This window comes from Bombus huntii, chromosome 3 (assembly GCF_024542735.1).
Source record: "Bombus huntii isolate Logan2020A chromosome 3, iyBomHunt1.1, whole genome shotgun sequence".
NCBI classification, from domain to species: Eukaryota; Metazoa; Arthropoda; class Insecta; order Hymenoptera; family Apidae; genus Bombus; species Bombus huntii.
In genome coordinates this window covers 11,753,015-12,620,773 of record NC_066240.1, presented here as the reverse complement: position 1 = coordinate 12,620,773, position 867,759 = coordinate 11,753,015, and the positions used below count along the sequence as shown (strand labels likewise).

At 37.0% G+C, this 867,759-nt stretch overlaps 62 protein-coding genes, 7 long non-coding RNA genes and 1 pseudogene across 189 annotated transcripts; 33 read left to right on the top strand and 37 right to left on the bottom strand.

Moving 5' to 3' along the window:
- Nucleotides 1–6: 6 nt before the first annotated feature.
- On the top strand, nucleotides 7–2,729 carry LOC126863636 (UDP-N-acetylhexosamine pyrophosphorylase). The gene is made up of 3 exons (XM_050614013.1): nucleotides 7–1,200; nucleotides 1,290–1,686; nucleotides 1,760–2,729. Exons 1-3 carry the CDS (start codon nucleotides 725–727, stop codon nucleotides 2,294–2,296), a joined length of 1,410 nt encoding a protein of 469 aa, XP_050469970.1. The 5' UTR covers nucleotides 7–724; the 3' UTR covers nucleotides 2,297–2,729.
- A 147-nt stretch (nucleotides 2,730–2,876) lies between these two features.
- Nucleotides 2,877–5,807, top strand: LOC126863622 (separin). Its single transcript, XM_050613957.1, has 9 exons — nucleotides 2,877–3,400; nucleotides 3,555–3,771; nucleotides 3,842–4,134; nucleotides 4,219–4,355; nucleotides 4,428–4,644; nucleotides 4,720–5,030; nucleotides 5,093–5,260; nucleotides 5,329–5,474; nucleotides 5,569–5,807. Exons 1-9 carry the CDS (start codon nucleotides 3,191–3,193, stop codon nucleotides 5,712–5,714), a joined length of 1,845 nt encoding a protein of 614 aa, XP_050469914.1. The 5' UTR covers nucleotides 2,877–3,190; the 3' UTR covers nucleotides 5,715–5,807.
- On the bottom strand, nucleotides 5,747–8,347 carry LOC126863645 (mannose-1-phosphate guanyltransferase beta). 2 transcript variants are annotated; one of them, XM_050614031.1, is made up of 5 exons: nucleotides 7,550–8,347; nucleotides 7,040–7,256; nucleotides 6,583–6,976; nucleotides 6,112–6,505; nucleotides 5,747–6,033 (listed from the first exon to the last, which is right to left on the bottom strand). In XM_050614031.1, exons 2-5 carry the CDS (start codon nucleotides 7,190–7,192, stop codon nucleotides 5,865–5,867), a joined length of 1,110 nt encoding a protein of 369 aa, XP_050469988.1. In that variant the 5' UTR covers nucleotides 7,193–7,256; nucleotides 7,550–8,347; the 3' UTR covers nucleotides 5,747–5,864. The 2 variants fall into 2 exon arrangements, with proteins under 2 accessions (XP_050469988.1, XP_050469989.1); XM_050614032.1 differs by having other exon boundaries at nucleotides 7,561–8,347.
- Nucleotides 8,348–8,877: 530 nt separating this feature from the next.
- LOC126863591 (trithorax group protein osa) lies at nucleotides 8,878–25,712 on the top strand. Of its 6 annotated transcripts, XM_050613862.1 has the most exons (22): nucleotides 8,879–9,655; nucleotides 9,752–9,990; nucleotides 10,170–10,292; nucleotides 10,369–10,575; nucleotides 10,861–10,920; nucleotides 14,278–14,410; nucleotides 14,504–14,599; nucleotides 14,700–15,025; nucleotides 15,103–15,496; nucleotides 15,584–15,709; nucleotides 15,783–15,964; nucleotides 16,160–16,201; nucleotides 16,860–17,057; nucleotides 17,792–18,011; nucleotides 18,098–18,274; nucleotides 18,435–18,545; nucleotides 18,730–18,889; nucleotides 18,962–19,220; nucleotides 19,359–19,524; nucleotides 19,610–19,911; nucleotides 20,079–20,318; nucleotides 20,406–25,712. In XM_050613862.1, the coding sequence occupies exons 1-22, from the start codon at nucleotides 9,151–9,153 to the stop codon at nucleotides 22,362–22,364; spliced, it is 6,225 nt and encodes a 2,074-aa protein (XP_050469819.1). In that variant the 5' UTR covers nucleotides 8,879–9,150; the 3' UTR covers nucleotides 22,365–25,712. The 6 variants fall into 6 exon arrangements, with proteins under 6 accessions (XP_050469818.1, XP_050469817.1, XP_050469819.1 ...); XM_050613861.1 differs by having other exon boundaries at nucleotides 8,878–9,990; nucleotides 16,860–17,048; XM_050613860.1 differs by having other exon boundaries at nucleotides 8,878–9,990.
- On the bottom strand, nucleotides 24,427–40,293 carry LOC126863588 (intermembrane lipid transfer protein VPS13A-like). 3 transcript variants are annotated; one of them, XM_050613854.1, is made up of 51 exons: nucleotides 40,005–40,291; nucleotides 39,830–39,937; nucleotides 39,609–39,735; nucleotides 39,403–39,550; nucleotides 39,128–39,339; nucleotides 38,876–39,050; nucleotides 38,347–38,819; nucleotides 38,046–38,267; nucleotides 37,867–37,979; nucleotides 37,555–37,763; nucleotides 37,002–37,168; nucleotides 36,810–36,927; nucleotides 36,438–36,734; nucleotides 36,189–36,321; nucleotides 35,866–36,096; nucleotides 35,654–35,793; nucleotides 35,489–35,586; nucleotides 35,225–35,424; nucleotides 34,970–35,149; nucleotides 34,539–34,898; nucleotides 34,070–34,453; nucleotides 33,826–33,992; nucleotides 33,490–33,751; nucleotides 33,317–33,383; nucleotides 32,851–33,188; nucleotides 32,630–32,771; nucleotides 32,271–32,563; nucleotides 32,038–32,206; nucleotides 31,773–31,964; nucleotides 31,457–31,698; nucleotides 31,122–31,383; nucleotides 30,904–31,058; nucleotides 30,639–30,841; nucleotides 30,240–30,576; nucleotides 29,919–30,131; nucleotides 29,372–29,848; nucleotides 29,015–29,284; nucleotides 28,596–28,949; nucleotides 28,338–28,517; nucleotides 28,138–28,272; nucleotides 27,918–28,069; nucleotides 27,689–27,857; nucleotides 27,425–27,618; nucleotides 27,151–27,337; nucleotides 26,948–27,076; nucleotides 26,755–26,872; nucleotides 26,567–26,690; nucleotides 26,442–26,508; nucleotides 26,210–26,355; nucleotides 26,010–26,136; nucleotides 24,427–25,924 (listed from the first exon to the last, which is right to left on the bottom strand). In XM_050613854.1, exons 1-51 carry the CDS (start codon nucleotides 40,143–40,145, stop codon nucleotides 25,784–25,786), a joined length of 10,248 nt encoding a protein of 3,415 aa, XP_050469811.1. In that variant the 5' UTR covers nucleotides 40,146–40,291; the 3' UTR covers nucleotides 24,427–25,783. The 3 variants fall into 3 exon arrangements, 2 of the variants coding, with proteins under 2 accessions (XP_050469811.1, XP_050469812.1); XM_050613855.1 differs by having other exon boundaries at nucleotides 39,128–39,312; XR_007688931.1 differs by lacking the exons at nucleotides 24,427–25,924; nucleotides 26,010–26,136; nucleotides 26,210–26,355; nucleotides 26,442–26,508 and having other exon boundaries at nucleotides 26,755–26,891; nucleotides 40,005–40,293.
- Nucleotides 40,294–40,660: 367 nt separating this feature from the next.
- Nucleotides 40,661–49,504, bottom strand: LOC126863593 (zinc finger protein 91-like). Of its 8 annotated transcripts, none has more exons than XM_050613868.1 (12): nucleotides 49,016–49,504; nucleotides 48,475–48,682; nucleotides 47,332–48,371; nucleotides 46,796–47,026; nucleotides 46,515–46,715; nucleotides 46,024–46,431; nucleotides 45,460–45,930; nucleotides 44,605–44,892; nucleotides 43,637–44,074; nucleotides 43,417–43,553; nucleotides 43,222–43,340; nucleotides 40,661–43,118 (listed from the first exon to the last, which is right to left on the bottom strand). In XM_050613868.1, the coding sequence occupies exons 3-12, from the start codon at nucleotides 47,650–47,652 to the stop codon at nucleotides 41,125–41,127; spliced, it is 4,608 nt and encodes a 1,535-aa protein (XP_050469825.1). In that variant the 5' UTR covers nucleotides 47,653–48,371; nucleotides 48,475–48,682; nucleotides 49,016–49,504; the 3' UTR covers nucleotides 40,661–41,124. The 8 variants fall into 8 exon arrangements, with proteins under 8 accessions (XP_050469825.1, XP_050469828.1, XP_050469830.1 ...); XM_050613871.1 differs by having other exon boundaries at nucleotides 49,295–49,504; XM_050613873.1 differs by having other exon boundaries at nucleotides 45,799–45,930; nucleotides 49,016–49,502.
- Nucleotides 49,505–51,698: 2,194 nt separating this feature from the next.
- LOC126863637 (isocitrate dehydrogenase [NADP] cytoplasmic) lies at nucleotides 51,699–54,502 on the bottom strand. Of its 2 annotated transcripts, none has more exons than XM_050614014.1 (3): nucleotides 54,307–54,502; nucleotides 53,321–53,702; nucleotides 51,699–53,058 (listed from the first exon to the last, which is right to left on the bottom strand). In XM_050614014.1, the coding sequence occupies exons 2-3, from the start codon at nucleotides 53,510–53,512 to the stop codon at nucleotides 51,850–51,852; spliced, it is 1,401 nt and encodes a 466-aa protein (XP_050469971.1). In that variant the 5' UTR covers nucleotides 53,513–53,702; nucleotides 54,307–54,502; the 3' UTR covers nucleotides 51,699–51,849. The 2 variants fall into 2 exon arrangements, with proteins under 2 accessions (XP_050469971.1, XP_050469972.1); XM_050614015.1 differs by lacking the exon at nucleotides 54,307–54,502 and having other exon boundaries at nucleotides 53,321–53,486; nucleotides 53,583–53,733.
- A 199-nt stretch (nucleotides 54,503–54,701) lies between these two features.
- Nucleotides 54,702–61,664, top strand: LOC126863615 (cullin-3). Of its 3 annotated transcripts, none has more exons than XM_050613944.1 (14): nucleotides 54,702–55,744; nucleotides 56,856–57,239; nucleotides 57,316–57,519; nucleotides 57,597–57,776; nucleotides 57,861–58,235; nucleotides 58,437–58,607; nucleotides 58,691–58,798; nucleotides 58,867–59,044; nucleotides 59,127–59,386; nucleotides 59,481–59,650; nucleotides 59,723–59,861; nucleotides 59,952–60,079; nucleotides 60,177–60,235; nucleotides 61,446–61,664. In XM_050613944.1, exons 1-13 carry the CDS (start codon nucleotides 55,685–55,687, stop codon nucleotides 60,199–60,201), a joined length of 2,382 nt encoding a protein of 793 aa, XP_050469901.1. In that variant the 5' UTR covers nucleotides 54,702–55,684; the 3' UTR covers nucleotides 60,202–60,235; nucleotides 61,446–61,664. The 3 variants fall into 3 exon arrangements, with proteins under 3 accessions (XP_050469901.1, XP_050469902.1, XP_050469900.1); XM_050613945.1 differs by lacking the exon at nucleotides 61,446–61,664 and adding an exon at nucleotides 60,360–61,224; XM_050613943.1 differs by having other exon boundaries at nucleotides 54,703–55,744; nucleotides 61,460–61,664.
- Nucleotides 61,641–64,174, bottom strand: LOC126863671 (ubiquitin-conjugating enzyme E2 L3). Of its 2 annotated transcripts, none has more exons than XM_050614086.1 (4): nucleotides 63,909–64,174; nucleotides 63,483–63,578; nucleotides 63,032–63,218; nucleotides 61,641–62,962 (listed from the first exon to the last, which is right to left on the bottom strand). In XM_050614086.1, exons 1-4 carry the CDS (start codon nucleotides 63,933–63,935, stop codon nucleotides 62,793–62,795), a joined length of 480 nt encoding a protein of 159 aa, XP_050470043.1. In that variant the 5' UTR covers nucleotides 63,936–64,174; the 3' UTR covers nucleotides 61,641–62,792. The 2 variants fall into 2 exon arrangements, with proteins under 2 accessions (XP_050470043.1, XP_050470045.1); XM_050614088.1 differs by having other exon boundaries at nucleotides 63,814–63,916.
- Nucleotides 64,104–67,467, top strand: LOC126863616 (conserved oligomeric Golgi complex subunit 2). Its single transcript, XM_050613947.1, has 11 exons — nucleotides 64,104–64,252; nucleotides 64,608–64,729; nucleotides 64,805–65,032; nucleotides 65,112–65,378; nucleotides 65,452–65,753; nucleotides 65,823–65,940; nucleotides 65,997–66,386; nucleotides 66,462–66,642; nucleotides 66,719–66,998; nucleotides 67,072–67,252; nucleotides 67,328–67,467. The coding sequence occupies exons 2-11, from the start codon at nucleotides 64,658–64,660 to the stop codon at nucleotides 67,409–67,411; spliced, it is 2,103 nt and encodes a 700-aa protein (XP_050469904.1). The 5' UTR covers nucleotides 64,104–64,252; nucleotides 64,608–64,657; the 3' UTR covers nucleotides 67,412–67,467.
- A 138-nt stretch (nucleotides 67,468–67,605) lies between these two features.
- On the bottom strand, nucleotides 67,606–69,713 carry LOC126863646 (putative transmembrane protein 183BP). 4 transcript variants are annotated; one of them, XM_050614033.1, is made up of 8 exons: nucleotides 69,414–69,562; nucleotides 69,231–69,311; nucleotides 68,997–69,098; nucleotides 68,834–68,902; nucleotides 68,611–68,749; nucleotides 68,323–68,524; nucleotides 68,069–68,233; nucleotides 67,606–67,979 (listed from the first exon to the last, which is right to left on the bottom strand). In XM_050614033.1, exons 1-8 carry the CDS (start codon nucleotides 69,481–69,483, stop codon nucleotides 67,707–67,709), a joined length of 1,101 nt encoding a protein of 366 aa, XP_050469990.1. In that variant the 5' UTR covers nucleotides 69,484–69,562; the 3' UTR covers nucleotides 67,606–67,706. The 4 variants fall into 4 exon arrangements, with proteins under 4 accessions (XP_050469990.1, XP_050469991.1, XP_050469992.1 ...); XM_050614034.1 differs by having other exon boundaries at nucleotides 68,323–68,515; XM_050614035.1 differs by lacking the exons at nucleotides 69,231–69,311; nucleotides 69,414–69,562 and adding an exon at nucleotides 69,569–69,713.
- On the top strand, nucleotides 69,378–71,853 carry LOC126863635 (tRNA pseudouridine synthase Pus10). 5 transcript variants are annotated; one of them, XM_050614007.1, is made up of 7 exons: nucleotides 69,378–69,523; nucleotides 69,896–70,043; nucleotides 70,102–70,206; nucleotides 70,277–70,584; nucleotides 70,654–70,862; nucleotides 70,924–71,049; nucleotides 71,131–71,853. In XM_050614007.1, the coding sequence occupies exons 1-7, from the start codon at nucleotides 69,492–69,494 to the stop codon at nucleotides 71,751–71,753; spliced, it is 1,551 nt and encodes a 516-aa protein (XP_050469964.1). In that variant the 5' UTR covers nucleotides 69,378–69,491; the 3' UTR covers nucleotides 71,754–71,853. The 5 variants fall into 5 exon arrangements, with proteins under 5 accessions (XP_050469964.1, XP_050469968.1, XP_050469967.1 ...); XM_050614010.1 differs by lacking the exon at nucleotides 69,378–69,523 and adding an exon at nucleotides 69,618–69,759; XM_050614008.1 differs by lacking the exon at nucleotides 69,378–69,523 and adding an exon at nucleotides 69,673–69,821.
- Nucleotides 71,840–73,666, bottom strand: LOC126863654 (aurora kinase B). Of its 2 annotated transcripts, XM_050614050.1 has the most exons (7): nucleotides 73,374–73,666; nucleotides 73,147–73,281; nucleotides 72,867–73,058; nucleotides 72,659–72,793; nucleotides 72,419–72,577; nucleotides 72,110–72,341; nucleotides 71,840–72,042 (listed from the first exon to the last, which is right to left on the bottom strand). In XM_050614050.1, the coding sequence occupies exons 2-7, from the start codon at nucleotides 73,257–73,259 to the stop codon at nucleotides 71,956–71,958; spliced, it is 918 nt and encodes a 305-aa protein (XP_050470007.1). In that variant the 5' UTR covers nucleotides 73,260–73,281; nucleotides 73,374–73,666; the 3' UTR covers nucleotides 71,840–71,955. The 2 variants fall into 2 exon arrangements, with proteins under 2 accessions (XP_050470007.1, XP_050470006.1); XM_050614049.1 differs by having other exon boundaries at nucleotides 73,147–73,666.
- Nucleotides 73,667–73,818: 152 nt separating this feature from the next.
- LOC126863668 (calcineurin subunit B type 2) lies at nucleotides 73,819–76,203 on the top strand. Its single transcript, XM_050614082.1, has 5 exons — nucleotides 73,819–73,967; nucleotides 74,162–74,201; nucleotides 74,590–74,801; nucleotides 74,879–75,088; nucleotides 75,158–76,203. The coding sequence occupies exons 1-5, from the start codon at nucleotides 73,965–73,967 to the stop codon at nucleotides 75,203–75,205; spliced, it is 513 nt and encodes a 170-aa protein (XP_050470039.1). The 5' UTR covers nucleotides 73,819–73,964; the 3' UTR covers nucleotides 75,206–76,203.
- A 119-nt stretch (nucleotides 76,204–76,322) lies between these two features.
- Nucleotides 76,323–80,571, top strand: LOC126863621 (serine/threonine-protein phosphatase 4 regulatory subunit 2). The gene has a single exon (XM_050613956.1). The coding sequence runs from the start codon at nucleotides 77,020–77,022 to the stop codon at nucleotides 78,958–78,960; it is 1,941 nt and encodes a 646-aa protein (XP_050469913.1). The 5' UTR covers nucleotides 76,323–77,019; the 3' UTR covers nucleotides 78,961–80,571.
- LOC126863618 (ATP-binding cassette sub-family B member 10, mitochondrial) lies at nucleotides 80,544–82,948 on the bottom strand. The gene is made up of 3 exons (XM_050613951.1): nucleotides 82,204–82,948; nucleotides 81,025–82,133; nucleotides 80,544–80,958 (listed from the first exon to the last, which is right to left on the bottom strand). The coding sequence occupies exons 1-3, from the start codon at nucleotides 82,796–82,798 to the stop codon at nucleotides 80,698–80,700; spliced, it is 1,965 nt and encodes a 654-aa protein (XP_050469908.1). The 5' UTR covers nucleotides 82,799–82,948; the 3' UTR covers nucleotides 80,544–80,697.
- Nucleotides 82,949–83,373: 425 nt separating this feature from the next.
- On the top strand, nucleotides 83,374–92,281 carry LOC126863589 (serine/threonine-protein kinase mTOR). The gene is made up of 7 exons (XM_050613857.1): nucleotides 83,374–84,035; nucleotides 84,108–90,393; nucleotides 90,481–90,623; nucleotides 90,702–90,842; nucleotides 90,909–91,533; nucleotides 91,663–91,843; nucleotides 91,969–92,281. The coding sequence occupies exons 2-7, from the start codon at nucleotides 84,171–84,173 to the stop codon at nucleotides 91,982–91,984; spliced, it is 7,329 nt and encodes a 2,442-aa protein (XP_050469814.1). The 5' UTR covers nucleotides 83,374–84,035; nucleotides 84,108–84,170; the 3' UTR covers nucleotides 91,985–92,281.
- Nucleotides 92,282–92,340: 59 nt separating this feature from the next.
- Nucleotides 92,341–93,634, bottom strand: LOC126863672 (cytidine deaminase-like). Of its 2 annotated transcripts, XM_050614090.1 has the most exons (3): nucleotides 93,341–93,634; nucleotides 92,899–92,940; nucleotides 92,341–92,820 (listed from the first exon to the last, which is right to left on the bottom strand). In XM_050614090.1, exons 1-3 carry the CDS (start codon nucleotides 93,375–93,377, stop codon nucleotides 92,531–92,533), a joined length of 369 nt encoding a protein of 122 aa, XP_050470047.1. In that variant the 5' UTR covers nucleotides 93,378–93,634; the 3' UTR covers nucleotides 92,341–92,530. The 2 variants fall into 2 exon arrangements, with proteins under 2 accessions (XP_050470047.1, XP_050470046.1); XM_050614089.1 differs by having other exon boundaries at nucleotides 92,341–92,940.
- Nucleotides 93,635–94,168: 534 nt separating this feature from the next.
- Nucleotides 94,169–99,912, top strand: LOC126863604 (ubiquitin conjugation factor E4 B). Its single transcript, XM_050613914.1, has 8 exons — nucleotides 94,169–94,758; nucleotides 95,478–95,771; nucleotides 95,858–96,262; nucleotides 96,337–97,703; nucleotides 97,787–97,934; nucleotides 98,000–98,686; nucleotides 98,761–99,082; nucleotides 99,155–99,912. Exons 1-8 carry the CDS (start codon nucleotides 94,735–94,737, stop codon nucleotides 99,217–99,219), a joined length of 3,312 nt encoding a protein of 1,103 aa, XP_050469871.1. The 5' UTR covers nucleotides 94,169–94,734; the 3' UTR covers nucleotides 99,220–99,912.
- Nucleotides 99,913–100,293: 381 nt separating this feature from the next.
- LOC126863648 (uncharacterized) lies at nucleotides 100,294–102,927 on the bottom strand. Its single transcript, XM_050614040.1, has 4 exons — nucleotides 102,196–102,927; nucleotides 101,924–102,050; nucleotides 101,691–101,838; nucleotides 100,294–101,617 (listed from the first exon to the last, which is right to left on the bottom strand). The coding sequence occupies exons 1-4, from the start codon at nucleotides 102,301–102,303 to the stop codon at nucleotides 100,909–100,911; spliced, it is 1,092 nt and encodes a 363-aa protein (XP_050469997.1). The 5' UTR covers nucleotides 102,304–102,927; the 3' UTR covers nucleotides 100,294–100,908.
- A 142-nt stretch (nucleotides 102,928–103,069) lies between these two features.
- On the bottom strand, nucleotides 103,070–105,412 carry LOC126863651 (ubiA prenyltransferase domain-containing protein 1 homolog). Its single transcript, XM_050614047.1, has 2 exons — nucleotides 104,989–105,412; nucleotides 103,070–104,747 (listed from the first exon to the last, which is right to left on the bottom strand). Exon 2 carries the CDS (start codon nucleotides 104,732–104,734, stop codon nucleotides 103,736–103,738), a length of 999 nt encoding a protein of 332 aa, XP_050470004.1. The 5' UTR covers nucleotides 104,735–104,747; nucleotides 104,989–105,412; the 3' UTR covers nucleotides 103,070–103,735.
- Nucleotides 105,413–105,736: 324 nt separating this feature from the next.
- Nucleotides 105,737–111,070, top strand: LOC126863658 (myeloid leukemia factor). Of its 8 annotated transcripts, none has more exons than XR_007688937.1 (7): nucleotides 105,738–106,073; nucleotides 106,496–106,700; nucleotides 106,785–107,067; nucleotides 107,145–107,280; nucleotides 108,164–108,259; nucleotides 108,396–108,576; nucleotides 108,748–109,564. XR_007688937.1 is itself a non-coding variant. In XM_050614064.1 (7 exons), the coding sequence occupies exons 1-6, from the start codon at nucleotides 106,021–106,023 to the stop codon at nucleotides 109,951–109,953; spliced, it is 792 nt and encodes a 263-aa protein (XP_050470021.1). In that variant the 5' UTR covers nucleotides 105,738–106,020; the 3' UTR covers nucleotides 109,954–109,994; nucleotides 110,260–110,408. The 8 variants fall into 8 exon arrangements, 7 of the variants coding, with proteins under 7 accessions (XP_050470017.1, XP_050470018.1, XP_050470021.1 ...); XM_050614064.1 differs by lacking the exons at nucleotides 108,396–108,576; nucleotides 108,748–109,564 and adding exons at nucleotides 109,935–109,994; nucleotides 110,260–110,408; XM_050614060.1 differs by lacking the exons at nucleotides 108,396–108,576; nucleotides 108,748–109,564 and adding an exon at nucleotides 110,260–111,070 and having other exon boundaries at nucleotides 105,737–106,073.
- On the bottom strand, nucleotides 111,068–113,459 carry LOC126863585 (uncharacterized). Its single transcript, XM_050613852.1, has 5 exons — nucleotides 113,382–113,459; nucleotides 113,060–113,277; nucleotides 112,791–112,980; nucleotides 111,856–112,410; nucleotides 111,068–111,783 (listed from the first exon to the last, which is right to left on the bottom strand). The coding sequence occupies exons 1-5, from the start codon at nucleotides 113,457–113,459 to the stop codon at nucleotides 111,607–111,609; spliced, it is 1,218 nt and encodes a 405-aa protein (XP_050469809.1). The 3' UTR covers nucleotides 111,068–111,606.
- A 180-nt stretch (nucleotides 113,460–113,639) lies between these two features.
- LOC126863688 (uncharacterized) lies at nucleotides 113,640–114,519 on the top strand. The gene is made up of 2 exons (XR_007688953.1): nucleotides 113,640–114,016; nucleotides 114,084–114,519. It is a non-coding gene; the product is annotated as an uncharacterized LOC126863688 (long non-coding RNA).
- A 2,085-nt stretch (nucleotides 114,520–116,604) lies between these two features.
- On the top strand, nucleotides 116,605–121,639 carry LOC126863614 (integral membrane protein GPR155). 5 transcript variants are annotated; one of them, XM_050613939.1, is made up of 12 exons: nucleotides 116,606–116,804; nucleotides 117,647–117,819; nucleotides 117,894–118,017; nucleotides 118,102–118,391; nucleotides 118,464–119,275; nucleotides 119,350–119,417; nucleotides 119,492–119,638; nucleotides 119,732–119,871; nucleotides 119,989–120,157; nucleotides 120,225–120,390; nucleotides 120,454–120,640; nucleotides 120,730–121,639. In XM_050613939.1, the coding sequence occupies exons 3-12, from the start codon at nucleotides 117,917–117,919 to the stop codon at nucleotides 121,041–121,043; spliced, it is 2,394 nt and encodes a 797-aa protein (XP_050469896.1). In that variant the 5' UTR covers nucleotides 116,606–116,804; nucleotides 117,647–117,819; nucleotides 117,894–117,916; the 3' UTR covers nucleotides 121,044–121,639. The 5 variants fall into 5 exon arrangements, with proteins under 5 accessions (XP_050469897.1, XP_050469896.1, XP_050469895.1 ...); XM_050613938.1 differs by lacking the exon at nucleotides 116,606–116,804 and adding an exon at nucleotides 117,229–117,456; XM_050613940.1 differs by lacking the exon at nucleotides 117,647–117,819 and having other exon boundaries at nucleotides 116,605–116,804.
- On the bottom strand, nucleotides 121,040–123,219 carry LOC126863660 (elongator complex protein 5). 2 transcript variants are annotated; one of them, XM_050614072.1, is made up of 4 exons: nucleotides 123,074–123,219; nucleotides 122,702–122,776; nucleotides 121,646–122,483; nucleotides 121,040–121,333 (listed from the first exon to the last, which is right to left on the bottom strand). In XM_050614072.1, exons 1-3 carry the CDS (start codon nucleotides 123,087–123,089, stop codon nucleotides 121,681–121,683), a joined length of 894 nt encoding a protein of 297 aa, XP_050470029.1. In that variant the 5' UTR covers nucleotides 123,090–123,219; the 3' UTR covers nucleotides 121,040–121,333; nucleotides 121,646–121,680. The 2 variants fall into 2 exon arrangements, with proteins under 2 accessions (XP_050470029.1, XP_050470028.1); XM_050614071.1 differs by lacking the exon at nucleotides 121,040–121,333 and having other exon boundaries at nucleotides 121,535–122,483.
- A 420-nt stretch (nucleotides 123,220–123,639) lies between these two features.
- On the top strand, nucleotides 123,640–130,702 carry LOC126863623 (nuclear receptor-binding protein). Its single transcript, XM_050613958.1, has 11 exons — nucleotides 123,640–123,782; nucleotides 124,727–124,813; nucleotides 125,306–125,530; nucleotides 125,606–125,736; nucleotides 125,842–125,936; nucleotides 128,024–128,107; nucleotides 128,192–128,479; nucleotides 128,668–128,827; nucleotides 128,926–129,112; nucleotides 129,199–129,318; nucleotides 129,386–130,702. The coding sequence occupies exons 1-11, from the start codon at nucleotides 123,654–123,656 to the stop codon at nucleotides 129,689–129,691; spliced, it is 1,812 nt and encodes a 603-aa protein (XP_050469915.1). The 5' UTR covers nucleotides 123,640–123,653; the 3' UTR covers nucleotides 129,692–130,702.
- A 1,288-nt stretch (nucleotides 130,703–131,990) lies between these two features.
- On the bottom strand, nucleotides 131,991–149,687 carry LOC126863595 (uncharacterized). 2 transcript variants are annotated; one of them, XM_050613880.1, is made up of 21 exons: nucleotides 149,311–149,687; nucleotides 148,390–148,955; nucleotides 145,749–145,859; nucleotides 145,286–145,377; nucleotides 144,799–144,891; nucleotides 144,605–144,708; nucleotides 136,950–137,014; nucleotides 136,575–136,734; nucleotides 136,363–136,505; nucleotides 135,918–136,122; nucleotides 135,667–135,828; nucleotides 135,052–135,582; nucleotides 134,817–134,992; nucleotides 134,597–134,746; nucleotides 134,242–134,524; nucleotides 133,954–134,163; nucleotides 133,740–133,890; nucleotides 133,440–133,662; nucleotides 133,223–133,352; nucleotides 133,035–133,155; nucleotides 131,991–132,960 (listed from the first exon to the last, which is right to left on the bottom strand). In XM_050613880.1, exons 2-21 carry the CDS (start codon nucleotides 148,953–148,955, stop codon nucleotides 132,245–132,247), a joined length of 4,392 nt encoding a protein of 1,463 aa, XP_050469837.1. In that variant the 5' UTR covers nucleotides 149,311–149,687; the 3' UTR covers nucleotides 131,991–132,244. The 2 variants fall into 2 exon arrangements, with proteins under 2 accessions (XP_050469837.1, XP_050469838.1); XM_050613881.1 differs by lacking the exon at nucleotides 148,390–148,955 and having other exon boundaries at nucleotides 149,311–149,327.
- LOC126863677 (uncharacterized) lies at nucleotides 137,558–140,162 on the bottom strand. Its single transcript, XM_050614098.1, has 2 exons — nucleotides 138,355–140,162; nucleotides 137,558–138,016 (listed from the first exon to the last, which is right to left on the bottom strand). Exons 1-2 carry the CDS (start codon nucleotides 138,417–138,419, stop codon nucleotides 137,686–137,688), a joined length of 396 nt encoding a protein of 131 aa, XP_050470055.1. The 5' UTR covers nucleotides 138,420–140,162; the 3' UTR covers nucleotides 137,558–137,685.
- On the top strand, nucleotides 140,312–144,598 carry LOC126863663 (electron transfer flavoprotein beta subunit lysine methyltransferase-like). Its single transcript, XM_050614076.1, has 3 exons — nucleotides 140,312–140,451; nucleotides 140,995–141,453; nucleotides 143,656–144,598. The coding sequence occupies exons 1-3, from the start codon at nucleotides 140,403–140,405 to the stop codon at nucleotides 143,991–143,993; spliced, it is 846 nt and encodes a 281-aa protein (XP_050470033.1). The 5' UTR covers nucleotides 140,312–140,402; the 3' UTR covers nucleotides 143,994–144,598.
- Nucleotides 149,688–150,311: 624 nt separating the features above from the next.
- On the bottom strand, nucleotides 150,312–153,449 carry LOC126863628 (protein-L-isoaspartate O-methyltransferase domain-containing protein 1-like). Of its 7 annotated transcripts, none has more exons than XM_050613975.1 (6): nucleotides 153,241–153,332; nucleotides 152,907–153,157; nucleotides 151,931–152,260; nucleotides 151,731–151,865; nucleotides 151,404–151,655; nucleotides 150,312–151,319 (listed from the first exon to the last, which is right to left on the bottom strand). In XM_050613975.1, exons 3-6 carry the CDS (start codon nucleotides 152,235–152,237, stop codon nucleotides 150,403–150,405), a joined length of 1,611 nt encoding a protein of 536 aa, XP_050469932.1. In that variant the 5' UTR covers nucleotides 152,238–152,260; nucleotides 152,907–153,157; nucleotides 153,241–153,332; the 3' UTR covers nucleotides 150,312–150,402. The 7 variants fall into 7 exon arrangements, with proteins under 7 accessions (XP_050469932.1, XP_050469931.1, XP_050469933.1 ...); XM_050613974.1 differs by having other exon boundaries at nucleotides 153,231–153,327; XM_050613976.1 differs by lacking the exon at nucleotides 152,907–153,157 and having other exon boundaries at nucleotides 153,308–153,449.
- Nucleotides 153,450–155,085: 1,636 nt separating this feature from the next.
- Nucleotides 155,086–163,977, top strand: LOC126863598 (lethal(3)malignant brain tumor-like protein 3). 4 transcript variants are annotated; one of them, XM_050613893.1, is made up of 17 exons: nucleotides 155,086–155,215; nucleotides 157,968–158,175; nucleotides 158,876–159,170; nucleotides 159,265–159,504; nucleotides 159,577–160,211; nucleotides 160,292–160,451; nucleotides 160,542–160,713; nucleotides 160,795–160,975; nucleotides 161,058–161,244; nucleotides 161,321–161,538; nucleotides 161,617–161,845; nucleotides 161,937–162,126; nucleotides 162,204–162,325; nucleotides 162,404–162,767; nucleotides 162,845–162,919; nucleotides 163,000–163,309; nucleotides 163,397–163,977. In XM_050613893.1, the coding sequence occupies exons 1-17, from the start codon at nucleotides 155,190–155,192 to the stop codon at nucleotides 163,520–163,522; spliced, it is 3,738 nt and encodes a 1,245-aa protein (XP_050469850.1). In that variant the 5' UTR covers nucleotides 155,086–155,189; the 3' UTR covers nucleotides 163,523–163,977. The 4 variants fall into 4 exon arrangements, with proteins under 4 accessions (XP_050469850.1, XP_050469849.1, XP_050469852.1 ...); XM_050613892.1 differs by having other exon boundaries at nucleotides 155,087–155,215; nucleotides 161,046–161,244; XM_050613895.1 differs by lacking the exon at nucleotides 155,086–155,215 and adding an exon at nucleotides 155,247–155,402 and having other exon boundaries at nucleotides 161,046–161,244.
- A 560-nt stretch (nucleotides 163,978–164,537) lies between these two features.
- Nucleotides 164,538–297,374, top strand: LOC126863638 (fringe glycosyltransferase). 3 transcript variants are annotated; one of them, XM_050614017.1, is made up of 10 exons: nucleotides 164,538–164,699; nucleotides 164,994–165,521; nucleotides 166,460–166,699; nucleotides 176,575–176,623; nucleotides 182,509–182,611; nucleotides 223,334–223,493; nucleotides 267,558–267,643; nucleotides 286,938–287,103; nucleotides 289,807–289,892; nucleotides 294,074–295,555. In XM_050614017.1, exons 2-10 carry the CDS (start codon nucleotides 165,228–165,230, stop codon nucleotides 294,129–294,131), a joined length of 1,242 nt encoding a protein of 413 aa, XP_050469974.1. In that variant the 5' UTR covers nucleotides 164,538–164,699; nucleotides 164,994–165,227; the 3' UTR covers nucleotides 294,132–295,555. The 3 variants fall into 3 exon arrangements, with proteins under 3 accessions (XP_050469974.1, XP_050469973.1, XP_050469975.1); XM_050614018.1 differs by having other exon boundaries at nucleotides 164,539–164,699; nucleotides 165,255–165,521; XM_050614016.1 differs by having other exon boundaries at nucleotides 164,538–165,521; nucleotides 294,074–297,374.
- LOC126863680 (uncharacterized) lies at nucleotides 199,267–204,692 on the bottom strand. Its single transcript, XR_007688940.1, has 3 exons — nucleotides 201,608–204,692; nucleotides 201,132–201,362; nucleotides 199,267–201,058 (listed from the first exon to the last, which is right to left on the bottom strand). It is a non-coding gene; the product is annotated as an uncharacterized LOC126863680 (long non-coding RNA).
- Nucleotides 297,375–324,934: 27,560 nt separating the features above from the next.
- LOC126863679 (uncharacterized) lies at nucleotides 324,935–514,112 on the bottom strand. Its single transcript, XR_007688939.1, has 4 exons — nucleotides 513,964–514,112; nucleotides 481,298–481,458; nucleotides 333,562–333,744; nucleotides 324,935–328,534 (listed from the first exon to the last, which is right to left on the bottom strand). It is a non-coding gene; the product is annotated as an uncharacterized LOC126863679 (long non-coding RNA).
- Nucleotides 325,127–532,489, top strand: LOC126863605 (uncharacterized). 5 transcript variants are annotated; one of them, XM_050613916.1, is made up of 17 exons: nucleotides 325,127–325,271; nucleotides 333,785–334,137; nucleotides 340,092–340,293; nucleotides 398,281–398,451; nucleotides 472,033–472,197; nucleotides 498,205–498,341; nucleotides 500,424–500,712; nucleotides 501,539–501,810; nucleotides 504,743–504,895; nucleotides 506,504–506,698; nucleotides 507,374–507,762; nucleotides 510,421–510,657; nucleotides 514,017–514,196; nucleotides 517,377–517,524; nucleotides 519,293–519,562; nucleotides 520,068–520,402; nucleotides 522,538–532,489. In XM_050613916.1, exons 4-17 carry the CDS (start codon nucleotides 398,445–398,447, stop codon nucleotides 522,875–522,877), a joined length of 3,117 nt encoding a protein of 1,038 aa, XP_050469873.1. In that variant the 5' UTR covers nucleotides 325,127–325,271; nucleotides 333,785–334,137; nucleotides 340,092–340,293; nucleotides 398,281–398,444; the 3' UTR covers nucleotides 522,878–532,489. The 5 variants fall into 5 exon arrangements, with proteins under 5 accessions (XP_050469873.1, XP_050469872.1, XP_050469874.1 ...); XM_050613915.1 differs by having other exon boundaries at nucleotides 325,135–325,275; XM_050613917.1 differs by having other exon boundaries at nucleotides 325,135–325,275; nucleotides 333,785–334,154.
- On the bottom strand, nucleotides 483,386–488,605 carry LOC126863624 (uncharacterized; annotated as a pseudogene).
- Nucleotides 532,341–533,840, top strand: LOC126863652 (bifunctional methylenetetrahydrofolate dehydrogenase/cyclohydrolase, mitochondrial). Its single transcript, XM_050614048.1, has 4 exons — nucleotides 532,341–532,489; nucleotides 532,596–532,780; nucleotides 532,871–533,239; nucleotides 533,358–533,840. Exons 1-4 carry the CDS (start codon nucleotides 532,416–532,418, stop codon nucleotides 533,717–533,719), a joined length of 990 nt encoding a protein of 329 aa, XP_050470005.1. The 5' UTR covers nucleotides 532,341–532,415; the 3' UTR covers nucleotides 533,720–533,840.
- Nucleotides 533,841–533,976: 136 nt separating this feature from the next.
- Nucleotides 533,977–535,996, top strand: LOC126863647 (glyoxylate reductase/hydroxypyruvate reductase). Its single transcript, XM_050614037.1, has 4 exons — nucleotides 533,977–534,439; nucleotides 534,694–535,014; nucleotides 535,094–535,551; nucleotides 535,618–535,996. Exons 1-4 carry the CDS (start codon nucleotides 534,252–534,254, stop codon nucleotides 535,743–535,745), a joined length of 1,095 nt encoding a protein of 364 aa, XP_050469994.1. The 5' UTR covers nucleotides 533,977–534,251; the 3' UTR covers nucleotides 535,746–535,996.
- On the bottom strand, nucleotides 535,814–538,075 carry LOC126863657 (mitochondrial thiamine pyrophosphate carrier-like). Of its 5 annotated transcripts, none has more exons than XM_050614058.1 (5): nucleotides 537,959–538,075; nucleotides 537,337–537,504; nucleotides 537,098–537,250; nucleotides 536,532–536,734; nucleotides 535,814–536,464 (listed from the first exon to the last, which is right to left on the bottom strand). In XM_050614058.1, exons 2-5 carry the CDS (start codon nucleotides 537,454–537,456, stop codon nucleotides 535,999–536,001), a joined length of 942 nt encoding a protein of 313 aa, XP_050470015.1. In that variant the 5' UTR covers nucleotides 537,457–537,504; nucleotides 537,959–538,075; the 3' UTR covers nucleotides 535,814–535,998. The 5 variants fall into 5 exon arrangements, with proteins under 5 accessions (XP_050470015.1, XP_050470014.1, XP_050470012.1 ...); XM_050614057.1 differs by lacking the exon at nucleotides 537,959–538,075 and adding an exon at nucleotides 537,637–537,776; XM_050614055.1 differs by lacking the exon at nucleotides 537,959–538,075 and adding an exon at nucleotides 537,627–537,774.
- LOC126863673 (uncharacterized) lies at nucleotides 537,779–538,935 on the bottom strand. 3 transcript variants are annotated; one of them, XM_050614091.1, is made up of 3 exons: nucleotides 538,636–538,935; nucleotides 538,174–538,562; nucleotides 537,779–538,075 (listed from the first exon to the last, which is right to left on the bottom strand). In XM_050614091.1, exons 2-3 carry the CDS (start codon nucleotides 538,390–538,392, stop codon nucleotides 537,860–537,862), a joined length of 435 nt encoding a protein of 144 aa, XP_050470048.1. In that variant the 5' UTR covers nucleotides 538,393–538,562; nucleotides 538,636–538,935; the 3' UTR covers nucleotides 537,779–537,859. The 3 variants fall into 3 exon arrangements, with proteins under 3 accessions (XP_050470048.1, XP_050470049.1, XP_050470050.1); XM_050614092.1 differs by having other exon boundaries at nucleotides 538,174–538,496; XM_050614093.1 differs by having other exon boundaries at nucleotides 538,174–538,445.
- On the top strand, nucleotides 538,688–539,437 carry LOC126863684 (uncharacterized). The gene is made up of 2 exons (XR_007688944.1): nucleotides 538,688–538,729; nucleotides 538,942–539,437. It is a non-coding gene; the product is annotated as an uncharacterized LOC126863684 (long non-coding RNA).
- Nucleotides 539,116–546,000, bottom strand: LOC126863631 (ATP-dependent RNA helicase p62-like). 4 transcript variants are annotated; one of them, XM_050613999.1, is made up of 8 exons: nucleotides 545,847–545,997; nucleotides 545,601–545,694; nucleotides 545,248–545,392; nucleotides 543,968–544,957; nucleotides 543,576–543,754; nucleotides 542,493–542,552; nucleotides 540,230–540,466; nucleotides 539,116–540,144 (listed from the first exon to the last, which is right to left on the bottom strand). In XM_050613999.1, exons 3-8 carry the CDS (start codon nucleotides 545,274–545,276, stop codon nucleotides 540,053–540,055), a joined length of 1,587 nt encoding a protein of 528 aa, XP_050469956.1. In that variant the 5' UTR covers nucleotides 545,277–545,392; nucleotides 545,601–545,694; nucleotides 545,847–545,997; the 3' UTR covers nucleotides 539,116–540,052. The 4 variants fall into 4 exon arrangements, 3 of the variants coding, with proteins under 3 accessions (XP_050469956.1, XP_050469955.1, XP_050469957.1); XM_050613998.1 differs by having other exon boundaries at nucleotides 545,248–545,289; XR_007688935.1 differs by lacking the exon at nucleotides 539,116–540,144 and adding an exon at nucleotides 541,233–541,649 and having other exon boundaries at nucleotides 540,250–540,466; nucleotides 545,248–545,289; nucleotides 545,847–546,000.
- An 800-nt stretch (nucleotides 546,001–546,800) lies between these two features.
- Nucleotides 546,801–551,627, top strand: LOC126863611 (integrin beta-PS). Its single transcript, XM_050613932.1, has 10 exons — nucleotides 546,801–547,007; nucleotides 547,959–548,124; nucleotides 548,235–548,541; nucleotides 548,627–548,855; nucleotides 548,959–549,043; nucleotides 549,114–549,761; nucleotides 549,842–550,153; nucleotides 550,239–550,439; nucleotides 550,520–551,023; nucleotides 551,101–551,627. The coding sequence occupies exons 1-10, from the start codon at nucleotides 547,000–547,002 to the stop codon at nucleotides 551,164–551,166; spliced, it is 2,526 nt and encodes an 841-aa protein (XP_050469889.1). The 5' UTR covers nucleotides 546,801–546,999; the 3' UTR covers nucleotides 551,167–551,627.
- A 3,599-nt stretch (nucleotides 551,628–555,226) lies between these two features.
- Nucleotides 555,227–560,287, top strand: LOC126863650 (uncharacterized). Of its 2 annotated transcripts, XM_050614046.1 has the most exons (7): nucleotides 555,227–555,371; nucleotides 555,816–556,125; nucleotides 557,076–557,201; nucleotides 557,296–557,392; nucleotides 557,555–557,705; nucleotides 557,828–557,956; nucleotides 558,078–560,287. In XM_050614046.1, exons 2-7 carry the CDS (start codon nucleotides 555,893–555,895, stop codon nucleotides 558,353–558,355), a joined length of 1,014 nt encoding a protein of 337 aa, XP_050470003.1. In that variant the 5' UTR covers nucleotides 555,227–555,371; nucleotides 555,816–555,892; the 3' UTR covers nucleotides 558,356–560,287. The 2 variants fall into 2 exon arrangements, with proteins under 2 accessions (XP_050470003.1, XP_050470002.1); XM_050614045.1 differs by lacking the exon at nucleotides 555,227–555,371 and having other exon boundaries at nucleotides 555,444–556,125.
- Nucleotides 560,273–562,080, bottom strand: LOC126863655 (tRNA methyltransferase 10 homolog A). Of its 2 annotated transcripts, XM_050614051.1 has the most exons (6): nucleotides 561,931–562,080; nucleotides 561,566–561,825; nucleotides 561,105–561,414; nucleotides 560,792–560,938; nucleotides 560,617–560,722; nucleotides 560,273–560,542 (listed from the first exon to the last, which is right to left on the bottom strand). In XM_050614051.1, the coding sequence occupies exons 2-6, from the start codon at nucleotides 561,745–561,747 to the stop codon at nucleotides 560,319–560,321; spliced, it is 969 nt and encodes a 322-aa protein (XP_050470008.1). In that variant the 5' UTR covers nucleotides 561,748–561,825; nucleotides 561,931–562,080; the 3' UTR covers nucleotides 560,273–560,318. The 2 variants fall into 2 exon arrangements, with proteins under 2 accessions (XP_050470008.1, XP_050470010.1); XM_050614053.1 differs by having other exon boundaries at nucleotides 560,273–560,523; nucleotides 561,566–561,950.
- Nucleotides 562,081–562,183: 103 nt separating this feature from the next.
- LOC126863642 (uncharacterized) lies at nucleotides 562,184–564,845 on the top strand. The gene is made up of 5 exons (XM_050614021.1): nucleotides 562,184–562,595; nucleotides 563,422–563,725; nucleotides 563,823–564,083; nucleotides 564,246–564,398; nucleotides 564,518–564,845. Exons 1-5 carry the CDS (start codon nucleotides 562,303–562,305, stop codon nucleotides 564,674–564,676), a joined length of 1,170 nt encoding a protein of 389 aa, XP_050469978.1. The 5' UTR covers nucleotides 562,184–562,302; the 3' UTR covers nucleotides 564,677–564,845.
- On the bottom strand, nucleotides 564,791–567,997 carry LOC126863664 (NECAP-like protein CG9132). Of its 2 annotated transcripts, none has more exons than XM_050614078.1 (3): nucleotides 567,829–567,997; nucleotides 566,804–567,200; nucleotides 564,791–566,712 (listed from the first exon to the last, which is right to left on the bottom strand). In XM_050614078.1, the coding sequence occupies exons 2-3, from the start codon at nucleotides 567,155–567,157 to the stop codon at nucleotides 566,461–566,463; spliced, it is 606 nt and encodes a 201-aa protein (XP_050470035.1). In that variant the 5' UTR covers nucleotides 567,158–567,200; nucleotides 567,829–567,997; the 3' UTR covers nucleotides 564,791–566,460. The 2 variants fall into 2 exon arrangements, with proteins under 2 accessions (XP_050470035.1, XP_050470034.1); XM_050614077.1 differs by having other exon boundaries at nucleotides 567,708–567,994.
- A 719-nt stretch (nucleotides 567,998–568,716) lies between these two features.
- LOC126863601 (cohesin subunit SA-1) lies at nucleotides 568,717–577,325 on the top strand. 4 transcript variants are annotated; one of them, XM_050613903.1, is made up of 19 exons: nucleotides 568,719–568,903; nucleotides 569,001–569,164; nucleotides 569,223–569,401; nucleotides 569,539–569,712; nucleotides 569,781–569,985; nucleotides 570,108–570,437; nucleotides 570,520–571,125; nucleotides 571,198–571,540; nucleotides 571,611–571,844; nucleotides 571,922–572,114; nucleotides 572,186–572,372; nucleotides 572,454–572,758; nucleotides 572,849–573,060; nucleotides 573,209–573,375; nucleotides 573,493–573,544; nucleotides 575,353–575,388; nucleotides 575,598–575,771; nucleotides 575,852–575,936; nucleotides 576,544–577,325. In XM_050613903.1, exons 1-19 carry the CDS (start codon nucleotides 568,881–568,883, stop codon nucleotides 576,559–576,561), a joined length of 3,687 nt encoding a protein of 1,228 aa, XP_050469860.1. In that variant the 5' UTR covers nucleotides 568,719–568,880; the 3' UTR covers nucleotides 576,562–577,325. The 4 variants fall into 4 exon arrangements, 3 of the variants coding, with proteins under 3 accessions (XP_050469862.1, XP_050469860.1, XP_050469861.1); XR_007688932.1 differs by lacking the exons at nucleotides 575,852–575,936; nucleotides 576,544–577,325 and adding an exon at nucleotides 574,363–574,787 and having other exon boundaries at nucleotides 568,718–568,903; nucleotides 575,598–575,714; XM_050613904.1 differs by lacking the exons at nucleotides 568,719–568,903; nucleotides 569,001–569,164 and having other exon boundaries at nucleotides 569,255–569,401; nucleotides 569,625–569,712.
- Nucleotides 577,065–583,901, bottom strand: LOC126863592 (interaptin-like). The gene is made up of 11 exons (XM_050613867.1): nucleotides 583,730–583,901; nucleotides 583,325–583,413; nucleotides 583,122–583,183; nucleotides 578,898–583,036; nucleotides 578,530–578,828; nucleotides 578,234–578,409; nucleotides 578,001–578,155; nucleotides 577,729–577,818; nucleotides 577,553–577,615; nucleotides 577,340–577,456; nucleotides 577,065–577,213 (listed from the first exon to the last, which is right to left on the bottom strand). The coding sequence occupies exons 1-11, from the start codon at nucleotides 583,760–583,762 to the stop codon at nucleotides 577,139–577,141; spliced, it is 5,298 nt and encodes a 1,765-aa protein (XP_050469824.1). The 5' UTR covers nucleotides 583,763–583,901; the 3' UTR covers nucleotides 577,065–577,138.
- An 87-nt stretch (nucleotides 583,902–583,988) lies between these two features.
- Nucleotides 583,989–586,429, top strand: LOC126863674 (thioredoxin, mitochondrial). 3 transcript variants are annotated; one of them, XM_050614095.1, is made up of 4 exons: nucleotides 583,989–584,195; nucleotides 584,632–584,836; nucleotides 584,883–585,050; nucleotides 585,152–586,429. In XM_050614095.1, the coding sequence occupies exon 4, from the start codon at nucleotides 585,284–585,286 to the stop codon at nucleotides 585,707–585,709; it is 426 nt and encodes a 141-aa protein (XP_050470052.1). In that variant the 5' UTR covers nucleotides 583,989–584,195; nucleotides 584,632–584,836; nucleotides 584,883–585,050; nucleotides 585,152–585,283; the 3' UTR covers nucleotides 585,710–586,429. The 3 variants fall into 3 exon arrangements, with proteins under 3 accessions (XP_050470052.1, XP_050470051.1, XP_050470053.1); XM_050614094.1 differs by having other exon boundaries at nucleotides 583,989–584,361; XM_050614096.1 differs by lacking the exon at nucleotides 584,632–584,836 and having other exon boundaries at nucleotides 584,901–585,050.
- A 189-nt stretch (nucleotides 586,430–586,618) lies between these two features.
- On the bottom strand, nucleotides 586,619–596,735 carry LOC126863590 (pecanex-like protein 1). 2 transcript variants are annotated; one of them, XM_050613858.1, is made up of 15 exons: nucleotides 596,410–596,735; nucleotides 595,875–596,121; nucleotides 595,441–595,719; nucleotides 594,987–595,339; nucleotides 594,767–594,910; nucleotides 594,441–594,685; nucleotides 594,108–594,367; nucleotides 590,700–594,010; nucleotides 590,156–590,617; nucleotides 589,943–590,087; nucleotides 589,605–589,863; nucleotides 589,179–589,532; nucleotides 588,972–589,096; nucleotides 588,625–588,902; nucleotides 586,619–588,543 (listed from the first exon to the last, which is right to left on the bottom strand). In XM_050613858.1, exons 1-15 carry the CDS (start codon nucleotides 596,560–596,562, stop codon nucleotides 588,262–588,264), a joined length of 6,897 nt encoding a protein of 2,298 aa, XP_050469815.1. In that variant the 5' UTR covers nucleotides 596,563–596,735; the 3' UTR covers nucleotides 586,619–588,261. The 2 variants fall into 2 exon arrangements, with proteins under 2 accessions (XP_050469815.1, XP_050469816.1); XM_050613859.1 differs by having other exon boundaries at nucleotides 588,972–589,084; nucleotides 596,410–596,734.
- A 345-nt stretch (nucleotides 596,736–597,080) lies between these two features.
- On the top strand, nucleotides 597,081–610,836 carry LOC126863603 (mitogen-activated protein kinase kinase kinase 10-like). 5 transcript variants are annotated; one of them, XM_050613911.1, is made up of 16 exons: nucleotides 597,081–597,670; nucleotides 597,792–598,043; nucleotides 598,145–598,379; nucleotides 598,460–598,677; nucleotides 598,762–599,102; nucleotides 599,239–599,419; nucleotides 599,519–599,667; nucleotides 599,752–599,924; nucleotides 600,065–600,085; nucleotides 600,254–600,500; nucleotides 600,600–600,719; nucleotides 601,261–601,458; nucleotides 602,895–602,924; nucleotides 605,227–605,638; nucleotides 605,752–606,087; nucleotides 606,150–610,836. In XM_050613911.1, exons 2-16 carry the CDS (start codon nucleotides 597,853–597,855, stop codon nucleotides 606,874–606,876), a joined length of 3,579 nt encoding a protein of 1,192 aa, XP_050469868.1. In that variant the 5' UTR covers nucleotides 597,081–597,670; nucleotides 597,792–597,852; the 3' UTR covers nucleotides 606,877–610,836. The 5 variants fall into 5 exon arrangements, with proteins under 5 accessions (XP_050469868.1, XP_050469867.1, XP_050469865.1 ...); XM_050613910.1 differs by having other exon boundaries at nucleotides 597,778–598,043; XM_050613908.1 differs by having other exon boundaries at nucleotides 597,747–598,043.
- A 213-nt stretch (nucleotides 610,837–611,049) lies between these two features.
- Nucleotides 611,050–612,971, top strand: LOC126863678 (galactose mutarotase-like). The gene is made up of 9 exons (XM_050614099.1): nucleotides 611,050–611,131; nucleotides 611,239–611,418; nucleotides 611,496–611,644; nucleotides 611,720–611,947; nucleotides 612,001–612,165; nucleotides 612,223–612,323; nucleotides 612,392–612,497; nucleotides 612,579–612,785; nucleotides 612,879–612,971. The coding sequence occupies exons 1-9, from the start codon at nucleotides 611,050–611,052 to the stop codon at nucleotides 612,969–612,971; spliced, it is 1,311 nt and encodes a 436-aa protein (XP_050470056.1).
- Nucleotides 612,972–612,995: 24 nt separating this feature from the next.
- LOC126863609 (ATP-dependent DNA helicase DDX11) lies at nucleotides 612,996–616,604 on the bottom strand. Of its 3 annotated transcripts, XM_050613929.1 has the most exons (8): nucleotides 616,457–616,604; nucleotides 615,568–616,193; nucleotides 615,013–615,489; nucleotides 614,356–614,897; nucleotides 614,018–614,241; nucleotides 613,734–613,913; nucleotides 613,442–613,657; nucleotides 612,996–613,345 (listed from the first exon to the last, which is right to left on the bottom strand). In XM_050613929.1, exons 2-8 carry the CDS (start codon nucleotides 616,188–616,190, stop codon nucleotides 613,088–613,090), a joined length of 2,520 nt encoding a protein of 839 aa, XP_050469886.1. In that variant the 5' UTR covers nucleotides 616,191–616,193; nucleotides 616,457–616,604; the 3' UTR covers nucleotides 612,996–613,087. The 3 variants fall into 3 exon arrangements, with proteins under 3 accessions (XP_050469886.1, XP_050469885.1, XP_050469887.1); XM_050613928.1 differs by lacking the exon at nucleotides 616,457–616,604 and having other exon boundaries at nucleotides 615,568–616,264; XM_050613930.1 differs by lacking the exons at nucleotides 612,996–613,345; nucleotides 616,457–616,604 and having other exon boundaries at nucleotides 613,528–613,580; nucleotides 615,568–616,264.
- On the top strand, nucleotides 616,504–617,854 carry LOC126863662 (probable palmitoyltransferase ZDHHC24). 2 transcript variants are annotated; one of them, XM_050614073.1, is made up of 2 exons: nucleotides 616,504–616,640; nucleotides 616,706–617,854. In XM_050614073.1, exon 2 carries the CDS (start codon nucleotides 616,829–616,831, stop codon nucleotides 617,684–617,686), a length of 858 nt encoding a protein of 285 aa, XP_050470030.1. In that variant the 5' UTR covers nucleotides 616,504–616,640; nucleotides 616,706–616,828; the 3' UTR covers nucleotides 617,687–617,854. The 2 variants fall into 2 exon arrangements, with proteins under 2 accessions (XP_050470030.1, XP_050470031.1); XM_050614074.1 differs by having other exon boundaries at nucleotides 616,691–617,854.
- A 171-nt stretch (nucleotides 617,855–618,025) lies between these two features.
- Nucleotides 618,026–621,274, bottom strand: LOC126863620 (sulfhydryl oxidase 1-like). Its single transcript, XM_050613954.1, has 3 exons — nucleotides 620,683–621,274; nucleotides 620,103–620,355; nucleotides 618,026–620,018 (listed from the first exon to the last, which is right to left on the bottom strand). Exons 1-3 carry the CDS (start codon nucleotides 620,960–620,962, stop codon nucleotides 618,608–618,610), a joined length of 1,944 nt encoding a protein of 647 aa, XP_050469911.1. The 5' UTR covers nucleotides 620,963–621,274; the 3' UTR covers nucleotides 618,026–618,607.
- A 264-nt stretch (nucleotides 621,275–621,538) lies between these two features.
- Nucleotides 621,539–625,465, bottom strand: LOC126863659 (transformer-2 protein homolog beta). 3 transcript variants are annotated; one of them, XM_050614069.1, is made up of 5 exons: nucleotides 625,283–625,464; nucleotides 624,299–624,805; nucleotides 623,773–623,987; nucleotides 623,602–623,696; nucleotides 621,539–622,124 (listed from the first exon to the last, which is right to left on the bottom strand). In XM_050614069.1, exons 1-5 carry the CDS (start codon nucleotides 625,295–625,297, stop codon nucleotides 622,099–622,101), a joined length of 858 nt encoding a protein of 285 aa, XP_050470026.1. In that variant the 5' UTR covers nucleotides 625,298–625,464; the 3' UTR covers nucleotides 621,539–622,098. The 3 variants fall into 3 exon arrangements, with proteins under 3 accessions (XP_050470026.1, XP_050470027.1, XP_050470025.1); XM_050614070.1 differs by lacking the exon at nucleotides 621,539–622,124 and adding an exon at nucleotides 622,215–622,747 and having other exon boundaries at nucleotides 625,283–625,458; XM_050614068.1 differs by lacking the exon at nucleotides 621,539–622,124 and having other exon boundaries at nucleotides 622,215–623,696; nucleotides 625,283–625,465.
- Nucleotides 625,466–626,018: 553 nt separating this feature from the next.
- On the top strand, nucleotides 626,019–630,601 carry LOC126863643 (interferon-inducible double-stranded RNA-dependent protein kinase activator A homolog). 6 transcript variants are annotated; one of them, XM_050614024.1, is made up of 7 exons: nucleotides 626,019–626,256; nucleotides 627,033–627,357; nucleotides 627,676–627,811; nucleotides 627,897–628,191; nucleotides 628,649–628,798; nucleotides 628,924–629,035; nucleotides 630,453–630,601. In XM_050614024.1, the coding sequence occupies exons 2-7, from the start codon at nucleotides 627,042–627,044 to the stop codon at nucleotides 630,587–630,589; spliced, it is 1,146 nt and encodes a 381-aa protein (XP_050469981.1). In that variant the 5' UTR covers nucleotides 626,019–626,256; nucleotides 627,033–627,041; the 3' UTR covers nucleotides 630,590–630,601. The 6 variants fall into 6 exon arrangements, with proteins under 6 accessions (XP_050469981.1, XP_050469980.1, XP_050469983.1 ...); XM_050614023.1 differs by lacking the exon at nucleotides 626,019–626,256 and adding an exon at nucleotides 626,270–626,573 and having other exon boundaries at nucleotides 627,691–627,811; XM_050614026.1 differs by lacking the exons at nucleotides 626,019–626,256; nucleotides 630,453–630,601 and adding exons at nucleotides 626,270–626,573; nucleotides 629,122–629,277.
- Nucleotides 629,079–630,370, bottom strand: LOC126863665 (5-formyltetrahydrofolate cyclo-ligase). The gene is made up of 4 exons (XM_050614079.1): nucleotides 629,966–630,370; nucleotides 629,605–629,860; nucleotides 629,429–629,476; nucleotides 629,079–629,349 (listed from the first exon to the last, which is right to left on the bottom strand). The coding sequence occupies exons 1-4, from the start codon at nucleotides 630,074–630,076 to the stop codon at nucleotides 629,177–629,179; spliced, it is 588 nt and encodes a 195-aa protein (XP_050470036.1). The 5' UTR covers nucleotides 630,077–630,370; the 3' UTR covers nucleotides 629,079–629,176.
- Nucleotides 630,602–639,039: 8,438 nt separating the features above from the next.
- LOC126863629 (calcitonin receptor-like) lies at nucleotides 639,040–805,266 on the top strand. 17 transcript variants are annotated; one of them, XM_050613986.1, is made up of 15 exons: nucleotides 639,041–639,187; nucleotides 640,534–640,626; nucleotides 641,070–641,573; nucleotides 669,303–669,374; nucleotides 692,073–692,190; nucleotides 750,656–750,766; nucleotides 789,430–789,536; nucleotides 795,541–795,632; nucleotides 797,413–797,662; nucleotides 798,387–798,613; nucleotides 800,145–800,315; nucleotides 800,589–800,712; nucleotides 801,193–801,234; nucleotides 801,330–801,413; nucleotides 802,997–805,266. In XM_050613986.1, exons 4-15 carry the CDS (start codon nucleotides 669,348–669,350, stop codon nucleotides 803,192–803,194), a joined length of 1,551 nt encoding a protein of 516 aa, XP_050469943.1. In that variant the 5' UTR covers nucleotides 639,041–639,187; nucleotides 640,534–640,626; nucleotides 641,070–641,573; nucleotides 669,303–669,347; the 3' UTR covers nucleotides 803,195–805,266. The 17 variants fall into 17 exon arrangements, with proteins under 17 accessions (XP_050469942.1, XP_050469943.1, XP_050469941.1 ...); XM_050613984.1 differs by having other exon boundaries at nucleotides 639,041–639,240; XM_050613985.1 differs by lacking the exon at nucleotides 640,534–640,626 and having other exon boundaries at nucleotides 639,040–639,187.
- On the bottom strand, nucleotides 692,812–705,595 carry LOC126863634 (UDP-glucosyltransferase 2-like). Of its 3 annotated transcripts, none has more exons than XM_050614004.1 (6): nucleotides 701,258–701,816; nucleotides 699,674–700,200; nucleotides 697,514–697,930; nucleotides 695,794–696,025; nucleotides 694,964–695,192; nucleotides 692,812–693,378 (listed from the first exon to the last, which is right to left on the bottom strand). In XM_050614004.1, exons 2-6 carry the CDS (start codon nucleotides 700,067–700,069, stop codon nucleotides 693,087–693,089), a joined length of 1,566 nt encoding a protein of 521 aa, XP_050469961.1. In that variant the 5' UTR covers nucleotides 700,070–700,200; nucleotides 701,258–701,816; the 3' UTR covers nucleotides 692,812–693,086. The 3 variants fall into 3 exon arrangements, with proteins under 3 accessions (XP_050469961.1, XP_050469963.1, XP_050469962.1); XM_050614006.1 differs by having other exon boundaries at nucleotides 699,674–700,196; XM_050614005.1 differs by lacking the exons at nucleotides 699,674–700,200; nucleotides 701,258–701,816 and adding an exon at nucleotides 704,769–705,595.
- LOC126863633 (UDP-glucosyltransferase 2-like) lies at nucleotides 708,410–717,904 on the bottom strand. Its single transcript, XM_050614003.1, has 5 exons — nucleotides 716,526–717,904; nucleotides 712,724–713,143; nucleotides 711,042–711,273; nucleotides 709,876–710,101; nucleotides 708,410–709,522 (listed from the first exon to the last, which is right to left on the bottom strand). Exons 1-5 carry the CDS (start codon nucleotides 716,925–716,927, stop codon nucleotides 709,237–709,239), a joined length of 1,566 nt encoding a protein of 521 aa, XP_050469960.1. The 5' UTR covers nucleotides 716,928–717,904; the 3' UTR covers nucleotides 708,410–709,236.
- On the top strand, nucleotides 726,218–728,826 carry LOC126863690 (uncharacterized). Its single transcript, XR_007688955.1, has 2 exons — nucleotides 726,218–726,420; nucleotides 726,510–728,826. It is a non-coding gene; the product is annotated as an uncharacterized LOC126863690 (long non-coding RNA).
- LOC126863632 (UDP-glucosyltransferase 2-like) lies at nucleotides 727,140–736,376 on the bottom strand. The gene is made up of 6 exons (XM_050614001.1): nucleotides 736,205–736,376; nucleotides 734,913–735,347; nucleotides 734,047–734,469; nucleotides 732,590–732,821; nucleotides 731,441–731,666; nucleotides 727,140–730,580 (listed from the first exon to the last, which is right to left on the bottom strand). Exons 2-6 carry the CDS (start codon nucleotides 735,321–735,323, stop codon nucleotides 730,304–730,306), a joined length of 1,569 nt encoding a protein of 522 aa, XP_050469958.1. The 5' UTR covers nucleotides 735,324–735,347; nucleotides 736,205–736,376; the 3' UTR covers nucleotides 727,140–730,303.
- LOC126863600 (juvenile hormone esterase-like) lies at nucleotides 753,182–797,513 on the bottom strand. 5 transcript variants are annotated; one of them, XM_050613902.1, is made up of 8 exons: nucleotides 774,384–774,583; nucleotides 770,989–771,277; nucleotides 769,259–769,444; nucleotides 768,070–768,272; nucleotides 766,184–766,340; nucleotides 764,070–764,396; nucleotides 762,420–762,564; nucleotides 757,427–757,546 (listed from the first exon to the last, which is right to left on the bottom strand). In XM_050613902.1, the coding sequence occupies exons 1-8, from the start codon at nucleotides 774,522–774,524 to the stop codon at nucleotides 757,540–757,542; spliced, it is 1,455 nt and encodes a 484-aa protein (XP_050469859.1). In that variant the 5' UTR covers nucleotides 774,525–774,583; the 3' UTR covers nucleotides 757,427–757,539. The 5 variants fall into 5 exon arrangements, with proteins under 5 accessions (XP_050469854.1, XP_050469853.1, XP_050469859.1 ...); XM_050613901.1 differs by lacking the exons at nucleotides 757,427–757,546; nucleotides 774,384–774,583 and adding exons at nucleotides 761,000–761,325; nucleotides 797,366–797,513; XM_050613898.1 differs by lacking the exon at nucleotides 757,427–757,546 and adding an exon at nucleotides 761,000–761,325.
- Nucleotides 786,304–789,521, bottom strand: LOC126863687 (uncharacterized). The gene is made up of 2 exons (XR_007688952.1): nucleotides 789,464–789,521; nucleotides 786,304–789,006 (listed from the first exon to the last, which is right to left on the bottom strand). It is a non-coding gene; the product is annotated as an uncharacterized LOC126863687 (long non-coding RNA).
- On the bottom strand, nucleotides 805,007–807,269 carry LOC126863649 (transmembrane protein 19). 4 transcript variants are annotated; one of them, XM_050614043.1, is made up of 7 exons: nucleotides 806,950–807,269; nucleotides 806,749–806,859; nucleotides 806,275–806,464; nucleotides 806,144–806,205; nucleotides 805,966–806,070; nucleotides 805,562–805,777; nucleotides 805,007–805,480 (listed from the first exon to the last, which is right to left on the bottom strand). In XM_050614043.1, the coding sequence occupies exons 1-7, from the start codon at nucleotides 807,098–807,100 to the stop codon at nucleotides 805,323–805,325; spliced, it is 993 nt and encodes a 330-aa protein (XP_050470000.1). In that variant the 5' UTR covers nucleotides 807,101–807,269; the 3' UTR covers nucleotides 805,007–805,322. The 4 variants fall into 4 exon arrangements, with proteins under 4 accessions (XP_050470000.1, XP_050470001.1, XP_050469998.1 ...); XM_050614044.1 differs by having other exon boundaries at nucleotides 806,177–806,205; XM_050614041.1 differs by having other exon boundaries at nucleotides 806,144–806,464.
- A 399-nt stretch (nucleotides 807,270–807,668) lies between these two features.
- LOC126863691 (uncharacterized) lies at nucleotides 807,669–809,148 on the top strand. The gene is made up of 2 exons (XR_007688956.1): nucleotides 807,669–808,459; nucleotides 808,578–809,148. It is a non-coding gene; the product is annotated as an uncharacterized LOC126863691 (long non-coding RNA).
- Nucleotides 809,149–810,684: 1,536 nt separating this feature from the next.
- Nucleotides 810,685–821,969, bottom strand: LOC126863625 (KH domain-containing protein akap-1). Of its 8 annotated transcripts, none has more exons than XM_050613961.1 (8): nucleotides 821,766–821,969; nucleotides 815,507–815,677; nucleotides 815,014–815,080; nucleotides 812,908–813,756; nucleotides 812,319–812,831; nucleotides 812,012–812,227; nucleotides 811,813–811,943; nucleotides 810,685–811,671 (listed from the first exon to the last, which is right to left on the bottom strand). In XM_050613961.1, the coding sequence occupies exons 4-8, from the start codon at nucleotides 813,710–813,712 to the stop codon at nucleotides 811,576–811,578; spliced, it is 1,761 nt and encodes a 586-aa protein (XP_050469918.1). In that variant the 5' UTR covers nucleotides 813,713–813,756; nucleotides 815,014–815,080; nucleotides 815,507–815,677; nucleotides 821,766–821,969; the 3' UTR covers nucleotides 810,685–811,575. The 8 variants fall into 8 exon arrangements, with proteins under 8 accessions (XP_050469918.1, XP_050469920.1, XP_050469917.1 ...); XM_050613963.1 differs by lacking the exon at nucleotides 821,766–821,969 and adding an exon at nucleotides 818,787–819,018; XM_050613960.1 differs by lacking the exon at nucleotides 815,014–815,080.
- Between the last annotated feature and the right edge of the window lie 45,790 nt (nucleotides 821,970–867,759).

The following is an 867,759-nucleotide window of genomic DNA, read 5'->3' as shown; positions in this document are numbered from 1 at the left end:
ATGGTAGTAATAAAACATACTTAACATGGACAGTAGGAAAGAACTATAATATCCACTATCTCTATTTGGAAAGAACGGTACAGAAATAATAAATTAATTTTACTAAAATAAACGTTTGTTTTATTAATATACTTCGTATGAAGATTCTTTAAAGAACTTTCAGTTATATTCACAAAAAGGTTAATCACGTGTGACCTACAACAGTTTAGTTAACATAAGACTCGGTAGTCGATACTCGGTACCGGTGAACCAGCGTGCCATACGAAAAGGTTACAGTCTCTGAGCGTTCGGTCGATTCTTGACCGGTGAAAGAAATATAAAAAAAAGAATATGATCTTTCACGGTCGGCATTCGTCCGTGGAAACAAAATATGCTGGAAAAGGAAAGGGGAATAGTTGGAGAAGCTGGAAGGGCGAGAGGGGCCGATAAGAGAAATCGAGCTGAACGTGCTACGTGGAATCGTGAAAGTAAAGGCGTATCCCGCTTTACCTATGAGTTGGGATAGGTTACAGGTCGCGGTCAAATACCTGTTGCTCGACTCGTTGTCTATTTATTTTCATCTATTTACTTAAGGTCAGGTTCGGACAGAGAGATACAGTGCAAGCAGCTATCTTTCAATTTATCTACTGTTATCTACTGATAAGAGTATTTCAAATAACGCGATTGATATCAACTGCTCTTGTTGCATACGCGGCTGTCAAACGAAGAAGTGGACCTCGTGAACATGGAGTCTCTTAAGAAAAAGCTGATAGAATACAATCAGGAACATCTGTTAAAATTTTGGGACCAATTGTCAGATAAAGAGAGAGAGAATCTTTATCAAGATATATCTGAATTAGACCTGGCAGATGTGACATCATATTTTGTCAATGCAGTACATGCATCGAGTAGTATGCAGAATATGTTGGATGACAAGGTGACTCCGATTCCTAAAGAAAGTATTGCGTCATTGAAAATCACAGATAAAGAGCAATTAAGAATATATGAAAAATTGGGACTGCAAGAGATAGCAGATGGAAAAGTAGCTGTATTGTTAATGGCTGGTGGCCAGGGTACTAGGCTAGGTGTATCTTATCCTAAGGGTATGTACAATGTGGGTCTACCTTCTGGAAAATCTCTCTTCCAACTGCAGGCAGAAAGAATACTTCGTTTACAAAATATGGCAAAAAAAGAATGTGGGAAAGATGGAGAAATTAAATGGTACATATGTTTTCTTCATATGAATCAAATAATTTATAATATGTGAAAGTTTGTACTTTAAATAAACTAATAGTTGCCTTTATTTCTAGGTACATATTAACTAGTGAAGCTACTCATGAAACAACTGTATCTTTTCTACAAAAACATAACTATTTTGATCTGAAAGAAAAGAATGTTAAAGCCTTTAAACAAGGTATGCTTCCATGTTTTACACTGGATGGAAAAATCATTTTGGATAAAAAATATAAAATTTCAAAGGCACCAGATGGAAATGGAGGATTGTATCGAGCTCTAAAGGTGCAAGGAATATTAGATGATATGAAACAGCATGGAATTCGCAGTGTTCATGTTCATTCGGTTGATAATATCTTAATAAAAGTGGCAGATCCTATTTTTATAGGATACTGCTTATCTTCATGCACTGATTGTGGAGTTAAAGTTATAGAAAAATCTTCTCCGAATGAGTCAGTAGGAGTTGTGTGTAAAGTACGTTTATAAGATATTTCAATCATTTATGACATCAATTTTATTTAATTACTTTTTATCATCTTTATTGTAGGTCGATGGTATCTACAAAGTCGTAGAGTATAGTGAAATTTCAAAAGAGACTGCTGAATTGCGTTCGGATGACGGACAATTAATATATAATGCAGCAAATATATGTAATCACTATTTCACCGTAGATTTTCTACATGATGTTGCTATAAATCACGAAAAGGAAATGGAACTTCATGCTGCTAAAAAAAAAATTCCGTATATCGACGCAAATGGAAATCGAATTGAACCCAAATCTCCGAACGGTTTTAAAATCGAAAAATTCGTATTTGATGTATTCGAATTCGCGAAACAATTATCAGTTTGGGAGGGAATTCGCGAAGAAGATTTTAGTCCTCTTAAAAATGCGGATTCTGTTGGCCAAGATTGTCCAAGTACCGCGCGAAACGATGTACTTAAAATACATAAAAAGTGGCTGTTAAATGCTGGAGCTACATCTGTAGCAAATGATGTAGAAATATCTCCTCTATTATCTTATGCGGGAGAAAATTTAAATCACATGATGGGGCTATCATTAGAAGGACCGTGTGTATTGGAATAACAAAATTCAATATGTACTGCTTTTGTACCTTTTTACAATACTGTTCTTGTTAAGAGTCTTTAAACTATCATAAGAATGTATTCTGTGATTTAATGATAAAATTTAGCTATAAAAATTGTCGACATTCTTATATAAATTTTATAACAGTAAAATACGAAAGTATTACGTACACACGCATAAGCTTCTATAATAGAAAGAAAACGAAATATATCTTGCGCGCGAGTATGTTCACGTATGTAGATATTAAAAAAATTTACAGACTTAATTATTATATTAATTTATCTGAATCATGTAATTATAAAATATGTATCATAAAATTATAAAAATTAATGTAATGTGATGAAAGTGTAACAAAATTCATGTATTTTGGCATTATGCATTTACATCAATTTTGTACGATTGGTATAAATATAATAAAAGAATAGGAGCATAATAGTAATATAAGTTTTATATATTTATATATAATCTATGTAAAAATATAATTTATAAATAAAATTTATATATATTACACAAATTATGGCTTTTCAAATGTCATTTAATATCTGAATCTTGCTGATATGTCTTGCTTATGTATATTTATGTTTATTTCGGATCCTTTGGAACATGAAATATTTTATTTAAACAGAAATACATATATTTTCTTAAATATATAGGATGGGAGTCCAAAATGTAAAATTATTTTGAAAAAGAGTACATAAAAATTATAAATAATTGATACTCTATTATTATTCTTCCCTAACCTAATATGTATACGTATATATATGCATACATATAAGTTGGTATTCTCGTCGTTAGTCACATTTGAATTTGAATCGTTTGAAATAACAGTTAAAACGTACAACTAATGCCACAAAGCGCTAAAAGGTAAAGAAATTATCATGTTTAAAGTGGTTTATGTGTATTAACATGGACGAAATTTTTCAAATTTTACACGAATGTCATTTAAATGATGACAAGTGTGAAAAAACATCGGATATTAAAGAAACTAATTTCATAGAAGATGTAAAAAGGAATATCGAAAAATTATTCACAGAGGTACAATGTAACATAGGAAGTGTCGAATATGCAAATCTCAACAAAATGTTGGCACTTTGTTATTTAAAGGTATTATATTGATTTTATTTATAATTATGAATAGAATGAATATAATTATTCAATAAAATAAAAATTAAGTAATTATTGATTAACAATTTAACAAAGTCACATAAACAATATAGAATTAAGTATTTTTTGATAAATTTATAAATACTGTTTGTAGATTGGTAATGAGTTTGAAGCTATATTTCATTTAATTGAGTCACATGCAGTGATACTTCGTCAACAAATATTGCATAGAAGTGTGAAAACAGAAATGCGTGAATCAATCTTAAATACACAACAATCTTCTGGACTTAAAGCTTCTTATGTTGGATTTAATATAAATGACACAAATAGAGTTGATAATTTAAAGGCAAAACTTTTTGATCTGCCCAAAGGTAAGAAAATAAAATATTTAAATATTATTGAACGTATTAAAGCTGTTATAAATCTTTCTTTTTTATATAGAATGGTATATGATTCAAGTCACTGGACAGTATAGGTCTCCAGGAGATATATTTAAACATAATAGAACTAAACCACATGCAATGCATGAAATGCATATTACCATATTGCCAACAGGGACCAAAGAAACAGAACCCTTCTGTATAACATTACCAAAACCAAAGTTAGATTCTTCGTACGATATCTGTTATGAAATTCAGAAATTACTTTCTAATAATAGGTCAGAATTAGAAGCTACTTATGCGAATAATGAATTATATTGGAAAATGAGAGAAAGGCAAAATATAAGTATGAAGGTATTTATATAATAAGCATAATTTTGGTAAATTTAATAACTTTTCTCTATATATATGTGTATATCTGTGCCTACTTATATGTAGACTGCTATCCAAGCATTAGAGTATACATGGTTACGAGAGTGGAGAATCTTATTTATAGCAGATCCAATAAATAAACCTGACATAGTAGCAGCTACTGTACAAATGATTGACAAACTAATATCTGATAATAAAAATTCGTAAGTAAAGAATAAATTAATAATTAAACAATTTTTTGACATACATGTATTTAATTGTATTATGCATTATAGAAAAAAGATAACAGAAAGATCTAAGTGGTTGTTAAGAAAAGTAGCATTATCAGCATGCTTTCTCACAAGAGAAGAAATAGCACGTGCGGTAAAATATGTACTTCCTGATTATAATAAGTTGGCAGATAACATAATACTGTCCATATTTGGGAAACTACCTTGTATAGAAGAATTAAAAAATGCAATTAGGAAAACATTAATTTTAGTCATTGATGAAGTAAGTTTGAAGCATGCCCATTGTAAAATGTAAAATAAAGTTCGTGATTTGGTAATGTTATATAACATTTTACAGCATATGGATTATATACCTTTTGAATCTATGGAAATTTTAAAATGTCATCCTGTTACTCGTTTTCCATCACTGCACATTGCATATGCTTTATTTAAAGAGCATGAAAGTACAATGGAGAATGGCTGTAAAATAATTTATACAAAAAATGATATGGGTACATGTATAGTCAATCCTTCTGGTAACTTGACTAAAATGGAAAAACGCATGAGGTTGTTCATTGAATATTGGTTACCAGATTGGAAAAGTTGGTATAATGTTGAGCCACAAGAAGGAATTTTTGAAGATGCACTAGTTAACCGTGATATATTAATGTAATGTTTATTTTAAATATTATCTTATCTTTTTAACTTTCATAATTTATTATTTTTTATAGGTATAATGGTCATGGCAATGGAATACAATACTTGCCAGGAGAACGCATAGAAAGACTCAGAGTAAGATCAATTGTTTTATTATTTGGTTGTAGTAGTGTAAAATTACTTACAGTAGGAGGACGTTACCCACCATATGGAATCCCAAATCAGTATTTAATAGCTAGCAGGTAAAAATAAATTTTTTTATAACTTTAGTTATTTATGTATTACTTGGTATTTTATATTATATTGTTAGCCCTTGTGTGCTCGGTATGTTGTGGGAAGTTACGGACGCTGATACTGATAAAATGACAACGAATTTCATTAGTAATTGGATTCCATCTCCATTAAATAGACCATGGGCTGATGTTGATATTAATATGTGGTGTGCGGGTACACTAAGTTAGTATAAAAAATTATAAAGTATCTTGTTAATCTTTTTATTTTTTAAGTTTATGATTTTATAATTTATTTTTTCTTAATTTTTGATAATTAGAATTTCTAAAAAATCGTAAAAGCTCCCAAAATGTGTCTACAGAATCTGAAATGTTAAGAGCAATAGCAAAATCTAAAGACATCTGTTCTCAATATATGACCGCGGCCGCAATAGTAGTACGAGGACTACCGGTAAAGCTCATTTAAATTGTAAATATAAAAAACGATACAAACAAATATATACTAAACATCAATTTATATGTAATTAAAAAAGCTAGTAAAAATTTTATTTATAAAATGTTTCGTAGTTTGGTCGTTCATTATACTCAGTGTGTATTTTTAAAGTACTGTTCTTGGTCACATGATTATTTGTGGTTCCGGTACAGAACTGGAAATGTTCTTGTGAGGTAAAACTTGACCCCCATTGATATATAATTCATCCTTAACAATTACATCTTCACCAAGTACTGTAGTACCTTCCATTCGCACCCAACGTCCGACAACGCTTCTCCAGCCAACAATGCACCTATGATGACATCACTTTGCATTATAAGCACGCACAAATACACTATCTATATACATTATAAATTGCTTTAACATTTACCCATCCAACCATGCGTGCTCTTTTATTACAGCTGCTTTAAGAATAGTGCTTCTTTTAATGCAACAGCCATCAGATAAAATAACACCAGGGCCAATTGTAACATTTGGTCCTATCCTACAATCTTTCCCAATCTTTGCTGTTTCATCTATTAACACATTTCCTACTACTCCTGGACCAGAATATAATTTTTCTGGAGATTTTTGTCTTAGAGATGTCAGGTACATGCTCATTCCTTTGAGAAAATCTTTTGGTTGTCCAACATCCATCCAAAATCCTGTTAGTTCCATTGCATATAATTCTCCGTCCCGAGCCATATGTGGAAAAATTTCTTTTTCTATACTTGTAGGTTTCAATTCTATTCTTTTTAAGACACTTGGATTAAAAATGTACATGCCTATAAAATTACAGTAATTAATACCACCAAACATTCAGAAACTAATATATCTGAATTCAGTGTTAAAAGTATAATACCTGCATTAATTTTATTAGAAATAAATTCCTGCGGCTTTTCTACAAAGCTTTCTATTTTTCCATCATCTTCATAGACTACTACACCATATTTTGATGGTTCTTCTACTTTAGTTACGATTATGGTACCCTCTCTACCATGATTTTTATGAAACTCCAAAAGTTGCATAAATGGAAAATCACAAATGATATCAGAATTTAAAACAAAGAATGGCTCATCTCCTGCACATAACAGATCATGTACCAGTGCGAGAGGGCCTGCAGTGCCAAGTGGTTCTGGTTCATGTGAAAAGATCAAATGTACTCCTAACTTTTTAACTTCTTCGCTCAAATCTCTTTCCATCTCTTCTGCACGATAAGAGACTGCTAGTATTACCTCTGTCACATTTGTTGCTACCTAAATGTAATTTTGCAATCAATTTATAAAAAGTTAAAGTATCACAGAGATATCGCTACATACCAGAGCTTCTATTTGATGTAGAAGCATTGGTTTATTAGCAAATTCAACCAATGGTTTTGGTCGACTTAATGTAAGAGGTCTCAATCTGGTTCCATAGCCACCAACAAGTATTACAGCTCTCATTGTTCCTAGCTTCTTTCTTTTACGTTGCATCACTCATCAATAATCCTAATTAAAATGTGTTCATAGTAAAACACATTTGGAAGCAGATTTTATTCTGAAAAGATATTAGAAATGAAGATTAAAAATGTATATATTCTTTAATTGTATACAGATTCAGAATTATGTATGAAGATAAATATTTAAATGAAATATATCCAATTTGATTAAAAAAAACTGTATTTGTAATATATCTTTATTCACTAATTGACTAATAATATAATAAAATGTATAAAAGTGTAATTGAAAATAAAATGTACTAAAAATTTAATTATGCGTTTGCAAAGTATTTGTTATACACAAATACATTTTTTTTCGTAGAGGTGAAAAGAATATTAATGAAAGGTATACCTCATGCCTACATATCGATACGAGCACAGGCAGAAAACAATCATTACTGATGAATATTGCCACGTAGGATTGAAATACCACGTACACGTATGTACATAGCGACACATGTATGCGATAAGAATACACACATAATTTTTAATACTAATATAATCAAATGCTATTAATCGATTTACATTTTACATTTACGATATTACTCTTATCGGAATTTCTATCATTCATATTGGCTTAACTTTTTTTTTAATTAACATTACACTACGTAATGCTTATCATCCGTAATAAACTACAATAGCGCCATTACTATTACTTATTTGTCACTTGCACACGTAATATTTGTACAAATATACTTTACTTGTCGAGTTCATTTTTTGAATATTTTTTATTGAAACTGTTTCACATAAACTTTTTTAATAATTTTAACAATCTTCATTTTTTTAAAAGTACGGAAGAGTTAAAATCGTTATAATTGTTGTAAAAGTGAAGAACACTTAATTACTTTTAATTTGTGGAAATATAATTAAATAATTTTAATTGATATTTTTATCCTTGAAATCAATTTTTAATACAGATTAGTAACAAAAAGTAATATGGTACCAAATACGTTTCTTGTCGCGGATAATTATTGTTGAATTATTTGAGTGTTAAAACTTGAACGAATTACATTTAAAGAAGACGAAAATCTTGGTTTCGAAAAATTGGAAATCGAAAAATTTGGTTTTTAATACACAAAATTAAGAATGAATAAACCAGCGAAAGACAACCGCATCTAAATTCCTTACGTATAGTATATTATTCTATGCGCTTGCGTCAAAGTAAATATCTTTTATATAGAAACAGAATAAAAACAGGTAATTGTATTATGACTATTTATGACTGATTTTTATCTTTCTTGTTATAAATTTCAGTAAGAGAATTGATAAAAAAATAAGTGTGCAATATTACGCAAAGACATTACTCGTTTATTCTCTGTTTACTACATCCTAATATTTTTTGCTATTGCGACTTTTTTTTAAATGTAGGTATAAGCACGCAGTAAGATAGTAATCTTATTTAGCAATTTGAACAATTAATATCTGTTGAAATATTTGGATATGAATAGAAGTTATTTATTAAATATAAATGAACATTTGATACATAAGTATAAGAATTAAATACGAGCGCAATTTCATTCGATATTTTGGTGTATGTAAGTGGAGGTGAATTTTCAATAGAAGTATAGAGGCGTAAATTGATTAGAAAGAAATCGTCGAACGAAGCGACCACCAGGTCTCGAGAAGAGTCGCCGATTGTAAATGAGAGTTGAAACGGGCGCGAATGATTGACGGTATAGCCGCAAGATGGCGTAATACATGCGACGCTGCTTTTGACGTTCGTGTATGAGTTTTTTTTTGGTTCCTTCTACTTTGAAAACGGCAGGAAGCAAAAATTGTTAGTTCGGTGTTTAGTCTTCGCTAGTCTGACTGAGGATGTGGTGGAAAGAGTTGAGTACGATAGGAGATATTCAACGGAATAGGATTTCGATTTCGAGTACATAGTACGCGAGACACACGAGGTCCCGCGATTGGCCAGTTTATGAGACGACGATGGCTCCGTGAGGAGAGAACATGGCTGCGACGCAAGCCGAGAGCCAACAAAACGATGTGAAGCTGAACGAGTCCGTGAAATGTGCACAGAAACGTCCGCAAGTAGGTGGGAATAGTGCAAGTGTTAATACGAAGCAGCAGCTGGATCCAGAGCCGGGTGATAAAGTGTCCCGGGGCGCGGCCCAGCTGCTTAAATATGTGAATCGCGGCGGGGACACGGGTTTCGAGATGAGTCAATACCGCGAGGACATTGGTGGACACACTGCCGGTGAAGTCAAATCACCAAGGGAGGCTGGACAAGCTCCTCAAGAATCTATCGGCAAACAAGAGCCTCTCGATACGCCCGGGCATCCAAACCATCCCGGACATCCGTTCACGTCGAACGTAATACGCGATTATCCGGAGGAGTATACCAACAAATCAAACGAATTTCCCTCCAAATCATTGACCGATTATCCAGCGAAGCAGGTACCAGAGTACATGGGAAAGCATGGAGACTTTCCAGGGAAACAGTTGGATTATCATGGTAAACACTTAATACATGAAAGTGAAAGAGTTCATCGGGTCGAAATGGAAGAGCATTATGCAGCTTCCAAGATTGAATCACGATTGGCATATGTAGGGGCTACGCCAACCAGTTTTCCGGGTCAACCAAGGTTTTTATCAGGGCAAAGTATATCGCAAGCCACCGGTCCAACACCAACGTTAAATCAGTTACTCCAAGCATCTACGCCTGTTCACCGTTTTCATGGAAATTATCCTGGAATGGGGCCAGAGCCTTATCAACAACCATGGCCCATCCAACGACCCCCAGTTGTCCCTCCAGTTTATCCACAACCTGGCCAACGTCCTCCACAGACGGTAAGTATAACAACCTACATCTATCTATAACTGTATACAAAGTACATTTTATGTTTTCGTTACTTTTGTAGCTATAAATTGTCATTTGTAATAATTTATGTACACCTTATTCTTTATAAAATGTATTATTAATTCTTGTTTTAATAATTGACTAATTAAATATATTATAAAATACATAGGGGTCACCAAGATTACATGCAGGACCTGGAGGACCAAGTTCCCCAACTCCTATGCCATATCAACAATATACACAACGTTATTCTTCTCCTACAAGACCTCATGCACCATACAGCCACCATCAGGTATTTATAATAATGATTACAAAGTTTATTCAATAAAATAGTTACTCTTATTAATTAACTTTTTATATTTTTTTAGCTAAACTCATATACTACGCAAACTAGCCATCCTTCCAGTTTATACACAGAACAGAGAGGTTGGAATCAAGGTGGACCACCAAATCCACCACCACCTTCAGCCAATCAGACCAATCCTTCCAGCCAATCACCACAGCGTGCTCTTTCTCAATCCCCAGCACCACCACCTTCTGCATCTCCACAACCACAGTCAACTAGCCAATCTCAAGTAAGTTATACAAATAACAAAACCCTTTTTGTATTTTTGATGTAATAATATGATGTAATAATATAAGAATTTCTATTGGCTGTACATGTAAACAAGAATATCAAAGTTTGTCCTTTGTCTTAATGTATTAGCAAAAAAGTATCTTATTTGCATCTAAATTCTTTTAAAAAATTGCAAAGTATCAAGGTAAACAGTTGAAAGTAAGAAAATGAACTTTTTTATCAGTATATTTTTAGTTGTATGTATGGATATGTGATTTATAATAAATTCTATTTCTGTTTACAGAGTTTCCATAACTTACAGCAACGATCAACAACACCAAATACTCAAGGAATAGATTCAGGGGTGAGTACAATTAAATTTCGCAACAATAATATATATATATATATATATATATATATATATATACTCAAAAAAGTACCTTGATAATGTGTTTCAAAATTATCCAAGGTTATCAATAACCATAACGTATCATATAAGATTCTCTTTTAAAAATATTCAAATAACCCAGAAGAAAAGCAGAAAGGTGTGAAATTCTCAATAAAACGTTTTCATGTTTCGCGATTGAAGCGTCGGACGGTGATTTATTTTGATCTTAATTAGAAAGCACATGCGCGCATGGATGCACGTGTGTGCACGTGTTATTGTTATTTTATGTTTGTGTTACGATTGGTTCTCGACTTGGGCCACGTTTAAAAACGAACGGTTTAACAATAAAAGCATCAGTGGCTCTTACGTGGTCGGTCACGATAACTGGCATTGCAAAGCGAATTCTAATTTCACGTTGCATAAAGTGCCATTTGATCTTGGATACAGTGGACGGGAGTACTTCAATACTTCTCTCGTGAAAAGAGCAAGCATGAGTGAGCGAAAGGGAGACCTCTCGAGTATGGGTTGCCTATCTGTAGGAGGGGCAGGGTGTGGAAAGTGGGGATGGAGAATAAGCGACTTGTAGAGTTCGATTAGGGCGCGAGTTGCGCGGCCGCTGGAGCCCCAGATATTAGTGACTTCCCCTTCCCGCCTTCTCCCTCTTCCTCTTTCCTTCCTTCTCTCTCTCTCTCTCTCTCTCGCTCGCTTGCTCTTTCCCACTGTGTTCGTCTCGCTATCCCTTTTCAAACATATACTCTCGCATGTATGTGCAAACACGTATATCCCTCTTTGTCCTATATCGGGTCTCTCACTTCTTTCAATATAGATGAGCGGTCTAGTGGGAGAAGCATGAGTGTTACACAGGTTACCTGAGTATAGAGAAGCAAGCGAGAGCGAGTGTGTGATTCGCTCGAATCGCTGGCGGGGGAGGGGGGGGGCTGTGTATCTGAGGTAGTTCTCCCCACCACTTCTGACGTTTTATATCGTTCAGCTATATTCGGTTCGTTAGATCATGCAACTGTCACTCTGCGACATGCTATCGAACTTCTCGTATTCCCATGACGCGACTGAAAACCGGCGAATATATTTTAAACGTCCAATATAGTTTCTTTTAAACGGTATTAAATAGAACTCTCTGTTTACATATAACTTTATTTCTCTATTTGATAAGTGTAAAATCTCGTTTATTTACTGAAAAATCGATGTTGGAACAAATTTTGTTATTTACTAATTTTATTAGATTAAATTCAGTAGATCGATCATGTTTTCTATGCTGTTTTAAAAATCGGTTGAATTTTGGTTGAGGATTATCATCGTTTAACTTATTCCCTCGCGATGTTATGGCATCGACGGATAAAAATATTATTACATAATATCGTTAATATTATCATTCATTATTTCTTTTTATTTTATAAGATTAAACGTATAGTTTGTATTAATTAAAATCGTAATCATATTGAATATGCGTATTAAATGTATAAAAATAATGTAGACAGAACTAAATTCTCGAAAGCCAAGTTTCAACAATGGTTGTTTAAATTGCAATAATTAAGTCATTTAAAGGATACAATTATTAACGCGTATTGAGTTGATATAACCTAAAACATATAAAAATATTTTAATGAGAACAAAGATTTTTTAATATTATTATAATTGATTGGATTTGCATAGAATTTATTTAGTTGGAAAAGCGTTTGTTTCTCGTGTAGTTTGACTTTATACGTTTTCTTTCTCGCGTACTCTCTCGGGGTTTTTGGAGCACACGGGTACTCTTCGCCGAGGAGTTACGGAAATAACCGATGGTTGCCGAACGCTTGCCGCGCCACGAAAGAACGCCCTCCAACGAGCAGCTAGACGCGAAATCTGTAAACCGAAGTCACGGAACACTCGATAAAAAGAATCACGTTTTTAGTTACTCCCGGCCACGTACACGTACGTAGACGATCAACTGTCCGATTCTAACCTGTTAAATACGCGGCCTTCACGATCGTACTGTTTGCCAATTTAGAATTCGATATCGAAGGGTTGTACCCTAACGATACGAAACACTCTGAAAGAGAGACTTATTGACACAACATGCGATGGTCGAACGAAGTACACGGTGAACCAACAGCAGTTCCTTAGTCGACAGACGAGAAATTATGCCCGTTCTCGCGTGGTTTTATATCAAACCACCGACTATCTTCATTTACACATGATTGAACGTAGTGTGTCGTTGTTACACGAGATTCCCGTAAAACATGTGAAAATCGTACGGGGAACATACGAGGTCTATGGTGGGTTTTGTCGTAGTGCGCGGGGTAACGCCTCTCCTTCGATTCTCGCGTCATGCCGAAAGTCCTTGTGTCCGACACAGTATATACTATACGTTCCGTGATACATCCGAGGAAGTCTCTAATCGTCTTCTGTACGGATGAACTGTCCACTGCTTGGTAGGTGTAACGATGTACTTTTCTCTTTCTCTTTCTCTTTCTCTCTATGTGTCTCCATCTGTCTCACTCGCGTAATTCTTTCTCTTATACTTATATTCGGTCTGTCTTTCTCTTTTTCTCCTCATCTCTCACTCCGACCTCTCTTCAATTCCCTTCCCTTCTCTTCTCTCTCTTCTAATGCACCCGCGCGCTCTTTCAATGTATCATAGTGACGATCTGTGCGAGGTGTTACGCACACACATACATAGGCGCGCGCGCTCTTCCACATACATGCCAACTGTATACGACGTATGTTATGTACGTATATATAAAATATCGTTGAAACATGCGCGTGTGTATGACGTGTTATGTTGCATCGTACGATTAGTGGCGAGTGGCCGCGTGTGTAGAGTGCATTTCCTAATTTTCTTATGGTTAAAATGTGACAACAAAGAAAGTATACAACGTATATAAAAGGAACGTAAATGTTGCGTTCTAAGAAGTGGATTTTTTATTTTACCTTTATTTGTGTGTGTATATCTATGTGTGTTGTGTGTATATATATTTATTTACTTCTTTATTTATAATCTTGCTAACACAGCTTTCGTGCTGAAGCTAATGAAATATAAAATGAAGTAAATTGTTTAAAAAGTTGCAATTATATTCAGGAATAACTTCTATTTACATAATTCTGTTTATGGTTTTCTCTGTATTATAATTATTTTAATCATTTTATATAGATGATATTAACTACTATATTCATCTGATATTTCTAAAGTTTTGTAATTAAGTTCAAAGATTAAATAGAGTTTTAAGCATTAGATGTATTATTATCTTGTTTTAATTATATTTGATACTTTTGTGGAAGCATTGTTTGAATGTAAGAATTTTCTAAGATGTTTCTTTATGTTTTATATTTTAGGAATTATCTGGACAAAATAGTAACGATAGTTCGAATGGACCTGCTTGTCCTGGAACACCAAATTCACAGGGGATGAGACCAACCCCTTCTCCTACAGGATCTACAGGTTCTCGCTCGATGTCCCCTGCTGTTGGTTTGTATATTTCCGGTTCATATTTTACTGAAGTATTACTTTAATTAATTCCTTAGTTTTTTGAATAAAATTTTGTACTTTTGCTTTTTGTAGGTCAACAAAACGTTCAGATGCCTCCACGCCCGTCAAGTAGCCAGTCAGATGGTAGTGGACCAGCACGAATGAGTCACTCTCCTATGACAACTCAAGGTAAATGAAAGATGTAAAACTTTTGTATATACTTTGTCTTTTATACGCGTGTGTGCGTGTGTGTATGTATAAAATATAACATATAAACTTATGCTTTTAGGAGCATACCAGCAGCCATTGGGTCCTTCGCCACACATGCATAGCTATAAAATGAATAACACTGGTCCTGGTGTTGTTCAACCAGGACCTGGTTCTACAAGCCTTGGTGGAATAAACCCAATGGGTGGTGGTATGGGATATGCAGCTGGTGGAACGGCTGCAGGTCAGCCTGGGGGTTATCATGGGCAAGGTCCCTATCCACCTCCCCGTCCACATGTACAATTTCCACAGGGATATCCATCACCAGCTAATTCACAACCACCACCCAACAATCAGTATCAAGCTTCTAATAGGCCCAATAATTTGGTGCAATATCCTCCATATACAGTAAGTCAAGTGTATTTTTTAAGAAAGTAAGAATTTTATATTATTTACACAAAATCAACACACTACCCCTTTTGCAGCATAAAATGGGATTTAATAGTGTACCACCAGGGATGCCACCTAGTCCAGGACCACCTCAGGTTTATGGAGGTAGTGGTACAACAGGTATGGTACCACCAGGTGCCCCTGGAGTAGCCGTGATTGGTAATATGGGTCCACCAGCAAGTTCAATGGGTCCTCCACCTCCATCCCCTAATCACGTTAGTAGTCAGCCACCACCAACCAGCTCAGCTGTACCACATTTGCATACTCCTGCGGCTACACCACCTCTCAATCACGAAGGAAGTCCAATGCCTCCACCAAGTACTACACCCAATTCACATCCCGCTTCAACACCAACACCAACTAGCCATAGTTCTGCAGATCTTACTACTGAAACTTCTAATGATAGTGGCATAACTACCACTGCTTCAGGTATATCCATTTTTCATTTACCGTGTATTTCGTGTTGGGTAATTCACTTAACAGATGGAAGATTAAAACTACTGGTTGATCATATAGGTACATCAGTTATAAATGTTACTTCCACTTCAAGTGGCACTGTCACATCTGTAATAACAACTGGTCCTGATGGTACATCCTTAGATGAAGGTTCTCAACAGTCGACGTTGTCAAACGCATCAGCTGGTTAGTACAAAATGTTAAAAATTCTTAACATTCATCTTATTTGTGAAAAATGCATAATTTTATTTTAATATAGCTTCTGGAGAAGATCCAACATTTCCACCAAAGGTACGGAAGGATATGATGGGAGGATATCATAGCCATCCAACTACACCACAGAGTACAGTTCCATCACCTGGTGCTGCGAGTATTAACTCGATACATGAAGAATATCCTGATATGAACAGTCCTGGTTGGCCACGTACTCCTGCTAGTCCTGTATGTATTTCGTTTCGTTATATGATTCTTAAGAATCTGACATAATGGTTACTACTTTCGTATGTATATCTGTATCTTTATATTGCATGTTTTAATGTTTTTACATGAAAATTTTAAGAATGATATATGATCAGGGATAATGTGTTTTTATGCTATGGTTTTCTTTGACTTTTCAATATTTTATATATTTTACAGGTATTTAACAGTCATGTGCCTCAAGACCCGTACAGACCTAAGGTTACTGTTTATTCACTATAAGTATTTATCATACTGTTGCACAACATACTATACACACTGAATGTTTTGTACTTTGTTTGATCTAGACATCTTGATATTTGCTTAGCAAATGTAATTATTTGAACTTTCTCTATTTTAATGTTGTATTTTTATAAAAATATTCATGTACTATTGTTTTATTTTCATTATCAAGCAGTGTGTATTTACCAAAAGTTGTTATACAACAGTTATATTTCGTACAGACGCGTATTTACATCATAATCTTCAATACTAACTAAGCAAAAATATAAATTTTTGGATAACAAGAAATGACATGTCCTAAGAAAGTTGTAGCCTCTGCTTATTCCCTACATCTTTTAATATTTTGGAAACATTACATTATTTTGCTTTATGTAATTGCATGCTATCTCTTTTTTTATTTTACTATCATTTCAAATAGTGTTTTTATAAAACAGTACTTTTTGCATGAAAGACTTATCACTTGTGTCATCACTTATTTTACTCAAAAATATATAATTGTTAATTATTATAAGCAATTAAATGACATTGTAAATTAACAAGTACCTTTAGAAAGAATAGTACATCGAAGTGTTCAAGAAAAATCATGATAATCATTCAGTTCAGAGGAAGTTAACAGGTTTCATAATGATAATTCCAGAAACCAGACAGTTTAGCAAAGCTGTATGAAATGGATGATACAATGGAACGAAGAACATGGTTGGATAAATTAGTTAACTTCATGGAAGAACGAAGAACACCTATTACTAGCTGTCCTACCATCTCCAAGAACCCCCTCGACCTATTTCGGCTATACCTCTACGTGAAAGAGAGGGGGGGCTTCATGGAGGTATGCAAGGTGCAGTGTAGTTCCATCTAGCCCTCGGTGTCTTTATAGTAGTTTTTTTCATAATTCTATGTGTTTTATATTTTTGTTCGTTTCAATATTGTGTATACACGTTTTGATATATGCCAAAAGAAAAGAACATCAATGACTCAGCCAAAGCTTTCCGAGTTTTTATTTCTGTTGTTGGCATTTTCAATTACACCGACAGTGTCTGTTTATATATTTGACATATACAATTGTAAAATATGCTTTGTTTCTGTGTGCGCTGAAGTGTGCATGATTTATATTATATTTTTTGCTACATAGTATTTTTTCTTTTCTTGTATACTGTTTATAAAATTATGAAGAAAAAAGAAGCTTAACTCGTCTTTTCTTAAAGTAGTCGTTCGACGCGTATGGAAAACGCCCTGATCTACAAACCTTGGTGCTATATGGAATTATTCTAATATTCAGCGAAGAATAAACTTTTAATATCAATGTAATAACGGTAATTCGTTTCGATTGTACTCTTGTCTATTCGTTTCATTTTTCATACTTGCATGATCAGGAATCGAGGTATTTGTATATACAGAAAGAAAGATCGCGTTACTTGATTTCTTTTTAGATTAGCCGCCGTAATATTTTTTCCATGTATTTTTTTGTTTTTACTTTGCGTTATCAAGATGCAGATTTTTGTCTGTTTGGATTCTCTGCTAAAACAAAAAATCGGGCAAACTGATGAAAAAATTGACTTTAATTTTCTATAGGTGACCAAAAATAAAACGTGGAAAGATATAGCTGGATTATTGGGCATTGGTGCAAGTAGTAGTGCAGCATACACACTAAGGAAACACTATACCAAGCATTTGTTAGCGTATGAATGTCATTTCGACCGTGGAGGTGTTGATCCTCAGCCTATCATAAATCAAGTTGAAGCTGGTTCAAAAAAGAAACCATCAAAGGGAACTGCCTCCGTACCCTCACCAGGTAACTGTTGATAATATTAAAAACTGATAATATTAAAGACTGTTTTTTTATTTTTCATTAATTTAACATTAACTTCGTATCTTTAGGATCTTCCAATTCACAAGATTCCTTCCCTGCTGCTGGATCAAGTAATGCTTCCATGGATGGTTATGGAAGTTATCAGAGTGGTTATACCGGTGGTACACCCGGAGGACCCTCGTCAGAGTATACACCTCCTCCTCCGAGACCACCTAGTCAGAGTAGTGCACCTTCTCCACATCAAGGTAAGAAATTCTTTTCTATTTTTCAATTTTGCTATGTTGAAACATTTTATATTGAATATATAAAATCTTGATAATGAACGATTTGGAAAAGTGTTCGATATAATAAACACTTTACCAAGCATGTGAAAGGAATTGCGGTTGAGAGAATATGTTCTGGTAGGTGGTTTGAACCAGGGCGGGCAGAATAGCACGAATCCGTTCGACGACGGCGTGGGACGCCTTTTTCGCAAGTCGAACGCAACGCCCCACCCTGGTCCGCTACGAGCCTCAGGTACTTCTCTCACCCTTGTCTCCTTTCACAACATACAACTAAACTTATTTATTTTATGTTTACTTTCAATATTCTCACACGACATTTTGCCTTACTATCTTCTCTTTGTTGTTATTTGTAATAACGTTATTCGAATCTTTTTCTTGATATACTTTTGAAACAATCTGATTTTACATTCAAACAGGCATACAACAAGGCAGTTACCAGAATACAGGTTCCTACCAAAACTACCCCCAAGATCAGTACAACCGGTCGCAAGCAAACACGCTGTCACAACAGGGAGAATTTAATCAACCTTACTCACCGCGATCACATTATTCACCTTATGTACCAGATGTTGATAGGTTAGAGATTAAACTCATTTTGAACCATTTATTTAACAAAAGAATGGAGTATAACTTTCAGGACTCTTACAGAGGATACCCTGGAGGAAATATGCCGCCGAACAATGCTAGCGGACAAGATATATACAATAGATATAGTAGTAGTCAACAGCCAGCAAATTATTCGGCGGGTACACCACCTAATGCAAGAAGTAATAGCTATCCATCTGCGCCTCAAGCACATCCACCTACTGTACCGCAACAAACGGCAACGAGCCAACCTTCTTCACCTTCACAGCCTTCTGCTGCTTCATCTTATTCTTGCCCTCAAGATTATTATCGACCAGAACAGGTGATATTATATGTTCTATTTCCTATTCTTGTTCTTACATTTTTATTTTTAATTTTCATTTTACTATAGTATATTATAATAAATATCTTTTATTATTATTATTATAAATCGAATTAAATGTTATGGTCAATATTAAAGGGTGGATATGGAGCTCCTGGAGGAACACAGATATACTCAGGTGGTGCGAGTGCAAATAAGAATATGCCACCGCCACCGCCAGGTCCAAATCCACCTAGACGTCACCCAGATTTTGCCAAAGACCAACAGTATCCGCAATATAATCAGCAACGACCAGCCTACCCAGGTAAATGTATTTTAATATCGATACGATGGCTAAGCGCATTAAAATACACGAATAAACACGTTACACGAGATATCCTTATTTACAGGATGGCCAAATACAACTAATCAGTACAATAGTAATAGTGGAAATAATAGAGTTCAGTATCCATCTCAACCACCACAACCCCAGGTACAGCAACAACAACCACAACCGCAACAACAAACACCACAGTCTGCTTCTTCTACACCTTCGTCAGTACTTCCTAATAGTCAACAGTGGGGTAGTCAGCAACCAAATAGAACCACACCTCAGCCGACATTGAATGCTATAGCTCACGCTCCTCCACCGTGGGATCATCGTTACACGAATCAACCGTCCCCTCTTTATCCTACACCTGGAAATCATCAGGTAATTTATTTTGTAGCTAGTATGTTTATTTCAATTAAATTTCGAACCTTTTTAGTCATCTAGTCTTATTTTTTTAATCATTTTTTATTTTCTGCTGTTGTTGCATTAATCAGTATTTTTTATTTTTGTTGTATGTCCTTTGTTCATAAATCGATATTGGTTCACAGAATCAGCTTGGTATAAATCCCATGATTAGCCAGCAACCAACATCGAAAAGAGAAATGACATTCCCTCCCGATAGTGTAGAAGCGATGACACCACTTCTGTATAAACGGCGGAAACTTACACGTGCCGATGTAGCACCGATAGAAGCTTGGCGTATTATGATGGCCCTGAGGTCAGGCTTATTAGCCGAAAGCTGTTGGGCTCTTGACGTATTAAATATCTTACTATTCGATGACTCTTCTGTAAGTTTCATTTGATATATTTTAATATTTTCATACACAATAATGGATAAACGTAAATACTAAATGATAACGAAATGAATTCTACAGGTAAGTTATTTCGGGCTGGCACACTTACCTGGGCTGTTGGATGTTTTGTTGGAACATTTCTCACGTTCTTTGTCCGATATGTTCGAATCACCAGTAAACGAAGATGATCGAAATTGGAATCAATCAGCAGATGGTCCGGAGGTCGATCTCGGTGCCGTAACACGTCCCATTGATCCTGAAGATCGAACGAAATTACTTTCATCAGCAAATTACACGTTTTTGTCGAGACGTGGTCGTCCAGTAAAAATCGTTCCAAGGGACGACGATTTGTTTGTTCTAGACACAAGGAGGTCTTGGGATCATCAAGACTGTGAATCAGAAACTGAACCCTGGCAAGTTGATAATAATACCACTAAGTACATAGTGACGTGTTTTCAATCTGAAATAGGATCAGTACCATTTGCCCGCCTCCTTCGAGACGAGAAACCGCCTTTGCTGCAGAAGGAAGTAGAGTGTACAGACATGAAAGACGAAACCAAAGCAGATTCTGGTACACTCGAAGCATCAGAGTTCTCTCAAAAGACAGCTGAACCCGGGGAGAAACCAAAAGAAACGAATGAGAAGAAACAGCTAGACAAGAAGAAGAAGACAAAAACTTTGAGTGATGTTTTGTCGAGGATTAAGAAAGAACCGGTTGAGATGAATGATCTTACGAGAGAACTATTTGAGAAAAAGAACGACGGGTTCAAGAAAGAATGTGACACCGAGACAAAGGTGAATAACAATATGGGCGAACACTTTGCAGATATACCGAAACCCGAAGAGGAGGCTGTACCTACACAAAACGGTTTGAACGACATGACAAGTAACGCCGAGGTGGAGAAAATTGAGATCAAAGTGGAGAACGAGGAACAAGAATCAGTAATGAAAGATGATAATAAGGAGGGACCAAGATTAAATATAAAAGATCCAGCTGGCACGTTAAAAAGAAGACGAATAAGTGACTACGAGGACGAGAGTTACTCGAGGGACGAAGCAAGTTTGTACCTTGTTACAGAGACGCAAGACAACCTGGCTCGACGTTGCGTCTGTTTGTCCACAATTCTAAGGAATCTCACATTTATCCCGGGCAACGAGGCTGAGTTCGCCAAGAATGTAACGTTTCTGAGTCTTCTTGGTAAGTTATTGTTACTGCATCACGAACATCCGGTAAGGACGCAGAAGACACGAAACTACGATCGCGAGGAGGACGCAGATTTCGCAGACTCTTGCAGCAGCTTACAAGGAGAGAGCGAATGGTGGTGGGATTTTTTGCATCACATCAGAGAAAACGTGCTGGTTATGGCAGCAAACATAGCCGGTCACATGGATCTAAGTCAACACCCGGAAGAAATATCTCGACCGGTGTTGGATGGTCTTCTGCATTGGGCGGTGTGCCCTGCTGCTCATGGACAAGATCCTTTCCCCACTGTTGGCCCGAATTCTTCTTTATCACCGCAACGACTAGCACTGGAGGCTTTGTGCAAGCTTTGCGTGACGGAATGCAACGTGGATCTAGTAGTTGCTACACCCCCGTACTCAAGACTTCAGAGACTTTGCTCGGTATTGACCAGGTTACTCTGCCGAAGTGAAGAGCAAGTGTTGCGCGAGTTCGGCGTGAACTTGCTTCACTTTCTATCTGCAGCAGACAGTGGTGTGGCTCGTACGATCGCTTTGCAGACACCCTGCGTGGCCCTATTGGTGGCGTTTATCGAACAGGCAGAATCAAGTGCATTGGGGGTTGCAAATCAACATGGATTGGCTGCACTACGTGATAATCCTGAGTCAATGGGCACCAGTTTGGACATGCTGCGACGTGCTGCTGGTACGCTGCTGAACCTCGCCAGGCATCCTGATAACAGAACTCTGTTATTACAGCACGAATCACGATTACTCGCCTTGGTGATGAGTCAAATTTTAGATCAGCAAGTGGCCGCAATCGTTGCTCGTGTATTGTTCCAGTGTTCCAGGGGCACGTAACTTTCTTTTACTAATGGATGGTATATTTTTCTTCATTTTTGTTCTTGGTTGATCCGCGGGTGTTTGTTTGTTTAGCCCCTTTTGTGCAAAAAGTGATGATGATGATCAGTTTTTGTTTCCAAACAAAAGACACGAAGAAAGAGACAGCTTGTAGAAAAAAAAGCTGCTGTTGCTGCTATTCATTTTAGGGAATATGAGAGCGAGATAGAGAGCGAAAATTTGTTAGAAAGGTAGTTAAATGGAGTGCGAGTGAAATGAAGAATTATATAGAGAGAACAGCGACGAAAAGAAAGGAAACGCGGGATATAGAGTGTGTAGAGAAGGAACAAAGTGTCGATATAATATATAACGCCATGTGGTTGTAGTTTTATATCGAATAACAAAAAAACCAGAGGAGTAAGAAAGTTAATTATCGGTGTTAGTGAGTTAAGGTATACTGCGACGATATTTGCGTCAACGCACGTCGAGTATACCTTTCCTACTTGATGAATTGGGATAATATCGATAGTGTAAGATATTTCATAGTTAATGAAGAAGAAAGAAAATTTCGCGAGAAGAAGGACTAAACTGTGAACAGAAAAAATCCGAGAAACGGAAATAATGAGAGAACTCGTGGAGATATTAAATGGGGTGTAGTGATAGAGGGACGACAGGGAGGGAGTAAAAAAGAAAAAAAATGAAACAAAGATGTTAGAAAGATGAGAGAAATGAAACAAACGTTTAGCAGCATAATAATATATATATAAAAAGAAAAAATGAGACGATTGAAACTAACAAAAAAAGAAATCTGTTTTGACGAACCTAAAATGGTGCGATGTGGAGCGATAATATCGGGTGACGATTATATATATAAATATTAACGATAACATAATGCAAATTTTTATATTTGCATGTTTTGTGCTGTAATTAGCGAGTAATTAAGATATTTTGTAGATAACACACACTTCCATTGAATCTTATTTCGAATTGCGCCGCGCCGTGTGATGATGATTACACAAAGGAAAAAATGAAATAATAAAAAATGATGCAACTCGGCGCGAACGCCCACGGTGGTCTCCCTTGCAGACAAAAAAGAAAATATGAGAGAAAAGCAGGCCACCGAGAGTCTCGACTTTAGAAGCACAGGCAAAACTAGAACTGAAGAAAGACATTGCTAGAAAAGAGAGAAAGTGAAGGACTGAGAGGACGAGAGCATGAGTAAAGAAAGACCGATTAACGAATGAATGTAAATGAGAGTTAGTTCGTGAAAGAATGAGGGAAAGCACGAATGATAGAAGAGAGACAAAACACAAAAAAAATAAAAATAAAAAAAGAAGTTGAGAGAAGTGTTGAAAAATAGCGTGCGATCATTTTGCTGTTAGGAAAAAGAGAGAGAGAGAGGACTATTGTTTGAATGAGACATGGATGACGACCTATGTATGCGTGTGTATATGAGTCGATAAAAAGGATGAAAAAAGAAACAAAGGGAAAGAACAAATAAGAAATTAAAAAAGTATAGATGGAGACGAGACAACTTAAATCGATTCGTCTTTTGAATACGTGTGCATGTAAAGTACGACAGCAAGAAAAAAGTTGAAAAAGGAATAGATTGCACGCGCGCGATTTCATACATCTCTTCGCGTGCTTGTGATCCCCGTATGCATCAAGGAAAAGTTTGTATGTTGTATAATGATGGTAAGAGCGCAAATGAATGTTTTGGTTGTATGCACGAAGGATGGGGGTGCTGGTAGAAAAAGGGGTGGGGAATAGTGTCTGTCAAAACAAAAAAATTGCTGTATACACATTGTATATGTACATATATACAAATATATATAATTATATATATTTATATGTATAACTATATATATAATAATTATATGTATATATATAAGCTTACACATAAAAAGAACGGATAAAGATCGAGAGCAAAATATTAAACGATAGACAAGTGGCAGCTTAACATATTTACGTACCTTACAGAGAATGCTATCCCACTCTGATGGAAATTATCGAGATAGTATTTCACACATTATTTTTTCCTTTTTTTTTTGAGTGCTTTGTTTTATTTTTTATTTCTAATTCATTCTATTTTGTTTTTTTTTGCACTTTTTTACTTTGCAAAGTAGAGGAAAATTCTTTGAAGAAACAATATTTATGCGGTTTTTCTGTTTCTTTTTTCTTTTTTGGGATAAACGTACGTATAATTAAATGCCGTTGTGATCAAATTTCAACACGTACTAAGTGATAAAGGAAGGAATCGAAGAGAAACAATATTGTAGTAATAATAACATTTTGGGAAAAAAGAAAAAGATACGAAGTGTAAGACTGAAAGTGAGTGAAAGGGAGCGAATGATAGAGGGAGGGAGGGAGACGGAGAGAGAAAGTTTTCAATAATGTACCGAAACGAAATATATCCGGAAAAGGGTAAGAAACATAGAATTTTCGGATCTATGCTCTCGATCGTGCCATTCAAGTGATTCCGATGGGACGTATTTATAATCATGAAACTTTTATGCTTTTCAAAGCGCATGTTATTGTAAACAGAGAGAAAAACTAACAAGTACTATTCCCCCCATTGTCAGCTTTTTGCACATATTTCGACGGTTCTTGCATATACATTTATCTAATGTAACGGAAAGAAAAAAACGAGAAAAAACCATTCTCATTTTTAATGTCCGCCGAAATGAACGACAACTTACATTCGATTTCATCGTCGCACACCTTCTATGTCGGTACTTCCTTTTCTCATTTCGTAGAAACGGATTTCATACATAAAAATGAACGGTGTTTCGGTTCTCATAAGGGTAGCATGTGTAAAATAAAAGAAAACAAAAACGAGAAAAATGAAAACGATTTAGATTTGACTTTGTTTGAGGAATAAACAGGTGAGGAGAAAGGAGGAAAAAAGGAGAATAGAAGAAGAATAACGATGATGAGGTAAACACATTAAAACAGAACACTTTCCCTAATCCCAGCTTCTCCCTGACCCCAAAGTATCCTACTCTATAGATATCTAAATACGTGTAGTTCTTAAATTATTTACTTTAGTTCGAGTGGAGATGCCTGTAAGTGTAATTTACTAAGACTTTTTGTAAATAAATTATGAAATAAACTAGACGTACTTTATCCAAATGACTATAATATGTAGATATGTCTGACTCTCTGATATACGAAACCGTGATCTATGGGAACTAACGATGAGAGTATGAAAATATGTATGTATATGATTATCTTAAATTTCGCGATATTACATAGAGAATTTCTAAACTATATGAAAGTTGAGTATGAGAAAAAACCATTGTACTTGTAGGAAAATAATGTTGCTTTTAGATATAGGTTTTCAATATAAACACGAGGAAGTATTGCGTTTGTTAGAGAATTTATTGTGCCTGACTATCTTAAATATATAATTATCTTTTTTTTTATAGCTTGGATTCCAATTATACAACTTGCTTTGAACATATACTGTTCTCCATGTTCAAGATCATCGCTATATTTATTTTCTGGCACAGCCACTCCAGAATGTCTGTTGCTTCGCTCTCCAGGTACCAATCTATCATGGGTGACAAAGTACCTTCATTCTGCAGGTAAGATAAATTCATTACATTTATATCCTTAAATAGGAATAAGCGATCAACTTATACATTGTGTATAGTAAACAAGTACCTTGTTTACATGCAAGATAAGTTTATTGTTAACTACTGTTGGAGGTGATAGTAATTGATGAGTCTCTAAAGTCCATTTTACATTTAGGGATCCCCAGGTACAACCTTTTTCAATAAAATATAATCGCCTATAAACAAAATACAAATTGAAAAGAAAAGTTAACGATTTATGAGTAAAAAAATTAACTTTCATATACATACTGCAATGAAACAAGAGCTATATGTTTTCCATCGTTTGATAAGATAGTATGTGCCCAATATGTGTCTGTTTCAATACCTGGATTCTTATTAATTACACTCAGAAGATGCATTCCTTTTGCCTTATGCATCGAAAATATTTCAACTCCCTAATAAAAGGTGAAAGAAAAAGGGTTGAATTTATTTTAATCGAATTTCTATTCATAAATAATATTTTAATAAATTTATACGTTACCTTGTAAGGATTGATATAGCGCGGTAAACGTATACGAGATATGAACTTATGACCTATTTCTTGTGCCCTGAAATGCATAGTTCAAATGTAAATTCAACTTATGTATAACACTTTATCAACACTACCTTTTTATAATATCCGCTATTACTTTTGAATAAGCTTTTAAAGAGGAACTTTCAGTATTAAAAAATATCGACGTTTTCTTCCCCAAAGTTTTGAAGAAATATTTCAATTCTTCTTGATGAATACCTGCAAATGTAATTATGCAGTTAAAGTTCTTATAAATTAATAAGATAAAATGCTTTTTACTCACTGCTAATAAAGGCAGTTACTAAGCTGCAGGTTTCTAGTTCAATTTCTGTAGCAAACGAAGTACGAATTGAAAGATTCAAGGGAGGAACATCTTTATTTTGAATACACGGTTCCTTCATCTAAAATAAAAAGTGGTATCTATTGTTTACCTTAATATCAAGCAATTAATATTTCTTCAGTTGTATTTAACATACCTTAACTATACGAGGTTCAATGTTAAAATTAAAGACTGATATTTGCGTGGTGTCAGGGGTAGCATAACCCAATTGACACGCCACTTCGTAACTTAATTTTTCTGCTATTTCGTCTCCACATAAAATCAACTGAAAGATTCGACGTGTATAATACTTAGCATAAAAAAATTGCTTCCTTCAGAACATTTTCAATTCATACTTACTGTATTAGATTCATAAAAATTGTCTCCTGGTGATCTAAAGTTGTAGCCACATTGATTTCCTAAGACTGTAGTGGAACGAATCAAAACATGAAATTGTTGCATAGTTTGAGCCACGTAAGATCGTGATAGATCAAACAGAATTTCTTTAGTGTTAATTGCGATAAAGTTTCTTTCATAATATGGAAGCCTAAAATCCAAAGAAAGATATATATACAAAATTAACAGAATATGAGTATGTTATATATTGCTTTTTAATATTTAAATATTTTCGTACCGAAATTCAGCGTGTTTTTCAGACCCTCCCTTCTCAGAATATTCAAAAATAAATCGAACAATATTCTTATAATCTGCTATATCACTAATGTTATAAATGTTAGGTCTTTCTGTATCAGCCAACAATATTAAGCGTATTAAGATTGGAGAAATATACATATGTTCTATCACATTATTCCTTTTAACAGTTGTCTTCTGCAATTTATGTGTTATTATAAATTGTAGTTATGTTAATATATTAATGATGAGAAGTATATATATTTACATTGTTAGCTTTATTGGAAGGCAAGATATGAATGGTGGAAACATCCTTTCTTAGTTTTGCTGCAATAGAATACTTAGTTTCTGGTTTTTTTGGAATTAAATCGATCAGAGAAAGAAGAAAGCCCTCTTGTAAATTCAGATCAAATTCTCTAACTATGACACAAATATTCCTACAAAATACATTTGATTATATGCATAAAATTGATACAGTATTAGCAAGAATTACGTACTTGTAAACGTTGTAATTTAGTTTCCTTTGTTTCAAACATGTAAATTCTATACAGTGCTTCAATTTATGATTGCCTGCATATTTAATGATACTCTTTTGCAAATTTGAGTACAAAATCACTGGGAACGTAGTATTACGAATTTGATTATCCACCTGAAATAGCCAATTCAATAATATAACTAAATAATATTAATTGAAGATGATATTATGATAGTACATACCTGTATCCTATGAACATAGCCTTGTAAATAAGTGAGTGACATAGACTTCCTGCAATGCAACCAAATTCCTGGAGAATAGGTCCTTCTTAATTTTCCGAAGAACGGTTTGGTCATGTGCATTTTTACAAGATCAACCTGAAAGTTCATTATTTATACTTGAAATGTTACATTTAAATTGATAATTTGTAGAATGTACTTACATCAATGAAATTTTCTAGCTGTGCTTTTTTACAAGAATTTACATACTTGCTCTCTATCCAAGCACTCAGTTCTAAAGATAAACTCTTCCATCTCTTGTCAAAATAAAGTTCCCAATGAGCTGCAGAATCTGTTATGTTAGCATACACTAATTCTTTTAGATTCTCATTAGATTTTGTTATCTATAATCATGTTAAATTGATTATCTAATAAGAAATATCTTTTCTGCCATTTTAATTCATTAATATGTATATACTCACAATACTGATTCCAATACCAGCAAAAGAAAGAAATACCTCCTTTTTACTAGGTTCAGGATCGACTATACTCTTCGCTTTTAAGAAAACTGTTTCCTGTTGAGTAAATAACAAGATTCTTTGATTTCCTTCCATGTAACTGACCCAATAAACTACCGTTTTATTTTCCTGTGCATTTTTCAACATTGGTGACTTTATATCATTGTCGCAATCATTGCTTTCGTTATTAAAACTTCCAGATTTGCTTTCCAACCAAGTTAATTTATTGTTTTGAGATTTAATTGAAGAAGTAGAGGATACTCTGCTGTTAGAGTTGTCAATGATTACAAGTGGTACAATTTCTTGTCCATATCCATCCTAAAAATGAAAGAATCATCACATATTGTATTACATTTTGTAACAAGATATAAATTATATTTTACCCTTTCAAATCTTGCGTTGTATCCAGTTCTTTTATTATTGTACACATTCCAAATGAGTTCTCTGGACTTGGTGGGATCGTCCCATGTATATAATAAACTTTGGAATGGATTTATCAGAACTACTTGACCCAAATTACACTGACTAATTTTTAAAAATAAATCATCGCAAAAGTTGTCTATCCTTAAAGGTATATCACCCGCCATGTATTTTTGGAATGTAACATGATATGGAGAATTAATACCACCTTTGATTTCTACACTAACTGCTGACTATACATAAACGAGTATATCACTTATAGTAATTGAAATCTTTCTATATATATAATTTCGTATATAATTATGTATTCAAATACTCACTCCATTATCCATTCTTAATACAGTTTTCCCCACATGTGTAATACCAAAGTGTTGTGATACCAATTGACTGTTTCTCCACTTTATTCTCATCTTCATTGATTCCGTAACCGGCCAAAATGGTAAACTTTGTCCAGAAAGAAGATCATTCCACAAATCTGCTTGATCATTTTCCTCCATAAATCTAATGGTTCTTTTCATCTTGTTAGTAATATAGAAACATGGAAGAAACGTGATAATCTTCGTGAAGTTAGGGGAAAGACGAGAACTTTCAATCTCTGTTAGAATTCTGTACTTTCTTCCTCTTTCTATATCTTTGCACACAATCAAAGACATGGAAGTAATTCCTTCCAATCCAAAAGGCAAAGACCATTCAGATTGATGAGCTCTCAATCTGACTGTAGTCTTTCTATTATTCTTCTGAGAGAACACCATCAGTTCTTCTTCTGGTATCTCGTTAATTATATGGGAGTAGCATTCCTGAGAGTATTAAATTATTACATATAAAGTACGTATATATTATAGTTGCGCTTTGAAACAAATTAATTACCTGAATGTATAAAGGTAGTCCGGATTTATTTATCATCCAATATTGAGATTGAATAACAATATGCCAACTTGTAATTTTACACAATTCTATACATAATAAAAATGGTTTTGCCGATTCTAGCTCGCTATCAGCGTTCATAACAACAAATTTCTTCCCCAAGTTCGTGTTCAGTTTTGTTGTTCCAGTCCAATATGCACCCAAATAATTTTGAATCTTTGATGGCAGAAAAAATTACAAACAACTTAGATCAATTGAACGCTTTGTTATATTAATATACGATATATATTATTATATAATACGATATTTATATAATATACATACCTTAAAAGTAAATTGGACATCAATATTACAACTCAACGAGTGCATGTTTATTCTTTCCCCTGGTTCAATTTTTACTTCGTAATTAATAGCAGGTATATAAACATCTATAACGAATGGTAGTTGATTGTTGAAAATAAAAGGAGGATAAATGTTTATCAAATAATTCGGTACGTGACAACTTGATTTCGCGATTACTGGAATTTCATTACAAGAAACTTTGACGTAAAATACAGAATTACTTTCATCGTCCTTCATTTTGCAACATATATCCTTAATCACATTTATTGTTGCACTTAGCTCTTTCCAGTAAATTCCTTCCTCGCTTACCTGATATTTTCTGAAACAAGATTTATCTTGTAATGTCAAGTAACGCCCTTGCTGCATTTATTTTCTACTTACTCTAAATAAGCAGGCAGTATATATATAGGAAAATGATAGGCTATGTATAAAGGAATGCTATAAGTGGAATCAGGTTCGATGATTGTCATCCTGATATTGTCATCAAAAGGATTTGTAGGTTTACCGATACATGTGAGTCCCAATTTATCCAACAATGACTTCTTGTAATAAAGACCCAATGCGTACGAAGTCTCATTGCGAAACTAAAATGAAAATACTCCTAAAATAAAATCATAATGAAACAAGAAAAAATTATATACTTTACCAATAAAGGTGATCGTACAGTAATTGTACGATATAAGTAATTATTAATAGTAGCTTCTATGATCAGGTGATAGCGCACATCGTGTCTGATAGGTCGGAGTGGAATTAAATTACACCCCTGCCTTTTAGGACAGTATACCAGTACATCCTCAAATCCTATGATTGTGATAAAAAAAGATAAAGATACTTCATTGATAATATATTTGCATTTAAGAATACCTTTAAAAATGATTCGTAAAACTTCTCCAGTAATTGTTTTGTATATACTGATTGAAGAATCTTTCTCAAATATTTCCTGCATTGGCATTGAATGATTCTGTAAATTTGTGTCAGGATCAGCAAAATCCATTTCATTGTCAACTAATTGCGGACTTGTAAGTCCAGAATGAGGCTCCGCTTCTGGACTGCTAGGAATACTTGCAGATGGACTAATATCATGGTAATCTTGACTGACAATAATTCGAGTTGCGTTTTCGTTATTCTATGATGAAAGAAGTAGTCGTAAAAATCATCTTCTTTAAAAATAATGTATTAATTGAGATAAATGTACTGACTTCGTCTGGAACAAGAAGCTCTATTCGGCTCTCATGACCAATATCGTTTTGAAGATTTAATTTTTTCATACTAGTAGGTACAATCGGTATTCCACTAGTGGCTTGTTTAAATGCGTTCATGATAATATCTACCACGATAATTAAATTTGGCGTAATTACTACATTGAGCTTTTCTTCCGTTGATACGATAATGTATACCGCTGTATCGTTTGATTTTATTGATTCGCGGCCGAGCGGTCCAACTGGTGATTAAAAACCTATTATAATAACAAATTTATGATGATTAATTGTAATAATTGTTATAATGAATCCTTACAAGAATCCGCATTGCACTCCGGTGTCAATTCTAATCCTTCATCTTCGTTTGTGCTGGTGTCATCACTATCACTGTCCTCATCCCCACTACTGTTACTATTGAACAAATAATTAGAAGTTCTAGTTAACTTTTTCTGTCCTTCTTCATCATCTGTATCAGAGTCTTCTTCATATGTCGAATACATTTCTGTCTCTATAATGAAAACATATTTAATAATGTATTTATTAATCTTAATTATGTGAATAAAGAATTTAGTTTTAAGTACCACTTGATTTTGCTACATTTAAATGGTCTGGAGTTATAAAAACCATATCTGTAACATCCTGATCAATATTTCTAAAACTCTTTTTCTTGACTTTTGAAGCATCCTGTTTTATATGTTGGTATGAATCGGTTGAATTTGAATTTATCATGAATGCTTCACCATGACGCATCTATACACATAGTAAAGAATATAAAACATAAAAATTTATTACACTCATGTGTTACAAAAGTTACCTTTATTGTAAATTCCCATGGTTTGTAATTCATATCATCTTCTGAGCACAAATCAATCAGAGGTTCCCAATTTTTGTAATCCATATTATAACAGAATGCATGAATTTTTACATTCGATTCTAGATTAAAATCATTGAACCAATCATTAATAGAAATTGTAATTGTACTCTCCATTTTTATAACAGAAAATCGTTCCATTGCATATTCTATCTCTAATAGTAAACATAGTATTAATGGTTTCACATTAAAAGTTACCACTCGATCGTTACATTCATAGATTAGATGTGAATCATCTGTAAAATACAATCTATAAGAACTATTTTAATCCTACAGAAATTTGTTTGTACAATAAAACTTACCATCATGCAATTTTTTATATGGTACGTTCGAAATTTTCTTTGGTGTCCACAAATTAGTGTGCATGTTAAAATCTTGATTTGCGAATCTGTCTTCTAGTTTCACATTGATACTATCTATAAAGCTTGTAGCTTCATTCAATATCTAAATGTGTATATACAATTTTATAGTTATTAAACTTTATGAGAATAAAAAATATTATAATCTATATTATAATACTTGCATTGATAAATGTATGTATAATTTCTGCAGAGACGTGAACATCAATTTTATTCACTGCGACAATATAATTGACATTGAATTCAGGTGCTTCTTCTTTTCTACAAATTTCAATATCACAGGGACATAATAACCAGAAGGGAATATGATGCGAGTAATTCCCTTGTTTCTTTGATTTGGCACGTACGTCAGTTAATGTATAAACGATCGATGATGAGCAGCTATGTCTACTACTCTCGATCGACATTTCTGCTTGTAATAAAATCATATGTGCATTGTTTGCTTTCAAATCTCCGAAAAGCAAAATCTCAGGCTTATGTATCCTTACAGATACTGTAGCATCTAAATTATATAAAATATTAATGTTTAAATAATTGTAAATAAACTATTTGCTCTTTCACTCTATAATTATTATATAAATTGAAAAATACTAATAAAAACATTCAACTTTAATAAATATGTGTAAATACCTGGTTCTTCTGTAAAATATTGAGCGTATTTTAATTTATTTTTTTCTGTAGTAGTAACATCTCTGTTCTTGATTTGATACAAATATGTATTGCAAGTATTATTAAATTAGTTATCTACTTATATATAAAGTAACTTATATATAATAGCTTAAAGAAAATGTTCAATTACTTACTGTTGTAGAACTATTATTTTCGTATCCATGATTAATAATTCCTTCATCAACTTGATCACCCGGGAAAGAATCCATAATATACCGAGTCAGATGCATCACGAATGGTACCGATAAGTTTATTCTTACTTCCTGAATAAGTGCATCGTAACATTTTTCTCCAGCTGGCGTACGAGTATACGTAACATCAACAATAGGAGACATTGAAATGGATATACAAGATTCAGGTTGCATTCCTATTTGTCTTGCTGGCGATTGAATTATCCTTCAATCCAAAGTGAAGATGTTATTTAACTACGCTAAAAATATACCAAATAGAAAGAGTATAAATATACGAACTTTCTGATAGTCTGAGAATCTTTTCGAGTATCTTGCAAAAGACAACTTTGAAGAGATAATTTCATCTTTAAACTTCTATCACTGTAAAACGCATATGTATTAATTATCTCTCCGAACATTAGTCTACATAAGCCGTGATTCAAATCACGAACGGGTGAACTTAATACCTGAAATAAATTTAAAATAGATATAGATCATGTGTGGTAGAATAGACAAATTAAAATAAAATTAAGTGATAAATTACCTCCTCTGAATCTAAAAACAAATTTAACTGCAACCCTTCTAAGCTTAATTTGGTATTAATTTCACATACAGAATTTTCATTATGTGTGAGAAAATCTTCCAATTTCTTTACCATTGCTTCTTCATTACTAAATTTTTTTAATTGGCTCATCATTGCAGATTGCGTTTCGTTATAATATGTATCTTTGAATAAAATAATTTTGGATATGTTGTCTTTCCACACTAGTATACTAGACTTTAAATCTCTTTGGCTCAAATTAATATATGCAAAATCCATAGAACCTTGTATATTAAATAACCCATATGTTTGAAATTCCATTGCACTGCGATATTCTGTTTTTCTTTTAATATCAAAACGAATATGTACCGGTTCGACAATTGGTTCCTATGAATTCATCATTTGATTAAATCACTTTATTTAAATATTATTTAGTTCTTAAAAAACTACTTTTTCAAACATTAAATCTTACTTGGATTTCTAGATCACGACTGAGTGTCATAATTGCCCTGGACACAGTCATATTATTTAATTTTACTAGAATATTATCAATTATTACTTGGTTTGAGTCACTGCTGGGTATTTTAATACTTAGAGTAGAATGATCACTCTTCTTGAAGAAATTTTCAACTGATAGTGCACCTGTATTTAATACCAACAGACTTGGAACTTCTTTACGCTGTGGCAACAAAAATATGGGACCTTGAATATCAATAAATATATGCAATTTCGTTGCACTTTTTTTGAATTCTCCAATCCCATTCATGAGTTTCTTAACTAAGTATTTCTTAAATTGCAAGAAATACGTAGAAGTAAATGGCGCTAAAAAATACTGTAAGAATGAACAAAACTTTATCATTACTGTTATGATATAATAATGGTATATAAATATGAAATGTATACCTTCAAATCATACAGAATTTTGCAAATAAGTACACAATTCATTCTTCCAATGGAAAGCTTAAATGTTCCATCCGACATTACATCATCTTGCTTTGTATCGATGTCCGAACATGTGTATAATCTTGGCATATGTCTCACGTATTTTAAATCAAAAACCTTATCCTCCTCTGTAGTTAAAATCTTATAAAGAAATATTTAAAATTAAGAATACGCGAAATTATATTTAATAATATGTCTCATAAATTTGATGTTTACTTTAGAATAAAGTGTATCCTCGCTCAAATCTTCAATCGATAGATGTCTAAGATGTACACGCAATACCATTCTTTCATTAGCATTGTAAATGCAATCGTTTTCCAGTCCCAAGACTTGTATTTCTATTAAATCTAAATCCTTATCGCAAAATCTTACCACTAAAGCGCTTAGTCGAGCAGAATAATTCAATTTGATAGCACCTAAAAAAAGATAAAATGTTAAGATTATAGACGATGAATTTATAATAATTTTATTATTCTTTACCAGGTGGGATAGGTGGATCGTCTTCTTTCGTTTTCCAATGTGCAATTTTGTAGCATATACTCTCCGCGAAGTCGAGAAGATTATTGTTTTCAAAAATGCTAAAAAACATCTATTATTCAGATTTTTTCTTATTAAATATTTAATAATAAAGATATTAATACTTACTTAGCCAAATTATACCAGTATTCTCGTATTTTCAATACTGCAGGTCTGTGGAGATTTATATTGATGTTCAATATATTTACGACAAGAGATCGTTCAATACTTTTGAAGTGGGATTTGAAATCAGGACAGTTCGATTTGACCTACAAAATATATTAGTAGGAAAATATGAAGTAAACAAAAAAGACTTAATTTCATCGCACAAATTACAGTACCTTACGATACGATATAATAAAAACTTCGTGTGGCTCTTCAGTAGATATTAATTCTAAATATGATCCAGTTACTCCAGCATTTGTTTTATCTACTAAAAGAATAGATCCTACACCAAATTGTACAGCAGGTCCATACTCCATTATCGCGGTTTCGCAATACAACCCATGCAATCTTAAATTCAAGTAAGGTTCTTCTCTTCCATAATGAATAATTCCCAAATGAACTGACAGCTAAACATTTGAAAATATCATTGAATATATTACAAAATTGATATTTTAAAAGATACATAAAGTCTAGTGAGAAAGATCAATATATATAGAACCTCTCCAATAGCAAATCTCAACAAGAAATTTATGTGATTATATGGAGATACGTTGTCATCGAATCCAGACAGACTTATTGTCTTTGATAGTAATTCCAAGTCTTCTTCACTGACTTCAGAAGACACAACACTTCTGTGATATGAAAAAAAGAAATTTTATATATAGTTTGTTTGTAATAAAATAATTGCATTTTATCAAAATATTGAAGAATACATTTTGTACATTAATATTTAATCTTACTTCGTTACCTATCGAGTTTTTGAACATGATTCGTCAAAAGTTCCTTAGACACATGCGTGATTTTATTTTGTATCATTTCAATCGATGACAGACATACGCTACGTTGCACATTTTTAAGGTCTTTCATCGATATGAAAATTTTGTTCAAGTTTTCTTTACAAGCATATTGTTTCATATTGCCCCTGTACTTCTCTACATTCTGTTGATATGCCAATAGTAATAAATTCAAGAAATGAGCAATCAGTCGTATTTTATTTTCTGATAAATTAAATTTTATACTCGAAATGGACACATTGATTTTAATTCTAAAAAATAATAATATAAATAATATATAAATACAATAAATCTGATCTAATATGCCCAAAAAGATTAGGAGGTACCTTGGTAACTGATGGTATTCTGGTTTTATACTACATGAAATAGTTGTAGTTGCTTGTATCTTTGGTAAAAAATGATACTCAGAATCCTTCTTTTTTCTAGCTGACCTCCAATCATCTCCTATAATAAAATAAAGAGTATTTGAGATAAATGTATTAAGATTTGGAAAAATGAATTTTAAAAAAAGCTAGTACCTGAATGACAAAATAGTATTTGTGCTCCAGAAAATTCAATATGTATTCTGTCGTAAAGTAATTCTTCCAATTCCATAAGTGTCGCATCTTCAAGTTGCAAGTTTATAGACTGTAGTTCATTAGACAAACTCATATTACCAAAATCCATGACAAGGATATGTCCGCCTCTAAAATTCCTTTGTGTTACTTCCAGATCCAAACAAGCTTAACCGTTTGAGTCCCAAGCAGCGCGATCATGCTGTTTAGATTTTGTGTCGAAAAGTCCCAGTACATTTGAACGTTATTGACGACTGACGGTATTTTGTATTTTATTGTTATCCTCTCAATAATTTTTATTGAACAAAACTTGTAAATTAATAGTACGCATATATAATGATATAGATGTATCTCATAAAGTAACAAATATGACGAGCACTATTACACCGCTTGGTTCTCTTCGCAATCGATTAAAACAAGCGCTATCGCGCTGTTAAGGATTTCTCGACCTTGTTTTTTCAATGACCACTGGGACTCAAACGGTTAAGAATTTATTAATGTTTCACATTATACGCACTTCTGTATCGATCCTTGTTCAGGAAATATGATGTATGGTCCTTTAATGTCTACTTTGAAATTAATCCGAAGCGTTTGAGAAACAATATTATCTACCAAAACCAGATAATTTCTTTTTATATATTCGTACAATTTATACGTCCACAAAATTGTCGTTTGCATATCCGAATTATTAAGTTTGAAAAATTGAATAATTTCTATCATGGCATGCTAAAATTTAATAAGGTATCATTTTTTTATGATGCTGATGAATTAATATTGGATGGATGAATTAACATTCCTAAATACATTTATCTTATAAAAATATTATTACATGATAATAAGTCACTTCTATAGCTTCCAGCTTTATAGAAATGTCGAAAGTTGGATCCACGTTTTCCCCATTCTTTTCAAAATCTACTGCCAAAAAGTTAGTTGATACATTCCCTGTAAAAATGAGTAATGATAAAATTAGTGGTAAATTCTAATTCCTAATAAAGTAAATTCTGATACCTGTCAAAATATTGTCGACCGTGATTAATGGCACTAGGTCACCTTCTGCAGAAACGCCTTCGATTACAAAACTCTCAGCTCGGGCAGACACTTTGAAAGCAGACATCAGAGGACGTATTTCAACACTGGTTAAGAGCTGAGTTATAGTTACAACAAGAATTTCTCTATTATAGCTTAAAAGACTCAAACAGCAGTTTGCTAAAGTAAAATTGAATTTATAATCTGAAACAGAGTATAAAAAGTTGTCTTTATCATATATGCATTTATTTTGATTGTGAATTTGAGACAAATTCTATTGTACCTATTGGTTGGGGTAGTTTTTCCAGTTTTATCTTCCTTCCTGAATCATTAGTAATATGATGCAATGATGGTTTAATTTGTTGTCCTTGTGTATCATTATTTTGTACTTCTTTAATCAATGTTGTGTTTTCTAGTACATTTTGTAATGAAATACTGGTATTCATACTTTGATGTTTCTCTTCAATCGTTTTATTTTTCAATTCCTGCTTAGCATGCTCTCTAGCTATTACCATGTTTAAAATAGTCAGACAATCTTCATATTTTTGTAAATCCAGTTTTAGTTCTGTATCATTTGGTCGCAACAAGTTCTGCAAGCATGCTTCTTTATACTTTCTGTAGTTTTTCCTGTGTTCACTAACCCTTGACCATGTATAGGGTCTTATATTGTAATCTAAAATGGAATTGTAAGCATACTTCCACCAAGCTGTTGGATTTTCCTTTACATTATCGTTTGGACGATATTTTATATATGGTCTGAAATAACATAACAATGAATAAAGTCAACAAAAAAATGCAATCAATATACGTACTTATTGATTATCGCACGTGACAACGAATTATAAAGATGACAAAAAGTAATATATTGCGCTTTGGAAACTTGCATTGCCACATCATGAAGGACAATATCAACCAACATGCGAGATGTTTGTGTCTCATTACCTTTATGTATAATTACTTTTATCTTTGCAGTGAATGGTTTTAGTACTACAACATAACATTGTTAGTTTCCTTACTTATATTTAAACACAAAGTTACGTTTACAAATAAAATTGTAAACTTACAAAATTGGAACTCTTTGTTCTTCATACCAAAGGTTTGTAAAGCTCTGTGCATTGTACTTTTCCATGCTAGAAGACTGAACATATTCCAATCGCATTGTGTGCTTGTAAGAGCAGATTCTGTGTCATAATCCATATATATGCTTAAGGATTCTGCCCTTATTAATTGGTAAATTGTACTCAAATTACTAGCACAAACACCAGGTTTCCATTTACTACAATTTGACATGAATACATATAGATACTGAGGAAATAATAACAGGAAATTAAATATTTACCTATTTGTAGTCATAACTGATATACTTTGAATACAGACACCACAAGCACATAGAGATCCATTTAGCTTTTCTTCATATCTAATATGTACATTATTTATACTAATTTGGAAATTTTTTGTCACAGATGCCAGCAAATTATCAAATAATTCTAAAATTAATTGTAGAAGAAATTAGTGCACACACTTTATCATACATATATGAATTACCTGTTTTGAACGCTTCATCTTCCTTTAAATCTTCTAATATTTTCTTTTTTTCTGCCCTTATCAACTTCTTTTGTACTTCTGCATCATATGGACCATAAGCAGCAGGCACAGCCACTATATAAATATCCTTTAAGCAGAGTTAACATATTGTATCTGAATGCTTTTTGATATTAACTAAAACATACCACAAATAAAGAAGAATTTGTTACTAATTTGTTTACCTCGATACAAAGAATAATTGGCTGAGAAAATAATCCAGACCATGGTATCTTTAAAACAATCCTTCCTATTAGACCAATTTCCACTTTAATAGGCAGACCAAATTGATACTACAAACCAAAAGATATTAATTACCTTCATATATTTTATTATTTTATAAGAGAAAAATTTGCTTACCAGAGCTTCAGGTTTTAATTTAAGATCGGTAAGGCAAGTATCGCCAGAAAAGATACCAACGTTGAACTGTTCGGTATCTAAATCCTCGATATACTTCCCCAAAAGCCGATTCAAGAACGCCGCTATGGCACCTTCGAACATTGTTCCGCATTTAACTAAGTCTATTATGTTGTTTACTTATTTGCATTTGGTGCTACACGGTTTTATATCATGGATTCATCTCATAACCTTAAGAAATTCGCAAAATAAATTCCGTCATGCGCGAAACTTGAGGATTTTATTGATCCCGTTTCCTTACGACTCGGGATCCAAGGCTAGCACCGGATGAAACCTTCATGCGCAGCTCCACCTACTCGGAAGATTTGCATGCACAAATCGAGAACCTATCCTTTATCAAATTTTGTAATACCGTTTCGAAAATATTCTTTTTTTCTAGTAAAAATCTTAAAATGAACAGAAAAGAATGATTGAAAAAAAAATATTTTAGTAAATGCAGTGATTAAAAACACGAAGTTTTTTAAAAATCGTGTTGCCGTATATTCCATGAAACAATTCCTATGTATTCGAACATTATCGAGATTATAATTGGAAAAAAAATTAACAAGAGAAACCCTGCCAAAACTTAGGAGATATTAGAAAACACGTGAACGTAAATCTATACATGTATATAGCATTCGTTTATTGTTGTATTGTACAAGATTCATGGATTTGGATATTATATACAATAAAATAAAACTATATATGAGAAAATGTTTAATATATGAACAAAGTATGGCATTGTTTCCTATTTGTTAAGCATGACGCTGAAAAATACTCATTTTAATGATTATAATCATGATCGCGTTCATTTATAAGAAATACAGTAGCAATTACAGATATTATTATTGATCGAAATTTCTTTCTGTACATGTAGCAATACTACAAGCCTAACCATGTTCATTTCTTCATGCAGATTTCTATAACCTACTATTTGGAACGTAACAGTTTTTTCTCCATTATTCCTTTATAGTTTGTTGAATCAATGAATCTAGAAAATATTCATAAACATTTAAAATGCACCATATTTGTTATATACAGAGAAATGTACAATATGCAATTATTTTGACAACTTTAATTTTTTCTAAACAGTTAAATGTTTCGTTTCTCCTGTATTTGGATCGACTATGACTTTTTCTTTGTAACTGCTCACAGTAGGAGGACTCCCAAAGGAATTGGTATCGGTAAAAGGAAAAAATCTTCCATCCGCGTATTCTTTAAAAAGTAATTCGGCAGCCTTTTGTTTCTCTTCCTTTCCGTTTGAAGATATCTTTTTCATTGTCAATGTTAATAGTTCTATAATAAGATAGGATTCTGGTTTATAAAGTCTTGTAAAATGCAATCTAATATGTTCGCCGACATTCTCATCTTTTCGCGGTATATAATCGCAATGAGGACAAGACGGTGTCATTCTTTCAATGCCATGTCGACGCTTATGAGCATCCATCATGTCTTTGTCACACGTAGAAAACGGACAGCTTTGACAACGTAACGTCTCCACTTCGTCGTTAGAAGATAGAAGTATCCCTTTCTTTTGTAGCAACATTAAGGACTGCTTATCTTGATTCGAGGCCTGTGCTCCACCAAAATTTAACACTGATATACCATTTGTAGTCATGATTGAAGCTGAATTATTGGGTGATTTAAGCGTCTTTCCTGAACGTGAAATGGAGCCTATATTATCGGAAATATTATCACTATCAATGGTAATTGTATCGTCTTCAAATTGTCTACGTGAAGCTTGCGCCTCTGCATTTGCCTGATGTTTCTTCAGATGTTGAATATAATTAGCGTAATATTTTACGGAATAGTCGCACGTGTCGCAGCGATATCTTTGTTTCGCACCGTGCAGAGTTAGATGAACTCTGTATTGTTCTCGTTTCTCAAAGGCAGAAGGACATTTATGGCATTTATATCGCTTTTCTTTTAATCGGCCGTTTCTTAAATAACCAGGATATACAAAGTTAGGATTCCCACGCATAAAAAGTCCAAACTGTGGGTCGGGAGGAGGCGACAGATTTGAAGTTACATCGCTCGCTTCGTTTTGACGTCTATGAACTACCTGATGTTTCACTAAATTCTGAGCCGTTTTCGACGAATAGTCACACTCAGTGCATTTAAATCTATTGTTTGATCCATGCAAGGTCATATGATATTCTAGAGCATCCAATTTGAAATAACGAGCCGGACATTTTGCACAAGTGAATACTTGATTACCAGTTCGTTGATTTGTGTTGTTTATGCTACTATTAAACCCGTTGTTGGAACTTTCTGTTACTTCGACTACAATCCATGCGACAGTAGGTGTAGAATTATTTGAATCTTGATTATTTGCTTCAACACAAGCTGTGGTAGGGGGCGGGTATCGCTGTGACTGGCCGTACAAAGATAACAAATATTTGGTACGCTCTTGATACTCCGTAGAATGTGCCTTCTGATGGGCTAAAAGATGGGCCGGTTGTCGAGCAGCATAAGAACACCATTGGCAAGAATAAGCTAGTTCTGTAGAATGATATCTTAAATGTATTCTTAATTCCTTTTCGCAAAGGAATCGCGCTGGACATTTGCTACAACAATGCACAAGTCTTAAGTCTCGTAGATCAGGTTCCGAACCTAATACCGGAGAATGAGTAAAGCCGAGAAGCGCAGCCAAATCGCTTAATTGCTGCGAATCTGGCCTTGAATCATCTACCAAGCAATGAACAGTGCCTAAAGATCCGGAATGCATATCTGTATGTGCAACCATGACTTCTCGCCGTGTGCAAGTGAAACTACAATCTGCACAAGCGACCACAGGACCATTACTAGGAGTATCTAGGTGCATGGTTTCATGATCCTGGACTTCTGCTCGTCGCGAAGATACAAAAGGGCAGTGACGACATTTTAACATTTTCGCTAGTGTACCATCTGGTCGGGACACCCATACTAATGGAGCTTCAGGCAGTGCTCGTGTATCAAGAAGCAATGGTGGTGGGGCTCCGGAATTCTTCGAAACATTAGTGAAGCAAGTCACGTTGCTCTGCGTTGTGATATGAATCACTTGCTCTACAGACTTCTCTTGTTTCGTGCGATTAATACCTGAAATGATGATGTTTAAGTATCCAATTAACGCTTGAATAAAAATCTTAGTATTGAACTATTTTTAATCATATTAATGCTAAAAAGAATTTGTTTAACTTACTATTATCAGTGTTTGAAGTTCGATGTGCTTTAGACTTGGTAGGGAAATTGTACTCCATATTCTGTTGGTGCTCAACGGCGAGCTCTTCTCCATGAAGTCTGACATGATCCAAAAGCTCTCTGTAAAGATAAAACAAATAAATATTTTCCAAGAATATTATAAATTTAATGATAATAGCATTATATAAATACATACACTTTTGTACTGACATAATATGGACATAAATAACATTTAAAAATAGCATCCAAATTTGGACGATGATGAACTCTATGCATCGATAACGTTGCTGCATCAGATGCGGAAAATGGACAATCTCCACAACCAAATACATTCTGTAAACAAATATATATTACGAATATATTATGTGTCTAATAACAAAAAACTAAATGAACAAAACAACTACTAATATTCATACTTTTTCTTCTCCATGGCGTTGGTCAGCTGGCTCACTGTGAGATTTAACGTGCATAGAAACAATTTCTCTACTACAATGTCGAAAATTGCAACGTTTGCATTTCCACATTGTACGTTTATTTTCCTCTGCGATCGTCGCTGATGATGATCCACTTGATAGTGAATGAGAGGAAATCAAATTGCTTTTAAGTAAAGACTGTCCCCGATTCCTCGCAGCAGCTTTAAGAATCGGTGGTGGTTTCAATCCGATGTTAATGGTGTTAAGATTATGGTTTCCTTCATTCGGAGACACGATCGAAATAGGAGAAGACGGGAGATCCGATGTTTGCCGATATTCGTTGCTATTCATTATGAATAACTTAGTTGGCGGTTCATCAGAATTCGTTTCTTCCACGCTACGTTCCTCCATGTTTTGATCATCCCACGACTGTTGCTCGACCTAAGAAAAAGATGAGAAGTTTACGTACAATATAGAATTGTTTGTCATAAGCGATACACTGCTGCACAACGAGAAACAACTTATTATTCAGCAGAAAAACAACTATTCGGCACACTGAAAATTTCTTTTATATTATTAAAACATGAAGTTCCATATAAAATGAAAAGTCACTTTTAGAGGTATGGAACATTTTCAATGTTATCATGTCGGTTTTGATTACTAAGAATATGCTTGTAATTGCAATCAGATTAACATCATAACACCAATCAAGTGTCCAAGCGCTTCGATACAGCTAATACATTTTCATTATCAGTGTTTCATTATCTTCTCTGGTTCTTTAAAAAAATATGTAATTCAGCTCTTCTCATTATTCATAAGGATCATCACACATGCTTGTCATGGATAAACAAATTTACCATAGAGTGATTTTGAAACCATAAAAAAATCAGTGCGCCTATGAAAATCGACAAGCACCTTTTTCTTTACTAATAAAGGAATTGTTTAAATGTAAGTGAAATTTATGCTTTCACCTGTGCAAGATATTTGTTATATTTGGAATAATTCCGTCGACCTGTTTCATCCCTCATAAGTACCCTGGCAGTCATATGAACTGGATCTTTAGCTGCTTTAAGTTTAATATGTTTTGTGATGTCCCACCGCCAGTTAGAGCGATACGCGCATAGGGAACACTCGAATGGCTTCCGATTTAAATGACCGACAATATGAACATGAAAACGACTTGCGGTGGATGCCCAAAATGGACAATCCGGGCATTTGTATACCCATCGGCCACCTGGATGCGTCGAAGAACCTTCAACCTGACAAAAGATTTGACTACCTTTATCAAAATTAAGTGTTAACACATTCGGGAACACAACTGTCTATGGTCTCGACTGCCGTAAGTAACATTTAAAGCACATTCTTAATAACAAAAAAATATATGAAATATAAATAAAAAAAAGAAAAAAAATTGTCATTAACATAATTACAAAAATACTTAAAATAGCATTGCATACTTCGAAGAACAAAAATTGATAGTTTTTAAGCTAACTTTAAATATATTATTCTAATGGCCGTACGGGATGCTTGCAATCAACATAGTTCAAAACATAATTTACACAAACTAAAGAAAAAAATAGTCAGATCTGTTGACTCTCGTATTGCAATTTTTTCACGATTATCATCATCATCATCATCATCATCATCATCATCATCATCATTATCATTATTATCATTATTATTATTATTATTATTATTATTATTATTATTATTATTATTATTATTATTATTATTATTATTATTTGTTTGTTTGTTTGTGTGCGTATGTCCATATTGTTCATGTGCACGCATTAAGTAAATATTATTATTTCTATAAAACACCATACCGATGATCCAGAGGAATTCAGTCCGTTGAGATTAACGTCCCAATCCGTTTGCGCTGGGAATGCATATTCACCGCGATACGAGGTCACACGGAGTTCTGAACAATTTGATAATTTTTCTAAGCTATTGTGTATTGACGTATCGTTGCTTGTCGAGTGACAACACTGCATATGCACTTGTAGATCAGTCGAACTTTTGCAACGTCTCCTGCACTTCGGGCAACGCGTTGTGCCCACGGATACACTTAGAGCAGTGTGGTGTATTTGTTTGTGACAAGCCAGCTCTTCCATGCTACTAGCTTTAAAAGTACACCAGCATTTCAAATCGTTCGTAGTACTTACAGCTACCTCCGGTACTCCATTATTAATTGACGCTGTCGTTGTAAGCTTTTCCTTAAGCTTATCAAAGAACGACGCATTTTTTTTTTCAAATAAATCGGCCGCGTTATTCGCATCCTTCTTTAAGTTGCTGACCTGTGAAAAATTTAATTGAATTATTAAAACATCATAAAAATAATCAATTAGATATAGACAACATTTAATAAAAAGAAAGGAAAAATAACTAACTTCTTTATTTCCATACAATTTTGCCAGTTCCGTGTCTCTTGCAATTTGTGCGAGTTCCGGTCTTACTCTAACACGTGGAACTTTTAACAACGTCGTTGAAGGTCCACTGGAGTTAATACTATTTAGCTTAGTAGGACTTAGAGGAATTAACATTGGCAGTGGTTTTCTGGATTTATTTGGTGTAATTGGAGCGTGACATTCTGCCAGGTGTCGTTGCATTTCAGAATCCCATGCAGTAATAAATTGGCATCCTTTTTCTTCACACTTCAATGCTATACATTCTGCATTAGCTATTGCACTTCTCTTATCTTCCATAGATTGATCAGAAATGTATGAATCTCCAGGACTGATTGAGACTGTTGTACCTGTAGATATATGTAGTGATTCCCGAAAATCACTTGCACCCACCTGAAATTGGTTTATTTTTAATATATTTTCAGTTATCTATTATTTATATTAATTATTACTTAAGAAATAAGTTATTATATTACCTGATTGTAACGTTTAGGACTATTTCTTGGTTTTCGTTCGAAAGGTGTGCTAGATTTACGATTTGTTTGACCCACAGGAGGTTCATGATGATTAGTTTCATGCACTGTTAAACTTTGTCTAATATCAGCTGTAAAATTACAAGCACGACATTGAAAAGCCCCTCCTCCTCCATGATTTCTAGTGTGCCTATCTAAATTCCACTACAAGAAAACATTATCTGTTGATACTTCATCTAACAAAAAAATTCTAATTTGTTAAATTTAGTAAAGCTTCTATTAACCTTATATGGCGTACGGAAATCACAAGCATCACATTTGATCATTGGCATCGAATGATATTTCACATGCTTTGTATAACGAGCACGTACATGTGTTACATAAGAGCACTTAGCACATCGGAAAAACCTTCTCTTTAAATGATGTACTCTCTGATGAGTTTCAAGATCTCTTGAATTTAATGCAACATATGAACACATAGAACATCGATTTCCAGTGTCACGTATGAATTTCCCCTAAAAGTTATCATTTTATTAAAAGTATCCTAAATATATAAATATATAAATATTATTTTTTGAAATATAAGAAAAATCGTATTTGGTACTCCAATTAATAGTATTTTATACATATTATATCACTACATAGATATATTTTACTTTTAGAACTACATAATTTATTTCTCCCTCAAAATAATATTGATTCCATTTTTTATTTAAAAAATATATAAAAAGTCACTAATTAAATTTTCGTTCAATGAAGTAATACTTAAACATTTCTTACAACATAAGTAATTGATGTAATTCAATTAAAAATAATATACCTTTTGTTTGTGCTCCTTTTTCAGATGATCGAGATACGCCTTAAGACTTGATAGAGGTTTTGGTGGTTTGCATGTTTTACATTCGTAATTTTGTGAAGACCCCGAACAATCGAGCTCCTCGTGTTCGTGCTTTGAATTGTTTTTTATTGGGACATCGTCTTTGACACTGTACGAAATGTGTTCGGTGTCGCTTTGCAACTCGTGCTCCCTCATCACGACTCCCTGACGATTCTCTTTAAGGTTACCTTCCTTATGTGACTCCGTTTTAAATTGCTGGGGTCGTGGACGAAGTGCACGCAGACGGGGTGGCCTTCCTGACATCTTGGACAAGATTTATTCTGTCCCACGTCTGTTCTATAGTCTCCCTATCGCGCATTGAGATACCCTTTTATTTCTATTCGATTTTCTGAACCACGGTATCAGGATAAAAGGAATACAACATTCACTTTTCCATCGTTCTACACGTCTGTCTTCTTCCCGATGACATCAATGACAAGCCACTTTATATCGTGTGTACATCTCTCACGAGTGATTTTTTAAAAATGGCTTTGCTCACAATTATAAATTACGAATTCGATATACGGTCCTCATCTCGGGCATAATTTTCGTCGAATAAAAAGTACCTCGAAATCTCGGTGAACAATTTATGGAATTCTAATAGGGAACTGTGCGCTGGTACACGTTACGGAAGTACGAGTACAGCATTACTCGGTGGTCGCGCGATCTAGAGGCTATGGGCGCCATTTTTTCTTTCCTAGTAAAACTGCTGACGAGGAGCGCGTTCGAACATTCCCACGAAGAAATCCTACCTCTTTGAGATCACTTCCCGTACTAAATTCCAAGGATAAAACGATACTATTCGATCAAACTTCACCCGATTTTTTATACATCAGTTTCTACAGAATTATCAAAATAACAATAGAATCTTGTAACCTCATTAATAGTTCATATAACAACATCGCGGTTATATTTTATTGTATTCCAGTTTATATATTTTTTAAAATCGTTAACATTTAATTCAAGCGAAAAGTTAAGTTTTTCTAAAAGACAAAAAGTTTACCGATTATCAGATTCAATATACATATTACTATATTATATAGATTTTTGTTTAACACAGTTGCTTGGAATTAATAGTATACTTACAAATTATAAAGTCTTCACATTACGATTATTACGAATATATCTTAAATATATGTTACAATAAAAGTAAATTGATTCCTTTTTTCATTTACAACAATTACTATTCGTTTCAAAATCTTGCGTATAATTATTTCCAATAACTCGTTTTTCCTACTCTTGACATCCGGTTTATGTGATACAATGGTCAATCGCGCAACGAGTCAACGTACAGCTAGAACGTAACATATTCTTATGCGTACAGTTTCTTCCTTTTATCATAATTTATATGAAGATCCTTTTTATAATTTTTTCCTCATAATAAAGTATATAAGCAATAAACAATAAAAAAGGTATCGCTAATGCAATAATACACGAATATAAGAGAAAGGAGATCAGTTTTCCGAAACGCGTGTCCGATTTCCGTTTCTCCAAGCAATTTCCGGTTTACAGACGAACGGCGATTTTAGTAGATACCGTTCGGAGCGTGTGCATATCATAAACGAAAGAAAACCAAGGAAAACAAGAAGGAAATTAAATACTCGATCTTGTTGACTGAAAAACAAACCTCGAGCAGTTAATTCGCTTGAAGCAGGTTATCTTCTGATTGAGCGACGGTCGTAAATAGATATGCCAATAAATCCACGATCACGTATCAATCGATATACGCAGCCAACCACGAGCACCGGGTTTTAACATCACGATTGCTTTTACGATTTAATTTAACGCTTTAAAAAAATCGGATACGCTCGTTGGAACCTTTGTTTTCTCCCTCCTTTTCCTTCCTTTCTCCTCTCGACACGGTTAGCTCGATTTATCTCGGGTACCGCGATTTATCTTCGAATACCTCGTCATCGGCGCTAACCAGTAGCCGACGAAACAGAGGATGAATCGTAGAAAGACTACGAGAGAAAACCAGCCCCTCCCTCCTCTTTCACCAACTCGGACAGAACGATGGCGAGGCGAAGTGGCGCAGGTCAGGCGCCATCTGCAATTCCGATTCTGATTCTGGTATCCACACACTCCTCCCACTTCCTCCGGCTGGTTTCTCCTGCAGCCCTCGATACAACTGCAGGAGAAGAGAATGGAGCCGATGATGACGATGGTTTAACTCGTTAAGTAGTGGAAGCAAGTTATCTCATCACTTAAAAATGCCTCCGTATTGAGAATAATGCGAATTCATTGGACTTTACTTTGAAAAACAATATTACCTCCGCTACTTCATACTATAATTAGACTGCGGAGTTTTATGCATTTTTAAGACATTTAAAGATGAAGATAATTAGAAAATATATATGAAATATTAAAAAAATATTATGTACTTGTTATATTATTTAGTAGGTGAAATAAATTTTTGTCTATATCTCGCTTTTTTAGTCATGTTCATAAATATATGAATTTCCATAAATATTCGCAGGCTAGTTATAATACTTTGTAGGAAAATTGTATTCATGACATGTACTTATCTTATGCGAGATGATTGTATAGTTATCATTCTTAAGTTTTTTATCTTTAACTTTTTTTGTGTATAGGTAAAAAATGAGTACTATAGCAATGAAAGTATAGAAGTACATATAATGAATAAGAGATTAAGATACGAATGCTTTCAAGTACCGTCATTTTCTTGAAGATGTTTCTTATTGCAATGATAATCAAAGCATATAATTATAATTTATTTTTCTAACACTTCATGTAGGATAGCAATTACTTAAACTTTGTCGATGTCGCATTGTTATCTCTGCTTGTATTGTTTTACGAATTCCGTTATATCATTAAAAGCTTGTAGTATTAGCCGATAAATAGGAAACCTCATCGTTGGAAAATTATCTACGAATTTCAATAATTTTTATGCAGTTTTAATAATTTATTTAGTATCTTTATTTTATTATAAAACACAATTTTCGATATTTTATTTTATTCACACAATATTCAACATTTTTTCTTGTTCAAATATATATTGAGTTTCCGGAAAAAAAACTTCTAAATTTTCTTTCTCTTTCTAAGGTTAAAAAAAGAGTATATATGTATCTACTTTTTGATAAAAAATGTGTTATGTACTGTTATGCATTATACGCATTGCAGACTTATACCTTTTAAACGAAAACTTTATAACCCCTTCTTTTTTGTTTCTTTAAGTACCTTTTCTTTTTTTATGAGATAGAAAAAATTAATGTTCATCGAATTTTGTATGAAAAAGTTTTTATAAAATAGGATAATTATAGTAAAACAAAATAACAAAAATTTTATCATTTAATATAAAAGAAAGTTAATTTAAAGTAATCAAATAGTAGATGTATATACATAGCGCCATTCTAGATTTCTTTTTTTTTAATTATTTTTTTGTCGTGTAAGTATATATGTGAAGGTTGAAATTATATTGACTTTGTACTTTTTATACTGTTCTATTGTACAGTAATTTGTAAATGAAGATACAAAAGTATTACAAAAATTATATTATCAAAAGTTACATAATTTGCAAAATTTAAATGATTTGCTATCTTCACTTTTATCGATTATGCAATATTAAAGAATTGTATTTAGTAAGTATATAATATTGAAATTATTCATTGTAAATATTCTTAATGCGTAAAAATCAGTAAGATTGTCTTTGATCATTTATATATGTAGCATATATATATTTATATCATTAAGTTATTTGTTTTTCATTTATTAAATATAGTTAATTTCATTATTTATATCTTTAAAGGATATAAATTTATTAAGGTCTCTGTTGCATAAGGTAAGACGTTTCGATATAATCAGTTGATAATTAGTAAAATTAAAAATAATAATGATAATACCTTAATAACACTACATACATACGCGCATGTAAGAGTGAGAGGGTGGAAGAGAGAAGAAGAATATACACATCTTATCTTGGAGGTTAAAAGAAGAGTGTACTAAATTTTTTGTCTTATTTAATTGATATTTGCTATAAAACGTTATTGCCTTTGTTATTTATATCTAATAGTTTAATGTTGTCTTATTTACGAGCGACGATATATTTGAATAAAAATTATATAATTAAAAATGCTTATGTGATATTAACTATGACGTGAAGTACGTATTCAAGTAACGATGATTTAGGTATTTTGATAAAGGGTTTGGTATCATAAGAGAGAGTGTGAAGAAAAACGATTTGATTTCGTTTAAAATTAAAATTTGTTTAAAAATATTCAAATGTAGATTTAAACATACATATATAGTAAAAAAACTAAAATTGATGAATATATTTTTATAAAAAATCACAATTGCAATATATTAATCTTACTTTTATTCATATCATTATGTTCCATCTTTGTAATCTAACATATAAATAGATGCAACTCTTTTCCCCATAACCAGTAATAATATTTTTCCCATGTATAGTTAATACTTTGATGTTTGATTTGGATATTGCAGTCATTTTAATTGCTTCTGCAAATTTTCTGCTAACTTATTCATAAATTCAAATGTTTCTAAGTAATCAGATCTAGTAACGTTACTCATGCCTTTAATGCAAATTGCAAGGTCCTTTGTCATAAAACCTGATTCAATGGTATTAATACAGACAGATTCTAATGTTTCTGCAAATTTTTTAAGATCTTGATTATTATCCAGCTTTGCACGTTGGAGTAAACCTTTTGTCCATGCAAATATGGAAGCAATTGGATTTGTTGAAGTTTCCTTTCCCTGTTGGTACTGACGATAGTGTCTTGTAACTGTACCATGAGCAGCTTCTGCTTCTACTGTGCGTCCATCTGGACAAATTAAAACTGAAGTCATCAGACCCAGAGATCCATAACCTTGTGCTACAGAATCAGATTGAACATCTCCATCATAATTTTTACAAGCCCATATAAAACCACCTTCACTCTTCATTGTATATGCTACCATATCATCTATCAGGCGATGTTCATACCAAAGTTTCTTGGCTTCAAATTTATCTTTGTATTCTTTATTATATGTTTCTTGAAAAATATTTTTAAATCTGCCATCGTATTGTTTAAGAATGGTATTCTTTGTGGAAAGGTACAAGGGGTAGTTCCTTGACAGAGCATATTGGAAAGAACTGTGAGCAAAAGCTAAAATACTTTCATCTGTATTATATTGAGCTTGTGCAATTCCAGATCCCTTAAAGCTATGAACTGTATGTGAAATTTTTTTCCCATTATCTCCAGTCCATGTGATTTCAAGTTTACCTGGGCCAGGTACCACAAAATCAACAGCTTTATACTGATCTCCATGAGCATGTCTACCAATGATAATTGGTTGAGTCCAACCTTGTACTAGTTTTGGTATGTTTTTACACAAAATCGGTTCACGGAAGACTGTGCCACCTAAGATATTTCTGATAGTACCATTTGGGCTTTTCCACATTTCTTTCAAGTTAAATTCTTTTACTCTGTTTTCATCCGGAGTAATAGTAGCACATTTGATTCCTACATTATACTTCTTAATAGCTTCTGCGCATTCTACAGTCACCTTATCATTAGTAGCATCCCGATTTTCAATACCTAAGTCATAGGTATGTAGTTCAATATCTAAGAAGGGTAAAATGAGTTTTTCTTTAATAGAATCCCAAATGACTCTTGTCATTTCATCACCCAAGATATCAACGACAGGTCCAGCCTAAAAAAGATAGGATGCTTGTGATAATGCAAAATTAATTATGCAAAAAAAATTATTATATATATTTATTTTGCGCATAAAAAAGATTTCTTTCTTGGAATAGATAAAATAATGTAAAATAACTACTGGAATACCGAAAATGTTATCAGAATTAATTAAAATTCATATAGGAAAGGTAGGTATTATACGAAAAAAAATATTTGTATATAGGTATATATAGACGTTAACAGATGTCAGTTACATAGCTTTACTGATTGCTTACCTTTATTTTCGTCATTATTCCAGAGGAAACGCTAAATGTCTTAGCGAACAGAAGTGCTGGATTATCAAACGGTTGAGAAATTTTTGGCGATAATATTCGTGAGAAAGCAATGAAGTTACTACCCGATCCGACATAAGCTACGCTTCTTATAAATTGCACGTTTGCTCTAATAAAACGGTGGGGCAAAAACATGGCAGCCTTATCCAAATAATCTTAATCACTTTCGTATTTTTACTATTCGCATGAACCTTATACAACTTACAACAAATCTTCCTGATAGATTCCGATAACAATGAAAATCAAAACGTATCCATATTTTTTATTTCTTCCAAATATATTCCTTAGATATCTTGTATTCGTGTAGGTTATGCTGTATGTTAAACTGTCACAATATTTAAACGTGACAATTTCTATTTGTTACATATTAAAATATCAAATAACTGAATAAATGTAATGAATTTAAGATTGATTGAATCAGTACTAATGAAATTTTACATTAATAGCATATGATCTCTTATCATATTAATGATACTCCTTATCTATGTTTCTTTATTATCTTTGGAGTTTGTACTGTAGTAGGTAAATAATGTTTACGTTCGAAAATTTAAATGCAACAATTATGCTCCTTTTTCAAGCATGTTCATACATAAATTATATATTTTCGAAAGAAAATATTATTAATCTTTAAAGCTTAAAATAAGCAATCATCTTAGAAGAAATTTTGTTTTGTTAAACGTTTAAGGTTCATTAACAATCAAAATAAACATTTTTAAAATTAATATGATTTCTATTGTATGAATGTACATAAATTATTCTGTGACTATTTTTAAATAGGTCTAAGACAAAAATCCATTAAACATCAATGATTAGCAACTTTACTTTCAGATTTGCATTTTATAAATATATACAACGATTGATACAAGGTCAATGCAAATAATACTCGCAAATACATCATATTAAGTACGTGTTAGTATAAAAGCACTTACTATTATATTCTGTGCTGACTGAAATTATTTTTGAACAATAAATTAAACAGTCTATCTTCGATAAAATAATGAGAAATTATAAATGATTATTGTGTTTTAAAAAATACCATATATTAGCTCTTTCTGCAACAGTTTTTTTTTAGAAGACTTCTTATGTTATCAGCATAATTCTAGATTCTTAAACTACGATAACAAGTAGTTGTCTACAAGTGGAGGGGCAGGCGTTCGCATAAAATAGTTGATGTAAAGCGTCTTAAAATATTGAATCGTTATTGGTTTGTCAAATTATTCCAATAACTTAATATTGTCAAATAAAATTGTATTTAAATCTAGGTTTATATATACATATAAATTCAATATATAAGTATTAAAAATAACGCGATTGGTTCTACTCAAGAAACAAATTCAAGAGTATTATCAATCTGAAGTGAGCCACTTGTAATCGCGGGTAGCTTCCAAACTTATTAAACAAATTAAATTGTAAATATTCTTTGTCCTACATGTAATTATTAAATTTGGGAAATTCGAAGATAAAACGACATGTATAACGTTTATGTACGACATAAAACGATAAAACACGATAGCCTTTTTTCTACGGCGTTGGCAGGATAATGAAATTCGTAATGGGCGAATCTATAGTAACAACAGTGTTCGTGATTCATGTGCATGGAGCATATCGTTGTGACTGATATATTGTGTACCCTATATCGGACCATAGGATGAAAACTCAAGTTTTCACAATCTAAATTCACTATGCCTCGAGAGACGCTGAGAACGTACCAACAATCACGTTAACGTGGTAAAAAAAAAAACCAGCGAAAATTCGTGTGTATTATTGAGATCTGACAGATTCATCGTCTTCGTGACAGGAGTGCGTGAATTCTTTTTCCTTTTCTTTCTTTTCCTTCCGTTTCACCTTTGTTCAACCTCCTTATCTACATTTTCCTCTCTCTCGTCTTCGCCTTCTTTCCTTTTTTCTACTCTTTAACCCTTAAGTATTTTATCCCCTATTTTCACCTGCCGGGTGAAAAAAAGAGAGCATTCTTTACTCTTCTCCATCCCCCTCTCTCTTTTCTGTCTTTCTCTGAATCTCTCGTTTTTCTCAACCCCCTCTTCCACGACACATCGCGTATATTTTTCTTTTCTTTTACTTAAATGTCCACGATAACAACACAATTTTCGGCTCTCCTACACAACGTGAACGTGGATGAGTGATCGTATTTTCGTACGATAGCCGATCGTCGGCTATTCCTACCTTGTACAAGAAGTGAATGCTCTCTACGTTTAACTGGTGTCAATGTACACACGGTGTAACGTTATCGTAGCATCAGGAAGAGAGCATTTCTAAAAAGAATCCTCGTCCAGCTAGAAATTCGACATGATGAAGAGCAGTGCTATGCTTAAGAAAGAAAGCAAAATGCGCATACGTGCTTTCCCGGTGAGTAGTAACTTCGTTTGTTTTTATTTTTTTAGTTTTCGTTCTTTTTCCCTTTAATATTTATTCGCTCTCGCATTTTATTTCTTTCCTTTTTCTTTCCCTTTATATTTTTATTTTTCAGTTCTATATATAAACTAATAAGCGCACGTTGTTCTAGTTTATGTATATACATATATATTTTGGTAACCTGTTCTTTTAAATTACATGTCAACTTATAAAAAGTTGCAATAATTCATATTTAGAAATGTCATTGCGTTTTTATCAATTGATTCTCTTTGCAATATTATCATTTTGTATTTCAATGTGTAATAATACATTTCTTCTCTTAAGAATTGTGCATTGTAATATTGTACATTTTATTATAGAGATGAATGTATTGGCAGTTGCTATAGTGGCAAATGAAAAAAGCAATGAAATGTAAATATTTCAATGTTATCATGTTTATTAATGAATTTCAGTTTAATCTGTCATTAAAGTTTGGAACTGTGATTATTATCCACTAAATTTGTGATTGTAAAGCTATATCACTTAAATTATGTGTTAATCAATATGATACTAAAAATTACTTAAACAATACTTTGATACTTATGTTATCATGTCAAATATTTATATGTCCCTTTGTGGTTATAGTTTATATTGTATGTACTTGATTAGAAAATGTTATTTGTTTGTCACTTTTTCATTTCTATCTAATGAAACAATAAAGCATAAAACTTGTATTTATACAAGCAATAATACAATATTTATGACTTAAACATAATTATTTATTTAATATTACATTTTTTTATACGATAAAGATATTGTAAAAATGATTCATGAAAGAATCATTTTGACTTTATATTAAAATATACAGAATACTAAAGAAAAAATGCAAACAATTAACATAAAGTATCTCAATAATATATATAATACATATATTTTTAGTTGTGATCATTAATGTTAAAAATTATGTTATATAATTTGATGTACCCTATTGAATTTTTTTAGTAAAACCAATATATCTGTTCTATTTGTCTAGTTTTTAATTTTTCATTAAGTTCTAATTCTCAGACATTATTTATCTTGACTTGCAATTATCAAATTAATATTGCATCTATTGCTTTGTTTTTAGACAACTATGGATGAAAAGTATGTAGAAAGTATTTGGGCTCTACTGAAAAATGCTATTCAAGAAATTCAGAAGAAAAATAATTCAGGGCTTAGTTTTGAAGAACTTTATCGAAATGCTTATACTATGGTTCTTCACAAATATGGGGAACGTTTGTATACAGGTTTAAAGGAAGTTGTAACACATCATTTAGAGAATAAAGTTAGAGAAGATGTATTAAGATCTCTTCACAATAATTTTCTTCAAACATTAAATCAAGCTTGGAATGATCACCAGACATCTATGGTGATGATCAGAGATATTTTAATGTATATGGACAGAGTATATGTGCAACAACATGATGTGGACAATGTGTACAATTTGGGACTTATCATATTTAGAGATCAGGTAACTGTTTGCTACTTAGTTCAACAGCTTTTGAAGTAATTGGAGATTTATTGATAATAAATTATATCATTTTTAGGTGGTCAGATATGGATGTGTTAGAGATCATTTACGAGAAACTTTACTAGGTATGGTAGCAAGAGAAAGAAGGGGAGAAGTTGTAGATCGTATTGCAATAAAAAATGCCTGTCAAATGTTAATGTTACTTGGCATTAACAGTCGTCAAGTTTATGAAGAAGATTTTGAAAGGCCTTTTTTACAACAAAGTGCTGAATTTTATAGAGTACGACAATTTCTTTATATTTTTTAACATCATTTAATTTAATATTATGTAACATCATTCTTCTGTTTTTTATTTAGATGGAATCTCAAAAATTTTTGGCAGAAAATAGCGCATCAGTATATATTAAAAAGGTTGAAGCTAGAATTTGTGAAGAATCAGAAAGAGCAAAACATTATTTAGATGAATCTACTGAACCGCGAATAGTCGAAGTTGTAGAAGAAGAACTAATTAAAATTCATATGAAAACTATTGTTGAGGTATAAATATCGTTCTATTGATACAATATATTGTGTTATCATATAAAGTGACAAATTAGAACAATTTACTTTTTTTATTTATAGATGGAAAATAGTGGTGTAGTACACATGCTCAAAAATCAGAAAACCGAAGATCTCGGTTGCATGTACAAATTATTTTCAAGAGTTTTGGATGGTTTGCGTACAGTGTGCGATTGTGTCTCTCAATTTCTTAAAGAACAAGGGCGTGCCATGGTTCAAGAAGAACACGAATCGACAACGAATGCCGTTCTTTTCATTCAGAATTTGCTGGATTTAAAAGACCGTTTTGATCATTTTCTTCATTATTCGTTTAACAATGATAAGAACTATAAACAAATGATAGCGTCTGACTTTGAATATTTTCTTAATTTAAATACAAAGAGTCCAGAATATCTTTCACTTTTCATTGATGACAAGCTGAAAAAAGGTGTTAAAGGGGTTAGTTATGTTAACTGTATTTCTATAAATAGGTACTCATGGTAGGTAATACCGTGAAATTTTAATAAATATTTTTTTTCATCATTCTACAAAGGATCGTTTTGTACAAATGAAATACAAACTTTATATCTTGCACCTTAACTTCTGATCATTAATAATGTAAGTGTAAATAACATTAATGTTTGTTATAATACATTTTAGATGACAGAACAGGAAATTGAAGGTATCTTGGATAAAACTATGGTTTTATTTAGATTTCTTCAGGAAAAAGACGTATTTGAGCGATATTATAAACAGCATTTAGCTAAACGCCTTCTCTTAAATAAATCTGTGTCTGACGACAGCGAAAAAAACATGATATCCAAACTTAAGGTAACATTCCTGCTTCTGTTCAATTTATTATTACTGGTATTCACAATATAATATCAATACGTTTTTAATAAATAATATTTTAGACTGAATGTGGGTGTCAATTCACATCAAAATTGGAAGGAATGTTTAAAGATATAACAGTCAGTAACACTATTATGGATGAATTTAAAGATCACGTCCTTACATCTAATGTAAGTTACATACAAAATACTTATAATAATTTTATAAATAATTAATTTTTGCAATTTTCATATTACAGACAAATTTACATGGAGTGGATATAAGTGTAAGAGTTTTAACAACAGGCTTTTGGCCGACACAATCCGCCACTCCAAAGTGTAGCATGCCAGCTGCCCCAAGAGATGCTTTTGATGCTTTCCGACGTTTTTATCTTGCTAAACACAGTGGTCGACAGTTGACGTTGCAACCACAATTAGGTCAGTTAACTAGCATCATTCTATCTTTTCTCTTACTGTCTCTTATTTGACCCACTGAAGTAGATTAATATAATCCCTTTAGGTTCTGCGGACTTGAATGCTGTATTTCACGGACCACGAAGGGAAGAAAGTAGTTGCGGTGGTTTAGATACACCATCATCTTCAAGTTCTATTGGTAATGGAAGTGGTAGTTTGTATGGTAGTGGAATATCCACTAATGGTAGTATTTTAAGCCAACGTAGTAGCAGTTGTGGAAACACGAGGAAACACATAATCCAAGTATCAACTTATCAAATGTGTGTCTTAATGCTCTTCAACAAAAGAGAAAAATTGACATATGAGGTCAGTGTGAATAGTAGCGTTTATTTTTTATTTCTTCTACATCGGACTCCTAATGTTTCACAATTATCTATACAATACATGAAACGTTGCGTAGGAAATTCAAGGTGAAACCGATATTCCAGAGAGAGACTTGGTTAGAGCATTACAATCTCTCGCGATGGGTAAAGCTACGCAAAGAGTGTTATTAAAACATCCTCGTACAAAGGAAATAGAACCATCGCACTATTTTTGTGTCAATGACAGTTTTACCAGTAAATTACACAGGTATCCTTACATTAAAATTACATTAAAATATATCATAATCGGTAGTTGTTAACTTATTTAATAATATTTCAGAGTGAAGATTCAAACAGTAGCTGCCAAAGGCGAATCAGAACCTGAAAGAAGAGAAACTCGTAACAAAGTAGATGAAGATAGAAAGCACGAGATAGAAGCAGCTATCGTTCGTATTATGAAAGACAGGAAGCGTATGCCTGTATGTAGTATCACTATTAATTACATTGTAATTTATAATTACTCCAATGTTTTACGCTCTTTTATTCCATATTTTATCTTCTTTTTTTAGCATAATATACTTGTAACAGAAGTAACAGAACAATTAAGAGGTCGATTTTTGCCGTCGCCTGTAATAATTAAAAAACGTATTGAAGGTTTAATCGAACGTGAATATTTGGCACGCACGCCAGAAGATAGGTTTGTATAAAACTTATCTAGTATCTTATATTTTATTATTAATTCTCTATTATAACTACTATTATTTTTAACATTGTTTTAATCAATTCAATTACAGAAAGGTGTATACATACGTTGCTTAATGTTCGAATTTAAATGTTGGATCTGTACAAACATGTAAGTAAACTATAATAATGTCTATTTCAAATATTTTTTCATTGTCTCATTATATTTTATTGACTTGTACGTTATATCATCAGTTTTTCATTGACTCGTTCATCAAAATTATTACCGTTTCTAGTGTACTTATACGAACATAATTAAGATGATCACGAACGAGGCATTCCACATCACAACTGTATACAACTCGGACAGATTACTGATTCAACATTCCATTAAGTTATAATAACTATTCACATAAATCAATTCGTATTTTATGTTTTAGGCTTTGACAAACTTTGATATCATCTCTTTATTTTGAATATAGTTATTATATATATAGTACTACGTGTTAATTTTAATTCTGTTAACTTAAAACTTAAAATTTAAAGTATAATTTCATCAAGAAAAAGATCAGTAATTTTATAAGATATATTGAAATAAATTGATGTTGATTGCCTCGAAATTTAAGGAGAGTAGTTACACGTATTTGATAATTGGCTAGTTTGGTGGAAAAGGTTGACATAAAGATAATTGAATGAATTACAATATATACTTCCAAGTATAAAATCAAGTTTTATAAATAAATTCTGTAAAATTCTTGATATCCTCTTCCCTGAGCTCATTTCATTATATTTCAGTTGTAAGTGATTGATTTAGCTAAATATATAAAAATACTTTCTGTAATAGAAAATTGTAATTTAAATTTAATAGGATTTACTTGAATATACATTATATACACAAATTTGTTAGTAATAAATGAATAGTGAGTTACAATCATTAAAATTGATTCACCCATTCTATGTATCGTGATTCAGTAATTTTTTATGCTTGTAAACCTATGAATATATCTATTATCAAAAACAACTTACAATATAGCATAAATTTTATTAAACCATTAATGTTAAAGAATGATTTCATTTACATTCGTGATTATCTATTATATGTGTACATAAACAATGTGAATGTGTATCTAAGAATATAATTGCCTCATTTTCAGTGTTTAATTACTTTATTTTAATCATTTTTCATATCCTTCTAAAATTTAATTACGTCCCTCGTTTATTTCCAACAAATTCTAATTTTTTATTAAATCAGTTAAAATCTAGAATAAATTACAATAAAAAAGTAAAACATTTGGGAGGTCTCTACAAGATCCACCTCTTCCACCTAGCTCAACAATTATTTTATTACAATTAAATTAATCCAATTCTTCGTTAAATCGCAGAATATTTATTATAGTATGCCAAAAGTGGAATCTACGAATTTGTAACAGATGCGGAGTTTACTAATGGAATTAAAAAAAGAGTGAGCGCACGAGCTTATATAAAAGACGAAGAAGTTAATAAAGGAATGAAAAAAAAGATTATGATTAAAAACTGTATTACCATGAGCTCGTGTGTGGGCAAATGAAAAACATGTGAAATGCATCATATTTTTATTTTCATTTATATCTTTATTTATTAATATAGAGTTTTAATATTTAAACAAAAGGTTTTACCTTTTCTTACGCAAACTGAATAAAAAATAAAACCCTGTAAAAGCATTCCTTAGTTTTAACACATTTTAAATACAAGAATATCATATTAATTCTGTCCAATCCCTTTTTATTCCATTTTCTAACATTTCTTGTCAAATTAACACGTCACGATAATGTGATCCGTTGATACCGCACATATTATGTGTAGTGGATCACGTCACGAATGCGTTAAATACAATATTATCTCCTTATTATATACGCATGTAATCAGTGAGTTTAAAATTGTTTAAATGCTAATATTGATATTTCAGAATTTACAGTTGAATTATTATACAGTGTCATATGCCACATAAAATAACGAAATAATGAAGATATTAATTTAATTTTTCGCTGTTTAATAGGGTAATATTACTATAAAAAATAGATATACACGGAAAGTAATTCAATTGTAAATGGAAGTGAAAGATCAAGTTACGAATTAATCTTTTGTATTAGAAGATAAAGTTATATTCTCAAGATAACATTAAGAAAAGTACTCTCAATCAAACTTAAAATCGAAACACGATTACAGTACCAATACGATCAATTTAACAATTACAAATATTTTATGTACATTTGTAATAATTATTTAATGTTTGTGGATTTGATTGATCTGAATCAAAATTTATCCATAATTTGAAGAGTTAACATGTTTGTAATTTCTTAACATTGAAGGTAAATACATTACTCTATGTCGTATTTGTCACAATGAACTATAATTGCTTTGCTTTCAACAGAAAAAAGAGCAGGTGATGTTTTTTATGCTTCCTAAAATCATATGGATCGCATATCCATATAACAACTTCAAAATACAAATTGTATACAATATCATACAGTTAGTTTATTATATTTTTACTTTGCTCTGAAAAATTTGTTTATCCACTTTATAAACATTACAATTTGCACATATTAATATCATTGTCAGTAGTTAACCAATACTGTACACATGTATCTTATTCAACTTGCTTTTCATGTAACAGAGAAGTCTATCATGGTTTGAATTAAATTAGCTGACGAGTGGCAGGCATCATGGTGAGTAAAATTGGTCACTCGTGGTTATTCGTTAGAAGATGACGATTCCCGCCTTTTTTCTGCATGCTTTTTTGTGAACTCTTCTGCATTTTTTAAAAACTTTTTTCTATCCTTTAAAAATTCTTCTGCAAGATCTGCCCTTAAAGGATGCTCTGGTTCAGGATCATTTACTAATGCTATCAGAGCTTGTACAACTGTAAATCAATTATGTATTACTTATTCTTCTATATTGTAACAAGAAAACAATGCAAAGAAAATTTAACCTTGGTCTGTCTTTGTAGCTGGTTTCCAGTTTTCAGCACTTATAATTGGTAAGCACACTTGCCCTTTCTCATCCACATTTGGATGATATATTTTTGTTTTAAAGTTTATCTTTGGAGGCTTAAAAGGATACTCTGCGGGAAAGTTTATTTCAATGCGAAATGCTCCTTTATTATATGGTGGATTATCCTAAAACATTTTAAGAAGAATGACAAGCATGTCTAAAAGAAAAAATAACAAAAAAGATATATGTCAGATATAATTAGAACTTGTATCATTATGTTACCGATTAAATTTTGAAAACGACATATACAATCATTCCAATGTTTCCAAAATCAAATTGTAGTACAGCATTGCGTATATCTAACTATAGTTGTCTTTACAAATAGGATTAGGTTAGGTTAGATTAGATTAGATTATATTTCTAAAATAGAATGGTACATCAAAACATACCGGTAGTATGAGACCTTGCCAAGTGAGAATATTCGATTCATCTACTTGAATATTTGTAAAATTTTTCATTGCCGAAGCTCTTAAATCACCAAGTTCCTAAAAGTGATACAATGATTATCACCGAAATTATTACTAAAAACTATAATAATCAAAAAGACATTCTTTGAACGAATAATGAAAATTCTAATTCATATTATTAGAGAAAATTTTAAGCACTTTGAGGATAAATATTAACAAATAATATTGGAAGTATCCAATATTCTATATCATCATGGGAAACCTCGACATCATTTAGAACATGCTATGAAAATTAATCCTGTTAAACATGTACATGACGAGTGTGTTGAAATGTTGATATTGTATTTTGCAATGTTTTTCACATATTCAATGTACTATCGTTCCTCGTTGACAGAAACTTTGATTTACCTTTTGCAATCTTCTCGTAGCTGCCATTTTGAAAATAAATTTCACTAAAAGTAGTAAAACTTGTCAAGTTCCTTAGTGATGGCTTCACAGCTATTCTGTCTTCGAAAATACCCTAGTATTTTTTATGAAAGTCTTTGGTAAACGAACATCGAACAAAACACTATATATTCCCTTTCGTTGGATTTTGTTTTACGGCACTAATTTCTCATCAATACAAATGTAGATTATTTACTGTTAGTCACGAATATGAATTGCTCTCCGTCCTATTCGTTTAACTGTATTGTATTGTACGCGTGCGTGCGTTTGGGGTTTATACATATGTACATATACATGCGTCAATTTAGGTAAAAAACCATTATATTTTAATGCCATTAAAGAAAGCATACTTGATAAAGTTTTTCAATATGTTAGATACTCTAAGAACAATTTTTAAATTCATCTTATAATTATCGATAATATATTCATGTACTATGTATAGGTGCTATGTTTTGAATTAATTCACATATAAAGGTTGTTGCAAAGAATTTTTGACTTCACATTCTTATACTGTCTGAAACATTTTTTTAATGACATATCAACTAGTGTTAATTGTCAAATTTTATTAAGTAAATTAACTATGGATGGGCTCTGTGATAACATATTGTATATTTTAATGAAAAGTTATGAATGTATATATTAATTTGTATGATTAAATAATAGGAAAAATTAATTCCTTATAAAAAAAGGTTAATGGTAAGAAATCTATTACTATGTCGAAGGAAAATATTAACTTACCAAAAGCTCCAAATGATCTATGTTTTTCTGAAGTTGATTTTATTCAAGTAAGTCAATATTAAAATGTGTTTTAACATAGAAATGCACTCTATTATGATACCTTTTATATTTACAATTTCTAGGAAAATTTCAATGTCGATACCTTTCTCCAAGAACACAGAAAGAGCACAAAATTAGAAACAATGCGTGATGATCTTGGAATATACTTGAAATTGTTAAGGTCTGCTATGATTGATTTAATCAATCGAGATTATACAGATTTTGTAAATTTATCAAGTAATATGATTGGTTTGGATAAGGCTATAAGTGATTTACAAACACCTTTAGGACAATTAAGGGAAGAAGTAATGGTAAATTCAACGAGAAAATATATTTAATTATTAAAATACTAAATTTTAAATGTTATTAGTAACATATTTTTTATGATAGCAAGTACAACAGATCCTGGATGATGAAGTTACGGCAATTACTCATAATATGAACGAAAATAAGAAAACACGAGAATACAAGCGAAGTGTATTCAGCTTACAGCATATTTATAAATCTTTGAATAAACTTTCAACTATATTGTCTTTAAACACATTCCTTGAATGTCCTGCTAAAATAGATATTTTAGAACAAGCTGCTGCAGAATTTAATCAATTAGGATTTCATATGTCTAGGTGCAAACTGAACATTATCAATGAAAACCAAAAAGTATGCATATCTTTAAAAAATTGAACATAGACTTACTATTCTTATTAATGACAGAAATGTTATATTGTAATAGGAAGCTGAAGAACTTGAACAGTCTTATATGACATACCTCAATGAATTTTTCTTGGCAAGTATACAAGAAAAAAATTCTTTTTTATTAATTCGTTGCTTAGGAATTTATGTTACACTTGATAAAATAAGTGATGCAGAAGATCTAGTGAGGAAAGAGATTGTTGGTCCATTGATTCATAACGTAATTAATACGGAAAACTTGAAAACTGATTTACTAGGTCTACAAAATATATACAATAGGTTACTGAACATTTTAAATGTAGAACTTAAACAATTATTAGACATTACATTATATCCAAATAGGTATGCATTTTATTAAAGTCAAATTACATATGTCATTGTATAGAAATATTTCTAAATCTTTTTTTACAGACTTTCTGTGAAAGGTTTTAATTTTTTGGTGAACAGTTTTTGGATTGATGTAGAAGAAAAGATTGAGCAATATATAAAATACATCTTTGCTCCTGGAGATCCAATATTATTTCATTCAGTAAGTAAGTAAAGTTATACTATAGTAATGTAGTATATAACATTTTATAATTTCAGAGATATGTAGCAACCCTGGAGTTTTTAGAAAAATTGGAAGCTGAGTGTATTACTCCCGAATCTTTAATTACATTACAAAAGAATTTGCAATATAAAAACTTTTTGAAGAAGTGGAATTTACCAGTATATTTTCAAATTAAATTTCAAGAAATAGCTAGTGGAATTGAGACAGTTTTAACTGAATCAATATCACCAGCATCTGTAAAAGGAACATTGGAGTCCCTTACACAAGATGATTTTTCTCTTTATGCAACTTGTATTATATGGGAAAATCTACAAACGATTTGGGATAATAATGTATATCTACATCAACTGTTTCATAGATTTTGGAAATTCAGTCTTCAGATATGTGCCAGATATCGAATATGGATTCAAACAGTGCTTAAAGAAGTATATTTAATTTAAAAAAATAATATAATATATGATACTTGAATAATTAAAAATCCTAATTTTTTTTATGTAAAGGTATGGCCGATAGAAAATGAAATAAGCAACTTAAACAAAGTAGAACATTCCACAAAACTTAACTTCCTAATTTGTTTGTATAAGGATGTAGAAAAATTTGTAAATATACTTCCATTTCTTTTTGAAATAGCTCGATCGAAATTTAAACAAGAAAATCCAAGGATATTGACGCTATTAAAAGGTTACAACAAGAAAAATGTTAATATTATATTCTTATTCAAATCTTCTATATCATTACCTATATGTTTTTTTCGTAGATTCTCTCGATGAAACGATAAAGAATTTAAAAACAATTTGGCCACAAATTACAAAAGAAATAGTGGATGAATTATTGAAACAATGTGTAACACATCTGAAACAAGTCAGTGATATTCCGAGATTATTTAGACGAACAAAAAGGGATGTACCAACAAAACCATGCTCTTATGTAAAAAATACTCTTGTGTTCCTCCTCAATTTTCATGCAGATTACAAAAAGATAATACCAGATAATGTTAATTATTGGTTGGAATTGGCCCTTTCTGAGTTAACTGAACAGTAAGGAAAAAAGAAATAGTTATTATTGAAAATTATAACATTTGTAAAATTTTGTTATATTGAATTGTTGCAGTTATCTAGCTTCTGTAACAGACGTATTAACTTCAGTGCAAAAAACTGAAGAGAGTTTAAGAAGATTGAAAAAAATACGCGACAAATCCACAGGGTCTCTTACTTCCGAAGTTCAAGGAATCAGCGATGATGAAAAAATACGAATTCAGTTACAAGTTGATGTACAAGCTTATGCTAATATGGTAAAATCTATTGTCAAATAATTCATTTTTCACCATGTAAAAATTGTTTCATTATACATATAAATTATATTTCAGATTACAGAGATGCAGATTTCAATTTCAAATGTGCTTTATATGAAAGAATTGTTACACGCTGTTGAAACCGCAATCAAAAAATAATATTACTTTTTTCTCTATTTCTTTAATTTTTAAATAAACTAATTTAAACTCTCTTATTTTATGTCATTTATTTATTAGTTGTAATAACACAGTATTAATATATGTAGTTTTGTCTGTATATCATTTAACATTTTTCTTATCCTTTCTTTTCCATTTTTTGACTCATGAAATTTTGGAGAACAAGTGTCCAAATCTTTAAATTTAACAGACATTTAATGTATTATTTACATAGAAGTATTTATATTACAGTCGTACTTATCATCTAGCTGCTCGATTATGAAATATGGAATTCTTCTTATAATAAGCTCTGATCCCAAGAATCACTTTGTGGTAATTCAATAGTAGTTATTGAATCTTGGTGGGGATAAGTTGGATGCCACCAATCTAGAATTTGATAGCTAACAACATCATTTAAAATAACTTGATTTGTTAATGTATTAGGGACATCTGACGTTCCAAATCCGAGTTGTAATCGATGATCCTTAAAACCGGGCATCAAAGTCATCGATACTGATTGCAAAATCAAGCCAATTACTGGTGGCAACATACTATATTTTAAACAAGTCACCTATAAATTGTATAATATTGCATAAATTACTATTTACCATAACAATGCATTATGCATTAGAGATAATTGTCTCATAGTAAAATGAATACCCTGAGTATCTTGCAGCCCTCTTCCAAATTCACAGCTACATCCTCTAGCATTTCAAGAAAATCTGTCTTTTTACCATTGATCTTCGTTTTCAGTTTTAATGAATTATTGTTAGCTTTTGGCAACTCTTTTAATTTGAAATAGAAATACCATCGCTTTTTCCCTTCCTAAAAAGAATATCAATAAGTAATTTATGATTAATTAATTTTACTAAATGATTCAATAGTAATATTACGTATGATTCTATGTTGCATACCTTATGCCACATAAGACAGCACTGTCTTTTAACAAGTGAATGTGGCTGATCTTGTCTTAAATAGGACACATTATCAACTTCTTTCTTCAAGGAAAAATAAGTGTAATGTAATGTTCTGATGACACAAGCACGGAGTCCGTGTGTACGAACCATACATTGTGGTTGTAGACGCTCTGGTAAACCAGGAACAAACCTATAGTAACTATATTATGCTTTACTTAATACTCCTATGTATTATCATTCTATTCAATTCTAGATTATTATGTTCTTATATAAAGAAAAACTTACGTCTTATACAAATGAAACCAAAATTTTCCTGTTGTTACCACATGATAAGAACTTCTACATATTTGAGCAAATTTTCCCACAGCCTCTGGACTAATGTATTCAGATATAATAAACCATATATCCAATGGATAATCTACACCTAAATAATGTAAAAATATAATTTGTCCTTTATTTCAGGAATTCTTCTTGAATTTTGCTGTTTCATAGTTTCTGTTTATTTTACCTTCTTCTTCTTCTGTAGTGCTCTCAAAGGAATTTGTCTTTCTGTTTCTTCTTTGATTTGTTAATGCACCTATAAAGTAAGATCAATTTAAGTTTAATTGAGAGCTAAAAATGGAACATGGAAAAATGGAACTTCATAACTGATTATTTCTAAAAGTATCTACCTTTAGTATTTTTCTTCGACTTATTTAAATCACCCAGATTACCTTGATAACTTTCATTCATTTTGCTCCAGAAAGTTTTTTTCTCTATTGTTGCTTCCTTCACTATACAGATAGAATTGGATGAAAAGATTTGTTATAGACTATTCATTCAAGGATACAAATAAATAAGTGGAATTTCTTATATTAGACAGAAATGGCATAACAAAGTTGATTGAAATGTATTAACAAGGTAACCTTCAGAGGAGACATTTATCACTGCCTTTTTAAATCTTGTGTGTGTCCGTGATGAATTTGCAAAGTCGTCAATGGTTATATCTGTCACGAAAAAATAAAGCATTATTTCGTCATTATACACATACTTTTAATAATGTGTCAATCGAGGAATTTTTTAAAATAATTAGTAAAACAATAATTAACCTCCAATCAAATTGTCGTTGCCATTTTCCGCATTTACTTTTTTGTTAGATTTTTTCCTTAAAGTAGGCATGATGTTAAATGCTACGTTATTATATCTACAAATTAATCAGGTACCAGTTGCAACAGAATAAAACCTAAAACTTATAACTATTTACACTAGTAATGGATGACATTGTAACCGTCCATCATATTTTTTAGCGAAGTCAATAAGAAAGATGTGTTCAATCCGTATGAAGCATCGTGTTGTTTTTGCATTTAATAATTTTACGTTATAGATACTTCAGTTTTTTCACTTCAATAGACTAATTGCCAATAATTGAAGATAAGATTGAAGACAGATTTAAATGTAATCTGTATATAAACTTTTATTTAAATATTTAGAAATGTGTGGGATTATATTCTCAGCAGGTTAACGTAAACACGATGATTAAAAACTTTTATTTTAATTGATATTCTTTTAACGTTGAAATACTATGTTACAGAATTTTTTTTAAAATGAACGCTACGGAAAGTGAAAAACGTATCTTTAATTTTTTGCAACTGCAAAATTGTTGCTTAAGATGTTGTTTTCGTTTTGTTGGGTGGCGTACGCTAGATTGTTACGAAGATCCTATTAAATATGCAAAAGATGTATGTTTTAATTACTGTAATTTTTTAATTTTTGATTCAATATTAAATTCTTTTATAGGCTGGGTATATTAAAGCAGAAGATATCTCTTTTAACGATGATGTACCGTGCATAACCTGCTTAGGAATTCTACAAAATAAGACACAAGAACAAGTTATTGGAAAAGTATGTTGAAGCATCTGTTTTAAAATGTATATAGACATTTGATATAAATTTCAAATAATTTTACAAACAGATTCAAGTTGAAGTAAATAAACAAAATTATGATAGTGGAACATTTATATGTGCATTAACAATACCAGTATGCATCAGTGTCAGAGAACGTTTTTTGCATATACAATGTGCCACCCAACTTAATCTTTCAGAAGATGCATTGCTAGATTTTAAAATCAAACTGCAAAGTGTTAAAGATGTTTGGAAATGGATAATGATTCCGAAATTAGAATTGGCTATTAAAAAACAAGTGGATTCAATGACACCTTCTCCATTTCTGATTGAAATTATTCTAACATACAAATTTAATGAGAAAGAATGTGAAACATTGTAAGTTTAGAATTATTTTATTTATAGAAATATGTTACTTCAATTACAATAAAATATTTTTTGTCTTAGATTATTGTGCAAAGGAACAAATAACACAGGGAATAAACGGGAAAGAAAATATAACGAGAATAGATTTAGCAGGAAAAGTATAGAGACTCTAATGACCAAAATAATAGACAAAGAATTTTTTCAATACTTTAAAGCTGTGTCATTTGATACATCAGATAACATTAATGTAGAAAATATCATATGTTCACATTCAAGTATTTTTATAGGAGGTAATATTCCTTATTAAAAGTATAATTATAATATAAATTATTAAATGAATTATAACTTCAGGGCGGTATAATAAATTATCAAGAGAACTCAGTCAAACTCCATGGTTCATAAATGGAGAAAAAAAGATGCAAACATCTGTTCAGGACATATTGTGTAATCCTATTGCTGAAGTAACAAAAGCTCAATGTAAGTTGGATATTCTAAAACTTTTAATATTGTAATTAACAATATTTCAGTCAAAATTTAATACCCGCTTTTCATATATAGCTATTAAATTTTTATCATCTGGAAGAGAAGATGTGGACGTTAGAAACATATATTCTGGAAGGCCATTCGCCGTTGAATTAATTAATCCTCGAATGACCAAAATAACAGAAGAATTACTATCAAATTTAGTCAATAAAATTAATCAGTCCTCAAAGCAAGTACAAATTACGTCAAACTTAAAAGTTTTATCCAAATATGACTTGAAAAGGTTAAAAGAAGGCGAAAATGTTAAAACAAAATTTTACCGAGCACTTTGCGTTTGTCGTAATTCGTCTAAGAACGTATTATCTCTTGAAAAATTAAATGATTTGAAACGTGTGAAAATAATACAAAAGACACCAGTGAGAGTATTGCATAGACGACCTTTAAGTCCCAGAGAACGATTAATATATGAAATGAGAGCTCGCTGGGTTGAGCCTCAGGAATTAAAAAAGTTGGATATTACTACTGAGGATGCTAGTATGTTTTTTGTATTAGATATCAAAACACAAGCTGGAACATATGTAAAAGAATTTGTGCATGGAGATTTTGGTCGAACTAAACCAAGTTTATGCGACATTCTTAATGTCGAAATCGATATAGTCGCATTAGATGTAACAGGGATTAATTTAAATTGGCCATAAAAATTATGTTAGTATTGAAATAATTTTATACACCAATGTAAAAAATATAAATGTTATCTTAATAATAATTGTTTTATAATAAAAAATATATTTCAAATAATTTTTATTATTTCTTTAAAACTAATGTAATTCTTTATATTTCATTAATAATTGTCTTGTAATAAAAAATATATTTCAAATAATTTTTGTTATTCCTTTAAAACTAATGTGAGTCTTTATATTTCATTATCCAAAAATGTCTTTTTACAGCAGCCATAGAGATTCTTTCCGAGCTTTTCCGTTTAATTAACTGTAATTAATATAAAAATGATGATTTGTTTAAATAAAGAATTACAGCAAGCATATGCAAGAATTACCCTTGATATCAAATCTTTGGCTCCTGATGTAATTTGTTCTGGCCACTGTATGTTTATTGTCTTTATTTTCACGTAAGTTTCTTGCTGTGAATCACTAAGAAAAGGTGGTTTACCCACAAGAAATTCATAACAGAGAATACCTAAACACCAATGATCGACATATATATCATATGTTTGTCCTGTTACCATTTCTGGAGGTAAGTAATCTAATGTTCCACATAATGTATTCCTCCTGCAGTTATTGTTATTGATAGTAAACGTTGCTTTACTACTGTAGTAATTATTAATTATAATTATAAATATACTTACTTAGATGATGGCGCATGGACAGACCATCCAAAGTCTGCCAATTTTACATTACCTTCATGTGTAAGTAATAAATTTTCTGGTTTTATATCTCTATGAATTACATTATTTCTATGACAGTATTCTAAAGCATCTGCTACTTGATAAGTATACTTAGCAGATCTGAAGAATAATAATAACAATTAAAAGTAAATATATAAATTAATTAATCATAAATTATAAATTAATTTAAAAAATACATACAAGTGTTCATTAAATCTTTCATTTGGTTGTCTCTTTAATTCCTTATATAATTCTCCTCGAGCAGCAAACTCTAATACAAGATAGATGCGCTTATGATCATGAAAATACGTTAACATTTGCAGAATATTAGGATGCCTAAAAAATATTCTTACAGCATATTTTTATTTATGAACAAAAAATTAAAAGATGCACAAGATAATAAGTTTACCTTAAGTGTGTTTGAATTTCAATTTCACGCATCACTTGTTTTTCTACACGTCCTTTCATTAATTCCACTTTGTATAAAGTTTTCAATGCTACCATATAATGTGTACTTTTCTCTCTAGCCAAGTAAACACGGCCAAATTTACCTCTGCCTAAAGGTGCACCGATTTCAAAATCATCTAAATTCCATTGATACCTATGAAACAATATTTTATATTCATAATAAAATTAAAGTTGATTAACATCTTTCACACTGATTGAAGCAAAATTTCTCTTCGCCATACCTTGATCCTCTAGTTTCAACATGGTCTTCCATTTTACATAAAGTATCTAAAACAATTTCCTTATATTCAGATGGAACATTGGATGGACATTGAAATGCTTCCATGTGAGCCATAATGTTACAAATTATAGACTTTCTAAAAAATGTTGAGATATTTTTGAGGAAAAAGGTTTTATTATACATCTATTATGTTGTATAAATTTATATATTGAAGTAATTTCATATTACCTTTGGGACACAATAGTTATTTATGTAATATATAATATTTGAATTGAATTCTTTAGTAAAATAATACTTCTTAGTAAAATAACCGATATATATTTATAAGAAATTTTTTAACATCTTCTGCACTTTTCAACTGACATTTTTGATTTAAAAAGAACTGATAGATTAAAGTGACATCTACAGTGCGAAAACCGCAAAAAATTTGATTGCAACACGTAATATTCCCCAAATTAATTTCAGTAGAGAAATTTATAATGAAGAAATTACTTTTAAAATATATTATAAATAAGTAATTCAACTTGAAATAAAAAAATTATAATTTTCAAAGAATATCTATAGCCTATCCAACGAGACGAGGCAGTAAACATAAACAAAATTTTGTTGCTATGGCTGCAAAGTGCCTCATCTCGTTGGACAGACTATAGAATTTGTATGCTCATGCTTGTGTAGGCTATATACGTATTTCGTTAAAGTTTCTCTTCTATACTTATCTCATGCTTTCTACTGGTCATCTATCATAAAGTAGTTTTTGCTGATCGATTTTGACATTTTGTGGTAAATTTTTGACAGAAATCGACCGGCTCGAGTATCATAATGGTAATTAAGCATGTTAAATGTTTGAGGTTATTTATATTCGTGTAAATAGTTAAGCAGTATATTATACTACGCGTAATTGATTTTATAATTGTTTTCGTTAAGGAAAATATTATGTGATTATTATCTTTAAAATCCTATAAATAAACTTCTTTTTAACATACTGTGTGTATTTACTTTACATATTTTCTTTTTAGGGTAATGAAAACTCGCTGCCTATGGAACTATGTTCTAATTGTAAGTCAGTATGAAACATTATTTTTGATATCTTGAAATAACCCATCGTTGTTCCAAGTATATTCGTTGAAAATAAACGCTTTATATACTTTTCTAATAGTTAATATTATATTATGAAATTATTTCGAATAATATTTGATAAAAATTTTATATGAGATCATGTTAAAAATAATTTCTTTTTATTTAAATCATTTTTCATTTACATATTGCTTCTGATTTATTTTTATCTCCAACTGCTTCAACTAAACATAGCACTTCTGAAGTATTAACCACCATATTTGTTGATGTACACATACATACATATGCACACATCTAACGCTATTAATAAAAAAATATTAGTTTTATGGTCCTTTCATTACCTTTTAACATAAAAATATCTTTTTTTTAGTTGATGCTGATGAAATTAGAAGATTAGGAAAACGATTTCGGAAGTTAGATTTAGATAACAGTGGTGCTTTAAGTATTGATGAGTTTATGTCATTGCCAGAATTACAACAGAATCCTTTAGTGCAACGTGTTATAGATATATTTGATGCAGATGGCAATGGAGAAGTAGATTTTAAGGAATTTATTTATGGTGTTTCTCAATTCAGTGTTAAGGTACATATAAATTTTATTACAAGATAACAATAAATATAAATAGAGCATTCAAAAATACTTTCATTCTTTTTTAACAGGGAGATAAAGAAAGCAAATTAAGATTTGCATTTAGAATTTATGATATGGACAACGATGGTTTTATAAGCAATGGGGAATTATTCCAAGTATTGAAAATGATGGTAGGCAATAACTTAAAGGATACTCAACTTCAACAAATTGTTGATAAAACAATATTATTTGCTGACAAAGATGAAGATGACAAAATTAGTTTTGAAGAATTTTGTTCTGTAAGTAAAAACTTTTAGATGATTCTAGACAGGCTAATTATATAAAAAATTTGTTATATGTGATTTCAGGTTGTTGGTAATACAGATATTCATAAGAAGATGGTGGTTGATGTTTAAATTATTGAAAGTTTATGGAAAGAAAAATATTAGAGAACAAGTTAATGGTAATATCAATTTGACTTAATGAATTCATTATTAACACTAGATTGATTGAATAGTTATAAGTAACAAAATTGTGTAGGGTGAAATTATGTTATTAAGTCTTTAATCTATACAAAGTCTTTAATATATATATATATATACATAAGTTTGTCATCTGTGAAAATGCTTTCCATAGTGCACTGTACATTACAATTTAATTGACCACCGACCTTCTAAGATTGTGCACATTTACTAAACATGTGTATTGTATAGATTTTAATATTATAAAATGTCTTATACGCAACATATTTTTAGTTGAAATATTACGTTTTTTTAGTTGAAAATATTATTCAAATAGCTCTGTTATCATTTTATAATTTATAATATGATTTAATTAGTGTACAAAAAGCTATAAAGTTGTTCCAGAATATTATTTTATATATTGAAATCTAATTCAGATATATGTTTTCATTCTTATCTTACAATATACTTCAATAATGTGAAATATGTCTAGTAAAAAATTGCATTTTCCATAAATTTAATTTTCCTAATTTTTCTATTAAATAATCAGAGTTAAATGAATAGGAACATTTCATTTCTTTCATAATATAAGACTCATTGAATTAGGTTCTGTAAGTAGTTAATTTGTAAAAAAGATTCTGTTTATTTTTAAAAGAAGTTTGTATTGTATATATTATGTTCAATGATTAATTAATCCATCAATTGTGTATTTGAAAGAAGTATTATATATTATTTAATCAATTATTACTAACATTTGAGAAGTCCCATGTGTTGATAAAATCGATTTTACAGGGAACTTCAGTTTTGAACTGGATTAACATAATAGCGGGATTCTCGAAACTTTCAAATACGCAAATTTTTAAAAATAACCTTATTTGTTTATTATATGACTATTAAGAGAATAATGTATTACAAAACAGAAATTAAATAATATATATTGTTTTATTCTATGATTATAATATTTTGTACATTTACATATTATAAAATCTTCATGTTCAAAATCTTAAGGTAATGTTGAAATAAATCCATGATATATATATATAATATTTAGCAATTTGAAACCTATATATATATTTTCCAATATTTTTATTTTATAAATGAATATAAAATTTATTTGATCGTGTATTATTACTAAATATAATAATTTAGAAAAATAATTGTAAATCCTTAGGTTATTAACATACTATTAACTGTATGTATTACTAATACCACTACTTGAAATTGAATACTATGAAATTTAAATGTCTTATTTATCTTTTATATTACTTGTATTATTTATAATTATTATCATTTTGTTTTTATCCAATTGTCAGATATTATTTTTAAACATATATATATATATATGAAGTATTTATAGCAATAAAAGAGGTATAGATATATATGTATATTTTATCCTTTATTGATGTAAATTTTATGTGAAATATACTTTATATGACAATATTGTATCATTCCAAACATATGAAGAAATCGAAATAGATTCCGTAAATCCGATTTAAATGTATAAAAATCGTAAATTGTTTTATTAGTTGAAAAAATAATATGATAAATGAAAACTAACCAAACGCTGTCAACGTTGACATGTTTTTAAGGTATTGGTAGCACTGCTTCGTCCCTTGCCCTTCATTGTTGCTATTTAGTACCCGGTGTGTTTGCGTTTTTCATTGCTTCTTGCGTAAAGTTTTACCATAGATTTTTACCAATCCGACGAGAGTCGACAGAAATAATTTAGCGACCAAAAGAAAGCGGAGAGGCTAGCGCAGGAGGTGAAGATGGATAATTTAGAGGAGGTATTGCAAGCACTTGACGAATTTCAGAAAGTGCGTCCAAGTGAGATACCTCGAGAACTCGAGGATTATTTGTGTTGGGTTGCGAAAACCGGTGATCCTGTTTATCAGTGGTCACTGATCAAAACATTGTTCAGGGAGAAACTGACACGCGTGATGACTGAATTTTACGAAAGTTGTCCGACACTTGACCTAGCACCGTGTCCGAATGTCGAACATTTCAATTATGACACGATGAAAAGCAATCTCCTCGAACGTTTGGAATCATTTGCAAACGCCCCATTTACTATTCAACGAATTTGTGAGCTATTAACAGTACCTCGCAAGGAGTACAACAGGGTTGACAAGTTCATGAGAGCTATTGAGAAGAATATTTTGGTTGTTTCCACTAGAGAACCTGGACCACTATCTAGAAGGAACGAGAATGGTGATGGTATGGTTAATGGATCTGTAGATGAGGATGCATCTGTAACACAGCCTCCTCAAGATGTAGAGATGGAATATTGGGAAAAAGATTGTCCTTCCACAGTTACAATTAGTGTGCATACTGTTGAAAATGAAACACCTTTGTTACATACTGTTGTACCAACCAATGACATAATAAAACACGTATTTGGTTTTCAAAAACCTTCACATGAGAAAGTAGAATCAACATCTTCTAAGTCCGACATTGTGGTATCTAATTCCATACCAACTACTTCAGAATTTTCTGGTGTGTCCAATTTGAATTCTCAAGCACAAACACAGGATTCACAGATTGGACCTACGATGCAAAACATGTCAACCATTGTTCCTGAAACTTCTGGAATTATTAGTGATGTTTCAGAAGCAATTATGAACGAGGACACCAGTTCTCAGCCTAGCTTAGAGTTAGAAAATGAAGGAGGAGATCCTGCAGACTCCTCAAGGAAATTGCAAACTACTTTTCAGACTAAAGATTTCAGTTCAAATGAGAATAAATCATCGAAGTTTTATGTAGATAATTCTAAAGTGAATGAGAAGACAGAGATGGAGACAATGTCAATACATGTACAAGAAGATTCAAGTAAAAGTAATGATATATTGGTTAAGTCAGATGTTGAAATCAAAACAGTATTGGACAACAAAGAATCAGTTAATCCAGTTGTTGAAAATCTTTTAAATACTAATGAAAATTTGGAAAGCACAATAAAGTTAGGTACGGAAGTAGGAAACATTCAATCAATTATCAATACATCTGGTTCAAACAAGGAATCATTAACATTAAAAAATAACAATATGGGAAGTACATCTACAACAAATAATTCAGAACAATCTACAAATAATTTAATTTTATCTACTGATAATGTAAATACAGAAGAAACTATAAATACATCAGAAGATATGTCTGTAGATGTAGAGAATCTAAAGGAACAAAGTAAAGAAGTAGAATTAATAAAAGATTCAAAACCTTTAGTGGAGGAACCATGTTCTAAAGCTAACGCAATAAAAAATTTTAATTGTAACCAGGAAAAAGATAATTTAACTATCACAGAAACTGTAGAAGATGAGAACAAGATGAGAGTGATGAAGTCCATAGTACCTGATCCAATTCCTATTGTCGAAGAACCAAGAGACTCAGAATGTATTAATGTAAAGGAAGATATCTCACCAATTGTTGAAATAACAGAAGAATCAGAAAATCAAAATCCTACGATAACATGTCAATCAGAACACAAAGAAAAAATGTCTATTGAAGATAGTAATGTAGCGCAATTACAAGGTAATAATATAACTTCTATCAGAAATAAAATAGAGGATAGTGACACAGTAATAGAAAATGTCATGAGTAAAAAAGGACAGGAAGCAGTGGAACTAATGGAAGTAGATGAAGAAGAAACATTATCCGTATTTCAACAGGATGATGAACCCATGGAGCAAGAGGCAGTACAATCATCTAGAAGTTAATAACGTGTAAGAAGAAGGTTCTATTCACTTATTTTTAATATTTGATTTTTATTATAACAGAAAACATGAAGAAGAACAAATACTGAAAAAACGATTGTTTACATTACAAAATTTTTTATTGTAGTTCAAACATGATTTATATATGACTTCTCTTAAGTGATTTGATACATAAGTCGTATAAAGAGATATTGTAAGATTTACAAGAAATTCTCTAATCATATGTTCTTTACCATTTCATTAACTTTATAATTACCATTAAATCAGGTAAATTTTGGAATTGTACAGAGATGTGTTCATATGAATTTCTAAGCTCCTGTAGAAAGCAAAACACTACCTATTTCCAGAACATTATAATATTAATGACCAGTTTTGACCATGGTTTGGATTTTATTTCAAATTAATTTATAAACAAGCTTAACAGTAAATTTATGCAGATAAAGTTTCTACTTAGAATGTGGCTGTGTTTGTAACTGAAGCACATAAAATTTTTACATGGCTTGTAACAAATATAACATGTGATATAAACAAAGAAACATTTTAAACATACATTTTGGTGCTTTGCAATATATTTTACTGGCAAATAGGGAGCATAAATCCAATCATTGTGGACTAAATCAATTACTGATCTTACATAAAAAGATGTCTCAAAATTTTATTAATTGAGAAATAATTCTCAACATAAAAGATGCACTGGGTCTTTGAAATTAATACTTATTAGACATATTTCTATAAAGATGACTGATCAATTGTATTAAGCATAGATGAGATCAAACCATAGATTCCATTTAACGATTCAAGTTGAAATTGATAAAAAAAGATGCCTTTATTATATACATCTCCTATATAGAAAAGGGTAAAACATAGTAAGAATAAAATGTTTGTCTTTTCTAGTTGGAGAAATGAATGATACTGCTCTCTTTATGTCTTGCTGTGTTTTCCTAGAAATGTAACAGTTGAATAATTGTCAGATAATACAAATATGGCAATATTCTCTTTTCTGTTAAAATGGAGATTATATTACCGGCTTGTGTAATTTAATAATCAGCCTAGTTTAATTATAACAACAATTTGCTTCTGGTCATATGTTTTTATTGAATATTTTTATGCAGACACAAGTCTAGAGATGGTTTATCTTAAAAATAATTATAATAACAATATATTAATTTAAATACAACATAGATCAATGATATAATACATTGATATAACTTAAAATAGCAGTGTATATTATTTTATAGAAAATATATTAAAAATTATTACCAAATAGTAATTATTTACAATACCTGCCTTATTCCTTAGATTAAAAATATATATATATATATAATTTTGTGATTAAATCACAGCTTGATGTAGTAATTGTTTGTGTTTTATAAATTATTTAAGCACACCATATAAACATGTATTAGGTCTCATTTCTAAAATGTTTAATTTGTCTTTGGTGAGATTTTTTTTCACTCTTTGTGAAAATGATTTATATATACACAAAATATGGTTTTAAAATTTCATAAGAAATAGAACATGATATAGATAAAAGTTACGAATATTTAAAAACCATAATTACAGAATAAAACATTGTATTTCAGAAATTAAATTAATAAATTTATTAATCATTTATTACAGATGCTATTTTCAATAACCTTTGTACATTATTTTTATAGATTATTAAGTATTTCTTAGTATTTCTGGTTTACTGAACACATTAATCATTAATTATTGGTGATTTTTATTAAACTCCAGAAATTAAGCAAAGGTTTGATGTTGAACTAACTTATGAAAATAACTGTCCTTTAAGCTCACAAGTTCTTTATAAGTTCCCGTTTCCGTTACTTGCCCTTCTTTCAAAACAATGACTTTATCTGCATTTTTTATTGTACTTAATCTGTGAGCTATGGTTAGAACTGTCCGTCCTTGAACAGCTTTTTCTAAAGCTTTCTGTACATAATGTTCACTCTCTGCATCTAATGCACTTGTAGCTTCATCCAAGATTAAGATTTTAGGCTCCTAAGTACAAATAATTCTGAATTACTAGTTTTTATTGGACAATTTTTATCTCAGTAATGCTCTTACCTTTATTAAAGCCCTAGCGATAGCAACTCTTTGCCTTTGTCCACCACTAAGAGTAATACCCCGTTCTCCAACTAATGTATCTAAACCATCTGGCATATTTTTTGTAAATTCTAAAACGTGTGCATATTTTGCAACTTCTTCTACATCATGTTTTACTGAATCTATTGCTCCATATAATATGTTCTCTCTTATTGTACCACTAAAGAGAATAGGTTCCTGAGAAACTATACTGATCTGTGATCTCACCCATGCTGGGTTAAGAGATTGAAGATCATGTTTGTCCAAAAGTATAGATCCTAAATTGGGATCATAAAGTCTCAATAAGAGTGAAGCTATTGTAGACTTTCCAGAACCTGATGCTCCAACGATAGCAATTACCATACATGGTGGGATTTTTAAACTGAAGTTTTTCAAAACCCATGTATTTCTTCTTGTAGGATAAGCAAAATTGACATTTTGGAATTCAATATCACCGGATAACTGCTTTTCCAGAATTTTACCACCTTGAATTGGTATTGTTGGCTCTCTTTCAATCAATTCAGCTAAACGCATATTTGCGCCTAATGCTTTATTTAATTCACTATAAAATGAAGATAAGCCATTTAAAGATATTGCAACATACACTGCATACATTAAGAATGCGCTTAAGCTTCCAACTGTAAGAGAGGAATCGGAAATCATAGCCCCACCATAATATAAAACAGACAAGATAATCACATTTCCAGAAAAACCAGTTAATCCAAAAAATATCCCTCTGCATAAACTTTCCTTATAACAAATTTTAAGCACATTGTCTAGCTGAGAATTATAATAATTGGATTCATTTATTTCTTTTGAAAAAGCTTTTACTGTTCTTATATTGCTAATTCTCTCTTCAGCAATTGTATTTAGTTCTGCTAAATTATTTTGCATGTCTTTAGAAATCTTCTTTAAATAGCGACCACATACTATGGCTAAACCTGCAACTGGTGGCACGATAGTTAGACCAATTATGGCCAATTTAGGCGAAGCATAAAGCATCATTGATATCCCACAAATACTCATAAAAGTAGAACGTAATCCATCTGATATGTTACTTGTTAATGCTTGGCTAACAAGTTGTGTATCTCCTGAAATTAATTAACAATATGAAAGATTGATACATATATAAAAGAATTTTTAAAAAGTTAAGAGTTATACCAGACAATCGACCAACAAATTCTCCTGTATTACATTTATCAAAAACTGCTATTTCTTGTCGAAGAATGGCAGCATACAATTGTTTTCTTAAAGACTGCGTAATCCTATGTCCAGTAGTAGACATTAAATATATTCTGCAGAAATTGCATAGAGCTCCAATAACAAATACTCCAAACAAAATAATGCACAATTGATTAAGGTTTTTCTTCGTATCTTCTTTGTCACTTGCATAAATAATATCAATTAATTTTCCTAAAGAAAATGGTACTACCATTGTTATAGTAGATGAAATTAATAAAAAGGTAATAGCACCGAATAACCTCCATTTCTCAGGTACTGCTAGGACAATTAAATTTTTTAATTCTGACGTTTCTCTTTTTTTTGTGGTAAATCGTACTGTAGAGTTTAAACTTTTGGTTTTTATAGCATTCGTTGTATGACATCTTAAAATTGAAAATATAGGGCTCTTTCTACTAAATCTGATTGATGGCGTTAAACACGTATAAAATAACTGTTTATGTGTGACCATTGATTTGCGAAATTTTATTCTTTGTGAAGAAATGCTTCTTGTAAATAACCTCCAAACGAGTACCATGTTTTTTAGTACGTTTATCAACTAAGCAATTCACAAAATGAAAAGTCATTAAAACTTGTGTTTCATCGTTAATGATGTAAGATTGATGAATGTTATGACACTTTCAAAGTGAACAATAGGTAAATTGAATATATTATAATCTATTAATATCAAAAGCTATATTTGAAATATTTTTCAATACATGTTTATAAAACTTTAGTTTGATGTTAATAATTATTGATTGACAATTTGTTTTAATTTCATAATCAATTTAAAATCAGCTGTACATTGAAAAACTACTCCTGTAATCACGTGACTTGATAGACAATGAATGAACCGTGTGTAAATTTGATGTGAAAGAACATTTTGTGTGGTTGATTTTAGTGTATTTATTTATTTCTCATCGTATGGTATGAACTATACTCATGCATATGTTCTAATATACATATTATGTATATGTATGTTCATATATCTGTAGTCAATATAGAAGATATAAATAAATATAAAATTTATATGCTGATATATATTATGTATTTAATAAAAATAGAACTTTAAAGTTTTATTTTATAAAGTTAAAAAATTACAACATTAATTTAAAGTCAGGAATCTTAAAACAAAATGAACTAACTTTTGGAATATATGATTAATAAATACTTTATAGCATGATTTACATTAACTGTATGACAGATATAAGAAAAAGTTAAAATTGACATGAATTTAATATTGTTGATTTAATATTTGAAATATTTATTTTTGTTAAAAAATATATTGAATAATTTATGAATTAGTTTGTACTTTTTTTATATTTCTATGTAGTTTTAAGATTATAAACTATGTTTAAATTAGAAATAATAGATAACGTAAATGCATCCTATATCAAGAGGAGTGGGGGAAATGTCCTAAAGCGCACAATTTAGTTGAGCATCCCATATTAACCAATGTAGAGGTTATAAACTTAAGATAATTCTTTCTAAAGGCGCACTATCTCATTGTTTTTCTATATTTACCACAAATTCACTGAATTAATGGCATTGAACTAATTTAGTTATTTGTGTGTACACGACACACAGATTTTCATTCGTAATTTATTTCACTTGTAATTGGTGTGCATCAAAACATGAAGAATATATATGACAGACGTACTGTAATAATGTGATTGAAAACACATTGAAAACTTTAATCATCAAGAAATTTAAAGGAGTCATAACAATCATGAAAATGGTTCATCATAACGCAAAATTCGTGTGATGTCAAATAGGTATATAAGAGATAACACTACTTTACATTTCCTCTTAACCCCTTTCAATGTTTAAAAATGTCATCTTTTTAGATATCATTACGAGAATATTTATAAAAGTACTATCGTAGAAGTGGCATCTGTAAATTTTTAACAATGTCGAGTACACTTGTACAACAATTTGTTCAGAGACTTAAATCCAGGAATGAAGAAATACGTAACAAAGCAGCTAGAGACCTGTGTCTCTATGTTAAAACAGAACTACGCGAAGCATCACAGGAAGAAATTACAGCTTTTATGGATGAATTTAATCACCACATATTTGAGATGGTATCTGGGTCAGATGTAAATGAAAAAAAGGGTGGGATCTTAGCCATAGTTTGCCTTATTGGAGCTGATGTAGGGAATATTAACACAAGAACTATAAGATTTGCAAATTATTTAAGGAATTTATTACCTTCTAATGATGTGGGTGTTATGGAGTTAGCTGCGAAAACAGTTGGTAAACTAGCATTAGTTTCTGGTACTTATACAGCAGAATATGTAGAATTTGAAGTAAAGCGTGCCTTTGAATGGCTTGGTGGTGATAGACATGAAGGTAAAAGACATGCTGCTGTCCTTGTCTTAAGAGAACTTGCTGTTTCTATGCCTACATATTTTTTTCAACAAGTGACACCATTTTTCGAACTCATATTTAATGCAATACGTGATCCAAAACCTGTAATAAGAGAAGGCGCTGTTGAAGCATTGAGGGCTGCTTTGGTTGTCACTGCACAGAGAGAAACAGCAAAACAAATGCACAAATCACAATGGTACAAGCAATGTTATGATGAAATTGTGTCAGGATTTGAAGAAGTGTATACCAGAGAAAGAGGAGTAAATAGAGATGATAGAATACATGGTTCACTGCTGGTATTGAATGAATTGCTAAGATGTAGTAACATTCAGTGGGAGAGAAATTATGAAACGTTAATGGAACGACTAAATTGTTCTACCCAACAAAATGAAAACGATATATTATCGTTGATGCCGCGATTAAAAACAACGATAGTGTCTAAGTGGTCTAGTTCTTCTCAAAATTCTACCAATTCTCAACAAACATTATATCCAGCACATGAATCTGCAGTATGTCGTTGTTTAATGCAAGAAAGATTAGATGATATTTATAATGATGTAATGAACCAGAGAATGTCTAGAAATCCACATATCCAACATGCTCTTATGATGTTGTTACCTAGGCTTGCAGCATTTAATAAAGAAAAATTTACGAAAGATCACTTAAGAGAATCATTAACGTATCTTTTAATGACTTTACGTAGTAGAGAGAAAGATCGATATGCCGCATTTACTACAATTGGACTTATAGCAGTTGCGGTAGAAGATTCGATAAATCCCTATCTTTCAAAAATTATGGAAGTGATCAAGAATTTGTTACCTTCTAAGGAAACGTCTACTAAAAAACGTGGAGCATCTTTGGAACCTGCAGTATTCGTTTGTATTACTTTACTCGGACATGCGGTAAAACAAGTAATAGCTGCAGATGTGAGAGATCTGTTAGAATCTATGTTACAGACTGGATTAAGTCCCATTCTTACAACATCTCTCAGGGAACTAGCTCACAGTGTACCATCATTGAAACCTGATATATCTCAAGGACTTTTACGAATGTTATCTCAAGTTTTGATGCAGAAACCCTTAAGACATCCTGGTGCACCATGGACTGCAACTAGTCCTATCTCTGGACCTCCCACTGAAGTGGATATTCCATCTACAGTTTTAGCATTGAAGACTCTTGGAACCTTTAATTTTGATGGCAATCCACTTTTACAGTTTGTAAGGCGATGTGCCGACCATTTTCTTACGTCTGAACAAGCAGAAGTTCGATTAGAGGCTGTAAGAACATGTTCACGATTGTTGCGATTAGCGTTAAATCAACCTGGACCAACAGTAACTAATACTGTCTCTACTGTTCTTGGAAAATTGTTAGTTGTGGGCATAACAGACACAGATCCTGATGTAAGACTTTGGGTTTTAGCTTCCCTAGATGACTCATTTGATATTCATTTGGCACAAGCAGAAAATCTTTCTGCATTATTTATTGCGATGAATGATGAAATGTTCGAAATAAGAGAATTAGCAATCCGCACAATCGGACGATTAAGCACGATGAATCCAGCATACGTTATGCCCTCTCTTCGTAAAACACTTATTCAATTTTTAACAGAATTAGAACACTCAGGTATGGGTCGTAACAAGGAGCAAGCTGCACGAATGTTGGATCATCTGGTCGTCAGTGCGCCAAGACTTATTCGACCATACATGGAACCCATCCTGAAAGTCCTTGTCCCAAAGTTAAAGGAACCTGAATCTAATCCTGGTGTGATTCTAGCTATACTACGTGCTATTGGTGATCTAGCGGAAGTTAATGGTGCTGAAATGCAACAATGGATGCCTGAGCTCCTCTGTATATTGCTAGAGATGCTAGTCGATGCAAGTTCTCCAGAAAAAAGGGGAGTTGCTTTATGGGTCCTTGGTCAACTAGTTGGAAGCACAGGACATGTTGTTAAACCATATATGCAATATCCTTCATTACTAGATGTATTGATAAATTTCTTAAAAACAGAGCAACAATTAATTATTAGAAGAGAAACTATAAGAGTTCTTGGATTATTAGGTGCTTTGGATCCATATAAACATAAGATGAATCTTGGTCAGATTGACTCTCAATTGGATACACTCACTTCTATGGCTGATACTAAAAGTGAAACTGAAAACACACAAGATTTAACTACTAGCGAAATGTTAGTGAATATGTCCTCGTCAACTTTAGAAGAATATTATCCAGCTATCGCAATTGCAACGCTTATGAGAATTATCCGTGATCCGACGTTATCGCAGCATCATACTATGGTGGTTCAAGCTGTAACCTTTATATTTAAAAGTTTAGGTATTAAATGTGTTCCATATATCTCTCAAGTGATGCCGAGCTTCCTTAATGTGGTTCGTACAGCAGATGTTAACTTTCGAGAGTTCCTGTTTCAACAACTGGCTGTCCTTATTGCCATTGTGAAGCAGCATATTAGAAATTATTTAGACGATATATTTAATTTGATTAAAGAATTTTGGACTGTGAATAGTCCATTACAGAGCACGCTGATACTTTTAGTTGAACATATTGCTGTAGCATTAGGTGCAGAATTTAAAATATACTTACCTCAATTGATGCCACAAATATTAAGAGTTTTAACGCATGACACAAGTAAGGATAGATGGGTCACAGTGAAGCTTCTTCAAGCACTCCAAAAATTTGGAAATAATCTAGACAATTATCTTCATCTAGTTTTACCACCAATTGTAAAATTATTCCATGCCACTGATTGCCCAATAACTGTGAACAAAGTGGCGCTTGAAACTGTTGATCATTTAGCAGATACATTGGATTTCACAGATTTTGCATCTAGAATCGTGCATCCTTTGGTACGGACTTTGGATCAGTGTCCAGAGCTACGAAATACGGCGATGGACACATTATGCGCGTTAGTGATACAATTAGGGAAAAAATATCAGATCTTTATCTTATTAGTACAGAAAGTTATGACGAAACATAAAATTGTTAATTCGCGTTACGATGTTCTAATTGATAAAATTTTGACAGAGACTACCGTTGCTGACGGCGAAGATTATCTCTTAATGAGACATCGACATGCAAGAAACAAAAATCGTGACTTATCTTTGACACCGTCTGACACGACTACGATTAAAAGATTACATGTATCCGCTTCGAATCTTCAAAAAGCCTGGACTGCAACGAGAAGAGTTTCAAAGGACGATTGGCTGGAATGGCTAAGAAGTTTGTCGATAGGTTTGCTCAAAGAATCACCGTCACCTGCATTAAGATCATGTTGGGCTCTTGCACAAACCTATTCTCAATTACCGAGAGACTTATTTAATGCTGCTTTCGTTTCCTGTTGGACTGAATTAGACGACACGTACAAAGCGGAACTTATACAAACTTTACAACAAGCATTAATGGTTCCTGATCTTCCAGAGATAACACAGACGATCTTAAACCTAGCAGAATTCATGGAACATTGTGATAAGGGGCCATTACCTTTGGATAATAAAATTTTGGGTGAAAGAGCAATGCACTGTAGAGCTTATGCAAAGGCATTACATTATAAAGAAGACGAGTTTCACAAAAGCAGAAATAGCAATGTTTTTGAATCTTTAATTTCTATCAATAACAAACTTCAACAAAAAGAAGCTGCAGAAGGTTTACTGGAATATGTTATGAATCAAAATAATCAACAAGACTTAAAAGTGCAAATTCGTTGGTATGAAAAATTGCATAATTGGGATAAAGCTTTGCAATTGTACAGAGAAAGATTAGAAAGCAACTCTACGGATGTAGAGTCAACTCTAGGTGAAATGCGTTGTTTAGAAGCTCTTGGGGAATGGGGACAATTGCACGATGTCGCTACGAAACAGTGGTCACATCAAAGCGACGAAACCAAGCAGAGAATGGCTAGAATGGCAGCGGCTGCAGCATGGGGTTTAAATCAGTGGGAAAGTATGGAAAAATATGTCTCCTTGATACCAAAGGATACTCAAGATGGCGCCTTTTATAGAGCTGTTTTAGCAATTCATGATGAACAATATGATATTGCTCATCAGCTAATTGATAGTGCTAGAGATTTATTAGACACAGAATTGACTGCCATGGCTGGTGAAAGTTATCAGAGAGCTTATAATGCCATGGTGGAGGTCCAGAAGTTAGCAGAACTAGAGGAAGTAATACAATTTAAATTGGTCCCAGAAAGAAGATCCACTATTAAATCCATGTGGTGGGAAAGGCTTCAAGGTGGGCAGAGGATAGTTGAAGACTGGCAAAAGATTATACAGGTTCACACACTGGTAGTTTCACCCCAGGATGATATGTATACATGGTTAAAATACGCTAGTCTCTGCAGGAAAAGTGGCAGTTTAATGTTATGTCACAAAACATTAGTTATGTTGCTTGGAACAGATCCTTCTTTAACTCCTGATCAGCCATTACCAACCACTCATCCTCAAGTGACATTCGCTTATTGCAAGCACATGTGGGTGGCAAATAAACGCGAAGAAGCGTACAATCAGTTGCAAAGATTTGTGCAGATGTCTTTACAACCGACGACTGTGTCGGTGGTAAATCAAGAAGATGAGAAACAACAAGAAGTAAGAAAACGATTACTTGCTAGATGTTATTTGAAGCTTGGAGAATGGTTGGAAGCTTTGCAGGGCATAAATGAACATTCTATTCCGGCGGTGCTATCTTATTATGCTGCAGCTACAGAACACGATCCTACTTGGTACAAAGCATGGCATGCTTTTGCATATACTAACTTTGAAACGGTTTTATTTTATAAACATCAACAAGGCGATTCGAATAATGAGAACATTCCAGGAAACGGAACTCGCGGTAATCTTTCTAGTTCACAATACATATCTCAATTTACTGTACCAGCAGTTGAAGGGTTTTTCAGATCTATTAATCTTTCCCATGGTAATTCTTTGCAAGATACACTTCGTTTGTTGACCTTATGGTTTGATTATGGTCAGTGGCCAGAAGTGTATGAAGCTATCGTCGAAGGTATCCGTTTAATCGAAATTAATACTTGGCTACAAGTAATTCCGCAACTTATAGCAAGGATAGATACACCCAGAGCTTTAGTTGGTAGATGTATACATCATCTCTTGATAGATATTGGAAAAACACATCCTCAAGCCTTGGTCTATCCTTTGACTGTAGCGTCGAAAAGCGCCAGTCATGCCAGAAAGACTGCCGCCAATAAAATTCTTAAAAGTATGTGCGAACATAGCCCGACTCTGGTGCAACAAGCAATGATGGCTAGTGATGAATTAATCAGAGTCGCGATTCTCTGGCATGAATTGTGGCATGAAGGGCTGGAAGAAGCCAGCAGATTATATTTCGGTGAAAGAAACGTTCGGGGAATGTTTGATACGTTAGAGCCCTTACATGCAATGTTAGAGAGAGGCCCACAGACTTTAAAAGAAACATCTTTCAATCAAGCTTACGGCAGAGATTTAATGGAGGCACAAGAATGGTGTCGCAGATATAAAGCTTCGCGCAATGTCCGTGATTTGAATCAAGCTTGGGATTTGTATTATCACGTTTTTAGGAGGATATCTCGACAGTTACCGCAGCTAACTAGTTTAGAACTTCAGTATGTCAGTCCAAAATTACTTCTTTGTAGGGATTTAGAATTGGCCGTGCCAGGCAGCTATAGTCCTGGACAACCAATAGTTAGGATAGCAAGTATACATAGTTCCATGCAAGTGATAACAAGCAAACAGCGACCGCGAAAATTATGTATAAAAGGTCAGCTATCTTTGAATTTCATTAGTTAATTTAATATGTAATTAATCATTGAACACATTAAACATTTTAAATATTTAACGTTTGTAGGTAGCAATGGTAAAGATTACATGTTCCTTTTGAAAGGACATGAAGATCTCAGACAGGATGAACGAGTAATGCAATTATTTGGTCTAGTCAATACCCTCCTGTTGCATGATCCAGATACCTTTAGAAGAAATCTTACTATCCAAGTAAGTATATCAAAATATTGAAAAGCCTATAATATTATTTCACAATGTAGAATTTTATTAACTAGATTTTATATTCAGAGGTATGCTGTAATTCCACTATCCACAAATAGTGGTTTGATTGGTTGGGTACCACATTGTGATACATTACATACATTAATTAGAGATTACAGAGAAAAAAAGAAAATACTACTAAACATAGAACATAAGATAATGTTAAGAGTAAGTACATAATACTATATATATGTTATCCTGTTTTAGTTAATTTAATTACAAGTTGATTTACAGATGGCACCGGGTTATGACCATCTTATGCTCATGCAAAAGGTTGAAGTGTTCGAACATGCCCTTGAGCATACACATGGTGATGATTTGTCACGACTTCTTTGGTTAAAATCACCGTCAAGTGAAGTATGGTTTGATCGTAGAACAAATTACACTCGTTCTCTCGCTGTAATGTCTATAGTAGGATATATTCTTGGCCTTGGTGATCGACATCCATCTAATTTGATGTTGGATCGTTTAAGTGGGAAAATATTGCACATTGACTTCGGAGATTGCTTCGAAGTAGCCATGACTCGTGAGAAGTTTCCCGAGAAAATTCCGTTCCGGCTAACAAGAATGTTAATCAATGCAATGGAAGTAACGGGAATCGAGGGCACGTACAGAAGAACTTGTGAATCAGTAATGTCAGTCTTACATCGTAACAAAGATAGTTTGATGGCAGTGCTAGAAGCGTTTGTTTATGATCCTTTGTTAAACTGGCGGTTGATGGACAATGCCGCATTAAAAGGTAAAAGATCTGATGCCCAAGGAATGAGTGCCAGTAGTAATCAAGAGCACAGCGATGTATTAGATTCTCTTACCGCCACATTACCAAAGAAAGGAGTACCATGTAGCGTTGAAAATGGAGGTAAATTATTTATCTTGATAAAATTCAAGTTTTTGTAGTCTATGAAACAGAAAGAATAATGATAATTAAAAATTTGCATGTAAATAATAAAATACGTGAAAAAATAAATTGGACTTATTATTACTGTAGGTGATACTAATCAACCAGAAGCATTGAACAAAAAAGCTCTTACCATCATAACAAGAGTAAGGGATAAATTAACTGGACGTGATTTCTCTCACGAAGAAACACTGAGTGTCCAACGCCAAGTTGATCTTTTAATTCAGCAAGCTACTAATAACGAGAATTTGTGTCAATGTTACATTGGATGGTATTTTTTTATTACTTTATTTACAATATATTACATATAAATATTAAATATAATTTTATAATTATTTATTAATTCTATAATATAATGTATTGTTATATGTTAATGAAATCATATTTAATTTACAGGTGCCCTTTCTGGTAAATATGAATTTTCGTAGATGAGGACCTTAATGTGTATGATGTGCAGTCTCGTTCCTGTTTTTGCATTTTTTATTATTAAGAAATAATTATATGTAGTATCATACCATTAGATCATATTGTACATATATAAGCTATATTATTATATTGATTGTATATAATACTCATGTTATTCCTGCTTATAAAGTACAATGTACATTAGAAAAAACACGCTTTAGAAACCATATGATAATCAATTTTTATGTAAACATGAAAAGATCTACTCAGGAATAAGATTATAGTAACAATATTTTTTTCTTAAGGATTGTCTTTGTATTTATTGAAATTTGTATAGGAACTGATATCTGAATTGTTTAATCATACTGTTCATATACTAACTTTATTATTGATAAGTTTATACAATGTACACAACAATGTTTGCACATTTTTATTATAGGACAGAACAATATCCTAGTATATCAATTGATATAAAAATGAACTATGATTTTAAAGAAATACTAAATGATGTTTTAGACATTGGTGCGTGGTTTAGCCTTCTTTTATTAAGAATTTATTGTAATGTTTCTGCGTTTCCCAACCCAAAGGCACAAGGTAATAGGTTACTTAGCGAAGTTTTTAACACATCCTTCATTAGAGGTTCTGCTAAATAAATTGGTATATCACCAAACTCTGCGATAGCTTGTCTACAAAAGCCACATGGTGTGGTAAAATTATTGTTCACTTTATTAGCTACAACTGCTAGGACTTTAAACTTTCTTTTCCCTTCTGACACTGCTTTAACAATAGCTGTTCTTTCAGCACATGTTCCTACAGGATAAGATGCATTTTCTACATTGCACCCTGTGAAAATGATCCCATCGGTACAAAGCACTCCAGCTCCGACTTTAAACTTACTATAGGGTGAATAAGAGTACTCACGAGCAGCTATACTCTTCTTTATTAGAGATTGAATATCTGGTTCTATAAAACATAAATATTTATAAAAAAGTTAGCGCTATTAATCTTCGTTTAGTAAATTTATAAACTGAAATGAAAGTTTTAAAATGAAATGAATATTTTAGTGAAATAATTTATGGCTATTGTACAAAAATAAAATCCACAAAAATATTCTACAATATATCAAAATAAAGACAAATTAACACAATTACTAATTATAAAATATTACGTAAATTGTTAGTGAAAAATATTTTCTAATGATATACGTAATTTATATGTAAATATGGTAACATATTGTTTTACAACACAACTTGATTCACAGCAAATAATGACAAATAAATTTATCTACGATATCAAGTCAAGAAAATGGCAATAATAGTTGGTGAACTCAGTTGCACAAACATATCGTAGCATTAATATTTACCTATATCCGTGAAATCAATAATTTCTTCTGTATTCATTTTGGTACGATTTATTAAATATTATGTATATGTATTTTTAGGAAGTTTAATTGCGATTTAACTTGTATTTACGTATGCTTACGTATGCTCTTTTGCCTAGATTTGATATTAGATAAGATCATTTGTCCTATATAACACATTACCTTATCTAATCTTAAGAGAATCCTATTTTAATCCTATCTTAAAAGTAGAAAAAGATATTATGTACAACACAAATGTACAACAATGATATGAATTAGCAAATTTGCTAGAAATTCACAGCCATACATATAAATGATATTGACAACCAATAGGAATGCGCGATTTAAGAGGTAATAAAAATCCTTTCACATTACTTTTTTATGGTTTCATATAATCATTAACCATAGTAATTATTTATTAATGTACATATGTTTTGGTAAAATTGCCCAAAGTATTCTATAACATTTATAATTCAATTTCTTACGTACACTTTTAGCCTAAGCTTAAATTAAATACTAAATTGAGAATTCAATTTTTAAAAGAATACGTTTTCCATAATAACTTTATTGTAGTCTATTTTATTAGAATATAAAATTATATTTGTCATTAAAAAAAATTCTTTATCTTCAAAAAGATTATTATCGTCATATTATCATTTGTGCTTTTCCGTATTTGTAAAAATAAGGAAGATATCGAAGATGATAAAGATTATTGTCTCATACTATATATGTGAATATTTATATGAGAATATAACAAATAAAATCTTTTTATTCCTGTTGACTTTGCCAACAGGGAGGTAGGTTACCAAGTTCGGTGGTTGAACTGAATATGGTTTCTACACTTACCGCTGTAAATCATAGAGGGCATAACGAAACTTGTGATTTTTTTGCACGATCGATATTCTAGAACATGTGACACAAAGTTCCATAAAGTGTTAGGTCTGTCCTGTATACATATCTGGTTTGTGTTATAACATCACAAGTTGTTTAGTCAGTCTGTAGTGTAGTTGCTGATCATTTTACTACTACAACGATGAATTTCTCTCGATTCTTGGTAATGGTCTACTGCGCAACCGGCAAAACTGCGTTGACGAAACTGTAGTTACCATTATCAATGCGAGAGAGCGTTCTATCGTATATTAGTTGCTCAGCTGTTTTGAAGAATCGACGCAGCTTAACAGTGATTATCCGTAACGCAGTGTAGAATTGCTGCTTTCACGTCCAAACGCAAACAGATGTGGAGTGGCTGTCCAAATTTTTGACGTATCTCGTTTACGATTCTCTGAACAAGCGAATACAATTTTTCTATAGAATTTTTATAACACCAGCGACCGTGGGGATCACAGTTGATCGTGTCAGAGGTTAGAGAGATCAAAAGAAAAAATAAAGAAATCGCCATGAGCGAGTTAAGCCAAGAGGAAGTGAGTACCAATGCACCGTTTCCAATCGTTATTCAATAGCGTCCGTAAGTCCGTTTTGTTGTTACCATTCCTTTCGCTTTATACTTGCCCTTTTCTCACTATTTTCGTTACATGAAAGGGAATATGACAGGGCCGTTTACCAGGGAATAGGAAAGAATAACAGGATAAAGAATGGTCTCATCGACGAGACAATAATTGCAAAATAGTCGTTATTCTACTTATGGTATTGTGTTAAGATAATTATATAACATAATAAATAAAAACTGATTTTTCCATTGTAATAATACAATTTTTTAGAGTGATTCTCTTGTCATCAACTACAACGTTTATTTACTTTCTTTTGTAATGTAAACAAAAATCGTGTATTTCATTGTTTTAAGATATGTATGAGATATTATTTTTAATATAAACAGATTTATTTAAAAATGAACTATATATTTTATACATTTATAAGAGTATTCTTTTTATTTTTTATTGTTATTGTTTATGGTCTTTGTTCTTGATATAAATATAGCAAGTCTTTGTCTAGATCTTATGTAGTTCTGATTATTATGTCATCTCTTTTTGTGTCCTATTAAATAGTATTTTCAATGTGGAAAGTTATTATAAAACAAAATTTTTATTGGAATTATGTCATCTATGGATTGTTAAGAAGTTATCTTGTAGAAAAATGAAAATAATATTAGATATTAAATAATTAACATATATTTAAATTGTAGGTAAGAAGAAGACGTATGGCTCGTTTAGCGGGCTTAGACAGCTTCAGTTCAACAGTCAATTCAAATCACAATAATGATCCAGTTTCTCCAAATACACCGGGTCCATCTAAAACATTTACAGAACAAATAATATCACCACTGAAACAACAACAATTTCAAAATCCTGGAGTACCAATGGAGATAGAAGAAAGTAATAACAAGCAATGTAGCAGTTCTGGTGTTGATATAGATTCAGGGATTGAAAATATGGAAGTTGAAGAGCCTGATAGAAAAGAATTAAAACCAAGATCACGCGTAAGCACATATATATATATATATATATATCTTTTTTTGTTAATGTATATAAAATATTACTATTATTATATTCATTTACTCTTTAGACTACAAGTTCCAGTACAGAGGTAACTACAGAACAAATACATGCAGTTATATCACGTGTACTACGCATATCGTGGAAAGAACCAGCAGAGGGTTGTATATTTTTACCACAAACAGCAACATATGCGTTATCAACAAAACTCGTTGATGCCACAGAGATTATAAATCAAGCATTAATGGAGGTTTTATGCATGTTTATGAGGGATGAGGATCCTTTAAAAGAAATTAATATAGACACCTCCTCGGATAGGGAAGATAGTCCAAATAGTCAAACAAGTCCATTACAAAGTCCGGTCACAACATTTTGCCGTTGTGATATTTGTTGTAAGTCGTCGCAACCTAAAAGTCTCATTTATTTACTAGACTGCTATTCAAGAGTTGCGATTGAAGAACGAAATCACCCAAAGGTACAGTTGACATTAATTTTCAGCCATAATACATGCCTTGCCAAATGATGTAATACTAACTTTTCTATGAACAGAAATCGAGTACACCACCACTGTCTGATGTACTAGCTGTTCTAAGGGCACAGTGTGTTCAGTATTCCAGTCTTGTACTACAAGGCCTAGTTGGTATTTCTCAGTCTTCAACCACATACCCGTTATCCATGACACCTCTTCTGTACCCAGTACTTTCGCAAAGTTTACCTCGTGGTTATTTACACGAGCTTGTTGCGAGAACGCACACAAATGCAGCAGTATGTAATAAAATTTTTACACCACTCTTACAAGGCTTGTATCTTTCGATGCAGCAAGCCAGTTTAATTAGGAATACGCATCGAAGACCGATTGAAGCATTAGAAGAGTTAATAGAAATTTGTTGTGGACCGAGTAGTAATGTACGACCAATCTGTCGTTTAATCGTTCATCAAATTCAATTTTTACCTGACATTATGACGTCGGCCGCTGGTAAAGAAATTACAACAACGTCTCTCCTTGGACCGTTTTTGTCGGTTTCTGTGTTCGCAGAGGATCAACTGGACATGGCTGAAACATTCCTCAGTGGTAATCTGTTCGTCAATAAATCGATAACTTTAACGTTACAACAAGAATTAGAAAGTATCAGAACATCACTCCATAAGATATTTCATGCGATACTCGCGAGTAGTAACTGCCGTGAAGCTATGTTAACATACTTAGCAACATTATTACGTTACAATGAAAAACGTGCTCAAATACAAACGGAAGAATTCTCTCTTGCCGGAGACGGATTTATGCTGAATCTCTTGTCGGTGTTACAAAAGCTTTCTGTAAAAATTAAACTGGACACGGTAGATCCATTGTATCCGTTTCATCCAGCAAGTTTTATTGAAATAAAGAACGATACAAGGCTGAAACTTACGTGCCAAGAAGTTACCGATTGGTTAAAACATTTAGAAAGGACACACAAGTGGGTCGAGCCAAAGTTTCCAACACAATGTTGGTTCCTTACTCTACATTGTCACCACATAGCGTTGTTACCGGCTTTACAGAAATACCAGAGAAAGCTGAGGACTTTACGTGATGTGCAAAAAATGCTCGATGATCTACAAGCTACCGAACCGCAATGGAAAGACAGCCCTTTCGCTAGCCGTAATAAAGAATTGATAGAACGTTGTAAGGAACAATTGAAACATCTTGGCAAATCTAAAGTATACACAGATGCTGGATTAATTGATCCTGTTTTATTGAGAAGGTGCTTGCACTTTTACATATCTGTAGCAGAGATTCTGCTAAGTTTATTGACACAAACTTCACCAGGAAATCCTATTCCCGAACTGCCTTTGCCTCAAGAGGTTCCACAAAAGTTCACAGCATTACCAGAATGGTATGTCGAAGATATTGCAGAATTTATACTATTTACTCTTCAGTAAGTACTGTTTTGTATTGTCTAATATCAAGATGTCACAATAATTCGTATACTATATTATTATTATCTCCTATCTTTCATAGATTTTGCCCTGGTGTGATAATAAACAACATGGATAATTCACTCATTACATGGTTACTTGTAGTAGTATGTACTCCACATTGTATACGAAATCCGTATTTAATAGCGAAAATTATTGAAGTAATATTTGTAATAAATCCCAACGTTCAGGTAAATAAAAAAAAGATTGTAATTATATATTTTCTTGAACAATATCTAATAAATTTTCATTTTAGGGACGAACTGAATCACTCCACGATCAAGTAATGGCACATCCTATATCAAAAACGTTATTAGCATCATATTTGATGAAATTTTACACTGATGTCGAAACGACCGGCTCTAGTTCAGAATTTTATGATAAATTTTCGATTCGTTATCACATTAGTTTAATACTGAAATCTATGTGGGATAGTCCAGTCCATCGCAAGTCGATCATTGATGAAAGCAATAATGGGAATCAATTTGTGAAATTTATTAACATGTTAATGAACGACACCACATTTTTACTTGATGAAAGTTTGGAATCGTTAAAGCGTATTCATGAAATTCAAGAACTAATGTCAGATCTTAAAGCATGGTCAGCGTTATCCCGTGAACAACAACATTCGCGGATGAAACAATTGGCTGCAGATGAGAGACAAGCCAGATCTTATCTCACTTTGGCCAAGGAAACTGTTGCTATGTTCCAATATTTAACAGATGATATTACAGAACCATTTTTGCGGCCAGAGTTAGTTGGAAGATTATGTGCCATGTTAAATTTTAATCTACAACAATTATGTGGTCCTAAATGTAAAAACTTAAAAGTAAGGATACCACAAAAATATGGGTGGGAACCAAGAGCTTTACTAAGTCAATTGGTCGACATATATCTACATCTTGATTGCGAAATTTTTGCCGCTGCTTTGGCTGCCGATGAAGTAAGTTTATGATGGTATTAATACATGAAGTGAATAATGGAAAAATGTTGTTCTAATGAATGCTATTATTGCAGCGTTCATTCTGCATGGAGCTATTTATTGATGCCGCAAACAAGTTAGAAAGATCAGTAATCAAATCTATCATAGAGATAGAAAGATTTGTAGCGCTTGCGGAACGTGCTGCAGATATAGCAAGGGATAATCGTGCGCGTGATGCAGATTATGGTGACGCACCGGAAGAATTTCGAGACCCACTTATGGACACACTCATGGAAGAACCTGTTAAACTTCCGTCTGGTATAGTTATGGATAAAGCAGTTATTATTAGACATCTTCTCAATAGTGCTACAGATCCTTTTAGTCGACAACCTCTCAGCGAAGATATGCTTACACCAAGTGAGTAAATGAAATCACTTTTTTTTCTAATGGAAAAAGAATATTTAGTGATTAATTATTCCGTATTCCTAGTGCCCGATTTGGAGAAAAGAATATCAATGTGGAAACAACAAAAGAAAAAATCGACAAAAATATAAATTGTGATCCTAATACAATAATCATTTTATGGAAGCATCACGATATTGTGTAGTTAATATTACTACATGATATATTGTACCAGCCCATAGATGTATCACTCTGTGGTAAATGAATACAGTGCAATGATCTCGCTAATGTGCAAATATTGCACTCAATAAATTTACAGTTTTAATACATTAAAACGTTAAACAGACTGCAGCTAGGTAACCGCCTGCACATTACTCTTAAAGAAAGAACAGATACTTTTAAAAAACTTGTAAATAATTGCTGGCTGATAACATCAGTATCCAGAGAAATTAAAATCTTATTTACAAACTTAGCACTTGTTCCTTTGTACGTTTTAAATATACGAGACTGCGAATGAAAAATTACAACATATGATCGATTATAAGAATAGTAAGTTAAGCAGAGTAGAAACAGGAAAGGTTAATTATTTAAACCCTTTCATTTGAAATTTGGTAATTTATGAACGGATATAAAAAAAAACATTATTTGATGCAAAATTTATGTAAATGATTTATACAAAATATTTAAAAAGTTGTTATAAAAGCTTCTTTTTAAACGTTAACACGTATTGCATGATGGAGAAAGATAATTTGCAGCGATTATGATTCTTTTTAAAGATGTACATGGTAAATGTATCATGCGTATTCCTTCAATAAATTTCATGAGTAAAGATCTGTATCTGTGTATATAGTAATACGTTATTCGAAACAATTCCATCCAATAAAATATTTTTTGTTTCTACAATGTAAAGTATTCAAAAGGATTTTTAAAAAAATTTTATTTGTAATTATGCTTTCTTCATTAAAAATCTGGATATCTCGTTATTTCAAGACAAAATATGTATTTTTGCTTTACAACTCTAGAAATGAAATGCATTTACTGAAAATAGCCATAGATTTGTAACATTTTGAAAACTTAAGAAAAGCAATGCAGATTTTCAAAAAATATGTTTATAGTTCACTATTTCCACATCAATTAAAAGTTCTTTTTGCAAATCGCATTTATATAATTATATTTTCATACTTCATTATCAATTGCTGATATTACATAAATTTATCATTAAATAATGTTAAAGACAATTTAAAAAAATTTTATTAATTGTAAATACAAACATAAAAAGTATCTTGTATTGTTAAAGACAATGTTAAATAACATAAAAGTATAATCTATACTAAATTAATTGCTACCGATAATTAGAAAATATATTATTTGTTATATTCCCATTTTATGTACTATGATTAATGTTTAATTGCATTCTAATTACATTTAAAATTCATAAATTTTACATTATGGAAAAGATGAGAAACTTAAATAATGAATATGAATCAACTGCCACTGCAATTGTAATGTTATTTTGCAAGTAATTTAAATATTTTACTTTCTTCTTTTATATACTTTTAAAATATTCTTTTTTATAGGAGAATTAATTATACTTGATAATTAAGAAATCATTTACACTATATTTGTAAATATCTTAAATGTAAATTTTTAAAATAAACGAGAAAGTTCATGAAATTAAACAAATATTTAAGCATAAGATATGTAAATGACAAATTACATATTGTAAATTATATATAAAAATATAATATTTAGATAATACTGAATTATTTTATTTAAATTAAAAAAAATATGAATACATATATATATCTTTGTTGACCATTATTTATAAAGCAGAATTACACTTATGAAACATTGTTCATTGATCTTCCCCTGCCTAGTCCAATTTTTTTCAACTTATCAGTGTTCAATGTAATCTTTCCTCTGCCAATTCCCATTGAACTAACTACTGATTCTAAGTCCTCTATACAAGAGTCTTCATTTGCTCCCCTTCCTAGTCCAATTTTTCTCAACTGATCAGTGTTCAATGTAATCTTCCCTCTGCCAATTCCCACTGAACTAACTACTGATTCTAAGTCCTCTATACAAGAGTCTTCATTTGCTCCTCTTCCTAGTCCAATTTTTTTCAACTGATTAGTGTTCAGTGTAATCTTTCCTCTGCCAATTCCCATTGAACTAACTACTAATTCTGAGTCCTCTATACAAGAGTCTCCATTTGCTCCTCTTCTTAGTCCAATTTTTTTCAACTGATCAGTGTTCAATGTAATCTTTCCTCTGCCAATTCCCATTGAACTAATTACTGATTCTGAATCCTCTATACAAGAGTCTTCATTTGCTCCCCTTCCTAGCCCAATTTTTTTCAACTGATCAGTGTTCAATGTAATCTTTCCTCTGCCAATTCCCATTGAACTAACTACTGATTCTAGGTCCTCAATACAATAGTCTTCACTCCCTTCTTTTAACATAGCTTCAGAGAAACCACGTGGTGCTCTTATAAATATATCATCTAAGCTTCTTTTTTTCAATTTATATCGAGGAGAGTCACAATGAGCCCTTATAAACATATAAAAAGGTCATAAATAAGTAACAAATCAATATTGAATAAAAACAAAAACTTCATTATTACTTTGAATCAATGTTATTGCCCACAGAATATTCTTCTTCAGTTATGGTATTGGAATTGTCATTAATATCTATGTCCCAATTTTCTTTACAATCTATTGTACTTGAAAGATCTGGAGGTACAAAATTTGTTGCACCATGTTTTCTTATTTCTATGAAACAATATATTTTGATATTTTATTTGAAAAGGTATAAAATATGTTAGAAATAAAATATAAAAGTAGAAAAAAAAAAGACCTGAATATATTTCTGATTCCAATATATTACGTGTGGGACAGGTAGTGATATGTTCCTCAAATTCTTTTTTAGACAATCGGTGGGATGCATTATATGGACACATGAGCTTATAATGTTCAGGATATTGCTATTTTAAAGATTTAATGTATTTACATAACTATATTATAAGAATTTTTCATATATTTACATAACTATATTTTGAGAATATTTCACGAAGATTGTTTATTGTTTGGAATTATTAAAAGATCAATGTGTTTATAATACACACTTACTTTTTCGCATTTGATAATGTGCTTTGGAAGACGAGATTTTGCGACAGAGTGACTTTTGTCATACGGACATACCACAATCGGATCAAGGAGCGTTTGATATTTGTGCATTTTGAGTTTTTTTTAATAAAAAGTAGCTTATTAAGTGTACAATTTTATACTAAATGTTGAAATCAATTTTTGTATGTTTTAATGTTATAACGTTTTAACGATCTCTCTCTATGTTTGTTCTATCGATAATCGAAATTATACTTTTCAATATATCGATTAAGATCGATAATCATGTTTATATCAACTTATATTTTGAAGAGAAAAAAACATGAAAAACACGCGACATAGTTAAAGTTATAAATTACTTATGTTTTAATAATAAAAATTCCATAACATTTTGTTGTATTTATGGATATATCGAACTTATTAAAACGTACGGGAAATGATTTTTTTTAAACAGGAAACAAAGGAAAAATAATTGATACACAATGATTTATTAAATTATTGCCATAAAAACTTAGCTTTTTTCTTTACTACTCGTATTTTATATGATATATATATTGTTCTCGTTGAGATTGCGTTGTTTACATAAATATATGATAGAAACAAGAGATATTACCATGGATCTACTTTCATAAATAGTTGTGATTAATTTATACATATGATAAAATTAATTCTAATGTATTATAGTGGTTTAATCGTTTATAAGTTGTATCTTATATTTTACATTTAGAGGTACAATATATTGTTTTATTTTTGACGAACGAGTGAAATTAATTTTAATTTTATTACTTTGGTTTTTCGTAGTATGTAAACATTTCCATCTATTTGCATCCTGCACTTTAAAATAGGAAGGAACAATAAAGTAATTATAAACACTGTCACGTCGATAATTTACAATAATGATTGTATTACAAATCTATACATCAATACGAAACAACGAAATAATATTGTATTAATACGTTATCAAAATATCGTAAGAATTTATTGTCTTATTTCGTAAATTTATCAATTTATAAAATGTAAAAACTGCAATGTACGTGTAGATTTCTATTCTCGAGATTCTTATATCCTTGAGGTTACAAAAGATATGCATATCGGTTTTTTATAAATAACATTACTTAGTTTCTAAATAAAGAAGATAAATTATTTAAGATGAACTATTATAAACATGTTTAAATAATTATATATATTCATAAATTCATCTTTTACACTTATTTTAAGTGCAAAAATATGTTAATTACACACAATGGAAAAATTACAAATAGAAATTCAAATTATTAACTGTATAATTTCTTTGTACATATTCAAGACCTTTGCGTTGTTAGAAAATTATCTCCAAATTTTTATTGTATTACAAATATTATTAATACGATATACTAAGAAATGCATTTCATAATGCATCACTTGACCATGTAATTAAGAATTAATAACAATGTAAAGTGGTGAAAGCAACATTTGTAACTTATATAAGATTACACTAACAGCTGCTCATACAATTATTTGCACATTTAAGTTCTTTTCTGGATAATGATACCAAATCATATGTATGTTACAGATAGGGAAGGGGATTCACAAGTAAGCAAGCAATGACATATAAAATGCCCAGAAACATATTTAATTTAGCTGTTTGCTTGGGTACACTCTGAATCATATGAGGGTTTCTGAATTGTTTTTCTATCTTGAAGGCAGTTGGTAAAGTAGTTACTGGTAATAAAAACCATATAGAATACCTTAATGCAAGCACTACCAGAGTTACATATGGAGTGAATAATAAAAAAGCATACAAAACATGAGATATGGTATGACCTATTAAAATAGCTAATGTCACTATGCCTGCCTTTTTATCACTTTCTAAGTCTCGGGTATTGTTACTGTGTAGAATAGCCTCTGTATTTAATGCAAGAGGTATAGCATAGTATATTGTACCTAGTTCGATATAACCAGTTTGAGCCATGAATGCAAACAAAACTGAAATTGGACCAAATATAACTAAGATAAGGACATCACCTAATGCAATGTATTTAAATCCTATTCCTCCTGTATAAAGAAATGAAGAGGATAAACCTCCAAAATACACAAGTGCAAGATGTTCCATTCTTGCAGGAGATATAGTTGTTAATAGAACAAAACCCAAACACCCTGCTGTATATAATATTGCACCTAGTGAAACTAATTCATCCTTTGATAAAAGTTGATCTACCAATATTCTGTCATCACTTTTCCGGCTATCAACTCCTTTTATGTAATCGAAATAAGTGTTTACTACATTACCAGCCCCATGTACGCAAAAAACTGTATATACTGTTAGAATCAAAGATATCCAGCTAAAACTTGCTGTACTTGTTAATCGATATGCTAATGCAGATCCAAGAAGTGTTGGCATTAATGAAGCACTTAATGACCATGGTCGAACGGCTAAGAAATATGAAGACAACTTCATAAGTGGGGAATTCAATGTTGAAGATGTTATGGGTGAACAATTTGCATTCTTTGACATTGACTTTCCTCCAACTTCTTCAGTAGAGATCCAAATTCCATTGGACATCATACTTTATATTACGCTACAAATAAAATATGCAAATGAAACTGCTATTTATAATAGTAAAAAATATAATATAATATTTATATTTTTTCCTTAATAATAAAACAGTCTTATGTAATACAAAAACGAACTTTTATATATATATAGTATATAATATATAGTATAATATATATATATATATATAGATTCTTTAATTGAAAAAAATTGTTTATCAATTTCTATAATAAAAGATCTATAAAATATATATATAATTTACTTACATATTATTCATTCAAGGAAAGTAAATTAGGTTAGAATGATCTCCATAATGCTTTAACAATTGTTACGTTTTTTAAGTACATTTTTTTTATCATGAAAAATGCCTAATTACGCGAAAGTAATAATTTTCACACAAATGTTGACATTTAAAATTCGCGTATGAGGAAAAATTTCATTCCTCTACTTGTGTACTGTTAAATGTAACGATGACGTGTTTTCATCAATTTACATGTGGCGCTCTCTGAAATATTCCTTTCACCTTAAAGTCAACAACATAGTTGGAAAATTTCTTTTTACCAAAAAATATTTGAATACATTCAGCTCATACTTTATTCTTTAAATATTATAACAACTATGGAATTTACAAATTATACGCGTCTAATTACTTTCTTCCAAACTTGTTAACTTTTATAAGCAAACAATTCCCTACTCCTGTTATATATTAAATCTTATATATGTATAGTGAAAATCGACCTTATATCGTTATATATTATATAAACTCATAGAATAAGAACAATCAGTTTTCTTTAATACATTTTAATCAAAGAATAATCTTTCAGTTTTTTATCATTACACAAGAAAACATTTGAAGCAGTAAATTTATAATCAATTTAAAAAAATAATTCAGAAATTCGAAATTAAATTGACTTCGAAATTTTAGAAATGAGATATCCAATAGCAGTACAGTACAGTGTATTGGCTAAAATTAGCTAAACAATACGGTTCATGCAAACGAGTCATAACACCAAACTATGTAAGTATGGGTGTATAAATGTACAGTTAGATCCATTTGCTGTATATTATACTGTATACTATTCGTTATACGGTTAATTTTTGGCCGTGGAGTGGTGTCTAATAGTACTAGACATTTCACTTCACATTTCTGTTTCCAGAAGTTTCTATAAAATCTTTTAGGCGAAATCTCTCACGAAAATTTTCTTCGTTTCATCCATTTCAAGTGTTTGTGTTATTCTATTTTCAATTATTGATCGTAATTTTTTTTACAAATAGTATCCATTTAACTGTTTTTCAAAATGGCCTTTTTCGGATCATTGATGGGTGATCTCAACGATGATCCTGTTTTTGGGTGAGTTAGAATAACTTTTATTAGTCTAGTTTTGTGTAAAAATAAAAAATATTCGCATTGAATACTTTTTTCTATCTATTTTATTATAATTACTATTAAAAGAATATTTTATTAATTTCTTTATACAAATTTGCGGAAAAGTATTGTTGGATTCGATCCAACAATAAAATTCTATGCATTTCATGTTAGTAACAAAATTCACTTTTCTTAATCTGATTAAGATATAACTAGGCAGAAGCATTTATTTTAATCTTCAGTTGGAGATTTCATTTTTTCTGTTATTTAATGTATTACATAATTATTGTTTTTTATGTAATTAGCAGCATTAGCTACATTATATTAATTAATTTTAATATGCTTAGAGATAGCTGTAAACAGATAAAGTACATTATATAGTTTTTGTTGCTGTATGTTTTCTATAGGTCTCATATGCAATCTATGAGGAACATAAATGACGTGATGGCATCTTTGCTTCATGATCCATTTGGTATGCTAAGTAATCCTGGCCACCACCTTACTGCAAATGGCACCCATAGGAGCGTGGGTCATCAGAATAATCTTCAGATATTACCATTTGGATTTCCACCAATGCCATCATTTAATATAGGCAATGTGTTTTCAGACTTTGTATGTTAATTTCTTTTATTTTTTTTTTCATTTATAGACTAAAAAGTATCTGCAAGAGAAAGTAATATAAAAAATATGTTTTAGGATAATATGGCGCAGAGTGGAAATTGTCATTCATTTACCTCGAAATCTGTAATGACATTTGCTGGTAATGGTCAACCGCAGGTGTATCAAGCAACTATGTCCACAAGAACTGCTCCTGGTGGTGTGAAAGAAACAAAAACAACAGTCTGTGATTCTCGTACTGGAACAAAAAAGATGGCTATTGAACATCATATTGGAGATAGAGCACATATCTTAGAGAGAGAACATAATCTACACAGTGGTGAACAAGAAGAACGTCAAGAATTTATTAATCTTGATGAAGGTTTTTACACAAATTTTGTATTTATGTTTTTATTTTTTTCATGCATAGAGTAAAAATATATAAATTTTGTTTTACAGAAGAAGCAGAGAGTTTTAATAATGAATGGGAGTCACGTGTCCGTCGTTACCATGGTGGTAATTCTCATTATAGTAGCCATGGTCATCAAAATCGATCTGATCATAGGCAGTTGGCTTTACCTGATGCATCAGGAAGGTTAGTTAACTTAAATTTATTTCAGCATGTGTGTAATATATCTTGCAAACAATATTTCCTTTATATGCAATGACTTGCACAAAGAAATGAAAAAAGTACAAATATCTACTTGAATTCTCTTTAATATCTTTTTACAATTAATTTTTGATACACTTTTTTTTTATAAAATATTAGTATTTTTATAAAATAATGTAGTATCAAGATGTAAATATAATTGTATGCATGTTCAATATGAGTATAGAAATGTGCATATGTGTGCATGCATAGCAATATTACATGTATAATATTGTTATTGACAAACTCAAATTTATGCAGTGTGCATAAGAAATCCAAAAGACGAACCAGTAAAAAGAAGTGAAGGGAGAAACAGGATTACATCATACTTTGTCACTTCTGTCTCACTTTGTGCATTCCCTGCCAAAATTCTGTATTGAACATACAAATAAAAACATTTAAGCTTTAATTTTTATCTCTTCTATCTAGTTTCAATTTAGCATGAGCAAGAAGATATGTGTAGTATATTACATTGTAGACTTTTTGTGATATATATATCTTTAGTTCTTTATATTATTTGTTTTTATATTATTATACTACTGTTACGTGGACATACAATGGATAACACTATTTATTGATTTATACATACCGTTACAGCGATAAATTAGCTGCAATATATTTTATAGTTTTTATTCTCATTAAAAGTATTTTATAGTAATGTAAAATCATTGAGTTTAATAAAAGATAATGTATCAATAAAATATATAAAATGTTGCACTTGATTTTTTTTGTCAAATGAAAATTAAAATGTTAAGTTTTAAGCATTTTCTTATTTTGTTACTTCATCTTATTTGTGCATTATTGATTTGCTTATTATATGCTTTCATAGTCAATATTCTAATTCCACAAGATGGGCACCTTCTTCTAGATGTAGTCTAAGACCACCACCTTCATTTAGAACATACAACCCCATTTCCAATTTAAGGTAAGTTCAGTTTCTTTTTTAAAGTTTATGTTTATTATACATATGTATATTAAAGCGAAACATTTTATTCTTCATTTGAAAAATTTATGCTTTCAACATATGGATATAGTATTATGTATATAGTATCTGTGTACAGGTGTATCAAAGGTCTATAATTCCATATACAGGGTGGTTGGTAACTGGTGGTACAAGCGGAAAGGGGGTGATTCTACGCGATAAAAGAAGTCGAAAATATATATTGGAGAAGAATCAGAAATAGGGTTGTGGGCGTTTGATAAATCTTCATTGGGCTTAGCTATCGTCAGGGTACAACCAAGGTACGGGTTATTAACACGAGTATGGATACTACAGACTTGACAATCAATCGCAGCGATTAGGAACTCGCGACACTAGTGATAGTGGTCTTAGGTTCGATAACGAATCCTCGGTCAATGGGATGATAGATATCCTTGCTCACAAAATCTAACTCAAACGTGTAATACTCGCAGATCGTACGACGCTACTCTCTTCGTCGATGAGATCACAAGAAAGAATGAATTTTCGTCCCAATGATGCCACAGAGGAAAACTATGATGGGGTGTGTCCAAAGACACAAGATCATCGGATTCGTCGAGTATAACCCTCGTTCCGAAAGTAAGGGAAATTGACGTCGCTGTCAATTGGTCAATTTGAGATAAAGACTGCCTGTCCGTTTGAAGAACCTTAATTACCAAAAAAACCCAGGTTTCATAGCGGGTCCTCAGGCTAACTGAACTTGTACTGTGTAAGTGCCTCAATATCTGGTATTCATTGTCCGAAGGAACCGTTGGAATGTTTTACTGTCAGGTACCTCTATGGGTATTTCTTTTAACGAGGGTCATACTATCACTCCACACCTTTGTTAGACGAAGCGCCTGTCCCGTTGACCGCGGCTACGTTCGGCGACTAATGATCGCCTTAAGCCCAAGTTTATTATCACAAATCGCAAACAAATGCAGTTGGACAGAATGACGGCAAATTGTTTAATTACAACTGTAAACTTTAATTACAATTTTACGGATTTTCCCGAAGTTCCAGAGGGAAAGCTCCGGTGTCCTTTCATCTCTGACATATAGAATAAAAATTTTTCGTTTGAGGTTTTGTTTTCGAGAAAATCGAATCACCCCCTTTCCGCTTGTACCACCAGTTACCAACCACCCTGTATATTCAAATACACAAGTAATTAAGTAATGTATGTATTAATATTATTATGGTACATAAACAATTGGTTTTATGCTCATACCTTAAAGCTAGTGTCCATTTATTTAGAATAAATGTCTATGTATTTGTATAACAAAATCAATAATAAAATATATCGAAAAAAATGAAATTTTTTATCTATAAAATAATTATTGTGTAGTTTATAGCATGTGGTAGTTACAAGCAGCAGCAAAGATGTACCATACATCATATATGTTTCTAATTTATCATATATATTGCATGATTACTGTATAAATAATATGTATCTTTTCAACTTTAATTGTATTTCAAGGCAGAGGTATACACTTTCACTTTAAAAGTATCTTTTATTTCTATATCAGGTTATGAAATATAAATTATCCATTATTACATTTGTTTATAGTCCATTGCTTATTTTGTTATCTGTAATACAACAAACAACATTGGTATAAAATATACCATATATTGTGTATTGCAGGTACAGCCGCAAATATTAATAAAGTAAAAGCATAGTACACAGTGGTGACACTTATGCAACGTAAGTACGTTGCGTTTCACTTAACATTTATGTTTTGATATTTCAATTAAAAATTTTATTGTAATTGTTTGGATATGTTTTTCCAATGCCATGCTACTTAATTCTTGGGGAAGTAAAAATTTATCAATCATTCCCTTTTTTACAAAAATACTTAAAAAAGGATATTTACACATGGACTAATTACATGGATATATTCTCACATTCTCATGTTTAATTTTTATTATACCTAAAGACATACTATGGTTTAACATTCTCATCTTTACAGTTCGAGTTCTTCCACAAATATTCAAGATACTAATTTTACGTCAGCAACGACTACGAATGTAGTAGGAAACCGAAAACGCAAACATATACCGGATGATGAAGTTTGGAAAAAGTGTCATGTTGTATCAGATAGTAATATGTAGATCAATCATTCAAACTATTACCGATGGTACTGCAGAACTTCGGTAAAATTCGTATCATTTAATAATATTATATTAGATCTAAAAGTGTTTTACAAATAATTTCTTATATCATGTTCTTATAGATTTAAGTGAATCGTAATTTCTTAAAGATTTTTCTGCAAATAAAAATAAAAAAGCTATTTTTTAGATCATATAATAAGTACTTTACCGAAGTTATGCTGCAGTTATTTTCCATTTTACATATAGACTTACTGATTCTTAGAATCTTTATGAATGAATATCATATGTGTAGAAATTCTATGAAATAATATATATCAATGTATGAAAAGTATGAGAGTAAGAATGTTAGAAAATATGTAGGTTTATTTCGAATAATATAAAAAAAGTATTAATCATTTCTCATAAAATTTGGTTTATGAACAGAAATATGTTTTGTTTGGAAATGTTAGAATGTTACTAAGGTGTTACTTTTTAGGTTTTAATATATTTGATCTTTGTGAGATTTTTTGTCTAAAAAAAATCATGTTAAAATAACATTTAAGTTTTAGTTATATTTTTGATATTAAGAATATTCGAATTTAAAAATATGTTAGTACATTCTCAATTTCAAGTAAAAATGAACATATTTTGGGGTAGTATATTTATCAATAAATGTACAATTGAATGTAATGATTCTTGTCTCTGTTTATTCAAATAAAAATTATAGATTTAGCATAACTTAATCCACCTTTATACTAACAAAGAGATTGAATATAAGTCATCCCTAATACCACCATTTTTTATGATTTTTGTTTTTTAAAACATAAGCAGGAAACTAATTTTACTCAGTATTGTTTCAATGAAAGCATTCAAGTTCCTAAAACTTCAAAACGACCTACGATTAAATATTTATATAAGCAATAATAAAGAATGGTGTAAATATATGCTATTATTGAATTTTGAAAACAATCTTCAAAAATTATTAATACATACATTAATATTTTCATCGAACTGTTAACAACAATGCATTAAATACATAAGTTTTACTAAAGTTCATTAAAAAATATTATACCCTATTTTATAATCAGAATAAAATTAATATCTGTAGTAGATAGGAGAGCTATTAAGATAAACATCAACAGAATAAAAAGAACGTAAGAGGAAAGCCGGCAAAAAAAATGATACATTATATATTGTCTGCACCACACAGGGCAGATTGACTTCTGTTAATTGTCCTCTGCTAAAGTGTTGATTCTTGAATTAATAGCCAGGAGTTGAGCCACGAAGGCTGAGTCACTCATAACTGTTGCAAGAGTACATAATAGATCCTCTAGGGTAACTTGCGAGAGACCTAATTGCCGAGCACATTCAGCAATGACTTCTTTTTCTTCGGCACCAGGCATCTGAATAAGGTGATTTAAAATTAATTATTTACAATCGTCTAACATTAATCTGTATATGAATGTAAAACGTACCTTCGGTGAACTGCAGAATTTGTTGAATGCCATTTTAATTCGTTTTTTGCCATTGTTAGTTTGATAAAAAATTGAAAAGGTTTGTGCATTGTTTATATCTAGCACAACAGGAAAATATATACCAGCTGTAACATGACCTTTAGTATCTCTTGCAAGAAGGCTCCTGAAGTTATAAACTAAATTTCTGCGTTCAGTAACATCAATGGCAGTTAAATAAGGCCTTGCCACGTATATAAGAGCAACTTGTGTTCTCTCTAGGGTACCAGATCGAGTTTTTCTCTCATGCCATTCAATGTAATCAGGATCATTAGTGCATAGAAAGTAATTGTACTCTTTTTTGCAATCTGGTTCATCAGATTGAATAAACCAGCCCGTATGTGGGTATAACTTATCCTCCATCACAGTAATTACTCGAGCTACATGATATCCAGGATCAAGGAGCATAACTCCTTTTCGTCCACCAATTTCGATTTTTAGACATACTAATACATGTTCCTTTTCTCCGCTATCTGCAGCGGGTGGTCCACCAACATAATTAGCAATATTATCGATCGTCTGTAAAAAAAAAAAGAACTCATAAAATCTAGAATTATACAGGGTGGTGGTAACTGGTGGTACAAGCGGAAAGGGGGTGATTCTACGCGAAAAAATAAGTCGAAAATATAGAATAAAATTTTTTTTTTCTTAAACAATTTTTCCATTAAGACAATGATCTACAGTGAGATCCGTTATAACGTACCGCACGCGTACCGAGCGAAAATTCAAAGTCGATTTTCTCGAAAAGAAAGCCTCAAACGAAAAATTTTTATTCTATATTTTCGACTTCTTTTTTCGCGTAGAATCACCCCCTTTCCACTTATACCACCAGTCACCAACCACCCTGTATATTAAATGAAAATAAAATAATTCAACTGTTTATGAATCATAAATAATACCTCTTCACAGGATACTAAGTAGAGGCCACCTGCTATACCAGGAAATCGTTTATTCAAACATCTTAAACGGTATAGCAATTCAAATCCCAAACCCACACAGGTATGATGTTCACGTGTTATAAGTGGTTGATATTTGTGATAAAATCTCTCCAGTACGGTTTCACCACTTGCAATATAATCCTTATAAAATCTGTTAATTGTAAAATGAAGTTTTTCAATAATAGTCTATAAGCAAGAATTTATGAAAAAAGGTATGTTATGACAATTACTTAAGGAAATTGCCAATGGTGTCATAGCGATGCTCACGCAATAAGTGTTGCGTTTCTAATTCAACGCTGCCTGCTAGTTCCTCATATTGTTCGACCGTTAGTACGGTCAAGGCTGGTGCCTCGTAATGGGCCCATACCGGCAGGGGCAGCGGCACACCTCTGATCCAGGGCCCGCGTGCCTGCCCCTGTGGCTGGCACCATATCTCTGCCGTCTCGAGTCAACTCGGCCATTCACTTCCCCAACGGCCGACTGTTGGCACAAAGCCATGCTCATCCCTGCAGCTGCTTATTGGCTCTACAGGGCTCTCTCCGTGTTTTATACTCTTCTCTCGCTCTGTAAATATAGCTTCTTAAAATTATTCATATAGTAACAGTAAGCATTTGTTTTTTCAATTGTCATGTTATTCAAAACTTCATACAAGTAATTTGTCGTTTCGAACGAAAGATAATTAAAAATTAAAATGTATAAAAAGTATGGTATTTGCGTTGCACGTCCATAAATGTAAAACTACCCTTTTCAATCAATACAAGTTATGATTTACTTGATGTAATTACTATTTCTATTGATAAATATATTTACCATATGTCCATTGCTATTTAAGCACACGAATTAGTACAATGCCGTATGACAAAATTTGCGAAATAAATGCAGAGAAGCGGATCGGAGTTGTCGTTGGCTTGGTATCTAACATGGCGACAGTATATACGCATGGTGAATCAATACACGACCAAATAGATAAGTAGCATGCCACGTGTCTACTACGACTTTCGTCACAATGTTACCGTTCGCGCTAGTACACTAATTTTCACTTACTAACTTCGAAAAAAAAAATTATCAATGGGTGACAAAGCACTGAATATTTATTAAAGAAAATATGTGAATATATTCGACTTTTAGTATGTAATATGCTTCAAGTTGATTCAAAACAGATTAATCAGTAGAATCAAAATAATTACGTAAGAGAGAAAAAATATACATTTATTCGATACTTTTTTCTTGTAATTTCAAAAAGAAAAATTTCAGGTATATTCTAAAAATAACGATGTGGCAGTCATAAATTCCATTGACGCCAAAACATTGATGTTTACATTTTTTCGCATCCTGTAATTTGTGGCTTACGTGATATATTATTTATACCAAAAATGTACCTTGTTTGTAATTTATTACGTCATTAAATACACTGACTTAGGTTACAACATGTAATGTTGGTAAGTGAAAGGCATTTCCCTCCTGAACTAGGGCACACAAGATGTTTCAAGTATGCATACATGAATTATTTTCTACCAGTTAATCGTTTTATTTTATAAAATATACAGTAATTACATCTTTCGATTTAGTACCCTCAATAAGCAAAAAGAAAAGAAAGGGAAGTCAAAATAGACCACAAAACTTACCCATACAATGAGCGCACCAAACAAACAAAAACTTTCTCTCCTCGGAAGCTTGACACAATTCACACGTCCGAAGTCGAAGCAGAACTGGGTGGTGGAATGCGTGCTGAAGATTATATACGTTCAGGTCTCTCCTCTTCCCCTTACCTCTCTTGCAAGTCTTTGATAATTCACCACGTGATCGCTATCCATGTAAAGTTTAGAAGACGTAGTTGTGTGTTTTCTTTCTTATTATAAACAAATCAGAAAATTGATTTTTCTTCTCTAGCAATTAAACGATGCCATCTTACGTTACTTCCGATTCTCGTGTTACATCCGATCGCATTTTATACATCCGATCGCATTTTATACATCCGATAAACGTGTTTCCATATTGTTATTGTAATTATTCAAAGTTTGCGCGGATCCTCAAATTGTACATTCCATGAATTTAACAAATTTTCAAAATGGTGAATATTAACGCATAAAACAAAAGAGGATGAGGTTAGTCACAGGGAAATTCATCTCTGATATGATTGGCCAGACAATATTATGCTTCTGAAAATTATACCCTTTTCCAGTTATTCAGCTATCGAAGCCTTACGCCAGCTCCGCTTGACTTGAACATTATGATAAATAACTATTGTATTTTACGGAACGCTAACATAATTAGTAGGATTTCCAAGAAAAAAAAGGACCAAATGGACACAAAGTCAAGGATTGGTCTCACCTTTTGCCTCGCGCGCGCGCATGTGTGTATACACACACATATATATATATAACATATTTTTTTCAAATGACCTTGAACCGGTATTTGCAAGTACCGAGCTTTCTTTTTGTGTGGAATTCTTATCGCGATGGAACTGATATAATGTAGAAAAAGCAAACGCTGTTTCGGTGAATCAGCTGACGTCACATGAAGGCAGTATGCGAATACACACGTATATAGATTTGTATTTGATCGCATACACGCGACCACACGAAATCTGTACACATACACGTAGACAAATTAATACATAGTCACATTAGATACGCTATCTATCGACCACGTGATTATAATGTGATCCGATGTCTGTTTCGATGAAGCGAAATTACTACGCAGTTATATTATTTATTCGAGAAAATTGGAAATAAACCAACTGCTTTAGTGGCACAATCTGTTCGACACCGACTTCGTTTTTTCATTTCCAATTCCAGGCTTATAGAAAAGCTGTTGCGTACATCGTACGCAAAAGTTATACAACTGTATCACATTTTTATTAACATAATATATTATAAATATTACAATATTCTTATATTGAATGTTATTGTTTTCTCAATCATGATTTGGAAAATGTTCATGTTCGAATAGTTTCGTGTTATCAATAAGTCAAGTACTTCCATGAATTTCCGTGACTAAGCAAAGTAGCTATGCATATACATACTTGCGTAAATCTTTATATATATATATATATGACATATATAAGTGACATGGCTACGTCTGGTGACCTGCCATGTCACTTCGAGCCCAAACCCATCGTCATAAAGTCAGATTGGAACATTAAGACTATTTCTTATTTTTATTACTTAAGGGCGGCTATAGTAAAAGTCTGGACTAGTGTATTGTGGTTTTTTCCCAACATTCCGGACGGGAAATCCCGCTGTCTTTCCATCTCCGACATATATATGAAAAAATATCAGATTTCTGTTAATCTTTTAATCGGTAGACAATGAATAAATACATCGATTTGAGAAATATTTATCAAACGTTTCTGTTTCTGTTTATAGTAGAACAGCTTTATTGCGCAATATTATAAGAATGTATGATTCATGGAGGTCAGTGACGTAAAGATATACATATTTCACTGGCAATTTAAACACTGCATTGCTGTATAAAAGCAAGTTCAACATACTGATACAAATATCAATAAAAGAATAAACTAATCTTCTAGGATTAACATCAATTAAAATAAATTTTTTTGCTTGTTTTATTTATTTGTTATTTAATAGAGATTTGTAAAAATGCAATTATTTGTTGCATTTTTTAAGATAATGTCTATTATGTATTATTTAAGTTCGAAATCTATCACAATTATATATAAAAATAGATATGTATATATATTTTTTTCCGATAATTTAACGATAACCTATTAGTCGTAATTCTGTACAGACAGTACTGCACCATTTAATTGATGCAACCAACTAGAAATATTTCGACATAGAACTGACACGAGGCTATTTTCTTATCACATTTATTTTGCGTCTCATTATTGGGGAATTTGCGCAAATTATGTATATTTTCTAAACGTTTAGAATTTTCTAGATACATAATATTTAATTACGAGTATTATATGGAATATGAGAATTACATTTTCTACCGATTACACGTAACATGGTATGTATCTGTTTTCTAAATTTATATCAGGCGCACATGATTTTGCTATCAATTAATGAATTGTCGTTCTTGAATATTGATATAAGATATCAGGACTTTTGTTTTATCAAAATTTATCAAACTTAAATTCATTAATGCGTATACAGTGATAAATAATAAAACTAAATGACGATTACGATTTATATAACGATGATATTTATGATTGTACAATTTTATAATATCTATGTTAATTTTGAATACATTTCAAAGCGATTTTACTTAATAGCATAACGTTATAGATACAAATAAAATTCCCGTATTTTAGAACTATAATTTGAAATTTGAAATCAAACATTTTCGTGCAACGAGTCCGATGTTTTGTTCGAAGCACGTGATATAGGTGAACCAATCACATGATTTAGCTAGAGATATCGATGCTGTATTCGGGTTCATAAGATTAAAAATTGCCTATACACGTAATGCATATAGAGTACTATAAATGTTTTGTCGATATGAACTTGCATAATATATTTTTATTGTATTAAACAACGCTGATATCTTTCATTATATCTCTGAAGAGTTTTTTACTTGTTTTTCATAGATACTTTTGACTTTATATTATAAACGAAGGATATAATAAATATTGAACGTGATTGGATGTTAATATTTTTGCGTGAGCGAAAATTTATATATTTTTCAGATTGTATTGTTATATTGTAGACTATGATGTACTGTCGTTTTTAGTACTCTAAAACAATAAATCTTTTAGTTCTTTTATTTCTTTGTAATGTTTAGTAACTTGATATTTATGAACATATGGGTATCATTATTTTAGAAGTACATTTAAAATCTTTTTATTTCAGTCAGTGAAAGAAATAATATAGTGTGAATAGAGATGAAGTTGATATGGGGTTAATGCTGCATAATATTTTTTTGTGTACATGCCCTTCTTGCAACAATAACAATGTTATATTAGAAAGATGACAATATCTGTATTAAAAACAATTATAATATAAATATATATATATGCTGAAAAGTAATTTATCTTTTTTCATTTCTTTTTAACATTTTTCACATGTACATCTAAATTAAATTATTCTATATTTCCAGGAATTTAAAAAGCAGCATTAGTCATGTCTCTACTGGAAGAAACTCAAATTTCAACAATGAGAGTTGAACCAATAGATAATTTATATCTTGCTCTGATACAGTGTTTTGCTATTATATTATGCGGGTGAATTTTTTGTAACTATGTAATCTTTAAATTTTTATCATATGAATTTTAAGATGTATATAAATAAAGTGCTTGTTTTTTTAGATATATTGCAGGAAGATTTGACGTTATCACTAAAATAGAAGGAAATGGGCTAAATACTTTTGTAGGAACGTTTGCTCTACCTTCTTTAATTTTTATGTCACTGGCAAAGCTTGATTTTAGTCTAGTAAACTGGAAATTCCTTCTTGCTGTATTGATAGCTAAAAGTTGTGTATTTCTTGTTGTTCTTGGTATATCTCTTGTTATTAAAAGACCATCAAATCCAGGTTGTGCTGCACTTTTTGCAATATTTACCACGCAGAGTAATGATTTTGCTATTGGATATCCTATGAGTAAGTAAATTAAAAATCATTCTTAATATAGTTTAAAGTAATCTATATACTAAAAATAACATATTTTTATAGTTCAAGCACTATATGAAGAAACACATCCTGAATATGCTGCTTATTTATACTTAATGGCACCTATATCATTGGCTATTTTAAATCCAATTGGTTTTGTATTATTAGAAATTGGTAAACGTTCTGGTGAAAATCATAGAAATTATAGAGACATGGTTTGTTCTATTGTAAAAGGAATTGCACTAAATCCAGTACTTGTTATGACTGTTCTTGGTATTCTTGGTAATCTTGTCTTTGGTCATTTAGTACCTGCTATATTAGCAACTGTGCTTGATGTATTTGGTAATGCTTTTTCTGCAAGTGCTCTTTTGTTGTTGGGATTAATGATGGTTGGAAAAGTACACAAATTGAAGGGCACAGCTCTTGTAATACCAGGTATATTGATATCAGTAAAATTGCTGGTACTTCCTTTGGTCATAAGAGAATCTATTATTCTCTTAAATGCTGGCGAGAATGCTACAGATACTCAAGATCTAAGTACTTATGGATTCCTGTATGGAACTATTCCTACAGCACCAGCCTTATTTATTTTCACTCTTCGATATAATATCGAAATTGATTTAATTGCATCAGCAATGGTTGCTTGTACTTTCTTATCTGCTCCACTAATGTTTGTATCAGCAAAGTTAATCGATGCTGTTTCTACTGGAGTTAGTCCAAAAAATTATGCATACCAACTGAATATATTTTCTTTTGATGTAAGCATTGCTTCAATAACAGTTTGCACATGGTTAATTATTTGTCTAATTGGATTAAGAAGAAAAAAATATAAATGCGTCACTCATAAATGTACACTTTGTATAGTAATTGCACAGGTTTGTATTAAATTGTATTAATTTAGAATTTATGCCAGTTATAGTTGAAATTTATACAAAAATTATGATTTTAGCTAGTTACAGCTATAGGTGTTATAATATGGACCAAACTCGAACCTGATAATACTGGTTCAATTTTATGGTAATTTATTCCACTATTTACTTTGATTTTTTTTAATTTAATTCTTGTATTATTTTGACCATGATCTATTATAGGTATGTCCAGTTTATTTTAATTACTGTGGGAGTATATGCAAGTCGTATGTGGACTGTAGCAATAGCTGCAACTTTATTATACTTAAGTTCCCGTTCTCTGGATTTTGTTTGCAATATTCAAAGATGGTTTTACCCTATTGGATGGGGGTATGATGAATACTTCTTTTTTTATATATAATATCGAAAAGAAAGAAAATGACTAATAATATACTCATATATCATATCGATAATATATTTCAGAATTCCACTTTTAATAGCAATTATAATGTGTAGCACTATGTCTCCAAGGGAGTCTGAACTTGAGTTCAGAAATCCAAATTTTCAACTTGGTACAGTTCAAGCTGCAATTTCTACTTCTATATTAACATTCTGTTTTATTGGTAGGTATGTAATATACAATGCATGAAATAAAACACAATATTCTTTATTATTTAAAACAATAATATTCTTTATCATTTAAAACAATAATATTCTTTATTATCGCATCTTTTTTACAGTAACAATGGGCTGTTTAGTCTTACAGCAGAGCTACCAGCGTCGTAACATTTCAGCATCTTATTCTAATTTAACGAATAATACCGAAAATTCCAATAATGACACTAATAATGACGAAAGACGCGTAGTAGATGTTGAAGATCTGATTTCTTCAAATTCTCATCCTCCAATGTAAGTAAATTGTATAAAAAATAAAGCTAGTAAAATCTTGTTTTAATTAATATTTTGATATTGTTAGCATCGGCTGTGAATATACACATGGTTGTCCAAATGGTACATGTAGCAGCAACAATAACGAAATTGATGATTGCGAATTATATATAAACATTGAGAATGAAAGAAACGATCCTCAGTTTTTACGACATCTTGTATTTGTTATTTTACTTCTATGTTCCATGTTCATTGTAAGTATATGACAGAATACTTGAAAATTATTACAAGATTATAATTTACTATAATTATTTTAGGGTTTATCCATATCAATCGGAACATTATTAATGGAACAGTTGACTGGAATTTATGCAGAATTAGCATTTTTGGATGTTGCCTTAAATTTTGGCCAGTCATTAATCGTATTTGCTATTTTTGGATTAGATACTGGTCTTGGTAAATTAGGATGTTGGCTGCAGAAAATGTGTCGTAAATGGCGTACTGGTATTGCTATATTCTTATATTCATTTTATTATATTTTTATATTTAACAAGTTCCATAATTCAAATGCACGCTATATTTTGCATTTATAGAGAAAGAACTGCAGCTTCCCCCTGAAGATACATTAAGTCCCGAAGTGAGAGCTATTAGGGATCAGTTTAATCGTTGCCATTTGGCTGAATGTCGTGCTCGTATAGCTATATGTCGTAGACGCTTATTAAAGATGTATAAAGGTGTCTTTACTGGAACTGATTTAGTTAATTGGTTGCTTGAAGCAAATGTTGCACAAACTAGAGAAGAAGCTGTTCAATACGGTCGTAGCTTATTAGAAAGTAGGGTTTTGCAGCATATCGACGGCACTTATCATTTTTGTGATCAAAATTTACTTTATACTTTTAATGGTTAATTGTAATATCTGGATCAAGTCTCATAAAAAGACTATTTTTGCAGTTCTGATTAAATATATTATTGAATATTAATTTTTTTTAATTGGAATATCTTTGTAAATTGTATTTATTTAATGTATTATTTAAAATATTTCGATATTTACTTGAACTTATATGTAAAACTTTTTTATTTTATCAAATTATGAAATTATTGTCTGGAATTTATTGTACAGAACTTTGTATCTGGCTATGTTTTCTTTGTTATCTAGTTACGAATCTCATATATATGTTTCATTGTTTAATCAAAATGCTGCAAAACAAAGTAATACAATAACAATATGGTAATTAATTGAATTAAATGCCAAAGATGAATAGTAATATTTAATATCCTATTTTTAAATATTAGTATTGTATGCAGTATTGACTTTTTAATGTGAAACAATACTTTAGAATATCTGTATTTTTTTACAGGATTGTTATGAGGTTTATTGTTAATAATTTAAAAAAACGCTATGTTAATAAACAATTTTATTATATCAACAAAATATTATATATTATGCAATATAAACTGTAACAAAGTGTAAAATGAATGTAAAATAAATATCTTTGCTTGGAACATTACCATTATCTTTTCTAATGTAATATTTTATACATGAGTTAGAAACATAAATCATCATCTGGATCTTCCTCATCAAAATCATCTATATCCTCTGGATGATAGTGAATTCTAGATGTATTTGTTGTATTTGTATTAGCCGTGTATGGTAACACTACTTCTTTTCTCTGTTTCATTTCATTTTCATTTATTTCTATTCTGAATGAAGACTCAATTTTTAACTTAGGGTTTTCATATACTGGATGTGACTTTTTACTTTGTTCAAGCTTCTTTGACTCAATTTCATAAGATGTACTATTTTGGCTTACTATTTCCTGTTGTTTTAAAATTCCTCCACCCACTTTGCGATGCATAAACTCTACTATATAATTAGTATTGTTATTTGCTATCATACCAGAAAATTTTTGTATCTTTACATATGTACTTCCTAATGTTTCAATGTAAGATACTTTATCTTGTACAAAATCTCGTCTATAAATACAAATCACTTGTGGCACATCTTTGCTTAACTTCTGTAAAAACCACATAGCCCTTGATAGGCCAACAAATAAGATTAATGATGTCAAGCAATCAATGACTACTGTAGATTTTGTGTCTATAGTTTTTAAGATATGTTTTAGATTATAAAAATCCTTATCACTTATAGCACTTATATCAAGTCCATTATTAACATTAACTGTATAATAATCAAAGATATTTACATTATTTGATGCAAAATATTCACATTGGTATGAAGATTTTGGATTGGAGAATAACAACAAATTGAAAATACAATTAGAATCTTTTTCTTTCAATACTTGTATCCATCCTGTTACCAATTTTCTAGCATACATCGCATTCACTCCTGAAATATATACATATGTATATATACATGTACAATATCTGTTTAACTACAGTTATATGAACTCCATGTAAACAAATCAAATAGAACAGTTCATACGATAGGAGTTTACGTATATTATGTATATTAATCTAATACTAATTGTAATTTCATTCAATAAATGGAATTCTACTGCACATCTAAAATAAACTATAGTTTTATGAAGTATTTTGCTTACGTACCTTCATCAAGGACGATTAATTTTGTGCCCTCTAATAAAGGTAATGTTTTTATAGATGTCATTGTGTTAATTGCACCTATTAGGTTATAAATAGAATCATTTAGCAAATAAACAATAATCACGCAGTAGACACGCGTGCGTCACATTATAAAGTACGGCAAATAATTCCAATCCAAAATACTATTCAAAGTCTAATTTTGCGACTGAAATTCACTGTTTGTTTAATTCAAGACATTCATCATATTTAAGTAAATCTCAAATCACGCTTTTATAACCTCGAAGCAATTTAATGTTTTGTTTCCTACTTCTTATTCATATCGTGTAGGAATTGTATGTGCAGGAACTGTGTGTTAACATAGAAGAACACATGTACCTTGAAATTTGAACATGTAATCCGGTAAATATTATCTGGAAATTATCTTGAACGAGATCAGAAAATTGGTTGTCGAGGCGACGATTGACAGATGTCGCTGTTACTGGCACCGAAAAGGGTGCGGTACACGCTAATCGCCATACTGGGCGAACGTGACCGAAGACAGAGCGAAAATGAATACTAGAGTGTGTGTCAGATCGAAGCTATTTTGCTCATAACAGAGGTTTTATTTTGACAGTGTGATTCACGAATGGCCCTCGCGATGTACCGATACACTGGCTAAGTCCTAAGGGAAACCGAAAAGCGTCGATCCGTGCGCGTGGCTGCGTAAGATCAGAAATATCGTAGCTTTCCTTGCAACTCGGGTTGTCGCGCTGCATGTGTCATTGTGAGTGCTAAAGGTGTATTACAGCACCGAGAGGCTCTGTTCTCTCCTGTAACATTTAGGTGCGTATCATCGACAGTGCACATAAGCGGCGGAACAGATGCGATATTGAGGTAAATCCTTGGAATTACCACCGATGAATTTGGCCGCGTTGTGCTCTGTTCGGTGCTGCTCCTTCAACTAATCGCGTGTGTGATGCCCGGGAGTCGCTCCAGCACGGACCCAGAGCACAAGTCACCGCGGGAAAGTGGTGAAGATTCGGAAGATGAGAGTGAAATCCTGGAGGAGAGCCCCTGCGGGCGGTGGCTCAAACGTCGGGAAGAGGTACGATTCATCTTTTTATAATATACTCACATCTATGTGTTTACATCTTGTTTACATTTTGTTTATTTACTTGGTTGGGATTTTGTTCTGATTAATATGGTTTCAAACATATTTGGTCTATATATGTTCTTGTTGGAACCATAATTGTATTATCTCTATATGAGAAATGTGACGAAGGAAGTCTCTTGTGATACATTTTGTCTCGGCATTGATTCCAATTTGGTTAGACTATTGGGACGTTTGTATACAAATAAATCAGAGTAAACAGTGAGATATGGATGTAGTTTATGCAATTCTTTTCTATGTAATATAGCGATATATTTTGAGACTTCATATATTAATATGGTAGGTAACAAAAAGATATTATTAAATATTCCTTCAAAGGGAACTAAAAATCTAACAGCTATAAGCTATTTTTCTTATAATCTAGCTTAGTACTTGTTTCATTCGAGGCTGGAAAAAGTAAGCTAAAGCCAAATTGTGTTTAATATATATATATATATATATATATATATATTATACATGCATATTATATATATATATTATACATGCATTATACATGTATACATATATCATAAAATTAGCTCATTATGTCATAAAATTACTAAATATATTGCTTGAAATGTATTATACAAAAATATCTTCAAGCTTGGCAAACTAGTTTCTTCAAAATTTATGTAAACATTAAATGTTTTCGAATTTGTAAGTGTAAACTGATTTTCAACAATTTCTTGTCACTAAGCTTTCAGCATCTGTGGTACTTTCTATTTTCATTCTAGAAACAAATCAGCATAGTTGGATCATTAACCAGGTGTATTTGCAAATCCGCTTTATTGTTCTATTTAAAGACTGAATATTCTTTTGTAAAACATAAATAACATTGAATAAAAAGCAATGGAGATGTTTTATCTGTTTGATGTTCAATAACCATTATTTTATGTTAGGTATATGTAGGTTCCAAGTCCACGTTAGCCGAAGGCTCTACCTTTGGAGCAGCCAGAGGCAGTGAAAACGAAGTTACTGAAATGGAGGTATGTCTATTTAGAGAAAAATAGGCTATCTCTTTTGGTTTATGTACCTTTTTTATTAAAACTGTTCAATCAAAATGATGTAACATAAATAGAGGATTTATCACTCAATATATTTTATTTGAATATAGCCCATTGTCGTAAATATTGAATGAGCTATCTCCCCTCCTTAAATTCTTTGCAAGGTCACATTGATGTAATGACATCAGGCATGAAATTGTTTGAGTTATGCTTAAGTAACTTAAAATGAATGATTGCAGTAATATATTCTGTCATTTCATAACCATAGACTATTCAAATGTAATTTGTTAATAGCCTGTTTTTGTTTTTCTTTGTATAATTTTTGTATGTTGTAAATAGATATTAATGTATATTTGTAAATGAAACTTGTAAATATACTAACTTTATGTATTTGTGTAATTAGTTTATGTTTCATAAGTAATCATACATGAATGAAATGAAGTATTTTTGTAAATAATATTATTTTCTATTTAGGTGGAACAACGTGATGTACCAGGAATCGACTGTGCCTATTTGGCAATGGATACTGAGGAAGGAGTTGAAGTTGTTTGGAATGAGGTGCAATTTTCTGAAAGAAAGAACTTCAAAGCACAAGAAGAAAAGATACAACTTGTATTTGAAAATCTTACACAGTTGGAACATCCTAATATTGTTAAATTTCATAGGTATTGGACAGATACCCATAATGATAAACCTCGGGTATGTTATGAAAGAAAGGAGTTGAAGTTTAAATTGGCTTGAATATTAATTATGATGTTATTTATTATTTATTAGGTTATATTTATAACGGAGTATATGTCCTCTGGGTCTTTAAAACAGTTCCTAAAAAGAACAAAACGCAATGTGAAAAAATTACCCTTGCAAGCATGGAAGCGTTGGTGTACTCAAATACTTTCTGCATTGAGGTAACACATGATTCTTTATATATATTATTTCTTAAATAATAATGCTTATTTATTTATATATGTATATATTTCTGTTATATGCATTAATGTCTTTGAATTTTTCAGTTATTTGCATTCCTGTTCACCTCCCATTATTCATGGAAATCTTACTTGTGACACTATATTTATTCAACATAATGGGCTCGTAAAAATTGGTTCAGGTAAGTAATTAATTAACAAAACAGAAAGAAAATTCTATTCTATGAGACACATTTTGTATCCAAAAAGTACAGTCTTAATGTTTCTGTACTTTGTACAGTGAAACACGCTGCTAGCAAGTACAAGATATTATATAGTTGCTCATAGGTATTCAAGAGAGCACTTATCCCTAAATGAAACTATTTAACATATATTGGAATAAGAGTTTGCAAGGCACTTCCCCTTTTTTATTCACAGGACTATATGAGAGGCTTATAGTTTTGTTTCTCATATTTTTCATGGATGAAAACTATAAATCACAATATAGGTTTATTATAAAAATATATATATATATATATAAAATCGACCAACCACTGATGTTGAAATAACAACTGTGAGCTAACTGATATTTATTTCATTCTTACATGGGGTACAAACACATAAAGTACGTATATTGCCATTACTGTGATTGCCTCCTCGGTACTCGTACTCGATAAGTCAATCGACAGTAATAAATAAGTTTTATACAGTTACTCAATTAATTTCTATTCAACGTAATTTATAATATCGCGTGTTATTTAATAATTAAACTAAACGACGTGTAAACAATATACACTGATATTCAAATGTTTTATCATAAGGCATAATTATGTGTGAAAAAATGTGTGATATAGTTATATATTGTGAAGAAAGTTTTACTCCATGCTATAAATTTAACATTATCCTAATTGGATTTTATAGTAAGATTAACGATATAAAAAAGATTATTCTTTAAATAAGCTTTAATGATAAATATATGTCAAAAAAAGTGGGATATTATCTCTGCCGAATGTTCTTAATAACTTTCTATTTTAATTAGATTTATTCATTCAGAACCATTCCACATTATTGTTGTTACTGCGTTTATATTGTGATGTGATTTATCCTTTTCCTTTTCTCACTCGCTTATTTCCTTTTTTATCCTATCTATTAGTAAAATAAATCTGTTAGAAAGATTGTGTATAAAGTACTGTTTACATATTAGGAGTAACTTGAGTCCTCGTTTTTAATTGTAGCAAATAGGCTAATCTAGATAATGAAAAAAACACAGCAAAGTCTTCGAAGAGAGAGGAAGTACAATCGTACTTTCGCCCATCCAGAGGATAAAATCAACTGATAACGACGATTCTTCGGTTCTGGTGTAAATTGTGAAAAGATGGTGAATTTGAAGAAAATGCATTTGGCAGATAATCATCGACTATTGCCAGCTAAGTAATTTAGGCATATTGAGGTAAACATTCCTATTTATGTATATATATATGTATGTATGTGTATACATATATATACATATATCTACATTTTGATTATTGGTAGAGTGGTTCATATAAAATATTCAAAATTTATTTGATTTTAATATCCTTCATATCATTACATTGCACTTCTTCATCTCTTGGGTTATAATAACAAAGAAGGGCAAGGGGCCTAAGATGTCTCTTAGTCCTTCTATGATCATTATCTAGCGCACGCATTTTTCATTGTGCTCTAATTTTTGTTGTATCCTTATTCACGAACAAAACAAATTCTACGAATTCCGTTTTGGTCCTTGAAAATGTAAAGTAGAATTTCATCATGCTCAACGAAAGTGCCTCTTTTTGGAATATAAATTATCCAAGAACAAACTGTGTAAATTACTTTCTTGCTGATTGCTTGCATTTCATTTATCTTGCTTTTATGCGCTATGTTTGACCCTCCTCAGAGGCACTTTCGTGCATACGTATGTATATGCGAGAATTATTAACTGTATGAGGGCTCAAGTTACTTGTAGGATAATTTTTCAGTTACAACACAATTTTTCTAGCGGTTCATTAATCCACTTGTTATCATGGAGGTGGCGGGTATTCGAAAAGGTAAAAAAATAGTTACATTGCTGTGACTGTATTTGTTTTTTTTCCTTTTCTTTGTTTTTGTCTATATTTGGGCAAATAAATACAAAGAATTCCTGCTACCTCGCAAAGAAAGTTTTTTAACTCATTGCTTGTTAAATACTTTCATACAAATATACATATTTTGTGAGTGCCTATCTGAAATATATTTTCTTAGAAATAACCATATGTTCTTCTTATCATTACAGTGGCTCCCGATGCGATTCATCATCATGTTAAAACATGTAGAGCAAACATGAAGAATATGCACTTTGTAGCGCCTGAATATGGAAGTAAGTGTATCAGATTATTGATAATCTCTTTATATATTATGTTATTATACATGTTGTTGCAATATACCTTGCTGTGTTTTTTAGACTCTGTAACCCCTGCCATTGATATTTATTCATTCGGAATGTGTGCTCTGGAAATGGCTGCATTGGAAATTCAGGGTAACGGTGATACCGGTACGATCGTGACCGAGGATAACGTTCGAAAAACTATAGAATCGTTAGATGATGCCCAGCAGAAAGATTTCATTCGAAAATGTCTTCAAGTAGACCCACTCAGTAGACCAAGTGCAAGAGAGCTCCTTTTTCATCCTGTCTTATTTGAAGTGCATTCATTAAAATTACTTGCTGCTCATGCTTTGGTTAATTCAGCCAGTAAGTTTACTAATATCGCCATTATCTAATCTCTATATTCTCTTGTTCTTCAGAATTTATCATGTGTTCTAATTATAGGTATTATATTTTTTATAATAAAAAGTTATATAATGTAGCGGTTAGTCCAGTAAAAATAGAACGTTAAGTGGAATTTTTTAGAAATCAATTAATTTTCACAACTTTTTCAGCTAATATTTCAGAAACGATAACAGACGAAGTTTTGCAAAGGCTCTACGGTCCTGATACGGTAGTCGCAGAAATTAAATATCAAGGTCGACCACCGCAGCAGATTCGGTTAAGTGATATTCCTGTTACAGAGAAGTTAGAAAAGTTCGTCGAAGATGTAAAGTAAGTATATTAAATAGTTTTACGACAAATGTATCGAAATGATTGCGTTTTTAACCTTATATCTATTCTTCAATCACATAAATTATTTGGGTCGACAGATATGGTATATATCCCTTGACAGCATTTATGGCGAAATTACCACCACCCGTTCGACCTCGGGCGATATCGCCCGAGGTTACAGAATCGGTGAAATCTGTTACACCCGAACCGGTGGACGTGGAGTCTCGAAGAGTAGTTAATATGATGTGTAACGTTAAGCCTAGAGAAGAAAGTTGTGAATTACTTGTGAGTGATATAGCACAATGTGATGAGTTACCTAACGTCAACTGTCAAGTCTAGTTTGTGTTTTTTTACGCTGGTGTATTTTATAGATGACAATATTATTACGAATGGATGACAAAATGAATAGGCAATTGACATGTCCTGTGAGTCAATTAGATACTTCAATGCTTCTTGCACAGGAGCTTGTACATTTTGGATTTATTAATGAGGTATTTATTTTATTAAATATTTTAAAAAAGGAGCACAACACAATTTCAAAATTACTATTTGTTATAGAATGATCGTGATAAAATAGCAAATTTAATCGAAGAGGCATTAAGGAGTTGCTTTAATAAGCAAATGATGACACCAGGGATGGTGTCATTAACAAATCTTCCCACCCAAACTACTTTATTGCTGCCCGGCTCAGAATTTCAATGCTTGCAACACTTTGATAATTCTATGTACAACGCGACAACATCTCATAGTGATAGTGTAATAACTAACCCGCTGCCAAAAACCTCAGGTTTCCCTGTATCGAGTAACAGGAACAGAAGTCACGATGAAATGGAACCACCGTTGAATGCCGAGAGCGGTAGTTAACTATCCAGGATATCTGGTAACTCAGTTCACTGTGCCACTTTGCACGCTCTATGTATAGACTGGCTATGTATTTTTATATTTAAGTAAACAGGAAGAAAGAATGGAATTAAATGATTAAAAGAAAACAGAAAAAAATAAAAAAAGGAAAAAAAAGAAAAAGGGTGCCGTGGCTAAAGCTTTAGGCTAAAAAATGTTAATGCGGTAGATTCGAACATATTTTATTTACAAACTGTTTCGTATGTTCGATATATAAAAAATATAATTTAATCGAATGATCGATATATTCTCTCCTTTTTTTTTTCATTAAGTCATAAGATAGTTTCGAAAGAGGTAGGATATTTCCATATTGGATAAATTTTAATTAAACAAATGTCAAGGACGCGCTATACTACTTCAGTTGACTGTACAGCTCTAAAAGAAAAAAATGCGAATATGTAGCAAGTACAGAATTGTAACTAGTTATCACGAATAATCGTAATAACCTGTTACTAGGCTGAAATAATAAAGGGCATTTTACTAGCGAATGTTTAAATTCGTCGACAAACGGAACGAATTATTTGAAATAATAAATGAAGCAAAAAAAAAAAAAAGAACTTTCTATCGTAAAGTGACCAAGATGTATCATAGAAACTTATTTTGTATATACAAGTTAACACAGATTAACTGAAAAACAAGATGAGGAGAAAATGGTATAATTATTACATACGGAAGCATAACTCGATCGTACAGCAATGCGAAAATAATAAAAATAAAAACGATTATGAGCACCGCACTTGTTTCGCTTCGATATTCGATGTGTATTGTGGTTTGTCCCGACTCATACGAATCTTTTTTCTTTCGCTCATTAGAATGAATTAAAAAACAAAAATTGATATCTTGATTTGTTTGAAAAGACAAAAATAAGAAAAAGATAGTAGCGCGTATAACGTTCATAGAGTAGAACGTAATACATCGGTCGACTAAATACAATCTTTTTGTAATTTATCTTTGTTCTTTTCTCTTTCTTTCTTTCTTTAATAAAAATCGGACACAGCCACGGCCCTTCTATACTTCGGTATTATTGATGTGATTAAACCAAGGTTATTAAATCTCGATAAAATTAGCTGAAATCCTTGTAAATAATTTATATTTTTAAGAAAATCTGTTGACACAGAAAACTAGTCATATAGGTATATTCGAGTGCTAACAAACTAACACCGACCTTATTATGTCTTTTTGCATTTATAACACATGCTTGGCCAAGAAATACTGCTCCGATTTCATATCTTGATAAATGAAGGAAAAGAAATGAAATTTTCAGTGACGCATTTCACTAAGCAAACGACTAACCATTACTAGCGGTAAAGAGGCAAAACGAAGAAACAATAAATAAAGTAACAACAACTATTACCAACAACATAAACTTTGATCTTAAGTATGTAAGTAGATTATTGAGGTAAAAATTGAATGTATAGCTTTATAATTCAAATTATAAAAAAAGGAGAAAAAAATAAAGTGCGACGACTGAATCGTGGATATTATCGAAAAGGGCTGTACGATGACAGTGATAAATAAATACTATAACTCGGAATTTCACTGCCTAAAATTTGTTTTTGTTCATCAAAACTTGTCGCTCCTGTCTTCCCGATTAATTTCAATCTTCTTACTTTCCTATACACGTTTATATTTAAATTTATATTGACAAAAAGAAAAAAAACGGAAGTACAGAGGGAAAACATGGAGTTTGAAATAGTCTGTTCTATAAAAATTTATTCATGTAGCAGAAAGAGAAACACGAGATGTGAATATATCTTTAATGTAAAACGCTATTTAATGGATGGAATGTAATGAAAAGATGTCTCTACAAAAAGTTTTTTTTTATAAACGATGTTCTTTTCTAGAGACTACAGCTAACAAGATGAAACAGAGTATAAATGTTCATAAAACAGAGAGAGATAGGGGGAGGGACAGATTGTATCTTCCAATCTTGTTTAGTTTAACATACTCTAAGCGTAATGTAATACTCTGATAATGCTAGGTCTTTGTTACATGTTTAAAACATTAAGTTAAACATCATTATACATGAGGATAATAATAACTTTTTTTAAAAAGTACCGTTGTTTATTTTTATTCACTTAAATTTGCATGTTTGATAAAATTGCATGTTACAGCTCAAATTTTTCCAATTCTATACTTATGTGAATTTCGTAATCAAACAATGAATTGAAAGAAGATGCATTTAGTTACAATGGTGCTGTTCAGTCATAAAATCTGTCTCTTTCTCTATGTTGTCTTAGATATCCAATAAATATTTCTCATATATAATAAATTATTATATATTCAACAATTTTATACTATAATAATAAAAATGAAATCATTACCAAATTTACTCTGAACAGTACCGAACTACAACGTGTTCTTGAGCCAATTTTCTTAAAATAATTCCTATTTACCTCATCTAAGCACATTATTAAACACCATAAATGATATAGCTATCCATTAAACATTATGGTGAGGGTATGCTTCCTAACAATCTTGAGCGGTGAACCGATTTCTTTCAGATTATAGTCAGATTTATGTTCCATCCGCGGAATGGGTACGATTCAGCAGATAGTCAAGATCATGTGCAATACGATCTAGCATACCACTCGTTGTAGCCTCGCAGTTTGTGATCACGATTTCAGGTGCCTTTTCTTCCCCATCAGGTTGTTTACGTTCCGTAGTATTAGCAATGTCAGGAATGACATTCACATGGTCTCTGCTCTTTAGTTCCGTTGCTGACAATAATTCGACGTCGTTCTTCACGGCCAAGGTTACATCTGGCATTCCGCTTAAGCGCGATTCGACGTCAGCGCTACACAGAACTTTGGCTGAGCTCTCTGGCGAGGGATTGTGTGCGATGAAGATTTGTCCTTGAGACTCCCTATATTTACCAAATTCCCGGAAACTGCAGCACTCGCTGGCGCCATATGACGCCTCGTTCATGCAGTGCAATGATCGTGGGGAAAACACGGTATCGAACACGACAGCTTCTTGATACTTTCGTGGACTAGTGCTATAATTTTCCAGGTTTATATCGTCCGAGTGATCGATGCGGATCTCTGGCAGGAATCTGCTGGTGACAGGGACGGAAGGTTTCGAATATGAAGATGAGGACTCGTTTATGAACTCGCGCATGTCTATACTACCCGCTGCAATCCCGCGAGCTTCTAAATACGATTCACCGATACTTAAGGATGACGACGGTGGAGCAGTATCGTTCTCCACCTCGGCGCCGCTCTTTGAACACACTGGTTAGAAGATAAATTCAATTGATTTATTTTTATGCTTATTATTATCCGTTGATATAATTTTCATAAATTACCTTTGATTGGCTCGGATGTTATATCCTCTTCTGCATCATGTTTCCACTTTAGTTTTCTTAAGATTACATCGACGATAGTTAATTCGCCAATCACGATGTAGATTATCATTATAACAAAGCCCTACATTTATGCGTGTCATCGTTAGATATTAGATTTTTAATTGTTTCAAATTACTAGTCAGACTTACCAAAACAGAGGAAAGAGAAGCGAATATGTAATGAAAGATGATAGAGGTAGAATTTATATAAAAGATGGAGGAGGCTTCCATTGCAATGACACCGCAAATAACTATGGCAGCTCGATGAAGCATTCGTAGTCTGAAGAAAAAAAAGGTTTCAATTTTTCATCATATAATTATCTTTTGATTCGTATGATTTTTAATCGCATGATTTAACCGATTATACCTGGCCTCTATTGCTTCCTTTTTCATAACATTCTCCTCGACAAGAGCATGAGCCTTGTGCAAGATTCCCAAATACAATAGCACAAATATAAGAAACATCATCGTTGCGCAAGTAACAAAAATATTATAAACGCCGCTGCCAAAAATTAACCACCATGACTCATGTCTCCAACCAGTGCTTTTGTGTGTAAGTTCAGTACTTAACACAGCCAAGATAGGGACACCTACATTAAACAAAAATGAAAAAAATGATAAAAATCTATATTAAATTTTAATTGATTTTTAATATAATTTTCCGAACCAGTAATCACTGCTATGACAGTAGGTTGAAAATGTTGACTGGATCGAACTTGAGTTAGACCAGCATAAATGATGAGAGCTTCTGATATAGGCGCTGACATACCAATCAAGAGGAAAGCTTCTAAAGTTATCGCTACGATCGCGTAGGAACTCTAAAATAAAATAATTATTATCACAAAAAGTTTCTGAAGTCAACGTATACATACTTGAATTACCTCTGGTAAGTGATTATACACGGCATAAATGAAAACAGCCATTGCTCCAACCAAAGCACCGCAACACTGAAGCTTTAAAAAGTTCAACCAATTACGATTTTTCCACCAAAAGGTTCCGAGGATCAAAGAAGATATAAGACACTGTGCCAAACAGCTACCACATCCAAATATCACGATAAGTGTGGTTTGTTCTTTTTTTGCAAGTACTACCTGCATTGAATTATTTTTTTTTTTTTTTGAGTTATTTCGCAATTCGAAATAAAATATTTATAACTTATCTGAACTTACCCTTACAGCACGTGCCGTTAAAAAAACTGCGAAAGTTCCGCTACTAGGGCAGAGACAATGCGTTGTGGCATCACCTGGTGAAATATTTGCGATACAGCTATTGAGATCCCAAGAACCTATAACATCCATAAGGCCGCAAGACACATTCCATGAACTCGACTGATTTTCTATGTGTTTTAGCTGTAGGTCTACCCAAATCTTATTATGTTTATCCAAATTGAAGGCAGGTATTGCCACTGTGACGACTCGAGAATTAATACGAAACTCCAGATCTGTGCCATCGCTGCGAATAAAAAGCATGTAAATTAAACAGTTGAAACGTTAAAACGTTAAATGTAGGATTGCTATTGCTTACTCCAGTTCCTTGACATACGTGGCTGGAAGAAAATGAGACATATTCTTATAAACAATTACTATTCCATGTAGAGTGTTATTAGACTTTACACCACGTTGTCGTTTTTTCCATAATCGTACTGTCGTTTTGTCATCGTACCAATTTGGGTACCTATTAAATGATAAGCGAAATAAGTGATATAATTACATAAAAAGAATGTTATTTAACAAATATTAATTACATGGATTCATCTATAGGGATTTGAAGAGAATGGGTAATACTATCTCCATTATGTTGTTGTAATTCTTGAATGTCTACCACTAATGAAGAAAGAGATAAGTGCTTGTAAGGATGAGTAGCCACCTTAGACCAATGCATCAGGCTTCGTTGAGTTATTTGAAGAAGCAATAGAACTTTCTGTAAATTATAAGCATTATGTATTTCTCTTATTCGTCAATTTGATTAAATTTCTATACCTGTTGGCTTAAGATTGAATTTTTGTCATCTAGTATTCGACTAATTATCTGTATCAAAGCCTCTATAGAGACATGTAAATCGTATGGATTAACAATATGCTGATAACGCTCTATTTCCGCCAAGATACTCAGGATACGATCACCTTCGCCAGGATAAAGAGGCAAGCTACGCGATTGTAGAATTTTCCAGAAGATAAAGATCGTTCCAGAACCAGACGTGTTTTGATATCCTAGTGTTAAGCTTTTAAACTTGTTATAACGTGAAACTAATGGTTCGAACAAACAAAGAGAAAAATCTGGAGTTTGCCATTCAGGAGTGGTGGCATCTTTCATCGAGCACAGTCTGGAGACTTTTTTGCCTACAAAATGTTGAGGACATTCTAACAATGCTTCAGATCCAGGAGCAGTATCTGGCCAGATTAATCCCCAGGATTTCCCCCTCAAGCAAATTGGTATTAATGTTCGATTCACAACTTCCACGCGAACGGACATGGACTTGTCTGCCACGTTACATGTATATATCGCAGATTTCTGAAAATACAACACGATAAACATGCAAGAAACTTAAAGCTTTGATAACCAATTTTAAGGATGTATTCTTTATTTAGCGAATACCTGCGCGTTTGTAATTTTTAATATACTTCCAGTAGGAAATAAATCTTCCCAGACCTCGCTACCAAGTTCTAGCTTCAACAGAGCTTTGTTTTTCGTCCAGCCAAATCCTATTCCAATATTGGGCACGTTGGGTGTCATACACGTTAATTGTATATTGGTTCCCTGCAGAAAAGACCGGTTTAGAGAAATATCAATCAATTTAATCAAACATCATTTCAATTTAAGTTCATAGGAAGTTTCAAGATTACTACCTTGTCTATAGTAGCACTCATTGGCATCACTTTTACATCTGGTTCATCTTTCACATCTACGTAAATACTCTTACATTGCTGCACGCCCCAATCGACTATTTGACAAGTGTATTGACCCGCATCGAGTAAAGTCGCTTTTTCGATGGTTAATATGGATGTGTGTAAATCAGAACCATCGTTGGGAAGATGTCTATACCAGATTTCCCTAAACATTGAAAGCTACTCTGTCTATCAGCTTGTCTAGACGCTAGCTATAGTCTGATAAAAAATTAAATGATCGTTCAAGGTCACTGTAGAGTATATTCCCATCGCTTTATCTAGTTACCTTATGATCTAGCTTCTGATTACCTATCGATTACATGCTTTTTGTTTACAGCAAGAAGTGACTTTAAAAGGTTTATGTCATGGATGATACAAACTTTGATAATAACTCTTATTTTTTCACCTGGTGGCTTTATTCATGTTCACCAGCATATTGTCCTTGTACCATGTGAAGTTTATGTTATAACTGCCTTGAGCAGCGCAAGACAGAACGAATTGATCTCCCGGGTGAATTTCGTGTTCATTTCCCTGATTCAGCCTGAGACTCTAAAAAAGACGTTGATCGAGATAATTGAAATCTATGACGAGTACTCTAACAAGATCAATGATACGTACCTGCAATTTAAGCGCAGGCTTTTGTTGAAAGGTAAAGTGAGTCGATTCGAGGGATATCTCGCTGAGCCGTCGACGTTGGACCAATTTGTTGAGGGACTCTCGAATTTTATCTCCATCCTCAGAGTTTCCAAAAAAATGGAAAGTGATTTCCGATGTGGGTCTACATAATGAACGCGCAAACCATGAGAAGCTATTTTGACTGTTTTTATCTTTTTACATAATTTTTTATTACATCTAAATATTTTTGCATTACTATCTAAGAATAATTTATAGTAAAATATATCCTTCATATTTTTGTATAATATGTCTTTCTTTTCATTTACGGTCTCGATAAAAATGTAACTGAACTCTTTATTGCTTAATGTACCTACTCACGTCACGCTCAGGATTTGTAAATCCTCCATGGACGAGATATTAGAATTCCTTAAATACTTTGCAAGCTGCGAAGAAATTGCAACGTATTAAAAAACGTCGGTCGATCATTTCGACCAAGGGGATATCGAACAAGATATTACAGGAATAAATAAAAACAAATGCTTTTTTTCATAACATCTTTATGTATTATCGCAAAATAATCATTGAGTAAAGTAACAACATATTCTTCCAAAATCCAACGATTACAAAATAATTATATTCTTCGTCTTCTTGCTATGTTCAATAATTGTATAGCAATAAGGCTGTTCCTATATACACATGTACGAACATGTACATACATATACATATTGTATATCCGCACAATCCGCGCGATACTTAGTTTCGTATCGCTTATCTTTTCGAGCGAATATCGCGATTAGAACCGTTCATTGTGATCGAGATGTACGCAGAAATACAATAATTTCCATCTTATCTCTAGAACGCTAATCTTGTCTGCTATCAATGCCGCTCTATTCGGCTTCAAGCGTTGGTTTTTGCAAATCATGACACACGAACGCAAAAAGTTGTTTAATAAGCTCCATCTGTGTTTCAAAGTGCCAGTGCTGAAGTTGCTATCTCTGTGTGTCATCTTCCTAACATCCAACGACTCTTCTTGAAGGTTCAGAGCTTCATACGATTGTGTGACTGCATCCAGTCGAAAAAGAATTCGTTCTTGATAGATTAACACGTTTTAAATTCACTCCGGAGTATCTAAGAAATATGGATCGTCGTTGGAGATGAGAACGCAGGATAAATCGCCGCTTCCAGGGCATAGATGATCCCGTATTCTCTCTCTGGATACTCTCAACACCTTGATCCCCGTCTCGCGGCAATATGCTTCCAATAGTATTATCTGTAGATGACTGGCGGAATCCATGTTAGCGTCGAACGGCACGAGGCAGATAGTACCCTGGCTGTTCTCGCATTCCTTGGATGCCAAGGCTCTTAACGTCGGTAGCATACCGCAAGTTATTGTACTTCTAGGACATCTTGGCATTTCTTTCTGTTCGATCCATGATAAACTGCCACTGAAAATCAATTGAGGTTAGTGCACCGAGATTCATATTATTTTGTCAACTTTTTAATCAACGAAAATTCGACGATACCGAGGGAAGCTTGCAACAACGGATCAAACGTTAATTTCTGAAATACGTTACTTTAATGTCTACTTCTGAATATGACCTTTCATCATTAAGAAATGTAACAATTGGGCATAACGTGCAAGAATCGTAATCAATAGTTTCGCAAACGTTTCTCGATAAAGTTGCAACACATTCCATCGTAACGTGGTCGAATTAATCGCGAGATCGACTAACATCACGCGTCATCTAAAAACGCAACGAGTGTGAAAGATGAAAATTTATACCTGTCAGTCATCGTAGATGATGCGTAGGATTGTTTCGTACAGCGTAAGTTTTGGCAACGCGTCATATCTCTTAGTATCTGTTTCTGATTGCTTTTCAGTTTGCCGTTTCCTGGCGCGACTCGTTTGCACACTTCACTGAACGTTGGAATTTTCTCGTTTTTGATAGCCAGTTTATAAGAGGTAGCGTACACTTTCGTTGATGATCCACTGATTCACTGATCGATTCTGGGAACCTGTACGTCGGCACGCACGAGTCGTCTTCCCCATACAATCTTATGCAACAGTGAAAGACTTTCACGATCGCTTCCGTGAAAATTATATGTACCGACACTATAACTCGACCGAGGTTTCAACACGAATAACCTCGACAGCCGATACGCGCCGCTTTTATAACGATCTTACCCCCACCGCCACCTGTGCTATATATCAACGGGTATTCCAGATAAGCCGTGTCGAGTCTGTGTACACAGAACGGAGCTTTTTATCCAAGAATTGGCTGCGACAGCTTTTACCAGGAAATGAAATAACTCGAAGGGCAAAGCTAACGAAAGCTCAATGATAATTTTATTTATAAGTTAAAACCTTCTCGCTGTGAGAATACGCACGTGGAACATTCTCATATCAATTGGCATTAATTGGCAATAATTTATTTACAATTGGAAATTTTCATTACAAGGAAAAATTTTCGTTGTCAATTTTTCTAAAATTATATAAATAATATTCCTGACAAATTTCGCAACGTGCTTATAGATTTGAACTAGCAGAATGCATCGTGTTGCCATATACATAAAATTAAATCGCAAACACTGTAACGTAATAATGCTTGTAATTGGTGAAAGAGGAAATTGTGTACGATCCATACGAAAATAGCTACGAAAGTAGTTATGATAAATAATGATTTTAGTTGCAAATGCAAAGTTTAAGCGTTATATTAAAATAATGTCCGGGTCAGGGACTTCGTTTACGATCTCTGTTCACGAGAAATATCGTTTGCCTGTATCGCATACGATCGAGACAAGGATGGAACAGCAAGAAATTTTAACTCTGGAATGGAAATCTTAACTGGTGAATGAGATAGCGTTTTTTCCGTATGCATAGTGGCGTAACCTCGTCAAGTACGTATGTATTAACTTTCCAGTGACGACTCTTCATATTCGAAGCGACATAAAAGCAAACATTTTTGTTATCGTACACGGCCACTGGATATGATAGATACCATGAAAAATTTGTTTAACAAGTTTCGCATCCATTTTCCTCGACAGGACGTCTCAGGTCAATAGCACGTGCTTCTATCATCGTGCATGATGCAAACGGGTTGAATCTTGTATCTCTGGTTTCATCAGCCTTGCAATTCGACAGATTTGCTGATAATCCAGGTGGAAATCTACCTGAACATCACGGATTGCCGAGGGGAATTTCAAAAAGTCGATACCTCGCATCTGTTTTGGTTTGTCCCCTATTCTATCTGTCTCTCACTCCCGTACATTGCTCCTTTCGCTTTCTTTGTCCCATTCATATACCTATTATATCGTTCTCATTTATCTCCAATCGCCTTTCATACCGTTGTATTCCGTAAAAAAAAACACGAGCGCGCTAAAATTAGATCTAACCTACGTAACAATTCTAACTTCAACAAACTGAAAAATTGATGCGTTATGTAATCAACTGGTTATAACCGTTTCATAATGATCAGTGACAGATGAATTTGCTATTTTCGAAATTGGAAAGGTTTTACCTATCTTGAATTTGGCAAACTTTTAAACCTTTTTATTAATTGTGCGATTTCTCTTTTTTATTCTTGCAGAATATGTATTGAAGAAACGATCGGTCAGCTACCTCGGGAACGCGCATGCGCAATCGATTCGCCGGGAATTCCGAACCTCTTGGGCAAGAAATCGCAGACTGTAGCTTCGAAAAGAGGTCGATTCTTGGTATATACGCAGCTCGGATATATCTACTAAGAATTAACCGATCGCGGACTGCTCGTATAAACATTGAGAACGTTCGCTGCGTGGATCATGCATAAGACCGATTAGGATTTTGTTAAAATGTCACGTGTTATGCAGGCATGGAAAAAGAAGACAAACGCTCGATTTGGTACGTTCCAAGATAGTACGTGCTTTGGTTCCGTTTACTTTTGAAATAATGAATGAAACGGTGACCTCGCGGGCTCATCATTCACCGAACTTCCCAAGCTTCCAATTTCTTCTTATTTTATATATTTCAATTCAGAGTTGAATATTAAATTCGGATCGAAGGAACTGGAAATTGTTACGACAGAGGAATTTAGGAATTTCGCTGATCGAAGTCTTTTGTTTTCAAAATGTGGTGTAATCAACAGCACAATTTTCGCAACTAAAGCTTCAACCTGGTGTCGAGTTTTTTAATCGACGCGATCTTATCGCTTCCGAAGAAAAGAAAAAGAAAAAAAGAGAAAGAAAGAATGAGTATTTCTCGTTACGAGCGATAAGATCGTAATTTTCGTTATCGTTCTGGAAATGTAATGTTTTATCGTTTCCTAAGATTCTCTGAAGCATTTTTATATTAAGAGAGTAAATAAAAGAAGTACGAGATATTACTAAAACCTCGTCGACTAACGTTGTCCAATGAAAAAAAAAAATATATCGTTTGTCTGTTTAGACTGCTGGACGATCGAGAAAATAGCATTTTTTTACAAATCTTTTAAAAGAACGATTTCCAACAATTCGACGGGCATCGACATCGAGAAATTCTGTGATGGAATCGTTGAATGTGATTCAGAAGTAGCGCGTGCCATTTTTGAGCATACTGAGATCGTTAGGAACCATATGACGCCAGAGATCCAACTATTTCTTTTAACTCCCAACTGTAATTTATACCACGCGCAATACGAAAGAATTTCAGAGTCGAAAGGGATAAAGAGAAGCGTTTTCTTGGAACCTTTTTGGTCGATTTATTGGCCAGGTGGACAGGCTCTCGCTAGATTTGTACTGGACGAAGGAAGAACGCTTTTTGAATGCTCGAAGGAAATTTTGGATCTTGGAGCTGGATGTGGTGCCACCGCTATTGCTGCGAAGCTCGTTGGCGCCGACAGGGTTGTTGCCAACGATATCGATAGAGGTTCGTATAATTTCACATACGATAGTCGCGCATACGATTCAATGCGTATGAACAATGTATATCATTAATATTCTGTATTTTCCATCAAACGTCAATGAATTTGCTAGAGAGGAAGTTGCGAATTGGAAAATAACGATTAAGAAGCGATAACGTAAATTTCTTAGTCGCCTGGAAGTGCATCGTTACTTAAAATCGTGTTGTTATGTATGTCTGTATGTATGTATGTATGTTATGTATGTCTCGTGAGAAGGAATGCGCGGCTCGTTTTACGTTTCATACATTTCCTCGTTCGCGATCAGCAGCATTAAAATACAATCGTAGTTAGACGGTACTGTTCACAGACATTCCGCTTACCGGGGAATTATTATCATTATCAGTGGGAAACGTTGAAGCAGTTTGAAATATTTACACGAGCAAAGGAAATGTACTATCTACATGGGGAAGAACCGAGTGCATTGCGCTCGACAGAACGAGTCGAGCGAGTCGATGGAAATACCCTGTAGAAACAGAAAAAACGAAAAGACGCTGGTAGAATCGACGTCACTCGTGCACCTGCTCAGGTAGCCAGAAAGCAACGTAGCAACGTCTGGATTCGGATGCCAGATTTCTAAACGGTCGATGCAAAGTTGTACGCACTCGTGCTACTAATATAGCCGCTATAAATAATTTGTGCCAGGAATACAGAGTCTTTCTCACTCGGGAATAACTTGGAGAAGGAAACGGTTGAATGCTGCGGTGGATGCAAAGACGTAATAAGCAAAAGTACAAGTTGTAGAATACCGTATAAAAAATATGCAAAGTATAGATAGCAGTGGTATCAAGAGGATGTAGAACTCCCTGGATAAATGTAAATATCAAGGTCGGCCCAAGGCCACGCACATGTACAATTTTAATCTTCATATGGGAAATATTTGAGTTTAAAATAGGGTCAATGATTTTTTTATTTCCAAGAAAGAACTAGGTAACCTTAACGGTGTATCGAATAAATTAAAGAAACTTCGAAGAATCGATGTCACGATAATAATATTCCCACCTGTGATCACGTTTTCCCTTAATTGCATCAGCGTGTTTCTCACGTGTCGTGCTTGGAGAACACGAATCGATACTAAAGTAACTACCGGTATTTACGTTACGTTAGGCGATACTGGGAATTCAGTTTATTTCGTATGAATGAAATTTCCATCGGTAACTTTAGTATTCGATCGTTCAAAGTATTCGAACTTGAACAAGGTTTTATTGAATATTAGATGACTATATTTCTCTTTTCGTAGCGGTATCGGAAATCGGGAACCGTGTTCTGAATGGTTACGAGGAAAATCGAACATGTGGGTCACACCATACGGTATTCCCCATATCACGGAGGTACGAGCGCGAAGGGTCTGGTTCTGCTCGTACGTCAGTGAAAGGTCTTCCATTTCTGGGTTCTACGTCCGTTGCATTTTAATCGCCCCCTCGTGCGCCAATCGAATGTTGCTGACTCACCAATATCACGTTGTAATATGTAGCTATTAACGCGATATTTCCATTAACATCTCATGCGCCTGGAAAGTTATGCCAACAAGCTGCGTGATATCGTACTTCTACAGACGGGAGGAGAAGAATTGTGAGAATGAAGAGAATGAAGAGAATGGAATGGCCTATAGAACATTCGAAACTTTCGACGTACTTGCATCGAGTCGTGAACTTGTAATCCAATAGTTTAGGCGAATCTATAGTCGCGATATCCTCGGCTACACTCGACCTTAGAGGTCGCACTTGACAACGGTAGATTAATGTTACATTAACCGATCAATCTTCTTTAACTACTCTACACACGTCTTGATATCGGCTCGCTGATTTCTTTTATCTTATCCGAGATTTGCAGACACGTAATGCTTTCGTATCTATTAGCGTACTTATAGTAATTGTTTGATCGACATGTTTCGTTCGAGCGATTTCATCGAAATGGATTATCGTTGTTAAATTGGCGACTGCTCCGTTTAGAAGCACCGATGGAACAGTCGTTGATTAAAGCGTTGCTACCTTTACGTAATATCGCTTGTTCGAAGATTAGCAAATGCCTGGAATTTTACGTAATCTCGATATGTTCTCGTTAAACGAGTATAAAAGATACTGCTCGCAAGATTCCCCATTATAAACATGTTATTATTTCCCATTTATGTAAACATTTTACCATCTCGATATTTGTTTGCGTGATTTCAGTTGCCTGCACAGCTATTTCCATGAACGCTATTCTGAACCGCGTGAATGTCAAAGTATCTCATCAAAACCTGTTATATGAATTGCCCGAAAGGACAATTGACGTTATTTTCATTGGAGATATGCTGTACGACGCAGAAATTGCTGCTACTTTAATTCCGTGGCTCGAAAAAGCGCGCGATAATGGGACGAGGATTTATCTGGGAGATCCAGGAAGACACGGTCTGACGGAGGATTTGAAGAAACGTCTGAAAGTTCTGAGACATTACCGGTTGCCAGAGAATGTACAGAAAGAGAATTACGGTTACGACAGTTGCAACGTTTGGGAGTTCTGCGGATAACGAGTAAACGATTATATAATACGTCGAAACTCGGCGTACCTATCTTTGATTCGCTATTACTGTTGCAGTCACGTTTATATATATATAATCATGTTGCTACAGTTACACGTGAAACGTACATATATTCATTTGTCGTGCGGTGACAATAACGCCATGGGTCTGATTTATGCAAGGTGCTAAGAAGATTATGAAACGACGTGATAAACGTGATCATAGCGAGCATTGCCTGCTGCGTGACTTGCACATGTGCTTCATCTTATGTATACAGTAATATTTACGTTCGTTTTACGTACAGAGTAATGTTCATTCATCGCTATTTGTTGTACGATTATTTATCTGATACGGTATAATACAACGTTTCGTTTACTTTGCCTGCTTCTTAAAGCAGAGGTAGAAGGAAAGTCGATCCTTATTTCCTGGAAAGGGAGAAGCGGAGGCGAAAGAGAAGAAACAGGGTTACGGCGCTGATTATTGAGAAAGCCGATCGGACGAAACTTACGAAGAAGAGAAAGATTTTTTCTGACGCACGAATGGATATCTCTGATTCGAGTAAACTCGATAAATTCCATAGTAACTCTATACTACTTTCCCAGACTCTATTCTTCACTCACCTGTTTGCCGACGTAGGACTCCACACTGCCGTGTTGCGTAATCAGCCCAGACCTCAGGGATGTCACGTTCGACAATTTGATTCTGCACTCGTATCTCGATCGATCTGCAAGCGTTTCCACGGATTATTTCATTTCTCAAGAGCGATCAGTCTCAGGAGAATGCGCACAGGTGGCGAAGAATGAAACGAACTTACTGTTGTAGATTTTCGTGCCATTTCTACAAACGCACGGTTGCTGCTCCTCTTTGTCGTAAGGGCATTGTATTATGCAATTCTCGAGCCCGCATTCTGCGAACAAGCATTGGCCTCGTGTGTACTTGTGCTCACATATGACTCACGCGGCGCGGTCTCTGCGCGAAACATGAGTCATGGGAATGTTATCCGCGGGTGTGTACAGCGAATACGGTAGATCTCTTAAGCTTTATATCAATTAATTAACTGGTGGACTCATCAACCTACATCATGCATATATCAAATGCGTATTAAATGCAAATGAAGCTTTTTTTTTATCAAATTCTAAGCATTTCATTTCCATAGCGACAAATTTTTGTAATCGTACGAAGGTATTGTTACTACTTGAATTTAATTAATTAGTATGTAAACGATATAATAAATACAATGGTTCGCAAACGATTTTCGTAGTCATTGTACATGATACAGCTAATATCAGGGCAAATCCTACCACCATCCACGGTATCCAAAAGGTGAATCTCACAGTTACGGCCGACGTAGCCATTGGCGCATTCGCAGGTCATTGCTTCTGCTCCAATTTGCCTGGAACAGTTCGTAACGACTTCGTCATTTGTCCCTTGACACTTATTCACAGAAGAGGAAGAAGTTTCCTTTATAACAAATCGGGAGAGTTCGCTTTTCCAATTTAGAAGGGTCAACGACGCCGGGTAGCTTATTGATTTATCTACGCGATTGATCTTCTTCTACTTGGTTTGATACTTCAAGAGAAAAGCGCAATTTCACGTCACCAGTGAAATGGCTATGCCTCGTTAAGATTGCTTTGATCAATGTCGCGTAAACATTTTCGCTATTAGCTAAAATTTCTTTAATCCACGCTTCCTTTAAGTTTCGTATTTTAGATTGTACTATCCGATTTCTTTGCAGAGATAAATTTGCATAAATAATCTTCGTACTTGCAAGTGCCTTCGTTTTGGCAAGTAGGATTCTTCCTGTCGTCGAAGCAGAGGGGTCCTTGGTTACAATTCTTCCCGCTGAAACCCTCGAAACAATCGCACCAGAAGCTCCTGCGAGCAAACAACGGCGGACCGTGTTATTTGCGCACACGTAACAGATCGAGGACACAGGCATCCAGGAATAGAGGGTAAATTAATGGGGACACGAGTTTCATTAATGATTCATGAGCTGATATGATATCGTCCGGAATCACCTTACTGCTCTGTTTGTCTTTCGCGTTGGAACTTTCCGAAATTATTTCGTCCGATAAACGAAAATCCAGGTCCTCTTCCATTATTTGATATGCTTGTTTCTATTTTTAAATTTACTAAAAAAAGAAATCTGTTCCAAAATATGGAAACGGAAAGATAAGATATTCGTGATCATTTGTTTACTTTTCTTTTCTAACACGAGAAGTTCTACGAAATGAACTTTTCAAAAATTGTCCATAGACTGATCGCTTGCGAAGCTCTAAACATGTGTTTCCAGTACAAAAGCATTCGTTCGAACTTATATGTCGGGTTTACGTTAGAATTAGGGTTAGGGGCGTGAAACGAATCTTCGTTTGGGTTACACGTTGTCGTTATGCAATAGAGAAGACATTGACTAGTGCAAATACGATTATTATAGAACCGGACAAGTAACCGTGGTAGTTAGGTACTCGAGAAACTAATGACAATGATCCTAGGTTCAATAACGAATCCGCGGTCGACGGGATGATAGATGAACGTACTCACAAAATCTAAGTCGGATGCGTAATATTCACCGGTCGTAAGGGGTTACTCTTTTTCATCGATGAGATCGCGAGCGAGAATGATTTTCCCGTCCCGATGATGCCACAGAGGAAAACTATATTGGGGTGTGTCTAAGGACACGAGATCATCGGATTCATCGAGAAAAGCCTTCGTTCAGAAAGTAAGGGAAATTGGCGTTGCTGCTAATTGGTCAATCTCCATACCGGTGGTTAGAAAGAGATGCTAGCCACCCTCGAGGGAAAGTTGCTAGTGGGAAACGCCGCTCGTTGAAAAATAGGTCTCCCCTATTTTCCCGTAGTTGGGACAAAGACTGTTCGACATCTAGCAATCATCTTACTCGAAGAATAGGGTCTGCGTGTGGCGAGCTACGGGACAGAGACCGTTGGAATGTTTACTGTCGAGTGTTACAACTATTTCCTTTTCAAGGAGAGCTATAGAATTATTCCATGTCTTTGTTAGACAAGGCGTTCATCCCGTGACCTCGAGCCCAAGCTCATTATCACAACTCTCGAACAATTACAATTGTTTAATTACAGCTATAGTAGACTCTAGGTAATCTGCGGGATTAACCAAAATTCCAAAGACTCCGGTGTTCATTCATCTCCGATATATATGAGAACAAACAGGACGATCCTAGTAGATGATAAAACAACTCAATTGGGTTCCAGAGGGGGGCCTGTTTGCGGCGAGATAATACGCGTTTTAATAGCTGTCGAGAAGGCCATTGGGATAGATACAATGGGTCTACTCGCTCTTCCAAAGTAAACTGCCCAGTGTTTGTATCTGAAGATGTTCATTTGTCATAAGTATACTATTTGCTCTTATATAATATCTTATAGGAGACATAAATAGCAAATACCGAGGAATTAAAAATACATTGTGTATTTTCGACCAATCGCGGGGAGACGCAATCGCGAGGAGAGACGTCAACAGGAGTCGTAAATTCCCGTTACGATTACAACAATCGACACCACGAGTTGATCGATCCCCTGATTTCCGTTGAGATAATAGGGGTGATTGAGTTTGTATAAGACTGTGATTCACAGAATTCTAAGGTTTTATCTCCAACACTTAAGTTACACTGTTGAGTAAATATAATTCCTAGATGACAACTTGTCGCCCGAAGGTAAGATAGATATGCACGCTAGAGCAAGGCTTTTTTACTTCGTATGTTAGTGGACGTAGCACTAGAGGATACTTAATAGAGGAAGTGATTGTTCGTACTTAAACTTAGACGTTAGAAGTGTACTTAGTTGATTGATTTATTTCTTTAGTGTGCCGAGTGTATGGTCAGGAAGTGAGTATGCAGTATGCATTGCTTCTGATCGAATAAACGGAGGTTGGTGGATTAGGAAGGATCTTACCTGCCCGCGATAGAAAGGTTTTGCCTGAAACTTTCCTTTGTCAAGCCGTGGTAGACAATAGTCCTTAGAAAGTGATTAAGAAAAAGATATTTGTTCGGTCTGAAGGACCTTAGCGAGCAAATTACTGGCATTTATGACGGGTATTTAAGGCTATTGAAGGTACGTCGTAAGGATGAACGGACATCCGGTGTTCGGCTGACTCACGGTATATGGCCTGGTCTAGGTAGACGGTCGCCCGACGTAACACATTGTATAAGGATTAGTGGACAGTTTTACCGTAAAAATTCATAAAAAATATTAAGAAACTTATCATAATAAAATATCATTTAAAAAAAGTACTACAATACTACACATTATTTACAGATTATATAGTGAAACGAATTATGCGTCATGCGATATATAATAAAGTAGTAATTTTTAGATCTTCCCAATACATCAAGGAGATAAGAGCAAAAAGAGAAAAGAGAAGTTGAAAAACTCACGTATAGTCTCCAGACACGAGGCAATTCCCGGAGTAGGAGCAATGCTGGACGGAGCAGCAATCCGAATTTGGCACGTCTTCGGTCATCTGATACGTGACATTGAACCCGTACACGTCCAGCAAATTGTTTAAAACTCGTACGTGATTGCCCTCGAGTCGATCGAGCTCGAACTCGATGACGAGAAACGGCCTGAACGTTCTAAACAATTTGTATTCGAACACGTTGCCCTCGGTGATCTCTTTTATCAGACTGGCGCCAAAATTCATACTCTCCGATTCGTAGTACGCGTACTCGGTGAAACTGAGTCCCTTATACACGTACACTTGCGTCAAATAGACGACGATGGAGCTGTTAGTCGCTGGAATATCGGAAACATCGATCACCCAGCGACACTTAATGGGCACCGGAAAAGACCGGGGAAAATTTGGGGTCTGGATCACTCCTCTCGGTGCCGTCAACCGGTTACCGCACGACACCTCGGTCGTCGTCGAACCTCCGTCGATTAAGGTCAAGTGAAATAGAAAGGAGAAGCTGATCACCATGGACTTCATCTTCGAGGAATACATCTAAGGAGAAAGTATTTTGAATTTAATCAATGAATTTCTGTTTATAACGAATCTGACAAAATTTCGACAGCGTTCTTTCATTGAAGGTTTATTGTATTTTTGACACTGGCATTAAAACGAATAACTTTCATCTCCATTCCATATCCTGTCTATAAAGAAGCATTCAAGAAAACAATAAAGCTTCGTATGTTTGAGAGGTTCCAAAACTGAGAAAAATTGACGTTCATGGAGCTGTGAAGCTTGTTGTTAAATTGCTCGTTGAATGCATATAACAGAAGCAATAGGTATCTTTGATGTATGGAAACAATGGAAACAAGAGAGCCGTTTATCAAATGAACAACATCCCTCTACTTACATCGAGGATACAAAGAAACCAGTTCTCCTCACCAATATTCAAAATGCACTCGTTCCTTATTCGATCGTACCATTACACAATCACATTTCGTTTTCGTACAACACTCAAAAATTGTCCTCACTCTCGGCTCGTATCGTTCGCTGCTAGTATCCATAAATTTAAAGGGACACACAGACATGATATCATACGTATCAATAATTCACCGCACAAAACGATCTACAAAGACAAAAAAAATTTGTACGAATTGAAATTATCCTAGTTGAACGATACGAAGAGTAATATAGGAGGGGTAAGTGGTCGAAGAACGCCGAAACATTCTGATCGATCTTATCTGTTTCCTCCAGGGCGATTACCAATAGGATCAGGAGTCTGCTGACGGTCGAGAATGTTATCACGAACGTACGAACCCGCGATCTGCCGGGCAGCTGGGCGTTAGCCCCTTCCGCACAAGTGATCTCTCCACGCGCACCCTCAGTGCATCCCTCGTTCAACGGACGTAGGAAAGTTTGTATTCGTATTTGTTGTTGGATTGCATGACTGTAGATTGTAGAAAGAACAACAGGAACATAGGCAAAGGGACTGTTCATGTTCGGGAATCGGATTGTTCTTTCAGAAGGTTCAAGAATTCTGTGCATGTATGTGTGTGCATTAAGATTTCTGGGGAAAAAGAAGTAGTAGGATTATATTTATGTAAATATCGATGGATATGTGCATGTGAAATATTTTTAAAAATATTGGTGATTACTTACGATGATATTCATTTTTATTTTGTTGCGTGATTATTTGTATAATGAGATGACTACTGACTCACAATGAGGTAAATAAGAGATAAGATAAGAATAGATAATTGTAATGCTGATTTAAATAAAAGATAGTATGGATTTCTGTATCATGCACTCTTGGGTTCAAGGACTTGTTAAGTCTCGGTTTGAGAGAAAGAGACAAAGAAAGATGTAGAAAGTAACATCAGTGATTATTCCATGTAAACTATTGGCGTGAAATTAAGTCATCTGTATGTGTATATATATATATATACATATATTTATTTATTTAAATTAGATTAATATGATTCGTGTATGTAATGTACTTATATTACAGATTACGATTATAATTTAGGTACAACTTTGATGAGAAAGGTAATGGTAACTCATGTATTTTCTCTTTCATATACGTAGAAAAGGCATTACTGTTCACGTAACGGGCTTCTATTGTTTCTTGGTCACAGGGGCTATTGGAAGGTTCGATGTCCATCGGTTCCGCCATGTCCGGAGGATCGACAGGTTCTGAGTCTGACTGACCGGTATTCGATCTAGGGCTATTATCTTCGTTGCTCAAGTTTACGTCTTCTACGATACTGCTGTCCGTTTTCTCCCGTTTAGCCATTTTTTTACGCTGAACAAGAGTCTCGTCCTGTTCTGTTTCGCTATCACTTTCACTTATATTCAACAACGTTTCAGTATGTTTCAGTAAATTCAAATAGGTTTCGCTGACATTGGTGAAATTCTGTACCTCTGCTTTATTCTCAGGTTTTGCATCTGTCGAATTGGAAGTAGTCTGTACATTGCTTGATTCTTCTGTCCGCGAAACGGACTTATCACTATCCGAAGAATTTTCAGGATTCTGATTGTTCCAGTCAACGTTACCATTACTGTTTACTACTTGCCTATTCTGTCTTTCGTTCATGTTACACAGTAAGATAGCTCGTACTTGAGCAGTTGCGTACAGATCTCTAGGATCAGTGTTTACACTGAGCAACATGCATATCCTTCTCGTAAGTGCATCATCTTCATCTGACGCTGATTCATCCGACACCGATTCATCAGATTCTCTCATCACAGGAACTAGAAATCTTGTTAAGGGGGTTTGCTGTGGAGGACCAAATCTTCGCCGTTCTAATAGAATTACTTTTTTCGTTTCCAGATCTTTGTGTTCCTTCCATACATTTCTCCGCAAACAGTACCTGATCTTACCTCTGCATAGTTCTTGTAAAGATAATGGAGCACATTCAGCTGCAATACACACAAATAATAATGTAAAATGATTTACAAATACTACTCTTTTTATCTTGTTTTAAAATAAATAAATATACATACGTAAGTGGAATAACGGTTGCTCTGAAGTAGTAGGCAAGACTAACTTTGCGAACGATACGGGAAGCATTTTAAACTGTATCCAAGTATTTTCATCTATTCTGAGTACACGTAGCAAATGATTTTTAAACGGCATTACGAGGATACCTCCGACACATACAAATTGTTTAATAAATCCTTCGTAATTTTCGGGACATGCTGCACCACAATATACTCTGTCATACTGCCTACCAGGTGCAACATTCAGACAATTCCCTGTTAAATGTATAGTTACATGACTCTTTTCTGTTCTCACAGGAGTCATATATAAGTAAATTCTTTATGCATCACCTTGTATAAAAACTGGTTCACAGAAATCAAATTCATCCAGTGCTAATGACTTCTGCTTAAATTCTTCTAGTCGCTCGTACGCATAATTTAAACAATCTTCGTGCAACTCAATACCATGATTTGTTCCATGTTGGTCTAAGAAAGGTACAAAGATATCACGAATATTTTATATTGATCTAGTAAAGGAGCAGTGTTCTTACCCAATATGAGTCCTGCCATTGTACTGAGATAACCAGTTCCTGATCCAAGATTTAAAAAGCTCAATCCTGGTTCCAATGAAAGGCTTTCCATCACCTCGCTATATACACATGGTGCAGATAAATGAATGTTACCATGTTTCCAGGCAAGATCATTGTAAGCTCTTTCTCTGTGAGATGGTAAAACATAGTCTGCTCTATCAATAGCTCTAAATACTTTTTCCACTTTTCTTGTTCTTATATATCCAGATTTCATTAAGTTATCAACTAATTCATCGTTATTTTGTCCACTGCTTACAGCTGCCCCCATTGTTACAAGTTTACAAAAGATCTCTGCAACAAACATTCAATATGTTAATTAAATATTTATTGTATTTTTAAATATTTTTGCACTTATATCAACATATTAAAGTAACATACTTTAAATATAATTATATTTTTGTTGCCACTTATATAATAGTTATTATTTTGTTACTATATTGACAACTTTTATTGGAGAACTTTTAAAGGCAAAGTGGATTTATATCGATATAGCAATCGCAACACTGTATTGTTGTTTGACTTTAAAAATAACTTACCAGGTCAAAGTATAGTATATTATTTACAATTATTAAAGTTCATATAAATATGGATAATGTGATAAATAATAATCTACCAAAATATATATTCATCTAATAAGAATGAAATTCCAATACCAAATATATTATTTTATTATGAATACGATAGCGAATGTGTGTGTCTACTTTTACGTGTCAAAATATAACATGATAGGATTACGTCAAAGTGCGTTGCATATATATACATACAAAACCGAATAAAGTATATATTTAAGTCTTACAAAGCGGAAAGTCGTATTCAATAATAATAACATAAATTAAATAATAAATTACGTATTCGTATAAAATAAATATCGATACTACAAATTTGAGAGAAATGCACATAAAATTTTCGCAGTGTTCTCGTCAAAACGTTCCCTTACCAGATGAAAACACTATGCTCAATGACAGTGAATAATGGAGTCGATGCTAAGTCGGAAAAAAAAATCTTTCGGTGCCTCGAGTTAGCTTATTATAATGCACACAGTATCACGCATCGTAACATATTTTGCGACAAAAGACTGGATTTACTGCTTATGTCTTCTGTTTTGGTAAGTACAACAATCCATCAAGTCCATCAGCTGATAGAACAAAACACGAACTGTCTCTACGCCATTGTACGTTTCCAACTATTCTATAACATAATATAATATATATAAGTTACATGTCCACGGACAAGTTTCACGGAATAAAATTCGATCAATTACGAGCATCAACCTGCCCCTTATTATCTTTCCGAATTTTTTCTCGATCGCACAAAATACTTTTTCGATCCGTTTTTTACTTTTTCCTTCAAAACGCGTATGCGTGTTAATCGGCCTTTTCGAAGCGTATGACAGTGCCGTCGCCACGGGTGGAGCCCCTTACCACGGGCGAGGGTAAAGTTCGTAATGTCATAAGGTGTAGTTTACAAATCAGTCGCTAGCCATGGAGCGCTACGATCTAGAGGTTAATGAAAGCAATACACTGGGTGTCTCGCAGTTTACTATGCAATCTTTACCAGTGTGTTCTATAGGTAGAAATAGGACTAAAATATCATGTTTCAAAAAGTTCATAAATGTTTTATCAAAAAGTTATAACAAAAATATGAAACTTAAAACGTACATACTTGCGCATACATTTCGAAGTATCATTCGCCTTTATTAATGCAAAGTTAATATCGATGTGCTATTGAATTTGCTATAAACTGAATTTCATAACGATTTTGTCTTACTTCTTTATAGCGTACGTTTATCCTCGTACAGTAGAATCTGGTAGAATCATGCTTAAGAATAGTAAACATATACGTTATACATATATCAACACGTTAGAGGAAGATTATTGACTTACATAATTTTGTTATAATTTTTTAATAAAGCATTTATAGATTTTTTGCTATATGGCATTTTAGTCTTATTTTTACCTATTGAATATACCAATAAAGTTTATACACTAAAGTAAAATACAGAACATAGTAAGGGATACAAATCATACTCCTGACATGAAGCGCCTTGCTCTTTAGTGGACAAACTAACGTTCGCTAAATTCACTAAGAGCTTTGTTCCCGTTACGGGAGTTAGATCTGTGTATACTATCATGCCCCTTACACGGCTTCCATTTCCCCTCCTGCCTTCATCCCTATAAGACAAAGAGGGTTTAGAGAGAGATCTCCGATGAGATTTCCCTCTTCTTCTAGCTCTCTCTTCAAACAGAAAACAATACGCGGGAAGTGTTTGTATTGGGCGCAAGTCTATAGCACGGTATTAGCTAGCATTTCTGTACCATGGTAACGAAACTCGAGTGAGAAAAGACTCTCCAAGCTCCGAAACTCAGCTTGGACTCTACTGGCGTGTAACATCGAGCGCAAGCGTTTACGTACTCTTTGACATATGTTTCTCAAATACGTAAATATGTATGTACATTTATATGCGTAAATGGATCTATACTTACATATACATATAGATTCGCGCATATTTATAATCAAGCGATTCCTAAGCTTCGGTAAACCGAACGCTTTTCAATCGTTATACGATTCTTCGAATATGTGATAATGAATTTACTGTAGTGAATTAAATCTACGATGAATATATGCATACCGTATGGAAATTTTATAGTTGCCACGTTAAAAATAAGGAGACTGTCGTTATGGACGCGCAGCAGGAAATAAGCGTCCCAATGTAGTCGACAATTCCATTAAATTTGTTATATACTACCTACTTCTATTTTTTATTTCGATCGATACCGAAGAGCGTAACGTTTAATTCTTGTTTTACGGGGCCAAAAACATAAATTACTTTTACTTCGATTTGGTTGATGCGAAGAACTTGAAATATTATTTTGCAAAATTGAAAGTGAAAACAATTTTTTAACTTTTAATATAATTTTTGTATGAAAATAAGCGAAAGAATAATTACGATCATTCGTTGCTTTATATATTCGTGGATTAATTGTACGCGAGTTGTATTTTGTTCATAGAAAAAAGATTATATTTGTAAATTAAATTTACTTTGACGTTTGAGAGGTGATAGCCAAAAAATTTTTATTACATGCTATTAAATACATATTTCTGAAACAGAAACATTTTTATCTTATTCTATTTTATGCGAACAAATGTGAATGAGCCTTTACAGCAGAAGCAACATGGGTCGATGCGCATGCGCAGTTAGAGTGATATCGTCTCTTCGCATATGATGGCGACTGACAACTTTAAAACGTGAGTTTATTATCATATAATTTCTTATGTTTACAATGTGCTGTTCGCGTGTAAAATATGACAGTGATAACATTAAATATTCAGTTGTTTGTTAGTCAACTAATTTTTTTCTCACGATCGACGTTCGATAGATTATATCCTTAAAATTACCGCTCATAATTCGTTAGACCAACATTCACTTATCCTAGTAAGTATACCTATAAAGCTTCCCGTAACTTCTTGCATTGGTGTACTTGCAAAAAGTTGTAAAGTATTTATGAATGAATGTAACGTGTACAAACTTCTTAATACAAATTACCACGATTATCATAATAATCTTTACTTATATTCTTTTTCAACTTAGCTCCACTCATATAGAAATGTACTTAAAATATTATGACTTGGAGCTTTGATAGTGATTATACCTACATATTCATAAGATCAATTTATACCGATAAAGTAAAAATAATGAATTAGTTTTGTTTTCTTCGTATCTTTGAAAACTTTTTTAATAACCTCGATGCCTCGTAGACTAAATATCTCGTACTTTATTAAAATATACATATTCTACTGTTATTGCTCATAAAATAACAAAGGTATTCGTAATCTTAACGTTGTATAATTAAAAAAAAATCTATTTTCATTCAGGATTATCTACTTTATACTATTTTTTACAAATTTAAAATATATTTATAAATCGTATTTATGTCGTATTGTTATCGTTATTAGTAATTTATATCAAGTTTATATGTTATTAAAAACTTTAATAAATGTGATGCTAACAATATTTTTTTACAAATTTTTACCTCTTTCAGACGTAAATTTATAAAATTCCAGTACTGTAATCATAATCTGATAGTTGTAAATTCATTATACAGAGCAATAATATATATCGAGTATTAAAAATGTTAGCTTTTATATTTTAGAGGTTAATGCAGAAGTATATCGAAATCGAAACTTGAGTATTTGCTTAATGTGCGAAATGAATATATCAATTATCATTTTCTATGAACTAATATAAATGATATTTTCGCGTATGGTACAGTAGAAAATATTGATCGTCAAATTTAATAATTTTATCAAGAGCTCGTCGGAAATTACTGTTTCAAAGGCAGAATCCTTTTCACCAATTACACGTACTGCTACGTTTAACCAATCCAACCACGATAACAATACGACGTCACGCGACAACCCTCTGCCATTGGTCAAAATCAACAACTATGAAAATAAAATAATAAAATTTAACATGTACAACTACACTTAAAGCATGTCTGAGTCGGATACATTTCGTATCATTTTGATTAAATTACCGATACCTTGGTGAATTTCAATTTTTAAAATCCAATGCGGTAATCTGTTAAATAGTGACAAGTATGTGACTCGCCGTTTTAAAAAAAAATTCAGCTTGGTTCAACTCGCATTGATCAGCGGAACGCAAATTGGTTTTACTTTTTTTTTTGGGTTGATATTTGCGCGGGAGATTCGTGAAAGGATGCAGGCGAGAGAAGTTTGCCCGCGAAAAGGCAGTAGATTAAATAAAAAAAAACTTTGTTACGTGGTATATAGTTATCGATCGACAGTGCATGATCCTTGAATGATTTCAAAATTACTCATACTTGGGAAAAATCTGTATATCCGATGCGGTTAATAGTGTATCGAGAATGTTACGATTGGTCGAAATTGTGAACTTGCTCTTCAGTGTAACTCCGATTAACCAATAGGAAGCGGCCTGTTGCGCCGTCGCTACTACAGTTAGAACCTATGAGGATATAAGCTGTAGCGTACGTAGAACGAAGGCTCGAACGCTTAAAAAATATGTGAAACTAATCATTTAAAATTCACTGGGATTTCAACTTGGTTCGTTCTTCGTTTATGTCGTGTTAATTGTTTGCGTTACCCTGAGAATCCCTGGGAATCCCGCAAGAGATGATCAGTTTTATATAGTTTGATCCATCCCCTTATTTCAGTGAAAAGTGTGCGTGCGTGCGCGTTGTGTTCTTCAAGTGATTCGTGATGCGCGTTGAACGATTTGCAAAAGTGCTTCAATAAAAATATCTGCGGTGTAACTGTTGAAACTTTTAACTTCCGAGGATTTATGGTGTTCCATAGAATGTATGGAATAAATTGTTGGCTAACTGATGCATTTGAAAGCGTGAAAATTAATAACGTAACTACACTGAACGATATTTGTTCGGCGCGCGTTTCAAATCGTGTTGGTGATTCTCTTAACGCCCAGTTATGGCTATCCGGGATACCATTGCATTAGTTATTAAACTTTGTATATTCAAAAATTGCAGTTATTTGCAAATTATGTAACTAGCAACAATTCTACTTGGTGATAGGAGATATTATATTATATACTGTTAGGTTTGTAGAATTACAAAATATTTTCACTTGTCTATTTTTTTTCATTCCATTCATCGTACGACATTCTTTAGATATTAATTCATTTTTTAATAAAAAGATGTTTTGTTATCATTTTGCCTATTCAATCGTTTTTTTTTTTTAGAACAACTTTCAAAAATCAATTTTTTAAGTATAGATAAGATTTAAATGATTAGATCATTTAAGTTGCTTTTATCTTTTAATCTTTTAGTTATGTTTTTATACATTTGTGTTATAATATAATATAAATAAGTAAACAGAATTTTCTGAGAATATGATGTTGATTGATGTTCTTGAATGTTCTTATGATGATTTGAATCGTTAAATGTACAAAGTGAGTTTCTTTATACAATTTATAAAAATATATTGTATTATGTTTTTTCAACAGAATGGAAGAAGAAATAGTAGTAGATGATGTAGATGAGAATAGTAGTACGGAGATTCCTCAGTCAGATGATCCAACAACACCCGTTATGCCTTTATTATACATTCAACAAAGTAAATTACGTTCGGCTCCACCAACAACCACAAATCAGACTTTGGTTTCACCTAATGCTACTCAATTGGCTGCTATTATCAATCCAGTCAATAATCAGGTAATTTGTTAATATCCTTATCTTGAATGAGATAGCTTGAGTTTTCAGGACAGAATATTATTTTCTCTTCATATTAAATATAATATAACACCAAAAAAATTTTATAATAAAATTTGAATATATTTTTAATATTCATAATTTTATAATCTTACATAAGTAGAATAATATATTATACTGTATAGTACAATAAAGTGTATAGTTATAGTATATAGGTCAGAGTAACCTATAATTATATAAAATGATCCAGTATAGTTGTGGTACTTTAAGAATGTACTGTTAACTATAGTTTTATTATTTCATATGTAAGTGAATATGGAATATACACATGTAGAGTGTAAAATCCTATTAGATTCCATGTATAGGTGATAGCAGTGAATAGTGTACACCTTTATAATAAATATAGATCTGTTCAATATACTTGCTATAGTGGATAACAAGTAGGAAAATATAAATGACATTAAACATTACTTTTATAACCATTGAGATATTGTATCATAGTATATGAAAAATATTTCAAATATTTCTTAAAGACACAAATTTGTAAATATGTACGGAGTGGCACAAAATTAGACAATTTTTAATGATCAAATGACACACGATTAAATTGTATTAAGACATCAAGTTTATTTAATCAATTTTTTGGTGATTTGTAAATTATTTTAATGTCATCAATGAACTATTTATTTTATTTTAATTACAGATTGTTACTGGACAGAACAAAGTGTTTATACAAGGGCCAAGTCAGGTTACTACTTCTCAGAATAAACAACATATTGTAATCCATCGACCAATTAATACTGTCAGTACCACAACTAATTCGCAAGGGCAGAAACATATATTGCTTAGAAAGTCCAATGCATCTACTGCTCAGATAGTGCCCTTAAGTACCACTCAAGGAAATCAAACCAATGCACAAGCAGGCAAGCATACCTTTGCATATCTTGGAACTCTCATTAAACCAAATAAATCGCGGGAATCTGTTGTTATTCCAGCAGGTGACTATTTTATTTTCATAATAAAATTATGAGTAATAAAAAGGATACTTTTTATTGATGTAATCTTAATTTGCTTTTTCATATAATTTATTAGGAGCTCTAACTACAACTCAGATAGCTAAACCAAAATTAGTGATAGCACCAGTTATATCACAGTTAGCTCAAACTTCGACTAGTACTACTACAGGATCTCAAAGTCAACCTCCGAAACACATGGCTAATTTATTATTACCAGTCAGCATACCCCAACAAAGTGGACCTACTAAATCCAATATGTTTAATTTAAAAATTAACAATGGCCAAATTAATGCAGAAAGTAAAGGAACTATTACAGGTAAATACTTGAAAGCGTACTTCATTGTATTGTTAAATTTGAATTAACTATTCCCTTCTTTTTATATTATAGTATTACGGGAGTCAAAAACTACAAATTCGGCTACACATCCACCTCCTTTGCATCCTATTGCAAAAATGAGTTTACTAAACGCAAATAAAGGAAATAACAATTCTACAGACAGTATAAAAATTACAGAAAATCCAGATTCCGCAGTTATTACCCCTATTCCGAAAAAAGACGACGCTGGTATGCCTGAGAAGCGAAAAAAGACGATAAGCAATATATTAAGAGGATCGAGTGAAAAACGAATGAAAAAACAAAATCTTCCAAAGTCTACTCAAGAGAGTATAGTTGATGTAAGCTATGCACTAAGTAGTCCGGAATCAGAACAAGATAAGGATAAGAAAGTGCAAAATGATGATGACATTACATTGATTAAAGTAGTTCCTAGTGAAGATAAAACTGTGAAACTTACTACTAATACTAATGTCGATGACGATATAAAAATCGAAATTATTAAAACACGCACAAGCTGTGGCATTGAATCATTAACAGACAATAAAAGTGATAGTAAGATTAATATAAGTAATCATGAAGACTTGAAAGATCATTTAAATGCAACACATAACGATTCTAATTTCGATGCGGCGAAAGTTTTAGATTGGAAGGATGGTGTTGGTACTCTTCCAGGAAGTACATTAAAGGTATGACCATATAACATTAGAAAATTAATTTTTGATGTCATGGTTAATAAAATAGCGAATAAATTTATTATATTTCATAGTTTTGTATGAATGAATTTGGTATTATGGAAGTAGTAGATGAAGACGAAAACAACAAACAAGGTAAAGATTGCATTGGTGACAAAGAGAATGTTTGTTCGACACAGAATTCTTCCAAGTCTACCCCTGTAACTGTTAATAATATAAACAACGAAAAGAAACGTAAGTATTAACAATGTGAATATGCATATTTTCTTTCAAGGAGTGGAGGAAGATTTCATTCGAATGTGACCGAGTTTATTTTTATAATAGCCGATGATAGAAAATCGAGGACTGTTTCGGCGGATACAATGTACCATTGTGAAGGCTGTGGATGTTACGGATTAGCTGCAGAATTTGAAAGTCCGATATCGTGTGGTCCATCATGTACGGAAATAATAGAAGCCAAGAAACAGCCTCCGACGCGAAAAGAAAAAGACTTGAAGTATGTTGTTCGATATAAAGTTTTCTAATATTTAATTAAATATATACTTTTTTTATAAGTTTATTTTTATTTTATTGACAGAGATCTACGCGCGAAACGGAAACGTAAAAGATTACTTCAAGAACAGCAACAGTCTAAAGAAATAGAAGAGAAATCTGAAGACAAAGGACAAGAGAAGGTGAAATCTGAGACAGACGAGGATACAAAGGATACTATTACAGGAATAGATGAAGAGAGTCAAGGAGATAACACTGAGTCGAAGGTACTTGTGACTAAATTTTCCTTTTACAATCATTGAAACATACTGCTTATAAATGTGTCTCTGTATTCAGTATCCTTGGCAGACAGGCAAACTCGGATTTTCATGGTCTAAGTATCTTGAACATTGTAAAGCAAAAGCAGCACCCGTTAAATTATTCAAAGACCCCTTCCCGTATGCAAAAAATCATTTCAAAGTTGGAATGAAATTAGAAGGAATAGATCCTGAACACCCATCACGATATTGTGTTCTTACGGTTGTTGAAGTAGTAGGTAAGTTATTTCACTTTCTTCTTCTTATATTCAGTCTATAACAACATACTCAGTTTATTTATTTGGATAATTCCAGGTTATCGAATACGTTTGCATTTCGATGGATATGCAGAAAATTACGATTTTTGGGTAAACGCAGACAGTATGGATATCTTCCCGGTTGGCTGGTCAGAAAAGAATGGACATCGATTAGACCCACCGAAAGGTTACGTAGCTAGTAATTTTAATTGGAACGCATATCTAAAAATTTGCAAAGCTACTGCAACGCCAAAAAATATTTTTTCAAATAAAAGTGTAAGTGCCAATCAATTTTTAATCAAACGATTTATTTTTTAACTTCATGAACTTCACCAATATATCTTACTATTTTAGTCAGTATGTCCAACTGGTTTCCGCGTAGGAATGAAATTAGAAGCGGTAGATAGGAAGCATTCTTCTTTGGTTTGTGTAGCAAGCATAGCAGGCCTAATGGATTCCCGTATATTAGTTCATTTTGATTCTTGGGATGAAGTGTATGATTATTGGGCGGATGCAAGTTCTCCATACATTCATCCAGTGGGATGGTGTCATCATAATGGTCATAGTCTAACGCCACCAAATAGTAAGCGAAATAATATGTATTCGATTTTTATATTTTTGTATCTTCTTCCGGAAAAAACTATGCATGTAAAAATTCGAATCTATTGTTTCAGATTATAAAGACCCTAAATCTTTCACATGGGATGCGTATCTTAGGGAAAGCCGTTCCATGGTCGCGCCAGCGAGAGCTTTTAAACAACGACCACCTTGCGGATTTAAGCGTGGAATGAAATTAGAAGCGGTTGATAAACGCGTGCCTCAACTTATAAGGGTAGCAACAGTTGAAGACGTAAAAGATCATATGTATGTAAATTACAAATATTTATTTTTATCTTAAAATTAAGTGGAGCGCAGTACAATTATATAGTTTTGTTTTACAGGCTAAAAATACGATTCGATGGATGGCCAGAAAATCATGCTTATTGGGTCGACGACGATTCCCCTGACATACATCCCATGGGTTGGTGTATGAAAACGGGTCATCCTTTGGAACCACCATTAAGTAAAAATTTTTTAAATATTTTTATACCTCTCGTGTTTTTATATTCTTACTCTAAATATATATTACTGTCTCCTATAGCTCCAGATAACTTAAATGACAGGCCTGAGTGTGGAACGTATGGCTGTAAAGGAATAGGGCATGTAAAAGGGCCTAAATATGCAACGCATAACTCTGCATCTGGATGTCCGTATTCACCTCAGAATCTTCATAAAGTTAGGCAATTAGCCGATAGACTTAATCTGAAGCACGAGACTTGCGACTTTGAAGATGATGTACAGGATAGACCAAAATTAGAAAAAGCAGACAAAATAAAAATGGAAAAGTCTGAGAAATTGGAGAAGCCATTGTTTTCGGAGGAAAGATTAATGAAGACTGAGAAAGACATTAAACAAGAAGATGGAGATTTCTCTGACAAGAATGACAAATCAGAAAATTCGGAAAAGTAAGCTATACAAATATTCTGCATTATATTATACATTGTTGTAATTGCTATGTATATGAGTAATTCATAATTTACAGGTCTAGTAAATCGAAACATCATCACAGTGACGGACAAACGGATGATGACGAACTTTTAAGAAAGAGAAAGAAAAGGTTCACTCATGACTATATTTCTTGCATTTATAAACGTACATGTATCTATAACTAACTTGTATATTTTTATACTTTTATAGACGACAGGTTTCTGAAGAACCTTTATATTCCCTTTCGAATTCATATGGTGACTCGTCGCTAACTACTATACCCTATGCTGCAAATATGCCTGATAAACAATTACGTACAGAATTGTATCAATCCGTTTACAATCCTGGATATAATCCGTTACCGGATTCGCCGCATATATGGGCGAAACATAGCAATGCTTTAAACAGGGTAGTAGCGAAACAGAACACGAATCCTCGAAGGTGGTCGAACGAAGAAGTTATCAAATTTATACAGAGCCTTCCCAATTGTAAAGAAGTAGCAAATATCTTTAGGCAGCACGTAAGTATTTAAAAAAAAAAAAAAAGAATGGAATGTAATACAATTTATTATATTCAAACTGTTTAATCTCGTATTTAATGTTTATAGAATATTGATGGTGAAGCATTTTTAATGCTGACTCAGGAGGATTTGATATCGCTATTGGGATTGCGTCTCGGACCTGCGATTAAGTTGTACAATAGTATAGTTCTTTTACGTCGAAGAGCAACGTGAATGATGTGCGATGAACGTACATACAGTTGGATTTTAAAGAGTGCAAAGTGGCAGCTATTATGACGATTGCGTCAGATGTATTTATTTAAAATAAAGGAGAAGAAGCTTGGAATCATTGGGATAGAAATGTATCTTCTGTCGCAATTAGGAATATTGATTTACAAATGCAGAGAAAATTTGTAACAAATCCTAATTTGATGATACAAAAGACATTTGTTAAAGTGAAAGATGATCGTATGTTTGAAGTTGAAATAGACGATTTTTATCGATTTGTGATCAGGAGATGTAACTATAGCTCGAATGGACGCTCATGATGAAGTACTTACGATTGTCTGTTTTAATTTTTTTCTTATACTGTAAAGTGCATTGAATCATGTACAAATGTAAATATTGACGATCTTAATAATTAAATATTGTAATACAAAAATATAAGCAGTCTTTTATGAAGGAATCTACACCTGACCTGTGATACTCATATTAATAACTTTACACCTGTAAACACACATCCTCTGAAATTTTTAGAATGAATTTATCCAAAATAACAGTAACATATTTATATAACGTATATAATATTTCAAATATTTTGCAATTGATACCTTATCTTCATTACATATAAAAGATATATGAAAGAAACAATGAACGAAAGTCAATTCAGATAAATAAAACAACTGTATAAAAAATGTATTTTATAAACAAAAGATCCAGATTCAAGAATGCAGAGTGTATAAACAAGTTAAGTTATAAACCAGAAGTTAACACACAATGTTTATTTATTAAAAAATGAAAGCAAAGTAAGGTAATAATTTTTACAATTGCTTATTTCATTTATTGTTTATTGATTTCTAATCGATATAGAAATTTATTAAGTTATTAATCGGATCAACGTACAACGAAGAGGCGGTGCTCTATTTAAAACGCGCCCCCCTTCTCATTCGTTTTAGACATTGTGCCACTCTCCAGGTCGCTCTCCCACCACGCCGGCCAAGTGGCTGCTATGGCGATGTTTACAGCGTAGTCACGACGACTGGCCATGTGTTCAGTCGGTGGCTTGTCGCGCGCCGTGCAGTATTACGTTTTGGTGCGTGTTCGCCTCGTGACTCTTCGTATATCTCCGCTTCACAAAAGCGTTCCCGTGTGACAACCATTTGATTGTCAAACACTCGCTGCTCTTCTACAGGTTGTCCTGAAATTTATAGTACAACGATACAAAAAAAACAAACAATCGATTATAATCAATTTACAAAAGTATTATATAGTTTTTCATGATAGATTCGCAAGACGAATTGTTTGAAACACGAGATTATCGTTCAATTGAAATCTATAATTCTTCAAACAGAGATATCGATTTCGAAGTTTTAATCGATTTTCATAAATCGTTGACCGAATCAACAACAAATTAACGCGAAACGGAACGATGACATTGGTGGTGTCATCGATAATTAAATATAACGGAATAACCGAAATTTTGCAGGTTATCCTTTCAGTTAATTTACAAAGTGACAAGAAGGAACTTTCGATGGGACATTCGTGATCGTGTATTACAGTGAATCGAGTTACAGTTTACGTTATTCATTGTCATGCGCAGACGCGATCGTTTCGTACGACAAGTAGGCTAGATTTGATTATCAAAAGCGAACGATTTATTCGATATTTTGAAAGAGTAACACGGGAGTGACGCGCGGGAACGTGATTACTTTTGTATGTTATGACTGGCGTATTTTTCACGCGGCAGAAGGAGGGGAACGATGCAAGGTGGTTGCCGTTGATCGTTGGAGTTCGAGAAAAACGTGAAAATCACGAGGAAGAGGGGCGGTCGGTGAAATTCGGTGGCGGTGGGCCACAGGCTCGATTGTCGGTGATTGGCGCGGGATACGCCGGCACCGGAAGTGCTAAAATGCCCCGTAGCCTGCCGACTAGACGAGGTCTCCAGGCGTTGGCACTTGTTCTCGCCACTGCTTATGCTACCATTCTTCTTTATCAGGCTGTTGCACCCCGTCAGGTAAACGTTTTAATTTGTCTTACATATGTTAGCGATTATTCTTAATCTTAATAACAAGACGTGGCGTCTACTACCAAAGTTCAATTTTTAACCCCTTTATTTCAGATCACTGATCGATTAGTGAATACAAATTGCATATAATATTTCAGTACTCCGCTTTAGAGTGTTAAACCAACAAATTATCAAGGTTAATAGCAATACCCACGGTGGATAGGAAAAGTATTTGCACATTAGTAATTACATTAGTAATTTATTAATTCAACGAGTGAGAATCCTCTGGTACAACAACATTAAACAAAATAAGCGCATAATTAATAGATGAGTAGCATTAACGGAGAATGGAACAAGGAAAAGGGAACGAAGAATAAAAACAATAGAATAAGGTAGATAGATAAATATATAAATAGAAGTAAATAAAGTACGGTTCAACGTATAAAATTAATTAGTTTCAAATATATCAAATTTCGTATCATTCGGTAGTAGATACTTTTATAAAACGATAAAGATTTGATATACTATAAAAATGAAACGTTGAACCTGATAAAGAAAAGCGTTTCTTTGGATAATAAGATTATGTGCAAATACTTTATGCAACTGCTATATCAATAGAAAAGATCATAAGGTAAGGGGTTAATCGACTTTAGTAATAAAGAGAGATGTCACTTCCAAATGACGTGTTAATTGTTCTATTCTCGAAGCGCTATTCTCGGTAGCCAGTTATGTTAATCGAACGGTAAATCGAGTTCGAACTTGTTTCGTCGCGAACGTCGCGAGAGTAAACATTGCGTGAGCTCGCGTGCACGTGCTCGCTTCTTTTCCAAGAATTCTCGATCAGATTATCGTTCTATGCGTGCAATGTTTACAAAATAATACCGATCCATTATGAGCGTATCGCGGTTGGTTTTATATTTATGTGTGTGTATGGCATTGTTGCATAGTGGGTCGACGAGATGACGGTGGAAGTGAACAGTAGGAGCGTACTGGTGGAAGTGCCAGCTTCGAGGAGGATGCTGATCAACGAGGAATCTTCGGTGACACCTGCGATCGCGACTGCGACCATGGCACCGTTCACCACGAATCTCGACGACGTGTTCATCAGCGTGAAAACTACCAAGCATTACCATCACTCCCGTCTGCCAGCTATCATCAGCACGTGGTTTCAATTCGCTAAGGATCAGGTACGTGACAAATCCTTTCAAGCCTCTATGCTTCTACATGTCTACAGAATATTTTCCTAAGTCGTGGTTTGCGCTCTTGAGATATTTGTATTCTGCTTATTGTTGTATATCAGATCTGTATAGTTCATCTCTACGGTAATTTTGTAAGATTGCGATACTGGATTAGGTATAATACTAGATATAAGTAATGTTACGTATTATATAATATGTTCTTATAAGATTCTATTGCGCTATACTTACTACATGCATACAGCCACTCGACGTACGTATATCTATGTAGAAAATCGATAAAGATGTACATACATACATATATACATGTACAATGTATAAATGTTTAGAACTAAGTTAAAAGCGTAGAAATTACTTTTTGTTAATATAGAAGAACGTAACGTTCTTAGAGATTTATAAATGCGAACAGCGAAGAAAGTCAATTTTATATTGTGATTTTATATTGTGTTCAGAAAGACGAGTGCTGCTGATGAACGAATAGTTATAAACGTGTATGCGATTGTATGCATATTGTACAGACGTAACATTAGACTCTTGTAAATTTTTACCAAGATATTACCGATATCATTGGCCTTTCATTTCTACTTAATTAAATTCTACTCGTTGAGCGTCTTCTACCGGCCCGTCCAGGAAATTTTCCCAAACTCTTCAATGGCCAGTCCGCCACTGATTATAAGTAATACTGCAGTCTTAAAAAATCACCTGTTAGTATTAATTTATCCTATTAGTAGATCGTTTAGTTTGTCTTGCGTTTTGTTCTATCCAATTCGTTTTCTTATCGTCTAATTGGCAACGAATGATCGAGCAATTAATTTTAAAATGTACACTTTGTTCGACCGTTGTAATTGAATCGTTACCATGTAATAGCTCATTTTTATCTCTATGTATTAACGAACAATACTTGAAGTAGTTTTCAGCGAAGAGTATTAATCGATTCTCGAAAAGAAAGTATTAATTCGTTAGACTGGATGACTGTTTAGAATAGAGGCCACTCTGTGTGCGATTTGTTACTGTTCGGTCGAGCATATACACGGCGGTTTTCAGCTTGATGAGCACTCGTCGTGGGAACGGGATTCTCTGTATTTCCGTTTTACCCTTTCCTTCTTTCTGCGTCTCTTGTTCTCCACCAACTTCCACTTACCGTGTACAGCGTTTTATTTGTGTGTTCAGCTCATGTTCTTGAAACAAACGAATTTTATGTATTCGTCTCTTCCAAATCCGTCTGTCCATCCGTTTTATTCGTTTCGTCCATCTCTTTCCGGTCTTCGTTGACTCTAAAACCTCCTTAAATATCCACCGGATAGCTAATTTAATAGCACAGCTGTGGTAGGTTTCGTTTATGAATTTTAGTAACCTTCGTACTACGTTCGTTCATTGCTCTTATTAAATATAAATCCATTTTGCAGAATTCTAGAGTCTCTCTGTATCTCTTGCCTCATGAACCTTTGCCCGCCACTCTATGTACGTGCATATCGAAGCAAATAATTTCAAATTTAGCACGGCACAGTGTAGCGTAGTTTACCGGTGGATTGCCGGCTTAAAAGTGTAGGTAGGTGGTAAGAAGGTCTAGGAACTCTCAACTTTCGCGATATTATCTTGCCACGACTAATTGCATGCATTGTACTTCCCCCCTGTTGCTCGGCCTTCCGCTCCCATCGCTACCGGCGACACTTCCTGGAACTAGCAGCCCAGAAAAGTCGCCGGAGGGTCGACTAATAATCGAGATTCTCAGGAATCGCGCATTCGAACGAATTATCCAGGGACCTAAAAGCTCGTTTCGGAGCACTCGTGTTCTCGAGGCGACGTAACATTTGCCCGTTACATTGTCGTCGGTGTTCTTTGAAGCGCTTAGCTCGTTTTGTTCAATGGATTCAGAGTAAAAGAAATTTGATTGAATTACGTCTTGGGGCAATATATCGTTATAACCTCGTCAAGGGTGGTCGATGAAAGCGATTAATTATCGTAGTAACTATCGACTTGCCGAAGGACGTTGGGTGTTTCAGTACGGTATTTGGTTACGCTATAATACAATAGGATAGGTCAGGATATGAGATAACGAGACCGTACATTTTTATGTATTCACAAAAAATTTGAAGGTTCAGAAATCCATAGAACATACGTGCAAATATATACAGGTGAGTCAATAAAAATTACCATTATTATTATTATACCAATAATTATCATCGAAAAATGTTTACAGTCATTGTATTTAAGCAGCTTGGTCAGACGAGTACATGTTGATTTTTTAATGTTTTGTATTATATTTTTATAACATTAGTCGATCCAACTGGACATTCCAATGAAAAACGATCGGTTTAGCAGCTATTTTGATTTTGAATTGTCAAATTTAATGTATGAAAGAGAAGCAAAGACGCGAGGCGGTATTCCTATGTTTTACGTTGCTTTGTCTTTCGTACATTCGCAAATTGAGGTATTAAAATATCTGCTAAACCAAAGATTTTTTTCACTGTAAATATATCGATTCTTTTTTGTAGAGAATATCCAGCTGAATCGACTGACGTTATTAAGAGTTTACGATGGTCGTTAAAACTCTCAGTCACCTTGATATCTCAAAAAATATAAACTATTGGAAGATTTAAGTGTACTCATATCACAGCAGACTGCTTAAACGCGATAAATTTCGCTTCATAAAGTCAATGGACAATGAGTTATTTCAAACGGTAGTTTTTACTCACTCACTATGCACCGGATATACATGGAAGCACTATGCTTGTTGTAATATTTACCGGATGAAAGAAGTCTCTGCCTACATTCTATTCTTTTTAGTTGTCCTCGTAGAGATGCGAATTTGAATGAACATTCGCAGTTTAGAAATAAGAATATAAGCGATATTCTAGACCTTCGGATATTTAAAAATATCTTAGCAAAAGCACTCGATGGTGTCAAAGATCTCAGTGTGAAATCGAGTTAATATGTGCAAGTACCTACGGCGATCTTCCAGAAACAAAAGCAGATTTCTCGTTTTACGTTCTATCCTTATTTCCAACGACGTTGCATGGTCTATGAGCAGGCAAGAAGGAATATTGGAAAATATCCTGATGCTCCTTTCATTTCACTTTTTTACGAATCCTCGGGAGAGAAATGATTTACGAAGAAAAGAGAGTTAGGTAGAAAAACGGACCACTGCCAGGTCTGATTGTATTGTTGACCTGTTGGTAGGCTCGTCTTAAATGTAAATGAAATTCTCTTCGGGTTGTTAACGTTGCTGCTGTAACGTCAATTCTTATTAGAGGCAGAATTTGTGCAGGTCTTCAGTCCGTACCCTCAATTACCCCAGGGACCGACCATAAACCTAAACTTTTTAAGTTTATTATTTCTGTTATCTGTTTGTTAATTTATTATTAATTACGGGAAAAGCAGGTAGTTACTTAATGGGAAAAACCCAATATTCGACTAACGAAAAAGCTGGTTTTTCCCACAAACAATATTACTTACTAGTCACGTTGGTAGGGGACTTTCTCCTCCTATCTTCGTTTATTAACACGACCTATAACCAATTGACATCGTGCATCGTTACCCTCACTTTTCCTAACGGAAGCTGCGAACAGCTAATCCGCGTTGTTAATTAAAACCATCGAACAGTGAACATCTCTCCGATCTGTGTAAACCTGTGCTGTGAAATAAAGACGATAGTTGTGTTACGACTCAGCTATTTTATTTTTATCAACCAACCCCCAAGTTTACGCGACACTGCTGTCTTTACAGCTGTTAGTTTTTACGTCTATGCGACTAAATACAGTAATTGAAGAAAATATTTGAATGTTTTTATAGAAATCTTTCTACGAATATATCTTGTGTATTGTATGAAATGTTTCGAAATTTCATTAACAACGTTGTTACGAGACATTGCAGTCGCGACTATATTGTCAAAGTTGAGACCCGAGAATCTGGAAATTCATGGACATAGAAATTAGAAAATATTTATTCCAAGCACACTCTCCACGAACATCAAAGTATTTGAACAGTCGATTATCCACTAGGTATATCAGCAAGCCAGAATATAGCACTACGATTTTCGTTATTAATTATATATGAAAGGACACCGGAGCCTTCCCTCTGGAACTTCGGGAAAATCCGTAAAATTGTAATTAAAGTTTACAGTTGTAATTAAACAACTTGCCGTCATTCTGCCCAACTGCATTTGTTTGCGATTTGTGACAATAAACTTGGGCTCAAGGCGACCATCAGTCGCCGAACGTAGTCGCGGTCAACGGGACGGGCGCTTCGTCTAACAAAGGTGTGGAGTGATAGTATGACTCTCGTTAAAAGAAATACCCATAGAGGTACCTGACAGTAAAACATGCCAACGGTTCCTTCGGACTATGAATACCAGATATTGAGGCACTTACACAGTACAAGTTCAGTTAGCCTGAGGACCCGCTATGAAACCTGGGTTTTTTTTGGTAATTAAGATTCTTCAAACGGACAGGCAGTCTTTGTCCCAAATTGACCAATTGACAGCGACGTCAATTTCCCTTACTTTCGGAACGAGGGCTGTACTCGACGAATCCGATGATCTCGTGTCTTTGGACACACCCCATCATAGTTTTCCTCTGTGGCATCATTGGGACGAAAATTCATTCTTTCTTGCGATCTCATCGACGAAGAGAGTAGCGCCGTACGATCTGCGAGTATTACACGTTTGAGTTAGAGCAAGTATATCTGTCATCCCGTTGACCGCGGATTCGTTATCGAACCTAAGACCAACGTCACTAGCGTCGCAAGTGCCCAACCACCGCTGTCGATCGTCGAATCGGTAGTGTTCATACTCGTAGTATCAGGCCGTATCTTCGTTATAACACAACGATGGCCAACTCCAAGGGAGGTCTATCAAACGCCCACAACCCTGTTCCTGACTCTTCTCCGACATATACATATCGAAGACCATTATTTATATCCTGTACTAATTTTCAACTGTACTAATAATCAAGTGTATGTTTGTAATAAACGTAACTTCTATGTACATTTCCAGATTGGTTCCAAATATTACCAATATAATCGTCGTGACTCGTCGCAGTGCTAATGAAATTCCAAAGAGCTTCGTACAACGCACAATTATTTATATACCGTAATTTCCTACGTTAAATGTTCAGCTATTTTCGCGAGTCACCGTACATCGCAAAGTCTCAAGACCGCGAATGTATTTGCATAGATATTACATACATTTGCATAGATGGTAAAAACGTTACTATTAACGGTCGAGGAAGAACCGTAAAAGAACCACGGACAACGTTCGGATGACAGTGTTCGAATTTGCCATCGTATCGGTGCTACAGGGATACTTTCGATTTCGACAAATTGCTCGTGTTGCACTTTGTATTCGACTGGAATTCACGTGTTGCAATTCGAGAGTCATCGTGCTCGATTGGCTCGCTGTTAAGTAACATGCTGTAGGTGTTCATCGGAGGATTTCATTCGGAGAAGGAGGATTTCTGCCGGGGATACCGATCGATCGGCCGTCGAAGCGTTTGTCATTAGTTTCAGTGACTCGCCCTATATCGCAACCCTTCAATTTACAACAGCCGTTTCGCCTCTGAAACGTCAGCGGATAATTGATCAATTACGTCGTTTATTTATCTGGAAACGCTCACCGACCGCATCGCTGTAATTTTACGCCAGTAAACTACAGAGTATCTCTCGAGTTAATTTCTCCTTTTCATTTTATTTCTTCTTCCCGTCTCCCTTCTTTTTTTATATCGATGATCACCGAGGACTTCTCCTTGCAATTAATCGGACCTCGATTGCGACTTTTCAGAGCGTTCGGACGTCGAGTATCGAAAACACTGTAGTTTACTTGTCCGTCGATATTTTCAGACTATCGAAATAATATTTTCGTGTTTGGTGTTTGCGCGTGTACCGTGCGTTTCTAGCTGTTCGATATTCATTCCTCTCGGAGTTTGGAACGCACGTACAGCTCAGGTATATTCCACTGGTTACTACGTTCGAGTACGTACTTAAATGCTCAAGTAGGTAAGCATTTACACACTCTCCTGTCCGAGTATTCAGATTTTCGAGCTCCTACTTTCACGCACTTGTAACGTCAATTCGTATTAGAGGCAGGATGTGCGCAGGTCTTCGGTCCGTACCCTCAATTACCCCAGGGACCCACCATAAACCTAAACTTTTTAAGTTTATTATTTCTCTTATCTGTTTATTAATAGACAAAACCATCGAACAGTGAACATCTCTCCGATCTGTGTAAACCTGCGCTGTGAAATAAAGACGATAGTTGTGTTACGACTCAGCTATTTTTATTTCATCGACCAACCCCTAAGTTTACGTGACACACTCGTGTACTCGTATATTTATACGTTTAGTTCCTCGACTACCTAATTCCTATGTTTATAGATTAGATATTACATTGTTATTAGGTATATTAGGTTCGGACTTTCTCAAACGATCCACTGTTCTCGATCCACATACTTCGTTATATTCCTTCCCAGACGATTTACAGCTTGGATTTCTCCATCTTCCAGTTTATTACAAAAACAGAACGCGAGTACTCTCCTAGTTGGAGTCGAGAACAGCCTATTTAATTCCTAACGTCGCGTCGCCCATAGAGTTGGAAACGGAGACTGCAACCAAAACGTTTAAATTATTCTCGAGCAAGAGAGAAAGAGAGAGAGAGAGAGAGAGAGAGAGAGAGAATTGGGTCCCAGTGCAATGGAGATATCGGCTTAACGACGATGCCCGTTTTAGCCGCGACGTACGTGCGTGGATTAACGTAATTACGTCGATGTAACGCGACGCCGGTGCCACTGACGTCATCGCGTCTCTCGTCCCTCTTTTTCCCTGGCGTGCGATGTCTCTTGTTTGCCGGATATTCGTGTTCCTTCTGCGAACGCTGACTCGGGAGCTTATTCGTCTCACCTTTTTCTTTTTTTTTTTTTTCCTCTTCCTCCGCGTTTGTTCCGTCTCTCCCTTCGCCACGGTTTAATTGTCGGTTATACAGGACATCCGTCTTGTCGCGACAATTCTTATCGTCGGTCGTAAGATAACGTTCCATGGATAGCCATCCGACAACCGCTGTTTGCTAAGCCGCTATTCAAGTTTTGGGAAATCGGGAGAAACAGCGATTCGTCACGCTCGAAATACGTTCGCCGTTCGAAGCACGAATACGCGAGAAGCTAGAAAATAGGATACGGCCGAGTAACGAATAAATCTGAAACGATTTCTTATAGAAGACATTTTTTTATACAATTTTGTATAACGAGTGGAAAACGTGGAATTAAAATTCTTCGATGGAACGCTTTGAAAATTCATCACGCGCCTATGTTAGGTCGATTTCTAAAGCTAAACGCGTTCAAACTTCGTCTTCTTCGAAACGAAGCCTTAAACGGACAAATTTTGTTTCGCAATTTCTATTTCTTTTCACGCGTGTAATTACTTCCTGACGATCGTTCGCCCATACTTAGGTGGGAATTACTCAAGTTGCAGCGTACTCGACGAATTTTGAAACTCGCTTTTCTCGAAAATTAAGTGTTGAGAAATTTTATTCCATACTTTCTTCTTATTTCTTTCAGCTGCAATTATATCATACCCGTTTGTGTCACCGTGTTGGATAAATGGAATCATGCAAATATCTGCTTTATTTATTGTCATTCTCAACGCGAGAATTGATTGTAATTTTAATAAATATTAAACAAAAAAAATTTATTGTCATCTAGAGAAACTTTCCAGCGACAAAGCTACGCTCGTCGGGGACACAGGCAACGGTGGAAAGAACTTTTTCTCAAGTTCGTTCTCTTTTACGAGTATTCCAGAATTCTTGTTACATTTTTAGATGGAACTCTATATTTCTATATATCCACAAATTTATGCGTTTTCTTAATTCTTCGTGCAAGAGATATTTGCGTTCGAAGACGCTTAAAGTAGCGTAACTTTGTTCTGAGAAGCTTTTCGTACAACAATAAACAAGGTAGATACCTAGGCGACTGCACTTAATCACGCCACCCTGTATATCATGAAAATTTTCAGCGAAAATTCACAAACATCGAAATATAGTCAGACTTCTCGCCATCCACGACTCTACGAATCTTTTCTTCAAAAACTGTTCACTTTCTTCAAAAAATTCCACCAAAAGTCCAAATCGGACAAATTGTAAATGTAAACAACTAAATAAAAAAAAAAAACCTTCTTCAATAACGAATTCTCTCAAACAGCTCGAACAATCTGCCAGAGTATTTCATTTCCTGTCTATGTCTCTCGAGTTAGTTCTGCGAAGACCACGATGAAATATATTTACAGTTAGACTATAATTCGGCGAATAAAACGAACAAAGATGAACTTGCAGCTAAGATTCGAAATTTCTTTCGTGCGTTGACCGAAGTCTGTCTCTATAGTCTGACCGAAAAAACGTCGCGAGAAATCTGCTCGAATTGGTTTATCGCGTTTCTTCCGGACGCTTAGAGACCGCTTTGATACGAGTTCGCCACTTTCTACTCGTTTCCGACGTCTATTACATCGGAACGAGCGTTTCTCCCACGTTCTTTCTCTTTTGCCGCGCACAAGTGGCAGGGATCCGTGTTTCCTCGGGTTCGAAAGCGCATCCCGCCACGTGAAAATCCTCGAGACAATGCTCGTGACGTCTGGTACGGCAGCGTTACCCCTCGTTCCGTCGACGCTCACTTCCTGAAGGGAACTCGCCAACTAAAAATAGGCGACTGCTTTAACACGTGCACTGCACCAATCTTCAACGTCGTCGCTCTACTCTCATGCAGATGACACCGACCAACCACCCGGAGCTCCCAATTCCTAAGGTGTTCTCTCTCGATCTGCTGGTCGCTCGCAGCGTCAACTGTCTCGTCGAATTTTTTGGCAAATTATCGACGATACGATCGATACGAAAGCGTACATCGATCAACGTGATTAGTGGATGGACTAATGGTCTGAAAATCTAACGATAGAATGAAAATCTCGTTTTGCTGCGATTTCTCTTTGGATTTCTACTCTTACGGAGAAGATCGGTAGATTTTTGGATTTTCGAAAAGTTGGATAACTTAGAGACAAACCATAAGTAGACTATAATTTTGCTAGACGTTCTGAAAGTTTGGCAGTTTGGAACAGCACGGACATTGGCTTTGAACAACTTCAAAATTCTCTCTAATATCTTTACGATATAGAGTGGTTGAGAAAAGTAAGGAAGACGCGTCATTGTATCTGTTGTATCATCTACGTACTAATTAATTAGGTTCGAGCATATTAAATTCCGTATCGTTCGGTAGTACTTTGGCGCGGGGCAACAAAAACTCGATACACTATGAATTTTCAATGTATAATCTGAGAAAAAATTCTTTAATGGAAAACGTGTGTCAATTCATTGTATAGTCGCTGTATTAATCTCTGTAATTCTACGAAATTTACTCCAGCGTGTTCGAATAGCTTCGATTCAACGATATCTTATTCTCCATAATTACAGATGTATGAACGGTCTGTAATTTACCACGTACGAATGTGTATAATTTATTGGCGATTAAGTACAGATAAAAATCTGTTGACAACTATCTTAATCTGTTGCTTGTCCCTACAAAAATAATAAAAATAAAGAAAAAAAGGGAGAGAAAATAAGGAAAAAGAAGAACTTTATTTTCGCAGCGGCGATCGAGGGTGAAACTCGCGAGAGCGATTTATCGAGCTCGGTGGACGTAGATGGAGCGATGCAAGCTCGAAGCAACGGAAGAAATCGAAATTTATGATCGGTACGTGGCGCGTGTTAGCCGCGGTAAACAATGGCGTCTGCGTACGTGACCGACACGTCGATCGTTAGAGTCAAAACCGGCGTAGAAGTAGCTCTTACCCGGTCGTCGAGTACTCTCGGTTTAACCTTTCTTTATTTCTCATTTCAGACTTGGTTCTTCACCGACCGGGACGATCCCTACTTTCAAAATCAGACCAGTGAGTATACTTTGTACTCGTTTACCTTCTACTCTTCCCATTGACATTTTACTCGGCGATCTTGTTTCGTCTTGCTTTTCCTCGAATTTGATTACTGCGTTTTCGAACGTGGAGAACTCGAGGAAACGTCCGCGAGCCAGTAAAATCCACGAGCGAGAAACACCGCTCGATCTTCGATCTCCGTGTGACGATACGTAGAAATTTTCTTTTGTTTTATTTATTTATTTACATTTTACAATTTGTCCAGTAGGACATTCGGTAAAATATTATAGCTTAGTGGTATAATGATATAACATGTGGATGGCTACCCCCAGTGGGATACCATCTTCGAATGATACGTAGAAATGGCACACGTTTCTGACTTTTCGACTTTCGGTCGTGTTTAGCGAACGTTCCGGTTTGCTTCCTCGGGACAGACGCGAGAAAACCTGGACAAAGGGCAATTAAGGGGGGGCTAAGGTTAATTCGTACAAAAATAAGGCATGTTTTTGTGAATTATTTGTGACGACACGGTTAAAATCTCTTTATTAAAACCAATAGTACATTAAAGTATGACATTCGAAGAATATTGTATAAAATTTTCACGGAGAAATATTAAAAAATACGGCAATGGCAGCGATTATTCGGACGTGTCTCGGAAAAAAGGTAGAATTGCGGTGCACTTGATAATTTGGTGCTGGATCATCTGAAATCGAATTAACCTTAGCCCCCCCCCCCCCCTTAATACCAACGGCACGATGGAAAAGCCTAGTCGTCGTGGAAGTTGAAAATCTAAAATAGGTGGGAATATTTCCTAAAAGTATGTTTAGTCCTTTGCGCTCGACGTAGCTGGCCATGTTCTTCCTTTTCTTCTTTGTTTCTTTATACGATGCGAAAGCGAAATTCGAAAGAAACGCGCGTCTGTAAGAAATTTGCAGCTCGTGTAATTTTGTGTTACGTAATTGACAGTAATCCGTGATCAGTGTCTTCTCGAAGGGAACAGTCGAGTGTAAAGAGTTTCATACAGTGTCGTACTTGCTGCTTTAGTGCGCGTGAATTAACCAGTCAGCTGTTTTTGACGGGTATACTCGTCACGAGGAAATGCCACTATTTTGCGTTACCACGAGCCCTGTCAGTAATAAAATCCAAAAATAAAACGGTTATTTCGTTGTAACTTAATTCTATATCGTAAGAGTCACGCGTACTCCGTGCCCGACGAGTATACTCGTCATCGTTTACTTTTTGCCAAACGTTTTTTACACGCATTTCAAAGAGGTCGTAACAGCTAACTGGTTGAACAGTTTAGCTGGGGAACAGCGTCGATAGAAACTTCGGAGCAATTAGAAAATTTGGAACCAACGACGAGATACCCTGTACATTTTGGAACATCGTGAAACAGTAACGCGTGGGATAACTACATGCCGATTAAAATACAGACACAAACTTCCTGATTCTACGTAATAACAAAGATTAAAACACCTACGAAGCTACCGCCGTATCTCGTCACGCGATTCCTCTCGGGACTTTCATTAATTAAGCAAGTAATTAAGCCCGAAAAAGTCGCTTCTCGTAGCGACTAAATTCGAGGCTCGACTTTGTCGATCTCCTCCTAGCCAGTCATCCCTATCATCGTTCTGTCCAACCAAACTATAATTTTATTCGTACCACCCTGGTATCCTAATATATCAAGGATCGTACAGTCGGACAGTTTTATTTCATTATATCATATGTATAAAAAAAAAAAGAAAAAAAAAAGAGGGGAAAGGGACGTAGCGGAGGAGAAAGGATAAACGAGGGAGCGGATAAATAGAAAAGAACGAAGAAGAAAGAAAAAGAAAGAAGAACCGAATAGGAGCGTTTATTTCTGTTGTAATACGAGGCACGGATAATTACGGCCGGGCTTAATGGTTGGCCTCGTTTACGCGATAATTGCCGGCGCGGAACGAACGAGCGTGTAGGAGCTGGCTCGCTCGCGGACCCGTGCTCGTCAATCATTTCAAAAGTTCGCTCGTCGTGCCCGGTTAATGGTCGCCAACCGAAACACACCGCCTCGCAACGACTGTCCACTCAACGTGGGTTCGATGTTTTAATGGCTGTGGATCGTGGACGACACGCGTGTATCGTTATCTGGCAAGCCGCGGGATTAATCCGACGAACCGGCGTAATTGGACTGGCATGAGATGCTCCCGGATTGATTTAAGGGGGAAGGGATCGCGTTGATCGACCACCTGCTGGATTCGATCGAATCCAATGGAAATGGAATTTAGTTGCCATTCTCCTCCGAGTCGCTTTATCAAAGGATTTCGTATTGGTATTTCGAAGAATCGAGCGAGGATCGCGACACACTTTCGAGTCGATCTTCGGAATCTTCTCGCGGAGATTCGTTACGCAGGCGTTTTGTAGTTTCGAAGAACTTGGCGAAGATGTTGGGACAAATTTTGGAATCGATGTACTCGAATCTCCTTCTCGAGGAAATACGTTGAAGAGTAGCGTTGGAATTTCTTAGAATTTCACGAAGATCTTTGCACGATGAACAATTTTGGAGTCGATGTACTCGAGTCTTCTCCGTCGAGGAGATATTTCAAAGAGCAGTTTTGGAATTTCGTAGAATTTCGAAGATCCGAAGATCCAAGCATCGTCCAAAGACGATGACAAATTGTGGAGTCGATGTACTCGAATTTCCTTCTCGAGGAAATACGTTGAAGAGTAGCGTTGGAATTTCTTAGAATTTCACGAAGATCTTTGCACGATGAACAATTTTGGAGTCGATGTACTCGAGTCTTCTCCGTCGAGGAGATATTTCAAAGAGCAGTTTTGGAATTTCGTAGAATTTCGGAGATCCGAAGATCCAAGCATCGTCCAAAGACGATGACAAATTGTGGAGTCGATGTACTCGAATTTCCTTCTCGAGGAAATACGTTGAAGAGTAGCGTTGGAATTTCCTAGAATTTCACGAAGATTTTTGCACGATGAACAATTTTGGAGTCGATGTACTCGAGTCTTCTCCGTCGAGGAGATATTTCAAAGAGCAGTTTTGGAATTTCGTAGAATTTCGGAGATCCGAAGATCCAAGCATCGTTCAAAGACGATGACAAATTGTGGAGTCGATGTACTCGAATTTCCTTCTCGAGGAAATACGTTGAAGAGTAGCGTTGGAATTTCCTAGAATTTCACGAAGATTTTTGCACGATGAACAATTTTGGAGTCGATGTACTCGAGTCTTCTCCGTCGAGGGAATTTTTGAAGAAATTATTTTGGAATTTTGAAGAATTCTATCTATCCTGGAACGTATTGGAGTCGACGCACGAATCTTCTTCGTCTTCGTCGAAGGGATTCATCGAGATCCAAAGAATCTGGATATTTTCTTGCTGCGATTTGAAACGGACGTTTCAAGGGTAAAGAGTGGCGTACGATGACAACTTCTTCGATCGATGTCGCAGTCTCGTCGTTAGATAATCACGCGTTGATCAAAGAAGGAGAAGCGGCGCCGCGTGTCGATCAGGCCGAACCAGATTCCACCTTGCAGCAGATTCTGCGACCGGTTTCCGAGGGGACAGATCGATCGATCGCCTTCATTCGACCCGACATCTCGGCCACGCGCGAAAGTCTTAACTTCTAACGAAAACTAATTCCAACTTCTAAACAGAATTCTTCCATCGAACACGAGTACAAAAGCAGGATATTTCTCTCGTCGAATTTACAATCGTAAATCTCTCGCAAGAAGCGAGAAAAACTTATGGGAATACAGTTTCCGCAAACTTCGTTTTCGCGAACGAAATTTTAATAGCGGCTGATTAACCGAACTTTAGCTCAGCTATAAGTAACGTCTGACATTAAGATGTAAACAGTAGGGGCACGGGTTACGTGACACGCTGTGGTAGCTCGCGGTCGATACGAGTTTGCGACATTATCACGGTGCTTAGAAGCAACTGTTTCTCGCGATCATCTTGTACGAACGTGAGTTCGCATCGACCGAGCAAAAAGCCATATACAGCGAGAAGCAATAGGTAAACTTTTGTTACACGAACCACTGACTTTACGTTGTTGTTTTGCTACGATTTAAAGGTCTTTGAAAGCGCCAGTTCGTCAATGTAGTAGTATTTTCCCGATATGTTCCTCCGCATAGTTTGCGAGTGTTCAATTCGTAGGGCCGCTAAATTAACAACGAGCTTCGTCCAAGCTGTTGTAGAGTAAATACTAGGCTACACGCGTAACGCATGTAACGTATTTTGTATTTTCGCGAATATGAAAAATTTTCACTGGAAATACGAAATAAGGAGGGGGAAAAGGAACGTGATTTTTTGCTCCACTGATCCAATTCCGTCGGTTCGTGAATATGGCGGTAATCTCGGCGGACGAAGGAACAAGGGTGGATTACGCGAGGCAGGTAGAAAGGGGCCCGTGGTGGAGGTGCAAACCGGTGCAGAGCGCGTGGTGAGGTCAAATGTCGGACGGTGCCCGAGGGCTCGCGTGCTCATCCCCTCCTCCTTAAGTCCTTCCGTGCCCGGTATTATCCTCCCTGTTGTTGGCTGCGTCCACCCACGCGGCCAACTGATGCGTCAGTTTCGCCGCAGGGGAACACGTGAAGCTACGTTGCTCCGAATTCTTCTCAGTTTCCAAGACATTTCCAAGAGGAAATATTTTTGCATACTTTTTACTTCTTTTTATTTCCTACGAGGAAATTTTCGAAATTGTCATAAGTTCATGGAGCATTACTATTACAGATTGCGTACGTACGTAAAAGTTCATATTTTTACGAATACTATTGGCGTATGATCTGTTAGATTGGCCTAAAAGTGTCTTTCGTTTCGCAAGGAAATAATAGATGCACGATGTCGCTTTTTCTTTTGTATTATTCTATTGAATTACGTACGACCGATTTTGTTCTATTGGAGGAATCTTTGGATATTTGAAACGAATATGCAAAATTACGTACATGTCCCAATATGCATAATACAATGCAAAATACAGCCCGTTTATATCTTTTTATATTTTCTACTCGTATTTTATTCATCGATACTTGTATCGCACGAATGTTTGTATGCTCGTATGCACCTGGCGTCACCTTGTGTAAGTAATAAGTGTAAGTATAATGCAAATGAAAGAAAAAGGCAAACTCGTTTAAGTAAATAAAAGAAACAAACAAGCGAGATACTAACGTTTCGTAACTGGAAATTTCCCGCGCGCGCGTAATTATTACATTCCCGCGTCTAATTAGCACAACGAAGTTTTACAAGTTGCAAATCGAAAGTTATATCGGTATCGATAAATTCGCGATAGCAACAACGTCGCGTTTCGCGCGTAAATTGCACAAGCTACGAGTCAAGCTAATTATCCTATTTGTGACAAATCTACAAAAAAGGAAAAATGAAAGTAGACACGAAAAGAAGCCTACAACTGGTAACTCGTCGATTTGCTAACAGTACGAGCGGCCGTTAATAGATAGCAAATTATTATGCAAGCGTTCGATCATCGAATCAGCGTCGTTGTTACCGAGTATTAATCATCCGAGGTCCAGGATGAAACCGGCCGTAAAACCTGCGACCTTTTTCTCTTATCTTATCCCTGCAAGTTATTCTTCGCCGACCTCTGCGCGATTATTAAGCGGCCGTGTAATTACGGCGAGCGGTTCGAACGGTTAATTGTCGCGTATTGTTGGCGGAGCGTAATTGAAATACTCGCGTATCGTGGGAGCGTCCGTGGCTGGAAGGTGGAACGACGTGTATCACGATGATCGAGGTGTGCCCTCGAAAGCACGTCCGATAAAGGAGAAGAGAAACGAGCGACGAGGATCGAGCCGAATTAATTAAGCCTCTGTACCGACGAGGATGATTATTAACCTCTTAATTAATTACATCGCCCACTACTATCCCTCGCTGAACCTTGGTGTCCCTGTTTGATTGCAGACGGCCATATGATCAACACCAAGTGCTCGTCCTCGCACAACAGGCGGGCCCTCTGCTGCAAAATGTCCGTCGAGTTCGACAGGTTCCTCGACAGCGGCCGCAAGTGAGTACTATTTCCGATTGTTACATTTTTTCCATTTTTTTATCGCGTTTCTATCGCGTTTTTTGGTAGGCTAAAAAACAGTGGGATATTTTGAGGGAGAGCGAGGTCGGAATGATATTTCGACGTTCGTTGGACGTAGAAGTGTTAACGTTAGAATGTCACACTGGTCTTTTATGACCCCGACGTTTTAGGACGTAGAATTTTAGAAAGCGATTTTAATTATGATATATCGGAAAATAATTGGAAAATAATTGCGGATGGCGTCGCAACGTCGTGTCTGTAGAAAAACGTACAAATGCCAATAAATGTTAGTTAATTGTTTTGTCTTTTTACTTTCCTCTGCTATCTGTCTAAACGAACGGAACGTTAAATTCTCTCTGCGACTAAGAGGTAGCACGTACAGGCTTCTCTATAGATACACGCGATAGTTGAAAGAAGGCAGCGTGTCGTTCCTGGGTTAATCATTCTATCGTTAACGTTTAGCCAAATGTTAGTTATAATTCAGCCGAGAACTTTGCTCGCGTTCGTTGAAAGTTTATCGAATTCACGACTTTCCTAATTCCATTGACCGGTCCTGTTCTCGTGGAACAGTCCGAATATCTCGAAAGAAGGTTTGTAGAAACACGAAAGGGCGAGCGGGCCCGACAACAGGTTGTTCTTATGGGCAGTCCGAGGCTTGTGCGCGTGGTACGAGTGCTTAGAAGTTCTCCGCTGGGACAAGTTCATCCGATACGTCCGAGTTAGCCGGACCACGCGCAGCTAAATTATCGTTTCCTCCTCTTTTTCGAATCGAAGGGACCTCGATACCGGTGTTCCACCGACGGTGCGTCCATAATATTCTCGATATCGAATTGGTCGTTGATCCAATAAGCTTCAAAATGCAAGTACGTCGCGTTAAATTTGTGTTGCGAGAGGTGGTTCGACATTCGGCCCTCGAATTGTATCGTCGAATCGTAAATTTCTTTCTTTTTTTTTTTTTTTTATTTATTTGTTGAAATTACAATCAATTCTCGCGTTGAGAATTTTCAGTAATTTTTCTGGCGTGGCACAGTGACATGGCTGTTTATTTACAATAAGTTAATACTTGTTATAGATAGGTATAATTTATAAGTATTATAAGTAAGTGCATATGCTTAATCGTAAATGACTACGATAATCTTAGAGTATTCGTATTATACAGGGTGGTTGGTAACTGGTGGTACAAGCGGAAAGGGGGTGATTCTACGCGAAAAAAGAAGTCGAAAATATAGAATAAACATTTTTTTTTTAATTTTTCCATCGAGACAACGATCTACAGTGAGATCCGTTATAACGAGACGCGATAAAGTGCACGCGTACCGAGCGCAAATTCAAAGTCGATTTTCTCGAGAACAAAGCCTCGAACGAAAAATTGTTATTCTATAATTTTTACAATTGTAAGAAGTTGAAGCGCTCCGGTTACCAATGACCCAATCAAAGTATTAATACGCAGGCCATTCGTATTCGACTTAATTTGCCTTTTGTACCTTACGCATTCCCATAAATCATCGATAGTTTCTATCGCATGGTAAAACATAGAGTCGCGAAATAAGAAATGATATGCCTAGTATAAAGTTAAACGATACGATCCGAGTTGTCGCGTGTCGTTCTTCGTGAACGATTGCGCGATTACTTGTGCGTCTTAGTTTATCAGCTTGGTTTTTCCTTCTAGGTGAATCAGAGCGATGAGAAAATGACGACGGAGGCTCGAGATATTAGGTTGTTTCTTGTTGTATATTGTTTCGTAGAATTACGTACCATTTCGTTCCGTTTAGATAAACACCGCGACATTTCACAGACTCGGTTTCACGTTTGTACGAAGGTGCACCGTTGTAAAAAACACGTTTGCGGAAGAAAGACGCTTTCCGGACAACCTAATAGACGTACCGTGTTTTGTCCTAAGTTACGTCGAACGCTTATTCGTTTGAAACGCAACGTTCGCGATAGCAAAGTTTCGTTAAATCGACGATTTCTTTATTTTATCTCGTGACTATAAAACGATATAAATATCCAGCAGACTCGTAAATGAGAACACGGTATACCTATGGACTTATAAGCCACAAATATGAGGCTAATATTAGTCTCTCCTTAGCCATTAGATGCTTCCACATATTAAGAGAAGAGCTTATAGAGTTTTAGAGCACGCTGAGATTCGTATCTGCGTTGATTGTTTGCTTTTCGGGCGGTTTCTAGACGAACGTTTGAAGTTCTCGCTAATGCCCCGACAGACAGTTATTTCCTAGCTGGATGGAATTTATTTTCTCTGCTTTTTCCGACAGGCTCTTAATATGCCTCTGTATGCCGTGGATAAACGCGTGTTTCTCAGATATTAGAAGTTATGGAATTTTGAAAAGACGGGGAACGGTACTCTAGAGATGTTGGAGATTTCAAAGATGGCTCGGGTTTCTTTCCGCTAATTGCAACGTTTCTGTCTTCTTTTTTTTTCGTTTTTACAAACAACCTGGTCCAGGAGAAACGTCGTAGATTTTGGAAAATTTATGTTTGCCTTGGGACGAAGGCGAGTATGAAAAAATGAAAAAAATAAAGATTCATCTGGAAATCTTGCGACATTTTTCCTCTTCGACCAAATAGACCTTCGTGGTTATTTAAGATTCTCAGCAAGAGAAGACCCTCGGTTTTCTTCGTTCTGGTTTCCAGGTGCCGTGGAAAGGGTGTCAAATTTTTCGAAAGCGGAACGACACGACGAACCGGCCAGCATGAAAAGCGCTTGTTTGCAAATGAGATGTTATTGCTGCCGCTTGACCGTCGAATATTCTTGTTTGGATAGGGTGGCACGATCGTCGCGTCAAAATATTATCCCTGACTGAAAAAACATGCCTAATGGGGCCGTCGTCGTAGCGGACCAATTGCCGCGTTTCTGCCGTCTTTTCCAGCTCCTTCCTTTTTCTCTATTTATTTCATAACCGCATAAAAGCTTCCTTTCGAACCTCCATTGTCCGCGTAGAATATTTCATGTTTTTTCAAAAAAACAAAAAGACAGTAGAAACATTAGAAAAACGTTTAGATAGAAAAAAATGAGTAGAATATTGACGAAAGCAAGCTACATGTTTTGAACGTTTGAAAAATCAATTATTACAGGTGAAACTATTATTATTCGTTAAAGATACATCGAGAAAGGCTACTGACGAAGGTACTTCCGGTTTCGGGAAGGGAATCTCTTGGTAGCCACTTTTTCCCATAACAATCCCTCGTCGGCTACTTGGAGTGTTTACGTGAAACGCGTAAACCAGCGCACCAACGATGTAACCGCGATAAGTACGAAGATCAAAGAGCAACTGCGAGATCCTTGCCCCCAGAGGGATAGAGAGTCAGAGAACGAAGAACAAGCTGTAATTGCAGCTGTTAATCCGACTACGGAGAGACCATTACCGTATATCTGTTCTTTCCGCGTGTCTTAACGTAAAAATCTACTTTCGAGCGAAGTACCTGGCTAATTCCTTGTCCTTTGATCGCGATCGTTCTTTACTTCGATTTAAATACGTCGATAATTTCGGTAGAATTCTGATAACGTTCTGACGAACGATCGTTACGACGTGGAATTAAATTGGACAAAAATTCAACTGATAATCAAGATTCGATCTAGAAATATTATCGCTCTTTCCACGTGTCCCTTCGACAAGTAAAATCCATTTTCCAGCTAAATACCTGCGTCACGATCGTCCTTTGGCTTGCTTGAAATACCTCGATAGTGTTAGTCAAATTTTGACAACGTTCTGACGAACAATCGTTACGACGTGGAATTAAATTGGACAAAAATTCAACTGATAATCAAGATTCGATCTAGAAATATTATCGCTCTTTCCACGTGTCCCTTCGACAAGTAAAATCCATTTTCCAGCGAAATACCTGCGTCACGATCGTCCTTTGGCTTGCTTGAAATACCTCGATAGTGTTAATCAAATTTTGACAACGGTCTGACGAACAATCATTACGACGTGGAACTAATAAAATTAATAAAAATTCAATCGACGATGAATGTAGAAATATAGTCGCTGTTTCTACGTGTCCTTTCGACCAATAAAATCCATTTTTCGATCGCGTTCGTCCCCCAGCTCGATTTAAATACGTCGACGATACCAATAAGATGTCGATAACGGTGCAACGAAGAATCATCGCGACGGAGTTTGAAATTTAGGAAAAATTCAGTCGACGACAAACCCCGAGATATCATCCACTCGAACCGAGGAAACGTTTAGTTTATCTAATATTCTTAAGAGGAGAAAAAAGGTAGGCAAGACCTAACAAAAATATTTGATCGCGAGTTCCCACAGAAGCCGAAAACACTCTTGTCGTGGACGTGGAGTGTCTACAAAGGCAGCCATCAGCCTCTTTACCAGTCTCTCTCCGACTTATTTACTAAAATCTCATCAAACCCTCTGGAACTCTTGTATTCTCTGGCGTGGACGTTTAATTGGTCTCTTTCGGCGTCCCTTTGACCAGCATTTTCCCCTAACTGGCCAGCAGCCAGCACACGTGCTCTGGATGGGCACGGTGCTATTCGTGCCGAGCGAATCCTTTTGTCCTCTTTGAGAAAAGTCCACAATACGGTACGCCAGAGCCGAAGGACGAACAGGACCAAAGCCGTGCTTCGTCGTTGTCGTTGTCGTCGTCGACGTCGTGAGCAGCGAACGCTGCAAAGGGATTAAGCGAGAGGGAAGAAGAGGTGTGCACCAGCTGGCCCGAGATGGAGACGATTCAATCTCCCTTTTTCTATCTTTCTCTCGCTTCTTCCTTCGGCTTTCGAAGGGCGTTCGAGGAAGAAAGGCCGGACGAGTGTCTCGAATGTCACATGCGGGCTCGTTCCTCCTTGTCCCGTTCCTTCGCAGCCTGCACGCCTGTTTCTGGGATCCTCTTCCTCTTGTCCGCAACCCTCCTCCCTCTTCTCCTTCGTCGTCGTATTCTTCTTCTTCTTCTTCTTCTTCTTCTCTTCCTTCGACTCTTTCCCCCCCTCGAAGCTTCTTTCTCGTTGCCACTCGACGTGTGTTTTAATCCTCCTTTTTATTTTCCTTCCTATTTTCGTTTTTACTTTCGTGCTCGTGTACTTCAACCCTCTGTATATAGGAGCGTGAGCGTCCGCGAGGGAGGAGCGTGCTTGATTTATCGGGGCACGGAAAGTTTCATACGCTTTTCGACGGGTCGTTGGAAACCTCGTCCTTCTTGGATTACACTGGATATTCGTCGTCGGCCAGGGAAATGATTTGTCGGTGCCGTTGCTTTGGTTTCTGGCTTCTTGCTTTTCCACGTGTACTTCCCTTGGATATTTTTATCCCTGCACTTTTCCATACTACGTTGCCAACAATTTTTTATCCTCCTTCGAGGATTAGCTTCGCATTTCGATCGTTATTAACGCGTTAAAATTTACACAATCTTTGCCAAATGTGCAACGTATGTACCTCTCGCTGTAATCCTTTGCGAGCTTAAATTTCTACGAAATAATCATTCGAATATCCAATAACTCCAACGTGAACACATTTTTCTAAACAATCTACGATGCAACAAGATTCAGCAAACGACACGGTCCAATTTAACTGCTTGTTTCTTATTAGCGTTTGCATCCAAAATTTTCAAACCTTCGGCTCGTTACCCACGCGAGGTACGGAATACGCGAGAAACAATAAGATTTCTATACGTGGAATACCAACAGCGAGTATCTAAGAACTGCCTATGCTTCAATTTTCTGGAATGTTTAAAATAAGACGAATTACGAACGATGTTTGGATAACATTGTCAGAGAGAAAACGCAGGGAAATACGACGGAAGATTTTGCGAAAATTAGACGTTACGGTGCGATATTCCTCGGTTTATCGCGGCTCTCAGGGCAAAATACATGCGATACGCGCGTGATAGCCAACGTGTTAAGCTCTCGAGGAACGATAACTTACAAGCACCGACGAAATACCCATCCTCCGCGGGAAGATGTCTTCATTTTTTTCACGAGGAGGCCAGATTCCGTGGCTGAGAGGCCGCTACTTATCGTCCTGGTTAAATTACCGGCATCGATTTCGCACGTTCGCGTTCGTCCAATTATGCGAGCGTTTTACGCGTCGCCACTTAGATCCGCGCTATCGATAAAAGTACGACGGTGCCGCGCGAATTTATGGAATTCCTTGTGATGCGTGCAGCTGCTTTCCAGGGCATTCGCTAGCGTACCGCGTGTTTTTACGATTCGCCGCTGTTCGACGATTCGACGAGTCGATATTTCGCGCGATTTACGCCGCGGAACGGACGCGCCCGTCCACCGATCCCATTTGCCACGCTCGAAACGAATATGTTAACGAACCCGTTTTCACGTTGTCGAGCCGAAGAATTTTTACGCGCAGCTTCTTTAATTCAGCTTAGCTTCCGTTTCGCCGCGTTGCTCTCTGCAAGACCTTCGAGTGCCTCGAGTGGGACTTACGAGTGTCTGGCAGTCGGACTACCGCGTAATTTGGCTCCTTTCGAGTTCCATGGAATTTTCAAACGCGCGCAGTAATAGCTGTGTCTGTTCCAGTGCTTACGAGTGGACCGCGGATGTTTATGTAGTCACGCCTTTACGAACGTAACTAAAGCGACAGATTTCAACGAAAGATTCGTCCGATTCGTTGGATATAACGAGTACGGTATACGCGTTGGATAGCTGGTTCTACAGTTTCGTATATCGCGTGCGTACGGTGCATTTATGTTGTCTTAGATTTCTTGCGAATCCATTAACATCTACGTTCTATTTGCGTAAATTCATATTTTCTTTTTTTTTTTTTTTTATTTATTTAGTCGTTTACATTCACAATTTGTCCGATTTGGACATTTGGTAGAATTTTTTGGCTGAAATTCATAGTTTCGCGAACGCAACTAAAGCGCTAGATCACGAGCACGGGTTCGTTTATTAAACAGACGGAGAACCGTCTCTCGGATATGCGTAGTTTCGCGTATTACGCGTATTTTGTGCATTTCTTCGGCTTAAACTTCCTCTAAATGCGTCGACATCTGATATTTTTATCCGATCTTGAGCACGAATTTCTTTCGTATATTAAATAGATCGAGAACCATCTTTCGGATTTTCACCTTACACTTTGGAGCGTTGCGTGTAATTTGCGCATTTTTCCACTCTCAAATTTCATCCTGGTCTACTCGTACAGTGGTTTACAAAGATACCCGATCGCTTATCACACGAAATCGTTACAGGTGTATCGCGTGTGCTGTATGAAATTTCTTAAAATCGTACGAGTATCGTGAGCGTGCTGGTAAAATGTGCAACCGATCTGAAAATGTATACGCAAATTACGAGGCTCACACGGCACGGACAGCGCTTTTAAACGTGTAATTACCACCAAAGATGAATACTCGTTCGATACTCTGGCTTGCTAACTTAACGAATAATTCGTCGTTCGGCTACTTTAACTCGTGACGAACATCTTTGAATTTCTATACAAATTTTCCGATCGGTTTCAGCTTTTCCCCATAGTTCGCTGAACGAACAACGTTAACGAAATTCCAACGTGTCCCGTGTAACACGCGTAATGTATGCGTGAAATGTTCCTACGAGTGTTGAAATATTTTTCCGAGGCTTTTTCGTCCACATTTCGAATCTCGTCAGTTCGACCATCAAAGTGGCCAGGGAATTGTAAATTGTAATTCGTGGGACGACGCGTGGTGTGGTAGGCTTCTTGCGAAGTTTGTTCGCGGTTGGGCTCGCGCATAAAGGCTTTTTTACGCGTGGCGGTCGTGGCCGCGTGATCGGAATTCGACGAGGCTGCGCGCGACCAAAGGATACGCGACCAGAAACGGAATCGATTAAACCGCGTCCGTGTCCCAAATCGATTTATCCCCTAGCATCGATCCGCCCCGGGACATCGTGCCTCGACCTCGTTTCATCGACCGCTTTCATCGAGAATCGCTTTGGTTTTGCCTCCTCGAGCCTGCTTTGGAGTCGCTTAAGTCATTGCCGATTGCCGATCGCTGGCGCCGTGTATCAACTTCCTTATAGAAATCTCCGCAATTTGTCACGTGGTCGATACACGCGAATGTTTCGCGCGAAACACATTTTCAGCAAAAAGCGCTGCATTGAATTTTCTTTCTGTGCTTCGTTCTTCTGTGTCTTTCTTATGGGATTACAATGTTCCGCTTGCACGCAATGATTCGTTCTTCCGTTCCGATTAATAAAAATACTTTATCCCCTCGAGATCGGAGAAAGCCGAAGTTTTTATCATTTTCTTCGTACCATCTTCGTTTTTCTTCGTCCAGTTTGTTACTCGACATACTACGCGATACTTTATTTAAAAAAGGAAACGCGGCGTGCTTCGAACATTAGGTAGAAAAGTTTCTTTCGTTTTGTAAGGAAATAATGGACGCACGGTGTTTTCCGTTTGATATTACTGTAGTATCGTGGACGAGGGGCCTGGGGGGTGTCGTGGTGGGGCTAAGACAAAAGATATCAGGCGAAGACAAAAGACAAGGGGTTGCTAAGGATATAAACAAATTAACAGCAGTATGAGTCGAGAAGCCAGAGAGTGTGGATCGCGTTGTCGAGAGAGAGTTGTTAGCGTTGTCGAGAGAGAGTTGAATCTGCGTTGACGAGAATCGTTAATTAATTATCTAGCTGTCTTAATTATAATACGTTGTTGCGATTAGTTCGTGTTAAATAATCATTGTTTTCTGTTTAATTAACATCCGTTTAATCCATTTATTATTAATAAAGTAATTATAATAGTTTAGGATATTACGTTATTTTATCGATTTTTGCGTATGAGCCATTTTGCTCTATCAAAATAAAGATCACAAGGTTCGACAGATTAGTTTTCATGTTTGTGCAAAGATGCGTCGTTGTAAAAGACGTGTCTGTAAAAGAAAGACACTTTTAACATAATATTCCCATAGATCTCCGGAAATGAAGATGCTATGTAACGTTTTAACCGAGAAGAGCGCTCTTATCGTAGGATGCTTTAATCGATTACACCACCGTGTGTGGCATCATTTCGTCCGCACGAGTCGTAGCTATCGTAGATAAAGTTGTTAAATATCTATGCGACATTTTTGCACAATTAAAGACACGGGACTGGAATATAGATGCGTGTTAATCGTAATGAAAATTGTAACGACTACTGTAACTCTATTTCAGATATTCTACGCAATTTTATACAGGGTGGTTGGTAACTGGTGGTACAAGCGGAAAGGGGGTGATTCTACGCGAAAAAAGAAGTCGAAAATGTAGAATACAAATTTTTCGTTCGAGGCTTTGTTTTCGAGAAAATCGACTTTGAATTTTGGCTTGGTACGCGTGCTGCACTTATATCGGACTCACTGTAGATCGTTGTCTCGATTCACGTTACGTCGATAAACACTTCCAATGTGACCGAAGTGTTTTCCTACCTATTAACTTACCATCCGACTTTTATCGCCGTCCACTATCGGTACCTATTAGTCTATCATCATGTCTACATATATATATTTTTTTATGTATTTAAATATCGTACAGACACGTGAAAATCGGCATATAATCGATCGCGTACGTAATTTCGGCTTATCGTTTGCCACATAAGGTTGGCACGAACTGGGCTTAAGGGCCTTTCCTTTCAACCGATCCAGGTTCGGACAAATTTCGAGCAAGCGTACTCGCGCGAAACGTATCGCGAGCGGGCCGTGGTCCGGCTGCCGTTCGTCCATTGTTGCTGGCTCTCCATAGAATTTTAGATCGGTAACGACGATACCGGTGATTTATAGGTGGAAGCGTATCTCGGTATTCCGCTCGTGGCCGGTGAAAGGATCAGCGAGCCGGTTGACGAGGAGCGTGCGGCATTTCAGCTTGTCTTATCGCGTTTCAGCCGGCACTAACCGCGGTTTGTACATCGATACGTGTATCGCTTCGTTCAAATAACGCGGCTGCGTTCTTTCGAAACCTTCGCGACCGCCTGTGTGCGCCACGACCAAATTCTTCGTGCGCGATTCTTTGAAAAGAAACCATTCGATAAGGAATATCCGTGGTATCGTTCTTTCAATATTTATCCGAGGTTCTTATCTTGAAAGAAAAAAAGAAAAAAAAAGATGTGGACTTCGGGAATCTTTGTTTATCGAGCTGTCTAAAAGATATAGAAATTTCGCGACTTGTACTCGCGGTACTTTACCTTTCGGCATCTCCTTACCTTTTGTAATATTTGAAATTTAAATAGCTTCGTTGTATTTGGTATTCAAGACTTCAAGAAAGTCTTTTTTCTTTTTTTTTTCCTTCTGTAGAATTGAAAATTCAGACGTTATTTCTAGACGGACTATATCTCAACGTTATATTCAGACATTCAATTCGCGTACGTTTTATTTGCATTCTTTTACACCCTTCTGCGTTTTATTCCATATTTCGGACGAGATATCGAATTTGATGCAACGACTGACTGTCGGAACGCTTTGCTGATCTCTGTGAAGTCTATGCTAGTCGTAGGTATCCCGTAACCTCTCGCATCTCGTTACGGTCCTAAGAAATTTCAAAGTGTTTTATACGACAGAATACATTCACGTACAATCTACATACACACGGTATGTCGATAAAAACTTTCTATAAGCGCACGAATGCTTTCGCTGTCCGGTCTGTTGGTCCCATTGCAAACCGCGCTCGCTCTTATCTACAAAAAGACACGAGGAAACGAGAACCGATTTTTTCCAACCTTCGTCGCCTCTTTTTATCACGACACGTCGTACGCGAACCGTCGTATCGTCTTGACGAAACAGAGACCAAAAAAAAAAAAAAAAAAATGAACGAAATTGTGCAAGCGTCGATCACGCAGACAGACGTTGCGGTGTTAAAATTCCAAAAAATATCAAGAAGTGTAGTTTCGCCCTGTAACGCCGCGAACTGCTCGTATAATGAAATTCCCGTACGCGAAGAACGTGTAAACGAGCAAGGACGCGACGTACATGGACAGTTGCCGTAATGCAACCGTTTCATAACCGACGAGGCATCGAACGCCTGTTCTTCTGGTGTTCGGGTCGCTCGGGGAGGCCGAGGATCCCGGGGATATCCTGCGTGTCCGCAATTACGGGCGGAACCCGCAAAAAAACTTGCTCCGCTCCTGGACACGAGGTTCCTCGGAACGGTGAATGCTCGCGTGACTTAGTATTATACATATAGGCAAGGGGCTGCCAGTAATGCCGCATAATAAGCGTTTAGGGACGCGGCCCGGACCTCCCCTTTTCTTCCTTCATCGAGATCCGCCGTTCTCCTGTCCACGCTGCTCGCTCACCGACGCTCCGTTAACGATTCTCTTTTGACTAGACGTCGATCGTCGTCGCGAGACGTTGCGCCATTCTGTCGGAAGGAGAATCTTTTGGACAATCGGTGCGTTTCTGTAATCGTTAATCATCTTTTTTCGTACGTCGTTCGGCCGCAACGACGTTCCTGGAAAGCAATAGTTGGGAGTAAATTGAACACACAGGCGTCGTATAAAAATGGGGCGTGTTGGCATCGTTCGTAGATCGATAGTTAGGCAGTCGTTATCGCGGTGGAGAATGAAAATTCTCGGCGATGGTGGCGCAAGGTTTAACGAACGAGGTTTAGGAAAGTGGAAGATGGGAAATGCGCTTGAATTTTCATTTATATACGCCGGCAGCCTTCTCGTCCGCGTTTTATGTCGCGGTGAAAAGCAAGCGAAACAACGGATTGAGTTTTCTCAATTCCTCGATTGGTTTTCGTCGAATAAAACGTAAAGTTTTATTCGTTTCGTCCGGAATAAAAATTTGCGTCGTTCTGTATGAAATAAAACTCGACGTCATTCCGTGTGAGATAAACCTTGTGGTCGTAGAGGAAGAACGAGATGCGACTGTCTTGTCGATAGAAATAAACGAAAGAGCAAACGACGAGGAAAGAAAGAGAGGAAGGAAGAACGTTCGGCACGCTGTTGCTCCAACTTTCCCTTAATCCTCGTGGAGAAACTGGCATAATGGGCCGGAAAACGTGGAACGTTGAGCACATGACTACGAGGTTGGAACGCGTACTACGTGTCGCCTGGTGGCAGGTGTATCGACGAACGACGTCCCCTTCGTCGTCTACGTCTACGTGATACGAATTCGGTGATCTCACGACGTTCCCGGAATCTGTCCCCGAGGAGAATATTATTTCTCGACTGGAATAAAGCACACGAGCACGATGGGTGGGGAATTGTTCACGTAGGATCACCGCTGGCCGCTCGCCAGTGTCGCCTTTTGTTCCCGGTTGCACGCGACCAGCCTCTCGACTCGATACGCGTCGCAGAAATGCTAATGTCCGATAGGAATGCGCCTCTGGTGCACCTCCGCCGACGTTTCGTCGACAGACAGACGTTACGTTTCTTTCTTTCGCTTTGGAATTTCAAATTTTCCAGCTGCGTTCGTATTTAGGAAATTTGGCATTCGATTCCTACAAATCTTGTCTTCTTTACTTTCATGTAGAACTTGACGAGCGGATCTACGCGCAAAGGTGGGGAACGCGGCATCCGATTTTTGGCTAATTTTCACTTTTCTTCGCGGAGATTGATTTTGTCGTTCTTTTTAGAACGCGGAGCTCGCCAAGTGGGTTTGTACGCGCGTAGGAAATTTAGATCGTAATTTTGGAAAATTTCGTCCTCTTCTCCTGGGATACAAATCCTCTTTGCTTCTCTTTTGATGGAATATAGAAGCTCGGCCAGGTAGATTCTCTACGTGGGAAATTTGAATCTCAACTTTCGGAAATTTCGCCTTCTTTCTCTGCGATATTTTTTTTCCATGGAATTTGCAACTCGGATTTATATCTACGTATATTCAGAAAATATGATTTCTTTTGGTTAATTTCGCTTCCTTTTCCTGCCATATGGATCTTCTTTTGTAGAATTTGACGACAGACTCGAATCCCACACGAACCTATACATAGAAAATTGTAATAGAAAGTGTAGGTTTCAGTTTTTAGTTTTCAAACGCGGATCTGCCAAATTTCTGGTTAAATCGAGCAACGTTTTCGAACTTGAATACTACGGCTTACGCTACAGTGGCATTGTTTTAGAAGGCAGGCCGACGATCGATCGTTTAATCGATTTGACCCGACCTGATCGTAGCCAATTGATTCGGATGACGCTGGTCCGTCGGACCGTGAGCCTCGCGGCCAGTCGAATCGATCGTTGCGTAACCGTGTCAAAATTAATGCTGATACACATCGACAGTGTCGCAGCTCTATCGCGTCCTATATATCTTTGACGATCTTTCGTAAATGCTAATTATCTACTTTTTAACGTACATTAATGGCCATTTCTTTTTTTTCACACGACGAGTATACGCGTCAACCGCGCCGAAACGACGCGTATACACGTCGAACGCTGTTAACCGGCTAAGAGTCTGGAAAGAAAGCAACGTTCGCCATGAAAATTCCGAATCAAAGTTCAACGCAAAATCCAAATAAACGCGCGGGTATCTCGAAGAAAATCTTTTGCTTCCGTTGTCGGTACTCAACGAGTTCCGTGAAGACGCGTTCAGACCAAACGAGCAAGAACACGAAGACGGAGCTCATTGACGACGAACGCTCTTAGAGATTAGACGGAGCATCAATATGTAATTATTCGCGATTCAGTGTTCGCTGGCACTGGTAACGACGTCTGATTATATTTACAAATGCACTCTCACGGAGCATTCGAATGCGTTCGCTGTCCTATTCGACGAACAGTCGCCAAACGGCGAAAGAACGACCGTTGGCGCTTTAATTTTGCCAAAGCGCGGGAAGAAGCAGCGTACGCTCGTTTGGCCTAAACGCAGCATCGCTCGCACTTGTCGAGAAACGGCGCGAGTGCTTGTCGCCATTTGCAAACTCGTGGCCGGTGCACTCCTGCCGTATGCACCGAAACTGGTTTGCACCTGATACCGGCTCCGCGATCGAATGACGCGTTTCAATGCGTCCTCCCTTCGTTCCTTTTCCCTTCTTCCTCTTCTCTTCCTCCTCTTCTTTAGCCCCGTTTCTTTGCTTCTTTTTCCATACCCTTCGAACTGCTCCTTTTTCTACCTTCGCAGAGATCACGCGAGCGCTGCCCGCTCTTCTCGACCCTTTGATTTATTTTCTGTTAAACCGCCTCGACGAATTCGTTCGAAGGTGTCCGTTGCGCGTGAAAACGCCGTTCAACGAGACGATGGCGCAACCAATTCGTTGGATAGTTGGAAAAGTGGAGCTGAACACGCCACTGATCGATCGTGGTAATCGCGGCGCTTGTCGTCACGTTGCAACAGTCGGCCGTTTCAACGAGGATTCGCGAGGAAAATCAACGAACGCGTGTGCATAATTTTCTGAAACTCGATATCGGCAGATCCGAGGCGAGTCGAGCTCCGTTTACCAAATCTTTGTCGGTGTTTCGCCCACTCTGTGGCTCGGTTCAAATATCTCGCAAGCTCGTTTCTTCGTCTAGCTACGCCCGGTGACGTTTAAACAAATACTGCCTATGCCGATGAAACGTCTTTCCATCTTCTCGTACGTGTCATGCAGAAATCGTTTATCCTACCTTCCGTTTCTTCGAACATTGCGCTGACATTTTCCAAAGAACAGAGTTTTTGAAAAAATGTCCTCGCGACAAACGTTTAATCGAGTCGAAATTACAAATGAATTTCAAGGAATAAAGGTTTGTAGCTGAAAAGAATTATAATGAAAATTACAAGCTGAATCCCTTTTCCCTCCAAATTTCTTTCTGCAAGGGAAGAAAAGAATCTTTAAATTGGAAATTAAAATTATACACACGTTTGCTCAAATTCTTCGTATTTAGGACGTAGCGAACGCTATTTGATAGGAATCGACAAACTTTCGCGGTAACGAACACAATTGATTTATCGTATTGCTTAAAATTAAACGTGTAACTAATGTAATTTGTTAATTACACACAGTTACACACCGACGATATCGTCGCTTAATAAGATCAACGTCGATCGTGCAACGATTATTTCGATTTTGTCCAAATGCGCGTTGCACTACTCGTTGGATCGTTCTGCCTCGGGACGAGTTATCGAGGACTTCTAGGCTTTGCACGAGCTTCGTCGTTCCTTCTTACGTCGACTGAATGTCAGATAATAACAGCTGGATCCCATTCGTCCGATTTCTTTGCTTATCTCTCTGTGAGCCGAGCGAAGAATAATCGCGTGCAATTATATTAGGTAACATATGTATAGTTGTCCTGTTTTATCCATTCGCAAGGAAAGATAAAAACAAGGCAAATTTATGTTACGAACCAGCAGTTTCTTGAAGCGTTATCGTGCACCACATTTTTCAACGTTTACATAATTTTCATCGGCTGTTAAATTTATGGCTTCGTATCTACTTTTACGACCCTTCTTCCAAGCTTGAGCTTACGTAGAAAGATTACACGAATTTTATTATTATTATTATTATTATTTCCGACGACTGATAAGAAATGTCTAACATAGCGCGACAAGTGCGATATTTTGTACTTTGCACAGCCATTTCTTCCCTAATTCTCGTCTTTTCGTAACAAACGGTGCTATGGTTTCGCTGTTTCCAATTTTCTTGATGCTACACACAGCTACTCTTTTCTCAGTGCTTTTTTCCCCGCACTGTATACCGTCGTTCTCGTTGTCGAAAATTTGCTAATCCTACGTTGATTTGTCTCGTTTTTCTACGATTTGTCAAAACTTGCCATCGCCGTGCGTTAAGAGGGCAAAACGTCGCGCTGAACGCGCTCAGCGCGTGTTAAAAGGCGAAAAAGAAAGAAAGAAAAAGAGAGAAAACTAACACTTACACACGGAGAAACCACCTGACTCGTATCCAAGTACAACTTAGCCGCGTAAGTACCTAGCAGCGGTCGTAAACCGCGTTTCTAAGATCGCGTTTCTTCGACGTTCGCCGCTGGAAAGATTGGTTTCCCGGTTCCGTGTCGCAACTCGCGTCGCGTTTGCGAAACCGCTTTTCGCTCCATAAACAAATCGCGCCGCTATCAACGTCGAATGGTTGCCGGTTTACGTGCGGCGTGCGGTTAATAGCCGCGAAGTCGTTCGGCTGGCTGCTAGAGCAGATCGAAACGACGTCAGCCAACTTTCCGTACACTCGTTTGGTGGCGAATCGCTCGCGGGACTCCAACCGTGAAATCGTTAAACGTCGTTATTTTTCTTGATCGAGGAACGTGCTGAACCTTGAGTCGGACGTGTTAAATTATTATCATTATTATCATAATCATCGAACAGAGTTCGAGGGAATTGCGTCACAATGTTGTATTTTTCCTATGACTTTTAGAGAGAGGCAGAGAAAGAGAGAGAGAGAGAGAGAGAGAGAGAGAGAGAGAGAGTTGAAGTTTCTAGATTTCTGACTTTGAAATGAACTTCTAAATAACGTAGCTTGTTGTATAGTAAACGAAGGTATGGTTCGCTTTATCTGTCAACGCTCTAGAGCTGTCGAGTCAGTCAGAGCGATCGCTATAAGACGTTTCGTTTTTCCTGTTGTATATCAATGGATACTTGTAATTGTAACAGAAACTGTAATTTATGGGAAATTTAAAAGCGCGAAGATTTATAGGATGCATAGAATATATCAAGAAATAAAAAAGCATATCGAGTACAAAATTTATTATTCATTCGATCGTATATGGAGCGAGCCCGAAAAGTTTCTTTCGTTTCATAAGCTGATAATAGATGAACAACAATTTTTGTTTTATATTATTTTATTGAATTACGTATGATCCATTTCGTTCTATTTTTATTATCACGTTCGTACATAATTCAATAAACTAATATAACACAAAAATCATTTTGCGTGTATTATTTCCGGATACAGGCGTTTAGAGGAAGATTGGAGCAAAATATAATAAACGAAAGAGCTCGAGCCGAATTTTCACTGTAAATTTAATAAGACAAATATGGTGGACTGTTCGCTTGGAAAAAGCAGCATCGATGAAAAGATGTACGCGGCTAGAGAAAGGACGAGGAGAGCCAGAGGGCAAATACGATTTAGAGAATCTAAATGGAAATACTTGGACAAGTATAGTATTGAAATAGCAACGGTTTTCTTATAGGCTCAAGTGGTGCATTAAAATTAATCAATGCAAGAGTAGGCGAACTGTTTGTACGAACATTAATTATTTCACGTAGCGAACACAAATCAACGACTAATCTACGATCTTCAAGAGGCTTTAGATTAAGTAACGACATTATTGGTGAATAATCGTGGCACGTTTTGCTCGTTGAGAAAGATATTGAGACGCTTAAATCATAATATTCAATGGGTAACACAAATCTCTATTTAAGTTCCACTTCTTTGATAAAAGAAAGTATGAAAAGAAGTATGAAATTTCATAAATATCCATATACTTGTTTATTTTCATATTTCTTTAATCGATTCTAACGAAAAATGTTTTAAAATAACAGCTGGATGATCTCGAGCATTATTTGTTTAAACGTATCCAAATATTTCTTTTTTTTTACATATATCGTATATTAAAATACATTATATTTACATATATTAAAAAACATACATATTTTACATATATTAAGAAAGAAAACTCATTATCTTCAAGTCAGATATTTCGAACTATCGTAGAAATTGGTCCCGAATATTTCGTGCTCCGGTGTTACATTTAAAGAGCTACGTATCAAACATTACTGTTTTTAATATCAACAAATCACTGCAATTTATATCCAATGTCAACAACGATCGCCACCCTTTCTTATCTTCCTATCGAATTTTCTATTTCTCCGTAAAAGCCCTATCGTGATCCTACGCAGCGATATTCGTCAACGTTTGAAACGAAAGAAGACGCGAGGGCAGCGTCCTGGCGGCGGGCCAGTGATAAAAAGTTCCTCGAATCCTCGATAAGGTGGAGTGGCGTTGTCCGATCGCTGTTCCCTGCCGGATATACTCGAGCGCTTTTTACCCCGCTGTCGGATCTCCAAAGACAGACGAAGAGCCAGCGTATACGCGTCCTCGCATGAATGATTCCATTGAATATCGGTGGAAGGGACGGGCGACATGGTGCTCGATGAATTCGCGAGATTCAATCGACGGATTTCGTTTCTCGGAACCGCGTACACTTAGGTCTCGCAGACGTACGTACGTACGTCGAGCTGTTTATCTTTTGGTCGTCGCGAGTCTCGGGACCTTGACATCTTCAAGATTCTTTCATGACTTGGGAAGATTCGGGTCTCCAGTTAAAATCTGTTACAGTAAACATCCATTTACCTAAACGAAGATCGTAGACGAGGCAGTGTTATGGTAGATGGAAGTTCGTTCGTTGCAAGATTTTGGTTAATGTTCGATTTTGACGTCAACTCTTGCTGGTGAAACTCGCTCATTCGAACGCGGCTTCCCATTTTACGGACGAAAAGTAACAGGCAGTTGGAGCTGCTATTGTACGAACTTGGAATAGACAGACCGCTCGTCTCTCGACGGGTTCAGGTACACGGAGTTCTACCGTAATTATGTATGCGCTGCTTGTTCATCGATGGATTTGCATGAACGGAGTTCTATAACATAGTTAGTATCGGCAGAATAACTGAAATTCAGGTAGATCCGTAATTAAATAAGAGCGATGCTTACGAATTTCACTAATTTCGATTTCTTATTGTTGAAGTGGTCACCGCTTCTAGGAAAACTCTACATCTGTTTTTTTTAGTTTTCTCAAGCACCGAAGCGTATAGACGATAGACTGGGACCAAGGCAGACCATAGACAGTAGACAGGCGACGATTGCTCCGGGGTTTTCAGTTATAGGGTAACACTGCTGGCTGCTGAACCAGCTCAAGTTATATTCCTACTTGTACTTACACTTCTGTATTAAAATATACAGGGTGGTTGGTAACTGGTGGTACAAGCGGAAAGGGGGTGATTCTACGCGAAAAAAGAAGTCGAAAATATAGAATAAAAATTTGTCTTTTTTTAATTTTTCCATCTACGGACAACGATCTACAGTGAGATCCGTTATAACGTACCAAACGAAAAATTTTTATTCTATATCTTCGACTTGTTTTTTCGCGTAGAATCACCCCCTTTCCGCTTGTACCGCCAGTTACCAACCACCCTGTATTTTCTACTTTACAATTTATCCACGCGTTCCTCTGTTCGTACATCTAATAACCTCAACACTTATCAACGCTGGTATCGATCGATCGATGGATTTCTCGATCCAGAGGAATCCTTCTTTCCTTACGTACGCTACCTGGTGGCTGACCGTGTACCATCGACGTTTTCAAAGCACGAGTCTGGTTTTTGCGTGACGCATATCCGATCCTATGCTCGTCTAACTGTCTCTTATCGACGATGGTTAATTAACATCTTCGACAGCAAAGAAGATCGCTATAAAACACAGGAGCCGTAGCCTCATAGAGCAGGCTACTACTAGTTTCGAAGCACGTATCGATGGAAGATCGGTCGAGACGCGAATATCGAACTCGCGTTTCTGTCTGTCGCGCGTCGTCTCCTCGAGGACAACGTCTTGGACAAGCCGGGCACACTTGGAAGGCAATTTCTGTTATCAATGTAATATTCTGCAGCGAGAGGCCCCGGAAATGGCTCGTTGACTCTCGCCGCGCCGCTCATTGCTACATCCGGCACGATGCTTGCCGGTACACAATATAACTTGATACACTCGAAAGTGGAACAAAAGAGTTCCACGGAACGTTTCGTCTGTGCTCACGTGTGTACGTGGCCTCGCGCGACTCCGATAATTGCGTTCCCTTCCTTCGCGATCCCTTCGCTTGCTTCTGCCGCAATTTTCACCGGCGGTCGTCTCGTTTCAACTCTGTACGGAGTTGCTTATCGGTGGACATGCGCGCGAATTCATATTTTCATGGAAACAAATAAAGGAGTAGAATGTACGCGAGGAAAAATTTGTTCTACCTGGGGAATAAATAGATGACGGAGTTTGCGTATCTCGTGTACATTTACACAGGTGGAATAAACAGGCAGATTCTTTGTAGAAAAATAAGAGAAAAATGTATCGTAGAATAACAATTTTTCATTCTCGGGTTAGTTTGCGGGAAGATCGAGTTTGAAAATTTATCGGGTATACCGAAACAGCGAACCGTGGTACTATCAATGCCAGGCAACGATATTATATTTTAAACGATTTCGTATTAGATCGTGGCAAAAGTAGTAACGTTTTTTGGTTTATGCAATTTTATCGAGTTATGGATGATGTTCCAATAGAAAAAAAAAAAAAACGATCGTAATTCGATAAAATAATATAAAACAAAGCACGTTGCGCATCCATTATTTCCTTATAAAACGAGAGAAACTTTTGCCACGATTTAATATATTTTAAAAGCGCGTCTTTTAAGCTTACTTTTTATTTATATACCGAGTTTATTTATTTCAAAGGAAACTAATATACGCGATACTGTACGAAGCAGCTCCTGTTTTACGTAATTTTTAGTAAACCAATAACACGACGTCGACTCGAGATTAAATGACTTTTTCAAACGCGCTACAAATTCATTAGTCCATTAATATCCATAGCGACAAGCTTTTGAATACGAAGCCTGGATTTTTCTTTCGCCAATAATAAATGCCCCCAATAATAAATGCCAATAATAAATACGATTTAAATATCAGAGCAAACTCTTCGTATGGTAATGGTTTATCGTCGTTTGCCTGGCCAGCATGTCAAATTGCTTCAGTTCCATAACGCTTTAGTCGAGCGATCAATGTTTCTCATCGATTAACGCGAAACGAAAAATAAACTACGTAAAATGATCGAGCTGTACAGCTTTCCGTTGGAATATCGACGAGGCGATTTGTATTCGATTTACCGGTCGTTCGTCTGTTCGCCGCGTCTCGCGCCTAAGCACCGCGATATATCTCGACGTTTAGAAGCTGCAGAGGCGGCGGAGTTTGCTGTCTTTGCCAACTAAGTTGCCAAAGATGATTCTGGGCCGACCAGTCTGCTCAAAGCTCTTCTATCGTTTTCGACAGCGGCTTACGAGCCGCGCCGACCAACTCGGGTTACGAGTCGTGAAACTTGTCCGAGCACCTGCTCTTTCAAGTTGCAGCGGCAATTTCCGAATCTTAAACGGTTGACGAAAGTTTTTGCGTCTGTCGCGTAGGTTACAGCGAAAGCTGAGCGCCTCAAAGGCAGTGGATATCCTGTCATTTGCAGGTTTCACCGCGTTCGCGGTATTCATTCGAATTAAATTATAATCTTCGTTTGTAAATCCTACCGCAATCTGCGAGAAAAAATTACTGCTTTCCAGTGTAACCGTCGTTCGGTATCGTCCGGTTCCGAGTGATATTAAAAGTACGATATAATTTCAATTAACGTAATTATAGTTTGCTTGACCAGTTGGCTGTTGCGATCTCTTCGAAAATGCGCGGCCAAAAGTAAGCGAATATTCTCGTCAAACACGGAGTACGTGTGACTATAGAATACTATACTATAGAATCAAGCTGCAAAGAAACGACTGTTTTGTCGTTTAATATTATTGCTGCGACTAACTGCGATTACTAAGTTGCGATTTAAAAGCAAATTGCAAGCACCTTTTAAGCACGACGAGTATACTCGTTGTAACGCAAAATATCGCCATTTCTTCGTGACGCGAATACTCGTGGAAGACAGCCAGCTGATTAATTTTCTGTATTTGAAATAATGCGCCCCATAAGCGACTTTCAGGAAGATACATAGTACAAATGGAAATGGAATAACTCGTGAGAACTAGAGAACTTTAATCTAATTCAAACTGAGCGATCTGGAGCCCGGTGAATATTGCGTTATTATATAAACCGGCGATATGAATGTCGATGCTATGAGAGTTTCGTTTCAACTGTCGATCATACAGCGACGTTTCGCTGACGTGCGAACGCGAAAGACGTCGTCTTCCAGAAGTCAAGTGGCTCGATACACGACGGAGCATCTGCGACGAACGCGGCGCCCAATGTTTCTTCCGTCTGTTTGTCGGATCTTTTGGCCGAAAGCCAGCTATGCTTTGGATCCTTCAAAGCCTTCAAAGGAAGGGCTCTTCGAGTGGCAAGACAGATACGTACGACGAGAAGACGTCTAAACTTTGGAAAGTAGCCTTCGTCGAAGAACGTTCAGCGGAAGTACTTTCCTTATTGTCCTGTTTCTTCTTCTTCTTCTTCTTCTTCTTCTTCTTCTCGAGAGAGGTCCTTTAAACAGCAGCGACTTCTAAACCGATTCCACGACCGAGAGGAGGATGAGAGGGGCGATAAAAAGGGTACACGAGGGAGCAGAAGACTACTATATACGGTTCCTTTCGGGCGAAAAGAAAGCAGAACGGTCCTATGGACGTCGTGGAACTTCTGGACATCCGATACACACAATAAGGCCAGACTTACGCAACCACCGCAAGATTTTCTTTCTCCTCGACCTCGGCCATATTCTGTTACGCGGATACGATTGCTTCCCGATCGACGCGCGACTTTATTCCGTCGTTTTATTCCACCGAATGCCCTTCGAACGAACCGGCCACGCCTTTCGTGCGACCACGTCAAACCTTTCGCTTTTCCCGTGGAAAAACTTTCGTCGTTTTCACGTCACGCGTGATTTATCCTTTATTTCATTCTCTTTCTCCCTTTTCGGGTTGGTATTCCTTTTTCCTATCGAGCTGTGCAGCCTGTGGTCGACCGGAGAAAGCGGTTAGATTTGTTTTCTGTCGATTTAAGGTTACGCGTTGTTATACGACATGGTTTTCCTACGTTATAATTATTCAGAACGATATCCGTTTAGAGGACGATAGTCGCTTGCCGTGGTTAAACTTCCTTCTTTGTTGGCTTCGTTTGTCGCTTGGTCGCTAGAAACAAGCGTTTTATTACGAAATAGTTGAAGGAAGGAATTGTTCGATAGAAATTCGAGGATACGAAATGGAAAGATCGAACATAGAGTTGGTTGACGATATATTGAAATTGTTCTTCCATAAAAGACGATAAATGTGACTCGTCGTAGTTTCCAACCGCGATCTTCGCATACAAGAAACGTTTGTCGAATTAGGACAGGAACTTTTCGAAAGACGCTAGAGGCAAAGAACAAAATTTTGTTATTTCGTAATTAACCCATAATTAACCCTGTCAAAGACTACTTCGACCGGGTTGATTTTCTCGCAAAGTAGTAGTTGGAAAACCTTTTTCTCCTCCATCTAAAAAAAGTTTTGCAAAAGTTTGACGATGACCTGAATTTACAACGTTCGAAAATCTCACACGACTTTTTGAAGTCTTTTAAAACATTCCTTTACCTACCGAAAGACCCACGTTTGCAGTTTGAGGCTACCGTAAAATCGTTCGCAGTCTAAGGGCTAAGATATTGAAATTAAAAATCATCTGAACATTATTTCTAAATCGTTCGAATCGTCGGAAATTTTTCAGTGCACGAAATTCGCCATTCTACAAAAACTTCGTAACGTGACGTAAGATGGTCATCGACGATGATCGTAGCGGACAACGCGTTAACCGAGGTTTCCATCCCGTTCCTGGCCTTTCGTTCGAAGAACGCTCGTACGATCCTTGGAAATTTTTCTCCACCGATCCGACAGGATTTAAATCGACCAATTCTCGACGAGCAACGAGTCTCGGTTATAACGTTTCAGGATAGTTGCCGCGCCGGGCCCCAGTTTAATAATCAATAATTTCCCCCGTGAGGCCCCGGGGCTGCACGTGTACGGACCGTGCCGCGATCGTGCCAGTAGAACGAGTTAATTTTGTCCATTGCCAACGCTCCGACTCGTTCGCACTTTGGACAATAGTTCGACCGAGTGGCCAGAGTGACTCCCTTCGAAAACTTGGGCCGGTCTTTATCGTGCTCGTTTTATTTGACAAACAACGCCCGAGGTGTGCACACTTCCTCCCGAGAACAGTGGGCCGGCGGCTCGTGGGCCGATATTTCCAATTCTACGATAGTGTGCGTACCAACTTTTTTTCATATTAACCCTTTCACCGTGGATTAAAGCGACAGCGCGTTGCGATCTTACCGTGGCGCAGGATTAAAAAGACGAGAGTCGTGGTAGGTTGGATTTTTGGATATGGTCGTTTACCTATTGGTATTGGATTTTTAAGCGGACGATAGGTGCGTCGTTTGTTTCCGAAGTGGCGTAAGTTTCCATTGTTTCCAGATAGCGCGAAGCGTTTGTGTCGATCGAGAAATCGCAACGAGTTGTACCTGGTTTGCTCGCGTCTCTGTACGTTTAAGCAAACGTAAACTCATTACAGTAGTAGACTGCCGTGTATCGAGGTTAATGCTAACTTTATCGGACCAGGTGAAACTTTCAAAATTTTCATTAAAATCGTACGTTCGTTGTTATTCCTTTTGCTCGTCTAACTTTACGTAAATTCGCCTATTCTCAATTTCTGTTAATAGATAAGAATAATTACGTGACTAGCAACGAATTGCCGTAATTCTTACGCGTGGTAAAGGTAAATGGTAAAAATAATAAATAATCGTCCAAATAGATCGATCCTACGATGGATATAAAGTATTTGACATTTCACAATCACCGTAGATTTAAAGAAAAATTCCAGATGAGATCTAAGAAATCTAAGAAAACATCTAAGAGAAGGAAACGTGTTTTCAGAGCCACACGACCAAACGTATCTCATGCGGTGCATTAAACTCCGCGTACGGTAGTTTTTCCGCCCAAGCCAGAAACGAGCAAAAGACGTTGAGTAGGATGCGAAAGTTTAAAGATGATCGAAACAATACAGAAAGGGGGTAGGAAGTTGCGACCGACTTGGCGAGAGGAAATCGACGACGAGCGAGGTCTTGTTCGTTACAATTCGGTCGATAAAGCGATGTTTCCGGTCTCGACTGGCCTCACCTGTATCGGGTGACTAATCGACCGCCGTCTGCAAGATGTTACCCGCCTTCGGCGTCTCTCTTTCCCTTCTTCTTTGCTTCCTCTTCGATGATACTAATTGTCCTCGAGAATTCCTCCCAGTTCCATCCAGTTTCTCCACATCTCGAAAGCCGATCTTCGGAATAATCTACCTAACTTCGTCTAACATTATCCTGGTTCAGCGTAATTATTATGGAACATCGTCTGCAGAATTATAGTTGCTCGATGAACGAAACTTCGATACGAGTATTCTAATTCAAGTTTATCGCTGCTATTTGGAATTTTATTTACCGCAGAAGCTGTCGTACGTTTAACCAAAGTAGGTAACGTCGATATATTCAGCGAGTCTCGCTGCTTCTTATTCCAGTCGCTTAGTTGCCAGCTCAGTTAATAGAACAGTCGATAAAGATAACGAAAATCGATGAAACCAACGTGGATCGAGTGCTCTGGCACTGAGGTTGGACCAGTTAGCGAACACTTTGAAAAGCGCGTACGTGAAAGGTGTGGGGAAGAGTAAGCGACGACGAGTATACTCGTCGAGCAAGAAGTATGTCTGCTTGTTATAACATAGAGTTAAGTTGCAACGAAACGTTTTATTTTTGAATTTTATTACTGACGGGGCTCGTCCGAACGCAAAGTATCGTCGTTTCCTCGCGACGAGTATACTCGTCAAAAACAGTTAACTGGTTGAGCGATGTGAAAACGTCCATTTAACCAGTTTCGGTCGTGAACGACTCGTTTATCGAAAGCGTCGCTGTAGAATTAGAAAAATTCTTCCCACGTTCGCATATTTTCTTCCTTTCCATTATATTCGATAATTCGCGAGACTCGACGATAGAGCAACGTCTACCATCTGCCTATTTTACTTCAAACGCTATAAACAAACAAACAAAAAAAAAAAAAAAAAAAAAAATCTGCCATTCCATCGATTTTAATGGAGAATTCCAAGTTTCGAGTCGCATTGTGAAATACCAAGGCTTTTGAAGTAGCGAGAGGCATTCGAAGAGGGATCACAGAGCAGCATACATAGTTGGAATTCGCAACGGGGTCGAATCGAGTGTCCAATCGGTAGCCGGCGATAATGGAGCGAGATTATTCGAGACGGCTCGTTACCTTTACAAATCGAGCCGAGCGATCGGATTCGCGCCGGATGCTCGCAACAGGTGAAATTACACGTAGAGAAAATTGCCCGTCTCTCCTCTCTTCGTCTTCGCTTCGACGTTGCCTCTTCCTTCTCTCGTATTTCTTTTACCCCTTTTCGTCTGTTTGCTTTCGTGTTGCCGGGGGTCGGCCAGAAAGCGCAACATCGACGATGCAATCGCGGTTGCAATTTTCGGTCGTTCACGACTGGCGTGAGCGATTTTTGATTCGTTCGATAGGTTGCTCGGGGTAATGAGATTTTTGACAGTTTCGTGGCTCTGCCGGAGATTCGCGAGGGTGCGGCTTGTTGCCCTCTCTTCTCGACCTCCTCTCTTTTGCAATTTAGATAATATCGTAATTGTGGTGGGTAAAATACTGGCGCGATTATTCGCACGATTTATTTCCAGTATCGTGCAAAAGCCGTAAAGCACGCGCGACATCGTCGCAACGATAGTGGCAGGCATTTTTAAGAAACCTGGCTATCCGAGGAGCGCATAGAGAACACGAGAGGTTTGCTCGATTTTTCTTATTTTGATATGGCGCGGTGCGTATCGTTGGACAGTTTAAGGATATACAATGAATCGATAGATTGTACAAAACGATTCAGCAGACGATCGCTTTTGATATGTTTCCAAAATACATGTTAATCCTGCGAACGTACAGAGGAGCGCTTTAAACAGCAGAATCGATCAATGTAGAACCGACTGTATAATTTCAAAATTGTGTGTTTAATTGAAAAAACCTGGTCTTTCGCCGTATTCTTCCTCTTCGTATTCTGTTACATATTCCTGATATTTAAGTATTTTTCCGACGATTACGATCGCTTGTAACCGTTGTTAAGAATTTTGTCAGATCCGAGGAAACTAGGAAGAAGTCGTTACCGAGATATTGAGATATTTTCCCTTTGAATTTTATACGAAAATTTCATACGTCAGAAGCGTTTCTGCTCGTTGAGAGTAGCGAAGAGCGAGATGGAAAATAAGCAACGAAATTATACAGGGTGGTTGGTAACTGGTGGTACAAGCGGAAAGGGAGTGATTCTACGCGAAAAAAGGAGTCGAAAATATAGAATAAAAATTTTTCGTTCGAGGCTTTGTTTTCGAGAAAATCGACTTTGAATTTTGGCTCGGTACGGGTGCACTTTGTCACGTCTCGTTATAACGGATCTCACTGTAGATCGTTGTCTCGATGGAAACATTTAAAACAATTGAATTAGGTACACTCCGTTTCGTTCTACTTCTATTATTACGTTCGTGCATAATTCAATAAAAAAATAAATTCAAAAGAACATTGTGCGTCTATTGCTTCCTTATAAAACGAAAGAAACTTTTCGGGCAATCGGAACAAGCGGAAAAGGGGTGTTTCTACGCGAAAAAATAAGTCGAATATATAGAATAAAAATTTTTTTCTTTTTTTTTTAATTTTTCCATCGAGACAACGATCTACAGTGAGATCCGTTATAACGAAACGCGATAAAGTGCACGCGTACCGAGCCAAAATTCAAAGTCGATTTTCTCGAAAACAAAGCCTCGAACGAAAAATTTTTATTCCACATTTTCGACTTCTTTTTTCGCGTAGAATCATCCCCTTTGCGCTTGTACCACCAGTTACCAACCACCCTGTATAACGTAATAATATAAAAACTTGGAATATATGTTTTACGTCTGAAAAGGCAAGAGAATCCGTTAACGGAAGCAGTCGATAAATTCGCCTGTATCGCCGTAGCAACGGTACACCGATGGTATCTACTAAAAATCAGTCACGAAACGAGGTCTACTTGCTCAATAGAGAAACCATCGAACAATTGCTTTCGAGAAATTATAGATGGCCGAGGGAGATAGCTGGCTCGTCCGTGGCATGTCCGCGCCGCTTTAATTTCCTTCTTCGCGACTATCCATTTATAATGCCGGACCGATGGACGCACGAAGGCGATTGCTTTTACACGAACGGGTCGTGGCCCCGGCACGGATCACGATTTAATCCGCCAGTCGTGAGCGCCACGCCCGTTTCGAGCGCGCGGCACACGTCAGCCCTGACCTTTTCGATAGCCGCCACGAGATCGATCGATAACCGATCAATCGCGAATAAACCTGACACAGACGCACGTGCGGTAGTTTAGCCAAGTAGCGTGCAAAGCCGAATTTACACCGTTTCGCTTTCGATGATTCATCGGAATACGTCGTTCTCGTCCTCGTTTCATCGGCGGTGATCCTGCGAAGCGAACACAGCGCAAATTCGGCTCCGCTTGCCTGTTTGACCAAACCGCTGGCCGTGTTTGGACATCAAACTCTGAATCTAACGAGCGATCGTTTTAGTCAAATTTAGTAAAATAGAAAGCAGCGAAGCGTCCCTTTACTTTAGAAGCAGACGCGTTCGCGTTAACAGTACGCTCGTATGCGGCGATCATCGTCAAGTAATAGGCAGCTGTCCATGAAACTGCAGCGAACCGTTCTCGTCGCTACTCCTTTTCCTCGCGTTCACTGGCGTTAACTTCGTCGGTAGCGTGGCGTACGTTGCAGCTATAAGCGAACGTGACGATCCACGACGAAGGCGTGTTGCTCGTCGCTGGAATACTATTTTAATAGCGAGACAAAACGTACGTCACTGTGCGCTTCGTAGACTCCACGTAGACGTATCGTCGCGTTTAACGGATTACGCTTACGCTTGTACGAGGCGACGCTTCGTGGATGGTCGGCTTAAACGAGCATCGTCGTTCGGCGATTGCTCGGCGAATCGGAAATCGAACGCTACGTGTGATAAGTTTTGCACGGTGCATACGATGTTCGAGATTATACGAAATATCCAAAATATTGTGCGAAAAGTTTCTCTCGTTTTATAGGGAAATAATAATAATCGTAATAGAACAGAACGGATCGTACGTAATTTAATAAAATAATATGAAACGAAAGAAACTTCTGGGACAACGTAATATCATAACTAGACTGTGAATATCGATGTGAATTCATATTTTTGCGAATGTAGATTAACACTTTGACTGCCACGTTGGTCATACGTTTTCTCCTGTGGTCATTGCTGACCGGAGCGCTTCAACTTCTTACAATTGTAAAAATTGAATGAAAATTGACAGTTAGGGTATTTTGAATATAACCGCTAAATAGAAGATGCTTTGAAATAAAAAGTGTCCCATTGAACAATTAAATATTTTTATTAGAACATTTCTTTTTATTTGGAAATAGTTTACAATCAGTTCTCATTGAGAATGAAAATTGACAGTTAGGGTATTTTGAATGTAACTGATAAATAGAAGATGCTTTGAAATAAAAAGTGTCCCATTGAACAATTAAATATTTTTATTAGAACATTTCTTTTTATTTAGAAATAGTTTACAATCAGTTCTCATTGAGAATGAAAATTGACAGTTAGGGTATTTTGAATGTAACCGATAAATAGAAGATGCTTTGAAATAAAAAGTGTCCCATTGAACAATTAAATATTTTTATTAGAACATTTCTTTTTATTTAGAAATAGTTTACAATCAGTTCTCATTGAGAATGAAAATTGACAGTTAGGGTATTTTGAATGTAACCGATAAATAGAAGATGCTTTGAAATAAAAAGTGTCCCATTGAACAATTAAATATTTTTATTAGAACATTTCTTTTTATTTAGAAATAGTTTACAATCAGTTCTCATTGAGAATGAAAATTGACAGTTAGGGTATTTTGAATGTAACCGATAAATAGAAGATGCTTTGAAATAAAAAGTGTCCCATTGAACAATTAAATATTTTTATTAGAACATTTCTTTTTATTTAGAAATAGTTTACAATCAGTTCTCATTGAGAATGAAAATTGACAGTTAGGGTATTTTGAATATAACCGATAAATAGAAGATACTTTAAAGTAAAAAGTGCCTCACTGGACAATTAAATATTTTTATTAGAACATTTCTTTTTATTTGGAAATAGTTTACAATCAATTCTCATTGAGAATGAAAATTGACAGTTAGGGTATTTTGAATGTAACCGATAAATAGAAGATGCTTTGAAATAAAAAGTGTCCCATTGAACAATTAAATATTTTTATTAGAACATTTCTTTTTATTTAGAAATAGTTTACAATCAGTTCTCATTGAGAATGAAAATTGACAGTTAGGGTATTTTGAATGTAACCGATAAATAGAAGATGCTTTGAAATAAAAAGTGTCCCATTGAACAATTAAATATTTTTATTGGAACATTTTCTTTATTTGGAAATAGTTTACAATCAGTTCTCATTGAGAATGAAAATTGACAGTTAGGGTATTTTGAATGTAACCGATAAATAGAAGATACTTTAAAGTAAAAAGTGCCTCACTGGACAATTGAATATTTTTATTAGAACATTTCTTTTTATTTGGAAATAGTTTACAATCAATTCTCATTGAGAATTATGAGTAAATTATTCTGGTGTGGTACTATAACGCGAATAATACATTATTATCGTATATTTGATTCTAGCCGAATCTAATGTTTAAATCTACAGGATAATGTCTTTTTAGCCTGCGGATCTGATCCATCGTGTCAAGTAATCGAGTAACTAGTGGGTTTTGATGGTTGTTAATTCTTATGTCATATCTATTACCGAATTTGCATATTTTTATTAGAACACGAATGAAAAAAAAAATGGGGACGAATCTCGCATCTAACGGTGCACTGTGTTAAAACACTAGACGCTCTGTGCGAAACACGTGATTTCGGCTTGGCAATCAAAGTATTGAGAAATGGAACTTGGGTAGATTTCATTTACTAAATATCGTAAGCAACTGAATATTTTCGATATGTAATACGGTTTTGCGTATTGCGTGCGTTTTTGCAGCTTCGAAGTTTTCGTAAATGCGCAAAATAAAAATTGCAAAAGATCAAGTATCGAAAGAAGATGTGTAGCATCGAAGCGGCACTTTCCACGTCGATTCATCTCCCTCGTCGACTTCGTTTCATCGTCACAGCCCAGAAAAGTCGACGATGCCAGTGTCGATGGGAATCTGGCGCCGAACAATTCCCACAAAAGTAGTCCGGGCGCAGTCACCACCCCGTTTACTCTTTTCCATCCCTGTTTGCACACGGACATTAGGCACGCGGCGTTGAAAACGGGGGCAAGCACGTGTCGGTGCACGCGTGGCCGAGCGTTTCGGCCTTTCAGAGGGCCATTGACACGCGTACTTAACGGCGAGTTTCCCACGATTCTGGATCCTCCTTCTGGACACTATCCAGGGGAGCGTTATCGCGAAACAACGCACACACACACACACACACACACACAAGGGCAGGTTGTTCGCTCACCGAAACGTTCTTCACGCATCGTGATCGCGACTTCGATTTCCTTCGGCCAGGTGTGCTTTGCTCGGTGAGTGGACCCCTTGGTCGAAGAAGGTTGCAGGAAACGTGTTTGGAAAATGGCGTAGAAAATTCGATACGCGGCGCTCGAGATCTTGTTCGTTAGAATACGCGGTATTCGAAGCGAGATTGCAGCGATGGACGGAAGAAGAAAGTTTGAAATTCGTTTCGTTTGTTCGAAGCATCGGTAGGTCAGTCTTTTATACAGACGTTCTACGTGCAGAACGACGTCGAGTCGTGCGTTTCTTGTTCGAAGTATGTTCGTTCGTCGCTCGCTTTCCTGCGAGAACGAAAGCGGAATAATACGAGCGCCTGTACGGGCGATCAAGCGTAAGAGCGCAGAAAGTCGTAAAAACCTCTGCATCCGGTTCTAATTGCAACGAATTTACAGGTAGAGTCACGAAACGTGTTCTCACAGCGAATAAACACGGATTTCTTGTCACCGTTCGAAATCAGCCTTGGATAAATCGTCGGAAATCAAACGGCGACTGGCGCAGGTGTTGGCTCCGCTTCTTTTCGCACCTCGACAGGCTCGAGCTGTTGAGGCGGTGTCATTAAGGCGGCGAAAAAGTCAGCGTCGCGTCAGTTGTCGATTCCCTGTCGTGACTTTCGAACGTACGAGTATCAACCGGCTAATTGCGATCGTAAACGTCGTGAAAGTCGGCGCCGATTTGCTCCCGCGACAAAAAGTCGGTCTCCGCGCTCAGCGCCTAACCGATTGATTACCGTGAAACTCGTAGTCGCTTTCTTTCGAAATCACCGAACGACACGAGGTAAAGGCGCGTGGGGGATGCCGAAACGCAAAATACGAGGATCCGACGTATGCAAAAATGCGAAGATCCAAGGATGCGAAATACGATGAGAGGCATATATTATAATATAATATACAGGGTATAATATAATATACGGGGTGGTTGGTAATTGGTGGTACAAGCGGAAAGGGGGTGATTCTACGCGAAAAAGAAGTCGAAAATGTAGAATAAAAATTTAAAAATTTGAAAATTTAAAAATTTAAAAATTTAAAAATTTAAAAATTTAAAGATTTAAAGATTTAAAAATTTTAAAAATTAAAAAAATAACGTCAATCGAGACGACGATCTACAGTGAGATCCGTTATAACGAGACGCGATAGAGTGCACGCGTACCGAGCCAAAATTCAAAGTTGATTTTCTCGAAAACAAAGCCTCGAACAAAAAATTTGTATTCTATATTTTCGACTTCTTTTTTCGCGTAGAATCACCCCCTTTCCGCGTGTACCACCAGTTACCAACCACCCTGTATATATTAGGTTGCCCGAACAGTTTCTTTCGTTTTATAAGGAAACAATAGACGCACAATGTTCTTTTGAATTTATTTTTTTATTGAATTATGCACGAACGTAATAATAGAAATGGAACGAAACGGATTGTACCTAATTCAATAAAATAATATGAAACAGAAATTGTTGTTCATCTATTGTCACTTTATGAAACGAAAGAAATTTTAAACGAAATAAATAAATAAATATATATAATATATATACACAAATAACGTTTTTGTTTTATATTGGTTTATTGAATTATGCACGAACGTAATAAGAACGAAATGGATCATAGCTAATTCAATAAAATAAAATTAATATATGTCGTATCTTTGTACTACAATTAGTTTATTTACAATGAATGGATTAAACAGATGTTGATTAAACAGGAATCGATGGTTATTTAACATGAATTAATCACAATAACGTATTATAATTAAGACAACTGTTAAGACGCAATTCGCACTCTCTGACTTCTCAACTCGTACCGCAATTCAGCAACCGCTTGTTTATAATTCGCACGACATTCCCCAGGCCCCTCGTCCACGATACCTACACACACACATATATATATTTAATGTAAAGATGCAAAATATATGCAAAATGCAAAGGTGCGAAATATTCAATGTGCAAGACTGCAAAGATCGCAAGAAGCAAAGATGAAGAATAATCATCGATTCAAAGACGCACGATGCACGATTGAGCCGATCAGAGTGTCTCGAGGTTGAATTAATTTCGAATAAAAGGATACACGCAAAAGATTGGATCCATTTATACACACTTTACTGTGTGACACTTTCGAACGCTTCTCGGTCAGGTAATTTTAATTAGATCGGAAGATCGTAATCGCTGCAAATTGATATATAATATGATACAATGTTCGTAAAATGGAGTCTGTGAACGAGTAAACGATCAGACCTCAGATAACGAGTTTAAAGTTAATAAAAGCAGTGTCGTAATTCCGTAGTAAATACGGCAAATTAGTAGAAATCAAAAGCACTGCACGACCTCCACCATTAAACATACATAATACTTACGTGGTCGATCCAGTTACTTCAACCTGCTCCACGATCCAATCTTCTCGATATCACACGCCTTTTCCACGCACAACTTCCACTTCAGCTACTCGCGCATATACGCGTCAAATTTATTCTTGAATCCACTAGGCTTCAGCTGCAACCAATTTTCCTCCAGGATCATTGAGAACCGCGATACGTAGAAGTACGATTTAACTTAAACCGTACGTATGTATACAGAGAACGGAATTTATTTTGGTCTGTGGTCGTGGAAATACGCGTAGTATCAATACTCGATCGAGATAAAGCGTGTTTCCAGCTAAATTGTTCATTAATTTCCCATTGACTCTATCGGCTGAAGGTTTTATTTACTCTAGTCCTTAATAATCCTAGACAATTTTGTCCAATGGGAAATTGAAAATGCTGAAAAATCTCCGACTTCCATTATTTCACCTTGCTCCCTCTTGGAAACTTTTCTTTTTTTTTTTTTATCAACCTATACTTCTATTTCTGCTCTCGAGATCTATACAAATCTATATCGCACCGTTAATCTCAAACAGTTAGCTGTTGCGGCCTCTTTGGGAAGTATGTAAGAATACTTATCATGTTCCTCAAAATGTAAGCGACGACGAGTATACTCGTCGAGCACAGAGTATGCGTGCCTGTTACAACCTAGAACTGACCATTTTATTTTTGAATTTTATTATTGACAAGGCTCGTCGTAACACAAACTGTTGCTGTTTCTTCGTGACGAGTATACTCGTCGATATACTAGCCAACTGGTTGATATTTCTATCGAGATATGTATAATTTTATGTGCTAGACTAGATTGACCACGTAGCAGTGATACATGTACGTGCAAGTGTGTATCAATGAATATCTTTGAAATCGTTTATCAAATAAATATATAATAATTCTAATATAAAGTCTAAGTGTAAATTTAGCGTTCCTGTGCCATTATTTCGGCAATTAAGGTCCAAAATTCTCAACGATTTCCCAACTAAAAGGGTCGATATACATTGACAATAAAATATCGTCAGATTCGTTAATAAGTCGCATTTTCATTGAGAACCTCGAAACGTTGACAGTATATTACTAATTGTCTGAGCGTACCTCGACAATAAATAACGTGTATCAGCCATAAAAGATCGAAGCTATATCTTTTCTGCGTTGAATAGCAGAAATCTGGCTGACAATCACCGGTACAGAAATAATTATTCCGTAAATCCATTTCCATCGTTTTATTATACCGTTTGTCGAAGGATCAAAAGAGACGAGAAACTCGGGGAAGAAACTCGTTGCTTAAAAGAAAACCAAGCGTCTAGCCCGATTCTTACATTCTTAAGAAGCACTCTGAAAACCCGCAACCGCAGTAAACGCACCTGCTCGAAGAAGAGTTGTACGGCTGCCCGCAACGATTTTTGCCTTCGACCGTCATTTATTCACGCACGATCGGATCTCGTGGTTCGATAGAGAAACGCGAAACCATCGACGTCGAGAAGCTCGCGGAGCCGCGTCAGCTCGCCGCGAAAGCGTAATTCGGTCAAGTTTGCGCGGCTGTTCTACGCGGCAATTAACGAGACGGCCACACCCGCGACTCATTAAGCTTCCGGCCGTGTCTCGATGGCAATTTGCCGCCTCGTTGCTCGCGCACGTGTGATACACGCGATAAACCGGACAATTGCGATATCTAGAAACCACGCAAAGTTACTCGAGTTCTACGATCTTCCGCGGAACCTTCGAAATTCTCTGGAATTCGCGATGCTGTAACGTCGTTCTCAACTATCCTCGCGCCGACTTTTCTATTCTCATCGGAATATCATCACGGTGTGCGAAAATAAGTTGGAAGAAAGCGAATGGTTGTTCGTGTTGGCCCGTTGCTGGTGTATTTGTCGAACAAAATTTCTTACGAATGTATCGGTGCGCGGCTGGTGGAAAAAGCGGTGCCGCCGCGTGCAAACCTCGTGCGCACCTTGTACCTGCAATCTGCATATATATTAGACCGCGGTTCGGGTGATGGGGCGAAGAAAATAAAGGTGCGAAGCCTCGTTCGTTTTTATCCGGACCAAGATCGAATCGGCGCGGCTCGTTCGTGGCTTTAACGGCCGAATTAATGGGTCGTCGATTCCTCGAGGAAGTCGTATTAAAGTTAGCGCCCCTGCTCGTCTCTCCGTTTTCGAATCGGACTAGTTTTATTTCGACTGTTTCTGCCGTGCCACGATTCGTTCCCGGGATTAATTACTTTCATAGTGGAGCGTCGATAACGCGACAGCCTTTATAAGCCCGCAATTTGTTCGTCACGTTTGCTCCGAGGAAAAAGTCGAAGCTTATTTCTATAAATACGAAATAAAACGTTCGATGTACGTAAGCAAAACATTTCTCTACTAACTGGAAGCAACAGGTGCGATGGTTAGGAAAAGTATTCGTACAGCATCGTACTTATTGTATCATTTATGTCAATTAATTAGTTCGAAGTGTATCTTTCGTGTAATTTGGTGTAGTAGATATTACGAAAACGCGCAGCGGTTGCCACAAGAAACGCTTCATCGAAAAATCCAAAATGTCTTTTGTACACACCGTATACTTCGTTGAATATGCATATCCACATCTTGCATCGAAGTATTGGCTCGCATCCGAGCTATTCCACGAATTCGTTTACCGTCGCGAATAAATAATTCAGCTGCGAAAATTCAATTTGTCTTTCTTCGCGTTTCTACGATTCCACGAAAACATCGATCCTTGTACGAAGCTTCTCTCGGTTCTTCCGGTTTGTCGCGCCTCTCCTACTCGAAAAATCCGATAAGGCGAAAAAGCTCGGTAACTCGGAGACTTTGGTTCTTCCTTTGAGATTCGAGTTACCGAGGCTCGACTGTGCGACAGGCAGCGGGCAATCGCGACACAGCGACGCGAACGAACGCGAAAGGGTAGAAGATCGACGGCAACAGCAATTCTGGTTTTGTTTTCTAGGCGAAACGAGAAAATAGCGGACGCTCGCGCGATACAAGATCGTCGAAGATACAGTCGAACTTGTAATTAAAGCTCGTTGGAGCAACGTAAACCGGCTGGCTCGGGATCGTGCTGCGAGTTTCCACACTTCGGGCTCTTTGATCCGCGCTCGGGATAACTCGTAAAAATCTTAAACGCCACATTTAATTAAATACCGCGTCGCAAGCGGAACGAGCCACCCTCTGTGCGAGGCAGCTGGCGAACAGAAACTATTAAGCGACTTTCTCCGCCGATCGGAAATCATTAGACCAACGGCAATTTAGCGATACGTCGACGTTCGATGATGAATCGATGTTCAGACGCTGATCTATACAGCCAGCCGCGAGCTTTCCGTCACGACTCGCGGTCCATTAATATCCGTACGAAATCGCTCGATGGATACTAATGATCGATCCTACCGAATTCGATCGGTCGAGTCTTGTGTCTGCTTTTGTTTCATCTGCCGATCGTTGATGGTTTGTTTTGGTTTGTTGCCACATTGTGATCTTTGCTTTGATAGAACAAAATGGATCATACGTAATTCGATAAAATAGTATAAAACGGAAAATGTCGTGCATCCATTATTTCCTTACAAAAGGAAAGAAACTTTCCCGACATGGAACACGCTTCTCAAAGTGCCCTTAACAATTTAGAAAGTGAAATTCCGCTGAAAATCTACACTGCGGTCTCGTTGGAACCCTGAAACATATTCCAACCGAAGAATCAAAGTTTTTCAATTTTCTCACTTATGAAACGCTCTTGCACGAGCGCGCTCTTCGATTATTCCGCGTGCAACCGCAGTCGCATTGTCACAGTGAAAGAGTATCGTTCCGGTTCGCGCGGTAGATACGATCGTGTCGGCGTATACGAACCGAGTCGCCTCGGTCGTTTCTGTCGTTGGTACAGCGGAGGTACGCCATTAAGCTGGAATTCAGGTGTATTAACGATGCCGGTTACTCGCGACAGGTACGTATCGAGCGACCGTGGCCACCCGGTAGCGCTAATGGCGCGCCGCGGAGGGAACCGTTCGTTAGAGGCATTTTATTTTGCCTATCGTACGCTTTGTACGACCGTTTATGCTCCCTGTCACCGTCTCTGCCCTCCTTCCGCGGCTCTGCCTTCTGGGAAATCCCTGTTCGCGATTGCGTTTCGATGTCAGCCACTTTGCAAACGATAAGATGCATCCCGATTTTTTTATCGTTCGTCCTTCCTTCGTCTTCCCTTTCTCCCTTCTTCTTCTTCTTCTTCGTCTACGCTCGATGAAATTGTCACGTAAAATAAAGAAAAAGAAATCGAAGATGAAAATAACAAAAGAGAGAATTTATTTGTTAACACCTTGTTTACACTAATGACAGTGTACTTCCGAACTCTAGCCGTGACTTTCCAAGACTGAAGCTCCTACAACTCGACTTTCCATCGGATCTGATTCTTTTTCCTTTGTCACCCCTCGATATCCCACTATCCACGCGTTTGTTAGGCGCCCGCGACCATTGCCACGCACGCCTTCTTCTCGAACATTCTCGAACATATCGATGGCTCGTTAGGCACTTCGTCATCGGTCCATCGGTTTTGAAGTGCGTCGGTGACAAAATCATCCTCTTATCTGGTCCTGGTCTAGACAGCGGCGCAATAAGGGCGGACAATCGGCGAATTGTAGCGGCATATGCGTCTTAGGACGCGTAGCTGCATATGCGCTACACGACGTCGCGATACGAAGATACCTCACGTAGTAGTTTTGCCACTGAGGATTAACACTGTACGACGCACGTATGCAATAAACAAACTCTGGACAAAGCAATTTCGCGGCTACGTGCAATATACCACGGCGACGAGTTCAAACCCTTGGGTACCTCCGCTAGTATAAATAGACGACCAAGTTCTCGTGACAACGACCATATCTAAATCCACGTCGTTCCATACTACATGACAGCGAACTGCTAGGTTTTGACCACAACCCATTACTCACCCAACTACTTGACACGACGGACCAGGTCCGCAGACTAAAAAGAAAATACCCTTTAGATTGAAGCATTAGATTCAACTAGAATCAACATAATATAAATTATTATAAACCAAGCTATTGTACCACGCCAAATGAAGTTACTTAAAATTCTCAACGAGAATTGATTGTAAATAAAAAAAAAAACGGCCTTTGCACATGGTCCAACATTATACTTTCCCCATTACGTAGGGTAATCAGGATCATCCTCTCCTTGCCCCTCCAATACCTACAAACGCAACATGTAAAAAGTGCAAGCATTCGACCACGAGACTAGTCTTGAGTCTTGCGTATAGTTTGGCCGTGGTTTGAACAACTATTTTAACTTTGCTACTTCGTTGTATTGAATAACGTCGGGCCCAACGGGCACCCTTGTCTGACCCTCCTCACAGTCCAAAATTCTCTTGTGTTGTGGTTCTTGACTCTCACTACGTTCCTTGTTTCTTCGTATATTTCTCTGATCCTTCGGATTAGTTTTTCGTTAATCTCCATTTTCCTTATTTTCTCCTCCAGTTTCTCTCTGTTTAGCCTGTCGAACGCTGCTCTCAAGTCCGCAAAGCAGGCATATAATTCGCTTCATTGTAATATTATACTTAATTATTTTCGTGAATAAAGGCCTAAAAGATTTTGTCATTAGGCGGTATTGACAAAATCCGCAATCACTTAGTTGCCAACCCAAAATATCGTCGCGTTAGTTCCTAACTATGTTAATTACATTTTTCAGAAGAACGTAATTAGCCGATCTGAACGTATGTCATGTCGGTGCAAGGAATACAAATTCGCGACAACGTTGGCTTCAACAAAACGTTCGTGCAGTTTTTCCGGTTGAATCAGAGAAGTCTGGTTGGTGTTAGCTTATCGATCAAAAACATAGTTCACCGCGGATCTTTGTAATATTCTGAGAATGTGTGCGATCGCAGTGTGGTATAACGTGCGCGCTTTCTTTCATCGGAGCTACGATGTTGTCGTTATCGAGGTTGATCGGCCGTGCTGGACGTGGTGCATCGTCGAGATTGAAATTTCCTGCACGGGGAATCTGGCAAATTTCTGTACGATCATGGCACGCTTGTTGTTGCATTGCATCTTCCCCGTACGAATCTGTCTTTCAGTTACAGTTCCTCGTTTTTTCTCTTCTTAAAAGGAGGAAAGCTTGGTACGCCGAAAATGCATTTCATCGTTGCCCAGCTTTTAAACTGACGAACAGCATGCAAAATACAAAAGCGAAATTGTATTTGAATTAACGGCGGAACGTAGTGAATTATGTAGACAATACCGAAGATATCCGCAACTAATTGCAGTCAATTTCATCTTCCGACAAAAAGCGAAACGAACTTTCTACTCGACTCGGTATGATGAAAATTCCATTTGGAAAGCGACAAATATTCGGTTCTCCCAAGTCCTCTAAGTCCGTACAAAATAATATTAAGTTCACATTAACGACAAACATTAAACTCACAATAACATCGATAGTAATACGAAACTTCGTAAACTTCAAAGTCAGTCTTCTCAGTTACGAACTAGCGTGGATAGAAAAGTTAAGAACTGGAGCGACGATACGACTACGCGATTTTTAAATACCTACACCGTCGCTCGTAAGTATCTATGGTCACTTTTCACGATCTTCATCGCCAACTATGAGTATTTTAGGACACCTATATACTCGTTACGATCATCGGAAAACTCTAACAAATTTTATCTTCTTTAATATTTTACATGGTAACGTGCATGTGACGCGAACGAACTAATCGATTTGTATAATAAACCGATAGAAAAGAAGCAGGCGCAGTCGTCGAAGCGCTCGGTTTAAATTGACATGGCAAAGTGCAACTGGCAAACTCTACTTAATGTACATTATGAAGTAGAGTACATATTATAACGTGAATTAAATGTCACACGTACACGATGAAATAATTAAAAAGAACGAGAGGAATGGAAAGCTTTTAATTCGAATAGATAGACGAATAGATGGATCTCGTAAACGTGGCCTTTTAAAAATTCTCCTCCGCTATACATCTACGATCCTTTTCAAGGAAAAACTCATCGATAATAAAGTGCCATTAAAACGGTAATTTTATTAGGATCTGCCCGTACGAATAATCGAACCCGTCTGAGAAACTGGATACGTTTCTATCGACGCGAAAGGACGAACGAATCAGGGACATTAAATCGAGCGATACTCTGACTCTGTTTCAGGTGGTTCTGCCACTTCGACGACGATAATTACGTGAACGTGCCACGCCTGCTGAAGCTTCTGGATAACTACAATCCACGGGAGGATTGGTACCTGGGAAGGCCCTCGATACCCGCACCCTTGGAGATCATCAGACAGGGCCCGGAACCTTCCAAGCGGCCGGTGAGTTTTTAAATTCGTCGAACAGAGACGTAGCGAGCGAGCGAGTGAGAGAAAGAGAAAGACTTCTAAATGAAACCAGTTTTCCCCTCGTGGCGTCTCGTTTTTGCGATTTCCAGAAAGACAGGGTGGGCCATCATTAACGATCGAGTACCGTCGCGTCATCGTTGGTACGCGAACAACGATTTCTGTTACCGTTCGAACCGGGCCAACCCACTTTTAACCGATGGAAATCGGCCTTCGAGTGGCTGCGATCGATCAGCCACTGTCTCGCGGATTAATCGGTCCGTTTCTTGCGGCGTACACGGTTTTCTCGTAAAACGGAAGTCGCAGGTGTTACTTGGAAGCTTGGCCGTTGGCTACGAAGTACAAACGAACCGAACGAGTTCTTGTCGATCCTTTTTGCCGCAGTGTTGCTCCGTAACCGTGGAATTTCTTCCATTTTCGTCGTGACAGTAAGTCACGGTCTTCGAGGGATCAGCTCCATCCGGCTTGGGTGACGGTCAATGGAGACGGTAATGAGCAACGTTTCGTTTTTTACCGGCGGTCGTAGGCTAGAGGCGTGAAAGTCGCTTTTTCGTACGTCGCGGGAGGTCTCTAGGACGAGCAGGATGCTGTGCAAGGCCGAGCGAAATACGAGGCGGCGAGGGGAAAGTGGAGAAAAGTTGGAGCGGAAGATTGACGCGATGCCAAGCAAATATCGGCAATTGGCGGATAAAGAGTTTAACGCGCGGAGAAATTTAAACGTCGTAAAGTCGGTGGAAATTGCGGTGAAAAGTGTTCGACGTATATGGAAATTGGGGAGTAAAAGGTTTGGCGCGACCAACGATAAGAGAAGTGGAAATATCGCGGTGAAAAATATTTTACGCGCAGGCCAATTATTGGGGAAAAAATACGTCAACCGGCGAGAGATTCTGTCGCGCGTTTTCTTGCTCGGACGCGGAAGGAAGCGAATTACGGTCACTATCCTCCGGTCTTATCGAATTTATGCATCTGGGAGAAAGCAGCCGCTGCCTGTATCCGTATTTTCCAGTTTGTCAGCTTAAACCGAATGAACGGTTGTTGCCTCGCCTCGGGGGGTGAGTTTGACGAAGGAGAGAAGCGTCAGCCGGTGACCATTTTTCCATTTTCCATACTTATTTCACCCTTTGTATACGTTTTCCATCTGGGAATTAGTTCGTCGGGCAAACTGGCCAAATTTCTTTCCTTGAAAAAGTTTCTTTAGGAACACGCTTATGCGTGCGGTATCCTCGATTAAACCGATCAAAATTCTTTCACTATTTTCTTCTTTTTCTCGTTTCAACAATTTTTCACACATCTCGATTCCTCTGGTTCGAGTCACGTAATACGGAATTCTTTTTATTTCTCTTCTTGTCCATTACAATATTTTTTTGCAGATCTCCAATAGGCCTCGTCGTTCGAGTCACGTAATACAGAGATCTTTTTATTTCTTTTCTCGTCCGTTTCAATAATTTTTCATAGATTTCGAGTCTACTCGTTCGAATCAACCAATTCAGAGTTTCTTTTACCATTTCTTTCTTTTCTGCTTTTCGATAAAGTTTCGTATATTTTGCGATTCTATCGGTTCGAGTCAGTCAGGAAACGTTATGTGTATTACGTTGCAAAATGATTTTACGTTGCAAGTAGCTTTTTACCGGTGGATCTCGTCGTGCCTAACCGTGAAATCGTAATTTTCTTCGCGAGAATCTTCTCGTATCAAGAAGTAGTCAATTTTCCGGGTTTTTGACACGGCTCTCTTACCTTTTCCCTTTCTCGTTCGAAGAAATTGCTCGAAAAGTTTCAAACGATGCGACAGTGAGTCGCTCGCGACTGCTCTTCCACTTTGAGCTCCCGCTGCGTTTCTCGCCGCAAACCACCTGCGTTGTGTACGAATTAGTTTAGCAGCTTCTTTTTCACTGATATCGAGACTGTAATTATTTTTCAAAGCCACCGTTAAAAGAGGATAGCGTTGTTTTCTGATTTAAAACATCGCGATTAAATACCCTCTGAGTATCACGTGTATTCTGTTACATGAGATTCGTGAGAGTATCTCGAAAGAGAATCAAGAAACTTTTCCGCTTTTAAATACACGAAATATTCTCTGTTCAGAGATAATCTTTCCGAACATCGAAGAAAATTTCCTATTATTGAACACACGAAACATCCTCCATTCGAAGAGGATTTTTCCGAACGTTGAAGAAAATTTCCTACCATTGAACAAACGAAATATTCTTGATCCGAAGGAAATTTGTTTGAACATGGGAGAAAGTTTTCCGTCGCAAAGTAAGTGAAATATCCTCCATTCGAAGAGGATTTTTCCGAATATGGAAGAAAATTTCCTACCATTGAACAAACGAAATATTCTTCATTCGAAGGAAATCTGTTTGAACATAGAAGAACATTTTCCGTCGTGAAATAAACGAGATATCCTCCATTCGAAAAGAATTTTTCCGAACATTGAAGAAAATTTCCTACCGTTGAACAAACGAAATATTCTTCATTCGAAGGAAATCTGTTTGAACATGAGAGAAAATTTTCCGCTGTAAAACAAACGAGATATCCTCCATTCGAAAAGAATTTTTCTGAACATTAAAAAAAATTTCCTACCATTGAACAAACGAAATATTCTTGATTCGACGGAAATCTGTTTGAACATAGAAGAACATTTTTCGTCGTGAAATAAACGAGATATCCTCCATTCGAAGGGAATTTTTCCGAACATGGAAGAAAATTTCCTACCATTGAATAAACGAAATATTCTTCATTCGAAGGAAATCTGTTTGAGCATGGAAGAACATTTTTCGTCGTGAAATAAACGAGATATCCTCCATTCGAAAAGAATTTTTCCGAACATTGAAGGAAATTCCCTACCATTGAACAAGCGGAACATTCTTGATCCGTAGGAAATGTTTTTGAACATGGAAGAAAATGGCATGCTACCAAATACGCAAGATATTCTTCGTCCGAAGGTAACTTTTTTGGTCAGCAGAGAGCACTTCCTACTACGTTGAATACTCGAAACATCTTCGATTCGACGAAAACCCTTTCGAATACCGAGGAAAATTTCCTCCCATCAACCACACGAAACAACAGCAATCCGATGGAAATCTTGATGTGAAAAGTTGTAGCCACGAAACGCGCTAAACACTGTGGATTCTCGATGCGATCGCGAGAGCACGTCTCGAGTATCACGCGTCTCGAGTGGCTTGACGCTTAACTTCGAGGCACAAAGTCCTCGGCATCGCGATCAAAAATCGATAAAAGGCCTGTCTTACCAGCGGACTCACGAGATACAAGATGCGATTTGGATTCCGCGAGATATGATCGGCGGAGGTCCCGGCAGCAGACAGGTAAAACGGGGCCCGTGATCTTATCCGACGACAGTGTCATGCTATAAGCCCATTAATCCTTTTTCCCTTGCCGAAAAAAAGAAACGAGCAGCGAGGAGGAAGCGGAGGAGTGAGAGATCGAGGGGCAGGGGTTGAGAAATAAAAGGATCAACGTTGTCAGACGTTGCGGTGGCCCATCGACGGGGCTGCGTCCTGGAAAAAACTCCTCTCATACATTTATCATCCGCTTAGACAAATTAATAACGGCTTTGATCCGTCTGTCGCTGCCACGACGAGTCTCCGGGACGTCGCTTGTCTTCCGTGACGACCAAAGAAGGAGGAAATCGTTTGTAAGGAACAGGAAAGCGGGGCTTTCTCTTCGAATCTCGAGATGCTTGATATTTTGCGTGGATAGAGCGAGTTTCGTTCGATGTAACTAGTTTTTTTTTTGTAGTTCTCTGCATTCCGTTCCACTCTCGCGCGAATGCAAGTTCCTTCCTGGACATTCGGTGGAAGAAGAAAAAAAAATGAAAAGAAAGGAGAAGAAAATAATTAAGATGGTGTATCGAAGAAAAGAAAATCTTCTTCGTGGACGTTAATCCTTTTTGCAATTTTAATTTCGTTCGATATGACTTTGATTTAGAACCACTCTTTGAAGCAACATCCAGCAACGTCGAGCATATTATCGCTGTTCCATGCTTCTTGAAAAACTCGCTGTTGCTTCAGCGTGCATCAAATGTTCCTATATATCGCAGTTGGAAATGTTTTGCAGCAACAAGAGGCGATGAGAAGCGAAAGAATAGTTGTTCGTTGTTGTTTCACAGCAGCTCTTATCAAGTGATTAATTATCAAGTGATTGCATAAACTTGGAATTTTTCGTTCAAAATAGAGTGAAACCGGAAACGATACATTTTTGCCGTGGTAGTCAAAGAAACAGAACCTAAGCAGAGATTCCTGTAGCCTCTTAAATCCTTGTATCTTTAAGCTTTTCACGACTACATAAACCATGTCTATAGCCTATTCATTAGGTTGTCCGAAAAGTGTCTTTCTTTTACAGACACGTCTTTTACAACGACGCATCTTTATACAAACATGAAAGCTAATCTGTCAAACGTTGTGATCTTTATCTTGCTAGAGCAAAATGGATCATACGTAAATAAAATAGTATAAAATAATATAAATTAAACGATATAAAATAATGTAAAACGAAAAATGTTGTGCATCCATTATTTCCTTATAAAAAGAAAGAAACCTTTCGGACGATGATTTAACGTTTAGAAAGAGTCAGACCGAATCGCAGATGAATCTGCCTCCGAGTGCGAATATTTGGCGGTAGTTGGTAAAACGGAAACAAAATCGAAACCGGTAGTCTTCGGATGAAACGATAAATCTTACGAGAGTCAGAGGACTCGTTTCTACCTCCGCAGTAGAGGAGATTAAACGTTTCTTATAAGGACCGATCGGAGCCATTCATCACCGTCGCGTCGGTTAGATATCTCTCTTTCTCTGATTTCTACTCGAGTCCTCGGCTCGTTAAGCCCTAATCGCTCTACTCTTTTCATTTTCCCAAACCCCACCCTTTCGACCACCGACTTTTGACCGTTCGTTATCCGTGCCCGACCGCCAGCAATAAACGTTCGTCGTGTATTTGCGTTGGTAATTAGAACGTCCATAGGATTATTTTATTCTTGAATTATGGACAAGAAAGGTACGAAGCGACCGTGGAAAAAACCGTGGTATCCGCGAGAAAGTGTGAAACGAGATGTTTTAGTAGCTTTGTATGGCAAGGTCTCGCGATAAGTCGGATTTCTCGTCTTTTAGAGACGAACAGCTTTAATATACGATATCGTACGACGTTTGCACTTGAATTTCTTTATCAGCTTCTTCAACGTTTCAAAAATATTAACGTTCTTACGATAACTATACGAGTAACGTTACGAACGTAGACGAATATTAATCGAGTTGAATTATTCGTTTCTTACGGAAATATACCTATACTGTTCGTTAGTTAGTAAATAGTATTATTATTTATTCTTATTTGTTATTTATGGTTTATATTCAGGCTTCGCATTTTTCTCCTATGTGTCACGTAGTCAGCGAGCGATGTAAAAGTCAGAAAATCGAAGCTATCGTATTTTGTTGTTATTTCTGTATTCAGAGGTAGGATCGTAATATTTATTATTTTATTCTTTGGATAAATCTATCGCACTGTTCTCAGTCGAAAAACTTTATTGCACTTTCTTACATGGACTAGGGATAAGAACAAAAGAACATCTTAAACCTATCTAGAACTATCTCTTTTTTTTATTTATTTATTTATTAAAATTTACAAGCAATTCTCGCATTGAGAATTTTCAGTAATTTTTTCTGGCGTGACGCAGTGACATGGCTAAATATTTATAAGTTAATACTTATTATAGATAAGTATAATTTATAAGTAAGTATTATAAATAAGTAAATATTACTTAATTTAGATAACTAATCGAATCTAGCGCTAGAACTATCTTCTACTTACTATTTATTGTAACTACAACTCAGGTTATCATTTTCAACGTATTTCTTTATTTAACGAAAGATAGTTTTCTCCATATTTAACAAACACAAAGTTTTATTGCATTTCTTCCACGATCATACGTTTTCGCATCGTTGCGAACGTTTCACGTCCTGGTTCGATCTCCGATAAAAAATAGTCAAACGTCGTGATGTACTCCGCTCGAGAAACCAGTATTGAATTAATTAGATCAAACGTAATTTCGTTGGAACTCGTAACGTGCCGAAGATTTTCCAAAGTTCTCCTACAACCTCGAATCTCAGTTTCGCATTAACTTTTTCAGCTTTCTCCAAGAAAAAAAAAAAAAAAAGAAAAAAGAAAAAGACTGGACTCTATCCAAGATTCTACAATACAATTTTCGCTTACTCCGCTCACTCTTCATCCACCTGTTTTCTATCATGGAACACTTTTCAAGCTCGTTCGCAAACTATCGAGAAATAAATCTAACACAATTTTCATACTTGAGGTCGTCGATTTACCTTCGATAAAGTACGGTTTATAGAAGGAAGAGACTATTACGTAAGGTTTTGCACGGAAGATGAGAACGGGGATAGACGTGTCTCGCCGTTTTATTCTGCTTTTATCGCCAACATATTTGGAGAAGATGGGACCGCGGGCCCGTTTCCACTGAATGGACATTGTTCGGCGGACACTGCCGGTATAAAGGGATACTCTGCTCTCTCTATCTCTCTCTCTCACTCTCTTCCCCCCCTCTCTCTCTCTCTCTTTCTCCAATGGTATTCCGCGTTTTTCAACCCTGTTTCTCCTCTTCATTCAGCCTTCTTACGATCCAGTCGAACCAGTATCGTTGTACGAACGAAGAACCCTCTATGAAAGTCGATCGAGCAGCCGAGGTCGGCTATCGATATGTCGCGTGGTAACCCACTTACAGCACACGAAAGTAGTATAAGACGCTTCTGTAAACTCGTTATCGATATAGAAATCGGTGAATTAAATTTGAAAATTGTATACAAAAAGTATACGAAATATTTGGTACGAGTATGCACAGGTTGACGGAGTTATTCCAACGCCTGTGCGTAGGTACTCTTTACGAATATATTATGCGCCTTATACGAAAGATTTCGAAATTTCATTGGCATTTTCACGAAACTCGACCGTTACGGTTTTATTGGTTAAGCTTGGAACAAATCTGAAAGAAAAATATATAGTAGTTTTGTAGAGGTCAGAAGAGTATTTAAACAGTGAATTATCCATTTGGTAGATACGCGTTTGCAATGAATATAATGTAATTTCTATATACAGGCTAAAATAAATAAATACGTACATTCGTATAGATTTTCAGAGAAATTTCTCATTTTATCGATATGTGGGATGGTGCGACGTCAGGGAAGTACGTGGCGTGAGGGGTAATTATTTATAAACATTGTCAAGATATGTTAATGTTGTCAAGGAGTGTTGCGAGCGTTACCAAGGTTTGTTAAGGGAAAAATGAGCATGGGAAATACTGTTGAATTTATCGTGGTCGAGTGAAGTTCGTTGTGTTGTTGTGACGTAGAATTAGCGAGAAACGAATACGCGAAACGCGGTTTTGTGTATTTCGATTCTATCGAAAATTCGATTTTGTGTATTTATCATACTGTTTTCTATTAACTTATAATGTAACATTCCTACAGATATAATCGTGACAATCGCGTCTGAAGAATTGAAATTAACGGGCTAATGAAATTTCAAAATGTTTTCTACAACGCACACGATATGCACAGATTTTCTACGATAAATATTCCGATCTTATACTTATCTATAATAAGTATTAACTTATTATAAATATTTAGCCATGTCACTGCGCCACGCCAGAAAAAATTACTGAAAATTCTCAATGCGAGGATTGATTGTAAATTTTAATAAATAAAATAAAGAAAAAAAAATATTCCGATGATACGTTCTTCACGATAAATCTACGATAAACACTTTCGTGAATCATTTAAATCCTCGTAGCTTGCGCGAACACCGTGTTTCCATCATTTTTTGCCCTTTTCTCTTACACGAGTAGACTACTACTCTGGCAGTATCCATTTTATTAAAACTGCAAGGGATCGTTGGCGGAGATTGGCTCTACTCGCGATTCCAGACCTGTAATTTAGCTTCACAGGCCGAGAAAGATGTTTCGCAGGAATCGACGAATTCTGGAACGATTCCAGTGGTCTTACGATCGTTAGCGTCATTACGGTGGACCTGACGATTTTACGGGGGAATTTTGAGTATAACGAAGAAAGTCAGAACGTCGTACAATTTTCTTAGAGATTCGTCGAACAGAACTGGGTCAAGTTGTGCCTCGGTTCTTCGAAACGATCGTTCTTCGCGTATAATTCGAGGAATAAGATAACACAGACTACGTAATAACAGCAAGACGAATCTCGTTCTCGGCATTGTCACGAATCTTCCCGTTTTCCGCTGTTCCGCTCGCATTCCCGCCAACATTCCGTGCAATTCATCAATGTGTTTCTACCATTGCGGAACTCGCGATGCCGCAGATTAGGAAGCTTCGCAGATTTACACGTGGACCTATGACGTAGAGATTCGCAGATGCTTTCGTATTTCCACTTGAACGTGGTAGTTAATCTCGTAGCTGCGGGCGATTTTCGTATTTTTTCTTTTCTTTTTTTTTGCACAAAATCGCGGACGAAATTTATACCCTGTATAAGTTTATCGTAAGAGGAGGGTCTCGATGCAATGGAAAAAACGCGACGCGATGATGGTGCGGCGTGTTGGCGATTTTGTAGAGAAAAATACTAAAATCGCCGGCGGCTGGAGGGTTTGCTTCGTAGCGACGAATTCCAAAATGATGAAAGGCGAGGTCCTTGCTTTAAGGCTGTGCACGCGTCGACGACAATTTGTCGGGCGACAGTTTCGTCGTTTACGAAACGGGCATTGCTTCGTCCATAGGTGAACGTGCGCGCAATTCACGACATGACTGCAAGATGATTTTTTTTCTTTATTAGAGGAAAAGATCGAACCGTTGCTCGAGAAATTGTCGTCGATATTCGCGCACCGAATATCTATGTGCATCTAGGAAAAGTGCAACATCAACTGCCTCGTTATTTAACGCTAGAACTACCGATAGTTAACGCAAGCTGTTTCTACCAAAACTAGTGAAAATGTTTGGTCTTTGAAAAATACGTAGTAATAGAATATTTGTATATTTATTGATTTATTACTTTCTTACGGAAGCAATTCCACGTTATGTAGTACATTTTTATTAACGATGATCCCTAAAATGATCCCTAAACGAGGGTTGACACATTTATAAAATTGTGGAACCAGTTATTTTCACTGGTGTGGTATTTCTAGCGTTAGCATCTAGCGATCGATCCGCAATTTTCCTGATAACTGATATCGTCATATCGAATGATACGCAGTAAAATTTTTAAAAACGTGTGGCAAGTTGTACAAAACGAGGAAACTGGTTAATCGGGTTCGATAAACAGATTGCAGGACCCTTTTACACTTTGACAAGTACCAGTCATTTTCACTGGTATCGATATCGGTAGCCTTGATAGAAAATTATTTTCTGTTTGAATACATACAAAACGAAATAAAATTCATTATATTATTCTTTTAGTTGTCGTTGCGAAAGTCATTACATTACAAGAATTTTACAATAAAATTGTAAAACCAGACAATTTGACTGGTATGGTAGTCCTATGTTTCTCGTTTCTCGTACAACGAAGAACGTTTATTCACATATCTTCAAACCGCTTTTTAGCTTAATAAATTACATAGGTAAGTTTTATAGTTAATTTCTCGTGTATCGTCAACGAATACTAATTATCGTTAACGTTAACAACAATCGACAATAGTCGAAGAACGTAACGAGAAAAAATGATTAACGTCGATATTGGTTAGCGGCAATCGAAATAAAATTCGTTACTGGTGATCGGAACAATTAAAAATGAATATTTTTCAATCGTTTGATTCTTCGCGAAATGTCTCTGACACTTATCGATAATTGGCTTGCACTGAAATAAAAATTAATTCTTTCAAAATTATTATCTTCTCTTTCTAAAAAATATCTAAAATAACTGTTATCCTGGATCTCTGATATTTCGATTTATGGCGGCTCTTAGGACAACGTATTATATATAAAATTCACGAGGCAGTGAACGTATTAAAGATAGAAATAGGTGCGCACGGGATTTCTCGAGGATTTAGTCGTGGACAGGACGATACATACGAGCGAAAGATGGGCTAGGTTGCGCTGCTTTCTGCAGGAACACCATCGACCTATCCGCCGACCCCCCATGGGTGTGGTACCATCTTCCAGCCAAGATTATGGTCTCGGTATGGTGAACGTTACTCCCTGGGGCCTTCGCGTACTCGTATATTATATTTGCCCGAGAAATACTTACCTTACCCTTCTCCTTCTCGAACCTATTCCTCGTTCGACCGCTCTCTCTCTCTCTCTCTCTCTCTCTTTCTCTCTTTCTCTCTTTCTCTTTCATCTTCTTTCGGTCGAGTTTCCTCCTTGTTCTCGCTATCTTCAGAACCTCTTCGCGAACCTAGAGGCTGTGCACGTGCACCGTAAGAAGAGCTTGGAGCGGTTGGACGAGTGAATGAGCGTTCATGGCGAGGGTGGAGATCTCTTAGTCATGCCGGAGTTCGGTTTCGAAGCTGTTTTTAGCTTCGTTTATTTATGGTTCAACCCACTTAAACGTTGAAATGAAAGTTATATACGCGTCGATTGTTTCGCGATCATCCCAATTTCTGAATATTAGGACGCTAACGGGAAGAGCTAGACTACAGCGAGTACGAGTATCCGGATAAAGAGATAGGTAATTATTGTCTGAATCGTTCTATTCCGAATTTACTGTTTCGTTATACTGTCGAAGGATTTCAATGTTCGAGGATCGTCGCATGGTTCGACGTTTATCGTGGCTACAAAAATGATCTGTCGTTGCGCGTCAACATCGGTTACTTTAATCGAGTCGGTAATTCTGCTTTTCAAATTTATCTCGCGATTTATCGTTATTCGTGTGATCCTTCTGCGATGAACGAGCTCGTGGAAGTTAGTCATTCGTCTTCTAAAAATTGGACATTAATCGTCTACTTATATAACGAAAATAAGAAATTAATAGAAAGCGTAGTTCGATCAACGTAGCTTCCGAGAGAGTCGATTCATCACGTTGCTCCATCCGCATCGTTACCTCGCACGATTGCAAAATCGATTAATCGTTTCCTTGATATTTTAAACGAAATTATCGCGTCTTGTACGAGGCTTAACGCTTATGAACGGCTGTACACTGTGTTTGCTGGAATCGGGCCAATTGGTCTCCCTGGAGCGGCGATAATCGAAGACTCGAGTGGACAGAGAATGCGGTGGTTCGATAATCACCGCGACTTTTGTTATTGCACGGGGATTTAAATTAGCCCCGGGTATACGTGTCTTCGCCGGGCAACCGCTCGGTGCCTATTATATCGTTAGACCAGAAATTCTCGACGTTCAATTACCCGCCGTCAAATCGACCGGTGATTACGAAACACTGGCCCTTGTGTGCTCGCGCATGCACATGTGCACGTATAGCCGTACGATCTAGAAAATCGTGCAATCACAGCGCTGACAACTAGATGCACGGCCCCGTCTTTTTTCTTCCACGTCCCTCCAAGGGAATAATTAGCCCCGTTACACCGAGTTATCTCGTGCAACCGAGACGAACAGCCGAGTTTCAAGAATTTTCAAATCCAAGGTAGGTTAGCTGAGCGCGATCGAGTTCGCGAATTCAAATTAATAACGATCGATTTGGCAGCTCTCAAATTTACAGCGATTTGATTCAACGCGCTCAAATTTGAGAGCGTAAATTTTCAAGGCTCTGGTCTGGAATTTCCAAATTTAGTGATCGAACGTAGCTCGAATTAAGGACGATAGAAGTTGGAATTTTCGAATTTCAGGTGATCTAATTTAGCTCGTTCAAGCTCGCAAGTTCAGATTCTCAACGCTAAAATTTGGGACTCTCAAATTTAGAGCGGCTCGACTCAGCGCGCTCAAATTTGAGAGCGGAAATTTTTAAGGCTCGGGTCTGGAATTTCCAAATTTACTGATCGAACGTAGCTCGAATTAAGAATGCTAGAGTTTGGAGTTTTTGAATTTCAGGTGATCTAATTTAGCTCGTTCAAGCTCGCAAGTTCAGATTCTCAACGCTAAAATTTGGGACTCTCAAATTTAGAGCGGCTCGACTCAGCGCGCTCAAATTTGAGAGCGGAAATTTTTAAGGCTCTGGTCTGGAATTTCCAAATTTACTGATCGAACGTAGCTCGAATTAAGAATGCTAGAGTTTGGAATTTTCGAATTTCAGGCGATCTAATTTAGCGCGCTCGAGCTCGCGAAATCAAATTTTCAAAGCTAAAATTTGGCAGCTCTCAAATTTACAGTGATCCGATTCAACGCGCTCAAATTTGAGAGCGGAAATTTTCAAGGCTCGGATCCGAAATTTCCAAATTCAGTGATCGAAGCCACCTCGAATTAAGGACGATAGAATTTGGAATTTTCGAATTTCAGGCGATCTAATTTAGCGCGCTCGAGCTCGCGAGTTCAAATTTTCAAAGCTAAAATTTAGCACTCTCAAATTTAGAGCGACTCGACTCAGCGCTCTCAAATTTGAAAGAACAGATCTTCAACGCTCAAACTTGAGATTTTCAAACGTACGTTGGTCCAATTTAAACGGTTCAAGCTTGGGACCTAAAATTTGCAAATTTGCCCACGATTAGGATACTCGATTTGAACACAAGCTAATCTCGAAACCTGAGAGTCTAAATTCAACCAAAATTGGAACTCCTGATTTCATTCTGGAGTATTTTTTGACTCGATCTAACGGAACAGAGACACATCGGCCATAAGACACCTTCGACTGGGAACCTCTTCTCTCTATCCAACGTCGATCCGAACGTCGATCCGACGATCGGATCGGTTGGCTTACGTTCTTTCGCCGCCGGTGTAATTACGGCTGCATTGGCCAGGGGATATTGCAGCCACCACGCCCCCGGTGAAAGGGTGATCGAAACGAAACGGAGTAGCGACATGGAAAAAGATAGAGAAGAAGCAAGTGCACGGAGTCTGTTCGCGGCCACCGGTGATTTCAGTCGGCCGGTAGGCCGATCCAGCCTCGGGATAACCTGCCGATGAACCGTAAACCAGGAACTTATTACCGAGCCGTGTAGCTCGCTTGCTCGCGCTCCAGCTCGCCGATGCTTTATTATTACGACTACCAGCAGCGTGTGTGCAACTGCACACTTTGCACGTGTTTCTAGGATCCCGAACTACACGCCACGTACTTCTGTATACGTGGAAGAAGAGGGCTGATCGAACTTATTCGAACGACGATGAGTTCTGCCTCGTGGCTCTTGGATCCTACAATTTTTTTTTTTCTTTTTTTATCGAGGATTGTACATATATAGAGAGAGCGAGCGAGCGAGCGAGCGAGAGAGAGAGAGAGAGAGAGAAGACAGGTTTGAGATTGGTTTGTTAATCGATGGCTCGAGATGGCTCGTGTTCCGTGTCGATGTAAATATTAACGTGTTCTCTCGCGTGAAACGATTTACAACGAAGAACGGAGGTTTTTAGGATTTTTATCAATCAGTCGATGCTCTGTCGGACGACGAGATATTGGAACATAGCGACGTTGAGATGCGTTTGGATACGAAGAAATTACCGCAGATTCGCAGAGATAAACTTGAAATAGAACTTTTCTATATAATATCGGACTTTGATTTCATCTCAGATAACGTAAGCTATCATTACGTAACTTGAGCGACGCGGATATATTCGTTGGCTGAATGTAAACTTGGCGGAATTATAGGAAGAGGTAACAAGAAGTAACGGTAGAAAAATGTTGTTCTGTCATAACGTTGAAAATAGAAAATAGACTACATCGGAGATGCGACAAACGATGAAAAATATCCTACACTTACGTCGGTATTTTCATCGCAGTTTTCCTTTTTTGCGAGTATATTACTTGTACTCGTCGAAAGGAAATTTCGTTCGACGTTAACATCCTCGGATTGCAATTATCATAATTCAGTAGTCTCTGTATATTACTTCGTTTCCAAGATTCAGCTTCTTGTTCTTTTTATCAGTCGTCGCCCGTTCGAACAACCCCGCCACTGAATTATTCGAATCGCGTTCTCGTCTCTGATATTTCCTCTCGCTGAATCTAAATCTACTTACGATATCTTCGCCCTCTTCTTCCTTATTACGTACGTTATGGGCCAATGGTGTATCGTAACGTACAAGTTTGATCGCTCTGTTGAAGCTTAGGTGACTCGAATAATCCTGTCCTACCATATACTTAGAAATCGATGTTTCTCGCAAAAGTTGCCAAGCAAACTGGTATTTATCGCGTTGCGAGCGGAGTGTACGTTTTCTTGCGATGAAAGCTTCTTGCAAGCGTTATTATCCATATCGCTGGAATCGTTGGTTTTGCCGTTGAATTTGCCCGTGTCCCGGCATAGCAATGCGAGCCGGAGAATTACGCCGCTGCATTAGCTGCAAGCGGGTTTATTACTCTCGAGTAACGACCGGAGCCAAGCTACGACTAATAATTACGTTCCTATATTTCTTTCCGCGATTCTATACGTTCTATTGTTGCTGCCGGGGCCAATTTTCCACGGCGTGCCTCGCGAGAACGTTCTTACGTGGACGGTCGAGCAATTTCGAGTTTTACAGTTGCAATACTACACTCGCCATTAACTCTAGTATTACCTAGTCAAACGACCACGATTTCCTGATTTTCGGCCCTTTTCGATCAGATACCGCAGCCGTGTAACAACCTTTTGTCGGAAATCTGTGCGCAATTAACAACGGCTTGGTTTTATTAACGCAGAATCTTGCAAAAAATGTAGCAGGATAAAATACAGGGTGGTTGGTAACTGGCGGTACAAGCGGAAAGGGGGTGATTCTGCGCGAAAAAAGAAGTCGAAAATATGGAATAAAAATTTTTCGCTCGAGGCTTTGTTTTCGAGAAAATCAACTTTGAATTTTCGTTCGGTACGTGTGCACTTTATCGCGTCTCGTTATAACGGATCTCACTGTAGATCGTTGTCTCGATTGACGTTATTTTTTTAATTTTTAAAATTTTTAAATTTTAAAATTTTAAAATTTTTAAATTTTTAAATTTTCAAATTTTTAAATTTTTATTCTATATTTTCGACTTCTTTTTTCGCGTAGAATCAACCCCTTTCCGTTTGTACCACCAGTTACCAACCACCCTGTATATTCGAGCGGACAGTCATAGCGAAATAGATCATACGGGTCAACCATGCGACGAATCGCTTCTCCTTGTAGATATATCTTTTCGAAGAAAGGAAAGAAAACACTTAACCACGTGTCATGCAAATATCTCTTTTCGACGAAGTTGTCGAAATTAACGTTGATCTTTAGTAACGTTCGTTCGGACGAATGGTTACACTCGTATACGTTTACGTTTTTGATATTTATTTTAATATCATTTTCGATACTAATTCGTGATAACAATTTACATACATTCATGATAACAATTTACATTCATTCATGATAACAATTTACATTCATTCATGATAACAATGATACGCAAAATAGATCATACGGGCCAACCATGCGACGAATCGCTTCTCCTTGTAGATATATATTTTCGAAGAAAGGAAAGAAGACACTTAACCACGTGTCATGCAAATATCTCTTTTCGACGAAGTTGTCGAAATTAACGTTGATCTTTAGTAACGTTCGTTCGGACGAATGGTTACACTCGTATACGTTTACGTTTTTGATATTTATTTTAATATCATTTTCGATACTAATTCGCGATAACAATTCGTTGGAGAAAAATTCATAACTCGTGATACGTAATTCATAACATTCGTAACTCTTACGAATATTACCAACGAAATAGAAGATAGGTAGAAACTCGTTTCGTTTTGCATGTTTCACGTAACTTTGCATATCACGTGCGTGCTGCGCATCTTTGTACTTTTAAATTTCCTCTGAACGTGGACTCTAGCTGTTACATTGATCCAGCAGATATATTCGTAGCCGGTTCGATTTCAATCACTCGATGGAATATTTTTGTACAACGACGTTTCGTCGATCGAACAACTCGAAACAATTCGATCGGAATTCGAATGGCAATCTGGTAATATACTGTAGCCTGGTCGTGAATCAAGTACTTTCCAACGCGATTTATTCCTTGGGATCCTTACTCGAAAAAGAAAAAAAAAAAAAAAAAGAAAAAGAGGAAGAAAAAAAAGACAAGAAAAAATTCAAATGGCGAACGAGAAACCACAATCCGAATCTTATTAATCGCTCTGTTATTCAACGTTTGCGAAGCATGTGGCCACGTCACGGACTCGTTAATAGCCGGTTGCGTTCTCGGTTCGACAGGGTCTAAAATCGGAATGCCGATCGGCATAGATCGGTGGCCGATCCCTGGGCTAATTAACAGGTGGACGTTTATCGGGGGCCCGTGTCGTAACTTCGTAGGGTGTCGACTAGTTCGGATTTCCGTTTCTCGTCCCCCTTGTGCCACTTCTCTTTCGAGCGTTTAAAGTTTAAACGAGAGCCTGGCTCGTATATCAGCCGGGCCTCGATACGAGAGCTGACGCGGGATTTACTGCTAATAGCACGTCGAATCGGTAATCGGTCGCGTATTAATTAATCAACCGGGCCGTGACAAGATGCGCATTCTTTTTCGGCGGGATCGTTCCTTTGTATCGACGCGGGAGCGAAATGAGACGAGAATGAACCGAGAATAAAATGACGGAGAACGCCTTCCGATCGTTGGGGAACGGAGGAAAATAAACGACTCGTGGATCGAGCCTCGTCGTCCTGTCTATACCGGGTGTCTCACAAAACAGCGATGCGAAACTCTGAAGTTTCTTATACACGGCAATTGTTATTTACGTTATTTGTTTAGAAAATATTTCCACAAGCGGATCGAGTTAAATGGAAGACGAAGAGGCCTTCGGGCGATCCATATACAGGCTGTTTCATTTTTATCTTTTTAAATCGTATCTGCATACTGGGCGATTATAAACGAGAAAAAAATGTTGTAGGATCGTGAATGCTTTATTAGCAATTTGTAACAAACGTACTAAAATTATAAACGACTGATTTATTGCCTCGTTTTGCATGGAAACGATCGACGTATGTTAATTGTGTATTTACGAGGATGGAGGTGGGGCTTCGAAGAAGAACTTCGACGAAGATTAAACAGAAGCGACGAAGATGAAAGGAAAATGCATTGAACATCGAACGGAAAGACGACGAGATAAACATCGAGCTCGTACCTCTTCAAAGACAGAATTTCAAGAGAAACTTTCATTTTCTTTTATATCATAGCATGGAATTATGTAAAGTAATTTTGCCAATTTTTCTTTCAACATTCTGACAAAATCAAATATTGCGATTGAGTTTCTAATCATTCACAGCACTGTACAATTTTTATTTCTACTTTACTGAGAATTCTACGCCCTATAGAAGATAACTAAACTTGCCGTTTGTAAGAAAGAATCAACCGGACGATTTATAAAGATCTACGCTACCGATGAAACTACCATCAATCGCGACTGTCCTGTAATCCGAGAGAAACGTGTTTCCACGATATCTATCCCTCTGTTGGAAAGTTTCGTCGATTTTCTTGCTCGTTGCGAAAGAAATACGGTGCTGTCTGATTTTTTTAAAGTCCAGTCTCATTCTAAACTGGAGTGAAAGGTTTCATTCTGAGCTGCTGCCCGTTGTCTTCCTACGTTAGCCGTTTATCTAGTTCCGTATATTACGTACTATCGGGTCGCATTCACCCGGTCGTCGAACCATCCACCACGATAAATAAATCTGGACGCGTTTATCGAGAGATCCGGCGCACAAAGCGCAATAAAAATTGATTGCCCGGTCGGTCGAGCTCGTACGACGTCGGATTCGCGATCTAGGATCGGTAACGACGTACGGCGAACGACGAAAAATGATCGGATGGAGTGTTGGATGCCTGGTGTAATGGCTCCATCGTAACCGATCCAGCGATTTCCTCGAAATTGGAGAAATTCCACGGATACCGGTTCCAATTCTTTCGTTTCTTTCCGGTGACATACGATTTATGTTTATACTTCCGCTTCTCCCCTCTACGATCGAACTACCGCATTCTTCCGCGTTGTTGAAAATGCGTACGAATTTTATGCAATTTACGAAACGTCTCGTATATAGCGTCTTCTTTAAAATTCCCTGCAGTATACAGGGTGGTTGGTAAAACTGGCGATACAAGAGGAAAGGGGGTGATTCTACGCGAAAAAAGAAGTCGAAAGTATAGAATAAAAATTTTTTTTTTTAATTTTTCCATCGAGACAACGATCTACAGTGAGATCCGTTATAACGAAACGCGATAAAGTGCACGCGTACCGAGCCAAAATTCAAAGTCGATTTTCTCGAAAACAAAGCCTCGAACGAAAAATTTTTATTTTATATTTTCGACTTCTTTTTTCGCGTAGAATCACCCCCTTTCCGCTTATACCGCCAGTTACCAACCACCCTGTATTTATTTGGTTACTACCGCGCTACCAACTTAGCTTTTACGTGGAAACGATTCTGTAGATGCGTATTGAAGCACACAAGATAAATAAAATGGATAAAATAACTTCGCTTCGATCTTGCTCTCATTTTAGGAACAAAAGAGGTTCGTAGCGTTTTAACCAGTCAGCTGTTACGACTTGTTTGAAAGCTTCGAAAAGCGTGTACCTGAAATGTGTGGCAAAAGGTAAGCAATGACGAGTATACTCGTCGAACACGGAGTATACGTGGCTGTTGTAATATAGAATTAAATAACAACGAAATGATCGACGAGGCTTGTCATAACGCCGTAAGATATTGCCAATTCTTCACGACGAGTATACTCGTCAATAACAGCTGACTGGTTAAGCGAGCGTTTGAACGTAAAATTGAGACGGGAAGTCGCTCGTGCGATTAACCATCTTTTCCATATTCCGTTGGAGTTTGAAATATTTTGCAATGTCAAAAGATATTACTGAAAATTCTCAATGCGAGAATCGATTGTAAATATTAATAAATGAAAAGAAAAAAAAATGTTAAAATATATCATCGAGTTGGAAATGATTTGAAAGAACGCAGCGGGATTCGACTTAGCGTGGTTTAGCTTAGCTTTTCGGTGGATTGTCGGTTTAAAGAACGCTCGTAGTAAACGCGTTGCATTGGACGAAAGTCGACAGAAGCTTCTGCGGCGAAAGAAATGAAACACGATGTTCGTCGGAAAAGAAGATGGAACGGCCTTGCATGGCGCAGGGGCAGGGAAAAAAGAGGAACCATAGGTGGTCGCAGCGGGAAAGCAGCGAACCGCGGCTCTCCAGTGGCCGCATTAATCATTTAGCGGACGGAAAGAGGAAGAGCGAGTAAATTGCGTGGCGCGAGCGAAAGCCAGACTCTGGTGAAACGCGAAACGTTTTATTAAAACCTGTCTGTCGAACTCTGCGTCAGATAATCGTTCGCCTACTAGTCATTGTTGGCGATAGAGCTTATCGTAGCGGGCATCGTAACGACTAATGCTGCATTCGAGGATGCTTTAAATTTACAATTAAGAGTACAAGGTTCGCGTGTCAACGATCTACGAGTTGCAACTTTATTGGCAAAATTCTGTTATTCTGCTTAGAAAAATTGCGATGTCGATTATGGGCTGACGTCCTCGTTATTCCTCGACGTTCGTGTTTACTCGGTTAATTTGTCGAGAGGAACACCAGTTAACGTTTTTCTTCTTTTATTTCTTTATTTACAGCTTTCATAGTTCAATACTCGTTACAAGAAAATACATGGTATTTTTTATATTTGCAAGAATCGAAACTAGTAGCTTGAAATTGATTTATCTTCGTTCTTGACTCGTAATTTCGCTATTATAGAAATATCTGTTTAAGGGTAGAAATTGTTTTCGAATTAAAGTAAAGTAAAATACAGAACCGTCTTCCCTATTTATCGATATTTTTTGAAAGATCACCAAGCTATCCTGTATTTTTCCTGCAATTTTCTATAATTTCCTGTTGCGGGAGAAAGTATTCGCGATCTCGAGTAAATAACAGTTATCACGGATTAATCGTCCACCAACAGGAAGGTCGAGACGCGTCTCGACCTTGATATCGCGTTAGAAGGTAGGCGCGAGCGATTCCCGAGGGAAGGGAAATCGGTTCGTTGAGCGTGAACAGCTTCTCTACGCGGTTTTCCTATTACCGCGCGGCAAAAAACAGAGCAAACAAAGCGCGCACCTGCTTCGGACCATGGGATCGCCAGGCATCCGAATCGTGAATTCCTCGCGTGCCTCTTCCCTGCCGATTATTCTCGCGCACCATCCGAATGACAGGCGAATTATGGAGAATTCGAACTGTCACGTTATCTCAAATTTGGATCCCCTTTCGATACAATTCATAGACTTCCATCCGTTTAGGATTTTTTGAGATCCTCGAGGACAGCGTCGAAATAGAAGAGACGTATCGAGAGTATATCAAATTTCCAAATTATATCCAGTTTCCTCGTGTGGTCTGTTTTGTGAAATTTTTTCTCCGATATTTGCGAATCGATTCGTCGTTCAGTCAGAAATTGTTGAAACCTTCCGGGGAGCAGAGTCGAAATAGAAGAGACAGCTCGGGGAATTTAAACTTCCAAATTGCATTCGGTTTTCACCTGTTGATTTTCCTATTCTCCGGGCCGCTCTTTTATCTTCTCGTGAGATTTTTATTCCACTTCTCTGAGATTTTAATTTCGTATGAAAACGTCGAGCGCAATTTTCTCGCAGCTGTACGGTTCGCTGTTCGCGTTATGGTAATATCGTTACAATTTCGCATCTCGAAGAATTCCAAATTACTTCCAAGTTACTTTGAATTTTCACCCGTAGATTTGTCCGCGAAACCTCTGTTCCATTTCTCCGCCAACCTTCGATTCTACAAGAATATGAAAATTTCATGACTGCGGTTTACTACCTCGTTTCATGGTAATATCGTTATAATTTCACACCTTGAGGAATCCGAACTTCCAAACTACTTGCAGTTCTTCACCTGTAGAATTTCTCTCTAGACGAATCCCCCGTTCCACGATAATATGAAAACTTCGTTGCGCGCCTGTATTGTAGTTTACCATCCGTTTCATGGCAATGTCGTTACGATTTCACGAACCTGAGGGCAAATACGGTTTCACCGATCAAAAACTCTAAAATCCTTAATGGATGCACCTTGGTATGTTACCAACGAAACGATACATCGCGACCTTAAGATACCCACGGTTAACACGTTGACTGCCACGCGTTTTTTCAAAGAAATCTCCGTCAGGCCACGCGTACAGCAGTATCAAGCGTTCTCTGCTAGGTGCTCCCATCGATATTTTGGTAATGCGAGTCGCTCAAGCGATGGTCTCAAGAATGATCTTTCGTTTCGTTTGTTCGCAACGTTAAAACCACTAGCTGTTGTCGAATATAACGAAGGAAAGCGTGGTATAGATTATTCCGACCAAATGGTTTCTTATGCCACCGCAATTAGAAAAGGAATCAAATGGTACGGAAAACTTGGCATTCGATTCTTTCTGCGAATTTCTGTTGTAAACGCTTTGACGGTTTACAAAATTGCAACAAGGAAAAATATAAATATTAGAATATTTAGACGATTATTAGTTGCAAAATTATCAGGGTTGTTTGAAAATACAAAAAATCCTTGTCTTCGACGGAGTCGGCATAATATCGCCGTTCGGAAAAACGATTCCGGAAGAAGCATTAGACGCGCGTGCAAACTATGTTACGCGAATAAAAGACGTCGAATGAACCGAACAAAGACACGAAAGAATTTGAAGAAAACGACAACTTATTGTCCAAATTGTCCCGACCAACCTCGGCTATGTATAGAATGCTTTAAAGTTTTACATTCTAAATAATTTTTTTGATAAACCATTTTCGTATTTCTATTTTATAACAATTCAACTATTATTACAATTAATTATTAATTAACAATTTATTATTATGGAATATCTTTTCAAATACCTACGACGATCCCTCGCAAGTAGTCAAATAAGCGACACCCGAATATGGGTTACGCGGCCTGATCAGAAACTTTGCTGACACCCGAATACGCGTGTCGACAATACCCTTTAGATTGAAGGATTAGATTCAACTAGAATCAAACATACCATAAACACTCATAATCCAAGTTACAGTACCACGCCGAAATAATTTACTTATAATTCTCAAAAAGAATTGATTGTAAATAGTCGACCAAATATTAAAAAAAAAAAAAAAAAAAAAATACGGTTGCCTAATACGGATTATGCCCGTAGTTGTAGGTTAAAGGGTTAAGTATGTTATCTCTTATATCCAAAGAGCTGGCTTCTTCCGATATATGAATTATGTGAATGTGAATGCGATATGTGAATCCGATAAAACACGAAGCAACCTAGTACCATTTCACATATCGATGAATATTAGGTCGTCCTAAAAGTTTCCTTCGCAAGCGTAAATATAGTCCGTAGTACGATGATATTATCATATTATTACGTGTACTTCGATTATCAGCTAAAGTTGTAACGAAAGCCTGTCATAAGAGTAACGATTGCGGCCCTGGCCTCTAGCACCTATTCTCGCATTCGTCAGAAAATCGCACCCTGTTGGCAGGCTGGAGGCACGCGGATGCGCGCCACATGTCCCGCATTCCGTCCTCCGACTCTCTTTCGTTCCCTACTCCGTCGTTCGCAATCCTGCGATCCTTTCTCTTCACCTCGCGCCTCTTCCCGGAACTATTAATTAGCCGACGAGCTGGCTACTCCAACGATCGCTGCCGCCTCCTCTTTTACTCCTAAATCTGGCGATCCTTCGATTATTATTTTCGTCGCGCGCACGGTTCTCCCGACATCTCCTGTTCGTGCTATATTTTCGCTCAAGGTCACTCTGCAACCACAAGCTCTTTCATCCCGCCTTTCTCGTGATTCGTGGATGAACACGAGAATCCGTAGTTTTGGAGAATTCCGATTAAGCACGTTTCGATTCGTTTTCTCGTTTCAGTGTCGAAAAAAGTAGTATTCCAATATGACACGATGGAAAAGGAAAAGAACCTGTTGACAGATTTTCACGCTTTCTAGACACCGACAAAATTTTGTAAAACGCTATTGAGAAGCGATATTTTTCAAATTACGGAGAAAATGCGGAGTAGAAAGACAATTTTGCTAAAATTCAATTAATCAACAGCCTTTGTTAACTGAATTTAAAAGCTGCTTTCTTCTTAGAAATCTGATTTGCAAGTGTTCTACTTGCCCCGTGCTCGTCGAACGAAAAAAGCACTCGGTCTTCTAATTATGAACACGTTACGGTACCGTTGGTCTGATAAAGAGACGAAAAATAAAGGGAAATTCGACAAATTCCAATGTATTATTCCGTTTCGTGAAACGATCGAAGACACGAACGCCTTTTACGAAGAATCGGAACCGCACGATTCTACCCTGACACGACGCTATTAACCATATCCAAAGCAATTTCACCGCTGCTCCGTTTCTCCTTAGAAATAAAGCAGGCGAATCGTACGTTCACCGTCGAGACACGCGTTACCAGACTACACAATGAACCGTTTCCTTCTTCGTTTTTCTCTTCCTCGTTCGATCTCGTTGTCCGTATTTGTGGCGTGTTGCATGGTACGCGCGTGGGACATCATCCGCGACGGATTTAATTAGAGCCGCATCGCCCGCAGATATACACGGCTGTCTAAAGATAATTTCGCCTCACCTACCGTAGGTCGTCCCGTGGCCAACGAAATTAAGGCAGCCTTTAATGAGCGTGGAAACACCGCCGGCTCGTTCATAAAGCTCCCGAGGCACCGCGCGAACTTTTCACCGGGCGATAATTGCGCGCAGACCCCTGGCCGAGCTGGTGCCGATCAAATTATTTCAAAGGAAATCAATCGGCAGATTGCTCATCTTTATGGAAATTTGTATTTTTTATCCTATTTAATCGAATTTTATTTTATATATTAATAATAGGTCAAATATTTTTATGGCTATTATAGAGGCTATTAGAAAATTATTTATGAAAAGAATTATTTCGAAGGAAATTTTTATTTAATCGAATTTTATTTTATATATTAATAATAGGTCAAATATTTTTATGGCTATTTTAAAGGCTATTAGAAAATTATTTATAAAAAGAATCATTTTGAAGGAAACCAATCGTAGATTGTGCATCTTTATGGAAATTTATATTTTTAATTTAATTTAATTTAATTTAATTTTGTCCATTAATAATAGGTGAAATATTTTTCTGGCTATTTTAGAGGCTATTAGAAAATTATTTATGAAAAGAATCATTTCGAAGGAAATTTTTATTTAATCGAATTTTATTTTATATATTAATAATAGGTCAAATATTTTTATGGCTATTTTAAAGGCTGTTAGAAAATTATTTATAAAAAGGATCATTTTGAAGGAAACCAATCGTAGATTGTGCATCTTTATGGAAATTTATATTTTTAATTTAATTTAATTTAATTTAATTTTGTCCATTAATAATAGGTGAAATATTTTTCTGGCTATTTTAGAGGCTATTAGAAAATTATTTATGAAAAGAATTATTTCGAAGGAAATTTTTATTTAATCGAATTTTATTTTATATATTAATAATAGGTCAAATATTTTTCTGGCTATTCTAAAGGCTATTAGAAAATTATTTATAAAAAGAATCATTTTGAAGGAAACCAATCGTAGATTGTGCATCTTTATGGAAATTTATATTTTTTATTTAATTTAATTTAATTTAATTTTGTCCATTAATAATAGGTCAAATATTTTTCTGGCTATTTTAGAGGCTATTAGAAAATTATTTATGAAAAGAATTATTTCGAAGGAAATTTTTATTTAATCGAATTTTATTTTATATATTAATAATAGGTCAAATATTTTTCTGGCTATTTTAAAGGCTATTAGAAAATTATTTATAAAAAGAATCATTTTGAAGGAAACCAATCGTAGATTGTGCATCTTTATGGAAATTTATATTTTTAATTTAATTTAATTTAATTTAATTTTGTCCATTAATAATAGGTGAAATATTTTTCTGGCTATTTTAGAGGCTATTAGAAAATTATTTATGAAAAGAATCATTTCGAAGGAAATTTTTATTTAATCGAATTTTATTTTATATATTAATAATAGGTTAAATATTTTTCTGGCTATTTTAAAGGCTATTAGAAAATTATTTATAAAAAGAATCATTTCAAGGAAACTAATCGTAGATTGCGCATCTTTATGAAAATTTGTATTTTTTATTTAATTTAATTTAATTTAATTTTGTCCATTAATAATAGGTCAAATATTTTTCTGGCTATTTTAGAGGCTATTAGAAAATTATTTATGAAAAGAATTATTTCGAAGGAAATTTTTATTTAATCGAATTTTATTTTATATATTAATAATAGGTTAAATATTTTTCTGGCTATTTTAAAGGCTATTAGAAAATTATTTATAAAAAGAATCATTTTGAAGGAAACCAATCGTAGATTGTGCATCTTTATGGAAATTTATATTTTTAATTTAATTTAATTTAATTTAATTTTGTCCATTAATAATAGGTCAAATATTTTTCTGGCTATTTTAGAGGCTATTAGAAAATTATTTATGAAAAGAATTATTTCGAAGGAAATTTTTATTTAATCGAATTTTATTTTATATATTAATAATAGGTCAAATATTTTTCTGGCTATTTTAAAGGCTATTAGAAAATTATTTATAAAAAGAATCATCTTGAAGGAAACCAATCGTAGATTGTGCATCTTTATGGAAATTTATATTTTTAATTTAATTTAATTTAATTTAATTTTGTCCATTAATAGTAGGTGAAATATTTTTATGGACACAACTTAACAGATGGAATCTAAGCAGAAATTTGTCTTATTCGCTAAATAGCGTAAAGGGTATTAGTGTATTATTTATGAAAAGATGTTATAAAGATACTCTGGATATACTCTATATATTTTTATATATCAGGTATACACGTATCCGGCATATTTTTGTATTTTCAAATGTCACATAAATACATAGAAATCCGCAGTTTACTCGATCTCGATTCTTGCTCCATCGAGGAAACGATTAAGTTTTCGAACGGTAATTGGATCGGGTAGCCGGAGTTCCTTAGTCTTTACGAACGAAATTAAATCTCGTTATATTAGAGTGGCAGTTCCATCGATGTTTGAGATGCGTATAAAAGGATTTACATGTAAAATGGGATAGTAGGAGAAATTTAGGTAAAGCTCGATCGTTTAGTATTTGCAAAGGGAAACGTTCCGTGGGCAAATCGTATTTGGCGCAATTACGCGCGAAACTTTGAGCGTAATTATGTCCCATTTTCAGAATAACGGAGCTATGGACGCGAGCGCGAAAATTAGCGATTCGAGCGGAACTATCGATTATCACGGCGAATTTATAATAGATGCTTGAATTCCCTAGTTATCGAATTATCGAATTTTCAAACTATCCAACTTTCGAATCGTTCAAATATTCAAATATTCCATTTGTCATCTAAACTTTCTATTTCACAGTTTTCTACATTTTCAAACGTTCAAATTCGCGAGCATCGAAATTTTCAGATGTTCAAATTTCGAAAGCTTGGGACATGAGAATTTTTAGATCTTTCGCAACTTTGAACGTAATTAATTATCGTTGCCGTGAATCGTCGAGAAGAGGAACAGCTCCGGTCGATCACGGTGGCTTCCTTCGATTAATTAGCACGCGGGAAAAAGACACGCGTGGTCGGCTCGGTTAGGTCGAAATCTCGCGGAAATCACGGCCGGAGGCGGAACGCGTTACGAACGTGGGAATCGTTTTCAGAGTGCACGCCGCCGTGAAACTATCGCGTTGATTACATCTTGCTGTTTACTCTGCCGGAAAATCAACATTATTTACGAGTGCGTCCGGTGAGGCGCGCACTGGACATCGACCGGACGAATTTTGTTACAAATCGTTTCTCCTCGTTGCCATTCCGCTTCTGCAATCCCGGCCGCTCGAGCTCCGTTTCCTTCTAAGCGCTCGAATCCTCGTTGCTCGTCTTTGAAATAAAAATGGCCAGAACGAGGAAACGGAAAAACTAACGATCCTCTATTTATTCTGCTCGCAATAACGCAACTTTTAACGGATCGAAACTCAACCGACCATGAAGAAGTTTCAGAAACAGAACTTCCCTCTATTTCTGTTCTTTCTACCACGGCCATTCAAACGCGCGATATCATCGAGTTCTCGCTTGTAAAACTTGGTTCCATCGGATGGAAGTTGAACCGCGAGGAATTTCTTCGAAACGTCGTATATTCGAACAGGCTAATTCTTTCGTTCTATACAATGTTGCCAGCGATTTTCTGACTGGATCGCGGATTTTCACGCATTTGTAGAAACTCGTGCAAGGTGCAGAAATGTACGGTAGAATGTTTATTTTGCTTTCATTGTTTTCAATCACGTAGATAAAGATGCGAATTTGCATGGTACACGTGGTCCATCCACGATTGATCTCGCTCTGTTCGTCGTCTTTAAGGATGCTCCTGGACGATCAATAGATAACGTTGTCGATATTTCAAGGTACTCGACGAAAACGCAATTTGTCGATAAATGTTGATAATATGGTATCGATACATATTGACCCTTTTACTTGAGAATCTTGAAATATTGACAATATACAGGGTGGTTGGTAACTGGTGGTATAAGCGGAAAGGGGGTGATTCTACGCGAAAAAAGAAGTCGAAAATATGGAATAAAAATTTTTCGTTCGAGGCTTTGTTTTCGAGAAAATCTACTTTGAATTTTGGCTCGGTACGCGTGCACTTTATCGCGTCTCGTTATAACGGATCTCACTGTAGATCGTCGTCTCGATTGACGTTATTTTTTTAATTTTTAAAATTTTTAAATTTTTAAATTTTTAAATTTTTAAATTTTTAAGTTTTTAAATTTTTAAATTTTTAAATTTTTAAATTTTTAAATTTTTTAATTTTTAAATTTTTATTCTACATTTTCGACTTTTTTTTCGCGCAGAATCACCCCCTTTCCGCTTGTACCACCAGTTACCAACCACCCTGTATATCGATATCGAGCTCACTATCGATAGCCCGTGTTTTCGTTTCTTCTGCAACGAAGAATTATCGACGTACTCTTCTCCAAATATTAAATTCACATTTTTAAACTTAAAATTCATACGAGATTCTAAGTGATCAAATATCGAAATCAAAACACGTATAATAAACATTTGCCATTGGAAACTTCGTCTTTTGCAACGGCTGATGGATATCGTGTTTTTGGTTTTTCGGGTTTCGAGCCGATCAATCACGCGAACGTAACACTTTCCGTTGATGTTTCGTTACGTTTCGTTCGATCAGAGCAGATCCGAAAGTTGCAGTCCTCTTCTTTCTCGACTACCAATCGAGTATCCGATAAACTGTGATAACACACAGTATGTCTGGATGTCAATTCGAAATTGCAAATAATTTTTACGCGTTCGCAATCGAGCCTCAACGTGAGCAATTCACGTGCGACGAAACACATGGCGCGCGATCGCTGCAGATCGGATCTCGGGGCGTACGCTTGTCAATCACAGGCAACGATTCCGACCGCTAATTTAAACTCGTTCCCGAGATCTGCGATATTCCGCGTCAAATTGCCTCCATTAAGCGCCGACCGCTCCCTTTTTCTTGGCCGCTCGCTTGGCCACTCGAGGCGCGGCAATTAATTTCTTCTCTCGCGTCCTCCTCCTCTTACCCCGCCAATCGCATACATCCTGCGTTTCGATTCCGCTGCGCTCGGGCGTGACCGGTTTTTCCACGCGACCTTGACCGCCACGCCGTGCACGCGCTTCCTCTTTATCCGCCGATTTTCCACTTCCTTCACGCGGCTATGGAAACTCAATCGCCGCTAAATCGCGCTTCACGCTCGACAGATCCGCTATGATGAAAGTTCAATGCTTGTCAGTCATCGGATGACGTAAGAAGAGTAATCGTGGGTTGAAACAGCGATTAGTGGAAGAACGAGAAAGTTACCTTCGTCCTGTGTCAAGGCCTTTTTCACGGTCTCACTAGTTTCGAAGGTTACCAGCTTTCAAAATGTTCCAGATCTCTGATCGTACGTCTACGAAATAGATTCTTCGGTATTTGAAATGTTTTATGCATCTCGAGGATGATAAAGCCTCTGAAGTTTTCGTAATTATCAAGCTTCTCTTATGAACGTTACCTTAAATCGTGGCGTTCCGACGAATGAAACATCCGCAGACTGCGATGCGTACGCTCATAAAGATGCACAGTCCGTCGCAAAAATAACAGTGGCGACATCGATACAAAAAAGTATATCCTTCACTGTCGTTGTGTCGTTGTATGGTGGTTGTGTCATTGGGAGCAGAGTCATAACGATCGACGTCAGAGTAGAGTTGGTTGACGCGTCGAAAAATCTGTTTCTGTTGCGTGATAATGCCCCGGCCCGTCATGCAGCGGCCGTAACTGCTTTTCTTGAAAACAAACAACTTAAAATGTTGCCTCACCCACCCTGTTCGCCGGATTTAGCTGCGTGTAATTATTTCTCATCTCTGCGGCTTCGAATAACGACGAAGGGGAGACGTTGTGACGGCGGAGTTCAGGACATCCGGAAAGCTGCGACGAACTTTCTCGAAAAAACTACACAAAAAGACGCGCAACGATCGTTCGGTGCATCGGTTGGCCGCGCAGATCGTTGTATCGCCACGAGAGGAATGTGTTTCGAATAAAATGAAACATTTTCCTCGAAACAGTGCCTCTGCTTCGCTATTTTTTCAGAAGTTCCGTTATCCTTGCGATATCTGCATTCGCGATTTTGTTTCTTTCGTTTGATCGCATCGACGTATCGAGCTCGTCGATTCTTCCGAATACGCATCCACCGGAACCATAGTCTAAGGCAGAAGAGTGATTTCCATTGGGAGACGTAACCACGACCGGTTTCGTTGAAGCAGAAAAACCGAAGCCACAGGGTGGAAAGCGATCGCGTCTCGAATTCCACTACTCGAAAAGAACGGTTCGCGGGGTAGTTCTGGTCCGATGCTGGGAAATACACGCAGACATTTAAGCAGTTCTCAAGGCATTTGAACGCACGTGAGAACTCGGCCGCGAAGTAGGGCGATCCGTGTAATCGCCGGACGCTGGTCAAAGAACAACTGTTCCAGAGTGCTCTCGGTGCCGGTGCCAGTCCACCGGGGAACGATAATCACACACACGGTATTAACATGTCGCGTCTTACCGCTGCTAATGCCCTCGCAAAGCTTCCAGCTCCGACTCGTTTAATATTTCTTTTTTCGTTTCAAGCTTCTCACTCCGAATAACGGAAATTTCAGCGACGAAGATAAAATTTTAATCGAAGATAAATTTCGAAGTTCCTTTACGCGGTATGGCAGTGGCACTGCGTTTATACGAACTCGTCGGTAGACGGATAATTACGAAGAGGAAGAATATAAAAAGTCCATTTATCTGGGCTTTTTTCACTTTGATGTCCCTCGATAGTTATATTTGTCGCAGAGGGAACTTATTTAGTTCAAAGATATAAGCCGGCTGAAGGATTTTTATTTTATGAAATTCTTTTTTACGATTAACCATAGAACGTGAGGTGGATAGGTGGTGATATGTGCGGAAGAAAAACTAGAGTATAGTTAACAATATATTTATTAACAAATACTCTCGATGTACACTTCGCGTAGAGCTTGCGATTACAATTAGCGGTTCGCGGTTACAAGTTCGACGTCGAGTGCCGCAACTTGAACTTAATATTAGAAACAACCTCAAATCACTTACGATTAAAGTCGTCAATTTTATCCTATCTCTAGCTCGACAGTTGGATCGTAATAAAGTCTTTAAAAATAAAACAGCTCCTCCATTATGCAATCGCTTGACGCTTCTAGATGTCAGTCTTCTTCTTATTCCATATTGACTTAATTCAATTTTGTCGTGACAGCTCTGACAAAGAATAAAGTCGTCCTGAATCTTTCTATCTGCGATCCGTTAAAAATAAACAAGCGTCCATATATTTTTCAGCGGTAGCGTAGACAAACAACGTTTCGTGCAGTGTGTACGGCCAGTGTTCTCGGTGATTTTAACGAACCACCGGCGTAATTAGAAGACGTATTGTTCTGTTTGAATGCGACGGGATTGCGTTCGCGTGACCCGTGACGACCGCGTGCATCGCAGAGCCTTTTGCCTGGTCTGCGTGAAAACTGAGGCCGACGCGAGTTCCCGCTGGAAAATGCTGGCCGACAATGGCCAACGGAACAGCTAATTAGATCGGAAGATTGCTCTTTTCCCGGCATAGAATTGCAGATAAGAGGCAGATTGGCTTTCGCGAACAAGGAAGCGTCGGTTCTTTGCATGATATCCTTACCACGCGATGCCTGGTTTTTGCAATTCTATGTGTTCTCAGACTTCCAACTGACTCTCTTAAGTTCATACAGCCTTAGATTCTGAAACTTTTCGACTTCTTAAATTCTCCGACTCTGTGTGGCACTCCGACATTCTCTTTTACAGTTACATCGTTCATTCCAGTTAAGACTCTGTAACTGCCTCTGACTTACGAGCTGTCGATCCGCCGCATTTCCACGCACAGTGCACTCTGGTCGGCTATCCGGTCTCGTTTTAACCGATCACATTCTTGTCGAGACGAAACTTCGATCGACCAGCTCAGCAGGAAAATCGTCGACATTCGTCGATTTCGCGGTCGTTACTTTTAGTCGGAGGATTAATGCAGTTTTTTGATGACGAAAGGACATCGGGGCCTTTCTTTTGGAATGTTCGGGAAAGTCCTCGATACTTTAGTCCAGACTTTTTATTATAGCTGTACTTAAATAGTAAAACTGAGAAATAGTTTATGATTTAATCCGAGTATGGGTGCCCGAGATTTGTGACAGTGGGCCTGGGCTCGAAGTGACATAACGGGTCGCCGAACGTAGCCACGGTCACGTGACAGAGTATGGAGTAATTAAATAGCTCTCCTTAAAAACAAAGATTGACCCGACGGGTTCAGAGAGGTACGAAGAGGAGTATATAAGGGCAGTTCCACTTGGACTGAGATTCAGTCAGATAAGCTCTGCTTGTACTGTGGACAAGCACGTTGAGTCACACCAGAATCGTGTATCGCATCGCATTCATCATCCCGTTGACCGTGAATTCGTTATCGAACCTAACTTCATTTGTCATCGACATCTGGATCATCCAATCGCCGTTATTACTTGTCACACTCTGTAACAATCACATTTGTATCAGTAAATATCATCTATAGTACATCGCAACGATGGCCAATTCACGCGAAGACTCATTATACGCCCAAAACTCTAATGATAACCCGACGTATGTATAATATTTTAATATAGAATAATAATATAGGATATTGTTACATTCGTTATGGTACTATATTATGGTATGTTACATTACATACATTCTACATCACATATAGTACTTTATGGTATATTTATATGTCGGAGATGAAAGGACATCGGGGCTTCCCTTTTGTAACTTTGGAAAAAATCCTAATACCCTAGTCCAGATTTTTACTATAGCTACACTTGAGTAATAAAACTAAGAAATAGTTTTAATGTTCTAATTTGATTTTACGACGATGGGCTTGGGCTGTAAGTGATATAACGGGTCACTGAACGTAGCCACGGTCACGGGAGGGACGTGTACCTGACAGAGGTATGGAATAATTATATAGCTCTCCTTAAAAACAAAGATCGACCTGAGAGGTGGGGAGAAGAATATATAAGGGCAGTTCCACTTGGACTGCAAGTTAGTTCATTCAGGTAAGTTTTACTTGTACGTGGAGTCATGCGTGTATCACATCGCATTCGTCATCCCGTTGACCGTGGATTCGTTGTCGAACCTGAATTCGTTGTCATCGACGTCTCGACCATCCGATAGCCGCTATTGCTTGTAGCCTCTTGTAGTAACCACATTTGTACCAATAAATATCAGCTATAACCGCGATGGTAAATTCGAGCGAAGGTTCGTCAAACGCCCAAAATTCCAACCTTAGCCCGACATATATATATTATACAATGCAACTATAATGTATATATACGTATGTAAATCGTACCTTTCTGTATATAGTAACATTATGAATATAACGTATACCTTTTTTACATGTACATTTATATACAAGGAGATTCTACTACATTCAGATTCTCGTATTATCAGATACTTAGAACAAGGGATCCGAACCAGGAGGAAATTCCTCACAAAGCAGAAATTTCTCGACTTTAAGGGGGATTCGCGGTTTTATCGTGTAGTATACTTATATTACTAGTCAATCAAAACTTGCTTGTTCACATACGTAGGATAGGATCCCGAATGACTGACCAGAAACATCTTTGACGTAAATAAGGATACTATTTGACGAAATATAATATTTATGCTCCTACTTATCCACTAATCGTCGTACGTCTCACATTTATTCTTTGGTATTTGATACCCGATCGATGCAAAATTCCAACATTTATATACACGCGTTGTATGCACCATGCGTCTCTACACATAGACACATATTGCGTTATTCATGCATGTATATATACATACTGGCGTAAGATAGAAGTTAAAAGACGAAAGACGATAGCGGTGATTACTATGTCGCGATCGGTTGTTGCCTCGTAATTATACATCGGTGGATCACCGTGCTTCTCGTTTCTTTTATAGCATTTGTGCACTTTATATAACGGAACTCGTCGTGAGTGCAGAGAAAGAGAGTTTTTGTTGTAATTAATAGACAAGGAAGATCACAGTGTGCCATTTGTAGTAAAACTTGGTCGAATGATTCGATGAAATTACGAAGGATAAAACGACATTTGCAAAATATTTAACGTAATAACAAAAACAAAAGCTTTTTTGAACCTGTTGTGGTAACCTCCACTCAAAAACGGATTAGGCTACATTCAACAGAAGTATTCGTCGGATCGGACCAAAAAGGTGATGGAAGCTTCGTATATCGTAGCTTAGAATTTGAAGCCGTGAGATATGAAACGTTTGGATTTTCGGTTCTACGATTTTCAGGCTAGCGTGTTAAAAAATTCTCGGTATCTCAAACTCGAGTGCTGAGAATCTGTAATCAAGAACCTCTCTGAGAATACTCTGAAATCGTCAAATTCTTAGTCCCGCCATAGTTCAAACTTTCTCAGATTGCTAGCTTCAATCGAACATCCAGCTGCCAAACCTCAGACATTCTCTCGACTATTATCCATCGAACGTTAAATCGTAGGGCGCTCAAAGTCTGAGCGTATCGCGTTCACGGGTCCGTATATCAATCGACACCACACCTTTCCTCCCCATGCGGCTAGGAATTTAATCTTTGGTGCCGTTACTCGGCGGCGCGTTAAAACGCCCCGCGTAACTGGCCGTTACCGGCCAATCGGCCGATCCGTGCATCTCGACAATTGCTCCGACTAAGCAGCCGCTGACAAGCAAACCCGGAAGCGTGTCTCGATTAGGGTCGGCTCTCCGCGTGCCCTCCATACCCTTCGCTATACCACAACTTCCTTCTCTTTCTCTTTTTCTTTTTTTTCAGAAGCGTTTATTTCCCAAAATTCAATGTACCATAGCTTTTTCTATTATTCTTCGATGCATTTGTCGCCCCAAATTTTGGCAACGTATGACACAACATAACAATGTCACGTAATAACACAGAATATCAAACGCCGACAGTTGACCGAAAGCGTAATAAATCTAACAGCTGCGGTATGCGCGCTCGTAGCTGTATACTTTAATTAATTTATGCTCGATCGACAATACCGTAGGTTCTTCCGCGAGTAGAAGCACTGGTACAAATGTGATTTATTAGGCAGAAAGGTAGAGGCGTGTATTTATGAAACACAGGATAAAAAGAAAATGCGATGTCTATTCGAGCTGCGTTCGTTCGCGTTCTTCGCGAAAATCTGTCGACCGCTCCTTCCGCCTATTTATCTCTCGCCAACTGCGCTATAAAAGAGCGTTTCGTGCGAATCAAACGTATATCACCTATTCTACGATTATCTTATCAATGATCTATCGCTCGTATTAACAACTTGTATTTAATTATTTATCGCTTAATCGCATTATACGTGTTATAGATGTGACTGTATCGTTGTAATCGTATTAAAACGAAACGAAAGGAGTGAGGCGTCGGCCAGAGGAGAACAGGTGAAGCGAAGTTTCGAGTACTTCGCGGCGTGACCACAGCCAGTTCGAAGACGTGCTCGTGACCCCATGACGGCCCCCATAGCCGCGCCATGGAAAACACGCGTATCCTTTGCCGGGTGGGGAGGCGGCCGGTTCCTCCGCCACGTACGTTGCCTCCATTACTTCGATATTATTATACCCGAGGCCTTATATCTCGCGGCGAGATGTTCCTTTTGCAAGAGCGCATCCGGTGCAGGAGTCTTGCGATTCTAGCCGCTCGTTTTCTGCTTAATTTCTTCCCCCTCGTTTTATTTTCTCTGTTCATTTTAACCGTTTTTATTTGGCTCACGGATATCGACGACCGTCGTTCGACCAGCACGTGGACACGCATGCAAATTGACGCCGCTTGTCCGCAATTATCGTTCATTAATATTCCAGCGGATAGCGGCGCACGTTTGCTATCGATGCTGTAGCGAAGATCAGAGGAATTCCTTCCTGCCAGGTTGCTCCTTCCTCGTTCAGTCCTTGCGATTTTATTGGCTGTCTCGCCTAAAGATTTCTCTTACGTGGCGCGTAATGGAGCGCAACGTGACGGAATATTTGAGATTTTTCTCCATAAAAGCGATCGCATCGTACGTTGCAAACGGTTGTCGAACGTTGAAAATCTCTCAGTATTTGTCGTATTTCTCGAAACGCAACTTTCCATCGTATTTTCTAACGTTGAGCCTCGAAACCGTGTTTTTCCCCTGTTCTTTAATCGGTCGGATCATTCCTTAATCGGAAACTGCTCGGCAAATCCATTCCATTTAAATCAGTTTTAATTTCTACGTATGTGAATATCATATCAACTCATTAAGAACGAACCAATCGCTTATCGTAATAATTACATCAATTTCTTTACACGTATTTCATAAAATCGTAATCCACGTGTCTTTTACTCTTCTACCTCGGTTACGGGAGACGATAATTCACCGTAACGTAACATCCGTTGATATTCTATATCGTTCAATTTACCCATTGCGAGAACAATTTCACTTAACATATCCAGACACGATCGATGGTTTCTCGGAATTCCTTGTCGAAGAAATAACGCGCAGGAAATATACTTGACTTTATAATTATCCACAGCACGCTATACGTCAGGCATTAGGAATTCGAGCGACGAATTTTTCACGTAAAATTAATGATAAAAGAGGAGTAGCCGAGCAGTAACTTAACTTGACCGTGCTTTTAGAATTTTTTAGGCCTTTATTCACGAAAATAATTAAATATAATATTACAATGAAGGAAATTATATGCCTGCTTTGCGGACTTGAGAGCGGCGTTCGACAGGCTAAACAGAGAGAAACTGGTGGAGAAAATAAGGAAAATGGGGATTAGCGAAAAACTAATCCGAAGGATCAGAGAAATATACGAAGAAACAAGGAACGTAGTGAGTGTCAAGAACCACAATACAAGAGAATTTTGGACTGTGAGGAGGGTCAGACAAGGGTGCCCGTTGGGCCCGACGTTATTCAATACAACGAAGTAGCAAAGTTAAAATAGTTGTTCAAACCACGGCCAAACTATACGCAAGACTCAAGACTAGTCTCGTGGTCGAATGCTTGCACTTTTTACATGTTGCGTTTGTAGGTATTGGAGGGACAAGGAGAGGATGATCCTGATTACCCTACGTAATGGGGAAAGTATAATGTTGGACCATGTGCAAAGGTCGTTTTTTTTTTTATTTACAATCAATTCTCGTTGAGAATTTTAAGTAACTTCATTTGGCGTGGTACAATAGCTTGGTTTATAATAATTTATATTGTGTTGATTCTAGTTGAATCTAATGTTACAATCTAAAGGATATTTTCTTTTTAGTCTGCGGATCTGGTCCGTCGTGTCAAGTAGTTGGGTGACGAATGGGTTGTGGTGGTTGTTGATTCTTGTGCAAAGATCATGTCAAAACCTAACGGTTCGCTGTCAGGTAGTACGGAATGGCGTGGATTTGGGTATGGTCGTTGTCACAAATTCCTCGGTGAACATGTTAACGCAACAAACGACACGAAATTAATAATATTCTAGCGACAGGAGCTTTTCATCCAAGTTTCTTCGTTTCTCGACGCGCGCTGGCTTCGTTCCTGCAGTACGAAGTCGCGCTTATCCGCGCGGTTAGGTTCGTCGAGCGATATCGGTGCCTCTAATCTGTTCATTAGTCCTAATATACCGACCGGCAGCCACCCACACTCCATCAGATATTAGCAACAGTGTCATTTGGGGCCTCGTTTTACGAGCTCTGGCACTCGAGGGCTCGGAAGACGTCTCGATCCGGCCCGTTCACGGTCGTTCGATTACCGGTTTCCGGATTGGGACTCGTTCACCGCTAATTAACGCTTTTACGACCGGCTGCCGTTTACACGACGATCTATATTTCATCTCGTTAATACCGATGTGCTCGGCCAGCCTCTTTTTCCTCGTTTTTCTGCGCCTCGCCCCTTTGCTCTTTTGTTCGCCATCCGATTTTCGTCGATCTCTTAATCACGCAGTAAACCGATGGAGCGTTAAACGATGTTTCACGCCGTTCGACGAATCCATTAGGATCTTCGAGATCTTTGTTGGAACAGTTTTCAGGTGGATGGAAATGTTGAAAGGATTTATGTTCGTTGGTCGCTTAATGCGCTTTGCTTGTTCAGATTTCGATTCTTGCGACGTTCCGAGGGTTTGTCGATTTTTATCGGCCTCTTGGGCGAACATTCGTTTCTTGCCGTTGTTGTTCTTCTAGCTGTGTGTAAATTTTGTTTGTTGGAAGAATTCCGTAGGAATTAGTCATTTTCGAAGCTTGTGAAGAACGATTTGTAAGGGAGTGCTAATTAGGACAATTTAGCTTTTCCTATTCAGTTTCTCATGATTGGTTGTTCTATATACCATAGGATATATACAGGGTGGTTGGTAACTGGTGGTACAAGCGGAAAGGGGGTGATTCTACGCGAAAAAACAAGTCGAAAATATAGAATAAAAAATTTTTTTTTCTTTTTTAAATTTTTTCATCGAGACAACGATCTACAGTGAGATCCGTTATAACGAGACGCGATAAAGTGCACGCGTACCGAGCCAAAATTCAAAGTTGATTTTCTCAAAAACAAAGCCTCGAACGAAAAATTTTTATTCTATATTTTCGACTTCTTTTTACGCGTAGAATCACCCCCTTTCCGCTTGTACCACCAATTACCAACCACCCTGTATAACAAGGTGGCTATGGCTAATAGAATGAGCATATTCTCCTCGGACCTATATGACCCAAAGTGGATGTTCTTCTGCTCATTTCTGACCCAGTCACGTTTTGCTATTACCGAAAAGTTTCCTAAGTGCAATAAGGAAAGAAACACGAAAGAATCGTTATTATTACATAGGAATATCTCTGTTCCAATCTTACACCAAAGGTTTCCTAAAAATATCTTCTCGTTCGTTGAAGCAACAACGAGACTGGAATATAAAAATTCGAGTAACCCTGCAGGGTTACGATATATAAATAGTTTGTCTTTTAGTATTCCATACGGTCCCGTTACCTTTCGTGTATCGCACGCGTCTTATAAATAAAGCATTCCGAAAAACCAGATACTCGAAGAGGTACAACGGCGAAGAAGCAGAAAAAGCGAGCAGAACAGCGAGGAGAATTTTAAGAGCGAGCAGTCTTGATTCGATCGAGGAAAAAGCAAAAGACCCTTAAAGAAGATTCAAGGCACGCTTAACGCAACCCAAATCGAGTTTCCAAGTCCAGGTTCCCTCAAATTTCTCTCCATTCCCGTACCAAAGGTCCGACACGCGTATTACCTGACACCGATTTTACGACTTTCCCGTGTTCCCACCACCGATCGCTACTAATCGAAGCAATGGGTTCGAAAATTCCCCTGTCTGGCTCAAAGGGATGACGATAAGGGGAAGAAGGTAGATGGCCGGGTCGTGGAACTGGCCAATCAAGTCGGTGATTTTATCTCTGGATCGCTGGCAATCGTCGCTACGTAATTGGATATAGGATCGTATGGATGGTATAATCGGTTTCCCTGGGGGAGCGGAGAGAACGCATCAACCCCCTTCGAAGCAAACCTTCGGAATGTAATTAGTCAGGGGAGCGGGCCAGGCGCAATCTTGGCCGGCGATCTGCAGCTAACGTCAGGTGGAGCCGGACCGCCCGTTCTGCGATTTCTCGAGATCCCAGGGATTGCACAGCCGGGTGGCTCGCGAATAATTAAAACCGATCGACAGCCAGGTGCTGTCTTCCCTCTTTCTTCTTCTTTCCCATTTTCTTCCTTCTCTCGCCGAAACAGTTTTTGATGAAGAAGTTTCGTGTCTCGTTGACGACCGTTCAAAACGACAGGGGTGTGCATCGTTTGGAACACGTTACGCGATCTTTGGAGTTTGGCTTTGCCGCTTTCGTCCGATGGAAATTTTTATTTTATTTGGCCGTTACGCGTTACTCGAGGTGGGATGTTTTTGAAATATTTGGATTTCTTTAGTCGACGTTTGCGACACTGTATAGCGTAAAAGAAGGAACATGGTGGAATTCCATTTGTACGAACTTGTCAGGAGGCAAGTACTTTCTGTAATTGGCGTTCATACGAGTCTCAGAAGCTACATCGACCAAGTCGCAAATTTATTTATCGCAAGGGAAATTAAAAAAGGTCGTGTTTCTAATTGTCAATCTTCTATAGATTTTGGTTTATGAGGTTGATCAGCGTATGAGGTTGATTCAGGCTTCTGGACAACTCAAAGTACGTTAATTCCCGCGAAGTGAAATTTCATTTATTCTATGAACTTGTTGAACGAGTAATATAATTCATATACTTTTTTGGAATTCACGTTCAAATGCGTATGTGGTGGATCCAACGAGCGAAAGTTCGTTGAATCCGGTATTTACCGGAACTTTCTGCCTCGAACAAACGGAATTTTAGCGAGAGCTAATTATCGTAAAGGATAAAATTATCGTTGAATTGTATCAGCGAGTATCGCTGAGTGGCGGTCGTTTCCTTCATTAACTCCGGGCGGAATCGACGGATCTCGAAATTTATGCGACGAGTGAAGCAACACGACACTGTATGAAGAAAACCATTACTGAAACCGTCAAGGCGATAGCTCCATCCTGTATGCTAATAACATCATCCATCTTCGAGTAACGCATAACAGTTTATACGCGGTCGGCGTAAAAGCTGGCTTTAATTAGCCAACTTCCAATCACCTTGCGTCGTGTCGCGTAGTTCGATCAGCTCGCGAGCAAAAACTGGCCCGAATGACAGACACGAACGCGGTCAGTGATTAACCTCGAACGAGATAATGGGAATCGACCGAATGAATCGGTTCTTCGGAAATTAACGATCGTGTTCCACTTTCCAATCGAAGAAACGTTCCTTGCATTTTCATATTTATTAACCTTTGCATTAATATTTATTCCCGCCAACTATCCTCCGTTTCAGCCCTTTCACTCTCGAGACCGTACGCCGTAAAATGTAAATTGGCGAGATCTGTAATTGTCACGGCGAGCCGAGGGTAATCCATAAATTCGAAGCGAAAATTTACATTGCGACGTGTAATAAGGAAAAAGCGACGCGACTTTTAAATGGGAAGACGACTTATGAACCACCGTGTGTATAAATATTGTATCGTTGTATCAGTTCCTCGTTGCTAAAGTATGGAAACGTCGAAATAGCTGAAAAGCACGCGAGTATTGGTTCGATGGCGAAACCAGCGCGGACCGACCGCAACGGAAAGCTGGAAGATACGACGAACGTTCGAGGGTTGAAGAAAATTCGACAACTTGTACGCTGCAACCTAACTGAAACTTAGCCCAAAGCTAACCTCCGGTACAAGCACGTTAAATAAGAGAAAACAAAGAGAAGAATGGTCCGTGTTAGCTTCGGTGCTGCGCGTTCGGTGGCGACTTGACCCCGGGATTCCACGCGAGTCTTCACGGGTTCTCGTGACTTCTTTCTCCTCCTGTTATTCAAATGGGATCCCGAAGGGAAGAAAGAAAGGGCAGATCGCGGAGGGAAGCACGTTATCGGGTCTGTCCAATCGCCGGTGTATATCTAATGGGTCCGTGAAGTCCCATCCGTTTCCTCCACCTTGTCATACGATGGCTGTTGGCACGGCCGATTCACCTGACCACCGAACCGATCCGATGCTTTATTCGCGCCGCCGATATCCGACCAACGAGCAATTAACATCCACCACGGGCTTACGTTCGATCGACGTTCCTTGGGGCATTTGCGAAAATTATACCGCAGATTATAACCGTCCGCCATATTAAACCGAGCTTTTGCAGTCTCTCGAGGTTTGCTAACCCGCTGGAACACGATCTTTTCGGATTTAATTGGATATCGCTGGAAATTGCCGATTTTCTCTTTACTTTTTTATTTAGACCATCTTTATATCTGACTTGCGGGGTTTTCGAGAAGCTTCAACTTTTACAAAAACCTTGTACGAGTCGATACGACGTCGCTGTTCCACGTTGACGTGGAATTTCGTCGATTCTTCGTGCGAGATCGCAGACAGAAATACAGACATTTCCCGCGCGCTTCTTCCTCCTTAAAAACCTACGATTCGACTTTTAGCGATAACCTACAACGTCACGCCGTCTTAATTCCAAATAATCGGCAGAAAAATCTTTGGAATCTTTTGGAAAACCTACGCAATTTTCGCAATTTTGCTCGCGATTTGCTTCGAGAAGAAGCACCTTGAGAAGAATCGAAGTACTCGGAATTATTAGATTCAAATTCTATTCAAAGTCTATTCGAGTTATTACGAGTCCTCTGTTCTAGTTCGTCGCTCGAGGAACGACCGTTGTAGCTTTTAGCGAACAATTTTCATCGGATTGTTTCTGCCGGCGAATATTCATGGCTCTAGCCGGGCGACCCGCGCACTAAACGGTGTACGGGAGTATTGTCGGGTTTTTTCAGCACCGGGAGACCGGTTTCATTGGTAGGTACGCACGTGCAGCATGCCTCGGTTCACGGTTGTTCGTCATGTACCACGCCTAGCCTATGAGGAAAGGAGCACGAGTTCTAGACCGGCGGCGAGATAGTATCGCTGGCATGGATAGAGAGTCCAGGACTCCTAGGAGTCTGGCTTTAATGGCCCGCGGCTATGATCGCCAGGAGATCGCCTCGACACGCTCGATTTCCTCGCGATTTCTCGCGAGTACGTTCTTAAGCAATCCGAAAAAAAAACGTCCTGTCTATTTTTCACTTTGCTATATGTCGATAGGAATTCGAAGAAATAAATTTCTTTCTGCTTTTCGAGTAAAACTTTAGATGCATGTGTATATCGTAGAATTTTTTTCGAGATTTAATTAAAATTCATTGCGGGTGTTATTTCCAACGATGGAAACGTACGTGTTTTAGAAACTAAATTCATCAACTTCGGTTCTATCGTTATTCCGACTTTGTTATTTAGTCGCGCGAAAAAAGAAAGGAAAAAAGACTAAAAAGAAAGGAGCGATTTACATTGGTAAATTTACCTGTTTAGTATTAGATGTTTCGAACTTGATTCAAATTTGTTTTAGACGTCGTTTCCTACTATCGAGCTTATAGCATCGAGTTCAGCAGCCAGATCGATCCACTCCGCTGTTCGTGAAGTTTTCAATTTTACCATCTAATTACGCGGATAACGTCTAACTTTTGAAACAAACAAGCGATTTGTATTCATCAATTTATTTGTCGCAAGCGGCTGACACGAATAATCGTGAGTTTCGAAGCAAATATTTGAGAACTTTGCATCGCGTTCCTTTACGTTCTAATTTATCGACTCTAAGAATATGGCTCGTACATGGAAGGCAAGTTGATCGACTCTGCTTAGTTTCTCAAAAATTAAATATCCATTAAATATATACGAAATGCGCGTTCTTTTAATTTTACACGCACAGTTTCTTCGTTTCGAAATGTGCGATTTATCACGATAGAGATAGAAAATTTTTTTTTTTTTTTTTATTTATTTGTTGAAATTACAATCAATTCTCGCGTTGAGAATTTTCAGTAATTTTTCTGGCGTAGCGCAGTGACATGGCTGTTTATTTACAATAAGTTAATACTTATTATAGATAGGTATAATTTATAAGTATTATAAGTGAGAGATAGAAATTGAAGCGCCTTTGGTGCGCAGAATAGTCCAAGTCTATTCGTCACGTGGCCAGAGTATACGCGAGGTTTTCTTGCGACGATTTTCCAGGTCGTTGGGAGGTGCCCGATCGAAAACACCTTTCTCCGCTTCCCTTGCCTCTTCCTTTCCGTCCCGCTCTTCCCTTGACAATTTCGCAAACTTCGATCGAACCGATTCTTCTTTTTTTTTTTTTCTTTCACCTTCGCGAAGTTGCGCCCTTCTATCGTCTCGAGCGGAAGATTTTTCCCATTACGAAAACGAATATTCACCGAAGGAGACGACTTGCTATTTTCATGTCTGTATCGAGAAATTGATAATTAGGCTGTGGATCAAAAAGAAGCGACATTGAAATTTGCCTTGCCTGCTAAGCACCAGAACGAGTAATTTATTAATTAGTAATTTATTTATTTTTATCTTATACATTTCGTGCGTTTTTGCTTCTTCGAATTTCCCCTAAATAAATAAAAATTATATGTACGATCAAGAATTCTGAAATATGAACAGTAGAAATGTTTCAAAATCCTGACTCACCGAGGAACGTCGAAATTCATCGTTTAAAAATTTATCTTATCGATAATTCCTATAGAAGAAACGTAAAAGATAATCGGATGCTTCGATCGTACCTGTCACCTCGCCTCAACCTTTTATCCACGCGAGAAAAAGAAACGAAATTTATTTCTTGATCGTACGTCGATCAATTCCAATCAAAGATCTCGGCTCGTAACCGTTAGCGTATAGCTTGACCATAATTTGTCCCAAAGCAGGAACGCGTATCGATACGTCGAGGTGTAATCGATCGTGGCCCCAATCCGATAAGTCATCCACGATTATCGATCGGTGGCAACGATCGATCGGCTGTCTCGCGGACGATCGATCACGATCTTGAATTTTTAAACATTAGTATCTTTTCCGTAATCAACTAACGTGGATGGTGTGGGTTTTCTGTTCCAGCAAAAGGTGAAATTCTGGTTCGCTACGGGCGGCGCCGGATTTTGCATCAGCAGGGCGCTCGCGATGAAAATGACTCCCGTTGCTGGGTAAGTTTCTATAGTTTTACCTAGAAATATACTTCATCAAAAATATTCTCCAATCTTCCGTTTGTTACGATCGATGTCACTTGCCAATTCCTCGAATGTGTTTTACTTGTCGATTCACGTCGCGTTATCGAACAGAGAAAAAAGAAATTCGAGAGATTCAGGATTCTTATTTTTATACGAGAGAGTGTTACACAGTTCCCTCGATTTTTCGAATTCTTAAAACTTGCACGACTTTCGATTCTGTCGCGTTTCCCTTTGAGTTTACGTTGCCGAAGCATTCATAACGCACCTCCACTTTTTCTCGCCGTTCCGCAAACTGCTGTTTAATTTCGCAATGATCTCGCGACTTGTACTCTTTGTAATTGCTACATCGTAATTACCGCTGGTCAAAGTTACGTGACGGCAATTGCGAAAGCGTTGAAAAAAGTGCGCAGAGGAGTACACGCTGTGAGAATTATCGACGAGACGGCAGGAAAAATTCAAAATCCGCTATCTATCGCCATCGCGATGACACACTATGTACGCTGTCGGTCATAAATATTAGCGCACCTACTCCTTTTGATCCAACGAATTTTACTTTACTTGGTATTCCATGTTACAAGACACGCGCGAGATACCAATGAATTTACAGATTAACGACGAAATAACGAAAAAAACAGAAGCAGTGGAAATACAGCAATTTCCATTAGAATTTCTATTATTGTTCGGTTTAGGTTAACGTCGCGACGTGTCTAAATATTTATGGCGATGTATCTGCGTATCAGAGTATTTTATTCCATCGATTCTTTCCAACGAGATATTTATTTCTTTCGCCAATCGCAGACGAGACAGCAGCTCGTTGTCTCGAGTCTGATTCGCGAAGTAGAGAGGAATCGAAGGCAAACAACGGGGCAGTGTTAGCCGCCGGTAAATAATGATTGACGAGGGTCCGTGACATAAACGTCGTCAGAGTTGAGCTCGAATTGCTTCTCGAGACGAACTTATTGATAATAACGCGGATAGCCGCGCGACGTCGCGATCAACCATTCTGATTGCTCGTCGTTGCCCGCTTAAGTGGAATGACTCGTAGCGGTTTCGAGACTCTGTAGTTTGACGGATCGAATCGTTTCAGAAATCACGGATAATCGATGCGCTTCGCCCCTCATTTTCCTCTGTGTCAGATTTCTTTCACCTGCACGTCGGAGTACTTTACGCACGTTTCGATCGACGAGCACGTTTCATCGTACGATGACGAAGGATACGTTCCTTCGAGATGGTTTAGATGGAAAAGAGGAAGTTTCGATGGTGGAAAAATTTCTTTCGTCGATTTGCAGTTGAGGGAACTTGGCGCGTGGTGCAGGAGGAGTTGGCGATTTATTGATCGGACACGTGTCGCGATGGCACGATTAAGGTAGTCTGGGACAACCACGGACTATGGCAGCTTTGTTTGCAGCGATGTGACATTCGTCGCTTCTCTGTTTACTCGATTACATTCTCAAAACGTTCGTTCTTCGCGTATGTTCCATTCGTTCGCGTGTAATCCCAGCCTACTTCTTTATCTCGTGCTTACACTTTCGATCGTTCGTTTATACTTCGAATTTGCTTACTTGCCAGTTTCTTTAGATTCTCGATCGATTCGTTGAATTCTTCACTCGCTCGTGTAGCTTTCAACCCGTTAATTGCGTTTTACCCGTGTTGCGTTAAGAATACAAAAAGATATAGCGTCGGAACTACAAAGAAACATATTTGTAGCAAACATCGAGGAATATATTTGTATCGATATGAAGAAGCGATTTTGCTAAAACAAAAGTCGTACATCTTTGAACGATCAGTGCGAGAAAAATTGTACATTAAGGGGTTAAAAAACCTACCCAGTGTCCATTAACGGCCAAACAATCAAGCACACGTCAATCGACAAACCGGAACGCCAAAGAAACGCAATCTCTGCAGACCTCGTGTGGCGTTTTTTCCAGCGTTTCTATAGATGATATTCCCCCGGTTCCAATATCCTCCTCCCACAGAAGAACGGAGGAAGAAGAGACATTCGGATAGACGGACGTGCAGGTAGGAGGAAGAAAATCGAAGCGGCAGACGAATGAAACTGGCAAAAAGCCCGGCACCTGGGAGGGCTTTCGAATCGCTGCGATCTTCCCTGGCCGCGTTTCCTTCTTCTTGTCCACGTAGCATACACGGTCCTGGCATTATCCTGCCTCCTGTACACTGGTTCCCTTCGTGTTGCAACACGTCCGCACAGAAGGCGGAGTAGAGAAGCGGAGGAGGAGGAGGAGGAGAGAGAACGGTGCAAGTGCATCGAACCGCTTTCTCATTCAGGGACGTTGCCACTGTTCTCTGCCTCTCTTTTCTTCTCCCCCTTTCTCTCTCATTTTCTCCTTTCTTTCTTATTTCTTCGCCGGTTGTCTCAGTCACCGATCCAAGACCCTTCGATGTACCAATTCTCCGTTCTTTTCCACCTCTTTTTCACAACGTTGATACGTTTCGTTCCACGCGTCCAACGAGAAGGTCCGAATCGTCGATAGTCGAATCTCCTTCTGTCACTACATCGCATCTCCGTTTTTCATGGAAATGGGAGATTTCGTGTTTCGCGTTTACCAGGATCGGGATTACCAGCGCACTCGATGTTCCTCTTGTTTTCTCTTACTCGTCGGTATGGATGGATAGAGAATTTCATCTCTCGGCACCAGCGGAACTCTCGTCGTCCTAATTTCCTTTTTTCCTTCCTATCAACCAGGGAATGAGATTGTTCGCTTCTGCGAAGGAAGGGGCGAAATACCTTTTAGAGCTCTATTCGTTGCTCTATTCGTCTTTTCTTTTCTTTCGAGAAAGGAATATGATATTTCGTAGAGCTTTCGCCGCGCTAATTTTATTTCCTCTTTGTCGAAGAAGGCACGAACACGCTCCTCTCTGAACAGAGTTACAAGTTTCGGAAATCTTCTCCCGCTGGTTCGCTAGGAAACGATAAAGGGAGGGGATATGCGTTTTAAAGAGGTTCAATTGGTTGAAAAATGTTGGAAATCGCTCGACGCATTGTACCCGGTTAAAGCTGACTCGGTACGCAGCAAGAAACTAACACGGCTCTAAGGTATTTTCAAGCGTATAACCGACTGTTATTTACGACGTTCGGCAGTCGTAACGGTGCATCGAGCCTCCTAACTGTCGATAATTTTCCATTAACGTCCGTGCCATCCTCGTTTCGTTAATAGCCGAACAAATCACCTTTACGGGTTCTTCGAACAACCACCATCGCGGCTACTTCCTTCGCGCGTTTCTTCCCTTCAACAATGTCACCGCGAAAAGTATTCTCTTCTATTCTACCGCCACGTTACTTAAAAACCAGCCATTCTAATTAATTTTCTTTCAAGTATCGTGCATCGAATTGCATCGTTAATTGCATCGGATGTCGTTCTCCAGATGACAGGGTTCTCCAGATGGCAGGCAATTAGTCTCGCAGTTTCATTTTCTGTTAACGTTACTGTTCGTTTCATAAGACGCGTCCCCGTCTTCTGTGTTTCTCGGAAATCAGAAAGATCTCGATATAATTGTATCACTATGGTTATCCATTTTCACAGTATATTATCATTATCGAGGTATTATCATTTCATGCAAAGTAACGGCCAAGTCCTTGCACGTTCCGGCTCTTAACATTAACCGCGAAAAAACTCGCTGCGCCGATATTATCGTTAATGCGCCGACAAAACGATCGAGAGCGTTAAAATAACTGCACGAATAACGAAAGAATATAATCTCGATAATCAGTCGTGACGATAATTGGTCCCGAGGGCTAATTATTAAAATTACGTTTCAAACTTGCTCTCTGAAATCTCCATCACGAGCATCGCAGAGGATCGGAGCTACCAGCATTGCCGTAAGTAGATTGTGGATTTTTAAGCAAACTCATATTATTTCAGAATGTAATTAAAAATGTAGAACGTCGGTAGAAAATTGTTTTATCTGCCAAACGTCGTATAAAGCGCTATAATTTGGACATTTTACGCATTATGCGCATTCTGTGCAATCTTGGACAAATTTCCTACGCAAATCAAAGTCGAGTTTGGTCACGAGTGTCAAAATTTCATTCGATTCGATTTGATTTTTCTGAATCCTCGCAAAGTCGCGAAATTATTATTAATATGAAAAGAAAGAAAAGAAGATACAGGAAGAAGAACGGAAGAACGAAATTTACGAGTGGTTCGGTTTGAATTCTGTCGATCGAAAGAAGATCGATCGATTCCGCGAAGATGTCGCGATAAAGAAGGAATCTCGGTGATTTTTCGCTTTTATTGGCCGTCCGTCCGAGTCGTCCACTGGTTCAGCTGGATCTCGCGGAGATGGGTCTTAATTAACGACGAACGTGCGTTCACAATGGGCCTGCACAAGCTGATTGCCACCCACGTGCACGCACGCACCCGCGGCAACTCGATTCTGTGTTTCGTATTCGTTCTGCTACCGCTTCTTGCGAATGTCGGCTTATTTTCGTCAAGATGCAACTTAATTAAGAAATCTTGATGACATTGCAACTTTTCATTCTCGTAGTATCAAAATGTTTCATATGTTTGGTTGTCCGGAAAGTGTCTTTCTTTCGCAAACGTGTTCTTTACAACAGTGCACCTTCGTACAAACGTGAAACCAAGTCTGTGAAATGTCGCGGTGTTTATTCCAACAGAACAAAATGGATCGTATGTAATTTGACAAAACAATATAAAACAAGAAACATCGTGCGTCTATTATTTCCTCATAAAACGAAAGAAGCCAGTAAGAAGAAGGTATTTTCGCCAGAATTAACGTTGATTTTTATTTAGATAAAGACATAATGATATAGATCTATCTACTTTAACTTTAATAATATCATCTGATATTATTAAACCTAATACTTGAATCTAATTAATTAGCACGTAAACGATACGATACAGGCAACGATCTTGCGAACATCTTTTGTAACCACCGTAAATTCCCATATTATGTGTATTCGATGCATTTTTCAACTTTCCATAAATGTATGAGCGTTCGCACTTTGCGTATCACTGTTGCGATTGGTATTAAACATTTCACGTCGGTGAAGCAGAGAAATACTCGCGAGCGACTGTTAATTTGAACGAATACGAATTAAATTGGTTGGCAAACGACTTAGATTTATCATCGGGTTATAACAAAATTCTAACGAGATATAATAAATATCGTTGTTACGATTGACATCAAAATTTCACGTTAACGAGTAAAGGAATAGTCGCGAACGACGATTAACACGTTGACTGCCACGCGTATTTTCAGAGAAATCTCCGTCAGGCCACGCGTACAGCAGTATCAAGCGTTCTCTGCTAGGTGCTCCCATCGATATTTTGGTAATGCGAATCGCTCAAGCGGTGGTCTCAAGAATGATCTTTCGTTTCGTTTGTTCGCAACATTAAAACTACTAGCTGTTGTCGAATATAACGAAGGAAAGCGTGGTATAGATTATTCCGACCAAATGGTTTCTTATGCCACCGCAATTAGAAAAGGAATCAAATGGTGCGGAAAACTTGGCATTCGATTCTTTCTGCGAATTTCTGTTGTAAACGCTTTGACGGTTTACAAAATTGCAACAAGGAAAAATAGAAATATTAGAATATTTAGACGATTATTAGTTGCAAAATTATCAGGGTTGTCTGAAAATACAAAAAATCCTTGTCTTCGACGGAGTCGGCATAATATCGCCGTTCGGAAAAACGATTCCGGAAGAAGCATTAGACGCGCGTGCAAACTATGTTACGCGAATAAAAGACGTCGAATGGACCGAACAAAGGCACGAAAGAATTTGAAGAAAACGACAACTTATTGTCCAAATTGTCCCGACCAACCTCGGCTATGTATAGAATGCTTTAAAGTTTTACATTCTAAATAATTTTTTTGATAAACCATTTTCGTATTTCTATTTTATAACAATTCAACTATTATTACAATTAATTATTAATTAACAATTTATTATTATGGAATATCTTTTCAAATACCTACGACGATCCCTCGCAAGTAGTCAAATAAGCGACACCCGAATATGGGTTAGGCGGCCTGACCAGAAACTTTGCTGACACCCGAATACGGGTGTCGTGGCGGTCAACGCGTTAAAGTCGATAGTAGGAACTGGACTGGTTGATAATCGATTTCAATTTACAACGCTTACGATTCCATAAAAGAACAAAGACTTTGTGTGCTTTTTAATTTTCACTTTCTTGCAACATTTACGTGGCATTCCTCCGAATCATGGCGTGTAATCAACGCTGGCGTACTTGTAGTGATTTCGACAGTTTCCTCGTGATACCGATTAAAACACGTCTTTCGGGTTTCTTTTGCATCTCTGCAGGTTGAACAGGTTTATTTGTCGAGGGACGCGATTAATCATGCTCGGCAACTCGCGTTTCTGGTGCTCGAACTGGTCTTTTTCGGTGAAAGTGAGTTTGAGGGGAAGAGAGATTAATAAAACAGGAACCTGTGCTTTTGGAAACGTCCAGTTACATTTTGTCTAGGGTTAATTAAACAAGTTCTTCGATAGAGTTTCCTTTCTGTCGTAGTTGATTAACAGGTCTGCTAAATTCTAATTCGATTTGTTTTTATTCAAAGAGGGAAAACGATAAAATCTTCGTAGATGGAATCGACCCTTTTGCGCTCTACCGATCTTGTTCCAGCGACGATGTTACTTTTTATATTTTTTATATCGATGCAAGGAAGGGAGGAAGGCTACTGCAGAAAACAAATTTGCAAACATTTCCAGTGTTTTCTTTTCCGAAACAAAATCCTCGATTTCGAAACGTTGTTGTCTCTTTACAAACGTACAAAATATGGAATATGTAACAAAGTAAAAGAACCATTAAAACGTACGGAATACTAAAAGAAACTGGGAAATATAATTTTGCGAACGATTCTAATTCCGGAGTTGCCGATCGACCATAATAATTTTTAACTCGAAGACAAACTACCGACTCTCTAGGCTTTTTGGAGCACGTCCAATTAATTGAGACAAGTAACGGTAGCCACTTACTGTTAAACGATTTACTGTATGGAAAGTGTCTTGCAAACTATCACTGCGTAGGAATTAGTGGAGTTGAACTACAGGTTCAGCCAGTTGACAGCGAATGGTTTGGGAAATCCTACTCGACTAGAAAAATTGAACGGAACGAATTTACTCGACTGAATCGTTTTACCGAACCGTTGGACAAAATTTTACTGCCCACGCGCGATAAGTTGCTAAATATGGGTTGTCCGGAAAGTGTCTTTCTTTGGCAAACGTGTTTTTTACAACAGTGCACCTTCGTACGAACGCGAAACCAAGTGTGTGAAATGTCACGCTGTTTATGTCAACAGAACAAATTGAATCGTACGTAATTCGACAAAGTAATATAAAACGAAACACGTTGTGCGTCTATTATTTCCTCATGAAACGAAAGAAACTTTCCGAACAACCTAATAACTCGACGTTCGATCTAAATCGACTCTTAAAAAACACAGACGCCTAAAATAACGATATACCGGGTCGCGACAAATATCGATAGATCCATAATGTTTCTCCGAATGAAATGAAAGCCCTGAACCGATGCCACCCTCGAAAATTGAGTTTCTGTCTAGCAGCGAAGGAGCCGGAATACCGAGACGGCTTTTGCACGATCAGAGATCGGCCGAAAATTCAGGCTGGCGAGCCATCAGGTAGCCGGGTCGAGTGATCTATAGATCGGCGACGGATCCACCGGCCACGTATCCGTAGGAATGCCCAAATTGGTTTGGTCGGCCGCGGGTTTATAGACGTTGCAGGCCGCGATCACGCGGTGGAATCCAATTAGGCGAGCAATAATGGAATCAAAGAGATCCTTTGGACGCTTCCTTCGCTTCCTTCCCTGTCCACCATCTTCGCCTCTCCGCCCGCATCTTCGATACGTGGGACTCGAGAGGATCCGTTTATCTCGTTCGCCTCGTATTTGTTTTTCTATGAAAATGTCGGTCGGTTAGAAGGAACGAAGCGAATGGATGATTAAAACGCTCGACGACAGTAACGGGCTCGTTGATGGCCAGGAAATACCAACGATGCCGCTTTTTACGGCGACGATAAAGCCGTCAGCTGTTTTATTAACGTGTTATATGGTTGGAATCGATTTGCATGGTGTCCAACTATGTTTGAATAATTTCTTCTCTGCTTTCTCTCGCTTATACTATACGTTTTTTCCTCGCCGTTTTTTATCGCAAGTTGAAACGACGATGATGTCTTAACCTGATTTTCTAATCTTCCGGGTCGTTGATCTTCGCAGCTACCAGAAAGGGAAGCGTGGAAATGGTCCATCGATCGAGTCGTCGCTCCCTTACGCTTCACCATACCACATAGACGACACATAGTTTTTGCCGTCGTATTTTTTACTTTTCCGTTTATTGTCGCGGCGAGAAAGATACGTACCAGGGGAGGAGCGATTCGGCTTGTGGAAAAGCTTGGGAGCTTTCCATCGTGACACGCATGGGAATAACAAAGTCGTCGAAGGGAATCCAGATTTAATCTCATCCTCGGAGACTTCTGTTTTTAGGAGATATTCCATCGTGGAAAATTCACCTGTTTTCGCCGTAATATGCTCGACGTATTTTCAAGTAATAAAAGAATATGATAGGAGCTCGCGTGTAATATAGGGTGTTTCGAAATTATGATACAATCGGAGAAAAGGTAATTTCTCACGGTAAAAGTATCTCACATCTTACGGTTGTATCACGATTTCAGAAACACCCTTATGTTATTAATAAAAAAAATATATGTAGTATCGTGGAAAAAAGGCCTGTGGCGGCACTCGACAGCAAAATATCATCACTCGACACTAACTAGTGTCGAACGATGGCAGCGCAGTGGTTAGCGCCTTAGGTTGCGAACGTTCGGAACCCGGGTTCGAATCCCGACGACCGTCCGAAGTCCGATTTTTCTTCCACGATACAAAAAATGAGAAGAAAAGCGGACCGTACCCTTTAAGTATTCCGATACTACATATATATATATAGTAGCCTTGTATTACATAAATCTTCCAATTAAAAAACTCAAGATTTTGAATTCCGATCGTGACTTCCTTGTTGTTTCAAAAGCGAAGAAAATTTCTATCATAGAGCGATCGTGATTCGTTTAACCGCTACATAGTCAAATGCATGCGTACTCGGAGAAGATTCAAAGTCGATTTTTTCGAAAACAAAGCCCCGAATAAACAAAATTTGTTCCATGTTTTCGACTTATTATCACCTGCTGCTGTTTGTACCACGAACACTGTGTAGACACTCTGTAGAACGTTACCCGTGTAATGATAATATCACTCGCATAATCAAAGTTTTCTTGTTATCGGTGCAAAGAAGTGAAACCAAAATGAAAAAATTTCTTCGAATCAAATGGACGTTGAAATGGTCGAGAGAGACGGTAGAGACGTTTATACTGGACGCATCGCGGAATATACGTCTCAATCGAATCGATCGTAAGCGACGTTGGGGCGTCCATGGAACGATCGATAACGATCCATCGCGTCTCTTTCTCCGGGATCGAGAAGCGATCAGGCCTAAGGCGGTTGTTCAATCGGCGATCGGAAACGATTCGAAGCGGCCCGAACGAATGAAGTGGCGATACGTGCGCGACGTGGCCGATAGTTTCATCCGGTACGGTGGCTCGATCGTGGGATCGATAATCGATCTCGAGGCTCAACCGTCCCCTCCGTGGCGCCTCTTTTCCATTTCGCGTTTCTCCTTTCTCTTTTCGCTTTCCAGCCATGTTTCTTTTCGAACATTTGATGAATTTAGTCCCCGATTTACTTATTCGAGAATGTTAATCGCCGATCTGCTTATGCGAGAATGTCAATAGGCGGCGGTCAAATGGTAATACAGAGACTTATCGTGAATTATTTTTGCCAAAAGTTTTTTTTATTTTATAGCTAATCAGGCAGAGATTTCCCTGAATTCGCGTAAAAATCGAAAGATGCGACGAAAACGTACATCAAAATGTATCAAATTTATAGAGCAAAGTGTTCGTTGTAATATTTGGTGGATGAAGCAAGTCTCTGCTTACGTCTCGTTCGCAATAAATTTGCATAAAAATCGACGATCTAGGTACTAGAGACGTTCGTAAATTTTTCTTATTTTTTGAAACAAGAAATAATCGTTGGTAGTACGATTTCCGGCTCCGACTTGACGTCAAAGTCGTTAAAACTCTTTTGGTTTGCTCCGATCTCGCTGTCCAGATTGGGACGTAAAAGGTTCGAAGACCGTAGCAGGTTAATTTCACTCTCACCGAGGTCCATTAAAATGCTCTTATTTTAGAAACTTTCCCTTCTTTCTCACGTTCGCTAGTTGCCTAATTGATCTAAATAAAAATTCAAGTACATCGGGAATCGAAACTTTCGAAACTGAAAAACTGAAATTACCCTTCGCGAAAATCAGCTAATCCTGCAAATCTAACAATTTCACGTTTTTCTTCGTTTCTTATTATTTCTCAAGTAAAATTCGAACAACGTCTCTTTAGAACGCGTTACCTAATTAGGCTAAATAAAACGTTGTTTTACACGGATACAGATCTTCCCAAACTGGAGAATGAAAATAAAAATAAAACCAGTCACTTTGTTAATTGGTTAATTATCCACCTTTCCTCGAAACTAAAATTCGAAGTCAGTTTCCCTGTTCAAAATCGATCGTCAAATTGAAAGAACGCCTCTTTAGACCGCGTTTCCTAATTAACCTAAATAAAACCTTGTTTTACGCGGATACGCGTCTTTTCAAATCGGAGAATCAAAATTACCATTCATTTTGTTAATCTGTTAATTACTCACCTTCCCTCGGAACCAAAATTCCAAGTCAGTTTCTCCATTCAAAACCAATCGACAAATTCGAGGAACATCTTCTGTAGACCACGTTCGTTAATTAACCGAAATAACGCTTTGATTTACACGGAAAAAAATCTTCACAAACTAGGAAATTGAGATTACCATCTCGTCGTAAGTCCGCTAATTATCCATCTTTCCGTGAAAGCAAAATTCGAGGTCAGTTTGCCCGTCCAAGTCAGATTGGCAATTTAAAAGGCAAACCTAAATAAAACCTTGAAAATAAGACTTGGATACAAATCTTGCCAAACTGGTGAATTAAAATTACCATTCACCCGTATCTATCAACTGTGCAAATTACACACCTTTCCACGAAACTATAGCTCGGAGCTAGTTTCCTGCTCGTCCAAGACCGATGAGCAAATTCGAGGAAGCCTGTTTCGAGAACTCGTCATCGGAAGCGTTCCTTTTCCCTCGCGAGAAGCTCGCCCGGAATGCCTCGGAGAACAGGGCGAAAAACGGGCCGTGAGATAAACGGAAACTAAGGAAGAAAGGAAGAAAAGAAGAAAAAATAGAAGGTAGAGAAAAAGGAATCGTCTGAAACGGTGGTGGTATCAGCGAAATCTGTCCTTGGTTATTTAGCACCGGACGAAGACGGAAAGCTTCGATTCCGCTCCCCTCTTCGGTTGCTTGCCGTGTAACCCCAAAATTTCGATTTCGTCGCGGGCCCCAGGTATTTTAACGAGGCCGATATTCCGTGTCGGCGCGCTGCCGAAAGGACACCGAACGACGGACCGACGAGACGACCGGTCGCGCAACGCGCCTGAAAAAGACGTGAAACCATTGGTCAACTACGAGAGAAACGAGGACGAAGATACTCGGAGAAAAATAAAGGGAGAGGGAAGGTCCGAGGAAAGGGTACGCGATTTCGGGACTAATCTGGCCAATTAAAAAGAGCCGAGAGATGGGCAGAGGCACGGTGGATTCTCGAATCCGGCGATGGTATTCGCTAATGAGCGCTTCTCTCTTTCTCTCTTCGCGCTAACGTTCGTTCGCCCGTCTTTTTCCTTGTTAGAGCCTCTCCTCTCTGCCGTCCCCTCGATTTAGACTTTCTCCTGACCATCGACTCCTGGAAAACGTTAATTAGACGCGCTACTTTTGCGTACGCGGCCGAAGAGATCGCGGCTAATTGGACCGGGCATAGCGGAAATTTTCCATGGGACGCGCGTCCGTTGCCCGTTTCTTCAGGATGGCAGGCGAGCGTGAGAAATTTGTCGCCACTACGAGCAAACAGGGAAGAAATTGTTTACGCGGTTCGATTTTTCGGCGTTTCAAGAGAGACGCTTGTGGCGGAATAGGGGAAGCTTTTTGTCAGACGTAGGGGGAACGATAACAAACGGGGAGAGCGGCGTCGCGGATCGATTTTCGCTTTGGGGATCTTGGAAGGGCTCGAACAGCCGGAACACGGTCTTTCTAACTGTTTATGGGAATTGCAATCTTAATTGGGTGGGAATCGTGTCGCAATGGAACGCATGCTACGTTACGTTTTTCGTTTTAGTAGTCGCCGTCTAAGTTTGTTAATATTTTTGTTTGTTTGGTGAAATTATTAACGCGCGGTTGCTTGAACGTTTCGAATATGCTGGTCGACGCAACGAGAATTTCGTGAAACAAAGGCTGTCGTGAACGAGCGACGACTGAGGACACGTATCGACGACGATATTGTTCTTAGTTTCATCGTTTAGAGGGAACGATTTACGAAAATGCGCTCATAATTTGAAGGGTTAACGTTTGAGAAAACGAAAACTCGAGTCTATCGCATGGCGATTCGTGGAGAAGATTTAATCTAATAGTTTGGACAACGGGATAAAATTAGAAAGGATAGGATAACCGTATAATGAAACGAGTTAGGCTATCGAAAGAAGTAATCGAGGATCTCGAAAGAGGGAACTTCGTAGCCGCGTTGTTTTATCTATTCAAGCGCACCTGCGCGTCTTCCTGCTTTTCTTGCCGAGGGCCGGGCAGTCCTCGTTGCATTGCAAATGCGGATTGTTCACGACCTAGCCTAACGAGTCTCGGTGAATCGTATTCGTGAATGACGAATAAATTCATTTGATCGTCAAATTTATTCGTCTTTGCCGATATTGCTATCTATTTTTGTATTCGTGGAGCGAATAAAGATACTCCGGCGAATATAATTAAACGAATCGCAATAATTATTTGACAAAGTACCACACAGCAAGAACAAACGCGTGTCAAATGTAAGAAGCTACGAAAAGTATCCGCACGTGGTTTCATTTTCCAATTAGCTGATACAGCCTGCCTTTGATCGTGACTTTATGTAATCTTTTTCGATAATATAATCGACGATTTCGTGAGTTTCTATTGGCTCGGCAAACGTCCTGTAGACCGTGAACCGACATCGATCGTTTGCACAGCGAATTCGCGAAACGCTATATCGGTGGCAGCGATTCTAAATAAAACAGCGGAGAAGGTCGCTGTTGCGTTGCAAATATCCGTAAACTGCGCCTGATTCATATTTCCGACCTCTGTTTCTTTTTCTCATGGATCGATGTTTCGCATATCTAAAGCTTACTCGAGAAACGCTCTTTAAAATGATAAAAGCCTGGCGAAAATTCACCCAGTGGCTGTTGAGATTAGCCGGAAGGTACGGACGCTTGTCGGTAACTTCATTTTGTAACACGTATAGAAGATAAAGCGTTTCTTTATCAGGTTTTGCATCTCATTTTCATAGTGTCGAATTTTTCTTGTCCTACGAAAATATTGGCAAATTGCATGAGATTTAACGCACTCAAAGTTCGTTCGTATGTAACGCAATTAATTAGCATGTAAATGCTTGAATGAATACAATGGCGTACGAATACCTTTCGCAGCCACTGTAGTTATTGCAGTATCGAAGATATAATAATAATTAGTTTATTAATGATAAATGGATTAAACAGAAAACAACGGTTATTTAACATGAACTAATCGTAACAACGTATTATAATTAATTAACAACTCTCGTCAACACAGATTCAACTCTCTTTCAACAACGCTAACAACACTATCTCGACGACGCAATCCGCACTCTCTGGCTTCTCGACTCATACCGCCGTTAATTCGTTTATGTCTCTTAGCAACCCTTTGTCTTTTGTCTGATATCTTTTGTTTAAGCCCCATCATGCACACGCTCAGCAACCGCTCGTTTACAATTCGCATGACACCCCCCTAGGCCCCTCGTCCACGATACTACGTTATTATTCATGCAAGTAGATAGAGAACGAATGACCGTGGCGTGATTTTGTTATATTTGCTGCAATTTGTAATAATAAATTTGCAATTATATTATAAACAACAGATGGCAAAGTTTGAATTCCGAATGACAAATTAACGGGATATTCGCGAGTAAATTTATTCAGCAACAGCAAAGTTTTACAATAACGTATTTATTCGAACAATTACCTAGATAAAAATTTATTCTACCGACCGTGCCTTATCTTCGGCCGCCACCGCTGCCGTACCGATTTATCCTCGTTTCCCCGGAGAACCGATGGGACAAATCTACGATAGGTGGCCAAGAGGAGGCGGCGAGCCTTTGAGACATTTGTCCGTCGGTGTTCTCTCACGTTTGCGCAGCCCCCGAGAAGAGGAGGTGCCGCGCGATATACAAGCGGCCCCGTCGTGTCCGCGACTACCGGTCGCCGCTCTAATTGGCACGATTTATGTCCGCCGCGGGTCGCGCGTCTTCTCGCCCTAGCTGCTCGATCAACGTCCACCCAAATTTTCGTGCTTTCCTTTTACTTTGACGAGTGGAATGCCTGCTGCCGCCAGCCATAGAGATATTCAAGGAATCGGAACTTCAAGCCGATCCAAAGGGTTCAATTCTGGACGTGCGTTGAAACGCGAGAGACGGCGAGACTCCGGAGAAACGTACGGTATATACAGGGTGTTCGGCTACAGGTGCGAGGAAATCCGAGGGGTTGATTCTTAGAGCCGAAATAACATAAAAATCAAGAATATCAAAATTGCGTTTTTGGCTTTGTTTTTTAGTTATTGACAAGTAAAAATTGTCGGTGTATGTGTAAAAATAAATGTATACAGGGTGGTTGGTAACTGGTTCTACGCGAAAAAAGAAGTCGAAAATATAGAATAACAATTTTTCGTTCGAGGCTTTGTTTTCGAGAAAAACGACTTTGAATTTTCGCTCGGTACGCGTGCACTTTATCGCGTCTCGTTATAACGGATCTCACTGTAGATCGTTGTCTCGATGGTAAAATTGAAAAAAAAAAATTTTTATTCTAGATTTTCGACTTCTTTTTTCGCGTACAATCACCCCCTTTCCGCTTGTACCACCAGTTACCAACCACCCTGTATATCAGAGAACGTGCTGATTAATTAACTGCGTAAAATTGGAACGCGTAGAAACACGACAAGTGCGAATGCCATTTCTTTTTTTAATTCGCTATTTACTATACAGGGTGTGTCGTCTAACTTTATTATCCGAAATATCTCGTTGGACTTCGATGGTACTGAAAAGTGTTTCAGGAACAAGTTGAATGATCTCGGGGGCAACGTAATTTGACACGATTAGCTTTCAGCGTAGGTGAACGCGTAGAGGAGATACGACCATTATCGATGTTTCTTTTAACGACATCATATGTTTTTTAACACATCGGTCGATCCAGGTGAACGTTCTCTGTGAGAAAGTAACAATTTGTTGTAACGATTTGTCTTTAAACTTTGATTTGTATTTTATACAAAAAAGGGTATGGTCTTCGTTTAAAAAGATAACGCAACTGCAAAGTGCGCGTGCATCTTTGCACTTGCACTCGTTCATCTTCTTTCTCCCTCATTTTTCCCTCGCACTTATCGTTATCGAGGAAGACGCTGGAAATTAAAAGTGTGTACACCCTGTATATAGAATTTGCGGTTATTTATGCCGTCTCCTTAAGATAAATTTTATGCACGATCTGGTTTCCCTTTCGAGATGTTGAATATTAATCATGTATCCGGATAATGTGAAATTGATAACTGTGTAAAAACTGGTACTGATCAAGTTCGACTTTTGAGACGTTCATATACATATAGCGGCGGATAAAAGAAAGTTTATAAAATAAGGAGCAGGTGTACAAAGACCATAGTTGAACGAAATGAATTTATATTTAATAAATGCAACGAATAAATGTAATGTGCAATACCACGGAACAAACGGTTCTTGCTAACGCGATAAAGAATTTTTTCGAGCAGAAGTTACTAAGACTCCTATCAATTTTAAATTTCCTTTTATCCGCCACTGTTTTTGTAAGTGTCTAGAAATTCTAAAGAGCCGTCGGTGTTGGAATCTTCGAGAGAACGAATCCTCGTTTAACCATCGAGTCGCGAAACGAACCTACGAATAAGGCCTGATCATCTGGGTCTGCGTTAGGTGTCTATGGTTGAAAGGAATCTAATTATCTTTGAACCGAGGCTCGTCACATCGATTCGACGCAAGTATTTCTTCCAAAATTCTTGCGCGTCACTTTCAAGATGCTAGCGACACCCTTCCTGCACCCCGAATTCGTCAATCGAAATTCTCGACTCGTAAATCAACCAACTCGTGTATAATACACGTAGAAAAAAAAGCAGTTTGAATCAACAACTTTGAGACAGAAGTAGAGGCGCTTTGAACACGCCATGGAAAATAATTTCAAGCTTGTCGAGGCGTGTCGCGGCGTGTTAGGCTCGCGTGGCACCAGAACAGATTCGCCACGCGTTCTCCACCAAGATCGAAGAGAGGAAAACAGAAAGAGAAAGAGAGAGAGAGAGAGAGAGAGAGAGAGAGTATTCGTCCAATTAATAGGCTGAATTATCGCGTAATCGATGGAAATTCGTTAGGGACTAGGAGATATCGGAGACGAGCGTGGTCAGTTAATAAATGCGCGGCGACTCGGTTTAATGCGGCTAACCAGTTTCCGGCGCGTCGCAGAGCGGGACGAGGACGACGACAGGCCGACCAGCAGGTGCACATGCTCGCGCCGGCTAATCTACATGCCTGGAATGCCGGTAAATTAAGGAGCCGTCGTCCTCTTCCAGCGCCCCTGCATTCGACAATTAAACGGTCCCTCGTTACTTTCCCATTATCTGATTCTAATATTTCTCGCCCGGTTGAAAAGTCGCGGATCAAAACCTTTCCTCCTCGTCCTTTTTTTTTTCTTTTTATCTGGATGTTCGGCAGGATATTCAGATTACGTGTTCGAAGGTCGACGATCTCGAATCACGGTTTTCGTCGTTGATTTTGGTTTCGTTTCGGTAGAATGGATTTAAGTCGATGAATGACGATATACAGGATTGGGATGGATATCTGATTTTGATACTGTTAGTATGCGGTCCTCAGCATGTTGGTTTTCAACGAACGATATGGGTAATTTCAATGCAAATATCGTTGCGCTCCTCAGGACCATTTTATCATTACATTAAAATGGATTTAATTTGGAAATTATGCATGTGGTCTTTTCAAGGTGTTGCTTTTAAATAAATGGACACTTTCGATGCAGATATCCTTGCATTTTTTATACGTATTTTGTTATTACATTCGCTTCTCTAACGCGTTCCTTCGTGTGTTTCTCGACGTTTAAATTTCTCGCAAATTTCAACGTCTCGCGAATTTCCCGAACGTTTTAATTCTTTTATCTTCTACTTTACCCTTTTCCTCTCTCACATCTTCGATTTGCTAATTTGCGCATTGACGATTTATTCACTGCAGCTCAAACAAGGGTATACACTTACAGCTTTGAGAGAAAGTTAAAACTAAACTGCTAAAGCTTGTTAGTAACGATACATAAAAGCGTAAGTACGCTAAGACCCGACATAAAGGCAATCGCAATATCGCGATTGGAAAATTCTTCGACCATTGCGTTTACTTCCCAAAACTACTCTCCGCGATTAGCTAATTTGCGTATTCAAGGCTCATGCGCTCCAGCTCAGAAAACGCCATGTACGCGAGACGATTGTTCCTATGTTGTGACTTCTGTGTCCGACTTGATCACAAGAGAAAATAATTTTATCATCTTTTCTAATTTTAATTTAATTTAATTTAATTTTCAAATTACCCGCGCCCTAGCAAAATCTGCTACAAAATTACACTATACGATTTTACCAACTGGATCAAAGTTTCAAATAGTTTCTGTCTTTCGCTGTTACCGGCAGTTTGAAGCATAAGCATAAAAGTTTATCAGTTTCTCCGTGACATTATGCGATTTTATTCGTCCATATCCTTTGCTGCAATTTTTTATCCACCTTGAACAAACTGGTATCTCAAACATTCTATACTTTTCCTAATAACTGCCCTAAGACTTCCGACGTAAAAGCGATACCGGAATTAAAAAAAAGAATTCCACGACCACTTTTAATTTACTCCAAACTCTGTTCGCTTCGAGTTTCGTTTACCTGCAAAAGCCAGTCTCGTCTGTCAACGATTCTTTTTATCCGCTGTGCGCTATCGATCTTCAATTCGAATGAACTTCTACCCGACCCGTAGGATGACGTTATCGCCAGTACGTAGCCATAATCCACGTTATCCGCGTCTCTAATAGCCATAAATAATAACACAGCCGCTCGCATTGGTCGCGTTTCCTGGTCTTCCATGCACACGCGTGTGCGAATACGACACGCGGAGGCGAAGAATTTATCGGCGTCGCGCTCGGTTTGCCTAGCTGCCCTCGACAGGCTCGTCCCTCTTCCGCTCTTCTTTTCTACCCTGTTTCGCATTGGCCACCCGACGCGAACCGGCCATAAACAGCGGATAATCCTAGAACGAGGTGGGCGCGGTCCACAGGGAAAGCCGCGACACGATCCGTGTGGAAAAGGATGAAAAGCACGCGCCGAGGCCATAGAACGTTCCGTAATTCACGTCACAGGCCCGGCGTCCAGGTCCAGGTGAAATGGTATTCACGGACGGTTAATTTATTTCGCGATCGTCCCGGAATTTATTTCGGTCGATGGCTCGAGATTTCTGAAATAAATCACAAACCGAGTTTATTATTCCTTGGAACGTGTCCGGCAATATTAAAGGAGCTTGTAGATCTCGAAAGGGCGTAGGTGGAATGGCCAGTTCTTGGAGGTTCCAAGCGTTCGTAGAAAGATCGACGATCCTTGTATCGGAATAATTGTAACTACAAAACGACGTTTTTCTAACTGACGTTGCAATTTGCACGTATCGTTTGTTCGAAATATCGTAGATTCGACGAAAATAATTTTTACGTGTTCGCCATATGAATTACGTTTATACGAATCGTTTATATGAATCGCGATAAAACACTAACTTCCACTTGTCGAAAAATTGAAAAAAAAAGAAAGAAAAAAAAATAGAAAAGAGCGTAAATGGTAGTACGTGATATGTTTGATGGACGATCGAACGATATTGAGAGGAGGAATTCGCGAGGACGCGGTCACGCGAGACGATTTCCTACGTTTGATCAGGTAATCGATGAGAGACACGGTGGATGCGGTTAACGGGTGTTTGCGTTTACTTGCAGAGGCGGGAAGTTCATCACGGTGGGCGACAGAATTAGGTTGCCCGACGACGTGACGATGGGATACATTATCGAGTATCTGCTGAAAAAGCAGCTCACAGTCGTCGAGCAGTTCCATTCTCATCTGGAACCGATGAAGTTCCTCAACAAGGATACCTTTGGCGAGCAGGTAAGTGAAACGTTCGAATGACTGAATTTTATTCCCTAGAATTATAGAACTCTCTTTTTAGAATCATACTATCGTCTAATAAGTACAATAGATGTTATTGCGATGTTAATATAGATTGCGTGCTTCCCACCGCTTTTATTTTTCAATTAAATTTTAAATTTCAATTAAATTTTTCAATTAAACAATTTTAAACCTGTTGATTCGTTCGTGTCGCACGTACTTTGCTTCATGACGTAAAGTGTTAAACAGAATGAAGTTGATCAGAGTTTTGCAGTAATTGCAATCAGATAGTTCCGAGGATCCTAATACTTGCGGCTTGCAGTGTATTTCGATTTCCCGACGGCTCCATGATTTCATAATTTCTTCGTTCTTCGATCGTTTCGACCTTTACCACCGAAATCCTACGACTTTGTCGGGAATTCGTGTGATTTCACATTTTTCCAATTCTATTCCTTCTCTGTACTTTCTTTTTCAAACTCTCACAGTTGCAGAGTTCTATCTTCAATTTTACGCGATACGGTTTCTACGCAATGTGACAAATAAATACGCTGCTGGTCGAAACTGTTATAGTTGATATTACGTTTCTCGCGCACAGACAGCAGAAGGCGACGAAATTATATTTCTGCAAATTTCTTTTTCGAACTTTCACAGTTGCAGAGTTCTATCTTCAATTTTACGCGATACGGTTTCTACGCAATGTGACAAATAAATACGCTGCTGGTCGAAACTGTTATAGTTGATATTACGTTTCTCGCGCACAGACAGCAGAAGGCGACGAAATTATATTTCTGCAAAATTCCACGGATTTGCTTCTGTCTAACCGTGCTGAAGTCCTTAAATACTTGGTTCCGCGTTGAAAATGGTAATTCGCGGCGCGCTCGTCGAAGCGAGTACCGTTCGCGCTCAATCTCGGCTGCGTTCCACCGGCGGTGATTAATTGATCCGGTACGAGGCGGGGGATTAAAAAAAAGCCACGGCAGAGGGGCACAAGAGGGGAATTAAGATCGTACGGGTCGCAGTGTGAAGTCTAATCGCGGGTAATGGAATAATCCCCGCGATGAATCACCATGGCTGCTGCTGCTGCCTCTTTCCTCGCTCGTACGCGAACAATGACCAATTGATTCGATCGTCGCGTTCTCCGTTCTTCCGGAGAACGCCGACCCCTCGAACTAACTCACGCAACCCGAGCAGGTGATCGCCTTATGTTTACGCGTGGTCGTCGCGTACACCAGGTGTTATTTGCTATTACCTGCACATTTTCCAAGTTCCCCTGCCTTCGAACGCAACGTGCCGTTTTTGTTAACCGGTCTGGTGTTGACAGTCGAATATCATTTTCTTATTTCACTCAATTTGGACGAGTTTTTTTTCGATAAATGGTAGAAACAAGTATATCTCGAGATATATAGCTGTTTCTACCGTTTAACAAAGATACCGTACAAGTCAAATAAGGAAACGATATTCAGCTGTCAACATCGTATTGGTTCGTTAAAATGGCAAACCGTAAAGAAGACCGTCAGAATTGAACCAAATACGAAAATGATATTCTACCGTGAACGGACGAAACGTATCTCGAGATATATAGCTGTTTCTATCGTTTAGGAAAGAAACCGTTTGAATAAAATAAGAAGATGATGTTCATCAGCCAACAGCAGATCGGTTCGCAAAAATCGCAGGTACTGAAATTACTGCGGATTTATTTAAATGTACAACAATCGGAGGAAAAATTCGAACAATTACTATCGAGATCGACCCATTAGGACGATAATCTAATAATTTCCATAATTGTCAACGATAAAACTCCAAAAGGACCGCAGAGGGTTAATAATATTCCGTAACGCGACGAAATTAGATTACCAGTCGGCGGTATCTAAACGCTCTGATAGATCGTTAACAACAAGGTATTGATCGATTCGTGGGTTAATTATAGATTCATGGATTAATTCCGGCGAAACGTAGACCGATCGGTTTCGATTAAAGCGAACGAGAGGCCAAAATGTACGAGAACGTTCGAAACGCGCGTGCTCCGATTTCGACGAATCCGAAGATTCTTGAAAAGCTGACGAAGTAGAAAACGAGTATACCGAAATTTTCCATAGCTCGTAAGTTACGCAAGCGTATCGTCGAGCCTCGCGAACAAATATTTTTATAGCGCTCATAGGCAGAACATGATCGGGCTTTTGGTCTCGCGTTTCATACGACCAGCGTAATACGTGTTGCTTGATTCTCGGCCTGGAATGCGAAAATAAGCAATATCGCGTTCCTTTCTGATGATCATGCGCGTCAAGCGTGACATAATTTGCTGCCGATATAGCGAGATGTTGTAACGAAGCATCGATTAACGATACCAGTCGACGAAACAGCACCTAACCCTTGATATTTCAATGCAGATGATCATTCACGCGCTACCAATCCCAACTGTCACGATAATCAGTCAAAAGTCTATCCGAACAAAATTGTAAATCACCGCGCAACTTTTTTCTACGCCGTTGCCAGTGACCTCGTACTTGATGGCACTTTCGATCGTAATTAAAATGAAAAAAGAGAATTGCATAATGGAAAATATGAAAAATAAGAAACGCGAAATCGTGTCGATTTTTAAATTAAATTAGAATCGCATATTCGATGGTTAGCGTTTATATTCTTGACAATTTTCATGCTCGACATGTTCTTCGTCTCATTTACGTTACGGATTTTCTGTTGCAGGTGTCGTTCAGCTACTCGAAAGGTCCGAGGGACGAGTGGAATATTCTAAAGATCGACGGTTTCGATATGAAGGACGATCCGAAAAGGTACCATCTAATCGATATCGATATAGTAGAAAACTTCGTTTGTATGAACTCTGCTTATTCGAGCGAAATTGAAAAGTCCAGTGGAAGGAACTTTTACCGATTGCATCTATCTATTTGTGCGTGAACGCTTATTGTCAGAACGAAGAATCGTAGGTAGTGGGAAGTTGGATGGTCTCCAACGCACGAACCGCGACTATACAGGGTGGTTGGTAAGTAGTGGTACAAGCGGAAAGGGGGTGATTCTACGCGAAAAAAGAAGTCGAAAATATAGAATAAAAATCTTTCTTTTAATTTCTTTTTTTGTTAAATTTTTCCACCGAGACAACGATCTACAGCGAGATCCGTTATAACGAGACGCGATAAAGTGCACGCGTACCGAGCCAAAATTCAAAGTCGATTTTTTCGACAACAAAGCCTCGAACGAAACATTTTTATTCTATATTTTCGACTTCTTTTTTCGCGCAGAATCACCCCCTTTCCGCTTGTACCACCAGTTAGCAATCACCCTGTATAAATCACTCGTTGTCAGAGAAATTCATACGAACGAAGTTTAATTTATCTGTATAAGGGTAACGACACGGTACCTATATCCTAAGAATCCTCCTTTTACTCCGTTTTTTTTTTTGCATTTTTAACACTAACTTCACCAGGCCTAACCCCGAACAAATGACCGGTTTTAAAATTTAATTTAAAATTACGAAATTAAGAATACACTCGCTGTTATTCCTTTTGTTCGCCTAACTTCATGCAAATTCCTATATTAACAAAAATCGAAATATATCGATCGGATAATATACGAATTTGCATATAGACGAACAAAAGGAACAACGACGAGTGTACAATTTCATTGAAATTTCGAAACCGCTCGCTTGGACGGAGGTAACGTTAGTGTCGAAATATCTCTACCACCATCGTTTAACTAACTGTCAACGCCAACGTTAAACCATAATCTATCGGTAGAACAGTTTCGACATCTCCGTACCTCGACGAAAATAATTCGTCTTCTGTTTCCATCCGCGTCGCGTTCATCCTCAATTTCCTCGGCGCTCTCTAATGTCTCTTTTTCAACCTGCTCGACAAAAGCATCCGGGAAGGTGTCGAGCCTCGACGGAGCTAATCTATCCTTTTCCTCATCGAGGCAAAGGGAGCACAACAGATAGCAGTCGAGCGAAAGGGAGGGGAAGAGTAATTAGCAGCGGACAGCTACGTGTACCACAGGATCTTCCTGCTTTCGTCCTTTTCCTTCGTTTCGAGGGAACGCGTCGTTCCACGCGCGTATCTTTTTCCTCTCGTTTCTTCGACCCGGTTGCACAGCGCGGCGTAAAGGCTCGAATTGCTCCGGTAATTGCCCGGCCCGCGCGAACGAAAGCGGAAGGGCACCGAGCTAATGACAAAGATGCCACCGTGCACGCCGCGCTCTTAATTGACTTTATTATAATTACCAGTCGGACCGACCTTTTACGACCGACCATTTCCCCCTTTCACCGTTTCATTCTGCTCGCTCGAGACGTTTCGCCGCTCGTTCTACCATTTTTTCCAGCCGACGATTTTCCTAGGCACCGGCGGTTTTATTCTTGCCACGCGACCGAGTTCGGCAAAGATAGGCGAACTACCGTTTCTATGAATATTAACGAGCCTTTCGCTGCTTCGCAGCGGCAGCCTGGAGGAAAACAGATCTCGTTTCGCGTGGAATTATCGATCAGGTGCCTCCTAACGTAACTAATGCCCCGATATTTCTTCGCTCCGCCATCGAGTTCGAAATTAATCCATCGTACACGTCGAATAAACTGCTGCAACGAGAAGGCTGATCGGCGAGTTTCCTAGTAATTCGAATAAATCAACCGGAAGCAAGTTGAAGTTCAGCCGAAACAAATTGCTCTTTGAAACGTATTATAAAGTCAATCGACCGATATTCCTGTTAATATGCTTTCTCGCTTTTCCATGTGAAATCTGTACCTTCCTTTCTCTTTGATCTTTCAGTGATCTCGTAGGAAGATGTAATTTGAACGCAGTTGCTCCCTTATTGCCTCAGAACCTGGAATCCCTAAACTCGACTAAACCGATTCTCCGTAATCCCGATTGTACGAGTCCCCGAGGGCAATCATATTCCATATTAAAGCATAATTAAATCAACGAAAACCAATTTAAAATTAATACGAATGTAATTACTCTTTGGACCGTATTATAAATCTATAGCCAATTAACGTTCGTATCTAGGGCTGAACTTTTCATTGCAAAACTTGTACGTCTTTCTTTCTCTTCTCATATTAATAAATATAATTACGATACAATTTCTTAATACAATTTAGACTTAATACTTGCTGCAGCAAATCTTTCGATCTTTAAATCCGGCTGAATCTTCGATTCTCTGTGATCTCAATTCTCCGAATATCATACGAGTAATAATATTACATATTACCATAATCAAATCGAGGAAAACTAATTTAAAATTAATTCGAATCTAATTACTCTTTGGACCTTGTAAATCTATATTTGGCTTACAAATCTATAGCCAATTAATGTTCGTATCTAGGGCTGAACTTTTCATTGCAAAACTTGTACGTCTTTCTTTCTCTTTTTATATTAATAAATATAATTACGATATAATTTTTTAACACAATTTAGACGGCAGCTGAATCTTCGATTCTCTGTAATCTCGATTCTTTGAATATCATTCGGGTAATAATATTGCACATTACCATAATCAAACCAACGAAAACTAATTTAAAATTAATTCGAATCTAATTACTCTTTGGATGAGCTATAAATTTATAGTCAATTAATGTCCGTATCTAAGGCTGAATTTTTCATTGCAAAACTTGTACGCCTTTTTTCCACTTTGATTTCTCAATAATCTCTTAACAAATATAATTACGATATAATTGTTTAATATAGTTTAGACGGCAGCTGAATCTTCGATTTTCTGTAATCTCAATTCTTTAAATATCATTCGGGTAATAATATTGCACATTACCATAATCAAACCAACGAAAACTAATTTAAAATTAATTCGAATTTAATTACTCTTTGGATGGGCTATAAATTTATAGCCATTTAATATTCGCATCCAGGGCTGAATTTTTCATTGCAAAATTTGTACGCCTTTCTCCCTCTTTGATTTCTCAATACTCTCTTAACAAATATAATTACGATATAATTTTTTAATACAATTTAGACAGCAGAGCTGCCTTATTACTTACTGCAGCAAATCTTTCGATCTTTAAATCCGACTGCATCTTCGATTCTCTGTAATCCCAATTCTCCGAATATCATACGGGTAATAACATTGCATATTACCATAATCAAACCAACGAAAACTAATTTAAAATTAATTCGAATCTAATTACTCTTTGAACCGTATTATAAACCCATAGCCAATCGATGTTCGTAACTAGATACGAACTTCTGCACCTTTCATTACGAAACCTATACGCGTTTCTTTCTCTGTAACTTCTTATATTTAAACTTTTTATAAAGCACGCTATTTCAACGAATATAATTATGATGCAATTCCTCGATATAATTTAAGTAGCTCTATCTGCCCGTTACCGATTGCAGCAAATCCCTCGATCGTTAAATCCGGCCAAATCTCCGATTGTCTGAAATCCCAGTTCTCCGAAACTCACAGGATATAATAATACTCCAGATTGCCACGGTTAAACCGACGAAAACTAACTTGAAATTAATTCCAATCAAACTAGTACTATAAACCTATAGCCAAAACTAATATTAGTATCTAAAAACGAACGTTCGTATCTTTTCATACGAAACCTATACGCCTTTCTTCCTCTTTAACTTCTCGTTAATCCCTTAACAGATATAATTACGATACAATCCCACGGTAAATATAATTTCAACGTAGCTGTCTCTTCACTACAGTAAATCCCTACAGTCGCTAAATCTGACTAAATCTCCGATTCTCTGTAATGCCAATTCTCCGAATCTCGATCGTAATATTGCAGATTACAACGATTAATATTCCTACGCTTGAGAGATCTAACCGATCGATCTTGCAATTTCCTAATCTCAATAGTTTCCAGCCTTAAATCAGCAACGTTCCAATCTGCCGCTGTTCCACTCAAACTTCCACCGTTCCACGCCCATAGCCGTGTCAACGTTACCAAACGTCGTGATCGTTATGAAGATACGCTGGTCCACGTGTCGATATGTTCTAATTACAGATTCAGGTCGATCCACTGCCATCTGTTCCCACACGTACCCAATTGTCCGCACAGATGATGACCAGCCGGACAATCCAAATCGTAACAAGAAGAGAGATGCGCTCGATCGGCCGTTGCATCAACGGTCGGTTGTCGGTTGACCATTGAGATCGGCCCTCGTTTCGACCTAATATCGTTGTAATTTGTTATCTCGTAGTATTTCCTTTTGTTGCGGTGTCTTGTACATAAGTGTAGATACGCGTCTACGTGGCTCCATCGACGTTTATGAGTCAGGCAGGAACGTTTTATCGACAACTTTTCATATTTTAGAAGATGTATTTCCTTCGCAGATGGGAATACCAGAGAGCTTCCTTTTCTTTTTTTTTTTTTTTTTTGACCGTGCTGTGATTTGTACATTTAAATCTGCAGTTGTTGTTATCCATCGAGGGACTTTCGACGTTTTGACAAAGCGTTGAGCACAGGGCGGGACGGGCAAATGAAAATTTGAAAGGTAAATAATAGGACAGAAAAAAATACGATAATTTTGTGAAATAAGGTTCACTGGACCATTGAACGAACGTTATAGTATAATACAGGTAAGTAATTATCGGTAACGCTGTGAAAAGTAGGTGGTATGAAAGTTGCCAGTACTGGAAGAATATCAATTTTAGATTTTCTTTTGTTCGCCATCGTGTACCTTCGAGACGAGAAATCGCGCGTACTGTTAGGTTGTCCGAAAAGTTTCTTTCGCTTTATAAGGAAATAATGGACACATTTTCCGTTTTATATTATTTTATCGAATTACGTATGATCCATTCCGTTCTATCAAACTAAGGATTACAACGTTCGACAGAACTTGAAGATACGTTGTTGCAAATAAAATAAAGACACTTTTCGGACAACCTAATACTTAATAAGTGTACTCTCGTACTTTGCCGAAATATAAAATTTCTATTGTTGGACGAGTGTCATCAGGCATCGACGATTAACGAAATAACGCAGCATGGTTAGGTATACGGTTGTTATGCTTTAGAAACGACGAAGGATGATAAAAGAACGCTGAGCTTCCCTCGAAAGTCAAAATACGCGCGAATAATCACTAGATCGCGGATACTTATGCGAATTCACATTTCCGTGAAAATATTTGCAAGAGTAGCTTCTAAGCGAACATATTAAACGTTGCGAAGAACGCTATTTTCCACGTTTCACAGGTCTTTGCACGATACGTATTCCACGCATTTTTTCACCTATGTAATTTCCTACGAAACGCATGAACATCCGCAGTCTACGCGTTATCGCGCTTCTTACAATTAGCAAGAGTAACGATATTTTATTGCTCTTTTTTATTTTGTTGCTCGTTTCAGTAACAACGGCGCAATTTCTCGAAAGAATATCTTTTCTTTAATTTAACAGTCTGTCGTGCGAGTCTCGTTCCTGTAGTCTCGTACTTGCGTATGCTTTCGCATGTTCTACCAACGAATATCAAGAGAGAGAAAAAAATAAGTTGGTTTTAATATTTAGATATTTCGCGGGAAACATTTCTCTTATCGTTCGTGGAGTTTATTGTATTGCCACTACTGTACATAAGGAGTATATTATATTTGACGTTTGTATATATGGAAATTATAAAATGGAACACCCGGAGTTATCGTTGCAAGTTGGAACGTTTTCGACGACGCGGCTGGAGCAACGAGGAATTCCTCGCGTTTGGGATCCGCGTCGTCGAAAGCGGCGAAACTTCCATCGCGGAAGATCCATTCGATCGATAACGCTGGGTGAATTGGTTGTACCATATGATAAGAGAGTATTTGGCGACATTCTCGTCGTCGCGTGACGGAATTACCTTAAGCTAGTCTCCCGTGTAAAGAAGCAGATGGTCGTACCATGTGATATTTAATGGGTGTGAGTGGATTCGTGTTTCTGTGTCGGGTTGTGCGTTATATAAGTTCGGGAAAAATCGGATGCGATCTTCGTTGTTTCGAATAGCCAGCGTTCCTTCTTTGTTCGAAAGACGAGGAGACAAAGAAACGTGGACAACGAGTAGAATTCAGTTTCAATTTTTATCCATTGAACCGCTTGCCTCGTGACTACGATTATTTACGCCGATTCCTATTTTTACGAACAGCTGATGGAAGAAAGAAAGGAAAGTTTGTTTGTCTGTTAATACTTTACCGACCGCTAGCAATTCAACGACATACGCACGTATACGACATACGACCGGCATCTCAGGCGCAGATTCTCCCTGGCGCCGGCTCTGTTTCCGTTTAGACTCTCCAGTCTTTCGATTCTTTTCGTTTATCGCGAACGACACGTTTTTCAAATTGGTATAAAACCGTGGGAGCTTACAGAGCAACGCAACTGACGCAACTGAGCAAGGCACCTTAGTACTAAATAACAAATTACTGCTCGAATAATGAGAAAGATTGTCGGCGACAAAAAGCCGATTAATAGAATATCGGTCGGTAAGCGTCGGTGACAAAAAACCGATTAATCGGTTATCGGTCGGTGACAAACAACTGATTAATCGGTTATCGGTCGGTAAAGTGTTAAATATTATAGCGAGTTTTCATTGAATATTTTACAGGCATATTTCTACCTATTTTACGAGTAGTTCTGCACATTCGAATTTCTCAAACTTCGTAGCAGGGATTACAGTTTCTATCGCGAGGAAATTACGTTTCGACTTTAACGTCAACTTTCGTTCTATGATTCGTCGCAATATAAATCATTTGTAACATTTTCATACGATATCGTACAATTATTGAATGTAATACGCGCGATGTCAGAGCAATAAAGAGCAAATTCACATAGATAAGTATTAAGAGAATCATGAGGCAAGAGTTTGAAATTATCGATAAAATAATCATTCGTTCGATCAGTTGTTTGTCGGCTACAAAAATAACAATGATAGCAAAAAATATGATCCAAAGATAGATCGTTTAAATACAAGTGGTTAAAAGCAACAATTTCATTGTCCTCGATTTTCTCGTTCTTGTTTTGCGTGATATTGATCCAATCAGTGTGCAATATCGCGAGGTATATAGAGAGAAAGAGAGAGAGAGAGAAAGAGAGAGAGAGAGAAAGAGAGAGAGAGAGAGAAAGAGAGAGAGAGGAAGAAAATAGTATTCGCGAACCAATGAGCAACAGTCGGATTAATTGTTCTTTCCGGCGTTGTATTACGTAGTGCACCTGTTGCATTCGAGCATTGGGAAAAAAAAAATTGGGCTTTTTGAGGAATGGAATTGGAAAACATGACGGATGTACGATTACGTACGTTGTAACAATGAAGTTTTATATAATACACTGTATCTATTATACGGTAGATCCGATTTTAGCCAGTTCTCATTACGATTCCTCTTCCGGCTTCCTTCTCGCTGAAAATAATTTGATTTCGCCATCGTTTCCCCTCGGGTGAATATTATTTCGCTTCGTAAACTTTTAATTAGCGGAATGTTACGTTTTAGAACTTATTCGGCCGTGATTCGATCGATTTTGTAATTTCAGCTAGTTTTCAGAAACGGCAAGTCCTCTAGATTCCAGTTTAAAGACGCGTCAGTAAAAAATAAAATAAAAAGTAAAGAAAAACACCAAGGGGAATTATTCGTTCGAAGATATCGAGGGATCGAGGGATGTAAGCGACTTCCTGTCCAAGTATCTCCATCTGTTCCGATTTGGAAGAGACCGACGACCAAGTCGGTAAAGTTGCTTCCTTCGTTCTTTGTTTTCGATTCTCTGCGCTTATGGGATCGTTTCGGACGATGCTCTATCGTAAATCCTACAGACACGTTCTCTGCAATGAATTCACGATAAAACAAAGATACAATTGCGAGGAAACTTCGTCGAAACTGCGTATATCGTCTGTAGTTTCAAACTAATAACAAAGATCGACGAAAGTAAGTATGTACATATCCAGCGAGACGTCGTGACTCCGTAAACGATCGTCGATCACGAAGGGAATTCAAGGTAAGTCCGTAGTCGATAAAGCTGTAAAATCACTTATCGATAGATATTCTCTCCACGCGTTTCCTAGTTATTTCATATCCCATCGAAAAAACCATCGCGTAAATTATATTCGAAGTGGCAATAATTATTCGTTAGATCCAAAAACTCTTTCCAGAATTCCAAATAAAGTACCGTTACATTCAAAGAAGGAACACGATGCCACGTCTCTCGACTCGAATAATCCTCTCCAATTACTTCCCTTCTTCGCTTTGCAATTAAGAAGAGCCAGCTTCCTACTTTCAATTCCTGTTCCCTATCTCCGGCAAACTCGCGATTCGCAATTTACCTCCGTTCTCTGCAAATGTATATCCTTGACACGCGTGTTGCCTCCTCGGAGGCAAGTTGGTTTCTACATCAAAGAAGAAAGTTATCGTTCCACGATGGTCCCGTTACGTATCGCGGCACACGAGCCGCTTCTCGCGATTGCTTTTTCATGACTCGGCCGTGCGCTGGGAAAAAGACACGGCTGACGGTGGTGGTGGTTCCCGCGAATGCGATGGAGGTATATTTACGAGCTACATGGCCCGGCCACATATTTACTCGGAGGCTCTCTCACAAAAATTTATTCGGCCGTCTCGCGGGGATGCGAGCTACTCCCTGCGGAGAGGATCGCTAGCGCGTTTATTCGCGTGCTTCTCCCTTCTTCCGAATTTCCACCACGCGAGCACCCGGCAGCATAAAGTTACGGGCCCGCTGTAAAACTAAGCTACGCTGCTCCGAGCTAAGTTTCAAAATATTTCCTTCGATATATACACCGCCACTCGAAAATGTCCCAACATTTACTTATTTTTTTTTTTTTTTTTTTGAAAGATGATTTCATAATTACACGATTATGGATAAGTCAAATCGCTATAGTATCGACTTACTTTCGCACGAGAAATTTCATTCTTTCTGGATGTTTGCGGAAATATGAAATTTACGCAAACTGCATTCTCTGTATACGGTATAAACGGTAAAATATATTATAGCTATGTTTCTAAATATTTCTTTGACGTTCGTGGTCCGATGATTCCATGAAAAGGTAGTAAACGTTCGAATTGCCAACTCGTCGTACTTTCGTTCCACAAATCGCGCAAAGGTGCCCGCGTCCGTACGATCGCTAACGCGTATATTTTCTTTTTATTATTATTATTTAATTTGTATTTTACAATTCGTCCAACTGGACATTTGGTAAATTTTTCTAACTTAATTGCTAAATAACACGTGGATGGCTATCCCCAGCGGGATATCATCTTCGAGTTTGACTATTTTATTTCTTTAGCGAGGTCTGTGCAGTGTTTTCTTTTTAGTCTTCTCTCTATGAAAGTTTTGCTCGCTTCAGCAGCCAGCTGGTGCTAACGCGTACATGGAAAGGCTAAGCTGCAGCAAGTTACAGTTTCCTTCGTTCTGTATCCTAAGTCCTACGAATGTCCGTGTTTCTGATAACAAATCTACGATAATACGAACATAGAATTCTGTACGTTGTAATAACTCGATCGCGATATAGCACTTCGTTCCTGATCTAACGCTAAGAAAGAAAAACTGACGAAAGCGAGCATCCACTGCGACTCGTAAAACGATCATCGGTCACGAAGCTAAGCTCAGCTAAATTACACTGTGCTAGGTTCTAGCTTTTGGTGAAAATCCCCATATACATACGTGTCGAAGCAAATATTTTTTAATTTAGCACAAAGTGTTAACACTTTACCGACCGCTAGCTATTCAACGGCATACGCACGTCCGACCGGCATCTCAGGCGCAGATTCTCCCTGGCGCCGGCTCTGTTTCCGTTTAGACTCTCCAATCTTTCGATTCTTTTCGTTTATCGCGAACGACACGTTTTTCAAATTGTTATAAAACCGTAGGAGCTTACGAAGCAACGCAGCTGACGCAACTGAGCAAGGCACCTTAGTACTAAATAAAAAATTACTGCTCGAATAATGAAAAAGATTGTCGGCGACAAAAAGCCGATTAATAGGCTATCGGTCGGCAAGTGTTGGCGACAAAAGGCCGATTAATAGGCTATCGATCGGCAAGTGTCGGCGACAAAAAACCGATTAATAGGTCATCGGTCGGTAAAGTGTCGAGAGAGAACTCTGGCTGTTTAGAATAGCTGCGAGAGAATGTAAGGAGGTGCAGAGGACGAAGGCAAAGTATTAGGTTGTCCGGAAACTTTCTTTCTTTCGTTTTATAAGGAAATAATGGACGCACACATGTTTTTTGTTTTTTGAATTATTTTATTGAATTAGGTATGCTTGGTACATAATTCAATAAAATAATATAAAACAGAAATTGTCGTTCATCTATTATCAGCTTATGAAACGAAGGAAACTTTTCGCACAAGCTAATATTTGAGAATTTCTCTGTTCGCCGCGTAGGGTATTTGTCGCCGGCTTTGCTGTTCAGTTTTCTACATTTCTCGATATATTGTAGCGTTTAGTCGAAAAATACGCAGGAGAAAAAAGAAAGCGACCTTTGTCTGACCCTTGACAATTCCTCCTACGTGGTCCTCTAATCTCCTAAATATGTCTAAGTTGTCCCCTATAATCCCCTGAAAGCATTTCCCTCTACCCAGCGTACTTCTCCAACTATTCTCGTTAATAGATTAAAACGGAACATCTTACAGAACTAGGCTTCAACGCTTTAGTACGCTGGCGTTAAGTAATTTGTTTGCGAAGCGTGTTCGCTTAGATATTCCTGATATCTTCTGTATTTACGTGGACGTAGAACGTGAAGTTCGCGCGAGTAACAGTTACGCGACGCGAGTTAACGATTCATACGTTGAGCGCAAAAATCCTTACGTCGAACCTGCAGTTTCCATCTTCTTCGTCAGCGAAACGGTGCTGTACGAAGGATGTAAGTTTCGAGGGAGATAAGAACGAAAGACGAGCGAATAAAGGGTCGACGCTTGTTTTTCGAGACACCCGATGTGCACGGTGGCCCAGCTAAATGCGAATATCGTCCGAATATCCGCGTTATTTATCGTTATACGAGGAAATTTATAAAAATAAAATAAAAGGAAAGGATACGCGTGACGGCGGGGAGGATCTTTCCTCAATTTTATTTTTAAACGGAATATTTTTAAACGGAACCGCGTATTTCTCTGCTCGCCAATCGACGTATTTGACTTCTTTATTCTCATATCGGAAACATATTAATTGATAATATTAGTAAATAATAATTTTACCGTTAATATTATCGTTAAAATATCAATAATGTTAACCGATATTATTCTTTGCATAGAGGTATTAATATTATTCTCTGTACAAAAGTATTAGCATTGGAACTACCGACAGTTAACACGAAGCTATTTCTACCAAAACTAGTAAAAATGACTGGTTTATGAAAAATACGCGATAGTAGAATATTTGTATATTTATTGATTTATTACTTTCTTACGGAAACAATTTCACGTTATGTAGTACATTTTTATTAACGATGATCCCTAAAATGATCCCTAAACGAGAGTTGACACATTTATAAAATTGTAGAACCAGTCATTTTCATTGGTGTGGTATTTCTAGCGTTAGCATCTAGCGATCGATCCGCAATTTTCCTGATAACTGATATCGTCATATCGAATGATACGCAGTAAAATTTTTAAAAACGTGTGGCAAGTTGTACAAAACGAGGACACTGGTTAATCGGGTTCGATAAACAGATTGCAGGACCCTTTTACACTTTGACAAATACCAGTCATTTTCACTGGTATTGGTATAAGTAACCTTGATACAAAATTATTTTCAGTTTCAATACATAAAAAACAAAATAAAATTCGTTATATTATTCTTTTAGTTATCGTTGTGAAAGTTGTTACATCATCGTGGAAAAAAATATAACATGAAGTAGGAATTTTAAAATAAAATTGTAAAACCAGTCAATTCGACTGATGTGGTAGTTGCAGTGTTAAGATAGCTGCGTCTAAAAATGTTCCAATTAGCGTAACCTTGCTCCCACAAGCTTTCTAACATACAACGATAAATAATGCAGATATTTGGATGATGGAAATTTAGTTGGACACTCCGTCGATTGGCCCGCAAGGAGACGACGTCGAAATTGCAACCGGATAGAGGTCGGATGCGAACGAAAGTTTTCCAATAAATAACATTTGCGTCGAACGGTTGTCTCCTTCTCGCGTTGCGCGTCGAAATATTGTAAAGAAATTGCGTGACGTCCGCGAGACACCGATACGCGTCCCTCTTTCCTCTCGAATATTTATGAATTTTCAAAAGGCGAACGCTGCGCCACGTGGATACGAAGGAACGCGTCTATTTCCTTCCCTTTTCGCTCTTCTTCGTCGCTTTTGCTCGCTTGCCGACCACGAGCTCAATTTCTAACGATCCCGGGGTACACTGTGCTTTTTGTGCCAATTTATGGTCAACTTAGCCTGGTCGCCAACGTTCCAATTTATCGCCGCGAGTGAATTTTCACGTTTCGAAGGAAGGAAACTTCAGCGAGAACCACGTTCGAAGAGTTTCTCAATTACAAGTTCGATGACTTCGAGAAATCCGACGTACAGCGGTGGAAAATGCGTTTGCGCGTATCCTTATTTTCCAACGAAACGTCTTTTCATCAGCTTCCATACGTTTCATTTTCGTAGTATGAAATTTTTGTACTCGCAGGAAAAATTTAATGCATCTACGTGATTCTAATTAATTAGTATGCAAATGCGAATACTCTTTGTAGCCATTGGGTTAGTGTTCGTTGGCTACGAAGATCGATATGCATAGAAAATCATGGGATACAGTCGAAGAATATATCGCCGGTTCTCGAGGTATCAGACTCGACGATACAACGCTAAAAAAAATGAGAAAACGACGAGAATCGATTCGCCTAATTCGTGAAACAAGGAACCACCGTGGTTAACGCGTAGTCTATCGCAATAACCCCCAATAGTAAATATCTTCGAACGATTAAAATCAAATAAATTTTATGGACTAACAAATTTCCAACATTTTTTTATTATTATTATTTAATTTGTACTTTACAACTCGTCCAGCTGGACGTTCGGTAAATTTGTCTAGCCTAATTGCTAAATAACATGTGGATGGCTACCCCCAGCGGGATACCATCTTCGTCCAACAACACGAACCATTCAGATTACACTGTTGGACAAGAAACGCTCGTTACGAAGTATGACCTCGTAATTCACTGGCAAAGACGATGTACTATTTAGTAAGAATTAAATGTTGTGGCATAATATATTATACAGGATGGTTGGTAACTGGTGGTACAAGCGGAAAGGGGGTGATTCTAGGCGAAAAAAGAAGTCGAAAATATAGAATAAAAATTTTTCGTTCGAGGCTTTGTTTTCGAGAAAATCGACTTTGAATTTTGGCTCGGTACGCGTGCACTTTATCGCGTCTCGTTATAACGGATCTCACTGTAGATCGTTGTCTCGACTGACGTTATTTTTTACATTTTTAAAATTTAAAAATTTTTTAATTTTTATTCTATATTTTCGACTTCTTTTTTCGCGTAGAATTACCCCTTTTCCGCTTGTACCACCAGTTACCAATCACCCTGTATATTAGGTCGTCCAAACAGTTTCTTTCGTTTTATAAGGAAATAACGGATGCGCAATATTTTATCGAATTACGTATGATCCATTTTGTTGTATCAAGATAAAGATCACAACGTTCGACAGATTAGGTTCCGTGTTTGTATAAAGATGCGTCGTTGTAAAAGACGTGTCTGTAAGAGAAAGACACTTTTCGGACAACCTAATATATATATCTGAATCTATCGTTTCCAGGAGAAAATGTACAGTGGCTAGAAAAATTAGACGCTATATTTCTACGTATTTTTATTTCTCAATGAAGCGTTTTTTTATCAGTTTCCACGCGTTCACGTAAATATGCAAATGCTACGATAAATACAATCAGCGAGCAGATACGTTTTGTAACCACAGTACAGAATTCACGGAACAGTGAACGCGTTAAGAATTTTATCTGACAAAACGGTCTATTCGAGCAACCTAATAATCTGCAAGCAAAAAGGGAACTCTGTTCGCGATGATCCTCTTACATGACAAAGAGCCTGGTCTGAAACAGCCTATATAGCCCGGCACGTTCTATCTATCCTTTTCTTTCTGAAACCGCTGCATAGGACGCGAGGCAAAGCGCAGGGCCGTTAAAGTTTGGAAAAACGAGACCGCCGGAAGAGGAAACGCTCCGGCTCGGTTATTACTCTCCATTTCCCAAAGCGTTTCTTCCGCGCCAACCGCACGGATGTTTCATGTTGTCAGGTGACTCTACTTCCTGTCGTCGTGCATACTTTAAAATCGACAACATTTCGCCGTATCGGAAATTCTGCGCCGCAAACATATCCGTCCACGTTTTATCGCCTTACGAGGGTCAAAGTTTGTAAGTTGCCTTCTCACTTAGGCTATCGAAGGTTATTTATGTAATTCTTTTTGTTTATCGTAGAGCTGTTATAATAAAATTATCGTGCGAGTATCGTGTAGGAGAACAGCTACTAGTTTCTTATTAAATTTCTCTCGCATCGTCTTTGCGTTTTATTCTTCTCTGTCTATAAAGGACTCTTTTTTTTTCTTTTTTTCTTTTTTTTTTTTTTTTTTTTTTTGGTACGGAGAAATTATTCTCAGTTTTGGGAATTTCGTTAGCGTGTTATTTTATAAATATCGCGTAGTATCGGGAACGTTACCTTTTGATGTTGACATAGTCATGGTTTTCAGGATACGGCTCTTCTGTATCTTTGTCGATGTCCTTATCAGCGTCTTTGTATTCTACGTTTTCCTGTTTTGCAGTCCGTAGTTTTGGGAATTTTCTTGGACCATTATTCTATGAATACCACGTGGTATCGGATTCTAAGTTTCCTGTTTGATATAGAAGAATTGCCATTGGTTTCTTCGATCGTCCGTGTTCTACGTAGTCCTGTTCAGAAGTCTGTGCAGCTTGCGCGAGAGAATTATTCTCAGTTTTGGGAATTTTGTTCGCCTGTTGTTCCATAAACGTCACGTAGTATCGGCCAAGTTTCCCTTTTATTTGGAATATGGTTTCCAGGATTCTTCCACTGTCTTTGTATTCTCTTTCCAAAGTCCGTACGTTCCTCTTTACACGAGGGAATTATTCTCACTTTGGAGAATTTTGTTAGAGTAGCATCCTATAAATGTCACGTAATATCGGATAACTTTCCTTCTCACGCGAAATCGCCGTGGTTTCGATGGGATCGCCATGGGACTCCATCTACTTTTCTCTCCTTAACCCGTTAACTGCGGAATTTAGTTTCAAAAATCCTTTACGGGTTGCGCGAATAAAATCGAGCAACGACGAGTATACACGTCGAACGCAGACCAAATGTTACACATTTTACGAAAAAAGTAAAGCGAAACGAGCAATGACTATATTCTAATCATCGTTGGTGTTATCCGGTGGTATTTGCTGTCGAGTGCTGCCACAGGTATTGTTATTAAAAACTTAAAAATTACCATGAAACAATAAAGGAAAGTAGAGGAAAGAATTCGAGGAATAGCCGATGTACGCAGCGAAATACACAAATGAGATGCATCGAGGAAAATAATCAACCAAAGAGAATAATCAAATAATCAAACTTTTTTTTTTATAAAATACACAACAGTTTTACTGAAAGTACAAAGGAAACGTACCACTAAATGTTATCTATATCACATTTTGCTAAAAGTCTGAGTTTCTATAGTAAATGGTAATCTTTCTATTTCACACGACGAGTATACGCGTCGAACGCAGTTGTCTGATTAAACTTTACATCCTTCTCTTTGCGTTCTTTTTCCACGCAGAAATTATCTTTAATTTCGTACATTTTTGTCGAGAGAATTCTTCGTTTACCTATAACGATATTGCGTTATTAAAGTTACGTTTCGTTATTACATCGATCGACATGGATAAATAATAACATATAAACAATATACGTAGCGTATCGCATCGCGTTTACCATGATACAATATCCAGTATATTATATTTAATATGTAGGTTGCACTATAGGCTTGGACTGGGTATCTGGTGGAGGGTGGAAGGGTGGAAAAAAGTGCACCCTCGGTGGCAGCCAGTGACGTAAGAGGCTGCAGCCAGCGACCGGCAGATAAAGGGGATGATGTAAGAACAGGGCTGGAATAAGACATTCGCGCACCCCTCTAACGATCCTTCTTTGTTCGTTATCAATTCGTTATCTGGACTGGACGTTCACTCGTCTGTTCTAGATATTTTAGACGATTCCCCTTTTTCAGGAATTCTTTGTTCTTCGAAATATCGTGTTACGTTCGTGTTCGATACGCGTTATATTACATTTACATTTTCTTCAACGAGTAAGCGAGTCAAATTCGACGAAGATGCTGTACCTTTCCATTGCAAGTATATCAATTAATTCCATTAGAATCCTACGCGAAGAAAGAAGAAATTATGTTCGAACTTGAACGCAACACCCGATTAAAAATTTCTCCAACTTATTATCTCGTTGTATTTGGTTCGAAATTATGGGGGAAAGGTCTACTTGCCTTCCCTTTATGTTCCAGCAGAAAACCGATAATATTTACGTAACACCGTAAGTAAAATGCTACATGCGGTTCTCGCCTCCGCTCGCCAGTCGCCGTACAAGAAAATTAATATGACGATCATAAAGCGAGCTTGATGCATCATTATCTACGTTCCATAATTATTTCCTTTATAATTATTCGCTATGCATCGTACAATTAATATGTACTATACATCGAGTAACGTTTTCGTGTTACGTATCGCAATTATTTCCAGAGAAAACGGAGGTAAATTACACGAAGAATGAAAAATTAATATCCATCGACTCGCGCACGTATTTTCTCATCGAACGACCGCTCTTCTGCAAATTCACTCGCGTCACTCGCTATGTATACGCGTTTGACACACGCTCTCGATCACATCCGCGTAATTTTCGGGATATCCATGTTAAACCATGTCAAAAGTATCGGTAAATGACCGTATTCAAAAGTATCCGGATACTTGACTGATCTTTAACGACACGTGTCTCAACCACAAAATTACGAACCAATCGAACTGTCTCGACTTAATTCTGTCTAATCGTCCTAACTACTTGTAACCGAATTTCACGCGATCCTATCGATTAGGAAAAGTCAACACGCAGTCGATAAAACTGGCGTTCGTAACCGTCAGACATCGATCTGAACTACTTTATTATTAGCAGGTTCTTGTCTTTGCTTCCTTTCATTTCGCAATCGAAGATCACAAGAGAAAAACGCGATCACTGTATTTTTCTGATTTTCCCATGTCGATGATTAACGACGTAATCATTCGCAGGCCAATGGCCAATCTGTACGCGTTTTTCAGACTCAGACGCAACTACTGCGAGTGGAACGAAGTGTTTGCATACTTAGCAACGATAGTGCGAGTGTCTTCCCCTGCGGCCCCTGCGTGCCGTTTCTTTTACGAACTTAATTATCGCTGGCTACAGTGTGTCGTCTTTTAAGCAAAAGTGTTTCGTGTCGTTTGCGACGCGTCTAGACCAATCGAGCGAACGATCGCTCTCTTGCCGCTCTCTACTGAAAATAAAAGATAAAATTGCGAATGTTTGCATTCGTTCGGTGAATGAACGAGCAAATGATTTCACGGCGCATTCTCGTAAATATTTGGTTAGGTTCGAACGACAGTTTCGTTCGTCGTGAAGAGGGTAGAAATGTAGATCGCTTGTCGAAAAGGAGATGAAAACGCGATATCACTTTCTCCTTCTAACGGACATTTGCTTCGCCCATAAAAAAGGAAACAGAGCTTCGCTATTTATTTCTATCTGTTTTCCAACGAAACACATTTTCGCAACAATGTATCCGCCGTCTATAGCTTTTATGGAGTGTGCTCAGACGATCAAGATTATCGTCAATATTACTGTCAATATTTAAGCTACTCAACATTATCGTACGTAGGAAACTGTCCATACTAGACGATCGATATATATACAGGGTGGTTGGTAACTGGTGGTACAAGCGGAAAGGGGGTGATTCTAGGCGAAAAAAGAAGTCGAAAATATAGAATAAAAATTTTTCGTTCGAGGCTTTGTTTTCGAGAAAATCGACTTTGAATTTTGGCTCGGTACGCGTGCACTTTATCGCGTCTTGTTATAACGGATCTCACTGTAGATCGTTGTCTCGATTGACGTTATTTTTTTAATTTTTAAAAGTTTTACATTTTTAAATTTTTATTCTATATTTTCGACTTCCTTTTTCGCGTAGAATCACGCCCTTTCCGCTTGTACCATCAGTTACCAACTACCCTATATATATTGATAGTACAATATCGAGAGTCTTAAATACCGACAACAACATCGACGATATAACGTCGGTCGTCGTGAACGCTGCTTTACGTTTATCGCGAAGACACCGCCGAGCAGGGGACGAACGTTCGTTCGTATTTTCGGTTTATCGAATTTCATTGAAATGGCAGAAAGAGCAACGATACTCGTTCGATTCGTCTAAATCTTAAACGCTTCCTTTACGCTTCCTCTAATCTTACCGCTGCAACCTCCAAAGTCCGAAATTCAACTTCGATCGAACACGCATCGTTCCCCCTCCAACTTCTCCCTTTGTGACGTTCATTGTTCTCGCCGGCAATCTTCGGCCAATTCGAAAGTTCCTCTCGAAACTGTCCCGAACCGACATGACTGGGCGAGGCGGAGCTCGATCGCGGCTCCGTCACTGACAAACTGAGAAGCACAGATAAGAAGAGGGTGTGCGGGGTGGTGGAATCGTATGTAGGTCGTACTGTCAGTGCCACGACCCGGTTTCGTCGCATTCCTGCTACGTCCCACCCCCGCAGACCCAGAATCCATCCCCGAAACCAACGTCCTGCGTCACCTCGGCCGGTCTGCAAATCCCTAAATACATTTCCACCCTCTCCAACCTTCTCTCTCTCTCTCTCTCTCTGTTTCTCTTCCCTTCGTTCTCACGACCATGTTATAACGCCGTATTATTCTCGCGACACACCCCCTTTCACTGATGAGTTCTCGCCGAGCCTTTTTTCCTTCATCCAGCGAATTATTACCGAGGGTGGAAATCGCGTTTTGGGAGGAGCGGAACGGTAACGACGCAAAGGGCGGATAAACGGCGGAGATTCGGTTTTTAAGGGCCCATTGTAGGTGGTATGGAAGATACGGTTTGTCAGTTTGTTGGTTTCAACGATTCCGTGGTTTCTTTTTTGGGTTTTTGCTCGAATAGCGGTGGAAGTGGGTAATTGTAGCTCTAGATAATAGGGAAACGTTGCTGCGATGTGTCACAGGTTGGATTAATACTGTATTGTGGTTGATTAATTGGTTATATTTAATGCACGTAGGCAGTGCTGCAGTTGTAATGCACGTTACAGACCAGATAGAAAATGATACGTGTTTAGTATTCCTGACAGGTAGTGATTTTCCTAATAATATTTCCCTCGATATTCCTAAACAATGGTATGGATATTTTAACTATCGTCTTCAGGGCGTCGTTTAATTAGAATTATAGGCTCTGCGGTGATAGGGAGTTCCAATGTTTAAATTGTATTTATCGGAAGAGAAAGAAAGATGTAGGTTCCAAAATGTGATAATTTATAACAGATATTTCTCGTTTCTTTTTGGAAAATTCGATTTTGATTAATTTTGAACCGACTCGTTCGAATTACCGGAGAATCTTTGCCGCGGCAGTCTGTTCGACCGTCGTTAAGATCGTCTGGCCTGTAATCCGCAGTTCGATAATTTTTCCAACTTCGAAAATCGAAGGAAGACGGTCGAAGCGCCTACACCAGATTTCCTTATTAACAAGGAGAGAAAAGCGCACGCGATCGAATGAAATCCGACAAAGTAGTGATTAAGAGAAGTCTACGTACACTCGAACCGAATTTCACTGTACGAGGAATGGGAAATAGAACGCTGAGAGTTAAGTCGCCCTAAAACTTGCCGTTCCTCGGCAAATTTTTCCCCCACAAAATTGTTCGTTGAAAATCAGCGACCCACATCGGCTGGAGGACTCGGCGCGATCGCGTGATCCTCCCGGTTCATGAAATAATCATCGAAGAATTCTCGCGGCATATCTCTCGGCTCTTCACAGCGGAGTAATTATCCCCAGTAATTATTCAAATTGGATATCGCGAAACGATTGGCCGACACGGTTGGAGCACGACGCCTATTCGCGCTCGTTGTCGCGAGCTAATTCGAGCACCCAGCTGAATTTCTTTTCCTCCCCGCGTCCTTTTCGTTTCTCCTTCCTCTGAATATTACTCGGCGGGACACTCGAAACCAACCGAAACCCGAGTGTTTCGTCCCTTAGAACGCGGCCGCGCATCTGTCGCCGGCAATTATCCGAAATAATTACTCGAATCGTATATCGCGGACTAATTACTCGAAACAGTCGTCGACATATAATTCCAGCACGTTTAATCATCCTTCGTTCACTCTGGATTTTTTAAAATCCTGCAATATGCCATTCTCGCCTCTTTCAGACATTTTCTCTTCTTTCGCGATCCTTTCAGCATATTTGATAAATATTTTGCGAACGACTATCGTTGGTATTTCGCCGATAATTAGCGCGCACGATATCTTTGCCGCGTTAGCTACAGAAGCTTCTGCTTTCGGAGCGAGTCTGCACTTTTATCGCTTTACTCGCTGGCCCTGGAAAAATGTAGAAACCGCGTCAGTTGAAAAATCGTGTTTAACCCTGTTAACTGCGTTCGACGTGTATACTCGTCATTGCTTGATTTTAACTGCGCACTCCGTAAGGGATTTTTGAAACTGAATTCCACAGTTGACGGGTTAAAACAGTTTGTCGAATAATCTCGTCCACAGTTTCCTTCCATATACTTAGCTCTTTTTCCAATCGTGCAAACACTAACTACGGAAGCTTCCACTTTCCAAATGCAGTGCGAAGAGATTCGACGAGTTCCTATAACGTTAAAACGATCGATGTAGTTGGGAAATTATTTTGAAAAGCTTCGGTCGAGGCACGGGATGCGAATGACGAAGCGGAGCAAAGGGAAAAGTAATTTATCGCCGTATATTCTCGGTTCGATTCTCAGACACTAAACTCATTACCCTGGAAGCACACGCGTATCACGAGTTGGTATCAGCAACTCGTCGCAGCCGGCGCTCCGCATTTGCATTTGTAGAATCCACTCAGACGCGTGTTTCGCGCAGAATCACTCCAAACAACCATTCAATCCGTCCAACGCGAACCCGGCCACTCGTCACCCTTGCCGAAAAGAATCCAATAACAAACACGCGTCAAACAGCCTCTCGTGGATCGAAAGGAACGTCGTTCCGAACATTCTTTTTCATCCCATAATTAGTAGCAAGGCAATAAAATGTGAAAACGCGATATTAAAATTACGAAATAATATTTTTTAGCCACGCTGTCCTTCTCTCACGACCTGAAACTCTCGCTTGAAACGGATGCTACATTTCGATAGATATTATTATTACTAACACAGATAGTTTTGAAATATTTTAAATATTCTAATATAATTTATAACGTATTTAAATCCTACGATTTTTGGGTATTTCACGTTTTTCGCGAATAAGATGTTTTGACATTGCGAAAGAAGATATATCTAAAGGGATAGAAATTTGCAAAAGACGGAGCAACAACAGCATCGATAAATAAACCGTAGAGAAGTTGAAAGTTCGATGAAACGAGGTTCATTTAATACCCTGATAGTCCAACGTAGTATAAATTCAGATTAGACTGCGATAATTTCAATCGCGTCGCGGAGGAAGCGCGCGGTCTGAGATAGCAACGACCAATTCTACTGAGAAACGTTTCCTCGCGTTAAATCTATCGCTGTGGATTAAAATGACGGCGTGCTACGATAACTGTGCCAGTTACATTAACAATAACCAGATGCTACGCATAATTAAAGAAAAAGTTGTTTGCTGTGAATTTTGGATATACAGAGTGTCGGAGAAACTCGGGACAAAACTTACGCTAATTGTTAATGAGGTTAGGTGGATAAAGAAAGTTCGCGAAAATTTATATCCGAAGATGAATTATCGAAGAGTTGTAAGCGTTCGAAAATTTGTCTTAATTGTTTGTTTGGTATTTTTAATAAATGTTGGAAATTTCTCCCTTCTGCAAGAATGCAGCTTCGAAATCTATCGAATATTCCTGCTGTCGTAGACATTTGTGGTAGTAAATGCATCTTGGATACAGTCCCGAAGCTGGTTTTCCTTTTCCATCGCATTTTCATAAACCAAGAACAACTTTCCTGGAAATCCTTGGACTCTTCAGTCTTTAATAAATTTATCTTATATACATCTTATCTTTAATAAACTCTTTAATAAAGCATTTTTTCGGACATAACATCTTTACTTACGTAACATTTTTCACCTACTTGATCTTATCAACACGTACTCTATGTTTCGTCTTGGTCTTCTCATACACCCGGTATTACTGCATTATATTATGTACTTTTATTTATTGCTCAATATGTATTCCTGACAATTACAAATCTTAACCATATAAATGTGCACGTTGAAAGAATTAAAAATCTCAATCGTCCTTTCTATCAAATATCACGAACGTTATAAAAAGTTATTGAGATATGTATAATTTTGTGTGCTAAACTAGAGATTAGCAGCGTAGTAGTGACACGCGTATGTGAATATGAGTGTATGGAAGTATGTGTGTGCACAGCGTCTGGAAAAACAGACGAATGTAACTGTTCCATTGGTAGTGTGGTATAGAAGATGGTGATCCTGGACGAAGATCCTGGAAATCGTTCATTAAATAAATCTAAAACTATTTTAATATGAATTCTAAGTGTAACCTTAGTGTTGCTTTACTTTTATTTCGGTAATTAAGATGCACAATTCTAAAAAAAAAAATGAATGAAAATCAGACAATCCGATGGCGCTTTCGCGTATAATAATCGAAAAAATTCATTCCGCAACGACGCAAGCTTGAGATTATTTTTTGATCCTTGGGAAACTGCGACGAGGACGGTGTTCCATGTCTGGTAAGCCGGTCTGGGATCCCGTAGCCGGTGTTATCCTGTCGCAGGATGTCCGCGTGAGAGACGCGACGCGCTGAATATTCAAGATCCTAGCGAGCGTTTGCCCGAATTTGAATAGCTGGCAGGTCGTTCACAGACCCGTGGTAATCGGAAGATTTCGCGCGTGTATGCGAATGCACACGCGCGTTTGGACTTTCCTTTCATCGTCAGAGGTATTTCCCTTTTTTCATTCAATGTGTTAACCTACCCTGCCAAAGTTACTTCGAAACCTAAAAAAAGAGGGAGAAAAGAAAGGAAAGAGAACGAATAAAATTATCGTACAATAGTTCTCGCTCTGCGGCTTCTTTCAAGCGTTTTGATCTTTGCTTCAACGCGTTGACCGATGACAGTGATCATCATCCGGCGACCCACGTTCTATTAGCTCTTTTAGAACGATAAGTTTGTATGAAGCAAGATAAGTTTCATGGACTAACAAATTTTCAACAATTCGGACTGTTCGTCTTCCGATTAAATTTATCGAGATTCTACGTATCGCTGTTCTTTAAAATTTCATAAGATCGTAGAATCTTACATGGACGAAGTTGTGGCGAAAAAATATCAAACGAATTTCTGGAATTCCTCTTTATACGTACGATATTAAAAACCAGAATTTCATAATATGTTATCAATACGTTGCTTCGATACCTAAATTCGTTTAAAAGAGAAATATAATTGAGCAATCCACGTGTGTAAATGTGTGATTGGCGTAAAGAATGGAAATTAGCGATAAAGCTCTGGTAAGTCCAAACTCCGCACAATAGTATTAAACTTCGTAAACTTGAAATTCAGTTTCCTCAATTTACGAACTAATGATACATAGAACAGCGAAGAACTAGAGCGACGAATCGATTGGGAAAAATTGCAAGTGAAATAACGAACCGACTCTCGACAGTTTAAGTTCATCTTCGAGAAAATCCGTTTTTTGTTCGCGTCTCGTGAAACTTTCGAATAAAATGCAGCGACTTCCCGACAAGTTGAAGGGATCTTAAAAATGGCGCTAAGAGAAATAGATTGGCGAGTGCCTGGGAAATTACTGTAATGAGCAAAAGTGGACGCACACTGTCTGCAACAGACTAACTCTTTTAAGATTCGACCAGATGACTTGATTCTTTTTTTTTTTAAATTAAGAGATTCAGTTTATTTTTTTTACAGGCTCGCATAGTAAATTTGTAGAAAATGACCTCTACTTTTTTCTTCATGATCCCGACTAATTGCGCTTTATTCAACAATTTTTTACACGTCATGTACGACACTGATCTTCCAACTTCTCAAAGAAAAAGAAAAAAAAAAAAAAGAAAACAGCGAAATTGTTTGGTCTAATTTAAACAAACAAACAATATTCCCGTCTTAAGGTATTCGTCGCGTAGATTGTTTTTTCTAAAATTCCTTTGAAACTTCGTCGATACGCTGTTTAGTATACTATCTATACGTAATTCAATCTTTACAGAGCTTAAATGGAAAGCTCTATCTAAATGGACATATTCATCTTCGGAGTTGAAAGTTTTAGCATGTAATCTTCGTAGCAAGCCGCTGCAAAAACTGGTTTTTGATTAATTATGGAAAAGCCCTTCTTAAAAAAGTTGTTAAGGAAACTACGTCGCGTAAAATGGCTAGAAGATTTTTTTCTAAAGAAAAACTCTGCTCCGACCTCATCGTTTTCGAATAGAAGTAATGTAAAATCCGTCATATCGGTAATTTACCGGCGACTTTGAGCAAAACTCGCCCGAATGGCCGTAAACTCTTTCGCATTTATAAAAAAAAAAAAATAAAAATAAAACGTATAACAAAAAAAAACACGTTGTAGAAAATTTGCATGTAAAAATTCCTCATGACATACACGATATGTCGTCGAACATTCGTAACAATTTTGATATTGGACGACCATTTGAGTAAAATACCGTTATAGTTCGAATTTCAAAAAGATAAGCACGCGAAAGATAATGTTATTCATTTGAAGAATGAGAAAATTATGCGACATATACAGGGTGGTTGGTAATTGGTGGTACAAGCGGAAAGGGGGCTGATACAAATTTTTTTTTTTTAATTTTTCCATGGAGACAACGATCTACAGTGAAATCCGTTATAACGAGACGCGATAAAGTGCACGCGTACCGAGCCAAAATTCAAAGTCGATTTTCTCGAAAACAAAGCCTCGAACGAAAAATTTTTATTCTATATTTTCGACTTCTTTTTTCGCGAAGAATCACCCCCTTTCCGCTTGTACCACCAGTTACCAACCACCTTGTGTATCGTAGATATAAACATTATTTGTACTTATAAGCAGGACAAACATAGACGCACAATATAAAAATTTCCCTAAAATATCAAGATATATTTAGACATACAGTTAAACGAAAAATATTTTTTCAAGAAATATAAATCGCTAATGAGCTCTATGATAATTCTTGCAACACTCCTCCGAAAATCAGCTTGCACTATCTCTACAGCCACTGTAAAAGTAACTAATACTCTTTCGTATTTCTTTCGCAAAACCATCACCTACACCTTTCCTTTCTCATTAAAAATATCGATAACACACGCGTGTCGTCGTCGATCATTGCGGCGAGATTCTACGCGGTATATGCGCTACGCCATCGGTCTCGAACGCGTCACAACGTCAAGTCTCCGTTCTGTAGATTTGCGAATTGTTCGTTAGTGTGCGCGTGCAGAAAATACAATAAAAAAATTTCTTCCCAGAGAAAGAACGTCCGTGAATCGAGTCTCCGGATGTTTCAGTCTTGAGGGATATTGTCGCGTTACGAACTCTTTAAACGATGCGCGTTCAGTTTTGCTCGTTGCCGTAGCTGTCGGCGTAGGATCGGATGAATCTACGGAGACGCGAGGCAATTAAAGAATGCGTCGTCGCTGATGGTTTCCGGTGGTTGTTCGCGTCGATACCGCGTGTCGTCGGGCCTATCAGAAATTGATCAGAACGCGGGCCACGCGCGCAGGGATGCGCAGCCGTTGGGAAATCCGAGCCGACCTGCTGCCTCTGCTGGTTTAATTAATTTATCGCGGCCAGACGATGTCCCGTTGATTCGACTCGACGTTCATTATAGATATCCTAGCGGACATTACATCGATGTTCGCGCCTCATCTTCTGGGAACCATTTCCGTTTAAGCTCGGAATAATTTCCCCGGAACCGTAGACCGCGTTCCTCCATTTCCGCTTTTATCACTTTCATATCTTCTTCGTAATACGCTCGGGCTCCTTCCGCGAGGAAACTGTTGCCGGTTTTGGACAGTCGATTCGTTTTCCATCGTCCTCGCTGCCTTCTTATTCTTCGCGTGAAAAATTACTCCGCATGTTCGGGGTTTTATTAGTAGGATCTCGTATCTCGGCGATCGTTCGTTTTCCATTCGTCTGGTATCTTCACAAAGAATACCGGAGAAGAATATCGTTAAAAATCGCTGGTATCGATACGCGAGTCGATGCATTGAAATCGGAAATTTACAAAATCTTGCGCGCGCTTGCAGAACACGTTTTCCACTTCTCTTTCGTTTCGCATTTCTCCTATCGTCTCTCGCGTTTCACTCACCTCTACGCTCTTACTACTTCTTCCTTTCTTTGTATCTTTATCGTCGCTGCGCATAATCGCAGAGAACATCGCAGATGATTATACGACAAATATTATAACAAGCGATTACTTGTGTTCTAACGGGAATTTCTCTCGCGCGTATGAGATAAACGAATAAATGATCAAAATAAATGTCCGTTCGATTATATTACTCTCGGAATTCCTGTCCGCTATATTCCTACAGTATATTCTTTCTGTCTGTCTCGTAAGAAAAGAATTCCAGCGTAGCAGCGTCGGTTTCCGGTATTCTATTAACGCGACTACGGACCCAGCCGATTCTGCCTCCCGGAGAATTACACCTTCCACTATGCCGGTTCTCCTCGCCATTTTTTCCATGCTTCTTCCGTCTCCTCCACTGCCTGCCGTTCCGGCAGGTTTCTTCACGGCGAAATTACGTTCTGCGGGGGCCAAGAAATCTCATTTCCGGGGGCCAGGGTGTTATTCTATTTTCCGGCGTGTCTTCGTGCGCTAGCGTCAACGAGTTTTGCGATTCGGCCCGCGGAATAATCCCACAGAGAAAATGCGAAACGTTGTCGCAATAAAGGGCCACAGACGTAAACGAGCCACGGTTCTAAGGAGGAGAGGGGAGGCGGGATGAAACGAGGATGGTTCTTCCTCTTTTACCTTGCAAACAAGCTCGTTTCCAATCCCCGAAACGCCACTGTTACGACCGCCGGTGAGCTTAAACCAACGCCGTGCACTTCTTTTCTCTTGAATATTCCACCAGCGTTCGGCCAAACTGGCCAATCAAACTCGGTGGCTTTAGTGGTGTTGTTCGGGTAGAGGTATTGCCGCTCTTGATATGTGCGAATGGTTGGCACGCGGGTGTCGGAAACGTGTGATTTCGGTCGTTTTCTTGGCCGAATGGGATCGTTCGCGCGCTCCATTCGTATTTGGATTATGACTGTTTTCCGACTTTATCGCAGCTTTAGAGTTTGTTTATGGAGTATTATTCAACGAGCGGATACTTGCTTTGATCGTATTCCGCATCGTCAACCATTTCGCTCACTCCACATTCTTTCGTTGCTCGATTTTCCTTTCGTTTTCATTTTTTCCCAATTACCAGCTTATCTCCTTCTCGTAGCTTTAACTATTTATCGAAATAACGTACACGTGTATCTTCGTCTTTGCCAGAGGGACACTAAGAGACAAGTATCGCTTTTATTCTCCGTATAAGGATTGTTGAGGTTATTAGATGCACGAACAGAGGAACGTGCGGATAAATTGTAAGGCAGAAAATAAATTTTAACACAGAAGTGTAAGTACAAGTAGGAATATAATTTGAGCTGGTCCAGATCCGCACGCTAGTAGTGTTATCCTATAACTGAAAGCCCCGGAGCCATCGTCGCCTGTCAACTGTCTATGGTCTACCTTCGTCCCAGTCTATCGTCAATATGTAAGGAATCATTAGGACTTGCTCGAACAAGAGCATCGTCATCGTGGAGTTTTAGTCGGTAGGAGTCTGACGCTACTCTGCTGTTACGCGATTATTAGAACAGTGAAGTGTCCATGAGGATTTCTCCACGTACAAAAAAAAAAAAAAAAAAAAAAGAAAAGTCTATCGTCTATACGCTGTCGATGGTTTCAGTGCTTGAGAAAACTAAAAAGACCAGATGTAGACTTTTCTTAGAAGTGGTGACCACTTCACCAAGGATAAACGCGGTGCGTATGTGTATGCGTAGATGCGTGGAATTTTACGTCGACGGGGGAACAAATGAAGACAAAGCGTTAGTGGTATAAAGGAAACGAGTACGGCATCACGCAACAACGTATATTCGTGTATTTCTTACTGAGAGAAAGAATCCAAAGTGACTGTTAGAGGAAGAGGCAAGCTATGCGTTAATTTTCTCGTACTTGTCTCTTGATTATTTAAGAAGACAAAGACACACGCGAAACGACACCTTCCGTGTGAATATTCCGATACAATGAGGACCACGTCGAAATTAAAGAGAGAAGTCGTGGAGAGAAGACAAAGGCGCTCGGTTCACGGGCCACTTAACCGACAGTTGTTTCGCACGACGAATCCATCGAAGCGACGAGTATAAATTAGGTCAGTCGGACCGGCCGCTCTGCGTTCGAATTTCATTTATTAGTCGATCGAGACTATCGATCGAGTTGAGATTAATCAACCGCCAACGTATTCAATTAATTGCCGGTCGATATGCCGAGCAGAGGAATTCCAACTAGGGGGATTTTTAAAGCAGGAACAGAGATTCGATAGGGAAAAATTGGGTTCGACGTTCGAATAGTGGTGGCTTTAACTTTTAATTATAGAATTTTCTTTCGGCAAATTTCCACTACGATTGGAAATTTGGGTCGTAATAATTGTTCGCGTATGTCGGATATATCACGAAGTAGTACCATTTACTCGTAGTAGCGAGAAGTCTTAATCGTTGGTGAGAAAATTTCTCCACTTACGTATATTACACGTCGATAATATTATTTGCAGTAAAGTGCCGTCAGCATCGATCGTGGCGTTAATTAGAAATTTCCCTCTCGTACGACATGTCATCGCACCATGCTGCTTAAACTAATACTACCGCTGTACTAATTTCACTTAAGAATTTCGATCAGGAATCTGTGTTACAGATGCAGCAGAAAGTCTTAATCGTTGGTTGGAAAATGTTTCCATTTTCTTACATTACACGTCGATGATATCGCTTACGTTAAAGTATCAAAGTACCGATCGCTGTATCAATTAAAAATGCCCTTCTTGCCTCGGATATCACGGAGCTATACTACTCGAAGCATTTGGATCAGAGAATTAAAGAGCCTATAGCTACCATCGACCAGATCTTTCCTATCGACAGATAAGTTACAGAGCTATAGTATTGGCATTCGAGAGTCAATCTGTTGATACCTCCCATTTATCTCGGACAGAATGGACATAATACTTGGTAGCTACTCGTAGACGTGCCTGAGGGTGCCAACAATCGGTGACCCAATAAACCAACCCAATAAACCTTCTACTTTCATCCCACGATAAACTTCTTACCGTTCTTCATCGCGAATGAACTGGCGGATATTATAGGGCTACTCTACTAGACTCCCTGTAGACTCTTCCAGCAACTATTCTCGTCTCGTATTATCATCCGCACAAAGAAACTTAGCAACAGTTAAAATCAAACGAGAACTAGGTGGAATTTATTTATCACCTGTACTACTTACTTACTTCTTACTACGCGAAGATGAGAAGATAACTAGGCAAAAGTATATGGGTCTGATCGGTTATTTCTGATAAATCCAACACTACCGTAAAGCGTCGCATTTATAATTCCATTTATCCGAGCTCCATCTGTTGCAACGAAATTTTAATTAATGCCCGATTAGTTGAACTTTCGCTGGTTGAATTCGCTTACCTGAACGCCGCCTCCTATTATACGAACGGAGATAATAAATAGCGAGGAAAATTGGTCGCTATGAACTTCGATTACCACATACGAATATAACCTATTTATCTCGCGGCAAGTTCGGATGAATAAAATTCTACCGTACACACACTGAAACATGAAAGTATATGAACGTTTGCCGCATTTTATGTTCGTATTGTACGTGCCGTATGAAACATTAATTAGTAAAATTGAATTAATTCCGCGACGAGACAGTCACGACGATATCGGCAAAATTTGGAATCAAGCAACGCGTATCGCGATAGAAGACGCTATTTTCTTGTCGAAACTTAGTCGAAAGTCGCACGAGTATGCACACACGTGCGAATAGCTCGTCGATTAAAAAAAGATCCTCTCGTTAGGCCGGTAATCATCTCGAAATCGTCTTTTTCCATCGCATTCCTCGGCCGCTTTTCACTCTGCCCCACTCTTGGACAGACGGGGAACAGGGTTAAAGAGCGGAAGGAAGGTCCATTCACGGTCGTAACGGCGGAAAATCTCGGCTTCGGCACGGGGCCAGGGGCGAAGTGGCCAGAAGAAGCGGGGGGAGAGCGGTGAAACGAGCTGGAACCGTGGGAACGCGCGACTTTAAGTTCCGACGGAGGCTCGAGCTTTCGAGGAACGAAAGTGAAAGCTCTCCTCCGCCTCTTTCTCCTCTGCCTCTGCCTCCTCTGTCCTTTCACCGGCTCGCGCCGCGATCGCGGCGGGGACATGCATTTCGAAGAAGGTCGACGGATGCCTCGAGACCGTGCAATCTCCTTTGGGGAATGCACTTGATTTTCTTTCATCAGCCAGCTCTCTTGGCTATCCACCGGAAGGGGAAGATGGTCTTAACGAACAAGAGGTCGACGGCCTCGGCAGTTTCTTATTCGTTCGTGGCGGACAACTTTCGAATTAGGTGGATTTCTTTATTTGCCAGCGAACTTACCATGAATAGGCGATGCTGAATTTTTCGAGATTTTATCGGGCGCCCAGTGGTCGTTTCACGAACCGTCTCCTTAAAGAGACGACGGGGAGATATTCCGCTCGTTTTAGAAGAACGTTTGATGCTCGATTCGATATACAGTGGATACACAGTACACTTGTCGACGTCTTTTATGAATGCGTTATACGAAACAGTTTGACATTTTGTTAGTACCGTTGTGCCACCTAATTGAATTGATTCTGAAAATGTATGCGGATGTTTTAAGTAAGTAAGTATTTAAATACGAGTATATTTTTCGTAGAGATCGTACAAGTATGTAAACTGGCAATCATCCGTGATATTAAGGAATTTCTGTATTCGATGCAACTATTTTTAATACTTGTTGTCACACTTAAAGGTGACTAGTTCGTAGACTAATTTTTTTTACTAAATACAAGTCTCCAGAGAATATCTTCAGATTAGATTCAAATTTTGCCAATATAATGTTGGCAGTCGCGTGTCATAGCGTCGATGAAATATCCAATCGTTTTATGTTTGTTACACGCACAATGTGCGCGTAGAAATTTTCTCCGGTAAATGTGCGGCGAGATGTTCTCACATTTTCTCTATTATCTCTGTACGATTTAATTTAACACGATTATTTGCTATAATAAATCGAGTAACTTTAAATCACATATTATTCGAAGGAATATATGTCCATCTTGATTTTCCGTTTTTCTAGCGGTGAAATGTTCAACGAGATAATACGTTCCCGTCTGAACATTCGCGAAATAATATTTCGCTGTATTTATTTGTATGTGTGTGTCTGTTTAAAAATCGCAGAAAATAGCGGCGAAATCTGCAACAAAAACGTGCAGCAACCTGCGAATATAATATTGCTACGCACACGTGGCTAAAATCAATTAATAAACCCGTTTGGTTCACACCTGCGACTCGCGGCGGTTGCAAGCGCCCGCACGCGACTCGCCCTCGCGAATTCAGGGGCCGGCTGTTTATCCTGGCACGATGGAAAGTGTAATATTCATATTAATACGGACAGTCTATTAGCCGGCTGTCGATACCGTTAATTAATGGCAGAACGGCTGGCTGGCCGTGATTTAGAGCCGGCAGATCTTTTTTCTTCAGTTATATCGCCGGGGAAACGTGGTCGCGATTTTTGCTGCCGTTACTTCCCATCGGATTGCCGTAGAATTGCGTCTGCGATCGATTTCAGACTTCGTCCGGCTCGTTTTTACTTTCCGTTTTTCCCCGGATCCGCTCTCGGCCGACCGATTCTTTAATAACTTCCGTACATTATCTCGCGAGCTTTCCGCGGGACCGTTTACAGTCTAAACAAAGAGGCGCGGTTGACATTTGTAGGAAAATAGCGCGCTCTGTGAAAAAGCAAGTTTGCTTTTTCATTGTCATTATTATATCTCGATATCGTAACGGGGGTTGAGCATATTATTGTATTTTTCGGTGCGGTAGTTTAAAATTGGAACGAGCGATTATCGGTGAAATTTGTGGCGGAAGCGATAGCAGGGAAAAACGAATTAATAGTTGAACGTATTAAATAAAAAATACTGGAGTAAATGTTTCAAAATGGGGCAGGGTGGAAACGATCGATTACGCGTGAAACGTAGACGCGCGACTGTAATGTGCGAGCGAGCAGGACGCGCGGATGGTTTGACGGATGACAGAATGATTCGTACGATACGCGAACAAATCTCTTCTTACACGTTGGAAGATTCGGGCTTCGTTTTTAAAGCGAAGTATAGCGCGTTTCAAACCGCTTTCCTGCAGAGCCGATCTAATAGTTTCGCGTCGGAAGAGGAACATTGACGCGAACCGACCAGCCTTGGCTAAACGAAGTAACAAGTAAGTTTTCTTTGCGAGTTTCAAACACCGAGCGCCGCGGATCCAAATCCGATTAACGTTGTTATTTCAAAGCGGCTATTTCGTGCTTAATTGAAAGCAAAGACGTTTCGTTTCGAATCGAAAATTATTCGCAAACTTATTCGCTATCGCTGTATCTTCGTTCTATATCCTCCAACTACATATATAACTTCTGTAACCCATTGAAAATTCGCCATGGCATTTCCGATAAAAGTTTATCGTACTAAGTTCGTAGAAAAGTTTGTAACGCTAATCGAAAATAATATACGCTACGCGACGCGTATATACGTATACGAAATCTACGCATTTAAACAATTTCGAATTTCTCTTCAAAAGGGCTACGAAAGTTTGTTCCAGCTTCTTGACAAAAGCCAATCCATGAATTATTTTGAAATAAATATTATTCGTCGTTATTCGTTCCATTCACGATACAATATACGCTACTAGTATTCGCAAAATTTAAACGATCGCCATTTTACACTCGCATTTACAGCATTATAAAATGGAAAATTTTGCACAACCGTTTGAACATCTCGTCCGAAATTTCGTCGAAATGCCCTGTAAACATCGGTGTCTCGATTAATCGATTCCTATGACGACAAGAAGTTGGGTAAGTTCGAGAAAATTTCGGCAGTTTGCAGAGTTCGAACAACCGCTATTTCATAGCGGTAATTGGACATCCTTCGAACATCTCTGTTTACCGTAAACAAAATCGATGCATCTTCCCCGCCTTGTCTCTTTACGCCTTACGAAACATGCCGCTTCTCAAAAGAATTCCACGTAGATTTGTTCGCTTCGCACGCAGTGGTTTGCGCTGCCCAACGAGCAAAACCTACTACGTTTGTTCATCGATATTTGCATTACTTGATCCAAGATCTCTGGAAGAGCGTAGATCGGTCGCTGATTTGTATTCGCTACATGAAATAATCAAACAGTACAAACAGTTGGCATATTCTTGCATCGATTGATTTTAATTCACCACTTTTGTTGGATCTACGAGAGAATCGTTGTTTCAACGGTCGTTGCCTATAAATTCAAGTGTTTCCATCTTGTTATTCTGTTTAAATGGTATTTGCTGGCCAACTGATAATTTTTCTCACCGCATAGATCTTCTCTGCACCGGTGTTGCGTCTGCCTTTCTTGCGTTATCTTCATCTCAAATTTACCGTTATAACTATGCCCTTTCGCCTATATTTTGCTCTACTATTTTCCCAACTGACTGTATCTAAAACCACCAGTCCTTGTAAATGCATGTATCGTAACGTAATGTATCGTAACTCGCTCGGTACATAAATAAGCAAATAAGATCAAGAATGCATTACCATGTCTGTTGCCGGCGAACCTGCGAAATTTCCTGGAAATCCCTCGGAAACACCGATGTCTCGATTAATCAATTTCTATCGCGACACCCTAACCACCCTCGTGCTCCTCGTCCGCGACTTCGCAAAGAACCCTTAACCCCCGGCGGCCCGACCACCCTTCTATGGTTCTCCCATCGGAGTGGGGTTGACCATCGTTGAATTTCGGTTCGGCAGGCATGTTGACAGCGTGTAGCGGAGCGGAGCTCGTCGCTGGATGCTGTGGTGGCCCGTGCGCGCACTAATCAATATGGAGGGGAGCGCGTTCGAAACTGGTAGGGGTTGCTTTCGCCCTACCGCGCACCACTTTCCCGGTCGTGTCGCTTCGATTCTTCCTCCTAACCATTTGCAACCGTTCGCCTATACTCGAAAAATATCATCGTCGACTATGCAAACGCGACCGACATACGGGGGCAGAGTTAAGAAAAATTCCAGTTTTCGGGAAAGCAACGCGCGAAGAGACAAGACGGAAGGTGGTCTCTGCGGGAAGCAGACCTCGCACGCTCGCGGTTCGTGCGTACAGGGTTGACGGAGAGATGGAAGGAACACGGAAGGGGTGGAAGTGCGCGCAGCTGGGGCCGGAGAGCGCGATCCGCTCAGTAGGTATCGCGACGCGCTGCCGGCCGTAGCGCGCACTCTCCGGCCCTGACTCGAACTGGGTCACAAGCCCTCGGACGAGGCAGCGAACCTGTTCGCTCCGACCGGAGCACACCGGAGCCAGTTGCGCGCCACAGAACACGCCGACCTCACGCGACGCCGTTCTCTCTAATTGACTTTACCCATCTGTTTCTCTCACTCACACACACACTCTCTCTCTGTCTCTTTCTCTTACTCTATCTCTCGTTTCAATACGATCGCTTACTTTTCGACGCGTCGTACACGCTTCTACGGAGTTTCGTGACCGTACGTACTCGTTGGATATCTAGGACGTACATATCACGCAAGGATACACGCGTGTATGTATGCGTGTACACGTATACCGGAGGACGTGGCGTCCTAGAGAGGATCTGCAAGGGCGATCTCAAGATCGTTTGGATCGCAACGAGAATCATCGGGGTTGTCGGGAGAAGTCGATGGAGAGGAGACTCGGCTTTGGATGAGACCAGCTTGCGGAGGAATTGGGGTTGGTAGGTTTTACGCGGACAACCGGGCTATTCGTTAAGTGTTCGTAGTATCTGTCCGTGCTTCGGAGCACCTGGACAACTTGCGAGGAATTAGCATTATCGTTGAACGTACGTCGCGTATATGGCGATACGGGTGGTTTGGCAGTGGGGTGAACGGAGGATCGAATGGTGAGCGTGGTCAAGGACGTTCGTGGAACTTGGCTAGAGTTTTACGCAGTTAGAGACTGGCTGTGGGAGAGTCCGTGGAAGTTGTACGGCTCATCCTTGGCATTTCGAAACATCCTTGACGTTCTGGAAACGGGGTGAATCGGGTTGACTGATTTTCTTGGGGTGAGCGAGGGCTTTTAGTTGCGAGACTGGTCAAGGACGTCTGGCGCGTAGATGGTCTCTCGGTGACGCAAGTTCGGAGAAGTCTCCGGTGGCCTTCGTGTTCGACTTTAAACGCGTGTTTCTCAACGCTATTCCTAAAGTGACGTAAATTCGTTGCACATCGGACGGAAATAGTCCGTTAGAAATTTCGAGACGTGTCCAGAGTTCTGCGAAATTGGAGCACGACCCTATCACGGGTTTCGGGCGTTTGGTCGAGAACGTTTAGTCGGCGATTTCTCGGAGAGTTTGAAGTTGGAAAGTCGATCGAGAGATCGGAATCGCTGACACGTTCGAGACGGCAACAGAATCGAGAAGTCAAGGCGAGTCAAAGGAAACGTCGTGCCGGGTGGATCGATGGATTCTTTGTGAGTTCGTTGGAGAAACGCGTGTTCTTTGATCGAGTTGAAAAGCACGAGCAAGAGCGCGACGATCGTACGAGCCGTTTTCCACGCTCGTAACGCCACCGAAACGAACAGTTCCGATTTTTCAAAGAGGGTCCCGTACATCCACTTAAACTTCACGCGATTTTTCACGCGCAGAAAAATAGCGCGCGCTTTTTTCCTTTCTTTCTTTAACGTTTTCTTCGCCGCCTGTCCGCCAGTGCTGCGATAATTATCTGAAATAACGTTCTCGAAACCTCGCGCTTTTCACCTCTTGCGTTTTATGAATTTTTCCCAAGTGTCGTGCCAATTCTTCCAGAAGCGACTCCTTTACGCAAACGTTTTTTTCGTCTTTGTGAATTATGTTTTATGAGTTTCTCTCCAAGTGTCATACCAACTCTTCCAGAAACGAGTCTCTACCCTTGAAAAGAAGGAAACTACGTTCTCTACTATTTCCCTTTACGACTGTCACAGGGATCATCGTGGAACCTACCTCGTTCGAATCTTTACTCGAAAATCGTTCGTACAATTCCTTTTATCTTTTTTGAACTTTTACTGCACGAGCCTCGACGATTAACACGGCGTTCCTCTTGTCACGTTTTCCGCCGAAAAAGCCTCTCTGCACTCGTCAACCGCGTTACTTCCAACGTTCGTCGTCGAGCGTGCTACTCGTTCATCGGTCAAAAGTCCCTGTTTCTTCTACCCTTGTAACCGCCATCGCGTAGTTTCGACTAATAGGTCGCCGTGCCGTCGGGACGCCGAGATTTCACGGTATTAAAAACGATACCGCCGCGGAAATTCGAGCAATCTGTCTGATGGAAGGCCGCCGTTGACAAACTACTTTCAATCAACGTCAGAATATGCCGTGGTACATTTCCAGATTGCCCGTTTCTTCCGCGCTTCGTGTCTTTTTACAACGAACTCGAGCTACCTTCTTCTCCTTTCCTTTCGTCTATTTTCGTTTCGTCCTCGTCCTCCGCTTTCTCCTCTTTGCCCTTTTGTCCCGACGTGTTTGTCGTTTCGCTTCGCGAGAATCGTCGCCCACGCTCGCTGTCCGAGAAATCGGTATCTCGCGTGTCCACAGCAAAGTGTCAGGAGGTCATCCGTGACTTTCGGCTCTTTCGTCCGCTGTTCCTGGGGATCTCGTGATTAATGTACCTGGAGAAGGTCGGTAGACGAGCATCTTGGCTTTTGAATCGACCGAGGGAGAGTTAGGTTTGAGTTATCGGTGCACCTTTTCGCTTGGCTTTCCAGAAGGTCCAATTTATTGCCGAGTGTTTCGTTTTCTTTGCCTCCGAGCGAATCGTTCGATACTTTTTCGAATAATTGCCGCAAGATTTTCCATTCCAAGGTAATCGTTGTTTCATCATCTCGTTCCGTGTGTTCGAACGGCGAACGGGTATATAGTTCATTGTTCTGTTTAACAAATAAGAATTGGGAGCAGCTTGAAAAGGATATTGTATTTCTTAGGTTTTCGTATTTATCATATTTATAACGACAGTATCTCGAATTTTAAGTGGCACGAGTGCTTGGCTTTCGAAACGATCCAATTATTCCCGTTCTGTTCCTTCGATATCGAGTCGCTGGATATTTTTTCGAATAATTGCTGGAACGGAATTTCAGTTTCCGAGTCTCTCGACTTTGGTTTTCGCGTGTTTAAACAACGAACGAGTGAGTAGTCGTTGATAAATAAAGTGAAATTTGTTAACATTTTCCAATAAGCGTAACGAACGAGTGTTCTCATATTTATGATCGACGATATACGTCCTACGTTTCATCGTTTTATTCCACCTGCTTTAATGATAAACGAGTAGCCTTTTGAATTATTTTATAACAAATGACAGCTCTTCGAAATAATGGGTATCTCGAATTTGAAGCATCGCAAATGCCAACCGTTGGCGAATTTTTCCCCCCTGGGTTACGTAATATCTTGTAGAAGCGGATCGAGCGAATAAAATATCTGGCAGGAAATATAAAGTCGTCGACTGTTCGAAGTAGAACATCTCGGCGGAAGGTGCTTTAACATTTTCTTTTTATCCGCTGAAAGCGACTAAGCGTTCTGCGTTATTTGATCATAGTCGCGGAATCATTAGCGACAAATGCACATAGACGGGATAAAATTGCGAAAGACCATGATCGTTATAAAGGTTCGTTTCTCTGTAACTGTACGTGGAAACGTTTCATAAAGGTAGGATCATAATCGTGGTAAATCGCTGGTCTTTTCGCTGGATATCTCTGAAGCGATCGGATATTTTCAAGAACTCCGCAAAATGGTTTATGCTTGGTGCAGTTGTTACGCTCGGGGATGGTTGCTCGTATTTATTGGGTGTCGCAGGTACCGTGTTGTTTAATCGTCGCCAACGTCCGTGAATGGCGACGAGCACAAAGAGCCGAGGTACTCCTGGGTCAGTGTACTCGTGTAAACAGCCTCCATCACGCTGCAAGGCGGTAGTATAGCGTTCCATTCAGACCAACGAATACAACTTGCACGGTATTGTTGAAAGTGTTTCTATCTGTAAATTGTAATGGGAGTTCCTAATGAAAAGAGAGCTCTCGTTGCGACTCATTCTTTACGCACGGTTCGCTATCACAATTTTTCCGACGGTTCTTTATCTCCGATTTCATTTTATTCCGCGTTCCATTTTCGATATTTTTGTCACTCTGTTTATGCCGGGTCGTCGTTTAATGCTGCTACGATTCTCCAATTTTGATATTTCAATCTTGCCGTTATTTTAGCAAAAAGGAATTTTTAATATTTGAAAAAAAAAGAAGAAAAGAAGAAGTATGATGCAAGTTTGACGTGTTAATTAAAACACGACTTTTTTTCGTTTATATTTTGTGCAGATCGAAGTTACTTCGTAAGGTTAGAAAGATGTAATTGAGTGAAAAATGGCCGACAGAACGGAGCAAGGTCGAGATCGATCGAACGTCGTTCATTTACGCGGTGTCCTTTCGAGTGGCGTGGAAAAATTTGAAATATCGCTGTAAGATAATCGTAGGTTTGTTCGAAAGCGTTGCGTCGGCCAAAGAAGGGGCTCGTTCTGTCTCACACTCGATCGATAATTTAATCTTCGGGATTAAATTATTCCATCAATCTTTTTACACTTTCCAATTTGTCGCCAATAAATTTAACAATGGCGTAATCCTGCGACGCGGACGAGTATCCCGAGAAAGTTATACGATCCTTCTTAAATCTTCTGAATTTCCAGAGAAAGAGAGGTTTATCTTCGACTAAATCGATAACTTAATCTTCCAGATTGAATTATCCCACCGAGCCTTGTACATTTTTCAGATGTATCGTCGATAAATTTAAAAAAAGATCGCATAATGCCGCAACTTTTCCCAGTATCGTCTGGGGAAGGGCGTAGGCTTCGGAATCTTCTTTCTGTTCCAACAGAAACTCTAACTTTAATCTTCGAAATGAAATTATTCCATTAATCTGCTCGCGCTTTCGTAAGGCTATAGGACTGCGGCGGCGTTTTATACGTGTTACGCGTTACAACGTCCAAGTAGAAACTGCGTGCTTTAACGCGGCTGTCTACACAGACGCAAGGAACGCTGTCTGTCGCGTGTTGTACGCGGAAAACGAAGCGCGTTGGCAGTACGACGCGCTGTTTAGTATCGGTGTGTGACACGCGCGTAAACTGCTCATCCAGCCAAGATGCTACTTCGGCGGAGAAAACGCGACGTGTAATACGCAGCCCGTGTAGTTGTAGCCTGATATACAAAATTGTCATGCTCGATTTAAAAATTCAAGCGAGATCTTCTCGTCCAACGCCTGCGACTCTTCGGCTGCAATCTTCGTACGCTCGTTGGAAAACTCGTGTTTCGCGAAACTCGATTCACGGTAACTGCGAAAGTTATTTGGACGTATTTTGTATTTATTACGTACCATCGATGTACGAATCGATTGAGTGGAAATATATCAAGTTTCGTATCGTTCGGTCGTCTTATTTAAATATCGCAACAGAAATTTAATGAAAATGAAACATGGGTGCTGATAAAAAACGATTCGATGGAAAACAGGGCTGTGCGCGAATATTTTTTTGCGGTGAAACGTAAAATGTGTGTAAAAAAAAAAAAAAAGGAAAAAAATAGAATGTAAAGGGAAGCGTGTGAAACGAGAGAAAAAATCGCTGGCGGGTTTGACGAAGGGAAGTTGTCCTTCGACGATGGCAAGCAGGTCAAGTGTGCTCGTCCCGGAGATGACCTTCACGGGTGCAGGATGCAGAATTCTTTCCGCACTGCGCACCCTCGTTCCCTCTTGCTCGCTCGCTTGAGAACGTTCTTCCTCTTTGCAAACGTGCTAGACAACCACGAGAAGCCGCGTTTCTCTTGACCTTTCACCCGCGGAATCTTCTCTTCCCTCCTTTCTTCCCTTCGTCTTCTCCTCCTAAGTCTACATTGGTCTCGTTCGGGGTGGAGCGGTACAACTATCGACTGGCAACTTCCTGGACTCCGGGGCAACTTTTCCGTCCCGGTTCCACATTGGCCTCGTTGCTCTTCCATCCGACCTAATTTTTTCTTTCCGCGCCTCTTTCACGCGGTTATTCGTCTTTTGATAGACTGGTTCGCTCTTCGTTTTGGGTTGCGTTAGGACATTTTTCGGCATTCGGGGGCACTGACCTTCGGGGAATTTTCACGAAGAATGGAGGTCAGTGAAGTGTACTTTCTCAGGTGTCGATAGGTCGAAAAGTAGTATAGGCTCTGACAATGAGTTGGTAGAAAGAACACGATCGAGGAAGAACCGTTCTTTGTCTTTTTCGTGGAATTCCAGATATAGTGGGCGATGAAATAACAAACTATAGTTTCCACGATTCACGTCTTTTTTTTGACAAAAATATAAGAAATAGAAGAACGTGAAGAAAAAAGTTCCCGAGGGATCAAAATCGGAAGTTCGGAGGAGTTGCACGTAGGAATATTCGGATGTTTTATTACAAAGCACGAGGAAACTCCAAATCGTTCTTCGATTCTTTCGGAATTCTGTCCAAAAATAAACGGGACGTATGAATAAAATAAAGAATTGCTTCCTACGATCGGCGCATTTCTTGAAAAGAAGATAACGAGTAAAGAACGAAGAAGGAAGAAGTTTCTAAGTAAGAAAAATCATAAGCTCGTGGGAATTTTCCATCGAGCGTTCTCCAAGGGACGCGGAAACTCCAAATCTGTCCCTTCTCCGATTCTTTTGGAATTCCAGCCAGAAATAGAAGACTATGAAATTTCTTCGATCTATGTATTTCTTGAGAAAGAGTAAAGAAACGAGAAGCAGAAAAATAAAAGGAAAGAAGCTTCTGAGAAAAATCAGAAGCTCGTGGAAATTTTCCATCGAACGTTTTTCAAGCGTCGAAGAAACTCCAAATCTCAGCTTTTCTTCATTTCCTTGAAATTCTCACCAGAAACAGCAACGAAATAAAGGACTAGTTTCTATAATATATCACGTATTTCTCGACCAAAAGCAAAATAACAAGCAGAAGAAGGAAAGGGAAGAAGTTTATAAACTCGAGAGGGTCGCACGTGGGAATTTTCCATGGAGTATCTCCCAAGGGACGAAGAAACTCCATTGGAAGCATTTGAAAGATCGTTTCGTCGGTCCAGCGACGAAGGAAACGAAAGTGGTCCGAGCGACGGTGGGAGGACGAGTCGAACGGAAACGGTCGTGTTCGTTTCGCGCTCCGGCCACTTGACGGTCGTTGATCAAAAGCGAACGCTCGAGAATTTCTCAAGGAGGGTTGTTCTTTGAAGCTGGAATTCCTTCGAGATCGCTCGGCCGTTTGTCTTTGACAATAATCACCGGTTTCCAGCACTCGACTGTCCTGTTTTTCAAGCGCGATACTCCCTCGTCGAAACGAACGTTCTCTCACAGTCGATGCTCTCTTTTTCTCCTCCCCTTTTTTTCCTCTCGCGTCTTTTCACGGCTACTAAGAAAATTCCTATCGTTATTTCGACGCGGCGAGAGATTCGTCAAATTTCTTTTTTTTTCGAATCTTTACGAACACAACGAAGACAACAGTGCCGCGATGTTAATTCGTGTTAGAAAATTAAGTTGCATTCGATAACGTGTTGTGTCGTTGGTGATTAGGTCGTAGAAAATGGGACGTAGAAACGAAGAAAGATAACGGCGAAAGATAAAGGAAAAATGTTTCCACGAAGCAAGAGAAAAGCGGAGAGGAACGATAGACGGAATGGCCGTAAAATCATTCCTGATGGTTAATTCATAGAGCGTGGCATGTATAAAGCGAAATAAAAGTAACGGGAGGCGGGGATAATGCGAGTGTCGCATGAAAAATATTTTTGCGCGGCAGTAGGAACAGGGGAGAGTATGATGGATAAAATGATAGTGATATAAAGGATGCAAGAACTGCGACGAAATAATAGCGATTCGAAGAAAAATCCTGCGGGAAAGTTGTGTCTGTATAAAAAACGAGCAGCGGTTTATAGCGAAATGGCGGTAACATGAAGAAGGTGTTCTACAATCTGGATAAGTAAACCGACGATATTGTGCGATAACTTATACAAAAACTACTGTATCGTATTCATCGAGCGTACAAAAGACGGGACTCTGGAAGTTTAAAGGTAGTTTTAAACGAACGACTGTATAGAATATCTCTTTGAGAAAACATTTTTAGAAGACAGATTCGTATTAAGATCTTTTGCAAAGGTCGAGCGTCAAGGACGAATTATTCGCAGGCAAACTCGATTAGTCGGTGTCCTTGTTCACGTGTCCTTGTTTCCACGACCGAGGTTGACGCGGTCGAGGACGAACGACGACCCTTCTCGGACCAACCCCTCACTGACCCCTTTTGTCTCTCCAATTCTTCTCCGTCTAACGTCATCTTGCGGTTTGGGCACGAAATTCGGACGGATTCCAGTATTCCAGCAATGTACAATTTGTTGTTCGACCTTACTGCGTAACATAAATCGCAGTGTCCGTTGTTTTTGGTAGAAACGAACCAAAGAGATCGTCGATGGTTTCAAATTCTCCACGGAATCTGCAAACTTTCTTCTCCGCGATTTTTAAGCTTTCATAGGCTGTGTTAATTGGATCGTTTCTTACGGTTAGAGAAAAATGCCAGGCAAATTAATCTCAGTCAAAGCGATTTTAACGCTCGTGCAAATAATATAACACGGTTAGGGTGGAAAAACGTAGCGGCGCGTTAAAAACGAGCGAGCCCTCGTTTAACCGGATAATAAAATTCAAGGTTTCGCATACCGGAACACCGATCCCTGTTTTTTTTTCCCGAGTTTCGTCAACTACCGTTAATAGGAATCGAGGATAAGAACTTTCATCGGGCGGCCAGAGATTTCTCTGACTAAATTAAAAAGAAAATAAGTATAAAATAACGTCGCTATTTCTCCGGAAATGAAATATTCCGGCATAAGTGGTTCTCGCTCACTGTTTTAATTCTGCCGCGCCAAGAAGTCCGTTAACACGGTGGAAATAAACCGCTTTCGAGATGAAAATTCTTCCCCCGTTGCTGGTGGAAAAGGAAGGAAGAAAAGGAAAAGGAAGGAAGAAAAATTGTAGAAGGTTTTTGCTCACCGCGAATCTTGTCCCTGGTTCTTGGAAACTCTTCGAAAACAGCCGTCAGTCGATAGAAAAGCGAACATTTCCACTTTCCTCTCGCTAACGACTATCCTCTCGGCTGGCGCACGCTGAAGAAGCAAGTTCAGCCCGCGTCCTTGACCCACTCGCGTGTTTAACGATCCCCGAATCGGAGCCAGCCTAAAAAAAGGAAATTAATTAGAACACGGTCGCGTTCCAGAGGAAAGGGGCCGCGAGAGAGGAATTAAAGGGAGAATCGATCGGTTTCCAAGGGATCTGCGAGCACGCGAATTTCCAGCGAGGCGACATGGCCCACGAGTACAGGGATTATCGCGACGACTCGTAATCGCCAGTTCTACTTTTTCCTGTTAATAACTGGGTGAATCTTGTGGCGGAATAAAGTCGCCGAGGTTGGTGATTAAAACCGAAAGATGAGAAATTTCAACACCTAAAAAGCTGGGCCACGGCTTTTCGGATTAATCGATCGCGAGCTATGACGTTGTGTCGTGTGCATTTGTGACGTGTTTTGGATTTTCGAGGAATTCTGCAACCACGTCGCCGGCATCTACGCAGGTGAGCTTGTACAACAAGTACGTAATATTTTGAATGAAATTTCGTTCGACTCGCGCGTAGTAGGAATGGAGTAGTATCGCGATTTTGCGATTAAAAACTTTATTCCAACTATACACGATGCTCCGTGAGAAATTGGAGAAAACTCATCCGAGAACAATCTAATCAGCGCCAAGTTCTCAAAGTGGTAAATTACTTGAAATAATGCCGATTACCCAAGAACTGTAGTTACGCGAAATTTTAGTTGCGAACTAATTCTACGCTCGAAGTTGGAACTCGTAGAGAATTTTCAAATAAAAATCATCGCAATTAACCTTCATCCGTGTCTCACTTTCGCCGATTCATCTGTCCCCGGTGAGTCAAATTGGGACAATGGTGAAACATCGATGAAACGAAAAGATAAATAATTGATTTTCCACTTTGTCGTTTATGTGCACTCGCGATAAGTCTCCTTCGGGGATAGCGAATTTCAATCGCTCGTATTCCACTTGCCAATGCTTCCATCTTACCGTTCTTAGCTCTGAAGAGAAGACAAAGAGAATAACGAAGAAAAGGCGTCTCTGCTTCTCTTCTTCAAACTCTGATATTCGAAGCTATACGTGTCTAGCTGCATTCTGAGAGGATTGTACAATGAACGCATAATCGCCGCGCAACGATTACAAAGCGATGAGTTAGCCATCGATGGAACTGATAAGAATAACGTACGTGGGATCGAACGAACTTTGTAATCTCCTGCAACAAATATCGTCATACCTTTTTATCGCATGTTTCACCATTCATAGCATTGAATTCCATGTTAGAAAAATAAAAGTCACAAAGTCTCGGATCAATCTTTCCATAAAAGGTGATCTTCTACGTGAAAAACTTGAGGGTTAAACTTCGACTTGCTCGAATTTCAAAGTTGGCGAAGGACTCGTAGAAATCGATCGAGATAGCAGCGCATTCTTAGCAGCGTTCTTATCACTTTTGTCCGCGTTAAATCACGGATAGCGGACTAATCTCGTAGATTCACGTGCTCGTAAAGCAAGAAACGCTTGCAATATCAGATTTTCCGCGGATTCCCTCGGATCTAGTCGATGGAACGCGTCGTTGGCAGTGTTCTTAGAGAAAAGGAGAATCGATGGAGAAGTCGGTGTAATCTGGATCGTTTGGTTGCGAGTCGAGGCCACGTCCGCTCTGTTTCCCCGGATTTTTAAAGTCCGCTCGATACCTCCGCGCCCCGTCTAGAGTTATTTGCACGCTAGACGAGCGGCAATCCGGATGGAAAATTAATTTACCTTCAAAGAGAGGGCAAAGGAGCCGGAGTTGGCTCGCCGAGATCGGGTCGCTTCTCTATCGGTTCTCTCGATACGCGACCGATCGAGATCATTCCGAGCACTCGAATCGAAACCTTCCCATTTTCTGAGGAAGACTCGCGACACCCGTTTGGAAGAATAGTCGGAGTGAAAGGTCGAGATGTTCCGTTGAAAATGTTTCGGATGGGCCGACATCTTTTAGAATTTTGATATAGAATTTTGTTCGATTTAATACAACGTAGTCTGGATTAACGAAGGTGCTTACGAAGTATTCGAATTAGATCTTAATTAACTCCGTTGATTGTCTAGACACAATTACTCCAAGTTTGCCTTCATAAAGAAACTTAATTTTACTGCCGCGTATTACGACCTCGCTAATTCCCAACAAATTGATTTTAATTACGTTTTAACCCTGCGATATTATAAAACCATTGGCAACGAACTTTATGCCTTTCCATATTTTTAACAAAAATTCCATCGAAACAACTGGATGTTTTCAATGAAAATTGCAACGAGCAAGATTTCTATTTCTAACGTAAAATCTGTAACGTATTAACTGTACGCTTTTAACGAAAATAGCAAACGAATCGACTTTATGCTCGAAACACAAAAATTACGACTAATCCCCCCGGTCGCTGTTTGCTCTCGAAAGAAAAGAAGAGAAGAAAAAACAAATCTGTATTTTCCGATGCTGGTAAGCAGAGCAGAAGAATAGAAGTACATCGAGCGTTCCGTCTGCCGTTTTTTTTTTCGGACACGATGGAGGTTGCGACGATTCTCAGACCCGGAGCGTAACCACCGGTCGTAAATTGGCACACCCCCGAGAGTAAGACCTCGAATTTATCTCGTGGAATAACCGCGGACGTAGGAATGGGACGATCATTCGGCCCACGACCGCCTTGTCGAGTTTTCTTTCTTTCTCGTGACACCCGAAGGAATTTCATTACTCCGTGCCGCTCATTCCTGCTGACCGAAACAACGCTGCGCCGATTTCCTCGACACTTTTCTACGAAAACTTTGCCTTCTTATCGTGGCAGCTATGTTTGTATATTTTTGAGAACGCTTGGCTGATTTTTATCTCGAGTCTGGTCGAATAGCGTTTATTTGAAAACGATTTTATGAAGTTAAGTTTCTGTACGTTTCTAGACGCGTTCCTCTTTCCGATATTTTGATATATTAACTGCAAATTGCTGGATATATCGGACGCTTTCAGTTTGTTAATTTAAATCTTCATTTTTTGTACCTACAGTGACGCACAGAAACTTTCTACGTGTATGCATATATACAAAACGTTTTAAAATTTCACAAATACCACAACGAGGTACGGCTATCCTGATATTTTGGTAATCCTGTATCGATGAAATTTGAAACGGATTTGTAAATGTATATGCAAGTTGCAAAATATTTATCGCAAGCATGCACCTCGCAAAGATCATCAAAGTATTTGAACACTCAATTATTCGCTGTATTCATAAGCCATGATACGTAATCATGAGATCATCTTTAATAGTAACTGTACGTTTAAAGCTACTATTCATGCTGTATACTAATTTTTCGCCGAGTTTATGCTCGCGAAAAATGTCTCGCAACTTTTATATACATTTTCGGATTGGTTTAAAAATTTCACTGTCATAATCACGATAGTTGTGTCTAGTTTCCTATGATACATGTAATGTATTCATTAACCCTTTCGCTTCGGCAGTCCAGTCCACCGTCACTGAACAGAAACGCGTGCCAGAAATACGCACAGTGTGCGTGGTTGCTGTATATACATTTTCCTAAGTCTTAAACAACAACTGTGCTGAATAAAACAATCTCCGCTCCAATACGATAAGTATAATTTACATCTTTAATATGAAAAGACTTACAAAATCACAGGTAATATAGACATTTATACAGGGTGGTTGGTAACTGGTGGTACAAGCGGAAAGGGGGTGATTCTACGCGAAAAAAGAAGTCGAAGATATAGAATAAAAATTTTTTTTTAATTTTTTTTAATTTTTCCATCGAGACAACGATCTACAGTGAGATCCGTTATAACGAGACGCGACAAAGTGCACGCGTACCGAGCCAAAATTCAAAGTCGATTTTCTCGAAAACAAAACCTCGAACGAAAAATGTTTGCCTATATGCGACGTTCGAAGCGAAAGGGTTAAGAAAACAGTAATATTTTCAAGAATCACCGTATTTTTCACCATCGGAATTTTCTGTGATTATTTCCGACCATCTACTTTTCGATAAATTACGGCCATGGTTCGGGTTCGTGACGATGTAAATTTACCGAGAAGCATAATATTCTGTGACACGAACTATTGTGATTTGTTTACTTTCAGCCGAATGTATTAATCGATCTAATAGGATCTCGTTGAAATCCGGATGCGCTAATCTCGTCTAACACCGAAACGTAACAATTCTGTTTCGACGCAAGCTACTATGTGTAATTGCCTAAACGTTTCAACTCCCTTTAATCCGAGACTAACAACTTAACCGTTCTAATTTTAATTTGACGTAGCTCGAAGCTAATCCACTTTTAACACGCCAAATCATCTTCGCTAACTGTAACGTTACAGCCACAATAATAACTGGATATATTCCTATAATATTAGAAATAAGCCTAATCAGTGGTAGATAAATAATTCTAGCTAGTTTAGAGCTCGATTAAAATTTCTTTCGTTGTGGTTTTATAATTCTCACTGCTCGCGTGACTCTATGAAAATTGAACTTTCTTTCCAGCTTTACATTCCGACACGAACCAGACACGCTTAATCTACCTAGATACTGTTAATTTAAAATTTAAAGTTCTCGACTATCGACTGTGTGCTATAAAAAGCAGCGCGTTTCAACGCTGGATACTGTACGGTACACGGATTACAAAATTCCTACGATGCTAAAATTCGACTAACATCGAGAAAGAAATAAAAGATTTATCGTCGATGGTATTTGAACATCTTCTTGTATAGCAACATTGTTGATTACATAAATCGATCGATGTTCATATTCACGCTCGTTTCGATTCAAAGAAACGCTCAACGTTTTGTTTTTGCGGTAGAAATAACTTGGCAACAAATTTAACGCGGTTGTCTTCTTTCTTCGGCTAACAGTGAAACGTGCTACTTTTCGCGACGGATTACCGAAACGTGCTAGTTTTCGCAACGAAAAAGCGCAACGTGCTACTGCTCGTCGCTATAAATGAAAACATGCTGCTTTTCAAGTGCAAACTCGGAAACCGCTGGCTCTCGCCGTTACAAAGTCCGCCAGTCTTCGTAATACAAACGAATCGCGTCGTTTTTCGCGACGCAAGCAACTACAACGCTTAAACGCTCCAATTTAAACACGCGGATCGATTCTAATTCTCTAGAATCTCCGTTACACCGTCGTTTACTAGTCACGCGTGAATTCCATAAAGGTTTAATCTTCGTTTGAATTCCAAATCAGTCGTGCGGTTGCGTGTTGGCGAGATCGGGACCGCGTTAACGGGGCTCGTTCTCCGGAAACGCGATTCGCGCGAACGAGCAGTGAGCTATTGCGTAACGCTGCCGTCGTTACGTCCGCCATTAACTTACGTCCAGGCTATTCCACGAAACAATGTATTTAGCTTAAAAGCTTCCAACGACCATTTTAATCGGAGGAACACGAAACTGGGTGGCGCCCAACGTTTATCGCGGATAAAAATTGGCCAACGACACGAAAAGAACGAAAGTAGGGCAATTTGAATAAAATCGAGATCCGTGATAGCGATTAACGCCACTTTATAAAATATTCGTCTATTTTTCTCCGCGTTTCTTTCATTTTCGAAACACCGTTGCCGTAACGTCGTTGACGGATACGTGAATCGACGTTTTTCATTTTGCGAACGCTGAGAACGGCGAGACGCGAGTCGACGTTTCCCATTTTATTTGATTCGATACGTTTCGGAAAAACGCGCGTCAGACTCGCTTTGTTTCAAAGTATACCGTCAACAGCGTGTTAATGACGACTTTGATGTCGGAATTCTGAACTCTGATCAAATCGAAATTTTATTGCTGTTTCACAGTATCGATCATGACGCGCAAATGAGAATTCATGGATATGGAGTGGCGATCGAGGAGTGGCAGGTCGAACGTTTTACCTGCGCTCTATTAGTATCGATAACGAGAGAGTAGTGATTCTTTAAACGTAATGCGAAAATCGATGCGTACGTGGTATCGCGTGGAGATCGAGCCGAGCGTGACGAGTGTTGCATACGTGATGTCGTTAAAGTTGTAGGATGCCATGTAGCATGAACAGCACGATTGAAAAGCCAGAGAGTCCTGAGCGAGTCGTCGAAGAACAGGCAAAGAATCGGAATTAGCATTTTCGAAATCTATTCTGTATATTCTATAGTAGTTTCATTTTATATCCAACGAATAAAATCCTAATATTCTTATAGAGTTAGCAACCTTTCATTTCCATTCCAGACATTCGTCGATGTATTCAACAATTTTGAAGATATTCGCGGAGAACAATTTAAATGGAACATCACTACTGCGTGCCATTGTATCACCATTGTAATTCTATTGTTCGGATGTATAATACCAGGCGGCGTGTATAGTCGTATTCTGTAACAGCTATTCGAGCCAAGTCAGCGCCTAACGAAGGAGTTAGAAGCGCTTACGATAACCGATCATTTTCCTTTCTTTGCAGACAGTGTTTCATGTTCCTGAAATCGTCGATAGATCGTTGGTGCGCGGTGTTGCGATCGAATCGGGATCGCCAGTGATCGTGAAGTTTGAAAGCTGCTGGCCGAGCGTGTGGCTGGTAGGGCGAGAAGCCCGATCGACCAAGGATCGTTCGAACGAGGGTGTCCCTTTCACCGGAACAACGGTGCTGATCCTCGGCATGAAGGGTAAGTCCTTTGAAATCCTATTCACACGATAGAAACGCTATTCCTCCTCTTTTTCCCAAACGTGAAATATCTCTATCGTCGCCTTCCTCGCTCGCGAGCTTGTCACTCGAATTTCCAGCAAGCAGAAGCTTATCTCTGACCCTCGACGCTGAGAAGAAGCAACCTGATGCGAACGCAGAGATCGAATACAGCAGTAGATAAAAAAAAAAAAAAAAATATCTAAATTGAGCTAGGATTGCCATTGGATACTATTACGCGTGACGCCAATGATGGTCAATCGGGAGGAAATTCGATGGCTACCATTGGACGAGATAGCAGATTAGTAGCGTAAAATTCACGCAATTTCTAACAATTTCGCATTTACTGCATCTCGTCGCACGATATCAACGACAAGCGTCGCTCCGATCGGTTACCGATGTTTTTCGAAAGTGCTCGTATTTTTATGATATTCAATGGGAGCGTTAATGACGGAAGCGCAAAAAATTTGCGAAATCAACGTTGGCGAACGATGGCTGGTGGTTGGGACAGCGCGTAACAGCTGTTTTGCATAACCTAATTAGTCAGCGAGCCGCACACGCTGGCCGGAATTAAAATTGGAGCTCGAGCGGGTCTCGCACCGCCTCTCGCAGCATCGTTCCCTTCGATCTTTTCCGGCAGACTGGCTGCGAGAACTCTCGAGAATAGAATTTGTTACGTCGCCATCTGGCGTCGGACCATTTGCCTACCTTTCGAAGCGGTTCTACGGGGAAATATCCCAAGACGTTATACGGTGGCATAGCAACTACGTTGGACATGGGAACGCACCGAAGGTTTCCACGAATGGTAACGATATTTCTCTCGGAAAGTCGTACTTTGCAAGGATATTCGAGCGTTAGTGAAACGTAAAATCGCGAGCCGACTCGGTCCAACGATCTTCCACCTCTGAAGTAACGTAAATCCGACGGCTAGCGCGAATAGAATCCTCCGGAGGGCTATTCGCCGACGAATTTGATCGCTATCACCCGAATTCTCTTTATGAAACTTTCCAAACGACGTGGTCGAAGCGACGTACGCGAAGAAGAATTTTCGCGAATGAAAAGGATCGCACGGCAGAAGGAAGGAAATTGGTGGACCACGGCTGGATGAAATCGGCAGGACAGAGATTAATCTCGCGATTAACAGAGCCGGGGGTCCGGTCGAAAACGAACATCGCGATCGTAGTGGCCTGATAATGGATTATCTGCTCGCGGGCATAATGTATCGCCCGCTGTCACGGCGGCCACGATGAATCACCTGGCTGCGACTTTCTCCGGTGAACGTCTCTCCAATTAACGCGACTGAAAGCGACGATTAAGCGATTCGTTGGTAAATAATTTTTAAGCTCGCGCTGCTCATTTTTACGTAGGAAACGTTTCCAAAGTGCCGATCGTTATCGTTTGGCAGCCACTCGAGTTCCTCTCCTCGCAACCAAAATGCCAGTTTCTACGACTCGATCTTTTCTTTTTCTCGTAGTATCGAGTCAATCGTGACACGAATAGTGGCATGCGATAGATACAAACGTCATTAACGCGCGAATTTTATACACAGGGTGGTTGGTAACTGATGGTACAAGCGGAAAGGGGGTGATTCTACGCGAAAAAAGAAGTCGAAAATATAGAATACAATCTTTTTTAATTTTTTCTTTCTTTTTTAATTTTTCCATCGGGACAACGATCTACAGTGAGGTCCGTTATAACGAGACGCGATAAAGTGCACGCGTACCGAGCCAAAATTCAAAGTCGATTTTCTCGAAAACAAAGCCTCGAGCGAAAAATTTTTATTCTATATTTTCGACTTCTTTTTTCGCGTAGAATCACCCCCTTTCCGCTTGTACCACCAGTTACCAACCACCCTGTATTTTACGTCGATTGTAAAATGTTATTATATATAGTCTTTTTTATACGATATTACTTGGATTATTTGTATCGTTAAAAATTCTTTAGCTCGTCAGATTCATCTTATTTCGATCGTACTACAAAATTTAGTTACACGTGGGTCACCGATGACCACCGTAGCAGCCGGTGTGTTAATTTAACTCGCTTCCCCACACAGGACGAGCTATCTCGAGATACGATAACGTTCGTATAATGGTTACGGTCCAGAGTTGCCCTATTATTCCAATTATGTACAATCGTAATCAAGGTGCCATCAACTACGACAAACCTTGTATATTAGTAATTGTTAATGATTACCGTAAGATGAAAATTTAAGCACGCGTTCTAGATGTCCGACGAATATCCTTTTCCTATTGATCGGAAGAATATGGCGATGGACCCAACCAGGGTAACCGATTAATTGTTAATCAACGGTGGCAGCGGCCGAATAATTAGCGGTGCGGCTATCGCCGCCAGGACTATCAACACAAGCGAGTTGCTACTTATTAACGGCGAGTTAATCGCGGCCGGTCGGTAATTTATTTCTCGCGAGTTCCACTCGGCAATGTCGAGTACAGCAAATATTTATCTCGGACTCGCTCTTTGAAACTGGCGAAAGTGGTTGTCTAAACCGCGCCTCTTTTTTTTTATATTTGCCCGACGCAGCGGCGAAATTAAAATTCCGCCTCAAGGGAGGGAAAGGTCGTGGGAACTTCGAGTCTGGAAAATTCGCCACTTCTACTGTTCCTCTTTTTCCAACCGGTCTCTGCGGACACGGGGCGCGAGAACGCGCAATTAGTGGCACGAGTGGAAAGGAAAAATTTTAAATACCCCGAGGAATCTCTTAGATTCGATGAAATTCCATAAAAACGTGGAACTTGCGAAAAGATACGGCGCATGAGGTGGAAAATATCTTGTTCCATTGATACGTTCGATTGTCACATGTATCGATGTGACTATCGTTTGGTATCTTTCAACGATGTAACGCGTGTCCTGGCTGTCTTCAAGTAAAACCAAGTAAAAGAATTTCTTCTGAATCTCTGTCGTCACAGGAGATGGGAATCCTACAGATTCTCCCGGACGAGTTAATGGACAAATGTTATGACTTGCCGCGCGTTTCCTCTCGAACGCGTGCAATGCCAATTTGTAAAAGTTGGAAGCGGCGCTCTGTAGGAAATATTTTGCCAATTAGTTAAATCGACGCGCAACAGGCGAACCACGGGCGTCAAGAGTCTTCAGAAAACTCCGCAACGTCGAGCCACACGGCATGCGAAAAATATAACACTCGACTGAAACGTGGAACAATTAATTATCCCGTATCGAAACATGGCGTAATTATTTAATTTCGCGCTTCTCTGTGGTTCGACTCTTTCGTAAACACGGCACGCTGATTTCCAAAGGTTTCAAGGGTGTTACGTAGGTAGCACTGTCGCAATTAATTGAATCGCGGCGCAACAGACGAGATCCAGGCGTCGAGAAGGGTCGTTGAAGACGGCCGACAGAAAATCCTCGGCAAATTACCGCGAAATTTCGCGTTTTGCGTTTGGATACGCGCCAGCCGTTCGGTTAAAGCGCGAATTCGCGATGAGGGGTTACGGGGAGTAAGCTGCAGCTCCGACACACTGGATCGGCTCAAAAGTTCCTTTCTCTCTTTCTCTCTCTCCCTCTCTCTCTTTCGCTTTCTAGCACCAGAAACTGCGCAGTAATTATGGCATAACTTCGACAGAGTCTCTTTGTTAACAACGAAAGCCTCTCTCGAGACGAGTATCCGATATTGAGCGCTCGAGGAAGCGTAAACTTGGTCTTCACGCTTCGGTTTCCGGTGCCCGTCATCGGCCATTCCCTCCTCTTTCGCCTAGCCGTTTGCATAACTTCTTTTTCCCTGGTGTGCTTTCGCGCGAGCAGGTTTCTATTTCCCACGTGGGAAGTCGCGGGAGCTCGTAACATTTTGCATTACACGCTGTCCCGGCTAACACTAACACTAACACTAAACACTAAACACTAAACACTAAACACTAAACACTAAACACTAAACACTAAACACTAAACACTAAACACTAAACACTAAACACTAAACACTAAACACTAAACACTAAACACTAAACACTAAACACTAAACACTAAGTACTAAAGTACCAAAACACTAAAGTACTACATCATCAAAGCACCAAAGCACCAAAGTACTAAAGCACCAAAGTACCAAAGTACAGAAGTTGAAGTTGAAGTTGAAGTTGAAGTTGAAGTTGAAGTTGAAGTTGAAGTTGAAGTTGAAGTTGAAGTTGAAGTTGAAGTTGAAGTTGAAGTTGAAGTTGAAGTTGAATTTGAAGTTGAAGTTGAAATTGAAGTTGAAGTAACGTGACGTTGTCCCGAACGTCTGATTCCCAACACGGTAACGTTTGTCTCAGTTACTGATAATGGAAGATGGAGAATTCTATTTTTGTCTACGATAAGAAAGATATCGATATTACGTCACTTGTTTTCGATGATACTGAAACTGATTTTAATACGATCTAAACATCGAATGAGATGAAAATTATTTGTTGAAGATTTCGACGTTCTGTCAATTAAAGAGAAATTATATTCGTCGTTCTCACATGTAAAGTTACTTCACCAATTAACATGAAACGTGCGTGTTTTTGTAACAGAGACAACACTGTCCTTTAAGTCTCGTGCTATTAACACTAACACTAAACACTAAACACTAAGTACCAAAGTACCAAAACACCAAAGTACTGAAGCATTACAGCACCAAAGTACTGAAGTTGAAGTTGAAGTTGAAGTTGAAGTTGAAGTTGAAGTTGAAGTAACGTGACGTTGTCCCGAACGTCTGATTCCCAACACGGTAACGTTTGTCTCAGTTACTGATAATGGAAGATGGAGAATTCTATTTTTGTCTACGATAAGAAAAATATCGATATTACGTCACTTGTTTTCGATGATACTGAAACTGATTTTAATACGATCTAAACATCGAATGAGATGAAAATTATTTGTTGAAGATTTCGACGTTCTGTCAATTAAAGGGAAATTATATTCGTCGTTCTCACATGTAAAGTTACTTCACCAATTAACATGAAACGTGCGTGTTTTTGTAACAGAGACAACACTGTCCTTTAAGTCTCGTGCTATTAACACTAACACTAAACACTAAACACTAAGTACCAAAGTACCAAAACACCAAAGTACTGAAGCATTACAGCACCAAAGTACTGAAGTTGAAGTTGAAGTTGAAGTTGAAGTTGAAGTTGAAGTTGAAGTAACGTGACGTTGTCCCGAACGTCTGATTCCCAACACGGTAACGTTTGTCTCAGTTACTGATAATGGAAGATGGAGAATTCTATTTTTGTCTACGATAAGAAAAATATCGATATTACGTCACTTGTTTTCGATGATACTGAAACTGATTTTAATACGATCTAAACATCGAATGAGATGAAAATTATTTGTTGAAGATTTCCACGTTCTGTCAATTAAAGAGAAATTATATTCGTCGTTCTCACATGTAAAGTTACTTCACCAATTAACATGAAACGTGCGTGTTTTTGTAACAGAGACAACACTGTCCTTTAAGTCTCGTGCTATTAACACTAACACTAAACACTAAACACTAAGTACCAAAGTACCAAAACGCCAAAGTACTGAAGCATTAAAGCACCAAAGTACTGAAGTTGAAGTTGAAGTTGAAGTTGAAGTTGAAGTTGAAGTTGAAGTTGAAGTTGAAGTTGAAGTTGAAGTTGAAGTTGAAGTTGAAGTTGAAGTTGAAGTTGAAGTTGAAGTTGAAGTTGAAGTTGAAGTTGAAGTTGAAGTTGAAGTTGAAGTTGAAGTTGAAGTTGAAGTAACGTGACGTTGTCCCGAACGTCTGATTCCCAACACGGTAACGTTTGTCTCAGTTACTGATAATGGAAGATGGAGAATTCTATTTTTGTCTACGATAAGAAAAATATCGATATTACGTCACTTGTTTTCGATGATACTGAAACTGATTTTAATACGATCTAAACATCGAATGAGATGAAAATTATTTGTTGAAGATTTCGACGTTCTGTCAATTAAAGAGAAATTATATTCGTCGTTCTCACATGTAAAGTTACTTCACCAATTAACATGAAACGTGCGTGTTTTTGTAACAGAGACAACACTGTCCTTTAAGTCTCGTGCTATTAACACTAACACTAAACACTAAACACTAAGTACCAAAGTACCAAAACACCAAAGTACTGAAGCATTACAGCACCAAAGTACTGAAGTTGAAGTTGAAGTTGAAGTTGAAGTTGAAGTTGAAGTTGAAGTTGAAGTTGAAGTTGAAGTAACGTGACGTTGTCCCGAACGTCTGATTCCCAACACGGTAACGTTTGTCTCAGTTACTGATAATGGAAGATGGAGAATTCTATTTTTGTCTACGATAAGAAAAATATCGATATTACGTCACTTGTTTTCGATGATACTGAAACTGATTTTAATACGATCTAAACATCGAATGAGATGAAAATTATTTGTTGAAGATTTCCACGTTCTGTCAATTAAAGAGAAATTATATTCGTCGTTCTCACATGTAAAGTTACTTCACCAATTAACATGAAACGTGCGTGTTTTTGTAACAGAGACAACACTGTCCTTTAAGTCTCGTGCTATTAACACTAACACTAAACACTAAACACTAAGTACCAAAGTACCAAAACACCAAAGTACTGAAGCATTAAAGCACCAAAGTACTGAAGTTGAAGTTGAAGTTGAAGTTGAAGTTGAAGTTGAAGTTGAAGTTGAAGTTGAAGTTGAAGTTGAAGTTGAAGTTGAAGTTGAAGTTGAAGTTGAAGTTGAAGTTGAAGATGAAGTTGAAGTAACGTGACGTTGTCCCGAACGTCTGATTCCCAACACGGTAACGTTTGTCTCAGTTACTGATAATGGAAGATGGAGAATTCTATTTTTGTCTACGATAAGAAAGATATCGATATTACGTCACTTGTTTTCGATGATACTGAAACTGATTTTAATACTATCTAAACATCGAATGAGATGAAAATTATTTGTTGAAGATTTCGACGTTCTGTCATTTAAAGAGAAGTTATATTCGTCGTTCTCACATGTAAAGTTACTTCACCAATTGACATGAAACGTGCGTGTTTTTGTAACAGAGACAACACTGTCCTTTAAGTCTCGTGCTACTAACACTAACACTAAACACTAAACACTAAGTACCAAAGTACCAAAACATCTAAGTACTGAAGCATTAAAGCACCAAAGTACTGAAGTTGAAGTTGAAGTTGAAGTTCAAGTTGAAGTTGAAGTTGAAGTTGAAGTTGAAGTTGAAGTTGAAGTTGAAGTTGAAGTTGAAGTTGAAGTTGAAGTAGAAGTTGAAGTTGAAGTTGAAGTTGAAGTTGAAGTTGAAGTTGAAGATGAAGTTGAAGTTGAAGTTGAAGTTGAAGTTGAAGTTGAAGTTGAAGTTGAAGTTGAAGATGAAGTTGAAGTAACGTGCCGTTGTCCCGAACGTCTGATTCCCAACACGGTAACGTTTGTCTCAGTTACTGATAATGGAAGATGGAGAATTCTATTTTTGTCTACGATAAGAAAAATATCGATATTACGTCACTTGTTTTCGATGATACTGAAACTGACTTTAATACGATCTAAACATCGAATGAGATGAAAATTATTTGTTGAAGATTTCGACGTTCTGTCAATTAAAGAGAAATTATATTCGTCGTTCTCACATGTAAAGTTACTTCACCAATTAACATGAAACGTGCGTGTTTTTGTAACAGAGACAACACTGTCCTTTAAGTCTCGTGCTATTAACACTAACACTAAACACTAAACACTAAGTACCAAAGTACCAAAACACCAAAGTACTGAAGCATTAAAGCACCAAAGTACTGAAGTTGAAGTTGAAGTTGAAGTTGAAGTTGAAGTTGAAGTTGAAGTTGAAGTTGAAGTTGAAGTTGAAGTTGAAGTTGAAGTAACGTGACGTTGTCCCGAATGTCTGATTCCCAACACGGTAACGATTGTCTCAGTTACTGATAATGGAAGATGGAGAATTCTATTTTTGTCTACGATAAGAAGGATATCGATATTACGTCACTTGTTTTCGATGATACTGAAACTGATTTTAATACGATATAAACATCGAATGAGATGAAAATTATTTTTTGAAGATTTCGACGTTCTGTCAATTAAAGAGAAATTATATTCGTCGTTCTCACATGTAAAGTTACTTCACCAATTAACATGAAACGTGCGTGTTTTTGTAACAGAGACAACACTGTCCTTTAAGTCTCGTGCTACTAACACTAACACTAAACACTAAACACTAAGTACCAAAGTACCAAAACACCAAAGTACTGAAGCATTAAAGCACCAAAGTACTGAAGTTGAAGTTGAAGTTGAAGTTCAAGTTGAAGTTGAAGTTGAAGTTGAATTGAAGTTGAAGTTGAAGTTGAAGTTGAAGTTGAAGTTGAAGTTGAAGTTGAAGTTGAAGTTGAAGTTGAAGTTGAAGATGAAGTTGAAGTTGAAGTTGAAGTTGAAGTTGAAGTTGAAGTTGAAGTTGAAGATGAAGTTGAAGTAACGTGACGTTGTCCCGAACGTCTGATTCCCAACACGGTAACGTTTGTCTCAGTTACTGATAATGGAAGATGGAGAATTCTATTTTTGTCTACGATAAGAAAAATATCGATATTACGTCACTTGTTTTCGATGATACTGAAACTGACTTTAATACGATCTAAACATCGAATGAGATGAAAATTATTTGTTGAAGATTTCGACGTTCTGTCAATTAAAGAGAAGTTATATTCGTCGTTCTCACATGTAAAGTTACTTCACCAATTGACATGAAACGTGCGTGTTTTTGTAACAGAGACAACACTGTCCTTTAAGTCTCGTGCTATTAACACTAACACTAAACACTAAACACTAAGTACCAAAGTACCAAAACACCAAAGTACTGAAGCATTAAAGCACCAAAGTACTGAAATTGAAGTTGAAGTTGAGGTTGAAGTTGAAGTTGAAGTTGAAGTTGAAGTTGAAGTTGAAGTTGAAGTTGAAGTTGAAGTTGAAGTTGAAGTTGAGGTAACGTGACGTTGTCCCGAACGTCTGATTCCCAACACGGTAACGTTTGTCTCAGTTACTGATAATGGACGATGGAGAATTCTATTTTTGTCTACGATAAGAAAGATATCGATATTACGTCACTTGTTTTCGATGATACTGAAACTGATTTTAATACGATCTAAACATCGAATGAGATGAAAATTATTTGTTGAAGATTTCGACGTTCTGTCAATTAAAGAGAAATTATATTCGTCGTTCTCACATGTAAAGTTACTTCACCAATTAACATGAAACGTGCGTGTTTTTGTAACAGAGACAACACTGTCCTTTAAGTCTCGTGCTATTAACACTAACACTAAACACTAAGTACCAAAGTACCAAAACACCAAAGTACTGAAGCATTAAAGCACCAAAGTACTGAAGTTGAAGTTGAAGTTGAAGTTGAAGTTGAAGTTGAAGTTGAAGTTGAAGTTGAAGTTGAAGTTGAAGTTGAAGTTGAAGTTGAAGTTGAAGTTGAAGTTGAAGTTGAAGTTGAAGTTGAAGTAACGTGACGTTGTCCCGAACGTCTGATTCCCAACACGGTAACGTTTGTCTCAGTTACTGATAATGGAAGATGGAGAATTCTATTTTTGTTTACGATAAGAAAAATATCGATATTACGTCACTTGTTTTCGATGATACTGAAACTGATTTTAATACGATCTAAACATCGAATGAGATGAAAATTATTTGTTGAAGATTTCGACGTTCTGTCTATTAAAGAGAAATTATATTCGTTGTTCTCACATGTAAAGTTACTTCACCAATTAACATGAAACGTGCGGGTTTTTGTAACAGAGACAACACTGTCCTTTAAGTCTCGTGCTATTAACACTAACACTAAACACTAAACACTAAGTACCTAAGTATCAAAACACCAAAGTACTGAAGCATTAAAGCACCAAAGTACTGAAGTTGAAGTTGAAGTTGAAGTTGAAGTTGAAGTTGAAGTTGAAGTTGAAGTTGAAGTTGAAGTTGAAGTTGAAGTTGAAGTTGAAGTAACGTGACGTTGTCCCGAACGTCTGATTCCCAACACGGTAACGTTTGTCTCAGTTACTGATAATGGAAGATGGAGAATTCTATTTTTGTTTACGATAAGAAAAATATCGATATTACGTCACTTGTTTTCGATGATACTGAAACTGATTTTAATACGATCTAAACATCGAATGAGATGAAAATTATTTGTTGAAGATTTCGACGTTCTGTCTATTAAAGAGAAATTATATTCGTTGTTCTCACATGTAAAGTTACTTCACCAATTAACATGAAACGTGCGGGTTTTTGTAACAGAGACAACACTGTCCTTTAAGTCTCGTGCTATTAACACTAACACTAAACACTAAACACTAAGTACCTAAGTACCAAAACACCAAAGTACTGAAGCATTAAAGCACCAAAGTACTGAAGTTGAAGTTGATGTTGAAGTTGAAGTTGAAGTTGAAGTTGAAGTTGAAGTTGAAGTTGAAGTTGAAGTTGAAGTTGAAGTTGAAGTTGAAGTTGAAGTTGAAGTTGAAGTTGAAGTTGAAGTTGAAGTTGAAGTTGAAGTTGAAGTTGAAGTTGAAGTTGAAGTAACGTGACGTTGTCCCGAACGTCTGATTCCCAACACGGTAACGTTTGTCTCAGTTACTGATAATGGAAGATGGAGAATTCTATTTTTGTTTACGATAAGAAAAATATCGATATTACGTCACTTGTTTTCGATGATACTGAAACTGATTTTAATACGATCTAAACATCGAATGAGATGAAAATTATTTGTTGAAGATTTCGACGTTCTGTCTATTAAAGAGAAATTATATTCGTTGTTCTCACATGTAAAGTTACTTCACCAATTAACATGAAACGTGCGGGTTTTTGTAACAGAGACAACACTGTCCTTTAAGTCTCGTGCTATTAACACTAACACTAAACACTAAACACTAAGTACCTAAGTATCAAAACACCAAAGTACTGAAGCATTAAAGCACCAAAGTACTGAAGTTGAAGTTGAAGTTGAAGTTGAAGTTGAAGTTGAAGTTGAAGTAACGTGACGTTGTCCCGAACGTCTGATTCCCAACACGGTAACGTTTGTCTCAGTTACTGATAATGGAAGATGGAGAATTCTATTTTTGTTTACGATAAGAAAAATATCGATATTACGTCACTTGTTTTCGATGATACTGAAACTGATTTTAATACGATCTAAACATCGAATGAGATGAAAATTATTTGTTGAAGATTTCGACGTTCTGTCTATTAAAGAGAAATTATATTCGTTGTTCTCACATGTAAAGTTACTTCACCAATTAACATGAAACGTGCGGGTTTTTGTAACAGAGACAACACTGTCCTTTAAGTCTCGTGCTACTAACACTAACACTAAACACTAAACACTAAGTACCAAAGTACCAAAACATCTAAGTACTGAAGCATTAAAGCACCAAAGTACTGAAGTTGAAGTTGAAGTTGAAGTTGAAGTTGAAGTTGAAGTTGAAGTTGAAGTAACGTGACGTTGTCCCGAACGTCTGATTCCCAACACGGTAACGTTTGTCTCAGTTACTGATAATGGAAGATGGAGAATTCTATTTTTGTCTACGATAAGAAAGATATCGATATTACGTCACTTGTTTTCGATAATACTGAAACTGATTTTAATACGATCTAAACATCGAATGAGATGAAAATTATTTGTTGAAGATTTCGACGTTCTGTCAATTAAAGAGAAATTATATTCGTCGTTCTCACATGTAAAGTTACTTCACCAATTAACATGAAACGTGCGTGTTTTTGTAACAGAGACAACACTGTCCTTTAAGTCTCGTGCTATTAACACTAACACTAAACACTAAGTACCAAAGTACCAAAACACCAAAGTACTGAAGCATTAAAGCACCAAAGTACTGAAGTTGAAGTTGAAGTTGAAGTTGAAGTTGAAGTAACGTGACGTTGTCCCGAACGTCTGATTCCCAACACGGTAACGTTTGTCTCAGTTACTGATAATGGAAGATGGAGAATTCTATTTTTGTTTACGATAAGAAAAATATCGATATTACGTCACTTGTTTTCGATGATACTGAAACTGATTTTAATACGATCTAAACATCGAATGAAATGAAAATTATTTGTTGAAGATTTCGACGTTCTGTCTATTAAAGAGAAATTATATTCGTCGTTCTCACATGTAAAGTTACTTCACCAATTAACATGAAACGTGCGTGTTTTTGTAACAGAGACAACACTGTCCTTTAAGTCTCGTGCTATTAACACTAACACTAAACACTAAACACTAAGTACCAAAGTACCAAAACACCAAAGTACTGAAGCATTAAAGCACCAAAGTACTGAAGTTGAAGTTGAAGTTGAAGTTGAAGTTGAAGTTGAAGTTGAAGTTGAAGTTGAAGTTGAAGTTGAAGATGAAGTTGAAGTTGAAGTTGAAGTTGAAGTTGAAGTTGAAGTTGAAGTTGAAGTTGAAGTTGAAGTTGAAGTTGAAGTTGAAGTTGAAGTTGAAATTGAAGTTGAAGTAACGTGACGTTGTCCCGAACGTCTGATTCCCAACACGGTAACGTTTGTCTCAGTTACTGATAATGGAAGATGGAGAATTCTATTTTTGTCTACGATAAGAAAGATATCGATATTACGTCACTTGTTTTCGATGATACTGAAACTGATTTTAATACGATCTAAACATCGAATGAGATGAAAATTATTTGTTGAAGATTTCGACGTTCTGTCAATTAAAGAGAAATTATATTCGTCGTTCTCACATGTAAAGTTACTTCACCAATTGACATGAAACGTGCGTGTTTTTGTAACAGAGACAACACTGTCCTTTAAGTCTCGTGCTATTAACACTAGCACTAAACACTGAACACTAAGTACCAAAGTACCAAAACACCAAAGTACTGAAGCATTAAAGCTCCAAAGTACTGAAGTTGAAATTGAATTTGAAGTTGAAGTTGAAGTTGAAGTTGAAGTTGAAATTGAAGTAACGTGACGTTGTCCCGAACGTCTGATTCCCAACACGGTAACGTTTGTCTCAGTTACTGATAATGGAAGATGGAGAATTCTATTTTTGTTTACGATAAGAAAAATATCGATATTACGTCACTTGTTTTCGATGATACTGAAACTGATTTTAATACGATCTAAGCATCGAATGAGATGAAAATTATTTCTTGAAGATTTCGACGTTCTGTCAATTAAAGAGAAATTATATTCGTCGTTCTCACATGTAAAGTTACTTCACCAATTAACATGAAACGTGCGTGTTTTTGTAACAGAGACAACACTGTCCTTTAAGTCTCGTGCTACTAACACTAACACTAAACACTAAACACTAAGTACCAAAGTACCAAAACACCAAAGTACTGAAGCATTAAAGCACCAAAGTACTGAAGTTGAAGTTGAAGTTGAAGTTGAAGTTGAAGTTGAAGTTGAAGTTGAAGTTGAAGTTGAAGTTGAAGTTGAAGTTGAAGTTGAAGTTGAAGTTGAAGTTGAAGTTGAAGTTGAAGTTGAAGTTGAAGTTGAAGTTGAAGTTGAAGTTGAAGTTGAAGTTGAAGTTGAAGTTGAAGTTGAAGTTGAAGTTGAAGTTGAAGTTGAAGTTGAAGTTGAAGTTGAAGTTGAAGTTGAAGTTGAAGTTGAAGTTGAAGTTGAAGTTGAAGTTGAAGTTGAAGTTGAAGTAACGTGACGTTGTCCCGAACGTCTGATTCCCAACACGGTAACGTTTGTCTCAGTTACTGATAATGGAAGATGGAGAATTCTATTTTTGTCTACGATAAGAAAGATATCGATATTACGTCACTTGTTTTCGATGATACTGAAACTGATTTTAATACGATCTAAACATCGAATGAGATGAAAATTATTTGTTGAAGATTTCGACGTTCTGTCAATTAAAGAGAAATTATATTCGTCGTTCTCACATGTAAAGTTACTTCACCAATTGACATGAAACGTGCGTGTTTTTGTAACAGAGACAACACTGTCCTTTAAGTCTCGTGCTATTAACACTAGCACTAAACACTAAACACTAAGTACCAAAGTACCAAAACACCAAAGTACTGAAGCATTAAAGCTCCAAAGTACTGAAGTTGAAATTGAATTTGAAGTTGAAGTTGAAGTTGAAGTTGAAGTTGAAGTTGAAATTGAAGTAACGTGACGTTGTCCCGAACGTCTGATTCCCAACACGGTAACGTTTGTCTCAGTTACTGATAATGGAAGATGGAGAATTCTATTTTTGTCTACGATAAGAAAGATATCGATATTACGTCACTTGTTTTCGATGATACTGAAACTGATTTTAATACGATCTAAACATCGAATGAGATGAAAATTATTTGTTGAAGATTTCGACGTTCTGTCAATTAAAGAGAAATTATATTCGTCGTTCTCACATGTAAAGTTACTTCACCAATTGACATGAAACGTGCGTGTTTTTGTAACAGAGACAACACTGTCCTTTAAGTCTCGTGCTATTAACACTAGCACTAAACACTAAACACTAAGTACCAAAGTACCAAAACACCAAAGTACTGAAGCATTAAAGCTCCAAAGTACTGAAGTTGAAATTGAATTTGAAGTTGAAGTTGAAGTTGAAGTTGAAGTTGAAGTTGAAATTGAAGTAACGTGACGTTGTCCCGAACGTCTGATTCCCAACACGGTAACGTTTGTCTCAGTTACTGATAATGGAAGATGGAGAATTCTATTTTTGTTTACGATAAGAAAAATATCGATATTACGTCACTTGTTTTCGATGATACTGAAACTGATTTTAATACGATCTAAGCATCGAATGAGATGAAAATTATTTGTTGAAGATTTCGACGTTCTGTCAATTAAAGAGAAATTATATTCGTCGTTCTCACATGTAAAGTTACTTCACCAATTAACATGAAACGTGCGTGTTTTTGTAACAGAGACAACACTGTCCTTTAAGTCTCGTGCTATTAACACTAACACTAAACACTAAGTACCAAAGTACCAAAACACCAAAGTACTGAAGCATTACAGCACCAAAGTACTGAAGTTGAAGTTGAAGTTGAAGTTGAAGTTGAAGTTGAAGTTGAAGTTGAAGTTGAAGTTGAAGTAACGTGACGTTGTCCCGAACGTCTGATTCCCAACACGGTAACGTTTGTCTCAGTTACTGATAATGGAAGATGGAGAATTCTATTTTTGTCTACGATAAGAAAAATATCGATATTACGTCACTTGTTTTCGATGATACTGAAACTGATTTTAATACGATCTAAACATCGAATGAGATGAAAATTATTTGTTGAAGATTTCGACGTTCTGTCAATTAAAGAGAAATTATATTCGTCGTTCTCACATGTAAAGATACTTCACCAATTAACATGAAACGTGTGTGTTTTCGTAACAGAGACAACACTGTCCTTTAAGTCTCGTGCTATTAACACTAACACTAAACACTAAACACTAAGAACCAAAGTACCAAAACACTAAAGTACTGAAGCATTAAAGCACCAAAGTACTGAAGTTGAAGTTGATGTTGAAGTTGAAGTTGAAGTTGAAGTTGAAGTTGAAGTTGAAGTTGAAGCTGAAGCTGAAGCTGAAGTTGAAGTTGAAGTTGAAGTTGAAGTTGAAGTTGAAGTTGAAGTTGAAGTTGAAGTTGAAGTTGAAGTTGAAGTTGAAGTTGAAGTTGAAGATGAAGTGGAAGTAACGTGACGTTGTCCCGAACGTCTGATTCCCAACACGGTAACGTTTGTCTCAGTTACTGATAATGGAAGATGGAGAATTCTATTTTTGTCTACGATAAGAAAGATATCGATATTACGTCACTTGTTTTGGATGATACTGAAACTGATTTTAATACGATCTAAACATCGAATGAGATGAAAATGATTTGTTGAAGATTTCGACGTTCTGTCAATTAAAGAGAAATTATATTCGTCGTTCTCACATGTAAAGTTACTTCACCAATTGACATGAAACGTGCGTGTTTTTGTAACAGAGACAACACTGTCCTTTAAGTCTCGTGCTATTAACACTAGCACTAAACACTAAACACTAAGTACCAAAGTACCAAAACACCAAAGTACTGAAGCATTAAAGCTCCAAAGTACTGAAGTTGAAATTGAATTTGAAGTTGAAGTTGAAGTTGAAGTTGAAGTTGAAGTTGAAGTTGAAGTAACGTGACGTTGTCCCGAACGTCTTATTCCCAACACGGTAACGTTTGTCTCAGTTACTGATAATGGAAGATGGAGAATTCTATTTTTGTTTACGATAAGAAAAATATCGATATTACGTCACTTGTTTTCGATGATACTGAAACTGATTTTAATACGATCTAAGCATCGAATGAGATGAAAATTATTTGTTGAAGATTTCGACGTTCTGTCAATTAAAGAGAAATTATATTCGTCGTTCTCACATGTAAAGTTACTTCACCAATTAACATGAAACGTGCGTGTTTTTGTAACAGAGACAACACTGTCCTTTAAGTCTCGTGCTATTAACACTAACACTAAACACTAAGTACCAAAGTACCAAAACACCAAAGTACTGAAGCATTACAGCACCAAAGTACTGAAGTTGAAGTTGAAGTTGAAGTTGAAGTTGAAGTTGAAGTTGAAGTTGAAGTAACGTGACGTTGTCCCGAACGTCTGATTCCCAACACGGTAACGTTTGTCTCAGTTACTGATAATGGAAGATGGAGAATTCTATTTTTGTTTACGATAAGAAAAATATCGATATTACGTCACTTGTTTTCGATGATACTGAAACTGATTTTAATACGATCTAAACATCGAATGAGATGAAAATTATTTGTTGAAGATTTCGACGTTCTGTCAATTAAAGAGAAATTATATTCGTCGTTCTCACATGTAAAGTTACTTCACCAATTAACATGAAACGTGCGTGTTTTTGTAACAGAGACAACACTGTCCTTTAAGTCTCGTGCTATTAACACTAACACTAAACACTAAGTACCAAAGTACCAAAACACCAAAGTACTGAAGCATTACAGCACCAAAGTACTGAAGTTGAAGTTGAAGTTGAAGTTGAAGTTGAAGTTGAAGTTGAAGTAACGTGACGTTGTCCCGAACGTCTGATTCCCAACACGGTAACGTTTGTCTCAGTTACTGATAATGGAAGATGGAGAATTCTATTTTTGTCTACGATAAGAAAAATATCGATATTACGTCACTTGTTTTCGATGATACTGAAACTGATTTTAATACGATCTAAACATCGAATGAGATGAAAATTATTTGTTGACGATTTCGACGTTCTGTCAATTAAAGAGAAATTATATTCGTCGTTCTCACATGTAAAGATACTTCACCAATTAACATGAAACGTGTGTGTTTTCGTAACAGAGACAACACTGTCCTTTAAGTCTCGTGCTATTAACACTAACACTAAACACTAAACACTAAGAACCAAAGTACCAAAACACTAAAGTACTGAAGCATTAAAGCACCAAAGTACTGAAGTTGAAGTTGAAGTTGAAGTTGAAGTTGAAGTTGAAGTTGAAGTTGAAGTTGAAGTTGAAGCTGAAGTTGAAGTTGAAGTTGAAGTTGAAGTTGAAGTTGAAGTTGAAGTTGAAGTTGAAGTTGAAGTTGAAGTTGAAGTTGAAGATGAAGTTGAAGTAACGTGACGTTGTCCCGAACGTCTGATTCCCAACACGGTAACGTTTGTCTCAGTTACTGATAATGGAAGATGGAGAATTCTATTTTTGTCTACGATAAGAAAGATATCGATATTACGTCACTTGTTTTCGATGATACTGAAACTGATTTTAATACTATCTAAACATCGAATGAGATGAAAATTATTTGTTGAAGATTTCGACGTTCTGTCATTTAAAGAGAAGTTATATTCGTCGTTCTCACATGTAAAGTTACTTCACCAATTGACATGAAACGTGCGTGTTTTTGTAACAGAGACAACACTGTCCTTTAAGTCTCGTGCTATTAACACTAACATTAAACACTAAACACTAAGTACCAAAGTACCAAAACACCAAAGTACTGAAGCATTAAAGCACCAAAGTACTGAAGTTGAAGTTGAAGTTGAAGTTGAAGTTGAAGTTGAAGTTGAAGTTGAAGTTGAAGTTGAAGTTGAAGTTGAAGTTGAAGTTGAAGTTGAAGTTGAAGTTGAAGTTGAAGTTGAAGTTGAAGTTGAAGTTGAAGTTGAAGTTGAAGTTGAAGTTGAAGTTGAAGTTGAAGATGAAGTTGAAGTAACGTGACGTTGTCCCGAACGTCTGATTCCCAACACGGTAACGTTTGTCTCAGTTACTGATAATGGAAGATGGAGAATTCTATTTTTGTCTACGATAAGAAAAATATCGATATTACGTCACTTGTTTTCGATGATACTGAAACTGACTTTAATACGATCTAAACATCGAATGAGATGAAAATTATTTGTTGAAGATTTCGACGTTCTGTCAATTAAAGAGAAGTTATATTCGTCGTTCTCACATGTAAAGTTACTTCACCAATTGACATGAAACGTGCGTGTTTTTGTAACAGAGACAACACTGTCCTTTAAGTCTCGTGCTATTAACACTAACACTAAACACTAAACACTAAGTACCAAAGTACCAAAACACCAAAGTACTGAAGCATTAAAGCACCAAAGTACTGAAATTGAAGTTGAAGTTGAGGTTGAAGTTGAAGTTGAAGTTGAAGTTGAAGTTGAAGTTGAAGTTGAAGTTGAAGTTGAAGTTGAGGTAACGTGACGTTGTCCCGAACGTCTGATTCCCAACACGGTAACGTTTGTCTCAGTTACTGATAATGGAAGGTGGAGAATTCTATTTTTGTCTACGATAAGAAAAATATCGATATTACGTCACTTGTTTTCGATGATACTGAAACTGATTTTAATACGATCTAAACATCGAATGAGATGAAAATTATTTGTTGAAGATTTCGACGTTCTGTCAATTAAAGAGAAATTATGTTCGTCGTTCTCACATGTAAAGATACTTCACCAATTGACATGAAACGTGCGTGTTTTTGTAACAGAGACAACACTGTCCTTTAAGTCTCGTGCTAGTAACACTAACACTAAACACTAAACACTAAGAACCAAAGTACCAAAACATTAAGTACTGAAGCATTAAAGCACCAAAGTACTGAAGTTGAAGTTGAAGTTGAAGTTGAAGTTGAAGTTGAAGTTGAAGTTGAAGTTGAAGTTGAAGTTGAAGTTGAAGTTGAAGTTGAAGTTGAAGTTGAAGTTGAAGTTGAAGTTGAAGATGAAGTTGAAGTTGAAGTTGAAGTTGAAGTTGAAGTAACGTGACGTTGTCCCGAACGTCTGATTCCCAACACGGTAACGTTTGTCTCAGTTACTGATAATGGAAGATGGAGAATTCTATTTTTGTCTACGATAAGAAAAATATCGATATTACTTCACTTGTTTTCGATGATACTGAAACTGATTTTAATACGATCTAAACATCGAATGAGATGAAAATTATTTGTTGAAGATTTCGACGTTCTGTCAATTAAAGAGAAATTATATTCGTCGTTCTCACATGTAAAGTTACTTCACCAATTGACATGAAACGTGCGTGTTTTTGTAACAGAGACAACACTGCCCTTTAAGTCTCGTGCTATTAACACTAACACTAAACACTAAACACTAAGTACCAAAGTACCAAAACACCAAAGTACTGAAGCATTAAAGCACCAAAGTACTGAAGTTGAAGTTGAAGTTGAAGTTGAAGTTGAAGTTGAAGTTGAAGTTGAAGTTGAAGTTGAAGTTGAAGTTGAAGTTGAAGTTGAGGTTGCGCTTTTAGTGCTTTAGAGCTTTTAACACTTTAGAGCTTTTTAGTGTCTTTGGTACTTTAGTACTTTTTAGTACTCGGAGTACTTTAGTATTTGGTGATACCTTAGTGCTTTGGTACTTTAGTACTTTAGTACCTGGAGCTTGGTGCTTGGTGCTTGGTGCTTGGTGCTTGGTGCTTGGTTCTAAGCACTAACACTAAGCACTAAGCCTTGAACCTTTTCTGATTTCTTTTCCACGCTTTTCTCTTTTACACGCTGTCTGTCCACCGTCTTGCGTTTTCCGTTTTTTACAATTCTTCGTATATAGTCAAACAACTTCTTTCGCCGCCGTTGGTCTCGGCGAACTCAAACGTTGACAAACGAAAACCTCAAATATTTAGCGGTGGCACCTCACCGTGTTTGTTTCTCATCCATCCGCAACTTTCTCACTACTTTCGCCTCTTTTTCCTTCCGTGTCGTTCCTCTTAATTTAATAGCCCGTATTTCCCGCGGTTCTGTTCTCTCTCTGTCTCCGGTCTTTCTGAATTCTTCTCGCTTATCTTAGTCTCGCCTCCTTTGACTCCATTTTTCTTCCATTTTTACACACCGACCCGATTATTATTTTTCCCGCCGGATTGTCAGCTGTTCGTCGTCAGACGGTTTAATAACTCAAGCGAGTCACCCTCTTCTTCGTTTTTCCGAGAGCAGCTACATCGTAAATATTGAAACTCTAACGATCCTCGGTGTACAACGCGAGGCGTCTGAAAGACCTTTCGAACGTTCGAGCTTTCCCAAGCTCGAGAAGAACTTCGATGTAACACGTGTACAGACGCTTATTAAACGATGCATAATTTTACGCCATCTAATGAATTTGAAAACTTTTGCCAGAGCAAAGGGGAAGGTAAATCGCATTAGAAAGCTCGAGAAACTCGCGGGGAAACTTCGTTCACGGTCCTCGTGAATCTTCGAAAGTCCCACAGGGACTCTCCTTCGTTACCTCAAAGATCCACCACGCTTTCATCACTTTTTAGTACTCGCTTAATGGTCAATGGGAAATTTTTGTAAATTTTTCAAGTCGCTGCAGGGAGTAGCGTCTAGGTGGAAATCCGCCAGGACAGATTAACGCGTTATCGATGGAACGCTTAGAACACACGTTTTTAATTCTTTAAACATCGCGTGGTGGAGACGCGAAACGACGTTTGTTATATTGTTCGATTTAACATATTTTCTATACAACATATTTTATATACAATATAATATGTTAATACAATAATTACTTATGTATTGAATAAATAATAATATTATAAACTTAACTCACCAAACCAACCAATTTAACTCACGTCGCGCGGATTATTAAACCTCTCCATTAAAAATTGATCTTGGTTCAATGTTATCTTAACGTGTTAAGATTTCTCTTAACCGATTTCTCGATTTCTTTATCGAAGGGAATAATTTTGGAATAAATCCTGAGCTGATCATCGAAGAGCATTGAAGATTTGTAATTAAGATTGGTTCGTTACTTGTATATAATTGTTCGCAAGTGTGGTTCCTTGTGTTACGTGAATGTTAACGTTCTAATAGGACATTTGACGAGTCGACGTTCTGTGGCGGCACTTAACAGCAAATACCACCACTCGACACCAACTAGTGTCGGACGACGACAGCGCAGTGGTTAGCGCCTTAGGTTACGAACGTTCGGAACTCGGGTTCGAATCCCGGTGACCGGAGTCCGATTTTTCTTCCACGCATCCAAATTAGAAGAAAAGTAGCAATACCCCATCATCAGCGAACATCTCTACAGTCAGCATCTACAAGTATCACGGACGACACATATGCCTCAGTTCCTTTAATATCGAAAAATATTCTTTGAATATTAAATGAATTTAATCGACGTTCCGATATGAACAAAATATTCATACACCATGAATCATTCATTATGATTTCCAACAGGAGAGTAACCTTTCTTGCCAGGTCGATGGAACTGAGATTTTCTAAGCGAGTTTCGCGATTTGAAATTCCTGTCCGCGTTATTAGACGGATGGAGCTTATGGCCACGGTAGATAGCTAGGTTTGAGAACTTGCGGATAATCGCGTTAAAACACAGCAAGCTACTCGGGCCCTCGTTAATCCGTTCCGATGAAGTATAGCCAGCTCGATAGTGGGAAGAGTCTGGCCGACGTTTGAGAAATTCGCTTTCGGTACCGCCTATTCCCCGATTGATTAATATACTCGAAAATTCATCCAGCCAGCTCGAATTTTAATTTTCAAGTAACGAGTTTCGTTTAACGTTAATTCGATTAACAAATTTCCGATTCGTTACACTGGCAATAAATTCTCAATTTTCCAATATCGCAGAATCACAATAACACTCGACGCTAGCGCGAATTTCAATAATTCCAATGGTAATCAAAATTTAATAATTGCGATAATTTCCATGCGATTTTCTCGTAGACTAAATTTAGCTGCACGCCTACGTGTAACAGTTTGTATGGACTTTTAGGACAATCTCAGCTAGGATCGGATAAGGACTAGACGACGCGCATCCCTTCAACGTCGGCAATCATCTCGATACTTTAATCCAATCTACAAGTCCATACACCCTTCGTCTGACCTCTTACGATTCTCACGAAAATATCCTTCGCATGAGCTAAAAGATCTCCATCTTGCTAACATATCTTCAACATCATCTTCGTCCTTATCTTCATCTCCCTCGCTACGATCGCTCTGTCGTTCTATACCAGTGTTTTAAGAAATGTTTCCAGACATAACGTCGTGCCTGGTCACACTCACCCTATACCGGTCTTAAACAAAATTATTCGTTTCAGGGTCATTCGTAAGTAGAACAAAACGAGTGACTCAAATTTACAATCCAACACTGGCAACCAGAGAATTTTCGCGAAAGACTAAAGTTACGACTACGCAAGCGAGGATACGATCGTCGTTTGTTGAGAAACATTCTGACCAAATTATTTCTCTCGGAGAAAAACCCGCTGTACGCAAATCTCTCGTTACATAGAAAATATCTCGGTGACGAGTCCCTCCGCTTCCGGTTGCTCGTTGAATTGGTCGAATCACAGGAAACGGTACCCCATCACCGTGGAAGGAACGTTTTCTCAGGTTGCGATCGCTTCGAAACTGGCTGACTTTCGCGTGTTCCATTTTCGAGGGCGGATCGATAAGCCCGATGAAAATTCCGGGTTCGGACCACGCCGGCAAACCGTGGAACGTTTCGCGTAATGCGTCGCGGTTCTCGGTGAGCCGAGACGAGCGCCGACCGGATAAATAATCGATCGATCGGCGTCGTGGCAGCGCGCAACAAAGTTGACGATGGCTACGGACCGACTCTGCCTATTGGCAGAGAGAGTTACGCAACACCTCTGGCCACCGGTGACCTCGAAACGCTGTGAACCGCTTGGAACGCAGCGCGAAATGCCTCGAATGGCTCGCCGCGTACCTTCGAAACCGGAAGTCCAGCGAGCCGTTGCTAAAATTTCCGAATCCTTGCGAGGAATCGTTGGATCGTGTTTGATCATCGACTAAAAGGGTTTCCATTGATCGGAATTCTTCTGTTAATACGTTTATCGAGATTTTGCGTTGAAATTAGACGTTGATGGAAAGATTCGAGAATTTTCTCTGGATATCGTTCAGAGGCGACGAATCTCAAATTGAGAAATATTTTACGATCTGATCTATTTTAAATTACCGATAGAGATTTTCTATTTAGTTCTTTTCGTTTCTAACTGATTAGAATTGTCGTGTTACCTGGATCAGTGGAATTTCACGTAGAAATTAGAAGTTCAAGAGAATTGGATAGAAGTTAGAAGCGACGAAAGGATTGGAGAATCTTCTCTGAAGATAGTTTCTAGCCAACGAACCTCGAAATTGAGGAATATTTTTTGCCTTGGTCGGTTTTAAAGTACCGATAGAAACCTCGAAGCATCTAACACGAATCCGATACAGCTCTATTTATATGACACAGTCACGAGTAACTGGATCAGCCGGATAATACGTGTCCATTGGCTCCTCTTTTCTCCGCTGTTTATAGGTTCGTATAATCGAAGCTAATTTTCATGTACGGCAGAATTTCCTTTATCCGAAACGAACGAAATATTTCGGATAATATCGGATTCCTTTGCTAACCCCCATCAACCGCTATGGTTTCGATAATAGAGATCCACGTTCGGATAACTGAGATTGAACAACGATTTCCACACAAATTGTGTGAAATAATTGTTCAGGATTTGGAGTGGCTGCCTGGTAATTACCGCGACGCTTTATGTGAACCAGATGCGATCCTCGGGCAGGACGATCGTCAAGGATCTACGCTACCCTAGTGCGGACCCATCGTAAACAGTGGGGCTGTTTCGATCATTCGCGGAGAGACGCGATCGCGAGATATCACGTCAACGAGAGTTGTAAGTTCTCGTTACGATTAAACAATCGACGCCACGAACTGATCGATTCCCTTATTTCGATTATGATAATAAGGGTAGTTCAATGAAATTTCACAGAATTAACACAACTAAATTAATGTTTATTGCAACAACTTATTAACTAGAAAGATATAAATGGAACAACAAAAGAAATGTGACTACGTAATGCGCGATATAAGATATGTGTTGACTGTTTGGCTTCTCGAAACGTTCTGATTCTTTCTGGAAGGCGACCCCCACTACCTTCGGATCATGCCACATTCTTTTACGCCAGATAAAATAACGGCCACGAATCGACGTTTCTGGAGGTCGCCCTGCTTAATGAACCATGCGCTTGCCACTACAATGTTTGTTTTGCCGGGCAGCCGCGACGATCCGTCCGCGACATTATAGTGCCGCGACCGACAGTTAAGAATATGATCTATGGCAAGCCGCATGGCGTAACAGGGGCTATTGTACAGTCAAGGTACTCTAGGACCCCACGGAAAAACGCATAAGGCCCGAAACTTCTTTATTTTATGGTACATCTCAGGAAGACCGGACACGCGGGCTTTCCCAAGTGTAAGGTCACCCGCGCGCGAATCTTCATGAAGGCAGCCAGCCTATCCTTAAACATTTACCCAATGATCAGTTAGGAACAGACTGGAAACACACCCACCACGAATCTTCCTCTACGACAGCAACATCACCAAGAGACACTCTTTTTCTTTTTTTTTTTTTATTTATTAAAATTTACAATCAATTCTCGCATTGAGAATTTTCAGTAATTTTTTCTGGCATGGCGCAGTGACGTGGCTAATTATTTATAATAAGTTAGTACTTATTATAGATAAGTATAATTTATAGGTATGTATTATAAATAAGTAAATATTAATTAATTTAGATAACTAATTGAATCTAGCGTTTAGGTCTAGCGGGTAGTGTCTCTTCAGCCTGCGGATCTGGTCCGACGTATCAACTAGTCCAGTGATTAGGGGGTTTCGGTGTTTGTTGACTCTTTTGCTATATCTGTCGCTATATTTTGCTATTTCCTCTTTGACTGTTAGTATCTTGAGGTTGCGATGTATCGTTTCGTTGGTAACATACCAATGTGCATCTATTAAGGATCTTAGCGTTTTCGATTGGAAGCGTTGAAGTATTTCAATGTTGGAATTGCTGTTCCCCATAGTTGGATTCCGTAGGTCCACACAGGTTTTATTACGGTCTTGTAGAGGGTAATTTTATTCTGACATCACCAAGAGTCACTCTTGCACCAGTATTGTAAGAGTCAACATTAACAGTATTCAGTCAGTGACCATTATATTTAACAGGATAGTCAGTGAACTAAAGACAGTTGTATTCAGAGTATCGAGTGGAATAAATAAGGTGAACTAAACCTCGCTCTGTACATTTATTATAATCCTCCACCTTGGACGCTAATAACGTTCAAGGCTCGCGATACCAACCGATCAGTTGTGCCTAAGTGGTTGCTAGTTAGTTGAGTGTCGCAACAATTATATGTCAGCTTAGACAAAACACGCGGACGTGTACGATTTCGGAATACGCAATCGTCTGACTGAAAGTACGTACGAGCGTAGTTCGAATAAAGAGGCTCAGCTCGTATAACAGACGGTAAACGGAAAGTGGTTCGTATAAGCGGAGCTCGAATAAACGGAATAACTTCGTTCGAAGACGAAAGTGAAATTAAATTGGACCGAAATTTGTAAGTAGTATCGAGGCAGAAATATTAATTCATATAAGCGATACATGGAGCGAACCGGAGTTGGATAATAAGAGTTCAGTGACGCATTCCAAATGTAAACCGAGTACTATGGCGACGTTAGTTCGGGTAAACGGAGTTCGCATAAATGCAGTTTTATTATAAAAATACTCGCCATACGCTATCAGAGTTTATGCAGACAGTCTGTGAGATAATGCAAAGAGTCGTGAAAACAATCGACCGTACGTTACGACCGTTGCACAGGTTCGATTCCACGCGGACCACTAAAAATCCCGAGTAAACGAACTTGCTGCATGGCATTTCGACGGGAAACCGCGGAATTTCCCGTAACGCGGACTCCGCAACGATTCTCTCTGGCGACCAATCCGCGCTCGAATCTTCGTCCATGGAACATTAATTAGTGGACGGATCGATGCTCGGCGTTTCTTTTCTCTCGCTCAGCCTCCCGTGCCCTCATGTTTTCCTCGGTTCCTGTGTTTTCCTCATCGGCAGCCCCTTTATTAAGCCTCCGTTGTCCGAGCTGCTTTTCAATTCGGCCGCTTTTTCGTCGCGTGTCTTTGATCCATTGGAAACCGTGGAGCGTTTTCGAGACACGGGAGAAATCGCGGCGGAATAATGGAAACCGAGGAACCGAACCTGCTCCGATCCGGAACCAGTATTTTCTCCTTGTTTCCTGCTTTGCTTTCCCTTTTTAACGTAAAACAACGATTCTAGAAAGAACGATTATCCGAAGCCTGCGCGCGTCCAACCGGCGGCGACTCTCTAATTGCAACGCACCAAGTGCTTGGCACGATATTTTTCATAGCGCGTTTCTCCTCAGAAAGTAAAATTAAACAAGCTACCGTAGCGTAATTTTCATTATGGAAATTAAAGTATCCTTCTTCGCGATTATGCAAATCCACGGAAACTGAATAAAAAAGGATCAAAATTTCGTCGAAAGAACGTACCTAAAGACGAGAAACGGAGGTGCGTAAAAAAGACAAGCGAGCAACCGTGGCGCCTGACAGACGCGTTTAATCGTCGAGCGGTGCCGGAGTGTTCCTCGAGACGCGGAGACCACTTGAAAAATTCATCCTCACCTCTGGCAATCCCAGAGGAAAATCGAACAGAGCTCGAGGATCACCGCGAGTCCTCCACAGTAAATTTTCCTCTTCGTTCCGGTCTTATCGCTCATGGATATTCATATTTCACTCGTTTATCGATCCCAACGGTGTGGAAACTCAATGGATTTATCGGGAAATAATTTCGTTAGCAACGTATTATGAGACGAAGCTTTTTCCTTGGTTATTTGTTCCCGGATGAGTGACGATAGAGCGAACGATAAAGAGTCGATAACGTGGACAAAGTAGCGGGAATCGGTCGACGGAGTTGGCGATTAAAACTTTGCTCGTGAAAAGTGTCATCCGTTCGAAATCGGCGCATTCAGCTCGCGCAGAGCGATTCTATTTTCCAATTTTTCGCGCTGTTCAAACGCGCGTACGTGGATTTTCGTAACGCGTCTCGTACCTGGTTCTCGAACGACGCAAATGAGAAACAGATCGTCGTTTAGGTGTTAAACTACGTTGTCATAGGTCTGCGTTAACGTGGATTAATTCGCGGCAGTTTAGATTTTGGATAACGTGCGTTGGATTAGGAATACGTTAACGAGTATCCATAGTGGTATAGGTCAATAATGACGTAGGACCACGTCTAGGAAAATTCACAGCAGCTTACTAAGCCGGATTAGCTACCCGTTAATGAATATTCCCAGTAGTACGAGTCAATCATCAGGTAGAATTACCTTTGAGAAAATTCACAAAGGCTTAGCGAATTCGACTAGGGGTAGGTTAATGAATAACCGCGGTAGCATAGGTCAATTATGGCGTACGGCTATGTTTAGGAAAATTCACAGTTGGTAAGCCGGATTAGGGATACGTTACTGAATATCCGCAGTAGTAAAGGTCAATTACGACGTAGGGCTACCTTTAGGAAAATTCGCAAAGGCTTGGTAGGTTGGATTAGGGATGCGACAATGAATATCCTCGCTAGTATAGGTGAATTATGGCGTAGAGCTACGTTCAGGAAAATTCACAGTGCCTTGGTAACTTGGATTAACGATACGAATGTTCACAGTAGTATAAGGTCGACATTGACGTAGGTTACGTTTAGAAAAATTCAGTATAGACAAGAGTAGCGTAGGCAAACCCTGGATTAACTTAGTAATAATGCAAGCTAATGATAGTTAGTAGGTCTACGTCAACGTAGATTCACGGTACTCGTTAACGCGTTAACGCGAGCACGGATCGCTGATTCGCAGTAGCGCAGACCAACGACGACGCAGACCTAAATTCGGGAAACCATATGATAACCCAGATTTGCGGTAGACTAAGTCAACGTTATCACGAGTCTACACTGATCGAAATGCAACTCAACCACGATTGCTCCAATGTTACGCAAACTCAAACCTCCGCTTAACCCATCTCGGAGGTAACTCAGGTCTAGGTTAATCCCTACCCACCATCTTTGGAACTAGAAGCAACCCAAGCTTAGTCTAATCTACACCTGGCTTACCCTTAAATCCGTACTTACCTCGACCAAGAGGCAATGGAAGTCTACAACAGCATCGTGTACGCGCCGCTTCCATCCTACGATAAACTAAATTCACAGCTATGAAACCGAACATCAACGCTGAACACACGTTTCACGCATAATAATATAATCTGAATGCACTGTGTCGGAACCTTGGTCGATGATCGACAAACATTCGCGGGACGTTGCAATCGTTCGAATTAGTTTGCGGCAGAATACGATTCATTGTTCGCCGTTGGCCAGCCTCGAATTCGATAAATTCGATTCGCAAAATCGTCGTCGAAATAGCGTACGGTTAATCACCGGAACGACGTTTTAGCCTATTGTGCGTCGGACGCAGTGGCGCAGAGAGAAAAAGAGAGAGAGAGAGAGAGAGAGAGAAAGAGAAGATGAGAAGCGCGTCGAATATTTTTCCTGTCGCGTATTTCCACGCGGTCACTCGGTCGGGCTGGCATTAATGAAAGTTATATACCACGATCGTATTAACGTATGAATTCGATCGTGTATTTTGCCGCAGTAGATACAACGTTGTCATTGTAATCGACGAAATCCCATGGATATCGCGAATAATCGATTCGAGGAATACGAATTAAATATTCATGTCGGCTGGGAATACGCGAAATCCAATTGACTCTCGTAGCAAAACGGTGCATATGTATTTTTTATTTTTATTTTCCTTCTTTTTATGTTAGCAACGAAATAAAGCGGACCGGTATTTTCATATTTTACGAGCAGATTTTCATTTTCTGAAATTCATCGGTGAAGATGGAGGATACCGAGGAAAAAATTCTTCAGAGCGATATGTATGGTCGTTCTAAGAGTGAAATTTAGATCATTTAGGCTACACACAGGCAGAATATGTGAATTATACGCATTGATAGCATGTACGTTACTTGTGGAATACACGGTCTAGAATTTGGAATATATCTGCAAATTAATCGACCATGCCTCAGATATAATCCCCTCGCATCAAATTTCAATCAAGTACATTAAGCGTATCGCATACAATATCGATTCCAATTCCTAACTAAAACATAATTTATAATATAATTCGATTCGATAGAATTCGTAAAGCCAATGTTTCGTAATATTCTTTCGTTTCACAACTCGCAAACACGTATGAAATCTCTCGATTGTCTTTGTACGATATAAATATAAAATATCCTCCGCTTGATCGCGAGAAATGGTGGTAGAAATGACAAAAGCTACATGTGAAAAGCTATCGCTTAACTGCGCGCAATGACTACGTTGATCGCGTTTGCAATTACCGATAATGCTCGCGATTCGTCAGAGGCTCGTGGTTAACGCGGTAAAATATCGCGCGACGATTCGCTACCGCTTTAATCCCGCTATTTGTGCGCGTATGCCAAGCTGCCCGAGCGATTTCAACTTTATTACTCGTTCTTCGTTCGCTCCTCCCTTGTTATCCTCTGATAACGCGTTATTTAAATCGGTCGGTGATCTTGCCGATGTTAGAAAGGAATTTTTATCCCATGTATTATGAAAGTAAATTCGCGTTAACGTAAATCTCCGTTCATCCGAACTACTATATTTCTAGACCGATAGATCTCCTAATTTATGGTAAATATATGCAAACGTAGATCTTTACTATCGCCGATATAGATTACCGCAGGTTTGCCACACCGTTGATCTAAACTACTGCGAATCTAGGTTAACGTTAATTTCAATCGTAAATCTACGCTAACTTAGACCTGGGTTAACATCGAACTCAACTGCTACGTAACTCTTCTATGGTACTATGAAATATTGCTAAATATAGACCCACGGTAGCGTTGACACACGCTAATGAGAATTTACGCGAACGTTGACTCGTGCCACTGTGGCTGGTCGCCAACTCTCAGTCGATCTACCGTAAACCTACGTTAACGAAAACCTACCCTAGCGTTGACCTACACTGCTGTAAATTTACATCAGCGTGCAACTGAACGGACGTGAGCCTACACCAACGTAGACCTTAGAAATAAATGACGTAGACTACTACAGGATGCGCTAGAAACACAGAACGGTTTTCAAAATTGAATCCCTAATCAGCTCGATTAGCGTCGCTGTAGTACTTAGCCACTATCGCGTTCTCTGTTCCTTAGGAGCTTAGTCGAGATGGAATTCTCGATAACATGTTTCCGGCGCCGGTAATCTCTCACTTTGGTCGAAACGTAAGGTGTACGAGCAACAAGGCAAGCCTGAATGGGGTAAAAGATCGAATTCACAATTGTTCGGGAAGACCCAAGAGACGCGTTACGTTATCTATCCCGGACAGGTTGAACGAGCGTATTCAACGGAACGGTGGACATTTAACTAATTTCATCCTCAAGCAGTAGCGTTGTCCATTAATTTCCCACACAGATTCCATCGCTATGAGACAATAGACCTTTACGTTTCCTTCTACGATGCGTCTTTTTAACGTTACACTACCAACGACTAAGACGTGAAATTTACCGATCAAAGAAACCAAAGTGGAAGATAAATGAAAAAGTATCTGATACAAGAAAGAGAGGCTGCGTTCGGAATTTTCAGTGGCCGTTTATGGCACATTCCCTTCTTTAGGAAATTCCGAATTGCATGTCCTCCCCGAGCTATAAACCTAACGACTCCGAAGTCAGATAAAAAATCCCTGGAAAGGACCAGCCGGAAGGACACGATGGACAGACGAAACCCAACGGCTGGTAGAGAGAATCAACAACGTATTAGGACAGTTCATCGACAGACATCGTACCGTACGTGTGAAAGACTTCACTCTCAAAAAGATCTTGTCACCGCCGTGCATCACAATACACGTTACGTTTATACAACAAGTTCAACACAGTGCTGGATTACTCTAACACTCGATATACTAAACCTCCTCAACCTTGAGCGTTAATTCATTGGAGGTACGCGATATCGACCGATCGGTTTGACCTGGCCGGTTGCTCTTTAGTCGATAATTCGCAACAGGCTGTTAAAGTCACGTATTCGATAAAAACGATCGTTCTAGTCCTGCGCCCAAAATGCCAGACTGCGTGCTAGTCCCAAAATGCGCCACTATCATGCAGCGTGGTATGGAAGATGGCGAGACAAAGAAAGTGCCGAGACTAGTGCAAATGTGTATCGACGAAGATCCTGGAAATCGTTTATCAAATAAATCCAAAACTATTTTAATATGAATCCTAAGCGTAACCTTAGTGTTGCTTTACTTTTATTTCGGCAATTAAAATCCACAGTTTTCAACATCTATAAAATGTAAAAGATTAAGAAAACGGGTCGCTATAAACACTGCGATGATTCTAGTATTAAAAAAACTTTCGGATGTTTTTGCCGTACCCCAGAGAAACATACTTTAACGTTAATCCACTCTATTACAAAGCTTTATCAACGCAGACGTTACTTTAAATCTACCGTCATTGTCTCGAACTGCTCTATATTCCTACGCTAACGACGATTTAAATTACCGTAATTCCGACGACAATATTAATCCATTCTATCGCGCACTTTTATACGTGGTATGCAGCTCCATTCGCAGAATTAAACTTTGAGAAGAATCGCCCGATTATAATATCAGCGCGAATGCCATTCGAGGCATTCCGTCCTAACGAAGTGGAGGGCAGCTGATTACAAAGTTCAATGCGCTCGTTCCGAATCGTTAGACGTTCAGACGGAATCTGACGACGATCGTACATCACTCGGATACGGTTTCTTCTCCGTAGGATGGTGAACTCCGCGTGCAGCGAGAAAATAAGATGGATAAAGAATGGAACGACGGTCTGCTCTGCGCGAACATTATGCGGGGGGGCTCGTCGGTTAATTTGATTTGCAGATAAAAACAAAAATAGAGGAACGAAGGCTCGAGAGGGTGGCTCTTTCGACCCTCTTGAATTCATTCGATGGACATTTGCAAGTAATGCGAGAGCCCGGCTCTCGACTGCTCGGTGAAATTGGCGGCAAACATTTCCATCGTGTCCTAGGAAACGCTCTTAGATTCCTTCGTCGTTTAAATCGAAGAAAGGAATGGCGAATGGGTGAATGGAATGTCATTTTTCTTCGCGATATACATTCTCGTTCGAAAGTCTTAGGATATCGATTTTTAATAGGATTTTGATATCTCGGGTGAAAGATGTATTTTTAATTGCACGCGTGTCTCAACCACGTCTGAAGTGTACTGGCATCGTGTAATTTCAATTAAGATTCCATTTCTTTGTTGCGTATGTTGTTTTCTTGAATTAAGAAGTCAACGTAGTAATTGTCGTGTGACATTTGAGCGAGGATGTACGGTAAAGCGTATCCTCGGCTTTCGATTCTTCTATCCGTGTAACGCACGACGCTCGATATTTCCAGGAATAAATGGGAGAGAATAGATATGAAATAAATTTCGTTTCTCCTCTGTACCATTTGTCGTTTCATCCGCGTATTTTATAATTTGTATCCAAGCAGCCCGGGGTATTTTTTTTTCAATTCCGTGACACAGCCGCACGACCTGGGATAAAATGCGCGCGGTACCCGTGCCTCGTTCCCGGCGATTTCATTACGCTCCAAGAAAACAACAAATCCCCTAATAAAATTTGAAAAAGCAACAGAAATAAATAAACCGTTCTAACTAGGGAGGAAAAATCCCGACGGAGCAATTATTAAACCGTAGAGTTGCGCGCGCGGTAATTTCACATTTTCGTCTTTTCGGAGCACGGCGAATCAACTAAAAAATCAAACGGAAATCCAAGAGAGAAATTTCCTCGCGATAATTAACGGAAGTCGAAAGAAAAATAGAAAACTGAGAATCCGCACGATGAAAACTGCGAGACTAGGGTTTGAGGATTCCAAAAGGAAGAAAAAAGCGGAGGAAAAATCGGGGAAAGAGGAAAGGCCGGACCGGCCGAAGCAAATACTCGTGTTCCCGCGTCTTTTACATCGTGTCAACGCTCGTTCAGTTTGTCGAGGGTCGTTTGAACGTGCCCCAACTTCATGACTTATGGATACGTGTTACACTTCACCGATCAACTCGCGGCAACCATGCTGTTTCCGCTTGCATTCGCCCTCGAGACGCGGTTATTTTGTCTGTCGACCGACGTAGGAGGCGGAACAAACTTGTCCCGACACTATTTACCTTGGTTACCTACTCTAATTTTGCTTGACAATGGACGTAGCCACTTCCGCATGTAGAAAATGGAAACTGAAATCCAGTCCGAGGAAACGTAGCCGTACCGTCATATTATTTAGATTTAAGCGTCGTTTAGCTTTATTTTCGGATTGATTTTCGAATTTATTTTGATATCATAAATATTGCACCATCTATTCCAACGTTTCGTATCTCGTATCTCGTTTAAATAGCGAGATCGAAGAAAATTGAGGCAAATTTACCGAGCTTGACTCACGATAGCGATCGCGCTGCAATTAGACCGCGTCAAGTTCAAAGCACCGATCAAAATCGCTTGCACGTAATCCAATAAGAGCATTCACCGTAGGTGGTCCGGTCAAATCAAATGAAAATCTGTCGACCGTGGCGTCGGTTTGCAGGCGATCAAGACCGCGGTCAACAGCCAAAAAGGAACATAGAGGACGAACGTTCAATTACATTAGCAGGACATTACAACGAATTATACGATTACAGTTAATATTCGAAAAAATATCGTGACGCGTCTCGTAAAATAGGATTGTGCGTTGAAATAGAGAAGAAACTTCAAAAGAATGGATAAGCGAACTGCAATGGGATTTGGTTGTTTTTGATCGAAAAACTCCCGTAAAGATTCCCGTAATCTAGGTTTTGTTCGAGTATGTACGAGTACAGTGGCAACGACGTAAGATGTAAGCAAAAAGAGTGTGAAAAATATCGGACAGTTATACGACCTCGTGCGCTCCCATAACTCCGTCTAATCCGAAATTAGCCGTGTTCGGGTATAGTTGATAAATTTTCCAACTCGATTTTCTCGGCAGCTAAGCCGAGAACGAACAGAAAATGTTACGTTATATCTTTTTCTTACTTTTGCACAAGGAATCACGTCGTGTCCCGTTTTACGTGTTACTCGGTCGAATCCTGTGTATTACGACACATAACGATAACATTTGGTATCTTTTCAAGTATAACGATAAAGACGACTTAACGCGCGTTACTATTCTCTGTAATCGAGTTTCCCAAATAGCAATATAAGTTAGCTTTACTTTGTCTTTGCTTGGTCTTCGCTGCTTTACTGCTCCTCACTGTCTTCCAAACTTGGAGAAATCTGCATTCCGTAGACCCGTCTAGGACTAAAATCCTAAAAGTCTAGAGATCCAGAGAGACTTAGATTCAGGTAATTAAAATTACCAACGTAATCAGCGTCCAAGCGAACTTCTTTCACTGCGACCAACACCCGGCATGACCCAGATTTTAAGTATCCAAAATTCAACACCGCCCATCATTTGCCCCAACGTAGACGTCATTATCTCCATCCTTTTAACGCTTTCCACCGGCCTTCGTATCTCCGTGTTCCTCCCCTTGCGATAAATCATGGCTCGAATCCAGAGACAGCGAAACAGGTTGCCTTAATTTGATTCACGAAAGAAATATTCCGTTCTGTTCTACCGCGACGTATTTAGTATGCCGCGGCGCCTGCTCCCAGCCAGCTAATTGGAAATTATGTAACGTCACAGCCACGACAACGTGTTTCCCGTGGAAGGAACGCAGGAATAATGTCGCGTCCCGCCTGTTTTCCTGCCGTTCCTTTGTTCCTCTCTTTAGACCGCGTCGCGGCGCCGCCATGGAGACTCGAGTTATTAAGGGCGTAATCAAGTTCGCCGATGACGCCTCTTTTCTTCTTACTTCGTTGCGACCGTTGCCCGCTGAAAAATGAAACTTCTTACCGTCACGGCCAGGTGGAAGACGTCCAGTGGTTTAATTAGTCATTCGATTGCTGCCTTGGCGGCTTCGTTTCGCGTTTTGTTATAGCGGAAAATCAATTTTTCACGTAAAATCGCGAAAATCTGGCGAGATACAAATATAATAGATTCACAAGCTTGCTGCTAGTTTAGCTAACGTATCAATTTTGTATCGCGTACTCTTCACCACGTTGCCTGACAGTCGCATATCCCCAAATGTATACAGGGTAGTTGGTAACTGGTGGTACAAGCGGAAAGGGGGTGATTCTACGTGAAAAAAGAAGTCGAAAATATAGAATAAAATTTTTTTTTTAATTTTTTTTCTTTTTTTAATTTTTCCATCGAGACAACGATCTACAGTGAGATCCGTTATAACGAGACGCGATAAAGTGCACGCGTACCGAGCGAAAATTCAAAGTCGATTTTCTCGAAAACGAAGCCTCGAACGAAAAATTTTTATTCTATATTTTCGACTTCTTTTTTCACGTAGAATCACCCCCTTTCCGCCTGTACCATCAGTTACCAACCACCCTGTATATCGCACAGGATGGGTGATCGTAGTAGAACCGAGCAGGAGGTGATTCTACGTGCAGAGATAAGAAAAAAGTTTGGTACAGAAAGAGGCTGTTCTGTTCATCCGAGGCTTTTCGTTCTCGGGAAAATCGACTTTGAATATTTATAAAGTGTACTTAAATGTGGCTAATTCCGAATTGATTAAGAGCAAGTAATCGATAGGAGCTTGAACTACCTTTGAGAATAAGCCTAAATTGTAGAATAAACTTTGTTCATAAGACGCTTTAATTTCAAAAAAGTAAACTTGAAAATGTATCATGCGTGTGTACAAGACCAATTCGAAATTGAGCGACTTTGTTTCCTCGAAAACGAAACCTTAAACGGAGAAATTTTATTTTACGTTCTTTCGCATGTATAATAACCTCTCGCGGGTCGTTTGCCCCTACCTGATCGATAGTTAGCCATATTAAAATATACTTTGCGAATCTTCAAAGTCGATTTTCTCGAAAACGAAGCCTGAAACGAAAAACTGTTGTATCAAGTTGTCTTCTCATTTCTTCACGTAGAACCGCCGCATTGCCCGGTTGTACTACGATTACCATCCCACTCTGTAGTTACTCGCTGCTCTTGTCAAACAGATTTGTTTTGTAAAATCACGATATTTTTTGTACCAGTTGTGTTTAAATTTCCTTTCGTCCGCAACTCTGTAGTAATATGGTTTGAAATGACTTGTATATACCAACGTTTCAGCCCATTCTGTTCCACAGAATCCCCTGATAAATTAATTGGACGTGGAAATAATTAGTCTGTTTCGCCTACAAAATTAATCGACTTCGTTACATTATTCCATGCAAAACAAACAGGCCTCGCCCCCCCCCCCGCCCCCCGCTTTATAGGGTGCTTCATTAATTGCCGCGTCTCGGTCGTCCACGTTTTCTATGAATTAACAATTACGGACTCACTGATAAATCAATTTAACACGGCACGCGATTATGCCGCGTTGACTCCGAAATTAATTGTCGCAATTATACCGTCGTTCGCAAAAACAAACACATTGGCCGAACGCAACACCGAGTGTTACAGACTGCTTTAAAAATGGTGCGTCACGCACCAAGGATTTATTGCGTTTCTCGAAATACATGCATCCATGACGGACCAAAATTTTACAGATTTTTTACAAAATTACAGCGTCAGAGATCAACAACCGCGGGTTGCTTTACAAACGAAGAAAATGAAACGACCCCTCGACTCTTTTCTTGATCGGTTTCGCTGTTTATGAATTCGTAAAAAATCCTTGCAAATAATCTGAAACACGTCGACTGCGGCAATAGCCATAATTATCCGATTCCTTCCGAATGTTTTATTCTCGAATGGAATGGCGATAAGGTTGTTTAAGCCTCGACGAATAGGTCATTTCCCAAAAAACATTTTTCTCTTTTTTTTTGTGAGAAATAACATATCAGCTACTCACAAGCCAAAGTGATTGACGTCGCTTTTTAGAATTTTAAAAATTGTAATGCCAAAGAGCTTCTTTGACACTTATCTTGTATAGTTCCATTAATTTTCTCCACATTTTATCCTGTGTGGCTAGTACGATTCGCGTGGCTCACGTAGTTGCAATTTTCACTGACGGCCGCGTGAATCATATTGGATTGGCAACTAAGTGATTGCGGAGTTCGTCAATACCAGCTAATGACAGAATCCGCAATCACTTAGTTGCCAGACCAATACGTCGGTTCGTACGAAAACAGGTGTAAAATTCACGACGTTTGAAAATCGATCTCGCGGCTGTTGTAATATTCGGTTGGCAACCAAGTGATTGCGGATTTTGTCAATACCAGCTAATGACAGAATCAGCAATCGCTTAGTTGCCAACCCAATAGATTCTCGGAGCGTCGAGTTACGCTTCTCACGGCTGGCAAGATGTTAATCCCACGTTTCTCGATTTCTACTTATCTCGACGATACAGTAGCGGCGAGCAACCTGAATTCTATTTAAGCCAGGCAAAGCAAGGTCGAAGTTAACGTAAAATCTGATAAGAAGATAGCCGACTAGACGAACCCAGAGATGCCCCAAAAGTCTGACAGACAACCTAATTTCCAGTTTCGTCGGAATTAAGATACTCGCGTCGCGGAACCTGTCTGGATCTTCGTTAGTCTGTTACTTTCGATTCGCAATGGCCAGCTCGACGAAGATGGTATTTTAAAACGGTGCAAATAAAGCAACAAAGTGACGGACCATTAGCGGTAGCCAGGCTTCCGGAGCCAGATATGAAAAGGTCTTTCTAAACGGCCAGGACATTACGACGACGATAATTAATGAAACTGTACACCGTTTCGCCGGCATTAACTCGTTAGGGGGTTGCTGCTTGGGAAATTGTGCCCGTCTCGCGGAGAATTAGGGTGTAAATGGTAATGAGCGAACTGAAGGGAACACCACGAGCTACTTACGTTTCTGGTAAACGTATTTATGGCCCTTCTTGTCCGGTTTCGAAAATCCTTTGTCTTTTAGTATTACGCGAGTCTAGTCTACAAGGTTTGATTTCTGGTCTCTGATAAAGCCTGGATCCTGGACCGATAATATCCGTGATCAGATAATTCGAGTGTCTAGGCTCGCAGTTTCTCTCATCGCCATTGCGCGTTACAATTTTCGCTGCAGCGTGAAGCGAAAATTCGTATGGTTCGCGAATAAAATTCAAACTTGTACCATTAGCCAGCTCCTACAGTGGCTCCGAATATTATTTGCACGCCATTGTGTACCTACTACAACGTCGAAATACTAATTAATTAGTACGTCGAATCCCGAAACGCTCAGCGGTGCTTTCGCGCGACTGCAGAAATTTGGTGAAAACGAAACGTGCACCGCCTAATAAAAGAAAAGCTTCGTAGCAAAAGGATAAACGTAAGCGCAAACACTTTCTGCTGCTACGTAAAGGCATACAATAGCTACGAACATACAGAAGCAAGAACAGGATGGAGAGGAAGTAACGCGCAGCCGAGTTAAAATAAACTCAGAATCCATTTTCCCCCGTTTCTCAAATTTTTAACAATTCGCTCGTCGAGTCGGCCGTACACGTCATCCTCGATTACCGATCGATATCACCGATCTCCGGTCGACCCTCGCGATATCACGATCGCCAAGATCGTTATACCTAACTGGTCAAAGAATCAAAGAGCCTCATCTCGGCTGCGCAAGGGAAATCGATCGAGCCGGGTCTGCCATCGTGCCATTTTCATCACGCGCGCCCCGTTAGGTTAACGAAGAAGCCTCCGAACAGGACACTCCGGTATTTATTGCGCGCGTAAACATCGACGATCGGCTCGAAACGACGTGTCCCGATATCCTGTCGAACGGCGGCGGTCCACTCGACTCATCCCCTCGACCGTACGGGAGTGATCGATATCGGTATCGGACCGAGCACTCCAACGTACGCGGTGTTCGTGTAAAGCCCGCGTGTGTACATTTTCCGCGAGGCTGGATCACGTCGAGCCACGAGACTCTGCGATCCGGATACCGCTCTTCTCTTCGCTCTCTATGTCCGCCGTAACCGACAGAGGCTGGACGAACCGAAAACAGGACGGATAAGCGTCCACTGGAAACACGCGATCCTCGAATTGAGAACGACATGGATAGAGATCGCAGCATTTCGATGCGATCTGACTTTTGTAACGTCCTGTACAACGTCCTGTACAGTACGATCTTTATCCGTGGTCCTGATCCAGGATCTGACAGGTTTTGGTTGTCGCGGGCTGTATCCTATCTGTTTCGGTAATTCTACGGTCGTTTCAGTGTCTCCACGAGCGTGTGATAGAAAATAAAGAAACGAAGTTCTTGCTATCTTGAGCTTCACTTTCCTAATTTCCATATTCTTGGATATTCCTCGTGACTTCCAATCTAGTGACTTGCCAAGTCGTTCTACGCTTTCTATAGCCTTATATTTTATCTATCGATCGCGCACGTTCAAATTCACCCGCCCTGAACCTAAAATCCAAAGTAACAACACGGTCAAGCAATTTTTCCGACTCCGTGTCAGACTTCCATTACCAACGACGAACACGCCAGTCGTATGTTGAATCGTGTCTCCAATTTAACCAACTTTCCCAGCTTGTGCCAAGCTTCGCCCTGTCTGTGATTTTATTTTACCCATCTTTACTCGTGAAAAGCAGAACCGACGCGAAACGATCGCACGTGTCCGAGTTGGGAAATCTTCCGTAAACGCCAAATCCAAAAGTAACAACGCAATCAGGAAAATTCTCGGAACTCGTGTCGCAATATCCAAACACGCTAATCGCCGCGTTTCCATCCATTTTTCCATTCTTCGTTGCATCCGTCACGCTGTCAAGCGAACGAAATTGCATCGACCGGAGAAACGAGGTTGCATCAACGATGATCGAGCAACCGCGTTCCAATAATCCGCTCATCAGCGAGGATTAAAGGCCATTCCTCGTTGGATCGGATCGTCGCTTTTCGGCGAATGAAACATATCGCGGAGACAAAGGTGGATGATTGCTACCGTGGAAAGATGATAGGGACGTTCTACTCGTCGTTCGGATCGTCATCTGTAATGGAAACCCTCTGGAAATAATTGCTCTCCTTTTGCCCTTTTATCCAAGAACCATCGAGACATTCGTCGAGTAAATTGAACGGTTCAAAGTGGAACAGAAGGAGGCTCGATCGAATCCACGAATCTTATCTCTCATAGCGCGACTGTAGGATCAGGATATGTCTCGAATGTACGTACATGGACATAATTAATTCGTCTTATTTTCACTGGTTACGTATGTAGCGGCACACGAGTCAGAGGACAATTCAAATCACGTCGTTGTTTTGCCTCGGAGCAAGGAAAATGTAACCAAACTGGCGAACTGTACGTGTGGCTGTTGTATTAGGCGCATATGTTGTATACACGCACAATGTTTTTTGTTTTATATTAATTTATCGAATTATGCACGAGCGTAATAATAAAAGTAGAACGAAATGGATCATACCTAATTCGATAAAATAATATAAAGCTGAAATTTTTGTCTATCTATTATCACTTTATAAAACGAAAGAGCTTTTTGGACAACCTAATAATATAGAATTAACGCTTAGAGTGCTGGATACTCGCGGCCTATGTCGGGTTAAGGTTGGAATTTTGGGCGTTTGACGAACCTTCGCTCGAATTCGCCATCGCGGTTATAGCTGATATTTATTGGTACAAATGTGGTTATTACAAGAGGATACAAGTAATAGCGGCGATCGGATGGTCGAGACGTCGATGACAACGAATTCAGGTTCGACAACGAATCCACGGTCAACGGGATGACGTATGCGATGTGATACACGTATGACTCAACGTACAAGTAAAACTTATCTGAATGAACTAACTTGCAGTCCAAGTGGAACTGTCCTCGTATGTTCTTCTCCCCATTTCTCGGGTCGGTCTTTGTTTTTAAGGAGAACTATATAATTATTCCATATCTCTGTCAGGTACACGTCCTTCCCGTGACCGTGGCTACGTTCAGTGACCCGTTATGTCACTTCTAGCCCAAGCTCATCGTCGTAAAATCGGATTAGAACATTAAAACTGTTTCTTAGTTTTCTTACTTAAGTGTAGCTATAGTAAAAGTCTGTACTAGGGTATTGGGGCTTTTCCCAACATTCCAAAAGGGAAGCCCCGATGTCCTTTCATCTCCGACATATATATTACACTCTGAAGACCTCGATAACCTTTTTGCACGCACGCTTGTCGTCAACCGACTCCACCAGATTCTTCTAACGGCTTCCAACCGCCTTTTGTCTCAACTCAGACCTGGACGCCCTCTGACGCTTACACGCACATTCACATGTACAGCGTAAATGTATCATCCACCTAACACGAGTATACTCGTCGGGAACAACTAACTAGTTAAAGAGACGTTTCGAAATTTCTTTAAACTGGGCCGAAGCATTCGTTCGAACTAGGTCTAAACGTACGTTTACGAGCAGCCACACGAAATCCCGGCAATATCTGCCGATCTTCCGATATTCCACGAAGAGGAAGAATTTTCTATAATCGTGGTCCAAGTTGGAGGGAAGGAAGCAAGCTCGGAGGAAGTTAAGCCTCTTGCTGGGTAATTCTTTCTAATTTGTCGATACTCGAAGGGGCAGGATATTCTCTCCGAGTCTGTAAAGGAGCAATAAGAAGATCGTTATCGACCGTTGGAAATTATAATTAACAGGATGGTGCACGGAGCGAGCCTGAAACTGTAGCGGAGAGCCAGATTCGAGATTTTCGCGTGAAAACGGCCATTCGACTATCGCAAGGATGATAAATGTGTTTCTATGGTAGCGGCCGATGATCGATACGAAGAAGCACCGCTGGAGAAAGTAGGGCGTAATTTTCTTCGGATTCTCTGGCGTGCGCGTTGTCTAACTTTTTGATAGACATTTCCAGCTTCGGACGAACATTGTTCCGGCGGAGTTATCGATCAACGCGTCGTTGGGACGTAGCTGAAGCTCTCGTAGATCGCTCCATGCCCTTTAAATATTAAAACGCGCCAGTGCTTCGTTTTCTGTTGGCGGTACGCGTCTCGTTCTTTCCCTTCCGGGATATCCTTCTCGTTCCAACGACGATATTACGACGGGAATAAATGTAAACCGTACGTGGGATCACGGTGCTGCGAGATATCGCGTTCAAAACGAACTGGAGATACACTCGCGTTCGTAGGTATCGGGCCACCTTTCGGCCTCGTGCAACGCGAGATAATTCGTTCGATAATTCGTTTTTGACCTATTGCATCTCCTGACGCGGACAGACCAATTGCCGGACTGTGGATTTTTCTGCAATTATGACAAATTTAAAGTTAACATCCGCGGAATGAATATAATGTACAAAAGTACATAAAATAACGCGGGTTTACTCGCCACAATTTTTAGTAAGCGGAACAAATTACCGTGTAGCTTTCATTTCTCTAGTTCTCTTCGTGAAAACACGAAACTGTATAAAAATTCGCGCTTATTAAAATTCTGCGGTATTCTAAAAAATATATGATACTTGGTTCAAGAGAGGACATTCACACCGGACGGCTATTGTTGGTTTTATTTGACAGCCTAAGGAGAAGCAGGTCAGTTCCCTTGACTAACGTAGTCACGTATTGCATGTTTGAAAAATTCTTGCAGCACCTGTTGAAAATATTTATGTCATCGAGCGAACGATTAGCCGATCGATTCTACGTTCGTGCAAGGCAACCGCGCTATAAATTTGCAAAAACGCGATGAATATGAATTAATTACACACACACACACACACATTGTATATGCATCGTACACGTCCCTAACTTCGTTGGCGAAGTACGAATTAAATGCAAAACTCACAAACGTTTACTTCGAATATCAAGGAGAAATCTCGAAGTTGCAACAGGAAAGATGGAAAAACAGGAGCGTCAGAAATGGTTAAAGCAACGATCGTGAGACGCAGCTGACATAAACGAGAAGGAATCTAACGCTATTACACGCAATCAGATTTCTATCGTAACGTTGAATGTATAGATCCTTTTTGCTTGTCTCAACATTCCATAGACTCGATCTGATTTCGCCTGAGTTTCGAAATCGGGCGATAATCGATAAAGGCTTTGATAACTTCTGAATTATTTCTCAGGTTAATCTCGCTCTCCCCGAGTGTTCTAATACTTTCGGGCAGGAGTGTACGTATAGGTGAAACTCGATGCAAAGAGCTTCGTTATGTTCGATTTAATACGTAGGGACGGCGCAGACGATGATGCAATTAGAAGATGGCGAATTCAGGTTGAGTCGTGTCAGGTTGCAGGGAAAGTAGAAGCTAGGTTTAATTTAACCCGGGCAAAGTGAAATTTAGTCGCAACTCGGTCTAAGCAAACTGAAATCTAGACGACACGAGAAACCTAGCTTTAATTTAACCCAGGCATGTAGAAACTCTAGATCCGAGGGCGAACGTAGGTGCGAAAATTTTGGGATTTACGTCGACCTACATTCGATCTATAATTTAATCTAATCTAACTTCCAAAGTGCTAATCCAGGCGAACGATCTGGATCTACGTTAACCGAGAACTTAAGAAGCCTAAGGCTGCTTTACTCCGGATCTCGGGAAACCTAAATCTACGCTGACCTAGACCTACGTTCGTTTACCTCTTCTTGGGTGCCCTACGGCAGCGTCGCCCTGGGCCTCGCAATTTTATCTCCGAAAGATCTTCCGCTTTGTAAAATCTAAAGACTGTCCCGAACCTTCAAGCTCGAATGCGATTCTTCAATTCCACTGATATTACTTTCTCGTCCAACTTATTATTTCCGGTGTATCGCAGGAATACTATTTTTCGTTCTCTTAACTATTTGCGATTTCTTCATAGGATCTCAGGATTCAAATTATCAACGCTAACGCTCTCAGACTACTATATCGTCGACTGACGAGACCTATTTTGGAACACGGATGTATAATCCAGTCACCGTACTGTAAATCTTGCAGCAACGATATTGGGAATGTACGGCATAAATTTGACGTGCTGCCAGACATAGCGGTCGCCCCGTGGCATTTCATTTTCACGACTCTGATATAATCCCCGACAATTGAAATCTTCAGACATTCGACGATAGAGTAATAACCTTTGATATTACGTTTATGAGTAAAATAGCCAAAGGTTTTGTACTTGGTCCTCCAAGATGCTTAACAACATACTCTTTGTTACATACAGCATCTCGCAACATATGGTTATTTCAATCGCATAAATCGAACGTCTCTTCGCGCTATCTCCGTCTATTAAGAATATCGATATATTCGGCCAATCTCTAGCAACCTTGAGACGCTCCTCACAGTGTATACTATAATTATTTCTTCTTAGTTTACGCTTAAACTTGTACGTCTATCTTCCTCTTTCTTCTCTTTTCTTCGTATAATATGCGCATATATATTATTTTCCCTCGCGCTATAGCTTTTCGTATCAAAGGATTCATCCTATAAATAAATAAATAGATAAATAAATTGAGTCTCCCCTAACTTGTCGTATGACGCTATTTCTCCGCTCCGTATAATCCCAAATAATCCCTCTTGCCGTTCTCCAGTCACAGCCACGGTCTGACCGCGACATTCTAAAATATGTCTTTGTTTACCGGTAAGCCGGAAGCTTAGGCGTCACTCGTCTCGAATCGATTCGGCTCCTCTGTCGATACGGGTCTACGCTACCAGTTGTTCTTCTTTTCAAAGCATCGATCGGATCTGGAAAATTATAACGAGAGAAAAAAAGTTATTCTTTGATAAAAAGAGCACCGACGTTGCCTACGTCGAAGTTGGAACTGCCCTCGTCTTGACTCTTGCAACCCCCGTTTCTCCATTCAGCTCGACCAACCTTACCTCTTTTTTCGCTCGTTTCTTTCGCGTCCTTTTCTCCTTTCTCTCTCTCTCTCTCTCTCTCTCTCTCTCTCTTTCTTCTCATTTTTTCCCTCGTTGCTCCCCTTTCCTCCCCGCGCTTTTTTGTTCTTTCAACTATCCCTGGTAAAACATGTCACCCTCTCTCTGAGTTGTATTCCTCGCGAAGACGTTCTTGGTCCCTCTTCGTATCCCCGAGGACAAGCGTACCATTCTTCAACACGCGTTTTCCGTATTTTCCACTGGATTCTTTTTTCCACGGCTCTTTCCGTTGGTCGAGACGGGCAAGGTTCATGTTTTCCAGGCTGACAAGTGGTTCCTCGTTTTTCGCGGTCGCACGAGTGCCCTTCTTTCTGTTTTCTACCTGTTTTCTTCCCGTCCCTTTTGCCTCGCGCACGACGTTTTATAAAACGTATTTCTAGTTCTTCGTTTCCTTTTTCTCGCGCACAGTCGACGCCAGACTGTCAAAAAACAATTTCGCTTTGTCTTATATTAGATACTTTGCTCTCTCGTCGCACAGAGCGTTCCATTCCAATTGTCCACTCTCGAGTTCTTCAGCCTCGCACAAAGGATTCTCGAGCTTCTAACTCCAATTTGAGTAACGGAACAGAAAGGCCACGGTGTTAACTCGCTAGTTTATTTATTTCGTATAAATTCTAACTTTCGAAACACCGTACGTACATTCTACGTGAAAAAGGTACCTGATTAAAATTTCCTTTGTATTCTCTGTTTTGCAAATCTGTTTCTTGTTTCTCGGATAAACGGCTGTGTGTTCACCTCCAAACGGCTGCTCTTTTACGAGCGAATACTCTAATGGAAACTAAGTGATTGCGGATTTTGTCAATACCACCTAATGACAAAACCCGCAATCACTTAGCTGCCAACCCAATATACAGGGCGGTTGGTTACTGGTGGTACAAGGCGGTACAAAAAAGAAGTCGAAAATATAGAATAAAATTTTTTTTATTTTTCTTTTTTTTTTTTAATTTTTCCATCGAGACAACGATCTACAGTGAGATCCGTTATAACGAGACGCGATAAAGTGCACGCGTACCGAGCGAAAATTCAAAATCGATTTTTTCGAAAACAAAGCCTCGAACGAAAAATTTTTATTCTATATTTTCGACTTCTTTTTTCGCGTAGAATCACCCCCTTTCCGCTTGTACCACCAGTTACCAACCACCCTGTATAACCGTGTCACTGTGACTCGAAGTCCAATTCTGGGTCTTCCTATTCCCAGTACACAAATTGTGTCAAATAAGATACCAAGTATCGCTAATCGATAACAGGAAACGCGTCAAGAACTATCTGGCAATCATCCCCTAGCATCTAAGCAAACTAAGAGATCCACACGTTAAATGTAATAAATTCGTGATGGCTGTCGTGGCACTCTTGATGGCACTCGTTCGTGATTCAGCGCGTTACCAGTGTACACAGTGGCTCGTAAATACGAATGGACATTCTGATCGATATTTATTAACCCGGTTATTACCAAGAATACATGAATTAATCAAAAGTAATTGCTCTGCTCTGGTATCTTCTTGTATTATCGGAATTAGAAACGTGTATATATCGCAGGAAATTTAAACTGTTTATTAAAAATCTTATCAGTGGTATATTCAAATTAAATACATAACTCGTCCAAGTAACAAACGGTTTTAAATAATATTATTATTGCAATCGATCGCAGCAATCTCCTGATCGATTTCGAAGATCCTTTTTCATCGTTATTTCTATCCGTAGCTTGACGACAAATAAGCTTGACAAGCTAAGTGCAATAAGCTCCTTAAATACAAAAATTGCTGCTCTGTCGACGAAAGACCCGGAGAAATAGCCGACGCGAGCAAATTTATTTCACTAGAAACGGTATAACTTGAACAGTTGGGCGAGAGATATTCTCGAATTTGATCGCAAGCAAGTCCGTAAGCCAACGCCTAATCGTACAAGCTCTAACCGTCGATATATTCTCTGCTTTGAAGCGGACCTTACCACCTAGCAACAGAGTCCTCTGCCCACTCCTATACTGTGACCTGCTAATATGTAAAATGCTCAGTTTTTCTATACGTACACAGTGTACATACGTATGAACCTATATAAGCGTGTACATAGATTTCATTTACATTTACTGCAACGCTTATAAATGTCAATCTCTTTGTCGTATATTAACTTACAAAAGCGAGTCTTGTCGCGTCGCGATATTCTACGACATCTGTAACAAAGGATAAAATGTTGCACCTCTTCTTTTCTCGATATTCGTCGATGACATACAAAATGCACATAATGACGACATAAAAGACACGAAAATCTTTGAGGCAATAAATACTGATGTTAACGTTAACTTCGATGTTATTGATCTTTAGGAAGACGTGATCCAGTTCGAACGTTGCTCCAGTGAAAATCTCACGGATCTCGACTTAATCAAGTTCTACCGGAGCAGGTTCACTCGCAGTAAACTCTTTGATTCTATTGTTGCGGCGATTACCAGGCTGAGAGCCTTCGGTATAGTCGTCAATTCCAATCTCACGTTTGCTGACCATTTAGGCCATTTACCCACGCATCGTCGCTATTTCTTCTAGGATTTCATTAAGCTTAGCGCTATGGTCGTTTCAACACAATCCCTACATCTTAATCAAGCTTAACGCCTTCCTTGTATTCCCTCGCGTCCACTATGCCTCCGACAAACCCTATATGATCAGACAGAGAAACCAACTACAGAGGATCCGGCACTTTTTCCAAGGTTCGTTGCTTCTAAATCCGGCTAAGGTATAAATTTTGTCCAAAATTTCGCTAACGAGTAATTAGCCGACGAAGCTGTTTTTCTATTCTCAGTTCTAAATGGATTTGTCGACTGTCCACACTACTACTTCTTATTAATTTTCATTATTTTACTTTTCCACTCCACCTCTTTGTTCTATCTTCCGTACTTCTCCGGATTTGGCTACACGAACGCTATATCTCGTGTATGCGAGTCAGACGATACTTTATGCAATAGTACCATCTTCTTCTCTATCTCAGTGGCAGCAATTTCCAGCAATCTTAAAGGGAAGATTCACGCAGCCTTAGCTAGCTTTACTTCGGTTTATTTATACGCTTGTTTGTCTTAGCAATTTGTTTGTCGTCTAGCTTCTGTATCATTCCGATACTTAAATATCTTCCTGAACTTTATATCAGCTTCCCGTGAAAAGAAATCTTCTCTCGTCTAGTTAACAAATTAATAAATCGAAATCGTCGGCAGTCTTTCTGTCTCTAATTTTCTAACTAACTTATACTCTGCGAGAAACGAGCGACCAAATATTTTCCAGCTGTAGATGGCGAGATCTATCCTGAAAACCGACAATACGGCGGCTGATACGGTGTATCCAGTTTATCATCGACGGAAATTAAACTAGTTTCGAGGCTGGCCAGAAACGATATTAACCAGGCCGAATAATCGCCGTGGAAAACTGGGCCGCGTTTATCGAGTGTCGAGGCTCCATCTCGTCCTCGAATCTTGCTTTTCTCTGTTCCATTACGTTCGTATCGCGATTACGAGATCATCGCGCTGCGCCAGTCCCAATCAACTTCCCCTTGAAACCGATCTATTGTTCCATTGGAATATCGGGCCGAAGTTACAATTGGTTTAGGCAAGGAGGATCGAAAATTACGGGCGAATCGAAAGGGCAGAAAGCTACGGGCGTAGCAGGTTGTGTTGCGGTGTTGCGCCAAGTTGTATCATAGACCGCTCGCGTGCAAGTTCGAAGACGATGCTCCGAGCAACCGGGCAATCGAGAGTTTCGTTTACGAAGCGAAAGCCTAGATTCGTCGAAACTTGTAATTGGGCCACGGTGTAGTTGTATCGAGAATCGGTTGCAGTTCGGTGCGTGATCGTAAGACACGAGATTCGGAACAGATCTTTGTAGCAGTGTAGATTGCTCCAGTTTCTGGTTAGAACGTGGGTGTTGGAATACAACGATATTAATCGCATACAGATGAGATGATTAATCGAACGGATTCTTCCCTTCGTTGCCCAGCGATATCCCCACTAGCGTGCGTTCGTCAGATGTACCACGGCGGCTAGCGCGTGCATGCTCTTTCGAGAATTCGGCGGAAGAAGCGTAAGGATATGGATGGAACATTGGGCACGTCGAGAAGCTATTAGAAGGTTCTGTGGCACATGTGACGCCACACGGACATCTACACAGGTCACGCTCCTTACCGCATAGAGAATTGGGGTTCAAAACCTTTTCAAGGGCCATGGGTCACTAAGTCAGTCAGTCTGAGAATAACTAACCAACAGTCTACATTCCACAACACACTTATATTTCTTGTAATAATTGTTTAATAAATATCACATAATATTATTTCAACAGAAACATTGTGTCTTCCACGGATTATTAATCTTAATTCCGAGATTAAATTCTAACAGTGAGGATGACCGTAAGCGTGTCACGATTAATGCTTACTATATCGCTGAAAACTCTAGCAACTTTTACCTTCGCCGCGCCGAATAGGATCAGTTTTGTAATATGCCGCAATACGTGTAATCTGCACGCGGCAAAACAAAATATTATTTCCTGTACGAATTGTAACTGAATAAAAAGTAGCGAGTTTATAGAATATTTATATGATATAAGCGTATAAAAGTTCAATATGCGGAGCAAAGTGACTGTATTCGATCGTTCGTACTGCTATTTTTGATCCGCGGTGAAGAGTGTACAGGTGTATGGAATACGCGCAATACAGAAATGTGTATAAAACATAGTTGAACGAAAACATGGATAAACGTCTATTTAGGTTTCGTCTCGTTAATCGCATCGACATAGATACGCAACTACTGCGTACACCTGCGCAGTTTAATAATCGTAAATCATTGGCACGAGTGCGAGAAGGAAGAGAAAAAATTCCTTGTTTCTTCTTTTTGCAATTTTGCAATCTTCCTGGCTACATCTTAAAATTTTCATCCTGAGCAGGCAACGGAAAGTAATTTCATTTCCTTTTGCCAGTAAAATCATCGAGTCTTCTCAGCTGGCTGGCTTTCTTCTTGCAAATCAGCCTGTTTACGGCATCAGTTGAATATTAATCGAACTCTATGACGAGAAACTTCTGCGGAAAACTCGGAGAAGTGTTTTTTCTCGGTATCCTTCGTGTTCGCCGACTTCTTCGCGGAAAGTTGTAATTGAATCGGCGACGCACTCGCTTCTTTGTTTGAATTTTAATCGAATCCTCGGCAGCTTCTTACTGTCGCTGGCGTATCGACGAGACCGGGTAGTTTCCGCAATTTAATGGACTCGATTATCGGGCATAAACCCGGCCGCAAGGACGTTCCCCTCTCATTCGCCAGTTCTCTCGCATAATTGACCGAGCCGGCAGCTTTTTTCTGATGAAACTTTCGATTTTACGAGTATCAAAAGCTACCATACGACGTTGTTTCGCTTTACAGAGTTTCAACTTGTTTCATCCTTCGTCTTTGGAATTTCCCTCAGATTCTTTCCTTTGGATTTTTCTTTAATTAATCCCAAAGAATCAAATTCCGCGATGCAAGCGGCTAAACTTTGATACGAAGGCTAAGCTGTTCGTCTAAATTATTACAAACGTGTTACACGTGGTTTAAGGTTCGCAGAGATCCAAGAAACGGAAGGTTACTACCCTAAGCCTAAATTGTCGCACGAATAAATGAATCTCATCCGACTCTACATCAGTCGTAGTGGACCATCAATGCACCGATAAATTGCCTAAAATATATTTCAAAGGAAGCAACGACCTACGAGCATCCTCGAAGCTCATCAAACGGCCCAAAGGTTCCATTCCTTTTTTCTCCATATGGCTTTCGAGACGCGTGTTGAGAAAACGAAAGAGGGAAAATAATATAACAGGATGAAAGAGAATAAAAAAGAAACGAAAGGGCGGTTCGAGGGAAGAAACGAGCGAAACGAGCGGTGTAAAAGGATGATTCGGAAAGTTTTACAACGAAAGGCGAGGCTTCGGCTCTCCTCTCCCTCTCTCTCTCTCTCTCTCTCTCTCTTTTCCCCTTTCTGTCTCCAGAGAACACCCATGAAATTCTCGGCCGCCATATTTCTTTCGCCTGCCCCTCGGTGCTTCCTCCGCTCGCCTTTAAATCCACCAACGCCAACCCCCTGTGCTCGACCATTGTTTCCCCGGTGGGGCGAAACAACGAGACGAACGAGAAAGGAGGTCGGAACGACAGGGAAAATTGCCTGCGCCCCGTTTGCACGCGATTTGCAGGGGAAAAAATGTGGACGAGCCTGGCTGATTAAGAGTGGAAACGCGGCAGATCGCGGAACGCGGTTCGCAAATTGTTTCAAAGCGAAACAATTTGATATCGGGTTGGCGATATGACCGGCGAAAAAACAGATCCTCGCGCTCCATCTACTCTTTTGCGTATTCATTAAACATCGAATTCTTGTAAAATTAATATTTCATTGGCGATTTGAAAAACAGTCGATTCAACGGAATCCTCCTTGAAAGTAAAGAGGAGGAAACACGGGATTGGTTGGGACGTAGGAATATCGTCTGGAACAATGTGAAAAATCCTAAATGGCCAGGGGGAAGTTTGAGAAAGAATTGGCAAACGATGGCTATCGTGTTTGCGATTAATCGAGAATGAAAAAGAATTGAAATAAAACACAGAGATAGAAAAATCCGTGTCTTTAAATATTTATCAAGCGAGGATTGAACCAGCCGGAAGTGCGACCGGTCCCCGATTCGAAAACGATGCTAAAGGCAACAGACAGAGGAAGAAAGAGACACGACGATTGAAGAAGGAGGAAGGAAGGAGAAAATAAAAATAAAACAAAGGGGGAAAACGGTGGGTGAACGGTTGGAAAACGATAGGGTGGAAAGTGCTCGCGCAGCTTTGGCTTTCCAACGGATCGTTGCTGATAAAGCGCGATAAGCGGCGCCGCGGCACGTTATGAGGACGGAAACGATAACGCCGGCACATTTCCAGGGGAACGTCGACTCGCTTTTCCGCTCGGTCTTTGCGCTTTTCGAGCAGCCGGATCGACGCGACGCGGACCTAACCAGAGGATAGATCGGCCTGCAGCAGGTTCGTATCTCCAACAGCCTTGTAGCCGGATACACACAGGCTAATTGAATGTGTCCGCGTTTGTGCTCGGATTAAATCCCGCGGTCAGGATTCGTTAGCTGTCGCGCTGCTTGCCGGGTTGTTGCTGTTGTCGCGACCGTTACGCCGATAATCGCCTACACGCAGTTCGATGCTAAGCTCGTTTCCATGGATTTTCAACGACGCTTCGATGCGCGCCGCTTCACCATCTTTCCAGGCGATTCCACCCAAACGTATCTTCTGTTTATCCTTCACCGAACGGAAAGAGACTACGATCCTTTCCGGGAAACGATACGAAGTATCTGTTGCGTGCTAAAAAAACGGTAAAATTCTTTTTTGTTAACTCTTAGCGTAGCACTGTTTGCGGCCGGTTTAACTGCTTCGACCGAATATTTGTTGGTGTCGATACATTCCGCGAATTTCTCAACTTACGTTTCTTCTCGTGTTAGCTTCAGCCGGAACCAAGCAGCTTTTAAGCGCTCGTTAAACTCGACGATCGAATAAAACGTGCCGCGGCTTTCGAATTTTTATATCTCAGGTTATTGCAGATTTTAGCAACCAGGACAGATCTCTATATTCTAAGGAGAAGCGTACAGGTTTAGAACTGAAACGAAAAATCATAAATGCCAATAATATTTTTTCCATATTTTACTCAAGCCTGAGGTATATTCTTGACGCGGGAGAAATACGATCGGGCGGAAAATGACCCGAAGAACACAGGTGCAGTAAAAGTTACAAAGAGTCCGTTCGACGAGAGGCTCGGGCTTGAAAGAGAAGGATATTCTTTCGAATTAGCGTCTTATTTTCCATCGTGTAATATACTTTCTTTGACACGAGCATCAAAATCTTCCAACGTTAAACGAACAGCGTTCCTTCTTTTTCCGTATCCTGGTAATTCGATAATGAGAAAATTCCTTTTTATCGTGACTCTATCGCAACCGAACAATCCGACTCTTTCACCTACATACTCGAATACGTTTTACAGAGAATGCATTAAGCGACAGACCATCAGGCGCCTTCGTCGGAATCGTTTCCTGGTAACGATCATCCGTAGGCATCGATTCTTAGGCTCGATTCCCATCAAAGAGATCCCAATTTCCGTCGATTTGTTTGACGCGAGCGATTCCTCGACACAAAAGCGCCCACCCACCGCGGGCATTGTTGCCATCCAGAAGCCCTCTCTAATGATTTAGGATTACCGTCGGTCGACTCGTGAAACAGTTGTCTAACGACCGTCTCCGCCTGTCTCTCGATTCCAATCCTCCTAGTCATTTTCCTTGTGCATCTTCGATGTACATTTATGCACAACGGATGACTGTCATTTAAAAAGAGCGTTTGTACGGAGAAAGGTTTAGTCACGTTCGAACGGAAGAGCGTGATTTAAATTGCCGAGGTTTTGCTTGCTTTTTAATACGCAGACTGCTGCGGTGGTCATCGATGACACGTGTTACTAGATTTCTTGGAATATTTAAAACTTGCGTGGATTAAGAAACGTGGACTTTTCAACCACACGACATTTTTTTTTTATTTATTAAAATTTGCAATCAATTCTCGCATTGAGAATTTTCAGTAATGTATTTTCTGGCGTGGCGCAGTGACATGGCTAATTATTTATAATAAGTTAATACTTATTATAGATAAGTATAATTTATAGGTATGTATTGTAAATAGGTAAATATTGATTAATTTAGATAACTAATTGAATCTAGCGTTTAGGTCTAGCGGGTAGTGTCTCTTCAGCCTGCGGATCTGGTCCGACGTATCAAGTAGTCCAGTGATTAGGGGGTTTCGGTGTTTGTTGACTCTTTTGCTATGTCTGTCACTATATTTTGCTATTTCCTCTTTGACTGTGGGTATCTTGAGGTCGCGATGTATCGTTTCGTTGGTGACATACCAAGGTGCATCTATTAAGGATCTTAGCGTTTTCGATTGGAAGCGTTGAAGTATTTCAATGTTGGAGTTACTTGCTGTTCCCCATAGTTGGATTCCGTAGATCCAGACAGGTTTTATTACGGTCTTGTAGAGGGTAATTTTATTCTGTATGTTTAGTTTGGAGCGTCGGCCCGTGAGCCGACACGACATTTTGTAAAAATGTTGCGTATAATAATATCGCGGCTGCCAGAGCAAAATATAACATAGAATTTACGCGTCGAGTAGAATAAAGTGAAATTGATCGAACGGGGTGCACGATTGGCGTGCCGTTTTCAAGAAACGTAATTTCTGATAACGCGCGAAGAAAATTTGGTTTCATAGAAACACACTTGGTCGATTTTGCCTGCTTTTCGAATATCTAGACGAAATAGTGGAAATTCGATATTTCACGTTAAATATTTCTCAAGTAGCGTAGCTCAATAACATGTATTCGATATTTTTCTGGTAAATATTTTTCAAGTACCACGTCAAACGATTTTCGATATCTCGGTTTCAAATATGCGTTGAAATAAATAATATAACAGACACGGGTATCCGATATTCTCTTTTGATCTACTTCGTCCGATATCCCGTTTGGAAATATATACCCATCTTCTAAGTAGCACACTATAACCGCAGACAACCGGTGCGCTTCGATTCCATCGGACCAATTCAAAATACCCCTCGAGCAACATGCTAATTCCAAGTTTCATTCCTTGGTAATTCCCAAAGCCATTCGGTTCGACCCGAGCCTCTCAGCAACTAAAGCGATCAACTTCAGCCGTCATCAATTTCTGATTTCACTGTACGCATATATCAGTGTTCAATTTCTCTTACGTTCTACTTACGCTCGTAACCGTTGCCTATCCGCTGCTCTATGGATATTTATGGAAATTTAAATTTTTACGAAAACGACCGAAATAGAAGCATTTATCGTTAGATACAACTTTGTTTCACCCGCTAAATATTTTAACGAGTATCTCACTTTCGATATTTTACATACCTTCGCACGTCGTATGTATATTGTATCGTACTGTATGTATATTCGATGCACTTTTGCATTTGTAAATTTCCCGTAAATGCGCGAAAATCTGCGTCTGCAGTCTACTTATCAGGAACACGCGATGCCGGTAATCGTAAATTTCAACGCTTTGATAACGTCGTTATTTCTCTACTCTTCTAATTTATGGATTTAATCAGCCTGGCTTCTCGGCGACTCGTAGATCCACGAAGACGAAAAGAGCAATATTCCCGATTGGCCTCGGGTCAACGATATTCTCGCCAACAGTTTCATCGACCAGAAATCGGCCGTGAAACAGGCACGTTCACGAATGCGAGCGACGGCAACGAGAAGCTTCCGATTCTGCGCCGTAAACGATCGGGTGTAACGTACTCGATCGGATCACGGCGCCGAACGATTCCTTCAGGACCGCAGAAATCGAGCGTCGGCTCGTACCCTTCCACGTATCGCGATAGCAAACGCAAATTTATAGCCTCCAGTTCGCTCCTTCTTCAGCGCCGCCCTTTCCCTCCGTCCCTTTCCTTACTTCCAGCCTGTTCTAAACGCTTTCGAGCTGTTGCAAATTGCTCCAGCTGTCTGGAGAATACTGATTCAGTCGTGGAGTTCGCAGCCGACTCCCTGGAGGAGGATTAAACCGTAGGGTTTAATAGTGAATTGTAAGAATGGGTTTTGCGTAGTGACGCTGCGAATGTTAATTGCAGTGGATTTTAACGGATGGTAGATCGTGCGATGTAAATTCGAAACGAGACCCCGCTACGTTCGACACGCGTTTTGGTACGAGCTGTTTATTTGTTGAATCGGTTAACTCCGAGGAACAGAAAGTAGAGAAAATCGACCAAGTTACGGATGAGACGAGCGAAAGCGCTTCGGTGCTTAAAATTTAAGAAATTTTTAAAAATAGAGGTGACGGATTATGTTCACAAAGCGGGCGATTTTCGTGACACTGTTTAACACTAGAACTACCGATAGTTAACACGAAACTATTTCTACCAAAACTAGTAAAAATGACTGATTTTTGAAAAATACGTAGTAATAGAATATTTGTGTATTTATTGATTTATTACTTTCTTACGGAAGCAATTCCACGTTATGTAGTACAATTTTATTAACGATGATCCCTAAAATGATACCTAAACGAGGGTTGACACATTTATAAAATTGTAGAACCAGTCATTTTCACTGGTGTGGTATTTCTAGCGTTAGCATCTAGCGATCGATCCGCAATTTTCCTGATAACTGATATCGTCATATCGAATGATACACAGCAAAAATTTTAAAAACGTTTGTGGAAAATTGTACAAAACGAGGAAACTGGTTAATTGGGTTCGATAAACAGATTGCAGGATCCTTTTACACTTTGACAAATACCAGTCATTTTCAATGGTATTGGTATAAGTAGCCTTGATACAGAATTATTTTCAGTTTCAATACATAAAAAACAAAATAAAATTCATTATATTATTCTTTTAGTTATCGTTGTGAAAGTCATTACATCATTGTGGAAAAAATATAACATGAAGTAGGAATTTTAAAATAGAATTGTAAAACCAGTCAATTTGACTGGTGTGGTAGTTCCATTGTTGTTAAATATAGTTGGAGCTAAGCTGCCGACGCTTTTACGTTTGTTTAACCCTTTGAGCGCTATGAACGCATATATGCGTTCTCACACAACCGTTCAATTTTGGGCTATGAACGCATATATGCGCTCTCACACAACCATTCAACTTGGGCTAAAAATGGCGTTAAAGTGGCCTGATAAAAGAGACGTATAGATGTTATCCATCTCACATTCTGATAGTTTCGTTGAAACAAAAGAAATTAATTATCAAACTGGCAAACTAAAACGAAAACCAAAGAGTGTAGCAGACTACAATGCCTTTCGTAAAAAATACACAGCCCACGGCGTGCTTCTTCGTGAAGAGTGGGCAGCCCACGGTGGACGCTTAACGTCGGACAACGCAGCGCTCAAAGAGTCAAAAGCGTAAATATCTATAAAATGTGCTACATCCGACACTAAAGAAGATAAGATAAATAAGTAAAATATGTCAATTATTATACAGGGTGGTTGGTAACTGGTGGTACAAGCGGAAAGGGGATGATTCTACGCGAAAAAAGAAGTCGAAAATATAGAATAAAAATTTTTTTGTTTAATTTTTTCATCGAGACAACGATCTACAGTGAGATACGTTATAACGTACCGCACGCGTACCGAGCGAAAATTCAAAGTCGATTTTCTCGAAAACAAAGCCTCGAACGAAGAATTTTTATTGTATATTTTCGACTTCTTTTTTCGCGTAGAATCACCCCCTTTCCGTTTGTTCCACCAGTTACCAACCACCCTGTAGAATTGAACCCCTTTACGTGCCATTTTTCCGGATCTAGGTGGTCGGAAACGCACAATTTTGTTCTCGACGCAATTGTTTCTTGATTGCATGATAATATACTTTTCTGTTATTTTCTGCAATTATGATACTGTATCCTGCTATGTGATGTATCTGTGTTCTCGATACGATAAGATGCAAAACGCGAGACAGGAAATAAAGTGAAACAAGTGTTTTTATATGTACGAACAAACAATTGTACTTTTATTAATAGAAGAATCGATTGGTCGGCTACCTCGCAACGACACGAGCGTTAAAGGTTAATGGACGGTGCAAATTTCTTCAGTTACGTTGATGAAAATAGGAATTTGCATAAACATCTACGTAACCCTATTTAATTCTAACTGAGGTCAATTTCCCCGCGTTAATGTGCAATTTAAATACATTAAGAACTGTATCCCGCGGCACGATCAAAAGCGGCAACATTCACAGTGCAACGAGGCAATTTCTACGCTCTTCTCAACCGATATTCCATGGTGTCTGTTGCAGGCAGTGTTCTATGTTCCTGCGTATTTTCCTGATCAAAGTAGAACCTACGAGTAAACCCGGACTTTCGAGTTGCGTCTCCAAGCGTATCGATATCGTCGCCTCGCGGCCAGCAAACAAGCACAGGAAAGTGTCCTCTCGACCAGAGGAGAGTGCAAGTACTCGGCATGAAGGGTGAGTCCTTTAAAAGTTGCCTCGTTCGATGCTCGAACTATGGTCGATCGACCACCGTCGATAATTCTGAACTCTCGTTCCTGCACACGATGCTCTCATCTACGTTGTTTGCGTCGTTAGAAATTAACCGCTAACCGACCGCCAACAGATTGTGCAATCTTGTTGCGTGCGCGGTTGTTATCGAACCGAGAATTTTCAAAATGATTTCTTCATTATTCGCGTTAGCAATTGATCCAGCGAAAATAGAACGTTACTGTTTCACGAATGATCCGATTTCGTAATTTATTTCACGAGCTCGGTATATTTCCGGTTACTAGTTGATAGACTCGATGATAAATTCATTCGAGTTACAACGTTTCATGGACACGTGCACTATTAAATCTACCGATCCAGACACGATTTCGAGGCTAACAATTTAGATTGTTCTATGATAGTTAAATGATACGAGAGGAAACACAATTTTCTTATACGACGCTTAAAGTCAAATTCAAGTTCAAATACAACTGACAGATTTTCCACCACGATTTTCTCGAAAACTAAGCAATTTTAACGAAAATTTTATTCCACCTTTCATTCTCTATTTTTTCTTGCTTTTCCTTAATTCGATTATCGAAGTTTTTTTTTTTTTTTTATCAAGGAATCACCTCGTGCTCGTATATTGTTTCGCATCGACGAGCTCATCGAGTATTCCGCTGATTCTCTCAACAGCAAGATCTACAATTAATCGATTGAGAAAACGCGCGATAGAAACGGTAATTGTTAGTCCAACTTCGCCAAGAAGCTTATTCGATCGTTCGACTCGATCGTCCACAACAGACGCAAGAAAAATCTACCCCTTTGACCCGCGGTGCGGCGAACTAGACCATCGAGAACTCGATAAAGAAGCGCAGCAGGCTGCGGAATTGTTCTCCGCGAGAGAATATATCTGCAGGCAGCGATCTCTCGTCCGCTAATCTGGCTCCATTAAGAACTTCATCGACCTTTTATCTCGGCCGAGGGTAGCCTCCGCGTTATCTTTTAATCGTTTAACCTACATCAGAGTGCGGAAGAAAAAGCTGCGAGGTACGGCACGGGTCGATTTCGTCGCTGCGAGATATATCGCTGGAAACGCGGCGTAAACCGAATTTCCAAGGCACAACGGCAACGTTCGGTTATCTCCTGGAGCTACGATTACGGCTGTAACTCGCGTTTATCGTCGGGAAAGCCGCTCACGCGCTAGACGGCGCACGTACGAAACGCATAATGCATGCGATCCGCGTAAATTCAACCAGCCGATCGATCGTTCGTTACCTTCTCGAGTTCTGTTTCACGCACGAGCCCCGACAGGCTTCTTTTTTCTCCGACTTGGAGCGACCCGATCGAATTGTTTGGAAACGTCAAAGAGCCGCCAGCGAGGAAAATTAACAGCAATAATCCATCGAACTTGATAGTAGGTTGGCGTTATTCGACTCTGCCCCTCGTCTTTCGTTACGTTTCGCGCAACGTTTTCCCCAGTTGTTTCTGCCCTTTCACGCGTAATCAAATAATAAAGCTCTAACGAAATAATTCGCCGCGAATTAAAATATCGTAATCGAATATCGTATCGACGAAATTGTTTTATACGAAGTTAACTCGATTAAATTATCTCGTACCCACTCGATATTTCAGGGCGGTGGCTCAGGATGAAGCGGCATCTTCGTGATGTTCGTTTGCACCTTTTATTTCCGACGATTGTTCGCCTCTCATTGTCACTGAGTCGAAGCTTTGCTCGTCGAACGAAAAACCCTGGAGGTTGGAATCCTTTTTTCAGAAGCGCGGAAAGATCGTAACAAATAGAAGACGTGTCCAGATAGGAAACAGCAAAGACGTTGAAACGAAATTTTTAGAATTGTTCAAATTTTCTCTGAAATGTTTCCCGTAGTTTCGTTTAATTTTGTTAGCGCGCCGTTCTTCCTCAAAGTCGGAATTCGCGATGGTTTCGTTCCTTTCTTCTGCCTTTTCATTTTTGCCTGATCTTGTTTCGACGAAAAGGGAGCGGCTTTCTTTTGAAACAAAACGCAATGGAAGAAAGGATGTCACTGAAAATGTAGAACAGCCGGGTTGACGGTTGCGTGCGAGCAATCTGCGTGGTTGGCTTGATCTGGGTCACGGAAATCGCTGGAAACGTAATTTCAGGATACGCGTTCGACGCCCTTTTCTTCGCCGCCTTTGGTGACCCGCTTTCCCTACGCGATCGCTGTTTCGATTTAAGGGGCTTTCCACGACCCGAATACGTTGCCTCACGCCGGTTCGTTCCATAGAAAATTGTTCTCCTCTTTTATCAGTTTTATTATCGTTATCGGATGAACGACGACCGAATAAAACGTTTCGAAATTAAAAAGTTCCAAGTTCAAATTGAAACTATTTCTGTTTAGTTTATAATCTGGCCGTCCAAAGTTTAAAATGATATCCGACGTTTAAAGTAAACTTTGGAATAATAAACGAGGGTAAAATGCTCGAGAGTATGGTTAATCGGATCGAAAGGAATTCAAGGCTATCTCAGAGCCAGAGAACCTTCAACCTGCCGCGGACAATGAGCTCTTTTATCAACGACAGCCATTTATATCGTAAATCGTGCAAAACATCCTCCTGAATTGCTCAGGAATCGTGGACGCCTAGCCGGTGCTTAACCCAGTCCAAAACACCTTCGAGAACGTCACTGTTCGAGCCAGAGGATTCAGAACCATCCTAGATGACTCTTCTTGCTCTAGAATCTTCGTGAAGAATTCTACTTCTTACGCTTACGAAAATATTTCGTCCTTAAGCTCCAGGCTCAGTTTCATATCGAAACGATCGTCGAAGCTACGATTAATACGCCTTAGCGAAATGAATTTTAATCGTCGGAATTTAATCTAAACTTCGATCCAAAATTCACTCTCATTCCACCGAACTGCTCATTGTCAGATCGAACTAATCCCAAGTTTAACTTTATTCTCCTAAACATGGCATTCTGCGATTCAAAAGCGCGTAATCGTCAGTCGTTGTCGCAGATACTTTGCAGCATGTATCTTGCCAGTTAATTCCAACCTAATTTATCTCATATCGACGTAACAGCGAATGTTAGATCGGTAAATGTACACACTTTCTGGCGAATGTATGCGCATACTAATTGTCCCTCGAACGAATAGTCGATAATTTTGCTGAAATCTTTGCAAATGTACGCGTTAACAAACCGATGTTTATCAAATTTTACACTCACGCTGTCACGCCTACATGGTTGAACGCGATAGGTGTACCAAGAATTACAAATTGTTTACACAGAGGCAACAATAATCGATGTTATGTTTCCCCTTATGGACGACGTTCGATGCGTATACTTTCATGTTGCATTGTATGATATCAAGCGTACAATAATTTTGATGAATTATCGATTGCTTCGATAAACATATTTCTCTAACTATTTCAAGTTACGAAAAGAAAACGATATACCTAGTTTTTCCAATTTTTGGATCGTCACACCGTTTTATTTTGTTTCCTGTAAAACGAATAGCGCGACGTTTTATCGGTAGCTAATCACCGTTTTACAAAGTTTTTTATTTCTACGATGGGTTTCACACGGCGGTACGCGTATGATAGATACCGAATATACATTATTACACATGCATACGAATGCGAGCGTTCGCACGACGATTCTCACGAGACGCAGTATCGCGACACTCGTTTCGTGTATCTCGGCAACGATACTTCTCGTACGGAGACAGACGAAACATTAAAACAAATGGCGACATTTACACGGTACGCAACTCGCGATACGTCTATCACGGTACGTCTATCACGGTACACGTACCTCCGTGTGAAACCGGCTTAACGAACTCGATACGTCGATAGAATCAAATATGTACATAGATTTTTATCACTGCACGCATCGCAGTCTTCGGATGTTTCGTTCGTCAGGACGCTGGTTCGTGCGAATACGTATGCGCCGTAATCATGGCCTTGTGTCTGTATAAAACGACAGAGCAGAACAATGAAAAGAGAATAGAGGACGAAGGAAACAAGGGAAGGAGAATAGAAGACGAAGGGAACAAGTTAGTCTGCTGAAAGAATAGGTCAGCGAGGGTCGTCCGGTCCGGCGGATATCGCAGCGATTTTCGAGGCGCGCCGGGTTGCGCGGAATTGGAGCTGTAGCCCCCTGGCGGCCGAGCAAGGGGGTAGCACTGACACCACGACCCAGATACGGGCCATTGTGCACCGTATACTGTATACTCGGATTGCGTCACAGCTCGGCACAGCCGCAACGTCGGCTCCGGATTCCGGCCGAGGCTGCTCGAACTCGATCGTTTTCCACTGACGCAGTCGTGGCTGCCGTTTTTCAGCCACCAACCACCCCCGACCTGCCCAACACCCTTCCTTCTATCCTACACGCCTGCCTGTCTTTTTTCTCTTTCGGTCAATTCTTGACCCACTTGGCCAGGCTCGTTTTTTTCTTCTTCTTATCAACCAGGCCTTAGCCTCTTTGGCCACGGTTTCCTGTCGTTGCATTTCCACGGAGTACAAAAATCGCGTGGAACTTTCGATAGTGGCGATGGTAGCGAGGGAATTTTTTGGTTCGAAAGGTATCTCTTCTGGAGAACTAACGAGGCCGATGAGGATGAGAAATATCAGACGTTAAGCTTTCACGAGGATCGATGCACGTCGTGCTTTTGCTTCCTCGACAAACGACCGAGTTACGAGTTCCACCTTTGCACCGGGGTCTCGTGACCGTGACAGTTCGCAGCTTCTGGTCTGTCCCGAGGAAGAGGAGGAAAAATTCGGAGCTTAATACTCCGCGTCCTCGGTTGTTATTCTTTTTGTCTTGCGGTAGACAATCGCGTTACGAGTTACACCTTCGCCACGACGTTTCGCGAACGTGGCACTTTGCTTGTTCGGAGCGGGCGTGATACTGCGAATTGTTCGCAATTTGTAACTGAATTGTTCGCGACAATTCGCACTTCCACGTTCACTCTTGGAGGAAGCGAACTCTAATGTCAGCGCGAAAGAGTAACTCGCGACACGATTACCTCTCGAAGAACGAAAAACACGATGTCCAAAGATAAAATACACCAACGTTCGTGTTCTTGCTTTCGTAAAAACATGGAAACGTTGAAATGGCGAAACTTAGACGAAGCAGAGGTAAAATGGAAAATTGCAAGCTTACTTTATCCGTTCCTAAAGTTACGCAAATTCACGGTGGTCCCAATTCGAGCCGAAAGCTGCTATAAATTAGCGAATAGCTTAATTCGAAAATCGAGAAAGTTGGTTCCAAGTCTTATCACGAGAGGAGTGCCGGGATTTTAGCAGATGCTGGAGCACTGGCATCGACGTAAATCGGCTCGATTTCAAGTTCACTAATGGCCGTGGTCACGGAGGAACGCGGTATGTCCAGCGTGAGGATGGTTTGGGTCGGTGAATGCTTTTCGTCCAGTGGAACGTCCAGTTTTCGACGGTTAAACGACTGCAACGCTTTTAGCCAGATCGTTAGCGTGCTTGCTCTGCCCGTTTCTGGACCGCTGCCTAAATACACGGTGCCCGGCAAGTTACGATTTCGAAAGTTACAGACTCTAGGCTGGCTGCAGGAATTTGCTTAACTCGAGAGAGTCCCGTCTTTTGAGCTAAATATGAGTCGGCCCTAAACACGAAGTAGAGGCAGCGCGTACGTTCATTTAATTCGATCCTTAATTTTCTTAATTGCAAACGATCAAATTTATTAAGAGCTTGCGATTCATTTTACGCGTAGAAAAGCAGGACAATTTTGGTAATTGACTTTCTCTTGATATTTAACGGGCTTCCCGATTTCTTTTGGATAAAAAGGATCCTCCGCGGATTCCATCTCTAGGCAATCGTGCTTCGATTGTAAAATATTACCGGAGGAAGTTTTATACGTAATAAGACCGAAGGAAACAATATTCGTTTCCAAAGTAGCGAAATCTTTGATCTCGTTCTACTCGGTTCCCGACCAGGTTACGGAGTACATCAAGAAATTTGATAAAATCTAGCCAATATGGAGAAAGTACGTGGAAGAAGAGCGAAGAACAGTGAACTGGCTGAGAAGGAAGGTAGAGGAGCAGCAGCTCGATCGAAGGTTGCTTCGAGTCGTCTACTCTATATTCTACTTATACGAAATACAGGTCCGGAAGCGGTGGTGCACGGATTATGCGAGCGGAAGCTTATGGCGTGAACTCGTTGCAACGAAAAACCATCCGGCAACCTCGACGGAGCTGAAGCTTTTACGGCGCCCTACCACTACAACTTCTCATTGTTCAAATCTCCATTTTCATTCGACGGCAGGTACCGACCGCGTGATTACGAAATTGCGTGCAAGTAGAGGGCAGAATAAACGAAACTTTATGGAAAATTGAATATCTTTCAAACGCTTATGTTGCTCCGATTCTCCGGTCTAATTTTCCAATTTTCAAATTCTATCGTCTTCGTCGAATTTATCAAATTTATTTCAAGGCTGTGACAACGTTCGACGAAACGGTGGAACAGATCGACGAGACTGTTTGTCTTCAAACGTCTCTTAATTTATCAACGTAGCGACTAAGCAAATGTTTCCGTGGAAAATTCCTAGAACTTTGGCTACGGGTTTTCGGTATTTACAGGCATCGTCGCGGCTGGGTAAACAGAAAAGTCCATTCATTTCGGAGAGCTGGAGGTGGACGAATGCTCGAATTCGCGGGAACGATTTAAAGAGAGCGAAACTCTCTTTTTCCCGGACGAATCGTTCCGTCCCTTAACTTTTCCCATTCTTTCGTCGGCCCCTTTGCAATTCTCCGCTGCGCTGTCTCCTTTTTCTTCCACGAACTCACCTCCCCCTCCCCATCTTTGTTTCATCCGTTCCACTCTTCTTCTACCTTCTTCCTCCTCCCTCGTCTATCACACCCCAACCCCCATCCTTGTGTCCTTTTCACCGAGTCTCGACACGCTTTAACGCAGAAAGCTGGAAACTTGTGTTCCCATCGACTTTCTCTTCCCAGAACCCACTGTTTCCACGCCGTTCTAGTTGTACTTTCAATGAAACGCTCTGTCTTCCCCCTTCTTCCTCCGCTCTTACAGCGCGCACCCTTCCTTCGTGTTTCTTCGTCGATTCCACTGGACTGCACCACCCACGCTGCTGCAACAGCTTTCTTATTTACGAGATCCTTCAGCGGCCAGCCTCTTCCGCTTCTTGCTTCGTCCGATCGCTCAGAGTGCTTAGCCACACCGCGACCCTTCTCTTTCCTTCTTCTTCGCGAATTCTCCGTGTTCCTTTCGCGTTCTTCCTCGTCGGGGGGAGCAGCTGCTGTTGAACGACGTTGAACGACACGGGTGCTGCAATACATACGTCTTTCGTTTCGATACCTCTTGTACCTTTTCTCCTCGAGTTTCCGTGTTGGCGCTCGCGTGCGTGTACGCCGGTGTGCCGATTCCCATTGGACGTGGCTTTTTTTTATCGAAGCAACACGAGAGGAGCAGATGGACTGTTTAGGGAGAAGCTGTTGCACCTCTGCCGCTTCTTCTTTTCTTCTTTCTGTCGCTCCTTCTTTCCTCCGAGTAACTAACTCTTCCGTTATTTGCCTTCCAAGAGGAAACGGATTAGGGTTTTAGAATTTAAAAAGTAAGATTTCTCGGATCGAAGAAACGTCGATGCAGAGCGCAACGTGCTATTTTTATTTATTTATTTGTTTATTTATTTATTTATTCTTAGTCCATACCTTTCGGCTTTGGACGACTTTCGGTTTATATCTCTTATAATGCCCTTACATTACATATATTTCTCTTCTTCTATTATTATTTACTGCTTATACCTATCTTTGCACCTTGCTTGCTCTATCTCTATGTACTACTTATATCTAACGCTTATAACGAAGTGCTCATTCCTTCTTTGGCTTTTGCTTCCTTGCTGTGCTCCCTCCCTGTCGTTCCTCCCTCTCTTCTGCTACTCTTCTCTTCTTTATTATCGCTTTCAGTTCTGCCAGTCCTTCTCCAGTCTCATTTAGTACTTCTACCATGTTCCTTGTTCCTCCTGTTATCTCACATTCCTCTACTATGTGTGCGCAACGTGCTATCAAAAACACGAAAAAAGAAGCGAACGAACGGACGTCGGACAAAGAATTCTTTAAAATTTGATCCAACGATATACTTCGTCGAAAGTATCGCATAACCACTGTCAGAGTTAGTCGATCATCCCTGTATCTCTCCATTTACACGCTACCCTTGGTACTACCTTGCAATTACCAGCGCCGCATTTCCAATACAACTCGCCAATCCTTCCAACGAACCCGAAACGCGTCCGGAAAGACTTTCATTAAAAATATCTACGAGGACGAAGGAGGGATCGGGACGTTCTCTATCGGATTCCAGCTAAATGAAACAATTTTTTCCCGGCGTGGCGGGATCTCCCTCGAAATCCTGGATATTCCCGATCGGGGTTCGCCATGCAACGGGGCGAAAGGAATAAATAAACGAACAAATGGAGTGAAAAGAGAGCCGATTCACGGCCAGTCGTGGCTCAAAGGACTGCCAGGCATTCCGGCAGATGCAAAGCGCATCGAGCCAGTCCTACCATCCTGGTTCAATGACTGTTACGCTCCTGGATAACGAACAGCCGCGAGACGTTCTCCTGAAAGCGCTCTGGAATCCCTTTGAGTCGCGTAAGTCGCTGTTTTCTCCTACTACGAACGATACTGACCGTTTCTGCAAAGCGGAGAACGTGGAACGTTTACGAGGAGGAAGAAAATTGCTCGTTATACGAGCAAAGATTTCGTACGGAGCAGAAGAAAGTAGTTTTGAACGTAGTTGGTTAAAGATCGTCGACCGAAGATGATCCGAGTACGATTTAACGTTACTTTCGTCCATTGGAAGCGTGACTCGAGTTACTTCTTTCCGAATTCCTTCTCCAACTTCGTAAAAGAATTTTTCGTAGCTTAATCGACTATTCTTGATTATCCGTACGCGAGCTGCTTCCTCTACGATAGCTTGCAAGAAAAAATATACTCCGACTTGATTCTTTGATAATTTTGAGTTAACACTGATCTTACCAGGCCTGGGTGAATAACCAATTTCAAAATGTAATTTAATAATTGTACGTTCATTGTTATTACTTTTGTTCATTTAACTTTATGTAAACTCTTATATTATCCGATTAATCAATTTTTCAATTTGTTGTTAATATAAGAATTTACGTAAAGCTAGGTGAACGAAAGAAATAACAACGAATGTATTAGGTTGCTCCGAAGGTGTCTTTCGCTGTCTGCTTTATGTGACAATGTTTATACGAAACCTAATCCAACAAGTGTAAAGAGAACAAAATGGATCACGCGCGATTCGATGAAATAATATAAAACAAAAAGTGGTGTGCATCTATCATTTTCTTATGAAACGAAAGAAACTTTTGGGACAACCTGATACAATTTTGTTGAAGCGGTCGCCACTTCTAAGAAAACTCTACATCTGGTTCTTTTAGTTTTCTCAAGCACTGAAACCATCGACAGCGTATAGACGATAGACTTTTCTTTTTTTTCTTTTTTTTTTGTACGTGGAGAAATCCTCAAGAACACTCCACTGTTCTAATAATCGCGTAACAGCAGAGTAGCGTCAGACTACTACCAACTAAAACTCCACGATGATTATCCTACGCGTATGACAGGAGTGCTCCAGGAACCTCTTCTGAATTAACTTCTGTTGCACCCTCTTCCCGCGTCCTCTTGTTCGAGCCAGTCCTAATGATTCCTTACATATTGACGATAGACTGGGACGAAGACAGACCATAGACAGTCGACAGGCGACGATGGCTTCGGGGTTTTCAGTTATAGCGTAACACTGCTAGCGTGCGGATCTTGACCAGCTCAAATTATATTCCTACTTGTACTTACACTTCTGTATTAAAATACAGGGTGGTTGGTAACTAGTGGTACAAGCGAAAAGGGGGTGATTCTACGCGAAAAAAGAAGTCGAAAATATAGAATAAAAATTTTGTTTTTTAATTTTTCCATCGAGACAACGATCTACAGTGAGATCCGTTGTAACGAGACGCGATAAAGTGCACGCGTACCGAGCAAAAATTCAAAGTCGATTTTCTCGAAAACAAAGCCTCGAACGAAAAATTTTTATTCTATATTTTCGACTTCTTTTTTCGCGTAGAATCACCCCCTTTCCGCTTGTACCACCAGTTACCAACCACCCTGTATATTTTCTACTTTACAATTTATCCACGCGTTCCTCTGTTCGTACATCTAATAACCTGAACAAATCTTAAATGAAATTTTGAAACTGGTCGTTCGACAAACCCTGGTAAGACTAGTCTTAAATAACCGCGAAGATCCTCCATCGTGTGAGAAACTGAGACGACTATGAATAAATGCGTATCGTATCTTAAATACGTCGATCGGGAAACGACGGTAGCACGTAGCAAGTACTTCCTAATTTAAGAAGGAAACGCTCGAATATCACAAAGTTCCGTACAATTATCGTCAATTCAGGCTCTCCGATAATTTGTCAAACTACCAGACGAACTTTCCATCACGCGAGAACGGAGTTTCTCGCGGCAGGGTTCAACGATCGCCCGGAGAAACTCGGCGAGTCACGAAATTCCCGAGAACCGGAAGTTCTTCCAGCACAAGTCCAACCTCCGCGCGGCAATAATAAAGAGTCCGAGCGACGATCGCTCATCGTAATAAGATGGCGTGATCGCCGCCGAAGACAGGCTTTCGCCAAGCTGCATTAAGCCATTAAAACCACGCCGAGATTTATTCCATTCCTTGACCCTTTCTCGGCTCTACGTTCGATCGTCTTTCGCGCAACTTCGTGCCAATTCCTCCAACACCACCCCCTCTCCTTTTATCAGCTGCTCGTCTGTCATTCGCTGTTTAACGAGACGAATCTATTCGTTCGCGGTTACACGAAAATCGAGGGTTGCTCGTTCGAGAATTGATTGATCGATGGATAGCGAACCGTTGATGATATCTCTTGATTTAGCGTTGGAAAACCTGATCGGTCGGCGCAGTGAATTTCTCTGACTATCAACCGTGTTCAACGAAATGGCGGAATTATTTCTTTAACAGGTTCTACGTCGCGAGAAGGTCGAGATGATCGATAGAAGTTGAGAAAGTAAAGATGGTAAATGTAAGAGTAAAAAGAATGGCTATGAACTTACAGGTTACTTTGATCTTCTTCGAAAAGCTGATGAAAGTTTCATGTTTGATTAACATCGTGCAAAACAGGGGTAGTTTGCATTGTACGTGTATCGTGCGAGAGGATGGATCGCGAAATTCCGCAATTTTCCTACAGCGGAAGGCCGGTGTCAATCAATAATCGCTTAATTAAATTCCTATAACAAGCGAACTGCAACATAGTTTGCATAATCGAAACGCAAAAATCCCACGTTAAATATAACACGGCTGGATATAATACCAACTATCGTGAGAAACAACCAATTGTTCCTTCTTCGAGTACTCAGCTTCAAACTCTAACTCGAAAAACTCTTCCGTGCTCTTGCGGTAATTTTATTTTCCAAACTTGGCTAAAGGTTGTCCGAGCTTTCTCAAATTTGAATCCTTTGGATTGTTCGAAACGTTCCCAAGAGATTTCACCGCGGTACACCCTTTTTTCCACATTATTTGCTCGTTTGCCACTCGACGAGACTCGGCGAGTATACAGATAGAATCGCGTTTAACAATGACATTCGTTCCCGTCCGCGACGTGCTTTCTATTAAATTGATATTCATTGTTGCTTTCCATAGAATTTAATTACGAAACTGCGTATTTCTATACAAATTCATACCTTCGTGAAAACAATTTAAAAGGGAGAACATAGAACATAGGGCATGTTAAATATCATAACGAATATTGTATTTCGGATATTTTACGTTTCTTCGTGTATGACGTGCGTTCTATGAATGTTTGCGCCTTCAAATTCTCCACAAATCCATAAAAATCCGCAGTTTCATAACCATTGCAGATACTGTTGCGAGTATTTGACGAACGCAGCCTGGTTAAAGCCTATGTGAAACGAAGAAGACGACCCTCGACGATATCCGAGATATCGATTACATATTATTATAACTTTTGTGTTAAACGTGTTGCACGTGTTACCGTATTACACGTTTTGAATCGCACCTCGTTATACCGTATGTCGTACGCGCGTATAAATTATGATTATTGTAAATAAATAATAATTAGGAAGGAGGAAACCACCAGTGCTACACTGATTTTGTAATATTTTCTGTTTGAAACGGGAATAAAGGAACGCTCGGTCCGAAGAATGTAATTACCGTGTCAACAACGGAGTAGCAAAATGTTTCAGCGGATAAGCAAATAACACGGTGGCTTGGAAAACACAATTTCTCGAGCGTTTTCCAAAATCTGATAATCATAGGCGAAAGACACAGGGCCAAGCCGACAGGTGAATCAGTGGAAAAGGGGCTGTTAATTGAGAGTCCTGCCGCGGGCCAATTTACCGGGAAATCGTTTCACAAAGCCTGTTACGACACTTTTCGGTTTAATTAACGAGCGATTTCGAGGCGTTCCTGAAACGTTTTCCCCGCCCCGAATCATATATTACGCGTGCCGGCTCCTCTGGCACGTGATAGTTATTTACAACGAGCGAATAAATCTCTCTTCGATGAAATACGCGAAATTTATTGGCCCAACGTTGTCGACTGCTCTTAAATATGCAAATGCCGTTGCAGATTTGGGTAAACACCGCGTGCGCCGCCGCTTTTTCCAGCCGACCCACCGCCTCTCTCCGCGTCATCTGTCATTTCTTTCGATCGGCGAAGAAACGATCGGAACCTCGACCCGGCGATATTTCGCGACACGAATGTCGGGCCGGCTGGAAAATACTCGGTTTATTTCGAATTTACAGGAAAATATGACGAAATACGGGCAAAATTTGTAATACCCTGTATATCATGGAAAAAGGGTTTGTTCGTTCTTCTGTGCAATTCGCGAACGTAGATTTATGGCGGAACGAAATTGTTGCGTAAAAGGAACGTCGATACGATGAAGCATCGAATGGTATCGCGACTCGATGGATGGATTTCCTGATCGAAAAACTCAGCTCCGCCACTTTCGATGAATAAATTTCTTCGCTCTCTACGAACACGTTATACGTCGTTATACCGCAGAAGCCAGAAACATCTTGGTTCTCCTTTCAATTTTCCTGGGACGCCCGAGCCACCGAGAACAATTCGAGAATAGTGCAAGAACCACGTAGACCGTTGGGGGAGGGGACGGACGGACCGAAAAACGAACACATGGAAAGGCGAAAACCTCGAGTCGTTTTCGCAGGAATCGTGTCTAACTGGCTGTTTGTCTCGGAGCCAAAATTCCGGGCGAACCAAAGTGGAGGAGCCTGGAGAACGAGCCGGGGGTGTTTTCGCCTCGTACAGTCGCGATCGTAGGTCGTACGACCGTACGTCGGACAAGTAACCGAGCCGAACATGGCCGTAGTGACAAAGAGACCGGGTTCGGATCGCGTGTAATTTAATTCGTGGCGTGCTCCAAGTTACGACGACGAGGGTGTGCAGGGGGCTGATGTGCGGAACGGTGGTTACGGAAGCGCGCAACGCTTCGTGGGAAGGAAGAGAGGCGAAGAAAAAGGGGTTGGTTAAGGTAGATGTCGTTGTCAAAGTGCAGCTAGCCGAAAGACACACAACTCCGGGGGCCGGTGTGCGGTGAATCCCCGCTGCACCGTCACGATTTCGTGGTGGTGTGGTATTGATCCACCCCCAGAGAGCGCGACCGGGGCTTTTGCTCTCTCGTCTGCGTGTTCTCGCGCATTTGTGTCGGCGTTTTCTCCTCCCCGCGTCTCGCCTTCTTCGCCTCTCCTTTCGCGCCTTCTTTCGCGCTCCTTTCGGCTCTTCCTTTCGCGCGCTTCTTTCTCCTTTCTGTTTCTGGCTCGACCACGGTTTCTTTCACGAATCCCTCGTTTGCCCCTGTTTCCTTCGTGCTCCACGGCATCCTCGCTCGTGTCTCCCCGCGATTTTTCCGTCTCGAATCTTCCCCGTCCCATTTCGTTGTCTCCCGCCAACGTATCTGTTTATCACCGTTTTTCTCCGCCTTTGTTCCACCTTTTCCCGACTCTTTGTCCCCTCCCCCCTCCTTGCCACTTTTTCTCGGTACGCCGTTTCTCCCGAAGATGAACAAACTTCCCGTGGCTTTTGTCGACTCTCGACCTGTCTCATTCCGATGAAAGAATTGGAATTACGCTTGCATCTACATTCCAATGGGGATACTGCAGTCGTAATACGCGGGATATAGAATTCATCGAGTTGGCGGACGACGTAAGACAGCGATTCTATCCCGTAGGAATTACCCAGCCACTGGGTCTCGACAAATAAAGGATCAGAGCCGTTGCAGCAGTCCGACGAGCCTCGACGTTTACGGCCTCGTCCCGTGCTGTCGTAAAAGTAATCGCCACACGACGACTTGATCGGTGATTTTTGCGTTTAATTGCCACTGTTTCGTTGTCCAATCTCTTCAGAAGCTGTTCCGCAACGGCAGCCGATCGGACTTCCTCTGTTTCCCGAGGAAATTGCGCGATGTACGTGTCGATGGCCATCGTCAGGGTGTCAGGGAAGATAGAGCTGGTGGAATATTCATGCCTGCCGCATTATGTCTGCTCGTTGGCAATAATGTGACGCAAGCTGCGCCACGTGTGCAGCTGACAGCCGGTGGAATATATCTCGACGCATGCAGCTCTCTGGGGTCGATCGTCTAGGAAACAAAATTCAACGTCGTCGAGCAGTAGTTACTTCTCGCGATAATTCCATTCCCGTAATTTTCTCGGATCTTGACTACCAATGGCTAATAAAAATTTCCACAGTCGCTTCCCGCCATAATTTCGTCTTCGTATTTTCCTGTGTCTCGACTGCCGACGAGTAAAAATTTCGCGCGTACGATGTGTATTTTTGAAAATTCTGCGCAGCAAATATAACGCAAATATGGAAATTTCGCAGATCCGCTAGAATCTTCCCTCTCAACTATTTTGCTTTCTGTGGCAAACGAAGATGTCAAATATTCGACGATGAGAAAACGAATGATCGAGAAATTTCAGTAAAAAGAGTAGCCTAATACGAGAAGAAAAAATACGTCGCGACGGATGCGTCCTTTTTCGCTGAATTTTCCATTTGATCCACCTAACCGCGAAACCAGATCGGTGGTTTGCCTTGTACCGCCTTGCGTGTTTCATAAATTAATTGTAACTTTCAGCAGGTCGTATTGTTCGCATTATCCAGCCATTAATGGCAACAATACGCCCCGGTGACGATGGATCAATTTCCAACTGGGCTCCGCGTCCCGCTCGATGGATATTTCGACGTGGAAAAGTTGGCCGCCGCGCACCGAGCCGAACCAGCGTCAGCTATCTGGGTCCCACCGGTAATTGGAATAGCGGATTAGAATCGCGAATATCGAGCCCTGCTCAAACTTTCCCTATTCTAGGCCTAACCCACCATCAAACTTGCGATAGAATCGCCGAATCGGATATAGGTACACCTGTCGGTTTCAGTTCGTTTCCGAAACGTTCGTATTAAATTTCTTAGATTAGGATCGTTTCGAATCTCACAAAGAGCCTATTTCGAAGCTTTGTTACGCATAAATTGTTACGCGTTCCAACATTCTACGCGTAAGCGAAAATTAACACAGTAGGCTCCCGTATAACGCAAGTTCTTACAACGCGCCAAACAATAAAACACGGCAATTACCTGATTTGAGAATTAAATCTACTTTAGTCAGTAGATTGTCGGCTTCTTGTGTCTCGTGGTTGTTTGGTTCTTGACGCAGTCAGTTTTACTGTAACGTATTGGTGATTCGAGAAAGCTTACACTTGCAACACGTTGGTATACACAATACAAAGATATTTTGCAAATTATGTAAGGACGCGATGGATGAAGTTAAAAAGAAAGAACATTAAAAGAAACTGGATTTCTATCGAAGAAAAAGTCGCAATGTTAGATCGGCTGAATCCCGGGGGAAAAATAAAAGATATTTCCATTTTTTAATACATTAATTATATGCTTTTTTAAATTAATTTCGTATATACGCTATTTATTTTTTAAACACTGCCCTATTTGATAAAACATAGAAAATAATAGTTGGCGTTAGCTATAATCGTTTCAAACATGTTACTGTAGATTACACGAGAAAAATTCCCTATAACGCGGATTCGTATTAACCGCGTTATACGCGAGTCTATTGTATTCGTAGATAGTAGTTTTGTACGTGTTTGTTCGGAGGCCAAAATGTCAATTCACAGAAACGATAATTCACTGAAGAGATTGCTCGTGGAGGATTCACAAAGTGGCGAGATTGGTAGATGCAGGTCCGAATATTCGCGGTCACACGACGATCTGCAGTGCACATTCTAACGTTCACGATCGAGAGGAGGCAAACGGCGAATCAGTGGAATCTAATGGCTTTGGTCAGACCACGCGGCAGACGCTCGGTCGACGAAGTAGTTTCGGATGTTTGTGGCCAGACATGCTGATACGATCGTTCGACTATATTGCACGCTAACGATTTTTCGATCGATTAATTAACCAGGGGCGTTTCGGTTTCGTTTCGAAGATTCGGTTTCGTCTTAACCCGTTCATTAACTTTACTTTGTACGACCGTGCATATACATATATTGTGGGCTAATTTTATGTATTACTTTTTTGTATTTATTAAATGTATCTATTTTATATACCCATTTCGTGTGGTCGACCAACGAAATTACGAGTTCTCCGGTAGAGATAGTTCGTGTGTTTCAATTACAATTGTAATTATTATTATTATTATTTTTTATCATAAACACCATAACTGTTACGTCGGCTGACTCCTTACCTAAACCAGACCACACAGCCCGGGCAAGATGGCATCCAGATGTCTACATATCCTTACTGCGTACCCTCGATAGTCTTAAGGACCCACCATAAATCTTGGTATTTTCATAGCTAAGGTGCCTCAGATCAAACGAATATCTTTTTTCTAAATCGTTTACTACAGATTATGGTCTACGACGGGTTGACACGGGAAAGTTAGTTTTTCTCACGTACGATGCTTCCCACTAGCAACTTTCTATCGAGAGCGGCTAAGACCCTTCCTAGTCCACCAACCTTTTTCTTATCTAATCAGAAGCAATGTCTGCCGCCCTCACTTTCCTAACCAAAATTGTCATGAGGAAATCCGATGGTCCCGTGCGCTAGACACACCCATCACTAGCTTTCCTCCGCCACAGCATCGTCACTGAACTTGGCTGATTTTCCATCTTTCGAACAGTCAACATCTCTTTGCCGGGTTTTCAGCGTTAGATCAGTCACCTACTTAACGTATACATACGCATCAGCGTAAATATCTTCTTAAAAAAGTTGTTGGAAATATACAGGGTGGTTGGTAACTGGTGGTACAAGCGGAAAGGGGGTGATTCTACGCGAAAAAAGAAGTGGAAAATATAGAATAAAAAATTTTTTTGTTTAATTTTTCCATCGAGACAACGATCTACAGTGAGATCCGTTATAACGAGACGCGATAAAGTGCACGCGTACCGAGCCAAAATTCAAAGTCGATTTTCTCGAAAACAAAGCCTCGAACGAAAAATTTTTATTCTATATTTTCGACTTCTTTTTTCGCGTAGAATCACCCCCTTTCCGCTTGTACCACCAGTTACCAACCACCCTGAATATTATAACCTGATAAACTCAGTGTTATACTAACTCAACCAGATGCTATTATCCTAACAGAAATAAGAGGATCGATTTGTTCGTGGATTATTCTAATCCTAACGGGAATATACGACTCCCGTTGACGCGCTTCCTCGCGATTACGTCTCTCCGCAATTGGTCGAATAAACAATAACTATATTTAATCATGCGGGTGTCGAACGTTTCTTACCGCCTCTGATCCTGCGATGTCCAATACAAAAATTTATCAGAGTAAAAATATCAAGATTTTAAGATTCCGGTTTCATCTCACAAAGAAAGGGAATCAATTTGTAAGTGAATTGCGCGCGTGAGTGAACGGTAATTGACTTAATTAACGGTTAAAGTTTCACGATGTAAGGGGGCAGGGGGCAAGACACGTAACGCGCGCCACTTTCGCGGCCCAGTGATATTTATTGGGAAAAGTTCGGCGGTCGGGCAGCGGGACAAAAAAGCTGGAAAGGCTGACGCACGTTGGAACGGGAACGAGGAATATTGAAACGAGCTTCCCGGCTATAAATCGCGCTTGTCCGCCTCGTCCTGCGGTTATTCCACTTAGGAGAAATTAAACGGAGCCTGGCAATTCCTGGTTCGCGAACTTCGATTCGTTTCCCCGCGTCTACGATGTGATTAAGGAATCCCTAGGCTGTCCGACCTTTGTTCCCCTGCTTTTATATCAATTAGAAGAATTACATAGGAACTTCGTTAGCCACTTCTAAATATCGAAAGCTCGTCGAAGAGTCGAGCATTAACACTGGAACTGACACGAACTCGGCCAAATGACTTCTTCGAAATAATTTTCTCTTTTTACGTTTAGCGAAAATAAACAGATATTTTTGCCAAAGTTAATTTTTGATTTATAATTATATAGATCTATTTGCTTTAATCGATGTCGTTTAGGTGCATATTAAAAAACTCGATGGTTCTAGCGTTAAAAAATGATCATCAAAGCGGTCACAGTGGCTGCCTAAATTCACGACGATGCATTTTCTGCGAACGGATAAAGGAATATAGCTTCTATGATTCTTTTTGCTTTTCCTTTTGCCGCATAGAGCCAGAATAAAAATGATATTTAATTAATTATTCGCATCTACTCGCGGACAGGTCGAAAGACGAACTCGTGGCTGAAAGTTCACAAAGCTGCCGGACTAATTTCAATTAACCCGGTAGAGATTTCTGACTGGTCGATAAAAGCGACTGGGAGACGGTCAGCCGTGATAAACATCAACAACGGCCGCGTTTTAGCCTCTGCTGGCCCGACTGCTGCTCTTTCATCCGGCCAACTGTTCCTTGAATCGCGAACTGCAAACGCTTCGTTCGGCTGGGCTCAACGCTGTCTGCAGTAAAGTGTGAAATACCGTTTAGTCGGCTGAGTTGTCCGTTTATCGAGTATTTTCATATTCTTTCCTCGCGATCTTCCTAACTTCTCGGTAGCTACGCGTACGAGATTCTCTTTACGTTTCCTTAACGACTACGAGTTTACTATCCTACGAGTACGCTACCACCACTGTACGAAATAGAAAATACCGGAGCATCGTAATAAACGAAGAAAGTTCTTCCGAATTAGTTTCAACAAATCTTCTCTATTTCGCGACATCAAAAATTAGTTCACCGTCCCTCGTTAAATAGAAAACATTAGAAAGTCTTTTAGAATTGTTGAATAAAAATTGACTAAAAATATATTAGATGTAAATTATCGTCGATGAGATTCAACGATACTTGAGTTACGATTTTTCCTTAAGAAGTACCTTCGCGTCATTGTAACTTCCTAAATTAAGTAGGACGATAATTAACTTTGTCCGACACAATAAATGAGCAAATCTATACCTACGTCGAATCTACGCCTATCAAACCAAAAAACGATTCTTCTTTTTCTACATTTTTCCCCGATTGTTTGTTCTCCGTTATGACACGGAGAATGTTCGCGACATTCTCCAACCATCCGGAACGGGATCAAACAAATCGCGTTTCCACGGGAAACCCCAACGACCACCCCGAGAGCCGGTATCGACGATCCGCACCGTAAAAACGTTTCCTGGCTGTCGCGAGTGAGAGGGGAACAGCAACCGGTCGAAAACAGTCGCGCGATAATCGCTTAGGCGAATAATTCCGGCTGCGTCAGGATGGATTCTTTGTTCTTGCGCCGGTTGCCCGCTCGCAGAGTCATTAATTAGCCCGGTTGTCGCATCATCGTCGGTATTAATTACCGATGCAAGCGCATAATAAGCCAGCCCGCTTAAATTACAATCGCGTTACGCCCCAGCCGGGACTTAACCCGACCGCGTCGCGACGCTTCCATGTTCGAGGGTGTCGCAAGGGATGTTAAGCCAATGAATACACGGCGATTAACACGTAACGGAGCGAGGAAAAGCGTTGGCAAATTGGGACGAAGAAAGATACCTGGTATCGAAGTTTCTCGACGCCCTGTAGCGCATTCTCGGGGGGACGTGCAACTTTATATCTTGTGGAAAGAAGGAAAGTTCGACGAGTGGTTTTTGTGAAATTGCAGTTAGAAAAAAGACGATGGAATATTTCCGACGTTTCGATATTTCGTGAGAAACGTAGAAAAATATAGGCTTTTCTTCGCGCGTTTCTTGCGAAATTTACTACCACGCTTCTTCGTCTATCGCTTGCTACCGTTACGATAAAACCTATCAAATTTTTACGTCTTCTCCCGAGCTTATCAAGTTCCTGTCAGGAGATATGTGGAATAATCGTTTTTCTGCTCGACTAGGCACACGTGCCTCTTTTTCGTCGAAAATGAAAAACCTCGCGTTTTATCTGGGATTTTAACTGGTCTGGACGAAATCTATTTCGGAGAACGAACACGGTAATGACAGTTAACGCAGGCGACTGTAATTAATTCGCGCGTTTCGAGCCGGAATTACGTGCACGATTACGTGACCTCTCTCGTTGGGTCGCCAGTCCTGGAGGAGTCCGAAAGGCGTCCCCGTAACCTGATCCGTATCACCTCAGAACTTAAAGTAACACCGTTCCGGACAAACGCGATCCTCGCCGCGCCGACCGCGTTTCAAAAGGATTATACAGCCAAGACAAATTCTATTTAGCCTCGTCGAGTCTTCTGCGTTCCTCTCGCTTCTCGCTGGATGAGCACCGAGGTTGACTCTGTTGCATTAAATAATCGTTTCGACGACTTGGAAATCGCTTCGTTCGCGTTATCAACGCTTGCCCGCGCGAGAAAAAGCGATGCAAAGCAAAAAGATAATTCTACGTTCTTGAAAATAGGTCACGGAGAACGAGAAGAAAATTTGACGATGAAAGCAGCGATAGAAACCATTTTCAATGTGTACGCTACTCTCCGATAGTCTGGCACACTTGGATGGACTCGCGTATAAATCGTATGAAATTATAAATCGATTATAGATTAACACAGAGCAGGGGTATTTGCTACTTTTTTAGGGAATTGGCAAACTGTAGATTTAAATTAGGTTGATTTTAATTATATTATTTGTAATTAAAAATTAATTTATCTGACGGCTGAATCTCAACGTCAGACGGGGCTCAATCTCGAGATAAAGAGCTTCTTTAAAATATCCATTTTACGGTAACAGAACGAAAAATGGATCATGCGTAATTGAATAGAATAATATAAAAATCTAGTTGCAAATCTATCATTTCCCCATAAAACGAAAGAAACCTTTGCGACAGCCTGATAAAACAAAGACGAAATAGAAGAAGAAAATAATTTCACGATATTCGACAGCCACGCACGGTACCGTTGCTGCGTATTAGCTTTTCCAACTTCGTTTTATCATCGAGATATTTTACGGTACGTAGCTGTGACGATCATAAAGGATGAAATCGTGGCAAATCCTTGCGCCTGTAATCTTACGGTTGCGTTATATCCTACGCACTCGAGATAAGAGAATGCCTGGATGCTTTCAGACGATCAAATTCTTCGACTGTCGGTGGCGTTGTCGTGAGAACGCTCGTTATATTAAGATATCTAATTCCAATTCCTGTCGGTTGCAACATTCTTCTCCCCACGGACGTATGAATTTACGCTCGTCGTAACATTGTTCCCTCCTGCGCGCAACTTCGCAAATTGAGTCGTTTCCGGCGTCGTTCCCCTCCGGCGGTCCGAATTTCCACGCTCGTGTCATTTGCAACGTTATTTCCACCGGTTTCCCGACTAACTCGCGACTCCCTCCCTTCTCCGTCGACGCCCGAAAATCTCTATTGCCGACTGGGTCCAAGTAAGAAACTCGATTTTCCCCCAATTCGCCGACGTTCCGGAGTTGTCGCTGTTAATTGCCGTGATATCGAGCTAGATAATTAAGGGATTAGTCGACAGGGCTTTCCCTCGCCCACACCACCGTTTGTCGGATATACATATACGGTATAAATTAGAAGCGATGTGTGTCTCAGAATTAGTGCATGCTGTTTGGCTGCTTCCGATGGTTGCAACCAGCGTGAGCACACACGCGCGAGAGCCAGCTACACACCTCTGTACACATGTGATTTATGCAATTGCGCACCGCCACTTTATTGGGTTTACCAAGATCGTCGTCTGTGATACAACCATCCGCGGCTCTCTACTCTTAACTCAAACGCTATTGAAACCGATCGATGATAATTTCAGCTGGTTTGCCAGGCCCAAAGGCACAGGGCGATTTTTATTCTTCCACTGAGATTTGAAGTTTTCAACTCTGTTTTAATTATGAACGATGGATTTCCTCCGGCATCGTGGAAGATGTTTTAAAACTAATTTAGCAGAAGTTTCTTTCGCTCTGCTGAAGCGAATTTCTCGGGCAATCGGGAGAGAATGAAAGCTCGAATCTAATTCGATCTAGTTGGTAATCGATGATACTTTGAGACTGAACGCTTTGAAAAAACTATCGAGCTTTGTTCTCTTTCGAGTTCGCTTATCCATCGCGTGTCGCGTAGGAAGTTGCCAAAAATTCCGACAAATCGTAGAAGATTCGACGAAGAACCGGTGTTTGGAGTTTGTTACGCCACGAAGCTTACCACAGGCTGTTTTTCTAACCGCCGCTCGCGGTCCTACAGTGTCGCACAGACAGATCGTCTTATCTGCCCCACGGAACATATACAATGTATCGACGAGCGCATGGTTGTCACCAATCAGCGAGTTCTAGAAACGTCGATTTTGGTCCGTTACTTTTTCCACGCAAGAAGGCGGCATACGTGATCAGAGCATAGTGGGGGTCGTCTCTCAGAGAAGAATAGGCGCGTTTCGAGATTCTCACGGTTAGCAGAAGCGATTCGTTCGACGATTGTAGCGCGACACTGGCGGTCTCGCGCGCGCACTTTGAATCTTAATGGCTCGATTTGTATTCACAACGAGGGGATGAATTTTTCATCGACGCGCGAAGAGACGACGGTCCGTCGCAGCGTCCCGACGCTTCAGCCATCAAGATGACCGATCATCGCGTGCTGACACGCGGCCCTTCCTTTCCTCGTCCACGACCTTGATTCGATTTCTTCCTTATAGCGGCGGCGGGGAGCGTGACTAGGAGATAGAGCGGATGCAAATTTGCCACGCTTTGATTCAGCATTCACGATGTCGGAGCGAACTTAATATGGTCGTGCGCGGATTTTTCGAATTCTTTCGGTTCGTCTATATTGGAGTGGATTTAATATCGTAGGCCGCAGATTTGAAATTTTTCACATTCTTAGATTCACAAGTTTAATATGCGTGGATTTGGAATTTTCCACGTGCGCATAGTCAACATACTGGGCTAAATTTAATCGCGCATGAAATCGCGGGACATTCTACTCTCTCGAATTTCTCCTAGTTTTCAAATCCGACGTTGTTATGGCCGTAATTCGCGTAAATGGCGGGGCAATGGCAGTGGGCGCGTTATTTCGGCACGATTCGTTCCGCTCGATTACCGAGCTTACGATCGAAATGTCAGAACTCGAGGCGACTTTCGCGACATTGTCGTCGAAGTCGGTTAATTAATTTCATTGGTGGCCGCGCTCCACCGTTCCGACGAAACTCTTCACGGTGCTCGTACGCACCGAAATTAAATCGTAGCGAGACCGGTCCGACTGTAACCTGCGAATTAAAAGTTTTTAATTAAAAAATCCCTCGACCTGGTTCCCCTTCTTAAACGACCGATGAAAACAGAGAAAACCCGTTTCCTTCGGCTGATATCCCCTCTGAAACGAGACTAATTATCCCTCGAAGAATATCTGTCCAGAGACGATCGTCGTTAGTCTCGATTTTTCCTTCTCAATCGCCCTTTATCTCTCCGCTTTATCCGGATCGATCCCGGTTTATTAGGTCCCTGGTAATTAACGGGCAAGTACGAGAGGCAGGATCGACGCTTTTTATCCGGAAGCTTATCAGGCGCCATTATCGCGGCGGAGAATTGAAACCGAGGCGGGTAAATACGGGACAAACGTTTCCGTATCCGAGGGAACGCATGCAAATGGTTTATCGAGCAAAATATGCGGCCCACCGTCGTTTGAATAATCGCATATTCATGCGTAAGTTGGCGAAACTTTTGATCGCGAGCGAATCACTCTGGTGTCCCGCGCGTATAAATTGCCGGCCATTTTTCCCTCCTCGGCTTTTCCGCCGAATTTATTCCGTCTTTTTATCGTCCGGCTAAAATAAACTCGGTTTTTAAATCGCGTCCAAGATGCGGTGAAACCTGATGTTCGTTAAATTACGCGCCATTTTTTACCCATTTTGAAAATCACCTTTGGAAAAGATTCGGTTAAACTGGAGCTCGAGATAACGCGGAAAAGCTTGCGCGTACCGAACAAACCCTTTCAGAGACGTTCTACGTGAATCGTTTAAACGTTCGTTTCGTGTTCCGATTTAGATTTGATTTAGACCAGATCTCGTTTCAACCTAGTACCAACAGCCGCAGATACTTAAGGTTGTTCCAGTTGCTCGAACTTTACAATTAGACGTAGCTGTAATCTGATCAGGATCTGGCTCGAATCTAGACCAGACATAGTCTCGATTTAATCTGGACTAGGCGCAAACCTAATCAGGATTTAAACCACGCGTTTAGACAGCTTAGCTCGCCTGTACTAGACCGACGGTCGTTTACCGTAATTACTCGTGGCCGAGCTGCCGCGAGAAATCGAAGAAACGCGCACGAAGAATTAGAATGCTCGTCTAATCGCGTGAAAGTTTCTGCCGCCTGCAAAAAGAGAATGAAAGGTACGAAAAGCAACGCCGTGGAAAAGGCACGTGGTAAAAGATATTTCGTCCGACGATGTTTCCTTGCAAAACCAAGGCCTCGTTTATCGAATAAAAAGCGGGCAGAGCGTTTCCGGAAATCAGGCGTATCAGACAGGCAGCGAGGCGTGACTCTGCGAATCGAGCTGGGATTTATATTTGCGGTCGGAAGGCCAGCTTCTGGTCACCCCTCTTACCCAAGCATTATTTCACCGCGAGCCAATCTATCCTACCGACCGACCAATTAATTTAATTGGGAAACCGTAATTTTTTATTATTCCCCCATCGCGGTGAATGTGGAGCGGCGATCACGCGCTACAGCAAATCGATCGGACCTCGGTCCTCCGTCCCTGTCCATCGTTTTCCCCGAATACGTTCGACAGTCGTTCCTCTCCAGACAAGTACACCGACGTTAATTGAAACGAAACTGTAGCCGAGTTCTCCGCTGAAAAGCCACTCGAAACGATGCAGAGCTATCGCTTTTCCAACGACAGTGGAAATCGTGTAAAATATCGCTTCGATTCGATTCGAGTCATCCGCGCGGACTTCGACTTTGTTTACTATGCTGGAACAGCGAATATTTCTCCATCGGACCAACAGACTTTCGAAACTTTTGTCTCGTCCTATTCGGAGGCCGAACAACTCTTTGTTTCTTCGATGAAATCGCGTTTACACCTTCGAAAGGTGGCAGTTAACGCTTCGTCGACTGCCTCGTGGGCAAAAGTATATTTCCCTGACCGAAACAACTTTTGGTCGGTACCGATCCTCGTCCGTTAGTCTAGGGGGAAGTTTGGAAAGTCGTCGCGTGCCTGGAGATGGGGATAGGATGCCGAGACGGTGATTCTCTGGTGTACAATCGACGAGAACTTTAATTGGATAAGAGGGTCGTGTTGTGAGGCCGCTGCTTCCTCGAGGAGGGACGAATAAATCTTCGAGTTGCGAGGACGAATAAATCTTCGAATTGCGAGGATGTGTGAATCGGTCGAGACACATACGAGATCGGTCCGATGAGAAATATGTCAGAGAAGCGGATTTACAGAAAGAAAAGACTGTCTGGTTTTCTAACTCGCGGAAGATAAAAATGTCGATGGAGATTATAACAATAGGAGAAGCAGTAAAGAAGAAAGTAAAAGCAGGAAGTAAAGCGAAGAGGAACGCCGCTGGAAGTTGGAAATATTTATGATAATGCTCGCAAAGGAAAACCAACTGTACTTGTAATCATACTGCGTTTCGATGGTTTTCAACGAACAACGAAAATCATTCCGTCCGTAACGATAACGACAACGATAAGAAAATGTAAAAAAGAGAGAGAGAGAGAGACAAAAATTAATAGAAAGAATAAACCGTGTGCTGTTTCGACTTGTAACAAACGAAGACAGCGACAGAAATTACAAAAGCGTAAAAATAAGGCTACTGAGCGATTCAAAATCTCTGAGAGTGTAACGATCATTTTAACACGTTGACTGCCACGCATGTTTTCAAAGAAATCTCCGTCAGGCCACGCGTACAGCAGTACCAAGCGTTCTCTGCTAGGTGCTCCCATCGATATTTTAGTAATGCGAGTCGCTCAAACGGTGGTCTCAAGAATGATCTTTCGTTTCGTTTGTTCGCAACGTTAAAACCACTAGCTGTTGTCGAATATAACGAAGGAAAGTGTGGTATAGATTATTCCGACCAAATGGTTTCTTATGCCACCACAATTAGAAAAGGAATCAAATGGTACGGAAAACTTGGCATTCGATTCTTTCTAGGAATTTCTGTTGTAAACGCTTTGACGGTTTACAAAATTGCAACAAGGAAAAATATAAATATTAGAATATTTAGACGATTATTAGTTGCAAAATTATTAGGGTTGTCCGAAAATACAAAAAATCCTTGTCTTCGACGGAGTCGGCATAATATCGCCGTTCGGAAAAACGATTCCGGAAGAAGCATTAGACGCGCGTGCAAACTATGTTATGCGAATAAAAGACGTCGAATGGGCCGAACAAAGGCACGAAAGAATTTGAAGAAAACGACAACTTATTGTCCAAATTGTCTCGACCAACCTCAGCTATGTATAGAATGCTTTAAAGTTTTACATTCTAAATAATTTTTTTGATAAACCATTTTCGTATTTTTATTTTATAACAATTCAACTATTATTACAATTAATTATTAATTAACAATTTATTATTATGGAATATCTTTTCAAATATCTACGACGATCCTTCGCAAGTAGTCAAATAAGCGACACCCGAATATGGGTTACGTGGCCTGACCAGAAACTTTGCTGACACCCGAATACGGCTGTCGTGGCAGTCAACGTGTTAAAAGAAGACGAATTATACTTATAATCGTACCGAGTCCCAGTGGTATTCGCCGAACAAGAAGGGCCATTGTTCCCTTTAATCTCTGTCTGCGTGCAACGCAATTAACAAAATTGTTGCGCGGAAAGCACCAATTTCGGAGCAAGCACGTTACGAAATGCACGATGACACGAAGGGTGTGAAATAAACTAGACAGAGTTTCAGGCAAGTCGCCGCGACTCCTACGACCGCTTAATACAGTTCGCACAATTTCCTGGCTGGACACGTGTTTACGCGAACGAGCCAGAGTTTCCATCGAACGACGACTCCGCCAGACTCCAGTTAACGAGAATCCTTCTTGCGCGAAACGAGAACAAGAGAGATTATGGGAGCGACGTTTTTCAACCTCGTGGAAGTTTGTTTGGTGGTCTGAAAAAAATCTCTACGATTCGACTTGTCGTTTTGCCGAATAATTTCGCCAGGTTTTATCATTATTCAAGTGTGCTATAGCATCATGAACGCGCGTATCTTCGTTTTTCTTTTTTCTTTTTTGATTTTCGAGTAAGTGAAGCAAAGCTCGCATTTTTATGCATCTATGCGAAATTTGAAGATGCGAAGATGCGTAGGATGCATCTAATACGCAAAAAAGTATAAAATATCCAAAGTATAGTACCATAATACATAATACATATACATTTTTTTATCTGGATATCGCGTTTTTATTTGTCTCCGTAGAAATATGAATTTGCGTAAACGTCAACAGCGCAATGATAAGTCACGTTTCGTTCGTTCTTTGTAAAAGAGCAATTTTTTAACTTATCTCTGTCAACCAATTCTACACGAGAATTATCTTCTCGTTTAATTTCCCGATTAAACACGTATTTTGGATATATTCGTTCGATGTTTACACAGACTAACAAAGTTAGGTTACGAAAATGGATTTATCATATTTTCCTCTCGTAGTCTTCGAGTATGTTCAGTACCTTGTTTCAGTTATCCGATTGTATCTTGTACTCGATCTTGAATTTCCGTAATTTATCAAATGAAATATTCAAATATCCGATGACTGTGTGTAATACAAACGTAACTGCGTATTAAATATATTCGGCAAATAATCGCTAAGTCAAAGATACCGGCAAACCAAACGACGAATTAATTCGTTTGTTCCAGTTAGTAGATTGGAGATTATTTGAGGTGGATAATGGCATTGCCGTGTTGACGGTGACTGAACCTGACAGCTCGGTAATTAGAGTGACGTTCTGACCGTAATTTACACGGCGAAGATTTACGTATAACATAACCAAAGTTGATTTCTCCCACAAGATTATTCGGCTCGCCTCGTCGCCGTTTCAAACTAATTCCGCCAAACTAGAATTATTCCTTGTCTTGAAACCTACGCCAAACTGTATTTTAATTATCTTCGAAAAAAAAACCTAATCACTATTGATACGTAATGTATAAAATTATAAATTATAGGATAAATTATAAATTATAGGATCTTTAGTTTATTTTCAATAAATGAATTAAACGGATGTTGATTAAACAGAAAACGATGGCTGTTTAACGTGAACTAATCGCAATAACGTATTATAATTAAGACTAGAACTAGATAATTAATTTGCAACCCTCGTCACCACGGATCCAACTCTCTCTCTCTCGACAACACTAGCAACGCTATCTTGATAACGCAATTCGCACTCTCTGGCTTCTCAACTCACAATGACTGTTAATTCGTTTTTGTCCCTTAGCAACCCTTTGTCTTTTGCTTTAGTCTCACGTCTTTTGTCTTAGCCCCACCACGCACATGTTCCGCAACCGCTAGTTTATAATCCGCTCGACACCCCCAGGCCCCTCGTCCACGATACTACAATATATATACAAAATATTAGTTTCCAGTACTTTTCAGCGTTTTTCTCACAAGCGACGAGGGAAAAGATGAATGGTTCAAATGGAACTACACATTCACGATAATATCTTCTTCGCAAACGCAAAAATGCATGCGCATTTTGTAATCGCACTAGAGACTTAATTAGAAAGCTTAAATAAAACCTTAAAGAAGTTTGCACTTAATTAGAAACCTTCCTCTTTTTGCATACGTCTAATCCTCTCGCCATTCTACGAAAAAGAGTATCAGGCTAACCGAACGATCGAAAACCGATTAGTTTAAGAGGTATTTTAACTTTAATTTCGTAGCATATCGTACGAAGAACAAGGAAAGACGTAACTCGATACTCGCGTACGTATGTTTTACGTACGATAAATTCAGCAAAATTAAAGTTAAAATGCCTTTTCGTTTCACGTTTCCCTCGTACCCTGCATCGTACTCCTCGAGCAACGAGAAAAACACTGGCAATTAATAGCGTGAACATCTATCGTATGCAAAGCAGCGGACAAAAGAAAGTTCAATACTACGAGTTCTAGCAACTTCTGCGCTAACAATTTTTGTTTATTCGTTGCTCTTGTTACGTATAGATCCATTTCGTGAAATTGTCGTGTCCTTTTATACTATTTACGTTATAAACTTTCTTTCATCGCCCACTGCGTGTGTAAATCTTTCCCTACAAATATCGTTCTTCTTCATCAAGATACGTCGGGAGAAAATGCTAAAACGATCGCAGCTTTGTTCCAGAGCGAATAAGGCGTGATCGACGTCTGGAGAGATAGGATGAAAATTCTGTGAATACCAGGCACCTAGAACGAGCAGCAACTCAAACGCGGTTGGTCGAAGCCGGAAGTTAGCGCAGGGCAACGAGTAGTTTCGCGGGGTGGCACGCGAAAATTTCCCCGGCTCTGTTTGCACGTGCACCGTGTGCACGCGGCCAGACTTTCACCTACATTCCCTGCTCGCTTTCAGCGCACGCCCGAAAGCAATTTCCTGCGGCTTTCGCGTCTTTGTTTGCTCGTTGCTTCGTTCTCGACTATCTCCACGGTATCGCGGAAGAGAGCCTCCTCTCTCTTCCTCGATGTCTCGTTTCGATTTATTTGTAATTGAAACGTCGGGAAGAATGACCACGGAATGGAATGTTATTGCTTCCTCGGGTTTTTGGATTTGATCAGGGGGACCTGATGAAATTCCCAAGTAAAATATCGTCCGCCGGTGATGTATGGCCAAGCAAACTTTCACAAAGGTTTAAGAATCAGCCAGGGAGGCGTAAGAGGCTCGTTTCAACGACTTTTATTCAGGATATTTATATTTCTCTTCCCACGTGGAAACTGTTGAGGTTATTCGATGTGTAAACAGAGAAAACTCGTGGATAAATTGTAGGGCAGAAAATATATTTAAATAGAAGTGCAATTATAACTAAGAATACAATTTGAGCTGGTCCAGATCCGCACGCTAGCTGTGTTACCCAATAACTGAAAACCCCGAAGCCAACGTCGCCTGCCTACTGTTTATGGTCTGTCTTCGTCGCAGTCTTTTGTCTACACGCTGTCGATGGCTTCGGTGCTTGAGAAAACTAAAAAAGACCGGATGTAGAGTTTTCTTAGAAGTGGTAGCCACTTCAACAGAAAATTCGAGTAACGTTATCTTTGTAATTCCGTCCACGTGCGTTTGGAGAAAGAATAAGAGCGTTTTGAATTTCGCAATTGCGGAAAGTTTGTAAAAGATCAGTGGAGCCGCTTATTCGCGGGTAATTCCACGAAACGAAACATCGATGAAATTATACGAGACGAGCAAGAGCTTTGCATACAAATTAAAAACTGCTTTGGCCTGTGAACGACTCGATTATCAGCAAATCGTAGCAAATTATCCTGGTTAATGGCTCGTCGTTTCCCTTCTTTCTATCAATCGCGTGATTACTCTGACAAGGAAAATCTTGAAAAAAGAGATCGCGACGCGAGAAGAATCGCGTAGGCTTGCAACTTTCTGAACAACGGCGAGGCTAGTTTCAAACCAGGCGACTCCTTCGAGGCGTCCATTTTGATCGCATGGAACGTGGCCAACATTTCGAATTCAACCGGGACGAGGGGAAACGAAACATCCTGGCTGATGTATTATGACAATAATACGATGTATAGGCGGGCGAGTGGTGTGGAGAGGGGCAGACAGCAATTCGCGATGGCTCGAGGTAGCGGCTCGTGGAATAAATTGCTTGTTACCGGCAGCGATCCATAACGACTGCCATCAACACACTGGCTAACTCTGTATTCCCGGATCTGCCTGCTTTTCTGACACCCTTCTCTCTTTCCATCGCCCTGGATGCTGCGAGACCCGGCTTGGTAACACGAGGATCGCAGAGAGAAATTTTCGGCAGAATCGTTTCCATGGTGGGAGTTCGATTTTGCAACTCGAAATTGAAAGTTAGTGGCGAAAATTGGTATAACAGAGCCGAACCAAGTTATTCCCGCGTTTCCCATTTCCTCCTCTGTATCGATATTTTTTGTTCATCAACTACGAGATATCGGCGAGAATTTTGATCAAAGTACAGATAGAAATTACACCAAGTAATTGTGATATTTCGTCAGAAACATTCCCGCCAATTCCAATATTCAGAAAATGTCTGCCGTGGGAACTTGCCGTCGAACCGTACTTGATACGCGATATTCCAATTTCTCGATACATATAATATCGCGTATCCGCTTCCTATGATCCATTTTCCTCTAAAACCTACGTATCCGCTTCCGCTTCTCTACCCATTACCTATTCTTCTTCAATTTCCAAACTTTACAATGGAAAAAGCCTGTTTCAAAGGAAAGGCAGCCGGCGTCCTCTTTCCACCACCTACCCGTGCAAATTCAAGGATCTCGTTGCACCATCGATCGAACGAAGCAACGACTACCGCCCCGTGTCTGCGCTTAATCAGCGGAAACGACCACCTGAAACGTTCGTTGGAAAAATAATTTATCCGACTCGAAGGGCGGCGAAAACGCGTTCCTGGCGAAGTTAACGAAACCGTTCGCAGCCTCTTTATTCCCATCGTCGTGTTTCAACGCGCCACGTAAACCCCGCAGCTCTTTCAGCATCGATGTTTTTTTATTTCGTCGGCTGGTTGCCCTCTCGAGCGGGCGTCGCTCGTGTCTGGACGGCTCGACGACATCTTGGCATTTTATTATCCTTGCACATAGCTCGTTATCCGGGGCTAGGCATGCCCCGGGGGTAGTGTAGTCGGGGATTATCCCGACGACAGGAAATCTCGACGCTGCTGATGTTATATTTTCAAGAATCTTTCAGAGGATCGAGGAACGACGCCCGTCAACCGATAACTTGATTTCGACGTTCAATAAAGAAACGTTAAAGTATTCTTTTAAGAGTTTCTGGATTTACGATATGCACGACGTTTGTTCCAGCTCGATACTTCTGGTGCTACGTTTTCCAGAATCTTTTTAAGCATCGAGCTGGTCGCGAAACGACTTGATTTCAACGCGAAGCGATTGAACGAAGAAGACGAAACTATTCCTTCCAGAGTTCTTGATTTCGTAGTAAAGATGGTCTCTTTCCAATTTCGATGCTCCCAGCGTTATATCTTTGAGAACGGTCTTTCGAAGGATCAAGCAACGATGCTGGTCAATGACGCGATTCGACGTCTCAAGAAACTATTCTTTCGAGAGCTTTTATTTTTCTAGTAAAAATGATCCTTTACCAATTTCGGCGCTCCAAATGTTACACCATCGAGGATCCTTTAAAGGATCGAGGAACGACGCTCGTTACGCGGCAACCTGATTCCAATCGCGTGATTGAACGAGGCAGGGTGGAACTATTCGAGTAATTAACTAACGAAGTAATTTACTAATGAAGTAATTATCTACTGATATATTTTCAAGGATCGTCTTTTGCAGGATAAAGAAACGACGCTCGTAGAGTGCCATTGTTGATCAAGTTTGCAAATGTTTCGTATAACAAACTGGATGAACTTGTAAACTGGAAAGTTCGCTATTATCGTTCGAAGGACAATCGTGGCAATGCAGTGGCAAAATCCACGCCGAAATGAACCCCGAATCGAACGCAACCGGCCACGGGGCAAATAGTTTCGCGCAATTGGCTCGGGGAAATCGAAAATTCCTCGAACACTCGGATGGTTTCGAGTTTCGAAATGTGACGGATATTTCGTTTGTTTCCTTGCCGAACAATTACATATTTAGGGTGGGGTGAATTTTATCGAACACTCGCGACTCGCGCTGGAACACGATCCGCAGACGTTCCTGGAATATCGTTTCGCATTAACGTTGCACGACGAACCGGAAAGGGGAAAAAAGAGCATACCATTTTCGAGTATTTGCACACCCGCGAGCTTCTATTCGCGATATGCATTTACCAGATTAAAATGAAATAACACGGTACATAAAGCTGCAACAGAGGAACGTTACGTTGTTTAATAATCGTAGTATTTTTATCGTAATGTTGAATATATTGTTTAAGAGATGAAAAACGGTGATTGTGAATGATTTATGTTATCTGTTGCGGTGCATTTCATTCGGTTTCAAAAATGACATTTACGACGTACAGCTCTTTTCTTTTCGTTACTTAATAGACGCGTTTTCATTCGATCTTCAAATGTCTAAAATTAAATCTACATTCACGTAGGATAAAAATGACCGCCGATTAAGAGATTTCGTACGCTCGTTTGCTTGTTCCACGATAAATTTTCAATGTCCCACTTCGCCGTTAGGTGCAAACAATTTTCCACGCTGCGACGCAAACATTCCTTCGAGACAACTATTTCGCTTTCGCGAAAGTAGCGACTGATGCCGCGAGAAATAAATTATTCCAGTCGCGTATTGCCAGGCCTTCGAGCGTGCACCGTCCACATTGACCAGATAGCAAAAAAAAGGACCGAAATGGCACAATTTTCCAACGCGTTGCGCCCAGTCTTTTCCTTTTCCTTTTTTTTTTTTTTTTTTTTTTTGCCGCCCGGTTCCGCCGTATTCAACCGCGGAATAAATCAGCCTGAATGCGGCCGGTGATCGTGATCGTGATCTACGGCATCAGCCATAGATCGCGGTCTTTCCACACCGAACAAAGATATATCCTTACGAGATACCAAGTCCGTGCGTTTCTCTCGGCTATTGCTCGCTTTCACCAGCTACCCACGCACGTTTCTCGTATCCAGCTACGTTTCCTGCCGCCATTCATTGGCTATACGGAACAGTTTTTTCGTCCATAACGACCCATCTTTAGGAAGAGCGATAAAGGGCAGCCGCAAATGGAATCAACGAGATAGCCGGGAAAAAACGCGTGTTCTCGTCTTCGGTTTCGATGAAATAATTTTGTTTCGGCGCGTCTTAGATATCCGACAAAGGGAGAAAGTTTCGACGACTGGAGAAGATCTTTGTTCGCCAAGTCTGTCGAGGAACGACGTACTGCAAAATAGAGAGAGATTACTCGGAACGGATTACTGAGACAGAAACCACGGAGTGGAGAATATTTGTGATAGAGATGGAGATGCGACCTTGAACGACGTAATCTTCGCTGCAGACTATAGTCTTCCTTCTAGGGAATTTCGAACTCTGCGCAGAATGCTATTTAGGAGGTTTCGCCGGATAATCTACGGTTTAATACGAATGACAGGGCGAAGATCGTTCCGAACGTACGAGCGCGCAGACATTGCCATAGAAATATTCGTAATAAAAAAGATACGATACGTAAGATCGTAATTATAAGTCGTAAACCGATGTTTATCGAGCTCCGACGGAATGTTCTTAACTTCTTCGAACGCAAGCAGTTTCCGAGCCGTCTCGATCGATCGGAGAGTTAATTAATCGTTGGACGCAGATGAAAAATCGGGTTCGCCGGCAGAGGCAAGCGTTTTTCCAGGTAAACGCACGGCAGCAGTTCAATGACGCCTCTACAGGCCGGTTGATCGATGGTCTAATTTCTATTCAATTAAATCCGCCGCGGTACAAACTACCATTGTTCAAAGTCTACGCCACGGCGCTGGCTGGCTCGAGTCTCGCTCGAGTCTCGCTCGAGTCAGCAAACTTTTCTCCTCCGACGCTGGTGCGTTCGATTCCTGATGAAAAGTCGCGGCAAACCCTGTCCAACTTCTGTTTCCTGTCTGACCATGCTACGCTAGAATTTGCTGCATGAACCCTGCCGCTTCGTGTTTCCTCAAATAGTCAAGTCGCGAATTCCTCTTTTTAGATCGGATTAGGTTTCTTTGGAACTTGGGAAACTCGATTCGAGGATCTAGAAACGAGACACGATTCTTTGGACACCGATAACAGCTTTGTAGAGAATTCCACAGTTTGGACACTTCGATTTTGTACCCTTCTTACGTTTTTCTTTAGAGATCCTACAAATTCCCCCAACTTTCACTCAAAGTCGCTTCAATTCCCTGGCAAATCTACCTTCGTTCTTTCCAAGCGCGCGTTCAAAACACGCTACATTGATTGGCGTCGGCGATATCTGGGTCAACTTTCAACATCGCAAGCGTAAACAACGACGTCCGTAGAATTCTAAAACTTGGATGTCTTCCAATCTTAAAAACGTTCTTAGGAATATTCTATATTCCCTTTTGAAGATTCCACCAATTTTCAAAAATTTCGTCCAATCTCTTCCAGAGAATCTCTTCCACATCGTTGCAACTGCGCGCAGAAAGCACACCACCGCGCTGATAACGACGCAAGCGGAGATATACCGGTCAATTTCGAAAATTAACAAACGCGTAAACGACGACATTCCTAGAATCCTAAAGCTTGGACGCTTTCCAATTCGGAGAAATATTCTTTGTCTTCCTTGCAAGATTCTACGAAGTGCGCAAAATTTCATCAAAAATCGCATCGATATTCTATAAAATCTACTCTAAATTCTTCCAACTGCACGTTCAAAGTACACCCACGACGATGGCAATGACGAAAGCGGCGATATCCCGATCGACTTTCAAGATTAAACTCGTATACAACGACATTCCTAGAATTCTAAAGCTTTTGGACGCTCTCCAATTTGAGAAATATTCTGTATCCTTCTCCTTCCAATATCCTACGAAGTGTGCAAAATTTCATCGAAAGTCGCGTCGATTTTCTAGAAAATCTACTTCACGCTGTTCCGACTGCGCCGAGAGATCACGCCACATCGCTGACAACGGCGGAAGCGGCGATATCCCGATCGACTTTCACGATTAAAAGCGTAAACAATCAGCCCTGTTCCTCGATCCGCGGAAAATCTGGCGACGATGTTCTTAGGAGGAGAACGCGCGGGACGAAGTTGAAGAGGAACGGCGTGGAAGTCACGATGTCCGCAAGCCGTCATTGTCCCCGCGGGCTCTGTAATAACTTTGCCAGTCAGCAAAATTCCTCTAATTGCTCGGAAGCCTGGCTGCTTCCGGCACGCGGGAAACCTCGCAGCTCGATCGGCTGCCGGTGAAAACGGCCGGAGGCGGCGGTGGAGGCAGAAGCGATGGGATCGAGAACGAAGCGGCAGTGTTACCTATCGATTGCACGCCACCCTGTCCTTTCAACCCTCTGCGACAGGTCTCCCCTCTTCTACCGATGGAACGATGAAATTGTTCTGTCAGCAGCCTTCAGTCGTGCCTTCAGACTACACCCTATCCTTTATCTTCGTCTCTTTTCTTGCGGATTTTCATCCCGTCGCTCCACTATCTGCGCTCCTTGCGCCGATATTTTTCCAGGACTTCTCGCACAGGTTCCTGTTGAACCTGATGCTGATTTTTTGCTTGGATTTGCTTCGCGGTTCCACCGGTGGGCCCTTGCCGTCGCATCCTCGATCTCGGCAGGATGAAATTTTGCAGGACGAACATCGACGAGATACCTCTCCGAATGCGTAAGGCAGCGGTCCTGAGAAATTGCGAGCTGAATTTTTTAACGGAAGGAAAAACCTTCCGGCTGGCAGTTTTCCATTTCCGCGAAGTTAGCGAAGTAGTCCGGAGGTTCGACGCTAGGATCAGCGGCCCGTAATATGTACATAAATGTTCCAATGTGTAAATCGGTGTAATTCGAGTGATATTAAGTAAAGCGAGTAGATTCGTACGATTGCGTCTGCATGTAAATAAAGGTCGATATCGAATCTGACAGAGGTGTACATTTTTGATAACTTTGAAAAGAAGAAAATCTGAAGTCCCTCGCTTCCACGAGTTTGGTCGTGCTAATGTTAACGCGCATCGTCGCCGATATATTCCCCGAATAGTAGGATTCTCAGGCAACATGGTAATCTCCAAAATAATCGAAAGATCTGTAATTTCGACGTTATACCGTCGTTTCGCCCGATTATAGTTGCCGCGCGTTCTTTCAAAAAGTCGGTTCCCCCGAGCAACACGTTTGTCGTTTATCGCGTTTTTCGAGATAAACATCCAGCCGCGGATAATCCAGCCCGGCGGTGCCCATTGTTCGGCATTCATTAAACGTTCCCTTTCGAACGACTCGAAAATTCCATCGGGATAATGGGTCGTCCTTGTCCCGTCGAATTTCCCGCCTTCCACGAAGAGGAAAGCCAGTCAGCTCGTCGAAGGTGAAGGTTCCCGTCTCTAATTTCTCTGGTTCGGCGGTGGCCGCGCGTAAACTTGGAAATTTAATCTCCGGATTCTCCATTCGTACTCGAGAGAGTTCCTTCGTCGTCGGTAGAGGGGGAAGAAAAAAAAAGAAAGAAAAGAGAACGTGGTATTATCGTGCGATTGCAGTTGCGGGAAATTAATTCGTGGCCAGTCTCGCCACTCTGTGTTCCCCTGATATCTCTTTCCGCATTTTCCTCTTTTTAGATTGCTCGTTCAAAAGGCCATCGAGATGTACAATGGCACGGAAGATTAAATCTTGATGGACATTGTGTCATGCAGTGTCTATTAAACGAACGGTGAACGCGCGTTTTGTAGACAGAAGACCTCGTTGCGCGTTCGCGAACAGTAGCCAATGGCACATGATCCAGAAGTTTGATAGAATAGAAGCTTATTACGGTGGCGTCCGCTTAAACCCGACAGAAGTGTTCCTCTAAATTCAAACGACCTACTCTCCTCTACTGGGTGACTCGAACGTAGTGTAACGAAAACTTAGGAACAGAGGCTATGGACGAAAGTTGTTACATTATTTCTCCTCTGTTCTTGCTGGGTCTATTCTCTTCCACCGTGCAGGAACTCGAAAACATCCCTGGAACAAAATCGTTACACCGCGAGAAGCACGGACCGACCTGCCGATTGACTGGAATTTGAAGAAGCACCACCTTCCTCGTCTCTGTTACGATTCTCGAACCTCTCTATCTTAATCTTGGTCTCGTTTCAGGGAACAAAGAGAGTTCCTAACGATTAAGAAGATACGCAACATAAGACAGGAACGAGGGACCACGCTTACCAATAAGCGTAACGAAGATAAACGTTTTTATATTTGAAATAAAATGCCAAACCGAGGAATATTCGTTAACGATCGAAAACAAGCGAAAGAACGTAGCCACTGCTTAGATTTATTCAAAATTTCCAATAACCTAGTTCGGTGTATCTACGCGCGTCACAGCTCCTGCCAAAAACCTCGGAGCGAATCAATCATTCCGCAAAATAATCCCAACCTCCGTCGAACGGAACCAGCCTTGCGAAAACCCATCCCCTTTCCCTTCGAATTCGCGTACAACCGCTTCTGACTGCACGAGGTCGACGTGCCCGGAGGTAGCGGCCAAAATCCATCGACCCTTTTCACCCTGTCGCGTCCAGGTTCGGTCGAACGGTAAGAAGCTCTCGTTTTAGGCAACGAAATTTCGGCCAGAGGGGGCAACGAAGTGGAGCGTGGACGAGGGTCAGGCTGTTATCGCGTTTTCCAGCTGGGCCCGCGGCCAACGCGTGCCATCCCTACCGAAAGAATCGAATAAGAGCGGCTAGCGATCGAAGAAAATTGAGCTGGCCTCGATTTTGTCAACCCCTCCTCCTGTTGCAAAAGCTCCGGGTCGCTTGGGATTCGATTTTCACCGCTCTCCGCTTAGGTGTTTCTCCAACTCCAGGCGACGCGGGTTTCATCTCGCCGGGGATGGGCTCGATAGGGTGACCGAATATGAGCGGAGTCCATTGTCGAATTTCGCAGGATTATCATGGGGTAGCGTGTGCCATCTGGCAGCGAAATTTTAGTCGAGGCGCGTCGTAAAGACCGGGTTGTTTGAGTCGAAGTTCATCTCCAGACTCGGACTATTGTCGTTCTATCCCATCTACTCGGATACACCGACATCGAATCGCACTACACCTAGGACATTCGTGCTGGAGGCGTGATTACTTCCGGCGAGGATCGTTTCAAACGTGGAACAAGAAACGTGTGTGTTTGTGCATCTGGGTGTGTGAGATAGAATATTTTTTTTTTCTTTTTCTATAAATTCGTAATCCGACGTTTTGAAAATTGCACGTATACGGCGGGGAATAAAAGAAAGCTTAAAGCTACCAAGTAATTAATTTATCGATGTACATGCTCATGCAAGGTCTCTACGTCTAGTATGGTAGTCTAAATCGACTTTTTATTAATTCCAATCGTTATTGCAACTCTCTTGACTCTTTTATTACTTCTTTTAACTCTTTTAAGCACTCTGCTCTGATCGCTGTTCGTGGTTCCATTTAACTTTCCCCTCTCTCTCTCTCTCTCTCTCTCTCTCCTTTCCTTTTTACCCTATTCCACTTTATTTTACACTGCAGTATGAATTATGCTATTATTATATTCGTTACTTTCTTATCTTCATTATTATTATTTTATTCCAATTATTAATTTTACTTTCTACTAATTTCTATTATTATTATACGTTTTATTCTTGTACTTTGTTTCTATTATTACGTTACTCTGCGTGTTTATCTTCCTCCTCGTTTTAATATCACCCGTACTATATCGTTTCACTTGCGTGACTGCTACTTGTAATGTTCGTACGAAAGGCTCGATCCCGTTCATCTGAGTAAGTAAATTCAACTAAACTTGATTAAATTATACGCGCATATCGCTGTATTTTGCACATATTTTCGTATTAGATATTTTTCAGCGTGTCGGTAGACCGTCGATATACAGTTATCTATTCTAGAGTATTTGCATATTTATATTAATTCGCCACTTTTCTCAAATACAATTCTGCCTTGTAAAATTATGGTATTTTTCTAATTATATTTAAACTTTCTTTTATTCGCTTCACTGTAGAAGCAGCTTCGTCTTCGAATTTCTTAACTCTTTTCAATGTTAGGTCGGTAATTTAGAAAATTGTAGATGAAATTACATTTTTCACTCGTTTGTTTATCGTCCTATTAATTCCAACTATCCATGGACAAGGTTTCTTAAGAAATTTTCCTATAAACGACGCTTCTCGAGAAATACCCGCCACCGAAAATAAATTAAGTCCCTCGTCCTTTCTCCTCGATCAAAAGATATTTTCTTAGTAGACGCTTAGTCCTCGTAGAGAGAAGAATCCTTCCATGGCCGTCCCGTGTTTGTCGAAATATCCCGGCATTATGAGAGTTTCGATTACGAGAGCGAGCGACTAGCGACTAGCTCTTAAAACAAGCTCGATTTTAATTACAGCCATTAGAGGGCAGAAGCACGTTGCCGATGGAAGCGGCTAAATTGTCCCTTGGTTCGCGAGAAAACTGCAGGAATTTTATTACTTCCTCTCGATAAAAGTAAAGGAGAAAGGGTCACGACCGGAAGAGACATCGATAATTCGAGTTCGCGAGTTACCAAGAAGTTTCAGCAACGGACAGGAGGACGATCATTTAGATAATGAATAACTTTCGCCGACTGAAAGGTTGCTCGATGAAACAACCCCTGCTAGACAGCGAGAGTGAAGGGAGAACGAAGTGGCATTTTATCATAAAAACCATTGGAAGCTTTCGTTTGAAAAATATGAAATTAATTATGAGACTTTCAAAGCGAGTGAATTTTTATTACTGAAATTCTCTGAAACTTGAACCGCGCAAAAGGTTGCAGTGACTAAAAAAAAAAAACATATCTGTGCACAACTGAATTATATTTATTACGTTCCAATTATATAATTAAATTAATTAATCCCAAGTATATTTAAATTTCATATCATTCGATAATACTTTCGTACGAAACTTCCATGATACTTTCTACGGATATTTAATAAACATAAAATTACTGCTACTGCGAAACTACATTTCGTGCTACGAAAATTGTTTCGTGTTAGAAAAATATCATAAAAGCGGTTCGTTAGTAAACAAAGATACGTAGAAATATCTTTCGTAGCCACTATGTATGTTTAACTGGGTTCATTTTCTAAGTTGCCATCGTATAATCTAAATTCCAAGCGAACGGTGCTTAGGGTAACTTCGGTATAATGCGGTCTTATCGCAACTTAAACATGCCGGGTTATGGTCCGCGAATATCGTCCGCATGAATTTAGAACAAGCCGGCTTCGCTGAACGTTAGACTTGGAATATTCCGACTCCTATAACGACTAAGTCGTCGAATAGTTTACGCCTGTCGTAACTGCGAGCAAGAATGGACCCGGTCCATCACTGGTTCAAGCTTGCAATAGCTTGGTAAGGTTATAGCCCGGACGTGGAACAGTCCATCTTGGGTTCGCGACAGTCTACGTTCACAACGGCGAGGGAAAGCTTAAGCTCGTCATAGCCATGGATTTGAAACGGCTTAAGTTCTCAACAGCTTCGACTCGTACAAACTTCTCTGCTTCTATCACAATTCGCAAAATTTAGAGATTCTAAATTTATCGTTAATTAAATTTACACCATTTGCTCGGCTCCATTGTAATTTTCTCTCGAGAAATTTCAAATTTATCGCGAAGTGAATTCGAAAGAAATTTCCGAACAGTTCGGTCTGCCCTGATTTATTCTACGATCTGACTTCGCCGTGAATCTACGATTTGAAACTGTTTTCTAACTTAATCGATTGAAATTCACCGTGAAACAAACTTCAAACGGCGATTAGAAGAATTGTTCGCGTTCGTTTTCGAAAATGAACTGCAGGCGTCTGAGATTAGCGGTAAAGGGCAACCTTCTTCGGTCGATGGATGATCCAAGGAGGAAGCAGCGATTCTAAATCATCGAAATGACGATTGCTCGTTGAACAACGTCGAGCAATCGACGTTCACGACCGCGCGTAATCTCGCAGCTCGATTAAATCGGGCTCTTCTTATTTTTCTCCAGCCGGCTGGCCGATTCTACGAGTTCTACCCCTCGTTTTCGCGCACCATCGCGCGTAACAAAGTACTCGGCCGAATAATGAAATTCCGAGTTCGACTCCGGCTAGAATCACGGACGACACTTGCATTATTAACGAACGGAATTAAAGATCCGGCCGGGCGAACGCTGAACAACCGGCTGCAAGTAAATCACCGGACTCCGCAGTAATTTCGTAACTGGGATTTTTCTCGCGCGACCTCCTCGATGAGAAATCGAATCGGTCGAAGGGTGAAGCGCCAAGTCCCTCGGGAATGGCAGTAGACTCGGCAATTGATATTGAAGAGTCTTAAAAGTCGTGGGAAGTTACCTGGGAATTTTCGAATCGTCGGACAATTCAAATTCGAAGAAGGGGAAAATTATTATACGAAGTCGGATATCTGGAGATTTACATTCGTTTAACGTTTCGCACTAAATGCCACTTCGTAAGCGGAGAAGTTCGTAGGAGAGGAATTTAATTTCGCCTGATTTATCGATCCACCGGCCGAGAACGAGCCAGATAGGTACGATAATAAATAATAATCAAATCAAATGAAATGGTACGACAGACGGTACGATAAACAATGAATAAGATTAGAGTGAAATTAGCAGTCGTTCTATATAATCAAATTAAAGGTCACAAGTAGAAAGAAAAGTGGAAACTGAAAGAGATTGAAGAATAATTATCGTGAACATAATTATCGGGCAATTCTACTGGCTCATTGGCAGACGTAAATATTCCATTCTTTCACTTTTTTCCTCTCTCAGAGCTAAGTTCCTTCAAACATTCATTACTGAGCACTTCACAGATCGATAACGGAGCCATATAAATTTCACAGAGAGCAGGCAAAAATTGGAGAATTTTCTCTAAAAAGAGTAATTCGACGGAAAATTCTCTCGCGAGAAAGAAAGAGAGAGTTAATTTTCTAATCCAACGAAATACCAGCATTCCAAAGCGGTAAAATAAAGCCAAAGAGATCGCCGTAAAAGTTTATTCCAAAGTTTCGAGTTTAAAAAGTAAGAGAGTTAAAGAAGAACGAGAATCTCCACGGAATTCGCAATTCTCTGGCTCTTCTGATTTCTCATTGCGATATTTGCTTTGTTGACAGACGTTCCAACTTAATCGTGCAGAGTAAAATAATGCTATATAGGGCCATATTAAAACCTGTTTGGACCTATGGGATCCAACTATGGAGAACAGCGAGTAATTCCAACATAGAAATTCTTCAACGATTCCAATCGAAAACTCTAAGATCCTTAATAGATACACCTTGATATGTTACCAACGAAACGATACATCGCGACCTTAAGATACCCACAGTTAAAGAAGAAATATGCAAATCCATTAATAGACATAACATAAGAATTAACAATCACCAAAACCCACTAATTACTCAATTACTTGGCACGACGGATCAGATCCGCAGGTTAAAAAGACAGTACCCTCTAGATTTAAACATTAGATTCAGCTAGAATCAAACGTACGATAATCATTTATTATTCACGTTATAGTACCGCGCCAGAATAATTCAATTATAATTATCGAGATATTTTTTTTATTTACTTGTTTACATTCACAATTTGTCCGATTTGGACATTTGGTAGAATTTTTTGGCTATTTGATTATCATGTGGGTGGCTACCCCTAGCGGAGTACCATCTTCGTGTTTGTTAGGTTATATCCTTTTATTGAGATATGTATAATTTTTTGTGCTAGACTGGGTTAAATGCGTAGTGGAGATACTTGTATGTGTCATGTATCAGTGTGTGGAGGTACGTGTGTACGCGGCGTCTGGAAAACAGATGAATGTAAACTATTCAGTCGGTTAATAGTCGGGTACAGAAGAAAAGTGCTGAGACGCGTGCAAGTGTGTATCGATGAATATCTTAGAAATCGTCCATAAAATAAATATATAACTATTCTAATATTAATTCCAAGTGAAAATTTAGTGTTCCTATAACATTATTTCGGCTATCAAGATCCACAATTCTCAACAGTAATTCTCAATGAGCATTGATTGTAAAGTACTTTCAAATAAAAAAAAATAATTATCGGACAATTTAAATGACAAACGATAAGGATAGAACGAAAGATTACTCTTTCCTCGATAAAGCATGTAAATCCCATAATGAATAGGATGGTGGGCGCAATAACAATTCGGTATTTCAGCTTATTGCAAGAAGAATGGAATACCCACTTATCACGTTGGAACACGAAGTGGTACCAAGCGAAATTCTTCAGGGTTCATTTACACATCACTGTGCCGTGTTCGTTTTGTATTCGTTCCGGGCGTTTATGCGTCGATATTTCTTAGCTAAGCAGACTTAGCTACAACAGCGATAGTTTTGAACGAAGAAGAGCAAGAAGAAGCGTATAGTGTATATTCGTTGCAACAAAACCGTAAAGGAAAAGGGGAATTTCGTCTTTACAAGCAACTGATAGATCATGGACTAAAATTTGTTAAATACTTCGGAATAACACGGTATTCTTATAACCGCGTAATTAGACTGTACGCGGTCTTCGCGGCAAATTTTCTTCGCTGTAAAAAATAACGGCACACGTTCAGATACGTTCGTATCTTAGAAATCCGTGCTATGACCGTGACTCTGCTGCGTGTTCTGTCCGGCAGACAGAAAAAATACCAGAGTCTACGAAATGCGTCCGTAACGCGAATAACGAACGAACGCGACACGAGTGATGTATTAAACTGTTACATCTAGAATTACGAGCAGCGGTTACGTATAAATGGACTTTTTAATGCGCTGCCATGCGCGAATCACAAACCGCGCCGTTAGCCACTCTGTGAACCGAGACGGTTTCTCGAACTGCTTGAAAAGCGGCTAATCTCGTCGAAACGGTTTCGAAATTTCCCAATTTCCTGGGGGTCGGTTGCTCCGTCGCAGACAATCGAACGGTTACGTTAATGGCCGCGGCCTTGCCTTATCAGGCGACATTGTTCGCCGGCCAATTAAATCTAACGGAGACTGTCTGTCTCGCGATTGTAACGCGCGGAATCAGCCTTCGTGGAGAACTTCCGGCGGGCGTTCAGACGTCCTCGAGGAGTAAATCAAGCTGGAGTATGTGCACGACTGGCTGCCGAGTGAATTAATTCGATTAGACGGGCCTGATTTGACTGACTCCTCGGACTAATTTACCTCCTCCACCTCCTCCTCGTCCTCGTGCTCATCTTTCCCCTCCCCTTGTGGCACGTTTAGCTCGACGTCATCAAGATAGATCGAGACTGATGATGAACGTCTGAGATACGTCGTGGAACCTGGCTCGAGAGTCGATCCGTCCGACAGGAAATTTGTTGCACGTCCTGTAATATTCAGGCCGTCGGATGGATGTTTATGGAGGATGCTTTCACGTTCAAGATGCACGAAGATGGCCAAACGCGTACGCGTATATAGGCGCGTTATCAATGGGGATTTAGCGCAGATCCGCTGGCTGAAGCTTGTTTGAGTTTTACAGAGTTTACGAGCTTCTTCGAGAGATTGTTAATCAAGGGACTGAATTAATCGGCGACTGGGAAATTTCCAGGTGATTATCTCTGCAGCATTTGGTACTCTGCGGTACCTTAGGTTTGCCGATGCTTTGCAATTTTTTTAATATTTCGTGTTTGAGTTTGCCAGCAGCGGTTTCATTCGCGAAACTTCCAGGATTCATAAATTTCATTTCACTTGCAAAATTTGAACCTTTGTAAACTTCTTGGTTCAGCAGGTTTGTAGACTTTGAGGCTCGCAGATGCTACGGAATCTTCGTGAATTTTTAACGTATCGAGTTGAAAAACGCGCGGATTAAACGTTAGTTCTCCGACGCTATGCGACGAATTGCGACAATTGTCAGCAAAGATCGTGTCGATTTCACCGGAGTTTCAGCAATAGCGCGTGGACACACGCGGGGAAATCAAGTATTTCCAAAGCAAACGAGATTGCCCGGTACGCGATGAATACGCAATTTCGAAATTAATTAACGTCCGAAAGGTATCGCAAGAGAATACCTGCTGCGACGCTACCTGCTGTTATTTTCGAGTGTCGAGCCTGGAACAGAAAGAGGTGGGTGGCGAACGCGTATCGTGACGCGATCAAATAGCATCGAACGCCGACAAATGCGCCAACAATTTTCCAAATTTCAGGCAGCCTGTAAACCCGGTGGCATTTTCCTAAAGCTGATCGACGTTAATTAACATTTGTACGTCTGAATCGGAAACAAACGAGCAAGCACGGCCGACGAATTCAGTTAATAGCCGGGTTCTCGTGTCCGGCGTTAATTTATGAATCGACCGTACCAAATGGAAATCCATTTGGAAGAAACTTCTGTGGAATAAATTCACGAAAACGATCCCCTGTCATTTCCTCCTGTATTCTTGGTTAACAAACAGCATATCCAGAACAATGCTCGCCGATTATTTGATCAATACACGGACGTTTTCGTACCGTGAGAATGATCGAATCCACCGTCAGGCTATCGAGATACTGGCTAACGTGAAAATTCGACTGTACGTGTCTGTTTGACTACTTGATTAAGATAAATCGAAAGCCAATAAATTGGCCAAAATTGGAAATTTTCAATTCTCGAAATGAATCGATCTGATGCTCAGCCTGTTTTCATCGCTGTTTCCCCATCTCTGGATTTGCCCGACGTTTCTCCATTTATTCTACACCCCCTCCCCAAACTTTGCTTCTACGTATCTACTTGCTCTTCGCGTTTAACCATTTATTCCTTTGTTCCTCCTCTCTCTCTCTCTCTCTCTCTCTCTCTCTCTCTGTCTCGCTCTCTGTATGCCATCAATTAACATCCGACAAATATTATACACTTTACCTGTTCGCGTGTGTAGCACAAGCTTTATCGTTTTATTGGATATTTTACGAGTAATCCGGGCCAAACTACGGCCGAAGCTTGACACATCTAAAACGTGAGTGGACTTGCAGCCCGTGAAAGTCGAATAAATCGATCAATGAGGAATTTTCAGAAGCGGCAACTCGTTTCAGAGGCGAGTTAGCGGTCTTGCCCGACAATTAACTGTCCGCCGGATTTTCCAGCAATTTCCCAGCTGAATTAATCACTGCTGGTCGGTATCAACGCTCGAAATTCAGAATGGCGCGGTGTGGCGCCGGTTAAACGCGATTCGGAGACGCGTAATTGCCGCGAGCCGGATAGATTATGCGACTATCCTACGCGGCCGGCTTTATTACCACTTCGCTCTCTACCCCTGTGTGCATTGATTTTATCATCGCGTGAACCTAGTTTCAACGCATTAACCCATTTTCGAGCCAGTTAGTCCTTTGGCGCTGTTCGTTTCTTTTATTCTTCTTTTTTCTCCAGAAAATTTTCTCGCTCGTCCGACGATAAACGAAGAACCGAAACCATATTGCTTCGTGGTTAATCATCGAAATAGTCGTTCAGGTATGACGAACGGCCTCGCCAAGCTGCGTCACAGCTGTGGCAATTTATGGGAACTCGGTGTATAGCGTATGAATGAGAATTCGCTTGGACGAGAAGAGATTGAGTGCCGAGCAAATGTTTATACCAAAGCACCGATAGCTAGCGAGCAAATTCGAGAATTGAATTGCACGTGGCAAGCATTTATACATATCGTGAAAAATATGAGATTCTTAACACTTTCCAATCGGACGTCATCCGCGCACGATATTTACAATTTTTCTAGCAGGTCGAATAGCACGATAAATATTTTATTAACTCGAGCTACCACTACGAGTCCCGCCAGCAGAATATGGCGAACGTTAAAAGTGCGTCGACGCGATTGTCACGTAAACTTAAGGGTTGGTTGATGAAATAAAATAGCCGAGTCGTAACACAACTATTAATTTTGTTTTAATTAAACTTTATTACGAATTCAGCAATCACAATGTAATACACACTCAATTAACATAAATCACAATTCACTCCAACCACGTTATGTAAGACTTAGTTACAATGATACGTTAAGTACGCGACTGTTATAAGGGTAGAGACCGGTAAAGATACGTTGACTATTCTAAGGATACAGAATAAGCGAAGTTTTACCGAGGATACTGTGCGTCTGAGGAAGACTAGGGGTGGATGTGTCTATGGACACGGGACTATCGGATTCGTTGATGACAATTTTGATTAAGGAAGTGAGGGAAGTAGACACCGTCTCCGATTAGACAATAAGACGGTTGGTGGACCAGGAAGGGTTTTAGCCGCTCTCGCGAGAAAGTTGCTAACGGAACATACCAGAAGTGAGGAAAACCGACTTTCCACGTTAACACGTGGTAAACAATAAACGTAAAAGGAAGGATCTAAGACAAGAGATACTGGCTTGGTCCGAAGGACCTTAACTATGAAAATTCCAAGACTCCTGGTGGGTTCTTCAGACTATCGAGGGTACGCGCCAAGGATGTGCAGGCATCTGGGTGGCATCCTGTCCGCGGTGTATGGCCTGGTCTCTGATGTGAATTGACGTTACACGATCAACGAACGAGAATGTCCTATGAGAATAGAAAAATTAAGAGAGGAAGAGTTGTTGTTATCTTGTCGTTGGGAAGAGTTGTCGTTGTTATCTTGTCGTTAGGAAGAGTTGTCGTTGTTATCTTGTCGTTGGGTACAATTGTTATTGTTTTAATTTATGTTTGATATAAAATAAATATTCCAACGATAGCGAGTTATATGGAGTAGGTCGCTTGTTGTTCTTCTGCTCGAGGAAGTTTGCCTTGTCGACGTAACTGCTCGGCGTAAGAGGGCTTAGCCATCTTCCGGTCCGAAGTATCGGCCAATCGAAGAAAATCGCGCACCTCGGTAACGAACGGCAAGTTAGAACGTAAGTTTTCGACCGGCATGAAAATTAGAAACAAAAAAGAACACGATGGCCATTGTTTCGAATCGAAAGGGGAATTTATCGCGCAAACCTTTCCTGGAAAGCAAATAAGTTCCGCAATTGCAACTTGGTCGAGGATATCCTTGTTACGTGAATCGTACAATTTTAACGTGCCCCGTAGAGTTTCAATGGAATTGCACCTAAGGTAAAGCGTAGTTTAAGCTTTAATTTAATACAGTTGTAAGAACGCAGCGGTATCGTACTCGGTTTCTGTTATATTTAATTCACTTCCACTTGTTTCTCCTTTTATTTATATTACCCATCGGGGTCTGTGTCGGAGAAACTTAAAATTCCAAAGAATCTTGACGATACCCGAGACTCGCGCGTCTACCTGGAGAACAACCGAAATTATTCAAGAAATATTCTTCGTAGAGCGTGACGGATCTCACCCCAGAAATAGGTCGATGAAGTTGAACCGGCGCGACTCGGGGTAACGAGGCAACGAAACGAGGTAACGCGATCGTTCCGATAGGATTTTGGCAGGGAAAATCGTCCGGGAAACCCGACAGGCGGCCCGTAGTCTCGTTCAAAGCGACGCCATTCAGACGGATAATGAAGCAACGTGGCAAAGAAAATAACGAGAGCCTCGGTGCAGAAGGGCATTCGATCGCTTTCTCGCCAAATTATCATATAACGAGCCGGCCGCCGAAATAAAATAGAGGACGATCGATCCGAGAAGAAGAAATTCGTGCAAGAGCGCGGCAAGGCCGATGATGCCGGAAGTTCGTTCCTGTCGTCGATCGAACGTGACGGAAATCAAGTGGATCGCTAGGAAGGGAGAATAAGCTTCTTTCGGTATTGTATCCACTTCGATTCTTCGTGCAACTGAAACGTTTCGTGGATTAATCCAAGCTCGGATAAATTGTTCGTCCATTTTCATTGAGTTCGCAGGGTTTATCTGTGAGAAACAGGTGTCTGCCTGATAATTCGATCAGTCGCTACGGAAACGCTCTTTTGAAACAGCGTTCGAAGAATTTGAAGCAGGGTTAATTAATATTTATGGTAGTGGAAGGCAGACAACGTCGTTCAAATTGGAAGCCCAGACACTCTTCTCTCCTCGCTTCTTTCTATATTCGTTGCTTCTTGTTCCTTCATATATCATATACTTTTCTTTATGGTAATCGATCGATTAATCGAGCGTTAAAAATGCATAAAGTTGAAACGAAACACTCGACTCGAGATACGAGAAAGACATTGACTCGTAAATGAACATTTCTTTTCTCTCCTAATATCGTTCTCTGCTTCTCCATTGTACTGTTCGTTATTCTGCCTTGGAAATATCCATAAATACCACGAAAACGTTATTTGCGCGTAAAACAAAGCAACGATACATTTGGTCCGCGATTGGTTCGCTTTAACAATCGGAAGAAAACGATGCTCGACGTTGGACACCGCGACGAAAATACTTGTAAATTACAGCCGAAGTATCGGCGAACGGATAACGAAGGCCACGATCATCGAATTAGAGGGCTACGCTATCGACAGATCGAACGGCAAATGGATCGACGTCGATTACCGTGGGAAAGCGCGATACAGCCGCATCGATCTGCATTTGCCCGGTCGTGTCGATGATGGAAACGATCGGCGCGCCTCTTGTTACCTTGGTATCGGACCGCGATCGATAACGAGTCTTCGAATTCACGGGCCGAATACACGCAGTTAAGCTAATCGCAACGTGTTTCCCGATATTACGCGCCGCGCCTGTCCCTGTGAATTATTTTATTGCGCTTCCTGCAACCACCGCGGCCACCCCTTATTTGCATCGAACGAGGTGAATTCGGATCAGCCGTGAAAACGCCGCGGTCGCAAAATCAAGCTCGTTTGCTCGATAAGAATCGAATCGTAATTGCAAAAAGTGGCCTTTAACGAGACGATTGAAAAATTGCTGCAAATTGCATTCCAATTCTCAATTTCCGTGACTCTTTTGCAGGCCGCAGGTGTTACAGCAACGGTTAACTATAGCCTCGGATCTCGCTATTCATCTCCAAATCAAAAATATTCCAAGTATAAATAGAAATTTACGAACCAACGACCAATCGTTTAATATAATTTACTAAATACCAGTTTTTAACTGGTATTTTAGCCGGTATTTTTCTATGAAAGGGAACCTCCGCTGGATCGATGGTTTCAGGCCACGCAAATTCTTTAATCCGGCCTTACGCCCTTACGATCGAGGGTAATTTAGATCCATTAGATAATAAATCCATCGACAGATAAGTAATGATAGCGATTTTTCCGAACCATCGACTTAACGCGCAATGTTTTTCGCTCCGCGTTGTACGAATGTTCTCTTTTTCCACGTGAAAGAAGAAGATTGGCCGTTAAGCGCAGGTTGTTCCAAAAATGGCACGCCACAGAAGATTCTCAGATCCTGGACATATTGCCGCAACGAGCCAGTTTATCCGCTTTAATACGCGGGCTAGCGGCGTTCAAACGACCCGCGTAAAATCACGGGTCTCCTTTTGTCGCAAACGAATACGCCGCGGTCTCGCCAGAAACCGTGCTATCGTAAATCGGATTAGGCAAATCCGTTTTCCGGCCTCGACCTCGAGAAGCTCGTGCCACACCGCAACCGGCTTCCGATACGAGCGAACAGCATAGTAAGAAGGCTTTTTAATATCGTTGTTTCGTTCTACGGTCGAACCACGGTAATTCGAACACAGAGGGAGGAGGTGAAATTTTCGAGCTACAGAGGTTTCCACTTACCAAAATTTCTTTCTTTTTTTTATTTCTACAGGGAATAAACAAACTTGTAGTCTTATAGAAGTAATCGAGTTATCAGGGTTCGAGTCAACAAACATCGAAACCCCCTAATCACTGAACTACTTGATACGTCGGACCAGATCCGCAGGCTGAAGAGACACTACCCTCTAGACCTAAACGCTAGATTTAATTAGATATTTATATTAAGTAATATTTACTTATCTACAACGCTTACTTATAAATTACACTTATCTATAATAAGTATTAACTTATTATAAATAATTAGCCAAGTCACTGCGCCACGCCAGAAAAAATTACTAAAAATTCTCAATGCGAGAATTGATTGTAAATTTTAATAAATAAAAAAAAAATCAAGGTTCGACCGTACGATATATTACTTGTCAGCGCGTATCCTAACCGGGTGAATCGTATCGCGCAAAGATTCTTAGCTGGAGATTAAATACGAATCTTTGGAAATTAACTTTTCGTTTTTCTTCGCCAAGCTTTGGTCCTGACATTCGTTTTTTCTTCCATGATAGCGCTTTTTTTAATTTGTCACTCTCCTAGAAGCGAGTGTTTTTGTATTCTGGGAGAATATTTCAGGGATGATGTCGTGTTTCTTGCTTAAATCAATCTTCCCCGTGTCGTTCAGAAGGAATCTTCCCCTCGAATATGTCCGTCAGAAGTATCTGCTTTAGATACGATGGGGTGGAGCGATTCTATCGTCTTCTTCCTTCGTTCTTTCGCGTCCTTTTCACCTCGTCGATCTGTCTTTATCGCAGCCAAGGAAATTCCTTCTCCTTCGCGTGACGTACAAGACTTACCGGCTAACCTCTTCCGCCTCGAGAATTCATCCTTTTCTTTTTTGCCCAAGATCTCAATCAATTTCCAGCATTGTTCGTTAAAAACCCCATCACCTTGAATTTTACACGTATCTAGTGCTTTTTCTACGCCCCTTCACTCGATTCGCTTATTTTTATCGCGCTATTCTTTTTCTCGCCGATCCGCGCTACGAGCGAGTCCTCAAGTAACCTCGGTCAGTTTTTCGAACTTCTACTTTTCCATTCTTCTCTTCGTTTTACCATCTTATTTCGTGAAAATCGTTTGTCTATCGGTATTATTAACCCTTTGCACTCGTTCGGGCGTAGCAGCAACTCGAGATCTTGTAGATAATATAAAATGATTTTATACAAAAATTAACTTAAAAAACATTCTATTCTAATAATCTATTTATACTTACATCTTTGAGTATATAATTTTTCAACATTTTTTCTGTATTTTGTTTTTTTACGATAATTTATAAAGCATCTGTCAAGATGCATCCTTGGCTTGTCGGGACAAGTATCGCAATAATAAGTTTCGCGCCTTTCCCCTTCTTTGTGTCGGTAAGAACACACCTTACAATCCCTTTTTGTTAGTGTTAAAATTACACGTAGCCAAGCAAGTCGAGTACGACTTGGGCTTTGGAAGAATTGGGCGCATTCTGTTATCCCGTTGACCGCGGATTCGTTATTAAACCTAGAATCATTGTCATTAGCTTCTCGTACCTAATTACCACGGTTACTTGTCAAATTCTGCGATAATCGTATCTGCACTAGTCAACGTCTTCTCTATCGCATAATAACAATGTGTAATCCAAATGCAGATTCGTTTCACGCCCCTGACCCTAATCGTAATGTGAACCCGACATATATGTATAGCTGTTGTGTTTGAAATAAAGCAAACTATTTGTATTTCCGAATCCCCTCTATACCTTAACAAATATTATGGCGGATCTAACGTTTATCCGCGAAATCGTCAACAATTACGCGAATCGCCCTGACATCCTCAGTCTCGTAGAACTTGATATTCCGCCTAGAACATTTAACGAACTTTGCTGCAAATAACTGTCTTGGCCGTATCTGTAAACTCTGTAAACAGGGTAACTCCTTCGTTCACCAACTCGACTTCTTCGCCGACTCATGACTATCGTTCAAAATTCTAGCGCTATTTGCTTCGCACGTATTAACTCGAATCGTAGATCCTCGATAGTACACGGTTTACGTTTATTTCGTATTATCTTCTTACTGGCGTATCCTTGTACGTATTCTCGTCATTATTCGTACTTGTTAATTGTTAACTAATTGGCAAATAATAATAAGCGATATTCTCGAAGGATGAGAATCGGATGAAACACTGAAGCTGGTAAAAGCTGTGGGATTCGAAGCTGAGCGAAACTCGAGCAATTCGTCTGCTCACCTACCATTCCTATGTTCTTACTTCTTTCATCGTCAACAACCTTTTCTCCAATTCGTGCTACCTATTCTTCCTTCTCACGATTCACCTACGAATCACCAGAAATCAATCTATCTACCAATCAAACACCCCTTGCAACCCTCTCTCCCCAGACATCTTATTCTCTTCAAACCACAGTTCTATTACACTCGAAACTTTTCAGCTACCTGCCGTTCTCCTTCAAATTTCTATTTTCTGAACATTTTGACTCTATCTCTTCTCGACGTTCTTCTCAACGCGATCATCGATTGTTAGAATTTAATCTCGGAATTAAGATTAATAATCTGTGGAAGACACAATGTTTGCGTTGAAATAATATTATGTGATATTTATTAAACAATTATTACAAGAAATATAAGTGTGTTGTGGAATGTAGACAGTTGGTTAGTTATTCTCAGACTGACTGACTTAGTGACCCATGGCCCTTGAAAAGGTTTTGAACCCCAATTCTCTATGCGGTAAGGAGCGTGACCTGTGTAGATGTCCGTGTGGCGTCACATGTGCCACAGAACCTTCTAATAGCTTCTCGACGTGCCCAATGTTCCATCCATATCCTTACGCTTCTTCCGCCGAATTCTCGAAAGAGCATGAACGCGCTAGCCGCCGTGGTACATCAATCCGTTCGATCAATCACCTCATCTGTATGCGATTAATATCGTTGTATTGCAACATCTATTTCACGTTGCAATCGCTTTTGCGCGACCTGTACACTGTTTGATCACTGGCAGCCGAAGCGACAATTCACGTGAGCGTTGTGTTTTGATTACACTTTGTTATACTTAACGCATCGAGGACGGGCTCTGACCAGCATATAGCCTGAATCCACGTGTATTTTTGGACCGATTGAAAAGATTCAAAAGAGCGTATAGCATTTGACAAGCGTAATATTTTCTTAAAAATCAATGAGCATTTTTAAAGATCTGTAGCGGCACATGAGCTAGAGGACAGTTCAAATCACGTTGCTGTTTTACCTCGGAGTATCGATATCGTTAGGAAACACGTAATGTGATAATAAATAAACTCCGGGCAAAACAATGTCGCCGCTACGTGCTATCGTCGAACAGAAGAATTTGAATTTTCCGACTTTCCCCCGACCAGTATAAACAAAACGAACGCGATCGTAAGGGAGCAGTTATCAACCAGCTATCAGTTAGTTGCGCGAACCAGTTATCTATCAGTTATTAATCAGTATCTACGAGTATTTACGAGTATCTATCGAGCATTTATCGAGTATTCATTAGACTTATACACTGTACGAACGTCTCAGCGAATATTGCCTGTATATTAATTTATTTAATTATTTTAAATATATTCGACGGTTTCAACAATGATCAATCTCGTCTAATAAATCTCACGATCAAACATCCTCCATACAAGTCCTCTACAGATCATTAGAATTCTAGCAACGCTTCTTGCGGTACACACGCGGAATTTTCTCCTTGGATACTTTTGTTTTTCAGTGGCAACAATTTGCTCTGAAATATGCTGCAGCATATTCCCGGGCAATCTTCCGGTAAGAGGATCGCGAGAGACATGGCGTTTGTCCCAGAACCTTGAGCGTCTAGCAAACTTTCCGATATGATTTTTTACGTCGACGAAATTTCTTAAACTTCGGGACGAACTTTCAACCGATCGACGTTACATCCAACACATTGACAACAGCTTCGTATTACTCGAGTGTGTAATCTAATAAAAACGCGTTCGTAACATTTTGTTTATAGCTTTCAGTTGCTTTCTTTTTTACCGTTTTATCGAACAGTAGCTAACATGTTTTGTAGGACACCGTAGGAAGTACGTAAGACGCGAATTAGCGTCTCCTGTCCTCAACGTGTTAACATTGCTACGTCTAACACCGTAACAAGGACGCAGTAGGTGCGTCGTGTATTCGTCGAACGCTGATAAAGCTACGTTAGCGAAACATCGAAAATCCCTTGCTGTCGAACACGGCTCACGCCTAAAGGCCTTTAACGGTGTTAGACGCAACAGCGTTAAGTGCAACGATGCAAAGTATATCGGCATTACGCGTGATAACCCAGGCTGTGAAAGCATCGAGACTCTGGAGGCTCGAGACGGTCTTATCTTTCACGGGATAAAATAAAATCCTGCGAGAGCGTACGCCGTATGCGAACCTCGTCAGGCAAGAAAATTTTCGCATTGTTCGAACGACGCCGTTGCTCGAAAGAGGGCAAAGTGGGAAGTTTCGAAAGGACGTTAACGGGAAGCCGGAGGCTGGAGTGGCGAAGATGCTCTCTCCCGAGCTTCGCATCGTCTCTACGACTGCACAATGGGCTCCCTTATATCGAAATCGCCCACGGGCCACACCTTTGCCTCTTTTATTTTTACGTTCTCTCTATTACTTGCAGCTATTCGTTGCTACGACTCTTTCCACGAAACATCCTTTCTTTGTGCTGGAGCCAGGCGTAACGTTCGCCGAACGCTATCCTTTTATCGCCACAGGTGCTCGCCTCGCTGTTCCGTTCGCGTTTCATCGCCTAACTATAGGTGGAATTAAGAGAATTCGTGGGGTATATTTGAGAAGATTTGCAAGGGGTAAAGTTCGTGAAAATGTTCTTGAAACGAGGATGAGTACGCCGATAAACAAGAGCGATGGGAAGATGCCTGGAGAGCTCTCGCGCCGTTTTCCTTCTAGTCAACGATAGAAGCGATTAGTGACGACGAAGAGATAATTGTCAAAACTTTCGAGAATCCGCGAGGATTCTGATCCTCGCTTGGTCTCGTTTCATTGCGGATAATCCACGATACTTTCGATTATTTATTTACTTCATTTTTTACGTATTTTATGTATTTTACGAGGTATAATTCTATCGATGATATTCAGCGTAATGCATAGCATGCAAATTGAAATTACTGAATGTACATGTATGCGCGATATTTTTCAATACTTTGCGTTTAAAGCACGAAGTGAATTCCGTTTAACGCAACAAGTTCTCACTACTCTGCGAGGATTGTTTCAGATTACTGCTAGGTGAATAGACGCCACGTGAAACGCGCGATAAACTCATTTTTCTTCTTAGATTCTTAACCTAAGCCACTTTCTAAGCCGCAGCTAAGAATCGAACTAGTTGGTTTATAATAATCTATGTTTATAAAACTATTCCAACACTTTGAGGAACACCATGAGGAAAGTTCGTTCCGATTTACTTTTCGATATGACTTCTTACGTCGACCAAAGAGTTAAACATCGGAACGAAGTTTCCGAGCAGCATTTAACCAGTGTAATATTTTATTAAAAATCAATCGACGTATTTAAAGATACTTGTGCTAACGTTTTTTAGCGCGACATGCACGAAAACAATCTGCCCGATGGAGAGGTACCAAACAAAATGTATTATTTTATTAAATTCCTTAAAAATCGGGAAGAGCTTTCCGAGCAATCGATATTATATCTAACATACCGATGACGGTTTCGCGTGATGTAAAAACACTCTCGCAACATTTCGTTTATAGCGTCCATTGCTCTTTTGCTGTTTTATTTAACGATGGTTAACATTTTTATAGACCGCCGCGTGAAATATGTAAAACGCGAATTCGCGTCTCCAGTCCGCAAAATGTTAAACGCGCGTACGACTCGTTCGCTCTCTCAAATTGAAATTATACTAAATTCATTGAAATTCTCATCGGGCAAGTCACTTTCCCTCGGCCATAATTCTGTTTGTACGAAAGAAATTCTCTAAACATTTATTCGTCGCGGGTTACATAGAACAAATGGCGAGAAGGAAATGGGCTGGGAAAATTCTCGAGGAAGATTCGCCAAGTTCTGGTGGTTAATTAGGTAGCGATTAATGCAATAATGTGATTCGACAGCCCTTAACGGACCCCCGACCACCCGGCTGCCATTATGAAATTCGCGTGCAATTTTCCGTGCGCACAGAACAGACGAGGGAGATCTTAATTACGGCATTGTTCGCGAAACGCTGGCGTTCTGACGAATCTGTCGCGATAGAATGTTTCTACGTCGTCCAAGTTAATCGCGTGATTTTCCGACTAATGGTCTTTCCGATCGCGAAGGATAGAGAATCGGTGAAAGAATACCAGTTAGATAAGCTGCAGCTTTGTTGCGAGCAATATCGCGCAATTTCCTATCGGGAAACGTTTTACGTGCGTCGTTTTGCAAAGGAAGATGGTTACGTTAAATTGTATTCAGATGTAAATACGTCTGAAATACATGCTACTAACATATGGTTGCAGCTTACCGGGCAAAGCTGATCCTATTCGAAGTTCGTATAAACGATATTTCTGTTCAGATAAAATCGGCGCCGTAGAAAAATGACACTTGCGAGAACATTTGGGAATATTCTCCATCACCGACACCTTTCAGCTGCGCTGGGTCGCGAAAATATTTGAACGCTCGAAAGTTTCTGTGTTTATGATCTACAGTGACGAACGAAGGAAAGTTTAAAATTAACGCTTGTGCGTAACAACTACGTGGACACAAACATTTTTCGCCATGTTGATAAAAAGTCGTCTATGTTACATTTATCTACAATTTTTTCTTTTTTTTTTTTTAACATTTTGATGTTTCTGTATCGCTCGCGCCTTAAATCTTCTTTTGTCCACCGCTGTACGTACGACGAGCCATTTATTAAATTTTCTCTCCTTGTTTCTTATTCCCGTGAATGTAGAAACGTGACATCGCAGCAGCCTTTCTACGAGTAAAAATTTACGCTTGAACAAATCGACCGAGTCCAATTCCGCGACTCTTTGATTACTCCAAGCTCTACGTCGACCTTCTACAACGGGGAAAAAACATTCCCCAAAAGAATTCTTTCATCGAGAATTTCAGATCCTTTTACCATTGATTCCGGCGAACAATTCTCCATAGTAATTCTTTGGCGGCATGGCTGGTACTACGTATCGTGGTCAGCTGGAACCACGATCCGGCAAGGGCGAAGCGTTATTTTCGTATACGAAAATTGGCACGTTTCCACGTAACGCGGCTGCATATATCGATTCATATCGGGTTAACAGCCGGCCACGATAAATCCAGCGGCTCGTTATTACCGGCGCTTGATAATAAGTCAGCAGGCAAAACGGTAATAAACGTTGTCACCTGTGCCGGCGATCTCGGAAGCGACGAGCCAGCGTTTCCCTCGTTATTACGCGATATTTTCATCGCCAGCCAGTTCCCCTCCCTTTACGGACGATTTTCGCCGACGTAATATCCCTCCGCCTTTGTCGTTTAGAATCGTAGCCGGTTGATAGCAGAAATTTGCAAACTTACAATCGCGATCTCGCGCAACTCGCTTGGGAACGCGAAGCTTTGGGCGCAGCAGATAGAGGGTTGGGCTTTTGTTTAAACGTAAACGTCGCGCGTATTTTCTCGTTTATTCCCGCATTTGGTAGAAATTTGCCAACCGGTTATCTCAAACTCGACCGACGGAATAGAAATTCGAAGTCTCGCACGCTCGAGATAAATGATTCGCTCCTGTTCTAGTTTAACGTTCTTCCTTGCTTGTGCTTTCGCTCTGATTGTAGAAAAAGCGCCAGAGAAATTCGGTTTATTATTTTAAAATTTTTCGGCGCGAAAAATCCAGTTACTCGGATATTCAACAGCCATTCCTCGTAGGAATTTGAGGATCTCTTTTTCACTTATTTTCGATAGAAAATTCTCGCCTCCCGCATGAAAATTTGTATTAGTAGCGCGATCGAGGTTTCTTCGTTCGTTCGAATATTTCGCGGAGTTTCGAACGGAGACGAAAAATCGAGATATTTCCGCGGACACGAGAGTACTTAGCGCGGCGTCGCCGATTCTCAGACACTCCGCCGCGGCTTGATCAATATCCGCGGAAAGAAATAGGTCGCTCTTATTTCCGGTCCCCGGTGATTCCATTTAAAGTTCAGACCGCCAGTCTACGCTGGCGGGAAGCCTTGATTTCGCTCTTTATACGCCCATAAACGAACTTCTAGACGCCTTTCAAACGCCCATTGTACTTCGACGATCCCTGTATTACGGTACTCTTATACGATATTCTACCTACAAGTATTGCAATCATTTCACCATAATCCATAAAAATCTTGCTTTTTGCCAACGTCGTAAATTAACCTGCCAGCCGTCAGATTTGCCCAACGATAGCTACGTTTTCACAAAAGAGAAAAGGTAAAAGCCAGAGTAAAATGAAATTTCCATCAAAGGGAAATCCTTTTCTCGACGTATCGATCCTTCGCTCAGGTTCTCGAAACTGGCAGGGAAGAGCCGCGTCGAAATTTCATCCGACGCGTATCAACGAATAATCAAGCGCCTTTTCACCGGAAATCAACGTGCCTCCTATTCCGGCCAATAAGAACGCAGCTACGGCAGTCGGAATAAAAATTCGAATAAAAATTCAGTTTCCTGTGGAATGGCCAGCAGCATCGTGAAACCAACGGTAGATCGAAAATTTCCCCATCGAGTTATAACGGTGCTCGTAAATCACGCGTCCCAAGGGACTTTTTTATTGTTCCACCTATCGGACCGACGATAACACGAATTTTATGGACAAGAACGAAAAGAAATCTGTGCGATTCCGGTCGCGATTCCACCAATCTTTTGCCTCGTTTCTCTCTGCAGAGAGAAAGGGATCCCTCTTGCCGAGTAATTTGGCGGAATGTCAGTCGGCTGGCAGGCATGGCGCAAATTTATGCCAGATCTTGTCCCTTTTTCGGACGTTTCCGGCCGCTCTGCAAGACGATGCTCGCGATAAAAGCGTCAGGACGCTTTTCGTCACGGGCCACGGGACAAAAAGGGCCACGATGCCGTCGGTGTATCTCTTGCAAAGCCCGCGTTCGCCGTTCTTTATCGTCGAAACGTTGACAAAAGCCGGCCAGAGGCTGGAACCTCGTGGAAAAAAGTCGATGTGAAAAACGTACACGCAGAGAAAAGCCTCCCTCTCGCTTTATTCACCTCATCGTGGTCGTGAAACGGTCCCGATCTCGAATATATCGCGCGCACCCAACGACTTTCGCCTAACTTTCCCCTCCCTGATTCTTTTGTTTGTCCTTGCTTTCTACCGCTTGTTCGTTCTTTGAAACAAAAGAAAGAGACGTAAGAAGAAATGGAACGAATCGCGTGCAACTCGCCATCTTTTCTCTCTCAGCAAGCTGTATTTAATCGCGAGAAATCGCTGGAACAAGTCTTTGGAAAATTGAATTTCGTGCACGCGAAAGATTAAAAATTATGGACGCTGCTATGGTATAGGCTATGATATAGCGAGGTCGTAAAATCAGTCGAGGACAAAATGCGCCAGGCGATTTGGCAAAAATACGAGCGGATAAAGATCTAAAATTTCGTGCAAAGGTGCTTTTCAATTTACAGCGGCTATAAAATTCCTCTATTTATTATTTTGTTTATACATAGTATTTGATTAGGGACAAGTTCGTATGCGGTAGTACTTTTATAAGAAGATACAAATTTGATATTACGAAAAATGAAATGTAAAATCTAATGAAACAGCTCTGGAAAAAAAAAGAAAAAAGAAAAGACAAAGGTGTACGCAAATACTTAGCCAGTGTGTATTCCAAATAAATAGAAATAATCATTTTCAGAGTTTTTCCACTACCGAACGACGTGTCGCTGGAACGAGTCTTCCATTTTTCTTCGTCGAATTAGAAAATTGATAGAGACACGGCCGTTTCTAATCCATCGATACGATTTACGGTGGTTGTCGGATAAGGCGAGAAACGCGGGCAGAATCTTCGTCGCGATAAATCCAATTCCTGTCATCGGGTCGAGATTGCTAACCTACTCGCCGACTAACTTCCAACGTAACGTCGATCTCCAACTCGATCGGGAGTTACCCTCTTCACCCTAAAAGGTCCCTAAAACGGGACAGAGCGAGCGAGTCACGTTCTATCGTCTCGTGGAGGAAAGTACCACGAGGAATCTTGCAGGGCAGACCCAGTTCCCAGACTCCGTGCCATTATGACGACAGGAATTCAGATTCGAAGGACGTTCGAGTTACCGTGCCATTGTCGCAGCCAGTTTGATACTCGTAGCAATTACGTCGCGAAATTTCACCCTCGATGGATGGGGAGGAAAAGCTGTTTGCGTTTAACAAGCGACCATTTTCCGCCAACATTTTCCATACGGGCGTCGAGGACATGTCGATTTAAATTGGACAATCTGTTTCGAAAAGCGGCTCTGCTGCTTTTTGGCCAGCTGAAGTGCCGTTTAATATTACAGTTAATTTTGTTGGGTCTGATCGATGCTTTATGGATACTCGATAATGGTTTCTCGAACGATCGACATATAAATAGAGTACGAGTGAGATCATTGAAGCATTTTCGGTGTAATTTTTCGCCGTTTAACCAACTACGACCCCCGAATGTTTATATTTCAATTCATGCAATCCACTTTAGCGAACAAAAAGGGGATCTTTAACGTGACATCGAAACGAGCAAGAATTGCTTCGTATTTTGTTCTAACTAAAATATACTTCAACGTTGAAAAAATATAATGGGGTCGAAAGTGACCGAAAGAACACAGTATACTGTGTTAATACCCGAATAGCAAACGCTCCTTCCTTATTTAGTATTCAAATAACGTCCCACAAAGTACATTTTTATTTTACACTGAACGAATCTAGTCGTTTATTTTAACGAACTACGGAAAAGAGCATGTAACTGTATCATTTGCGAGGACTACGACAAAAATTGATAAGAACATCGGTTTGTTCGAAAGGTAGAGTCTTCGAGAAGCATTTGTAGGAAGTTGCGTGATGCATGCGACGAAGTTGCAACGGACTATTTGTTACAAACTTCTACCAACTAGAGTAAGACGCTTAGTTCGAACGAAACTTGCGTGTAAGCTCCACAACGCGATAGTTAGTGTAACTCGCTCGATTAACACGTTGCGTCGTCTCCTTTTTAGAATATTGTTTAACAAAGCCGAGGAACCGTGAAGATGTTGCTACGCGAAAACACCAACCAACAAAATATTTAGAGTAATAGCATGCTATCTACCAGATTTTATAGCTCACGTGTATTTCTCGTATCTTTTCTACGCGTGTACTGTCGCTCATCGATATGTCACGTAAAATAAAAAAATAAAAACGAGAGAACTTATTTGCTAACACCTTGATTACACTAATGACAGTTTAGTTCCGAACTTCAGCCATGACTTTCCAAGCCTTTTTTTTTCCTTTTTTTCTTTAACGTGAAGGAAATCCGCAGGGACACCAGGCCGCTTCTGCGGAAAAGCGGCGTGGTAGTGCCGGACTCCAACCGACTAAAACCTCCAGGATGACCGTCCCGGCTGCGATCGAGAGAGGCCGATTAGAGAACCTAACTCCCCCCCCCCCCCCACACACACACACACAATACACCCCTAATGGAGCGGTGTCCGGCCATGTCACACCGCGCCTCGTCGCCGAAGCCGCCGTACCAGGCAGTCTGGTTCCCCTACCGGACTGTTTGGCGGCCCCGAGGCGCTGAACTGCCAGCGCCTAAGTTTGAACCCCGCCGGGGGGCGCGGCGGACCTAGCGCGCCTCGCCGAAACGCGTCCACGGCCTCTGCCGCGTCCTCGCCGGCCGATCCTCTCGGAGTGGGAGTTCCGCACCCTCACCCTTAGTCAACCTCTTTCCGAAGTATAACCTGCTCACAGAAGGAGGTCACGGCCCTCCTCCCTCTCTCGCTCACCAACAATGCCTCGAGGATCGCCGGCGGCGAGAGGTCCCATCCGATTTCCACGATGAGGTCGCGGCGCGACAGTACCCACGCCGGGCAGTACTCCAGCGTGTGCTGCGCCGAGTTCACGCTCGCATCGCAGTGGTGGCAACGCGCGGTCGCCTCTTTCCCGATTCGGTGCAGGTACTCACCGAAGCAACCGTGTCCGGTGAGCACCTGCGTCATCCTGTAGGTCAGAGGAGGCCCACCACCGCCCAACCAAACATCCCAGTTTGGAAGGACGGCCTCGAGGACCCTTAGCCCCGGTGCACCCGCTCTCATGTCGAGGCTGGCGCGCCATCTGTCGAGCAAGGCCCGCCGAGCCCGAACCCTAACGTCGGCGCCCACCGGGCCGACCCCATCCGATAGACCCCCAGGGCCTGCAATTCGAACGAGGGAAACCCGGTGAGCACCGCAAAAAAATCTTTTTTTTTACGTGGGGAAATCTTCATAATTCATAATTCATTCATGCAGAAGAATGCAACTGTTCCGTACGCATGGTGGTAAAGAAGAAGATGATGAGACGAGCGAAAAAGAGATCTGAGACGCGTGCAATGTGTATCTACGAATATCTTGTGAATCACATATTAAATAAATCTGAAACTATTTTAATATCATTTCTACGTGTACTGTGAGTGTTGCTATACATTTATTTCGGCGACTAAGATCCACAATTGTTAACGATCTTCTTACGGAATTGCGAACTGTCATATAAAATTTCGATCGTTTGTCCTACAACCTCATCGATGGTATGTTAAAATTATTTTTAACAGATTTGTCGAAGTATCAAATACAGTTTTAAATATCTTTGTTGCAATCAATCATGGTAGTCTCTCCATCAATTTGGAAGATTATTTCCTACGTTATATAACTCGACGAGCGGACGAGTCGAGCGCAACGAACTCCTCAAACAAAGAAGCTGCTGCATAATGCAACTGCTTCACGCTTGTAGATATCAATCTTTTTATCGTATCTATATTAACTTTCAAGAACGAATTTCATCCTATCGTGATATTCTGCTACAGCTCTGACAAACGATAAAATCGTGCCGAGAGCGTCCTATTTTTAATTTTCCAACTAATTAATATTCGACTAAAAATAAATAAATGTCCATATATTTCCACGAATATTCTTCCTCGATCGCCGCGAATCTTCGATTTACAAACGTTTCGTGTGGCGAGCAAAGCGGAAAACGAGTCACACTGTAATCGATTCTAACTAACCGTAGCAAGGTACGAAGAATTAAGCGAAACGTTTCAGACGAAACACGCTCGACGAGAACACAAGGTTTCCGTAAGGCGAGGGACAAACGGTAAAGCGAGGCGTGCTCGCAAAGACATTCCCGTGGGATTCTCGTGGCAAATGCGTGCCTTTTAGGCCGGCTGCACGCGACGTTTATTCCTCGCAAGCCAGCCTGTAATTGAATCTCACGAAAGGGGAACTTAAAATTTCAACGACCGCTTTCACGTTCCCAGAGCTTCTGCTCGTTGTGTTCGGGATGGTTCGCGCGACCGTCGATGAATTTTTCAACGACGAAGATCGACGCTCGGAACAGCTGACGGGATCACGGTTCCGCTTAATCGGTTTAGTTCACCGTCGGCTACGAGCCACGCGACGCTCGTGTTCTATTTATGACGCGTATTCCACCATCTCGTCCATTTTCGATCGATCCATCTCGAGTTTCCAACTTCTTCCTCGCTGAAAACGAAATGCAAAACGATTCGATACGAACGTGCCGGGAATTCGAATATGTCTACCAAAACAATTGGTGACAGAGATTTTTATTAAATACGTGGCGCGAGGGAAACGATTTATATACTATAAAATTGAGGAGATCGTATTTATTCGTATCGTAACAGACTCGTGTAAGCTTTGTAAAGAAGAAGCGGGTACGGTAGATCGTAAAAGTCTACAAACGCCTCTTAAATGTAGAACATGGTGGGAAAAACGTTAGCTCTACGCAGCTGTTTGACGTCTTAAAAACACAGTGTTAAAACGTCGAAATAATAATCTACTCACTTTCACTTGTATTAAGAAGAAAAAAGTAAAAGGAAATAAAAGGAAATGTGCTACAAAAATCACACACGCCTGTTGTATCTATTAATCTCTCTTTCACAAACGTGTTTTTGTACAACAATGCACCTTCGTACAAACGTGAAACCGAGTCTGTGAAATGTCGCGGTGTTTATCTCGACAGAACAAAATGGATCGTACGTAATTCGACAAAATAATATAAAAGAAAAAACATTGTGCGTCTATTATTTCCTCATAAAACGAAAGAAACTTTTCAGACAACCTAATACACGAAGTTCACCTATTTATTTCATCTATTCATTCATTTATTTATTTATTTACGGGATAAATCCTTTCATATAACGCGTTAAAAGTAATTCCGTGCCAAAGCGCGTTTCTTTGACAAGACAAGTAGAGAAAAGTCGATAGGTGTGTGTGTGTAGACTTTCTTGGCCGGCTGTATACGTTCGAAACTCCATCAGGTTGGACATTTCGCCAATGTTCGGTTAAAAATTAGCCGACTTCCCGTGGATGTTTCGAAAGGCAAACCACCAATGTAACTGTCTCTTCGAGTTGAAAAGCAAAAAAGTGACGAATGAGTGGAAACGCTCTCGAAACCTACTGTTACAATATTTTCGACAGCTCTTTCGCCGAAAGGATTTGCAACTGAAAGCGACAAACGCATAAAAATTGAATATCTGACCGATCGATTGTTTACGGGGCCGATCACACTTTGTTACCGTTTGTTACGAAAAATGTCACGGTTCTATTGTCTCGATGCCTGTCGTACAGATAAATGGAAAACGCGGATTATCGGTCGATAGATCCACTTTGAAAAATCACGCAGCTGCTTCTGATCTGGTTCGTTCTCCGCTTCTTCGCGATCTCTCGTCCGTATCCCCTTCCGCTCGCGGTTTTCGAGCACCCAGACAACAGCTAGCTCGCTGATGAATAAAGGATCAGCAAACAGGATAAAGGCGAGCACGATGCCTCTTAATGATTTCCTGGCAAGTCAGCGAATAAATTAATAATCAAGTTTGTCGTGGGCTTTCGTCGAGGAGCTGTTTTAGGAAAATTGCTCGTAAAGAACTTGCCAAGCTGCATCATTTAGCTTCTTTAAATTTAAAGATGCGATCTACAAAAATTTAAAGTTGAAAATCACCGTTCTCCGTTGAATATTTCTTCTCTTATTTTCTTATTCCACGTTCCTGATCTGTGGTTCATTTCGCGCTTCTGATAACGTTCTTATTCATCGAATCGTGGAACTTCGATCGTCGATGGGTTTGATTATTGAAAACATAAGATTCGAAAGAAAGATTTTACAGATAACAAAGAGATCAACGTGTTTTGTTGCCATGAAAACCAACAAAATTGTATCGAAGATCCGTGCGATGAGAAAAACAAAAATATTCCTGCCATAAGAGGATTGCGAGAAACAGCTCAGCTCAGAGCCTGCTAATGGAACGCATCTATGATGGAATGATTCACCAATCCCTTGTTACAAAAAACTACTACTTATTATTTTTATAATTTTTAATATTTATATTAAAAATAACCACTCGGTAGAAGCTTCGAATTTTTCTAAAAAAAAAAAAAAAAAATGTAACCCGTATCTCGACCGAGTTAATCTTCGCGATCGTAAAGGGCGCATCGGAGGTGAAAATGTTTTTCTCTCGTCCTTTTCCTTCTTTTTTTTTTTTCCTTTTTCAAAAGTCTCCTCGATACTCGTGATTTTCCCAGCACCCTCGAAAAGAGTAGGTGGCGCGAAAGAGCCGAAGTATTTATTTCCAGTGCCCTCGAACCGTTTAATTTTCCGCGTGCTGTTCGAGCGGACCGAATAATTGGCCTCTGAATTCTCGATTTTCGTCCCTCGCCCATGCTCTCGCTCTTTCTCCTTTTTTTTTCCTCTTCGCGTTTTCCTCCGAGTGGCTGCCGGCTGCCAGCTACTCGGAAAGAAATTGCACGTTCCGTTGCTTCTAGAACGTTGAAAACTGAAATCCGCCTTTACAGCTTCTACACTCGATTCGAATATCGATGGTAGAGAAACCGCTTTATCGATGGGAGAACACTTCGAAAGTCGCGCGCCAAGTCCAACACTGACTATTTAATAAAAGCTGCTCTCGGATGTACGCGACTATACGCGTAATTCGGCTTCCTCGTTCATGATTATTTCATTCGTACGATAATACGAAATACGAGTACTTTCCAAATACAGTGGAACATCGATTATTCCAACTGCTCGAGGGACATTTGCATATTCGAATAGAGCAATTTTCAGACAACGGAACAGTTACATTTCTCGCGTTCGTCTTCGTATATATAGGACATAAATATTATCTTTAAAGATTTCGCGTGATTTGGTAAACGCAAATCACAAGGCACTAAGAACGAATCGCAGTATTGTCATCGATAGCTCGAGGATTCTAAATAGAAAGAATCGAAAATTCTGCTTAGAAATTGTTGAGGTTATTCGATGTGTAAACGGAGAAAACTCGTGGATAAATTGTAAGGCAGAAAATATATTTAAATAGAAGTGCAATTAGAAGTAAGAATACAATTTGAGCTGGTCCAGACCCGCACGCTAGCTGTGTTACCCAATAACTGAAAACCCCGAAGCCAACGTCGCCTGTCTACTGTTTATGGTCTGTCTTCGTCGCAGTCTTTTGTCTACACGCTGTCCATGGCTTCAGTGCTTGAGAAAACTAAAAAAGACCAGATGTAGAGTTTTCTTAGAAGTGGTGACCGCTTCAACACCCTCCCTAAAACTCTACATCCCTACAAACAATTATCGCTTAATATTTTTCTAACTCTTGTCGTAAATATCTGAAAATTAATTTGTCAATGCCTTCACAAGTACATTTGCCAGCCGCCTTTCTCTTTTCCATGCAAATTAATTTATTACAAAAAAAACGCGAAGACTAAACAGATCATGTAGAGTTTTTCTTTTTTTTTTAGAAGTGTTAACCACTTCGACAAAAATTACGAATAGCTTCGCTTCGATTGCGTAACTGCGCTATAAAAATTCTGCCATGTAACAAACACAATTACAGAATCTAAAGAAGGAAACGACGATGAAAACGAACTGTCTAGCAACAGTCAAAGTTCATCGAGTACTATCGAAGGCAAGAGACGATAGACGCCAAACGCTTATAACCGAACAAAAAGATTGTAAATCGACATCGACGAACTAATAAAGTGTCGTTTTACGGTGGCACGAGACAACGTTTAACGCCCAACGATGCGACTATAAAAATGAACTTTACGAGGAAATCGGACGATCCAGTATCGAGGTCGATAAATTTTATCAGATTTTCGCGTTTCTTGCGTCGACCACCTTGAAGTTTATCGATGAACCTAGCGTTCCGCCAACTTCTTTATGTGTTTTCCCAACGTTGCGCCGCTCGAGCGAGTGGAAAATTCACAGGAGATATTCGAAAAACTCCGCGAGACAGACTCTTCCGCCGGTGTATTCTACTTTTTTTCCAGAAACTACCAAGGATTCCGAGGATGGGATCCTTCGCGCTAACTTTCATGCAAATTACTATTGGGGAAACTTCTCCAGACTTTCTCTTTGTCGCTGTCTGTTAATTTTAATTTCGATTCAAGATTCCATCGAGACAATATCTTTCTTGCTTGTCTTTTGCAAAATTCAAGGCAATCGTTCTCAACAAGGCGATACGCACTGACCCAAAAGTATCGGAACAAAAGTATGTGCTGTGCATTTTTAAATTTCATCAGCATCGTAGCGAGACTCGGGTGGTTTCTGTAGGACGTGTAGGGTGAAAAAGAAATACTGGGCTTTTTTTCAATAGTATATATTCGTTAACAATTCTCGTTTTCGACTCTTTACGTCCAACTCTCGATTTCGACTGCTCAGTCTCGTTTCTCGGTCACGACTCAACTGTTTTCTCAATCCGATTTGTTTCTTTTTTGTCGCCTCTCAATATCTTCACTACCACGCGTTCGTTAGGCGTCTGCAACCGTATGCCTTATACAAAGGATATAACCTAACAAACACGAAGATGGTACCTCGCTGGGGGTAGCCACCCACATGATAATCAAACAGCCAAAAAATTCTACCAAATGTCCAAATCGGACAAATTGTGAATGTAAACAATTAAATTAAAAAAAGAAGAAGAAAACGTACGCCTTCCTCCAAGTGTTGGCCGGAAGGACCGTAAGGATATCGATGGCTCATTGGACCTGTCGGCACTTACGCTTCGGTGATATGCTTTGTACCGACGAAACTGTTGGAAAGTCCTTGTTGTCGAGTGCCGTTACAATTGTATTGATGAATTTTAAAGCGATCGAACAAATTACAAAATATTTACTGCAAACATACGTTTAACAAGAAACCATCACACAGCGTGAACAATTATTAAACGAGTAACAAGTGTTGAAAATGGTGCTACTGAATATCGAGATTCATCGGTTCATGAGTGTTTAATTTCTATCGAAATTTTCAGACGACCTTCCAACTTCATCGATATAATCGTGCTAGCCGAATCTCATAACGACACCAGTGAAATATCGAAAAATGTTTCGTACAGCATATAAAACGTACACGTACACGGTACGTACGTAACAGGTCAATAAACGTTCGAATACTTTCGCGAGTTACTGTAATAAAAAGAGAAACCTCGGTCCGAAGCTTAATAAACGATTTACAATTTCGAGGATTTGGTTCATACGACTGACGAACCTTCGTTAACGAACGAGCGGAAAGAAAGAACGTCGAACGACGTTACGAGCTTTCTAAAAAGATAGGGCAACCCAGATTTTTTCGATGGGAAGGGGGACTTGGTAACAAGCTACTGGGAATTAATTCGACGAGTTCTCCGTACGTGAAGAAGCGTGGATACCGGATACGTGACCAGGTAGTCAGAAGTCGGGGAGAAAACGAGCGTCTGTTGGATAAGGTCCGAGGGTATATGGACCTGGTAGGATCGACGACGTCGTCGCGTTCAGCCAATGCCGGAAATCGAGAGGACGTGCCTCGATATCCGTTCCTTATCGATTCCCCTTCTTCCCTCCACTTCCGCTTGCTCCTCTAATTCCACGAAACACACTCTCCAAAAGCTTGACCTGCTTCCGCTACTTGCTCTTTCCCACGTTGGCAAAATAGAAAGCAAAAATCCTATGGCAAATAAAAGAAAAAGACACTGTGAAGATTGAATTCCGAGTAAAATGGAAATCCGTGTGCTAGACAAAATTCGAGCCAGGATCGTTTCGTCGGGAAACGACAACTATAGTCGTTGATCCACGAAAACTTTCTTCTATAATCTCTTACTTCGTACGTATCTAGTATCGGGTTACTTGGGATAGCCGTAGCGAAAGTTAAGAAAGATTTGACGATAAATAGACTTTGCGCCATCTATCGTTTCATCCACCGAATTGAATTCCTTTAACACGTTGACCGCCACGACACCCGTATTCGGGTGTCAGCAAAGTTTCTGGTCAGGCCGCCTAACCCATATTCGGATGTCGCTTATTTGACAACTTGCGTGGGATCGTCGTAGGTATTTGAAAAGATATTCCATAGTAATACATTGTTAATTAATAATTAATTGTAATAATAGTTGAATTGTTATAAAATAAAAATACGAAAATGGTTTATCAAAAAAATTATTTAGAATGTAAAACTTTAAAGCATTCTATACATAGCTGAGGTTGGTCGGGACAATTTGGACAATAAGTTGTCGTTTTCTTCAAATTCTTTCGTGCCTTTGTTCGGTCCATTCGACGTCTTTTATTCGCATAACATAGTTTGCACGCGCGTCTAATGCTTCTTCCGGAATCGTTTTTCCGAACGGCGATATTATGCCGACTCCGTCGAAGACAAGGATGTTTTGTATTTTCGGACAACCCTAATAATTTTGCAACCAATAATCGTCTAAATATTCTAATATTTATATTTTTCCTTGTTGCAATTTTGTAAACCGTCAAAGCGTTTACAACAGAAATTCCCAGAAAGAGTCGAATGCCAAGTTTTCCGTACCATTTGATTCCTTTTCTAATTGTGGTGGCATAAGAAACCATTTGGTCGGAATAATCTATACCACACTTTCCTTCGTTATATTCGACAACAGCTAGTGGTTTTAACGTTGCGAACAAACGAAACGAAAGATCATTCTTGAGACCACCGCTTGAGCGACTCGCATTACTAAAATATCGATGGGAGCACCTAGCAGAGAACGCTCGGTACTGCTGTACGCGTGGCCTGACGGAGATTTCTTTGAAAACACGCGTGACAGTCAACGTGTTAAATAAACTCCACGAGTTTTTAGAGTATCCCGTTTCGCGTGTGCGTCTTTCGAATAAATTTTGTACAAATCGGAAGAAACAATAACAAGATGAACATTCAACGTTATCTCGTTAAAAAAATATAACCTGTTTTCTCTTCTAAATTCTCTCTCGTATTCAACAAAGAGCAGTATAATCGTTAGAACGTTTCGTTGTTTCATAAAGATTTGTAATAAGAACGCGGACAAGCCGATGTATTAACCGTTTAAAAGGAAAACTTTCGAAAGAACTTTTACTTTACTTCTATCCGAGGTGAAACCCGATACGCCTTGAATTCTCCAATTTCTCCAGACATTTTCTTGAAACCTAAGACGCCCGTCTATTTTCGGACGACCGACGACTCAATGGAATCGCGCAGACGTGGAATTCCCTGAAGAATAAATCATTCGGCATCCATTTCGCTGTCGATCAAACGGACAAATCGTTCGTCTTATTCCCTCCTTCGACATCTTCAAGTACCAACGTTACAAACCGGTTAAATCAATTCGAGATTCGACCGAGAGATGTTTGACAGAGAGAGGCGAACACGTGTCCTGGACGAATGATAAATTTCACGCGTTTTCCACCGCAACTGCCAAGACGAATGCGTTTGTTTGCTTGCCAGCCGGTATTTCCTCTGTCACGTAAACAACCGTTTCGATTCTCGCCGTTTGAAACACTGCGTGCTACGCAAGCAACGTTAAGTTCATCTAAAAATGCTAACATAAATATTCCATTCTTTCACTTTTCTTCTCTCTCAGAACTAAGTTCCTTCAAACTTTCATCACTGAGGACTTTACAGATCGATAACGCAGACATATAAATTTCACAGAGAGCAGGCAAAAATTGGAGAATTTTCTCTAAAAAGAGTAATTCGACGGAAAATTCTCTCGCGAGAAAGAAAGAGAGAGTTAATTTTCTAATCCAACGAAATACCAGTATCCCAAAGCGGTAAAATAAAGCCAAAGAGATCGCCATAAAAGTTTATTCCAAAGTTTCGAGTTTAAAAAGTAAGAAAGTTAAAGAAGAACGAGAATCTTCACGGAATTCGCAATTCTCTGGCTCTTCTGATTTCTCATTGCGATATTTGCTTTGTTGACAGACGTTCCAACTTAATCGTGCAGAGTAAAATAATGCTATATAAGGCCATATTAAAACCTGTTTGGACCTATGGGATCCAACTATGGGGAACAGCGAGTAATTCCAACATAGAAATTCTTCAACGATTCCAATCGAAAACTCTAAGATCCTTAATAGATGCACCTTGGTATGTTACCAACGAAACAATGCATCGCGACCTTAAGATACCCACAGTTAAAGAAGAAATATGCAAATTCATTAATAGACATAATATAAGAATTAACAGCCACCAAAAAAAACCCACTAATTACTCAATTACTTGACACGACGGATCAGATCCGCAGCTTAAAAAGACAATACTCCTTAGATTTAAGCATTAGATTCAACCAGAATCAAACATACGATAAACACTTTTTAAACACGACATAGTACCGCGCCAGAATAATTTAATTATAATTCTCAATGAGAATTGAATGTAAAAGTTTTCCAAATAAAAAAAAAATATTCCCTTTGATCGACGTGCATTATTTTAAAAAACACTAATTTCCCATGTTTCAGACACGCACTGGCCGGTGTTCGTCTGCGTTCTAATGGCGACGACGGTGCTTTCCTGTCGACAAAGCGAGTTTCAATGCAACAACGGGCGCTGCGTCGCCCTCAACAAGGTGTGCAACGTCGTCGACGACTGCGGCGACGGCAGCGACGAACCACGACAATGTTCTCGTGAGTAACCAAGCTTTCGATCGAATACACGAAGCTAACCTCTAACCGTGTCCCTACTTTTGTTCGCTGACTTCCACCAAGTCGCGTGTCCCCCACAGTGGATCGAGTTAAACGCCGCCGGAAGCGATCAGACCCGACTGAAAATCGAGTTAGACCGTGATCGAGCTTTCTCTCGCGACGCCTGCGGCTCCTCAAGTTTCACCGACGAAACTTTGGATAACTGTTGCGTGTCTCGTCGTACGATACAATTACGTCGCAATAAAATACGGTAAAAAATTAAGGAAAAGTTATTTCGTACGAAAGGGGACGACATGGACGATTTAACTTTGACTTTTCTGCGTCCTTTTGTCACGTTATCCCGAGCCAATCGTACTTTTCTATTGCGTTGAAAGATATATCAAGTTTCAGCAAAATACGAAAGAATATAAACGACGATGTCACCGTTGTACGGTGATTCTGTATCGCAATTTTTTCCAACGTTCTCTTAAAACGTTAAAAGCGTTTACCGGAATAAGATTGGAGCGTAAAAATTCAATGATCGTAGCAAGGTTAAATGACAGCGGAGTTAGGATTAAGATCGTTATAAAGAAATTTCCGGCTCTTGCACTGAATCGAATTAACTTGCAAGAATGAAAAATTCTCGAGAATCCGAGGCATTAAATCCCTTTAAAAAGCCTCGTCGGGATCTAAGTAGCAGAACCAGTTTAACGTTCGAGATTAACGTTGCACTTACAGTTGCTTCTACTTTAAAGCGCTCCTCGGTCTTCCAATAGAATCGAGTTAGCTCGCGAGAATGAAATATCGCCACTCGTATAAACGAGAACTACTAAAACTACGGATGGATACCAAGAACATTGTCGTCGTATACGCGCATTCAGAATTTTAACGATCGAATCGAATTCGTTTGAAACGAACCAGACAATCGTCCAGGTCCCAGAGATTCCAATTGATTCTCGCCACGTAGAGACTGAATGACGAAAAGACTCGCGACCTTCGGCCTTTTTCACCGAATCGAAACAATAATTAGTCGGAGATTCGTCGGTTTTCACGGAGGAGAACGGTCCCCGGGGCAGATACAATCGCACCTCTTTCGACCTTTTCCATGCCACGAACATTTCGGTCGACTCATTGTCACGACGGCTGAATGCGGTAACCGATCCTCTCATTGTTCCTGCGGAGGCCGCGATCGAACCTCGTTTCAAAAGCCAGCAACTCAAAACGCGACCGTCCTCCCTTTCTCTATCGTGATTGCAGCAGACTCCAAAGAGTTTCTGCTTCGTTAGACCCCTTTTCTCCAATCTCCGTTATTTTTCCTCTGTATTTGTTTATCCCGACTCTCGCGGCCCACTCGTTTCGTTACGTTCGACTATAATCGAGTTTCGCGTCGCGCAAACGTTACCCTTTCACGGCAAGAAAACGTATATTTGCCAAACTTGCTGCGAAACGTAATGTCCATTTCGCAAGTCCTTTTCCACTCTCACGACTACGTACGATGAAATTCTTAGTAATTGAAATCTTCGGACAATGAGCGATAAAGGAATAACGTTCGATGTCGTATTCGTGAGTAAAGATAAAAATATTACAAGAAAAAAGGATATTAGTGTGCTAGTAGGTTTGCTAACGGTATGATTCATTTCAATATTACACCAACACAAAATCAAGTACGATACACGCAGTCGTCATTCGTCCAATATATCGCGACCTTAAGATACCCACAGTTAAAGAAGAGATATGCAAATTCATTAATAGACATAACATAAGAATTAACAATCACTGAAACCCACTAGTTACTCAATTACTTGACACGACGGATCAGATCCGCAGGTTAAAAAGACAGTATCCTCTAAGATTTAAACATTAGATTCAGCTAGAATCAAACGTACGATAAACACTTATTATTCACGTTATAGTACCACGCCAGAATAATTTAAGGTCAAGCAGACCTTCTTAATTACCCAGAGTCCCCCCCCCCTACTACAATATGTTTCAAGTAAAATAGTCAGAGATCATATCTTTTGTTGAAACCATTCAGTTATTGTCTCTGAACGTACCAAGACGCTTAAGAATTATTCCTTGTTACATACGGATATTTTAACTATATAAATCGATTGTCTATCCATTAAATATCTAAGATCAACGACTGACTCTGCCTACCGTGATATTGACATGTTTGGTCAATAGTATCCTTTAGACACACTTTTGGATCTATACTGTAATTATTTATTGTCAGCTTAAACTTCTGCGTCTACTTTTCTCTTCTTTCCTATTCTATGTATTCTATTTTCTATATACATACAGTGTCGTGAATAATTATAAATTCAACCCTATTTTTAGATTTTTCGTAATAAAACGAGAATTGACAGAACCGTTTGTATAGTTTCGTATTATGTCGGGTTTGTCGGGTTGGCGTTGGTCTTAGGGGCGCGTTGCGTATCTTCATTAGGACAAGTCATCCTAGTTGTTCAATGATTCAATTAGACACTCTTAATGTAAAGACAATGTTCTTAGGTTCAAACGAATCCACGGTCAACGGGAAAACTCTTTGTACAATTGAATATGTTTTGAAACACAAAGTGACGTTAGCTGCGTCGCGCGGTATCTTTCTGACTGACTGACTAGACGTTGTGTGTAAACTCTCCAAGGTGATCACCAGAATAAAAGACTGATACGATCACATTTGTCAATTGCATATTGACCGGGGATATCGACAAAATTCCAGGCGCCGTTACCAGGCAGACCCGCGTAGAGCCGTCATTGCTCCTGTCCGGGGCTTGTTTGTTAATACAGCGCGTGCCCCTCGATATTGGTACTTCTACTGTTAAGTAAAAACGTTCATCCCGTGACCGTGGCTACGTTCGGCGACCAGTTGTGTCGCCTCGAGCCCAAGCCCACTGTCACGAATCTCGGGCAAACGTAATCAGATCGTATCGCAACAACTACTTCTAGGTTCTATTATTTAAGTACAGCTATGATAAATAGTTTAGACCAAAGTATCGGGAATCTTTCCAAAATTCCAAAAGAAAGGCCCGATGTCCCTACATCTCCGACAGATACAACAAACACAAATTTTCTTTCTCTCAAGTCTGGAAGCAATTAAATTTCCTTTCAAACTTGTGGTTTGCCATGTGAAAAAATACAAACTCAATGTTAGTTTTGTTACTATTGGTTACTCCCACTAATTTATTAAGTACGCTATCCACTAACTTGTTTAAAGCTCCGTTTTGAATATCCGCCCACGCGGATTTTATTCTTTTTTAAGCTCAAAGACACCTTCTATAGCTGGATTTTCCTGATCGTAAAGAGGTCAATGTTGGCCATTGATAATTCCATTCCAAAATTTTGGAACCACTCTTCTCTAGTGGCGATTGTATTATATAAACAGCGTCTTGTCGAATAATTGCCTTTTCGTCTTCCATTTCAGTTATAAACGACAATAATTCGCCATATAACATCTGGTGTCCTATATCGTTCAATTTCCAACTCCTTCAATAATGGCACCAAAATCGGAAATGTCATAGATTAATCGAGGCGACAAGCCGCCGGCGCGATGACCACGCGACATCGTTCCGCCATTTGCTGTAAATAATTCCGAGCTGGTGGCACGGGTTCCACGCGATTTAACCCTTGGCAGAGTAGACCGTACGAGCCTCTGATCGTGCGACGCCGATGTTAATGGAATCGTGGAAACACAATGTGTTCGTTCGCGGAACAAACGAAATCTACTTGATCGGACGCGAAATATTTTATACGATTCGTTTTACAAACACGACGCTAAAAATCTCGCTTCTTATACCGTTCGATGGCATTCGGGTTTCGAAAAAGATTTCGAAAGAAATTACGAAATTTGCAACTACCTAACTATCGGAAGATAGAATTCGTAATTGCAATTGGAATTGGTAGAGAAATAGAAATACGATAAAAAGAGAGAGAGAGAGATATAAAAGGATAAAAGATGGCCGGAAGGAAAAGAGGATTCGAAGAATCGTTCGATTTAAAACGAACGACTGCGTAAAAACGTGGGAAATAAATTTTCGAAAATATGGAGGACAGTAACGAGCGTCGCCGTTTTACGAGATCCATGATGAAATCGTTCGGTGCACGAAAGACAGGGGATGTTTCCCTTACTCAGACGAGCTGCTATCGACAGACCGTGACAAAATGGGGGTAGTTTGCCCGGGAAATCCGCGAGAGCAAAAACGACCTAAACTCCCGTACGACCCTTTAATTCTCATGATTTATCCGTCAAGGAAAGTCCGTGTCTCGCGCGTCTCGATCATTGAAAAGAGATCCGATGTTAACCAAACGGTTAACGAGAAACCGACAAAATAATTAAAGATATCTCGTTTGAAATGGAAAGAACTTGGTTGATTATTGCGATGAACTCGAACGAACTGGAACGATTCGTTTAACAAAGCGAATCGCGTTCGACGAACGATATCGGCCCCTGCAAATTGCAGCTGCAACTTTTATTCGCCGCTTCAAAGAGAACTAAGCGGAAGTCTCGTTCGCCGAAGCAACGAGGAAAGGGGGTAGAGGCGACGCGTTAGGAAAAATATTTGCCTGTTTGTTCGACCCTGCCGCTCCGAGGAAACAGACGGAAAAATTAATGACACGACTTTCCCACCGTTTCATCGATCCCTCTGTAAAAGAAAGTTTCGAAACAGGCGGTGGAACGGGAAAGAACTGGGATGGAAAGCGATCAGGGAGCAAGTTACGTGGAAACTTTCGTCGCCCTTTTCGCCAGATATCGAAGAAACAATGGAATATGAATAGAAAGCAACGAGATTACCTGATAACCTACTTTAAAGTTTCATGCAGCGGAGCATCTTACGTAAGGGACTGGAAATGTTCTCGAATATTTTCTTCGAGGTATTTTACCAAGATTATAAAGTGGGAAGAAATATTTCCCCGTTAAGGAGAATTCGATGTTTGAGACGCGTAAGGTATTCGAAAATTTACGGCAAAATTGGACTTTCTCGATTCTTCGTCGTGGATCGCTGTTTGCAATCGATTCAGAGACGAAAACGCTATTCAAAATTAAACGCGTATTACTTGAAAACTAATTTCTCGCTTATTTCACGCTACGTTACAAACTCGTTAGTCGACGACTGACACGATTTTTCTACGACCTACAGTCACTTACGAAAGTCCGTGTACGTCCCATCAAATATAAGACATTTTAAGGTACAGATAAAATCAAAGGTTTTGCAATTTCTAACGTAATTTTACTTGGAAAATTTTCGTGAGTCAAATGTTTCATTTTTTCAATGTGCAACCACGTCGACTTCAAAAAATCGAAACTTTCTTCTGCGTTTTTTTAAAGCTCCGTACGTATAGAATACCGTGTTAAAATGGTATTTTGAAATTCTAAAAAATGGCTTAGTTATAACACTGAACACGAGTACGTTCTTTTATTGTAGAGAAAGATTAACCTAAAACCTTAAACGCGCTTTTCTCGAAACAATGTTTTTCGATCTTTCAAACTCTTCATCCGATTAACTCGAAATCTTTATTACATCTATATCTACAATGTGGCGCACAATCTTTTTGATATCTTAATCGCTAAAATTTTTATAAACATCTAAAGTTTTTTTTCCTTTTTTCAGCCAAAAATACAATTAGGTTTGTAACAAGCTGTCGCGTTCTTATTTTTTAAAATTATGGAAAAATCGTACGCTAAATCGAAGATACTCTACTTTCGTATCAGTTCGCACAAGAATTTGTATCTTTTTACAATCCAGTCACATTTGCCACCGGGCGTAAGCACACAAAGTTCCGCTGGATACAGAGCCGGATAACGTTCTACTGCTCTGCCGTTTTCAAATTTTATTGAAGAAAAAATCAATAAACACGGAGTTAAGACTCCCCGTAAAAGTCTTGATCCTTTAGCAAATACTTGTAGACGAAAGAAAATGTTACATCTACCTTATCTTTCTAGGTGTCCAGGGTTGCATATATTTCCCCTATATTTCAGCTTGTTTCAATTTTGTGGAAACGCGTTAACGATAATTGTATCGATACATAACGCGATATAAATAATCGCGTGACAAAGTGCGTTTTCAATTTCTCGGGTAAGTCAGGTACAGAGAATTCGATAAGCGTGTGACTTTCGCGACTGACTGTATATATCGCTACCGTAGTTAGTGCAGAATACTCTTTGCCCGGTTAAAAGCCAGAAATAATTAATCCTCGATTAACGTCAGCTACCCGCCAACGAAACCAAACGAGAAATTAAATACATTCGCATTCGTTTCGCGTCTCACACTTGGGCGGTTCCCCTTATTCGAGCACACGACGTATTAAACGCTATCGATCTCCCTAGCTTCCCTTAACACAAAACCGCCAGCAACGTAAAGCAACCGCGTTTCCTCTTATTGTCTTCGCGCGGCCGCTTAACACCAAACACCACGGAAAACGCTACGCGATTATAAATGCGAGCCTGGTTACCTTAATATTCGCGGTGAGATTAAACGAAACAGAGGTGGAATTCGCAATTGTTGCGGCGGCGGCCTAAGAAAACCGGATATTCCGGAATACCTGCGCGAAACGCGTTACGAGCGGATTTGGAGAAACCCTTTGTTCTTATACGTCTTCGAGGTTCAACTAACTACGAAGAATAAAGCCATTGAGTCGTGGTGGCTAAATGCTGGCAATTTGCCGTGGAGAAGTAGTTTTTAACGACAAGTCTATGGTGTTCGAGGAACGGAGAGACACGGGATAGACAGATACGTTGATGGAAGGCAATTTGTGCGTCTGCGGATCTTATGGGGTGTCGATCCTCGTTCCAAGTTGCTGGCAGTGGCTTCTTGTTTGCTCTTGGCCCGTGTTACCTCGTATTTCCGTATATTGATTTCGATTAGTCGACAGAGTGCCAACTATTAAAGGAGAGCTCTTACATTCTTCTGTCGTTCGTATCTTGTTGAGATTCTATACTCAACCTAATTTTACTTGCGCAGCCTCTATCTTTTAAAAATATAACCAGTGATTTTAGATAAACGCTAATTCTAATCTCAGAATAATAGGATTTTCACCAAATTCTACGATGTTATTCCAACCTCGTTATCTCGTGAGTTAGGAAAATTGCATGAAATTCGTAGTCACGAATTTCAGTCGGTGGGGCGGAGAGGGGAGGTGAATTATAAAAACCTGCCTTGAATACGTCTCGTAATTTGCCCCACAGCGGAAAGCACACGAAACACCAGCCTATCTCTAGCAGCTACCTTCACGGAGCACAAGCTCAACCAGCCTGATAACAATTAACCCAGCCGCACGTAACGCGAAATATAAATCGCGGCGCGAGTTTCAAGCTTGCGAGCTTTCCTCCCTGCTGCGCCGATAAGCTGCTCGACGAACGAGAATAATATATCAGAGTCGCGAAAACGCACGGAGCAGCATGGCTACGCAATTATTTCGCAATAAACTCGCCAATTGATCAACGTCCCCGTCCCCGTCCCGTGTAGATACATCGTCGGCACATTGTCTCGCGGGGCGATCATTATAATGAGGCTAATAAGATCGCGGCGGGAGTCCAGACGCGGTAAATCATCGTTATCAACAAGGAATTTGCAGAGAGAACACGACCCAAGGTATATATCCACGTAGCGTTTAACCAATCCTAAGCCTGAGTCGTAATTTTTGGTTAATTATGGCTCGCTTAATATTGCTTAAGCCTGCAGATATTGCGGATTACTGATAAATGGAGATCGAAAAACGAGTGGAAAAAGGTATTACAGCGAGAGGAAATGACTTACTGATTTTGAAATTTAAGTGACTTTCGCTGAATATATGGCGTTATTTCTTATATAGGGTGGTTGGTAACTGGTGGTACAGGCGGAAAGGGGGTGATTCTACGCGAAGAAAGAAGTCGAAAATATAGAATAAAAATTTTTCGTTCGAGGCTTTGTTTTCGAGAAAATCGACTTTCAATTTTCGCTCGGTACGCGTGCGGCACGTTATAACGGATCTCACTGTAGATCGTTGTCTAGATGGAAAAATTTAAAAGAAAAGAAAATTAAAAAAAAAAATTTTTATTCTATATTTTCACCCCCTTTCCGCTTGTACCACCAGTTACCAACCACCCTGTATACTGGCAACTGACAAAGCGTTTCTTTATCAGGTTCTATATTTCACGGGGAATTTAATATATTTTCATTGCGTTTATTTATTGTAGCATGCGAATGATATCATAAACGACGTGCAAATACTTTTTGTAGCCACTGTAGATATGCTCTGTTTTATAATATCGTGGTCGTATTTCCATTTTCTATAAACTGATTTTAACCAACTGTTTAAAAACTAGCTTTTCTAATCTTTGAAGGATATATGAGATCGAGTAATAAATTCGTCCGTCTTTTACCGATGTATACACTTTCGAAGAATGTTACAAAAATTGTTTAAAGAATGCAAAAATACGTGTATTTGATTTTTAATAAAAAAATACATCGTCAATTATATAGATATATTTCGTATAAAATGATAAACTTTAAAAAGATGAACTTATTATTCGACTCAATACTTCAAAATGAATAGCATTAAGCATTAACGAACGAATATTTCGCGTTTTAAATGTGATTTAACCAAGTGTTGGGAAAAATACTGAATGTATCTGTAAAGCTACGCTAACAATCAAACTTTTACGCTTTACCAGGCGAAAGCACATTGAACGTCCTTGTAACGATCTCATAAACATCGAATCCAATCATCGCCTCAGCTTTCCGATACCCATAACCAATCTATTCCTAGCAAGTTTCACTTCGATCGTATATGCCTTGCGATAGTTACTCGCTTCCTGAATCGGGCTATAACTATGGGACAAGTTATACAGTTCGATAATGTACAGTTCAAAATTGATTCTCCGCTGAGACCGTCAGAGGACCGTTCCCCGATGCGAAGTAAAGCAAGTTCCAGCTGACTCAGTGGCTCGTCTTCGATCCCCATTTTTCCACCACGATCGTAATTCAAGAGACGGGATCGTAAAACGTTGTGGCTACCTGATTCAGACGTTGTTCCGTTCTCTTTTTATGCTCACCGATAATGGAGAGAGAGAAAAAAAGGAGCACGAGGCCCGTTGATAAAACAGTCAAGCCGATGGTACACTCACCGAATTCGATGAAGGTGCACCGGGTCGTAGATGATCCAAGCTGGAGTACTGGAGCTGATTCCAGCAACTGAGGAAAAGTGGCGTGCCAATGGCGGGGGCGGATTCCAGTCACGTAGCCACGGAACCGGGTCTTCCATCCGGAAAGAAAAACAGCCTGCTCTCTGTGAAACAGATAAAAAATGAGTGGTCAGCGAAGCTGGTCAAGGAAATGGTGTTCTGGCTGATGTGAAAACGTGTTGGATGTCGATAACGATATAGTAGATCGTGAAATGATGCGATATAATGATAGAATTGAAGTAATAAGTTAGAGCTAACTCAATGATACGTTATAATGATAGAATTGAAATAATAAGTTAGAGCTAACTCAATGATACGTTATAATCGCCGTAAAAGAGATTCGTTATTTCGTTGTTTCGTTATTTATTATCACAATAACAATAAAAACGTTACAAATATGCATACAATTTTTATTCGGAGGAAACGCGATGATGGAATTTGAAAAAATTCCCAAAATATACCTGCTTTAATTTGAGATCCACCTTGAATGTTTTATACAATGTCCAGTCGCAAGTAATCATACTTTCTTCGACTTTATTAAAAAACAGACGATTTATATTCCAATGCCAAGTCTGTAGTTCTTCTCTTTTCTATGATAATCCGTCCGTCTAAAGGGAAGATACAGTATCTCGAGGATTACAGGAATACGGTAAGACATCTTCTTTAAAGAGATCTCCCGACGGCTCGCTTCCATTTTTCATTAAACAAAGACGCTGGCTGGCACAATTATGAATTTCCTTAAGCTCGCTCCTTCCGTTTCCTCTCATCCTTCCTGTCTCCTCTTTCTTCTTCTTTTTTCTCTCTTTTTTTTTATTAAATTTTCTCATCTATTTCCGTCGACGTCGGAGGTTTGAAAATAAGCCGACGATGTATCACCAATGGATACGACTACTTTTATAAACTGCATTCATAACGGAAGTCGGCTGTCCATTGGCGAAAGTTACGATAGGTAATAACAAACTTTGGTATTCTTCCCGAGACTCCTATGAATTCTCCACGCGAGCCCGGTTAATTTATATCAATTATACCGGTTAAAGCAATTATACGCAAGAACGAGGCTTGACGAAGCGGTACTGGTCGGGTTTTATTAAGAAGTTACCGTTCGCCAGCCTCGTTATTCCTCGCACGTCTTTCTCGATAACAAATTCTCCAGAAAAGAAGGGGACCAGGGGCAAAGTGCTATACTTCTGCCTTTTTTTTTTTTTTTTTTTTTTAGAGGTATCGTTTAATCTTCTGCACATTGTTCTTTTTTAGAATTATTCGTAATTTCAGTTAATAGCCAATACCGAGTCCTTACAAGTTGGAAAATTTCAAATAGAATCTAAGTTTCTTTTCTTTAAAAAACTCTATACTCGAATGTTTTGCTCGCGTCATTACTTCGCAGAAGGTTCCTCTAAAAGAACCGTAAGTGGCTCAGTTCCTAATAGCAATTTAGAATTTTCCTGCAGTGAAAGCAACTCCAGACAGTAACTCCATTTACTTTAACGTTCGTATAAAGAACCTTTCAGAAACTTGTGTACATACACACGAATACAACCAACATTCGCTTTTCCACAACAAATTTTGTAAGTCGCGACGAAAGAATTGATATCCATATAAAGTAGGAGCATAGAAGTCTTGTCATTTATCAAAAAACGTAACGATCTAACGTTTGATTACACGACGTCGCATGTTGGTCCTTTAAATAATTCACAAACATCCAGACAGAAGATTAAATGTCGGTGGCAATGGTCTTTAAAGAGTGGCATACAAAGGGGCGCTTTAAAGGACCTACTTTCCAGTCGTCGAGCCGAGTGCTCTTTCTTTCTCCCTCTCCAGCCTGGCGTGTGCCTCTTTCCTCCCCCGTCCGCATCTTTCATGTTTCCTTTTCCCGGGTTCTTAGAACGGAACCGAGCCACCGGACGCTTTCTACCGACTGTCGAGGGTGAAAATTACGACCACGCGTAATTTCGCTCGAATATTATTCAGCTCGGGCGAAAAACGAACGAGAACCTGCCTTATTACCGTTCCAGAAAAATTGCCCCATTCAGCTTCGCTTCGCGCGATTTTATTTCGTCCAAACGAGGTTTTACAACAAATACAGAACTTCTAAATGAACATCGACTTTCTTCGAGACGGCTCGGATTTAGAAGAGATTCCTTCCGCTGGAGTTACGTTTCAGAATGTTACTGAAATCGAATTCTGCAACAAGAAAATAAGTATGAGAGTGGGAAAGCGAAACGATGGAAGCCTTCGATCAGAAGTATCGTAAGTACGTGGCAAATTGTAAGTCTTGCTGGTCGATGGATCGTTTGCGCTGCTCTCTGGAATTGCGTCCTCGATGGCCCTGGATATGTTGGAACACTCGCAGAAATCTCGAACAGACCCTCCGTACAACGATATTTGATCAGCTGAACGCGATACAGCCAATAAAAGACGAAATAGAAAAGTATAAGATAAATCCAAGATTGCAAAGTAGAGAAGCTAAAGGTAATACCTTTCAGAGTGTTCATATTGTTATCCATACAGAAACTCATGTCACTGGTATCAGAGAAATCATAGTGACGAGGAGTAAACATACTGGAGGGGTTGGGTTTGTCTTGATCAGGCTTCTTTGCCGAAGGCGTCTTCGTCATCATTGATTCAACAAATTGATCTGTCAACTGACTTTTCCTTGGCTCGACTAAATCATTATTTGCTGAAAACACGCTAGTTTCTATTCATAGCAGGAAATATACAATGCTAGAAGCCAAAAGATTTAGTTCAGGAGGATCACGTTAAAAATTTTAGTAATATATTCCAATGCTGCGTAATTTTTAGTTGTTTAAAAAATTCATAAAAAATGTGGATCAACCAATTCTTTTGGCCTATAATACAGCTCGATCCGAGTTACTTTTCTCTATTTTGTTCATTGGAGACATATTGTAGCGAACTGTCTCAATCCTTGCGATTCTTGCACGAGGGGATGGATCAACCGAGCGACTCTTCGTTTTCTCCAATGGAATAATCTTCATTGGTGTCGCCACAAACTTCCCTTCATCCAAGATCAATCTCATTTTCTTCGCTACGGGATCATCCATTTCCTCCTCAAGATTCTCGCAACGTTGGCCTGTGTGCTTATCTTTCGAAAGATCGGATGGCTGGTCCATGTGCTCCAGTTCCTGGCCCATTCCTTGTTCCACTTCCTCCTCGAATGCATCGATCGGTTCTGAAACCGAGATTCTGTCCACCTCGCTTGCTACATCCTCGTGCTCTATTTCCTGCTGTCCCTGGTCCTGGGAAGGACTCTTTGAATCGATCGGACGGTCATGAGGAATACTCTGATCTTCCCCGATATGGATTGAAATTTCTGACGGCGATTGTACGGTGTTACTTTCTGCTAGACACATTTCTTCCAACATCAAGGTGTCCACTGATAGCGAGTCTGAATTGAACGAATCAGTTCTTAATTTAATTTCAGATAAATTATTTTATTATTGTTATTATTACTGTTGTTGTTGTTATCATAATTATTATTCAAATGAATAAAATCTGTATAAGGTGTTGGATGTGAAATCGAGAGATCAAATCTACAATAATTTAATTAAACTAAAGATAGTCGAGTATGAAAAAAGAAAATATTCTCAAAGCCCTTCTCTGAAGGATATCTCGTGATAAAACGTGAAGGAGCACCTATGGAATTCTCATAATTTTTTTCCCAGCCACTGTGCGAGCTGATTCTCGATCCATGGTAAATCTTGCGCATGTGGGAGAAATTAATCTTTGGCGGTGGCATTTCCAGCAACTTTAACGTTCGATCCCTCTTCTCTTCCTCCTGCCTCTTCAACTGTACAGCTAGCTAAGAACCGGAAGAACCCGAAAATGATATGCTATAAGAATCGTGCTATGAAAAGAAAATTGAGAATCTCGAAAATTCGTAAACAGTTATGAAAAAAACCTCCGTCTTGATCGTATTCAACTCCTTCTCGCGTGCTTCGATACTTCGATTAAGATCTTCCCATTCTTTGTCGAGTCCCATATGGTCTAAAATTGCGCGCGCAAGCTCGACGATTTTCGCGCGCATTCTCAGCCACGTAATCCGCTCTCTCTGCTTCAAAATTTTCTCGAACTCGTTGATCTTATATTCCACCACCATTTTATCAACTCGAAGCTTCTCCAATTTTACCTTGTTTTCTTTCCTCACCTTGGCCAAAGGAAATTCTTCGTATTTTGCCTAAATAACGTTGCAATCGTAGAATGAAATTCAGCGAGACGATCTTCCGATTTTCATCTGGAATTTTACATTGCGATGCAAAGGAAATTACGTACGTGATATGATTCCCATACTCTTTCGTATTCGTTGTAAATACTCTCATATCGTCCACAGTCCAATTCCATGACTTTGTAGTCGTTATCCAAATTAAGTTTCATTAGCTCGATTTTATTAGAAATTTCGTTAATGTATTTATTGTGCCTATGAACGAGTTTTCAAAATGATACACCTAATGAATAGACCAGAGTAGTATTGATTCGATTATCTTACGTACTTGTTTAAAATGTTAGTTAAAATTATGATATTATCCTCTGTATTCTTTGCCGTATTTTTCAACTCCTTTCTTGTTTGCAATTGTGTCTGCACCTTAGTCTTCAATTCTTTTATTTCACTTGCAACTTCTTAGAAAAATTCATAAAAACACGATTTTCGTAGTATCGTACTTGCAGATGTCACAAATAAATCATAAAATTTGATTCTATGTACGTGTTATTAAAGAATTAAGAACCATACATAACCTATATTATACATAATATCAAATCTTATTTCAAGTAGCTAAGAGGATGATTTTGGCCACATTTATTTAATTTTTTAATTTGTCAATGTTATTTGAAATATCAATCGATGTTAATCACTCTAAAAGCTGTCAAGTATCGTTTCAAATGTCAAACGATATGGGATATCAAATATCATAAACTAACAATAATTTAACGCAAACATCGATGCATACGACATTATTGCAAGGAAAATGACAAGTAACAGTGAAATAAAGAGGTTACTTACCAGAAGACGTGCTCTTGGCTGCTTCAATTTCTACACGCAGACAGGTTTCCAACATATTCATGAACTGCGGGTCGTCACAGCTGATTTCGGATTCCATTTTCACTACGCAACACTATTTTCGCGACAAATCACTCGAATTTGATAGAAAAATTTGAACAAAACCACAAAAGAATACGAAATTCCGTGCTACGCAGTACCACTTGCCGAGCGTTATGTGAAAGTGACGTCACGGGCCCCGTCGAACTTAAGAACGCGCTCTGATTGGCTGGCGCTGTTTCGCAATAATTTCGCGCGGAATTTAACGCGCCTTTTCAAACTATATTGATAGTTACCATTAATATACAAGGCAAATCAATGGCTTTAATAACGGGATAATAACGGTAAATCCTTTTTTACGTAATCTCAATTACTCAGGAAAACAATGCAACTGAAACTAATAACGAACGTGATAAGAAAATTAATGAAAGATAAAATACGATTAAGTAAGCCCTTGAGAAACTAAATTCTCTTCTCTTATCGCGTCGAACAATTCATCAAAACTCCGAAATAACATACTTTATGAAAATATTAATGCACAGACAACCGAGACAGAAATTTCAAACAGAAGAAACAGAAAATTCATGAGCGCGGTACATGTAACTGCTGCTGCGCCGTCGTGTCGCGTTTCTATGTTTACAGCGGCCCATTCGTTTACCGCGTTTCTCGCAGGTTGCACAACCTCCTCCGTACAAGCATAAAGGGAAATTTAATTCTCCTGTAGCGTAGGCGACGCGCGTAAACATTTTACGAGCAGGAAGCAACGAGCGGTCGCCACTGGCAACCGATTAATTTATCGGTCCTGGGGAAATTGATATCGAAAAATATAAGTAAAGGGTTGGATGCCCAGTGCACGGACACAGGGAACTGGCCACCGGCCAACTGGACGGCCATTTAGGTCAAAGAGAAAACCTCCCTCTTCCGTCGCCCGCCGCTTCCGTTCTGCTAGCGGCCACTCTGCGAATTGCCGATGCCTTTTTTACTATTTTCTCTCTTTTCGTAGCTGTCGTGTTAATGCTAAAGGTTAATTAAAGAGTTTGCACACGTTTAGTACGACGAAATGTTATAACGTCGAGATACGAGGAGGTGGTAATTTTCTGAAAAAGGATTTCTCATATAGCGGACGCGTCGTCGTAGGCGAATTTTTTCAAGCCTCGCCAGTGACTTACGACGGTACGAAAACGCAAAGGGTTAGCCGTTAAGTCGACGTAGAATTCTAGAATTTTTGTTTAACTTGGTCTCGTATTCGAATTCTTTTCTTAGAAGCTTTATTGGGTTCGTGTATAATTATGAGACACCAGATGCCTCGGATGCTTCGATAAACCCTGTTTCCAAACTTTTAAACGCATTCCTCTGGGCCAGGAAGCGATTTCAAAGCACGAAACGCTGCTCCCTGGGAGCCACTTCAAAACCTTCCCGTTCCCGTTTGTCCGACGCACGCCCTAAAATAAATTCCGGAGTAAGCTTGCAAATTTTACGAAATACCTTTCACACACATTCGGCCTCTCGCCGCGTGAAAAAACACATACAAAAGGTAATTAACCCTCTATAACGCCGAGTAACTTGGAAATTGCATTTGTTCTCGCAGCCACGTTTTATGACGCTCATCTTGTCTAATTGTCGTCGTAACGTTCTATTCTACCGTTCCACCGTTCACAGCATTTGTTAGCTACCGTTTCTAAGAAGTTTCTACCAAACTAAGGGACCAAAATCAGCGCCAATTTTCGTTCCGTAACGAGATAGAAATCTGATAGTAAAAAAGTTAAATGGAGACTCGTTTAACGAAGCCACTTGTTTCTTCATATTTATTCCGCGTACTTTCGTCGGTTTTCCTGTTCGAACCGACAATATCCATAGATAGCAAGGGTCCGACAGAAAGGCGGGGAAGAGGCGAAAGGCAAGAAGGAAGAGGAATTGAAGGCGGTGGCCGTTTTTGCGTGCGTACAAAAGCGGCGTTGTGCCATTACGGGACAAAACAGCCAGCCAGAGACGCGTTGGTTCGCTTAAATGCAGCTGCGCCCGTGTCTGCAGTTTATTTAATAGGAATCGCCAACTCCGCGTTGTATACGCAACCGTGGTATCCTTTTTCGCGCGGACGGCGTTGTTTCGTCAGGCAAGAAACCAGCGACCCGCGGCAAAGTATTGAGATCTTGGTGTAATCCGTCCTTTCCACCGACTGCCAACAAAGTTCCCAACTGAAAACGATCACACGGCCCGAAGAATGCTGGATCCTGTTCCATCTCGCGGTTCAGTGACCTGTCTGTAATTAATATCGCGTTTCGTTCGTTCTTTTCCCTTTTTCTTCCGTCATAGAGATTATTTCTCCCGCTTCTGGGAAATAAAAGGAAATCTCCAGGGAATTTTTCTCAGCAGAAACCTTTTTCGCGAACCTTTTCAGAAAGATAAAGAGGTGGTGAATGGAAAAATTCGGCGGTTAATGAGTCTAATTAGTCTATCAGTTTCGTACCTCGTCAGTTTTAAATTTGTCTCGATCGTTCCCCGTGTAACAACGTTACAAAAAGAAGCACTTTTACTATCGAAACAATGCTGTGATAAAATAAAAAAAAAAGAAAAAAGGAAAAAAGAGAAAAATTCAGAGCATTCCTATGGAAATGCATTGAAATTCATACATGCTAGTCTACCCCGTAACAACCAATCCAACGAGGAGTTTAACTTTCCCGTTAAATCAGCACATTCATCTGCGCGAAACTATCTCTGTTACAAAAAGGGGGAACAACCGAAACAAGAAAGAAAAGATAGCTAGGAACCAACAAATTCGGTTTTATGAAACTTTCTGTTGAATGAAGCGTACGAATGTACCGGCGAAACGTGAAACAGAAGGACACCATAGGGTGGAACAGACTTGTGGCAGATGAAAGAGGATGGCAGATAGTGTACAGCGCGTATCTCTGTGAGCTTTCGCAATTTACGAGGCGCAACGAGACGTCGACATCGTCAACGGGTGCTCGACGCCTTTCAACCGACACAGATCATGGCGAACGTAATGTTTTCAATGAGAACTCGCTCCCAGCCTCCTATCCCCCTTGTTTTTCGCCATTTATCAACCGCTAACCCTCCGACTGACAAGGAAACAAATATCGCAAAATTCTGACGTCTCCGCGCCTTCGAATCGCGATCAGAAAAATCTACATTGAACTTTCGCGAAAGACCAATGTCTTTTTATAGTTTTCTGCTTTTCTATTTTGACAATTGCGTGCTTGAAAGTCAAAGAAATAACTGCCAACCACCATGAATTCTCACATAAAAATGTATTGGTTTAACTAACTTAACTAACTTAAGTAAGAAATATCGTCGTTTATCGTTTAAATACGTTCTGTAAAATGTTCCCTTTTTTCCACCCTTGCTGCAAATGCTTGTCTGGTATAGAATTCGTATATCTACTTTTCCACTACTCTCTTCTTTTGTTTCTCGGTAACTCAATCCAGGTCGAACGATAAGCCACACGGATTTAGAAAGAAGTGAAAAAGTGGAAGTCCTCGAGACGCGACGACTGCGATTAAAAATTCCAGGTGCTCTCGATTCACGAGCGACGTCGGAGCATGAAAGCAGTTGGTATCCTTTTGAAAACGAGCACCCACGTGAGGCTGCATCCACCCCGCAGCTATCGTCTCGGTCGTTTATCCGTGCGCGTACTTTATTTCCATATTTCGCCGCGCCACGTCGATCCTTGCGCGTTCGTTCAAGAACGTTCATGCGCATCGGTCGCCTCCGGCTACGATGTTTCGAACGAGGAGGAGGAAAAAAAAGGAGAAAAAGGAACAAGAACGAACGACGAGGAAACGATCCCTGAATTCTCCCTTAGCCGCCGGCTACGAGCTACCCTTCTTGGTCTAGGCCCGATAAACGGCTAGACGAATTTCTTTCCCTCCTCCACCCTTCCGGATGGAATTCTCGCGACGCGTCAAGGCGACGCTTTTCTCCGTGATCCACGTGATCCTGACACCGGATGATTAAAAAGGGAGAAGCGTTTCTCTGCCACAGCGAGACAAACTTGAAAAGAAAACGAGAGTCGAACGATTCGTGAATTACCGATAGATCATAGCGCGGTGAAATACGGGGTAGATTTAAATACGTTCATTTGGAAAATGAGCAACGGAAGGAGGGAACCACAGTTGGAAACTTTTGGGAATTGATTGCCTCACGGGGCAGTATTTCGCCGTTGTTCTAAACGGGTAATCGCGAGCAGTCGGCGAGCGTGCAACTTGTTTATACGCTGCAGTTAAATCCCCGTTGCCAAGTAGGCCCCGGCTTGCAATTGGCGATGCGCCAGCCACGCGTAACATCGCCCGCAAATTCCCCCACCCCAACTGCATTTCCCTAATTTCTCTGTTGTTCCAGATTCCCGTAAGGTTGCAAGCGAAACTCTGCTCCTCGCCGGGCGAAAGCACGCGAATTTCAATCCCAACGAAACGTATTTTATCCTTTTTCTATCATATGCTTCCCTATTCGATCGTCTTTTTCTAATATAAAGTCGCGTACCTTTTAAATTACTCGCTGCTCTATGAAAACCCCATGCAAACTTTAAGATTTAACGAATTGACCGACCTTGCGGCGGTATGACGGAGAGATTCATCAGCGTTGAAAGCTAGGAGATCGAAATATCGAGAGAAAGGGACGTAATTGCCGGTGGAAGAATGGAAGCCAAATGATCGCAGACATTCCGCGAAGGAGAAATCTGTCGGTCTCGCTCGGCTCGCGATCAAACGTCCCACGAATGATTTTCTTTTTCTATTGAACGGGAGAAGCCGCAGAAGCACTCCGGTTGATAGGCCACTGATCGCACGGTATCCCCGTATTGGCTTCCCCCGGTGGCACCCTGGCGTACATCTCTCTTGCAAATGGATCTTCACGGAAACTAGATTCACCGGAGCCGGAATGACAAGAAAGGAGACGCTAAATTGGATGTACGGCTGGCTCAGATGATGGGCTCAACAGGCTTCCAGCCGATTCAATCGACTCGAATCGTGCTTAGAATTCGATAACCCTCCCGGTCGATTATTGTCCGTCGGAATTTTTTAAGAAGCTCCACTATCTCGCATTCTCTTCGTCGAAAAGTAAGAAGCGAGATACCACGATCGATCCGGTTACAGAATAATTTAAACGCGACGGGAATCGATGCGTCGATCTTTAAACGTCGATGGCGAAAATTACATCCGCAAGAGTATTTTTACGAAAGCCACGAATCTCGAACTAACGAGTAGGAATCGTAGAAACGCGTGCGTCTTTAAAGTTGCAACATCGTAAGGAAACGATTGAATCGCCGGATAAAGCGTAAGTTTCTGTTGAGATATGTATAATTTTCTGTGCTGGACTGGGTTAAATGTGTAGTAGAGATACTTGTATGTGAATATCAGTGTGTGGAAGTATGTGTGTGTGCGCAGCGTCTCGAAAACAAAGGAATGTAAACTGTTCAGTCGGTTAACAGTCGGGTATAGAAGAAAGTGCCGAGACGCGTGCAAGTGTGTATCGATGAATATATAAGAAATCGTTCATGAAATAAATATATTACTATTTTAATATTAATCCTCGGTATAAATTTAGTGTTGCTATAACATTATTTCGGCTTCGAAGATCCACGATTCTCAACAGTTTCGTTCTAATTTTACGTCCGATTATAACGTTGGTGGAAAATGTGGCAGGAAACGAAAAACGATCGAACCGCGATCACATTTATCGTGCGAAATCCACTTTAAACGTCCACTATTATCCCGAAACGCGCGAAAAACCAATCTGAATTCAAAATTCAAGATCTCCCATGCCGTTCTAATCGAGCGAGTTGCTGCATGGAAACGCGTTACGAAAGCGATGAAAGCGAATCATCATCATCGGGCACGTAATCCCGGATCCCTTTACCGGCCTCGTACCAATCACACGAGGCCCGGAAGCGCATAAAACCCGACCGACATTCGCGCAGCGGTTTCCGCGGCGAGCATATCCCGCAGAATATCCTGCACCGCTCGTAAAAGTATCTCGTATCGCGGCGAGCAACTCTTTTCCTCGGCGTCCCGGGCTTTTTACCGCGTCGAAGAACGCGTTACTCGGTCTAACGTGGCCTCAAAGCGGACCGTTGCTTTCGAAACGGAAGATAAATCGAGGCTGCGCGGCCTTTGATACCGGTACGTACGAAAGAAGTGAAAGAAATAAGAAAATTAACTCGTTCGTAAGCCAACCCCGATTCCAATTTTCTCAATTTCGACTTTCCACCGATTCTACCGTTCCCGAGATTTCCCAAGGTTTGTCTGGTATTTTTGAAAGAGCAATCTCTCTTACGGTAGAATTTTCTCAGTCGCAACACGTTCTTTCTTATCTGCGCTCATCCTTCTCGTGCTCCTCTCGCTGGTAGGAGTCACGAAATACGCGCGAGTTTCCCGGTTGAACGGACGGCATTTATTCCTGACGAGTAGCATTACGCCGTTTCTATTCGATTTCCATCGTTTCTTCTCGCTTCCGCTGTGATTTATCCGCCCAGACGCTGTTTAGAAACATTCGGTTGTAGAAAGAATAGTTACATCCTTGTTACGATCTCGTACTGAAAAATTTGAAACGAATCCGCGAGTACTTTCTACGTAAATCTTCGGCCGGTTACTATCTCGCCGGAGTGCCGAACGATAGAACGCAAGGAAGGACGGACGGAATCGACGAAATCCGAAAGTCGAGTTAGCGTAGCCGCGTGATTTAGCATCGGGCGTCGCACGGCGTATTGCGATCGTCAGCGCGATAAATGGGAAAGCACTCGACGCGAGAACTTCATATTTTATTGCGTAATAAAATATAATCCCGCGACGAGGAGTAGCACAAGGAGGACGACGGGTCACGCGTCGACGATTTATTACGATGCTACGGCACGAAGCTTCGTGAAAACCGGGTCAGCTCCGGGTACAGTGGCGTTGTCCGCCACTGTATTGTCCGAATCGGAAAGAGGGACGAATCCGCGCCGGTTTCTGGCAAGAACGACGGAAAAATCGGCGAATATAAAGACGAACCGGCTAAACAGAAAGAAGTAGGATCGAGATAAAGAGGAGAGTAACGATGAAAATAGGACAGTAGTTTAGGAAAGATAAGGGGAGAGATATGCAAGAGGAATTATTAATCGCGACGCTGCAGAAAGTCTTTCCCCCTTTTTCCTCTATCTTCTTCTCGTTTTGATGTTGCCGTAATGCTTCGAGAGAAACGACGCGTCAGCGTACAGATGGTCGACTGCTTTTGAACAGTGACAAAAGCCCATAATTCGTCAAACACCATTACCAGACACATCTCGGAGAGGAGAGGAACGCGTATCCGACATAGCGAAACGCAGCCAAGTAGTTGATGCCAGTCATTAGTCAGCCGGAGGAGACGCAGCCGAGAAGCTGGCAAGCAGCTTCCCTCCGGGAACTTTCGTAATTTGACGTAACAGATGCACCAACTGAATTCGTAATACTTCGACAGAGGCGGCGGCCGGACGACTATCGGTTTCCGATACCGAATCCTGTCATTAAACCTAACGAATATTCAATTACACCTGGCCCGATTGTTCCGATTGGTGCAGCTTATCAATCGTTTGCATCGACGCTCAAGTACCGAGAAACCTTCTCTTTTTCCCGAATTTTCGTTACTCGCAATCTTCTCGATAATTTTCCAATTTTCCCGAATTTCCCATATCCGAATTGCTAATTACTTAACGCTCTTTTTATGGAGAGGGGAGGACATTCTCAAGTTTTTCTCGAGTTCCACTATCCCGCACGGAAACATGCAACCCTTTTCCCTCTACTCGTTTCAGGAAATCCAATAAAAAATGGAAGTTCAAAGTTGCAGCTAAACCCCAATAGCACCGATATTCAGCGAGTCGCCGAAACTTTCTGCGAAATATTCGATACTTCTTCTATTTCTCTCGCGATACGAGAATTCACAGCATCCAGCGCAATGCGCATCCTGGATACCAGAGGAGTTTAATCATCTGGCTAAATTAAAACTCGAGTTTCAATCCACCGGCTGGGCCAAATAATTAAGCGTGAATAGCCCCGCATCCGTCAAAATTAGAGCTTGATGAAAGCGAAACATCGGTGGAAAATAAAACGAATATTCCTCGGTTATCATTTCTGGATAACACACGAGGAACATGGTCGACAACGGAAATTCTCCGACCGAATGGCCGCAAAGAAGAGATGTCTCGCGATTCGCGAACGTCGAAATTAAATTTCCAGCTAATTCTACGTTGCAGAATGTTCCATATAGCAGCCCTAGACGTCTAGGGTTCATTATCGATAATTACAATCGCCCTCTGGTTCCTAAAATCACACACAATAATTTCTATAGAGATCCATCCAATTTTCAAATTACCACGGAATTGAAAATTCCGACGGACGATCGTTTTTCTAGCGAGTGTCTCGTATAAAATGGAATACGTTGAAAGGCGTAATGGCATTTCCAATGGCGAGAAGCGAAACTAACAGGTGAAACGTTTCGTGTAGATTCGACGGACGATGAAAATTGGCGGGGTAATCTAGTTATAGCGATAAGTTACGACGCGAGGAAGACAAGGTGGCCAGATTTCAGGCGCGCTATTAGCCAGGCAAACTAGGATTCTGATTAGGAATGAGACCCCGATGCCTGGAAATGGCGTGCATTGTGTTCTCGGCCCATTCACCCCGTCGATAGCGTGTCCGTGTGTGTTTTTGTGCGAGCGCGCGCGCATCTGTATATATGTGTATACGTTCGTATTGGCCCACCACCGACGTTAGCCTCGATTTCCATCCTATACATACGAGCATGATGAGCCCTTGAAGCCCCACAATGAACTAGTATTGTAACGTAGCCGTCCTGCACAATGTAATTCTGCACGGAGCATGCGATAGAGGAAGCCAAAGTAACTTAATCAGCGAGCGAGTTTCGGTTTCTTTGACATACACGATACAAATTTTTCAACGATTATGCTATCGCTCTGGAAAATCCGTCCTCGGCGATGAACTCGGGAATCGTTCGTTACAGAGGAAAAAATAAATACGCGCAACGCTCGCGAAAGTATTCCAACAGTCTTAGAAACTTTCTATGTATATGTAGCATCCTTACTACAATTAGTTTATTTACAATAAATGGATTAAACAGATGTTGGTTAAACAAGAAACGATGGTTGTTTAACGTAAACTAATCGCAATAACGTATTATAATTAAGACAACTAGATAGTTCATTTGCAAATCTCGTCACCACGGATCCAACGCTCTCTTTCACGCGGACCACAGCCTCTCGACAACGCAGTTCGCGCTCTCTGACTTCTCAACTGACACTGACTGTTAATTCGTCTTCTTTCCTTAGCATCCCTTTGTCTTTTGTCTTACCCCACCACGCACGTGTTCCGCAACAGCTCGTGGCCAGGATCACGCAGGTCTTTTCCGCGAAACTATTCGCCGACGATAGGTTTGTTGGGCCTGTCGGCTTTCCATTTCGGCTTTCTCGCGACATTGTTTATAGTTCGCTCGATATCTCTTCGTCCACGATACTACATATATGTCGAGTTGAGGTTGGAATTTTGGGCGTTCGACGAACCTTCGCTCGAATTTACTATCGCGGGTATAGCTGATATTTATTGGTACAAATGTGGTTATTACAAGAGGTTGCAAGTAATAGCGGCGATCGGATGGTCGAGACGTCGATAACAACGAATTCAGGTTCGACAACGAATCCACGGTCAACGGGATGACGAATGCGATGTGATACACGTATGACTCAACGTACAAGTAAAACTTATCTGAATGAACCGACCCGCAGTCCAAGTGGAACTGCCCTTATATATTCTTCTCCCCACCTCTCGGGTCGATCTTTGTTTTTAAGGAGAGCTATATAATTATTCTATACCTCTGTCAGGTGCACGTCCCTCCCGTGACCGTAGCTGCGTTCAGTGACCCGTTATGTCACTTCGAGCCCAAGCCCATCGTCGTAAAATCGGATTAGAACATTAAAACTGTTTCTTAGTTTTCTTACTTAAGTGTAGCTATAGTAAAAGTCTGGACTAGGGTATTGGGATTTTTCCCAACATTCCAAAAGGGAAGCCCCGATGTCCTTTCATCTCCCACATACATATAGTATACAAACTGTATGATTTGAAAATGTATACTGTAAATGTATGAAATTTGCAAGATATTTATTGGAAGTACTCGCTTCGTAGAGATCGCCAAGGTATTTGAATTATTCGCAATAATATGACGAGATTAATTATTCGCTATAATGTAAGTAACAATATGCAGAGACCATATTTAGCGCGAATTATACGTTTAAGACCACTCTGTTCATTCTGTATGGTTTATAATTTTTCGTTGTATAATGGTATATATGTGCAATAAACGTGTTGTAACTTCCACGTAGATTTTCAGACTGGTTTCCAATTTTACCAGTATAATCACGATAGTCGTGTCTCATTACGCCGCTAACAAAGTTTCAAAAAGTTTCATACAATGCATATAATATATTCATGCAAATTTTCCAGCGGTAGGTGTTCGAATACTTTCGCGAGCCGCTACGCGTACGCCACGAATATACTTTAATTACTGAATTTTTAGAAGAATACCTATTTTTCCACTATACCGGTGAAATTCGTTACCATAATTATTTATCCCCGTTACTCGTCTACAAATTATTATCGCGGTGTACTGTAGCGTATTATAAGTTTTGGCGAGAATTTGATCGCTCTTCCCCATTAATCGGCCCAGCACGCGTTTCGACGAAATTTATGAAAAGGTATCGCCAGTTTGTATACGCCATTCATCGACTCAACATCCTCCTACATTCGCGAGTGGCCATTAAAATTCAGATCCATTGATCGGTAATTTAAAAGTGAACACGTTCGCGTTATTCCGTAATTACAATCGAATGAAACCAGTTACAGAAGTCGCTTTGATCCGCGATTTTAAAGATGCTTTTGTGAAAGCTTCGTATCCATTCAACGCGTCCAATTTATCGCAAATTCAGTGACGGTTCGTGTTACCTCAAAACGTCCATGACCTCGAGGCATCGTTTCAATCGACGTATCGTTGCACGCATTTCAAAAACAATACGAGTGTTTACGAATAGAAGTTATACGAATGAAAAGCTATAGGAATCCGGCTTTTCCATGATAGTTCGATGATTAGCGCCTGATCGATATACGTTGGATACGTCGCGTTGCCCCGAAGGAAGAGTACATACATACGTTTCCTTTCACGACGGACTTTGATCGAGAGCCGGTGTTCTCCTTTTAACTCGAGATAGAGGAGATCGCGACGAATCGAATTTTTCTGCGGAAAACGATCGAGCAAAGGAAACTAGCCCGGAGCCATCGATAATTCATCGAACGCCCCAGTCGATTCTTTGCCCGGTCGACCTCGAAATTCACCTCGATAAACCCTTTGATCGAGTCGCCGATGCCGATTACACGGAAATTTGGCCGAAGATTTCTGCCAAGGACGTTCGATCGAGCGCGATTCCTTGACTTGACATAGCGAACGAAAGGAAAGTACAGTCACATGGCTCGGTTAAAAGCTCCAAGGTAGAACGTGCACGTGTGGAGACATCGCAAAGTCAAATCTCGCTATCTAGAGAATTAATTTCAGTGATAAATCGTAAAATCGTGGATATCGGTAATTCGACCAGTATTTCTCTAACTTTAGATTCGTAAGAGCGCGCTTCTCAACTTGTTGATCGTTCGACCGCGCCATTAGAATCGAAGCTCAATTTTCTCGTGTTCAAGCGACCTGGAGCTAAGTAAGTTAGGCGACAAGACGATCGATAATGTTTGTTTCAGAGAGATCTTTGTCCTTCGTGTTTCAGCCTGCAATAAAACGTACTACGGCGACGTGGGTAAAACTTACGACCTGGAGCTCCATCGACCGAAGGAGGACAAGGTGCCTTACATTTGCAAGCTCACCTTCAGCGCACCGGGCGGCGATCTGGGAGACATCATACAGGCAAGTTTGCCCGAAAGCCTCTTTGATTATCCTCCGTAACAAAGACCCTAACCTAGACCCGAACCTGTATTCCTAATTAACATACAGCATGAATGGCTGCGTGGGGTAATTAGACGAGTAACGAGGTACCTCGTAAATGCACCATCGCATAATCGAAGCTACCAAAGAAATTTACATCCGTCTGACTGAAACTTTTCGCTAAATCGCGGCATACTTTCGAGGGCGAAAAAGACAGCCGAGAAACGTTGCTGCTTTCTCCGTTGAAAAGGCGCGCCAGAAATTAAAAAAAAAGAAAAAAGGAAACGCAAAAAAGAAGAATAGGTAGAAGAAGGAGAAGGAGTAAAAAAGAAACGACAAGACAGATGGAAAGAGAGAGAATTACGGGAAACAAGGCAGAACCGTGGTCTGCCAGACGAGCAGAAATTAACGGTGGAATTTTTAATAACGCAAATTGCTTGGATTGCGCCAGTTAGCCGGAGGGAAGCATAACCGAACGTCGTTTCGCGGCCTCGAATACTTTCGTAAACGAAACGAACGAGCGGTCCGAAAGTTTCTTCCGCGCGCTGCCAAATTTATTTATACACGGCCTGTTTGCCAGCCTCTCGCGGCTCTTTTCCGCGTGTTTGCCGTTTTTATCAAAGCCATTCTCTCTCGACTGCTCGCGCGGCTCTTTCTTTCTCTCCGATGCTCTATGCCCGCCCCTCGGCGAACGTCGATACTTTAATCGTCGTCGGATCATTCCACACGGGATTGATACTTGATAACTCGATTACTCGCGCAGAACCGAAAGCTAGAGGGGTGAAAGAGATCGAAGAGCTGTTCTGTGAGATGTTCGCGCGTGTGCTTACCGTTAGAATATTCGACGCGGTAATGCATTGCCGGATATTAGCGTTTAATGGCGCACGATAGGAAGTTTCGAAAGGAAAATGTTACTACCGAGAGCTTCGAGCAAACAGATATATCTAACCGGTATCTCTCGAGCATCCAACAACTCGGAGGATTTCTATCGTTACTCGATGGAATATTACATCGAACAATTGCAAAAAGAGAAACGAACGTCTGACGAAAGTAATCTTTTACCACTGAATACTCACTATGATACTGCCACGTCGGGGACACAATAAATCACGAAACCGATAGATCGCCGGTGATCTCCTCGCGTCGCAGTTCGAACGTTTCACGAATAATACGAAGAAATTTGACTTTGTATGTGAAAATAGAATTTATTACGCGAATCCAACCGAGTGACGGTTTAAAGTGTTAGAGAACGATTCAAAGTGTTACGAGAGGCTGGGTCAAAATGTTTTAACGGACTGATTCGAGCGCTTATTTTGGAGGGTTTTTGTACTGTGGTTTTAGTCCCTCTGGAGGGATTGTCGTCTGGTGTATCTCAGAGACGCCTATTCCGATACTATTTGGTTATTGTTTCGATGACCGTGGTATGCAGGATGTCTAGCCTATCCTATTACTGTTTCTGAGCGGGTGGTATTCTTGAGCGTGTGACGATACGAAAGTCGAATGATACAGAGACGTAGTACCGGTCATTCACAGACCATGGCGACTAACTGCGCTTCCCGAAATTTGTTAAACGATCCAAGTACTTCTGATCGATGCTTATCTCGTATGGAACTGCAGCGATCGAAAGGAAATTTCAGTTAACGTGCAACTAACTGAACGTCAGCTGGCTGAATTCGCTTATCCGAGTACGAGTTCTTATTACGTGGGAGAAAAATAATGAGGAAAATTGGCGAGCTCCTCTTGTATCGAACTCCGATTATATAAACTATTTATCCCCTGACAAGTTCAAACGACTGGAGTTCTACTGTAATCTCATCGATTTTCTCTGCTTTTTGTTTTACGGAGTTAATCGATCTGCCAAATAGATCATATTTGCATGTGTATGCGTGTGAACGCAAAGCTCTGAACACTTTCGCGTAATAATATAATTTCTACAGCCGCGAACGCGCTAAAGGAAACACGATAAATTCCACGATGTTCTAACTTCTCGAAAAACTGAGAGATTACAGAAAGAGCGTAGTGTCGTAGGAAGTTTAATCGACGTTACGGTGCTGGCGATTTCAGTTGACGTTCGACAGCTTCACCCTGGGGAAATTCGTGTCGTTCACGGCGGAGGGCTGCCCGGACGGATCGCTGCAGATTTCGGAGGCCCAACGGCCGGACGTTGGTGGCCTCTGGTGCGGAACGTCCTGGGGTCCCGCGATTTACTACAGCGAAACCCAGACCGTCTCCATCACGCTGAAGCTGCTCAGGCTCAGTAAGGATCAGACGGGATTCAATTTCGACTTCAGGATGGTGTACAAGATGATCAGGAAGTCGGACGCCGTGGCACGCTACGGGAATCCATTCGTCGGTACGTACGTCTCCGTTTTCTTTCGCTCTCTATCATGATTTGTTTCCATGCCGATGCTCTTACGTTGATAACTTCGCCGCTCGGATGAGACGGAATTTACATAAGCTGGATACTTTTGGAAACAACGCGGTTCGAATTCTTCGGTGTCGAGGTCGTCGAGTTTGTCGTGGAGGGAAATCGAAGTTTCTTGTAAAGATTTTCTTTGTCTCAAGTCCAGATGGATTTAGTCGTTCTTTCTTTTTTTCTATCTTTTCTTTCTTGTTGCTGCATCCTTGTGTGGAGGCTGGCGTCTTGTAGTAACGTTGATAGTCAACGACAGTGATTATTAAATTAATTATGTAACTAGATCGTAAAGTGTTTTAAAGAACTATTCTCACGATACGGTGAAGCTTCGTTTATATCAACTTGTCGAGCAACAAATAGTTTATCCCTTAAATAATTTGTCCATTGCGTTCATATAAACGAAGTTCTATCCTGGCTCGTTTGAATTTTCAGATACTCGTTTGATTCAACGACGTTCCATGGAGATGACAATTCTATTTTCCAAGTAGATTATATTTCGTTTAATTGTCAATAATCGTCGTCCATTTTTGCCAAGACAAAAATAACTTCTTTATAAAAGAGATTATATGTAAAAAAAAAGACGTACAAAAACATGTATTTTATAAAATATATATATATAAAGATATATGAAATTGCAGGAAAAAATCATCGATTTAAAATGGATACGTACAAACATCGATCTTGTAAAATATATACAAAGACGTACGATTACAAAATAAACGAGGAACATAGAACAAAGAAGAAGTAAAAATGACGATTCCAGGTATGACGCAGCCGACAGGAACACCATCTTCGACGGAATTGACTTTGTCAACGTCCTCGAGCGACTACGCGAACAGCTCGATGGCGATGCCGGTGCAGATGGTCGAACAGCCATCGACCACGACGAAACCAAGCAGCGAGCAGTACCTCGGGGATCTGATATCCGGAACCTACTGTTCCCGCATATTCAGCGACTGCGACCGGAAGAAGTGCAGACTGCAGTCTCCCAACTTTCCCGGATTGTACCCGCGCAATCTCACCTGCTACTACGCGGTAAGCCCGTTCGAAATTTTCCACCCCTGGAAACTTTCGAATAACCACCTGCCGCCCTGTAAACACGAAACGCCGAAGAACAGCGCAGAAAATTTTCGCAACTTCTTCCGTTTGCCGGATAGGATTCTTCTCGAGGAGAAATAGCTTTCTGAAAAGTTCCTTCCTTCTTTGATTGATAGAACTTGATAAAAGTTTCTCGTCTCGTTCGATAATTTACCTTTTTTTATATATAAGTACATATATAAATAATATTTCACGCAAGGAGACGATTAGAAATTGTTCGCTGGCTGAGGTAGCTTCTCTTGAAAAATTGTTTCTTGGAAGATCCTTTTCTTCCAATATGGAAGACTTACGAGTGCTCCCGCTGCGTTACTATCTTCTTAGTTTATGTTACGTAACATCTCGCGTCGAGTTGGAAGACCGTTTCTTTCGAAAATTAATAGACGGAGGAATAAAGTTCGAGACTCGACGATTTCCTAGCTTCGTGGGGTTGTATGGGATTCGTGGAAAATCCTTTTAGCAAATGACCTAGGATGTTAAGCTGTAAACTCGCACGGTACTTAATATCGAGCTAGAAAATAGTCCGTACGAATTGTAGAAGCCTTCGCTGTTTATTTTGTACCGCAGAACTCGAATACGGGATCATAAATCTGTAGCGCGCAGTCCGTGGCGACGATTCCGGAGACCGCCTTTCTTAGCGAGTTATTTGAAAATTTATGTAGCTGTCCGAAGGAAGAATGAAGTTGGAACGAGTAAGTCGCGCGGTACGATGAATCCTCCTTCGTTGGAAATGGCTCGATTTCTGGTGTTTACGTAATTCTTGGAGGCTTCGTGAATTTTTCCAACTTCCCCGCTGTTCCCCGTGGGTATCCGAGTTGTTATGGTAAAGAAGAAAATTTATATAAAAATAGTAGACGCAAATTCTGATAGAGAAACGATTAACGTGTTTGCCTGTCACCAACGTGGTTCTTTTTACTTTCACGATATTCACATTCGAAATAGCGACTTTGATGTACGCATAATGGAAAATGTTCGAACATCCATAGACAACTTTTACGAATACATTATACGAAACAACAGACTCGACTATCACGACTACATCTACTATATTATATCTTATATAGTATCTCGCAAATTTTATATGCATTCCCAAATTGCTTTCGAACCTTATCACTGTGATCGTAGCCTTCCTTTCTCGTCATAGACCTTAATAAAATTTCCAAATCTCTAAAACGTAACACGCACGATATAAACACGAAAGTTTCCTGCGATAAGCGTTCAAATACTCTCGTAAGAGATACTACGAAGCAAAATCGTGCACGTAGAGAAAATATCATCGCGCAAGAAGGATCTGGTTGCACGAAATTATTTGAAATCACAAATTACTAATTGCCGATGATTACTAAACGATGATCCGCGAGGAAGTCGATGAGAGGGTGTCGGCCGATCGAAATCTCGACGACGCTCTAATGAATATTAACAAAGCTGTTCTGTGGAGCGTGAAAGGAAAGGGGTGTGACGTTGGAATGTTCTCCGTGACACGCGAAACGTTGCAGGCTAATCCGAGGAACGGTATTTCAGGTCGAAATCGCACGACGGTCCGAGCAAATTGAACGGGTCGATGCACGGGCTCGGTTTCGAAACGAAGAGGAACGAACGCAACCAACGTTGGCATTCCGACGAAAATTTACGAGGCACCGCCACGAGTGTACAACCCGCGCACCATTATTCTCCTTTTGCCCGCTAAAGCCGATACGACCCGCTAAATACACTTCGATACGACCACTGAAATTTTCTGCACCCGGTGCTCGCGAAGGTTGCGCCAATTTCAATGTCGTTTCCACGACAGTCTCAACGAGGTACTTTCGTTACACGAGGAATGGAGATTGGATCGTATGGAATGCGTGGTAAACAGGGAAGTAGAGAGGTCGGTTAGTCTAGAAATAGGGGAAAATAAAAGGAGGACGTTAGATGGCACGGATGACGCTCGATGTGTAATCGTTGGATAAGGAACGTTGATTAAGACGATAGAATCGAGACACGAGAGCGATCGATACGACTACGATTTTACGATATAGTAAAAAATGAAGGACACGCGCACAATGGTGTGTAAACGTTTATGCTTTTGCGAGGGACGTACGCGATAGGAAATACGCGATCGCGGCGGTGCTTTGATCGAGAAGTAATTTAATTTACCACCCTCCTCTGAACGTGGTTCATTCGATTAACCGATACACCTCTCTGATTCGAAGTTCGATAAATTGTTTTTCGGATAATATATGAGCGACACGAACACGCGTGAAGATGGATAGATAGATATAAGCGTAACGGTAGAGATAACGTTAATAAACAGGCTAAAAGAACAGGATTACGAAAGGAATGGATGAAACGAGAGCGCGGGAAAAACGTATGGGTAAAATAAAAGCGAGAAAATTGCGCAAACCAAAGTCTCTTTTTTTAGTCTAGAAATAAAGATTATTATTAATTCGATATTAGCGATAGAACGCAGAATATGACCCATGCATAATCCATTTTTAGTCTGACGTCTGAAATCAGTCCGCCCTTTGTATTTACGATCGTTCTTTTCTTTTATCATATCGGGTTATCGGACGAGTGTTAAACCTTTTTCAAGTCGGGTTTCTGCTCGCAGATAAGAGAAATTCTACAGGGATGGAATAATGGCATTACCCGATAGATGTTAGAAGATCACCGAACAGAACGATATACATTTGATTTAATTCGTATCGTAGAAAAGTGTTGGAATAAAGTTTATGATTCAGCTTTTATTTCTCATCGGACTTTATGATCCGGATTAGTCTTCTTCGTAATCGTCATTCTTATCAAAGTTTATAATTTAGAAAAGGCTGAAAACTTATCCGACCGCTCGGTACAACACCTCCTAAGTATCTTCCGTATTAATCTTACGACACAGGTGAGGCAGCACGACGTACCAGCAGGGAAACACGCCTTAATCTCCGTGAAACAGCCTCGGGGCCAATTGGTGGCCATAAGAGCGAGGCCAGCCACCCAAGCGGAATCATCGCCTCGCGAACTTCGCCTGTGGAAGGACTGCGATGTGGTTCAGGTACGTAGTAAAACCCGAAACGGCGAAAATTGCATGGATCGAGATAAATCCGAGACGTCGAACGATGGCTAGCCAGGGCGAAACGCCACGCACGTGACCGATGGCGTGGTATCGGCCAAGCCGAACGGTCGTTACGCTCGCACGGTAATTCCGGCGGATGTGCTTCTTAAATCACGAACACTCTGCCGAATTTATCGATCCGCGGAGAAGAGAAACTATCGCCGTGTGTTCTAAGTTGATAAGCGAAATTTATTGGCGGACTATAGGGCCAGACCAGATAAGAAAGATAACGCGAGAATCCTGGCGAGTGGCTTCAAAATAGCCGACGAAAGTTTGCGGACGTACGTCAAACTACTGAAAGACCCATCCGATCGAGCGATTAATTGTTTTCTGAGAAATTGAAACGCGATCTTCTCGAGATTTACAGTGGCTACGAAAAGTGTTTGCTCGTAGCCTTATGTTCCGATACGTTTTCTTAGCGGGTTTTCCGTTTTATTTACACGGTATGACATTTTTCGTAGTCACATGAAAGTATTACTAAACGATACAAAATTTATGTAATTGATACGTAAATGTTATGATAAGTACAACGGTGTGTAAATACTTTTTGCAGCGCTATAAGAGCCAGCCGGTGTTACAAGATTATTTATATTTTTATGCGCATATTTGATATTTGTAATTTAGTATTTTACTTTATGTTTATTTTATTTATTATTGTTTCTTATTGTTTGTGCCTTTCGGCTTTGGACGAACTTTCGGGTTTACATCTCTAATCACATCTAATTTCCTTCTTACATGTCTACCTCCCCTCTTTCCCACTCTATTCTATTGCACTACCTTGCTTATTCTACCCCTAAAAACTAAGCATTAGGAACTATAAATTATCAACTAACGACTAAAATCTATTGCCACTTTGGTCTTTAGCCTCCTTGTTGCGCCTCCTCCTTGTCGTTTGCCCTTCTCTTCTCTATTATTGCTTTCAATTCTGCTAGACCTTCTCCAGTCACGTTCAGCGTTTTTCCTATGTCTTTTGCCCCCCCCCCCCCCGTTATTTCACATTCTTCTATTACGTGTCTCAGGTCTTCTTCTTTCCTCCTACATAGTCTGCATCTTTTTTCTCCCTCTTCTTTCCAGTATTGCCTTGCTTTGGTCTCGTTTCCGCATCTGAATCTCGCCAGTATTCTTCTATCCTTCCACTTCATCTTCCCTTCTAAGTACTTTGGTAATTTCTCTTTGGCTATGTTTCTGTAGTGTATGTTATACTTGGATTGCCTTATCCTTTTCCCCCTCTCTTCTGTTTCTCTCTTTCTTCCTTCTTCTATAATTTGGTCTGCTGTCATCCTTTCTTGCTCCTCTCTTAGTATTTTACTTTATATTTATGTTTGGATTTCTGTAGAACTTTGTTATTACCGCACCGTTCTGCAAACTTCATCTGTGCGATACAAAATATGCCAAAAACTTTTCGATTAACCGTGGCTGGAAAAAGTTCCAGTTCCTTTTTTCGTCGTACTATTTTTCCCACCGAATGATACTAATTATAATAATTATATAATTATATAATGATACTAATTATAATAATAAGAAAAAGAACGTCGTTTTGGCCCACAGGACTACGTGACCGTGTATGATGGCTACACGACCCGGGACCCGGTGATCCTCAAGTTCTGCGGAGGTGGTGAGCCGGTGCCGGAAGCCACTAGCAGCGGAACCGAGATCCTGGTCGAGTTCACCACGTCTCCTTACGGCACGTTCCTGCATCCAACGCCGCCGCATTCGCTCCACGGCTTTCAATTAGAAGTGCAAGTACGTGGTAATTCTGTTCAAACATTCATGGGGCCGGAACAGCGTGCTTTACACCTGACGGTGGCGAACTACCGCCCCCTCGGTTCACGGATCGCATTTAAATGGTTGGTCGGAGCAGCCACCGTTACCACAATTTTCTTCGGGAACGACGAGCCAACGAGATAATGAATTTTAGGACGGGGATTCTTCTTCCCTCCCTTTTTTCCTCTCATTTCTTCCTTTTTTCTAATCAGTTAAGAGACGTTAATGTCGATGAATTCCTTTAGAATTGAGTAACGAATTTTAAATCTCGTATTATACCCTTTCTTCCATCATCCTTCTTCATCTGTTTACTTTCTTTTCTATAAACATTTACAAGGATTAATAAATTCCTCTGTTTTCTACGTAGCAGCTAATCGTCTAAAAACTCGAATTCCTGTTGGAGCGGCAACAACTATCGTTGCTGAAGTAGAACAAACTCGAGCGATATGCTCGAACGATAAACCGTCCAAGTTCTGATGTGCCTGGTACAACGTAGGTTATCCTTGAGTTTCCAACGTGAATACCCCCGCCCCCTCATTCGTAATAATTCGAGAAATTAAAGTATAAACCTTGGGACGTCTTCAAGACCAAAATAATTCTTCCGTTTTTCCTCTAGTTCCTATCTCGTTGTTTCCCAACGAACTGTGCTTGCAGGTGAAGTTCGTGGACGCCGACTCGCCGACGTACGCGAAGAACAAGCATTGCGAGTTCTGGCTGCAGGGCAGCGGGGGTGGTGTGCTCGCATCTCCACGGCATTCCTTGCCACGAAACAGCACGTGCCTGTATCATCTTCGCGGCGCTGGGCCGGCGCTTCCAAGTCCAACGCCACCGCGTCCTTTGCCCAAGTTTCCAGAGCAGAGGCCGGGAACCGTGTGGAGGAGACCGGCACCGCGACCACCGCAGCCACAGTTCCGCGTCTGGCTGTCCATCCTCAAGTTCCACGTAGGCACCAGCTTGTCGAGCAGCGACGAGGACTGCTCCACCACCCTTATGGTGTGGGACGGCGAGATGATGCCACTCTCCGAGTGCTACGATCTTGCCTGGTCGGTTTAATCCCCTTTGATTAATCGCGAATGCCTCGTTAGAGCCGACGAGCTTCCGCTTGTTACGCTGGTTTTTCCGGAAAACCGATCCTCGTCTTCGTATTTCGTTCGAGTTCCTGACGAGCAGTTCGGTGACTCGAATGTTCTTCGAGCAAGACTACGATTATGGTGGATACGTGTCCCCATGGATACGTCAGAACAATCTTATGACTCAACTACGCGCTTTCGTGCAAATTCCTGATCTTTCGTAGATCTAATTTTAAACGGATGAAACCTAAGTAGAAATTTATTTCATCCACTGAACGTTTTAATAAATATAATACAGGCTGTCCCAGAATTGATGGTACAATCGTCGACGAGGCGATTGTACATGAGAAAATAGGTCGAATATATGAAATAAATTTTTTTCACTCGGGACTTTGTTTTCGAGAAAGTGGACTTTGAATTTCCTCCGAGCACGCATGCACTTGACCATATCGTGGAACACAAACCGTATGCCATAGGTTTATGAGTTATAACAAGGAACGTGATTCTTAACATTTACCTCGTTAATGCAAATATTGTTGAAAATGCTGGTCACCGGTACCGTATACGCAGGAGTGTTCTCCGAGTTAGATCTTCGTGCACGCTTTTTCCACCGTATTTCCCCTTTTTCCTCGAACGCGAGAACGATCCTCGCTGTTAACTGTGCAAGACTTGTGTTGTCTTTGGAATAAACTTTTGATTTAATATGTACGCTTCTTTCTACATAAATGAATAAAGTAAATAATGGTTTGTAACGAGATACTTTTAACCACGAGATAGTCAAGCGCATACGCGCTCGGAGGAAATTCAAAGTCGATTTTCTCGATAACAAAGCCTCGAGTGAAAAATACGTATTCCATATATATTCGACCTATTTTCTTATTTACAATCACCCGCTTGGCGATTGTATCATCAATACTAGGACACCGTGTATTTCGAATATTTCGTATATGTTTGAACGTAGTGCACATTTTGTGCATTTTTGCAACTTTCAATTTCCTGGAAATTCCTGGTAAAAATCCGCGACCTACTTATGACTATGTATATGCACTTCGGTGGCTGGATGTTTCCTTCGTCGGAACGACAGTTTATTGGAACACATATCCACTGTAACCATAGAACTTCACGCGAAACGTTCGCTGGAAGAAATATAGCGAGATGTTAAATTGAAATACAAGGCAGCCACAAATCCGTCTATGCAGTGACATTCAGGGACGCAGCCATGTACGATTCGGACCAAAACGCTTTTTAAGATATCTTGCTTGATTAGATATATGTTAACGTACAAAGTCGATTCCTAAATCAAGAACATCACCGTTATCGCCAATTGATATCTGCACAACTTTCGTCACTGATATCATCGACGGCATCGGATCCGTGGAGACGCCATTTCCCAGAGGACTCGTGAAAACAGGAGTCGACCTCTGACAAACACAAAACAGAGACCTTTAATCCGTCGATTCTCCTTACGGAACATCGATCGATGCAGTGACATACGACTTACACGCAGAATTCTACGTTTTCCAATAATAATCGAACCAAAGTTAAGATATTAACAGCTTTTGCGATATGATCAACTTGTAGATGAAAGCTTCAAATATCAATCAACGTAACGACTCGGGCAACCGCTTGCGTGGTCTCAGTTTTTCTTGAAACGTCAAAATGTATTTCCCACGGCTCTCGTTTCCTCGGATCTGTCGAAATTCCCTCGTCAAAATGCTCGAACGTTAGTCGAGTCTATAACCACGTTCTATTTCTTCCACGCGAACCGCACGCGAGAAAAAGATCATCGAGTTCTTCCCGTCTGACCAAAATTCGTGAACTCCACTGTAGCAGAGTCTGGGCTGCTTTTATATACTGCACGACCAACGGCTAAACCGCGGGATCCTCGTGTTTGCTTCTGTTTAGTTGAGTTTGCTTTCTTGTTACGCCATGCTGTTAACAGATCTTCTTGCCTGGATGTAGTTTGGTTTTTCTTGTCCGAGAGTTTGGAAGGGGTTTGGGTTATGTAAAGAGGTTTCGGGTAACTTGTCCCTCGGTTCAGAAATTTCTATGCAGCGATTCGGATGATTTATAGGTAGACCCCCGGTGTTTGAAGCTCGGAAATTAGTGGAAAGTAGATTCGCCCATGAACCGTAGACCGGTGTCCCGCGTTTCTTATCTCAATCTCGTCTTACGAGATAACGATCTTCGTTTCGTTGCGATACGTCAAATTGGATACGAGGAAAATGACGAGATTAGCGAGAAAATTGACGCTGCAACGATTCTCCAATCTTCATACGCATCTCGAACATCCTTTCATTACGATTTATAATCGTTTAACAAGATCAACTTAAGGCAATATTGAAACGAGAAATCGTACGCATCGACGATAGCTTTCTCGTATTTCGTTCGAACCAGAGATATTTTTCAAAGAAATACAATTACATCGAGAATGACCGAAAGAACGCGCCGATAAAAGGGATTTCCAATTAGACGAGTCTCTTGTAAAGCTCGCGTGACGCGATATTCGCGAAGATTCTATCGTCGCCCTTCTCTCTTCCAAATTTCATCGCACAGACGCCACCCGCTTTATCCACGCCCCTGGCTACTTTAATCTGCTTCGATCTCTCAAACATAATCCATCTCGAACAGCGAGAAAGAACACCAACGTCACGGAGACAGATCCGCCGAGCCATCGCACCCTCAGGCAGCCCGCCCCGCTGGAAACACCACCCTGTTGGCGCGTTATTGCAAGGACAAGGTGCCGCGAACCTGCGACCACGCCATCCTACAGAACACCAGTCGTCCCTGTTCCCTTGGCGAGAGCTTCGTATCCAGCGGAAGCAGTTTGACCATCGAGATGCGGATGGTCGAGTCGACGGCTCTCAGGCGAGTGTAACTCGATTGCACGATACGGGGGGGGGGGGGGGGGGGGGAAGAGGGAAAGCGAAATGGGGATGAACGAAGAGAAGGGGAGAAGGACGGGTGGAGAAAAGCGGTTTCCGTTTCAATTACACAGGCCGCGTGCCGTTTTGTTCGACGTTGTTTCACGTGAGCGTTATCGATCGACACGGCCGCGTATTATGTTTTCTCTCGAGCGACGATGTAATGAGATTTCGCCAGGAATATCCGCGGGAAGCGAGCTTTTATCGGCCCCGACTTTTCCCGAGCTTCTCGAAAATTATCGGCAACGATCGGTGATTAGAGAACGAATCCTTTAGATATCTCGTTTAATCTTCCACGACTGTGAACTTCCTTTTGGTTGCGATACGCGACAGCAACTGTTTCTACATCTATAGTATATTTCAAAGCGTCAAAGTTTACACGGTACAGTATAACGCGTAAAGATAAGTAGAAAACCAGTTTGTATTTAAATTGCATTAATATCCACGGTTTAATAAATAACCATTACGAACGAATTATTTGCAGCGATACGATAACGTAGGGATGAAAGAAAATAACACAGGGATCACGGCCAGATTAGAGTCACACAGCATCGTAGAAGATTAATACCTACGAATCGAAGTTATTGGATATTTTCGTGCGAGCTGAATGTTTCACGAGTTTTATTCGATATCTTTAATCTTCGATAATGGGAAGCAAAGATTATCGCGGACTGATAATCCATGACGAGAAAGAAGAGAGCCTTTAATCCTTCGCTCGATGAAACGTCGAGTAATCGTTTCTTTCGATCGACTGACGTTTAAGTCAAAGGGAACGAAACTTCTCGAGGCAAATTAAGATCGGAACTCGAAACGAAGATTTTGAACGTATATTTCGCGCAGAACCGGCTTCCTCGAGAAGTCGGAGGTCGAAGTTCCGGTATTTCGAGATGTCGTGCTACTCTTTCCTTTTCCTCGTTTTCTTTTTTCCTCCCTTTCTGCGCGCTCAAGGGGTGGAAAGCTTTGAATATAAATTCAGACGAAATTTGCTCGTGACATGGAGCTCGTGGAATCGATACAGAACGTTACACGCGAGGAATGCGGAGGTTTTATGGCGACGCAGCGCAATATCTGCCGCACTTGCACGTTTTCGCTACCGACCTCCCGTCGTCAACCTCTTTTCTTCCGTTTCTCTGCCACGGTTCTCCCAATATCAGTTATTTATAAGAAGCGATTTTTCCTGCGCGTCGACCGCACCGTTGCGAGTCACTGAAACGCTCAGATTCCACGGAGCCCAGGTCTTTAGAAATTTCTCTGTGAATTGAAAGTCAATCCTGGAACAAACGGATGTCGCAGTGTTTCCTTCGCGATTACGTTCTCTGATTATTTCGTTTCCCTTCGTGTCGATGTATATGGAATTTGATTTATAACAACGCGATTAGAGTTAATAACCGTAGAAACTTGTAGGCAACCGAAGTAGAAGAATTTCACCAAAGAAATCGAAATGGCACGTGAACGAAGAAATATGTGACGTGGTCTGGTAAGGAAAGAGTTTAAAGCGTTGAAAAGTCGATTAAGATCGTTTCGACTTTCTCCTGTGTTATTTCCTGAGGAAAAGCACCAAGCCAATTTTCTAGAATAATTATTGACTTCGCAAGTTAACAATTAACGTCGTGTATTGGTAACAATAGTAGACAAGTATTTATCGCGTTAAGAAAAATTATAAAACATTTTTAAAAAGTGAAGAAATCAACCATCTTCGTTTAAGGGGTAGAAAGGCTACCTTCCTCTACCCTTTTCTTCTCGAAGGCCTAAAATAGCTGAAAACAAAGCAGACAAACTTACCACGGAGTGCGTAACTTTAAACGCGTTTATCTCGGAAAGTCATTTTCGCGTGTTAATCTCATTTTACCGGAGCACGTCACGTGTATACAAAGTCGGCTACAAGTATTAAGATACCAGCTGATATTTTGTACAAACTGCATGCTCTTTGTTGTTTTTATTTGACATATATACAGGGTGATTGGTAACTGGTGGTACAAGCGGAAAGGGGGTGATTCTACCCGAAAAAAGAAGTCGAAAATATAGAATAAAAATTTGTCCAGTTTGTATTCTATATTTTACTCCTATAAACGTTAAATACCGTTCTTAATAATGTTAAATATAAAAAAAGAAATTATAATATAAAATACCAAGTAAAGCAAAGATTGTTAGATTGTTTTAACAGAGATGCGACGAGTGTCGCGATATTTACGACCGGCGGTCGTGTTCGATAAACTGAAAATTGCGATTACCCTACAAGACAAACAAATTTCTAAACTCTCTCGGGAAGAAAGAAGGAAGAAGAGAGCAACCTATCCCGAGTAACTTTCATCCCCATCGCGAACAGCCTTGTTCATCCCTTCACCCTTTGCGATCGCATCGTTGGAAATGCCTTTCCGATATGCCATTATACAAGCTCGACCGAGGGAGTTCAATTAAATCGAGCGGATCTGGATAAAAAGAAAAGCATCGGGATTCGCGTATGCGAGCACGAGTCATTTTTTAATTGGCCGCACAAGGGGGCGGTGATGATCGAGGAATCGCCTCGTTTAACGGGTTAATAAAGCTAGGGGAAAGGGAGGGTCGTTTCATGCGGAAAGGATTAACTAGACCGTGCGACGCATCCGCGTTCCGTACGGCTATCACGCTCGAATACGCGGTCTTCGTGTCGGGCTTGCAGTGAAAAATAAAATGTAAATAACCCCTTTTGCGACGTGCTTCGATAAGCGACAGACGTCGACAACCTACGAGGGATAATTCCTCTCTATAGTATCGAACGTTGATGACCTGTTACGCGTTTCGATGAATAATCCCGTATTTTTAGCGCGTCCATACTTTTACGATCACGATCACGATGACGAGGATATTCTCTATATACGAGAGACGTGTAGTGCGGTCTTTGTACCTGGCACGAGTTGCATTCACCTTTCCGGTAATTATAGTTATCGTATAATAAGAAATTTTCGAAAGGAACGAATTGCACGATGTTTTTACATGGAAGCGTATATTTTATTAGGTCCAGTCGTAAGTTAGTTTATATTTGGTTAAACGAATGCTATAAAATCTATCCGATCGAAAAGCTATTGTATTTCAGTTCTTTAGAAATCTCGACATGATTCCGACAGGTATTTTTACATTCTTCGAATAATATTCATAACATTTTCGAAAATTCACGCGCCGGTGAATTTATTACTCGACCCAATCTACTCTATGTATATGTAAAAAGATCAGTGAAAATTTTCAAATTGTCGAGGCTCGACGTTCCACGTACCTTTAACGAGCTTCAGACGCATACCGATGACGAAATTTTTCTCCATTCCACAGGCCAGTAAATTTTCGCGCGCTCTACGAATTCGTGGATCTACACCAGGACGGCGATCCTTACGGCAGCGGGCCGTGTTCGAGGATCTTCTACAGCCGCAATCGGGATCATTATCCCGATCGTAGATTCCAGGCGCCACGCGACATTTTCCTTTATGGCCGTGGCGGCACGAAAAATATGAGGTGAGTCCACCTTGCCGCCACTTAACTATTGTTCCAGACGCTTTCTCGATACCGTAATGTCCTTAAGGCCATGGTGAAAGACGAAGATCGGGGCCACTGAACGCCAGCTATAGCCTCGACGAGGATTTACGTCGCTCGGGGCAATTCCTGCTCTTTATATTCTCTCATCGTTGTTCCTATATGAAAGAGGAAAATTTTAAATTATAAACAAAGAACTCGGCAGCAAAATTGGGAAAATAAATTCGTGGATGAGGAAATGATCGCGAGTAGATAAAATCTCGGGCGCTTTTTGCTCTGACGAGAAATAGAATAATTCTGTCGTTTCCGCCTCTCGATGTTATCTAAAAAGTATTGGATATCGAACGGAGAATTTGTTAAAAATACTCGTCATCTTTATATCTGTAGCTTTTCACCGCATCTTGAGTCTTGCGCAACTATAAGTCCCAAATAGACAGACGAACGTAAAAGGGTACAGTAAAGCGTTATAGTAACGATAATCGTGTGCTTAACGATGGTAGGGGCAACGAAGTCAGGTTCGTCCCATGGGAATATGTAAAAGTTAACACTTTACCGACCGCTAGCGATTCAACAGCACACGCACGTCGACCGGCATCTCAGGGCAGGACTCTGTTTTGGTTTAGACTCTCCAATCTTTCGATTCTTTTCGTTTATCGCGAACGGTAAGTTTTCCAAATTGCTATAAAACTGTGCGAGCTTACAAAGCAACGCAATTGACGCAACTGAGCAAGGTACCTTAGTACCAAGTAACAAAATACTGTTCAAATAATGAGAAAGATTGTCGACGACAAAAACCGATTAATAGGCCGTCGGTCGGTAAGTGTCGGCGACAAAAAACCGATTAATAGACTATCGGTCGGTAAAGTGTTAAGGAGAGAAGCAAGACGCGCGAGGTTTCAATCGACGATCTGTCCATTTAAAGGGCTGCCCGGAGAAAATGACGGGACGATCTAACGAGGACAAACTCTTTCTCTTTCCGTCGGCCGCATCCGGCTTGAACGGTGCTCCTTTTACGCGCAAACGATTCCGCGATTTCGAATGAGACGCACGTCAGTAGCTGCTCGCCTCTTCGTTTCACCTCACAGAAGCGATAGCCAGCCGTAAATAGACCCTTTGTGCATCGCGACGAAAGTGTGCGCGTCTTTTTCTTCTTTTCTTTGGCCCCTCTCTCTCTTCTTTTCTTTTTCTTTTTTTTTTTTTTTTTTTTTTAGAGTTTCGCTTGGCGTCTCGTCGCCTCTCGCCAAGTTCCTCGACCCTGTTTCGGTATCGAGGGAGAAAAAGAGGAAGAGGAAGAGTCTTCTTTTCTTAGAATACCATCGACAGTGTCGCCACAGTAGATCGCTCTTCGTCAAACGCGATTATTTTCTGGCTGCTGCTGCATCTCCTACAATATATCTAGACTCGTCTGAAGATATAACCGACCAACGTTTCGGGAATCGCGAGGTCGGAAAATTTTTAACGAGGCAAAAAAGACGGGTATCAAAGTGTACGCGACTGAGACTTGCACGCGCTACAAATAGCGTTTACAGCTTCTTCCTATCCGCTGCAACTTCACGAGCTTAACAAACTTAACAAACTTCCTCGAAGTAATACAGACAAAGTAAAATAAAGACGTCTCCTCTTTAAAATTTCTCCAAATCACCCGGTAAACTCGAGCAAATCGACAACACCTGTTCTTCCGCTACAATCTTTCTCTCTCTTCCATTCTTCTAGATTTCTCGCAGCCCTCGAAACAGTCGTACAAGATCCCTGCCAACCTCCCCTATTACAGATTTCCCTCTATTTACCCTTCGAACCTCCTCCGCTTCCTCTAAACTCCGCCTCAATCAACAAAACTCCCAAAAGGAAACACAAACATCGTCGAAAGTCCTACTAACACTGAATTTCGCCGTTTGCTTTCGACCTCGCGAGAACAACTCTCCAATTCCGTTACCGTTCATCGATCCTATCCCGCCGAAAGTTCCCTTGGCCGGCCATTAAAGCCGGACGTCCTGTTTTATGGGGCTATAAAATCGACTTTACGTCTTCGCGGCTGGTCCTTTCTCTTTTCGCACGACCGTGACTACACCTACTTTGGAAAGTCTTCGTTCATAAGGGGTGGCCCGGTCGTTATCGTGAATAAATGCAGCCCGGTTTTTCCTATCGATCGTCGCTCGCGTCGTTATTTGCTGTTCAAATAGAATTCCACTGCTGCTTCACGCGTGGGCAGGCTGTATCGCGTGCTCGTTTACTTTATTCGTAATTATGATTACGCGACACTCGTTGTCCGCGGAAAGGGACAAAACGCAGCGGCCAGTACAATGTTGTAAAACTATCTGGGAAGCACTGCACCAGACACTTGTACAATTTGTTTCTTTTTTTTTTCTAGAAAGAGAGGGAGAGAGAGATGTAATATTTCGAGGGTGAATTAGGTTTTTCTGGAATTTCTCTCGACGCGATATTTCCTTGAAAATTGCAAAATTTCGAATTCTCTATCGATATCTTTTACGTTTATAGAATGCACAGGAATTGCCCTCGATCGTTTTATCTTCTCCTGCAATCTGCATCGTTACTACCTATCGCTGGCAAAAATTTTAAAAATCGTCCCGAACACTCGCCAGATATACAGTGGCGTGGAAAAATTCACAGCCAGATAATTTTTTCAAAAGGTGACAGCGCGGAAAGAATTTTAAATAACATCGAGGATGTCAGAGTATGACAAGTAGAAGGAAACGCTATCTAAAAAAAACTAACTAAACTAACACACACGCTGTTACCTTAATCGAAACTTTTTCAAAATACCGCTTTTTTAGTGCGATAAAGCGAAAAATCTATCTGGCCGGATTCTTTTGCCATACTTCCTTATGTTACCGCTTTCTATTTATCTACTAGAACTTTAAAACCGTGCAATACCATTAGCGGCATTAACAAAGAAAACAAAATAGGCAAAACTTGGTCGAGATAATGCTCGATACGAGTCCGCGAAGTTTGCAAAGGAATAGAAACCGATGATTGCTTTGACCGCTGGTCAATTAACGAAGGAGAAACGTCGTTGACCGGTCACTTTCCTCCTCGTAATCTCCTCGACGTGGTATCGATCGGGAAAGCGATTCCTTTGCGTGGCCGACCGGCCATGTAAATTCGATTAAGTGACACGAGTGCAGGCTACAACGGATTTTCCAGCTGCGTGTACAGATTCGAGGGCGAGCACGATGAGATCGTGAAGCTGCGGTTCAACAAGCTGTTGAACGGAAACCGGACGTGCCGCAGCGTCTCCAGCCCGAACTTTAATCGGCTGCTCTGCGTCGGATCGGACAACTTCTCCGTGAAGGTGAGTCGTATAACGACGTTTCGAAAATTTCAATGAAAATCTCGAATATGAGTCTGATGCGTACTTCCTGGGGAAAGACGATTTTCACGACGCTTTCACGACGGGTGTCACGCGTGTATACGCGTCGCTTTGGCTGCCTGGATGACTGTGATAACGTACGAGTCGTAGAAAAATTATCGCAAAATAAAACAGACGTTTGCAAGTCATTGAGAAAATATAGAGGAATGTTGGAACGTTTAAAAAATAACTTAATTTAGAGGAGAACGCGACAGAATTACGCAGAGAAAATAAGAAACTTTGGCTGTAAAAATCACGTGCAGAAAACGCCTGGCCGTGAAAGTGTCAAGCTGCTACGCTCTTCCATGATCAAACACCTAACGCGCTACTTGCGTTCAACGTTGCATCGCCATCCGCCGAAATATCTGTGTTATCGTGCCATATTCTACGTAGAACCGTATTTCACTGTTAGTTCAATCTTAACCAAAATGTGATTCGAGATTTCTATCTGTCCCTTCAAGATCTCCGCTACCTCTGGCGTAAGATAGTTTTTGGAGATAAGAGGACGTTGGACGTGAATACGTTGGCTCGCACCTTGGAGGGAGTCTCTGGACAAAGGCGCGTGAATTGCGAAATCGTATTCAGTTTCTCGATTTTCCTTGTCTTTTTTTATTCAGCGCGTTTTCGATACGAATTGCATAATTTCGAAGGGAAGCGTTTATCGCGCGTGATATCTTTCGACGTACGTATTGTACTTACAGGTCGCGGTTTATTCGCTCGTTCGATATCCTTTTTCTTTGTACGGTCATTGAAAGCGCATCGAAGCGCTTCAGATTCTTCGTTTCACACCCTTTTTCCCGCGCGTAATAACGAGCCAGAGTCGCATGTTCCAATTAATCTTCGAACAGGCATTGCTCCATTTTATATTTGCGCGACACGAGAGCACTAGAAGGGCCATTCATCTTTTCTGAATACAGTTGTTAACCCGACGAACAACTGCACGGTTCCGACAAAGCTGTAAGCCTGCCGTTGTTCGTATAAACGCAAGCAATCATACCGTCATACAGTTCTGTTTAAAGATTAATCACAGAATCGGAGTAAACGATATTCGAAGATCGAACATTCGTATTCCCGTTCGAGTTAAATTTACAAAACTCCGTAAGCTCCCGGAAATATCTCTAACGCGATTAATCTGTAAAATTGAATCAAAGGCAAACAACAATCGGACGATTTACTAATTGGATAATAAATTCCCAAGACGCTACTAATTCGGTCGAAAGACCGGAGCACAGCGGCAAGCGAGCAACGATTTTAATTTAAAGTTTGCCAACCACGATCGAAAGAATCTCCGTCGATAGTTGCGCCGTTGGCGATTGCGCGAGGGTAAAGGCTGTAATTAACGAGACCGCATTTTCATTAAAACTTTATCAGAAATTCGGCGTGTAAACGGCGGTGTGATCGCGGAGGGATGTACGACAATCGAACCGAGGCGAACGAACGTTCGCGTGACCAAAATAAATCTGAAATTCCGATCGAGCAGCGAAACCGTGTCACCGTCACCGGCCATTTTCCCGCTCCGTCGTTCCTTCCATTTTGTTATCGATCGCAGGATTTACGAGGGGCACGGACTCGCGTCCGTGAATTTAAAGCGCAATTACACACGCTAATGTTCTCCGATCGCGTTTGTTCGTCACCGTAGCAATTATAATAATCTGTCGACTGATTAATTCGTAAGCGACCCCGGGGACCGAATCATGCTCGATATCTACAGGTGCTCGATCTTCCATGGCCGAACGCTCCGCCTGTCCAACGGGATTGCCTCTGCTCCAACCGATCCCTACCGATGAACGTCAAGTCCACCTCGAATATAGTCGAGGTACACTTCACCGTCAGGTCTATGGACGCGTTGGATGACTATAATAATCTGTTCTTCGAGGGAACCTGGGACTTTATCAAGACCAGCCCTTGCATGCAGAAGCGAAGAGTGAGGGGACCATCCGGAGAGATCAAGTATAAGGTGCCGGTTATAGACGAGGATGAGGTGAGACTTTTATGGCTTTAGAGAAATTTGGAACAGACGAAAAAGCTTGGATCGACGCGTTCAATGCGAAATCTAGTCATTCTTTAAGGAAATCAAACGAACAGATTCTTTTTTCCATTCCTTTCGTCGCGAAAGATAAAAATCGTACATCTCACATTGAACGTGTTACGAGAGGTTCAAGGAGAATTTTGGACACGAAGTATATCGGACGCCGGTGGTAGATCGCTCAGATTTGCTTTCGTGTGGTCTCAAATTGAGCATTACCTTCTAAGAGCTCCGTTACATAAAATTTGAGTTACTGTAACGGAGGACAAATCGAATGGCTGGCTACGACTATGGCGACGAAGGTTCCAATCGCTCGAATCGTGGAACTCGAACTTTCTCAAAATTGTTCACCCTCCTACGAGAGAGGAGAGAAACTTCCGTTTTACGAAATAAATATTCGCCGAAATAACTCGGACATGCCATATTTGAAATCGAAGAGTTCTGGGTGGATTATTTTCAGAAAAACTGCGAGAAGCATCCATGGCTGATCGACCCAGGGCCGAACCAATATCTCTACGTGAAAATGCACGGCACGATAATGTCGAACACGAGCAAATGCGCGACGAAGAACCGGATCGTCGTGCACACCGGTGGCGCTATCCACGTGTCGGTGTGCCCGAAACCACCTGCGGAATCGAGTCACCACGTGGTCGAGGTTTTCAGTGACGGCTGGGCCGTCAGCAGCAACGCGATGATCCTAGCACCGGGCCAAGACCCCGTCAGGACTGTAGCCGTCGAATTTATCGTCAAGGAACCGGAAACCTACACGGTTACCTGGCTCGAGCTCGCTAGAAGGTTGGTAATTCGAAATACCTTTCATATTTTCTTTACAAATCCTCTAACACGTTAACTGCCATACGAATTTTACATACAGGGTGTTCGGATAAAGATTTTCCACGATTTAAAGGGTGATTCTTGACGCCGAAATAAGACAAAAGTCAAGAATAAAAAAATTGCGTTTTCGATCTTGTTTTTTAATTATTGACAATTAAAAATCGGCCAGAATATCCCTACACGCGGGCAAACCTCCTTACACGAACGAAAGGAGGTCAGCCTAAGCAGAGGGGCGCACAGTCCTCAGTCCCAAGGACATACGGGCGGCAGGATACCATACAATTTGATTTTTCCAAAATATTATATCGTGTTTGAACGCTCTTCTCCAACCATCTTATCCAAGTTATTCGTATCATTGAAAGTTTGCCGGTCCATGAAATTTATCTTATTTTAATCGTTCTAAAAAATCTAATATACCCCGGGTCATCGATGATCATCGTGGCAGTCGATGTTCTAAATTTACCAATAACATAAACCATATTGCTTCTTGTACCTACGTGTCTTACGGTGCCTACTCAACGATGCGATCAAACTAAGAGCGTCGTGCAGTACATATCCAATTGAATCTAACTGATAATACGCTGTTTGTGTCGTAAGAAATTCATATTTTAATTAGACATCAACCTCGAACGGATTAATCATGTAGATCCTTGATTAAACAAAATTTACACAGCTACTCCCTCCGTGTATTTAGCGATAGAAACCTCTTGGTTATCTTCGTTCTTTCGCTTGAACGATCCTGAACGAGGAACCTAAGCAGTAATCTGTCCTTTCACGTTACCTTCGAACCTCGCCAAGAGCCTTGCCCTCAATTCGCCGGAGTATCTACAAAAAGCACCGACAGTATCTCATTCAGAAAGTTGTCACTGATCCCCCGTTTCACCTGACAAAACGCTAGTTCTAAGGTCTTGTTCGAAAACGCGACAGAGAAGAAGTAGCCACCATTTCACATTCTACACACTACTCGGAAAAACCTCGAACAATTCTCCGTTCGTCTTTCTTTTAAAACTCTTAGAAACTCGTTTGGTCAAGTGGCACGGAATCTCTGGTTTCCTTAAAGCAACGTTCCCAAAATTTCACTGGGAGAAATGCCAAACGTCTTCTCTTCGCCCTCTGCTTCTGATACTAAAATCCCATTCTGCAAAGTGCTAATAAATCGTTAGCTCTCTTAACAACCAATCTTGACGATCTTTCCTCCTTTTAGCACGTTGTTCCCAAAATTTCGCTACTTCTCCCACTGCTTATCCGCTGTAACTGTACTTCACCGAATCCGCTTAGAAAATTGCCAAATGTCTTTTTGGTTGCCTCGTCTTCTACTAGAACAATTCAAAAAGATTTCACTGCAAAAGCATTAAAGGAAAGTATCTTCCCTTCGCTTAAAACCAAAAACTCATTCGGAAAGTCTTTAATCTTCTTAACAACTGTTAAAGTACTATCCTCGGAATTTAATCGAGAATCTTCTTGATTAAAGTTGAAGGGTCTTTTCTTTATTTTACGCGTCTGGAACGTAACTTCCTAATGAAACGATGACTTTACTTTCGAATAGCACACGATGTACCGTAGAAAGATGAGAAGTTGGCCGACACACAGGAAGCACAGCTCTCTATCGCTCGCCGTCAGGCTATAGATTTTACTTGTGTACACTACGAATTTTAGTGTATACATTGTAAAGCGGTAAAGATATCTTTACCGCTTTCCTTAACAGGATTACAATGTCCCGCTTCCATATACGTATCATGCGCAATATTGGAAGCAGTATTACGTCTTAAATATAAATATTTAATTAATTATTCAATTACTTATTAAATATAAATCCATTCGGTAAAGTTCTTCGGTAATCTTCTTTTACCTCTCATTTTATAAACTTTCTTTTGTCCGCCACTGTACGTAACACTTTCGGCTAATACGCGTGCTTATCTTTACAACCGTACCGAGTTCATCGAAAATAAGTAGACCGCTCATTTACCTAATCGTCCTTGCTCGCCTCTGAACGATACTACACAACGTAAGAAATGTTCACAGCTATTCGACGCTTAAGCGTCTTCGGGAAGATATCCACCGAGATTCCTAACCCTATTCTCAACTTTCCGGTGCAGACCATCGGTGACGTCGAGCGCAGGGCTGCAGATGCCACGCGACTGCGAGCAGCGGTGCCCCGAGCTGGACGCGTGCATAAACGCGTCGCTGTGGTGCGACGGGATCTCCCATTGTCCATCGGGCTACGACGAGGCTCTGACCCACTGCTCGGTCCTCCTGCAGCTGCCGCCTCTGCACCTGGCCATCGGCATCCTCGCGATCGTCACGATCATCGGCGTGATCTGCTTCGTGATCTGGCGGATCTGCAGGCAACGGGCGAACCGATCGATATCGCAGCACCGGCTGAAGAGCATCTCCTCGGAGACGGCGATCATCGACGGGAAGGAAGTGATTTGCTGACACAGCGACAGTTCTGTGCGATACGTCGAGGTCGACCGGGTGACCACCGTGTGACGATCGCCCACGGTTGTCCCATTCGTCGCTCGTCGTGGCGTCGTCGCGTCCCATTTCGCGTCCTCTTGAAGGGGTCGCCCGTTCCGGCGCCACGACGACGCCCGCCTCCGCGTAACGCGCAGAACTGCTCTGCTACCGGTATACTTCGCAGGAGACCTAGACTCTGCTCCAAAAGGACGGTTCGCTGCTCGATGACCTGCACCGGCTTGCGCTTTCTTTCTCCTACACGGATAGGTTCACGGTGTTTGCGCGCTTCTTTTGGCATCTTTGGTTCAGTGAGAATCGACTCGAATTCTCAGCTTCGACGACAGACGCGCGGACTCCGGGATAAATGCTTGCAGATGTTTTAGGAGGATGGACCAGAGCTGTTGATATTTGCCATATCCGTTTCTGTATTTTCTGACACTTTAAGGCTTCCTTTGGCTTTCGCTTCTGATATTTTAGAACGTTCCTGGATTTTTCTTTATCGAGAACAAAATCACGAGACCACGAGAATGGCGTCTTTGTCTTCTTCGCGATCCAGGTTAACCGGAATAAGTTGCCGAGCTCCTCGCGTGCCTTGGTTCCTTCTCGCGTGCTTTCTTCGATCGCCTTCGTTCGCTATCTTTCGTCGATTGGTTCGAGGAGTATCGCGTACGTTGATCGAGAACTTGAACAGCCCCGGTCCATTCCTCCGAGCTGATTATTATTTGCGCCGAGAGCACAGGGTGACGCATTTCCGAGGATTTCTCGGTTAGAAAGTCATCGAAACTCGAGGAATCGAGTTGCTTGAACGAGGACAATAAGTAATGAGATCCTAGTGATATCGTTTCGCTGGTAGCGTAGCTAACTTTTTGTCTCCGACGACCAGATGATATCGACCCATCGGTAGATCGAACGATGGCCGATCGAACGATGGCCGATCGATCGATACCTGGTTCGTACGTATTGGCATGGTAGAGGAGCCTGAAACTCTGTTGGACTTCGCGCTCGATTAAACGCCGACCCAACGAAGAGAAGAAGAAGACGTCGGTCCGTGGCATCGAGCAGGGAACCAACAAGAAATACTCGCACTATGGTCGTTCGATCGTCCGTCGAGGTGATGTCTCGATGAGGACGGAAGACGCGGTTTTAAGCACGAGCCACAATGGCTCCTCTCTCTCCTCCGCTCTCATGCTCCCTTTTGGTAAGCGCGCGAGATCCTCTGTAAAACGCTCGGTCGAAGTCGCGCGTGTTCGGATGAACTACCGCTGCTTTCATCGTGATTCACGTAAATCGATGATAACCATGAAATTTTCGTCTCTGATTCTTCTTTTCTTTTCTTCTTCTTCTTCTTCTTTTTTCATCGAATCGATAGAGACTCTGTCTTTGAGAAGAGAGCGAAACGTTGTCGTCTCTATCGACTATATCAACGTCAACAGGGGACAATGAGAGCAGAAAAATTGAATGATCTCGCTCTCGCTTCGTTCTTTTTCTCTCGCGAATTACTTTGGAAAAGAAAGAGTTTTTCGAATTCTATACGCGAGTTTAGCACGTCTATTCGTGCAATTCGTAGAAGAGTGGCCAGAAACTATCGTCTTTGGAATTTTGTTATCGGGAAAAAGAAGCGTTTACGCGAGAGAGATCTACGAAGATGATTCGACTTAGGATGATCGACGTTGATCACGATGGAACAGTATGGATAGTAAGCCTATCCGGGAACTATAGATACTGACCAAATGTTTCGAGTGATTACCGTTTAGACGACTTAACGATACTGTCACACTAGCGATAAGACGACTTCGGGAAGAACGAGTACGAAGAAAATGACGTAGAAGTATGGTAGCCTGAAATTATGTGATATATATAATGCTGTTTTTCACGGAGCTGTGCTCCGTTTAATAATGATTGTTACACCCTGGCGAAAGGGGTCGTCGGCGACGAGAATCGATGTGTAAGCGCCAGGAGGGAAGCGTCGAATTCTTTTTCGTAGAATTGGCGCCGCGACGACACCCGACGCCATAACTTGTACACCATGTTCATACTTGTACATAACTGATTATTTATCTATTTGTATCGGGTAACACGACACGTTCGTACACGCGTGTCCGTTCGCAGCTTTCGCGCTTTCCGCATTTCAAATTTCGAATTGTATCACCGGCTGCGCGTGAAGGAAGACGCGACTTTGATCGAAAGTATACTTGACCTTGGAAATTCTGCCCACTTATTCGCAATTTCAATTGCTATAAATCTAACGGTAGAACGATAGATGAAGAGATTTGACGGGATCGTTTGGTGTTCGAAAGTTGTACCGGCGAATGCGATTTAAGAATCGAGCAACGCGATAATTTTCTTCTGCTCTTCTGTTCTTTCGTAATGGATCGCTGCGAACGGAGACCCGTTCGAAGCCGCTTTACTACTAGCCGATAAGCGTAGAGCTCGCGAAGCGCAGAAGCAAAAACGAAGGAACAAAGCCGACGGAAGATACGAGGCGAAGCGAAGGGAACCAGAGGCAAACCGAAAACGATCCAAGAAAAAAAACTAACGACCGGTCAGCTAACTGAAAGCACCGCCATCGTTTCCCGCTGTGTTCAGCGTGCACGTCAACCACATCGCTCGGTGAAGGAAAATCGTGAACGGGACGTCTGCGCTACGAAAGCCACAATCGACGACCGTTCGGTAACCGGCCCTCCATTGTACGTTCATGAAAAGACAATCGTTAACGTATTCCGCGTGGAATCGCATCTTTTTCACTCGATTTATTAATTCTATATGCTTTGAACGAGCCACCGACGAGCCACATCGGCGGCGTTCATCGGCTCATCCGACACACCCCCTCCACGCGAATAATTCTCGGCAAACGAACAAAATGAAAATAAAGTTGGACGAAATCGCGCGATTCGTTCGATATTTCGGCCGTACAGTTCTTTAGGTCTAAGTCGTTCGGAAGATTTTATAGTAATTTTGAAGAATTCCTCGGCGTACGGGACGACCGACGTCGGCCGACGCGTCCACATCGACGCGACGATGCAAAGAAAAGAGGGAACGGAGGAAATTTCTCGTCGAGTTGTCACCGGATTTCGTCCTTACGAGAAGACTTGTCCACCGGGACGATGCAAAAAGTATATAGGAAAACGCACGCATGCTTTATTTCATACCGAAGTTGATTATAGTTGACTCGCCGCGTTATTTCGCGTTCCACTCGATACGAATCGACGAAGCGGCGCTTGTACGCGCCAACAGCCGTCGATCTCGCTCGAGAACCAACTCGTGCAACGAACCATTCTTGTCGTTCTGCAATTATTTTCTCGTCCCTCCCACCCTCAATTTATCGATGTATCATTCTCGCGTTTCTTGCGTTGCGGGGACCAATAAATTCGTACGACCGCCGGAGTTGGCCGTGCCAAAATGGGGAAGGAAGAGTTTCCACGGTTTCTTTAGTCTCGATTGTTCAGTTTGCTCGCGTGATTCCGGTTCGCCGCCGCGATACACCCCCAGAGAATCGAAGACTGACGCTTTAGTTTCGTGTTCTATCGTTGCTCTTACGACGAAAGTGTTACGTGATATCTGTTCACTGCCATTTCGTTTCATTTATCTGTACGCGATTCAAGCATTTTTCGAGAGATTCGGTCGACCAGCGAAGAACGGACACCGATCGCAGACATTAGAAAAGTAAAAATTATCGAACGAGAAAAAAAAAGGAACGTTTCGCACGAAAAGGCTGCCAAAGAAGAGATAATCGCCTTTAAAATTTCAATCATTTACGACGAATCGATTGCTCGTATCGAACGTTTAACGAAATAGCAATAATCTGTCCGAAAAAACGAACGAGAAAGAAACAAGAAAAGAAAGATTCACGATAAAACGAAATCGGTATACGAAATACATATAACGAAACCGAGAAGATCCCGCAGCTGAGAAAAGGAAAGAAGGACAACGTCGAAAAGTCCTCTGAACCATACGCAAGAGGATTCCGCACGGAATGGCGAAGCTTGTTTGATTTACTACCAGACGATCGCTCACGGTCGAGTTCTCGTTTTGGTTGCCACCTACGCCCCGGTCGAAGAACCTTAAGCTTCCGGAGAATCGGTCTGATAAAAGGAAATAAAGGAGTCGCGTGCTCGCGGACAATAGGTTCGAGAAGATTAAAAAAGAAGAAGAACAATCCGCCTGATGAATCAACGGTGCGGTTCTCTTTTTCCCTCGAGTGTGACTTTCACGAGATAAAATATCGCGACGAAACGATCGCTTCGAAGAGGCCTGAAGCCTCTGCGAACGCTGTACCTCGCGGCTTTGTCGCCAATCACCGTTTCCGGCGCGTAACTTTGTTCATCGTGCTCGATGGTACGCGGTATAGAAGCTAATTTTCTAAGATTCCTCTCGATATTTTCTTCTCTTCTCGATATCGATCGTCGTTTTCACTTGTCCTTTGCCATTCGGCTTTACCGAATATACAAATATACAAATATTGCCATTAAATCGTTTGTTCCGCGACCTTCGAGCAGAATTGCACCTTTGTCCAAATCCGACGTCAAGCTATTAATTTTCCGCGTCGATTCGTTCTTTTCGCTCTTCTCTTCAAATTGTTCGACGAACAACGACGGATAACGCGAGTCCAACGACTCCTCGTTATCGTACGGAAACAACGTCTTCGTCGTATATATCGATAAACTGTTAAACTGGGAAATCGCGCAAAAGCGTAAATCGGCCAGAATTTCTAATATTTCAAAAACCAGCACGAGCTTCCCAGACGAGAATCGAATACGGACAGCCGATGAACGAGATTACGCGCGGGGAAAAAAAAAGTACGTTTTCCCTAATGGGACCGCGTTGTTCACGTGCACGAGGACAGTAAAGGTTTATTGCCACGACCGGATCAAACCCATACGCAAACGAACCAGCCGCACGGTGCAATTTATCGGCGAACCTTTATTGACGTCGCGCATGAAAACGCGGCCCGCGTGTTTAGAGACACCCGCACGGCGACAGGGCATCGGCCGTGGAATCGCATCGACGTTAAACCAACCCGGCCCTAGTAACTCATATCCTCTGAACACCATGCTGGCTCCGCGTTTACCACTTGGCTATAGATTCGACCAAAGAGTGTTCCGCGAATTTCTCGAAATTCGGTTCAGCTCTCGCCTTGACACGTTCGCTGCTCTCTGAATCCACTTTTCCTTTCGTACAGCGAGTACATGTTAATAAAAATTGTCATACGTATCTTTATTTATTACACGCGTTTAATAGGAATTAGCATGAAATACTTTTCCATAATTTCGGGATTTTCAGTTCACGTGCCACTTCGAATCGTTAGGATACACAACAATGAAGGTATAGACCGACTGGAACGTGCTTCGTACGCAGCGAACGTGTTAAAATGAAAAGCGAAACTACGATAAATACGTTAGGAAACGAAACTTTTCGTCTAAATTTCCATATTTTCGAACGCTTAAGTATTTAGATTACGTTATGTTTGTAAAAAAAAAAAAATGTTCTGGGTTGTCAATTTCTTCGAATATTCTTCCCTTTAATTCTCGAATCGTTCGGATCGTTGAATTTTGAAACCGTAACTTTCGGAATTTGAGAATTCGTGGCGATTACAGGCCGATGACCGCGTACGGGTGTACGTGTAAATAGATTACGAACGACTCGATTGTAAATAAAGGTAAAATACACGTACGAGTTTTAACTAATTCTAGATGATGATCTAAGTTAAACGAGTAACTATGTAGAGGATTAGACGTTATTAATTACGATATAAAATCATATCCATGAGCGCGCTGGTATTAAGGAAGGAAAGGTCGACGTTTAAGAACAGGCGTTATTCTCGCGCTTTAACGATACTTGTCTTATATTTCAACTTTAATCTCCGCGATATGAAATTGACGATTACGTTTATGAAAAATATTCAAATGTTAAGAGTGGTTGACAGAGACAGCTATATTCGTTTGATTGTATTCTCGCGGATACGTGCTTGTATTTCTTTGATTCCGTCTGCAATATATCATTGTAAGTATCGTCAGGGAATAATTAATTAGAAATGAAACGAAAGAACGCTTGTTATCCCCTCGATTGACACCAGTCTCCGTTGAGACACGATGAACGAGAGAACAAACGAATGGACGATGTAACGAGTATAAGCGACTTCCGATAGGCGCGCATCGAATCGACAAAAATTTGCGCGGTTCTATGTACATAAGTAAGCGTAAGTGTTGCCGAAGCGATAATGGCAAGAACCGAGAAACTGCACAAGACGATTAAGTTTAATAATGATTTCTCGATAAACTGTTGTACGTAAAAAGAAACGAAAGCGTGATATAAATGAACGAACGACCGGTAAAACAGAAGGGAGAAAAACCGGAAAGTGAGAAAGCGTGACGTAAATAGGAAGTTTGTAAAACTCCGCGAACTGACTTGTACAGCGTTTATCTCAGGCCTGTCCACGTATAGGATTCCCAAATCGTTTATTCTTCGTCATAGTCTCGTGATCTTCTCGAAAAATAGTATAGCGTAAAAGTAATCATATCGTGTAGCGTCGATACTTTAGAGGATAAATTTACAGTACAAAATAAGAGAAAAAAGAATTGGAAGCTATAGCTCTCTAGCAAGATTCATGATCCTAGTTCCGCATCTACGTTTCTGCTTAGTATGTGAAACTTAGTTCCTTAATTAGAAATGGTATCGTTTTCTCATTTTGTGCTCTAACTTTGTTCGTCGAAGAATCGACATATAATTAACCGATCGAGTTATCGAGCACTTTCACATGCTACGATAATTATATGGATACAGAGTGCGGGAAATGATTTGGACACTATAGTGTATCCTGTGAACAGGCCTGGTTTATCTAGTAGCACAGAAGTTGTACGAGTTCCCGAACTCTTCCCGAAGACTGCCGAAAACGCTTATTGTTTGAAACGCTTCGGCGCCCCGCAATAATCATCGCTTCGAGCGATGAAAATTACCGAGTAAGCATTAAGTATCGCTTTCTCTGTCGTTTTCATGCAGAGTCATACACGATCATTTATAGCAGTTGGTAAATCGTTCGCGTAACTCTCTTTTTTAAGATATTCGATATCCTCCTTTCCTCGTCTTACTTTTTCCTACGTTATAAGTAACAGATTTTGTAATGTAGGATAATTCTACGTTGAGCGAATCTGTTATGAAACAGGATGTTACCGACTGTCGGTATATCGATATTTGAGTTTAAAATTCCCTTCGAACGATTCGTTCGCATCGCGATAGATATGTATGTATCTATATACTTACATTCAACGTTCTTTTTTTCTATGCACGATGGTTCTTTTCTTTCTATTCGCTCGACAGTTTGCACCCAAATTGTTCGAAAGCTTAACATAGAAGTTAAACGATTCGCTAATTTTTTTTAACACATCGCCCACGGCACGAATATACAAAATTATGCAACAAGGAATATACACTCAATATCTCGAGACAGCGAAACTCACGATTTCTGACACTATTACTGCAAGAAAATAATCATAAACACAAACGGAAGAATGCATTACGATGTAAGAATAAATTATCCAATTTACGGTGAGCGTGGAATCAAGAACAGGCCCGACAATAACATATGTGCACATGCGCTCGTGCACCGTACATGTTTACGAAGATGTACTACTACCTAAAAATGTTTATAGATGCGTCTATCAGGCCGATCACATGTATTGAACGTGAAGTAAAACGAAAGAGTACTTACATTACCCACTTAACGAGATACTTTCGACATACAAATGAATTCAATGCATTAATGAACTTTAATCCAAATTGTGAAACATTACTGTGACGTTTAAAGTGAGAAACTTTAACAGCTATTACTGTTCATAACGTAAACGTGATAATTGATTGATTAACATTAATAAGATCGTATCGTTTGGTCTGAAAGACACTTCTATGGAATGGTTAATGAGAACGAAAGAGGATCGATCACCGTCAGACGTAAAAAATTTCAACAGAACCTCCGGAAACATGCTCACACGACATGCATATAGTTACTAATTATACCATTATTGATTACCGATTCGAATATCGAGTATGCGACATTTTTAATAAATTATTTTGAAGATTGCTTGACTTGTTTATCCTTACCTTATCCCATCTTGTTACTTCAAATCGTAGAGATATTCAATGATGCAAATATAAATCTTGAACACGATTGATTTTAACTTTGATTTAATAACTTCTGGATAACGGATCTTTTTGCTGCACTTCCAGCTTCTTAAAATTATTGCTTTCGATACTATAAAGACTGAATGCACATGGGCGATATTTTACCGTGCGATCCCGATACTACCATGTCTTTCACTGTTTTCCTATTACAACGAAATGGACATATGATTGTACTCGATCACAACGATATCGTACGATAAAATATCGCTCGTGGAATTCCCGCGTAAATTGACCGCCAAAAATTATATCGATAATAATCGAATATCGCGATATTTAATTACACATTCTACCGTCTTACTAGCGTTGTACGTGCCAGTTCTACACTGAATCGATAACGTACCATATGACTTAATGGTAAGTAAGGAAACACGGAAAAACTCCCTCTACGTCTAAGGCTGGGACTACAGGGCATAGCCTTACTGACGAGTCCACCGGTAGTCCCGGGACGAAACGCAAACTCTCTTTTCATCTAGCTCCAACTACACGTCCGCCATATTTTGATAGTGTGTCATGCTTTCTGAAGTATTGTGAAAACATAAAATTCTATACTACGTTCTGATTATAGGATATTCTGTTCTATATTTTATTTAATTTCATACAAAACTTTAGTTTTTATTCAAACCAGTACTATACTGAATCGATATCGTCACATGTGACACGAAACTGATAAGAAGCTTTTCCCAAATCGGTATTTTAGAACGTAAGGCAAGAAAACTCATATAGTGCCAGATCTATCTTATCCTTAGTCAATGATGAAAGTAAAATTAATGTTACTGTTGTTATAATATCGCTATAGTCAGTCTGCTATAGTATAAATATGTATATTAACGTTATCGTTACCTGAAGAAAAGTAGTCCCATAGAAAGTTTATATGCAATATTTCTATATCTCGTTTATGATATTATATATCACTTTCTTAAATAATATAAGTGAAATTACAATGTCATTTTCCTGAAATAAATATGTAAAATATAGATTAAATGTTAATTCTTTTTACAAATAAAACAGTACCGGCAAAACTAGTTTCGAAAGTAAAAAATCAACATTCCCTTTCACTACAAAACATTGCAAGATTTTCACCAGTAATCGCTGCAAACTATTTAGTATACTTTCACCAACAACAGGTTCACTGTGTTTTTTCATTATCACATTATTTATAAAAACTGATAGATATCATAATTTCGAATTATAATTACATAAAATACAGTATATATATATATGTTATATTACATTATGTTATGTTAAGTACTACAAGTAACAATTTATATATTGTTATGTATATAAATGATCAAATATTTTACTATAAAATAATTAAATATATAAACGATTTTATACTTAAAACATGTTTCACTGGAAGAAAGTCTTAGGAATTAATTTACATGGATCTTTGAGACAATTACATACTTCAAAAATTTTGTAAGTAATACATATTCAATTTTTAAAGATTTAAAAAGTTATAATATAATATAATATAATTTTCTAATTGACTCGATATGAGGTACATAACATATATTTTTTTTAGACAAAAAGCTGTTATAATAAATGGTAAAGAAATAGCTGATGAGATTCAAAATGAATTAAAAGCAACTATTCAGGATTGGATAAATGATAATAGAAAGAGACCTAAACTCGTAGCCATAAAGGTTGGAAATGATCCAGCTAGTAAAGTATATGTTGAAAGAAAGATGAAAGCTGCAAACTTCATTGGTAAAATAACGCTAATGTTTAAACAACTTCGATAGATGTAATTGATACATTGAATACATGTCTAACATATTTATTTTATTGATAACTCAGGAATTGAAAATTATGTTATTCATTTAAAAGAAAATAATTCGCAGCAAGATCTTATTAAAGAAATTGATCATTTAAATAAAGATGAAAATGTAGATGGGATTATCGTGCAATTGCCATTACCAAAACACATGAATGAACATGAAATATGTCAAGCAATTATACCAAATAAAGATGTTGATGGTTTCCATTTAGAGAATTTGGGTAATTTAGCATTAAATAACAGTAGGTTTATTCCGGCAACTGCTTTGGCTGTAAAAGAATTAATAATTAGGAGCAATATTGAAACTTTTGGAAAAAATGCAGTGGTAGTGGGAAGGTCTAAACATGTTGGGTTACCAATTGCATTACTTTTACATGCTGACAGCAAAGGTATAAAACGTAAATATAATAATAAAATGTAAAATAGCAAATTCAATGAAATTTTATATATATAGAATGTAACATTGGAAAAAAGTCGATGAAATCATAACAGCAAATTAATTCACAGATGAAATAGGTGCATTAGATATGACTACAACAATATGTCATCGCCATACTCCCCATACTGAATTAGAAAAATTTACAAAATTGGCAGATTTGGTAGTCGTTGCAGCTGGTATTCCTGGCTTAATTACTAAGGAAATGATAAAGCCAGGAGCATGTGTAATTGATGTAGGGATTACAAGAATAAAGATGGACAATAAATACAAATTAGTAGGAGATGTAGATTTTGAAAATGTTCAGGCAATTGCTGGACATATAACTCCAGTACCAGGAGGTGTAGGTCCTATGACTGTAGTAATGTTAATGAAAAATACTATTTTAGCAGCTAAAAGAAATTATAACAACTCAAAATCATCTGTACTTTAAAATATTAATGTTTAAGAATATGGACCATACATAATTCACAGCACAGTATTGATATATATATATAAAATATTATGTTTTCCTGCGGAAATAAAATGGAAATAATAAAACTTTCTATTTTTTATTATGTTTACTCATTTCATCAGAAAATGTCTTTTATTACCCACATATAAAAACTTGATATCGTGTTATCGAACAATTCCCAATGCATGTTATTACTTTTGATATACGAAATAAAAGCAAAAAGGTATACAAAATAAATTGGGAATTATATATAATAATAAAATAATAAAAGTATTATTTTTAATAAAGAAGACAGTTTTCTAACATTTTCGAACCACTAAAGGATATTGAAATTACAATTAACATACATATGGATTTATATAGTAATCTGTTTGAACTTTAAAATCATAAAAAAAGATTAAAATATTTAATTAATGATAAGTAAAGGTTATATTTTCCCGTATTTGATGTTTCTGTTCAGTCGAGACTGAACAAATATATAAGATAATAACAACCATCTATTTAATAAAAAATGTCTTTATCTAACTTCACTTTCTACACGAAATCAAATCAAAGGTCGCTACTTTTAATTGCTTTCAAACTTTTAAGACGTAACAATCAAAAATTTGTCACATCTAGTCCAGTTAAGATGAGTCGACCAAAAGTTTTGATCACCCGCCCGGACATTCCAGCTGCCGGGTTAAATTTACTTAAAGAACAGTGAGTATATTTTTAATATTTAAAGAACACTTAAAATACATTTCATTCTCTTAAGTCATGTAAAACACATTACCCAATTTTTCATATCTTATTCTATGAAGTTGCGTTTACGTAAAGATACATATGTATAATGTTATACTTTAACATCTCAAACATTTCGTGCCAATATTATATTTTTGTCTTTGATTTATACGTGCTTGCAATGAAAAAAACTGTTTATTAATATTTCTATTTCTTTTTATTTTATATTTTAGGTGTGATGTTGTTCTATGGGAAAAACCTGAACCAATTCCTAAATCTGTATTATTATCAAAAATACAAAATATGGATGGAGTTTATTGTTTATTGACAGACAAAATAGATGAAGAAGTTTTAAATGCCGCCGGACCACAATTAAAAGTTGTGGCTTCTATGTCAGTTGGTGTTGACCACTTAGATTTGCAAGCTTTGAAGAAGAGAAATATTAAAGTTGGTTATACTCCTGGTATTCTAACAGATGCGACAGCTGAATTGGCTGTAGCATTATTACTAGCTACGTCTAGAAGATTAATAGAAGCAAACAGAGCCATTTACAAGTATAAAACAGAACATATTTTTTTATTTATTAAATCGTGTAATTAAACATACATTTTATTTCAAATATAATTTATATAGGGGTGAATGGAAAGCATGGTCACCAACTTGGATGTGTGGACCAGGATTATCTGGATCAACTGTTGGAATAGTAGGATTAGGTCGTATTGGTATTCAAGTAGCAAGATGTCTTAACAGCTTTAACACTGCTAAAATATTGTATACAAGTAGGAGTATTAAGCAGGAAGCATCCGAATTTGGAGGAGAAAAAGTAGAACTTGATATGTTATTGGAAAAAAGTGATTTTGTAATTGTAACAACAGCTTTAACTCAAGATACAAGACAAATGTTTAACAAAAATACATTTAAAAAAATGAAAAGATCTGCTATATTTATAAATGTCAGTAGAGGAGAGGTTGTTGATCAATCTGCTCTGATAGAAGCTTTAAAAAGTGGAATAATCAGAGCTGCTGGTTTAGATGTTATGACTCCTGAACCTATTCCATTAGATAGTGAACTTTTAAAGTTAGATAACTGTGGTAAGTTAACTAAGATCTATCTGTAGTAAAATATATAATAAAAATAATGATTTACTTATGTTTCAGTTGCATTACCTCATATTGGTAGTGCTGCTACAGAAACGCGAGAAGAAATGTCAATAATTACTGCTAAAAATATTATAGCAGTCTTGAAAGGAACTCCAGCTGAAATGCCTGCTCCACTTCAATTATAAATATAACTTAAGTTAAATATCACAAATAAATTACTGAAGCAAAAATAAATTTGTGAGGAGAGACTAAATCAGCTTTAAGCTTAGATTGTTATTTACCATTATAACTTGATTCTTTATACAAGTATGATTATATGTTTATACATACATATTATACACTTAACATATATGTATAAATTATTTTGTACATATGACAGTATGGAGAGAATATTATATACTGTACTCTTTTAATATTAAAACTAGCATTATAATAACTTCACTTTTCTGAAATATACCTCAAGGCTTTTAATACTACTAAGCTTTGCTCATATATCGTAAAATGCAATGCCGTTGTCATACTAGCTTTCAATTGAGATGGTACTAAACCTTTAAATAGTCCTTTTACTCCTTCCTTTTTTATAGTTAATTTTAAACAATCTATAAGTCCTTTACATTCAAAAAAAGTACCAAAACCTTTTCTACCATTTTTGAATCCTTGTATTTGTAACCTTTTCCTACTAAGATCAAACGGATATACTGCAGTTTTAGCTAATAGACCAGCTGTACTACCAGATATTAGAGAATTGAAAAAACTAGTATCAGTTTCATTGTAATATTTCTTATACATATCACTGAAAAATGCATAAAATGCAAATTGTAAACCTGTATGTGGCACAATTTGCAATACAGTCGGTAATAATCCATAAAAAAAAGCCTTTGGAGATTCATGTCGTATTATACAGCTGTAAATATATTTTATTAAACAATGTTTGATTCGATGGAAAGGTGTATTTACAGTATTTAACTTGCCTGCAAGAATGAAAAATTCCTTTATAGATTACATGATTATTTGATTGTGCTACTAATCTGGTTCTTAATGTATCGAAAGGAAATGATACAGTTGTAGCTATAAAACCAGCGCCTGCACCAGCTACAAACTTTGTTGAATATTTCCATTCATTTAGTAATGAAAAATTATGAAACTCATGCATAAGCACATTATATGAATAAAACTGTAACATTTTAATATTTAATTATATATTTTGACAATAACTTCAAAATATTTTCATATTTAGATAAGGTATTCAAGATTCAAATGATCAGTGTTACAAATGATACTGTTTAAAATTTGTAGATACTGTCCTATTCAGGGAAAAATATTTTCATATTTCTTAAATTTTGTTGTGTTTTAATTTATAAATTATAAACTTCAAGAATATGCAACATACAGTATCAGATGTAAGACTTAAAGCCATAATGTCTCTAATACAAATTAATAATTTTTGAGATTATTTTATATAATATTTATTTCAACTGAAAGAATTATATAATAGAATTAAAAAGCTACATGAAAGTTTCATAAAATATACATTTACCTGGCTAGTCCCATATATAACTGATAGTAATTGAGCAGGTACATGTCCTTTCCAAAAAGCTGAAATACCTTCTTCCTTAAATATTAAGTAAAATGCTTGTAGTAAAGAGTGATATTTACTAACATGATGGTTAGCAATAGGTTCAACTTGTAACTACAGTGATAAAGAATTCTTTTTAAAGTCTATGTATAACATTATAAACATTGTTGTTGTATTACTTGTGATATATGTTCTTTTACCTGAAATCTAATTTTCACAACATCGAAAGGTTGACAAGCAAATCGTGTTACAAAACCACTAACACCTCCTGCTATAGCATGTTCCAAATTATTAGTATTACCTTTTGATGAAGTGTCCATTATTTTCTAAACTTGGTACTTAATAGACTGTAAATAGCATAATAACAACTGAAAAATTAAAAATAGGACTTTTTATACAAATAATAAAATACTTTCATAAATGGCAAGTCAGTATTTAAAAAATACATGTATGTAATATTTATTTGGAAGGATAAAATCATTTTTCTTACTATACATAACCTAAATTATTCTCATTAGAAAAATCAGGATCCACATCTGTTCACAATAATTATCATGCCCATAAAATAAATATAACCTTGAGTATATGGATAATACATAAATGATTAGATGAATACTTTTAATATAATTATAAATATAATAATATATTTAACTAAGAATTTATTGATATATATAGTTCACAATTTCCTTTCGACGTATATTTTATTATATAACTAACATTTCCTTATTTGTTATAATTATAATCAATGTCCTGTATTATTTCGGAGACTGACGAATAATCGTCAAAATTGGAGGCATAGTTTAAACTATAATAATCCTTTACCAGTGATGTTAAGTTATATCCCCAGACACTTTGAAGTACAAGTTTTATATTTCTCCTGGATGGAATGTTCAAATGACCGTTTACAGCTATTGAATCCAAATATTCATTAAAATTTTCCTGTAAAAAATATATTCCACAATATTTTTGTTTAATTTACTACATCTTTATTTAAATCCTTAAATACGTTAAAAATCAATTCAACGATCTATACTCACATAATTCTCCAATTTCCATTTATTCCATAATTCAATATACAATTTAAACAAATTTAAAATTATTACTTCATATATAGAGCAAATATTTTCAAAGCTACTCTCAAGTTTTTCTAATTCCTCATTCTTTAATGCATCATCATTCATTCTCCGGAAATACCATTTCTTAAAAAATCTTTTGTTTGCATCATTTTGTATGTACAAACATTTAATATCCGTCATTATGCCAGAATTGTTAATAAGTACTTCGTGACACAGTCGAAATCCATCATCTTCTGAAGATTCGATTAAATGAATCACAAAATCAGAATAAACAAGCAGTAATCCTGTAATATGTTGTGTAATATTTTTCTTTATTGAATTATCAAATACTTGTACTATATTCTCACAATCTGTAATTTTTGCACAAAAAATAAGTCTATGCACAAACGTATGCATTCTTGAAATATAATAACGTACACTTACCTTGAACAAGTTGTTTGATCAATAAGCAACATGCATTACGCTAAAGCGTGATTTTTAAAAGTTTAAATTTTAATTGAAGTTTAAATTTTTCTAGGTATGAAATGTAAAATCTATTTGATTTTCTAATTGTTTTTAAGTATAGAAATGAACATTTCGTTATGTCATGAATTACAACTACTACAAATATAGAAAATTTTGCAAACATGCAATCGTAGACAAAGCATTTTTGTTCTTTAACCCTTTCACTATTGCAGTGTTTTCCGTCGGAGTGACACCGCTGTACGGGCCACCGTGCCGCCGGAATAGCGGTACTGAACGGAGCACTGCGGCGGAAAGCGTTCATATGTTGCGCGGGGCTCATAATTAAGTGGTATCCCGCTGACGTCGTCCATAGGCGACACTCGTCCCCACAGGTAGTCACGCGGATGCCGCCTATACGTAGCGAAAGGGTTAAAGGAGAGAATATATTTAAACCACGTGTATTATTATAAACATTTTATTTTCTTTTACACCGGGTTTATTTTTGTAGTTGCAAATATGATACATTAATGTGAGATATTTTTGTCTTTTGAACAGGTTAAATATATATAATAAAAAAATTGCCGAAATAGTTATTCAAGTGCTATAGTATTTTTGTAAGAGTTGTTGAATCAATGGAAAATGTTTTCATAATGCATAACTTTACTACAAAATCGATTTATCGAGCAGATTTCTTTTGGCGAATTAATACTATGATATTGACACAGAGTATACATATGCAACTAAACAAAGTGTAGTTTCACAGTTAATATTCAGTATGTTCTCCCACATAATTTCACAGACACCAACAAATAAATGATTTTCACTGTATGACCAAGTATCAAATTGGCCACATTGAAGAAGTGGAATGAATACTGATTACATTTACTACGTACTTATATCTTACTGAGCTCCAACTTCTAAGACGCGTAAATAATTATAAATTAAGTTTTTCCTTACTAAAAAAATTTTAACAACAATTATGGATATTAGCAACCAATTGTCAATAAAGGGAGGAAAACTTTTTAGATCAAACTTAATTTTTTGAAATTGTCAATTATTTCCTATTAACTATTTCTTTTCGTACTTCTTACTGCATATTTTTCACTTTGCGTGCCTCAATGAATGAGAAAGTAGAAATGTAATGCAAAATATTATTATAATGGAAATTTGACAAAGGTATTGTATGTAGTTTACTAAGTTTTACACTATCGCTAACTACAACAATAAAATTATAAATAGAAATTTTAAAAATTAACCGAGCACGGAACTAACGTAAAGCAATAGGGCCTTAAAGGAGAACTTTTACTAATCACAGAGGAACAAATTGTAATAAGTTTCAGATCTCCAGCAGGTTACTTGTTCAGAAAGTTTGTGATTGGAAGTTGAATTAAACCAACTACGCGTCAAAGTAACTTAGATTATCGAATCGTTTATGTGTTTTAGGGAAAGCAGTTTCTCTTCTGCGATAATTTCCATAGCCCCAACGATCTGCAAAATTACACATAGAACATTTAAGCATATTAAACAAAATCATTATATTATATGAATTTAGTTTCATAGTTTTCATAAATACTTCGTGCAGGATCATTTCCAGTTCTGTCTGCAAGTTCCATAAGTTTTGGATTGATAACTTGTTTAGCTTCCTTAAGTACATTAATTAAACCTTTAGCCTGTCGGCTATTTTGTGGTGTAAAGAAGGCATAACTCGTGCCTGAATTATTTGATCGGCCCGTCCTACCAATTCTATGAATGTAGTCTTCAGATGAAGTCGGATAATCGAAGTTGATCACGTACTTTACGTCGTCGACATCTAAAGTTGTTTCATTAAAATATGTACTAACATAAAAATATTGAGTGTGTTAAATATGATGTAAGATATGCTATATTTAATAAAAATATTAATTTTTTGGCAATATATACTCAATATGCCAACTATAATATGAAATCCATATAGATTATATTATCATGATCTGTTCTTCTTTAAAATTTTTATATTTATTTGTTAAAGTCGAAGCTAAATGTCATAACAGAAATTAATGCGAAAAACTAATTATTTTTATCTTCATATCTTTCCATGAGAATATGCAGCTAAGCCTACACTACATCACATATCAAATACACAAATTTCAATATTAAATATTAAAACTTCATAACAGTTAATAAGTAACTTCTAAAACCTTACTTAGTAACATAAACAATAGAATATTTGTATTACCTTTCTCTATGCATATTCTGTACACAAGTATTCATAACATAGAACAAAAAGTCGAAGAACTTATAAAAAGAATCAATATTGTAGATATTTAAATAAGAAATCCGTCACAGTAGAAGGAGTGTATATCGTATTCCCTATAAATTCTTTTTCTTTAACAAATATAATGAAAATGATTTTAAGTAAGATTTACAGTAACTTCTTTTTCAAACACTGTTACAGTTTTATATTGTCTAATATTTCACATTAAGGCGCTTTCATTCCTAATTATTAAAACATTGAAGATAAATTAAGAATTGTATCAGTTACAGTACATATAAATGTATATGAATGTAAGTTAGCTGCATAGTAATTAAATACAAACCCTGTTATCGTTGATGCACGTTCCGTATGACTGCATACAGAGCGCCTCACGATGTGTGCTATTCTTAAATGCAACTTCACATCGCAACGTCGTGTCCTAAGCATCACCACCGAGTAGCGATAGTAGCAAAATCAATAGATTGTTGTCTCTCATACGGGCTGAACATTGGCTATGAAGTGTGATGGTTGTACCAAAACGTAACCAACGGTCTTACCTCACAACCAACCAGCGCCGATAACGGCACCACCCGCGCACCACTCTACTACTTGCGTGGTACACAGGCTGAACACAGAGGCACATTAAGTACAATATTATGTGCAAAACAGAATTGCGTATGTACAATGAGTGAGCCATGTTTTCTTTATTGAACGATCGTTTTTCATCGCACACTCAATACAATTTGTGCACCATGTGCCTCTGAAACAAAGGACAACCAGACTGATTAACATAAATTACAGGATGCCCACATATATTACTAAAGCACTTCTCTTATATTCCAATCTTTATACTCTCAATTCTTTAACACAAGCACATTATTTAATTCCTCTTTTCTTTTCTTCTCCTTTTTTTTCATTTTCTCCAATTTTTTTTTTTTTTTTTTAAATAAAATAGATAGCATTACACGTCAATAAAGCTAATAGAAAAATTAGGATGAACAAAAAACTTTGTACAGTACCTGAAGTATATAACACAATTATACGATATAAAATAAAGAAAAAATGCAGCACCTCTTCTTAAATAGTAAAAATAAAAACTTACGAAAATTTAACGCTTTTCATATTAATACAAATATAATAAATATATATATATATAAATTTTAAAGGAATAAGTAATAAAAGTTGAAGCTACCTAATGCCATCTATTTATAGTACATTAAGCTTATGTAAAGTTTGAGAATGTACACTAAAACTATTTTTTATACTGCATTAATATTATTATATCGTTCTACAATTTCAATAATTAACTATAGAATTCTACAAAGAATAACACATTGTTGAAAAGTCCTTATTTATCAATTTTTCTTATTTCTTAATTAACATGGTAAGTTATTTAATGTTAATCATTTTTATTCCAAAAACAGTGGGGCATCACCTTCATATAACCAGTCTGTGCTACATCGCCACTTTACCCTACCCTACCCCTTTTTAATTAAGTACAAATTTTCTCAAATACAACTGATCTAAACTTCAATAAATTCTTCAAAATCTACTATGTTTTAACAAAAATAAAAAATGTTAAACAAGTAACTCTATTACTTACCCAATCCACGAGCAGCAACATCTGTTGCTACAAGAATTGAATCCTTATTTCTTCTAAATTCTAAAATTTAATATAGCATAATGTAATTATGTGAATAATGCAATGAAAATGTTATCAGCATATATATATATGTCGGGTTATCATTAGGATTTAAGTCGCATAATGTTTCTTCATTTGAATTAGCCATTGTTTTACAAAACAGAAAATATATTTACACGAATAAACAAGACTTTACAAAATATTATGAATAATGAATTTTATAAATAATATGATTAATTAACAAATGATAAGTTAAATTAATAATTAGATTAAAGAATAGTAAGTTTTATCGAACAATAAAAGGAACGAATAATATATCTTACGAATAACAAATTTAACGAATAATGAAAATTAACGATTGATAAATTTTACAAATAATGAATTTAATTTACGCTATTAACAATGATCCGGGCTTCAAACGAATCCACGGTCAACGGGATATCTTTAAATAATTTTATAACACAAAAATACGTTTGCTGAATCACTCGGTAAATTACTTGATGTATCACTTTCCAAGGCGATCACTCGAATGAAAATCTGATTAAAATCTTTTTCGTTATACGACTGCATTTGTTTGTTATATTCTCGCTGGAAACATCGAGAAGGTTCCAATCGTTGTTGCTAGGCAATATCTGTCGAAAGTTTGTTGTGTACTCTTTGGAAACATTGAGAAAGATCCAAACACCGATACTAGGCAATTTCTGTCTGGAGATTGATTCCAAATACAACGTGTCCCATTATATCAGCATCTCTAAAGTACAATTCTATGTGATTTCTAGGGAGAACAATACAACCGATCCACACCTTCATCAAGCAAAACGTTTATCCCGTGACCGTGACTACGTTCAGCGACCAGTTGTCACCTCGAACTCACTTTCGCTTTTCACAAATGTCAAACAATTACAGATGACAATTGCTTAATTACAGTTATGATAAAATCTAGGCTAAAGCATTAGAAGGCTTCCTCAAAATTGCATAGGGAAGGCTCCGGTTTTCATTTCATCTCCGACATATATATATACATATATATATATCTCAACAAACCTGTAAGAACAAAATCTCTTTCTAGTTGCGATTTGTCACCATGTATACATACTGCTGGCCACCCATATCGACGAATAGTTTTAGTAATACTCTCCACCTTTTTCTTTGTCTCTACAAAAATTATTGTCTTCCCACCTTCTGGACTAACATTACTAATCTCCTGAAGAAGATCTTGCAATCTAAAGTAGAAGAATAAAATATTAAATTGTAAGCAACCTTTAAAAAGTAAAATATTAATATATTGAATAAAAAAGTCAGTTCTTCTTAGAGATAAAATATTATGAAAAATCACGAACTATCATATATTACTTTCATCATAAACGATAAAATAAAAAATTTTTATTTTGACATAATTTATACTATTAGTAAATCGAAATATTTAAAATACATACTTCGCTTGTTTTTCATGTTCTTCACAGACATCAACAATCTGAAGAATATTGTGATTAGCTGATAATGTTAATGATCCAATGTTCAATTGTGTATAGTCTACAAGGTATTCCTCTGCAAGATTTCTAACTTCTTTCGGCCAAGTCGCAGACCACATCAATACCTGTCTATCTGGCCTAATTTGTTCAATAATTTTTCGAATTTGAGGTTCAAAACCCATGTCTAGCATTCTATCTGCTTCATCTAATACCAAGTACGTACATCTACGTAAATTAGTTATACCTCGTTCCAAGAAGTCAATTAATCGTCCTGGTGTGGCAATGCAAATCTCAACTCCTTGTTCTAAATCGCGAGCTTGACTTCCTTTAGGCGCACCACCAAAAATACAAGTGCTTCTTACGTAGCCAAAATTATAAGTAACTTTTTGAATTTGCTGCGCCAATTCTCTTGTTGGTGCTAGAACTAGAGCAATTGGCCCGTCACCATGATTTAATGGTTGTTGACTGCTAATATGTACAATTGCAGGTAGGATGTATCCTAAAGTTTTCCCAGATCCAGTTTGTGCTATTCCAACCATATTTTGTCCAGACATTGCAATTGGCCATCCTTGAGCTTGAATAGCAGTTGGTTCACTAAACCCCTGTTTTCTAATACATTGCATTACATGATCAGGAAAATTTCCTTCTTCAAAATGTTGTATAGGATTAGGAATTTTCTCTCCCTTAAGAGTAATCTGATTCTCCTGTCTAAATATATCTATTTCTTGTGGATGACGTGATTGAACATTAGGATGTGGTATATAAAAATCTTTTTTAAAAGGCTTTAAATTTTCAAAACTCCAGTTTGGTTTTTTTAAGGCTCCCATAGTGCCATGCATATTATTTTTGTTGCGATTTTCAAATCGTCCATTTCTATTATTAGCATTATTTCCATATGCAGATCCCCTTTCTTTTGTTCTATAGTTTCCACCATGATAACTAGCTCCGTATGTCCTACATAAAAATTAGACAAGTATTATAATTAAAGCACAATATTATGTATTTCATATGGATGTAGAGAACAAAGAGAATCAGCTCCAGATAAAAAATATGTGGATTCCGAAGGCATGTTCCCAAATTACTATTCCTCCCACAAGCATTCATGCTCCATTGATATATACAAAATGAAGGCATGCCAAAATGGGAGGTATAATTAAAATAGTTATATTTTCATTGGAAATAAATTGTGTTTGATCCTATATTTCCCTATAACTGTTAATATATATATTTGTATATATACAAACCTAATTCTCAGGGATCCAATAGCTCCCATTACATGTCGTAACCTTCAATAGACAATGTCGGTTTTTATATATATATGCAATTAAAAATTTATCAAAAGCATTTTTGACAAGGTACTTTTGCAGATAAATGTAAAAACATTTATTCCTGCATAAAAAAAGTCCATTATGTAACATTATACGTCAATAAATTTTCGGGACGATATTATAGCGAAATGCAACGACGCATTGCGGATATCATATAATGGCCGAACATGAATGACTTTGAAGAGAGAGATAGACAGAACATTGAGATATAAATATAAATTCTACAATATAAATCTACAATTATAATTAAAAATGATGTTGTTACTCACATATTTGATACAGCAAGAGAAACTTTCAATTCCTAATTAAATTACAGTTGAAGATGATAACTTGTGTTTAATCGATTGATCAAGGTAACGAACCCTGAAATGATAATTAATTTTTATCATTGTCCGTTTACATTTAAAACATGCAAAAATATTACAAGGGTAAATGAATTATCGATTACGATGCAACATTTACAAGTTTAAAAAAAAAGAAGTGAATTACGAACAACGGTCAAACGTCCTACTTACACCACATCCAGGAACAGAAAGAACAATTTAATATGTACCCGGATGTGACGTATGTCAGGGACAAACGTATTCGAAAGTGGGGATGCGCAAGAGCTCCGAAAACACCTCTTTTCGTCCTCTGCGCATGTAATACAAAGTCGATTTTGATTGACTTGAAGGCAACAGACAACGTTATTCAACTCAGTATATTATTTACTGCACTTACGTAATTTTCTAAATTGCAACTATATATACCTATATGTTTTTAATATTAATGTATTTAATATTATAATATCAAAAAATTTACTCTCGATTACATAATATCATGTAATAATTATAGTTTTTCATTAAAATTATTCTATATAAGATGCTATACTCTATTCAACAACAAGTCAGGAAAATAACGACAATTGGTCACGTGATCTCCAACTATTGGTTGATAGTTGCTAGTAAATTATGATCTTTGAGAACAACCTGTTTTATTACAAAATAATACATTATCAATAATTAATACAATCATACAGTAATCTGCTTATGGGATCAATATTCACAAAAGTTTCTATTTTATAATATTTCAAAATTATTAATTCATCTTTGTTTCCCCAAAATTTTAATCGTCTGGTTTTATTTAGTCTTCTGGACTCAACTCGTTTAGCAGAATATACATATATGATGCTAGTTTGGTAATATCATTTAACGTTGCTAGCTTTTTTTATGTTATTAGTAAAATTACTTTTTCATTTCTCTTAATATAATAATATTATTTATAGGATTAATTTACAGTAATAAGAATGTATAACATTATATTTACATCAAAATCTAAATAAGATTTCAAATATTCCGCTTTGTGTGTATCGTACACAAAAGGAAAGATAGTTCTAAGATTGAACACATGTAGCGCTAGCATTCTATTTGTTCATTTTATTCGAAAGAGATGTATTCTCTAGGTATAATTAAATACTTTGTGCAATACGTACAATCAGAATCAGGATCAGTCAGACAATCAGAAAACGTGTAGTGTGGTGTAACTAGTGTGAGTCTATCACGATCTGGTATAGACAGTTGGTTGTGGAGTGCGTGCATTTGATGGGTTACCTTTTATGGCGATTCAAGTAAAAGAAAACATTGGTCAACCTTGTGATGTTCTAATAACAAATTGAAAGAGATATTTCTGATGGAAAAGTAAGCCCTCAGAATTCCTTATCCAGTTTTTTTCGTTTTTATATTTGTGGTTTCGTTTAGGAAGAGATATCATTTTGTAAATATAAAGATGACGGCATCGTGGTGAATGAATAAGCCGTCTGTTTTAAGCCGTGAATAATGGTATTTTGAAGATATCGAATACTTTTAAAATATAAATAAAAAGAATTCTTCGAAATTTTATAAGTGAACATTTTTTTATATTTGGATTATGTACAAAATGTTACTGAAGTTAAGAATAAAAGTATGGGAGAACTTTTATAATCAAATCTCAATTTTCTATTAAATAATTAATTATATTTTGTAAATACTTTATTTTTTCTTTAAATTTGCTTTCCTATATAGGTATATATATCTAACATAACTTATATACATTTCATAAGGAAACAGTTTTCATAAGGAAACTTTATAAAATAAATTTTTTAATATTTTGATATCAAAATTGATTATTTTAATTATTATTTGGTTCAAACTTATAGCCATAATGTTAAAATAAAATGATAAGGTAACATGAGTTATTTATGGGTAACTTGCCAAATAAATTTTATGATGTATTTATAAATGAAGCACAGTTTGTCCCACTTTTAAATAAGTAACTAATACCATTAAAAGTTTTTAATATTTTTTTATCCATAGAAAGTGAATCCATATTTCATACTTATTCTTAGAGAATAAAAATGGGAACTAAGAATGTATATTTTAAGAATATGATGAGTCAACAATTACAAGAATATTACCTCATACCTACCTTATTCTTGGTGGAAATGATTGTACAAAGTCATAATTTCATTAAAATTTAATACAAGAGTAATAGAATTGTTATTTTATTTCAGAAATGTATCTTATCTATGATTTATAAACTACATTAAAAAGTATATTTATATGTAATCTATTAACTGCATTAATCTAAAAAGATTTGTATTTTATATGCAGAATGTTTGGCAGCTTCAGATGGATAATAGCAATAGCAATTGTTATATCATTAGTAAAGGCAAATTACTCACCTCCAGAGAGATTGACTGGAATGAATCCTTGTATAAGCAAACAAACATGTCATGAATGTATACAAACACCACATTGTGCCTGGTGTGCAGCACCAGTGAGTTTTTTTGTTAAAATATAATTACATGTATATTAATAATATAATAATAATAATATTCATATATAGTATATTTTATGTAAATAATTAAAATATATTAATCTTTACAGAAATTTTCAGAAAAGCGGTGTTTTCTGCCAAATATTAATACTAAAATATTTGCAACATGTCCTGGTGAATATACATGGAATCCAGACAATGTTTTTAGTATGATAAGACATAGAAATTTAACAAAAGGTGGTTATGCATATGGTGGTGCCAACAGTTATGAATATTCATATATGAATTCTAGCACACATGGCTCTAGTTCACAGTCCACTAGTAGTGGTAGCAGCAGCAGCAGCAGTAGCAGTGGTAGCAGAAGACAAGAAGCTGTACAAATTTGGCCACAAGAAGTTAATTTGAAACTTCGAATAAGTAAGTTACTGTAGTTATTATATATTAAACTATTTTGGCAGAAAACAATATTTACAATATTAGATATACGATATAAATCTTCTAGATGAGGCACATAGAATGACTTTTGCTTATTCACAAGCTGAAGATTATCCTGTTGATTTGTACTATCTTATGGATTTGAGTAAATCTATGGAAGATGACAAGAAAAAATTATCAGATTTAGGTCAACTCTTAGTAGAAAGTATGAGTAAAATTACAAGTAACTTTCGATTAGGTTTTGGCAGTTTTGTTGATAAAGTTGTAATGCCTTATGTTAGTACAATGCCTAAGTCGTAAGTTTCCCATAAAAAATTATAATCTTTCTGCATGCATAATTTGAAATTACTATTTTACATTTCATTTAATGATAAATTTATAGTCAGTTTTGTATTTTAGATTAATAGAACCATGTGATGGATGTGCAGCACCATATGGCTACAAAAATATTATGACATTGTCTCAAGATACAAGTCATTTTGCAGTAAGTATATAATAATATAATTTTGCAATGAATATTCCATAAAAATTATCAACTTTTCTTATCTGTGTAGAGTTTAGTGCGAAATGCTTCAGTATCTGGAAACTTAGATGCGCCAGAAGGAGGATTTGATGCAATAATGCAAGCTATAGTTTGTAGACAGCAGATTGGCTGGCGTGAAAAGGCTCGTAGACTTTTAGTATTTTCTACAGATGCTGGTTTTCATTATGCAGGCGATGGTAAATTGGGTGGAATTGTCAAACCAAATGATGGTGAATGTCACTTAGATGGTACAGGACTTTACACGCATTCATCATTACAAGACTATCCAAGTATTTCTCAAATTAATTTAAAAGTTAAGCAAAATGCTATTAATGTTATATGGGCTGTTACGGAAGAACAAATAAATGTATATAAAAGACTGACTAAACATGTAGAAGGATCTTTTGCTGGTAAATTATCAGATGACTCGAGTAATGTTGTAGAATTAATTCGTGAACAGTATGATGCAATTTCAAGTTCAGTTGAAATGAAAGATACAGCTAGCAGTGCTGTGAAGGTAAAATACTTTTCAAAGTGTTTGGGTACGGGTCCGCTTATTGAAACTTCAAAATGTGACGGATTAAAAGTTGGAACAAAAGTGGAATTTACTGCAGAAATCGAAGTCACGAGTTGCCCAGAAAATAGGTCTGAATGGAAACAAAAATTCGATATTTATCCAGTAAGAATAAAAGCATTCGCATTTGTCTACATAATTTAATATTTGAAGTTAAACAAACAAATTTTCTTATCTTTTTTTAGGTTGGAATTAATGAAACGCTTACTGTAAATTTGGAAATGTTATGTGACTGTGAATGCGAACGCGAAGGTGCTATGTATGAACCGAAATCACCAGAATGTAACGGTGTAGGAACTTTAAAATGTGGCATTTGTGAATGTTATGATGGATTTTTCGGAAAACGCTGTGAATGCAGTCCTCATCAAGAAATGACAGGATTAGATAAACATTTCCAATCTTGTAGACCTGATAATACTTCTCTTGTAGATTGTTCAGGGAGAGGAACTTGTGCTTGTGGTCAATGTGAATGTGAAGAAAGAGAAAATCCTGAAGAAGTAAATATAGATATATGATTTTAATATAAAAATTTACATCTTTTTTGATTGAGTATATGATGTTGTTTTTTTTTTTTTTTTACAGATAATATCAGGTCATTTTTGTGAATGTGACAATTTCTCATGTGATCGAGATCAAGGTCATTTGTGCTCAAATCATGGAACATGCGAGTGTGGCCAATGTGTCTGTAATGCAGGATGGACTGGTCCATCTTGCAATTGTAGATCTTCAAATGAGACTTGTATTGCACCAGGAACTACCAATGGAGTGTTATGTTCAGGACATGTAAGATTTTTATTGCTTTGAGAAGAAAAAGCTTTATTTTGTTTTACAAGTTTAACTTCGATTAATCTTTTATCATTTAGGGAGATTGTGTTTGTGGTGAATGTATTTGTCATGAAGAAGGAAATACTAGATATTCTGGTAAACACTGTAATAAGTGTCCAACCTGTCCAAGCCGTTGTGAAGAATTAAAAAATTGTGTATTATGTCAAATGTATGGTACTGGTAATTTCACTGATAAAGAGGAATGTGCAAAAAATTGCAAAGAATTCGTCCCTGAACCAGTTGATACAGTTATACCAGATGTGGATAAGGATGAAGTTCCATGCTTCGGTATAGATGAAGATGACTGCAAATATAATTTTGTTTATTATTACAATGAAACGAATTGTCTAAAAGTCAGAGCTCAGAAGGAAAGGGAATGTCCACCCCAAGTTTACATGCTCGGTATAGTATTAGGTGTAATTGCAGCTATTGTTTTAATCGGTCTTGCATTATTACTTTTGTGGAAACTATTAACAACTATACACGACAGAAGAGAATTTGCAAGATTTGAAAAGGAAAGAATGATGGCTAAATGGGACACGGTAAAAATATTAATTTATCTTTAATTTTGTATATTTTGTATACTACAAAACCTTTCATTTAAATTATCTTTAAACAGGGTGAAAATCCAATTTATAAACAAGCAACTTCAACATTTAAAAATCCAACATATGCTGGAAAATGAAAATCATGAAAATAATTCCTATTTAATGGAAGAAATTATTTCATTGCAGAAAATTGTGTTTTTATACATAAATATAAATTTTTGATTGATTAATATTTAAATGATAAGCAAATTTTATTATGCAGCGAATGAAGCTTTAGCACTAATTAAAATAATTATTAACATTATAATTGATAAGTATTTAATGGAATTTAATGTAATATGAAGTTATCAAATTATTCATTAAGTATGATATTATAATACTGCCATATAACGTAGACTGCTATGTATGAATGCGTGCGTATGTATGTAAGTGTAAATTATGTACACAATGTATACAATGAAAAATTATAACGTAGAAATCGGTATCTGCATGAAAATACGAAACGGTTAAAAGATTTAAAATGTTAATCTTATTGTAACACTTATATAGAAGTGCCTTTTTGTCTTTTATGACAAAAATATATTTATATAATTTCCAATTGTCGACTTTAATATAAAATTTATGAGATGTAATTCTTTCAGAAAACTTCATTCACTCTTACCAAATTAAAGTAGAGTGTGATGAATTTTTCTTTTAAATATATTTATTGACATTTTTCATACACCCACAATATTTCAAATAGAAAATATAAATAAGGTACATTTTAATATGTGATATTGTAAGATCTAAAATGTTTTTATTGACAAAATGTTCACTTGTTTTTCACCTAAGTCTTCCTGAGTCTCATATATGTTTTATTTTTTATAAAAAAAATCTAAAAATATATGTAGAAAATTGTATAAATGTAAAGAATAGCAAAATGCATAGTAATAAGTATAAATCATTTTGCAATTTATAACAAAAGCGAATCTCGAGATTTTTTATTCTAAACGTTTATGAATTTTTTTCCTTTATTGTGTCTATAGATAGATATGCAGTTAACGAAATGCTCGTTAAAGCAACATAAATCGACATTTTAAATGTACCGAAAAACTAATGCTTTTATAATACATTGTATTAATAACTTTTACACTACTTTATTGTTATTTATATGTTCGCGTTCAGAACAAAGAAACAAACTTAGTATAACAATAACTAAATTTTCCAAACAAATATTTCAGATGTATGTAAATAGTATTATTACGAAATAATTATTTCGTGATAAAAATGATGTATTTGATAAATCATACACTTGAAATGAAAGTTTTACTGTCATTGATAATGATAAAAAGATCAGCTTATCTTACATTTTCATTGTAAGATAAATAAATATAGTAGAACCTAGTTTATGCAAACAAGTTAATGCTGAGCATCTTTTATCTGAACTAGGATCAATTGTAATTTTGTAATACGTATAAACACTTTTATAATGAGTATGTATATTAATACATACAATTATTTGTTTTTATTCGAAATAAATTCTGCGTCAAAGAAGGAAAAGTTGAAATCGTAACACTTAAATCCTAATATTTGAACTAATAAGAAGAGTTCGAAAGAATAGCTATCTACTGAATTTCTATTATCAGAATTAGTCGGTTATCCGAACTGTCTTGTCCTTATCCTCCAACCTGTTCGGATAATCGAGGCTCAACTGTACAATATTGTGTTTTTATGTGTTAATAATATATTTTCATGTGTTCATTTGTACATTTACAGCCTGGTTTTCGCAAATAAGCTACGTGTACGTATATGATCTGCTCCAACATTAGGGTAATGTATTGTTCCTAAGAAGAAAGTACTATAGAAAGTGAAATAGAATTTCATATTTATATATAGTAATAATAATGATATCACAAATACAAGTTTTGTTTATAGATAATTGCGTATGTAATATACAAAGTTTTCGTTAAATTCTGTTCTAATTTTTTTTATTTCTTTCAAATTACTATATTTGCAAAAATTAAAAAGTAGTTACATTTTTAATCGAAATATGATACTCGTGCATAGTAACAATTTGTTAGAAATTTGCTTATAATATACAGATAGCAATTTGCGCGTAAAGTTGGCGTCGCGACAAGAACGTAGTACAATATTATGTTGTAGTTGCAATTTTATGATAAACTACGTAATTTTATAGGATACGTTATATTTTAACATAAATTGTATTCAAATATGTACAAATTATCACTGGTAAAATATCTGTAATGTAATACCTGGTAATACATAATCAAATTATCTTGTGTGATTATGTAAATACATAAAAATAATACAAAGATAAGTGCAGAATAGAGGTCACGACGGAAATAAAATGTATCTTTAATTACGTAATTTGTAATTATTATTTACTATAAATTACAATTACTTATTTTGGAATAGGGAAATTATATTCTATATTATTTGAATTATTTATAATATAATTAACATTGTATATTGGAGTAATCATTATATTAGTTCAATTCATCGTATAAAAATTTTAGCGCATGACTAAAAGAATGTACTCTTTATTTCATTTAATTATCATCTTTCATTAATTTTTGATAGCAATAATATGATAGACTTTCTAATACCAACAAACTATATAATGAAAATTATCCGTGATTTTGTAACGGAATCGAATAGTTGTCGAATGAAAAAAAAGAGAATTATGTGTAGAATGTCCTTAACCTGTTAATATCAGAATTTTAAATATATTTAACTACGATAGCGGAAAATTTTAGGGAAGTTTCTAGTGACTAGTTTTGAAAAAATTTATTGAAGGACGATACATACTTAATAATTACAAATTATTGGTAACTGTCACAAGTAAATCACGTATAAACAATAATCTATATACTTTTACTTACCCTCATTTACGAAAAATCGTTAATAAAATCTAGTTATATGATAATGACATTGAACAACTAGACTAAACATTTTGTTTAACAAAATCTAACGTATATATCATCAAATTTCAGAAGATAGGATACCAGATCATTTATTACGTTACTATGATATAGTAAAAGTGAAAACTTGAGAGAGTCTGACCTAGCATAATTTAAAGTGGAATGAAATTATTAGGAAATGATAGTAGAGCAAAGATTTTATTAATCAGACAGAATTCTAGTATACAGGGTGGTTGGTAACTGGTGGTACAAGCGGAAAGGGGGTGATTCTACGCGAAAAAAGAAGTCGAAAATATAGAATAAAAATTTTTCGTTTGAGACTTCGTTTTCGAGAAAATCGACTTTGAATTTTCGCTCGGTACATTTGCACTTTATCGCGTCTCGTTATAACGGATCTCACTGTAGATCGTTGTCTCGATGGAAAAATTAAAAAAAAAAAATTTTTTTTTCTTAATTTTTTTTAAGAAAAAAAATTTTTATTCTATATTTTCGACTACTTTTTTCGCGCAGAATTACCCCCTTTCCGCTTGTACCACCAGTTACAAACTACCCTGTATAAAGTAAAACATTTTCACTTAACTAACCAATCTATTAATTAATTTATTTTTTACTTGTAAATTCATTGAATAATTTTATAAAAAGAAAAAGAAAGAAAAAGGGTTAAATTGCCATTTTAAAAGAATATTAGTGCATACAATATCATACGCTTATGTACATACATATATATACAGATATATCGTTTAAATATTAAACGTAATTTTATATTATAAATATATTAAGTGATAAAATTGCTAGATAAGTATAACGTGAATTTATATAGAACAACAATGAAATTAAATTTACTTTAAAAAATATATAAGTTTATAGAAATTTTGTATAATCTTTATAGAAATGATAAGATAAAAACTTTAAAGAAGTCTGACTATTGAATACAGTAGATATAAATTACAATTGAATGAATTTTGTAATTAGGATATAAAATAATATGAATCTTATTGTATTTATATATATATATACAAGTTTCGTGATTAGATGACTTTTTAAGCTTCCGGTGTAATTCTTTCTAATCTTCTTAATTATAAAATGTATCATTTTTTATTTCATAAATTAGATATTAACTATTCTAGTATAAATTAAGAATCAAATTTTTAATATTATATAAAATGCAGTGTTGTATCAAATATTAGCGGAATGACTAAAATTTTGAAATTTCATTGCTGCGTTTCCTGCTGTTTGTACGCGGTGCAACCACGTCTCGTGTCTCACAGTCACGTGTTGGAGCTGGTAGGTGAAGGTAGGGTACGTGAAATAACGCTTGAGGGCGTACGTACGTCGTATCAGTAGCACGTTACATTAACTAGCCATGAACTAGTGCTTCTAGAGAGATACGAAAAAAGACAAAACGTGTGATTAAGAAAAAGGTACATATTCATAAAATTAACAAGAACGATTGTAAAGTACCGCGAGGGTATACACTCAGTTCTTATATATATTTCGTCTCTTTCTCATTTGTGTTTCTTTCCCTTACTTTGTTCTTTCTCTCTTTCTTTTCCCCTCTCTCTATCTATCTCTTTCTCTCCTCCCTTTCTCTCTCTTTCTCTGACTCATTCACGTTGCACTCGTTTGTACTGTATCAGCCGTGGTCATAGTCATAGTCTTAATCCATCCTTTCGTTTATATTCATTTCTATCTTTCTCGCTTTCCGTTCTTTCTTCTCTGTCTTATCAGGTCATCTCCTTCTTTCTCAGTCTTTCTTTCTTTCTCACTCTGTTCTTCGATGCAAAGCAGAAGAAACCCCCGCGGTTGCTCGTTCGTTCTCAAAAGTCTTACTCTCGTTGTCACGCGCTAAAAATACTCCCGCACAGTCTTCCGAGGGTGTACCATGCCAAAGGAGTACAAAAATTAGGACGACAAAAGCAGTCAACGTCGACCTGGAACTGTCATGGAACTGCTTTCGAGAGTGGCATGTTATTTTCGATGGATGAGGAACGCAACACCTCATGATGCAAGTGAAGCGGAGGACGAACATAAAACTATCGAGGATGAACGGTATCGGAATGTCGGGTGCAATTTCGAAGCCTCTAGCCGACTTTGTAGCATTTTGGAGAGTATCCTTCTGTGGGAAAATTCTGTGAACAGTATCTCCGTCCTCATCATATTCAATATACTGTTTTGGTAAGTCCGTATAGCATTGTAATATCATATGCGTCACTACTAAGATATGATGTTATGCGTGATTTCGCGAAATTTGATTACTACTGTACCGATACACGCTTTTTCATTGTAAAGTTAAATTTTCATTTCAGCTAGATTACAAAATAAAGAACCTTGTAACATTTAACACAATGCCGAAGAATCAGTATATATAACGCGTGTTTTTTCTCGTTATACGTAAAGCTCTGTAATGTTTTTCTTTTTCTAGTAAACAAGCTTACTATAGTGACACTTAATAAAAATTTTATGCGCATTAGTAGAAGTTATTGCGAGGCGTTCAGCTGTTTCTAAACGTCTTCGATGTAATTTGTCTTCTAGGTCAAGGTTTGTAAAAGTGTGCGTGTTTCGGCATTTAACTTGTTAGTAGTAAATAACAGTGTCACTGTTTAAGCATTCTGATACTTTACATCATTTTTTGTACGTGTTTCTTCATAAAAGGGTACAAATAACGTCAACTATATGATGTTTTTTTATGCATGTTACAAAAACAAGTTGAGATAAGCGGTCATTGATGGGTTTCCGCAGTTCCGAGTAGTACATTCTAAAATCTCTTTTTCCACGATTATATTTCTTCGTGACATTCATATTTGCTTTGTTGAATGAATTGCATGTTTTCTGCGTATTTTCCCACCGGATCTACAGCACTATTCTAGATGGCAGTAGGTGTTGACAATTAAAAAAGTAACGTCTGATTGAAAATCGACCAGTCCATATTACATATAAATGCAATATTTATTTCGTAATTATGATTGATTATATATTTAATTATTTATACACTTTATAATGAAACTGTGAATAGAAAAAATTAGAAATAATTTCATAATTATATATTTTTGAAAATTAAAAAATATTTAATCATATATCTATACAAAAAAGTTTTAAAAGGTATTAAATTTTTATACATTTTTCAGGGGTATTATTGTATTAGAAATTCGAGGGTTTGCTGCAGCTAGTAGTGCTGCACTATTCACTGTGCTCTGTTATAGTACCCTGGAAGCTCATGTTCAGAAGGAGAATAAAGCATTGGACACAGCTGCGTATGTGTTAAAGTTTCCAAAACATTATGCTCATATACTTATAATTATCTTATATATACAGTTAATTCAATTAAAATGTATAATGTATTTATAGCTCCTATGCAAAAGCAGAACAGATTGAAAAAATAGGAAAAATAATAAAATCTGCAATTCATTGGTTGAAACAGTTAAGGAAAGAGCAACCAGGGGTGGTAATGATTTATTTATAAATATATTTTATAATATAGAAATAGTAAAATATATTTAACTAATATATATTTATTTTGACTACACTATATCTACAATATATATATAGTGTAGTATGACTACACTATAACTATAAAATTAACTCTAAATATTGAAAATGATTTCAGTTTTGTACTGCAGTATGCTCTCTTTCTTTGGGCCTATGGATTATTGGTCGTACTATAAATGGTATACTTCTTACATATACAATATGTATGAGCATTTTACTTGGACCTCCATTACTGTTGAAGTTACCTAGCAAAATGGTAGTACAAAAAGGTGATTAATATAATGTCAAATATAAAAAATTTTATTTTTATTAATAGCAAGAGCTAATAATGAGTATAATGTTAATTCTGTATATGATAATTCTAAATGTTATTATTTTCATTTTATTATAGAGTGGGATAGTGAAATTGAAGAATTTTTACCAGCAGTAACTGAAGACAATCTTCAAGTTCTTACAAGAGCTGGAGAATCAGGGGATCAATCTCCAACACCGACAAGTGTATTGTCTGATGCTCAAAATGGTATAACTAATTATTCAATACTAGTATTGTTAAATATTATTTATTTAAAGAGCTATTTCATACCTATTTAATAAATACCTGTTTTTATCAAATCTTATTAAAAAGAATTTTTTGATTATAGAGTTTCTTATTGATGAAGATCTTCTGGGTCTTAAGATACCATCACATGAAGATGGAAGTACTGATGGTGTAGAAGTTTCTGAATTAGACCTTAGTGCTGAAGAAACTGATGTGGATGGTATTAAATTTCAAAGTGGCCATTTTGAAAAAGGATCATCTTCTGAAGAAGAAGCAGAACTTGAACCAATATCAAGTAAACTAGTTATTCATAGTGATGAAAGTGGTAGCGAATTTGAAATAATTGATGGTCAAGATATTGATAATTTAGACGTTGCATGAAAATAACTGATACATGAACTGTGAAGTTATTATGCAGAATAGGATTAAGTTGAGAGGTGACTTTGGATAACGATTAAGTAAAATAATTATTTTATTATAATTTTAGCTATTTGCTTATTTACAAATATTTGTGCAAATCTAACATAACACAGTTTTGGATAAGCTAAAAGGATATTATTTTTGTTACTACAGAAATGATACAAATTACTTCTTTAAATTTATAAAAACTAAAAAATTTATCAGTAAAATTTAGATATTCTTCTTATGTCGTGCAAATGATAGCTTCTCAATAGTTACATTGATGTATACTTATACTAAAGTATATTCATGAAATTGTACATATTATGTGCAACAGAGAGAATTATCTTAATTTTTATTTTTGAAGATATACGATTTTTGATGTATATATATATAAGAGATCAATTGTCAAAAAACTTTGAGGGAAAGAGATAGAGATGAGCAAATAACGATTGTCAATTTCAATGTCGCTTTGACCTTCATGGCCAAAAATGGTTTTGTATATATGTATCACACACAGAAAATAGTTACCTGCGAATTATAATTAAGAAATTAGAAACTACAATATCCATTGTGCAGCAGGTAGAAAATAGATAAATATTATCATAGTAAATATTTACTCCGTTTTTGATATTACAAAAATGACATGTAAAAATGATTTTATCTATCAGGAATCAATTTTTTCTACTGCATAAATATTGAAATATTGTTTTGTGTTTCAAATCAATTACATAATTTAATTTTTGCAAAACAGCTTTAAGTATTAAATAGAATGTAAATAATATGTATGCATCAATAATATATTTTATTCATTACAAAAATCTCACATTAAAACTCTATTTAAAACTTAAAGAATTAGTCATAAATTTATTAAAAAGAATATTTAAAATAATTTTTTAACAAACAAAGAGAATTTCCGTATAATAAGGTCTAAATTAAATTACAAAATAGCATATATTCTCTATCTTCAAATTGGTTACACATATTTTGGTATAAGGTTGCTATTAAAAATACCACTTACGTAGACAATTTTATTGATAGAATTGATAGGTGAAAAATTAATATCAAATTTTTAAATTTATTGTTAATTTTGCCCAAATTTTGCAAAAAGCATTTAACTGTATTTCATAAGTAATATTTTATTCATAAAGTATAAGAATGAACTTTAATGTGGACAAACAGTGAACATTAGAAATTATTAAATGATAAATCATTATTGAAAAGTTTCGTGTTTTGAGGAATATATGATTTAAAAAAAAAACAATTTCTAAATATTGAAAGTTATTTTCCAGTCATGATAACTCTATTATGTCATACAAAGTATAAAATTATAATATTTGAAGTAATAATACAATAATAAAGCTAGAATAATATAAAACTTAATTTTATACAAATCTAATTTATTCTTATAACTCCGGGTCAATCAAAAATAATTAGTGTAAATGATATATGTATGTGTAAATTTTACATAAATATAGAATATTTTTGAAATTTTCTTGCAAAATTTGAGAAAAATTAATTCATCTTTTTTAAAGTGTAACAATTTTTTGTTTTACCTCCACATTTTTATTTTGCATTAGAGATATCATATTTAAAGTGAATCTGTTAAATTACCTTAAATAAAAGCAGATATCTTTAATTTATTTAGATCATGTGTATTGATGCTTTGTAATTTGTATTACTCTATTTCTAGATTGTATCCCACATCTACACTTAATGTACTTAATGTCTAATTTCTTAGAAACAAAATTTGTCTCTTTTTATTAGTACATTTGAATTTATGTATTTTTTATTTATAATAATTTACATATGTGTACATCAACTCGTGTATATATATGTATCTTTTATAAAATATACTACGATAATAAAATAATTGATAAAAAAATAAAACAGAGTACATATACTACAATATTACATTTACTTTTTTATTTACAACATATTTTTGTTATGTACACACATTATTCATGTTTTCAAATTCATTAATTTTAACATTTGATTCTATTTTATCATTTGCCTGAAAAATGTCTTTCTTGTCATTATAAATATGTAATGTATCTTTATTGTTTTCTAATGGTACAATTAATTGTGCATTCTTCCTTTCTGGTAAAACTTGTAGAAATGCTTCCTGCCATGTTTTTCCTTCACTGACTCTAAGTAAAATTTCAAACACTAAAAAGGTTTGTGTATATATATACATAAATTTTATATGCTAATTAATGAATTTAGCTGTATATCAGACATACCATGATCAACAGTCAAAACTTTCCTTGCTTTCATACTTAAGAATTTATCTAGAGGTAATCTGCCATGTGTTATACCAGCTTGTATAGCTAATTTATGACAGAGACCCTAAAACATAAGTATTGTATAAGAAATTTATATGAACTCATCTAATTTTGGTTATAAACCTTAGCTTACCTTATGACTGTTATGATCAACAAGACCACCTATAACGTACACATAATCACATTTTAACTGCGTAATAATATTTTCTGATTCACTAGTAAGATATATAATTTTTTCCTTTGGATAAACATCCAAATAAGGTTCTGCATGAAATTTTACCTATACATTATTATATATTATATACAGGTTGTTAACTTTAAATCAAACATTTAAATTATTTCCATATTAGATTAGATTCCATAAAAGTTAAGATATAAATTATCTTAATCATACTTAACAATTTTTATCTTTCTAAACTTATTATAATATCATTAAAATAACATACATCCCAATGTTCATATCCATTGTGCTTTTGCATATCAGCTTTTGACTTCCCATTAAAACTAGTAAGGGAAAATTGCATTGGTGCAATAGCTCGTCTATTCAAAGTATAACACCTTAGTATTTGTTTAGTTAACTTTGCAATATCCTTATCAATCATTAAATCATCGAAAGATAAATCGACTGTTATCCCAATTTTACAACTGCTATCTGCCATTGTACTTTTCTTTAAAGCTTTCCTGGATGGTCCAAGATCTATATTATTTGCACGAGCGAATGCTCGTTTCTGTCTTGTTTTTTCTCGCTCACGTAATCTATGAAATTAAAATAACTTTTACCTAATAACATTATTGTCAAATGTAATTTGATATAATTTAATAAATTTTGTATCCCCTTATATAGCGAAATTATCGAATACATTGTAAAATCACATAATTCTTTAATTTATTAAAGAGAAATAAAAACCTTCGTTCAACCTTTCGTGTCAACCATTTTTCCCTTTTTTTTACTTTCTTCAGCTGATGTTTACTCAAATTTGGATGTAATTCTGATAACTTTTTATCTGTATTGAAACATGTTTTCTGTTCACAAATTTTTACATATTGTGTATCATTTCCAATGGTATTTGTATCGTTCTCATTCTCCATATTTTCACAAAAAATATGGAAATGAAACTCGCGTTCTGTTTTTGCGAAAGGATCCACTAAGAGTTGTAGTACAGTTGCCTAAAAAAAATCTCGTTTCATTCAGACGCAAACTGCACTTAAAACACACTTGAGAAATTACAATAAATCTAAACTGATACTGTACACTTCATAACAAAATCGTACGTCATCAATTATTTCTGTTTATTTACATCTAATTATTCCTTAATTCAAAAATAACTATTATTTTATTTATATAAATTTATATTTAATATATTTATTATTCTATCAATTATAATAATATATAAATTTTTAGATAGTTTATTATTTTTTTAGGGGATGTAAATATCGACATTCAATTCTATTTGAAAAATTAAATAAACTAATCTAAAATTTCTGGGGAAATTATAGTAGTGAAAATAACTGTTGGCAATTAGTTCAATAATCCCTAAAGAATAGAGTCATCTGGATGAAAATCTAAATTATCTTTCCGTAGTGAAAGCAGACGATTTTATATAGATCCGAAACGTGTTTGATCGGTTTTTGTGAAGTGAGAGAATGCAAGTTATTGGGGTTGACGGTCGTGTCGTCGGTTATCTTTTTTGTTTTCTGATACTGCAAGCGAAACTAACGAACTCAAGAACCTCTTGGAGGCTCAGTGCTGACAAAGTCGTCAAAACAACAGACTTCGTGAGCACAGTTGAGGATGATCCTATCCTCGATATCCTGGCGAGCAGCATTAGTATCGGAAATGGACACAGTTGGAGTAGAACAGCTATTTCTGAAAAATACGAAAAGATACAACCCTATTGCCAAGATTGTAAAAGTGTTGTTTCTGGAAACCATGAACGGTAAGAAATCACAGGAGTTTGGTTCATCTTGGGTAAGAGCTATGTCATATATCTTGTTTCAGAATGTCAAATTGATACTTTTAGTACCTTTTGAAATAAACTGGATTATATGTATATATTGAACTTGTATTTTTCAAATATATAATTCAAGAATTTATAAATACCCGGAATAAATTATATTAAGATTTGATGTTTTATGATTTTTTTGTATACATAATACCTATAGTATTCTTACAATAGAATGATGCACACTTTTATAATAACATTCTATTTAGTTGAACAATATTTAAAGGTCTGAAAGGATATATTCCTCAGGGATAAAAGCTTTTGTTCCATTTTTGTATTTATTTAATGTAACTTATATCAATGTTTAGCACACATATAACAATATCAATGAGATTTTAACAAAAACATTGTAGTTGGTATTTGACATTGTTTTCTATATTACATTGCATGTTTTGCATGTTTTATATAATTATCAGTATCCAATTTATTATTATAGTGTATGTTTCACCTGTCATATTTTCAAAAAAGTACAAAACTAAATATTTAAACTGTATGAAAAAGTATGAATACATAAAATATATAAGAATCTGTAATTAGTTGATTTAAAAAAAATTATATAAACATATTTTTATATATATAAATCTTTTTATATACTTGTATATTTTAATTATTATCATTATTCTTATATTTTAGATTTTGTCCCTAATAATTATTATAAATAACCTGATGCAATTTTCTGTTTCTTCCTGTAGTTAGTATTTGTGTGTGGCTTACTGTTCTTTCAGCGTTAAAAAAGCCCTAACTTTGGTCCCCTTGGCAGACGATTCTCGTCATACGTGTTGAAGGATACACCAAATGCTACTGAATCTTTCCCTCTATCATCTCAACTGTCAAACGAGCAAGTCATGTGCTCTTCTGGTCAACAATGTGAGGATATAATTCTAGACTGTGGAAAGCCTGTCAATTTCACTTATTATGACAACTTGCTTGGTGTTGCAAATAGAGATAAGCATCCACTGGTTCCAGAACCTAATGTAGCACTCATGTTTAAGAAGAATGGTGGCAAGACTATGGATGTTGACATTGATCTGTTAGAGAAACGCTTAATGAAAGCAAAAAGAGAGGTACGATTATTACAGAATACTTTGTTTATAAATAAACAAATAGGGAGACCTAGTGCAAAACTGTATATATATATACACTTTATCCAATTTGTTGTAGAAACCAAAATCTGTCCAACTTTACAATCAAATAGGAAATTTTTGGCGTATAAAAGGTGATGCACAAAGATCAATTGAATGCTTTCGAAGAGCGCTTGCTGTATCACCACATAATGCAGAAGTTTTGTTAAATTTAGCTCGAGTATTATTAGTTCAACAATATTTGGATGATGCAACATATTTAGCAAGACGTTCTTTGGAATTACAACCTCCAGATCGTAATGCTTGGGAACAATATCTTACACTTGGTCAAATATTTAAGGTAATTGAAAGTTGTAGAAATATAATCTGTTTCATATAATCACAGTGCATTTAAATATATATTCTATTTGATTATTATTTATAATACAATATTATTTAAATTTGTTTTGAAATATTATCAAGACATAATTTATCACTACAATGTTTATTATTTTGTTTGTAGGCATATGGTCATTATCAAGAAGCAGCTGTACATTTACGACATGCTTTAGAATTAAAACCAGACCTCTCTGAAGCAGCAGAAGCTTTAAGAGAGGTAGAATCAATTCCGGCTGCAAGCATACATATCTATACATTACTGATAATAATATGTCTGGTATGTAAGATAAAAAATATATCATTGTATTGCTTCATTAGTGCATTTTACGTTAAAAAAATATAAATAATTGTTATTCATAATATATTGAAAGAACTTTCAATACATTTATGTTGCAGGTACTTGGAGTACTGTTAGTAGTTTTAAGCAGTGTAGAGTGTGATGAAGATTCTAGTCTAGTTAATGGACAATTTCAACGTCCAGTTCAACGTCACTTTAGTCGCGCTATGGCTATGCGCAGTTTACGACTTAATGTTTCTCGTAATAAACGTTGTTGATTATTAAAAAAAAAATGAATAACCTTGTGATAGAAGAAAATTTCAGCTACTATTATCATTTATCTAACTACGAAGTATTATTTGTAATATGATTTTTAATAATTATTTAATATATTAATAATTATGCAATTTATTATAATTATAAATGAAAATATACAATAAAAAGCAACACCATTTTTCATTTACTACAAAAAGAAAAATAGCGTTAATGACTACATATTCGAGTGCAAACTTTTTAAAGTGTGTAACTATATACACACATATGCGCACGTGATTTAATATTAAAATATTTTCATGACTAAGAATGGAATGTCATTTACGGAATTATAAAATATTTTTGTTGTTACATTAAATATTAACATAGGTATTATTAACAATATCACTTAGCATCATTTACAATATACAGTAATATTAGAATATATAAGTAATCATTTTATGTACCTACTCACAAGGTCTAACGAACTTTTTTTTTATCTGTGAATAATTTACAAATATAATTTAATATCATCTTTAAATAATAATTTTTAATATATACATGAAACAATGAAGTTCTTTTACTTCTGCAAATAAAAATATCTAATAAATTTATTTTTTATTATTCCGAATATATATTAACTTCTCGTTCATTTAGTATAATATTTTCTGAGTTTTATACAACAATATTTTTAGATGTAAAACAATAATTTTCTCTTTTATTCTAAAATAATTCACTTTAGTATATAATTTCTTCAAATTGTTTCTAAATTTATATTTGGCCAACAAAAATGTTCAAACAAAATTTATATCAATAGCATCAATATGAGATAAAATTTTAGTGTCACTTTTAAAAATAAAAGTATGTAATATAAAGATCTTACATATTTCATAACAACTACGTGATAGCACAATAATGTGAAATATCATTTTGTAGATTATTAGTGAAAAAAAATCGAAATATAATCTAGAAAATTAGGCCGTACATTTGCACAATTCCTGCTTTATGTACAAATACCGTAAATTAATATTAATTAAAACTATATACTATAATTTAATTCATATTCCTTTAAGGGTTTTCACAAAGAATGTATCCATGCAATAGACAATACCAGAAATAGTTTCAGTGTATTTTGTATTTAATACTGTACTACTGATAAACGTCTTTGTTATTAGCAAAATTTTATATTTGATATCATAAACGTATTCTTATTATTCTTTAATCACTTAATACATTGCTTATAGTTCAAACTACCTCCCTTTTCAATTTGTACAAGACAATAAACTTATTTGTTAACTATTTATATAAAAAATATGAGTATTTCACACACTTTATATAATTTGTTTAAATCAGAGATATAATATGTACATCTTCTAACATTTGTGAAGAAGAAAAGAAGAGAAATTAAATATCCGTGTGAACTTTTTAGTCTATCTTAATGTTTTATAAAAACATACTAATTTCAGTAAATAAGTTCCATTGAAGAATTTTAGTTAATTCTTAAACAGAATATTTCATTAATTCAAGTGAAACTCCTTTTGATATAATTCATTTTGTAATTGAATCAAAATATAAATTTAAAAAATATGTAAATACTATATCATAATATAGTAAAATATATGTAGTTGATTTACTATTCACCATGTACATAGAAACATCTTTGTCAATAATTACCCTTAAAAGATATCTATATGCAACATACATGCATATTAATATACATGTGCACACAGTGAATATACAAATTACAATATGCATATATAGTCTATGATTCTACAGCACTGCTATATTAAATTTTAATACACCTTGCAAGTTAAAATTGAACCCAACTGGCATTTCCTACTGTTGGTGGTTGTTGAGTTTGAGATTGCTGTGATGCACTTGCAAATTCTCCCCATTCAGAACTTGGTTGATTTTGATTCTGAGCAGGTTTGTGTGCAGGAGATGACGTTGGAGTTTTTGCAGGTGGTGGTGCAATTTTTACACCACCTGGTGGAGGTGGTAAACCCAAGTTTGTGTTGGCACGCTGTTTTGTTTTAGCAGTAACTTCACTACCATCCTTCTTCTATATATTATAAATATAAGAACTTTGAAATTCATTACATAATTTAATATCTAAATTTTTATAACATCCAATACTATAAAAAAATCCTTACAGTGATTTTCATGTTTATTTTTATTGTTTCTCCTTCTTTAAATCTGAGGTCTAATTCTTGTTTTGGTGTATCTTTTTCCTTTTCAATTTGTTCTTGATTTCTGAGCCATTTAAAATGATCTTGAAGGGCAACATTTAAATCAAAACTATCAGATCTATCCAAAAATCCAACACCAATAAAAGCTGATCTTCCATTATCATCTTGAATTCTTAGAACAAAATAACGAGAAGAATCTGTAACTGGTTCAACTGCAATTCCTGGATATTGTTCAATTGGACATTTTGCAAATAATTCTCCAGTAACTTTATCTTCCAATTTAATAGTAATTGAGTCTCCCTGAGAGACAAGACGCATACGTCCAGTCCATGTAGGTTCTTGGAGATTCCAGTCAGCTGCTCTAAAATATAATATGTATTTAAAAATAAAATATTTATTCACTCTCATTAATTTGTCAACATCAAAATTAACATTTTTTATATTATTTTAATATAAATAAATTTACATTTAATTGAACTAAAAAAGATGCATATTTTTTATGTTATAAATATTTAGTATTTAAAAAAGAGATCTTTAACACAGACATTTTGTAACATAAAAATTTGGAATTAGATTTCCATAACTTTAAAAGTTTTACAAGTCTAAATCTTATAAAACTTTATGATATTGTATTCCAGATGTAGTACTAATATTATACTTTTAACGATTTCCGGTATAACTTTTGCTGACGTATTAAACGTCACAGCTAAAATTAATAGAAAAAACGTATTTAAAATGGCAAGAAAATATGAGATCTTTTAAATGGCAGTGAACAAAATATCATATTTAAATATATCTTTGCATACATTGTCGTTTTATAAAATGAAATATTTTTGAGGAAAATACTGTCAAAAAGAATCAATCGTACCGATAACCCCTATTCGTTGACCTTGGCGGTATTTTAAATACAAAGACTTCAGATTTCACAAGTAATACACTTTCATATGTATCCATTGTATTTTTTGACAAATCACAGAGAAAGTGCTTACGTTCGAGAGTTGAAACTTAACGAAGTGCTATTTCAAAATTCGTTTATATTTTGTGACGGATCTCTGCCGTGATTTGATAACTTTATCTCCAGTCACGCCTCCTATCCCCCACACAAAGACCGTTAACCATGGATTATTTCACTAGTGATAATAGATTCTCTTCTGCCAGTGGCACTGGTCCAATGTCAGTTTTTGCGTAGAACATATTTGTAATTTGAATTAAAATAAAGAGGGTCAATTTTTATATATTCATTCTTTACTTATTGAAATGTTACTCTAAGATAACATCTTGCAAGTACTAATGCCAATATTTATTACAGAAAATAAAATTTCTCATAATATGTGTAGAAAACATTATAATTATATTATTTCAAATATAAATTATTAATAGAAATATCAAAGGTATTTTTAATATCTTCCTGCTAATAATATTAGATAGTTTACTAGATAGACAATTACATAGGCACTAATAAAAATTAGATAGTTTATCTATTTTTTAAAATTTATTCTTTATACGGATGTTTTTTATAAGGATTCAATTTGAAATTTAGATTTATGAGTATAAATATACTGAAAAATTAATTTAAAAAGGTCTGTTCATATCATTTGTTCATATCATTTGATAAATGATTATGTTCATTGGTACATATTTACGTTTATTATAAGACCAACTATTTATATTCATAAAATGCGCGGGATTATTTGACAAATTCTATTAATATGTTCTTAATTTTATTCTATAGGAATATAAGAATTCATTCCTAATTTCCACGTTTGATGGGAGCTCTTTTAGGTTTAGATGAATCAAACCGGTTAATGGATATGGACATAAGTTTGGAGTTTATATTTTATAAAAATGAATTTGCGGGAAAATGATAGACACCTAGCGGTGAGAGTGCCAAACAATCAGTGAGACACACATATCCCGGAACGTGAAAATAGCAAATCAACTTAAATACATGATCCATGCATAATCCAACGTAAATACGTTTAAATACATTTTTATATAAATATCTTCATTAATTTATATATCATAATATAATTTATATAATATGTTTACTTCAATTCAAAAATTGTAAGTTATATTATTTAAATATTAAATATATATGCTTCTAGTAAAAAAATATATATGTAAGATATTTACAGTATATTATAATGTATTGTTTGTTTAGCCCTGAACATTATCCATCCGAAAGCTATAGTTCTCCAAGTACATCACAACCACAATATCAGGAACAGACAAATTTTGAGAACCAATCCCAATTTGAACAACCTATGACACCAGCAACTCCAACTAATATGAGAATTACGAGGAATACACGTGCAAGATTACGTGGTATGACTCAAAATGATATTTCTTTGTTATCTATTTCTAAATAATGATTCTTCTGCAGGAGGACCTATACAGCAACCAAAGTATAAAGAGATAGATACGGATTACATTCCAACTACTAGTGGTAGAGGAAGAGGAGGTAGTGGACGTGGAAGAGGGAAGCGAACACATCATTCACATAGTTTGGAAGATGAAGCTAGTCTCTATTATGTCATTAGAAACAATCGGTCTTCATTAACTGTATGTTGACTGTCATGTTCAAAGAAAAGTTTGTTAAAAGTATTTGAATTATAATAAATAATAAATTCGTGGATAGATATTTTTATGTATATATATATATTTATATATACATATATACACGTATACCTTTTTTGTAGACTATTGTTGATGATTGGATAGAAAAATACAAAAGTAATAGAGAAAATGCTCTTCTTATGTTAATGCAATTTTTTATTAATGCAAGTGGATGTAAAGGACGTATTACTTCTGAGATGCAAGCAACAATGGAGCATGTGGCAATAATTCGTAAAATGACTGAAGAATTTGATGAGGTATGTTAATATCTATTTTTTATAAATAAATAGTTTTCTCATATAATTCATAATAATTTGCAAAATAGGAAAGTGGAGAATATCCATTGATAATGACTGGTCAACAGTGGAAAAAATTTCGTGCAAATTTCTGTGAATTTGTCCAAATTTTAGTTAGGCAATGTCAGTATTCAATCATTTATGATCAGTTTTTAATGGATAATGTAATTTCGTTATTAACTGGTCTTTCTGATTCACAAGTAAGAGCTTTTAGGCATACTGCTACTCTTGCTGGTAAGATATATTTTTATACATGTTCATACTTATATAGCTACATTTATATTTAAATATAAAAGAAATTATATTTATATTAATCAATTAACTAAATTAATAATATGTTGTGCTATTCTTCATAGCTATGAAACTCATGACAGCATTAGTAGATGTAGCTCTAACTGTATCAATAAATTTGGATAATACACAACGACAGTATGAAGCTGAAAGGCAGAAAGCTAGAGAAAAGAGAGCTGCAGATAGATTAGAATCATTAATGGCCAAACGAAAAGAACTTGAAGAAAATATGGATGAGATAAAAAATATGCTTACATATATGTTCAAATCTGTATTTGTACATCGCTATAGAGATACTTTGCCAGAAATTCGCGCCATTTGTATGGCAGAAATAGGAGTATGGATGAAAAAATTTCATCAAAATTTTTTAGATGATTCTTATTTAAAATACATAGGTAATATATATTAACGTATAACATTAATATGATGGACTTATATTCATTTTATAATATAAGTAAATTTGTTATAATTTTCTAGGTTGGACGTTGCATGATAAAGTTGGTGAAGTTCGATTAAAATGTCTCCAAGCATTGCAACCATTATATGCATCAGAAGAATTAAAAACTAAACTCGAACTTTTTACAAGTAAATTTAAAGATAGAATTGTTGCAATGACATTAGATAAAGAGTATGATGTAGCAGTACAAGCTGTTAAACTTGTCATTTCTATTTTAAAACATCATAGAGAAATTCTTACTGATAAAGATTGTGAACATGTATATGAACTTGTCTATTCCTCCCATCGTGCTGTTGCACAAGCAGCCGGTGAATTCTTAAACGAACGTCTATTTCGCCCTGATGATGAAGCAGTAGCTGGCGTTAAAACTAAACGTGGAAAGAAGCGTTTACCGAATACTCCACTTATTCGAGATCTCGTATTATTTTTTATTGAATCCGAACTTCATGAACATGGAGCATATTTAGTAGATTCTTTAATTGAAACGAATCAAATGATGAAAGATTGGGAATGTATGACAGATTTACTATTAGAAGAGGCTGGACCTGAAGAAGAAGCTTTAGATAACCAGAAAGAGACATCTTTGATTGAATTAATGGTTTGTTGTATAAAACAAGCTGCTACAGGTAAGTTTTTGTGTTCTTGTATTTTTATGGAATTGTATGACAAATATAAACCTCCTGTAATTTTCAAAATAGGTGAAGCTCCAGTTGGTCGGGGACCAACTAGAAAAATTTTATCAGCAAAAGAAATGAAACAAGTTCATGATGATAAACAACGGTTAACGGAACATTTTATACAAACACTACCGCTTTTGCTTGATAAATACAGGGCAGATCCGGAAAAACTCGCAAATTTACTTGCTATTCCTCAATATTTTGATTTGGATATCTATACAAAATCTCGACAAGAGCAAAATTTGGATTCGTTGTTGAATAAAATTCATACAATTGTGGAAAAAATGCATGACACCGAAGTTTTAGATACGGCTGCAAAAACATTAGAACATATGTGTATAGAAGGACATGCTATTTTTACCAGGTAAAATTTTATGGCGGTATATATTGAAGTTTTTATGAGAGAATATTTATTACTTGATGTTTCAATTCAGGTGTGATGTAGCACGCTCAACGTTAATCGATTCCATTGTAAATAAATATAAAGAAGCTATTGATGAATATAGAAATTTAATAGAAGGGAATGAAGATCCAGATGAAGATGAAATTTTCAATGTTGTACAATCTTTAAAAAAAGTTTCCATATTTTACTCTTGTCACAATATGAATCCGTGGGGAATATGGGATTCTTTATATAAGGACATTGAAGATGCCAAAGATCCATCTAAGTAGTACCATTACATATTTTGTATTATATATTTGCTGGGAATTTTATTCATATATGTATATAAATATCTTATTACAGATGTTTACCACATGAGGCAGTTAAGTATTGCATAAGTGCATGCTTTTTTGCTATTTTATGGGGACAAAATCATCTTATGGAAGCTGCAGATTCTGGAAATCAAGGTGAAGATGAATGTCGGCAATTAAAAGAGCGTTTGCATTCTTTTATGGGTTCAATGCGTTATTTTGTTAGTGGTGATGTAAACGCTACGGTAATTACTTTATTCATATTTTTTACTGTTTTTAATATGTCGATTGTATGTATTTGTCAATGTTGTTTCAGCCTACTCCACCTATTTTAAGAGAAGAAGCATATAATACAATATGCGATTTATTAGTAGTGTTTTGTAATCAATTAACAACACATTCTAATCCTTTAATGCATCAGTTAGTATATGAACCTGATCAAGCAATGCAAAACATGCTTAATCGATTTATTCAAGAATACGTATTTTTTGAAGAGGAAGATGGTATGCTATATTAATTTATTGAATATACACATCTTTTGTCTCACAAAGATTAATTTCTGACATAAAATATTGTAATTGTAGATGAACATGATGAACATTCAAAGATTGAAGAATTACATAAAAGAAGAAATTTTTTGGCTGGTTATTGCAAATTAATTGTATATAATATGATACCTACAAAAGCAGCGGCTGATGTCTTTAAACATTATGTAAAATATTATAATGACTATGGTGATATTATCAAAACTACATTAGGGAAAGCTAGGGACATTAATAAAACAAATTGTGCTTTAACTATGCAACATAGTTTAAATATTTTGTATAATGAAATAGTAACAGAGAAAGGCAAAGTTAATAGAAACAGTGAGGAATTTACTGCAATTAAGGTTTGTTTACATATATATATCAATATTTTACAATTCAAAAAATATATAGAAAATCTGTTTTGAAATAAAGATATGTATTAATATCTTCAGGAACTCGCAAAACGATTTGCTTTGTCATTTGGCTTAGATGCAGTAAAAAATCGTGAAGCAATTACTGCTTTACATCGAGCAGGTGTTCTTTTTGCAATTACACCACCAGATGGTATCGAACAAGATCCTACAGGGCCACCACCTAATTTATCCTTTCTTGAAATCTTATCTGAATTTACGAATAAGCTTCTTAAACAAGATAAACGAGTCGTGTAGGTATAATCTTTATTCAAAACTTTTTATTTATATATTTCTTTCTTAACGAATTTGTTATCTTAATTAATATTTAATTATAATATAACATATGTATATATTATATATTTATTTAATTAGTTAATTTTATATGCATTTGTGTCACAGATTAAATTTCCTTGACAGAAGATTACAAGCTGGAATGCCATCCTCACGGGGAGAGGATTGGCAACCTTTACTTTTGTACAGGAACAGCTTATTACATGGCGAAACAGATCAAGTTCCAGTAACAAGTAAGCGCGCATATACAAGACGTAAGAAGGATCATTTAGCTGGTATGTTAATCAATATATTATGTCTTAATTGAAATTTTTAATAATCTATATTAGAAATATTAATAAATATTTTAGCTTTTAACGATACTTGTAACAATTTATATAAAATGTTTGCAGAAGAAGAAGAAGCAGATGAGCCTGAAGAAGGTTCTGATCATGAGTTTTCCGGGTAAGTTAGGTGTTCATATGAAGCTAGTAAAGAATAACATATTTTTTATATTTTATTTACTAAAATAATTATAGAAGTAGAATATTTTTTTCGATAAAAATTCATAATAAAATCAATCTATAATTTAAATCTATGTATACTTATACGCAACACACGCTTTATTGCTTTTAAAATACAAGTTATGCTATGAATGACAAGTATTTAGTTCTAGAAAATATTGCAAAATTAGCTATTAGATTTACACGCTTATGTAGATATTAATGCACATGTGTATAATGTGCACATTTCTTTTCAGTATTATTAGTGTTGCATTCTCGTGTTAATGAATGCCAAAATCGTACTATGCGTAAATTTGTGCGTAGTTTAATTACTAATATAAATACTCTTCTCTCATTATACTTAATATTTATTTTGCTTTATAGTATGCTTTATTGAAATGTACAATAAGATATTACTATTAAGAATTAAAAGTGCAAAAGATATTCTAAAAACGTAAAATATAAAAAATTGTAAAATAATTTTATTAATTTAAAAGTGTTTTATGCAAAAATATATGTGATATAATTTTGAATGCAATAAATATATTGTAAGCTTATTGATATTTTAAGTTTTGTTTTATGTGTATTATTAAACAAATATTTTTTTATAGCCCAAAATTTTTAGGAATAAAACTTTTTTTAATACACTATCCTTTATATATTTATCATTTAATTGCATGCTTGTGCTAATAAATACTTATTGCCATTGGCGTCTTTATGTAAATTATAAATCTGTTGTGTTTGCATGAGTAGTAATCTTTTATGAATCGCTTGTTGCAGGCTACCTGATCGTTATTCAAGCTAAGACTTAGTTTTTAGCAAAATCTATAATATATTATAATCATATAAGGGGCAAAAATTGTATAAGGAATTAATGAGGTCTATTATTCTTGGTGCCTGTTTTAAAATCAACTTTCAAACTAGTGTAAGGAATTATATGTAATATTGTCAAAATATCAAATTAAGTATCAAACACATACCTAAATAATGTAAAGAGCAAATGTTATGTGAGGAATTGATGAAATCTGTTATTCTTAGTGCCTAATTTGGCTACTAAAGAACTCATCTTCTATAAACTAGTGTAAGGAAAATAAGATAAAAAAATGAACAATGATATTATGAAATGATAATATTTTTGGAACACCTGACAAAAAAGTACATAGAGAACGATGTGTGTTCTATTGAACCTAAGAACTTAAAACCAAGTAAGTTTAAAATATCTTGTATTCTGTTTATATATTGATAATATACAAATTGGTGATAGATATAATGAACATGTGATATTAATTAAAATAAAACCCTCTTCTCCTATGAGTTCCCAAATCCTACTATCAAAATTTTAGATCCATAGCGAATAAGTAATATTATACTTTGTAAAGCTTTTTCCTCATTAAAATTTGCAGGAAATGTGACAGAATTAACCCATCGTTTCACATTTCCTGCTTAATATCGGATTTCTATATTTTACATTTTTTAACACGCCGTTCTCTATTATCACCGCAATATTATAGAAATGTTTTTAGGTATTTGGTTTGTTAATACTTGGGTTAATTCTGTGTACTTTATTCGAGTAATTTATCATTTTTCGAATGTAATGACCAGACACATTAATATGTATGTACGCGATGCGAAATTTTATAATATATGCATATGTTCGTATTATATGGGAAATGTATGTGAAACTTCAGAGTTATTTAACATAAATTTTTGTCCCTTTATTTATAATATTAATTCTAATATATTTCCATCAATAAAAGCTTTTTCTTTCAGTAAACACAAGAAGAAACGTGGTGCAAGGAAACATCAGTGAGTAAATTCACACATTTTTTTGTCCATAGTTACAAAAGTAGATCAAATTTAGATTTACGTATTTGTTGAAAGAAATAAGTTTGCAAAATATATATATTCAAATAAAAATATAAATTTCTTCTGTTTAATTAAAAAAATTAATTTTATAAAATAAATTTGAATATCTGCTTTTTTTGTAGTATTATTAGTTTAAATCTTTATTGCAGATTAGCCGTTAATAAAGTATCAATAACTCGTGGATCTAGGGCAACTGGAATTTATGAAACCAACGAAGCTACACAGATGCAGACATCTCCATCAGCAATTATTGAAGATGCATCGACCAGTCCTTCTCAAGACATAGATAATAAACTTAAGACATTACAAATTCAATCGAGGTCGTAAGTAATGAATCCTTAAGTTTGATAAATCCAAGTATTTTTTCAAGTTAGAACTATTTGTAACGAAAATATTTTCTTAGACGAAGAAGTCAAGATAATATAGAACCAAGAGAATTAAGAAGAACTTCTAGAAATTCTGGTCGTTATGTAGAAGGGCAATATATGGTAAGTTATAATAATCTTTCATTCATAATGTTATACGTTAAATATTTAAACATTATTTAATCAATCTTCACCTACGTGGTCATCACTGAAATTTAAAGCTTATTAACTTCAAAACTTTGATAAATTAATTTTTTTAATAACGTATAATTACATAATATGGAGTCAAAGAATATCATAATTTAAAAACTACATTAACTTAAAGTTTTAATTCCATTCCTTGTCTGCAATTGTCTAAAACTGTGATGGTTGTTAGCTTAATATTGCGATTTGACTCACCTATCTAGAGTAAGAAGATTAAATTTTATGTATATAATACAATAATATAAAGAAGCGCGATATAGTGCTAAAGATGTAGCTCTATAACATTTTTCTAAAACACTTAAAACCCTTGATATGTGTGTAAATGTATTTACATGAAATAAAATTTAAATATATCTACAATATTTACATTAATAGAAAGATTGTGCACACACATTGCATGCAGATATTGTGTCACAATTTCGTCCTTATTCAATGATAAAACATTTACAGGCAAACAGTTGAATATAGTATCGAAATAAATATAGTTTATATCAGCACAAAGTAATAAAATGCTTTTCTGTTATAGGAATCCGATTCCGAATAATGAAGTACAATAAAAAAGAATATATCCATTCAAGATAAAACTAAGAGGAAATGATTTGTGATACTTTATAATATACATGTCGTACTGAATAAGTTTTAAACGTTAAAAATAAAAACTTGTTCAATCGACGTTAATTCACATTCAATTATTACGTTCCATTTTACGTTTTGAGACTATTGCATTTTTAATGTCATTTTCTTAAGATATTATTTTCATTATTTAAAGCCATATATTTTCTTTAGAATTTACTAGACATAACAGTAGTACATTTTATAATGGTGGTATTCTTCTATGCATAAAACTTTTGAACGTTATTGTTATTAAAAAATTATTTAATGACTGTCCAAATAACATATGAATATAAATATTTTTTTGTATACCATTTGCTTTTTCGATTTGTCTGCTGTTGTATTCTATTCTAATTTGTATTATTATATTATATTATATTTGTTACATATATATATATTATACAACTATTATATAATTAGATGTGAGAGCCTTAATGAAAATACATTTCTTTTTTACAATTATAATAATAATTATTATTAAACATTTTATATTACGTACGTACGTACTCTCATCTATCATTTGCGTTACGATATTTTCGGAATATGCTACTTCTTCTACGACCTCTTGGTGTAACAATAACTTTCTATAAAAAATGTAATTTAATATTTACATAATCTATGTAAAAATTTTTTATTTATTATGTTATTAAATGTAAGAAACAAGAAGTATGAAAGTAATAAATTATTTTTAAACGATATGAATAACTTACCTCGTCTTGACCTCGTGGAAGGAATAAACTTCTCAGTGTTCGTGGTGTAGTCGTTGCCCTCTCTTTGCCGTTTCTTTCCCTTAATATTCTTGAATTTGGGCTTCTTAATTCATTACCCTTCAATTTTTAAGTATATGTTAGAAATAAATCTTCAGGTCAAATGATATAAATATATTGATATACAAATATACTAGTATCACTCATTACACTTACCTGTATTGATAATCTTCCTCCGTTTTTACTAGGAGTTGGAGGCCCAGGCTTTTTATATGATGTCTGCAAAATAAATATTAAAATGTTATAATGTGACGCGAATAACGGGAGTTCTAAAAATAATGTTATGCCCTAAAAATTCATTATTTGTTTGTAAAATTATCTTAGGTACATACCTGAGTTCTATCCTTTTTCTTAGCTTTTTGTTCAGGAAGCAAACTTTGACTCAAACTATCATTAAATATATCATCTGGAACTGAACCTGCCTATGATTGAATTAAAAACAATAAAATATATACATCTTTATATATATATATATATATATATATATATATATATATATATATATATATATATATATATACAAGTAAAATTAATATAGCAATGAATTCAGAATTGCAGTTATATAAATATAAATATATTATATATGATACATATATATGCTTACTTTAATCTCTTCTTCTGTAAATGGTAGAGAATGAAATTGCATTTCAACAGGATAAGATGACTTTAAATGAGGTTTGCAAAGAGCATTTCTTTTTTTCAAAATAGATAATCTATCTGCATCAATGATTTGCGAAGAATTACCATCTTTCATGTCAGCTAATAATTTGAATTTATATAATTAATGGTTTAAATTATTTGGAATTAGTTTTATTTAATAAATTATTTTTAATTTACCTAAATAAATATTATCAAGTACTTCTCCTTCTTCATCCTCTGCATTAAATGCATTGCCCATTGTTTGTATACTCTTAATACTACATCTTTTTTCGTATGTTGTTCTTTCTTGTATTACTGAAATTTTATGTAAAACATCTTCTTTAGTTTCTCCTAATAAGTATTTTTTCTCACATCTGAAAAAGAAAAGATTTGAACAATATCTGCTAGGATATCTAAAAATAGATAGATCTGCAAATATCTAAAAGGATGAAGTAATTTTTAATCATTATTCATTATTATAAAATCAGTCTTACTTAGGATTTTTATGTTCCATTAAAGAAACTATATTTTGATCTAAATTTTGATATTTAGTTTTTAATTCAATTAATTCCTTCTGCAATTTTTCCTTTTCTTGTTTTTCACTTAACAGTCTCTCTCCAACATTCCAAAGCTGTGAACTTAAGTTAGCAACATGTGCCTTATATTTACTTAATTCATCTGCCTGTTTACGACATTGTAGTTCCATTTTTCTTTGTAATGACTCTAATTTTTCTTGTACACATTGTTCTTGTTCTCTATTTAGCTTCGTTATTTGTTCATTATATAGCATTTTCTGTAATATTTGATACAAAAATAAGTAAGTTACGAGAAGTGCAATATGTACAAATATTAATATACCTACCATGTTTTGTTTAATTTCATCTATTTTAACTTTATATTTATCATGAATATCTTTTAGTTGAATATCAATATCTTCTTTCTTTGATCGTTTGCTTAACTCATTCCTTTCTTCTTGCAGTTTTAAATTCTGCTCTTTTAATTGTGTTGCTTCTTTCTTTAAGTTTTCTATCTCTTTTAATGATGTTTCCATTTCTTGCACCTTAATACTAAGTTCACCAATATCACCTTTTAATCTTACATTGTTTGTGTGTGCACAGTTTAATTTACTTTCTAAGTTATTCTTAGCTTCTGTCAGTTCATTAATTTGGAATTGTAACTTTTTCTCTGACTCAGATTGGAATTTTGTTTCATCACATTTAAAATCATTTTCAAAAGAAATAACCAATTTTGAAAAATCATCTATTTCATTTTGCAATTGAGTAATGTTTTCTTGTAATATTTTATTTTTATCTAATTCTGCTTCAATAATTGTTTTCTGGTCAAAAAAGATGTCTGAAGAAATATCTAATATCTGTTCACTCTCTTCTTTCAAGGAAATATCTTTTATTTTCTGTTCAAACCATAAAAATTGGTCCCATAAGATATTCTGTAAGGGTTTTATATTTTGAAAATGATGAATATGATACTTAAGTAATGTATTTTCTAAATATGTTTGTTTGCTTTGTATATGCTTTAATTCATCACACACAGATTTATCTATCATGAGAACACTATAGGAACTTGTTAATAAATTGTCCCATTTTTGTTTTAATGTATTTAAAGATGTATCTAAATTTTCTCTTGACTTTATAATGTTATTTAAATAATCTTTTAATGATTCCTTATATTTGATGAAAGTATTTATTCGTTTTATATGGTCTTCTTGTAAATTATTTAGTTCTTGTATCTTAATTTCCAATAATTTTATTTCTTCACATTTTGTAATATAGTTATCTACCATTACTGTTTGATTTTTTAGAGTTTTATTTAAGTTTGTATTTTCATTTGAAAGTTGTAAAATTAATTCACGTGATACCTGTATTTCATTAATGGACTCCTTTAAAGTTCTTAAAATATTTTTATTTGTATCATCATTATTTATGTCTTGTACATTATCTGTAGTATTAATATAAGAATTTTCATTCTTAGTAACTTCTGCAATTGTAAATTTTAAGCCATTTGCTGAATGTTGTAATTCTTCACAAATTTGTATAACTTCTAATCTTTTTGCATCTTCAATTTTACAATATTCCCTATTTTTATTAAGTTCGTCCTTTTCTTTCTTTAATATTTGTTGCAATTCTTCTATAATTTTGTTTTGTTTATAAGACTCTGTTTGTAATTTAAAATTTGTACTTTGCAAATTTTGACATAATAATTTTTGGTCTTCAAGTTGTTTACAAAGTACTCTTTTGGATTCATTGAATTCTTTTTGTAATTCTTCTAATTGTAAACATTTTTCCTTTAAAGCTTTCTCTTGAGTTTTTAAAACTGCATCTTGATTCGTTCTTACTTCCTGTAGATTTATAATTACTTCTTTCAGTTTAACTTCAGAAGCAATTGTTTCTTTTGATAATTTTTCAAATTTATTTTCCACAAGTTCCAATGTTTCCTGTTTTAATTTTACTTCTATATTTAGTTTATCTAAGTGACATTGTTTTTCCAATAATTTTGTTTCCAGTTCTTTTATAAAATTTTTCATCTTAATTTCTCCTTCTGTTTGTAAATGCATTATATGATCTTTTTCTAACTTTAAGGAAGTAATTTCATCAGTTAGATTTTCTATTTTTTTGTCTTTAAATTTGAATTCATCTAACATATTACATACTTCTTGTTGAGATTTTTCAAATTTATCATTTACATTATTTAAATCCAGTAGAATTTTGTTATTCTCAGATTTAAGATCTTTATGTTGTTTCTGAAATACTTCTTGTATCTCTTCAAATTTTTCCAATTTTTGTGTAAACTCTGTTAATTTTTGTTTAGTACAAATTAATTCTGTCTCCAAATGATTTGTTATTTCCTTATTTTTTATTAAATCATTTTCTAACATAACATTAAAACTTATACTATCTTCTAATTTCTTTTTATTATCTGTAAGTTCATCTTTCAGTTGGTACATGGCAAGCTGTTCTTTCGTGTAATTAGTATATAATATTTTATAAGCATTTAAAATACCCTTAGTAGTTTTTTCATTATATTTTTTATACTCATTTATCTGATTTAATATATCTTTTTTCATTAAATAAAATTCTGATTCAAAAGTTCGAATATTTTTCTTTAATGTTTCTATATACATAGAAGAAGCTTGTAAGAGTGCATCTTTTTTATTTACTTTTTCTTCATATACATATATGACTTTTTCTAAAGTTTGTTTTTGGAGTTCAATTTGTTTTAAATACGAAATTTCTTCAGAATATTTTTCTGTAACATTAGTAAGCTCGTTAATTTTGGTTGTACTTTCTGCAACAGTTTTTCTTAATTTTGATATCTCTGTAGTATTCTGTTCATCCTTTTGTTCTAATTTAGATATTTGTAATTGAAAATTTTCAAGTTTTAATTTAGCTTCATTCATGTTATTACTTAATGATTCCAATTCTAGTTGCTTCAAAGTATACTTCTGATTAAAATTATACAATATTATTCGTAAACATTCTATTAGTTCTGTAGTTGTTTTGTTGTCTAATTTATCTTCTACACAATCAGTTTCTAAATTATGTAATATAATCTCTTTCAAATTTGTGTTATATAGATCAACAGAAGTTTTATATGAACTATTTTGATCTTTGATATCTTGAATATATTTAAGATTTTCAGATATTTGTGCTTTAACTTCAGTAAGCTCAGTGTTTAATTTAACATTATTTATATTTTCTTTGTTTAAAGATTCTTCCAAATCTTTAATTTTTCCTAACAGAGAATTCTTTTCAGTAATTAATACACCTTTGGATTTTTCAACGACTGACAAAGTTTCTTTTTGAGAAGTATATAACATTTCCAAATTTTTATTTTGTTTTATTAGAGATTCTTTCTCTTGTTGTAAGGTTTCAATTTGTTTAGTCGATTCACTTATGATTACATTTAATTTAGTTTCCGTACTTTGTAATATTTGCCTCTCTTTCTTTAAAAGTTGTGTTGTACTTTCATACTCTTGATTTGCAGATTTCAGTTTTTCATTTACAACATCAAGTTGTGTCTTTAGTAAAGCAGATTCTTCTTTCGCTTCTTGTAATTGAATATCAATTACAGAACTTAAAACTTCACTGGTATTTAAAGATGCTGAAGATGAATTTAAGGGTACTATATCATCAATTTCAAAACTTTGTTCTTCAATTGTTGTTTTTCTAAGTTCTTTTAAATGAGTACGCAACTCTTCATTGGTCTTTTTTAAATTTACTAGTTCCCTATCCTTAATTTCTCCCTGAATCTGCATGTTTTCTAAAGACTTTTCACAATTTTCTACTTTGTCTCTAAAATATATATATTGCATTTGTATAGATGTTAACTTTTTTGTCAATGTGTCAGCATCTGCTTCAAGTTTATCTATGTTACATTGCTTCTGCAATAGCTGATCTTCTAAATGATCTATTTCCTTCCTGTAATATTGTTCATAATCTATTGTGCCCTTATTCTTTTCACAAGATTGTGGAGTAGTCGGTTTCATTTTTTCTTCTCTTAAAACTTTTATTTCTGCAGTCTTTTCCTGTAATTTCTTCTGTAGACTTTGTATTTTGTTTTGTTGAATTCGTATATCTTCCTGTAAATCAATTTTCTCAAATCTCTCTACTTCTAATTCACTTTTTAACATTCTTAATTCCCTATTTCTGTCATTCAATAACTTATGATTTTGAGCAGACCATGTTACAGGAGAATCAAAAAAGTTCTTAAGAGCTTTTCCTTTAGGCGTGACAGGTATTTTTGATGCATCATTCTCTATTCTAGCAATTATTTCTTTTAATGTTTCTTTGTTTATGTCTTTCTTATATGGAATAGTCATTTCAAGAAATGATTTAATCTTAAGTTGCGTTTCATGTTGCAAATTAAAACACATTTGATGATGAAATGATGGTTCTTGAGGTACAAGCAATAAAAATAAAGATGCAATATAAATGTGTTCCATTTCCTCCAAATTTTTATCAAATTTATATTTTGGATATTCATCTGTAAAAAAGATATAAAAAGCATATAATATATTCTTATAAAATAATTATATAATACAGGAAATACTTATCACATATTTACATACCTTGTAAGTATTTTACTATAATATTTTCTGTGTCTGTACTATCTTTAGTACCAGTCCATGAACTATAAAGCAAAATATGTTTGACAAGAATAAATATATTCTAATAGAATGAATATTATGAATGCACATTATTTACATTAAAAAAGAAATTCATTAAATATTTCATTAAAAATTTAAGTGTAAATATATAAAAAATTACTTACAATGATTTTATTAATTTCTTGTAAACCTTCCCATTATCCAATTCTTTCAAGTCTTTAACATTTGTTTCTAATATATCTAAACAATTTAGCTGAAAAAATATGAATTTTTGTTAGAATAAATTATAATGTAAATATTTACATTACACTTACATTATTTATAAGTAAACACTTCCAAACATTTTATAAATATAACCAAAATATTTATTATTTAATAAGTATTTTATTATATTTTAATTGTATATCAAAATATTTATTAATGAATATCTGTAATAGTGTAACAAAAACTAAAATTTAATTTGTTCATCTTAATTAAATAATCGTATTATAATATAATTTGGAATGACTCATTGAAATATTAGTTATTGGTTGTTTATAAATTTCTTTTTATATGGCATTAATACTAACCCATTCCAATAAAACTCCGATCCATAGTTTCATGATATAAAAAAGGCAATTACTTATTTACGCTTGTAAAAATAATAATAGTTAGAACTTATGCGCTCCTTCGACGTATACTTTTAACGTTCCATTGAAGGTACGTTTAATTTCAAATATTCACTGCTTGCTTCACTTTGCAGGTTAGGCTGCCTATTTATATTATTATAAAAATATCCCTACATACTGCATATATATTTACTTAAAGTCCCTAAACTTGCTAAATTTTTGCTATTTTTTAATGAACAATACAAAGTTTATAAAAATTAACAATGTAAAATGTCTATAGAATAAGTTGGTTATTTCTAATTTTAATTTTTCGCTCTCGTAAATATGTGTAAATATGAATGTGAACTCGTATATACATATTATCTTATTAAAATATAAGTAGTCAACTTATGTTATAAACTTGTTTGCAACAATTTATAACTGAAAGGTACAGATTATAATGTAATTGTTTGTTAATGTTTAATTATCTTTTTCTGTCAGTACGTAATAAATGATTTTCTAATATTTTTTATAAATAAGTTATTGATATATAATATTATAATATAATATAATTGTGATATTTTCAAAAAATTGTAAAATATAAATAGATAAAGGTAATATATATACAAGAAAATATTCATATTTATTATGGATTTTATGCATATATTATTTAAATAACGAAAAATAATGATAAACATTCATTATTACAATAAGAATTTAAGTTTTTATATTTATATATCTTTATTAAGTTTCTTTTAGCTTTCTTATCTTATCAAAATCATTATTTAACATCTATATGTTCTATAATTCTCGTATTATTAATTCATTAAATTATATTAAACCATGTATTTATATATATAAATTTATGAATTTCTTGCTTTTAGTGGCATGACTAATTTGATATTTGGAGTTGGTATAGGATTGTTTCTTATTTTAATTCTTTGGGCTTTGGCTCTATTAGTATTTATTATTTCTTTAAAAATTGAAAAGAAAATTGGTACTCTTGCTATATTTATAGTTAGTATATGCACAATCGTTTTACTTATATTGCCAAGGGCATCAGAGAAATCTAATACCAGTGACAAAAAGGTAAATAATTATTTTAATATGAAGTTTTAATATTTATTTATATTAGATACATAATTTGTTACAGATATATGATCATCTATACATCTGGCGTATCTTATTACTGATATTATTAGTAATATCATCTATTATTAGTTTAGTGGGATATGTAAAATTTGAGATAACAAAATCTATCAGACCAGTTCGAATAACTAATTGGATCTTTTAAAAACCTGTAGTAAGTATTATTCCTTTGTTATAATTATTACAATAATGATATTCAGTTAAAGCAAGTTTAAAAGTACATTATTAATTGTTTCCATTTCTATGAATTTTCAGAATTTACTAATAAAACAGAAGTATTTCTTACTAACTATATGAGATAATTGGAAAAGATTGGTTTAGCCTGATCTTTTTATATTTAATATCTTTGCTTAGTTTGTGATATAATAACATTTAAAAAATTATAAAATGTTGCGTAGCATTACTAAGCTTTCATCAAGTCTAGTGAGATTTGTTTCTTCGTCATGCCAGAAGAATAAGCAATTTGAAATAAATAATAATAGTGAATTTGTTAGCAAGGTAATGAACAGTTCAGTACCAGTCATTGTAAATTTTCATGCTGAGTGGTGTGATCCTTGTAAAATATTGACACCTAAATTAATAGAACTCATAGGACCAATGGATAAACTGAATCTTGCTATTGTAAATTTGGAATCAAATCCAGAATTAGTACATATTTTTGAAGTAAAAGCCGTGCCAGCTATTATAGCAATTTCAAGCGGATTAGTAGTTGATAAATTTGTAGGTTTAACTGACTTAGATATCATAGAAAATTTAATACAAAAACTTACGAATACACCGAAGAATTCTGAAAATGACAAGGGAAAAATTTAATATGCATCTCATATATTATATAAAATTATTAAAATAAATAATTTAATACATTTTTTTAGTTTGAATTGAGCTATGCAATTTTGTTTCATTGAGCAATAATATTATGCGATGCTAGGGTAAAAATATGAAATAGTAATTTCAAAAAAGATAACATTTTTATTTTTTTATTTATAATTTTTATAATATCTTGTGTTAATTATTTTACAAACACTTAGTAATTTGTTATATATATCAATAATATTATAACATGGTTATAAAATGATTTTTGAACTGATTGTGTATTACATACAATATGCTATATTAATTAATATTAATGGCCTTTTTTAGTCTACCATTTCGTGACATTAACTGTACTTATTGATCTAATCCTAGTTTAAAACTGAAGTATATTTCAAGGAACTTACTTTCTTTGTATAATCGCTATCGCTATCTGTATATCTCTTATTGGAATACAGTTAATGAGATTAACGTGATTTCAATAAAATTCGTTTAAAGCACGTTATGCAATAAAGTTAACAATGGCTCATTAAATAATGAATGCAAATCTAAGATGATAAAGCATAAGTAATGCAAGGATTTAAAACAAACTGTTATTTAGTTTGACTTCTAATTTTATATTTATTTTTAATTTTGAAGCAATTCTGTACAATCTATGTATGAAATTACTGTTAATTACAGATAGTAGGCCAAAGATTTAATAAAAAACATTTAATTCATGTATTCCCTGGTAAAATAGATTTTTTTGTCCCTTGGCAGCAAGCGATACATAAATGTGTACCAACAATTAAAAGACTAGCTAAAATTTTTTTATCAGTCAGATGCTTTCAAAAAACACCATAATAAGGCAATGCTGTGATTCCTTGGTTACTTGCAAAACTTTTTATCTTTTGTGTTAAACATATTTAAATCTTTCTCTATTTTTTTTTTTTTTTTTTTTTTTTTTTTAAGCAAAAGAGTACTTTATACTTTTGCAAGCAACCCTATCATTCTTATTAGTTTAGTAATCAGTATATATTTTAATATGTACAAAATTAGGTGAAAACTTTCAATGAATCACTTTCGTAAGAGAAGAAATGATAATAAATTTATTTTTCTTCTCCGGATAAATATTGTGGTGTATTTGTCCGCAATAATATTTATTACGATATTTGGTTTTGTTTGGCTTTATTATTATTAATTATTATTCCCAATGAAAATTATAAGAGGCATATATCAAATATAAATACACCATCATAGTTATCCGGATTGTTATACAATAAAGATATACAAGTGAAAGATTGTGGAGTTACATTTAACACTAGTATTAATGCACCGATATGTTTTGTAGAGGCAATCTCATGGCCCCACAAAATTACACATTCAGTAAATACATTTGGACGCTTTAATCTTGCAGAAATGTTATGCATATATATATTTACAACTTATATATCAAATAGTTTAAAAAAAATGTAACAAAATGTAGAAAAACACGAATGATATATACAAATTTCTTCTGATGTTACTTGTTGTTATTGAGCATATTCGATACTAGTAATATAGAAATACGTTTTTCATTTTTTAATAAATAATATAATTTGTAATAACTTTTATTCTTACATTCTAATTGACTCTTAGAGATTCGTTATAAATCGTACTATTATAAATTCAAAATAAAGATACTGTTCATTGAATAATATTGTTAAAAGTTTTAACAATAGCAATTATTGGGTTTATCTTTTTTAACTTTACCTTAGATTGTTGGTAATTGAAATAATAACTTTGCAAATTGAAGGTTTATGATTTCATTTTATAAAATTATTAACAATGATATAAAACAGAACGCAAATATAGCAAAATTAATATTTAAATATATTCAATATTATTACATTTTATACTAACAAAAATAATAGTTTAGCTAGTTAACAACAAGTAATATCTAGTTTTCATCGCTAGTAAATCATCTAATCATTATATAATACAGAATATAATACAACATGATACAATTTACTTTGCATTGAATAACTTGGCGATTGACATTAGTCTTCTCAGTAAATGTGTAAGAAGTAATAATTCTTTAATTACTATAGTAAATATTAACTGCTTCTTGTATAAGTTTTGGAAATTCATCTTTTCTGAGAATATTTTAAAAGAACTGTATCTATTGGAAAATCATTACAATGAAAACAACACAAATACGAATGGTTAGAAAAGAGATATCGAGAAAATGGAAATTTTAGAAAAATCGTGTAATGAAGAGTACTCTGTAGCTATATGTATATGTATATGTATATGTGTTGTGACATACATGCGCTGACGCACGAACGCATTCTCCCTTTCTCTCTTATATATTAGAATTAAGAAACTAGTGTTAAAATTCGTCGCTTTTCAGTATTTACAATTTCAAGAACAATCTTTCATCAAAAACCTTTGTATTTATTATTTTGTAACTGGAATGAATTCTTTATTTTTAATGCATTCTTATCAGTATTTACGATGTATGACGTAGATTCAAAAAGTGACTGTATGAAAATCGCCTTAATGTATATTACTGCAGAAAATTAAAAAATACTTCATCATACTTCTGCCCCCAAATCTTTTACACCTTGTTCCGCTATTGGAACATATTTATCATCAATTTTGACAAGTAAGATAACTTTATCTACGTGAGACCGCCGATTGGGATCACGATGATTTGGAGACCAACAATGAACAACGCATCCTTCCATACCTCTTTCAGGTACCCAATGCTGCCATCCAGATCTACCACCCTGTTGTCTCATTCTCTCATCTGGCCAAATTACGTCTATGCGGCGACCCAAATTAATAGCATCATAGACTTGGTTAGGATCTATGATCTGATAACAGATAAATATACATAATTTTTTATGAACTAAAGAGAGAGATGTGTCTCAAAATAAATTTTGTTTTCTACTTACACGTACTCGTTGTAAGATTTCATCCTTTTCGGGTTTATTTATGAAACTCGTTTCACATTTCGTTTCAGTTTTAATATCACTATTGCTAAGAAGACCGGCCAAACTAGCAAGTGTCGAAGTTGTAGGTTTTCCAACTGAAGCCAAAGATCCTCTGTTTCCACCTAAAGATCCAGTGTTTGCTCTTCCTAAAGAACCACGTCCAGTCGATCCACCAATTTGACACCCAGAGTCTATGGATTGTGAACCAGATGTATTATGACCTGTTGATTGTCCATAACCTACATAAAAAATTTTATTTTTATATTGTAAAGTCATCAATGTAGATGATGTATGATAATTGGAAATACCTAAATGAATATTATATGTAGTCATTGCATACACTCCATCATTTCCAAAGCCCCCATCATCTTGAGATCCTGTCCCTCCTGACGAACAACCCTGACCACACCTTCTTCTGATTCTATAAATAATACTTGTAATAATAATAAATTTTATGAACTTTTCATTAATAAATTATGGTTTATATAATTATATGACATAATAATAAGACATACCTTTGCCATAGTTTTAAGATATTGCTTTTAATTATATCGAGACTCAAAGGTCCACCGATTATGGAACATAATTGTTCATTAGTCTCTGCATAACTAGTTATTAATGGTGAAACGTAAATCGGGTACCCAATTGGTTGATCACAGGAACTATTTATGATGTTCCTAAGAGCTTGTTTAGCATTTTGTATAGAGCCTCGCTCAGGATTCCTATTTCTCAAGTAAACTAACTCTTGTTGCTGCCCAGCCCATAAGCCACGAACACATTCACGATTCATTTTAATCACCCGAAAACTTAAAAAGCGTTTGTTAAGCATTATCACCTTATATTCATCAATACCGTCATCAAGTACATGTCTATAAATAGAAATAATGAATATTAATAATGTAATAAATCAACATTTTATAAATATCGCATTGTTAAAATACCTGAGAGCTAAAAGACTGGGTGCACCATTTAAGACAGCATTTCTCCACAGTGGATCCGCTTCATGACTAATCACGAGATTTTTATCATGGCTATCTATAGCTTCATAAAGAGCAGACGGTTCACCATACTGCTCTGGACTCATGAAATGATCTTGATGTAGTTTTAATGCCATTCTTACACCTTTTGCCACGACATTTCGTAATAAATCTACGTCATATAAAACCCATTCATCTCGAACAGATGTTATACGAAAATCTCCTAAATATATAAATGTACTTTTTAAACATTGCTCTTAAATGTAATCAATTTTTTCATTATTTATTATAAAATAATGTACCTTTAAAAAGAGCATGTAATCCATATAAAAAAAATTCAACACTGGAAACCGTGTTATGAGATAATGCTCCTAAAACACGTCTTCCCAAAAGACTTAAAGCAAGACATAAAGATACCAATGACGAATTTCTTGATTTGTCTAATGTCTAAAACAGTTATAAATAAATAATGCTATACAAATGTTAATATAATGTATATATATTTGAAAAACTACCTTGTCTTGTTTAGTAACGCAATACTGTATCCAATCCAAATAAACATTACAGAAACTACTTCTTGTGATGCCGCATGTTCGGATATCGTAATCTTCATGAATGCTCAAGTTAAAAACTGGATCCAAATCAACGAAATTTTTGTCAAGCGTTATTTTTAGGGCGTCCGAAATATCAGAATTCTCCAACCAATATTTCAGTTTTGGTGATTTAACAGCATAGAAAACAATACTTTTCACATAGTAAGTAACTAGTACTTTACGAAATTCAAACACTTGGAGCATAGAAACTGCTGAATTATCTGAGATCGAGTATCCTTCTAAAACGTATTTAGCACTTGCAACTTCCCAAGCTAACCAGCGTTGACTAAAAGCTGCGTTTACACTTAATACGTTTGAAAAATGACCCATTTCACAACAACAACAATTGTCATTATCTTCAATTCCTTCAGTGATTGCTTCTACCTAAAAATCAAAGCATTTGCAAATTTGAGCGTGTTTGTTATTTTGTTTAGAATTTTCAATATCTAAAATAATATATATATACTTCTCTTTGCTGACAATATGTTCCCCTGAATTCAAGACCTCTTAATTGAAAGGTTACTAGACCGTTTCCTAATTGAACAATATGTACCAAGCAATTCAAGTAATCAGATGCTAGTAGAAAACAATCGCCTTGTTCCACATTTCCCCACCGACCAAGGGCAAGGTCTCCATACAGGCTATGTTGCAGAGATCTTGTTAATTGTTCATAGAAAATTGAATTCAAATTATTATCATCTGCCCCTATGTTTCGATCTAAATGCGAAGACATTCGGGTATTCGAGTGATCTACTCTTCTTGTCTTATAATCTCGTTCCCAAAATTTCACTGGACGTACATATGATGATATAAATATTGCACTGCCCAAAAGAGGATTTAAAGGAGTACTTAAAAGTGCAGATATCCCTGCTTGTAGGAACAGCATAGCAGAATGCGGAACGGAGAAAGGTTGGGCAAATGCATGAAATGCACTACCCCAAGTAATTTGCCAAGGTGCAATATATGTGACTACAAATCGTATTTTCAACAGTAGTTCATAAACTTTTGCGAAAACTATTCCTGTGATAAAATAGTCCACCAAAAATGTTTCACTGAGATTTCGAAAATCTAGTTTGAAGAACAGAACAGCAAAAATCAAAACCAAATAACGCGTTGATGGATCAGAGTATGCAGATCTTAAAGATTTTAATCCACACACAACTATAATCAATGCTCCCACACTTTCTCCAAACTTAGCTACAATTTTTGATGAACATTCTGTAAGTGCTCCCAAAAATACAACTGGATAGAGAATGTTTCTTTCTAAAAAGCACAGACAAACATATGCCTTTTCAAACCACATAATCTTCACAGGTTCACGAACTTCAAATTGTGCATATTCATGGCTACGTAATACCGGTCTTGATAAGCACAGCCATGGCAATTGTTTTCGAAGTTGTGGTACAATGTAATGTAGCAAAAGTCCAAGGCAACTTGCAATACCCCATAAAACTGGATTCAGTTCTGGTTGTAAGGCTGTAAACACAGTTGAACAATGGATTCCAAAAGATAGAGTACCTATCACTGCACAAACTATTAAATCATTTTTTAATCTTGCATTCACTGTTGCTTTTAATTTTTCAGGTAATGGATCTACCAATTCTGTATCTGACATTTGTTCAGTAAATTTAATTTTTACATGTTTTTTTCTTTCATAAATTCTAAGTTTTACTTCTTTGTATGTTGTAGGTACAGTATCTCTATGAGATGTATTCTCAATGATTTTAGCTTCTTTTTCTTCTGTATAAATTTCTGGAGGCCACAAATTTGTTTTAACAATGTCCCATATTACTGTAGGATCTGAAGATGATCTACTTAAATGGTAAGATATAGCGACTAATAAACCCGCAAAAATAGAGAATAAAATATGCTGTGAAGATTTAGGCTCTGTAAGTGCTCCGTAAGCAAATCCATACAATATAACAACAGTGACTATGCTGCGAGAGAGACAATATATTGAAGAAATTAAACTTGTGGTTGCATTTCCACCAAATAAATGGATATCTATATGTTCACAGAGATACATTAGAAAAGTATTAATTTGTGGAAGTAATCCGAAGGAAAATATAATAGGAAAGCATAAAAGAAAAATTAATAAAATATTACGGATCTGTAATAAAACATCATAATCAGTAACCCGTAAACCATATATTCGAAATTCAGATGCTTTAAAATTTCTCAAGGATTCATTAAAGATTAATATGAATCCTGAACACAATATATAATAAACAGGCCGAGAAAATACTATAATGCGATTGAAGCCATGTATTGGGGAAGCTGCATCAGGCTGAACGGATTTTAATAATGAATATTGACAGCCAGCAGTTACAAAACAAAGCATGAAAGCAAATATATCTCGGTAAAATCCTTGCTGGAGCAATACGAGACCCAATCCCGCAACAGCAACTGCTAAAAATGTCGAAATAATAATCTCAAATATTGTCAAATTTCGATCTAATAAGGCCAACAAAAATAAACGATCGAATCGCACTTTGATATGCGGTAATTTGCCAATTTTCCATTTATAGTAATATTGCTTGTCTTGTCTTGATTGTTTAGGTTTGGATTCAGATCCATCTAAGCCACCAATAAATCGATTCCAAGATAGACTTGTATTTATGTCACCCACTGCACACGTCTGTAATGTTAAGGCAGGCCTATCTCGGCGATTTGAATCTGTTGGGTAAATATTCAAATTGAAATATCCCAATAAATTTCGTAATCTTTGATTTCTCTCTGTCATTGATTCTATACGTGATAATATGTCTTGATGGAACTGATCTCGTTCTAAGGTTTCGAGTTCGTATTGAATAGAATTTCCATTATTTTGATGAATTTGATCACGTTCCGAAGTTTCCACTGGATTTGACGATAATGAATTTTGTGCTTTGGTTTGATTGCTTTCTGGACTGGACAGAACAGGTGGTGTATCTATTATAACACTCAAGTCAGGAGAATTCAAAGATAAACTACTATAACTATTACTCAAAGAGTCTATTAATTCCCAATTCGCATCATAATGTAAATTTTGATTAAGTTGCTGACGTAATAATGTATTTAACAATTTATCGTTATTGTTAGAAGAAACTTGCGCAGCTGCAGCAACACCAGATCCTTTCTCATCGAAGGTGTAAGCTAGCCAGCGGCCGTTTTCATCTCGAAAATAAGGTACAGTTGCTTCTACAGCATCGTTATGATTAGCAACTAAATGACATTCTTCGTTTGATATCAATCCAAATAAAGCAGTAAGTGGAACGACGTTATCATCTCGATTCCGATCTCGTGGTACACGAGTCGATCGAATCGAACATTTCAAAGGAACACGTCTTTTTCGTGCCGTTCGAGTCTCTGAATTGCGGCTTAATCTTAAATCTGAGACGGTGCTAGATTGACCTGGTAATTCTCTGCCAGATGTCAATAATGTAGCTAACAAGGAAGATGCAAGACTAAGTGTACTTAACTCGTTGTTTGAACCGCTAGTTTGCTCAAATCTATCAAATCTTCCATCTCTTCTTCTATCTTTCTCTCTTTTGACTTCTAATGTTCGTTTTAATTTCTGTCGGGTTTGTTCAGTAGTTGTAATATTATCATCTATAGCTTCTATTGCAGGTTTTGGACGGCTTTGTTTAGGTATTGCACCTTGATGACGTTTGTTATCTGTTTCTACTTGTGGAAGTAACATTCTTTTTGCCTCATTTTCCATATTCGATGAGTATGTTGTATATTCAAAAGGCATCATATTAGATGAACCAGAATCTGGTTCTTTACTATGTAATCCTGTGGAATAAAAATTTACAAATATTATTACTTTTTCTCGCAATTTTTTTAAAAATAAATACCCATTTGATATAAAAACTTAAAAGTTAGAACTTACCTTTATTTGTTCGCGATTCTATTGTACAATCTCCACCTTCAAATAATTGATCTATTCCAACTATACTTCCAACGTTTAAAGGATCATCTATATTTTTCGATTTATCTTGTTTATCTTTAAACAAGTTTTCTAAATCCGAGAATTCACGACTGCTTTGGCTTGCATTACTGTATCTTCTTTTAACACTGGACTTTGGTTCTTCAATTAATGCATCACGAGAATTTGCAGAATCATTATCTACACCACCATCTTCATTACGTCTAAATATGAGGTCAAATTTAAGAAATTTATGGATTAATCGTTTAATATTTACTTTTATTATGTTTAATTTACCTTGAAAATCTATCTTCAAATCGGCTAGTACTAAGACTTCTGTCCCGATTAGAGGTAGCATTAGTTTCACAAGTCTTCCGAGTAAGTAATGGACTATAAGAATCCTGAAGACTAAATCCTCCAGAACTTTCATTAGCAAACTGTTCATCACTTTGTTCTTCTATAGGATGTACTATTTCTGATCCATAACTAAGATATGGTAATAATTGTAATTGGTTTTTTTTTAATGTATTTTGAGGTAATACCTTTAAAATATATACAGTTTTTTTAATATAATTTTTCATATAAACACATATATTACTACAATCATATTATCATATTGATACCTTTTTAGTATTAATTGTTTCAAGACTTTGCGGATGGAGAGGTAAATTATTGTCATCTGTAGTGTTTATATTTTTATTAGTAGCACCAATTGTTTCAAGACTTTGTGGATGAATAAGTTGTTGATGTGGCTTTTTTGTAATAACCTTGTAAACGAAGAAAGTATTTTAAATAATTACTTAATTATTCGTTTTTCCAAATAGAAAATTCCTTCATTTTTACCTCTAAAGATTGTGGATGTGAGGAAATTTTATTTTTTTCCGTATCTTCTTTTTTGGATATAATTTCTAAACTCTGTGGATGATCATTCATTAAATGTGTTTCCATTGGAATTGAGTTAGAATTGAGACGCCGAACACTTTGGTTTGATTTCCAGTAAGGATAATCATCTCCATGGTGTTCCAATTCTAACGAACTTGTTTGTTTTATTTGACTTTCAGAACCTGTTTTACCAAGACTACCCTGTTTGGAATGACGATTTCGTGAATCTTCAGATGCATGTCTGCATAATTTTCTTGAACCTTGTCGATCCTCTTCAGTAATTACAACACATTTCTGTCTTTTTAATCTTCTTTCTATATGTATTTGAAATTTTCCAAAAGAAATATTAATATGTATAAAAATAGGGTAATATTGCATTATAGACGTTATATCATAAAAATTACAAAATTAATACCATTTATTATATTTCGAAAACATGGTTCATGATATTGTGCAGAACCTAATTCTGTTTCGTGTATATTTATGCTAGATACCATTGGTTTAGTTAGCTGTTGTGCTTCTTCTGAACTTTCTGAGCTATTTTTTCTATGAATTTCTACTTTTAAATCTATAGTTGAACTAGGCTTATCTCGATTATATTCAGATGTTATACTATCTGCATCTGCATTTTGCACATTTGATTCAATAAAAGAGTTACGTGATGAGCATTCTACAGGTGGTGTATCTGTTTTTCCTATGTGTAAAAATAATAAATTGATAGCAAAATTTTTAAAATATAATTGATATAGTTTTAAAAGTTAATTGTATCAAATGTAAAGATTAATTTTAACATGTAAATGGTAAAGTTAATAGATAGATTTAAAAAATAAAAGATATAGTCTATAATACCACTTAAGACTTGCAGTTCTATTCCATGATCTACTTGTTCCTGTGATTGTTCCCTGCATTTATTATGCACTGTGCGTCTTTTTTCACTTTCTGATCTTTGTTGGCTAATAGCTTGACCTGATTCTTCTAAACACTCAGTTGTATCATACATGCAATGAAGTGTATGGTTAACATACTTTATCGTACCAAAAAGTGCTCCAATTGAAGAACAATATGCTATCCAAACATATAACGTTGGTGGAAAATACTATAAAATAAAGAATTGTCATCTTCAAAGTTTATATAACAATTATATGGTATCTTTAAGCGTACGATTATGAAAAACTTATATACATACATATGCATTTGTATACATATGATATATACATATGCATGTATATGTACACAAATCAAAATTCATAAAGTCCAAATAACAAAACTCAACACATGTTATGTAAATCTACCCGCAGTTAATGTAAACACATACAGTTTATGTTATTTAACTAAAATGAATGACTTGCAACTAAAATTAATGCACACATATAAATATACTTACAAGATATATAATAAACGGTAAACAAAGTAAGAAAAGCCAAATGTACAAGTGAAATGTATTTGAAAAAACGTCGAGACGAGGATCGTAAAACCAGCCTCCTGTCAGGCTCGCCCAGACGCCTTGTCTTAAAATTTCCAGCATTTGAGAACCCATACCAATTGCAAAAGTGCTCCCTCACCATCTTCCCATCACTTGCTGTTTTACAGCTTTATTCGTAGTCTGTCTTTTCTATTTGAAAAATTGCGTGGCAAACAATAAGGCGATACATTTTATCTTGGCTTCTTAATCAATGGATTTCGCGCACACGACTTACTGACTTTGCAGCCATCTTCACATCTCAGATGATTTTGAACATGAACAATATGATTACATATATGATCAAGCTTCTATGATGTTTTGCAAAATTACTTTACACGAGTCGTTTATCGACACTTATTATAATTGGCAATAATACAAGTGAAACTCATCTAGTATTGTTCAAATATTTCCAATATTCGTTAAAATATATGCTTTAATTGATTAATTGTCCGTGGTAAATATAGTTTCTTGTTGGACTAATTCGCGATCATCATGTTGCGGATAAACCTTATATAATTCAAATATCATAAGCAACCTTTCGAACATTCTTTCTATGAATCGTGGTCCAATATATCACGTCAACGGTGGGGCCGTCAAAACGAAACATGGCGTCCGTTAGGTTATTGCTATGAGTGCTGGTTCGTTTTCTATCATTAAATGTGGAATCATCGTGCGTTTTGCGGGCTGACGCAAAGCGTCGTGTCCTCGGGGAGGCAAACACGTCGCTTTCAACCCTGCATGTCTCTCGTACATTACTCCTAGTGCCGATTCAATGAAAAGAATCGGCCTTACCAATAGTGGCTTGTGGGTATACACACCCCGACGCGAGACTCCAAAGTGGTTTTATGGCATATCGAGCTTTTTTCTACTCTCCTAGAATTTTTTCTCCACTACTCTACATAGGAGTATGGTCGACGAAAAATCACAAGATCTTCGTCGCTTTATTGCCGGACTCACGAATCAAAATGCCGGTCACCGTTAAAGTGTTTTTATGCAAGGGGTGTTAGTGATCACCTCTTCTCATCTTGTTTTTCTTGTAAAATTTGTGCGTAAAATTAAATTATTGTCAAAATATTTCATAATTGGTTTACATTCGTGTATTGATTATGATTGAAGAAGAAACGTGTGTTAAATGAACATGAATTGTGTAAGGATGTGTACAGTGTTGAAAAAATAATGCAAGGTGTATATTAAACTTTCACCACTTCTTATATATGTTTCTTTAGTTTATTTGAGACAAACTAACAATACATTTAAAGTGTTCTATGTTATTTGTGATTCTATTAATAGAATATTACGCTAAGGTTACAAAACAAGAGGGTGTAATTTCCAAAAAGTGGAAGACTAAGAAGAGTGTAAGGCCATATGCCGCCAGCCGGGCTATCGGCAAGAGGCTTGTCTACCTTGATGGACCACGGACAACCAGATGCTCGTCATCGGAGCGAGCGATTTCTACTTCATCCAGAGAATGGATCCTCTAATTCTCATAGTCCTAACACAGCCAACTCATCTCCACGATATCAACATAATAGTAGAACAAATAATCATTCCACAAGGTATAAAGTGTGTTATTATTATAGGCCCATAAATGTGTAATGTTTTACACACTTATGATAGTGAAATAAAATATATCTCACTTAAATTTTGTGCATTTTAGTTACGGATATTTATATGGGCGTACATCTAGCAACAATATGTCTGATAGCAGTGTTTCTGATACACATAGTGGTGGTACAGCAAGAACTGTTTCTCAACAGACTAGTCCATCTCACGGTACACATTCCTCTTCCCAGTCAAGGCAAGACAATAGTTCGACAATTTTCACAGCATTATTTGATTATGTTGCCCAAGGCGAAGATGAATTATCTTTACAAAGAGGTGAAACAGTTGAGGTAAATTGTTTATTATAAATATCTGTAAAATTAAATATCTTTGATTAGGATGCATATATATATTTTATTTTATATGCTAGGTCTTATCGAAGGACTCAAAAATCTCAGGTGATGAAGGATGGTGGACTGGAAAAATCCATGGAAAGGTTGGTATTTTTCCAGCCAATTTTGTTGCAGAAGCAGAAAGTATTGATCGAGTTTCATCGGTGATTGATAAAGTTCAACCGGTTGAAATTGACTTTGAAGAATTACAATTAGAAGAAGTGATAGGTGTTGGTGGATTTGGAAAGGTTTATAGGTATATAAAATATTATAAAATATTATAGTTAAATTTGTTAATAGTTCTTTAGAACAATATTTATAATAATTTGTAACATTTTAGAGGATTCTGGCAGAAACATGAAGTGGCTGTTAAAGCAGCCCGCCAAGATCCAGATGAAGAACCAAGTGTTACATTAGAAAATGTTCGACAAGAAGCTAAATTATTTTGGTTATTAAAACATGAAAATATTGTGCAATTAGAAGGAGTTTGTTTAAAAATGCCAAATATGTGTCTCGTAATGGAATATGCACGAGGTGGTAGTCTGAACAGGGTTCTTAGTGGTAGAAAAATCAGGCCTGACGTACTTGTTGATTGGGCAATACAAATTGCTCGTGGCATGGATTACCTTCATAATAAAGCACCTATAAGTCTTATTCATAGGGACCTAAAAAGTTCTAATGGTAAAGCAATTAACATATTAATTGTAAATAAAATATCATTACATCATTATTAGTTGAATATATATATTATTATTTGAATATATATATTTTTACATGAGATGTGTTAGAGTAATACATATTATTTTTTTTATAACAGTATTATTGAGCGAACCTATAGAAAATGATGATCTACAATATAAAACTTTAAAAATAACTGACTTTGGATTAGCAAGGGAAGTTTATAAAACAACTCGCATGTCAGCAGCCGGCACATATGCTTGGATGGCACCAGAGGTTATTAAAAAGAGTACTTTCAGTAAAGCCAGTGATGTTTGGAGGTCAGTTTTATGTACCTCCTATATCACTTTAATTGTAATAAATGTATCTATATAAATAGTAAAAAATTTTTTCTTTTTAACACATGAATACATCTACAGTTATGGCGTGCTTCTATGGGAACTTCTAACTGGTGAAACACCTTATAAAGGAATAGATGCTTTGGCAGTAGCATATGGTGTTGCAGTAAATAAACTCACATTGCCTATTCCATCAACTTGTCCTCAACCTTGGAGGTTTTTAATGGAAGGTATATAATTATATAATCATTTATATAATCATGAATTATTTTAATTTGTATAACCTTTAAAATAAAAAATGCTTTACCATTTAGCTTGTTGGGCATCTGACAGTCATTCGAGACCAGGATTTGCTGAAATTTTAGTAGCATTAGATGAAGTGCGTAGTGCATTTGCAGCTACACCACATGAGTCATTTCACACAATGCAAGAAGACTGGAGGCTTGAGATTGAACAAGTTCTTCATGGATTGCGCATGAAGGAAAAGGTATAAATTCGAAATTTCTTTGCCTTGCAAAAAAGGACTTCTACAAAAATAAAATCTTTTCATTACTGTAATTAGCATACGCATCATTTATATCAGTATAAATAATGTTTATAATCCTTCTTTTATATGCTTATGCAAAGGCATGCCGTTCATTAGAAGAGGTAAGATAATGTGTAACTACAGTTATTGACGCTAATAATTATTTTGGTCTATAACAAATATATGTACCTATCTATACTATATTATCACTACACAAATTTTTTGTTTGCGAAAACGCATTTGTTTATCAAACACATTATTATAACCTTTTTTATATGTTTGTTTATTAGGAACTGCGCTGCAGAGAAGAAGAATTAACGAAAGCACAAGTGCAACAACGACAACATGAAGAAAACTTAAGGCAACGGGAACAAGAATTAGCTGCCCGAGAAATAGATTTATTAGAACGTGAACTTACTGTAATGATAATTCAGCAACAAAATACTCCTACACCAAACAAAAGACGCGGGAAATTTAAGAAATCGAGGTTAAAACTGAATAAAAAGGAGCCAGGAAGCAATATAAGCGCTCCTTCTGGCAAGTATACTGTTATAATTTATCTTAACAATTTTGCATAAAATTTAGAATGCTCTAATTATAAAGTTAAATAACCACCATATGTTTTTATCCCTATAGATTTTCGTCATACAATAACTGTTCAACATACAGCGTTAGATCGAGGAAAAGTACGAAATCCATCGAGACCTAATAGTCCACCAGGCTCGCCTAGTATTCCACGACTTCGTGCAATTGCATGTGAGTACTTTGTTTCCAAGATTTTCAGTAGTTCACAATTTCAATGAATAATGAATGATTTTGCTCTAAGAAATTTTTTTAGTATTTTCAAGAAATTTAAATTACACTGTTTGTGCTTTGTAGTCACATTGTATTAATTTAACAACGATTTTTATTAGCATGGTGTGAATAATTGGATATATTTTGATATATTTTTGAAAAATTACATATATATGCATATAATCTATGTTGTGTTTTTCGTTTCCTTTTTCTTTTTTTACTCTTTTGTAAGAATGTAGAAAAGAATGATAATTTGAAGATTAGAAGAATTATATGATTGTAGTCATTTAATGTAGAAAACCAAATGCAAAACATTTTATGATATTGAAATATTTTTTGTAACTTCTAGATAAAAGAATTTCTTAATAATGAATATTACTAATAGTCCTCATGAAACACCTTTATCTTTTTGAAGCGCGCATAAAGTTTAACAGAGTCTAGGGTAGGAGGGAAACTTAGTACTGTAGTGAGTAGCGTTTTGTTTTTTGTCTTCCTCCTTTAGTACCGGCAGATGGAGTAAAGGGTAAGACTTGGGGACCATCAACACTCCACCAACGCGAACGTGGGGCTATTATCACGCAACCACCAAATCCTGCATCTCCAGGTGGCAAACGGTGGTCTCGCTCTGCTCCAGATCTTGAAAAGACACCCCTGCGTACCGCCCTGTTGGCACATCGTTCCCCGCTTCTTCAAGAAATAGGTAACCCCTCCTCCAGAAAGTTGTACTCCTCAGCAAATAATTTGATAGACAGTCAACCAGGATTTAACTGTCACACTAGGATTAGCTATAACAACATTCCAGAAAATTCTAACAACATTGTGCAAAGCTCGAGCTGTTCACCTTGCAATATAGGCGAAGACTCAGTTATTGTGGACAACGATATTTATGAGTCTGTGGTCTTACATAACAAATCGGCAGATAATCTTAAAACTCATTTCTCGGATGATCATTCAGTCATGGACAATTACACAAAATCTACAGTTGGAAATAATTTAAAAGCTTCACCTCCTAGGAGTCAAAAACATGTGATTGGTGACTGGGAACAGTCGTATTCTTCAAATTTTGTACAAAGCGTAGCGTCTAGTTTGGTTGGTACTGCGAAACGTGTAAAAAAGAAGAAACGCGAGAGAAGTAAATCGAAAGAATCAAAGCGCAGAGATAGCTCAGAATCACGATTAGCTGCTTTTGCTGATTTCTTTCGTTCCCCTTCTGGATCAAGGAAAAGCTCTTTAAATTCTCCGCATAGTACGGAGCGAAAAAATTCTGTTACCATTAAAATTAATGATACAGATGGATTAGAGTCAAGCCCTGAAAATTCAATAGGTAAAAAGTTTCACCATAAATCCAGAATTTCTAAGAGTCCATTAAGAGTCTTCAATAAGATGAAAGCTTGGGGAAGTCGAGATGCTTTAGATGATAAAACTGCTGTTGTTAAAGTAGAATATAGTGCTCTAGACAATACGATATCTATACCACAATTTAATCGACGTGATTCCGATCAAAGTAGTGCAATACCTAAATTCTTGACTGCTAATTCACGCGAAGGAATAGATTTCGAGAGTCTCGAATCAGAACTTTGTAATTTTGATTCGGAACATTCAAATGATAGTTCTATTTCAAAAAATTCTTTAGGTTTATTCTCAGATAATAAATGCAAAAAATCCCCTACCTCTTTTGACTATGTTAGTGGTATATCAGATGCGTGTTTCAAACAACGCGCTCCGCAAGTAGATCAAAGTTTCAAATTGAATTCCTCTTTAAGTAAAAAATCAAAGAGTAACGAATACTTGCGTAGTTGTGAAGATCATGTTGATACTATAAATTCAGTTATACATGCATCTGGTTATATACAGGATTGTGAATGTCAGAATTCCCAAATCAATTATGAAGGGAAAAAGAATTTAATCGAATCCTTAAGAAATGCTCCTTCCCATAGAAGTTCAGAAGATGTGAATACAATTATTTACAACTCACCTAAGACTTCGATTGCAGAGAAATTTTTAAAGAAGAATGATAAGTAACATTGCATTTCACAAAGATAAAGATGTGCATATCACTCTTAGACGCGTTTCACGAAAATGTCTTCTTTTTGTTTTATATGTTTTAGTAACAGTCCTATATTTTCTTTACTGCAGGCCTTTCTGAGGAAAACATCTATCCCACTCGTAAGTCTCTTTATATTGCTGTGCAATTGTTTCACATTTTATAAGAGACCTGATTGTTTTTCTTCTATATCATTGGTTAATGATATTTTTATTTTTTCCTTTTACATTATTACAAAAGTAAAGATCTCAGATGGATAGTGCCTTTATATGTTTATATTTTCCTTCTTTATTTTTCTTTTGCTAAATTGTATTTAAGTAGATTGTGCTTAGAACTATTTTTATTAGAATGCATGAATATGCAGTTCAGTTAAATTTTTTATTTGCTGATTATCTAAAAAGGATATCTTTAATATATAGATATATTTTTAGTGATACATGTACAGTTGCATACATTTAATGATAAACTCTGTTTTCCTTTTTTATGTTGATAATATGTTTAAGATTATTTTATTCTGTTGAATTTTTGGAATGGTACATATTATTGCTATGTATCTTATAAGAATTTAATTTTTTAATTTTACCAGATGAAGAATTGAAATTCGTTTTATCTGCATAAATTGATAGCCTTGTTAATTAATTTTAATTGATGTCTATCAAATTACATAATAGATATATCATTTTAGGATATTTTAATAAAGGGTAGTCAGTACCCTGCAATAATCTAAAAACTATTTATCCTAATTTAAATTGATAAAAACTTCATATTTTGAACTGTAATTTAATGAGTATATAAAATGTAAATGCAGTCTTTCTGGTGTTGGTTCTTTTCTGATGTTATCTGGAGTATATAACATTCTAACAAAGCAGAGCTAACAGCCTCTTACTATGTCAAAAGAAATCATGTGCTTCTGCCACTACAACAAAAAGTTCTACATTAAAATTAATGCCTTCAATTAGAGGCGTTTATGGAAAAGAGTGTTTTTATATAATTATACAATCCCCAAATTAGAAAGAAATTACATCAAAATTAAAAAATTATTATGCAAAGTACCATATATCAGTTGCGAGAGTAGAGTTGTATCTTTTCTTCATTGCTTTATATGCATCTAGATCAATTTCAGATTTTGTTAATTATTCAACCTAATTTAACAGCGATTTCATTTTTGTATTATCATAGACTTTCGATATTTTTAGATTCTGAAATTTTGCACACGTTACATACAACACATGAAGCAACACGCACACTTGTATTTAGAAATAGAAATTTTTTCAATAAAACCTTTTCAGTTGGACACATTGAATTTTGTTTTTTCGTTTTCTGAATTTTTACGCTCGGTTTGTGGTTATATTTATAATATTAAACAAATATGTATATATATTTTGATTACTACACCTATATATTGAAACAATATATTTTAAATATTATCTATATAGATCAACAATTTTTAACATATTTGTTTTAAATAATTTACTAACTAAGAATGAAATAAACAATAAATATTTTATATTATTTTTTCTATATAAATCAATTTTTTATATAACTACTTATAATCGAGCGTAAAAAAATCCTTTTGCATGCTTCCAGTAGGATCCTAACAGTTAAGGCCATTTGGGTTTGGTCTTTTTCTTGTCTTAAAATTCCAATTTTATTTGTAATAAGCACACCATTGATTTTATATATTCTTATCATATATTGATTTGAGTATAATATATGTATAAAACATTTTTATAGCAGTATTGTACGACTATTTATTTATTTATTAATGAACAGGCAAAATTTATAATAAATAAATATTAAGAGAGAAAAGAACATTCTGAAATGAGGAAATGAAAATTATATAGGGTAAAGAAAATTTTATTTAAGATTAGTTAAAATTAGTGCTTATACATATTGTCTTAAAAATAGTTTTTACCTTCTTCTTTCTTTACACTCTGCTTTACTTTCAAAGTTTCAACATTTTTCAACATTTTTGGTTTACTTTCAAAATATGGGTTTTATGCATTTAACATGAATGTATTTTAGATAATAATGTACAAGCTTTTTGAAAATTATTGATAACAAGAAATGGTTCAAAGTTCGTGGCATGTAATATTTTAATATAATGCACGTAATACATTGTGCTTATACATATAAATAATTGTAAGTAATGCAATAACAAGTAAGCATGTTATAACTTTGATACTAAACTGTTTATGTTAAATTTAATATAATAAACATGTATAATATTAAAAGGCTTGTAAAATTTGCACATAAAGGTAAGGAATAAAAAATAATAATAGTAACATAGTGTCTTAATCAATTTAATATTATGAAAAGGAAAGTAAATACTTTAATCATATTTTGTAATTCTACGTACACATATTTTTATAGATATGTAGCAATATCACCATTATTATTGTAGAAATCTGATTGTTTTTGTAGATTATACAACCTTACCACCTGATCTCTCAACTGACTGGATAACATCAGATTATCCTTTGAAGCCTGGGTTGACTGGACCTTACATTATGCCAATGCCTGTACCAATGCCAACTCTTTACAATGGGGAAATGAAGAAGCCAAAGTTAAGCATAATAGAATTGGTTTTATACAATATCGCAGCTATGTTAGCTGGAGTAGCTACTGGATATGATGTAAGAATGTCAAACATATCTCCAATTCATCCAAGACTATATCCACGGCTTGGTGAGTGTGAAGATGAGCCTCCACGGTGGTGGTTTCAAGCAGATACTGGATCAAATCGTAACTCTGGTTATCTTGGACCTGATTATGAATTTAGTTCAAGTAGTGGTTATCCTCATAACACGTATCATGGACCAGCTAGACATTACAGGTATGAAATTAGAACATTAAATTTGTAATAATATTTTCTTTTTTTATATATATATACATATATTAACATGTTCTTTATATATTCATGTTATAAATAAGACAATTATTATACAGGCCATTCTTAAGTAATATGGGTGCTATAGCACCTGGTCTTCCACCCAGTGTGATGCCTGACAAACCTCTAAGATTCACTGATTCGCCACAACATTATGCAAGCAATACAAGTTCTAATGCACCAACACCAAGTCCTAGAAGAAAAAGTAGCAGCACTAGTAATGAAGATGTCTACATACATGATGCAGGAAGAGTTGATCGGATGGAAAGAGTACCAACAATATACATGGGCAATGTTGCTCCTTTTCCAGACTATGGACCTCCAGTATATACAGTCGTTCCACCAGAATATTACAGATCACCAGAACCAACATATTTTGTACCTACAGATTATCAGTAAGTAATTATTTTCAGATATGGATTTTTAAATATTACACTTAAATCTTTTTCTCCTTCAGTGATAGAATGCTTGAGTGTTCCGAATTTCCACATGCTTATGATAATCCAAGCAGCATAAATAGTCCAGCTCGACCAGTTTCAAGACTTCCTTCGTATACTCATCATCGTACTTCATCAAATGTCTCAAACGCGAGTACATCGAGTCAAAGTAACATTAATCCAACATTTCGTTTAGAAGACGAGGATGATTATTCTTTATATTCACCTGGACATTATTACCAACGATCTTCAAATATTGTCTCAAATGTTGGAACGTATAGTCCTAGTATGCTTAATCATGAATATGGTTCTCAATTACTGACGCGTCAGAACTCGCATGATTCGAATTCAAATTCTGGAGAAAGACCCAGTAATTTAGAGGTAGTTAGTCGATTACGGTCAAGTTTAAAACGATCTAATTACTCGTATAATTCTCCAAATAAAAGCGTAAGTAAAAATAATTCCGGTTCGGGTACTCCAACAAATCCTACTCCACCAGATTCTTTAACATCTGAGGATTCAAGTTATGTTTCAGCTAAGGATAGTCAGATCTCTATAAGTAGGGTTCGATTTTCTCCAGTAACATTTGATCGAGATGGAGTTTCGCGTGAACATAGAGAAACGTTACTTGATATTCCCGTACATGGACAAAATCAAGATGCTACCATACCCTTACAAGCTAATCGACGAATGAATAGAAGTAGAAAACCAAGTATTTCTGAATTAGAAAGAGAATTTTTGTCATAGCATTGGCTTATTTAAAATGAAAAAAAAAATGATAAAAATTAGGGATTTGAAAAGTTTTGTCAATCTTGAAAGTAACACTTAATTGCAATCACACGAATCAAACAGTTTATGATGCGGCAGAAATTTATCGAATCATAACTAGAAAATACAGCGATGCACGTTGTCAAAGCACTGCCTCCTGCAAAACATTTTATCATGTATTGGTCATCAAATACAGTAAGAATGTAACATTCCATATACTGAGACATTCTTATAAAAGACTCTTGTATTCAATTAGACTATTTTTAATTTGATAAAGAACTGATATGTCTCATGTATGTTTTGTAGAAATAGTATAATTACCAAGATGACAAATTTGCATTGATCATTCTGTACTACACAATGTTTTTAAATCATATTTTATGTATTATAAATGTTTTATTCATACATTCCGCACATCCTGCATCTGCTGTTAGCATCTAGCATACAAATATCATATATTTCTATTATTTGCATGAGTACTTGAAAAACTTTGGAAAAGGATAAATATTTTAATTCAAATACTCTGAAAAAACGTATATAAAATCGTATATACATACTTGTTATATTATACAATTTAAAATATTAGCTCCTTTTTCAGAATATTAAAGATTGAATTCTATACATTTATTTGTTTGTCTAATACCACCTTAGAGAAATGAGACTTTGTTGTTCCTTTAGTTCTACAACTGTCTGCTCATATTTATTACAAATATTAATGCTAATCATAATTTACATTCCATCAAAATTTTGTGACTGAAAAAGATAGTTAAATGTTGAAACTAATTATTGCATAACAAAATGAAACATATAATCAGGAAAACATTGATGATTACTTAATAGGATTGTTTATGATTTTTTTCAACATTACTTTATGACAATATATGTATGTATATTTGTAGAGTAATTTTATATTGTGAGCAATAGATAATAGTAACCTTTCCTAAAGTCACAGTGTTTTCCTGCATATGCTTAGGTATGAAACATAAGAAATTCATAAGAATTATAATAGATATACGTTTTCTTTTGATATTAAATTATCAGGTCTCATATATTATTTTATTAATGTTTAATCTTTATACAAGTACCATGGCACTAGATACACGTGTGAAAAGTTTGTACAGTAGCAATTTTAATGCATTTGTATGCTACTAGAATAATAGGTTTAATTTAGTATACCATGTGCAGTTAAAACAATACTTCTTTTATATATGAAAACAGTATGCATTGAAACAATTGGCATACATGTAGCAAAATGTTTGACATACTTAGTTCATTTATATAGCCATCTATTATGTGATATACTTTCAAAAAGTTTAGAACAAGGACACTCCATATACATAATCACTATTGTATATACAAGTATACATATATTGGACAGTTATTGTTTGTTTAACAATGTAATAATGATCAATACATTCCTTTATATTGGTTTCATTGTATAAAGTATGTGTATGAGTGCCCTAGAAATTATTTTGTATTTACTTAAAATGCTAATACATGATCAGAATACCGAGAGTTATGCAAATTTATTTCCTATCTTTTTTCAATCACTTGGATAGAAAATAGAAAGGAAATTAATTTATGAAACTCTCTATGATGGTTTATATTTTGCATTTTTATAATTGCTAAAACAAACTGAACTAATCTTGATTTTTACGTGTGTATGTGTTTAATTTATTGATTCTATACTAAATAACAACTAACATATGAGTTAGATTAAACTTACAAAAGGTAATCAAAACTTATTTACATGTTGCGTATGTTCTACGCTATTTTATGGTGAATCAAAATAATTCTTTCTTTTTATTCTTTGCCTCATATGAAATATTAAATATGAGAAAAAAAACAAATCTTTATTTCAAAACTTATATGTTTTTATAATGATTTCCTGAGTAATAATCAGTATTGTAGGATATGTCTCAATATATATAAAATATAGAATTAATGAAAGAGAAAAGGATAAACTTTGAAGAAGTATTTCCTGGTCATTTTTATCTTCTAATTCATTTCTTTGTATAAATAATTTCTTTTATCCACTTAAAAGTTTTTGTACTGCCTCACTAAAAAATTCTTTTCAAGATAAAACCAACCGAGTATTGAACATATATATTTAAATGTTTTTGAAATAGAAATATTGGATGCATTAAATTGGCATTTATACATATACAAATTTATTAAATGCATATAATATTATATATTTCATCTGAATCACACTTATACTTTTTCAAAGTTCAATTTGTGAAATCTTGCATATAATTAAAATTAATTAATCGGTTGACTGAAATATTTATGATGTTATTAGAGACCTATAGAATAAATATTTCATGGATATGCCTTTCTATGTTGTACAAAGATATTCTGCGGTGCTAGTATCATGTACTTAATATGTTAAGAGAGACAAAAAAGTTGAAAATGCTTCCAAGGTAATTGAAAAATATTTAATGAAATCTTAGAATGCTAATATCAATACTTGTTTATAGTAACCGTAACTTACTTATACCGAATGTAATATTAGGCAGCTATTAATTATCAATTGTGTAATGGCATATGATTGCCAACAGTGCTAGTCTAAGCTATATTTATTTTTTATATATCATAACTTTTTTAGCTTAAAATAGAACAAATCCAGTTTTATATTTCATTAAAGATCATTTATATATTATATGTTTTGTTAATTAGACAACATGTATGAAGAAACATTCAGAATAACTACAAAAAAAAATATAACTTCATATATATATATTGCCAGTAAATATATTCCCTAATTGATATGTTAAAAAATTTAATTTATACAGATAAGATGATTATTTTTAATAAATCGAATCATTTCTTTACTTAAACAATTTAGTATGACCAAATATTGTTATTCTAAACATGTTTCTTTCAATATAAACTTAAATTGTAAATATTTTCTTGTTGAAGTTACACTAAAACTGCATGCTACTTATAAATAGTAATTTGTACAATAACACCTATGACCAAGATGATAATTATGAGATGAGTGTGCTTTTAATGTACACGAAGTGTTTGCTGTGGTATTTTCTCCATTATTTGTATGTTTATTTGTTGCAAAATATATTAAGCAATTTTATTATCCTCAATTATATTTGAAGATAATTAATATTGCGGAGTTTATCGCAATTTTATCATAATTTTTAATTATTCGATATTCATGTGTGAAATTAATCTTTTGTCAGTATTTTTTTTGTAATATATAGACTTAGAGGACGTAGAATGTACTGCAACTCGTAAATCCGTAATTACTGACGATTTATTTAAATTTTAAATTACTCTGTAGTTGTAAGAATATACTAATAAGCTAAGTGCAATGTGTTCCACGTGTATTTAAGTAACAAGTGACTGCTTTGGTGTGCGCCTTAAAAAGTAATGTAATGCAGAACCCAAAGCTTGAGAAACGAATCTTTTATGTAATATAACTCTAATAACAATTGTACGAAGATGGTAGGAATTTCAAAGAATTTTCTGCGATAAAAATAGTTTGCCAAACAAAGATATTGGGCACTGCATAATCACTAATATTTATGAGAAATTCTAAAAATCAGAATGATATATGAGAAAAAGAAACATCTATCCGATTTATTATACAAAATTACAAAACAAAAAAAATGTGATTTCGTTGAAGAAATGCAATAAGATATATTATTGTCTTCGATTTTTTACTCAACAAATTTAAATGTAATAAAGCATACGAAAATTGAATGGGAAATGTATTGATGCGGTGTCTGATTTGCACTAAAAATTCATGTATTTTTCCAAGCATTGTACATTATTCTATAAATATTAATTATATAAATTATAAATAGTAACCGGAGTATATATATTACATTAAGTACTATAATTATTGTAACATTAAAGCATCACAAATTGTAGGTGATGCCTTATTATTATTAATAATAAATCATTTAAAATAAAATAAAATTCCTTGTATTAATGTATTTTTATAGTAAAAACTGCTTTTGTATATTTGAAAACCAGTAAATGATTTTCTATTGTCTAAACAAAAAAAGAATATAGTAAAATATTTTTTATTTTTTATATTTAAAAGGTGAAAATTATTGTTTTATTATAAATTTTAATATCATTTTGTTATATTCAATAATTATTGAATAAGGTATTGTCGCAATCATAATTATGCTATTAAATATGGATTTTCATGAATGTAATTGTAAAAATATAACAATTACAGAAGGAATATTTGGAGAAGTCTGGGTTGGTAAGCTGTGGTTGATATGATCTTTCTCTCTCTCTCTTTAGTTTATTATGTAAAATTAATGTAATTTACTTGTAATATTTAAAGTAACAATAGATTTTTGTAATCAGATAATCAAGATCAAATTTTTAATGACCCCATACCAAAGACTATAAAATCATACACTATGATAAATACTAATCGAATGGAAGTTGTTGTCATTACTTGGGGTGCTACAATTATATCTCTAAAATGTCCAGATAAATATGGACATTCTGCTGATGTTGTCCTTGGTTTTGACGATGTAAAAGGTATAATTTTAGAGTATTCATTTCTTAACATTATAATAACAAAGCTAATAGTCATTATTAAAATACAACTATTACAGGATACTCAAATCCTATAACAAACCCATTTATTGGTTGTATATTAGGCAGATGTGCAAACCGTATTAAAAATGGACATATTACTATTAGAGGTAGAGATTATGAATTAACAAAAAATGATTTTAATGGGAAACATCATTTACATGGAGGAGTAAATTGATTAGTTACATCATATAAATAATAAACAATATTATATTATATAAATAATAATCAATGCTCTCACTAGACAAATGGATTTGGGCGTAAAGTTTGGGATTCATATATTACTGGATGTTCAGTTATTATGAGTTACTTAAGTCAAGATGGTGAAGAAGGGTATCCAGGTGCAGTGTTAACTACAATAAAGTTTAAGTTAACTCCAGAAAATAAGCTTGATATATGTATGAGAGCAACAACTTCAAAACCAACAATAGTGAATTTATCACATGGTTCTATGTTTAATTTAGCTGGACATGTAAGTAATATATTTTTAAATATACATTTAGTTAAATGTATAAAATGTAATAGGATTCTGGAGAATCTGAGTTACGAAAACATAAAGTACTATTCAATTGTGATCGTTGGACATTTGCGGATTACACAGATCCAGTTCCAACAGGTGCTATACGTGGTGTAGGTGGAACAGTGATGGACTTTCGAATACCTCGAATTTTAGGAGAATACATGGAGAAGGTATAAAATAACTGCATATTTTAAAGATATTGAACTCTTTCCTTTAATTATTGCTAGGTTCCACCTGGAGAAGGTTTCGATCATAATTTATGTGTTACAAAAGGTAGACAATCTGGTAGTTCATTTGTTGCCAAAGTATGGCATGTAAAAAGTGGACGGTATATATAAACAAATATATTAGTTGTTTATTGAGTAATACAGTTGTTTTAAATATATTGGTGTTTAGTGCTTTAGAAATTTATTCAGACCAATGTGGGGTACAGTTCTACACTGGAGGCCGTTTGCCACCTTATACTATTCCAGAATTTTTATCTAGTTATGATTTATTAGAAGTAAATCAATGTTTTAATTATCAACAACATGTTATTTATGTAAGTAATAACTTGTATATCATAAATTTGATTCGACTATAGGACATTGAAGAAGCCGAAGAAATTGGTGAAGTTTATAAAAATGATCATGAAGATGAGGAAGAAGAAATAAAAGTTGAAAAACATTATAAAAAAGTAACGACTGTACCTAAAAAGATAGAATTTATCTTAGGAAAACATGGAGCTCATTATAAAAAGTATTGTGCTTTTAGTATTCAACCACAAAATTATCCTAATGCAATATATTATGTAAGTATTTCTTCTGTACATATAAATGATGATAGCACTTTGGCTTTTTTAGTAAAGTTATAAAGATTGACATAATAGATGAATTGTTTTCAGTCACATTTCCCATGTTCTATATTATATCCTGGTCAAGTTTATTATCATGATCTGACATATAAATTTGAAGTGCATCTTGCAAATTATATGTAGAAACTATATGCAGAATTTTATATCTATGTTAACAAAACTTACTTTTAATAAATGTAATAGTAACAGTAAATACATTAATAATACATATAATAATGTTTAGATATCTTTTGTTCTGTTTATGTTATTTTTTTATTGGATTTAATTTTTTTTTTATTGAAAAATTTAGATATAGCACCAATTGTGCTACCAAAACTTTTATGAATGATTAATGTACGTTGAATCCACTGTGGGAGTGCTTTTATTTTATAACTATAACGTTTATCTAATAATATTACTGTTGAATAATCATTAATGTGTCGAATAGCTCGTCCAATACATTGGTTTACTGCTTTCATGCATGAATTTTCATAGAAATTTTGACCAGCATCTGATTTCTAATAAACAAAAAATAAATTGATGTACATGCATATAAATTATATGACACTAAGTGGTTTTTCTTGCCATAATAATGAGACAAAATAAATACATACAATATTTTCGTTTAAATATTTCATCTTCTCTTGTAATTCCAATGATTGGATATTAGGATAAGGCATTCCCACAACTATAACACATCTTCCCAAATCATCAGAAAAATTTAATCCTTCGCTTAATTTTCCTCCCACCACACTAAACAATAATGATCCATTCTGTGAATTTTTTGGATTTTTTACGTGAAGCGAATATTCTTTTAAAATTTCATGTACCTATAATGTATAATTTATTTTAGATTTGTATAAAAATTTTACAACAAAATTTGTAAAAAGATTATGTTATTAGTACCTGAGAAGCTGATTTAGGTTCTCGAAGAATATGTTTTTTTAAAGACAGTTTCTTAATAATACCAGAATTTTCTAAATGTTTATATATTAATTCTTCAAAATTATAGGAGGGTAAAAAGACTATAATACCAGCTGGTATGATATTACATAAATTTAATAATGCCCTCCCTAATTCATCTAACTGAAATATTTTTATTGTGAAATTCATCATATTTTCTATCATTTATTTTAATCATTGGAATTATTTATATTATTATTTAATTATTATTAAAATATCATATTTACCAATTTTGTATTTTCTCGATTTTGAAAATTAAATTCAAATTCAATACCAGTTGGGCCATGAGTTGTTATGCTACATACTATGTTTTCTTCAGGAATTACATGGTCACAGGAATATGTGACAATTCTTTCAGATGAAGCACCTGCTGCTATGAATAACTGATCTGTAAATTCATTCATTGGTGCCATTGTTCCACCAGCTAATATCACAGCTCTAGCATCCCGAACTGTTAATAATTATACATATAAACAAAAATTAAAAATAAAAATACTTAATAAATTAATATGAAATATTAAAATAAAATAAAATAAAATAAATTAAATTAAATTAATCTGCATACTAATATCATGGAAGTGCGCTGCTGGATTTAATAAAAGAAATTTTATGATACTTTGTCCAACAGTTGGACCTGGAATAATAAATATGCGCCCATCACTACAGTTGCTTCGTAAACATTCTAAGAAACTTATAATTGTCATCATTGGATTATTTGAGCGATCTTCATCTAATTGAATGTCTGTGATTGTATCAAACTCTGTGCTTTTTGTCTTAATTGAATTTAAAAACTGTTTTACACCACATGTCTTTGTGTTATAATTATGAATTTTTAAATTTGTGTCATACTGTTCTATGAAACCTTGTAATTTATGATTCAGTCGAGAATTTTTAATGAATTTCAACAATTCAAACATATTTACTGTGTCAATGTTTGTCATAATTGCAAATTCTTCTATCTTATATAATTTTGGAGATGCTTCTATATTTATAACATCATCAGGATTTGATTTTATAGTAGCTCCCAAAACTGTTATAAGTTTTCTCAAACAAAAGCTCAACTGAGTTAAGCTTAGAATATTTTTTGCTGAGAATAAAGTTTGAAATCTAAAATTAATATTATTTATATTCCCAGATATATTAATAAAATGTGTAATACAATAATAATAATAATAATAATAACAATAATAATAATAATGATGCTCAAAATGAAATATGTTACCTGTTTTGATATTGGGAAAGTTGGCTATAACAATGCAATAAATTTCTGCCTGTAATTATAACACTATGCATATTTTCAATGGCTTCAAGTAAATTATGTGCTTCATCAATTATTAATATATTTCCTTTTAAATTTATTCCTGAACTAATTCTAGTGTTTTTATGCAATATGGTATTGTATGGCACCAGTATTAATTGACCATATGAAACAGCTTTTCTTGATGCATAATACGCACAAGTTTTAAGATTTTCTCCTTTTTGCACAATTTCTTCAATATCCCGAATCTGCACTAAGCTTTCTCTTATTAGTAAATCTTGGTTTCCTGGCACAAAAGGGCAACTACTTGTCATTTTCTTTCTTTTAAGATCTTTTTCATCCTTAGCAGTTGTCTTTTTCCTTTGTAATTGCAAACAGCATTCATTTATTAAATTTAAATGTTTCAATTTTTTTACATTTTTATTAATGCAATAATTTTGCCTAAAATTATTAACAAAATTAAAAAAAGAATTAATTTATATTTTATTTCATTTTCATAACACAATACTTAAAAACCACCTGGACGTTAATGTTATTACAGATACATTTTTTGAATAAGGACTCTTTCTGAGTTCTCCTATAAATTGAGATAATTGAGAATGGGTCCTAGAGCAAAAGAAAATTTTTATATTTTCATAAATTTCTTCTTTGTCTTCATCTTCAGAACTTTCTGAATGTTCAACATCTTCTAAAAGTAATTCTTCCTCAATACTTCCCTTTTCGTTATTTGTATCAACTGAATTTTTGTCTATTTCACTTCTGTCTTTTGCAGAACTTGTTGCAAATTTAGTAGATGAATCCTTTTTCTTACTATTTACACCTTTAGTTCTTTCTTTCAGACTATTCTTTTTTTGCTCATACTGAACAATATTGTTTAATTTTGTTTGTAACGCTTGCCTTTTGCGGTTTAATTCTATTTGTTGAGTTTGTACATAAAACCAATTATCAGTGGAGTTAATATATTGTTTAATTTGTTCATCAAGTTCAGAAATTGCACTTGTCAGTTCATCTTTTTGCAGTTCTTCATAATCAAGTAACCATTTTAAAGCACCACAAATAATTGACATGGATTTACCAGTACCAGTTGGACTTTCAAAGATTCCCAACTTAGAATTTTCGAAACATTTATATAACTCTTTCATAAACTGAGTTTGTATTGGATATGGAGGGAAAGGAAAAGGAAATTCTTCTGTAGTTTCCATATTTGTAATATAAAATTAATAAGTTGCAAATTAATATGATAAGATTTTCTACTACATACTATTTATGCTACTTATGCTATTTTTATTACTTTTTTAAATATCTTCAAGTAACTAAAATACACAATAAAATAATAAAAAATAAAATTGTTTAATAAAGTATTGTTACGGGAAGTGTATTTGCGGAAAGTTACATGTAGCGTACTTACATATGCGTATATGAATGGCACTTTCAAATCAAATCACAGAAGAATGCTATGAAGTGAGTTAATATGTACATTGACTGAAGAATCAAACTTCGCGCGTATACAAAATTTACGAATAGTGATAACAGGAACAGATTTCCATGCACGCTTAAAATGACGAATTTAACAGAATGTACAATGTGATCCGGTAAATATATAATATACGAAATTAGTTAATTAAAAAAAATATTTAAAAAGATTTCAAATTTTTAGGTTATAACGAAATAGTATCACTGTAGAATAAACCAGTATTGGTGAGAAGTGTATATACATATTAAGTAGATATTATCTACTGAATAGAATCACGTGTTTAATAAAAGTATAAAATTGTTAAAAATGATAATCCGAAAAAGAATTTGGCCTCGCACTTTAAGCGACTTTTTTTCAATGACTTTTATATTAACAATTATACCAATAATATATTGGTTCCAACTATGGGTGGTTTTACCGGCAATACACGAACATGGATCATTGCCGTATATTTTGCATTTCCTTTTTGGAAATTTTATCATGTTAAACATAGTCGGGAATTTTACATATATAATATTTTGCGATACTAGCACTAGAAGAGATATTATGCCAATAAGTGCTGCAAATACTAAAGATGGTTGGAGATTGTGTGCTTCATGTGAAACTCTTGCACCTCCACGTTCATGGCATTGTCCTACATGTAATATATGTATTTTAAAGAGGGATCATCATTGTATTTTTACTGGATGTTGTATTGGTCATTATAATCACAGATACTTTATAATGTTTCTTTTATATTTATTTGTAGCGACAACATATAGTTTTTGTTACAATAATCTCTTTATTTGGAGTAAAATGCATTTTGAATTTCCTATGTCACTTATTAAAATCATTTTTCCCTTAGCAATATTCATTTTTGGATTTGATGGTTCTACAAATCAGTTTTATCTCATTCTGTATATTGTATCTGCAGTGGGAATGTTGTACACAGGAGTTCTGTGCATTTATCATTTTTGTCTAGTGCTTAATGGTAATATAGCTAATGAGAGTAATAAGAAAATACACATATATAACTTAGGTTGGAAACAAAATGTAAAGGAAGTATTAGGCAACCGATGGTACCTTACATGGACACTTCCTTATATAAAATCTCAATTACCCCATAATGGTGTAATATGGGATACATCAAATTCATGGCAATATACAGACTTTAAAAACAAATAAATATAAATTGTAAAAATTTTGTACAGCTTATAAAAGCAAATTTGTTAAACTGATTAATTTGTATTATATACTGTATATATCACAAAGCATGTATATTTTATTACATTGATGTAATACATTTAAAAGCGTACTATTGGAATAGATTAAAAGTCAGATTATTGTTTACAATTGTACTTTGACAATTTATTATAAATATATGAACTTAATTATACATAGTAAATCAGTACTTAATTTTTATTCTTATTATTAGATAAATTATACAAATTCAAGAAAATATTACAATAAATGCCTTTTAACAAAATAGTGGAAGAATTTGATTTTAATATCTACACATAAAAGTTTGATTCAGTTCATAATATATTTGTCTAAGGATTGTCGATTTTACATACATAAAGATTTAATAATTGTAATAATTTATATTAAACATAATATAATTGTACATTGGTAGGACTAGTTTTATAATTATTATTATTATATGATGTTATATAGTGAACTTAAATATCTTTTACTACATATTTTTCAATTTAATACAATAATATTAAATGTACAAATATATCGTATTTGTCAATGAACGTTAAATTGTAAAAAAGTGTCCTATGGCAAAAAAGAATAATCTCGTTATAAAATTTTATACATTAAACTTACATAATTATCACTATGTCTTTTCCACTATAATCTCAAATACAATACATTTATAACAAATAAGAATAAATACATAATATGCTGTATGAATAATGATTTTAGTCAACATCATTTGAAGAAGTAATTAAGATTGTATATCTACCAATATTATATTCTTGTAAAAAAATTGTATGATTAGAAATGATATATGTACAATATATTTATAAGCATAACTATATTTTCATAACTTTGTTATTAATTTTTTAAAGATGTAAGTTTTTTAAGTTTTATATATCTCAATTAACAAAAATAAAAATCACATTTTGCAAGTAAGCTAACGTAATGTCGTTTTCTATAAGTTCTTTTGACTGCAAATTTTATACAGACTAATATAAGTATGATAGCAGATGCAACATATAACACAACACAAATACTTATATCAAAAATTGTAAAATCCCATCCAATTTTCTTATTATTTGTATATTTACTCAATACTAGTCTTTCTTGTCTTATTTTTAACTTATTGTCATTACTATCCTTATGTGTGTTGACTGAATCATAATAATTTATTCCTTTATAACTATACTTTGTTTTAAGGTAATATAAAACATGTTCTTCATTCCAAGTACCATTTTCATATCTACAATTTGGACAATGTTCAACTGCTGGATATTGAATTTTTTTATGTTTTGGGTCTTCTGTATCATCACCTGACAGTCTTGCATTTACTTCATTATGAGCTGACCACAACCATAAGATACTGTCATTAGCATTAGACACATCAAACATTTTGTTTTTTGAAGCCATTTGGACAAAATGTTGAGCACAATCAGCACATCCAAAAAAGTTTTGTATATACCCATGCATTGCTTCTAATATTTTTCTTGGTTCACGTTCAACATCCTTATTTAGGATAGCAAAATTAACTGTCAACATATGAAACATTGTCCACAGACCACAGGGATACCCACGATATCCTTCTTTACTGCCTTTACATCCAACCCACTTTGAAGGTCCAGAGTACACAGGTGACATTTCTTCTTCTATAGATTTTACTATTTGACTAAATTCCTCCCCAGATATATTATTTCTTTTTTTAATAATATCTCTAGTGATTTCTAGAAAAATGTTACCATATCTCAGAGGAAAATAGTCTGCCAATACATTTAAATATCTTTTCAATGCATCCATTTTTTTATCTTTTATTATTTTATGTAATGGAATTTCATGAGAGATTGAATATCTTAAGGCATTTTCCAAATCAAGTTGGTATAAATGATCTCCACTTATGTCTGTACTTTCTGGCTGTGGTGTTGCTTGTAATTGTTTTGGAGTGCTAGCATTTAATTTATGATTTTCATTCTTTATTGAATGATTCTTAATAGGATTTAGCTCATGAATAGTTTCTGCTTTTGAAATCATAAATTCTTTAATTGCATTGAAAACACCTTCTCTTGTAGGTATTCTGATTTTAAGAACCTTTTGTGTCTCATTGCGAGCTAAAACTATCAGACTTGGAAAATTTGTGACTTTGTTTGTCTCACATAATAATTCATTATCAGATAATACCCTTCTTATTTGTAATGTTGTAATTTTGTGCATATCTAATATAACTTCAGCACCCAAATGTGAATCTGTCCTTTCAAATAGTAAGAAGACATATTTTATAGCGTTTGGTATAGCCTTCCAAATATTTGTAGTTTCATAATTTCTATAATATCAAAACATAACAATAATTAGCTCTTATTATTTAAAAGAGTAAATATAAAAAATAAAGAAGTATAAATTGATATACCTGTATGGTGCTATATTAGGCCATGAAATACCTCTTCCTTCTTGTTGTTCTCTTCCTAACAAATCTATTAAACTATGTCTAAGTTCATTAATATCATCATACTTCTCCATCAATAATCCTAATGATGGTGGATGTGCATTTACAGAAAAGTATTTAAGCATGGGATAATGCATAATTTCATACTCTCGACAAATTGGGTTATTATCATCATCGGCACAATCTATTGCAGCAATTACTACAATATCTTTCCATGCTAAAAATATTATTGAAATAAATTATTTGGAACATATGATTAATCTCATCTATAATACATACTTAAAGATCTTAGATAATACATATTTAGATTTGCCAAAGGTTTCTTAAAAACATACTTGCTTAATAATAATAAATTCACGATTGTTATATTTACTTAAAGTGCTTTCATAGATTATTATGATATACAGCAAATATAAAAAGCGATATGTTTTAAGAATTATATTAAGTAAGATAAGTTCATACGAATAAATAAGTTAAGCGATAGTGATACATTTTTATGTGAATTATTAATTATTTTATAATCGTTAAAATTGATTTTACTTACCGTAGATATCATTAGCAAAATCTTTCCACAACGGTGCAAATCGAAGACAGTAACCACACCAACTGTTGTAAAATTCAACTAACCAACCCTTTGTATCTTCGTAAACGGATGACTTAAAATTAGTAACGTTTAAAATAACGACATTATCGCTAGTATTATACAATCCTTGTGTAGGTATTTGACTTTGATATGGTTCCTTTGCTACGGCAGCATTACAATTCACTATTATTATACTGATTAACCATAATTTCCATAACAAACTAACGTCAAAACGATCCATGTTTTCTTTTGTCAAGTCGAACTTCTACTAATCACCGTCGTATACGACGTGATACTAATGTGCTACCAAGTGCTAGCAATACTTTTATCAAGATTCAATATATGTATGTATGATTTCTACATAAGGTACGTTCTCATGAAAAATATCACTAACAAAATATTGATAAGTGTCTGTGAGTACATAAATAGATACATAACTATTAGCAAGTACTAATATATTAAATGGTTATGTCTCTATAAAAACTGATTTTGTAGGTGCAATAATATTAGTATATAGGAAGGCTTCTTTTATATTATTAACAAACTTTTTTAAGATTATGCATATTATACTATAGAAACCTTTGCAGTTATAATTCATATCAAAATGAAATGATAATTCTAAGGTTTTCTTATAAATACTCTCTAATTTATAAAACTTCATATTCTATTTTTATTACTAGTTCAAGTCATGAATTTGTTATATATTTATAATTGTTAGTTTTCATAAGATACAGATAAAAGTTCAAAAAAATTTTTGTGGATTACTAATTACCATAATTACTTATGGTTTTGGAGGTAATAAATGACAGGTAAATAATTTATATTAAAAAAACACTGTTTATTAATTGTTTCAATTCGAATTGCCGCTGCTTATTCCTATACAAAGTGAAAACAATAGGATGTTACCCTTAAGGATAAATAGGAGGTTTTAGGATGGTGGAGGGAATAAGGGCGAAGGTATATATGTTTATTTATTATATAACACCTATTTACGGATATATTATTTAACCAAATCAACTGATAAAGAATATGATCGGTATAAACCTTGGAGCAGCTTACGCTCTTCCCTACTCATAAAAGATTTCGATGCTTCTTGAACATTTTCTGAAACGTTCGACCAGTTTCACCCCCAACCACTGGCTTGTCCAGGTCGGGGGCCTGACGATCAACGATTTCTTACTGTCTTGAGGCTTGCAGTTCTTCTAGGCTTGAGACTTCTCAGCCGGTAAGGAATGCGATTCGGATCATATTCTTTGTCACAAGCGCGAAAAACCTTCGGATCTTCGAAATTCGAGCAAGACAAACATCTTCAGATATCTTGTCTTCAACTTTTCAAAACTTTCATTTTTTCAGAGTGAAACTTCAAACTTCCCTCTATCATCCAATACCTCTTGATTCAAAACCTTATAAACAAACAAACAGGTTAGAGAACTTACTTCTATTTTTAAGTTTATTTTTTTGTTTCATTCTTTTCTGTATGTCTTTCGGTCTTTTTATATTTTTCTTTTTTATATAAACATTTAGGAATACCACATTTTTTCCTGATTCATAACACATTTTAGCAGTTGTGTTAAAAAACAGAATGGCTGGAATATAATTTTTAAGCAAAATTTAAATCAAAGAAAGATAGAAACAATTATATTCCAACCTTCACATATTAGCATCATATTACAATACGTAAACCTTATCTTCATAACAATTTCTTAGGAAATGAAACATTGTGAAAATAAGGTTTTGTCTGCGTCCATTCTAACCTTACTCTTCCATGCAAAGAATATACTACACTTCTTTGCATATTAGATTATCTGATTAACTGATATTGTATGATCGTAATTTAAATGCCGTATATTAATTGCATATAATGCAGAACTAGGTAAGGTAAGAATAGTAGTAAGAATGTAGCGTTTGCATTTTTTGACCCGGTACAGTATTGTTAGAAGAAATTTGAGGTCAAAGGGTCAAGTCACACAAATGGTCTCCCAAACACCTGGCCTCTCGCATCACACTCGTGTCACTTAATATCGACCTGAAATTCATTAAGCAACAAAAACTATGATTGTTTGACCCATGTTACGGGTTACACTTAGTTACTACCGTACGATTTATCGGATGCATTCCTTGATGCTCCTGTCTTCCATTCTTGCTAATTTAACTACTTATTTGTACTTAAACATTTTTCTTGAAGTAAATATAAGCGGTCTACGAAAATATGAATCTAAATTAAGAACTTCAGTTATAAGTGAATGATTATATAAATTTCGAAATCACTTATAATTGTGTTCATATGTGTATTCTGTATATGTAAATATACAGTTTTCATTCATTAAAATGTAGCTATATATATATAACACTGAATAGGAGAAGTATATTAACAGACTGTTTAGTATCTTCAGTTTAGTCAAAGAAAGCTAATCTTTGTGAGAAAGCACTTCAAACAGTAAAATTTTATTGCATGCAACTCTTTAAAACATGTTAATGTTTTGTATATTAATAGTTCTGAAAATTCTGAAAATAATTTAAACTAAAATAAAAAACTCAAGTAAAACGTTAGATTTCATAGTTGATAAATATACTAATATTATTTAAAATTTTACAATAAATTCAATATTATATACTGTATATGTATATATTAGCATATGTGACTGACATTTAATTAATTTTTTATGAATAGGTTTAAAGTATTTTTATAATTTAATGTATTTTTAGGTTCATAAGTGCGAATTCTGGCGAATTATACAATATCAAATCAATGAGTTTTTGTATTTTGTTAGATCTAGTTATCTTAATTGATTAAATGCTATGTAAATATTTTTAAAGGAGACACATATCCATGTAGACTGCTTATATTAGGTCGTGTGACAGAACAAAAAGTAAACTTACGTGGTGAATAAGAGCGTGATCGAGATCTATCGTAGCGTGAGCGACGGCGATTGTAGTATGGGCTAGGTGAACGTCGATAGCTTCCTCTGTAACTACTGTTTAATGAAAGAAAAATAATAGTCTTTCTGTAAGTTTCATTTAGGAATTATATCTTGAAAAATACAAACTCACTCTCGTCTTCGGGGTCCATCCCATCCTCTATCATGTAAATGTGTAGGTTTTCCCATGTAAATTCCTGGAGTTGGTGTGTGAGCTCTTTGTGTAATCGAAAAATCTACCCTTATTCTTCGACCATCAATATCCATCCCTGTGCACTGTTCTTTCGCTACTTTAGCATCTTCAGATGATTCAAAATACACAAAACAGAACCCTCTGGATCGTCCAGTCTAAAATATAAATATTTATGCATCAATATGTTATACGACTTTTAATAAAAATATGGAAAATAAATATATATAAAATTTTGTTCTGTTTGGTTTTTAGATAAAATAAAATGTAACCAGAGGCCTTTAACGTTTTACACAAACTTAATGCATGAACGTTCTAAATCTCTGGTATAATTTACTATTCCCCTTTTCTTTTTTTTAATAGTTATGGGGTTGTATATGTAAACATTAATGTTAGATCTTTTTACAACTAACGTATGTTAGTATGTAAATATTATATTGTAGTTTATAAAACATTAATATTCAAGTACCTTTGCATCAATTACAACTTGTACACGTTCAACAGGTCCATATTTGGAGAAAATGTGATGTATTTGTTGTTCAGTTGTAAAAATGGAAAGCCCAAAAACACCCAAGCATCTGGAAGGACATGGATTATCTCTGTTTCCAACATGACGTCGTCTAGATGACATTGGACTCCGAGAGTGTGAACGATAAATGTTCCTATCATGTTCACGAGAGTAACGGGAACGAGAGTATGATCGAGACCTGCTTCTAGAATATCGACCACCCCTATAAGGAGAACGACTACGACTGCGACTACTACCACGGTGACCTGCACTAGCATATTTGCTACTGCGATATGACTTTCTTCCTCTTGAAACTGAACGACTTCGTGATCGTGAATATTCTTTCACTGGTCGGTGAGATTCTTTACGTTCCCGTGATTTACGTGATCTTGAATGTGAACGTGAGTCTCTTAAACCTCCATCTGCTGTTCTTGGTCTTCTAGGACTTGCACTACGACTACCACTCCGCTGGAATAAAGAATATAATTTTAGTTCTCTGCAAGTATTTTAATTTATTTGTTTCTTTTACTTTTTAAACTATAAATTCAAGAATGTTATATAGAAATGAAATAAAAAAATAATTTATATTGTAAATTAATTGAACTACATTTTGAATTTTCCGAATATTGTTAATTTTAATAATCATGGAGATTCAAACGCTTAACCTTCTAAATTATAGTTAAAACAGAATTACAATAAATTAGTTGGGTCAACAAATATATTTTATAAAAATAAAAAGGTTAATAACACCACCATCAATAAATCTGCAAATTTTTAATGGTTTAAAAGTAAAATAAGAGCATTAAAATGGTAATATAAATGTGAAACATAGTTGAACGTTGATGGATCGATAATGGCTGTGATCAGCCGCATGTCGTTACGGCCACAATATGTATAAAATTACACGTAAAAGTAATATTTAAAAAAGGCAAATGTAATATTTACCTCGATATCACTCATTATAGATCTTCAACTATGAATGAATAGGATAAATGTAGCAAAAACCGGCCAAATGTTTGGAATAGTGCACCGTAGCGTCCGTATGCAATAATGGCGTATAGTCTTTAGACCGTTTCAGCGGGTAACAGCCGGAAGTGATGATACTAGGTGGTATACAAATGCGAAACATACCAACATCCGGTGTTGCCAAGAAACGATAGTGAAAATTGAAAATGGCGGTGTATTTCTCAAAATAGCGCCAATTCAAACATAAATGATATTGTAGATTCAGTGTCCCTACAGATTGTTGTATAATGTGCAGATTTTTGTTTTTACTTCATAGTATATTAAATGAAATTTACCAAACGTATGAATTATTATTTATAAAGACATTTGACTCAAACTTCAAGGAATTTCGTTAAAATTCGCATTGTATTAATAAAACGCACTAAAATATATGAAACTATTATATTTAAATCATATATAAGTTCAAATTACAGTAAATATCAAATTAAAAAGTCATTAATGGGAATTTCGGAAAAAGAAAGATTCATTATATTTTTCATTGGAATAGTATATTTTGTATGTTTATTGTATCTCCTCTTATATATGTTATGTATTATATTATATTGTATAGTTGAAAGAGAGATATTCTAGTATTTTTACATTCTAGATAAAAAAAACTTATTGTATTTTAAATACGGTAAAACGTGCATTTGTTTCTATAAAACCACACCAGTAATGCACCTGCGCAGAAAGATGCGCGTGTTTCCTGCGTCTATAAAAACTGTTCAGATTGCATACTGCGGCAGAATCAGAAACGAGGAAGATTCTCCGGTAGTCAGTAAACCATTTTTCTGTCGTCAAACGGATCAAGCTTTTTGTGAGACTTGGATCGGTCACAAAAAGCGGGATTCGCTTTTCGTATAGGAATTGGCCTGTTAAGGAGCCAGTTAATATATATAGAACGTTTGAAAATTGTGAGTAAAGGTAGTGACTTTTTAGATTTTGTGTAGCGGACGATACTGTGACCGATTGCTCTATGTTCTTCTTTATCATCGTTTTAAATAGAACCCTGTCAGTGATGAAAGTCGTCATTGGCTCCGTTCTCGGTGAAATCGCAATAAAGCTTAACCTTCGTATTTCGTTATTGAATTTTCTATGCTTTACATACTAGAATTAATCAATGAATTTTATAACAATCATGGCCGCCAGCCGGTTTTCCTACCGTTTTATACTGCATAGATCTTGTGCTCGTCGTTAAGTAGCTTACTAAAATATCAATATGGATTCACACGTTAGTAATAACTTATTATTTTATTTTTCGTTGATTGTAAGGTTATTATATAAAGGATAGATGAACAAAATATATATTAATAATATGATATGACATATTATCAGAAAGTTTGCATTTTCACAAAGAAAATCTCCTTATGTTATGACTTTACAATAAGGGTTATTGATTTGAACATTTAGTAAATAAAAATAATTTGGATGATTTCCAATGCTTGACATCTTTCATTAATCTAAAACCCTTTGATTGTTTGTTTCATAATATGAAGTTTATGATATAGAACTTAATGGAATGATAATAAGTAATGTTTTAAAGGAAACTGTATAATTGAATGAATACACAATTTCATGTTTGATAATTGTAATATGTTATAAATAAAAGATATGATTTTATCACTTATTAAGTTTTTAAATCGAACTTTTATTAAAGATTATATATATAAAAATATGTTGTAATTTATAGATTGCAGAAATGGAGGAAATACATCAACCGCAACAGGTTGGGCCTAATATGATGGCCAGTGTAGGTGGGATTCCTAACCACTCAAATAATGTTAGTCGGCGTAATCGAGTTCGATCATCATTACACAGTTTGATGATAGGAAAACGTCCAATAAGTGAGGCCGCTCAATTGGAGATGAAATCATTGTCCAACAAAACACCAGTTTCTATTCTTCAGGAATTGCTTTCTCGTAGGGGCACGACACCAAAGTATGAGTTAATACAAGTAGAGGGTGCTATCCATGAGCCTATTTTTCGTTACCGTGTTACTGTTGCTGATGTTGTTGGTTTGTATCTAATTTTGATAATGCAATATTTATTTTTCAACTTATTGATTTAAATCAGGATAGATCCATTCTAAGATAGCAATTGAAACTAGCATTATAATATATATTTTTACTTAATTATAAGTCATAATCGTTAAATATAAGTAAACTATAACTTTGAGTTGAATACGTAGTTTCAATAGAGGTTAAGTTAATGTTTGTTTTATTTATTTTAGTATTATTTAGTGTAGTATTATAAATTTACTTTTATATAGAAATTAATTACACATTTACATCGAGCAAAAGTGTAAAATGATAAGTATCTGATGATTGAAGTAGATCCAATTGTTTCAGCAATGGGGACTGGAAAATCAAAAAAGGAGGCAAAGCATGCTGCTGCAAGGGCTGTATTGGATAAACTGTGTAGACTAAATAGTGAATCACCAGATTCTCCACTTCCAAATAATCTATCAGAGTAACAAATATATATTAACAAACATATATTTTTTGTATATAATTTTTTATATATTTATGTGTTTAATATAGTTTATTTTATACAGTTCTGAGAACTTACAAGAATTATCTGGATATGGAGAAGAAAAAATAATTACAAATCCAATTGGAGCATTACAAGAAATGTGCATGTCACGTCACTGGCCTCCACCAAAATATACAATAGAAAATGAAGAGGGCTTGCCACATGAGAGGCAATTTACAATTGTCTGTTCTGTTTTAAAATATCGGGAAGTTGGCCAAGGAAAAAGTAAGAAAGTTGCAAAAAGGCATGCAGCTCACAAAATGTGGCAAGCCTTACATTATATGAACACAGAAAACTCTAATATAGATGAAGATGAGGTAAGACTATTTTGTTTACTTATGTATATATAAAATAAATTTATTATAAAATTATAAAGTATAGTTTTATATATTTTTTATACATTTGGTATGATGCAATAATATTAAAATATTGTTTATATAAGTTGTGTATCTGTATGTGTATTGTTTTTGTTGTGTGTGTGTGTATGTTTAGTGAAGTGGAAGTGATTTGGCACTGGAAACAGTATTATGAAATATGAGCTACCTTTCTGATCACCCTGAATCTATAACGGATAATTATTAATATTTCAATTACACATTTTATATGTGTATTTGTATCGTAAGTCATTTACACAACAGCATAATGTTTTTAACAATAACATGCTTGGATCATTTCCACTTCATTTTACTCTTAATATATGTGCGGTCATTGGAGAACTTTCTTCAATGATACGCATTTAAATAAACTCTTACGTATATTAATTGTCCGTTATAGCTTTTACAAAGAAATGCAAATGTGAATGCCCGTTATGCTGATTTGAGAGGTAGCAAAATTTCAACATTAACTACTATTCATAGCCTTAAGGTTTCACAATTTCATAAAAGTCTGAAGTCATCCACTGGTGTTAAACTTTTTGAATTACAGGTTTGTAATACAATTAATTCAAACACATTGGTTTTACTCTGTTTCAAAGTATAAAAATAAAAAAGCAATTTGATTAGATTTTTTAATTTCATTAAATTTGCTTCATTGTTTCTTTTTTGTTATAGAATACATGTTTGAATGATGGTGATGTAAATTTGGTACAGTTCTTGCAAGAAATTGCTTCAGAGCAGCAATTTGAAGTAACTTATGTTGATATTGAGGAAAAGTCTATCAGTGGTAAGTTATTCATTTTTCTTTTTGTTAAATCAAATTTCATCAATTTATATTAGTTAATGTATTTTTATATTTAACTTATTTATTAGAAAATACAGTTAAATTAAGAACATGAATACAAAACGTAAATTTTCTCATAATAAATTATTTTTCTGTAAGTACAAGATCCAAAAGTATATCATTTTCAGATGTAGGAATATCTTCACACAATTGTTCATTAAATGCCAGTGCAATTAAGTGCGGTATTTTTTGTTGTTTCTTTAAACATAAGTCCAAAAATTTATCATAATAACCCATTCCATGTCCCAAACGTTTTCCTAATTGATAATACATATTACTGTAATCTTTAAAAATTAAAGCTTTTCCAAATAATCTATACAAACTAAGCTTACTTACCATTAGCAGTAAATGCAACACCTGGTATAAGTATTAAATCTAATCCACCTAAAATATATAATTTTATAGAATATTAAATTTTGTATCTTGTTAGTTTTAATGAATTTAGAAAATATCAATAATATTATAATCTAAAATGGAGCATGATTGTATACATTAATTATTTCAGGTTTTACCAGTTTGTAATGCGTTTTCCCTAAGTTCATTAACATTTGGTTGTTTAATATTCCATTTGGTTAATGGTAGTGTTTCATAATCTTGCATCGAAAGTAGTTTAACCATTTCCATTTCTTTTCCTTTATACCTAGGAATAAATACGACCTTTTTTCTTTCAAATATATATTTTAATATTTCAATTGTGTCAATTTCATCTTTTGTGCTTAGATATAAGGAAATTCTTGTGCTTTCTCGAAACTGTGGTAGAGAACATAGCTGTGCATGCAGAAATATGTTTGTCATAAAGAGTTTCAGATAAAGATGTAACATAACCTCTTCTTTATATTATGAATACCTTGATTATTTCTTTAATATACTTACTTTATCAAATACCTTCATTGATTGTCTTTGTTTCTCTTCAGTATTAAGTTGTGTAATAATATCTTTCATTTTTTTACGTAAAGTACTTTTAGCAGATTTTATTCCAGCCATAATTTCTATCAATATGCACCTCTTACAAAAAAAGAACTCTATAAAACATGTGTATAACCTATGACATATTTATTATACATCACAATTATCTGTAATCTATATTTAGGTATTATTCATATATCTTTCTTAAAATAGTCTTTTATCTTATTTAAATGTTCAAAATTTTTAAGTTTACCAATTATCTTCATATATCAGCTATATCATATTTTATTTATCTGAATGTTCTAATACTTGCGTTGCTTTCTTTCATATTGTTCATTATAATTGGAGCATTAATTGAAGAATTATAAATAAAAAGTAATGTTTTGATTATTATTTCCATTATATCTAAATATATATGGATTAGATTAGATGAATGTTTCCCTCCTTATTACAGGTAAATGCCAGTGCCTTGTGCAGTTGTCTACCTTGCCAGTAGCAGTTTGCTATGGTTGTGGTGTTACTAGTAAAGATGCTCAAGCTAGTGCTGCTCAAAACGCTCTGGAATATCTTAAAATCATGACCAAAAAGTGAGCCAGCGCTTTGCTCCTGCCAGCTGTCACTATCAATTGTAAATCACATAATAATTTACTGTCCAAAAATCAAAATAGCAGTGCAGATACCAAAATTTTATCAAATAATCAAGTAGCGGATAAGAGTAAAAGTCAAAAGCTCGATCACGTGGGGAACAAAAATAGATTATCAAAGCCATCCGTCAGAGCAGTAAACACTGCAATGGGGAATAAAGATGCTACATTGAGTACAATCACCACAACATCAACTGCTACAGTTTCTTCAAATAGGATGAATTCATCTATAAAAAAGAATAGTGGAAACAACGAGAATTTAAAATCTAACGAACAACTAACAAAGAATACGTCAATCGTAACCGCAAATCAATCTAGTTCTACTTTCAGTAGTGTAAGAGGTGTTACTGCAACATGTGTTGGTGGTAATGTTTCTCACGAGAGTACATCTAAGTCTAAAGATTACCCCGCTAAAAAGTTTTCCAATGAAATTGATTCAAAAATGAAGAATTATCAAATACAATCCGAATACAAAGAATCATCTGTAAACAATCAGGATTACAAAACAAGAAATAGCACAACTATGAACAACTTATCATCGAGGTTCGTAAACCAGTCGTCGGTTCAAACGTTGCACAGGGAAAACCATGGAACTGCTTCCAGTACACATCAATCTCGGCCAGCGTCACGGAACGATAACACCGCATTTGCCGTAGCTAGGAAAGCATTGGAGCAACAGAATTTTGCGTCGAAGATGACACCGATCAATTTTCCACCACTGCGTGCTCCACAGAGCATTGTGAATGTTCGCCATCCTTTTGTCACAGAAGCAAGAACCAAGCATAATGATATTGGTGGTCCAAACTCCAAATCGAAACTGAATGTAACGAGTTCTTTGCAAAGTGGTGTGAAGGATCTTGATCATAGTAGGCAAACCTTCCATAGCTATGGCACATCACAGATCGCTGGTATTCCAAATGTTCAAAATTTAAGCAATGTCACGGCGAATATGTCACCTTATGCCAGACCGGAAAGTTTCCCTCAGCCAACCGTTGCAAGTGTGCTATTTCCTGACACATCTCAGTTTCCTCAATCACCTCCATTCAGTACAACGCAAATTGGACAGCTGAATCAATATCAAACATATGATCCTGGCAGTTTTGCAACTACACCAGTGAATGTGAACCCAGTAATCCCTCAATTCTCTGCAGAGAGTTCTATTCCGTATCCGCAATACGACAATCCTCCTCAATTCGTGCAACCTAATCATTATCCGACTGCGGATATAGCGAATAGTCAGTATCAGTATCAAGCGGGTGTAGGACAACTACAAGAGTCACCAATGTTCATACAAAGCCTGCAAAGTCCTATCGCCGTAACAGATCAGTATGCTGCTTCAAATTATGCTAGAACGGTTAGGGCAGAATTGATACCACGATTGAGGAGGCCACCAAGATTTAACAAGTAAAAATGATTTTTTACACACACACGCGTGCACACACACACACACACACACACACACACACACACACACACACACGCGTGCACACACACACACACACACACACACACACATGCACGTACACGCACACATTATATATATATTATACATACACAATATATTCTTGAATAAAAATTCGTAGCCGTAAATGAAGGAAGGAGGAAAACGAGGAACATAAATCGAATGATAACGGCACGAATTCATGGAATCGTATTATACCTTTCAATAGAAATGAAGAACGTCCACGTGTATCTTGCGTGCAGAAATAATCGGGAAATTTGCCAATCTACTTGGTTGAACTATCGATATGTTAAGTGGAGGAGATTTGGTAAAAGTTATTTCAATTTCTGATCCATTTTGAAATAAATTTTAACCAGTCTATGCGAATTAATGCGCGCGTGGAAGTGATAACTAGTATTTTGGCAAAATTGCACGAGATGCACGGTTAGCGTTATTAGTAGTCGTTCGAAGAAATTCTGTTTGAAATGGTTTGATACGTAAATACATGTACAAAGCAGAAACGTATTACGCAGCGAAGAGAGAAGAAAAAATCATTTTGACTTGTTTCCATCATTAAAAGTGACACGGCAGGGCATAATAAGTTGGCTCGATATAATTTTGTGACGTAATTTATCTAATATCATTGAAATTTGAGACAGAGAGAAAGAAGAGAAGGGGAAAAAGATGGAGAAAGAGAGAGAGAAAAAGAAAAGTTATTGCAACCAGATTGTTAAATTGTACATAAATTATAACTATTGATAAGAATAGTTTCATTTCTATAAATATATAGTATTCGCGGAAATATGGTTCTGGACAAATTTGTTTTCGGTCAATCGAAGAAAGCAAATTTGTTAGTAAATGGAGCAGAACCCATAGCCATGTTGCACATAAAAATCGATAGAAACGAAGAAAGATTTGTGAAATAAAAAGAAAAGAGAAAAGCAACTGAATTATAATTATAATAACGATAAGTCCTAGTTTTAATGAATGGTATCCTACAAGCTATACTTTGCATAGAATTAGTGGAGGTTTTCCAATATTTGCATATTACTTAGCTTACTGCTATGTTTTTAATGTGCTTCACTATTTATATATGGAATGGCGGTGTAACGATGTTCATTGCAATGCGACCGCATGCAAGGATGATTCATTTCTAATAGGAAAAAGAAAGTGGAAAGGCTAACGTTTAACATATAATGTCAAGTAACTCGCTTAATTTGAACATCGTGTCTCCATTGAACGTATGCACAGTGCAAACGTAGCTTTCGGCGATCCGAATATAATGAAGGCGATCGCGATAAAGTAACGATATAATCTTTCAGTGGTGTATGTTTTTCCTTTAGTATGGTAGCTCATAAACTCATAAGCATCACATATTAATACGCGTAAAATTAATCGTTAAGGGAAATCCTCATTAAGTACGCATTTCGTATTAAACGAAACTATATATTCGTATGTATTGAATTTTTAAATTGTCTACGTGCGTCGACGTCACCGGATAAGACATTTATACTAAACGGAAAAGAGAACAACAATATCGCGTGTGGACATATATACCGTCAAGAGGATACGATCAGGAAACAAAAAGAAAAAAGAAAGGAAAAGAAGAAAAGTGAAGGTAAGACGGGAAAAAAGAGGAAAACGAAATAAAAAGAAACGGTAGACATATTGCGTAACAATGCAATTTTTAACCGTGGATCATCATCCTGTTTGTGAATAATGTGGAATACGAAAAAGAATTATTGCTTTTCCAATGAATCAAGAGAGTAAGCGAGAAAACGTTCGTTGTAACATCGATCGACGGACAGTGCGAATTTTTATCTTGCGTTCGATTATTATTCCCGTGTAACAGGAATCTGTGTGTGCATACGCAATTTCGTTCAGCGATGATTTTTATCCCCGTTCATTCGCAAGAAACGAATTTCGTTGATTACCAGTGGTCTAGTACTATTATTAGATATTAGATAGAGATAAATTATATTTATGTCTCGAAAATTCGGGGATGAAAACGAATTTATTCACATACTGTCTTACTTTCCCGTATTTCTCATTGGAAAGATTAATGCGTATTATAATTATTGTTAATTTATGAAGTATCGAATATAACAATAGGATGGAAAGTGAAATGCAAATAAAATGTGAAATTTTCCGTGTAAAAATGTCATGTATGAAATAGTGTATGCATACTGCATTAATCATCGATTCGATATAGTGGTGCAATAACAAGCCCATGGATAGCCGCGCATAACTGCGATACCTTGCCCGCGCATTCGACGTTATTGATAGTACAAAAAGTTCATTTCCTGTAAGGATAAATCGCATTGCGGGTCAGGGTACCACGGAAATGCGTAGAATTGCGTGAAAGAGAGAGAAAGAGAGAGAAAGAGAGAGAGAGAGAGAGAGAGCGAGCGAGCGCAAGCGCGCACGAGTAAGAGAGAGAGAGCGAGCGAGCGCAAGCGCGCACGAGTAAGAGAGAGAGAGAGAGAGAGAGAAAGAGCGAGAGCGAGATAAATAATAGAAGCGAGTGAGTGAGCGAAACGATAATGTGCCTCGACGACATGAGTATCCGGAGGAGATAAAGGAAAATTAATGAAACCCTAAGCCTAAGGTGATGTCTCAAGAATTGCGACATAATTTTCTGGTCGGGCATATTTCATACATTTGGAAAATAGGCATTACTTACATGCAAAGTATAGAATGTGTATGCGTGTAAACGAAAGTACACTGCTAGATTGATACCGCAATCAGTTATTTCTTTAAGGATACAAAAAAGCGATAAGAAAGAAATGAGAGAAAAGTAGAAATTCATTGTAGAAAAAACAGAAGCATTATAGAACACAGCGATTCGTTTTGCGGATCGTAATCGTTAAAACTAACGAAATTTCTTCTGAAACGCTTAATTGCTACTACGGGTGATGATAATTTTCTGTAATTATTATATTTATTTTTTTAGAATGTATACATGGAATTAGAAAATTCGTCATGTCTTCTGTTTTGACGTTCGATTCCATTTATCATGAGATATTTTTTAATTTTTTAATAATTTTTTTTCCTTTTTTTTGTTTCAAACTATAAAGCGCTGCTTCGCGTATTGAAAGTTTGACTACAGTTTCATGTGTATCCTCCACTTGTAAGCAGTTTTCTGTGCCAATCGAGATTAATTCGTTGCGAGATCTGACTTCAGATGGTAAAACGGATACAATACCAAACAGCGCCTCATCGCCGAAAGGCGTTATAGAAAAGTTGTTGAAACTTGCCAGTTCGCAAGGGAACATATCAACACATAATGTAAAATTGGAAGAAAATGATATATTGTATATTTGTCAGAAGAATCGCTCTTTCTATTAAACGAGAAGTTTTGTATATTTTTGTTTATCAGAGAAATTTCGAATTGATGGCGGTACAAATTTTTTGATGTACATTCTTTTTCCGAAGAAGAATTTTTTATTTTTGTTTTCAATTACGCAAAGTCGTAACTTGTTCTTTATTTTCTTTGTTTATGGTAAAAATCAGTGCTGTATGTATTTTTTACGTATACAAAAAAAAGGTGATACAGTAAAATTCTTCGCATTTTACAGTGATATATGCACCCTTGAAATAAAATTGGAAAAATTTTTCTAAACCGTTGATCGTAATCGAAACGCCTCGTCGATCTTTCTCGATTTCGCTTTAGTTTTCTGTACTGCGAATACCAGGAGAATCTCCGAGAGCGTTTAAAGATCGAGTCGATCCATCGATCAAAAATTGTTAATCGACGCGATTAGTTTGTTTGAAGAAAATTAGTCGATTCGATTAACTACTTCAAAAAATAAACGAAAAAGAAGAAAAACAAAGCGTCGATTTATCGTACCTAGACATCGCTTGATATTCTGTTGTTTAAAGGGAGGGGACGATAATTTCGAGCGAAAAAAAATTAGCGTGCGATCTGGCTATCAAATAGCGAATTAAAAGCATAATGCAGGAAATATTGTGATGCATAATGAGACAAAATATTATAATAGAGAGAGAAAAATAGACTTCCCACCTTCTTCGACTACGGGGAAGCACTTCTTCGTGGACCAACCTAGGAACGAGAAAAGGGGACGAGATGCTTTCGATTCGATCCACGAGAATATAGTCAATATAATACTTTCTTTTTGTCCATCACGTCTATCATGATATTATATTATATATACATACATATATATACTCCGTTTCTCTTTTCTCGTTCGTATCCTTTACCACGGAAGCGGCCTTTTAAGCTGCGCAAAAGAAGAACTTGATTTCCAATGACTTTTGAAGTCAGTGGACGAATAAAAAAAAATGAAAGAGGAAAAGAAAGGTTTATTAGCATCTTTCAACGGGATTCGTCGAGTCTCGTGTATTAAGTAAAAAATAAATTGAAATTAAGCCAACACGAAACGACTATATATTTTACTTATGATTTTACTGTTTAAGCGCTGCTGCGTTTTGTAACGATTTTGCATACAAAGGAAATTAAAATGAAACGAAGAAATTTCTGTAGATTGAAAGGTACATTTTCGAAAATATTTTGCGAACGAATGAACTTCCATTGCATCTATCTTCATTGTTTCTATCCTTTTATCCCACCCCCATAGACATACTTATTTACCTATTTACCTATATACGAATACCTATATACATACGCGTGCGCGCGATGTCGAAATGCAATTGTAAAAAAGAAAAAAATCGTCAACTACCAATTCTCTTAATCTTTCCAATACGATCGATTTTTTAAATAAGCGAGAGCAAAAGAGAGAGAAAGAGACAAAAGAGCCTTAGAAGAAAGAAGGTAATATTATAGTCTATGATTCAAAAAGGAGGAAGAAGTATTAAAATTTTAGTGTCGATGCGTAGACGATATTTGTCGATAATTTCTTTTCCCTTTCTGTGAACTATTATTACAGAATCGTCTACGGGATAGTGAAGAATACCATGTAAATTTCAACGATACTAAGGATATGTAGATATTAATTTGTTCCTTACTGTAAGGAGAAAAAAGGAAAAGAAGGGGAAGAAAACACTTTTATAAGATGTATAATATTAAAGATCCAGCGTGTCTGGATGTAATTTGTAATTTTTATATGTGGAGGGGGACGCGTTAGTGATTTTTTTATGTTCTCTATTCTATCTTTCTACTACCTTCTACTTCTTCCGCTGACTTCCTTCCGGTCTTTCATATCTCCCTCTTCTTTCTTTCTTTTTTTTGTTTTGTAAGTTAAATTATTCTGTGTTTTGTAAAGTAATATCGTCGGTTTTGTATAATCGACACGATTTACCGGTACACAGCACGGACATGACATACAGATAACGACTTAAAATAATATAGCGAGACTCGTTTCTGTAAACGAGCGGCATATAATATCTATAATCAAGGTTGTTTTATGTATGATTGTGCGTGTAACATTGTTAATAAACTAACGATGCTTATGAAAGTTCTTTCACGCTCTGTATCTCCACTTGTTCATTTATGATTCCTTCATTTCTTTCTATGTTTCTATGTTTCTATGTTTCTATGTTTTGCCTTATATATATACATATATAATAAAAACTAACCAAACTAAAAATAAAAAGAGGGGGATCAATTTTCACGCAATATAAAATTTCGACTGTGAAACGTTGCTAAATAACGAATCACAAGCGTGCTCTCAGTTTTTACCGTAGCTGTTTTTATCTCGTTCCGGAAACTGATCCAATTTTCATAGTACGTACATTGCCGGTTACAGGTATTAGAATACCTATTGATGCTTAGTATAAATTGAACGTTTCTTACTACTTCTACTTTGCTAGTTATTTTATTATGATGTAATATATTAAATACAGTAAACTTTATTAGATTTTCAAATATATGTAACAAGTAGGTATTTGTATACTTATGTATAATATGTATAGTATAATAGTATAATATTTATGTATATAAAGTCAATCCCAAACTATATATAGGGTCACAATTGCGTCACGCGAACAATCGAACCATGTATCTAATAAAGAACACGCTGACACGTGTATCTGCTTATACAGCTGTGAAAAAAGATTGCCGTTATTCACGTGACTATTAGTAGCACGCCTCACGTGTTCCTGTAATAACAAACGGCTCAGATTTGACAGTAACGACAATGACTCGACATATAAATTTATGCAGTTAAATTGTCACCCTCGAGAACATGCCTTTGTACGAACAGCGCCAGTTAAAAAGATTCTTGCGACTCGATAATACTACTTAACTGCAGTTTAAAAACGTTAAAGACTTGAAACACGATTTGTTATTAAGCGTGAATGTTACTAGCAAGCTACACGTTCTATAAATTTAAACATTGCCTCTTTGTTAAATTATTATTTACGTTATTTTTCGAAAACTTTTATTTCATGTACATTTCTAAGTGCTCGATAAATATCATTTAAATAATCGAGACAATTAAATACAATTTGGTTGTTGTTTGCTAATATGTTTGGCGGGTTAATATGTTTGAATTTCGTATATTTGTTTGCAGCGCCAAAATGCTGTTGGTTGCCGCATACACATTTCGATACGATATATTGTTATTTGTATATATAATGTATAATATGTATCTTATTGACAGAATAAAATTATTTAAGTATTTTATGGTGCATTTACTAAGTTAAGTTGTTACTATAATATTAAAAATCTCAAAATTTGTAATAGAAATATTATAAATTTTACGAAAATATGACCATATCTTAAATTTAAATATTTTAATTAATTCCAGCATTACCAGTCTTATGGCAATGAACGTGTTAGTACGATATTGTTAAATATTGTAGTTTCCTAACAGATTGCGTATAAAATTAAGAATTTTTGATTTTGGTTATGCGTATATTTATGACGGCAATTTGAATCCAATTGAATCGCAGAGTGTGCGCGGTAAGGGTTGAAGCATCAGCAGCGCCATCATGCCGGTAGTGGTTGCGCGCGCACTTCGAGTCACGTTTTCTATCACTAGAAGTGTTCAGTTGCCGATGCGCGGCCGCGTGATTCGCAGTTTTTAAAGTTCTTGTTCGAAAAAGTTTCTCAGTTTTGGTGTTTGTGTACTCGTGCTTCGGTTCGGCTACGAAATAATGACAGAAGCTTCGTGTGACAAAACGGTGATTCATCAAATCCCAGCCTCTTTAAATCTGACACATCTCATATAAATCTGGTAACGACGCTAAATAATTCGCGGTAAAATAACCATTGTAAAGAAATCTTAGTTTTCATTTCAAGTATTATAACTTTTGTTAATTAAACTTTTCGTAACATGTTACTGTACTACGTCGTGTCATGGTAAATGATTCGTAAAAAGTATATTGGTACGAAGTAATTGAAGATTTGCATCGGCATGTGAATATTGGCAGGCATATAAACTTTGATTTAGACGCCATTTAAGTATGAATGTACTTTTAACGACCTCTATGAATGTGCTATTAGACCGTTGTGACATATTTTCAAATACTGTTTCTCTTTTACTGATTCTTTGCTTATTTTCTGCTGCTTCTAATTTAAGGAGTCTTGTTTATAATTCTTCGCGAAGTAAATTTTCCTCCTCGCATAAACTTAAATATTCGAACAGGACGAAGGTAAACGCAACATATCGATGTTTCCACAGGACATTGTAACAAAACATCGTTATAGAATAGAAACAGATTTTGCTCGATTCTTATTAGTTTTCTTAGGTTAGGATTAAATGTAGATTGATACAATAAAGTGATTGTGTTTAAAAAAGTAGCGGTTGCTTCTAGGGGATATCCCTAACAGTTACTTTTTTGCGAAGATATTTGATTTGGTAGTATTTTTGCTATGAAATGTTTTCTATGAAATTATTTTTAGTATAGTTTCTAGATAGTTTTATGCAAGACGCATTAAGTTAATATATCGTAAATTACATTTGGCAAATTTAATGTTATATATAAAAATGTAAATCTTTGCAAGATTGCTTGTTGAAAAGGTTATTTTTTAAAGCTGCGTGTTAGCAAATCGGAATTTGGAATTTGAAATTGAAATATTTTATTAAGTTATCGTAAATTTCTTGCTTTTATATTCATTTTGTTTCAATTAATGATTGTAAGTATTGCAATATATTACCCTACCGAATGTTCACAGAATTTGCTCGTTACTTTAGGTTTGTACTTTCTATAAGAAAACAAATTTCACGTAGTAAAACTTTAATCAAAATAACCGAACTACCATGCCGTCGCGTCCGTGAGATTTCATACGGGTTAACTGTACCTTATTTGCCAAGTATTCCGAACTTCTTTGCATCAATGTAGCTTTCGAACTGCTAACAATAAACCGGAAATGCTTGAGAACAACGGGATCTATTCCACGGTTGATTGCCGTTTGTTGTGCTCACTTTTTCCATTGTCGAACGTTCAACCGCTATTAAACGTTTAACATATATTTACTGAGAATGCTTTCGTAAAAAATAAATTAGACGATTCATGTCGTAATTCAGAAAGTTAAATTGAACGAATCCGATCAAAATCTCAGTCGTAACAAGGCACGATTGTTCCACGCATCAAATCTTTTTATTCAACGAGGTTCCGACGTAAGTTCGAAATTTTACGTTTTTTTACGCAAAGACAAAAATAAGAAAGTTTATACAGAAATTTTATTATCCCGCAAAAACCTTTAAACGATAGATTATCAATAGGATTAATAGAATTAGACTCGTAGATTATTTACAGATTATTTATAGAATAATCATACGATTTTATTATGCACAGATTGTCATAAATCGTTCGTAGATTATTTCCAAGATTCCAATATTTGTCTATTATTTGGAACATATCGTACATTTGAAACATATCCATGGATTATTCCTGAGATTGTATTACATGTAAATTATTTGTTAGATTATTCGCGCGATTCTATCACACGTAAATTACTCGGCGATTATTCGGAAAAGATTCTTCTGTAAAAAGATAAAATATCATGAATAAATTGCATCGCGATGCGCACAACTATAAATTCACTTGCCTCGTTCTTCAGAATAGAGAGAAGCGTGTTTTAATACTTGATGTGTATCTACTTTGCGACGGGCAACAAGATTCTCCACTTTCCCGATATAATATCATAGCAAATTCGATAATGATTGCGCATTTTGTCGAGATAAAATCGCCGGAGAAATGAACTAGGAAAGGCAATGGGAAAAATAAAATAAAAAGAAATTCGATGGTTTGACGAACAATCGAATGTGACTGATAATATGAATTCGATTAATTGCAATTATTACAATTACCAATGAAATTAAACTACTCTGAAATTGAGCTACTCTCAATGAAAACACGTGGATACTCCGTGAATGTAAGATGCTGGTTTCTTTCGTCGAACTGAAAATGCTTTGATCTAAAGGAGAATCGGTTGATCGCGGCTGCAGATCAATTAAATCAGTTCGGTTAATCTAGTCGCGATTAAAATGCAGTGAATGATAATGAATCGCAGCTTCCGCGCATATTTCTGTTGTCTGTACACCGGTTGATCATCGTGTCCTTGGTAAGTACCTTGTTTTATTATTCCAATGATATTGAATCTCTGCGAACCGTATAGCCCTGACACTCCGACAGCAATTATTCTCACAGATTCGGTCAATTATTTCCCGTCTGCACCTCTCATTGTGTTGATCCGCGCCGACTAATGTACATTAGCTTTCCACGGTGAAACGATAATTTCCAATTTGGAAAATATCCGCGACCGAGGAGGTCTTTTTATTTCGAAATGTACGCGAAATTTGAGAGGGTCGCACGTTGAACCGGAATCGAAATTTAGCGATTCGAGTTTAGCAACAGAATTTCGGCTTGTTAAAAATAAACTAAAGAGTAGGAAGTTCGTTATTTCGGTTTATATTCGTTATGATGTTTTCTGGCGATAGAAGAAGAAATAATTAATCGGGAGTATTTAACCGCGAAAATATCGCGAAGAATAAAATATCGCGAAGAGAAACCTTGAAACGTTCGATTTCATGACACAACGCTCGAATTGCTGAAATTCGTTTTTTTCGTTCATTGCTCTAATTCACTTTGGAATGAATGTATCGACTAAGAAATTAGTTACGAATTGTCATTTATAAATCGTCAACTACCAAATTCCGTTTATCGATCGCCGTAGATCATTTTAAAAGGGAAGATCCGCCAATCATTTTTTATAAAGGCAGCAGTAAAAAGAGGAAATCGTATTCCGCTCGTATGTTATTCGATTGGAAGAACATCGATGCAGGAAAATCTGCAGCGGTGGATTTTCATGAAGCCTTTGGCGCGTTTGCCAGCGACGAATCCTATAAAATATTCAATGGGAAAGATCGTTTTAATCTGAGCGAGTAATCTCATACAATATGAAAGAATCTGGAAAATTCCAATAATTTTGTGGTTTTCACAAAGCCAGCGATCAAATGTTTCATGGTTTAATCCTTACGCAGTTATCATAAATTCCTGCATTGAGAATAGAAAATTCGTCGTCGCGTAGAAAACGAAAAGTTCTAAAGCGACTAAAGAAATTTTAGGAAGATCCCGCTGGTGTTCGGTCCCAGGAGCAGCGTTTCGTTGGTATGAGAAATCGGCGTTTCGAAAACCCATTTCCGGTGTGCGTTTGAACGTTCGACGTTCAAACAGAAGAGGAAAAAGAGAGAAGAACGATACTTGTTACACGCAGAAATGAGAACGCTATCGTTGCGTGAAATATATGTATGTGCTGCCTTTGAATCCCTCGTGGACAGTGGACATTGAAACGCGAGCAACGAAAGAAAACCAGGAAAGTTTCACGAGGTCGCTACTCACTTGTTTCATATTCTCTTGGTTCCGTATTCAGTCTCGCGTGTAAAATCCAAAGAATGTTTGCTATTAAATACTTATTGAAAACTCTTATTGAAATGTCCTTGGAATATTTTTCTATTTCTCTTTCTACTCTGGACGAGAACGATTACTCGCATGATCTTTCCCTGTGCCATGAATAATACATTTTCTTATCTCGTTGCTAATTTCTAGAGTGAAATTGATGTTTCTTATTTGACAAATTTGCGTGCAAATTTATACTTGTTAACTTGTTGTTCCTTGTTAAAGTTTCTTCGATCGAGATTGAATCTTAATTATCAGAAAACATGCGAACTTCTCCGATTAGGACAACTCTAAACGAACGTTTCTTTGGCTAACGAATCGATGCTTCAAATAATAGAAGCCGTTTTATCTATTGGAAGAAGCTCGAGATTGGAAAATAAAATTTGGAGGACTGCGTGGTAAGACTTGCAAGGAGCGAACGAAGCTTGCGAATATCTCAACGTTATAGCAACCACATCATCGAAATTGAAATTCTCGTTGTTGTTTGTAAATCGACCGTGTAATATTATGCTGGATTTTATGGTGGATGCTCCGTTTTCATGGTGATCCATCACGGTTATTTACGCGTAAAGGCACGAAGATGTTGTTCGAAGTATCGAAGTGCCCGAAGAACAAGCTTGAAGCGTGCAGGTATGAATATCGAAATGGAAAATAAAATTTATTCCCACGGGTGAAACGGGAATATACAGTTGTTTTTCGAGATCTCTTTATTTTAGAAGAGATATTTCTGAAACAAAAAGTGCCGCTTAATTTCTATTTATTCGTTTTATTTCTCGTAGAAAATGTAATAGATTCTTATTTTACTTTCAGTAGAAAATCCTCGATGAAAAGTAGAATTTCATTTTGTTCGGTCGTCGGACGCGATAGATCGAAGTGTTTATTTTTAATGAAACGATTTATTTAATTTGTATTATTCAGATGCGAAGTAAGGAGGGTTTAGATTTCTCTATTTCCTGCTCGTGGGAGTTCATTGAATCGAAAATGGGTTATTCGGATCATAGACAAGAGTTAATTCCCAGATCGAAAGTCTGTCGCATGTGGCTTCTTATCATTAAGCTTCGGCTTTCGCTTTTGCCTTCTTTTCTTCTATTTTAGCATCTCTTAAAATAGAATATTACATAATACAGTAGTTAATATTACCTTGAGAATAACTTGACGAGACGGCTATACGTGAAATACTCAAGAAAGCCATTCAGCGAATTTCTTGAAAGAATTTGTCTTATTCTAATTATTTTTTACTATTATTCGAACGATATGTTTAATATTAGATGAATGATCCTTTGCAAAATATACTTCGTACGTTGCCCTTTGCTTTGTCAAAAAAGTTTTTAACTTGCCAACATTAACAGAATTGCGTAAGACTTAGTTTTTAATCGAAGGACTGAAGCAGTTTGTTCGTCGTTGATTGCCTCTCGGTTAGGCTTCAATTAAATTTCGATTGCCTCTCAACTATAGCGTTTGGTCGAATCATGGTTAACCTCTGGCTCAGTCTTCGTTAGGTCCTAATTAGATACCAGTTGAATCTCGGCCCTATACGAAGTTACATCGTTGCATCCTAAAACCCGGATTAGCTACATTGTTTTAATCGGAATTTCCAAAATTCGTAGAAGTCACGGTCAGATAACATTTCTTCGAATTTCCTACTATTCGTCAAAACTTGTTTGGTATAGTATTGAAAATAAAATTTCAATAATTGTTTTCCTTCACCGTGGTTCCTATTTGAGGACCATAAAAAAGACACAAAAAAAGAAATTCCTACAAATCGCAAGCCTAAATATTTTATATATAGCGTACGTGATTAATACTTTTCAATCTATTGGATAGGCAACTAAGTGATTGCGGATTTTGTCATTAGATGGTATCGACAAAATCCGCAATCACTTAGTTGCCAACGCAATACGATGAAAATATTCCCATTGCTTGGGAAATAACTTTGTTTCGAAAATTGAAAATAAAATGTTAATAATTATTTTCCTTCACCGTGGTTCCTATTTGAGGATCATAAAAAGGAAACAAAAAAAGAAATTCCTACAAATCGCAAGCCTAAATATTTTATATATAGCGTACGTGATTAATACTTTTCAATCTATTAGATAGGCAACTAAGTGATTGCGGATTTTGTCATTAGGTGGTATCGACAAAATTCGCAATCACTTAGTTGCCAACGCAATACGATGAAAATATTCCCATTGCTTTGGAAATAACTTCGTTTTGATAACGATAATCTTAATTAACCTTGCGTACTTTCAAAAGACGAGCAACTTGTGAAAATTGCTATGTCCAGTGCTGCGTCGCGTTCTATCTCAGGATAACCACGAAAGCAAATACACTTGTCTGATAGAAATGCACCAGCGTGGGCGCGGCGTTGTGCCTTACAGGTTCGTGGTTTTAGCGTGCCATAGAGATATTCTGGTGACACACATGTACCATAGTTGCAACCGCCTATGTACGTCGTACGTTATGATACCGAGAGAGTTACTCCTTGATGGCTAATGGCCACGTTAAGAGTATTATTCGGTAGCTTTCCTTGACCTGTACCAGCATCGTCTTCGTTCGTGCGACGTGTATTTCTGTGATCGAAATAAACGAGTCGATCGATCGGAAAGTTTCGAGCCCCAGCCTGTTCCGATACGAATAATTTACGAAGGAAATTAGGAAGCAAGTCCGTCTACAATTTAAAGTTTAACACGGCTAGCTAATATATCTTCGATTAATCATCGGTAATTTCGAATATCAAATTAGGCTAGTCAAGTATCGATATATAGCGTTTGAATAAATTATTCCGAAGCTATCGGTGATTAAATGCGTAGCAAGATTTAAGGTCGTCTAGCGGATCTGAAAAAGATGAGAAGACCATTTGCGAAGAATTTGTGACTGGAATATTATAGTAGTATGTCTTTCATTCTCGGGAATATTATAGCAGGATATTGCATTTTTCACTTATTTTTCTTTTAGCTACTTCTAGGCTTTCGTAGCTCTTTGTTACTTAAGCCTTCGCTTTATAATATCTCGCGATACTACGCGGCGTAGATTACGAATCAAGAGCAACAGAGGCGAGCTGTATTTGCATTAAATTCCAACCTTAACTGTAACTTTAGTTCCGTATTGTGTGTTATGCAAAAGATTGTATCTATATCGATAATAATTCGCGTGCAATATTTCAGTGTTTCTCCTCAAGCATAACGTCGAGGCGATAAATAATAAATAGTCAACGTCGATGAATATATTTGTTGAAAAAATCAGTTAGGCAAGGGGATACTAGGATTATCGGAGTAGTAGAAATTTGTTTCTTTTCGCAATTAGCGTGTTAATTAACGCGCGACCGATAATAAAGCTACAGCAAATATTGAATTAGAAACGAATAAGGATATTTGCATGTCGTTAACCGTGGAAGATGAGTTCTTACACATAATTTAATTCATTTCACTTATTGTAATTTTAGAGTTGCAGAAATTCTTGATTAAAGGATCACCTGGTTGATAGATTAATCCAATGAGTTGTAGGTGGAAATATTAGTAATTTGTAGGTGGGGAAGAAGTTAAGGAAATTAAGAAAGGTCAAACTCTAGAAACAACCGGATTTGAATAATACAGTTTGCGTGAAAATACGTGGATAGAGTCTGTAATTTAGATTCTGAAATATATCTGGATAAATCGGATTTAGGGTGATGTAGAACGCTAAATTATTCTCTTATCCTCAATACCCGTGTTACGTTTAATCAGACTTATTTTCCATTTAATTTGGCCGTAACTTATTCGATATCCTTGAATCTTACGAATTAGGGACTACCATTATAGGTGAATCGATAATAGTATTTATACTGTGTTAATGTTCTTTGACGCGATAAAACTACCGAGGCAAATTATTAAAAATACACACACGTTGAGGGAATATGTTGAATTTCTCGAACAAGTAGGATCAACGATGTGTGGCGCACTTTGCATGAGAAAATGCTAGTGCAATTTTGTTATCTCTCCATCATAAATTAAGGTAATCAATTTATAACGAGTACTCGGCCGTTTTCACAGAATATCATGAGAGAGACTCGAACAAGCCGTCAGATATAGTATTATGAATTTCACATGTCGGATGTAACCATACGTTGTCTGATATTCCATAAACGTCTATTTTCTAGTTTCTGTGGATCTTGCTAGGAATAATTTCATTCGGCTTCAACTACTGTCACGGACGATACCCATTGCGAATCAATAGCGAGAAATAATATAATTATCTATCACCCCACGAGCTTCCTTTCGACGATGGATTCCTACCGCGATGCAATTAGGGTTTAGGAAAACTTCCACACGCTGAGAACTGCCACGAGAAGGCATTAATGAGGAATTACAGCGATGAAAAAGAATTGAACGTTTCAAGGGCAACACCGGCGAAAGAATTTCATAGATTAAAGAATGACGATGCAGATGCATTGAAATCCAATAACGAGAAAGCAGTTAAAGAATGTTCAAAAGCAGGTTGCGGTAAAAAAGAAAAAAAAAAAAAGAAAAGGGAGAAAGAAAACGAATACCTAAAAAAGGAATTTCAGTAATATAGAGAATGATTCAAATTCATCGGAAATTTTATTCCCAGTAATAAAAGAAGAGTAGTTTACAAAGATATTTGAAAATAAGTTGCAGCAGTGAAAAGAACCGAGGGCAGCGCGAAAGGAATTTCAGTAATAAAAAATTACTGAAATATATCAAAAAGAATTTTCGAAAACGAACTTACAGTAACAAAAAGGAGCACAACGCAAGGACAACGAGAGAGATGATTTTACCTATTATCTATCTATCTACGTAGCTTGCGATAGCAAAGAGGAATTGCAACGACCAGAAGGTAAATAGCACGGAAGCATTAAGCTGGGAATATCGAATCACGGGTTAGATTATACTTCGAATAACAGTGTCTCAAATTACTGTCAATTCGCATGTTCAAACGTCTCAAACTCGCGAATCTTATCTCCGTGTCGAATCTACATCGAGCACGAGATATAATTATTACGAGATAAGTCAGCGCATTATAGATTCGACGTATAGATAAGGTTTGCGGAGTTGCGATGTTTGAACATTGATTTACCGCTGTATCGTACTCGTACTGATTTCACCGAAACGAAACCGGAGAACATTTCGTTGCACGTATTCGCTAGATACACGAATCTCGTATAAAACTCGATGCCAGCCGAATTTGGTTACCGAAAGCTCGTGATTTTACCCGCGCTACGATACACGGTTAATCGATAGCCTGGTTTCGATACGATTGTTGCACATGCGGTCGCGTGCTATCGAGCCAGAACGAAGCCGACTGAAAATCCTTTACTTTCAGCCGTTTTCTCCTTCGAGAGACCCTCGTCCGTGCGAAAAAAAAGAGCGTTTGCCCTGTGTATACGTGGAAAGAATGTCCGACAGACGAAGAGAAGAAACAGGGAAAGAAAGAGCGGGAAACTGCGATAACACGTCAAGAGATCGTAAAAGCTTCCTTTATTTGCCTTTGAGAAATTTTGCTGGGTGATCTGAGCGTCTTTGAGGGGCGAGAAATGGAAATAAACCGAGCTTCGAGACAGGCTCGTATGGACTTCTCTGTTTGCCAATATTTTTCCCAATTCTGTTTGGAATTGTTTATTTGACTTTTCGGGCGGTTTTGGGAGCTGAACTGCAAGCCCAGCGGGAAACGATAGCAACCTCGAATGTCTGGCTCGTATGTAATGAAAAAAGTAGGGCGAAAAGGAGGCGAGGAATCGCTTAATTCGCGTTATACCGTGCGGTTCTGTTTGTTTTCCAAAGTAAATCGGTTACTGTCGAGTATTGTATCGATAACTAGCTGGGCAAAGGAACACAAATAATTCCGATGGTTTTCTACGCCGTAGCTTTTTATTGGATTAAATACGGAAAAGTTTTATTACCGCGCGGTTCTTCATCTTTGGCGAAAGTCGTAGCAGCGGTTGGATAAATATTACGTAGGCTGTGTGATACGTATGATACGATTCGAAAGTTTTAGGACAGTTAGCGTATTTCTTAGGTTGTTCGGAAAGTGTCTTTCTTTCGCAAACGTGCTCTTTTGCAACAGTGCACTTTCGTACAAACGTGAAACCAAGTCTGTGAAATGTCACGCTGTTTATCTCGACAGAACAAAATGGATCGTACGTAGTTCGACAAAACAATATAAAACAAAAAACGTTGTGCGTCTATTGTTTCCTCATAAAACGAAAGAAACTTTTCGGACAACCTAATACTTGGAAGCTGAAAGAAACGCAGCGACTATTAGAAGATTATTTATTTTAATTCTTTATATATAATAGGAACGAATGTACGAAGTTCAGGTATCGGTAAAGCAAAACACATTTGTTTAATTCTCACATTTTGTTCGTAGAATAATCTCGACGCGATGAATGTAACGTAACTTGAAAGCAAAGTATAAACAATTTTAGGGAATAACGTGAAAATTCATAGAAAGCTTAGAAAGAAAGAGCACATGTATACAGACATATTGAGTTACCTTTTTATCACTTTGTATGAAACTCCAACGCGTTCGTAGAGGCAAAAAAATTAAAAAAATTCATGAAATATCTTACGACTTATACTTCGAGGCATAAATAGATGTAGGATAAATAACAAATAAATAGTAAATAAATGGCGATGGGATTTAAATGTTACTTGAATCGACTTCCATGAATAACGTCCGATGTTTAGAGGGGTAACTGGAAGCATAATTTTCCTTCTGACGTTCAGAAGCAACTCTTGCCTCGTTGCTTTGAACCGCAACCGTGTCAAGCCATTCTTTGATATTTGACGACAGGTAGATTACGAATTAATCGGTTGGTAAAAAAGCGATGTACGTAAGACCTGTTTGGCCGAGTCAATGTTTGTATCTCGTTTCGCTCTGCTATCGGTAGAATTCGGTGTAATCAATTTTATATTATATTATTCTACCGTTTGAAAGTTCGTAATTAAAGTTCGTGCATACAGTTCGACCGATCCACAATGGAACTCGTTTACTGCAACCGATGGAGCGATATAGTAAAAATAGAATAGTATGTAATTAAAGAACTATTAACCTATTTCGTTTTCCCTTTAACTTCTGGAGAAAAATATTAATAGCTTTAGCCTGAATTTTTATTTCGTTATCACAAACTAACGGGGAGTTTCGGCAGCTTTTACATTTGAGTGCTTTCGATTGTAAAAAAATGTTACGAAGCAATTACCCAGTTACTAGGATTAAAGGATCGCCAAGGATGATTTTATCGCACTATTCGAACGAATAAAGGCGAGAAAAACCCTCCAATGGAAATAAGAAGCGGATGCTTCGGAAAAATTTCTCCAATTATTTTCAGTGGCATATATATCATTAAATCAAATAATTCCGTTAGATTAATTTTTATAACGTTACTTGAACAAATTTACGTTCCATAACATCGATCGAACAAATTGAATGATCAAATAATTTGGTTAGATATCTGTGGTAATGGAAAATGTGATGTAATGGTTAATACATATATAACTGCGAATGCCTATGTTTTAAGACGGACAAGAAAAAGCAAACAAAGAAGCAAATTGGGAAGCAAATAAATTCACACGAACGGAGCTTCTCCACGAAGAATAGATCTATTGACTTAGCTATCAACGAACGATTACATTCGGTAATGACGAATTGCGCTTTTGTTCTTTGACTACGCGAAGGTTAATTCCGCATTTGCTAGCCACGTAGAACGCGTTTTAAGTGGAACAAAATTTGGAATGTTTGCATGTATGAGAGAGATGGAATATACCGCATAGAAGAACGTGAAGCGTTTCAGGAATTCTATTCGAAGCTCTTAAATTACGTCTCGCTTCATTCTCCTTGTCGAGGTTGAGGATTTTCTTAGACGTGAAAGAAGAAGTTGTTTTGCGTCGCGAAACTGAATAAAAATTACGATCCTTCTATCAACGAGTTTCTATTAACACGGCTATTTGTATTGTATATTTATTGGCATAGTTGCATATGCGTGATACAAAATAGAAGAACGTTACTGTTATTTATAAAAATATAGCTGACATTTATATGAATGAGCTTTCGGCGAGAAGTCGTATTTAAATTTAAATAGACCTGGATCGACAGTGAAATTAACCAGACGTTCGTAATAACGTATTTCAGGACATACGATGCAAATTTGCGCATACCACGTATCATGTCCTAATTTTATGGCAGAAATTTATGAGAGGCGGTTTGAAATTACGTTGACGGTGTACGACACGAATTTCAGATACAGCGGACTACCAAACATTTAGAATTTGAAAAATAACGAGACCAGAGACTTTCGATCTAAAATTCAGTTCTTAATAAATTGCGGGACGCTCTATCCAAACAAATATAGAGGGTGAAAATATTTCGAGTTTTGATCACGACAAATCGAAAGACTTTTCATTACAAAGTGTAAAACATTGGACACTTTGGAATTTCAAACACACAAATAGAACCTCGATTATCCTGGTAAATTTGCGCTGTGGATATACGTTTGTCCAAGTGAGACACATATCGTCTGTGTTTTCAACACGTCGTTGTCAGTTGATCTTTATGTTGCGCGACAATATGCCAAAACCTAAGTGTACCGTTTTCTCAATTCAGGAGGAACGTGAAATACTGACTCGATTAAGGCACTGATGGAACCATAACTAATATTAAATAGCAGCATCTTGCGGCACTGGTGAATCGATAGTGTACGACATTAAAAGGCGAAAGTGTGAAATTTTGACGTAGACGCAAGTAGTGTTGAATCTGTAATTTTTGCAATTACGAACATTTGCAGCATCAGAGATAGTCATCGGGTGATGTGAAACACGGCAAGAAAGTATTTCCCCAGAAAGTGCTCAGTCGATTGGAAGAAGAAAGACGATTAAGACGTATGTATTTGATACGTGCAATATGTAAAAAAATTGTAATTTATCACGTGGAATGTAGTTGGATGCGTATCGTTCGATTATATGAAAAATTCGAATAATCGAGATTTTATTGTGCAATCCATCGAAAGATTTTGGATTTAATATATGGAAATAGGAAATCTTCGAACTCGAAACCAACTGAACGATCTCAAGCTATGAACGATAAGTATAATAGCAGTTTTATCCTAACTTTAATGAATTTCAAAAATTTAGTAATGAAATATCATGAAATTTGGAACTTGTATTATCAATATTAATATTATTCTCTGGCAAAAGTATCGGCAACTTAGTATTCTTTTTACATAAATAAATTGAGTGGTTGAAAATTTGAAACGATTTACAGGATTACGTGAAACTGTAGAATGAGTCTTTTTATTAATTAAATTCTCTTTATTTTATGGTCAGGGTTAATGGAACGTTGTTCTATCGGCGTATCTAAATTGAAAGTCGTCGATCGATCGTCGCTGTATCGAATTATGAAATTCATTTGTGACGCTTGGCTTGTTTCCTTGTCGCCTGATAAAATTATGTCATATCCCCGTCAAAGCAGTCGTTTACAATTAGGATCGCGTCGCGTTTTCGTGAGTTCGACGTTAAGGAAAGATACGTCGTTACGTTCTTTTACGATTCGTTTCATTTCTGGATGTTGAACGTCGCGATGTTAAACAGAAATTCCATTCAAAAGATAACGGACCGAAGGATTTCGATATTAAATTGTAGAAACTCGAAGAAGTTTGAATTTCGATCGTAACGGGTGGAAAGATTTTGAATGTCAAATAGTTCGTTCTCAATAGAAACGTTCTAAATTTCAATCGTAACGAATCTACAAATTTTCCATCGACGGAGATTTCCGAATTTTCCACGAATCGAGAACTTTCGAATTTGAAAATTTGAAGACTGCGAAGAAGTGAAGCTTCCAAATTTTAAATACGGAAGCTTGGAAGATTTAGAGTTTAAAATATAGAAGAGTAAGATATTTTTAATCTCAGACGTGAGTAATAACAAGAACTTCGCGTTTAAGATATAAATAATTAGGAAATTTTCGACTTTTTAAACTTAAAATAAAAGTCTTCGAATCTAAAACATAAAGAAATCCAATGCCCTAAATTAAAATCGCGGCGAATGAGAAATTACAAACTTTCTGGAGCTATGATTATACTTAATCTTCATTACCGTTATAAATAATTAAGAAATTTTCGACCTTCTCAAATTTAAAATAAAAGTCTTCGAATCTAAAACATAAAGAAATCCAATGCCCTAAATTAAAATCGCGGCGAATGAGAAATTACAAACTTTCTGGAGCTATGATTATACTTAATCTTCATTACCGTTATAAATAATTAAGAAATTTTCGACCTTCTCAAATTTAAAATAAAAGTCTTCGAATCTAGAACATAAAGAAATCCAATGCCCTAAATTAAAATCGCGGCTAATGAGAAATTACGAACTTTCTGGGGCTATGATTATACTGAATCTTCATTACCGTTATAAGTAATTAAGAAATTTTCGACTTTTTAAAATTTAAAATAAAAGTCTTCGAATCTAAAACATAAAGAAATCCAATGCCCTAAATTAAAATCGCGGCTAATGAGAAATTACGAACTTTCTGGGGCTATGATTATACTGAATCTTCATTACCGTTATAAGTAATTAAGAAATTTTCGACTTTTTAAAATTTAAAATAAAAGTCTTCGAATCTAAAACATAAAGAAATCCAATGCCCTAAATTAAAATCGCGGCGAATGAGAAATTACGAACTTTCTGGGGCTATGATTATACTTAATCTTCATTACCGTTTTCTAATCTTCATCGTCATTTTCATATCTAGACGCTATGTACTTAGATAGGCATATCGCTGCATTAAAACTCGTTAAAGTTCGCGTGAAGTTTACGCTTTAAAATCTCGTACTTGTCTTGACGGGGAACACGACCGGCAATTATACTTGTGGCAGGATATGTTACGCTCTTCGGGCTGCTATTTTAGCTGACACGAAACGCTTCGTAAAGTATTATTCGGGTATCACGATACCGTATTCACCGGTGATCGATAAGAAGGCAAAGTCTCGTAAAATGCAAAATCATTGCGTCGAAACTGACATACATCAGTATTTCTCCTCCCTTTGAAGAGAATTTGAGGTGGCGATCAACGCCAATAACTAAGAGGTCTGTCGTTTATTTCGAAATACCAAACCTTACACAGACGCACATTTTTTTGCACGCGTTAACTTGGATATGAAACTGATTTGCAGCAATTAACAGGATGGGTTTATAGTAAATTTGTCGGAAATTAGTCAAACGTGTTATAATTCTATAATGAAAGAGACGAAATGGTCATAATCACCAGCGTAGAATTAAATATGAATCATATTAATTAACTCTTAATATCAATTCTTTCACTAAACTAATTTTTCCCAGTGGAAAATGGCGAACGGTAGTCACTGATGGGTTGACGAACTTAATAAACTTTTATTCTAAAATGGGCTCTTTTTTTTTCTGGCGGGCGATTGCGCATTGTGCATGACAACGAGTGGAATAAAAATTTTATTAAAGCACCGATCCTGAAACGATCGAACCGAAAACGATAGAATATACATTTTTTTATTGCTTGCTCGGCAAAAGCGATATATTGGATGATTTTATAGAATATTTCCGTACATATTTTAGTACATTTTTTGCGAAAGGTTAATCATAAAGTTTCTATGTAATCGAACGAAAACATTACAAGAGGATGTAAGTTATTACGGGAAAGATATTCGTTTCGTGATATCGTTGTTTCTCGATAAACTTCGACTACGTTGCAAAAGGCAAGAGACGAATAGTCCCTTTGGTACAGTCTGCGTGATATAAGGCGCGATTTTGAATCGAATGAAACGGTGTGCCGTGGCGAAGCGCTGTAATTTCAAAAGTAGAAAGTTTAATTAAACGAAGTTACCTTGGCGGACGTTTAATTGGAGTATTTACGCGTTTCCAAGCACGAATGTTTCCAGCTAGAAACGTTTCCACGCTTTTGTGTATTTTATGTTTTGTATTTATTTTGAGAATTTATTCGACTGTGAAGATATCGGTTAGCGGGGGAACCATCGACTAACGATAAATGAAATTTAATTTCCAAATCGAGCGAAATGCAAATGCGTTTGATTGATGGGAATTAAATGAAATGCAAAATGTGGCGCGTAAAATTATTCGAGCAAAAGTCGACGATTCGATTTTGTCGCGCACCGAATCGGTAGAGGTGTTGCTATAATTGAACATCGAAAGGCGTTATATCATAGCGCGCAGTTTCAAAATCAATTAAAGAAAACTTCCACCTGAATTAGGATATTTTATACTGTCTGGTGTTTGATCAACAATGGTCATCGATTCTATTTACGTTATTTCTCAAACTCTTAGGACGAGTTTAGCCGATCGTTTCAGCCATTGAATTTTATACCTTCGAACCACGATATCTTACGGATCGAATATGATTCTGCATTTACGCGAAACGGAAAAATTGAGAAAAACTATTTGTACGAGTTACAAGAGAAACCACGACGAGTTGAGTATCGCACGTGTCGGCTACGATCTCCCGACCGAACTTTTAAATCAAATAATAATTGTCAGATTTGAATAATAATAATCAATATAAATAAAAATCATATGCGAGATTTATTCGTTTTTCCGTTATAAGTGTCCTGATGCTAACGAATTAACGTACAAATATGGCTATTTGTTTTTCATTATATAAAAGTTTCTGGTGTCAGAAAATAAAGAAATAACAATTATTTTCCAAAAAACGGGGAACCGGCGAAAATGATCGATTTGTTGACGGTATTATCGACGGGAAAATCGATCCGTATCTTTTATAGAATACAACATAAATTTCATTGGACGCGGCTCGATCGGCCTGCACGACTTTTACCGTAGAAAATAGCGCGCGATAAATTGATTCGAACGGTGGGAAGCACGCACGCTGTTTCGTTGATGTTTTCATTGGTTGTACGCTGCTTACTTTTCCCTCGATTCGATTTACAGCAGCGGGTCTCGTTTTGCCGGGAATATATATATATATATATACCGAGATTGAAAATGTCTGGAAAATGAATGCACGTACTTGCGCGCAACCAGAGGGCGACGATGAAATATGTCTCGGGGATTTTAAGCTCGACGAGAACGTAGTTTGTATCAGACAATGGCCACGATGAGTCTTTTCCTATACTCTTTGCCTGCGTAGCACGCTGTCACGTTGACACAATGATACATGTTATTCTTTTTAAGCCTGCGATGTTACGCCCTATGCAGAATCTCGTTAACACTGCACTATAGTACGGAATATTTCAAACGAAATGAAAATAATTAGAATAGAAGGAACAGATGGTCCAATAACGCAATTTCACTAGCGGATAATTGCAACGCTTTTAACGCGATTAATAATAATTTTGTCGAGGTATGTTCTGAAAATATGTTCGTTTGAATATCTTTTAAAATAATTACGATATCGACGTGAAAGTTTAAGGATATACTATAGACACTTCGATTATTATTTCTATATTGTTCATTTAATATTATACATACTATTTGATGTAATTGCATCTTATGTTTAGATTAATTGTAATTGCAATGTGGAATATAAATAAGAAAGAACTACTATCTTTTAAAGGTAGAGAAAATAAAAGGAGAATGTAGAATCGTATCATAGTATTTCAAACTACTTGTCGTATTAAACGATCCCCGAGGAGAGTTCTACCGTATAAGATGGCTGGAAATAAAATATTTCCTTGTCGGTTTTACCATGTGTAAACGAGCTTCTCTTACAGCGAATTTCCCCGAATATGAATCCCATATTTCTCAAGATATTACATACACTTTAATTTCCAGCAGGAATTTTGATGGAAACGTACCGAATCTTAAACCTTCTTCCCGGCAAAACGTAGATAAACGTGACTTATCGTGTTGCAGTCTTCGTAGCGTAACAGTAGGTTGCAAGTAAAAATAAGAACTGTGTTGCTCCATTAAATCGCATATTTATTCGTATCTGTGTTGGCGTGTAAAAATTATTATACCGTTGGCTAACGATTAAAATGCCTATAGCGCGAAGAAATATTTAAACAATGAAATATTGCGTGAAAAGTTGCCTGTCGAAGTCATTCGTTTCGTACGCATTTTACACAGTTTACTAAATCGACTATGGAAACGCGCAGTTATTAAATTACAGGTGAAACGTTTCACTATCAAAGAGATTGAACGAACGCCGAGAGCCGGTCGGTTGAATTCAATGGTCACGAGCCAAACTGCATCTCGAGGTTGTTCACGATGCGATAAATCCGTGAATTACATCGTTGACGTCGTTCGACCGCGGCTGAAATAATAATACACGCCGGTTCTGTATGTTTTATCCAGCTGATAGGAAAACAGTGATCCACGAGTCGACGATGTTCCTTTCGATTCGACGTGTTCGATATGATTCGGTAATTTTGTTTCATCAGCCGTTTCGTTTCGTTTTATTCGCCCAGTCGACTAGATTCGCTGGCATTTCCAAGTGAACATTTCATCGCGCGTGATGTTTATTTTACACCTGCAATTCCCCCTCTCATATTTCCTTCGTATTTCATTTCGTGTGTCGTCGTTGCAAGGGAACTTCGATTTCAATTTGTAATTTTTAGAATTCCGCGGCGTACAATTTCTCGAGACCGCTGTTTAAATTCCTTCTTTCGCTCTATCGCGATCTGCCATTTCTCCCTTTTGTCTCTTTACGGTATAGGAATTTTGTTTGGTCCGAGGAACATTTGTTCACGCGCGAAACTCGCATCTTTTCTTGATCTTGCTACGAAAATGTCAATTGTTTCTTCGTTCGTCGATATTTCATGATTCTCAACTTCAAAACGATCAATATGCTTCGAAACATTGACGATACGTCGAGGGTATCCTAAAAGTTACAGAAGTTAGAAATTTAAAAATCCGTATGCTTCGCAGCGTTGAAATCCATTTCTATATGTATAAATTTTGAAGCTTGGAATTTTATAACGATATCTTCTTGCTAAAAATACGAATCTTATTTATCGACTTTTGAAATTGCTCAATTTTTGTGAAAAATATATTTCCGTGACATTTTTTATGGTAAGCTTCCTATTTATATCGTAAGAATCGTAAAACTGAATTGGAAGAATTATTTCAGTTCTCTCGGCGAATCGATAGCATTGAACTTAGCGTGGTTGAATAATTAAAGGAGTTTGGAAATTATTAATTTCGATAGTTCACATTGAAAGCAAGTTACTGTAGCAATACGTATATTTCCATAAAGAGGCTAACCATGGAAATTAGAACAATGCATATTCAAGATGTACGGTCGTTTAAAGCGATGAATATGGTGAATGAATTAAGCTGCGAGTGTGATATTTGATAGGAGTTTCATAATTTAGTAGGGCTAATTACTGGACTCGTTAATTAATTTACTCGCCATCGTGTCAGGCAACGACCACCATTTCCACAATAATTATGAAATTATACTATCCACTCCTTTCGCAAGATTAATGTCCATTTGTTTGCGCCTAAAACGAGATGTTTTTCGGTGAATAATAGAATAATCAATTTCCTGTTATGGATTAGTAAATGAGCGACGAGTTTCAATTTATTATGACCCACATAAAATTCGCCGATAGATTTCCCATTAATTGTTATGATTTCCACATTTCTGTCTGTTCGTTTTCAACGGTATAATTACGTCGAAATGTAATATTTTAAATCAATTAAATTAGGAAGCAATTATACTTAATCTATTCGCCTTTGTTAATACGTATAACAAAAGCACCATGGAATATAGATCATCGATACAATTCGAAGGCTATTTATAGCTAATCAAGATAAACGTTCGAAGTTACTCTAATTATAAATTGGAAATTAGAAATTATAATAAAGCTATAATTATTATTATTATACGAGTTATTCCAAAGTCGCATAAAGTTATACAAAGTCATTCGAAGGTTACGCGCTATTAGTTTGAAGGCGAGGTCACTCAAGGTTATTTGAGGTCACCGAGGAGCAATCAAAGTCACTGGAAGACCACGTGAACGTTGCCCTAAGGATAATTCAAGGCAATTTCGAGATCGTTTGATCGGTTAATCGTTCGGTCGAAATTTGTAATGTAATTTGTATGCAGAGTAAAGAATTAAAAAAAAAAAGACGAAGAAAATTCGATATTATAAAATGGAAATATAATATGGAAATTGTTCGAACGAGCCACTCGATGGATAAAAAATTCTGTATATCGGTGATTATCCGGATTTCATCGTGTGGATGATGTACGCGTCGTACGAACAGCGAGGGCCATTAAATATTTGTTATCGATGATATCCGCTACCATAAATTGTTTCGTGGACGCAAATCAATTTACGTTAGGAATTTTTCGTGTCCAGCCCCTTAAATATCATTTTTGACCAACCACGATATCAATTAATTCCTGTCCTTCGATCGAGCTCTCTCGCCATTCACTTCCACCGATACGTATCTGTAATTATAACGATTTGCTCGTATACGAATACTTTGTAATTAGATTTTTTTTTATCGCGCAAGAAATTTACTCGCTTTGAACTCAATTTTGAACGACGGATCATTAGTGACGTTGCAATATCGTTTATTACAATAGCGTTTTACAAAGTTGCTGACCTAACGTGTAGATTGATATCTGACCCTATTATCCGCTAACGAACTTTTCATACAGTCATCGTATAATATAAATTGATATATTATTTAGCAACATAAAATGTAAAACGTGTCTCGTATGCTTAATTGAACTTCGAACTTTCTCTTGAGGGCTGCAAGGAAAAAAAAATGAATATTTAAATTCGAATTCTATTAAACTTTAGTAATACAAAGTTGGGTGATCGATGTTCTTTATCAAGATGAGGTTCCGAACGATCTCGTAGTATTTTTTATTATTTCGCAACATCGCATTTTTATTACAAAAACGTTGCCATTAAACTGAATGAGAATATTATCGAGAACTGTTAATATTTACCTGGCGTACAAATCTAATTATTATTATCTACAATTATTATTTGTATATATATATATATTGAATCTTGAATATCGAGTCTCTATTTTGTTTCTGGTTTCTTGTTCTGTACTTGGTTCACTCTTACGCACATTTTTACCATGTTATTTCTCAAGGTTCTATTTTTCACGTTTATCAAGATGTGTCTTTATTGTGTTTATCGAGTGTCTTTTCAAATGAAATTGCGTTTCATTACAGATGTAAAGATAAACAAAGAGAATGATGAAGCTAATGATAGGACAGACCGCCTCGATATAGCCAACGCTTCCCTCGTACTTCAAACACTGAGACTGGGTCGATCTCTCAACTTCGAGCTTCATAATTCAAAACTTGAGAAATTTCGTAGACTCTTAACTCCGTGAACTCCAGCATTTAACGGAGTTACTTTTAAGACAAGATACCGAACTTAGGAAATTCGACGAGATATCAAAATATCGATTCAGGAAAAATTATTATTAAGCAGACTATAATTTAAACATTAGAAATTGATTTTTCGTTGTAAAGCCTTTTTTGGAGCTGCTTCCTCCATATTTCAATACGAAACACAACTTAATAAAAAACTGCATCAAAAATTCGTTTCTTACGCTACGATATACTTTTGATGATTTTTTCCTTTATCGATTCCTCGTAATACATGTAACGCAATTTAATATAAAGTTTTATGAAGATCGCAAGGCAGACGTTAGAAATTCCATCAAAAATTCGCTTTTCCTTCCGCATCTTTTTTACGACGATTTCTTGACATTCTAATAATCGACCACCTTCTTGAAATGTACGAAACATCGCGTCGCATTTATCATTCACGCGATAACGATGCAAACGGAGGAATTAAAACCGAGCGTTTTATCGGGTCGAGGAGTTGGTGCACGCTCGGTGCTTTTTCAAGGAAACCATAGTATTCCCGTTGTATAAACGAACAATTGCGAACGTCCATGGTTTACGTGGATAAAGGATGTAATGTGTGGGCAGCTGCATCGGAACTGATACAATTGTTCGCGTATTTTGAGCACATTGCGTCATTATTCGTTCTAACTAGATGCATGTTCGGTTTTGATTACGCAAGACAATATCCTAACTGATCTTTTCTCTTGAATTTACTGTACCACAAGATAACGACTCATTCTGTAAGCTGGATACTGTTTTCCACGTTTTGAGTGTTATTTGCGACGTTGAAGTTCTTCGAAATACTTGAAAATTCCCATTAAAACTTCCATTGAGGCTTTCATTGGAATTCTTCGAAAGACATCGACTGTAATAGTTTCAGCAGAGGAATGATTGATATCGGGAATCGTTAAGGCTATTGTTCGTAAGTATCGGCACGCTTACGATAGTCCAATCCTGAAGAATCTTTAGGGAATTCATTCTTATTATAATTTCTTACGATATCAATTTATATAGCGAATCTACTTTCCTTTGTATATTATCGATTATTTAAATCTTTTACATAGAGTCTGACTCGTTGCGTGATTTATGGTTCTCGTGCAACAAAGTTTAATTTAAACTTCAATCTTAGTTTCAATTCTCCCGACAGAGCAACGTTAAATATAAATTATGCATAATGTTTTGGTACTTTGCAACTGACACAATGCAGCCAGTGGCTAGCTAAATAGCTTAAACTTACATACGAACAAAATCCTAAAACGTTCTTTCTCTGAATAATTCCTTAAATCGAATTTCAATTTTCCCTCGTATCTAAACGATCCACTGGAAGATTCTAAGAACCGGCACGTAATTCTTAATTTACTATATTTTCTGTAACTCTTGCATACGTGTAAATTTCTATCCGACTAATCGTCTTACTAGTAACCTGTGTCAATTATCGCCTTTCGTACGAGATCGGTACGCGTCTTAATACCGTTGATACGAAATGAAATCTCATAATCCGCTTTGTCTTTAACAAGAGCTGTAGAACGATTAACTTTTTAATCGAACGGATACACAATTTCTTCGTACTAGTTGCACAATTTCTTAGAGAATGCTTCGTCCGTCATTGAACGAGTCGAAGGGAAGGGAGAATACTTTTCATCTTAATGACCAGTTAGGTATCGATCGCCTTGACAATCGGAAATCGTTGGCAATCGAAGTAATCAAGGTTTCAATGGTTTATTTCACGGAGCAATCAACTTCTCAGTTGAACGTTAGTTGGCTGGAAAAACAGTTAGCTGCTTGTCAGAACAAGCTTCAGACATCCTCGATAATCATCAAGACATGGCATATAACCCGTAGTTGTAAACGGCTGTAGCACCTGTTTGTCACTTCGTTGAAGTAAACACGTTAAACGTTAGCGTGTTGCTGGAGATTTGCTCTGCCGCGTGTCAAGTGGCGAGATTAGATGTAACTTCTAAATCCTGTAATTCGAAGAGACGTATATGGATCCAATTGAGCGAACTAAAGTAATTAAAGACACGCGTCGTATGACATGTGAATTTAGACGCTCGCGAATATTACAATGTTTTGTAATGAATCGTAATATACGAAAAAGATGGCCACCTTTTCTGGTAAAAGAAGTAAACTTTTTTTTAAAAAAAAGCGGATGATTACAAAACATTTTTGTTCCTAAGCTGTTTTGAAAAAAAAATCTATAGTCAGTTTAATTTCTAGAAAAAAGCCATTACAGATTATACCGATTAAAAAAAGAATCTCCAATTTAACAAATATTATTGCTAAAGGTATTTTTGATCTAGTTTAATCCTGAAAAAGGTCCTGTTTCATTGGCAATTTGATTCAGAAAAATATTCTCTAGCCAGCGCAAACCGATTTCTAACAAAGGAAAAAAATCAGTTAAACTGTTTAAACGAAAGATTCCCGTTTTCATCAAAAGGAGTTCCTAAAAAGCATCCTTAATTTAGTCGAAACCTAATTTTAAGAAGACACCTGTTTTACGTTAATCTGATTTCTGAAAAAGAGATTCCAGTCGGCCCGACCGACACCTAAAAAAATCCCAATTTATTCTGTGCCAAATTTTAAAGAAGAAGAGTGTCGATCTGGCTGATTTCGGCAGTAAAAAAAAAAAAGAGAAAAAATCTCCTCGCCGAAACCAATTTGTTTCCAAAAAAAGTTTTCCGCGTTCTAACTCGATTCCATTTTATTCAGTATTTTACTTTCAATAATAGACCATTTGGTCAACGTCCAACGAAAAAAGCTGACTGCGATTGTCGCAATTTCACGTTTCATCTTTCGGTCATTTTTAATCGTCGATGATGTTCGATCTTAACAGATCAAAGCCGTGTTAGTATTAAAATGGCACGTTAGCCGCGTATTGGAACTGTTACTAGAACATAAATACTAGTATTAAATACTACTCATGGACCGAGCATTTAGTTTATTAGCCGAAACGAGTGGCAAAGTTGCGTTACTTGTTCAAGGATGGTATACCGTTGTTGTATATATAGGGTGTCTCCAAAATCGCGACACAAGCGGTCGAGTGTTAATTGCACATAGAAAGATGAGTGGAGAAAGAGAATAACCTTCTTCGTTCGAAGCTTCGTTTTCGAGAAAAATAAACTCGAAAGGTGCGAGGTTGTACGCGTATCAGCGACTATACGTGTTTCTTCGTTTTCCGAATAAGAAGAAAGAAAAGACAGGTACACGATGGCAACGATATCGCGCAGAAAAATGCCGCTCGTCTGCATTTAAGATAAAATGTCGCTGATGAAGTTGCCGCGTAATTAGAATGAACGATAGATTCGAGTGACTCTGTCTCGTTAATGAGCAGACCGGTTAATTGGTATTTAAATAGGGTTGTTTGAAATTAGCAATTTTGTGGGGATATTAATCGATAGGATTACGATACAAGTATCATACATATAAAATGGAATTGATGAATATTTAATTGGCGATATTAATTACAGGATATATTACTCAAGGAAATTATAGTGTTTTCGAATTACGTGAGAAATTACACTTTTCTATAATTGGTTTTACGTATCCGACGCGTTCTTCGATTATCGAGTTTGTAATAAAATCAGTGGTGACATTGAAACGTTTATTTTATCGCAGTGCAGAAAACGCGGTATAAGTTTAGTTGTATCGGAGGAAATTCTTCATTTACGATTTTTATTTGTGACTCGAGGTAAAGTCGTTTTAGTCCAAAGAAATCGTATAGGAAAACAATGACGCGTTTAAACGGCCTTGCAATTACTTCTGGAACCGCAATTTCTCTCGGTGTTTCTGGACTTGACGAGATTTATTTAGAGTCGAAAAAAAAAGAACTACATTAAAGTCACCAGCACGAAGTCTGCTAAATCTCACTGCTTTTTAACAAAACGATAGCTTCGTTCGATGTCAAACGATTTTCGTTCATAGAATTTGCACGCAGACGAAAATCATTTAGACGCAGCTGCAGAGAACAGCTTTCGCTGTAACTACGATCCTATAAATTGAAATACTATCGTGAGATAAAAAATTTGTAGGACGTAGATCAATTCAGTTTGCAAATTTGTCTCCTTTCGTTTTCTTTATTTATTTTTATTGAGCTTTCAGCTTTAATATGCTCTCGTTCCAAACAAATTTATAATATTTTCTCCGTACATTTGCTAGGTAGATAGCCTGTTCTAAAGATTCAGCTTTACTCTTATAAACAGTTTTGTCTTATAAACCTTCAACAAACGCATATTTCTCATTGTTTCCCCTCTTTTTTTTTAGTTATTCAGTTATTCAAATCTTTTCCATGGTTTCAAGTAAAGTGAGAAAACTTTAACCCCATGTAGTAACCCCATTGGCTGATTTATCGCGAATTTACGTACAAGCTTTTAGACATGGCATAATTTATAGTAAACTTCCTTCACTGCTGCAAACTGTGTTTCGCCTAGATTTTTAGATTAATGGAAGCTCGAAATATCGTTCCACGAAGCTTTAAATCGTTATCTTAATTTTCCCACTTTCAGCCCTTTATTTCAATTCTGTAAAAGTCATTATGACTAAATTGCCTTAAACTTGGAGATAATAATATATCTTTAAATCAAGAATGACCTATATCGGCGAACGAATAAAATTACAATCAAATTTAAATGAAACCTATTACGACTAAATTTTATTAAACTTTGAGAGAATTAACTTTTACACTTACTTCGAAGGAAATACGTATAACTATTTCTCAATTTAACAAATACGTATATTCTCACGCGTAGCGATATCACGTATAATTATCCTCATTTTCGAAATTGTATGCGAACGTTACATCTGTAAAAGTATACTTGTAAAATATAATTGGCTCGATAAATAAATCCATGGGTATAATTAGACCATCAAATCCAGGCGAAGTAAATTAATTTTCGACAAAGAACCACAAATCGCTGACCAGAAACTCCGTAAACTCGAAGGTTTTCGTATCGGTTCAACTTCTTGGCGCAGCTGTTGCTATAAATCTATTTTAACATACATACTCCGGACGTTTATTGATGAACTACAACCGCGAGCTTTTTTCCACGGAACCTCCCTTCATCGCTTCTCGTTATCGCAATATTGTTTACAACGCTTGTAACCTTGCTTTATCATTCAACTTGTTGCTGATATGTTCTTTCGCCCATCGAACTTAACTCGAGAAAATACACGTCCAGTTAAACGGAAAGAACGTCCACAGCTTTTAAACGCGATGAGAAAACATCGTGTTACATTCTGTCCAATTTGTCGATAGTTCGACTGCTAGAAACGATGCCAAGGATTAGATTCGTGAAACGTGAATGGAGCGTGTACAACAAACGAACGCTGTGCCGAATAATTCTTACGATTAAAATCAGAATACCACGACAAAGACGGATGATAAAACATACAGCGACGAATAAAAATGATGGTTGTACTTTAAAAGCTAAGCTTCTCAGTTGTAACCAGAACTTTATCGTTAGATTATCATTTCTTATCCTTTGTAAACTTGTAAAGTTCATCGTGTATTTATTCATATTTTAATAATCTCGGAAATCTCAGTTAAACGTGTTCTTTTCAATTATTTTGCTTTACAGCATTAGCCACGAGCCAGTAAAATATAATAGAAAAGCTAATTGACTGAGACCTGGACGAGTAAAAGAGTATAAACGTGAGACCACAATGTGTAAAAATTATATAAAGTAATTTTATATCATTCGTACGCCTGTGTTCTTTTATCTTTCATTGAAGCTTTCTACTCACCAACTCGTTACATTTATTAGACGAAGCTCGAACGCTTTTCTTTATTTGGTATTTTATATTACAATGGACGTACGCGATGCGAACGAAATAACAAAATTGTGAAAAATAACTAGAAAATGCAAGCAGTGGAATGCGTTTAATTCGTATGAAATACTGGCTGTTGTTTTGCAGTACTTATGGCTAAAAGTGTATTTTCGTATCTCGGTGTATGATAGAACAGGCTGCTGTTGTAACAAATAAGGACATTTAAAGTTCATCGAGATCGTTTTAGCATACTTCACTGTACCCGTATCGATGAAAACTTTAACGTGGTAAAATTACGTAACATATGGTGGTTTTGAATGTACGTTTAGAAAAGTATTTAATCGTCGGTAATGTGTTAGTTGCGTCATAGTGGCGACTGACATGGACTGGCAGTGGAAAGTTGCGGTCGGTGGTTAACTCGTCGGAAGCTGGCAGACAGCCAGACGCTTCTACCGATGCTGTTCCTAGGTTAAATCGAAGATCGCGCAGTGTTCGTGGAAACGATGTTGCTTGAAACGTGACTACTAGTCTTTGTGGAGAATATTTGGGATTAAACCGTGTTCGTGATAGTCTTCGATAGATCTGCTGCCTTGAAAGAAGCGGTTGAGCCGGGAAAGAATTGCTTACCCTAGTCCTTCCAGGAATAACACAGCTTAGATCTAGATTTGTTTGTTTTTCACATAAAATGGTCTGCGACGATTTGATTTTGATATAGCATGTAATTTCGTAAAAGTTGAAAACAAAATGAATTACTACCAGGGACAAAGAAAAATATGTGCAATTCTTTCAATTGCCTCTGACAATTCTCAAGGTAGTTGACACTCGTTAACGTTTCATTTGGAATATTTTTCAATGAATTTACGTCGTTGAATTTTGTCCTTGAACGTGGCGATCGTAAGGAGATTGCGGAGATTCTCTCGGTATCTTTTTTTCTCACAATTCTTTCTAGCGCGTTGGTTTTTCTATTTTATTTATAGTACTATGATGAAAACTATTCTTTTTTAAAGCGTAGAAATATTTCTCGTATCCGTCGTTTGTATAGTTGGTTTCTGTAAACTGTCTATTACCCTAACATACCTTTGTATCTAATGACTCTATTTATGTTGCTCAATAATTTTCAGTTTACGCAGTTGTTGCATATTTTTCCACCGTTTCATCTTTCATAAGTTAATTAAACAGAATACGGCATATTTCTCAAATTTAAATAAACCTTCGAATTCGGGTCAAAGTTTCTATCGAGATGTTATCATCGTTGTGTCGATGAATTTGCATTTTTATCTGTTCGTCAAACGAATTGCCCCGATGTCGTAAGCTATTGCGTTAACAGCGTACGAGCATTTTTCACAGTGTGAAAGAGAACGGAGGCTTATTCCGATAGTAATCCGTATCTGTTCTATCGACTGTCGTTCCTTTTCTTTTTTTCTTTCTCTTATTACCGTTTGTTTTCTTGTATCGTTCAAAACACATTGCAGAGAAATTGCAGAGAAAGTGGATTTTGGATTATCGAATTTTTCTACTCAATCTTCGATATGTATCGATGGAACTCGGACTCGCGGAAATAGCGACAAAGAATAAAGCTGAAAAACATAATACGAAGAGCGCCAGAGATTGGATTTCTTTTTATAGCTCGAGATGGGATTTAAAGAAATATCGAATATCTGAAGATAAATCGCCAGATGAAGGTAGCGTAACGTAATTCATTTCTAAAAATTCCTTCGACAAATCTTCTTAGCGAACATTTTCTCCCCTCGCGTATTTCATGGATTCGCATCGTAATTTATCGGAATGTCTCTCGTAGCGCCCCGCATCAAACAAAATTTGTCATTTTCCACGTTTCTTTAAATTCTGGCAAAGTTCCCAGCCCTTTGCTTAAGTACGTACGATATCATACGCGCGATCTCTTTACGGATCGTCTATTGTCCATTATCTGTATTTCTATTAAAGTTTAGCCTTATTCGTAATTTTTTAAATAGAAGATTTTTTCATTCGCTCCCTCCATCCCCCCTCGCCATCACCGCCTCTCCTGAATCCTTTGCAGCCGATATCGAGCGAAAGTTTGGAGTTGACTTCTCTTCCGTTTGCGTAAGATTTTCGAGCTTATCGATGTTAATAGAACGTAATGACGATAACCGAAGTGTAAACAATTTGTTATCGAGCAAACTCTCGGGAGTGTAAAAAGCATCAGCAGATTTATCGAGGAAATTCCCTGTAATTTACTATCCGTTTGCGCGAGATATCCGAGTTTAATCACGTTGATAGAACGTAACGACGATATTGATAATTGAAGTGTAAACAGTTTAAAGTTAAACAGGATCGTGTAGACGTTTCATATTCATTAAATTTATGGAGGAAATCGAGGGAGAGACGTTGGGGATTGCCTCCTTTTTAATCCCTTTCAGTAGACTCGTCGTTGCTTGTATTCGTCGCAATTTTTCGTTCATTCTGATTATGCGTAACTGAATGTGTTCCATAAATATGTATGGAATTTGCAATTATAGTAAAAATAAAGAATGTGGTTGATTTATTTAATTTTGCTTTCGACCTATAGACATTTTCGCTTTTATGCTCAGTATAGTAATCACCTTTCTTTAATAGCGTGTTATTTATTCATTTATTTATAATATATATTTACATATGTTTCTTCGATGATAGTAAGCACAGCTGCTTATGTATGGCGATCGGACAAAATGTTTCCCTTTGGCTATGTGATAATTTCTCTACGCGAACGAAATAATTTTTGATATATTGGATTGTTCGAAAAATACGTAACGTCTTTGTCAGTTAATACACTCCATATGTCTCGTGTTTGATGGGACTGGAAGATTCGTAAACTTTCATAAAATTTTGCAAAATACCTTCTTTTTCTTTGGCAGCTGCTGAGTACCGTTGAATGTTAAACGCACGAACCAGAGAAAAAAATTCGGCATTGGTGCCAGTTTCCAACAAAAACGTTGTATCTTATACTTTGGTGAAAAGCGGATAATAAAAAGCGGACTATTATTTATCTTGGCTTTTACGAAATCTTTTTATAACGAGAGAGTGAGTACTTCGAAAGCTTGCAGAAATACCTTCAACGTATTAAATACCGAAAAAAAACAAGTTTTTCGCAAAAGTGATCATGAAGCTACGTAATAAGCAATAAAAATTCCCGAGAAAAATGATGCGCGTATTACTTGATAAAGCGCGAGCTCTGCAAAGATACGTTAGCTTTAAATATTTCCTAAATTCGTTTGTGAACCTTCTCGACGATATAACGTACAAATAATTTCCGATTTTTCGTTCTAATATGTATTTTCATCTCTGTTTGTTACAGAGACCGCCACAGTTCGAAGACGTTACGTGTTCTGCTTCATTAAAAATGGTTAATATGGATATGCAAACTGAGGTGAGTAGACTTTTTGACGAAATCTTTACATCTACCATCATCGTGCTCCCAGAAGATCACTACGTTGTAACATAGAGTCGTCCTGTATACATATATTACATAGTCACATGAACACACACACACACACACACATATATATTAGCAAAAATAAATATGAGAAGAAGATAAATTTACCTTACGACCGAATAGTACGAAATTCGTATGTATATTAAAAGAAATTGAAATGAATGGTATATGGAAAATATTAAATTGTAACATGATATTCGTTTCGTTTTCTCATTTATATAATAAATATAAATACAGGACGAATCTATGTTATTATATTATATAGGCTGGTTGGTAACTGGTGGTAGAAGCAGGGGGGGGGGGGTTGAGGCTTTGTTTTCGAGAAAATCGACTGAATTTTCGCTCGATACGCGTGCGGTACGTTATAACGGATCTCACTGTAGATCGTTGTCTCGATGGAAAAATTAAAAAGAAAAATTTTTATTCTGTATTTTCGACTTCTTTTTTCGCGTAGAATCACCCCCTTTCCTCTTGTACCACCAGTTACCAACCACCCTGTATATTACAACACAATACTCTGCTATTCGATCAAATTTGAGTTACTCGATCGTGGTTAACACTTTGACTGCCACTCAGCGAAGTAGGAGTATCACGGTGCAGATGTTCGAAATATTTCGTTACTCTTTTGAGAGAAATATTTGTTGCAAGATTAGCGATCGAAATATAAAGAAGAACGACAGGAAAATAAAAAAACCGAAACTGAACGAAGGATAGACTAGAAAAATAAATTGTAGAAATTGCATTGTTAATGGTAACGCGACTTTGACTATTCGAGTTTGTATTATTCTAGCCTGGTTGATCTTTTTGAAAGTTGAAAAATTGATTTACCTAAGTGTAAAAAGACGTAATTTTCTTTATGCGAAGCACAGAAACGTTTCGCGGTTATTTTTTGAATACGCAAGGTGTACGAGTTGAAGAAAATCCGTGTGAAAAATGAATCAGTTCGAAATAGAAAGCAACGGTGTCTTTTGTTAAGGCTTGTCATTCTTTTAATATATTCCAGTCTCTCTCCGCCTGTAAATTTCAAAGTGAACAGAGATTTGAAAGTGACTAATATTTTTTCGAAATAGAAACGAAAATTTAACAAAACGCGTTCTAACGTTAGGTGATCGATTTATGCATATTTCACGTTTCTTCAGAATCCTTCTATTCGTTCGTACAAAAGCGATTTATTACGAACGTTCCGACAGATATAAATATTTTTCATTTATTTTCAAAATGCTCCCGAACATTTTAATTCGATGCGATTCTTCGATGAAAACGTATCACCAGAGAGATTTAATGAAAATGCACTTGCTCGCAATGGAAAAAAGAAAAATAACGCTTTTCAGATACCGACGGAAATCGATAAAACAATGCGAAATCGATTTGTAAATAATAATATTCTTGGTTAACAGGATCACGAAGCGAAATAAGTGTATAATAATATGATAATACGATAAAAATATAATACAATAGATAATTGTATAACAAATACAATTTTCGACGAATTGAACTTCAAAATATATTAAATACCGTATTCAGAAGAACATTGTATTCGGTGTGCATTCGCATGAAATTCAAATAGGTTACTATAAATCTGTTTGGCGATCGTGAACCTCGTGATATTTCTTGATTTATAATGTCACTGAACGTGTGTGAAATTCAGTCGCTCGAAACTATAAAAGTTTGAGAATAATGACACAAATAAATATTTCAGTGGAATTCTAAAAACTTTGCAAATTTATTTTATTCGATAAAAAATCATTGCGACAACTTATCATTGAGTAAATAAATCAGAAAAGTTGTTACATCATCTGATAATAAACTATACATTATAGGAATAAAAGATATTAGAATTTTCCAAATGGCAATGAATCTCCCCAATATCAAAATAGAGTTTTATATAATCAAGTTTTATAATTTTATAGTTTGATATATCTATATATCTGAATGCACCGAAAAAAGTGAAACTTTTCGTGTTTGAGTCAACAACACGACGAAGTATCCCGAAGTAAAACGTTAACGAATAACCACGTCCTTGTTCACGATTCTTAGCCTCGAGTTTAAGTAAATATGAATACCAGTTCTGGCTTACTATCAGTTCCGGCGTCTTTGCATCTTTCATGCGTTTCTTTTATTCTTTTTCGTTTACGTTCCATAAAACGGCACTTAAGAATGTTACGTCCACTTCGGTCACGTTAACATAATCTTACGAGCGTTTAACTACAGTGTTTTCTTACAAAATTAAATATCTCATCGAGAACATATCGCGCGTGAAAATTGGAAAAATAAATTCCTTCGTTGTAATTCTTCAATTCTTCGTTTAGCTCGTTAACAGGCTGTAAGCAATGTCGCCATGATTATTCAGAATTCGTGCTTAATCAACGAACTGAGGGATTTAATTAGCAACGCGGATCTTCTCTAGCAAACAATTTCTCTAAAAGTGGAATCTCTCTCGTTCGAGAAATCCGATGCCATCTCAGTCGAACGACGAGCGATACTGCTGAACGTCGATGCATTTAACGAGATTTACCGATCCTCTGTGTGTTCCATTAATTACGACATCGACGAAGTATGGTCAGCTCACTTAGCAGTCTGCGAACGTTGTCAGAAATGTCGCTATCAGAGAGAATATTCGAACGTGATTCCTCATTAAACCAGGAACACTCTGATGGATAGTGATACGCGCACAACCGCACCGTGTTACGAGGCAAACGTGATCATCGCGTTCTTGAAAAATTCATGGAAATGTTTCAAAAATCTACTCCTATTATTTCGTACGTAAAAGATTGCATCGAAGTACAACCTGTTTTTGCAGTTACAAAATCCAAAATGCAGTTGCAAATGTTGTTTAGTATTAATTTGATATTACTTTAATAATATTGTATTTTTAACGTTTCACATCTTATCTCAAAAATCCACTCTTTCCATTACCTTGTAATAGAAAGCTAAAAATCTAAACCAAATATTCAGCTACTGTCCATGTTTTGATATCTGTTGAAATATAATTCTCATTTTCATGCACATAGAACCAGCCTAAAAATCTCCATTACAGTTTAACGCCACTTCACCCGCGCTATACAATTTCCACCTACCGTCGCACCGAAAGCATTTCTCTAGCTTATTAATTAAAGCTCGCATCGCTGGTCCTCGTTTGCACGATTGCAAGCTGAAATTACCTCATCTCGAATGACGCGAATTATCCAGAATTCTCCTCTGTAACATATATTTCATACGCCTTGATCGATTTCGAGATACGTTTATTATCGCGAGAAGCGTATAAAAGATTTTATTTCGGCCGCTATAAAGTGGCCAAAGAAATAGACTCGTCGATAAAAATATACCGATGGAGTTTTACCGGTGTGTTCATAAGCATTTATTCCGCATATGGCCTCGTGATGACTCTCAATGATTAACCGCTGTTACGCTATTTCTGGCAACGGAGCTTCGCGTTTTAGCTTTAATTGATTCTCGTTCATGGTTGCCAAGATACGGTCCTTAAAGTCTTCTCCTTCGATAGTCGAAGCTCCGACGACGAGGAATCGTTCGGATAAGGTTGGTGAATTTTCACACGGAATCGCTATAACGAGGACGAACGCAAGAAAAGATGGAAGGAAAGCAACAGGAGGAAGCATGCAACAGATGGAATTAAAATTAGATCTTCGTCAATTCTTCGCTTATATTGACGTTTAATAAAAATATTGCGGATGAAATAAGTAGAAGCTTTGAGGAGATCGAAGTGAAAAGAAGACGTAGGAGCATCGTGGTTGTAGAATTCAGTAGGAGTTATTTTCCAGTCGTAGAATCTGTTTACGACCATAGTAGAACCATAAAATGCTCTTCGAAATAACGAAATCCCGTGAAAGGTTGTATTTCATGAACTGGAAACGTAAAGGCTGTCTCGCGTCGCATCCAAAGGATAAAACGAGACGCGTGTCATATTATCAATGAACGATCTGGATGATGGTTTTGGAATTTGTAAAACACAGTTCCAGCTATTTCAGAGTTTATTAGCTGTTATTATTGGCTTGGAATTCGTCTTGGATCGTACGTTCAATTCGTTGCACACGAGGAAGCGATATCGGATTTTACAGTGTCTGCAAAGTAATATAATAGAATTGTACATTCAGTGAATTCTGAAGTACGTACGAAATTAGGTACAGAGAGGACAATGGAGCCGCGGAAATCTACGCGCCGTGATTTTTGAATAATAAGTTCTTCTACAAGCAGAGACTCGATCGCAACTGTGGAATCTGCTACTTTATAACTTTTGGATTATAAAATTCATCGACGGAGACGCCGGAATCATAAAATTTATATATTCTTATTTTTCTCTTTCTCCTCTCGTTGTTCCACAATTTCGAATCTTTCATATTCTTCGGTTTCTGCATCGCGTGATCGATGGAACCGTGCAATTTTTATAATCCATGATTTTCGGTCACTGGTCTAGCAGACCAGAATTCTAATAAATAAACGCGATAGTAAATCGATACAATTAGCACGAAATCATTGCGAATTTTCCAATAAATTGTTACAAATGTATCGAAGCACATAATATGTTAGATGAGGTACCAGATCGGAAGATTCGCGTGATAGTCATTGCAATTATATGCACAATATGTTCCATGACTTGATCCCAAGCAAGGCAGCCTGTGACAGCATTACGTAACAGCACCGATGAATTTATGGTCGTGATGAGTTGCTCTATAAATTATTCATTTGCTACGCGACAACAGCATTTGAAAAGGGATATGTGTACGTATCGTGGAATACTCTTCGATTACGGAACGAATACAAATGAAACAAGTGTAACCGAACAATTTCAGATCCAACGAAGTTTCTAAGAAGAAACTTTTGCAACAAAGAGAGTTAAATGAAATTAAAACAGCTACGAAATTATATCTTAGGAAGTCTAAACAAAACGCATTATATCGCAAAACAACGAATATTTTCCTCTAGATGATAATTTAATGTAAAACTTATTTACATAGGATAGAATAGTCTATCTCTTTATATAGAATGGACGGAAGTAAAAGTGGATAATTATGAATAGATAAGCATCGAGGAACGAAGTTATATTTTAGCTGCAAGAAATTGGCAAAGAAGGCAGAAAGTGTAAAAATCGATTTATTTGAAATATCCCGTGTTATAGAATATTTTGTAATGCTACGTGAATTTGGCAACAAACACGTCATTCTACGCATTCTACGCACAAGTAATTCAATTACTTAATACTAAAAAGTAAATTCGGCACGAAATACATCATGCAACACGGACTAAAGTATCAGGTTGTCCGAAAAGTTTCTTTCGTTTCATAAGGAAATAATAGACGCACAATGTTTTTTGTTTTATATTAGTTTATCGAATTATGCACGAACATAATAATAGAAAAATAGAACGAAATGGATCATACCTAATTCAATAAAATAATATAAAACAGAAATCCTTGTTCATCTATTATCACTTTATAAAACGAAAGAAACTTCTGGTGGATAATTCTGTATTATCACGCTAATCGTGATGATACAGAATTTAAATATTAGATGGAAAGATAAGTGCTGCTTATTTCATTACAAAATGAAGATTCGTAGTTACAGTAGGAATTGTATAAATTTGTTCCAGTAATTTATCTTCTTGAATCGAAATCGTATTGACGTCGAGAACTTTAGGCGTACGGAAACAGTTTGTCGATCTATTAATAAAGTGCATCATATCGAACGTTGTATACGGAAGTAATGTTTTAGTTTTTGTCTTGAAGAAAAGCAGAAGTGCAACGAGCTCGGTAAAGATTCCGAGAACGTAATCGTAATTTGAACATTTAGATATTACCGTGTGTCACATAGCTCTTATTTCATCGAAATCGTACAAAGAGATTCGTTTGCAAAAAGATAGTTGCGGTTTAGGTATTTTTCTAAAAAAAAAAAAAAAAAAAATAACGATATTAAAGAGAATTTTTTTAGCCATTATCGGTATATTAGATATACTTTTTTAACTATTTCTTCTATTTTTAACTATTTCTTTTATTTTATATCTTGAATAGTTCATCAGTCTGAGAATTTTCACGCGCGAATCCTGCTCAATCTCGTTAATCGATTTCCGTGAAATAATTTCTTGGATCGATGAGTTACACGCATCTGCGACACGAATTTGTCCGGTAATTGCGTTTCTTCTTGCCTATAAAAATCGATTTCGAGAGAATACACACTTGCAAGCAGCTGTTTCACTCGTTTCGCTATTTTAATAAAGTTTCTTCAAAAATTCGTTTTACGTAGTTTCGTTGGACGATGCTCGCTTTGTACGTTTCGTGTTTTATGTACTTTACTCTATAAATAGGTTGCGGATATTTATGCGTTTGCCAGTAAAGTTCAGAGAAATTGAAAATACGGACAGTGCACTCGATGCGCAAAAATATACAAAATATCCGAAATGTAATACTCTCAGCAATATTTAGCGAACGAAACTAATTTCTAGATTCCTCCCTTTTTTTAATCATATCCAAAAAAAAAAAAAAAAAGAGAAAAAGGTAAATGAATAAAATGAAAAAAAAAATTAATTTGAATAAGTATTCGCAATCTAGTTATAATATTTGATGGACGAAAAATCTTTTCTCGGGTTCAATCTCTTTAGCTGCGTCGATAAAAATATGTATTCGCATAAATATCCGCTCTCTATTTATTAGTTTCACCATTGCCGGTTTATTTTTCTTCGTTTCTCTTTCGGACGATACCTGACGATAGCTCGTGTCGAAAGCTACAATTTATCAAATCGAATCGAATTGAACAGCCGAAGGAATAAGATACACTCTCTTGATAATGTCGGCCCAATAAAAGAAATAAATTGACCCCGACTTGGTGAACTCGGAGAGAAAATTCGATTTTATCGGAAGAAACATTTCAAGCAAATTACGAGAACGTTGTTCCTTATTTTTAAAGCTTAACTATTACATTGAGAAACCAGTGCAAGTAATTATCGAGTCGAACATATCGTCCAAAGTGGCAACGATAAGATTCTGTGGTATTAAAATTAGTTTGGAATATTAAAAAAGAAAGTGTCGTTGAACGTTCTTCTCTCAAAGTACAGAAATATTTTTCTAACGCCAAAAGGCTGGCGAAATCGTAGAGCTGAGCTTTCGTTGGGACACGAGGAGCGATATTTCCACGGTGAAGTCTCGTAAAAGGAAACTCGCCCGGTTTAAGCGAGCGCGGAACTTGTAACTACGTGCCTCCTCGTAAACCATTCTCTCTTCTTCGAATCCTCTTCATTTCCTGGTTCCAGCACGTTACCACGGGAAATCTGACGGGAGAGCGTCCTTGCACCCAGTTAACCGACTGAATTTCCACTGCACACCTTTCTACCACCTCGTTCTAACGCCTGTATCTGCCCTATTATTTTTACGTAAAACGATTTTCGCTGTTTCACGAGAAACAGAATCACACAGGCGGAGAATCAGAGTTTTCGAACATTTACGGATCTTTTTAAAATTTCGTTCGACGATTAAAGGTTGAGAAGTGTCATGAAGCCAAGTAGGATTATCTGCTAATGAGTAGAAATTGCGTAAACGCGATATTTTTAAGGAACATAAATAAAACAATTCAGCATGTACATAATACTTTATAAAGCTATACAAAAAATTCGAGGCAGAAATAAAAGAATTATTTTTATACAGGGTGGTTGGTAACTGGTGGTACAAGCGGAAAGGGGGTGATTCTACGCGAAAAAAGAAGTCGAAAATATAGAATAAAAATTTAAAAATTTAAAAATTTAAAAATTTGAAAATTTAAAAATTTGAAAATTTAAAAATTTAAAAATTTAAAAATTTAAAAATTTTAAAATTTAAATAATTAAAAAAATAACGTCAATTGAGACAACGATCTACAGTGAGACCCGTTATAACGAGACGCGATAAAGAGCACGCGTACCGAGCGAAAATTCAAAGTCGATTTTCTCGAAAACAAAGCCTCGAACGAAAAATTGTTATTCTATATTTTCGACTTCTTTTTTCGCGTAGAATCGCCCCCTTTCCGCTTGTACCACCAGTTACCAACCACCCTGTATAAGCAGATTTAACGTCAACTGCGAGGCTGTTGACGATGCAGGCGAATGTGCTTAAAGTATCCCGTCGATTATTTTGATTTCTTTAATGAATCTTAGCAGTTTGTGGATGTTGTTCTTCTTGACATTGTCTTTGGTACACGGATTCAGTTTCTGCTTCATGCGACGCGTGTTATACTTGTGGTAGGATAAAATAAGATTTTCCCCTGTGACTGGTACGTAGCAATCTTCGCATAGATCCTTTAGCGATAAATAAAAGTAGGCGATTTTTGCCTGGCCTATTCGCGTGCGAGTAACAGCGACTTGGTTTGTTCTGAACAACGAGAGGGTTAAATCGTATTTTTGGAAGAGCGAGTCGCTGATGTTTTTAACGTGGGCGTGTGCCGTTATAGTCTCCAATCTCTTTGTCATCGCTGGATTAATCAGTTTTTAGGATCTATAACGAAGTGTTCCACGAAGGAGGTCATAGAATATTCATTCGAATTTGAGGACGTGGCGGCCTGTTTAGCGACCTGGTTGGCGACCTCCTCGTTACCTTGGATACCGATGTGGCCTGGAATCATATTAGTTTGATCTCGTTGCCTCTGTCGATGATTTTGCGACAAGGGAAACATTATTCTTGTCGTTATTTGCCTAAATATTTCAATTTCTTCAGCTTCCAAAAATTGTAGAATTTAGACAGACGCTAGTAGGAATTGCTTCTCGTGACCACGATGTCAGAAACCAGAGTTCGATGAACTGGAAATTATTTGAAAGAGAGATCGCGAGTGAAATGTTGTCTTGTTAATCGGTTCTTTTACGTTCCTAATATTCTTGATCGAATTATCAAATATTACATGACAGGATTAATACGACAACTGGAAAATATGGAAGAGACCTTTTGATAGAATGATTATCTCGAACATTGCGTTATTAGCGCACTTCGTAATTGCAATAAAGTAAATAAATGTACGGGGAATATTCCTATAATAATTCTACAATTTTCTGTCACTTTTGAAAACAATTTCGCAATACAGTGGCAAGTGAAATTCTTCGCTTTTCATTCGATTATCGCCACTTTTAGACGCGAAGACGCGATATTTCCAGGTAATCTGATCCCAGGATTCTAACGTGCTACGTGGAATACGGAATCGAAGCTTCTTCCCGCGAAATATTTCACGGCGATTTGCTTCCGCTGACACTCGCTTGATTTCCTATTTGTTCCACGCAATCGTACGTCATTTTTCCACATTCTTTCGCCCGCCAATCAATTCGATACTCTTTCAATCGACGTTAATTCCAGATCATTTCACGCACGAATGTATAATTAAGTGGGATCATGCAAGTATTTATTATTTACCACCAACGCTTTGTATTGCGCAGATTCTTCCATCCTGAATTTCGATTAAACGCGCGATGAAATTTAAGATTTATCGAGACACGAAGATAGCCTTGATCAACTTTGTTCCACAAATATTGTAATATTCCCATAGACGGTCATCGTGGCCGTTTCGTATCGCGATTTCCAATAAAGCAAATAAACATTCTTATCTTATTAAATATCATTCTTCCTTGGAAGCTCGTTGTATAGATCGTATTGAATCGATGTGATAGCTTTTGTCACGTGAGTTTAGCGCATAGGTCTCGATAATTACGTCTTTAACCCTTTGCACTCCTAAGTCGAGTGTGACTCGACGTCAGTTTTTATCTCAGCAGCTCCTTCGTCGAGTTTCACTCGAAGTTCTTTCAGTGCCACCTTTTTTTGTGAAACGTGCGAATGAAAAGCAGGATTGCATCCTGGAAATTGTTTCAAAATATATCATACGCTTAAAAATTACAAAATACAACGATAGTGCGAATAAAACTGGTATTTAAGTGAATTTCTTTCTTCCTTCGTTTATTTAAATTCTTATTTTTCAGTTAAAGTAAACTTCAAATGAAATATTTAAAAGCTGCTGGTAACGACAATGAAATGAAACTCAGAGTGCAAAGGGTTAATATTCATAGTTGTGTGTCAAGTGCTATTTGTCATTTAATTAATTTTTTATCTTCGTGTGAGAATTTAGAACACATTTTCGCCTTTCTCGAATGAAACCATATGCCTCGATCAGAGAAATAAGAACGATCAGTTAACGAAAGGATGACAGGATCGATTCTCCCTCTTCTTAATATTTTCATCAGCAACGTGACTCGCTTCCCTAAAGAAGTATTTTTATACTTTGAATTATAACTGTTTCCATAATATCGTGCAAGTGTTCCTTGGAAACATGCGAGCTTAACCGCTATCGCGTTCTTTAAACTCTCTGGCAAAGTGAATGAGCAGAAGCACGCGCAAAGGATTCGCGTTCTTCTTTGTGGAAAACATCTCGGAAGAAGAAAATTGATTCTGTCAGTGGAGTGATGAGTTGTAAGTGTGTGCGCGTGTCTCTCCTGTCTCTTCGCTACTGTCGCGCACGAATTATACTTTCCTGTCCCTTTGCTGGGAAATCGCGTACGTCTCGAATAAGAGACGAGTTCTCCTTTTGCTTATCAAGTTTAATAAAGTCTAGATGTTATTCTTCGAATTTAATACAAACGTTGATATCTTATTCCTTATTCTTCGGAGAAAGATCGTTGCATTTTACAATTCCAAGATTAAAAATAATTATTCTCTATCGGCCATTACGACGTTTGCCATTCATTCGTAAGTACACATTGTATAACGATTGATTAATTCTCACCTGATCGTATTAATCCTTCCATTAAATGCACCTTCCATTAAAGGCAAGAGACGTATATTAAATTCGTCCTTCATCCGTAAATGATGGAACATCCATAAAAACTCGCATATCGCGTGTCATCAAATATGGGTGACACGAGTATCGAAGTATTAATCCATCATACCACCCTCTGCTTTGATGTCCAAAATCCACAACGAAGGCAGTGTAACTCAACCAAATTCGTGATAATCAATCGATAAAAATCCCGACTGAAACAACAACAGTGACGTTGCTATCGTGGAACGAGCGTCGTTAAAATGCTTGTACGGTCGAATCACGTAACCAAGACGGTAAAAGAATCTTGAAGATTTTATACATTTTTGTATATTTACATATGCAAATCGTAGACATATAAATTTCCTATAGATGCATAGAAATCCGCGTACTATGTACTATTTTACATATTACGTGTTAGAATCGTACGATAAACCTGCAGCTCATTGGCAACCACATCTTCACACGTCCACTGATTTCCATTCGCATCCAATACAATTTCATACATATTAATTTCTCATTACGATCTCGTTACATTTACATTACGGAACATTTAAATGTTGCAAAATACGTTATTTCACTATTTCTAATCCGTGAAATGCCGAAACATTTCTAGTCCATGAAATCTATCTCGTTGCAACCGTTCTAGAAAATTTGATAACGTAGATCGTCGATGGCAATCAACGCGTCGAATCAACAAACGCGTTGAAGAATGACAGCTATCGAGAGAATTTACGTACAAGGAAACTCGAAGGTTATAGGAATATGGATGTTGGATGTCCGAGATCCTGCGGACAAAAGGAAGGGTGAAACGACGAAGCTTACTTTGCTCGGCGTAATGGAATTTCATTGTGGGTTATGGATGACGTTCTTGTTCGAAAATCGCCGGCAATCGAGAGACATTGAGCTGGGATAAAAACACGATTATAATTGAGTTTGAAGAGGATCTCTCTAATGGATAGTCGTTTTCGTTCGTTCCTGAGCCAGATCGAGGAATATTTGCGTAATTTTTGATTACGAGTAAGAGCGAAGCTTTCTCACATTTTCTCGATACTCGATTTTTTCTCCTCGTTATTTTCCGACCCAACGAATATCACGGAAACTCGTATCGAAGGGAGACGCCTGACAGACGTTTGGCTCTTTCTGCGATAATTCGTCATGAGCCAACAACGAAGTGACGTTCTAACTTCGTATCATCGATGTAGACATCCGGAGAATCGCGGATGTTCCATAGGTTTTCCCTTTGCTCGTTTTTCACCGTACCAATTCAGTGGCGAAATTTCGCTGGTGGAAATGAGCGTCGCTCGGAATGCGGTGTCGTGTTTCGCTAATGATCATTCTCGTCAAAAAGCTCCGTGCTTTATGGTCTCTCTGCTAACCAGATACTTTTGTTTGTAATCCGATGTTGACGTTGTATTATGTTACTGGCGAGTAAAACTACACCTCCTGTCTACTTTCCATTGCCGATCTAATTTTAGTTCTGGAATTCGTTGCAACGTTAGAACTACGAACGAGTGAAGTATATCTGATCATCGGCTCGACGGATTAATCGCTTTCACGACAAAGATACTCCGAATGTTCTGGGAAATGCGTTAAATATTAAAATACTCTGTATAACAAACTTAAAACCGACGTATGACAATTATAGGAAAGTAGAAGAATTATAAGAAAGTGAAAAGTAGGGAAGATACGCGATAAAGAAGATCGGTCTTTCATACTTAATTAGAGATCATTTAAATTGGCAAGAACTCACCCTTGTGAATCTATAAAATTCCTATGAAGAGTTATGAACTGGTCGAAACGATTGTTATATTAAAATATAATAATATTTCAGACCTCTAAATATACTAGTTTAGAGATAACTTTGGATATTAAGTATTAGATACGATGTTAAGGGGAACTGTATCATACAGGGAATACAGTTCATCAACTGTGATTATTTTCCTAAAGAGGCAATGAGTGTTTGTGAGGCTTTAAATTGCATAAGTAGAAGGGGTTCTAAATGGAATATCAGTTAGAGGATAAAAGCTTTAATACAACAGAGAGACTAGTTCAAAGAGCTTAGAGGGAATTAATTTTGGTATTTGTCGTAGTAAGAGGAGCATCTGTTAGCATCCATGTATTGTGTTAAAATCCATCAAACATTTGGATTACCGCCAAAATTTGTTTCACATGCTACGTACATTTCCCTACCTATTTTAGTATGCATGGAATTCGAAAAATTTTAATTAAAGTGTTTGCGGCGCTGTTGCAGAAACTATGAAATTAAGATGCTACGATCTAGAGGAAGTGCATTAAAATTGTTTTAATTAGTTTGTTCAAATAGAACAGTGGCTGTATATGAGCGAGAGAAAGCAATTACGTAATAATAGAAATATAAAATTGCGTAACTTATCGTTATTCTGATATTGTTTATTTATCGATTAGTGTTAAAATACATCCAAACAAATTAGAATTTTCGTGCAATTTTATTGTATCAAAATTATGCTCAGATCTCGTCTCACGCGTTACCTTTTGCGTAAGATACCTGAGAATGTACAAAATAATATATCGAGTCGCTTCATCGCGTATCGACTGAAATTAATTTTTCATCTTGTTAAGCTGCGGTTGCAGTGATAAATTTGCACGCAAGACGCCGATGTATAGGCGTTGCAAAGTGGAAACAGCAACGAAAACCCCGTGGTTTTAGAGGGCACCAACATCAATTTCATTCGGGTCAGAGTGCATCATTGCTAAACCGAATGTTTGGACAAGCATGCAAATGGCAACAGGTTATACGTGGCATCTGTTGCTTCTCGATTCGATTACCGCCGCCTCTGAAAAATTGGGACGATCATCGTTATTGATGGATATGTAAATTCCGAGAGGGAGAACAAATTTCTAGGATTTTCAAAGCGGCATAAAAATATCGGACAGTTTATATTTCGATTTTTACATTTTCATCGTTACACAGACATTTCGTTGATAATTATTTTCAACTTTATCGATAAAATTTAGTGACGCAAGTTATGAACATTAAATATCGTACATTAAATTCTCAAGATGCTCCCTAATCTTTGCTGTATTTTATTCCAAAATATACCGTCACTTATAAAGCATTAAACATTTTCATATAAACGATTATACAGGATGGTTGGTAACTGGTGGTACAAGCGGAAAGGGGGTGAATCTATGCGAAAAAAGAAGTCGAAAATATAGAATAAAAATTTTTCGTTCGAGGCTTTGTTTTCGAGAAAATCGACTTTGAATTTTGGCTCGGTACGCGTGCACTTTATCGCGTCTCGTTATAACGGGTCTCACTGTAGATCGTTGTCTCAATTGACGTTATTTTTTTAATTATTTAAATTTTAAAATTTTAAAATTTTAAAATTTTTAAATTTTTAAAATTTTAAATTTTTAAATTTTTAAATTTTTAAATTTTTATTCTATATTTTCGACTTCTTTTTTCGCGTAGAATCACCCCCTTTCCGCTTGTACCACCAGTTACCAACCACCCTGTATATATAAAGTAATATATGTAATAACATATTTATTTTTTAATGTATAAAATTAATAAAGAACGTCTTAATAGTCTTGGCATGTAACGCACTAAATTTCTAACGAACTTCTGTCGTATTTTATTCGATACAGTTTATACAATTTAGCGAATAAAATGTAGAAATATGTAGGACATATGTAAGAAGATATTTATTTTTTAATGTATAAAATTAACAGAGAACATCTTAGTCGTGTTGGCATGTAACTCACTAATTTTCCAACGAAATTCTATCGTATTTTATTCGATACAGTTTATACAATTTAGCAAATAGAATGTAAAAATATGTAGGAAATGGAACGCAAATCGATAGAGCTCGTCGACAAAACATCACAAACGAGAAGATTAATGGTCTGTCCGTTTTGGGTTACCGAGATAACGCCGGAGTCGATGTAGACATTGCAAAAACACGTAGCGTTAGGGATTTCACGTCTTACGATGTAATTGATGTACTTAGCGTGCATCAACAACGGCAGTTTGTTGAAGCTTCACGTTGTTCCTCCGAGGATAAAACTAGACGATTAAGAGCTCATGAAAGATAAACAAAATGCTACCAGAGATAACGTACGAGTTAGATAATCGACGTGTTTTTATCTGTCGCGTAGTTTAGGGATTCACGATCGCTTAACTTCTACTTTTAATATCTTTCGATGTAATTAATCGAGATTTTTGAACACGTTATAATAAATAAAACGGAGCGTCGATACTTTTTGCAGCTACTGTATATTATTATTACGTTGTTACATTTTAGTATATTTAACAAACTTTGTCTTTAATACTGTGATTATCAGTCTGTAATACGTATCTAAATGTTTCGTATATAAATCGATATAATTCAAACGATATTTCCTTCTACAAAGACATGGAAAACCTAGAAACTTTTGTACGCCAGAACTATGCATATACAGTCAACGTTATCGATACACGTTATCAGAATACGATAGTTCGACTCAGATTGGCAAACCAGATTGCCAGATGCTGTTTCCGAGCAACAAAGAGAACATGTTTTTTTAGGATCAACACCACCGATCAATGCTCGATCTGCAGTGATCAGGAGTTGGAAAATGCGTAACGTTTTCTGTTCAACTGCGTTCGGTAACGAGCTTCCAGACGCCATATCAGAGGACCGTACCCACGGTTCTTACGAAATTTAAACGAACAACAAACCAAATCGATTTACTGCTGCGTTCGAATCGCATTAAAAACAGGGGCGTTTTGCCTACATGAATAGAACATAAGCTTAGAAATAGGGCATATGGTAATAAGTTTCTCGTAAACGGAATATTACACCTGTGTTGACTAAAACACAACGCGATAGCCGTATGTTTGTATATTATGCTACGCGCGTTCATATATTATTATTATTATTAATTCAGATGATATTATTAAAGTTAAAGTAGATAGATCTATATAATTATGTCTCTGTCTAAATAAAAATCAATTTTAATTCTGGCGAAAATATCTGTACATATTAAGTTGTCCGGAAAGTTTCTTCCGTTTTGTGAGGAAATAATAAACGTACAAGGTTTTTTGTTTTATATTATCTTGTCGAATTACGTGCGATCCATTTTGTTCCGTTGAGATAAACACCGCGACATTTCACAGACTTGGTTTCACGTTTGTATAAATGTGCACTGTTGTAAAAGACACGTTTGCGAAAGGAAGACGCTCTTCGGACAAGCTAATATTTCCAGTAATTATAAGGAAAGAAAATCCGAGATTCCGCGTCATTTTGGTAGTTGCAGCGTTAAAATTCGCCGGGACGTTTCGACTTTAACAAAACGCTAAACGACATGGAAATGTGTAGATTTGCAGCTCGATAGCCGAGCTTCGTAACGTCCCTATCGAATCTTCCTTCGTACGTATTGTACGGAAATATTGCGAAACACCCTGTACGAATTGTTTTATCGTTGGATCTGAAAATGCGTGCGCGAGCTACAGTGATTATAGGGCATGGCGCTGAAGGGATAGCGTGGCGATTCGATCGGCGCCGGGGAAAACAGGATGCAGTCAACAGGGTGGTTCGTCTGCTTTTGTAGTCACAGTGGGAAATCAGATGAAACCGGACTCCTGATACGGCTGCATCGGCTTCGACGTAAATGCATACGGTGGTCGTGTGTATGACGTTTGCGTGACACGCGAATGCCGGGAATCGATAACGTAATTCCACTGGACGTGAGAGCAGAATCGATCACGTGGATCGCGCGCAAAACTACGAAGCAGGTTTTGTTAAATCACACTCCGTGTAATTTCATTTTCTACCGGTATCGAGCCTCGACGCTGCAATTATGCTACGCGCGTCTCGCACTCCTTCTAAATTCAATCTTCGCACGTACGTTATTGTCCGTAAATATTCCTATATTTGGATCTCTTTGCATAATAACAAGCCGTAATTTATAAGACGCGTTTTTTTATAAATTTGTAATTCTACGATGTTACACTGACGATATCAGTAAACCGACGAGTTTCTCAACTCGTTTGTTACGACTTTGCAATTTTACACCGAATGGAATGACTGGCTCGTCTCGAACTAATTCAAACGAAGAGTTTCGATATTCTTACAGTTACTAGAATTATGCCGATGCTTGTGACGAGTTCAACGTCGTCTTTGATTAAAATAGAGAGATTTTAAAATAGGAACGCGTGTTCGTTTAGTCGCATCGCGTTTAATCACCATCTCATATCGATTATAATTCGCATTTACTTCCGGTGCGTATACGAACATGGAAATTTGTCTATTTCTAGCGTTAACACAGGTGAACATTTAAGGGAAGAGAAGGTAAAACTGTGTTTCAGTTATCCAACAGAAAAATTCACGAGAGGCGTTCGATTTGTCAAGCACGATTCTATCGAGTAGATGAAATTTGAAGTTGTCACTGCGGAAATACATGCGTATCGTGATAGTCGGTTTCTAGGTGTTGGAAATTCCACGATATCACTTATCCGACGATTTGCCAACATCCAATCGTACGGTCAATTTGTACGTCCCGACGATTTGAATCTATCGAGCGTGCCATACTAAGTACGGTGTGCGTCTATCTGACGTGGTTGTCGGATGAAACTGAAACGCAGAAATGTTTACTATTCGTCGTCGTTCCGCTGAACGAATGTAGTAGCATGTTTTTCACGGTTGATACGGTGTATAGCGTATACGTGTATTCGTTGCAAGTTAATGATTCGCGAGTTTCCGCTAAGAAATTTATACGCTGCAAGAACGATACTGAATTTTAGTAAAATAATCCGTTACCGGTCTGACAAAGTAGTACGGGATGCGCTTTCGTTTCCATTGAATAGTGATTCGATTCTCAGCCATACGTGGGCCGAAATTAATTACTTTTTAGAACCAACGAATCTACAAACACGTACGTCCAATCTACATTTTTTCTTACGGATAGTTTTACGAAGTACACGCGTCTAACATCGAAATCTCTTTCCAGCTAGAACATATTTTCTTCGATGATACGAGTTTCTTTCGTAAAGAGAAATAGTTTGAGTGTTAAAATGACGAATCTGTGATTACCATTTATTAACATTTATCTTTGATCTCTCGATAAAATTTCAGCAACTTTCAATGCCATTATGCAAAATGTTGACGAGGTAGTTAATTACAATACGCTCTACGGCGACTTACTAGCGTATTACCGCGGATATAATAGCAAAATTGGGACGCATGTGGCGTGCAAGTGCAAAAACGAAAACTATAGTACGTTCAAGGCGAACATTCAGCAACTCTTTTGTGCAACTCGTACGCTGTAACAATTTATCTCGCTACTTTTTTCGCCATGCAAATCGTTCTATCCTTAAAGATCGTTTCTTCGAAATTGCTATCGTATGTTATTGTCGTTCTCGAACCATCTTCGTTTTTGTGACACGCGATTTAATAAAAATGTCGTGCCGAGGTAAAGCGCAATGAAAATTTGTCAATCTCGTTAAATCCAATCAATCTCTTGCATCGATCGTTTCTATTATAGATCGAACGAAATAAATACTATTTGAGGGTGACAAAGATAAATAAAAAAGGCGTTAAGTCAGTTTCAACGACGCTTTTGCGTTTTAATTACCAAGGTGTTCAGCTGGGAACTTAAGGGATTCGAAATTCCCTTTCAGACGTAGTTTGAGCGGAAAGCGAGTTTCGTTGGTTAAGAATCTTCTTCCATTTCGAGTGAAATGTTCTTTTGTTTGTTAAACACACTAAAGGTTTCTTCCTCCTTGTCCCTTTTGTCTCGTCAAGCAAATAGCATTTCTCTATTCGAATTGAAAGCTGCATTAGAGCATAAAGCTGCATTAAATTACCATTCGCGGCTCGTTACACGATTATGTCGAAATCAATGAAATTAATTACGGTGGAAGTTAGATGAACACGTAGATATATTTCTTTAAAATGGAACGACTGAGGAATATTCTTTCATTTCTTTTTTATAAGTACTCGCTTATTTCGTTTTAATCATTACGATAAGTAATTAGCAGACTGTAAATATTTCTGCAAATTAATATTTTTCTAACACGAAGAAATGGAACCTATGCATTCGTTTCATCCACTTAACTGAACTTCCAAAATTAAACGTTAAAATTGGCAAAGTTGTAAAACGGGGAAATTCCTTCATCTGCAAACGAAATTGTCAATTTCATCGATTCCTATCGAATACGAGATTTTAAACAAACGTCGAAAACTCATCTCTTTGCTAAGTATGCAAACACCTTAAGCTACCTACTTTTGAGGAGCAACAAATTCCAAATGTTCACCAGTTAAATTCCGCCTGTTTGTCGCAGCAGGCAAAATATTCCAGGACCAAGAACGTTATCCTTTTACAAACTGGTCCCGCGAGTCGTCGTTCTTCTTTCCTCTGTACGGAAACTTTCGTGGGGAAAAGTGGTCCCCGATCGAGTGTATCGAAATTGGGATGGAGGCGAAGCAGGAGGCGAGAACTTGCGGAACTTGCTATTCAATTTTCGTGGCCGGGCAAGTTTCGCGAAGCGCTTCGCCCTCTATTTTGCCATGTAAATGAAGAGCGATGCATAGTCCGCAAGTCCTTTGGAACTGCTTTAACAGGATGGCATTCCCCGATGTGTTTCACGCGAAACCGCTGTTATGGGCAGAATCCACGTCTGCGTTAGAAACGCGAAATCGCGCGATATTGTCCGATGAAAAAATAGAGAAACAGAAAATTTCTATAATAAACGACGTACCATAGTAACTTAAATTAGAACTTTAAAAAGAAGATGTACATGCGTTTTTACTTTTCTTTTGTGAATCGTTGTATTTACGAAAAATGCCAAAGCGTAGAAAAATGGATTTCTCTACGTCATTTATCTTTTTTCCTTGTCATTTTTTGTCTAACTTCAACTGGGACGCTTACGCGAATCGCTCTGTATAGTTGTCAGGAAAATTTATTAAATCTAGCAGAAATCAGCAATTCGTCGTTATTGATGGTTCATTCTCGAAACTAATATTTCGCACGGTGGAAGCAAAGATCGTCGAGTTGGTTGAGCGATTATAAAGAAAGAGCGAAACGTGGAAATGATGAAAGATGGTAACAGCCATCAAATTTCGTTCAAAGCGCACATCAAGTACTAACGTTTCTGTTTGCTTTGGAAGGAAATCGAATTCTCGTTAGAAATTCTGAAACTGTGATTTAGGGATCGGGCTGAAGAAAAGATCGATTATGAACGTGGATGTAGAGACCCGGTTCGTGTCCGCTGTTCAGTTCGACAGCGTTCTCTTTTTAATTTTTTCGCTTTGTTTCTTTTTCTAGTTTCAATTCTTTGCACGCGTGCCTTACGTTCACGGGATATTTAAGTGAGCCGCTGTTACGGATTAAACGGTAATTCATTTCTTCGATATTAGTTTTCTTTTGCTTTCCGTGAACTTCGTTAATACTCTTCTCTCTACTTTTTCACTAAACAGAATGACAAGCAACTTCTGTTTTCATTACTAACGCAATGATTAATTTTCTTCTCTTTATTGACCAATGCGGATCAACTGTTACGAATTTACCGTGGCTAATTTCACTTTATTATTAATTATGCTTTCTAACATTTCACGCAGAAATTAACCTTCTTTTACTAATCTTGTTACAATTATTTCTATCTATGCTATGATGAATAGAGGCGAGACTGAGAGTGGCTAATTTTACTTTATTATTAATTATGTTTTCTAACATTTCACGCAGAAATTAACCTTCTTTTACTAATATTGTTACATTTATTTCTATCTATGCCATGATGAATAGAGGCGAGACTGAGAGCGTCTTATTCGCAAGTATCCGAATCATTAAAATGGAAAAGAAACGTGCAACAGAGTGAATCGACGTGGAAAATAACGAATTATGAAGTTGTATGTTTAGCGTAGAATTCTGATGTTTAGTCGCGTTAAACATGATCGATCAATGTCGATAAACACTTTGTTCGTTCTTTGCTTTTCTTTACCACACATCATCGCTCGTTACGAGTTTCATATTTAAAGTTCTTCAATAGACTCGAGGAATGTGTAATCACTGCGCTCGGCTATAAAATTATTGATTTTACTTCACTTCTCGTTTTAATAAGAGGATCAATGTCAACCAAAATTGTATTCGATAAACGGTACGTCGTTCGACAATTTATTTCGTTTTCTCTTCTTCAGAAATATTATCCTCCGATAATTGCAAGTCATTTTAATCAACGAACGAATACGCCTTTCAGAAATTTCAATGTTAAAACATTAAATATCCATTTCTATTAAAATAATATTAAGTTTCGCGATAGATCTATCAAAGAAACGATAAGCAGACGCGATTTCTCTGCGGAATCGAATCTGGTTGCTTTGCAAAACGTAACTTATTGTTTCCTGCTCTGTCGTCAGAATGAACGCAATAACTCGCTTCGCCAATGAACTCGTTACAGCCATGGTATATCGGTTGAAACGATCTCTATTCAGAAATCGTGAAAGCTTCTACGTTGATTGATATTCTATTCCAATTTCACGTTTGAATTATACGAAATTTAATTATCACCGCCGCATCGACATTGTAAAATATGCCCAGACGTTTATCGACATATTTAATCGTGAAATGCCATTGTTGAATATCATCGAATGACAAGTGGGTCGTGATTAGTCGCACGAAATACGTATTATTTTAATTACGTCAGGTTGGGATATCACAATTTCCCAAGAAATTTGCAATTTTTTTTTTATCATCGAGAATTTTCATCGCCTTTTTTATTGTCGACATTGATCGAGCTGCTCGGGAAACGCGCATCGTTAATCTTGGGCTGAAGACACGATTTGCTTGTCCCATCTTGATTAACAGATTCTCCAGGCTTCCGGTAACAATTTTCTCTTTGATTTATAGCGCGCGAACGATGAATTTTTATGCATTTATGAAAAATGTCAAGGCGCAACAATGCACATAATGTGCGTGATTTATCTAAGTTTGAAATTACGTCTTAACAATTCGCTAATGCGTTAAAATGACTAAACTATAAATATAAATAATAACTAGATGAATTTTATTCGAGATAAAAATAAGATATAACAGGTTGAAACAACGTGTCACTTTTAATCATGAATAAAAAATAATTTACGCGAAGGACCTTCCGTATCAAAATCATTCTCAAATAATGTCTTTTCTCTCGAATTAACGCTTTCAACTAACTTTCAACGTTATACTTTAAAGGACAAACGTAGATTATTTTACAACGCAATAAGATTTATTCTCAGAACTGTTCTCGATCATCCTCGAATGATAGCTGTGTATGTTACGCTTGTGCGAGTGAGGAAATTTGTACTTCTGACGCAGTTCACATAACGGAGTTAGAAATTATCTGAGAAATTATCTCGCCAAATGTTTATTTAAACAAACGAAATCAAAGGAGATATTCGTTTGATAGACGGGCAATAAAATAATTTACGGGAAAGTGTATTTGTTTGTCGAAACAACTTCCAAGATAATTACAAATCAAATAGCACGGTACTTTATTTGAAGCATCATCTCTCAAGCATTTCGATCAAATTATATTTACCAATTTGAAATCACGTAAAACTCGATCGCGTCGTAGTTACTTTCACGTGCTTATTTTCTATCTCGTTCGCTTTAACCCTTGCACATGTGTAGCATTAAAGAAAAGTATAATATTCTAAATCTTACATATTATTGTACATATGCATATCACGTAATTATTGAAATTTATTGCCCACGAAAAACTGATAGTATTTACGTGTTTTTACGTACGTGTATCCGACGTCAGAAATACAAGAAGCTCGCGAATCGTTCGCGTGTTCGTTGCACCGTGAAAGAATGAAATTCAACGAAGAAGTAGATTACGAATCATTAAGAAATTGCTTCGTTGTAGATGCCAGTGAATACGACCGTAGGCACTACCCTTTTGGACGAGGAGCTTCGGCGTATTTTGCAGGAAAGGGAGCTGGAATGTTTGCAGTTGCAGGCCATGAATTCCACGCCACCACCAGGTAGGATTCATTCGTGTTTGGTTACTTGGCGATATACATTTCATCCTTGAAACATTCGCCTCTGAGAACTCATTAAGTCAAATTGCGGTACTATCGGATTTTCTGGCGATAAATTAAAAATCACGGGAATAATCCCGATATAAAAACGCAAATTCTTGCACGCGCCGCTCACTGAGAACGCGAATTTCAAGTTGACAAGGTTTATTGAAATTTGTCGCGTGCGGCAACGTAATAAACCCAGGTCAACACTCGAAATGTTATTTTCGTGTTTTCTTTGTTTAAGCGCGGAATATATTTTTAACTTTATCCGACGTGTTCGCGAGTCTACGACATCCGAGCCCTATGCGACGTAAAAGGAAAGCGAACATTCTAAAACAGCGCATATTTTTAGACGATCGCGACATTTTCTCGAGTAATGTAAAGGAGTAAATTTGTGGATATTTTCTTAATCGTTCGTACTCGGGCGATTTTCACGATACGGTTGATCAGCGAATCCAGTACACTTTAAGGTGAAATTTTTTGAAATCAAAAATTTTCCTTTCTCCTCGCCATTTAAAAAGAATTACAATTAAAAATATCCGTATCATTTGGGGGGGGGGGCAAAATATAAATCAAAAACAATCCAAGCTAACGCGTCTAATTATTAATTAATGATATAGTGCAAGTAGAAATAATATAATTATTACGGTAAAATATATATATGTACATATTTATATATATCTGAACGATATTTTAATATTTTACAAAAATTACACAGATGTATAACGGAGATACCTGTTATGGAAGATCTCTTGAGAAAGGCAAATCGAATGGAATGTAGAAAATAGTTACAGTATAAACGACGCGTAAGAAGATTCACACATTCACACCTACACACACTCACGCGTTAAGGCAATTTATTTCTTCTTTTTCGACTCAGAAGTTTGCTTTTCTATACAAGGTTTACATCCAAATATACAGTTCTTCAGTTTCTTAACCAGAAGAACGGTGACATAGAGAACAACCAGCAGACAGACGAGTAGGAAACCGTAAACGTCGATCAAATTCTGTTGCCACCAGTTAAGATGGATAGCCGGTGATTGCAGAGCGAATCCGTTTCTAGCAACGTACTCGACCCAATAGACAGCGGTGTCTATGGCGCTCATGGGTCTGTCTTTGAATATCTTCGATACTGTTTGCATGCTCGATCTGAAAATTCGTAAATCGAAGGTATTAGAAGAAAATGACGTAGAGAAACGTGATATTTTTGGCGGAGAACAGCGGCGAAAGAGAGAGAACCGTAAGGTGGACGTTGCTGGAAAAGTTCGCTGCGAATGTTGGGAAAAATTTAAGGGAGATATACCCTGTGACACTAAATTTATAAATTCGTGGTAGGAATAGAAGCGAGAAGATTCTACGCTGTATATGGCTGGAAGTAAGACAAAGATGAGGAACGTGGAAATTACTTTGGAGGCTTCGTTTTTATCACATCAATTTCGAAGATTTAATTGTTGTTAGCATCGATGTAATTTTCGAGAATTTCATTTCTCGACGCGACATATTTCTACAAAGTAATGCCGTAAAAATGAATGTTTCTCTATATTTTCCAATTTCACTTCCGAGTGGTTCAAACGATAAAATTACGCTAACAAGGGATAATTGTGATAAGGAAAGAAACTGTAAAATTGTAATAGTTGAAGATGATAAGACGAGGAACGATGGATAAAACGAAATGGCACGGCGAGCCATAAATTGGCAACGATGAGAGGTAATTATTGCAAAGGAAGGAACTACAAAATAGACAGTAAAAAGGGGGTAGTTACGGCAAGAGGAGGAAAGGTAGAAGCAAATGGCGAGCATAGAACTGCAATAGCGAGGCACAGTTACGGGGAACAAATTTTTAAGAGTTAGGAGAAGATGATAATAAAAGGCTACGAACGACGAAGAAGTAGACGAAAAATGGTGAACGCAAAGTAGGAAGATATGTAAGAAAGAGGTGTTGCATAGTGAAAAATATGGAAATGGAAAGGATGGAAGGAAAGGGCGAGAAACGTATAGCAAGTTAGGTGGCAATAAATAAGAAGCTGAGAAATTAGGATATGTGCGTGTAGTTATGTAAATTTAAAGTTTGAACAGCTGTGAATTTGTGAATCTCGCGTCTTCTAACTTGGGAAAATCTTTGGAACCGATGTTTGCGTATGTGAAGTTTCGAAATTGAGAAAGTTCAGCGTGAAGTTCGGTAACTGCTGGAATCTTCAAAAATAAATTCTGCAGTCGTGCAAATAGCTAAGAACAAAAGTATTAGACGTGTATACAAAAATAGTGAGATACCAGAGAACGATATAACGAAATTACAGTAAGGTTGTTCGATTAATTGAGATTTAAGAAACTCATGTTAAAATCCATTAAGGTCGATCAAATGTTATTAGAAGTATAAGATAAATCAAAAAACAGTGTCATGAAATTAGTAAGAAGATTTCAATCCTTTCTATCGTACACGTTTCACCTTCAGATTTATAGATCTCATTTTTTAGTGCGTATTGTCCAACGTTAGATATATTAAAATACTTAACTCTTTATACGATTGAAATTAAAGAAATCCTTATTTGAAAAATCGATAAAAAATAATCAAACGTTATTAGAAATACGCAGAAGAATATGGAAATAAATTTACAACTTTTCTTCGGTATACGGTCATTTTGTGTTTAAACTTGTTAACGTCGTTCTCTAATCACGTTGCACGTTACGAGTATAGTAAACATTCGATATTACTGATAAAAGCACGCGTACTTACCTATACGTTTCATCGTGCAAGATCGTATCAATCGCACTGTAAAGGTTCTCCTCTGTGATATTCTCCACAGAGCCAAGGTTCACGGCAATATTTTTATTAGCTGCGTTTCTCATATTCGTGATCTGATCACCGAACAGAGGAATTCCAATCATGGGGATGCCAAAGTAGATCGCTTCTAGCGTACCCATTAGACCTCCGTGCGTTATGAACGCCTTTACGTTTTTGTGCTCTGAAATTGAAGAAAACGAGATGTTATTCTCTTCTCGTCTAATTATCGTATATACGGCAATTTCCAAAATCGAGAAATATATGCGCGATCTTTAAAATGATTACACGCGACGATTTTGGTGGTAATAAAATATGGCGATCTTTTCGATGCTTTTTCGAAAACATCGTCCACGAGATTGATGACTATCAACTCCTTCGCGATGACACCATCGATAGGTGATCAGGTTCGATCCAAATATCTATTTTTATATGACAAAATAAAATTAGCCGCGTAACTACAGCAGGAAATTTTATATTCGAAGTATTTTAATTAAATTTACGATATCGCTGAATTTGATCAAAATTTTTATTTCCATACGATATAATAATCGAGCGTTTTTGGCACGCGAGTCGATGCAATTTTCGTTAATAAGGAAAATACGCAACGCGAATACACGAACATAAAAATCATTCCATGTCATAGACGACATACATATGTACATATGTATCTTACTATTTAACAGATGTTTATTTAATATTTGCTAGCGTATATACGATCATTATACTAAAAGAATTAAAAATATACTAAAGGAATAAAAAATTCAATTTATTAAATTACTCACTGAATACAGTCGTTTGAGGGAACCAGGATTGTATCATCACGTTCTTTGGCAATCCAGGTAACAGGTCCTTCTTTTGCGCCACCTTCATGAGCACTCGAACAGGTGCGATTCTCTCGAAAACTTTGTAGAAAGTTTCGAGAAGAGGTTTAGGGAACGTCTCGATCCTCACCATCGATCCAAACGTGAAGAATATGCAACCGTGTGTACTTTCGTCTAGCCATTTCTTCAGCTCCTGTTGGTTCAAGATAAATGTATGAAGATGTACCTTCTTTTGGCGCGGATTGCGAGGAATTTTTCACTTTTTCACAGGCTCATAAAAGTATTCGAACATCCGTGGACGTCTTTCATGAATATACTATGCGTGCCATTCGAAACGTTTCGATTGTCACTATGAGATCATGGCACTATGAGACTATTATGATTATATTGGTAGAATTGGCGAAACCAATCTGGAAATACGTATAAAAATTACAGTATGAGTATATGGTGCTCCACAGAAATCACAAAAGTGGATTTGCATTTCAAATATCTGTTATATTAATGAACTTCGATATTCAGAGTTGCCATACTAATTTGAAGCTTTTTATAAGCTTAAGATTCGGACGTATACGAATTTTTTATTGATTACATGTTTGCAATAAATATCTTGCACTTTCTATATACATTTTCGTGTTGGTTTCAAATTTTATCGATATAATCGTGACGCTCGTGTTTCGTTACAGTGCCAATGAAATTCCAAGATATCTTTCATACCGTAGAATATGCACATAAAACTTTTCCATGGTAATCGTTTGTCAGGGTACATACGAGTCGTCATATTGAAATAATTTGATCTCATTAAGAAAAGAAAAATTAGTAGCCAATTGGTGATGAATTAAAGAGTAATTAAGCATCGTGAACGAAGAAATAATAATTCTTGTGTAGCGAATTGATTACTAGTTGCGTGCCTACCGGACACGAAGTCTTTTTTAGAACTTCGAATGCATTATGGTAATTACACGTTGCATCATAATCTTGGCCAATCATCTTAATAGTACCTCGAGATTATTACACTTTGGACAAGGTACTTTGTCGTTGTACTTTAATTTCTCTGTTTTTCTCTTCCGTGTCTGGTGAAAAGCTTCGGTCGAATACATTTTACGAAAGATTATAGCTACAAAGTTTTTAAATTTGGTGTATCTTTAATCTCTTGGATTGTAATCTTCGGTACTCGCTCGATAATATCGAGAGCAGTTGACACGATTTTCTATTTTCCCAAATTCCATGTCTCTGGCAAATATATCTAGGAGTACATTACATCTTTTTTCAATATAACACATAAAATAATAATTATTTTATATATAAACACTCCGCCACACTAATCCCATCCACTGGTTAAGTCAAACGTTGAAAATATATTTCGATAAAGATAAAAATCGGGGAAAGTAAATTCAGTATGTAAATGTAAAAATACTTTTTGCATCCTCAAGAATCTATTTTTTCTACAATATTTTCAATACCTTTACCGCACTATACGAATATCTGTTAAATCAACTATTCGAAATATTTTCAAGAAAAATAAATGTTCGTGAGGTAGGAAATTCAGGATGGGATTTCGTTTGCATCACCAACGATCCAATTCTTTTTTTTTAAATATTCCTTAAAGTGCTTTCAACCTTTTCTGTTTATGGTCAGAGTAAAAAGAAAACATAAAGAGAAAAAGAAGCCATGTTTCACTCACCGGTGTCAACGGATCCGAATTTTCATTAATGTGTAGTCCACCGACCTCGATGACCCCAGTAGTCATCGGCCTGACTCCGTTTATGCTATGATGCGAATTGACCAAGATAGCCGCTATATCTTGATAAAGTTCCGGGATGCCAGCGTCTATATTAAAGAACTTTTTCACATAAACACCCTGCTCGTCCAGATAGTAGTTCATCTGCCATGATATTAGGTTTGTTAGGAAGGTATTATGTAGCCTCTCCCAAAAAGTCATTCGCTGGCCGAACGACGAGAATAGGCCAGGCATAAAGGAGGGATTATTCGGATTTCCTGTCAAGGTGCTGAGCCATTCGTGAAAAGCCGAGGTGACTATACCAATCACGGGTTTGTTTAGGTGACGGCCGAACGCCAAGTAACATGGTGCGGCGAACAGCTGGAAGAAATATACAGAATCGTTTCAGTCTTCTAGTTCTGGGATGAACGAGTATATAAAATCGTTTCAGTTTTTCAATTGTCGAATAATTAGTTACACAAGCATTGACATAACATAACTTAAACATAAACCTTCGCTTGTAAATATAAACGATACAGTTGAAATGAAACGATATAGTTGAAAATCGGTTTTTTATTCTACGCTTTTGACTTATCTTTGTACGTAGAATAATCTGCCGTCGACTAATTAGTACTATCCAGTCCTGGTATACGTTCGAGTATACTTGATAAATTTTCAAACTCGATTTTACTCGAAAACTAAACCTTAAATGACAAAATTTTATCCCATATTTTGTTTTTATCTTTTCACGAGGAAATCACCTTGTGCACGCTTGTACGTGTTATTCAGCCACGCTCTGTATGTGTAAAAAAGAGTTGTTCTGAATGTTGACTTTGACAATATATCTCAACACCGTTGAAATCAACGAGGTCGTTCGTTTTGTAAACATTTAGCGTTTCGAGAAACCATATACACTGTTGTTTTAAAACTGCTTGTATAGTCGCTCGGCTGTGACAAAATGTATTATTCCGTTCGATGAACGTCTGACTCGCGAACGATTTACATCGGAGATCGAACGATCGGTCGGCTTTCGTTGAGGACCGAAGATGATCCGCTAATGGAAAAACGGCTGGATTGTTTTTGGAACTTGACGGCGTGGAAAGTCGTTCGATGTTACTTTGTGGAAATTTGCTTAGCCATATTGAATAGTTTGGAAACGAATCGATGATTCGAATAGGTTTTGCGAAAGTGTCGCTTCGCGAGAGTATTTTCCAGTTATTTCATTCGATAGTCTGTCCGTTTTTTACAGGTCTATTTTCAAATTATCGTCTAACTTTAACGATAACTATGATTGAAAGGATGATAATCGACGCGAAAAATTGAGAAAAACGATGATGGTACTGTAAGAAGGTTACTCAATATTAGAAGAAAAGAAACAATTTTATTCAGTCGTGTACCTGTAAACAGTAACGAAGATTTGTTATCATAACGAGGATAAAGCGATTGTTAATCTTTTATTAAAAAGAAGCGCAAGATTATGATAGATAGCAGTGTGATAATTCTCTTAGCGTTGTTTCACCAATATTACATATGTCATTTTATAGATAAACGAATGTCACTATAGGAGATAACATGATTCTGTAGGTAAATGATACGCTGTATATGTTAGACGTTTAGAAATGCAAGTAACGTTTACGCTTGAAGATGCTAAACTTAAATGACGTTATATTACGCGTGAAATTAATTATCACGCTGTTGGCGAAACGACGATTTATAAACACTACGAGGAACTAGAATAAGACGTCAGTGTCACGTGTTTGTTCCTTCAACCGTTTTTACTTATGATATTCTACTACAAAACATTTTAATTGATCTGGATTATATACTATGTTGTTATAAATGGCAATACTGCCTACGCTAAACAAGATGATAAGTGAAAACTACTTTGTCACGTAATAATATTATATTTCTGACTCGCGTACGCGTTAAGCGAATAGAAATAAGAGAAACATGTAATTAAAAAAAAAAAAAAAAAAAACGCAGATACAAGAAAAATGAACAAAAATAACATTTCAATTCCTCGCAGTTTTCACTCAAACTTTCCGCTATAATTTAAGAAATAAAATTATCGATGAGATGAACTATTTCAAAAATAAAATATCATCGTTATTATCTAAAACACACCTCTGTTATGACAAGGTCGTACCGATCCTTAGACCTCTTTAGAATGTCTTGCAATTCCTTATGTGCCAATAATTCGCAAACCGAATTTCCTGCCACTTTTACTAGGTTCTTTACATTCATGCGTCCAAAGCGTGTTATATTTTCATTGTGCATGCTATTTACCACCGCCGGTAAGGATCCTTCCAATGAAATTTGGTTATAATTCGGCGGTGGATTCTTCATAGGGAAATGAGTAACAACGTCCACTTGATGGCCCCGTTCCGCTAGGCTCGTCATCAGTCGTTCCGCCATCACCCAATGACTTTTTCCATTGAGCGGAAACATGCCGAGAATTCGTAGGCCACTGCACCAACCACACGCGAGTATCGTCAAAAATATCGGTATTAAGAGTCTCATCGTGACGACAAACGAGTTTACACGTTTCTTCCTTTCAGATTTTCAATTTCTCTTCTTTGTTCATCACCCAATGACTCGATGAAGTTCTTCGAGTATTCTTCGTTCTCCAACCACTGATATCTTTGGACTATCTTGAAATTGTTTCGAAATTATGATACAGAGATTCTAGAACACGTTTGATTTAACATCGAACATTTATTTATTTTATTATGAGTTTTTCATTTGAGACGTAAATATATCGAACGACGAAGCTATTTCTCGAGAGAGCGGCAGAAGTATTTCTTGCTCCGCGATTCACTCGATGTTGAATGACAGAGCTCGAGTGTCGCTACGCACTAATACGCAGTGTAATAATCGCATATACTATGACGAGAGATTACGTAGACGAATAATGGAATTACGGTTGTTCAATGGCCACGAGATAACACGTGACTTTGCCAGAATGACGAATATTAAGAGGAAGATTTTCTTTAGGTTGCTTTGCGATTAGATAGCATCTTAACAGACGGATGATGAAATAGTTCGAGAATTTGGTTACTCGTTGCAATGTGCCTACTCACGTCCGTGTATTTATGTACTTCTACATGTATGTATTTCAAGTTTCCGGTCAGAAGAGCGCAGCCAGTCAGAACAGAGAACAAGTTAATCACTTTACTATACATACACGTAAAATAGCTACACGCGATGATTAAGAATGGGAATAGTTGGTATCTGTAGCCAATTCGCATCGAATATTTGCGAATGATAAACATTATTGTATGAACGCGTGTAAATAAAAAGAAAAAAAAATGTTGCCCTCAGATATTGATCTTATTTACTATTCTTTTCACGTTTTGATAAGAACTACTGTGAATAGATATGTATTAATATTTATCAAGAATATTCATCAAGAAGATTTATTATTCACTAAGAGGCTCGTTACGTTATTAACGCTAATAGAGTTAATTTTCGGAGTTTAATAGCCACATGTATATAAATTATTCTTCTGACGATAACAAAACATAATTACGAGTCTTCTGTAACCTTTAATGAGTTTCTTCCAGATAAAGTTAACGACTCGAATCGTCACTGAAACTCGAAGTCGTATGATTACGATAAAATTACTTTTCCTTTTCGATCTTACAATCGCTTACAAATAAATAATACATGATAAAGTAATAAATAAATTAATAAAATAACCAAGCTAACCTTCTGCGGTCCACGATCATTTATCAAACGAATTTACTCATTGACAAACACCAGATTTTTAACGTTGTTCGATCACGTTTATCGTTGCTCAAGTAAAAGACTACAAATTGTCGCGAAGGAAACACTCTCACTGCTGTATCCGCGAAAGACAGCGGCGAACTGATGTACGAATTTGTTTCGCAAACGACACGAGATCGTGAAATCTATTTATGAAGAAGCGGCAGAAGTGATCAAAAAAGCAGATGTGGCTACGATAGTTACGAGGTGTATATGTGTTGTTCGTGATAATTGTAGCGCTGTTGGCTGTAGATGTCGCTAATAGGGTGTAGTACTGTTGTTTTTCTTCCATTTTTGACGCGTAGAAGAAAGATCAGATTCCGGGTCGCCGGGATTCGAACTCGGGTTCCGAACGTTCGTAACTTAAGGCGCTAACCACTGCGCTGCCGTTGTCCAATAGTATTATAGTTAGCGTCGAGTGACGGTATTTGTTGTCGATTGCCGCCACAGTTAGTTGTTTCGGATTGAAACGTTTTAAAACTCTACATAACGCTAAGCAAGCTTATGGTTGCATAAGAACGCAATTTCTGTCGGAATCGGAGAATTTAAAGAAGTAAGATTTTGCATAAAAGAATTTTCTAAAATCGTTAAAAATATTTTTGGCCACGCTAATATTTGCATCAGTACTTTAACAATACGCTTAGCTTGTACTTTCTGCCATGTCATGTGTAAGATAACTTAACACGAAATGCGAGATATTGTACAGTACCGCGCAGATAATATTTGAATTCGGTTGGAAATACGTATTTATGTAACTATCGAACATACTGTTCTAGAACAGATGGAATTCGCCAGAAATAATAATCTGTCAGAAACTGGCTTCTTCGGTGTTTCTAAGTCTCTACACTGGTTCTCTACGAATATTCTCTACAGAATGTTCGACATATGCGATAGAAACTTTAAACGAAAAAGTTGTGAAACGATTAGACGAAGTAGCTTTGTAGAATTATAAATAAAGTATTTCCTTGACCATTGCTTTGCAATTGTTTTTCACAAAGATAGTTTCACAGATAAATCATAAACAGTCTAGGGGCGCTAATTGGAACAGTTTGAAGTATCAATCAATAGAGAGAACGTTCTTTTCATATTACGCGAGAGATTCTACTATTTAGTACGGTTGGTAGTTCTCGATGTCGAAAGGTACTTGAAAAAGTTATATGCCATGTTTGATAAGATATTTCATAGATCATGTGCCGCTTCGATTCTGCCACGTTGATCCGATGCACTCTATATATTTATTTTCATATAGTTGCTATGCACACGATTGCAGTCGTCTCTCGTTCGAATTGTCATGTTTTGTTTGGTCGTGAAAGCGTTCCACTTTCACGTTTTATCGCGATGAATCTTTCCTCTTCGTCAAATCTTCCTGTCGTTTCTAACGTTCTTCGTATCGCGTTATCGGTGTATGTTGTTTAACATCAGGGTAATACAAATGCGCCTGAGTTATCGATGTTATTGATAGATCCTACTCTATGTCGTACTATCGACAGGTTGTTATCTCTGCACGACGTATCTTCCAAGATGCAATCTGTCAATTACAGATTTTTTTCATTGAAAGATAACTTACGAACATATAAACTATCTGATATTTGTCGCTACAGTTAATTATGTAAATACTTATAAGATAAGTAATTCTCTTTTATCGCTTTGTCGTAATCGAACCTACGTTAATCTCTTATCGGTGCTGCTTATCTGAACTATTATTGATTCATGATATAAATTTACGATAATTAATTAACTGCCAGTCGTCATACTGTGTCATAATTACAGATCAATGCACTCACGAATGATGGTCGATTTCTATAGAAAACGTCTCATTTAGAAGAATATACAGGGCTTTCGAAAAACAAGGTAATTAATGGATTTATCGCGACCAAGAATTGACCAAGAAAAGTAAAAAAAGAAAAGAAAAAGCGTAATCGATATAGATCTTAAGAGCAATCGTTTCGATGTGAAATCAATTTTGATTATTTATTAACGTAAACGTTGGATGTTACATTTAACTGAAATTTTGCTATTTTCCAGTTGTATCAACGTAAACGTGAAACAACGAATGAAATATTCGTGTTGTCGATTATAGTGGTTCGGATAATGGTAATGCATGTTGAATAACGATCAGCTGGTTTTGCGATCTAAAACGCAGTTAATCAATTTCACGGCCGAATTATAATCGAATTGAGTATGTACCTGGAATCATCAAACTTCATTGGCATTAACACGTTTTCAAACGTTCGCGTGATAATTATGTTAACTAAACATTATACATTGCAAATTAATTCAATTCTGATATATTGGACATGACACCGATACGTGAGAGGTAAATTTGCGAAGATACACAAATATCCATAAATCGTCGTTTTAATAATTCATTACGTATTTCTCATTTCAATGGCTGGATATTTGTTTCTTGGAAAAATAACGATAGTTGGGAAATCTGGTTGAAAAGATAATATTGACTCTCGTGTATAAAGTTCTGATAAGAGCATAGAGAAAAAATTTTATCGCAGAGGCAAGGAAGACCAAAAATTTCGGGGAAAGTTACGACTATTAATTTATTTCATTCTCCTACGACATACGAACCGAATTAAATAATTGAAACGATTTGTAATTGCGCGTGTCGTAATTTGCTTTACGTAAAACTTCCTCATTGTACTCTCTCGAGTGATAATAAATTAGATCGTCTTTGAAGTTACTTCCTTTGAATAATGTGACGAATTAAAGTGTATTAAGAATTTCATGATATCATGAGAATCTTTTCGTAATCTGTTAATTAAAGGGGAAGTAAAGTATGCCGTTGAACGTTTATAGATAAAGAAGTATAAGATTAGCGTATGATAAGCGACATTTTTAATAGTGTCATGATCTGTTTAATTTTATCAATTTTATCAATGAATGAATATTATTGTAGAAGATAATACTATTTTGTAAATAAATGTATACTATTTTAGAAGACAATTGAAATTGCAAGGTGTATTTTTCAAGGTGTTAAAATTAAGTCATGTTATATTATATCCGACACTGTTGTTTATTGCGATAATCATGAAACAACCGACCATTCATGAACGCTAGAACGGACTAGAACGAGACTAAATTGCACAGAATAAGATAATAATCGAGAACCACTTTTTTGCGACTTACCGCCAATTTACTGCCAATTTTCATGCTGCTATTTCTATCTCGGGTATTGAGAAAGACAAAATAAAAAGTTTCTATTTTCTTACGGATAGAAGTTCGATAAAAATAATATAAAAAAAAGAAAAGAATGGGCGAATCAAATAAATAGAAGCGGATAAATAAATAGAAAAGAATAAAATAAATAAAATCTGTATTCCTGCAATTTCGAGTCAAATTCGTTTCTTTTCAATTCTTTTCGATATTCGATACTATTCAACAAACATACCGAAAGACGAAAGATCGTGTCTCAAAATAAAATGTTATAATTGTTAGAACGTACCTCTGTTATGACGATATCGTAGTGGTCCTTGGGCTTCTTTATAACGTTTTGCAGCTGTTCATGTTCGAATAACTTGCAAAGATCTTTTCCTGCTACGTCCGTAATAAATTTCACATCGATGTTTCTTATGCGCGTTACGTTGATCGCGTGCACGTTATTTACCGGTGACTGTATTGTTCCTTGCACAGAAATTTGCTTGTAATTCGGTGGTGGATTCTTCATAGGGAAATGAGTAACAACGTCCACTTGATGGCCCCGTTCCGCAAGGCTGGTCATCAGTCGTTCCGCCATCATCCAATGACTTTTTCCATTGAGCGGAAACAAGCCGAGAATTCGTAGGCCACTGCACCAACCACACGCGAATATCGTCAAAAATATCGGTAGTAAGAGTCTCATCGTGACGACAAACGAGTTTACACGTTTCTTCCTTTCAGATTTTCAATTTTTCTTCTTCGTTCACCACCCAGTGGCTCGATGAAATTCTTCGAGTATTCTTCGTCCTCCAACCACTGATATCTTTGGACTATCTTGAAATTGTTTCGAAATTATGATACAGAGATTCTAGAACACGTTTGACTTAACATCGAACATTTATTTATTTTATTATAAGTTTTTCACTTGAGACGAAAATATATCGAAGTTTGAGGACGAAGCACTTTTTCGAGAGAGCGGCAGAGTCATTTCTTACTCTGCGACTGACTAAATGATGAATGGTATTGTACGATATCTGGTATACTGGTATACTGGTATCACTCATATAGTATATCGCTCGCGCGTTGCTCTCTGATCTTGTACATGTGCATACAACGGAGCGATGACACTTTCAGTGTTAGTAAGATAATATGTAACTGTTCCAGAATGTTAACAGCTTTTCGAGTTTCACTTAGGACGAGATGAACGACGCAAGATCGAGGATGACTCGCGGATTTGATTATTCTTGCACGAATTGCTTATTCACGTTCGTGTATGTATTTTTGTAAATAGGTGTTGCGAGTTACCGCGTGTGCTGTTCAGAACCGAGCACGGGTTAATTACTTTGCGTAAGCGTAATTACAACACACGTTGTTCTAGCGAAGTTATTAAAAAACATGCGAATGGTCGGTGCTTACCTTGCGTTATATCAAGCGTTTTTGAGTGATAAGTATTATCTTACTGATAGGTCGAAAGTTGGAATTATTGTTCAGATAATGATATGGAACTTCAATTTCGAAATATAATATCGAACGTATGTTGCGTGTGAACACGCGTTAACACAGCCAAAGGATAATTATTATGATTCTATCTTGTCTATAGACAAACAGATGGACGATTATGTTGAAATCAGCTGTTACGTCTAAGTTTCATGTCTCAGTTTCGCGTTTCACGTTGCATGTTCCTAACGATTCCGACAAAACCAACAAATCCGAGACCTGTCACTTTCGCATACACGATAGTGCCACTGTTAATCAACAACAGGAACAAAGCAATCTTCGAAATCCGTACGCAAGAATCATTCATCCATTTGCCCATTCATGGACCGAAAATTTATTCGTTCTTTCTCTTCATTTTCAGTTTTTTGTTCCGGATATTCGCCATTGTGTTCCAGTCTCATGTATATAGCCTCGATATTCCTGCCCGATCGACCAAGACTTTCCCTTGAAAATAGCACATTGTCATTCGAACGTACCCCGTTTCACGGATCAGCCTTCTCGAGACTTTTTTCCGGTTGATTCGCGAGCAACGACGTTTCCCAAGACCAACGTCATTTCCGAACCATCTGTTTGTCGATCGATGGATTCACATTGGAGAAGGCGATTCACAGTTTCCACGTCGACTTCATCGTGCGGTAGAACCTCGATTCAAATGTGATTTGTGGCTTCACGCGCTGGGATTTACGGCAATAACTAACTGCCGCGGATAGTCACTCGACGGTTTTCGAGTTACCCGGCTTACCTTCCAATCGCAATCGTGTTTTGTTTCGTACGAGAGAGCTTCGCTTGATTCTGCTGCATTTATAAGGTTTTCAGTCAGCCGTATAATGCTCAATTATGGAGAAACTCAGGATCTGATAATACCAGAGAATAAAATGATCGAAGTGACCGGTATCGGTCTTTCGTTTTTCCAATTAGGAATTTAGTTTCATCGTAACAAATTGCATTGATAATTTTTAATCTTAGGATCAAGTAACCCGATAATACCAGGGAATAAAATGATCGAAGTGACCGGTATCGGTCTTTCGCTTTTCCAATTAGGAATTTAGTTTCATCGTAACAAATTGCATTGATAATTTTTAATCTTAGGATCAAGTAACCCGATAATACCAGAGAATAAAATGATCGAAGTGACCGGTATCGGTCTTTCGTTTTTCCAATTAGGAATTTAGTTTCATCGTAACAAATTGCACTGATAATTTTTAATCTTAGAATTAAGTAACCTGATGTAATCCCTTTTAAATCAACCAGGATCAAACGATATCAGTTAAGAAGTGGGTATAATTCTAATGGGAAATATTTGTTAATACGAGCTTGGATTTTTTAATACCATGTATTTGCTTTCTAAAATAGTTTTCGTCTTAGTCAAATAAGTTATCATCTTATAATACCAACAAAGATACGATGATCGATAAGATCTTCCATATCTTCGTCGTACAATTCGTTAATAACAATTACTCGTTAATCTACTTCATATTATTTTCCGAAGGTATCGTTGATTGATATTTTACAGCAATTACCTCGTGACATCTGACAGTATAATCATCCTCCCATAAACGAGGATATCGATAAGAAAAGTTCGTTGTCAAGAACTTCTTCACGTGTGTTGGTTTCGTTATTACGGTTTCTTCGATATCACGTAATAATTTATATTGACAGTGAAATAAACGCTACAACAATCGAGAGGAAATAAAAATTTGAAATTTTTGCCTCTTAATTAAAATTCCGAAAGAACGAGGAAGAGCAACTTGCTTCTTTTCATTTGCATTTTTTCTGAAAAAACTCGACGATTAGTAAATAAAATGCCTCACTGACGCTTAATTGTATATAGCCTGTCTCGGTATTTAGTTGACAGTGTGTAAAGAGGAAAATTCCAGCGGATAAAAGCGTAGTGACTAGGGACACGTATCATCGATAAAAATATCTATTTTCGAAATTTCCAGGCTGACGTTGCTTTTCCGAGCGTACTCTTTCATAACGTTGAAAATTCTGAGAGGCAAAAATGCATTTGACACGAACTGTCAGCATCTAGAGGCAAGCGCATTTGCAACGATTAAACGCGAAACGATCATTGAACATTTTGTTTCAGTAAATCAGTATGAACGATATTTCACGAAATTCTTTCCCTCCGTGAGTTACAAAGTATTTTCCGATTTTCAAAATATTACACCACGTTCTATATGATTTTGGAACACAAGAAAATATCGTTTTACATGTGTTCGTTCGTTCTTTGTTTTATGCTCGACAACTTTCAGCGTACAATGACGAGCAACAGAAGAAACATAATAACATAATTTTAAAATGATTATTTCATAACCCTATTTACTACTTAACTATTATCGTTACTATTAAAAATATCTGATTGTCTTGAAAGATAAAAACTGGAATATGCAAACATGTACGTACGTGCTCTTCTTTATCATTTTTCTCTCAGGACTTTTTTTTACTTAATTTACTTAATTTACTTAATTTACGTTACTGTAAGAGTATAACAATAATGATACTGATAATAGGCTTTCGCCTATTGCGACCTTAATTCGTCGGATACAGAGATCTTCCTTATTTTTCACGCCAATGTTCTAATCATCTTTAGATCTATTCACTTAACAATTCACAAGCAATAAACATACATCGTGTGCATATTTTTTGTATTTTTCACTATATAGAAACATATATATATATAGTCGAATGTTTGCGATTCGATATTTTGTCGTTGGCCGGTTCGCATGGAATGGATTAATTCACAATTTAATTGCACTTACAAATTTTCCTAAGTAATAATATATCTGCGTTGATACACTTTTATAAAATTAAAAAGAATTTATCTAGTATCGTTAAAACTGGACGCGAGCGATGATACGAGTACGTTGGTATATTATCGTTAAATTCAATACGATTAAGTAAATTTCCGTTTTGATAAAAAGGATCTGTCTTTTAATAGCGAGACGAGATAAAACGTCGAGTTCAGCTAATCGTCGAACCGTCAATGACATTAATTACGAAAACCACGATTACAGGGCGTGTCGCGTAAACAATTCACTAAGAGATCTTATCTCTCCACTAAAGCAATCTTCTATGTACTACATCTATTCGAATTTTCCTTTCTTTTTTTTTTTTTTTTTGTCAAAAATAATATATATAGTACGAAAAATATTTTTATCGCGTTTTCTTTTCTCTTTCAATGGAAAAAGGAGCAACGACTTCGTCGAGGAGAAACGAACCAAGCTTTCACGTCATCAACGTAATAAAAACGAAAAAAAAGGAAAGGAAAGAAGTACTTAAGAAATTTTCTTCTTGCGTAACTCGTTGGAATCCGAGTTACTAAACGTTAAATTAAACACGAACTGAATCGCGGTCATTATAATATAGAGAGCGGCGACAATGGCAATCAGAATAAACGCTACAACGTCCAATAGTTCCACTTGCCACCATGTCAAGTCCATGGCCGGTGATCTGAGCGCGTTTGCACCGTGTCTGATGATGTATTCGACCCAATAAATCGCGGTGTCCGCCGCACTTAACGGACGATCCACGAATTTTCTCGAAAGCTTCTTCACCGTGTCCCTGAAATGCGTACAGACACTTGACGAACTTTATAGACGTGTAATTAGACCGTCACGATATCATGGCTCAAGGCTGCTTAACATTTTCTTATCTCGTGACACACGATAACTTGTGCCAAAAATATAATACTAAATGACGAAAGATTTTCTTTGATATAGGGATAAAATAGTTCAAAGATAAAATAGTAAAATAAAAAGAGAAAATACTTTTTATAGAAAAAAGTGCGATTGCAGTCTGTCGAAATGTTTGCCAAATTTAGCGGAGCATAGAAGAATTAAAATAGGAGCAACGAATGAACGCGATTAGGTGACTTGTATACGCGTTTAGGGAAAAATTAGAAAGAGAAAAAATACCGATATTTTGGATCGTTCAAAATGCTATTCAGGGCGTGATCCATTTTCTCCTCGGTCAGAGTGTCAATTTCTAATCCTACTGCAATATTGAGCCAGACGTAGGTGTTGATATTGATAAATTGATCAGCAAACAACGGTATACCGATCAGAGGGACACCGTATTGAATTGCCTCCTGGGTACCCATAAGACCTCCATGGGTGATGAATGCCTTCACATTCTTGTGTTCTGGAAAAAAGAAAACAAATATCCTGTTAGAACGAAGATTAAAACGATGGTTAAAGGGAAGCTTCGTAATCTTTGCTTGATCTCTCGAAGGTTTATTATTTATGGAATTATGATAATGAAAACTTAAATGAAATAAACGAAAATACATAGTCGGTTAAGTACGTTATTTGATGTTCGGTAGCAGAAATATATAGAAAGATGGAGTATCGAGAGTATGGAAGATTGAATATTATTTAATTATTAAAAATAATTATTATAAATAATTGAATTTTCTGCATTGAAATTGCAGATGATGGAATGTTGTATGGGCACTTAATCTTTAAATTTTAAAGGACGCTATTAACTTTCTAATCGATTAGAACTTTTATCAAAAAATCTACTTCAATCGTCTACCGTGTTACGCAAATTTTCGTCTCTGATAATCATCAATGAATAACGAATAAGCTGGTAGGATGTTATATCCTTAAAGGAAGGAAACGAGAAGGAAAAGAAGAAATCTTTGACGCGTGTATCTTATTTACATCGAATCAAATACGCTATAAAATAACCTTTTGATTCTATAAAATTCTAATAACGTTAGAATATAAATGTGTCGCATGAAAGATGCGTGTGTGAATTAATCGACGAATAGAATTGAAAATAGAAATCGTATTTTGTCTAGTCGCAACGTTGCATCGAGCTGAATATTTAACAATCAATTTTAATATCGAATATATTTATTCGTAATTCTGTTCCTACGTAAAATAATCTTTTAATCCTACAAATATCTTTTGGCGAAATCAAAAATGGACGAATTAAAATTTCTGCAGAACTTTAATGGACTTTACCTTAATAGACTTTTATCCTTAACGGGTCTTACCCTTAATGGACCTTACAAATCTTATCTGTCTAAGTACTTTCCTTCTCTCAGTTTCTAACACGTTCAGCGATGATTACTTACGGAGAACTTTGACTTGTGGCACCCATGGCAAGACATGAACGTTCTTCGGCAAACCAGGCGGAAGTTCGTCCGATTTTGCGATTTTCATCAAAACACGGACAGGTGATATTTTACTCAAAGAGTTGTAGAAGATGTTAAGGAGTTTCAGTGGGAAGGATTCGATCTTCACCATCGAGCCAAACGAGAAATAAACGAATCCATGTGTGCTCTCGTTCATCCATTTCTCTAGACTCTGAAAATAATTTTCCCATTACAATATCTCGAATGTCGTTATATCTCGTGATGTTTCAAACGAAAATGTTAATTCGTATGGTATCAAATTTTGCAAACCTTGCTGAAAACTACGTTTCATTGTTTTATTTTACAGAGCGTATAACTATTATCGTTGCTATTCTAAAATTTTAACTTACTGTTGCGATTGTTTTTAAATATATAGCCGTGCTGCAAAAGATCAACAAATTTGTGAAGTCAAATCACCAAAAATTCTCTGTGACAGTTGATTCTAATATTCCAGCCAATAGAAAAATAAAAAAGAAAGACACCAAAAAATTTAAATTTATAATGCATCAATTCAAATAGTATAAAATTATACAGTTTACGAATTGATTACATATTAGATATATTACATTTAAATTTCTAATATTCAGTGAAAATTTAAGTGCAATTAAAATTGTATGACCCCAATAAATTTTAATTCAAATAGTACGAAATTGTAGAGTATATGAATTGATTACATATTAGATATATTACATTTAAATTTCTAATATTCAGTGAAAATTTAAGTGCAATTAAAATTGTATGACCCCAATAAATTTTAATTCAAATAGTACGAAATTGTAGAGTATATGAATTGATTACATATTAGGTATACCACATTTAAATTTCTAATATTCAGTGAAAATTTAAGTGCAATTAAAATTGTATGACCCCAATAAATTTTAATTCAAATAGTACGAAATTGTAGAGTATATGAATTGATTACATATTAGATATGCTACATTTAAATTTCTAATATTCAATGAAAATTTAAGTGCAATTAAAATTGCATGACCTCAGTAAATTTTAATTCAAATAGTACGAAATTGTAGAGTATACGAATTGATTACATATTAAATATAGTACATTTAAATTTCTAATATTCAGTGAAAATTTAAGTGCAATTAAAATTGTATGACCCCAATAAATTTTAATTCAAATAGTACGAAATTGTAGAATATATGAATTGATTACATATTAGATATACTACATTTAAATTTCTAATATTCAGTGAAAATTTAAGTGCAATTAAAATTGTATGACCCCAATAAATCTTAATTTATATAGTATTTGAATTGAATTGATTTGAATAAACGAGTCTCTCTCAAAATTCTTTATGTAACTAAATTTAAGAAAATTTGTTCCTACATCTTCCGATTCTCAAGATATTCTACGAAATATAGTGACGATCTTTCGATCACTATCTTTATCCCTTCGATACGAACGAGTGCCGATAGAAGGAAAGATACTAATTGTTAAATATTTTTCTCCGTAATCTAGCGAGTTCTCTTATCAGCCGTGAAAGGATTCGCAACGCAACAGGTAAATAGAAGAAGATTCGTACATCGAGTCTATCTATATATCTAAATATCATACGTATTAACCAGAACGTAAAGAGAAAGACAAAAGTAAAGAAATAAAATTACGAGCGGTAATTCGACTCCTTCGTCTCGTACGTGCAATCCTCCGACCTCGATGTACGCAGGAGTAGTGTGCTTGATTCCATTTATCGACATATGCGAGTTACCGAGGATCATAGATATCTTCTTCTCCACTTCTCTGATATCGGGCGCGTCAGGGCTAACGTATTTCCTTAGAATATCCGTCTGTTCTGCGGTTTTTGCTTTGAACTCCCATTTCGTGTAAACGGTGTGCACAAAATTGTACATTCTCTGCCAGAAATTCATATTCTGCGAGTAGGCGATTAGATTGCTTGGCGCGAACGCCAAATTTTCCGGATTCGCTATGCACTCGTAGATCCATGGATAAAGGACAGAGGAGCTCGCTCCTATCACTGGCACCTTTAAGATATCACCAAATATCGCGAAACACTGCGCGCCGAATACCTGAAACAGGTTGAACAAACGGGTGGGATTTATTTCCATGGAATTTTTACAATCGAAATTCACAATTTTCCTTTCTTTCGATCTTTTCGAAAGAGTTTGATGGTTAGAAAGAACCGAAGAAAGATGGAATTACACGGAGTGCTAGTTTGGATGCTCTAAACGAATCTTCATCCAATTGAATCTTTATCCTGATAAAGGTGCTGAAACAAGAGTTTAAGTAAATCATTGCGGAATTATTAGCTTCGCATAAGGGTGTTTAATACCGTTCTAAGTTTTCAATTTCAGAAGAATTTAAAAAGAGATTGGATATTACTCGTAAAAGTAATATCACTTCTGAGAGCAATATCTAGTCTCAACTATTTTATTCTATTTTATTCTATTCGACTATTTTATTCTATTTTATTTTATTCAACTATTTTATTCTACATTCTTTCGATGATTTTGCTTTTCTGTCTGAAGAGTAACGAGAATTCGAAACATGGAACAATTCGTACAGTTATTAAAAGCAGTAGATGTCTTATTGCAATGTTTCTTATGTAACCATTTACGACATTTCTATGACATCGCGAATTTAGCGTAACCGTGACTTTCCATCTTCTAATCTTTCCAACATTCCTTACGATTACTCAACTATCGGGAAGGGAAAGGAATTGCTCCTCAACTGGCAAACAAAATATAGTTTACGTCTGAAAGTTACAATCAGGTTACGTGACAACAGAAAAACGGAAGAAAACGGAGAACTTTATAGACGATATTTTATCAAGAAATGACTAAGCATCAAGCAGCATTTGTGATAAGTGGCGTTTATTGTTATGGTTTATTGTTATTGTTATTGTAGTGGCGTAAATGATGACAGCTTTAGATAAACGCGGATGAGTGGAAATGACTTTACATAAAGTCATTAGACTGAAATCTTTGCGTAATAGAAGTTATATAATCGTACTTATCTGTTATCGTTCGTTTGCAAAAAATGTTACAATTTCTTTGAAAACTTTAAAAAGTGTGTATGTAAAACGTGTCGCAAAAAGTAAGCTATGGCGAGTATACTCATCAAATACAGAGTATGCGTGGCTGTTATAGCATAGAATTAAGTTGTAACGAAATGACTGTATTATTTTTTAATTTTATTACTGACAGAGCTGGTCAGAACACAAAATATCGCTATTTTTTCGTGACGAGTATACTCGTCAGAAACAGCTAACTGGTTAACGATAGAAAATAACAACTATTTATGTAAAGATTTCCGATATTCTGAGATATTATTTACGGTGTAAATTCGTTTTCGTTGGAATTTTCATACTACCAAAAGTAAATCTGAAATTTATCTGTTCGTTAGATTAGCGGAAAGGAAATTAATTTTGTTTTCTATTTTAAATAATTTTCTGTAGAGATAAATAAAGTTTCGTGATTTAAAGAACATAAATGTAAATTATGTTTGATCGGAATTATCAACAGGAAATGGTAATTTAAAAAGAATTTTTTAAACAGATGTAATTACGCTATTCTGGCGTATAAATTAAAATATCTTTTATTAATTAGAATATATTTATACGTATCATAAAATGATTTATCGGTTCTTAATTTAATTTAATTAAGTTACTTTAATTAAGGTACTTTAAAATATGTTGTAATCATATCGTGAAAGACGTCAGTGTATTTGGAAATATCGAATTGTCAAGATATCGCAAGGATAGTCTAACTAATAGACCGTTGCCTCGAAGATTTAATGTCTGAAGTATATTGACGAGCAATAAACTGATGGAAAGAGGTGCGGACGAAGGATATTGCTTTCAGGGAATAATTGTAAGTTGAACGAAGAACGAACAGGCCGGTTAGTGGTGATTTTGATAGCGTTTCCTTATAACGAGATAACGAGCTAAATTGTAGGTCTACTTTGAACAATAGGTCTTCATCGACTAATTCTACTTTCAATTTACGAACGACACTTTAGACACTTTGGAATACCAAATAACCACGAGATCTCTTACTCGCCCTGTAACTATGTGTAACAAATCCTCTATTTTTATTTATATAAATTAGTAATTAGTAGAATATTTATGCGATTCTATCTTTATTTTCTTATTTACTTTTCCTCCTCTTTCGGAATCAGCAATTTACTGTTACAATGTAACAATTGGTTTCTGCACATATTACTTTTGACAAATGTTTGTTTTAATATAAAGATGTAATTTATTTATTTGCCACAGACAGTCAAGCGTGCATTTCATAAATGAACGCCAAATCCGATCAATTTCATTTCTTCTCGTCCGTATATATTCTGCAAATTTTGGGAACAACCATGATTGCTTAATGATTCGTAAATATTAATTGCGATATATTGCAACTGAAATCGTTACGTTTCGAAATGCCAAATGTATCGGTATATGTATCTATCGTACAAATGTATACGGTATATGACGTGAATGACAATTACATAACAACAAATCTTCATACCTCTTTGATGTCCGATTCTAATCTTACGTAACATTTTAAATATAAATGTGTATTAATTATAAATGTTCTCCGTATCGTAACCACGATGCCTTTCTTTATCCTTTGAAAGCTATAATTTCGAACGAAGTAAAGTCCCTGATAAATAATGCAAAACTTTATGCGCTGCATAATACCCACGAACTAAAAATAACATTTATATTCTATCCACATTTGTTGTATATGTGTTTGGCATTCAGTCGATTTGAATATATTTCTAAAGGCTATAATCTAGAATAATCTAGATGATTTATTTTACCAACTTCCTTCTTGTAGTCGAAATTTCTTGTCAAAGAACCTTCGTCTTTATTTCGAAAGCTTACTATTAAATTATCTATTCGTAATAAATTACCGAGTACTCGGAAAATTAGGAAAATTTGCAATTTCAAACTTGCACATTTCAAAAGTATATCTCATAAAAAAAGGAAGTAATATAGCAAAAGCGTATCCTTTGGTATTGTTAATAATGCTAGTAACAGAATTACGTTTTACCTTTTATCTTTTATTACATTTCACGAAATTTCGATATTTCAATAAATTATTTCATTAAATCCTATCTTATTTTATATATTTAACTGTATTCAGTGGTCGGATAAAATTGAAGATCACAGGAGAACAGACACGTTGAGTTCTATATCTTTTGTATCTCATAGCGGAACAATTTTTAAATCTCCTAAGCCGTCGATCGATCCGAACTATTACGAACATAATTTTCTTCTTCGCTCTTACAACTAATTACACGGCCAATCTGATACAATTTTGACATATCCGCAGAAATGAACCACCGATGAAGCGATCCACTTTCTAAGATAGGAATTTCATTATTCCCGTGAATAAAATGATATCGTTGAACAAGGACCTTTCTCACGCGATATTTTATTATAATTCATACCTCCATTATGACCGCGTCGTAAGGTGGATCGTTAGGCGGGTTTCGTATAAGTTGCTGCACCTGTGAGTTGTTCAAAAATTCACAAATATTGTTTCCCGCCAAAGTGGCCACGACATGAGTAGCCGAGTCCGCAAACAACGTGTTTATTTCGTCGTAAGTCATGTTGTTCATGAATTGTCTCGCCATCGGTAGCACGATTAAATCGTTGTAATTCGGATACGGCTTCGTCAAAGGGAACGTACTAATCACGTCGACTTGATGTCCTCTCCTAGCCAGAATCTTCATTAATTGTTCGAACATCATAAAGTGACTCTTTCCATTGAAGGGAAACACGCCTAATATTCGATATCCTTGACATATCGATAATATCGTGAAAATTAACACCACTGGCAACAGCTTCATTTTCCGAACACTTTCTAACAGATTCACTTCACTTGCAAATTGTTCAGTTAGTTAATAACAGAAGTTTATCTAGTTTACTATCAACTTTCGTGCAACTGAATTTTTACGAAGCTTCAAAATACGGAACATGATAAGGGACGTATGAACTTTTAACAGATTTTATCGAAACTACGGTAATTTACGAAGCTTCCACGAATTAGCCTTTATAAAGCCTCGAAATACGAAAACGACAAGAGACGAGTGAAATTTTCATGGATCACAATAGCGCGTCGACTTGATCTCGCGATTGACACGGTCTAATTCAGAGTCGACATTATCATCGTACACTTCACAGAAATAGCCACTGTTTTGAAAAATATTTCGCTGGCCGCAGAAAGATCGCAGTCCAGTTCACAGGTTCCTGAAGAGAGCAGTTTTTTATCTTTGACCGTTGATTCTAGCGACCGTTCCAGGGAACGTCGATCGGTATAAAACGTTAATAGATCGTGAGCTATCGATCACTAAGCTTCGTTGTTATATATAATCAATTATCTGTATGATTTGAAGCATCAGAGATAAATTTGATCCTCCAATGGTCGATTTCTCTCACAATCTAAAATGCTATACACGGTCAACAAGTACTGAAACTTTCCAATCGTTGTTTATACGTATCATTTCCTATTGAAAACAGCTGACGAGTGGAACTTCATCGATTACGCTTATCCGCGAGCACGCATCTTCCTTCCACGCTGTCGATCACCTTCTGCGCGGATCGTCGGCCAACTACGTATTCGAGTTGGATGATCACGATAAACTGTCCAAGTCGCTTCGGCCAGATTACTTGCAAAATTTTCTCGAGTAACGTTCGCGTTTTCGGTCTCTTCGAATCATCTGACGAGTATGAAACGTAGTTTTATAAACGCCGCCTCGATACTGGCTTATGTGTTTGTATTGTAATCTACCAGGGTCAAGGAAACGCGAATATATAGGTAGGCAAAACTTGAAACGGAGCCATTGTAAAGAGTAGTTATTGCTCGGTCGCCAATAAGTTATGTCACTCGTGACGATACTGATTGCGTATTGCACATGATGAAGTTCGATGCATCAATTTAGAAAATTGTATAGATTATTAGGTTAAAAGTATTGAACCGTCGTGAATCAAAATTATATATGTATATATATATATAATATATATGTATATATATTATATATATATATATATATATATATATATATATATATATATATCGTGTTGCTCATAGATAGAGAGATAGAATTACAACAATCTGTTGATAAGTTTGTCATTGGAGTTTGTCATTTTAAATGAGCTATCATAGAATGGGAGGCTAATAGATACCCGCGTAACTCGATGGCTATTCGTTTCTCTTGATACTCTAAAAGAAACGAATAAAATTTGCTACTTTAATTATCTCGATCTTTTTGTTCCGCCGAGTAGGAAAATTGCATTTTGTTCGCGGAGAAATTTGCAGTTTCTGGAAAATTCGTAATAATCTGATTAGCATCTTGATTGGGAACTTTGCAAGAGTATAATTAGAGTTTAGGAAAATTTGCGCTAGAAAATGGAAGGATAATTCGAAGATTGATCGTTTCTTTCTCGCGACGTTGAGAAACGCGGAGGAATGATTTGTACTTTACTTTCTGAAAATTTCGCTTTCTTCTAAGTTTTCCTTTTGAATTGAGGAAACTGTTTACAAGTGTTATTATAAGTTTCTCGATGATTATCGATAATTAACGCTGTAATTTGAAAAATTGCCTAGGCCAGAGGAAATTTAAAATAAAGTGGAAAAGTATTTCAAAATGGACTTTTTACCTGTTATTATTACTTTTGTATGCTTACACAACTGCTAATTATTATGTCAGTTATAAGTCTCATTTTGCGGCCAATGAGAAACGCAAATAATGTACAGAATGGTAGAAAGGGAGGCTCAGAAATTTTAAAGCAGATGGTATTTACTAAATGACGGAAAATGGTCTTGAACGATAATCAGTCTTGAAAATCAAACAACGATTAGTCTCGAAAGACAAACAACGAGAGGAAAAACTAACGTTTCTTAAATACTCAACAATTTTTAAGCTCTCGCTTCATGATTTAATCTATTATACGTAAGAATAACGAATTATCCTATTCTTATCGTTTCTTTTTTATTTACAAAAGTCTTTTACATTCTGCCCTTTCTTTTTTCCACACAGCTACGCCTAACGTTCACTTACGACATTTCATATTTTCAGATATAACTTGTTACGCCATATTGATCTATGGTACACGATAATTTCTATTTTAATACTTAAATCTAATAACAGCAATGTTATCGGATAAAGCTTAACTCATGCGTTAACGCTTCCGTTATTTCTTTATTCGATTTTGTCTCTGGTGTAGTATTCGAATTGCAAAATATTCGGCTACAGCGACACACGTTTCAGGAATTTTTCAGGTTGCTGAAGCGGAAAATTGAATTCGTTCTTCGCGGAAATAAGGCGCGACGAATTTCGGTTGACTGTTGTTGATTGATAAATGTGTAACTCGTACATTTCTTTTTATGGATGATATTTATTGCACCATGCTTAAATAAAATGTAATGTATTATATTATTATTACTATTTAAAATGTAATTTGTATTCAACACGACCAGAGTTATTAACGAATTACGATAAAATTGTTCATATCCTTGCGAACATCGAGCCGTTTCTCCTGTTTCGTCCGGTAATTTTCATTTCTAACGTATCAAACATTTTCTTCTACGTGATACTTCAAAATTCGTTAACGATCATTTTCTACAAATTGATCGTTACTGTCCGATTTTGGATCGTTCTGCTGCGAATTCATCGGTCGTAAGAATAAACGACAAGCGGAGTAAAACTTCTCAGTTGTATCTCTGCAACAAGATACCTCACAGAATTCATATTTTGACAAACCAGTTCATAAAAACTAGCCAGTTAAAATAGTTAAATAATACAAATCTACAGAATTAGGTGTAAATTGCATCGATTTATTTTCTGTCGCTTTACCGCCTATCGCTTGCCGCTTATCCTTCTTTCGTATAACCACAGTTTCACGCGGATTTCTACATCGAAGATCTTTTTCAACCAAACGTTCGTAAGGAGGAATTTTCAAAACCAAAAACATTTTCCGTGAAAAGCGTCTACTGTTTTTTTTCTACGGCGACTTATCCTCGATTTTAACCAAAAGATCGTAATTACCATGCAATTCTTATAGATCCTTATAGAAATCCTTAGATCGTCTCATCAGTGATTTTCATACACATCTGCCACTTTATTTATTTCGGTTTTTATTAATCGTCGTAAATCGTAAAATTTATCCACTTGTGAAATTATATCGTTGCTTTGCAGTTTGTGCATACGCTTGTGCGAGAAAATACAAATTTTAGAAGAGCGGTTTTTGAAAATTCACAAAGAAGCCTTCGTGGATCGCTCGAACGATACCAGAAGGCTGATTTAACACAAGATACACCGCTATCCGCGAAAACAGTACAATCTTACACTTGCGGCATTACGAAACGACTAAGAATGAACACGTCTATTACAAAAATAATGTCACGTTAATAGCGGCCCAGCTAATATTTTCCTCTTCTGACGCAAAACTGATGTATTAATTATAGATTATATGGTTCTAAAATTAAAAACATAACGCGAACCGTCTGTTAAATAAAAGAACTTTTTTTTTATCTGTGGCACTATCAATTCCAAGCAGCGATACGTTGACAAATTTTTTATTTTTTTTTTTTATATCAATTACAACTTTACAATTTATATGCCAAAATAGGACGTAATTTACCAATGACAAAAACACAAGGACAATGTTTAAATAAATATATTGTTGTTTTACCAGGAGCAAATTATTGTTACGAATTTGGTTTACATTAATACCGACACGTTCATACGAAAAGAAGTGAAAAAGAATAACATAATCTTTTTAAAAGGGTACGGTCTATTTAAAATTATCGAAGAAAAAAAGAAGACGCGTATCGTAATTCACGTTGACCTGTTTAATTTTCTGAAAAGGATTCGATTTAACTTGTTTTCCCGTTCGGCGGTACTTTTAGTTTTTAATTTTTAGAAATTTGTAATTGAAATTTTAACGAGAATGAATAACAGATAGAGGGTTAGAACAAAGCACGCGATTAGAACAACGATGATGTCGATTAAGTTTAATTTCCACCAGAGCATGTCCACTGCGGGAGATTTCAAAGAATTTGGCCCATTTCTGATCACGTACTCGATCCAATAAATTGCGGTATCCAAAGGGCTCAGTGATCGATCTCTCAACTTCCGCGACATCCTTCTCGCAGAATCTCTAAAACGTGGAATAAGAGAAGAAATACTTAAAATTTTGGAGAATTTTTGTCTTCGTTATCTGATAAATGTTTCTGACAAGTATCTGACAAGTATTCTGACAAGAGCTGATTAATCAATTTCACAATTTTTGTTGATATAAGAATTTACATAAAGTTAGACGAAGAAAGGAAATGACAATGAAAGTACAATTTTAAATTAAATTTTGAAACCGGTTCTTTGACCGGGTCTGGTAAAGTCAGCGTTAATCAAATTTTGAACTGTAAGGTGACTAAAGAAATCATTAAATCGAACGTATCTCACCTTAGGAAGAAAGATACATCTTTCTATCTTGTAATGCAGATATTCTTTTCTAAATTTATATTCGGAATACTCAGCAACCTCGTACAAATGGGAATACAATTTTGATGGAACTTTCTCCTCTAGATCTTTAGAAAATGAATCGAAATGGACGAAAATACCGACAGAAATTCAGCAATCAGTTGGTTCGATGACACAATATCACTTACCAAACAAAGATTCATATATTTCTAATACTAAAATTTCAGAGAAAATTATACGAAACATTAGCTACAATTAGAAAGATTCGTCTAATTTCGAAATTGACAATTAAAAAATAACAAGTTGATCTTTTTCTAACTATTTTCAATCACGAAAATTTAGAAAACTTATAAAAACGAATGGGATGAAATTTGATTGTGGGACACGTACGTGGTGGGGCTATGAGAGAAGACAAAGGGATGCTTAAGGGTGAAGGGGTGTTGAATTAACAGGCAGTCGAGAACCGAGAGTCGAGATGTGAGGAGTCCTAAGTCGAGAGTCGAGATGTGAGAGTCCAGTTGTGAGTCGAGATGCGAGCAGTCGAGAGTCGAGTTGCCCAGTTGTTATGAGTTGTAAACTATTAATTGTGAGTTGTGAATTATCCATTTAGTTGTCTTAGCTGTAGCATATTACTGTATTTACTGGGTTGGCAACTAAGTGATTGCCGGTTTTGTCATTAGGTGGTCGATAGTTCACGTTAAATAATCTATCGATACACTTATCATATAGGATAGAAATCATTGAAACCCCTCATTTCTAATATTTCTGAATAAATAAAATCCTATAATAACATAGTGGAATAGTAACGTTAACAAAAGAAAAAGCATTGAAAAGAGCAGCAAGATACGGAGAGAAAGCCCTAGAATCAAAAAAGGAATTAGTAAAGGAAAGAGAGAGAGAATAGGGAAATGGCCATGAAGGGAAAAGAACAAGAAAGAGAAAGAAGAGACTAGAAGAGCTGAGAAAGGGAGCGACGCAGATAGAAGCAGGAGAGGAGCAAGAACGGATGACAGCAGACCAAATTATAGAAGAAAGAAGAAAGAGAGAAGCAGAAGAGAGGGGGAAAAGGATAAGAGAATCCAAGTATAATATACACTACAGGAACATAGCCAAAGAAAAATTAGCAAAGTACTTGGAAGGGAGGATGAAGTGGAAGGACAGAAGAATACCGGCAAGATTCAGATGCGGAAACGAGACCAAAGCAAGGCAATACTGGAAAGAAGAGGGAGAAAAAAGATGCAGACTATGTAGAAGGAAAGAAGCAGACCTGAGACGCGTAATAGAAGAATGTGAAATAACGGGAGGACCAAAAGACATAGGAAAAACGCTGAACGTGACTGGAGAAGGTTTAGCAGAACTGAAAGCAGTAATAGAGAAGAGAAGGGCAAACGACAGGAAGGATGCACAGCAAGGAGGCTAAAGACCAAAGTTGCAATAGTTTTTTAGTCGTTAGTTGCTAATTTATAGTTCCTAATGCTTAGTTTTTAGAGGTAGAATAAGCAAGGTAGTGCAATAGAATAGAGTGGAAAAGAGGGGAGGTAGACATATAAGAAGAGAAATAGACATAAGAAATGTAAAACCGAAAGTTCGTGCAAAGTCGAAAGGTATTTAGCTATATTTAGGGTCGTGTAAAAGTGCATTTAGCTCGATATCCATGGAACGTTCGTCGAAATCCCCTAAACGTAATAACACTGGCATATTCTTATGAACCATGATACCGATGTTTCTCATCCGATCCGAGAACACCGGTATTCCTATCATTGGAACTCCATAGTGGATAGCTTGCCGAGTTCCCATAAGTCCACCATGCGTTATGAACACTCGTGTATTTCTGTGTGGTTCGAGAAATTCGATAATACTTTGTCACATTTCGTATGAAAGAGCAGACATTAAATCCGTTGAGATTTACTCACCGAGTACTGACATCTGAAGAATCCAAGATCGTACCATCGCGTTATCTGGCAGACCAGGAGGCAATTTTGTCGCGTTGGTAACCCTCATTGAGACTCTTATCGATGAAATTTTCGCGAACGACGCGCACAAGCCCAGCAACGTGTTCAATGGCAAGGTTTCGATGTTCAGCAACGAACCTAGCGCGAAGTACACTAATCCGTGGCTGGCTGTTTCCAATCAACCGTTCATTTCCTAAATTGGAACACGAAGAACTAAAGGAGATACGATTTGTTGTACGTTACAAGCCCGCGAAGCTTACTTCTGATTTATATCGGTTCATAGATTTTTCCTACGATAGTCGACATAACACGAGCGAAATGAAAAAGTTCCTTCAACGATACGAAAGAGAGTAAGATTCTAAATATTATTGTCACGATCGTACGTCAAGTTGGCCGGTCATAAATTTGAGAACCAAATTCCAGTTGTTTATAAATAATTTATATTCGCCCATGCGTTCTTGTCTATGGCAATTACTTTTTAATTTCAAATATTCTTTCGCGAACAAAATTAACGAAATCTTACGACGGCGATGATTTACGAGCCGGTGAGATTGGAATTTTCATAGAACGAATCGCAATATATGGGACGTTTAAATGACAAACTAGAAAGTGAAGGAAATAACAGAAAGAGATGAAAATACAACAATAGGAGTTATCGGTCTCTGTATGAACCTACCAGGGACGACGTGCATTCGTCGCCTTGAATATGTAATCCTCCAACTTCGATCACCGCCGGGGCAAGAGACCTAATCCCGTGAAAAGAATAGTGCGAGTTCACCAAAGCCAGGGACACGTTCCCTTCCAATTGTCTGATATCTGGCAAATCCGCAGCCAAATATTTCCGCATTGTTTCAATCTGATCGGACGTATAATGGTGAAAAACCAGCGTTTCTTTGAAGTTAACGAACAGGTATCGAAAAATGTGTCGAGAAACGCGTTCTCCACTACGGCTCCGGAAAAGAAGGCGAAATTGAATGGTCTGCCCATAAAATCGTCGACGTAAGGCGCCTGCAAGAAGCTTATAACGATGGCCACCTGTGTTTCCAGAAGTTGGCCGAGACCTAAGTGACAGAAGTAGGCGACCTAAAATACTGCGGACGAATGGATACTCTTAGCGATGAAATTTCAACTTCTTGATGGTAAAATAGGAGATTCTCAAAGGATATAACCTAACAAACACGAAGATGGTACCCCGCTGGGGGTAGCCACCCACATGTTATATTATTATACCACTAAGCTATAATATTTTACCAAATGTCCTACTGGACAAATTGTAAAATTTAAATAAATAAATAAAAAAAAAGGAGATCGAGGAGTAGATCTCGAAGTATATTAACAAATCTAATTAACGCATGCCGTTCGATCGCGGCTACTCAACAGACGTTAGAAAAATATTGGAAATCGAAAACGATACTGGTGAAATCGTGAACTCGAGGGCAACATTAACAACGTAATTGCATTTGTCGAAAAAATTGAAGCGTATGCCCAACTATGGAAGTGGAGATACTAAACATGTACATGTATATAATTTTGTAACGATGTATGGTTTCTTATTATATGTATCATGTAAAACTATAGATAAGCATACAGATAGAAAAATTGACCAGTCTTTATTTATGCTACAACATAGATAAATGTAACTGTGCCAAGCGCTTATGACTTTGATGGTCGATGCGATTATAAGTGTTAAATAAAAAAGAAAAGAAAGAAAGGAAGATTCTAATTAATGTGATATCAAAAAAAAAAAAATACATATTTCAAAATTAATTACTACTTGTTATATTAGTGTGGCGGATCGGTATCAACAGGACGCCGACAGGTCGAGGCATCAACGCGGAGCAACACCTCTCGGGCGATCCGCTGGTACCAACCGCCAACACTAGAGGGCTACGACGACAACGAGTCTGTCTAACTCGCTAGCGGTCGAATATACGAGCGATTGATACAAATATCGCACTTAGCGAGACTCCCTCTACGTCTAAGGCAGGGACTACCGGGCATAGCCTTACTGACGAGTCCACCGGTAGTCTCGGGACGAAACGCAAACTCCTCCCTTTTCATCCACCGCATTAGTGTGATATAGATGCTAATATTATAAAAATATATTTGAATGGTATCCAACAATTATACAGGGTGGTTGGTAACTGATGGTACAAGCGGAAAGGGGGTGATTCTACGCGAAAAAAGAAGTCGAAAATATTGGAATAAAAATTTAAAAATTTTAAAATTTAAAAAATAACGTCAATCGAGACAACGATCTACAGTGAGATCCGTTATAACGAGACGCGATAAAGTGCACGCGTACCGAGCGAAAATTCAAAGTCGATTTTTTTTCTTTTTTCGCGTAGAATCACCCCCTTTCCTCTTGTACCACCAGTTACCAACCACCCTGTATATTTAACACTGGACCTAGCAAAATGACTGTATCACAATTTTTCATGGAAATTTTATAGATTTAAAACAACGCGTTTTTGAGGATTTGAATAATTTTTTGATAAAGTATATGGATAATACAAATATTTCAGTTTTATGCTTCAGTCATAACGTTAAACATTTATCTTGTTTACGTTTAATTACCTCAGTGATTATGAGATCGTATGGTGGGTCTTTGGGTGGATTTTTAACGAAATTTTGCATCTTTTCGTGGCATAATAATTCACAGAAATCTCTACCATATTTTGTTGCAGTGTAATACGTTATCGCTGTTGGTTCTAGCGTGTTGTACGCTGAAGCTACATCTTCTCTCGTTCCGTTTAAATCGATAATATCCGTGTAATTAGCGATCGGGACTTTCGTTGGGAAGTGGCTGATCATATCGATTTTGTGCCCTTTCTCTGTAAGTCTTTGCACAGAGCATGGAACATTCTGAAGTGACTTTTTCCATCGAACAGGAAGAGACAGAGAATTCTGTAAGCGTCGTTTACGCGAATAAAAAGAGCCACCAACAGTAGGAACAGTATTTTCTGGCATTTCATTTCCTTTTCTTTCTCTTTTCCAGATATCTGCAAAGGATATTCAACTGCCTTCTAAGCGTTTTCCAATAAAATTAAATTTATCTGTATTAAATTTCAATCAAATACCAATAGAATATGGAAAATGTAATAATTTAAACATATGAAAATTCGGAATCGAAAAGTTTGAAAATTTGAAAACCTGAAAACTCGAGAGTGTAGAAAATTTGCAAATCAGAAGCTTCGAAAGTTTGGAAATTTGAAACATTCGAAACATTTTCTACGGTATCTTAACCCAGCACCAATTGTTTTATGTTATTAGCAACATAATTGTCTATTTTCATTGTCCAATTGTTTCGATTCAAGATACAGTTGTAACTCGCTGTTCAAGTATCTCACAAATGGTCAATTTTCCAACTAATCTACTCAGCTACGTCTCGAATAAAAAAATTATCCAGCACTGAAAGATTTTTACCTTCAATTATGCGCTGAATGAACACCAAATGTATTAATATTTCAGGATGAACCATGGATTGCGCGAACGTCTGTCAAGGGAATTTGTAAAAGGCTGACTGTGTTTTTTACGTAGCTCTTTTGTCATAATTATTGTAAAGTCTAAAGGAAGGGACAGTCACATGATCATGCAATTAAAATATTATCTTGAAGAAAACAACGTGTAGACTTTATTCTTACGTTTCTGTTCATTTTTACCTGTAATTATATAGTTTGCGTGGTTTGCTTACAATTTCATACTTTGCCGGTAAAAACGAAGAAAGTACAAAGAGGGAAATTCTATAGAGGATAAATTGTATACAAACGACGAAAATTTAGATAGTAGGAGTATATTTAGAAAACTTATCTGGCATTTCATTTCCTTATGTTTACTCTGTTTCTGTATTTATCATTGATAAACATAGTCATAGCGAAAACAAGGTTTTTAAATACTCCAAGCTCTTCAATTTTCTAATGTTATAATTTTCCAAGCTCTTCAATTTTCGAACGTTCGATCTGTCAAATTTTCCAATATCAAAATTTTCAAATTTCTGACCACCTGATTTTTCGAATTCGCAAACGTCTGCCTCTGCAAATTCTCCAATACTAGAGTCTGCAAATTTTTGAATCTCGTATCCTCTGAATCTCCAAATTCTCAAACTCGGTGATCACGGGACATTTCAAAATATAATTCCATTATCTCAGTTTCATTATTCATAACGAAGAAGCAATCCATCGTAAGTACTCCCATTAATCGTGCTATAAAATTCTGTCTCTCGCAAACAAATTCGTTAATTACAGAGACACTGGCCATTTGAATAGGCATTTCCCTGCTTTCTGTCTCGAATATATTTCTCAAAAGAACAATCGACGTTGCGTCCGAATTATTTATCGTCAAGTTTGCTGTCTTAATTTTCCGCATCGCGTGCTCCGTGAACGGTCATTATTAATGGTTCGTTGAGCCGAATGATGAAAAATATCGTAACTCTACAGAACTACCAAAATTTCATGGTATTTTTATTTCTTTTTCGACTATTTACAAAAGTGAAATTGTTTCCGGATGAAAGCAATTTTCTTAATGTCGTGTAACTTTCAAAGAAACTACCCCCTGCTACCGTCAGTTTTAGCTGGTCGGTTAGGAAAATGTCGCAAGTTGCAGTTCCATTTTACGCAGGCTAAAGCGTACAATGATACCGGATGAATAAGGTTTAGTGTCTGGCATGGGAACTCGGTAAACTGCTTGAGAACTTGTCAAATGTTTACGTAATTTTAATACGATTAAACGTGGCCCTGTCCATGTTTAATTATACTTGATCAAACTTTCAACGGCTCGTTTAATCGAGTTATAAGTGGCTTCATCGTTAAGTTCCTCTAGCCCGGCTCTTCGTTGCTGTTCTCAATTGCACGCGTAACACGTCCTGTATTGTCGTAGATTCCTTTTCGACGTTTCTTTAATTGTCAGAAATGTTGTGTTCTTGGCTTTACAGTGTATCGATTTAACATTTATCGTCACCTCGCGATGAAATTTGCATCAAAGGTATTTATATATTGGGTTGTCCGAAAAGTTCCTTTCGTTTCATAAGTGAAATAATAGATGCACAACATTTTTTATTATTTTTTTTTCTTTTACATCTCTTTTATCTATCTAAGCCTAATATCCATTTCGCATATCTCCTTTTTACTCTATCCAGTCTTTCTTCCATGTTCCAGTCCCATACTTCTGCTCCAAACATCTTCATTCTCCTTTTGTAGTCCTGTTTGAATATTCTTTCTCCCACGTTCCATGTTTTCTTCATTGCTATGGTTGCTCTCTTTTTCCTGTCTTGTATGTGCTTCTCATCACTTCTGTTTTTCTGTAGTACATACCCTAGGTATCTTATCTCGTCCACTTTTTCTAATTCTTGCTCTCCCCATTTCAATTTTCTTTGTGTCTTTTTGTTCCTTCTTTTTTCAAATCTCTTTTACCAATTTCGCTTCTTATATATCTACCTCTCCTCTTATCCACTCTATTATATTGCACTGCCTTAATTATTCCATCTCTAAAAACTAAAAACTAATACCTAAAAACTATTGCAACTTTCTCTATTATTGCCTTTAGGTCTGTCAGTCCTTCTCCAGTCTCATTTAGCGTTTTTCCTATGTCCTTTGGTTCTCCCGTTATTTTACATTCTTCTATTACGTGTCTCAGATCTGCTTCTTTCCTTCTACATAGTCTGCATCTTTTTTCTCCCTCTTTTTTCCAGTATTCCCTTGCTTTGGTCTCGTTTCCACATCTGAATCTTGCCGGTATTCTTCTGTCCTTCCACTTCATCCTCCCTTCTAAGTACTTTGGTAATTTTTCTTTGGCTATGTTTCTGTAATGTATGTTATATTTGGATTCTCTTATCCTTTTCCCCCTCTCTTCTGCTTCTCTCTTTCTTCTGTCTTCTATAATTTGGTCTGCTGTCACCCTTTCTTGCTCTTCTCTTGCTTCCATCAGTGTCCCTTCGTTTCTCACCTCTTCTAGTCCCTTCTTCCTCTTTCTTGCACTTTTCCCTTCTTGACAATTTCCCCAGTTTCTCTCTCTTTCCTTTATGCACTGCTTTACTAGTTCCTTTTTTGATTCTATGGCTTTCCCTTCATACCTTGCTGCTCTTCTTAATGCTTTTTCTATGATTTCTGTTAGCTTGCATTCTTCTATCAATCACAACACACAACTTTTATTTTATATTATTTTATGAATTTATGTATGATCCATTTTGTAGTAATAGAATAAAATGGATCAAACATAATTCAATAAAATAACATAAAACAAAAAATGTTGTGCATCTACGACTTCCTTATAAAACGAAAGGAACTTTTCGGACAATCTAATAGATATTGGCACAGTGTAACAGAACGAAGTTGAATAAAATTGTCTAGGAATTTATATCAACGATGTTCAAGTATATTTCTAGTGTATTTCTAAAGGACGTTTATAGATGAAATATAAATTATTTGACTTCGATTTAAATCCGGAATATTCCATTGCTATTATTTGTAACACCAGAGTACGATTTACGTGAATTCGCGATCGTTTCATGAAAATTTCGCATCGACTAATTTGGCCGCGCGTCCTTTTCAAGAGAAGCTTTTCGTCCTTTCGCTATTTCGTTTTTAGTGCTTCTCAGTTTAATCGTTTCCTCTGCTAAATAAATAAATAAAAAATATTAGCCGATTACATGGAAAAGGCAAAAGCTCGTTGCATCTCTCAGAGGGAATTTGTTAAGAAAATTATCTAACGACACGCTTCTTTGAAAGTACACCTCGCAAAAGAACGCGTAATCTCCTATCCTGTTAAGGCTTTTGCCGATATTCTTCGTCCCGTTTCTCAGTTCAACTTTTTCTCTGTTCGAGCGGCCCTTTTATGGAAGCTTGTTAATACGATATTTAATAAAACTATTAATAAATAAATTGCGAATGTGAAACACGCAAATAAGAAGACGAAAACATCGAGTAGATGCAACTTCCACCAAGGTAATTTCACAGCGGCTGATCTTAAGCTATCTGGCCCATTTCTCAGCACGTATTCGATCCAATATACAGCTGTGTCTAACGGGGACATCGGACGATCTCTGAACATCTTCGACAATGTCTTTGCAGATTCTCTGAAATAATAATGAACAGTATCAGACAGTGATCGTTTTCTGCCCTACCATTTTTTCTTTTTTTTTTTTTTTTAGAATTTATGTGGGATAGTGTGACGCCAGGGAAGGACGTGGCGTGAGGGATAATTGTTTATTAGCGTTGTCAGGACATGTTAATGTTGTCAAGGAGTGTTGTGAGCGTTACCAAGGTATGTAAGGAAACAATGAGCATGGAAAATGCTGTCAGAGTTGAATTTATCGTGGTCGTGTAAAGTTCGTTGTGTCGTTGTGTCGTAGAATTAGTGAGAGACGAATACGCGAAACGCGGTATTATATCCGATTTCGTTTGAGTGCAACGATATTGTATTTATCATACTGTTTTCTATAAATTTATAATATAACATTCCTACATTTCTATTGTATGTTTCAAATTTAAAGGACTGTATATTTGACTTTCCATATGAAATATATCAAATAACGAGAAAAATAATGAGATATATTAAAATAACAGTAAGTAACGTAAAAAATTATATTAAATTTACATAGATAGATAAGATTATTATCCGAATACGGAAATTTCTCGATGGATTATTATTCATTACGTTATACAAATTTTTCATTTCAAAGTACTTCGTTTTTTTTTATCATGTTGAAATCATCATGAGATGATACGACTAATTTTACGGATCGAAACGAAACTTAAAAACTTAAACGAAGGATTCGACCGAAATATTTTTGTTTATATCGTTTTAATAACAGTGTCAGCAGCGCGATTTGATACGATCAGATAAAAAGTTAGGAAATATCTTGTCAATGTCGTTAGACTTCTCGAAATATCTGTCATATTAATTGTAGAGGAGATATCGTATAAGAAACTTTACCTGTATCGGCGATCGTGCAAAACTGCGTTCAACGCAGCGTCCATGGAATGTTCGGTAATGTCATCGATGTCTACTAGAACTGCCACGTTCTTTTCAACCAAAACGTTGATGTTTTTAATTTGGTCACCGAATACCGGCATTCCTATCATAGGAACTCCGTAATAGCTAGCTTCCTGGGTTCCCATAAGGCCGCCGTGAGTTACGAATACTCGCGTATTTGGATGTTCTGCGAGAAATACGTTCGATAATCCTTTAATCTGATCTGATTTGATTGTAGAACTAAGCACGTCTGAGAATCGTTATGATCTCAGAACCTCGTTTTACGACTCTAGCTTTAACAAAGTTTCCTTGCAATTCGTGCATTTCTTAATCAATTTTCAGTATATTAACAATACACATTAACGAAAAATCGAACAGGTTTCATACAATCGATCCACGCAAATATCTCCTACGCTATACAAATTACGCGAAATATATTCCAAATATATTACACGAAACAAATGTTTCAAGTAAAACTAATTTACCAAATGTCCAGCTGGACAAATTGTAAAGTACAAATTAAATAATAATAATAATAAAAAAGTGAAACTTACCCTGTTTCGAGGGTTACGTTTTGCGATGGTCACGAATTTTACTTAGACGGACGTGCCTTCGAGGTTTCAAGGTATCCTTTGTTTTTTTTTTTTTTTTTAATGGAACTATAAATCCCTTTTGTACGTCGTTCGATGCACCTTTTAATTCTCCATAAAAAAGCATCAAGGTAAGAAGATTGATAACGCTGCGCTTTTGCGTTCACGTTTTCCTGGTTCTCCATACGTTCGATTTAACGAACACTGAATTATCTTTCAGATACAAGTACCTTGACACTGTTTTGTAGAAAATTGAAAACCACATGGAATGGCATACAAAAAGCAAATCGTAGTTCCGTTAAAAATCGGAAAGACACGTTGAAATCTCGAAAGTATCTCTGCTTAGAAAAATTTGGCGATCCTCGTAAGACGGTCCCTTTGAAACAAAACAATAAATGAATGAAAAATTTCAACGCACAGTTTCAGAGGTATTTGCGTGAATTGATTTAGACGAGACTGCCTGTACAAACTCGTAAATGGCAGTTTGAGAGTACTTTTTGGAAGGATATGTTTCGCTTACTCAACACCGCAACCTGAGGAATCCAAGGCAACGTCAGCACGTTATTGGGTAAACCAGGTGGTAACTTCGTTGCGTTGGCGCTCTTCAACAAAACCTTTACCGGTGAAATTTTCGCTAACGACGCGTAAATTTGCAATATCGTCTCCGTTGGCAACGTTTCGATGTTCATTAGCGAGCCCAATGAGAAATATACCACACCGTGGCTTGCCATGTCTAGCCATTCCTTGAGTTTCTAGATCAAGAAGACACCAATTCGACGTTATTGTTATCGTATCGTTTCGTTAAATTTGATTTGACAACGTTGCCTGTCGAACGTTGCTTCTACTTTCCTTCCTCCAGATGTTATTGGGGTGGCAACTGAGTGATTGCGGATTTTGCCATTAGATGGTAATGACAAAATCCGCAATCGCTTAGTTGCCAATCCGATAACATGCAAAACGATAGTTCTTAAAAATATATTCTGCAACTTTGTCGATTAAATTAGAAGAAAGCTGAATATCATGCTACTTCGTACGAAGGATGAACGTTCTTCGTGCGCTATGTAGTTGTCAGAATGATTTATAGTATTTCGTTAATGGGAAAGTTATCTACAATGTAACTTTACGATATATATAATATATCACGTACAAAATTTCTTATTATTGATGCCTAATTGCCACAAGTATTGGCCATAGAATTGTGGCGGCACTCGACAAAAAATATCGCCACTCGACACCAACTTCTACCGGACGACGGTAGCGCAGTGGATGCGCTTTAGGTTACGAACGTTGGGAACCCGGGTTCGAATCCCGGCGCCCGTGTTCCCGATTTTTCTTCTATGGCACATAAACGAGAAGAAAGCAGTAGTAGCTTATAGCGACGTCTACATCAGCAACAGCACTATCGCGACGATTACTATTACACCTCAGAATTATAAAAAGACAATAGAAGACCATTCATTTCATTATCGATTCAATAAGGTTTCAATTACAAACAATTACAAATTCAAATTCGAAAATTCGATTACAAATTCAAATCTCCAATTACAAATCACGATTAGAAGATTTCTCGTTTGTAAAGATGGCTTCGCTCGCGTTCAAAATTGGAAAGTATCTTGCGAAAAGCGTAACGTAAGAATAACGCGAGTAATTTGCTTCAAAGGTTCGGAATGAATACGAGATAGCAATACGTGCAGGATGGAGAAAAAATTCAAACTTCCAAGAACTGCAGTGCAGCAGCGAAAGAGATCGACGGGAAGCAAAAATAAGTCTTTTAGGAAAGAAATTTCATAAAGTTGCAGCGGAAGATTTTAAGGAATTATTTAAAGGAATTCGAAGAAAACTAAGGTCACAGAGAGGCATCTCGAAAGTAAGTTTACACGGAATACTGCGAAGAAAAGTTCGAAAAAATCCTCAGAAAGTTTCGAAACCTTCGAGGAATGCTGGAAGAAGATTACAGGAAACTTTTCAAGACATTACCGGGCTTAATTTCGACTTGTCCGCTTCGACGTGTAATCCACCAACTTCGATGACCGCCGGTGTGACTGGTCTGATCCCGTAATAACTATAGTGCGAGTTCACTATAGCCAACGACACAGTTTTCTCCAATTCTCTGACGTCGGGTATATTAGGTAAACCCAGGTATTTCTTCATCATATCGGTTTGTTCGGCTGTGTAGTGATGAAATATCAATGTATTCTTGTAGTTGGTCAAGAAATTCCACAGGCGATCGAAGAACGTGTCCACTACGGCATTATCGTTGTGGAAACCGGAGAAGAAGGCGTAACTCGTAGGATTCCCCATAATATCGTCGATGAATGACATTTGCATGGACGACAAGACGATGGCCACTGGCGCTTTCAGAAGTTGGCCGAATCCTATGTAGCACGGCGAGCCAAAATACTGGAAGAAACATTAATCTTCTTAGAGTTGCAAACTCTATCTCGTCCGATCTGTCAGACTTTATGTATCTGTTCGTTTTACAATTTGAATTAATTTATTTAATTACACGGTTGAAGTAAAGTGTCATTAACGCTTTCGCTGTTGTTAAATACGCGATTACCGTGTCGATTTCGTAAAATTCAGCAACGAAAGCGTTAGACTTAGTTTCATAGAGAGAAAAGATATTTGACGAATGAATAGAAAAATACTCGTATTCACTACAACGCGTATTATCTTCATTTTGTTATCGTCAAGCCTTTTATCGCCTTTTATCGTTTATGTCTTATGAAACGTTTCAATCTACGAAAGTTTGTGCTATTTATGTTTTAAACGCGTTGTTTCGCGGAGAGAGACAGGATAGATGGAAATTCGGATTCGTTACTCTTAATCTTAAATATATTCACCTCTACGATAATCAGGTCATAAGGTGGATCATTGGGTGGATTTTTGATGAATTTCTGCATTTTTTCCTGTTTCATTAGATCACACAGATTATTACCAAAATCTGTGGCTACGAAATAAGTAACTGATCGCTGTATATATTTTCCATGATCCGTGGTTATGCCGTTCACCACGGTTTTTAGGGTTCCATTTAAGTCAACGACGTCCGTGTAATTAGCCAATGGAGTTTTCAATGGGAAATGGCTAATTACGTCGACTTGATGCCCTCTTCTTACTAATTCCTTGCACAGGACATCGAACATCCTGAAATGGCTCTTGCCATTGTATGGGAAGATGCCCAAAATTCTGGAGGCATCGTTCGCGTGTATGAACAGAGCCAGTAGCACGCAGAACAATGCCTTCTGGTGTTTCATGTTCGTGCCGTTTTCTGCTGATACCTGTAAAATTATCTTCTTTAAAATAATGAAATTATACTTTTTCGAGATAGTAACGTTGAATTATTTTATACGTCGATAATACGAACTTTTGGAAATTCAAAAATTCTGGAATTCGAAAGTTTCGAAAGCTTCGAAAGTTAAATTTGAGAGTTGGACAAATAACATTCCTTCCTTTTTTTTTTTTTTTTTTTTTTGATAAAAGTAGCACTACTCGAACGGATGAAATTACATAAAACAGCGATATTTTCATTTACATATGGAGATTTCGTAGTAATTGTGCCGCTTACAATTATTCAGCAGTTCGTTTTATCTCCGTTTATCGTTCGAGATATTTTCAAATTATCAAAATTGTAAGTGAAAGGTTACAGTCGTATTGTATTCGTATCATTAATGAACTAACAGAAGTTTAGTAGGAAGTTTAAAAAGAAATTTATTTTCCAGAAAGTAATATTGTAAAATTGAAGTTTATTCCACTTATATAGTCGCCAGTTTAATAGATTAAGTTAATAAAAGCTTAGCTTGAGGCAGTATAAATATGTTTTCGTTGATTAGTATAATTTCGTAACACGCTTCATAAAAGATATCGAATTTGTACTTGAGTCGGTCGTCAGAACTACCAAATATAAAGTAGAAATAGTGGCAAAATAAATCATAGAAATCCTTCGTAATCCGTAAGCGAAACGATGAAAATATTATCTATCTATCTAGTGAGCTAATAGAAAGTAAACGCTTTCAGCCACATTAAAATTCATATACATGACTAAAAATAGACTTCAAATTTGTTATATCTTCGTCGCATCGTTTCACATCTTAAAAGAAAAGAAGAAAAAAAAAAGTTAAAATTCACAGAAACTCACCAAAGTTTACTAAAAAGTTCTCAACTTCAACTAAAAGGTAGCTCTTATAGTAATATTTCACTCGAGTACTATATATATCAGTGCTTGTATTTGAGGTAAAATTTACAACGTAACCAAGAAACCAAAGGTTCCGAAAGCTTGTGTCTTTCGTCGACGTTGATCTGCGACTGTTAACGTTAAGTACTTTGCTACATCTATCGTTTGCCTTATCGTCGCGTGTGTTAACACATATTTCTCTGTATTGTATACATTATACGTTCGTATTATATGTGTTTTAACTAAATTGACATATAGCAGTGCATTACAGATAAGTATTTATATCGTGCACGTCTTTACTGTCGATTAACAAAGGATAATCACATATACTTGCAAGGTAAATAAATAAGAGAAAATAGAGAAGTTCGAAGTATAGAAGAGGTCGATCTCAAGAAGATTCGGACAGCCTACAATTTTCATTTTTAAGCTCTATAGTTTCAGTAAATATACGAGCATGAACAAGAATGTATTACGTTACGCTACGATATAAATAACAGTATAGAAAAAACATCTTCGACAATTGTTCGTTGTTGTCTAAATATTAATCATCCATCGGCATTATGGAGGTGCCGAGTGTCCAATTTCTCCGAAACGAAAGTACCAGATCCCGTGGTTCCCGCGTCTAAAAATTTTTACCTCGCTCGATTCAGTTCTAAATACCAGGAGTAAGATAAGCAGTGTTCTTCAGCGACCCATATTTTCATTCACGTCGTTCTTCTGCTAAGTGTTTTTTACATGCATAATTATTTTTATTTTAGTATACGTAGCAATCTCTTAATATAATATTCCTAATCCTAATATACTTAATAATAGTGATAGCTTAATAATAATAGCGTAGTATATACATAGGTTAGTAAGTGTGAAATATGGAGCTTTTTTTTTCTCGGAGTGTCGTATCATTTTCCAATAATAAATAATCCACTCGAAAATCTCATAAATATAGGTCAAAGAACAATTACACTTTCTTAAGCGCCGACGAATTTCTTCGTATTTCTTCGAAACATGATAATTCTATGGGCGAAATCCTACGACAACTTTTTGTAATATTTGTTTCACACGAAACAGCGTACCTTCGTGCAAATTACCATTTTATTGGAAAAATGTTTTGACATTTGGCTAGAGTATCACCTATATAGCAAGTTATAACGAGTAGCTTGGAATTCTTTTAGATTTTTCTAAAGCCCGAAACAATAAGAAATCAGGTCAAGGACGGGAAACTCATAACATCGACCGCGTTAGTAAAAATCTATATTGCCGACGGAGGGTTTGAAAAAAAGAAGAAACGAGAAAGAGTGAATTTTTATATCAACAACGACTCCAACAACGTTCAGAGAAATCTCTCATGGAGTTAGGTGGTGGAGTGCGTAAATAAATACAAGCGACGACGAGTATACGCGTCAAACGCACCGTAACGAAGTTCTTGTTTGACGTGTATGCTCGTCAAACGATGTTTACTTGTTAAACATTTCTCTTCCATAAACAAAATAAAACAACGAATTACAAGAACGATGAGAAAAACACAAAAATTTTACATGATCTTAACAAAAATCTTGCTGACCGTAACTCCAAAGTATTTCCGGTAATTACAATTGTTTACTGCAAATGAGATTCGTTGGTTCGCAAAAATATCGTAAGTAGTATAATTTTCGACCGGGTGATAATCTTGCAAATTACAATAGATAATTCTATACTTTTTTGACCAAGTATGAATCTATAAACCGTTTTTTCCAAAACCGACTTTCCGAAAAAAATAAGCTTTGAAAAGAAAAAATTAATTTTGACAAAAATTGCAGATTCTCAACTTCGCAAGCGTTTTGTGTTCTTACAGTAGCAGCCACAGAGCTGCTATCGAGACGAATATTTAAATATGTTTAAATAATGATCAAAGTGAAACAAGTGTCCAAGGACACGCCACCTTTTTTCTTACGTTTTTCAATTTATTTGGAATAAACGGTCTAGAAGAGGATCTAACAATAGCCAGCAGCAGGACAGATACTTCTACTATGAGAAGCATCGGGAAAAATTAGAAAATCATGTTTCGTATCAAACATAAAAGGGAACAAACAGCGACGATAATGGTACTCAGTGTCGGAGGTTGCCTGCCGCTCGGTGTAACAAAACCGCTTGAATACCATCGTTGCCGAGTATTGTACAATAAAAGCACAAAACATCTCCAAAGTTGAAAATTTTCAATTTTTTTCAAGATTGATTTGCTCGAAAACTACGCCCTATAGAAACAAACTGAGAACAAACGTTCGCAGTTTCGTGTTCAGTTTCCAAAAGTTTACAAGAGTCATGTATTAAAGATCGTAAAATTGAAAAAAAAAAAAAAGGAAGAGGAATCAAAATTTGTTGAACAGAGTAATCAATAGCAAAACTGCTGCCGCCAGAGCGTTCTTTCATGTGCCCGTTTTAAACGTGTGATACACATTCATCGAATCCTCCCTCGGAGAAGAAACATATTTTTCACTGCAAAGTATGCAGAAATATTCTTCTTCTTTTCTTCGTCGCTTTCCTCTAAATTTTTCAAATCTTTCGCAACTGTTCTTCTTCTCTTAGCCTTTGGTTTGTCTTTACTGGTTGATTTTCTCTGTTTTTAGCTTGCTTTAGCGCTCGTTCTGCTTTCTCTCTTTTTTTAATTTTCGTTTGATGGGCGATCCGTTTAACACGTCCGAGTGTTCCTTTCTTTTCGATGCTCTTTTGGTTTCTATCTGGGTAATATTCGCTGTATCTTTCAGCGAAACAATTTTATCTCGTTCATTTTTGACCGAAACAGAATTATATGGACTTACTGTCTATCATAATGTCTCGTACAAGCTGGCTGTTGGATTTATTTAAACTTCCAGCGACTGCTGAATCGAAAGGCATCCAAAATCACCTTTCCAAAGCTTTGTCACTTTTTACTGAAAGTAAAATAGTCGTTCTTTTTCAATGAAATTTTCTGAAATTTGCGTAATATCGAATTTACATTTTTTTCGTAAATATCTCGATTCTACAAAGAAACAAAAAAAAAAAAAGCTATTTTCAACCTTGAATATCTCGCAACACGATTTTGGCGGTTACGCCAGTGTTGCAGATAGAATTTCTAGAATGTTTTCAACTGTTTCTTTATTACAGAAAATTATGTAGCCGTTTTGTCATAATTATCGGATAATTTATCGTATCAGTTACAATTTTTGCTCGCTCGTATTAGCAAGTAAGAATAAACTATGAATCATAATATGGAATATTGTAATCGGCAACCTTGTGCTGTAATTACTGTCAACTATATGTATTATGAATTATGCTATGCAAATATATTGCCGTTTTTATGAGGCAAGTTATCGCTTAAAGTCAAAGAAATATTTATCATCTTGAATAACGCGAAGGTTTTAAAATATTGGCTTGGCAATTAAGTAATTGCGGATTTTGTCAATACCACCTAATGACAAAATCCGCAATCGTTTAGTTGCCAGCCCAATAGTATCGTGGTAACTGTACAAAATATCATACGCAAATAGCAATAGAGTGTGGTGGCGATCGTAGTACAACCGAACAGGATTTGATTCTACGTGAAAAAATAAGTCGAAGACGTGGAATAACATTTTTTCATGTGACGTTTCGTTTCTGAGAAAATCGAGTTCGGAAATTCGTGGGTACAGCGAAGTGTCGGTTATCCGTGTCCCGTTTTCCGAATTTTTAATGTGGTAAGTACGAAAGCGTAAAAGATAGTTAGGTATCATGAAAACAATTAATCTGCCTTTCAACCGATCAAGTAATTAATTAAACTTAAAAACATGTACGACGTTACATGGTCAAAATGCGTTGTATAATTTTATTATACAATTTTTAAACGTTAAACCTTTTACGCACAATATATTTAAAAATTTATTTTTCTCGAAAATGAAGCGTTTTATGGAAAAATTGTATTCTACGTGCTTCACTTCTATTCAAATGCAGTTTAAAGCCCGCTCGATTATTTACTCTTCTTCAGTCTCCACTTACCAAGCTAAAGTATACTCGTCAAATGTCGAAAGTCGATTTCCTTGAGAACGAACCACCCGATCTGCATATTACTGTTAATATACGAACTACGTGGTATATAAATACGATTATATAAATGCTATAACACAGCGTGTTTTATAAGCTGAAAGAAAAATATTTTTGAATATGACAGGTGGCCTTTATGATAATTATCTGGCAGTGACGAAGTTATGTTTTGGTTAATAAACGAAAAAAAAAACCTTTACTAATCCGTGATTAAAAACTGTGTACTATATGAGATGACGAAATTTGCCGAATTGCATTGTTAATCAATTTGTAAAAAGGATGATATTAAAACGATGGATGTATAGTTTAGTGTAATTACTGTAAAGTGTTGTCGTTTAAAAAGTTTATCGCAATCACGATACATATTGAGTCGCTACATCGTACTAAACACATGGTGCACGTGGTAAATATTATGTTAAACTTCGTGCACACTGATGTCTGGCGAAATTTTGTTGCACTAAATAAAAGTACAGGGGCATTGATAAATAGATTTCACGGTGTAACAATACAAAAATTTAGAGGAAACAAAGTATGCCAGTATGTGGCCATTAATACACAGGGAGATACGGGATTTTGTGTGTTTTTATAGAATAAACACGGGAGCACGATAAAAACAGAAAGAATAATACGAAAAGAATAGTGGAAACGGAATAAGTAAGGAAAAATAGGAAGTTAAATTTACAACTTTGTTATCAATACGAATATTATCATAAGAAGAATAACATTGACTATATTATACAATACGTTACTATTTACAAATACACACAAATACTACAATACGTTATTATTTAAAGATAAACATAATTTACATAATTATGTAATAAATGCGTACGTACACATTTCGTACATTGGCTGTTGTTAATTATCATTAATTAATCTTGAAGTGAAACAACAACAACAACAACAACAACATAGGACATGACACTACATAATATAAACATGAACATGAACACGAACATAGATATGAACAATAAATGGTAAGAAATAATAAATCTATTATATTTAACGAATATAAATTACGGATGAAATAAAAGATTGAAATTGCTACACGTAAATATTATACAGGGTGCGGCCAAAAGTTATGCGCGAACGAGATGATCTTTACAGAAGATGAGAATAAGTTTTTTTTTTTGAAAGGATTAATTACTATAGTTATATATTCAGTTTGAAATGATTAGTACTATTAGTACTATTAGTTACTATATTATTATTTTCTTGAAAATAAAGCTTCAAGCGGTGTTCTACGTTTTTTACTTATTTTCGCTTTGTTATCTGGAATAACGTCGTATTGTTTATAAATACGTTTACAAATAGATAATTAGTCCAGATTAAGTATACTTGATAAATTTTCACATTTGAATTTTCCGGGAACTGAGCTTCGTACGAACAAATTTTATTCTATATCCTTTTTTTACCTTGTAGATAACTTTCGATAGCACCCTGTATAATCGGCTATTCTAGATTTTACAGGTCGACGATAATAATGCGCTATAAATCAAAATTATCAACATACAGTTTCCTTCTGTTTCGCGAATCAATTAAAGCTTATCGAACGTTGCTTCGTAAATACCAGTCGAAATACAATGTTATCTCGTAGGTCGAAAGTTAATGATATTGTTAACTTTCTACGTTGTTACAAAATATTTTCCTAACCTTCGCTGTTTCCATTCCTATCTCTAGTTTCTTATTATTTGTATGTATTTTGTAATTTTCTGTTGTCGTCCTATATCAATGATAAAAATTCCACTTTTTCCCCTTTCTTTCCTCTGTCCGACTATTATTCGTTTCTATATACTATTCTGTTTACAATACAATGTGTTTTGTGGTTCCATAGTACAGAATGATTGGTTCAAGGACGAACATAAATTCACCTGCCTGTTATTCGTGTAAATGTGTAACAAATAGAGGATTTGGCTCAATCGCAAATTCACCGGAGCAATTTAATTACTTCTGTATAATAAACTCGATCAGTGATCGGTGATTAAATATAATTGACGTGTATTTAGTTAACGTTTAAAATAAATTGAATCACTGTTTGTTTCTAAAATAATTGGCTAATTAAACTAGATATTTGTCGTTTATTACATCGATATTATCGTTACACTTGCTGAATAATTAATTATACAGGGTGGTTGGTAACTGGTGGCACAAGCGGAAAGGGGGTGATTCTACGCGAAAAAAGAAGTCGAAAATATAGAATAAAAATTTTTCGTTCGAGGCTTTGTTTTCGAGAAAATCGACTTTGAATTTTGGCTCGGTACGCGTGCACTTTATCGCGTCTCGTTATAACGGATCTCACTGTAGATCGTTGTCTCGATGGAAAAATTAAAAAAAAAGATTTTTATTCTATATTTTCGACTTCTTTTTTCGCGTAGAATCATCCCCTTTCCGCCTGTACCACCAGTTACCAACCACCCTGTATATTAATAATAATATGCGATATTAATAACACCTTTTATTTAATTTAAACATAGTTTAAAGTACAAAGTACTTAAGATCGTTAAAATAGAAATAATTGAAGACTGACGTTATCATATAGAATATGATCTACATAGATATATGATATAGAAAGATACTCTTGTTAACTTCGTGTCGTTTTAGGCTTTAAATCTTCTTAACCAACGAATAAATCATCGCGTGATTTGATCGTACGTGAAATTACTTCCGAACTAATCCCTTCTGTTACGGATCATGTTGAACGGCGGGAGACAAAAAACGCAATAAAAGGAACTATTGGCGAATTACGAAGTTCTGTTCGGGCAATAATTCTTCAGACTCGTGAGAGTCAATGTCGTCGAAGAGATTTATCGTTGCAACGATGGGACGTTTCCACTTACACGAGGGACCATCGTTCGAAATTCAGCCAGATTTTCGTCTTCTCGCTCTATTGAAATATCGTTAACGCGTTGACACTTCCTTCTTTCTCATGCACATCGTGAAATTGTATTTTAGTGAAAATTACGTAGCTGTATATCTCCATGAATATAATTGAAGAAACGAGCAGATAAAAATATCCCCCTCCAAATCTAGTAACCGACTATCTCTCTTCGAGTATTTTTGCATATTATGCGCGTTCTATTTGTTTTTGTACATTTAAGGTCCCCGAGAGTGCATAAAAACTCGCGAGCCTTTTATAATCAGAATCGAGAGCCCTTAAATGAAAGATAAAGAGAACAGGTATAGAACTTTCCCCGTTTCTTTGTTCTGACGCCTAATTAGATAATCTTGATGAATAATATGGTTAAATTTAACGAATCTCGGTTTCGTTACCGGCGTACTAAAATATTAAGTAAAACGGACTAGATAAATATTGATTTTCTTAACAAACCTGCGTTACGACGTTTCATCCTCCCTCCCTTTAACGAACGCTTTAAACTTATATAAATAACGTTTCGACTCGAATCTCCAACGAAACGATATGTTATCTTGAAATGACAATTTGTGCATTGCTAGTGCGACGAATTATTTCTATAACTTTTATTAATTTCAATATTTTATTAATTCGTTAATAACGAACAGTAAACGAATACACGAGAATTGGACTTGGTTCCAGCTATATGTCGTTAATAATTTAAAGAGTTGTACGTATTTCTGTTCAAGGTGAAGCAAGTATTCGTCACGGTACGTGTCAGTGACGGAATTTATTGTACAATTTTTTTTATACGAGAAAGAACCAACGAAAAAGGTCGGTACTATAAATCAATCGAGTTCCATCGATCAGCGCGGCTTAAAATTCATTTGAAAATATATTTTTTAACACACTGCGCGTTCGAATAGAAAATGAAAAATGTAGCGGGAAAATTACGAATTCTGCGAGAAATCGGAATATCGGAATATTTAATTAAAACATGAAAAATTACACTCACATTAAATTCCAAACACTTTAGTCGTCTTTTGCATCCGCGAACATCTTAAAAATTCGTTTTACACTGTTTCGATCCTTTCCTTTTCAACCCCGCGTCGGTGAAAAATCGTGGCACGTTAAATCCACGTGCCATAAGGAAACACGGTCCCCAAAGACTGGCTCTCTATTTTTATTTTCTTTAACGCGGAAACTATGTCACATGGCGAGAGGTAATCGGCTTCCTAGTCACGTTAATTACGAATTTCGACCGGCAATTTCTCGAGGAAAATGCAACCATGTGCACGATGTAAGTTGCGAGTGGAATAGGTGACGTTCACATTAATCAAGAATACGTGCCGCTGTACATTATATCGTTCTGGCCAGCGTGTCACGTTGTTCTTCGCTCGAAAGCATGTCCACCGTTCGGAGTTAACGACTTGTTACATAGTCGAAAGATGAATAGGCCATTTTGCTTTTCCTTTGAATTTCACGCAGCTTATCAACCTACAATATACTTGCGTGTTGCGACTGTTTGAATTTCGAGCAAATGCAGTTCCTATATTTGTTGAAAACCAATAATTGCTCTACTTTGATACGGTTCGAACGGTTAGAGAGGGAGGCTATACTTTTCCTTCTCTCGCTATTCATGGTCAAAAAGTTGGACGACATCATAGATTACCGTATATGATCTGGAATATTTGAAATAAATATCTCATTTGTAATATATTCTCTAGTTGGCAGGATATTTAAACAAAAATATATACTTTCCATCCTTAACTTTCAGAAGTATTAGATCGTTGGAAAAGTTTCTTTCGTTTTATAAGGTGATAATAGATGAACAAGGATTTCTGTTTTATATTATTTTATTGAATTAGGTATGATCCATTTCGTTCTATTTTTCTATTATTATGTTCGTGCATAATTCGATAAACTAATATAAAACCAAGAACATTGTGCGTCTATTATTTCCTTATTTTTTTTTTTATTTATTTGTTGAAATTACAATCAATTCTCGCGTTGAGAATTTTCAGTAATTTTTCTGGCGTGGCTCAGTGACATGGCTGTTTATTTACAATAAGTTAATACTTATTATAGATAGGTATAATTTATAAGTATTATAAGTATGTGTGTATGCTTAATTTGGATAACTAAATGAATCTAGCGTTTAGGTCTAGCGGGTAGTGCCTCTTCAGCCTGCGAATCTGGTCCGTCGTATCAAGTAGTCCAGTGATTAGGGGGTTTCGGTGTTTGTTGACTCTTTTGCTATATCTGTCGCTATATTTTGCTATTTCCTCTTTGACTGTGGGTATCTTGAGGTCGCGATGGATGGTTTATTATTTCCTTATGAAACGAAAGAACCTTTTCGGACAACCTGATACTTTAGTCCGTGTTGCATGATGTATTTCGTACCGAATTTACTTTTTAGTATTAAGTAATTGAATTACTTGTGCGTAGAATGCGTAGAATGACGTGTTTGTTGCCAAATTCACGTAGCATTACAAAATATTCTATAACACGGGATATTTCAAATAAATCGATTTTTACACTTTCTGCTTTCTCTGCCAATTTCTTGCAGCTAAAATATAACTTCGTTCCTCGATGTTTATCTATTCATAATTATCCACTTTTACTTCCGTCCATTCTATATAAAGAGATAGACTATTCTATCCTATGTAAACAAGTTTTACATTAAATTATCGTCTAGAGGAAAATATTCGTTGTTTTGCGAGATAATGCGTTTTGTTTAGTGTTCTATGACTCGAACGATAATAGACATTTTCCTTCGAAGAGATAATAATGAGTTACTTTTATGCTATTCTACTTGGTCAGATTGCTACTCGTTTTATCGGAATATAAAGTACATGTAGTTCCTTTGTAGAGATTATATTTAATAATAATATATCAAATAATCAATATTGATTTATTTCTTATTATTTTAAATTGGGCTATATGATACGAAAACGGTAAATACGTTATAAGAGATTGACGAATTAGCCATTTCTCGATTTATTTATTTCTATGGTCGTCTTATGACAGAGTATTATACCCTCTGAAAGAGATTAAATTTGTTCAAGCTCGAGGAAAAACAGCTCTTCTCTGTTTCTCTTTCATACAACGAACACAGGGAAGAAGCTATCGTTCAGAGGATCTGATTGAGTGTAGTAAAAAAAAGAAAAATTATTATTTCCGTTTATTTCGAAGTTAGATCTCAGCTCACGCTCAGCTTGTTCGACCTATTAAACGCGATGGCTCGTTAATTTCCAATCGATTCTGATTATGTACATGTAATCGTTTTTCAAGGTTTTCACTAGCTTTCCGTTAAAAGCTCCCTTTCTCCTTTCGAATTTAATTGCCTTATTATAAGTTCAAGCAACTCGAGGTTACTTTCGCGATACGATATGACAAAGGAAAAAATAAAATCTTATCCTGCGACAAATTTGCATTATTCATAGTTTAGGCTGTTTTCCATTTCATTACGTGTAAACTAAAGTACGATAGTCGATAAATAGTGTTTTGCAGTTATTTTTACAACCTTTTATCATATGCCGAATAAGTAGGAAAATTTAGAAACCAATTTTTCTATCTTTTTTTTTTCGTCCCAACACAAGTTCAAATAATATTTAAACAGTACGTTCAACGAATTCTTGCGATCAACTCGTGTTCCTTTCGCGTCATTCTTCTCTTCAGAAAATCCTTACTATTCGTTCAAATGTTTAATTGATCGATAAATCGTAATGGACACTTTCCTTTTCGTAGTTATCCGACAACATTCGTTTCCACGCCAGATTCTATACGTCGTGTAATAGATTCTACCTATTAATATTCCATTCGCCTGGATATGATTTAAGACTTTGACTGTCACGCCAAAATCACATGTTTCGCTCAGGACGCCACGAGAGTATTTTTATTATTCAAAGCATATAATGGCAAAATAATAATAAATTAATGATGTAAGACAACATTCTTCCCCAATGGGCCGTTTATCTTATTGGTGGTCACGGATGACCACCGTGGCACCTTGGTAACAGTTGATAGCGACATATTATAACAAGATTTCGTTTGTTTCAACAAACCATTCGCATTCGTTATTTCGTCGTAAACAAAACGTACAGAATATATTGTTGAAACGCGTACAAGATATTAGTAAACGGTATTTGCTCGTTCTATATATAATAGTAAGGTATGTTCATACTTCTAACTTCGATTATATGATTATAAAGCAGAATTTACGATTATTTTCTAAGCTGTGTTTATAATAATATTCGTAGATTGTCCCTCAAAGATATCGATGCGAACACAGTGCACCGTTAGATGCATTTTTTTTTATCGATGTTCTAATAAAAATGTTTAATCGTTTAATGCACCACTTTTTATTTCAAAGTATCCTCTATTTATCGGTTATATTCAAAATGCCCTAACTGTAAATTTTCATACAATTTTTACAATCGTAAGAAGTTCAAGCGCTTCGGTCATCAATGATCACAGTGTGGCAGGTCACATATGACCAACGTGGCAATCAGAGTGTTAAACATTAACGTTTATCGTTTTCGATCCAAATACGTAATATCTTGTTTAAATTGCACGGTATTATACAGCGAAGATCTCCAAAGCGCATATTATTCGTTTTGCTACGTTTCGCCGTCATGATGACTATCCTTGCAAATGGCCAGACATTTTGTCGGACAAACGATCACCGACGATCGTAATTTATGTACGCGCTAACGTCGATCGGCGTTCAAGCTCGTTAATCGTTTAACGTTCTTCGATCATTAATATCACGTTCGATCATTAATAGCACGTTCGATCATACGTTACGATATTGGATTTAATTAAACAGCGAGATATTTTAGCAGGTTGTGAATCGAGAGCAAAATTTTCCGGCGTAATTGTGCACTTTGGAGTCATTGTCCGATATGAACAATACGAACAACCTGATAAGTTGAGAGGAAAACTTGATCGATCTCGCGCCGTTTCTATTCACGTTCGATTTGTATCAAAAGTTTGTAAACTATCTATTGTTTTTAGTTGACGACTTAGATACAAAGCGAACGAGCGAATCGACGTTGAAGCTAGAAGATTGAAGAAATATCGATTTGCATGAAATTTTGCGCGCGATATTTGTTGTTACTGGAGTATTGAAATGCTCTGAAATAAAATGACACTATCCATGATCGCCGGCGAAATAAATATAAATCGTGATTGAATAAATTTCCAATTCCATTTGTAGACGTAAATAGCCATTGCGCTTTTAATTCTCTTCGCGATACGTTAGCTAGAATTAACGTTTAGCCGTTTTATTGAATTCGTTAAATTTTCTATTTCTTTGTACGTTTGCTGTGATCGAGGCCGATACGGATGGTCGATAGGATTTCAAACGTTGGTTATGTTTCCACGATTCTCTGAGAAATTGCAAATAAAGCTACGTAAGTATATACAGGGTGGTTGGTAACTGATGGTACAAGCGGGAAGGGGGTGATTCTACGCGAAAAAAGAAGTCGAAAATATAGAATAACAATTTTTCGTTCGAGGCTTCGTTTTCGAGAAAATCGACTTTGAATTTTCGCTCGGTACGCGTGCACTTTATCGCGTCTCGTTATAACGGATCTCACTGTAGATCGTTGTCTCGATTGACGTTATTTTTAAAATTTTTAAATTTTTAAATTTTTAAATTTTTAAATTCTTAAATTTTTAAATTTTCAAATTCTTAAATTTTTAAATTTTTAAATTTTTAAATTTTTAAATTTTTAAATTTTTAAATTTCCAAACTTTTAAATTTTTAAATTTTTAAATTTGTATTCTATATTTTCGACTTTTTTTCGCGTAGAATCACCACCTTTCCGCTTGTACCACCAGTTACCAACCACCCTGTATAAATGTTTTATTAATGAATAACGCAATGCATTTGTAAAAACGGCATTCACGAATAAATTGTCACGAATCACGTGATTATTTATTCGTCGCATTTCTAAATATAATCCTTTTAACGATACGTTTCGAAGATCCTCTTTATTCATACTTACACGCGTATGCCAACTTAAACCGGAAATAGAAGAGGAACAGGGGGATAAAAGTAAAAATACGAAACTCAATTACTGATCTAGATTTGTTTGAATATTGTATTTTACTGGTCGACGTTTTGTCTTGCGAATTTCCTCGTTAGGATATGGAAATTTTCGTCGAACGAAGGAAAGAAGGAAAGAGAATAGAAGATGGGTAAGGGAAAAGAAAAACGAAAAGGAGAAAAGGGAGGAGAAGTAGAAGAAAGCAGAGACAAGGAACATTTTAAAAGGGACGCGTTATCCTACGTATTATTATCAATCGCAAACATATAATAAATTAAACTCAACAACAAATTTTTTAAGGCTAATTTAAATTAATTTAAATCGTTGGAAAATTCGCAATGAAATATACGTAAACTGAATCTCAAACGCTGTTCGCCGCTACATACCATTACATTTTCACATCACGTATTCTACATACGCGTATTATACGCGTATCAATTTCCCCTGATATTGCCTGATATGACGTAGAAGCTATCAAACGTGAAATGCACATGTTCCAACGACTAGCAGAGATTCTTGAAATTCACCTACGTCTCTTCACGTGCTGAATACGTACCTTTCGAGCCACTTTTCATCGTGTCCGGAATCCCGTAAAAAGATTCGTTCAATTTATTTCATGAAACGGCGTTTATTACGACAAGAATTAGGTTCACTTCTGTTACGTGATCCGAGAGTATCTGAGGCGATTTCCAAAGCGTCTGGATATCGCTGTTTCAATTAACTGCGGATAGTATTCCGTCGGGGAATGAAAAAGGAGAAGATACTACGTAATAGCTGTTATCCACAACATTTGCATTCGCTCGAAACGAAATTGAGAAACACGATTGTACATGCCAGAAGAAGAGTTCTAAATATAGAGATTCTCTTCATTTCCCTCCTTGTTTTTCCCACTTTTTTCATCTCTGTTTACGGTATGCCATTATACGAAGAGAGCTTGAGACAAAAGTAGCCGGCTGCGAGTTAACGATAGATGCTGTTTAAATTGTTTTGGCCAAATAACAAAGCTTATGATTTTAACGGAGTTATTACGAGATCCGATGTAATATAACGCGTTGTTTTCTTGCGAATGCTCCGAGAAACCTATTGGGTTGCTTTCCTTTGGATTATTCTGTCAGATTATTTTAGATTTTAAATAAGACAGAAAGTATTGCGAAGAGTATACATCAAAGTTACGAACGCCTTGTAATTAAATTATTGCATATTGATAAAGATTTAACTAAAAGCCATCGATCTGTTTATTTTTTATTTATTTATTTTTAAGTCTTATTTATTGTCTGAAATTCTGTTGCCTGAAATTGTTATCGATATAAATCGAAACGACCGAAAGAACAAAATGCTTCCCTCGTTTGAATATTAAGACGAGTTTGACACATTCTCTAGCTACGGATAGTGGAGATAAAAATGCGAAAAGATCGTTTCATTTAACCGAAACAGGATAAATAGTATACTTCATAGAGAAATGCTTTCTATATCTTTCAGAGCCATACTGTCGGATGACATTTGACGGATGGTCCTGCTGGCCAAATACTCCAGCAGGAACGACTGCATACGCCCAGTGTCCAAATTTCATCACTGGTTTCGACGCCTCGCGTAAGTTCTTTTTTTACATCACCAGTTTCACTGTACAATCGCATTTTTTCCACGAAATACCGTGTACAAAGGAATTCGGTTAGAGACGCGAAAAAAGACCTACAAACAAAAAAGCGAAATGTTCCAAAAACACGTATACTCTATTGTTATACCAATTTCGGAGAAAGAAGAGAAGAAAGAAATCTCAGTTGGATGAGTAAATGCGTATTTATACATATACAGGGTGGTTGGTAACTGGTGGTACATGCGGAAAGGGGGTGATTCTACGTGAAAAAAGAAGTCGAAAATATAGAATAACAATTTTTTTTTTTTAATTTTTCCATCGAGACAACGATCTACAGTGAGATCCGTTATAACGAGACGCGATAAAGTGCACGCGTACCGAGCGAGAATTCAAAGTCGATTTTCTCGAAAACGAAGCCTCGAACGAAAAATTTTTATTCTATATTTTCGACTTCTTTTTTCGCGTAGAATCACCCCCTTCCCGCTTGTACCATCAGTTACCAACCACCCTGTATTTTTATGTATGTTGGTCTTCTCAAACTTCGCTTTCGATGCTTTCCTCGGCAGAAATATTTCCTCCGTCGTGTGTTACGGTTAGATTTTCTCTTAGATTTTTTGGTTTTTGAAGTAAATGGAAAAATTTCAGGAAGAAGATGCGCTGTGTTTCAGGTATCCTTTTCAGTTCGATCATTATTTAAACATATAAGTGTTTTCGTCTCAATGGCAACTCGATAGCTGCTACTGTAAAGGCAGAAAACACCCCCAAAATTGAAAATATGCAATCTTTTCGAAATTCGTTTTTCTCGAAAACTGGACTCTAGAAAGAAAAAGACGATTTGCGCATTTGTACTTGGTCCACTAAAATCCAGAAGATTGTAAAATTAAATAGTTGTAATTCCTGTTGAACAATGTTATCTGTGGTATTTTCAACACTAAGTGGGCCTCGTTTTGTGATGATTGCACCATATCTAAAAAGCTTCAGGTAGTTACGGACAGTAAGTGATACTTTGTTAAAGTCATGTGAAAGTTTTATATTTCCATGATCATTTATATAATTCGTTATTTTATTTATTTGATTTATTTATTTTTTAAGTAGAAAATCTAAAGGGAAATGTCTAAACAATAACGCGTGATTACTTCCTGTAGTTTGGTTTTCATTGAAATTGTATTTCAAGCGTTCGTATTTCTCCCATTTTCTCTTACTCTCGAGTGGATTGTCCTATCGGAATGAAATCTTTCGCATCTTGTAGAAGTAATACACCGATTGGTCCCAGTTGCAAAATTTGTTCGATTTGTTCTATTGTTATCGCGAGGAATTTGTCGTCCTGCAATTTCGTTTACGGGTGTTCGGTGATTGTTCTGCAACTGTTGGACCGATAACGAGATAATTCCTTTCTCAGTGTATAGGGTAGGTCCTCTCGTTGGCAGTTTATCGCACAAAGTCCTCGTAATCTGCATTTCTATAAGCGCTCCTTTGTCGGTTGATTGAGAATTGTGGTTTATCGAAAATTTTGTTTGGTGCAAAATCCGATACGGCTAGGTAGTCTAAACTTTTCACACGACCAAGTGCGACGTAGATTCGGTGCTTTGCAAAATTCTTTTTATATAAATATTAAATCAGTTATATACAGGGTGGTTGGTAACTGGTGGTACAGGCGGAAAGGGGGTGATTCTACGCGAAAAAAGAAATCGAAAATATAGAATAAAAATTTTTCGTTCGAGGCTTTGTTTTCGAGAAAATCGACTTTAAATTTTCGCTCGGTACGCGTGCACGTCTCGTTATAACGGATCTTACTGTATGATAGATAATTGTCTCGATTGACGTTATTTTTTTAATTTAAAAAATTTTTAAATTTTTAAATTTTTATTCTATATTTTCGGCTTCTTTCTTCGCGTAGAATCACCCCTTTTCCAACCACCCTGTATATAAATACTAACCATCACTATTCAAAGTATAATATGTGTAGCAGCTTACGGCTAGTTTATTCGCGTGCGAGGTTGTACAGCCGATGAAATATTGCAATTATTTACAAAGCGGACGACCTCACCGATTCCAATGCCTTTGAAATATATTGTCAGGTACAACATACCGAACAACTTTTCTCTATGTATGTTATCGTCGCTCGGCTTCAGTTTCCGAGAAAGTTTCTGATTCGACGACACGTATGATTTTAATAATCGAATAAAAGCTTTCTTTGATATTATGACGCAAATGTTTTCAATTTCGAGCAACGATATTATTATAACATAAAGCTTAATATGAATTGTATCTGTCTCACTATTCAATACCTTAACGTATTCGCAGTAACGTCATCGGTCGCCTCACAGCGAGTAATATCGCTTTTTTGGAAGAACTGTTTACGGTCTACGTGGAAATGGTGGAAAATAGAAATGGGAAATGAAAAACTTAAATCGTTATCATATTAACTGTTGTTATTACGTTAATTACATAAATTTATTACAGAGTCTTGAATTCTTTTTATTTATAACATCTTGTAAATCTGTAAATTTCAGGCTATATAACACGATAAAATTCCTATATAAATACGGTAGAATTCCAATAAAAAAGAAAGACTACGCCACGTATTGGTGCAATACTTTATTACATGGCTCGTATGCGTACTATGACATCGAATGCATAATTAAATGCACGTAACGTTCCGAGACTCGTATCACAATGGTATTTTCTTAAATAGTATCTTTGAGCGTCTTCGCGTGCTTAAAATTTCTATATGTACAATATAAAAAATACATCTGACAAACAAATAAATCTCGCGAGCTTCACACGAACTTTCACAGTCTAACGATCTATCTAATCGCTGAAATTGCGTCGCATCGTTCTCTAACTCGTATCGACAAGCATAAAAATCCATCGTTCGATCAACTACCCAATAACCATTTATCGCGAAAATCACAATCGTTCGTCCATTGTGTGTCTTTCGTTCTACTCCATCGAATAAAATGTAAAATACGAACAGCAATTGCACACGCGATTAGTAACTGGCAACCAACGATCAATACCGAACCATTGACCGTCCTTTTCAGACCGAATTCGATAAATCTATCTTAAAGTTGTTCAAATTTGTTTTATTAATAATTTCACAGATCATGGCCCTGACCGCCGGAAGCTTACTTTGCATTAACTTTATTAAGATCCCATCGCGTCTGATAGTCGTTTCCTGATACTCCTTCGATCCCTGATACTCCTTCGATCCCTGATACTCGTTACAGCTATCGATATCTTCGATATCTATTACTTCGTTCGATTCCTGATACTCGTTTATATTAATGGAGTACATCAGTTGCACTGCCATTAGCATAGATGGGACGCTGTTGGTTTCTATCAATCCCTCGATTATCCCTAAATCGATCTCGATTTTATTGTAACACTCGAACGAATTCGATAGCGGCATATTCCGTAAAATATCAGTCATGAAAAATAAAAAATGCGGCGAGAATATCTTAACCAAATCACACAACTTTTGGCCCACATTTAATCCGTATTGCACTGGCGTGCTCGAAGTAAGTTGCGCCCTCGAAAATGTTAATTGCAAATACGATGTGGGGTCCATCAGAGGATGAAGAGTGGATGTAAACATCGACAATATTTCATCGACTAACCGTATCTTATTTTCCGAACACGAGACCGTGTGCATGACGGTATCTACGAACCTACGAAGAAAAAGGTTCGTTGATAAAAGATGGGCATTTCTGGCATTAGGGAGGCTGTAACTACGCGTGATGGCCTCCCCAAGCAAACTGGAGAAGATCTTCAATCGACTGTCGAATTTTTTCCCCTCTGGGAGCAACACAACTCTAACCACAAACTCGTTTAAACTTTTGGAGATAGACAGATTTTGGTGGAAGAGATATCTTTGAATGAGGAATTTGATGAAATTTTCGGCTAGAAGATTGCAAATACCTACGTCTATAAAGCTCAACATCGTACTCGTATACTGCGCAACCTTATCGCTATGGAGACCAAGCCTCTCAAGCGTGTCGATCATGTTTAAGGTTTGTTTAATAAAATCGACCACGTAATGGTCGGGAAGCGATTTGATCATTGTAAGTAGCACGAGGCAGACTTTTTCATCTCGCAGTGTGAGCGAGGAGATCATTTGAGAGAACAATAGCCACGTAGGGATTTCTGGTTCTTCCTGGAACAATTGTGCGATTATGAGGAACATGACTTCACGGATAGACTGATTCTTTTCGATCTTCCATTGCGTTTGGAAGAAGTTGAGTAAATGATTACGGGACGCCATGATACGCATCAATTTCATCCCGTGTTTCCGAACGGTTGATTTCTGATTGGATAACATTCTAGCAAAAGGTATCACATCCATTACATTCGTTCTTCTACAAACGTTTACCAAAGCAGTTAGGGCCAGTGGTAGGTAGTCCCCTTGGCACAATCTATTCAACATTGTCAGAGGCACCGGTGGATTTGCGAGTCTGATGCCATATACAAGGTGTCGAATGAAATGGTAACTAATTCTTGCATCTGTTTGATGAATATTCAGCGTCTTGTTCGTTGGGATCAACGGTTCTATGATATTTGAGTACGTTTCTCCGTAAACGAGAATGCCTAAGATATCTAAACAGATCTCTTCCTTTTTTTCAGTCAGATCTTGAAGACACTGTTCAGCGAATTTAATTGGAATCTCCTTGTACCAACGTATAGCCTTGATGAAGAGTTTCGTGTGCCTTTCCTTCCAGTTATCCTTGCAAGCGTTTAGATATTCCTTCCAATGATCCAGAATTTCTTGCGGGTTTCTCTTCAAAAGTTTTAAAGCCCCGCTTATTTCTATCTTTTTGGTTCTTGGCCAAAAACGCTCGTATAGATCCGTTTCGTATTTCATGAACATATCCTGAAAATCTAGAACTGCATAAATGTCATCCTGTTTGGGCGCAGATAAAATTTCCTCTATCGCTTCCAGCAACCATGGATAGTTTTTGACCGCCATGCGTTCTATACGAGAAGCTTTGTTCACGTGGACCTGGTTATAATAATAAATCGAAGAACAGAGATTGGAAAGGATTTCAGCTCTGCCTTGCTTCCAGGGAGTCTGGTCTGAATTATATTTTTGTGAAACGATGTTTAGGCAATCCTCCAGACACATTCTCTCGTAGTTGTGATACTTCTGAAGAATATTCCAGTGGCCTCTGCATCTCGTAGTCCTTAAATCTACCAGCATATCAATTAACTCACGAAACGGTTGATTCTGATTTATTTTATAGTGAATAGCAGCTTCTACCATCTTCACGCCGACGTTATTCAAGAACAACTCCTTTTTCACATAAGCACGTACTATCATGTCAATTAATATCGTCCAATAATCCTCACCCATTTGAGGAAGATCATAGAGTTTCAACAAAGTCTTGAACACCTCGTATAGGAACCAAGGTTGCTCATTACAGTGCCTGTCCTTCAAATACGTCAAGACTTTTATCAGTGCCACATCATCGTTGTTTATCTTGCAAGAATGGATCATTCTACAAGCTAGACGCATTCTATGTTCCATTTCTGAGGTTTTACAAATTTCATTTCTGAACAGTGTTAACGAATCTTCAATAGCTAAAAAACACTCCCACGTAACTGTATTTTTGCTTTTCTTGTAGTCTTCAATTTCATCGCGCAATTTGATCTTCGCCTGATTGATTCGATCCCTGGGATGCAATATTTCCAATAAATTAGCAGTTACCTTCTTCGAATCGTCCAAAATACAGCTATTATATACTTGCTGATAAGTTCTCAAGAAAAGCTCCGTCTTTCTATCCTGTCGATAGTACTTCAAATAATTCAACATGTTATCAGTGTTAAAGTCTTTGATATTATCCGGTAATAGTTTTGGAAATATAATCTCCATGTAGTTGTCGTCGATACTCTTCAGAGGAAGCATCGTAATGTACAACTTGGCGTTTCGCTCCAGGTATTCTCTGCCATTCTTCAGGAACGCTTCGACGCTCTTGTTGCTCAGAAGTATTTTTGGTGGATCTTCCTCGTGCATCTCGCATAGTTCTGCAAACGACTCTATTCGTGTCTTGACCAATCCCACCAGACAGTCAGTAAAATCATGGATATTCACCGAAGGAAGTCTTCTCGCACAGGGGTAGTTTGTCGGCTTGCTCAGTCGAAGATAGCGCACGACGAAGTCTGGATTCTTGCGGAAGAACAGTTTAACCATGTTTCGTCTTAGTACCATCCTCTTTTCTAGAATAATGTTATATACAAAAGTTTCACTGCATGCTAATAGCAAAGGTAAGGCGTGCTCTAGACCGTAAAACGAGTCTATTGATAAAAAGAATTTTTCAGCGAGGGTAGAGTTCTTGGGTGCTAAGTGCAAGGCCAAAGCTTTGATGATCCGCGTTCTAGTGTTCAAAGAAACGTATGGAAATAAATTTTCGAAAAAATATTCAGTATTAGTGATACTTTCGTTGGTACCATTGAAGAAGTTTCTGGCTTTCAAGGCTTTGTTCACGATCAATTTGTCTTCCGATTTTAGAGCTTCTGCTATAGCCTCGTAAGTGCTCTGATTCTTGGGATCTTTCTTGTTTAATATTATGGCTGCCTGAATTTGTACCAGAGGTACAAGAGGTTTTGGGATTTTCTCATACTCGACTACATCTTCCAGATTGTCGGACACGGATAGCTGTTGCTTCACGAAGTCCGCTATCCATTTTAACTTCTCACCAGAGGTGTCGCCGGGAATTGATTGAATAGCATCCAAATAAGGGGTCGGCGTAGCCATCTTGGTCCGGGCTGAGTCCTAGATGCTATTGAGAATAACGTTTATTATTATCATAAAAACGAGTAGTTATATGAAAAATGGGAATAATGGGTAAAAAGACATTCCTTCTTTTTCGTTTGAGAAACAAATGGATTTTCTTGTGGAAATTAACCGCTTGTTTCGTAGTATTGAATCACACTTGTGCCAAGGATCGTACTTTGAGAAAAATTCTATTACAACTAACGATAAGTTTGAATTGTAATTTCAACTTCAATTCTTTACACTTTAAAGTGAGGACTATTCAATATAAATTATCTGATCAAGGTAGGCTATCGCTACTATACAGTATTTTATTGTATTAATTAAACCAAAAGTGAAAGAATTTTATAAATTGATAAATTGATGTGTTATTCCTGAAATTTTTACTCAAACATAGCCTTCCTTTAGAATCAGATTATAAACTTTTTGTTTCTTTTGAAGATTTCACGTGTTCTTTCGCATGTTTTGCCTTCTTTCGTGAAAAGTCAATACTTAGATCTCTATCATAAATTGATAGAATGTTAATAACTACATTTTTACGTACGTAGAGGAACCTATTGCGTCAATCACATATTTTCTCCTTAACAATTAGCGACATTTATGACTTTTAAATAGCTAATAGCAATGTTTTGTAAATGTATTACGACAATTATCCTATTTCCTTTCCTATGATCAAACTTACGCAACAAACGTTCTGTATTTTTACTCATTAACCCCTTCCCGTGCCATTTAGTTCGACGAAACAGGTCAGACTGATGTTCGTAAACAGGAACTAACATCCAGTCACGATCGTAACGGGTAAAAAAACAGTCCGCGAGTTCGGTTTGGTCCAAGTATCTGGTCGCGAGTCAGACTCGCGATATTCATGTTTGGGCCAAAATCTTCATCGCGAGTCTGACTCGCTAAAGTACGGGAAGGGGTTAATAAGGTAAATGGACTCTCTTGCAACTGATCAAGGATAAGGAAATAAAAGAATCACTACTTTTCATCTCCTTATAGTCCCTATTCTTCTTCCTTTCTGTAACAACTTTGTGATAGAAGGATGATTGTGAAGAAATCTATAAAACATTCCATCTGCTTCTAGAAGATTTAATCGTATTTCAGGGTAAATGTGAATATTCATTTTCAGCATAGAAAAAGCCTCTTCTTTTGCTGCTTTTAGTCGACAGTTGAATGGAAATTGATTTAAGTTTATTCGATGTGCACGCGTTCAACGAGAAATAACATGTTTTATTCAGAATTGATTAAGATCTCGTTTACTACATACATAGAGTAGATACTTCCTCTATAAGAATAATTACGTCACACTAATACATGTACGTTGAATGACTCATGCAAGGTGTTGTGATTTGTTTGTTCTATTGATAAAAGTTATTAGCCTTTAAAAAGCTATTACATATTGTTTTATCTGTTACTTTTACGCCAGATAATCGATATTGATTAGCATACGAATGTCGTGGATTAATATGCGATACGTTTTCGATAATGTGATAATGCTTCTGGATAGTGAATAGTTTATTTTCTTTTTTAATTTATATTGTTAGGTTTTAGGAAGTTTTGTATTACGATTGATATGAATAAATGAGGGCAATGTAAAACTTTCGAGCTGTTTTTGATGCATGAAATTATAGATAGAAACAAATCTTTTGTCCTTTAAACGATAATATATATATTGTTATTCCTTCTAAAAGATTAAAAGATGAAGATTGAGAATGTTCGTGTCGTTTAAGAAAAAATATTTTGCTTAAACGTAAATATCTTGAAGTAAGTTGATCCGTTCTTATTTATGTGTGTAACGATTTAACGATATTATCCCCTATTTATTAGTAAAGCGATTTAAATTCTGTGAGAAACAAAAGGTGACGTCCTTGAACAAGAAGTTTAAAAATGTACTGGAGCAAAAGAAGAAAACTGACAAAAGCGGAAAAACAAAATACAAGAAAAAGAAACCGTTTATCGCATATTAGATAAAATATTCACATGTAATGCTGCCCGTCAAAGGTTGTAAACGTTTTTCACACATATTTCTAGAGAATACAAGTATTTACGGAAATCTCGTATCCAGCTATAAGAAAGAAGGTCTATACAATATATTAACACTAACATGTTTACCATACAAAAAATCCCGAATGATCTTGAGTTCTCCAAAATAAGGAAAATAATTTTATCTCTCGTAATCAAGCATTTCCAAGAAAAACAGTTTCTACGTGCTTATCGTTCTCTCTCTCTCTCTCTCTCTCTCTCCTTTCGGTTACCAATTCTGAAAAAAACAGTTGCAACTGCCCTGTTTACGGTCCACCCTATATAGGAAATATCTCGCGAAATTATTCTTAACGCTCCTGAAAGCCGTGGATGAGGTAATAATTGAATAATACGCGAAGACATTACGTATCGTCGTTTACATGGCTGATAACTAAACAAGATGTCTGTGTATACCTTTATCTATCTTGGCGATGATGACCGATGAAGGAAGCCGAGAGAGCGGCAATCGTAGATCGAAACCGGTGTAAATTTTGTCGAGCGATTTTCCAGTACAATGATCTGCGGAACACTGAGAATTTACCCGTAAAGATGCGATTTCGGTTATTCACGCGGGGATTTTTAACTGTCCATAATTCCGGTGGTGCAGGTGCGATGAGAAGTTCGCGACAAAACAAGGAATCTCGCTACGAAACGAAGCCAGGTCAGCGTTGACTAATCTCAAACGTCACTCGCGTGTTTATACGGCGAACTTAGGTTAGGTTAGAACTGCGAGAACGAGCGAATTCGCACAGAGCGCCGATTCGTCGCATTAGGGCTGATCTATAAGTGTATATTTTTATTCGAACGTATTTATTTGGTGATTCAGTTAGGTCTCGTTTAAGTTTTCGTGCAACTTTTGCGATAAAATTTGAAAGAATCGCACGATTGGCATAGTTGGAAGAATTTTGCCGCATGGATGATTCTGCGCATGCGCAGTTATATATATAAGCATGCGCCGTGCTTCCAGAGTCTTATAAGTCCACGAGTACTTCTGGCAGCAAGCCGGCGATGAGCGTTCAAGCAACAGTCGACTTTGTGCTGTCAACGAGTAAACATTACGATTTATTATTGAATAGATGTTGAATAGAATTAGTATTTTGGAAAGTAGACAAATTTTGTACAGGTTATCACATAATATGTGGCGGATATTCGTAGGATGAATTCTAGACATTAAAAACGATGAAAGAAGTTGGACTACAAAAATGTCGTTTTCAACCCCGTAAATATTCACCATATATTTTGTGACATTCTGTATAACTATTATAATTCTCTTCGTGGTTTAAAGTATTCGAATATTGTTCTAATAAAGGATAGTAGATATAGTAATTCATGCAGTAGTTAGTAATATTTATAGATTAAAGCATTTTCGTTTCATTAAATAATTAAAGTTATTTGAGGAATAATAATTTGGATGGTAAGGAAGAAAGTATTAACATAGTTCGTAAAAAAGTATTTTATTTTTGCATCAAAAATAATACACGTGTGAATATTTATGAATATAATAATGAATATAAAATATCTCAAATGTTGGTTTATCGACGAGATAGGCCTGCTATCTTAATGTTTGATCCTTTATAAATGTTAAATCATACGATCGAATGTTACAATTTGTTTTTGATTTTCTTCCAATCGAATCTCTGTCCCTCTTTACTGCAACTTTCCATTTTGAGCGTCTTGTTAATATTCATATAAATATACCTATCCCCTTGAATGACTGGTTGCCAAATCGTTGGAATCAACTCTGTGGTCTTTGGTGTTGGATTCCTTCAATGAGAACAAAAATTTCCTTTCTTAACTCTGCTGTATCGATTTTCGATAATGTCGTAACGAGTACGTATGCTAACGTTAGTTCCACGATATAGCACATTTTTAACAAACTTTAGAGCTATTTCACGTACACGGACATACATATCGCCGTTCCAGCACAATGACAACGTAACCGCAAGTTTGAAAATTTTGAAATAAATTCGTTACTAGATATATCAAAGATCTCTAATCTTTTCACTGTAAAAGCAGCTAAAAGTTTCATAATCTTTCGAACATTTCTGTCCACTAGATGGCAGTAACCTCGTTATTGAAATATTTGTGTTGACTACCGTATCTCATAGCAATAACGACGTAAGCGTTAGTTGCGTCGCAGACACGCTTAAAAGTAACTAAAAGGCGCAAACAACGTTGCTTATCGCGACACTACGAAACGTTTTCTCCATTATTTAATTATAAATTTTAATGAATTTTTGGTTTTATTCTTCCCCTGACAAATCACTTTTTTGCAGTTGCATGGAACTCTACACTAAAATGACGATATGTATAGCCCGATACAAGTACGAGATAACCGTCCGGAACTAAAACGTAGAAACATATCCATGCGAGAAGTATTCATTCAATTGCGTAGCCGTGCATTTATTATTTCCCTTTTTAATTAAGATATCTTTTTATTTCAAACACACGTTTCTCAACGATATTCAAGCTCGACGTTTCTTTTTTGATTTTTACATCCATGTATGACTAAAAAACGAAAAGAAAACATTGGCTTCGTCTCATTAATAACCCAAGGGGAAAGAACAAAGTTCCGATATTCTTATTTATATTTTCAATTTTTTATTTCTTACTTTTATATCTCTGGCTACCCTATGACGATGGAAAAATTTAAATGAAAGTATGTGATACGTTTATTATCATCGTGTAGTTTCCGCGCGAATTATTCGTTCGCAAAATTATCATCGCGGTAATTATACATTTCGGAAGAATCGCCAATGCTCCTATCGTTGTAGTATACATGAGTATTCGGCATCTGTATGCTTCTCCATGCGAGAGAAATATTGGACAATAAATTTGCAAGATAGGAAAACACGTACCCAGTTTTTGCGAAGTCTGTCCACATCTGTATGAAGCACTCCATCATTCGGTACATCTCGCTTCCAACTTCGAATGGTTCTATGCCCATTGTTTTCCTTAAATTCGCATAGAACAAGTACTGCAACTCTTCCGCGTGTGTCGCTCCTATAAATGACCAAAAAGAAAGTTACATTTCTCCAACTGCTCTGAACGACAGTCTAAAATCATGTTCTGAAACTTCTACAAGCAAAAAGTTCAAATTGATGGCTTGGTCGGTACGGCAGTCTGATTTCGACGACTCTTTACGGTTGACGTTATTAGGGGCAACTGCTGAACATCGTTAAAGACTGAGGCGCACTGTTAAGCGTGTAACAACGTAAACAGACGTTCGTTCGCTTCAGCTTTGGTGGATACTCGAATCTTTGATCAAAGATTCCAAGCTTACACTTGGAAGACTTCGATCTCAACCATAGGAACTTGGGTACGTTAAGTACGTTGGGCCGAAAGTTTCGAACGACTTTTCCAGTTGTATCTATTTAAATTTACCGAATCTCTTGCTAATTTCGTTATCTGTTCGAAGTTGATACTGTTAATATTTCATTAGTGACGAAGATTACTAATGAAATATTAATAGTAATTTAACTATACTATTGATTGACTATTAAATTATTGAATTTCTATTTATCTTAATCTATTTTTTATTAATTATTAAATACTATTAATTAACTATAGTAATTTAATTTAGCTATTAATAGTTCATTAGTAATTTTCGTCACTTCGGTAAATTTTTGATTCGAGACATTTTCAACGTAGCGGAATTCTAAGCTGTCATTTGTCCAAATTCTTCGATTTTATGATTCACGTTACTATGGGATAGGATGCCTAATTTTTGGTAAAAAAATAGATTATGAAAATTGTTATGTAAATTTTGTGTGAGAGCTGATTGCGTTTCTTGTATTCTTTAACTTTGGAATACCTTATTTTCATGTTATATTCGTATTAAATTCGTCTCTTGCTCTTGAATACGTAGAGAAATACAGTGAAGTGTATTTTGTAAGTTGGTAAATAATATGCTTTACGTGTTATTTTCATATTTTACTTAAAATCTTTGTTAGTAACGCGTTGAGAAAACGTTACTCCTTGTGTCGATCAAGATATTTGACACTCTAAAAAATCATAAACAACCAGAATCGAAATAAGCATTATCAGTTAACAAAAAAATATGCAAAAAGAGCATTAACAGAGCATTATCTATGCTTTTTACTACGATACACATTTTTTCTATGTTTCGTCATAGTCTATAACATCGCTATAATACCATCATGAAAAATATAAAATTACTCGATACTCGTTACAAATACAAATTTTTTCCATTAAATAGAAAAAATTTTGGAAGAAACCACTTCACCGATGAATTTCTGAGAGTTTAACAAAAGCTCTATCGTATTTTTATAACGGAAGGAAACATTTAAAAAACATAGAACGATCATTCATCAAAATAAGAGTAAGCTATTTGGGTAAAGGAAATTATGTTTCTTTTTCCTATTTCTGCATCTTTTTTTTTTTTTTTTCTTATAAAATACATACGACAGAACCTTCTTGGTCACACGATCGATGATAATCCGAGGATTTAAAAGCATATTAGAAATTGTAATTAAAATATGAAATACCTGGTAGAGTAATATTAAACGTCGCTTTCATTAGCGAGTGTTCTGGGTCGTAAGTGAACTTGTAAAAATACGTAGGGTGGTTGTTCCTTTCCATCTGGATATTGACAACCTCGTGAATACCCTGAAGGAACATCACGTCGCTCAAATAATTTGAATATTTATCCGCCGTTTTCTCGCTAATTGTATCTTCGCCCAGATACAAGCGTTTCACTTCTTTCGAACTGATTCCTTCCCTGTTTAAGTAAATCTTCGTCTCCTCGGGGATTACCAGCTCAAAGTTCTCGTTCACCTCTCGGATAGATTCCGCGGAATTAGTTCCCCGAAATACTGAAAATATTTTTACACCGAGCTTTAACAATAAATTTACCTTCACCAAAAATCTTCCATCTTCTCTCGGATAATTACGATAATTGTCTTTCGTTTTAGTAGATTTCTAAGTTCGAGGATATTAAGCTGACGAATATTACGGTAATTTTGTGAAAATTTCGATTGGAAGTTAACAACCGTTAAGATCGCGGCTGTTATCGTTTCCCTTTGATTTCTAAAGATACGTTTTGTGGAAGTAAAATTTAATTCTCCAAGGTCTAGGGGTTTACAGAAACGTTTGTATAGGAATTCTCTTTCGATTTGTACTGTGACTATCGTTTCTTTTAGGTCGAATTAATCCCCCAAGAAACTTCTCTGTGGATTTCTGGACTTAGAGAAATACAGGTTGTCCCAGACTTAAACGGCCGAACTGTGAGAGAATCTGATTCTACGGGGAAAGAGAAGAAAGAAATGTTACGTAAAGTTTGTTAACCCTTTGCACTCCGAATTTTGTTTCAATTTCGTTGCCAGTAGCTCCCAACGCTTTTAGGTGTTTTATTCGAAATCTACTTTAATTAAAAAATAAGACGATTTAAGTAAATAAAGGAAGAAAGAAATTCACTTAAATACCAGTTTTATTCGCACTATTGTTGTATTTTGTAATTTTTAAGCGTATGATATATCTTGAAACAATTTCCAGCATGAAATCCTGCTTTTCTTTCGCGCGTTTCACAAACAAAGGCGGAGCTGAAAGAACGTCGAGTGGGACTCGACAAAGGAGCTTCTGAGATAAAAATTGATTTCGAGTCGCACTCGACATAGGAGCGCAAAAGGTTAATAAACGCTTTGTTACAGAGTTACAAACAAATGTTCTATGCGTAAAGTAGATAACGATGCATTTTCCATCACAACGCACGGAAATTGACTGGATTATTGTGTCAGCGTAGTTACGTGTTTGTTTCTTTTATCATCTGGTGACAATCCCCTGTCGTTAATTGTTGTAAAATATAACAACATGGTAAAAATGATTCTTTTAATTCCTCATTGTAAAATGTTTCTCTTGCGCTCCGATACAAGTTTCACGTCAATGAACAATGCAATTATTTACGTTCTACGTTAAGTTCTATAAGGAGAATTTTCTTGAGTTTCAATAGCCGCGTCGTTATCCGTTTCACGCGTACGATATTTCTATACAATTTTGTAACAAAGCGCTTATTGATTAACTTTACATAACATTTTTTTCGGCTTTTTCCCTCTGTACAGTAAGCCCTTGCACTTTGGCCATTTAACTTTGGGATACCCTGTATACAAATATACATACACGTACATATACGTACAGTAGTAGAAAACGCGAAAATAAGAAACAGGCTTAAAAATAGCGCCATTCTTTACAAAAATAAAATTGATTTTCAAATAGTTCAAAGAAAAAGCGACTTCTCATTCGTCTCAGACTAATGTCATACATTTTTATAATATTATTACCCTCTTATTACCTAAGCTTGTAATGGGTGAAAGCCTAACACAAGGATAATACTGATAAATATAAAAAGTAAAAAATAATATGTATAAATAAGAAAGATACAGTTAGCATAATTTCTTATATAAATTCTAATGTAAATTCTTTTGAGGAAAAAGATTATACTGAACAACATCGTTTGAATAACAAAAGAATTAAATGAATAAAGAATTGCATTCGACGTCAATCTAAATTGCAATCTTCCAACGAAATCTTTGAATAACAGAGATTATTAGAACGAGAAGTTACATTAAGAATGTAAAAAATTGCACGAGAAAGAAAATGAACTTACTGCTCAAGAACATGCTTCCCTCGTTTGAATTGAAACCTATAAGAAGAGGTACTTGAATACCTGCTTTAGCCATTACCGCCGGATGTTGAGGCATAAATGGATTTGCAGATTTGTCATCGACGCCTGGTGCAAACATTCCGAATGTAGCGTAACGTTCCTGTAAAAATTCATCGCGAGAACATAAAGAAACATAAAGAAGAATTTCAATTTCTGAAAGGAAAACCTAGAGGAACGGATGTAACAAAAGAAACGGAAGCTGACGAATTTAAATGAGTTTTCTGATGCAAGCAATTTTATTGAAGGTAAAACAACGCGTCGATTTATTATCAATCGAACATCGATGAAATTTACAGTGAAATACATTTTTCCCTCGTACGTAATGTCGACGATCACCAATTATTTCCATCGGAGAGCGTTATATTAATTGTAGAATTAATTGAATATTTTAATAGCGCAATAAAAGATACCTGTCGATATCGAGTAACGATGAAATAATTTTATTATGATTATTGCAAGAAGAATCAATTGAACTCTAACTAAAGCATTTTTACGAAAAACCACCACAGTTAATATACTAAAGAAATAATCTTAAAGAACGAGACAAACGTATTTAAAACGATATTTGTTGGTTGGTTCAGAATATGACAAGGGGAAATATATAGAAGTAGACTTGTAATTTTTAAATGGTATTTGCAGCACAATATATTCCGCAAATAAATCCACCGAATGTGAAATATATTTACAATTAAGAGGATAAAAATCACACGACTAAAACTGAAACGATTATTGCAAGAAGAGTCAATTGAACTCTAACTAAAGCATTTTTACGAAAAACCACCACAGTTAATATACTAAAGAAATAATCTTAAAGAACGAGACAAACGTATTTAAAACGATATTTGTTGGTTGGTTCAGAATATGACAAGGGGAAATATATAGAAGTAGACTTGTAATTTTTAAATGGTATTTGCAGCACAATATATTCCGCAAATAAATCCACCGAATGTGAAATATATTTAAAATTAGGAGGATAAAAATCACACGACTGAAACTGAAACGATTATTGCAAGAAGAATCAATTGAACTCTAACTAAAGCATTTTTACGAAAAACCACCACAGTTAATATACTAAAGAAATAATCTTAAAGAACGAGACAAACGTATTTAAAACGATATTTGTTGGTTGGTTCAGAATATGACAAGGGGAAATATATAGAAGTAGACTTGTAATTTTTAAATGGTATTTGCAGCACAATATATTCCGCAAATAAATCCATCGAATGTGAAATATATTTACAATTAAGAGGATAAAAATCACACGACTGAAACTGAAACGATTTTGAACAAAGACGAAAGTCGTTTAGTGTAGACAAGGTGGTGGAATAAATTGGCTTCGTAACATCGCTTGTTTTCAGTGGGAAAACCGATTTCGCAATACTTGTTCAAAGTTGTGTCTTTGTTACAATTGATACTTTTTAATCAAACTTCTCGCAACTGGGAAACGGAATCATGTGAATTTGTTTGGGAAATTAGAAACACCGGAGGAATTGGAAGCGTATCGCTGGACCGGTCGGAACTTTCTGCGGTTGTTTCATGTATCTCTCAACTGCTCCTATAACGTTGTTTCTTTACTAAAATAATGTTTGTTTCGTGTTTTCCGAGTTCTGGAATTTACTCAATCTATCGTTTAAATGTTTCCCGTGAATTCCGTGAATTTCGTTCTGCGAAGGAAATATGACCAGCAAGAAAATTTCTAACACATTGTTTTCACAATTGTTATTCATTTTTCATTGAGATTTTAGATCTCGAACCATGTAAATAATTGTTGTTTTGTTTCATAAAACCAGAAAATTTTCTATTTAATGACTACCTTTTGCGAGACTCACCTTTGGCGTGAGAAGCTTAGTTTCGAGATCCACGAGCTTTTTCGCGTCTATCGTCCTCAGGAACTCGACCACAGTCTCAGGATCGGTGGAGGTTTCGCCAAGTTTTGCGGCCAACTGGAATCCGTACTTGCTCGGTTTCTCGCTTATAATGGCCCAAGGATTAAACGCCACTCCGCTCTGTATAATCGCTTTGTGAAACAATCCTGTGCAAACCAAATTAAAACTCTCAATCTTTCCAATGTTTCCGATTTTCAGTGAATCAATGAGTTTTTCGACGAGCGAAGATACAATACGATATACAGAATATTTGTACAGCAGTTTATTCTTACAAAAATATATCCGAGAAGATGGAGTATAGATCTTTTATGCTCGATACATTTTCGAATCTGATTTTCTTGGAAGAAAATTTCTTTTCTTATACTCTTTTCTATCTTTTTTTTTTTTTCTTTTTACTTATCTTCATTTGTGCGCAGAACATAGTAAGAATGGGGAGACACGCTACATAACACGGATTTCGATTTTAGGGTAATGGGATAGAAATAACGCGTGATGATACGTTCTCTGGAAAAACGAGCGGAAGGGCACAAGCGAAAATGTTTCGCTTGTTAAAAAAAAAAAAAAAAAAGAAAAAAAACAAAGAACTATATTCGAAGAAAAAAATGGAATTTATGCATGTTACTTTCATTTCGACGGAATAAAAATGTTATTCGCTGGAATTCTTTTGATTATGGTAATTTCGAAAATGATGATATTAGATTATATGACATCTCTATGATTTAAAATTAGAATATAATTCTGAATATAATTCTTCTTCGCGTATACTTCTAATTCTTCTATACTGTAGTATTGAAAAAGGATAGTGTGAAAGAAAAATTCGAAATATTTCGTTCTCAACGTGTCACTTACGCAGCCAGAAATTCGTTTTAAACTTTGCTCTTCTAAGTGTCGTTATTAACGAGAGAAACAAGAACATGGAAATCTGATGTAATTTCGTTTTTCAAAACTTGTATCCTACACACATCGGATTACCACGTTCCTTTCCGTTTTTGAAATTCTCAATTTATTTGATAGTAAGTATGTGCTTTCCAGCTACTCTCTGTAAACGTCTATTTAAGCCTGTAAATAATGCCTAGATAGAAACGTTGAATCGTCCTTTTAGCTGCATCAAAATAAATATTTGAAATCCTACCGTGAGCCAATGGAGATAAAGTTAGGTAATGGACCGACGATGCACCAGCGCTTTCTCCGAATATAGTGACGTTGTTGGGATCTCCACCAAAGTTGCAGATATTTTCCTGTACCCATTTCAGGGCCATCACTTGGTCCTTTAAACCTTGATTACCCGGCGCGACTTCGTGTTCCAAATTCAAAAAACCTGCAACAAGAGACGAGGATTGCAAATCGGAATTCTGTAATCTGTACACGCTTCTGCGATATTTATTTTTGATATCGTAAACACGTTGTCAAATATTATCGCTCTTGAAGGCTCGATAAGCTTTCTCGCTAAAATTCTTAACCCTTTTAGATTTGAATTTTTTTCAAGCTTCGAGAAATATTTGTTTCAATCGTTAGTGTCAAAAGTTTGAATAAGTTTCGTGTGAAATTCTACGAGCGTTTAATTGTAAGTTATCTGATCGAAGAATGTTCATATCGCGTAACGCAGCGTGGATTTTAAAATTATTCTTCCAATTAGGCCATATATTATTAAAATGTAAATATAAACCGGATTAAGTTAGAAGCGTAGAAATAAATTTGATTGATTAATTGTTTGAGCTGTCTTGTGTAGTTAGGTTGTATGCAACGTCGTGAAAATGTCAGGTAGAGAAATATGATTTATACGATCCTCCAAGAGGATTCATTTTACGGGCTGATAAGTTTTTGGCTTTGGATGTCGTACATTTTTCAACGATTTCGTTTCATGTGGGATGCCAATGTGGAAAATACGAATGACAAATGACTTTCTGATAAAACCGAGTGCAGCAGAGGCATCGAATTTTTCTTGAGAATTGCTTTTGTCATTTGCTCGAACGATAAAGGCACTTTGCTGTATTGGGAACAGCGTTTCGTTGAAAGTAGAAATTCTCTCTTGTTCTGGTCAATCTGTTTCTTACGTTTTGTATTTTCACGTACCGAGATACATGCTGATTCAAAGAATAGAAATGTTAATCCAGATAAGAGAGGAAAACGGTAGAGAAAGTAATTTTACCAATAAATACTAGTCAATTTCTTAAATCAATTATTGCCAATTCCATTTTCAAACGATCATAAAAGTGCATTTTTATAAAAATAGAATTAGTCCCTTCTTGTCTGAAAGGAAATAAGGTTCTCTTGAGGTTTAAGGTTCTCTTGTTCGCTTAATTTGTTACATTTATTATATGCAAACTGATTCGATATCTTCGTGAAAAAAAAATTTCCTGAATCATTGCGGTGAACGAGATAGTATCAGCTGCAGTCGCTCTACTATTATTTTATCTACCACTCTTCTATCTCTACGTGAAAAACAACGATACATCGCGTGAAAATCATCGATAGAATGCGATATGAGATAATTAACATTATATAAGAACTAAGATAATTGAATAAAAAGCAGGAAGTCTGATAAACTAGTCTAAGAAAACGTTTAGCGCGTTTCGAGATAAAATGATTTATAAACTACGCTAATTTTTACTTTTGGCTACGTTAATATACATTAATGTAGATAATCGCATTAATTATATATCTAATTATTATATATTATATATTACTTTACTAGTTATATTATCAATCATTTTATATACACAATAATGAAAAATAATAATAATAGATACATAATATATATTATAATACAATATATTATACCAGTATATATTATTAACGATTATATAAATATTACTAACAAGCAACTATAGCACAAGCCATGTCAGTGACAGACGCACTCACCCAAGACACCGAGTCTGTAATTGATCGTGACCAGAATAACATCCTTCCGCATGAAATACACGGGCCCATAATACTCGTCGCTGCCTGACCCCATCATGAACGCACCACCGTGGATCCATACCATCACCGACATTTTCGTCGATGTCGGTTTCATTGGTTTGTACACGTTCAAGTAGAGGCAATCGTCGTTGCCCACTAAATCGTGCGACAACATGTCCTTCTGGCTGCAACAGTTGCCGAACTCTAAAGCGTCCCTTACACCTGTCCATGGCTCTAAGGGTTCTGGATCCTGAGCAAAGACAGAAAGAAAGATCCTGTAGTGATACGAGGAAGTTCCTTTAATCGTGGCATAACGATAAAACGAATGTTGACCGTCACATTTATCGAGGCCAACGACGAATTTGTTTTGCTGAATACCGACAGACATTTATGAGGAAATAAATTTCGAGGAGTATTTTTTACGAAGAAGGCGTATTTTAAGCGTAATATTCGGAAAAACGAAGCGTTAGGGTAAATTATTACATATTTCGTAGAATATCGATACAAATTTGTAGATATTTCTAAATAAAATTCGTGCTATTCCTTCGCGAAGAAGAAAAGTATATTTTTAAACGTAACATCCACAGAGACGAAGAACGCGCTCGTTAGAAGGATTATCACATACTTCGATGAATATCGGTAGAAATTTTCAAACGAATATTTTTTCTTTTGCGTAGAACGAAATGCATCTGAGTATATTTAAACGTAAGAGAAACGCTTGGAGACAAGCGCCAAAGTGACAGAGAACATTTTTATATATTTTATTGAAAGTATGTGGAATCTCTTGAGAAAATATTCTTCGATATTGGCTCTTCACTGAAAGAACTACACTAGCCTAGAAAACCTGCGTCGATTTCGATCTTAGGTATTCCTTCCTGTAACGACAAACGTGACAGTTTTGCGAAGGCTCTTAGAGTACACGGTGTTCTTCTTTAGAATATAGAACTCTTGCGTTTGGTATTACGTATCTGTATGCGCGTGCGTACGTAAGTAGGTATGTATCATGAAACTTTTGAACTTTCCTCGTTATTCTTCATCTTGGTTTTCACTTCGAAGCGGTTTATTCGACGAGTTGCGTGAGCACGTTTTATTGTCGAGAAAATTACCGATGATAGTAAACTAATCTGTCTGATGTAACCGTTGCATTCCGTGTAGAGTAGAGGAAACAATTTTCGTTTTCGCGGTTTTTAATTCGACGTTTAATTCCGCGTTCTTACGAGGCATTGGTTTCCGTATCGTTAAAGATCACGTTGAATAATTAGTGCATATAAAGATCATTATCAGAAGTTAAAATAAATTAACTCAAGTATAATAATACAATAATTACCGAAAGTATTTTATATGAGATAATTATCATGGGTCAGACTAATGTTAAAATTGAACAGGTGGTAACAAATGGAGTGAAAATTATTATAATTTATATAGTTACGAAATATCGCACTTTTATCGGCAATATCGCACAACCATCAAGTTTCTACATAGACAAAGAACTGTCGTCGAAGATTATTTTAAAAATCATATTCATCAGCAGAAAAGGACAGTGTTTGTAATTTTTAACGACGATTATTTTCTGTTGAAAATGACAACGTGAGTTCGTGCTCGCCATCCATATGCAGATGCGTTAGTTATAAGAAATAGTAACTAGAAGATAATCCTAGTTACGATCGATAGATTTAATCGATAGGCTTAAGATGCTTTTTTGTTTTCATCCCTAGTTTTTTGTAAGCGCGTGCAATAAAGGTTTTTTTGGCTCAGAACGGTGTGATAGATTTATCCATTCAATAAAATAATAACTATTGTGATCCTACCTCTGAGTATAAAAATAACGACATTTTCAATTTATGAAGCTATAGAATCCTAAAGAACCTCCTTTCCAGTTGTGTCATTATTATAGCGAATATATGCCGCATGATAGGTACCGCGAATAAATTAACTTCAAGATCGCATAGAACGAGCGTAATAAATTTTCTATGATGGAAATTATATGAATTGGAAATTATGTTAACACGATGTGTCAAGGTCGTAGCGAATGATTCAATAGCAAGTAAAAATATTCTTTTAATAAGGCCATAAAAATATACTTATATGTACTGATGAAGTATTATTATATAATAATTTGAAAATCATCCAGTAACACGTATTTAAATGATACCTTGAAGCGGTTGTATTTTATACAATCATTACAAATCGTATGCATTTGAATAAAATTGACGTATGCATTTGAATAAAATTGAACATTTCAAAGTATTTTTATAGTTGCTGCGCAAATATTGCGATCTGTCACTCCGTACGGGATATTTTTTTTTATTAATTGAAAAATTATAAATAAATGGTTTCTCTTCTCGATCCCTCTGTTCATCCTACAATTATGAATCTACAAATAACAACAGTCGAAAACGTATTTTCAGAAATTAAGCACAAAACATTTTAACATGAAACTTATATTGATATCTAGTTGCACGATACGGTGATCATATTTGATAATTTTCAATGACAGTATCACTGAGATCGGTGAACAATGGTTTAACCCTTGTCACTCTGTCAATGTGCTAACATATCTACTAATTATATACATAATTATCTTTTATCTTAAAAATTCCTTCGGAATATTCCCTCGCTATTTTCGTTATTATAGTCTCTAATCAAAGTGTATTTTATTTTACGTATGACACTGTCCAATTATGAAAAAAGATAGGATCTCGTTATAGCAAATTGGCATAAACACGATGATACGGTGTTATTACAGTTTATCAATATTTATTGCAATTTGTTTAAAAATCGATAAGTACAGTAACGATAAGCGCGTATAAACTGAGGAAATTCTTATAGGAAATTCAATTTAATTTAATTTGCAATTGTTTCGCGAGTGATAAACTGAAATATAAAATATACAAATTTGAAAGCCTCTCTATATTTATAATGCTTCCAAGTATAAGAAACTTATTGATCCTGTCTATTATTAATACTTATATCTCTGTTACTAATCCTCACATTATACCAAAAGACAGAAACAAAACGTTTCGCAATACAGTTAACTGGATCTAAATAAAACAATTCCCCATTGCATATCGCTCTATGTTATGCACTTGTTGTATAAAATTTGAATTATTTACATATATTAAGACACATCATCAAAGTACTACTCGGTTTTTAATATTACTTTTTATTCCAGCATATTACAGTTCTCTAGATCTTTAGATCAAATAACGACACAATTTTTCCTGTTATTGCCTTTTCCCATGATCAAGCGGAGAAAAGATAAGAGAAAACGAGGAATCATTTTTCCACTGTCATATCTAGTTTAAACACGCAACGGAGTTTCGTCGTGTGGAACGATCGTTTCACTGGAAATTCACCTTAAATCGAAGCGGCCCGACCGGCGGCTTCGCGTATGGGATACCACGAAACGAGAGATACCGGTCACCATAATAGCTTTCCTCGATAACGCCACGTAACTGGCCTTGCTTCACGCGTACCACGGTGTTGTCGTGCGCCATAACGCAAAACGAATCAACTTTCGACGACCGACGATTCGAGCTGAACTGGTAGCATACTGTAAGCATTGTATTAAATAAGGACCTGTCTTCTCAGTTGGTTAACCACGGTGCTATTGGTGGGGACGACATCTGACGATCTGTTTAAACCTTGCTCAAGGTTACAGTACGCTGACTCTGCCGTTACTCGGTATACATTGCCCGATGGTTTAAAATAGAAGTACAGTAGAAAGTAATGTTTCTTTTCGCTTTTCTATCGAGGCAGTTTGAAACGCTACGAGGAGATTATTTTTCAGTATATCGTACGTTGTACAGCTTCGAATAAATTAAAATTAAAATTACGATATATTATTTGTTGAAAAAAATTATTCGAAATGCCAAAAGACTAATATTTTTTTCTGTTTTTATTGAGGTAATTTGAATTTATTGAGGTAATTATTCTTTCGTAGGACTACAAAATAAAAAGAAACCTCGTAACGATTCTCAGCTAAACAAAACCCGTTCCTTACTGAAAATGAATAGTTTTAACAAATCTAAAAAGAAAGGGAATATAACTTTTGCGTTACTATCTGCTACAACGTTACTTCCATTGTTTTTCTATCGTTAAAAGCATTTTTTAATTTGAGATAAATGCGAAGGAACGGTTATTCCACGACAAGATGGTGGACGATAGATAAGATTGTACGATACAATTATAATCGCGAAGGTAGATTTGCGATTTTTGTGGAAATTTTAGAAAAATAATTTCTACATATAAGAAAATTTGCATAAATCACACATTTGAAGTGAAGTATATATATATATATACAGGGTGGTTGGTAACTGGTGGTACACGCGGAAAGGGGGTGATTCTACGCGAAAAAAGAAGTCGAAAATATAGAATAAAAATTTTTTTTTTTAATTTTTCCATCAAGACAACGATCTACAGCGAGATCCGTTATAACGTATTGCACGCGTACCGAACGAAAATTCAAAGTCGATTTTCTCGAAAACAAAGCCTCAAACGACAAAGTTTCATTCTACATTTTCGACTTCTTTTTTCGCGTAGAATCACCCCTTTTCCGCTTGTACCACCAGTTACCAACCACCCCGTATATATACGTCGGAGATGAAAGGAAACCGGAGCCTCTCCTTTGAAATTTTGGGAAAATCCTCTAATACTTTAGCCTAGATTCTATCGTAGCCGTAATTAAGCAATTGTTGTCATTCAATCTGATCTAATGCCAAACGTAGCCACAGTCACGGGATGGACGTTTTGCCTGACGGAGGTGTGGAGTGGCTGTATGGTTCTCTTTAAAAATGTGGTTGTGACGGCATACGGCCTCAAGAACGGGCCTAGCCACGTGTGATTTTACCTCGGAGGTGCCAATATAATGGGACGCACGTTTTATTAATAATCAAACTCCAGGCAGAAACTGCCTAGTAACGGTGATTGGAACTTTCTCGATGCTTCTAACGAGTATTTAACAAACGAACGCAATTGTAAAGAGAGGAAAATTTTCATCAGTCTGTTATTCGTGCGATCGCCTTGGAAAGTTACACATCGAGCAGTTTATACCGAGCGTCGCAGCAATCGTATTTTGTGCTTAAAAGTATTCTTGGTAAAGCTTGGTAAAGAGTTATCCCGTTGACCCGTGGATTCGTTATCGAACCCAAGAACATCGTCAATCGCATCTTGCGTGTTTAAACACCACGGTCCTTCGTTAAACTTCGTAAAAGTCATTTTTGTACCTGTAAATATAATCTTTGTTGTACAAAACGATGGCTACTTCAAATGAAGAATTGTTACGCGCCCTAAATTCTAATGATAACCCGACATATATATATTAGATATGCAGTTCCTACGTTGTGAAACTTCAAATGTTTGATTTATTGAATGTTTCAAGGATGTTGTACTTTATCTTTGATTAAATTTTCTCATATGTGGAAGTTATTTTTCTTAGATTTTCACAAAAATTACATATCTATCCTCGCGATCATATTTGTATGGTACGATCTTATCTGTCGTTTAGTAATTATCGTATCGTAATCAAAAAATGCTTTTAACGATAGAAAAACAATCGAAGTAACGTTATAGAAGATAGTAACTCAACAGTTATATTGCCTTTTTCTTTAGATTTGTTAAAATTGTTCGTGTTCAGTAAGGAACGGGTTTTGTTTAACTCAGACTCGTTACGAGCTTTTTTCTTTTTTTATCTTGTGGTCCTACGAAAGAATAAAACTGTAGTGTAATGTGAAAAACTTTCTGGGTCAATTACAATTCAATTACGTCCAAATGTGTTCATTATTCATCTCGACTTGAGATGGACCGGTCAGATTACGTTTCACGAGAGGAGAAACATTCGTCTGTGGCAAGAAAATGTTGTTTCGGAAATTACTTGGCATTTAAACCGGAGCAGAGCCATTTAAATTGTGTCTTTCTAAGAAATGTTTTAACGACTTTAAATATGCATATTATTCGTTCCTGCTTATCTTTTACACCAGTTTATGTTAATAATTCGCGTTTTCGTAATTTTATACCGATATACTAATCTACTACTGTACTACTATCTATACTACTATACTAATGTTATCATAATGAATATCAGTCTAGCAACCTTGATTTGATAGATATTGCCTGGCATTTGGAAAATAGTGGGACTTGTTTGTTACAGAATAATTTATGTAAATTCTTTAACACGCTGGTGATTAGATTCCATCAGCAATGAGACTGCACTCTCATTATATCAAATTAAACTATTAAATGCAAGATAGTCTGCCGGAACGTTTATTGTTAAAAAAAGCTAGGTTGATTCGATAAATAAAGACGATAAGTTTAAGCTGATAAATAAATTAATTTATACATACCATAGTGTTATCACGTTACTTAAACAGTTACATAAAAAAGGTACAATAATTAAATACGATTCACTACGTGAAGAGAAAGTTTATTACATTTCCTGGAAGAGAGGAAGCAAGAGAACAGAAGTAGCAAGTGAAAGGGAGAGAAACCCAGAGTTACGAAGAGTCGGACAAGAGAGAATATTAAAAAGGATAACAAATATTTCAATCGCCAGTTCATAATAAATGATACATCGATACTTTACTTAATCAATTGATTATTCATTAACAACGCGTCTAACGTTCTGACCAAAACATACACACTTTATGTTACGTACAATTTTTCTTACGTTTCTTTATCATATCTTTCTCATTATTTATCGTACTCTTATCGTTACTTATATAACGAACAAACGTGTCGTTGTTTATTATCCCGGGCAACCGTCGAACAAATCAGTCATTAAGATTTCTCGTCGAGGCTAAAACCGGAGATGAATGAAATGAACTTTTGCCCTCATTTCCCTAATTGAAGATCACGGCAATATCTTGACGCAGTTGTTTCCAGCGAAGCAAAGTCTATTTTTCTATGATACAATCGGAGGAAGAAAATTATATATCAGCAAAATTTCTTCCCCAGATAAAACCTCCATTGTGAGTCGATCTTTTCATCGAAATTAGGATTTTTAATAATAAAACAGTTCTCGAGACGGCTGCTATCTCCTCTGTTCTATCTTCGTCTCAATAAACGAGCAAGATCCGTAGCATCATGAGAAGGGAAACTGTATGATGCCAGTGTTCCAGCCGATGAATTGTGGCAAGCAATTTGCAAGGAAGCTTGCAAAGGCTAAATATTTGCCGATCGTACGATCGTTTCTTTGCTCTCGTTCAATTTTGCCCCTCGCAAATAGCAGACGGTCAACAAGCAGATGCAGCTAACTTTTTACGAGGTGACGTTTCATCGTCGACCAGTTTTACGACGATGACGAAGTCTGGAGAACAGCTATTCTCTTTGAAACATTTGACGAGGAAAATCTGTCCTCGAGGTAACCTTGATTGCTGGAAAAGCTGATAAAACCAATATTTCGAAAACGAGTTCTTCATATTGATAGATAACGTAAAGTACAAGGAGAAAATCAGGTTTTCATAGAGGTGGAAAATTGTAAATAGAAAGCGCAGGATTCAGGAAAGCTTAAAACTGTTACTTGTGTGTATACTATGAGAGTATTAATAAGTTTTATACCAAAGATTTTTTTATCACTTTGGTAACACTCGTACGTATACAGGGTGGTTGGTAACTGGTGGTACAAACGAAAAAGGGGTGACTCTACGCGAAAAAAGAAGTCGAAAATGTAGAATAAAATTTTTTTTAAATTTTTTCCATCTAGACAACGATCTACAGTGAGATCCGTTATAACGTACCGCACGCGTACCGAGCCAAAATTCAAAGTCGATTTTCTCGAAAACAAAGCCTCGAACGAAAAATTTTTATTCTACATTTTTGACTTCTTTTTTCGCGTCGAATCATCCCCTTTCCGCTTGTACCGCCAGTTACCAACCACCCTGTATATGTACCTTAAACACTTGCACCTTAAATATAAATTATATTGGATCATCCCATAGTAGCATGGTTTCCTTAAGAGTTCAGTTTAAAACAGTAGAAATTGTTACCATCGGAGTATTAAAAAATTGAAATAAGAAACTTAATAGGGAAATGTAATGAATTATAAAGAGTATGGGAAAATTCATCGTTAGATAATTAACAATTAATAGTAAATCGCATACGTTTCATACGTCTTATATGTTTCACGTGTTTCTTAAACAGGAGGAAAAAGAGCAGATGAACGAGCGAATTGGCATGTTTGCAGATATGATTGATACAGCTACTTAAATAACCTTTAGAGTAGTAGCTATATCAATAGTTAGTGCTCTACGCTACAAAGATAAGCGAAATAATGGAAACTTCCTGAATGGAGTATTATGTTTAAAAAGCTGAGGAATTTCTGGTCAGTCTATGTAGCTGTTCGAAATTTTATTGTTAAATGTAACGTCAGCTGTGAGTTTAAGTAGAAAATCCGAGGGTCGTTAAGAACAGATCATAGTTATGGCATGTGATCGTTACGAATTGTGTAGGAAAGAGAACGTAAAGACTCGAATTGAATTTTCTCAATGAAATCAACATGCGGCCGGCGGTGATCATAACATTGAATCTTCATTCAATTACAGTCAATGACGTGATAAACCGGTAAGCTTTGCATTTCAATGAAACCTGTTCTTTCATATTAATGGCTGCGCTTTGCGTTAAACATGATTTATGCAGTGTATAAAACACTGTCTTTTACCAACAACATTTTACCGTACCTCGCAAACGATGTTGATTGATTTAAGCGTACGAGATATTAATAGAAAAATAACGATTTCGACATGTCCTGTAAATGTTATAACATGTTGTTCGTATTATCAATGTCGCTGTAACACCATCGGTGGAGAACACGTTCAAAGGACAGAGGAATTTTCAAAGGAATATGCAAGGGGATTACAGAAGAAACTATTTTAATCTAAGTTTAACGTAGAACACAATGCGTTCTTTGAACGAATACACAGTAGCAGTTCTAGAAACAATTCATCCCACACAGTGTAATAATATTAATTTCGAAATGAATGGTCATATTTCACGCGAGTTATGGAAGCTAGACGTTCCTACTTAAATGCTCGCCACCGTATACCAAGATCCATTTTGGATTCACCCCTCAACTAGCTCTAAGAAAACTACCACCAACACCCTCTATAAATCATCAACGTTCCTCACAAATTACACGTTGTCGACGGTGCTGTCTTTTAAATAACAAAACCAAGCAATCTGCTAGGCTATCCATGCATAATTTCGCTCGTGTATTATTGTTATGATTTTGTATTTGTTGAAGATTTCGACGTTCTGTCAATTAAAGAGAAATTATATTCGTCGTTCTCACATGTAAAGTTACTTCACTAATTAACATGAAACGTGCGTGTTTTTGTAACAGAGACAACACTGTCCTTTGAGTCTCGTGCTATTAACACTAACACTAAACACTATACACTATACACTATACACTATACACTAAACACTAAACACTAAACACTAAACACTAAACACTATACACTATACACTATACACTATACACTATACACTATACACTATACACTATACACTATACACTATACACTATACACTATACACTAAACACTAAACACTAAACACTAAACACTATACACTATACACTATACACTATACACTATACACTATACACTATACACTATACACTATACACTATACACTATACACTATACACTATACACTATACACTATACACTATACACTATACACTATACACTATACACTATACACTATACACTATACACTATACACTATACACTATACACTATACACTATACACTATACACTATACACTAAACACTATACACTATACACTAAACACTATACATTATACACTATACACTATACACTAACAATAACAATAACAATAACAATAAATCGCCACTCTTGATCGTCTCGGTTCTGCTTAACTAAACGGAGGCAATAAAACTCGCGCGTATCCTTAAACAATGACAAAACTTCCGTAGAATACCAAGTCTATGAGATTGGTTAAATCACGGACGAGAACTTTTACCATAATCGTGACAATTACCATTTCTTGATTTATGCCCGTATTTGCATTGCGAAAACAATCGCAACCGATTCGATAAATATCGGTAAAAGGGCAGCTCTAAGTGTCCAAGTCGAAGACAGATCGAAATAGTGGCGTTTGTTGCCCGTTTAATCAAAATGCAGATGTAATCTGGTAAATTTGATGGTGGTAAATTTGAAGAACTCGAAGAATACTGTGATATAAAGTACGATACTCTTAGAGCGAGAATAAAAGGTAAAGAATGGCAACAAAGTCTATGATTTCAAGAAATTTAGGAAGCTCCTAAACGAATCAATATACAGGGTGGTTGGAACTGGTGGTACAAGCGGAAAGGGGATTATTCGACGCGAAAAAAGAAGTCGAAAATATAGAATAAAGATTTAAAAATTTAAAAATTTAAAAATTTAAAAATTTAAGAATTTAAAAATTTAAAAATTTAAGAATTTAAAAATTTAAAAATTTAAAAATTTAAAAATTTAAAAATTAAAAATTTAAAAATTTTAAAAATTTAAAAAATAACGTCAATCGAGACAACGATCTACAGTGAGATCCGTTATAAATAAAGTGCACGCGTACCGAGCGAAAATTCAAAGTCGATTTTCCCGAAAACAAAGCCTCGAACGAAAAATTTTTATTCTACATTTTCGACTGCTTTTTTCGCGTAGAATCACCCCCTTTCCGCTTGTACCACCACCCTGTATATTGTAAAATACTATGTTGTCAATAAATATCGAACATATGAGAAAAATGCAGTTTGCAAATGAATATTGTCGATATTATGTTGACAACGTACAATGCTGACAAAGTTCTGCGTGTACAATGATACTGAAAACTCTGAAATATCAATTCTAACACTGTGATGTTGTTATACAATATACAGGGTAGGTCAGTAAGAATGACCAGCTGAAACAACTCGTTATCTATTGATTTTGTCAAAAAGTGTTTGAAATAAAATTTGTTGTACTCGAGATACTTGATCAGCTGAAGTTTGATTTTTTAATACCTTATATTTCATGAGATATCGAGGTAACCTTGAACTTCTGAAATGGCACCTTACACGCTCTTTATAACATTAGTCGATCCAATCGGAAAGTCTCTACAAAAAAGGTATTAACCTAATTGATGATTAGTTTAGGAGATATTTTAATTTACATTTGTCAAGTTTAACGTATGAAAGACAAAGAAAAACGTGTCTTTTTTTTTTTTGCAAAAATCAAACTATATCTTCATCTGGTCAGGTTGCTCTAGTGCAATCAATTTCATTTCAAAGATTTTTTTTATAAAGTCAGTAAGTAGCGAGTTACTTCTGATGGTCATTTTTACTGACTTATTGCTGTATATCGTTCACCTGAGGGCCTCTACTTTTCAAAAGGAGTGGAAAGGAGAAGAGAAAGTTTCTACTTCTTGTTCTCGGTGGTTATCTGCTATGTATACCAATTTTATCGATCGCGTTCCTTCGTTAGCATTTTCACTCCATGAAGATTCCATTTCACAGAGGTACGGATTACGTCTGAGCACGTTAAGGAAATAAGCGATTGAAGTAAATGGCCAACGCCGGGTAGAAAATCGCATTCGACGAGCTAAATTTCAACGAGCCTCCTCTCTTGAACCGAGTTCGGTTCAATTTCGATGCACCGGAGAGGAAGAAGCTTGAAATAAAAGTCCATCACACATTTCGATTACTTTTGATACGTTCGAGCATAGGAAGAATCCTTTTTCAATAAAATATTTCGTTTCAGTATGTTTTAAAACAGCACAATGGCAATTTCAAACAATTGAAATATCATCGCTAATTATTACACAAGAAACAATCAAAGCAAGAGAATATTTGACTTTTCCCTTGTCTTCGTTTTGCGAACGAAAGAAATTTTCAATCCACATGAAACGTTCAACATAAAATCGATCTTTATTATTTACGGACTTTTATATCTATCATACTAACCAAGAGTTCCATTGACTTATTTAAATTCCTCGTGAAAAACTATGCTTCACCGGGTCTTTCAATAATTTTAGAATCACGATTCTTCGGAATTACAATCCGATGAGACGTCTCGTAGCTTCTGTAGAGATTAACCTTTTAAAAAATCCATAAGAATCCATTGGAAGAATCTCAAAAGAGCCGGCGGTTAGCAATCCAATCAATATCGAATTCGTTCTTCCCAAGTTTAACAAATCTTCAATGAACCGCGATCTTTTCTTCCAAATTCTTTGACGCCCTTACGGACTAAGAATTATTCCCTCGATTATTAATCAACACGATCAAGAAACCGGTGATCGAGGTACTTGCAGGTTTTCCGTTTACCTCTTTGATTAATGGCGGAAGTGAAGCGGAAATTACTCTTTTCCTCCATCCACGATCTGACGTCTTAAGATCGCCTGGAAATTCATTAGAAACCAATTAAACGTTTCGCGTTGCGACACGGATATTTAATTTGATTTCTCAATTTCTTGAACTCTTGCTTTTTTCGCCAGCTCGTCGATAGATCGGCGTTTACGTCATGTTCGCTTCAGAATGAAAAATTTTTATCGCGGAGAGGCCACTTTAAGAATTCACATATGAGAAAACATTACGACAGTTCACACGCTGATGCTGATTATGTATAACTGACGAAAATCAGTCTTTGAAACGACTCGTGACTTAAAATGATAAATAGAAATTATGTAACCATGCAAATTCGAAAATCGTGGCGAAGAAGATGATTTCTTTATTCTCGTGTCATTTAATTAATCACTTAGTTAGTTAGATTAAATCGAAATTGTTTCGATATCGAAAATTTTGACTATTGTTCTATTTTTACTGAAAGAAAGGGAGTATAATAAATAAAATAATTTGATAGATTTAAAATTATTTAAAAAGAAAGTTAGAATTATTTAAAAAGAAAGTTAGAATTATTTAAAATCATCCTACTATTTAATCTTAATTGATTTTGATAATTCCATTTTACAAAAAAAATTATTCGATTTCATTGCTAATTCGATTGCAATCCTAACGGTATAAAATAGGACAGGAAATGGTTTCGTAACTATGTTGATGTAACTGATCGTCAAATTAGTCAAGAAACACAGAAATGAACGCATTTGTATCTACCTGTATATCTACATAGAATAGTTCCCTGATAATTTCCTCTTTCAACTTTCCTCCTCTTTTGCATTTTCATTTTTTCTTGACGAATAGAAGAATACGAAAAATTAACATATGATCGATCGTTAATCGCGCGTAACATCGAATAATCAATACCTCAATAATCGACTAATTGTTTTTAATAATAATACATTATTTTATACCTAATAATATACTTACAATAATTTATTTATCTTAATTAGCTTTTCAACGTACAAACGATCAAATAATATATAGAGATGGGAAATTAAACGATGAAAAGACTAAACATTTTCCAAATTATTTTACTTTTTCTCCAATTTATTTCCATCGTCTCCTACCATTTTCAAATTATGCCATTTCCTTAAAGTGAACAATTTTTGTTGTCATACGTGAAGCGCAAAACTCTTACAACAAAACTGTATAAAATACTGCAGAATGTAGTCTTGCGAGAAAAAGAAAAACAGAATCGTACGAAAATCGTTGAGAGGAGTTTCACGGGGTAAGTAGTGCAGAAAGATTATAAAAGAGACAAACGTATGTAAATGTATAGGAAGAGTGTTTAAACAAGAGAACGGGGAAGGAAGGAGAATAAAAAAGAAGGAATGGAAAAAGGTTTTATTCGCATTTACCACTCTGTGTGGAAATCGTTGATGAAAATTTTATAAGATAAACAAAGAAAGAGAAAGTGACGGAGGATATAACGAGGAAAAAAGAAAGAACGAAGAACAATTTTATTTACATTTATCTACGATTTTAATGCTGGGAATGCTGGGAATCGTTGACGATGGTTTCGCAAGATGTAAATTCTGTCGCTATCTGTGAACCGTCCGCCACGTCTAAGGCTATCGCACGATTTACGCTTTCGCACGTCTACTGCACATAAATATACGTGTAATATACGTAATAAAGCAAACTGTATGCGTCAGATTTATTGTTATCTAACTGTTTTAGCATTCTATCCATTGCGCGATGCATTTTTTATCGTGAAAAGTTTTTATCGTGAAATACACATGTAACAAAAATTCGTTGCACTGCTTAGTTTTACACGTCCATTCTCTTATCCGATATAATACGTCCGTTATCTGCTTGCACTTCATTTTCCTCCAAATTACGTGGTTCTTGTAATTGGCAAAAAATAAAGAAAAAATTAATCGAAAATTGTCAGGTATACAAAACTAAAATTGTTAGCGAATAAATCAGTCACGCGATTAAATTCAGGTATTATTATATCAAATTTCTACGTTAATTAAAAGATTCAGTGCTATCGTATATTCGCTTTCACGGCTGTTCTGTTACATTCACGCTACGGTAAATATACCACTAAATAATTATCTCGTATAAATTGGTTTGTGTAATTTTATCGAATCGATTTACACGAAAACGCATCAAGTTACAAAATGGTAAAATTAACCTTTCAAACTTCGCGGCCACTTAATTCCTTTAAACAACAGCTAACGTTGGAATTAATTTTACGGTACGTTATTTTCTTTCTTTATATCTCGATGCTATCACCTGTTCCGCAGTTGCAACGATCGAACTCAACCGTAGTAAAAGCATGTTCTTCGAATTGCTGCGCGATACATTCTCTTCGAGAAATTACGTTTTTACTATGTAACAATGGGAATCGAGAAGAAAAGAATCGTTGTAAAAGAAGAAAGAACCATTTTCGTAATAGACGGTCGATCTCGAATACTTTGTTATTAATTTAAGTGCCAAGCACCAGAAATCATTGGTAGCGTAGTCTTATTCTGTTTCCTATATAATAATCGTCCTTCGAGCATCGTGCATTGCTTTGATTTCAATTATAGATAGATAGTTTGAAGTGTCCAGTTTGCAAATCGATGAGAACAAGTTGTAGGTGGAAACCTTGTTTATCTAACAATATTTCTTCGATTGCATCGACTATAATTCAGCCAACACAGCAGTAAAATAAATTTTGCTATTATGGGAACTTTTATGTCTTCCATGGGATGTAGAGATTAATTTGTAATTTTAAATTTAATTCATTTCATATAATTAAACGTATCCTCTACGAGAATGCGAAATTACTTGCTGTTAAATTAAACACTGTGCAACGACGCACCGCTTATGGCTATCATAGTTAATAGGATGATGAATTTCATTAACTCCATCGCAAGATTGATATATAATTGGTCGATCTATCTTAGACAGATTTTCTAACTTTTCTATTTTATTTCTTAATATCACAGCTCAGTTGCTTCTTCTTAATTGTTACTTATTTTTTTATTTCTATTAATCTATCACTAACTCTGCTAACGCTACATTGTGCCTTTTCGTTGAAGAGATTCATCTTTTCCGCGAAACTAATAATAAATAATTAAAATATAATTAGAATTCAGATAGAAACGCATATTCAGAAATATAATTGGAATTTCATTAAACTTGTAACGTTTCCGTGGAAATGAATGAAAAAAATTTTAATTAATATCTCTCTCGTGGCTGTGACAATCTTCTCTCGCGATATTCACAACAAGCTTTTTTCCAAGTTTAACATTCCTTATTTTTTAAAGTTTCTTCAACATTCTGTAATTTGCACATTTCATTCTAATCAAATGAACATGTAAATTACCTTACGTTCGTAAATAATGTTCTTCGCTATTTTGCTAGTTTGCTCTTCGTGTCGTTAATGGAACACGCCATTAAATTGAGAGATACATATGTATAGCATAAGGTGTACAAATGTACCGCCTTAAGTCATTCAACAACGTTGAATGAATAATAAATCTTGATTGTATTATTAACATCCAGGCATTTTAAATCACCTCGGATTTACTTACTCAAAATGTTAATTTTTCTTTTGTGAAACGTTTCCGAGTAGAAGATAGAATTATTAAGATAATCAAATAAAGAAATTAGCAATTATATGCAATAGCAATTAGCAATTATATGCAATATAGAAATAGCAATTATTATGCAGTTATTATTATTAATATCAATAATTAAATAGCAACTGTAATATCTGTGTTTGGTATATTACGATCTTCTTTCCGCAAAATTCTTAACTTCGTCTTAACAGGGCATCGTATAATTAATGTAAAATATTAAGATGAGCGATAAATGGAGAGGATCCGTGACGAATTTTACGCAAATTATCTTCCCACGCAAATTCACGTCACTAAGAATACGGTCACTCACCTCACTAAAGAAATAAAATAATCAAATTCGAAGATGGTATCCCACTGGGGGTAGCCATCCACATGTTATTTAACAATTAAGTTAAAACAATTTACCAAATGTCCAGCTGGACAAATTGTAAAGTACAAATTAAATAATAAAAAAAAAATTAGAATACGAAGTTGCATTCTCTACTTCTTCGTACAACCGAATATCACGAAATATCTCAAGCAGAAATTACATAGTTTCAGAGCGAAGAACGCAAAGTAAAGGAAATATCATCGTTTCGGACGTGCTTTAATGAAAAATGTTAATTTAAATGTTTGAGAAAGGGACCTTAAAGCAAAACGTGAATTCTTGATACATCCGACAGTAATACGTTTTCATGTCAGAAGTAGCTTTTCGAAAGCTTTACGAGTTCCTTGCTCTCTGCAAAGATTTTCTCTTCGCACATCCTTTGCTGTCCTTTGTGCAACTGATGCACGTCGGCGTGTTCCTTGCGGTTAAAAACGTGACTTTTATACAATATATATCGTACATATACAGGAGAGCTTTTGAAGTTTTTTTTCGAGGGAATTTCGAGATGAAACGCGAAGAAATAAACAGAATGCACATGGACATGTTTTTATAACGCAACCGGTGCAAGTTTCGCACCAATTTATATTCTATTTATTCTTTTCTATTCTATTTATTTACGTTCTTTACATTCTATTTATTTTTCACGATTTAACGTTCGCAGATTTTTTGACGTTACAGCTACCAGAGTAATCACGCTGTGCGATGGAGAAGCTTTCTAAAAACGGATCTCTTCAGACAGAACGAAACCTTCTGTGCAAAAAGCTCGATTCATTATCTTTCATAAAAGAGTTACATAGAGTTACAAGGATGCATTTTTTTTTTTTTTGGAGATTTTAATGACGTTTTACGAAATACATACATCCGTATGGAATATGTATATTTATACAAATTATATACTTTTGCGCGTTACACACGTTTTTGCCTTTCAATTTAATTTCTTTGCTACGAGTTGCGTATCTTTTCATCGATAGTTCGAGTATATTATCGTATTTTCTCTCGTTTTATAAATAATTTTGATAAGATTTAATAAAAAACTGCCGATACACGTTGTGAAATATCTACGATGTGACAGATTATCCGATTAGATTGCGGAAATGATCGTCGAGTTAAAAATCCAAATGCGAGGCTTTAGACGTGCAAATATTAAAAAAGATATTTTTCCCTCTGCGCCTTATCCACTGAACGCAAATTTTTTCGTTCATTTTCTAAAGAGTTAGAGAGGATAAGAGAGTTCCCTTTGTATATTATAACGACTTTCTTTTTTTCATTTTAATTTCATTTCACGAGGGAAATAAAATTCGTGCCAGACTTAATTAAATCGATCCAACGAAATTGTCTCGTGAATATCGAAAGAACTAACCATCGGTGTTCCTTTACAACGGCGTATTCGATTTTTAATTTGCGTTTGTCGTTTGCATATGAATATACGTGTGATATTTATCGTAAATGCAAACGTGATACGCGATACCATTTATAGCCATTTTTACCTTCTACTTTCGATTTGCCTTTCCGACGCGTAAAATGGAACGGGTTAGAACGTTTCGAGAGAATTTCCATGTGTCGTCGTCGCTTTCTTCGGTAGAATTTTTCATACGAGTTTCTTTGAGACGTACAATATGAAGAATCGAATATTGGCGATGTTTTCATCCAAATGAAATTCGTTCTGCAGAAATCAGAGAAGAAATTATAATATTGTATATTTCTGTTTTCTCGTATTTTGATATTTTAATGTTTCCATATTCCTACAATAGAATGTTTTAATATTCTCAAAACTTGGGTATCATGTTTCAATATTTTCGGGAAAAAATTGTCATTTCGACGTGATGGAAATTCAAGTTCTCAACGTTCTCTATTTTCCTTGGATTCTCGCCAAATATATTTCATATCTGTATGTCTTACGATATTTTTAATATACAGTTCCGCGTGCATGACGTTTATTGAAAATGCAATAAAGTTTAACGTAGCTGTCGAAATATCGACGAAAGAATCGGAATAGATTATTTAATCGAAGAATTCGAAGAATTTCAAGAATTACTCGATCGAAGAAGAAAAGTTAAATCGTGGCGTACGAATCTTTTTGTTTCAGTGCAGGCACATAAATATTGCGAGTCGAACGGTACCTGGTTTCGACATCCAGTATCTGACCAAGTGTGGAGCAACTACACGACATGCGTCAACCTGCAAGATCTCAGTGTAAGTGAAGCAGCAAAAATGTTTATCTTATACGTTACATTCTACGTAATGTTATTTGGCAATGCTATGAATGTATCATTATAAAAATGCATAGAGAGAATAACAATGGAGGGGAAGAATTCACAACTATGCACGAAAAGGAGAACTAAAGAGAAAGATTAAAGGAAATCGGTAGAAATACGAAAAAAGGGTAATTAAATATATATAATACTAAGAAACATATATAAAATTGAAATTTATTCAAATTAGATTTGTTCGTTGATTTATTAATATAATTTTCTTAATATTAATAAGAGCTGAAAGAATAAATATAGTCTTTTACCATTAAAGAAAAAAAAGTAGGAAAAGCAGTCATAGTAATTAAATACATATGTCGGGGTAGGGTTGGAATTTTGGGCGTCTGACGAACCTTCGCTCGAATTTGCCATCGCGGCTATAGCTGATATTTATTGGTACAAACGTGGTTATTACAAGAGACTACAAGTAATAGCGGCGATCGGATGGTCAAGATGTCGATGACAATGAATTCAGGTTCGATAACGCATCCACGGCCAGCGGGACGACGAATGCGATGTGATACACGATCCTGGTGTCACTCAACGTGCAAGTAGTACTGCTCTGAATAGATTCAAACGCAGTCCAAGTGGAACTGCCCTTATATATTCTTCACTCTACCTCTCGGGTCGATCTTTGGTTTTAAGGAGAGCTATATAATTATTCCATACCTCTGTCAGGTATACGTCCCTCCCTTGACCGTGGCTACGTCCAGTGACTCGTTATGTCACTTCGAGCCCAAGCCCATCGTCGTAAAATCGGATTAGAACGTTAAAACTATTTCTTAGTTTTATTACTTAAGTGTAGCTATAGTAAAAGTCTGGACTAGGGTATTGGGGTTTTCCCCAACGTTCCAAAAGGGAAACCCCGATGTCCTTCCATCTCCGACATATATAATACTAAGAGACATATATAAAATTGAAATTTATTCAAATTAGATTTGTTCGTTGATTTATTAATATAATTTTCTTAGTATTACTAAGAGCTGAAAGAATAAATATAGTCTTTTAACATTAAAGAAAAAAAAGTAGGAAAAGCAGTCATAGTAATTAAATATATATAATACTAAGGAACATATATAAAATTGAAATTTATTTAAATTAATTTGTTCCTTGATTTATTGATATAATTTTCTTAATATTAGTAACAGCCGAAAGAATAAATATAGTGTTTTAACATTAAAGAAAAGAAAGTAGAAAATATCAGAGTATGTAATCGGACCTTAACAATTTTATAGATAATTTTCTACGCAAAAGGAAATTAAATATCGGAACGTGTTGATAAAATGGCACGACGATACTGTTATAAATAATATCAAGGTGCAATCATGAATGGGAATGCTCGTCGTTTCTCGAGCGACACGCGTTGAACGACAGCCTCGAGGGTAGAGGATTATTCTCTTGATAGCGGTGTGATTTAAACGAGGGAATAAGATCGGGGATCAAAGGGGATGACGACGAAAAGGGAAACGTGCTAGCTTGACAGTCGCAGTAATAAAGGAAAAACGCATCACAGGACGAGCGATCGTGGTACTCGCATCGAATAGAAGCTGCCACTATAGGACGAAAGTGGGAAATAAGTGCACGAAGATAGCAAATGATACTAACAGAACGCGGTGGACCAGAGAAGATTCCTTTCGTTCCATTTTTCCTCCTACTTTAATTTTTCGTTGAAATGAAAAGGAAGAAAAAAATTAATTCTTACGCAAATTAGTTTTGTGTTGGGAGAAAATCATCGAGACACTGATCCGACATTAACATAATTTCGATTTTAGACATTGACATAAGGCAGCTGTGATGGAAAAATTCCAAAACACTGAGACTCGAAGATGCAACGGTGAACCGCTTATTTGGTCAATCGCGAAATTGTTAATCGTAAACAACAACGTATTTCTTCGACGTATAAACCAGTAACAAAACAACTCTGAATTTCATGGAACAGAAAATTCCAATGAAATCGTGTAGCGTTTTATATCAATGAAAATGTCTTCCTTGTAAAGTACGCGAAGACCATTAAGCGACCATATACAAGAAACGATCTTCGTCTCAATCGAACATGTCCTGCACTTTCTTCTACCTTTAACCTGAAACCACTCGAGGTTGGCAATAAAGAACTTGTAGCGGCATATAAGTCACAGGACAATTCAAATCGTGTTGTCGTTTTGCCTCGGAGTATCAAGATCTTTAGGATACACGTAATGTAAGAATAAATAAACTCCGAGCAAAACAATGTCGCCGCTACGTGCAACCGTCGAACAAAGACGAGTTTGAATTTTCCGACTCTTCCCGGACCGGTATAAATCAGCAAGGAAATGGGTTACAGTCAGTTGTCGATCAGTTATCAACCAGTTATCAACGAAGTATCAGCGATCTAATTAACGAGTCATTAGCGATCCTATTTTACGACTTATACGTCTTTGCGAACATTATTTGTATACTAATTTATCATTTTAAATATATTCGACGGTTTCAACAACGAGCAATCTCGTCCATTAAACCTCATCGACCAACCATCCTCTACGCATAAACCTCTACAAACTTAACAGGTGTGGATTAAAAAAAAAGGTCCCCTCTTCCTTCTTCCTTCTTTCACTACGCTTTTACCTTTCTCCGTTCAGCTACTCCTTTCAGCAGGAATTTTAATATCCGATACAAATCGCGGAATTTACGATCGAACGTGACGATGTAGTATCGGACGGTGGAAATTATGTCCGCGGCGAAAATAAAACAAATGGTACCGTTTTGTTCGAGATATTACGTTGAATAGGAGCTTTTGTTGCTCGGTTATTTGCAACCTTCCCGATTCTTTCATGGAGCAATGCAACTTTTGACTTTGCCCCCCCCCCCGGTTACTGCTTCTTCCATCGAACGTCGAATTTAGCTTCTCATATCTTCCATATTTATGGTCAACTATCCATTGTTCATATATCGAGATATCTACGTATTTATGGGTAGACGTATTTCGCATTTATCGCAAGTATTTTTTTAAATGTCCCTCCTGCCAGACCACGAAAGAATAAAACGTAATAGCATTTTTCATAAATATTGCTACGTTCATAAATATTACTAGTTAGAAAATGTACGATGTCTCGAGTGTTAATAATAATCTGTCTGTTTGTGGGTACCTTTTTACCTTTTAACGCGTTGTTTCATTTTTGCTCAAAGAATTTTTAACTTCATTTTTGCTCTATCGTATTTTTGCTCGATCGTCGCATGAATCCGTTTATTTACAGTCGTATAGTAGCGTGTGATCCAGTGTGACTATGGACAGGCATTCGACGGGAAAAAATGTTAGGTCTTTAAATATTTTAATGCGAATAGGCAATCTTTTTTTATGGCAACTTGAAATCTGGATACTGTTACTTGTTTTCTTCTCGACAATTTATTACTACGTAATCCTCTCTCTCTCTCTCTCTCTCTACAAACTACACGGTAAATAATCGTTGTTAATAACCGAGCATTATAGGGTATTAAAAGTTAACGACGACACTTTATCTATAGGCTTTATTATATATCTAGCGCGCAACAGCATTGTTTAGTTCATAAGATTTGCAAACTTTCCAAGAAAGTGTGCACGTATATCGTAGACCAACAGATTTTATCGTAGACAGACGATATTCCCTTCTTTACGGAAGATAAAAACGATACTGATCTCGATCTTATAGCATTGTATTCGTCGACCAATAAAGCTCGAAAATCCCGAGTACATAGCTCGTAATACGCGCTTTGCAAAGAAACCTTCGTCTACAACATTAAAAGGAACGAATTAAAAAGAAACTAAAACCATTCCGAGAACTCCCTTGAGACAGACTAGGGTAACTTTTATTTGAAAAGAAAAGAAGATGGAAAATAACAATTGGAGATAATAAATTATCTTCGTATCTTATTTCGAAAATAGATGCAATTGACAGTGCTGAAACAATAGGATTAGAAACTGTTTGAGGAATCATTTCAGGAAGCATTTGTTCAAACACAAAATAAGAGGTTCTTTAATAACTAAACGATAAGATAATTCAACGAGGACTCAATTTGATCAAAATAAATTTTCAAATCTTCAAATTTCAAAACCATGTACTAGCTAATAGTCTTGGAAACATCTTAAGCAACATCAAAGGCTACTTTAAAATCTCAAAGCAGAGAAACGCAATGTATAAAACAGTCGGTAACTGGATGAACAAGAAGAAAGAAGAAGAAGAAAGCACTCCTTTGAAAATCGCAATTTTAATAGCAAAATATCTCAGGGATCTGTAATACCGCCAAGTATACTCGCATGAAACGACCGAGGTGAAGTGTCTTTATAAAGATTATCGTTGTTGCCAGAGACAGGAATCTCGATACCAAAGAAAGCGATGGGAAACGCGATATAACGAGGAAGATCTCGTTTCTCCGTGCAAGAAACTGCCCAAGAAATGGATAAGACGAATTAAGATATAGGTAACTGAGAATCTTCTTCTGCTTCTTGGTTAGAGCAACGATATGATCCTCGTTTTATGCGAGAAACACGAAAGACGAGAGTCTCGTGGTTCCCTCGACGACGAATGAAACATGTGCCGAAGCAATAAGACGAGACGTCCTTATAAACGAATGTCCACGAGGATCGTGTTGACGTTTTAACCAGTTATCCTGTTTCATCCTGTTTCAATGGTTTTCGTTGGATCCGGGGATTCTCGTGAGATTCGTGGAAACATCGAGTCTTCCGCTCGTGGATCTTGTCATTAATTTTTGTTGTCAAACATGCGACATTGAAACATGCGAGAAGACGATGCTGTTAGAGAGGCTTTTGAAGCTTTCGAAAAATCGCTATTTACGATTTATCGAACGGATGAATACGGGAAAACCAGACTGGAAGGTGTGACGAACGTGTAACATTTCTGTTAAACTTTCAACTTCCATGTCGCTCGGTGCATCTTAACGTGAAATTTTACTCGTTAGATCGGAATATTCTACATCTTGAAAGATCGTCGTTACACGGTCAATTTACAATACGTACAAGCACATTTTACCTTTGGAAAATGTACATAGGAATATTCTATTGTACTTTGCAATGAATCGTAATGAAACAGCGGAACGTAGCTGACTAAATAGACGAAAGTTGAGAATTGACCGCGTAAAATGTCATGTTACAGCGCTGAAAGGATTACGGACGTTCGCGTTAATTTATAAAGAATCATTAAGAATAAATAATTAGAACGCTGTTTTATTGATTTTCTTTCCTCGAACGATTCCATTGACATTCTATTAAACGATCTTCGGCAGGTCCTCTAAATGGATGTTCCTTTCACTGTGAGTTTGAAAAATGTCACAAACAAATTGGGAAGTCGATAGAAACAGTAGGCAGAGAAGCCTATGGGGAAATTTCGAAACTCGCGACGAACTGTCCGAGCGAAGAGTAGTATGACCGGTCGCACTTAATAGCAAGATCAATTCAATTTCAGCGGGACTAAAGGCCAATAAATGTAATTAGACTACGCGAAAGTTGTCGTTCAACGCACAACCAACTGTTCAACTGCAGCAACTGCGATGTAACTTATGGTCCACATTGATCACGTTGTCTACATAGAAATAAAGAGGGAGAGAGAGAGAGAGAATAAACATGTCACATTCAAAAGTAATTGATCGCGCAATCGGATTATTTTCTGCTTTATGCTATACGTTATGTAGCGTTCATTGGATCGTCAAGATCATTCCTTGCCGTAAATTACGCGATGCGTTGCATCACGTTCAACGTATTTCGGATGAAAAGTATGCGTCTACAATTGTCCATCTTTCTATTCTAATCCCTTATTGAAAATATTTCGGGAATTTAAAAAAAAAAAAATGACGGTAATTTCTATGGTTTGCATATATCAGTGAAATCAGTCTTCTCGCATCAATCTGTATCTTCTTCCCCATTTTATTAGTCAATTTATCGAGAATGATTTCGCTAATAACGACATAAATTTCGATTTCAGTGGCAGCAAGGAATTAGCGGACTTTACGAAGCTGGATACGCAATATCGTTGGTAGCGTTGCTACTGTCGTTAGGTATTCTCACATACTTCCGGTGAGTCGACGAAAGTGCTGCTTCTTTTTCTACTTTTTCCCTTCCTCTTATTATTATACGCCTGTTACTTCCCAGCTCTTATTCTCCTCTATTATACTTTCTTTTTTCTTCTTAGTAAAATAAACATTAAAATGAACGTGTTTGAGCGGAAATTATGGAAATCGATGGTCCGTCTGTTTCGAGAGACGTTCTGCAAAAGTGACACGCTTTACACCCACGACTGTTTGCACGTAAAACAAACACGGGGAATTCTGTTTTCTGGAATTTATACGTCAACTTGTTTGCATGTAAAATATAAACGAAAATGCTTCAGATTGCTATGATGGAAACATTGAACATTAATATTTGCCTTATTTTTTACTGCAATTTAATTACTCAGTTAACCATGTTTTATTATGACGATATATTGCACAGAATTTTTCAAATATATTTATTTATCTTTCGGCTTCACAGTCCGGAAAAAACACCTGGCTTACATATGTTTTCTAACTGCCACTCATTCCATTCAACGCAACACGCGCCCATCCCATTGCAAATACATATATTGCCTCTTATATCAAATATTGCAAATTAAACATCCTGCGTACAGAGTCAATGAGAAGTGTTATCTAAAGTAACTCGTTACCTATTGACTTTATCGTGGAACGTTTTAAACCAATTATGTCGTATGGATGCAATTTTATTCTCGAATATCTTATATTCTCTGAGGTGTACGAAGGTAACTTTGAATCTTTTTAATGGCGCCTTATAATTTTTATACCGTTAGCTGATTCACCTGGACATTCTCTACAAAGAGGTATTAACCTATCTATATCGAAAAACTAACAGTTTAGAAGATATTTTAATTCTAATCTGTGCCAAATGTAATGTATGAAAAACGAGGAAAAAAGAGACGCGAAGCGTTATTTTTCTATCTACGTTGTCTTTTTGTCTTTGGCACGTTAACTTTGAACGCAATGCAATTTTTTTGCATAGAATGTCCAGCTAGGTCGGCTAACGTTGAAGAAAATATACGGTGCCATTTAAAAAATCTCAAGGTTGTCTCAATTTCTCGCAAAATGTCAAAGATGCATATACGGGGTGGTTGGTAACTGGTGGTACAAGCGGAAAGGGGGTGATTCTACGCGAAAAAAGAAGTCGAAAATATAGAATAAAAATTTTTCGTTCGAGGCTTTGTTTTCGAGAAAATCGACTTTGAATTTTGGCTCGGTACGCGTGCACTTTCGTGCCCTTCCCGCGAATCACCCCCTTTCCGCTTGTACCATCAGTTATCAACCACCCTGTATATTAGAAAGTAAAATTGCATCCATCAGACGAGTCCTTTGAAACGCAATATAATTTATTTCAAGCGTTTTTTAACAAAAGCAACAGATAATTTCACAGCTACAGCAGTCTTGCAACAAGTGTTTTAAAACGCCTAACTCTAAACTATATAAAACACATTTTTTGTCTTCCTCTTCTAACTAGCAACGACATTGCTGCTTCGCATACAGAATGTTTAATAATTTCGTAGAAATATTAGTAGATGTGCTTGTCAGTAGCCTGATCTTTTTCTTTTTAATTATTCCCTATTTATGTTCGCGGTACAAAAATGTATTGGAAAATTCTCGTACGAATGTGAACTCGTTTCTTTATTTCCAAAGCGCTTTACGTAAAAGCAATTTCCAACTATAAAGAGAGCGAAAAAGGAAACAAAGAAACAAAAACGAAGAATTAAAAGAAATGTTTCTTACCAGGGGACAAAGTTTCTTCTTTTTTATTATCCTTCCTTTGAATACAGCTCCCTGAGGTGTGCAAGGACCACCCTTCATATGAACTTGTTCGCCTCGTTCGCTGTAAATAACGCACTATGGCTGGTGTGGTATAGATGCATCGTCGCGAACACGGATTTACTATTGAACAATGAGGTACGTATGAGGCGCCCTCGTTCTCTCTTGGTTCTTTCTTTGCTTAGCACTCGACCCAGTAACTCACGCGAGAATTTCGTCTCGCGGCGTATCGTTTCAGTAATTAGCGCAATTATCGTTTTGGTAAGTTCTGAATTTGCTAATCGGCCACGAAAATGGATATCCTCACCTCGGTTTTTATTTTTTTTGGGGGCTATCGGCTATTTCAGATAGGATATTACATAACCTAGATGTGCCAATTACTCTTTCAGAACGATGAACGGTGGAAAAGTAAAGCGAGGTATAAGATAAAAACGCCGATGTACGACCGTCAAACTGATGTACCGACTATCGGTACAATTGGAACATAATGCGTTACATAAGATGAATTTATAAATTGAATTTATAAAGAAGATATGATAATTGCGAAACGATTCTCACATATATTTTGACAATTTTTTACTGCGTTACACGTCCTTTGTGTTATTCTCTTGCTTGCGCAATTGGAATATTAAATTAACAAAATAATAAAATAATAAAATAATAATAAAAATAAAAACGATACACAGATTTAAATAACACGTTTAATTTAAATTGCAAATAGAATGGAAATGAGATTATTTTCGAGAACGACAAGAGAAAAAGAAATTCTTGCACATCTGCGTTACTTTATTACATTCGTACAGCGTTATTATTATCTGTAATTGGTAATTAGTACTTGGAAGCGTACAAAATATTTGGATGCGTACAAAATAAGGAATTTCAAAGGAATTAAAAAAGTGAAATAATGAAATGAATCGATTGTACAATACATATATATAGAGAGAGGGATATATATATAGAAGTGAACAGATTGTACAATTTTCAGATAACGTGTCGGCTGCTACACATTATCCTGCATTACTTTCTACTTACTAATTACGCCTGGATGTTGTGCGAGGGTTTTTATCTGCACACCCTGCTCGTTAGCGCTTTCACCAGCGAGCATAAATTAGTAAAGTGGCTGATGGGTCTTGGTTGGCCTGTACCTGCGGTCATCGTCACGATTTATGCCTCTTTAAGGGCGACCAGTGATGACCCTGCGGACACCGGACAGTAAGTGCGACAGTAATTATCAAATCAATGGCTATTTGACATATGCACCTCGCAAATATCTTAATTATAGTCGTATTAACGTCTTGGCACATAAATTTTTGCTATCGAATAATGGTGTTTTCTGTTTCTTGGAAATGGATATTGATAAGAAGAGTGTGAGATGGGATAATAATACGAGAGAAATACAAGTTACAGAGTAAAACAGAGTACAGCGAATTGTTGGTAGAATATTTTCGGGATATCTTTTTCGAAAGTGCAACGAAGAAAATATCAGAAAAGATAAAAAAAGAAAAACAGTAAATTTCTTGTAAACTGTGACACACGTTAAACAGTAGAAGGTATACAAAGGAAAATAAGAAATATAAATAACAAAAATTACAGAGTGAATATCCAACAGAATTTTTCGTGAACATTTTGTGGAACATTTTATAAGAGATATATTGAAAAATACAAACGACGGTTGATTTATCACATAAATCCTATTACGAAAACTTCGAATTTTGTTATTTCGATATACACGTGTGTTTTGCTCTAATAATTTCCAATAGCAAAATCTGTAAAACATATTATCTTTCGAAAATACACTTTCCTTTAAAAAGAAATAAGTCTTGGTTCGCGTTCGAAATAACTTTACCAATTAAAGACGCTATCGATGGGATCCAAATTTATCAAATTTATCAAACTACATAAATATGCTAAAATTTGATAGAAACGGCTGACTCGTAACAACTGTGTTTGCAAAGGGAGGAACAAGCTCCTATCTGATTTCAAATAGGCTACGTATACGATAGATGCAAGTAGGAATGTGCCTGCGGCATCGCGACACACCATGAAAGACGTACATCGAAGGATCAAAACCATGGCAATTGAATTAGCGTCGTTTACCAAAGACCACGAACTCCATAATGAACAAAGGGATTCTGTTATAGGAGTTAATGATCAACACGATATTTATGTTGAATAATGTTCACGTTGCTTCACCACGTGGAAGAATATTTATTAATCGTCAGGAAAGTGTAAGACAAATTTCGCATTTCGCGATCCTTGTCAACGACGAACTTTCGAACCTTTGACCAATAAAACCGTAATAGTACGCTCTATGAAATTCGTGTTCGCCACGCTGAGGCCATAAATTCCGCGGATTCCGCATAGCGTAAAATCAATCGATCGCAAAATGTCTTCAGCATCGAGCGTCTTGTCACTGGACTATAAAATCAACAATGAAAGGGTCGAACCAAATAGAACCAAGAAACTCGATAAAGTGAGATATTTTAAAAAATAAATTAGGAACAGGGGCTCGAAATTAGCCGAATTTCAGAAAATTTGGAAATATTCTGGAAGGTAGCTTTCAAGAAGCAATTAGGATTTCATAAGATTTCTTTTGATCGAATATTCGGTTGTGAGCTTCGAATTGCTTGTTATATGAATATTTCTTCTTGATCGATGCGTTTAATCTTGTGAGGGGTAGTTTGAACGAAAATTTCTTTACAACGCTATAAATAGATTATATCAGACTGCTTTGATATGTTAGATGTTGGATCAACGAGGGTAACTATATGAACGTGCTGGTCTACCCAGTCTGCGTTTCCACCCTGTTGAACGTGCTTTTCCTCTTCAACATCGTTCGAGTTCTATTGATGAAACTGAGAGCTGGTCCTACGATTGGCACGCAACCTTCCAGGTCTATGCGTCAAGCATTTCGGTAATTAATTATAATTCCTTTCCGTGTACTAGTTTAGTTAAGAGAATTATTCTTTTATTCATAATTAGAACTAAAGAAATTTATTCAACTTCTAGTTCATCGATTCTGGAATGTTTTCAAGATACTATTGACAGTCGACGATACTCTCTTTCTTTGTTCTTTTTAATCGACAAATTATTACTTTAATTAATATTTGATATTTATATAATCAAATGATAAATTAATACAAATACTAATTTAATATTTATAACTTAATATTTTTCTTCTTGTCAGAGCGACGTTACTCCTCGTACCTCTTTTGGGCCTACATTATCTTGTCATCCCCTTCAGACCGCCGAAAAATCACCCCTGGGAGCAATTTTACGAAGTTCTCTCCGCCATAACGGCCTCTTTTCAGGTACCAACGACTTTATATTTCTTTTTCAACACAAATCAAATTCGACCAATACTCTGTCTTCTTTTACTTTACACTTAAACTTCATCACAGTTCACAATGTAATTATTTAATTTTCTCGAGACACTGAACACTGGTATATTCCTCAACTTAGTTTCAAGGACTTAGTCAAAAGGAACTGAGTGAATAAAACCTACCACGTCGACAAATTCTTTTTCTTCTATTCTATTTCAAATTCTATTTCTTAAACGTATAGGTAAAAGTACTAAATACATTCAATCTTCAACTTTCATTATACTTTCGATATCTTCAAATTAATTAAAAGAACTGAACAAATAAAAATTATCAAGTCACAGAGTTCAAAAATGTAGAATATAAAATTTCTTATACGGGCAAATATTATGAATATTAGATTTAGATATACATGTACATATATTAAATATAAATATCAAATTTGTTCAATTACCGACAATTCATTTGCAGGGTCTCTGCGTGGCCATTTTATTCTGTTTCTGCAACGGTGAGGTAAGTAAAAGAATTCCACATACACCAGTTCTAGTTAGCTAGTATGCAAAGAAAGGAAAAAAACCTGTTCGCTAATAAATGTTGCTCTTGCGTAGGTAATAGCGCAATTTAAGAGAAGATGGGAGGGCACAGCTCTTCTGCGGAATCGGGCCAATTCTTGCACAGCTACCACCGTCTCGGTACGGCAAATTCACAAGACGTAGAACAATCATAACAGCCATAGAAATGAAAGCGCCTTAAATGGAACACCATCATTCGTATTTCCACATCTCTTGTATTTTACGTCTGTATTCTTTTCTTGTTTATATCATATTTTTCATTCACAATTGTTCACGCTATGTAAACTGCTAAGATTATTCATTTTCTCCTCTGTTCTTTTCTCTTTTTCTTAATCAAATTAGATTGATTTTCTTTAATCACTGAGAAATCATTTAAGGTTTCGACTGGATCCTGATTGTGTAATACTTGTTAAGAAAATAATGCCTAGTTCTAGAGGAAAGTATGTGTAGTTTTATAATTGTTCCTTCTTATCCTTAGAGGTATTATAAACAATTATATCTACAATGTTTATTAAAAGTTGAAGAACCGTTGAAATGTCTCCAGACTTTATTAGAATCTTGTTAAAATTACTAAGTTTTCTAACACTTGTAAAGATTTGGAAAAGTTCTTCGAAGGTTTTTAAAAATTCTTCGAAGAACCAAATAGTACTTACGTACAGCCTTTCATGAAAATTCTGTAGCATACAGAAAGAAAGAAGTAATCTTTCTAGAGAAAACGGAAAGCTTACTTTTTAACGAAAGACAGTAAAAATTGTTTAAAACTTTGGAAGTTTCCCTGGACCTTCAGAAGCTTACAGTACCTACGAAAGCCTTCCAAAAGAATCTCTAGGGAATCTTCCATATTGCTGAAACTGTTACAGTCTATGAAGAAACCACAATTGATCGCTTAATAAATCGTAAGAACCGCTTTGTACATAGCCAGTCGTTTGAACTACGTTCTTTCTAATGTCGTAAGGTTGCGGATGTCCTTCATAAATTTTCGAGATTCATCCTTGCTCGAGAGATATGGAGGTCAAGATGCGAGCAAGATATTTATTAAGAATGGTCGCATGACTCTGCAGGAAAATATTGATCTCTACAGCAATGCAATAACCGAAATTCACTGTGATCATATAATTTAATAAGGTCAGACTCACGCTTCATCTTTCATCCCCTTCATACCGAGAACCAACTCCCAATTCCTCGTCAACGTCAAAATTAAACAACATGTACCACCTAACAAACCAGTAGATCCTCTAATTTCATCTGAAATCTAAACTTCATCTCTCTGCATTTATCACTTTCTCGGCACGTACGAACTAGAACAATCGTTGTCAGTCTATTAAAATACGCCCCGCTGTCCCGCCAAGAGTCACGGTCACGCTTCAACGAGCACAATAGCCAAAGCAAAAAAGTCAAATACCAAAAAGAAACTTAAAAGTAAAAAGCAGAAAAATATCGGATTGCACGACTAGTCAATGGTGCGATGCGGACCGCGATCAAGTCCGCAATAAACGGTGAAAATCCTAAAACTAACATCGTCCAGCCTGCCGCTGTACATAGGCCCTAGAATGGCACGAGCAACAGCTAACTAACAAACAGAGAGTGGCGTGAACGAAAGGGAGAGCGAGGGAGAGAGTTGTCCGTGTCGTGCCAGTGACGACGTGCCCGTGTCAAGACCATTGTGGGACGTTGACTGTTTCAGTTTATCCGCTCGACCGCAGGTCCGATGCCGGGAGAGGAGAAGGTGTGACTATCGGTCGTCCGTGCTGGAAGTTCCGGACGAAAAACGAGCCGTGGACGACCGTCAGCAGATTGTTCAACTGGTCGCCGCTACTCCCGTCCCCAATAGTCACAACAATCACGCCAGGATGCTCATTAAGTCCAACGAGTTGTCCGACTACGATCAGACGCAGTGTTGATAATTTCGACGGCTGATCAATGAGAGACTGAAACCACTGGAGCTGGCGAAAGAACGTCATCGAGCGAACATCAAAGAGAGTTTTATTCTATGGCCAGAAGATTAAGGAGCTTAAAGATCGCGTCAATAATATAGCGAACATGAAGAAGGGGTCCTTTTAAGAGTGGATGTAGTAAATGATGATTTTTTTTATGAAGATTGTTGGAAGTGATGAACGTCGTTTTATTCTGAAATGAGAATGTTGAGAATTAGCGAAGAAGGTATATATACAATGGCTACAAAAAGTATTGACACGTATCCTTATCTTCCAATGAAACTTTTTGTCGGATTCTATACGTTTTACTTTCACAGTATCAAATTTTTTAGTTGTATAAAAATTAAATTGTACGAAATTTAGTATACTTGGATCGAATTAATTAGTATATAAATGTTATAATAAATACAACGGTGTGAAACTGGTTTTTTGTAGCCACTGCAATTTGATAATTAGAGTTGTAAAGACCAGTTCTGTATAAGTTCTAATGAATGAGTGATATTATTGAAAAGGGTATACATTATTCTTTGATCTCGAATTAATTTAAGATAGGAGAATATAATAGATCGCTTGTTTGGATATTTTGTTTTCTTAATTCATAGGGATTGTAAGCGTGACTTTTATTTACAAGGAGATATTCTTTGGAGTATTTTTTCGTATTCACGCCTTGAGAAAGCGTTAAAAAGAAAAAAAGGAAAAAATATTATGCTCGTACTTGCACATATATGTCGGAGTCAGGTTGGAATTTTGGGGGCGTTCAATGAACCTTTACTTACTTTACCATCGCGGGTGTAGCTAATGTTTATTGGTACAAATGTGGACACTTGTGACTCTGGTCTGAGACTCGATAACGCATCCGCGGTCAACGGGTTAGTAGGCTTGTTTCTTCGTCCAAGTCTAAGTTGTAATGGCTACCCAGCAAGACGTTAGTTAACTCGTACAACAGCGCGTACCGGTGAAAAAGTGACTTTCCGTCACGGTGACGCTGTCGAGGAAAACTATGATGGGGTGTGTCTAAGAGCACGAAATTCTCGGATTTGTGGAGAGATGTCTTCACTTGAAAAGTGAGGGGAAATTAACGCTGCTGTTAATTGGTCAATTTGCCCGAGGGAACCGTTGAAACCTTTTTTTACTGTCGAGTACCTCTACGGGTATTTCTTTTAATGAGGGCTATGTTATTACTCCATACTTTTGTTAGACGGAGCGTTCGTCCCGTTGACCGCGGCTACGTTCGGCAACTGATTGTCGCCTTGAGCTCAAGCTCACTGTCATAAATCTCAAACAAATACAACTGGGCAGAATAACGGCAAACTGTTTAATTACAATTTTTATGGATTTTCCCGAAGTTTCGGAGGGGAGGCCCCGGTGTCCTCTCATCTCCGACATATATATACATATATATATTTTATTGTAGAATTAGGATTTACTGAAGAAGCTTCTTATTTTCTTGAAAAGATTGGTAAAATAATCTGGTACAAGAATCGATGATTGTATTAACTAAAACTTTATAATTAATTGAATATTCAAAATTTTGAGATAGATGTGTTTGTAAAAGATTAATGTATATTGAATTTGAAACATATTGATATAATTCAAGTTCCCAAACTCTTTTCTCTTAGATTGCTTATCACTTTCAAATTTGAAAGGCAAACATTTTCATTCTATGTCAACGAACAAAACAGTTCTTAATTTTTACATTAAATATCACGTAGGAAGTAATGTTAGACAATATATATATAAAACGTATACATATATAATTTTATTAACAAAAAATTGTGCTATTTTTCTTAATAAGTTTTTATTAAGATTCAAATTACAATCAAAATTAGGTTATATAACTTTATATAACATAATTTCATATTTTTTAAATACATTTTTGATTTCAAGTCTACTTCCAAAGGATACAACTTTTACATATTTGCTTTTTATAGATATAAATTATAAGTCATCATATCAAATTTCGTCACGCGATTTTTATACAAAATAGAGATGTAGAAAATATTCGCCATAAATATACTTCTTTCATGTATATATAGTTGGACATGCAAACAAATATATATACACCTAATGACATTATAATTATACTTATATTTCCTTAAATACTTAAAATTAATTTTGCAATTTCTGGTAGTGTAAGTGCAGTGATAACACTAGATAAAAGATTTACACTGTGATTATCCAAAATTTGTCTACCACATATGTGTTTCACATGCTTTCCAGGACGTTCTACTATTTTCCCTTTCTCATTTATTCCTATGGTTAAAAATACAAATTATCAATTTGATTGTAAGTTACATTTGTATTCTAAATAACAATATAAAATAGATATCTTACCAGAATATTGCAACATAGCTCCTAAAAATGAGTCTATTACACTACCAAAGAGACCTCCGATTCCTCCAATAATAATAATTGGCCACTGTGGCACTGCTAATTGCAATATAACTGTGTCTACAGTTATCAATACTGTTAAATAATAAGACAAACCCACAGTTATACCACCTAGTATAGAAACGAGCAAGCCTACCCAGGAAATACCACCATTTGTCCCTACAAATAGATTACCAATGAAATGTAAGACTTTAAACTTGACATAACAATCGTTTAAAGACATATTTAGATAATGACATCATTAATAAAGACTAGTATTTCCATATTTAGTTCCTTATCTTTGGCTACTTGACCGTTATATTTTTTTCTTATATAAATATAGAACTGTTAGGTTTCAATATTCTTACCTCGTGGAACTCTTTTTAGTGTGGTAATAAGAAAAGGATCCTTAGTACCCACAACTGTCCCAATTTCTGAAGCCCAAGTATCTCCGTTACAGCAAGCAAAAGCTCCTAATAAATTATAATAATTAACAGCAACAAATACATTTTTGAAATTAAGTTTCTAAATTCTAAAATTATTTACTTTGGACATAACATACGTTATTGATGAATGTACCTAAGATTCCTACCGACAACCAGGAACTTCTGTAATATTTGTCAAAATCAATTGGGTGCTCTGCATTTCCTACATCCAATAAGTATAAGAGACCTAACTGCGTTGCCATACCGCCATTACATAGCACTTGAATCCAATTTCTTTGCCCTCCTTCCTTAAAGTCAGATTCAAACTTTTTCTTCTCTTTGGCACAAAACTTAGTTGCCTTAGTAGAAGAAACAAGGAATGCAAAGAGACAAGCCACATGACAAAAACTGGTAAGTGTCAGAACAAAACCCATAAATAATCCTGCAATACAATATTCCATAGCTAGTTACAATGCAAGTAGAAACTTATTAAATATAAGTTACATAATATAAACACTATATACTTTATTCATAGTTATTTCAATTGTTTGCATTTTACATTATATATTCTCAATATTTTAATTATATTTTAATAATGAAAGACACATTTAACCAATCATATTATATAAACAGTAACAATATCAAATAACTTAAATAAAAAATACTTTATTCTGTCTATAAAGTACATTTCTTACATATTGTAAAATTCGAGATAAAGTTTATTACCAAGAATAGCGCCGCTAATATCCACACTCTTTCTTCTTAACCCCCAAAAGGCCATAAAAATTGGAAACACAACTACGGTTAACCATCTCCATGGTGATAGGACTAGATTCTCTAAAAAAGAAGGTTATATTTTTCAAAACAATCGGAACGGTACAATGTAAAACAAAAAGTCGTCATACTGCGACTAATTATTTAACATACGTTTAAAGTGATTTCCAGAATCTGAATAAAAAGTCGAATATGCTACGTTTATAACCCAAAACACCATAGAAATTGGAATTACACATGCACTAAGAAGTACCGGTACTAATACGTGTGATCGTTGATTCTTGTCAGTTGTTGATGAAACCATAATTGAGATCACAGCCTAAATAGTACGCAATACCAAGTAATACTAGCTTTTCTTCAACTGACTTAATAATTAGGGTTGATATATCAAATTACTGATCAATGCGAAAGCTGAAACTCAACCGTAATATATGTAAAATCGTAATTTCTCAATTTCCTTCATCACGCTGGTACCAACTGTAGGACTGTGCATATTCTCTGCTATCACTAGCCATCGGTACAGTCAGAGAAACATTTGCGCATATTCTTGAAAAAGATTCATGATTAGAATACCTTCTTAAGATAAGATGGGAAGTAAGAGTACAATTCAGCGCCGATCTTGAGTAAAGCTTCTTACGTATCTTTATTTTCTTCTATATTTCAATCAGCTATTTTTTCGTTTCATATTTAGTCAACTGAATAAATGATCCGTTATTTAAATCATTCTCTTCAGCTAGAACCAAATATAATAAATAATACAAAATAATATAACAATTAATGAGAAAGTTTTTCCTAAATAAGACTTTTTAGTTACCATATTCCTTTAAATTTTTAATTTCATTAGTATTGATAATATTCTTAACGAAAAAACAAAAATTGCTTAATGGTTTATTTAAGTATTAGAAATAAATTGCTTTTTTTACATCGATTACGGCAAAGCTACTTTGGGGACAGAAGTAACAATCAGGAAGAAAGAGGAATCGTATAAAAAGGAACACAAATAGCTTTCGGAAGTCTCGAGAAATCCAAGGAAATGATATCGAGAAATGATATCAAATTCCAATAATTATCCAGATAATACTACCTTCTGCAAGATTATATTCTCCTAGTACAAAATGGAAGATTTTGACGAAAAATTTCTTCGAAAATCCGAAAGTTTCAACTTGAAAAAATTCCTGAAGTATGACGTCAAGTTGCAAGAATTATCGAAATCGTTCCATCTTCTATATTATTATGTTTTCTTAATACAAAATTGCAAAATCGACTGACAAATTTTCCGAGAAGCCACAAATTTCAGTTTCGATGTAGAATAAGTTACTTCTGTAAAGGGTTCTATCAAAAAGGAGATAAATGAATTTTATTAAAATAAATACATACTTTGTATAGGGAACGAAAGGTTTAACAAAAAACAGAGTGACTATATAATATATGTAAATAAAATTATAAATAAGAATATAAATAAAAACATTGTTATGATTGCTGCTTGCGATCTAAATCGCTGCAGCTTTGTTGGCGCTTGCACGTGTGTACCGACGAAGAACTAATTAGTTCGAAGGACCACCCTCGTTCGGGCAAAAGGAAAACATTGTATGTGGTTGACTATTTAAATAGAACTATTTACGGAATACTGGGAGCTGCTCAGTAATCGTGCCTAATGTTGCGCGTAACTATTCTGTATAAACTATCTTGCGCGAGTGTTCTAACTATTCGATGTATGGATGATTCTAAATTAACAAAGTTCAACCGTTCGAGTCGTTCTGATTGCTTTGAATGTTCTATAGGTTCTAACGACGAAAAGCCGGGAAAAATGGCTTTTGACTTCTCCATTTTACAGCCAATTTCAAGGAGGGGTAAGAATCGGGCACAAGCAATATCGTATTTAATGGACATCGTTTTGGCAACCTTGGAGAATTTCCACGATTTCGTTAGTTTATGGTCACCGAGGACTGTTACGGCTAGGTATACGTATACAATGGGAAAAAACCGTTAATTGTGAGGCCTAAGTTGCTGTAAACGCACATGAATAGCAGTTACTCGGAGACCCGATGGCCAACTGTCGGTAATTGGTAACACAGGAGTTTGTAACAAAGAAATCTTAACGGTAACCTTGCCGACTCAAACATAAATTATAAATCTTTTAAGAAGTTTAATGTCAAAGTATCGAGATCAAATAAGCAGGTAAAATTTTTATATAGGATAGACAGGATAACATCAATAGACATTCACTTTTCAAGGGGGATAGAAACTTAAACACTTATAAAATTGAACATATTTGTTGCCGTAAATATTTATTGTAAAAAATATAGCAGTTTCGCAGGAAGAATAAAGATAGTACAATTAAAATGATGCAAATTTAATGAGAACGCCGAAGATTACATTGAGATATATACAAAATGAGTTTAATTTAATCGATAATGATAAATGAAATCGTAAGAAACACGAGTAATTGGGTGCTATTGTTGATCGTGTATGGTATATACATGTACGCAACGTAAAAAATATCCTACTTAGAATTTAAGAAGCTAATGTAACAAAATCTTATTATCTGTACTTCTTCTGGTTGGAAGACGTACCAAATAATAAAATAATATATTTGTATAATTGTTTCGTTGCATACATACGATTAGAATTGTAACCCTGACGTAAGAAGATTTCAACGAATTAAAAAAATTCTCTGCTTTCACGATGGTGATACATTGAAGCACATACAGTTTAATAAGCGGCTTAATAACTGTATCCTATGTATATCCCTATACAAATATCTCTATAGCGTTTACGTATCAATAAACTGTAAATATTAACATGTAACAGTATAAAACTGTTTCTCTGCAGCAAACATCACATTTTTTTGCTACTTTTTCTCAATTTTCATCACGCTTAATGGTATTTTATTTCTACGCATAACAAATATGGCTGCGGTTGGTGAAAACACTCGAAAGTAAACCGCAGAACACATTCTATGATTAAATATAAACAATATACCGTACAATCTATAGAAAAGACTACCAGTCTCTTCGTAATCTGCTCGATAGCAGTACATAATTGAAATGTGATAAATGTTTAAGTAAATAAATATTAAGCGGGATCCTTAGGAAATAAGAAGGTAACAGCTTATACCTGCCGCGATAACCGAAAGAAAAAATTACATAGGAAGAAATTAGTATTATGAAAAAAACTTCGTAGAAAATGTTTCCTATGTGAAAAAGATATTTGTTTAAACGTTTGTTAATATCTGTTCAACGTAATATAGATTATACGATAAATTACAACGTTAAATATATAGAAAATATCGATAATGAAGTTTTCATTTAATGAGTAATCCAAATTATTTAACGATACCACCGTGATCGTTTCTTTTGTATTAAATATAGTATAAGAAAAAACAAAGAAAAAGAGAAAGAATAGAGTATTCATACAACGATCTCACACGATTTAGACAAAATAGGTTTCCTATATAGTTTAATTTACATTTAAAAATTACGTTAGAATAAACAAATTTGACCTGTAGTAAGTAATACAAGTCACACAGAGACGCGAATTTCCCGATTCGTCCGGTGTAGTTATAATGCAATCACTTTTCTCTATTAGTGTTTGATAAGTATAAAATATATAAATTTCTGCTACCTCTGTATATCTTGTCATATTTATCATTACGTACAGCTAACATGTAACATTGTTTTTTCATTTTCTATTATATAACCATTATAAGATGTATTATATAAATATTTTATAAACGTAGTAGTAATGTTACATTATTTACAAACATATGATTGAAGTCTGCTTAGAGATAGAGAACTTAATAATCCGAAATATTTTCCCTTGCATTTTGTGTTTATTAGAAATCCGAACTTAATGTAGCAATTTGGATTTGTATTATTACTTTCATAAAAAAAAAAAAAAAAAAAAAAAACTAATAGAAGGACAAATTAGTTCCACAAGTTTTTAAAAGTAAAAGTATTATGGACCATACCACGTGGCTTTTGTAATTCGTGAAAATCTGTAGTTTTCATTCACTGTACTTTACAGAAACGTATATTACACTATCATACCGTAAAATAACTGTTCCTATGTTATAAATCATTTGAATATCGTATTAAATGTACAATAAATGTCCCTTTTCTTTCTAATTTCTTATTACTCGAATTCAGCCGCTAGAATGTGGCGTTTTATAAATATGTATTATATATCGTACATTTGGCATTTAATAAATCTATTGTACCTCTTGACAGCATATAAGTACGGGGAGGAGTGTTTTCTTTTGTTTAATTATCTATTGTCTGTTTAAGTTGATCTAAATTCTTTTTCCGTCCAGTAACATGATAAATACTATTAAAAAATCTTATTAACCATGCACGTAAAAATGCCACACTCTAAACACAATAGTTTACATTTGTACTTGTTATAAATCATACATGAGGAGTATTTATAAATGCTCGTTAAATATTGTTTATCCTTACATATGTTCATTGATACGTAATGTATTAACAAGAGAATGTATATGCAATATGTCATGTAATTCAATCTAGGTTCAATAAATATGATTCAATAGATTTAATAGATGGCATATCGAACAGGATGTAGAAAACTGCTAGTGTTAATAAAAACATTCAAATCAATGTTAGGAAGTATCATTTCCTTGGTATTTTTTCTTAATGTATGAAATATGAGAATGAAAATGAATCATATATGCACATAATGACTAAAAAAATTGCGTGATCACATATTATCACGGTTTCTTTACAAGTATAGTTATTATAGACTAAATTTCTAATTCATACCTTAAGAGATTAATATACCTTCTTCTGGAATTATATTTTCTAATGGTATGGATTCCGCGAATCCACGAGCTATTAATTCATCGGCGAGGGATATCACCTGCGATACATAACAAATTCAACAAACTCATTAATTCGAAAAAAATAATTAGTTATGTTATAACAAACTCATACAAATATTTATATTTTTAATCAATAAAAAAACCTTAAAAATTTTGTTACAAAACTAGCGTTTGCTTACCCCATGTTTCTGAATATTAAGATAGAGACTAATATATGTGTTTGTATTGATGTAACCTTCTATTTGAGCTTGACCAACAATTCCGGTACACATCTGAGCAACTGTATTATAAGCTTCTTGATTCCATTCACCTGTACATAATTAACAATTTATATATGTATATGAAAAATTGCACACGGAAATGCAGGAATGTGCGTACCATCTTTTGGTTGTACATTTGCCAAGAATATTTCAATTGCTTGAAACGGTAACGTAAGATAATCTGACCTAATTTTTCTCATTTCTGAACTACTAAACACCCAATAACCACCGTGATCAACAAGTCGTACTAAATGCTGTTCGCCATGAGGATCTGGCTGTTCGACGTATACTCTGACCCACGTATTATACCATTTTGCAACTAAGATCATACCACCTATAAATTGAATAAAGAAAGAATATTTGAGAACTTTTATTACAGTTAAATGGAAAGAAAAAACAATCATAGAAATACGATATAAACGTACTAGTAAGTTCATCTGGAGCTGATGGCGACTCCGTCGTGTTATATAACTGTGTCATCCTTTCATCTAAAATCCGTAGGGATGGATAGGTAGGATGAGTAGGAAGCTGTACAAATAATCTGTTTGGTTTCACTATGTGACATATAACAACATCATTATTGACTCCCTCCACTAATGATAACTGTCTTAATTCAGCAAACCAAGGAATATCTTCAGGTACTATTAATGGTGAAATCTGATGAAGTGTCAACTGTGGAAATTTTTTTTCTGGAAACTTTTGTCGTATCATTTCTAGAGCAACGTTTATTCCTTCTGTAGAACCTTCTATGGCACAAAGTTTTTGATCTCTCGATATAGGATGACGTTTGAGGACTATGCTTACTTCCGCTTTATGTCGAATATTTTGCAAGAAGCTTCCATGCCGACCAATTAGTCGTCCAACTAAAGATTGTGGTATACTAAATTCATATATCATTGGCATTACAGTGTCTTTTGTATGACCCTTGATACTTCCACCTACAATAAGTATGACATTGTATCAATAATATAACATCCTTAAATATAGATCATTTAATACTCATCCAATGTTTACCTTTTCCACTATCTGTACTCCCCTCACTTCTTGCTTCATCTGTGACACTGCCTTCTAAGACACCAGAAACTGGACTATGGTTAGCAGAATCTCTTTCGGATAATGTTCGAGCTGGTGTTTTAACATTATCTTTCAGTGGCGTGGAAACAGATGGTTCTTCGCTTGGTAGATAATTACATTCATCGTTTGTATTATTCTCTTCGTTTTGATTGACAACTTCTATTGATTTATTCTCAGGCGCTAACTTTTGTTCTTCTTCCTCGACGATATTTTCAAATATCTTTAATACTTTATCATCAGAATCAGCGGCTTCTTCCAAGGAGGAAGCACCTCTACTCTTTGCAACCATATCGAAATTGCTTATTATTGGGTTACTACCTAATTGTATTTCCATTTTCGACGAGGTATCTACGAAACTGTACCATACTTCTCCGTCATCATTAGGAGGAGTTCTAGAATGCCCAGAAATACACGGCGAGCCAGACCTTTTTTGCGGAATATCTAAATTTTCGCTTGTTTTTCTAGGGATAGAAACAATCTCTTCTACCCGTATGTCTTCTACCTGTTGATTAGGAGGACTCAATGAGCAGGATTCATTATTTTGTATGCCAGAATCATGAAGGCTTGAATTAGAATCTGACGAAGCAATCTCCTGATCAGTACTATTCTCTTTGCTATGACAGTTTTTATTTATTCCACCTGGATCAGCTCTGTCTGCTTGACGCCGTTTGTACCACAATATACCAATTATAAGAGCAAAAGCAGGGAAAGTCCACTTTACCATTTGAGTATGAGTAGCAAACATTTTTCCAATCCACCGTAGCTGTTGATGTTAAGGACCTTTTTACACTGAAAATAAATATAATGCATAATTAAAATGTGTACTAATAAAAAATCTAAAAATTGTAAATTAAACATAATGATTATGAACGATAGATTATAGTGACAAATTATTACTATGCAACAAATTATACAATCATCTAAAATATTGTAATCAGTTTGATAAATTTTATTTTAACACGCGATACGTTGTTAGCATCACGTTTTTTAGCTCGTTATATTTTTAAATTACGATAAAACCGCCACATTACAGCGAGCGCGCAAAGTCGATGAAATTCAATTCTTATTCAGACTCTCGTCTTACTCGGTTTCCTTTGTTAATTACCGTTTCACAAGCGTAACTTCCGGTCACAACTGTATTCGTTCGAATAGCTTAATTAAGAGTACAGACACTGTATACAAACAAACGACTTGTTCTTCAAATATAAAAAATTTATTGTCATATCCAATAAGACCAAGATTAAATACTCTCGAAATCTACTCGTTCTTGTACACTTTTAAGATAATACGAGTATTAATATCGAATCTTAAATCACCATTTAATTATACATAAGGCACAACATCAATTATAATTTAAATACAGGCAAAAACATATAAGAAGTTCATTCAATAAATTAATTAACATATATACGCACAAATATGCTACATGCTTATCTATTAACATCCGTTTGAAAATCAAAAAATTAGTAAAAGTAATATACAATAAGACAAGTTTTTAATCAGAATTGTAACTACAATGAGGATACGAAATACAAACGAAAGTTTAATTCCTTTTTATTCGAAGGAAAGTTTCGAATAGAATTTAAGTGTGAAGTGAATTTAAATTATAATTTCCGAGGCTGCTAGTAAATAAAAAACCGATATGTGAGTTCATTCATTGAATATTTTATTAATCAAAATTTTCATCGCCTCGTGTAATTTTCATCAAATAAAAAGTCGGGTTGACTCAGCATTTAAAATGTATAGAATGTTCCAAAATATGACACGCTATACGATTGTATCGAAACACGTGGTTTATATATGGAACGTACAGAACATCCTAATTTCATACTATAAACTCGCTATGTACCGCACACTTCAAAATATATAACACAAACAAAAATTATACAGAATGTTTCAAAAAAAGAAAAAAAAAAAAAAAAAAGAAGAAAAACACCGTACATATTGAAAATGTACGTCAAATCTCGTAACATATTCTCATTACATATTATATTCATAATATTTTTCTTTAAGAAGCTTCAATTTTGCTCGAACTGTATCACGTACTTTGAGACACTCTGTATAGTGCATTCACCCTCGCTTGATGCAGGCTTGTAGTTCCCATCTGTGATACCTGAAGTTCAGAGAAAGCACCCGTGTCATTTTCACAATTTAATAAAATTAAATGGAATTAAAATAGCGAGTCTAACACAAAGAATTTTCAATTTCTCAAAGACAACAATACGATGAATGGATTAGATCGAACGTAAATTGTAGACATATGTGATGGTAATCTGTTTCTCCCAGTTTTACCAAATTTTCTTATATGAAACAATTAGAATATGCAATTTTCATTGTTTCTTCATATTTTAAAAAAATCATACGATATAAAGTAACTTCAGATATAATCTCACAAGTAAATATTTTACGTTGAATCTGATTAGAATAAATTTCTTCGACTTTTGGCGATGTATGAAACACGAATTCGGTATAATTCCATGGAACTCCAAGGCACCAGACGAGCAATCCTCTAACGACGAAGGTCAGATTTACGACTCACCAATATTACGTCCATTCTTATTTCCATCTGTGATCGTTCGACACTTTCATAAAGCTGTTTACTCGCTTGGAAAATGGACGCGCAGGTATACAGACCGGCAAAACGGACGCACAGGTATACAGACCGGCAAAATGAAAGAACCAGTGAAAATCAAGAGTTCCGATAGGCGACCTGAAATTAACAAGCGATTCGAAGACACTATTGCTAACACGTTCAACGCGGTACTGCGGTTTGTGGAACGATCACGGCTTTCAGCACGTGGTTGCCTCTGAAGAGGCCAGTTCAACTGGAACCGCTAGCAAATGCGCAGACGCGATTACGTTAAGGGGCGTTCACACGATGACGGTACTGATAATGTTCACGAATTCTTTTCCTTTCTATTTTTCCTTTCTTTCAATTTTTTATAACGTCAAATCGAGTGAAATTGTAGCAGTGAAATCGTGATTGTAATATTTAGGTTGGCTTAGAAGTATCGAATATAGAAGAGCAGAATTTAATTTTAGAAAATGGTTTGTTCGTGAGTGAATAGTTACGGAAGCGGTTTGAATTACAGGAGTAACTTATTTCGAAGAGTAGCACCGCCAATTTACACTACTTATTCGCAGATGGAAATGTTACTTGCTATTAAACTGTCTATCGGGCAGCACATGTCAAAATTTTCGAAATATATTATCTGTTATTATGGACAATTTGTATCTTCCGATGATAACGATTCGCCTAATAATTTGGCACTATGAAGAATTATAATTTCCCGAATTTTGCACCGTAGAAATAGCGTAATATACGCGTCGCAGTTATAGAGCGGCGCGTCCACGCTTTTGTGCAATATAATTCAGAGAGTTATCCTATCCTGTTTATCGCGGAATCTTCGCCGAAAGTAAAAGGATTAAAATTGACGATGAAACGAAGGAATTGCGCAACGTCGCGTAAAATCACAAGTTTCTATCATAAGAGCTAGCATAAGATACAGAGTATCAGGCGAGTGTAGTTTCTACAAGTGCAAACCGGTGACTTTTAAGATATTCAGACTATCCATCGTAAAAAAAGACGTATTTCTCAATCGAAAAAAGTTTCTCGATTTAAAAATACGATAAACGAAGCTAAAACTTGTGAAATGGAAGAAACTCATGTTCCTTTTACTTGATAAAAATACACGTGACTAAACATTTTCACTTTTTTAATTAAAATTTTTTGAAATGAGGAAATTTGGAATAGTGAAAATTAGAAATGTGGAGAAACGATTACGCGACACATATGATAGATAATGCGTCTGTTTCTTACGTCACACAAACATTTCGCTAGCATTGATTCGTGTAACGATCGAAAATGTATACTGCCGAACGAATACGATCTACGCTCATTCCCGCGTTTCAAATTCCAACGTAAGGCGCGAAGAAAAATTGAACATGGCGCATCTACAAATGTAGCATATTCGATGGCATATTAGATTTTTGACCTCGACTAAGCTTGAATATTGCACCATTGTGCGAAGACATTTTTGAAAACTGATAACTATACCACAATTCTATTAATGGCAACTATAGAGACTATAGTATTTATAAAATGTCGAAAATGAATGTAATTATAGCGTGATTAATAACGCGGCGCGCGACTATGATTCATATGGCGATATTAACCATAAATCTGTTAATTGTAACTATGATATGACATTACCATATAATTTTAGTTTGGTTTTTATAACATTTTCTAAATGACAGCTATAGTAATAAATAGCACGGTGCGTAACTATAATTCATATAGTAATTATTGTATAACTATAGCGGTATTTATAACACAGTAATGACAATTTTATTTTTATATATACCAGGCGCTTATAATAGCACGTTATCATCATAGTGGCATAGTTACAGTATGGTAATTATACAGGGCGGTTGGTAACTGGTGGTACAAGCGGAAAGGGGGTGATTCTACGCGAAAAAAGAAGTGGAAAATATAGAATAACAATTTTTCGTTCGAGGCTTTGTTTTCGAGAAAATCGACTTTGAATTTTGGCTCGGTACGCCTGCACTTTATCGCGTCTCGTTATAACGGATCTCACTGTAGATCGTTGTCTCGATGAAAAAATTAAAAAAAAAAAATAAAAGAAAATTTTTTTTAAATTTTTATTCTATATTTTCGACTTCTTTTTTCGCATAGAATCACCCCCTTTCCGCTTGTACCACCAGTTGCCAACCACCCTGTATAGTAGTCAGTTAACAAAACGTGGTAATAGATTTTAATATCTTATTGTGCTATCGCTATACCATCACTATATGTATTATAGTAGCATCGTTGCACTCTGGTATAACACCAGCGCAACATAGAGTTAGTACGAGTATCGATATTGTAATTCACAATTACATTATAACTATGGTATAGTATAGTTCATAATAAAGTGATAATACAATTTTTGAATTTTTCTATTACGTATAGCAAACTGTCAAACTCTATTATTGTTATTCACGCGTTATATATATGTACATATATTTTCTCCTTGGCACAATTTTTTAATGGCATAGCTGATACCATCTAAATCGGTCGTGCGCTATCTTGAACTTTTTTACGATACCGATCTTTCATCTAATCCAAAGTTGTTTTAGAGACATATAATCGATAGTAACCTTTTTAAGCATCAAACTAGAAAATGGGCAAAACACCGCCTACATATATATTCACTTCATTATAGAATTTATTACTAGTTTCTTGGCAACGTCTGACTGATGTATTACTAGAAATATGTATGTAGCCGCCAAGCAAATGTAGCAGTATCTCTTAATAAATTTCCAAATTTATTATTGGCCACAGAAACCGAAAGGTTTGCCTATCTACTGGCATTTTCAAATGCCCGTTAAAAATACACGAGTTTTCATTGAGCGTTAAACACTATCAAAATCCCTGCGATACGTTACGAGAACTACGATTCATCCACGTATACCAACAGTTTTATAAGAAATTCAATGTTTCCCTGCGATCCATCCGTCGAGAGTAGAACAGCCGCACCACCGACTTTAACGATAACGGACGCCGAATAACACGAACGAACGAAAGAAACGGTTCGCGAATTATCATCGAGCATTTTCATCAGGAAGACAACTTCAAAGGCTGCTTAATCTCTTTCGACACACAAGAAGTAAGAGAGGAGAGATTGGCCAAGCAAGAAAGATTGGCTGAAGCAAGAAAACGACTCGAGCTGTTATTCGTGCTGCCCGAAAGAGAGAGGAGGGATACATACTGGACAAACCGAACGGGGAAAAAAAGAAAAATTAAATTAAAATCAAACCGGTAACGGAGATCGGATCGGTGAGTAGTCGCTCTCCGTCGCGAACTGGGTTACGCGCCACAATTTAACTTCCGAGACAAAATTCTTAGAGAATCCACAAACCACACTAAGGCGTGTATCGATCGTTTCGACAATTCACCAAACACACGACTGCCGAACGAACCCTAAGAGACGTATACGAATAACCGTTTGCCCCCCCTCCCTTTTCCCTCTAGGGGCTCACCGATGGTCAAAACCATTGAATATAAGAGATTAGCCAGGTATTCGACGCTTCACCAATGAGCAACCTTTTGTGCGTCTTGTTAATTGCATGCTTCGAAACATTCCCAACGAACAACAGAAACAGTTAGAAACATTTTGTTCACATTGGCCACTTCTTCAAGAAACATGGAACAGCAATAAAAAGTTGCTCTTTGCTGGTTCAGTGAAGATCCGGCTTATGATACACACTAGACGTTACTAGTCTATTCGACATGCTTGCTTAATGCCTTTAAAATCAGTTCTGATTGATTCGAGTTATTAATTTCGAAGACAGATATTATCTCGAACACCCGGTTGCGAGGATATCTGGATCGCGGATGTTGTATCTAGGTCCTCTTTGTCATTTCTCCACGATACAACCGAGCCGTGTTTGTAAGGTGCTTTCATCTTAAAATAATGCATGCAATCGTGACTATCACATCGATGACTAAGGAGGAGCGCGCATCGTAATTACGAATCGAGATGGACGTGCTGTTTGTAAGCGCCACTTAAAATTTCGCGCATTAGTTTTATCAGTGGACAGAGAGGGAGACACCCGTCCACGAGTGGACAGATTTTATCCGGCAAGATAGTTACACACTGGGGACAGTATAGAAATGCGAGAGACAGAGGTGACCGCGACGGTTCAACGTGCTCTTGGAATGTCCAACCTGCACGCGCAGAGAGAACGATGAAGTAACCGAGCATGGGTAACGAGTAACGAGTATTGCGAGGAAGGAGAACGAAAAGAGGAAGAGGAACCCGCGAGAAGAACGATGAAACGTGCAACAAAAAGGGATACAAAAGAGATCCTGCTGTTCGCGTGAAACACGTTTTCGTACGAAACTTTCCTTCCAGCACCCTCTGTGGGAAATGTGCGAATCAATCGTTCGAACAGTTACAGAGTAACGTTCAGATATTTCGGATAAAATTTCAATTTAGGGACGCACCACGTTACAGATCGAGAATCGATCGAGTAGTACATGCACTCTGTTGCAAAATTGTTGTATCATTACGACGTGACGTAAAAGGAATTGCAGTCGATAACGGACCAAAATTGAAATACTATTAAGTAAGTGTTAACTGCTACATCGAGATGTGATATTTAAAATGTTGTGGAATATTTACGTTCCGTTATTTATCACTTTATATTATAAATGTATAAAATGTCAAGATACGGATAAAATGTCATAAATAAAATTAAATTCGTTGCATATGTGTTGATTAATCTGTGGCTACCCTTAACCTCCGATTTAATCGAAGACCTGTTAACAACATTTCGTATCGCTATAGATTAGACACTTTGTGTTTACATTGTATCCTATAGTACTGATAATAAACTCATCCATCAGTGAATTCAAGGAAACGTACAAATCTACGTTATCCAACATAAAAGTGACCTTGCAGAAATGTTCACTTAGAATTTTGATTAAAATAAATTAAAAAGTATTTTTCACTTTTAGATACTAATTAATATTACAAATTATATAGAAAAAGTGAAATACTACATTCTAACGATAGAACTAGTTGATAGATAAAATATACTTCCGTACTATTTTTGTTTATCAATCAATAATATAGCGTACAAATGGCAAATTACATTTCGATTAACATATTTTATTTACCGACATATTTAAATTTATATCTGTGCCACAGAGTACGTGTTTCAATAATTTATTATCGAGATAAACTCGAATAGCGTCGTAAAAATAAATGAAATTTCAATTTTATTTCATACAGGTGGTCACGTGACTACACTTGATGATTCTAACGTTATACGGAAATAACCAATGCCATATTCAGGGACAACTGCCTTAGGAGGCAACATGATCGGAAAGTGTACAAACGTATCTTAGAAATAGCACGTAACTAAAAGTGACTCCACAGTCTGTTGACCCTTTAAATGTCCGTACACATATGGAGAAACACAACACGCTATAGGTAGTGCAGACAGTATACAGTATCCTACCAAATGGCCTGCTTTCGAAATACTTTATCGATTGTTGTTAATAACTAAATAAGATAATGAAGATACAAAAATGTCGCTACAAGTATCAAACATATAGTTTCTCGACGGCAACTACACAGTCCTATATGATCTATCAAGTACACAGATATTATAATTAAATCAGTGTACTTTAGCTCATACAATACATTCGTACAAGCTAAGATAAAGTACAACGGTACACGAGACAACCAAACGTATATATATAACATGGGAATTAGTACGCAGAAAGATTTAAGTTTAAGGAATGTACGTATATATAACCATCCAGGAATACGTTATTTCCAAATGTTGTGTACGACTAGAAAACTCAATCGCCATACGACGTGTGCCGATATTTCACTGTAAAGAGTGAAAGAGTAGACACGCGATTCGTACCATAGAGAAAACGAAGAGGATACCGGGTATAATGAGACAAACCGTATGTTATATATTTAAATTAGTCAATCGAATTGATATAATATGCCCATATTGTGGTCATCGGAACTCTCGCTACGCACTGTAAGGTCACATTCGGTGAAAATAATAACCTCAGTCACCACGTTCGAATAGTGTATCGGAATTTAATTGCCCGACAGATAATCGTATTGTCTTAAATGAACACCTATATTAAACACAGATTAGAAACAATTTAGGAACTCTAGAAGTTTTATATCACGGTAACTAAAAGATAACAAAGGAAAGCCGCTAGGCGAGTCACAGCAGCACGAGGTTTGCAAAAATGACCGACATACCTGTATAATTACTTGTCGATCGGCGTCAATTTCTTCTCGAGTTCCTGTACGTATCTACTCAGCGATTATAATCAAGTGCCAAGAACACTGAATGATCCACTTCTCTTGAATTTCGAATAAAATCACATCACGCAACCACAATGTTTTTCCTCGCTTGTGAGAGACAATATGGCGGTACAAATTCGGGTGCAGCATGTCCGGCACGATACGATCGCAGCGCCGTACAGTGAAAAGAAAACGATTCGATATTGGCGCCAAACTACTAATGATTTCAAATTTTCGTGATGACGAAAAATTCAGAAATTCTAGATTCAAACAGTTTAAAAAGTTGATACAGAGATTCTTTATTATATAAAAAAGTAACTTGATGATAAATAGTCAATATTTAGTTTGTAGAAAAAGATGGATAACCGTTATATTGTCATGCACTGCCATCTCGTGACAGTACATTGATATTATTGCAATCATGTGGCGTCATGTATCAATCGACAAAGACACACACGTGGTTTCTGTATAAATAGTCGTTGGTAATGTAGTTTTCTACAGCTTATGTAGTGTACTGCATACGATAAAAGGATACATTTATGTGAAAGTACAATTGTTTCCTTTAAGATGGCAGACTGTCTGGTTTGAAAACGTGGGAACGTTCAAACATCGCATAATAAAATATGTACAAAACAGAAGTAAATGTATGATAAATTATTCGTAGAAATATTTGTTTTCAACGATAGCATTTTATTAAAAAAGGAACAAATATGTAGAAAGAACATAATAACGATGTGTTTCTGCGACAAAGGAATAATCTTTAATATTGTTTTATATGAAAATTAAAAGCGCGAAAAATAAATTCAGACACAATTATGTATCTACATCTATTCAAAGAAATATCTTATTTTTAAAAATAATTTTCTATAAACTCCACGTAGATCATGGGTTTGACATAGGATGACCTCGACGTTAAAATGTATACGCATTGGTAACTTTAACGAGCCCCGCTCTATGACTCTAAAATGTTTCTAATGTATGCAGACTTCATAGAGTTCTTATTATCAATTTTACCATAAGAATTATGTGATTTCATATGAAAGAAGTACCTCGTGACACTTACATGCATAGACCAAGCGTAAATCCTGGCAAAGGGTGGGTCGACTCATAAAAATTTAAATGATAATAGAACGGCGTGTTTTCTATTCTGCATAATATTGACGACGGTATTCTACAACGTGTATAACGTAGTGGTTATTTCGATGAGACGACGTAGCTCGTGGCTTTAGCAGAATTGAATGATTTTCCGTATGAAAATCCGTACATTGTTATACGAAACATTTATTATTCAATCTTTAAATTTTGTAATTAACATTGAACGTCGCCGATATTTGAAATTCTTCGTAAAATTCTATACAACTACGAACATCGAAGAAAACGATTGAATGTAAAAAGACATAGAAATTTGTAAAATAAAAGCCAATCTGCTTCGAATGAAAATTTACAAGTATTCGAATGAAAATTTAACAAAACTGATTGTCACATTCGACGTACACTCATCGAATTATCAGATTAGATTATGCAATAGAAGTCAGAGTCTGTCATTTCTCACTGCATGATCGGTTCACTGACATCATCAGTTACTAAATTATTATGCAAGAGGATCCAGTTCATTAATCAATGCCTACTCGAGAACAGATAGGCGAAGAAAAAAATGTGACAAAACAGGGGGATAAATTCGAAAATCGACCGATATAGTTCTTAAGCGCGTATACGCGATTGCTCAGAATCTAAAGGTCCTCGGATAATCTATGAGATGGTTTGATCTGGATGTGTGGCGTCGGAACGCAAGGTTACAGCGGTCGTCGGGTCAGCAACACCACGGTCGCCCTCCTCTCACTCTCTCTCTTTCTCCCCGTTCCCTTCCTCACCTTATCATCCTTCCCTCCCTACGTTCTCCTGCCCTTCCTTCCTTCCTATCGTCTCTCCCCTCGCAGCCAGCTATATAGCAAACCAGCCCTTCCTCTCGGTCTTTCTCCTTTATTTATCCTCGCGTTGTCCGTGTCATGTTGCGCCATCTTCGTTGTATCCGTTGCGCTTCTAATTAATAATTATTACCTACAGAAGTAAGTATTTTCCTTTTTGCTAATTTATCGACGTTATTATCGATAATCGTATCAAGCACGAATAGAGATTTTCCTGTCGTGCCGATTATTACTGTCAATTGTTAACTATAGATAGGAATCTTTCCTCCAATGTATCCATCGGGATTTTTATTAACAAACGTTACAGAAATTACGTATTCGCTTAAATTCAAAATCTGAACATTTTGAAATTATTTCCTAATAAACAGTGGAAAGAAAATCCTATCTTTTATATATCTCTTCGTTTATGAAGAAATTTCTCGTCGTCAAGTACTCGATGAATTTACACGATACGATATTTACATTCGACCTTGAGTGTCGTTTTAATTTTCCATCAGAGGCATCCAATCTGATTATTGTTGGCTCGCTAGTGCATTTAACCCTGCGATTGTTATCCAATGCGGTAGTCGAGCTGCTTGCAAACAACGCTGTGAAGGGGGTGTCTGGGTCACCCCCTTTCATGTTAGTCTGTCTGGCTGGTTGGCTGGCCGGATACCTTGCTAGGGTTCGCAACCCCAGCTTTCGTACCGGCGTTATATAGCCTATGACACCGAAATACATCGATTGTTTACATCTAGTCCACGTGCATCGATCGGCCTATTGATTAAACAACTGTAACGAGTCGGACTAATTACGAACATGGTAAAGGATTGATTCGTACCGCACCCTTCGCAAAGCTCTGATTGCTACTGTACCGTTTCCTATGCATCGATGTTAATTATCATTGTACTATGCTTGGAAGGAAGCGGGTTCGAACGTATGTTCGCGCAAAGAAATAACGAACGACGAATAAAATATGATTGTCATAAATAAAAGTATCGATCTTTCAATGCGCGTGTCCGTGACATACACGAACGGCAACACAAACTTCGATATTTTATATTAAAATGTACATTAGAACTTCGTTTATTGGAACGAAATCGTAATTAATGGCCGATTAAATGGACTGCTAGCGATTGAATTCAGTTATCTGAGCGTGAACTTCGATCGTACGAACGAAAAGTAACAAGTAGTAGAGGAAATTGGAAAACTCTTATTATACGAGCTGATTGTCCATGGAGGTTGCATCCAGTTTGCTTTTATTATACAAAAATTGAATTATCTTCATCGACGAATCAACGAAAGACTCGTGCGTTGGAAGATTAAACTACGAAGCTATTTTCTGGCTGCGATAAGACGAGAAAATCGAGCGGGTTCGCCGATCACGGTACCGTGAACGATTCTTCGACGTTGATCGCCGCTTCACCGTGACGGTTTCGAACGAAAGGGAAAACCTTAGAGAAAATGTATCACTTTCGAAGCAATTGAAACAATCATCCCGTCTGCTCTCTAATAACACGAACGCCCATTAATCTTAATTAACGGAGAAAGTTTAAGGCCTAATTGCGAAACATTATGCGGGAGAGCTGTCTTGAAGCGTGTCAACCGATGGGATCGGCGATTTTCTGTTTGCACGCACCATTCTTCGATATTTGCCACTTCATTCCTTTTATCGTTAATTAGTTTAAAAATAAAATAAAAGAGACGATAGTTCTACATTTTTTCTGTTTTCTCTTTTTTCCTTTTTTTTATATAATTCTGTTCTAAAGTCTTTTTATTTTTTACCCCTCTTCTTTTATTATAGATGAATGCATATCGTGCGTAGGCGGTGCAACGGTTTATCAAGCAGACAGGGTTTTGCACCCCGTACCATTGACGTTGGCTAGGGTTCCAGAAGCAGCTATAGCCATGGTGGAGGGAGATCTGTCCGCTGGAGGGGGTGTCTGGGGCAATCCCCTCCAGTCTGGGGGTTCCCAAACCCAAACGCATTTCCCGGGGTTCGCAAATCTCTCGGTTGCTCGCGAACCTGGCTGAAACTTCGCCACCATGGCACAGTTTCGCCTAAAACTTCCTCTTGCTTTTCGACTCGTACCGAGCCCTGGCGAATTTTTCAAAAATTCCATCTCACCTTCGACGAACGAAAAGACGACAAATTTATTTACATATATACAGTGGCTACAAAAAGTATCTACTGTACATTTATTTACGTACTAATTAATTACGTCTAAATATATTATAATCCCGTACCATTTAGTAATACTTTCGCATGTTTGTTAAAAGTTGATATTATAAAAACGAAATGTACAAGCTGACGAAAGAAGCGCTTCGTTGGTAACTAAAGATACTATGACTTTTCATAGCCACTCTATGATGATAAAGTTTCACGACGTTTAATATTGCCCCAACAGATTAATAATCACGTAGCAATAGATTCTATCTTTGTATTAGCTTTCTATATTATTTTTTTATTTAGAGGATGCGTTTTAACGATTCCGAAAATTATCGAGTAAAAGCTGATACTGAGAGAAGGATGCATACAGGTAAAAAAAGGAACACGGTTACACCTTCGTTCGTGTCGATTTCTAATTAGATTTAAACGAAAGTCGAAAGTGGACGATTCTTTCGATAAATACGTTAGTGATCGTTGATGTATAAGATTTTTTTATTTTATAAAAAAAAAAAAAAAGAAAATTATAGATATTACTTCGTTTATTAGGAATTCTTTATGAATGTTAAGTTCAATGATGCAATTTATTTAAGTGGTGAATATGTAGACGTCGGAGATGGCTGGATTCCAGGTTCAAGAGAAGTCCGGATGTTCCGGTGAGCGCATAGCGGTCGATACGTGGAATTCGTTGACATTGATCCAGCGAATTCGTCGTATAGCTATCGGTGAGTCACCGTGGCTCAGTGCCCTTCAACCCAGCTCCGTTCGTTTCCTAAACTGGATGACTCCAACGCGGTTTACACATTCGATTTGACTTTATTAAAGCGGTTGTTATTTCTCAAAATTTTCGTTTATTTTTCTCACTCGTTTTATCCGACAGTTTCAAATTTGTAGATGTGAAAAATCTGATCTTCAAATTGAATAATTTAGCAACCAGTTGTGACGAGATACCCGGTTTGGCACATTACTTTTCAAAAGCTTTTCTTTCAAAATTGTTCTTCGATTTTCTTAAAATTGTTTTTATTCCATTACTTATAGAAACAATGAGTGGTCTCCGGAACTCAGTTTGCAACTGAATTATAGACACAGCGATAATAAATATATAATTTTATAGATTTTTAAAAATTCAAGATTTGCCACTGTTACGTAAACCTAGTTACGTATACCTATACCCTATCGAATATTTCTACTAAATATATTTATCATACAACACAAATTATAACTATATAAAGTTAAGTAAAATAAACAAAGTTAGATACATTTACATATACAATTGAATTTGTGAATAAGCATTTCCCCATTTACACGATCGCCACTAGAAGTGAATAACTCACAGATGCAAATGTATATTTACGTATGAGCCCTTAAAAAACGACGAGTCAACTTGTTTGACAGAGAAGTGCAGAAAGGTGTAAAGTAAAAACGCTGTTTTATAACAATTGCGATCACGGAAGAATCTGCACTTTTTTTCTTTTTACAATTAAGCATTAATTGTATATTTATGTAACAAAATTGATTTATGTAACAAAAGACCGACAAAAGGTGGACTTGGTCGATTCGGCTTCGGAGAGGATCATAAAGCTCGTCAAAGAACGATCATTCGAAAATCATTGTTTCCACGTTGATGTTCGAAGCGAAATGTCACGCAGACGAAGCGAACGAAGGCGAGGAAAAAAGATCGATGACTGACGAGTGGTAAAACACGGCGAAAATGAGCCGAGGAGCATAAAAGTGGCACAATTGGTTCAGTGGGGCGGTGCCCCTGCGGCCTTGGCTCGGGACACTGAACTCCGTAACCATGCGAAACGCGACGCACGCGGTGCCCCATGCACTTCTCTCGCCTCTCTCTCGCTCCTCTTTCTCCTCCATCCCTCGCGCCACTCGATTTCTCCTCCCCTATATGCGCTTCGAACCGCGCTGCACCCGTTTCGCACATATGCAACGTCCAGTGCCGGTCGTTTCACTCGGAACTAGGCCCCGCGAGGCCGGCAGCCGGCCACGCACGATGCCTGCGCGACGCGCCTGGCTGCGTGTGCACTAGCGCGCGCGCGTGCGCGTCGTCGTGTAGCAGATCGGACGCGGCGCCGGGTCTCGGCCGAACTCCAGATTCGAAAGGAGGAAGAAGAATCGATGGAAACGGAAACTACCGAGGAAATTCGTCTGGTCAACGACGGAGAACGGATTTGGAATAAAAGCGGTGATCGATTATGATTTCGGTGAACAGATCGTTCAAAAAATTCGTAGTGTTTTTAACAATCGATTTATTCTCTTATATTTCGCATTATATTTTGTATGTGTTTAATAAGATGTGGGAAAAAATTTGCGAAACTTTGTTTCAAAACTGACGCTTCTAATTGCACGTTAAATATAACAGGTAGAAAGAATAATTTCAGATTGGTTGATAGGATAAGGTCGTATTCTGATAGAAAAGAGAAACTTTATATTTCTACGAGGAATTTATGAAAAAATCGACCACGAAGCTATAATATGCTAGTTCCACAAAGACTCGATATTGACAAATTTTTCTTGAATTTCTTTTTTGTTCGTTAAGTTCAATGTTCCGGTGAATTTTATCTTGGACCATTCGAAAGGGAAAACTGTTAGGACTATTATCAAAAAAATTTCGTTTTTTATTGTTGGTACGTTGGAAACGTGTCGAAAGCTCGCGCAGTGAAGCGTGCTGGGCGCGCATCGTTAGCGGGAACGAGCGAGACAACGCAGAAACGAAGCGAGAGGACGAGTTAGCGTGTTAGGCGTGCGGAGAGCGTTCACCCTGGCCGGTGCGTCGGCCCTTCGCACAGCGTTTCTCAAACCTAAGCGATATCCTGCATTTATGAGCTTGGCCCTTGGGGAGAACGCTCGAAGGGTGTCAGGAAGCAGCAGAAGTTGGGGTTGATCTCGATGGAGAGAGTACCGATGTGTGCCACGACGTACACGTCGAAAGTGGAAGCATTATCGTGTTGAAAATAATAGACTGAGAATTGTACATTTTTAGTCAACTGCCACGCAATATGAGGATGAGTCAGATAAAATCGATGTGAAAATGTTTTAGAACCGATACAGAACCGTTTCAGAATTCTTTCAGAATCGAGATAATAGCAGGCTGTGAGACCGTAACTGGCGTCGATATTCGCTAGAATTTCTTTCAACCGTGACAGTTATGGCATCGTTTCAATTTTCCATAACTAGACCGTGGACGTTTATGCAAATTTATCTTTTCATAAATACAGATAAAAGAATCCAATGAGATCATGTTTGGAAGCAACCATGTTTTATCCTCTAAATCTGGTAACATATTAACACTTTCATCTGTTGTTCCAAATCTATTCATCTTTTTATTAACTAATTTTTATCTGCACGTAACTAAATTCCACTGCACGTAAATCATAGGCGTAGTTCAACGTTCAATAATAGATCGATTATAGTTATTGCGTATGATTCTAAGGTAGTTATGAATAATCGTTGGATGAAGCGATGATTTTGGCGAAACGCTTACGGTGAATCGTGCACGTACGCCACCCTCGGAGGCCTGGCGTGGTCTTGTCGTTGTCTTTTTGCCATTTCATCGAAGTCGCAAGAATTCGAAAGCCGAAGGACATCAGCGGGAACAAAAACGTGCGCGAGCATCCTTTTCGAACGTATTGATGCTCGCGTCATATGAGAAAACGTGCATTCTTGGTCTCATATTCCGAGCTGGAGAACTACATGGAAGAAATTGGTGTGCAAAGTATCGATTTTATGTCGATATATTCGTCGAATAGCCGTATCAATTCTGATTTCCAGATTACGAACCTATTAAGTTAGTTGTATGAAACATTTTTAGACAGCACTGTAATCATATGGATATTGATATTGATTATATTAAAATCGTCAAGATGAAGATCAATTATTAAAAACTTGTTAATCTTCTAAATGAATATTTTACATATCTCTTAGCAAATACGTTAATAATTGATTGTCAGTTGTAAAATCAGTCAGCCCGTGACTATTAATTTGCTCGCTTAATAACGAAGGGTCGGAGACAGACAGTGATGTGTGAAACATCGGGACAGTACCACGTAACTTCGGACCACGTGGTATATTTTGAGCACAGTCATTGACATGTCGCTTACTCTTACTCCACAGTTACGCTACACACATGGATCTTCAAAGAGATTTAGTTGAAATGTCTCTTATATCTTCTGAAATCATTCTATAACATTATTTATTCTGTAACAATTTCCATATGCTTGAAAAACATACTTCTATCACAGCGATCTTCTTCAAAAATCACGCTCGAGTTCAAGAGAAGTTAAATGCACCATTTAAATAAAACGTATCTTTTTAAATGCGTTCGAAGAATTTAAAAAGCCAAGAGGAAAGAGAATATCGAAGGGCGAAAGGGAATAGTAGAACCGACGAAAATTCGCATAATCATGTCGATGGTGAGGGTCCTGGCCGCAGCTGTTCGCGTCGTGGCGGCGCGTGTTCGCGCGGCATTGGGCATTGCACTCGGCGCTTCTCTCGAGGGCGGTCTCCCGGGTTGATGCACGCGGAATGCAAGCCGAATACGGCCGAGGATGCACGAGGCTGCGCTGCTTCGTGGAGCCGTGGAGTTGTCCGCGCGCGCCTCGCAGCTGCAACGGTCATCGGGTTCGATGCACTGGCGCGCGCGCTTCTGCATGCACGATTCTGCACGAATGACTCAGCCAAGCGGGCGCACCACGGATACGACCTTGACCTGGCTGCACGTAGGTGTATCGCACCTTGGCGGGCCTCGCGTGGCCGAAACGTTGCCCGTAAAATAGTCGCCAGTGGAGAATCGAGGTCGCGAAATCGAAATTTCCTCTCCCTTCGTGTGTTGTCCGGTTTTCTTTTTTGTGATCTTCGAACGATTACTCGGCAAAGAGGGGAAGTCGTAAAACGTTATGGCGCGATAGCATTGTGTAACGAGCTTTCGAAACGCCAGGCTGGGTCCGCTTCATCCTTTTGTACAGAATGTTTGCATCTCTTAGATTCGAGGTGGTGTTTCAATGTTCACGTTGGTCGAATTCTTAGTTAGAATAGAGAAAGAATCAGCGTTCTTATTCGATCGGTTCTCTTGTCATTTTTCCTTGGATTTGTTGGTCGAATGGGATTTCGATGTTCACAGGTTAGCCAACTTTTTTAGTAACGACTAAAATCAGACTTTTCACTCGATTTAGTTCCGTCAGCAGTTTATTTGCGCGACTCTGATCAATTCTCCTTTGGAGATATTTGGATTTGCTGCTGCTGAAATGGTGTTTTACCGTTCCAGAATTTTCTAGGAAAGATCAGAGTTCAAATTTTCTGTCAACGCGATAGATACGTCCGCAATTGTATTTGAATAGCTGGCAATTGCCGAATTTAGTACAATACTGGAAATTTTATTTTTTAACAAGAATTAAGTATCGAGTTTTCGTAAGGGTAGATAATATTGAAATTCTATTTAAAAGCGGAGAAATTCGTAAATTTATGACAGTATCCGTAATAAAAATCGCAGCTAGAATTTTTATAATAATAATCGTCGATTATATTCGTTTAACTGAACAACCACCACAATGCTGTCGCGCAAATATTCCTTAGATTTTTTCCTATATTATTAGAACTTCCAGCTGGCTACGAGTGAAATTAGAATTGAATATTCAAATAGCGATCGTAACGTTCCTCTTTCACGTACTCGTTAAGGTACGTATCGAAATTAAGTATTCGAGTCTCGCGCGTTCATTCTCGCGGTGTTATTATCTTGTTGTTCCTGCTAATCTCATTATTTGTTGCACTACTTTTTTATATTCTCAAGGCCTGTCTGCCGTTTCCTTCGAGGTTATTGTTCCAGTCTCGAGTTCATTGTAACCAATGCCATTGCACGGAGATATCATTTTTTTCGTACGCGCTATCACGAAAGAAACTGATACATCGAAAATAGACGCACACACTGGCTCGGATAACGCGAAAACAATGGCAAATATCGTGGCGATTGACCGGCGAGAAATGTATGGTGAAAAGTTTAAACGAATGCATTGTTGTTCTATCGTCATGGATGCAATTAAATCAGAACCTTCGGATAGTTTATTTTAATTTCATCTGTAAGCGATTCGCTTCGTTTTCTTGTGAAAAGCAGTGCCACTTTCGAAATACGTAAAAACGATACCAGCGATTTCTAATTGTTTAGTGGTTTAAACAGAGTGAAAGTAGTCTATTTTACAAGATTGTTATTCTTGTAGATTTCACGCGAGATCAAAATTACATTTTCACTTTTAATCTCATTTTCTATCCCTCTACAGTGATTAAAGATCATCCACGACCACGAGGTATAAACCGAAAGAACTATCGAAACAAAATAGTATAACGGAGAACATGGAAAAACATAAAGAGTAGAAAAAATAAAATTGATAGAAGATTGGACATTTTTTCATACATTTTATAGATACATTTTATCATAGATATTCGTTTAATAATTTTCTCCCAGATATGTTTTATCATTCTCAAAGCATTCGATCAACTCTTAATCAACTTCGGCTAATTTTTCCAATAACGCGTTTATCACTTTCCTCGAAGGAATTTCTTCCAAGGTTGTTCGTAACATAATTCCCCTTGTTAACCTTCGAACCAGTGTTTCCTTAGAAATGACGATTATTGCATCACGCAGTGGCAAACTTGTGTCAGTGAAAAAAAAAAAAGAAAGAAGAAAAGAAGAAGAAAAGGAAACGAAAGAACGTCGAGTTCCGAGAAACCAAAAGGAAAGTGTTCTCTTTTTAAGGATCTTCCTAAGCGATGCAATTAATTTATCCATGTGCATAGTTCAATGTGTGTCCTCGAGTATCGGGTTCAACGTCTGCCGGACGAGAATGAGACAAAGGCTAAAAGGCCCTACCTCCTCGGGGTATCTTTATAGAACACGGTGTCATCGACATGCGACAGGGTGCATCCATTGTAAAGGTCAACGAATCTATTGTGCATAAACTTATCGCCAGGCATGCAGCCATCCTATATCGTTTGAACGAGGAACGATCTAATTGCATTGCGTGAAAATGCACGATCGAATGAAAGTCTCGAAGCTTTCGCCTTGAAGAAACATCACTCGACCATTGGTACTTTACGATTCACGATGCGTTCCATGTTTTCGTTCGTATATTAAAAAGAAAAATTCAATCGCTGTCGTTGACTTTCCTAAGGACGGTGTCTATCAGTTGCTCTATCTCGACACCAGTAAATCAAGAAACAACTAAACAGAGCGTTATTGTGACAGTCGAATGACCCGCTGCCTCTCTTTTCCAACCGGTAGACGGTTTAATCTCCAGCGATTGGAATAAAATCAAGGAACGGCAGGGGAACGTCCTCTACCGTCTCAGACTAAGTTTGAAATATTGAAATTTCTTAGTTGATAACTGTATTCTTTCCTCAAATTCTTTGTTTTGCAATGAAAATTACTAATCGATGAATTTCAAGCAATCTAACGGTTGAATAAATCACTGAACCCCAAGAAAACGATTTATACATTTTACGCGAAAATCGATTCCAGAATCTACTATTTCTACGCGATTCTTCCAGTGTCAAACTAATCAGCGAATGTTAAACGATTCGATCGTACCGCCAAATCACCGAATTCCCGGATAATTGACCAATTTCCACGAAAATTTCGCTTCAGCTTTCTCATTTCCCTAATTTTCCATCCAATTTGAAACAGTCGCTACAAAAAATATCTATACGATCTTACGTATCTTCTAACGAAGCGCTTTTCCTTTTTTTTTTTTTTTATCAAATTCTATATGTCACCCTCGGAGTATCAAATTTTTATAATCCTATGATATTACTATCGAATACGAAATTTAATATGATTGACCTCGATTAATTGATATTCAGATACCACGATAATTGCAACGGTACGCAAATTGTTTTTCTAGCCACCATCGTACATATTCGCTTTCCGTGGATCTATCAACCGGACGTTTATATCCCGAGCAATAAGATTGGAAGCACCTAGAAGAGCAAAGTGTCCCTGAATGACTGAGAGGGACTTTCTCTTCGTAAGCGAGTCGAGCTCGAGCGCAATTATTTAAATCGGTGCGTCGACTCTGATGCTCGCACGGCAAGGTTACCGGGATGCATCGACGATCTGTCGTCCCCGGCCAACAGCTACGGCCAAGTATTTATACATCAGCGGAGGGATGTATTTCGGTCCCGCGGACGCTGACGCTACCACGCGGTGGCGACGGCCCGCGCTCCTCTAACCTTGAACTGATGAACGTACGCAGCCACCACCCGACTGCCATGTCCTGAGCTATTCCTGGACAGTCACCCTGGAGGACGACACGCCGATACGAGGCAAACTCGCGTTACTTTCGCCTAGATCTAGTCACCAGGCAGTTAAGAGCACTGGAACTCGCGTTCCTCTCTGTAACTCTCAGGTTATGAAACTGCGCGGCCCTTGAGAGAATGGATGATGATGTTTATCGAGGTGTTTGAGGTTTCGCAATGAGGAAGCTTTCGTGATTTTGCACACTTTATGGAACCACTCTGAGATTTTGGATGTTTTATGGAAATGTCTGAGATTTTTGACATTTTATTAAACCTTGCAAGACTTTTGGTATTTTACGTAATACGTGTAACGGTTGACGGGATGTTCATTGAGTCGTTTGGGGTTCGATAATGAATTCTATGCAATTTTAATTATTTTATATATATACAGGGTGGGTCGTAACTGGTGGTACAAGCGGAAAGGGGGTGATTCTACGCGAAAAAAGAAATCGAAAATATAGAATACAAATTTTTCGTTTGAGGCTTTGTATTCGAGAAAATCGACTTTGAATTTTCGCTCGGTACGCGTGCACTTTATCGCGTCTCGTTATAACGGATCTCACTGTAGATCGTTGTCTTGATTGACGTTATTTTTAAAATTTTTAAAATTTTAAAATGTTTAAATTTTTAAATTTTTAAATTTTTAAGTTTTTAAATTTTTAAATTTTTAAGTTTTTAAATTTTTAAATTTTTAAATTTTTAAATTTTTAAATTTTTAAATTTTTATTCTGTATTTTCGACTTCTTTTTTCGCGCAAAATCACCCCCTTTCCGCTTGTACCACCAGTTACCAAGCACCTTGTATAATAGTTGATTGTAGGTTTACTGAGCTGTTTGAGGTTTGGTAATGAAAAATCTGAGATTGTTGGCATTTTATCGAATCTTCAATCGTTTTATCGTTTTTATTAGGAAATACATTTTGACCAGTTGATTTTATTTTGTAGCTATTAATTGTATTCATATCGGAAGGAACTTAGGACAAAAGTGTTTTTAATAATGTTTTTCATTTAAATATGAAAAAGGTTTCTATAGAATTCTTAATGATCTTATTTTCACCCTGTTACTCTTACTTTTTATATTACAAGGACGTTAGAACAGGAGGGTGAAAGTTTCGCTGTGTTTGTAGTTTGAGAGTTCGCGGAGTGGTTGATAGATTTTTTTATTGAAGCATGAAAAAGAAAGATGAGGGTTGGTTCGAGATGTATCGAGGCTGTAATATCGGCCTCGAACACGACGACTTCTCTTGCGAAAGGTATCAAGAAATTCAAACCTAAACCGAATTCAACGTTGAATTTACGCATGCTTTCCAAACATTTCCATTTCTCCATCCATAATCCTAGTCTTCTTGCCGCGATAATATCACCCCTTCGAACTTCGTCAAGAAGAGCGACGGCTGAAGGAAATATGAGATGCTTGTGTTGATTTTAAAGTCGATGTATTACCCTAACAGGCCTGGAGCTTGAGGAGTATTACTGCCAATTGGATACTTTCTCCCCGTTTCATTTAACGATCACAAAAACCATGAAAATTACATTTCTTATCTCCCATATTCTATTAAGTTTCCTTTTAATCCTAACTTTCTATAAATCTCCAGTGAAATATTTCAATTTACATATGTCCAAAAATTACTCACTTTCTTACAATTTAAATTCCCAATGGCGACGAGAGTGAACTTCCAGTAAATCAATTCCTTATCAAAACATTTCATGAAAAGAAACTTCGCTTGTACGCATATAACAACTGAACAGGGTCTTTTCACATTGCCGAAGAAATCCACGAATCAACGTGTTTCCTTCTCATCCTGATTATCTTCTCGCAAAGTGACAAATCAATTGCATCAACAGTAAAATCCCACCAGGTTTGTTTCTCCTAAAGAATCTTACATATTTGTAATCGCCAGATTGCGGATTTTTATGCAAATTTATATTGTTATCAGCGCAACTAGAGAGATAGAACTTTATTTTAATCTTACAGATTTTCGTGTATTATACGTATTCTGTCCGTTTCTGCATCTTTCGGTTTGTCAAAAACGCATAAAAATCAACCAATATCACATTATACGATAGTATTACCGATTTCCATCGAAATCCTCGATTCCCATCTTTCCTCCTTAGCCTGATTGTTTTTCCAAAATACGCTAAATCGATCGCACGAAGGACGAACCTGACTTTCTTAATGCGACAGAGGTTGTCCACCACTGCGTCGACGATCGACCCCGACGTTATCGTAGTCGTCGGAAGGGTCGCGACAGAGCATATGAAAGTCGGAGGGCAAAGTAGCGAGGGTAGCCAGGCCAGGGTGAGGGAAAGTGCAATGTCTGTCTGCCCCATTCCCTTGGACGTCGTCGCCACACATCTAGTCTTGTCTGTCGAGGGACAGACTATATACACGTATATGGAGAGGATGAGCGAGAGCAGACGCCGACAGTGGTAAACATAGTGCTCTTGAAAAATAGAACACTCGTTAGCGTATTCGAGCGTGTCAGAAACGAGGGTTGAGTTGGAAAAAGAAGGGAAGGAGAGGCTGACTTTCTTGTCCTCCCTCTCTTTGTCTACGTCTCTCGTCGGCTAGGATTCGCTTTCCACCGACCGATTTAACAAGGACCTACCCGCTAAACGTTTTCCAACTTCCGTTTTATCCTTCCAATCCAGGCCACGCGTTCACCGGATGTTCAGATAACGTTAGACGTGGTTAAAAATAATTTGGGACCAAAGGACGCCCGATGACAGCTTCTGTTTCTTTTTTTAAGTTTCCACATTCTTTTTTATGCGTTAAACGTATACTCTGGCTTACTTGGGATACTATCTGCTTATCGTTCGTGGTAAATGGTAGCAATTCCAAGTCACGGAATAATTGTTCGTTCAAATAGTTACAAGTTTAGATTATTTAATAGCTGTTCATTCAAATCGTTGCAACTTAAATCACGCGAATATTTGTGTAACTAATAATTAGAGAGATTATTTCTACACTTGAGAAATAGAATAATCGTAAGCCAGGTTCGTTCTTTTCAAAATCGAGTTGTATAGATCATTTTACCGTTCTTGCTTTATATCGTTAAACGCGAATAAAATTCCTAATGGATTCTCCTAGCTTTTTAACTCCTTCCTTTCGCTCCGTTCCTTTTGTTCCGTTCAATGTTTCTTTCCTTCCGTTACTTCCCTTCTTCCTTTTCCTTCTCCACCTTCATCTCGTTCCCTTTCTTCCGTGCTTTCCTTTCCATTTGTATTTTTCGCTCTTTCTTCTTTCTTTTCCTTTTCTTTCCTTGCTTTCTGTCCTTCCATCCTTGCTTGGTAAATAATTCACTAAAACAGCCATTCGTTACATAACAAATAGAATGTGTATGCCGATTTGTGGGAAATTTGAAAATGAGAAAATGCAGAAAATGTATACAATATATGCAAAATATCCAAAATATATAGTACTCAACATAGTAATTAATGTATGAAGCAAATTCCATTCTTTTAATTATTAGGTTGTCCCAAATGTGTCTTTCTTTTACAAACATGTCCTTTATATCAGTGCATCCTTATACAAACATGAAACCTAATCTGTCAAACGTTGTGGTCTTTACCTTAATAAAACAAAATGGATCATAGATAAATCAATAAAGTAATATAAAACAAAAGATGTTCTGTATCTATTATTTCCTTATAAAACGAAAGAGACTTTTGAAACGACCTAATATATCGACGACAGTATGAATTGGTATAAATATTCGCTGTCTAATAATACATATACAGGGTGGTTGGTAACTGGTGGTACAAGCGGAAAGGGGGTGATTCTATGCGAAAAAAGAAGTCGAAAATGTAGAATAAAAATTTTTTTTTCTAATTTTTCCATCGAGACAACGATCTACAGTGAGATCCGTTATAACGTACCGCACTGTACCGTGATTTTCTCAAAAACAAAGCCTCAAACGACAAATATTTATTCTATATTTTCGACTTCTTTTTTCGCGTAGAATCACCCCCATTGCGCTTGTACCACCAGTTACCAACCACCCTGTAATAACATCATCAACCAAAATATATCGTTATGCCAGGAAACTAAAATATAAAAAATCGAACGATACGTTCATAATCTGCAAAATATCGTCATTCTACGACTGTCTTATCTCGTTCAGAGCGCATCGAAATATTCATGATTAACCAGAGCTAAGACAAAATGAAATTCGTGAGAGGGTCGGTCGCGTCTTTTCCGTCCGATTACTCGCAGGGGGTAAGCGTATCACGTTCCACGAAGTCAGAAGGCAATTTGTCATGGCAACGTGGAGAGCGTTTCAGCGAAGTTTGGAACGGGGGCATTGGTGCCATCCTGGCTGCTGCAACATCGTGCCGCATAGCGTTCGCAAGAACAAGAAGATACCGTTGATCGTCCGACCGAGCTCTTGGCACGTTCTCAACAGAGTTGAATGTACCGTCTAATTTTATGCACACCCTCGTGAGCACTGTTTTTCTCTAGGTCTAGTGCAAATACCTCGTCCTTTTCGCCAACCCCATCGACGATGATCTGTGTCGGCACACTTTTTTGCGCGTCTCGAAACTTCTCTTACTCGACTCTGTCTGTTTGCGAATAACTGGACAGAATAGAGCACGCAATCAGCATGCTTATGTATATTGTCTCGACGAGCGTATCGATTGCTAGCAACTTGGCACAGGGATACGTGTAAGTACGTATATCCTTTGTTTCGAATAGAACCAGAGAGAATCGAGAAGTCGATGCTGACCGAGTGCATAGATCGAAACGCAAGGGGAAACTCGATGACTGTAAATACTAGTCCTTTTAAATTTATTCTGCATTTTGGAATTATTTATTATTATCATTATTATTTGGAATTATTATTATTATGCATTATGGCGTCTTTTCTTATACGAAATAAATTTGTGGGAATAGGTCATTTGGTTATTGAGATGTTCGATATTTGCACAGTATATGTACACGCAGTTAGTGGCTAAAATCAGCAATGGAGCTGATTGCTTTAGTTTTTGAGAGACTCGATTTAGAGATAGTTGAACGAAGCTGGATATTGTTTATTTTCTACCGAAATCTATTTCTACAAGGTTGGATCGTTTCATAAAATATCATAGATATTTTCTTAGGTATTTTATCTTCGATTACTTTCAAACAGTCTACCGAAATAGAACGTATTCGGGTATTGAAATCACGAAGAAACGGGATCGTCGTCCAGTTACGAGTGAAGCTTCATCGAGAATTGTCAGCGCGCGTTTCGAGGAATTGCAAAAACATGCAAATGACCAGGCCAAAAGGGGTGAAGTCGAAGAGGGTGAACAGGGCGCACGCGCGTACCGGAACTCGTTCTTGCACGGGTTCGTACCACGACTACGTAACACACAAGCATCGGTCAGGGACGAGGGAGGAGGGATTAGTGTTCGTCTGATGTGAAGAGACACGGGAAAGGAGGCTCTCTCTTTTGAATGTCAATGTCTTTGTCTCTCAACCACGCTATTGCATCTCGCGAAACGGTTCCCACTGACGTAACCTAGAGGGTTCGTTTCCCTTCCACGTTTCCCGACTAGTTTCCGAGTACGAAGAATATATTTCTTATGGAATTAAAAAAGGAAAAAACTATCTCGTTACGTACGTCGACAGAATTTCAGATTGATATTTCTGGCAGAATTCCTTCCACAAATTCACTTACGAATCTTCATTCGCTTGAGAAACTTTTTCGTTTGCTTTGCAATTATATTTACGCGCGTATGTCTTATTTTCAAAGCAATTCTCTAGAACTGAAAATATAGAACCTCTTTCTAGAACTCAAGATTTAGAACTACGAACTCTCTCATCTTTCTATTTTTCCATTTATTTTATCTACTATGTTGAGTTTTGCCTGACGAAGGTGTGGATCGGTTGTATTGTTCTCCCTAGAAATCACATAGAATTGTACTTTAGAGATGCTGATATAATGGGACACACGTTGTATTATGAGTCAATCTCCAGACAGAAACTGCCTAGTATCGGCGTTTGGATCTTTCTCGATGTTTCCAAAGAGTATACAACAAACTTTTGACAGAAATTGCCTAGCAACAACGATTGGAACCTTCTCGATGTCTCCAGCTAGCATATAACAAACAAATGCAGTCGTATAGCGAAAAAGATTTTCATCAGATATTCATTCGTGTGATTGCCTTGGAAAGTGATACATCGAGTAATTTACCGAGTGTTTCAGCAAACGTATTTTTGTGTTTTAAAATTATTTTACGCATAGTAAAGAGTTATCCCGTTGACCGTGGATTCGTTTGAACCCCGGAACATTGTTAATAGCGTAAATTAAATTCATTATTCGTAAAACCTATCAATCGTTAATCTCATCATTCGTAAAATTCATTATTCGTAAGATATATTATTCGTTCCTCTTATTGTTCGTTAAACTTATTATTCTTTAATCTAATTATTAATTAAACTTATCATTTATTAAACTCATTATTCATAATATTTTGTTAAATCTAGTTTATTCGCGTAAATATATTCTCTGCTTTGTAAAACAATGGCTAATTCAAATGAAGAATCATTACGCGCCTTAAATCCTAATGATAACCCGACATATATATTATTCTATATTCTGTCAAAGATGATTACATAATCATTTTTATATTCTTCGATCTACGATAATTACTACTAACTAAATAATTTGCAACGGTACAACGACCAAAGAAATTCCATATGCTGACATGAAATCGCGAAACGATTCCGTGGCCATTAATTTTCCATCCCTAAACAACCGGTATCGCGGTCGAATATGGACGGCACCCTCTATGTTCCAATGAAAACGGCCTAGCACGCTGCATCTTACGATCGTTGCTCGTGAGATGATTCGACACAGAATTCCCATAACCCTTTTACCGTTAGCAAAAAGGCTAGGCTGGCTGGTAATGGAGACCAGCCGATTAAAGCTGGGCGAAAGTAGCGTTCCGCTTCGTTCCACCCCATAATCGTATTTCTGGCCACATGAAAATCGGTCTCCGAGCCAAGAAGCCAAGCAAACTTCTCAACCCCTGGATGGGAGGGGTTGGCAGAGGAGAAGGCGATGCCACGAAACTACGAACGGGGGGTAGTGGAAGGGAATAGAAGTGAAACAGCAACAGAAGTCACAAAATTCAATTGCAGAGAGGAAGAGAGGAGAAATTCTGAAGCCTCGAGGAAACAAACACGTACTGTTCCTGTTTCGACAAGTAGATTACCGTGCAGACAGTGAGGTGCCATGCTGTTTAACGTCAAATTGTATTGTCACGACTTTGTGGCATAAATGTAACTGAATGAAATATCATCAAAGATAATTGAAAAATTCGTGACGGTATGTTAGGTCAGGTTATTAGGAAAATTAATTAATAATAAAATTGGTCGTTAAACAAGTTACTCGTGTTTTACATTACGCTTTGACAAAAGCATGGATATGTAAGGGTCTGAAATCTCAAACAGGGTCACATTTTGAATGTTTGTCGTTGTAATAGGAGCGTCCTATACATTGCGTAGTGTAGGCTAGTGAAATAGAAATTTAAATTTATATTTCAATTCCACGTTTTCTTAAACGTGCTAACATGTATGGAATATGCAAAATATATAAAATATTCATATAATATGCAAAAGTATATAAAATATTCAACGTGGTGTGCTCGTTATAATATTTATGGATGGAACAAATCTCTCTTTCTAGATCCCGTCTCTTTAGCTGTGCTCATAAAAAAATAAATTTACACGATCGTCCAAACTTTAATGATAATCGCCACCTTTTATCGCGCGAAACGCTAAAACAGAATACAGCTTTAAACGGATTTGCAGAATCTTGAGTTACGATAATACGCTACTTTCATTTCCAGAATATATTTCTGAAATTAGTGTTGAATAACATAAACGAAGAGGAAGTTGAACGCCAAAACGATCAACAGGGACGCCTCGGCATCGAGCCATCTTCTTCGAAAAGTTCGCAGAAGCCCGCGGTCGAATCTCGGGGGTGTCAACGCCGAACAAAATCTAGCGGATCTCTTCGTCTCCCGAACTCACCCCGAAACAAGAATCCCCATCCACAAATGCATGAACCTTGATTCTGAATGCAACCTCTCTGGCCGAAGATTAAACGCTGACCCTACTCTCTTGAAAATCCAGGAAAACCCGATCCAAGGAAGCTCAGATGCTTGCGCATACAGAAACAAAAATAGCCTCGTCCTGCTCACGATAATAGCCTCGAAATAAATAAAGGTAAAACTAGATCTAGGAGAAACAAGGTGAAGCGGGGAAGGGAGTCTCGGTGAAGAATAAGGGTGAAAGGGGTGGCGAAATGCGGACAGAAGGAACGAAAGAGAGGAAAAAAAAGAATAATCCAACCGATGAAGATGAAAACACGAAAGAAAGAAAGAAAAAAGGAGAGACACAGAGAGAAGGGCACACAGGAAGAAAGGGAACGAGGGAAATAGAGAAAACGAGACAGAAACATCGTCTGGCTTCGGGGCTCTCTGGAAGGAGGTTGTAGGCTAGGGAAGGTAGGAGGTTGAGGTCGCCGCCGCTCGCGGGAACGAGGCATTGACCTCCAGTGAGTTAGGATGTCTGCCGGTATTGATTCGGCGGCGGTGCAGCGGACTCGGGGGCGGCGAAACAGGAATACGGGAGTACCGGGATGTCGGAGAGGGTTGGTGGCCTGTGACGCCTGGAGGGACGACACCCCTATGGGTAGGGGGTTGGCTGGCTGGCTGGCTGGCTGGCTGGCTGGCTGGCTGGCTGGATACTTGGTGGGACAGAGACGCGTTTACGTGTATGGGACTCCGCTGCACAGGGGGAAAGAGAGGGTGCAACGTACTGGGGCAAACTTTCATCTCACTCGTGGTCCCGTGCCTCCGATATCTCTTTCCCTCTTTTGCTCGCGTTTGACGCTCGTCCGTTCTGCTTTTCGCACGAGCAAAAAGAGGAACGAGCTCGCAGACAGGGCGGTTGCCAAGCTGAAAGACCTATTAAAAAATCCTACGGACCTGGAGCCAGTTCGAGGAAGATGGCTCCTACTTATTAGCGCCAACAGTATCGGCGAAGGGGACGAAGAAACGGTCAACGGAAGTGCTGTCTTGTTCCTGAGATTTTCTTTCTTTTCCATCATCGTCCTTCGACCGTATCTGGGGTAGAAACTTGTTGCTGGAGAAATTTTGAGATTTCTTCGGTTAGAGAGTCGATGATCGTCGAGGTTGACATTGATCTGTCTTTCGGGCTGAATTTATCTTAGATTTGCTTTCTTCGGTGCTTGAGGAATCGATAGGATTTTGGTGAACTTTAATGGAACAGTTCTCGAAGGTTAATGATTTCATGGTTTGAAGCGACGATGATTGTCAAGGTTGATATCGATCCGCCTTTCGAAGTTAAATGTACTTTCCTCAGTGGTTGGTTATTTTTTTACTGGTAATTGATAGAATAGTCTTGGAAAGTTAATGAATCGATAGTTGGTTAACTTTAGAATGTTTAAACGATAAAATTTCAATTATTGCAAGACGCGGCTGTAACAGGGCGTGAAGGATGGCGGGGACACAGAAGTTGGTCCCAGTGGCATCGTACCTCGGAATTTCATCCGCTGTATTCAAATTGTTCCGTTAATTAACCTCCTGTTGCACTTAGGTGCTGTTCGCAACATCACAGGGACCGAACTAGCTAACAGGAATCATTCGTTTTCACTTGATATAACGCGCGGTAGATTCCATAATAAATAGAATTCTATTTTCGATTAACTTTCATGCAAGATTCAAAAATCCGTCATTCCGATGAAAGGATTAAAGTCAGGCAGTTGCAACCTTGTAGAATTAAATGGCCAATTATTAAGTGGTCGGCCATTTAAAAAGAGGACAGCGCCTTGTCATGTCGGTGTGACGCAAACTTCCACCTGGTTGCAGTCGCGTCTCGGGGCGTGGCAATGGCATAGTGGTACTGCAGGCACGAGAGAGCGAAAGTTCGCCCCAATTTAATATATAAACAGACAAAAGTGATATCAGAACAACTATGTACAACAGATGGCGAATGATATACTTTTCACACATTTCTCATTACCCAAACATCATTAAATGGTAGATTTTTCTTTCCTAAAAAAAATTCTTTTCTCGGACATAATAATATATTTTTTTCTGATCCAAAACTTTTTGATCTGTATTTTATCCATGCATAAGGTGTTGCGTTATCTCATCGAAAAATGACATTCAAATTTTTATCTTTATTTGTTGCGTTTCACCCTTCCAGGAATAAACTATTTTGGGGCTATGGAAAGAATATCCCTTTCATCTATCAACAATGACACAAACAAATCTTTTCTGATGTTTTTGTAAAGAAGGCACGGTACACTAATACTAGAATTAGTTTTAACCGGAATAAATAAATTATTTGAAGCATAACGTGTTAACGTCTAACCGAGAGCAATATTTGTTGGAATTCAGAGTTTTGGTTTCCTTGCGGAAGCTCGTAATAAACAATTTTCTTTCAATCTTCTTAAATACACCAAAAAATATTCCTTTTACTGTCGGGAAGGCTAGAAACTTTCTTAACTATAAGGAAAAGGGAAATGAGAAGTGAATGATGAACGAAAATTGAGAAGTTGAAAGGCAAGGAAACGTCGAGAACTAGAAGACGCGAAGGGGTGGGAGTTCAAGAATGAATCTAAGAGAAGAAGGTGGTTTCTTGCGGAGGTTGCATTCTTCGCTGCACTTTTCGGCCGCATCTGAAAACAATGCATCGCCCACGCAGTCTGCCAGGCACTATTCGTTATTCCTTCGTTCCTTTTCTACCACGACTACGTTCGTCGTCGATTCACGGTCACAGTTTTGCACCGAACAACGATCCGTCTAGACAGACAGCCCTTCACGGACGAACCTTCCACCTTTTTCTTTCTCCTCCTTTTTATCCTCTAGCGTAGCGCGCCTACTTCAACGTATTCACAAACTACTACTACCTGCAACGTCTCGAATAACTCGCGCATCAATCGCTACAAACCGGCGATATCGTTCCTCGCCGATACTACGTGCACCGATTCTAATCGCGTCGTCGCATATTTCACGCGCTAAAATATGACCGGTGGATAAAAATGTTTGTATAATATGCATTTATAGGAGAAAAGCTGCAAAAATACACAGGATGCATATGACACGAAGAGAAAAAAACATGAAAAGTCTATTTTTGTTAATTTTTTTATTTTCGTGTCAGTTTGTAGCTAAAAAGAGGTATTTCGACGCGAAATACTCGAAAAGGGGAATTAGCTCAATAATAAATTCGGATTCCAAGAAGAAATCGATTCCTCTGCCTTCGCAACTTATTGCAATGAATTGATATTATAAACTCGAAGTCAGAAACACTTCTAACGCAACAGATAATAATTGAAAAATTATTCTACATTTAGACTGAGATCATAAGAATCGTAAAGAGTCTAAATCCACGATCTGAAAATATTATATAGGTATATCATATAGATATATCATATAGGTATACTTCGCATGATCTCGAGATGTAGTATCATACAAGTAAGTCACTGGTAACAACGTATTAATTGCTGCTCGTGTAAGACGCGGATGCAAAAGAAATGAAACCAAAAATTTAAAATGCAAACGTAGTGTAGAAACAGGAAGTGGTCCAGCCGATAAAAATCTATTTTCTACCGGGTGTTCGCGGGGCGAGGAAACAGCTCTGGTTCGTTTCGTTCTGGAACAAAGGCACGACGAGAGAGATCCGACAATTCGAGTGGAGCCTTCGAGGCTGCATACGCGATGAGAGTGTCCTTTGCATGAGCGGACATGAAAGGAGTGCATCCTGTCTGCATAGGATACGTTGCAACACAGCGGGCGACGACCCTCCATTGCGCGATCGATGCACGCTTTCACGAGGGCTCCACGCCGCGGCATACCAAAGCCATTTTTAATTAATCGCAATTATGCGGGGATCTCGAGATTAACGGGATGCTGTGTTCCACCCTCCCCTAGAGAGAGAGAGAGAGAGAGAGAGAGAGAAAGAGAGAGAATAAGCAGTCGAATTTAATCTTCGATCGCTCGCTGATTCCTAGTCCCTGCCGACTTGCCTCTGGATAAATGTGGCTGGTAACTTTTACGCCTGGATGATGTTATTTTTATGACATATTTGATCGATCTGTATATCATATTTGAATACCAGTTGTTCGATAATGTATTGACAGTGACATATAACAAATTTCGGTTTATATCGTAAAAGCAATATCTGAAGAACGTTGCCTAATATTTGGTGTAAGGAAATGTCAAGTAGAAGGAAACTGTACAACGAAGAAACATTGTTACGTTACGCAATATCAATTTCTCTTTAATCAAACCAATTAAATATTTTATTAGCTTGTAGACATTATATCGAAGATATATTATTATAAAATTATAATTTATATTTATATAAATAAATATAAAGCTACACGATTTTTTGAACTGTACAAACTTTTTGAACAACCCGACAAGATCGATAATTACGTATAAACTTAGATTCAAGGTTCACGTTGAAAAATAATTATTTCTCGGATAAGAATGTTTCTTTGTTCTCCAAAATGTCTTATTTGTTTTTATTTTTCTTCTGTTTGAAAACGATCGACTAAATAACTTTTTTATTTTCTGAATCTTTCAATAGATTATTTTTTTCCCACCCTATGTTCTCCCTATGATATCCACGAAGGAGGATTAATCGACTTATTCACCGAAACTCGATGTCGAAAATGGCGAATTGAACGAAATTTTTCATTCGTGTCGCGTACGTTCGATCAGACCGATTCGAATTCGCGGGGTAGGCAGAGTATAATTATTCGAGCGATAACCATGCAAAGTGTATGTGCACGCGATACGCGGGGCCTTTGGCCAGCTGCTTGTGCACAGTCACGGGGTCATTAAGCTTCAGGGGCATTGGCCACACTGAAATGTTTCCGAACGTGTCTAATTGCGCTCGGATCCCTCGCGTTGTCAAGATAAATACTGTCGATCCGCTGCCACGGTATATTCCGTGCCTTTGCTGCATTTATATCTCCTTTGACGCGAGCGCTGTATCAATATTGTCGAAAAAAATTAGCCTGGCGATGGGGAATGATCGATTTAATCGCGGCACGAATGAACTCTGCATTGGGGTGCGTTTCACGAATCCATTTAGATCAGCCAGACAGATAGAAGAAGTGCAAATTGAATTGCGAAAACGTTGAATGATACTGCAGTAGCGATGACTAGGATGGCACGATAACGAAAAACTACGAAACTATAACGTTCGGATAGAATGGCAAATCTCCGATGTTCCATGTTCTTTATCTAATATGACAATAAAATATTACGTTTCGTAAAATATACGAAAAACTCAAAGACACAGAATACAATCTTTTCATAAGAGGCCCAGTCTCACAGAGAACTGACTTCCAATTATCTCGATTTTACTCACTTCACTGTAAACTGGCAGGCACTTCAACAGGAACACCATTACTTTGAGATCATAGTACTTAGATAACAGATAAATGTACACATACCATGCAAACGTTCAAAGTAAATTCTGTCGAGCAAACCTTCATACGAAAAAAATTTGTCCCCATACTTTTCATGTATTTCATACTCTTTTCTGCTCCTCTCAATATGTACCACCAGTTACATGATATTATGTACAAAATACGGTATGCCCGAAGCATCCAATCAATTGTTCCCAAGAAATCAATTATTGGCTGTTCTTCCAGGAACCACCTACGAAAGCAGACAAGCTTCCGAGCAGACGGTCGCAACACGCTTGAAACAAGAGGATAAAATCGAGGCTTTTTCCCCGAAGATCGTGACGACCATGCATTACACGATGTCGTTAGAGAGACGTCTGGTTACGTAGGTTGAACGAAGCACCGTGACAGAAAGAAACAGCGACGAAGCCGCGGAGAAAATGGCGGATGGCGGTTTGGGGTAAGGGATGGCGGGGATATCAATGCAGTTTCAGTAGCAGAAGTGCCTACGCGAGACGGATTAATTGCGCACTTCATCCTCGCCGAGAAAAACCCCATGGCGTCCTTTGCCGCCCTCTGAAAGCCTCTCTTTCGCTCTTTTTTTCTGTACGCGCGCACGGGTTGCCACGCAACTCTCGAAAGGTACTGCTGCCTCGATTCTCTAATTAGCAAGTAATTGGATTCGTTACCCGGTAAGCGGCGCGGGACGGGTCCAAAACTCGCTTCGCAAGAGAACGATTCTACTCCAGATCTGTTTTTTCTTTCTCCATTTCATGATATTTAGGGTGGGTTTCTTTGTCAAATCTCACCCCCATCAAGAACCCCTGGTTGGAGGTCGATTAAGGCTTTCGAAGTGTGCGGACCCGAGCATTTTCTTGACGTGTACTTAGATTCGTAGGGAAGGTTTCGTAGAGTGGTTGCTCGGGGGGATACTTTTACGGTAATTTTTTACTTGTTTGATATTGAAATTTGAGGGGTTTTGATTGGACGATGTTAATTGTATGTTGGTGCGCTTTGGGAAGAATTTCTGGATTTTTAGGCGTAAGGATTTTTATCATTTGTGCTGTGTAATTAAGTTTTGAAAGAATTTTTTTAAAGTAGCAGTAATAATCTAGGAAGAAAGTAAAATTTTATCAATTCTATTTCTGAGAATTTTCTAATTGTCACGAGTAGTTCCCTTCGACGAATATTTCAAAAATCGGAAAGTTATTCACCGTGGAATTGATACGGAAAGTTTGGTTTCTCATATATCGAGGATAATAAATTTACTAGCTCGTGAACCAAATTAAATTTTACAACGCTCCAGTATGTGGAATATCGTAACGTGAAAGTTAATGTAGGAAATGAAAAAAGTTCTTCTTGTTTTACGAATTTGTTTGCATGCATAATTCATAATTAAAATATTAATTAAATAACGAGCAACGGATATATTTAGAAAATAAGGTAACGAAAATAACGAATAAATGTATTAATATTTTACAAGAGAGTTTCATATTTCATATCATAATCCAGTTACTTCATCTCCGTACATGTACTTTGTTAATGCGTCTTTTTCTAAAACAAGACGAATAAAAAGGGAGGGATAGAAAATTGTTATCAAAGTGCATTAATATCACGTTCTACTTTAGAAGAGGAGTAGTGCATCGAAGGAAGGGTCGAAATATGGCATGCAGGGAGAGCTAGAGCGATTTAATATTGAGATACTCTCACATTCGCAGTCATTGTCGATCGACGACGTTGATAAGCGACGATCTACAGGGTAGTCGATTAGGATCTCGTTAATGATACGTGCTTTTCGTTATTTCCAGCCAGATAAAATATTCAACGTGGTACGCGACGTGGGCAACGATATTGGAAATCCGATCTCGTGCTGGCGCACCAAGGAATTAATAAATTTATGTAATTATCACGAGATGGATTGCGTTAAACCATACTATCATGGTGTACCATGAAAGCGCAAATACCGGCTGATCGATAAAGTACAACAGACACGGACGCTGGTGCATTACTTTTGTAGGAAATTCATGACGGATTAAATTAAATTTCTATCTGTATTAATTTAAGCCTTGGATAATAATCTTATAATTATTCTTTTACAATAGACATAGAAATTACAATAGAAATATTTTATCGTAGAAGTAAAACAATATCTACTATAGAAATTATATCTCTTTTTATTTTTATTACGAACACAATGAATTACAATCAAAGTGTGTTACAAAATAGTATAGAAATAATATTACTTTACTGTATCACCATTGTGGGAAATGTTTGCTATTTGTTACTATTTTCATTACAAATATATTAAATCGTAATCGTTCTCCATGAAATGCAAATTCATTCGCCTTCGAAATTCGAAACAAGAGAAGTATTTCAGTTTCACTCCAGCTCACCCCTTACTTACAATTTCATCAACTTCTGAATCACCTAGCTATAATTATTCCCAGGTATTTAAGATCCGTGCAAAGCCGTACATATCTGAGCAACCTTTCGCGTGTTATGGTTGCACGGGGCAAAAAATATCAGAGATGCAAATTGGAAAGCAGGCTCGCTTAAATACACGGTGCTCGCAGTGCACTGAATAATGTCTCCGAGAAGAGGGTGTGCGTTTGGGGGAGGGGGACTAGGAGACTCAAAAGATGCCCGACTGCAGCGTTTTAGGTATTCTTTGGCTGCGCGAAATCGAGCAGGCTGACGGACGCAGAAGGAGAACAGGGGAGCAAGGGTAGAGGGGGTAAGAGAAGGGGTGAAACAGTGACAGAGAAGGGGGAAAGAGAAAGAGAGAGTGAAACGAGAGGGAGAGACACAGAGGCAGGGTCGAGTAGTCGGTGAACACGTTCGTGCAAAAGCTTCAGCCGCATTTCCATGTGATGGTGCAGACAGGAAGGGGTGAGCAACCCTCTTGTCGGCGTCTGGCGCATAGGCGTAGATGCAGCGCTCGTGCTGCCTGTGACCGGGTCAGCGAAACCCAACGAGAGAATAAACTTTTTCCACACCTGTCGATCCCTGCCGGTGCGTTGCAGGTGCGCCCGGAAATTCCCCGAGTTTCTCCTTGCTTCCTCCACGGAATACTAACGAATCGGGACTTGGACCTCGAGCCCCGCTATCGTCGATCAATCGAATTTTCAGCAATGTTTGGCGCGTTGTGCCAATTATTATAGCGCAAGTCGATCCACTGCTTTTTTTTTACAAAAATTAAAAAACGATTGGCAATGAATAAAATAAGACAAGTTTTGAAGTATATGGAATTTCGCTTGATGAAATATTTATGAAAAATTCGTTACATCTTTCCAAATTGTGAGAGACGACTTAACTTATATCGATACAGCTTAATCAATTGTGAAGCAAGGGGGAATTTCAAAGACTTATATTTATACTAAATCTGAATTCCTAAAACCTTGACTTACTCCACTAAGATTAAAAATGTGTTTAAAAATTTCCACTGCTGCAGTGGATTAAATTTTGTCATATTAATTATTCCTATTATTCGTTATTTGACTGAAAGGATAATTAGGGAAGAAGATTATTATGCCAGAATAGACATATCAGATCGTATAAAAATATTATTAACACTAAATAAGGAATCTAGATAAAAAGTAAAATACTAAACAAAACTCTTCTACTGCGATATGTAAAACCTAATTCGATCCACCTAACCGAATAGCTCCAATCTACCCCCTAAAGTTTACAATAAAACGCGATCAATTCAGCCATAATTTCGTGCTCTTCGATTCGAAATACAAGATGCATTTGCCTCATCCCTCACTCAGAGGAAGCAAACTCGGAAAAAAAGAGAACGCGGAAGAAAGGAGAAACACCGCGACAATGCAATCAAAATACAACCCCTCGAATGCCCCCCCCCCCCAGAAGTTCACTGTAACCAGCCAGACAATCTTCAGTCTCAAGTAATGACAAGCCACGGTCGGGTCCGTTCTCGACCCTCTCCACGTCGCGTCGTCGCCGCCGCCGCCGGCTGCATCCCCGTGAGCGTACGGGGGTGGCTGTCGGTCGGTCGACGTCGGCCAGAGGAAATGGCAGAGGGGTGAGCTCACTGTCTAGGTGAGGGCCGTCGCGTGCGCGCGCATCTACGATGCAGTGGAGGTCATCCACCTGAAAGGTCGGGGTCACACTCTTGGTCGTAGACCGCCGCCGCCGTCGGGACGCAGGGGTTGTCGGCGGCGCAGAGTGGGCGTATGTGTGGGGGTAGTGATCGCCATAGCAACCCCTGCGCGCAGTCAAGGCTAGACTGTAGGTTTTCAGTGGCGGCGCAGTACAATGCGTACTATCGTCTGACGTGGGCATAGAACGCCGAGAGGGGGTTGAAGACAGGGGATCAGGAACCGAGTATAGGGTGGGAGGAGAAGTACCGATTCCGTGAAGTCGGTAGTGGGTGGCGATTTTCACGCATGTTTGAACGGTGAAAATCGACGCGGATATTGGTAGCAACCTGCGTTAATCCCTTCCGTGGATATAATATCATTTTCTTGTAAAAGAAAATTTGATACGACATGTATATATATATACGTTTAATTTGATAAGATTAATTTATCTTTTTGTGTACCGTATTTCGCCAATGGTATTTATCGTATGGTCTTAAATTAACGATTAATCGAATTTTATCTTTTGTATATGACAGTACTAAGAATCAGGATCGGAAATAAGAAAATATTTTCACGTACGTGTGACTTCGGTTGGAGAGAAAACTGATTCTTACCGTTTATGAATAAATTAAGAAGATACCGGTCTTCGTTTTTTTCATTAGGATTTCTTATAGAATTCTACCCTGCAACGTCGATATAGGTATTTCGAGCTTGAGCTTCCACATATTAGTGCATGTTCTTTAGCAAGAAAACAAAGGAAGCAGATGTTTCTTTATCAATGCCTGTAAAGATATGCATTTGCATAAACAGTCGTACTCTACCTATCACATTGAATCGAACAACAACCTGGCTATATAAATTTGATCTCTACCTAGAAAACCGATAAAACACCACGAATAAACAGACTTCATATCGGACAATATCGCAAGTTATTGATTAGGTACGGTTAAGCACGCGATTCGTTCTTACTCAACGTCGTTGATGCATACGATAAGTGCTTTGTTCTCGCGTGATTTTCGGCGGGCCACTTATTCAAAGTAACGCTTAGCGTGGTCGCGGCCGGATAAGTGTATAATACCCGACAAATTGCATGGTGCGATACATTGCGAGCGTGATAGCTTTTAAAAATGCAGCCGGCAGAACGGAAGCGGAGGGATGGTATTACGGTCGAACGCGGCTGGGAATGAATTGCGAGGGGTATCCTGACTTCTACTGTACCGTTGTTGCGACGTGTGCTTCTGGGTGAAATCTTTTTCATTGTTGGATCTTTACTCCCTCGTCTGTCCATCGCTACCCTCCGAAGAACGCATGTGTAAATTTATCATAGCGCGTTTCAAGTGCACGTCCACCAAGGGCGGCAATTTCATGGACGTTATTTCATGGCGGTTATATGCGCCAGCATTGCGGCGTAGGGAATAATTATTTCCCCTTATTTTAAATAATTATTTCTCAGTATGGTATTTTCACTGAAAGGGGATGGTGTGTAATAGAGGAGACGATTTGTTAATACCTTCGTTAGCGCAGTTACGGTTTACGGAACAGTATACGAAACGATTTCTAGTACTTTCTAAGAAATATAACAAAAATTTAAGCGTTATATGTACATATGTACATACATTGGACAGAAATACATATCAATTTATTCTTGTAAAATTTACTCTTGTAAACGACGCAACCGCGGAACGCGTCATAAAATTATTAATCATGCGCGTTGCAAAGCTTATTTTGGGCAACGATTTTGTTTTCGATAGAAATCAAAATGCAAGGCCACATCGCGTCGCGTCGCGTCGTCGTCTCGTTGGATGACGCTACATCCGCCTATTTATCCAGATGGGATATTATTTTTGGATTCCTGACCTACCACACGTGTTTCGATATTTTTTTTTTTTTTACCTTCTCTAAGAAATAAACAGAGATAGTTCTGTAATTAGATTCATCGACCACCGCTTATCGAATCGGTCTTCCTCAAAGGCAGTTTCTAGCCGCGAGTGTACGCACTCGTTACAACATACTGGCATTTCAAGAACGATGAGTCCGTTTAATGACATTCTTATCAACCGTGCAAAGTCAGCTTAACTTTTTATGTTGATGTTTATTGGGAAAAATTGATAAATCGAGTTAACTTCATAGCTATCCTTGCTTACCTTCAGAATTAGAAATATTTTGTATATACGTTGCATGATTTTACTTCTCCTTGCAGAATATGATAAGATTAGTAATACTAGGCGTATTTCATGAATTTCACCGAAAATTAACTTTCGAATAGGAGAAACTCCAAACCAGAGATAATATCCATCGCAATTTCTACTTTTATCACTGACTCGCATCAAAATCCTAATACTCTAATTGCAATAATTTCCTGTAAAAAAGAAATGCAAGTAAGAAGAACGGAAGCAACATTTAATCATTGTCTAAGATTTTTACGAAACACTTTTTTTTTAACGAGCAAACACACGACGGAAATCATGAAAATAACTGACCCCAGTCGATTCTGTTATTGATCGAATTACATCAGTGATTCGCCCAAAAACGTTCTATAATGATCTAGTAATATAGAAGAGAAGAAAAAGTGGAGAAGATTATATGGAAATTGTATGGAATGTTATCATGAAAATTTGTTACAATATTTGCATTGTAACTCGGCGCGTGAATACAAATACGTTTTGCTATCGATTGCGTCCCAGTAACAATGGGTTCTGCCAAAATTCAATGTCACCGACAAGCGATTGCACGTGACGATTGAACAATCATCGGAGAAATGACGTCAGTCCAAAACAATTGAGGAAATTGATGCCTAATATTTTAAAAACACATCGAATTATTCTGATCTTCAATCTTTTGTTTACTATTTTTTTACTATTACCTTCCTTCATTACTGTTCGAAATCTACTATACGAGTTTTGTAGGAAAAGATTAAAATAAAATCCATTTTTATCACTAAAGGTCCAGCAATGATATAATCACGATAAACATGTTATTAGATCTAAATAAAGGTGATATTGTAATTTCTCATACTAATCGACGATAATTTTATTTTACAAATATGGTAGAATATTGGCGATGGCGAAGTTAAGATGGTAGGAAGTAGAATGGAGGTAACGAAAAAAATGTAGGTAATATTTTGATTGGGCTTGGAGATTTAAAGGAAATTGTAGAGCGTGTCAGTGGGAACGTGACAAATTAAATATATTTGAACGAGTACTAAACTCCAACGCCAGACAAGTCGATAAGAAGTTCAATGTCAAACGAGGCTGATCGAGATATCGCCGTGTAATGCGATGATCCGCTGGTACGAATTTCAATTGATGTTCGATTTTGCCGTAGGTCGTTATCAATCGTCGACCGCGATACTTTGTTCCAAAAATATAGATTTCGGTTAAAAGAAGTATAACTATACGCTTTGTAATTACATACTTCGATTGATCATTTACTTTTTTCTCCAGAGCCAGCGATTCATTTAATTATAATAAAAGACAGATCGAAATAAAATATACTGGATGATACAAGATACTGAAATTCCGAAAAGATATGATACGTATAACATTGCACGTTAATAATAATACAATAGTAAAGGTGTAATTCTGATAAGTGTCATAATTTTTCTTATAAACATGTTCATAAAAGAACTGAAACTTTTTATGCAAAATATTAATAAATACTAATGTAAATACCAAATCATAGATGTTCTATAACTTCTATGATTATCTATAAAAAGAAAGTGTGAAAAAAAAACTACCGAATCGCGGATTATTCTAATCTGAGGTTATTTCCATTTTGAGTCATATTTATCTATTAATCAAATACGTTCGTATGCATAATTTTGAAACACTCTGTATAAAGATATTCTCTCATCACTCTCGATGAAGGCTATGAGGTTAAGGAAACAAAAACGTTGATACATGAGGTGCATTCGCGTCTGTAGATACGATATCTGAATCAGGGGGATCGTCCTCTAATCGACCGTGCTCTGTCTCAATGCTAACACAAATTATCACGGGTGATACGAACCGGCTTACAGTGTCGTCTGTAAGTCGTGATAATTTCGTAACTGCCGTGTACGGTATTATTTGCTCTCCTTTACTCGTACAGTTTGTACAAATTATCCTGTGACTCGGGAAATATCCCTAGATCTTCTCGTCACTATATTATTTACCTTAACTTTATCGTAATTTTATTTTTAGAGATTCTGAGAATTTTAGTTGTATTTTATTTCTATTAATTCAAAAAAATTTGTCGTTTAAGGGGCTTAGTATTAAATCCTATTTGATATAATATTTTATTTCGTCAAAAATTGTCGTCAATTGAGAATGTCATTGTTGTTGATTAAAATTTGCAAAACAGATTATAAGCTGGCATTAAATTGTATTGTGAATCTAAACGAATATTTGTGGAAAGGATTAGCTTGTTTCACTTCTCTCGAATTTTAAATAATTATAATTTGTTGTAAAAGGGATGGGATGTTAACCTTGAAACAGCTATGCAAAGTTAAGAACACTCTTTTTACATTTACTTGAAAAAGTTTTTGCAACTGTTTTCGAGAGATTTAACAACAACGATCGTGTAAGAATAAATTAATCTTCCGATTAAATCGTATTCCGAGCCATGAATGCGGTGAACCGGTACTGGCAGATATATCTGCGCGTACAAGAAGAAAAGAAATACATATGGGGAATAACAGTTTCAATGTTTACTACAAGTATAGAGAGAGGGAATGATATCAGTTTGTCATTAGTTGGTTGTAAGTACAAGCATTTTTAAGACTGAAAATATTACAAATATCACAGTCTTTTGTCATTGAAATTCAAATTCACAATTTTCGAATTAAATATCATTCAGATGAAAATTAACAATTTTTTAACGAAATATTATAGCCTTCTACCACTGAAAATGGAATTCCTAAGTTTCGCATTAAATATAATAATCTGCCATTAGAATTAAAATTCACGATCTTTGATTATAAAGTGGATTTTAAGAAGCTGAATTAAAAATATTTCGAATCATAGGAAAGTCTACAGAAAGGAACGAAAGAATTCTAAAACTACGCTCGTTACACTCAAAGTTGCACGTTCTAATAGACCTTGTAGTTTGAATCATTCTATAGTCAACAACGCAAAGTTTGCCGACTCTGGAGACTAGAAAGTTTACCGTACAGAAATGAAAACAACGGTCGGCAGTGCTTCTCGGTTAAAAAAGTAAAGATAAGAAATAAGTGAAAAACGTTTTGCAGGCGATTACATATCGTGGTCGATGATCGCGAAATTCACGCGAAAGTGTTTCACAAGTTATGTAAATGACTAATTTTCACGGCAGGCTAAAGCTCTTTCTACGGGTAAACGAGTGGATCGCACGACTTTCTTGCCTCGAAGAGTGAAAGCGACCGGATTAATTCTTTCCGAGGCACGCGAGTCGCCTGGCACAGTCACGAAACGCAGAAATCACGCTTACTTTGAGACAGGTCATGGCTTTTCCGCTAGCCATGCCACTTAAACTTCCCCTGCCTTTGAATTTCTCCCGCCTTATCGATAAGAAGCACGCGGTTCCTTTCAATTTCTCTGCTTTTTTCCTCCCCTGCCTGTTTCTTATTTCCTCTTTTCACATTTTTTTAACGATACTGGCTTTTAGCAAAAACTCTACGGTTGATAAGATTCGCATATTGACACATATGGAGGGAAAAAAGAATTTGAACTTTAAAAATGTGAACTCTTCGTTAACCTGATAACTTTTTGTGCCGCGTCTGGCTTTCCATCGTTTTTTAAAATTTTTTATCTTAAAGCAGTTTCTAATTATTGGACCGAAGTCTCGGCATTTATCGAAGGATTATTTAACGTTACTAAAATATGGTTATTGAAACTGCATAGATTTTTCTATCAGAGGTATTTATAATTCAGCTAATAACGTTTGTCCTAACCGTATTTTTAAATCCTTTTGTTAAAACGACAACTATAAGATCGTGTTATTTTAATATAATAAATGAATCAAATTAAATATTCGTACACGAAAGTCGTTAAAATGACCAAACAAGAATATTTGATTTAATTTTGAAGAAATCTTATTTTTAAGAAATTTTTATTTTTATAAATCTAATTGGATTTAACATAATTTGAGTCGCAAAATTATTTTCTTAATACGTACTTCTCTCATTACATTCGGCGCATTTAACCGTGAAGTTGTAGCGAGTAGCTTTATCTATTTGAGCAACGATAAAAAGAAACAAACTGCAACACGTAAGAGAGGTGGATTATGAAGCTTAATAAGAATAAAAACATTCATCCTAAAACGTGAATGTTGCTTCAAAAAATCTTATCTTACTCGTGATATTACTCACGATGTTACTCGTACAATCTAACCTGAAACTGTGTTTAATTTTCCACTATCAATGCCTGAAATCTCTCTTTGGCGGTTTTAATATTCTTCTAATATCTGTCTTAACACTTTTGAAACACATTTACGACATGAAGAAGAAACTAGCACGACTGATCGAGAATTAAGAACCAAAAAAAAAAATAACTGGCGTGTTGATCGATTAACACATTCGATACACAAGGATTTCTACGATTCCTACCTTCTTTGACGAAAAAATAAAAACGATTTATTTAAAGAATGATTAGAGCACGAGTTAAATTCTTGAGAAATATAAAAAAAAAAATATCGATATATGTATCGCCCTTGTCACTGAGCAGTTGCCTTCTCTTCGATACACGTATTCACCGCGTATTGAACGTGTTAATCAATTCTGTCAGCCGTACAGTAAAACGACATCGGTCCAAAACGAAATTGGTCCAGGAAGCGTGCAAAATCCCGATCGAAGTTGCGATATATGCAAATGGGGCGTCGTCTAGAAAGGAGGCTAGCGAGGCGAGGGTAGATCAGGTCGGTGGCTCGCGAAGAGACCGTGAACAAAGACCGGTTCTCGTATGAAGGTCACTGGTTCAATGGCGCCCATATACACGTCGGAGCGTTCGTTCTCTCGAAGGCCGTTTCACTTTCGTCGAACGCGACCAAAAACCGTTTCTTCTTTGGGCCGCGTGCACACCGGCTGGCCCCTTTCTCTTTCTCTTTTCTCCGACGCGTCGCGTTGCCTCGATTCGCTCCGCCGCTCGGCCGATCCACTTGCACTTTCGACCACCAGGTTCAAGGCCAACTTGCCCAGAGCCACGGCGGCCTCGTTGAGAATTCGCTCGTCGTTTCGAGACAACATGTATATCGAGGAAACGTAAGCTTCATTATGATATCATGGACTATAGTGGTTGGTGGATTAATTGGTTCGAACAGTTTGAGATTGATAGAGTATCGTCTGTGAGGTAAACTGATTTTGTGTAAATTTCGACTTGCTTGTTCGACGGTTCATTATGTAGAGCAAATAGTTCACGATTGACTGTGTAAGCTTGTGTATGCGAAATAGAGTGGTCTGAGTGAATTTGGATTTGCTTCCTCGATGGTTGATTCGAGCCACAATGGATTTTTGAATTTTATACAGAGGAAAATCGCTAGTTTCAGCAATAACGGTGGGAATATGTGTAGAAATTTTAATTTAGTTATTTGATAGTTGGTTAATTGGTCGGAATAAAGAGTTTAAAAGTGACTAGATATTGTCTAGCTTTTGTGTGTGAGATATATTCTACCATGTTCATAGAAGTATAAATTTGTACGCATCTCTATCTGTATCCAGAATCTACTTGTCAATCCAACAACTACCGATTGATCTTGGGTTTAAAATTAAAACAATTTCTAATATAAAAAGAAGTACGCGACGCTTTCGCAGGCAAGAGCAAGTTGGACGAAGACCGGTCGTATCAAGGATCCCGCGGTTGTTGAAGTTTCGCGATTTCACCTCGGGTTTGGCGGCGCCAGAAGGTGATAGCGGAGGAAAGTTGCGGCCCGGCGAAACAGTTTCGCTTTCTTAAACGACTCTCACGCTCGCTCTCGACGGTGTACCCGGTCTCGTGCCCAGTTTTCAGGACCCCCGTTGATCGCGATCCGGTTTCTAAAACTCTCGCCACGGTGTCTCGCTTTCGTTGGGCGATCGCCATACCGCGGGTCTCCCAACGGAGAACGAAAGTGGAGAACGGTCCAGGTCAGGCCAGCACCAGGTCGTCGAACCAGCGGAATTCCCTCGCGTGACGCCATCGCGCGCTGAATTCGAACTCAATTTCTCTTTCTTTGTCGATCCGGTGAAAGCATTCAGCGTGTTTACGATCAACCACAAGCGATCGTGTTTCTATAAACATGAAAAGGTGCTCGGCGCTCTCAGTGGTATACAATACATATTTGGCTTGTTCTGAATCTCGAATTTTTTGGACTTGAAGAAACAAGCATCTAAATTTCTTAAATGTGATTCTAAAAGGTTTTTAGGTAGGTTGTTCGTTGTGTAGCAAATGTGGTTTCGAAATATAAACAGAGAAGACTTGTATTTGTTATAAATATTTCCTGAGAGTCTTGTTGTTATCGGAGACACAAGAATATGGATTTCTTAGACGAGATTGTAGGTTTCAGAAAGATAGTTTTGTAGTAAAGGTATGTTGAATTGTGAATACAGGTGACGCGTATTCATTATGAAAGATTTTGTCTTGAAAATTCTTTTAAAAATACAAACTTCTTGTATGCTACTCTGGAGAACAGTTATTCTATTTCTAAGAAGATGGTAACTCTCGAGGATCAAAAACAATTCTGATTCTCCATTACCAAGCCAACGAACCGTGAAGCTAGACTCGTAAGAAAGAAAGTAATAAATAAATACAGCTCGTTAGTTTGATTAATCAGATTATCTGATCCACTCCAACCAACAGTGCCATTGGTATGTACAATTAAACAAGGAAGCTCAGAAATCAAGCTAGCACATATAGCAAATGAAAAGAATGAAATAGCGGAGATAGCGACGTATTTAACTATATCGAAGTCTAAAGGAATTAAACTGAAAAACTGAGAAATTAAGCTGATACATGTAACTACAGCTAATATAGTAGAACCTGGAAAAATACTTGTTCATTTATTGAGTATTATAACGACTATATTTTGAGTATTTGATATATTTGTACGTACCCTATGCATTCTATGCATTTTTGCACCTTTTAAATTTCCCATAAATACATAAAAATCCGCATTCTACTATATAGGAAGTATGTAACAGATATATGACACATACGTGTACAACAAATCTAAAAATTTGAGACACGAAGCTAGTGACGTACGTGTATTTAGGTTCCTCGAAGGGAACTCAGCTAGAAGATGACCTATATAGTCGAAGTCTGGGTTAGCTCTTCAAGGCATTCTGACCGAGTGAATCTAGTATGCGCGGTATCGGGTAGCCGAACACTATATCGGCAACAAGACCACGAACAAGGAAGGCTTTCTCCGTTGACCTTGGAACCCAGCTAAAGCCCCGCAGCTACATGAACTTGAACCAGTCTCGTGTTCTTTCCTTACGTCCGCTGATGGCCATCGTTAATTCCTTTTCTTAAAGTCGATGTTTTCGGGACAATTACAAAACCGGGCACATTAACGCGCTCTTTTTCAACGAGGGATCGATCGAGGCTGTTGATTGTGTAATCCGACCTCGATTTCAGGGATGTTGGACCCGGTCTTCCTAGGATAGGCAGGATTTATGCTCGTGTGAATTCATCGGCCAAGGTCGACTTTTTACAGAAGCTTCGTAAACGTGATTTTGTTAGTAGCTGGCAGTGTAGACTCGTCGACCGATTGGCGCAGCATAACATAGAAAGTAGCTTAAGCGCGGTGAAAGTCTAGTTTCAGGCAAACAAGTTACACAAGCTGATCTCGTTCATTGGAAGATGTTTAGATTACGGTTACGAACGATTTCAATGAAATCCTGATGTTTAAAGCGTGTTAGAGCGGATGGTGCGTGAATTAATTCGTTTTTGAAATGTATATACTACCGGTCATTACTATTACTCATTACACTTACTCGAACAGTACAATAGTACAATAAATAGAAATTAAAAGCAACATGAAATAATAGTTAATAATATTAAACATCAGTAACTATTGTAATATTTATGACGTACATATGGATTTTATGGCACGTATAGTTTTGAGAGTTTCGCCGAGTATGTTGTGGAGCATTCTTGAAGGGGATTAGTGTATCTTTTTTTGAATTACAGAAGGCTACGGACGACACAGAGTTATTAAAATAGCTAGACGTCGAAGAGACGAAGTGTATCGGTTGAAAGTGAACAGGCACGCAGAGGTATTCTCTAAATAGACCGAACATGAGGACCTCCTTCGAAGACCTTGCTGTCTCACCCAACTGTTCCTCTTTGTCCCAGACATTTTATCCCGTTTTAATTATAGGACTATTTTCGTTCCTGTTCTCTCTTTTTTGCGGCTCTTAACCCTTTAAGGACACACGTTAGAGTTACATTCTATTTGTAACCTTTTTTTATCAATTTACATTATCGGAGCCAGTTTTCGTTATTGCGATTGTGAAAGAGAATCGTTTAATATTTTTTCTTGCTAACAGTATATAAGTTACTTTCTTTAGGTTTTAATTGTTATGCATTTAGAAAATATTTAAAGCTGCGAAAGTACATAGAATCCATAAATACAAAATATTCAAGGTAGAGTACTCGATACAATATCTAGTATGTAAAATAAATCTACGCTTAAGTTTTCTCTCTCTCTCTCTCTTTCTCTCTAATTGTGTTCATAAATGTAGAGATTTGCATAAAAGAGTCTACTAATGTATCGTTTCACTGCTTCGTCCGTAATGGGTTAATCGATTATCGTTAAAAACACTATGATTCACTGTAGAAAAGTAGACATCCCTTTTTCTTATTTACACTCGACTACTCCGCATCTAGATCGTATACTCCCCTACGTATTTATCTCTGAATTTTCTCGGCAACTCTCCCTTTCCATTTATTTCACTTTCGTCAAATCAGCTTCCCCCTCTTTTCTTTATCATTCTCTATCATTTCCTCCGCTCCTCTCCTCAACCAGACGTTCTCCATCTCTCGAAATATCTCCACGTCGTCGTCTCTATCTCATCAAGTTGAGCTCTTTCCCTCTCGCTGCTAGCTCGCCCCACTCGTCGCTCCTTCTCTATTCTAACTCATGCGTGCTATAACGCGTCTCGTCCCTAACCTAATCCAACGAGAGTCGTGCTGAGCCATACCACGGACTACAGCCAGCCGCGCACTACATTCAGACCGGTTTGATGATTCAGGTTCATCTAGATCTAAACAACTACGACCTCGGCCACGTAATACGTTGGTCGCGAGACTCGCGGCCAGCCACCACACGTAGATTACCCCCTGTGAGAATGGGCAACGAACGGGGCGCATTATGCGCACTCTGCAAGTAGATACAGGATTCTTTGGAAGAATATCGACTCGTAGAAATACAACACGCTGCACGATATCGTAGATAAATAGATTTAGGTAGCACGATTTTCTGAACGACCATTTCAATATATCGCAGATCGATAACATTCACCGGTAATCGGATTAATCGATATTCAGAAACTTATCTTGAACTGCCAACTTCTTCTTATCGAGTCAGTTACAGAGTATTGGCGTTTATAGCAAAATCAACGAATGAGAACGTTTAAACACGATAATAAATCTGTTATCGGTAAATAAATTACTGACACATTTTTTGAAGGTATGTAGAATGAAAAGCAAAATCGCAGAAATGTGAAAAATAATTAATTTCGTTCATACATCAGATATATTTTTATTAGCAATTTTAAAAATAATTTCAAATTTTACTGACAAATGTAACGAACGGAAAGCAGCAACGATTTTTACCATGATATTCTATTCATCAAAAAAATAAAGAATCTAATGTATAAATTCCTTTCCTCTTTAAGTACAACGTGACAGACAAAAGAATCGAGACTACAAAGCGGACAAACGAATACAATTAGTCGTTGAAGCTATTCTTTCCGACGTTTTTGGCCACGAGAAAAATTCAACGTCAAGCGTATAAGCAATATCAATATCCAGAACAAAGGTTATAACTCGTATCCCTCCGTCGTATGTTATGTTATTAAGCCTGAAAATTCAGTGTTCCAAGACATTCAGGAACAATGGTGCGGGAACGAGTGTTAGCCTGAAATCCTCGACAAGGGAGACCTTGACCTTCGCTAGACGACCTACAACGCCCGCTTTGGGGGATCCTTGGACGAAATTCAGAAGGGTTTAATGTCTACGCCATTATACTTATTATAATCCATTCTTCCGTGTCTCGACAAGGAAAGGGGGATTCGTCTCAGCAATCGGTCTTCTCGACGAACCAGATGAATGTGCTTCGTAATAGCCTCGAATAGAGTTCTTTACAGAGCATAGATATTGTATGGTATAATATATCAACTTCTATGTTAAATGTACCAGCTTGAAATCTCTCGATTAAATACTTTTCTCAGTTGTATTATATAATTTTAAATTAATTCAATGTAATCTTTTAATAATCCAACAAAAATACTTCCATAATTTTATAGTTAAATGCTCTCATAATAAAAATATTGTTATAGTTCTATAAAAGTAATTTTAACATAGCATAGAATCAGACGAAATATTAAAACACGCCGGGCAACTCAAATTTCCAAGAACTTTTTAAAACCAATCCTCCTGTGAGTGACCTTACATTCAGCTTACTATGAAAACAGGCTCACAGTGCATTTTCAAAGCAGAATCATCTCAGTTTAACGGAACTATAAACGGAGAAGCTTTGAATCAAAAGAGTTGCATCTTGACATGTGTCTTGCACGAGGGCTCGTTTCAAAGCAACTGTGAAAGCACCACGTTGATCCAGGAGTACTGATGGCTAGGTACGCCATTGCACCGAGATAGATGGATGGTTATAGCGAGTGCGTCGAAGCGGGATGCGGGGGCTGATCGATAAAAGCGGCAGTCGGGTTCACGAGCCTCATTCAAGGACAAGGCCATGTGATAGCGGCCGCGCAACCGCGGCCGCGCAGTCAGCCACCCCTGCCTATCGGCTGGTCGTTTACGTCAGGCTTGTCGCTATACTATGCAAAACCCTGCTCATATTCCGTTTGAGAAATTAGCCGTGGATTATGTAAAATCTCCCTCTAAGATAGGACGGATAAGCACCCATTTGCTGCTGTTATTAATCGACGTAAATTTAGTAAACAGAGGATATTCTCTTACATTGGGAGTAGCTGTACAAATTTTTGCAAATTAGAACAGCATTCTATGCAAATATTTTTGCGAACGTAACTTGGAAATATGAAATCGTAGAATCATCTTCGTTTCTCAATTGTACCGGTATGTCTGTGATTATACTTGTACTATAAAGGAAAGATGAAAGATAATTGTAAAATTAATTCTTAAAATCAAGAATCTCGCTTTTCTTTTATTATAACGTAATGTTTTAATTATTCTAGAAATGTCTTGTAAAAATTTATATCGATTAACGTGTTTTAATGCAAAATGAAATTTCGAGGTACAATTAAATACGCAGTTGTATAGTAGAAACGTGTCTCAACAGCGCGAGCAATCGTCTCCCTCGGTTGTGTAGTACGCATCAGCCACGCACACGCGCCTAGGTCAACCGTGGGTGGCACGGTTAGCTCTGTCTGCTCCTCTGCAACCCCTACTATCCCATTAGCGCAAGTTCGTTTGCACTTGTAGACGACACGCGCGGTTTAAACGTTCGGATACGCTCTTGTAGCATATATACGAATATTGTCTTCATATTTGCTCTCCTATCGTAATTGCGGGCATCTCTATCGCATATTTAAAAAGACTTTCGCGTGTTGTTCGCTGCGACGCACTTGTCGCGTTCCGCCGGGTATCTGTCTTTCGTACGAATGCTGTAGTCCTTCGTGTAGTTCGCGCGCTATGAATGCGCACGCGCCGCGGGACTCGTCCCAGCGTACACGCGCGCGCGAATGAAATTCAAGAGGGTAGGTGTGATGGAAGGTTTGGCCTCTCATTTGCTTCCGGCTGAGAGAGTGTGCATATACGTGTGCTTTTTTGTCTCTGTCTAATACGATCAAGGAAACGAAAGAGAGCAGAAGGGATAGACAAAGATAGGGATAATGACCGAAAAAGTTAACACAAGAGAAAAGGCAGAAACAAATGAAAATAAAGATATCGTGAAAGAGAGAGGTAACGAGCGAGACAGCGTTATCACGAAAGAGGGAGAGTAGTAGCGACCAGAACAAGGAAGGGCAATAGACGAAACCGAAGAGGAGAAAGAATAGGGAGCTGGCACGCGTGAAATAAAGACAGAGAGCGGCGCGGCAGTGTGTGCGCACCGGGAGATCGTGTTACGTGGCGTAGTGTGGGGTCGTATCGCGAAGCAGCCGCTTTATATACGTGCGCTGTCAGTGCACGCGGATAGCGCGCTGGAACGTCGAACGCTATAGGTCGAACCATGCTCGCTTGCCACAGGCTATAGGCTATCCATAGGGGCGCGATAAAGAGCGAAATAGAGAGCGAGAAGGGGCGAGAAACTAAGGGAGACGGAATCTATGTAGAACGAAGACGAACATACGCACAGAAGGAGACGGAGGGAGATAGACAGAGGGCGAGAATGAAACGGAGATAATACCGAGAGAGAGATATCGGGCGTGAGGGAGATATCTAGATGAAGGAAGAGAGAGAAACAAGAGCGCTTATGCACCGCTGAATCCACCGCGGCCTGCCGCACTCTCACTTTCGCCGGCGCCGATGACGGTTCTCGTCGTCGTCGGCTCACTGCCGTCTGTGCTCCAACCACCGACTTTTTTTTTCGTTTGACCGTGAGTGTGACACGTAACGCACTAATCCACGCGCTTTTCAACGAAGAGTGTCTCGATAAAGAAAGAGCGAGATAAAGTGTGGAGCATAGAGGGCGCGCTCTCGTAATGATCTCCCGCGTTTGTCTCGTCCACGTGATCGATCGTATCGATTATCGATCGAAGTGAGAGAAACGACACGGCCGCGAGTCGCGTACACAGTTCGTAATCGAAGCTAGTCGACTTGTCGCGAGACTGAACGGAATCACGTTGCTTTTTGATTTACCTCGTGATGAAACTCGAGTAGGGGTTGACGCTCTTGGAGACCTTCGCGACGATAAACCGCGGTCAACCGTGGAGGTGGATCTCGATCGCTGTCTTCGTCTCGGCCGTATATATTAAGGGTGACAGAGGAAAACCGAGAGTGCTCGAAAAGAGGGGGAGAGTAACTCTCTGGCACGAAAGCGGGAGCGAGAAAGCAGAAGGGAGGAGGACGCTGCGTGGGTGGTGGGAGAGAGGGAAAGGTCGGCGGTGGCTCGCGAGGGACTGACTACTCGTATTCCGAGGACTGTTGTTTTCGACGAACTGCTAAGAAACGCTCTCGTCCACGCGGACCGGTCTTACGTGTATTCTCCCTTTACGCAGTCTCGCATCGTACGATAACGACTAGTTGTGAGACCAAGATCTATCAGTGATACTTGAATGTTCAGTCGAACGCGATCGGAATTGTGTCTCGCACGTGTTATTCGATATTGTGAAACGTTAAACGTGTGACATCTGTCGACACGTTGGAGGTTATGAATGGGGATATTTCAACCGAATTTCAAACAAGTGATTCACTACTGTTTTTTAGTAACTAATAGAACTGGATTGTAAATGTGTTTACATACATGCATCCAAGAGACGGCGTATTGTGTTGAAATATTACATCAGTAATTTTCCAACGGACTGTGTATCTTGAAGGATATTCCAAAGGACACTCGCTCGAAGGACACGTGCTATGAGGGACCAGAAATTGTGACAAATCTCCGAGATATTTGAAAGTGGACAGTGACTGGAATTTTTCTGTGGCACTAGGATACGTCGCGTTTGTATTTCCATGGATCGATTTTCCTGGATGATCGCGGTCTGTTCGGTGAAACGTGATCGCTAGTCATTAGCGTGGAGATAGAACGCGCGGCGCGCGTAAAGTGAGTGATTAGTTCGGAGTGTCGCCGCGAGGGCTTCCGCTGCAGGTGTCACGCCGTCGCAAGACATTGACCGTGACATTCGAGAGACATCCGCACGGAGATACGGTGAAACATAGCCACAAACGAGGTGAATCAGTTAGTGACTGAATTAT

What these genes read in the sequence shown, in the direction of transcription:
- LOC126863636 (XM_050614013.1), top strand. Translation starts at nt 725, where the DNA reads ATGGAGTCTCTTAAGAAAAAGCTGATAGAATACAATCAGGAACATCTG. An exon ending in AAAGATGGAGAAATTAAATG is followed by an intron (nt 1,201 to 1,289) that starts GTACATATGTTT and finishes CTTTATTTCTAG; the next exon opens with GTACATATTAACTAGTGAAG. An exon ending in CAGTAGGAGTTGTGTGTAAA is followed by an intron (nt 1,687 to 1,759) that starts GTACGTTTATAA and finishes TCTTTATTGTAG; the next exon opens with GTCGATGGTATCTACAAAGT.
- LOC126863622 (XM_050613957.1), top strand. Translation starts at nt 3,191, where the DNA reads ATGTGTATTAACATGGACGAAATTTTTCAAATTTTACACGAATGTCAT. An exon ending in TGGCACTTTGTTATTTAAAG is followed by an intron (nt 3,401 to 3,554) that starts GTATTATATTGA and finishes TACTGTTTGTAG; the next exon opens with ATTGGTAATGAGTTTGAAGC. An exon ending in ATATCTGATAATAAAAATTC is followed by an intron (nt 4,356 to 4,427) that starts GTAAGTAAAGAA and finishes TATGCATTATAG; the next exon opens with AAAAAAGATAACAGAAAGAT.
- LOC126863645 (XM_050614031.1), bottom strand. Translation starts at nt 7,192, where the DNA reads ATGCAACGTAAAAGAAAGAAGCTAGGAACAATGAGAGCTGTAATACTT. An exon ending in TACATCAAATAGAAGCTCTG is followed by an intron (nt 6,977 to 7,039) that starts GTATGTAGCGAT and finishes AATTACATTTAG; the next exon opens with GTAGCAACAAATGTGACAGA. An exon ending in TTCTAATAAAATTAATGCAG is followed by an intron (nt 6,506 to 6,582) that starts GTATTATACTTT and finishes GTAATTTTATAG; the next exon opens with GCATGTACATTTTTAATCCA.
- LOC126863591 (XM_050613860.1), top strand. Translation starts at nt 9,151, where the DNA reads ATGGCTGCGACGCAAGCCGAGAGCCAACAAAACGATGTGAAGCTGAAC. An exon ending in TGGTCCGCTACGAGCCTCAG is followed by an intron (nt 18,546 to 18,729) that starts GTACTTCTCTCA and finishes ACATTCAAACAG; the next exon opens with GCATACAACAAGGCAGTTAC. An exon ending in ATTATTATCGACCAGAACAG is followed by an intron (nt 19,221 to 19,358) that starts GTGATATTATAT and finishes TCAATATTAAAG; the next exon opens with GGTGGATATGGAGCTCCTGG.
- LOC126863588 (XM_050613854.1), bottom strand. Translation starts at nt 40,145, where the DNA reads ATGTTCGAAGGTGCCATAGCGGCGTTCTTGAATCGGCTTTTGGGGAAG. An exon ending in TTATACATACATTTATCAAT is followed by an intron (nt 32,772 to 32,850) that starts GCAAGTATTATA and finishes ATACACATTTAG; the next exon opens with ATATTGAATGAAGCTACAAG. An exon ending in TTTACGAATCATTTTTAAAG is followed by an intron (nt 31,059 to 31,121) that starts GTATTCTTAAAT and finishes TCACAATCATAG; the next exon opens with GATTTGAGGATGTACTGGTA.
- LOC126863593 (XM_050613870.1), bottom strand. Translation starts at nt 47,652, where the DNA reads ATGTCAGGAAGGCCACCCCGTCTGCGTGCACTTCGTCCACGACCCCAG. An exon ending in ATTTCCGTACGCCATATAAG is followed by an intron (nt 46,716 to 46,795) that starts GTTAATAGAAGC and finishes GTTTTCTTGTAG; the next exon opens with TGGAATTTAGATAGGCACAC. An exon ending in AACGCCATGGAGAAGAAAAA is followed by an intron (nt 43,554 to 43,636) that starts GTATGAATATTA and finishes ATTTGTTTACAG; the next exon opens with AATGTATTTGGTTGTGGAGA.
- LOC126863637 (XM_050614014.1), bottom strand. Translation starts at nt 53,512, where the DNA reads ATGTTTTTGCCCCACCGTTTTATTAGAGCAAACGTGCAATTTATAAGA. An exon ending in GAATAATGACGAAAATAAAG is followed by an intron (nt 53,059 to 53,320) that starts GTAAGCAATCAG and finishes TATCTTTTTTAG; the next exon opens with GCTGGACCTGTCGTTGATAT.
- LOC126863615 (XM_050613944.1), top strand. Translation starts at nt 55,685, where the DNA reads ATGATGAAGAGCAGTGCTATGCTTAAGAAAGAAAGCAAAATGCGCATA. An exon ending in TTATCATATTTAGAGATCAG is followed by an intron (nt 57,240 to 57,315) that starts GTAACTGTTTGC and finishes TATCATTTTTAG; the next exon opens with GTGGTCAGATATGGATGTGT. An exon ending in AAAGTGCTGAATTTTATAGA is followed by an intron (nt 57,520 to 57,596) that starts GTACGACAATTT and finishes TTTTTTATTTAG; the next exon opens with ATGGAATCTCAAAAATTTTT.
- LOC126863671 (XM_050614086.1), bottom strand. Translation starts at nt 63,935, where the DNA reads ATGGCAGCTACGAGAAGATTGCAAAAG. An exon ending in CTACGAGAAGATTGCAAAAG is followed by an intron (nt 63,579 to 63,908) that starts GTAAATCAAAGT and finishes TATCACTTTTAG; the next exon opens with GAACTTGGTGATTTAAGAGC. An exon ending in AGCTACAAAGACAGACCAAG is followed by an intron (nt 62,963 to 63,031) that starts GTTAAATTTTCT and finishes ATTGATTTACAG; the next exon opens with TTGTACAAGCTCTGATAGCA.
- LOC126863616 (XM_050613947.1), top strand. Translation starts at nt 64,658, where the DNA reads ATGTCGAAGGAAAATATTAACTTACCAAAAGCTCCAAATGATCTATGT. An exon ending in ATCCAATATTATTTCATTCA is followed by an intron (nt 65,941 to 65,996) that starts GTAAGTAAGTAA and finishes TTATAATTTCAG; the next exon opens with AGATATGTAGCAACCCTGGA. An exon ending in CTTTCTGAGTTAACTGAACA is followed by an intron (nt 66,999 to 67,071) that starts GTAAGGAAAAAA and finishes GAATTGTTGCAG; the next exon opens with TTATCTAGCTTCTGTAACAG.
- LOC126863646 (XM_050614033.1), bottom strand. Translation starts at nt 69,483, where the DNA reads ATGCCTACTTTAAGGAAAAAATCTAACAAAAAAGTAAATGCGGAAAAT. An exon ending in GATAAATGTCTCCTCTGAAG is followed by an intron (nt 69,099 to 69,230) that starts GTTACCTTGTTA and finishes CTATCTGTATAG; the next exon opens with TGAAGGAAGCAACAATAGAG. An exon ending in TGGTTTCATTTGTATAAGAC is followed by an intron (nt 68,525 to 68,610) that starts GTAAGTTTTTCT and finishes AGCATAATATAG; the next exon opens with TTACTATAGGTTTGTTCCTG.
- LOC126863635 (XM_050614007.1), top strand. Translation starts at nt 69,492, where the DNA reads ATGCTACGTTATTATATCTACAAATTAATCAG. An exon ending in TATATCTACAAATTAATCAG is followed by an intron (nt 69,524 to 69,895) that starts GTACCAGTTGCA and finishes ACTATGTTACAG; the next exon opens with AATTTTTTTTAAAATGAACG. An exon ending in GAGAAAGAATGTGAAACATT is followed by an intron (nt 70,585 to 70,653) that starts GTAAGTTTAGAA and finishes TTTTTGTCTTAG; the next exon opens with ATTATTGTGCAAAGGAACAA.
- LOC126863654 (XM_050614049.1), bottom strand. Translation starts at nt 73,328, where the DNA reads ATGTATAATAAAACCTTTTTCCTCAAAAATATCTCAACATTTTTTAGA. An exon ending in GAAATTCAAACACACTTAAG is followed by an intron (nt 72,794 to 72,866) that starts GTAAACTTATTA and finishes AATATTTTTTAG; the next exon opens with GCATCCTAATATTCTGCAAA. An exon ending in GAAAGATTTAATGAACACTT is followed by an intron (nt 72,578 to 72,658) that starts GTATGTATTTTT and finishes ATTATTCTTCAG; the next exon opens with ATCTGCTAAGTATACTTATC.
- LOC126863668 (XM_050614082.1), top strand. An exon ending in TTTCTCAATTCAGTGTTAAG is followed by an intron (nt 74,802 to 74,878) that starts GTACATATAAAT and finishes CTTTTTTAACAG; the next exon opens with GGAGATAAAGAAAGCAAATT. An exon ending in GTTTTGAAGAATTTTGTTCT is followed by an intron (nt 75,089 to 75,157) that starts GTAAGTAAAAAC and finishes ATGTGATTTCAG; the next exon opens with GTTGTTGGTAATACAGATAT.
- LOC126863621 (XM_050613956.1), top strand. Translation starts at nt 77,020, where the DNA reads ATGGATAATTTAGAGGAGGTATTGCAAGCACTTGACGAATTTCAGAAA.
- LOC126863618 (XM_050613951.1), bottom strand. Translation starts at nt 82,798, where the DNA reads ATGGTACTCGTTTGGAGGTTATTTACAAGAAGCATTTCTTCACAAAGA. An exon ending in ATTTGTTGGTCGATTGTCTG is followed by an intron (nt 82,134 to 82,203) that starts GTATAACTCTTA and finishes AATTAATTTCAG; the next exon opens with GAGATACACAACTTGTTAGC. An exon ending in TCGCTAGGGCTTTAATAAAG is followed by an intron (nt 80,959 to 81,024) that starts GTAAGAGCATTA and finishes ATTTGTACTTAG; the next exon opens with GAGCCTAAAATCTTAATCTT.
- LOC126863589 (XM_050613857.1), top strand. Translation starts at nt 84,171, where the DNA reads ATGTCGAGTACACTTGTACAACAATTTGTTCAGAGACTTAAATCCAGG. An exon ending in GCGAAAATTATGTATAAAAG is followed by an intron (nt 90,394 to 90,480) that starts GTCAGCTATCTT and finishes TAACGTTTGTAG; the next exon opens with GTAGCAATGGTAAAGATTAC. An exon ending in ATGTAGCGTTGAAAATGGAG is followed by an intron (nt 91,534 to 91,662) that starts GTAAATTATTTA and finishes TTATTACTGTAG; the next exon opens with GTGATACTAATCAACCAGAA.
- LOC126863672 (XM_050614089.1), bottom strand. Translation starts at nt 93,377, where the DNA reads ATGAATACAGAAGAAATTATTGATTTCACGGATATAG. An exon ending in TATTGATTTCACGGATATAG is followed by an intron (nt 92,941 to 93,340) that starts GTAAATATTAAT and finishes TATGTTTTATAG; the next exon opens with AACCAGATATTCAATCTCTA.
- LOC126863604 (XM_050613914.1), top strand. Translation starts at nt 94,735, where the DNA reads ATGAGCGAGTTAAGCCAAGAGGAA. An exon ending in AAGAACGAAATCACCCAAAG is followed by an intron (nt 96,263 to 96,336) that starts GTACAGTTGACA and finishes TTCTATGAACAG; the next exon opens with AAATCGAGTACACCACCACT. An exon ending in CGAAGATATGCTTACACCAA is followed by an intron (nt 99,083 to 99,154) that starts GTGAGTAAATGA and finishes CCGTATTCCTAG; the next exon opens with TGCCCGATTTGGAGAAAAGA.
- LOC126863648 (XM_050614040.1), bottom strand. Translation starts at nt 102,303, where the DNA reads ATGCACAAATATCAAACGCTCCTTGATCCGATTGTGGTATGTCCGTAT. An exon ending in ACATTATCAAATGCGAAAAA is followed by an intron (nt 102,051 to 102,195) that starts GTAAGTGTGTAT and finishes TCTTTAAAATAG; the next exon opens with CAATATCCTGAACATTATAA. An exon ending in GGAATCAGAAATATATTCAG is followed by an intron (nt 101,839 to 101,923) that starts GTCTTTTTTTTT and finishes ATTGTTTCATAG; the next exon opens with AAATAAGAAAACATGGTGCA.
- LOC126863651 (XM_050614047.1), bottom strand. Translation starts at nt 104,734, where the DNA reads ATGATGTCCAATGGAATTTGGATCTCTACTGAAGAAGTTGGAGGAAAG.
- LOC126863658 (XM_050614060.1), top strand. Translation starts at nt 106,021, where the DNA reads ATGGCCTTTTTCGGATCATTGATGGGTGATCTCAACGATGATCCTGTT. An exon ending in AACGATGATCCTGTTTTTGG is followed by an intron (nt 106,074 to 106,495) that starts GTGAGTTAGAAT and finishes TGTTTTCTATAG; the next exon opens with GTCTCATATGCAATCTATGA. An exon ending in TTACCTGATGCATCAGGAAG is followed by an intron (nt 107,281 to 108,163) that starts GTTAGTTAACTT and finishes ATGCTTTCATAG; the next exon opens with TCAATATTCTAATTCCACAA.
- LOC126863585 (XM_050613852.1), bottom strand. Translation starts at nt 113,459, where the DNA reads ATGACAATTGAAAAAACAAATGCTTACTGTTACTATATGAATAATTTT. An exon ending in ATTTACAGAGCGAGAGAAGA is followed by an intron (nt 113,278 to 113,381) that starts GTATAAAACACG and finishes TGGCCGAGTTGA; the next exon opens with CTCGAGACGGCAGAGATATG. An exon ending in ACCATTGGCAATTTCCTTAA is followed by an intron (nt 112,981 to 113,059) that starts GTAATTGTCATA and finishes TACAATTAACAG; the next exon opens with ATTTTATAAGGATTATATTG.
- LOC126863614 (XM_050613940.1), top strand. Translation starts at nt 117,917, where the DNA reads ATGTCTCTACTGGAAGAAACTCAAATTTCAACAATGAGAGTTGAACCA. An exon ending in TGCTATTGGATATCCTATGA is followed by an intron (nt 118,392 to 118,463) that starts GTAAGTAAATTA and finishes ATATTTTTATAG; the next exon opens with TTCAAGCACTATATGAAGAA. An exon ending in TTTGTATAGTAATTGCACAG is followed by an intron (nt 119,276 to 119,349) that starts GTTTGTATTAAA and finishes TTATGATTTTAG; the next exon opens with CTAGTTACAGCTATAGGTGT.
- LOC126863660 (XM_050614072.1), bottom strand. An exon ending in ATTAATCGTCCTTGATGAAG is followed by an intron (nt 122,484 to 122,701) that starts GTACGTAAGCAA and finishes TATATATTTCAG; the next exon opens with GAGTGAATGCGATGTATGCT.
- LOC126863623 (XM_050613958.1), top strand. Translation starts at nt 123,654, where the DNA reads ATGCCCGGGAGTCGCTCCAGCACGGACCCAGAGCACAAGTCACCGCGG. An exon ending in GGCTCAAACGTCGGGAAGAG is followed by an intron (nt 123,783 to 124,726) that starts GTACGATTCATC and finishes ATTTTATGTTAG; the next exon opens with GTATATGTAGGTTCCAAGTC. An exon ending in CAAATACTTTCTGCATTGAG is followed by an intron (nt 125,737 to 125,841) that starts GTAACACATGAT and finishes TGAATTTTTCAG; the next exon opens with TTATTTGCATTCCTGTTCAC.
- LOC126863677 (XM_050614098.1), bottom strand. Translation starts at nt 138,419, where the DNA reads ATGACGCGTTGCCAAAACTTACGCTGTACGAAACAATCCTACGCATCA. An exon ending in TCATCTACGATGACTGACAG is followed by an intron (nt 138,017 to 138,354) that starts GTATAAATTTTC and finishes ATTGATTTTCAG; the next exon opens with TGGCAGTTTATCATGGATCG.
- LOC126863663 (XM_050614076.1), top strand. Translation starts at nt 140,403, where the DNA reads ATGTCACGTGTTATGCAGGCATGGAAAAAGAAGACAAACGCTCGATTT. An exon ending in GAAGACAAACGCTCGATTTG is followed by an intron (nt 140,452 to 140,994) that starts GTACGTTCCAAG and finishes TTGTCTGTTTAG; the next exon opens with ACTGCTGGACGATCGAGAAA. An exon ending in TGCCAACGATATCGATAGAG is followed by an intron (nt 141,454 to 143,655) that starts GTTCGTATAATT and finishes GCGTGATTTCAG; the next exon opens with TTGCCTGCACAGCTATTTCC.
- LOC126863595 (XM_050613880.1), bottom strand. Translation starts at nt 148,955, where the DNA reads ATGTATTCCTCGAAGATGAAGTCCATGGTGATCAGCTTCTCCTTTCTA. An exon ending in CTCGTGTCTGGAGACTATAC is followed by an intron (nt 145,860 to 148,389) that starts GTGAGTTTTTCA and finishes GTTTGCTCGCAG; the next exon opens with GAGCTTCTGGTGCGATTGTT. An exon ending in TAACGGCACGTGCTGTAAGG is followed by an intron (nt 134,164 to 134,241) that starts GTAAGTTCAGAT and finishes AATTCAATGCAG; the next exon opens with GTAGTACTTGCAAAAAAAGA.
- LOC126863628 (XM_050613972.1), bottom strand. An exon ending in AATGGCAGGACTCATATTGG is followed by an intron (nt 151,866 to 151,930) that starts GTAAGAACACTG and finishes TACCTTTCTTAG; the next exon opens with ACCAACATGGAACAAATCAT. An exon ending in GCAACCGTTATTCCACTTAC is followed by an intron (nt 151,320 to 151,403) that starts GTATGTATATTT and finishes TGTGTATTGCAG; the next exon opens with CTGAATGTGCTCCATTATCT.
- LOC126863598 (XM_050613892.1), top strand. Translation starts at nt 155,190, where the DNA reads ATGATGGCGACTGACAACTTTAAAAC. An exon ending in AAGTAAAGGAACTATTACAG is followed by an intron (nt 159,505 to 159,576) that starts GTAAATACTTGA and finishes TTTATATTATAG; the next exon opens with TATTACGGGAGTCAAAAACT. An exon ending in TAGTCTAACGCCACCAAATA is followed by an intron (nt 161,846 to 161,936) that starts GTAAGCGAAATA and finishes CTATTGTTTCAG; the next exon opens with ATTATAAAGACCCTAAATCT.
- LOC126863638 (XM_050614016.1), top strand. Translation starts at nt 165,228, where the DNA reads ATGACTGGCGTATTTTTCACGCGGCAGAAGGAGGGGAACGATGCAAGG. An exon ending in TTCAATTCGCTAAGGATCAG is followed by an intron (nt 166,700 to 176,574) that starts GTACGTGACAAA and finishes TTCTCATTTCAG; the next exon opens with ACTTGGTTCTTCACCGACCG. An exon ending in CGGAACCTTCCAAGCGGCCG is followed by an intron (nt 223,494 to 267,557) that starts GTGAGTTTTTAA and finishes TTTCTGTTCCAG; the next exon opens with CAAAAGGTGAAATTCTGGTT.
- LOC126863605 (XM_050613916.1), top strand. An exon ending in ATCTCACCTGCTACTACGCG is followed by an intron (nt 501,811 to 504,742) that starts GTAAGCCCGTTC and finishes CTTACGACACAG; the next exon opens with GTGAGGCAGCACGACGTACC. An exon ending in GAGTGCTACGATCTTGCCTG is followed by an intron (nt 507,763 to 510,420) that starts GTCGGTTTAATC and finishes CATCTCGAACAG; the next exon opens with CGAGAAAGAACACCAACGTC.
- LOC126863652 (XM_050614048.1), top strand. Translation starts at nt 532,416, where the DNA reads ATGTTTCACTGGAAGAAAGTCTTAGGAATTAATTTACATGGATCTTTG. An exon ending in TTACATACTTCAAAAATTTT is followed by an intron (nt 532,490 to 532,595) that starts GTAAGTAATACA and finishes TATTTTTTTTAG; the next exon opens with ACAAAAAGCTGTTATAATAA. An exon ending in TTTACATGCTGACAGCAAAG is followed by an intron (nt 533,240 to 533,357) that starts GTATAAAACGTA and finishes ATTAATTCACAG; the next exon opens with ATGAAATAGGTGCATTAGAT.
- LOC126863647 (XM_050614037.1), top strand. Translation starts at nt 534,252, where the DNA reads ATGTCTTTATCTAACTTCACTTTCTACACGAAATCAAATCAAAGGTCG. An exon ending in TTAAATTTACTTAAAGAACA is followed by an intron (nt 534,440 to 534,693) that starts GTGAGTATATTT and finishes TTTATATTTTAG; the next exon opens with GTGTGATGTTGTTCTATGGG. An exon ending in TTTAAAGTTAGATAACTGTG is followed by an intron (nt 535,552 to 535,617) that starts GTAAGTTAACTA and finishes CTTATGTTTCAG; the next exon opens with TTGCATTACCTCATATTGGT.
- LOC126863657 (XM_050614058.1), bottom strand. Translation starts at nt 537,456, where the DNA reads ATGGACACTTCATCAAAAGGTAATACTAATAATTTGGAACATGCTATA. An exon ending in TTGTGAAAATTAGATTTCAG is followed by an intron (nt 537,251 to 537,336) that starts GTAAAAGAACAT and finishes TTATCACTGTAG; the next exon opens with TTACAAGTTGAACCTATTGC. An exon ending in TTATATATGGGACTAGCCAG is followed by an intron (nt 536,735 to 537,097) that starts GTAAATGTATAT and finishes AAAATGTTACAG; the next exon opens with TTTTATTCATATAATGTGCT.
- LOC126863673 (XM_050614091.1), bottom strand. Translation starts at nt 538,392, where the DNA reads ATGACGGATATTAAATGTTTGTACATACAAAATGATGCAAACAAAAGA. An exon ending in AATGGAAATTGGAGAATTAT is followed by an intron (nt 538,076 to 538,173) that starts GTGAGTATAGAT and finishes TATTTTTTACAG; the next exon opens with GAAAATTTTAATGAATATTT.
- LOC126863631 (XM_050613998.1), bottom strand. An exon ending in ATTGGATCCCTGAGAATTAG is followed by an intron (nt 544,958 to 545,247) that starts GTTTGTATATAT and finishes ATTTTTATGTAG; the next exon opens with GACATACGGAGCTAGTTATC. An exon ending in GAACATGAAAAACAAGCGAA is followed by an intron (nt 543,755 to 543,967) that starts GTATGTATTTTA and finishes CTTCTACTTTAG; the next exon opens with ATTGCAAGATCTTCTTCAGG.
- LOC126863611 (XM_050613932.1), top strand. An exon ending in GTTAGTACAATGCCTAAGTC is followed by an intron (nt 548,856 to 548,958) that starts GTAAGTTTCCCA and finishes TTTGTATTTTAG; the next exon opens with ATTAATAGAACCATGTGATG. An exon ending in AAGATACAAGTCATTTTGCA is followed by an intron (nt 549,044 to 549,113) that starts GTAAGTATATAA and finishes TTATCTGTGTAG; the next exon opens with AGTTTAGTGCGAAATGCTTC.
- LOC126863650 (XM_050614046.1), top strand. Translation starts at nt 555,893, where the DNA reads ATGGAACTGCTTTCGAGAGTGGCATGTTATTTTCGATGGATGAGGAAC. An exon ending in ATATTCAATATACTGTTTTG is followed by an intron (nt 556,126 to 557,075) that starts GTAAGTCCGTAT and finishes TACATTTTTCAG; the next exon opens with GGGTATTATTGTATTAGAAA. An exon ending in CAAAATGGTAGTACAAAAAG is followed by an intron (nt 557,706 to 557,827) that starts GTGATTAATATA and finishes ATTTTATTATAG; the next exon opens with AGTGGGATAGTGAAATTGAA.
- LOC126863655 (XM_050614051.1), bottom strand. Translation starts at nt 561,747, where the DNA reads ATGGAGAATGAGAACGATACAAATACCATTGGAAATGATACACAATAT. An exon ending in ACACGAAAGGTTGAACGAAG is followed by an intron (nt 561,415 to 561,565) that starts GTTTTTATTTCT and finishes TTAATTTCATAG; the next exon opens with ATTACGTGAGCGAGAAAAAA. An exon ending in AGTTTTGACTGTTGATCATG is followed by an intron (nt 560,543 to 560,616) that starts GTATGTCTGATA and finishes AAACCTTTTTAG; the next exon opens with TGTTTGAAATTTTACTTAGA.
- LOC126863642 (XM_050614021.1), top strand. Translation starts at nt 562,303, where the DNA reads ATGCAAGTTATTGGGGTTGACGGTCGTGTCGTCGGTTATCTTTTTTGT. An exon ending in TAATGAAAGCAAAAAGAGAG is followed by an intron (nt 563,726 to 563,822) that starts GTACGATTATTA and finishes AATTTGTTGTAG; the next exon opens with AAACCAAAATCTGTCCAACT. An exon ending in CACTTGGTCAAATATTTAAG is followed by an intron (nt 564,084 to 564,245) that starts GTAATTGAAAGT and finishes TTTTGTTTGTAG; the next exon opens with GCATATGGTCATTATCAAGA.
- LOC126863664 (XM_050614077.1), bottom strand. Translation starts at nt 567,793, where the DNA reads ATGGATACATATGAAAGTGTATTACTTGTGAAATCTGAAGTCTTTGTA. An exon ending in TCAACGAATAGGGGTTATCG is followed by an intron (nt 567,201 to 567,707) that starts GTACGATTGATT and finishes ATTATATTTTAG; the next exon opens with AGCAGCTGACTGGAATCTCC. An exon ending in AAATAAACATGAAAATCACT is followed by an intron (nt 566,713 to 566,803) that starts GTAAGGATTTTT and finishes TATAATATATAG; the next exon opens with AAGAAGGATGGTAGTGAAGT.
- LOC126863601 (XM_050613903.1), top strand. Translation starts at nt 568,881, where the DNA reads ATGTTTACTTCAATTCAAAAATT. An exon ending in AAACAAGATAAACGAGTCGT is followed by an intron (nt 573,061 to 573,208) that starts GTAGGTATAATC and finishes TTTGTGTCACAG; the next exon opens with ATTAAATTTCCTTGACAGAA. An exon ending in TCTGATCATGAGTTTTCCGG is followed by an intron (nt 573,545 to 575,352) that starts GTAAGTTAGGTG and finishes TTTTTCTTTCAG; the next exon opens with TAAACACAAGAAGAAACGTG.
- LOC126863592 (XM_050613867.1), bottom strand. Translation starts at nt 583,762, where the DNA reads ATGAAACTATGGATCGGAGTTTTATTGGAATGG. An exon ending in TCGGAGTTTTATTGGAATGG is followed by an intron (nt 583,414 to 583,729) that starts GTTAGTATTAAT and finishes ATATTTTTTCAG; the next exon opens with CTAAATTGTTTAGATATATT. An exon ending in TTACAGAAGAAGAGATTAAA is followed by an intron (nt 577,819 to 578,000) that starts GTAAGCATATAT and finishes ATTCAATCATAG; the next exon opens with GCAGGTTCAGTTCCAGATGA.
- LOC126863674 (XM_050614096.1), top strand. Translation starts at nt 585,284, where the DNA reads ATGTTGCGTAGCATTACTAAGCTTTCATCAAGTCTAGTGAGATTTGTT.
- LOC126863590 (XM_050613858.1), bottom strand. Translation starts at nt 596,562, where the DNA reads ATGGGTTCTCAAATGCTGGAAATTTTAAGACAAGGCGTCTGGGCGAGC. An exon ending in ATCTTAAAACTATGGCAAAG is followed by an intron (nt 589,097 to 589,178) that starts GTATGTCTTATT and finishes TATTATTACAAG; the next exon opens with TATTATTTATAGAATCAGAA. An exon ending in TACATATAATATTCATTTAG is followed by an intron (nt 588,903 to 588,971) that starts GTATTTCCAATT and finishes TTTTTTATGTAG; the next exon opens with GTTATGGACAATCAACAGGT.
- LOC126863603 (XM_050613911.1), top strand. Translation starts at nt 597,853, where the DNA reads ATGCCGCCAGCCGGGCTATCGGCAAGAGGCTTGTCTACCTTGATGGAC. An exon ending in AAAGAGGTGAAACAGTTGAG is followed by an intron (nt 598,380 to 598,459) that starts GTAAATTGTTTA and finishes TTTATATGCTAG; the next exon opens with GTCTTATCGAAGGACTCAAA. An exon ending in CCCGCTTCTTCAAGAAATAG is followed by an intron (nt 601,459 to 602,894) that starts GTAACCCCTCCT and finishes TCTTTACTGCAG; the next exon opens with GCCTTTCTGAGGAAAACATC.
- LOC126863678 (XM_050614099.1), top strand. Translation starts at nt 611,050, where the DNA reads ATGCTATTAAATATGGATTTTCATGAATGTAATTGTAAAAATATAACA. An exon ending in TGGTTTTGACGATGTAAAAG is followed by an intron (nt 611,419 to 611,495) that starts GTATAATTTTAG and finishes CAACTATTACAG; the next exon opens with GATACTCAAATCCTATAACA. An exon ending in ATCCTAATGCAATATATTAT is followed by an intron (nt 612,786 to 612,878) that starts GTAAGTATTTCT and finishes AATTGTTTTCAG; the next exon opens with TCACATTTCCCATGTTCTAT.
- LOC126863609 (XM_050613928.1), bottom strand. Translation starts at nt 616,250, where the DNA reads ATGGAAACTACAGAAGAATTTCCTTTTCCTTTCCCTCCATATCCAATA. An exon ending in ATCGAGAAAATACAAAATTG is followed by an intron (nt 613,914 to 614,017) that starts GTAAATATGATA and finishes AAAATATTTCAG; the next exon opens with TTAGATGAATTAGGGAGGGC. An exon ending in AACCTAAATCAGCTTCTCAG is followed by an intron (nt 613,658 to 613,733) that starts GTACTAATAACA and finishes TATACATTATAG; the next exon opens with GTACATGAAATTTTAAAAGA.
- LOC126863662 (XM_050614073.1), top strand. Translation starts at nt 616,829, where the DNA reads ATGATAATCCGAAAAAGAATTTGGCCTCGCACTTTAAGCGACTTTTTT.
- LOC126863620 (XM_050613954.1), bottom strand. Translation starts at nt 620,962, where the DNA reads ATGGATCGTTTTGACGTTAGTTTGTTATGGAAATTATGGTTAATCAGT. An exon ending in TTTTGCTAATGATATCTACG is followed by an intron (nt 620,356 to 620,682) that starts GTAAGTAAAATC and finishes TAATATTTTTAG; the next exon opens with CATGGAAAGATATTGTAGTA. An exon ending in CCTAATATAGCACCATACAG is followed by an intron (nt 620,019 to 620,102) that starts GTATATCAATTT and finishes TTGATATTATAG; the next exon opens with AAATTATGAAACTACAAATA.
- LOC126863659 (XM_050614068.1), bottom strand. An exon ending in AAGTTGTAATTGATGCAAAG is followed by an intron (nt 623,988 to 624,298) that starts GTACTTGAATAT and finishes TTTATATTTTAG; the next exon opens with ACTGGACGATCCAGAGGGTT. An exon ending in GATGGACCCCGAAGACGAGA is followed by an intron (nt 623,697 to 623,772) that starts GTGAGTTTGTAT and finishes TTCATTAAACAG; the next exon opens with TAGTTACAGAGGAAGCTATC.
- LOC126863643 (XM_050614022.1), top strand. An exon ending in CTTCCAAATAATCTATCAGA is followed by an intron (nt 627,812 to 627,896) that starts GTAACAAATATA and finishes TATTTTATACAG; the next exon opens with TTCTGAGAACTTACAAGAAT. An exon ending in TTAAACTTTTTGAATTACAG is followed by an intron (nt 628,799 to 628,923) that starts GTTTGTAATACA and finishes TTTTTGTTATAG; the next exon opens with AATACATGTTTGAATGATGG.
- LOC126863665 (XM_050614079.1), bottom strand. Translation starts at nt 630,076, where the DNA reads ATGGCTGGAATAAAATCTGCTAAAAGTACTTTACGTAAAAAAATGAAA. An exon ending in GGAAAACGCATTACAAACTG is followed by an intron (nt 629,477 to 629,604) that starts GTAAAACCTGAA and finishes TATATATTTTAG; the next exon opens with GTGGATTAGATTTAATACTT. An exon ending in TGTTGCATTTACTGCTAATG is followed by an intron (nt 629,350 to 629,428) that starts GTAAGTAAGCTT and finishes ATTATCAATTAG; the next exon opens with GAAAACGTTTGGGACATGGA.
- LOC126863629 (XM_050613980.1), top strand. Translation starts at nt 639,161, where the DNA reads ATGACAGAAGCTTCGTGTGACAAAACG. An exon ending in AAGCTTCGTGTGACAAAACG is followed by an intron (nt 639,188 to 669,302) that starts GTGATTCATCAA and finishes TGTTTGTTACAG; the next exon opens with AGACCGCCACAGTTCGAAGA. An exon ending in TCAACCTGCAAGATCTCAGT is followed by an intron (nt 789,537 to 795,540) that starts GTAAGTGAAGCA and finishes TTTCGATTTCAG; the next exon opens with TGGCAGCAAGGAATTAGCGG.
- LOC126863634 (XM_050614005.1), bottom strand. Translation starts at nt 705,164, where the DNA reads ATGAGACTCTTACTACCGATATTTTTGACGATATTCGCGTGTGGTTGG. An exon ending in ATTCGGATCCGTTGACACCG is followed by an intron (nt 696,026 to 697,513) that starts GTGAGTGAAACA and finishes TTGAACCAACAG; the next exon opens with GAGCTGAAGAAATGGCTAGA. An exon ending in CCCTCAAACGACTGTATTCA is followed by an intron (nt 695,193 to 695,793) that starts GTGAGTAATTTA and finishes CTTCAATTTCAG; the next exon opens with AGCACAAAAACGTAAAGGCG.
- LOC126863633 (XM_050614003.1), bottom strand. Translation starts at nt 716,927, where the DNA reads ATGAAGCTGTTGCCAGTGGTGTTAATTTTCACGATATTATCGATATGT. An exon ending in GCCACAAGTCAAAGTTCTCC is followed by an intron (nt 710,102 to 711,041) that starts GTAAGTAATCAT and finishes TCTTTTTTCCAG; the next exon opens with AACACAAGAATGTGAAGGCA. An exon ending in TTGAACGATCCAAAATATCG is followed by an intron (nt 709,523 to 709,875) that starts GTATTTTTTCTC and finishes TACGCATTTCAG; the next exon opens with GGACACGGTGAAGAAGCTTT.
- LOC126863632 (XM_050614001.1), bottom strand. Translation starts at nt 735,323, where the DNA reads ATGAAACACCAGAAGGCATTGTTCTGCGTGCTACTGGCTCTGTTCATA. An exon ending in TCCTCAGGTTGCGGTGTTGA is followed by an intron (nt 731,667 to 732,589) that starts GTAAGCGAAACA and finishes TATTTCTCGCAG; the next exon opens with AACATCCAAATACGCGAGTA. An exon ending in TTGCACGATCGCCGATACAG is followed by an intron (nt 730,581 to 731,440) that starts GTAAAGTTTCTT and finishes TTATTATTTCAG; the next exon opens with AGAATCTGCAAAGACATTGT.
- LOC126863600 (XM_050613897.1), bottom strand. Translation starts at nt 757,521, where the DNA reads ATGGCTACGCCGACCCCTTATTTGGATGCTATTCAATCAATTCCCGGC.
- LOC126863649 (XM_050614041.1), bottom strand. Translation starts at nt 807,100, where the DNA reads ATGGTTTCATCAACAACTGACAAGAATCAACGATCACACGTATTAGTA. An exon ending in TAACGTATGTTATGTCCAAA is followed by an intron (nt 806,071 to 806,143) that starts GTAAATAATTTT and finishes ATAATTTATTAG; the next exon opens with GAGCTTTTGCTTGCTGTAAC. An exon ending in ACTAAAAAGAGTTCCACGAG is followed by an intron (nt 805,778 to 805,965) that starts GTAAGAATATTG and finishes ATCTATTTGTAG; the next exon opens with GGACAAATGGTGGTATTTCC.
- LOC126863625 (XM_050613961.1), bottom strand. Translation starts at nt 813,712, where the DNA reads ATGTTTGCTACTCATACTCAAATGGTAAAGTGGACTTTCCCTGCTTTT. An exon ending in AAATGTACAACCAAAAGATG is followed by an intron (nt 811,944 to 812,011) that starts GTACGCACATTC and finishes AATTATGTACAG; the next exon opens with GTGAATGGAATCAAGAAGCT. An exon ending in TTAATATTCAGAAACATGGG is followed by an intron (nt 811,672 to 811,812) that starts GTAAGCAAACGC and finishes TATGTATCGCAG; the next exon opens with GTGATATCCCTCGCCGATGA.